The 1,153,433-nt window shown below is 48.0% G+C and overlaps 2 protein-coding genes and 1 long non-coding RNA gene across 7 annotated transcripts; 2 read left to right on the top strand and 1 right to left on the bottom strand.

The window, feature by feature from the left end:
• Positions 1–234,115: 234,115 nt before the first annotated feature.
• On the bottom strand, positions 234,116–965,158 carry LOC146788821 (BTB/POZ domain-containing protein KCTD12-like). 4 transcript variants are annotated; one of them, XM_085630401.1, is made up of 4 exons: positions 859,747–859,810; positions 816,901–817,778; positions 396,359–396,427; positions 234,116–235,791 (listed from the first exon to the last, which is right to left on the bottom strand). In XM_085630401.1, exons 2-4 carry the CDS (start codon positions 817,775–817,777, stop codon positions 234,992–234,994), a joined length of 1,746 nt encoding a protein of 581 aa, XP_085486527.1. In that variant the 5' UTR covers position 817,778; positions 859,747–859,810; the 3' UTR covers positions 234,116–234,991. The 4 variants fall into 4 exon arrangements, with proteins under 4 accessions (XP_085486527.1, XP_085486531.1, XP_085486526.1 ...); XM_085630400.1 differs by lacking the exon at positions 859,747–859,810 and adding an exon at positions 964,781–965,150 and having other exon boundaries at positions 234,117–235,791; XM_085630405.1 differs by lacking the exons at positions 816,901–817,778; positions 859,747–859,810 and adding an exon at positions 507,430–507,756.
• On the top strand, positions 574,327–1,127,766 carry LOC146788819 (uncharacterized). Of its 2 annotated transcripts, none has more exons than XR_014969991.1 (4): positions 574,327–574,414; positions 604,088–604,207; positions 734,154–734,192; positions 1,127,701–1,127,766. It is a non-coding gene; the product is annotated as an uncharacterized LOC146788819 (long non-coding RNA). The 2 variants fall into 2 exon arrangements; XR_014969992.1 differs by having other exon boundaries at positions 574,360–574,473.
• On the top strand, positions 998,885–1,000,168 carry LOC146788820 (uncharacterized). Its single transcript, XM_085630041.1, has one exon. The coding sequence runs from the start codon at positions 998,885–998,887 to the stop codon at positions 1,000,166–1,000,168; it is 1,284 nt and encodes a 427-aa protein (XP_085486167.1).
• Positions 1,127,767–1,153,433: the final 25,667 nt, after the last annotated feature.

Raw genomic sequence — 1,153,433 nt, 5'->3', positions numbered from 1 at the left:
AGTACTTTTCACTTGCCTAAAAAGTAGTAGAAAGTATGCTTTGCAATTGGCAAAGAAATTTCGTTTTCTGCCTAATTTCAAAGCATGACTTTGTGTGCACACAGGAATTATTTTTAGAAATTTAATTTGTGAAGGTGTTATTGTGATTTTCATTTATAGGAAAGGGGTTTATAGTATTTTAAGATTTCTAAAGAACATAAAAAATGTATTAATATATTTAAATAAAATAAAGGAATTTTTTTTTAGTTTTTTTCAGGTATTGCTGAAGAGCAGTGAACAAAATTTAAGATGCCTACAAAATCCAGAGTAAAGAAAGACCACAAAAAAAACCTATATTTGAAGACAACTGGAGGACCTAAGTTAGTTGGAGATGCTCATGTTGGGAAAAAGAAAAAATCTTCTGGTAAGCAAACAAAAGATTTTTTAAAGAACATATTCAAAAAAAGGAAAAATGTACAAAATGTCTGTACTGGAAAGAATGTTTTCAATAGAAAAGGAGAGGAAAAAATTGAGCATTTAGTTAATGCAACTATACCTTCTGCAACTAAAAAGATTAACTTAAACAGAAAAACAGCGTTTAAAGAGATACGTAGAAAAATGTTTCAGAGAAGAGTTATGTCCAATTTGATAAAGGATGTGAAGAAATATAAGCAAAAGGCTAAGTTTTATAAGAGAAAAAAAGAAATTGAAGCCATTGCAGCAAAGGCATTAGAATTAAAAAGGAAACTATTCATTTTAATTTTGAATAGGATGCGTACATTAGATAAAATGGTTAATGTACTGAAATCACAAAGCAAAAGGAAAAGAGTAGTGAACAGAACAAACTTTTGTAAAGTGGTTTTAGGAAAATGGATGCATAGTTCAAGTAGTGAACCTTTTTTTAATGAAGAGAGCTATTTTCAAAGTAATAGTTTGCTGCATGCAGTTGACACCAGAGGTCGTGCTTACGAAGTGAAAAATGGTTGCATAATGGAGAAGGAGATAATGGTTCCAAGAGATGAGGTACAAGTGATGGCGGATGAGGCTATGGGGAGACGTCCTAAAGCCCCAGTGTACACTTGGAATTGTAGTAGTATTTGCACTGTGCGTCAGGAATCTATTGATAAATTTCGTGAGTTTCTAAGAGAATATAGTAAAAAAAGTGTAAAACAGAAGATTAAGGTGCTTCAAAGTCTAGATCCATGCAGAGTGAAAGAAAATACTGGTTTGCAGGGTCATTCTCTGGCTTGTCTATCTAGAAAAGTGTGTATTAGTGTTTTCCATCATTTTAGAATGCTGGCTGTTCATCATACTGAAATGAGAAAGTTTGTGAGACGGTTGTATTTTGCTAAAAGTCCAGCAATAAAGTTAGATGAATTGAATAGGGCTCTGTTCCGTGGGTCAGTATCAGATGTAGAGAAGGTTGTTGATGAAATTCAGTTTTGTTACTTTGGTCCTGAACAAAACAGTGCAGAAAAGGACACAGTAAATGAGGAAGAAGTGGAAGAGAATGTACAACCATTTGTAAGTAAGACATTTAATGATCACATAACAAAATTTGAAAAAATCTCTAATGAAAGACCAAATATTACTTGTATTTGTTGCCGCAGAACTCATTATAGAAAACAAACCAGGTATGTTGATCTCTATAGAAAAAGTGAAAATGAAGATAATTATAAGTGGAAGGATTTTGCCACATATATATTTCTTGAAAATTGTTTTGAATTGGGTGAAGTTCAGCGTATTTGTAAATACTGTTATAATAAGTTAGAAGAAAATAGAATGCCGACCAGAGCTGTACATAATAATTTAGAATTGGATGCTATTCCTGCTGAACTTTCTGAATTAAATACATATGAGTCTATACTCATTCAATGTGTTCATCCGTTCCAGACCATAGTACGTATGGAGCCCAAAACTGGTAAATTACCTCCTTCAGATTTACTGAGAGGTTTAAAAGGTAGAGTGGTGTATTTGCCCTTGGATTTGAAAAAAAATATGGAAACTATTGATGCGGATACTTTGGAAACTGAACCATTAATTATTCTGGTTAATGGTGTACCTACAAAGAATAAGAAGATTTGGCAGGAGCTGGTAGATGTACGGAAAGTACAAAGAGCAAATTTGTATTTGAAAAGGAATAACAAATGGTATGAATCAATTTATATAGAAGAAGAAGAAGAAGAAGAAGATTTACAAGAAGACACAGAAACACCAACTGGACAAATTGAAAAAGTGGACAAGTCAAAGGAAGAAGAAATTTATGAACATTTTAGCATACATCCTCTTCATTCAAAAGAAGTTATGGGAGACAATATTGATCTGTTTCAGATGAAGAAAGCAAAAGGAACTCCCGTGAGTGTATGGGAGGAGAGCTTGGAAGCTCGATGTTTTCCCCAGCTGTTTCCTAAAGGAAAAGGAGGACGATACGATGAACGTCCGGAACAGATTCCAGCTTCTGAGTATCGGACTACAAGACTATATGCTGAAGATCCCAGATTTCGACAAAGTATTCCTTATTTGTTCCATCTTTTATTTGAAAGCGACTTGTCTGCACTGTCTTATGCAGTAAATCACATTTTAAAAAGTGGAGTACATTTACAAAATGTGTCTGCTAAGGATTTTATGGAGAAAGTGCAGCACCGAGATGATCATTTGGAAACACAACTGATCAATCTGATGGCTTGTCAGCGTGGGACAAATGAATATTGGTACAGACGCCATGGTGAATTAAAATGCATGTTACGGAATTTAGGAACACCAACATGGTTCGTTACCCTAAGCTGTGCTGAGTACGCTTGGGATGATTTACTGGATTTTCTACGAGAGGCAAATTCAAACATTAAAAACATCGAATACAAGACAGCAGGAGAACTGTGCTCATTGGATCCGGTTAATGTTTGCAGATATTTCAATCATAGATTTGAGGCTATGATGTCGTTCATCTGCAATAAAAAAAATCCACCTCTAGGAGAAGTAGTGGATTTCTTTTGGAGAAAAGCGTACCAGGCAAGAGGTGCTCCTCATATTCATATGCTGTTGTGGATCAAGGATGCCCCAAAGTTTGGAACAGATGCTGATGAAGCAGTGTTATCTTACATTGAAGAATATGCAACATGTGCTATACCAAAAAACACAGAAGAGAAAAAGTTAAAGGAGCAAGTTTTACGTTTCCAAAGTCATCGGTGTGGAAAATACTGTCGACGGAAATACAAGAGCAAAGATAAATACTACACTAAATGTCGATTTGGATTTCCTAGACCTGTTCTTTCAAATGGAAGAGTAAACAGTTTTATGTCATCTGTGAGACATACTATCACAAGAAAATCACCTAAGAATACCTACAACCTTAAAAGAAAAGAAAAATTAAAAAATATAAATGACTACAACCCAGTCATTTTATCCATGTGGAATGCTAACATGGATATACAGTATGTAGCTGACAATTCCATTGCTGTTGCTCGATATGTAACGTCTTACATTACGAAATCAGAAAAAACAGAATTGAAGGAAATGTGGGAAGAGATTTCTCACGAGAAGACTGTCAGTAAGAAGCTGTACAGTTTCAGTTTGAAGATGTTATCGCATCGAGAAATTGGATCCTACGAATGTTCAGATAGGTTATCTTCTGCAAGTCTCTACTCGAAATCAAGAAGAATAATTTGGGCAAGTTTAGGTCTTGCAGCAATGAGAAATCGGGTACTGAAATCTGTTGGAGAAATTGAATATTTGGCCGAGAATGACCCAGAAAGTACAGATATTTTGAAATCAAACATGTTGGACACATATTATCCCAAGAGAAGTCATCATCTGGAGAACATGTGTCTCTATGAAGTGCTGCTGAACTACATTTATTCACGGAAAGCCACAGAAGACATCAACAATGGAAAATATAAAGTCATTGGTGAGGAAGGATGTTTGGTGAAGCAAACAAAAGGAAGTTTGATAAATCACAGGAAGCTGAGTTGCGACACTACTGACAAAAAGGAATTTTACTACTTGGCTCTTTTACAGCTGTTTAAACCATGGCGTACAGAGGATGAACTACTGGGAGAATTTCAAAGCTATGAAGATTCTTTTAATGCTTGCAAAGACAGCATACAATGCAGTACATTCTCAACTTATCTGCAAATGTTAAATGAAGAAATTGAACAGGAAACTACAATTGCAGCAGAAATAGCTAGAGACAGTTCTCAGGACAGCCAAAGTTCAGGAACACTCAGTCAAGATCCCCTAGGACAACCAAGTGTTGAAAATGAAGCCTCAATAGCCATGAATGAAGTGGAAACGGCTATGAATCAAGCTCAAGAAGAATTTATAGACTTACAAAATTTGGAAAGACAACTGAACGAAGAGCAGCAACAAATTTATGAAGAGATCAGAAACAAAATTGATCACGGATTTCTACATGAAAAAAAAGAGTGCTCATGCACATCATTTCATCCAATCAGAATGTATGTAAGCGGACAAGCTGGAACTGGAAAAAGTTTCCTTATAAAAGTCATCAGAAGCTACCTACAGCAAAAAACGGATTCTACTTTGTCTTGTGTGGTTACCGCTCCAACTGGGTTAGCAGCATATAACATAAAAGGAATCACTTTACATCGTTTGCTAATGTTACCAGTGGAGCATGAGAACAAAATACAATACAACAAGCTAACTGGAGAAGCATGCTTGGAAGTTTCAAGAGTATTGAAGAAGATGCAAGTTCTCATTATTGATGAGGTGAGCATGGTATCAAACTTAATGCTTGCCTTTGTGCATTTAAGAATGCAGCAAATTCTGAAGACAGAATATGACGTGTTATTTGGAGGAAAACACGTCATAGTTTTTGGGGATCTTTTGCAACTTACTCCAGTTAAAGGACAACCAGTGTTTAATACTGTGACACATGAAGACACAAAGAAGTCATTGGGAAGCATCGGTAATGCAAATATTTGGTCCTTCTTTGAGTACAAGGAACTTACTACTAATATGAGGCAAGCAAACGATGAAGAATATGGAAGTATTCTGAAAGATATCAGAATTGGACTACTCACTGAAGCTGGCACGAAAGCATTACAGAGTCGGCTGCTACATAATTTATTTCCAAAGGAAGAAATAGTTGCAGAGAACATATACAAGAACATTGCAGAAAAGAAAAGTGTCATCTGCTTAATGCCAACTCTACGTGAATGCTCAATATTCAATGAGGAGCTTTTGAAATTGGAAAAGGAAGATATCAGGAAATTGGAAGCAGTGGACAAAATTGAGGATGGAAGAATTACTGTCACATTAACAGGCACACTGAAAAATAAATTGGATTCACTAGAGAAGAACATTTCCAAAACAGCTGGATTAGAAAAAAATCTATATGTTTGCATGAACTGTAGAGTATTTTTAAGGAGAAATTTGGATGTTGAAAAAGGTTTAGTTAATGGAGCTATGGGAAGAGTTGTGGGTTTTATTAATTATCAGAAAAAAGATGGAATTGAATGTTTAAAAATAAAATTTGATCAGATAGAAGAAGTTAAAGACATTTGTCGTTGTTCAGTTCGTTTCATGCTTGTGAAAGACTTATATGTACGTAGGAAGCAGTTTACGTTTTCTCTAGCATATGCTGTAACTATTCACAAGTCTCAAGGATTGACTGTAGATTGTGCATTTGTGAACATTGGTTCAACTGTGTTCAAAGAAGGTATGGCATATGTTGCTTTGTCACGAGTGAAAACATTATCAGGTTTATTCATGATAGACTTTGATGACTCAAAAGTTAGTGCTGATGCAAATTGTGTAAAGGAGTATAATAGATTAAGAAGAAGCTATGCTCCTCATTTAGGTCAGTATCCTGTGTTGGAGAAACGTGTAGTTTCTCGTAAAAGGAGAAATGAGAATATCTGTAATGAAGATGTAGAGAGGAGGAAAAAAAAGAGGAGTGATGTAATTGCAAGCAAAAAGAAAAAGGAAAATGAAGAACAGGTTGTAGGGTGTCATTTTGAAAATAGCTCTGGTGTCAACTGCTACGCTAATGTAGTGCTGAATGTTGCATTTTATCTGGAAAGTGTGCAAGAGCAGATAATAGTAAATCAGGGAAAAAGATTCTGTTCTGAGTTGAGTCTCCTTTTTCAAAAGCTGAGTAATGATAAAACTCAAATAGAAAGTGCTACTGAAATTAGAAAACTTTTAGATGTATGTTCAGGACGAACACAGTTTTCTCAAAATGTACAGCAAGACGCACAGGAATTCTTGATGTTTTTTCTTCAGGTACTGGAAGAAGAAGGGGTTCCCATTGAAAATGTATTTGGTCTCTCTTATAAATGGGAACATAGTTGTGAAAACTGTTATAATATATGTGGCTCTAATGTTGATTCTGAAAGGTTTATTTATTTAACATTGCCAGAAAGTAAAACAGTCACTTTTGCTAAATTAGTTAAAGATGCTAATCATAGCATGGAATGCAGTGAGTGTCAATCTGACATGTTTTCAACGTTAATTTTAAAGGAATACGGACAGTATGTAATTTTAATGATGCAACGCTGTAAAGCTGATGGTTCAAAATTAGATACTTTAATAAAGAAGTTTACAGGACAGCAATTATCAATTTCAGGAAAAACTTTTGTAACAGTTGCAATAATTTTCCATGATGGACCTACTGTAACTTCTGGTCATTACACAGTTTATCTTAAATGTGAAAAAGGCTGGACACTGTGTAATGATTCCCAATTGATTTTTAAGCAACGTTTGCCTTTTGATTTAGCAAATTCCTATCTAATCTTCCTGAAACCTAAATTTTAGAGAGATTTGGCAACATCTGGACAAAACAATTTTACCATTTTATTGGATTACCATTGGAATTTAAAAAAAAAAATGATTTTACAAATTACCATTTGGCCTAATGGAAAGGTAACCAATTGTAATGTGGACTTTTTCAATTTTTAATGAAACTTTGGAAAACCAAAAATTTAGAAAAAATCGGTAACATCTGCATAATTTAAATTTTGGAATGTTATTGGATTGCCATTGGAAATTTATTCAAAAAAGATTTTTAAAATTACTATTTGGCCATGCGGAAAGGTAAACAATTCTATTGTGGACTTATTTAATTATTAATAAATCTTTCGGAAACCAAAATGTTACAGAGAATCGGTGAGATCTGTACAATTTAAACTTTAGATTTTTATTGGATTACCATTGGAAATTTAATCAAAAAAGAATTTTAAAATTACTATTTGGCCTAAAGGAAATGGAACCAGATGTATTGTGGAGTTATTTGAGATATATTTTTGTGATTATACTTCTGAAACAAAAATATCAGACGGTATTTTAAAGAAATAAGTATTGATATTAGATGATATTTTTTAAGAATATTATGCATTTCTATAAAGTTATGTTTATGCAAAAAGAGATTGTGGGCTTTTTTAAAACAATCTTTGAGATTGTTAATTTTTTTTTTGCCCGCTGTTAAATGATGAATGCAATTGCTTTCACAATTTATAGTGAAATGCAATATATTCTGAAAACAGCAAAAAAAAGGCAAACATTTTTTTTGAAAAATATGTAAATATGTGTACTGTATTATAAAATGTTTTATTAAATATTAATACTTTTTTCTTTTTTTTCAGAATGAGATAGAAAATTTTCGAAAACTAGAACCATTTTTAAAGCAATTAAAAAAAAATTTAAATGAATAAATATTTTTTTGAGTGGGTATGGTAAGTCAAAAATATCATGGTCCCTTTTTTCCACTTCTCCACAATCACATTTTCTGTTTTTCATTGTAGTCTCTCAAGGACCTTGTAATGTGATAATTGATTTTTAGTGTTTTTTTAAAAAAAAAATAATAATTACGCATACCGTACGTGTACGGTAAAAAAAAAATCAAAAAAAAGTTTTAAAAACATATATAAAAAATAGATGAAAGGTAAGGTTGGCTCTTAAAAGAGCCGTTGTGTTCATGCAGGGACAGAGGAAAGAAAGAATGGGAATATTAGACGGTACGACAAATGTGCTGATCTATTTTATTGTTCACTAGGGAAATACTGGTCTCCCTATAACAAATTAGATCATGACAAGTGGCGCACCGTATTTCAACCCTCAGAAACCGAGGGTTAATTTCCTGAGGAGAAGAAAAAGGAGATGCTCCCACCACAGATGAAGGGCTCACCTGACCTGCAGAAGAAGGACTCGGCCCTGCAGATGATGGTCCAGGCTGAGCTGCTGTGGATGTGCTTGGTTGACTTACTGAAGGGTTACCTTCAGTATGTCGAGCATGTGTCCTTCTGTGTACATCCTTAAGGTGTCTCAACATGGTGTGATTCCCGAAGGAATACTTCTTGTTGGGATTCCCTCTTGAAAGTACACGCTTACACAGCTTACAAGTCACTAAGGGTGCATTTACCTTTTGCTGGCCCTCTGGAAAAGAAAAATACTCCCATATGAAAGAGGTCTTTTGTTTCCTCGTTCTCTGCCTCAAGGTAGTGCTGCTAGCCTCACTCTCAGAAGGGCTCTGCTGTTCTGCCATCGTATCACAAAGACAACCCAGCTCCTTCTCCTAAGGGATCACAAGCAGAAATGAGGGGAATGGGTGTGGTGTAGGAGAGTTCTAGAACTGAAAGTAGTTTCAACCAATCAAAAGTTGTGTTTCATGATCACATGACCCACCGTACGCTTACGGTACGCTTACGGCAAAAGTACGCATGCGCGTAAAAAAGGCACGCGCGCATGCGCAAAACAGGCACGCCCCTTCACTTCCGCGTAACGTGCGCGTGCAGCGTACGCGTTACGCGCTGTGCGCGCGTGACGTGCGTCTACGCAAATTGCGTAAATGAACGCAAACAGCGTAGAAATCTAACGTAATTAAAGCAAGACGTGCGCTTACCGTACGCGCACGTTAAAAAAAAAAAAAAAAAAAAAAAAAAAAGGAAAAAAAAATAAAAATATGTAATACTAATACATTTTACCTGTTTATTTTAAAAAATAGTTAGGAATTAGCATTTAAAAAACCTTAGAAATTCAATGAAAAAACCAACCATGTCCCACTACACCACCCCAGTTCAGACATGGCCATATGCAAATCAGTCTTGACCCTGTGCCTCATGGGAACAGTCCAGCCCGAACTGCCAAGCCATGTCTTCCCTGGACCCGAATCAAGCATCCTAGGACCGGTTTCTGGCTATCAGCTGTCATCAGCCAGGATAGCTTGACTCCAGTGGCGTAGTGAGCACGGGTCCCACGTCTGGGAATACCCATCCCACTTAGGGCGAAAAGCGTTACAACAAACAAATGATGGACGGAATGCTGACAATGCATACATTCTCTTCCAGTCAAGAGATCTGGGTTAAATCCATCGTTCTTTTGCCCACTACACCACCCCAGTTCAGACATGGCCATATGCAAATCAGTCTTGACCCTGTGCCTCATGGGAACAGTCCAGCCCGAACTGCCAAGCTATGTCTTCCCTGGACCGGAATCAAGCATCCTAGGACCGGTTTCTGGCTATCAGCCGTCATCAGCCAGGATAGCTTGACTCCAGTGGCGTAGTGAGCACGGGTCCAACGTATGGGAATACCCATCCCACTTAGGGCGAAAAGCGTTACAACAAACAAATGATGGACGGAATGCTGACAATGCATACATTCTCCCCCAGTCAAGAGATCTGGGTTAAATCCATCGTTCTTTTGCCCACTACACCACCCCAGTTCAAAACTAAACTGGGGTGGTGTAGTGGGCAAAAGAACGATGGAGTTAACCCAGATCTCTTGACTGGGGGAGAATGTATGCATTGTCAGCATTCCGTCCATCATTTGTTTGTTGTAATGCAAACCAAGGCGTCCAGCTGGCCGCATTCTCAGGTTCTTACTAGATTACCGAAACCTTCCTCCAGTGACCATCAATACTTTGGGTCCTTGGACCCTGTTCCCTCTTCATCCAAGGTGGTTTGTGACACCGATACTGGCACGGACACAGATTCCACGGGGCACACTGTTTCCCCCAAGAAAAATAAGGCTAAGAGGGCCTCAGCCCGTTCCCAGTCTCCTCCCGTTTACCAAACCGCAACTCCATTTGACTTCAACCCACAAGACATAATGCACCCGAGATCATCCGATTGGGCCCCTCCTACAGAGGTAGCGGATTACGTCCACCAAAATTTGAGGCGCAGTTTTGACAGGGAAGTCAGGAACCGGCTGCGGTCAGAATGCCCTCGTCTTGACGTTCCAGATAAGGTGACGGAGACACCCGACATAGACCCTAATATGTTGGCATTCTTGAAAAATTTCAGAAAGATCCCAAAAAAGGCATCGATCAGGCCTGGCGTGGGTGCCAAGATAAATTGTTAGATACCATCGGCCCCTTGTCAAAGATCTTGGAATTGGCCTTAATAGCCAAGGAGACTGGAGATCCAATTGATCCTGATATCCTTGCTGGATGGACACAGCGTGCCATCTATTTCTTGGGCAACGCGAACAGCACCATCTCATCTGAGCGCAGGAGATCCCTTCTGATGCGGATGGACAGTAACTTGACCAAACTAGCGTCGGCGGAACCAGGTCCCTCGGCGGATGGTTTATTGTTAGGGGAGAGGTTTGTCAAGGACGTCTCCAAATATGTGGGAACTTTCACCTCTGTGGACAAGAACTAATCAAACATCAAGCGTGTGTTCCACGCGGGCCTTTTTGGACTGGCCGGGCGAGGCAGGGGCCTCTCACCAGGCCGCCAATATCAGCAAGGCCCTTTCAGAGGAGGTTACGGCCGAGGTCGATGAGACTATCAGGACCCCACCAGAGGCGGCACGTTCTACCCCACGAGATGCATTAGCCGTCACCGCTACCACAGAGGAGGTCAGAGGGGGAGCTCTCAGCCCCCGATTACAGCAGGTAAGCCCACTGTCTCTGTCTCTATGTCCTCTGGGAGGTCGCATTCGCCATTTCCTTCACAACTGGCAAACCATTACTCAGGACGCCTGGGTCCTGCAGACAGTACAGAGATTTCAAATCGATTTCTTTCAAACGCCCCGGCAGAATGTCTCCCCGCCCCCTCTATACTTTTCCCAACAAGACGAGCTTTTTATAGATCACAAAGTCGAAGACTTGCTGGACAAACACGCGGTTGCCTATTGCAATGAGGGCCCTGTGGGTTTCTGCAGCAACGTCTTTCTGGTCCAAAAGAGGGGCGGCGATTACAGGCTAGTACTGAACCTGAAAGACTTCAACTATTTTGTACTCTACCGTCACTTCAAGATGGCAGGGATCCACCTTCTAGCAGACATCCTGAGACAAGCGGACTAGTTGGTCCGTCTTGATCTCAAAGAAGCATATCTGACGGCTCCCATTTTCCCTCCTCATCACAGGTTCCTGCAGTTCCAATGGCGTGGTAGGCGCCTGGATTATTTGGTCCTGCCTTTCGGTCTTTCCTCGGCTCCTTGGTGTTCCACCAAGATATTGAAACCGGTGATCGCACACCTCCGAGAGCAGGGTATTCGCTTAATAATTTACCTCAACGACATCCTGATCATGGGTCCTTCTGCTCCCCTAGCAACTCTCCATCTGCAGATAACGATGACATTGTTAGAGAGTTTGGGGTTTGTCATAAACAAAACAAAGTCGATTACGGTCCAAACGCAATTGTTGGAGTTCTTGGGGTTTGTGATCAACTCTCAGACAGCTCAGCTCCAGTTGCCCAAACAGAGGCTGAGGGATTTGAAGAAAGAATTGAGGAGGACTTTGGACCCGCAGTTGAAGTCCTTACGGGCGATTGCGAGTTTGGTAGGCCAGTTAGCCTCTTCCATACAGGCGATATTTCTGGGGCCGTTGCATTATCGAGCCCTTCAGCGGCTCAAGATCAGACATCTCCAGAAGGGTCTCTCTTACTCGCTTCAGGTTCCACTTACAGACAAAGTCCGGGCAGAGATCCAATGGTGGTTAACCCACGTAGATACTTGGAATGGTCGAGCAATCTTCGGATCTCGCCCAGAGTTGATCATAGAGTCCGATGCCAGCAGGTCGGGTTGGGGAGCCTCTGCGGGGACGTTACCAAGGGGGGCAGATGGTCTTTTCAGAAGTTGGAATTGCATTTCAATTGTCTCGAACTCCTGGCGGGGTCATTTGCGATTCACACACTCTCTCCCAGGAAGGTGTTGTGTTGCATTCTATTAAGGATGTACAATATTCCCGCTGTGATATATATAAACAAGCTGGGAGGCACCAGATCCCTGATGTTGTCGGAGATCCCCAAGAACTTCTGGCATTACTGCCTAGCACATCAAATCACAGTGATTGCAGAATACCTTCAGGGTCGAGACAATGCGGTAGCGGACTGGCAGTCCCGCCATCTGAAGTATCACAGCGACTGGAAGCTCCATCCATCCCTGTTTCATCAGCTTCAGTCTCTGTGGGGTCCGTTACACATAGACCTCTTTGCCTCCAGGCTGTATCATCTGCTGGAGTCGTCTTCAGCTGGAGACCAGACCCCCTGGCGAGAGCAACAGACACAGGACTGGTCGCAGAATCTCCATTATCCATTTCCCCCGTTTGTCCTGATACCCAGAGTGGCGAAACAGGTGGTTCGGCAGAGAGCGGAGATTGTGTTAATCACCCCAATTGGGAAGTCTCAACCATAGTTTCCAGTTCTGCTGGAGATGACGTGCGACTTTCCGATCCGTCTCCTGTGTTTTCCAATGATGCTCCAGGGCCCTCAGGGAGAGTTGCATCCGCTGGTCCTCACGAGGCAACTATCCCTGATGGACTGGAGGCTTTCCAACAACAATGGTCGTTGCCAGGAATTTCGGAGCAGACTTCCAGGTTCATCCGGCAAGCCTGGGCCCCCTCTACCAGGAAGCGATATGGCTCTGCATGGAGAGCATGGTTGGGTTGGTGCTTGGAGAAACACCTGGATCCCGGGAAGCAGATTTCTCTCAAATTGTGAATTTTCTCTCCCAGAAAGCAGAGGATGGTTTATCATATAGATCAGTGAACAATTTCTGATCAGCCATCTCTGTGGGTCATGCGCACCTAGATGGAAGACCGGTAGGTATGCATCCAGTGGTGTGTAAACTTTTAAAAGGGATGCGTATAGCGAACCGACCTAAGGCTAAGTATTCCTCTTTATGGGATGTTTCTAAAGTGCTTATTTTGTTTTAGAACTGGCCTAGTAAGGAATTATTATCCAGAAAACAACTGTCTGCTAAGTTAGCAATGTTGCTGTGTTTATCTGCATGTCGCCGTGTTTCTGATGTTAGTGTTAGATTTGGAGGGTAGAAGTTTTTTCCCCTGAAGGTGTGTCTTTTGTGATTACAGCTCGAACTAAAACCTTTTCTACATCTATTGACTACAATGCTTTCCATTGAATGAGAAATTATGTGTGGTAAAATGTCTTAGGGTATATTGTAGGAAAGTGGCTCTGTATATACCGTTCCCAAATAGGTACAGTGTGCACAGAGTCCACAGTCCCCAGAGGTTTGGCAGAGGCTAAATTTAGATATAACCTTACTCTCTAAAGTGGTAACTTGGTCGAGCAGTAAGGCAGTATCAGAGGACAGTGTAAAGCATTTGTTGCACACACTCAGTCAGCAAATGGTCCCACACACTCAAGAACTGAACTCTAGGCCAATGGTTTTGTATAACAATATATGGTTTTATTTTAGAACCAACAATAAAATATACTTTCTCTGAATGAGAGGCTTTATATAAATACTTTGAATATGCAGTAGGCTTTTTGAATGCGATAGACACAGTTGTTGCAATAGGCAACACAATTTCAAACACAATAATACATTGAGCTCAATGGAAATTTCTAATTAAATGCAATTAGTTACTTTGAGGATTACTTTTCTAACCACAGGACTGAATCCTGGATTCAGTTCCGGGACATTTCCTGTAAACAGTTGAGTAAAAGCGTTTTGGTTACAGTAGTGATTTTTAAGCTATATTTTGGTATTTTAAAAGTTGACACAAACTTTTTCTCATAGAATCACCAATGTTATCCTATGGGAGGAATTTCACTTAACAGGTAAGTGGGGTTATTGTTACTTTTTCTAACTCAGTGTTGGATCCTGGATCCAGCACTGGGGCACCACCTGTAAACAGTTGAAAGAATGTGTTTTGGTTATAGAGGCGATTTTTAACGAGTATTTGTACGTTTGCAAAATCTACACTTAGAAACTTTTTCAGCAAAAACCAGGCAATGTTATCCTATGGAAGGAAATTCAAGTTGCAGGTAAAGTATGTTCTCGTTACTTTTGCAACCCAGTGCTGGACTCCTAGGTTCAGCACTGGGACATCTAGCTAAAACAGGTAAGTAATTACGTTTTCACAGTTGGTGCGATTTTTAAAGAATATTTGTAGTTTGCAAAAATCGACACTGAAGAAATTTCACAGAAAAACAGTCAATGGTTTCCTATGGAAGAAAATTGGGTTAGCGGTAAGTATGGTTGTAATTACCTTTCAGGGTCAGTGCTGGGCACCAAGATCCAGCACTGGGATCTCACCTGATAGCAGGTGAGTAATTTTGTTTTCGTTACTTGGTTGATTTTAGGTGAATATTTTAAAGTTTAGAAACTCCACACTTAAGAAGAATTTCCAAGTGAAACCAGTCAATGTTACCCTATGGAAGAAAAAGAGAGTTATCGGCTTTTGGGTAAGTACTCGACTGGCAGAGTTAAGGTTCTGGGCATAGACTCAGGGGTCTCCCAGGGTCAGGTCAGTACAGTTGATACACCCTCAGCGGCACAGGGGCAGCCGGGTGCAGAGTGAGTTAGGCCCAATGTTATCCTATGGGAGGCAGGGGGCCCTTGGTTGGTGGCTGCTGGCTAGCAGGGCACGCGGCTGTGGGAGCTGGGCTCCTGGTCACTTGCTCAGGGTAAATGGGGACCTAGAGTAGAGAAGATATTGCACTGCCTGGGGCACTCGGGCGGCTGGGTGCAGGGTGCTTTTGAGCCGTCGGGCGCTCAATGGATTGCAATGGAGAAGCTCAAAAACGAACAAAGGCTGCAAGCTCGGCGACGAAGATTCTTCAGGTGTGACCACCACTTCAAGAGGTAAGTTGGGTAGTTGGAGGATAGGTAGGCACCCAGGAGTTGGGCACAGGGGGCTGCAGGGCGCCGGGTGCAGGGGTCCTTTTGGTGTCTGGAAATCTTACTCTCGGCTGGTCGCGGTTGGAGGGGTCCCTGGTTCTGAGGCTGCAGGTGTCGTCAGGAGCATCGAGGTGGGTCCTTGGGTGCTGGATTTGGGGTCACAGTCGCCAGGGGGACATCCTCGGGGTCTTTGTTCACTCCAGCACAGGCCAGGCGTGGTGGGTGCAGAGTGTGCAGGGTTCGCGGTTCTTGGCTGATGCCAGGGGTCAGTTACTTGCTTTGAGCAGTACCACTGCTCGTGGGAGTCCCAGTTGCTTAGAGTCACACGGTAGCCAGGTCCTCCGGGGTTTGTGAGATTGCTGGCCACGGGAGATGCCAGAGTTTAGCAGGAGCAGGTTCGAGGGTCGACAGGCTGGTAGGGCTGGGGCCAAAGCAGTTGGTGTCTTCCTCTTGTGAGCAGCTGCACGGCAGATCTTCTTGTCTCTTGATCTTCTTTGCTGTTTCGGAATCTGGATCTAAGGAAGGAAGGTTCAGGGTGCCCCTAATTACTAAATTTAGGGGCGTTACAGGTAGGTAAAGGTCAGGGACCGCCTGGTCCCTGCCCTGGGGTGGGTACACCCCCTATCTTGCCACACTCCTGTGGGAGGGGGGCAGTGGCCTAGTCCTGATTGGGCAGGGCTTCCCATCTTCAAGATGGCGAGAGCCCGTAGATGTGCTTCACCTCGCCTCCCTCACCTGAGGGGTGGGGTTGGCAGAGGCTGACACACCCCCTGTCCTTCCTTGGGGTTTCCGGCCAATCTTCCCACCAGAGTGGGGGTTTAGAACCGGTAGGGGCCAGTTGCAGTGTACAGCAAGTGGCCTGGAGAAGCTCACAAAGGCGGCATGCCTTTGAAGCTTCCCCTGCCCATCCTGAGGGAGGAGACTTAGCACCTCGCCCAGGCTGTGCATTGTTGCAGGCCCAGGAGAGCGGATGGCTCTCTACCCAGGGGTCCAGCAACATGTCTGCTGTGTGGCAGCCTAGGCAGCCCCCAAGACGTGGATTGTAGGTTAGGTTCAGGGGGCATCTCTAAGATGCTGAGAAGTTTGATACCAAACTTCTCAGTCTTCAGTGGAGCCATCATGGTGCTGTGGAGTTCGTGTTGACGATCTCCCAGCACCATATACTCTTAAATGGCAGCACTGCACTTACAGTGCCCAGGAATGGACATGTGTACTGTAGGGGCACAGGGCTCATGCACCTATACCCACACCACTGGCATAGGGCACCCAGCTAGAGGGGTGGTTGATGTATGCCAGGGCAGTGGGTGTTGTGGGCATGGCACACAGGGATGTGTGCCATGTCGACTCTCTGTTTTGTTCTGTAACCAGACACTCAGCCTGCAAGGAGAGTGTGTGTGTGTGTGTGTCAGGGTACAGGGCCTCTAAGGGTGGCACAATAAGTGCTGCAGCCCTTAGGGGCCTTCCCTGGTCACAAGGCCCTGGGTACCTAGTGTACCATTTACCAGGGTCTGACATGTCGCCAGGGTTTGCCAATTTGGGTTTAGGTTTCAGCATAGTTTTTAGGGAAGGAACATAGGCCCTGGGCACCTGATTGGCAGGAACCCAGGGCACACTCAGTCAAAGTACATTCAGCAAATCAGCAAAAAGTGGGGCCATACCTATGCAAGAAAGATGGCACTTTCTCACATATATGAGGACTGTACCCGACCTCTTAGGCCGGCCGGTTGCTCAAGATTACTGATTGCTTTGCAGAAACCTTTCAAACCCGTTACCTCTGCGACAATTGCCAGGTGGCTCAGATTTGTAATGTCAGAGGCGGGCATTGACACTGAGTTATTTGGAGCGCACTCACTGAGAGGTGTTATGGCCTCCAAATCATTTATGTTGGGTACCAGTATACAGGATATCATAAAAAGCAGCTGATTGGTCTTCCAGCTCTACTTTCAAGCAGTTTCACTATAAACCTGTGGGCGATGTTGCTTCCGTAGTTTTAGATAAGCGTTAAACTAGCATAATCTGAAGCCTCCGGTCCTGTAATAGAATAAAAAATTTGAAAGCATTCACGCCAAGAATTTTCAATTCTATTAAGGACACGGAGACGAGAATTATCCTGCCCAAAGTGCATTTATGATTCATAATTGTCATGTTTACCCCCCTGTCAGCTATTATGAGTACAATTTCTGTTTCAGGTGCAGGGCAGAAAGGCGAATAAGCCATCGTGGTGGTCTTCTGGGAAGGCGTATTCTACAGTCTTCATGCTCGAGACCTGCAGTTCCTTGCTTTTTCAACGTTCTGGTGTGATTTTGACACGGCTCTTGGTGTTGTTTGGACTATGGACTATTCAAGCTTGGACTCTGCTCATTGGGCAAAGAAAGAGGAAGCGTTCCTGTGACGAGAGTCATTTATAGGGCTAGTCTCTATGGTTGATGTGGTGGTTACTCTAAGCATTCTGGAAATGTGGTTTTTCAATATGTTAAAACATTTCTTATTGGCTGCTGTTAATTTGCATTAAAGAAAGAGAAAGCATAATCCTCGCCTCCGTGTCCTTAATAGAATTGAAAATTCTTGGCGCGAATGCTAGCAAATGTTTTTGTCTGACATTCTCAGTAAAGCATGTACATCCAACAAGGGCAGAGACTGTCAGTTAATTCCTTTGTGTTCTACTGCAGCTTCCCAGAGTGTTCTAAAGAACAACTAGAGCGCTAACAGTACTACTTATGGCAAAAGTATTGCACACCTGAAGACATCTTGATTGGAATAAACTGGTAACACTTAAAACATTTAATTTAAAAAGGAACAAAATGATGGGGTTCATTTTGTCATAGAAATTATGGTTAGTGCTGCAGAGAGAAAAATTAGGGCATGTTTTAAGTGAGATCTCAAATCCTCTTCTATTTCATTAGAAAATTCTGACATGCAGACTGAAATATTAACTTTCAATACCAGCAGTAGACTTCCAGTTAACTCCCTGGTGAGCAGTAGCTTTACTACAGTGATCTAATGAGCAACTAGAGTGCTAACATTCTGAATTTATGGCAAATGTGTGACACATCTGAATGCCTTCTTGATGGAATCAAAGTAAACAACTGAAAGCATTTCCTACTGAGGAGACTGCAGTAAATGAGGAAATTAGGAAACTTCATAACAAATAAGTCTCCCAAGATGGCTACCAGAGACAAAAGAGCCCAAATGTAGCACAAATATCACCCAGATGTAGCCCACATATAACCCAATGACCGAAGAGTGCAAAATACTTTTTATTTGTTGATTTTTTTGCAGTTTTATATAGTGCAGACTGGTCATGTATTGGAGCGTAACATCTTACTTGGAGCCCTTATTGCGTATTTTGCATAAAGTACATGAGATTGATCTTGCGAAACATTGAACTTCACTATTCTGTTAACCTGAATTTGCTCTGAACCGGGCTTTGTAATACCCGCTTTACCTACTGGTTTTAATTAATTATCACTGTATTGTATTAAGAAAGAGGATTTACTGTTTTTATGTACACTTTTATGATCTATGTTTCTAAATCAGATCGAATAAAGTTTAATGAATTTAATTGAAGTCTCCCAAGATGGCCAGCAGAGAAAAAGGAGACCAAATGTAGCACAAATATCACCCAGATGTAGAAACACGTATAGCCCAATGACAGAAGTGTGGAAAACACTTCTTATCCTTTGTGTTTTTGCAGTTTTATATAGTGCAGGCTGGTCAGATATTGGAGTGCTTTACATGAGCATTGTTTACATCACACAAGGACAAACTCATTTTGGTTGTAGGCATGGGGAGATTAAGTGATTTGACCAGAATCACAGAATGTTGAGCTGAAGCAGAAACTCCAACTTGGTTCTCCAGTTACAAAGTCTGCAGCTCTGGAAGTAACACCACATCCTCTCCCCTAGGTGCAACATTTAATCAAGTGGTCAACTGGATAAAAAAACATAAAGATAACAAATAATTTAAAAGTGCTTTGTCACTATTTGAGAACTCAGAAAATATGTCCTCATTTTAGTTTTTTAGAGCACTGACCATAATTTCTATGCAAATAAGACCCTCTCATATATGTAATTTCTAAAGGAAATGCTTTAGGTATTATAGTTTAGTTGCCAAAAACAAAAACTGAAAGAAACCATAACAAAATCAGTTGGTCGTGCAGAGACATACATATACGGGCATACCTCATATAATTCCAGAACACACTCCCCTAGGGTGTCGTGAACCTTCAAGCCCCACCCTTTCACATCCCTACTTTGTAGTGTCCCATGTTTCCTCACCACCTGGAATGCTGCTTAGCTAGAGAGCCGGGACGTATGTTTAGAGTTAGAGGCGGGATCCCTAAGAGGCCCACTAACCATCTCATAGCCCTCCATTTGCCCCACACTCTGCAGAATTTCCTCGGGCACCCTCTTGCCTTATAGGTGATCCTTTCTGCCGCCATGTACATATCCATCCCTGCCTTCCTCTCTCAGAGGTGGGACGCGATTGCAGCCCCCCCAAGTTCGTGCTATACCTCGTTTTGCCACCACAAGGGCTAACTGAGCGAATATGAGGTGCGGTCGGCCCACATCTACATCCCCAGGAATGCCCAACAATATGAATTTAGGGTCCAGTGGTAGTGTCGTGTCTAGGATCTTGCTCAGTTCCCCCAACACTCCCTCCCAATAGGTCTGTATTGCGGTGAAATCCCACAGGACATGATAGAAATCTCCCTGTTCATAGCCACATCTCTGGCAACTAGGGTCGCTAGAGCGGCCCATCCGGTGGAGTCGAACCCTATCATATTAGACTCTGTGGAGTATTTTTTTTTTTTTTTTTTTTTAACCAACTTTTATTGATTTTAACGGTCGTGCAAAAGTCCATACACAGCTTGTTCGCCTACAACCACAATGGCCGGCAGCAGGTGACTAATCATTGGCAGAGTATTTTTTATATTGAATGAGGCAGAGACGGGATTTGATGGCCACCTCTTGGTGGTGCTTCAGGGCTGTAGGAGAGTAGGATCTGCTTCTTATGGTTAACCCCCCCCCCCCCTTTTTGCTGATGTTTCACTGTTTTTCAACTTTAGTATGGCTGGGACCCTGCTATTCAGGGCCCCAGCCTAGCTGCTTCCTCTCTAAATTGATTGCATGTACTTTAGGTACAATCCAGATTGGATTCTGACTCTAAGTGTTTAGTTTTTGGCAAATAGCCAGGTTTTTAATTCTTTCCTGAACCTTATCCGATTTAGTTGGCAGCGCAAGGTAGATGGCATCTGATTCCAGAGTTTTGCCGCACAAAAAGAAAGTGTGCGGCCCCCCATCTTACCTTGCGCATTTTTGGAACGCAGACAAGACCCTCCGTAGAAGATCTAAGAGTTCTTACTGGAAGATACCTAGTAAAGAGTTTCCGCACCTCTCGAGAAATGCCTCCATGGAGGGCCTTATGCACTAAACAAAGAGCCTTAAATTTGGCTCTTTGATGCACAGGGAGCCAATGTAATGCTCTAATGGCCTCTGAGGTGGGGCGACCCTTAGGAATATTCATGAGTAATCTAGCCGCCGCATTTTGCAATGATTGTAACTTCCTCTCCTGTGCTTTATCGATTCCCATAAAGAGAGCGTTGCAGTAATCCAATTTAGATTTTAAAAAAAGTGCAACTACAGCTGTCTTTTGGAGTTCATATGCGATGAACGGGAAGATTTTCCGCAATGTTTTTAGTAGGAAAAAGCAGGAGGAAGTTAGTTGGTTGACATGGGCGGACAGATTAAGCTGTTCATCGAGGATCACCCCTAGGTTTCTAACTTTGGTAACAGGGGTAGGACAAACTCCTGCCTCTGTGGGCCACCAGTTAATATTCCATAATGGTGGTTCTTTACCGAATTCTAGAACCTCGGTTTTATCCGTATTTATTTTCAGAAAATTTGAGCTCATCCAGCACATGATATCTTTCAGACGTGCATGAAAGCCGATGGCTACTGGCTCTGAAGATTTGGCAACTGAGATGGTGAGCTGTGAGTCATCAGGCATACAGAATCAGAGAAAACCCATGTTTCCTGACTAAATTGGCCAGTGAGGACACATATATGTTGAAGAGGGTTGGTGACAGAGCAGATCCTTGCGGAACACCACATGGGAGTTGGAAAGTTCCAGACTGTATATTCTCCCAATGAATATTTTGTTTTCTAGTTTCTAAGAAGGAGGAGAGGAGATTTAATGGAATATCCTCCACCCCTATCTCTCTCAACCGCTGCACCAACACCATATGATTTACGGTGTCGAACGCTGCCGAGAGATCTAATAAGACCAGGATTGCTCTGCCACCTCCGTCCACTATCCCCCGAATCCCCTCTGTGGCTAGCACCAATGCTGTTTCTGTTGAATGACAAGGCCTAAAGCCATGTTGTGTGAGGTCTAACAGAAGGTTATCTTCTAGGTAGTGAATTAACTCCCTATTTATGGCTCTTTCCAGAATTTTTGCTGGTAGAGATAGTCGGGAAATTGGCCAATAGTTTTTTGGTTCTAGTGGGTCCAAGGCTGGCTTTTTAAGAATTGGCCTTATACAGGCCTTTTTCCAGGCATCGGGATATTTACCCATTTCAAGGACGTCGATTATGATGGAGAAGTGTGGCTCAATGGTTAGAGCGGCAGACCCTGATGCAGAGATCTGGCCCGTGACCAGGATTCAATTCCCGCCTCGGCGGGTCTTGGGCTCAATTTCCTCGGACCTGACAATTCTTGCCTCGGTGCCTACTCTAATCATGGGTCCCACTCTGTAACTCTGGGCAATAGCTTGCTTAATCTCCACAACGGCCCCAACAGTGCTGGGGGGGGAACAACCTTTACAACGCAACTTTTACAACGCACTACATTTACAACGCATTTTTTACAACGCATAATCCATTACAACGCATGACATTACAACGCATGACACTACAACGCATTTTTAAAAACTACCTTTACAACGCATTCCATTACAACGCATACTACCATTACAACGCATACCATTACAACGCATAATATTACACTACACTATCCAACACTTACCCTACTATTGCACCCCCTGGAGTTAGAATAGTAATTTTTACCCCTATACTATCCAACACTTACCCTACTGTTGCACCCCCTGGAGTTAGAATAGTAATTTTTACCCCTATACTATCCAACACTTACCCCACTGTTGCACCCCCTGGAGTTAGAATAGTAATTTTTACCCCCATACTATCCAACACTTACCCTACTGTTGCACCCCCTGGAGTTAGAATAGTAATTTTTACCCCTATACTATCCAACACTTACCCTACTGTTGCACCCCCTGGAGTTAGAATAGTAATTTTTACCCCTATACTATCCAACACTTACCCTACTGTTGCACCCCCTGGAGTTAGAATAGTAATTTTTACCCCTATACTATCCAACACTTACCCTACTGTTGCACCCCCTGGAGTTAGAATAGTAATTTTTACCCCTATACTATCCAACACTTACCCTACTGTTGCACCCCCTGGAGTTAGAATAGTAATTTTTACCCCTATACTATCCAACACTTACCCTACTATTGCACCCCCTGGAGTTAGAATAGTAATTTTTACCCCTATACTATCCAACACTTACCCTACTGTTGCACCCCCTGGAGTTAGAAAAGTAACTTTTACCCCTATACTATCTAATACTTACCTTAAATGTAATTTAATATTATGCGTTGTAATGGTATGCGTTGTAAAGGTAGTATGCGTTGTAATGGAAATGCGTTGTAAAGGTATTTTTTAAAAATGCGTTGTAGTGTCATGCGTTGTAATGTCATGCGTTGTAATGGATTATGCGTTGTAAAAAATGCGTTGTAAGTGCATGCGTTGTAAAAGTGTGCGTTGTAACGTCATACATCCGTGCTGGGGATGCCTGGCTTCACCTTGGGGGTGCCCAGGAGTGGACATTTCACAGAGAAAAGCCAGGAAGGGTTCCACAGTGGTATGAGTGCAAGCGCCAGGATGCCCCTTCACTGGGGCAGCAGTGCACTATACAAGTACAAAATTTCATTTCATTATAAACTAGCTTATGCTCCATACTATAATCTGACCTCCAGATCCGTTCTGTCCTTCTACATTTCATTTTTATTGTTTTTACCTCCGGGCTATACCAGGGTGCTGTTGCAGTTGCTCTTCTGGTGGTTTTATTAATTTCAGGGGCCACACTATCAGCGGCTGTTGTAATCCAATTGTCAAAAAACAGTCTAACCCGGTAGGAGTTTCTGCAGCCCTGGCATCACAAAATGGATACCTCTGCCACAGACACAGGTCTGGCCTCCTGCTGCTGACCGAAACTCCGGCAAGGGTGGCCTGGACAATAGGTTTCCTGTCCCAGGGAGGTGCAACCACCTACCCAGACAGGCAGATGTGTATTGGGGCTGGGCGGGAGCACTCTCTGGCGCTTTGAAGTCCTGCACTGGGGGCACACTTGGTGTCCCTGTGCATACTCCAGTTCAAACCAGTTGCAGGGGCTACCTGCCCCTGCTCTGGTGCAAGACTGGACAAAAGAAATGGGTGTACCCACCCCTCTTTCCAAACCCTCCCATAGGTGGGTCCCTAGAGTATGTCCAACCCCCGAACTTTGTATAAGTATGGGAACCCAGTCCTTGCGACTTTAGATTACCCTGGACGAAACTCTGCAATATATATCCTGGACCTTCGACATTCTACTTTGCTTAGAAGACCGAAGAAATCTCCCTTGGGGTCAAGGAGTGACTCCCCTGCTTGGCAGGCATCAAAGAAGCAACTGACCGGTCTGCATCGCTGAAGCTCCCGCCGGACGCCAAAGTCTTTGCATCACCAGAGGTGGATTTCCAGACTTCCCTGAGGCTACCCTGAGTCCACAACAGAGCTGAGGCCTGTGGCTATCGTGGGTGACGTGGACCTGTGACCCCTGGACACCATTAAATTTTGCAGCAACATCATCTTCCTGGTCTTCCTCGAAATTGTGTTTTGGTCTCTGAGTAGCCCCAGCCTTGAGCATCACCTGCACGGAAGATTGCTGGCCTCCACTCGACGAGTGCGACCGCTCAAGGCTCCTTCGCAATCGCTAGCTCATTGGCTAGTGGGTCCTCACGAAGGCAACTCCTCTTCTGATTGGGCTTTCCTGGTTACTCCAGACGTGCCCCAACTTACCCTTGCTGGGTGAGTCCCCCAGACCTTGATGGTCTGAACCGACATCCTTTCTCTGATTCCAAGTGACTTGCCATTGCCAAGGCTTGTTGGGTCCAATCTAGTCGCTGACACTGCAGCACTCAACAGACTTTGTGGGACAGCTTGAATCCAGCTCCTGGTCATCATCAGCACCTCCTGGACCTCGTGGCTGAAGAGTCAAGACACCGGTCAACTCACCTGAAGCACCCGACATCTGTGGACATTGGTCTATCGTGCCATTGGTCACTGGCAAGTGACTCAGACTCTGTCCCCTCTGCTTTCAGGTTCCTTCCATCCTAGATCCAGGCTTGGATCGCTTCGGACACTTCTCCCCTTCACGGCAGCAGCACTTCTTCGCCAGCTTCTATTGAAATCGACGAAGCGACCCGACACCAAAAGACACCTATGCACCCAGCTTCCCTGGGTGAGGTAACACAAGTACTCTGGTGCTCCCGTGGGTGCTAGCCCTAGATCTTCCTAAGTCTAAAAGGGTTTGGTCCTGACTCAATTCTAAGTGTCCCTAATCTTTAAATTTCCAACCGCACAATTGCCCATAGAAGCTAACGAGAACCTGCGGCTGTGTTTACACACTGCACACGGCCCCCGTGGGTCCCCTGTGTCACTACCTTGGGTGGTTCCTTGGGGTCCCAGTGATTCTACAGGCTCTAGGCCTTGTGTCTAGTTCAGTCATGGTTCTTATACCACTTTATTGGTATATGGTTTGGTACTACCCTAGGGCCCAAACGTGTATTTGTGCTATTACTGTTGATTGCTAACTTGTAAATTAAGTACTTCGAACTCCAGTCTCATAAAGAGACTAGAGGGGTGTGTTTTATCTTAAATACATATATTTTAAATATATACCTGGTGTGGTTGTCCTTTCATTTGGCCATTCAAGAGATTATAGACTAGTAAAACAATGCTGCTTTACACTCCTTCAAGACTTAGCCTAAAGGCTGCTCTCCATAGCTACCACTAGGATAGCTTTCAATAAAGGTTGTCTTTAACCTATCACCATAAGGGGTTGTTTGGACTGATACAAGGTGCCCACTATAATTACTTGACAGCATATATCAGGACAACGTCTCACATCTTGCCTCTTTCTTCACCTCTCTTGCATCTTTCTGCACCTCTCTTGCCTCTTTCTGCAGCTCACTCTCTTGTTTCTGTACCTCTCTTGCCTCTTTTTGCACTTCTCTTGCCTCTTTCGAACCCACTCTTGCCTCTTTCTACACCTCTCTTGCCTCTTTCTGCACCTCTCTTGCCTCTTTTTATACCTCTCTTGCCTCTTTCTGTACCTCTCTTGCCTCTATCTGGACCTCTCTTGTTTCTTTCTGCGCTTCTCTTGCTTCTTTCTGCGCTTTTCTTCCATTTTCTGCATTTCACTTTCTTCCTCTTTCTGCACTTCTCTTGCCTCTTTCTGCACCTCTCTTTCCTCTTTCTGCACCTCACTCTCTTCTTTATGCACCTCTCTTGCTTCTTTCTGCACCTCTCTTGCTTGCTTCTGCGCTTCCCTTGCTTCTTTCTGCACCTTTCTTCCTCTTTCTGCACCTCTCTTGTCTCTGCACATCTCTTGCCTCTTTCTGCAGCTCACGCTCTTCTTTCTGCACCTCTCTTCCCTCATTCTGTAGCTCACTCTCTACTTTCTGCACCTCTCTTCCCTCTTTCCGCAGCTCACTCTCTTTTTTCAGCACTTCTCTTGCCTCTTTCTGCACCTTTCTTGCCTGTTTCTGCACCTCTCTTTTGCCTCTTTCTGCACCTCTCATGCCTCTTTGTGCACTTCTCTTGGTTCTTTCTGCAGCTCACTCTCTTTTTTCTGTACCTCTTTTGCCTCTTTCTATATCTGTCTTGCCTCTTTCTGCAGCTCACTCTCTTCTTTCTGCACCTCTCCTGCCTCTTTCTGCACCTCTCTTGCCTCTTTCTGAACATTTCTTTATCTTTCTGCACCTCTCTTGCCTCTTGATGCACCTCTCTTAACTCTTTTTCCTTTTCTCTTGCCTCTTTCTGCAGCTCACTTGCTTCTTTCTGTGCCTTTCTTCCTTTTTCCGTACCGCTCTTGCCACTTTCTGCACCTCTCTTGCCTCTTTCTGCACCCCTCTTGCCTCTTTCTGCAGCTCACTCTCTTTTGTCTGCACCTCTCTTGCCTCTTTCTACACATCTCTTCCCTCTTTCGGCAGCTCACTCTCTTCTTCCGTACCCCCTTGCCTCTTTATGCACCTCTCTTGCCTCTTTTTGCTCCTCTCTTGCCTCTTTCTGCACATCTCTTGCCTATTTCTATACCAGTCTTGTCTCTTTCTACACCTCTCTAGCCTCCTTCTGCACCTCTCTTTTACCTCTACCTGCACCTCTCATGCCTCTTTGTACACTTCACTTGGTTCTTTCTGCAGCTCACTCTCTTCTTTCTGTACCTCTCTTGCCTCTTTCTGTACCTGTCTTGCCTCTTTCTGCACCTCTCTTGCCTCTTTCTGCAGCTCACATGCTTCTTTATGTGCCTTTCTTCCTTTTTCTGTACCTCTCTTGCCTCTTTCTGCACCCCTCGTGCCTCTTTCAGCAGCTCACTCTCTTTGTTCTGCACCTCTCCTGTCTCTTTCTGCAGCTCTCTTGCCTCTTTCTGAACATTTCTTCCTCTTTCTGCACCTCTCTTGCCATCTTGATGCACCTCTCTTAACTCTTTTTGCTCTTCTCTTGCCTCTTTCTGCAGCTCACTTGCTTCTTTCTGTGCCTTTCTTCCTTTTTCTGTACCTCTCTTGCCTCTTTCTGCACCTCTCTTGCCTCTTTCTGCACCCCTCTTGCCTCTTTCTGCAGCTCACTCTCTTTTGTCTGCACCTCTCTTGCCTCTTTCTACACATCTCTTCCCTCTTTCGGCAGCTCACTCTCTTCTTCCGTACCCATTTGCCTCTTTATGCACCTCTCTTGCCTCTTTTTGCTCCTCTCTTGCCTCTTTCTGCACATCTCTTGCCTATTTCTACACCAGTCTTGTCTCTTTCTACACCTCTCTAGCCTCCTTCTGCACCTCTCTTTTACCTCTACCTGCACCTCTCATGCCTCTTTGTACACTTCACCTGGTTCTTTCTGCAGCTCACTCTCTTCTTTCTGTACCTCTCTTGCCTCTTTCTGTACCTGTCTTGCCTCTTTCTGCACCTCTCTTGCCTCTTTCTGCAGCTCACATTCTTCTTTATGTGCCTTTCTTCCTTTTTCTGTACCTCTCTTGCCTCTTTCTGCACCCCTCGTGCCTCTTTCAGCAGCTCACTCTCTTCGTTCTGCACCTCTCCTGACTCTTTCTGCAGCTCTCTTGCCTCTTTCTGAACATTTCTTCCTCTTTCTGCACCTCTCTTGCCATCTTGATGCACCTCTCTTAACTCTTTTTGCTCTTCTCTTGCCTCTTTATGCAGCTCACTTGCTTCTTTCTGTGCCTTTCTTCCTTTTTCTGTACCTCTCTTGCCTCTTTCTGCACCTCTCTTGCCTCTTTCTGCACCCCTCTTGCCTCTTTCTGCAGCTCACTCTCTTTTGTCTGCACCTCTCTTGCCTCTTTCTACACATCTCTTCCCTCTTTCGGCAGCTCACTCTCTTTTTCCGTACCCCCTTGCCTCTTTATGCACCTCTCTTGCCTCTTTTTGCTCCTCTCTTGCCTCTTTCTGCACATCTCTTGCCTATTTCTACACCAGTCTTGTCTCTTTCTACACCTCTCTAGCCTCCTGCTGCACCTCTCTTTTACCTCTACCTGCACCTCTCATGCCTCTTTGTACACTTCGCTTGGTTCTTTCTGCAGCTCACTCTCTTCTTTCTGTACCTCTCTTGCCTCTTTCTGTACCTGTCTTGCCTCTTTCTGCACCTCTCTTGCCTCTTTCTGCAGCTCACATGCTTCTTAATGTGCCTTTCTTCCTTTTTCTATACCTCTCTTGCCTCTTTCTGCACCCCTCGTGCCTCTTTCAGCAGCTCACTCTCTTCGTTCTGCACCTCTCCTGTCTCTTTCTGCAGCTCTCTTGCCTCTTTCTGAACATTTCTTCCTCTTTCTGCACCTCTCTTGCCATCTTGATGCACCTCTCTTAACTCTTTTTGCTCTTCTCTTGCCTCTTTCTGCAGCTCACTTGCTTCTTTCTGTGCCTTTCTTCCTTTTTCTGTACCTCTCTTGCCTCTTTCTGCACCTCTCTTGCCTCTTTCTGCACCCCTCTTGCCTCTTTCTGCAGCTCACTCTCTTTTGTCTGCACCTCTCTTGCCTCTTTCTACACATCTCTTCCCTCTTTCGGCAGCTCACTCTCTTCTTCCGTACCCCCTTGCCTCTTTATGCACCTCTCTTGCCTCTTTTTGCTCCTCTCTTGCCTCTTTCTGCACATCTCTTGCCTATTTCTACACCAGTCTTGTCTCTTTCTACACCTCTCTAGCCTCCTTCTGCACCTCTCTTTTACCTCTACCTGCACCTCTCATGCCTCTTTGTACACTTCGCTTGGTTCTTTCTGCAGCTCACTCTCTTCTTTCTGTACCTCTCTTGCCTCTTTCTGTACCTGTCTTGCCTCTTTCTGCACCTCTCTTGCCTCTTTCTGCAGCTCACATGCTTCTTAATGTGCCTTTCTTCCTTTTTCTATACCTCTCTTGCCTCTTTCTGCACCCCTCGTGCCTCTTTCAGCAGCTCACTCTCTTCGTTCTGCACCTCTCCTGTCTCTTTCTGCAGCTCTCTTGCCTCTTTCTGAACATTTCTTCCTCTTTCTGCACCTCTCTTGCCATCTTGATGCACCTCTCTTAACTCTTTTTGCTCTTCTCTTGCCTCTTTCTGCAGCTCACATGCTTCTTTATGTGCCTTTCTTCCTTTTTCTTCACCTCTCTTGCCTCTTTCTACACATCTCTTGCCTCTTTCAGCACCAGTCTTGTCTCTTTCTACACCTCTCGCCTCCTTCGGTACCTCTCTTGCCTCTTTCTGTATCTCTTTTACCTCTATCTGTACCTCTCTTGGCTTTGTACTCCACTCTTGCCTCTTTCTGCACCTCTCTTGCCTCTTTCTGTACTTCTCTTGCCACTGTCTGCACCTCCTTTGCCTCTTTCTGCACCTCACTCTCTTCTTTTTGCACCTCTCTTGCTTCTTTCTGCACCTCTCTTGCCTCTTTCTGCACCTCTCTTGCCTCTTTCTGAACCTCACTCTCTTTGTTTGCAACTCTCTTGCTTCTTTCTGTGCCTCTCTTACTTCTTTCCGTACTTCTCTTGCTTCTGCACCTCTCTTGCCTCTTTCATCGCTTCTCCTGCTTCATTCTGCACCTTTCCTCCTCTTTTTGCACGTCTCTTGCTTTTTTCTGCACTTTTTGTGCCCTTTTCTGTACTTCTATTGCTTCTTTCTGCACTTCTCTTGCTTCTTTCTGCGCCTTTCTTTCTCTTTCTGCACGTCTTACCTATCTAGGTGTAGTAAAAAATGAGCATTTAAAAAACCTTAGAAATTCACTGAAAAAAACCACAGGTTATAGGAATGTTATAGTTAGAAATTAGCATTTAAAAAAAACCTTAGAAATTCACAGAAATAATCACAGGTTTTAGGGACGTTATAGATAGAAATTGGCATTTAAAAAACCTTAGAAATTCAGAGAAAAAAACATTGGTTTCAGGAAAGTAATAGTTAGAAATTAGCTTTTAAAAAACCTTTGAAATTCACTGAAAAAAACATAGGTTTCAGGGACGTTATAGTTAGAAATTAGCATTTAGAAAACCTTTGAAATTCACTGAAAAAACCATAGGTGTGAGGGACATTATAGTTCGAAATTATCATTTAAAAAACCTTTGAAATTCACTGAAAAAACAAAGGTTTCAAGGACGTTATAGTTCGAAATTAGCCTTTAAAAAACCACAGAAATTCACTGAAAAAACCATAGGTTTCAGGTACGTTATAGTTAGTTGGACATTTCACTAGAATAAAACCAGAGAAATTTGCCTGTTATAGTTAGTTGAGCTAACTATAACTCGCACCCTTGAAATGCACTGCTGATGTCGTCCCATATTACATCATTCATGACATGGTCAGTGACATCACTGATAACATCACTGATAACATCTCAAATGACATCACTGATGACATCACTAATGACATCATCCAGTGACTATGTGTTTCTGTAAAGTTTAAATATGTTTTATATATATATATATATATACATATATATATATATATATATATATATATATATTACCTACTGGCGGTCGCCAGTAGGTAGTTATAGTTAGGACCCCTTTTCCATAGGAAATCCGCAACATTCTATTTTGAATAACTATGGCGCCGGTCGATGAATCCTCGCGAATTTCTCAAAATAGGTGGGGCGCTACGCTCCGCTCCTACCCTGAAAGTCTCGGGGGGATTCGTCAAGCGGGGGCTGAGATAAAAGGGGGGTCCCAAAACGCGTTTTTCCCATGCATTTTTCCATAGGACCTTTAGAACGAGCTACAGCCCGAACGGCTGAACAGAATTACTAGAAATTTGGCAGAGAGGTAGTCCCTATGTCAAGGAAGTGCCTTTTGTAGGTTTGGTGTAAATCTGTTCAGTAGATTCTGAGAAAATAGCCTTTAAATCAATATATATATCTGAGCCCGCTTACGGTACGCTTACCGTACGCTTACCGTACGCGTACGGTGGCGTGCGCGAGCGCGATTCTGATTGGCTGTTAGATCTTAGTAAACATTCGAATCGGCCGAAACCAGGAAGCGGCGGCCGCCATTTTGTGTGTTTCACTCAGAAAAAAAAGAGTGAAAACAAGAAAAGGGGGCAATGAGGAGAGTTACAGACCCCCTTACATTTGTGAGGGGGTCAAAGAAGGACTGTAAAGTACAAAGAAAACATTTATTGATTTTAAAAAAAATCATGGGGTACGCGTACGGTAAGCTTACGGTAAGCGTACGGAAGAAAAAAAAAAGAAAAAAATAAATGAAATTCAGATTTAAGTGTTTAGATATTAGGGGGCTCTAAAAAGAGCCGTTGTGTTTATGAAATGATTTTTTAGTGGTACCTACAAGTAAGTACCGATGCAGAGTCTAAGGTTCAAGAGGAAGACTCTGTTCCCTTCATCATTGAAGTGCACACCATCTCCTCTATAAATGTCTTGCATGTCATAACGCAAGTTGTTGTGGTAAATGGCACCCATACCATAGTCACGGAGGAAAGCAGAAACAGATTTGTTGACGTGCTTTCTTGCTTTGTCAATCTGCGGACAGAAATGATTGGACCAGTTCCATTTTTGCCTTTGGCATATGTTGGAAAACACAAAGGCAGTTTTAGGGAAAAGTGAAAACAGTTGTGCAAAGGTGTCCTTCATAAGCATTTCCAGACCTACCCCAGTCAAAGTGCCTAGGTCATTGCCACCACAGTGCACTATTATGAGGTCAGGGTGTTGGATTTGCATGAAGGATTTCACCAATGGCATCAATTGGTGCCACTTTAACCCTCTCTGACCAATCCATTTAATGTCTACATTTGGCAAAGCAAGGTCTCTCACCATATCTGTTTTCTCTGCAAACTTTTCACTCCAGAAGACATAGCTGTGCCCTACAATCCACACTGTGAACATCTTCAAAGGAGAACTGGATGCACTCAGGAGGTGTCTTTCAGTAGAATGGCAATATGAAAAGAAAGACAGTTTGGAAATGGAGGCATACATATTTTTTTCAAAACAAAAAGAACTGATTGGCTGTTTCATACCATTCTAGAATAAAAACTAGGCTGTATGTGTAAATTAAAAGAAGCATGTTTTGTATTGGTACAAAAAAATGTGTTACCAAAGAACAGTACTATGGATTTGTTGTTAGGTTTGAAAAGTCAAGCACTCTTGCTCTGTGGAATTGAAACATTGTGTGGCGAACTTCTGACCTAACTCCACACAGCAGTGTTCCATGAGCTGTTGCTATGGTAGCAGCCAGAAGTCAAGTTGGGGGAAGGGTACTAGGCAGAAGTCAAGTTGGGGGCAGGGTACTTTTGGAAAAGGGTTGGTTTTCAACCAATAGAAATGTGTGATTACATTTGAAAAAAAGGGGGAAGCACTGAGATTTGAAACTTACATGTATATGTGTGGAAAAATAGAGGGAAAGTTTGCCATTATCTGGTTCTGCTGAGAGGAGAGAGGTGAACAGAACAGAGATCCTGGCTCTGATAATCTGCTGTTTGAGTGTCACATTTCTTTCACAACTAACTAATTTTAAAGGTGAGGTTAGAGTTTGAGAGGAGATGTATATGGTAAATTAAGAAATGAATAATAGAAATGGAAATTCTTTTTGTTGAAGTTGCGTTTATCATTTTCTGTTTTGGGAGAAATTTAAATGTGAGGAACATGTAAAATAATATGGACTATGTTTTCACGATAAATTAAGGTGTACTGGAAAAAAAAAGAATAGTTTAAGGGTTTGAGGTTGGACTCAGTAATGCAAATACATTCAGCATCACTAAGGCTGGTTGCCCTTGCTGGAATGTAGGCAGCCACCCAGGTTACACATGGTGGTGGTCTGAAAAAGCAGTTTGGACATGTGCATTTAAAAAAATCAAAAAAGTGGTTTCATAATGTGTCAGTCTGTAAAAGTGATTTTTACTTGCCAAAAAAAAAGAGCAGTAAGTGTGCTTTCAAATTGGCAAAGAAATTTCGTTTTGGGACTAATGTGAAAACATGACTGTGTGTGGAAATAGGAATTACAGGCAGAGATTTATTGCGTTTTTTTCTGGTGATTTCACAGTTGCATTAGTAGGAAAAAGGGTGAGCGATTTTTTGGGGGAAGAAGCAGACTCTTAGCACACACCCATCTGCTTGCCATGTATAATCATGCACAGTATTTACAAGCGAGTGGGGTTTTCAGGTTTCAGTCTGTAATGCAAATACATTCAGCATCACTAAGGCTGGTTGCCCTTGCTGGAATGTAGGCAGCCACCCAGGTTACACATGGTGGTGGTCTGAAAAAGCAGTTTGGACATGTGCATTTAAAAAAATCAAAAAAGTGGTTTCATAATGTGTCAGTCTGTAAAAGTGATTTTCACTTGCCAAAAAAAAAGAGCAGTAAGTGTGCTTTCAAATTGGCAAAGAAATTTCGTTTTGGGACTAATGTGAAAACATGACTCTGTGTGGAAATAGGAATTACAGGCAGAGATTTATTGCGTTTTTTTCTGGTGATTTCACAGTTGCATTAGTAGGAAAAAGGGGGAGCGATTTTTTGGGGGAAGAAGCAGACTCTTAGCACACACCCTGCTCCTTTCTATGTATAATCATGCACAGTATTTACAAGCGAGTGGGGTTTTCAGGTTTCAGTCTGTAATGCAAATACATTCAGCATCACTAAGGCTGGTTGCCCTTGAAGGAGTGTAGGCAGTCACTGAGGATACACATGGTGGTGGTCTGAAAAAGCAGTCTGGTCATGGGCTTTTTAAAAAAACTGAAAAGTGGTTTCATAATGTGTCAGTCTGTAAAAGTGATTTTAACTTGCCAAAAAAAAAGAGCAGTAAGTGTGCATTCAAATTGGCAAAGAAATTTCGTTTTGGGACTAATGTGAAAACATGACTCTGTGTGGAAATAGGAATTACAGGCAGAGATTTATTGCGTTTTTTTCTGGTGATTTCACAGTTGCATTAGTAGGAAAAAGGGGGAGCGATTTTTGGGGGGAAGAAGCAGACTCTTAGCACACACCCATCTGCTTGCCATGTATAATCATGCACAGTATTTACAAGCGAGTGGGGTTTTCAGGTTTCAGTCTGTAATGCAAATACATTCAGCATCACTAAGGCAATATATTCTGAAAACAGCAAAAATAAGGCAAAAATATTTTTTGAAAAATTTGTAAATATGTGTACTGTATAATAAAATGTTTTAAAAATATTAATACTTTTTTTTTTCTTTTTTTTCAGATTGATATAGAAAAATTTCGAAAACTAGAACCATTTTTAAAGCTATTTTTTTAAAAAACAAATGAATAAATATTTTTTTGAGTGGGTATGGTAAGTCAATAATAATAATTGTAGTCTCTCAAGGACCTTGTAATGTGATAATTGATTTTTAGTGTTTTTAAAAAAAAAAAAAAAAAAGTACGCGCACCGTACGCGTACGGTAAAAAAAAAAAAAAGTTTTTAAAAACATATGTAAAAAAAAGATGAAAGATAAGGTTGGCTCTTAAAAGAACCGTTGTGTTCATGCAGGGACAGAGGAAAGAAAGAATGGGAAAATTATTCAAAGCGACAAATGTGCTGATCTATTTTGTTGTTCACTAGGGAAACACTGGTCTCCCTATGGCAAATTAGATCTTGACAAAAGGCGCATCGAATATCAACCCTTCGAAATCGAGGGTTCATTTCCAGAGGGCCAGCAAAAGGAGATGCTCCCCCCACAGATGAAGGGCTCACCTGACCTGCAGAAGAAGGAGTCAGCTCTGCAGATGATGGTGCAGGCTGAGCTGCTGTGGATGTACTTGCTTGTCTTTCTGAAGAGTTACCTCCAAAAAGATGACCATGTGTCCTTCTGTGTACATCCTTGAGGTGTCTCTTCATGGTATGATTCCCAAAGGAATACTTCCTGTCAGGATTACCTCTTGAAAGTACACGCTGACACAGCTTGCAAGTTACTAAGGGTGCATTCACCTTTTGCTGGCCTTCAGGAAAAGTAAAATAATCCCATACATAAGAGGGCTTTTATTTCCTCGCTCTCTGCTTCAAAACAGTGCTGCTAGTGCTAGCCTCACTCTCAGAAGAGCTCTGCTGTTCTGCCATCGTATCACAAAGACAACCCAGCTCCTTCTCCTAAGGGATCACAAGCAGAAATGAGAGGAATGGGTGTGGTGTAGGAGAGTTCTAGAACTGAAAGTAGTTTCAACCAATCAAAAGTTGTGTTTCATGATCACATGACCTACCGTACGCTTACGGTACGCTTACGGTACGCTTACGGCAAAAGTGCGCATGCGCGTAAAAAAGACACGCGCATGCGCATAACAGTCACTACCCGACACTTCCGCGTAACGTGCGCTTGTAGCGTACGCGCGCACGCGTCCCACGCGGAGTACGCGCGGCTACGCAAATCGCGTAACTATACGCAAGCAGCGTAGATAAATTACGGACGTTGCGTAAACCGTACGCTTACCGTAAGCTTACGGTACGCGTACTAAAAAAATAATAAAAAAAATAGAAAAAATGTACTGCAAATAAATTTTACATGTTTATTTTAAAAAATATATTAAAAAAAACATATTAAAGAATTTAAAAAATTTAACCATAGTCTTTATAAAAGGTAAGTAAATTAAAATAAAAATATGTTTAAAAAAATAGAAGAAAAAAAAAAAAATTAGCATTTAAAAAACCTTGCAAATTCACTGAAAAAACCATGGGTTTCACACACGTTATAGTTAGGAATTAGCATTTAAAAAACCTTAGAAATTCAGTGAAAAAACCATAGGTTTCACACACGTTATAGTTAGGAATTAGCATTTAAAAAACCTTAGAAATTCAGTGAAAAAATCATAGGTTTCACACATGTTATAGTTAGCTGGACATTTTACTCGTAAAAAACCAATGAAATTCCCCCGTTATAGTTAGTTCAGCTAACTATAACTCGCGCGCCCGCAATGCACTGCTGATGACGTCACATATTACATCACTCATGACATGGTCAGTGACATCACTCATGACATCACTGATGACATCTCAAATGACATCACTGATGACATCACTGATGACATCATCCTTGTGATAGAGTGGCAGACCTCCTCTTCCCCTAATATAACCTTTGATACACACATTCAAAAATAGAGACTAAAATTTACAAAACAATGGACATACCAATAACAGTTACAACAACCTCTTCAGTAATTCTAAGATCCACATACACATCCACTCATTCACCAACAGTCCAATACAGTCACTCATACATGTACTCACTTATCATATGTACTCATGCGCCTATACATCCTGTTACACAATGCCACTCATCCATAGAGCTACTCACACACATAGTCACTCATGCTAATAAAGAATCAAACATACATTTACTTGCATATACAGTTATACACACACCACCACACTTACTTCTACGGAAACTTACACATACTTAGTCTTTTAAACAATTACTTATAGAAATACATACTTATTCATACAGGAACTCTTTCAATCTCTCACTCTCACATATACTCACATATATAAACCAATAGTCACATATAGTAGTTTTAAACATATGTAGTTACTCATAAAGACACTATTGAGACAGTCATTCACTCACTAACACACCCATACACACACTCATCCACCCATGCAGTCCTGCACACATGCTCTGTTCAACACATACAAACAGCGAGTCACTCATTCATGCACCTATGCACTACGTCATACCCCCCACCGAACCATGCAGACACTCATACTGATACTCAAAAAACCAACTAATAACCTATATAGACACCCATGTAGCTACTCTCCAACCCATGCAGCCACTTATACACAAAGTGAGAGACTGATACAGATATTTATATATTTAAACATTACTCACTAAGCCATGTATTCACTATGATACACTTAATCAGTCAGTTACACAATCAATTTTTCAAAAAGAAATCATCCATTTAGACAGTAATATACCCATTTATTCTTCCATCGACCTTGAGATATACATATATAAAACATATTTAATTTTCAGAAAAACACACATTCACTGGATGACATCATCAGTGATGTCATCAGTGATGTCATTTGAGATGTCATCAGTGATGTCATGAGTGATGTCACTGACCATGTCATGAGTGATGTAATATGTGACGTCATCAGCAGTGCATTGCGGGCGCGCGAGTTATAGTTAGCTGAACTAACTATAACAGGGGAATTTCATTGGTTTTTTACGAGTAAAATGTCCAGCTAACTATAACATGTGTGAAACCTATGATTTTTTCACTGAATTTCTAAGGTTTTTTAAATGCTAATTCCTAACTATAACGTGGGTGAAACCTATGGTTTTTTCACTGAATTTCTAAGGTTTTTTAAATGCTAATTCCTAACTATAACGTGTGTGAAACCCATGGTTTTTTCAGTGAATATATATATATATATATATACCAAGGTGTATTGAAGAATGAGTGGGTGCATAAATGTCTGAATGGATGATTTAGTAGGTGCTTGACTGACTGTATAAGTGAGTGATTAATCGTTTCTTACTGAATGCATGGGTTAGTGACTAAACTGTGTGAATGTCTGTATTAGTCTCAGTTTGTGTGTAAGTGGTTGCAGGGGTTAGTGAGTAGCTACATGAGTGTCTATATGGGTTATTGATTGGTTGTCTGAGTATCTGAATGGGTGCCTGAGTGTCTCTGTGGGTGGGTGGGGGTGTGTGTGACTCTGTGCATAGATGTGTGAGTAGGTGATTCACTGGGTGTATGGGTTCAAGAGTGCATCTGGGAAGGGCCTTATGGGTGGGTGAGTGTGTGTATGGGTGTGTTGGTGAGTGAATGGATGTCTCAGTGGTACATGTGTGAGAAACTACGTATGTGAAAGGCAGTATATGTGAGTGTTGGAGTATATAAATGACTATATGTGAGAGTGAGTGATTGTGAGAGTGGCTGTATAGATGAATGTGTGCTTGTGTCAGTGATTGTAGAAGAGAGTAAGTATGTGTTAGTATCTGTATTAATAAGTGAAGTGGTGTGTTTATAACTGTATAGGTGAGTAAATGGGAGTGTCATTTATTCTTTGCATGACTGACTAGGTGTGTGAGTAACTCTATGGGTGAGTGGTGGTATGTGAGTGTCTGTATAGGTGTATGAGTGCATATGATAGTGCTGCATTGATGAGTGACTGCGTGTATGAGTAACTATATGGATGAATGAGTGGACATGTGTGTAGACCTAGGAATCAGTGAGTGGGTATGTAGTAACTGGTATTGGTGTGTCTATGGTTTCGAAAATGGTAGTCTGCATTTTAGAGTGGGTGTATCAAAGGTTATATTAGGGTGTGAAGAGGTGCTTCAGATTATCACATGGATGATGTCATCAGTGATATCATCAGTGACATCATTTGAGATGTCATCAGTGATGTCACTGACCATGTCATGAATGATGTAATATGGGACGCCATCAGCAGTGCATTGCAAGGTTGCGAGTGATAGTTAGCTCAACTAACTATAATGGGCGAATTTCTCTGGTTTTGTACTAGTGAAATGTCCAACTAACTATAACGTCCCAGAGACCTATGTTTTTTTCAGTGAAAATATATATATATATATATATATATATATATATATATATATATATATATATATATATATATATATATATATATTTCATGGCGGCATTTACTGCGGGAAAATAAATTAATCAAGCACAATTTTGGTGTCCGTTTCCTACTTCGGAAGGTCAAGCAGTGTGATACTTCCGTGTTTCAGTTGGATTTCGACGATATATATATGTATATATATTACCTACTGGTGGTCGCCAGTAGGTAGTTATAGTTAGGACCTATTATCCATAGAAAATCCGCAAAATTCTATTTGTAATAACTTTGGCGCCGGTTGACGAGTCTTCGCGAAATTTTCCAAACTGGTGGGGCACTTCGGTCTGCTCCTATCCTGAAAGTCTCGGGGTGATTCGTCAAGCGGGGGCCGAGAAAAAAGGGGGGTCCCAAAACGTGTATTCCCCATGCAATTTTCCATAGGAACCTTTAATCGCAGCTACAGCCCGAACTGCTCAACAGAATTACACCAAATTTGGCAAAAAGGTAGCCCTTGTTTCAGAGTCGTGCCTTTTAGTTAAATGGTGTAAATCCGTTCAGTAGTTCCTGAGAAAATCAAAAGTAAAATCTTAGATATATCTATGGGCGCGGTGGATCCACGCACCCTGCCGAGCACGAGCTGTATGCTAATTGGCTGTCAACACTCCAAACCAGGAAGTGTTGGCAGCCATCTTGTGCCTTGGTAGAACCGAGGCACAAGAAAACAGAAGAAAAAACGTGCAGAACGCAAAAAGGGGGCAGGGTAGAAACACCCTGACCCCCTAGGCCTGCTCAGGGGGTCCCACAAGGACCCCCTAGGCCCCCCCAAATTATTTTCTTTTTTTTTAAATTGGCAAAATCCACGCTGGGTGCGTGGATCCTGCCTATAGACAAAAAAACAAAGCGCGGTCTCCCGTGCTTCGTTGCTAATTAGCCCCCGGGGGGCCAAGTCCCGGGGGCATGCACAAAAAAAAGTGTGGAGGGGCCAATCCACCCCACACAGTCCCGGGGACCGCCACCCCCGGGGCTTTTTTTGGGGGAGAAAATACCCTGTGTGGGGGGCTCAAGTAACCCCACATGCCCCAGGGATCGCCACCTCACTGGGGCTCTAAATATTTAAATTGGGGGGTCCATGACTGACCCCCCCGCCCCAGGGACCACCAACATTGAAAATGTTGGGAGGGGAGCCACGCGACCCCCCTCCTGGAGCGCTTGATGGCCCTGGGGACCGCCACCCCCAGGGCCGGCTCCTGCAGTGTCCCGGGGTGCCACCCCCGGGACACTGCTGTTTGCTATGGCAGGGCGGGAGCCTTGCGGCTCCCGCCCTGTCATAGCAAACTGTTTTGGTTTTTGGAAGAGGGAGCAGGAAACCTGCTCTCTTCCAAAAACCAAAGCAAATTGCTTTTCCACACGGGGAGCTGCATCTTAGCAGCTCCCCATATGGAAATCCAATGCCGGCTCCCGCAGGAGGAGGGGAGCCGGCTGGGACCGTGGGGGCATTGGGGCTCCCCCCACGGTCCCCAACGAGGTGGCCAGGCCCCGAGGGATGGGGTCCCCGGGGCCAGAAGTGGCCAGGGAGGGGGGCCATGTGGCCCCCCTCCCCAATATTATTATTATTTATTTAACGGAAAAGAAGGGCCCCAGGGATGGGGTCCCCGGGGCCATAAATGGCCTTAGGAGGTGGGCCATGCAGCCGCCCTCCAAAATAATATTATTTAAAAAAAGCCCATGCCCCGGGGGATGGGGTCCCCGGGGCCCGGAATTCGGCAGGGGAGGGGGGCCCAAGCGGCCCCCTTCCCGGTAATAATTTTTTTTGTTATTGACATTGGGGGTCAGGCCCTGGGGGATGGGGTCCCCAGGGCCACAAAAAGCAAAACAGAAGGGGGGCTACACAGTCCCCATTCCAAAAAAATAAATAAAATAAAAAAAGACGCGATCGTGCCTAGGCCCCGCCCCCTCATGGAACCACTCTGCAAACGCGCCCTGTGGCGCGTTTTAGATTGGGGAATTAAATCCCCTTCAATACTGGGGTCCCTGGGGGGCAACTAGCCCACCAGGAACCTCCAGTATGCACCACGGAGCTGCATTGCAGAGAGGTGTTCTGAGGCCACGCCCCTTTTTACAACACTCTGCAACGCAGATCTGTGGCGCTTACTGGAGATACCTGGTGGGCTAGTTTGACCCCAGGGACCCTCAGGATTCAAGGGGAGTTAATTCCCCAACTTAAAACGCGCCACGAGGCGCGTTTGCACAGTGGTGAAGGGAGGGGGCGGGGCCTGAGTTGACATGTGTGCAAACACACCCTGTGGCATGGTTTTAGTTGGGGAATTAATTCCTCTTCAATCCTGAGAGTCCCTGGGGGCCAAATAGCTCACCAGGTACCTCCAGTATGCACCGTGGATTTGCGTTGCAGAGTGTTGTAAAAAGGGGCGTGGCCTCTGAACATCTCTCTGCAATGCAGCTCTCTGGCGCATACTGGAGGTACTTGGTGGCCTAGTTGGCCCCCAGGGACTCGCAGAATTGAGGAGGAATTAATCACCAACTTAAAACGCGCCACAGGGCGTGTTTGCAGACATGTCAACTCAGAACACGCCCCCTTCCGTCACCATTGTGCAAACGTGCCCGTGGCGCATTTTAAGTTGGGGAATTCATTCTCTTTCAATATTGAGGGTTCCTGAGGGCCAACTAGCCAAAGAGGTATCTCCAGTATGCGCCAGGGATCTGCGGTGCAGACAGGTGTTCATAGGCAACCCCCCTTTTTACACCTCTCTGCAACGCAGTTCTGTGGCACTTACTGGAGGTACCTAGAGGGCTAGTTTGACCCTAAGGATTCAAGGGGACTTAATCTCGCAACTTAGAACGGCCACAGGGCGCGTTTACACAGTGGTGAAGGGAGGGGACGGGGCCTGAGGTGACGTCTGCAAACACGCCCTGTGGTGCATTTTAAGTTGGGAAAATAATTCCCCTTCAATCCTGAGGGACCCTGGGGGCCAACTAGCCCACCAGTTGCTGCCAGTAAGCGCCACTGTTCTGCGTTGCAGAGAGGTGGTGCAGGCTGTGCCCCTTTTTACACCTCTCTAAAATGGCGCTTACTGAACGTAGCTAGAGGGCTAATTTCCTCCGAGGGACACTCAGGATTCAAGGGGACTTATTCTCCCAACTTAAAATGGCCACAGGGCGTGTTTACACGGTGGCGAAGGGAGGGGACAGGGCCTGAGGTGACATGTTCAAACGCCCTATGGCGCGTTTTATGTTGGCGAAATAATTCCCCTTCAATCCTGAGGGACTCTGGGAGCTAACTAGCTCACCAGGTGCTTGCAGTAAGTGCCACTGCGCTGCGTTGCAGAGAGGTGGTCCAGGCCGTTACACTTTTTACACCTCTCTGCAACGCAGCTCTGTGGCGCTTACTGGAGGTACCTAATGGGCTAGTTGGACCCTAGAGACCCTCAGGATTCAAATGAACTTAATCTCCCAAGTTAAAATGGCCACAGGGCGTGTTTACACAGTGGTGAAGGAAGGGGGCGGGGCCTGAGGTGACATGTGCAAACACGCCCTGTGGCGTGTTTTATGTTGGGGAAATAATTCCCCTTCAATCGTGAGGGCTCCGGGGGTCCAACTAGCCCACCGAGTGCTTCCAGTAAGCCCCACGGAGCTGCGTTGCAGAGAGGTGGACTAGGCCGTGCCCCTTTTTACACCTCTCAGCAACACAGCTATGTGGCGCTTACTGGAGGTACCTAGTGGGCTAGTTGGACCCCAGGGACCCTCAGGGTTCAAGGGGACTTTATCCCCCAAATTAAAACAGCTACAGGGCGTGTTTGCACACGTCAGCAGAGTCCCCCCTTCACTTCACCAGTGTGCAAACACGCCCTGTGGCGCGTTTTAAGAGGTAGTTTTAATCCCCCTGCCCTATTATATACTAGGGGCTTACAGAGGAGGTCATGCTAATCACAGGGGGACCCCAACGCATAGTGTTCCCTAGTATATGTAGGTGTTTTAACTGTATTCTAAGTGTCTTTTAACATAGCACTGGCTCTAGGACTGGATAGTCAGACTTTGTTACCACCAGTATCAGAAAAAAGTTGAGGGTACAGGATGATTTTGCAACAAGGCTTCTTTCTGCTCCTCTGTTTGTTCTTTCTGCACATTTTCCTTCTTCCTGTACTTTTCTTCAACTTTGAGGACTTCTGTTGCTTCTTTCTGAATTTCGTTTTTTTCTTACTGTGTGTTTACTCTTCTTTCTTCACATGTCCTATCTCTGTAGGCATATTTAGAAATTATCATTTAAAAAACAGTTGAAATTCAGTGAAAAAACCATAGGTTTCAGGCACGTTATAGTTAGGAATTAGCATTTAAAAAAAACCTTAGAAATTCACTGAAAAAACCATAGCTTTCAGGGGCGTTATAGTTAGCTGGACATTTCACTCTTACAAAACCATTGAAATTCCCCCGTTGAAGTTAGTTCAGCTAACTATAACTCGCGCGCCCGCAATGCACTGCTGATGACGTCACATATTACATCACTCATGACATGGTCAGTGACATCACTCATGACATCACTGATGACATCTCAAATGACATCACTGATGACATCATCCTTGTAATAGAGTGTCAGACCTCCTCTCACCCTAATATAACCTTTGATACACACACTCAAAAATAGAAACTAACATTTTCTAAACAATGGTCATACCAATACCAGTTACAACAACCTATTCAGTAATTCTAAGATCTACATACACATCCACTCATACACCAACAGTCCTATATAGTCACTCATACATGTACTCAATCATCATATGTACTCATACACCTATACATCCTGTTACACACCGCCCCTCATCCGTAGTTACTCACACACATAGTCACTCATGCTAATAAAGAATCAAACTTCAATTTACTTGCATATACAGTTATACACACACCACCACACTTACTTCTACAGAAAGTTACACATACTTACTCTTTTAAATAATCACTTAAAGAAACACATACTTATTCATACAGGAACTCTTCCAATCTCTCATTCTCACATATACTCACTTATATACAGCAATACTCACATATACTAGTTTAAAACATGTGTAGTTACTTATAAAGACACTATTGAGACAGTCATTCACTCACTAACACACCCATACACACACTCATTCACCCATACAGTCCGGCATACATACTGTCTTCAACACATACAAGCAGTGACGCACTCATTCATGCATCTATGCACTAAGTAATACCCTCCACTGAACCATACGGACACTCAGACACTCATACTGATACTCGAAAAACCAAGTAATAACCCATATAGACACTCATGTAGCTACCAACCCATGTAGTCACATATACACAAAGTGAGAGACTACTACAGATATTTACATATTTAAACATTACTCAGTAACCCATGTATTCACTAAGATACACTTAATCCGTCCGTTATACAATCAATTTTACAACAGCAAAACAAATCATCCATTTAGACACTTATATACCCATTTATTCTTCCATCGACCTTGAGATATATATATATGAAAATATTTAATTTTCAGAAAGACACACATTCACTGGATGATGTCATCAGTGATGTCATTTGAGATGTTATCAGTGATGTCATGAGTGATGTCACTGACCATGTCATGAGTGATGTAATGTGTGACTTTATCAGCAGTGCATTGCGGGTGCACGTGTTATAGTTAGCTGAACTAACTATAACGGGGGAATTTCAATGGTTTGGCACAAGTGAAATGTCCAGCTAACTATAACGCCCCTGAAACCTATGTTTTTTTCAGGGAATATATATATATATATATATATATATATTTCTTCAAAGTTACCCCCGGACTGAGACCGCACTCCAACATCAGGTAGGTACAACCTTTTATTTTACAGCATGCAGCTTCCAATCCCCTGGTACTGCCCTCGGCCTGACGCGTTTCGAAGCGTTTAGCTTCTCCTCAGAGGCCCGCATCAGCAGTCCGTTTAATCACCATACCGCCATCCCCTGCGTCTTTAACAGATTTCTTGGCTTCCGGTGTGCCATCCTATTAGATCGTTCCTTTTCACAAATGTACGCTGGGATTTGTGGTCTTTGGTTTTTCAATAATTACCCTCCAGTGGGTTTGACTGCTGACACGCGATTCAGGACACAATTAATCACCCTCCATTAGGTTTCAGGATTGAACGTTGTATGCCGGCAATGATGACCTGCTGTGCATATCAGGAACGTGAAGGGTTCACTCCTGCAAGTCCGCTGCTATTGCGGTGGTGCGTCGTCTCATGCGGCTGGGACTGCCGCTACGAATTTCTTCAAAGTTACCCCCGGACTGAGACCGCACTCCAACATCAGGTAGGTACAACCTTTTATTTTACAGCATGCAGCTTCCAATCCCCTGGTACTGCCCTCGGCCTGACGCGTTTCGAAGCGTTTAGCTTCTCCTCAGAGGCCCGCATCGGGGGTAACTTTGAAGAAATATATATATATATATACACACATACACACACACACATGTATGTAGCAACGGTGCTTGTATTAAAAGCCATACAGCTTCGCAAGCACTGAACGATGGAGAGGAAGGCACAGATACACGCAGGGGCTCTCCCACCCGTGTGAGGTGCCAGCCAAGCTGGGCCACATTGGCCATTCAGGCACCCTTGCATTTCCCTTGCGGCTTCCAGGCTAGGAGGCGGTTTTCAAAATCAGATGGGCTACCATGACCCAGAATGAAAGCACCAATGGGCCCTTTCAAGGTGAGGTCTCCTGGAGTGCTGGGCTGGTTTGATCATTTCTGCCCTTAGTGTGTCCAATTCATATATGTGAGAGCCAGAGAGAACCTGTAACATGTGTATCTTCACACCGGTCCTCCCGACCACTGACATTGTATGGGTGGCGTGGGGCTTGGCAGTAGCATTCTTGAAAGAGCCCATCTCCCAGGGACCTGATGCCATGCACTTGATCCTTGCCTGATGGCGTCATTATGCATACAATACTACGTAGACCTATAGATGGTTTGTGAAAATGGGTGGGGTTATGGACACAGGAAGATGGGAAAATGCAGAAGGAACAATTGATGGACAGAATGCAGAACAATGCCATACATTCACCCCAGTACAGAGATCTGGGCCTAAATCCATCTTTTTTTGCTCCCCATGCCATTCCAGTGTGACCCCAGCCATATACAAATCAGTCTTGACCCTGCTCTCAATGGGAACAGTCCAGTCTGAACTGCCAGGACAGGTTCCCCCCTGACTGGAAATAAGCATCCTAAGACCGCTTTCGGGGTTTCACCATTCATCAGCCAGGATAGCTTGTCTCCAGTGGCATGGAGAGCACGGGACCTACGTCTGGGCATGCCCGTCACACTCAATGTGACAAATGAAAAAGAACAATTGATGGACAGAATGCAGAACAATGTCATACATTCACCCCACTGAGGAGTGAAACCCCGAAACTGGTCCTAGGTTGCTTGTTTCCGCTCCAAGGAGGACCTGGCTTGGCAGTTCGGGCTGGACTGTTCCCATGAGGCACAGGGTCAAGACTGATTTACGTATGGCCAGATCTAAACTGGGGTGGCATGGTGAACAAAAGAATGATGTATTTAAACTAGATCTCTTGACTGGGGGTGCTGGCCTTCTTCCAGGCCTCCGAGCATGTGGCTTGACTCGTGCTAGGCCTGGCTGATGAAGGGTAATACCCAGAAACCGGTCCCAGGATGCTTGTTTCTGGTCCCGGGAGGACCTGGCTTGGCAGTTCAGTTGGACTGTTGCCATGAGGCACAGGATCAAGACTGATTTGCATATAGCTGGGTCTAAACTGGGGTGGCACGGTGAGCAAAAGAACAATGGATTTAACCCAGATCTCTTGACTGGGGGTGAATGTATGATTATTCAGCATTCCGTCCATTATTTGTTTGTGTAGCGCTTTTCACCCTATGTGGGATGGGTATGCCCAGACGTGGGTCCCTTGCTCAATGTGCCACTGGATTCAAGCTAGCCTGGCTGATGAAGGGTAATACCCAGAAACCGGTCCCAGGATGCTTGTTTCCGGTCCAGGGAGGACCTGGCTTGACAGTTCGGTCTGGACAGTTCCCATGAGGCACAGGGTCAAGACTGATTTGCATATGGCTGGGTCTAAACTGGGGTGGCATGGTGAGCAAAATAATGAAGGGTTTAACCCAGATCTCTTGACTGGGGGTGAATGTATGATTTATTCAGCATTCCGTCCATTATTTGTTTGCGTAGCACTTTTCACCCTAAGTTGGATGGGTATGCCCAGACGTGGTTCCCTTGCTCACTGTGCCACTGGATTCAAGCTAGCCTTACTGATGAAGGGTAATACCCTGAAACCGGTCCCAGGATGCTTGTTTCCGGTCCAGGGAGGATCTGGCTTGGCAGTTTGGTCTGGACTGTTCCCATGAGGCACAGGGTCAAGACTGATTTGCATATGGCTGGGTCTAAACTGGGGTGGCATAGTAAGCAAAAGAACAATGGATTTAACCCAGATCTCTTGACTGGGGGTGAATGTATGATTTATTCAGCATGCCGTCCATTTTTTGTTTGCGGACGCCTTCAAGGCATCTACTGCAGACCCCAAACACTAAGAGAAACCCAACCGTGGCCAGCACTAACCAAGCCTCAGCCCTGGAGAAGGATACTTTGCTTCTTCTAGACCTCCAAGCATGTGGCTTGACTCGTGTGCAGCCTACAAGGCATCTACTGCAGACCCCAAACACTAGGAGGAACCCAACCATGGCCAGCAGTGACCAAGCCTCAGCCCTGGAGAAGGATACTTTGCTTCTTCCAGGCCTCTGAGCATGTGGCTTGACTCGTGCTCAGCCTGGAAGGCATTGACTGCAGACCCCAAACACTAAGAAGAACCCAACCGTGGCCAGCAGTAACCAATCCTCAGTCCTAGAGAAGGATACTTTGCTTCTTTCGTGGCCAATAAGCATGTGGCTTGACTCGTGCTCAGCCTACAAGGCATCTACTGCAGACCACGAACACTAACGCACACACATCCACGCATACATGTTGGGGAAGGTAGTTGTACCGCATCTATACGTACCTTCAGCAAGGTCGCCTTACACTCGGTTGGTAAGGCTTTCAATGCTAAAACCATAAAACCTCTTGTTCTGACCTCCAATGTACCACTCTACCTGGCGTCCTTAGCTGGTACTAATATGGTCAGGGAGGCGCTAATGTCCCAGGAATGTGCATACTTACTATAACCCAAACCTCATGACACAACATGCAACAAGCCCATCTCTTATTTCTTTGGGATATGGGTTGTAAGACAACTGGCCGTATTTATTATCATTTCACACACAATAAAAACATAATTTATAACCTTTTTCACACAGTAACCACATTATTTACATTTCAGCTTACAGTTGTCACCTAGCCTTAACAGAGACTCTAGCACATGGGAATCACCAGGCCATAACTAGTCTGTTCCTGTGTAACCAACAAAAAATATTCTGTCACCATTTCGAGTGTGATCAAGACTGCCTCTGCCCCTTCTTTTACCCCTTCGGTGGCCATCCTTATGGGATGAACCTACTTTCCCTCTCACCTCTCTACAGGGAGGTCTCCAACCCCCGAAAAGTCTTGTGCAGGAGGCCAGGCTGCCAATAGGTACCTACCGCGGGCAGCCCCTACACCCAGGTTTGTTGTCCCCCAAGGGCCAGTGCTAGGTTGTGCCCAAATGCGCCGGTGCGGGTGGTTGATAGGTAAAGGATCGCATGTCAGTGACCTCCCAGAACCTCCTGTGCCCCTATCACCTCCTTCCGACCTGGCGGAAGCACCCCTTGCAGGGTCCATGGATGCAGATGTTAAATGTGGTAAAACAGGATGCCGTAAAGGGCCCAAAGTGTCCCCCCAATCTTGACCTTACCTGCCACAGGCCAGCATAGTTCACCGACTATTTGCCCCCCCCCCCGACAAACGATGCACACTGGCCTAGCCAAGCCAGCAAATTTTCCAAAAACATTGCAGTACCTTCTTTAAACATGTGCACTCCATCCTTTAATAGAAAACGTTCCCCTTTGATGCACCCATGGGGTATGGCTGACAACCTGAACAACTTACCCACTTTCCGGTTCAACATTTTACTAACTCATTTATGGCTCTTACCAACTTACCAGCTCTCCAATTAGACTTCGGGACAATTTTGAACCATTCAATTGTGGCCTCCGGGAATTTATTTGCCAGCCAACACATTTCCAAAACAATCAATTCAAACAAATCTCTCTGACCTAGCTCTGTCAAATCCAATATGTACAATTATCACCTCTGGAAGTGCAAGCCTCCACGGCAACATTCAGTCCAATGCAGTTCTCAGTGGCCCAAGCACAGCCGCCCCTGACCATGGAAAAGTCAGCTGATATCCATCCTTCCTTGCTCGTGACGTGTAGTCCCCTGTTAAATAAAAACTCTTTGCGAGCCTCACATAGGAATGTCCCAACACCAGCACGTCTGAAATGTCTCTTGCTCCAACATAGACCGGAGGCAATGAAGCATCCATCGGCTGCATCCACCAAACCTCTCCACCACCTGCATTGATAGGAGAATAAGGTAAGGCTCTAAAACAAACAGGTGGCACTCACAACATGTTCAATCGCAAATTGCACTTGTAGCAATCAGACTTCCACCAGTCTATCCTTTGAACCGCCTGTCCCACCAACCCCATACTTGTGACAGTGGTTGCTGCGCCAATACGAAATAAATGGGGACCATATTCAGCAGGATCCAAACCTGCAGCCCCCAACGCCCCTTGGGTGTGCAGAGATAATATCGAGCTTTAAATATCGAGTTGCACAAATATCAAGTCATTAATATCGTGATTGAGAAATATCGACAGCAAGAATATCGTGGTCAAGAATATCGACTTAAGGTAAGTAATATCGATTTTAAAAACATCGATGTGTTTAATATCGTTTGCAAAAAGATAGCTGTTAAAAATATCTATTTTTTAATTAATGTTATGTATTTTAGTATATATTTTAAATGCATGCGATGTATGTTTTTTTGTAATAAAATTGTTTATATTTTTTAAATGTGTTACATTTTAAGTAGTTATTACTTTTTTTTAATTTGAATTTTGCGTTTTTAGTTCTGTGGCAGGTTGTGGGTTTATAGGGGAATAGGGTGGGAAGTAATCTAATTATATTAAATTAATTATTTTTTAATATTTATTTAATTGAGATGTTGTAGTGTTAAATGTGTAAAGTAATTGATTATGAATTCATGAATACTTGGTTATTAATTAATAATAATTAATTGGTAATTAATTATTATTAATTTATCAATTGGTAATTAATTATGGTAATTGTGTAATTCATTTTAGGTGTGTGTTTTGGTGTTTTTAGGTGTAAAGGGTGAGAAGTCATTTATTTTCAGTTGATGAATTAATAATTGGTTGTTAATTTTAATTAATTAATTGGTAATTAATTATTGTAATTGTGTAATCCATTTTAGGTGTGTGTTTTGGGGTTTATAGGGGTAAAGGGTTTAAGTAGTTTATTTCTTTTTTTATTAATAATCATTTGTTAATTGTGTTATTAATTAAATTAATTAAAAAATGTATTATGTAGTTCTGTAATAAATTTTAGGTGTGTGTTTTGGGGTTTATAGTAACCCTGGGGGGAGTATGCAGAGTGGCACTCCACAGAGCTCCACGGAGTTAAAACAAAAACTCAGTGGAACTCCGCTCCACTCTTCCCCAGTCCCACCGAATATATCTTTTAAAGTTAAAAAACGCACTTACCTGCTCTCTGGCATCTGCAGGACGCCCTCCTCCTCTCCGTGGTGTCTCCTCTTTGCCGCCGTCCTCGTCATTGCCGGTCGCAACCCCCTACGTTTTACATCTTGCTTGGACTGCACATGCACAGTCCACTCAAGATATAAAATGTAGGGGTTTGCAACAAGGACAAGGACGTCGGCGAAACACCATGGCGAGGAGGAGGGTGGCCCGCAGATGCCAAAGAGCAGGTAAGTGGGTTCTTTGACCCTTTTTTTGGGCCATGGCGCAGGGGCTGAGGGGCGTACTCTGCTCCACCACGGAGTCTGAGTTTTGCCTCAACTTCGCAGTCCCAGCGGAGCACGGAGTTGGTAAAACTCCGCAAACTCCACTGGCGGAGAAGAGTACGCCGCCCGGGCTTAGTTTATAGGGGTAAAGTGTACGAAGTAATTTCTGTTTAATTAATTATTATATAGTTGTTAATTAATGTTTATTATTTTATATTTATTTTGTGTAACGCAACGAGCAGAGGTCCCGCCCCCTGACACCGGGACTGCTTTAAAGCACCTCGCGCCTCCCGCTTCGCGGGAGACGCTTCGCAGCACCTCTAAGGACCAACGACTGCAGAGGCAGAGAACCACACGCCCCAGGAGCCCTCAGGGCAGCGCAACGAGCAGAGGTCCCGCCCCCTGACACCGGGACTGCTTTAAAGCACCTCGCGCCTCCCGCTTCGCAGCACCTCTAAGGACCAACGACTGCAGAGGCAGAGAACCACACGCCCCAGGAGCCCTCAGGGCAGCGCCACGAGCAGAGGTCCCGCCCCCTGACACCGGGACTGCTTTAAAGCACCTCGCGCCTCCCGCTTCGCGGGAGACGCTTCGCAGCACCTCTAAGGACCAACGACTGCAGAGGCAGAGAACCACACGCCCCAGGAGCCCTCAGGGCAGCGCAACGAGCAGAGGTCCCGCCCCCTGACACCGGGACTGCTTTAAAGCACCTCGCGCCTCCCGCTTCGCGGGAGACGCTTCGCAGCACCTCTAAGGACCAACGACTGCAGAGGCAGAGAACCACACGCCCCAGGAGCCCTCAGGGCAGCGCAACGAGCAGAGGTCCCGCCCCCTGACACCGGGACTGCTTTAAAGCACCTCGCGCCTCCCGCTTCGCGGGAGACGCTTCGCAGCACCTCTAAGGACCAACGACTGCAGAGGCAGAGAACCACACGCCCCAGGAGCCCTCAGGGCAGCGCAACGAGCAGAGGTCCCGCCCCCTGACACCGGGACTGCTTTAAAGCACCTCGCGCCTCCCGCATCGCGGGACGCGCGTGGGAGTGCGCCGGGCTAAGCCCGGGCAAAGGGCGGGCCGTCTGTGGCCGTCCGGGGCAGGAGGAGGCAGGGCTGGGCCACGTCTCTGAGGCTAACATCTCCTTGGTAAGATCTCTTTGTCTGTTGTAATTCTGCTATCGTATACAACCATGTCATGTGTCACAGATAAAGAGGGGCAACGCTGCCTAACACCAGCCACAGTAGGCGGAAGAACTACAGGTACACTTGATGACTTCTTTTTGAGAGCAGCTGACGTTGTAAGTAGGGAGATTGCCCGGACTGAAAAACGTTTGTCCCTGGAACTTCTGAGTAATAGACGCTCCTCCCTAGGAGATTTAAATTGCGTGGTGTCACCAGTAAGGACAGATCTGACTTCCGCATGCCCACGTATGTCAACGTACTCTGTCCACGCTGTTGTTGAGGATTCCGTGTTCCAGAGTAATAATTCCTTCAGCAGCCTTGATTCATCCGAGGGTTTTTATCCAATCGAGCCTAGAAAAAGTTTACAGCCAGATGATCATGTAGCCTCCGATGCCAAAGCAGTAGCGCCTCTCTCTAGTGTGGATAAGGAAGGGAAAAAGAAAAGGAAAAGGGGTGGTAACAGCCAAACAGGCAGGAAATCCAAAATTATAAAACTGACTGGTACACATAGTGTTACTTGCCCTAAGAATGCTACTAAAAAATCCAAGAAGAACACACAAATTTTGACAGATCCTCTTTTATTGTCCCCTGTCTTACAAAATAGAGATTCATTTGATGGAAGGGTCGAGGACACAACCGTATCTCTTCCTAACATAATTCACCTTATGCGTTCCTTTACCCTTCCATTAATAGAGAGATTGAAAGAGATTAACAATAAGTTAGACGCTTTGGGGGAGCTTGTCAACACCAATATGTGTAGACTTGTGACCTTAACACTGCCCAAGCCGTGCACCTGCACTGGAATAATACCCAGTAACAACCCAGCCCCTCAAGGTCTAAACACCCAGAAAGATATAATAATTCCTGGCGATAATTGCGTCACTATTTTACCCGTGTTGCCCCCGATATCTACTAGTGTCAATACTGTTGAACCCACCCCACCTACTAACACCTACTTACAAACTAGTGATAAATGTGTGAGGGAGAAAGAGCGGGATGATCAGGATGAACGGGTTCCATTACCGGTTATTAACCTCCCACCAGCGTGCTCACCTTTAGTAGTAGTGCTCGCTAATATCCCTACTGAATAAAGGCGCTAGCGAGGACTTTGGCCAATTAAAAAACAAGGTGCTCCACTGGTTGACAAAGAATACCATGGCGGGTCACAACACTTGGAACGAGCTAATAATGGTACGAAGAGTGGCCTGGATTGGTAGATCTAAGAAAACCATTGATGGAGATTGCATTATACTTAATTTTAACAATCCTTTTTTGGTTAGACGAATTATCTACGAATCGTTCTACAATGTGAAACCACAATCGAGGGGCATCCAGATCCTCCCACTCGATTTTTTCTACAGAGAGCTGAATAGACCAAACTCCAGTATGATCTCTGAGCTTGGGGGGAGGAAGAGCTATCGCACCCCACTCAATTTAGGTTGGGAATACCCCAGGAAAACGTTCCCTATTAGGACTTGGTGTGGGAGGGACGACGGTCACCGTAGTTTTTCTGGGGTCAACCGCTTCTCAGTTTTGAGCGGACTCGAAGGAGTGGATTGACGCCCATCTGCGGAGGCCGCTGTTACTCCCGCCATGACTGAATTGTGTGTACCTACTGCGATCCCTTGTTTTAACGACGTGCAGTCGGTAACCCCATTATTGCACCTACCTGAGCCAGTAAAAGACAAAGGAACCAGGATTGTTTTCTGGAATGTAGCTGGTCTTCGTTCCAAGATTGATAATCCCATATGGATCGACTATATTAAGGATATAGATATTTTATGTTTGCAAGAGACCTGGTCCTTGGAAGCCATCCATATTACCGGTTACATAACCTTTCATCAACCTGCTAGTCCGTCTACCTCTGGGAGAAATAAAGGGGGTCTGACTATCTATTTATCTAACCTGATGGAGACCCTGTCTGTAAAAATGGTGGGCCAATGCGATCATTATCAGATTGTTTCAATCCGGGTGTCCCCAAACGTGGAAATGCTTATTGTTAATCTGTACAATAGCATTGAGAAAGGTTTAGTAAATGGTATGATAAATATTCTCACTAAGGATTTGGGAGCTCTGCTAGCCTTATCTCATCGGGATTCAATCATTATTTGGGGAGGTGACTTTAATCACCACCTCTGTAAACATTTTCTGAGCGGTTGTGGTGATCAGGAAAAATATAAATCTGAATATCAACCACATTTCGATCACAACAGTGGGGGTGACTCATTTAATGAAATGATGGCAACCTTTGATCTTGGTTTTATTAACTTGCTCTGTAGACCTCCGGTGGAGTTTAGCCCGACGTATGTGGGGATAGGGTATAGCACGTTGATTGACTTTGTCACAATTACCAACTCCCATTCCAGCTGGCTAACTGATTTTGCAACACATATTATTGGGGTGAGTGATCATCTTCCCTTGAGCTTTAGCATTCAGCTCCCTTGCAAATCAGTTCGTCCTCTGGTGGAGAAACTGGCCTGGACTATCCACAGCACCTTAAATAGAACAAACGGGTTTGCCCTTAAATGGTCACAGTGCAATCAAGTGGAGACGTATAGGAATATTATTAAACAAGCTTTCATTTCCATTAACGTGTGCCTTCAGGATGAAGTATCCCATACAGATATCCTGGAATCTTTTGCTTCCATCACAAAGATCATCAAAGATGTTCTACACCGTCCCCCAAAAACGGGGAAAGTAGCTAGAAAAGGGTGGTTTGATTTGGCGTGTACCAAGGCCCACACTGCCTTAAAGATAGCCTTGGGGAAAAATCCTAGGAATCAAACTGAAATTACTCATTCTAGACGCGTGTACAACCAGGTTAGGAAGGTGCGGAAACGCGCGCTTAAGAACGAAGCGTGGGAATGCCTATGTAACGCTTCCCTGGAAAAGGACTGCTCTGCCTTCTGGCTGGCGGTCAGGGCTCCTTTCCTTATTACAGGGGAAACGGATAGAATGGATGTGGCCATTACTGAAGATTCTTGGGTCGACTTCTTCGCTGAGGTTTATAACCCGGGAGGGAAAGACAAACTGGTAGCTAAGAAGCCCATTACTCAGGGCCAACTGGCGGACGATTTCGTCCCGTTTAATTTAGATGCTACTGTTGACGAATTGTCCGCCGCAATCACCCAGAGCAAAGGCAATAAAGCGCCAGGCGCTGATGGCGTCCCAATTGATTTATTCAAACTTCAGCCGGGACTCTGGTCGCCTCTACTTACGCGTGCTTTAGAGGCCAGTTGCGCGCAGGGTTTCATCGATACTTGGGCAGACTCGATAATTATACCTATATTCAAAAAAGGGGACCGGGACAAACCTTCTTGTTACCGTCCCATATCCCTTCTGGACTCTTTTTTGAAAGTCACTGGGCGAGTTATCCTGAACCGTTTGCAACTTTGGGCCGACGAGTTTAACATCTTATCGCCGGTTCAATACGGCTTTCGCAAGGGCTGCGGTACCGTAGAACAGGTTCTCAACTTCACGTCACTAGTTGGCAAATATACTCAGGCCAAAGAGGGCAAACTTTTTGTTGTGTTCGTTGACCTAAGTGCGGCTTTCGATTGTGTCATTCATAATCGATTATGGCAGATCTTGAGCGACATGAAGGTTGATGAAGTACTTATCTCCTTTCTAAGGCAGTTGTATGCTGGCGCTAGGGCAAAGGTCAGATATGGTTTAAATGGTGAATGCACTAAGCCCTTCAATGTAAAGAGGGGCGTGAGACAAGGGTGCGTACTCGCCCCACTGCTGTTTAACTTTTATACCAACGACCTAGAAAAAGTTTTGATTGCTGCAGTACGCGATTCCCCCCAGGCCAATCAGCATCAAATCGCGTCCCTTTTATATGCTGACGATGCAGTGATCATGTCCCGGACGCAAAGAGGTCTCCAAACTGCTCTGGACACTTACATAAAGTTTATGGATAACAGGGGGTTAAAATTGAATGTTTCCAAATCGTTTGTAATGTCCTGTGGCAGTGGCAAAAAAAGAGCATGCCGCTTGTTTGTGGGGAAAGAGGAACTTGCCCCAGCTAAAATATTTTCGTACTTGGGAATAGTCCTCGAGGAAAAGGGGTCCTGGGGGCCAGCTATTAGAAATAGGACATTGTCATTTAAGAAAGCTACTGCTGCACTTATGACCTTCTCGAAAAAGCTGGGGAGGAGACCGCCTGCAATACTGTTAAAAATCTATCAAGCCAAGTGCATCAGTATAGCCATCTATGGGGCAGGTATTTGGGGGATCAATAATAATTTCTCCTCAATACAAAGGGTAGAGAACGCTTTCTTAAGATTTATCTTGGCAACCCCTGCTAGTTCCCCTGTTTTTAACTGTCACGCAGAGCTAGGTATGCGCTATGTGAGTGATCTGATTAGTATACAACCAGTTCTGCTTTGGTACAGGGTATGGACTTCTCCAGCATTAACGTTAAATAGAGATATCCTTAAAGATTGTATGGGATTGGATAAGGCACTTAGGATACCCTGGTTGAAGTATATTTGTCATTTCACAAGGGACCTTGGCAGACCCGAGTTTTACTTTCAACCAGAGACCATGTGCAGTCTATCAAGAAAGGATTTGAAGGAGCTATGTTGGTCCCACGTTGAATCACTTAGATTAGGCGTTGAACTCAATAAGAACCTTGTATTTCAACATCAATTTACATTGGTTTCTAGTGATATTCAGCCTTATTTAACATGGTGCCAGGTGGGCTTTGACCGTTTTTTGCTCACCAGGCTAAGGTTCGATGTCTTTTTCCGCTTAGTTTCCTTCCCCGTAGTTAATGACTGGGCAAGAAAATTATGTAATTGCCCTTGTGATAATCTGTCTACCCAGTCAACCCTACATGTAATTTGTTTTTGTAAATTTTATTCGATGGAAAGATCTAGATGGATTAAGCCATTTTTAAAAAAACATTGTTCTTGGAGACACTGTCGGCCCGCCTTATTGTTTTTAGTATCTTTACAAAACGAATACTGTGTGTCAATAATGTTGGGCTTTTTAAAAAGTATTTTAAGGAAAAGGAAACGTTTAATGAGTTTTTAAAGTAACTTATTTATGTTCTGTGTAACGATATTTTATTGTGGATTACTTTTGTCTATATGAACATGTTACTTTTATGAACTCATGAATCTTGAACTCGAATAAAGTATTATTATCTATCTTATCTTGTGTGTGTTGTTTTTACTTTTAAAGGAGTAAAGGGTGGGTATTAAATACATTTTAATTACGTTATAATTAGTTGTTAATAGTAATATTTATTCGATTAAAATTAAGTTTTAATTGTGTTTTATTATTTTATAGTTTAATATAGGTGTGTGTTGTGGACATTTTAGTGTTAAAGTTTGTGTATGTTAATTTGTATTAGTTTTTTTATTAATAATATTTTTTATTGATTATTAATTATATTAATTATGGAAGTGCATTTATTTTTAAATGTTGAAGTGTGTTGTTATGGATGTGGTGTTATAGGGTAGGAAATAAAATAAATACATTTATGTATTATTTAATGTTTTTGTTTGTAAATATTTTCTAGTTTAAAATAATTTTTTAATGTATTTATAATTTTATTTTATATAATATTTGTATATATTTGTTATATGTAATTAATATTATATTTTGTTTTCTTTTTACATATTTACTATATTTGATTTTAAATTTTAAAAATATTTATTTATTTATTTTTATAATTGGTTTGTACTTTTAATATATATATATATATATATATATATATATATATATATATATATATATACTATTTTTTTTTTAACTGTTGGAGTGTGAATAGTATTTTTACCTCTCCGCTATCCAACACTTTCCCTACAGTTTCACTCACTGGAGAGGGAAAAGTAATTTTTACCTCTCCGCTGTCCAACACTTTCATTACTCTTGCACTCACTGGAGTGGGAATAATACATTTTGCCCCTCCGCTATCCAACACTTTCCCTACTATTGCACTCACTTGAGTGGGAATAGTACATTTTATTGCTCCGCTATCCAACACTTTCCCTACTGTTGTACTCACTGGAGTGGGAATAGTAATTTTTACCCCTCCGCTATCCAACACCTCCCCTACTGTTTCACTCACTGGAGTGGGAATAGTAATTTTTACCCCTCCGCTTTCCAACACTTTCCCTACTGTTGCATTCACTAGAGTTGGAATAGTAAATTTTACCCTTCCGCTATCCAACAGTTTCCCTACTGTTGCACTCAATGGAGTGGGAATATTACATTTTACCCCTCCGCTATCCAACACTTTCCCTACTGTTGCACTCACTGGAGTGGGAATAGTAATTGTTACCCCTCCGCTATCCAACACTTTCCCTACTGTTGCACTCATTGGATTTGGAATAGTGAATTTAATCCCTCCACTATCCAACACTTATCCTACTGTTGCTCTCATTGGAGTGGGAATAGTAGTTTTTACCCCTCTGCTATCCAACACTTTCTCTATTGTTGCACTGACTGTATTGTGAAACTTAAGTTTGAATCTTTTTTAATAGTTTTAATTTAGTATAGAATTTAGTTTTTTATATATTTTAAATAATTGTTATATTTTTTTTTTAAATATATTTTCAAACTTTTAACATAAATTAAAAATATGTTTTTAATTGTTTTAAAGTAAATATATATGTATAAATAATTATGTTTGTGTGGTAATCTTTTTTTATTAAGTTTATTTGTTATATTTTATTAAAATGTATATTAAATGTATTTTATTTTGTAAAATGAATTTTAATATGTAATATATTTAATATATATTATTTTATATTTATATAAAAGTCGATGTTTTATACATCTATATTTTTTACATCAATATTCTTTTGTCGATATTTTTGTACTTACCTGTTTAAGAATAGGAGTCGATATTTTTGTAGTCTATATTTTTTTCATCGATAGTTTTTACATCGATTTTTATTACATCAATGTTGTGCCAGTGAATCCCCCCTTGAGCACCTTGGTGAGTTGGAACCTTGTGAGAGGTGGGCTCGGTGTAGCAGTATGTGATCCCTTTACCCACTTGGTCAGTCTTAGAATGGGTAATGTTGATCGCTAGGGAGCCATTGGCCATTATGTCCGCCCGCTGTAGGCCACCCTTCAAATCTTTTTTGTTCTTTGCCACCAAATCGCTCACCCTTAGTGTCCCATAAAATGCCAGGGAGAATGCCGTCCTAAAAAGGCGAACTTCATCTGATGACCTACGCAGCACATCAAGAGAGGCTGTGATCTTAGCCAATTTTGCTGTGTCTATGGGGTGCCTGGAGTCTTAGCTACACCGTTCCAAATGCTGCCGTCCCCTCAGAGCCCTTTGCACCAGGAATGTTTTTGTCCCATCTGTGTACCCCAGTATTTTTGCAAAAAATGGAATTGCCACGATATGGCATTTGGCATAAGAGACGGGTCTCCCTTCCCCTCTCAGGTACCCCAATAATGAAATTACTGACTCATGGGAGAACCAACCCTCCATCCCTTTCACTCCCTGGAACCTGCGATATGTGCCATATGCCCCCTCATAGGCGCGCCTTGGCCTTGGCGCTAATTTGGCTGAAACGAGGTCTTGTAGACTGGGGCACCAAGCTGCCACAGAAGTTCCGGGAATGGTGAGGGGAGCCCTGCTGCCTCCCGAATGCCTACATCTTGAAACCAGATAGAGCATCTGCTGCATTGTTCAGTACACCAGGAACATGTTTTGATCAGAAATCAACATTTAATCTCAGGCATAGCAATATAATCTCTTTCAATTATTGCAAAATAATTTTACACCTGACAGCTTATTGATTAATGCACTCCACCGCCGTCATATTATCTGACCAGAATACCACTGACTGGCTGCAAAACAGTTCTGGACATATCGTAAGGGCAACCAAGATGGGAAAAAGCTCAAGACAACCAATGTTCGCCACTAGCCCAGACTCAAACCATTCATCTGGCCATTTTTTCATGCACCAATCTGGACTCAGAATGTTATCTGGCTCCCAAGAACAGGAAGTCGTCCAAATAATGAAGTGCCCAATGGTGTCCTGATCTCCTGCTAAATACCCATTCCAAGAAGGTACTAAACCTCTCAAAGTCAGCACAAGAGACTGAGCAGCCCATGGGCATACATTTGTCAAAATAGAATGCACCCTCGAACTGGAAGCCAAACAGATGAAAATCCTCGGATGAAAATCCTCGGGGTGAACCGGAAGCAGCCAAAAAGCGGATTCTACATCTGCCTTTGCCAGCAGGATCCCAGGTCCCAGCTCCCGGAGCCTTGCCATTGCATGATCAAGTGAGGCACACTTAACGGAGCACAATGCCCCATCGATAGCCTTGTTGACAGACGGCTCCTAGGTGTTGACAGGGAACCATCCCCAAAGGTGAACGCACAAAATTCTCAAAATGCGGGGATTCAAAAGGACCTGCCAACCAACCTAAATTCTTCTCTTTCATAATCTTATTTCTGGTGATGCTAGGATTAGCACTTAATGACTGCTGGTTTCTGCAAAAGGCCATGCCTACACAACCCTCCGCTAGAATCCTGTAGCCATTCTTAAATCCCTCATAGAAAGACTAGCTGCCGTTGTGTTGCCTTAGATGTTCAACCATGACACTTTTGCCTGCCAGTTAACTGGGGAGGGGGCCTTAGCCATAGACGGGAGATCACTCATGCTTTTTGGGGCCCCTATCTTTTGCCTTCTTGAAACACTTGGACTTTGGGTGTGAAGATAGGTCGCAGAAAGAATAACAGTGCTTGAACTTACACGTTCTTGGGGCTCTGGCGCAAGTTTTCCTATTGAAATCCCAGCATGCCTCCTTCCTTGCCCTGCCACCTGACTTACTGTTTGCTCCAGTACCCGCCCGAAAGGGCTGGCTTGGGCCGGCCATCACCTTTTGTAGATACATATGACGCAGCCGTACGTTCACATCTATCAGATTCCATCCCAAAGTGGGTCTAGTAGCCTTAATACGCCTGAATTCTTTGTCAAATTCCCTCCAGGCGGTGCCTCCAAACTCGTCATGCGCACATTCTATCCTATTTTGGTTGCACGCTAACTGTCCCCTCAACATTGGTAACTTCTCCGGCATGATTGCCTGAAAAAACTTGAAACCTCTGACCCAATTCATGATGGTCTCCTCCACCCTCCTCTTGTATGGCAAATGCCCGCACTCCCTGAAATGTGAGCATTTCTTGCACTGTTTGGCTTGCTCCCCGTTAGGCGTATCTACAATCAAGTCACAGATATCCACATAAGCACCTTTCCAAATCTTCTCTTTGACGTCTGGATGCACGTGTCTGCCCAACTGATCAGACTCTGAGTGCACGTCCCTCAGACCCACACTCGGCAATGGCTGCAACATACCTGACGGCGGAGTTTCCTTAAGGGTAGGTAAGGGCCTGGCTGCTGCCGGCACTGTCTGAGGCCCACTACATGCTTGCGAGGTCCTCGCCACCACTGATTCCTGCACTGCTGGCTCAACTGCCACCCCTTCCTGTCTTTTTACACCTGGCAGCATAGCAATGCCATCCACATGAACCACCAACCTTTAAGCCCTTTCGACATGGTCGGCTTCCACCACCCCTGCCAATGCACCCCCCAATACCGGTGTGGACCACACACCTGCCCTTGAAAGCCAAGGCAACACACTGGCCAAATTTGCCACCAAATCTGGCTAGCCAACCAAGCCCACTGGAGCTGCCACACTAGCATGCCCAGTCTGCTCACCGCTGCCGTTTGATGGCAAGACCACCACCGTAGGGGAATTGACCTGGCCTTCCCCAACACTGATTCTGCCTCCCGGCAGCATACCTGCGGGAGCACTGCCTGGTCCCCCATTTATACCACAAACTGGTACAGACTCAGGGGCGGCCTGGGAACTCCAACTCCTTCCGCCATCCTGCCCCTGCCCACTGCCATGCCTCCTGACCGGAGGAAATGCTGCTGGGGTGCTACCCCTGGCCTACAAGGGCTGTGCGGCACTGCTGGCTCCACTGGCAGCACCCCCCCCCCGAGGGTCCTGTGCCGGCAGCGATGCGAGCCTCTCGTCCATCGCCTCTATCCAGCACTCCATCCTGAGCATCATCTCTTCCATCCTGCTAATTGGGCGTGCCCTGTTGGCACCCTTCTTTGGTCCCCAGCTGTGACTTAACTCTGGGTAGGAGGAAAAAAGTATGTGGGGTGGGGGGAGTATTCCTGCACCCCCAAGTCAAACACAGAAAATTAATATCCTTCTCAATGCCAGCAGCTAATACTTTCAAATAAAAGGCACTAGCCGGAAAAAATCAAATAAATGTCAATTATGTGACTACTGCACTCAAAATGGCTGTTTGGGACCCTACTTAAACCCCAGTACAACAGAATCCCCAACCGGGGCAACCAGAAGATACCGCAACCTGAAAGTCCGTCTTGCACCAGAAAACAGCCCACGGGTGCGATCAACGCTGCGGCCCTCTTTATCTGCTTAGAGCCCCCACTTAAGCACCAGTAACAGAAACCTTGAATCGCCGCCTCACAAAACATAAAACAAGCCCCCAGACGCAATCACCGCTGCGGCCCTCTTACGCCCCTATAAAACTACCAACAGGCCACAGACGCAATCACCGCCATGGCCCTCTTTACCTGTGAGGCCCCCCCACACCTTCTAGAGCTGCCACTGAGCATCCTAAAACTCTCAGGTCAGGTGAGTAAAACTCGAGCCCGCGCGGCTCCCAGTACGGCAATGCGCGGGGAGGGGGCCAAAAACCTGCTGCAAACAGCACGTGGGTTCCCAGGGCGATGGAGGAGTCCAGAAAAAAGGGAGAGGTGAGCGCTTCTTGCTGTGAGCAGAATACAAGAGACCTGGGGGCATATGTATCAACATCACCATTTGCGATTCTCAAATAGCGATTTTTAAAGAATCGCTATTTGAGAATTGCAAAACGGGATGTATTTAAAAAATTGCAACATTTTTGCGATTTCTTAAAATTCCTTAATTGCGATTAGCAAATTGCGAAATCGCAATTAAGGAATACCTGCCCATTCAGTTCTATGGGCCAGGAGACCCATAGGAATGAATGGGAAGTAATTCTCAAATAGCGAATCGCAATTTGCTAATCGCAATTTGAGAATCATTTCAAAGGTGCAAGGGTGTCATGATGACACCCTGATGCACCCCTAAAATTAGCATGTGTGTGCATATGGCGCACATACATGCCCTAAGGGCATGTATGAGCGCCACGTGGCACTTTGTAAAATTCAAAAAAGTGCTTTTTGAAAGAAAATCGCAAATTACCACCAACTGGATTTCTTAAGGATAATTCGCACAACTTGGGTGCTTTTTACATATCATTTAAGAAATCGCAATTTGCGATTTCTTAAATGCTTACGCAAAATTAAGAAATCGCTAAATTAGCAATTCCTTAATTTTGTGATGGGATTTGCCTCATACATCCCGATTACCGATTTTTTTATCGCAAACGCTGTTATTTTGCGAATCGCAGCGTTTGCGATTAAAAAATCGTTTGATACATATGCCCCCTGCTCGCGGCCACTTAAATAGGGGCGGGATCAACACCACCCGCCCCGCGCAATCCTCAGCCGGATAGACGGAGCGGCCACGCCCCATTCATACCACTGGCCCCCCGGCTCCCAGACATATCGATGGCTCTCCCTAGGCGGGGAGAGCTTTTTTTTTATCTCTTGTGCTTTAACACTGGGTTGGTTCTGCCTTTGCTGAAAATACCAGTAGTAGGCTGAGCGCCCCCAGTAACCACTGTCCAGTGTCTTAACTTCTTTCTTCTCCAAAACACAAGAACATCTCAGTTACAACGCCCTCAACCACTGTCCATTCTCACTGGTAAACACTTCCCAGAAAGGCCTCCATGCTCTCCACCGCGCTGAAAAGGCATCACACAGGTACCTAATTTCATCAGCTCTGCTTTCCATAACTGTCTCTCATCCTTTCACATACTTCTTAATTTATCTGCAGTCTTCAACACTGTCCACCGTCCTACTTTCCACCACACGCAGCTTTGGATCGTAGACTTCGCCCTCACGAGTTTTCTCTCCTATGTTTCTGACCGCTCCTTCTCCATTGATTGGTCGTTCAAAAGATCGCCATGCACGATCACCGGCTGGTGTCCTCCACGTCTCTGTCCTGGGACCTCTCCTCTTCTTGTTGGACAGCACATCATCTGATTTGTGTTCTCTTGCCACTTATATGCACTAAACACCCAAACCTTCTCATTACCCAGTGGCAGCTTCTCCACTAAGGCGGAGGAACGCCGCCCCGCTGCATTTTGAGCAGTGGATAAAAGAAAAAGAAAATGATAATAGCACTAGGTTATTGTAGGAGAGTAGGGTCTGCTATCCTATGGTCACCCCAAATTTTTGCTTTTTGCTTCACTGGTTTTTGACATATTAAGGCTGTGGGCCTGCTAATCAGACCCCCAGCCTGCTGTTCTCTCTACTAAATTGACACTATGCACCCTAGGTGCATAACCAATTGGAATTGGATCACCCTGTGAGCCCCTGTACCAGTGTACACTAGGTACCCAGGGCATTGGTGTATCTAAGGCCTACCAGGGGCTGAAGCATGTATTGTGCCACCCCTGGCCTGGCCTAGCAATTTGACACAACTGGCTGATCACTCAGCTGGGGTAAGTTGGTGTAACCACCTCTTACTTAGGTGTAGTAAACCTATACCTAACCTTAAATGGGACACATGTTAAGCTATAAGTCACTCCTATGGCAGGCCTTGACAATCCTGAAGGCAGAGTGCTTGGTTCCATGTGAGATGGTGCTCTGGCATGAGCTGAGCCTGTCTGCAGTGGTCGGAACAACTTCCTTCTACCGTTTCCAGATATCGCCATACCATATACTCTTAAGTGCATTATGAACCTCGCGGTTAAATGCTATCTTTGGTTTGGCTTTATCAAAACATGTCGAGTAAGGTGTCATACGAATTGGAATACTAACCCCTCGCCAATTCTGGCGACGGGGTTAGCATTCCACCCTTCTAGAGGGACACGACATGTACAGTACCTGGAACCCGGGTAAAATCAGACATAGCCTCAGCTCCACAAAATGGACGCTGCCACCACAGACACAAGTCTGCCCTCCTGCTGCTGGGAGTCCTTCCAGCTTGGGAGACGTGGACAAAGGGTTTCCTGCCAGGGGAGGTGCGTGCACCACCCCAGACAGGATTTTGTGGATTGGTCAGGTAGGGCTTGAAAGGAATCAGACATGCCTGAGGCTCACAAGGAGCCTCGGTGCAAATGCCAGTTCAAACCGGTCCTGGGGCACACCAGCCCCAGACCTGGGGCGAGCTGGACAAAGGATTGGGGGTGTAACCACCCCCCTTCCTGGTCCCACCCTTAGGGAGGGACCTACCAGGTAGTCCGGCCCCTAGAATCCGCTTAAAGGTAGGAGCTGTGTCCTAAGACTTCAGACATCCTGGAATCAACTTAACAACAAGAAGAAGATGGGAACTTCGACGCTCTGCTGCACAGAGGACAGAAGGAAATCTCCCCTATGGTCAGGGAGTGACCATCTTGCTAACGCAAGCACCAACCAGCTACTCGACGTCTGCTTTGCCGCCGCCTCCCGCCGGAGCCCGAGCCCAGAGCCCAACAAGACCTAGACCTCCAGACCTCTCACTGCCCGATCCACAGTCCCTGAAAAGAAGGAACCCGTGGAGGCACCGAGACACGTGGAGCCAGCCATCTTGAAAGACCCACGACAAGCTGCAAGCGCGACAACATAGGCTCCCTCCAAGTTGTGCTTTGGGTCCTGAGAAGCCCAACATCCGAGCAGCATCTGCACCAAAGGTGAGCTCTCCAGCATTTCCAAGATCTGCGTGGGGCCCCTCTGCACTTTGCATCTCGACGCGCCTGCCCGGTCCCTGGCCCGTTGGCTAGTGGCCATTTTGGCGATGAACCTTGAAAACTACGATGCTGGTCTGGTTGCTCCAGACTGGCCCCTGCTGCTCTCCAAAGGAGCAGCCCCTCTGACCTTGCTGGTCAGAACAATCAGCTTTCTCCATTCTTCACAACTTCTGCTTTTGCCAAGGCTTGTTTGCTTCCTTTGAGTCGCCGATACCGCCGACAGCGAGAGCCTGCGTGGGACAGCTCGTGACCCGACTCCTGGACGTCGTCGACTTTCAGGGACCACGTGGCTGCGGAGACAAGCTACACCTCACCACCTGTTTGCACCCGACATCGCCTGGTACCTACCTGGTGCCACGCCGGTCACTGGCTAGTGACTGTGAACACTGTCCCCTCTGCTTTCATGTCTTCTACAACTCCGATCCACCCTTGGATCCACCGCATCTCTTCTGGACCGACCGCCTGCAGCAACTTTGTCATCAGGCTCCATTGAACAGATAGACGAAACCCGACGCACTTCGAGACCTATGCACCCGCTTCCTGTGGGTGAGGTAACGCTGGCACTCTGGTGCCCAAGTGTAGAGAAACATCTCTAGTGTCTGTGTTTTAAGTCCCAAGTTCGTAGTCCATCCAGAAGACCCTTCTAGCAGTAACTTTTGAACTTTTACGCACCCATTGAAAACCTATGGGAGCCCGCGTGTAACTTTCCTCACTGCACACGCGACCCGTGGACCTCCTGGTCACTAACTGAAGTTAGCTCCTTGTAGGCCCAGCGATTCTAGAGGCCCAAGGCCTTTTCCCTTTCCTATTCGTGGTACTTATACCACTATTTTAGTATATGGTTTGATCGGCCACCAGGGCCTATCCATATAAAGTGCAACTTCTGTATATTGTAATACTTTCTTGTTTAACGATTTGTGCTCCTGTGCTCATAAAGAGTCTAGGGGATACTTTGAGTAATAAATACATATATATTTTGAATAAATATCTGTGTGGTGTCCTTTCATTGGTATAAAAGGGGGTTACATATGGTAAAACAGCCTGCTTAACACGCTTTAACGAGTTTAGCCTCAAAGACTGCTTAGCCTACGCTACCACTAGGGCAGCTAGTCTGAAAAGGTTGACTTACAACCACACCATAAGCGTTGCTTGGCATGGTACAAGGTGGTCACTTTAACTAGTGAACATCATATACCAGGCCAACTTCTCACAGTTATTATCATTTTATTTTTCCGGTTTATGGGGCGGGGCTTGGCTGTGTCACAGCCAGCAAGGGGAGGAGTGGTGGGCACTTAAGTGGGCATGACTGCTTGGCTAGTCATCTTGGCCCAGCCAAACCGTCATGCGCACTTTGTATGTTCGCCACCAGGCTGTAATGCACAGGCTCCCACTGACTGTCTGAGCGCCGAACCAAGGAGCTCAGATCAATCACAATGCTGCAATGCAGCGTTGTGATTTGCTGGGGGAGCCTATTTGTGCTTCCTGCCTCAAGTAGGAACAGAAGAGGACAAACCGAGACGAGGCAGCGGTCTGGGAGCAAGGTAAGTCTTTTTTAAATATATTTTCCTACCCCACCCCCCTGCCCCAGCCCCACCCGTGATACTTGGTGGCAGCCGCCACAGTCATTACCTGCTTTCCCACCCCTTCTACAATCGATTCTATCTGATTATTATGCCGTCTTTCGAAACTGGACGGCCACACTGACTCATCTAAGACAGAGGTGCTATTCTTTCCCTTCCATTTTACCACTGCCTCTACTCCCAACTCTGGCAACTTCCCTCCCGTCACACCAACTTGTACCACTTCTGGAAGAAGCCTGACCATTTCTTTCAGCCCCTCCAGAAGGTTGAAATCTTTCATTAACGTGATATCGAAGCATAAATATATTTAAAATTCATGCATATCTCACAGTTCACAGAGATCATTGCATTGGTTGTTGACAAACTGGATTATTGCAGTTGTCTTGTAGTAGGCTGTTGGTTCTTTAAAATATGTCAGAATGTTTGGGTATTCCATTGCTTGGCCCGTGAGCAGTGACGTTCTGATACCGCTTGATATCTGCGCTTGAATAAATCGATATTCACCAAAGATCCATACTTCAGATTAATTCGCGACAACATAGGCCTTCCACGTCATGCCTTCGATCTTCCTGAAAAAGCCTTAAACATCACCAGAGAGCTGTACAATCTCCCTACAACGCGCACCTACTTCAGACTATCACCTACAAGCTGGCAAGCTTTCCACTAAGAGCAGGGCCCTCTGCTAATGTCTCATGCTGGGCTTCAAAGCGCTTCATGGGACATCTCGAGGCTCCCTTCCTGATATCCTGCCCCAAAATACACCCTACCGCAATCTGCGACCCGCTAATCTGCACCTCCTGACCTCACGTCAACCAGGCTCCACACTGTCCAGAGTGCGGCCTGCCTACCTTCCTGGACCCGCCACACAGGGACTCCTTCACACTGACCATGAGGGCCTGTCTACCCTGCTGCATTCTATTCCACACTACTCTAAAAACGAACCTTGAACAACTTGGAAAAGTGACCTCACAGCGTACGTCTGTTGGTTTTGTATACGCAGACCTCACATGACCTCTGGTATATGCTTTGTGTCTTCCTGTATTCTGATGTTAGGTTGTCTTTGCTTTTCTTGCTGTCATACTTTGGTTTATTTAGCTCATACCAATTACAATCACATATTAACCCTTTCTAGACTCTTCCCCTCATCCCTCCTTGGCTCACCTGACACCTCATTTTACTACTATGATCTCCCAAACAAGCCTTTCTAAATTCTTCATACATGTGTCCCTCCTTTGACTCATCCCAAACCTCATTTTACTGCTATTATCTCCCTAATGACCTTTTCTGGGGACTCTTCCCTCCTCCATCTCTCCTTTTATTCATCCCAAACGTCACCCGACTACAATACTCTCCATAATAACACCATCTCGACTCTCCCCTCGTCTATCCCTCCATTATCCTTTATAATCCAACTCACAGACTCAAATGTCCACCACTCAAATTAACTCATATTCCCTATACTAACCCACCATAATCCTTTTTAGGGTTGGAAGTAGTGTGATACTCGCTGAAAAGCACTTTGACGCAATTACCTTGTGTTTTGAATCCCACTCGACGCGTGCATTGCCCGTGCAGGGAGTGCGGCCCTGCCCTGCCGGTCACCATTTCTGATGAAAAGGAAGAGAGTTGTGGGCAGTTGATTGAAAAGGAGTGAATATGGGGGCTGGAAGTCTGGGCGCTTGCAGGGGAGTCACGGCGCTAGGAGGCTGCGCTCAGACTGTTTGTTGAAAATAGGGTGACTAACCGTCCGTAAATTTCACAGACAGTCCGTAATTTCGGCCGTCTGTCCGTTGTCCGTGAAGGATTCTTTAACGGACGCCATTTGTCCGTAATTTTAACCGGGCACCGATCGCGCCGGCACAGCTTCCACCCACCTCCCTGCTTGACTCCGAGGCTGTTGAGGTCGGGTGCAACAGACTCGATGCAGCACCAAAGCTCAGATACCCAGCAGCATTGGAGAGGCACAGCGGGATGGCAACCCTCACACCTTCAGCCCTTGATGAGCTGTTAAGAGGTGCTTGAAGGTGATTGAGAGGGCGCAGGGGCATCTATTCAGATGCAAACAGCCCTGAATGCGTCATACCTCTGCAATTTAGAGGGGCCTCACACATTCCCTTTCTGCCCAGGGCCCCAAAAATCGTACAACCGGCCCTGATTACACCGAGGCAGCACGTGGTTCTCTTCACAGAGCTTAATTACTGTTACTAAATTGTAACCAAACCTCAGTTCTTCAAACATGCAGTCTATAAAGTAATAAAATATAGAAATGGCACAATCGCACCCACACTGATGAACAAAGTATGGAGGACAATCAGTTAAATCAGTTCTCTTGGAGGATCTCCTTTAAGTACTGTACATCACAGTGGGGGATGGCAAAACTAACATTTTAGAAAGAGAGCCTGTCCTCTCGTCTTGTCCAGGAGGGGGTGAGGAGCCCTACCCCACCCTAAAAGAGACCAAGATGATACTAGAATACTGCATGCCCACCCCTGTGCCCACCCTGGTGGATCCTGTTCCCCCTCCTGTGATGGCTCCTGCCCCCCCAGTGATGGCTTCTGTCCCCCCATGTGATGGCTCCTGTCCCCCCTGTGGTGGATCCTGTCTCTGCCCTGGGTGGCTTCTGTCCCAGTCCTGGAATGGCTCCTGCAGCGAGGGTGAAGTTCTTGATGGGCCTCTTCTCAAAAAGGCTCAGCTCAAAATTAATATGAAAAGGTGAGCGAGTGAGTAATTGAAGGGATGGCTGGATGGCTGGATGAATTAGTGAAAGGGTGAATGGATGAATGAAAGATTGAATGGATACTGAGAGAGGATGGATGGATTGATGAGTGAGTGGAAGGATGGATGAGAGAAAAGGTAAATAGCTGAAAGTATGGGTGGAAGGGTAGCTGGATGGGTAAAAGGGTGGCTGGATGAGTGAAAGGATGGATGAGTGAAAAGGTGGATGATGAGTGAGTGGGTGGACGGATGATTGAAATGATGGATGGATTGATGAATTGATAAGTGCAAGGGTGAATGGATGGTCGGATGAGTGAAAGGGTGGATGTAAGGTTGGATGAGTGAGTGAAAGGGATGGTAGGTGGACAAAAGGATGAATAGATGAGTGAAGGAGTGAAAGGATAAATGGATGAGAGAAAGGATGGATGAGTGATAGGGTCAATGGATGGACTCGAGTGGATGAGTAGATGGATGGGTGGGTGGGTGGATGGAAGGAAGGATGGATGGCTAAGTGAAAGGGTCAATGGAGAGAGAAAGGGAGGATGGATGGATGACTGAAAGGGTGGATGGGTGGAAGGATGAGTGACTGGGTGGATGGATGAGTAAGTGAAAGGATGGCTGGATGGGTGAGTGAATGGATGGGTAGAAGAGTGGATGGATGAGTGTACAGCTGGATTGGGTGAAAGGGTGGATGGATGGATAATGGATAGATGAGTGAAAGGATGGACGAGTGAAATGATAGATGGAAGGATACATGATGGATAGGTTTGCAAATGGTTGAATATGTTTGGATATGGCTGGACTTACTTATATACTATTGCGCAACCTCCTCCGATGTGTCTGTAAAACTTACCTATTGTCCTGAAGTTTTGTCCTGAATTTTGACCTCCTGTCCTGAATTTGTGTCTTGAATTTTGACCCTTTGTCCTGAATTTTTACACTCACCGTCCTGAATTTGCACCAATGCCAGTTGGTCACCCTAGTTGAAAAAGTGTTGAGTTCGGGATGGATATGTTCCATAAATCATCGTACACGAGTAAATGATGTTACACAATAAAGTAATCAGCGGTTCCAACGCTTGTACATAATTCTTACAAACAGAAGGTGACCTAACCGTTCCTTTTTATCCCACATTTGGTGTTCCTGACAATTAAAGGTATTCTCTTTGCTTTTCCCTGCAGACATTAAAAAAAAAGCTTCCCCAGCTGAGTTGTTAGTATCTGTAAGAACATAAACACTAATTTACAATGTGCAAAGTGGTTTAGGCTGACACGTCTTTGTTTATAAAAAGATGAGATGACACACGGCGCGTTGCTGAGTCTAACGAGGGCTATCACGGGAGCAGACCCCGTCACGTGACGTGAGTGCCACGAGGGATCGGCTCCATCACCATCAGTGCCGAGGCGTCCTCCGCGCTGCCCACGTCACTAGTATGGCGGCGTGATCTTTCTTAAGAAGAGCCAGGCCTCTCTGAACCTGCAGCCCTTTAAAGCCCACTTCTGCCTTCTCCGGGATTATTCGGAGCTCAGACCGCTCACAATCAGGAATGCTTCTTCCTTAAATGGAGCTTTGAACTCATCTGAAGTTCCGAAAACGTCCTAAATGACACTTCGGGTGATCCAGTCACTGGCAGGCAGCCCCCTGGGTCAGTGGGGGCCGTAGAGTGCCACCCGGCCTCTACACTACAACAAGGGTCGGATTCGGATCACAATTAGGCCAGGGCTGTCCACAAAAAGTGGCCCACATTCCCTGATCGTCCCGTTCATGGATCACCATCTGGTTAGTCTCACTGGAATCTGGCTGGTTATATTTTATTGTAGTTATTATTATTTATTATTATTTTGCGATTTATAAAGCGCCTGGTGACCCGTAGGCATCCCCGCGCTATAACTTTGTGAGAACCAAGAGAGGGAGACAGAGGGGACTATTTGGGAAACAGAAGGGTTTTTAATTTTTTTCGGAAGAGGGCGTGACAGGGTTCCAGGCGCAAGTTGCGAGGAAGAGAGTTTCATCCTACAGAGGCTTTGACAGAGAAACGTCGGCCACCGGTGCGTGCCTTCTTAAACCTAGGGACTGTGGCCAGATGTTCGCCGTCAGAGCGAAGGAGTCTGGGAGCCTTGTAGGGGGTGACCATGTCTTTCAGGGCTGCTGGACCAACACCGTTGATAAGTTTATGGGTGGTGCACAAGGCTTTCAACTCTACACGCTGGCGGACAGGAAGCCAGTGAAGAGCTTTAAGAGCAGGCTTGGCAGAGGCTCTGGGAGGAAGGTTCATGATGAGCCGCGCCGCCGCGTTTTGGGTCCGTTGGAGTTTGGCCAGGGTAAATTCGGGTGCGCCGAGGTAAACGGCGTTACTGTAGTCCAGCCGGGCTAAGATGATAAGTTTCGTATTGCGTGAAGTGATGTGCCCAGGATCACAGGATGCTGACGCTGGAACTCGAACCTAGTTTCAACGTCTGCAGCTCTGACCATAGCGCTACATTCAACTATATGCCACCCTCTCCTCTCCCCCAACAAGGCCTAAAACACACTGGGGCTGAGGTCACAACACCGGGCTGCTGCGGAGGCCCCTTCTCTTACTCACCTCCTCCCCAGGGCATTATAGCCTCAGGGCAGTTAGCTGGCAAGGGAGGTGTCAAAAAGCACGTTGCTGCTGCTCGCTGCTCGGGTGGTGTTGGGGGGGGGGGGGGGGGTTAGGTGAGAATGGCCCAATAGCACCTGCCCCCTGCGAGGCCCCTGCATACAACAGGCCCTCCCTGCACCCCATGGTCTAATAGTGATGGCGCGGTGGGGATAACACTGTGGAGGCAGGGTGCCAGGGTCTCAATGTCCCAAAGGCTAAAACACCTGGACCCCAGCCTCAGTTTACAGCATGTCAGGGGAGTGCCCCGTGATGCAGGCGCCACATTAAAGTGGCCTGCGGGGAGTGGGGAAGAAAGTCAGTCTCTTGGGCCGGCCTACGGAGGCCCCAAAAACCAGCCCCAGGTGACCATGAGGCATCGGCCCATCGACCAATGCCCGATTGCCGCCTTCCCAATCCGACCCTGACTACAATGTATCAAACACACAACCGGAGTGCTGGGCGCGGCCTGAAGGTATAAATAAAACCAGAGTGACCGCTTGGGGTCACTCAGGGCACGCCTGCGTACTGTGCCGTCCTTTCAGCCCGCTGAATGGCGCAGTTGTAATAGGGCTTATCCAGGCCCAGTAGGCCAGTTTACAGGGGCCCGGGCTCTTCTTTCAAGCCGAGGAGCAAACACTGCATCAGAGGCCCAACGCCTACCTAGCGGGATATTTCCAGCTGCAGCCACTGGAGGAAGCCTGCGTGCCACACGGGCACCATAGTTTTACACCATCGCCATTCTGTTTTCAAATATCACAAGCAGGGCACAAGTCCTAAGAAAAGAAGTGGGGAGACTAGCCTAGTTAGGCAGTATGCAAGGGGCATCACGCCACAGGACATCGCACGCGGAATTACAGGAACTGACATCACAAGCCATGACTTTATAGGAACTGACATCACAGGTCATGACTTCACAGGAAGTGGCATCACAAGAAGTGACATCAGACCTTAAGCCCACACATATATGTTTAGCAGGTCTTTCATGTATACGTTTGAGCACATTTCGAGTATACAGGGAAACCCTCCTGATTTAGGCAGAAGATTCACACTTTTGCAAACTACACGTAAACAACGCTGCCTCTTGTCAGCGTAAAGCTTCCTATACCCAAGGATTGAGCAAACGAACTATGGCCAGCTGACTCAACCAGGCATAATATTCTATATGCAGCACATTTCCATGTAGATGTGATTGCTTTAGCTGCCTGCGCTCTCCGAAGGTGAGACCCCTCTACTATGCAAAGTATTCTTACATAGCCTTGCCCACCTGCACTCATTTTAGGAGATTCAGGCTCATTTTTCACCAACAGACCATGACCCAAAGCAAAAGAGAAAGACAGAAAGGGAAGAAATCAGAGAGTTAAGAAAACAATGATAAAGGCAGAAAAGGGGATGAAAAACAGAACCTGCAAGAATAGGCAATTGTAGGGTAGTGAATGAAAAAGGTTATGGCGACCTTGGCATTCAGCAATAAGACCCTAAAAAAGTTTGTGCCTCTGCATGTATGTTTTTACAAATTGTACACGCCCCACCCCTCCCCCAAAATGTTACCTCCATATTTAGCAGCAGACATCTCTCGTGTTCTTATTGTTGGCATAACTATGTCTAAATCACCCTCATTGATGGGTGTAACCTGACAGCTCACCCTGGAAACAGTACCATTAGAATGCCCACACACAGAATGGACCCTCCATTTCACAGTAAGCGGCATCAGCCCCACATCAAAATATGTGTTAGCCGCACCGTATCCTAGGATGCAAAGGAAATGGTGACAAAGGTAACTCACAAGAAAAAGGCACATGCAATTCCATTCCCAGCTAGCACTTTCAAGAAAATATTGGCATTCAGAAGGAAATATTCCTAGCTTACATAGAAAAACTTCCCACGTGGGGAGATGTAGGAACAGCCAGAGATACCGCTAACTACGGCCAGTAATCAAAATCCACACTAGGCTGTGCTCGCTGATAAGACCTTTGCATATCCGAGACATGTTACTCTGCCAACATGGTGCCCCGCAGATGGCCTGCTTGACCTGCTTGTGTACAGTAACACTGACCTGTGGGCTGGCCTACTCACCGTAACCTCGCCGTGAAGGAGCGAGCCCTATGTAAGCACACATGACCTTTTCACACACAGCATAATTCTGAACCTGAAATGCATCCGTTGTACCCAAGAACATCAAATCAACAAAGCTACCCCGTATTATTGTGTTCTAATACAGTGCATTGCAAACTTTGCACCATCACTGCAGTGGGTAGGAGTGAGAAGGGCAAAAAACAAGACCACTTATACCTCAGCAGGGTAATAATTTAGCAACATTTAACACAGCCATATCCAACGCTCTCAAATTTCCAGCAACTTGTCATTGTTTCAAGCAAAACAGCTCTTTGTCATTTAGTGACTGGAACTGGCAAATAAAGCACATCATTTCAAATGCTTGGAAATCATTTTCTGTCGTGGTGTGACAGATATAAATACTTCTGCACAAAACTGAAATATTTGAGTCATGGAGAAGCAAGCGGGATTATGCAAGGCAGTCCTTATTTGAAGTGAAAAGTGCAGAGTTGCAGCATCTGCAAGCCACCCACGCTCCAACCTCATGTGCCAAGAATTAAAGACAAAGCATTAACCTTTGATATAAAACAGGAGAAATAGGAGAAATACAGAGTTGTCCATCAAATGGCTTAAATAAATAATGTGAAAATAGAAAACCTGAAATCAATCCAGGATTCCCAGCTTGACAAAATTCTGTGATTCTAGGCAAATCACTTTCTTGTGTGTGACTTAATAGTTAGTAATGTTTCACCATGTATAATACAAATCTAGGATGAGGGGGAAGGAGGAACCAAATAGCCTCATGGACATGACCATGATGGCAGCCTGCAGGGGGTTGCTGTGAAGCAGTTCATGTGATCAGCGGGCCGCCTGGATGCACGGGAGTCTAGTGCCATGCATTGCAGGTGGCCCCCACGGTACCCGTGCCTGACCATGCTCCCACCGGCCCCACCACCCCCTGGAGCTAGGCTGGGCCTCATGACCCTGGTGGGGCCCACTACTCCACCCACCGGTGTGCGGCCTTGGGAGGGCGATGAGCTGCCAGTGACCCGTGGCCCACCGAGAGGCCCCTACCCACCTGACAGGCTATTCCTCGCTGTCCATCCCACCGGGCGGCAGTGAGAGGCATTCCAGAAGCACACCGCACCCCTTCCAGCTACACAGAAATGAAGGCTCCAGATCGAGCACCGGTGAAGTGAAAGATGTGCAGGGGCCCAGTGGTGCCGCTCCGGACATTAAGCTTCGCGGCCTTGCATCGAGTGAGCGGCAACCAGCGCAGCAATTCCCCCCAGGATTGTACAGCACACAGGTGGGCCTTACCAGTACTAATCCCATACAGTTGGTCCCTGAGACACCTTCTGCTTGACTATATTGTGGACACACGTATAGCACACCTCCCGAAGTCTCCACCTGCATCCTTCACCAGCCAGAGGGGTCCCCCCTGGGACAGGTAGGCATTCCACCTAAGCAACATTGGGCTACCACTGTGGCCGCCCCCTTCGTCTGGTAACTTCTTGGTCCTGGGCCTGCTCATGCCCCCCCCCATTGTGCGTGGTCACTCCAGGGCAAGGCAGGGCCCAGACAGGGCTGCTTAGACATTCTCTGCTGCCACTCCACTTGTCCTGCTCCTTCATAATCAGCCCAGCACCGGCAACTCTGTGAGGTCCTCTTTGTGCCACACATTGAAGCCGCACATCTGCCATCCTTCTGCACCGTTGATCACCTGCCCGCCCAATAGCTTCTGCAGTCATGGGGATACAAGATGCGTGTCAATCGAAACTAACCTTCAGAGGCAAGTGACAAATCCATCATGCTGAACAGGAAGGACCACTCAATGAACCTCCTGACCGCACCCGCGGGGTTTCGGAGAAAGGGAACTATTTCAAGGAGCTCCTGGTGGATGCAAAAAACAGCCCACGAGCCATAGACGCGAAGCTCGATCTTCTGATGAGTTGCCTTGACCACATGAAAGCGAGGGTTGACAAACACAAGGACCGACTGGACCACCTTGAAACTCGCATGTCGGACACAGACGATGCTCAAGCCACCCCTGGTAAGCGCCTACAATGCATGGATAAGGTCCTCAAACTCATTAAACTTAAAAATGAAGATCGAGACGCATGCTCCTGGTGCAATAATCTCCACATCATTGGGATTCTTGAGACCACAGCCATCGACAAAATGGAGGTCTATGTTGAAAACAATGCTCTGTACACTCTTTTGAGAAGCTCTATCCCTGGTTTTCATCGTGGAGCATGCCCACCGCTCTTTTTGACCAAGTCTGCAGGAGGATGGCTCAGTATATAGTGTCCACCTATGGTGAGGCACTGTGCGCTGAGTCCAGGCAACCCTCAGTGACAGTGTTTAGATCCCTGAAAACAAAAGCTCTCAAGGGATAGCTGTGGAGAGCAGCTAAGGTTTATCCAGGAAGATGTAAAAACAGTTGCATGTACCACTATGTCGGTCAGTAAGCCTTTCACACAAGAAAGAACCACACCACATGAGTAGAAAAATACTTCATATTTATTACTACACACTAATCACTAACTTGGTATATCTCCTACATGGAGATATCAATTACGCACAAAGAAAACGTAGAAAAGAGGTAATTAGCATAGAAAAACACATCCGGCCCAACTGAGGAGCCAAACCATATGCTAAAATATGTGGGATGTGAGATGAGTATCAAAACGGGACTAGTACCCAAGGTTGGAGGATCCCAGGGAAAGCAAGGAATCACCCAAGGTGAGTAGCCAGGGACCCCAAGGCGCACGGGTGCAGAGTGGTTAGAATGGAATAGACGTCCATAGGGCAACACAGGGTAAGTTGCAGTTTGAAAATTAGAGTTCTAGGACTCTTCTCACAGGACCCTGAAAGAATCGCATGGCTCAAGGAAGGTTGGAAAGTCACTCCACCCGTGGATACTCAGAAGATAAGGATACCTGCACCATGGAGCCCGGGTGCATCAGGGCGAAGTGGTGTCGGAAACCTTCGTAGATGCCAATGGATGGCCGTGGAAGTTCAGCAGCTACAGCGTCTTGCGGACCAGGCCGGGTGAACCAAGATGAAGAATCCAGACGAGAAGAACCTGAAAGCAGAGGGGACACAGTCCAAGCACCCGGAGGTGACCTGGAGGCACAGGAGCACAATACCAGCTCTGGTTGAAGGTCCTTAGTGTAGCACGGAGGAGAAGAAACAGCAGCTGAGGAGACCAGGCGATGTCCTAGGCGCCAAGGAGCCTTTCACAAGCTGTCCCTCATTGGTCAACAAGTGCAGGAAGGTCAGTGCCCAGCAGGACCACCAACAGCCTTGGCAAACACACACAACGGTTCGTGGGAGAAGATGCATGGTTGTAGACCAGCAAGGTCTGTGGGACTAACCCAGCAGGGTAAGTCAGGTCCAGCCCTCAGCACGCAGGAGAGCCAGCAGGAATCGATGGAGACCCCAGGAGGACCCTCTGGCAGCAGGCACAGGAAGTCACAAGGAAGCTGCCGCAGCACACAGACGACAAAGGCCCACCATGCAGAGAATGCAGGCAGGACAATGTGCTTGGAGCTGTGCAGTGCTGGAGGGTGGAGCTTCTTGAAGCTTGAAGATCTTCAGTGGAAGGATCCAACAAACCTTGCTAACAACAAACAGACGCTGTGCACAGGGAGACAGTCTACGTTGACTGGAGAGCGATTACAGTCTTCTAACTTGCAGGGAAGACTGGTCAGGCCTCTGGAGAACCAACAAACTATCACCATGTCTTATAGAGCCGGGCAATGTCTCTGGGACAACAGAATCAGCAAACCAGTCGTCGACTTCGAGGTGCCTGCAGGGAAGTGACTCCTTCACTTCAATGGAGCCTCCTTCAGACTAGGATGCAGGCTGTGTCCTTGGTAAGTTGGAGAATGCATGACCACAGAGTTGCAGATCTTTGGAGCAGTACAGGGACGAAGATGCAGCAGGATTCTTCCACTGGGAGCAGTCTTGTCATAAGTCCTGGCTTGAAGAACAGCACAGTTCCAGTGTCCACCGGCAGAAGAGTCCTTGGAGAGTCTTCAGATGACAGGTAGTCGGATCTTGAAGTTGTTGTCAGGACGAATCTAAAGACCCACTCTCCGGGGAGCCCTTACGTAACCCTTAAAAGGGGAAAGGACCTCTTCTCTGGTGACCCACCTATCAGGGGGTGTCAGGGATGCAACTCAGCTGGCCTAGCCAGTCAGATGCTCCAAGGGGCCAGGTTTCAACATGGCATTATCTAGTGGCCACTTGGAGGAGCTCTGGGCACCTCCCTGGGGAGTTGAACAGGGGGGTGGTCACTCCCCTGACCTTTGTGTAGTTTCACGCCAGAGCGGGAACCAAGGGCTCCTGAACAGGGCAAAACTGGTTTATTCATGGAGGGCACCAAATGTACCCTTCAATACAGTCTGGTAGTGCTTGGAAGTGCCCCCACCCTACCTAATTCTAAACGAGAGGTGGTCACACCCCTTCTTCGCAGGAAGTTCTTTGTTCAGCTTCCACTGCCCAAGTAAAACTCATCAGCAGGGGGGCAGAACACTGTATAGGGGCAGCAGCAACACAGGCTGGCAGACAGACCCTGTTAGGCTGCACAGGTAGGTTTTGGGGGGGGTCCTCTAAGGAGCCCCCCAGTACATTATATCATGCAACTAACACTGGAATCAGTGTAGTTGCATGATTGCAACATGTTTGATACCAAGCATGAACAGGTTCGGGCAGCCATCATGAAGTTAGACATCTCAACTTGTCAGTGTTCACTACATACTTTATAATGGTTGTCCTGCACTTACAAAGCCCAGAGAATGTATTCTGGGGTTTATATATGTACCTCTGCTCGTGCAGGGGTACCCCTCCCTTAGAACCATACACCCTACCATTGGACAGGAGGACACTCCTTAGGGGTAACATAGGTTTTATGTGCAGTGACCGGGATATAAGGGAAACCTTATATCTGAAGTGAAGGGTACATCCACCCTGCCACGCAGACTGATATGGCTGACCTGCAGACACAGTTTGCATGGGCTCCTATGGGTGGCATAATACATGCTGCAGTCCATAGGAGACCCCCTGGTGTACCAATGCCCTGGGTACCTCAGTACCATGTAGTAAGGACTTATAATGATACCCAGTATGTCAATTTTGGGGTGTACAAAGTACTTACCAGTAAATTTAGAGGAGGGACCACTGTCATGGGTGTCCTGGTTAGCAGGATCCCAGTGAACTACTGTCAAAACACACTAACACCATGCAAAAAGTGGGGGTATCTATGCCAGAAAGATCCTACTTTCCTACAACGTCCTCCCCCTGAATCCTTGTCCCGTCCCATAGTTGCCAGTCTCCTCTACTATAGAGAATGGGACATTGTCCTCCGCCTGGCCCACAAGCCCCACTATGTCCAATTCCAGGGAAACACAGTTTCCTTCTACTCCGACTTTATGCTAGCGGTACAGACTACACGCCGGGAGTTCCTGCCTGTCAAGAGACTTCCCCAGAAAGCAGAAATTCAATATGCACTTCTCTATCCCACGAAGCTACGCGTTCCTCACGAGGGAAAACCTCACTACTTCACGGATGCCAAGGCTGCCCTCAAATTCGTAAAACACATCACCGTCTGAAAGGCGTCGCCTAGGGTGTCCCCAGAGCACCAGGATGAGAATCACCTCAGCGATAATGACTGGTCCCCACGCAGCCGGGGTGGCACCACGACATCAACAGCAGCGTTATACCTCCCCCGCCATGCAGGCGCTGCATTCTCTGTTGGCCCACCTGTGATGCCAGATTACACACACGCACATGGCTGCCATGATCACTAATTTCTACAGACTGCATTTGGAGCCTCCTGCTTACATGTTGGGTGCCTCGCCACCTCATCGGCCACCAAGTTAGACCTTGACTGGAATATTCGCCTGGGCGCGCTACCGCCCTCAGGGATGATTCCAGTGCTATTTTAATGTTTTTGGTATGGGTACTGGGGTGGGGGGTTCAATGCCTTCAATCATGTTTGAGGTTTGGTGTGGGTGGTGAGTGGTTAGTTTTCATTTGAGAGTTTCTTTTGGCTGTCGTTAACTCCCCCCGATACGTTCCCTGTACAGCTGCGCATCATACTCCTGCCTTTTCCAGTTGAGGACCTCTACTGGCCCTCCTTAACTCTGCCCCACTGCTCCCACTACACAAGGCGATGACAGCTACTAGATGCCTTACCTGGAACATCCATGGGCTCAACTAGCACAGAAAGGCTAGACTGGTAGATGCTTACCTTAACAGGCATCATATAAACATTTGCTATCTCCAGGAACTCCGCTTAACTCCGTCCACTGCATTCCAACTACATGCCGAATGGTGCGCTCACATCTACACATCCATCTACTCTAAATACGCCAGAGGAGTTGTAATACTCTTACGCAAAGACCTGCCATGGCAGCTACGAAGTGCCCTCTGCGATAATAATGGGAGATATGTCCTCCTGGCTGGCACACTGCACAGACAGCCCGTCATTCTAGCCTTAATTTATGGCCCCAGTATGGCCCCAATATAGACAGCCCTGGATTCTTCTGTGAGGCCTGGAGGTTGATTCCTAGCCTGGGCCCGGGAGCCATCATCTGGGGGGAGATTTCAAAGTGGTACTTGAAGGTGCGATGGACCGTTCGGTTGCTCCTAGGCACCTCAGTCCCAACGCAGTGGCACAACTCCATGCACTACCGCATGAAAATGACCTAAACGACATTTGGTGGCTCACACATGCAACTAGCATTGGAGGCACATGTGTCACCTCCTCCCATAATGCGTGGTCACGTATAGATTACTGGCTACTTTCTTGCAATGCCCTCACCTGGGACACCACGGTGGCACACTTGCCCCGCACACTCTCTGACCATGTCCCTGTGCTGTTAGAGCTCGCTCTGATAGAGGCAGCCCTTCGGGCCTTCACCTGGCAACTGTTCCTTGGGGCCCTTTGGTGTTCCGTGATAAGATGCGATCATTGACTACGTCAGTAATAACATAGGGTCAGTGGACTCTCCATTGACCCTCTGGGAGGCCTTCAACGTAGTAATCTGGGGTACTTGCATTGTGAAACAATCAGGCATCCTCCGGGCAATACATGAGCAACTAACTTTGCTGGAACTGGAGCTCCGGTCCCTGAAGCTGGAACCCTTCACCTCCAAACGCAGCGCCAACATGGCAGCTATTTGGGCAAAACTAACTGAATTCAAAGAAGAGGCCCTACATGAGACAAAATATCTTGGCCGCGAGGCAACTGTGCATGTTCCATGGCACCTTCCCCACCCCCCACCACACTGCAAGCCCTAGACACATACTCACCACCCTTTGCATCACAAACTGGTCACTCGCCTTTACTCCATCGTGCAATTAACAACACCCATCTTGGGACTGGCAGCCTGCACTGCCTAAGAAACAGACACTACTCCCCCCATCACAGATGTTCAACGGTCTTTTTGCTGTGCTCTAAAGGTGGCTCTCTCTCCCTCAACTACAGATTATGTCTTTTTCACTTCAAATTCCTCAACAGGCTATACTGCTCCACAGTGCAGCTCCACTGCCTGGGCTTGGTAGCAGACGTGCATTGCCTACACTGTGCTATGCCTCAGGCCTCTTTTCTGTATCTCACTTGGGAATGTCTGCAGGTGGCGGACTTCTGGACTGGGTAATTCTCTGCTATACTCACTATCACGGGCCACTCCCCACCTCCCCAAGCCCTGAACACAAGCATCTCCGACACCAGGCTATCACCCTCTCACCTGCTCCTTGACGTCTCAGTGGTGGGAGCTTGGACAACCCATGTTACTCGGTCAATTGGTCAATGGTTAGACCATGCAGTGCATTCATTTTTGGCAACGTTATGCTGAAACTGTTGTACATGTGTTTCCCTACTGATGGGTCAATGTGTTGACTCTCCTTGTACTTAAACTTGCTCTCAAGCAGTGCATCGCCCAGTCTTCCCCTCCCCCTCCTTGATGTTGCTGCATTGTTGTCTTATCTACAAAATACCAATCAAGATATTTTTTTTTTAATGAGACCTTTGATGACAGTTTGACTACAGGGTCCACCTGCCTCTGTACCCTCATGGAGCTGTAATTAGAATGCTACTAAAGAAATGGGTTGGTATGTATGGCATGTCTTAGTATGGTGAATGGAAGTTTCACACTTGAAGGCACACAAATAGGATACGAACGGGATCCTTGAGAGGTCCTGGTGAAAGTCAACTAGCCCAGCGAGGCATTGGTGTGATGGCTGAAACATGTTGTCCCAGAGATATTGAGGATATTAAAATCCTTAGCGCATCCCCGCCTGTTTTTAAGGGTGCCCTTAAAAAAGAAACTTAACCCTCAGGGCTCTCTAGACTATTTTAAATCTGGGATCACACCCAATAACCAAAGAGCTTCCTTGGCACCCATGGTTGAGCCCGTCCAGTTACACTGGGTGGACAAGGACGCTATGATGAAGCATGCCACTTGGAATCCCAGTGGACGAGAGTACTTTTAACACCATAGGATCATCCCCTTCTGCTGGTATGGAGAGATAAGCTCAGCACGGCAGGCTTCCCTCCTGTTGTTTTTGAGTGGTTAGGTGTTTGGGACGGTGAGCGAACCCTGTATCACTTCTCACCCACTCTTTCTTGGAATATAGTAATAAGAATCCAGGACTCTGGTAGGACGCATTGACACTTGACTTTCATGTGGCTTCTGTCTGCCAGCCACACTCTAACCTCATACACTAAGAATTAAAGACAAAACACTGACCTTTGATGTGAAATCGGGAAATAACGAGATGATCATTTAGTGTATGAATTGCACAAAGTGAATTCAGAAAACCTGCGTGTTTCCCATGATCTCCGTATGCCAGGTGGGGGGCGCGGTGATGAAGGAGGGCAGCAGTGGCAGGCTGCTTGTTTTTGAAAGAGGCAGTGCAATCAGGCGGATATTATTGACCCACTTTCAGGCACTGCAGGAATACCCTTAGGCGCAACCCCAAAGCTCCCACTCGTGGTCTGTACAATTAGGAGCCCTGGATTTGAGGTTGAGGGCAGTGCGAGTTTCTCACACTGCCTAGCAGTGTGTACAAATGTATAAAATAATATTACATTTTAAAAAACGTACGTACCTACCAACTCTCCGGTCTTGCAGTTTGTGGCAAAAAGTCAGCAAGAAGTCTCAGAGCCAACTCCCCTATCCAATCCAGATGCTTCGCTCATGCTATTAACCAGCATGAGAGAAGCACCAGGATTGCTTGGAGCCGGCTGGCTCAGCGCTCCTGCAAGCACTGGAGGCCTGTGCCTGCTCTCCACCCAGATGTCTAAGACAGCTTGGGTTGGAGAGGTTTAAAGGGCGCATGTCGGGCTTGCCATCACAAGACAGCCGGCCAAAGTGACATGCGTACTTTAAGCTTTAAGTGTGCACCACTCCCCTTCTCCTGCTGCCAGGCAGCAGTAGTGGCCCCGGCCCAACACTTAGCTCGGGCCGGCCAGCTGCACTGAAAAATAAGATGGTAATAAAATATTTGTATTGTTTATATTTTCTGCACTGGCAGCAGGGTGGGCTATACTCGTCCGCCCTAATGGAGGAACCGCCACTGGAGGGCTGTCGCCCTGGTGCATTGCCCTATCGAGAAGAGGGCCATCACCCTGTGCAATGCTGTGACCAGAAGGGTCAGTTTCCTTGTATGCTCTGTCACTGACCCTATATGCCAGGAGAGAGGCCGTGATGAAGTGAGAGGGCTGTTGCCCTGGAGCAGCGTGCAGCTGTGAAGGCGAAGCAAGCCATTACCCACAGAGGAAAAGCAATGATTCAACTATCCACCAATCCATGGAGGACCAAAGACCTGCCGCCGGATTGAGGGAGGCTTACCATGTAAGCGGAGGAGCATGTGGACACCTGCCGCCTCCACCGAAGCATCCAGTCTTCTGCTCACCACCGGGCCGCAGACACGTGCCAGGGCACTCTGAGGCTCCACTCCAGCACAGGCGGGTGAGACTGAATACCAGGCCACCAACACTGGGCTTGCTTTGACTGACACGCTACAACGCGGAGGCACTTTGACTTTCTCAAAGTTATCATGAAACTTCTAAGACTTGAACTCACAAGCGGGGCCTCGCTGGAATGCCGCCTCACATAAATAGGGAATAACCTCGATCCTTTTACAGAGAAGTGGATCTCGAGAGCTGATCCAAGGAAAGCGAGTGTGCCTGCTTTAAGAAGCCTGAGTATAATATGTGTACTCAAAATATATAGGTGGGTGCACGGAAACGCCCTAGCACCACCCTTGTATTGCCTACCTGACGCAGGGTAACGGGAGGCAAGCAATGTGCTGCCTTGTGTTAATTTTTTTTGTTGTCGTTTTTTTACAAAGCTACACAAACAAGATTTTGTGGCACTGTACAGCCCAAAATAGATTTTGCATCAGGGTTGTGTCAGAAAAGTGACGCAAAGCCGACGCAAAATCTGGGCCTCCCTTATACATGTATGTTTTTTACACTCGGCCACAAAGAAAGTGGAACAAGGATGACACTGGCAGTAAGTCTGTCCTGGTCAATTGGTTGCAAAGCCTAAATGCTTAAGGCACCTACTGCAGAGATGTGCGTTTCCAGAAAATCTGAGTGAATAATATTTGTAAGATAACTCTGGAGGTTAATGCACTTGCTGGAAAGATCTGTATTTGTCGAGCACCAGTTTTGACTCAAAGTAGCAAAAAGGGTTAATGTGTCCCCTGCAAAGCACATCATATGATATGAAGATGGCAGATTTTATTTTGTGTAGATAGGTAAGTGGGTTATTTCTTTGAACACAGAGCCTTATGTTACAGTGTAATCCTCCTAATGTGAGCTATGAAGGCTAATATGTGACTTCTACACCTTGTAACCCCCCACTGTCTTATATCTCATATCCTGTAAATTAATTTACAAATGTACATGATTTATTGTATATGTAATGTGCACTGTGATGTAAAGCACTCTAACACCCTGCACTGTGATGAGTAGCACTATAAAAGAAAATATTGTGGTATTAAATTATTTCAACGCCTCGTCAGGGGTAGTTAGCGCTATATAACTGTAATTTATTTTGTGTAAATCCTGGGAAAGACCAACACATCTGACATTCTTAGAGTGCATGAATATCTTGTAAACAGGGACTGAACAAAGTCAAAAGCATGTCTCTCTTAAGTAGGTGTGCAGTGCTAACAAGGTGTGTACCTATGTTTCGCATCCACTGCATTTGCATCTAGGTGTGAGGCTCCAAACCACTCCCAGCCAGGAGACTCGAGCAAAAGGAGGCCGGATGACCCCTCAAATTCGGCCTTTGTTAGGGTCCAGCTGGAGTGTGAAATAAGAAAACCCCCCTCTTCACGTTGGCAGACAAAGTGCAGGCGCTGTAGTGTCTAAATTACACCGGAGTTCAGCATATTTCTGGGGGGCCCAACTTCTTGACAGAGTGGACGGCGTCCACCCTCTGAAAATAGTGAGCGGCCACTATCCACCCGACTTGTGTCCTGATCACATACAAACTCCAGAAGTCTCTAGCCTGCTCTTTCCCACCCCCTATCTTCCTCTTCACCAGTCTGTAAAGGCTCGAACCATACATGTCATTTGTGTGCTCGACACGACAGCTTGCACACACTAGCTCCATCACCAGGCAGCACCCTTGCCTCAAGGCACTAGGTAGTGGCTTTGCAGGTGATCCCAGAATCTGGCTCCATGTTGGCCTTTCACTCTGTCGTTGCTGCCCTCTGCAGGGAGTTTCCCACTCGGATGCCGAAGAGGTGCTCTGTGCAGGAAGCCATGTATGGATGGATGTATGAATTGGTATGTATGTAGCGAAAACCGAGCTGGGAAGCAAAATAGCACTTTATATTATATAAGGGCCTGGAAGATCATCTACAAGATCATTTTCATCATGTGGGGATTACACAAATTTTAGACACAGAGAGATTAAGGGGCATATTATCAAGCCAGGCGATAAAATTATCGCCGCTTTAGCGGCAGAACACTGCCACTAAAACGGCGATAATGGGCTTGATAATATGCTCTATGGAATTTCAATTGAAGCCCATGTTAGATGTCCTTCACATCTAACATTGGCTTCAATTGGAATTCCATAGAGCATATTATCAAGCTCATTATCGCCGTTTTAGCTGAAGTTTTCTGCCGCTAAAGCGGCGATAATTTTATAGCCTGTCTTGATAATATGCCCCTAAGTGATTTGCCCAGAATCACACCACTGTGAGAAGCCGGGATTCAAACCGGGCTCGCCAGGCTCCGAGGATGGTAGCTTGAGCCCCTGGGCCACTTCTCCTCCCAATCCTTGTGCAAAAGACAGAAATGTGATCAGCCTACCTACAGGAAGACCACAGTCAGGGCAACCGCATGCCTACGAGCATGAGGCCCTGGGGTCAAACAGCAAAATCCATCTGCGTCACCAGGCGAGTCACACCGCCCATGAAACAGCAGGAAGAGTGCACTGTACACAAGGAATCCCTATCTTTCATGGACGAGCTGTGTTTTCTTTGGCAACACCTGGCAGGCGTGCTATGTCATACATTTTATAGATGTTGCAAACACAGTAACGAGATTCATAAAGTGTTGTCAGAAAAACAAAATCCAAAGTCAGAGAGAGCAGTACTTCTTGGATGAAGCAAATGAAAGCAAATCAGGCGAGAGAGGGCGAGAGAGGGCGCGAGGGCGAAAGAGGGCGAGAGGGCGAGAGAGGGCGAGACGGCGCGAGAGGGCTGTGGTATTCTTCCCTTCATTTATTGTTAGTTACTTTCAGTCATTGTAATCTATTTCTGTGCCACTGTTCTCAGCATTGTAATATGACATCATATTGCTGGAATACTACAAGTACCAAGCTTCAGTATAGAATGTGCCTATTTGAGTTACTGACAGTTGATTGAGATCTTAGCTGTAGGTGTGTTAGCAGGCTGGGGTGTTAAGTCCTACCTGAATAAAATATATATTGTTTCTACAACTCAACTGTCTCTGGAGGATCATTACAATGGCGACGAGGATGGGATGTGTGTCAAGCTGTTTCACTCTGCCTAATTTATGCCTCTCTTAAACTTAAAGCACGGTGAAGCGAGAAGTGCTCGTTGGTACCTTTGCTTTTCCCGATTTTGTTAACTTCAGAAGAGGTCCCGTGGCTCTGATTCCTTGCGCACTCTCCACATTCTTTCATGTGCGCTGGTCTCCATGGTGCTTACATCGCAGACCTCTCCTTCTACGAGACGTGCAGAGCAAAACGCGCGTCATTTCCTGTTTCCTGTCAAATAAAATGACAACTAGACTGCCAACCCGCGTAAAGAGTTTTCCTCACTTCCTGCTATTTTCTGCTAGACTGCCAACTGTTCTGTTCCTATTGTTCAGCTTCCTGCCTTCTTTTCTTGGAGCTTCTGTGTACTGCATTAAGAACCAACTTTCATGAAGGTTCTTCAGTGAAGATTCTACTCACAATACTTCATTCCATTTCATCCTTTCTTCATAGAAAATTCCTTTTGGGAATGTTATCAATAATGATTCTTTGTTTCAAAGAGTAATTGGTTACATTCAGCGTGGGAAAAATTCCTGGACACTTCATCTCAGTGACAAGCACACTATTTTAATTTTTGCTTGTCAAACTTCGTTTGGATACTTAATCTCAGTGGCAAGCACACTATTTTAATTCTTGCTTGTCAAACTCATCTCAGTGACAAGCACACTGTTTTTAATTTGTATTTATTTATTTATTATTTATTATTTATTTTTATTTGTATTTGTTTTGCCTTTAATTTCTATACGGTGACAGGCACATCTTACTAATCCTTTCTTTTACAGGTGTGTATTTATATTTTATTCACATTCATAATGCAAAACGTTCCACCTCCTCAATTTTTCCTGATGAGTCCAGGTGAACCTAATATTCCATGGAAAAAGTGGGACTTTTTTTCTCACACTATTCTCGTGTACGTGGTGTCTCTTTAAGTGCAGAAAGAAAGATGTCTCTTCTTCTTCACTGTTTAGGTCCCGAGGGACAAGAAATATTTCAACATCTTCCAGATCTACCCACATCCGAAGCAGATAATTTAAATGATTACGAGATATGTCTAAAAAAGCTAGATTTACATTTCCTACCCAAAGTGTCTACTGTGTTAGAAAGGCATCATTTTGGTAAACATATGCAAAGACTAAGAGAGAGTGTGGAGGACTATGTTACTGTATTAAGGAAACTTGCTTCAACCTGTAATTTTGGGGGGAATTATGAGGAAAGGTTGAGAGATCAATTCATGTTAGGATGTTCTTTAGACAAGGTCAAAGAAGCTTGTGGGGAGAAAGATAATCCTTCTTTATCAGAAGTCATTACAATTGCCAAATTCCGTGAACACACAAAAGCTTGTGTAGCAGAACTTAAAAAGGGAATGGTGAGGTACCCAAGGAAGACAAAGTAGAAACTGTATATGACTCTAAAATCAAACAAAGTGATGTAACAAGTTCTCATTTTAACAAGTCTGACAAAAGTAAGTCTCCAGTTAATAAAACCAATTACACCAAGAGTACTATTAATTCTGGAAAGTTTCAAGTTACATGTTATCGATGTGGAGAACATGGACATGTAGCCAGTTTCAAAGGTTGTATTGGATGGAAGGCAACATGTAAGAAATATAGGAAGAAGGTTCAGGAGGTTGTTTGTGATGAATATCATGAAGAAGAAGAAATAATACTCAGAGCTTCTGAAGGTGAAAAGAGTGGTCCCTTTGAAACTGTTAACATCAATGGTACTTCTGTTAGAATGTTGTTTGACTCTGGGGCAAAATTGACTCTTGTTCCTAAAGATGTATATGATAAATATTTAAAGTATAAAAGTTGTATTGTATAAAGCTGATATCAAAGCAAAAGGATATGGTGGAGAACCGATGAAACTTTCAGGATATTTTAATGGAAATATTAATTTCAAGGATCGTGTCACCTTTGGAAAAGTTTATGTGTCGGAAAGAGGTGATTCATTAGTAAGTTGGTTGCATCAAAGAGATCTAGGAGTTATACTGGATCCAAATGAAACTCCTTCGGTTTTGTTAAAAAAATTGTGATTATAGTAACAAATGTGCTCCTTTACGTCAAGTTGAGTCATCTAGTTCCAGTTCCATTTCTTCTTTTGAGAAAGAGTTTCCCTTGGTTTTTAATGAGAAGCTGGGATGTTTGAATGGATACTCACATAAAATAATATTTTAAAAAGGGGCAGTTCCTGTTATTAGCAAGGTACGAGGAGTTCCTATTAAGGTGAAAGAAAATATGAAAATGGATTTAGACAAACTTTTGAGTGGTGGAATTATTGCTGAAGTTGAAGCTTCAGAATGGTTGTCACCAGTCGTGATGGCACTTAAAAGCAATGGAGAACCCAGACTTTGTGTAGATTTAAGAGGACTGAACAAGTGTGTGGTGGTTGATCACTATCCTCTTCCCAACATATCAGAGATGCTGTCTCTTTTAGAGGGAGCAAAGTTTTTCTCTTCTTTGGATTTGGCTTCAGCGTACCACCAAGTAAAGTTGCACCCAGACTCACAAGATTTAACAGCATTTATCACGCCATTTGGTACATTTAAATTCCTCAGAATACCTTTTGGCTTGATATCTGCTGCTGCCGTATTTAAAAGGATGATGGAACACATTCTTGGTAATGTCAGAGGTATAAAAATGTATCAAGATGACATACTTGTCGGGGGCGTGGCCAAGCCAGCCAAGATGGCGGACTCTCCTTCCTGAGGCTCCTGCCCGGCGGCCCGTGCACGCGCCGCTAATGCCTGCCCCAAGCACCTGCCAGCCCTAGAAATCACAGAACCGGGCCGAGAGATAGTGGCGACGGCTCCGGTAAGCCCGGAATCCCCGAATCTAGAGCCACTGGGGTTGCTGAGGCTCCGAGCGGGAGCTCGCCCGACATCGTCGGACTAAATGGCGGCCCCGTGAGTCATATCTGGAGCGACCCGAAGAGACGGTGGCGACTGCTGTACTCCAGGGCGCGACTGACTCCACCAGAGGGCGGAATCACCGTCACCAGGGTCCCGCAGGCGAAGCGACTGAAGAGGCGCCCCAGCTGACATCCGGAGGGGCCGAAAATCACCGCGCGCTGGGGAGCTGGAGGTCGACCCCCCCCCCCTCGCCTGCATGACTGCCCGGGAAACTTGGCCGGAGCCAAGTGGAAGCATCGACCGGGGAATTCCTCCTCCCCCCCCGGCGACACCCGCACGGATGACCGGCGATTCGGCAGGTGAGCCACTACACACCCTGCTGAGTCGGAGTTGCGGCAAAAGTCCCCCAGAGTGCATGGCCGACGTGAGGGAATGAATCGTGGGCCTCCAAGCTGCTGCCCGAGCGGACGAGCGAGGCCCCTGGGAGTGGACCGGCGCCCGGCCCATGATAGCGTAAGAGGCGGGTGAAAACGGGGATCCTGCGGTGAAAGTACGGTGCTCACGGACAGGAGCCTTGTGGGGAAGAAAAGTGTGCTCCGGTGCCCGAATCGCCACACGCCCTGAGCGGACGTCAAGAGTAGTCAATACGGGGAGATCGCGGTCGGATCTCCCCTACACCCAGAATACATCGGGGGTAGCAGGCCCCAGGAGAACTCGGAGGGTGGGGGCTCCACACAGCATACAGCGCTGGAACTGGCAAGCCGCAGGGGACACGATCACCGCTGGGGACCCCGAGACCACCCTCCACACCCCAGCCGAGCACCTGTTTCGCTACCTGGGACTGATCTGACCCCATTGGCACCCGCAACTACGGGCGAGACGCCCCCTTACCGGGGACCAGCTTACCCTTGCCAACCCCGTCGGAAATAAGCCCCACCTGAACGGGGAAGGCCTCGTTGGGACCCAAGATCACCTCTCAGGGACAGAACACCCGTGGAACGGCGATCTGGAGGGCGCTCACGGCACGCTTGCCCCGGAGGAGGAGTTACTTGACCGGTGGGGAAGAATCCCGTGGGGGACCCCAAAGGGAGAAGAGGAGTGACCTCAGCCAAGCCAGAGGTGAGAACGACTGAACGTAGTTAAAAATCAGAGCGGGGAAGGAAACCCCCCTCCCCCCACCATGGGTCGTCAACGCGTGGCGGGGGCGCCGCAGGCCCCGAACCAACAGAAAGCGACCCCCCCGACCCAGGCAGAACCTCAACCAAGAGCAGAGCCCACCACGAAGATCCCATGTCCAGGAAGCTAGACCAGGTCCTAGCGGCTATTGAACACTCCAGAGTGACGTTGGAGGGCAGGTTCGGTGAACTGGCATCAGACCTCAGCCTCCTACGTGACGACCATAGAAAATTAGTGGATGAAGTCACGAAAAGTGAACAAACGATCCAAACAATGGAGCCGCAGATGCAACAACAACACAATATACTGAAAGACCTCCAATCGCGGATAAAAGCACTGGAAAACAAGACGGACGATTTAGAAGGACGTTCCCGAAGGAGCACTATCTGCGTTATGAATCTACCGGAGGGAATAGAAGGGTCAAATCCGGTCAAATATATTACCGCCTGGATAACAACGTTCACGCCTGCAAAAGATCTCACCGCCTACTTCTCGGTGGAGAGAGCTCACAGGGTTCCAGCACACAGAACACGGCCGGGCATGCCCCCTCGCCCATTCTTGATGAAGCTTCTCCATTATCAAGATAGAGACACTATCCTCCGGGCAGCCAGACAACACAGGAGACTACAAATAGAAGACAAACAGGTCATGTTGTTCCCGGACTACTCACGTGCGGTCCAGCAACAAAGAGCCACCTTTCTCGCGGTGAAGCGCTCCATGCGCCTAAAGAACATACAATGCGCCCTCCTCTTTCCGGCCCGACTCAAAATCATATATGATGGTACGACACACTTCTTCACGGATCCCAGGGACGTGGAAACCTAGGTGGAACAACGCGCGCGGCACCCTGTAGACGGTACCAATCAACAAACGGATAAGCCACCCGGACGCTCAGGACGCCGACCCCGGAGGGTCTCCCTCACGCAACTCAGTGCACGATCCGGCGCAACCACTGCCAGCTCACCGGACCTAGCGCAGATCATCGCAGAGCGCAGGAAAGCGCTACAAGCGGTGGCCACATTGAGTCTCCAAGAGAGGGGATCAGACATAGAGAGAGGCCCGCACCTGTTCAGTTCGAACGACGAGGAAAGTGCTGCGCCCGTGTCTCAAGAGGGCTCGGTGACACCCCCGGTGGTGACCCCCCAGACTGCAGACACGCTCATATAAAGGGTCGTCAAAATCCAGAGCACACGAGGGGACTGATACGACCTCTACCCAGGATGAGTACAAACAGAATGGTATCTGAGCTCGACGATGCGAGATCGAGCCCATCTGGGTGAACCGTAACCGTAAAAGCAGGGAACAATATTTCAACCGTGCTTGGATCGCTGAGCGCAGCTGTAGTGCGGGCAGGCACATCCTCGATATCAGCAATATACGGGCAGCCGCAAAGGCGAGAGCTGGGAATTAACGACGCCACCACCCCCTCAGATACGAACTAAAGTTTCAGCATGAAAACCAGTTTGGGATAGCGCCTCGTGTGATAAGCCCTTTGCATTAGGACTGTTCCCCACTGTTGCAGTTTACCCCTCCTCACTTATCGTTTATCCCCCAAGTATCCTTGAAAGGGCAAGACAGCGGTCATGGACAATACAGCTTACAGATGGACGGTGAGTGGTGGGTGGTAGGGCGGGCACAACGGACATGGGAGCTGCAGTACATCATGAACACGCAAACCCAACCTCTCATAACATGTCTTGCAGAATCCCTAACACAGACATGAAATTCATCACGCTGAATGTTAGGGGGATGCACACAGCCCGTAAGAGGTACTCTATCTATGCATATATTAAGAGACAGCACGCCCATGTAGCCGTCTTACAAGAGACACACCTGACAGCGGGGGAGGTGAACCGGTTACAGAAAAAATGGCGGGGAATTATATGCGCCACGACGTATTCTGCATTCGCCAGGGGCACGCTAGTGTGGATCAGACCAGGGGTGCCATTCAAAGAGCAAACTAGACTAATAGACAAAGAAGGACGATACGCAATGTTGGCGGGGCTGCTGGAGGGCCAACAGTTACTCATAGGAAGTATATACGCCCCCAACATAGAGCAAGAACGATACTGGGACAGACTCACGAACATACTAGCACACTATACATCAATACCATGGCTCCTAGGAGGGGATTACAATTGCACACTAGACCCACACCTAGACAGATCACGCCCCCCGCAGATACACTCACCGGCATACAAACAAGCTGCACGCTTCTGCAGATGGGCGGATGGGTGGGCGTTGACGGATGTCTGGAGGTCACGTAACCCAACGACAAAGCTTTACTCCTTTCACTCCATCCCGCACAATCTGAGAGTCAGACTCGACAGGTTCCTGTTCTCCGCATTGCTTTTACCCAAAGTACAAGACACAGACTATATAGGTAGAATAGTATAGGATCATGATGCACACACAGTGGTCCTCAGGTGGCAACAGCCTCATCCCCCAATCCCAACGTGGAAGTTACCCCAAGAGTGTCTCACTGACCCGGTATTCTGCCAAACCCACGGGGAGTGTATGCGGGAGCACTTTCTACGGAACGATGGCACGGCTTCCTCCAGATCAATAGAGTGGGACGCATTCAAGGTTAGCGCTAGGGGACATTGCATCCAACAGGTGGTGGGGGTCAGGAGAGTGTTGGATAGTGCCTTACAAAAGGCAGAGTCTAAACTAGAGGAAATATCGAAAAGTGTAGACCAGGGGAATGCCACACCGGCACAACTGGCCACGGCAAAATCCTCCCACGCAGAAACGATGCGGGATCTGCGCAAATACAACTTTCGCGCATATGCGGCTAAAACACATCGGGAGGGTAATAGAACGGGGTCACTTTTGGCCTGGTTAGTCAAACAAGATACAACACCACACCTCATTACAGAACTAATGGCCTCAGACGGACAGCCCAAACACTCTCAAATTGACATATTGCACACTTTCCACGAATACTATGCGGGAATATACCGGGCCCCACAGAGTGAGCTGCCAGGAGACCTTGCCCGATTCCTGGGCCCGTTGCCCATGCCCAAGATCCCCCCCGCAGACAGGAAGAAACTAGATAAGAAGGTCACACCCGCCGATGTAAAGCAAGCGATTAAATCTTTGGCTCGCAAGAAAGCGCCGGGCATGGACGGATTCCCACTTGAGTACTATAGTACATTCGCAGCGCAGCTGACACCCCGGCTGGCTTCTATATACGAGGAGGCATTAATTAGAAAGATACTCCTGAAATCACTGTAGACGTCGATCCTAGTAACCTTCCTGAAGCCACATAGAGACCCCACACTCCCGGCTTCCTACCGGCCAATTACGCTCCTAAATGCAGACTGCAAAATCCTGGGGAAAATATTAGCAGATCGATACAGTCAAATACTTCCAGCATTGGTACACCCTGATCAGTGCGGGTTCGTTCCCCGACGCAATACCTCACATAATTTGCGCCGATTGTTTCATATCCAGGATCAGGCAAAAGAGCGATTCCCCCGAGCAGCATGCCTGATTCTGGATCTGGAAAAGGCGTTCGACACCCTGTTGTGGCCCTACCTATTTGCGGTCCTGCAGTGCATAAACATCGGTTCCACGCTCATGGCATATACCCAGCTCCTGTACAGAGGTCGCACCTCCAGGATGCGAGTCGGTAAACTCATATCGGCCCCATTCCCGGTGACACGAGGGACCAGGCAGGGATGCCCCCTCTCCCCTCTCCTTTTCGCTCTAGCAATGGAACCCTTTGCCATAAGATTGAGACGGTAGGGGGAGACATGGGGGATTCCCATAGCGGATACAACCCATTGTGTGTCACTATACGCGGACGACCTCCTGATATATGTTCGTGACATCTCGGATGACCTCACTCCAATATGGACCACGTTGCAGGAGTTCGGGGAGGCCTCGGGGCTCAAAGTAAATTGGGGGAAAGCATCATGATGGTCATCCTGGAATCTCAAAAACCAAAGAGGTTCTCAGACAATCATACTGGTGGCCTGGGATGGACACAGTGGTTGAGAGAGTTGTTCGAGAATGCAGTGAATGCAGCAGATGATAAGATTTTGAAATCTCGTGTCCAACCTATGACCTTAAGATTACTCCCCAAGGAAGCTTGGGATGAGGTGGTTATTGATGTTTTAGGCCCCGTAAAGCACACTAGTGTAGATAAGTATCTCATTGTGCTTCTTGATGTTTACTCTAGGTGGCCTGAGGTTATGATTGCAAATTCAGTGGAAACAAAAAATATCATAACATTTCTTAATACTGTTTTTGAAAGAGAAGGTTTTCCTTCAAAATTACTATCTGACAATGGTGTTCAATTCACCTCAAAGGAAATGATTGCATTTTTGGATGACAGGGTCATTATACACAAAAGGTCCTCTCTCTATCACCCAGAGACAAACGGAATAGTTGAGAGATTTAATCGGGCACTCAAAGAGACCATTCAAAGAGCTTTGTCTAATCAAAGGTGTTGGTATTCTGAAGTAGAAAACAAGATTAAAAGCTATAGATTGACTCCTCATTCGACAACAGGGAGGACTCCTTTTGAGCTTTTTCGCAAACGAATACCTTATACAATGTTATGTCCTTCTTGGATATCTAATGATTCTTCTAATTCCAGGTTTAAGGAGGGTGACAAGGAACGCATTAAAAAAGAAGTTAAGAAAATGTACATGAATAAAGAAATGTTCGACGCAAGGAAAGCTGTTAAAAAAACGGTTGTCAAAATTGGTGACTTCGTTAGAATTCGTAATCCTCGTAAAGGTCATGTCCTTGCGGGATATAATTTGTTACAACCAATGAAAGTAAGCAAAGTATTCAAGAATGCTATTAGAACTGAAGATCTTAGAGTCTGGAATTTAAACAGAGTTGTCAAACTTGTTGTTTCTCCTTCTGATGTCTTTGCAAAAAGTGATGCTCTTTTCAAACAAAAAGGTTGTAGAGATGTTGTGGAGCGAGAAAAAAAGTACCAGGCCACATATCAAACCTAAATATTTGGATGATTTTGTACAGCATTTGAAAAGTTGTATATTAACTTACTTTGTACTTTATTTATTTTTCGTTTCTTTTCATTTTTAAGTGTATTTATTATTATTGGACGGGAGGTGTGTGGTATTCTTCCCTTCATTTATTGTTACTTTTAGTCATTGTAATCTATTTCTGTGCTACTATTCTCAACATTGTAATATGACATCATATTGCTGGAATACTACGCGCACCAAGCTTCAGCATGGAATGTACCTATTTGAGCTACTCACAGTTGATTGAGATCTTAGCTGTAGGTGTGTTAGCAGGCTGGGATGTTAAGTCCTACCTGAATAAAATATATATTGTTTCTACAACTCAGCTGTCTCTGGAGGATCATTACACGGGCGCACTCCACGAAGTACTCAACACAGAAAGGAGTGTGTGAAAAAGGCTGCCTTAATGATACAGGTGCACAACGCACTCCTAGGTGCTTCACCTTACAGACTAGCTTACGGCATCACTATATATAAATGAGCCACCCCTACGGGGTGTGAACCCTCACCCCTGACTAACAGCCCTTCAATATTCCCCAAAAGTACACAACCTCGACTTTACCTCAACTTATTACCATCCCATGGCCTTGTGCCTCAATGTGTCCCTGAATTGTGGACTCCCAACCCTCCACCCTCCCCCCACGCCCAGCTGATCTGCATGTCCGTAGCATCACCAACCTCTATACCACAGCCTGCCACCCAGAAGAGCCCTCTCCTGAGGAGTTTTCTGACCCCACCCATAGATCCCACCCCATGTGCCTGCACTCCGAGTCCCCACACACGGTGCCCAGTGACTGTCCCCATACCTCTCGCACTTGCATCAAGATTAACTCCATCCCAGTGTCTGACAGGTTCGCGCCATCCTCGCAAAACAAATGCCTCACCTCCCGTTTCATTTCCAGAGGCAACACGCGCCGTGGTCCTGTCTCTCCACTGAAGCTGCGCATCTCTCTACGGACCTTCCTCCTCGCCTGGTCATGGCTGCTGGAGCTCCTGCAGCCCTCATTCCCTCTGTTGAATTCACTCAGTCCACACTGTTGGCAGTCCCTGCCCATAAACGTTGTACTTCTCCTAAGTCCCTTCTGATGTTCCTCAGCAGCGCACACCCTTTCGGTTGCACCAGACCATTCTCCCCAAGGTGAATTAAGAGTCCATCAGGAAACCCCCAAAGCAGACAGAACCGCTCCGATGTGGGCAACAACTCCCCCAACTCCTCCCCCGTTTTCCCCATCACTTCCCTTGAATTGTGGTGGCCTTGAAGCTCAGTTGCTTTCCAAACTGGCATTTTTTGGCCTGCCCTGATGTCCCTTTTACAATTGAGTGGCCGCAGATCCATAGTCAAATGTGTCCCCTCTCCAGGCTTCTCGAATACCCTGCAAAAAAACAGCACAAAAAAAAATCTTAAAGGCATCAACCAAGCAAACCTACTGGAACCACAAACCGCTTATAAGAATCTGACCTCCAGCTACCCGGCTCTACATCTTCTCCACTGACCATCCCCTGCACCAGCCTCTGACTCCGGCCTCATTCTGAATGAAGGCTTGCCAAAACCCCCTGCCCGTAGCCCTAAACACTTCAACGCCTTACAGAAGACCAGCAGCAACGGACAGCTAGATCATTTAAAAACATCACTGTGAAGAAAAACCTACTCCCTTCCCATACAACCAGAATCAACGCACCATCACCAGGACACTGGTCCTGTGCTGTGTGGTATACGTCTTCACCACCACAGTAGACTGGACCGGTGTCATGGGATATGTCTTCACCACCACCACAGTACACTGGAGCTGTGCTGTACGAGATGCGTCCTCACCACCACCACAGTACACTGGAGCTGTGTTATGGGATACGTCCTCACCACACCACAGTAGACTGCACCTGTGTTATGGGATATGTCCTCACCACCACCACAGTACACTGGACCTGTGTTATGGTATACGTCCTCACCACACCACAGTAGACTGGACCTGTGTTATGGGATATGTCCTCACCACCACCACAGTACACTGGAGCTGTGCTGTACGAGATACGTCCTCACCACCACCACAGTACACTGGAGCTGTGTTATGGGATACGCCCTCACCACACCACAGTAGACTGCACCTGTGTTATGGGATATGTCCTCACCACCACCACAGTACACTGGAGCTGTGTTATGGGATACATCCTCTACACCACCACAGTACACTGGAGCTGTGCTGTACGAGATGCGTCCTCACCAACACCACAGTACACTGGAGCTGTGCTGTATGAGATACGTCCTCACCACCACCACAGTAGACTGGACCTGTGTTATGGGATACGTCCTCACCACACCACAGTAGACTGGACCTGTGTTATGGGATACGTCCTCACCACCACCACAGTAGACTGGACCTGTGTTATGGGATACGTCCTCACCACCACCACAGTACACTGGAGCTGTGTTATGAGATACGTCCTCACCACCACCACAGTACACTGGAGCTGTGCTGTACAAGATGTGTCCTCACCACCACCACATTACACTGGAGCTGTGCTGTACGAGATGCGTCCTCACCACCCCCACATTACACTGGAGCTGTGCTGTACGAGATACGTCCTCACCACCACCACAGTAGACTGGACCTGTGTTATGGGATACGTCCTCACCACCACCACAGTACACTGGAGCTGTGCTGTACGAGATGCGTCCTCACCACCACCACAGTACACTGGAGCTGTCCTGTACGAGATGTGTCCTCACCACCACCACAGTACACTGGAGCTGTGCTGTATGAGATACGTCTTCACCACCACCACAGTAAACTGGACCGGTGTTATGGGATACGTCCTCACCACCACCACAGTACACTGGAGCTGTGCTGTACGAGATACGTCCTCACCACCCCCACAGTAGACTGGACCTGTGTTATGGGATACGTCCTCTACACCACCACAGTACACTGGAGCTGTGCTGTACGAGATACGTCCTCACCACCACCACCACAGTAGACTGGACCTGTGTTATGGGATACGTCCTCACCACCACCACAGTAGACTGGACCTGTGTTATGGGATACGTCCTCACCACCACCACAGTTCACTGGAGCTGTGCTGTACGAGATACGTCCTCACCACCACCACAGTAGACTGGACCTGTGTTATGGGATACGTCCTCACCACCACCACAGTACACTGGAGCTGTTCTGTCTGAGATACGTCCTCACCACCACCACAGTAGACTGGAGCTGTGCTGTACGAGATGCATCCTCACCACCACCACAGTACACTGGAGCTGTGCTGTATGAGATACTTCTTCACCACCACCACAGTAGACTGGACCGGTGTTATGGGATACGTCCTCACCACCACCACCACAGTACACTGGAGCTGTGCTGTACAAGATACGTCCTCACCACCACCACAGTAGACTGGACCTTGTGTTACGGGATACGTCCTCACCACCAGCACAGTACACTGGAGCTGTGCTGTACGAGATGCGTCCTCACCACCACCACAGTACAGTGGAGCTGTGCTGTACGAGATGTGTCCTCACCACCACCACAGTACACTGGAGCTCTGCTGTATGAGATACGTCTTCACCACCACCACAGTAGACTGGACCGGTGTTATGGGATACGTCCTCACCACCACCACAGTACACTGGAGCTGTGCTGTACGAGATGCATCCTCACCACCACCACAGTACACTGGAGCTGTGCTGTACGAGATGTGTCCTCACCACCACCACAGTACACTGGAGCTGTGCTGTACGAGATACGTCCTCACCACCACCACAGTAGACTGGACCGGTGTTATGGGATACGTCCTCTACACCACCACAGTACACTGGAGCTGTGCTGTACGAAATACGTTCTCACCACCACCACAGTAGACTGGACCTGTGTTATGGGATACGACTTCACCACCACCACAGTAGACTGGACCTGTGTTATGGGATACGTCCTCACCACCACCACAGTTCACTGGAGCTGTGCTGTACGAGATACATCCTCACCACCACCACAGTAGACTGGACCTGTGTTATGGGATACGTCCTCACCACCACCACAATACACTGGAGCTGTGCTGTCTGAGATACGTCCTCACCACCACCACAGTAGACTGGAGCTGTGCTGTACGAGATGCATCCTCACCACCACCACAGTACACTGGAGCTGTGCTGTATGAGATACGTCTTCACTACCACCACAGTAGACTGGACCAGTGTTATGGGATACGTCCTCACCACCACCACAGTACACTCGAGCTGTGCTGTACGAGATACGTCCTCACCACCACCACCACAGTAGACTGGACCTTGTGTTACGGGACACTGTTATACCTACTGCTCGGCCAGTGTGACTGGGCTGTGGAATGTTGGTGAGTGAGAGAGTCAGTTGGGGAACGGGCTGAGTAGCAGGAAGGCTGCTCCTGGTGGGGCTCATCATGACATCTACTAAATAAACATCTTACATAACCTACCCTGGACTACTGGACATCTTTTAAATACGACATATTTGTCCTCACCACTACCACAGTACATTTGGGCAGGGCTGTATGGGATATGCCCTCACCACCACCAATGTACAGTCATTGACCCCTCCGATTGGTTGTAGACTTGCAGGCCTGCATTTCAACCGCTTCGCTCCTCACCACCACCTCCTTCTGTCACAAACAGTTCCCTTTTTCATCCCCAACACCCGAAATGCCCCCCACAAAACAGCATGCCATTGAGAAAGAAACATCATGCCTTCAAAACTCCCCTCAACAGAGCCAATGAGATTGGCCACCTCACTCTCTGCCCCCGTATTGCCCACTCTTCCACTGCCTGCTCCCCGTTCCCTCGGCTGATGGCTGGTAACCCCATGATAGCATTAGCAATCCCCACTAACTTACCAGCGATTGTCACTAGGACCGACCATTTTCACTCATCAACATAATAAAAGTGACCACATCCTCCCTCCGACTCCCACTGTGCGCGTGCTCCAATGGCCGCCTCTTTGCTCCTGCCCAGATCTGAGAATACGCTCCTTTTTATGACGCCACCAAGGACCCCTGCACCATTGCGACAATCTGCTCCTCCTGTCCTCCATCATTCTGCTGGCGTTGGTGCCTTCCCCCAATCGGCATCTGGTGCAAGCCCACAGCATCTCCAGCTCTCTGAATGAGATAATGCACGTGCAACGTTATTGTCAATACCTGGGACATCCTATGCCCTAAAGATGACGCTGTAAATCAGGCACCCTAAGACAAGCACCAGTAGGAGTCGCGACAGACTGCTCCTTCGCAAGGTGCACCGCTGCCACAGAATCCACGTTAAAATGACCCGCGTGGTCCTGAATGGATCGCCCCGCAATGCCAAAGACACCGGAAGTAAAAAGAATTCCAAAAAGGCGAAACTCCGCCCCTCCCTTCTCCAGCCCTCCGGACACTCCTCTGCACCCCTCGTCCCCACCAAAACCCGCTCCTCTGGCAGAATCTGATCGAATCTGAAAAGATCAATGGCGCCTCACCCGGATGCCACACAGAGGACAAAACAGCCTCCATGCTGCAAACCTGCCCGAACCCCACCGACTATCTGGCGCTATGATGCTGCAAGCCCGGCCCTGGCAGTGCCAACCCGAGCCCGGGGGCAAACTGTCCTTCCTGCCCGCGCCACCCTGCATGCAAGACTCAGCAGGCATCAGGGCGCTAGAATGAGCGCCACTTTGTAACTTTTCTTTCCTCCAACATGTCGTCTAAGAAATGCCCCATTGACAGTTTTTGTCTGCTGGTGCCTGGCCTCCTTACTCACAGAACCAATCTCAACCCCTAGGCATGCCAAAGCTGCCCACAGACCCAAAGTCTTCTCCAGCCAATGAAAGTCCACCGTCCAACATGAAATCCTGAAAACACGCAGCCACTCATTGCAATGTCTGGGGTTCTGGGGCAGCGGAAAAGAAGACGTCCAGCTAGAGCATCACGGGCACAAGTCACGTGGCACAAGTCACGTGATTAGTCACTCACACTAAGGAATTTACGCATGTGTTGTTTCTTTCCATTTATTTATTATTTATTTTTTGTCTTTAATGTTGTGTGTTTTTGACCCATTTCTACAGTTATTACACATATGTTTGTTGACTCTTCCCTATAGGCTTGACGGTTGGAAGCCAAGTAGGAAGCGGAGTGCGGCCCTCGCCACACCCGCACAGTGGTACTTTCTTGCTACCTGTTGGTAAGAATGGAGCCCCAATTCTAAACCTAGGTCCTGATGAATGCCCTGGACCCGTTCGGGCCAACTAGGCAGAAACATGTCGACCTTTCACAAGACGGTTAGGGGACACTAAATACCCCACTCACCGTCCTTTTGTTTTTAGCATCATATAGTTATTGGCCACATTAAAAATTTATCTGGTAACTATAATGATTTTTAACTTCACGTTCCACCTCACGGGCCCCCACTCTTTAGTTTAGAAGTGCATCCCTGTCTCCAGGTGTATGCCCGCCCTCCATCAAACGAAGGTTTTGGAGGGCGAGGACTGGCCGATGATGAAGCATGACACCAGGTGGTGTGTGAGATCAGTCCGTCACTTTTTGTGAGATGCCCTAACTCACAATAGGTCTTTAACTGTAGTAGGGTCACACTTCATTAGGAGCAGCTTTCTGTGGTAATCATTCAGTAATGGAGGCCGCTAGCTCCTAAAACCCCACGCCTCCCGTTCCCCTCTCCATACACTGTGGAGTTCCCCTTGTGATTGCATTTACGTACAGCTGCCGGCTGTGGGAACGTAATTAGGGGTATTTTTTCCCTATGGATAGGGTTTTGTTCTGAGTCGCACAATCCCGCCGACCAGAACAAGAGGACAGACCAATCGCTGCCCCCCCCCCAATTAAAATAGCTAATTCTAGGTGTGGAAAAAATTCACACTCCCTTTACCCCACTTGCAACATGGATACCGAACTCTCGTTCGGGGATGAGATTCTAGCAGAGATCCTCAACACACCATCTCTACTAGCAGAAACCATAGTCACCAACACGGTAAAAAACTCGGATGAATGGGAAGCTCTCTCTTCCAAGAAAAAGGAACAAATACGTACTGCACTCCATGGGGCATTTATGACGGAGTACCTCCGGAAAAACACGGCTCCGAGAGGCCTTATTGTTACCAACGAACCAAGACTGTTTCTTAACAATAAGGAGTTCAGAATCAATTGGTCTAGCATCACCTGGAAGTGCACGAAAGACTGGCTCATTCTTATTATTAACACCGCCAGACAACTGGCAGATGCCCTCCTTATCGAGATACAACAGAGTGAGGGCAGACTAAAGACAACGGTCCAACTTTCAGCCTTTAAGAAGAAACTCGAGGAAATCAACAAAGATCACTCAGATTACAAGGAGTATCTAACACAGTCAAAACTCACGAAACTCCGGAAGGATGTACAAAAATTCAGTAAAGAAACTGTTTACCCATATGTCACGGACGAACACTACGACAAACCTGCCCCTCAACAGCCAGGGAGAAAACAACGGTTCAGACCCACCCCCCAGAACTGGACATTCAGCTCTGGAGAGGAAAGAAGCGACAGTAGCAGTGATGAGGGTTCAAGACCACAGTTTCGAAAACCAATGGGTTACCACCATCCGATGATGCAAGCCCCACAGCCTCAACCCCCTCCTTTCGGGTACTGGCCACAACCATACTACCAACCAGGGTTTGGATTCCCACAAGGCCAACCGCCTTTTTTATTCCAGGGCCGTGGCAGAGGGAGAGGACGACAAAAACGAAGAAACACGAGGGTCCAATGGGAAGATCAACCACAACCACCCCATGTAGTAGTAACCAGGAGCAGAGGGAGAGTGGAAACACCCTCAACGAGCAGGGAGCAACTAACATAGTTAATATCAGCAAACACATACTCTCGCACGATGAGACAACCGTCCTCTCTAAGGGTCTGGGATTTGTTCCCACACCCAAGAACGACCCTTTTCTCTTGCATACGGAATTGGCCCAATTCTTCCGTAAAATCAAACTCCGCGATTTTTTCGGAGACACGGAAGAAGGTACGGAAGAAAAGAAGTCTACTGGGCTCAGAACCAAGTCCACTTTCCAACCACCTAATCAAAACATTTCATGTCACATTCTTGCATTTGAACAGGCCGTGCTAAAAGACATTGAAGACATTAACTTCCGGAACACTCGAGGGTTTGACAACCTTACTGGGAAAGAACGTACGGCCCTTAAAAGTCTAAGTAATAACAAAGACTTAATCATAAAACCAGCTGACAAAGGGGGTGCCATAGTCGTTATGGATAAGGATATGTACCAAGAGGAATGCTTGAGGTTACTCTCTGACTCAAACAGCTACACCGTACATAGAACTGACCCCACAGGTCCACTAATGACTAGGATCAAAAGCATGGTCACAGGAGCACTCGGCAACAACTGGATCACTAAACAAGAGGCCGACTTCCTCATCAATGAGGAACCCAGAATGCCCAAATTCTACACACTCCCGAAGATCCATAAAAACCGCATGCCTCCACCGGGCAGACCAATTGTGTCCGGTATCGGATCAGCTTTAGAACCACTGTCACAGTTCTGTGACTGGTTTCTTCGCCCCATTGTTAAAGAATCCTTGTCTTACCTCAGGGACACGAAGGATGTCCTTTGCCTCCTCAGAGACCTCACGGTGGATACAACCAATGATTGGCTAATAACTATGGACATAGAAGCTCTGTACACGAGCATACCTCAAAGGCGCACCTTGGAAGTTGTGGAAAACATCATCCTCAATAGAGAGTGGGATTTTTTAACCCCACAACATTTTGTGATGGAGTGTGCGGAACTTGCGCTCACCGAGAACTTCTTCGAGTTCGAAAAAGTCATCTATCACCAGATCACTGGTACTTCAATGGGGAGCACCTTTGCCCCCAGTATGGCCTGCCTGTACGTTCAGCAATTCGAGGACGACTTCATCCACAATCCACACAATCCATTCCTACAACATCTCAGGATTTGGAAACGTTACATAGATGACGTGCTTATAGTATGGAATGGGACTGAAGAAGAGGCAATAAGATTTGTCCAATGGCTTAATACCAAAGATGCACACCTCAGATTCACCCACACAATCGATAAAAATCATGCCATCTTCCTAGATCTAGACATCACTATGACTAACGAAGGGATTACCACCAAGGTGCACAACAAGCCCACCGACAAGAACAGCCTTCTATTATATGAGAGCTACCATCCTAAGGCCCTGAGACAAAACCTCCCGGTTGGACAATTTCTTAGGGTAAGAAGGAACTGCTCTGACACCGATACTTTCGAAGAACAAGCATCCCACCTTGAAACAAAACTTGTTGACCGCCACTACCCCAAAGAAATGGTATGCAAGGCTAAGAAATGAGCAAGAAATAACCCAAGGGAAGCACTTTTAGAGGATGTGGTGAAAGAGAACACCGAAAGAACAGTATGCGTTACCACGTTCACCCCTGTTTCAAACATAGTGCAGAAGATCATCAAGAAAAGATGGAACATTCTGAACAGCGTGGGAAAACAGTGGGATCCCCCACTGTTTGCGTTTAAACGCAACAAAAACCTGCGAGACCAACTTGTTCACGCAAGTATGCCAACCACAGAGGGCACAGAACAACAGAGACTCTGAGACCAACCTCGAGTGATGGGACACTTCACATGTGGGGGATGCACATCCTGAAATCTTACCACTAACACCAAAGAAGTCAACATAGGTACAGGCATTCCGTGGCAACTCCGAAAATTCAGCAACTGTAACACCGAGAATGTTGTTTACCTCCTGACATGCCCATGTGGTCTCCAGTATGTTACAGAAAGAGGCGTGGGTGGTGCACTGCATAAGCTAGGTGAAAGGTATTTTCGTTCAATAAGGTCTGGGTGCGCAATCAGGGTGGTGTTATCCGTCCTAACACCATCAATGAACAGCTGAGTAGTGTCTTGCAGAGATCTGCAAGTACATCCCCTGGGTAGGCACTCCAATGGGTAATCAAACTAAGTTGATTCATGCAAAAGTGAATCCTTTTAAGATGCGTGTTTTTAAATGCTTTTATTCAGCAAATTAGTTCAATTCGATATTGTTTGGCATATCAAATGTTCATTTGTAATCCATACTAGCAGATCTATGAATCTTGATCTCCTATGCATTTCGGGCTGGGACGCCCTTGGTCACGGAGTACTGTTGAGGAAGGGAGGGAGGGATGAGTCAGTGAGGGTATACCGCCTGGATTTACACGTGCTTAATGTGACTAAGTGCAACAATAACTAAAACGGGTGTGTTTGCTAACGTTTTAGTGACTGAGTGAAGGTACTGGGTAGTGCAATGGAAATTACTGTGTGTGTTGGTTGAATGCGCGCTGCGCAATGACATGCTGGGTTCTGTAGCGCTGTGGGCGAAGAACACTTACTTCATAGATACCGGTGGCAAAGCGTGCCGTCCATCGCTTAGTCGAGGGGTCTGCGTGTGGTACGGGCGGGTGCTCGTTATGTTTAAACACTCGGTGATGTGACGTGAAGAAACGTAAACATAAACAAAGGACTATTCGGAAGTATGCACGGTGGCGGCCATCTTAGAATGTGGGGAGATAGAGTACAGGTAATGCAAACTGGGGAGAATGCAGAGAGACAATGTCAAAAAACAGAAGTAGTATTACGTGAATAAACAGTAACATAATAAGCAATGCATCATATTAGTATTACAGGTAACAACTATACTCAATACGGTCATTAAGACCATGCGGCTTCAGAGTCTGTAACAGATAAATCCATTCAAGTTCTCTTTTTAACAAGAGTTTATGATTGTCAATCCCTTCTCGTTTGGTGAGGGTTTCAAGTACTATGAATTTTAATTGGGCGATGGAATGCCGAGCCTCAGCAAAATGCATGGCGATGTTGGATTTCTCAACTTTCAGCCTGATGTTAGATTTATGCTCGTTGAGGCGAGTTTTAATTTTCCGTTCGGTTTTACCGATGTACAGCTTTCCACAGGGACATTTCAAGGCATATATCAAATTCATCGAGTCACAGGTAGCATCAACTTGAAGTTTAATGTTGTGACCTTTCATTGGGTGCTGGATACTGTTGCCTTTGATGACACTATTGCAGTGATTGCAATTGAAGCAAGGTATGGTGCCACGGTGTTGTGTGTGGGTTTCAGTGGGTTTAGACAAAATTTCCTTGAAATTTCTGCTTCTTGTGTGTGCAAAAATTGGTGGTTTCTCAAAAATGCCCTTGAAGTCGGGTTCACTTTGTAAGATGGGCCAGTGCTTCCGTATAATCTTCTTGTATGTAGGGCTGGCTGTGGAGTATTTGGATACTATCACCATACGTTGTTCTTGCACTCTATTGCTTTTCAAAAGGCTATCTTCTCTGGTGATGAGAGCAACTCTAGATTGTGCTTCATTCAGAGTATGTTCAGGATATCCTCTAGCACGGAATCGTTCACGCATCTCATTAATGCGCATGATGTATGTCTGTTCGTCTGAAACGATGCGTTTAACACGCAACATTTGCGAATATGGCAGGTGTTGCTTCAGGGACCCTTGGTGGAAGCTAGAAAAATGTAAGGTATTATTTCTGTCTGTGTTTTTTCTGTGTAAATCGGTAATGAATCCCTCTGGTGTGATCTTGATATTGACGTCAAGGAAGGAGATATCTGTGTCACTTATGTGCCATGTTAGTTTTATTCTTGGATCTTTGCTGTTGATTTCTGTTAACAGATCCTGAAGAGACTCTTTGGTGTTGGACCACATGAAAAACAGGTCATCTATATATCTGACGTACATTTTGGCATAATCTTTGAACTTAGAGTTGGTATATATGTACTGTTTTTCAAAGTTCTCCATGTACACATTTGCATACGTTGGGGCAGCACAATTTCCCATCGCCATTCCGGATAGCTGTAAAAACCATTGATTGTCTAGCTTGAAGTAACTGTGATAGAGAATAAATATCATCAGTTCCATGAGGAAGGCCTGCATGTATGTCTTTATCTCACTGTTAAGCAAAATTTGTTCGATGGCTTCAATGCCTCCAAGGTGAGGTATAGATGTATAGAGAGAACTCACGGCTGCAGTGCATAAGATCAGTGGTGGCATATTGTTGACTTGGATGGATGATAGTTTCACAAGGAAGTCTGTAGTGTCTTTGATATAACTAGCTGTGTTAACAATGAGAGGTTGGAGGTACTTGTCGAGAAATTTGCCTGTATTCTCATGTATGGATCCTTTTGTTGACACTATTGGTCTACAGGGTGGGTCTGTAAGATTCTTGTGTATTTTGGGACACATGTGGATCGTTGGACTTCTTGGATGTTCTGTTATCAAGTAATTTTTAGTTCGGTCTTCAATTGTACCAGCTTCATGGGCTCGATTAATGATTTCTTTAAGTAGATTCTGGAACTCAATGGTGGGATTATTGTCCAGTGCCTGATAGGTCTCCGTGTCTTGTATATGTTCCCATAGTTTTTGTGTGTACATACTTGAGTTCATAATTACTAATGCACCTCCCTTGTCGGCCTTGGTACATTTTATTTTGGGGTTGTTGGCCAGTGCTTTAAGTGTGTCACGATCCTTGTTGGTAAGGTTGAATGCTCTCCTTGGTGCTTTGTAATTGATCGTCTGTAGATCGTTGCGTACTAGTGTTTCAAATAAATCAATACATTTATGACTACATGGAGCCTGGTAGGTGCTGGGGGGTCTTAAGCCTTTAAGCTCATCCTCTCTTGTGCTAGTTGTGGTGTTTGTTACTGGTAAGACATTGTCAAAGAAATGTCTAAGTCTTAATTTCCTTGTGAACTTAAAGGTACTGACCTCTAGTTCAAGCAATGACCTCTAGTGACTAATTTGACTGTGACTAATTTGCTTGAACTAGAGGTCAGTACCTTTAAGTTCACAAGGAAATTAAGACTTAGACATTTCTTTGACAATGTCTTACCAGTAACAAACACCACAACTAGCCCAAGAGAGGATGAGCTTAAAGGCTTAAGACCCCCCAGCACCTACCAGGCTCCATGTAGTCATAAATGTATTGATTTATTTGAAACACTAGTACGCAACGATCTACAGACGATCAATTACAAAGCACCAAGGAGAGCATTCAACCTTACCAACAAGGATCGTGACACACTTAAAGCACTGGCCAACAACCCCAAAATAAAATGTACCAAGGCCGACAAGGGAGGTGCATTAGTAATTATGAACTCAAGTATGTACACACAAAAACTATGGGAACATATACAAGACACGGAGACCTATCAGGCACTGGACAATAATCCCACCATTGAGTTCCAGAATCTACTTAAAGAAATCATTAATCGAGCCCATGAAGCTGGTACAATTGAAGACCGAACTAAAAATTACTTGATAACAGAACATCCAAGAAGTCCAACGATCCACATGTGTCCCAAAATACACAAGAATCTTACAGACCCACCCTGTAGACCAATAGTGTCAACAAAAGGATCCATACATGAGAATACAGGCAAATTTCTCGACAAGTACCTCCAACCTCTCATTGTTAACACAGCTAGTTATATCAAAGACACTACAGACTTCCTTGTGAAACTATCATCCATCCAAGTCAACAATATGCCACCACTGATCTTATGCACTGCAGACGTGAGTTCTCTCTATACATCTATACCTCACCTTGGAGGCATTGAAGCCATCGAACAAATTTTGCTTAACAGTGAGATAAAGACATACATGCAGGCCTTCCTCATGGAACTGATGATATTTATTCTCTATCACAGTTACTTCAAGCTAGACAATCAATGGTTTTTACAGCTATCCGGAATGGCGATGGGAAATTGTGCTGCCCCAACGTATGCAAATGTGTACATGGAGAACTTTGAAAAACAGTACATATATACCAACTCTAAGTTCAAAGATTATGCCAAAATGTACGTCAGATATATAGATGACCTGTTTTTCATGTGGTCCAACACCAAAGAGTCTCTTCAGGATCTGTTAACAGAAATCAACAGCAAAGATCCAAGAATAAAACTAACATGGCACATAAGTGACACAGATATCTCCTTCCTTGACGTCAATATCAAGATCACACCAGAGGGATTCATTACCGATTTACACAGAAAAAACACAGACAGAAATAATACCTTACATTTTTCTAGCTTCCACCAAGGGTCCCTGAAGCAACACCTGCCATATTCGCAAATGTTGCGTGTTAAACGCATCGTTTCAGACGAACAGACATACATCATGCGCATTAATGAGATGCGTGAACGATTCCGTGCTAGAGGATATCCTGAACATACTCTGAATGAAGCACAATCTAGAGTTGCTCTCATCACCAGAGAAGATAGCCTTTTGAAAAGCAATAGAGTGCAAGAACAACGTATGGTGATAGTATCCAAATACTCCACAGCCAGCCCTACATACAAGAAGATTATACGGAAGCACTGGCCCATCTTACAAAGTGAACCCGACTTCAAGGGCATTTTTGAGAAACCACCAATTTTTGCACACACAAGAAGCAGAAATTTCAAGGAAATTTTGTCTAAACCCACTGAAACCCACACACAACACCGTGGCACCATACCTTGCTTCAATTGCAATCACTGCAATAGTGTCATCAAAGGCAACAGTATCCAGCACCCAATGAAAGGTCACAACATTAAACTTCAAGTTGATGCTACCTGTGACTCGATGAATTTGATATATGCCTTGAAATGTCCCTGTGGAAAGCTGTACATCGGTAAAACCGAACGGAAAATTAAAACTCGCCTCAACGAGCATAAATCTAACATCAGGCTGAAAGTTGAGAAATCCAACATCGCCATGCATTTTGCTGAGGCTCGGCATTCCATCGCCCAATTAAAATTCATAGTACTAGAAACCCTCACCAAACGAGAAGGGATTGACAATCATAAACTCTTGTTAAAAAGAGAACTTGAATGGATTTATCTGTTACAGACTCTGAAGCCGCATGGTCTTAATGACCGTATTGAGTATAGTTGTTACCTGTAATACTAATATGATGCATTGCTTATTATGTTACTGTTTATTCACGTAATACTACTTCTGTTTTTTGACATTGTCTCTCTGCATTCTCCCCAGTTTGCATTACCTGTACTCTATCTCCCCACATTCTAAGATGGCAGCCACCGTGCATACTTCCGAATAGTCCTTTGTTTATGTTTACGTTTCTTCACGTCACATCACCGAGTGTTTAAACATAACGAGCACCCGCCCGTACCACACGCAGACCCCTCGACTAAGCGATGGACGGCACGCTTTGCCACCGGTATCTATGAAGTAAGTGTTCTTCGCCCACAGCGCTACAGAACCCAGCATGTCATTGCGCAGCGCGCATTCAACCAACACACACAGTAATTTCCATTGCACTACCCAGTACCTTCACTCAGTCACTAAAACGTTAGCAAACACACCCGTTTTAGTTATTGTTGCACTTAGTCACATTAAGCACGTGTAAATCCAGGCGGTATACCCTCACTGACTCATCCCTCCCTCCCTTCCTCAACAGTACTCCGTGACCAAGGGCGTCCCAGCCCGAAATGCATAGGAGATCAAGATTCATAGATCTGCTAGTATGGATTACAAATGAACATTTGATATGCCAAACAATATCGAATTGAACTAATTTGCTGAATAAAAGCATTTAAAAACACGCATCTTAAAAGGATTCACTTTTGCATGAATCAACTTAGTTTGATTACCCATTGGAGTGCCTACCCAGGGGATGTACTTGCAGATCTCTGCAAGACACTACTCAGCTGTCTCCAGTATGTTGGCATGACAACCAGAAAAATCAGGATACGCATCAACGAACACTGCAGCACCATAAGATGCAAAAAAACGAATACAAAACTCACACGCCACTTCCTGGAAAAACATCACAAGGACACCGACCTTCGATGGACTATCCTTGAAGTCATGAATAAGAGTAGATTTGACCTTTCCAAAGCCCTTCACGTAAGGGAACAGCGTTGGGTCTTCCGTCTGCACTCTCATGAGAGGGGCCTAAATGATGACATTCCCTGGCTCCAACTGAGCAGATAATTCCCCTCCCTGCTCATCTTCGTCTTCATGGCCTGACCCTGATCAATCTTGCCTCCAGTGCCATTAATTACTGCCCCTCACCGATTTTTGACACCCTCGTTGGCCACCTGAACCGGGGAAACCCATCCTCAACTTGGTGAAATTCATGTCCTTTTGGCACCACAAGTGCCCCCCTCCCGCGTCCTGCATACGATCCGTGGGACAGAGCTGCTTTAACTAACTAGCGTCACGTGCGCACCCCCCTCTTAATATACCAGCGTCACACGCGCGACCCCCCTTTTTGGCACACTGTTCTTTCACTCGCCTTAGCATGCCCAGCCGTGATTTAGGCAAATGCTGCTTGGGCAAACACTTGACGGATCGCTGCCGGTGCTCTACGCTATCCCCGCATCACCAAGGCAACCCTTGACGCTTTCACCACCTCGATCACAAAAGCATGATTGGTCCTGCATGGTTGTCCACGCCCACTGCTACACTTCGTATTGGTCTACGGAGAGCGTATCACCTTTCATCCTCACAACACCAGCCTCGCGTTACCTAGGCGACTCTGGAAACGCTTCCACACACGTGATACCAACCATGGGCGGGTCCGTTGACTCGCCCGCCTTATTTGGGCATACGCGGTTGCTGGGGCTATACCATTGGCCTTTTGGAGCGGCCATGACACAATCAGGCACTGCGCTGCATGCATCGTCCTCACGTCCGCTCGGGACACCGGATACAACACACCAGGCACCATTTCTCAGCCGCAATTCCTCTCCGCTGAATCCAATTTAAGCCTCAAGCTCACTACTTAAACACCAACCCCGCAGCCTCACTTCTACTTCACTTCTACTTTCGGGAGGACCGGGAACAACACCGTAGGCTGAACACGGGACACTTTCCCTGAGACAGTAAGAGTATGAATGCAAGCTAGTTTGTAACTGGACCCCTCGGGTTCGTTACTGTGTGAATGAGCGTGTACTTACTGGCATGTGGTATTTCAAGGTTCCTGATACCGGATGATCTCCATCTGATGAAAACTGTGATTTACCTTCTCTCCCTCCAGAATGAACAGGAGTGCCCCCTCCCCCTCCCCCCATGTGGCAAGTAGTTGTTTCAACTAGGGTAAGACCCATGAGAGCATCTGACTCTCGATCTGTTTGTGTACACACATAGAGTGGCACAAGTCACGTGATTAGTCACTCACACTAAGGAATTTACGCATGCGTTGTTTCTTTCCATTTATTTATTATTTATTTTTTGTCTTTAATGTTGTGTGTTTTTGACACATTTCTACAGTTATTACACATATGTTTGTTGACTCCTCCCTATAGGCTTGACGGTTGGAAGCCAAGTAGGAAGCGGAGTGCGGCCCTCGCCACACCCGCACAGTGGTACTTTCTTGCTACCTGTTGGTAAGAACGGAGCCCCAATTCTAAACCTAGGTCCTGATGAATGCCCTGGACCCGTTCGGGCCAACTAGGCAGAAACATGTCGACCTTTCACAAGACGGTTAGGGGACACTAAATACCCCACTCACCGTCCTTTTGTTTTTAGCATCATATAGTTATTGGCCACATTAAAAATTTCTCTGGTAACTATAATGATTTTTAACTTCACGTTCCACCTCACGGGCCCCCACTCTTTAGTTTAGAAGTGCATCCCTGTCTCCAGGTGTATGCCCGCCCTCCATCAAACGAAGGTTTTGGAGGGCGAGGACTGGCCGATGATGAAGCATGACACCAGGTGGTGTGTGAGATCAGTCCGTCACTTTTTGTGAGATGCCCTAACTCACAATAGGTCTTTAACTGTAGTAGGGTCACACTTCATTAGGAGCAGCTTTCTGTGGTAATCATTCAGTAATGGAGGCCGCTAGCTCCTAAAACCCCACGCCTCCTGTTCCCCTCTCCATACACTGTGGAGTTCCACTTGTGATTGCATCACAGGTGACACCCAGATGTAAAAGTAAACAAGGATTTGCAATGCAATAGGTCTCGCATTAGTAAAAGTTTGAGCTCTTGGCATTGCAAATAATAATGCAACACCAATAGGTCTAATTTTCAGTAATGCGGGACCTATTTTTTTTTTGGTGTGGTTTCTCTCTTTTTTTAAAAACAAAACCACCCACATGCCCTGCCCCACTGCTGATGCCCAGTAGCAGCCGCTACTGCACTTGTGTTATGGTTGTTCACACTGCTCCTCTGCTATAACTTTGTGATAAACAGAAGTGTAATTCAGTGACGTGGCATAATGGCTTACTTTTGGAAATGTCCCGTAACAAGCAAAATGTGAAATACGTGATGTACGCTGGGTTGACATACATTTTACCCAGGACTAGCTTTTTAGGTCCTCTCAAAATTCTCATTTTGCGACTTGACCTATTGGTACATTGGATGCGTCTCAAACTAACAGACAGGCCGTAACAAGTTGATGGGCAATTTACACCCATTGGCGACCTGGCAAATTTGCATCCATTTGCAACCTGGCAAATTTGCATCAATTTGCAACCTGCCAGGACATACATCAGGCACTCCAGCTGCACTCACATCCCCCAATTTTTTCATTGCATCTTGCATTTCACTTGCAATAAACAAGTTTCCACCTTTTGCCAATCTAATCCCTTTTGTTTTTTTCCACGGTGACAGAGGGGTGGGAAACTAAGCACTGAATGGATAGAATTGGACAACTTCTGACTGGCCCCATTAGAATAGATATATTTTGAGACAGCGACCCTGTCCTGCACTCTCACCCATCCTGAGAGCGACAGAGGGCTGGAGGAAGTCCTTTAGAAGATGCTGATCCACATTCGGGGTGAAACTGGTCTTGGGTAGCTTGTGTTCCGGTTCAGGTAGGACCAGGCCTGGCACTTTGGTTTGGAGTGTCCCTATTGGAGCAGGGTCAAGACTGGTTTGCATATGGTGGGTGCAAACTGAGATGGCATGGTGGGAAAAAAACTAAGGGTTGGAATGTTACCGCAAGGAATTGCCAGTGGTTAGGCTTGTTACACTCATTCCGCCCATCACCTTTGGTGTTCTTTGGTGGTACATTAGACTGCAAACCCTCCGATGTATATTACCGACTCAAAGACTGCCCTAAAACATTAACAAATGTTTTGGAACAGGTGGAACCGAATTCCTTCTATAAGGCATCAAACAAAGGACTATTCGGCAAGTGCAACAGCCATGCAGAGGGCTGTTCTTATACTTGTTTCATTCATTGTTCATTGTAACTCAATGGTGGCCATGGCAGGTGAACACCATGATATATTATACTGAAACATCTACTGTTCTTTAACATGGAGGGAAAGTAAGCACCAAACTGAGTGACACGCCAGGTATGGGAACACATGGAGATAAATATTGCCTTTCAGTGGGAAATGGTATAGTCCAAAGCTCTGTTTTTAACATAAAATCAGGGCCTTCGGTGGTCATATCACTGAAAATACAAAATTGGAAAAATATATTTTTGTCTATGGGTGCTCGTGGAAGACAATTTCTACGGACTGGAATCTAGAAAATGCTAAAGTGATTCTGGTATGTTACTGACATTTGCTGATCGTTTTCTATCGAGAAAGTTAAATAGAAGCAGTTGCCAGAAAAAGAAAAAAAAGAAAATCTCTCAGCAGAAAGCAATTCTGGTACTTTACTGAACTCTGCCGGTCGTTTTCTATTAAGACAGTTAAATAGAGGCCGTTGAACTGAAAAAAAGTCCCTAAGCAGAAGCAGACAAGTCCTAGGGCTGATCTCCAGAGCCCACAAAGTACATACACGTATAAATCTATAAATATAAATAAGTATATACTAAAGTATATAAAGAGGTCTTGAATGCTCGACCTAAAAAGACAGCTATGACCTGTATGTAGTCACAAGGTACTGCCACTGGGTGGTGTTCTCCTACTGCCCCATTACCTTTCCTTATGAAGTTGCCAACCTTGCCTCCTCCTTAAGGGGTACCACTTCCCTCCAGGTCATTATGGGCACAGTTTCTAGTCCTGTACGTCTGTGCGTCAGCCATTGCATTCTAGGTGTTGTAGTTTTGCTTAGCTTCCATTGAACTAATTTGACTAAAATACCTTAAAGCAATGATTTATATCTGAAAAGTTAAGGCCTGGAGACAATGTCCTTAAATAACCTGGAGCGAAGTGGTCGCCGTGCGTATCTCACACGAGAACCAACCAACAACAGGCACAAACTTCCAATTGAACCCAATTAACAAAGCACCTTTCGTGCAGCCCAGTCTGCGCGCTGCACTAATAACCATAACATAAGATTGACTAGCAAGGCGCTGTTAATCACTCAAGCTTTGCTCGGCGGTGGCAGGCGGCTGCGGTAAGTCACCGGGACGCCACAGGTGAAATCTGGAGCACTTCCGCGTGTGCCACGCACATTAACGGCCTCTCTGCGTTAAAGCACGCCGTTGACATCTGTTTCTCCTCCTAATTACAGATGTGGGGAGGACATCACTCACAATTGCAACATTAAAGAGTGGGCGCGCGGCGGAGCATGGGCGCGCGGGCTCCTGCGTGCCGCGTGCAATGGCCGGGCATGGCGCTGCGGCAATATGTCACCGGCACAGCTGGCCCATAAAGCGCGACGGGGGGTTTGTGTGCGGGGGAGGCTGGTCAGGGAGGGGGCGACTCCTCGCGCCGGATCTGCCGCAGTAGGTGCAACAGGACGGGCTGCAGGTGCGCTGACAGAGCGTGCACGAGCGTGTCAGCGACAGGAAGTGCAGGGTGCGTTGCACGCCTCGACTCAGATGCATTGTATTACCGTGGAGCTTCCAGTGTAAGAAGTGAAGGGGGTGCTGCCTGGCAGAGTTGAGGCGCAGTGGTCGATCTGTGCTTGGGAGTCGGACCCGCAAACGGGAATAGCAGAGTGTGTCATTGTCAGGAGTGAGGTGCAATGGCAGAGCTCTGTAGCCATGCACGGAATGACTCCATGTGGGGGTTTTTCAGCATTAAAAGATTGAAATGAAAATACTGCAAAACACCAAACACTCAAAAAGCAAGTATGGGAAATGCTAATGAGGTTATAGAAACACATTAACAGCTTGACTAGCAAGCACAGCATGAGTCCGGCAGCAGCATGCGAGGCTACCCTGGAGCGTATGTGGGAACAAAAACTGCAACAGTGCCCCTTTACTAACAAGACAAGCCCGGCAGAGTGTGGCGCGCGCACTTGGTGGGGGCGGGGGAGCGCATTCCAGGCGGGGGAGCGGACCCTTTGAAGTGCGATGCCAAACGGATTGCATGGCGGCACGATGCGCGTGATTGTGCGCGTGCTCGCCATGCAATTCGCTTTTGGGAGCCCCTTACAATAGTCTCGCCTTGCGATCGCTTACGCGATAGCAAGGCGAGACCTAAAAAACACTGCAAAAAAGAACTCAACGTCTGAAAAATGCACACAAGATGGAATGCCGCTGCCCGCGTCCCACGCAGGGGGACATCAGCAGGGCAGCTCTCTAGTGGCCACCCGTCGGAGCCTCCCCCCCCCCCCCCCCCCCTGTTCCATCTCTCTCTCGAGGCCGCGCCTTGGGGAGGGGAGGCCCCAACGGGCATTGCTGGGGGAGGCGGGCCGCTGGGCTGGGCGGGGCCAGGCCCTATTTAAGCCTCCCGCCCCCGTAGATCGCCCTCTGCTTCCTGGGCGCTTCAATTCAGGCACGTGCCGGCTATACAACGGGGGCAATTGCACCTGGGGCAGGGCATGCAAATTTACACACAGCTGCAGCAAGTGTGGTGCACAACATCCAGCGAACGCCTGCACAGCTAGCCAGGGCGCCCCACAACCCACCCAACACAACAGAGCAGATACGCAACGCCAATGAGGCCACAAGGGCCGGTCCCACTGCCCCTCAATGGAACCTCACCACCACGCCACACGCACCTGGGCCCCCCGCGCAGGCCCCGGGCCCTCGAAGGGCCCATCCCCCATCAGCATGGATAATTTCATTCCACTCATCAGGCGCTATCCATTAGTGCAAGACAGAGCCTTGCTAGCAGGAGGCTTCCTCAATGGTTTTAAGATACCATACAAGGGGCCACTGGTGTCTAGGGACGCATTGAACTTAAAGTCTGCCAGGGTCCTGCCCGGGGTGGTAGCCCAAAAAATACAAAAGGAGTTGTCAGCAGGGAGGGTGGCGGGGCCGTTCAGCAGCCCTCCCCTCGAACACTTCGTGGTTTCACCGCTGGGGGTGGTACCAAAGAAACAGCAGGGCGCCTATCGCTTGATCCACCACCTATCATACCCGGAGGGCAATTCAGTGAACCACTGGTTAGATGAAGGGGCATGCTCAGTGTCGTACTGCTCACTGGACATGGCCATTGACATGATTCGTAGAGCTGGAAAAGGGGCGTGGCTGGCCAAAGCGGACATTGAGTCTGCATTCCGCCTGCTGCCGGTTCACCCCGCCAGCCAGCACCTGCTGGGTTTCAAGTGGGCGGGTCAGTTCTTTTACGACTGCTGCATGCCAATGGGGTGCGCAGTCTCTTGTGCCTACTTCGAAGCCTTCAGCTCGTTCCTTCAGTGGGCATTGGCGGACCTCCCACGCAGGTGACCCATTACTTAGACGATTTTTTGTTTTTTGGCCCTGCAGGAACAGGCGAGTGTGCGGCAGGGTTGAGGCGCTTTGAGGAAATGGCTGAGTTCCTAGGGGTTCCCCTTGCCCCAGGTAAGACCGAGGGGCCGGCGCAGGTCCTGACCTTTTTGGGTGTGGAGCTTGACACGGTTAAAGGTGAATCGAGGCTTCCCGCTGATAAGGTTCAGGGCCTGCAGCAGGACATCCAGGCGCTGCTGGGCAAGGACAAAGCGACCCTAGGGGCTGTCCAGAGCCTGGTGGGCAAGTTGAACTTCGCAGCGAGGGTGATACCAGCTGGCAGGGTATTCTCACGGAGGCTGGCGGGGGCCACGGCCAATGTAGCACAGAGGCACCACTTTGTAAGGTTGGGTTCAGGCTTGAAGGTGGATCTAGCGACGTGGGCGGAATTTCTCATTGATTTCAATGGTACGGTGATTTGGAGGGCCCCTTGGATAGCTAGCCAGGAGCTTTGCCTGTTCTCAGAGGCTTCAGGTAGGGAAGGTTTTGGCGTGATCCTGGGCGAGGAGTGGTGCGCTATGAGGTGGCCGAATGCATGGCGAAAAAAGAAAACAACGAGCAATATTGCAGTGTTGGAACTCTTCCCCATCCTTGTAGCCCTGCACTTATGGCGGTCAACGCTAAGTGACAGGAAAGTGGTGTTCTGGTCGGACAACATGGTGCACGCAATAAACGGCCTTACCGCCTCTTGCCCGCTAGTTCTAAGCCTGCTCAGGGAATTAGTGAAGGCAGGACTGCGCAACAACATCGAGTTTAGGGCGCGGCACATCGCGGGTGTCAAGAATGTGGCAGCTGACGCTCTTTCTCGCTTTCAGTGGCTCCGGTTCCGAGAGGTATGGCCGCGGGCGAGGGCGGAGATGACACCGTTCCCAGCACCCCTTTGGCGCCTGCTACGGTGGGGGAACGACTGAGGAAGATGGGGGAGAGGTCCCTGGCGCCGGCGACACAGAAGAAGTACAGCTCCCAGCTAGCGACATTTAGAGCAGTAGTGGAGGCGCAGGGGGGACTAGCCTTGGGGAGCGAGGAACAAGTAGAGAGCTTCGTAGTGTGGGCCAAAGAGAACGGCAAAAGCCACTCTTGGACATGTGGTCACCTGGCTGCCGTGCGCCACGATACCAGGCTAGATGGGGGTGTCGACCCAACGGGGTCATTTAAGATCAGGGCGGCCCTGAAGGGGTGGGCCAGGGAGGAGATTAGACAACCGGACACCAGGGCGCCCATTGAATTCGTTGACCTGCAGCACATTCTAGACGCAGTGCCCCTGGTTACCCACTCCCCGTTCGAAGCTAGGCTCTTCGCAACGGCATTCTGCCTGGCCTTTTTCGGGGCCTTTAGGGTTAGCAAACTGGTGGCGAAATCCAAGGTCGACTTGTCTGGGGCAGCGCTGGGAATAGCAGATGTCTGTCTCAATGTAGCACTGGAGCTCCGCATCCGGAAATCCAAGACGGACCAGGCGGGGAGGGGTACGACAGTAGTCTTGCTAGCACTGGGGGACACCAGGTATTGCCCGGTCCATACAGTCAGAGAGTACTTGGGCATGCGCCCAGCGACCCCGGGGCCCTTCCTGATACATGCGGATGGGGCACCCCTCACCAGGTTTCAGTTTGAGCGCATTTTGGGGGCCACCCTTGCCAAGGGGGGCTTGGCAGGCAGTGGGCGCAGATTCTCCTCCCACTCTTTCCGAATTGGCGCCGCCACTTCTGCGGCTAAGGCCGACATGGGTCCTGAGGGCGTTAAGGGTGTGGGGCGCTGGAGCTCCAACTGTTTTAAAAGATATATCCGACCTTGAGGCCGCAGTATTCTTGCAGGCGTGGGGCGAATTATAGGTGCAAGTATATGTACATTGCAGAGTGTTCCATAACGTGTATACCCCAAGAGGTTTGTGTGCAAATAAATATACAACTGCCTAAAGCGGCTTCATCGTTTCATTTGGCAGGCCACCAGGTATGGTTGATGGGACACTCTTACATCACAAGGCTGGAACGCTGGGCAGCGAACAGGAACTGGTTGCAGAGTTTCGTTAACACACAGTTCGTATGGCTGGGCTCCCCGGGGATGAAATGGAGCGAAGCACGGGGCTCAATCGAACAGCGCCTGGCGGCCGGGGGGGCCCAGCCGTCGGTCCTCATCTTGCACCTTGGGGGGAATGACCTTGTTGCCAGGGGGAGGAGGGCCCTGCTTCAGTCCATGCAAGCTGACTTGGCAGCCATCAGTCAGGCACTGGGTTTGTGCGAACTGTGGTGGTCGGAGATCGTCCCCCGCAGGACTTGGAGGGGAGCCAGGTCTCCGGCTGCGGTAGATAGGTCGCGCAGGAGGGTCAATAGGTCCATGCAGAAATTCATGGAGCACAGGGGCATGGGTTTCATCAGACATGCATTGATCCAAGAGAAGGTGGAGGGGTTCTATGAGGCTGATGGGGTACACCTGTCCAGGGTAGGGATGGACATGTTGTTGCTGGATGTGCAAGAGGCGCTCGCAGGGGCAGGGCATCAGTAACAGCAAAGGGGGGAAGGGGGGGCTCTGGCAGCGACGGGAGCCTCCCCAGAGCTGTGGCGGAGTTACAGGGCGATCTGGAGGCAGAAGGGTACAGTAAGGGTACCTCTGCGACAGTCGGTACAGTAAGGGTACCCCTGTGCGGCACAGTAAGGGTGCCCGAGCCAAGGTCCGGGAGCCGAAGGAGGTTCTGGGAAGACCGCGACGGCGCCCCGTTAGTCCTTCGGGCGGTTGGGGGTCCTGACCAAACGGGGGTGTGCCATAACACGCTCCGCCCCCGTTAAAAGGGGCGGGAGTATTAGACAGATCACGTGATCCAAAGGAGGATCTGAAAAAAATGTGCCGCACTGCCGGGCATCGACCCACCGTGCGTGCTGGCTCGCAAGGAGGGCGGAGCAGCGAGGGGCTGCTTGCCCTGGATCGCCCGTAAGATAACCCACTCTATCGTCATACTTATGTTGTATGAAATAAACCTGCAGTAGTTCTTCACCCATAACGAATGTGTCAGTGTAATCTTTGGGTGACGTCTGTGCATACGTGTTGAGTGGAGCGGATGACGGTGTGGTCACTATGCCGCTGCCCGCGTCCCACGCAGGGGGACATCAGCAGGGCAGCTCTCTAGTGGCCACCCGTCGGAGCCTCCCCCCCCCTGTTCCATCTCTCTCGAGAGGCCGCGCCTTGGGGAGGGGAGGCCCCAACGGGCATTGCTGGGGAAGGCGGGCCGCTGGGCTGGGCGGGGCCAGGCCCTATTTAAGCCTCCCGCCCCCGTAGATCGCCCTCTGCTTCCTGTGTACACTCCTGGCCGCGCGAGATCCCACCCTTTCCGCTTACCCTGTGCGGCGTAGGCAGCGCGCAACTGGAATGTTATAATGTTTTTTCTTGTGTTGCAGGCGGAGTTACAGGGCGATCTGGAGGCAGAAGGGTACAGTAAGGGTACCTTTGCGACAGTCGGTACAGTAAGGGTACCCCTGTCCGGCACAGTAAGGGTGCCCGAGCCAAGGTCCGGGAGCCGAAGGAGATTCTGGGAAGACCGCGACGGCGCCCCGTTAGTCCTTCGGGCGGTTGGGGGGCCTGACCAACCGGGGGGGGTGCCATAACACGCTCCGCCCCCGTTAAAAGGGGCAGGAGTATTAGACAGATCACGTGATCCAAAGGAGGATCAGTAAAAGAATGTGCCGCACTGCCGGGCATCGACCCACCGTGCGTGCTGGCTCGCAAGGCGGGCGGAGCAGCGAGGGGCTGCTTGCCCTGGATCGCCCGTAAGATAACCCACTCTATCGTCATACTTATATTGTATGAAATAAACCTGCAGCAGTTCTTCACCCATAACGAATGTGTCAGTGTAATCCTTGGGTGACGTCTGTGCATGCGTGTTGAGTGGAGCGGATGACGGTGTGGTCACTACAGCGCATGCCTGAAGCCATATCCACGAACATGTGACCCTCAGACTGCATGCCCGACATGTCATAATCTCCGGGATGAACCAGTCACACTTTGTCATTGTTCGCTTTACAACCCCCCTCCCCTCCTTCTGCACATTCCAATAACATCACTGAAGGACACATTCAAATTTGTTAGGCACGGGGAGATGATGTGATTGGCCCAGAATCACAGGATGTTGAGCCGACGCCGAGGCTCGAACCTGCTTCCCCAGCTCTAAAGTCGGAAGCTGTGGCCGATGTGCCACATCCTCTACTCGCTGCTGAGCTCACACACCCGTGGAAAATGAGCGTCATTTCTGCAGCGCTGTGAAAGAGAATTGGAAATGAATGGGCAGCGGCCTCGGATGGAAAGTAATTAGGAGCTTAATGCCAGGAAGGCCTTCCGGTCCGTTACCCCTTTACCCGCATGAGTGGTCATTCACGGCTGGGGAGGGTGACTGAGGACACTGGTGTAAAGCGCAGTCACGCGGCGGCGGCGCGGCACGGCACGTGAATCTGGCCCCGTGGCCCCACAGCTGGGGTACCTGGGCTTCGGGGCGCCCGGCATCTGTGCATAACAACAGCCTTCCAGAACTGCCGTGAGGGTCTCTGGGCGCTACAAGTGGTGTTTCTAGATCTGCAGAGCGCCGATGTGTGATGCTGACGTGTCTCGAGTGACTCTTAGTGACTCTGTACCACAGTCACTTGAACAAGAAAGCGGGTGACCCTCAGCTCTTCCGGCCTGGTGTGTTTTGTGTTTTTTTCTGATGTGAAACTGATCTCTTATTCCTTATAAGTAAAATATCAACAATACACGTAGCAGAGACCCGTGAACACACGACGGGCCGCCCCTCCCCACCCCCTCCTCCCTCGTCGACTCTCGCCTTACAAGGTCGCCCGCCCCCCCTCTCACCACTGCTCTCCGCCGCCATCTCTCTCCTCCTCCTCCTCTCCCTAAACCAGGAACTTGCAGATGCATCTAACCTACCACAGGGAGGTGCCTGCGCACCCTCGGTGCAGCCTCGAGGTTTAACAATTGAATCTGTGTAGTGAGAAGCGTTCCCACGCCGCGTGACATCCCCCGATGGCACGGCCGGTCTCCAACTTAGGTTGACCCGCTTCTATACAATACAATAAATGCGCAACAGTTCGACATGCAAAGTACGTTTTTTATTCCACAGTGATTTGGAATTTCCAGTGGGTCCTTCCGAAGGAATACGGTTCAAACCCGATAGCCCATCAAACCCAATGCAGTTCCGGCAGAACCCTTCATCAGGGGGAATTTATGTTGCGAATCCAACAGAAAGTGGAATCCCGTGAGTGAGGGCCTCGATGGCAGCTGCCGCAGGCCTAGCTGGCACCCACTGGGCCTTGGCGACCTAGGTGGGAGCCTCTGGGGGATGGGTGGCAGCCCTTGGCGACCTAGGTGGGAGCCACTGGGGGATGGGTGGCAGCCTCTGAAGGTTCCTAGAAGCACGAACTGAGGGCTTGTGTGCCAGCCATTGGGGCCCAGTGCGGGTACTGAAGGCCCTGGGTGGCATCCAATGGGGGCCTGGGTATCAGCCACTGGGGCTCGGTGACATCCATTGGAGACCTTGCTGGCCACAGGTGCAGGCCTGGGTGGCGGCCAATAGGGGCTCAGAAGCAGGTACTTCAGACATGCCGCTGACCGCGGCCCCCGCAGGGGGCCAATCGGCGGTCGGCGCCTTAGTGGCCCCGGGGCCCCAGTCACCCCTCCCCACCCCCTCCCACTCAGGGGGGGCGGGGACGCAGACCGGAGCCCCCCTCCGTTGTCAGGGCCGGAAGTGACGCGCAATGCGTGTCACTTCCTGGCCCAGGTGTGAGGGGGAGGCTATTTAGCCTTCCCCCACCCTCACTGGCGACCTCTTTGTCGCCCACCTGAGGGATCTGTAGGGGCATAATTCCCATAAGGAATAAGGGATGGTGGAGAAGGGCAAGAGTCGCCCCTTGCCCATGGTCACGCGATGGCAGCCAGGAGCACTCCTGTGCTCCAGGTTGAGCAATCAGAGGGGACTGGCCAAAGGTTAAGTAAAACCCTTCTCGCCTTCATAGCCAAACAGGGCAGGCCCAGAATTGTGAAGAGGGTAACCTGCCCGCATGGGGCGCGTATAGTTCTTGGCGCATCTCCCCAGGCCCTTCGGGTCCTCTCTTGCAGCGGACCCTATCCGGTTAGGATAGCGACTGGGGCCTTGGTGACCTAGATGGGGCCATCTACAACACCAGGAGCTATAGCTCACTGATAAGGCTTGGGCCTGTGGACATAAGGGATCCCACGGGGTTTGGGTCCCGCTAGCGCTGTCACACTGTCTATGAGGTGGCAGAATTTCAAACTCTTCTTTCTGCTAGGATGGTTCCCTTCCAGCTAGTTGCAGGAAGCACTAGATAGGAAAGGTTGCAGGTAAGACTATAGCGGGTTGGTGGGGGGCCCTGGCTGCGCCGGTAAGCCACCTCCAGGGCTGTGGCGGAGTTACAGGGCGATCTGGAAGCAGGCCGGTACAAAGGGTACCTCTGCGCGGCACCAAAGGGGGTGCCTGAGCCAAAACGAGGAGCCTCCAGAGAGGTCCCGGAAGCCGTGTCGGCGCCCCGCTAGTCCTGCGGGCGGTTGTGGGCCTGAACAACCGGGGGCTTGCTATGCGACGCTCCGCCCCGAGAGGGGGGGCGTGAGTAGAATTACCAACGGCACGTGATCGTAGAAAGAATCACCTGGAGGGCAGCACCGGCGGGCATCGCTCCCGCGCTGCCCAGCTCATCAGGCGGGCAGGCGACCCAGATGGTTGCCTGCCCTTGGATCGCCCGTAAGATAACCCACCCATTACATATCTTGGAATTATGTAATAAACCTGCAGCATTGTTACCCAACACCAACTGTCTCGTGTGTGTCATTGGGTAACCTAATTTGGGGGAGGGGGGACAGCGGGGTGCCCCTGGGGGTACTATGGGTGGCAGACACTGGGGGCTCCGAAGCAGGTACTTCAGGCCTGGGTGGCAGACACTGGGGGCTCAGAAGCAGGTACTTCAGGCCTGGGTGGCAGCCATTGGGGGCTCTGAAGCAGGTACTTCAGGCCTGGGTGGCAGCCACTGGGGGCTCCGAAGCAGGTACTTCAGGCCTGGGTGGCAGACACTGGGGGCTCCGAAGCAGGTACTTCAGGCCTGGGTGGCAGCCATTGGGGGCTCTGAAGCAGGTACTTCAGGCCTGGGTGGCAGCCACTGGGGGCTCTGAAGCAGGTACTTCAGTCCTGGGTGGCAGCCACTGGGGGCTCTGAAGCAGGTACTTCAGGCCTGGGTGGCAGCCACTGGGGGCTGCTAGGTAGCCCTACCTCACAATGCACAGTGCTGAGCCCAGAACACGATCCAAGTGAGGTAGGCCTGGGGCCCTGTGTATACTCTCCGTGTGATGGACAGATGGAAGCTGCACACAGTGGTCTAACGAAACTGTGGGGGACCTCCCAAGTGCATGGAGGGGGCCCTCCCATGGGCGTCAGCGGGTGGGCATGAGGGGGCACTTGCCCCCCTTGGATTGCGGGTGCGCCCGGTGTGGGCCCAGTGACAATGTGGTAGGGCCGGACTGGGACGAAAACCGGCCCTGGCAAAGTGCTCAGCCACCCCCCCCCCCCAGGTTTTCAGAACATGTCTTCACTATAATTGTTCCTTTTATTTGTTCTGCATGTATTCATTTGCATGTAATAATGTAGTATCCTCAGAGCATTAGGAATAGCCACAAATCGTTAAACTCTGTAAACATGTACGGGTTTTATATTCGAACCATTGTCACAATGAAATTTGAGCTTTAGAGTACTCACTCTAACTGCAAATGCCTTGCATTAATGGCTGACTCACTCTCACTGACTATCACACTCTCACTGACACTCTCACTCTCTCACACTCTCACTGACACTCTCACAGACTCTCACACTCTCACTGACACTCTCACAGACTCTCACTCTTTCACACTGTCACTGACACTCTCACTGACACTCTCACTCACACTCTCACTCACACTGACTCTCTCACTCACACTGACTCTCACTCTCACTGACTCACTGACTCTCACTCACACTGACTCTCACTCTCACTGACAGACTCTCCCACTCTCACTTTCTCACTGACTGACTCTCCCACTCTCTCACTCACTCACTTTCTCTCACTGACAGACTCTCACTGACTCACTCTCACTGACAGACTCTCACTGACTCACTCTCCCACTCTCTCACTAACTGACTCTCCCACTCTCTCTCGCTGACTGACTGACTCACTCACTCTCACTGACAGACTCTCACTGATAGACTCACTGACAGTCTCTCCCACTCTCTCACTCACTGACTCTCACTCTCCCACTCTCTCACTAACTGACTCTCCCACTCTCTCTCACTGACTCACTCACTCACTCATTGACAGATTCTCACTGACAGACTGACTGACTCACTCTCACTGACAGACTCTCACTGACAGACTCTCACCGACAGACTCTCCCACTCTCTCTCACTGACTGACTGACTCACTCTCTCTCACTGACTGACAGACTCTCTCTCACTGACTGACAGAATCTCTCTCACTGACTGACTGACTCACTCTCACTGACTCACTCACTGACTGACAGACTCTCACTGACAGACTCTCCCACTCTCTCTCACTGACTGACTCACTCACTCTCACTGACTGACAGACTCACTCTCACTGACTGACAGACTCACTCTCACTCACTCTCACTGACTCACTCACTCTCACTGACTCACTCACTCTCATTTACTCTCACTCTCTCTCACTGACTGACTGACCCACTCTCTCTCACTGACTGACTCACTCACTCATACTCACTGACAGACTCTCACTGACTATCACTGACAGACTCTCCCAATCACTCTCACTCATTGACTGACTCTCCCACTCACTTACTCTCACTCACTCACTGACTCTCCCACTCACTCACCCACTCTCACTGACTGACTCGCTCACTCTCACTGACTGACTCACTCACTCTCGCTGACTCACTCACTCTCACTGACTCACTCTCACTGACAGACTCTCACTGACAGTCTCTCTCACTCTCTCACTGACTCTCCCACTCTCTCACCGACTGACCCACTCGCTCTCACTGACAGACTCTCACTGACTGATTCACTCTCACTGACAGACTCTCACTGAGTGACAGACTCTCACTGACAGACTCTCCCACTCTCTCTCACTCACTGACTGACTCACTCTCACTGACTGACAGACTCACCCTCACTGATTGACTCACTCACTCACTCACTCACTCACTCACTCACTCACTCTCACTGACTCACTCACTCTCACTGACTCACTCACTCTCACTGACAAACTCTCACTGACTCTCTCACTCTCTCTCACTGACTGACCGACTCTCTCTCACTGACTGACTGACTCACTTTCACTGACAGACTCTCACTGACTGACTGACTCTCTCTGACTGACTGACAGAATCTCTCTCACTGACTGACTGACTCACTCTCACTGACTCACTCACTGACTGACAGACTCTCACTGACAGACTCTCCCACTTGCTCTCGCTGACTGACTCACTCACTCTCACTGACTGACTGACTCACTCTCACTCACTGACTCACTCACTCTCACTGACTCACTCACTCTCACTGACTCACTCACTCTCACTGACAGACTCTCACTGACTCTCTCTCACTCTCTCTCACTGACTGATTCACTCTCACTGACTGACTGACCCACTCTCACTAACAGACTCTCACTGACTGACTCACTCTCACTAACAGGCTCTCTCACTGACTGACTCTCCCACTCTCTCACTGACTGACTCACTCACTCACTCTCACTGACAGACTCTCACTGACTGACTCACTCTCACTGACAGACTCTCCCTCACTCTCTCTGACTCACTCTCTCTGACTCACTCTCACTGACAGACTCTCACTGACTGACTCTCCCACTCCCTCTCACTGACTGACTCTCTCACTGACTGACTCACTCTGACTGACTCACTCTCACTGACAGACTCTCACTGACAGACTCTCTCTGACTCTCTCACTGACTCACTCTCACTGACTCACTCTCACTGACTCACTCTCACTGACAGACACTCACTGACTCACTCTCTCTGACTCACTCTCTCTGACTCACTCTCTCTGACTCACTCTCACTGACAGACTATCACTGACAGACTCTCACTGACTGACTCTCCCACTCTCTCTCACTGACTCTAACGATTCGCTCTTTTCTGTGTGTGCTTTGGGGATTATTTCTGAGGAGCGCCTCTTCGGGGAGTTGCAGCTGAAGCCACTTGTGTTGGCTACGTCTCTGGGAGTACTGTGCTGGTATTAAGTACTCCATTGTTATTTTACCTGTTTGGCGGGGGTCTATATTAATATTGTTTGGAAGAAATAAGCATTGGTGTGAGGCTCACCCTTTATGTGGGTCTTTGTTTGTGTGAACTGCAGAGCTTTGGTGACATTGTGGTGGTTGGGCACTGTCTGCAAATATACATTTTTCGGGGAAGTGTCAGTCATATGTATAGGGTGACCAGATGACTCTCACCAGGGCACAACATTTCCAGTTTTGATTTGCCATACCAGTGCATTCTGGGAGCTGTATTATAGGTTAATTTTAGTTCAACCAATTGGTCAAACACACTAGCTAATAATGTAAAAGCAAAGCCTAGATCTGGAAAAGTTATTCTCCCCGTAACTTGCAGGCATCTTGTCGCCTTACATATGTAGCACCAACGGGCAGTGTCTCAGAAAGGAAGAACTCTTCCTTGGTGTATTTGAGAGATGCAGTTCTTTTGAAGAAGTGTCTGCAAAGCGCTATGCTTCTGTTGGGATCTGTGTGAGGTGGCACTATTTTAAACAAAATGTAACCTGCCGCTCCATAGGGGCATTGTTGGTGTGAAGTGCAGCTCTTTAGGCAGGAATGGGTGTGGAGACTACGTATGTGTGTGTATGCAATGGTGTCAACATGGGGTGTGCCTATTTGAAGCCACCTCTCTTGCGCGAGCACCTGGAGAAGTATCTCTTTGGGATCAAACTAATCGGCTTGTCATTGAAGGACGAAAAGGAGCAATGAAACCAGCCCAGGCAAACTTTAAAGTTGAATAAAGTTTGTGTTATTATTGAGACTAGAAACAACTAAAACTAATTCCCCACCTCTTTAGTTTTTAAATTAATAGAACGGTCAACGAAAAACGAATACATCATATCATTACCATCTGCTATGCAATAAACTAGCCTGTATTTGACTCTCGGCTATCCCTCTCACCACTTTACCTAGTTCTTTGGGTTCTAGGGCCTGCCCACTTTCCATTGGCGTATTGGTCTCCTCTCAGGCCTACCAGACCCCTTCTTCACACTGATCTTATAGTCCTTTCTCAAACTTACCGGTATCAGGCCAGCACTGCCATATCTCAGTGATTACAGGTATCTACGTCTGACCCGGACCCTCTAGACAAATTAAGAGGTAAAATGTTCACTTGACTGGCCACCGCACCCCCTTTTTGTTAAAACTAGAAGCAACTGTATTCGTCGATCTCCACCTTTTGGTCATCTCTCATCAATCCCCGGCAAGTCTTACTTGATATGATTTATTGCTCTCGGCCCTGCCTCTTTAGCAGGTTACTTTTCTCTTAAATGTATCTGTTATTCCTGGGCATCTGTGTCTTTGCTTTAGCAACACCAGAAAGAGCGGAGGCTACCTCATAACCCCCCGTTCCATCTACAGAACTTTTTTACTCTCACCACATCACCTTTTTATAAAGTGACCTCAAAACACGGTTTCTGCTCTAGAATGGGCAAGGCCCCTGAATAATGTAAAATACGGCATCAAGCTCGTCCTCCATTTTCTTGCCCCCCTGCTCCTAGCTGAATGTAACTCCCAAGTCTCTCAGAACGCCATCTCGCCAAACCCATGAACTCCGTTCTATCCATCCTTATTGTTTGCCTTTTGGTCTCTGCCTCTGTTCTAAAGAGGTGTGCATTGGAGGACATGTAGCCCTGCCACTTCCATGTTCAATGACTTGCAGAGCACACATAAACCCTACCCATGTATCAGTCCCCTGCATTCCTTGTTTCAGTTTTCCTGCACCCGGCCTTTCCTTCTGCACTGAGATCTCCCTCTCTTGCTTTTCCACTGACTCTAAAGAGGAGGTCGGCATTCTTCTGTCCATGTTGAAACCTGGCTTTCCCAATGACTCGTGCTGTGTCAGAATATTACAAGGAACATCTACTGCCAGTGTCTAAAAAATTGCCAATATTAACAATGCATTGTTCACAGCTGGACTTGTCCCCACAACTTGGAAATCCAGTGTTGTTAGCCCTCTGCCTTCAAAAGATGGTTTGGATGTTCCAAATGTTTATAACTCTGATTTCACCGTGCTGTTACCCACTTTGGAATAAAAGACAAAGCAAATAATGTCTGAACAACTTACCAACCACCTTGAAGAATCCAATGCTGTGGAGTCCTCGGTGAGTTTCTGTCCAAGTAGATCGATGGAGTCAGTCATGGCTCTGGTACTTAATGAGTTGCTTCATTAATATTGTTTGAGACGATGTGGCTTAGCGAGGCTGATCCTACTAGCTCATGAATTTGACACAATCGTCCACTCTATCGTCATCGAAAGGTTTGCCGATGTGGATCGCTCTAGAACCACATCAACCTGATTTAGAATTCTTTTGCTTTTTTCCGGCCATTTTTAGTTTTTCGCTCTGTTTCATTGTAGTTGCCAGGTCGCCTGCTGTGGCGCCTCACAAGATTTTTCTCTTCCCCCTTATTGGTTTCTTTGTTTATTTAAGCTCTTTGTCTTATTAGATTTTTTTTAAATGTATTTAATACTTGTGCTCAATCATGTTGGAGGATGGTGATGAAGTTAACATTTTGCCCCCCCCCCCCCCTCCCCCCTTGGAAACATTTCTGCGGACGTCGATGGGCCCTCCCCACGCTCCGCACCCAGTCACGAGCTCTCAGGCCTGGCCATGCACTGTGCCAGAGTGGGCCTCTGGAGCTCGGGTCACCGCAGGGGCTCCTGTTCCGCCACTGGCCGCACAGAGGGACCAACATCCGGTGAAGGCTGCAGCTTGCAGAAGTGCTGCGGTGCGCACTCTGTGTAAGTTTTAAGAAGTCACTGGTGGGCTTTTGTGATTCATCAGCTCCAAGCTCTGGCCCAGCTCCTTTGCCAGTCCCCGCGAGCCCAGACTTGTATTGATTTCATGCCCTCCATAATAAAAACCTCAACTCAGGGAAGAAAAAGACAACAGCTTTGCATTTGTCGCATCCGTAAATTGGTAAATTGACTGCCAGAGTGCATGCTGGGCCCGCGCTTCAACGGATTCCTGCCACGCGCCGCACACAGGGGGATTCTGGGAGGCCAGGATGATGCTTGTCATTGCTTTGCAGCTGCGCTGGGTTTAACGTGGCCTGTGGTTTCCTTGAGCCAATGAGGGTCTTCCTATGACGAGCAACCTGGGTTCTGTCCTACAGAGTACCTTTCAGAACATCTGCCTCTTTAACCTTTTTTTATTACTTTACTCACATTTTATGTACTCTGGCCCTCAGGGCCAGTTTTAGGATTTTTGGGGATCTGGGCAGAAATGGAATGCGTGAGGCTCCTCTAATTTGCATACATCGTGAAATCACAGGAAATGACGCCACAGGAAGTGCCCTGAATTGACTCTTGTTGAGCTTTGTTTCAAGAAGCAACCTTTTTAGCATGGATATCAGTAAAGCAATAAAAATGTAAATATTAACACTAATAAAAGTAGTACCTTTGCTCTACATTTCCATTACGTGGAAATACATTATATTTGTCACACTAAATGGAGAGGTTTGGCCTGGGTCTCTCCAGAACTTATACGTTTAATCAAATGTTAACAAAGTGTTCCCAGATTGGTACATTAGATATGTATGTGCGTCTGCGGTATTTATATAGGACAAACCTAGCCAAAACGCTGCGACGCACTGTACAGTGTCAAAGCCAAAGACAGAGTCAGCAAAGGAGAGAAGGAGTGTCTGGTTTGTGGACTCCGAGAGCATCGCCATGTAGTGTTCTTGAAAGAGTTGAGGATTCAGTTGTTTCCTAAATCGGAGCTGGTTTCGGGCTGCCCCAACGGATATGGGAATCATATTCCAGATCCTTGGTGCGCGGATGGAAAAGGCCTTTTTTGTCTTTCCTCTTTTTAGCACATCATCTTCCTCCGCCTGAAGGTGAACTTGCTGCGGGTGTGTGCAGAGCCACTGGACACAGCGAGCTTCTCATCCAAGAAGGCAGGGGAGTCAGTCCTATGGTGCCAACCTAGCTCAAAGCGGCGGAGGACTGTACAGGGCGAATGACCAGCATAAAGTCAAGGAGCGATGGCACAGGCAGCTGGTTCCTGGACTGTTGATGCGTGGTGATGGCACAGGCAGCTGGTTCGTGGACTGTTGATGCGTGGTGATGGCACAGGCAGCTGGTTCGTGGACTGTTGATGCGTGGTGATGGCACAGGCAGCTGGTTCGTGGACTGTTGATGCCTGGTGATGGCACAGGCAGCTGGTTCGTGGACTGTTGATGCGTGGTGATGGCACAGGCAGCTGGTACGTGGACTGTTGATGCGTGGTGATGGCAAAGGCAGCTGGTTCGTGGACTGTTGATGCGTGGTGATGGCACAGGCAGCTGGTTCGTGGACTGTTGATGCGTGGTGATGGCACAGGCAGCTGGTTCGTGGACTGTTGATGCGTGGTGATGGCACAGGCAGCTGGTTCGTGGACTGTTGATGCGTGGTGATGGCACAGGCAGCTGGTTCGTGGACTGTTGATGCCTGGTGATGGCAAAGGCAGCTGGTTCGTGGACTGTTGATGCATGGTGATGGCACAGGCAGCTGGTTTGTGGACTGTTGATGCGTGGTGATGGCAAAGGCAGCTGGTTCGTGGACTGTTGATGCGTGGTGATGGCACAGGCAGCTGGTTCGTGGACTGTTGATGCGTGGTGATGGCACAGGCAGCTGGTTCGTGGACTGTTGATGCGTGGTGATGGCACAGGCAGCTGGTTCGTGGACTGTTGATGCGTGGTGATGGCACAGGCAGCTGGTTCGTGGACTGTTGATGTGTGGTGATGGCACAGGCAGCTGGTTCGTGGACTGTTGATGCCTGGTGATGGCACAGGCAGCTGGTTCGTGGACTGTTGATGCGTGGTGATGGCACAGGCAGCTAGTTCGTGGACTGTTGATGCCTGGTGATGGCACAGGCAGCTGGTTCGTGGACTGTTGATGCCTGGTGATGGCACAGGCAGCTGGTACGTGGACTGTTGATGCGTGGTGATGGCACAGGCAGCTGGTTCGTGGACTGTTGATGCGTGGTGATGGCACAGGCAGCTGGTTCGTGGACTGTTGATGCGTGGTGATGGCACAGGCAGCTGGTTCGTGGACTGTTGATGCGTGGTGATGGCAAAGGCAGCTGGTTCGTGGACTGTTGATGCGTGGTGATGGCACAGGCAGCTGGTTCGTGGACTGTTGATGCGTGGTGATGGCACAGGCAGCTGGTTCGTGGACTGTTGATGCGTGGTGATGGCACAGGCAGCTAGTTCGTGGACTGTTGATGCGTGGTGATGGCACAGGCAGCTGGTTCGTGGACTGTTGATGCATGGTGATGGCACAGGCAGCTGGTTCGTGGACTGTTGATGCGTGGTGATGGCACAGGCAGCTGGTTCGTGGACTGTTGATGCGTGGTGATGGCACAGGCAGCTGGTTCGTGGACTGTTGATGCGTGGTGATGGCACAGGCAGCTGGTTCGTGGACTGTTGATGCATGGTGATGGCACAGGCAGCTGGTTCGTGGACTGTTGATGCGTGGTGATGGCACAGGCAGCTGGTTCGTGGACTGTTGATGCGTGGTGATGGCACAGGCAGCTGGTTCGTGGACTGTTGATGCGTGGTGATGGCACAGGCAGCTGGTTCGTGGACTGTTGATGCATGGTGATGGCACAGGCAGCTGGTTCGTGGAATGTTGATGCGTGGTGATGGCACAGGCAGCTGGTACGTGGACTGTTGATGCGTGGTGATGGCACAGGCAGCTGGTTCGTGGACTGTTGATGCGTGGTGATGGCACAGGCAGCTGGTTCGTGGACTGTTGATGCGTGGTGATGGCACAGGCAGCTGGTTCGTGGACTGTTGATGCGTGGTGATGGCACAGGCAGCTGGTTCGTGGACTGTTGATGTGTGGTGATGGCACAGGCAGCTGGTTCGTGGACTGTTGATGCGTGGTGATGGCACAGGCAGCTGGTTCGTGGACTGTTGATGCGTGGTGATGGCACAGGCAGCTGGTTCGTGGACTGTTGATGCGTGGTGATGGCACAGGCAGCTGGTTCGTGGACTGTTGATGCGTGGTGATGGCAAAGGCAGCTGGTTCGTGGACTGTTGATGCGTGGTGATGGCACAGGCAGCTGGTTCGTGGACTGTTGATGCGTGGTGATGGCACAGGCAGCTGGTACGTGGACTGTTGATGCGTGGTGATGGCACAGGCAGCTGGTTCGTGGACTGTTGATGCGTGGTGATGGCACAGGCAGCTGGTTCGTGGACTGTTGATGCGTGGTGATGGCAAAGGCAGCTGGTTCGTGGACTGTTGATGCGTGGTGATGGCACAGGCAGCTGGTTCGTGGACTGTTGATGCGTGGTGATGGCACAGGCAGCTGGTTCGTGGACTGTTGATGCGTGGTGATGGCACAGGCAGCTGGTTCGTGGACTGTTGATGCGTGGTGATGGCACAGGCAGCTGGTTCGTGGACTGTTGATGCATGGTGATGGCACAGGCAGCTGGTTCGTGGACTGTTGATGCGTGGTGATGGCACAGGCAGCTGGTTCGTGGACTGTTGATGCGTGGTGATGGCACAGGCAGCTGGTTCGTGGACTGTTGATGCGTGGTGATGGCACAGGCAGCTGGTTCGTGGACTGTTGATGCATGGTGATGGCACAGGCAGCTGGTTCGTGGACTGTTGATGCGTGGTGATGGCACAGGCAGCTGGTTCGTGGACTGTTGATGCGTGGTGATGGCACAGGCAGCTGGTTCGTGGACTGTTGATGCGTGGTGATGGCTTTGCAAAAGATGCAGCCAGGATAGAAGATTGTGCCGGCTGGCGAGGGGGAACGGTGGAGTTCCATCAGGGTGGAATGATGGGGTCATATTTCTTCATGTCCTAGTGAGGTGCGCTGCAGCATGCAGAGTGCTCTTAAGGGGGCCAGTGCGGATTAACATTTAAAGATGGATTCCCAGATACCCTGTGCAAGATAAGGTCTGTGCACGAAAGATATGAAAGCAAGTAAAACAGTTGAAAACAGCTGGACTTCTGTTAAAGGCATCACCCAAGTCACTGCAAATACCAGAAACTACCAGAATACAACCATGTGTGGGCTCAAAGGGTTTAATGGCATGAGCCACGAGCCATGGCTATAACACCCCATCAAGGCCTTCTGAATCCTTTCCATTTTCTGAAACTAATAATCAGTGTGCGCTGACAGGGGTCCAGGGTGAATTTCATTTGATAAATTAGCACGACGCAGATTCAATTAACAGATTTGAGAAACATCTCCTTTCATTTGATTTCTCCCAATTTTGAACAACATCTGGAAAGCACACATTCAAATGCAATTAAATAATGCTGCGAGGCTGGCCACTAGCCAACCCATTTCCACAGTGCTGGACTACGGCGGCAAGGCCCAGGGGAGAGAGGCCAGGCCTCTAAGGTTATATCTAGTCAACAGTTCACCGTCATGGACAGTATTTTCATGTCTAAATGAAAGCAAAAGAGCAACAAATCTCAATAGAACTTTTTAAGATGTAACAATAAAGAACAAAACACCCCTGCCTCGTCAACGAAGCAAAATCTCTCAGACTGGAAGTTCGCAAAATATAAAGGCACATGGTGTAAGCAGCGGTCTCCGAATGAAGGTGAATCCCCCCTGGGAGGCCTCAATTGATCTCAGGGGGCACCAGCCTCTGCAGTAGCTGAGATTAATTCAGGCATTCCATCCATCACTTTTTTGTATACTTTAGTGTATCACCTAAGTGGGGCAGCTATGCACACAGTAGGTCCCATGCACGGTGCGTCACTGGAACCAAGCTATACCTGGCTGTTGAGCCCATAGCAAGGGTAACATTGGCCCTGGGTTGCTTATCTTCCGGTTCAGGGAGGACCTGGCCTGGCAGTTCAGTCTGGGCTGCTCCTATTCGAGCAGGGTCATGACTGGTTTGCATATGACTGGGTCGATACTGAGGTGGCACGGTGTGCAAATGAGCAATCGACTCAGATATGGCCCGAGTGATTACCAGCTGCTGAGATTAATTCAAGCATTCCATCCATCTCTTTTTGTATACTTTCCTGTGGACATTAAAATACAGCCATATTTTGGTGCAGTGTACCCCTAACCCCACAAGGCCATGGACCCACTGCACAACAGATAGCTACGCCCTTCAGTGTGGCTCTTGCCCCGCACCTTGCAGCCATGGACCAGTGCTGCAAGACCCAGGGCAGCAGGCTTCCTCCCTTGGGCCTCTCAGCACTGGACCGGGGTTGGCATGCCGAGGGGAGGATGCCCTTCCCAGGGCTTCGCAGATGTAGATCGTAGCTGTGCGTAGCATGGGAGAATGGACCAGTGGCTTAGTAATGTAGACATGGGCCCTGATGGAAGAAAATGATGCCCGACAGTAAAACACAGCCATAATCTGGGTGCATTGGGTATCTAACATCCTTGAGCCCTGGTGCCACTGCACCTGCTGCACTACTGATAGCTACACCCCTGAGAGAGGCACCCAATGAGCCTCACAGCCATACTCCTGCGCTGCTAAACTCATGGGCTGGTGCCTCCTCCCATGAGGGTCCAACCAGAGCAGGCTGCAAAGCCCAGGGAAGGGAGGGCCTCTCACAGGCCTCACAGCTCTGGAACATGGCTGCAATGCCCATGGAAGAGAGGCAAGTAGCACAGCAATGGTGCCATGGGCACTAGTGCAAAGTAAAAGCATCCTGCAGTCTTGTCCACTGACTGCACAGTAACATAAAGCCATCATTTGGGAAAACTGGGCACTTAATGCCACACGTATGTCCAAATTGAACAATTGCGTATTTGCACCTATGAATGTTTTGTAGTTTCACTAATATGCTTTGAATTTTTGTATAATTAGAGAAATATCAAAATAATTATATATAAAAATTAGTATAAATTTAATAATGTAATAAAATGATAAAAATTCATACAATTAGTTGTTTGATTTCTCTGTATAGCAGAGGGTAGCCCATAGAGCTGTTATAAGTCTACCGAGAAAGTATATAGGTCGCGTAGGAGTTTTTTTCTTTATTTTGTGGTTTGTTTCCACTCACCTTGGTCTCATAACCATTCTCTAGTGCTGCGAGGCCCAGCAAAGGAGACCCAGAGTAGAGAGGCTTTCCACCTTCGGCCTCACAACAATGGTGTTGCACTGTAAGCCCAGGGGAACCGTGTCCTCTCAATTGACCACCCCACCATGATCCACAGCTGTGGGTCCCGTGGGTCTCATAGCTCTGTCTAGCGCTAGAAGGCCCATGAGATCTGGCCCCACGGCCCTGAGACTCACAACCATGGTCTGCTGCTGCAAGGCACAGGGGAGGAGAATCCCCTTCCCTGGGCCTTGAAGCCATGGTCCCAGTCATCGCTACAAGGGCCAAGTACCTTCGCTCATTGTCCATTACCACTTCACAGGACAATGTGCGCCTTTGGAGAAACACTGCACGTGTGAAAGCACATTGTGTGTGCAGAAGATGTTATTTGGGGAGCAGGGGAACTATGAGTCGTGTAGCATATCTTTGGGGTTTCATTCAGGTATTAGGCTTTAAAACACCACACACAGTGTCCAGTAAGTGCCCACTGACACAGAACCTGGTCCAGTGGGTAAGGTTTCACCATGGAACTAAGGGGCATATCATCAACGGCCAGCGATAATTATCGCTGGCCGTCTTTAGCGTGAACAATTTTAACGCCGCCTATCGCCGGATTCTATCGCCCGGCTAGCGCACTATTAGCAACGTGCATCACCGAGGCGATAGAAATCTCGGCAATAGCGGTGTAATTCGGCATTATCTCAGTATTTCCAGAGATAAAACACAGCGTTAGGGCAAATATAGTAAATAGGGAGATGTGGACTTATCATGACAATCCACCTCCCATGACAAGTATGGCTAGGTAATAAAAATAGTAGGCGTAAGAAACCGGCGATACACCCGGTTGGCGCTGCTTTTTAAGTCGCTAGGCGGGATAGCGATTCCCTTGTTGATAGGGAGAAGCCGGGTAAGCTTTTATTTTCTCTGGATTCCTGCCGGGAACGCCTACCTCGCATCTCATTAGCGATGCGATGCGAGGCGCTAAGGAAATGGGCGCTAAGGCATGGATCCACGCGTTAGCGTATCCATGCTGATAGGGCGATAAAATTATCGCCGCTTTTCGTCCGAAAACGGACGCTAAAGCGGCGATAATTTTATCGCCAGCCCTTGCTGATATGCCCCTAAGATTTTTGACATCTAATCTCAGTTTTATGATGGAAATAAACACCATGCTCCAAAGCTGGGCAGAGCCCACAACAGAGTGACAAATTCCCTGGGAGGGGCAGACCCTTCACCTTTCCATCAGAATCACTGACACCCCAGTTGTGGTTTAGTGGACTAGTTAGAAATATGGAAACAGGGGACAAGTTTTTTTTAATCCTGGCCTCCCATTTGGGCAAAATGTGAGCTCTTGAGCAATCACTTTTCTGAAGTTATTGCCAGGGCCACTGGGATTATGCAATTGTGCGGCTGCGGCATTTTTTGCATAATAATAGATTTGCCGCATGTGCCACATAATCCTTCTTCTGCTGCACAATCTTCAGATTTTAACAAAAAAAAGTTGTTTCCTTCTCAACCACTTCAAAAGTTAACTAAAACGCGGCGCCATTTTGCTGCGCAGTCACAGCCCCTTTGCAAAGCTTGACTGGTAACCTCTCTGTGGCTTACTGCGACATTTGGAACCAATGAGGTGCAACCAATTTCCAGGCAGAGTTAACAAGTGTAAAAAGGACAATATGTGAAGTAATGCAATCATACATTGTGCTACATTGCGCCGCATAGTTTGTCCCTTTCCTGCTGCATAATCCCAGTGGCCCCGGTTATTTCTCTGCTGCTCCCTGTGTGTCAAGATTGGGAGTATTTTGGGTCAGTGTAAAAACTGCTAGTCAGCATGATTGAAAAGATGGACTGAATTTTTCCTGGGAGGAAGGAGGTGCCCAGTCACATGGCATAGTCACCGAAATGCTGTACAGTGGTAAATGTATAGCCTTTGCACTAAGGAGCAGTGTACTGCAGTCCTGGGTCTACTAATTTATCAAACTGTTTGATCCTGGGCAAATAATACTCTCTCTGTAACTCATCCATGGATCTGACAGTATGGCAGCACTTTGAAACAGGCTTAATTTGAGAGATTAGCACCGAGGGCATACTCCCTGGCTCAGCTCGAGGTCCAGTTGTAACCCCGAGCCTAGAAAATGCTGAGCCTTCAGGTGGCTTCTGAGTGCCATACTCCCTCTAACCAGGGTGGGGCATTATGGCCAGAGCTGCTTCTTTGGAACTGGGCAACCAGGTTTGAGCCTCGGAGTCGGCTCAGCAGGCTGTGCTTCTGGGCAAATCACTGAATCTCCTGTGCTGCAGCGCCCCCACCCAAACACTGACAAGCATCTCTTTCACCTGCATGGTGCAGGACCCCTCCTGTGCAGCAACGCCCCCACCCAGACACTGACAAGCATCTCTTTCACCTGCATGGTGCAGGACCCCTCCTGTGCAGGGACGCCCCCTCCCAGACACTGACAAGCATCTCTTTCACCTGCATGGTGCAGGACCCCTCCTGTGCAGCAACGCCCCCTCCCAGAGACTGACAAGCATCTCTTTCACCTGCATGGTGCAGGACCCCTCCTGTGCAGGGACGCCCCCTCCCAGGCACTACAAGCATCTGTTTCACCTGCATGGTGCAGGACCCCTCCTGTCCAGGGACGCCACCTCCCAGACACTGACAAGCATCTCTTTCACCTGCATGGTGCAGGAACCATCCTGTGCATGGACGCCCCCTCCCAGGCACTGAAAAGCATCTCTTTCACCTGCATGGTGCAGGGCCCCTCCTGTGCAGCAACCCCCCTCCCATACACTGACAGCATCTGTTTCACCTGCATGGTGCAGGATACCTCCTGTGCTGCAACGCCCCCTCCCAGACACTGACAAGCATCTCTTTCACCTGCATGGTGCAGAACACATCCTGTGCTGCAATGACGCCTCCCGGACACTGACAAGCATCTCTTTCACCTGCATGGTGCAGGACCCCTCCTGTGCAGGGACGCCCCCTCCCAGGCACTGAAAAGCATCTCTTTTACCTGCATGGTGCAGGGCCCCTCCGGTGCTGCAACGCCCCCTCCCAGAGACTGACAAGCATCTCTTTCACCTGCATGGTGCAGGACCCCTCCTGTGCAGGGACGCCCCCTCCCAGGCACTACAAGCATCTGTTTCACCTGCATGGTGCAGGACCCCTCCTGTGCAGGGACGCCACCTCCCAGACACTGACAAGCATCTCTTTTACCTGCATGGTGCAGGGCCCCTCCTGTGCAGCAACGCCCCCTCCCAGACACTGACAGCATCTCTTTCACCTGCATGGTGCAGGACCCCTCCTGTGCAGCAATGACCCCTTCCGGACACTGACAAGCATCTCTTACACCTGCATGGTGCAGGGCCCCTCCTGTGCAGCAACGCCCCCTCCCAGACACTGACAAGAATCTCTTTCACCTGCACGGTGCACGACCCCTCCTGTGCTGCAACGCCCCCTTCCAGACACTGACAGCATCTGTTTCACCTGCATGGTGCAGGATACCTCCTGTGCTGCAGTGCCCCCTCCCAGACACTGACAGCATATGTTTCACCTGCATGGTGCAGGGCCCCTCTGGTGCTGCAACGCCCCCCTCCCGGACACTGACAGCATCTCTTTCACCTGCATGGTGCACGACCCCTCCTGTGCTGCAGCGCACCCTCCCACACACTGACAGCATCTCTTTTACCTGCATGGTGCAGGACCCCTCCTGTGCTGCAGAGCCCCCTTCCAGACACTGACAGCATCTCTTTTACCTGCATGGTGCAGGACTCCTCCTGTGCTGCAACGCCCCCCTCCCGGACACTGACAAGCATCTCTTACACCTGCATGGTGCAGGACCTCTCCTGTGCTGCAACGCCCCCCTCCCGGACACTGACAGCAACTCTTTCACCTGCATGGTGCAGGATACCTCCTGTGCTCCAACGCCCCCTCCCAGACACTGACACCATCTCTTTTACCTGCATGGTGCAGGGCTCCTCCTGTGCTGCAACGCCCCCCACCCGGACACTGCCAAGCATCTCTTACACCTGCATGGTGCAGGACCCCTCCTGTCCTGCAGCGCCCCCCCAGACACTGACAAGCATCTCTTTCTCCTGCATGGTGCAGGGCCCCTCCTGTGCTGCAACGCCCCCTTCCAGACACTGACAGCATCTCTTTCACCTGCATGGGGCAGGACTCCTCCTGTGCAGGGACGTCCTCTCCCAAACACTGATAAGCATCTCGTTCACCTGCATGGTGCAGGACTCCTCCTGCGCTGCAACGCCTCCCTCCCGGACACTGACAAGCATCTCTTACACCTGCATGTGGCAGGGCCCCTCCTGCACTGCAACGCCCCCTCCCAGACACTGACAAGCTTCTCTTTCACCTGCATGGTGCAGTACCCCTCCTGTGCAGCAACGCCCCCTCCCAGACACTGACAAGCTTCTCTTTCACCTGCATGTTGCAGGACCCCTCCTGTGCTACAGAGCCCCCTTCCAGACACTGACAGCATCTCTTTCATCTGCATGGTGCAGGACCCCTCCCGTGCAGGAACACCTCCTCCCGAATGTATGATGTTACAACGCAAACATTTACAATGCATGCCTTTACAAAGCAGTTTTTACATCGCAACATCCGTTACAACGCATTATTTTACATAGCATGCCATTACAACACATTTACAACGTATTCCATTACATTGCATTATACCATTGCAACGCATACCATTACATCACATACCATTACATTGCATTTAATGTAAGTGTTTGATTGTGTAGGGGTAAAAATTACTATTCTAACTCCAGTGAATGCAACAGTAGGGTAAGTGTTGGATAGTGTACTATGCGTTGTAATGGTATGTGTTGTGATGATATTCAATGTAATGCCTGCGTTGTAGTGACATGCATTTGTAATGATATGCGTTGTGGTGACATGCGGTGTAATGGCTGCGTTGTAATGACATGCGATGTAAGGGATGTTGCGTTGTAATGACTGCTTTGTAAAGGTAGTGCGATGTAATGACTGCGTTGTAAAGGTTGTTTCTCCCCCTCCCAGATACTGACAAGCATCGCTTCAACCTGCATGGCGCACGACCCCTCTTGTGCTCCTATATCCACTGCCAGACACTGACAGCATCTCTTTTACCTGCATGGTGCAGGGCCCCTCCTGTGCAGGAACGGCCCCTCCCAGACACTGACAGCATCTCTTTCACCTGCATGGTGCAGGGCCCCTCCTGTGCAGGAACAGCCCCTCCCAGACACTGACAAGCATCTCTTTCACCTGCATGGTGCAGGGCCCCTCCGGGGCTGCAACGCCCCCTCCCAGACACTGACAGCATCTCTTTCACCTGCATGGTGCAGGGCCCCTCCTGTGCAGCAATGACCCCTCCCAGACACTGACAGCATCTCTTTCACCTGCATGGTGCAGGGCCCCTCCTGTGCAGCAATGACCCCTCTCATACACTGACAGCATCTCTTTCACCTGCATGGGGCAGGACCCCTCCTGTGCAGGGACGTCCTCTCCCAGACACTGATAAACATCTCGTTCACCTGCATGGTGCAGGACTCCTCCTGCACTGCAACGCCCCCCTCCCGGACACTGACAAGCATCTCTTACACCTGCATGGTGCAGGGCCCCTCCTGTGCAGCAACGCCCCCTCCCAGAGACTGACAGCATCTCTTTCACCTGCATGGGGCAGGACCCCTCCTGTGCAGGGACGTCCTCTCCCAGACACTGATAAACATCTCGTTCACCTGCATGGTGCAGGACTCCTCCTGCACTGCAACGCCCCCCTCCCGGACACTGACAAGCATCTCTTACACCTGCATGGTGCAGGGCCCCTCCTGTGCAGGAACGGCCCCTCCCAGACACTGAGAAGCATCTCTTTCACCTCCATGGTGCAGGACCCCTCCTGTGCAGGAATGCCCCCTCCCAGACACTGATAAGCATCTCTTTCACCTGCATGGTGCAGGACCGCTCCTGTGCTGCAACTCTCCCGTCCAGACACTGACAAGTATCTCATTCACAGCTCATACAGGGCTGAAAAAGGGACAGTTGCTTGTTCTTTAAAAGGGCTCCTTCGCCTACGCATGACTGGAGGTCCAGGAGAGAGACTTCTCTTCCCTAGGCTTTGCAGGGCTGCAGCATAGGTGCGAGGCCGAGGTCGGGGGGGGGGGGACACTGGCGCAAGGCCTCATGTTGGTGGTTCGATCGCGGGGCCTTGGGCAGCTGCCCGTGCTGCCCATGCCTAGTGCTGGCTCTGCTGCCCTAGTGCCTGACTTAAGCTTTGCCATCCTGTTTGGTACTGAACAACGATTCATGGCTTTCGTCTCGTTTTGTTAGAATGCATTTGTGATCGATCCCTTCGCCCGGTCCCAAGCCCCTTACTCACACCGCCCGGATTATCACCTCTCCGGTGTTCTCCCTTCCAGGACACGCAAAACAGAACAATCACCAAAGCGTCCGTGACAACGGAGACCCCACCCCTCTCTCTCTTGCAGGGTCCAATCAAGAGAGACGACAGACCGGAAGGACTAACCCGGTGCCCCGGAAGTCCCTCCTCCCTGCCGACGGCTGGACCCAGAAAAGACGGAAGTGGAGAGCCAGAGAGGGTCGAAGGATCGTGGCAGGAACTCTCGACTGGAGGTACGACGGAAGGAGAAGACGGAAGCGGAGAACCTGAGGAGTGGTCCGAAGACTGGTGGAGTCCCCCGGAGGTGGCTGAAGAGCGGCTGTAACTCGGAGGAGAGTTACGGCGGAGCGCGTGAGTACCATCTACCACCTCCCCAGCACGCTAGGTGCTCTGTATGAAGAGTACGACCCCTGTATATATCCCCTCTCTTTTGTAGCCACGTCCTTACAATTAGACAGCCACCCTGTAGATAATATACAGCACCTTGCACTGTGTGACGCCCGTTTCCCTCACGAGCCCTTTGAAGCACCCCTTTTCTTTACCGAGCCCTGCCCTCTCCCTCCTCTTCCCTTTTCCCTCACGGTCTATTTCCGCTTCACCACCCCTGGTCGCGGGTACGGTATCGGGCTCAGAGTCCCAGCAGGACTAACGGCTCCTCTTTATTTCTCTCTCTCTGCCCTCCGAGGAGTACCCGCCCGGCAGTCTTCCATCGGCTACAACCAAGACAGGAGAAGTCCCGGAAGCATCGACCCAGACGACAGCAGCTGAAGACCATTGCACCGTTCCCTCTGTCTCTCTTCCTGTATAACCTGACCTTGTGTGCATTAAAGAAACAACCACTATTGCCCACTATATCCGGCCTCCTCGTCTGCTTTTCCAGCCCGCCACCCGCCCACGATCACAGGTGGTGTCAGAAGTGGGATTTCCTGGAGACATGGAGGCCGTGATGCAGAGGATGGCCGCTTCCCAAGAGCAATTGGGGAAACTGATGGAGCGATTCCTGAAGACCGCCGAAGATGACCGAGGACAGCTCCACGACGTACTTAAGGGCCAGGGAGACACCCACGAACAAGCCATGGGAAAACTGACCACTGTTTTGGAACAACAGATGTGGAAATATGGATTTTTATGGTCGGTTATGTCCCCTATCTTGGACCCCAACGGTTTCATGTATAAGTCACAAGTACATGTATGTTCCCTCCAGTTCCAGTTATGAAGACGCAAACACATGTGCGTCCACCGTCAACATGTCCTCTTTCAGATCCGCCATGAATGGGTCAGATATTCCATTCCTAAGTATGAAAGGCCACCGACTTTATGTGGTTCACTTTCCACATTTTACAGTCCAGGCGAGTAGGCCCTGATTCTGCCACCAAGCCTTTTCTTGCCTTCTGCCTCTGAAAGCTCCAGTCTGAGCCTGCATCTGTGACCATGAACTTTGTCTTACTCCCTGCGCGGCTAACGGTGCCTGATCCAGCCCGTCGCCTGCCAAAAACTGTATTTCACCTTCGAAATTATCTCCTTCGCTCCTCATCCGATGCATTCCTGTCTAGCAGTTTAGGTAAACATTCCTCCAACTACCGTGCAAAGGGCCAGGCCTCGCTGCCCTCATGCAAGTAATTTATAGCCCCGTTACCATGGAATATTCCTACCCCCTCGCATCTAGTGTAGACACTTAGACGCTTGTACACGCACTAACAGTCAGTATAGTCAGTATAGAATAAGATTCTATCCTAAGAGACCTCTCTTTTTGGATAACACAGTTCTTTAAACATAGGATATTAGATATGATTTGGGATTAGGTTGACATAACCCCAGACTTTTGTCTCCACATGTAGAGCTAAATGTCAAGTCCCATTCTCCCCCTAGTTGCACGTCAAATCACACGTCATGCTGCTGCGCGCGCATCTCTGCCAAGTATTTTTGCTGACATTGCGAAATTCTTTCATGGAACCACCCATTTGTGACATCATACCTAATGACGTTCTTTAGTTACGCCTAGTTACACCCATTTTAGTTACGCATGTATATCTTTATCTCTGTTATCAACTGTTACGCCTCTTGCATCTGTTTCACTGTAATGCCTCTTCTATAAAAATGATTACCTGTCAATAATGTATTGTCCCTTCCTTCCTGAACTTTCGTGGTGATGGAATAGAAGGCCCATAATTCGAATTATGTTCCTTTGTATAGGAATAAAGCCCGTTCCGAATCTCTAATACCACGGATTCTGCCTCTTATTTTACTGAGCTATTCTTATTAATTTTCCGCATCAAATTAAGTACCGGTAATTAAATTATGTACCACATATATGGCGCCCGAATAGGGACACTTTCTCATCTCACGCGCCGGAGGTGCGTTGCAGACCCGGTCTCCTGCCACAGCTGGACGGACAACAACGCGTACCCACAGGATTTCCTGTATCTCCCTCCTGCCGAGCGGGGGTAACTGAGGCTGCGATCAACACCCAGACGAGGCGGTGAGAAGTGCGAAGTATCCCGACCAGAGCCTAGCTGAGAGAGCAAGATCCGAGGTATACAGAGGCCCACCAGGTTCCGAAGTTCCGAAGTTTCGAGTCGAGTCCAGTCTGGTCCAAGTCCAGTTCAGTTCAGTTCCGAGGCCTTCCGTTCCGAGCTACCCGGTGAGTACCATTGCCGGGGAGGCGTTCTGACGTGCACATAGGTTGTGCCGGTCAAGACGGGTTTGGGTACACAAATCCGGTCTGCACTGTTTCAGCAGTGTATCTGTACTGTTTAGCAGTATATCTAGTATGTCCAGTATATAATTCAGAATTACCTAGTTAGTGCCGAGTATTATGCTTAGTGACTAGATCCCTAAATGGCCATCATTGTTGTTCATTAAATGTTAAATGTTAAATGTTTTAAATACGTTCTGCATATTGTGGTGTGAATGACTGTTCATTATTGTGTTTTGTTGTATTAAACGTGTTCAAAATTAGGTATCAGATCAGTTCTCAATATGCCGCTCTTTTCGAAATTAAGACAGATCAAAACTAGAAAAGGGGTACTCGAAGAAGCTGTTCCCATTCCTCCTAGGGACACTCCAGGGTACTTCATGTATCATAAACATGGCCTAGACGCCATATTATTTCTTGATTTATGGGTAGACTACACCAAGGAATTACCAGAAAGTCAGAGGTGGCCCGCAGCTGGGACCTGGGATGCAGATTGCATCATGAAAATAGAGGAAGAATTATGGAAAAAGAAAGCTAGACAATCACAGAAAGATGCCATTGAATTATGGCGTAAAGAATCGTATAGACGTACAGAAAAAGCACTCAGACAGGAAGAGAAGAGTAAGGAGAATTCAAATAAAGTCCGAGAAAATCTATTAATTGAAGAAGGTACCCGAGCAAAAGCAGAACAAGTAGACAGACAAAGAAATGCCCTTATGAATGGTATGTATCCTCTTCTGGCCGAAGGGTTACCTAAGGCTACTCCGGAGATACCAAAAGACTTGCCACCTCCGTTGTTTCCGATAAAATCACATCCCAAAGGGCATCCCAGAACCGCAGAAGATGTTTTCCTTTCCTCTTATTTAGACGACGCAGCTCCCGAGTATGCTAATACTGCACCACATAGACCGCCTGCCGAGGGGGTTCAACGCCAAGACCCTCCGTCTGTACCTCCGCAACAACAAACTCCGACACAAGTTCCGGCAAGCACATCTGTTTCTACAGCTGTACCCACACCTATGGTTGCTATATCACGTTCAACGAATCCTTTCACATCCAGCACCCCAGGCGGTGCTACAGGAGGTACAACAAACATTTTTTCCACGCCACCCAGAGTAAATAAACTTTCCTTTCAAGAATTAGCCCACCAACGTACGCCCAAACTAGTAACTCCCGACATGCTTAAGGAACTTCTAGTAGATTGTAGATATGACCCTGTGCCCGGCAAAGAGGATGAAATGCTGCTGGCATCATTACGTATCCGACGAGCTGCAATATATTTAGGGAGGCTACCAGGAATGACTACACATTTAGAAAATATATATCACTTTGTCCAGTCAGGGCGAGATTCTGAAAGTATTAATAGAGCCATGGAGTACCAGAAAGTGGAGATACAGGGGGAACTGTTACGTTTCCTCATAAATTGTGTGATCAGAAATCAAGACCGACCAGGGGTAAATCCGGAAGAAATGCTGATTCTTACCACATGGAGTCGGAATATATCAGAGGGGAGACATGATAGACTATTAAGTATAGTAGCTATGTGCCGAAAGATCCGCAAAGAAGTAGAACGAATACACGAAGAAAGATTGGCGGTAGACCAGCCTGAACAAAACGAGGAGGAGGAAGAATTAGAACTGCCCACAGGACAGTTAGAAACCATGGCCTATGTAGGTAGAGGAAGATCTTGTAATAATACTAGATGCTTTACTGATCCGATACGTCCGATACGTCCAGTTAATAACAGAGATTTCCAAACCCCTATAATAAATATAAGGTCCCCCGAACATTCGTTCCAAGCCGCTGACAAATTACTCCGAGAACGAAGGGGTTATCATATACTCGATTCTATGGACGAACAAGAATTAGCCAGGTCAGCCGTTCACTGGGTTGACAGTCCCGGAAAATATAGTGATGATACACTAGCACACACGTTTTTGAACCTCACCCCAGATGAACAGCGTTTAGCTGGTATCTACATGATTCAACAACTCCTTATATTATATAAAAGCCAACACTCCCATCCTGGTCCCTTACCTGATATATTAACTGAATTACTCACGAATAAATGGAGAGGTTCAGGTACTGAGTTAATTAGAGAAATACTAGAATCCAGAAAGCAGTACATTCTTTTTGTATGCCCCGAACATGTCTCACTGCCCATCAAGGAAAGAACGACGTATTATATGGATAGACAGAATCCCTTACGCGAAGTCCACCCGATAAAAGGTGATGACAATCAGTTTAAACGTGTGTTTGTATACACACCCATATCTAAAATGGAACTATTAGAAATGAAGAAAGTGGTACCCAGTCATGACAAAGACCCAGCGTGTTTCCACCGTGAAATTAAAGACATGTTGCTCATGGGAGAGTATACCTATCCCGACATTATGAAAATATTAAAGGTATTAATGCCTGCGGGCATTTATGAAAAACTCAAAGAAAAGGATTGGGAGGTGGGAGACCAAAAGATAGATTGGACAGCATTAGAAAATGAAGAAACAGCTCGAGGTCCAGGTTTAGGGCTTGGGGAAAAGACCAAAATACTACCAGGTTTATTAGTACAGGTACTGCCACGTTTATTAACTACGAAAAAGGAAGACTGGGGTGCAATCTCAGCCTGTAAACAAAAGCAAGATGAAGACACTAGTGATTTTTATGCCCGATTCGAAAAATGTTTTGGTATAAATAGTGGAATAAAAGCAAGTAGCGAATCGTATCCACATCTGTTTGTGACAAAATTAGTTGAAAATGCCCTGCCCCAAGTTAAGAATAGAGTATTGAAATTCGAGAGTACCTGGCAAGGTAACACTCCGTCACAAATGTTACAAATGCTACAGTACCATCACAATAGAATTAGAGAGGAACAAGAACATGAACAAAGACGCATGAAAGACACGAAAATGAAAATGCTAGTTTCCCAGACAGTTCCAGCTGACGGTCATAAAAAGGGTATGACACAGTCCAGTGTTTCAGCAGGTTCTGTAAAAGGGACATGCAACTATTGTAAACAGCCAGGTCATTATGTACACGATTGTCCAGTTTTAAAACATAATATCGCCATAGGTAATACAAAAGAAAGACCACGGCCACTTAGACAGGATCAGAACCAACAAGGAGCCCCGCAGCATGCACAGGCCATGCCAGCTCCGCAACAGTCTATGCCAGCTCCACCACCGCAGCCTATTGCTGCCACACCAACAACGACACGACAGATGTACCAGACCGCACAGTATGACTACCCTGATTATCAACGATACTCATGAAACAGCCTAGAGAGGGAAGTTGGCTTACCCCTTATCGAGGTCCCTGTAGATCAAGAAGGACCTTATGTACACAGTGAACTATTAGGCCAGGATAGAAAATTTTTACTTGATACAGGGGCAAGCCGAACAACCATAAAACGTAGTGAAGTTCCAGGGGCACCCCTCTCAGGCTCACAGAATATTTCCCTTGGTTTTTCAGGAAAACCTATCATTAACGAAGTGTCACAGCCTCTTCCACTTACGATTGGTCCCTTGACACGAACTACAGATTTATTGCTTACTAAATCATGTCCAGAAAACCTGTTAGGTATAAAAACATTGAAAGCTCTAGGAGCTATAATATGTTGTTCTCCGGAAGGAGTAAGATTGTTTTTACGTGATTTCAAAGGGCACTATGTGTCCCGAGACATGGATCACCGACTGCAGACTTTACCCACACATTTATGGGCGCAAGGCCCTACAGATGTTGGTTGCATGAGCATTACACCATATCGAGTCACACTAAAGACAGGAGTGGTACTACCACGTATGCGACAATACAAGTTACCCCCAGATGCTGTAGTGGCTTGTTAGAAAGGGTAGACGGCCCGGGAGGGTCGGCCGGGGTCAGGAGGAGAGGCCTCCGGGGAGAGCCGTCTCCAGCGATCGTACAGACAAGTAACTTCCCCCCCCCACAGACAGATACCACACACGGATAAGGTTCAGTGTTCTTTATAAGCACTTCTTAAGGTACGGTTGAATGGTACAAGGAGGTCTGGACTCAGGGGTCCCCTCGATTCAAGTCTCTCAATGCAGGGTAAGGGGGAGCGGGACAGTCTGGTTACCAGTCAGGTAGTTCGGATGAGATGATGACTAGCTCACAATCCTCGAGCTTGGTGGTTTAGTTGGTACGGGCCGCGGCAGCGCCAGCAGGTCCCGGTCGAGATGGTCGGTACACGGTCCGCGGCAGCGCCAGCAGCTCCCGGAAAGATGGTCGATGTACGGTCCGCGGCAGCGCCAGCAGGTCCCGGTGAGGATGGTCGTTACAACGGGCCGCGGCAGCGCCAGCAGGTCCCGACGAGGATGGATGTTGCAGAAGGGCGCGGCAGCGCCAGCAGGCAGGACGATGGTTCACAAGAGCGGGCTACGGCAGCGCCAGTAGTCCGTCAAGGCTGAGTTCTCTCGGTGTCTCTCGACTCCAGGATACAACTGCCTTCCTGCTCCGGAGTTGCCCCAGTTATAGGGCAGGCGCTCTTTGATGTCCGGACCCTCGCACTTGGAGGTCGGAGGGCCCGGGATGAAGGTGTCCAGACACCCAGCAGGGGGTGGAGCCAGCGCCTGGGGGAGCTGGAGGCGATCGGCACCTGGCGGGGGGAAGAGCTCTTGACACTTCGTCCTCCCATTGACCTGCCAAGTGGTCCGCTCACCTCCCGGGTGGATGGTGGGGCCGGGATGTCGGGGCCGGTCAGGCCCGGGGTTAGGGTCGGGGCGAGGCCACGCGGCCTCGTGGTGCAGGGCCCAAGATGGCGGCTTGAACCGTCCGGGGGAGCCGGTGGGGCTGGGCCCCGTGATGAGTAGAGGTCCGAGGGCAGAAGATCCGTCGGGAGACGGGGTACAGGTGCTTTTCGTGGGTTATGCCTGGTGGGCCGGAGCTCGGGCCCTGTCGTGCGGGGAGGGAGCAAGCCCTTCGTGTGGCCTGTCCAACATGCGTCCCCCCCAGCTGAAGGCGGGGAGAGTCACCCATCTCCTTGGGGACTCTCTTCGTCGAGGCGGAAAAAGCGGGACAGGCCATCCGCGTTGGCGTGGTCTTGGCCTGGTCGGTGCTCCACAGTGAAGTCCATTCCCTGCAGGGAAATGGACCAGCGCAAGAGTTTTGGGTTCTCCCCCCGCATCTGCATCAGCCACTGCAGGGGTCGATGGTCGGTTTGTACCCGGAAGTGGGTACCGAAGAGATAGGGCCGGAGCTTTTTGAGGGCCCACACCACTGCGAAGGCCTCCCTCTCGATGGTGCTCCAGCGCTGTTCTCGGGCCAGGAGACGTCGACTGATGAAGGCCACCGGCTGGTCATGACCTTCGGGGTTTAACTGAGAAAGGACGGCTCCGATGCCGTGGTCGGAGGCGTCGGTCTGTACCACGAATTCCCGACTGTAATCGGGGGCCTGGAGCACAGGGGCGGTGCATAGAGCGGCCTTCAGCTTCTCGAAGGCCGCTTGACAATCGGGGGTCCAGTTAATCCGCTTCGGTTGGTTCTTGGACGTGAGACCCGTGAGGGGCCCCACGATGCTGCCGTAGTCCTTCACGAACCGCCGGTAGTAGCCGGTGAGCCCCAAGAAGGCTCGGACCTCGGTCTGGGTGACGGGGGGCTGCCAGGACTGGATGGCAGCAATCTTAAGTTGTAGCGGGGCCACCAGCCCGCTTCCCACTTGGTGCCCAAGGTAGGTCACAGACCCTTGGCCAATTTGGCACTTGCCGGCCTTAATTGTGAGGCCGGCCCGCTGGAGGGCCTGTAGGACCTCTTGGAGGTGACGGAGGTGGTCGGGCCAGTGGCGGCTGTATACAGCGATATCGTCCAGGTAGGCAGCGCTGAACTCTTCGAGCCCCGCCAAGACCTGGTTCACGAGGCGTTGAAACGTAGCGGGGGCATTCTTCATGCCGAAGGGCATGACCTTGAATTGGTAGTGGCCATCGGGGGTAGAGAAGGCTGACCGTTCCTGAGCCCTGGGTGTGAGGCCGATCTGCCAGTAGCCCGCTGTTAGGTCGAAGATACTGAGGTAGCGGGCGGCCCCCAGCCGGTCGATCAGCTCGTCTGCTCGGGGGATCGGATGAGCGTCGGTCCGGGTGACAGCGTTCAAGCCCCGGTAGTCGACGCAGAATCTCAGTTCAGGTGCGGTGCCGTGGGCAGCGGCTTTGGGGACCAATACAACCGGACTGGCCCAGGGACTGTCCGAGGGCTCGATGACCCCGATTGTGAGCATCTTGGCCACTTCCTCCTGTATGCAGGCCCGTACCCGATCTGGTACGCGGTAGGCCCGGTGTCGGACAGGGGGACTGTCCCCGGTGTCCACGTCGTGCAAACACCAAGGGGTGACCCCGGGGGTGAGGGAGAACAGGGTAGCGAACTGCCGCAGGAGGTTCCGGCAGCCCTGGCGTTGCTCCGAAGTGAGGGCGTCAGAGAGCCGGACCCCGTCCACGGAGCCGTCATTCTCCTGAGTCTTCAGAAGATCCGGGAGGGGTTCGGAGTCTTCCTCTGCCCCACTGTCCGTAGCCATCAGGAGGCTGAGTTCTGAGCGCACAAAGTGTGGTTTGAGTCGGTTGGTGTGGAGGACCCGAAGGGGGTTCCGGGAGGTCCCCAGGTCGATGAGGTAAGTGACGGGGCTTTTGCGCTCGACCACTTTGAAGGGCCCCGTCCACTTATCTTGCAAGGCACATGGTTCGGTGGGGGACATCACCCATACTTGTTGTCCAGGCTCGAACTCAACGGAGGAGGCATTGTGATCATACCACCTCTTCATGTCCTCCTGGCTGGCCTCGAGGTTCGCCTTGGCCATCTCTCTGAAGCGCCGGGTCTGATTGCGTAGGGCCAGGAGGTATTTGAAGACGTCTGGAGGGGTCTTTAGGGGGGCCATCTCCCAACCTTCTTTTACTAGGCTGAGGGGCCCTCGCACAGGGTGCCCGTACAGGAGTTCGAAAGGGCTAAAACCGAGGGACTTCTGGGGAACTTCTCGGTAGGCGAAGAGGAGGCACGGGAGTAGTACATCCCACTGGCGACGGAGGGGCTCTTCCAATCCCCCAATCATCCCCTTGAGAGTGCGGTTAAAACGCTCCACTAGTCCGTTCCCTTGGGGGTGATAGGGGGTCGTGAATCTGTAGGTGACCCCGCATTGTTGCCAGAGGGACTTCATGTATTTGGATATAAAGTTCGTGCCTCGGTCGCTGACGACTTCTCGGGGGAAGCCTACCCGGGAGAAGATCCCCATTAGGGCCCGGCCAACCACCGGAGCTGTCACGGTCCGTAGGGGCACCGCCTCGGGGTAGCGGGTGGCATGGTCCACCAGTACTAAGATGAACCTGTGTCCTTGTGCCGTGCGGGGGTCCAGAGGCCCCACAATGTCTATCCCCACCCTCTCGAACGGGGTGGTGACCACAGGGAAGGGTTGCAGAGGGGCTTTCAGCTTCCGACCACTCTTCCCGCTGGCTTGGCATGTGGGGCAAGATCGGCAGTGGTTCAGGACGTCGTTCCTCATTTTCGGCCAGAAAAAGTGGGTCACTAGGCGGCTGTACGTTTTGTCCTGGCCCAGGTGTCCAGCCAGGGGGACATCGTGGGCCAGGTTGAGCAGAAAGTCTCTGAAGCGGAGAGGTACCACCAGTACTCGACCGGCCCCCAGCTCGGCGATTTTTTGCTCGCTGTATAGCAGGTCGTTATCCCAGTAGACCCAGTGAGTTCCGGTGGAGTCCCCTGCGTTCTGGGCGCTGGCTTGTTGGCGGAGTCCCTCGAGGGAGGGACAGGTCTTTTGTTCCTGGCGGAACTGTTCTTGGGTGGGCCCCCCTTCTTGACGCCACTGAGCCAGGTCAGGAAGGTTCTGGGGTTGCGCGTCCCCTTCGGTCGTCGGGTCTGGGAGGCTGGCCTCGTCGTTGTCTTCTACTGGGGCGACCGGGGGCGGAGGTGCTGGCCATTCCGGTTCTTCTGATCGGGGGACGGCACGGGCGGCCATGGACCGGGTGGTTACGCAGGCCCAGTCCGGGAGGCCCAGCATCCCCAGGTGCTCTCTTCTCTCAACGGTGGCCCACGGGGAACTCTCGAGGTCATTCCCCAGGAGGCAGTCCACGGGGGCATCGTCCCGGACCGTCACCTTCAACAGGCCGGAGACCCCTCCCCATTCGAACGGGACGCAGGCCATTTGACACATACTCTCAGAGTTGTCTGCCGAGCAGACGGGGCAGAGAATGTTCGGCAGGATCTGCTCGGGCTTCACCAGGTGACAGCGGACGGCCATCACACTGGCGCCTGTGTCACGCAAGTCCTCGGCTCGCTGTCCATTAATGGTCACCCACTGACCGTATTTCCTGGTGTTAGCGGGTAGGGGGGCCCGTGGGACCATGTCTCTTCCCCCTAAGCACGCCAGGACCATGGCGGCCGGTTCCCACTCTTGCTGGGCCAGCTCATACTCTTCTGGTTCCCCCGATAATCGCTCTTCCCCCAGGGCGGCGGCAGCTACCTGGCGGGGCTTGGGTGTTTGGTTCTGCGGGCAGCTCGGGTCATTGGCGTAGTGGCCGACTCGCTGGCATCGGTGGCACGTGACGTTGGCTCGGAACCCAGGACGCCACGGGGGGTTGCCCCGGCCGGCCGGAGGCGGGGTGCTGGCCACGGGTGTTGCTGGCAAGGCGTCTCTCCCTCGCCCCTGGCCCCCTCCTCCTCCCCGAGGACGGTGCTGGCCTGGGTTGCTTCTGTTCTGTTCGTGTGGCCCCCTCCGGCCCACCCGGGTGCTTTCCCATCGGTCAGCTTCGGCGGCGAGCTGCCGGGGGTCAGTTAGCTTACTGTCGAGGAGGTGCTGCCTGAGCTCGACGAAACAGTTGTTCGACAGGTGCTCCCATACCATAAGGTTAAAGAGTTGTTCGTAGGTGGTGACATGGCTCCCCTTGATCCAACCCTCGAAGGCACGGCTAAAATAGTTCACGTATTCTACCCAAGTTGTACCTGGGATCCGGGTGCAATCTCTGAACCTCTGGCGGTACATCTCGGGTGTGAGGCCGTAGCGGGTGAGGAGGGCAGCCTTCATGTGGTCGTAGGACGACATTTGGTGATCTGGGAGCTGCAGTAGGGCATCGCGACCCTCGTTGACAAACCTCCCCCAAAGTCCGGCTCCCCAATCACTCCGGTCGATCCGGTGGGAGGTCATGGCGATCTCGTAGGCTTTAAACCACTGTTGTATGTCGTCTTCTCGGACATACTCGCGGACAACATCCTTGGGGATGTGGACTTTTTTCTCGATTGGCCCCGGGGTGTGTGGTCGCTCAGGCACCCCCAGTTCTTTATTCTGTTTCCGAAGTTCTATCTCCGCTAGTTGGCGCTCGTGCTCGAGCGTTATTTTTTTCTCCTCCAGCTCTCTCTGTCTCTGCTTCTCTTCTCGTTCTTCTCGGAGCCGCATATGCTCGAGGTTGAGTTTCTGTTCAGCTAACTTGAGTTCCCCATCCATCTTGAGTCGTGCCATTTCCAACTCGTGCAATCTGGTTCTTTCTCTTTCTCGGATCTCCTCCTGCGAGAGGCCCGTTCCCCGCTCCTCGGGAGCCGTGGCGTTCCCCTCTGGTGTGATGCTGCTTTGGTCGGAGGGTCCGGCGACCCCAGTTTCTGTCCACGACTCTAGGGCGTGCTTTAGATCATCCTTGGTACTCAGGCCGGTGGTAGAAATGCCAAGTTCTATGCAGAATTGTCTCAGTTCGCGGTGGTTGTATTCTTCTAACTTATCCATTTGGAATTTCTCGGTGGAGCTGCTATCTTTGGCTGACATCGTGTTTTTGTCGTGGGGTGAGCTACTCTCTGTACGATTACGCGTTGATTCGGATCGCGCCGCTGGCCACCAATGTTAGAAAGGGTAGACGGCCCGGGAGGGTCGGCCGGGGTCAGGAGGAGAGGCCTCCGGGGAGAGCCGTCTCCAGCGATCGTACAGACAAGTAACTTCCCCCCCCCCACAGACAGATACCACACACGGATAAGGTTCAGTGTTCTTTATAAGCACTTCTTAAGGTACGGTTGAATGGTACAAGGAGGTCTGGACTCAGGGGTCCCCTCGATTCAAGTCTCTCAATGCAGGGTAAGGGGGAGCGGGACAGTCTGGTTACCAGTCAGGTAGTTCGGATGAGATGATGACTAGCTCACAATCCTCGAGCTTGGTGGTTTAGTTGGTACGGGCCGCGGCAGCGCCAGCAGGTCCCGGTCGAGATGGTCGGTACACGGTCCGCGGCAGCGCCAGCAGGTCCCGGAAAGATGGTCAATGTACGGTCCGCGGCAGCGCCAGCAGGTCCCGGTGAGGATGGTCGTTACAACGGGCCGCGGCAGCGCCAGCAGGTCCCGACGAGGATGGATGTTGCAGAAGGCCGCGGCAGCGCCAGCAGGCAGGACGATGGTTCACAAGAGCAGGCTACGGCAGCGCCAGTAGTCCGTCAAGGCTGAGTTCTCTCGGTGTCTCTCGACTCCAGGATACAACTGCCTTCCTGCTCCGGAGTTGCCCCAGTTATAGGGCAGGCGCTCTTTGATGTCCGGACCCTCGCACTTGGAGGTCGGAGGGCCCGGGATGAAGGTGTCCAGACACCCAGCAGGGGGTGGAGCCAGCGCCTGGGGGAGCTGGAGGCGATCGGCACCTGGCGGGGGGAAGAGCTCTTGACACTTCGTCCTCCCATTGACCTGCCAAGTGGTCCGCTCACCTCCCGGGTGGATGGTGGGGCCGGGATGTCGGGGCCGGTCAGGCCCGGGGTTAGGGTCGGGGCGAGGCCACGCGGCCTCGTGGTGCAGGGCCCAAGATGGCGGCTTGAACCGGCCGGGGGAGCCGGTGGGGCTGGGCCCCGTGATGAGTAGAGGTCCGAGGGCAGAAGATCCGTCGGGAGACGGGGTACAGGTGCTTTTCGTGGGTTATGCCTGGTGGGCCGGAGCTCGGGCCCTGTCGTGCGGGGAGGGAGCAAGCCCTTCGTGTGGCCTGTCCAACATGGCTTTACTGCAAATCATTGACGAGCTTATTACCCAAGGAGTGGTTGTGGAAACCGACTCCAATGTATGTAATTGCCCGATAATTCCGATCCTTAAACGAACAGATCCAAAAGCTCCGCCAGTATATCGATTGGTTATTGATCTGCGCGAATTAAATAAATGTATTGTACCACAATACCCCGTAGTTCCAGACATTTCTTCATTACTGACAGCCATTGATTCCGAAGCAACATTCTTTACTGTAATTGATCTCAAGAATGCCTTTTTCAGCGTCCCAATAGATCCGGAAAGCCAATACTTGTTCGGATTTAGTTTAAATGGACGAAGCTTTAAATTCACACGCGCACCTCAAGGATTCACAGAAAGCCCCAGCATCTATAGCCAAGCACTGAAACGAGAACTTGACAGTATCCACATGCCAGTCAACACTGCCCTGCTTCAATATGTCGATGATCTGCTGATCACCGCTAGAAGCGAACCTGAATGTGAAAAAGCCTCACTGACGGTTTTACAATTTTTGGCCGAAAAGGGGCACAAGGTGTCCCCTTCTAAGCTGCAATTCTGTGTCCAGCGAGTTGTTTACCTTGGGCACTCGCTGTCCAAGGAGGGAAGGCAGCTTACGTCAGATCGCATCCAGTTAATTGCTAACATGCCAATACCCAAGACACAAAAGGAGGTACGGGCTTTTATAGGCCTCACTTCATATTGTAGGCAGTGGATCCCTCAGTATGCATTTCTAGCAAAACCACTCATTCAGTTGACAACACAGGAGGCGGCCACATCGACTGTCCTCCCTTGGACTCAGGAACATACACAAGCTTTTGAAAGCCTAAAGAAAGCTTTATGTCAAGCACCTGTCCTAGCAACACCATGTTACAGTAAACAGTTTACACTCTTTGTTACAGAACGCGAAGGTACTGCTTTGTCAGTACTCACACAGGAACAAGCAGGATCACACAAACCATGTGCTTATTTTTCTAGTACATTAGATCCCGTAGCTCAGGCTCTGCCTGCGTGCCTGAAATCAGTGGCAGCGACAGCTTTAGCAATCAGACAAAGCGATGCCATAGTGTTAGGACATCCATTGACAGTACAAGTACCACACGCAGTAGAGGTTCTTGTGAACCGAACGCAAACACAACACTTGACTATAGCAAGACTTACCGGTTACGAATTGACATTGTTTCAGCCACACATAGAAATCAGACGTTGTAGTACATTGAATCCTGCCACACTTTTGCCAGTAAACGGAACAGACCCACTAGCACATGATTGTATTGAAGTTATTACTATCACGACGAAACCCAGACAAGACTTGACAGACGTCCCATTGTCAGATCCAGACCTGACGTTGTATGTAGATGGTTCATGTATGAGAACAAGTACAGGAGAGCTAGTGGCCGCGTATGCAGTTACAACAGACACTGAAGTCATTGAAACAAATTGTATTAACACTTTGTCAGCTCAAGCAGCAGAGCTCATCGCTCTGACACAAGCCTGTATTCAAGCCACAAATAAAAAAGTCAACATATACACCGATTCACGTTATGCATTCGGAGTCGTCCATGACTTCGGCGTACTGTGGCGAGAGAGAGGTTATTTAACTTCTCACGGTGCCCACATTCAGCACGGACCCCTCATTCATGCCTTATTAGATGCAATACATCTACCCACTGCAATATCAATTATGAAATGTAAAGCTCATACGAAAGTTACTGATATCATTTCCCAAGGCAATGACCTAGCTGACAGAACAGCTAAACAGACTGCTCAGAATAAAACTCACACATCTGACATGACAAAGACAATAGTTCTGACACCAACACATTGCATGACGGTTAAGGATCCCGCTCTTGACGTAATTGACATACAGACACATGCTACACCAGATGAAATAAAGAAATGGACTGAATTAGGAGGGATCCAAACGAATCAAGGATGGATGACGAAGGAAAAATCTATATGGTTTCTTCCCGACTCTATGGTTCAAGTTATCATTAATACAATACATAGTCCAGCGCACCTAGGAGAAAAGGCTATGCTAGACAGCATTCAACACATTTGGTTCAACAAACATTTACGAGCAGCAGCTAAACAAAAAGTTCGTACCTGTATGATCTGTTGTCAGTTTAACCCAGGTAAAAGCATTCCCGTAGAACAGGGTGGATTTCAGCCTCCTGATCACCCTTTTGAAGTCCTCCAGATGGATTATATCCAGATGGAACGATGTCGAGGATTCAAATATGTTCTTGTAGTTGTTTGTGCTCTTTCCCGTTGGACAGAAACATACCCGGTTTCAGATTACACTGCCCCGACTACTGCCAAACAGTTGGTTCGAGAATTCTTCCCACGGTACGGTTTACCACGTGTTGTCTACTCAGATAACGGCCAGCCGTTCTCATCCGAACTAATGAAACACGTTTCACTTTTGTTAGGCTATCAATGGAGATTTCACTGTGTCCGACACCCCGAGGCAGCAGGTCTCGTGGAACGACATAATCAAACTCTGAAAATTAGATTGTCCAAAATATGTAGACAGAAAGGTGTCGATTGGGTAGTAGCCTTACCAGTTGCACTCTTTTACATGAGAATGGTAGCACATTCTCGAACAGGGCTATCCCCGTATGAGGTGATCTTCGGTAGACCACCAAATATGTGGGGGACGCCTATACCTCGTAAAATCACTGACGTTGACTGTAATATGCTGACAGATTACCTGGCTTCCTTGATGTCTGCACTACAATCTTGTCGTTCACAGGTAGCTGCAGCCTTTCCCGACAACACCGAGGTGAAACCCCATGACGTAGTTCCCGGGGACCTGGTGTTAGTGCGGAATTTTGACCGGAAGACTCAGCTGGATCCTAGGTGGAAATCGCCTCAACTTGTACTACTCACCACGAGGACAGCCGTGAAGATCGAAGGTCGCAAAGGATGGATACATTCAAGTCATATCAAGAAATTTCATGGACTACCGTCTGATGTAAACGTTACACCTCGCGTGTCTTCACCGATTGACTCAAAGCTTCCTTTGGTTGAACTAAGCGATAAGGAACTATACAAACTAAAATTACGGTCTAAGAAGTCAGACAATTTGATTGTTTAAGTCCTCTCCAAGGTGAATCGGTCGAATTTGTCTCTGACATGTATCCCCTAGACCTGAATAGAGAAAGAAACCGAAGGATGCAGTTGAAAAACCATGCGTACTGTAAATCACTGCGTAGTCATTGCACAGTGACGTTATTAATTTTGTTTTTCTTATGTCTTTTAATAATCGCTGCAAGTATATTGTTGCACATATATTATCCTATTTCTAAACATGTTTACAATGTTACTGCTGAACATTCTTTTAGTGAATTACCCCCGCATGAGTTGTCCTATAGATTTGCGCTGCGCAATAACACTTTTATTAGTATTTTACATCATTCCCATCAGACTAGCAATGCTACAAATTGTTGGATATGTGGCCGACTCCCTCCCTATCAGAACTATAAGGGAGTTTTGCCCCTCTTTCCATATCCGTTCACACACAATGGCTCCTGTGGAGCATGGTTTAGTTTAATTAATTCCTTAGATTCAAACTCAGTAGCTTATCAAGACAACTGGGTATGGGGAAACCTGAACTTAGTTTTGCTTAAAGTCTGCTACCCTAACAAGGAGGGACTTCCCAAAAGAACAGGAACTGATCTAGAAAATGAAGTATATGGATTAGGTAATTTTACACTTAACCTCATGATCCTGAACGTTGAATCTGAAGCTACACCAATATTGCCCGCCATCTCGGTATTCCCAGTAAAAGGGGAACTATGTATAAGAAAGAATGGCTCCATACACATGGGCCATAGTAAATGCACCACTGTGATAAAATTCAGTGATCAAGGCAAGTCTACATTTAGAGCTTCTCGTCATTCCTACTTTATATGTGGCCAGACCGCATATATACGCCTACCTCTAGATTGGGATGGTACCTGTTACATAGCATTCCTCCTACCACCTGTTTTCCTAGCCCCTCCTGATTATCATAGAAATACTCATTTAGTACACAATAGACAGCAGAGAGATCTCCCAATCGTCGATTACACTGAAACAGCATGGGAAAAATACACAGATTTCAATAAAGGTTTCTTCCCCTATATAGGTACAGTCACTAATAGTAAGTTGATACGTAGATTAACCAGAACCCTTGAAGCAGTAGTGAACGAAACTATTTCCGCCTTAGGCAATTTAACAGAAGAGCAGTCTGCTATGCGGATTGTTGTGCTTCAGAATCGTCTTGTCCTTGACGTCATCCTGGCCGATAGGGGCGGAGCTTGTAGGGTCATCGGATCAAGTTGTTGCATTTTCATACCAGAAAATTCACCGTCAGTATATAAAGCCATAACCCGCCTTCATAAGATTGTAAGCCAGATACACCAGAGTCCAGGCACCTGGACTTGGTCCGGTTGGTTCTGGGGCGTGTTGTCAGCCTGGGGATGGAGAATCCTCTCCTTCCTAGGTATCGGCTTTCTCATACTATTCAGTTGCTGCTTATGTCTACAATGTGGGCCAGCGATTTGTGGTCTATGTGCCACCTCGTGTATCCCACATCCAAGTTTTCATTCGAGATCCCGGAAGAAGAAAGAAGAACAAATGATGTTATATGAACAGATCGATGGATTGATGAAGATTGATATCTCCTAAGGGCAAGTAGGGGACAAGGAGGGAATGTGGAAATATGGATTTTTATGGTCGGTTATGTCCCCTATCTTGGACCCCAACGGTTTCATGTATAAGTCACAAGTACATGTATGTTCCCTCCAGTTCCAGTTATGAAGACGCAAACACATGTGCGTCCACCGTCAACATGTCCTCTTTCAGATCCGCCATGAATGGGTCAGATATTCCATTCCTAAGTATGAAAGGCCACCGACTTTATGTGGTTCACTTTCCACATTTTACAGTCCAGGCGAGTAGGCCCTGATTCTGCCACCAAGCCTTTTCTTGCCTTCTGCCTCTGAAAGCTCCAGTCTGAGCCTGCATCTGTGACCATGAACTTTGTCTTACTCCCTGCGCGGCTAACGGTGCCTGATCCAGCCCGTCGCCTGCCAAAAACTGTATTTCACCTTCGAGATTATCTCCTTCGCTCCTCATCCGATGCATTCCTGTCTAGCAGTTTAGGTAAACATTCCTCCAACTACCGTGCAAAGGGCCAGGCCTCGCTGCCCTCATGCAAGTAATTTATAGCCCCGTTACCATGGAATATTCCTACCCCCTCGCATCTAGTGTAGACACTTAGACGCTTGTACACGCACTAACAGTCAGTATAGTCAGTATAGAATAAGATTCTATCCTAAGAGACCTCTCTTTTTGGATAACACAGTTCTTTAAACATAGGATATTAGATATGATTTGGGATTAGGTTGACATAACCCCAGACTTTTGTCTCCACATGTAGAGCTAAATGTCAAGTCCCATTCTCCCCCTAGTTGCACGTCAAATCACACGTCATGCTGCTGCGCGCGCATCTCTGCCAAGTATTTTTGCTGACATTGCGAAATTCTTTCATGGAACCACCCATTTGTGACATCATACCTAATGACGTTCTTTAGTTACGCCTAGTTACACCCATTTTAGTTACGCATGTATATCTTTATCTCTGTTATCAACTGTTACGCCTCTTGCATCTGTTTCACTGTAATGCCTCTTCTATAAAAATGATTACCTGTCAATAATGTATTGTCCCTTCCTTCCTGAACTTTCGTGGTGATGGAATAGAAGGCCCATAATTCGAATTATGTTCCTTTGTATAGGAATAAAGCCCGTTCCGAATCTCTAATACCACGGATTCTGCCTCTTATTTTACTGAGCTATTCTTATTAATTTTCCGCATCAAATTAAGTACCGGTAATTAAATTATGTACCACACAGAGACCCACTGTGAGATGGACTAAGCCACGCCCTATTTACAACACTAAGTTAGCATAACCGAGATCATAGTTAACAAGCAAGCTTGTTGTTTCTGCTGCGCTGCACACTGTTGTTATGTGTTATTCATTTTGTAAAATGCTGACTCGTCTTTGCCCTACAGAATAACAAACGGTTGTTATACATTCTTAACCGTGAAATGTGCCCTTGGTCTGTACATCATGCAAAGAACGCGTCTGGGTCACTAGAAGGTACAGAGTGTTGTGTTTAGATTGATCGTAGACACTTGTTAGACATATCATGCGTACAGCTGCCAATGTTTGAAGGACGAGCGTCTTTAATATTGCAGAAAAGTTTGGTTTTACATTCATTCGAACAAGAAGAGCTGATGCATGCTGTGAGAGCTGATCCTTTGATGTGATTCGACTAAGCTGATTTATACGGTATGGGGTCCCCCCTGTTAGCCTAAGAGACCTTCTAATAGTCTAATAATAATAATGTATTAGATTATGGTGAAAGGAGTGTGGCCGTATACCACTGTCATTAATAGTATGATTGCTCCTTTCATTCTATATGGTATTGTAATAATGCTCATGATTCTGATCTGTACTGTTAGTCTGCTAGTGTTAGCCAAAGTACTGCATCTAAGGACGTGAGATTTTTAAAATAAACTCTTTAAACTTTACCGTGTCTGTATTATTATGTTGTGGACTAATAAATAAGTACGAACAGGTATTTCAGATTCCCACCACTCCTGAGAAATATCTAAGTCGCTTGTTCTGGTTTGTCTATACATTGGGACCACCTAGCTAGATCTAGGTTAATGAATGGGATACTAAGCTGGTCGGATAAGGGGTTCTGGGTTCTGAGGGGAGTTTTCTGGTACACCACAATTCTCTGAGGTCCTGGTCTCCTGCGCATAGTTCTGTGCAAAAGCAGAATCCCTGCAACATGGCGCACCTAACGTTTGGTCTTAACGTCTGAGACGCTTTAGTAGTGCTGATTTTAGTCCACAACAACCCTCGCTCTCGTTTCCGGAAAACTTGAGTGACGGTTTAACCTACCTAGGTTTAGACTAAAGGTTCTATCAAGCTTGAAAATTAAAAAGGTTATAATTTTTGAGCCCAAGTGCTACTGAGTAAAATCGTTGTTATTCTTTAAGGAGTCCTTATGGCGGTTAATATTCCCGCTCATAGTAGGGTTCCTCTGCGCGCTCATCTGAGAGCGTATGGGGTACCTGATGACGGGATGTCCGTGGTTTTTGTGGTCAGTGCTGATACCACCTACCCGTATGAGTTGTTTTACTCATGGGTGACCTTTGCGGAGGTGGATGCAGACGATAATTTGTTCCACGAATATACAGCCTCGGCTGTACCTGCGGCTTATGCCCCATATCGGACTCTGGAAATTCCTATTACTGCCTGGCAGCATACAATTTGGTTTAATGGCGCCCTCCCCCATGAGGTCGTACCGGCGAGAATGGGCCCGTTATCAATTGCGGGAGCTACATGGCCGGTACTGGCCGGATATACTCCACACCCACTCTACCTGACAGTGGGAGCGGGTCATTTACGAACACTACACACTGCCCTGATTACGGTCCATAGGGCTTTAGTGCAGTATGTGTCACACACAGTTCAGGTGGGAACACCTGCGGTTGCTGGACACGGGGCGGATCACCATCACGCGGTGGTGATAAGCCCTGTTATGGTTAACGCGGTTGTCGGCAAGCGCCCCCTCAGTAAGGATGAATTTCCTTACTGGCTTGCAGAAAAATTTGATCAATTAGAAGCCGTGTTTCCAAACACTACACCTGTGGATAAACACAGGATACTCACCATTACTTTGCCCAAAGACCTGGTCCCTGAGCTTGTTGATTGTGACAATTGGGGCAAGATTTTTGCGGCGACATATTCGAAGTGCTACGGCACTCCGTCTATGGCTGTACTACCCTCCGTTATCAAGAAAGTTCAAGAAAGTCATGGTGCGGAGGCAGCTATTGAGTTGGGAATGAGGCTTGTCGACAGTTTCGATGTGGTTTGTTCCATGGTAATGGGCAACCTCAAAGGAGATGCCATGCAGTTCCAAGTTGGCAATATGCTGGAGCTTCTGGCTGATGAAGACAAGCCTCGGCAATTCGCAAAAATTATTGCGAAAGCCTACAGGATGGTTGGACGTAGTGCCTTAGGTGTAAAACCCACCATCAAAATTCCAGATGTAGTACAACAAACTAAGGTGAGTTCGTCGACAAAGGACGAAAAGCCCAACTTTCCTAAACAAAGTTGACGAGCCAAAAAACAAGAGAAGCAGCAACAGAAACAGATTTCTCGTCCTGCCTCACCAGTTCAGTCGTATAGTGAACACACTTATGATTTGCGCGATCGTACTCGTATTAAGTCACCTGATAGGTTTCAGTTTTCTGAACAACGCTCTCCTCGTTCTTCACAGGAAACATCGACTTCGCACTCTGGTGGTGGAGAGCGTGGAAGAGGACGGGGCACTCAGGGTCGTGACCAGCCCCGCCAGACTGACGGTAAAGGCAAGCAGGAAGACGCTGCCAGACCACGTCCACCGTTTCAGAAAAAGAAAGTTGCTGCTATCTCAGCGAGATATGCCTCAGATGGTCAGGACACAGCTTCGGAACCTGACATGGGCACTAACGCTGCTAGACAGCGCGGCGGAAGTTACAGTAGTGCGGGAAGCATTGCGTCCATTTCTGGAGGCGACAGCAACTGACATTTATGTGACAGTCGAAACTGCTGATACTCGCGTAGCCCCCCCAGAAAGGTTATTTGAAATAGTCCTTAATATTGAGGGTGACATACAACGCAAAATTAAAGCGTTTTTTTGGGATAATCTTACCACCACATATGATATTCTTTTGGCGGAGAAAGATTGGCCTCCGGCTTTCATTTTAGACGCCCCTAGGGGAGAGGAAGTTATACTTCCTTCCTTTGGGCACGCAGTGCCCACGGAGGAGTCTACTAGGTTGGCCGGGGAGTGGGCGCAGGTGCTTGCACCTGCGTTATATCGTAATCAGGTTGGCTGGGATAAATGTTCTCCCAATCACGAGATTCCATTGCGATCCGATCCCCAGCCTCAACCCCAATATCCCATGCGTCGCGAGGCTAGACCTCACGTCGCGTCAATCCTTGAACAATTGGAATATCAAGGAGTAATTGAGACATGTTTGTCACCCATGAATAATCCTTTATTCACTGTAACGAAGCCTGACGGATCGTACCGCCTAGTTTTGGATTACCGGCATTTAAACTCACATTGCCGGACGTGTGCGGTACAGAATACTCATAGTTCGGCTCTCGTAGATAGTCTTGTGAGAAAACGTTTCAAAACTACGCTCGACTTATCCAATGGCTGTGTTATGAGTGGACAGCATTCACCTCGGGTGGCAAACAAAAATTGTTCAAGAGACTCCCGATGGGCTATAAAAACAGCCCTGGAGTTTTTGCCGCTCGCGTGGTCTCTCTCTTAGAGATAGTAGACCCGGAAGCATACTCGTATGTCGATGACATCTATCTGACAGACGATGAGTTGCTTCCACACCTTGCTCGTGTGGATAACATAGTGACTATGTTTGCAGACTTCGGTTACAAGTTTAACTTTAAGAAGTCGCACATTGCTGAATTTACAGTGTTGTTCTTGGGGTACGAACTCAATAATGAAGGTCGAGGCTTGGCACCGCAGTTCCTTGAGAAATGCGCAAACCTTCGTATCCCTACGACACTGAAAAAACTTCAATCCTTGCTGGGTTTTCTGAATTTCGGTCGATCCTACATTCCTGATTATGCCCAGCGTATCAAGACACTTTATGCCTTGATACAACCAACTTATACCAGATCTTGCTGGCTGCCAGAGCACTCGTTGGCATTATATACTTTGCAAACTAATATTCTTACAGCTAAATATCTACAAACTCGTGACAACCACACCAACCTGGTCATTAGAATTGTTCCAGGCGCGGAAGGTTTCACGTACTTAACGTTCAATGAGGGTGACACAGTCCCCATTGCTTACAAATCTCATCGGTACACATCAGCTGAGCTGCGATTTTCCACTGTTGAAAAAGTCTTGACAGCAGTTCAGATGGCGATCCTGAAAGAACGAGCGCTATCACAAGGAAAACGCATGCTGGTGGTAACACCGTTTCCTGCTCTTGAAGCAGTCACTAAGGCTAGTGTACCAAATTCTAAGGCTTTGCATCCAAGGTGGATACAATGAGCGACCTCCTTAGCTTCGCCTGACGTCGAATACATCTTTGACGCAGCGTTGCAGACTCAGGAGAGTTTGGAGTATGAATTCGTTCATCCAGCCCCACAGTCATTGCGCCCTATCGAGGAAAACCATTGTGTCATATACACTGACGGGTCGGCGCAACCCGCAACTGGATCAAGGCACGCTTATTCAGCGGCTTGTGCAATTGTAGTCGGTACTTTCGTGAATGGAGAGGTCAAATCTGATGCAGTGCATACGCAGTCATTGGGTGATTGTACCGCGCAACTGGCGGAGCTACGTGCTCTGGTGCTTGCACTTGAGTTTGCTGATCACAGAGTCACTACTCTTATAGTGAGTGACTCTTACTACTGTGTTCAATCTTACAACGACAATATACTTTTTTGGATTATGAATGGTTTTCGTGACTCCAAAGGTTGCTCAGTAAAGCATAAGACAATTTGGGCTCGAGTGTCAGAACTCAAAGGGAGTTTGCCACTTGTGGATGTAATTCACACTCTTGGTCACCAACGAGTTGGTGTCCATGCTGTCGGTAACAGTTTGGCTGACGAGGCAGCTAAAACGGCAGTGGCAACATATTTAGTAGCAGCAGTTACAAGATCAAAATCAAAGATAGATGCAGACATCTTAGCAGCTATTGCTGCGTCTGAGACAGGGACAAACTTCCCAAGAGGTTTCCCTTCCCGAAACCATTATCACTTAAGTCCTGATAACGTCCCGTTAGTGAGGATTAACGACGTTGGTGATAGATTGATCCCCAACGCGGACTGCAGACCAAATCTGATAACAGCTGCCCACGAAGGTGTTGCGTCTGCGCACGCTGGAGTGTCAGCGACTGTCTCTCTTTTGCAGCAACGTTACTGGTGGTACGGTTTGTATAAACAAGCGCGGGCTTATGTTCTTAATTGTGACATTTGCCAGCAGATCAAACCTTCTTCTGTTGCGCGTCCACCTCCAACGCAGCTGCATATATCTAATCAACCACTAGCGTGTGTTTATTTAGATCACTGCGGTCCTTTTACCTCTGATACTGCGTACAAGTACATCTTGGTTGCAGTGGATTCCTGCACACGTTTTCTGTGGGTAGGGCCACAAAGGAGTGCTGATGCCAGGACTGTCATCAAAGCATTGCGTGTCTTTATAGGGAGTTTTGCGTGTGGTACCCTTCACTCTGATCAGGGCCCGGCGTTCGCCTCTAAGGCTTACAAAGAGGCTATGAGCAGTTTGGTGGTCCAAGTCAAATTTTCGTCTCCATACCGGCCTGAGGGCAATAGTGTTGTGGAACGGATGAACCGTGACCTAAAGCAATCGTTGACAGCCAAGGTGTTAGGTACAGGCCGGAACTGGCTTGCCCACTTGTATGACGTCCAACGTGCACTTAATAATCTCCCTAGAAGGTCTCTGGGTGGGAGGACCCCTTACATGATGCTCTTTGGAGTGAGAATGTTTGTTCCGGACCTTGATGGTCTAGACATGGCGGCGGCTGCCGCCCCTTTTGACCTCGATGACCACTGTGCTGTATTGCAGAATCTACAAGAAGCAAGAGACACTCTGGCAAAAGAACACATGCCCTCTGCATCAGAAGAAGCGCTCCTGATTCCGGTGGTCGGATGGCTGCCTCGAGTTGGTGATCTGGTCCGTGAGAAGGTGGAGAACAAGAAGGAGTTTGGCCCCTCTTATCGTGCACCAGTCCCAGTGCTTGGTGTATTGGGTACACGTACAGTTGTTTTACCACCACTTCCTGGTCGCAAAGAAAAAAGGTACATTTCAATTGAGAATGTCAAGTTACACAGGGTGGCCGATTCTCCATAGTATGACACCTTCGGTTTCCTGCCCTTCAATGCTGAGAAACTCTGTTGTGGTGCCACCCTCCATCATCGTACCTGATGTTTCCATTGAGATGATCACAGTTAATGATCCGCCATCTACGGCTGGTGGTTTACCCGCTGATCCTGAGTATGCTTATCCTACAGAAGTCGCTTTGCCCCTTTTAAATACAACAACACTTGCCCAGTCCCATTCTTCCTTTGAAACAGAATCATTGACTTCCACTGTCCCTTCCAAAATCTCTATATTTTTTGCCTGGTTCAAGAGACATTTTTTGGTTGCACCTTGGACTTACATCTGGTTGGTGCTGATTTGTATTTTTTTATTCATGTCAATTGGCTTTGCGGTAGTGTTTTTTAGACTTATCAATGGACACTACCTGAATGAACGTTCTACGATTCAATTAATTGATGGAACTTTGGCCCCCCATTCCTCATCACACATCATGAAAAGAGACCAGACGTTTGTGAACATCACCGGCTGGCCTGTACGTGATGGGATTGCTTGGGATGCAGTGAACTTTCAAATTCATGGTCCCACCGAAGTTATTAATGTGCCAACTGTTTTTCGTGTTTCTATGGGTGATGTAGTTAAACAAAACATCCGCTCAGATGATTGGGATGTACAAGCAATAGAAGCACTGTTTTCGGATTTAAAATATTATGCTGCATTTGATGCTGAAGATCTGTATTTAAATACTGCAAACTATGAGGAGCAGTTTTGTTTTCAACATTATGGCACACAATTCCTACACAGAGCAAATACTTTCAGAAATTTTGTTAATTTCACACAATGGGAACATTGTCCTGTCCCGATGCCTGGCAGCTCTGCCACTTTATTGAAAAAATTCACATACTTTTAGGATTTTAGTGTGTCAACCCCTGAGTCTTTTTACTTTAAGGTTGCGGTAGAACCCGCTTCTAAGGTCAGACTGACACACACAAAATTATTATATTCCAAATCCTTTATGGAGGAATTGGCTATTGGAGGTTATGACGTATGGAAAGCTACTATCGATCTTAAATCGGTTTGGGGAACTAAACCGTGGCAGGTACAAGGAACAGAAGCTTTACATCGTGCCTGTCTTATCCCTAACCATATTTTATTTTTAAATTCATCTATTTTTCAGACAACCTGTTTTGGATTGGCTATATCTAAAAAATGAATTTCCCCCTCAATCCCTGATCTGGGTGCTTATCCTGGTTGGGAAAATCACTCAGATCTGTCCCTTACTGGGTTGCAGTCGCTTGTTTCCAATGGCACCTTCAATATTTCAACATTGAATCCTGAGGGTTGGTTGGTATGGCAAACTGGCTCAGATTCCTGTCAACGTCGTTTTCTAGATTTGGCTCCGGGGTATACACAACTTAGGGTTGACCCTCGTTTCACATCTTCACACACGGTGACTACCTACTCTGTAGGTAAGTTATGTCAGTCATAGCTGCAACATTCCACCTTAACTTCAGTTAAACTTCATTTGTCACGTTTAAATGAAAAAATAGATTTGAATGATTTCATTAAGGGTCCTGTTAATGGTAGATCTAAACGATGGGCTTATGCTATTTACAATGAAGTTTGGAAGTTGTCGCAAATTGAGGCTGCTTCTAGAATTCGTGCTATTGACCAGGCCAATATGGAAAAGGTATTGGCTGTGATAGATAATAGTATTAATACATTGTCTTCTAGAATTTATACATTAGATAATATTGTTTCTTCTGTCGTAGACATTGTGCAAGATGATGTATCTGTGTTGTATCATGGTCAAAATCAATTGCGTTCAATTATGCAGTTTGCATGGACATTGCAAACGTTAAAGGCAGGGAAAGTCCCTTGGGATTACATGAATATTTCATCGTTGTTCCTTCCGTTTAATTTGACTGACAAACAGCAGTTCATGTCCATGAAAGATGCTACTTATGCATTGCTACACATTGAAAAATTAGAACCTTTACCTTTTTCTGTAGCTGAGTTAAATTCAGCCTTGTGGTTAGTACACGGATTAGTAACTTTACCGTTCAGTTTGTTCAAGTTTAGTTCGTGCATGAAACACTATGCTATCGGCAGATACGAACAACTTGGTGATGCGTTTCTGCATGAAGTTTGGTCACTTCCGTTCACTTACAGATGCGTGAGGGATGGCAAGGAAGTTTACTTAAAAGGTGAAGAATGCACTTCCGCTCCTGATCACTCTGTTGTCTGCAGACATATACAATTACATGGCGCTTGCAATATACACGCTCCTAATTTAGCTTGTGTCCTAAAGGGGATTCCAATGCCAGTTATAACGTCTTCTTTTAAGCTGCTTGCCAACGGTAGTTATTTGCTTTTAAATAGTGAAGCTTGCTGTGGGATGCTAGTGGGTATTCCTTACATAGTGACTGTTTCACAAAAAGTAGTTTGCTGTAATAACGTCCTTTTCCCACCCCCGCAAGGCCGACTCGATATATCCATCTGGCCAGCGATTCCAACCTTGAACGCAGAGTTCAATAGGATGAGCAGAATAAGGGCTCTTTTGTCTAAAAAGGAGGTTGCGTTAACTTCATCCCGTGAAACATTTCTTCTTAATGTTGCAAACACACGCACTGAGGTACAAGCTCTTTTAAATACTGACCTCCCCCTCCATTTTGGAACTTTGATTCAAACTATCTTTAATGCTTCGTCTACGACTGGCCTTGTACATTTTTTTAAGATTGTGGGCTCCTGCCTCGTGACATCTTTCCAGACTGTTTTTGGTGTGATCCCCGCATTTTTACATTCTATTTTTTCGAGTGTCTTCGGAGGGTTCCCCTTGCTCCTCGCTTTGGTGGCTGGGATCCTCTTGTTGATTTGCGCTCTTCGCTATGGCTGCACACCGGGAGCTGCAAGACAGAATGCTGCGCTTGCTACATCTTCGTAGCCGGATGCTTGATTTCTACGGCACATTACCGCTGGCGGTATTAAGCGTCAACTATGGGTTGTCTTTCCGGTTTCCCTTTTTTACGTGTGTGCAACCTGTTTTTCATTGCCTAGATTGTCCCTTCCAATGGGCTCTGGATTTGTGCCTGTCAAACTTGGCGTCGCCTGACCCAGATTTTGATGAACTAATGTGTCCCTTAGTGGCTCATGAATTCGACTGTTCTGGTGTCGCGTTTATGGCTTTGGGTGCGGCACACGGAGTCCGTGGAAACTGGGATATCGGAGAGGCAGCTATTGATTTCCTTGAAAGGAGTTATATTGAGGAGACTGACAGTTGTCCTATCATGGTGCTGAATGCTCCGCTAATTGACGAACATGTATGTTCCTTTCACTTGCTCAACTGGATGGCTGATACTTTTGCGGGACGCTGCAATGATTTCCTCTTGGAAGCAGTCGCAACTTACGGTGCATATACCTTCATGGATTGACTGATTGACATTGTCAATGCAGCTTGCATCCAGAACTGTTAAATTTCTACGAAACTTTTGCTTCCCTTTTATCACATCATTTTTTCATTTTTTAAACGAACATTTTTTTTTATTCTCGGACTTACCTTATATGCCCTTGAGTCCGTTCTAAATCACTTGAACTCTGCATTCTTGATAAATGTATCCCTATTGGTTAGTGCTCCGATCATGGGGGGGTGTGAGATGGACTAAGCCACGCCCTATTTACAACACTAAGTTAGCATAACCGAGATCATAGTTAACAAGCAAGCTTGTTGTTTCTGCTGCGCTGCACAGGACACTGTTGTTATGTGTTATTCATTTTGTAAAATGCTGACTCGTCTTTGCCCTACAGAATAACAAACGGTTGTACAAGTTGTTATACATTCTTAATCGTGAAATGTGCCCTTGGTCTGTACATCATGCAAAGAACGCGTCTGGGTCACTAGAAGGTACAGAGTGTTGTGTTTAGATTGATCGTAGACACTTGTTAGACATATCATGCATACAGCTGCCAATGTTTGATGGACGAACGTCTTTAATATTGCAGAACAGTTTGGTTTTACATTCATTCGAACAAGAAGAGCTGATGTATGCTGTGAGAGCTGATCCTTTGATGTGATTCTACTAAGCTGATCTATACGGTATGGGGTCCCCCCTGTTAGCCTAAGAGACCTTCTAATAGTCTAATAATAATAATGTATTAGATTATAGTGAAAGGAGTGTGGCCGTATACCACTGTCATTAATAGTATGATTGCTCCTTTCATTCTATATGGTATTGTAATAATGCTCATGATTCTGATCTGTATTGTTAGTCTGCTAGTGTTCGCCAAAGTACTGCATCTTAGGACGCGAGGTTTATAAAATAAACTCTTTAAACTTTTGCGTGTCTGTATTATTCCGTTGTGGACTAATAAATAAGTACGAACAGGTATTTCAGATTCCCACCACTCCTGAGAAATATCTAAGTCGCTTGTTCTGGTTTGTCTATACATTGGGACCACCTAGCTAGATCTAGGTTAACGAATGGGATACTAAGCTAGTCGGATAAGGGGTTCTGGGTTCTGAGGGGAGATTTCTGGTACACCACAATTCTCTGAGGTCCTGGTCTCCTGCGCATAGTTCTGTGCAAAAGCAGAATCCCTGCAACACCACAGCCTCCCTGCCCTCCGTGGTTCTTCAGAAGTTCGTGCCGGGGGAGGACCCGGATTTCCTCTTTACAAATTTCGAGAGGTTAGCCCAGGCTGCCTCATGGCCTATTGACCATTGGGGCCATTACCTGGGGCCCTTACTGACTGGAGAATTGCAGGCCGCATATCAACAAGCAAACGTCCAAGGCATCACTCCTTATGCGGACATCAAGACATGCATCTTGGAACGGCTGGGCATCTACGCTGAGGCCTATCGGGTTAAGCTACGTCAGGTCAAAGAAGGACCACATGAAACCCCCAGAGCCCTTACATTCAGAATCAAAGATCTGACCTCTCGGTGGCTGAAACCGGACACCTCCACCAAGGAGGAGATCCTTTACACCCCGGTACGCAAAGGTGGGTACGTCAGCATGCCCGCCTATCCTTGGAGACAGCAGTGGAAATAGCGAGCGCCTACAGTCGCGCACAGGAGAGGCCACGAGGCAAGGAGGAACACCCGCAGAAACCCCATCCCACCACAGGCCTCCGACCACACCGTCCCCCTCTATCTAGAAGACCGGAGCTGGGCCCTCTGTTGCCTACCCCTATGCCCCCGCGTCCTATTAACCCCGGACCCCAATGTTACAGTTGTGGGGGGTTTGGACACATCGCTCGAGTGTGCCCCCACAAAGAAGAACCGATGGAGGTTGGCCTTGCCCGAAACTATGTCTGTTTGATTCCAGGTACTGCCCCACCCTCGTTTCATCGCCCAGTGAACATTGACGGACAAACCCTCATGGCTCTGGCAGACTCTGGGTGTCGACAGAGCGTTCTTCGGCCCCAGGTCACGCATACCCCGGTGAGCCCACCATCAGGTATGGTCGCCATTCAATGTGTTCACGGCGACACGAAGAGTTATCCAACCACCCAAGTCCAAATCCAACACCCCAAGGATCCAGGAACCACCCTCACCGTGGGTCTCATCCCCTCCCTTCCGGAAGAGGCCATATTGGGGAGTGACTATTCCGGTCTACCCGGACTTCTCCAGGACACAACTGATTCTCTAACCCAATGGTGGGAAGAAGCCCCTTTTCCTCAGGGGCTATCCTCTCCCGCAATCCAAGCCAAAACCCCGAAAACCAAAGCACAGAAGAAGAAGGAGAAAAGAGACTACACCGGTGTCTTCCCGGTGATCACGGACGAACACCCCTGGCAGACCGACAGAGAATTCAGGGCAGCTCAACAAGAAAATCCTATCCTGCAGGAAGCATGGGCCAAGGCGTTAGATCACGAGGATCCCCTTACCGTAGGTCCTTACTTCTATAAGAAACATGGGTTGTTATACCGTAAGGGAGGGGCACAACAAAAAGCCCAACTTCTGATCCCCGGCCCTTTTCGAGACAAGGTCCTATTTCTCGCACATAGTCACCTCCTGGGCGGACATTTTGGCGATGAAAAGACCAGCCAAACCATCCTGGAAAGAGTCTACTGGCCCGGGGTGCACCAACATATTAAAACGTATTGCAGGGAGTGCCCTGTGTGTCAAAAACACAGCAGATACCGACCCCCTCGGGTACCCCTACAGCCCCTCACTGTTATTGATGTCCCGTTCAGCAGAGTAGGGATGGACATTATAGGACCCTTGTTACCCTCTAGAAGCGGCTGTCGCTATGCCCTAGTCCTCGTGGACTACGCCACGCGCTTCCCAGAAGCCCTGTCTCTGCGCCAGCCTACTACCCAGAACATTGCCAAAGCCCTCATCTCTGTGTTTTCTAGGGTGGGATTTCCCCGGGAGATCCTAACTGATCAGGGCACCCCTTTTGTCTCGGCCCTGATGAGACAGGTCTGCTCCCAACTAGGGATCAAACAGATCCGGACCTCGGCATACCATCCACAAACCGATGGGTTGGTGGAAAGGTATAATGCCACGCTGAAACAAACACTTAAGAAGTTGTTGGGATTAGAAGCCAAAAGGTGGGAAGATATGCTGCCCCTGGCATTGTTCGCTATTCGTTGCAAAACCCAGAGCAGCACCGGCTTGTCAGGAATCCCCTCCCGCACATGGATTCCCTCCCACGATGCCACTTCCGTGAACCTGGTGCGCATGGAGGAGAGCGGACTACAACTCCCAGAATGCCCTCCGGCAACAATTGCAATATGCCACTCAAGAGTTCTGGTTACATAACACCAAGGGAAACGCCTAGTTTTCATGTTATGCAACTCAAGAGTTCTGGTTACATAACACCAAGGGTAACGCCTAGTTTTCATGTTATGCAACTCAAGAGTCATGGTTATACAACGCCGAGAGTACTACTTAAGGAGAAGATCACTGGGACTCGGCGTCGGATATTCTGATCTTTGCCGGAGTACCTGGTTGAGGTACACGGACCAGTTGGTGAGTTGAGCGGCGGAAGGAACATTCTAAGGAGCGGAGGAGAGGTGCTGGCGTGTGCTTCCTGCCCGTGTCCTGTCCCGTTCTGAGAGCCGTATTCAACGTCATTGGGCACAAGTCCCGTTGGTAGAGCCGAAGCTCCCAACGGCCTGACAATTTGGAGAAAACGAGGTTGGTGCGAGCCGAAGCTCCCAACCCTCGTTCCTTGGGTAAACACACGCTTAGAGCTAAGACGCTATCTAGGAGGTGTTTCCGCGTCTTAGCCATCGACACTTGTAGGAGAACTGGGATAGGTAGAGCGGCTGCTCCCATCCATTCTCTGCGCCACCTTGGGTATCATCACTTAAACCCGGATACAAGAGACGCACACTAGGAGGTGTTTCCAGCGTCTTTGTGTTGTGGCAGTACTCTGGGGGATACTGGTAGAGCGGCTGTTCCCAGGTGGTAGAGAGCCCGGCCGGGTGACTCCCACGTGCCCCCCGTAGATTCCACAACCTTGGAACTACCCTTCACAGCGGTCGAGTGGCATTGTCGGCCACTGCTTAGCACTGTGCCCTCCGTTGGAGCATACCGGGTCCGGTGTGCATGCGGAGGACGGTTAGACGAGCTGTGAATGGGTATCGTACTTTAACTGGTGATTCCAGTACCGGTATTATTTGTTGTCTGTAGTTGTTTATCTGTTTATTAAATCATCCTTAAACCTCCATTTCTCTGGTCCGTCGTCTGTTTGTCCCAACCCCGAGAAAGCCAGGACGTTACATAATATCCGACCTCTTCCATAACTATCTCCTGGTTGGGCGAACGACATGGCCACGATTGAGGATGTGTTGGCCGTCTTAGCCGCGATGCAAATCGAGCTCACCGCTTCCAGACAGGAAACAGCAGACGTTAAGGCTAGAATGGACGCTCTGCAGAACGATCCGCTACAGGCGGGTGCCTCTCACACGGCCACGGCTCCTGCGGTTGTGGTAGAGATGCCCGTAGTCATTCCTTTGGCGACACCAGAGAGGTACAGCGGAGACCCCAACACAGTGCAGGTATTCCTCACTCAAGTAGCACTGCATCTGTCCTGCAAACCAAAGGCCTTTCCTACCAGCCAAGCCAGAGTGGCCTTTCTGATCTCGTATCTTGCTGGGAACGCGGCGCAATGGGCAGTCCCACTGGTGAGCAGGGACGACCCTATCCTATGTGATTGGGGAGCCTTCCGCGAGGAATTCTTGAAGGTGTTTGATCAAAGGGCGGACTCGTATACTGCCGATCGAGAGATGTTGGAGCTGAGGCAAGGCAACAATGATCTGGTGCAGTACCTTAATGCTTTTTGAAGGTTAGTGGCCGAAACCAAGTGGCCCAGAGCCAAACAAACTGCGCTGTTTCACCAGGGCTTGAGCGAAGAGCTCAAAGATGTGGTAGCACAAATCGACCCCCAACCCAAGACATGTGAAGGCTTGATCAACCTGGTGCTACGGCTGGACCATAGATTGAACGAAAGAAAGGGTGATCACAAGAGGAAAGGGAAAGCGCTGCCATCGTATGTTTCGATGGGTGGCCCTGAGACCGACTCCTCCAACCCCTTCCTACACCGACCAAACCCTGGGAAAACATATCCTTAGACTTCATTGTAGGGCTACCAAAGGATCAAGGAAAGACGGCCATACTGGTGGTGGTGGACTATCTCACAAAGATGGGGCACTTCCTCGCTTGCAAACAGGTTCCTTCGGCAGGAGAGCTGGCGTCGTTGTTATTGAAGAATGTAGTGAGACTACATGGCCTACCCAACGTGATCGTGTCGGACAGGGGGTCTCAGTTCACGTCGCACTTCTGGAAAACTTGGTGTTCGGCGTTACACGTCAAGTCTGCCATGTCCACGAGTTATCACCCGCAGACGGACGGCCAGACGGAGCGCCTGAACCAGTCGCTCAAACAATATCTACGTTGTTTTGTAGAGCAAGGGAAGGATGAGTGGGTGGACCTACTTTGGATCGCGGAAATCGCGTACAACAACGCCACACATTGTTCCACCAAGGCCTCCCCTTTTTATAGTAACTACGGCCATCATCCCCGGTTCTTGCCGTTTCTGCACCCGGTCAGGGAAGACAGATTGCCGACAACAGCCAAGAGGGTGGCCCGCATCAAGGAGGCCTTGATGAGTTCTCGAGTTGCCCTGGAGGGGGCTAAGGCCACGTATAAAGCCTTTTCTGATAGGAGGAGAAGGCCTGGACCGGTCTACAAACCTGGAGATTACGTCTGGGTCTCTACACGGCACATGAGATTCAAGAAAAGTAGCGTGTTCCATCCCCGCTTCATGGGCCCATATAGGATCCTTCGATGCATCAGCCCGGTGAACGTGAAAGTGTGCCTGCCCCAGTCCCTGCAGATCCATCCCGTGTTCCACGTTTCCCTCTTGAAACCCGCGAACGCGGTGAGGCCTCGTACGCCGGTGTCGGTGACTGTGGATTCGGAGGTGGAGTACGAGGTGGCTGGTATCTTGGATTCCAAGTGGCGCAGGGGCAAACTATGGTATCTGGTGGCATGGAAGGGGTACGGACCCGAGGAGCAGTCATGGGAACCTGCGGCGGGGGTTCACGCTCCTCGTCTGGTATCGTCGTTCCATCGTCGATATCCTTCCTGTGCTGGTCCTGATGGGGGGCGCTGATGGGAGGGGGATGTACTGTCAGGAATCCCCTCCCGCACATGGATTCCCTCCCACGATGCCACTTCCGTGAACCTGGTGCGCATGGAGGAGAGCGGACTACAACTCCCAGAATGCCCTCCGGCAACAATTGCAATATGCCACTCAAGAGTTCTGGTTACATAACACCAAGGGAAACGCCTAGTTTTCATGTTATGCAACTCAAGAGTTCTGGTTACATAACACCAAGGGTAACGCCTAGTTTTCATGTTATGCAACTCAAGAGTCATGGTTATACAACGCCGAGAGTACTACTTAAGGAGAAGATCACTGGGACTCGGCGTCGGATATTCTGATCTTTGCCGGAGTACCTGGTTGAGGTACACGGACCCGTTGGTGAGTTGAGCGGCGGAAGGAACATTCTAAGGAGCGGAGGAGAGGTGCTGGCGTGTGCTTCCTGCCCGTGTCCTGTCCCGTTCTGAGAGCCGTATTCAACGTCATTGGGCACAAGTCCCGTTGGTAGAGCCGAAGCTCCCAACGGCCTGACAATTTGGAGAAAACGAGGTTGGTGCGAGCCGAAGCTCCCAACCCTCGTTCCTTGGGTAAACACACGCTTAGAGCTAAGACGCTATCTAGGAGGTGTTTCCGCGTCTTAGCCATCGACACTCGTAGGAGAACTGGGATAGGTAGAGCGGCTGCTCCCATCCATTCTCTGCGCCACCTTGGGTATCATCACTTAAACCCGGATACAAGAGACGCACACTAGGAGGTGTTCCCAGCGTCTTTGTGTTGTGGCAGTACTCTGGGGGATACTGGTAGAGCGGCTGTTCCCAGGTGGTAGAGAGCCCGGCCGGGTGACTCCCACGTGCCCCCCGTAGATTCCACAACCTTGGAACTACCCTTCACAGCGGTCGAGTGGCATTGTCGGCCACTGCTTAGCACTGTGCCCTCCGTTGGAGCATACCGGGTCCGGTGTGCATGCGGAGGACGGTTAGACGAGCTGTGAATGGGTATCGTACTTTAACTGGTGATTCCAGTACCGGTATTATTTGTTGTCTGTAGTTGTTTATCTGTTTATTAAATCATCCTTAAACCTCCATTTCTCTGGTCCGTCGTCTGTTTGTCCCAACCCCGAGAAAGCCAGGACGTTACACGGCTATTCGCCCTACGAGCTACTGTATGGCCGACCCCCACGTACCCTGTTAGACATGGCCCAGGAAGCCTGGGAAGCCGAACCCGACCGTACTCGTCCCATACCAGAATACATGGCCAACCTGAAAACACACTTAGCAATGATAAGGGACATTGTACACCAAAACCTGGAGAACGCCCAAAATAAACAGAAGGTACAATACGACAAGCGTTCAAAAACCCGGGTCTTCTCCGTGGGGGATTTGGTTCTATTAATGATGCCGTCCTCCGACCAGAAGCTCCTAGGTCAGTGGCAGGGCCCTTATGCCGTTCTTCGACAGGTAACCCCTGTCACCTATGAGTTAGACCTGGACCCCACACGGGGCACCAAGCAGATCTTTCATGTAAATCTGTTGAAGAAGTGGGAAGGCCTGCGGCCCATCCTATCCAGCTCTGTAGATCAGTTACCCCTTTCCTTTGCCGCCTGCATAGATTCGGGACTAAAACCCCAGCAATGTCTCGAACTCAAAAACCGCCTATACCCCTTACGCCAGGTGTTTTCTTCGTTACCCGGTCATACGACCGTCACCGAACACACGATACGAACAGTACCCGGGAAGGTTGTCCGCCAAAGGCCGTATCGAGTCCCTGAAGCCCGTCGGGCAGTTATAAGAAGGGAAACCGAACAAATGTTGAAGATGGGCATAATAGAACCCTCGGTGAGCGATTGGAACTCTCCAATCGTCCTTGTACCCAAACCCGACGGGTCCGTCAGGTTTTGCATTGACTTCCGGGAAGTCAACAAAATTTCCTCTTTTGACAGCTATCCGTTGCCTCGCGTCGACGAGATAGTCGAACGCATAGGGAAGGCACAGTTTATCTCCACGTTAGACCTCTGTAAGGGATACTGGCAGATACCCCTCAGGAAAGAGGACAGGAAGAAAACAGCGTTTTCCACCCCTGAGGGATTGTACCAATTCCTTGTTCTCCCGTGCGGCCTTCACGGCGCCCCTGCAACATTCCAACGAGCAATGAACCACGTATTAAGACCCCACACCCTGTATGCAGGCGCATATCTAGACGACATAGTCATCTATAGTGATAACTGGAGTCAACACTTGGACCACCTTCACAAGGTTATCACCTCCCTCGGGTCGTACGGCTTCACGATCAACCCCGCCAAGACCACCCTAGCAGCCCAAGCGGTTAAATATCTGGGATACCTCCTAGGGGAAGGCCTCATACGACCCCAACAAACCAAAACCGAAGCCATCCATTCCCTCCCCTTCCCTCAGACGAAAAAGGACCTACGTGCATTCCTGGGCCTCCTAGGATATTATCGGAGGTTCGTACCCAACTTTTCTCAAAGAGCAGCACCGCTCACAGACCTGTTGAAAAAGTCCACAGACACTGAGACATTACTCCGAAACCCAACGCCCTTGTTATGGCAGGCTTTTTCCGATCTAAAACATGCCCTAACCTCCGATCCCATGCAAGTGAGTCCTGATTTCTCACGACCCTTCCTTCTTCAGACAGACGCCTCTCAACAGGTGCTGGGGGCGGTGTTATCACAAAAGGACCCCTTTGGGAACGAGAAACCCATTCTCTACCTCAGCCGGAAGTTATTTCCCCGAGAAAGGAATTATGCAGTTGTAGAAAAGGAAGCCTTGGCAATCAAATGGGCGGTGGAAAGTCTCCGCTATTACTTGGAAGGCCGGGACTTCACCATTTACACCGACCACGCCCCCCTGGAATGGATGGCTCGGAACAAAGGACACAACGACCGGGTCCTCCGATGGTTCCTGGCACTACAGCCTTAACGTTTCACCACGATCCATCGGAAAGGGGTGGACCAGGGTAACTCAGACTATCTGTCCCGATATCCCATGTCCTCACCCGGTACACGAAAGACAGCTAGGGGAAGGGGATGTGATCGATCCCTTCGCCCGGTCCCAAGCCCCTTACTCACACCGCCCGGATTATCACCTCTCCGGTGTTCTCCCTTCCAGGACACGCAAAACAGAACAATCACCAAAGCGTCCGTGACAACGGAGACCCCACCCCTCTCTCTCTTGCAGGGTCCAATCAAGAGAGACGACGGACCGGAAGGACTAACCCGGTGCCCCGGAAGTCCCTTCTCCCTGCCGACGGCTGGACCCAGAAAAGACAGAAGTGGAGAGCCAGAGAGGGTCGAAGGATCGTGGCAGGAACTCTCGACTGGAGGTACGACGGAAGGAGAAGACGGAAGCGGAGAACCTGAGGAGTGGTCCGAAGACTGGTGGAGTCCCCCGGAGGTGGCTGAAGAGCGGCCGTAACTCGGAAGAGAGTTACGGCGGAGCGCGTGAGTACCATCTACCACCTCCCCAGCACGCTAGGTGCTCTGTATGAAGAGTACGACCCCTGTATATATCCCCTCTCTTTTGTAGCCACGTCCTTACAATTAGACAGCCACCCTATAGATAATATACAGCACCTTGCACTGTGTGACGCCCGTTTTCCTCACGAGCCCTTTCGAGCACCCCTTTTCTTTACCGAGCCCTGCCCTCTCCCTCCTCTTCCCTTTTCCCTCACGGTCTATTTCCGCTTCACCACCCCTGGTCGCGGGTACGGTATCGGGCTCAGAGTCCCAGCAGGACTAACGGCTCCTCTTTATTTCTCTCTCTCTGCCCTCTGAGGAGTACCCGCCCGGCAGTCTTCCATCGGCTACAACCAAGACAGGAGAAGTCCCGGAAGCATCGACCCAGGCGACAGCAGCTGAAGACCATTGCACCGTTCCCTCTGTCTCTCTTCCTGTATAACCTGACCTTGTGTGCATTAAAGAAACAACCACTATTGCCCACTATATCCGGCCTCCTCGTCTGCTTTTCCAGCCCGCCACCCGCCCACGATCACAGCATTAAATAAAGTGGGCACAGGGTATGGTATTTGCAGGGTAGGTTCACTACACTGACATACGTATGCACAGAAGCCATTGTAGCGATGGTTCCATCAAAGACCGCTAGCTGTGCATACTACATCTGCATCTTTACAATGATATTTTCGGGGTTTTGGGTGAGATCCAGGATATGTTTTATGTTTAGCATTATGATTAAGCTTAGGGTTAGAAGTTTGAATACAGAAAAGGTTAGGGTATTGTTCAAGGGTCAACCTCAAAGTTGAGGTTAAATTTAGGATTAAGTTTAGAGTTACGAGTAGAAATACAAGAAGTGTTAGGGTAAGTGCATCATTCATGGGGTAAGTTTAGATTTAAGATTAAGTTTAGGATTAGGTTTAGAAAGTATATCTTTTTGGGTACTGTTCTATGGTTAAGATCAAAGTTAACTTTAAGTTTAGGATTAAGTTTAGGAGTAGGGACACAGGAAGTATTATGGTAATGTTCAGTGATTAAGCTTAGAGTTAAGGTTATGTTTTAGGACTGGGTTTAGGGTTAGGAGTAGGAATACAGTAATTGTTTGGGTTAGGGTACTCTTTAAAGGTTAATCTTAGAATTAAGTTTGAGTTTAAGATTAGATTTTGGACTAGATCTGTGGATACGACAAGTGTTAGCGTAATGTTCAAGGGTTAACCTTAGAGTTAAGATTACATTTTAGGATTAGATTTAGGGTTAGGAGTAGGTATACAAGACGTTTTAGGGTTAGGGTACTGTTCAAGGGTTAATCTTAGAGTTATGGTTAGATTTTAGGATTAGGTTTAGGAGTAGGGATACAGGAAGTGCTAGGGTAATGTTTAAGGGTTAAGCTTAGAGTTAAGGTGATGTTTTAGGATTGGGTTTAGGGTTAGGAGCAGGAAAACAGGAAGTGTTTGGTTTAGGGAACTGTTCAAGGCTAAACTTTGAGTTGAGGTTAAATTTAGGATTAGGTTTAGGGTTAGGAGTAGGAATCTGAGAAATGTCATGATTAGGGTACTGTTTAGGAGCTAAACGTAGAATTAATGTTATGTTTAGGATTAGGTTTAGGTCTCGGAGGAGGGATAAGGGAAGTGTTAGGGTTAGTGTACTCTTCAAGGGTTAATCTTAAAATTAAGGTTGAATTTAAGATTAGGTTTAGGGCTAGGTCTAGGGATACGAGAAGTGTTAGTGTAATGTTCAATGGTTAACCTTAGAGTTAAAATTAAATTTTAGGATTAGGTTTAGGGCTAAGTGGAGTGGAGGGATAAGGGAAGTGTTAGGGTACTGCCCAATGCTTAATGTTAGAGTTAAGGTTAGATTTTCAGATTAGGTTTAGGATCAGGGGTAGGTATACAGGAATTGTTAGGGTACTGTTCAAGGATTAATCTTAGAGTTAAGGTTGGATTTTAGGATTAGGTGTAGGGTTAGGGGTAGGGACATGGGAAGTGTTAGGGTTAGTTTACTGACCAAGGGTTAAGCTTAGAGTTATGGTCAATTTTAGGATACGTTTTAGGGTTAGGAGTAAGGATATGGGAAGTGTTAGGCTACTGCCCAAGGACTAAGCTTAGAGTAAAGGTTAATGATAGGATTAGGTTTAGAACTAGGACTATGGATACAAGAACTGTAAGGGTAATGTTTGAGGGCTAAGTTTGGGGTTAGTTTTATAGTTAAAGTCAGTTTAAGATGTAGTTATGCTTAGTGTTAGGCTTAAGTTTGAAGTTGGAGTAAAGGGTAGACTTAGAGTGAACAGATAGTTTCTTCAGTGTTACTCCGCAGTAATTTGTGTGAGTTTGTGCTGTTTTATGGGTATGAATAGCTCAGTCCTTAATATACATATCTGTTGCCATAAAGCGCGCCGGTCACAAGAAACGAAGAGCATCCTTATCTGTCCTGGCCACCGCCATGCTTAAAACCAGCACGCGACTGGTGAACATTCAGTGATAAACTAGAGAGTCAACACTGTGGCACACCGACGTCCGCTCAAACAATCCTGAACAAAATCACACTTCTGGTGACAAATACACAAAACAAAGAGTTCATAATGAAGGCTTCAAACTCCCCAAGCTGCAGCATTGGTTGTCACTGAGGACAGGAAGTCCAAATCTGCCGGGCTCAACAAGGATTAGTTAGTTGTGTCAGCTTGAACAATGCGGCTCAACAAGAACAATGTGGCTCAACAATTTTTAGTTAGTTGTGTCAGCTTGAACAATGTGGCTCAACGAGGATTAGTTAGTTGTGTCAGCTTGAACAATGCGGCTCAACAAGAACAATGCGGCTCAACAAGGATTAGTTAGTTGCGTCAGCTTGAACAATGCTGCTCAACAAGAACAATGCGGCTCAACAAGGATAAGTTAGTTGTGTCAGCTTGAACAATGCGGCTCAACAAGAACAATGTGGCTCAACAAGGATTAGTCAGTTGTGTCATCTTGAACAATGTGGCTCAACAGGGATTAGTCAGTTGTGTCATCTTGAACAATGTGGCTCAACAAGGATTAGTCAATTGTGTCAGCTTGAACAATGTGGCTCAACAAGGATTAGTCAGTTGTGTCAGCTTGAACAATGTGGCTCAACAAGGATTAGTCAGTTGTGTCAGCTTGAACAATGTGGCTCAACAAGGATTTGTCAGTTGTGTCAGCTTGAACAATGTGGCTCAACAAGGATTAGTCAGTTGTGTCAGCTTGAACAATGTGGCTCAACAAGGATTAGTCAGTTGTGTCAGCTTGAACAATGTGGCTTAACAAGGATTAGTTAGTTGTGTCAGCTCGAGCCATTCATTGTTCGGACTCATGTTAATGCTCCGTGGTTGATTAGCCAGAACCGACAACTTACACGGTGTACATGCAGTGTAATATTGACAAGCTCCCACTCCTGCACAATAAACTCAAGAAAACTCAAATCACCAGCACAGCAAGCATATCTCCAACAGTCACGCAACACAACACTCGCCTGCCCACACGATATGCCCCTACAGCCACCCTACGAATTCATCGGCGTCATCTCTTCCTTTTAGGAACAGATCATATACTTATGACAGGAGACAGTGCATTAATCTGAAGAGCTTCTGAATTAATGGATTATTAATTAAAGACCTTCTGATATTTCAACTTGATTCATTTTGGTCCAGCCAAAGAATAGTCCTGGTATACATTATTAAATTCTCTTCCATCAATTTCATCTATAATTTTGATATTCGAGCATCATGAAAACAAATCATCAATTTGCAACTGGATTATGTGCAAAGTTCTTATGCTTGCTTGAATTACACAACAGAAATATCTTATTGAATGTCCAAATTGTGTTGTCGGGTACTCTTGACATGGATAACTATATTTTCGTATTTCATGTGTAGCAATCAGTTTTGCAATTCCATTAATTTCACATTTCCCTCTAATCAAGTCAGAACATTTCAGCCTTGATTAGTTAATTGTCTTCATCAGAACAAGTCTTTTGGGACCTACAAGCCGAGGTCTTTCACATTGATAAAGTTTCTTCATAACTACAGTACATTTATTGCGCGTTTTGAAAGTCTACGGCACTCTTACGTTGGGTCATACTATTGAGCAGTGAGTCCTTTGCAGCCAATAGTCTCTTCATTATTTGTAAATATCCTTGTATCAGGTGAGGCAACTGGGGTAGGAGACAGTCACCAGTAATGGCCTCCAGATCTGGCTTCAAAGCTTGGAAATGAAAACAGAAGATTGTTCACTCCTTGGCAAGGGACTGATCCATAAAGGATTGTGGATTATTCGTCTGACGCTAAACTTCATATCAGACCCAGGCCACAATGCACTTGTTAAATGTGAACAGAGCCAGTCAGTTATCATAAACTTACTACAGTGCTTTAAACTGTGAATACCCTATGTACACCACTGCACTTACTCATAACTGCAAAGTCCCACGTCAAATTCAGGCAGGTTCGCAAAATGCCAAAGCCTGTTCAAAGATGTGACTTGAATTGGCGTGCCAGGGCTTAGGCAAGGCAACTTGTATCTTTTTATCCAAAGCAATTATCTGTTGAACATGAGAAACTAGGCTTAAAAATGTCAATTTAAAATTAAAACCCAGCTATCTGGGTCTTAATTTTAGAGCTTGTGTGCCTGACCATTCTCTCCGTAAATTGTACCTTGAACGGGAGACACTACTGGTGTAGGTGAAGGCCGCTTTGCAAAGGTTGGCTGCCACAGGACCTTATTATGAATGCCAACCATTAGTTGTTAACCGAATGCATTGCATGTTCCGTTGAAACACGCATTCCAGCTCTAAATCCTTTAACCATCCGCCGTTAACCAACAGGACCACCGAACAATGAACAATGGGCCAGGTGATCCAGAACTCTACCACAAACTCCTCATTCCACCACTTCTTCCAAACATAAGCTGAGCCCTCCACAGTAACGTCCTCAGGAGAACCACCTCAGAGCCACACATTGGTCCCCCGAGAAACCACAACATGGAGCGTACTCAGAAGAACCACCATAGATCCTCACATGGTTAGCACCTGAAAACACAATCTACCATGTCTTCAGAAGAACCACCCTAGATCCACAGATGGGTCCTCCATGAAACCACAACACTAAGGTCCTCAGGAGAACAACCTTAGAGCCATACACTGGTCCTCCAAGAAACCACAATCCTAAACCTCCGCAGAAGAACCACTATAGATCCTCACATGGTTCGCACCTGCAACCACCTAACACCATGTCTTCAGAAGAACCACCTTAGCGCCACAGCTGGGTCCCCCGTGAAACCACCATACTAACATCCCTAGGAGAACCCCCTAAGAGACACACATTGGTCCCCCGGGAATTCACAATACTGAATGTCCTCAGAAGACCCACCATGGATTCTCACATGGTTTGCACCTGAAACCACCATCCACCATATCTTCAGAAGAACTACCTTGGATCCACATATGGGTCACCCATGAAACCACCATACTAAAGTCCCCAGGAGAACCACCTTAGATCCATACATGGGTCCCTTGCAAAACCACCATACTAATGCCTCGAGAGAACCACTTTAGTGCCACACAGGTGTCACCTGTGAAACCAAAGCCCATCAATAAAGTTCAACCATGTGTTCTTGCAAGGCACTTCAACACATCACCATATGTGTCCAAATAAGAGAATACTCACCTAATTCATCAAGCAAGATGCACAATGCACCCAAACAGGTGCTTCAAAAACGTAAGAAACGTAAAGCCACGGGAAAACACATGTTCAAAGAAAGTGCTGCTCTTTACGATGGAGGATGTTACTGTGTGAGATCATTTTGAGAAAACCTGTTTGTGAGGTAACTCCGCCTTGGCCGGTACCAGGCCTAGATATGAAAGGAGAAGGATTAGGCATGGGGCTAGCTACCCCACTATGTAAACAAGTCCTAGCTACAGAATTGTCAATCAAAAGACCAAAGACATCCTGGCCTTGAGGAGGGAGGAATCTCCTTCACGGAGACTTATGATGGTGAAAGCCAGAGATCCCTGGAAGCCACAAAGCCGATCGACCTGGTTCGACCAAGACCATCACCATTGGGACATGGAATGTGAGGACCTTGTATGAGACAAACAAGACAGCCCAAGATGAAAAAATACTACCTTGCCCTTTTTAGCATCAGTGAGACCAGATGGACACAGCCCAGTCAAAAAAGACTGGCTTCAGGTGGAATGCTGCTTGATTCTGGCCACGAGGAAGAGAAAGCCCCACATACTAAGGGAGTAGCACAGATTCTAAAGCTATCAGCCAACAGAGCTCTGATTGGATGGGAATTCCAGAATCATCACAGTGACCTTCTGCACAAAGAAAATTAGGATCAACATGAATGTTATCCACGACTATGCATCTACAAATGACAGCAAAGAAGAGGAAAAAGAACGGTTTTACAACAGACTTCAGTCCATCTTGAGAAATGCCTTGAGAAAGACATCACCATACTGATGGGGGACCTCAATGCCAAGATTGGAAGCCAATACACTGGATACGAAGAAGTAATGGGCAACCATGGCCTTGGCGAAATGAACGAGAATGGTGAAAGGCTCAAAGATCTCTGTGCCCTGAACAGTCTGGTGAAAGGTGGTAGTGAATTCCCACACAAAAGAATACACAAGCCAACGTGGGTGTCACCAGACCATTCTACAGAGAATAATATCGGCCATGTCTGGATTGTCAAGAAGTTCTGGAGCCCCTGCAGGATGTGAGAGTGATGAGAGCAGACGTGGCGCCAGACCATCACCTTGTCATGGGGAGGCTAAAGCTAAAGTGAGGAAAGCATGGATGGAACCAACAATCCAACACCAGCAATATAACACCACCATCCTTAAAGAGGCACAGAAACGGAGTGAATACTCAGTCACACTTAGTAACAAGTTTCAAGTCCTGCAAGAACTAGAGGATGACAGAGACCCAGTAGAAAGTCAGCGGGAAAAGATCAAAGAAACAGTGACATCAACATGTCAGGAGGTACTGGGTCCCAAGAAACACCAGCATAAAGAATGGATCTCCTCCGAGACTTTGCGCAAAATCCAAGAGAAAAAGGAAAAGAAAGCGGCAGTCAGCACCAGCTGAAAAATAGCAGTAAAAGCAAAACCTCAAGGCGAATACACCAAAACCAACAAGGAAGCAAAGAGAAACTTAAGAGCAGACAAGCGAGGATTCATCTTCCCACAGAAGCCCAGTAACCAGCAAGCCATGACAACCTGAAAGAACTCTACAACATAAGAAGGAAACTCTCGGGGAGACGCAGCAAGCCAAAAAGACCTCTTAAAGACAAAGCTGGGAAGACAACCATGGGTAACGAAGGACAACAACGATGATGGGTGGGGCACTTTAAAGAAATGCTGAACCAACCTATCCCGTAGTCTCCTCCAGACATGCAGCCAGGACTTGCCAATCATCTGCAGCAGACCAACCAAGGAAGAAATACAGCATGCCATTAAACATCTGAGAAGGCAGCAGGAACTGACAACATTCCAGCAGAAGCACTGAAGGCAGACATTAAAACACCAGTAGACATGCTCTACCCCATGTATGGAAGGATCTGTGAAGAGGAAAGGGTGCTCTCAGACTGGAAGGAGGGATATCGCATCAGGATCCATTAGAAAGGTGACCTGAGTAACTGTGCAAACTACAGAGGGATAACTCTTCCATCAACTTCAGGCAAAGCGTTCAACAGTCATCAAGAGCAAAATGAAGAAACAAGTCAATGCTCAGCTGCGAGACCAGCAAGCTGGCTTCCGCAAAGATAGATCCTGCACAGACTAGAACACTGGGCATCATCATTGAGCAGTCGATGGACTGGAACTCCCCTCTCTATGTGAGTTTCATCGACTATGTGAAGGCACGCAACAGCTTGGACAGAGAGATCCTTTGGAAACTACTCTGCCACCCTTGTGTGCCACATACACTCATGAGAATCATGAGGAACTCCTATGAGGGAGTGACCTGCAAGATAGTCCATGGAGGGCAACTCAAGGAAGCCTTTCAAGTGAGGACTGGAGTTTTCCAGGGTTGTTTGCTTTCGCCTTTTCTCTTCCTGCTGGCCATAGAATGGATCATGAAGAGGAGAAGAAACGGGATCCAGTGGACACCTTGGATGCAGCTCGATGACCTGGACTTTACGGATGACCCAGCCCTACGCTCCCAGACCCATCTGAGATACAAGAGAAGACTGACAATGTGGCAACCACATCAGCACAACCAGGCCTCCTTCTTCACAGGGGAAAACACTAAATCCTGAATTCTAACATGGCCAGAACAACTGTAGTCGCTCTTGCAGGCGATGCACTGGAAGAGGTTGAGGCCTTCACCTACCTGGGCAGAGTCATAGACAAGCAGGACGGCACAGACCCCAACATCAAGGCAAGAATCACCAGCGCAAGGGCTGCCTTCATTCAGCTAAAGAAGATCGAGCTCCAAGAACCTAACACTGAAAACCAAGATCAGGCTTTTTACAGAAATGCAAAATCAATCCTTCTGTATAGAGTAGAAACTTGGAGGACAACAGTGGCCACTATCAACACAGTCCAAAGCTTCATCAACACCTTTCTGAGGAAAATGCTCCAAATGCACTCTCCAAACATCATTAGCAACAAGGACCTATGGCAGCAGACTTCCCAACTCCCTGCTCATGAAGCAATCATGAAAAGTCGCAGGGGTTAGATAGGTCACACCCTCCGCAAGCCGGCATCAAACACCACCAGGCAAGCCCTGACCTGGATCCCTCAAGGGAAAAGGAGAAGAGGAAGGCAAAGAATCACCTGGTGCCGAGGCCTCGAGGCCAACTGAAAGGAGCTGGGGTACACCTGGAGTCAGACTGAAAGAACAGCCCAGGACAGAGATGGCTGGAGAGTCCTGGTTGCGAGTCCCAGGATGCGAGTTAGCATAAGTAGTCTTTGGAAGGTGCCTAGAGGCTGGGCCTGAACGGTGTCCGTGTGAGTCTTTCACTTGTGATGTTCTGAGGACTCTGTACTATGCATGTAGGAAGCTGGCTCTGTATATAATATACCAAAGTAAGGTATAGTCTGCACAGAGTCCAGGGAGTCCCCAGAGGTATAGCAGAGGCTAGATTAGGTAAGTACTAACAGCTCTCTTTGTGGTAGTGTGGGTGAGCAGTTAGGCTTATCCAGAGGGTGTGTTAAGCATTTATTGTATTCACTCAATCAAGGACTGATTACACACACTCAGAGACAGAATCCAAACCAATTAGGTACGTAGTAAAAAGGTATACTTATGTTTTATTTTAGAACTAAGCAGGCTTGGCACAGGTAAGTAAAATATACTCTCAAATGCAAGACTGTTCCAGGAATTGCAGTTGTAATTGAAGTTGCAATCATTACAGGTTTGTATACACTTTGGAAACAGTTTAAATTACACAGTAATTACTTTCAGATTACTTTTCAGTTACTTTTGGATTACTGTGAGTACTGGGGGTGGTATGCCTAGATTCCACACCTTAGGATCTCACAATACAATATAGGCAAGACGTTTGATACATTTGCAGTTTGTTTCTCCTTTATCCATACAAACATCAGTTCAACACAACATTTTAGGACCAAAATCTCTTAACATGGGATTTTATGGGAGAAAAGTGTTAGCGGTTTCTCAGGTAAGTACACAACGTACGAGTGGGAGTTTTGGAGGTTAGGACCAAAGTTCCGCAATGTCCAGATGGGCACTCAAGTTGCACCACCACCGGCACTGGGGCGGCCAGAAGCAGAGTTCAATGGCCCAATGTTAGCAAGCGGGGCTAAGGGGGCTTTCTGACGAGCAGGCCACTCGGGTGCAGGAGCAAAGCTCCTGGGGTTAAGGTCAGCACTGCAGGAGCCAACGACTAACCCAGGAGCTGCACCACCAGCGGCACTGGGGCGGTCAGGTGCAGGGTGCAAAAAGGATGTCAGGGACCCTGTACTTTTAAATAGAGACCTTCGGTTCGGCAAAGTTGCTACAGGCTCGGCCAGGCAGACTTCCTAAAGGCGACCACTGGCTGGAGAGGTAATTTGGGTTCTTGGGGGATGCCTGGACACCCTCGGTTGGGCCACCAAAGGCCATAGTGCCTTGAGACCCTCACGGGTATGTAGTGCGCTTTATAAATGCTATGATAGATAGATTGATTGATTGATTGATTGATTGATTGATTGATTGATTGATTGATTGATTGATTGATTGATTGATTGATTGATGGGGTGTCAGGTGCTGGGGGTTCTTCTGGCGTCAGGTTTTCTTACCAGCTCTGGTCGCGGTCGGGTGGACCCTACAGGTGGAGGCTGCAAGCATCGTCTCAAAGCTTGATGGAGGTCGGGGATCACCAGATGCCAGGTCAGAATCACTTGGGAGACCTCCTTGTGGTGCAGGGCCACTCGAACTTGCCCCGTGGGCGTTGGGTGCAGAGTGGTGCAGAATTGCAGAGTCGCTGGAATCTGGATTCTGCAGGTGAGTCTTTGCTTGAGCAAATCGGGTGCTTACGGGAGACAGAGTCTGTAAGATGTTTGCGGGGCAAGTCCTCCGGGCTCTGGGGGTGGCTGGCTGCAGGAATCGCCAGGGTTCTTGCTCTAGACAGCTCGTCGATGGGACAGGCCAGTAGGGCTGGGGCCAAAGCAGTCGTGTCCTCTTCTCCTTTCTGGATCAGAAGTTCCTTCTTCTTTCTTCCTCGAATCTGAGGAGGCAAGGCTCAGGGTTGCCCCTAAATACTAGATTTAGGGGTGTTAAAGCGGTGTACAGGTTGGGACCAATGGGTCCCTTCCTTTGGGTGGGTACACCCCCTATGGTGCCACCCTCCAGTGGGAGGGGGCATGAGCCTCCTCCTGATTGGCTGAGTCCCCTCATCTTCAAAATTTAGGGGACTGGGATTTGTGCTTCACCTCGACTCCCCCACCTGAGGGGTGAGGTTGGCAAAGGAGGGCACACCTCTCTTCCTAGCTTGGTTTTCCCGTCGATTCTTCTGCCCAAAGTGGGGGCCAGAACCGATGGGAGCCAGTTGCTGGGGGCAGCAAAAGGAAGGGACAGCTTTCAAAGGTGCTAGCCTTTGAAGCTTCCCCTTCCATGAACCTAACCAATCATGGGGGAGGAGGCCTGACACCTTTGCCCCGGATGGGCTTTGTTTCTGAACCCAGAGAGTAGCGGCCCTCTACCCAGGGGTCCAGAAACCTGTCTGGTAGCAGCAAATGGCGGGCAGCCACTCATGGGGCATCTCTAAGATGCCCTCTGAGTGCATTCTTTACATTAAATCCAAAACTGGCATCAGTGTGGGTTTGATGTGCTGAGAAGTTTGCTACCAAACTTCCCAGTTTTTAGAAACGCCATTATGGAGCTGTGGAGTTTGTAACAACCAACTCCCAGACCATATACTCTTTATGGCTTTAGCACACTTACAATGTCTAAGAATGGGCTTAGACAATGTAGGGGAATGGGCTCATGCCTCAGTACCCTCGCCTTAGGGCTAGTGCAGCCTGCTAGAGGGGTGATTTACCTAGGCCTCAGGCAGTGGGTTGAGGCCTGGCACACAGGGATGTGTGCAATGTCGACTCTTCACTTTTCTCTGCACACAAACAGCAGCCTGCAATGGCAGTGTGAGGGTGTCAAGGTACAGGTCCTCTAAGGGTGGCACATTCTGTCCTGCTGCTCTCAGAAGCCCTCTCTGGTCACAGTGCCCTTGATATCCATGGTACCTTTTACAAGGGGCTTACCTGTGGCCAGACATGTGCCATTTGTAGGTACAAAGGTCCAGTCTTGGGAAAGAACACAGGCCCTGGAAACCTGAATGGCAGGGACCCTGGGCACATCAAGTCAGGTTGCATCAGATGTCAGGCAAAAAGTTGGGGATAACCATGCATAAAGGGGCACTTTCCTATAATGCACCCTTAAACTGAGGGCCAAGAACGTTCCTGTGATGACAGTGAAGCAGAGCAGCCAAGGGTGACTATTGGAGGTGCTGAGGGTTAGACAGTCAGAACTCAGCAAAGCACAACATAACACTAAATCAATTTCCGGGTCAGTGCTTTAACTATAAAAATCAAAGGTATTCCACTACAACTAAATGCTACATACATAATTACAAATATTTACAAGGTTGCAGGTGGAGTTCAATTACAAATTGCCTCAACCCAAAAAAGGACCTTGCAGAATAACCAGGCTGCAAATCATGTGCCCTAAACAAATATCCCAGGAATAACTAGCCATCTAAGTCTAGTTCTTTCCTATTATCTGTGAGGCGTCATAGGACAGTTTCTGCAGTAGCTGCAAGCAGCATGAAGACAGCAATGCTCATATATATGTCTGTGACAAAACCGTGTAATGAGTTTCACTATTAAAAACGCATGCAGCATTCACAATGAAATCACCCGGCCTGCATCATTGGCGCTGCTTTTATCAATAGAAACCATAAGCATATTTGCTGTGATATGATATGAACAACATGCACTTCACAATGTGCAAGCCACGCCTGTTGACTTTAAAATAAACTGTTCACATACACTGGCGCCCGTTCCTGGAGCCTTGAACAAGCACTGCTCCCTTGTTTACCCTGGGTGCTGCTTCACTAGGCCCAGCACTCCTTCCTGGTGGCGTGTGGTGAAGGTGTTTGCCCTCCACTCTCCTGCCTGCCCTGTACTCCTGCTCCGTGGGTGTGGGGGGGCACCAGTGTTCTCTGTGTCCCCGGAGAGCCCCCGGTGGGAAGGACACACGGAGAGGCCAAGGTGATCCCTTTGGTGGGAGTGAGTAGCTTCTCTGAGGTCCTGCGAGTTGCAGGTGGATCTCTGAGGGGATTAGGGGGAATGTTTATTAAAAGGTCATGCGCTGCACTTCCTTAGAGGGAACGGGCAGGAATGCGCTGTATTTATCACAATATGGCACATTCCAGCCTTTTTCTGCGTTCCATGCAGGTTGTTCTTGTACAGGACGGGGCACCTTCCTACACAAAAACAATACCCTGAGGCATTTTCCTCTTTCTATGTGTGCTGCAGAATGCATATAGATATTTCTCTTCGTTACGCCTCCCCTGGGAAGGCGCAGCATTTAGGCGCATTCCCAGGTCTACCAATAATAGTAAATCTGGGAATGCGTCAGAATCTATAGGTGTTGTGTGGGAACACCCATGGAACACCTCCCTGGGGCAGAGTAATGCAACGCTGCGCTTTGCTTTTTCCTGAAAATTCAATAAAAATGATTTGAGATAAAAAGGAGATGCGTGGTCATTTTAAGATATCTCGGCCACACTGAACAGTCCTGGGCGGTCCACCATTGGTGGTGTGCTCCAGGCACCAGGACAGCTCTCCAGGGGCATCTTCACCCTTGGCATTTCAGGAGAAATGTTCCTGCCAGCTCCTGGCAGCCACTAGCACCTCTGCCCTCTCGTGCTTTGCAGCAGCTCATTTGTGGGGCATGGACGTGCTCTGCTGTCCAGCCTTGGTGACGTCTGGCCCTTGGCTACTCCTGGCAGCAGCCAGGAGGTCCTCCAAGGCAGCTCTCCCTCCTCCTTCTCTGCACACTCAAGCACTGCGCACTGAGAAAAGATACTACAAAGGTGTTAAAATGTTTTATTCCAACAACGTCATCCTATTGCTCATTCCACAAGTAATATCCACCCAGAATATAATTCAAACAGCACTTATGCATGTTGCTGGCAGCGAGAATACAACGAATCATTTGAACATGATTAGAAAGCTCCTAGCAGGCTAACACCCTAAAGACTAGTTCTATGCGCTACACTGTGAGGACGTGGAGTATCTAACTTGTGTGTAGAGTTGCTTGGAGCCCAGCACTCTGCGTACCTGTTCACAGCGGAGAAGCTGTGGTTATCAGACTTCAGCCGGGAGAGTGTTCCCTTGGAAGGGACTCATAGGATCAGGGAGAGAGTGTTCCCTTGGAAGGGACACACAGGATCAGGGAGAGTGTGTTCCCTTGGAAGGGACACACAGGATCAGGGAGAGAGTGTTCCCTTGGAAGGGACTCACAGGATCAGGGAGAGAGTGTTCCCTTGGAAGGGAAACACACGATCTGCTGGGCTCAGCTCCTCTCATCACTATATCCACTCCTGGCAGAAGAGTGGCGGCCACTGCAGTCTCGCAGGACCTCTTGTGATAACCTGGTGCAAAGGCCTCTCTCAGTGGGCAATTGATGGGGTTTAGAGGTGGTGACCGCTGACATTGGGGGATTTTCCATTAATCGACACATAACCGGTACGAACCAGCATGATGAAAATACGTCAACTCGGAATACATGTTTATTTTACACATTCACTCTCAAACCTTGAACGGTAGATATCAATCAATCAGTCATTTGTTAAGCGCACTACATACCCCCGAGGGTCTCAAGGTGCTGGGGGGGAAGGTGGGGCCGCTACTGATCGAACAGCAGGTCTTCAGTATCCTCCTGAAGGTCAGCAGGTCTTGGGTCTGTCGTAGGCTCAGTGGGAGGGTGTTCCATGTCTTGGCGGCGAGGTGGGAGAAGGATCTCCCGCCGGTGGTTGTTTTTCTGATGTGCGTGACGGTGGCGAGTGAGAGGTCGGTGGAGCGTAGCTGGCGGTTGGGGGTGTAGAAGGAGAGCCGTCTGTTGAGGTAGGCTGGACCGGTCTTGTGGAGTGCCTTGTGTGCGTGGATGAGGAGCTTGAAGGATATCCTCTTGTTGACGGGGAGCCAGTGCAGGTTTCTCAAATGGGGTGTGATGTGGCCGTGTCGTGGTACATCGAGGATCAGTCGTGCCAAGGCGTTTTGGATGCGTTGTAGTCGATTGGTCAGCTTGGTCGGGGCTCGCGCTTAGAGGGTGTTTCCGTAGTCGAGTCTGCTGCTGACGAGGGCCTGGGTGACTGTCTTTTTTGGATCTGTCGGGATCCATCTGTAGATCTTGCGGAGCATGCGGAGGGTGTTGAAGCATGAGGAGGAGACGGCATTGACTTGCTTGCTCATTGAGAGCGTTGAGTCGAGGATGATTCCCAGGTTGCGTGCGTGGTCGGTGGGGGTCGGGGCTGCCCCCAGTGCCGTTGGCCACCAGGAGTCGTCCCAGGCTGACGGGTTGGAGCCGAGGATGAGGACCTCCATCTTGTCCGAGTTCAGCTTCAGACGGCTGATCTTCATCCAGTCGGCAACGGCCTTCATTCCTTCGTGGAGGTTGGCTTTGGCGGTGATGGGGTCCTTGGTGAGGGAGAGGATCAGTTGAGTGTCGTCGGCGTAGGAGATTATGTTGAGGTTGAGCAGTCGGGCGACGTGTGCGAGCGGGGCCATGTAAATGTTGAACAGTGTCGGGCTGAGGGAGGATCCCTGGGGTATGCTGCAGATGATTTTGGAGGCTTTGGAACGGAACGGGGGCGGCGGACGCTCTCGGTTCTGCCAGAGAGGAAGGAGGGGGTCCATTCCAGAGCCTTGTCTCGGATCCCTGCGGCGTGGAGGCGTGCGCGTAGTGTGCAGTGGCACACGGTGTCAAAGACGGCGGAGAGGTCTAGGAGGATGAGTGCTGCGGTCTCCCCATTGTCTAGCAGGGTCCTGATGTCGTCGGTGGTGGTGATGAGGGTGGTCTCGGTGCTGTGGTTGCTGCGGGACCCAGGCTGGGAAGGGTCCAGGATTCTGTTCTCTTCGAGGTATCGGGTTAGCTGTCCGTTGACGATTTTCTCAATGACCTTGGCCGGGAAGGGGAGCAGAGAGATGGGCCGGAAGTTCTTGAGGTCTCTTGGGTCTGCCTTGGGTTTTTTGAGTAGGGCGTTGATCTCGGTGTGTTTCCAGCTCTCTGGGATGGTCGCGGTCTCGAGGGAGAGATTGATGATGTTGCGCAGGTGGGGTGCGATGGAGCTGCTTGCTTTGTTGAAGACGTGGTGCGGGAATGGGTCTGACGGAGAGCCGGAGTGGATTGTGCTCATGGTCTTTATGGTGTCATCGACGCTTACGCTGGTCCAGGCTGGCAAGGGAACGTGGTTGGTGGTGTGCGGAGGGTCTGTTGTGTTGCTGTCTGTTGGGGCTCTCTGGGTGTTGAAGCTGTCGTGGATGTCTGCTATCTTGCGGTGGAAGAAGGTGGCGAGGGAGTCGCACAGGGCTTGCGACGGCGGGATGTCATTGGTGTTGAAGCTGGGGTTGGAGAGTTCCTTCACGATGTTGAAGAGCTCCTTGCTGTCGTGTGCGTTGCTGTCGAGGCAGTCTTTGAAGAAGGTCTTCTTGGCAGCCCTGATGAGGTGGTGGTGGTTGCAGACGGCGTCCTTGTGTGCTGCGTGGCTGTCCGGAGTTTGTTCACTGTGCCATTTCTTCTCTGGTTTCCGGCAGGCTTGCTTGGAGGCTAGGAGTTCCGGGGTGAACCAGCTGGCCCTCTTGCTGGTGTCTCTGTGGGGGGGTTTCTTCAGCGGGGCGAGGGTGTTGGCGCAGTCCTCGATCCAGCGTCTGAGGTTGTGGACAGCATCGTCAGTGTTGGAGGGTTCGGTGGGTGGGCTGAGAGCGAGGTTTGCATGTAGTTGGTCTTCGGTGATTTCGCTCCAGCGGCGGCGGGGGAATCTGTTGGGTGCGGTGGTGTGTGGTGGGTTTCTGGAAGGTGAAGTGGATGCAGCGGTGGTCGGTCCAGAGGAGTTCGGTGCTGTGGCTGATAGAGACGTGCGGGCTTGAGGAGAAGACGGGGTCGAGCGTGTGGCCGGCAGACTGGGTGGGCGCTGTGACGAGTTGTCTCAGTCCGAGGTTGGCGAGGTTATCGATCAGGGATGTGGAGATGTTGTTGTTCTCAAGGTGAAAGCTCAGGTCTCCGATGTAGTCGGTGGAGGTCAGGGCGTGCGTGCTGATGAAGTTGGCGATGGAGTCGCTGAACTGGGGGCAGGGTCCGGGGGGTCGGTAGACGAGGGTGCCTCTGAGAGTAGAGTTGGGGTCTGTGTGGATCTGGAAATGCATGTGTTCAGCTGTGCTGTGCGCGTCGTCGGTGCTGGTCGAAGGAAACAGAAGGCAAAAGGGTACAACAATTGAGGGGGAAACGAGTGGCACAGAAGGCAAAAAGGTCACAAAAAAGGGCAAAGAGGTCCCAAAAATTAGGGAAAAACGAGTGGCACAGAAGGCAAAAAGATCACAAGAAAGGGCAAAAAGGTCACAAAAATCGGGGGGAAACGAGTGGCACAGAAGGCAAAAAGGTCACAGAAATGCAGGGGCAGCTAAGCAACAGATGGCAAAAACAGGCAGAGAGACACGGGGGCAGCGAGGGGAACAGAAGGAGAGAACGGGCACAGACCACCTACAGGCAGCAGGGGAGACAGACAACAGCAGTCACAGACACAATGAAAATGCAGGCACTACAAGGAGAGCAATGCAAAAATACAGGCAATAAAATGGAAGATGAGCAAACCTACGGCCTACCACTGGCCACCAGGGATGAGGCGCAGGTGGTAGCCTGCGGGTGGAGGAGAGCCTCGAACTTCCTCAGCAGCGGCAGCTGGGGCAGGGACACACAGGCGGTGCTGTGCGGAGGGGGAGCGGCCTACCTGGAAGGGTCAAGGGTCGCTCTTGACCCTTGTAGCAGACCTGTGGTGACTTAAGTGTAAGCAAAGTCATTGTTTAGATAAATCGGCCCTTTCACGAGTTCCGCCAAAGATGATGAATGACCAATGAATGAGGGCCAAAGGCAGACTGACTTTGGGAGTTCACGACAACGTCACGGTAGATGTAAAAAAATACTACAGTGAAAAAACGTCAGGTTTTCTCCAATAGAACCCAGCTCGCTACATTTGTGAATGCGTGACGCTGTGTTGGGCCATTAAATTATAGCAGACTACTATCTGAGACCATTAAAGCACATATGGCCACACCTGCAGCATGCTCTGGCATGGCTGGCACAAGAGTGGAGGCCTGGACCACGGCAGCCGTCAGAGGCACTGGCGTGTGACTGGGGGCACTGATGCCCATTGCTGCCTGGGGTCACGGGCTCTCTTCCTTCCGGTCGGCCTCAGCTGAAGTCTCAGACACTTTGAGAAGCGAGGGGCAGCTGCAAGTGAACATCTGGAATATGTACATGCTCGGGCAGGCAGGCCTGACAGGTGTTGTCTGATGCCTATGATCTGGAGAGTGGGTTTTGCAAGGTCAAACCTATTGCATTTGCATGTGCTTGCTTGTTCTAAACATGGACTCACTCAGGGAGGCAGTGGGCGTGGTCGGTGCTCATCAGCCTTACCCCCTCCCGAGCTGATAGATCTATTCTGGGGGGTGCGGGGGGCTCTGTCTGGCTCTGTACCCTGGCATATTTAATGGCGTCCTCCACTGTCCTCCAGCCAATGAAACTGTCAGCGAATAAATGGCATTTTAATTGCACCAAGCAGCCAGAAAACGATCACTGCTGGGTTCATCTATTAAAAGTCCCCCTGTCATCAGACTCATCTCCAGAATCAATAGCCAGCAGCGGGGCCCAGGGATCAGGTGCCCGGCGGCCTGTCTGTGCTGCACACTTGGGTGGGCTCGCGACAGGCTCACCCTCATTAGGCGCTGCAGGGCTGGCCTCGAAGCACACGGGTACAGTGACGGCAGTGGGGGGGCTGGAGCGGGCATAGTCCTGTCCCACTCACCCGGAGCTCTCTTAAGGCCCTCTTCTGCCCCCCGGCCCCCTTTCTCAGATCAAAGGAAGCTCTCCCCCCGACCCCCTCCTCTAGTTGTGGTACAGAGGAGTATTTCAGCAGAAGATGGATGAATGCATGAATAACGGAAGCTGTAAAGCTGCCAGTGCTGCTCATTGTCCTAAGTGCTCGCTCTTCAGGTGTGAGTGCGACCTGTGATCGAGAGTTTGAATCTCAGCAGGGCATGCCCAGACTTCCATCCTTCTGCGGTCGACGAGTTCTATTAGAATAACACAATTGGTGATACCAAGTCCGGGTATTTAGTGCAACTTATTATATTGTTTATAAAGGGCCACATGCCAGGCAGGGGCGCTTTGGAATTCTCCTAGCAAGAAATGTCTCATGTTCAAGTACACGAGGTCAGTGACATGTATTAAACCTGGCAGGATTGGAAGACCTCTTCATGGGGAGGGGCAGGGGGTGTAAGGGCCAGTCTCCCTAATGCATCTTGAGGGATTTCAAACCAAACTGAATGCAGTTGGGTAAAGCCTTGTGGGTTGAAGACCACTTTACAAGCGGCTTTGAAGACACTTCCGCAAGTGCTAGTACGAAGCACAGCTGCTGCTTTTGTTACAGGGGCCGATACTGCCGCAATATATGCCCCCAGTAACAAAAACAGCCATCACAACTCAAAATCCGGCCCCACCCTTCCGGCCCACTGGGAAAATGCCCTTGCCCGCTACAGCCAGGCCGGGCCTATCAGGTGGGGATACAGTGTGTAGTGGATAGAGCAAAGGTGCAAAGGGTGGCGAAGGAGAGAACAAATGCATTAAAAAGTGAGGGAGGGGTGGAAGTAAGAAATGGATGGATGACCTGGGGTGGGAGGAGGAGTATGCAACAAGGAGGGGGGTGGGCGGGTATTTGAGGGGGAAACAGCACACCAGTGAGAGAGCAAGTAAAAACGCATGTACACTCATAGAGTGCTCAAAGTCCAAGAAAAAAAGTAGTTCCCAGAATGTGAGAAGTGAAAGGATACAATTCATCCAACCTAAAGGATGATAAAGAGGTTGTGGTCCAGGGGAGGGACAAGAAGATGAAATAAAGCCACCCAATAAGAAGAATGCAAATGAGAGTGGCAGTAAAGCCAGCCAATGGTAAATAATGGCCGGGCCCAAAGCCCACACCTCAGCTTTGGTGTGGTCAACAGTAGGTTTTCTGACGAGTCTTAGAAATGCCCACTTGAAGCTTTGAGCCTGCACGGCTCCAAAACAATGTCCGACCTAAACCGACATGAAACTAACACACTAGCTACCATAGCAAGCACAGCTCACCTGAATAACTTCTGAAAGGAATATCGGATGATGAACACGAAGGTGCTACCAGGTGAAATAACTGTAGTGAAGTGTGCCGCTTCAAGCACAGCGTGCGCTTAAGGTTCTTTTTTCAAGGCGCTGTGAACATTCTACAAGAGATAGTAGTAACAACTAGAACGTGCGTCAGTGCTCACCGGTGACGCCATCTTGAGATTCCTTCTATGTGAAACCAAAGCCCAATTGAATTTAGTTGTGCAGACTACATGGGATAGTTTTTTATTATGAGCTCTGTAGATCCTGACAGTGTCCCGCCGCAAAGATGAGCCTCCCGGCCGTGTTTTGGTCTGGAATTTCTTATGGAAGGCCTAAGTTAATCTAGGGGCATGTACCACAATATGCTTTTCCCAAGATCTCTCTTCTGAACCGTAACCCTTCCAGTCCACTAGGTAATAGACCTGATTTCTCACCTTTTTTTAATCGAGAATTTCTTTCACTTCAAATTCCTGACCATCTTCCATTGCCAGTGGTATGGCTTGCTCCACTCAAATAATGTCTCCACTCTCTGAACGCATCTTTGATTGCCAACAATTCCTTTTTGGTAAATATGTAGTTTGTCTCCACTGCGGTCAATCTCCTTGAGCGACAGGCAACCAGATGAATATGTCCTGACTCTTTCTGTCTCTGAGACAACACTCCTCCAATGGCTTGACCCAAAGCATCTGTTCCCACATAGAAGGGTTCAGAAGGATCGGCGTGGAGCAATATTGGTGCTGTCGGAAACTCCTTTTTCAGGGACCTAAAGAAATCTTCAGCCTCTTGTGGCCAGCTGAATGAGACTCGTTTCTTTAACAATTGAGTGAGAGGAATTTTTAATGAACCTTCGATAGAAGTTGGTGTATCCTACGAAATTTTGAATTTCCTTCACCGAGGTGGGAGATGATCATTCTGTAACTGCCATCACCTTCTGTTCATCCATGGTCACACCTTCAGGAGACAAAACGAAACCCAAGAATTCCACAAAAATTTACACTGAAGGCACTCTTTTTCAAATTGGCATAGAACTTGCTTTCTTTGAGTTTTTACAAGACACCTCTCACATAATCTCTATGTTCTTCTTCTGATGTCAGTCAAATAGATCAGGATGTTATTGATATATACAATTGCACATTTGTCAATGAACTGGCTTAACACATCATTAATAAAATTCAGGAAGGCAGCAGAGGTGTTGCAGAGCCCAAAGGGCATGACTTGATATTTAAAAAGTCCATATTTAGTTCTGAAAGCAGTCTTCCATTTGTCAACTTTTCTAACCCTGATAAGGTGATAGGCACCTCTCAAGTCAGGCTTCATATAAATATATTTCCTTTTCACTTGATCCAACAGAATGGAGATCAATGGTAAGGGATAACGATTCTTCATTGTAATGCAATTGATGGCTAGATAATCTATACATGCTCTTAACTCTCTTTCTTTTTAAGGAACAAAGAATAGTGACAAAGACACCGGAGACTGCGTGGGCCTGATGAATCTGCTTGCTAAGTACTTTTTAATGTAGTCCTTCATATGTTGATTTTCTGTTTCTGTTAATACCTAGATTCTACTGCACGCCAAATTGGCACATGGTTTCAGCTCTATCTTGCAGTCGTAGGGACAATGAGGAGGGAGTTTTTCCACCTCTACTTCATTAAAAACATCCACAAAGTCTTCATATCCGGATGGAATTTTATAATTGTGAATTACACAAACTAAAGCTTCTGCATCACATAATAAGGTTGCTGGACCTGATCCATTGGGTCTAGAGCTCGTTTCAAAGCAATTTTCCTCACAATGATCTGAATCCATGACAATGGGTCTTTTGCCCCAGTCGATTGTTGGATTATGTTCTGTTACCAAGGTGATCCCAAAATGATTTGAAACTGGGGAGCATCAATTAAATTTGACTTCTTAATGCTCTTCTTGAGTAATCATTTCCACTTGCTCCGTGTGACTGACTATAGGTCCTTATGAAAGATTGGTTCTATCCACGGCTCTAACTGCTTCACTCTTACATTTTAGCATTGCTCTTAATCCAACCTTTTCATAAAATTTTAAATCACAAAAGTTTCCAGTGGCTCCTGACTCGATCATTACAGAAATGTCTGATAAGGTAACATGTTGAAACTTGAGTGTCGTGGATAGAGTCAGCTGAGGAGCCGAGGATTGTAATGTATTTGCTAGTTGATGAGTTTTTGGAGCTGTCTCTTCTTTAGCACTCACCAGTTCACCCCCCCTACACGGGACCCCACAATTTTTCATTCTGCGCTATCTTTGGTTTCTTTGGTCAGATCTTAACAAAGGGATCACTTGCGCCACAATACATACAGAGAATATTTTGCCTTCCATTTTATTTTTTTCTTCTTTGGTAAGCGGCCCCCAAAATGGTTAGCACCGATTGGTTAGGCCACTGTGCAATTTGGCCCATCAGGTGGGCAGGGCAGCTTAGGGGTGTCACTGCTGCCTGCCCTTTGGGTCGTGCGTAAGTTGAGCCACCATGTTGGCATAATTTGTATGCAAATAAACCTGCAGCAATGTTTTCTCCAACAGATAATATGTCTTGTGTGTTTTATTATGAGATTACTGTGTTTACGGGTGGGGTGTGTTGCCGATATTGACACTATTGCGTGACCACAAGCAGCCACATGGATGTACAGGAATTGAATTTGAGTACACCTCTGAACGCTGAAAACTAGTAAGTATCTTGTTGTCTGTCTAGTCCCTTCTCTTAAGTTGTAATTCTTTGGCTTTCTTCTTCGCGAATACTCTCTTCTTGGTAAATGCTCAATTGTACTAAAACCTCTACTCTTAGGGTGAACGAAGCAGTAGAGACACTATTTCTAAAGAGTGATGAGCAGAAGCGTGGCTGAAGCACCTGTCACAGCCCTAGCGTCTCTGGATCCTTGTAATGCAAATCCGCTCTGAGTCTCGGAAACGCCCACTTGAAACTCTGAGCCTGAGCGGCTCCAAAACACTGCCCGACCTAAACTGACGTGAAACGAACTCACTAGCTACCCTAGCAGGCACACTCACCTGACTAACTTCTGAGAGGAATAATGGACGATGAACACGAAGGTGCCAACAGGTGAAGTAACTCTTGTGAAGTGCTTCAAGCACAGTGCCCGCTCAGGGTTCTTTTTCCAAGGCGCTCTGAACATTCTAAATGAGATAGTAGCAACAACTAGAATGTGCATACAGTGAGACCGGACACTGCCATCTTGAGATGCCTTCTATGTGAAACCGAAGCCCACTTGAATTTAGTTGTGCAGACTACATGGGATAGAATTCTATTATGAGCTCTGTCAATCCTTACACCACTACTGCCACCACCACAGTATTCCTCGTCACCAATACCACCACTTCCACTACTTCTGTCATCATCACTACTATCTCAATAAAAAAGGGGGTTTGCCCTCATACTCCACGCGCACCTGGGCAATATAAACAACAAAAAACAAAACTTGATGCGGCGGAATTGATCAAACAAAAAAGATAATTTATGAACCTGAAGGAAACCTTAATTAATCCCTCAAGGGAGAGAAATTCTCTTCAAACCATTTATCTTGCTGGAAAAGCACTCACACCGGACTGAGATCCAGATGTTTATCTCTATGCATATATTTCTCAAAAAGCACATCAAATATCTACATTTACATACAAAAAAGTCATACAAAAATTATGTACATCTACATTCAACATACATCAACAATCATATAGTGTCTTCTGTCTCACAAACAGAATCCTTGTTGCCCAAATTTCTTGGTGGGCTGCGATAAACAATTTTTTAAACAACTATGATTCGCAACCCGTATCATCAAGATAGCCCTTATGTCTGCACCGATCAGGGGAGTAACAAGTCTCAACCCATTTCTATATTACATGGTGTTGTGGATTTCTTTTTTATCAGAGTCAAAATAGTAAGGGCTTCTTTCATCTATCACGTTTCAGCCTGTTTCGTCTGGTACTAGGGGCACAAAGGAAACCTCCGTGTCTCGCCGATAATACTACATCTATCGGGACACAAACAGCGGCACCGGGAATGCAGGACTACTCTGTAGAAAGCAGATTTGCAGTTGGGCAATGTTCAAATAGGTACTCTTTCACCGGTCCGAGGAAGAAAGTGCTTAGTGCAGCTCACTCGGCATCTTATTTTCGCCTCGGGGGGATTCGGGGAACTGAATTCCAAACTTGCGGGTCCTCTCTGTCCAAATGGTTAAGGCGCCAAACACAGCCACAGTATCGTGGCAGAGAAATCGGCAGTAGTAAATGTGTGACTGGGCACCATAATGCCTGCTGTTAACTATTATTTCATTCGGAACCTGGGCTTCCGGAATTCAATCATTTTCTCTTTCTGTGAAGAGGACAAGATCATTTCAAACAAAATGGCTGCCAGGATGAGGTGTGGCAAGTAGCCTAATTTTACAGAAATTACACAAAATGATAGGTAATTATGTGAACGATTCAAAATATGGTGTGGCAGGCAATGGCATATAATGAGGGAGAAGGCCTTTGACAACTGGTATAGCCCGAGGCAGAAGGGCTATAAGACGTTTAGAACATTCCACCCGCTGAGGGTAGACTATTCTGAATTAAAATGGAAGAAACAGAAAGACAAACATTGGAATGTTGGAGCTCCGAGCCTACAGCAGTCCTTAAAAGCCAGGGGCCACTTCATTGTCTTCAATGGAGCTCTCAACATTCCAATGTTCTAATATAGCCTTATAGCCTGCTGGCGAGGGCTATACCAGTTATTAAAGGCCCTGAACCTGGGTTATAGGCCAGAACCGCAGGTGAGGGCCTATAGCAAGGGAGAGGGCCTTTATCAACTGGTATAGCCTGAGGCAGAAGGTCGATAAGACTGTTAACACATTCCAGCCACTGAGGGTAGAATGTTCTATATTAAAAAGGGAGGCATATTATGACAAACATTGGAATGTTGGAGCTCCGGGCTTCTACCGGCCATTTTAAGCCCGGAGCCGCTTCATTGTCTTCAGCGGAGCTCTTAACATTGCAATGTTTGAATCCACAAGTAAAAGATTATGTGAGATTGCGTAATACAAAATGTAGTGAATTTCTGAAGTTTTACATAAGACCTTGGGATGTTAGGGGTGAGCAGCTGGCCCAGGCCTCTGTGGCATCCCACACTGTGAGGGCTGGAGTGGTGGATACATATTTATATGGTTTCCAAGTTCTTGTATCTCAGTGTGCATGACAAACTCCCCCTGAACAACATCTGTCCAGTGCCCATCCCAAGGGCACTATAGCATCCTTAGTGAAACAAAATGTACATAAAGCAGGTGTTTATAGGACAAGTTCAGCATCAGCAGCTGGTGATGGGTTCTGCTGCCAGCCTCCTGTGTGTCATCCTTCTGTTTGCTTCACAGCTGCCAAGAGCACTTTCACGATGAAAGGAAGCAGATCTCCGGCACTGCTGTTACACATGGAAAAAGGATGTCAGCAAAATACAGAGGGAAGGGTTGTGAATCCAGAACACACCAACACACCCCTTAGTACAGAGGGAAGGGTTGTGAATCCACAACACACCAACACACCCCGGTTGTGAATCCACAACACACCAACACGCCCCTTAGTACCAGGGGCCATATTTACTAGAAAGGTGGCGTAGGGCAACACAGCAAATTACCTAGCTGTGCTGCCCTGCATCATAGGGAAAGGGCGGGAAAGCACCGTATTTATCCAATACGGTGCATTCCTGTCCTTTCCCTCTGCGCTGGAGCCATTTCAGCAGCCTAGCGCCAATGTAGGCACCCTGGCACCAAGGTGCAAAGGTGCCTGTGTTACTGGCAGGTTGGTTTTTGTGGTTTTTGTGCAGGAAGGGACCCCTTCATGCACATAAACAATCCATAGAGGCATTTTACTCTTTCTAAGTTTGCTGCAGAATTCAGCACACTTATAAAAAAGGAAACAAGAAGGAGAAATAAACACATTTCTCCTCGTTACCCCTCACCTGGGGAGGCGTAAGATGTTGGTGCATTCCCAGGTTTGCAAGTCCTTGTAAATCTGGGAATGCATCAAACACCCACCGCAACGTCCATGGAGCGCTGCCCTTGTGCTGAGTGAGGCAACGCAGTGATTTGCGCTGCGCTGCATTATTCCATATTTGTGAAGCCATTCAAAGCAGTGGCTTGCTGAATATGACGTGGGGCTTTGCGTCATGCATGTACCACATTGCATGGTGCTAGCATGACGTAAGGCCCTCGTAGATATGCCCCTAGGTATTTACTGTAGACTGAAACCACGGTCAGTGTGGACCGCGCAGCGTCTGCGTCAGGATACTGGGGGCGCTGATTCTTGGGCGGAACATGTCTTATCAGAAGCGTTTAGAGGCTCTTTTATTCTTTGGGGTCTGATACTGTTTCCCAACCCAGGGGCAGAACCACAAGATTAAGGATGTAAAGCACAAGAGACCTCAAGGACCGGTTTCCAGGTTGAAGGCCCCACCCCCTGGCACCTGTCTGTCATTCTGCCTCCTTTGTGACCTGGGGTGTCTTGCTGCTCAGTAACTCACGCTGGGAGCCCCTGAGAAGACCTCCGAGAGGAGCCTGCGGTTTCCTGATTACACTATGGTGCATTCCAGAAGCCCCTAAGGGACACCCAGAGTGGACAGGGAGACGTGTTCATAGTGCAGGAGAGGGGGTCTTTCACGCTCGCCCTGGGCCAAGGTGCCCCGGGGTAACAGTTCACTTACCCTGCCAGAACTGAGCCCTTACCCTCACAAGTGAACCATGGGGACGCCTGAGGCGTGGGCTCTGATTGCAATCAGTGGCTGGTCTTCTAGTGGACACGGTGTAAGAAACCCAAGATGGCGGCTCCTCGAGCTGAGAGAGCCCGCGCCTCTCTCTCCTATTGTTATCACCCTGCAGTTTCTGCGGTTCAGTGCACGATGTGCTACCCCAATATGGGTCGTCCTGGTTTATGATGGAATAAAAAACACTACAAGTCCCAGAATTCAAAGAAAAAACCTGGACTTGAGCAGCAGATCACAAATGGACCGCCCCTGCCCCCTGTATCTCGGATATCCTGTTTTCCTCTGGGCTTTTGTTTTCCTCCCGCCTGGATGTGGTTGGTTGGAGGTGGGCCCTGCAGGGGGTGTGGAGTTGGCCACGTGCTCAGAGAGAATTATCATTCCCTGTGCATGTTAAGCATGGCCCAGCACCTGTCCTGGAGAAGGTGTTTGGGGTGCTGGCACTGCAGGAGGCAAGCGGAGAAGGGTTTTGGGATAAGAATGGGGATGTTCTTGGGTTGTGGCTGGAAGCAGGCAGAAAAGAGAGCCCAGGACAGGCCAGGGAAAGAGATGGCAAGTTTAAGAGAAAAGGAAGGAGAGATATCCTGGCTATCCTGGGGTTTGGCCACCTGGGCCACTGCGGGTATGTGGATGAAGAAGAGGATGGTGCTCAAAAACTGAAGGCAAGAAGTTGTTATTAAATGTATTTAAGGTGATAACATTATATTGCAGAAGGGGGCAGGGTAGAAAGTGGGGTGGCCTATGATTAGGGGTATGGGTAGAGGAAATTAACGTTAGGTTACATGTTAGGAAGTTGAAAGTGTTCAGCTTTTCCTAAGGGTTTATGAGGTTGACCTCTGCTTGCTCCAATAAAGAGCCATTTTCCACAGGCACAACCAAGCTTTAGTAAGTGGTGATTCTGCCCAATAACAGGTCAACCATTTTGTCGTAGGCAGAACTGGCAGGGGTGGGTTCTTGCAAGAAAATCAAGGACCCCATCTCAGAGACATTTATATTGAAGCACCCGTCGACCTGGTCACCTGGGTACCAGTGGACTTCCTGAGAGGCTGCTTTCAGGGCTGGAGGGGCTGCTTGTCCAGCTCTGGGCTGGAGCAACTTCTAGCTGCCCCCCCCTTCTTCCAGGAGTCCACCTGCTCGGGAAAAGGAAAAGAAGGTGTGGCTGCAGCTGTACATCTGAACAGACTATCAGTCTAAACCGCCAACTTCTCACTTCCATGTTTCTTAAAGGGACCATCACTGCCAAAAGGATGCTCTTGAACATGTTGGGATTCCGGATGAAATTAAAGTATACCTATGACAACGATTGGACAGTGTTACCGTCAAGAAGAGGGTGTCTACACTCCATTCCTCTGGTCACTTTCTACTTCAGAGGACGCTCTGCCAAAGGAAGGACTAAAACTGGATCTCCCTGCCCCACCCATCAGGTTGCCGAGCTCCTCAAAAGGTAGGATCAGGCATTAGAACGACAAAGACTGGGCCACATTCCCGGACCCGTCTCCCTACTACCACACCCGACGCAGGTCTTAGAGAAACTAATCAACCAATGCCTCACCGACCACCTCCGCAACCACCAGCTGCTCTATACCATGCAGTCCAGATTCAAGCCCAACCACAGTGCAGAAGCAGCAGCTATTACTGCCGCAGACTAGATTATCCTTGATAGAGGAAACACGTCAGCCCTCATTCTCCTGGACCTCTCTGCAGCATTTAGCATGGTCGCGCACCCCATCCTCATCAGGCATCTGCTGGAGATTGGCTTCCAAGGACCTGCTCTGTGCTGGATCTGCTCTGTCATAATGGATAGAACACAAGCTGCCAGCCTGGCACCTTACTCCTCGTAATCCCACAAACTCATCTGCAGAGTACCTCAGGGTTCATGGCTCAGCCCCATCCTCTTCAACGCATACAGGATCCCTCTGGCCAATGTCGTCCACGCAGAACACATCAACATCCTCTGCTACACAGGCAACATGCAACTCATACATTCCCTCTTGGACAAGACTCCCGAGTCCCAATGAAAGAAGCAAGTTTACCGCCTGAATGACCAAAGTCGCTAATTGGATGAAAGCCAACTGTCTCAAGCTCAACACTGACAAGACCGAAGTAGTCTTGTGCAAGAACACCTCACCATGGGCGTCCAACTGGTGACGTGCAAACTCAGACCACACCCACATTCAGAACCCATGCCAGGAACCTCAGAACAATCACGGACAGCAAACTAAACATGACTGCAAAAGTCAACGCCGTCCTTGCATCCTGCTTCCACGTTCTGAAGATGCTGAAGAAGATCATCAAATGTTTCCCTAGCAACACTGGAAAAACCGTCACTCAAGCCCTAGTCACCAGCAAGCTGGATTATTGGAACACCTTCTGCGCCGGGATCACCAAGCAACTCACTAGAAGACCACAGATCAGTCAGACTCATCTTCTCTACCTCCCCCACAGAACTCACATTACACCACACCTCAGGGAACTACACTGGCGTCCAATACACAAACACACTGAATTCAAACTTGTCTCTCACACACATTCAATCCACTCTGCAAATCAGGCCCCACCTACCTGAACAGTCGCATCTCCTTCCACCAACCATCTGTTAGGATGGATATTGATGAGTTTATTGACAAAATGAACTATCGTCCATATTAATAGAATCCCCCGCCCGAACACCACATCCACCTTGACACGCAACTATGTAGTCAGGCAGGCTCTGCGACCAAGGCCCTGGATCACTGATTAATGGGTCACAGGTGGCAGGGTGCATAGCTGGCAGGCAAACACGCAGGCGGGAAACCCTTGATCAATCTCACAGATAGGTGCTGCGATTTCACAATGGTCAGGGGAGATTTCCCCCAATAAAGCACATATTCCCAGAGGGGGTACACACGCTTCGATAAACACCATAAAGTCAGATGCCACATGAGTTAGGAACAAACAGCCAACAAGGACCTAGCACACGTAGTGATCACACGCTCCCCACGCTGGACATCTGGACACATTCACCACTGGCCACACTGTATCCATGCAAGGTCGAGACCCACCTGTAGTAACTTTTGACCATTAATTTAGGACTCCAAGGCAGCAACCAACATTACTCACCTTTTACGGGATAGCAGATGTGTTTATGGCTTGATGAGGAAATGTATAAAAGACTAACAGAAACCCAGTGTAAATTGAGACAGTCCTCAGACTGTAACTGTTCTCCCGGACTAATTGTTTTCCAAACGCCTATTTTCTTCTGTAGGTACTAAGGAATACAAACCCAAGCAACATTCTGCAAGCCAGATAGGAGGATTGGGACCTCGTACTCTACTGCAGCCGAAGGAAGGTGCCCCACCCTGATGAATTCACGATGCTCATCAACAAAGGTGGACAGACACCGTAATTGATTGGAAGTTCTGCTGAATCCACATGGCAGAGGTCTGTCCTGACCTAGCCATCACAGAGGGTAGGAGAACACATCTGAACCTTAAAAAATGTGTCTTTTAAAGCATTTGGCATATGACAAACGAAGGAGAAGCATTAAAAGATAACCTGCGTGCCTTGCCACTGACAGGGTCTGGTATATCGCCTATTGCATATGTCCCAACTGGATCAGCCGTAAGGCGGCCTTGGAGGCGATCCCACAGGCTCCCCCTTTTTTCGATAGTCAGTACGCTGGGAAAGGTGAACATTTATTGTCTAGCCCTCTATGGCTCCCAGGACACTAGGTTAGTGACACAGCGATCCTGTATGGGCAGAGTTGGAACCTCAATCTCACAGCTGTTTAGCCCAAAAGGACTCTCAGTGCTACTGGTTTCTTAACATCGTTCGTATCTGAAAGGAGTGAGAGCTGCTGGTTGCTTGGAATCCTGGGCATAACACAGATGGTGCGGTTGACCCCTGGGTGCGAAACAGGGTGTGATTTGGACTTTAGGGAAAATTTGGACCTGGGAAACTGGGCGTAACTTATGTGTGGCTAAGAGGGGCTTGTGATCCCCTGGTTATTCCTTTTCTGCATCGATAACTACCACCTACGCAGATATTGGTAGACGATCCGGCTCACTCATTCCTGTGTACCGCACACGGCTTCCTCTGTTCACAGGATAGCATGCGCCAAGAGCGGTCTAAGAAATTTTTGACAAAGCACCCAGAGCCGGCCTCACTCATATCAATGTGCAAAAAACAATTCATTAACATTTGGTTTGACTGTGGGTGGAATCTCCTATCTCACAGTGAGTGGGAACATACCAATAAAATGTGTTTTCTTTTAAAGGGTACATATTGCAACTTTGCATCTGAGTGTTAATTAATTGTTTTTGTTAAATTGATATGAGTGAGTCTGCCCCTTCGTGGGTGAGTCGATAAAACCCTTGAAGCCCTGAGGATGAGGACTATACCCGCCAATCCAATGCCTGCTTAGTACAGTGACTCCCAGATGTTCCCTTCACACTGTACAAAGTCCTGCAGCAGAGAGAGCGGGGGTAGGCAGCCCAGTGGTGCCCACCGACAGGAGGGCAGCTTTGTGGCTCCCATCAGATCCAAAGCTGGAACCTGTGGTCATGCTGCAATTAAGAAGATACTGAGGGTTCAGGGATCATTGATTCCACCAGGGCCTTGTGTCCTCCCAGACCCTGCCAACTGTGCGAACATTTGCAAAAAACTGTGCGCCTGAGTCACAAAGTTTACCATTGTTTGGCATTCACAAAGGGATGTACTAGTAGTATCTTTACGAGGGCAGAGTCTCCGCACGAAAATAGATAGGACAGTCCCATTTTCTGTACAAATGTATAAATCAAACGAAATTCAGTCAACCCTGAGCATAATTGTTATTTGCACCAGAGACTGGTGTTGCCATTTCCTGCATCTAACTCTAAAATCAACTTTAAATTGCATTTGGAGGACACAACAAGAGCAAATACAAAATATTCTTTTTCATTTTAGTAGATTTTGTTTGGCAGGCTACATTGGATTTTTTATTAGCTCAACAAAGAAACAGCAGCAAGTTCAGGTGGGTGTACCCCAACCCTCCAAAGCCCCCCATTTCCAGCTGACCCAAACGCAGATCAACAACAGGTACCCTAGAAGAATTGGCAAGGGTCAGCTTCAAGAAGATTTAATCCAGATATTTGTGAAGTAGCACCAGTGCACATCCTAAACACTCTGACTGTTCCCATCATATCCTAGTTCTTTGTGGGTTACCAGGTGTGACCCAGGATTAACTTGGTGCCCTGGGTAACAACATTCAGAATCAGTTTAAGGAAATGGATGCCCGAGCTGCCCCACTGCCCTTCTCCAATCCTTGCCTTCCCTTGCCCCCGGGTGCCTCTTCACGCTTTTACAAAGTTCCTCAGCTCTCTCCGAATCCCACAAATGTCCTCCTGCTCTGTGCCCGCGCAGACCCTCTGACCGGAAGGGACCATTTGTATTCAGGGTGGGGGGAGGACCTTCTTAAGATACAGATTTAGAAGCTTGTTCTTCCTGATGGTCTCTGCCACCAAATCTGTGAAAACAAGAACACCCTGTGACCCTCATACGGTGGACCGCGCTTGGTCTCCACAGCAGCAAGCATCTTATCTCTGCTCGTGTCCCAAGGAAATATGGTCTGATGACCGCCGGTAATACGGTCAATAATACGGTCAGACAGCCACTGGTAATACGGTCAGACTGCCACTGGGAATACTGTCTGATGACCACAGGTAATACGGTCAGACTGCCACTGGTAATACGGTCTGATGACCACTGGTAATACGGTCAGACTGCCACTGGGAATACGGTCTGATGACCACTGGTAATACGGTCAGACTGCCACTGGTAATACGGTCTGATGACCACTGGTAATACGGTCAGACTGCCACTGGGAATACTGTCTGATGACCACAGGTAATACGGTCAGACTGCCACTGGGAATACTGTCTGATGACCACAGGTAATACGGTCAGACTGCCACTGGTAATACTGTCTGATGACCACAGGTAATACGGTCAGACTGCCACTGGTAATACGGTCTGATGACCACTGGTAATACGGTCAGACTGCCACTGGGAATACTGTCTGATGACCACAGGTAATACGGTCAGACTGCCACTGGTAATACGGTCTGATGACCACTGGTAATACGGTCAGACTGCCACTGGGAATACTGTCTGATGACCACAGGTAATACGGTCAGACTGCCACTGGTAATACGGTCTGATGACCACAGGTAATACGGTCAGACAGCCACTGGCCAAATGGTCATACAGCCACTGGTAATACAGTCTGATGACCACTGGTAATACGGTCAAACTACCACTGGTAATATGGTCAGATTGCCACTGGTAATACGGTCAGACAGCCACAAGGTAATACGGTCATAATGCCACAGGTAATACGGTCAGACTACTACGGGTAAAACATTTAGACTACCACTGGTATTACGGTCAGACTACCACTGGTAATACGGTCAGACAGCCAATGGTAATACAGTCAGACAGACATTGGTAATACGGTCATACAGCCACTGGTAATATGATCTGATGACCACTGGTAATACGGTCAGACTGCCACTGGTAATATGGTCTGATGACCACTGGTAATATGGTCAAACTACCACTGGTAATACGGGCAGATTGCCACTGGTAATACGGTCATAATGCCACAGGTAATATGGTCAGACTACTACGGGTAAAACATTTAGACTACCACTGGTATTACGGTCAGACTACCACTGATAATACGGTCAGACAGCCAATGGTAATACGGTCATACAGCCACTGGTAATATGATCTGATGACCACTGGTAATACGGTCAGACTGCCACTGGCAATACGGTCTGATGACCACTGGTAATACGGTCAGACTGCCACTGGTAATACGGTCAGACGACCACTGGTAATACAGTCAGGCTAACACTGATACTACGGGCAGACTACCACTTTTGCTAAAGTTGGATCCCTGCTCGATGGGATTTGGGGACTTTTTTACACATTTGTGGGGTCTTTCCCATTACTCAGCCCCAGTGCTCCATTGATTCGTTACTCCATAGAGTGTGTAATCCCGCCTTACATCCGGGAGTGTGCAGAATTCTACTTGAACATTTTTGCAAGGGCGACTGACTTAACATCTATTTGCTTGAAAATTCACCCGCAGGCAACGTTTGCAAAGATGCCTGTGTTTCGACACTCATCACTTGTGGGTGAAATTTGCGCAGAAAGAAAGCTTTTGATAGGGTTTTGTTGTGTTACACTTTATGTAGAAGAATTCTCAAGCAAAAACAAGACATTGAGGGGTTTTCTTTTTGCAAAATCTAGAATTTGCAGGATTTTCGATCCACTATTCTTAAAACGTTGTGCAGGCTTTGATATTTGTAAAACTAGCAAATACTTTTAAAGAAAATCACATAGCCCATCTGTGCCCCCTCCACGCTTTCCAACTAGCACCCTGGGTGGGGATCTGAAGTATACATTCTCAAATATTCTTTCCACAATAATTCGTCCCAAAATCAGGTGATACAAAAAGACGAAATCAACATCGGGAAGGCTGTGTATTAATGCCCCTGTGAATAATAAACACACCATTAATGCCCCAGTGAATAATAAACGCAGCATTAATGCCCCAGTAAATAATAAACACAGCCTTAATACCCCAGTGAATAATAAACACACCATCAATGCCCCAGTGAATAATAAAAACGCCGTTAATGTCCCTGTTCATAATAAACACGCTGTTAATGCCCCTGTGAATAATAAACACATCATCAATGCCCCAGTGAATAATAATAACATAATTAATGCCCCAGTGAATAATAAACCCAGCATTATGTCCCAGTGAATAATAAACACAACATTAATGCCCCAGTGAATAATAAACACACCATTAATGCCCCAGTGAATAATAAACACATCATTAATGCCCCCAATGAATAATAAACACACCATTAATGCCCCAGTAAATAATAAACACAGCATTGATGCCCCAGTGAATAATAAACACAGCATTGATGCCCCAGTGAATAATAAACACACCCTTAATGCCCCAGTGAATAATAAACACACCATTAATGCCTCTGCTAAGGTCGGAGATGAGTGTCTGCTGGGACCTGACCTGACATGCGGTGTGTCGCACTGCTGAGAATATACTACACTGATGTACAGGTACATAGAAGAGAAGGAAATACCGCGATCAGCAGCGCTGCAGAGAATACCAGTACTGAGAATACCACTGTTGAGAATACCAATACTGAGAATACCAGTACTGAGTATCCGATGACTGAGAATAACACGGTTTAGAATACCAGTGATGAGAATACCACTGCCGAGAATACCAGTACTTAGAATACCACTGCTGAATATACCAGCACTGAGAATACCACTGCTGAGAATACCAGTACTGAGAATGTCAGTACCGAAAATACTACTGCTGAGAATACCAGTACTGAGAATACCACTGTTGAGAATACCAATACTGAGAATACCAGTACTGAGTATCCGATGACTGAGAATAACACGGTTTAGAATACCAGTGATGAGAATACCACTACCGAGAATACCAGTACTTAGAATACCACTGCTGAATATACCAGTACTGAGCATACCACTGCTGAATATACCAGCACTGAGAATACCACTGCTGAGAATACCAGAGCTGAGAATACCACTGCTGAGAATACCAGTACTGAGAATACCACCACTGAGAATACTAATACTGAGAATACCACTACTGAGAAATACCAGTACAGAGAATACCACCACTGAGAATACAACTGCTGAGAATACCACTGCTGAGAATACCACTGCTGAGAATACCAGTACTGAGAATACCACCACTGAGAATAGTAGCACTGAGAATACCACAACTGAGAATACTAGTACTTAGTATACCACTGCTGAGAATACCAGTACTGAGAATGGAAATGTTAGGGTTAGTTTTAGGGACAGTTTCTCTTCAGGGTTACTGAGCAAGGATGATGATGAAGTTTAGGTTAAGGTTTATGATAAGGTGTTGGGTAAACTTAAAGGTTAAAGATGTGCAGAGTTAACCTCGCCAAAGCTAGCAACGTTTAAAATGAATAAATAAAACAATGTTTTACAGAGAGTAAAAAGTTTGGGCACTGTCTGCTTGAGCTGCTATTGGGTGAGTGTTAAAGAAGGGTGGCCGAGGGGCGTGGCCAAGATGTCGGCGAGGTGAGACGCATCTCTCCGTCCCTCCCGCCGGCCGCCCGCCTGAGGAAGCACCGGTCCCAGGCCGCCTACAGCCTTGAAACGGGCAGGAATGGAAGCCTGACCAGAGCGCCTCTCCGCAGCACCCCGGGATCCCCCACTCAGACGGCCGGAACTGCTAGAATTCATGAAGCACTGCGGAGCGGCTGGGCCCTGCGGACGCGCGCGGAGCCGCGGCCTACAGTGCTCGGCGTCGGCGGCCCTGCGGACGCGCGCGGTGCCGCGGCCTACAGTGCTCGGCGTCGGCGGCCCTGCGGACGCGCGCGGAGCCGCGGCCTACAGTGCTCAGCGGTGGCGGCCCTGCGGACGCGCGCGGAGCCGCGGCCTACAGTGCTCGGCGTCGGCGACCCTGCGGACGCGCGCGGAGCCGCGGCCTACAGTGCTCGGCGTCGGCGGCCCTGCGGACGCGCGCGGAGCCGCGGCCTACAGTGCTCGGCGTCGGCGGCCCTGCGGACGCGCGAGGAGCCGCGGCCTACAGTGCTCAGCGGTGGCGGCCCTGCGGACGCGCGCGGAGCCGCGGCCTACAGTGCTCGGCGTCGGCGACCCTGCGGACGCGCGCGGAGCCGCGGCCTACAGTGCTCGGCGTCGGCGGCCCTGCGGACGCGCGCGGAGCCGCGGCCTACAGTACTCAGCGGTGGCGGCCCTGCGTAGGCGAAGGAGAGGCACACGGAGGAGTCTGCGGTGGGTGACCTGGAACGCGGCGTTGCTGCCCACTTAGCCGAGCTGGGGTGTGGGGCGGATCGGCGCCCCGGCCTGCAGCCTTCCCCAGCACGGCCCGGACCATCTGGCCTGGGGGCCGCATCCTCTAGGCCGGGCCCGCGTCGAGGACATGAGGTACAGATCACTGGCGCACAGCCCTGGGGTCCCTAGCACCAGAGGGCTTTAGATTGGTCAGTGAGGGGCACGCAGGGATGAGGGCCCTCACACTGGCGGGGCTCCTAGCGTGGCCCTCTACTACCCTTCCGGTGAGGCACCACAGCCCGGACTGAGGGCGGGGTGCTGACCCTCGAGAGGAGCCAAGAAGGGAGGAGGAACAGCGCTTCAGCCCACAGCCTTTTCTGCGCGGCCTAGAACCCGCGACAGCCGCGAGACAGCGGCCGCCATCTTGCCCGGCGTCTGCATCACTAGAGAAGGACGCGGGCTGAAGAGGGCCACACGTGCGGAGAACTGCAGCGAGACGGAGGGACATAACACTGGCACAGATCTTGGAGGGTCCCTAGCACCAGAGGAAACCGGGCCAGTCAGCACTGGACACGTGGAGGTTCGGGGTTTCGCATCGGCGGGGCTTCTGGGGTGACCCCCTACAGTCCTCCAGGCGAAGACTCACAGCGCAGGCCGCTCCCATCACCCCACTGTACAACTGACCCCTGGGCTGGGATATTCGAGCGCGGCCACCGTTAGAGGTGGTCGCCATGGGTGGGGCTCGGCATCCCACGGAAGCGGCCCGGCTAGGTCCGGCTGCGGTTTGTGGTTCGCTAAGGGCCCTCCGCTTGTTCCCAGCTCAGGCTGGTCGTCAGCAGGAGCATCCTTTCGGGACCAGGGGGCAGACAGATCATCGCGTGTGCACGCTTCGTGGACCCGCAGAGTGCTGATGTCCGTGGCTGGAGCGAGCCATCCCACTGTGATCTCATGGTTCCGCTCCGGAGACGTTACAGTGCGGGAGCACTTCTTTTCCCCCATCCCGGTTGGTACACCGTCCTCTGAGGCAGCGGTAGCCAGGGCACCACAAAGTCTGCCTTCCGGGCCCCTTGTGAAGAAGCAGGTGTACTAAGTTGGTCGTTGGCGACACGAGGGGAGAGGCACAGGTGGTTGCTTGGCCTGGGGCGCTCCCCTCTTTGTGGTGCATTGAGCATTGAACATCGGGCTGGACCCTTCGCTGTGGCAACACACGCTCTCACCTGGTGCAGAAGGCTGCCGGCTGCTACTTAGGACTCAGGGGAACCCGTGGAACCCTGCTGAGGTTGTTGAACGCCCTAAGACAAGCCCGAAGGGAGCCTCTAGCACCGATTCACACTTCACATCCCGTCCTACGGGATAGCAACATGTCCTCCACCAGGGGCAAAAAGGACCAACCACTCAAGGACACCTCTCTTAAGGACCTCTTCGCACGGGCCCAGGGAGGAGTGGGGGCGGATTCCCCTCTGCCGGGCGACACTACCTCAGCACAGATGGGGGTGCCCCTGGAGGAACCAGTGACCCGGGCCTTCTTGGAATCTATGTTCTCTGCCCTGCGCGATGACCTACATACAGTCAAACGCGATCTCTCAGCAGAACTCAAGGAGGCCCGTAAATATATGGACTGCATAGGAGAGCGGGTAGTAACACTGGAGGACAAAAGTGACACTAGGGATAACGAAGTGGCCACCCTACAGCAAGAAGTCATCCATATACACGACCAGCAAGTGGACCTAAAATCCCATCTCGAACACCTGGAGAATCGCTTGGGTCACCACAACATTAGAACCCGAGGGGTGAAAACTAATGAAGAGGCTAGGAACATCTTCACATATGTGCGAGAACTCTTTAATCATATCTTAGGAAGGCCCCTGGACACTGACCTCAAAATTGATAGGGCACATAGGGTGGGTAATCCCAGATCTTATGCCGCTCTGCCGGCAGACATGTTTGTTTGCGTTCAGGACTTCCGCAGCAAGGAGGAAATTCTTCGTAACGCCAAAACACTCCACCCAATTACTTTCAGAGGTCAGACCCCGGTGCTTTATCACGATCTAGCCGCCCTCACGCTTCAGAAACGCAAGTCCTTCTGGCCTATCACAGCAACCTTGCGCCAACGTAACATCGCATACTTGCGGGCACCCATTCCGCCTCATTTTTTGACATGATGGCAAGCTCTACCAACTCCGCTCTGTATCTGAGACAAGCAGGCTGCTAGGAATTGACATTCCGGATGAAGATGAAGGCAGCGACAGCCCAGAGAGAGGGTCGGGTGATCCTCAACCGCGTTCAAGGCAGCAGAGGCGGAGACGCCGCACCACCTGACCGGACCCTGCCAAAATCATGAAAGGACGGCAGGCGGCCTTGGCTGCCCTGCCAGAGGCCCTTGGCTGCCCTGCCAGAGGCCCCTGCCAAAACAGTCCTCATGAAAAGGCCGGGACAATATACCTCTTTTACTTTATATATCGAGTTGTTGGGGGGGGGGGCTGGGGGCAGACGGGTTGGTCCACTTTTTCCCCAGTAGACACTCCACTCTGATAATCCATGGATGATGGACTGAGACACAAACTTCCGACTTTAGGCGCCTGTTGTGCCATTGTTCCTTTTCAGGGATCCTTCTTTTCTTTCCATCCCCGTTTTTTTCTTTCTTTTTGGGGCTACCCATCCACTGCGTCCCGCTCCCCACATCTGCGACATAGTCATACCTGGTTCTCCCCAACACACCGCCTTCATCACTGCGATCAGCTTTCAGCACAGTTTGCTCCAGCGCATAGCAGGTCCTGTGACTTGGATGGTGCCTAACACCATCAAAGTCCACACACTTAACGTGAGAGGGCTCAATAACCCTCTCAAGCGCCGGGCGATTCTTTCCTACCTGGACAGCACAGGCGCTGATATCTGCCTCTTGCAAGAGACACACTTGCTTCCAACAGACTGCCATAGGCTTACGTCACGCACTTTCCGACACAGCTTTTTTCCTCTGGGCCCTCTAAAACTGCAGGGGTGGCAATCTAGGTCTCTAAGACATTCAAAGGGAAGGTGATACAGAAGGAGGCCGACATCAAGGTCAGACTTCTTAATAATCAGTTCGCGATTGGGGCACACGCTCCTCATAGGGTCCAAGTATGCGCCTAATCATAGCCAGGAATGCTTATTTATTTATTTATTTATTTATTTAATTTATATGGCGCGTTATAACCACAGGGGTCTCTAAGCGCAGTCTGACCAGATTTACGTGAAAGATGTTACATTCACTTGAAACCAGCTGTGCACCTAAGATCTGCTCCATGCTTGTTTGAACAGTACCGTTTTTAGTTTTCTTCTGAAGGAAAGTAAATTACTTTCCTTCCTGAGCTCTGGATCCAATTTGTTCCATAAAGCTGGGAGCGTGTTGGAAAAAGCGCGGCCCCCCACCGTGGACAATTTAAAGCGGGACTGAGACAGAAGAGTGGCGTCCGACGAACGCAAAGTCCTACCCGGTGTGTAGGGGGATAATCGGGATTTCAGGTATTTTGGTGCTTTGCCATACTGAGCCTTGTGAGCGATACACAGTCCTTTGAAGACAATTCTCTGACGAATTGGCAGCCAGTGCAGCTCCTGCATCAGGGGAGAGGCATGGGCAGTCCTGGGTTTTTTAAATATCAGCCTAGCTGCATCGTTCATAACTCCCTGTAGTTTGTCCAGCAGCCGCTGTGGCAAACCTAAATAAAGGGAGTTCCCGTAGTCCAGCCTAGCCAGAATTGTGGCTGAGACCACGTGTCTCAAAGTAGGGAATGAAAGTAGGGCAGAGATCTTCCTTAGTTGTCTTAAGAGGCATATACTGGTGCCTACTACAGTGGCAACTTGTTTTTCCATGGATAATTTATTATCCACATATAGGCCTAAGCTCTTGACTGCAGCTGCCGGTTTTGGTGGTGCGCCCAGCTCCCTAGGCCAAAATTTCTCACTCCAAGGGTTACCCGAGATGGAAATGGGCAATACTTCCGTCTTATCCGGATTAACTTTCAAGGAGTTCTCGGACATCCAATTGACTGTAGTTTTCAATATGTCCTGTAACCTAGTGGATGCTCCTGGACCATCATCCAGCCGGATGATTATCTGGGTGTCATCGGCATAGTTGTACACTAGGCAGTCCATCCTGTTCAGGAGAGCAATTAGTGGCTGCAGGTAGATGTTGAAAAGTAGGGGGGACAAGGCAGAGCCCTGTGGGACCCCGCAGGTGATCGGAGCAGGGGTGGAAAGTAGATCCCCCAGCTGCACTCGTTGTGTCCTACCCTACAAAAATGATGTGAGCCATGCACGTGCTGTACCCACGACGCCAAAGGATCTCAACCGCGACAGAAGCTGTTTATGACACACGGTGTCAAACGCCGCGGAGAGATCCAGTAGTACCAGGGCGCTCGGTGTTTTTACATCAGCTCGCATCCTTAGCTCATCTAGAATGGATAACATAACTAGTTCCGTGCTGTGATTAGCACGGAACCCTGCCTGATTGGTCTCCAGCAGGTTGTTACTCTCTAGATGGCCCGATAATAGAGCTAACACGTGCTGCTCAATTACCTTAGCAAGGAAAGGCAGCTGGGAGATGGGCCGGAAATTTTTCAGACATTTTGTGTCTGCTCCAGGTTTCTTCAGTAAGGGGATCAGGCGGGCCTCTTTAAAAGCTAAAGGGATCTGTCCTGTATGAAGAGAGGTGTTCAATAGGTGCAGAACCTCTTCCTCTATTCCTGGCATTGTCATCTTGAATATGTCAGGAGGGCAAGGATCCACCAAGGAACCTGATTTAACTCGGCCTATAATTTTAAGTAATTCCTGTTTGGAAATAGGGGATAACTCAGCTAATGGTGGAATGTTTAGCGGGGCAATAAGGTCCGGTATGCGCGGACATTCGAGGGGTGCGGTTTCCGCAATTTCGTCCAAGATATCAGATATCTTCTTTACGAAGAAATCCTGGAACCTCTGACAGTCCTCCTGGGTGAACTCGGGACTTTGCTCCTTGTTCACCCTGAGCTCCGCCAGGACCCGAAAAATTTCTTTTTGCGGATTTCTTGCCGTAGTTATTCTTTCCTCAAAGAAAGCAGCCTTCCTTGATTGTATGGCTAGTTTGTACTGGGCTAAGGATGAAACATATTCTTGTTTGGAGATGGCGTCATATTTTTTACGCCATGCCCGTTCTTTCTTCCTCACCCCGCGTTTCATCTCCCTAAGGGAATCATTATACCAAGGCGCCCCGGCTCCTCTCGCCACCTCCTTCATCCTTCTTCCATGACGTCCTCAACGAAGCCCAGGCCACTCCAGAGAATAAGATCCTACTGGGGGAGACCTGAACCTAGTCTTCGACAATGATCTAGATAGGTCGGCGCAGCGCTCAGGCCAGGTAGGCACCCTTTGCTGCGCAGGGCTCGTCAGACTAGATGATCTAGGCTTAGTGGATCTATGGAGACACCATTATCCCCGGCTTAGGGATTACTCTTATTACTCTAGTGCCCACAAAACCTATGCCCGTTTGGATTATCTCTTAGGTTCCACGACACTCCGGGATATAACATCTACTGCAGACATCCTAACCGCGGCACTTTACGATCACGCCCCAGTGGTGGTCACCCTGACATTACCACCGACCCTACAGCCAACACGGAGGTGGGGTCTGCGAGACGCCCTCCTTCACCGAGCAGATGTAGTCACCCAGATACAACGTACACTTGAGGATTACTTACTACACAATGACAACCCTGATACACCCATTTCCACTAGGTGGGAAGCCCTGAAGGCGGTCGTTAGGGGTGAAATCATCGCCATATCATCCGCTGACAATGCAGAGCGCAAGCGTAAGAGAGAGCACCTTACACAGAAAGTGCGCAAACTGGAACAAATGCATTGGTGCACTGGGGCCCCCCGCATCTGACACCAATTGACTGCGATGATCAATAGTCAAGGCCTGACTTGAAGGACAAAGTACCCTAAAATCTCAGACACTAGAGGGGTCTAAATATATCTTAATGACTCCCCCAGCGGTGCGGTTTTATACCGCTACTTCAAATGTCTGTGTCCAATTTTCAAAACATAAAGTCTGTATATTGCAGTTGTGGAATTCCCACCAAAATTTGATTAGAAATCAGAAAAAAAGTGAAAGTGGAGAGAAAGCACCTCACGGTAGTAACACCAAGGGGGGCTTTCTAGTTGGTACTCGCTAGCACACCCACTTATCACCGGTTGCTTTCTCGCCGTGAAAAGGAAAAGTGTTCCAACGTAAATTTTCACAGAGGTGAAGGGAAGAAATAGTGAAAGAAAGTGGAATATGCACTATTAGTGCAAATGTCACACAAGTGCCCAACTGGTCCCCGTGAAAAAGGAAATGAAAATGCAATTCCCAATATTAAAAATGAAGTCCTACTCACTGGCTAAATTTAGCTTTATTCGGTGCTGTGAGCGTCCTCAGGTAAAAAAAAATGGTTCAACTCAGACCATTATTTCGTCCAAAGCGCCAACATGTTTCGTTGCTACCAATTTGCGAAACTTCATCAGGGCTAAGGGGATAACCAGTCTTCACTTCTTTTGAAAATGACCATTTAGTCGAGTTGTTGCCAGTGTACTTCGTACCCGCACCCAACTCATTAGGCAGCACGCGCCAATTGGTCACGTGTTCGCCAGGTGCCCACGCTCATTTGTGGCACCACTACCGGAATCTGCCGGCGTTCAAAAATCTCCGTCTGTCTCTCGACGGCGATTTTTGAACGCCGGCATATTCCGGTAGTGGTGTCACAAATGAGCGTGGGCACCTGGCGAATACGTGACCAATTGGCGCGTGCTGCCTAATGAGTTAGGTGCAGGTACGAAGGGCACATTGTTGCATATTGATTTGAAGTCGGCGGGAAAAAGGGTATAAAAGATTCTGATCTGCAAAGGGGGGTGGTTCACTGGGATGATCGTCTATGGCGTTGAGCTGATCAGGGCCGGACTGGGAACCAAAACCGACCCTGGCAAAGTGCTCGGCCGCCCCCCCTCCCTCCCCCGCAGGGGGTTGGGGGTGCCGCCGAGCTCTTTGCCTGGGCCGGTTTTCAGCCAATTTTGTTACAGGGCCGATTTTGCAGCTATGCTGCAAAAACGGCCCTGTAACAAAATCGGCCCACAGGGGCCCAAATCCGGCCCCCACCCGTGCAGCGCACCGGGGGATTGCCCGGTGCCCGCTATGGCCAGTCCAGCCCTGGAGCTGATGAAGATTTCTATGGTTTATCTTGGGTTTCTTTGAATTCGAGAGAGCGATTCCATCTGATGGTTTTGATTATTGTCGGGGGTTGGACAGTTTATCCTGGAGATTGTCGCAGAAACTTGAACAATCCTTTGTGTGATCGGAGGGTCGCCATCTTCGAGATTTTGGTAAATATAATGCAATGCAAATCTATGCTTATGCTCTAAAGATTTGATGTCCTTTGAAATAGATCGGATTATGTTATATTCTGTAGCGTCTAAATGCTAATGCAGAGCAACTAATACTAGATGAACAAAATTTGGATTAATAAGAAATGAGTTTGTGATTCTTTAACTGAGTACTGGAATTTTAACAAATGTTTCCTAGGCTTTTAATTGTGTTTTAGCTGGTTCTAAATCACCATCAACCAGTCCAACTAATTGGTACGTCGACCAAGTGGTGGAGTGCCTTGATGTCAAAGTCAGGATTCCATAGGTGCAGATGTATATAATGTAAAGAAATTACTCACGACAGGTAACAAGGTACCCCCACATGTCCAGCGCTTTTTCTCCTGTGCACAGATTTGAGTGAGACGTGCGAGTGTTGGTGTTATGGGCCCCACCAATGAATGAATGTATGACTGAGTTAGTGTGACGACGAGTCTGTGACATAGGGAGAATATGTAAATCCGCCTTTTCCGCTGGAGCAATCTCAAACAGAAGTGCTGTCTCATCCACAAGTAATTTAGGGCCAAATGTCCGAATTTTTCATTTGCAAAAACTGGTTGCAAACTGTGCTTTGACTTTTTGCAATGGAAAAGGAATTTTGCGAACCAACCTTTATACTAATAAGTCGGTTTACAAAATTCCAAATCGTGGAGGGTCATATTTCGACATACTTCATTAATATGCAAGAGGCAGGTCACAAATTGCGATCCACTTCGATTGGCCAGTGTTACAGGCATGGAGGCCTACTGGGGTCAACAGACCCCCATTTCTGTGAATTCTTTTAAATAGCAATTTTTTTTTAATGCAGCCTAGGGCGTGTTAAAAAAAAGAAAGCTTAAACAAACATATTTTAGGAATAGGCCACTGCCCACTCTTGTCAATGTTCTGGGACCCCTTCCTGTTCGTGAAGGGCTTACCATCAATTTTGAATATGTGGTAAAATATTAATATTGCATGACTGGAGTTCAGGTGCAAAACACTAATACATACCATAAGGAATTGGTATTTTGAAGGGACGCCCCTAACAACCCCCTTCCAAATAGCATTCCCTTAATGTTTACTTGCCCATTTGATGATTCAGAAAATCTTTTCTGAATCACTGATTGGGTTTAGTACATTACTAAAAGTGTCTTAGCTGTCAGAACCCATCCGATTTACTGAATCTGAGGGTCTGTGACTGTGTAAACATTTTGCACATGAGGCCCTTACTTCCTTACCAAATTTTTGTATTTTCCGCTTAATACCAACAAACAACATAGAAGAAGTAAATCAAAGAACATATTCAAGTATATCCATTAGTATTATTGATAATTAAGGTTTATCTAAAGGCAGATTTCTGCATCTTGGTCAAAAAGCACCCTGCTATTTTAATATTCCGGGCATACGGGATGTAAAAGTTATGCAAAGGAAAATAAACCAAAGTGCATGAAGAGAATCACATACTGGAAATATCCCAATGAAAAATACCACTGCATCCATGTGGGTAAAAAAACTCAAAGCATCCTGCATGAAAAAAACAAAAGTTTTTATTTAAGCACATTATTCTCAAAATTTCACAAAGAATCTGAATATATTAACATTTCCTGCCGCTTTGCAAACTACACAGGAAGAAAAAACAAAAAAAGCTTCAGGTGATCAAGAATACTGTGCAGCTTCGATGATTGAAGATTTGCAGGTAGGACAGGCTGACTCAGGCTGAGTCCACACGAGCCCCATGGACAGGCTGACTCCACACGAGCCCCATGGACAGGCTGACTCCACACGAGCCCCATGGACAGGCTGACTCAGGCTGACTCCACACGAGCCCCAAGGACAGGCTGACTCAGGCTGAGTCCACACGAGCCCCATGGACAGGCTGACTAAGGCTGACTCCACACGAGCCCCATGGACAGGCTGACTCAGGCTGAGTCCACACGAGCCCCATGGACAGGTTGACTCAGGCTGAGTCCACACGAGCCCCATGGACAGGCTGACTCAGGCTAAGTCCACACGAGCCCCATGGACAGCCTGACTCAGGCTGAGTCCACACAAGCCCCATGGACAGGCTGACTCAGGCTGAGTCCACACGAGCCCCATGGACAGGCTGACTCCACACGAGCCCCATGGACAGACTGAGTCAGGCTGAGTCCACACGAGCCCCATGGACAGGCTGACTCAGGCTGAGTCCACACGAGCCCCATGGACAGGCTGACTCAGGCTGAGTCCACACGAGCCCCATGGACAGGCTGACTCAGGCTAAGTCCACACGAGTCCCATGGACAGGCTGACTCAGGCTGAGTCCACACGAGCCCCATGGACAGGCTGACTCAGGCTGACTCCACACGAGCCCCATGGACAGGCTGACTCAGGCTGAGTCCACATGAGCCCCATGGACAGGCTGACTCAGGCTGAGTCCACACGAGCCCCATGGACAGGCTGACTCAGGCTGAGTCCACACGAGCCCCATGGACAGGCTGACTCCACACGAGCCCCATGGACAGGCTGACTCAGGATGACTCCACACGATCCCCATGGACAGGCTGACTCAGGCTGAGTCCACACGAGCCCCATGGACAGGCTGAGTCAGGCTGACTCCACACGAGCCCCATGGACAGGCTGACTCAGGCTGAGTCCACAGGAGCCCCATGGACAGGCTGACTCAGGCTGAGTCCACAGGAGCCCCATGGACAGGCTGACTCAGGCTGAGTCCACACGAGCCCCATGGAGAGGCAAAAGATGAAATGAGGCAAGACTGTCTCCCTTTCCCTCAGTAGGCATGCAAAGCTAAAGTCTCAGGAGATTACACTGCTGATAGAGCTTCAAAAACTATATCAAAACAAAGGGATGCCAATATGCCCGTGATGCCACCGCCTGCCAATGCACCCAGCAGGCAGATGGCAGAGGAGGAGAAGAGGAGCTTAAGGGAACAAAAGAAGAGATTCTCCCTTCTCCATGGCACAGACCACTGCAGCCGAACAGGAATCCACTTCCGGGTACTGCTGGTTCCAAGAACAGAGGCGGACGGGGAGTTTGAAAGGCTGGTACACCCCTCAGATCAGCGGCCAGGTCTCCTGACCTGATCTCACAGAGGACAGAAACCTTCGAAGGAGAATGCGGGCAGAGCTCGCTGGACCCCCCATGTTCTCTATGACTAGACAGAGAAAGCTGGGCCTCACGATCCTCTGACTTTTAGGGTTTGAAAGGGCCACAATTACTTAAGATAATGTAAAGCAACAACTCAAGTTGCTACACTGCAGCTGCGTAAGAAGGAGAGGACAGGACAGCATGATATATTCAAAGATACGGTGTTGCTGCCTCTTCCAAGCTCTGGTGCACAATAGGCCGCCTCCCTCCATGTACAAACCTTTGCACCATAGAAGGCGATCCTTCCAGTGCAAGACACTATACTGAGACACACTTTTTAACTTTTCCTGCATTGTATGTGTGCTGTTCAGTACAATACACAAAGTTTGAAAAGTTTATTAAATAAGCTTTTCTCCTACTCTGAGCCTGCCTCAAGGAGGTGTGTTTGTGGCGCAAAGCCCCGTCTACAAATGCTAACAGAGAGGGTTTTGTGTCAAAGATCATGGGTGTACCACCCATGGGATGCCACCCATGCGATGCCGTTTGACACAAAGTAATGCAATGTGACTCATACTGCTAATTTGCATTTCTACCAGGCAGCTTTCCAGCACAAATAAAGTTTTGCACTGGAAAGTAAATACGAAATCACCACTATACACGTTTGTGTCGCTTTTGGTGACTTTGGACTGGTGCAAAGTGTTGATAAACCTTGATTGAGCTTTCTACACCATATAGAACTAGTCTTGAGAGCACTCTTTGGGCATAGCAAAGACATCTATAGTTGCAGATAACAGAAAAATAACCGCAGATAACTGGCTCATGGCGGCCATGCGTTCTTAGCGATGCCGCCTTTTGGTGATTCAATGTTGGCTCTTCCTATCATTGCAAAGCAGAATCCACCAAGAGTAGGATTGCTCCACCCCACTAATAAGGAAGGGGACCTGGGCGCAATGGTAATGCTGCTCATGGAGCACCCAGTACTAAATCATTTGTAGGTGACCAGATTTTGGGTGAGTGCTTCTCAAGTCGCAGAGCAGATGCCTTGCTGTGACCAACTGAAAGTCTTCCTCAACACCATGCTTTTGTTCCTGGGTCTGCATCGGCGTGCCTTTGCCAGTTCTGGGAGGAGAGGGCTGCCCAATGCACCCCATGGTGCATTTTTTCTACTCCCCACGCACCAGCAGGGAGGAATGGGATGCCCAATGCACCCCATGGTGCATTGCTTTCTAATCGCCACGCACCAGCAGGGAGGAACGGGATGTCCAATGCACCCCATGGTGCATTATTTTCTACTCTCCACGCACCAGCAAGGAGGAACAGAATGGCCAATGCACCCCAAGGTGCATTGCTTTCTACTCAAGCACCACCAAGGAGGAACGGGATGCCTAATGCACCCTATGGTGCATCGCTTTCTAATCTCCAAGCACCAGCAGGGAGGAACGGAATGGCCAATGCACCCCAAGGTGCATTACTTTCTACTCCCCACGCGCCACCAGGGAGGAATGGAATGGCCAATGCACCCCAAGGTGCATTGCTTTCTACTCCTCAGGCACCACCAGGGAGGAACGGGTGCCTAATCCACCCCATGGTGCACTGCTTTCTAATCTCCAAGCACCACCAGGTGAAAAGTTGGACCACACATTCTCCAGGTAAGCCCAATGACGAGATTACACAGGCCAGGACAGTGGTCAAGTGGGCAAAGAAGGATGCATATTGAGGTGTCCAGGGCATCGTCTGAGATTGTCTGGGCACTTGGCCAGTGGGCTCCAGTAGCTCTTACCTTCCCCTTGGTGGTTCCAGGTTTCCGGCTGATCTAGTTGGAGCCCGCAGAGGAACAGGCCATCTGGCTGTTTGGTCCGGGGGCTTGGGCTATCTGCTCAGTGGCTCCAGAGGTCTGGGACATCTGGTCAGTTGCTCCAGGTGGTAGGGTCACCTGCTCAGGCATCTCAAGAGCTTGGGACACTGGTCAGTGGCAATGGACATCTGGTGGCTCCAGAGCCTTGCAATATCTGTACAAAGGCTCCTGGGCATAGAACATCTGCTCAATGACTCCAAAGACAGAACATCTGATCAGTGGCTCCTGGAGCTTGTGACATCTGATTGGTGGATCCAGGGGTTTGGGAAACCTCGTTAGTGGCTCCAGGTGCAGGTAACATCTGGTTGGGGGCTTTCAGACCAGAAGGACTGCAGGCTGGCTGGAATGGAATGGCCATTTCTAACATTTCATTCCTCCTGGGTTCCATAAGCCCCAATTTTGTAAGCTTTGTGAGTGGAGACTGTCTTAAGCTTCCTCTGGTGCCCAGACCTGGGTAGCAGCAGAGGAGGGTGGCTGAGGAGGGCAGCAGTCAGATTTGGTTGTATAGAACTGGCTGACCTGAACAGCTCGTCGCCAGCAGGGGCAAGGGCACCAAGCACGGCACGGGACACCAGGGAAGTCTCAGGGAAAAGAACAGGAGTGCGCCAGCTTCAGGCTTGGCAAGGCCTGCAGGGCCTTTAGGGTACGTAGCCCTGAGAAAGGCCACCCAAGACTGCCTGATCCAAGCTGTTGGTCTCCGGCCGGGACAAGGTACTCTGAGGGCCACAGGCGGCACCTCAGGTTGTGCAGGGAAAGGAGACCAGAAGGAACCTCACGGTGGTAGAACCCAAAGAGGCTGTAAAGGGTTTACCGACCTGAGCTGCTATTTTCCAGTGTACACATGGGCGCGGAGTGTCGCAGGGCACAACCAGTGTTGTCCCAGGGGAGTAAGGCAAGTGCGCAGGAACCGCAGGGCTGGCTAAGCCACTTTGACAGCAGTCAAAAACGTGTTTGCGCCCACTTTTTCCCACTACACATGGCGCTACCGTTGGCAGCATTCATTTCACGCCACTAGTTTGGGGAAGGATGATTCATATGAGTAGGAAAAGCGCAAGTGTTTGAGTTAGTAGTGTATGGGCTACTTTAGGGCTTTGGCTGATGGAGATGTGCTGTTGTTGCAGTAGTGTCGATATAGTAGTAGTTATGTACATTCCATACACATCTGGTTGGTGCAGTGTAAGTTCAAGTTGTATGTAGTGGTACTTCAGAGCAGTAGTAGTCTACGTAGTAACATACAAGCAAACATGAAAGGCATAATTTCAACCAATGTCTGGCTCTAGGGAATCCGTAAGGATGACTTTCATTGGACAGTCATCTTCACATTGTAGCTGTCCCAATCCCTTTCCCTTTTAGCTGCCTTGATTCCTATCATTGGCTGAAGCGTTGACGGCTATGTAGACTCGTCTCCTATTCGCCTTGCACAGAAGAGAGAAGAGGAAACCGTCCACTTCCAGACATGACAGAAGAAAGGAGGCACAGAGGAGAGGAAGTGGAAATGAACAGATGGGTAAATAGATGTACACAGGGAGCAATGGGCCAATGGATGTTTTCAGGACATTTGATGTTCCGCATTATAATTCCATGCAAGTCTCTGAGATCTGGGGAGACCTGGGCCTACGTGTGTGGAGCCCCTGGTTACGGCAGCTTCAGAGGAACATTACAGAGGGACAGGCTGAATTTAAGAAGCAGGTACTTCATCTGTCCTGTTTCCCACCTTTGAATAACATTTCTTCTACAGAAACAACCCATAAATAAATATATCCAGAAATTCACATCAATTTAAACGTTCAGAATTCTCAGTGCAACAGGCGTCAGTCTGGTGCAATGTAAATTGCAGAAACATTTTGCTTTTCAGACTGTTTTTTTCCAGTTTTGATCAAGTTGACTATAGAGAATTAAAAAGAATAAAGCATTTGAAAATAGTCCCTCCCCTGCGCCAGAAGTGGGGCAGAAAGCGCCCGTCGTTCTGCTTCACTCAGAGGACGCAGGTCTGTCCAAGCAGAAGCCAGGACTGCTCTCTCGAGGCTGGCCCGTCTCCCCACTCTGGTGGACAAGAAGGGGTCAGAAGAGGTCAGGGGGAGCTCGCCCCCGCTCCAATCTCCACTTCCTGTCCATGACAAGACAAGGAGCCCAAAGGTGTCACGTGACCTGTGAAGATACAAACGAACCAGCCTCTTCACCCCCACCACTTTCAGGCCCCCTCTCTCGCTCTGGATCCACTACCCTTACATGTGCTTTAGCTGACGTCACATGGCAAGAATAACCGAAAGGAGCAAGCAAGTCAACAATATCCTTTTTCTTTCAAAGTGGCTGAAAGAACTCAAAGACACACTACTTCCTGTCCAACCGGAAGACAAGCATTGCTAAAAGCAGGAGCGTGGCAATCTCCAGTTTCAGGTCTGAATTCTGAACTCTATCGCATCTGTCAACTATTCCAAACCCGAAGACAAGGAAAACAGTGGATGGAAACTGTGGGGATGCTATCAGTTAAGGAACTTGAGAGGCTTCAAAAGTAATGATATGTGAAAACTGAAGCGAAATCAGAGGTCGTTGTTGAGTTATCCTAATCCAGGTGTGTGCGTAGGTTTCACGGTTTGTAGGGTGAGGGGTCTCCTACGGCTGCTGGGGTATTCCTTCATCTCAGAGGCAGACTAGCCTGTCAGGATGGCGGGAGATCCACAGACTGATAGCATCCTTCGAAAGGCCAGTAGATAAGAGCAGCTCTTCACATGCCTGGCGACCCAGCTATGTGGCCGACTCCGCCAGCGACTAATCTCCACGGTCCACAGAGGGACATCTGTCTGCACCAGTCCCTCAGAGTTGGTACTTCCTCAGCAGCTCGTTCTGCCAGTTCCGCTTCTTGTTGGGGAAGTCCTTAGGGATGCGGATCTTGCGGAAGTCCTCGATGCACTTGTGCAGCTCTCCCTCCAGGGCTCTCTTCTCTTCGGTGATCTGGGGTGCTGCTGGGCAGCTTTCGATCCCATTCTCATTCACCTCTGAGTGGTCACTGTTCGTTCGCGGTCCCAGGGTCTTCGCCTCCTCCACGTGCTTCCTGAGGGACTGAGAGAGGTCAAGTGTGGTGGGCCGGATCGGAGCTACCACTTGGCATGGTAAATTGTTCAGAGTGGCACTTCCCTCTTGTGGTGGTAGATCCTGCTGAGTCGCAGGTACCTCAGGACACCGAGGAGATTCATCGATGGTGGAGCATTCCTCTACTACTGCAGAGCGTGGTGTCGATCCAGAGATGGTGGGGCATTCTTCTGGTCTCTCGGGGCACAGGCGGGAAGGAGAAATGGCAGCACATCCTTCTGGTCCCTGAGGTAGCAGCTCAGATGAAGACACCATAGGGCCTTCTGGTATCTCAGGACACGGTGAAGTATCTGACATGGCATCACATTCATCCAGCACCTCTGAGCACAACAGAGGTTCTGGTGGGTCATAGTTTGGGGCCTCCAAGTCCAGCTCTTCCTCAGGGTTGCTGATGGCGGCTGCTACAACGGAGTTAGTGTCGGAGTGACTGTCCAGGGTGGAGCGAGACAGGTCGTTGCTGCTGTCCAGATCCTCCGATACTGGGGTCAAGTCATTGGTCGCCGCCACCATAGGGATCCCCGGCTCTGCGAAAGAAATCAAATACACTTGTTAGACTTGCTTTAGAAGTCCTTCCAAACTCAACAGTTTCTTAATTTATTAAATTACTTCTCATAGAGTAATTATGCTACAGGGCGTGGGTCGCACATCAGAATCAACACACTCAAGTATCAGCATTTTATTAGCTGTAATAATAAAAATATCTCATATGTTCCTTCTGAACTGCTCTTGTAGAAAACATAAAATCCAAATGCGCCCATGCGTTGCTGCTGAGTGCGTTTGCGACATGGGCTACATGTGTGTAGTCTGTTCCCCCCGAGGGCTGTAAAAACTCATCAGAACAACATGGAGTGTTTAAAAGCGTTCTTGAGTAGAACATGCTCTGCTATTGTACTCATTTCATTAGAATTGTATTTTGTGACATTGACCTCATGCGCATTGTGCACATGAGCAGACGCCAAGGGGAGAGACGAGCAGTTTAGGACAAAGACAGAGGCCTCCTTTGGGGTCTTCATGAGCCCAGAGAGGTACATGGGCGAATGTCCATCTGACCAAGTGCATGTGTGACTTGGGGCTCCGATTGGAAACATGTTCACAGCACATGATTGGAAGGGCTTCGTGCAAACGGCACCTCATTGTCAATCTGGAGACACGGAAAGTTAACTTAAACCCTTCTGGATAAGACTGAAATTGGACTTCCTTGATAGAGACAATATTTAAGTTGTGTCCCTGAACTACCCAAAGTCATTATATCCCAAACCTAGACTGGCATCTATGGCCCCAAGCAGCGTACAATGGTAGTGTTGGAAAAAGGTGGATAGCTGAAGTTTTATAAGTGCCTGAGTCAGAACTTGGTTGACGGGTTCCTCCACCACAACAGTGATAGATATCCCATCCGCCAAAATATAAATCCCATTGAATCCTATGGGATTTAACCTATTATATCCCATGCCATTTTATCCTATAGGATGTATCCCATTATATCCTATGGGATTCATCCCATTATATCCTATTGGATTTATCCCATTATATCCTATACCATTATATCCCATAGGATGGATCTCATTATATCCTATCCCCTTACATCCTATATGATTTATCCCATTACATCCTATCCAATTATATCCTATGGGATTTATCCCATTATATCCTATCCCATTATATCCTATGGCATTGATCCCATTATATCCTATCCCATTACATCCTATATGATTTATCCCATTATATCCTATCCCATTATATCCTATAGGATGTATCCTATTATATCCTATAGGATTTATATTTCGGCGGATGGGATATCCGTCACCGTTGTGACGAAGTAACCCGTCGGCCGAGATCTAAATACGGCCTTAGTTTGTTCATTATAAATCCAGGCTCCAAATACAAAAAAACATACTTTGAAAAACGATACTAGATTTCACCAACAGGAGAGCAGGAGACGAGCTCAGACAGACAGAAGAAGGGCAGCGGAGGCGGAGCGAGGCCGAGCTGCCAGGCTGAAGCTGCTGAAACTGAGAATTGCTTCTTCCCTGACTCTGAAATCACATTTTCAGACCTCTCGGCTTTGGCAGCACATTGCTGTCATTGCTTGATTTGGGAAGACCGTGTAGGAGCAAAGAAGGCAGTGCAGGAGAAAGGAAGGCGGTGCAGGAGCAGGGAAAGCGGTGCAGGAGCAGGGAAGGCGGTGCAGGAGTAGGGAAGGCGGTGCAGGAGCAGGGAAAGCGGTGCAGGAGCAGGGAAGGCGGTGCAGGAGCAGGGAAAGCGGTGCAGGAGCAGGGAAGGCGGTGCAGGAGTAGGGAAGGCGGTGCAGGAGCAGGGAAGGAGGTGCAGGAGCAGGGAAGGAGGTGCAGGAGCAGGGAAGGTGGTGCAGGAGCAGGGAAGGCGGTTCAGGAGCAGGGAAGACAGTACAGGAGCAGGGAAGGCGGTGCAGGAGCAGGGAAGACAGTGCAGGAGCAAGGAAGGCAGTGAAGGATCAGGGAAGGCGGTGCAGGAGCAGGGAAGGTGGTGCAGTGAAGTCAGTGTAGGAACAGGAATGGCAGTCGGGGAAGGCGCTTCAGAAGCAGGGAAGGGGGTACTGGAGCAGGGAAAACGGTGCAGGGAAGGTGACGATGGAGCATTGAAGGCGATGCAGGATCAAGGAACGCTGTGAAGGAACAGGGAAGGCAGTGCAGGAGCAGGGAAGGCAGTGCAGGAGATGGTAAGGCGCTGAAGGAGCAGGAAAGGCAGTGCAGGAGCAGGGAGGGCAATGCAGGGAAGGTGGTGCAGGAGCAGGGAAGGCGGTGAAGGAGCAGGGAAAGCGGTGAAGGAGCAGGGAAGGTGGTGTAGGAGCAGGGAAGGCAGTGCAGGTGCAAGGAGGGCGGTGCAGTGGTGGGCGGTGCAGGAGTGGGGAAGGCAGTGCAAGAGCAGGGAAGGCGATGAAGGAGCATTGAAGGCAGTGCAGGATTAAGGAACGCGGTGCAGGAGCAGGGAAGGCAGCAAAGGAATAGGGAAGGCGGTGCAGGAGCAGGTAGGGCAGTGCAGGAGCAGGGAGGTCCGTGCAGGAGCAGGGACGGTGCAGGAGCAGGGAAGGTGGCGCAGGAGCAGGGAAGGTGGTGCAGGGAAGGAGGTGCAGGAGCAGGGAAGGCCATGCAGGAGCAGGGTTGGAGGTGCCGGAGCAGGGAAGGCGGTGCAAGAGCAGGGAAGGGAGGGCAGTGCAGGGAAAGCAGTGCACGAGCAGGGAAGGCAGTGAAGGATCATGGAAGGCGGTGCAGGAGCATGGAAGGTGGTGCAGGGAAGGTGGGGCGGAGCGGAGCAGGGAAGGCGGTGCAGGAGCCCGGAAGGCGGTGCAGGGAAGGCAGTGCGGGATCAAGGAAGGCGGTGAAGGAGCAGGGAAGGTGCTGAAGGAGCACAAAGTTGGTGCAGAAGAAGGGAAGGCAGTGCCGACGCAGGGAAGGCGGTGGAGGAGCATGGAAGGCAGTGCAGGGAAGGCGGTGCAAGAGCAGGGAAGGCAGTACAGAAGCAGGGAAGCAGTGCAGGAGCAAGGAAGGCAGTGCAGGAGCAGGGAAAGGGGTGCTGGGAAGGTGGTGCAGGAGCACAGAAGGTGGTGCAGGAGCAGGGAAGGCGGTGCAGGGGCAGGGAAGGTGGTGCAGGAACACAGAAGGTGGTGCAGAAGCAGGGAAGGCAGTGCAGGAGCACGGAAGGCAGTGCAGGAACAGGGAAGGTGGTGCAGAAGTAGGGAACGCAGTGCAGGGGCAGGGAAGGCAGTACCAGTGCTGGGAAAGTGGTGCAGGGAAGGGGGTGCAGGAGCAGGGAAGGCAGTGCAGGAGCACGGAAGGTGGTGCAGAAGCAGGGAAGGCGATGCAGGGAAGGCATCACAGGAGCAGGAAATGCAGTGCAGGAGCAGGGAAGGCAGTGTAAAAGCAGGGAAGGCGGTGAAGAAGCAAGGAAGGTGGTGCAAGAGTAGGGAAGGCGGTACAGGAGCAGGGAAGGCGGTGCAGGAGCAAGAAAGTGGTGCAGGAGGAGGGAAGGCGGTGCAGGAACACAGAAGGTGGTGCAGAAGCAGGGTCGGTGGTGCAGGAGCAAGGAAGGCAGTGCAGGGAAAGCGGTGCAGGAGCAGGAAAGGCGGTGCTATAGCACAGAAGGTGGTGCAAAAGAAGGGAAGGCAGTACAGGAGCATGGAAGGCAGTGAAGGAGCAGGGAAGGCGGTGCAGGAGCAGGGAAGGCGGTGCAGAAGTAGGGAACGCACTGCAAGAGCAGGGAAGGTGGTGCAGGAGCAGGGAAGGCATCACAGGAGCAGGGAAGGCAATGCAGGAGCAGGGAAGGTGGTGCCGGAGCAGGGAAGGTGGTGAAGCAGCAGGGAAGGTGGTGCAAGAGCAGGGAAGGCAGTGCAGGGAAGAAGGTGCAGGAGTAGGAAAGGCGGTGCAGGGAAGACATTACCAGAGATGGGAAAGTGGTGCAGGATCAGGGAAGGTGGTGCAGGAGCACAGAAGGTGGTGCAGACGCAGGGAAGGCAGTGCAGGAGCAGGGAAGACAGTGCAGGAGCAGGAAAGGTGGTGCAGGAGCAGGGAATGCGGTGAAGGAGGGGGGAAGGCGGTGCAGGGAATGCGGTGAAGGAGGGGGGGAAGGCGGTGCAGGAGCAGGGAGGGCGTGCAGGAGCAGAGAAAGCAGTACCAGAGCAGGGAAGGTGGTGCAGGAGTAGGAAAGGCGGCATAGGAGCAGGGATGGCAGTACCAGAGCAGAGAATGTGGTGCAGGAGCCGGGAAGACAGTACAGGGGCAGAGAAGGCGCTGCAGGAGATGGTATGGCACTACAAAGGGGGGCAGAGTAGGTCTGGGGAAGGCACTTCAGGAGCACTGAAGAGCAGGGAGGCGGCGCACGAGAGGCAGTGCAGGAGCACAGAGAGGTAGTGCAGGTGCAGAGAGAGTATCTGAAAGGTACTGCAGGGGTGAAAAGGTGCAGCAGGAGAATAAAGGGCCAGCAGGAGCTGAGCGGGTGCTGATGAAGTTGGAAAGGCAGTACAGGAGCAGAGATGATGCAACAGGACTCCAAAAATAAGACAGGGAGCAGGAAGGTGCTGCATGGCCCCTGGGGCACAGCCATGGCTTGTCCAGCCTGGACCAGGTACAACACGGTCAGGTGAAGACGTTCTGCCCTGGGGTTGATCCTCTCCAACCTTTGACAGAGAAGGGAAATAAATATTCCAGCCAAACATGCTGAGAACAAAGCCCTGCGACCCCTCCGCCCTCTTACCCTCCCCCCATCGTCACTTTTCACATGGTCACCCGGTGAGGAGCTGATATCACATGGTGAGCACCTGGCGAGCGCATGGCCTGTTCCCACCAATGTCCCCACAAAGGCAGAGGAGGTTGGGAATATTAAGTAATGAAGAGTGTATTTAGGTTGTGCTGGGTGATGGTGTCTAAGATGAGCATTTTCAGGAAACTAAAACCCTTTGTCCCACAGGACGGCCTTAAATTTGTGGTCCAAGCTTTTGTGTTGCCCAGTCTGGATTACGGAAGTGCCACACTATGCAGCCTGTCTGGATACAAGAAGGCCCCTCCAAGGGCCTCCCTCAACACAGTTGCCAGACTTGTCACCAGATCAAAAAGAAATAAGCACATCTCCCCAGATCTAAAACCCTTCACCGGCTCCCTTATATGGCAAGAACACAACTGAATACAACTGAAGATTGCATGCATGACTCATAAAGTTCTACAGTTCAATACCCCCAGGTATTTAGCACAAAAGCCAGCAGTATCAGTGGGGTGGGGGCACAGATAATCGTGCTAGCATTTTGCTGAAATCACAACTTTTCCATAAAAAAGAAAATGTGCTGGAGAGCCTCCGGATGTCCGCCTGGTATAATCTACCACCTCCTTCAAAAAAGAAGTGAAAACGTTTCTGATGAACACATTTTTGTCCTAAAATGAGACCTTTTGTTTATTGATTTTGTGAACTAAGATGTATGTGAGGCACATGGTGGAGCTAGTTAAGGATCTCCCAGGTCTGGAAAAGTCCAAAAAGGTCACAGACTTGTCAGTGTCCACCCACAGCTTGGGGTGCTAGGAGTGGTTGGATGCCCTGAATAGTTGACTAAAGTAGGAGAGAAAGCAGGAAATGACAGATCAAAACAGGTGATGTCTCTAAGTGAGATGGATGCTGGGAAATGCAGTGATGTTACTTCCTGTAGAATTAAATGCTGGAAAATCCAGAGATGGCTTCCTGTTGAGATGGATGCTGGGAAATGATGTCTGCTTCCTTCAAAGATGGCTTTAGTGGGAAATCTCCTGCTATGTGGGATGATGGTCATGCAGTGAAGTCACTTCCTGTAGAGATGGCTAATGGGAAATAAGGAGTGGGTTCCTATTGAGATGGATACCAGGAATAGAAAGAAGATCTGCCTTTCACCTTTGTGATGCTGAGCAAATGAGTGTGAAATATGTGAGTAGTGGTGAATAGCGCTTAACATATTTCTTAAAATGCCAACATACTGAAGAGGGAGTATTAGGTTCCATTCCAGGGCATAACTTGCAAACGAATGAGTGCTGGTGCCCAAAGCTCTGCTCAGAAGCCAGCACCTGGTGCCACTCAATGTCAGTGTGCCATGGCAGCCTCACATCCACCTCAGGCCTCTTTAATCATCTACCAGACCCTCCCTGCCCCTTTAAATAACTCCTGCGGGTTCCTGCTTTCTTTTTGTGACGGTTTTTCCGTCTTTCTCTTCCTTTTTCTTTCCCTTTTGTTTGTTTCCTCCTCTGTTACTCTCTGTAAATGTCTGATGAGGGAACATAAATGCCGGTCCCCATAAATTAGTGCCGGTGGTCCACACGAGCAAGCATCGGGTCAAATTAAGCACTGTCTATTCATTTTGAATTTAGTATAGTAAGAAGTAAAATTACTTTTTGCTGTGTGGGCACTCCCTTATCCTGGCACAGGTTCTCTTTTTAGGACAGTTGCTAAAGCACAGTACCCTGGTGAGACTTGCTATTTGTGGCGGTGTTCAGCAGCTTTACACAGTTACCTTCATGTTGCATAGGGCCAGCAGTTCTGCAGCTTTACACAGTTACCTTCATGGTGCATAGGGCGGGCCAGCATCTTAGAGGCCAGTTATGGTCAAACAAGCACTTACAGTGACAAACATTACTTTGTTCTTTCAAACCCTGCCTCAGCAGCGCCCGGGTGTCTAAATAGCAGCACGAAGAGCCGCGGATGTGTCAAGGACCCCCAGGGAGCCGGTCCATGCCGCGCTCGGTCACCCATCACCGCGCCCTGACACAGGACAGACAGGCGCTGGGTATATTTATGTCCCATAGGCAGCCTATTACCAGCAGCGGCGCGCGCCGACACTTCAGAAGGCGATAAATGATGGCCATCTTCTCGTGGAATCGGGTAAATTGTCTCTGAGACACCGTGAATCAATCTCCCGGGATGGAGGGGGTGCCAGGGCACGAGCACCAGGCAGCAGCAGAATAACTTTGCTGAGCACGAAGGTTATGTGCTGTGAACAGGTGTCTTCTGTCCACTGTGCTCACACTCACTCCAATGGGGGGCACCGCAGACAGCGCTATAGTAGACGGCGCTATACAGGTGGACCACGAAGAAGCCACGCTTCTCTCACATCAAAGACTAACAGACCGGATTAGGGGCCACAAGCAAAGAGTTTTTGTGTTTGCAAACTAGCAGAATCGGGCAGTTTGCGAATGCAAAAAGGGTTTTTGAAATGTACAAATCCCTATTTGTGACTCAGTAACCTATTACCGAACCACAAATTGTGTTTGCAATTCGGGGGTTCGGAAAGGGCGTCTTTAGGGCGTCCCTTCCTAATACCGAATCGCAGTGGTATCTGTGAATGTTTTGTGAACGAAATGGGGTTGCAAAACATTTGTGTTTTACCGCTTACTTCAGTGTCGTAGCAAAGAGCGGTGGTCTTCTCCGGGCGGCCACAGTTTTGAAGGCTGAGGTCTTCCCTGGGGCAGTTGCGGGACAGTAAACGCAGGGACTGCCACGGGCGGCAAATGGCCTCGCTACGCCACTGTCCTACTTCAAGTTGGTGGTAACCCATACGCAAATCGAAAGGGGTCCGCAATGCACCCCTTCCCCTCTGTGAGTGTTTGTAAACACATTTTTTAAGAGCGGGCAAAAAATGGAAAACCTTTCATTTTTTTTTTTGAAACACATCCCGGTTTCCTTTAAGGAAAATGGGCTGCATTTAAAAAAAAACATTGCTTTATTTAAAAGCAATCCCAGACATGGTGGTCTGCTGGATGGATTCTTACACGGAAGGGCAGGTACCCACCCTCTGGATGGTGTGGGGGTGTCCAGGTAAAAGGCTCCCCCTGAGCTGGAGCTGTCGCTCCTTCCATGGCCTGTTAGAGGGGGCAGTGGCCACCTTGGATGCGCCCCTGAGCCAGCAGAGGTGGGTGCTCTCCTGGCAAACACCACACAAGTCTGGAGAAACTCAGGGCCACTCACGGATTGTCGACTCCGTTAAGCAAAAAAAACACACACTAGTCCAAAAAGAGTCTATCAGGGCAGGGTGGCTGCAGGTTTTTCGGCCATGCGAGGACTTTCCACCCAACACTTGCCATGTGCGTGTCATGGGGTGTTGTATGCCCTACTCCTGGCCTCTTTGAGACCGTGCCCCTTCGTCCAACGCCCTGCCCGCATTCTAGCCCCATGTGCCCCCCCTGACTCTTCACTCCCATGTGTCACGTCCAGGGCCAGCGAGAAGCGCGTGCACTCCTGCTTCCATCGACACTCGCAGCTGTTTGTGGCGGGGTGTGTGCCCTTTGTTGTCAGTCAGCAGCACAGGCAGCGCGAGCAGCCTCTTGCAGCAGGGCCCGGATGTGCGCAGAGGTCAGCAGGCGTCAGGCCGGATTATCATCACAGCAAAGCGCCGCAGTCAGCAAGGACGACGGGGCGCGTGGGCACGTGGCACGCGGCGGGACCTCATCCCGTCTCCTGCAAAGTTTGCTCTTGTCAAGTTAATGTAATTAAAGAATGCTTCATTGGCGTCATTTGCAGAGTGAAGCTCTCTGTGCATCCACCTCTCATCCCCGGACAAGGTCACCGGCTCACAAACACGCCGCCACGTTTTCTCCTCTCTGGGTTTCTTTGAGCAGAATTTGAACCCTGTAGTGATGTCATTTCCTCAGAATCACGTGGCCGAGCGAGATATTTGATCACAGGAAACACTGCTCAATCTTTGACCTCATTGTACCCTGGGAGCTGACTCCACACAACCTTTGACCCAGATGACATCACAGGAAGTGACCTCCTATCAACCGTTCACCCCTGCTATGACATCACGCAGCTTCGGCTCTACATGACATCATAAGAAGGGACATCATTAAATGAACATTTATAATTTTCCTGAAAATGTTCACTAAATCGGATACAAATATATGAGCAGAACAGCCTGTGTCGTTCTGAGCAGCCACCTGGAAGTCATGCATCAGGTATGCATGCTTCCAGTATGTGTTTATTGCATGCATGTTATGGTCTCTAGCTCTGTCCATGGATCATCTCTAGACTCCCGCCCTTTCTCCGCTTCGTCTCCGATTGCCCCTTCCTCCCTTCCAGCTCTTCCTTTTCCATTCCACTCCATCTGCCCTAGCACCCCGCGCCAGGCACCGGCCCCTACATCTGCCCTAGCGCCCCGCCACCGGGCACCGGCCCCTACATCTGCCCTAGCGCCCCGCCGCCAGGCATCGGCCCCTACATCTGCCCCGGCGCCCCGCCGCCAGGCACCGGCCCGTACATCTGCCCTGGCGCTCCGCCACCAGGCACCGGCCCCTACATCTACCCTGGCACCCCGCCGCCAGGCACCGACCCCTACATCTGCCCTGGCGCCCCGCCGCAAGGCACCGGCCCCTACATCTGCCCTGGCACCCTGCCACCAGGCACCAGCCCCTACATCTGCCCAAGCACCCCGCCGCCTGGCACCGGCCCCTACATCTGCCTTAGCGCCCCGCCACCAGGCACCGGCCCCTACATCTGCCCTGGCACCTCGCCGCCAGGCACCAGCCCCTACATCTGCCCTAGCACCCCACCACCAGGCACCGGCCCCTACATCTGCCTTAGCGCCCCGCCGCCAGGCACCGGCCCCTACATCTGCCTTAGAGCCTTGCCGCCAGGCACCGGCCCCTACATCTGCCCTGGCACCCTGCCGCCAGGCACCAGCACCTACATCTGCCCTAGCACCCCGCCGCCAGGCACCGGCCCCTACATCTGCCTTAGCACCTCGCCACCAGGCACCGGCCCCTACATCTGCCCTGGCACCTCGCCGCCAGGCACCAACCCCTACATCTGCCCTAGCACCCCGCCGCCAGGCACCGGCCCCTACATCTGCTTTAGCGCCCCGCCGCCAGGCACCGGCCCCTACATCTGCCCTGGCACCTCGCCGCCAGGGACTGGCCCCTACATCTGCCCTGGTGCCCCGCCGCCAGGCACCGGCCCCTACATCTGCCCTAGCGCCCCTCCGCCAGTCACCGGCCCCTACATCTGCTCTAGTGCCCCGCTGCTAGTCACCGGCCCCTACATCTGCCCTAGCGCCCCGCTGCCAGGCACCAGCCCCTACATCTGCCCTAGTGCCCCGCCGCCAGGCACCGACCCCTACATCTGCCTTAGCGCTCCGCTACCAGGCACCGGTCCCTACATCTGCCCTAGTGCCCCGCCACCAGGCACCGGCCCCTACATCTGCCTTAGAGCCTCGCCGCCAGGCACCGGCCCCTACATCTGCCCTGGTGCCCCGCCGCCAGGCACCGGCCCCTACATCTGCCCTAGCGCCCCGCCGCCAGGCACCGGCCCCTACATCTGCCCTAGCGCCCCACCGCCAGGCACCGGCCCCTACATCTGCCCTAGCGCCCAGCTGCCAGGCACCGACCCCTACATCTGCCATTGCACCCCGCCGCCAGGCACCGGCCCCTACATCTGCCTTAGCGCCCCACCGCCAGGCACCGGCCCCTACATCTGCCCTGGCACCCCGCCGCCAGGCTCCGGCCCCTACATCTTCCTTAGCACCGTGCCGCCAGGCACCGGCCCCTATATCTGCCCTAGCGCCCCACCGCCAGGCACCAGCCCCTACATCTGCCCTAGCGCCCCACCGCCAGGCACCGGCCCCTACATCTGCCCTGGCTCCCCGCGCCAGACCACACCCCTAGTGCTGCAATGATGGATTAAACCCAGATCTTTGTGACTGGGGGTGAATGTTTGCATTGTCCAGCATTCCGTCCATCAATTGTTTCTTTTGCTTTCTCACCCTAGCTGCGCTGGGTATGCCTAGACGTGGGTCCCGGACTCGCTGTGCCACTGGATTCAAGCTATCCTGGCTGAAGAGGGGTGAAACCCCGAAGCCGGTCCTAGGATGCTTGTTTCCGGTCCAGGGAGGACCTTGCTTGGCAGTTCGGGCTAGACTGTTGCCATGAGGCACAGGGTCCAGACTGATTTGCATATGGCCAGGTCTAAACTGCGGTGGCATGGTGAGCAAAAGAATGATGGGTTTAACCCAGATCTCTTGACTGGGGGAGAATGTCGGTTGGGTGTCTTTTGAGTCCGGGTAAAGAAGGCCGTTACCGGGAACACTGAGAGCCTAACGGAGGCTCTTCTAGTGCCTGGAATCGTACCCCCACACCATTTACAGTTTGGGGGTATGTTTCCAACATGGTTTGATACCAAACATGATAGAATTTGTTGCAGCTGTTTTCGAGATGGTCATCGCATAATTACGCTGTGCCCCTCTATATAGTATATGGCTGCTTCACTGACAACCCGGGAGAATGGACTCCGTAGGCTGCAGGGGTGTCCTGCTCATCCAGGGGCACCCTCTCACTTTGAACCAAGCACCCTGCCTTCAGGATTTATAAGGCCTGCTATAAGGTGACTTATTGGTTTTAAGTGCAGTGACCCTAGATATAGAAAACCTATATCTTTAGTAAGTGGGGCAAGCTCCATCTTACACAGGTTGCAGTAGCACACCTGTAGATCCATTTTGCATGGCCTCTCATGGGTGGCATAATACATGCTGCAGCCCATGGGAGACCTCTGGGGTACCTATGCCCTGGGTACCTTAATACCATATACTAGGGATGTATTAGGGTACCCCAGTATCCAATCTGGGATGTACCTAAGTACTGAAGACAACAGTTTAGGGAGAAAGCAGACAGACTGGGGTCCTGATTAGCAGGATCCCAGTCAGACTAGTCATAATACAGCTTAGCTGGGTGCCCATAAGAGGGATCCTACCTTCCTATAACAGGCCTGGGCCAATGCCCGCCACTGGTCCAAAACGTGGTGGCAGCAGTAACTTGTCATGCCCAAAAACTGTCCTGGGTTTCGAATATTCTGAGGCACAAATGTTCTCCTTAGCACCACAGCCTGCTCAGGTTCTGGCTGCTTGCATCAAGGACGTGTATTAATGGCGTTCATCAATGGCGTGCATCAATGGCTGTATCAATGGCTTGCATTAATGGCGTGTATCAATGCCGTGTGTCATTGGCTTGTATCAAGGGCGTGTATCAATGGCGTGTATCAATGGTGTGTATCAATGGCGTGCATCAATGGCGTGCATCAAGGGCGTGTATCAATGGCGTGCATCAATGAGATGCATCAATGGCTTGCATCAAGGGCGTGTATCAAAGGATTGTATCAATGGCTTGCATCAAGGGCGTGTATCGTTGGCTTGTATCAATAGCATGTATCAATGGCGTGTATCAATAGCGTGCATCAATGGCGTGCATCAATGGCTTGCATCAATGGCGTGTATCAAAGGATTGTATCAATGGCTTGCATCAAGGGCGTGTATCATTGGCTTGTATCAATGGCATGTATCAATGGCGTGTATCAATAGCGTGCATCAATGGCGTGCATCAATGGCTTGCATCAATGGCGTGTATCAAAGGATTGTATCAATGGCTTGCATCAAGGGCGTGTATCAATGGCTTGTATCAATGGCATGTATCAATGGCGTGTATCAATAGCGTGCATCAATGGCGTGTATCAATGGCTTGCATCAATGGCATGTATCAATGGCGTGTATCAATAGCGTGCATCAATGGCGTGTATCAATGGCTTGCATCAATGGCGTGTATCAAAGGATTGTATCAATGGCTTGCATCAAGGGCGTGTATCAATGGCTTGTATCAATGGCATGTATCAATGGCGTGTATCAATAGCGTGCATCAATGGCGTGCATCAATGGCTTGCATCAATGGCGTGTATCAAAGGATTGTATCAATGGCTTGCATCAAGGGCGTGTATCAATGGCTTGTATCAATGGCATGTATCAATGGCGTGTATCAATAGTGTGCATCAATGGCGTCCATCAATGGCTTGCATCAATGGCGTGTATCAAAGGATTGTATCAATGGCTTGCATCAAGGGCATGTATCAATGGCGTGCATCAATGGCTTGCATCAAGGACGTGTATCAAAGGATTGTATCAATGGCTTGCATCAAGGGCGTGTATCAATGGCTTGTATCAATGGCATGTATCATTGGCGTGTATCAATAGCGTGCATCAATGGCGTGCATCAATGGCTTGCATCAATGGCGTGTATCAAAGGATTGTATCAATTGCTTGCATCAAGGGCGTGTATCAATGGCTTGTATCAATGGCATGTATCAATGGCGTGTATCAATAGCGTGCATCAATGGCGTGCATCAATGGCGTGTATCAAAGGATTGTATCAATGGCTTGCTTCAAGGGCGTGTATCAATGGCTTGTATCAATGGCATGTATCAATAGCGTGTATCAATAGCTTATATCAATGGCATGCATCAATGGCGTGTATCAATGGCATCTGTCAATGGCAAGTATCAATGGTGTGTATCAATGGCATCTATCAAGGGCATGTATCAATGGCGTGTATCAATAGCATGCATCAATGGTGTGCATCAATGGCGTGCATCAATGGCGTGCATCAATGGCATCTGTCAATGGCATGTATCAATGGTGTGTATCAATAGCGTGCATCAATGGTGTGCATCAATAGCGTGCATCAATGGCGTGTATCAATGGCGTGTATCAATGGCATCTGTCAATGCCATGTATCAATGCTGTGTATCAATAGCGTGCATGAATGGTGTGCATCAATAGCGTGCATCAATGGCGTGCATCAATGGCGTGTATCAATGGCGTGTATCAATGGCATCTGTCAATGGCAAGTATCAATGGTGTGTATCAATGGCATCTATCAATGGCATGTATTAATGGCGTGTATCAATGGCATCTATCAATGGCGTGTATCAATGGCGTGTATCTATAGCGTGCATCAATGGTGTGCATCAATGGCGTGCATCAATGGTATCTGTCAATGGCAAGTTTTCAATGGTGTGTATCAATGGCATCTATCAATGGCATGTATCAATGGCGTGTATCCATGGCGTGTATCAATAGCGTGCATCAATGGTGTGCATCAATGGCGTGCATCAATGGCGTGCATCAATGGCGTGCATCAATGGCATCTGTCAATGGCAAGTATCAATGGTGTGTATCAATGGCATCTATCAATGGCATGTATCAATGGCGTGTATCAATAGCGTGCATCAATGGTGTGCATCAATGGCGTGCATCAATGGCTTGCATCAATGGTGTGCATCAATGGCGTGCATCAATGGCTTGCATCAATGGCGTGTATCAATGGCATGTATCAATGGCGTGTATCAATGGCATGTATCAATGGCGTGTATCAATAGCGTGCATCAATGGCGTGCATCAGTGGCGTGTATCAATGGCATGTATCAATGGCGTGTATCAATAGCGTGCATCAATGGCGTGCATCAATGTGGTGTATCAATGGCATCTATCAATGGCGTGCATCAATGGCGTGGGCTCCGTGTGTTAATGGGTCCTAGGACATTGGGCGCCATGTGTGAACGGGTGCTAAGACATTGGGCGCCATGTGTGAACGGGTCCTAGGACATTGGGCGCCATGTGTGAACGGGTGCTAGGACATTGGGCTCCATGTGTGAACGGGTCCTAGGACATTGGGCGCCATGTGTGAACGGGTGCTAGGACATTGGGCTCCGTGTGTGAATGGGTCCTAGGACATTGGGCGCCATGTGTGAACAGGTCCTAGGACATTGGGCGCCGTGTGTGAACGGGTCCTAGTACATTGGGCTCCACGTACGAACGGTTCCTAGTACATTGGGCGCTGTGTGTGAACGGGTCCTAGTGCATTGGGCTCCGCATGCGAACGGGTCCCAGTACATTGAGCGCCGTGTGCGAACGGTTCCTAGTACATTGAGCGCCATGTGAGAACGGTTCCTAGTACATTGGGCTCCGTGTGTGAACGGGTCCTAGTACATTGGGTGCCGTGTGTAAATGGGTCTTAGTACATTGGACTCCGCATGCGAACGGGTACCAGGACATTGAGCGCCGTGTGCGGACGGTTCCTAGTGCATTGAGCGCCGTGTGCGAACGGTTCCTAGTACATTGGGCTCTGTGTGTGAACGGGTCCTAGTACATTGGGCTCCGTGTGTGAACGGGTCCTAGTACATTGGGCTCCGCATGCAAACTGGTCCTAGTACATGGGGCTCCGTGTGCGAAGGGTTCCTAGTACATTGGGCTCCACGAGCGAAGGGTTCCTAGTACATTAGGCTCCGCGTGCGAACGGTTCCTAGTACATTGGGCGCCGTGTGTGAACGGGTCCTAGTACATTGGGCTCCGCATGCGAACTGGTCCTAGTACATTGGGCTCCGCGTGCAAAGGGTTCCTAGTACATTGGGCTCCGCGTGCGAAGGGTTCCTAGTACATTGGGCTGCGCGTGCGAACGGTTCCTAGTACATTGGGCGCCATGTGTGAACGGATCCTAGTACATTGGGCTCCGTGTGTGAACGGGTCCCAGTACATTGAGCGCCGTGTGCGAACGGATCCTAGTACATTGTGCTCCGTGTGCGAACGGTTCCTAGTACATTGGGCTCCGTGTGCGAACGGTTCCTAGTACATTGGGCTCCGTGTGCGAACAGATCCTAGTGCATTGGACTCCGTGTGTGAACGGGTCCCAGTACATTGAGCGCCGTGTGCGAACGGATCCTAGTACATTGGGCTCCGTGTGCGAACGGTTCCTAGTACATTGGGCTTCGTGTGCGAACGGTTCCTAGTACATTGGGCTCCATGTGCGAACAGTTCCTAGTACATTGGGCTCCGCGTGCGAACGGTTCCTAGTACATTGGGCACCGTGTGTGAACGGTTCCTAGTACATTGGGCTCCGTGTGTGAACGGGTCCTAGTACATTGGGCTCCGTGTGTGAACGGGTCCTAGGACATTGAGCGCCGTGTGCGAACGGGTCCTAGTACATTGGGCACCGTGTGCGAACCGGTCCTAGTACATTGTACTCCGCATGCGAACTGGTCCTAGTACATTGGGCACCGTGTGCGAACAGGTCCTAGTACATTGGGCATCGTGTGCGAACGGGTCCTAGTACATTGGGCACCGTGTGCGAACCGGTCCTAGTACATTGGGCACCGTGTGCGAACTGGTCCTAGTACATTGGGCACCATGTGCGAACAGGTCCTAGTACATTGGGCACCGTGTGCGAACCGGTCGTAGTACATTGGGCACCGTGTGCGAACAGGTCCTAGTACATTGGGCACCGTGTGCGAACGGGTCCAAGTACATTGGGCACCGTGTGCGAACCGGTCCTAGTACATTGGGCACCGTGTGCGAACCGGTCCTAGTACATTGGGCTCCGTGTGCGAACGGTTCCTAGTACATTGGGCACCGTGTGCGAACCGGTCCTAGTACATTGGGCTCCGTGTGCGAACGGTTCCTAGTACATTGGGCTCCGCGTGCGAACGGTTCCTAGTACATTGGGCACCGTGTGCGAACGGTTCCCAGTACATTGGGCACCGTGTGCGAACCGGTCCTAGTACATTGGGCTCCGCGTGCGAACGGTTCCTAGTACATTGGGCTCCGTGTGCGAACGGTTCCTAGTACATTGGGCACCGTGTGTGAACGGTTCCTAGTACATTGGGCACCGTGTGCGAACAGGTCCTAGTACATTGGGATCAGCGCTCTTCGTTTGTTCATTAATCACAGATGCACCAAGTGTATCTGCCCCGGAGCTGTGAGCAAGAAATGTGCATAAGGGAACACACAGTGAGTGCAGGAGACCTGCCCAAGCAAGGCACGGAGGTGTGCAGACAGTGCTCTCTTTCGTTCATTCAATCATTCATTCACCTGCAGTGCCAACCCTTTACGGTGGGAGAACAGTTTCAGAACAAAAATAAATACACGGATTAATTTGCAAAGTGCCAGCACGCAGGGTCTATTGTCCTATGGGTCTCGCCTGCTCTTTACCGGAGAGAGTAAGGCCCTGAACTCATTCTGAGTTGAGTCGGAGAAGCCAATGGAGTAGGGGCAGAGTCAGTCATGGGTCAGGCAGCACCATTTTAAGGGCCTTTCATACGCTCTGCTCAGCGCAACACCACGTCCCCGTCCTGCGCTTTTGTTTCACAAACCACAGTTTTCAGCTGCGTGTGTCGTTACCCGCGTTGAAGTGAACGAGACTACAGCTCCCAGAGTGCATTGGGTTCTAAAGGAACGGCCAGGACTGGACTATGGTGTCCGCGATGACTGTCCCTAATCCCTCATCATTGTTGCTTTCCAGTATTGTCAGAGGGCTGACACGTGCCTGTACCTGGTGTGCGTGCCACGAGCGGGCGGGAAAAGGAGGTAATCGGATTATTGGAGTAAACCGTGTTTTGGCCGCAGAGCCCGGCTCTGATCTGCTGTTCGGGCACCGGCTGGAAGGGTAGGCGCAGTAAACAAGCTGCTGAAAGCATGCACGGCAGGGCCAGACTCACTGCACAGCACGGGGAGAAGGAGCTGTGCGCCAGAGGAGGGGGAGGGAGCATCGAGGAGCTGTGCACCACAAAGAGAGAGAGAGGTCCAGGGCATGTGCACCAGCAGGAACGGCAGGCGCAGTAAACAAGCTGCTGAAAGCATTACCTCCTCGTCCAGTCTTCCTCGCCACAGTATTCACCAATGAGCCTCCGGCTCCACACAGAACTCCAAGTAACTTAAAAGAGCAGCGCTCTAGTCTCCCCTCCCTCCTCCAACATGGCCCCCAGTGGCTTCAGCCAATCCCATAAAGGGATACAAACCAGCAAGCCCGATCTGTTCTTTTTTTCTGCACTTCTCCGAGTGCTACGTTGCCTGTGTTGACCGGTGGTGTCCTCAGGTGAGTGGGGCTGGGTTCCTGCTTCAGCGGTCCCGTTATGCCCTTGGGTATTTAGTTTGGGGGTAGTAGTTCGATTAAATGGTTGTGTTGTACCTCCTGCTACTGCCTTTGACGCCGCTGGTCCTGCTCTAGCGGACTTTCAGCGGCGTTCGTCTTGTTTGTTTGTTGGCCTGTGTCGTTCGGTGAAACTGACGATCCCTCGTGGTCTGCTTCATTTCCCGGCCGCGCGTCCTGCTCAGCGGACGTAGCGCGGCCGGATGCCTTTGATCTGGGGGCCCGAGGCTCCCGGTCTCATTGCTTACCTGCTGTTCCTGGAGCGTGTGCGTGCTGTGGGGGCGGGTGGCTCCCGTGGGCGTTTCTTTCACGGCTTCTTCGTGGTGTGTTCCTTGTTCACCTCTGCCTCGGTCCTCGCTGGCTGGGTATGTGACCATGCGCGAGGCTGTTTCTCCTCCCTTTATGGTTGGTTGGTCTGGTTACGGGTTCTGGCTGGTTTGGTTACCTAGCAACCCCGGGGCCTTTTAAGCCAGGCGTGTTGTCTTCTCCTCTGCCTGTGTTCTCTTCGTGCGTTCACTGGTGTGTTGCTGTCATGGAGTGTGGTGATGTTCCTGATTCTGCTCCTGAGGCTTCTGGTTCTGGTGTCCAGATACCGTCTATGGCTGTGTTACAGCAGCTGATCAATTCTGCTGTTGCTGCTGCTCTGCAAAGTCAGACGCCTGTTCCTCCTGCTAAGCGGGCTAAGGTGGAGGTAGCTGCGGCTGCTGATTCTGACGTTGAGGAGGATGTTGATGTCAGAGGTCGTTTTGTGCAGGGTGCCGACCTGAAGGAGGTGCTGGGTCACATTAGAGAGAACTTGGTGTTTCCTACTTCTGTGGTTCCTCTGGATGACGATCTCTTTGCGCAATACCAGCGTCCTGCGCCTGATTCTTTGCCTTTACACTCTTCGGTCTTGAAGGTCCTGGAGAATGAATGGAAAGATGTGGACAGAGGCTCCTTTCCGCGCTTTTTGAGTAAGCGATACCCGCTGCAGGACTTTGATGTGAAGTTCCCTTCTTCGGTGAAGGTTGATTCATTGTTGGCCAGCATGGTGTCTCATGGTACTGTGGTGTCTGAGGATTCTTCTCCTGCTGACCCGGTTGACCGTAAAGTGGATGGTGCGGTGAAACGCACTTTTGCGGCTGCTAATTTCTCTATCAGGGCGGCTGCCTATGCATCTTACACTATACAATCCTTGCTGAAGGATTTTCAGTCCCTGTCTGAATTGATGGACCAAGGGGAGGATGTTTCTTCTACCCTGGCGATGATGGAGCAACAGGTTCGGTTGCTTTCGGATGTCTCCTTTGACTCTTTAGGGGCTGCGGCTTCCGCAGCTGGGTCTTCGGTGGCTGCGAGGCGTCAGTTGTGGCTTCGTTCGTGGAAGGCTGATGCTGCGCAGAAAAATCTCCTGATGAAGATTCCTTTTTCTGGGGTTAAACTTTTTGGGTCACTGATGGATGACATGGTTAAGAAAACGGCGGAGGACCGTAAGCTACTGGCTCCTGAGCGAGCGGGTCACTTCCGTTCCTTTGGTTCTCAGAGAGCTTTTGGCCCTTCTCGGAGGGGTCGTGCTGGTCAGCCCTTTCGTGGGAGGGGGCGTGGCCGGGGTGCTCCTTCCTTTGGTAAGACCCGGTTCTCCGGTTCCTCTTCCTCCTCCACTCCTGCACCTAAGTCGTGACTGGATCGCTCCTGGTATGGGTCCGGTTGGGGGTCGCCTCCGTTTCTTCCTGGAGTCTTGGAGACGGTCTGTTTCGGACAAATGGGTGCTGCAGGTGGTTTCAGAGGGTTTGCGGATTGGGTTTATCCTGACTCCCCCAGACTGTTTCAGGGCTACTCCTTGTCCCAGAGATCCTGTAAGGAGATTGGCGCTTTTGGACGGCGTCGACTCACTGGTGGTCAAGGGTGCGGTGGTTCCTGTTCCCATCGATCAGTTGGGGCTGGGCGTGTATTCCATCCTGTTCCTGGTGTCGAAGCGCACTGGAGATCTTCGCCCTGTGATGGACCTGAAGTGGGTGAATACTTACATCCCTCACGAGAAGTTCAAGATGGTTTCCCTTCCGTTGATCCTTCCTCTGATTTCTCGGGGCGACTTCCTTGCATCGATAGACTTGAGGGATGCTTATCTCCATGTCCCGGTTCATCCGGATTCCCAGAAGTTTCTCCGATTTTGCGTGATGGGTCAGCATTACCAATTCCAGGTACTGCCATTTGGACTCTGCTCTGCTCCCAGGGTCTTTACTAAGGTTCTGGCTCCTCTTATTGGCCTATTGCATGGGGAGGGCATTAGTGTGTTTCCTTATCTGGACGACATTTTAATTTCTGCTTCTTCTCTTCCCAAGGCGGAGTTGCATGTCAAGAGGGTGTGCCATGTCCTGGAACGTCATGGGTTCCTCGTGAATGTCCCGAAGTCCTCCCTGGTTCCTGCACAGGAATTGACTTTCATTGGGGCTCTGTTCAGGACTCAGTTGGGTATGGTGTTCCTTCCTCCTCCCAGGATTCTGTCCCTGATGTCTGCTGTTCGTGCCCTGTTGGTGGGACTGTCTCATCCTGTGAGCCTATGGCTGAGGGTTCAGGGTCTGATGTCGGCGTCATTGTTGACGGTGCCGTGGGCTCGCCTTCACATGTACCCGGTGGTATCGCACATTTTGTCGCATTGGGACCCCTGTTCCCTGGATATGACTGTTTTGATTCCTATGTCGGAAGAGGTTCGGGTGGTCCTGGGTTGGTGGTTGGTCGACGGTCATCTGTCCAGGGGCCGCCCTTTTCTGATTGTTCCCACCCGCGTGGTCACTACCGATGCCAGCCTGCTGGGGTGGGGTGCTACTCTGGGGGATTCGACGACTCAGGGGGTTTGGCCTCAGTCGGTGGTGTCATGTTCCTCCAACTACAAGGAGCTGAAAGCCGTCCTTCTGGGTTTGTTGGATTTCTCGAGTCTGGTTCAGGGTCACCATGTGCAGGTTCGAACGGACAATCAGGTTGTGATGTCCTATATAAACCATCAGGGAGGGTGCAGAGTTCGATCCCTCAGTTGCCTCGGCCGTCAGATTTGTGGTTGGGCGGAGTTGAATCTGGAGTCCCTGTCTGCCATTTATCTTCCTGGCACGGAGAACACTGTGGCGGATTGTCTGAGCCGGGTGTTTCCCTCCATGGGCTCTTTGTCCCTGACGCCTGTGATTTTCAGGAGGTTGCGACGGATGTTTGGTTGTCCGATTGTCGACCTCTTTGCTTCCCGGGACAATTTCAAGATCCGTTGCTATTGCACAATTATGCCTTGCCGGGATGCTTGGAGGGTGGATGCCCTGTCGTTCCCTTGGCCGAAGGGTCTCTTGTATGCCTTTCCTCCTGTTCCCCTGATTCCGGCGGTCTTGCAGAAGATCAAGAGGGAGGGATCCTTTGTGCTTCTCATTGCTCCGGGTTGGGTGCGTCGCCCTTGGTATCCCCTGATGTTGGAATTGGCTGTGTCTCCGGGGTGGGCCTTGCCATTCAGTCCTTACCCTCTGTTGGGCCCTCCTCTTCCTCTGCCTGTGTTCCGGTCCTTGGGTCTGCGGGCCTGGCTCTTGAGAGGGATTCGTTGATGCGAACTGGCTGTTCCTTGGCTGTAGCTGGGGTCATTCAGCAGTCCAGGAGACCTTCTACCCTTAAGTCCTATGCTAAACACTGGGATAATTTTGTTTCTTGGTGTCTGGGTCGCGATCTGTCGGTGGCTTCTTTGGATCCGGCTCGCATTTTGGATTTTTTGAATGATGGGTTTGTGCTAGGCTTGGCCATTTCGACTCTTAGGGCTCAGTGGGCTGCGATTCAGGCGTTCCACGTCCTTCCTTTGATTTCTGTTTCACCTTTGGTTGCTAGACTTTTTAAGTCTCTATCTTTCCAACGCCCCCGTCCTATTATGTGTCCTCCACCTTGGGACCTGCCTTTGGTTTTGCGCTCCTTGCAGTTGGCTCCGTTCGAGCCTTTGGAGTCGGTGGAGTTGAAGTTTTTGACACTCAAGGTGGTGTTTCTTGTGGCGATTGCTTCTGCCAGACGTATGGGGGAGCTGGGTGCATTCCTTCGTTCTGCTCCCTTTTTGTTGGTTTTGCCGGACAGGGTGGTGTTGCGCCCTCATCCTACGTTCATTCCTAAAGTGGGTTCTTATTTTCATAGGTCTTCTGAGGTGGTGCTTCCATGTCTTTGTCCTGCTCCTTCCTCGGATGAGGAATCCCTGTTGCACCTCTTGGATGTTCGGCGTGCTTTATTGATATATTTATCGCGCACGTCTTCGTTTTGCAAAGTGGACAACTTGTTTGTCAATTATGGTTTGTCACGTCAGGGTCTGAAACCCTCCCTCTCGACGATCAGTCGCTGGATTAAGGAGGCCATTTTGTTGGCGTATGCTTCGGTTGCTGAAGTTCCCTCCCTTCCTGTTCAGGGGCGTTCCACCCGCTCTGTTGCTGTGTCTTGGGCCTCCTTCAAAGGGGTGTCCATGGAGGATGTTTGCCGGGCTGCTACTTGGTCTTCACCTCATACATTCATGTCCCATTACCGCCTCCAGGTTGGGGGTGGGGGTTCTGTTTCATTTGCATCTTCTGTGTTGACTGCGGGGATGCCTTGAGGGGTTGTATTTGATTGCTGTACCTCTGTATATTAAATCTAGTTTCACTGCACTTTGCTGTGGTCTTTTCCTTACATGAAGCTGATTGCTTTGGTATCGGCTCATTGGTGAATACTGTGGCGAGGAAGACTGGACGAGGAGGTAATGCCCGGATTACTTACCGGTAATCTTCATTACTCCGAGTCCTAGTCTTCCTCGCCACAGTATAGTTTCCCTTCCCTCCCGGCCCTGGTGGTGGCTTCATGTCTGCGGCTTTGATTATCAGATCGGGCTTGCTGGTTTGTATCCCTTTATGGGATTGGCTGAAGCCACTGGGGGCCATGTTGGAGGAGGGAGGGGAGACTAGAGCGCTGCTCTTTTAAGTTACTTGGAGTTCTGTGTGGAGCCGGAGGCTCATTGGTGAATACTGTGGCGAGGAAGACTAGGACTCGGAGTAATGAAGATTACCGGTAAGTAATCCGGGCATTCACAGCAGGGCCTGGCTCACTGCACAGCACGGGGAGAAGGAGCTGTGCGCCAGAGGAGGGAGAGGGAGCCACGAGGAGCTGTGCGCCAAAAGAGTCACGAGGGGGTCCTCGAGGAGCTGTGCACCAGAGTCAGAGAGAGAGGTCCAGGTGATGTGCACCAGCAGGAAGGGCAGGTGAAATAAACAATCTGCTAAAGCATGCACGGCAGGGCCTGGCTCACTGTACAGCACGGGGAGAAGGAGCTGTGCGCCAGATGAGGGGGAGGGAGCCACGAGGAGCTGTGCACCACAGCGAGAGAGAGGTCCAGGGCCTGTGCGCCAGCAGGAAGGGCAGGCGCAGTAAACAAGCTGCTGAAAGCATGCACGGCAGGGCCAGACTCACTGCACAGCGCGCCAGAGGAGGGGGAGGGAGCATCGAGGAGCTGTGCGCCAAAAGAGTCACGAGGGGGTCCTCGAGGAGCTGTGCACCAGAGTCAGAGAGAGAGGTCCAGGTGATGTGCACCAGCAGGAACGGCAGGTGAAATAAACAATCTGCTGAAAGCATGCACGGCAGGGCCTGGCTCACTGTACAGCCCGGGGAGAAGGAGCTGTGCGCCAGAGGAGGGGGAGGGAGCCACGAGGAGCTGTGCACCACAGAGAGAGAGAGGTCCAGGGCCTGTGCGCCAGCAGGAAGGGCAGGCGCAGTAAACAAGCTGCTGAAAGCATGCACGGCAGGGCCAGACTCACTGCACAGCGCGCCAGAGGAGGGGGAGGGAGCATCGAGGAGCTGTGCGCCAAAAGAGTCACGAGGGGGTCCTCGAGGAGCTGTGCACCAGAGTCAGAGAGAGAGGTCCAGGTGATGTGCACCAGCAGGAAGGGCAGGTGAAATAAACAATCTGCTGAAAGCATGCACGGCAGGGCCTAGCTCACTGCACAGCACGGGGAGGAGCTGTGCACCACAGAGAGAGAGAGGGCCAGGGCCTGTGCACCAGCAGGAAGGGCAGGCGCAGTAAACAAGCTGCTGAAAGCATGCACGGCAGGGACCGCCTCACTGCACAGCACGGGGAGAAGGAGCTGTGCGCCAGAGGAGGGGGAGGGAGCATCGAGGAGCTGTGCACCACAGAGAGAGAGAGGTCCAGGGCATGTGCACCAGCAGGAAGGGCAGGCGCAGTAAACAAGCTGCTGAAAGCATTCACAGCAGGGCCTGGCTCACTGCACAGCCCGGGGAGAAGGAGCTGTGTGCCAGAGGAGGGAGAGGGAGCCACGAGGAGCTGTGCGCCAAAAGAGTCACGAGGGGGTCCTCGAGGAGCTGTGCACCAGAGTCAGAGAGAGAGGTCCAGGTGATGTGCACCAGCAGGAAGGGCAGGTGAAAAAAACAATCTACTGAAAGCATGCACGGCAGGGCATGGCTCACTGCACAGCCCGGGGAGAAGGAGCTGTGCGCCATAGGAGGGAGAGGGGGTCTAGAGGAGCTGTGCTGTTCACCACAGAGTCACAGAGGGGGGTCCTCGAGGGACTGTGCACCAGAGACAGAGTGGGGAGACCTTGAGGGGCTGTGCACCACAGAGTCACAGAGGGGGGTCCCCGAGGGGCTGTGCACCAGAGGCAGAGAGGGGGGTCCTCAAGGAGCTGTGCACCAGAGTCAGAGAGGGGGGCCTCGAGGGGCTGTCCACCAGAGGCAGAGTGGGGAGACTTTGAGGGGCTGTGCACCAGAGTCGGGGAGGGGGGTCCTCGAGGAGCTGTGCACCAGAGTCAGAGGGGGGGTCCTCGAGGGGCTGTGCACCAGAGTCAGAGAGAGGGGGCCTCGAGGAGCTGTGCACCAGAGTCAGAGGGGGGTCCTCAAGGGGCTGTGTACCAGAGTCAGAGGGGGGAGACATTGAGGGGCTGTGCACCAGAGTCAGAGAGGGGGGCCTCGAGGGGCTGTGCACCAGAGGTAGAGTGTAGGAAGGTGGAATCTGACTGCATGGTTGCCCCCACTTTTTTCCTGGTGTTTTGCTGGTTTTTGACTTAGTCTGGCTGGGATCCTACTTTTCTGGACCCCAGCCTATCTGCTTTCCCCTTTAAATTGATTACATGTACTTTAGGTACACTCCAGATTGGATTCTGGGGTACCCTTATGAGTCCCTAGTATGTACTCAGGGCATAGGTACCCCCGAGGCCTACCAGGGGCTGCAGCATGTATTGTGCCACCCCTGGGAAGCCATTTAAAATGACAACACAGGTCTGCTACAGCAGCCTGTGTAAGATGGTGCATGCACCCCTTACTCAGATATAGGTTCCCTATATCTATCCATATCACTGCACATGTAAACCTATCAGTCACCCCTATGGCAGGCCTTATCAATCCTGAAGGCAGGGTGCTGGGTTTTATGTGGGAGGGTGCCCATGCATGAGCAGAGCCCCTCTGCAGCCTTCGGAACCTTTATTCCGGGGTTGTTTGTGATGGAGCCAAACCATATACTCTTAAGTGCATTATAACCTCGTGGTAAATGCTAACTTTGGAATGGCTGTACGGAAACATGTCGTATTTGATGTCAAACACCTTGGAATCATACCTCCACACCAGTAACTGGTGTGGGAGGTAAGATTCCACCCTACTAGAGGGAGAAATATAACAGCACCGGTACACCCGGTACCAGCTTCACAGACCCTGGCATCACAAAATGAATGCTGCCAGCCACAGACACGGGTCTGCCCTCCTGCTGCTGGACGAAACTCTGGCAGGGGAGGCCTGGACAATAGGTTTCCTGTGACAGGGAGGCGTAACCACCTCCCAGACAGGCTTTAATGTATTGGGGCTGGGTGGGTGCACTCCAAGAGTGCTCTTATGTCTGCACTGGGGGCACATTTGGTGTCCCTGTGCATAGTCCAGCTCAAATCGGTTGCAGGGGCTACCAGCCCTTGCTCTGGTGCAAAACTGGACAAAGGATATGGGTGTAGCCACCTCTCTGTCCTCACCCTCCCATAGGTGGGTCCCCAGAGTTTGTCCCACCCCTTCCTTGGGTATAAAGTAGGAACCCCTGACTACAGGACTTTAGATTTACCTGGACGAAACTCTGCTACAGAATCCCAGAACTTCTACTATCTACACGACGTCAGATGACCGAAGAATCTCCCTTGGAGTAAAGGAGTTACTCCCCTGCAAAGCAGGCACCAAAGACGCATCTGTCCGGTTTGGATCTACGCAGCTCCTGAAGGACTCCGAAGACTTTGCAACAGAGGAGGTGAGTTTCCAAACTTCCCCAAGGCCAATCCGTGCTCTCAGCAGTCCTGAGATCCATAGCCCTCGTGGGAACCGTGCAACCCGAACCCCTGGACACCCTGCACATTTGCAGCAGCATATGCTTCTTGGCGATCCCTGAGGCTGTGTTTTGGGCTACTTGTAGTCCAGACCCCGAGCAGGGATTCCACCGAAGATTACTGGCCTACACTCCTCAAGTGACCCGTGGGCTGGCATTTTGTGATTCCTGTAGGAGAGTGGGATCTGCTTCACATGTTTACCCCCACTTTTTGCTGGTGTTTCACTGTTTTTTTACTTTAGTCTGGCTGGGACCCTGCTATTCAGGGCCCCAGCCTAGCTGCCTTCTCTCTAAATTGATTGCAAGTACTTTAGGTACACTCCAGATTGGATTCTGGGGTACCCTTGTGAGTCCCTAGTATATGGTATACTATGTACCCAGGGCCTAGGTACCCCAGATTACTACCAGGGGCTGAAGCATGTATTGTGCCACCCCTGGAAAGCCATGCAAAATGACACCACAGGTCTGCTACTGCAGCCTGGGTAAGGTGGTGCATGCGCTCCTTACTGCGGTATAGGTTCACTATACCTCACCAATCACTGCATATGGTAACCTATCAGTCACCCCTATGTCAGGCCTTATCAATACTGAAGGCAGGGTGCTTGGTGTTATGTGAGAGGGTGCCCAGGCATGAGCTGAGGCCCTCTGCAGCCTTCGGAATCTCTTCCTTGGGGTTGTCAGTGGTGCAGCCTGACCATATACTCTTAAGTGCATTATATCTAAAACGGTTGATACTAACTTTGGACTGACTGCACAGAAACATGTCATGTTTGGTGTCAAACACCTTGGAATCATACCCCCACATCATTTCTTGATGTGAGGATATGATCCCACTCTTCTAGAGGGAGAGAAATGGCAGTACTGGTATACCCAGTAGAAATCTAATAGAGCCCTGGCATCACAAAATTGATGCTGCTGCCACAGACACAGGCCTGGCCTCCTGCTGCTGACCAAAACTCCGGCAGGGGGGCCTGGACAATAGGTTTCCTGTCACAGGGAGGTGTAACTACCTCCCAGACAGGCTTATGTGTATTGGGGCTGGGTGGGAGCACTCTCAGAGTGCTGTGAAGTCCTGCACCGGCGGCACATTTGGTGTCCCTGTGCATAGTCCAGCTCAAACCGGTTCAGGGCCTTCCAGCCCCTGCTCTGGCGTGAAACTGGACAAAGGAAATGGGTGTAGCCACCCCTCTTTCCAAACCCTCCCATAGGTGGGTCCCCAGAGTTAGCCCAACCCCTTCCTTAGGTATAAGTAAGGAACCTCTGTAACCAGAACTTTAGATATCCCTGGACGAAACTCTGAAGTTGAATCCTGGAACTTCGATGCTCTACTAAAGACTAGAGGACTGAAGAAATCTCCCTTGGGGTAAAGGAATGACTCCCCTGCTTGGCAGGCACCAACAAAGCATTTTGCCGGTCTGCATCTTCGAAGCTCCCGCCGGACTCCGAAATATTTGCAGCCCAGGAAGAGGATTTCCGGGCATCTCAGAGGGCGACCGAGTCCCCAGCAAAGCTGAGATCCGCAGCCTTCGTGAGTAGGTGGGAACCAGAACTCCTGGTCACTGTGCACTTTTGCAAGTGCATTGACTTCTCAACGTCTCTTGAAGTCGTGCTTGGGGTTACTTGTAGCCCCCACCTCGAGCAGAAGATCCACTGAAGGTTGTCGGCCTAGTCACCCACAGTGACCCGTGAGCCGCCATTTTGTGTTTCCTCTTGAGGTCCCTTCGCGATTCCTGGTCCGTCAACTGGTGGGACCCTGAGGGGGTAACTTTGATTTTCCTTGGGCTTCCCTGGTTGCTCCAGACGTGCCCTGACTCCCAACCAAGTGGTGAGTCCCTCAGATCTTGCTGGTCTGCACCGAAGCATCTTTCTCCTTTCTGTGTGGGTTGCTGTTGCCAAGGCTTGTTGTGTCCAATCCGGGCACTGACGCTGCAGCACTCGACATCCTTCGTGGGACAGCTCGAATCCAGCTCCTGGTTGTTCTCGACGCCTCCTGGTCCTCGTGGCTAAAGAGTCAAGCTTCACCTTCTTCACCTGAAATCACCCGACATCGGTGGGCATCCGCCTATCGTCCTCCTGGTCACCGGCTGGTAAGTGACCCAGACTCTGTCCCCTCTGCTTTCAGGTTCTTCTCAACTTCGATCCAGGCTTGGATCTCTTCAGACACTTCGCATCTTCCCGGCAGCAGCACTTCTTCACCAGCTCCCATTGAAATCGACGACGCGACCCGACACCATTTGACACCTATGCACCCGGCTTCCCTGGGTGAGATAACACGAGTACTCCGGTGCTCCCGTGGGTGTTGGCCCTAGAACTTCCTAAGTCCCAAAGGGTTTGGTCCTCACTCATTTCTAAGTGTCCCTAATCTTTAAAAATCTAACCACGACTTTTCCCATAGAAGCTAATGGGAGCTCGCGGCTGTGTTCTCACACTGCACACGGCCCCCGTGGGTCCCCTGTGTCACTACCTTGGGTGGTTCCTTGGGGTCCCAGCGAATCTAAAGGCTCTAGGCCTTGTGTCTAGTTAAGTTGTGGTTCTTATACCACTATTTTAGTATATGGTTTGGCTTGCCCCTAGGGCCTGACGTGTATTTGTGCTATTTTACTGTGATATTCGAAGTGTAACTTATGTGTTTTGACCTCTAGTCTCATAAAGAGACTAGGAGGGTGTGTTTAGAAATAAATACATATATTTTATATATATACCTGGTGTGGTTGTCTTTCATTTAGGCACTCAAGAGATTATAGACTGGTAAAACAAGTTGCTTCACATTCCTTCAAGACTTAGCCTAAAGGCTGCTCTCCATAGCTACCACTAGGATAGCTTTCAATAAAGGTTGTCTTTAACCTATAACCAATAAGGGGTTGTTTGGACTGGTTCAAGGTGCCCACTATAACTAGTGGACAGCATATACCAGGCCAACTTCTCACATTGGTGTGCAGTGTGTGGGATTCCAGCTTGCTATTGTTTTACCAGATAATCTCAATTGAGTGACAAACTCAAAACCACTAAAAGTACCTAAGGTACATATAATACAAGCTTTAGAATACAGTAAGTTCTACTGAACTTAGAGTTGTGTGTTAAGGGCTTAGCACACCCTTTCTACAACTCAAGAGACTTTAGTGGGCCACACTAGAGTAGGTAGTGCATACACCACACCTCACTAGTAATGTCTTCAAGGCCAGGAACCAGTGGGTCCCTGCCAGAAGCCAATGGGCTTCTTGTCTCCAAGTATGATAACCTCCCATTCATGGAACTTTGAGCATTATGCACTACTAGGAAACTGATGACAGGCAAAAGTCCAACCACCCAGCATCTCATAGAGGTACTCAGGCCGGATGATCTCAGAAGACCTACAGGGTTTGAAGGGGTAGGCGGAGTGGGTGGGACAGCACACGAGGAAGGGCCTAGGGGTGAAATTCCCCATGACCTGACCTCTGATGCTGACCAGGAAGATGACAATGATCTTAAACGGGAAAATCCAGCTCCCCTGGAAGATGAGGGGGCGGACCACACTGTCCCCCTCTTTGTCCCTCCTGGAAGAGTTGGTGGTGGGACTAGAAGGTCTAGATCTCCCTCAGTGGAGTCTAACCGTTCTGGTTCATCTATAGGGACCTCTATTTCTTTTCATAGGAGGGAAACCTCTCAGGAGAAGAGGGAGAGACTGCTTAAGTATGAGGAAGCTCAGCTTGAAATCAGAAGAAAGCAGGTAGCCCTAGATAAGGAGGCCCTACAGCTCTACAGAGCTAGAAAAATGTTGGGACTAAAGTCCCATGGTGGCAGCAACATCCCTAGAGATAGGGAGAGGTCTCATGACCATAGAAACCTGAATAAGATTGTTCCTCCCTACCAGAGTGAGGATGACATCCACAAATGGATAACTGCACTGGAGAGGGCCTGTAAAGTACAAAGAGTCCCCCAGGAGCAGAGGGCAGCAATCTTATGGCTCTCCTTTGCAGACAAAGGTAGAGATAAACTCCTCGCTGTTAGAGAGGAGGAGGCAGATGATTATAGCAGTCTGAAAAGTGCAATAATTGAAGGGTTTGGCCTAACCACTGAACAATACAGGTTAAAGTTCAGGGATACCCAAAAGGCACAGAATCAAGACTGGGTACACTTTGTAGATTGTGCTACTAAGGCTCTGGAGGGTTGGTTACTTGGCAGCAAAGTGCATGACTATCAAGGATTGTACAATTTGATTATGAGGGAGCAGATCCTTAATAACTGTCAAAATCAGCTGTTGCACCAGTACCTGGTGGACTCAGATCTGACCTCCCCCCAAGAATTAGGAAAGAAGGCAGACAAGTAGCTCAGAACCAGGGTGAGGCAGAAGGTACAGAACCAAGGTGGTGAACCCAAGAAGCAAGATCCTAAAAACTCTGACAAGGGTGGGAAGAAAGGTAAAGACTAGAAGTTGTCACAAGGGCCCCAAAAATCTTCAGGTGGGGATTCACAGTCTAACAAGGGAAAAGGCCAAAAGAAACCATGGTGCAAAATCTGTAAGCAGAAAACTCACTGGACAAGTGACTGCACCAAGTCCAAAGAATCAACTCCAGCCACCATTGCCCCTAAGGCATCTGTTCCCCCTAGTTCAGCTACAATTGGTGGTGGTAATGTTCAGAATAAGTGTGTAGTAGGGTTGACCCTGGGTTCTGAGATGGACTATGGCCTAGTCAGAGTTCCAACTCAGGCTGTTCTAGTCTGTGATGGGGGCATGGATATGTCCTCCTTTGTGAGTCCCAGTAACTTGGGCAAATACAGACAACAGCCTTTAATAAATGGAAAAGAGGCTTTGGCATTCAGGGACACAGGAGCAAGTGTCACAGTGGTGACAAAAGATCTCGTGAATCCTGGGCAGATTATACTTGATGAAATGTACCAAGTGACCAATGCTAGCAATGTCAGAACAGACCATTCTCTGGCAGTTGTTAGCTTCTCCTGGGAGGGGTAACTGGCCTTAAGAAGGTTGTGGTAAGTGCAGACCTACCAGTACAATGCTTGCTTGGCAATGATCTAGAAACTACAGCTTGGGCTGAAGTGGAGCTCAGGACACATGCAGACACGTTAGGGATCCCTGCTCATGTCTTTGCTGTGACTAGGTCACAGGCCAAAATGTCTAACACTGGACAGGCCCAGGATTCTGGAAGAATGGGCCAGGTGCCTCCCAAGAGGAGGAGCAGTAGGGGTAAGGCAGTGCCTTCCCACCTGACTCAGAATGCAGATCAGCCTCCTGAGGGAGATGATCTTGAGCCTGAAGAAGGAACTGTCCCAGAGGAGCTTGAACCTGACCAGGTTGAGTTCTTGGGGACAGGGGGCCCTTCCAGGTCTGATCTGAGCCAGGAGCAGAAAACCTGCCCCTCTCTTGAACCCCTCAGAAAGCAAGCTGCTGATGAGGCTAATGGGAATGCTACTGGCACCGATAACATTTATTGGGATGATGGACTCCTTTACTCAGAGAGTAGAGACCCCAAGCCTGGTGCATCCAGGAGGTTGGTTATACCTCTGAAGTTTAGGGGCTTCCTATTGACACTGGCCCATGATATTCCCCTAGCAGGACACCTGGGCCAGAACTCGACTTGGGACAGAATTGTCCCTCACTTTCACTGGCCCCACATGTCTGAAGACACTAAGGAGTTTTGTCGCTCCTGTGTGACCTGCCAAGCCAGTGGGAAGGCAGGTGGAACCACAAAGGCCCCCCTGATACCACTACCTGTGGTGGGGGTTCCCTTTGAGAGGGTTGGGATTGACATTGTTGGTCCCATGGATTCTCAAACTGCATCTGGGCACAGATTTATCCTGGTGGTGGTGGACCATGCCACTAGGAACCCAGAGGCAATCCCCCTAGGACCACTACAGCCCCTGTGGTTGCAAGAGCTCTCTTGGGTATATTCTCAAGAGTAGGCTTTCCTAAGGAGGTAGCATCTGACAGGGATGCATCATATCTTCATGTCAAGTTACGTAACTGCAATGTGGAAGGAGTGTGGAGTAAATTACAAATTCACCACACCCTATCACCCACAATGCAATGGTTTAGTTGAAAGATTCAACAAAACCTTAAAGGGCATGATTAAAGGTCTCCCAGAAAAGCGTAGGCGTAGATGGGACATCCTTTTGCCCTGCCTTTTGTTTGCCTATAGGGAGGTGCCACAAAAGGGGATTGGTTACAGCCCTTTTGAACTTTTGTTTGGCCATCCTGTCAAAGGTCCTTTATGTCTGGTGAAGGAGGGATGGGAGTTACCTCTCAAACCCCCTAAACAGGACATAGTGGACTATGTACTTGGTCTCCGCTCCAGGATGGCTGAATACATGAAAAAGACTACTAAAAACCTTGAGGCTAGCCAAGAATTACAAAAGGCCTGGCATGACCAAAAGGCTGTGCTGACTGTTTACCAGCCAGGGCAGAAAGTGTGGGTGTTGGAGCCTGTGGCCCCAGCAGCCCTCCAGGACAAATGGAGTGTCCCCCATACCATTGTTGAACAGAAAGGGGAGGTCACCTACCTGGTGGACCTTGGAATCCCTAGGAGCCACCACAGGGTACTTCATGTCAACAGACTTAAACCAAATGTTGACAGGGCAGACACAGGCTTGCTCATGGTTACTGATGAAGGACAGGAGGAAGAGAGTGACCCACTCCCTGACCTGCTTTCTCAGAACCCTGATGATGGGTCAGTTGATGGTGTAGCCTTGGCAGGCAGCCTCGCTGTCCAGCAACAAACTGACTGCAGAAAGATTCTCAGTCAGTACAGACATATGTTTTCTCTGACTCCAAGTCAGACCACCTGGTGCACTCATGAAGTGAACACTGGGGACAGCCTGTCTGTGAAGAATAAGATCTACAGGCAACCTGACCATGTCAGGGACTGTATAAGGACAGAAGTCCAAAAGATGTTGGATTTGGGAGTCATTGAACCCTCAGTCCAGTACTCCTGGTACCTAAACCTCACACCAAAGATGGAAAGAGAGAGATGATGTTTTGTGTGGATTACAGGGGTCTCAATGCAGTCACTAGGACTGTTGCCCATCCCATCCCCAGGGCAGATGAGCTGATACTTTAGCCTCAGCCAAGTTTCTAAGCACATTTGACCTGACAGCTGGCTACTGGCAGATCAGACTAGCTGATGATGCAAAGCCAAAGACAGCATGTTCTACCCCTAGTGGGCACTATCAATTTGTGGTAATGCTCTTTGGTTTGAAGAATGCACCTGTCACTTTCCAAAGGTTGGCGAATAAAGTCCTTACAGGCCTGGAAGACCATAGTGCAGCATATCTAGATGGTATTGCTGTATTTAGCTCCACCTGGGAGGATCACCTGCTCCACCTAAGGAATGTTTTGGAGGCCCTGCAAAAGGCAGGCCTAACTATCAAGGCTACTAAGTGCCAGATAGGGCAGAGTCAGGTTGTATACCAGGGCCACCTTGTAGGTGGAGGCCAGGTTCAACCATTGCAGAGCAAAATCCACACCATCATGGACTGGGTTGCTCCCACTACCCAGACTCAGGTGAGAACCTTCTTAGGCCTGACTGGGTATTATAGAAGATTTGTCAAGGGGTATGGATCAATAGTGACACCCCTGAATGACTTAACCTCTAAGAAAATGCCCCAAAAAGTTCAGTGGACAGTTAGCTGTCAAAAGGCATTTGACGACCTGAAGCAGGCCATGTGCACTGCTCCGATTCTGCAAAGTCCTGACTACTTCAAAAAGTTCATTGTCCAAACAGATGCATCTGAGTTGGGGGTAGGGGCTGTACTGTCACAGTTGAATGATGAAGGTCAGGATCAAACAGTAGCTTTCATAAGCATAAGGTTGACCCCCAGAGAGAAACGTTGGTCAGCCGTTGAGATGGAGGCCTTTGCTGCGGTTTGGGCTCTGAAGAAGTTGAGGCCATACTTGTTTGGTACTCACTTCATTGTTCAGACAGACCATAAGCCCCTCTTATGGTTAAAACAAATGAAGGGTGAAAACCCCAAACGTCTCAGGTGGTCCATTTCCCTGCAGGGGATGGACTATACAGTGGAACATAGACCTGGGAGTAACCATGCAATGCAGATGGACTCTCCAGATATTTCCACTTAGAACATGAAGACTCAACTGGTCAAGGTTAGTTTAATGTCCCTTCATTTGGGGTGGGGGGGAGGTTGTGTAGGAGAGTAGGATCTGCTTCACATGTTTACCCTCACTTTTTGCAGGTGTTTCACTGTTTTTCGACTTTAGTCTGATTGGGACCCTGCTACTCAGGGCCCCAGCCTAGCTGCTTCCTCTCTAAATTGATTGCAAGTACTTTAGGTACACTCCAGATTGGATTCTGGAGTACCCTTGTGAGTCCTTAGTATATGGTATACTATGTACCCAGGGCATAGGTACCCGAGAGGCCAACCAGGGGCTGAAGCATGTATTGTGCCACCCCTGGAAAGCCATACAAAATGACACCACAGGTCTGCTACTGCAGCCTGGCTAAGGTGGTGCATGCACCCCTTACTGAGGTATAGGTTCACTATACCTCACCTATCACTGCACATGGTAACCTATCAGTCACCCCTATGGCAGGCCTTATCAATCCTGAAGGCAGGGTGCTTGCTTATATGTGAGAGGGTGCCCAGGCATGAGCTGAGCTCCTCTGCAGCCTTTGGAATCTCGTCTCCGGGGTTGTCAGTGGTGCAGCCTGACCATATACTCTTAAGTGCATTATATCTAAAACGGTTAATGCTAACTTTGGACTGACTGCACGGAAACATGTCGTGTTTGGTCTCAAACACCTTGGAATCATACCCCCACATCAGATCTTGATTTGAGGATATGATCCCACCCTTCTAGAGGGAGAGACGTGGAAGTACTGGTATTCCCGTTTAGAAATCTAATAGAGCCCTGGCATCACAAAATGGATGCTGCAGCCACAGACACGGGTCTGCCCTCCTGCTGCTGGACGAAACTCCGGCAGGGGAGGCCTGGACAATAGGTTTCCTGTGACAGGGAGGTGTAACCACCCCCCAGACAGGCTTTAGTGTATTGGGGCTGGGTGGGTGCACTCCAAGAGTGCTTTGATGTCTGCTCTGGGGGCACATTTGGAGTCCCTCTGCATAGTCCAGCTCAAACCGGTTGCAGGGACTCCCAGCCCCTGCTCTGGCGAGAAACTGGACAAAGGATATAAGTGTAGCCACCCCTCTGTCCTGACCCTCCCATAGGTGGGACTCCAGAGTTTGTCCCACCCCTACCTTGGGTATAAAGTGGGAATCCCTGACTACAGGACTTTAGACTTACCTGGACCAAACTCTGCTACAGAATCCCAGAACTTCTACTATCTACACGACATTGGATGACCGAAGAATCTCCCTTGGAGTAAAGGAGTTATTGCCCTGCAAAACAGGCATCAAAGACGCATCTGTCCGGTTTGCATCTACGCAGGTCCTGAAGGACTCCGAAGACTTTGCAACACAGGAGGTGAGTTTCCAAGCTTCCCCGAGGCCGATCCATGCTCTCAGCAATTATGAGATCCACAGCCCTCATGGGGACCGTGCAACCCAAACCCTTGGACACCGTGCACATTTGCAGCAGCATATGCTTCTTGGCGATCCCTGAGGCTGTGCTTTGGGCTACTTGTAATCCAGACCCCGAGCAGTGATTCCACCAAAGATTACTGACCTACACTCCTCAAGTGACCCGTGGGCTGGTATTTAGTGATTCCTCTCGAGGTCCCTTCGCGATCCCTTGTCCGTCGACTTGTGGGTCCCTGAGAAGGGTACTTTGACTTTCAAAAGGAATTACCTGGTTGCTCCAGACATGCCCTGACTCTCCATCGCTTGGGGAGTCCACAGGACATGGCTGGTCCACACCGAAGCCGTTTTACTCTCACAGCGTGGGTTGCCGTTGCCAAGGCTTGTTGGTCTCCAATCCGGACACTGACCCCCCAGCACTCGACAGCCTTCATGGAACAGCTCACCTGCAGACTATGGTCATCGTCAATGCCTCCTGATCTCCGTGGCAGTGGAGTCAAGCTTCACCTCATCGCACCTGAAACACCCGACTTCGGGGGGCATCCGCCTATCGTCCTCCTGGTCACTGGCAGGTGATCTAGACTCTGTCTCCTCTGCTTTCAGGTTCTTCACATCTTCGATCCAGGCTTGGATCACACCGGACACGTCTCATTTTTTACGGCAGCAGCACTTTGCAGCAACTCTCCATTGACGACATTGAAGATTCCCGACACCATTTGACACCTATGCACCCGGCTTCCCTGGGTTAGGGAACACGAGTACTCCGGTGCTCACGTGGATGCTGTCCTTAGCACCTTCTAAGTCTGAAAGGGTTTGCTCCAAGTCCTCTCCTAAGTGTCCTTAAACCCTAAAATTCCAACCTTGACTTTCCCATAGGATTGTACGGAGCTCGCGCCTGTGTTCTCACACTGCACGCGTTCCCTGTGGGTCCCCTGTGTCACTACCTTGGGTGGTTTCTTGGGGTCCCAGCAATTCTACGTGCTCTAGGCACTGTGTCTAGTCAAGTCGTGGTTCTTATACCACTTTCCTAATATATGGTTTGGTCCGCCCCTGGGGCCCATTGTATATTGTGCTATTTGCTGTTGTTTTAGAACTGTATTATTTGTGCCTTGCTCTCAAATCTCATAAAGAGGTTAGTAGAGAGTGTTTATAAATAAATACATATATTTAATATATATACTTTGTGTGGTTCTCCTTTCGTTTAGTTATTCAAGAGGTTATAATCTGGTAAACCAAGCTGCTTTACATTCCTTCGAGACTTAGCCTGAAGGTTGCTCTCCATAGCTACCACTCGGATAGCTTTCAATAAAGGTTGTCTTAAAACTAATCATCAATTAGGGTTGTTTAGACTGGTGCAAGGTGCCCACTATATCTAGTGGACAGCATATACCAGGCCAACTTCTCACACAGAGTGGGGAGACTTTGAGGGGCTGTGCACCAGAGTCAGAGAGGGGGGCCTCGAGGGGCTGTGCAGCACAGCCACTCAGAGAGGGGGGTCCTCGAGGGGCTGTGCACTAGAGTCAGAGGGGTGTCCTCGAGGGGCTGTGCACTAGAGTCAGAAAGGGGGGTCCTCGAGGGGCTGTGCACTAGAGTCAGAGGGGGGTCCTCGAGGGGCTGTGCACTAGAGTCAGAGGGGTGTCCTCGAGGGGCTGCGCTCCAGAGTCAGAGAGGGGTCCCCAAGGGGCTGTGCACCAGAGTCAGAGAGGGTGGTCCTCGAGGGGCTGTGCACCAGGGTCAGAAAGTGGGGCCTCAAGGGGCTGTGCAGCATAGTCACTCAGAGAGGGGGGTCCTCGAGGGGCTGTGCACTAGAGTCAGAGGGGTGTCCTCGAGGGGCTGTGCACTAGAGTCAGAGGGGTGTCCTCGAGGGGCTGTGCACCAGAGTCAGAGAGGGGGGCCTCGAGGGGCTGTGCAGCACAGTCACTCAGAGAGGGGGGCCTCAAGGGGCTGTGCACCAGAGTCAGAGAGGGGGGCCTCGAGGGGCTGTGCAGCACAGCCACTCAGAGAGGGGGGTCCTCGAGGGGCTGTGCACTAGAGTCAGAGGGGTGTCCTCGAGGGGCTGTGCACTAGAGTCAGAGGGGTGTCCTCGAGGGGCTGTGCACCAGAGTCAGAGAGGGGGGCCTCGAGGGGCTGTGCACTAGAGTCAGAGGGGTGTCCTCGAGGGGCTGTGCACTAGAGTCAGAGGGGTATCCTCGAGGGGCTGTGCACTAGAGTCAGAGGGGTGTCCTCGAGGAGCTGTGCACCAGGATCAGAGAGGGGGGCCTCGAGGGGCTGTGCACCAGGGTCAGAGAGTGGGGTCCTCGAGGGGCTGTGCAGCACAGTCACTCAGAGAGGGGGGTCCTCGAGGGGCTGTGCACTAGAGTCAGAGGGGTGTCCTCGAGGGGCTGTGCACCAGAGTCAGAGAGGGGGGCCTCGAGGGGCTGTGCAGCAGTCACTCAGAGAGGGGGGTCCTCGAGGGGCTGTGCACTAGAGTCAGAGTGGTGTCCTTGAGGGGCTGTGCACCAGAGTCAGAGAGGGGGGCCTCGAGGGGCTGTGCACCAGAGTCAGAGAGGGGGGCCTCGAGGGGCTGTGCAGCACAGTCACTCAGAGAGGGGGGTCCTCGAGGGGCTGAGCACTAGAGTCAGAGGGGTGTCCTCGAGGGGCTGTGCACTAGAGTCAGAGGGGTGTCCTCGGGGCTGTGCACCAGAGTCAGAGAGGGGGGCCTCGAGGGGCTGTGCAGCACAGTCACTCAGAGAGGGGGGTCCTCGAGGGGCTGTGCACTAGAGTCAGAGGGGTGTCCTCGAGGGGCTGTGCACTAGAGTCAGAGGGGTATCCTCGAGGGGCTGTGCACCAGAGTCAGAGAGGGGGGCCTCGAGGGGCTGTGCAGCACAGTCACTCAGAGAGGGGGTCCCCAAGGGGCTGTGCACCAGAGTCATAGAGGGTGGTCCTCAAGGGGCTGTGCACCAGGGTCAGAAAGTGGGGCCTCAAGGGGCTGTGCAGCACAGTCACTCAGAGAGGGGGGTCCTCGAGGGGCTGTGCTCTAGAGTCAGAGGGGTGTCTTCGAGGGACTGTGCACCAGAGTCAGAGAGGGGGCCTCGAGGGGCTGTGCAGCACAGTCACTGAGAGAGGGGGGCCTCGAGGGGCTGTGCACCAGAGTTAGAGAGGGGGGCCTCGAGGGGCTGTGCAGCACAGTCACTCAGAGAGGGGGGTCGTCAAGGGGCTGTGCACTAGAGTCAGAGGGGTGTCCTCGAGGGGCTATGCACTAGAGTCAGAGGGGTGTCCTCGAGGGACTGTGCACCAGAGTCAGAGAGGGGGGCCTCGAGGGGCTGTGCAGCACAGTCACTGAGAGAGGGGGGCCTCGAGGGGCTGTGCACCAGAGTTAGAGAGGGGGGCATCGAGGGGCTGTGCAGCACAGTCACTCAGAGAGGGGGGTCCTCGAGGGGCTGTGCACTAGAGTCAGAGGGGTGTCCTCGAGGGGCTGTGCACCAGAGTCAGAGAGGGGGGCCTCGAGGGGCTGTGCACTAGAGTCAGCGGGGTGTCCTCGAGGGGCTGTGCACTAGAGTCAGAGGGGTATCCTTGAGGGGCTGTGCACTAGAGTCAGAGGGGTGTCCTCGAGGAGCTGTGCACCAGGGTCAGAGAGAGGGGCCTCGAGGGGCTGTGCACCAGGGTCAGAGAGTGGGGTCCTCGAGGGGCTGTGCAGCACAGTCACTCAGAGAGGGGGGTCCTCGAGGGGCTGTGCACTAGAGTCAGAGGGGTGTCCTCGAGGGGCTGTGCACCAGAGTCAGAGAGGGGGGCCTCGAGGGGCTGTGCAGCACAGTCACTCAGAGAGGGGGGTCCTCGAGGGGCTGTGCACTAGAGTCAGAGGGGTGTCCTCGAGGGGCTGTGCACCAGATTCAGAGAGGGGGGCCTCGAGGGGCTGTGCAGCACAGTCACTCAGAGAGGGGGGTCCTCGAGGGGCTGTGCACTAGAGTCAGAGGGGTGTCCTCGAGGGGCTGTGCACCAGAGTCAGAGAGGGGGGCCTCGAGGGGCTGTGCACCAGAGTCAGAGAGGGGGGCCTCGAGGGGCTGTGCACTAGAGTCAGAGGGGTGTCCTCGAGGGGCTGTGCACCAGAGTCAGAGAGGGGGGCCTCGAGGGGCTGTGCAGCACAGTCACTCAGAGAGGGGGGTCCTCGAGGGGCTGTGCACTAGAGTCAGAGGGGTGTCCTCGAGGGGCTGTGCACCACTGTCAGATAGGTGGGCCTCGAGGGGCTGTGCACCAGAGTCAGAGGGGGGTCCTCGAGGGGCTGTGGACCTCAGTCAGTCAGAGGGGAGGATCTCAAAAGGCTGTGTACTAGAGGCAAAGAGGAGGGCCTGTGCACCAGAGGCAGGGAGAGGTGTCCTCGAGGGGCTGTGCACCAGAAGCAGAGACGGGGGTCTCCTGGTGCAGTGCACCAGACGCACAGTGGGGGGTCCACGAGGAGCTGTGCACCAGAGTCATAGAGGGGGGTCCTTGAGGGACTGTGCACCAGAGTCAGAGGGGGGAGACTTTGCGGGGCTGTGCACCACAGTCAGAGGGGGGGTCCTCGAGGGGCTGTGCACCACAGTCAGAGGGGGGGTCCTCGAGTGGCTGTGCACCACAGTCAGTCAGAGAGGAGGTACTCAAAAGGCTGTGTACTAGAGGCAAAGAGGAGGGGCTGTGTGCCAGAGGCAGGGAGAGGTGTCCTCGAGGGGGTGTGCACCAGAAGCAGAGACGGGCGGGTCTCCTGGTGCAGTGCACCAGACGCAGAGAGGGTGTCCTCAGGGAGCTTTGCGCCGGCGGCAGAGTGGGGGTCTGCAATGGGCTGTGCACCAGAGTCAGTGAGGGGGGTCCTTGAGGGGCTGTGCACCAGTGCCAGAGAGGGGGGTCTTCAAGGGGCCGTGCACCAGTGGCAGAGAGGGGTCCAGCCTCAAGGCGCTGTGCGGCAGAGTCAAAGGGGAGGGTCCTGATGAAAGAGTTCATCAGAGGAAGGTAGCATTGGAACCTCAGTGGGACCACCAATACAGCAGGCAGGTGCCAGGGCCTTCAGTCCTGGAAGCACGTGGGCGAGAACAGTCACGTGCTCTGGGTGAAATACCAAGTGAATCTCAGGTGCATGTGCTGGAATCCTCTTCCCTGTAAAAGATGTGTAACCATATGTCCAAGAGGATGGGCCACTACAGAATAAAAGCGTTGTGCCACTCACCCATACGACTTCCATCCGAGGGAAAGAGTTGCTTAAGGTGGGGCCTGCACGGGGCGGGTAGCGTGGGTATTATTCGCCGTGGCAGGAACAGTGCTTAATTTGAGCCAGTTGTTTCCGGTGCTCGGCACTGGCTCTTAATTATCAGCACCAGCGCTTATGACAGTCTGCCACATGGTGGCACTGTCTGCCTGATTTAGATATGAGCACAGCAACAGCTGTTTATTAATACAATATACATGACTACTGCACTATTCGGGGGCCTGGAATGGTCTGAATTGTCACACTTGTTGTTTCCTATGAGAGGCTGTCGCGTGGGCAATCCTTGGAAATAGTCACCGCATGCGTCCGTTTTAAGTGCAGATGAATAAAAGGTGCAGTCCCGGCCTTCGGGTGCCTGCTCCGCCAGCGGTTTTTGAGGCCGCAGTCGCAGAGCCATGCCAGACCGGCCCGTGTGAAGACCCCTGTCTGACCGCACCTGTGGCCGAACCTATCTAGGTCATTATTCATGACCAGGCTGGGATCACCCCCACTAGGATAGCTGTGTCGGGGTCCGTAGGAGCTTGTCAGGGCGTCTGCAATAAAGCGCCCGCGCTCAGACATTGGTCCTACGGGGAGTCGCAGTTCTGGGTGCACAGAGGCCATTGTGCCCTGTCACACCGGCAGCAGAGGGTAGCAAGCGACTGAGGGATCACAATGTGTGTGCAGGAGTGCAGCAAGGAGAAACTAAAACCCCAAAGCAACTGGAACTGCAAACAAGGCCCATGGTCAATGGGACGCTGTAGGGTGTGTCCATAGGGCGAAGCCCGGACAGGGTGTGTAAGTGCCATAAGGTTTAGGGATGCCCCTCTTCCCGCCTTATCTTACTGCGGGGGGAGCCGTGGCTTAAATCTGGATTTAGGGCTCAGTAGTTGGGACCGAGGCTCTGTTGCTTGCCGATCAGTCTCCTCCCACAGTTTGTCCAGCACTGCCCATCGCTGGACCTCTGTGCCGTCCAGTAACTCGTTGCCAACGTCATGCTGGCTTTGGGGAGGCCGGAGCTAGGTCCCCGGGCGATCTCAGGGACTCATCTTCCACGAGGCCCAGTCGTTGGGGAGTGTCTGAGAGTGATTTAACGTGGTGGAGCGGTCCTTCCGGGGGTAAACCAATTTGAAAATGGTGGCCCCCAACTGTAGGCGATCTCCTTGCACCGCAAGAAGTTGGTTATTGTTTTAAAGTCTCAGCGATGCTGCAGGTGAGGGCCGAAAGGTCTTGCCACAGCGCTAGCCTGTGTCCCTGATAGGTGAGTTGTGATGGGGCTTTCGTTTCCTGAGAATCTCCTCTGTAGGCTGGAAGTTGTGGGAGGCTACAGGGGGCAGAAAGGATTCGGGGAAGTTATCCGCACATGTGATTAGGTTGTTGTTTTGATGTTGTTTGATGTATCTCGTATGGGAAACAACCTTTACAACGCAGTCATTACATCGCACTACATTTACAACGCAGTCATTACATCGCAACATCCTTTACAACACATGTCACTACAACACAGCCCTTACATTGTATGTCACTACAACGCATGACACTACAACGCATGTCACTACAACAAAGGCATTACATCGCCTGTCATTACAATGCATACCATTACAATGCATAGTACCCCTACACTATCCAACACTTACCCTACTGTTGCACCCCCTGGAGTTAGAATAGTAATATTTCCTCTTACACTATCCAACACTTACCCTACTGTTGCACCCCCTGGAGTTAGAATAGTAATATTTCCTCTTACACTATCCAACACTTACCTTAAATGCATTGTAATGGTATGCGTTGTAATGGTATGAGTTGTAATGGTATGGGTTGTAAATGTATAATGCGATGTAATGGAATGCGTTGTAAATATAGTTAAAAAAAATTCATTGTAGTGGCATGCGATGTAAATGTATGCGTTGTAAAGGATGGTGCGATGTAAAAAATGCGTTGTAAAGGAATGCGTTGTAAATGTATGCGTTGTAACGTCATACATTCATCTCGTATATTGAGCTACAATACTGTACTTGGCTCACCTCCCTCACTGCAGAGTATTGTTGTTGTATACGATATGTAGATATGCTTTTTATTTGGAAAATAAAGAGAAAAAAAAGCTGAAAGCTGTAGACGTGGGTCAGGGTGTCTGGTGGGCGAGCTTTTGGACCCCCAGGGTGGCCCACTCAATTAACTCTATCTAGATGGATGGCCGTGTCAGTGCCCTTGCCGAGAATTAGTTTGAAGAGAGATTGCGCATAAGCTCTGACGTCTGACCCCTCTGCCTGAACAGGAGTGCCTCGGATCCTGATGTTGTTCCTGCAGGAGCGGTACCCCAGGTCTTATGTATTGGCAAACAGAGGATTTCTTGTTGGAGAGATTTGATTTCCTGTCCCTGTGAAATGTCATTGTCCTCTAGGGTTGGCACCCTGTCGCCCAGTGCCCCCAGATCGTGTTTGAACTCTCTTAATTCCTGGGGCAAGTCTCACTTCACTGTGGGCGGCTCTATTTTAAGAGATTCAAAGACCACCTCCGTGAACGCTCTCATGATCAGCACGACTTTCCAAGAGGGGTCCTCTGCAGATGCGTTGCGGTGTGGAAGTGAGCAGTCCCTTGTGGAAGTGTTTGTGGAGTATGTAAGCATGTTGCACAGAATATGGTCCTACTTGGTTTTGGAGACCGCCATTTCAGGTGAGTGTGCTGTTGCAGTAGAGGGCATGGATGGCTTTGCCCACTCTCAAGTAGTGTGGTCTTACCCGGACCCGTCACGGAGCTGCGCTGGCAGTGAGGGGGTCCCCCCACAGGGGGCCACTATCCACTGTTCTGCTGTTCTGTTGCAGACTCTCAAAGGGTCCTTCACCCCGCCCGATCTGCTGGACACTGCAGGCACGCTATGGGCGGTAGCGGTGGGGACCAGTCACTCGCCTGCATATCTGAGCTCTTGGTGTGGTTGCGCCTCAGGGAATGTTTTCAGGTAAAGTAAAGTCCATTTATACTTCGGTGGGTTACAGGCCCTGGTGGGGACAGGGCATGAGCCCAAGCAAATGACGACATCAGCCAGTCATGTGCCCCTGCTGTGGCACAGATGTTTTTAAGGGTTGGTTCCTGCAGTCGCCAGATCTAGGGGTCAGGGGCCACTAACTCCTTCAGCAGATAAAGTGGTCCCTCTCGCGACATCCTTTATGCCTCCTAAGGGTCCCCAGCACAGCTCGGGCCCTCCACCTGGTCCCACCATTGTTGCTGCATGGGTAAAGTTCCTGCGGGTTATGTGGGCAGTTTGGGAGAGCAAGACCCATTCTGGTGGGCAAAAGCGAGGGGGTGCTTGTTTCGCTCTCCACTGTCAGTTGTGTGGAGCACTCAGCTTTCCTCCTGCGTTCCTTCAGGAGTCTTGGGGCGCTGGGTATGGCGCTGCAGAGCACCAGCTTTGAGTTCATGCCGCCGGCGCCATCTTGCATATCACTGGAGCCCTGCTGCACAGCCGCCGCACGGCTCCTGGTCTAGTTTGCAATGCGCCTCAGCCAGTGCGGCAGCCCCTCAGATGGTAGTGGTAGTCTGGCGAGCGTTGGAGAGGCTCTCCAGACCCCTCAAAGATCTTATTCAGGTGGCCAGGCAGGCAGAGGCGCACACTGCGCATTCTGTGCGGTCGCCATCTTAACTTCGCACCCCCTCTGCTCTTTTCTTTTTTTAGTTGGTGAGGGATTTTTCTTGTGTTATGTTTTCACCTTGTTACTGTTTGAAGTGTTGCCTAAATACTTTGCACGTGTCTTCTGAATTGAGCCTGACTGCTTTGTACCAGATGGTTAAGCACAGGTTAGTTTGGGGTTTGCTTGTGACTTCGCCCACCTCAACCAGTGACCCAGTTTCTAACCCTGAAGCTCCGCCCTCAGATGCTCGCCGGCCTCTGTACTCTCTTCATTCTGGAAGATGATGAAAGCGTTCTTAAGCCCCTCCGGCTGCAAGGACCGCTGGGACCTGGCAGAATGCTCCCACCTAACATTGGCGACCCTCCAATCTGATGGTGTCTGGGTTCACGAACCCTCTGGGATTTCCCCAGAAGGCTGCAGGCTAGAGGCCGCTTTCAGAGCCGGGTGGGCTGCCGTGGCCCAAGCCAGCCCCATGGGCACCATTCGAGTCGCTGGCTTCTGCAGGGTGGGACTAGCATGGACGGACGTGCCAGGGCTGGAGTTGGTTCCCAGTCCAGACACCTCTGTTGAGGGCGGGCTCAATACTGCCTTTCAGGATAGGGGCAGGTGTCCGCCCTGCCCAACATGTGTGGGGTCACCGCCTGGGCACTAGGAAGCAGGACAGGACCAGATCAGAACTGCACAGAGCTGCCACCTTGCTGACAAATTAAGAGGAATACAAGATTCCCTCCTTCCTCATCAATGCCACTGTCAAATATTTGTTTTGCTTGGCGGTTCTGATGTTGGAGATCTTTGTGGCGGGCACTCACCCGCTCCGAGGATCCTGCCAGCAGAGCCGGCCTTTGCTAAGATAGCGCCCTGGGCTGAGAGAAATGTGGCACCCTTGCTGGCAGTAGTGACTTGAATGCGGCGGCGGGGTGGGGGGTGGGGGCTTCTGTGTTCAGGGATCAGTACCTGGATGAGCAGGGTCTGACCCTGAACACAAACATCCCCTGACCTCCCCGGCTCACCTCAAGCACGGATAGCTGAGAAGCCTCACATAGAAGAACATAGAAGAGAGCGGATGTGTGCCAGCAGGGGTCAGAGGGCGAAGGGAGGGTTAACACCATCACCCCTATATGATAATAAAGGAGTAAGACCACTTTAACCTGGCAAATCGGACAGAACCGAACAGACATCTACACGGAAAAGGTTGGAGCAAGATGCCAAGGGCGCTACTGTTGTCATAACCTTAATGCACACAGCTCTATGCGCCCACAGCTCACACAGCTCCATGCTCCCACAGCTCACACAGCTCCATGCGCCCACAGCTCTATGTGCACACAGCTCCATGTGCCCACAGCTCCATGCGCCCACAGCTCACACCGCTCCATGCGCCCACAGCTCCATGCGCCCACAGCTCCATGCGCCCACAGGTCGCACAGCTCCATGCGCACCCACAGCTCACACAGCTCCAGGTGCCCACAGTTCACACAGCTCCATGCGCCCACAGCTCACACAGCTCCATGCGCCCACAGCTCACACCACTTCGTGCGCCCACAGCTCACAGAGCTCCATGCGCCCACAGCTCACACAGCTCCATGTGCCCACAGCTCACACCGCTCCGTGTGCCCACAGCTACATGCGCGCACAGCTCCAGGCGCCCACAGCTCACACAGCTCCAGGTGCCCACAGCTCACACAGCTCACAACGCTCCGTGCGCCCGCAGCTACATGCGCTCACAGCACGCACAGCTCCAGGCGCCCACAGCTCACACAGCTCTATGCGCCCACAGCTCACACAGCTCCAGGCACCCACAGATCTATGCGCCTACAGCTCACACAGCTCCATGCGCCCACAGCTCACACAGCTCCATGTGCCCACAGCTCACACCGCTCCGTGCGCCCACAGCTACATGCGCTCACAGCTCCAGGCGCCCACAGCTCACACAGCTCTATGCGCCCACAGCTCACACAGCTCCAGGCACCCACAGATCTATGCGCCCACAGCTCCATGCTCCCACAGCTCACACAGCTCCAGGCACCCACAGATCTATGCACCCACAGCTCACACAGCTCCATGCACCCACAGCTCACACAGCTCCCTGCACCCCTCGGAATAATGGCATCCTGGGCTGGACCCATCTCGCCCATGTTTAAAGCCGGCCCTGCCTGCCAGAGAGCCCTGCTGGCATCTGCCCCTCTCTTCGTCTCTTGAAACCATGGACTCCGCTTCCATGGAAAGAGAAAGCGCTGCCCCTCCCCCGCTGCCCTCAGCTGGCATTTCCATAATCCTTCCACGCTCTCCCCGAGGTGACATCACACTAATTACGAACTCATCACCAGGGTAAACAGCGGCTAATGACCCGCTGCCGGACAAATCCGGGATTCAATAAAGCGCCCTGTTTGCTAATGAGGTGAAGCGCGTGTCAGGCGTCCCTGGCTTAACCCCCCCCCCTCCCCCATCTGCCCCCCACCCCAGATGCCATCTTCTGCTTTGTTGTACCATGGATACTCCAGTATTTCAGAGCGGGGGTGCTGCCAGCGAGGTTTTTCACCGAAATCCCAGGTTGTGTATAAAATCAAAGCGCTACATGAAGGACAAGTGTAGTCAATGAGCTATGTCCATTCAGCAGGAGTATGGCGGGGTTGTGTAGTATGTGTCCAGTGGAGACACTCGCTCCCAAACTTAGGAGTAGAGACGCATGGGCTGGGAGGCCCTGCCGTGCACATGGCACCGTTTCCACTGACGTGTCCTCTTGAAAGGGTCTCTACATACATGTGCACCCGTCCTGCCGCGTTCCTGCTGGGCTTCCAAGGCGCACACACATTACCCGCTGGAAGGTTGGTTTCTGTGCACACGATCACACAGGGAAAGGGTCTCTACATACATGTGCACCCGTCCTGCCGCGTTCCTGCTGGGCTTCCAAGGCGCACACACATTACCCGCTGGAAGGTTGGTTTCTGTGCACACGATCACCCAGGGAAAGGGTCTTTACATACATGTGCACCCGTCCTGCCGCGTTCCTGCTGGGCTCCCAAGGCGCACACACATTACCCGCTGGAAGGTTGGTTTCTGTGCACACGATCACCCAGGGAAAGGGTCTCTACATACATGTGCACCCGTCCTGCCGCGTTCCTGCTGGGCTTCCAAGGCGCACACACATTACCCGCTGGAAGGTTGGTTTCTGTGCCCACGATCACCCAGGGAAAGGGTCTTTACATACATGTGCACCCGTCCTGCCGCGTTCCTGCTTGGCTTCCAAGGCGCACACAGTCACACATTACCCGCTGGAAGGTTGGTTTCTGTGCACACGATCACACAGGGAAAGGGTCTCGGTTTGATTCCAGTCTATTCAAACCTTTGTAACCCTCACAAATCAGAATTAGAAAAAAGCCACCCGCCTCCCTGCTCTTTGCTCTTACTTGCCACTGATCCGTTTTTAAATATTAATAAAAGTCACTTGCAAGTTCTTCAGTTCTGCTTGGTATGAGGAAGCGCGCGCGGCACACTGCAGCCTTCTCCCTTCACTCTGTACCCCGGGAGGATGCGCCACTTGGCTGCAGCGCTCACTCATTTTGCAGTAAAAGAGGGGGCTGGAAAGTAACACCAGTCCGCATGTTAAGAAAAGAATAAGGAAGAGTTTGACGCTGTCTGGCATTTGACCTTTGTCTTTAAATGCTCCAAGATGAAAAGAGGAAGGCGGGGCCAGCATCGGCCCCGCCGCCATTATGGTGGTCGGCCGTGCCCCCACCGGAACTGTGCCCCCCAATTCTGGTCTCTCGCTGGCGGACATGCCCCGGAAGTTATTGAATCACTTCCGGGTCACGTGAGGCTCCCCCGCGCCCCGGAAGTGATCTGATCACTTCCGGGGGCGTGGGCGACCCTCGGGTCCTTAAAGCCGGGGGGAGCCCATGAATCTTTCTCTTTTTCCCCACCTGGTCAGTTTGGGGGCAAGTTTTTCATGGACATGTGCATGCCAATGGGGTGTTCGGTGTCATGTGCCTACTTTGAAATGTTTAGTACGTTCTTGGAGTGGGCTTTCAGACAGGTGACAGGTCATGGGCATGTGCTGCATTACCTTGATGACTTTCTCTTCCTGGGGCCTCCAGGGGGCGCAGGGTGTGGGCAGGCACTAGAGCAGTTCTGCGCATTAATGAAGAGCTTTGGGGTACCCCTGGCGCAGGGAAAAACTGTGGGCCCCTCCCCGGTAATAGAGTTCTTAGGGATTGAACTGGACTCAGTCGCGGGGTGCTCACGGCTTCCCGCTGACAAAGTGGCTAGGTTTGGGGAGACACTGAGGCAATGTCTGGAAGCAAAAAGGGTAACGTTGCACCAGCTACAACAGATGGTAGGGCAGTTGAACTTTGCACTACGCATTATACCTATGGCACGCCCCTTTTCTAGGTCCATTGCACAGGCGATGTCAGGCCTTAAACACAAACACCACCACACCAGATTGAGCGGCGAGGTCAAGCAGGATATGCGGATTTGGTTAGCATTCCTGCAGGACTTCAATGGCTCTGTCCTGTGGCCCGGCCCGGTCACTTCTTGCAAGGAGTTGGGTTTAATGACGGACTCCGCGGGCAGTGAGGGGTTTGGCGCCATTCTGGGCGTTCAGTGGGTGGCGCAGCGTTGGCCAACATGGTGGGTGGACAATGGACTAACAGCTAACATTGGTTTCCTGGAACTATTCCCCATTTGGGTGGCATTGTGTGTCTGGCCGGAGCAACTACGCAATAAAGCAGTGGTGTTCTGGTCTGATAACATGACAGTAGTGGAGTGTATAAATAACCAGGCGGCAAAATGTAAAATGATCTTGCGTTTGATTAAGGAAATACTGTTGAAATGCCTCCAGCTGAATTTGCTTTTTAGAGCGAAACATGTCCCGGGGGTGTTGAATCATGCTGCTGACGCTCTGTCTCGTTTCAAGATGCAGGTGTTCATAGCACATCCCCCGGGAGCAGCACCATGCCCAACGCCGTTTCCCGAGCAGCTCTGGCAGATTGGTGCCCACACTTATCAGACTTGGTGGCAGCGAGTCTAGCACCAGGAACGAGAAAGGCATACGAAGGGGCGTTTGGTGCATATTGTAATTTCCTTCAGAGTCAGGGTGGCACACATTGGGCGGATTCTGGCGGGGTTTGCTGCTTCTTGCAAGCCCTGCGGGACAACGGGAAGTCGGTTGGGGTAGCTAAGAGACACATAGCTGCAATTTCATTCTTTGCACAGCTGGGCGGCGGGCGGGACCCTACGCAGTCATTCATAGTGCGTAAGGCATTGAAGGGCTGGCAGCGTTTGCAGGGGACTGCGCCAGATACTAGACGCCCTATAGGTTTGAATACCCTGACTGCAGTCTTGACAGCGCTAGAACAGATCTGCAACGGCGTTTTTGAATGCTTATTGTTCAGGGCAGCCTTTACGTTGGCTTTCTATGGGGCATTTAGAGTAGGGGAATTAGTGGCTAACAACAAAAGGGACCTGGAGGGTGGTTTACAGGTGGGTGACATTCATTTCCATAACGGTGCTTTGCAAGTTACAATCCGGCGTTCAAAGACCGATCAGCAGGGAAGAGGTCAGGTAGTGTTTCTCAGCCGGGCGCCGGGCAATCCCTGCTGCCCGGTTTATCATGTGGAGGCTTTCCTGTCACACAGGCCGAGTGATAGGGGGGGGGCATTGCTAATACACATGGGGGGGGATCCACTGACAAAGTTCCAATTTAGGCGGGTTTTAGACAAGGCAATAGGCAGGGCGGGTCTGGACCCCGGTAGTTTTGGGACACATTCGTTCAGGATTGGTGCCGCCACCGAGGCGGTTGCGCAGGGTCTCGGGGAAGAGGCGGTGCGCAGGCTTGGGCGGTGGGCTTCCAATTGCTTCAGGCGTTATGTGCGTGTGGATATGTTGTGACTCCTTATGTTAACGGTACTGATGCATTCTTTTCTTGTCTACTACCAGTCCCTCGGCCTGCCACGCAGATAGAGTGAAGGCGACGTCCCACCAAGACAGCAACACAGTCAAGTCAACTAGGATTTCCCCGAAGGCACAACGGGAGCGTCATGCATGTGTTTTTGGCCATTCTTATGTGTCCCGGTTGGGCAGTTTTTTCAGGGCAAGCAATGGGGCAGCACATGCACAGCGTTTAGGCTTCAGGGTTTCCTTTTTCGGCCATGGGGGCTTACGTTTTGACAGGTTCAGGGAACGGGTAGGTCACATGCTCACCTCTTTGGATGCCCCTCCCGACGCCATCATTTTGCATCTGGGAGGCAATGATTTGGTACACCTCAACAGGAGGGTCCTGATAGAGACGGTGCTGTCGGAGTCGGCATGGCTGGCCAAGCAGTGCCCTGAGACGGTTATCGTGTGGTCACACATGATACCAAGACTTGAGTGGCGTGGGGGGGTATCAGTGAAGGCTCTCAACCGCTCGGTGCAGAGGGTCAATAACAAAATAGACAGGCTGTTTAGGACCCCTAGATTACAGGTAATTGCTCACGGATGCATTAAGGGGGATATGTGCTACGTGCAAGACGGAGTCCACCTCTCTCGGTTGGGTAACGAGTTCTTCCTGGGCAATATTTTAGCTTGGTTGGAGGGTTTTCATTGGTAAGTATGACCTTGGGTTTGGGGGGGGGCCTGATAGTCGGTCTACTATGCAGGCCTGTGCGGTAAGGTCATAGGTTGGACAGACTAAATTGACTCATCTTTTGGGGCGTCTCATTACGTGGGCCGCCCAGAGGGGAGGGACATTTGGTTCTCACCAGACTCCAGGGGCAGTTACAACCGGTTGGTTGGAACGGTGCGGGGACAAAGGGGGGGGTTACGCTTTCCATTGGCTGGTTGGCCACCCCGCACGCGGGCGTAAGTGAGCTGCGCTGTCTGCATGGCCCCTTTATGGAGTAAGTCCTGAACGTTTGGGGGTTGCCTGGGGGTAAGTACTTCCGGGTCAGCTGGGCCTCCGGCGCATGCGCATCCCGGTTGGGGTGCGCGGGACAGTTTCGATGTAAGGGGGAGGGGCCAGCGTTTTGACCTTGCCGTAGGCTCAGAGGAATACGCAGAAATGAGAACAGCAATGTGTTAGACTAGGATAGGAACATTTATGTATTAGAGTTTTGTTAAAGCTAGGATTTAAGCAAATGTACCGAATCCTGTCTTGTCATTTCTGCGTTATGGTATTTTATGAATATAACTTGTTTTGTATGTTAATAAATACGATCGGGGGTCAACGACCCCCTATTCCAAAAGCAAGAACGTTATCTTGGTTTTTGTCACAGTCAGGGGAGGAGGGGGCGTTAGGCCATACCAGACCATAGAGGAAGGCGGGGCCAGCATCGGCCCCGCCGCCATTATGGTGGTCGGCCGTGCCCCCACCGGAACTGTGCCCCCCAATCCTGGTCTCTCGCTGGCGGACATGCCCCGGAAGTGATTGAATCACTTCCGGGTCACGTTAGGCTCCCCCGCGCCCCGGAAGTGATCTGATCACTTCCGGGGGCGTGGGCGACCCTCGGGTCCTTAAAGCCGGGGGGAGCCCATGAATCTTTCTCTTTTTCCCCACCTGGTCAGCACATCAGGTGCATGTGCGTCACCTCCCTCGGGAGGACCTGTAACCGCTTTTTTCCCCACCCACCATCCCTGAAATAAGAGTTTGTTGTAAATGTATGTTTTTCTGTAAATTTTTTCCACAGGTTACCAATTAGTAGATATGTTGTTGATGCCTTTTTTGTCGTGTTTTTAGGCGATATTCCATAGGCGAGCGGTAAGGTCATAGGTTGGACAGACTAAATTGACTCATCTTTTGGGGCGTCTCATTACGTGGGCCGCCCAGAGGGGAGGGACATTTGGTTCTCACCAGACTCCAGGGGCAGTTACAACCGGTTGGTTGGAACGGTGCGGGGACAAAGGGGGGGGGTTACGCTTTCCATTGGCTGGTTGGCCACCCCGCACGCGGGCGTAAGTGAGCTGCGCTGTCTGCATGGCCCCTTTATGGAGTAAGTCCTGAACGTTTGGGGGTTGCCTGGGGGTAAGTACTTCCGGGTCAGCTGGGCCTCCGGCGCATGCGCATCCCGGTTGGGGTGCGCGGGACAGTTTCGGTGTAAGGGGGAGGGGCCAGCGTTTTGACCTTGCCGTAGGCTCAGAGGAATACGCAGAAATGAGAACAGCAATGTGTTAGACTAGGATAGGAACATTTATGTATTAGAGTTTTGTTAAAGCTAGGATTTAAGCAAATGTACTGAATCCTGTCTTGTCATTTCTGCGTTATGGTATTTTATGAATATAACTTGTTTTGTATGTTAATAAATACAATCGGAGGTCAACGACCCCCTATTCCAAAAGCAAGAACGTTATCTTGGTTTTTGTCACAGTCAGGGGAGGAGGGGGCGTTAGGCCGTACCAGACCATATAAAACCGAAAGGCCTCTTTATTGAACATTCTCATTTTAAACTCCTGCGAGGTTATTCTGGGGGTGCTGTACCGCCTCCTGCACCCCTCATTCAAGTACCCCTGGGCTGCGGCGAAAGAGGTCATTAAGGAAGGCGTGGGTGGAGGGACACAGAAGGAGTAGGGGGTGGGGCTGGATGGACTTAGTGGTAACAGCAGTCCTTAAAATGACAGTGTCTGGTACTGTGTAGCTACACTTCTTTCACCTTGAGAGCACTGCTGCACTTCACAGAGTGGGTGACGTATGTTTGATGGAAGAGCACTGCACTTCTCAGAGTGGGTGACGTATGTTTGATGGGAGAGTACTGCACTTCTCAGAGTGGGTGACGTATGTTTGATGGAAGAGTACTGCACTTCTCAGAGTGGGTGAAGTATGTTTGATGGGGGAGCACTACACTTCTCAGAGTGGGTGACGTATGTTTGATGGGAGAGTACCGCACTTCTCAGAGTGGGTGACGTATGTTTGATGGAAGAGTACTGCACTTCTCAGAGTGGGTGAAGTATGTTTGATGGGAGAGTACTGCACTTCTCAGAGTGGGTGACGTATGTTTGATGGAAGAGCACTGCACTTCTCAGAGTGGGTGAAGTATGTTTGATGGGAGACTACTGCACTTCTCAGAGTGGGTGAAGTATATTTGATGGGAGAGTACTGCACTTCTCAGAGTGTGTGACGTATGTTTGATGGGAGAGTACTGCACTTCTCAGAGTGGGTGAAGTATGTTTGATGGGAGAGTACTGCACTTCTCGGAGTGGGTGAAGTATGTTTGATGGGAGAGTACTGCACTTCTCAGAGTGGGTGAAGTATGTTTGATGGGAGAGTACTGCACTTCTCAGAGTGGGTGACGTATGTTTGATGGGAGAGAGTACTGCACTTCTCAGAGTGGGTGAAGTATATTTGATGGGAGAGTACTGCACTTCTCAGAGTGGGTGAAGTATATTTGATGGGAGAGTACTGCACTTCTCAGAGTGTGTGACGTATGTTTGATGGGAGAGAGTACTGCACTTCTCAGAGTGGGTGACGTATGTTTGATGGGAGAGAGTACTGCAGTTCTCAGAGTGGGTGAAGTATGTTTGATGGGAGAGTACTGCACTTCTCAGAGTGGGTGAAGTATGTTTGATGGGAGAGAGTACTGCACTTCTCAGAGTGGGTGACGTATGTTTGATGGGAGAGAGTACTGCAGTTCTCAGAGTGGGTGAAGTATGTTTGATGGGAGAGTACTGCACTTCTCAGAGTGGGTGACGTATGTTTGATGGGAGAGAGTACTGCACTTCTCAGAGTGAGTGACGTATGTTTGATGGGAGAGAGTACTGCACTTCTCAGAGTGGGTGACGTATGTTTGATGGGAGAGAGTACTGCAGTTCTCAGAGTGGGTGAAGTATGTTTGATGGGAGAGTACTGCACTTCTCAGAGTGGGTGACGTATGTTTGATGGGAGAGAGTACTGCACTTCTCAGAGTGGGTGACGTATGTTTGATGGGAGAGAGTACTGCACTTCTCAGAGTGGGTGACGTATGTTTGATGGGAGAGAGTACTGCACTTCTCAGAGTGGGTGACGGATGTTTGATGGGAGAGAGTACTGCAGTTCTCAGAGTGGGTGAAGTATGTTTGATGGGAGAGTACTGCACTTCTCAGAGTGGGTGACGTATGTTTGATGGGAGAGAGTACTGCACTTCTCAGAGTGGGTGACGTATGTTTGATGGGAGAGAGTACTGCACTTCTCAGAGTGGGTGACGTATGTTTGATGGGAGAGAGTACTGCACTTCTCAGAGTGGGTGACGTTTGTTTGATGGGAGAGAGTACTGCACTTCTCAGAGTGGGTGACGTATGTTTGATGGGAGAGAGTACTGCAGTTCTCAGAGTGGGTGAAGTATGTTTGATGGGAGAGTACTGCACTTCTCAGAGTGGGTGACGTATGTTTGATGGGAGAGAGTACTGCACTTCTCAGAGTGGGTGACGTATGTTTGATGGGAGAGAGTACTGCACTTCTCAGAGTGGGTGACGTATGTTTGATGGGAGAGAGTACTGCAGTTCTCAGAGTGGGTGAAGTATGTTTGATGGGAGAGTACTGCACTTCTCAGAGTGGGTGAAGTATGTTTGATGGGAGAGAGTACTGCACTTCTCAGAGTGGGTGACGTATGTTTGATGGGAGAGAGTACTGCACTTCTCAGAGTGGGTGACGTATGTTTGATGGGAGAGAGTACTGCAGTTCTCAGAGTGGGTGAAGTATGTTTGATGGGAGAGTACTGCACTTCTCAGAGTGGGTGAAGTATGTTTGATGGGAGAGTACTGCACTTCTCAGAGTGGGTGACGTATGTTTGATGGGAGAGAGTACTGCACTTCTCAGAGTGGGTGACGTATGTTTGATGGGAGAGTACTGCACTTCTCAGAGTGGGTGAAGTATGTTTGATGGGAGAGTACTGCACTTCTCAGAGTGGGTGACGTATGTTTGATGGGAGAGAGTACTGCACTTCTCAGAGTGGGTGAAGTATGTTTGATGGGAGAGTACTGCACTTCTCAGAGTGGGTGAAGTATGTTTGATGGGAGAGTACTGCACTTCTCAGAGTGGGTGACGTATGTTTGATGGGAGAGAGTACTGCACTTCTCAGAGTGGGTGAAGTATGTTTGATGGGAGAGTACTGCACTTCTCAGAGTGGGTGACGTATGTTTGATGGGAGAGAGTACTGCACTTCTCAGAGTGGGTGAAGTATGTTTGATGGGAGAGTACTGCACTTCTCAGAGTGGGTGAAGTATGTTTGATGGGAGAGTACTGCACTTCTCAGAGTGGGTGACGTATGTTTGATGGGAGAGAGTACTGCACTTCTCAGAGTGGGTGACGTATGTTTGATGGGAGAGAGTACTGCACTTCTCAGAGTGGGTGACGTATGTTTGATGGGAGAGAGTACTGCACTTCTCAGAGTGGGTGAAGTATGTTTGATGGGAGAGTACTGCACTTCTCAGAGTGGGTGAAGTATGTTTGATGGGAGAGTACTGCACTTCTCAGAGTGGGTGACGTATGTTTGATGGGAGAGAGTACTGCACTTCTCAGAGTGGGTGACGTATGTTTGATGGGAGAGAGTACTGCACTTCTCAGAGTGGGTGACGTATGTTTGATGGGAGAGAGTACTGCACTTCTCAGAGTGGATGCAAGATGTTTGATGGGAGAGTACTGCACTTCTCAGAGTGGGTGACGTATGTTTGATGGGAGAGAGTACTGCACTTCTCAGAGTGGGTGAAGTATGTTTGATGGGAGAGTACTGCACTTCTCAGAGTGGATGCAGATGTTTGATGGGAGAGTACTGCACTTCTCAGAGTGGGTGAAGTATGTTTGATGGGAGAGTACTGCACTTCTCAGAGTGGGTGAAGTATGTTTGATGGGAGAGTACTGCACTTCTCAGAGTGGGTGACGTATGTTTGATGGGAGAGAGTACTGCACTTCTCAGAGTGGGTGACGTATGTTTGATGGGAGAGAGTACTGCACTTCTCAGAGTGGGTGACGTATGTTTGATGGGAGAGAGTACTGCACTTCTCAGAGTGGATGCAAGATGTTTGATGGGAGAGTACTGCACTTCTCAGAGTGGGTGACGTATGTTTGATGGGAGAGAGTACTGCACTTCTCAGAGTGGGTGAAGTATGTTTGATGGGAGAGTACTGCACTTCTCAGAGTGGATGCAGATGTTTGATGGGAGAGTACTGCACTTCTCAGAGTGGGTGAAGTATGTTTGATGGGAGAGTACTGCACTTCTCAGAGTGGGTGAAGTATGTTTGATGGGAGAGTACTGCACTTCTCAGAGTGGGTGACGTATGTTTGATGGGAGAGAGTACTGCACTTCTCAGAGTGGGTGACGTATGTTTGATGGGAGAGAGTACTGCACTTCTCAGAGTGGGTGACGTATGTTTGATGGGAGAGAGTACTGCACTTCTCAGAGTGGATGCAAGATGTTTGATGGGAGAGTACTGCACTTCTCAGAGTGGGTGACGTATGTTTGATGGGAGAGAGTACTGCACTTCTCAGAGTGGGTGAAGTATGTTTGATGGGAGAGTACTGCACTTCTCAGAGTGGATGCAGATGTTTGATGGGAGAGTACTGCACTTCTCAGAGTGGGTGAAGTATGTTTGATGGGAGAGTACTGCACTTCTCAGAGTGGATGCAAGATGTTTGATGGGAGAGTACTGTTGCTTCTAGGCCGAAGCAGGTACTATGGTACTAAGACTACTCATGTTTTTATGTTTATGAGTACTCATATTTTTCAGTTTCAAGCGCTGTGCAAGGGACAGAGTTAGATCAAATACCCTATTCGATGTTTGAGAGGGTTGTAAGTAGGGATGCCACGTTTCTCAGAGAAAAATACATGTATTTGGTTCATGTTTGGAGACATGGGAAAGGCCAGGGCATGGTATTTGAATCAGATTTTTTAATATAAATTCTTATGCGGTTCCTTTTAAGACACCAATTTGTCTTCCACTTATTTTAATAACAAAGTATGACGGAGTTGGGCAATTCTTTAATATTTTACGTGCTTTTACTTTGTTTTTAGTGTTGAAAGTTGATATTTCAAAGCCGGAGAGATGCTGACCTTTACTGACCTTTTCTGACCTTTACTGATTTCTTCCATCTTTTTTGCGGCCCTGGCTATGGAAATGCTGGCGTCAGGCCAGTAAAATCCTGGCAGAGTGGCAATGCTACTGGCCAGGGATGGCGACATGTTAGCTATTCAGCCTCGACCTGTCACATAACAGCATCCTTATCAAAGCCAGGGCGCCTGTGGCGTGTGGCGTGTGGCGTCAGAGGGCCGAGTCATGCATCAGGACAAGGAAGCGGCTGATGCAACAGAAACTCGTTTCCAAGCAGGAGGCGGGACACGGAGCCCCCACGGAATGACCCTGTCAACAAATATGGCGTCCTCTGACTGTCCATAACAATGAAATACTTCTTGGCACACAGCAATTGGTCGGAACTAGCGGGCATATTATCAAGAAACGGCGTTAAAATTATCGCTAAAGCAGCGATAATGGGCTTGATAATATGCCCTTGAGAATTCCAATAGAAGCCCATGTTCTGGTGTCAACATGGGCTTCTATTGGAATTCGCTGCGGCATATTAAAAAAAACCAATTATCGCCGCCTTAGCTGCAGTTTTCTGCCGCTAAAGTGGTGATAATGTTAACGCCGTGCTTGATAATATGCCCCTAGGGGCATAACACAGGCCCCACCAGCCACATTGGAGCAGTGGGGGCCCCCACCGTTCAGGGGGGCCCCCGTTAAACCTGAAGCCAATGAATATCTGTAAGATGTGGGAGAATGGGGCCACTTCTGCAGGAGGCATCATTCTGGGGTACCCCACTGCTTGGAGCACTGATGTCATAAGGCTCTTTGCTATTGGAGCCCCTTTCCAAGCCTCTGAAGCGGTCCCGCTGCTGGTCCTACTCATGCGGGCCCACAAGCGGTCACCATTCACCAATGAGCCCTGTGGCCTGGGATTTTTCAGCAGAAATGTACCTTTCAGCAGAGGCTCACCTGCCACCCTCTGGGGCTCAACACCCACAGGTAAAATGATATGGTTAGGACTAAAAATCTCCTAAAGAGTCTTATGGCAAAGTTAATATGTTAGAAAAACTGCCCTCACCCACAAAATTGTGGCATGCTTCATCATGGGGCTGCTTAACAACACCCCTGTGCAGACCGACGCATGGGGTGGAGCAATAGGGTAGGGGACACAATGCAAACGCAGAGAAGAGTAGGGAGCAAGTAAAGAATAAGAGCAGAGAATGTAAGTTAAAACGAGCTCAGGGATATCCAATCCCCTATTATGTTCTTGGACTCCCTGGCCAGGATTAAAAAGGTAGAGCGAACCACAGGATGGTGGTGTACAGGGTTAATTATGAACCATTCACCCATCCTCTCTGCGTAGGAGTCAACCTGCTTAAGCCAGTTGTTGTGTCTTTTCCGGCTTTCGTCAGGACTACTATATCCCCGTTGTCATCCCCTCCTTTCCTACCTTGTTAGAAGTGGATCGAGGACTAACCCTGTACTTACATATGGGTCGTGTACTCACACTTCGGACATAATCGATTTTCACAGCAGTTCTTGCTCGAAGCGTAGGAGCGAGGGCGGCTGCCTGTAGTCACACATTCATCAGGGTGAGTCTGCCTCTACGACAAAGTCTCTCCATACGCCGTGACGGTCTAACATACTAACTTTGCCATAAGACTCTTTAAGAAATGTTTAGTCCACTCCTACTTCTCTTTGTGTGAATGGTTAGCTTTAGAGGAGGTCGAAGAAGGAGATTGCCCTCCTCCCCCTCTCTTGTGTGTAGTTCAAAATTATATGGTTCCCTTCGAAGCACTCCCCAAACATCACTGCCGCCACCCCCTTCGCAGCCACACCAAGCGTTTGCCTTGCTGACTGCAGAATTTCTGTCTATCTGTTCCTGAGCCCCTTGCAACTGAAAGGGAAACAGCCTCTTAGTCCCTCCCCCAAGTTGTTTGGTAACTTCCTGTCAGCACAGTGCCACACCCCTTCCTGGAGCCAATCCCACTAGCTTCTCTGGCAATGGAAAGGTGACCTTTCAACAGCCTTGATGTTCCCTAGACGTGACACCCGCTCTCCTTTACTGAACAATATATCTACCATTATCCACTGCCTGGTGCTTTCCCTCCTCTTGTTCTTTTATATGTTGTGCCTTATTTAAAGTGTCTTCCACCTCAGATCAGGAGACTTTGCACTATACAAAAACAAATATAAAAGTCATTGCCTCTTTGGGGAGCAGCCTTTTCCAACAGCGTCCCTTCTACGCTTTCTGCCAACACCATGTTTTGGTGTGCCTGGCTTGCCGAGCTGTCTGAAGCAGGGCATGACCGGATATCTCTTGTCTCACTTTAACCACCCGTGTCTGACCCTGTAGCGCGTGCCTGTAGACACTCCCATGTTGAAGGTCTAGGATGCATTCCCCTGCCCTACGTTCCCCTGATCTGTATTTCTTCCCACCCATTCATGAATGAGTCGCAAATGAAAGGTAGGTAAGGTGATGATAAACGGCTTGTGAGATGTGCTGCCAATAGAGGCTGCGTGGTCAACCACAAGTCCACATACGCGATTGCTCTAAAGCTCTTGCAGCCCCCCCACTGTTCCCTGAACCTCTGTGGTACTGAAAATTCTGGACCCGTGTTATAAACATTGTCGTATCATGACGATTTTGGTATCAGCAGACCGAGAATGATTAGAATACTATGCACAAGCATTTTCATCATATTCGGGTGACGAAATCACCCTGAAATCAGAGTTTCCGTCCTGAACCCTCGGTTTCCATTTGAACAGCAGCCATTTTGTAATTGCCCCCACATAGGCCAATGACTAAGGCCAGAAACGAGTCTAAAGGACACATACACCTTTGCTGACTCCTCTGTGACCTGGGCAAGCTGACTCCACTGCCTGAAGCCAAACCTGTTCGACCAGTTCCTTTCCCAGTGGCCGAATGAGATTAGTATCGAGGCACAACATATCATAAAACCTTTCATCACACACAAACAATGCCTAATCTTACACACACCTGTCCCTGTTTCTCCCTTCTATGACTTGCTTTACGAGGAGGAGGTGCCCGTTTTTATTGGGGGTCCGTCGATATCTGATGAAAGTACTGAGCCTTGTCGGGTAATTGATTGAGGGCTGGACAAACTGAAATATGGGCCTGTCATCATGACTCTGCTTTTTCTTTGTAGTGAAAATATGTGAATAGTCAACTGTAAAATAAGGAATGTTTGCCTAAAGCATAATATTTTGTATAAAAAGAGAAGGCTGGCTTTGTAAGGTTGAGCAGTCTCCTGAGAATATACACCGTGTTGTACTTCTAGGATACCTGTTACTGGTTGCAGCCAATAAATACGATCTTTGACTTCACCAAGAAGACTCTGTGTTTCTGTAGTCTGAAACAGGAAGGACTCGAAGTCTTAGGTTGTGTTCCCTGGCACCGCTGGGTTCTGAAAAACCCAGTACTTCAGTTGGCGCCCAACGTGGGGCGATTTCAGCGGTACCGGTCTAAGCCAGAGGTTCGTGAGGAGCTTCGTGTGAAAATTCTGGATGAAGGCCGCCACTTCATCGACCCCTGTATGTCGACGTGGTCCGAAAGTCTTTGCTGCGAGGTTCCCCGCTTCCCGACGGCTACGAAGGACTGCTGCCCTGACTATCGCCCTGTTTTGGACCTTTGATGATTGGTAGAGCGAAACGATAGACGAGTCTTCTGGTGACGTCATCGATACCTCAGTTAAGTATAAGTGGAGCGTCTCCCAGTCCTTAGATTGGTTCTTAGTTTGGTATCCCCTTGGGATCTTTGATTTGGAACTTGCAAGTACCAAAGCCGAGGGACTCGTGTATTCACGAGACTATCGTATTCGATAATCCTTTGAAGTTTGAAGCTAGACTAGAGAGCGAAGATGCCTGGTTTTAGCAGACTTGGAAATTTGTTTTGTCTGGGTTGTAATAGGGATTCCCGATTGGAGGACTCGTGTCCGGTTCCTCCGATTGGAACTCCAACCCATGAACTCTATGTGAAACATGGCGTAGGCCCCATCACATATAATGAAGTATGGATCCGATACACCAGGAAAGATGGTGTTTTAAAATGGCCCCAATATGGTAGTTTTGACACAGAGATTCTGGATAATCTGGAGGTTAAACTTTTTCAGAAGAAAGCCCGGCCGGCGATGTTTGACTCTTTCCGCCTATGGCGTAAGGAAGCCAAACAGAAGGAAATTAAATTAGCAAAGAAAAATAAGAGAGAAAAGGGTATCTCGATAATGCAAGCTGCTATGCAGTTTAAAGATAATGAAGAAGAACAGATGAGTGAGCAGTTGCACAGGCAACGTAAAATGGTGATCGATAAATGTTATCCAGTTTTGCCGCTTCTTCAGCAAGATACAGCAAAAGAACTTGAGAAAGATCCTTTAATGTCACACTTGTTGAGTTCGCCACCCCCTTATGCGCAGAGTGCTACAGCACCTCGGCAACCTTTAGTTGTGCAACCTCCAATTATTGTGCCTCAGGTTCTTCCGCAGCCGCCAGCTCCTCTTCAGTTGGCTCCTACTCCTATGGCGCAGCCCCCTCAAGGGCCGTCGACTTTGCTACCTGCTCCATCTGTACTTCCTACGACTTTGTCTACTACATCGACTGCCTCCTCTGGTGTTCTTCCGGATACTGCCTCTGCATCTGCATCTGCGCCTGCCTTGCCTCCCTCTGTTTTTCCTCCTGTTCTTTCGTCAACTTCTCCTTCTGTCCGACAGAGAATGACTGATACTGTTGCTAGCCTTATATTTCCTCTCTTTGGGTCATCTGGTTTGACCCCTGACTCGGGGCATAAGCAGTCGCGTAGTCAACTGCCTGATTCTCAAGAGAGAGAAGCGTTTGACCATATGGCGTGTAAATGGGTTACTTACCCTTTAAGATATGATGTGGAGTCTGTTATGGATGTCTTCCATCAATGGGAAGCACCGAAACAAAGATACGTTTTTGAGAAAATGTGTGCTTTCCTTTGTGAGGAATTGGAGGATAATGATTTGGAAACAAATCCGCCCGATTTGTGCCGTGTACGGTTTGAGTTTTCAAAGGGCACAATTGTGGGTTCCGATGTAGAGAAAGCAGTTGCGACGTTGTTGTCCTTTAGAAATAAGGATCCTTCTCAGTCACTGTTTGAACAGGACTCCTCAGTTAGGAAAAAAGTGCGACAGTACCCAATGAGAGAAGTCCCTCCGGTATGGAAGGACGCCGTTGCGGCTGATGCCGTTAATCAAATTGATGCTGTTCCAGCTCATTTTCAGCGTGTTTGGGTACACGTTCCTTGGAAGCGAGCTGAAGTTTTAGCCCTTAAGCAGACTTTGCCTGACCCCCGTAAAAACCCTGCAGGGTATTATAAGGAATTATCACAAACTGCAGACTCATGCATTATGAATTTAGCCGACATAGACATGTTATTTGAGAATGTTGTTCCACAGCCTTTGTGGGGATTGATTCGCCATACAGATCATGCGCAAGAGTTAGGTGACTCATGGGCTAATATTAGTACTGCAAATGATAGACAAGTTGGTGGTGCCAAGCCTGAGCCTTTGGTAGCAGAACTTCCTGCTAGGATCATTACTTACATGAAAACTTTAATGCCTGCGATGCGTGTGAATTGGGATAAATTGTCTGCGTGTAAACAGAAGAAAGAGGAAACAGTGTCTGATTTCTTCACCAGGTTTGAGGAAACGTTTATCGACCACAGTGGTCAAGATATGAGTACAGAAGGTGGTCAACGGTTGTTCGTTGACAAGTTTGTGCACAATTTGCTTCCCGAGCTGTGTAAGAAATTGAAAGATTCAGAGAGTTCTTGGGCAGTTTCCTCTTCAGCACAAATATTGGCTACTGCACAGTACTACGAAAATAGGGATAAAGATGAGAAGGATAGAGCAGACAAGAAAACTAAAGAATTAAAGACGAAGGTTCTTTTACAACAGGCGTATCCGCCACGTGGTGGTCAGAGTAACTATCAGCAACCTCAACAGTTTCAGAGAAACTCGCAAAGGTTCGAGTTTTCTCAACCACGTGTTCCTGTAGGTCCCAATCAGTGTTCATATTGTAAAGAAGAGGGTCATTTCAAGTATAGTTGTCCTATTTTGTTACAGCGTACAAATGGTGCTTCTGGCGCAAGAGCTCGAGGTGTTCAACAAGCTCCTAGAGGTAGAGGACGTGGAAGTTTCGCCCAGAACGCGCTTTCCCTTCCATCTCAGAATTCAATGAATAGTTTTGACCAGCAAAATAACGCGTCTGGTAGGACGGCTCAGTACTATGCTGACGACTACTATGCAGAAGATGAGAATATCGAAGGTAATGATTGCTAGGACAGCCATAGACAAAGAGAGGGAGTTGTTTCAGTTCCAGTAGATCAGAGTGGACCTTATGTTAAGGTGATTACATCAGGTGTGTCAGAGCCTTTTCTGTTGGATACTGGTGCTACAAAGAGTTCTATTATGCACTCAAAACTCCCTGGCGCACCTTTGTCTGGCGAGATGAATGTTTCAGTAGGTTTTTATGGCGCCCCGGTTAGGAATCCGATTTCTAGTCCTATGTCCCTTTCTGTTGGACCTTGTGAATTGGAAGCACCCCTTATTCTGACGACAGGTTGTGGTGAAAACTTGTTAGGATTGGATTTGTTGAAAAGATTGTATGCAACATTATATTGTTCTCCTTCGGGAGTACAACTTACACTGGGTAGGAAAGTGATCTCTCCAATGTATTTGTCGAAGGATAAACTTCCAACCGAATTGTCGTTTCTTCCTGATATTCTTTGGGCTACTGGTCCTAATGATGTGGGTCTTTTGGAAATACCGCCATATGTTGTGACATTGAAAGCCAATGTTAAATTGCCACGCATTCCCCAATACAAGATCTCTAGTGAAGGTGAAAAGGCGTTGCTAGCGATCATTTATGATTTGATTGAAAAAGATGTAATTGAAGAGACAAGAGGCAACGTTTGTAATAGTCCTGCTCTGCCTGTTTTGAAACGTACTGACCCTTCTCAGCCACCTGTTTACAGGTTCGTGATTGATCTTAGAGAGGTCAATAAAATAGTTGTGCCACAGTTTCCAGTTGTTCCTGATATCACTGCCCTATTGACTGTGATTTCAGCTTCCGCCACCTGGTTCTCGGTGATTGACTTGAAGAATGCTTTCTTCAGCATCCCGATTGCCGAGGAGAGCAGGGATATTTTTGGCTTCAGTTTAGGAGGCCGAAGCTTCCGCTTCAAACGCACTCCTCAAGGCTACTGTGAAAGTCCATCAATATATAGTCAGGCCTTAAAAACACAGCTTGATGCAATTGTTTTACCTGATGGCGCTACCCTTATTCAGTACGTTGATGATTTACTAATCGCTGCAGATACTGAGGAGATTTGTAAAAAAGCCACCTTGTCGTTGTTGCGTCATTTGTCTGATTTACATCACAAAGTGTCTCTTTCAAAACTGCAATATTGTCGACAAGAAGTGACCTACTTAGGTCATCTCTTATCGAAGGAGGGAAGGAAACTGACTCCAGAAAGAATTCAGGCAATTGCAAAATTGAGCGTGCCAAGGACACAGAGAGAAGTACGTGCTTTCTTGGGCATCACATCATACTGCAGACAATGGATACCGAATTTTTCTTTTCTGGCCAAACCTTTGGTAGCATTGACCTGCAAAGATACACCGAATCCCGTTCCGTGGTCTGAAGATTGTCAGAAAAGTTTTTCCGAATTGCGTAATGCATTGTGTTCGGCTCCTGTGTTGGGTACCCCCGACTACAGTAAGCCCTTTACACTGTATGTCCATGAGAAAGAGGGTTGTGCATTGTCAGTGCTGACACAGTCTTTTGGAGACAAGCAGCGTCCATGCGCGTATTTTTCGTCGACTTTGGATCCGGTAGCTAAAGCATTGCCGAGTTGCTTGAGAGCCACAGCGGCAGCAGCTGTTTCTATTCGACAGTTTGCTGGGTTAGTGATGAATAATATGTTGATTGTGATGGTTCCACATGCAGTGGACACGTTGTTAAACAGGACCAAGACACAGCACTTAACTAGTGCTTGATTGTCAGGTTACGAGTTGACACTGTTAGCGAGTCATGTGCACATAAAGAGGTGCAATACGTTGAATCCAGCCACATTATTGCCGATTTCAGTAGAGACAGATGATGTTGAACAGCATGATTGTTTTCTCAGGACAGAAGAAGAAACGAAAGGGAGAGTAGATCTTAAAGATACTCCTCTTGTAAAGTGTGATGGTACCTTTTGGGTGGATGGTTCATGGTTCATGCTTCAAGCTTCCGAATGGTGATACGACTGCAGCATATGCTGTCACGACTTTGCATACGATTGTTGAAGCTGCACGTATACCACATAATTCAGCTCAAGCAGCAGAGTTGATTGCACTTACGAGAGCGTGTGTGTTATCAAAAGGAATGAAAGTGACCGTATATACCGACAACCAGTATGCGTTTGGTGTGGCTCATAGTTTTGGACGATTGTTGAAAGAACGTGGGTTGCTGACATCGCATGGAGCTAGGATTCAGCATGGTCAGTTGGTGAATGAGCTTCTTGAGTCACTGACCTTGCCGCTACAAGTTGCGATTGTGAAATGCAGTGCACACAAGAAGGTTACTGATGATGTTGGTCGTGGCAATGCATTTACTGATGACATCGCAAAAGAAACAGCAAAAGATGTGATGAATCGAATGTATGTTGCAGGCCCTGCAAGATGGGTTGGTGACGTTGGAATGTGTGAAGATACGATAGAGAGTGTGAAGTCTCTTCAAGCTGAAGCTTCAGAGAAAGAGTTGAGTGTGTGGAGAGAAAGTACGGGTAAATTGGATGAAAATGGTTGTTGGGTTGACTTGTCAGAACATCAGCGATGGTTGTTACCCGATGCGTATGTGCTTGCAGTGGTGACAATGGCTCATGGAATGGCCCATATCAGTGTCAAAGGGATTTGTAAGTTGTTGGCTCCAGTATGGCAAAATGCTGGAATTCCTAAATGTGCAGAGAATGTGGTCAAGAATTGCATGGTGTGTCTGAAATACAATCCTGGTAGGGGAACCCCAACTCCAGCTGGTCATTTTGCACCTCCAACGTATCCGTTCGAGGTTTTGCAGCTAGATTTCATCCACATGGAAAGGTGCAACAATTTGAAATACGTACTCGTTGTTGTTTGTGCCTTTTCAAGATGGGTAGAAGCATATCCCTTAAAAGACAACACTGCCTTATCCACAGCTAAAGCCCTTGCCAAAGAATTCTTCCCTAGGTTTGGAATGCCGAGAATGGTCTGGAGTGATAATGGGAGTGAATTTGTGGGTCGAGTGATGAAAAAAGTATGTGAGGGGCTAGGTATCCAGCAAAAATTCCATGCTGCAAATCACCCCCAATCAGCTGGACTAGTAGAGTGCTATAATGGCACGCTAAAACTAAAATTGGCAAAGATACAAGCGAGCTCTGGTCTTAAATGGCCTGACGCTCTGCCTTTAGCACTCCTATCAACAAGAATGACTGTGCATTCGCGAGTGGGACTTAGTCCCTATGAAATTGTGTTCGGCCGCCCGGCCAACATATGGGGAGTGCCAAGGCCGACAAAATTCAGTGAGATCGAGCACCCTGTACTGCTTGATTATTTGTATGAATTGACGGCTAAATTGCGTGTTTTACACCAACAGGTTCACGATACTCTGCCTCAGGTCTCTGAAGCTCCAGGACATCTTATCGATCCTGGATCATGGGTGCTGGTCAAGAACTTCCAGCGGACGAAGAATGACCAGCCCCGTTGGACCGGCCCCCACCTCGTCCTTCTCTCAACAAGATCAGCTGTTCGAGTGGAAGGGAAAAAGAACTGGATCCACGGCGTACACTGCAAGAGGGTCCCTTTGCCTCTACCGTACGACCGGTGGGTCCAGAAGGGGATCGCTGACTCTGAGACTGAGACTGTGGCTCGTTTTCTGCCTTTTAGCGAGGCACGTGTAAAAGGAACAATTTCTGAACAAGAAAGTGACAATATTTTGCTTGAAGCTGTGCCACCGTCAATTCGATTGAACACTACAGAGCCTGAACTCTTGTTCCAGAACCAGACAGTACCTGGGAAAAGCCGTTATAATTTGAGGTCGAGAACTATGGACAAATAAAAAATTCTTTTTCTTTGCTATTTTTGAAAGTGCAGCTCTCTCATCTGAGAAACTTTCTTATTTTTGTTTTTCGAACCGCCATCCGGGTTCAGCTGTAGGGTCGTGGTTGCCCAAGTCTTTGGAGTGCAGCTGAAGGCGTTAGGTCGACAGTTCTGGTCGGTCTAAGGGAGTTGCCCTGGACTGACAGAAGCATTCCTTAGCATAAAACACCCTACCACCGCGAGCAGCAATTAGAGAGGATGGAGTTTTTCGAGAATGAGAGACCTGCCAAACAGATGGACTTTAAAGCCAGAATGTGTATAATGATGACAAAGAAACGATTTTTTATATTTTGTATTTTCATGTTGCTTAGTGTAATGACGTTTTTAATAGGATATGTTTTATTCTCTTTTCAAGTGACATTTGCACCCACTACACAGCCTATACCTCCTTCTACTGTTTCCTCGTATTCTTTTCACCCTCTGCCTGAACACGAGTCCGCTAGAAGATTAGAATTTGTCAATAATTCATTCATTCAGCTTCTACACCAACACCAATTAGTAGTGAACACAACTAACTGTTGGGTGTGTGGTCTTATGCCGCATACTACTGATAAAGGTATCCCTTATCTGGTCCTGCCTTTCAGCCATAATGGTTCTGTGTGGGCATATAGAACGATATTCATATACGCTCATGAAGCCAACCCCCTACGTTCTGTGAAAGATAATCCTAAGAATAGTGCTCTAGTTAAGGGTATAGTAGATATGATTAGGGAAGATATTTCCTATGAGACTATCCCAAGAGATGAGACACTAGCATATATTGGATGGAACATAACAGGATATGGAGTTACTCTGAGTGAGAACCAGCGAGCAAAGAGATCCTCCCCGATTTGGATTGTACCCCATCAGGGTCACCTATGTCTGCAAGGTAATGGCAAGAATCCCAGAGCTCAGTTAGGGAAAAGTATCTGCACTGAAACATATGTTTTTGCGTCTCAGACTTCCCCTTCGTTCTTAGCAGCTAAGGGTACCTATTTCATCTGCCATAATAGAGCCTATACATGGTTGCCCCCTGACTTCTCAGGCACATGTTTTGTTTCATTCCTGTTGCCTCCCACCTACACGGCCGCGGCAGATTACCATAAGACAAGGATACTTAGAGGTGTCATCAGTAAAGAAGACACTACAGGACAAGAACTTGGAGATTTCGTAAAGGGTTTTCTGCCGTTTTGGGGGCCTATGGTTAACAGCAGGAACATAAGGCAATTGACAAGGGTGGTTGAATCCACGGTAGATGAAACCGTCTGTGCCCTTAGTAATTTGACTGCTGAGCTCCAGTCGGATCGCCTTATGACTCTTCAGAACAGGGTCGCATTAGACGTCAAACTTGCAGACCGAGGTGGGGTATGTAAAGTGATCCAATCAAGTTGCTGTGTTTTCATTCCAGATAACGCTCCGACAGTTTACCAGGCCATTTCCAGACTGCATAAGATCTCCAAATCTATTCACGTGGATAAAGGAGATTGGTCATTGATGGGGTGGTTCTGGGAACTGATATCCGCCTGGGGATGGAAGATTCTGATAGTCATTGGGATGATCTTAGCCATTCTTTTCCTGTCCTGTCTGTGTGTACAGTGTGCTCCTGCAATATGTGGCCTCTGTGCTACATCGTGTGTAAGGAAACCTGTATCAAGAGACGAGCTAAGTAATAGGATGATGCTACAGCAACATCTCAACGACTTTGTGAATATAGACCTGGACTCAGATTAGCGTGAGTATAGGTTATTGCCTATGTAAGGGCAAAAGGAGGGTCTGTGGTACTGAAAATTCTGGACCCGTGTTATAAACATCGTCGTATCATGACGATTTTGGTATCAGCAGACCGAGAATGATTAGAATACTATGCACAAGCATTTTCGTCATATTCGGGTGACGAAATCACCCTGAAATCAGAGTTTCCGTCCTGAACCCTCGGTTTCCATTTGAACAGCAGCCATTTTGTAATTGCCCTCACATAGGCCAATGACTAAGGCCAGAAACGAGTCTAAAGGACACATACACCTTTGCTGACTCCTCTGTGACCTGGGCAAGCTGACTCCACTGCCTGAAGCCAAACCTGTTCGACCAGTTCCTTTCCCAGTGGCCGAATGAGATTAGTATCAAGGCACAACATATCATAAAACCTTTCATCACACACAAACAATGCCTAATCTTACACACACCTGTCCCTGTTTCTCCCTTCTATGACTTGCTTTACGAGGAGGAGGTGCCCGTTTTTATTGGGGGTCCGTCGATATCTGATGAAAGTACTGAGCCTTGTCGGGTAATTGATTGAGGGCTGGACAAACTGAAATATGGGCTTGTCATCATGACTCTGCTTTTTCTTTGTAGTGAAAATATGTGAATAGTCAACTGTAAAATAAGGAATGTTTGCCTAAAGCATAATATTTTGTATAAAAAGAGAAGGCTGGCTTTGTAAGGTTGAGCAGTCTCCTGAGAATATACACTGTGTTGTACTTCTAGGATACCTGTTACTGGTTGCAGCCAATAAATACGATCTTTGACTTCACCAAGAAGACTCTGTGTTTCTGTAGTCTGAAACAGGAAGGACTCGAAGTCTTAGGGTGTGTTCCCTGGCACCGCTGCGTTCTGAAAAACCCAGTACTTCACCACTCAACATATTTAAGATAGGCTGATACCTGTCCATCAACCTGTGCTTATTCCAGGGATCCATCACGTCTCATCTTATAATCAATAGTTGCCCAAACCACTTGCTGCATCTGATGGAATCTTTAAACCCAACGTGCTACAGTTGTACAGATGAATAAGCAATCCAGAAGACCGCCACACGTCAAGGCTTCATGACTCTCTTCCCGCCACAGATATGTGATGATGAATAACAACCTACATTTCAATGCTGCAAGCAAACAATGACCTGCTGACAGGGGCACAAACACAAATCAACCACCGTTTGGCCCAAAGAACTTCGCGCACCACCAGCCATGTCAAGCGACGTGAGGAACTTTGGGGTAACCCCAAAATGTCACTTATCTCACATGGCAGCAAAGTCACTAGGAACACTTCCTACACCTTCTTGTTTCCATCCCTAGGGTACCAACAAAAGCTGCACAATATCCACCTGCGTGATCTTCAAGGTAGACTACGCTAATGGCTTACACTACACAGCTTTCCTTAAAAGCAAACTACAAGGAATCGAAAACATTGCAGCTAAACTTCTCAACCACACCGAGGAACAACCTCTCGCCGTACAATCTCTATCGTGCACAGAGCCTCCCTTGTCGAAGCTGAAACAATCCTCACTAAACAGGTCTCTACATCCAGGTCAGCACCACGGATCATCATTCCCCTTACGCTAAAAAGAGGAGGTCGCTCATTGTCAGTCCCGGCAGCGATACTCCGGAACGCCTTGCCCAGCAAACTGTGAAGAAAACAGGAGTGCATGAAGTTCAGACGAGAGGAAAACTCTCAAGATAAACCCTAGGTTATAGGTCCTGGCAAAGAGCCTGGAACTACACCTACTACCAGCGGACACTATCAGCACCATCTACCAGTGGCTGACAACATGGCGACAGAAACAGACGCATGTATCACACCCGGACAACAAGCATCTTGTCTTTCTCCTAAGTGTGAAGTAGCTAAAAACCCTCCTCTACCAACTGTGCAATCATGGTATCACCCATGTGTGGGATGTAATCCAACTGGGCAGGCATGTAAGGTCCATAGAGATCGACTACACACTGCTGACCACCTGAGGACCCTAACGGAGTCCACTCTTGCAGATCACGCCAAGGCATCCTCCTGGCCACTAGTGTCCCCTGATTGTGGAGCACCAGTCATAACAAGCATATCTAGAAGGACTATGGCTGGGGAGTCGTGGGATGCTGCAGTTGGGAATGCATTGATGGTGACTTGATGATGTCTCTTTCTTGAAGGATGTACAATGCTGCTTTGATACTAAATAAAATCGTTATTAAAACAAGCATTGGAATAGCCAACAGGTCTCGTCTTTTGGACCTGATAAGTATTTAGTTATGCAGCACAATATCCTTGGTGCAACAACATCAACTGTTGCATGGCTAAACAATTGTAAGGTCCCAAAGGCGAGACCTATTGGTTATGCCAATGCTTGTTTAAGATAGAGATGCCAGCAGCAATGGGCTGCCTGATCCTCCACAATAAAAACTAAATACATGTAATCTTTTTTTTTAAAGATAGTGGGTGTCAGGGGCAACATAGGAGTAGGTTCAGAAACAATAGGAAGTAGGAAGGGGTAGGGGAAAAGCAGCACATGAGAGGCAGCAACAAAGCAGCCAGGGGAACAGCAAACTGTCAAGAAAAGCAACATGGAGTACCTGTGAGGGAGTAAATTTGGCATGGTAGAAGCACACAAGAGAGCTTGCAACTCAAGGGAGATAGCAGCACAGAGTGCAGGGGCAGGTATTTGTCAGTGGGAGAAGCACAAGAAAGAGGTAGCTGGAAAACACAAGCACTTTCTTGGAGTGCTTAAGCTTAGTTCTCTAAAAGTGATCAGTGGAAGGATAGAAGCCAGCAAATTAGATATATGGTAAAAAGGTTATGCTCCAGGGAATGGACACGACCCTCAAGCTGGGCGATGAAAGCCATTGAATAAGAAGCAAACAATTAAGAGTGACAATAAAGCCAACCAATGATAAGCTATGGGCGGGCTGTAAGCCCTTAAAATTCTTGGTAAACCCACAATAAGTCTTTTGCAATCATAACAACTGGGCGATTTGGTTGGCTCGGCTTAACAACTGAAAGCGATATAGCCGGTCGCTGATATTAAAGGACAGCAAAAGGGAACCATTGAAAGAGGTAGCGGCTCTTCTGTAAAGAAAGGAGAGGCTTTTGGGAAGGTCGATCCTCATTTTGGGCCTCATGTAGGTAGCTAAATACCGGTCGGTAACGGCCGAAATTCGGTAAATATCCCGTTACCGACCGGTATTTAGCTATTTGAGATGTAGGAGGCATATTTCAGGATTCGGTAAATTACCGAATCGGTAAAATACCGATTCGGTAAATACCGAATCCTGAATGTAGGGAGCACTCTAAAGAGTGAAAATTAGTATTAAGAATTCGTTATTTACCACCAAATACAGGTTGGTGATAAATAACGAATACCTTGCAAAAAGTAATATTTTGCAGATTTAAGAGTGCCATGTGGCAGACATACATGCCCTTAGGGCATGTATGTGCGCCACATGTGCACACATGCAAGATTCAGGGGTGCAACAGGGTGTCAATGTGACACCCTGCCACCCTTGAATATGCTCCCCCCATTACTGAATCGGTATTTACCGAATCGGTAATGAGGCATACCTTCCCATTGATTCCTATGGGCCTCCAGGCCCATAGGAATCAATGGGAAGGTATGCCTCATTACCGAATCGGTAAATACCGATTCATAATTACCGAATAATTCCGAATCAGTAAAATTTACCGAATTATTACCTACATCACATTTACCGATTCATAAATACCGAATCAGTAAAATTCGGTATTTATGAATCGGTAAATGTGAGGCTACCTACATATGGCCCTTTGAGTTTTATTTTTTTGAATTTGTACAAGAAAGCAAATGGGCATTCGAAACAGACTATTGATGGGTTAAATACAAGTTAAAAATTAATCTGTTAAAAAAATATTGGCAAAGTCAATTGCTCAGGCATTGGCAGTCTGCCTTTAGGGTTTGCAATACTTTTTAGGTCTTGCGACCTGCGTTGCACTGCGCAGCAGTACTCGCGCAGGCGAGAGTCCTTTTGTCCGGGGTTCAGAAATGGACCCTGGAATCGCACACGCTCGTGCGTGTTCGTTTTCTTTTCAGCTCTTTCATTGGCCCTTGCGTGCGTCTTAGTCTTAAAGACTGCACGCAATTGGTCCAAGGCATGCGCATAGCTCCTGCCATGGCCAATTGGTGTTTATTACGTGCACCAAGCACGTAATAGACACCAATAGGCCATGGGAGGAGCTATGATCGTGCCCAGAGTCAGGCGTGATGCGCGCGCCACTTGCTTTTCTTTACTTTTGGTATAAGCGCGGCACCCGCACTTTACTTATAACATTGAAAGTAAAGCGCAGGTGCCGCGATTATACCAAAGGTATAGAAATAGATTTTTTTTTCTATTTCTTTACTTTTGGTATAATCGCGGCACCCTCGCTTTACTTTTGATGTTATAAGTAAAGCGCGGGTGCCGCGATAATACCAAAGGTAAAGAAATAGAAAAAATATCTATTTCTTTACTTTTGGTATAATCGCGGCACCTGCGCTTTACTTATAACATTAAAAGTAAAGCGCATGTGCCGCGATTATACCAAAGGTAAAGAAATAGATTTTTTTTTCTATTTCTTTACTTTTGGTATAATCGCGGCACCCGCGCTTTACTTTTGTTATAAGTAAAGCGCGGGTGCCGCGATTATACCAAAAGTAAAGGAATAGAAAAAAACATCTATTTCTTTACTTTTGGTATAATCGCGGCACCCGCGCTTTACTTATAACATTAAAAGTAAAGCGCGGGTGCCACGATTATATCAAAGGTAAAGAAATAGATTTTTTTTCCTATTTCTGTTTTTTAAAATGTCTCGACTTCCCTCGCAGCTCCTATTCTTGTCCTGGTTCTTGATGCCGAGGTTTAAAAATAAATGAAGACAGGACAGTGGGGACCCTATGTCCTGTGTACTGGAGCAGCCCTTATCAGCAGTTAATCCCCCCTGCCCGAGCTCTGCACTCCACGGAGCTGGGCTCCGACTCACGTCATTCCAAACTGTATTAATTTCTATTAATGGAAGTCACACGAGCTGTGTTTAGTGACCGTGCTTACAAGCTGGGTCCCTCTTACATTCCAACAGACTGGGCAGGGGGATAAAGGAAGGAGTGAGGGGGAGACTCACTGAGGAGTGGCAGTGCACGCTTTGTAACACTGAGTTATATTATGTGGAGCAATGTTTATGAAGCACCTGCTTGCCAATGACCAGGCCTTGTAGCGCTACTCCTCCCGGGCACATGCATCTACACCTGTGGGTAGCCCCGGGGGATTGTTCCGTGGGTCTGCCCATGACCACACCATGCCCGGTACTGTGAGGGGTGCTGGGATGGAGGGTGGTCTGTGAGTCTGTCCTGGGCAGACGGCGATGGTACTGTGTGTGGTGGACGGTGACCCGTGGCTCTGCCCATGGACATAAGGTGCCCTGGTACTGTAAGAGGTGTTGTAGTGGAGGGTGGTCTGTGGGTCTGCCCATGGACATAAGGTGCCCTGGTAGTGTGAGAGGTGTTGTAGTGGAGGGTGGTCTGTGGGTCTGCCCATGGATAGACGATGCCTGGTACTTTGAGTGGTGTTGTGGGGGAAGGTGATCTGTGAGTCTGTCCTTAGACAAATAGTGCTCAATGCTGTGAGAGGTGTTGGGGTGAAGGGTGGTCCGTGGTCTGCCAAGGGACAGACGGTGCCCAGTGCTGTGAGAAATGTTGTGGTGGAGAGTGGTCTGTGGTCTGCCCATGGATAGACGATGCCCGGTACTTTGAGTGGTGTTGTGGTGGAAGGTGATCTGTGAGTCTGTCCTTAGACAGATGGTGCTCAATCCTGCGAGAGGTGCTGTCGTGGAGGGTGACCCGTGGCTCTGCCCCTTGAACACTGTGTCTGGTACTGTGAGAGGTGCTGTGTTTGTGGGTGATCCGTGGACAGACTGTGCCAGTACTGTGAGATGACAGGTGTTGTTGTAGATGGCGACAGATGGTGCGCGGCACTGTGAGAGAGGTTGTCGAGGAGGGTGATCCGTGTGTCTGACCTTGGACAGACAGTGCCCGGTACTGTAAGAGGTGCTCTGGTGGAGGGTGATCCGTGGTCTGCCCATAGACAGACGGTGCCTAGTACTGGAAGAGGTGCTCTGGTGGAGGGTTACCCGTGGCTCTGCCCACGGACAGACGGTGCCCTGTACTGTAAGAGGTGCTGAGGTGGAGGGACATTCGTGGGTCTATCCATAGACTGATGGAGCCCGGTACTGTAAGAGGTGCACTGGTGGAGGGTGATCCGTGGTCTGCCAATGGACAGACGGTGCCCAGTACAGTGAGAGGCGCTCTGGTGGAGGGTGATCCATGGTCTGCCAATGGACAGACGGTGCCCGGTACAGTGAGAGGCGCTCTGGTGGAGGGTGATCCGTGGTCTGCCCATGGACAGACGGTGCCCGGTACTGTAAAAGGTGCTCTGGTGGAGGGTGATCCGTGGTCTGCCCATGGACAGACGGTGCCCGGTACTGTAAGAGGTGCTCTGGTGGAGGGTTACCCATGGCTCTGCTCATGGACAGGCGGTGCCCGGTACTGTAAGAGGTGCTCTGGTGGAGGGTGATCCGTGGTCTGCCAATGGACAGACGGTGCCCAGTACAGTGAGAGGCGCTCTGGTGGAGGGTGATCCATGGTCTGCCAATGGACAGACGGTGCCCGGTACAGTGAGAGGCGCTCTGGTGGAGGGTGATCCGTGGTCTGCCCATGGACAGACGGTGCCCGGTACTGTAAGAGGTGCTCTGGTGGAGGGTGATCCGTGGTCTTCCCATGGACAGACAGTGCCCGGTACAGTGAGAGGTGCTCTGGTGGAGGGTGATCCGTGGTCTGTCCATGGACAGACGGTTCCCGGTACAGTGAGAGGTGCTCTGCTGGAGGGTGATTAGTGGGTCTGTCCATGGACAGACGGTTCCGAGTACTGTAAGAGGTGCTCTGGTGGAGGGTGATCCGTGGTCTACCCATGGACAGACGGTGCCCGGTACAGTGAGAGGTGCTCTGGTGGAGGGTGATTCGTGGTCTGCCCATGGACAGACGGTGCCCGGTACAGTGAGAGGTGCTCTGGTGGAGGGTGATCCGTGGTCTGCCCATGGACAGACGGAGCCCGGTACTGTGGGAGGTTTTGTGCTGGACGGTGCCTTTTCCCTATGGTTGTGTACCGAAGATGGTGAGTAATTGGAAACCGCAGCAGGTAAAGTGGCATCGGGGCACGGAGGTGGGTATGGGACACTCTTTCCTACACTAACTGGAGGCATTGTAGAGGCTTCTCTTTCAGAGTGTTTTACCAAGAACACCTGGCTGGGTCTTACCTCTGGGTTCACTCTTAGAGGGGTTTGATCTGGTGGGTGCTGCCTGACAGAGAAAAGGGGGAGAGAAAAGACGAGAGTGAAAGGTGGGTGAGGAGGAAAGGACAGAGTGACAGACGAGGACCAAGGGACCATGATGCAGGGAATAATGACGAGCAATAGGACAAGGGGAGAAGAAAAGAAACAGAGCACAAATAAAGATGGCAGGGAGAGAATGGAGGAAGGAGACAGTGTCGAGTGAGAGACAGAAGAGGCGAAGAGAGCGTCACGGGAATGGGACAGGGATGGGAGAGTGAAAGGGGAGAGAGGGATTGGGGTATGCAGGAGAGACGGAGGACAGGTAGACTGAAGAGCCCGGGGCCTGTTAGCAAGAGTCCAGCTGTTAGTGCAGCATGTGCAGTGACACCGGAGTCCAGGGGTGTGAGTGGCCCCCTGCACCCCAATCCTGTCTGCATTGTCATACCTTTCCTTGCTTGCGTGTGGACTCATGACACCCCTCTGCTCCTTCACCTGGTCAGCTCTGTCAGAGACACTATGCCATTTGTGCCTTGGCTGCATATAGCAGATTGTACCGTTAGCGCCTGGATGCCCTCACAGGTGACAAGCAGCGCTCTACAAATCCACCTTAACATTGCAGGCCAGCGGAAGTGATTGTGAGAGTGACTGTGTGTAGTTCATGTGGCTGAGAGTGTGTACTTTGATTCTATTGTCAGGCAGCTGGGTCAGAGATTTATGTAATAGAACAAGGGTTTTCGTTTATTTGTTAGCTCTATCAAACTAGGCCTATATTTGATTTGTACTCATGACGTCATTATCTGGGCATTTAAATTATTTGCCCCTCCATTGCTCTCTGAAGTACTTCTTTCATATGTATATTTTTTTATTTACTTTTTGGGAGGAACCAGCGGCGGCCTTGTGCTGCCAGGCCACTACACAATGGAAGAAGTGCTTTCACACAACTCAAATTACATTCTTTTTTATTTACTGACCCAGATGACATTGGCCTTCTTGGACTGGGAAATAAACAACCAAACACCTGGCGCTCACATCATTCACTTAGGCCACGCATGCGTAGTGATGCAGCGCCCAGATACCCTAGGGGTGACAGTGCTGCGCTATACAAATGCTGATTGATTGATTGATTCATATGTGCACGTCATCATGCGCGTACGCACCTAGGGAGTGACACGGTCACCAACAGCAACCGCTTCACTGCGCTGTTTTTTATACTCGAGGCATGCAGTAGTCGAGTATGCTGTAGAAGCCTCGCCTTCTCTCCGTCCATATTTTTCAATGGCTGGTGTCATTGTCCATGGTAAACGCTGGCTTCCGATTGATAATGAGGATTACAATGCCTTTTATTAATGTGTCGGATTTTTAAAACATAAATGAAAGGCATTGTCATTTGCAATGCCAATAGCTCAAACTCTAGTAAATGCGAGACCTATTGCATTGTAAATGCTTGTTTGTTTTTGCCATGACTTTTATAAAGCATTGTTGTGGGAGTGGCCAGAGCTTGAGAAACTCAGAAAAAAAATATTTTTGAGTCTTAAAAAGCATTGCCACAGCAGCCGCTGGCAATGAAAGGAACAACTCTGCATGTGGAAGTGTTCCTTGTGAAAGGGTAAAAATGGCCCCACTCACAGTGGGGAAATGACTAACATGGCAAGACCCATGAACCCTTGCTGTACACTTTAGTGGGAGAAAAAAAATGTGAACAACACAACAGACCAAGGGGCCAAAATTCCCTAAAAATAAATATAATATTTTCATAATTTTAATAAAATAAAAAGTTTTGGCTAACACCACACCTAAAATTACTCAATGCCCATTTTTTGGGGACAAAGATTGGGATATCACTTAATGTGAAGTCACTTAGTGCGAGGACAAAACGTATGTGTTGTTGTTTCTGCCACAATAATATTTTTGGTGAAAGGAACTACTGCAACGATCCACGTTCAGGTAATCTGACCCTCGTTGCACATACAGCCAATTTTGGCCAAGATTAGGTACGCTGACAGCTACCCCAATCAAAACTATTCACCGACCACGCGGTATTTTCATTTCAACATCACAGGACCCACAATCCCCAGCTCGTAACAGTTAATGCGTATGCACTTCGACAAATATTTAAACAGCACCTCCAACATGTCTCTTATAGACCAAATTGGAATAACAAGCACTCTTTCAACCAAGCGCTGTGAATGGCCCTATGACCCCGACTCAAATCGGAAGTTACTCCATCTCGAGAGAGGTTTAAAGCGATATAAAGGGTGCAGTCTGAAGCGTGTTAGGCATGGCAGAGCACACAGATAAGCTGCATAAATACCTTCACAACATACATGCAATCAAGCCTGCCTGAGGCGAGAGAATCCCGATTTTTAAAGTCAAAATGGCTTTATTCTGGCGGTCTACTTTCATTTAAGTCAATGGGGGAAATCCACCCCTTTGATTGGGCAGGTTTATTTATTTATTTAGGGTCATTTACGATTTATGTTGATTCATTTTTTTAAAAATCTCCCTCTTTCCCCTTTTAAAATGTTGGTTGGCATGTGCGCGTCACTATATAATGCAACGCGTGCTCGTGGATCAATGGAAGGGATCGAAGTGGCAAAACAAAAGTCAAAGGTTTGGACTACGGAGATGTCAATGTGGAAAATCTGAGGTGAACCGGATGCAAATCTTCTGTGTCCGGCCCCCTTGCCCCGCTCCTAACGGGACTCATTTGACTAACTAGCCAATGCACCATAAACAAAGAAACTGAATTTATGTAAATTACCCAAAGTTCTATATGTTTTTAATGGCTTTAATTCGGGATCAGCCCTCATAATGGAGAACATACCAGAATGCACCACGCATTTCTCATGCCATACAGTCAAGTTAGGGTGTAGCAGCAGGTGCAGTGACACCGGGACCTGAGGAGTCTAGTGCGTACCAATTACTGTAGAGTTTTACAGTAGACCCACAGGTTGCAGCTTTAAAAGTGCAGTTAGTTGATTAATTGAAAGTCAGTGCTGCTGTTCCGGACACACATACAGCCCACCAGTGTGTGGCTGGCATGGCAGTGGTGCGCCCCCTGATAATCTGTCACCGAGCATGCGTAATGGCCAGAGCTGCCCACTTTGGAACTGGGGGAACCCGGTTCGAGTCTCGGCATTGGCTCAACATCTGTCATTGTCTAACGTAAACGGTGCTCGTGTAAAGCGCTCCAATACCTTCGGGTCATGTTCGCACTATGTAAATCTGCAAAAAAAAAAAAAAAAAAAGTGATTCTGGCCAATTCACTTAATCTCTTCCTGCCTACCCAGAATGAATGTAGCTTTTTGAAACGTAACTGGTGCTCACGTAAAGCGCTCCAATATCTTTAGGTCGAGTTGGCACTACATAAAAATTGCAAAAAGAAAATAAACAGAAAACAGTAAAATATTTGTTCTCCTATAAATTCATCCATGGTGTTGGGTAATCTGTATCTATCTGATGATCCCCTGCCGTTCCCTCCCTCTTAGCCAATCATTAACCGCCGAACAAATTAGTGCCTTAGTCCAAGTGCCCACCCTCTACCTCTAGGACCACCACTTGGGGTAAGTAAGCTACTTACTACCAATTAGCACTACCGATCGTCTTGGTGTAATAAAATTAGTTGTATTTATTTGCGGAACAGCAACATACTATTTAGATTCCAAGAAAACATTAGGTTTGTGAAAAAATAAATGCTGAATTAATGGCAGTATAGGCGAGTGTGCTACAGTTCCAAATTGCTTTTTAGGTCTCGCCTGCATGGGCTGCGCACATGCGCAGTCTCGCTGGCGAAATTGAATGCTTTGGGTATTTTTCTGTAAAGGGATTTAAGCCCCGCCCCTCTTTTCCATTGGCTGGCGTCACCGTTTATGCTAAACGGTGGCCAGCCATTGGAAAAGAGCTCTACGTGACGTTTATGTTTGGCTTTTTGAGCCGTCCCACTTGGACGGGCTCGTCCGCTCTCCAGCTGAAGTAAAAGGTTTCTTATCTTTATGGGGCCAAACACATGGCCCCATAAAGGTAAGAAACCTTTTAGCAGGCGAGGCCGTCCAAGTGGGACGGCAGAAAAAGAGAAAAGTATACGTCATGGGGAGCGCTTGTTTGGTTTGATGTTCTGCTTGGTTAGAATAACACATTGTTTTTCTGGTCTTTCTTTGCATGACGCTGCTGTCAGAATAGGCTGTTTTAAGTAAATTGTTTTGTTCCGATGCTTTCCCTATAATTTTGCTTTGCTTTGATCCACAAAATAACGTCCAATAGAACCGTGATCTCTATTGCAACTGGATGCCTGCGCTACAATTATATCTCAGTCAATATTTTCAATGCCTTCGTGTCACAACATTGTTTTCTTCCTTAAATAGAGAGATTTGAACGAGGCATGCCGGTTTCTCTCTGCTATAAATATACCCCGTTTGGCGACAACTCCACAACTCAGAGGTACACACAATTTTGGGCTAAGATTACAAGGCACTGCGTAGTCGCTCAAGCCTGCCAGTTTGGCACTTGCGGCAACACGTGCTGATGTATGTGATCCCAGAGAACTCGGTTATTCTACAAGAAGTTACAGTGCTCTTTATCTGTGTTTTGTAAGTTTGCACTCATCACGTTTTCGGTATCTGTTTCACTTCGCCGTTGTAACGCTACTTCTGCGGAAAGAGCATCTAATTATGCAGCCCCCTGTTTACCGGTGCACTGCTAAGCGCAAGCTCGGTTCCGCCCGCGGCGCGAGCCTGAGTTCAGCCTCTCCGCTACAGCTGTGTAAGTTGGCAATGTGTACAAGCGTGTTATAAAATGATCACCTCACCACTTACTTTATCTTCATTAACTCGCCTTCCGCTCTCCCTTTGCTTTTCTCTCTCTGTGTCACACACAAGCACTTTCCCTCACTATGTCAACCCTGTGTTTTTCTCTCTTCCTTCCCCATTCCCTCTCGTACCCCCACCCCCTCTCTATTCCTCGTTCTCTCCCTGATTCCTCCCACTCTGCCTCTTTCCCTCCCGCTCTTCCATTCTCTCTCTCTCCCCCCCCCAGCTCTGGCCGCGTCATAAGCCTTTTTTTCAAACTTTCAGCCATGGTGCATAACAGCCGCGCTGCTCTTCAAAATGACTGAACAGCTATTGTGTCAATGTTTGTTGTTTAGCCATGTTGTACAGCAAATCGGCTGCTGTGCAACATGGCCGAAGGTATTTTTTTTTTAAAGCGCTGACGCATAGGGTTGCTACGTCACAGTGATTTTTTCCCTTACTCATACTGCATAGCAGCAATGCAGCTGAACACCATGGCTAAAAACCTGCCAAATATAACAGCTTTCGTAGGGCCCGACCCATTGACTTTGTCAATGCTTGTTGCTGTGTGCAGTAGAAGGACTCGTCTGCGCAGAGCCGGCAGTTACATTTTGGTGTTGGTGTCACGTTTATGTCCTATAGATTTGTGCTAAGGTAACACCTCCAACTCATGCCTGGATCTTGGCCCACGCAATCACCCTTTGTGTTGTTTACTTTTAGTCTGCGTTTTGTCTGGCTTATTCTGCTGCATTGATTATATCAAATACATTGTCTATTTATACGTTCCAAGGAGCTTTACGAAGGAGCTCTTTTTGTCAAACTGAGATTAATGGTTTTGGAAAGTTGCCAAAACATATAAATCTGCATACCATGCAATTTTCACTTTAGAATTATTTACATGTATTTATTAGTATTTGAAAGGAGGAAATGTGGTGGGCGGCCTTGTGATTGGTAAGAAACCCTACTTGTGTGCAACATCTCCTACCTTTGATGTATGCATGGTTTATTTTATTTAGTTTGGCATACCTGCTGAAAAAAGCGCTTCAACACCCCATCAGGGGTAGCAAACACTATATAAATGCAAACCTTTATCCCTCTTCTATCCCTCCTCTGTACTTCTCAATCCAAATAACTAACATATCCACCACTCAAATTACTTTAATATTTCACTATACTAATTGACCTCTAATCCTTTATGGGTTCCGGAGTAGCAGGCACCTCGCCAAAAAAGCGCTTTAACACCCCATCAGGGGTAGCAAGCGTTATATAAATGCAAACCTTTTCCCTCTTCTAGCCCTCCACTATCCTTTTGAATCCAAATAACTGACTAACATATCCACCACTCAAATTACTTTCAGATTTTACTATACTAATTCACGGCTAATCCTTTATGGGTTCCGGAGTAGCATGCTACTCGCCGAAAAAGCACTTCAACGCCTTTTCAGGGATAGTAAGCGCTATATAAATGCAATTACAATACAAAACTATTCTCAAGTTGCTACTTACAGGGCTGCCTCTTTAGCTTTTGAGATTCTGGTGCTCACTATTTTTGCAATGTAGGTTGTGAGAGCCCTCGACCAACCATGCTTTGGGAGGGAGTGACCACAACTGAATGGCGCTTGCATTGCTTCCACACTGCTGATTGCCGTGTAGGGTTGTCGTATTTGACCACTCCATTAAATATGCCTGCTGTGGGATCTTTACCTGGTTTTCTTTCTTGCCTGCTCCTGTAGCTCTGTTGTTTTGCTTCTCTCTCTGCATTTCCTCTCAACTCCCAATTTGCGGGCTTTGGGTACTGCCAGAGTGAGATGGTCACAATAAGTCAAAAGGCAACAGCACGGCGCAGGTGACCTTCAAGACGATCAACATGGAAGGAGATTGGAGGAACCTTTTTATTTTATTTTTAGATCGCCAAGCACAGGCTACCATTAACTTCTATCAGAGGTGCAGTTTTACGCGCAAGCGACAGGCTCGGTTCTGCCGTTAGAGTAGAAACATTGTAAGAGAACGGAAGATGAGTCATTCCGGGTCTCTCTGACAGCCATCAGGATGAGATGTGAGGCAGTGACACCGTTACACAAGGCCGTCAGGTGCCACTGCTTCATCCATTTGCAGTAATGAGGCCTCTCCACCATGGGTGGGCAGGTAGACGGTTGTTCAAAGGGAGAGTGCTTCATGCCACATCAGGACATGTCCAACAAGCATTGGCATAGCCAATAGGTCTCGCTTTTGGGACCTTATAAGTATTTAGTAATGCAGCACAATATCCTTGGTGCAACAACATCAACCGTTGCATGGCTAAACACTTATAAGGTCCCCATGGTGAGACCTATTGGCTATGCCAATGCTTGTTGAGGTGTCGTGCGGTCACGGCTTTAAGGGGGTCAAATGTAACACTGAACGGCAATCGCTGATTTTAGAAAGCATTTTAAAGAAAGACAAGCTGGAGAAGGGGAGGGGACTGCAAGATGAAGTGCAGAGGATTCCGAAGGGGTTACATGCTGAAGTGCGAGGGGGTGGGAGGCTGATTGCAGTTGAAACGGTACGGCTAATTTTGGGAAAAGCATGAAGGGATAGGATATTTTATGTGGGGGAGAGCGCTGACAGGGCCTAGGCGAGGTATTGAGAAGGACACACGTCTATTAGGTTACATTGTAAGGCAGAAAAGATTAGGTAAAAGGTGGATGAGCTGTGGGCAAACATGGAGATGACGGGAAGCGTGGGAAAGGGAGACATGGGCAGACCCATGCTTGGGAACCACATACACCAAAGGCACGTCTGACATCAATAACAAAGGCAGACAATACAACTGAATATTCAATATTGCCAAGGCTGTAACTTTTTCACAAACTAATGATATGTTGGAGCAGCGACCTTTTATCGTGGTGTGGCAGGCTTCGTAAATAATTTGTCATTCCCTTAGTTTTTGAAATGGTATAGCTGTGTGCGCGTGATCATACCGGTGTCTGAGGAACAAGCGAGGCTGCGTGCAGGCTGATAAACCGTTATAGTCCTGAACTGCAGCTGGGCACTCCCACTGCTGGAGACCGGTAATTACATACAGGACATGATTCTCTAACTAACCGAGCTCAGTCCCACGGCAGTGACAGCGCAAGGATCTGTTTCTTGTAAAGCGGGGTGAGTAAATCCACAAAGCACATTTACCACCCCCGAGAATGCCGAACACCGCTCGGACTCGTCGCTCGGAACTGGTTCGCCGCAGCAGCTCCAGTCTTCGTCCTTTGTATTTCGCAGAGCTGAGATGTCAGCATCACCCTCCTCCATGGAGCCGGCCCGTTTTAGCACAACGAGAAATGTTCCGAATAATTACCTATGAAGAAACTTGGAATCACAGCCTGCGAGTGATAAGATAAAAGCAGCCATGCCTGTATAATTAGATGAAATGCAAATGTTCACAAAATGACAAACGCTCACTGCGTGCTGCTGGCGTTTCCCTTGCGGGAGCGAGCAGCAAATCATGATAATTGCTAACAGATGGCGCTGCTTCTCGCTCCCGCAAGGGAAACGCCAAACGTGCACGAGTGCCCATAGAGAGCAGTGCAAACATGCACAAGTTTTAGCAAAAGTGCTGAGCAATGCCAAGAGGTCTCTCCAAGCAGCTCTTGGGCGCTGCATAGGCGAGGCCTAAAAAAACATCAAGGATGACAGTAACCCAGTACTCCCTGGGAGATCGTTGTGTCTTCAGTGCTTAATTTGAGCCTGTGGTTTCTGGTGCTCCGCACTGGCACTTAATTGTCAACACCGGCGCTTGTGACTGTCTGCCACAAGGTGGTGCTGTCTGGCTAATTTATAGCTGACCACAACAAAAAGTAATTATTAATTCACTATACATTCAAAATGACCATTACCTGCCGCGAAAGCCATTCTTATAGCTATGGGGGCCTGAAATAGTCTGAACTGTCACCCTTGTAGGAGTGTGATGGTTAGTAGTTGTGTTGGTACTGTCATTGGCAGCGCTGGGAGGGGCAATGCGTAGTACAAGCTGCAGTGGCCTCCTGAGGAGAGCCCTGACACTTACTTTTTTTTTTACAAATTAAGCACTGGCATCCCCCTTCAAGCCACCACTTCTCTCAAGATCCACCAGGTCTCAGGGTGGGCGACCTCTGCAAGGCTCAGAGAATACATTTGACTCAGACCATACAGAAATGATAAACATAACACTGGGACCTGCAGACCTAGTCACAGACGTCAGCACAATGTTAATGGTTAACGTGTGCCTGCCTCTCACCCATCACACCGCTAAGCACAGTGCACCAACAGGGGATAAGCTCACCTGTCCGGCTACTCACTGACAACACAAAAAGGCTTCCCACATAAGCCCATAACACATAGAACACATTTCCAACCACCCTCCCTGCGCGCGCCACACACTGCAAGCTGTAGCGTGCTTCCCAGGTGGGCATGCGCTGCTGGGCACCACATAGGGGTAAACAGCATCATACAAAAACATGAACGTCTACGTGGCTGCGAAATGTGCCTCGAAGCGTCAGCAGTACACGAGGGGCAGTGACGTCCATGTCTCAATGTCCGCAGATACTTTAGGCTTCCTTCTAGCTTAATGTCCCCCCCCTTTCAAAAACACCATGAACCTCCTCTTTCTACATTGTTTCCTTTGTGGAGAGTTTTAAATGACTCCCCCTTGGTGGTTTCTCTATTGCCATTTGTGGTTACCTGTCTCTGAACCCCTTACACCTCCTGTATGTCATGTTTCTGCACACTTAAATCAGCCCAGGATGCTTGTTTCCGGTCCAGGGAAGACCTGGCTTGGCAGTTCAGGCTGGACTGTTCCCATGAGGCACAGGGTCAAGACTGATTTGCATATGGCCATGTCTGAACAGGGGTGGCTGAGTGAGCTAAAGAATGATGATGGATTCAACCCAGATCTGTGACTGGGGGTGAGTGTCTGTTAGAAATGAGGGGGCTCTGGTTGACGCAGGTGTGAACCCACAACAAGCAGGGACCCCTTACTCCTCGTCAGGGCGAAGGATGACTCCCCAGAATAACCCCTGCTCACCCTGTAGGTGCGTGGTGCGAGCAGTCTAGGCTAAGTCTCAGGCGTACACGGTTAAGCAAATGCAATTACACATACAGTAAACCCCTTGCATGCACCACAAACGGACACCAATCAGGAAGTATATAAAAATAAGCTTTTATGTAGATTCAGCAGATTCAAATACAAGGCCCAGTAACGTTGAACTGATGGGGCCACAATTCTTGGAAATACGATAAAGTTCTCTTTGTTTACGGGAAGTTCTTGGGGCGGGCACAAGGTAACTGTAGGCCTCAGCGCACTTCGGGCTGAGGCAGCGCCCAGGGAGCACACAGCAGATGACAGGGAAATAAGAACGTTGCGGACCCTGGATCCGATGCGAGCTCGCGGTCGAGTTCGTAAGTACAGTACCTTGTTTCTTGACGCAAAGGCGGGTGCGGGATTTCAGCGGCTCTTCGACAGAAGAGCGAGGCGGCGTCCGGGGCTCCCACACTTCACGAGGGGTGTCTGATCTTCAGGCTCACGATAAGAGCGGGGTGTTGCAGGTGGCGGGTGAGCAAAGCGGGGCAGCCGGACACGCAGATACGTCCGGGCCGTCCAAGGCTTGGAGATGCTCACATACGCCGATTCCGGCGGGAGGGTGAAGGTGCGCAGCGAGCCTCCGACGAGCGAGGTGACAGGGGCAGCCCAGCACAGCGTGGGGGAGCGGCTCAGTTCGAGCGAGGCTCTTCCCAAGGCGGGGGCGGCTAAGCAGTCCTGGTCACGGCTCAAGGAGGGACTGGGGCACGAGGGTCACAGCTCCGGCGAGGGAAAGGACACCACAGTCCAGCGGCAGGCGAGTGAAGATCAGGTAGAGCCCAATGGTCCTGGGGCTCAGTTCAGGGGGCAAGCTCAGTTCCAAGCCCTTGGAGATCGTTTTGGAAAAGCACAAGTCTTGAAAGTAAAAGTAAAGTAAAAGTCTTCAGCAACAGTTTCTCTTCTCTCCTTTGGCAGCAAGGTCACCACTGCAGGCCAATCCCCCAGGATAGGGACAGTCTTCCTCCTACAGCTTTCCCGGTGCCTCCTCCTCAGGCAGAGATTCTTCTTGGTCAAAAGCGGATCTAGTTTCTCAGGAGCAGGGCTCCTCCATTTATACAGCAAATCTTTTGTTCTCCCAGGCCAGGGGGGCCCTTGCCCAGTTCAGTCCGGTTTCTGAGCACTTTGTTTACGCGATGCAGGCTTCTCCTTTCAGAGTGCAGGGCAGAGTCCTCAGACGCTCCACAGGGGGCGGAGCCGGCATTGAGGCGGTAGAGTACTGTCCTATTCAGAGCCTAGGAGCACTCCTCCCACCCATCTACCTGTCGATCGTCCTATTCACCACCAGGCTACCTAGCCCCGCCCATCTGGGTTCCCCCAGCCCTGTCACTCACACCAGCCAGACATCAGATACACATCACGCAGAGGCGGGCTGAAATGTTTAGGCAAGCAAAGGCCAGCTTTCTAAAAGCGGCATTTGCAAACCCAGAATATTAAAATAAACCTTGCGAGAAGATGTACCTTATTATTCCGAGTTCAGGCATACTAAACTCGATTTTCTACCATGTTCCCTGGGTCGGTTAGGATCATAGGGTGTAACAATCCAGGCCGCCCATACTGGCCTATGAGAACAGGGTAGCCTTGCAGTAGTGAACAAGATGGCGGTCATTCACTACTAGGACATGCCACGCATCCAGGCTTGTCCTACCTTAGGCTTACAACGCACCCTGCCCGTGGGCCTACCAGAGGGGTGACTAACATGCAGCTAAGGGAAGGTTTTAGGGACCGGCAAGTGTGGGCACTTGCCAGTCAGCATGTCAGTACCAGACTGCACGCAGGATCTGCGATGGCAGACCTTAGACATATTTTACCGGCCGCTTCTGTGGGTGGCACAACCAGTGCTGCAAGCCCACCAGCGGTGTTCGCATTTACATGCCCTGGCGCCCCCGGCGCACTTTACTGGGGTCTGACAGTAAATCAAACAACCCAATCATGGAATCCAACCAACATATACAATTTACATAGGGAGCACTCGCACCGCGACACTGGTTGGCAGTGGCACAGCGCGCTGAGCGGCCAACACCATAAAAACACATGAGGCACAGCGACAAAAAGAGGAAGGGAGACTCACGCCAAGGTGCCAGGTCTAACACGTGTCCCCTCCAGCTGAAAAGTGGGGAGAACTACCCTACCCCAGGGAGTTCCTCATCACTAAGGCGGAAAAATCTGGACAGACCGTCAGCATTGGCGTGATCTGTACCAGGGCGATGTTCCACCATGAAATCCATACCCTGTAGGGAAATGGACCACCTCAACAGCTTTGGATTCTCACCCCTCATATGCATCAACCATCTGAGGGGCCTGTGGTCCGTCTGAACCCGGAAGTGAGACCCAAACAAGTAGGGTCTTAGCTTCTTCAGCGCCCAGACCACAGCAAATGCCTCACGCTCAATAGCACTCCACCTTTGTTCCCGTGGAAGTAACCTCCTGCTAAGAAAGGCTACGGGTTGATCTAGGCCTTCCTCATTAATCTGTGAAAGAACAGCCCCCACACCATGCTCTGAAGCGTCTGTCTGAACGATAAACTCTTTGGAGAAGTTGGGAGCCAAGAGCACGGGCGCCGTGCACATAGCAGTTTTCAAGGCCTCAAAAGCTTTCTGACAGGTGTCAGTCCAAATCACTTTCCTGGGCTGCTTCTTCGAAGTCAGCGCTGTCAAGGGGGCAACCATGTTGCCATACCCCTTGACAAACCTCCTGTAGTACCCGGTGAGACCTAGGAAGGCTCTCACCTCCGTCTGGGTTTTGGGCGCCTCCCAATTCAGGATGGTTTCTATCTTGGGCTGAAGGGGTGCCACCTGGCCACTCCCAACTTGGTGTCCCAAGTACACCACGGAACCCTGCCCGATCTGGCACTTACTCGCCTTGATCGTGAGGCCTGCCTTGCGCAGCGCCATCAACACTTCCCAGAGGTGACGCAAGTGTTCCTCCCAAGTGGAGCTGAACACTGCGATGTCATCCAGGTAGGCTGCACTGAACGAATCCAGCCCAGCCAACACCTGGTTGACCAATCTCTGGAAGGTGGCAGGGGCATTCTTCATCCCAAATGGCATAACCCGGAACTGGTAGTGCCCATCTGGGGTGGAAAATGCTGACCTCTCTTTGGCCCCCTCGGTCAAGGCGATCTGCCAATACCCAGACGTTAAATCAAACGTGCTGAGGTAGTTGGCAGCCCCTAGCCGATCGATGAGCTCATCAGCTCTGGGGATGGGGTGTGCGTCGGTCCTAGTGACTGAATTGAGTCCTCTGTAGTCCACACAGAACCGGAGTTCAGGTGTGGCTCCCGGCGCTGCAGCCTTTGGGACCAAGACCACGGGGCTGGCCCAAGGACTGCTAGAAGACTCAATTACCCCGAGTGCAAACATCTTGGAGACCTCCTCCTTGATGCATGTCCTCACCCTGTCAGTCACCCTGTAGGCCTTGTGCCGCACAGGTGGACTATCCCCAGTGTCCACATCATGGACGCACCAATCAGTGACACCAGGGACCAGGGAAAACAGGTCAGAAAATTGTCCCAGCAACTGGCGACAATCATTCTGTTGCTCAGGGGTCAGGGTGGAAGAGAGGATGACACCATCCACTGACCCATCTTGCTCCTTGGCTGACAGGAGGTCAGGAAGAGGTTCTGTCTCCTCTTCCATTCCAGCATCTGTTGCCAAGAGCATGCCCACTTGGGACCTCTCCAAGTGGGGCTTGAGGCGGTTGACGTGTAGGACCCTTAAGGAGTTCCTAGGAGACTTTAGGTCCACCACGTAGGTAACAGGACTCTTGCGCTCCACCACCTCAAAGGGACCGGTCCACTTATCCTGGAGCGCACACGGCTCCACGGGGGCCAAGACCCATACTTTCTGCCCAGGCTGAAGCTCTACCAGAGTGGCGTTCTGGTCGTACCACCGCTTCATCTCCTCCTGGCTGGCTTCCAGATTTGCCTCAGCAAGTTGCCTGAATCGCCTAGTCTGATTCCTGAAGGCCAGCATGTAACTATATACATTCTGGGGAGGTTTCCTGGGAGATTGCTCCCAGCCTTCTTTGACCAGACTTAGAGGTCCTCTGACTGGGTGACCATACAGAAGCTCAAAGGGACTGAACCCCAGAGACTTCTGTGGCACCTCACGGTAAGCGAAGAAAAGGCATGGTAAGAGGACGTCCCACTTACGCCTCATGGCTCCTTCTAGGCCCATTATCATGCCTTTGAGGGTTCGGTTGAATCTCTCAACCAACCCGTTTCCTTGGGGGTGGTGAACTTGTAGGTTACACCACACTCTTGCCAAAGAGATTTCATGTACTTGGACATGAAATTGGTACCTCGGTCAGACACCACTTCTAGAGGGAATCCCACTCGGGAGAAAATTCCCGCCAGTGCCCGTCCCACCACGGGGGCCGTCACTGTCCTTAGAGGAATGGCTTCCGGGTACCGGGTGGCATGGTCCACCAAGACCAGGATGAACCTATTGCCCATCGCTGTCCTGGGGTCCAGTGGCCCTACAATGTCAATCCCCACTCGCTGGAATGGGGTACCGACCACAGGGAATGGCTGGAGTGGAGCCTTCTGCTTCCTTCCACTCTTTCCACTTGCCTGGCAAGTCTGGCATGTCCTGCAGTGAGTATCTGAACTCCTGCGCATTTGAGGCCAATAAAAGTGGGTGACAAGCCTTTCAAAGGTCTTGTCCTGCCCCAAATGCCCTGCCAATGGCACATCGTGAGCCAGCCCCAGTAGGAAGGCTCTGAAGTCCTGGGGTACCACCAGCGCACGGGCTGACCCAGGCTCAGCAACCTTAGGCTCTGTATATAGGAGGTCGTTCTCCCAGTAAACGAAATGTGATCCTGACTGATCACCTGCGGCCTGGTCTGCAGCCTGCTGCCGCATACCCACGAGAGAAGGGCACTCCTTCTGTGCCTTGCAAAAGTCCTCCCTGGTGGGACCCCCTTCCTGCTGCCAATGGGTCAGCTCCGGCAGGTCTCCCAGTTCAGCTATCTGCTCCCCTGTAGGCTCCAGGGCATCCCCCTCAAGGTCTGCTTCCTCCTGGACCGTGGGAACTTCAGGGGCGGCTTCCCGCGCCCCTTGCTCCTTCTCTCTGAGGCCGGTTCCTGGGCCTCCCTCTCAGGCTCCAGGACCTCTTGAGTACCTCTACTGGCTGCCATGGAGCGTGTGGTGACACACGCCCAATCCGGCATACCCAACATCTCCAGGTGAGCACTCAGCTCCACCTTAGCCCAAGGTGAGCTCTCCAAATCGTTCCCTAACAAACAGTCTACAGGCATGGCGGGCCTCACAGCTACCTGAAGAGTATCAGAGACCCCCCCCCACTCAAAGGGAACCTGAGCCACCTTGCAGTGTCTCTCTGTGTTGTCAGCGGCAACAACGGGATAGAATGCATTGGGGACCACCTGCTCCTGAGACACCAGGTGACACCTGACAGCTGTCACACTGGCTCCTGTATCTCTAAGAGCTTCCACTCTATGGCCATTTATGGTCACCCACTGCCTGTACTTCTTAGTGTTCTCAGGCAGCTGGGTTGGAGGGACCACTTCACGGTCTCCTAGCGAGACCAGGGACATCTCTGCGGGACCCCACCCACCTTGGACATCCCTCTCCTCCCCCAAGGCTACACTAGTCACCTGCCGGGGTGGAGCACCAGTGGGTGCTGGTTTACCAAACAATGGACACTTTACATCAGAGGCAAAATGCCCCAAATTGTTACACCTGTAACATCTTACGGGCCCCTTTTGAACAGGAGGACCTGTCGGGGCCCCGGTCGGTTTCTGGGGTGGGGGAGGCTCAGAACCCTTCCCTTGGTTCCCTTGGGGACTATTTTGGGGCCCTTTTTGGAACTGCTTCTGTTTACCCCTGTCCCCCCCACTCTTCTGCTGGGGACCCTGCCCACCTTTGGCGGAATCTCCCACGGTACCCTTGTGGACCCTGGTACTGACCCAGCGGTCCGCCTCCTCAGCAAGCTTCCTAGGGTTAGTCAGCCTACTATCGATCAGGTGCTGGCGTAGCTCAGGAAAACAATTACTGGACAAGTGCTCCCATGCCACTAAATCAAGAAGCCCTTGATAATCATTTACCTTACTACCCTTTACCCAACCATCCAGCGCTCTGCAAAAGAAAGTCACATACTCCACATACGTACTATTGGGAATCTTAGTGCAACCCCTAAACCTCTGTCTATATAACTCAGGGGTCAACCCATACCTAGCCATCAATGCTTCCTTCATATGGGCATAAGAATTATGAACATCAGCAGGTAAATCTAACAGTGTGTCCCGCCCTTCACTCAGGAACCGTCCCCACAACCCCGCTCCCCAATCTTTCTCAGGGACCCGGTGGGAAGACATGGCTACCTCGTAGGCTCTGAACCACTGCCGGATGTCGTCATTCTTGAAGAACTCCTTCACTACATCCTTGGGAATATAAACTCTTGGTTCCGCCGGTACTGGCGGTGTGCTGCCACCAGAGGGATTAAGCTCCAAACTTTTTGCTTTCAGCTCCAGCTCCCTCAGCTTCATGTCATGCTCTAATTGTAGTTTCTTTTCTTCCATGGCTAGTCTTTGTTTTTCCATCTCCATCTGCCCATGAAGTTTTGCCATCTCCACCTCGTGTGCCCGGGTTGCTGCCCTGTCTGCCAACTCTTCTGGCGACAGGCCTCGGCCAAACTCATGGACACTTTCTGGTGGAACCACTTCCACCTGATTCTCTGGTGCCTTTGACTCATACCAGGCCCTCAGCGCCTTCACGAATTGGGTCTTGTTTTTCAATCCAGTTTGGGCAATTCTGAACTTGGAGCAAAAACCTTTCAATTCTTCATTGCTATAATTCCGAAGTGCGCTTTCTTCCCAATCTATGTCCTCAAATCCAGAGATTATAGAAGCTGCCCTTCCGGCGGGAAGTGAACCAGGCATGGTTCTAACAACGGAGATTCTTGGCAAAACAAAAACAAATTCTAGTCTTGTGGCTGTGTTACTGGTCTGCTCTCACTACGTGGTGATCAGTGATTCACTATACGCAAACCACAAATGCAAATCCGTAAATCCTCACCGCTGCCACCAATGTTAGAAATGAGGGGGCTCTGGTTGACGCAGGTGTGAACCCACAACAAGCAGGGACCCCTTACTCCTCGTCAGGGTGAAGGATGACTCCCCAGAATAACCCCTGCTCACCCTCTAGGTGCGTGGCGCGAGCAGTCTAGGCCAAGTCTCAGGCGTACACGGTTAAGCAAATGCAATTACACATACAGTAAACCCCTTGCATGCACCACAAACGGACACCAATCAGGAAGTATATAAAAATAAGCTTTTATGTAGATTCAGCAGATTCAAATACAAGGCCCAGTAACGTTGAACTGATGGGGCCACAATTCTTGGAAATACGATAAAGTTCTCTTTGTTTACGGGAAGTTCTTGGGGCGGGCACAAGGTAACTGTAGGCTTCAGCGCACTTCGGGCTGAGGCAGCGCCCAGGGAGCACACAGCAGATGACAGGGAAATAAGAACGTTGCGGACCCTGGATCCGATGCGAGCTCGCGGTCGAGTTCGTAAGTACAGTACCTTGTTTCTTGACGCAAAGGCGGGTGCGGGATTTCAGCGGCTCTTCGACAGAAGAGCGAGGCGGCGTCCGGGGCTCCCACACTTCACGAGGGGTGTCTGATCTTCAGGCTCACGATAAGAGCGGGGTGTTGCAGGTGGCGGGTGAGCAAAGCGGGGCAGCCGGACACGCAGATACGTCCGGGCCGTCCGAGGCTTGGAGATGCTCACATACGCCGATTCCGGCGGGAGGGTGAAGGTGCGCAGCGAGCCTCCGACGAGCGAGGTGACAGGGGCAGCCCAGCACAGCGTAGGGGGAGCGGCTCAGTTCGAGCGAGGCTCTTCCCAAGGCGGGGGCGGCTAAGCAGTCCTGGTCACGGCTCAAGGAGGGACTAGGGCACGAGGGTCACAGCTCCGGCGAGGGAAAGGACACCACAGTCCAGCGGCAGGCGAGTGAAGATCAGGTAGAGCCCAATGGTCCTGGGGCTCAGTTCAGGGGGCAAGCTCAGTTCCAAGCCCTTGGAGATCGTTTTGGAAAAGCACAAGTCTGGAAAGTAAAAGTAAAGTAAAAGTCTTCAGCAACAGTTTCTCTTCTCTCCTTTGGCAGCAAGGTCACCACTGCAGGCCAATCCCCCAGGATAGGGACAGTCTTCCTCCTACAGCTTTCCCGGTGCCTCCTCCTCAGGCAGAGATTCTTCTTGGTCAAAAGCGGATCTAGTTTCTCAGGAGCAGGGCTCCTCCATTTATACAGCAAATCTTTTGTTCTCCCAGGCCAGGGGGGCCCTTGCCCAGTTCAGTCCGGTTTCTGAGCACTTTGTTTACGCGATGCAGGCTTCTCCTTTCAGAGTGCAGGGCAGAGTCCTCAGACGCTCCACAGGGGGCGGAGCCGGCATTGAGGCGGTAGAGTACTGTCCTATTCAGAGCCTAGGAGCACTCCTCCCACCCATCTACCTGTCGATCGTCCTATTCACCACCAGGCTACCTAGCCCCGCCCATCTGGGTTCCCCCAGCCCTGTCACTCACACCAGCCAGACATCAGATACACATCACGCAGAGGCGGGCTGAAATGTTTAGGCAAGCAAAGGCCAGCTTTCTAAAAGCGGCATTTGCAAACCCAGAATATTAAAATAAACCTTGCGAGAAGATGTACCTTATTATTCCGAGTTCAGGCATACTAAACTCGATTTTCTACCATGTTCCCTGGGTCGGTTAGGATCATAGGGTGTAACAATCCAGGCCGCCCATACTGGCCTATGAGAACAGGGTAGCCTTGCAGTAGTGAACAACAAGATGGCGGTCATTCACTACTAGGACATGCCACGCATCCAGGCTTGTCCTACCTTAGGCTTACAACGCACCCTGCCCGTGGGCCTACCAGAGGGGTGACTAACATGCAGCTAAGGGAAGGTTTTAGGGACCGGCAAGTGTGGGCACTTGCCAGTCAGCATGTCAGTACCAGACTGCACGCAGGTTCTGCGATGGCAGACCTTAGACATATTTTACCGGCCGCTTCTGTGGGTGGCACAACCAGTGCTGCAAGCCCACCAGCGGTGTTCGCATTTACATGCCCTGGCGCCCCCGGCGCACTTTACTGGGGTCTGACAGTAAATCAAACAATCCAATCATGGAATCCAACCAACATATACAATTTACATAGGGAGCACTCGCACCGCGACACTGGTTGGCAGTGGCACAGCGCGCTGAGCGGCCAACACCATAAAAACACATGAGGCACAGCGACAAAAAGAGGAAGGGAGACTCACGCCAAGGTGCCAGGTCTAACAGTGTCTGAAAAGTTTCAGCACTCCGGCCATCATCTCCCTGTGTTTGCTATGTTTCTGAACACTCCCAGCACCTATCCACCTCTCAGCTCACCCAGTGGCGTCACTAGGGGGGTGCGGGGGGTGCGGACCGCACCGGGTGACACCCTCACATGGGGTGACACCGTTCTACATTTCTTTCTCCTGCCTGCAGAAACAGAGGGGATTACGTGCAGGATGCAATTCCCACCACGACCCTTTCGAAAACTAGTCTGATGTGTAGAGCATGATGGGAGGCACGCCTCTGACATACTCCCCGCAGTAGGAACCTGCAGTTGGCTTGAGGAAACTAACGAGCAATTGAGTGGAGGGCGGAGGCGTAGACCTGCCCCCTGCAGTGGCGGAGGTGAGGGGGGATTTCGCGCCTGCTGGCTCGTGTAGCTCTGTGACGTGTATATTTCGAGGCGCTATGCACTGGGAGTAAATGTACAGTCATTATAAATGCTCTGGTACATGACTACATTCCATCTCTGGTGCCCGAAGCACTGATTTCCAGTGTCTCCGATTGACTCATACATGGTTACTAAAGATAGACCAGAAGCCAGGTGCGCTTCGACTTTTCACCCAGTCGGAGTGTAGCGAGAACTCTCCTCTGTCTTTGTCATTGTGGGCGGAAAACGTGCCCCGAGGTCTCGGGCCGTGTCTGTGCCTGCGTGCTCTCTGCCCTGCACTGGGGAGCACCCTCTGACGTCACGTCACGCAGGCATGAACCCGCGCCCCACCCACAGGCCCGGCCGAACCCCAGTCCACATCGCCCAAAGTTCGGTGAATTGACAGTACACACCTTTCAACAGAGACGCGCCTGCACTGCTGTCTCGGAAACAGTGGCAACAGCGGTACAGCCCCATTTTAGATAGTAGTTATGCGGAGATGTGTCGGAGTGTCAGGGTGGCGCCTTTCGACACATAGCAACCCTGCTGGGAAGTGCCGATACTATGCGGGCCCTGCGCAGGGGTTCTGGCCCTGGTCTGCCGCCCTGGGCGCCCAGTCAGTACTGTCCCTCCTTCATTCATATGAAACGAGGCTCACACAGGGCGTCTGAGTGAAAAGAGGAGCGAGTGATTCGCATAGTCCGTGAGCAGTTCCCGTCGCTGCAAGGACTATCTCACTGGCCCTCCAAGCGCACTGAAGGGCAGCCCTGCTCCCCACACATACACAGGGGAGGAAGGGTGCCAGCGGAGGAGCGGTGCCGTCTGCTTCAGGCTGAAGAGGTAGGTGCTAGTTTTGCAGGATTCCATGTTGTAAAAACTTTCGCGCGCCAGGATAACTATGGGGCGGGGCAGTGGCGTCACTAGGGGGGTGCAGGGGTGCGGACCGCACGGGTGACACCATGAGTTATCGCACTGGGTGACACCCAACCTAGTGACGCCGCTGAGCTCACCCTTTTCTTTCCACCACTTCCTGCAACACCGGCAGTCATTCTTCACCCAAGAAGCCCCAGCTCTCCTACTGTGGGTCACTTCAATCTGTCTGTCAGGCTCCCTTGCTTCTGCAGGTTCATCGGAAGCAACAATGAGTTCCAGACATTTGTCCTCCTGGTTGGTTTCTTGCTGCTCAGATGAAGAGAAATGAGCTCAGAAGTGTGGTCTGTGCTCTGTCTGAGCAGCAGGCTGGGGGTAGCAGGGGCAAAGATAAGAGGCCTCTGAACTGGGTCCTGCTGTAGCTTGCCACATGGAGGAGTCTGCTATGGAATGAGATTGGTTAGTTTGCTAAGTCTGTGGATAAAGAGAAGCTGGGCAGTCTCTGGAAGAGAAAGCGCTTAGCTACATTTGTCAATAAAGAGTAGATGGACAGTGACTGAAGGAGAAAGAGCGACCCTTGACCCTGTCTTCAGACAGGTTGCTCCCACACGCCGCACAGCTCCACCAGTGTGACTGTGTGCCTCTGCTGCTTGACACCGCCGCTGCCGCAGGTTCGAGGCCCCTCTGCCTCGGTAGTCCGATACTGCTGTATTCATTGTATTGCTGCCTCTTGTGTATTTTTATCTTCCACTGACCTAACTTTGCCTTTTTTCCTTTTTTTTATCTTTGTGCCCCCCTTGTTTTTGCCTTCTGTGCTCCCTGGTGCCCTTTGCCTTATTTCGCCCGTTTTCACGCCGCTGCGTCCCCTGCGGCCCCGCCCCCCTGCACGCCCATTCATCGCCCCACTCCTGCCTCCCAGCTGCTCCTCCCTCCCACCTCCCCTTATATGGCAGCCGCTATGAGGCCGCGCGGCTGGCGTGCCGAAGGCGCCCCTAGGCCAAGCCTGTTTGCGCCCGTCCGCGCCCAGCGCCAGACACCCTGGTCCCCGCGACCGCCACGACGATGACCAACAACACTACGACGCCAGCACCCCCCACGCTCTCAACACCGGACGATCCCACACCTGCTTCCAGGCCACTCCGAAGCGCACCCAGGGACCCTTCTCCTGCCGGAGCTGCAACTTCACCAGCCAACGAGCCACCAACCCGCCCACCGAGACAGGATGCAACCACCTCAGATGCTTACTACTCAACACCCGCTCCGCACGCAAACACACCGTCGAACTCTGGGACCTGCTCGACTCATCCTCCCCGGACGTCGCCTTCCTGACAGAGACCTGGATGAACGCCTCCTCGGGGCTGGACATTGCCATAGCCATCCCGGAAGGCTACAAGATCACCCGCAGGGACCGCACCAACGGAGTAGGAGGAGGAATTGCCATCGTCCACAGGAACACCCTCAGGGTTTCGACCAGCAACAACGGCATCCTCAGCACTGCCGAACACCTGCACTTCCAGATCCACACTGACCCCAACACCACCCTCAGAGGGACGCTCGTCTACAGACCCCCTGGACCCTGGCCACAGTTCAGCAACTCCATCGCCGACTTCATCAGCACGCACGCCCTCGCCTCCACAGACTACATTCTCCTAGGAGACCTGAACTTCCACCTCGAGAACAACAACGACAGCAACTCCACCACCCTGATCGACAACCTCGCCAACCTCGGACTCAGACAGCTCGTCACAACGCCCACCCACTCCACTGGCCACACACACGATCCCATCTTCTCCGCAAGCTCCCACGTCACCTTCAGCCACACCACCGAACTCCACTGGACCGACCATCGCTGTATCCACTTCACCTTCCAAAAACCCACCACGCACCTCAGCACTCAACAGATCCCCCGTCGCAGCTGGAGCAAAGTCACCGAAGACCAGCTCAACACCACCCTCGCCCGAAGCCCGCCCGCCGACCCCACCGACACCGACACCGCCGCCCGCAACCTCAGGCGATGGATCGATGACTGCGCCAACACTCTCGCCCCGATCAAGAAACCCTCCAACAGACGCACTGACAGGAAAGCCAGCTGGTTCACCACGGACCTCCAGGCCACCAAGCAAAACTGCCGAAAACTCTAGAAGGAATAGCACCGCGAACAAACACCGGACAGCTATGCAGCCCACAACAACGCCGTCCGCAGACACTATCACCTCATCCGATCCGCCAAAAGAGCATCCTTCAAAGACCGCCTCGACAACAATGCACACAACAATAAAGAACTCTTCAACATCGTGAAAGAACTCTCAAACCCCATCTCCAACACCAACGACATCCCACCATCGCAAGACCCGTGTAACTCCCTAGCCACCTTCTTCTACCACAAGATCGCAGACATCCACGACATCTTCAACAACGAGACCGCCCTGACAGCCACTGACACCTCAGACCCTCCGACCAACTTCGACATCGACCACCTGCTCGCCTGGACCAACGTGAACGACGACGACACCATCAAAATCATGAGCACCTTCCACTCTGGCTCCCCGTCAGACCCTTGCCCGCACCACATCTTCAACAAAGCCAGCACCACCATTGCACCCCATCCCTGCAAGGTCATCAACACCTCCTCCAAGACCACAACCTTCCCAGAGAGCTGGAAGCACGCCGAAATCAACGCCCTACTCAAGAAACCCAAGGCGGATCCGAGAGACCTCAAGAACTTCCGGCCCATCTCCCTGCTCCCATTCCCGGCGAAGGTCATCAAGAAGATCGTCAATGGACAAATGACCCGCCACCTCGAAGAGAACAACCACAGTACCGAAACCGCCCTCATCGCCGCCACTGACGACATCAGGGCCCTGCTGGACAACGGTGAAACCGCGGCCCTCATCCTCCTGGACCTCTCTGCCGCCTTCAACACAGTTTGCCACCGTACCCTACACACCTGCCTCCACAACGCAGGGATCCGAAACAAGGCTCTGGAATAGACCACCTCCTTCCTCTCCGACAGAACCCAGAGTGTCTGCCTCCCGCCTTACCGATCCAAAGCCTCCGAGATCATCTGCGGCGTACCCCAAGGATCCTCCCTCAGCCCGACACTGTTCAATGTCTACATGGCACCTCTCGCTCACGTAGCCCGACTGCACAACCTCAACATCATCTCCTACTCCGACGACACCCAGCAGATCCTCTCCCTGACCAAGGACCCCATCACCGCCAAAAACAACCTCCACAAAGGAATGAAGGCCGTCGCCAAATGTATGAAGAACAGCCGTCTGAAGCTGAACTCTGACAAGACGGAGGTCCTCATCCTTGGCTCCACCCCCTCAGTCTGGGATGACTCCTGGTGACCGACCTCTCTGGGAGCAGCACCGACACCCACCGACCACGCACACAACCTGGGGTTCATCCTCGACTCCACACTCTCCATGACCAAGCAAGTCAACGCCGTCTCATCCTCCTGTTTCAACATCCTCCACATGCTCCGCAAGATCTACAGATGGATCCCCATCGAAACAAGAAGAACGGTTACCCAAGCCCTCGTCAGCAGCAGACTGGACTACGGAAACGCCCTCTACGCAGGAACCTCAGCCAACTCCTGAAACAAATACAACGCATACAGAACGCCTCTGCAGCCCTGATCTTTGCCACAGCCACATCACACCCCACCTAGGAAACCTGCACTGGCTCCCCGTCAACAAGAGGATCACCTTCAAGTTCCTCACCCACTCACACAAAGCACTCCACAACACTGGACCGGCATACCTCAACAGACGACTCACCTTCTACACCCCGAACCGCTAACTCCACTCCGCCGACCTCACACTCGCAACCATCCCCCGCATCCGAAGAGCGACCACCGGCGGCAGATCGTTCTCCCACCTCACCGCGAAGACCCAGGACCTACTTACCTTCAGGAGGCTACTCAAGACCTGGCTCTTCGAGCAGTAGCAGCACCCTACCCCCCCCCCCCCCAGCACCTTGAGACACTCACGGGTGAGTAGTGCGCTTCATAAATGCTCTGATTGATTGATTAGCTAGGTTTGTGGATAAAGACAAGTTGGACAGTCACTGAAAGATGAGTGGTTAGCTAGGTTTGTGGACAGAGAAAAGCTGGATAGTCTCTGATGGAGAATGAGTTCGGCTAGGTTTGTGGATACAGGGTTGTGAGGTTATCTGTGGAATGTTGTATGACCCATAGAACCAAGCTTACAACTGGTGCTTAGAGCTACGCAGATTTCCAGAAGCTAGCTCAGCGACGTGTTGTGCCTGCAGCAGACATGGGTGTATCCTGTGCAGGTTGTAAGCGAGGATGCCTGAAGTCCATCGAATGAGTCCGCCGTCTGCGGAGATCTGGTGTTCTCTGTCGGTCACTGGCTGCAACGGCTGTAACACAGCTCACTGGGTTAATATCTCGGCCTGTTAAAGGTCGTTGGTGAATCGCAGGTCACACATTTAGAGTGAAGTAGCACAGTGAATCGCGGTGCCTACGGTACAGTCTGTGGTACACATATACCAAGAGAAAAACATGGCAGGCGACGTGAGTTATGGCGTGTATTATGTGTGTTTCATGGTGAATTCTAGTAGGTTTGCACATTTGTACCTGTACCACGACTCAAGGCCTCATTTCAATATGATTGGAGAGCGGACTCCGTCGCACCGGTGATGGAGTCCTCTCCCGCCAACATTAGAGTCAGCCTGCACCATTTAAATTCGGGCAGACCGTAGTTTTTGACGACGGAGATCCCCATCTCCGCTGTGGTCAAACTCCTCCGACCGCCAACGGAGTCAGGGCTGTCGGAGGTTTGGCAAATTGTCCATACTCCTAATTTAGGTGGGTGGACATACAGCCGTTTTTCAATTCCCGTTACCGCCAGGAAAAACCTGGCAGCAAGGGGCATTGAAAAGTACAAAAAGCCCCCTTCACCATGGGAAGTAGCTCGCATGGCGAGAATGCTTTTTTAAAAAAAAATTCAAAAACAAAATCACACTGTGGGATTTTCATTTTGATAATTAAAAACGATGTACGTTTGCAGGGCACAAGTCCTACAAAAAGAAGTGTGGGGACGCTCCAAGTTAGGTGGTGTCACCGGAAGTGACCTCACGGCAGGAAGTGACGTCACGAGATGTAGTCCCCATTAATTAACAAAGGTTAGAAGGCGATGGGGGCAGGTTCAAAGGGCAAAGGAGAATGTTTACGTTGGAATTAGTCACCGTATTGGCACTCAAAGGAGCGGGGAAATTAAAGCTGCGCTTGTTCGGTGCGTATTTATTGCCCACAGTAAATTTGCCGGTCTCCGTCTGAAATGCATGAATACATACTGACCTTTTCTAATATACGGCCACGAGCGCCCGTCTGTCATACTGAACGGCTCCATCAACGTGAAACAACTTAAAGAGCTCTGTTCGCCCTCTCTCGACAATAGAAGGTGGGGTTTGGTGAGTGCTGAGCGCGCGCGCAGGTGCAGTCTCGGGTACCGGCTCCATCTTTTGGGCAGGGTGGACGGCGTCCACCCGGTAAAAACCCGGTGAAATAAGTGGGGGGACGCCGTCCACCCGCGTGGTACCCCGACTGTGTACGTTTGACATATGTCTCTGTTATGTTGAAGGTGCCGTCTGTGAAACTTCACATACACTGATAGGAACCGGTGTGACGACGGTTCCTGTCAGTGCCAGAAATGCCCACTGGGCCAGCCGACGTTTGAAAATCTTGCGGGTGACACTTCCTTGAGGGCGACAGTGTCTGGCAGAGGGCGAACCCAGCTGCCAAAATTTAAATGAGGCCCTCCATTTTAAGAGTTTTTCTGTGAATATTTATATCTCAGAAATGATAGAATAAGTATGAAGTGAGAGTGGAAAGTCCTACTCACCAATTATTAGGTTCTTAAATGTTTGTTTTTTAAAGAGATCTGGAAGTTCCCCGTTTTTTAAAGCTATTAATTTGGAACAAATGTGTGGGCATCAAAGTGCTCTCCCTGTCCACCCTCAGCTGAATCCATAAATGCATTCCAAGAATTTATCATGAAGATGGACCCTGTACCTTCTTGATGAGATGCGGCTACCTGCAGCACACGCAGTGGGAACCTGTAATAGGGCGGCCCTCTTAGTGCTGGACTGGTACCCCTTCCCACAGGAGTCCCTCCTATGACCGGCGCCTCTGCGGCATCATTTCCGGTACGCAGTGGGCTGGCGACAGGTTTTTATACCTGCCCCAACCCACTGGCCATCCACTTTGTTCCCCACTGGACACGCTGTCTGACGCGTTGTGTCCCCTGGTCAGGCGACTCCACGTGCGTCGGTATCTCTGCAGTGAGTGCAGGGGCTTTATCAGCCCCTCCCCCACACCATACTCCGCCCTCGTTTATCCTGTGGCTCCGACCTCCTGGCTGGGGAGCCTGGTTCCTGGTGGAGCTGGGTGGGAATTCTGGCCCCGGCTCTGGAGCACTGTCCCAAGCCAAGGGGCTCGGGCCTTCCCGGGTCCTGACTTGTGTAATGGAGGGGGTGTGTCTGCTGGATCTGTCCGGCCCGGCTGTCATCTCAACAGGCTGGGGACAGGCTGGTGCATGAGGCCGCCGGGTTTAGTGTTGTCTCGTGATTGGACCAGGTAGGTAAATCTCTAAAAATACTAAGTCTGACTGTGCGTCACTCGACTGCCCATCGAGGTGTTTTGTCTGTTTTAAAATTGATGCGCACCGCGAGGAGACCCGGGACCAGGCACACCTGCCAGAGGTAGATAGGGAATTGTCCAGCTAGAAGGACTGGTGTTAGATTTGGGGGTCTCTAGTTGGCATAGGTAGGTACCTGTGACAAATAGGGACCCTTGCATATGGTTAGGGTAAGGGGCTACACTCCTAAAATAACCCCTGCTCAGCCCCTTGGTAGCTTGGCACGAGCAGGCAGGCTTATCTCAGAGGCAGTGTGTAAAGCATTTGTGAACACATACAGTAATACAGTGACAACACTACAAATGGACACCACACAGGTTGTATTATAAAAATAAGTATTTTTATATACACTTAACACAAGAACAAATGACAAAAATCCACAATACTGTACACAAAAGTATTCTCTCAAATGTTATAAAATAGCTCAGTTCACTCAAGTTGTAAATGCGACACTTTACTCTCAATGTACCTTAGATGCGTAACGCAAAGAAAACAAAAGGGTCGCAGGGAAGGTGATGCGTCGGTTCCTTACACGCAGGGGCGTGGATGCGTCGGTTCCTTACTGCTGTGCAGTGGAGTTGATGCTCGCTTCCTTACTGTGTGGGGAGTTGATGCGTCGGTTTCTTACTGCTCTCCGGTGCGATGCAACATGCTGGCACCTCAATGCGATACTCTTCTCTGGTGCGATGCGACAAAATGGCGTCCTGGTTGCGATGCAACAACGTTGGTGTGATGCGAGCACGCCCGACGGCCGTGCGGCGACTCGATGATCTTAGGCCCTGCGACGCGCTTCTCCGGTGATGCGCCGATGACCTCTGTGGCAGCGTCCCGCTTCTCCGGCGATGCGCCGCGCTTCGGCGATGCGATGATGACAGCGGCAGCGGCTGCTCGCTTCCTCGGCGATGCAATGACAGTGGCTGTGGCGGCGACGCGCTTCTCATTGTTGCGTCGTGCTTCCAGCTCCCAGCGACACGCAGTCTCTCAGAAGGCCCAGCACAACAGCAGGCACTTCAATTCCCAGCAAGGGAATTCAGGGGGGAGCTGGTTAGTGAAATCTTGTATCCCTGAGACTTCAGGCAGGAGGCAAGCTCTAGTTCAAGCCCTTGGAGATTCTTCTTCAAGTTGATAGAAAGCACACTCAGTCCTTTTCTCCTCTCTTTGGTAACAAAGCAAACACTGCAGGCCATCCCCCAAACACACAGCACAGGGGTAGCCTCCTCCTTCAGCTTCCTGGTTCTTCTCCTCAGCAAAGATTCGTCTTGATTCCCAGAAGTGATCTAAAGTTCTTGGGTCTGGGTCCCAATATTTAAACTCCTTTTCTCTTTGTTCTCTGAAGGCAGAGAGGCCTTTGCCTAGTCCAAACCAGTTCTGGTCAGTCCTTGAGCACTTTGTTGACATGTCTCCTACTTTCCTTTCACAGTGCAGGGCAGGGACATCAGACACACCACAGGAGATGGAGCCAGCATTGTGGAGGGAAGGCCCAGCCCTACTTAGGTCCCAGGTGCAACCGCTCCCACCCATCTAGATGCAGATCTCTCTATTCAGCATTGTGCTGACTCACCCTGTCTCCTGGAATCCCCCAGCCCTGTCACTCAAACTCCAGACAAGGAATACACAGCCTAGCAGAGGCAGGTTTGGATGGTTAGACGAGAAAATACCTACTTTCTAAAAGTGGTATTTTCAAACACAGAATGTTAAAACCAACTTCACTGAAAAATGTATTTTTTCATTCTGAGTTCAGGCATACTAAACTCGAATTTCCTCCATGTTCTCTGAGTCAGTTAGGATTATAAAATGTAATAATCAAACTGCCCATTCTGGCCTATGGGGAACAGGTAGCCTTGCAATAGTGAAAAACGAAAATGGCTGTAATTCACTATTAGGACATGCCACACACCAGGGCATGTCCTACCTTTTACCTACAATGCACCCTGCCCTTGGGCCTATCATAGGGGTGACTAATATGTATAAAAGGGAAGGTTTAGGGACTGGCAAGTGGGTGCACTTGCCCAGTCAGCATGGCAGTACCAGCCTCCACACAGGTCCTGCAATGGTAGACCTGAGACACACTTTACAAGCTGCTCCGGTGGGTGGCACAATCAGTGCTGCAAGCCCACCAGCAGCATTGGTTACAAGCCCTGGGCACACGCAGTGCACTGTACTAGGGTCTGACAAGTAAACCAATGAGGCCAATCATGGAGTCACTAATCCATACATCAATTTACCATAGGGAGCACTTGCACTGTGGCACTGAACAGCAGTGGCACAGTGCCCAAAGCATCTATAACCAGCAAAAACACATGAGGCAACAGCAAAAAATGGAAGGCGAGACCCACACCAATGGTGCCAGGTCTAACAACTGGTAACCGCACATTGCAGGAGGTTATGGAGCCTGCCATGGTGGGGGAGACTCAGATATGACGGCGGCCACATCCTGGCTTTGGCGGAGTTACAGGGCGATCCGGAGACTGATTGGTACATAGGGTTACCCTCTTCAGGAGCACAATAGAGGTGCCTTATACCAAACCCCAGGAGTCTTTACGGCAGGACCCTGGATGAAAACGTCAGTGCCCCGCTAGTCCTTTAGTCAGTTGTAAGCCTGAGCAACCGGGGGCTTGCATGGAAAGGCGTGAGTAAAGTGATGGACTGGTGGTCTATGGTGTTTAAGGGGGATAATCCCCACATAAATGGTAGCACCAATTGGGTTGGCCACGGTGCATTTGGCTCATCAGGCGGGCAGGCAGTTTAGGTCAGTCACTGCTGCCTGCCCTTGGATCGCCTGTAAGTTAACCCACCACGTTGGCACACTCCTTGCATGAAACAAACCTGCAGCAAACTGTTTTCCAACAAAATTTGTGTGGACTGATTATTTTGTGCATTGCAACCAATTACTGCTAAGTGGGGGGATTGCCAATATCGGCACTATACAGCTGTCCACGGCGCACGCTTTGGGTCCCTGTAAGAAGGCGGCCCTCATAGTGCCACATTAGGCACATCCCAACGCACCAGTTGCTGGGACCCCTTCCCATGGGACTCCCTCCTATGACCGGTGCCTCTGAGACATGATTTCCGGCACGCAGTGGGCTGAGGACAGTTATTTATACCTGGCCATCCTCTTTGTTCCCCGCTGGATGCGCTGTCACCCTCCCAGCTGCTTACCCTGCGTGCCCGAAGGATGGTGGGCAAAGGAATTGTACAGACTAATGTATGAATTTGTGTTGCAGGCAGAGTTACAGGGCGATCCGGAGACTGATTGGTACATAGGGGTACCTGCCTGCCCTTGGATCATCCGTCAGTTAACCCACCACGTTGGCATACTTCTTGTATGAAATAAACCTGCAGCAAACTGTTTTCCAACAAAATTTGTGTGGACTGATTATTTTGTGCAGTTTGACCAATTACTGCTAAGTGGGGGGTTGCCGATATCGGCACTAGGGTGACCCTCCTAGAAGGCACTCAGCGGCGTCACTATGGGGGTGCGGGGGGTGCGGACCGCACCGGGTGACACCCTCAAGTGGGGTGACACCAACAGGGCCCGTCAGGGGCCGGTTTTACGGCGGTGCGACCGGGTGATGGCTTCCTGGGGGCGCCGTGTTAGAACGTTTATTACGCTTTGAAGCACCTGCTGCAGCGTTTCTTTCCGCCAGCAATTACCAGGCCTCACATAAATGTCAAGATAACTGGTGTGATTAATTATCTTCCTGGAGAGAGATCAGTGTTTTGTAAAGTTGAGGTTTTGACTTAGGTGAAGTTAGTGCAGAGGGTTAATATGCCTGCTGCAAAGAACGTGTGCCAAGTAGATTACAGAGTGCAGATCAGCAGGTTACTGCTTTCAAAAGAGACATCCTTTTGTTGCAATTTATAACTTAAAGTCCTAATATTCAACAGTGAGCTATTAACTTTCATCCTAGAACTGCATACACACCTCAAAATATACATTATTAGAACATTGATTAATGTTGCAAAAAGGGTTAATTTGGCTAGAAATAGATTCTTATTATTAAAGAAAACTCCCAACTATGCTGTTTCTTTTTCGACTCTGTGTTTGTGCTTCTCCACACCAAGCACTATACTGCCTACCAGTATGGATGACATGTGACTCCTACACTTTCAGTCCTTTGGTTTATGTATCATTTCCTATACACGGATTTACACACCTATGATTGATTGTCTCTGTGTAATGTGTGTGTGATGCAAAGTGCTCGGACACCCTACACTGGTATGAGTGGCGCTATATAACTAATTCAATGCATCTGAGAGAGTGTGGTTATGGTGACTTGGTCACTGTTAAAGGGTGCTAGTGAGAGAATCCGTGGTGGAGGTGGTCATTGGGGGGGCGCCAACAAACATTGTCGCACAGGGCGCCACCAGCGCTAAAGCCGGCCCTGGGGCCCGTGTGCGCAGAGCAACCTAACCTTTTAGGAAGAGGACGTGCCTGTGCGCAGTGCACCCTGTCTCCTCTTCTTTCTTTTATTTGCTTCCCTGTGAAATGGATCCAAAAAAGAAAATCACGTTTGCTGGAAATCAATGTCGTATTTTTCTGACATTTAATTCCAAAATGCAGCATCAGGAATAAAAGTTTAAAAATATGAAAAATAAATAACTAAATAAAGTAAGACAGAGTGGTAGCAAACTGTCCAGATTGATTTTTATTCACACCCAAACACATTAGCGCCACTTTTACAGAGTTTGCCAGTGAAGCGCTATTTTTGTTGTCTTGGCTTTGTTTTCCCTGGGCTTGGAGCTAGTGCACCAATCCTGGAGGTACTGCAATGTGAGGATTGAAAAACAAAATTTGTACTGCTGCTCTGTATCTAGGGATGTTGTCTTTTTTTTACCATACTGCTTACGTTTTGTATATAAGCAATGGCCATTGAAATGGGTCCATTCAGGGCCCTGTTGTCATGTCCTTAACTTTTCAGGCAAAAGCACTCACTGATTTCTGAACAGTGAGTGTAAAAGCGTTAAGGTAACCATGTTGTTCCTGCTTACATTTCACATGGTTTGCAAAATGTTGCATTCCCTATGATTGTTTGCTTTTTCCAGGATGCTGTCACTTTTTTTTGTAGGCCACATATTGCTCTTGCCCAGTGCGTAATTTAAATTGAGCCGCATCCAGGTGTTTATAGCTGGCAACAATTGGGTTGTAGTTGAAGGCAGTCTGAGTTTTTCTCAGTGGGGCAGTATGGTGTTCAGTGGGAGAGAGGATGTGGCACTATGGCCAGAGCTGCTGAATTTGGAACTGGGGAATCAGGTTCAGCCTTAATAACCAGTCCGCCAGACCACTCTCCTGAGAGAGCACTATCTCATGCTAGACCTTAGAAGGCTTCGCAAGACATTAGAAGCCCCGGTGTCGTAGCACCAGCAGGTGGACCCTAGCATGACAAGTGTAGGTTAACCTTCAAGGCTTGTCCACCACTATTCATACTGAAGTTCACCTCCAGTTTTGCGGCAGGCCTATGAAGCAGTACACCCTAGAACAGTGACCCTGTCACTGAGATCACAGGACCCTTGAGAAGGGCCAGTTCTAGGGCGGTGCAACCGCACCAGGTGCTCACTTTTGGTGGAGGCATCATTTTTGCAAGTATATTATGGTTTTAAAAGCGCTTGCTGCCTCCTTCCTGGCCTCCAGTAATTTTCGGTAACAATAAAAATGTCATGATGACTCTGGTGATTAATGTTCTTCCTAGAGAGAGATCGGAATTTTGTCTAATGGAAGATTTGACTCATGGAAAGGTAGGTCAGAGGGTTAATGTACCTGCTGCAAAGAACATGTACCATGCAGATCACAAAGTGCACATAATGTAAATAGGCCAGTGGGCTACTGCTTTTGTCAGAGAGATCCTTTTGTTACTTGTAGTTTATAAATTAAAATCCTAACATAGAACAGTGAGCTATTCAATAATACTTTATTTCGACCTGTTTCGGCCATAAAAGCAGCATGTAAAACACAGTACATTAAAATACACAGTAGAAAACATCAATACTAAAATTTAGGGCTGATAAACCCAAGTTTGTCTAGGCACTGTTACGAATTATAAAACTCCTTTTTATCCAAAATGCATGAAGATACTTAGAGAGTGCAAACACAATATAACCTGCTGTGTTCGATTTAAAAATTCTAAGTGCATCTGCATATTTGCGGAAGCCCAGGTTCCTACATACTGGTACAATCCAGTGCTTCCGGGCTCTGCTGTACATGGGACAGAAGAATAGGATGTGACAATCATTCTCTATGTCCGTACCGCAGCCTGGGCATTTGGAAACCCCGGTGCCAGACCACTTGTTTGTGAAGCATGCAAGAGGGAGGCAGCCAAACCTCCATTGGATATATAGCTTTCTAGCCAGTACAGGGTAAATTACATTCAAATAATCCTCAAAAGAGTATACAGTTTTTATCTCTAGGAATGAATTTACCATAGAACCATTAAATGAGTCATGCAACCATGCACTAGTACGTCTAGATCTATATGACTGGGTGAGCAGTTTCCCTGAGATCTCACTGCAGGCAATCGCTGGCTGGTGCCACATGTCTGCAAGACCCATTAACATTAGTTCCTGTTTGACATAAGAGAGCCAGGGAATGTGCACAGCTTTGCTCAGATTTAGTACTTCCTGAAGTTCAGTTCTATATTGTATAAGTTCAGGGGTTAGCCATAGTCTCCTCCAGAATCTAAGGGGTTTTATAGATAGTTCCTCCTGAATTGGGAATAAACCCAGATCGAGCCTTAAAGGAATAAGGGGAGTACTTTGTGGGAGCAGTAGCAGCTGCCTCAAGAATCTGTTCTCCGCTTTGGTTAATTCGGGACTCACAACGTGCCCCCATAGTTCCCCACCATACAGGGCCGCTGCTCTTGCCCTGGATTTATAGATTTCGAGCCCTGGGCTTATGGGCTTGTATGTTGAGGCATTATTCATTTTCAATATTCCGCCCGCTATTTGGGTTAGTTTGAGCTGTGATTTTAAGAGATGGGGAGCCCAGGAAAGGTTTGCGCTCAATGTGACACCTAGGTATTGAAAGGTCTGCACTCTCTCTAACGAGACTGTATCCAAGATAGGAGGGGGCCTGGTGCGTGGTGAGGGATTAAAAATCATGAATTTGGTTTTGTCTACGTTGATCTGTAGACCATGATCGATACAAAATTCATGAAACCCATCCAGTATGCGCTGTATCCCCATGAGTGACTTAGATAGTAAAAGAGTGTCGTCGGCAAACATTATGGCCGCGACTTTCTTACCTGCCAGCCTAGGTGCGTCGTTGTTTAATACTGCATCCAGGCAGGAGATCAACCCATTCACATATAGGCAGAACAAGGTAGGGGCAAGGACACACCCTTGCCTAATTCCCTTGTTTACCGGAAACCTCGCAGACAAAACTCCTCCCCTCGCACACCTGACCTGTGCAAAATTCTGTGTATGCAATCTCTCTAGTATATCCAGCAGAGCATTGGGTATTCCCAGATCCCGGAGAACAGCCCACAATTTCCCCCTTGGCACGGTATCAAATGCTGAACGGAGATCAACAAACACCATATAGAGGCTGCCACCCTCTATTGTGACAGTCTTCCAGTACAGCATAGCTAGGCGGAATAACTGATCCGTAGTAGATGTTTTACTCCTGAAACCAGCCTGGTAGGGAGACAGAATTTCGTTCTCATTGATCCACTCTTGCAAACGATCTAAAATAAGTCGCGCAAATATTTTTTGGGGTACATCAATGAGGCTGATGGGTCTGTAATTTACTGGGAGCAAGGGTGATCCCTTTTTGAAAATAGGTATAATTTCATCTCCCAACCATGAGCCTGGAACTTCTGCACCTCGCAGGATAGTATTAAATAGAGCGCACAGGTACGGGGCCCAAATCATGGGTTGTTCCTTAAACATATCACCCGGAAGTTTATCTATTCCTGGTGCTTTGCCCCACATCAGTTTTCCCAGGGCAATGGTGATATCCTCAAGGGTGAATTCCAGGGTCTCATCCTCATCATCTCCAGGATTATAGGAATGTATAGGCAGAACGTCTAGGTCGGAGGTTACTGCATAAAGAGACTTAAAATGGGATTCCCAAACCCCAGGATCTAGATTTATTTCTATTGCATTGCGGGGTTCAGCAGTCCCTGTATTCACAATTGCCCAGAATCTCCGCGATTCCTTGTTAGTGAGTGCAGAGGCAAGATTGTGCCAGCGCTCCCAGTCCCAGGCAATTTTTGCCTGTTCCATTACTTCCTTATAGGAGCGTCTAAGAGCACGAATAATTGAGCTATCAGTACCATCCTTAATTGCATTTACCAGTTTAGTTTTTGACTTCCTGCACGCAGCATTATACCAGGAGGAAGGGCGGGGCACCATAGGTTTGTTGTTTGTTACAGTTGGATTAAAAATATCGGCTAACGTGTCCACCAGATCCTGGTGAAGAGTAAGCAAGTTCACAGGAGGAACAGGATGCTCTCCTGCAATCAAGATGTCCCTTGCCATGGTAAGAAAAGGGAGGATAGTTGAATATAGGCTGGAGAGTGCATCCCTCTTCTCTCGCAGTTTCGCCCATTTGACTCGCCGCCTATTGTTGGATAGAACAAGGCCAGGGTCGATTGGCACTTCAGTTGGTCGCCTTGGAACAAGGGGGGATACCATCTTTAACACCAGGGCGTTGTGATCGCTGTCCGTCCTGGGCAGTACCTCCAGATCCACGATCTTTGGCCAAAGCCTGGTCTCGACCATGACATAATCTAGGTGGGATTCGTGGTCTTTTTTATTATACGTACACCTAGAAGGGATGTCCGAAGGTTTCCTACCATTGACCGCCCTAACTGAGTTGTGGAGGGTAAGGGACATAATCTGTGTGGCTAGTGGAGACCAAGCCTTTGCAGGAGCAGAGTTGCAGGGGGGGATTCCCCAGAACTCATCCTCTACCATCAGGGCCCCCTCGTTCACCCCTATTAAGGGCTCATAGTGGCAGTTGAAATCGCATGCAATTATATACTGAGTTTCCCGATTCAGAGTATCGACAAAAACTGATAGTTCCCTGATGGTGTTGGATTCCCTTGCCAGTGCTGTAGGGCGGGAATAGACATTGATTAGTGCTAGTTTAAAAGAGGATGGCCATGTCATTAGGACACATAAAATGTCATCTGAGTTGGTCTGAATTGGTTCTGCTTTGCAGCCCAGGTGGATACCAACCCACGTGGTCAGGCCACCGGATGGCCTCCCGATGCCTCCCCAACGCGCCAGGGTATTAAAGGCCACAAACCCCAGTCTATGGGCTCCCTCCCTGGCCCAAGTCTCTTGGAATAAGATCACATCGAAGGTATCTACAAAGGTGCCCCATTCAGGGCACTTGAGTTTGGTGCTTAATCCCGCCACATTCCAGGATGTTATGGTCATGTGCTGTACGTGGCTCATGGGTAGGGGTAGGAGATCAGGCGCATGGGATAGACTCTCCAGTGGGTTGGATTCATGGGGTCCGCGGGAGCAATACTATTGTTGGCTGATTTTTCTGTGAGATGTTGCTCACTGATACTACAGCCGAATCTCTCTGGGGAATAGCCAGAACAGATCCCTCCAGGAGGGGAAGGAACCTCCCTGTGGCAGGGAAGCATGTTGCCTTCACGAGTTACCTCATTCTGGTTGGAATCCTGGGTTCCATCTATCGGCCTATCCAGTCAGTCCACCTGATCTAACTGGCTGAACCTGTTATAGAGGGGGATAGAAGGGCGAGGCAAGGTGTTAGCTTCTCGCCTCGATTTCCCGACACGCCCCCATCGGGAGTGGGGTACAAGGGTCCATTCAGTTTCTTGCCGGATCGCAGATTCACTAGGGTAAAAAGAGGTGAGTGGGCAGATTGCGATTTTGGTTTCAATGTGGGAGGATCCCCACCTGCAGATATACTCCACTGTTCTGGGATCCTTGAAGTTGACTATGACGCAGTCACCTTGTATAGTTTTGGGGGTGTGACCTATCCAACCCACCCTTCTGACCATGATAATCTCACTACTAACGTGGGGGGGCAGGGGCCTGTGGATACACAACCATTGCATCGTCTTGTTCTTTAGGGAATTAAAATCCTCTGTGGTAGCTTCACTAATTTCAGGAACGCCTGTGAGTATGACCACAAGGGGGCATGATTCGGGAGGTAAATCAATTGTCGGAGTGTGCCCAGGTACCTCTCCCGAAACTCCCCTCCTTGACGATCTTCCACTATCACTACCTTTTGCCGCAAGAACAGCTACTGGAATATTGGGAACTGGTTGTTGGGTGTTAGAGAGCCTGTCTTCGAGTTGTAGTGGTGGTGGGTTGGCAATATGATCTGGAGCTACCTGAACTGTTACAGAGTGGTTGGACAGTGACTGAGTGTTTGGGTGATTGGAAGGTGCAGCTAGTGTTATCCCATCCGTCCTACTATTGTGGGTGCATTGGCAGGAGCATTGCAAGTGTGTGGTATTATGGGCGTTACCAAATGCACCCTTGATATAAGTCTCAAGCTGTGCCAGGTGGGTTGTAATGCTATCTAACCTTTTTGTAATGGGATCAAGTAGGGTGTGCAGCAATGAATTAAGTTGCAAAATTGTTACAACCCCATCAGTTTGAAGCGAGGTGTTGGGAGAGGCACTTACATCAACCGTAACAGTAGTGGGAGCTAGGTGCGGGGTACATGACTCGGAATCTTCACTTAGCGTGGTGGGAGCTACAGTGGTTAGATTTTCTCGACGCTTTGAAGTTTTAGTTCCCCCAGGATAGGTTCTTTTCCCGCTAGGAGCTTTGGACTTGATTTTAGGAGGCATTACCAGAGTTTTATCCTTCTTATTTCGCAGGGTAGGACCTGAGCACAGCGGTGGAGGGGATCTAGCTTTCGGTGATGTTAGCAATTCATCACAACTCGTAGTATCACTTTGTGGTGTGTCATCTATGAATTGGGTCAGTGGGAGTGTGGATGGTTTGGCGCCTGGGCAGTTGGGAGTACCCTCGATAGCTCGGGGGGTGCAGGCAGAGGCTAGAGGACCCAGAGAAGAACGTCTGGCCTGTGCAAGTTCTTGCGAAACTCTACGTTCCATGAGAACTATGCCCTGATCTATCACTGAGTTGGCTCTGATAATGAAATTGTCTAGTGTGCCCGTGAGGTTGTCATTACGAACAAGATTCCTGCCCACTTTGGTAGCCATTGCGCTTAAATCAGAATATATGGAAGAAAAGCGTGGGAGCACCCACAACTAAGTCATACAATGCCTAACACCCGCTATACCCGCTAAACACTGTCAACCAGCAAACAATGCAAACAATGTAAATATTGAGCCCAGTTAGAACCTACACACAAGTCCGTGGATGAAAGGGAGGTGGCCCGGACCGGACTCTTGCGGGCTTGAACGGGCTACAACCGGCCCGCCCTTGGCCCGGGCTTCGCCCGCGCTGCGATCCGCGCTGCGGAAGTACGTGGACGAAAATAAATAGGGAAAGGGGGCGGGGCGTTAGGAAGAGGAACAGGTGAGCACAGTTAGCGGAGCGCAATGCTCCGTGGTCCTCGCAGTCCCGTGGGTTTGAAGATCTGAGGCCCCCAAAAGCAGCGTAGCGTCCTGAAACACAGGGAACGTTGAAGAAACCCAGCCTGAAGTGCACCAGCCAAGATTTTAAATGCTGAAGCCTACGAGCGGCTCCCGCGCAGCGGGGGCCGCGAGGCGTGGCGTTGGAGGTGAGACCAGCGGGAAGAGGAACAGGTGAGCACAGTTAGCGGAGCGCAATGCTCCGTGGTCCTCGCAGTCCCGTGGGTTTGAAGATCTGAGGCCCCCAAAAGCAGCATAGCGTCCTGAAACACCTGGAACGTTGAAGAAACCCAGCCTGAAGTGCACCAGCCAAGATTTTAAATGCTGAAGCCTACGAGCGGCTCCCGCGCAGCGGGGGCCGCGAGGCGTGGCGTTGGAGGTGAGACCAGCGGGAAGAGGAACAGGTGAGCACAGTTAGCGGAGCGTAGTGCTCCGTGGTCCTCGCAGTCCCGTGGGTTTGAAGATCTGAGGCCCCCAAAAGCAGCGTAGCGTCCTGAAACACAGGGAACGTTGAAGAAACCCAGCCTGAAGTGCACCCGCCAAGATTTTAAATGCTGAAGCCTACGAGCGGCACCCGCGCAGCGGGGGCCGCGAGGCGTGGCGTTGGAGGTGAGACCAGCGGGAAGAGGAACAGCTGAGCACAGTTAGCGGAGCGCAATGCTCCGTGGTCCTCGCAGTCCCGTGGGTTTGAAGATCTGAGGCCCCCAAAAGCAGCGTAGCGTCCTGAAACACAGGGAACGTTGAAGAAACCCAGCCTGAAGTGCACCAGCCAAGATTTTAAATGCTGAAGCCTACGAGCGGCTCCCGCGCAGCGGGGGCCGCGAGGCGTGGCGTTGGAGGTGAGACCAGCGGGAAGAGGAACAGGTGAGCACAGTTAGCGGAGCGCAATGCTCCGTGGTCCTCGCAGTCCCGTGGGTTTGAAGATCTGAGGCCCCCAAAAGCAGCGTAGCGTCCTGAAACACAGGGAACGTTGAAGAAACCCAGCCTGAAGTGCACCAGCCAAGATTTTAAATGCTGAAGCCTACGAGCGGCCCCCGCGCAGCGGGGGCCGCGAGGCGTGGCGTTGGAGGTGAGACCAGCGGGAAGAGGAACAGGTGAGCACAGTTAGCGGAGCGCAGTGCTCCGTGGTCCTCGCAGTCCCGTGGGTTTGAAGATCTGAGGCCCCCAAAAGCAGCGTAGCGTCCTGAAACACAGGGAACGTTGAAGAAACCCAGCCTGAAGTGCACCAGCCAAGATTTTAAATGCTGAAGCCTACGAGCGGCTCCCGCGCAGCGGGGGCCGCGAGGCGTGGCGTTGGAGGTGAGACCAGCGGGAAGAGGAACAGGTGAGCACAGTTAGCGCGTTCGCAATGCTCCGTGGTCCTCGCAGTCCCGTGGGTTTGAAGATCTGAGGCCCCCAAAAGCAGCGTAGCGTCCTAAAACACAGGGAACGTTGAAGAAACCCTGCCTGAAGTGCACCAGCCAAGATTTTAAATGCTGAAGCCTACGAGCGGCCCCCGCGCAGCGGGGGCCGCGAGGCGTGGCGTTGGAGGTGAGACCAGCGGGAAGAGGAACAGGTGAGCACAGTTAGCGGAGCGCAGTGCTCCGTGGTCCTCGCAGTCCCGTGGGTTTGAAGATCTGAGGCCCCCAAAAGCAGCGTAGCGTCCTGAAACACAGGGAACGTTGAAGAAACCCAGCCTGAAGTGCACCAGCCAAGATTTTAAATGCTGAAGCCTACGAGCGGCTCCCGCGCAGCGGGGGCCGCGAGGCGTGGCGTTGGAGGTGAGACCAGCGGGAAGAGGAACAAGATCTGAGGCCCCCAAAAGCAGCGTAGCGTCCTGAAACACAGGGAACGTTGAAGAAAGTGAGCTATTGACTGTCATCTACTCCGCAGCAACACAATTCAAATTTTTTATTAACTTTTGATACGTTTGAGCAACAAACAATTTATTAGTTTAAATGGTGAGATCATGCTGCAGATCTTGCATTATGAGGCAAATATGGCAGAGCCATTATTATTTAGAAAACATTTGCAAACTAGGATTTTTAGCAATTCATGTTTGAACTGCTGTTTTGGTAAAGGGAGAAGTGCTGATGACAGAAACTCCATGGATCGGAGACAAATGGCTTGTGCTTCCACATTTTATCGTATTTGGGGACATTCTGTGATTAGAAGCATATCCCACTTTGTGAACACATTTTACTGTCAATAACTCATTATAACCTTAAATAATCATGTGTATCCATTGGTTGATAAAACTGGGCAGTGAAACCAAACAAATACAAAAAATTGGGATGTTTGCGCATTCTGGCCACGCCTCTGGCTCTGCCCACTGATCCAATCCTTGGGTTATTCCCGCCCTTTGATTCTCCGCCCACAGTTCCCCTACTTTTTTTCCCCCACTTCGACCACTGATATATCGTGTTGATGGATAGTGGGAACACCACACCAGTAAAAAGTACCATACCTATGATATTATAAATTCCATTAAACTGTTGACTAGTAGGTAGCCCACTGTACAACCTGATTAATGAATCATTATCACACTGTTGTTAACAGGCACATTTTGTAAATATAGGACCTACATTTACAAACGTTACTAAGGATTCTGTATGGTCCCGTTATTTGCCAACTGTGTCCACTGGCGGACTCGGGGCGGAGGAGGTCCATGCGGTAAGTCGTGAGGGGGTGACACCATGAGTTACCCGCACCGGGTGACACCAACCCTAGTGACGCCACTGAAGGCACTCGCTCTGCCCCAGCAGTGACAGAGGTCACAGACCGATGCCCCCTGTAAACAGTCATAAATAGTAAAAGAAGAAAACATCCCGAAGGCACAAAACCCTTCTTGGCTCTAATCCTCTCCTCAGCAGTCTCATCAGGTGCATGGTCAGTGGACGGGATTAGCCGGATTAGATGGCAATCTCGAGGTAAAACGTGCCTGAAGGGGCAGGCGAGGCCAGGGAGGTGGCTGACAAGCTTCAAACAAATGAAAACAAGCACTGGCACTGTGAGCAAAGAGCCCACCAGGGCAAAGGAGGAGACGGAGCGTGTCACGACAGGCTTCCTTTGAAAAAATGGGACGTTTGTTTACGTTTTGTTATTCTGGAAACACCAAGAGCTGACTGGTGAAAATAATCTGTGTAAAATATTCAGTATTCTTTTTTAACATGACAACCCTCCCTCTGTTTTCTCTAATAACCATTGTTAAACTATATAGGCAGCTCTCTAACACTTTTAATTGATTTCTTCATGTGTACTTTTTTAGGTTTATGCTTCTTTAGGAAAACAATACAGGATTTCACTGCTTTTGACAATATTTTTAACGGTTTGGACTAAAATATACCAGTCAAGTCGCCATTAAAAAACGCCAGGAGGCAACCCTAGAGCTTGTGACATAATGAGCCACAAGTCTGTACTGGTTCGTACAGTCCTTTGGAAGCCATGTTGGATTGGGATGGAGCTCCATTGATGCATTGGCCTTCTGACTGAAACGGCTTGCTAACCTCATAATGGCCAACTGATAGGAACTACTGCAAATAGGCCATTCCCATATTGTGGAAACACTCTAAATGCCCCATGAATCCAGAAACCACTCCTGTGTTACTGTATCCCTTGCCAGCCAGTCATTATCCACAGAACAAAATGTCTCACCAGCATGGCACTCAAAGACGTGCATACTGCACGGTTCCAGCTAAAGGGGCATTTTTTCAGTGCAAGTGCCAGAAAATGCCCAGCATTAAGTGTGGTGCGTGGAACAAAATGCACATGGTTACTCTTACTATTACAACTACAGCATAGCTGCCAAGGTTTCAGGTTGCTATGTGTGTGACATTTTTGTAATTTCAGTTTAATTATGAGTGACATTCAATGACTATGAGTGACACTTTCGCGCGAGCAAAATCAAACAATGAAGACAAGGGAAACATATAAATATCAGAAACTGCATCCATTTGAGCAAGGAGAAATGGTAAGAAGATCTTGAAATTGCTGCAAAGCAACAGAAATGGAAGGGCACGTGGGACCCGACTGTACCAAACAAGATGTGACAGGCCCCAGCGTGAATGATCTCAGCTGCCAATAAATTATCATAATTACTGACCCTACAGTCAGCTGACCCGCCACCGCAGAACCAGGCAAGCCTAACTTAGGAACTCAAGCGGCTGAGGCACGCAGGCTGTAACTTTTTCAAAAGACTTGTCACTTTAGCTCAGCTGCTTGCTAGCTCTTTAAAATATTAAAATTAATGATACCCAGTCCGCAGCCGGCGCGCCACCAGCCGCAGTCTAAGAGCACGTATCAGTCAGTATTGGCTTCACTTATTACATTTGGCGAGGATTGAACATCAGCCACCGGCACACCATCATAGTGTTTCGTCTTCTTCGCTTGTTGGATTTCTGTTGTCGGGCAATGGCAGCCGCCGGCGTGACCCACGACATACTCTGACAGACGGTGTCAGCTGTGAGGATCAAGGAGCTGCGTCCTAGGTCAGCGGATCTTGGAGCTGTGTCCTTGGTCAGCGGATCTTGGAGCTGTGTCCTTGGTCAGTGGATCTTGGAGCTGCATCCTTGGTCAGCGGATCTTGGAGCTGCATCCTTGGTCAGCAGATCTTGGGGCTGTGTCCTTGGTCAGCTGATCTTGGGGCTGTGTCCTTGGTCAGCTGATCTTGGGGCTGTGTCCTTGGTCAGCGGACCTTGGAGCTGTGTCCTTGGTCAGCGGATCTTGGAGCTGTGTCCTGGGTCAGCGGATCTTGGAGCTACTTCGTTGGTCAGCGGATCTTGGAGCTGCATCCTTGGTCAGCGGATCTTGGAGCTGTGTCCTTGGTCAGCGGATCTTGGAGCTGCATCCTTGGTCAGCGGATCTTGGAGCTGCATCCTTGGTCAGTGGATCTTGGAGCTGTGTCCTTGGTCAGCGGATCTTGGAGCTGTGTCCTTGGTCAGCGGATCTTGGAGCTGCGTCCTAGGTCAGCGAATCTTGGAGCTGCATCCTTGGTCAGTGGATCTTGGAGCTGTGTCCTTGGCCAGCGGATCTTGGAGCTGTGTCCTTGGTCAGCGGATCTTGGAGCTGTGTCCTTGGTCAGCTGATCTTGGGGCTGTGTCCTTGGTCAGCGGATCTTGGAGCTGCATCCTTGGTCAGCTGATCTTGGGGCTGTGTCCTTGGTCAGCGGATCTTGGAGCTGCATCCTTGGTCAGTGGATCTTGGAGCTGTGTCCTTGGTCAGTGGATCTTGGAGCTGCATCCTTGGTCAGTGGATCTTGGAGCTGTTTCCTTGGTCAGCTGATCTTGGGGCTGTGTCCTTGGTCAGCAGATCTTAGAGCTGCATCCTTTGTCAGCAGATCTTGGAGCTGTGTCCTTGGTCAGCTGATCTTGGAGCTGCATCCTTGGTCAGCAGATCTTGGAGCTGTGTCCTTGGTCAGCTGATCTCGGAGCTGCATCCTCTGTCAGCGGATCTTGGAGCTGCATCCTCGGTCAGCGGATCTTGGAGCTGTGTCCTTGGTCAGCGGATCTTGGAGCTGTGTCCTTGGTCAGCTGATCTTGGAGCTGCATCCTTGGTCAGCGGATCTTGGAGCTGCATCCTTGGTCAGTGGATCTTGGAGCTGTGTCCTTGGTCAGCGGATCTTGGAGCTGCATCCTTGGTCAGTGGATCTTGGAGCTGTCTCCTTGGTCAGCTGATCTTGGGGCTGTGTCCTTGGTCAGCAGATCTTGGAGCTGCATCCTTGGTCAGCAGATCTTGGAGCGGTGTCCTTGGTCAGCGGATCTTGGAGCTGCGTCCTTGGTCAGCGGATCTTGGAGCTGCATCCTCGGTCAGTGGATCTTGGAGCTGTGTCCTTGGTCAGCGGATCTTGGAGCTGTGTTCTTGGTCAGCTGATCTTGGAGCTGCGTCCTTGGTCAGCGGATCTTGGAGCTGCATCCTTGGTCAGTGGATCTTGGAGCTGTGTCCTTGGTCAGCGGATCTTGGAGCTGCATCCTTGGTCAGTGGATCTTGGAGCTGTCTCCTTGGTCAGCTGATCTTGGGGCTGTGTCCTTGGTCAGCAGATCTTGGAGCTGCATCCTTGGTCAGCAGATCTTGGAGCGGTGTCCTTGGTCAGTGGATCTTGGAGCTGCGTCCTTGGTCAGCGGATCTTGGAGCTGCATCCTCGGTCAGTAGATCTTGGAGCTGCATCCTTGGTCAGTGGATCTTGGAGCTGTCTCCTTGGTCAGCTGATCTTGGGTCTGTGTCCTTGGTCAGCAGATCTTGGAGATGTGTCCTTGGTCAACAGATCTTGGAGCTGTGTCCTGCATGCTCATAGTAGACTGTTAGGATTGCAGAGCAGTATTTTGCACTTTCACACGAGCTTGGAGGCGTTACTCTGTGTTTGGATATGGTGCATGCTCATACTCAGCTCTACTCTACTGCTCACACTTACTAGTAGTCTGTAGCAAGTGCCATGAGACAGAATGAGCCAGCCCACTGCAACAACTCACCCCTGCACAGGCGACCAGCATCAGCCACAGTCCATGACTCGATGACTTGCGCACCAGCATTCCCATGGCTGCTGGTTGCAGTGCAGCTGCCTGCTGAGGCACTGCCACTCCGGCCGCGGTCCGGGTCGGGCCGTCACACTAATAAAGCCGCACTGCACAACAACGCGAGGTAGAAGCAAAGGCCGTCTGGCTACGCTGCCAAACTTAAATGTCTGCGGCCCACTCATGCCTCAGGCGGCCAATCGAACCTATTGGGCAAATCCTACGCTGCCAAACGTAACTGTCTGCCGGCCAGGCCCACCTATTGGACAAATCATCACTGACTAGAGTTGTGATCCTGGGGGTTAAAATCATTTTGCTACGTTGTTTGTGCCTAAGCCTGCCCACAGTGAGCTAAGCCAGCCCCCAAGCCTGCCTCAAGCAGCCCTGACCGGCCGCTGCCAGCCAGCTTTCTGTCAGAGATGCTAATAGCGTGCTGGCTTGACATCTGAGGAGGCGTTATTATGCGTGACTTCACATTTCAGTGCAGTGAAGCGGACCACCACGCTGAACTGCGTTAGTCTAATGCCTGATGCGTGGTACTTGGCAAGACTGCTACAGAACACTGATAGTTTCCTGAGTAGCCCTGGAAAAAGGTATCGAGGCATCCATGCATATCGAGCCGTGATACATGCCTGGCAAGCGCAAACCAGCGTAGCCCGTCTACTTAGTCCCCTCAGTTTCCACAAAAAAAGAAAAAGACAGATCTCACCACAGGGGGCTTGAACAAAAATAACAAGATCCCAGCGTTGATTAGTGTGATCATAATCTTTCCACGACTCCCAAAAATAAATAAAATCAAGTATAATGCATGAATCACAAATCTCTGCAGGGTCCCCTCGTGACTGGAAAAAGCACCTGGAACATTCTGAAGCAGCTCTGACATGTGATTCATGAGATCAACACCCGTTGACAAGGGCAACGTTAGATGAACATCCACAAACCCTTAAAAACAAAAGGCCCGTGAAACCCACCTTGGTTACAACCTACCAGGCTAACCTGGCGGGTAGGTAACACGATGATGGAACGAGGGAGAACAGCTTTGCTTCTAACTCACTAAGGGGCATATTATCAAGAAACGGCGTTAAAATTATCGACGCTTTAGCGGCAGAAAACTGCCGCTAAAGCGGCGATAATGGGCTTGATAATATGCCCTTGAGAATTCCAATAGAAGCCCATGTTCTGGTGTCAACATGGGCTTCTATGGGAATTCACAAGGGCATATTATCAAGCCCATTATCGCCGCTTTAGTGGCAGTCTGCCGCTAAACCGGCGATAATTTTAACGCCGTGCTTGATAATATGCCCCTACATAAGCAGGAGCAGCTCTCAGATATTCATTAATCCCTTTCAGATGCCATCTATTCATGTGCAAAGTTCAGTCAATTTGTGCAAAAAAAATGCGGTAGTAGATCAGGCCAGGCCAGGCTACGTTGTAAATCCTGCAAGGGAAAATGAATCACTTCTATATTTGATAAAGAAAATGCTGGAAAGCTGTGTCAATAAACATCTTACGGCATTCCTGGAGGACCACAAGATTCTGGATCCGTCCCAGTCGGGATTGAGAGCCGCTCACAGCACAGAGACCGCGCTGGTGCCCGTTAGGGATCCTATCCGCCGTACTTTGGAGGCTGGTCTCCCTGCCAGGCGTGTGTTGTTAGACCTTTCAGCGGCATTTGACACCGTTTCCCATGCAGTATTGATCAGCGGACTGCCGGTGATCTCTGTCGGGGGCACAGACTTTTTAGAGAGCCGCACTCAAACGATCATGTTGAGTTAATTTAAATCGTCACTGTTTCCATCAAGAAGGGGGTGCCTCAGGGCTCATCTTTAAGCGTGCCTTTATTTCACATCTGTGTGGTGCTCCTAGCCCAGTTTGTGAAATCTTGTGGCTTTGATGTAATCTCATCTGCCGACAGCAGCCGGTGGATCCTTTAGCTGGGGAAGGACATTGACGATGCTTAACATTGTTTTCAAGACTGTCTGGGGAAAACTGCGGCTTAGAACTGTCTCCAGCTGAACGGTGAAAAACCTGGAATCTCGCTGGTCAGAAAAGCTCAGCTCCTTCGGACCCATGAACGCTGGCCTGTGGAACTGGGGGCGGCTCCCTCTGCAAGTCACGCCGCAACAAACCTGGGCTTAAACTTGACCAGGAGCTCTCCATGAAGAATCACACTGTTGCAATATGTGGTTCTTGTTTTGCGACTAAGAGACTTCTGAGGAGGGGTTTTCCTTGGCAACCATTTTCTGCCAGGAGAACGTTGGTCCAGGCCTTGGTTATAAGCAGCCTTGATTATAGCAATGCGTTGTTTATGGCAGTTAATGAAACTTTGCTCTCTGAGCCCCAGGTGGTGTAAATACTGCTGCCCGCCTGGTCTGTACCCTCCCGGCAGGCTCCCCTCGCTCCCCATACTCAGAGATCATCTTTGGCTTCCTGTCCGAAAGTCTATCTTGTTTAACACTTGTTGTCTTCCCCACAAGTCCTTGATGGGCAGAGCCCCGTCATACCTGAAGGATAAATTGCATCGCTGTCAGTGGTTAATTTGTAAAACAGGAAGTGCCGGGGCTCTCCTCAGGAGGCAGCGCTAACAAGAGAAATGTGCTGGTGCAAACTGCCTCCTGACTAGAGCCCCGGCACTTACGATTCCGGAGAGGACTTGGCCTAAAGGCTAGAACCGCCGATTTCGGAGCTGGGGAACCGGGTTCGAGTCTTGGCGTGGCTCAGCATCCTGTGATTCTTCTGGGGGAAGTCACATGCACTCTGAATGATTTTGTCCTTAACTGGTGCTATAAGCACAGGTGCTGAGGATTAGGTGGCGGTGCTGAGCACCGTAAAACACCGGCTCAAATTAAGCACTGATCGCTGTCAGCCCGTTCGCACTTTCAGATCTAGCGATACGGAGCTTCTGGTTATTCCCCGTGTCCGCACTTTTGCATACGGCGGCAGAGCCTCTCCTTTGCGGCCCATACTGCCCGGAATCAACTGACTCTCCATCTTCGTTGTTGGGCAGTTTTCACTAAATTTAAGAAAATGTTGAAAACATGGTTATTTTAAATAAATAAAACCCATATTTGTAAAGCGTGAAGTAATCACCCCTAAGGGTCTCAAGGCGCTGGGCGCCGTCGTGGAGATTTAGTGAGCTATTCCCAGAGTCACATGATGCTGAGCTGAGCTGCCACCGGCCATCGAACCGTGGGCCCCGTGCTCTGGAGGCAGCCGCTCTGGCAGCTGCTCCACACCTCGCCCTCTCTTGTTTAGTCTCTGGTTGTTTGCTATGTGCTGACTGAGCGCAGAGATATCTCTTTGGGTATCATTCGTTGCGCTTTATCAAGTTATATTAACATAGGATAAGGATCTCTTGCAGCAGAGGCCTTCGTTATTATTTTAGGCAGACTCTGCCATTGCACACAGCAGGTTAAACACCTAGTAAGTGGTGCTCAGACTTGGCATGCGCATTGGTCCACAGGTTAGATGTTAAGTTGGACTCTGGATAACAAGAAGACTTCAAGGCATTAGCCTGTTCCGTGTCCACAACAAATAGTGTTGTGATACTTAGAAATATATTTTGCAACAGTATCTAAAATTATCTTATAGGGCAAAGCATGTCAAGGAATGATGGTGGTGACGGCCTCCTGCATCTCAGTGTTTACCCAGTGGGAGGTCCACCTACTGCAAAAAACTCAAGCCTTATGCACATGGCGCCAGTTCACACCAGACAACCGGGCACACAAGTGTGTGCAATGGAACTGTCTGCACCAAGGGAGGTGCCTGTGGCTGGTTCCAGAGATGAGTCAACCGTATTCATCAACTCCCTCATCCGTCTAAAGGAGTCCATGAAGCTGGCACAGCCCGGACCCTAAGGGATGGCCTTGAGCCTCTGCTAGATTTCCACTAACCTGGCAATTCGTTTTCAGAAGGAGTCCTGCTGTTCACCTCAACTCCCGGAACTAACCGATGCCCATGCAGGGCGTATCCTGCTGGCCAGCAGGAGACCCGGGGAAAGGGGAGTGGATCGCGTCGCTCGGCCGCTTCTTTCAACTGGACTCATCCTGCTCTACCATGAGAAATGACTCTCTCAGTATTTCATCATTTAAACTCTGATTCACTCTTCTTACAATCACCCTTGATATGTGTTGTGGCAGTGTCTCTATTCCCAACGCTCTACATGTCGTTGACACACTGGAAATAGAGCAGCAAGATGAAAGATGTCTCTATAACTGATGCCAGAGAACACTTGACCTATCAATCAATCATTTGTAAAGCGCACAACATACCCGCGAGGGACTCAAGGCGCTTCTCATAGCACTTGTTCTATGTCAGTAACTCCCTGCAGGGATGATTTACTTGCCTGCGCTCTGAATGATTCTCAATGTAACACGTTTATCAGATTTAACATAGGGACACGTATGGGTATTGTACCTTTTCAAAAAACAACCCACAGTCCTTTCCCCACCTCTTTCGATGCCCTAATACCACACTCTGACTGAAGGAAGATAATATAGAAACTCAGTACAAGGCAGGGTTGTTCTCGATCCTCTTACTGAATAAATAGTGTAAATTAAAGGTCATAATCCTAGAAAGGGTGACTACGAGAATAAATGCGCAAATATCAGACAACTAAATCCTTGATGATAAATGCTAACCAAGAATACCACTCTGACGACAGGAAACCAGCTGCGGCAGCTCGGTGCCTTGACTGTCTAGCAAAGAATGCGCCTAACCCCCAGGAGCAATGAATCCAAGATAGCCGCCACCTTTGCACGTCTCCAGGGAGTCCCGTGTCACCACGGGATTTGTAGTCTATCCAGGCCCGGCTCCAGGAATTTTTATTTGGGTGGGCCAAGGGTGCATTCGGGTGGGCCACTGCGGGCTTGATTTGTCGCATATATGTCTGGGCAGGCCTGCTTCATGGCCCTCCTTTATCTCATCTTAGTCTTACAAGGCCCAGTAAAACGCTCTCTTTTCCAAGTCTCTTTTTCAATGTTATCCCTCTCAAAAAGTGTTTTTTTCCATGTAATGTTCCTTCGATGGGAAGAGGAGGTTTCTGAGGTGGGAGTATCAGGCAAGTGACACTTCTCGGGCTCCCTCTGTGCGAGCCTTCAGGAAAAATCCCTCTTCATTACTACCTCCACCTGACCCCGGACTCTGCAACGCACTCACTTACAGGCTTGATTATCCACCACTCCTCTCCAGTGCACCTTATCTCACAGATGACCTTGGGCCCCAGCCCCATATCAGGCACCATCGGACTCCACTTACCTTTTTCCCGGTAAAAACATTAGTAAAATCACCTTCAAACTTAAAACATTGAATATAGCAGTAAATATAAATAGCATGCACTATAAAGTATGTTCCACAGTAGCCCTTATGACCCGACTGCTAATTAAATAAACAAAAACAGAAAAGCCATGACGGGGCCGGCTTTAGCGCTGATGCGAAAGTCTTTTTTGGCGCCACACCAATAACCTCTTTCTCCATAAATACCTTTACTACCACCTTCCAACAGTGTCCCTCATCCCTCCATGGCCCCCCCTATTGACCTCCTCCTCGGATTCCCTCACTGCCACCATCCACCAGTGCCCCTTATCTCTCTGTAGCCCCTCCCCCTCATGACCTCATCCTCAGACTCCCTCACTACCACCCTCCACCAGTGCCCCTCATCTCTCCCTAGCTCCCCCTCCACCCCATGACCTCTTTCTCGAATTCCCTCACTGTCACCCAGGGCACAAGTCCTAAAAAAAGAAGTGGGGGGACGCTGACATCACGACAGGACGTGATGTCACGAAAGGTGGCTTGCACCATCAGACTCATTGCCTCCCCTCGCTCACCCTTTAGATACCATTGCATCAGAGAAGCCAGCGCGTGAGCAGCGTTCTGAATGAGCTCCGATCTTGCCCCAGAGAGGCCAAAGAGTGAATGTGTGGCTCCATTTGCTCCAGTTATCGAGCTCCCGGTAAAATAAGTGGGGGGACACCGTCCACCCACGTGGTACCCCGACTCGAGCCCTCCTGTCACCCTCCACCAGTGCCCCTCATCGCTCCACAGCCCCACCCACTACCTCCTCCTCGGATTCCCTCACTGCCACACACCACGAGTGCCCCTCATCTCCCCATAGCCCCTCCCCGTCATGACCTCTTCCTCGGATTCCCTCACTGCCACCCTCCACCAGTGCCCCTCATTTCTCTGTAGCCCCTCCCCCTCATGACCTTCACCTCAGAATCCCTCACTACCACCCTTCACCAGTGCCCATCATCTCTCCCTAGCTCCTCTCTCCTGCCTCCAACCCATGACCTCTGTCTCGGATTCCCTCACTGTCATCCTCCACTTGTGCCCCTCATCTTTACGTAGCCCCTCTCTCATATGCATTTCATTTCTTGTACAGCGCTACTCATATCAGTGTAGTGTGTGTCAGTACTTTGCACCACGCACACATTATACAGAGACAATGAATCATCCAAGTATGTAAATCAGTCTACAGGGAATGTCACATAAGCCAATGAGGATTACAAGGCGTAGGAATCACACGTCATCCATACTGGTGGGCCGGATATTTTAATAGGGTTTGGTCTGGGGAAACACAGCCTTAGGATTTAACGAGTATTTCATGGGGGTCAACTTTACTGATATCTGCCCAGACATACTCATTTTAGCAACATTAGAATAATGAAAGACTGGGGGAGTTCTAAGTATATCACAAAACAAAAAAAGCGAAGTTCTAACTATATCATTCATGTTTGTCTGCAGCTCTTTGATGACAGTTCATTGGTCACTGTCCTGTGTTTGGATTGTAAGTTCTGAACTGCAAGTAGCACAAGGATCGCTGTGACAAAGGCGGTAACCCACTGAGCTTCCACATACAATACAGCTCATCTGCACTTAAAAACTACTAACAGACAAATGATTGCTCTCCAGCAGGATCATTAATCACCAGCGTTATCTGGGCATCTTTTATTGCCTTATTGTTGTCCTGCATCGGCCATGATAATGACAAAAACTGTTTAAATGAAGCACACACGAAGTATGTGTCCTGATGGGCCTGCGCAGATTTTTAAAAGAAAAACAAATAGTAACACATGTGATAAGCAGCTGCAGGGGTCAGGAAAGGTGATAGGAATAAACAAACTTATTTTCTCCAGCGCTGCATAGAAAAAGACATATCCACAGAACAGTAGGCAAAGGTTACCCTTGTCAAAGAAAGGATTTGTCGCCTTTCGCCATGTGGAGATGAAGGGGTGAAATAAAACAAAGCCTGTGTGAGTGCGCGCGCACGGGAAGCTGTCTCAGCCCGGGCGCGCGCACACACAGACAGCCCTTTGAGCCGTTGTGCGCCTGCCTTCCACCCCTCGCTGCGAGGGCCAAGGCTCCTGCTTGGGTGGCTAGAACCGGCCCTGAGTCTGTCTTGATTCCGCCTGTGTGTTTTGCCTAGAGCACATGTCGTAGACACAAAACCCCATCCCAAATGATGTCCACACTGTGCGTGCACCACGGCCTTCTCTGCCTCAAAAGACCTGCACCCCCAAGAGGTTTGAAGGAACACGTCTTCGTGCCCATCCTACAACCACAGATGAGTGCAGTCCACAGATAACCTCCTTTCAGGCGACTCACGAAATGCCCTCCCTTGAGCTATTCAATGATATTATCTCACCCATGAGCCTCTGATGGGTTTTGGTCTCTGAAGCCTCTCTATTCACTGGTTCTTCCTCCATGCTCAGGCCCTGCAAGCTTGTCCTCAGAATGCCCTGGCCCCCTTTCATCTCCGTTAATCTGAAGGCGCAAACAACAGTATAAATAAGTTGCTTTACGTTGCGCCATTTCCAATGGTGATGACAAGGCAATTCTAACACATCCATAGCCTCAATACTGGGGTGCTGATGGCTTCTCCGGTATTGCCTCTTTCTTTTATTCTTAGCTCTCCTCTACAAATCACTCCTGCCCAGCTTGCTTTGTGTAGGCTTCTAGCCTGAGGAACAGTATATGTCAGAATATCGCCAGCAAAAATATTTTCGGAAGGAAATGGCCTGTCGGAAATATCTCATGAGTTAGGAGAAGAGAGATGGTCCGCAGACGAGACCAGCATTCCGGGTCTGGTGGCTTAGAGGACTAATGCGTCCACTGTAGGGACCTTTGTTCGACCGCATGGTCACAGGTTCAAATCCAGGCGGGTCCACTCAGCCCTTTATCCTTCTGAGGTCAATAAAATGAGTACCATTGAGTTGCGTAACAATAAACATCTAATATTCAGCAGCCAAGATACTCTTGGGTGAACTTGTGCTTTACAAACACATCTTATGTTCCTTAACAGTTCAAGAGTTAATTTCAGAAAGACGGGATTGAGGCCTGAATAATAATGAGTATATCCATAATCGCTGTATTCAAAAGTCTAATTGAATCTTCAATTCCTCTAACTAAAACCCATTCTTGAGAGATAAAAAGGGCGGACTTAAAGTCAATATAGACAAGGAAAAGACAACACTTGTTTCATGACACTGTTAATTCCTTGACCCTTCTTCAGGGCTGTAATGGTGATTTGCAAATTCTGGGAACTGGTAGTCCACTTTTCAGATAGTTATTATGTACAAATGACAGATCACCAAAGCGCACTGATATCTTTGAATAGCCCTCCATGATGGAGCGATATAATCCTATGGAAAGGGGCATCGTAAGTCTTACAGTTAGGGGTTGAGATGTCTTCTGCAGTCAGGCACAGCCTGTAAATACTGGCGTTATCACGACCCTAACCACATTAATATATATTTCCATTTTGCAGATCTATTCATAGATGATCAATTTGTTTCACTAATCTATCCTGCGTCCTTGGCACCAGGAGGACATTAAATGTAGCTGTTCTGGAGCAGGCACTCTTGGCTGAGTGTGTCTACAGGAAGTATAAACTTTGCCCCAGGCAGGAAACTCTGCAATATGTGACCACACCTGGAGCTCAAGAGCGTTCATCACAAATAGACAGGGCCTACCTCTGTAAACCACAAACCAGACCGACCAGATGACTGTTGGTAAAGGAACGGCTAGCATCGAAGAGGGCACAGTTCCTTGACGAATGTGTGATGACAGGATGTGCCCCCCTCAATAGACCATGATGCAAGTAGCTACATCAGTAGAGATATCAAACTTACATGTCCGTGGTTTACAGAGATGAGCCTTGTCTATTTTGCCTCTATGTTCATAGTGTAATAATTTGATTATCCCGGCCCTCACTCATTGAAAGAGAAGAAAAAAGCTTATAACCCTGAAAAATGCCTCAGACCGAGCAGGCTATTAAATAGGGCAGAAACATGTTGGTGAAAAATTTGGGATTGCAAAGGATCATAAAAATCATAAGCAACACCGTCAATTACTTTACGGTAATCAATTTTCATTTATACCTAAGGTACCACGTAAATAAAAGGATACTTGGTGGTATATCTTGAGGTATTTTTAGTTTAGGAACTGGACCACAGTTATCCAGAGTAGAGGCCGACAGACTCCGCGAGAGACAGGACGCTTGCCTGCGCGCTATCGAGTATGAAGTAATTGCTCCTTGCCGGGCCGAAATTGAAGTGATTCTTTCCTCCTGAGGATAAAACTTTTTCTATCCTTGCACACTTGCCGCCCTGGACTAAATCCCTTATGCGGGTGAGTTGTATTAGCACCATTTCAACTCATCAATCAAATCCCTGGATATGGCACGGTTCTGATTGACTTCCCTTGTCCATACAGAACTCCAGAGGGATCAATAATTTGATTTGAACCGATTTGGAGAAAGAATTTATCCACCCACCCGATTCCTAGCCACGCCGTACAGGATAAAAATGCTCCTGTTTGTCCATCTTTATACACCGCCCCAAAAGTTACATTGGGCCCCCTTTTGGCTGTCACTCCCTGTCCTGATGAAGACCCGTATTGACTAGCGAATAACGCTACCTTGGGTTGAAACGTCGACATTTGTTCAAGGATCAGTTGGAAATACTCTGCATAAAAGACTCATTCTATCCATCTGCAGACTGTTTCAAATATTCGCTTAACTGGCCTCTGTAAATTACCAATACCTCCATAAGTCACACTGTATATATTACGCACTTTTCACCACAGCACTGAGCACTATATGTCACTTTGTCACAAATATGTTCCACATCTAATTCTCGACAGCCATTGTAAATAGTTATCCATGAATGATGCAATTCATAAAGCTGTTTTGAATACTATGTATGGTCTCTATGTGTGTTCGTATAAGCAAACAAATGAAGGTTTTTGCTAGAAGTAATATTGTTTACCCGACAGAACCGTTTGTATCATGTTGCTGTTCTGGAGCAGGCACTCTTGGCTGAGTGTGTCTACAGGAAGTATAAACTTTGCCCCAGGCAGGAAACTCTGCAATATGTGACCACACCTGGAGCTCAAGAGCGTTCATCACAAATAGACAGGGCCTACCTCTGTAAACCACAAACCAGACCGACCAGATGACTGTTGGTAAAGGAACGGCTAGCATCGAAGAGGGCACAGTTCCTTGACGAATGTGTGATGACAGGATGTGCCCCCCTCAATAGACCATGATGCAAGTAGCTACATCAGTAGAGATATCAAACTTACATGTCCGTGGTTTACAGAGATGAGCCTTGTCTATTTTGCCTCTATGTTCATTGTGTAATAATTTGATTATCCCGGCCCTCACTCATTGAAAGAGAAGAAAAAAGCTTATAACCCTGAAAAATGCCTCAGACCGAGCAGGCTATTAAATAGGGCAGAAACATGTTGGTGAAAAATTTGGGATTGCAAAGGATCATAAAAATCATAAGCAACACCGTCAATTACTTTACGGGAATCAATTTTCATTTATACCTAAGGTACCACGTAAATAAAAGGATACTTGGTGGTATATCTTGAGGTATTTTTAGTTTAGGAACTGGACCACAGTTATCCAGAGTAGAGGCCGACAGACTCCGCGAGAGACAGGACGCTTGCCTGCGCGCTATCGAGTATGAAGTAATTGCTCCTTGCCGGGCCGAAATTGAAGTGATTCTTTCCTCCTGAGGATAAAACTTTTTCTATCCTTGCACACTTGCCGCCCTGGACTAAATCCCTTATGCGGGTGAGTTGTATTAGCACCATTTCAACTCATCAATCAAATCCCTGGATATGGCACGGTTCTGATTGACTTCCCTTGTCCATACAGAACTCCAGAGGGATCAATAATTTGATTTGAACCGATTTGGAGAAAGAATTTATCCACCCACCCGATTCCTAGCCACGCCGTACAGGATACAAATGCTCCTGTTTGTCCATCTTTATACACCGCCCCAAAAGTTACATTGGGCCCCCTTTTGGCTGTCACTCCCTGTCCTGATGAAGACCCGTATTGACTAGCGAATAACGCTACCTTGGGTTGAAACGTCGACATTTGTTCAAGGATCAGTTGGAAATACTCTGCATAAAAGACTCATTCTATCCATCTGCAGACTGTTTCAAATATTCGCTTAACTGGCCTCTGTAAATTACCAATACCTCCATAAGTCACACTGTATATATTACGCACTTTTCACCACAGCACTGAGCACTATATGTCACTTTGTCACAAATATGTTCCACATCTAATTCTCGACAGCCATTGTAAATAGTTATCCATGAATGATGCAATTCATAAAGCTGTTTTGAATACTATGTATGGTCTCTATGTGTGTTCGTATAAGCAAACAAATGAAGGTTTTTGCTAGAAGTAATATTGTTTACCCGACAGAACCGTTTGTATCATGTTGCTGTTCTGGAGCAGGCACTCTTGGCTGAGTGTGTCTACAGGAAGTATAAACTTTGCCCCAGGCAGGAAACTCTGCAATATGTGACCACACCTGGAGCTCAAGAGCGTTCATCACAAATAGACAGGGCCTACCTCTGTAAACCACAAACCAGACCGACCAGATGACTGTTGGTAAAGGAACGGCTAGCATCGAAGAGGGCACAGTTCCTTGACGAATGTGTGATGACAGGATGTGCCCCCCTCAATAGACCATGATGCAAGTAGCTACATCAGTAGAGATATCAAACTTACATGTCCGTGGTTTACAGAGATGAGCCTTGTCTATTTTGCCTCTATGTTCATTGTGTAATAATTTGATTATCCCGGCCCTCACTCATTGAAAGAGAAGAAAAAAGCTTATAACCCTGAAAAATGCCTCAGACCGAGCAGGCTATTAAATAGGGCAGAAACATGTTGGTGAAAAATTTGGGATTGCAAAGGATCATAAAAATCATAAGCAACACCGTCAATTACTTTACGGGAATCTATTTTCATTTATACCTAAGGTACCACGTAAATAAAAGGATACTTGGTGGTATATCTTGAGGTATTTTTAGTTTAGGAACTGGACCACAGTTATCCAGAGTAGAAAAATATCTAAGAACTCCCTCGGGCCAGTCCAACCTGAGGTCGAGTCCGCCCTGGTGGTATCATCCTACCAGGGTGGGACGAGGTGGCCTATGATGAAGCATGTCACATTACGTGAGTGAGCCAACCTCGTCCAATTCTTGCATTGACCATTCTCAATAGGAGATCACCAATATCTGCACAGGTTTGTGTATAATAAAACACTGAGCCCTTCCTTCTAGACCTGGGATTTCTTCTATCCTTTGGTCTCTGAGACACAGCCACCACACCTTATTTTTGTGATATATATATGTTTGGAGGTCGGTGTGTTGGTCTTTTGGGCCTCTCTCTTTCTCCTTTTGTGTTTTATATGAACGGGGAAACAGCCATTACAACATGGCTATTTTCACGCATGTCATTACAACGCAAGCGATACAACGCATGCGTTGTTACAACGCGTAACTTTACTATGCATTTTTTTTACTACGTATATACTTTTACCACACATACCTTTACAGCAAATTTCGTTGTAAAGGTATGTAAGGTAAAAGTCTATGCGTAGTAAAAGAATATAGGCTAAATGGTGGATGTAGGAGAGTAGGGTCTGCTATCCTATGGTCACCCCAAATTTTTGCTTTTGCTTCACTGGTTTTATGACTTAGTGTGGCTGTGGGCCTGCTAATCAGACCCACAGCCCTGCTGCTCTCTCCCTAAATTAATGCCAATGCACACTAGGTGCATTACCAATTGGAACTGGTTCACCTTATTGGACCCTGTAACAGTGTACCCCAGGTACCCAGGGCATAGGTGTATCCAAGGCCTACCAGGGGCTGCAGCATGTATTATGCCACCCCTGGCCTGGCCTCACTATTTGACACAACTGGCTTATCACTCAGCTGGGGTAAGTTGGTGTAATCACCTTTTACTGAGGTATAGTATATCTATATCTAACATATATGGACACATGGTAACCTATCAGTCACTCCTATGGCAGGCCTTAACAATCCTGGAGGCAGAGTGCTTGGTTTCATGTGAGATGGTGCTCTGGCATGAGCTGAGCCTGTCTGCAGCTTTCGGAACAATGTCCTTTAGCTGTTTCATGATATTGCCATACCATATACTCTTAAGTGCATTATGTACCTCGCGGTCAAATGCTAACTTTGGTTTGGCTTTATCAAAACATGTCGAGTAAGGTGTCATACGATTTGGAATACTGCCCCCTCGCTAATTCTGGCGACGGGGGTAGCATTCCACCCTTCTAGAGGGACACGACATGTCCCTAACCTGAAACCCGGGTAAAGTTAGACAGAGCCTCAGCATCACAAAATGGATGCTGCCACCACAGACACAAGTCTGCCCTCCTGCTGCTGGGAGTCCTTCCAGCTTGGGAGGTGTGGACAAAGGGTTTCCTGTCAGGGGAGGTGCTTGCACCACCCCAGACAGGATTTGTGTAGTGGGTTAGGGAGGGCTGAATAGATTGAGACATGCCGGGGGCACACAAGGTGTCCCTTTGCATATGCCAGTTCAAACCGGAGCTGGGGCTCTCCAGCCCCAGTCCTGGCGCGAAACTGGACAAAGGAAAGGGGGTGTAACCACCCCCCTTCCTGGTCCCACCCAGAGGAGGGACCTAGCAGGTAATCCGGCCCCTAGATTTGGAATAAGAGTAGGAGCTGTGTCCCAAGACTTCAGATCATCCTGAAACTCGACTTTAATAGGAAGAACTACTGGACTTTGACGTTCTGCTGCACAGAAGACTGAAGAGAATCTCCCTTGTGGCCAAGGAGTGACCACCCTGTGAATACAGGCACCATCCAGCAACTCAACGACTGCTTTGCCGCCGCCTCCCGCCGGAGACCGAGCCCAGAGCCCAACAAGACCCAGACTCCCAGACATCTCTGAGCCAGATCCACAGTCCCTGCAAAGAAGAGACCCGTGGAGGCACCGAGAGACGTGGGACCGGCCATCTTGAAACGTCCATGACAAGCTGACTGTGCAGCACCTGAGGCATCCTCAATGCTGTGATTTGGGCTCTGAGAATCTCCAACACCGAGCAGCATTTGCACCAAAGACCAGCCCTCCAGCATCCACGAGATCTGCGTGGGGCCCTTTTGCTTTTTGCCACTCGACGCGTCATCCCGGTTACTGGCCCGTTGGCTAGTGGCCATTTTGGCGACCAAAACTACAACTAACACTGCTGGTCTGGTTGCTCCAGACTGGCCCTTGCTCCTGTGAGAAGGAGCAGCCCCTCTGACCTTGCTAGCCAGAGCCCCAAGCTTTCCTCGATTCCTGCATGGCTTGCATTAGCCAAGGCCTGTTTGCTCCGATCAAGAAGCCGACACCGCCATCAGCTAGAGCCTTCGTGGGACAGCTTGTGAGTGACTCCTGGACATCGTCGACCTCTTCACTTCCACGTGGCTGCAGAGACAAGCTTCCCTTCTTCACCTGTTGGCACCTGACATTGCCTGGTTCCTTCCTGGTTCCACGCCGGTCACTGGCTAGTGACTTTGAACACTGTCCCCTCTGCTTACAGGTCGTCTACTCTTCAGATCCATCCTTGGATCCACCCGAACCCTTCCTGCCTGGCCGCCTGCAGCATCTTCATCCTCAGGCTCCATAGACCTGCACGACGAAACCCGACGCACTTTGACCCCTATGCACCCGCTTCCTGTGGGTGAGATAACGCTGGCACTCCGGTGCTCCTGGGTAGAGAAACATCTCTAGTGTCTAGGTTTCAAGTTGTTAGGTTCTGGTCCATCCGGAAGACTCCTTTTCCTTTAACTTTGTGACTTTTACGCACCCATTGAAATCAATAGGTGCACGCGTGTAACTTCTAACACTGCACACGCATCCTGTGGGCCTCCTGGTCATTAACTACCGTTAGCTCCTTGTCGTCCCAGCGATTCCCTAGGCCCTAGGCCTTCATTCCTTTCTATTTGTGGTTCTTATACCACTATTTTAGTATATGGTTTAGCTGGCCACCTGGCCCATCCATAATTGTGCAACTTTTGTATATTTAAACACTGCCTTGTTTTAAACAAATGTGCTTCTGTGCTCATAAAGAGTATAGGGGATACTTTTAGTAAATAAATACATATATATTTTGAATATATATGTGTGTGGTGTCCTTTCATTTGGTATTCAAGGAGGTTACATATGGTAAAACAGCTGGCTTCACATGCCCTCAAGAGTTTAGCCTGCAGACTGCACTGTCCACGCTAGCACTAGGATAGCTGGTCTATCAAGGTTGACTTCAACCACCACCATAAGGGTTGTTTGGCATGGTACAAGGTGATCACTAGAATTAGTGAGCAGCATATACCAGGCCAACTTCTCACATTGGTGAGCAGCGGTTGGGATTTGAGCTTGCTGTGTTTTACCAATTGTAATCTTTGAAAATATCATTTGAAAGATCACACAGGTACCTTTAGGTACATATAAAAACAAGACTAGTATACATAAGTTCTACTGAACTTAGTTGTTGTAGAGCAAAGGGAGTAGCACACCCTGACTACAACTAACTAGAAAAGGTTCAGTATGAAAACACCAGTGTAGGTAGATTGCAACACATCCACCTCACTAAGAGAATGGCTGGAGCAGCAGGACCCACTGGGCTCCCAGTTGTTGAGAGTGACCCTCAAAAGGCACCATCCAAATATTCTATGTTAAACTATCAGGAGTTAAGACAGCTGTGTAACACCAGAGGTCTTAAGCAGGGTCAAAACCCTACTATAGCCCAACTCCTAGAGCTATTAGATAACTCTGACACTCTAAGTGCCCCAGACTCAGTCCCTACAGGGTCTGGAGATGGAGGTCACCCATCTGAAGATGATAATACTAATGCCCCTATCACTCCAGAGGGAGATGATGTAGATGAGGAGGAGGCAGATTCAGATGATGAGAGAAATAGCCAGGTGGCAGTCAGGAGACTTAGCCAGGCTAACTTAAGCTTACATGGGACTGTACAAGTACAAGTACAAATGACTTTATTCGATTGTAAACCTTACAATCATAAAAGCGCAATTCATAAACATACAGTTAAAATCAAACCATCCATTTCATTTGTGAGACAAAAATTTACATAAACAATATAAAACAAGAGTAACAGGCAGAGTAAACATGTTAAGAATATAAATAATTATAACAAGGTAAAAAAGTTAAAAATACCTGACGGCAATAGCAGCATAATTATCCCTCCATACTTTTCCTGAAAGTAATTGCTAATTTCAGAAAACTGCATACAAATAAGGTGCAGTCACATTTCAGGAGTTGAAGGTAGTAAAGTGCTGGTTTGATCTGTGGAAATTTCAGTTCTTTCAGGCATGGTATTAGATATAGCCTCCGAGGTACAATGTAATAAGGACAAATAAATAAAAAGTGTGCCAGATCTTGCGGAGACTTCCCGTCGCAGCCGCAAGCTGGCAACACTTGACCTCGATGGGCCCCACTCGGTACCGCCAGTAAGAGATGAAACAGATCAAAACGGAACCTTGTTAATAGGTAACGTTCGTAGCCAGTCATAGGCCATGATAGATATGGTTCCATTTGTAGACAGGTTTTAAGTAGAACATGTTTCTTAACACTGTCTTTCTGGAGCTCAACCTCCTCCCGAGCAAAATGAATGTATTTTTCACAAAAGTGACATCTGATTTAGTAATAAAATTTGGGGTTAAAAACAGATCAGGCCATCCTATTTCAATGAGACGATCGTTAATATACTTCAGCCACGGGACCTTGAACCTACCATCCCATGTTAAAGCTTCTTTTAGTATATCATGGGTGAGAGGTATGTCATTATTTAGCCAGCAGTTCATCCAACACAATAGGGGATTTGCTGCTATTCTATCACTAAGGTAGGGCACACCTAGCTCCTCGTGTACCGAGAAGTTTCCGGTTCCCCTTGGCAGCCTCAGTATCTTCTTCAGAAAGTTATTTTCTGCAACCTCCAGGTCCCGCGTCTGGCTGTAGCCCCAGAGCTCGCTTCCGTAGCAGGCAACGGCGACGCTCTTGGCCTGGTATAATTTAAGCAAGGCAGCCACCGGGCTATTGCCCATTTGGCAGTGATGGTCCTCAGGCTAAGGGAGTAGTGGGGTTAACCTTGGGTACTGAAGGAGATTCTGGCCTAGTCAGAACTCCTACACAGGCTGTTCTGATTTGTGAGGTGGACATGGATTTGTCCACTACTGTGAGTCCTAGTAATCTAGGCAAGTACAGACAGACCCCTCTAATAAACAATAAAGTGGCTCAAGCATACAGGGACACTTGTGTTAGTGTCACCATGGTGACACCTGGCTTTGTGGACCCTGGACAAATAATACTAGGTGATAATTACCTAGTGACCAACGCCAGCAATGTCTCTACTACACATAGTGTGGCAATTGTTAATTTCTCCTGGGGAGGGGTAACTGGCCTCAAAAAGGTTGTGGTAAGTGCAGACCTCCCAGTTGAATGTCTGTTGGGCAATGACCTAGAATCCTCTCTATGGTCCGAAGTGGAGTACAGGACTCATGCAGAGATGTTAGGGATTTCATCACATGTCCTTGCTGTGACCAGGTCACAGGCCAAAAAGTGCCTCACTGAACCTCAGGTCTTGGAGCCTGGAACAATGGACCAAGCACCTACCAAGAAGAAGAACAGAAGGGTCAAGGCTGTGCCTTCCCTCCTGCCTGAAAGTGGAGATCAGTCTTCTCAGGAAACTGATTTTGAGACCCCTGAATGAACTGTCCCTGCAGAGCTTGAACCTGACCAGGTTGAGTTTCTGGGGGCAGGGGGACCTTCTAGGGCTGTCTTAAGGCAGGCTCAGTTAGACTGTTCTTCCCTTGAACCCCTCAGACAGCAGGCTGCTGCTGAGGCTGCTGGGAATGCTCAAGGTACCCATAAAGTAAATTGGGATGATGGGCTCCTTTATTCAGAGGCTAGAGACCCAAAACCTGGTGCAACCAGGAGGTTGGTTATACCTCTGCAATTTAGGGGCTTCCTTCTTACCTTGGCCCATGATATTCCTCTAGCAGGACACTTAGGCCAGAACAAGACTTGGGACAGGCTTGTCCCTTACTTTTACTGGCCTCACATGAATGAAGATACCAAGGAGTTTTGTCGCTCCTGTGTAACCTGCCAAGCCAGTGGCAAATCAGGTGGCACAACAAAGGCCCCCCTAATACCACTACCTGTGGTGGGGGTTCCCTTTGAAAGAGTGGGGATTGATATTGTGGGTCCCATGGATACCCCCACTGCATCTGGGCACATATTTATACTGGTGGTTGTGGATCATGCCACCAGGTATCCAGAGGCAATTCCCCTTAAGACCACAACAGCCCCTGTTGTGGCCAGGGCCTTACTTGGAGTTTTCTCCAGAGTGGGGTTTCCTAAGGAGGTAGTATCTGACAGAGGTACCAACTTCATGTCAGGATACTTGACAGCTATGTGGAAGGAATGTGGTGTCAACTACAAGTTCACCACTCCTTACCATCCACAATGCAAGGGACTTGTTGAGAGATTCAACAAGACCCTAAAGGGTATGATCAAAGGATTACCTGAAAAGCTCAGGCGAAGATGGGACATCCTTCTACCCTGCCTTCTGTTTGCTTACAGAGAGGTCCCACAAAAAGGAGTTGGCTACAGCCCCTTTGAATTGTTATTTGGGCACCCTGTAAGGGGACCCCTATGTCTGGTGAGGGAAGGATGGGAGGTTCCTCTCAAAAAGCCTAAGCAAGACATAGCGGACTATGTACTTGGTCTCCGCTCCCGGATGGCTGAGTACGTGGAGAAGGCATCTAAAAACCTGGAGGCAAGCCAAGAATTACAGAAAGCTTGGCATGACCAAAAGGCTGTTTTGACTGAGTACCAGCCAGGACAGAAGGTATGGGTGTTGGAGCCAGTGGCCTCAGCAGCACTCCAATACAAATGGTCTGGACCCCATACAATTTTTGAAAAGAAGGGAGAGGTTACCTACTTGGTGGACCTAGGAACTCCCAGGAGCCCCCACAGGGTGCTCCATGTCAACAGACTCAAGGCATATGTTGACAGGGCAGACATGGGCTTGCTCATGGCTACAGATGAGGGGCAGGAGGAAGAGAGTGACCCTCTCCCAGACCTGTTGTCTCAGAACCCTGAAGATGGCTCAGTTGATGGTGTGGCCTTAGGTGGCAGCCTCACTGAACATCAGCAAAATGACTGCAGACAAGTTTTACAGTAATATAGACATATGTTCTCCTTGACACCCAGTCAGACTAACTGGTGTACCCATGTGGTGGACACTGGTGACAGTCTTCCTGTGAAAAGCAAGATTTACAGGCAACCTGACCATGTCAGGGACTGTATAAAGACTGAGGTGCAGAAAATGCTGGAGTTAGGTGTCATTGAGCCTCCAGAGAGCCCCTGGGCTAGCCCAGTGGTTCTGGTCCCCAAACCTCACACACAAGATGGAAAGAGAGACATGAGGTTCTGTGTGGATTACGGAGGACTCAATGCTGTCACCAGGACAGATGCACACCCAATTCCAAGGGCAGATGAGCTCATAGATAGACTGGCTTCTGCCAAGTTTTTGAGCACATTTGATTTGACAGCTGGCTATTGGCAAATCAGGTTAGCTGAGGAGTCTAAGGCCAAAACAGCATTCTCAAACCCAGGAGGCCATTACCAATTTGTGGTGATGCCCTTTGGTCTGAAGAATGCACCTGCCACTTTTCAAAGGTTGGTGAACCAAGTCCTCACTGGGTTGGATGACTTCTGTGCAGCATATCTAAATGATATTGCTGTCTTTAGCTCCACCTGGGAGGATCACCTGATCCACCTGACAAAAGTACTAGAGGCCCTGCAAATATCAAGGCTGCTAAGTGCCAGATAGGGCAGAGTAAAGTTGTATACTTGGGCCACCTTGTAGCTGGAGGCCAGGTTCAACCACTGGAGAGTAAGATAGAGACCATCAAGGACTGGTCCCCTCCAACTACCCAGACTCAGGTCAGAGCTTTCTTGGGCCTGACTGGGTACTACAGGAAGTTTGTTAAGAACTATGGGTCCATAGTGACTCCTCTTAATGATCTGACATCCAAGAAGATGCCCAAAAAGGTTCAGTGGACAGTAAACTGTCAAAAGGCATTTGATGACCTGAAGAAGGCCATGTGCTCTGCACCTATCCTGAAGAGTCCTGACTACTCCAAAGAGTTTATTGTCCAAACAGATGCTTCTGAGTTGGGGGTGGGAGCTGTGCTTTCACAACTTAATGTAGATGGTCAAGACCAGCCCATTGCTTTTATTAGCAGAAGGCTGACCCCTAGAGAGAAACGTTGGTCAGCTATTGAGAGGGAGGCCTTTGCTGTGGTGTGGGCCCTGAAGAAGTTGAGACCATACTTGTTTGGAACTCACTTCAAGATTCAGACCGACCATAAGCCTCTCTTATGGCTAAATCAGATGAAGGGTGAAAACCCCAAACTACTCAGGTGGCGCATTTCCCTACAGGGGATGGACTTTACAGTGGAGCACCGCCCAGGGACTGACCATGGTAATGCAGATGGTCTCTCCCGGTACTTCCACTTAGTACATGAAGACACAACTGGTCAAGGTTAGTCTAATGCCCCTGCGTTTGGGGGGGGGGGGTTGTGTAGGAGAGTAGGGTCTGCTATCCTATGGTCACCCCAAATGTTTGCTTTTGCTTCACTGGTTTTATGACTTAGTGTGGCTGTGGGCCTGCTAATCAGACCCACAGCCCTGCTGCTCTCTCCCTAAATTAATGTCAATGCACACTAGGTGCATTACCAATTGGAACTGGTTCACCTTATTGGACCCTGTAACAGTGTACCCCAGGGGTAAGTTGGTGTAATCACCTCTTACTTAGATATAGTATATCTATATCTAACATATATGGACACATGGTAACCTATCAGTCACTCCTATGGCAGGCCTTAACAATCCTGGAGGCAGAGTGCTTGGTTTCATGTGAGATGAGCTGAGCCTGTCTGCAGCTTTCGGAACAACGTCCTTTAGCTGTTTCATGATATTGCCATACCATATACTCTTAAGTGCATTATGTACCTCGCGGTCAAATGCTAACTTTGGTTTGGCTTTATCAAAACATGTCGAGTAAGGTGTCATACGATTTGGAATACTACCACCTCGCCAATTCTGGCGACGGGGGTAGCATTCCACCCTTCTAGAGGGACACGACATGTCCCTAACCTGAAACCCGGGTAAAGTTAGACAGAGCCTCAGCATCACAAACTGGATGCTGCCACCACAGACACAAGTCTGCCCTCCTGCTGCTGGGAGTCCTTCCAGCTTGGGAGGTGTGGACAAAGGGTTTCCTGTCAGGGGAGGTGCTTGCACCACCCCAGACAGGATTTTGTGTAGTGGGTTAGGGAGGGCTGAATAGATTGAGACATGCCGGGGGCACACAAGGTGTCCCTGTGCATATGCCAGTTCAAGCCGGAGCTGGGGCTCTCCAGCCCCAGTCCTGGCGTGAAATTGGACAAAGGAAAGGGGGTGTAACCACCCCCCTTCCTGGTCCCACCCAGAGGAGGGACCTAGCAGGTAATCCGGCCCCTAGATTTGGAATAAGAGTAGGAGCTGTGTCCCAAGACTTCAGATCATCCTGAAACTCGACTTTAATAAGAAGAACTACTGGACTTTGACGTTCTGCTGCACAGAAGACTGAAGAGAATCTCCCTTGTGGCCAAGGAGTGACCACCCTGTGAATACAGGCAACATCCAGCAACTCAACGACTGCTTTGCCGCCGCCTCCTGATGGAGACCAAGCCCAGAGCCCAACAAGACCCAGACTCCCAGACATCTCTGAGCCAGATCCACAGTCCCTGCAAAGAAGAGACCCGTGGAGGCACCGAGAGACGTGGGACCGGCCATCTTGAAACGTCCACGACAAGCTGACTGCGCAGCACCTGAGGCATCCTCAATGCTGTGCTTTGGGCCCTAGAAGCCCCAACACCGAGCAGCATTTGCACCAAAGACCAGCCCTCCAGCATCAACGAGATCTGCGTGGGGCCCTTTTGCTTTTTGCCACTCAATGTGTCATCCCGGTTACTGGCCAGTTGGCTAGTGGCCATCTTGGCGACAAAAACTACAACTAACACCACTGGTCTGGTTGCTCCAGACTGGCCCTTGCTCCTGTGAAAAGGAGCAGCCCCTCTGACCTTGCTGGCCAGAGCACCAAGCTTTCCTCGATTGCTGCGTGGCTTGCATTAGTCAAGGCCTGTTTGCTCCGATCAAGAAGCCGACACCGCCATCAGCTAGAGCCTTTGTGGGACAGCTTGTGAGTGACTCCTGGACGTCGTCGACCTCTTCACTTCAACGTGGCTGCAGAGACAAGCTTCCCTTCTTCACCTGTTGGCACCCGACATCGCCTGGTTCCTTCCTGGTTCCACGCCGGTCACTGGCTAGTGACTTTGAACACTGTCCCCTCTGCTTACAGGTCGTCTACTCTTCAGATCCATCCTTGGATCCACCCGAACCCTTCCTGCCTGGCCGCCTGCAGCATCTTCATCCTCAGGCTCCATAGACCTGCACGACGAAACCCGACGCACTTTGACCCCTATGCACCCGCTTCCTGTGGGTGAGGTAACGCTGGCACTCCGGTGCTCCTGGGTAGAGAAACATCTCTAGTGTCTAGGTTTCAAGTTGTTAGGTTCTGGTCCATCCGGAAGACTCCTTTTCCTTTAACTTTGTGACTTTTACGCACCCATTGAAATCAATAGGTGCACGCGTGTAACTTCTAACACTGCACACGCATCCTGTGGGCCTCCTGGTCATTAACTACCGTTAGCTCCTTGTCGTCCCAGCGATTCCCTAGGCCCTAGGCCTTCTTTCCTTTCTATTTGTGGTTCTTATACCACTATTTTAGTATATGGTTTAGCTGGCCACCTGGCCCATCCATAATTGTGCAACTTTTGTATATTTAAACACTGCCTTGTTTTAAACGAATGTGCTTCTGTGCTCATAAAGAGTATAGGGGATACTTTTAAGTAAATAAATACATATATATTTTGAATACATATCTGTGTGGTGTCCTTTCATTTGGTATTCAAGGAGGTTACATATGGTAAAACAGCTGGCTTCACATGCCCTCAAGAGTTTAGCCTGCAGACTGCACTGTCCACGCTACCTCTAGGATAGCTGGTCTCTCAAGGTTTACTTCAACCACCACCATAAGGGTTGTTTGGCATGGTACAAGGTGATCACTAGAATTAGTGAGCAGCATATACCAGGACAACTTCTCACAGTGGAAACAGCAGTGTTGTTAGTCGATCCACCTTGTTAGAGGAAACAGAGAGACTCTTCTGCTTCCTCACAATGACGTGCACCGCCCCTCAGATGAGCTGCTTAGACTGCACGAAGAGGTAAGGGGGATTGGTGCTTGGGCGGGGGGATTCTATTTTGGGGCTGGGGGCAGGGGAGGTCGCACAGGGGTAGTGTTTTAGTGTTTAGGGTAGGGAAAGGGCTGGGGCCAGGGGGGTCATGAAGGGTAGTGTTTTAGAGTTTAGGGTAGGGAAAGGGCTGGGGACCGGTTGGGGGGGTCGCACATGGGTAGCGTTTTAAGGTTTAGTGTAGGGAAAGGGCTGGCGGTCTAGGGGTCTGTGCAGGGGTAGGGTTTTAGGAGTTATGGGAAGGGGAAGGACAGGGGGCCAGGGGGAGTTGCGTTGGGGTAGAGGTTTAGGGTTTAGGGCAGGGGAAGGGAATTTCTTTTTAGAAGGGTTGGGGTTGGACTGAGGTGCGCCAGGGACCGGGATTAGGGTTTAAGGTAAGGGTCAGGGAAACCTTTATCACGCATATGCTTTTATCAAACATGCTTTCACAAAATTTTTTGTTGTAAAGGCATGAGTGGTAAAGGCATATTCGTAAAATAAATATGTGTGGTAAAGATTTGCGTTGTAATGGCATCTGCTTTCTACTGCATACGTAGTAAAGGCATGCATCACAATGTGGTCCCAGCACTGACTGGGGAATGAGTGCCCAGAGGCCGGTTTGTCACTTGACAACTGAGGAAGCTCTCATTTTAGGTGACCCCTTTTTTCTTTTTGGTAAAATTTTATTGAGAATTAGAACATTCGTCATGTACAGATATCGTGATACACAGTTCGTCATCTAAAAGGGAGAAATGCTGTATAATATGCAACAAAACAATCAGGTATTACATTTTCATGAATTTCCTTTGTGTCATTTCAAGTTCTACAGTTGGTGAGATGCATAGTTCTCCCCGATAGGCATTCCAGGCCCCCCACTTTTTATCCCACTTCTTAGGGCATCCTCTAGTTTTGTAGACTTCTTTTTCAGCTACCATACATTTGTCCATTTCCGCCACCCAACCAATGAGCAACGGCTTGTCTGCGGCCCCCCATTTCATAGCAATGGCTCTTTTAACCAGGGTGTATCCCAGGGTGGTGAATTGTCGTTCTATGTCGGTAAGGTCATTTGGTTCCCAAATGTTCAGGATTCCCAGTGGGGGTTTCAGCACGATTGATTTGCCCAGTGCGTCTTGCATCTTGTCCGTGGCCCGCTCCCAGATGTATCATATGTAGGGGCAGTCCCATAAAATGTGATAAAATGTGGCAACATAGTTACAGCCACGCAAGCATAGCGCATCTTGCCGGGTCCCTATCTTGGCTAATGTCACCCCGGTAAGGTATGTCCTATGTAGGATCTTCAATTGAATCAATTTAAAGCGTTAGTTAATAGCCGCTTCCCTGGGGGACATCAGGGCAGTCTGCCTGTCCTCATCATCAAGTTGTCCTATGTCTGATTGCCATTTGTCTCTAAGTGTAAGGAAGGGGTCTGGCAGGTTATTGCATAGCTTGCGATAAGTAAGGGAAATGGCCTTAGTATGGAGGGGTTCAGATAGAAGTCGGTCTTCCAGGGTGGACGAGTCCGGGACATTCGACAGGTCTGTTAGAGCTGTATTAAGCGCATGTCAGATTTGTAAATATCTGAAAAATCTCGTTGGGCGCCAGTTTGTGTTTCGCTTGTAGTTCTTTGAATGTGAGTAATTTCCCTTTTTTTAGCATGTCCCCAACCGTGGAGATCCCTATCGTATCCCACCTGTCGAACCCCACTTGATAGCATAATAATCCCAGTTGTTGAGAGGACCATAGAGGCGTAGCTTTTGTCAACCTCCCCGTCCACCCCAAGTGTTTCTTAGCTATCTGCCAGATGGAGATCGTATGAGCCATAGGACCAAGGCATCTCCCCTTACGGGGTTTGGTATATAAGGCTCTGAGATATCCCTCCCTACCAGTCTGATATCTCTCTAGGTGGTATGCTGGGTTCAATGGGGGACTATACAGCCAGTGGTTGGTTGCCACTAATTGTGATGCCCAATAATAAAGGCGCAGGTCTGGGAGTGCGATGCCAGCTCTTCGTCAATTTCCCTAAAGCGATACGTGGCGTCCCCCCATCCCACAACAGCGTACGAACCTCCACCTCCACAGCAACAAAATATGAGTCCGGGATAGGATATGGGCAGTTCTAAAGTGAATAGAGGAAACTCGGTAGTAACGACAGTGGCAATGACCTCCAATGTCTGACATCTTCCTTAAATCTCTGCAGGGGGGCAGCAAGATTTTTTTCGTAAAAGGTTTTGGGATCTGGGGTGATGAAGATCCCCAAGTAGGTGAAACCCTCCCTAGACACTTCTACATTACATCCCTTGGGTAGTCTGGGCGTAGGGCCTTGGGGAACGTAAAGTATTGATTTTGCCCAGTTAATGGCATAGCCGGAGTATTTCCCAAAATTAATAAAAATATTGAGTAGATTGTAAATCGATGCGTACGGGAAAGCTAGATAGACCAGGATATCGTCAGCGTATAATGATATTCTATCCTCAGTGTCTTTATCCCATTTTAGCCCTCGTATTGTGACATCTTGCCTTACCCATGCCGCCAGCGGCTCAAGGACAAGCGCGAACAGCAGAGGGTATAAGGGGCAGCCCTGCCTAGTTCCCCTGCGTAGCTTGAATTCCCTCGAGGTATGATTGCTAACCCACACCTGTCCCCGCAGGTCAGTATACAGCAATCAAACCCAGGCTATGAACTTGGGGCCAAATCCAAAGCATGCGAGCACTTCGAAGCGATATGGCCATTCTATTGAATCAAATGCCATGGAGGCATCTAAGGACATAATCACTGCGTTTTCTTCCAAATAGGGTTGCCTCACAAGCACATTATGTACCCTGCGAATATTTAATGCTGTGTTTCTACAGGTGACAAAACCAGATTGGTCCGCATGGACCAGGGAAGACAATACGGCATTCAAACAGAAGGCCAGTAATTTCACCAGGATCTTAGCCTCTGCATTTATTAATGAGATTGGCCTATACGAGCAGCAACAATTCCCTGCATTCTCGGGTTTACGTATGACTACTATAGATGCTAGTCTTTGATCAGGTGGCAAAATGCCCTTTTCCAGGCTTTCCGAGTACAGAAGGTTAAGGTGGGGGGCTATTTTCACCGCCATGGATTTGAGGAACTCTATCGGGATGCCATTAGGCCCCATCACTTTTCCTGATTGAACACTATATATAGCTTTGCAGAGTTCCTCATCAGTGATATCCGCCTCCAGGTCAGCTTTGTCTGTTTCTGACAGGGAGGGCAAATCACTATCCATAGTGGGAGGCTCTTTTCACACCACTCACTGCGATCATTGAAACGGACATCGTCGGTGCTGGGTCCTGGACGCTGGTAGTTCTCCCCCGCCGCCGTAGCTTCCTGCTTCGCACGGCTGCCGCAGGGGAGACTACAGCTCCCAGCGTGCTCTGCGGCCTTTGACACGCCCACTTGCCGCCAGTTCGCGCCCGGAGGCGCATAAACGCCAGGAACTCCCTCCGCGTCGCGGGACGCGCGCGGGCGTCGCCGGGCTGAGCCCGGGCAGAGGGCGGGCCGTCTGTGGCCGTCAGGGGCCAAAGGAGGCCGGGCTGGGCCGCTCCTCTTAGCACTGCTTTTTGGGACAGTTTTGAACTAATCCCCACTGGCTAATGCCATTTTATCCACTATTTGTCAGTCTTTTGCTCTGTTTAGAGTGTGTTCCTTTTATCCCACATTGTTTGGATTTTAGGTATTTGTGTTAGAGGTTCCTCATTGCTTTTCGCTGTTGGTTTTCTTGGAATCATGGGGAAGCATTCTAAACCTACAGCTAGTCGCCCTATGACCAGACAGCTAGCCAACTCCAATCCGCAGATCCCCAGTCTCACAGCGATAGATAAAATGCTACAGAAGACAATTGGGGTGGTGGCTACAGCCATCGAAAATACCGAAAGACGGCTGTCGATTACTCCGGCATTTAATATGGCCCATCCTTCTGATGGATTGGCTGACTTATCTTCATACCAGGTGGATCCTGATGCGATGTCTTCCATGTTGCCCTCGTTTACACAACTACCGTGCGCTCAGGCACAAATAGATGAGCCAGTTCAAGAGGAAGCTGGGCCATCATCCTCCTCCTTTGTTTCTATTGTGGCTCCCACAAAGCAGGTAAAGCCAAGAAAAAAAAAAACAGAAACTCAGAAAAAGGAGCTTTTTACCAGCCCCCCCTGCAGACAGCCCTGCCCTCTTGGCCCCGACCCATCACCCTCCTACCACTATCCCTCCGACCTGGGTGACTACTTTATTAACTGACCTACAGTCACATATAGATCAGTCCCTAAACCTCCTTTTAAAAACCCTGTCATCCAAAATCGACAGGTTGGTATCTCTAGTTAATACCAAAGGTTTCGGGAAGAAGCAGTTAAACCTAATCTAAAGCATAACATGGGTAGTACGGAGGGTGCTGGTATTCAAGTAACGCTTAACAACCCTACCCCCCTAAGCCAGACACTTTCACCCTCGAACCATTCAACTACGGATCCAGGCCAGCCTCCATCGGTGCACCCATCTGCCCCTTGTCCTTCCGCTGCTGGTTCCCGTATGCCCCCGACTGTGCCCCGAGCCCCTACTGTTGTTTTATCACGTGAGCAGTTCCCCAGCTATAGGGATTTAGCTCCTCGGAGTTCGGACGGGGATAGGACCCTTCCCCTTGGGGGGGGGAACCGAGCCCTACGGAGCCCGGAAGGTTCCCTCCCTCTAGTACAGCTTCCCCCGGAGGCAGCACCTTATGTGATCGTGCTCACAGGAGTACCACCGCTAATGAATGGAAGGGGGGAATCTTACTCTGAATTGAAAAATAAAGTCATCCACTGGCTGTCCAAAAATAGACCATTGGAGGGAGCAGGGAGAGGGGAGATTCTCTTTGTTCGGAGGGTTAACTGGCTGGGGACCCGCTCAAAGGACATTGGTGGGGATTGTGTCCTGATTAACTTCAGGGATCCTAGAGTAGTAGGACACATACTGGAGCAGGGTGGGCACCTCAAAAGGGGAGCCATTGATACATCGCATTTGGGGTATTTTTATTCCATCTCCAATACTCTGAATCCAGTGGATTTACCGTACTTCCATCAGGCCCCTCATAATTCTTACTTTAATATTCCGGTCGAAAACCGTTTCGGCGTGCTCAACGCTGTGGACTGACCATCACCCCTGAGTCTTAGCATGGGAGGGTTTATGCCTTTGGGGGGGAATCAGGCTGGGGATGTTTCTGGTGTGGTGATGGCTCTTCCCTCGGCTGCTCTTGGCACGGAGAGTGGCCCTGGGTTCCCTTCTCCCTCATTTTTGATCTCCAGCGCCATGGAGGGATGCCCCGTGTTGGACCCCCTTGAGCATTCTGCATCCCACAGCCCCCCCTCTTCCCCCCCTCTGGCTGACAGCCCTCCCCGAACACCTATCCGAAGACCTTTAGTTGGGTCTTGGAATGTGGCCGGATTGGAGTCCAAGCTCTCTGATCCCGAGTGGGGAGAGCTAATGGACAATTACGACATCTGTATATTCCAAGAAACTTGGCTACGGTCCATTCCATGGAGGGTGGGTTATGCATCGTTTTCGGCCCCAGCAGTGCAAGGGGTGAGAGGAAGACCTTCGGGGGGGTTAGTAGTATGGGTTGCAACACACCTGGGGTGCTCAGTAAAGTCACTGGATTCAAAGTCCCCCGACATTTTATGCCTGCTACTCACTTTCCCCGCTAGCTACTCGCTGGTAGTAATAAATGTCTACCTGCGCCCCCAGCCGGTACAGTTGGGTCTGTCGATTTTGGGCGCCCTGGAAGATGTTTTACATTCTCTTCCACCCGCGTCCCACAAACTAATTGGTGCAGATCTTAATTGCCACTTCGAACCCCTCCTTGGGATCCCCTCCCCCACCCGCGACGAGGATGAAAGTTATCCAATCCCAGACCTCATCTCCTATCCTACCAAACGCCTTACCCCTCTAGCCCTTGAGATCAATAAGTTTACCATTGCACATTCCTTGCGGGCCTGCAACGGTAGACTCTGCCCGGACGTGCCGGGGTCTTTCACCTTTAATAGATCCGGGAGCTGTTCGACTATCGACTATGTTCTGGTGAACGTGGAATTTTGGGGCCACCTGGCCGCCTTTTCTGTTATTCCACGGGTCGATAGCGATCACAACCTACTGTCACTGGAATTGGTTAACAAGTTAGGTGGCAGTGGATTTTCTAAGCTCCAATCACCATCATATAGTGAGAATCTGGTACTAGTGGCAGGTGGTAGACGGATTAGGTGGGAAAGGGTAGCGTCTGACGACCTAAAGCTTGCTGATATATATAGCACTGTGACCTGCTCTTTGGAAGCAGTCTCCCACCTCTTGAGCCCCACCGGGGATATCCCGCAGTCCCGCCTCCTTGATCTCCAGACCATTCACGAGGATCTTCTTGGCAGTCTGGCTGGCTTCTTCTATAGCCCTACTGCCTCAAAACCAAGACCCCCTAGGCCCGAGCATTGGTTTAATGGTTCCTGTAGGCGGGCTAAGTCTGCCCTGATAAAAGAAGTAAAAGAGGGTACCCTGTTTAGTATCCGGACGGCAAGGGCCACCTACATAAATCTGATCAAGGAAGCAAAAGCCGAGTGGGAGGATCTAAGGTGGCAAAATTTACTGCAAGCTTTAGTAGACCGTGACCCGAGGGCGTTCTGGAACATTGTTCGAACGGGCACGGTAGCCAGTAGCCCTGCAATTATTCCCAATCTCAGCGAGGAGGTCTGGCTTGCTCATTTCCAACCCCTCTTTTCGGTCAGTAATTCCTCGGGTGGCACCGATCCAGGCACCTCACGGATTGATATTGCAACGGACCGGTTGTGCCAGGAAGAAATTGAGAGTCGTCCCTTTTCTCTTTTAGAAATAGAATTGGCCCTCAATTCCCTATCAGTAGGGAAAGCTCCGGGGCTTGACAGGATCCCTGGTGACCTGTACAGAAGTGATGTAAAAATTTGGGCCCCTTACATCTGTGTGTATTTTAATGCCATTTTGCAGGGCCTCAGAATCCCGGACACCTGGTTGGGTGCAGAAATTATACCCATTTATAAAAAATCTTCCCCGCTGGATCCAGCCAATTACCGCCCCATAAGCTTGATTGATGTTTTACAGAAGCTGTTCGCCCGAGTCCTCTTATCCAGATTGCAGTTCTGGATGGAGGATCAACAAATTCTAACCTCCCTTCAGGCGGGGTTCCGTGCTAAGGTTTCCACTATCGATCAACTATTTAGATTACTATTGATCTATTGGAAGTCAGTCAGCATGGGTGCTGGTAATTTGTATTTGATTTTTGTGGACCTTCGGTCCGCTTTTGATATGGTCCAAAGGGAAAAACTATGGGCCCTTCTGCTAGAGATGGGTGCTCCCCCCTACCTTTGCCACTTATTCAAACGCCTCCACTTAGGCACCTATGCAAGGGTGAGATACGGGAGGTGTGGGGAAATCTCTGGGCCATTTCCGGTTGAGAAGGGTGTGAGGCAGGGCTGTGTCCTGGCCCCCACCCTTTTCTCCCTCTTCATTAATGGGTTGATTGAGTATCTTCTGCGCACCGCTAACCTGGACTCCCCTGTACTGGCGGGGCGTAAGGTCCCGGCCCTAATGTTCGCTGATGATACGCTCTTGTTATCTCAATCTTACATGGGCATCCAGCGTACATTAGAGGCCTTCTGCTCCTTTTGTAAAATCAGGGATCTGGAACTGAATCTTTCCAAAACCAAATTTATGGTTTTCGGTTCTAATTCATTTAATTGCCCCCATCCTAAACTGGGAGATGTTGAGCTGGATAGGGTTGCCACTTTTGAGTATCTGGGGGTGACCCTTAATGATAAAATGAATTGGGGGTCCCATTTGGCGAAGGCAAATCTGAGACTAGCCCAATCAGTGGGGGGTATCTTGAAGGTGTTTAACAACACCTCTTTTAAACCTTTGGGCCCCCCTATGGAAATCTATAAAACCCAAGCCAGAGGAGGAGCGCTTTATGGAGCTGAACTATGGGGATATTCCATCCCCGCTTCCCTCTCATCTATTGAGAACTCCTTTATTAGGAGATTGCTGAAACTACCTGTCAGCACCCCATTAACCCCTTTGAGATGGGATTTGGGTCTGGTTCCCATAGAAGAGATTGCCCTGAACCATCCTCTCCAGTTCTGGAGGCGTCTTTGGTCAACGCCTGAGTTGGTAAGCTATAGGTATGATCTTGGTGATATATTGGCAAGGGGAAAATCGGATAAGATCCCTTGGCTTGCCTACATAAAGAACCTCTGCAACCTAATTGGGATGGGGAACCTATGGTCCGCCCCGGAAGAGACCTGCCGTGCACTCTCGAAGAATTCACTGCGGGAGGTCTTGAAATCTTATAGGAAGGGAATTCTATTCCACTCCTCCCTGGGTAGGCTTACTGACACTTTTCTGGATACTAAGTTTAGTCCCCAGTTTGAAGTCTTCCTGGACGTTATCCAACCACCTTTGGCAAAGAAACTCTACATCCAGTTCAGACACGGCTCGCTACCGCTGAGGGATCTCACACATAGATGGTCCAACGTGGTGGATCCCGTTAGCTCGTGTCCTCTATGTACTGCTACCTGTGAAACAGAGCTGCATGTCGTTCTCTTCTGCCCTCTATATATTATTGCAAGAAAAAAGTGGGTCGTCCAGTTATGCAAGTCTAGGGGTCTCAGGGACCACAAGGAGGTGTTTAGAATTTTGAAATATGATACTACTCCATTGATAGTGTTTGCAATGGCCAAATTTCTTCTCTCAATGTGGTTTACAAGGTCCAAATTTATGTCTTCTGCCACTCATCTCTCCTGATTTTAGTATTACCTACATTACCATTACAGTACTTTGAGGTGTAACGTGTATATCTTTGGCCCTGGATCAATTTTTAATAATTGGTTTTCGTGGAAAAGATCACGTTTTTTCACTGTGTATGTTTTATGAAACTATTTTAATGTTTTAATGGATTACACTCTACACAATGTTATTTAATCATGTTTAAATGTATATATGTATTTATGTCTTTTTATGGTATTTTACCGAAATAAAAGCTTTGACTGACTGACTATCCATAAGTAGTTGCCGGGAGTCCTCCAACATGTATGTGGTAGAGGGCCTGTATACCTTCTCCAAATGGTCTGCGAACATATCTGCAATTTCCTTCGGGTCAGATAGTTTTGCTCCCATGTCGGTGGATAATTTGGGCACCCATCTATGTTCTTGTTCCCGACGCTCGAGCCAAGCCAGCATCTTACCCGCTCTCTCCCTCATCGCATACACTCTGTGACTTGTGGACAGTAATCGCGCACTCGCCTTTTCTCGCACAAGGGCTTTATATTCAAGACGGTTAGTAGTTAGGCGGTGCGCTGTGTCTGCACTGGGCGAGGAGTTATGGAGCGACTCTAGACGTTGTAGGTCACTCTCGATTTCAAGTATGTGCTCGTTGTGATGCCGAATATGGAAAAACAACAGTTGATGGACAGAATGCAGAACAATGTCATACATTCACCCCAGTACAGAGATCTGGGCCTAAATCCATAGTTTTTTTGCTCACCACGCCACCCCAGTTTAGACCATATGCAAATCAGTCTTGACCCTGTGCCTCATGGGAACAGTCCAGCCCGAACTTTAGCATGGCTTTGTACGCCTCTCAAATTGTCTGACTCCACCGACCCAAGCTTTTCCGCGAAATAGTGATCAGTCTGTTCAGTCAGTTGTTCCCTGATGTCGGGTATCTTAAGAAGCCACGGGTTTATCACTGTGGAGCTACGTTGTCTCGGGCGGTGGAAGGTTAGTTCGACCCACACCGGGGAATGGTCTGTATTGCCACGCGGAAGCCCTCGGGATTGTGAAAGTGGCCTACATCTGTCAGAAGTGTAAGGAAGTAGTCTATCCGTGACATGCTCTTGTGCGCATTGGAATAGTGGGTATAGTATGTAATTTGTGATTGCAATGAGTGCCATACATCCGTGAGTCCCATAGCCTGAGTAAATTCCGCCATGAGAGTGTTTGGTCTAGTAGTCGGTCGCTGGGGGTGTCTATCTACTCTATCATCCATGGTCAAGTTAAAGTCACCCCCCATTATCAAGGTGCCATCCGGCAATTCCAACAATAATTTACCTAAGACGCAAAGCGCTTCTTCTCCCAACGCAGGGGGGAGATACACCGAGATGACATTCAACACTTTCCCCTCCCAGGTGGCCTCCAGAACTGCAAATCTGCCCTATGGGTCTGCCCAGGTACGAGTGGGTGTAAGAGCTAGGCCTTTACGAATTAGGATAACAGTCCCCCTGGAGCCAGAGGTAAACCCCGTGTGTACCAGTAACTTATATCCCCACCTGCTGAGGGCCTTGCAACTATTACCTATGAGATGGGTTTCTTGCAGCAGGACTATATCTTGTGCGTATCTCTTTAAGTACTGTGACACTACACCCCTCTTTATTTTGTTTCCTAGGCCGTTGACATTCCACGTCAAGGCGGACAGTTTTATATCAGTGACCGTTGGCATTGTGAAGTAAAGGCGTTGTCATAGAGGCGCAGAGATATATGTTCCAGTGGGGGCTGGATACCCATTGTGGGGGATCGAACAACTGCATATCTTTTAAATGACATCACTATCGAACTGTCACAACTTACCAAGCCAGTTAGGGTTCTCACTGCATCATGACAATTAACAATAACAAAAACTTCAACTTTCCATCCACTCCCCCCCCACACCCTGCCCCCCTGCCAGTGGATTTCAAACTGCCCTCCCCCAACAAGGCAGAGTGCCTGTCGCCCCCCCACCCATGTACGGGTGCCTGGTGTACAACCTTCCCACCCTCACCGTAACTGAAGGATGGATATATGTTACACAACAGTCAGAAAAATCCTGGTGAACCTCTCAGCGATTTCCTTTTGAACATATCTTAAAATGCCAGTGATGCCGCCCAGTTTACTATGATAATTTCCCTCCTATCGGTCAACCAGGGGCCTCTGTCATATATCCCCCATCCCCACCATACCTTCATTAGCTCGCAAGGGTCCCAAGTGTCTCTTAGGTTACAACCAGGAGCAGTGTCCTGCCTCCTACCCTCTCACCCCTTCGAGTCCGAGGTGTTCTCCCCATGAGTCGTGTCCTCACGATGTTCCGCTCCGTTGTTCGGTGGGCCGCTCCAGGGCCTGTTGTTTCTGCCACTGTTCCGATTCCCTACCCTTCACCATCCTTCCAGCCAGTCCCAGGTGTCTTCTGGGGATGAAAAGAACCAGGTCTTACCCTCCGATTCAACCCGGAGCTTTGCAGGGAAGAGCATAGAATAATTTCCTTGTCCCGTAGCGCCTTCTTAACTGCCAGAAAGCTGCGTCGTTGGGCCTGCACTTTGGTCATGAAGTCCGGGAAGAATGTGATGGCACTATACTCTATTTGTAAGGGCGGTTTGGCTCGAGCCGTTTGAAAGATCACATCACGGTCTCAGAAATTGAAGACTCTCGCAATGATAGGTCTCGGGGGAGCCCCAGGTTTGGGCCGTACCCCGGGGACTCAATGGGCTAATTCAATAGAGAAATAATCAGAAAGGTCTTTCAGCTGGAGCCTCTTTATCACCAGATCTTCTACAAAGAGGTCTGCCGCGGGTCCCTCCGCTCGCTCCGGGACCCCCAGAATGCGTATGTTGTTTCTGCGTGCCCTTCCTTCATAGTCATCAAGGAGTCCTTCCATTTTCACCTGCTGGTCTTAGAGCTGGGCTACTTGTTGTTTAAGGAGGTCCGTGTCAGACGTTAATGTAGCAGTGGCGTCTTCCACATCTTTTACTCTAACATCCATTTTGCGTAGGTCCGCAATGATGAGGGAGATCTCTATGCTGACAGTGTCAATCCGAGTCTCCAGAGATGTCTGGACTCCCGCGATAGCCTCCATAACGTCCTGAAGGGTAGGATCAGATTGAGGAGACTTTGGATGAGAGTCATTTGTCCCATCCTTGGCAGCCATGTCGGATTCATCACCTGTCTTCCCCCATGCAAATTTGGCAAGTGTCTTTTGGGCCTGTGTCTTAGGTCCTCTGCCGCTGGCCATTGCGGGGTGTGAACGCCCACTCTGTGGATCCTGTGCCGGTACTCGCCGCCGCCTGCCCAGGGAAGGGAGAATCACTACGTCCCTCCCCGTCGGCCTGTCGGTTTTCTCGATTAGCTAAACAATGGTAAAGTCCAGTAGGTGAGCGCCACCGAAATTGGCTCAGGGACATCCTGGGGTCTAGCAAACAAAGGATTAGGGGGTGTGATAGAGCTTGTAGGCGAAGGCAGGTATATTCTTGCGGTATGGTGAAGTAGGGCGGGACTCAGATATTCTCCTGCACTTTACCCCAAGGCGTGCTCATATGGGCACGTGTCCGCAATCCTCATGGTCACATTCGGCGTGGGCTATCAGCTGTCATGCAGGCCTTCAGCAACACCACAATGCAGCAGCCTGACAGTATGGCTCAATGAGGTGTTAGCTTTATACATTGAGAGTCCCAGGACACCGGGGGGGTCCCCAGCGCCACTAGGCCTCCGACCTAGGCCTCAATTAGTACAGGGTCTGCTCCAACGTTGTGAGTGGCATCAGGTGGGTCTTCCAAAAATAATGGGCTGCCACCGAACCCTCCAGGCGAGCCCCTGCTTCCTTTACCAGGTCCACTCACCACCTCAATCAGGAGCGAAGTCTACGGCCACCACGCCACCCCCATCAGCGCCTCTGGGGTCTCGCCTAATCTTCAGGCCCACAGTGGATCAACAATACGATAGGCGCGGTCCCTGGCCCAGCAAGATGGCACTCTGGCCGGTGGGGAGTCCGAAGTCGATCAGGGGGACTCCGACCTGCAGCTAGGCCTCAAGCCGGGGCCTCGATTTGTGAGCAGGCCGAGGGGGAGGGACGCACAACACCCTCCACTCATGCGCCTCACCTCCAGCTGTAGAAACGGGATGCATACGGCCCTCGGCAGGCTCCGGCGTCACGGGAGGTCGCCACCGAGCCCCCCGGGTGTCCCCGCACTCTACTCGCAGCTCCTTCACCTCAGCCGCAAAGGCCTCAGGAGCGGGCCGCCTTGTTGTTGCCGGCTATGTACCAGGGGCGCCGTTCCGCTGCTGCTGGTCACCGCAAATCGGGCTCAGGGCACCCGAAACAAACCTCGCTGGTGTCCCCAGGATCTTGCCCCTCACATCGAGAGGATGGCAGTCAATTTTAAGCAGGATAGTCGGAGAAAACGGCGAGGATGGCGGAGCCGCTTCAGAACGCGGCCATTCTGCTCGGCTGCTAGCCACGCCCCCCCAGGTGACCCCTTTTTGAGGCTGCTCCAACCCTTAACACCTTAGCTACATTTTCTGATGGGAATTCAGGTATATGTCGGGTTTCCTTGTGGCAAAGCATTTCCCATTGGCTTCCTCTTTGTGGGAATTGTGTTTTATTAGGTCTATGCAAATTGTATTAATATGAGAAAATGTCGCCTGGTGGAGGGCGGGCAGGCACAGGATAGGGGGGACTAAACTAAGATGTGGAGGTACTAGGAGGCCAGGGAGGGGCAGTAAATATGTTATCAGACACATCTAGAGGCCTGGTGACCCCAAGAGGGTGGAGTGTTAGGGGAGCTGGCTATGATGTTTAAGTTTTGTATTAGTAAGATTGTTAGGATACTCTATAAAACAGGGAACCAGGTGCAGCAATTTATTGTAATCCTGGACCAATTTCACTAAACTAGTATTTTGCAAGCTGCATTGATTGTATCCTTCTGTTCAACAGCAATGTTTGCCAGAATTTAGTTTTTAGGTCTCCTGACTACATACAGCTATGTAAATACATTTGAGGAGCTTCAGGTCAGCCCTCTTCGGTGAATGGTTTGTTTGAGTGACATTCACATTTTGTTCCCGCCCACAGGAAATATGAAGCATGGCGCAATAGCTCAGTTCACTTCAGCCATTGGTTCTTTCTTTTGCCCTGTGAGTGACAGCATTTTGCCTTAGCCTATGTGCATCCACCTGGAAATGAATGCACTTGATTGCCAGGTGAGCCGCTCCGTCACTTTACCCTGATTCCTTTACTCATTAATACCCTCTTGACCATTTCTTTTACTTTAGAGCTCCCCATAGCTCCCGCTCCAGCTCTGCCGGGCTGCTCCCCTTGCAAAGGCACTCGTAGGCCATTGCCTGTTTTTCAGCGTGCCGAGCAGCTCCCCAGCCAGTGCTTCCAGGGCGCTCTTTCCTATGCAGTATTTCATAGCCAACTGAATTTAAACTGAGTGGCCATCTTGGAATGGTATTGTACACATACCATTGTATTACCATTCCAAGGTGTCTGTCAGGCTTAGAATCAATGTGGGCGGCCATCTAAGAGAAGTAAAACAATGATACTTTATGCAAAAAACCATTACAGGAGGGCTAATTTTATATTTATTTGCAATCACATCCATATGGCTGCCCACATTAAGTCAGCTACGTTTCCTTTATTTTATACTGGTTTTATTTTGCTTACATGTCTTTGCATTAAAATAATGAAAACACCTCAACTGAAATGAATATAGTTGGCAAGGTCAGACCTAATGAGTTTGCCAATGCTTGTTTTAACAATGTAAAACAACAGGCCTGTCCTTGCTGGGAGACAGGATAACAAAAGAGGGATGCGGCGCCATTGACCGACGGAATACTCACAGAGTTACCAAGAAATGAACAGAGAAAACAGGTGAGCAGCTCTGTATGGAAATGATGCTAGGAAGGCTGGGAGGGCTGGGGACGTGCCAGTCGCTTGTCTGCCCCAGCCCTTACAGCTTGAATAAATGCCAGAATTTCCTCAAAACTATGGATTATTTGCAGACAAACTGGGCTGGAGGTTTCTGTTCAAAACCCGGTAATGGGAGTTAGTCCTTAAGAGGCAGAAACCAGCAGAGATCCTATTTTGGGGTAAAGTACCTTATCTTAGTGATAGGAATGAAGAATAAAAGCCTGCCTCAGGTCCAGTGAAGACTGTGACTGCTCACTGAGCCAGGCAGAGGCCTGCCCGCTTGTGTTATGTGTCTTGCAAAGCATTTACCACTGATGCCCTGGAGGTACCATCCTTGTTCAGGGGCTGCTTCAGAACTACTCAGAAATGTCATCAGTAAATCACAAAAGGAGGAACTCAGAACCACTTTATGTACTTAAGCGAAGGACCTAGTGTTATCTCATGCAATTGTAAATATTCCATGCACAGCAGCTGAGTACAACCAACGGAACATGCCCACCGGGGCCACACTGGTAGTTTACCTGGATGTGTCTGAGACTGGAAGGTGGGTCGGGTCTCCGGCCTCAGGCCCTGCTCCCCAGCTGCAGAACCTGCGGGGAAAGAAGATAAGAGCTCATGACAGAGGCTGCACTGGGGCAAAGGAAGGCACAGGGTGTCTCCAAAATCTAGTCGACCACATGGAAGAGAAAGTCATGTCCACCCTAGACCAGCTAGCCCAGTCGAAACCTTCCAGGCCAAAGAAACAACTAGAAGACCTTCTCCCTTCACCACTCTGAGCAGCTTAGGACCTTCTCCCTTCCCACTCTGAGCTCCATCTGGACCTTCTCCCTTCACCACTCTGAGCGCCATCTGGACCTTCACCACTCTGAGCTCCATCTGGACCTTCTTGCTTCACCATTCTGAGCGCCATCTGGACCTTCCCCCTTCACCACTCTGAGCTCCATCTGGACCTTCCCCCTTCACCACTCTGAGCTCCATCTGGACCTTCTTGCTTCACCACTCTGAGCTCCATATGGACCTTCTCCCTTCACCACTGTGAACGGCCATCTGGACCGTCTCCCTTTACCACTCTGAGCTCCATCTGGACCTTCTCCCTTCACCACTCTGAGCTCCATCTGGACCTTCTCCCTACACCACTCTGAGCAGCCATCTGGACCTTCTCCCTTCACCACTCTGAGCACCATCTGGACCTTCTCCCTTCACCACTCTGAGCACCATCTGGATCTTCTCCCTTCACCACTCTGAGCTCCATCTGTACCTGCTCCCTTCACCCCTCTGAGCTCCATCTGAGCTCCATCTGGACCTTCTCCCTTCATCCCTGTGAGCTCCATCTGGACCTTCTCCCTTCACCACTGTGAGCTCCATCTGGATCTTCTCCCTTCACCACTGTGAGCTCCATCTGGACCTTCTCCCTTCACCACTCTGAGCTCCATCTGGACCTTTTTTTATTTTTATAATTCGTTTTATTAACAAACATCGGCAAATCATACATTACAGAGGATCGGGCGAGTCAGCTAGCACATTTCACACAGTCGGAGGGACATACATACATTACAATATCAAGGAACTTTACGGGGAGTCACGCTCTTCCTGATCATCGTTACAGGGTGGTGCACAAATCTCCCCTCTATAGTCATTTCACTGGCCCCAGACTCGCGACCTCTTCTTGGGACATCCCCTTGCCAGATACACCGTTTTTTCTCTGAACATGCACCAGTCAAGATTTCTTTCCCAGTCCTCTAGGGTGGGCGGGCGTGCTGCTCCCCATAGCTGAGCAATATTACGTTTAGCTAACATAAATCCTAGAGTGGCCCACTGAGTCTGCGAGGTATTCAAATCTGTAGGCTCCCATATGTTTAGAAGGCATCTCCGTGCCTCCGGTCGGAGAGTGATGTGTAACACCTTACTGATTATGTTGTGTATCTGAAGCCAATATGAGCTAATATGTGTACATTCCCAGATAGTGTGCATATAGGTGCCGATAAGTCCACATTGTCGCCTGCATTCTCCCGTGTCAGCCCACCCCATGCTCACCAATCGGGGCCCAGATAGATATATTCTGTGAAGGATTTTTAATTGAACCAGCAATAATCGCGCTGGAATCGCCACTACATTGGGAGAGGATATCGCCGGCTGCCAGTCCTCGTCATCCATTTCTATCCCGTCTTGCACCCATTTGTCTCTCAGTGACTGAAGAGAATCCGCCATGTGGTTGATCAACTTTTTGTATATTAGAGAAATCGTTCTCTCGGGGAGGTGACCATCCAGAACCCTGTCCTCTAGTGGGGAGGCCTCCGGGGGAACTGTCTCCTTAGGTAACGCGGACTGGAGCGAATGACGAACCTGTATATAGTGGAAACTCTCCGCATCTGCCAGCTCGTATTCAGTTTGACGTTCCCCGAAGGTCTTGATCTCACCCTTCCCCCACATATCTTTGATAGCAGAAATTCCACCTGTCAAAACCCTTCATTTTCCTGAGATCGCCCAACTTCTCTGAGTCCCACAGAGGGGTGGCTAAAGTTAACTTGTTTCTCCATCCCAGGGAGTTTGTGGCATCATGCCAAATTTGAACTTAATGTTTTGTGGAGCCTGATAATTGAAATCTCTTGGGACGGGAATAAAGAGCTCTATTGTATTTCCCACCCGGTAGGATCCATTTATCCATGGCGTAGCCCAGATCGTCTATGCGGCCGAACATGCCATGGTTAATAGCTGCCAATTGGGAGGCCCAGTAGTACTTCCTGATATCTGGGAGACTAATGCCCCCATCATACCAGTTTAACGTTAGCTTGTTTAGTGCGATTCGAAGTCTTCGTCCCACAGTAGGTCTCTTTGTAGGCCCTCAATTTCCCTGAAGTAGGATGCTGGAACGACATCTAATGTATTTTGCAGGACGTATAGGAATCTGGGCAGGGCCATCATTTTGAAAAGGATGGCCCTACCCAGGAGTGAGATGGGGAGCTTCCTCCAATTGGCAATGTCACTTTTGAGTTTTTGAAGGGGGGGGAATAGGTTGCGAGCATATCGAACTGAAGGATCGAGGGAAACAAAGATCCCCAAATATTTAAACCCCCTGTCATTAATTTGTATCTGACAACCGCGGGGAGGATCAGGAGGGTTCCCACTAAGAGCAAATTGCAGGGATTTCCCCCAATTAATGGAGAGTCCCGAGAACCTCCCAAAGACTGCCTGAATATCGAGAACTACAATTAGGGATTTCTACGGAGAAGCCAAATAGAGCAAGATGTGATCGGCATATAAGGATATACCATCTTCCCACCCCGGGGACCACCTCAGTCCTCGTATCATTGGATCCCAACGAATCCACGCAGCAAAGGGTTCCAAGGCCAGGGCAAAAAGAAGGGGGGACAGCGGGCAGCCTTAACGTGTCCCACGACTAAGCGGGAATGAGGTTTGACACCTTCCTGTTCACCACCACTTGTGCTAGAGGTGCGGAGTACAGCAGGCGTACCCATTGGATAAATTCGGACCAAACCCAAACTTAGCCAGAACTGCCCACAGGTAGGGCCACTCCACGGTGTCAAATGCCATAGTCATGTCCAATGATACAATCACCGCTGGTTCTTGAAGGGTGCGGGCTCTCTCTTTTACCCCATGAATTCTACTCAGGTTAAGGGTGGTGTTTCTATGGGGCATAAAGCCAGACTGATCGGGGTGTATTAGGGTTGTGATTAGGGGTGGGCGGAATTTGCGAAATCCACTTTCGCAAATTATCGCGAAAATGTTAAAAATTATCGCAAACACGCGGATATATCGCGAAGATGCGGAAGTTTTTTTCCCGCATGTTCGCGAGATTTTCTGCATGGTTGCGGCTCGCCAACTTACCAATGTGGTTGCTCGCGGGCGCGGCAATCTTGTTTTCAGTTGTCTCGCGGTGCATGATCGCGAGAAGAAAGACATGATCGCGCGACGCATGACGTCACTGCGGGCGCGAACTGTCGCGAGACAGCGCAAATGGCTAAAAACAATACAACATCTCATGGAGAACGCGACCGGACCAAGAAAACTTGTCGGCGAACGCAGGGATTCAGGTAAGGCGATCGCGCACGCGCGAGAATGTATTATTTTACAGCACGAGCAAGAAACAAATTATCGGCAAGCTGCGGAATGCGGAAATTTTGACATTTCCGCATTCGAAAATGTCAAATTATCGCAATTTCCGCAAACGGAACAAAATTTTCGCCCAGGCCTAGTTGTGATCACCTTTATCAATCGATTAGCTAAAAGTTTGGCCAAAATTTTGGGCTCTGCGTTCAAAAGCGAAATGGGCCTGTATGAAGGACAATCCGTCGTGACCTTTCTCTCTTTGTGGATGGTGACAATGGTGGCCAGTCTCTGTTCCCGGGGTAACACCCCTGCTTCTCTAGACTCCTCAAACATTGACTTTAAGTGGGGGGCAAGTTTATCTGGCCAGAGTTTATAAAGTTCAATGGGGAGTCCGTTTGGGCCTAATGCTTTCCCAGAGTTTAAGGAGCGAATTGCCTGGGCGATCTCATCCTTTGTTAAGGGACTATCCATATATTTTCGGTTGTCAGGGGAGAGACAAGGCAGTTTGATATCGCAAAGCAGTTCCTGCGAATCTACCTCCGAATGAGGGGATGTTGTAGTGTATACTGTTTGAAAGTGTTCAGCAAATCTGTCCACTATCTCCTGCGGTTCCGTGATTAGGACATCTCCCTCTATTCTAAGCTCCGGAACAAGGCGGCACACCCATTCCTTTCTGTCTAGCCAGGCAATTAGTTTCCCGGCTTTATCTCCCAAATCGAAAAGCCTGCCCTGTTGCTCTTTGCTAAGAGCCTTGGCCCTATCTGTCCATCTGGACCTTCTTGCTTCACCACTCTGAGCGGCTCTGGACTTTCTCCCTTCCCACTCTGAGCTCCATCTGGACCTTCTTGCTTCACCACTCTGAGCACCATCTGGACCTTCTCCCTTCACCACTCTGAGCTCCATCTGGACCTTCCCCCTTCACCACTCTGAGCTCCATCTGGACCTTCTTGCTTCACCACCCTGAGCTCCATCTGGACCTTCTCCCTTCACCACTGTGAGCTCCATCTGGACCGTCTCCCTTTACCACTCTGAGCTCCATCTGGACCTTCTCCCTTCACCACTGTGAGCGGCCATCTGGACCTTCTCCTATCACCACTCTGCACTCCATCTGGACCTTGTCCCTTCACCACTCTTAGTGGCCATCTGAACCTTCTCCCTTCACCACTCTGAGCTCCATCTGGACCTTCTCCCTTCACCACTCTGAGTGCCATCTGGACCTTCTCCCTTCACCACTCTGAGCTCCATCTGGACCTTCTCCCTTCACCACTCTGAGCTCCATCTGGACCTTCTCCCTTCACCACTCTTGAGCTCCATCTGAGCTCCATCTGGACCTTCTCCCTTCACCACTGTGAGCTCCATCTGGACCTTCTCCCTTCACGACTGTGAACGGCCATCTGGACCTTCTCCCTTCACCACTCTGAGCTCCATCTGGACCTTCTCCCTTCACCACTCTTGAGCTCCATCTGAGCTCCATCTGGACCTTCTCCCTTCACCACTGTGAGCTCCATCTGGACCTTCTCCCTTCACCACTGTGAACGGCCATCTGGACCTTCTCCCTTCACCACTCTGAGCTCCATCTGGACCTTCTCCCTTCACCACTCTTGAGCTCCATCTGAGCTCCATCTGGACCTTCTCCCTTCACCACTGTGAGCTCCATCTGGACCTTCTCCCTTCACCACTGTGAACGGCCATCTGGACCTTCTCCCTTCACCACTCTGAGCACCATATGGACATTCTCCTTTCACCATTCTGAGCGCCATCTGGACATTCTCCCTTCACCACTCTGAGCACCATCAGGACATTCTGCCTTCAAGACTCTGAGCGGCCATCTGGACCTTCTCTTTTGACCACTCTGAGCGGCCATCTGGACCTTCTCCTTTCACCTCTCTGAGCTCTATCTCGAACTTCTGCCTTCACCACTCTGAGCGGCTCTGGACCTTCTCCCTTCACCACTCTGAGCTCCATCTGGACCTTCTCCCTTCCCACTCTGTGCGCCATCTGGACCTTCTCCCTTCCCACTGTGAGCTCCATCTGGACCTTCTCCCTTCACTACTCTGAGCGGCCATCTGGACCTTCTCCCTTCACCACACTGAGCTCCATCTGGACCTTCTCTCTTCACCACTCTGAGCTCCATCTGGACCTTCTCCTTTCACTACTCTGAGCGGCCATCTGGACCTTCTCCTTTCACCACTCTGAGCGGCCATCTGGACCTTCTCCTTTCACTATTCTGAGTGGCCATGTGGACCTTTTCCCTTCACCTCTCTGAGCTGTTTCTGGAACTTCTCCCTTCACCACTCTGAGCGGCTCTGGACCTTCTTCCTTCACCACTCTGAGCTCCATCTGGACCTTCTCCCTTCCCACTCAGAGCTACATCTGGACCTTCTCCCTTCACCACTCTGAACGGCCATCTGGACCTTCTCCCTTCACTACTCTGAGCTCCATCTGGAGATTCTCCTTTCACCACTCTGAGCTCCATCTGGACTTTCTCCCTTCACCACTCTGAACGGCCATCTGGACCTTCTCCCTTCACCACTCTGAGCACCATCTGGACATTCTCCCTTCAGCACTCTGAGCTCCATCTGGACCTTCTCCCTTCACCACTCTGAGCGGCCATTTGGACCTTCTCCCTTCACCACTCTGAGCTTCATCTGGACCTTCTCCCTTCACCACTCTGAGCGGACATCTAGACCTTCTGCCTTCACCACTCTAAATGGACATCTGGACCTTCTCCATTCACCACTTTGAGTTCCATCTGGAGATTCTCCGTTCACCACTTTAAGTGGCATCTGGACCTTCTCCCTTCACCGCTCTGAGCTCCATCTGGAGATTCTCCCTTCACCACTCTGAGCTCCATCTGGACCTTCTCCCTTGACCACTGTGAGTGGGCAACTGGACCTTCTCCCTTCACAACTCTGAGTGGCCATCTAGACCTTCTCCCTTCCCCACTCTGAGTGGCCATCTGGACCTTCTCCTTCCCCACTCTGAGCGTCCATCTGGATCTTCTCCCTTCACCACTCTGAGCTCTATCTGGAGATTCTTCCTTCACCATTTTAAGCGGCATATGGACCTTCTCCCTTCACCACTTTGAGCTCCATCTGGACCTTCTCCCTTCAACACTCTGACCTCCATCTGGACCTTCTCCCTTCACCACTCTGAGCGGCCATCTGGGCCTTTTCCCTTCACCACTCTGAGCTCCATCTGGACCTTCTCCTTTCACCACTCTGAATGGCCATCTGGACCTTCTCCTTCCCCACTCTGAACGGTCATCTGGACCTTCTCCTTTCACCACTCTGAACGGCCATCTGGACCTTCTCCCTTCACCACTCTGAACGGCCATCTAGACCTTCTCCCTTCCCCATTCTGAGCGGCCATCTGGACCTTCTCCCTTCACCACTGTGAGCTCCATCTGGACCTTCTCCCTTCACCTCTCTGAGCTCCATCTGGACCTTCTCCCTTCACCACTCTGAGCTCCATCTGGACCTTCATGCTTCACCTCTCTGAGCTCCATCTGGACCTTCTCCCTTCACCACTCTGAGCTCCATCTGGACCTTCTCCCTTCACCTCTCTGAGCTCCATCTGGACCTTCTCCCTTCACCTCTCTGAGCTCCATCTGGACCTTCTCCCTTCACCACTCTGAGCGGCCATCTTCCACCACTTAAAGATGAACTCAAGCACTCACTTGCATGTCCTGGAAAGAGCAGGTCAGTGAGCACCCCTGGCCTCTCCCATGAAAGTGAGCCCACAAGAGTGGCCCTCGGTGACAAGGACACAAAGATGGACATACTGTACTGGGCCACTCTCATCCCCCACACTAGACATTCCAGTTCATAGCCACCTGCACTGCGGGACTAGTAGGCCTATACCTTGGAGGATTAAAATTGAAACTACTTACCTCAGAATCCAATGTGCTATTATCCGAAAAGATCTGGATGAATAAAGGCGACCTTCATTGTGTGTGGCAGACGCAGGCTCAAGGCGGCTCCTCTAGCCGGCGGCAGAACCTCCAGCTTCCTGGACCCTGACTAGTCACGCTAGAGTTGGCCCTAAGTGGCCCAACCTGGAACACAGCAAAGTCCCTCCATCTCCGCTGCAGTGGGATCCTAAGCTAGGGTTGATGACTGGTGGATCCTGTCCCCCCATGCTTCTATAACGTTTGTGGGCAGAGGTGGTGTTTTCCCAGGTTCAGCTCTCGGATCGGTTTCTGGCAGATCCTGTCCTTTTCCACATACTAGTCCATCCGGAGTCTTTGTCTTACAGAACCAGCAGGAAGGTGCGTGGATTTGGGATCTCCTTGTCAGGGGAGAACCAAAGCAAGAGCCCAAAGGAGGGGGAGGATTCCCCACTTAGCTAGCTCTCAACCTGTTGGGGGTAACTCTTCCGGGGAACAATGGAACCTCTGAGGGGCCCGATATGGTAACCGCTGTGCCCTCCCAAACAGTGACGACTTCCACCTCACTATACTGAGAGCAGAGAGAGCTTCCGATGGCGGTCTTCAAAGAGGGACCTGCTTCAAGCATCAGCGCTGGTGAGAAAACCAGGAAGAGAGCTCAAACAGGCCCAGGGCAGCCGAAGATGAAGAAGCGCTAGGGATGTGTGAGCCGAGGTGTAGCCGGGTCTACCATGCCGAAGCAGTCTGGGAAGTAGGAAGACCAGAAAGAGATGGTGGCCTGAAGTTTGCTAACTGCCAACTAGGGTTGCCACCTTTCTCAGTGAAAAAGTCCTGCTCTTTGTTCATAATCCGAGATTCTGAAATCTCCAGAAGCTGGTCCTTGCGTACAAACGCGTGTGTGCGATGCTCTGTATTCTTTTATAACACGTTCATTCTGTCTTTATTTGTTTTGCTCTTCGTTTATCGACGGCTTAAAGAGCTCCTGAACACATTTGATTTGAATTATTACTCTATGAGTTGTATTACATTTATTTTACATTATGGAAAATACCGGCTTTTGACGATTTCCCCAGTTTTTTTCCAGCCCTTAAAATAAAAAGCCCAGCTTTGCCAGAAAAATATTGGTCCCAGTCCTGCCAACAAAATCTAACCAGCAAATGTCCTGCCTAGTTCTAGCGCTCGCAGTGGTCTGGCATGGTACTGCAGTGTCTGTCTTGCATGTGTGTTGCTTGATGCTTTTGGCGCCATTCTTCACTTAGCACATCAGCACGTGGCTGCCATTTCCTGAGCACATGCCAGATCCAGGCGATTGCATCAGTGCCTTGGCCGCCCGCCACTCTATGACAGGAAGTCAGGCCAACCAAAACCCACAGATCGGCCAGCACTTTATCCCAAGAGCCAAACACCCCGGTGGATAGGCGTTGTGCCAACTCTTCGCAACCACATCTACTGCTGCAGGGGACGTTTTTTTTGTACTTTTGTTCTTGAGAACAGAGAGAGTTGCGAAGGCGGGAGCTCTCCTGGCATCAGTCGACCAAGGCCTGTGGACGAGGTGCGTAGGAGGCGATAAAATGGCTTCCAGACAAGCGCTCATGGGTGGCATCAGCACAAAGGCATGCTGGCAGCGCGTGCAGCTGAGTTAGGGGGATACAAGGCGACCCTCAGTCAATTACATATTTATCTTGGAGTATTTATATTGCCCACAGCAGACTACATCACCTCAAAGCGCCTCCATCCTGGCCTCATGGCACCTGTTATGAGGAATCCTTTGTGGATGGCATGCATCCTTATGGGCGATGAGGGGGTGGGGGGGATGGAAGTGGTTTTAACTTTCTTCTTCAGTAGCTGCTCGTTGCAAAGCCACAATGGACCACGAGCTGGAGAAGAGAGGACCTACAACGCAGAACGCGCGCCTGCCTGCTCAGAGAAATAGAACCCGTGGAAGCAGGCGGCTCAAACTTCCATGTTGTCGTACATTTGCACATGGTATGCTTCCAAATCACAAGCCAGTGCACTTAATTTGTACCAGCCACCTGGCTCAGTTAGTTGTGATCTTCAGGGCAGGACGTGGTAATAGATGTCACCTCTCTCTTTCTACCTTCAGCCCTGTGGCCATTGGGCTACTGATATCTTAGAAGTACATGTGCTTGTTGCCATTACTTAAGCTGGCGTTAGCGACTGGATGTGGCTGTCATCAGTCACTTATAATCAGACATCTCAAGTCTCACTCATTGTGAGTGACACTCACTCGTTTAGAGGTTGGGTTGAGCTCTTACTCACGCCAGCTAAATAGCACATCTGTTCAGGAGGGCTAGCACCTAGACTATAAATGGGGCTGTATTCGAGGCTCTAGAGTGGGCCAGGCAGCATCCTACAGGGATCAGGAGGGACTTCCACCACAGTGGGACCTCTCCTACAGACCGCTCAGGGGGAGGGGGAGGGGCAACTTTGAATACACCAGAGGGCTGCGCCGCCACTTTTCTAAGACTACCTTAGTAACCTTATATTTATTTACATTTTGTATCGAGTCACTGACATCAGTTCTTATGTTGTCATTGATATGCAACGGTTCCTGACAGGGCTTCCTCTGATGTCAGGCCTAAGAACTTTCAAACCTGGTTTAATAATATGTTTCAGTAACTTATTAGTTATTAATAGATTATTATAAGAAACCGTCATGAATGCAAAGTCTCATTTCAAGCGGTATATGACATCACTTCCTGTACCGTCATGCTCCTGGGGGGTGACGCCACTATTGTTATCTCAGAAAGAACCAGAATCAGGAGAAGCGAATGAGCTTTACAAGGCGCAGAGCTCTGATTGGGGAAGAAACGTGTAGTGTTGGCACTTTATTCACGTTGGTTGTGGCACGTTCACTTATTTGGTTGATGCGCACTTCCGGTTCACCGAGCCCAGCACGTGATCTCAGAGCGCCTTCAGTCAGTCATTGCCGGTTTGCAGCTCTGCACCTGGCAGCCAGGAGCACATGTGCACGTCAGACAGGCTCAAGCGCCTTCCAAGGAGGTTCACAGTATTTCACAAGGACCTTCATAGAGGGAACTCAACACATTCTAGGATGTTCTAGCACTCTCTTACCCATTAAAGGCCCCCCAATGTTACTTTCAGTGCCCCAAAGTCTGCATAAAGAGGAGCCCCACTTTGAACCATAGCTCTGACGGGACCAAGCAAGCAAAGCACGTCATTGCGACCCTCTCCAGAAGAGCTCGCTTCTCTCTTCCATCCAAGCATCTATCCATTCATCCTTTCAGCCTTCCATCCACCTGCTGATAGCCACCACTTCACCCTAACATTCTGTCATCCATTCATCCCTTCATCCATCATTCAGTCTTTCACCATTCTGTCCTTCCATCCCTCCGACCATCCATATCCACACCTATCCATCCATCTACGAACCTATCCATTCATTCATTCATCCACTCTTTCAGTCATCCATCCCTACATTCACCTTTTCAGTCATCCATCCCCATCCAGCTTTTCACTCATCCATCCATCCATTCACCCTTTCACTCATCCATCCATCCACTCTTCCACTTACCCATCCATTCATTAGAGGAGCCTCTCTGGCCATGTTACAACAGATCTGTTATCTGCACTTGCTATAGCGCCCTTTACCCAGTGGTCGAAGTGCACTTTAAAAAGTATGGGAACTATGAGGCTGCACAAAATGGAGACGGGTGAGTGAGCGTGGAGCCTAAAAAACAAAATATTCTGTAACTTTTGGGGTCTTTCACCTTCAGATATAAAATAACACACAGCTTAAATAAAAATGAAATGGAAGTTATGTTAGTCAGTGAGAAAACGCACTATCGTACATTAGGAAACCTCTGTCAGTTGATGCCCTGCATCGGAGAGCCACAGAATTGAATCCTGGTTGGTGCAGTGGAGAATACTGACTTGTGTATGTTTAGTGAGATGAGGTCCCAGTCTGTGACAGAAAGCACTGGGAACATGCAAGTCATAATTATTACACGTGCATTACTCACAGTACTAGATAGCTGCCACAAAACACGCAAAAAAGTTTCAGATAAAAAAGTGTGCTTCCAAAATATAGATTAAGTAATGCCTAGACTGGACATAGTGCATTTTTTATGATTCCCTTTTATAAGGTCACATTTTACAGCTTTGCTGGTAGCTCCCTTCCATAAAACTCTCAAAAAATAAATCTGTGTCATCAGAAAACTTCAAGTGATTCCATCAATTAAAGCCAATACCAGCTTCCAGAGACCCTTTACATTTGCAGATTAACCAGTTGCGCACAGTCACATTTCTATCAGGCAAGCAGGCACCCGGGCAAGAAGGCTTCTGTCTGCCCTTCCGTCTGGTTCACAGCACAGGAGACTCCCTGCCTTACACGTCAGCTGAACACAAAAAGAACAGATGATGGACAGAATGCTGAACAAATCTAACATTCACCCCCAGTCACAGATCCGGGTTTAATCCATAGTTTTTTTGCTCACCACACCACCCAAGTTTGGAACTAGTCATATACAAATCAGTCTTGACCCTGCTCCCCAGGGAACAGTCTACCCCGAACTGCAGGCCAGGTCCACCCTGGACAGGAAACAAGCATCCTGGGTATAACCCCTCATCAGCCAGGCTAGCTTGAATCTGGTGGCGTAGCGAGCACAGGACCCACTCCTGGGCATTCCCTTCCCACTTAGGGCAACAAATGCAAAAAGAACAGATGATGAATGGAATGCTGAACAAATCAAACATTCACCCCCAGTCACAGATCTGGGTTGAATCGCTCGTTTTTTTGTGGGTCCCAGGCTCACTGTGCCACTGGATTCAAGCTAGACTGGCTGATGAGGGGTGATGCCCTGAAATCGGCGATAGGCTGTGCGTGCAAAAAACACAATGGTTTTAAATCAGATCTGTGAATGGGTGTGAATTTTTGATTTGTTCAGCATTCCGTCCATCATCTGTTCGTTTTACAATTCAGCTAAAGCATTTCAACTCTCGGAATTAACGGTCCTGGGGCGGATGCCTTTTCATAAAAAAAGTATGGGCATATCGTGCCCCTTAGATCCCTCCCACTGTGACCACTGCCTGTACTCACCTATACGGGGCAAGACAGGATGGGACTGGACCACTTTTTTGGGAGGAACACTAGCTGTGGTTTATGACTCAGATGTTCATTAAAATGTCACCTTGCTGAATGTGGTACCCCGAGTGTACCCGTTCCTGTACGTCTGGAGTCTGAATGCTGAGAGTAAATGATGCCACAGAGTGTTACTTTGCTGAATATGGTATCCTGAGTGTCCTCGTTCCTGTGCCTCTGGTGTCTGGAATGCTGAGAGCATATGATGCCATAGAATATTACTTTGCTGAATGTGGTCTCCTAAGTGTCCCCGTTCCTGTGCCTCTGGTGTCTGGAATGCTGATAGTATATAATGCCATAGAATGTTACCTTGCTGAATGGGGTACCCTGAGTGTCCCCGTTCCTGTGTGTCTGGTGTCTGGAATGCTGAGAGCATATAATGCCATAGAATATTACTTTGCTGAATGTGGTACCCTGAGTGTCCCCATTCCTGTACCTCTGGTGTCTGGAATGCTGAGAGTAAATGATGCCACAGATTGTTTCTTTGCTGAATGTGGTCTCCTGAGTGTCCCTATTCCTATACCTCTGGTGTCTGGAATGCTGATAGTATATAATGCCATAGAATGTTACCTTGCTGAATGGGGTACCCTGAGTGTCCCCGTTCCTGTACGTCTGGTGTCTGGAATGCTGAGAGTAAATGATGCCATTGAATGTTACTTTGATGAAAGTGGTCTCCTGAGTGTCCCCATTCCTGTGCCTCTGGTGTCTGGAATGCTGGGAGTAAAGGATGCCATAGAATGTTACTTTGCTGAATGTGGTCTCCTGAGTGTCCCTATTACTGCACTTCTGGTGTCTGGAATGCTGAGAGTATATGAAGCCATAGAATGTTACTTTGCTAAATGTGGTACCCTGAGTGTCCCCGTTCCTGTACCTCTGGTGTCTGGAATGCTGGGAGTAAATGATGTCATAGAATGTTACTTTGCTGAATGTGGTACCCTGAGTGTCCCCGTTCCTGTACCTCTGGTGTCTGGAATGCTGGGACTAAATGATGTCATAGAATGTTACTTTGCTAAATGTGGTACCCTGAGTGTCCCTATTCCTGTACCTCTGGTGTCTGGAATGCTGAGAGTAAATGATGCATAGAGTGTTGGTTTGTACCCGGGAGTCGAAGCTGGAAGATAGGGTCAGTTGGAGGAAGGATGAAGCTTTGACAGGCCCTACCTACTGTTGCTGTAATGTGAGAACCTAACATGAAATAAACAACTTAGCTCTTACCTGAGTGGCCTCGGCCTCCTGTATGAAGACCCTACCTTCCGACTTAAATTTGAAAATGCAGCAAGACTCTGGTGGCTGTTGGGAGCCATTTCTTTCAAAGGAGAGGCCTGTCATGAGAAGGAAGATGGCCATGTGGCCCTGTGACCATGGACCATGGAGGATTAGTCTGGGACTGTCCACCCTCAAATCCACCGGTGCGTATAGAGCTCTTCCGGGATTGGCAGCATTGGCAGTCCACCCCCCATAGGAGTTAGCCATCGGCTCAGACACCATGACTCGGATAACAGTGCTAAGTTGAAACACCGCAGGCCTGAAACCAAAATTAGACAATAAGTATTGGGTAACGTTTGTTAAATCAAAAACAATTTGCTGTTTCCAGGAGATGCGACCAATGGGTGACATCACAGTGCATATTTTTTCTGCATACACTACAAAAGCCACAAAGGAAACAAAAGGGGGGGGGGGCGAGAGGTGGACTAACCTCCAAATTGGGCACCTATGGTCAAGTATTTTCCCAAAGTAACAAGAATATCCAAGTGTTAATGATTTCCAGTGACCTTTGGAGCTAGACATAATGAATGTTTATATGCTGCCGGCTCTACAATCAGTATGCTATACGCAACTGAACGAGCGAGGGAAGCAAGCTAGCCTTTCCGGACAAAATTCTATGTCATCTTCACACCTTATTCACTCGCGATCAAGGCAGCAAATCCTTTTTGGACTTCAGGGACTTTAACACCAAACCCGATGACACACTAGCTAACCTAGATGCACTGCCAGGGCTTTCAGTGGGCCGGGTCTCACCAGGTCTGAGCACCGTCAGTTTTTTAAAGGGGGCCTGGAAACGGGTCCCCATCGGGCTCTGTTTTGTGCCCCATCACAGGCGGTCCGTGTTTTTTCCGGACTGCAGTGACAGCAAGCACATCGATGTTCGCTGCTCACACTGCTCACTTCTCACTGGGGGAGAAGTTACAGCATGACATCATGCCAGGTGAGCGTTGTATGGGAAGGGAAATCCTTTAAAGAGAGTCATTTTCTATCTGATTTCCCTTCACTTTTTTAAACTCGGGAGCAGCAACATTGTCGTGGTGTCACCAGGGCTTTAATTGGAAGCTTTTAAAATATTATAAACAAGCCATAGTTGCTGCTTATTTATCTTATGCAACCAAAAACCATTGACAAAGCCAATAGTCCTGACTTGTTGTATTTAGGATGTTACTTGTTGTATCGCATATCTGGATGCAATGACAGAAACAGCAAACTACAAGTCGGGCGAAACACTATGCTCAGCGCAGACTTTTAGCCTACGTGTTTTTAGGCCACACCCTTAATTACATTGACCACGCGCCTTTGAGAGACCCCTAGTTTTTTCATCCCACTTAAAGCAAGTACTGCACATTTATGATATCCGCAGACCAACGTTTCTTTGATCTCTGCCAATCCGTACCTAAAAGAGCGGTACCTCCTTTGCGTCCTTTGCGTTTAAAAATTATCTGCGCCTCCTTAAATGGATCTATGCCCTCGGATTAACCCACGCATTCCACCTTCCGATCAGGGAGGCGTGCAAGCTTGATCGATTACATTTCAGTCAACTTTGAATCATGGCAGTTGGTTGATGGCCTTGAAATTGACATGGAGGGTTAACTTGAACATTACTTCCATCCATGAATTAAGGGGAGGGGAATGACAGTTAACAACAAACAGAAAGTTAATAGCCTTACATCAGCATAGCAGGCGTAATATTGGCCTCCAGAAAAATATGATTAGAGAATATCAGGAGATAACAGACCCTAAAGACTCAGGGGTATATTCACAAGAACGTGTGATAACTACCGCAAGAGTAGCCTAACGCAACTCTCAACATCGCAGCCCATTGCGGGAAAATTACGCCGTGCCAACCAAGTATTCACAATGCGGCGGTAGCATGCGATAGTCACCAGATAACACATCAAATGGCAGCGCAAAATCCAACGCCACACCACAAAAATGCGAAATGCGAACTCAAAAATTCATGCGATGAGGCCAATCGCGGTAAATAAATTAGCGAAAACCAGCCACAGGCCTGCAGATCCCACTCGACTGGCGGGAAAATGCACTCTAAAAGAAACAAACAAAAAAACACCAAAACCAATTCAAACTGGGTAGCAACATGGATGCATGCACCCGGACCGAGTGAAGAGGACAGGCCAAACTCCACAAGCCCCACGGAGGACCAGCATGGAACCCCGGGGTCAGGGAAGGGCAAGGAGAAGAGGAAGAGGAAGATGGGGTTCAGTCTGCAGCAAGACCGGATCATCGTCACGGAGGTGACAGAACACCATCAACAACTGTTCGTCACCTCCACTGCGGCACTGGCAACACAAACGGAAATATGGCACTCCATCGTCACCAACGTCAATGCAATTGAAGTGCCGAGGAGGTCAATGGAGGAGGTCAGGAGGTGCTGGCATGAAGTGCACAGCCAAACGAAGGAGAAACTCGCCGCCAACAGGAATGTAGCAACGGCGACTGGAGGTGGGAGTCCTGCGACACAAGAGGAGCTGGACGAGCTGGAGGAAATGGTGGCCACAGTCAGCAGTGTGGAGACGGTGGCAGGGGTTGTAGTCCTGGACACAGCTCGAAATGACCTGACCCAACAGCAACAGGGTGAGTAACGACCAGGGACTGGGAGGACGGGGGAGATGGGCACAATGGCACACATGCACCAATATGTGGCACACACTGCACACCCACAATGATCATGCAGCATGTCCCTGACAGCCTTGGCACACTGCAGCACACATAGAAACACCAAGTAGGCCACCATCCACTATGTGTACAAAGGGGGCCCCCCTCCCCACCACCAACATCAAAACCGACCCATGCACATGTGCTGAAACCAGGAAAGCAGCGGCTCTGTGACCCACACTGACTATGCAAGTGATACTGCATGACAGATAGCATGGCTGCAGTCACAATACATGCCATGGCCCACAAATCGACATGGAGGTGTCCCAGTGCAGTTTATATCCATAAAAGAAGCGGGTCACACTCTGATATATCCACGTGCACCCACAACCCATGCCGCACAACATACGCAGCAGACAAACAATGCACCAGACCACAAAATCTGTCCGGGAGCACATATGACCCAAGTCAAAAACAATACAGCCCCCGAAAAGGACAAAATCCAAAGGCACCCCACCTCAAAGGGAGATGTGTACACGAAATCAGAGCTGTAGGGGCAACTCCCCCACAATGCAGCACACACACATAGCAATCACAGTACATCAGCAATGACGGCAACGTGGTACAATGCACAACACCAGAGGACAGAGTTCACAACATGTTCGGCTTGTGCGTAGTAACTGTCCACTCACATCTGGCATTGCCTGACACTATGTGATGATAATGTACGGGTACTACCACACATCCGTCATGTAGTCGGTAAACACACTGACTACCATCAAATAACCAGCTCCACCAAAACAGTCACAATGTACATTGGCATGCAGTCTGAATTTAAACACCTGCAATCCTTTAACATACATGTACAACACTGTTAACCTGCATCACCCCTTTACATTTCAGAGGGACAAAGAAGAACTCCTGCAGAGCACACGACACTTCCCATCAGTGATGATGAAGAGGACAACCTGCACATATGTCAGGACAACCTCCAATGGATGATAGACAGCCTCCGCACCCCATAACCAGGAGCAGGGCAGGCCAGCTGCCTCGAGGTGACCCCACCACCTGCACAGACCACACAGCAGAAAACACACACCACCACAGCTGTCTCCCATGACCCCCCCGACCAATACATGGAGTTCAAACAGCGTGTGTGTGCATGCCAGGTGGAGTTGGCTGATCAGCTGCAGCTGGGTTTCAAGCTCGTGGCAGCCAAACTCGATGCCATACGTGGGTGTCTGAGTCCCATCATGGACCACATACAGTCCCTATCGGACACACCCTGTCCGCACCATGCTCCACCACAGACCTTGGCTGACTTCGCTGGGGCCATTAATCGGATACAAGAACTGTCTGGTCAGACAGGCACCAGCGATGACAGCACAGAGTTGGCACAGCTGCGGAGGGCAATGGAGACCATTGAGCAGATGCAGGCTGGATGTCTGGCTGCCACGTCTGGACACCAGCAAGCAGAAGCTGGGAACTTCAATGACCTGCAGTACATCATCTTGCCATTGAAGCCACTGAGCCTGTCACAGATGGCTGCAGCGGGAACATCGACACACACAGCTCCGATCCCTGATGTGTCAGTGGCACACGGCGATGCAGCCCCATCACCTTCGCAGTCTGATGTGTCAGTGGCACCCAGTGATGCAGCCATTACACCACCACACACACCGGACACACCAGACACAGAACCCGTATCAGGGGAGTAAGATGGGGATGGAAATTACTGTGTGAGGAAGGAGGCAGTAGCATCCATCACTGCCATATGGCATGTCCCTGCCTGGTTCTGCCCTATGCATCATGCCCTGGAACAACACCTCCCACTGACCCCGGAATACTCTGCGACATTCACCCGGACCCCGACACGGACTGCCACAGCTTCACTGCGGGACAATTACACAGCAACCCTGATGTGGACTGCACTCCTCCTCGTCCAAATCACTTTTCAATCCCCAAAGGACTCTGTTTGGCCCACCGCTGCGCTTCCATGTGATGTGGGCTTGGATGGCCATGTACAGCTCCAGCTCCATCAATCACCTGAATGTGAATAAAACATTCTAAATGACACATATGTGTCATGACTATTTTCACTTACGTATTGCAGTATGGCGGGATGTAGGGACAATGATGCACATGTAGGTACACCCTGGTGACTGACATCTACACGTATGTGTATCCCTGAAACACATGGCCAATTGGATGACTGGGGAGGTGAGTACTAGCGGTGTCCCCATTGCACATTCACTACAGTCTCACAACCCCCCAACGTAGGCACACGTCCATGTATTGAATAGGGCTGTGTGTAGGAATGCCCAATCGGTAGAAGGCCAGAGGTGGTTTCCTACATCACATGTGACAACCGAACTTCACATCGCATACCTACACGCACACATCTGTGTGGCCACGTCCTGTTCCAATTCATGACATAGCTACACATGGTCTGAGTTTGGACACCATACTCACATTGCAGAAGTCACGTAAGTGCACAGGTCGGCCAGCAACTATCCCAAAACAATGTCTGGCCCACAGAGGTGAAGCTTGCAAAAGGGAGCCACCCCCATTGTACATGCGTCAGTCAGTTCCTCCCTGTGTAGGGGCGATGCTCATTGTGGCACACGAGTGGACAATTGATTCAACACTCATCACAGTTAGACACCAGTGGATTAGTATAGACTTTATTGGCATGTGCGTGTCAGTACGGACGAGGCAAAGGCCACGACAGGCAGAGACAGGCTTAAGGCGCTTACACACAGCATGGGAACATGTTGAGGTTCAGAAAATGGTGAGGCAAAAATGGAGAACGATCATCACGGGTGACAACGGTCTCAGCACACCTTGCCGTTCTGGACGAGTCATGTTTTGCCTGTCGTCTGCCCGTTGCAGTTCTGGCTGTTCGTTGTGAATGTTGTGGAGTGGTGCTGTCGCTGCTCTTGGCACGGGAACGCCTACTCTGCATCTCATTAGCGATAGTTGCTGGGGTCATCCGTGGTGATGTTTTTTGTGGCTGCTATCGTGGGTAAACTGGTGCTGTGGGTTGTTAACACCAGTTTGTGATTGGGGCGATACGTTTATCACAACTTTGGTTGCGATAAAGTGCCGTTAAGTTGGCGATAGCTGCTTGTGAATATGGCCCCCAGAGTTAATCTCAAGATTTGAAATCTTAATCTGTCTCGGTGGCCAAACATTCGGTAATTTGACCCTAGAAGTAGACATACTCCTAATAGTAAGCCCCTCACATTGAATGGTTCGATCAGGAAGGCAACGAGCTAAAAACAGCGCTCCTACTGGCGTTGAAAAGAAGGCGCATTACTCCTGATGGGGGAAAACGGCAAAAAAACACGAAGACAGAGGTAAAAGTGTCTTGTTGAATACAAAAAAAGCCAGGTGCAGGGAAAGGCTTGGCAGGTAATCACGGAAGCTCTGGCGGGCGCTTCTGGGAGCTAGTAAGATGGGAATGGTAAGGCACCCAAAAACATTCAGAGAGCACCATCATGTCCGACTCCTGGTTTAACTATTTTCCATCACTGTACCGCTCTGCCAGCCACAGAAATCCCATCCCGAGCGAAGTATCTGAGGGAGCCGAAGATGAACGAAGAGTACTCAATGGAGGAGATTCAAAGCGCCGCCCCACCCAGCACACCAGGAGGCAAACTGTTAGACGAGGAATTCTCTGGAGGTGAAGTGCGTCCAGCAATCCTCAGCCAGAAAGGGCACAGGGCCCCAGGGCCGACCGGATTCCAACAGATAGAGTGAGACCGGAGCTCACTACATGGGTACCCATCTTAACCTCTGTCTACAATGTGTTATGGACTCAAGGGATGGTACCACCGGCCTCGTGGAAATCTGCCACAATCGTCTGTCTCCATCAGAAAGGTACTTGGGACGATCCAGCCAATTATCGACCGATCTCTCTACTCAAAGCAGCAACGAAAATATATGCAAAGCTCTTACACACTCGCTTAGACGATTGGACGGGCGACAACGGGACCATCGATGCATCTCAGGCAGGCAACTGACCAAGCAATGTGGCTATTTAACATCGGCCTGAAATAAACAAGCATCAGCAAATCGAAACTATATTTGACATCTATGGATTTAAAAATGGCCTTTGATACTGTAAACCGAGACCTACTTTGGCAAACACCGTCAGCCCAGGGCTGTCTCATACCCGCATGAAGCTGTCATACGTGATAATACTGCTTGGGATATATTTGGCGTAAGAGGAGAAACGCCTGAAAGCTTCAATGTTAATATTGGGATCAGACAGGGGTGCCTCCTGGCCCCCAGCTGTGTTTAATATATTCATCAATGATGCCGTCCGGTACCTGACTACCTTGAATCTTGATGTACCGGTCTTTGGGGGCCATACAATGGCGATTCTATTTTTTGCTGAAGAGGCATAAGCTCTTGAAAGCCTTTGAAAGCTGCTGCAACACAAAGAGGTTACAGATGAATACTGAGGAATCAAAAGATATGATCCTAAAGGGCTGTCCTGAATCGAGGAGCTCCTTTAGAATGTATGGAACCCCTTTGGTACCCATTGTGAGAAAGTGTCTCTGTATATACTGTTCCCAAATAGGTACAGGGTGTACAGAGTCCACAGTCCCCCAGGGTTTGACAGAGTTTAAAGTTAGATAGAACCTTACTCTCTAAAGTGGTAGCTTGGTCGAGCAGTAAGGCAGTATCAGAGGACAGTGTAAAGCATTTGTTGTACACACTCAGTCAGCAAATGGTCTCACACACTCAAGAACTGAACTCTAGGCCAATGGTTTATATATAAAAATATATGGTTGTTTTATTTTAGAACCGACAATAGGTATTAAAATATACTTTCTCAGAATGAGATGCTTTAGTTAAATACTTTGCAATAGGCCATTGACTTGTGCAGATAATAGTTACAGTTTGTTGCAATAGGCAACACAATTTTAAACACAATAATACATTGAGCTCAATGGGAATTTTAAGTTATATGCAATTGATTACTTTCAAGATTACTTTCCTAACTCCAGGACTGGATCCTAGATTCAGTCCTGGGGCAGTTCTTGGAAACAAGTGAGTAAATTCGTTTTAGTTACTGTTGTGATTTTTAAGCAATATTTTGCTATTTTAAAAGATGACACTTAGAAACTTTTATCTGATCAAATTACCAATGTTATCCTATGGAAGGAAATTCACTTAGCAGGTAAGTGGGGTTATGGTTACTTTTTCTAGGTCAATATTGGATCCTAGACCCAGCACTAGTGTACCACCTCTAAGCAGTTGAGAAACCGCGTTAAATTATACAGGCGATTTTTAAGGAATATTTATAAGTTTGCAAAATCGACACTTAAAAGAAATTTCATAGAAAAACAGTCAATGGTTCCCTATGGAAGAAAATTCAAGTTACAGGTAAAGTATGTTCTCGTTACTTTTGTAATCCAATGCTGGGCTACTAGGCTCAGTGCTGGAACATCTATCTAAAACAGGTAAGTAATTACGTTTTCACAGTTGGTACGATTGTTAAAGAATATTTGTCGTTTGCAAAAATCGACACTTAGAAGAAATTTCACAGAAAAACAGTCAAATGATTTCCTCTGGAAGAAAATTAAGTTACTGGTAAATACGGTTGTGAATATTTTTCAGGGTCAGTGCTGGGCACAAAGATCCAGCACTGTGATCTCTCCTAATAGCAGGTGAGTATTTTTGTTTTCGTTACTCGGTTGATTTTTGGTGAATATTTTAAGTTTTAGAAACTCCACACTTAGAAGAAATTTCAGAGGAAACCAGTCAATGTTACCCTATGGAGGAAAATTGGGTTATCAGTTTTTGGGTAAGTACTCGACTGGCAGAGTTAAGGTTCAGGGCACAGACTCAGGGGTCTCCCAGGGTCAGGTAGGTACAGTTGTTACACCCTCAGCGGCACAGGGGCAGCCGGGTGCAGAGGGAGTTAGGCCCAATGTTATCCTATGGGAGGCAGAGGGGCCTTGGTTGGTGGCTGCTGACTAGCAGGCCATGCCGATGTGTGAGCTGGGCTCCTGGTCACTTGCTCAGGGCAAATGGGGAAGTAGATAGGTGTAAAGGTTGCACTTCCAGGGCCACTCGGGCGGCTGGGTTAGGGGTGCTTTTGAGCCTTCGGGCGCTCAATGGGTTTCAATGGGAAAGCTCCTGGTTGAACAAAGGCTGCAAGCTCGGGGACGAAGATTCTTCAGGTGCCACCACCACTTCGAGAGGTAAGTTGGGTAGTTGGAGGATAGGTAGGTACCCAGGAGTTGGGCACAGGAGGCCGCAGGGTGCGGGGTGCAGGGGTGCCTTTTGGTGTCGGGAAATCTTACCCTCTGTTGATTGCGGTTGGGGGTACCTGGTTCTGAGGCTGCAGGCGTTGTCAGGAGCGTCGAGGTGAGTCCTTGGGTGCCGGATTCGGGGTCACAGTCGCCGGGGGGACGTCCTCGGGGTCTTTGTTCACTCCGGCACAGGCCTGGCTTGGCGGGTGCAGAGTGTGCAGGGTTCGCGGTTCCGGGCTGATGCCAGGGGTTAGAAATTTGCTTTGAGCAGAGCCACTGCTCGTGGGAGTCCCAGTCTTGGTAGAGTCTCAAGGTGGTCAGGTCCTCCGGGGTTTTTGAGGTTGCTGACCACTGAAGGCGACGGAGTTCCACAGGAGCAGGTTCAAGGATCAACAGGCCGGTAGGGCTGGAGCCAAGTCAGTTGATGTCGTCCTTTTGTTAGCAGCTGCGCGGCAGGTCTTCTGGTTTCTTGATCTTCTTGTTTGTTGTTGAATCGGGATCTGAGGAAGGAAGGTTCAGAGTGCCCCTAAATACTAAATTTAGGGGCGTTACAGGTAGGTAAGGGGCAGGGACCACTGGGTCCCTGCCCTGGGGTGGGTACACCCCCTATCCTGCCTCTCTCCTGTGGGAAGGGGGCAGTGGCCTAGTCCTGATTGGGCAGGGCTCCCCATCTTCAAGATGGCGAGAGCCCGGGGACGTGCTTCACCTCGCCTCTCCCACCTAAGGGGTGGGGTTGGCAGAGGCTGGCACACCCCCTGTCCTTCCTTGGGGTTTCCGGCCAGTCTTCCCACCAGGGAGGGGGTTGAGAACCAGTAGGGGCCAGTTGCTGGGTACTGCAAGTGGCCTGGAGAAGCTCACAAAGGCGTAATGCCTTTGAAGCTTCCCCTGCCCATCCTGGGGGAGGAGACTTCGCACCTCGCCCAGGATGTGCATTGTTGCAGGCCCAGGAGAGCAGATGGCTCTCTACCCCTTCATTCCCCGACTCAGATGTCATTTCGAGGCAACGACGAATAGAGCGGGGCCTCTTAGTCCTGAGTAAGGTTCCAGGCGAGGTGAGGTCCACTCCTCGATCAATATGGATGCCTACTGCATCCTTTGAAGCGGAGGATCACATTAAAGTTGTATTAAATCCAACCTTATGACAGTAGTGTGATAAGCACACTTTATCACTATTTTCTTTTGATACACCAATGCAGTAGCATATAGTTGACAACTGGGGTCCTGAAGAAAGCCTTTGGGAGAATGAATTCCCGCATGGCTGAAACATGTCGACCTTTTCATTTAGCAGTCATTTGTTGAACACTGCTTGTTGCACTGTTGTTTTTAATTAGAGTGTGAGATTTTTTATTTTTTTTCATATTAAACTAGTAGCGTTTTTCTCATAACTCTATTTTAACACACCACTTGTTTCCTCTCAAGCACTGCACTTCTCTCAATTGATCTACCTCTAAATACATATGATCTCCTTGCTCCGATCCTTTGCTGATCTTGGACCTGATTAAGTGGGCTCACTCCCTATAAGATAATCTCTATGTTCAAGAGATTTATCTTTCTTTGGATTGGATGACCAGATGATAGGATTGATCACATAGACAATTGATGGGTATCCATGCTTTGCTCTAGGGTCCTCTTTTTGATTGCTTCCTTTTGTCTCTTTTTCTCCTTTTGCTACTCCTCGATTGGTCATCTTTTGACACACACAGCTGTACATAACACCATACACATATGGTTTTTGTTAGACCCCCAGTTCCACTTGTTTTTGATATTGTAGGATTAGGGGAATAGAACTGTGGCAGGTCATTAAACTTTTCCCTTAAACCCTAATATATACTTGATGTTTTGATTCTCTACCCAGGGGTCCAGCAACCTGTCTGCTGTGTGGCAGCCTAGGCACCCCCTCAGACAAGGCGTGGATTGTAGGTTAGGTTCAGGGGGCATCTCTGAGATGCCCTCTGTCGTGCATCTTACAGTAAATCCCACACTGGCATCAGTGTGGGTTTACTGTGCTGAGAAGTTTGATACCAAACTTCCCAGTCTTCAGTGCAGCCATCATGGTGCTGTGGAGTTCGTGTTCATGACCTCCCAGCACCATATACTCTTAATGGCAGCACTGCACTTACAGTTCCCAGGAATGGACCTCGGTACTGTAGGGGCACAGGGCTCATGCACCCGTGCCCACACCTCTGGCATAGGGCACCCAGCTAGAGGGGTGACTGAGGTATGCCAGGGCAGTGTGTGTTGTGGGCATGGCACACAGGGATGTGTGCCATGTTGACTCTTTGTTTTGTTCTGCTCCCAGACACTCAGCCTGCAAAGGAAGTGTGTGTGTGTCAGGGTACAGGGCCTCTAAGGGTGGCACAATAAGTGCTGCTGTCCTTAGGGGCCTTCTCTGGTCATCAGGCCCCAGGCACCTAGGGTACCATTTACCAGGGGCTGACAGGTGACCAGAGATGCCAATTGGGTTTTGGCTGTTAGGCAGTTTTTAGGGAAGGAACACAGGCCCTGGGCACCTGATTGGCAGGAGCCCAGGGCACAACAAGGAAAAGTGCATCAGTTATCAGACAAAAAAGTGGGGGGGGGGGTTACTGCAACAGAAACCCACTTTCTTACACCCATTGGATATTAGGATTACTTGGGGTAATGTATGACTGTGAGTTGACGTGGCCAGCCCAACTACCAGAAGTACAGGCAGGGTCGGATTGGTAAGGCGGGCACCCGGGCAATGGCCGAGGGGCCAGTATCCGGTTTCCAGCTGTGGGCCGCTTTTTTGGGCAGCCTGGGGGCTTATTTGGGTGGTGTCTGTGCTGTTCGGATGCAGCCAGTGGCCCAGTGGGGGCCTGAGTGGCCTTTCTAGAGGCAGATGGGGCACTGTTGCGGGGCTGAGGTGTCACTCCCTTTCTCTCGCTGGGCCGGCCCATTAGTGTATGCAGATTGAGCGGGGGCAGGGGGCCTGAGCAGAAGGGGTCTTAATTGTATTCAGGTGTAGTTCACCAGTGTGAACTAACCTGTGCCTTTTTTTAATCTCAGTGAATTTATCAAAACATACCTTTATCAGAGACCTCACCCATGTTTTCATAAGACTTTCCTGAAGCAGTTTTTTGCGGAATGGAAATCCGCAAATGTGGGCCACTTTCTTTTAGAGTGCCCGGGCCTATGTTTGATCCCAATCCAACCCACAGTAGAGGCGACACTGAGTCAATATGCCGGCGGTGTCCTTAGCTTTGCCATAAATCAGGGGAGCAGATTGATTGGCCCCGCCCTTGAGGCTTATAGAGCGCCCTTGCGGCTGGGCTATACGGAGCAGAGTTGTGGAGCTACAAAAAGACCAAGTGGCTGGGTCGGGCAGAGAAACACTATTTACACTGGTTCGTTCTCCTTGGCCCAGGGACCCCAGTGGATGCACTGAGGCATGAGAGGGGTATAAAATGTGTCGAGCAGTGTGGAGCACTCCGTCCCCTCCAGTCCGAGTAACATTTGAGTTGGGACCTTATTTGGATACGATGCCAGACGTCTGGCTGCAAGCTAAGTGAGTGAAATGACCCTGCTTCGGCCATGTGGCCACCACCTTGCAAGCCATGGGATGTGCGGATTGTTGGTTGGAACTGGAAAGGATGACCGTGGATGGTGGAACGGTCTTTTAAGAAAGGTCCTGCCATTATATTTCAATCGGTCAGAGAACACCAGCTTCAGTTTTTTAAGTCCATCTTCACTTTTGAACCATACCTGGACACACTCAACGCAGCCCTCAAAAGATCCCTCTACAGTGGCTTCACGCTGGGCCCTCTGCCGGTGACACAGTGTGGCATTCCTGCGCTGTTATTCTTTCCCTATGTTACCATGGGCCAGCCGCTCAGCCTGTGTGCCTGTGCTCTGCGTGGATTGTTGCTGTGTGGGCCATGAGTGGAATGCCTGTGTGCCTGTGCTCTGCGTGGAATGTTGCTGTGTGGGCCAGCCGCTCAGCCTGTGTGCCTGTGCTCTACGTGGATTGTTGCTGTGTGGGCCATGAGTGGAATGCCTGTGTGCCTGTGCTCTGCGTGGAATGTTGCTGTGTGGGCCAGCCGCTCAGCCTGTGTGCCTGTGCTCTGCGTCGATTGTTGCTGTGTGGGCCATGAGTGGAACGCCTGTGTGCCTGTGCTCTGCGTGGAATGTTGCTGTGTGGGCCAGCCGCTCAGCCTGTGTGCCTGTGCTCTGCGTGGATTGTTGCTGTGTGGGCCATGAGTGGAATGCCTGTGTGCCTGTGCTCTGCGTGGAATGTTGCTGTGTGGGCCAGCCGCTCAGCCTGTGTGCCTGTGCTCTGCGTGGATTGTTGCTGTGTGGGCCATGAGTGGAATGCCTGTGTGCCTGTGCTCTGCGTGGAATGTTGCTGTGTGGGCCAGCCGCTCAGCCTGTGTGCCTGTGCTCTGCGTGGAATGTTGCTGTGTGGGCCATGAGTGGAATGCCTGTGTGCCTGTGCTCTGCGTGGAATGTTGCTGTGTGGGCCAGCCGCTCAGCCTGTGTGCCTGTGCTCTGCATGGAATGTTGCTGTGTGGGCCATGAGTGGAATGCCTGTGTGCCTGTGCTCTGCGTGGAATGTTGCTGTGTGGGCCAGCCGCTCAGCCTGTGTGCCTGTGCTCTGCGTGGATTGTTGCTGTGTGGGCCATGAGTGGAATGCCTGTGTGCCTGTGCTCTGCGTGGAATGTTGCTGTGTGGGCCAGCCGCTCAGCCTGTGTGCCTGTGCTCTGCGTGGATTGTTGCTGTGTGGGCCATGAGTGGAATGCCTGTGTGCCTGTGCTCTGCGTGGAATGTTGCTGTGTGGGCCAGCCGCTCAGCCTGTGTGCCTGTGCTCTGCGTGGAATGTTGCTGTGTGGGCCATGAGTGGAATGCCTGTGTGCCTGTGCTCTGCGTGGAATGTTGCTGTGTGGGCCAGCCGCTCAGCCTGTGTGCCTGTGCTCTGCGTGGATTGTTGCTGTGTGGGCCATGAGTGGAATGCCTGTGTGCCTGTGCTCTGCGTGGAATGTTGCTGGGTGGGCCAGCCGCTCAGCCTGTGTGCCTGTGCTCTGCGTGGATTGTTGCTGTGTGGGCCATGAGTGGAATGCCTGTGTGCCTGTGCTCTGCGTGGAATGTTGCTGTGTGGGCCAGCCGCTCAGCCTGTGTGCCTGTGCTCTGCGTGGATTGTTGCTGTGTGGGCCATGAGTGGAATGCCTGTGTGCCTGTGCTCTGCGTGGAATGTTGCTGTGTGGGCCAGCCGCTCAGCCTGTGTGCCTGTGCTCTGCGTGGAATGTTGCTGTGTGGGCCATGAGTGGAATGCCTGTGTGCCTGGGCTCTGCGTGGAATGTTGCTGTGTGGGCCAGCCGCTCAGCCTGTGTGCCTGTGCTCTGCGTGGAATGTTGCTGTGTGGGCCATGAGTGGAATGCCTGTGTGCCTGTGCTCTGCATGGAATGTTGCTGTGTGGGCCAGCCGCTCAGCCTGTGTGCCTGTGCTCTGCGTGGATTGTTGCTGTGTGGGCCATGAGTGGAATGCCTGTGTGCCTGTGCTCTGCGTGGAATGTTGCTGTGTGGGCCAGCCGCTCAGCCTGTGTGCCTGTGCTCTGCGTGGATTGTTGCTGTGTGGGCCATGAGTGGAATGCCTGTGTGCCTGTGCTCTGCGTGGAATGTTGCTGTGTGGGCCAGCCGCTCAGCCTGTGTGCCTGTGCTCTGCGTGGAATGTTGCTGTGTGGGCCATGAGTGGAATGCCTGTGTGCCTGGGCTCTGCGTGGAATGTTGCTGTGTGGGCCAGCCGCTCAGCCTTTGTGCCTGTGCTCTGCGTGGAATGTTGCTGTGTGGGCCATGAGTGGAATGCCTGTGTGCCTGTGCTCTGCGTGGAATGTTGCTGTGTGGGCCAGCCGCTCAGCCTGTGTGCCTGTGCTCTGCGTGGATTGTTGCTGTGTGGGCCATGAGTGGAATGCCTGTGTGCCTGTGCTCTGCGTGGAATGTTGCTGTGTGGGCCAGCCGCTCAGCCTGTGTGCCTGTGCTCTGCGTGGAATGTAGCTGTGTGGGCCATGAGTGGAATGCCTGTGTGCCTGTGCTCTGCGTGGAATGTTGCTGTGTGGGCCAGCCGCTCAGCCTGTGTGCCTGTGCTCTGCGTGGAATGTTGCTGTGTGGGCCATGAGTGGAATGCCTGTGTGCCTGTGCTCTGCGTGGAATGTTGCTGTGTGGGCCAGCCGCTCAGCCTGTGTGCCTGTGCTCTGCGTGGAATGTTGCTGTGTGGGCCATGAGTGGAATGCCTGTGTGCCTGTGCTCTGCGTGGAATGTTGCTGTGTGGGCCATGAGTGGAATGCCTGTGTGCCTGTGCTCTGCGTGGAATGTTGCTGTGTGGGCCATGAGTGGAATGCCTGTGTGGCTGGATGAGTGAGGACAGCCGGTGGATGGGGGCTGCTCCTGGTGGGGCTGTTGATGAAGACTCACTGAGGATTTACACTACGTGTCTACTTACCTGAATAAACCTACTTGGAGTACAACATACCAGCGTGTCTTCATTACTACTCACAGCACACCAGCTCCGGGCGCAAGGGCGGACGTTGCTCACCATTGTGGAAGAGGTGTGGCGCAGCGGCCAGGTTCACAGTTCGATTCCCGGCGCCGGCGGCAGGTCAGCCCAGCACCATGTGACTCTGGGCAATAGCTCGCTTCATCTTCCCGAGGGCCCCCAGTGCCGGGAAACTACTTCGGAGGTAGCTGTGCGCTTTACAAATTCAAGGTTCAAGGTTATTACCTATTTGTGGATGCAGTTTGGGGGGACGGAGTCCCTGACGCATTTTATGTTGATTTGTACTTTTACCCTGAAGGCCAGGAGAGATTATCTCTGCCTTGTCATTGCTCACGCGATAAAACACCGCAAGGACACTTCGACTTTGTGTCTGCTGCTGATTCTGAACACATTTTTAACCAGATCTCCTCATATATATGTGGCCCGGAGAGCGTCCAGAACAGGCATTAATCATTGTTTTTCCAGTGCCCTGAACGACGCCTTCACCTGCCCATTTTTAACGACAAAGTTGCCGAAATCTGCCTACGGGAAGTCATGAGGCCCTTTCGTGAAGCACTTTATTCGTGATTTAACTTGCTTTGGAGGATTTCTTGTGTGTTTCTGTGGCCTTTTTATGAGATATTATTCAGTCGGCCACAAATAATGTATCTACTATGGCTATTAGCACTTTCGAGCCGGTCGATGACTAAGCGCCAGCACTTTATCAAAGGCTGTTTGTCTCCTTGAGCGGTCTTGTGTTTTAACTTGTTTTGGACAGTGTGTTTGCGTGTCTCCACGGCCTTTTCATCAGACGTAATGTTGGCCAGCCGCAGCCAATGCATTTCTTGTGAGTGCTAGCACTTTAAGATGACTAAGCACGAGCACTTTATCAAAGGCTGTTTGTCTCCTTGAGCGGTCTTGTGTTTTAACTTGTTTTGGACGGTGTGTTGCGTGTCTCCACGGCCTTTTCATCAGACGTAATGTTGGCCAGCCGCAGCCAATGCATTTCTTGTGAGTGCTAGCACTTTAGTTGACTAAGCACGAGCCCTTTATCAAAGGCTGTTTGTCTCCTTGAGCGATCTTGTGTTTTAACTTGTTTTGGACGGTGTGTTGCGTGTCTCCACGGCCTTTTCATCGGACGTTATGTTGGCCAGCCGCAGCCAATGCATTTCTTGTGAGTGCTAGCACTTTAGTTGACTAAGCACGAGCACTTTATCAAAGGCTGTTTGTCTCCTTGAGCGGTCTTGTGTTTTAACTTGTTTTGGACGGTGTGTTGCGTGTCTCCACGGCCTTTTCATCAGACGTTATGTTGGCCAGCCGCAGCCAATAAATTTCTTGTGAGTGCTAGCACTTTAGTTGACTAAGCACGAGCACTTTATCAAAGGCTGTTTGTCTCCTTGAGCGGTCTTGTGTTTTAACTTGTTTTGGACGGTTTGTTGCGTTTCTCCACGGCCTTTTCATCAGACGTTATGTTGGCCAGCCGCAGCCAATGCATTTCTTGTGAGTGCTAGCACTTTAGATGACTAAGCACGAGCACTTTATCAAAGGCTGTTTGTCTCCTTGAGCGGTCTTGTGTTTTAACTTGTTTTGGACAGTGTGTTTGCGTGTCTCCACGGCCTTTTCATCAGACGTAATGTTGGCCAGCCGCAGCCAATGCATTTCTTGTGAGTGCTAGCACTTTAAGATGACTAAGCACAAGCACTTTATCAAAGGCTGTTTGTCTCCTTGAGCGTCCTTGTCAACAGCGTAGATTGTTTTAGTACGAATAATTTTAGCTTGTATCTCATTGGGGTATGACATTGAATGTTAAATGGTGTATGTTTGGTATTGTATGTATCATGTATGGCCTGTCTTTGACAGGCGGACACAGTACAGTATTCTCACTCTCTGAGGCGTGTATCCTGGGCTTGGGGGGTGCTGTGGGCTCGGTCTGATGTATAATCCCTCTCAGAGCCACACTTCACTTCTCGTCTGCACTCTTCCCGTTCCCGCCGCTCTTACAAACTTCAGAATCTCTCAGTTCAGCCTAAAGTGCCTGTTTATGGCCAAGAACGCCGGCATCTGTTCTTGACGTTCACAGGCTCCAGGGTGTTTGCTGGGGCCGCGGAGTCGGACACAGATTCCTATTTAAGGATAAAAAGGCACGAGATCCTTTCCAGATGTGGGCTCCGCGCATGCGCAGCGCCCGGAGGAGGCGCTGACGTCACGGGCCCTCCATTGTAGGATTAATGCGGGATATTGTTGTCAGGCACGGCCTGGCCTCCGGCTCCTAATCTGAGGGTCACGGGTCCCGGCGGGAGTCATTCCAGTAATGGAGGTTTATTGCCGTTTTTAATTTGTGCGAAAGTCTGGGATTTACTTTTTTTTGGATGACAGTCAAATTCCTGCAGAACGAAAACCTAACAAAGGGAGTCTGCTGGGCTGTATTTTTTATGTCCCATGTCCTATTTTATTATCATTTTGTGCATTTATATGAATTGTGTATTTAGTGCCAAGTTGTTTTGTGCATGCCCTTTGAAGCCAGATGTTTCCGGCACACAGGCACTATGTAAAATAAACGCACATACAAAAGCGACTGCTCTGTGCTTGCACCATTATGAAAGGCACAGCTGGGGAGGGCAGAACCAGGGCCGAGGCAGGGTCTGGCCTGGCTCTGAGACCCAGAAGACGAGGCTTCAGCAAATATCCCTTGAAAATGGCACAAATATCAAGTCAAATACGATTAAAAAAAATTGTAATTACAAATATTTTCTAAAATGCTCGAGTTGTGCTTTGCTACATTACAGTATATGACTGCAGTGACATCTGTTACATTTCATATTTTAAGCATGGATTCCCTGAGCTCATTGCTGTGCGTGAACTAAAGGTGTCAGTTTGAGTCATGGGCACCGTGTGTACATGAAGGACATTGTTGTTACACGTGGAGCACTGGTATTGTCCAGTAAGCCCTGCACAAGTGAGATTTTTACACAGTGCACATATTCAACTGAATTCCTTCAAGGTTTAGATCAGCCAGTCAACATGAGACAGAGTGAAGTAGGCATTTGCCTAGAATCACACAATTTGGTCAAGTGGGGAAGCCAGGATTTAAATCTAGATTTGCGAGTTACACAATATACAAACCAGCCACGGTATGACTGTCGCCTCTCTCCCTTTCACCACAAAAAGACAATGGGCCCGATTAACAGAACTAACTTTAGACAAAATCCTAAACTTACTACTTTTAGTATTCACAGAAGTTAGGATTTTGTCTTAAGTTTGTCTTAAAACAAACTTAAGACAGACTTAAGACAGACTTAGGACAGACTTAAGACAGACTTAAGACAGTCTTAAGACAGACTTAAGACAAACTTAAGACACACTTAAGACAGACTTAAGACAGACTTAAGTTAGGATTTTATCTTAAGTTTGTCTTAAATTTGTCTTAAATCTGTCTTAAGTCTGTCTTAAGTCTAAGACAAAATCCTAACTTTTGTGAATACCAAAAGTAGTAAGTTTAGGATTTTGTCTTAAGTTAGTTCTGTTAATCGGGCCCAATGTTTTGTGTTTCATTATCGATGGACTTAAAGTTGTACAGTAGGGTCAATAAACATGAACATCACGTGTTTACTCAATCTCAGTAGACATGTGTATAAAATGTCAAATGTCTTTCTGGAAAAAAGTAAAGTTGAGTGTAAGGCAAGTCAGGAGACTACTTTTATGTCACTTCCGCTGCTTTCTATGATTTAACAAGCAGTGAAGGGGGTCGGCCAGCACCTCGAGGGTGGGCATTATGTTAATAAGCAAAACCAAGAGAATTCTAACAGCCTGCACTTTGCTCAGTTACTCACAGGGCTTTAGTTTAAATGATGCAGCCGATACACATTCACAGCACAAAAAATGATTTTCGATGCCATGTGCTCAGCTGTCTTATGTTTAGCAGGGTGTGTCACCTAAACCTTTGTTGGGGAGGGAAAGAGCGATGCACGAGCTGCTAGGCTCAGCTCTGTTTTGGCTCGTACACCAACATGGGACAAGAGCTGAACTAAAGCCAGACATTTGTATTACACCAGGCAACAGGCTTGTTTGGCCTACTCACCTTTATATATAAGTTTCCTCTCGAGCACCGATGCGCGAGCATGGAGGAATCTTTTTTTATTTTTTTTATCAATTCTTTTTATGGAACATTTTCGACATAACTCACCATCAAAAATCATGAGCAAGCGACATCACAAATCCCGTATTTCCAATCATTAACATCACATATCAGGTCACATTTACAATATAAGATAATTCAAGGGGTTTCAAGAGTTTCAGTATCAGTCCGGGGAGAAGGTGGAGGACAGATATCGCCTCTGAATTGATTCCATGCCCCCCACACACTTCTCCATTTACCAGGGCACCCTCTTGCCACATAGACTGACTTCTCCCTAAACATACACCAGTCTAGGTCTTCCTCCCACTGTCTCAGCGTGGGGGGCTGGCTTGCTCCCCACTGCTGTGCTATGTTCCTTTTTGCTATCATGTATGCCAGGGTTGCCCATTGTGTAGTGGAAGTGTTGAGATCTGTAGGCTCCCAAACGTTAAGGAGACACCTTCGAGCCTCGGGCTGTATGTCAATCTGAAGAACTTCCCGTAGTGTGCGATGTATGGCTTGCCAGTATGATTTTATGTGTAGGCAATGCCACAAAATGTGAATGAATGTCCCTGTTTCCCCACACCCTCTTCTGCACTCTCCACTCCCTGCTTTACCCATTCGTACCAAGCAAGGCCCTGTAATGTAGATCCTATGTAATATTTTGAACTGCACCAACCTCAGCCTAGCCTGGATTGCTACCTCCCATGGGGAGGACACCGCCTCCTGCCAGTCCCCTTCATCTAGTTCTGATCCATTTCTCCTTCGATGCTTGTAGCGGATCTGCCATGTTATTAATCATTTTTTTTATAAATAAGTGAAATGGTCTTCTCCGGAATATGTACATCGAGCAATCTGTCCTCTAGGGGGGAGGCTTCCGGAAGTGTGGTATCACCGGAGACCTGGCATGCCATATTTGAAGATACCGATAATATTCGGTGTCTGCCAAGCTGTACTGTTGTTTGAGAGAAGTGAAAGGGAGAACCGTCCCCTTACCCCAGATGTCTTTAATCTGGAAATTCCAATGAGGTCCCATTTTTCAAAGCCCTTGGATTTCCCTAGACTCCCCAGTCTCTCGGAGTTCCATAATGGAGTAGCCAGAGTGAGCCTATCGTCCCATCTCAGTTGTTTATTGGCCGCATGCCATACATGGATTGAATGTGCAGTTGGTTCAGTGAGAGGGAATCTACAGGGTTTGACATACAATGCTCTGCTGTACTCTCCCCCTGGGAGTAACCATCTGTCCATGGCGTACCCGGGGTCGTCCGGACGACCATAAATCCCATAGTTAATTGCCGCGAGATGGGACGCCCAATAATATTTCTTAATGTCGGGGAGACTGATGCCCCCGTCGTAACAATTGAGAGTCAACTTAGATAGTGCAATTCGGGGCCTACCGTCCCAAAGGAGTTCTCTTTGAAAGTTTTCTATTTCTTTAAAATAGGACGCTGGGACTGGGTCCATTACATTCTGGAGAGTATATAAAAAGCAGGGTAGGGCCATCATTTTGAAAAGGACTGCTCTACCTAGCAAGGAGAGGGGGAGGGATTTCCAGTGCTTGACATCGCTTTTCAGCCTCCGTAGAGATGGTTCTAGATTACGGGCAAAGCGGAGCTCCGAACTCAGCGTTACATAGATGCCGAGATACCGGAAGCCGTCAGTTGCTATCTGAACTGGGCAGTTCCACAGTAGGGTAGGTGGTTCTCCCTGGAGGACATAGACTACAGACTTTGACCAATTTACGGTAAAGCCTCAGTACTTCCCGAATATTGCGAAAATGTCGAAGAGACCAATCAGTGAGGCTCTTGGAGAGGTCATATAAAGAAGAATGTCGTCCGCGTATAATGATATCTTGTCTTCCCAACCTTTTGACCACCACATTCGGTGAATTACTTGAGCCTCCCGGATCAAAGCCACCAGGAGCTCAAGTGCCAATGCAAAGAGGAGCGGAGATAGAGGGCAACCCTGGTGCGCGCCCTGGTTCAGCTGGAAATCTGAAGACTTACGGTTGTCCCCCACAACCTGGGCCATGGGGCTGAAGTACAGTAGACGGATCCAGCCCATAAATTCAGGACCAAACCATAATTTATCCAACACAGCGAAGAGGTACGGCCATTCGACCATGTCAAATGCCATGGTGGCATCTAGTGATACCAATATAGCGGGTTCAAGTATGGTTGATACTCTGCCCAGTACCCCGTGCAGGCGGCGTAGATTAAGGGCGGTATTGCGGTGTGGCATTAAGCCCGACTGGTCAGGGTGGACTAGTGTGTTGATAACTTTAATCAGGCGTGTTGCAAGCAGTTTTGCAAGGACTTTAGGCTCTACATTTTACAGCGATATCGGCCCATAGGACGCACAGCTAGTTTTGGGTTTGCCTTCTTTATGTGCATGGAGGAATCTTGGCTGCTGGCTTGCCGCTGGGCTGCCGGACACTCCCTCCTACCTGACCAGCATGCCTGATTCGCTGGCACCACCATCAATCAATCAGTACTTGTAAAGCACGGCTTATCACCTGTGAAGGTATCCAGGCGATGGGTTGCTGGGCTTAGTCGAAGAGCCAGGTCCTGAGTCTCTTCATGAAGTCCGTCGGCGAGGGTGATGTTCAGAGTTGGAGAGGGAGGGCATTCCAGGACTCGGAGGTAAGGTGGGAGGAGGAACGACCTCCACTGTGGCTATGGCAGATGAGTGGTGTCGGTGCAAGGGAGGCGGAGCAAATGTTTCTGGATGGGTGGTGGAAGTTCAGGCAGTAGCGTTCATGTAAGCTTGTCCTTGGTCGTGGAGGGCTTTGTAGGCGTGTGTCAATAACTGGAATAACTGGAATTGCATCTTTTCTGGATGGCGAGCCAGTGGAGGTTTCTCCAGTGTTGGGTGATGTGGGTCCATTTGGGCCGGTTGAGGATCAGTCTGGCCGCTAAGTTCTGTATTGTCTGGAGCCTTCTCATGAGTTTGGTGGAGGTTCCTGCATACAGTGCGTTGCTGTAGTCCAGCGGGGTGGTGATTGGGGCTCGTGCTGATGGGGAGCCATTTGAAGATTTTTCGGAGCATGCGCAGAGTGTGGATGCAGGCGGAGGAGACTGGGTTGATCTGTTGTTTCATGGTGAGTTTGCTGTCCAGGAGGATGCCAAGATTGCGGGCGTGGTCTTTCGGTGTGCGGTTGGGTCTGAGTTCGGTGGGCCACCAGGTGTCGTTTCAAGGGGAGGCGTAGTTGCCAAAGATCAGCACTTCGGTCTTGTCAGTGTTGAGCTTCAGACAGTTGTCCTTCGTCCAGCCTTCGTCATTCTTCATGCAATTGTGGAAGTTGGTCTTAGTGGTGATGGGGTCTGCTGAGTGTGAGAGGATGAGCTGGGTGTCGTCAGCGTAGGATATGATGTTGAGATTGTGGGTTCTGACGATGTCCGCTAGAGGCATCATCTAGGTGTAGGAGAGGGTGGGGCTGAGGAAATCAACCTTGAGGGACGCGGCAGATGGTGCTCGTGGGTTCCGAGGTGAAGGGAGGTAGACGGATTCTCCGCGTTTGTCCTGTGAGGAATGATGCAATCCACCTGAGTGTGTCTCCCTTAATCCCAATCTGGTGCAGTTTCTTGATGAGTGTGTGGTGGGATATGGTGTTAAAAGCTGTGGAGAGGTCGAGAACGATCAGGGCCGATGATTCCCCCGTTGAGTAGGGTGGGAATGTCGTCCGTGGCGGCGATCAGGGCGGTCTTGGTGCTGTAGTTGGCACAGAAATCGGATTGAAAGGAGTCCAGCAGGTTGTTTTTCTGCAGGTGTTCAGTGAGCTGTGGGTTGATGGCCTTTTCCAGGACTTCGGCGGGGAACGAGAGCAGCGAGATGGGGCGGTAGTTCTGGAGTTCGCTCGAGTTGGTGGAGGGTTTCTTGAGGAGCGGTCTGACTTCTGAAGGCCAGAAGAGATTATCTCCGCCTTGTCATTGCTCACGCGATAAAACACCGCAAGGACACTTTGACTTTGTGTCTGCTGCTGATTCTGAACACATTTTTAACCAGATCTCCTCATACATATGTTGCCCGGAGAGCGTGTAGAACAGGCATTAATCATTGTTTTTCCAGTGCCCTGAACACGTCTTCACCTGCCTGCCGAAACCTGGCTACGGGAAGTCATGGGGCCCTTTCGTGAAGCACTCTATTAATGATTTAACTTGCTTTGGAGGACTTCTTGTGTGTTTCTGCGGTCTTTGTATGAGATATTATTCGGTGGCCACAAATAATGTATCTACTATGGCTATTAGCACTTTCGAGCCGGTCGATGACTAAGCGCCAGCACTTTACCACTGGCCGTTTGTCTCCTTGAGCCATCTTGTGTTTTAACTTGTTTTGGACAGTGTGTTACGTGTCTCCACGGCCTTTTCATCAGACGTTATGTTGGCCGGCCGCAGCCAATGCATTTCTTGTGAGTGCTAGCACTTTAAGATGACTAAGCACAAGCACTTTATCAAAGGCTGTTTGTCTCCTTGAGCGGTCTTGTCAACAGCGTTGTTTTTAGTCTTAGTACGAATAATGTTAGCTTGTATCTCCTTGGGGTATGTCATTAAATGTTAAATGGTGTATGTTTTGTGTTGTTTATCGTATGGCCTGTCTTTGACAGGCTGACACAGTACAGTGTTCTCACTCTCCGAGGCGTGTATCCTGGGCTTCGGGGGTGCTGTGGGCTCGGTCTGATGCATCTCAGAGCTACACTTCACTTCTCGTCTGCACTATTCCCGTTCCCGCCGCTCAGCAAACTTTAGAATCTCTCAGTTCAGCCTAAAGTGCTTGTTTAAGGCATAGACTTGTCCCATGGGTACAGACGCTGATGTGCAGAGAGGGTTGCATAGACTTGTCCCATGGGTACGGACGGTGAAGTGCAGAGAGGGTTGCATAGACTTGTCCCATGGGTACGGACGGTGAAGTGCAGAGCGGGTTGCATAGACTTGTCCCATGGGTACGGACGGTGAAGTGCAGAGCGGGTTGCATAGACTTGTCCCATGGGTACAGACGCTGAAGTGCAGAGAGGTTTGCATAGACTTGTCCCATGGGTACGGACGGTGAAGTGCAGAGAGGGTTGCATAGACTTGTCCCATGGGTACAGACGCTGAAGTGCAGAGAGGTTTGCATAGAGTTGTCCCATGGGTACGGACGGTGAAGTGCAGAGCAGGTTGCATAGACTTGTCCCATGGGTACGGACGGTGAAGTGCAGAGCGGGTTGCATAGACTTGTCCCATGGGTACAGACGCTGAAGTGCAGAGAGGTTTGCATAGACTTGTCCCATGGGTACGGACGGTGAAGTGCAGAGCGGGTTGCATAGACTTGTCCCACGGGTACGGACGGTGAAGTGCAGAGCGGGTTGCATAGACTTGTCCCATGGGTACAGACGGTGAAGTTCAGAGCGGGTTGCATAGACTTGTCCCATGGGTAGGATGGTAAAGTGCAGAGAGGGTTACATAGACTTGTCCCATGGGTACAGACGGTGAAGTGCAGAGCGGGTTGCATAGACTTGTCCCATGGATATGCACGGTGAAGTGTAGAGAGGGTTGCATGGATTTGTCGCATGGGTACGGATGGTGAAATGCAGAGCGGGTTGCATAGACTTGTCCCATGGGTACGGACCGTGAAGTGCAGAGAGGGTTGCATAGACTTGTCCCATGGGTTATGGACGGTGAAGTGCAGAGCGGGTTGCATAGACTTGTCCCATGGGTACGGACCGTGAAGTGCAGAGAGGGTTGCATAGACTTGTCCCATGGGTACGGACGGTGAAGTGCAGAGAGGGTTGCATAGACTTGTCCCATGGGTACGGATGATGAAGTGCAGAGCGGGTTGTATAGACTTGTCCCATGGGTACAGACGGTGAAGTGCAGAGCGGGTTGCATAGACTTGTCTCAAGGGTACAGACGGTGAAGTGCAGAGAGGGTTGCATAGACTTGTCCCATGGGTATGGACGGTGAAGTGCAGAGAGGGTTGCATAGACTTGTCCCATGGGTACAGACGGTGAAGTGCAGGGAGGGTTGCATAGACTTGTCCCATGGGTACAGACGGTGAAGTGCAGAGCGGGTTGCATAGACTTGTCCCATGGGTACGGACGGTGAAGTGCAGAGCGGGTTGTATAGACTTGTCCTATGGGTACAGACGGTGAAGTGCAGAGCGGGTTGCATAGACTTGTCCCATGGGTACAGACGGTGAAGTTCAGAGCGGGTTGCATAGACTTGTCCCATGGGTAGGATGGTAAAGTGCAGAGAGGGTTACATAGACTTGTCCCATGGGTACGGACGGTGAAGTGCAGAGCGGGTTGCATAGACTTGTCCCATGGATATGCACGGTGAAGTGTAGAGAGGGTTGCATGGATTTGTCGCATGGGTACGGATGGTGAAATGCAGAGCGGGTTGCATAGACTTGTCCCATGGGTACGGACCGTGAAGTGCAGAGAGGGTTGCATAGACTTGTCCCATGGGTTATGGACGGTGAAGTGCAGAGCGGGTTGCATAGACTTGTCCCATGGGTACGGACCGTGAAGTGCAGAGAGGGTTGCATAGACTTGTCCCATGGGTACAGACGGTGAAGTGCAGAGAGGGTTACATAGACTTGTCCCATGTCCCGGACGGGTCTTGCACCAGGTTTTCCGGGCGTCTGTGGTCTCTAGCGTCCAAGGCTCGCTGGAGATAGTCATCTTTCAAGACTTCACAATGCAGTTCTTCAGGGACATTGGTAGCAGGAGTGAGGCCTCTGTGATGATGATGCAGTTAGACATCTGTTGCCATGGGATAGGTTCTTCTATATGACAGTTGGTCTGAAGTGCCTCGACAAGCAGTCGGCTGGCTTCGGTGTGCCGAGCCAGTTCTGGAATGAGTATATTTGAAGCCGGAGTATCCAGTTCTCAACGGTGGGCGAATTTCTGCAGGTGGATCGCTGAAATATTTCAAGGCTTGTGGTCTGCGGTGACCTGGAAGTGTTGGCCATAGAGATAGGTGTGAAAATGTCCGTAGTTTCCAGTGGTAACTATGACTTCTCTTCCGATAGGGGAATATCTTTCCATCACGTTCATGAAGGCGTGGCCAACGTAGGCCACTGGGGTCATTTACTCATTTTCTTTCTGCTGCAGCGCACGGCTGGAGGTTTGTAGGACTCATTGCCAACATTAACTCTGTTGGCTCCTTTTGTTGAAGCATCACTGACTGGTGCGTACCGGCAGTTCACCCTTGAGGCTGCAGAATCCTTGCTCGCGGCTGCTTCCCATTTCAAAGCTCTACCCTGTTTAAGAGTTCTCTTCAAGGGTAGGTGAGATGCTAAGTCCTTGATGAAAGGTGCAGATTGGTTGACTTGGTCTTGGAAGCGCCTCACCTACACAACTGTTTGTGGGGACAAAGCTGCTGTGAGACTCTGGCTGGCTCTGGGTCAATGCTGGACTCAAGAACAGTATCCGATGAAGGTGGTATCTGCAGCCAGAGCTTCACGGTTCTAGGTACAGTTAGTCCTAGTTCTTCAAGCCTTGTCAGGGCTGCCCTCAGACAGTTACTGTCTTCATTAATAGACTGGTTGAAAGCCCCTCCCTGTCATCTATTTTTTGTTATCACATGAATTCTAGCTAAGCCTTCTCTAGTCAGACCTAAAGAGGTTACGAAAGAGGAACTGGTGGGCAAATTGGTGAGGATGGTTGGACCTGAGTCCTTTCATATTTGGTTTCTGTAGCGATACTGATGGACAGCCAGATGCAATGCGACAAGGGAAGGGCAGAGTGACCTACTACTGACTGCACTTAGGCCTTTACAGACAACAACAGCCATCATTGGAACACGAAGACAGAACGTAGAAGATACCCATGTAGCCTGTGCTTAATTTGAGCCGGTGTTTAAAGGTGTTCAGCACAGCACAGTACACCAATGCTGTTTGCCTATTTTTCAAACAAGTTTTCATAATTCGATATACAATACAAAATCGTACCAGCGGCATTTTTAAGCTGTGGGTGACCTGGAGAAGCCTGGATTATCACACGCGTGTGATGGTGCGTAGTTGTGTTTGTGGTGCTATTGGCAGCGCTGGCAGGGGCGATGGGTGGTGCAGGCTGCAGGGCCTCCTGAGAAGAGCCCTGGCACTTACATTTTTTTTTACAAATGATTCGCTAGGTAGGCCTCGCCATGATTCTAAAAAGTGCAACAGACCCAGTTGGCGCATGCGCAGTGTACATTCAGATAGGAATACATTTCAGGTCAGGAAGCCCGAAACATGCTCCTTGAACCTGTAACCATTTCAAACATTCCCTGTTGAGAAGGAATCTTTCTCGGGGTTCGGCGCCGAGGGAAAGCGCTGTAATAGAAGCATCACATCACGCACACAGATACCAACAATCTCCCTCGAGCGAATTCCAATGCAGCCTTATCGAAACCTCTCGCAGAAACCAGTAGAATCCGCCTGCCAGGAGCAGAGCCGAGCAGGGCGCTTCCAGGCGCACAGAATACCTCGTAAGTGCACTTAATACTCTCAACTACCGTCACCAGTGCCACAGAAACAAAATGGAGGTCATTACCTGCTGACAGCAGCAGAAAGAGTGGCGGGGATGCCATTAAGCGGGAGCTGCTCGCTCAATTATAATATCTAAACTCCTCCATGACGTGTTTGAGAGCTGCCTTTACTGCCATGGAGATGCAGTTAGAGAGAAATGTGCATAACATGTAAAATAGAATGAAAGATATGCGGTCAGTCAAGGTGGAGACTTTGTCTTGGGCGCCCCGTGAGGAATGGCTTCCTGCACTGGAGGGGGGGCTGATTTATGAGCCCCCTGCACCGCCGGATCGTCACTTTGTTTGACACTCCGGCAGCGCCAGCCTCTCAGTCATGTCTATGCGACAACGCAGAGCCCCGCTGCGCAGCTTTTCATGATCTCATAGATATGGAGTAAGACAAAGCAGCGCAAGTCACTGCATTACCCTACTGTTCCCAGGCAACACCCGAAGACTTTGATGCTGCCCCAGATTTACCTAATCACCTAAACCTGGGCTAGCGCCAAAACCTTATGACAAATATCTTTATTTCTCCTCGTCTTTTCCTCTTTCCATGTGTGCTGTAGCTGAGGAAAATGCCTCCCAGGATTGTTTCCGTGCAGGAAGGTGCCCCTTCAACAACCCTTCCTGCACCGGAGGCATACCTGCACCAGGGTGCAAGGGCGACTGCACTGGCGCTGGGCAGCAAACTGTGCGCTGCCGCAGGGGGAAGAAGAGGGATGCAACATATTTCATAATTACGGTGCATTTCAGGCCCATGCTAATTCCTCATAAATGAGGGCCTGGGTTTGTTAAAAATACTCACTAAAGTTGTGCCCTGTTTCACTGTTTCCTCAGAGTCCAGAGGGTCACCGGGTCCGATCTGCTGTCGGTGGAAATCTCTGTCTAGTATTCTTCCGTCATTACGCTTGTTGTGCGAATTCCTGAAATTACGCTGTGGGGCATCACTTCATTACGCCGCAGTTGGGAACAGGGGATCAACGCTCACAACCTGACCATGAGCAGCTGCTGCTAGCAGTAGATGTGTTTTATGTGCAATTTTTTGTGCGAAATGCATCCTCGCCTTCAAAATTGAGGACACAATTAAAGTTAAAATGTAGCGCTAATTGATACATTTGCATTTTGTTTAATTACGTGTAATTTCACATAATATTACCAACATTTTGCATAACTATGGGAAAGCACATGACACTCATTTTGAAAACACCCCTAAGCAGCAGCCTGTTTCAAAGCTGGAAAGCTCATTGGTTCATCGAGAGTGCAGAAGCCAATCAGAGGTCCGCCCGCAGTGCGCGGGGGAGTCGGTGTCTGAATGTCTCGGACCTTCATGCAGTGCGTTCATGCACACGTCAGAGGAAGCCAATCACAGGTCCGCCCTCAGTGCGCGGGGGAGTCGGTGTCTGAATGTCTCGGACCTTCATGCAGCGTTCATGCACACGTCAGAGGAAGCCAATCACAGGTCCGCCCGCAGTGCACGGGGGAGTCGGTGTCTGAATGTCTCAGACCTTCATGCAGTGCGTTCATGCACACGTCAGAGGAAGCCAATCACAGGTCCGTCCTCAGTGTCCGGGGGAGTCGGTGTCTGAATGTCTCGGACCTTCATGCAGTGCGTTCATGTACACGTCAGAGGAAGACAATCACAGGTCCGTCCTCAGTGCGCGGGGGAGTCGGTGTCTGAATGTCTCGGACCTTCATGCAGTGCGTTCATGCACACGTCAGAGGAAGCCAATCACAGGTCCGCCCTCAGTGCGCGGGGGAGTCGGTGTCTGAATGTCTCGGACCTTCATGCAGCGTTCATGTACACGTCAGAGGAAGCCAATCACAGGTCCGTCCTCAGTGCGCGGGGGAGTCGGTGTCTGAATGTCTCGGACCCTCATGCAGTGCGTTCATGTACACGTCAGAGGAAGCCAATCACAGGTCCGTCCTCGGTGTGCGGGGGAGTCAGTGTCTGAATGTCTCGGACCTTTATGCAGTGCGTTCATGCACACGTCAGAGGAAGCCAATCACAGGTCCGTCCTCAGTATGCGGGGGAGTCGGTGTCTGAATGTCTCGGACCTTCATGCAGTGCGTTCATGTACACGTCAGAGGAAGCCAATCACAGGTCCGTCCTCAGTGTGCGGGGGAGTCGGTATCTGAATGTCTCGGACCTTCATGCAGTGCGTTCATGCACACGTCAGAGGAAGCCAATCACAGGTCCGTCCTCGGTGTGCGGGGGAGTCAGTGTCTGAATGTCTCGGACCTTGATGCAGTGCGTTCATGCACACGTCAGAGGAAGCCAATCACAGGTCCGTCCTCAGTGTGCGGGGGAGTCGGTGTCTGAATGTCTCGGACCTTCATGCAGTGCGTTCATGTACACGTCAGAGGAAGCCAATCACAGGTCCGTCCTCAGTGTGCGGGGGAGTCGGTGTCTGAATGTCTCGGACCTTCATGCAGTGCGTTCATGCACACGTCAGAGGAAGTCAGCCTCAAGGAAGTCACCGCAGGGGGTTTCATGGGCTCATGTTTGGGTGTTGAGAGATTTTCAAAACATCCTCCTCATTCTGAGGAGCTCATGACGAGCCTCTGTTCGTTTCCGATTCCTGCACAAACTCCCGCTCGAAGGGATCAGAATGAGAGGTTTGGTGGCAATGAATGCCTCCCTCCAAAGCAGGCCCGGCTCCAGGAATTTTTAGTTGGGTGGGCCATGGGTGTATTTGGGTGGGCCACTGCACTCACCAATATGTCGCTTCTTGTGGTAGCCTACAAACCCTAGATTACATCATATCTACTTGCAAATAGTCACCATGATACAACGGATCGTCTGTGTGTATACAGAGCATGTTGTGAGTTATTTGAAAGTAAGAGCAATGTCTGGACCTAAGTGCAAACCCTCAAATTCCAACACGCCAGGCCCGATTATTCACTATTCTGCCATCCCTCTCCTGTGCACCTTATCTCACATCTGACCTTGGGCCACAGCCCCATATCAGCCACCATCCAGCTCCACTTTCATTATTACTGTAAAAAAACATGAGTAAAATCCCCTTCAAACTTGAAACTTTGAATATAGCAGTAAATATAATTAGCACACTCTTTAAAATATGTTCCACAGTTGACCTGAATAAAACCGAAAGGCCATGACAGGGCCGACTTTAGCGCTGGTGCGAAAGCCTTTTTTGGCGCCCCACCAATGACCTCTTTCTCCGCAGATACCATTACTACCACCCTCCAACAGTGCCCTTTATCTCTCCTTAGCCCTTCTCTTATATGCATCTCATTTGTTGTACAGCGCTACTCATATCAGTGTAGAGTGTCAGTACTTTACACATTATACTGAGACAATGAATCATACAAGATTGTAAATCAGTCTATAGGGAATGTCACATAAGCCAATGAGGATTACAAGGTGTAGGAATCGCATGTCATCCATACTGGGGGGCAGTATATTTTAAGAGGTTTTGGACTGCGGAAGCACAAACTCAGGATGTAAAGCAGGCCCCAGTGGTTGGGGGTTGGCTTTACTAATAAAAATGTATATCGGCACAAACTCATATTAGCAACATTAAAATAATGAAAGACTGGGGAAGTTCTAACTATATAGTAAAACAAAAAAAGTGACGTTCTAACTATACCATTCATGTTTCTATGCTGTTCTTTCATGACAGTTCATCGGTCACTGTCCTATGTTAGGATTGTAACTTCTGAACTGCAAGTAACACAAGAATCTCTGTGACAAAGGCAGTAACCCACTGAGCTATCCACATAAAATACAGCTTATCTGCATTTAAAAACTACCAACAGCCAAAGGATTGCTCTCCAGCAGGATCATTAATCACCAGTTCTCTGGACATGTTTTATTGTTGTCTTGCATCCATGGCCATGATAAAAACAATGTACATGAAGCGCGCACAAAGTATGTGTCCTGCTGGGCCGGCGCAGATTTTAAAAAGAAAAACAAATAGTAACACATTCTCTTTCCGACTCCTTGTGTCACAGCCTGATGTGATAAGCAGCAGCAGGAGTCAGGGAAGGTGAATCAGAATAAACAAAGTTATTTTCTCCATTGCTGAACAGAAATGGAAATATCCACGCAGGACGGTAGTCAAAAGTTACTCGGTGTCAAATAAAGAATGTGTCCCCTTCGCCATGCCCCTATTGTACTTGCACGACACAGCCCACCTTTCTAAAAGGAGTTGGGTGATTGGGGATGGCTGTGAGAAAGAGCCCAGGCCCAATCACGCATCTCCCAGAATATGAAGAAAAGCAACGTTAGGCGGCACGTTTTAAATTATACTGCCCATTTTCTATTGGCCTTCATGACCTCACTGCGAGGGCCAAGGCTCATATTTGGGTGGGCCAGGCTCATGTTTGGGTAGGCCTGGCCCACCCGGCCCACCCTCTAGAACCGGGCCTGCTCCAAAGGCCTCAGGCAACATTTGTCAGCACAAATCTGGTGAAATGTACCTGGCGGAAGTGTCTGTTTATTACCGGCACGTGCAGACTTTGGTCCAGGAAGCACAGAAAGCCACGTTATGCCTCATTCGATGGACTGGTCGATCATCATCGCACCTGTTAAATTCCAGTCCCTGGAGCAATGATTTTCGAGTCCTCCAAAGGCCCTTTGATAATAGGAGCTTGAGTGTTGTAGTATATTTACACCCAGGTGCAGTTCTGCACGAAACTTTAATTCACCGGCCCCTCGCAAACTGTGCAAAATGCTGGGATTTGTTTCGCACGCAGATTCCTCCAGGTCAAAAATGTAGGAATTTGCCTGATTATAACCATGTGCAGAGGGGAACACTGTGCGCTCATTCCAGTTGCAAAGAGATGTGCCCCCAGTTATTCTCCATTAGATAGTGGAAAACTCAGAATTAGGCGCGAAAACCACCCAGGGGAAACCCCATGAGGTGTGGTAACAGTATCCCCTGTGGGCACCTGGTGGCCACAATGTCCTGTGTGCCTCAGAATGAGGCTGCTAGTCTGGTCACCTTTGCTGCCAGTTGAAGAGTATCTTTGGTAGCCACGGGAGATGGTTTGGCAGTCACCCGAGTATGGCTCTCTGGAACCCTCTCAACTCTACCGGTTGGTCAGCAGGAGTAAAAGACCTTCCACTATGGAGGCCTACGGGTTGGCGCCTTTGTCTGCAGCATCTCTTGTTTAATGAACTAGAGATGGGATTCAGACAGAAGTCTCAGGTTCTTTGCTGTCAGTCTGGTGCACGGAGGTGCTCCTGGGCACGGGTCGCACTGCGGCACGCAGTGACCCTGGCTCTTGTTCTCCAGCACCAAGACATTGGCCCTGGCTTCCACCGGACGCTTGAGGGACCATCGGGTCACACTGGGTCCCACGGGAGTCCAGCGGGACCGTGACAGAGCTACTTTCTGTTTTAATTTGTGCCCAGTGAGGGTCCCTCTGGGACACCCTCCACACCACTAGGGCTCGGGGTCAGGGTAACCCTACCCTACCCCATTATATAGTTCTAATTTTATTTTCATTTTCCCTGAGTCTTGTAATGACGGCTGCAAAATTTCTCTTCATGTTGCAGCCAGCCAATCACATCACTTGGTCCCAAGGGACTCACACAGGACCAGCCAATCACATCACTTGGTCCCAAGGGACTCACACAGGACCAGCCAATCACATCACTTGGTCCCAAGGGACTCACACAGGACCAGCCAATCACATCACTTGGTCCCAAGGGACTCACTCCTTTAGGACCAGCCAAACAGAATTATTTTTTTGTTGCTTTTTCCCGCTGGAGTCCCACAGAAACAGATTTCATTATTCTTTCAACTTTAATTTTTCTCGACCCCTGCTTGACAGATCACCCTAAAACTTTACAGGAACTTTTTGTTTAGAAAGTTTTGTGCAAATTCGTGATTCGTGTGTGTGCGCACGCGCATGTTTGTGTGTGTGTGTATAACAGAAGTAGTTTTCCACATAATAGTGGATTTGCTGCACTTTTACATGATCCATTATATGCTGCATAGTTTGCAGATTGTAACAAAAAATTGTTTCTAGGTTAAGAGGATCAAAGGTTACTAAATGCTGCCACATGTGATGGCGCCAGTGTAAGGCACTTTCCAAAGGGTAACTGGTCATTTTTCTGTTGCTGCATGCTGAATATAGGTGTTAAACTGATGCTAATGAGGAGTTAACATGTTAACAAACAAACCTGACCTACTAATGAAGCAATACTGTCACAAAATGTGCTGCCTTACACCGCATAATTTGACTTTTCTTGCTGCATAATTTAGTCAACACTGCTGCATAATTTGGTCTAACCCTGCCACATAATTCCAGCAGCCCTGCCTATTTATATAAGAGTGAAAAGTTACGAAGAAGAAACAGCATGGAAGTGAGTCAGACATGGAGATGACGTCATATTTGCAGGCTGCATCCATATTATGGTGGCCCAAACTATTCATCCGGGGAGGAACCCCCTCCCCCGTAACATTGAGGATTCCTCCAGTTTGTCGCTCCTGCTCAGCTGCTTTCTCTCTTTACATTTTAATATTGAAACAGGGTTGAAATCATGCAGATGAACGCAAGAGGTCGTGAAGTAGGAGTTTATTAGCGATCCTTCCACCCGTCACACGGAGCGTCCAGCCGTACAGCCGTCCAGATAATAACAGACAGTATTACCCGAACCCTGCAGCGAGCGACGCTCCATGCTAGAGCTCAGGGAGGGATTCAAACGAATACACAAAGCGAGTAACATGGTAGAACCAATGTCACGCGAGGAACGCCACCAGCGCATGAGATATAAAGTAACAGTGACATATATAAATAACATCAGTCCGACTATTACAACACCTTCCCCCTTAAAAGAAAACAAAATGAAAGATTCCAAAAGTAATACAAAAGTTACAAATAACAAGGTTAATGCAACAATACAAAAGTAATGATGAACAGAATTAATATCTGATGTAATCCTCAAACCTTTTTGGAACATTTATAATGCGACCCCTGGAGGAATTAACGTTCCCTTTAGAATTCACAGGTAAAGAGAAAGAGCCAGACGATAACTGGCTGCCACTCGCCACCTGAGAAGAATGAACCATGTAGTAAGAACCGGAAAGACCTCCAGAGACTAACCAGTGACCCCAATCGAGGTCATCTTCACAATTCCTTTGCCTCCCTTGTAATATCCTAACTTGATCGGGAGAGACTTTAACGAGTCGTCTTTTGTTCCACCATACTCTATTTTGAACAAAAGCAGCTCCTTTGCTGACCTTGAATACCTGTTCCAGGGACGAGAACTTTGACTCCCCTTTTTTAACCATGGTAGGCTTTTTAATAAGGACCCAGTCTCCAACCATAACATCCTCACCATTCGAACGACATTTCCTGTCAAAACTCTCTTTCATACGTAACTGCTTGGTATGCAGTCTATGACAAACATCCTCGAAATTGACCCTAGAATTAGTCGACCTATCCTTCAACCAAGTTGGACACAAAGTCGTGTGGGCCTCCCAACCCCTTAACAAAGTAAAAGGTGGTATTCCAGTCGTGCAGTGAGGCGATGTGTTATAACTCCAAACCTTTTGAACAATGAATTCACTAACATCCAACCCTGAAGCTAGCGCAGTCTAAATACCTTCTTTTACCACTTTATTACCTCGTTCAACTAATCCGTTTGAAGTGGGAGAATATAGGGCCACTTTAAGGTGTTTTATGTCTAGTTTTTGAGAAATTTACACATTCTATCCGAAACGAAATGTGTGCTGTTATCAGTTACGATAGTCTTGGGAGAACCTTCTAACGAAAAAAAAAAATTTAAGAATGAAATCGTAGATTCAGTATCAGGAGACTGAACAAAACAGTGGTACATCCATTTAGAAAAATAATCGACTGCCAGTATAACATATTTCTTTTCATGGTCCAAGATAGAATAAGGGCCAGAAATATCCAATCCTATTTTTTCCCATGGGGCTTTAGGAAATTCGGTAGGGTGCAAAGGTGTTTTAAGTGTTCGCCAATGCTTATCCGACAGAAGGCATTCAGGGCAACTATCAATGACGCTCCTGACTTGTGAGTCCAAAGAAGGCCACCAATAGTGGAGCTTAATTTTCATTATAGTCTTAGTGGACCCTAGGTGTCCAATGTGTCCCTTGTTGATGATTAAAGGCCGCACCCCTGCCGGTTGAACAAACTTATCCCCCCGACGAACAATACCGTTCTCCACGGATAGTTTGTTTGAAACTTGCGCGAAAACGAGCAAATCACCATTCAGACACCTAGATTCAGGCCAAACATGAGTTGAGTAATCGATCACCTTTTTCAAAATTCCATCCTTCTCACAAGCTGCTTTCCAATCAATCTTGGATAATACAGAATCGTATTCATGAACTGCGTCAATTACTGCGACACACTCAATATCCTCTAATTTGAAATCCTCCTCATCATCCCTGTCCATAAGTAACCTGGACAAACAAACCACCCTGAAATTCCTCCCACCTTGTTTGTGTTTAACCACAAAGTTGTATTCTTGTAGTTTAGATACCAGTCTCATTAATCTAGACATACTAGAAGAGTTAACTTTGTTGAACATGTATACCAAGGGTTTATGATCAGTTATTAATTTAAATTTGCGTCCCCAGATGTACATTTTAATTTTCTGGACAGCCCATGCGCACGCCAAGGCTTCACGCTTGATTGTGCTGTATTGCTGTTCGAAATGTTTAAGAGCCCTACATGCGAATGCCACAGTGAGCTCATGTCCATCCACCCTTTGGCTGAGAACCGCACCAAGACCAAGCACACTCGCATCTACATTAATCATGGACATACAGTCGTCCCTGAAGTGCTTGAGCTGAAACAATTAATTTGTTTACATTCTTAAATGCAGTCTCCAAATCCTCGGACCATACAAAATTCTGACCTTTTCTAAGTAATACCCTCAAAGGTTCCACGGCTTGAGCGTAACACGGTACAAATCTTGCATAATATTCCGCTAAGCCGAGGAAAGAGCGTAAAGTGTCTTTATCCTTAGGTGCTTTAGCATCTTCGATAGCTCTTATCACAGAATATTTAGGCGTAATCCCTTGACTAGAGACATTATGACCTAGATATTCTAGCTCTTGCACAGCGAATCTACATTTGTCAGGTCTCACAGTCATTTCCTTAGATTTTAAGATTGTTAGAAAACGTTTGAGAATGTCATTGTGTTCCTTAAATGATTTAGCAAAAATTAGGATAACATCCAAATATGCCTGGACCCCATTAACGTCATGAAACAGCGTATCCATCAATTTTTGAAACACGCTACCCGCTAACGCCAGTCCAAAAGGAAGACGGAGGAACTTGTACGCTCCAAAAGGGGTGACAAATGTAGTCAACTCCTGAGACTCTTTGGATAGAGCACCTGGTGATATGCTGATCTCAGATCGATCAAAGAGAACCACTTAGCCCCTCCTATATTTGCTAGAGGTTCGTGGATTCTTGGCAGTGGGTGGCAATCCACCAAAATATTTTTATTAAGAGAACGCAAGTCTGCGCAAAGTCTGACCTCGCCTGACTTTTTTCGTGCGACTACGATGGGAGCCACCCACTATGAAGAATCTGTGGCTTCGATTATACCTTGGTCGCTTAAATTTTTTAAAGTGAGCTTAAGTTCTTCCCTTACACTCATAGGGACCGAACGTACTTTATGTGAAATATGTTTTGCATCCGGAACTAATTTTATAAGGTGTTCCACACCTTTAACTCTTCCTACTTTGTCACTAAACACAGGTTTAAATTCAGCAATTATTTCATCGAAGCGAGTAACATGGTAGAACCAATGTCACGCGCTCATCGCGCGAGGAACGTCACCAGCGCGTGAGATATAAAGTAACAGTGACATATATAAATAACATCAGTCCGACTATTACAAATGTATTCCTACAATCGGTCCTACCCCTTCTGCTGTTTCTACAAGGGGCCTTTTCTCAGTTCGAGCTTTTCTCCAAGGTCTTCCTACCTGAAGGTCCTATGTCTGGAACCTCTTCACTTGCTACTGTGAACAGAGAGAGGCAGGACTCCCAGTCCAGTCACAGGAGAAGGGAACAGAAGAAAACACTACCCAGAAGCCCCCGGGCGGGGAACAAGTGTTGTACCACTCACTGCCCCATGAAATGTAAGTTTATCCGGGCAGCAAAATGTCCACTGTGGTCCCAGCTGAGCTCAGCGGTAAACTGGAAGCTTGTATTACTATCAGAGGTGTAGATTTACTACTGGTGGTAAAGCTGCCCTTGGTACTTACCACATATGGACTGCCAGACTGTGCACTTCCTTACCCTCTCACATCTGCTTGGTTGAATCAGAACTCGAGTTCAGGAAGATCTGGGAGACCCGGCTTCTTTGCCAGGGATAGCTCCTGTTGGTTTTTATCCCTACCTGATCTCCACCCAGCGTCGCGACACCTCTGCTTCAGGGAGCTGTTGTGCTTGAAAAATGTCACTAATATGATTATTATTAATATTGTATGGTAAAAATACAGCATGTGAAACAAGTGCTTTCCTGCAGCTAGACACACACAACTAGGGACAATAAAAAGCCGCACCTATTTTGATTTCAGGGGCAGTAAATGTGACCTGCAGCAGGGGCGGCCACTGAGTACCGGTGCTGTAATGATGCTTCAGTCAGATGTAAGGATTGGAAGTAGGTTTATTCAGAGCAAGCAGGAACATCAGGACAACTTGATGTCTTGAAGGTAACTGTCCTAGCTTAGATCTAGAACCTACACTTGGATGCTATGATGCAACAGGTGGCCGAAGCAATCAGCACTCCTGGATTTTCTTTTACATTTTTGCCCCACTTGACCTGCTACCCCCCCGTGTGTGTGGGCCTGGGGTGCCTATGCACACGGCTTGACCTCCGTGACCTGGCCTGATAGTGAAATGATTACCGACACCAGGGCCCTGAAATCAAGGCCGCTGGAGGGCCAAGTTATGCCGCATTCTTCATTAAATTATGCATCAATGTAAGGTAAGTACCGTGGGATTTACTGAGCACCTCTTTGAAACAGCCCTGAACGAGAGTATAGCACCTTGACTCACGAGTAGGCGCTTTAGGACTGAAGATACAGAATGTTTCCAAGAGATGCAGCATGCCTGCGCGCCTCAGAAGGCCTGAGCGTCCTGCTGCAATGACGTCAGTTTTGAGAAGTGTCTACGATGTAAACATGAATTTGCGTTGGACTGAAAAAGTCTCTTTAAATGACATTTACTGTTTAACTTTCCGTTTTCTGCTGCAGACAAACGTTCTTTCCTCAGCCTATCAAATGGGGTGTTTGCTGTCAGAGGCCATTTACAGAGGTCACAGCGCGGCCCAGATGTTGCAAACAGCGGTGAAGGCGACCCTGCATCTTTGCTAAAGTGTCAGGCGCGGCGCTGCACCCCGTGTGCAGCAGGCTTGATAACTTTTGATCCTGTTGTGCTGGAAACAATGTGCAAACCTCTTGTATGCCAAGCAGCAGTGCGCTGCTGAGGGTGGAGGCAACTGAGCGGATGCCCACAATAAGGCACGGTGCCATGGTGTTTAAGGATCACCTCCATGGGGGGCTAGATGAACAGCAATGTGTCGGCCATCGCCCTTTATTTACACTCCTAGCCTCACTAGCCAATCACAAAGAAGACTGGGCTTTAAAGCAGGACTGGGCATTGCGGCCAAACTTGTCTCATGCTGTCAACATTTGAAAAGGGCTCCGATAGGCTGAATGAAGCAGCTTCCCTGGGAGATATTCCAGGAGCCCGGCTCTGCAGGGGGCTGCTCTTGGCACCTCTGTTAAGGCCCATTTAAAGCACTGGTCTGGGAGGACGAAGATCACTGCATGGGAGCGGGGCCGCAGGGACCTAGGAGGACAAAGATCACTGCATGGGAGCAGGACCCCAGGGGCCTGGGAGGACAAAGATCACTGCCTGGGAGCAGGACCCCAGGGGCCTGGGAGGACAAAGATCACTGCCTGGGAGCAGGACCCCAGGGGCCTGGGAGGACAAAGATCACTGCATGGGAGCAGGATCCCAGGGGCCTGGGAGGACAAAGATCACTGCATGGGAGCAGGACCCCAGGGGCCTGGGAGGACAAAGATCACTGCATGGGAGCAGGACCCCAGGGGCCTGGGAGGACAAAGATCACTGCATGGGAGCAGGACCCCAGGGGCCTGGGAGGACAAAGATCACTGCCTGGGAGCAGGACCCCAGGGGCCTGGGAGGACAAAGATCACTGCCTGGGAGCAGGACCCCAGGGGCCTGGGAGGACAAAGATCACTGCATGGGAGCAGGATCCCAGGGGCCTGGGAGGACAAAGATCACTGCATGGGAGCAGGACCCCAGGGGCCTGGGAGGACAAAGATCACTGCATGGGAGCAGGACCCAGGGAGCTGGGAGGACAAAGATCACCGCATGGGAGCAGGACCCCAGGGGCCTGGGAAGACAACGATCACTGCATGGGAGCAGGACCCCAGGGGCCTGGGAGGACAAAGATCACTGCATGGGAGCAGGATCCCAGGGGCCTGGGAGGACAAAGATCACTGCATGGGAGCAGGACCCCAGGGGCCTGCGAGGACAAAGATCACTGCATGGGAGCAGGACCCCAGGGGCCTGGGAGGACAAAGATCACTGCCTGGGAGCAGGACCCCAGGGGCCTGGGAGGACAAAGATCACTGCCTGGGAGCAGGACCCCAGGGGCCTGGGAGGACAAAGATCACTGCATGGGAGCAGGACCCAGGGAGCTGGGAGGACAAAGATCACTGCATGGGAGCAGTACCCCTGGGGCCTGGGAGGACAAAGATCACTGCATGCTTGCAGGACCCCAGGGGCCTGGGAGGACAAAGATCACTGCCTGGGAGCAGGACCGCAGGGGCCCGGGAGGACAAAGATCACTGCATGGGAGCAGGACCCCAGGGGCCTGGGAGGACAAAGATCACTGCCTGGGAGCAGGACCCCAGGGGCCTGGGAGGACAAAGATCACTGCCTGGGAGCAGGACCCCAGGGGCCTGGGAGGACAACGATCACTGCATGGGAGCAGGACCCCAGAGGCCTGGGAGGGCAAAGATCACTGCATGGGAGCAGGACCCAGGGAGCTGGGAGGACAAAGATCACTGCATGGGAGCAGGACCCCAGGGGCCTGGGAGGACAAAGATCACTGCCTGGGAGCAGGACCCCAGGGAGCTGGGAGGACAAAGATCACTGCATGGGAGCAGGACCCAGGGAGCTGGGAGGACAAAGATCACTGCCTGGGAGCAGGACCCAGGGGTCTGGGAGGACAAAGATCACTGCATGGGAGCAGGACCCCAGGGGCCTGGGAGGACAAAGATCACTGCCTGGGAGCAGGACCCCAGGGGCCTGGGAGGACAACGATCACTGCATGGGAGCAGGACCCCAGGGGCCTGGGAGGACAAAGATCACTGCCTGGGAGCAGGACCCCAGGGGCCTGGGAGGACAAAGATCACTGCATGGGAGCAGGACCCCAGGGGCCTGGGAGGACAAAGATCACTGCATGGGAGCAGGACCCCAGGGGCCTGGGAGGGCAAAGATCACTGCATGGGAGCAGGACCCCAGGGGCCTGGGAGGACAACGATCACTGCATGGGAGCAGGACCCATGGAGCTGGGAGGACAAAGATCACTGCATGGGAGCAGGACCCCAGGGGCCTGGGAGGACAAAGATCACTGCCTGGGAGCAGGACCCCAGGGGCCTGGGAGGACAAAGATCACTGCATGGGAGCAGGACCCCAGGGGCCTGGGAGGACAAAGATCACTGCCTGGGAGCAGGACCCCAGGGGCCTGGGAGGACAAAGATCACTGCATGGTAGCAGGACCCCCGGGGCCTGGGAGGACAAAGATCACTGCATGGGAGCAGGACCCCAGGGGCCTGGGAGGACAAAGATCACTGCATGGGAGCAGGACCCCAGGGGCCTGGGAGGGCAAAGATCACTGCATGGGAGCAGGACCCCAGGGGCCTGGGAGGGCAAAGATCACTGCATGGGAGCAGGACCCCGGGGGCCTGGGAGGACAAAGATCACTGCCTGGGAGCAGGACCCAGGGGCCTGGGACAGTGCTTTAAATGGGAAAAAATAAGTGCAGGTACTCATTAAAATGAGCTACTGGTGTAGTGAGGGGGCGGAGCTAAAGGTCAGACATGATGATACTTAACGACTTCTATATTAGTTGCAGCACATACCAAAACACATGAGAAATGTGTTTATATAAACAAAGCAAGTTAACTTATTACACAAAATGAAAGAGAAATGCGATAATATGTTAACATTTCCTTTTTTTGTTGTTGCAATAGTTGCACCTTTTTAATGTCATACTGTTAATTGCTGTTTAATACTATATATTTTTGAGCGTGCGAGTAGGAAGAAACTGAAAATACCCCCACTTCGAACAAAAGCTCTTATGGCAACAAGCAAATGAAGCAAACAATCATGACCCTCCCAAGAAGAAATCTCTTGTCTCTTCCATCGATCTATCCATTCATCCTTTCATCCTACCATTTACCTGCTGATGTCCACCATTTAACCTTTACATTCTATGGTCTATTCAGTCTTTCATCTATCATTCAGCTTTTCACCATTCCGTCTATCCACCCTTCATATCCAAACTTATCCATCCATCTCCAAAGTTACCCATTCATCCTTTCACTCATCCATCTCTTTATCCACCTTTTCCCTCATCCATTAATCCATTCGCTCATCCATCCATCAACCCTTTCACTCTTTTATTCCATCCACCCTTTTACTCAATCCCTCCTTTCACTCATCCATCATCCACCCTTTCATTCATCCATCCAATCTTTCACTTATCCACCCACCATCCGCCCTTTTAGCCAATCATCCACCCTCTTTCACCCATGCATGCTTTCACTCATCCATCCATCTATTCATCCATCCATCCAGACATCCACCCTTGCTCACTCATCCATCCACTCACTCACCCACCCACCAACCCTTTTTTTCGTTATTTATGAATCTTTGTCACCGAGCAGACATGTACACACAAAGTGCCACCCATTTTCTTTAAACTACCTCCTGAGAGTGTCTTGATTCTCTCACTTTTTTCTTACAAAAACAGGAATACAAATGCAGGCAAACACACAAACATAGTAGACACACAAGGGCAGAGATGACATGAGCACCAGTTACATTACAGAAAGTCACATTCATTTTTAGGTCTCGGCTCGAAGGCTGCGCTTGCGCAGTCTCGCTCCGAGATTTAATGACTTGGAGAAGAGGGGCCCCTCTTCTCCCCTCTTCTCCATTGGCTGGCCTCTTGAATGCTGGCCAGTCATTGGAGAAGAGGTTCGTCTCTCCGAACAGGCCCCGTCCTTTTCGGATTCGGGGGCGTGTTTCTTGCTACTTTTTTAATTATCTCCTCCAGCCAATGGCAAGAGGAGAGAACAGAAAAACACGCCCCCGAATCCGGAAACGCCGCTGCCTTTCTCCGAGGGATTTCTGATTCGCCTCGGAGAAAGGCGGCGTCCTCTCCCCCTGCTCTTGGCTCCCGTGTTGGCTGCTGCTCTGGTCTCGTCCCCCCTGACCGAGCCGCATAGGATCCTAAGGTGTCCGTTTTTTTATTATTTAAATTGTTGAAATAACTGAAACTAAAGAGATATCTCAGTGTTTGTTTGTCCGGCCCTTGGAAAGTCGTGAGTTAGACCTTGACAAACACCTACGTTGTGTATTTAACGTTGCGCAAGTCGTGCTGGCAGAAAGGTGACGCCAGAGACGCAATGTCGGCTTGGACAGAGTTTCCTTCCGTTATGCTCGTTGTTTTCAAGGCTGCGTGCAAGGCCTTATTACTATGAAAATGATTGCGCGACAAGGCCTGCCCTCGTGCCAGATAAGAGCACACAGAAAAAACAAGCCTGCCGCCTCGATGGCTCCCCTGTACCACTCTGGGCCCCGGCTCTCTGCCTGCCTTCCAAAGCTGAACACGCTAAAAGCGGCTGCCAAGCATGGCAGGCCAGGCTACTGAGTGCCCGGATGAAGACACATACAGTGTATGACAAAAGTGTGTGGGTTGTCACTTTTTCAATGTTACTCTTGCACAAACGATGAAACTCACAGTGTGCACGTGCCTTCTTTAGTCAGTCCTTCTCGAAGTCCAGCTGATGAGGAAACTTAGCTGGATTGTGTGTGTGTTTTTTTATTCATCCGTCAGAAATAGCACCGTTTGCTGGGTAGTGTACTGCTAGGGAGTGAGGGCACGTCCCCTGCTCCTTTTGCAAACTAACAGCTGTAGAAAACCAGAGAGGCGGGCCAGTCTCTGAAGAGAGGAATTCATAAGTTAGAAAACCCAAAAGACGCCTACTATAAATGAAAGATCCCCACTCCCAAAAGATCATAGTCAGCCTCCCTCACTACAACGGTGTAATTCTGAGGCCGCCGTTTGACTCACCGCAGCCCCGTAGCTGTGAGATTTCCAACAATAGCCTTCTGCCCTGCTGGACTGTACTTTCAAGGGCTCGCCTGAGTGATCGCTTTATTGACTCGTGACATGCTTGCTACATGTGTACTGTGTACCTTCCAATCAGCATGCGCGCTGTTCTTTCCTTTTACCAGACACAGGCTGAGGCGAGTGACAGAGGCTGAAATACGTGTCAATCTTTCCTCCACGCCCCAGCCCACCGCTTTCCCCCCACACACATACTGAAAGTGGGCAGCCCAAACAGCCCTTCGTGCACACTACCGAAGGAGCGTAGCGCCACACACGTCAGTGAAGCACACAACCACAGTATTCCACACACAACTCGCTGTAGTCATATAACACCACGACATCACAGACACATTAGTGTGTTGCTACTTTTCGTTTATTACGACAGAGATCGATGCAGTCAATGCAATTTGTAGAGAGAAAAAATTCTGCATTCAAAATTGCACAATTTTAGAAAGAGCTCTAACACAGTAACGGTAATTCGAATTTTGAAATGAATATAAAGTATATGGTTTTATTTTAGAGAAAATACCTGAAAATCTTTCAGTGTGAACGTCGTAAGTAAGATGAGAGCTAGACGTAGACCGCAAAATTATAAATGAATGCTTTTTCAGTAGGTCTCAGGGAATAATTATATGCGACGCAAATCTGGCAGGGTTGCGTATTAAATATATTTTAAAAAAAATAGTGAGAACAATAATTTCAGCTTGCATTGTAATTTACAGCTAAATCTCTTTTTCATATTTTCATCTACCGATCGTTCATGTAAGCATTTAATTGCGTAACTATTATACACTTATTTCTCTAATACAACTACAATCGAAGATGGCCCCCAAGAGAGAGAACCTGTCACTAAACTCAGCAAGGCGCCACATGATTGTGTCTGTATTGTTGATCAGATCCTATTATGTCTTGACATTTGTATGACAACAATGAGGCAGATGTGCAGCTTCTGACATTTAGCAGTCTTACCTGCGGCGTAGTTGCGGCTCCTTCATGTAGGACACACTGCTTAATATATGTTACGAATGTATTGTGTTACACAGAATGACCTTAAACCAGCGAGGTTTCAAAGGAATGTGCAGAGTAGGTTTAAGAGAACAGCGTATATGCATTGACCGAAAATTAATAAGATGCAGAGTTCAGAATTAGAAGCTCACAACCTCACAACTTCACTCTCTCTCACTCACTACCTCAATCACTCTCTATCTCACTACCTCACTCTTTCTATCTCACTAACTCACTTTCACTCTCTCTTTCACTACCTCACTCTATCTCACTACTTCACTACATCACTCTGTTTCTATCTTAATACCTCACAACATCCCTCACTACCTCACTCTCTTCCACTACCTCAATCTTTCTTTATCTCACAACATCACTCACTGTTTCTATCTCACTACGTCAGAAAATACCTCACTCACTAACTCACTCTTTCACTACCTCACTCTCTACCTCACTCTCTCTCACTACCTCACTCTCTATTTCAATACCTCACTCTCTATCTCACTACCTCACTCTCTCTCTGCTAATGCAATAGGTATCACATATGCAAAAAAAACTAATGCCAATAGAAATGACAATGCCATTTATTTAGGGATACAAAAATCATTAAAAAAATGAGCAATACCAATAGCTCTACCTAGAATGTTGCCGAGACCATTGCATTGTAAATGCTTGTTGTTTTAGGCCTAGGACAATTAAGTCATTTGCTCAGAATCACAGCATGTTGAGCTGAACCTGGGACTCAAACCTATTTTCATAGTTCCTTGTTAGGCAGCTCTGACCGGCCCTAATATTACATCCTCTCAATTTTCCTATCTGGGAAAGATGCCTCACAGCCTCTCAATGTTCCTATCTGGGAAAGATGCCTCACAGCCGATGCAAACATAAACCCCCCACCAAGGCCTGAAAGACACTGGAGCGAAGGTGCTAACAACAGGCACACAGCAAGGCCAATTCACTGACTCTCCCCCTTTCCCAGTAAACTATAGCTTCAGGGCGCTAGCCTGGACAGGGAGCAGGGAAGAAAAGCAGAGAGACCCTTAGGCACCATCCCATCGCCCAATGTCCGCCTTCCCAATCCGATGCTGGGTAGCGTGTAATACCCCCCCCCCCCCCACTCGTACTGAGAGCTGCATTCATCTCGGGTGTCATGCTGTAATTAGATTTGTGGGGTAGGGGATAGGCTCACAGTCCCACACCTACACTGTGATTGAGTGGGCAGGGTCTGATTGGACCCTTAACTTTTATTCACAGAGGGCCGCAGGGCATTCACAACCCTAAACAGCCCTTAAGTGAGGCAAATGAGCCGCTGTTGTATTGCTCAGCAGCGGCTCCATTCAGAGGCATACACTGCCCCTCCCTCCATTCTGCCTTCTCTTTTTCGGCAGCAGCCGAGCAGAGCACTTTCTGCGCAGCACAGTCTCCAGTGCCATCGAGCCTGCACTGCCTGACTTTCCCCTGAGTACCGGTACTGTCCTTGGCGAAGGAAAAGTTCCGGTACTCAAAGGGAGAAAAATAAAAAGTAGCGGTACTCCGTACCGGTGAGTACCAGCCCATTTAAAGCACTGGTCTGGGAGGACGAAGATCACTGCATGGGAGCGGGGCCGCAGGGGCCTAGGAGGACAAAGATCACTGCATGGGAGCAGGATCCCAGGGGCCTGGCAGGACAAAGATCACTGCATGGGAGCAGGACCCCAGGGGCCTGGGAGGACAAAGATCACTGCATGGGAGCAGTACCCCAGGGTCCTGGGAGGACAAAGATCACTGCATGGGAGCAGGACCCCAGGGGCCTGGGAGGACAAAGATCACTGCATGGGAGCAAGACCCAGGGAGCTGCGAGGACAAAGATCACTGCATGGGAGCAGGACCCCAGGGGCCTGGGAGGACAAAGATCACTGCATGGGAGCAGTACCCCAGGGGCCTGGGAGGACAAAGATCACTGCATGGGAGCAGGACCCCAGGGGCCTGGGAGGACAAAGATCACTGCATGGGAGCAGGACCCCAGGGGCCTGGGAGGACAAAGATCACTGCATGGGAGCAAGACCCAGTGAGCTGGGAGGACAAAGATCACTGCATGGGAGCAGGATCCCAGGGGCCTGGGAGGACAAAGATCACTGCATGGGAGCAGGACCCCAGGGGCCTGGGAGGACAAAGATCACTGCATGGTAGCAGGACCCCAGGGGCTTGGGAGGACAAAGATCACTGCATGGGAGCAGGACCCCAGCGGCCTGGGAGGACAAAGATCACTGAATGGGAGCAGGACCCCAGCGGCCTGGGAGGACAAAGATCACTGCATGGGAGCAGGATCCCAGGGGCCTGGGAGGACAAAGATCAATGCATGGGAGCAGGACCCCAGGGGTCTGGGAGGACGAAGATCACTGCATGGGAGCGGGGCCCCAGGGGCCTAGGAGGACAAAGATCACTGCATGGGAGCAGGATCCCAGGGGCCTGGCAGGACAAAGATCACTGCATGGGAGCAGGACCCCAGGGGCCTGGGAGGACAAAGATCACTGCATGGGAGCAGGACCCCAGGGGCCTGGGAGGACAAAGATCACTGCATGGGAGCAACACCCAGGGAGCTGGGAGGACAAAGATCACTGCATGGGAGCAGGACCGCAGGGGCCTGGGAGGACAAAGATCACTGCATGGGAGCAGGACCCCAGGGGCCTGGGAGGACAAAGATCACTGCATGGGAGCAGAACCCCAGGGAGCTGGAAGGACAAAGATCACTGCATGGGAGCAGGACCCCAGGGGACTGGGAGGGCAAAGATCACTGCATGGGAGCAGGACCCCAGGGGCCTGGGAGGACAAAGATCACTGCATGGGAGCAGGACCCCAGGGACCTGGGAGGACAAAGATCCCTGCATGGGAGCAGGACCCCAGCGGCCTGGGAGGACAAAGATCACTGCATGGGAGCAGGACCCCAGCGGCCTGGGAGGACAAAGATCACTGCATGGGAGCAGGACCCCAGGGGCCTGGAGAACAAAGATCACTGCATGGGAGCAGGATCCCAGGGACCTGGGAGGACAAAGATCATTGCATGGGAGCAGGACCCCAGGGGCCTGGGAGGACAAAGATCACTGCATGGGAGCAGGACCCCAGCGGCCTGGGAGGACAAAGATCACTGCATGGGAGCAGGACCCCAGGGGCCTGGAGGACAAAGATCACTGCATGGGAGCAGGATCCCAGGGACCTGGGAGGACAAAGATCAATGCATGGGAGCAGGACCCCAGGGGTCTGGGAGGACGAAGATCACTGCATGGGAGCGGGGCCCCAGGGGCCTGGGAGGACAAAGATCACTGCATGGGAGCAGGACCCCAGCGGCCTGGGAGGACGAAGATCACTGCATGGGAGCGGGGCCCCAGGGGCCTAGGAGGACAAAGATCACTGCATGGGAGCAGGATCCCAGGGGCCTGGCAGGACAAAGGTCACTGCATGGGAGCAGGACCCCAGGGGCCTGGGAGGACAAAGATCACTGCATGGGAGCAGGACCCCAGGGGCCTGGGAGGACAAAGATCACTGCATGGGAGCAACACCCAGGGAGCTGGGAGGACAAAGATCACTGCATGGGAGCAGGACCCCAGGGGCCTGGGAGGACAAAGATCACTGCATGGGAGCAGAACCCCAGGGAGCTGGAAGGACAAAGATCACTGCATGGGAGCAGGACCCCAGGGGCCTGGGAGGGCAAAGATCACTGCATGGGAGCAGGACCCCAGGGGCCTGGGAGGACAAAGATCACTGCATGGGAGCAGGACCCCAGGGACCTGGGAGGACAAAGATCCCTGCATGGGAGCAGGACCCCAGCGGCCTGGGAGGACAAAGATCACTGCATGGGAGCAGGACCCCAGCGGCCTGGGAGGACAAAGATCACTGCATGGGAGCAGGACCCCAGGGGCCTGGAGAACAAAGATCACTGCATGGGAGCAGGATCCCAGGGACCTGGGAGGACAAAGATCACTGCATGGGAGCAGGACCCCAGGGGCCTGGGAGGACAAAGATCACTGCATGGGAGCAGGACCCCAGCGGCCTGGGAGGACAAAGATCACTGCATGGGAGCAGGACCCCAGGGTCCTGGAGGACAAAGATCACTGCATGGGAGCAGGATCCCAGGGACCTGGGAGGACAAAGATCAATGCATGGGAGCAGGACCCCAGGGGTCTGGGAGGAAGAAGATCACTGCATGGGAGCGGGGCCCCAGGGGCCTGGGAGGACAAAGATCACTGCATGGGAGCAGGATCCCAGGGGCCTGGCAGGACAGAGATCACTGCATGGGAGCAGGACCCTAGGGGCCTGGGAGGACAAAGATCACTGCATGGAAGCAGGACCCCAGGGGCCTGGGAGGACAAAGATCACTGCATGGGAGCAAGAACCAGGGAGCTGGGAGGACAAAGATCACTGCATGGGAGCAGGACCCCAGGGGCCTGGGAGGACAACGATCACTGCATGGGAGCAGGACCCCTGGGGCCTGGGAGGACAAAGATCACTGCATGGGAGCAGGACCCCAGGGGCCTGGGAGGGCAAAGATCACTGCATGGGAGCAGGACCCCAGGGGCCTGGGAGGACAAAGATCACTGCATGGGAGCAGAACCCCAGGGAGCTGGGCAGACAAAGATCACTGCATGGGAGCAAGACCCCAGGGGCCTGGGAGGACAAAGATCACTGCATGGGAGCAGGACCCCGGGGGCCTGGGAGGGCAAAGATCACTGCATTGGAGCAGGACCCCAGGGGCCTGGGAGGACAAATATCACTGCATGGGAGCAGGACCCCAGGGACCTGGGAGGACAAAGATCACTGCATGGGAGCAGGACCCCAGGGGTCTGGGAGGACAAAGATCACCGCATGGGAGATCACTACATGGGAGCATGACCCCAGGGGCCTGGGAGGACAAAGATCACTGCATGGGAGCAGGACCCCAGGGGCCTGGGAGGACAAAGATCACTGCATGGGAGCAGGACCCCAGGGGCCTGGGAGGACAAAGTTCACTGCATGGGAGCAGGACCCCTGGGGCCTGGGAGGACAAAGATCACTGCATGGGAGCAGGACCCCAGGGGCCTGGGAGGACAAAGATCACTGCATGGGAGCAGGACCCCAGGGGCCTGGGAGGACAAAGATCACTGCATGGGAGCAGAACCCCAGGGAGCTGGGCAGACAAAGATCACTGCATGGGAGCAAGACCCCAGGGGCCTGGGAGGACAAAGATCACTGCATGGGAGCAGGACCCCGGGGGCCTGGGAGGGCAAAGATCACTGCATTGGAGCAGGACCCCAGGGGCCTGGGAGGACAAAGATCACTGCATGGGAGCAGGACCCCAGGGACCTGGGAGGACAAAGATCACTGCAGGGGAGCAGGACCCCAGGGGTCTGGGAGGACAAAGATCGCCGCATGGGAGATCACTACATGGGAGCATGACCCCAGGGGCCTGGGAGGACAAAGATCACTGCATGGGAGCAGGACCCCAGGGGCCTGGGAGGACAAAGATCACTGCATGGGAGCAGGACCCCAGGGGCCTGGGAGGACAAAGATCACTGCATGGGAGCAGGACCCAGGGAGCTGGGAGGACAAAGATCACTGCATGGGAGCAGGACCCCAGGGGCCTGGGAGGACAAAAATCACTGCATGGGAGCAGGACCCCAGGGGCCTGGGAGGGCAAAGATCACTGCATGGGAGCAGGACCCCAGGGGTCTGGGAGGACAAAGATCACCGCATGGGAGATCACTACATGGGAGCATGACCCCAGGGGCCTGGGAGGACAAAGATCACTGCATGGGAGCAGGACCCCAGGGGCCTGGGAGAACAAAGATCACTGCATGGGAGCAGGACCCCAGGGGCCTGGGAGAACAAAGATCACTGCATGGGAGCAGGACCCAGGGAGCTGGGAGGCAAAGATCACTGCATGGGAGCAGGACCCCAGGGGCCTGGGAGGACAAAGATCACTGCATGGGAGCAGGACCCCAGGGGCCTGGGAGGACAAAGATCACTGCATGGGAGCAGGACCCCAGGGAGCTGGGAGGACAAAGATCACTGCATGGGAGCAGGACCCCAGGGGCCTTGGACGACAAACATCACTGCATGGGAGCAGCACCCCAGAGGCCTGGGAGGACAAAGATCACTGCATGGGAGCAGGACCCCAGGTGCCTGGAAGGACAAAGACCACTGCATAGGAGCAGGAACCCAGGGGCTTGGGAGGTAAAGTTCAGGGCAGCGGGGCTGGGTTTCTCTGCACCCCAGGGACCCTACACGAGCATCTGAATCTGCCCCTCCTAAACCATGCAAGGAACACCCTTATGAACATGCGCCTTGGCCTTACCCCCTAAGGTGTGACGGGTGTGGGCGCAAGGATGCTGAGGGTGATCTGAGATGAAGACAGTGCGGCAAACAGAGGAGTCCGCGATACATGGGACCTGCATCGGTGCGCTCTAAAGCCCCTGAGGGGCGTCGGCTTCGACAACATCTGGAACTCTCAATGTGAGGCCATGTTGGGCGCTGTCTTAACTGGGTTACAAGGAGAATCGTGGCAGCTATCCTGGCCTTTTCTTAGATTTACGGAAACAGCAATTAGTAATGTACATTTGATTGCTTTATAATGGCAGCCTTTCCACATGGAGCACTTTGACCTCTGCAGCCACGCCCTACTGGCTCAGAGAACTTGTGAAGAGAGGGGTGGGCAAATTACTGAATTAGGATAATGTCCTGAATGCAGACTGCGCAAAACCAAAGGGGATGATGGAGGGAGTGTTGAACATTGCAAGCACTCATCCCCAGTCAACTGATCTGGGTTTAATCCATCATCATTCTTTAGCTCACTCTGCCACCCCAGGTCAGACATGGCTATATGCAAATCAGTCTGACCCTGTGCCTCATGGGAACAGTCCAGCCCGAACTGCCAAACCATGTCTTCCCTGGACCGGAAACAAGCATCGTGGGACCGGTTTCTGGCTAATCAGCCGTCATCAGCCAGGCTAGCTTGAATCCAGTGGCAAAGTAAGCCAGGGACCCACGTCTGGGCATACCCTGCCAAGTTAGGGCAAACAAAGCAAAACCAAAGGGGATGATGGACGGAGTGTTGAACATTGCAAGCACTCACCCCCAGTCGACTGATCTGGGTTTAATCCGTCATCATTCTTTAGCTCACTCCGCCAACCCAGTTCAGACATGGCCATATGCAAATCAGTCTGACCCTGTGCCTCATAGGAACAGTCCAGCCGGAACTGCCAAGCCATGTCTTCCCTGGACCGAAATCAAGCATCCTGGGGCCGTTTTCTGGCTAATCAGCCAGGCTAGCTTGGGTCTGGGCATACCCTGCCAACTTAGGGCGAACAAAGCAAAACCAAAGGGGATGATGGGCGGAGTGTTGAACATTGCAAGCACTCACCCCCAGTCAACTGATCTGGGTTTAATCCATCATCATTCTTTAGCTCACTTTGCCACCCCAGTTCAGACATGGCCATATGCAAATCAGTCTGACCCTGTGTCTCATGGGAACAGTCCAGCCTGAACTGCCAAGCCATGTCTTCCCTGGACCGGAAACAAAGTGAGCAAGAGACCCACGTCTGGGCATACCCTGCCAACTTAGTGCAGACTGGCCATAACATGTTTGAAAGGAGAGTCATGCCAGCTACCCGGGTGTTTTTTTTGTGAAGTCTTTGAAAGCCCCAATGGGTAATTTTAAAGGATTTTGACTTTTTTTATATTGTCTGCCGTTCATTTCCCCTGTGATGCCTGGGGCCATCCCCTAAAAGCACAGAGCACTTTTTTTTGTTAGATTGTCTTTATTGATTTTCGAAAAGAATACAAAAAGAGAGAAACAAGGAGGAAAGGAACCAAATATAATAGCACGGAGCACCTTTAATCAGTGGTCTCCACGACTAATGTTATGTGTGAGGTGAAGGTGAAAGGGTTTTGTCGAACTATTGGGGATGGAGCGTATGCAGCCCTAAAAGTGGACTACAAACTTGATATCTTTTCCCTTCTTAAAGCAGGGTTTGAATTATGTCTTATAATTGTTATATGTGTGGGGATGCAGTGATTTTAATTCATCGAACATCAATAAACTTTGTTGATTCAATCTGCAAGTGATGTAGCAGATGGTCAAGTGTGTCACAAGCGCTGCAGATATATGTGACTCAAACATTTCATATTGAAGGATGGATTCGGACAGAGGCTGGGAGCTGAATCCCTGCCAAATGCCTTTTTAGGTCGAACCTAGCGCAGCGCACACGCGCTGCACTAGGAGATGACCGTTAGGAATCGGTCTGCACTTTTCAAGCACTCGTGCTTGTGGCGGCATCCACCTTGCAGGGAGCGAGCAGCAGCGCACAGGGGCCATCTGTTTCCAATTAGCGTGGCCGCGCGCACGTCTGCACATTTCAAGCACTCGTGCTTCTGTTAGCTGATGACTTCCTGTGATGAGGCTGGTTACTTCAATAGTCTTGGCTTGGAAGAGTGTCAAGGGGGAAAGCGTCGAGCTCTTGATTGATGAAGTCTGAAATGTATCACCGACAAGGGGTAAAGATGTTAGGCACTAGGCAAGCGACCGCTGGCTATTGATAAAACCAATCTCTTGCTCAAATTTGAATTTCATCGCCCCCTCGTCCTTCAAGCACCTTTACCAAAGTTACGTCTTTTATTTAATGCCTCGCAAGGCCCCGGCAAACAACAAGAAATTTCATAAAATCTCGGCGAGTGTGTTTTTTTTTCTAATTCACTGATTACAGCCGTATGGGGACCATGCTACCATTAAACTATTGAAGTCATGGAGACAAGGTTGAAATTGGACCGAATTGGCTGTCACATGATTCCGCTGCCTAATGACAATTTGGGGTTTAATCAAAAGAGCCACTGTCTGTGTGCTTGATCCAAAAAAAGCCAGGAAGGCAAGCCTCATTCTGCACCATGCGCGGATTAATTTACACGTTTTTTTAATACATACACACTCCTTTCAGAAAATAATGTTATATTTTTTTTTCCTCTTTTGCGTTGCTTGTGTTACAGTTAGGCTGGCCCTGCCTCTGTCTGCAGCAGGCTCCTCGCATTGTTTCTGACTGCCAGGAAGAGACGTTTGCCCCTCACACATGTGTCCTCTCTGTGTTTTCTGGGCTCAGCTTCTTTTTAGTCCACAGACACAACAAAGCCATACCTGGAAATGCAACATCGGATACCTGCAATCCAAGCCTCTGTTTATAGAAAACACGCTAAAGTGCGCGGTTATTTAATATCTAAACACAGGGGCCTTAAAAATGAAAACTCAAACGAAAAAAGCAAGGCCCTTAATTTTCTAGCTTCTGCTTCTAACAAAGGTGGAAGGAAAACCGGGGCTCGATCAATCTTCTTCGCCGAGCAGGGCTTGACAGCTCCTGGCCTCGAAGATCAGATTTAAAGCGTCTGGCTCCGGCAGGAGCAAATTTTGCTTGGGGAGAGAGAGAGTGCAGAATAAATGTGAGTAAACAGAGAAGGAAAGAGTCTGCAGACATTTATTTTCTGCCGGACAGTTTCAGTGTTTCCAGCTATGGTACCTTTCTTTTGTTTCCTGTGTGTCATGCATGTGTTTGTGTGCTGTCGGGGACCGGTGACAAATAGCGCCGAGAGCTGCATGTGTGTGTGGTAGAGGTAGGCAGAAAGGTTCACAGGTCTTTAAATAGAGCTATTTAAATAAGCATTGGCATAGCCAATAGGTCTCACCTTTGGGACCTCATAAGTGTTTAACCATTCAACAGTTGATGTTGTTGCACCAAAGATATTGTGCTGCATAACTAAATACTTATAAGATCCCAAAAGCGAGAACTACTGGCTATGCCAATGCTTGTTTAACTAATGTTATTCACTGGGGCATTTCAAGGCATAGGTTCTCAAAAATGTGAATTAAATGTGATGTGATAAGCAATGATCATATTTAGGGAACACAGGGCCGTATTTGGACTCTGGCGGACAGAGTATCCTTCACAATGTGACGGATATCCTGTCTGCCATATGGCAAATGTCATAGGATGTAATGCACATGTATAAGGCGGATGGGGTATTCCAAGACGGAGGAGGTGAAAAGGCAATGTTGCCTAAGGATTCGCTTCAGAGTGTATACATACTGTTTTGATTTAAAATTCTCCTCAAGCAGAGGTTCCAATGCATGTACGGCTCCTGCAGTTTACATAATTTAGAAATGGAGTTGGCAAAAACAAACTGTGAACAGCACAGCAATTAATGTATTGTATTTAAAACAAAATCATTGAGAGACAATACAGTCGCATGTACAATCTTCAGCAACACATATTTATCTAAGACTCCGTAACCACTAAACTGACAATGTTTTGACCCAGTGCGGGAACGGGATGAGTCTTCTTCAGAACAGTACACATTTCAGATGATATTGATGCCACCCAGTGGCGGCAGCTAGTGAATAGTACTGAAGGGGGGAGGGGTTAGAAGAAAAATATAATTTGACTTTTCCTGCTGCTGCCTCTTCTCCGGCCTACTTCTGATGACGAAGCAGGAAGCACACAGGCTCTCAGACTCCTCTAGCCAATCACGACGCTGCTGTCACCAGCATGACAGCAGCGTCATGATTGGGCTGAGCGCCCTGGTTCGGTGCACAGCCAGGGAGTGGGAGCCTGTGCATGTTCTCCACCCAGGCTGTGCAATAGTGCCGGGTGGAGAAATGCTAAGTGCGCATGTATGTTTGGCCGGCCCAAGACAGCCGGCCAAACCGTCATGCGCACTTAAGTGCACCAACCACCCCTATCCCTGCTGGCTGTCGTGCCCTGCCCAGCACCTAAAATGTCACCCAACTGAGCCAGAGCGGAAAAATAAAAGGATGATAACATTGTGTTATCCTTTTATTTTTCGTTTTTGCACTGCCAAGAGAGCAGTGGGGCGACGCTCCTCCGCCTTAGCGGAGAAGCCGCTGCTGATGCCACCAATGGGTTAATTGAAGAAACTATGAAACGCTGATCCTTTAACAGGAGCTTCAATGAACGGGGAATCACAGTGACTCGCAGCCGTGAGGGACAGCGGGGAAGTGAACCGCAGCCGTGAGGGACAGCGGGGAAACACAGTGACCCGCAGCCATGAGGGACAACGGGTAAACACAGTGACCTGCAGACTTGAGGGGCAGCGGGGAAACACAGTGACCCGCAGCAATGAGGGGCTGCGGGGAAACACAGTGACCCGCAGCCATGAGGGACAGCGGGGAAACACAGTGACCCGCAGCCATGAGGGACAGCGGGAAAACACAGTGACCCGCAGCCTTGAGGGGCAGCGGGGAAACACAGTGACCCGCAGCAATGAGGGACAGCGGGTAGACACAGTGACCCACAGCCTTGAGGGGCAGCGGGGAAACACAGTGACCCGCAGCCATGAGGGGCTGCGAGGAAACACAGTGACCCGCAGCCATGAGGGACAGCGGGGAAGTGACCCGCAGCCGTGAGGGACAGCGGGGAAACACAGTGACCCGCAGCCTTGAGGGGCAGCGGGGAAGCACAGTGACCTGCAGCCCTGAGGGACAGCGGGGAAACACAGTGACCCGCAGCCTTGAGGGGCAACCATGAGGGAACCACAGCCTCAGAGCTACAGCAACCATGAGTGACAGTGGGGAAGCACCGTAACTGCAGCCATGGGGGACAGCGGGGAAACACAGTGACCGCAGCCATGAGGGACAGCGGGGAAACACAGTCCCGCAGCCATAAGGGGCAGCAGGGAAACACAGTCACCCCCCAGCCATGAGGGGCAGCGGAGAAAACACAGTGACCAACAACCTCCGGATTACTGCAACAGTGATGGACAGCGGGGAAACATAGTGACTGCAGCCTCAGGACGTCTGCAACCATGAGTGACATCAGCAAAACACAGTGACTGCAGTCTCAGGACTTCTGCAACCATGAGTGACAGTGAGGAAGCACAGTGACCCACAACCTCAGGATTACTGCAACAGTGAGGGACAGCGGAGAAGCACAGTGACTGCAGCCTTAGAATTACTGCAACCATGAGAGACCCACAGCCTCAGGGCTACTGCAACCATGAATGACAGTGGGAAAGCACAGTGACTGCAGCGATGAGGGACAGTGGGAAAACACAGTGACCACAGCCATGAGGGACAGCAGGGAAACACAGTGACCCAAAGCCATGAGGGGCAGCGGGGAAACACAGTGACCCACAACCTCAGGATTACTGACAGTGGGGAAGCCTCGGAACTTCTGCGACCATGAGTGACAGCAGCAAAACACAGTGACTGCAGCCTCAGGACTTCTGCAACCATGAGTGACAGTGGGAAGCACAGTGACTGCAGCCTTAGGATTACTGCAACCATGAGAGACCCACAGCCTCAGGGCTACGGCAACCATGAGTGACAGTGGGGAAGTACCGTGACTGCAGCGATGAGGGACAGCGGGGAAACACAGTGACCGCAGCCATGAGGGACAGCGGGGAAACACAGCGACCTGCAGTCATGAGTGGCAGCAGCGATACACAGTGACCCGCAGCCATGAGGGGCAGCGGGGAAACACAGTGACCCACAACCTCAGGATTACTGCAACAGTGAGGGACAGCGGGAAAACACAGTGACTGCAGCCTCAGGACTTCTGTAACCATGAGTGACGGCAGCAAAATACAGTGACTGCAGCCTCAGGACTTCTGCAACCATGAGTGACAGCGGGGAAACACAGTGACTGCAGCCTCAGGACTTCTGCAACCAAGTGTGAGAGTAGGGAAGCACAGTGACCCACAACCTCAGGATTAGTGCAACAGTGAGGGACAACAGGGAAACACAGTGACTGCAGCCTTAGGACTTCTGCAACCGTGAGAGACCGCAGGAAAACACAGTGACTGCAGCCTTAGGACTTCTGCAACCGTGAGAGACCGCAGGAAAACACAGTGACTGCAGCCTCAGGATTACTGCAACCATGAGTGACAGCGGGGAAACACAGAAACCCACAATCTCAGGACTACTGCAAACATTAGAGACCTAAAGCCTCAGGGCTGCTGCAAACATGAGTCCCGCAGCCTGAGGACCACTGCAACTGTGAGAGACCACGGGGAAACACAGTGACTGCAGTCTCAGGACTTCTGCAACCATGAATGACAGCGGAAAAACACAGAGACCCATAACCTCAGGATTACTGCAACCATGAAAGACAGCGGAGAAACACAGTGACCGGCAGCCTCAGGATTACTGCAACCATGAGTGACAGCGGAGAAACACCTTGACCCATAACCTCAGGATTACTGCAACCATGGGAGACCCGCAGATTCAGAATTACTGCAACCATAAGTGACAGCGGGGAAACACTGTGACTACAGCCATAGGATTACTGCAATCATGAGGGACCCACAGCTTCGGGGCTACTGCAACCATGAGTGACAGTGGGGAAGCACCATGACTGCAGCCATGAGGGACAGTGGGGAAACACAGTGACCACAGCCATAAGGGGCAGCAGGGAAACACAGTGACCCCCAGCCATGGGGGGCAGCGGGGAAACACAGTGACCCCCAGCCATGAGGGGCAGCGGAGAAACACAGTGACTGCAGCCTCAGGACTACTGCAACCGCGAGAGACCGCAGGGAAACACAGTGACTGCAGCCTCAGGATTACTGCAACCATGAGTGACAGCGGGGAAACACAGAAACCCACAATCTCAGGACTACTGCAAACATTAGAGACCTAAAGCCTCAGGGCTGCTGCAAACATGAGTCCCGCAGCCTGAGGACTACTGCAACTGTGAGAGACCACGGGGAAACACAGTGACTGAAGCCTCAGGACTACTGCAACCATGAGTGACAGCAAGGAAACACATTGACCGCAGCCTGAGGACTACAGCAGCCATGAAAGACAGCGGAGAAACACAGTGACCTGCAGCCTCAGGACTTCTGCAACCATGAGTGAAAGCGGTGAAACACAGTGACTGCAGCCTGAGGACTACTGCAACCATGAGAGACTGTGGGGAAACACAGTGACCTGCAGTCTCAGGATTACTGCAACCATGAGAGACAGCAGGGAAACACAGTGACTGCAGCCACAGGACTTCTGCAACCATGAGAGACTGTGGGGAAACACAGTGACTGCAGCCTCAGGACTTCTGCAACCATGAGTGACAGCAGGGAAACACAGTGACTGCAGCCACAGGACTACTGCACCCATGAGTGACAGCGGAGAAACACAGTGACTGCAGCCACAGGACTACTGCAACCATGAGTGAGAGCAGGGAAACAGAGTGACTGCAGCCTCAGGACTTCTGCAACCATGAGTGACAACAGCAAAACATAGTGACTGCAGCCTGAGGACTACTGTAACTATGAGAGACTGTGGGGAAACACAGTGACTGCAGCCTCAGGACTTCTGCAACCATGAGTGACAGCGGGGAAACACAGTGACCCATAACCTCAGGATTAATGCAACCATGAAAGACAGCGGAGAAACACAGTGACCGGCAGCCTCAGGATTACTGCAACCATGGGAGACCCGCAGATTCAGGATTACTGCAACCATAAGTGACAGCGGGGAAACACTGTGACTAAAGCCATAGGATTACTGCAACCATGAGGTACCCACAGCCTCAGGGCTACTGCAACCATGAGTGACAGTGGGGAAGCACCATGACTGCAGCCATGAGGGACAGCGGGGAAACACAGTGACCTGCAGCCATAAGGGGCAGCAGGGAAACACAGTGACCCACAGCCGTGAGGGACAGCGGGGAAACACAGTGACCCCCAGCCATGAGGGGCAGCGGGGAAACACAGTGACTCCCAGCCATGATGGGCAGCGGGGAAACACAGTAACCAGCAGCCTTAAGGGGCAGCAGGGAAACACAGTGACCCCCCAGCCATGAGGGGCAGCGGGGAAACACAGTGACTGCAGCCACAGGATTACTGCAACCATGAGTGACAGTGCGGAAACATAGAGACCCGCAATATCAGGACTACTGCAAACATTAGGGAACTGAAGCCTCAAGGCTGCTGCAAACATGAGACACGCAGCCTGAGGACTACTGCAACCGTGAGAGACTACGGGGAAACACATTGACCCGCAATCTCAGGATTACTATAGACTAACTCCTGAGGCGGAAGCCGGGAGTCTTGCACTGCATATGCTGGTATTTCCCTCATTTTTAAACGAAATTAGCGTCGTATTTTAATCTTTGTTTGCTGTGTTACTGTGACCAGTTTTGACATACTGCGCTCCAGCGCTTACTATTCCACCAAACTAGCACACGTAATCAGGCAGACATATTGGGTGGGGTGCATGGTTAGCGCGCTAGTCGCTCGTCTCTATTTGCTATAAGAAGACGATGACTGCGCGTGCGCGCAGCGGACGCGCGCAGCGGGCGCGCCGACAGCGCTCCGAAGGAACGCTAAAGGCAATCCCGTCTGCGCCCGTCCGCGCTCAGCCGTGTCCAGGTTCAGGAGATGATGCTATCTCTCTGGTAAGTGGCTGTAGCAGTCGCATTACATTTTCCGTGGATTCTCTATGGGCCATTAGAGATGCCTGGATCCAAAATAGCCATAAGCATATTATTTGCCATCAGACTTTTCCCGGGGCATTGGAAGGCCCGGTCGTATGTCAGACTTGTCGTTTTTCTATGAGGACCTTCTCAGGGGATTTGCTCCAAGGGAAAGTGACCCCTGTTCATTCTATGGTGGGGTCAAAAAATGTATTGTGTAATGTAAGGTCCCTTATTACTTCGAATAGCCCTGCCTTATGTTTTCTCACAGAAACCTGGTTAAACTCCACTAACCACCCCCAGGTTTATCTGGCTATTCCAGATAACTACCATTTTATACATTTAAATAGGGAAGGGAAAATAGGCGGTGGCATTGCAATTGCCTTTCAGAAACATCTTAAAGTGAATTGGGTGTTTTCGGTTCAAAATGAATGGCTGGAATTAGGAATCTTTAAGGTTATCGAGTCTTGTACCAACTCTTGGCATGGCGCCCTACTGTATAGACCCCCTGGAGCTAAAGCCAACTTCTCGGACCTCCTAGTTGAACTTATAGCACTGCATGTAGTGGCATCTAATACCTTTCTTCTACTTGGAGATTTTAATTTTCACGCTGAAGATTCCTCAAATCCAGAGGTTGATAAACTTTTTATGGCGCTGAACTCGATAGGTCTGACTCAACGTGTGGTGGGTTCTACTCACCAAGCTGGCCACCTATTAGACCTAGTATTTTCTAACGATGACCTCCTGAAATGTGCCCCCCCCCCATTCTTTGACTTGGTCAGACCACTCAATGATTTCCTTTACCTCTAACAAGGTTTGGGAAACAAAGGGTGATTCTCAGAAGAGAGTACCTCTGGGACAATATAGAGTGTGGCGTAATCTATCTATAGAGGCTTTTAACAGCACCTTCTCTCCTCCTGGGGAAACTAATCTTCTTGACCCCTCAAAAAAATTGGAAGATCTGAATATTGCTCTTCGCTGCGCTTTTGATGTAGTTATACCATCTAAACAGAGTACGGGTATAAGGCGAATCTCTAACCCCTGGTACACAGAAGAGCTTAGAAAGGAAAAAGCCAATTGCAGGCGCCTGGATAGACTTTGGAGAACTAAGAAGGAATGTCAGTCTAGACTCCTATTTAGACAATCTCTGGCTACTTACCACCTAAACCTGAAAGTAGCGAGACGTGCCTCAATCATCAAACAGACAGAAAAAGCTAGTAATTCTTCAAAAGTACTGTTCTCTATAGTCAAAGATTTTTCATCTCCCAGAGTGTGTGCCCAATCACCTATTGAATCGCAGGATCTCTGTGATTCGTTAGCATTATTTTTTAAGGATAAGATATCCATAATTTACAACAACTTTCCTCCAGAGATTTCTTCTACCCCATATCTGTTGTCTGAACCCATGGGTGAAGCCCCAACAGCAAATGAGGCATGTTTGGAGCAGTTTGAACCAGCTACTATTGAAGAGGTCATAAATGGCCTTTCCAAAGCAAAATCAGGCTCCCCCAATGACTTATGTCCCCCAAAAACGATGCGGTACAAAAGGGGGTGGTGATGGACGGAGCATCAGAACCAATCAAACACTCACACCCAGTCAACAGATCTGGGTTTGATCCATCACCGTTCTTTAGCCCACTCTGCCACCCCAGTTCAGACATAGCCATATGCAAATCAGTCTGACCCTGTGCCTCATGGGAACAGTCCAGCCCGAACTGCCAAGCCATGCCTCCCCAAAAACGATGGCACTCTTAGCCACCAGCTGTGCTCCAGCTGTCAGAGATATCTTCAACTCTTCTCTAACTACGGGCACCATCCCTACGGCTTGGAAAGAGGCAACTGTCCGGCCTATTTTAAAGAAACCCTCAGCGGACCCGTCCATTCTCTCAAACTACCGCCCCATTTCCCTTTTACCATTATTGGGGAAACAACTGGAAGGTATTGTAAATAAACAACTTTGCACCTATCTTGAACATAATGGTATTCTAGACCCCTCACAATCGGGCTTTCGGAAAGGTTTCAGTACAGAAACTGCGGTACTGGCTGTAACTGACTCACTTAGACGAATAGTTGATGCAGGGGGTTCAGTAATACTGATTCTTCTAGATCTCTCCGCAGCTTTCGATACCATCTCGCACACAAAGCTGGCGGAGAGACTAGTCTCTGGGGGCATAAAAGGAACTGTTCTGCAATGGTTAAAGCATTTCTTGTCTGACAGATCTCAAACAGTTACGGTGGGGCCCTACTCCTTGCCGAAAATGCCTTTGAAGAGGGGTGTTCCGCAGGGCTCCTGTTTAAGTCCAACCCTCTTCAATATCTATATGTCTCCTCTGGCGAAGATAGTTGAACAGCTGGGTTTTGACATCATCTCATATGCAGATGATACTCAGCCCATGTTCACTATTGGAGATAATTTAGAGAATGAGAAAATCCGCTTTGCCAACGGCCTAAAGACAATATATGACTGGATGACGGCCAACTATCTTCAACTAAATCCAGACAAATCAGAGGTCATGCTACTAGGCAGAGCAACTGAGGTCTGGGCAAATGATTGGTGGCCCACCCAATTGGGTGTTGCCCCTACCCCCGAGGCTTCAGTCAATGATCTGGGAATAAAAATCGATAGGGCCCTGTCGATGAAAGAACAGATCATCAACACATCTGCCGCATGTTACTACAGTCTACGGCTTCTGAGGTCAATTCTTCCTTATATGCCTACTAACCATCGTAGGACCCTGGTACAGGCTTTGGCCACCAGCCGTTTGGATTACGGCAATGCCCTGATGGCAGAAGTAGGTGAGACCCTCCTGGCCAAACTCAGAATACTGCTGCAAGGATGATCTTAAATCGCCCTGCAGGAACTCCCTCTCTACCGTTACTCAGAGAACTCCATTGGCTTACGGTGAAAAAGAGATCCTTTCTTAAGATCTGCTACTTCACCTGCATCGCCTATAACAGAGAGCCTCTCTATCTTCAAAAAAATTGTTTAAATATTCTCCCTCAAGGAACCTTAGATCTAGCTCTCATGGTCTATTGCTAGTTCCCCGTTTCCGTCTCTTCCGAACGGGAGGTAGATCTTTCTCATATCTGGCCCCAAAATACTGGAATCAGCTTCCCTATGCTTTACGATCCATCCCCAGATATGAGCTGTTTAAGAAAAAACTGAAAGCCTTTCTGTTCTGAACCTTCCTTTAGCCCTCTTTTTCGGTTCTCTGTTTTGGATTGTTAGTCTAGTATGCAGCGCCGAGATGCCCCTGGGTGATTTGAGCGCTTTACAAATAAAATAACATAACATAACATTACTGCACACATGAAAGATCCGAAATCTCAGGGCTGCTGCAAACATGAGACCCGCAGCCTGAGGACCACTGCAACTGCGAGAGACCGCAGGGAAACACAGTGACTGCAGTCTCAGGATTACTGCAACAATGAGTGACAGCAGGGAAACACAGAGACCCGCAATCTCAGGATTACTGCAAACATGAGAGACCTGTAGTCTCAGGGCTGCTGCAAACATGAGGCCCACAGCCTGAGGACTACTGCAAGCGTGAGAGACCGCGGGGAAACACAGTGACTGCAGCCTCAGGATTACTGCACACATGAAAGATCTGAAGCCTCATGGCTGCTGCAAACATGAGACCCGCAGCCTGAGGACCACTGCAACTGCGAGAGACCGCAGGGAAACACAGTGACTGCAGTCTCAGGATTACTGCAACAATGAGTGACAGCAGGGAAACACAGAGACCCGCAATCTCAGGATTACTGCAAACATGAGAGACCTGTAGCCTCAGGGCTGCTGCAAACATGAGACCCGCAGCCTGAGGTCTGTAGACTCAGGGCTACCGCAACAGTGACAGACAACGGGAAAAAACAGTGACCAACAACCTCAGGATTACAGCAAACATGAGAGAACAGCAGCCGGAGGGCTACTGCAACCATTAGTGATAGCAGGGAAACACTGTAACCCGCAACCTCAGGATTACTGCAACAGTGAGGCACAGCGGGAAAGCTCAGTGACTGCAGCCTCAGGACTTCTGCAACCATGAGTGACAGTGGGGAAACACAGTGACTGCAGCCTGAGGACTACTGCAACCATGAGAGAGCTTCAGCCTCATGGCTACTGCAACCATGAGAGAGCTTCAGCCTCAGGGCTACTGCAACCAGAAGTGCCATTGAGGAAACACAGTGACTGGCAGACTGAGGACTACTGCAACCATGAGTGACAGCAGCAAAACACAGTAACTGCAGCCTCAGGACTTCTGCAACCATGAGTGACAGTGGGGAAACACAGTGACTGCAGCCTTAGAACTTCTGCAACCATGAGTGACAGCAGCAAAACACAGTGACTGCAGCCTGAGGACTATTGCAACCACAAGAGACTGTGGGTAAACACAGTGACTGCAGTCTGAGGAATACTGCAACCATGAGTGACAGCGGGGAAACACAGTGACTACAGCCTGAGGAATACTGCAACCATGAGTGACAGCGGGGAAACACAGTGACTGCAGCCTGAGGACTATTGCAACCACGAGAGACTGTGGGGAAGCACAGTGACTGCAGCCTCAGGACTTCTGCAACCATGAGTGACAACAGCAAAACACAGTAACTGCAGCCTGAGGACTACTGCAACCATGAGAGACCGCGGGGAAACACAGTGACCGCAGCCATAAGGGGCAGCAGGGAAACACAGTGACCCCCAGCCATGGGGGGCAGCGGGGAAACACAGTGACCCCCAGCCATGAGGGGCAGCGGAGAAACACAGTGACCTGCAGCCATAAGGGGCAGCAGGGAAACACAGTGACTGCAGCCTCAGGACTACTGCAACCGCGAGAGACCGCAGGGAAACACAGTGACCTGCAGTCTCAGGATTACTGCAACCATGAGAGACAGCAGGGAAACACAGTGACCCACAACCTCAGGACTTCTGCAACCATGAGAGACTGTGGGGAAACACAGTGACTGCAGCCTCAGGACTTCTGCACCCATGAGTGACAGCGGAGAAACACAGTGACTGCAGCCACAGGACTACTGCACCCATGAGTGACAGCGGAGAAACACAGTGACTGCAGCCACAGGACTACTGCAACCATGAGTGAGAGCAGGGAAACAGAGTGACTGCAGCCTGAGGACTACTGTAACTATGAGAGACTGTGGGGAAACACAGTGACTGCAGCCTCAGGACTTCTGCAACCATGAGTGACAGCGGGGAAACACAGTGACCCATAACCTCAGGATTAATGCAAACATGAAAGACAGAGGAGAAACACAGTGACCGGCAGCCTCAGGATTACTGCAACCATGGGAGACCCGCAGATTCAGGATTACTGCAACCATAAGTGACAGCGGGGAAACACTGTGACTAAAGCCATAGGATTACTGCAACCAAGAGGTACCCACAGCCTCAGGGCTACTGCAACCATGAGTGACAGTGGGGAAGCACCATGACTGCAGCCATGAGGGACAGCGGGGAAACACAGTGACCTGCAGCCATAAGGGGCAGCAGGGAAACACAGTGACCCGCAGCCGTGAGGGACAGCGGGGAAACACAGTGACCCCCAGCCATGAGGGGCAGCGGGGAAACACAGTGACTCCCAGCCATGATGGGCAGCGGGGAAACACAGTAACCAGCAGCCTTAAGGGGCAGCAGGGAAACACAGTGACCCCCCAGCCATGAGGGGCAGCGGGGAAACACAGTGACTGCAGCCACAGGATTACTGCAACCATGAGTGACAGTGCGGAAACATAGAGACACGCAATATCAGGACTACTGCAAACATTAGAGAACTGAAGCCTCAAGGCTGCTGCAAACATGAGACACGCAGCCTGAGGACTACTGCAACCGTGAGAGACTACGGGGAAACACATTGACCCGCAATCTCAGGATTACTATAGACTAACTCCTGAGGCGGAAGCCGGGAGTCTTGCACTGCATATGCTGGTATTTCCCTCATTTTTAAACGAAATTAGCATCGTATTTTAATCTTTGTTTGCTGTGTTACTGTGACCAGTTTTGACATACTGCGCTCCAGCGCTTACTATTCCACCAAACTAGCACACGTAATCAGGCAGACATATTGGGTGGGGTGCATGGTTAGCGCGCTAGTCGCTCGTCTCTATTTGCTATAAGAAGACGATGACAGCGCCGACAGCGCTCCGAAGGCACGCTAAAGGCAAGCCCGTCTGCGCCCGTCCGCGCTCAGCCGTGTCCAGGTTCAGGAGATGATGCTATCTCTCTGGTAAGTGGCTGTAGCAGTCGCATTACATTTTCCGTGGATTCTCTATGGGCCATTAGAGATGCCTGGATCCAAAATAGCCATAAGCATATTATTTGCCATCAGACTTTTCCCGGGGCATTGGAAGGCCCGGTCGTATGTCAGACTTGTCGTTTTTCTATGAGGACCTTCTCAGGGGATTTGCTCCAAGGGAAATAGCCCTGCCTTATGTTTCCTCACAGAAACCTGGTTAAACTCCACTAACCACCCCCAGGTTTATCTGGCTATTCCAGATAACTACCATTTTATACATTTAAATAGGGAAGGGAAAATAGGCGGTGGCATTGCAATTGCCTTTCAGAAACATCTTAAAGTGAATTGGGTGTTTTCGGTTCAAAATGAATGGCTGGAATTAGGAATCTTTAAGGTTATCGAGTCTTGTACCAACTCTTGGCATGGTGCCCTACTGTATAGACCCCCTGGAGCTAAAGCCAACTTCTCGGACCTCCTAGTTGAACTTATAGCACTGCATGTAGTGGCATCTAATACCTTTCTTCTACTTGGAGATTTTAATTTTCACGCTGAAGATTCCTCAAATCCAGAGGTTGATAAACTTTTTATGGCGCTGAACTCGATAGGTCTGACTCAACGTGTGGTGGGTTCTACTCACCAAGCTGGCCACCTATTAGACCTAGTATTTTCTAACGATGACCTCCTGAAATGTGCCCCCCCCCCCATTCTTTGACTTGGTCAGACCACTCAATGATTTCCTTTACCTCTAACAAGGTTTGGGAAACAAAGGGTGATTCTCAGAAGAGAGTACCTCTGGGACAATATAGAGTGTGGCGTAATCTATCTATAGAGGCTTTTAACAGCACCTTCTCTCCTCCTGGGGAAACTAATCTTCTTGACCCCTCAAAAAAATTGGAAGATCTGAATATTGCTCTTCGCTGCGCTTTTGATGTAGTTATACCATCTAAACAGAGTACGGGTATAAGGCGAATCTCTAACCCCTGGTACACAGAAGAGCTTAGAAAGGAAAAAGCCAATTGCAGGCGCCTGGATAGACTTTGGAGAACTAATAAGGAATGTCAGTCTAGACTCCTATTTAGACAATCTCTGGCTACTTACCACCTAAACCTGAAAGTAGCGAGACGTGCCTCAATCATCAAACAGACAGAAAAAGCTAGTAATTCTTCAAAAGTACTGTTCTCTATAGTCAAAGATTTTTCATCTCCCAGAGTGTGTGCCCAATCACCTATTGAATCGCAGGATCTCTGTGATTCGTTAGCATTATTTTTTAAGGATAAGATATCCATAATTTACTCCAGAGATTTCTTCTACCCCATATCTGTTGTCTGAACCCATGGGTGAAGCCCCAACAGCAAATGAGGCATGTTTGGAGCAGTTTGAACCAGCTACTATTGAAGAGGTCATAAATGGCCTTTCCAAAGCAAAATCAGGCTCCTCCAATGACTTATGTCCCCCAAAAACGATGCGGTACAAAAGGGGGTGGTGATGGACGGAGCATCAGAACCAATCAAACACTCACACCCAGTCAACAGATCTGGGTTTGATCCATCACCGTTCTTTAGCCCACTCTGCCACCCCAGTTCAGACATAGCCATATGCAAATCAGTCTGACCCTGTGCCTCATGGGAACAGTCCAGCCCGAACTGCCAAGCCTTGCCTCCCCAAAAACGATGGCACTCTTAGCCACCAGCTGTGCTCCAGCTGTCAGATATATCTTCAACTCTTCTCTAACTACGGGCACCATCCCTACGGCTTGGAAAGAGGCAACTGTCCGGCCTATTTTAAAGAAACCCTCAGCGGACCCGTCCATTCTCTCTAACTACCGCCCCATTTCCCTTTTACCATTATTGGGGAAACAACTGGAAGGTATTGTAAATAAACAACTTTGCACCTATCTTGAACATAATGGTATTCTAGACCCCTCACAATCGGGCTTTCGGAAAGGTTTCAGTACAGAAACTGCGGTACTGGCTGTAACTGACTCACTTAGACGAATAGTTGATGCAGGGGGTTCAGTAATACTGATTCTTCTAGATCTCTCCGCAGCTTTCGATACCATCTCGCACACAAAGCTGGCGGAGAGACTAGTCGCTGGGGGCATAAAAGGAACTGTTCTGCAATGGTTAAAGCATTTCTTGTCTGACAGATCTCAAACAGTTACGGTGGGGCCCTACTCCTCGCCGAAAATGCCTTTGAAGAGGGGTGTTCCGCAGGGCTCCTGTTTAAGTCCAACCCTCTTCAATATCTATATGTCTCCTCTGGCGAAGATAGTTGAACAGCTGGGTTTTGACATCATCTCATATGCAGATGATACTCAGCTCATGTTCACTATTGGAGATAATTTAGAGAATGAGAAAATCCGCTTTGCCAACGGCCTAAAGACAATATATGACTGGATGACGGCCAACTATCTTCAACTAAATCCAGACAAATCAGAGGTCATGCTACTAGGCAGAGCAACTGAGGTCTGGGCAAATGATTGGTGGCCCACCCAATTGGGTGTTGCCCCTACCCCCAAGGCTTCAGTCAATGATCTGGGAATAAAAATCGATAGGGCTCTGTCGACGAAAGAACATATCATCAACACATCTGCCGCATGTTACTACAGTCTACGGCTTCTGAGGTCAATTCTTCCTTATATGCCTACTAACCATCGTAGGACCCTGGTACAGGCTTTGGCCACCAGCCGTTTGGATTACGGCAATGCCCTGATGGCAGAAGTAGGTGAGACCCTCCTGGCCAAACTACAGGTAGTTCAGAATACTGCTGCAAGGATGATCTTAAATCGCCCTGCAGGAACTCCCTCTCTACCGTTACTCAGAGAACTCCATTGGCTTACGGTGAAAAAGAGATCCTTTCTTAAGATCTGCTGCTTCACCTGCATCGCCTATAACAGAGAGCCTCTCTATCTTCAAAAAAATTGTTTAAATATTCTCCCTCAAGGAACCTTAGATCTAGCTCTCATGGTCTATTGCTAGTTCCCCGTTTCCGTCTCTTCCGAACGGGAGGTAGATCTTTCTCATATCTGGCCCCAAAATACTGGAATCAGCTTCCCTATGCTTTACGATCCATCCCCAGATATGAGCTGTTTAAGAAAAAACTGAAAGCCTTTCTGTTCTGAACCTTCCTTTAGCCCTCTTTTCCGGTTCTCTGTTTTGGATTGTTAGTCTAGTATGCAGCGCCGAGATGCTCCTGGGTGATTTGAGCGCTTTACAAATAAAATAACATAACATAACATAACATTCCTGCACACATGAAAGATCTGAAATCTCAGGGCTGCTGCAAACATGAGACCCGCAGCCTGAGGACCACTGCAACTGCGAGAGACCGCAGGGAAACACAGTGACTGCAGTCTCAGGATTACTGCAACAATGAGTGACAGCAGGGAAACACAGAGACCCGCAATCTCAGGATTACTGCAAACATGAGAGACCTGTAGTCTCAGGGCTGCTGCAAACATGAGGCCCACAGCCTGATGACTACTGCAACCGTGAGAGACTACGGGAAAACACAGTGACCCGCAATCTCAGAATTACTGCACACATGAAAGATCTGAAGCCTCATGGCTGCTGCAAACATGAGACCCGCAGCCTGAGGACCACTGCAACTGCGAGAGACCGCAGGGAAACACAGTGACTGCAGTCTCAGGATTACTGCAACCATGAGTGACAGCAGGGAAACACAGAGACCCGCAATCTCAGGATTACTGCAAACATGAGAGACCTGTAGCCTCAGGGCTGCTGCAAACATGAGACCCGCAGCCTGAGGACTACTGCAACCGTGAGAGACAGCGGGGAAACACAGTGACTGCAGCCTCAGGACTACTGCAACCATGAGTGATCTGTAGACTCAGGGCTACCGCAACAGTGACAGACAACGGGAAAACACAGTGACCAACAACCTCAGGATTACAGCAAACATGAGAGAACAGCAGCCGGAGGGCTACTGCAACCATTAGTGACAGCAGGGAAACACTGTAACCCGCAACCTCAGGATTACTGCAACAGTGAGGCACAGCAGGAAAGCTCAGTGACTGCAGCCTCAGGACTTCTGCAACCATGAGTGACAGTGGGGAAACACAGTGACTGCAGCCTGAGGACTACTGCAACCATGAGAGAGCTTCAGCCTCAGGGCTACTGCAACCAGAAGTGCCATTGAGGAAACACAGTGACTGGCAGACTGAGGACTACTGCAACCATGAGTGACAGCAGCAAAACACAGTAACTGCAGCCTCAGGACTTCTGCAACCATGAGTGACAGCGGGGAAACACAGTGACTACAGCCTGAGGACTACTGCAACCATGAGTTACAGTGGGGAAACACAGTGACTACAGCCTGAGGACTACTGCAACCATGAGTGACAGTGGGGAAACACAGTGACTGCAGCCTTAGGACTTCTGCAACCATGAGTGACAGCAGCAAAACACAGTGACTGCAGCCTGAGGACTATTGCAACTACAAGAGACTGTGGGTAAACACAGTGACTGCAGCCTGAGGAATACTGCAACCATGAGTGACAGCGGGGAAACACAGTGACTACAGACTGAGGACTACTGCAACCATGAGTGACAGTGGGGAAACACAGTGACTGCAGCCTTAGGACTTCTGCAACCATGAGTGACAACAGCAAAACACAGTAACTGCAGCCTGAGGACTACTGTAACCATGAGAGACCGTGGGTAAACACAGTGACTGCAGCCTAAGAACTATTGGAACCATGAGTGACAGTGGGACAGCACAGTGACTGCAGCCTCAGGACTACTGCAACCGCGAGTGACAGCAGGGAAACACAGTGACTGCAGCCACAGGACTTCTGCAACCATGAGTGACAGCAGGGAAACACAGTGACCCACAACCTCAGGATTACTGCAAGCGTGAGAGACCGCGGGGGAAACACAGTGACTTCAGCCTCAGGACTTCTGCAACCATGAGTGACAGTGGGGAAACACAGTGACTGCAGCCTGAGGACTACTGCAACCATGAGTGACAGTGGGGAGACACTTTGACTGCTGCCTGAGAACTATTGGAACCATGAGTGACAGTGGGGAAGCACGGTGACTGCAACCTTAGGATTACTGCAACCATGAGAGACCCACAGTCTAAGGGCTACTGCAACCATGAGTGACAGTGGGGAAGCATAGTGAATGCAGCCATGAGGGACAGCGGAGGAACAAAGAGACCCGCAATCTCAGGATTACTGCAAACATGAGAGACCTGTAACCTCGGGGCTGCTGCAAACATGAGACCCGTAGCCTCAGGACTACTGCAACCGCGAGAGACCGCAGGGAAAAACAGTGACTGCAGCCTCAGGACTTCTGGAACCATGAGTGACAGCAGGGAAACACAGTGACTGCAGCCTCAGGACTTCTGCAACCATGAGTGACAACAGCAAAACACAGTGACTGCAGCCTGAGGACTACTGCAACCATGAGTGACAGTGGGGAGACACTTTGACTGCTGCCTGAGAACTATTGGAACCATGAGTGACAGTGGGGAAGCACGGTCACTGCAGCCTTAGGATTACTGCAACCATGAGAGACCCACAGCCTCAGGGCTACTGCAACCATGAGTTACGGCCGGGAAACACAGTTACCCACAGCCTGAGTACTACTGCAACCGTGAGTGACAGTGGGGAAACACAGTGTCCCACAACCTCGGGACTTCTGCAACTATGAGTGATAGCTGGGAAACACAGTGACCCACAACCTCAGGACTTCTGCAACCACTAGCGACAGCTGAGAAACACAGACTGCAGCCTCAGGACTTATGCAACCATGAGTGACAGCGGGGAAACACAGTGACTGCCCCCTGAGAACTACTGTAACCATGAGTAACAGTGGGGAAACACAGTGACTACAGCCTTAGGATTACTGCAACAGTGAGGGACAACAGGGAAACACAGTGACTGCAGCCTCAGGACTTCTGGAACCATGAGTGACAGGAGCAAAACACAGTTACAGCAGCCTTAGGACTTCTGCAACCTTGAGTGACAACAGCAAAACACAGTGACTGCAGCCTGAGGACTATTGCAACCACGAGTGACAGTGGGGATACACTGTGACTGCCCCCTGAGAACTACTGCAACCATGAGTAACAGTGGGGAAACACAGTGACTACAGCCTTAGGATTACTGCAACCATGAGACACCCACAGCCTAAGGGCTACTGCAACCATGAGTTGCAGCCGGGAAACACAGTGACCCACAGCCTGAGGACTACTGTAGCCATGAGTGACAACGGGGAAACACAGTGACCCACAACCTCAGGACTTCTGCAACCATGAGTGACAGCTGGGAAACACAGTGACCCACAACCTCAGGACTTCTGCAACCATGAGTGACAGCTGGGAAACACAGTGACCCACAACCTCAGGACTTCTGCAACCATAAGTGACAGCTGGGAAACACAGTGACCCACAACCTCAGGACTTCTGCAACCATGAGTGACAGTGGGGAAACACAGTGACTGCAGCCTTAGGATTACTGCAACCATGAGAGACCCACAGCCTAAGGGCTACTGCAACCATGAGTTACAGCCGGAAAACACAGTGACCCACAGCCTGAGGACTACTGTAGCCAAGAGTGACAGCGGGGAAACACAGTGACCCGCAACCTCAGCACTTCTGCAACCATGAGTAACAGCTGGGAAACACAGTGACCCACAACCTCAGGACTTCTGCAACCATTAGTGACAGCTGGGAAACACAGTGACCCACAACCTCAGGACTTCAGCAACCATGAGTGACAGTGGGGAAACACAGTGACTGCAGCCTTAGGGCTACTGCAACCATGAGAGACCTGCAACCTCAGTGCTCCTGTAAGCACCTGTGACAGCGGGGAAACACAGCAACCATCTCAGTCACGATTATTGCAACCAGAAGTCCCATTGAGGAAACACAGTGACTGGCAGCCTCAGGATTACTGCAACCATGAAAGACAGCGGAAAAACACAGTGACCGGCAGCCTCAGGATTACTGCAACCATAAGTGACAGCAGGGAAACACATAGACCCGCAATCTCAGGATTACTGCAAACATGAGAGACCTGTAGCCTCAGGGCTGCTGCAAACATGAGACCCGCAGCCTGAAGACTACTGCAACTGTGAGAGACCGCAGGGAAACACAGTGACTGCAGCCTCAGGTTTACTACAACCATGAGAGACCTGTAGACTCAGGGCTACTGCAACCATGACAGACCTGTAGACTCAGGGCTACCGCAACAGTGAGAGACAGCGGGAAAACACAGTGACCAACAACCTCAGGATTACTGCAACCATGAGAAAACAGCAGCCGGAGAGCTACTGCAACCATTAGTGACAGCAGGGAAACACAGTGACCCGCATCTTTAGGATTACTGCAACCATGAGTGACTGCAGGCAAATACAGTGACTGCAGCCTCAGGACTAGTGAAACCACGAGAGACAGCCGGGAAACACAGTAACCCGCAACCTCAGGATTACTGCAACAGTGAGGCACAGCGGGATAGCACAGTGACTGCAGCCTTAGGATTACTGCTACCATGAGAGAGCTTCAGCCTCAGGGCTACTGCACCCAGAAGTGCCATTGAGGAAACACAGTGACTGGCAGACTGAGGACTACTGCAACCATGAGTGACAGCAGCAAAACACAGTAACTGCAGCCTCAGGACTTCTGCAACCATGAGTGAAAGTGGGGAAACACAGTGACTGCAGCCATAGGACTTCTGCAACCATGAGTGACAACAGCAAAACACAGTGACTGCAGCCTCAGGACTTCTGCAACCATGAGTGACAGCGGTGAAACACAGTGACTGCAGCCTGAGGACTACTGCAACCATGAGTGACAGCAGCAAAACACAGTAACTGCAGCCTCAGGACTTCTGCAACCATGAGTGAAAGTGGGGAAACACAGTGACTGCAGCCATAGGACTTCTGCAACCATGAGTGACAACAGCAAAACACAGTGACTGCAGCCTGAGGACTACTGTAACCATTAAAGACTGTGGGTAAACACAGTGACCCACAACCTCAGGACTTCTGCAACCATGTGTGACAGCGGTGAAACACAGTGACTGCAGCCTGAGGACTTCTGCAACCATGAGTGACAGCTGGGAAACACAGTGACCCACAACCTTAGGATTACTGCAACCATGAGAGACCGCGGGGAAACACAGTGACTGCAGCCTGAGGACTTCTGCAACCATGAGTGACAACAGCAAAGCACAGTGACTGCAGCCTGAGGACTATTGCAACCACGAGTGACAGTGGGGAAACACTTAGACTGCTGCCTGAGAACTATTGGAACCATGAGTGACAGTGGGGAAACACAGAGACCCGCAATATCAGGACGACTGCAAACATTAGAGACCTGAAGCCTCGGGGCTGATGCAAACATGAGACCCACAGCCTGAGGACTACTGCAACCGTGAGAGATCACAGGGAAACACAGTGACTGCAGCCATAGGACTTCTGCAACCATGAGTGACAACAACAAAACACAGTGACTGCAGCCTGAGGACTACTGTAACCATTAAAGACTGTGGGTAAACACAGTGACTGCAGCCTCAGGACTTCTGCAACCATGAGTGACAGCGGCGAAACACAGTGACTGCAGCCTGAGGAGTGCTGCAACCATGAGAGACTGTGGGGAAACACAGTGACTGCAGCCTCAGGACTTCTGCAACCATGAGTGACAACAGCAAAACACAGTGACTGCAGCCTGAGGACTATTGCAACCACGAGTGACAGTGGGGAAACACTTTGACTGCTGCCTGAGAACTATTGGAACCATGAGTAACAGTGGGGAAACACAGTGACTACAGCCTTAGGATTACTGCAACCATGAGAGACCCACAGCCTAAGGGCTACTGCAACCATGAGTTGCAGCCGGGAAACACAGTGACCCACAGCCTGAGGACTACTGTAGCCATGAGTGACAACGGGGAAACACAGTGACCCACAACCTCAGGACTTCTTCAACCATGAGTGACAGCTGGGAAACACAGTGACCCACAACCTCAGGACTTCTGCAACCATGAGTGACAGCTGGGAAACACAGTGACCCACAACCTCAGGACTTCTGCAACCATAAGTGACAGCTGGGAAACACAGTGACCCACAACCTCAGGACTTCTGCAACCATGAGTGACAGTGGGGAAACACTTTGACTGCTGCCTGAGAACTATTGGAACCATGAGTAACAGTGGGGAAACACAGTGACTGCAGCCTCAGGACTACTGCAACCATGAGTGACAGCAAGGAAACACAGAGACCCGCAATATCATAACTACTGCAAACATTAGAGACCTGAAGCCTCAGGGCTGATGCAAACATGAGACCCGCAGCCTGAGGACTACTGCAACCGTGAGAGATCACAGGGAAACACAGTGGGCCCGATTCACAGAACTAACTTAAGACAAAATCCTAAACTTACTACTTTTGGTATTCACAGAAGTTAGGATTTTGTCTTAAGTTTGTCTTTAGACAAACTTAAGACAGACTTAAGACAGACTTAAGACAGACTTAAGACAAACTTAAGACTGACTTAAGACAGACTTAAGACAGACTTAAGTTAGGATTTTGTCTTAAGTTTGTCTTAAGTTTGTCTTAAGTCTGTCTTAAGTCTGTCTTAAGTCTGTCTTAAGTTTGTCTTAAGTCTGTCTTAAGACTGTCTTAAGTCTGTCTTAAGTCTGTCTTAAGTCTGTCCTAAGTTTGTCTTAAGACAAACTTAAGACAAAATCCTAACTTCTGTGAATACCAATAGTAGTAAGTTTAGGATTTTGTCTTAAGTTAGTTCTGTGAATCGGCCCCAGTGACTGCAGCCACAGGACTACTGCAACCATGAGTGAACGTGGGGAAACACAGTGACCCACAACCTTAGGATTACTGCAACCATGAGAGATCACATGGAAACACAGTGACTGCAGCCTGAGGACTACTGCAACCATGAGTGACAGCGGGGAAACACAGTGACCCACAACCTCAGGATTACTGCAACCGTGAGAGACCGCGGGGAAACACAGTGACCAACAACCTCAGGACTTCTGCAACCATTAGTGACAGTGGGGAAACACAGTAACTGCAGCCTTAGGTCTACTGCAACCATGAGTGACAGCGGGGAAACACAGAGACCCGCAATCTCAGGATTACTGCAAACATGAGAGACCTGTAGCGTCAGGGCTGCTGAAAACATGAGACCCGCAGCCTGAGGACTACTGCAACCGTGAGAGACAGCGGGGAAACACAGTGACTGCAGCCTCAGGACTACTGCAACCATGAGTGACAGCAGGGAAACACGGTGACTGCAGCCACAGGACTTCTGCAACCATGAGTGACAGCAGGGAAACACAGTGACCCACAACCTCAGGATTACTGCAACCATGAGAGACCGCGGGAAACACAGTGACTGCAGCCTCAGGACTTCTGCAACCATGAGTGACAACAGCAAAACACAGTGACTGCAGCCTGAGCACTACTGTAACCATGAGTGACAGCTGGGAAACACAGTGACCACAACCTCAGAACTTCTGCAACCATGAGTGACAGCAGAGAAACACAGTGAACCACAACCTCAGGATTACTGCAACCATGAGAGACCGCGGGGAAACACAGTGACTGCAGCCTCAGGACTTCTGCAACCATGAGTGACAGCAGGGAAACACAGTGACCCACAACCTCAGAACTTCTGCAACCATGAGTGACAGCTGGGAAACACAGAGACCTGCAATCTCAGCACTTCTGCAAGCATGAGTGACAGTGGGGAAACACAGTGACCCACAATCTCAGGACTTCTGCAACCATGAGTGACAGCTGGGAAACACAGTGACTGCAGCCTTAGGGCTACTGCAACCATGAGAGACCTGCAACCTCAGGGCTCCTGTAAGCACCAGTGACAGCAGGAAAACACAGCAACCGTCTCAGTCACGATTACTGCAACCAGCAGTGCCATTGAGGAAACACAATGACGCACAGAGTCTGGACTACTGCAGCCATGAGTGACAGAGAGGAGACACAGTGACCTGAGGACATCTTGAGGTGAAAACCTGCTCGCATGGAGTGGATCCGCGGACCTTAACTCAGGTGACGTCAGGAAACTGAGACTTCTTCACGAAGGGTCGAGTTTCTCGACTTCGCCAGGCTTCTCATTGGTAAGGTTTCACTTCGCCGCCCCACAGTGAGTATGTATCTCTCCCGGACCTTAGGTAGGCAGCAACTCACTGACCCGATTTAAGAGCAAGAGATTGTCATGGAGGGTTAGAGGTCACACATTCAAAGGGTAGGGCATTATGATGTGATTAATACTGCGAATTAAGCAGCATATCTTTGTGGGCCTATGCAAAAAACTGTCATAAATCTGTAGAAATATACATTTATGTCCCTATAGTTGCTCTATGTCAGGGGTTTTAAATTGTCGTATTTAAATAGCATATATTGGTCATTACATATGCAAGTGTTTCAACATTTTTAATGCGTTTGAGACTGAGGTAGTATACTTTTTTATAGATTTTTATAAGAATAAACAGTTAAAATGAATGAATGCCTACATGCCTTATTGGAATTTCTCTTCGTGGTGATATAATTGAAAGCAGGCCTGGAGCCAGGAAGAAACTGAGCAGTTTTTGCACAATCTCCCCCCCTCCTTTGAGAGTCCCCAAGACCCACTGTAACAAGGTCACGTGGTTCGTTTACAGAATGCTGTTGATCTGTTTTCAGGAAGAGAAGGAAAGCCCCTTATTAATAGTGGAAATCAGGGTGGGTTAAAGGGTAGGTGACATTTGGCAGACTACATTTAAACACACAGGAAATGCCTCTTCATCGCCCGGTTCCAGCTGGGGGGGAGGGAGAGGAGGGGGGTTGGGATAATTATAAGATGAGTTAAATACCTCAACCTTTGTTAAATGTCGGCAGGTAAAACCTGCTGTAATTTAACAGTGGAAACCACATGGTGAGGGTTGGCTTGGGGTCAATAATCTGCCGGGCACACTACAATAAAGGGGCTCACATTTGCGGATTTCGTTTCCCCAAAACACTGCTTCGGCGAAGTTTTATGAAAAGAAGGGGGTGGGGTCTCTGACAGAGGCATGTTTTCTTAACTTTACTTCGATTTAAAAAAATGCATGGATTAGTTCACACTGGTGAAGCACACATGAATACAAGTGAGACCACCTCTGCTGGGGCCCCGGCCCCCGATCAATCTGCACACATTAATGGGCGGGCCCAGCGAGAGCGAGGGAGTGACACCTCCGCCGCGCTGGTAAAATGAAGGTAATGGACGCCCATCTGCACAGCTGGAACTTGGATACCGGCCCCTCCGCCATTGCCCGAGTGCCCGCCTTACCAATCCGACCGTGCATAAGGTAACGCCTGTACCATGCGGATTTTGGTGCGTTAAACACCTTGGGGCAGATTTATGAGCCCCGTGCGCCACTTTTGCGTCACTTTTTCCATGTTAAAAGTGACGCAAAAGTGCTGCAAGGGGCTCATAAATCTGCCCCCTTATTCTCCAGAAAACGCATAATAAGCGGTATTTATCGCACCTGATAAATAACAAACCCCGTGGTATCGCTATTTCCCAATTTGTGATATATAGCCCCTACACTTGGAATGAGGCCGCGAGTACTTTCCAGAATATACCGGGTCCTGTTTCGGTGCAGAGTGTGCAGTTCGTGTGTGGAAATCTGGCCCCGTGTGATGTTGATGTGTGGTGCCAAGTTTAGCAGTGCCCTCTTTGTGAATACTGACGTATTTAGCGAACGCCTGTAAACCGTAGAGAGAGTGCGCTTTGTTTGTAGCCAAGAGGTTGTCAAGGCGCTCAAAAAACCCATAAACCATTGGTTGAGGAAAGCATAAACAGGCTTGGAGGTACTGCCCAAAGAAGGAAATGTTCAGCGCTGTAAACATGACGCTCGCCACGTTTCTGTGAGGCCGCGCGCCTTCCTTTCAATTGCTTTTAAGCTTAAAGTCTCTTTAGCTCTGTGTGTTCTGGTCGTTGATATTGTCTCTGCCTGTCTCCCCCTGATGCTTCTTCAGCAATAACAGCTCTTGCTAGATATATCACTGCCACATTTAGTGTAAGTATTTTAATAAAAGGCATTCATAATTTGCTTTTTAAATTTCGTTGGGTATTATTTTCTAAGGTTGGAAATAAATGCTTTGCTGATATGACAAGTCTTTGCAACTCATATTCTACTTTGTTTTTAATGTTATTCTAAAAAAATAAATAATTTTAATGAAGTATTATTAAAAAAATGAACTAAGAGCTGATCTAATTACGAGCTGTATTTTCCAGTGTATTCAGCTTATCATTTGCACCATTATCAAAAGTAACGCAGACAGCAGTGTCACTTTCAAGGCAGCCCCTGCAGCCCACGCAGCCCCCGCAGCCCCCACAGCCCCGGCAGCACACGCAGCCCCCGCAGCCTCCACAGCCCCGGCAGCCCACGCAGCCCCCGCAGCCCCTGCAGCCCCTGCAGCCCCTGCACCCCTGCAGCCCCTGCACCCCTGCAGCCCCCGCAGCCCCCGCAGCCCTGCAGCCCCTGCAGCCCCCGCAGCCCCCGCAGTGCACAGGTGTGTTCTGTTCCCTCAGAAGATTCAATACTTGTCATCAGCCTCTAAGTCCTCACAGAATGAATTACACCATTAACTGCCACCCACTTACTCTCCCTGCGTTCTTCTAACCCTAACATTCTTTAACCACGCGTGAGGAAGCACGTGCGCACATACACACACACACATGGGAAAAGATGTGAAGCGTAAAGGAAGACTATAAAGCGTCATAAGAAAGCTTCAGCTGAGCCATATATATGTACAGCAGTGGTCTAGCAATAGAAATAACGTGGGACATTACTGAGACATTTCCTCCCTTCTTGTGGAAAAAACAACTACCGATCCTGATTTCCCTGAGGGCTGTGGTACTTTGATTCCTATAGTTCAGTTGAGTTTACAATCTGTGGTACTTTAATTTCTACACTTTGGTTGTGTTTACAATCTATGGTACTTTAATTTCTACACTTCAGTTGTATTTACTATGTATGGTACATTGATTTATGTAGTTCAGTTGTGTTTATTATATATGTATTTTAATTTCTACACTACAGTTGAGTTTACTATCTATGGTACTTCGATTCCTACACGTCAGCTGGGTTTACTGTCTATTGTACTTTGATTTCTACACTTCAGTTGTGTTTACTATCTATGGTACTTTGATTTCTACACTTCAGTTGTGTTTACTATCCATGGTACATTGAATTATGTACTTCAGTTGTGTTTACTATCTATGGTACTTTGATTTCTACACTTCAGTTGTGTTTACTATCCATGGTACATTGAAGTATGTACTTCAGTTGAGTTTACTATCTATGGTACTTTGATTTCTACACTTCAGTTGTGTTTACTATCTATGGTACTTTGATTTCTACACTTCAGTTGTGTTTACTATCCATGGTACATTGAATTATGTACTTCAGTTGTGTTTACTATCTATGGTACTTTGATTTCTACACTTCAGTTGAGTTTACTATCTATGGTACTTTGATTTCTACACTTCAGTTGTGTTTACTATCTATGGTACTTTGATTTCTACACTTCAGTTGAGTTTACTATCCATGGTACATTGATTTCTACACTTCAGTTGTGTTTACTATCCATGGTACATTGAATTATGTACTTCAGTTGTGTTTACTATCTATGGTACTTTGATTTCTACACTTCAGTTGTGTTTACTATCCATGGTACATTGAAGTATGTACTTCAGTTGAGTTTACTATCTATGGTACTTTGATTTCTACACTTCAGTTGTGTTTACTATCCATGGTACATTGAAGTATGTACTTCAGTTGAGTTTACTATCTATGGTACTTTGATTTCTACACTTCAGTTGTGTTTACTATCTATGGTACTTTGATTTCTACACTTCAGTTGTGTTTACTATCCATGGTACATTGAATTATGTACTTCAGTTGTGTTTACTATCTATGGTACTTTGATTTCTACACTTCAGTTGAGTTTACTATCTATGGTACTTTGATTTCTACACTTCAGTTGTGTTTACTATCTATGGTACTTTGATTTCTACACTTCAGTTGAGTTTACTATCCATGGTACATTGATTTCTACACTTCAGTTGTGTTTACTATCCATGGTACATTGAATTATGTACTTCAGTTGTGTTTACTATCTATGGTACTTTGATTTCTACACTTCAGTTGTGTTTACTATCCATGGTACATTGAAGTATGTACTTCAGTTGAGTTTACTATCTATGGTACTTTGATTTCTACACTTCAGTTGTGTTTACTATCTATGGTACTTTGATTTCTACACTTCAGTTGTGTTTACTATCCATGGTACATTGAAGTATGTACTTCAGTTGAGTTTACTATCTATGGTACTTTGATTTCTACACTTCAGTTGTGTTTACTATCTATGGTACTTTGATTTCTACACTTCAGTTGTGTTTACTATCCATGGTACATTGAAGTATGTACTTCAGTTGTGTTTACTATCTATGGTACTTTGATTTCTACACTTCAGTTGTGTCTACTATCTATGGTACTTTGGTTTCTATACTTCAATTGTGTTAGCTATTTATGGTACTCTGATTTCAACACTTCAGTTGTATTTACTATATATGGTACTCTGATTTCAACACTTCAGTTGTGTTTACTATCTATTGTACTTTGTTTTTTACATTTCAGTTGAGTTTACTATGTAAAGAACATTTGCTGCAGGAACCTACAAGAATTTCAAGGGATGACTGTTCACTCAGAATAACTCCAGCAGTATGGGTTACACACATGGATTTTGTGTACCCCACTGTATGTGGTACCCGACTTCCTGTACTGCTGTCTTTTTGAAAATTAAAACTCATGAAAAATGTTTTTAAAAATCTATGAGGGCTGGCTGTGAATCCCTGGCCCACAAAGCGGCAAACAAAGAGAAAACGCATGCTGGTAAATATGCATCTGAGCCCTTGCAATAGGACAGAGTGTTATGTTAAGAGGGTGTTGATGTATGAGTGGGTTAGCACTTGAGTTTTCTAGGGTGTGAGTGTGTTAGTGCATAAGGATATGAGTGCCCGAGCGCATTAGTGTATGAGGGAGCTAATGTACGAGGCTGTTCGTGGAAGTGTGAAAGTATATGAGGTTGTTAGTGTCTAAGAGCATTAGAGTATGAGTGAGTTAGTGTATGAGGGTTTTAGGGGTGAGTATGCAGGAGTATGAGGGTGTTAGTCTATCGGGGGTTAATGTATGAGGGTTTTTGTATATAAGTGTGTAAGTGTATGAGGGTTTTAGTGTATGAGAATGCTAGGGCATAAAGGAGTAAGTGTATAAGGGTGTTAGTGTATGAGTGTGTAAGTGCATGAGGGTGTTAGTGTAAGGGGATGTTGGTGTTTGAGGGGGTTAGTGTATGAGGATGTTGGCGTATAAGAGTATTAGCTTGTGAACGAGCTAGTGTATGAGGGTGTTAATGTATGAGTGTGTCTGTTTTTCAGGGTGTTAGTGTATCAGGGTAATGTATGAGGATGCTAGTGTATGAGGGTGTAAGTGCATGAGGGTGTTAGTGTAAGGAGATGTTAGGGTTTGAGGGGGTTAGTGCATGAGGGTGGTAGCGTATAAGGCTATTAGAGTATGAGTGGGTTAGTGTATGAGTGTGTGTGTTTTTGAGGGTGTTAGTGTATGCACAGGTTACTGTATTAGGGGGTTCGTGAACGAGGGTGTTTGTATATGAGTGTGTAAGTGTATGAAGGTGTTAGTGTAATGGGTGTTAGTGTATAAGGATGTTAGAGTATGTGGGTGTTAGTGTATGAAGGGGTAAGTGTATGAGGGTAATAGTGTATAAGAGTGTTAGTGCAATGGGATGGTAGAATATAAGGGTGTTCATGTATGAGTGTGTTAGTGTATGGAGGGGCTAGTGTAATGGGTGTTAGTGTATAAGGATGTTAGAGTATGTGGGTGTTAGTGTATGAAGGGGTTAGTGTATGAAGGTAATAGTGTATAAGGGTGTTAGTGTAATGGGATGTTAGAATATAAGGATGTTCGTGTAGGAGTGTGTTAGTGTATGAAGGGGTTAGTGTAATGGGTGTTAGTGTATAAGGATGTTAGAACATGTGGATGTTAGTGTATGAAGGGCGTTAGTGTATGAGGGTAATAGTGTATAAGGGTGTTAGTGTAATGGGATGTTAGAATATGAGTGTGTTCCTGTATGAGTGTGTTAGTGTATGACGGGGTTAGTGTAATGGGTGTTCGTGTATAAGGATGTTAGAGTATGTGGGTGTTAGTGTATGAAGGGGTTAGTGTATGTGGGTAATAGTGTATATGGGTGTTAGTGTAATGGGATGTTAGAATATAAGGGTGTTCGTGTATGAGTGTGTTAGTGTATGAAGGGGTTAGTGTTTCGGGTGTTCGTGTATAAGGATGTTAGAGTATGTGGGTGTTAGTGTATGAAGGGGTCAGTGTATGAGGGTAATAGTGTATAAGGGTGTTAGTGTAATGGGATGTTAGAATATAAGGGTGTTCGTGTATGAGTGTGTTAGTGTATGAAGGGGTTAGTGTAATGGGTGTTCATGTATAAGGATGTTAGAGTATGTGGGTGTTAGTGTATGAAGGGGTCAGTGTATGAGGGTAATAGTGTATGAGGGTGTTAGTGTAATGGGATGTTAGAATATAAGGGTGTTCGTGTATGAGTGTGTTAGTGTATGAAGGGGTTAGTGTTTCGGGTGTTCGTGTATAAGGATGTTAGAGTATGTGGGTGTTAGTGTATGAAGGGGTCAGTGTATGAGGGTAATAGTGTATAAGGGTGTTAGTGTAATGGGATGTTAGAATATAAGGGTGTTCGTGTATGAGTGTGTTAGTGTATGAAGGGGTTAGTGTAATGGGTGTTCATGTATAAGGATGTTAGAGTATGTGGGTGTTAGTGTATGAAGGGGTCAGTGTATGAGGGTAATAGTGTATGAGGGTGTTAGTGTAATGGGATGTTAGAATATAAGGGTGTTCGCGTATGAGTGTGTTAGTGTATGAAGGGGTTAGTGTAATGAGTGTTAGTGTATAAGGATGTTAGAGTATGTGGGTGTTAGTGTGTGAAGGGGTTAGTGTATGAAGGTAATAGTGTATAAGGGTGTTAGTGTAATGGGATGTTAGAATATAAGGGTGTTCGTGTATGAGTGTGTTAGTGTACGTAAATGTGCATACGTAGGTGAGGACAGGGTTACTATAATGTCACACCGTATCTTGGCGACACATACATCTTCAAGGTACATACATGTGTTGGTGCGTTGCTCACTCTGACAAACTGCAGAGTTTTAACAGGAAACCTCAGATGTAAACTGTTCCCACAGCTCGCTCTGGACAGACACTGTTTGAAGTTAGACATGAAGCATTGTAAACATACACAAACTGCCTCCTTCTCCCCCCTTCACACACCCAAACATCTTCAGCCTAAACTTTCCATGGCCAACCGTTCCACGTAAATGAAAGCAAGCACTGGTAAAAGCATGTCCGTTTCTTTTTTTGTACAGTGCAAATGTTTTGTCAAGCGTCAGTCAGTCGCACAGATCCGGTACCACATGGAAAAGAACAGAACAAGCCGGACTCACACACGGAGCAGCTGCGGTTTATATAGTGGATTAATGTGTGCAGGAGATTACAGGTGGAGGCACCAAGCCCTCATTTTAGCACTGGTATGGGGGCCCAGTAATTTTTCATCATCAGACTTTGACCGAAAGCAAGAAAAAAAGAGAGAGAAGGGAGAAATAATCAGTATGAGAAAGACAGAAAAGCAGTAACACAGAGAGAAAGACTGAGGAAGAGAAAGACAGAAAACAGTAACAGAGGGAGAAAGACTGAGAAAGAGAGAGAGAATAAACAGTAACAGAGGGAGAAAGACGGAGAAAGAGAAAGACAGAAAACAGTAACAGAGGGAGAAAGAATGAGGAAGACAAAGATAGAACACAGTAACATAGGAGGAAGAATGAGGAAAGCAAGATAGAAAACAGTAACAGAGGGAGAAAGAATGAGGAAGACAAAGATAGAACACAGTAACAGAGGAGGAAGAATGAGGGAGACAAAGATAGAAAACAGTAACAGAGGGAGAAAGAAAGAAGATAAAGATAGAAAACGGTAGCAGAGGGATAAAGAATGGGAAAGCGAAAGATAGAAAACAGTATCAGAGGAGAAAGATAGAAAACAGAGGAGAGTAAATGAGGAAGAGAAAGATAGAAAACAGTAACAGAGGGAGAAAGAATGAGGAAGACAAGGAAAGAAAACAGTAGTAGAGGAGAAAGAATGAGAGGAGAAAGATGGAAAACATTAACAGAGGAGAAAGAAAGAGGAAGAGAAAAACACGGAAAACAGTAACAGAGGGAAAAAGACGCAAGACAAAAGTATAAAAACAGTAACATAGAGAGAAAGAATGAGAAAGAGATAAACAGAAAAGAGTAACAGAGATTAATTCAAGCAATCCATCCATCATTTTTTCTGTACTTTAGGGTGGATTCAAAGCGAGGCATCCATGGTATGCGCCAAGCATGCCCTTCGGCAGCCCCAGTGGTAGGCTCCTAACAAAAACATTTAACTTTTCCACTGTTTGCCAGATGTGAATTAGAACGGGTATCTGTAACTTGGCTATCAGACCGGGGGCATTATTATGTGGCCACTCACCCTGCTTAGACATTAAACATGTTCATTGTACTACTGCGATATTATAAGCGGTATTCCCTTGATGTGTGGTTTCTTGATGTAAGAGGCCTTGGACGCTTTTGAAGTACTAGCATGTGGACATTTTTATCAATAGCCCTGATGAAGTTCAATCAACTGATCTGAACGAAACGCGTTGGTTGGATGATGCTCTGTTTGTACCACCTAAATAAAGCTGATGACTGAATTAGACACTTGGCTGGACTCATTATCTGGGCAGTGACGAATGTGGGTATTGTCTAAGGTGCACCACTCCATTGATTCTTTTGTGTTGTTCTGCATCTGCAGCTGCACCTAACAACGGTGGGTGCAGGGGAGTTTGTTCACTAACCATTGCTATACTAAAATAAGGAAACGGAAGAGCGAAGTGCGGCGATCACAGTCCGCCGTTGGTACTGCTTTTCTAGTAAAAAAACATTTCACTCTTGCACTTATATTTAGGTCTCGCCTATCAGACAGCATGAGCTGTCTGATTGCGTAAAGACCTATTGTTAGCTTACAGTGGGCTCGTTGCCCACACATAGCTTACCACTGGTCGGCTTTATTTCACTCTCATTTGTTTACTTTCTCTTCGTTAGATTGTGTGGACTTTCCTTCCTCTTCTTGTGTTTGTCCTTTCCCTGGGGTATGGCCTGATCAGTTCTATACTTCCACTGCTTACTTTTCAGGGGCTACTTTTTAGGTCTCTCCTGAGATAGCGTATGCACTGTTCCTTGCAAGACATTTTGTTTACCAATAGGGCTTAGAGCCCCACTATTGCTTACGATTGGTTGGCTTCATTGCCCCTCTTATTTCCTAGCTTCACTTTGGTTACTGCGTCCCCGCTTCTTCGTGTGTTTGTCCCTTCCTTGGAGCATGACTCAATACTGGTTCTTGCATAGGACAGTGCTCTACCACTGTTCACACTTCGTTGGAGGTCCTTATATCTTCTTTACTTGCAGTACTCTATAAGGGGGCATGTGTTTGCAGGCCATCTTCCCCTTTCCCCCCACATCCATGCTTGTTGTTTCTTGTTGTTTTCCCCATTGTTGTTGCCTATCCCCCTCCCTTCTCCCGTATTGTGGCTTGATCTATCCCCTTCCCCTGCCCTTGACCCCTCCCCAACTTGGTGCTTGCCCCTAACCCAGCCTCGCACATCAGAAAAAAACGCCATGACGCGTCCAGTGCTGGCCACGTCACAGCACTTTTTCTCAAATGTTTGGCCATGCTGCACAGCAGTTGTGCTGCTGTACAACATGGTTAAAAATATAGTCAAAGCCAGTAGCTCGTGACTAAACAAGACCTATTGGCTTTACCAATGCTTGTTTCTTTTCGGTTAAGCGCTCAATTAGAGTGCATGTGTTTTCCAACTGTCTTCTTCGTGTACTTCTATGCACCCCTGCCACACTTTGTGTTGATCTATCTTGCCTGTGTCGTTCTTTTCGTCCCCCTCCATGTTTCACTGGCCCTTGTGTGCTTCTTCCCCCCGTGTTACATTGTCCCATGCGCACTTAACCCTTCAATGTGCTTCTGCTGTCACCTCCACATGCTATCTTTTTTAAATTTCTTTTCCACTTCAACACTGCTTTTGTGCTACTTCTATTTCTTTGTGTTTAATCACTGATTAATCACTGATCCACGTTAGATATGTACATTTTTTTAAATGGTGGCAGCGTCATTTTGTATGAGTACATGCGTGACAGAGTATGTGTGTCTATAAATTGTGCAGCCGCATCATCACACTTTCTTATTTGTTACATTTTTGCTAAAGTGCGCAGTATCTTGCCAATGCTGTACAGAATTGCTAAAAAGCATTGGCAAAGTTAGAACGGTTAGCTTTGCCAATGCTTGTTTCCAAATTTGGGGACTGGATAGCAACAGAACAATAGCTTGTCACACACAAGGGCCACAGCACAGAAAACAGATAGAGCATGGACAGCAACTGAACAAAGTTTCCGTTATCTCTCTCCTTTTTCTCTCTCTTACACACACACACATGTACACGCACACACATATACATAAGCACACACCACAAGCAAAGAAATACGTAGGACGCAGGCAGCAGCTGTGGACGCGTACTGTGAAAGAGTCCGCCAGTCTCAAGCAGAGCATCCTTGGACAAGACTCACAGCCAAGGGGTTCATCCCACGGCCATCTTGTGCCCTCCCCTCTCACACCTGAACCTTTCTTCTCTTCTCTTGGGAAGGAGTGGTGAGAACTCTGCTCAGAGAATGTGTGCCACGTCTTATAAAACATAATTATCAAAACGTAACGCACACCAAACACACAATCTTGACACTATTATTCATGCAATCGAACACAGTCACAGCATATATCTCCCCCTTGGAAGCACCCAAAATCTCTTAGGAAACCACTCAGAGTGTTCAGCACCCTTGGCTACGTTTATTGGAGCACCTGAGTTCATACCTGCACTCACCGAACCCACAGGCATTCCTGGACTTTCTTACTGTTCAATTTCATTAGGTCACTGTAGAGATCCAGAAACAGGGTAAATATAAAGTAATCATTTATTTGCAGCCATGGTGTCTTACGCCTCCGTTCTTCAAGCACCAGGACCATAAGAACACCTCAAACCTAAACATTCTAACTTTCTACAACTGTACTAACCGGAATATAAAATAATAACATTTTATATCCATGAGACATGCTCTACAATTACCCAACATCACACATCCCCCTTTGTAATGAAAAATACCATGACATACCAGATAAAAAAACACTAGAACATATGTACACAGGAACTTTAGAACAAAGACGTACAGTAGGCAATCTCCACAGCATAATTACGGAACATAATCAGCGTGATATGGTGGACGTAGGATAATCTGATTTGATGATATGACATGTAAATGTATAGGTATTTATATAGCGCCGATCACCACTACGGGTATCTCAGCGCTGTACTCATACCACTGAAGAAACCCTTCCTGGCTTTCCGTGTGGAGTGTCCACTCCTGGTCACCCCCATGGTGAAGCCAGGCATCCCAGCGCTGTTGGGGGCCGTTGTGGAGATTAAGCAAGCTATTGCCCAGAGTTGCAGCGTGGGACCCATGATTAGAATAGGCACTGAGGCGAGAATATCCGGGACGAGGAATTTATAGGCCGAGACCCTGCCGCGGCGGGAATCAAACCCAGGTCCCGGACCGGTGCTCTGCATCGAGGTCTGCCGCACTAACCATTGAGCCACACTTCTCCACATGACCTGCTCTTAAGGATACCACTTCAATTCTCTCTTTCCACCCTTACTACACCATTCTTCTGAATACTATTTATGCTGTTTTCTTTACTCTCATCCTCTCTTGATATTACACAATCATCTACCAGTCATTCATAACATCTCTTGCTTTCTCCAACACAGCCATATCGTCACCATCATTACGCAAGCACCCTTTGCATACAGCTATCCTATTCATGTGAACCACTTCACACTCCTAGATTTAAACAACTAACTTTGCTTATCCTTTGAAAAGGGAGTCCTTCCTCTCATAGCAGCGAGCAGACTAAATTCAGCAAAGGTAAGAGTGATTCGGTAGGACAAAATCATCGTCTTCACTTCCAACCCATCCTGTTACTCTTGGCAATCCGTAACACTCCCTTGAAAACTGGATTTAATCGCTCAGCCTCACCATTCGCCTCAGGATGATAAACCGTTGAAAAGACTCAAATGTCCTTTCACTTCCGCCACTTTAAATTGAGAACCATTGCTCGTGAGTACTCTTTTAGGCAAACCTTCACTTACAAAAATCACACCTCGAAACTCTCTAGCCTTCTCCAAATCCAGCCATATCAACACCATCATTAGCCACACCCTTTCATACAGCCATCCTATTCATGTGCGACACCCTACCCTTTCAAGTCTAGCTCAATTGGAAATATACTTAAACTACTTTAAAACATAATTTCCCTCTTCCGCACCTTCCATTGTGTCTTCACTCTCACTTTATCACCTTTAAATAACCTTGCTACTTTGTCCTACAACTCTTATCATACTTTTCTTATATACATCTTGAGCCTTCATGACACTGTCCCTAACCACAGATGTGAATCGCTCCACTCTCCCAAATTTGAACAGCTCACTTTGATTATCCTTCGCAAAGGGAGTTCTCCCCCTCATAACAGTAAACACACTTACAAAGGTAAGAGGGATTCTGTAGGACAAAATCATCTTCTTCACTTCCAACCCAACCTGTTACTCTTGGCAATTTGTAACACTCTCTTGAAAACTTGATTAAAGCTCTCAACATCACCATTAACTTCAGGATAATACACTGTTGTAAACCTATGTTCAACTATATTTAGACTCAAATGCTCATTCACTTCTTCCACTTTAAATTAAGAGCCATTGTCCGTGATTACTCCCTTAGGGAAGCCTTCATTTTAGGAAAATTGCAACCAAAAACACAGTGCACTCCCTGTATCTGAACATTCTGCAGATTTCCCTACCGGCCACTTTGATAAATAATCCATAGCACCTAAAACAAACGTGTAGGTCCCACCATCTTCCACCACTGGGCCCATGACATCCACTTAAATGGACTCCAAGGCCATGTTGGGACACTTAGCAGGACATAATGCAGGTTTCAAAGTCACTTGGGTCTTGTCTGCACTCTCAGACTCCATACAATTCTGAACACTACGTTCAATTTCATCGTCCATGCCCACCCACCAATTTGATTCCTTCACACTTTTTTTGCTTTTTACTATGTCCAGATTTCCTTCATTACATAAGTCAGTGATCCTGCCCCTTAAAGCTAAGGGCGGAACAACTCTTTCACCTCTCCACAATTCCTCACCGTTCACTGAGAGTTCATCCTGTATCTCCCAAAAACCTCTAGGATTTGCAGTCCATTCTATTTTTTAACCCACCCACGCACTACATCCTCTTTTACTACAATTAGTTGAATATCTTAATTAAAAGCATTATCTCACTCTTTTCTCATGATAGTTTCATAAATATTTCTTTCAACCTGTTAGACCCAGTGGTTTCGGGCTGGCTGGGATGCATCGAAGCCAGTCAGAATCCACTGTTCCAAATAGGATGAGTACAATACACTTGTCCAATAACCTGTGCTCACCCTTGGGTAGCTTAGCACCAAGCAGTCAGGCTTATCCTCCGGGCTTGAGTGTAAAGTATTGGCACAACCCCACCCTTGCAACACACTCTGTACACCACCAAAAAGACTCCACACTGTATGTAATAAAACACTTGTCTTTGTATTACACACACTGAAATCAAAAGAAGATACACATTGGATATACACTTTATAGTTCTAGGCAATTGTCGGACTTTCCCATTAGCAGAAAGGTCAAAACAGTCACAGGTCTTTGACTACGCATCATGACCCAACCCCTTAGTCATTAAACTACACCAGTCAATTATACACGTTACCCCAACTGGCGCCCTGTTGACTAGACAGTCGGAGCCACCAAAAACAGAAAGAAACACATACTTAGTTTCGGCCATCCGATTAGACCTCCAGGCGCGCGGTAGCACCTGCACGAGGAAGGGATTGCTATCCCCACCGTAGACAAAAGCTTATGACCCAGAAAGCTGGCACGCTGCTAAGTCTGGAATAATGATTTCCCCTCAAGTGGAGGAGTGACCTGCCGTAGCCCCGACAGTCAGCTGCAGGTACCCACAAGGCACATGAAACCCCTCAGGTCTTGTCACAGTGTTCTCTACAACAAAGCAACTTATGGTGTGGGTCCAGGGAGAGGGAGCCAATGACCTTGGACAGAGGCCATGATGTCAGGCACTGTCATCCTCCCTCTCTGGAAGCCGAAGACAGTCTCAGCTTCTGGCTTAGGTTCCCCAACACCTCTCGGACACCACACACTCTGGAGTGCAAGCTAACACTGGTCTCCTTGCTTGCAAGCATGGGTCCCTCGGACTCTGCAAGCTTCCCCGCACTCCTTGAACTTCTCACATCCCGGCACCTCAGGTGGCTGGTGATCTTTATGAGCACACTCCTCTGCACAGTGTGATGATAATGTACGTCAGGACAGTCCTTCTCCAAACCAATGACCACTTCCACCCATCCCTGCCGCACACTGTGTGGTCCTTACAAACTCGTGGAAACAGTGAGATCCTTTGTGTCCCTGGGATATCGTGGACAGGAGGCCAGCTCACCGCCCCTCGGAGAGTAATTAGTGACCCAGACCATGACAGCTGGCACTTAGCTGCAGGCCAGCAATGTCCAGGAATAATCCAGCAAGTGATATTCCCCTTCCTGCATGACAAGCTCCAGGCCACCACAAGTCTGCGGATAGTCCAGTTGCAGTCCCTCCTGCCTCATTGATTCCTCGTGTGGATGTCCCAGCGTCGAATCAGCGTAGTATGGTTCCAAATCCAAAAGCCTCTCTACTTTTGGATGCCTGAGCCCCAGTAGTAATGCCCACATTGGCCTTTGAAGATACAATCAGTTTGAAAGGCCAACTTTGAAATGCCCAGGCCCTCTCTAAATTTTGTCCTGTCTGCCATCCTACCCCAGGAGGTTTACTCACTATCTTCAGTTTCCGGTCTAGCGAAGACCTGGCTTGGCAGGTTGGGCTAGACTATTCTCTTGAGGAACAGGGTCAAGACTGATTTGCATATAGCTGGGTATGAACTGGGGTGGCGAAGTGAGCTAAACAACGATGATGGATTCAACCCAGATCTGTGACTGGGAGTGAGTGTCTGAAAAGTTTCAGCACTCCGTCCATCATCTCTTTGTGTTTGCTTTGTTCGCCCTAAATTGGCAGGGTATGCCCAGATGTGGGTCCCTTGAACACTTTGCCACTGGATTCAAGCTAGTCTGGCTGATGTGGGGTGTTACCCTGAAACTGGTCCCAGGATGCTTGATTCCGGTCCAGGGAGGACCTGGCTTGGCAGTTCGGGCTGGACTATTCCCATGAGGCATAGGGTCAAGACTGATTAGCATATAGCTGGGTCTAAACTGGGGTGGCATGGTGAGAATGACAGATTCAACCCAGATCTCTTGACTGGGGGTGAATGTTTTGATTTGTTCTGCATTCCGTCCATCAATTGTGTGTCTTTTGCTTTCTTGCCCTAAGTACGCCAGGTATGCCAAGACGTGGGTCCTGGGCTCACTGTGCCACTGGAATCAAGCTATCCTGGCTGAAGAGGGGTGAAACCCTGAAACCGTTCCTAGGATGCTTGATTCCGGCCCAGGGAGGACCTGGCTTGGCAGTTCGGTCTGGACTGTTCCCATGAGGCATAGGGTCAAGACTGATTTGCATATGGCCAGGTCTGAACTGGAGTGGCATGGTGAGCAAAAGAATGATGGATTTAACCGAGATCTCTTGACTGGGGTTGAATGTTTTAATTTGTTCTGCATTCCGTCCATCAATTTTGTGTCTTTAACTTATCAGTGAAGACATTGGGAACAACACCACTCATCTCTTGTGCAACCACTACGAGCAAAATAGGTTCATTACTCCTAGGAGTCAAAATGATTCATAATTTACATACGTCTCAGCAACTCAACACATTCACTCATTTCACTACCACAAACAACGTTATCTGTGCCCGCCTTCCCTTGAACTCAATAGGAACCCTATCATACCTGATCCTGTCAACACTTTGTGCTATGACATCAAGTTCCCTAAGCTCATCAAGCTCCATAAGATCACCAAACTTCTCCAAGCAATACTCCTTAGTTATTATTGTCCCGGGAGAACCTGAATCTGCCATAAGTTCCACTTTTGCTCCCAAACTCTCAGCAATACATCTGGGCAGAGACTTCACCACACTTGACGCCTCGCCTACGCTGAAGTCTTGAAGGGACAACAGAACTACTCTATGACTTTCATCCATTTCACCACACTCACATCCACGTAACATCTCCAGATTCTCACTCACACAAGAAATGTTACCCTTAGAGAAAATATTACTCCTCCTTACATCCTTGCACACATGTGCCAAATGTCCAACGTGTCCACATGTTTACACTGCTAGCAGGACACTGGGGAAATGATGCAATATGGTTTGGGTTTCCACACCACACCTACTTTCTCTGTCCTTTTACCCTGAACTGAATTGTTTGTATGTACATTGTTAGAATTCACACTGTACACTTTATCCATACCACTAGAAGACTTATTGTTGCACTGGACCGGTTGCATCCATTTTTCAGATTGCTCCAATGCTTTAGCAGCAGCAATAGCATCCTGCAGCTTAAAATCACCAATCACCAAACTATTTACCCCTTACATGACCAATTATCTGGTCTCTTATCATTTCATCAGTGATCACCCCAAAATTAGAAATCATAGAAAGAGTCCTCAACGCTGTCAAACATTCATTATGCTCTGGTTTAAAATTTGAACCTCTTCACCACAATGCTGGAAGAGGGTTTGCATCGGTACTCCATCCTTAATAGGACTTCCTCATACACATCAATGTCTCCTTATTCATCCCGAGGTCTACCTTGAGGTAAAGTTCTGAAAACAACTTGACCCTCAGAACGTAAACAATGTAACAAAATATTTCTGCTCCTCTCAGTGCTCATCGTTGGCTCTAATACATGTGATGAACTCCTCCTTCCAACCATCCAAGGAATAGGAGGATCTCCCTTGGTTTGTAAAAATGGGGCTGGTGGATCGAACTGCTTACTGTATGTTTCCTTAGAATAATGTCAGAACAGACAAATATCCACAGAATGAATAATGAATGTAGACGCAGGATAAATAATCATACAATCTGCTGCCCAAAAAACTTGTTATTGTACAACAGTGCACTCATTCCACTTATGATACAACGATGATTCTAGCAGGCTAATACTCCGATCTGTAACACGTTGAGACCAACAGCCAGCACAAGCGTGTAGAACATTGCTAGGTTAGACAGTCACTTGCTCAAAGCCAATCCAGAGTCACGAGATGCACTGTGCCCAAGGGTTCCCAGCAGGACGTGCGTGTGGTGCGTCAACTCATGGTAAGACGTGAGTGTGATGCGTCAACTCATGGTAGGACATGCGTGTGGTGCGTCAACTCATGGTAGGATGTGCATGTGGTGCATCAACTCATGGTAGGACGTGCGTGCGGTGCATCGACTCATGGTAGGACGTGCGTGCGGTGCGGTGCGTCAACTCATGGTAGGACGTGCATGTGGTTCGTCAACTCATGGTAGGACGTGCATGTGGTGCGTCAACTCATGGTAGGACGTGTGTGGTGCGTCAACTCATGGTAGGATGTGCGTGTGGTGCATCGACTCATGGTAGGACATGCGTGCGGTGCATCAACTCAAGGTAGGACGTGCGTGCGGTGCGTCAACTCATGGTAGGACGTGCATGTGGTGCGTCGACTCATAGTAGGTACGTGCGCATCAGTTTGCTCCAAGTCAGAGCTGCGCGAGTCCAGGATGCACGCGGGATCTGTTATGTTTTGCAGCTGCATGGAGTCTGTTATGCGCTCATCCCATAGCTGCTGAAATATTAAAGACTCCTCTGTGAGTAAAATGTAAGTTGTGAGGATCTCAGGTCTGACAAGACAAAAGTGCACAGCCTGCCACATTGTAATTTCGAATGATCCTCAAGGTTCTAACTTCCAATTATCTTCCGGGTTCTTCAGGAAATACAACCGAAATGCTGCTAGAATGGTCAGTACTTCCTGACACACATCTACACTGTTAAAAGACAGACCAGCTAGTATACTGACGAAGAAAGTCTTTATTATGCAGTGCAGCACCAGGTGACTGCATCCATGCAGCGCGGCAGGAGCAAAATAACTCCCCAAAGCTCTACACACTGAGCGCAACTCAAGCCTCGTGCAAGAACACATCAAACACAAACATGTATACATGGCTCAATACAGAGGATAACCATTCAAAAACTAAACAAGCATATAACAACATGTTCTAGAATCACCCATCACCACAGACATGTAGTACTTGTCCATAGTTAATGTGCGCAAAATCACAAGCCACTGCTAATGACCTGAGGACAGATCCGTAGACTTCAAAAGATTCCTCAGCTTCCTGCTGTCAGGAATAACATGTGTATCTCTACATGACTATGTAGGTTTTATAAAAAAAAAATCCATTTGTTTAGAAACATACTTGTTAGAAATGGGATTTCTGGTTGGCTAAGGCTTGCACCAAAGCCAGGCAGAAACCACCACTCTAGTCAGGGCGAGGGAGTTACACGCCAAAAATAACCCCTGCTCACCCCTTGTTAGCTTGGCACGAGCAGTCCGGCTTATCCCGGAGGCAATGCGCAACACACACACAGCAGCAACACCCTAGGCACACCACAAAAGGAATTCCACACAAGGTTATATAAAAATAGCCTTTGTATTGTCATAAACACATTAGAAACATAATCACATAATATACACTGTGCCAACTGGCACCACTGTGCCTTGTGAGCCCCACTGGGCTCTTTACCAAATACGCCCACCTTGCAGCTGCCAACTGCCAAACGGGCAGCCGGGAATACTGTGTGGGCACCCCTGGTGTCCTTAGTGCAACCGCAGGGGGGGGCGGGCACCGACAATGTGCCCCGACGCACCCCAACCCAAAACGAAAACACTGAGCCTCACTCACCGGGACTCTCGCCTTGCTCCTCCGGTCTCCATGGGGGCTGTGCGGCGCGTCCCTTTCAACCGCGGCTGGGGTAGTCACCGTCAATGTACCTTGGGCCCCCTCCGCCTTATCACCAGACTGCTGTAGGACGCGGGGCTCTCCCTCCGACATGGGGGCCCCATCGGTGATTTTCTGCACCGGACCTCTTCACAGGTAGGCAGGAGCAGGAACCTGGCGGCAGGTCCTCTCCCGCTCCATGCAGGTGGGGTGGGCTCCCGCCTGACTTCAGCACCAGCGAGGCTCTCACCGGCCTTCGGGAGCCCCGCACGCCATCCGCCGTGCTGCCTCTCTCCCTTCCGGTCGGACTCGGCTTCCGTCTCGTGGTCCGCCCACGTTCCAATGAAGGTTGCCTGACTTCCTGTTTTGCCTGCGTCGCGGCAGTGAATTCCTTAATGTGGCGGCAATACGGGGTAGGCTCCCGTTCTGTGGCAAAAACGCGTGGTGGGCACCCGCTATTAATTAAATTCCAGATGCGGCAATAACGCGGGGTGGGCACCTGCTATTATTTAAATTCAAGATGCGGCCATAACGCAGGGCGGGCACCCGCTATTAATTAAATTCCAGATGCGGCAATAACGCTGAGTGGGCACCCGCGAACAAAATGAGCAGAAATGCAGGGTGGGCTCCCGCTCCTCCTCACAACATGGGGGAATCCCTCTATACTCCCTGCAGCAGCACGCTGCACGCCGCCAGCTCCTCACTTCTCCTCCAGGGAAATTTGAATATAGCGCTCACGAGGCGCTGGGGAGCCATAAAATCCTAAAAAGGGCAGGAATAAAACAGTCCTTCATGCTGGGGAGACCCCTGCAAAGTGCAGCCAGGCAGGCCAGCACGCAGGGACCCCCAGGAAGCAGCAGCTTGGTCCCGCGGCGGTTCGTCCTGGCAGAGTGTCCCCTCAAAGTCAGCACAAGCACAACATTTTCATGGGGTCACAGCCTCTACATTTATACCACTTTTTCTCTTTGTTCTGCAGAGCACAGGGCTTGGGGAACCAGCAAAAACTGGTTCAGGGGGGAATTGGAGCACTTTGTTTCCAAGGCTCCTCTTCCCCTTTGTCAGGTGGGGGCTCGTCATCAGACACACCACAGGGGGGCGGAGCCAGCATTGACTAGGGCAGGTACACTCCTATTCAGGGACCAGGGACTTCTCCTCCCACTACTCAAAATGTAGATGTCCCTACTCAGCCTATCGCTGGCTCACCCTGCCCCACCTGGAGCCACCCACACCTCACCAGCCCCTGTCACTCAAAAGCCAGACATGCAATTCACATCAGGCACAGAAATGCCAACTTCTAAAAGTGGCATTTCTAAAATAACCACAATAAATCTGCGCACACCATTGCGCAGCATTTATTAATACCATTTCACCCATACCAAACTTGACCACGCTGTGCCTCTCATATCCGGATTTACCCCTGACCCACCTTCAACAGGGAATCCCCCATGCATTCCTATGGGAGGGCAGGCCAATCTCACTACATGTAACCCAGAGCGCACGCACTTTACACTGGACAGTAGTGATAAAGTGCCTAGATTACTAAAACCACCAACACTACACAGGGAAAAGGCTAGGAGACAGGCAAAAAGTTTAGGGGTGAACCTGCCAAAAGGGCCAAGTCCAACAATACTGATATATTTCAATATTTCCCGGCCTCTCAACTGCTGGCAAATGTCTGAATTCCTTCAACCCAAAGCCACCCAGACAACTTTTAAATGAGATCATTTGCTCTCAGTAGTACCTTCATCCCCTTCCAACACCTCTGCACAGGCCAAGAAAACTGGCTCCCAGGTTGTTAAATCCATAGAAGGCTCTCCTGAAGTTGGTAAGAAAGTTAGAGGTGACACAATACTACACATTGTAGTGAGGTAAGAAAATAAATAACTAACACAAAGAAAGTACTCATGGTTGTTTACTCAGGTGGCATTTGCTAACAAAATAATAAAGGCAGTCACGCTTGCCACGTGTTCACAGTAGAAAAGTTCTCTAACAGGTAAGGATGGTTTGCTATGAAGCACATTAACTTCCAAGTCGTCCACACTGCCCACGTACCGCACGTGTCCTGTTTCGCCACCCCCAAGAAGGTGACACGTGGCGTAGCACGTGATGATGATGATGATGGAGACTGTTCCATGGTGGCAGTGAGCATCCAAGCTATACTTCCGCCTGATGGCCTTCGCACGCTGGTGCTGCAGCTGAACTTCCTGAGGCTTTGTGCTCACGCCAGGATGGCAACAATGGTACGCACACAGTATGAACTTTTGAATAATTAAACATAATGACCATAATTTGTTCAGCAAACCACCTTACTTGTCCTGTTGGCATATCCTAACGCAGCCCGGGACACGGTGCGTTTTCCTCATCACACATAATGTTGACTGTCCTGCTGGAACGCACTCCACAGTCGTGGGTAGTAAAACACCCGAAGTAAAACCCGATGATTAATAGTTGATTCAACAAGATTTATATAGGAACCTAAGTTCATAACAAGAGTCTCAGACCACAACCCAATGAGTTGCCTCTCACCTCACATCCATCATCCAACTGCCTCCGAACAGAAAAACTCAACGTTCTCATCCACGCAATAAAGTTGCATCACATCACCCACTGTCCCAACACGCACGTGGGTTGCGTCACCACACAGTATGCCAAAGAAGCCATTGCCAGCCCTACCTGCCTTATAGAGGGCACTAAATGTTATTATTATAGGCCTGTAAGTGCAGACCTGCCAAGTGTCACCCTTCTCGAGTGAGACTAACGCAAGAAGTAATTATCCCTTACGTGACTGCAGAGACACATAATTAGTTGTGTCACAGGTCTGTGTGTCAAAAATCAAGTAGCTGCTGAAGAAAATTCCAAGGGTGAGTTTCAGATGATGATTTGGGGTCATTTAGAAAAGCCTTTCACCCCTCACATACCACAACGTACAGACGGCGTGCACTGTTGAGTTTGACAGATGAATGTAAAAGTAAAGGCATCAAGAGTAAACACTTCTACACACATACCATATTTTCAAAACACAATCAAAAGCACCCAAGCTGATGTTTGTGACTGCAGATTTCAAGATATTTGAATCGCACATTGTAAAGTAGCTGAGGTTAAAAAGTATTAGTGATGAAAATCAAGTGTGTGCTTTATTTTCAATATGGATGTGTGCACACATTATTAGATGGCATTTACTCTCCATGGCATGACTTAAATTGCAGTTGCATGTCTGCATAAAATGACAAGATGCCACAAAAATATATGATTTATCTTTACATGACCAATTCAATGAATTTTTCAAAGTTGTATGTAATATACAGTCTCATACGGGGTAAGATGGCGCCAATGATTCCATATGGGGCTGTGACTTGATACTCATAAACAGCAAGCATTATGCTGTGTGTATTTGTAAAGCGCACTATCACCCTGGAGGGTATCCTGGTTCTGAGCTGGTGTGTGGGCCTAGCTCTGTCCATACTAGGTTGGTTAATTGAAAAGCCAGGTCTTCGGATTCTTGTGGAATTCAAGAAGAGAGGAGGAGACCAGAGAAGATTGAATCCAACCATCCGGATGGGTAGAGGAGACGCCTTCAGGATAGTGCAAGCCCTACCTTGGGTGGGAGGGAGACCCGTTCGCGACAAATTGCACAGCGAAGCGTCCCCACTAGAATCTCTCTTCATGAAAATTTTTCGTAATGGAATATCTTGGCTCTTTAGATACATTATAGACCTATACTTATTTCCAAAACATACCTACATCACCAGATAGAAAAGGGACCTAGAGACTAAAATACCCGATGAAACATGGAGGTCGATATGGCAGAGGGCAGCATGGACTTCTATATGTCTTGATTAGAAACAGAACGCCTACAAACGTCTTACTAGATGGTACTGATACCTCACACCCACGAGACTACACAAGATGTTTGGCAGCACAGATACATGTTGGAAGGGTTGAGTAGAATGTGGCATACTACTCCATACTTGGTGGTCATGCCCTCACATACAAGCTTTCTGGAGCGATATACTCCTGCTCATACGCGCCATCACGAATATCACACTCCCCCAGGGCCCATTAACCATCTTATTAGGGCACCATGGTGACCAGGACCTGTATCCCATGACCACTTCACTAGGAAAACTGATCACCCACTCACTAATTGCGACTCGCCTATGCATAGCTCAAAGGTGGAAGCCACAGAGCCCTCCAGTGCCTGTTTTATGGTAGGGGAAAGTATGGTCTATATACGCCATGGAAATGTTGTAGGCAATTATTCATGAAAGTACGTATATGTTTAATAGGATTTGGCGTCTGTTTACGTCCTACATCAAAAGGGATAGCGGGTGGTAAAATTGAGTAAGTCTCAGATTCTACTGCGCTCCGGCATCTGCGCCATGCACCATTTAGAGGACAGCAACAGCTCGGACGTTATAATAATGTGTGCTTATTTGTACCCTATCTCTCCCCTCCCCCATCTTAATGTGGTTACCCCAAATATAAAGTTGTTAAAAAACAGAGAGGAGGATGCTGTGATGTGGAGTGGGAGATCATTCCACGTTTTAGGAGCGATGTAAGAGAACACCCGTCCTCATATCACTAAGATTCTCTTCCCTCTCGAAACAACCACTTTTGTGGACTTAATCAAAGCAAAATGTAGTAGTATCTCATCAGGGTACTTCTACCTCATCCAAGTGACGGCATTTTAAATAAAATCTCAAGAGCATATGTAAAGTCAAGGCCAGGGAGATCTATGCAGAGCCGACTGCGCAAGACACTGGAACTAATCTCATGTCTCTTTCTATTAACGTTCTTGGCTGCCAAACTTAGGTTAATGATCCAGGTATACATTATCACACCATTGAGAATATAATTAATAAAAGACAAACATTATATGTGAGTGTGAGGAAGTGGGTTCTGACCCGTAAAAGACCCTGGTTTTGCACCGCGGCCACAGTTAAGTCTCCTTGGTGTAGTCCCACTCACTGTAAGCTCCTGTTTTAAATGGATTTGAGCTGTAGCCGCCAGTGCCCATCTTTCATCACAAAAGGCTTGATTCACAAAGGTAAACTTACACTTTTGTGTAAGTTTATGTTTGTTTTGGAAGCCACAAACTGGATTTTGATAGTAAGTTTAGGAGTAGGGTGGGGAACTCCATATATAAAAAAGATACAACATGCCTAGCTTTTTATGTGCAGAATTTTCCTCTCTGACTGTGGACTCTCTGCACTCGTAAACTTACTCTAAACATGCAGTTTTGTGAATTCCAAAACAAACCTAAACTAACACAAAAGTGTAAGTCTACCCTTGTGATACGACATGCCTATCTTTTTATGAGTGGAGTCCTCAGCCCTGACTGTGGTGTCTCCGCACTCATAAACTTAATCTAGTAATGCAGTTTTGTGTATTTCAAAACAAACATGAACATACAAGAAAGTCTACATAAAAGTCTAAGTTTACCTTTGTGAATCAGACCCAAAGTGCGCTGCTGTTCAGCTGAATTAAGAGGCTCTGGCTGGTTAAACGTATGTAGTAGCAAGTGCGCAGTGCCCCACTGAAGGGCAGCAGCACCCACTAAAAAACAAAGACGTAAGGCACACCTTTAGATAAAAAAATAAAAAATGTACACATTTACCAGTTGCGAAGGGAGCTGGTTAAAAAAAAAAAATATATATATATATATAGAGAGAGAGAGAGAGATATATGAGCACCCTAACAACGCCTTGAAGCACTTTTCTAAATTTGTAAATCTTGGTTTGTGCGAATCAGAAAGCCATGGGCGCCACAAGAGGAGTTGCTGGGCTCGAGACTGCCAGGAGACCCCACTGAAAGCCCACCAGTATTTTTCAATCTGGTCACCCCAAGTCTCCCACGTCTGAGCAAAGGTCACATTGGGAGACGTTTATGGACCTTTCAAGCATTCCCAGGTCTGGGAAAGGGCGTAGCTTGGTCATATATATGGGGAACAGTGTCAAGACTGATTTTCATATGGCTGGGTGTGAACTGGGGTGGCAGAGTGAGCTAAAGAACGATGATGGATTCAACCCAGATATGTGACTGGGAGCGAGTGTCTGAAAAGTTTCAGCGCTCTGTCCATTATCATCTTGTGTTTGCTTTGTTCACCCTATGTTGTCAGGATATGCCCAGACGTGCGTCACTTGCTCACTTTGCCACTGGATTCAGGCTAGCCTGGCTGATGAGAGGTATTACCCTGAAACCGGTCCCAGGATGCTTGTTTCTGGTCCAGGGAAGACCTGGCTTGGCAGTTCGGTCTGGACTGTTCCCATGTGGAACAGGGTCAAGAATGATTGGCATTTGAATGGGTCTGAACTGGGGTAGTGAAGTGAGCTAAAGAATGTTGATAGATTCAACCTTGATCTGTGACGGGGGTTGAGTGTCTGGAAAGTTTCAGCGATCCATCCATCATCTTCTTGTGTTTGCTTTGTTTGCCCTAAGTTGGCAGGGTATGTTCAGACGAGGGTCCCTTGCTCACTTTGCCACTGAATTCAACCTACCCTGGCTGATGAGAGGTGTTACTCCGAAACCGGTCCCAGAATGCTTGTTTCCAGTCCATGGAAGACCTGGCTGGGCAGTTCGGGCTGGACTGTTCCCATGAGGAACAGGGTCAAGAATGATTTACATATGGCCGGGTCTGAACTGGGGTAGCGAAGTGAGCTAAAGAATGATGATGAATTCAACCTTGATCTGTGACTGGGGGTGAGTGTCTAAAAAGTTTCAGCGCTCCATCCATCATCTTCTTGTGTTTGTTTTGTTCACCTTGAGTTGGCAGGGTATGACCAGACGAGGGTCCCTTGCTCACTTTGCCACTGGATTCAAGCAAGCCTGGCTCATGAAGGGTGTTACCCCAAAACCGGTCCCAGGATGCTTGTTTCTAGTCCAGGGAAGACCTGGTTTGGCAGTATGGGGTGGACTGTACCCATGAGGAACCGAGTCAAGACTGATTTGCATATGGCTGGGTCTGAAATGGGGTAGCAAAGTGAGATAAAGAACAATGATGAATTTAACCCAGATCTGTGACTGCCCAGATGAGGGTCCCTTGATCACTTTGCCACTGGATTCAAGCTAGCCTGGCTGATGTGGGTTGTTACCTGAAACCGGTCCCAGGATGCATGGTTCTGGTCCAGGGAAGACCGGTTTGGCAGTTTGGGCTGGACTGTTCCCATGAGGAACTGGGTCAAGACTGATTTTCTTATTACCGGGTCTGAACTGGGGTGGTGAAGTGAGCTAAAGAACGATGACGGATTCAACCCAGATCTGTGACTGAGGGTGAGTGTCTAAAATGTTTCAGCGCTCCGTCCATCATCTCCTTGTGTTTGTTTTGCTACAAATGATCCTCAGCTTTGAAATGGCATGGATACAGGCCACGTGTAAACCTTTGTCTTCAAAGAACTTAGACTGGGCACTGGAGACAATTCATAGTAATTCTCCGCCATCATGATGATAAAAGGTATGGGGCAACCATTCACCTTAAGAGTGATCTTAGGGCAATGTACAAAGGCATTTATTTGTATCACATGATGAACTTGGACTCTTCTCTGCATGAGGCCAAACCTTTGTGTGCACATTGTTCAATAGTACACGTCATCATCCCACAGCCATTTTCTTCACCGTCACTCGAAAATGACATTGCAGAGCCTCTGGAAAATGAATTTGATGACGATCAACTTTGTTTAGTATCCACTTGCCTCAATTGATTTTTTTTTATTTAACAGATTTTTATTGATTTTCTGAGAAGGTCAAACAAATAGCTTCATAGACAGCATACATTAATGATTCGGGGAGCAATACATTACAAGTGCAATTAGTGTCATCGCTGCAGCTTTCCATAGGGCGCCGCTCAGTGAATCCCCAGGGCCCTCATGCCCCAATACTGAATCCCCCCTCAGCCCCCACTTTATGCAATTGTACAATCCCAAGCAGCTCCTTGTATATTATCGTTCAGAGTGCAGGGTCATCGTAGGCATGAGGGAAAAACAAAAACAATAAAACACCCAGCTCCAACACCCCCCTCCCCTACTAACCCTCAAATCCCCTGTAGACACCCCACACCGCCCACCCCCCCAAGCATGCCGCTGGCTACTAACTAAAAGATTCCAGTTATTCCCAGTTTTGCTCCATGGACCGCCTGACTCCCCAGCACTCAAATCTGCATTCTTGGTAGGGCAGAAACACTGGAGGCGACCCCCGCCGCCCTGCCATCGGCTGCAATGCACTTCTCCGTCAGTTAGAGCCTGCAATATCAGATGTCTTGAGCGCCCCCCGTCTCAGCCAACACACTCTCCTGATCACCAGGCGAATGCTTAGTCAGTTCCACAAGCGCCACCATGCCCTGGCCAGCTTCATTGATTTCCCGTTCCCCGTACGTCTAGCCATGCCCATCCTGCAGTTGCCTTCAATCTCCGCCCACTTTACAAGCACCCGTCTCCACCGCTCAAGGGAAGGTCCCTGCCTCGCCTTCCACTGGCTAGTAAGCTCTCTTTTCGCCAGCACTAATCCCAGGTCAATGAACTTGCTGGTGACCTTGGTCTTCGCAGTGTGGGGAAACTCATGTAGCAAACAAACCCCTGGTGTCAGTGCTATCTCCCTCTTCGTCACAGTCGTTAAGACAGATATTGTCTCCCGCCAGTAGTCCTCCAACTGAGGGCAGCTCCAGAACATATGCAGGAACCCCGCCCCTTCTAGATTACAACAAGGGCAGTCAGATGTTACCCCAAAATAGTCGTTCAGTTTGCTGGGCGTTAAGTAAGCCCTATGTAAGACATAAAATTGAATGAGCTGGAAGCGCGCATTTCGGGAACTCTTCCATGGCCTCTCAACTACCTCCCCCCATGTCTTGTCTGAGATGGGTTCCCCCAGGTCCGTCTCCCACTTAAGTCGCAACGCTGTCAGGGGCTGATGCAGGTCCTGAGTAATCCTGCGATAAAGACAAGTCACCGATTTAAAAGTACCCGCAGATATCACCACGTACTGATACGCAAGAGACATAGCCGGTTCCAACAGACCCCCTCGCCAATGCTTCCTTATTGCTGCAGACAGGGCCGCATGAAAAAGGAAATCCCCTCGCGGGAGATCATGACGCTCTATGAGGTCATTAAAGGGTAAGAGGTTGCCCTCCTCGTACAGATCCCCCAAGGTGAGTGTGCCCATCTCCGCCCAGGACTGCAGCTTGCTCCAGTCACCCCCATGAGGCAATACCTCGCACATTGTCAGCGGAATTTCAGGCGCATACAGGGCCCTGACACGCAAGTTCCTGGCCACACGCATCCAGCACCACTGCACCACGGCCAAGTCCGACGGTATCGCGTCGCCTCCCGGGCTCACCCGCAGCAGAACACAGGACAGCAGGCGCCAGCTAGGATCCGCTCCCCCCATAGTCTCCAGATGTCGAATGCGGCCCGCCACCCACTGCGTAAACCATTGGAATTGCGCATTGTGATAATAGGCCTCCAGATCCGGCAGCGCAAGGCCCCCCTCCACCCTGGGTCGTTTCATAGTAAGCAGCGCGACTCTCCGTCTCCCAGCTCCCCACAAGAACCCCGTGTTTAAAGAATTGAGCTGTGCAAAGAACCTAGTGGGTATCCAAACGGGGAGCGTCCCAAAGTAATAAAGGAACCGTGGCAAGGTGACCATCTTCACCAAGGCGACCCTACCCGCAACAGAGAGCGGGAGGGACACCCAGAACTCAAAATTAGATTTGCCCCCTGTCCTGACTCTGGCGGTAGACTCACTGTACAGCAGCGCTGTCCATCGGATGAACCTCTCCCGAGCCCAAACTCCCGCAGTGCACTAGTAAGATAGGGCCACTCTAGGCTATCAAAGGCCTTCTCAATATTGACCGCGAAAATGCAGGCATCCTCCTTATCATATGTGTCGGATCCCAGGATGAGCATGAGTCTACGAACATTCATGGCGGTGTTACGGGTCGGAATAAAGCCCGCCTGATCTCTGTGCACCAGCGTCGTCATGTGAGGCATTAACCAGCTTGCCAACACCCGACTCAATACCTTATAGTCCATATTGAGCATTACAAGAGGCCTATACGAGGAGCGGTCCCACGCAGGCCTGCCCGGTTTGAGAAGAGGAACTATAATGGCCTCATGTGTGGATACAGGGAGGACTCCCTCACGATACGCTCTATTATACAGCGCCACCAGACAGGGCACCAGAGTGTCTGCATAGGTTGCATAAAATTCCACCGGCAGCACGTCGGTTCCCGGGGTTTTGTTCCTAGCCATATGTTTCATAGCGCAGCGTATTTCACTCGGCTCGATGTCCCTACCAAGAGCAACCGCCTCTTCATAGTTAATCTTAGGGAGAGCCGCATCAGGTAGGAACTTCTCATCACCAGGGAGGCCAGGGCCAAACTTGGTGCGATATAACTCGGAGCAGAATTGCAAAAATTTTTCATTAATTCCTCTTTGAGTGTAAACCACCTCTCCTTCCTGTCCCCGCAGTTCCGTTATCACCGTCCCTCTACGCGCCGGATTGGCTAACTAGGCCAGCAAGGCACCAGACTTATCACGCTCAGCGTGCATCTTATCTGTGTACGCCTTAAAATCAAAGCAACGCAAGCGCTCGAGCTGGAGCGCGAACTCCTCCCTGGCCGCAAGTAGCGCATCATATTTATCCGGATGCTCTGGGCGCTCTCGCTCTGACACACGCAAGTGTTGCTCCGCTGTTGCCACATCTTGCAGCAGCACCTTGCGGACTCCCACATCTCTCCAATACAGCGCTCTCGGAACACCGCCTTAAAGGCATCCCATTCGACGAGCAGAGTGGATGCTGTATTAGTATTAGTCCTGAAGTGATCATCAATGGCCGACCCTATAGTGTCCTTAAACACTGGATCTTCCAGTGTGTCCGGCCGCAGCCGCCATGTGGGAATGGCCGGGCGATCCTGTGACCAGTGCAACTGCACCAGCAAGGGGTTATGGTCCGAGGACGTTCTGGTCAAATACTCGCTATGCACCATCCCCCCATGTACATCCGGAGAGCAAAGGACTGAGTCCAGGCGAACATGCAGGTCATGTAATGAGGAGAAATAGGAGTAATCCCTGTCAGTCGGCTGATGGGCCCTCCATGTGTCCGTTAACCCCCATCGCTGCTGCCAGGTCCGCCTCGCCGCAGCTAGTCTGTGTACCGGAGCATCCAATAATGGGGGGTGTGACCGATCTAAATGGACATCAGTAATGCAATTGAAGTCGCCCCCCAAGAGCACAGATCCCACCAGCAGAGGGGCCAATTTCGCTGATAGATGCGCAAAAAATGATACCTGGTCAGGGTTAGGCACATAAATGCTCCCCAGTACTATGTCTCTACCATCTAAGCGCCCCAACACTACTACAAATCTGCCCTCAGGGTCTACCAATTGGCCAGTACTTTGAAACGGAACTCCAGCGCTGACCAGAGCACCTCGCGCGTAGGCCGAATATGTCGTACAGAACACCTGCCCTCGCCATTTGCGCTGTAAGGCTAAACCCTCCTGCTTGGTCAAATGTGTCTCTTGCAACAACGCAATCTGTACCACTCTCCTTCTAAGATAGACATGGACCTTATGGCGACGTGTCATATTATGCATCCTCCTAATGTTCCAGGACAAACAGAGGATACCTACGGCGGTTCCCATGAGGCGGCGGTTCGCAGTCCATTGTCCCCACCCCCTGCAGTGGCATGCTTGGCCCCGAAAACTCCCTTCCATGAAACTAGTTCCCATCCAAGCTAATACAACCTTTAACTGTGCACACAGCAGCGGTGAGACGTGCGCCAATCCCTCAGGATCCAAAGCCCCGCCTGGTCCCCCCCCCGCTCAGCACCAGTAGGGGGCCCCTTGTCAATAATAAGCAATGGACACCGCCCCTCCCTTACTGCAGGCCCAGAAGCACACAATAAACAAACCCAAACCAGGCTATAAGTTCAGCTCATTCAGCCAGCCGCTGCCCACTCAGTCAAAAAGGTCCACCGTCTGCAGAGTGAATACAGGTAGCTTAGTGTCAGAGTTCGTTGTTGGGCTGCAAGAGATAGAAGTCTCGGATCCACCAAGGGTTCGATTAGGGGTAGCAGCACTCGGGCCAACTTCACCCTGACTGATCGCTGCAACCGCCTGTACCGCCCTGTCCCGTTCAAGGCGGAGATTCGGCATCGAAGGTGCCCTCGCCGGACTCGAATGTGCAGGAGAGCCGCGCTCCAGCTTCACCTGGATCTCGGTTGTCGCATCTCAAGCCAGTGCCAGACCTTTTGTGGGGTAGTGAAAAAGTGTGTGCCAGTGGTGTCCACTACTCGCAGCCGGGCCGAGAAGAGCATGGCATATTGTAGGCCAAGCTGGCAGAGTTTCCGTTTAAGCGCAGTGAAGGAGGCGCGCTGTTTGTGAACCTCCCTAGTGAAATCCGGGAATATCATTACCTTGGAGTTGTCAATCTCGAGCTGTTGTTTTTCTCTAGCATGCTGCAAGAGGTGATCCCTGTCCCGATAGTGCAACAGTCTCACCACCAGCGGTCATGGGGGAGCACCCGGCTTAGGAGGTCGCGCCGGCCCCCTATGGGCTTGTTCAAGAGCAAAGAATGGGGACAGTCCCTCCGGGGCCACTTCAGATCTGAGCCATTCCTCCAGAAATCGGACAGCGTCATCCCCTTCTGCCCGTTCCGGGAACCCCACCAAGCGGAGGTTGTTCCTGCGGGATCGTCCCTCACTGTCCTCTGCCCGGAGTTCCAAGATCCGAACCTTGGCTTCCACCTGTGTCAAGGATCGCTGCAGGACTGACACCGCATCCGGTACTCCCTCCATTGTTTTCTCCGCCGCCAATGCTCTGTCTTTCAGATTCCTGTGGTCATCTTTAAGCAGAGAAAGATCCACACCAATGGTGTCGATTTTCACCTCAAGGGTTTCTCTGGACGAGGTAATAGCCTGCAGTATGTCGGTCAGCGTAGGTCCCCCCGGTGCGGCAGCCCCTGAGCGCTCCAGCACCTCTTCCTCCTCTTCAGATTGATGACCTGCCCCCTCCATCTGGAGGACCGCAAACCCCTTCTTCCTGGACACTCGGCCCATCTCAGCAGAGCACTAGGGGCCACAGGGATCCTCAGCCGCCGCAGGTTCTCACCAGCAGCCAAAGCGTCCACCTCCCGGATCGGCTCCGGCAGCGATCGGGACTCCATCTCAGCAGCGGGCAATAGTGTCCAGACGTCAGCAGCACTGTCCCTCTTTCAGTGTTCTGTCCTGGAACGTGAACGGATTAGGGGACAAGATCAAACGAGGGCTAGTATTACAATATCTCAAGCGTAGAGGGCCGGCGGTGGCACTCCTGCAAGAAACGCATTTAGTGGGCACAACCACGAAAGCGCTAGACAGATGGGGATTCAAGATGGCGATACATTCGGAGTTCACGACGGGGTCCCGAGGGGTGGGCATATTAGTCAACAAACGTTATCCCCTGATTCTGGTTGACTCTCGTAGGGAGGACCAGGGCCGCTTTGCGGCACTGACCTGCCAATGGGAAGGGAAGTTGTACAATTTGGTGACAGTCTACATCCCCCCGACATTTCACCAGGCCACTTTTAGGGCATTGGGTGAGTTCCTGCTGGCGCTACCACAAGGGGAGCTCATTATGGGCGGGGACTTTAATGCAACCATGGACCCGACTCTGGATAGGTCTTCATACAGGGATCATGGCAGCGCCACCCCCATTCTGCGAGAATTCACGGAGGCATTGGGCCTCATAGACACCTGGAGAACCTATAGGCCAGGGGAGAGGCAATACACATTTCATTCGGGGGCCCACAACACTCTTTCCCGCATAGATTACATTTTCACATCACCCGCGGGGTTAAAGGGAATGACTGAAGTGGCGCACCTACCCAGGGGTATTTCGGACCACTCACCGGTGGTCATTACGTTTGCAACCTTTGACCCACGTAAACGCACAGTGTTCCCAGTTCACCCTGGTTATCTCAAAATCCCTAAAATCAGCAAGGCCCTTAAAGCGACGACCAAACAATACTTCACTGAAAATAAAGATTCCGTGAGGAGCCCAACGACACTCTGGGAGGCTTATAAAACAGTCCTTCGCGGACAGGCAATCTCCATGATTGCCGATCACAAGAAAACCCAGCGGCGGGCGGTGCTGGAGCTCGAGCGGGGGGTGAGTGAGGCGGAGGCAATCCATGCATCACAAGCAGATGACGAATCGGCACACAGAGTCCGCATGGCACAGCAGGAGTATAGGTCCCATCTTTGGGAGGACGCACGAGCTAAACAGCTGGCAACTCAGCATACGATTTATGAGCTGGGGGACAAAGCAGGTAAATTGCTGGCCTGGCTTGAAAAGGGGGAGCGCGCGGCGCGGTGGGTGGCACGGATTAGGCTGGACACCTGGGAGTATACGTCGGAGCCGCGGCAAATAGCGGGGGCCTTTGCGGCCCACTACAGAACGATATATACACCTGAGGCCTCCTCTACTGTTGCAGATAACGAGGCCTTCCTTCGGGACATCGCAATGCCGCGGCTGACCCCATCTGGGGCTGAGGCCCTGGAGGCGGACCTGACGGCTGAGGAGCTCACACTGGCAATCCTGGCCCTTCGCGCCGGGAAGGCGATGGGGCCAAACGGAATTCTGGTTGAATTCTATAAGCAGAGCGCCTCCCTCGTGGTCCCGCACTTACTGGCCATGTATAGGGACAGTTTATCGACCGGGATCCTGCCCCGAGATCAGAGAGTGGCTACGATAGTGGCAATCCCGAAACCTAACAAACCCGCGCACGATTGCGCTTCTTACCGCCCGATTTCTTTGTTGAACGCAGAGGCGAAGATTCTAGCAAAGGTACTGGCGACAAGATTACAGCCATACCTCTCGACCCTGATACACCCGGACCAGTCGGGATTTATGCCCCACCGAAATACAGCTCTGAATATACGGCGTCTCCACGGGATTCTGGCGTGCCGTTCCTCGATAGAGGAGGATGCGGCCATCCTATCATTGGACGCCCGGACGGCGTTCGACCGGGTGGAATGGCCATTCCTCTTTGCCGTTCTTAGCCACATGGGACTTGGTCCCAAGATTTGCGCCTGGATCCAGCTTCTCTACACCCAGCCACTGGCACAAGTGGTAGTAAACGGGCACGTCTCAGACGCCTTTCCGTTGGGCCGAGGGACGCGACAGGGCTGCCCTGTTTCCCCGGTCCTCTTTGCTCTGGCTCTGGAGCTGCTGTCGGCGTGGGTGCGACAGGACCCGGTGATCCGGGGCCTAAAATGGACGATGGGATGGGAAGATCGTATTTCCCTATATGCGGACGACGTTCTGCTGTACCTGGCCTCGCCGGCGCGCTCAATCGCTTGCCTCCTGGACATCTGTGCGTCGTACGGGAGGAGGTCCGGATATGAGATCAACTGGGAGAAATCTATTGTCTATATGCTCCGAGGCTCCCCGCCTCGGCTCCCGAGGGAATGCGATATTCGGGTGGTCGAGGACGGATTCAAATACCTCGGCATCTATGTAACTGCGGACAACGACAGGTTTGTGGCTGAAAATCTAACGAAGCCCTTGCATAGGCTTCGCAATGACGTCAAGCACTGGCGCTCCCTGCCCCTGACGCTGCTGGGGAGGGCCTCTCTTTTTAAAATGTTGGCCCTCCCTAGATTCCTATACGTACTTCAAAACACTCCTTTTCCGGTTGCGCCTACGTATTTCGCGGCCGTCAACGCGGAGGTCACCGGCCTCTTGTGGGAGAATAGGGCGCTGCGGATAGCACTCCATAAGCTCACCAGTGGGTGGTACGATGGAGGTATAGCCCTCCCAGACATGAGAACGTATTACTGGGCGTCGCAACTTATGGTTGTAAATCAGTGGCTTCATGTGCCTGGAGACGACCCGGCGTATCGTATGGATAGACAACTGCTGGGGGCCGAGGGGGTCATGGGCGCGCTTTACAACCCAAAGAGAGGTCGCGTTCCGGCAGGGCCCACAGCACATACCCTCCAGATATGGTTTGCGGCCCAGCGGACTATGGGATGGGCGGGAAGGATTACCCAGGCTACACCCCTATGGGAGACGAGACCGCTGGGGGTGCTACGCACCACCAAAGGGTTCCATCAGTGGGATCTAATTGGCATCTCCAGGGTCGGTGACCTCTGGAAGAAGGGAGAGGTGGTCACTTTCACCCAACTGCAAGCAGATTACGACTTGGCTGACACTGAACGTTTCCGGTACTTGCAAATCCGTCACGCACTTCGGGCGGTGATCCAACCCGGGACCCGGCTCCCGGAGTCATCGCCACTAGAAGACCGGCTCCTCACGGAACACCTAACGCAAAGAGCGGCGTCCCTAACTTACCGGAAAATTATAAACAATCGACCTGACCCATTTGTGACCCTTAAGAGTAAATGGGAGGCAGAACTGGGAGACTTGGATGAAGCGGAGTGGCAGTCGGCGCTCTCCTCCCCTAAGGAGGTGGGCATATCGTCCAAACTAAGGCTGGTCCAACTTAAAATTCTGCACCGCACATATTACACCCGTACACTCTTATTTAAACTGAAGCGGGCGGACTCCCCACAATGTCTCAGGCAGTGTGGGCTGGAGGGAACTTTTTTTCACACTCTCTGGGAATGCCCAGTCATAGCGCTTTACTGGAAGGGGGTATTACACACACTCTCCCAGGTGACCAAGGTCCCGACACTCCCGGAGCCTCGGAGGTGTCTCCTCAATATCTGGGAACAGACAGACCTCAAGAGAGTGACACAGCTCTGGGTGACACTGGGGCTCATACTGGCGAAACGCAATATAGCCCAGCGATGGGGATCGGGGCAGTCACCTACCCTCGCTCAATGGATCCAGGACATGGACTCTGTAATGGTTGGTGAAAAAACTGTATATGTGCATAGAGGCTGCCCCGGAAAGTGGACCCAGGTGTGGGGTGGGTGGAATATTTATAGAGGAAATATATGTGAACCCCCGCAAGATGCCTCAGACTCTGAACTCAGTGACCAAGAATAGCCAACCTATCGTTTGCCCATAGTATGGGATGGATACGAATGTACGATACAGATGGAGCGTCTATGTATATTAAATGTGCCCGTACTGATTTATTGCACTACCGATGGGCTGATTTCCTGCTGACCTTGATACCAAGATATGTTGCTTTTTGTTTGCAAAAACTCAATAAAAATATATATTTTTTTAAATAGTGTCCAGACGTGTTGCGGCACACCGTGAGGGACGGCTGTCCCCCGCTGAGATCCCACAGCTACTTCACCAAGAGGGGAGAGTCCAGGGGCTCCCTTCGTCACAGGCGCCGGTCTTACCCGGGCGCCACAGCAGGGGAAAAGCCCTCCAATGACCCAGAGTGCAGTTAGTAGAGTCCTCCGGGGCACCGCACCATGGTCTTCAGGCACCCAATGCAGTGAGGAACTCGGGTGTCCGGTGTCCCCTAACCAGCGCTCCCCCACAACCAGGCCTACTCCTCAGTTGTCTCCCTCCCATGTACAGGTCCAGCCGGGGGCCGCTAGGTTCCACGGAAGTGCATTAGGGCCAGGGGAAGTTCAGAGCCTCAGTCTCGCAGGCCCAGACGGCCTCGTGCAGGCAGCCAGGTTGGGCTCAAGCGCTCCGACGTCACCTTCCGCTCCCCACCGCCGGCCGTGCTCACTCGTACCTGGGATCACCTCCACTGTCGTTCTCTCACCAGGACGGGTCCGCCGGTCGCCACCCGCCGGCCACTCCTGCAGTCAGGGTCTCCCTCAGCTCACGGGTCCGCCATCTTGGGACCACGATCAGCCTCCTGTATCAGAGAGGTCTCACCCCTCCGCTCCCGATATTCCGCCGGGCTCCGCTTCAGGAAGAGCCGACAGCCACCGCTCAGCCATCCACTACCTAGCGCAGGGCGCCCAAGCTCACGGTGGTCGCCCGGTCAGGACGAAGCCGCCATCTTGGGCGATCACCGCCGGGAGCCAACCCGGTCAGAAAACTGCTCCCTGCGCCTCAGGCCAGCCGCGCGGAGCGTCGCCAGTGCACCAAGAGGGGCAGCAAGGGTTCCGACACCCAATGGGTGCTCAGGGCCCCCCCCAGGTCATCAGGATGTGTGGTAGCGGAAGGAGGCCACGGAGGAGCTCCGAGGTCCGCTACGTCCGCATCGGCGTCAAGCCACGCCCCTTCAACTTGCCTCAATTGATGTCGCTGTTTGGTCTTGTGGGCATCACTAGAGGGCTTCTGGAACTTACTGGCATCCATTTTCTCTTTTTGACATGACACAGTTAGTTTCTCTTTTGCTTTGCAAACCATTATGAAATGGTTTTCTTTCCCGCAGCCTTTTCATACTTGTCCAATGGCAGGACATTGAACTTTGAGTGGAAATGAAAATCTGCATCGGAAGCACAATTTCTTTTTCTTAGGAGACAGCACTTTATGGCCCTCGATCTTGTGTCCCTGCTTACTTTTCATGTTCAATGCTGATTCACTCTTGGATACTCCAGCTTCCATATCAGCAGCTTGACGATCTGCACATTCTTCTGCTCTCTGAACCATGAGCACTCTCTCCAGATGGAGTGTCTCTCTCAGCATATGTCATCTGAACGTGTTGGAAAGGCAACCATTGATGACTCTGAGATGTATGGCTTCTTCATCATTAAATTTGTTGAACTTGCAATGCTTGATGAGGGTCTCAAGTCTCTCAGCAAACTCATCCATCATTTCACCAGCTTGCTGTCTTGCTTGATGGAAAATTTACCTTTCATAGTCGACATTCTGCATTGGATTAGACTTGGTTTCTAATGCTTCCTTAATCTGACGGTAAGATATTTCATCAGCTTGTGGTATGATCTTTATCGCTTCTTTCACCTGCAAGGTTCTTCAACTACTTGATGATCTTTTTTGTCATCTGCTTCTTTTAGTGTGTCAACAAAGTGATCTAATGTTTTAATTCAGTCAGTCCATTTGGCTCCAATAGTCTGCTTTTTGGCTGTATCAAATGGAAGCGGGGGGTTCAGGAAGGCAGCGGCACCATATTTCGCACTATTCTCTGCAGCCATTGGAGACCTGCAGGATCTCAAAGACTTTTTGAGTTGTGCTGAGCGCAACCGACGACTTTAGTGATGGTCGCTTCAGGTACCAACGGGTTCCGTAAGCACAACCTCCATGCGTTCACTTGGATCGTTGTGGATGCTACTTGCCACTTTGAATGCACTGGTCCCTGACCGGAGCTTGACTCAAGGTTGGATGACTCTTTCTTTCCAATGAGTATAATTGTGTTCTTTCTGCCTAAATGCCTCTGCTATTGGCGTGCTTTTGCACTTGGCTATCATGGTCTTCATCGCTTCTCTGTACTTGGTTGTCACTGCCTCCAGTGGTCCTCTGTAGCTGGTTATCGCTGCCTTTAGCGTTATCGTTCTGTATGTATGATAGCTTGGTGTTATGTTGTGGTGCAGTACCTCTTCTTTCGGCCTACCAGCAGGTTCCTGGCTGAGTTTGACTGAGCTTTTCCTTGCACTGGCTGGAGTGGAGCTTTGACTCAAGTGAAATATATATCCCTAGGCAATATATATAGTACGTTTCTAAATCAATGGATAACCATGTCTATCAAGTACATATTAGATACAATAAACTGAGTGTAAAACATAAAAGTGGCTAAAAATTACTAAGAGATTTTCTATAAAAACAGTTATTTATTAAGCACTTAAAATACAAATTGACACATAGTTCCTTATCTTATATGTACAGATTATACATCAATCAATAGTCTTTCCCTCTCTTGTGTATACAGTCATCTATACATCGACATATTTGTACAGTTTAATAAACAGTAATAACAATTATCTAAAATACAATAATTTTTTGTGACAGACCAGTAAGTCTTTACGAGACAATCACATATAAGAATAAAAAATAAAATCGTGTTTCTTTGTGGCAGACAATATAAGACTTTTCGACGCGCGTTTCGACGCTAACTACGTCTTCATCAGGAAAAAAGCCACACGTTAACTTCGTTTATCTAATTACTTTGTCCTTTGTACGATAATCAATACAGGTTTTCCTCTCATATATGCATCAGCTTCCTTTATATCTTTCCTCTATATGTTAGTATCTTTTATTTACTTTCCGCTGTTACGTGGATATTAATTATATCAGATGACATTTTTTTATCTGTTTAATCTAATTTTCCTTTCTCTGATTATTATCAGCAAGTTCCATATAATGATATCCACATTTATTGTACAGTATATTGTATTGTCAATCCTTTATTCTGTTGATCCTTTTTGATGAGGTCACTTATATAAAAAAGAAAACTTTATCAATGATCATAATTTATTTTGGTCCACCTTAAATGATGTCTCGATCTCGTAAATACCGTCTCTGCGTCCCACGCGTCCTACTCGGTAGCGTTCGAAACGCTACCGAGTAGGACGCAGAGACGCCGCCGGTATACATAGATGAAATGAGAGTGCATTATCAGTTATGCAGTCACCTGCCCAGCTAGGTCTCTGGCCTGTGTACCTAGGACTGACTGTCTCTCGGTCAATGGTTTCTGGGTCTGGGAGCAGTTCAGCCAGGGAGGATCTCAAGCTCTTCTGGTCGCGGGGTCCACCCTTCTCGCGGCCGCATCGCCTCACTCGCGGTGCTCGGAGGAAGGGTCTTTCAAGTTGAGTAGGCGACATGCCTTGTCCAGTGAGCGGAGCTGATGCAGTTTACCTTCCAGGTGGAATACAATGTGGAAGGGGTGCCCCCAAGATTAAGGCACCCCAATCTCTCGCAGGTGCAAGGTAACTGTTCGAAAGGCCTTATGCTTCTGGAGGGTGGACGCCACCAGGTATTAATACAGGATTGGGGTGTGACCTTAAAATTGAATGGGTTGCTTATCTCTGGCGCTCTGTTGAATGTTCTCCTCCAGGGTGAAATCATGAACACAAGTTAGTATATCTGGGTGGGCACCTGCCGGGGATCTCCTGGGACCAACTTTGTGGGCGCGGTCAAGCTTGATCTCTGCGTTGGTAGGAGCTTCAAGGATGGATCTAAACAGCTCTATCACAAAGGTAACAATGTCCGATCTTTCTCCCCCAGAAGCAATGTCTCGAATGCGGTTGTTGTTACACGGGGACCTGTCCTCTAGGTCCTCAGCGTGTGCCTGCAGGTCCAGATGTTGGCCTCTGAGGCACAGGATCTCTTGCTGGAGTTGCTCTACTTTCTCTTCACGTCCCTGTTCATGAACCTCCAGAGTAGAAACTCTGTCTTCCACATCCTCTACGGGTGCCGACCCTGAACTGGAAATATAATTTCCTGTCAAGCGGAACAGTAATGGCATCCCAACAGGGCACTAAGTGGCTACTAGATGTGGAATCAAGAAATGTTCCAGTTAGGGATGAGGTGTCATCAAGCTGGGCCTCTATTTGATCAACCCAAAGCCGATAATGTTCTTTTAATTTCGCCACTGGCAAAGATGAAACAGACGAAGCATTATTACATGAAGGTCTGAGGCCAATGGCTGTTAGAAGTTTTTTGTTATGTTGAAGCCATGAGATTTTGTTAAGTATGTCAGCCTCAGTCACGTCTTCCATTGCCAATCTGTATTGGATTAATTCATAGTTAGACCATAGCCTTCTCCAGAATAACAGTGGCCGAAGTCTAGCTTTGTTGGCAACTGACCTTCTGCCCATATCGAGCATTAGCGGGGTAAGAGGGGTTCTGACGGGGAGACGTACTAAACTTCTAAAAAATGTATTCTCATACCTTGTAAGGGGAGAGCTGTTGGCAAAGTCCCACCGCTCGCTGCATACAGCACAGAGCTAACTATTTTGCATCGTAGATTTGTAGGGCTGGGCCTGAGGAGCGACCACAGCTAAAGATCTATTAGATATAGTCAATATGACTGGAATGGAATACTTTGCTATAGCTACTAGCCCCATTCCTGTTCAATTTGGATCTTCCATTAACAGACCTCCCTTCTAATTCTAGCAGGTGATTTCAGCTGGAGGGCAGCCTCGGTCCATTTGCGTATGGAGGGTATGTCAAGCTGCAGGGCACCCCAAATCCCGTCCTCTTCGGTCGCCAGGTTGACATCATTATTGTCAAGAGGCTCAAAGGTGGCATTAAAGTCCCCTGCTGATATTAATAAGGGTTCACAGTGATGTTTCCCAGGGAGTCCTTAAGGATGGAAACAGTTGCCGATCTCAGGCCTCCCCTGATCCCTCTGGTCAATGGATGGCGGTCTGCCTATATCGATTCGGACAGCCTTGATGGCGGGGGATTCTATTTGAAGGTGTTTAATTTAACATCCAATCCTTGTCGGATCCAGATTGCTAATCCTCCTGCTGGGCGTCCTCTAAAACCACGGCCTGCAGGAGCAGAGAAGGTAATGCACCCAGACTTGTAAATAGGTTCCAGGGACCAGGTTTCCTGGAACAGAGAGATGCCACCGTGTGCATGGAAATCGTTCTGGCCGGGAAAGTGACTTTTGATTTTAGACCAGCCACTTTCCAAGAAATAATCGAAAATGAGTCTGTGGCAAAGGGCTGGACGACGAAGGAGAGAGAATCCCAGCATCTGGCATCACTTGATTTGATGGAAGTAGTGGGAGGGGGAGCTTGGTTGATTTTATTAGCTGTTTGATGTTGTGCCAATAAGGCAATAAAATCCATACAAATCATAAGATTAAAATACAACATACACTAACAAGCACACCAATAATCCTATAAACATATACAGTTTCCCACTAAAAAACAATCACGTCCATAAACCACTCGCCTATCATAAAAAGATATTCTAAAATCCCCAAAAAATGAATTCATCAGACGTTTAAACAAAATGGACATTGTCATTGTGCAAAATGAAACAATTCATTTTGTGCACGATAGAATCACAGCAGTGATCAATGTACAAAATAAAATTATATTTGTGCAAAATGCAATTGTAACTAGAGGGTCCATCTAACTCCAAATTCAAACTGGGACACATTCTCCATTAAAACCGGTTTCACATAGATCTATAATTAGTCATACAATTAAACAAGATAAACATTGGCATTGTACAGAATACAGTTCCTTTTGAGCAAGATAGAACCCAGAGCAGTAATAAATGCGCAAAATACAGTTATACTTGTGAAGATGCAGTTATGACTAGAGGGAAAGCGAGAATCTCTGCTCATCACTGCTCATCACGGCTCATCACGGCATGGGCCCAAATCTAATGTATGGCAAATGAAGACAATGGGGGACCATCCGACTCCCAGTTCAAACTGGAACACTGGTTCTTGGAACCTATTTCACAATATCCATCCATCAGGCCTCAATGTTCCCATAATATACCTCTAATACGATGGGCTACACTGATCTGTTAACTGTTCGGCAACAACAGACAAATATTTCTCAACCCCATAGTACAATGGTATATTTTCGGACTTTAAAATTACTGTCAATAGATCCTTTGTACGGCGAACCTGTAATATTTTAAAAATCAGTAACTGGAGTTTTCTTCTAATTTTGTCAAAGCATGTACAAAAAAAAGAGGGAATGCAAAAAGGTTGTGAGGCATTTTGGCAAAAGGCAAGGGCCCAAAACATTTTGGTGCCGATTCCGATCCTGTAAAACCCGGGTACAAATGGTCGTACGGAGAGTTTTCTCCGTACGACTCGTACCCGGGAATTCCACCGTACAAACCAGCAAGTACAATTCGTACAGAAATACCATTTCTGTACGAATCGTAAAAAACACCGTAAGGCTAAAAAATAGATACAATTCCGATCCTGGACAGCGCGTACACGACGTCCGCACGGAGTCAGGCAGCGTTTTACGGACCAGCAAGTACGATTCGTACCCACAGCACTCCACACGGCTATATTTTTACGGGAGCCAAAAAGTGCCGGACAAGCTAAGTACGCCGCGATGCACGGGGAAAAGTGCACGCCATCACCCACATCGTACATGTCATCACGTACAGTGCGTACCCCAACATTGCATATGTACGGACCGTACCCCCCACCCCCGTATGTACGGACCGTACCCCCACCCGCGTACCCTCCCTGCGTATGTACGCACCGTACCCCCACCCCAGCCCCGTATGTACGCACCGTACCCCCACACCAGCCTCGTATGTACGCACCGTACCCCACGGCGCGTACATACGGGGCGGGGGGTACGGCGCGTACATACGCGGCTGGGGTTACGGCACGTACATACAGGGCTGGGGTGGGGGGGCCGTACGACTCATACCCCGGGCACAAGTGTACCCGGGGTAGGGGTCGTACACAGTTTGCTCCGTACGGGACGTTTTCCATACGCTTGTGCATTCGGAATGCTGGTACGGATCGGACTTGTGCGCTCGGACTTCAGTTTTACAACTCATACGTAAAACTGTCCGGGGACGTCTCGTAGACCTTTCCCGAGGCGATTCGTATGTATTTTTCCCGTACGAATCGTACTTCACCGTTTGTACGGTACTTGTACGATTCGTACGTAAAAAAATACGGATACGAGTCGTTGGTTTGTCATAGGTAGTTTTGATGTCACCTCACTAGGTTTTGGGCCCTTGCCTGTCGTGGGTACTTGACCCACCCACGCGAGTGAGGTACCATTTTTATCGGGAGACCTGGGAGAATGCTGTGTAGAAGGGAATTTGTGGATCCACACAGAATCCAGAACTTTCCTACAACAGAATTGTAAGGAAAATGTGTATATTTTTACAAAGTTTGAGGTTTGCAAGGGATTCTGGGTAACAGAACCTGGTGAGAGCCAGACAAGTCACCCCATCCTGGATTCCCCTTGGTGTCTAGCTTAAAATATTTACAGGTTTGCTAGGTTTCCCTATGTGCCGGCTGCACTAGGGCCCAAAATCCACAGGTAGGCACATTGCTAAAAAGAAATCGGTGCCTAGTGGGCTTTCTGCCGCCCTGGGGGGGAATCGGGGAGGAGGGGTTTGCCCCGATATGCCCCTAAGCAGTGCAGAAAGACTGTGGCTATTTTATGTGGGGGTGGGGGCATTGGTATGCCCATTTTGGGCAGCTCCCACCCCCACGCATAAAAAAAGCCAGCGTAGTCACTGGCGCCTAGTGGGCTTTCTGCCCCCCATGGGGGCAGATCAGGGGCCACTGCCCCTATCTGCCCTCCCGGGGGGCAGAAAGACTGGAATTTCTCGGGTGGGGGTGAGGGTATTGCCATGCCCATTTTGGGCAGCCCCTACCCCTACACAAATAAAAAAATAAATCCCTGGTTTCTAGTGGGCTTCCTGGCCCCGAAGGTGGCAGATTGGGGGCTACAGCTCCCATCTGCCTCCCTGGGGTGCAGAAAGACTGCCATTTTTGTGTGGAGGGATGGGGGCATTGGCATGCCCATTTTGGGCAGCCCCTACCCTAATTAAAATTGCCCAAAAAAAAATCCCTGGCGTCTAGTGGGCTTTCTGTTCCCCGGGGGGCAGAAAGACTGTAATGGTGGTGGGGTGGAGGCATTGGCATGCCTATTTTGGGCAGCCCCCACTCTAATTACATATGCCAATAAAAAAATCCCTGGCGTCAAGTGGGCTTTCTGCCCTCCAGGGGGGCAGAAATGCTATAATGGTGGCAGAGGGTGGGGGCATTGGCATGCCCGTTTTGGGCAGCCCCCATCCTAATTATATAGCCGGGGGGCAGAAAGACTGAATATGGCCGATATAACTTTGGGGGAGCTCCTCCCTGGTATCTAGTCGTGGATTCACTGGAGATTCTCCCATTTCCAATGATACCTCTACCGTCTTTCTACGTGCTCAGGGGGCTTAGATAGCCCCCTAAGCACGTACAAAGTGAAGCTCATTTCAGTTTCGGTTTCAGTGAAATGACATCAGCGCGGCATGTGCGCTGATCGTCATTTCACTGAAATGGGGGGGGGGGGCTCGGGAGCTGGGGAAGCTCTTCCCCAGCTCCCGAGGCTAAATGGGAGAGATAGAAATCCCTCTGGTGCCTGCATCAGAGGGATTTCCGGGGCCATGTGCCATGACGGCCGAGAGCTGTTGTGCGCACACGAGCACTGTTGCGCACCACGGCTCCCGGCCGTCGTGCGCATGGAAGGGGTTATACAAGGTTTGCCTAAGTTTGGGCACATTGGTCATAAAGATTGAGCATCTGCGGTGAGTGGCTGGAGGGGCCGATCTAATAATATGGCCAATTGGTAGGGTCAAAAGGCTCCTATTGGAAACGATTACCTCTCTAAGCGCTAAGGTGGAGGGAAATGAGAGTTTGACATGTGTTGGCAGGCCATCTTGATGGGACCCGCTCCTCATACTTCTGTGCTAACTCTGAAGGAGTGGGCACAGATCTGGGGTTCATTAGTTTAGCATGATCACAAGGTTCAGCGTTGGTGGACATCTTCTCCAAGCCGTTTGTAGAGCTAGAGTCTTTCCCAAGGTTGGATGCCAGCTGACTAACTAATTGGTTTAAAAGAGTGGATAGACGTGTGATCATAATCTTAAGGCCCTCTTCCGTGAATTTAATTAGTTGTTGTACTAGGGAGGCAGAATCATCCGTGGGGATTTTCTGCTTGGGGCCCTGTGTGTATCGATTGTGACGGGGGCATCGGTGCATGTTCAGTAAGGGGAAGGAAGCCATTGCTGCATGGGATCAAGGGTACATGTATAGCCAGTTTTGGAATGTTAGACCCATTGATTAGCTTGGAGCCTGGTGTGTCTTGGGAACTAATCGATTCAGGGGTTTTGGGGGAGGCAGAGGGATGTGGGAAAGCTTCATTATCATGGCTGCCAACTTTTCAGGTTGTGTGACATTTCTATGGTTTCAGTGCACTTATCGGTGACACTCAACTGCCAAATATGCGACACTTAGTGTGACATTTTATCACAAGTAAAACCAAGCAATGAAGTGCATGGAAAGAGATCAACATAAGAAATTACACCCTTTTGATCAATTAGAAGCCCTAAAATATCTTGAAACAGCTTCAAAACCATTGAAATGGAAGGTTAAGCTACTGATTCAAAACGATTTGGTGCCCAAAAGATATTTGTTATGTTAAGGAGTTTTGTTAAGAGCTCGAATGCCCATGGGCGTCTTAGCGCTAGATGAAAGACCACAAGAGAAAAAGCCCCGAAGAGATTTTAGCCGGACGTGGAAAGCCAGCTTTTCAGCAATTTCCTGAAAGCCAGCAGATTTGGCATAGATTTAATGGGAAGGGGAAGGTTGCTCCAGGCTTTTGAGGCTCCCACAACAAAGCCTCTTCCGCCCCAGGAGGCTCGCCTGTACCTGGGTACAGATACCAATTTAGCAGAAGCAGATCTTAAAGATCTGAAAGGTGAGTACCATCTGAAACTGTTCTTAAGAAATTCAGGATCTTGGTTGTGCACTGCCTTGTGGACAGTGCAGAGGGCCTTGAAAAGCACTCTTTGCCTCACAGGGAGTCAGTGACGCTTTCTGATGGATCGGGCAGCAGAGTGAAATTTGTTTTTTTTTAAAGGGTACGAGCCACCGCATTTTGTAGTGCCTGCAATTTATTTAGCACCTGCTGATAGGCATTTAAATACAGTCCATTCGCATAGTCAATTCTTGACAACACCAAAGAGGTGACAGCTGTTTTCTGTAAGTGATTGGGTATAAACGGAAGGATCTTTTTGATTAATTTCAAGATGTAAAAAGCAGTCGAGGTAACTAATTTTACCTGATCTGAGAGAGAGAGAGTGTCATTTATAATTACTCCCAGATTTTTAGTTTTCTTCACCGGCAAGGGGAGTAGGCCTAACTTCACAGGCCACCATTCAGGAGACCAGAAGGATGGCAGAGAGCAGAAGATGAGAACCTCCGTTTTCCCTGAGATTAGCTTCAGGCAGTTCCTAGCCATCATCAAGTTAACAGCTATCGGAATCTTGAACCAACCGTTACATCCCCACTATCAAATGAGACAACTATCTGTCTGTCATCTGCATAGGAAGTAAGGGTGAAGTCAAAAGATCTAATTATGCCTGCTAGAGGAGTGACATAGACATTGAATAGTGTAGGGCTAATTGCCGATCTCTGGGGTACACCACAGGGCAAAGAAAACTCCTGGGACAAAAAGACATCCAGTCGAACTGACAGTACCCTTCCTTTGAGATACGAGCCAAGCAATGTCCATGTCACCTTTGTTACCCCTATCCTGCTCAGCCTCTCCATCAGCAGCCCATGATTTACCGTATCAAAGGCCGCTGATAGGTCAAGCAGGATCAGGGCCACTCTGCCCCTGTTGTCTAGAGAGCGTCTCATTTCCCCCCTAGCTTTTAAGAGGGCAGATTCTGTGCTATGCCTGGTCCTAAAACCGAATTGGGTAGAATCCAGTAGATTATTAACCTGGACATGACTAACCAGTTGCTCATTCAGTACCTTCTCAATCAGCTTAGCAGGACGTATCAGGTAAGATATCGGGCGGTAGTTATTCGGGTCAGAAGAATCTAGGGAAGGTTTTTTAATAAGCGTCAACATTTGTGTTTTTTTCATTCTGATGGAAACTGCCCCAAGCAGCACATGTGGTGGAAAATAGCAGTGAGGTTGGGTGCAGTGATATCCGCCACTAGGACTCTATTTTAGGCGGGCATGGTTCGCAGGGACGCCCATATTGAGCTGATTTGAGCATGTCGGCAACTCTCTCAGTTGAGGGTGGAGCGATGAGACTAAGGGTCCTGTTCGCTTGCGGACAAGAAAGGGCCTCCATGTCCGATGGCATAGGCGGCAGAAAGGAGGAAAAATTGTTAAAAAACACTCTCAACTTCCTCCCTAAATGCATTTGCCACTGACTCACAGAAAGATTCACTATAATAATTGCAATTTTTGATATTACCCATTTATTTATTTTATAGAACTTATAATGCGCAACAGCTACCCGCAGTGGGTTTCCCGGCGCCAGGGATAGACTCAAGAAGAAAAGAAAACACAATACTATGTCAGGACCAGCTAAGACAGCAAAAAGGCTATAAAAAAAGCACAGTCTTAAGTTTTTTCCGGAAACCAAACAAGTTGGCTTCCAGCTTAAGGGCAGTAGGCAGTGTGATACCCATGGTAAGTTTATGTACAGCCTGCCAGGTGTCTTTGCAAACTTGCAAGCGCCAAGCAGTTTTCCATCAGCTACATGTTAATGTAACTCTACAAAACAAATACAACGATGTTCTCTAAAGAAATCAGAGGTTTGCCTGCGCAGGTTACACTTTTTCCAGCACTTTAAAAGTGGCAGTTCATTCAAGGTCCAATCAGGCCTCCCATAATGTCTGGTTACTATGCGTAGAAATGCTGCAAACTTTTTCAAATGCTAATCTGTGGTCAGATTAAACCTTCCAAAAAGAGCTGCTTTCATCTATGAGTGATCAGTCCATTTCTCAGATGCTAAAATCACAGTAAGACCCAGTGACTTACCCTCTAGTGCCTCCTCAGTGATCTTCTGCCTGAGGTAGGGTGCAACTGGGATCTAACATGTTTTAGGACTATGTGGTCTAGACTGCCCTGGTCTGCAGAGTTTCGTCCATTTAGCCAGGAGTGTGAGGAGGGGAGATCCGAGCCTGAAGCAGTGTGTGCAGTGGAGCCTCTGATGCTCCCAGACTAGAGTTAGGCCACAGCTCCCTGCACCACGGTAGGCACCTTGACCCTCGGAGCAATCAGCTCATCTGCAGAGCAAGGTCTGTAGGTGCATTAATACAACACCTGCTGGACGCAGGGGGACCTGAGGCCTCTTCTGTGTGTGTGTAAATTGGGCTTCACAGGCCTGCGACCAGCAGGAAGAGGCCCAAACTTCAGAGGCTGGATGAGGCAATATAGTAGACTGTTAGAGCATGCCTCTCGATGGACTCTAGTCAAAAGAGGAGCATTGAGGACCGCGGGAGGGCCAACAGGCGTTGGATGGCTGCGAGGTGACTGACCACAGTAACAGGTGGAACTACGAGAGATGACTGGAGGCGCCAACCCTCTGAGGAGCAATAATTCATGGCAGTAAGGGGAGGGGAGGTTATGTTGATGCACTCCGAGAGTGTAATGTGCGGTATCAATGCAATGTCACCTGGGTACAGTAACGCTTTCGGAAACCATTGTCACGCATTTAGCAATTGCTCAATGTAACACCCCTAATCGGTGCAGCTATATATCTATCTTGCATCTGAAGAAATCAACGCTCTGACACAGGTAAGAGTTACCAATACACCTAGGTCACAAGAGTTACGGGACCTTCACAATTAACATTTTTGTTTTTCATTCCAGTTTGTCTGCTGCTGAAACTAGCTATTTCCGCCATGTGAAAGTTTCGAAGAAAACAAGTAGGAATCAGCCTGGTAACAGACTCCTGCACGTTATTCATTTAATACTTACTCATCGTTATTTCCGGTTCCCCAACCTCAAAACAGCAATGAAATTGGGCAATTCAGCGCTGTGGTGTCATCGTGTTGGAATCTTGGATCCCGGCTTCTCCATGCAGAGCGGCCGTTTTTGCACATCGCTTCCCGCAGGGAGGCGAAGGTTATCCCAGGTCACATCACCCACTCCAGAGCTCTGGTGCCCTTCTCAAGCCCCTATCTCCCGTCAGGAACCAGTCCTTGCAGATGTCGCACTCGAAGCGGCTGACATCGTAGGGCTGCCGGCGCAGGCACGCCTGCAACAAATCCTCGCAAGACCTAACTTTATGGACAGCCTACGGAAATAAGGCAAAATGTTGTGGGCATAGAAAAGGGACATTCATTATAGGACTACCACACAGGCAGCTGTACTGAATGACAAAATGTATCGCATCACGTTTAGGAGACAGGGGAAGCACCAGAAAACAACCGGCGGCCACATGGAAATAATACCACACCAGCATTGATTAGCACTACTGGTACCCCAGGGGGCGCGATGTCTGTTATGCGTGATTTTGCATTTCAGTGCGGTGATGCGGATCACCACATTTAAATGCTTTAGTCTATCGCCAGATGCGTGGTACTTGGCAGGTCTGAATTAGGTGGCATGGATTTGGACATATATATAAAGTGGACGTTTGTCTATTTTTCTTGGTAAAAATAATATGGGCTGTTTCTTTACCTTCCGGTACATTTCTGAACAATTTGTTAAGCTAAATTGTATTGTTGCATTGTGAGCGCATGCAGGGAAGAACGAGAGTCTGTCAGGCATGCAAAAAATCATCCTACATCTCAGTATTAACGTCCACACTTCTAAGCAGTAATTCCAGTCCTAGAATGAGTTACCTGTTTGCTTTATAACAACAGTTAGTAAAACAAGTAAGTACATTGCGAGCCTGTATAGGTAGCAAAGGTTTTAGAGGGACTTTTTTTTCGTGCAAGGTATTGCTTTTCCCAGTTCACGGAAGGGATAAAAAACATCTCCAGATAATGATAGGGTTGTCAGGAAGGTGCGATAGCAGAATATTGATACGTGTGGATCTGATGAGGACTGCGGGCAGCAAGTGATTGATACGCTATTTGCATAATAAAATACTATATATTTTTTTCATTATACTCCATTAGTTATTAGTAAGGAAGGAGGAAGAGAAGTGTTCACCGACAGCATTCGGTTAGTCTTAGGGAGACAAAGAATGCTGCGGCCTGTGGTAGATGCCGCCCAGAAGTTATAGGTATATGTATCAGGAGCTGCCATTGAAAGGAAGTGGAAATGCGCTTTAGATGTTGCCGGTATTGATGGCTACTGTGCGGTTGCAGACTTCGCTGGGCTGACAGTGGGTGGGGTAATGCTATGTTGTCACTGTAGGTTTAATTACATGAATTGGGCATTCTCTCTGGTGTTTGTCCTTGGGGTACTTGCTGACTGGTGCTACACATGGGATCAGGGTTGCCTTTGACAGGAGGTATGGTTTAGTGGGGTACATAGTGTAAATTAATGTTGGCATGAGGAAACAAAAATCGTACATTTAATATTATTGTGTGCATCATGCAGAGGATGAAAGTAGCAAGAACGGCTTTGATGCCGTAGAGGCTAGCAGGAAGAACTGTTTTGGGGTGGTCAGTTGAAGAGATTGCTTAACATGTTTTAAACTACTACAGTGGCATTGGGGAGGGCGGCAGCTGAAAGGCTCTGACTTTACTGGTAGGCAGTGGTTAGATGGGGACCGGCCATCAGTCTCTCTGTCGGTGGTGGACAGGGGAGCAGTGGGCGGCGGTCACGGGTTCACAGTGACATCCGAGGGGTGGTTTTAAAGGCGGGTGGAAAAGCATAACTGCGGGTATCGTTGGGGTGAGAGTAGAGTTAATGGATGCGTTAGTGGCAGGCATGAAGGCAGTGGTCTGTGTTTGGAGGTGGTCAACTGAGCAGTCTTCTCTTGAAGGTGGGTCATCAAGTAAGAGGACGTGTTTGGAAGGCCGGCTGGATGCAGTGTTATGTAACTTTGCTGGAGGGCGCAGCAGCAGTATTTACTGATATATGTAAATCGCCCAATGAAAGGCCGGATGTGACCAATCGAGGAACCAGAATCCTTTTTTTTATGGCTGGGGTGAGCCCCTGCAGTATGGCGGGTCGCTGGCCTGCGAGCTCGATTGACACAGAGAATAGGGGGCCCCCTCCATGTACTTTGCAGGGGGCCCCCTCAAGTTTCGTTACGCCACTGAGGACTGGCTAGATTCTACTTTAGTTTGGGGTGTGGTATTATCCTCTGACCGATGTCTATCGGTACCTGGCATAACCTGGGCTTTAGCCGCAGAAGAGAATCCCGGCCGGCCACACTGCTGGTGGACGATCTTACCTTCAGTTTACAAAATCCAAGCTTCATATCTAGAGCCTTTTGGAGCTTTAAGCACGGGATTTAGCGCCAGCAGAGCTTCTCGTGAATTGGCCAGTTTCGGGGGCTCTTCGGCTCTGAAACAGGCACAACTATGGTTTCACTTGATCTTTACACAGTTCACAGAATGGATTTAAATAGTAAGCACTTAGAAATGTGTTATAGAGCAGACCCATGACTAAACCTTAAAGTAAACAAATACAGAAATGGCATCTTACGAATGGATGAATACGATTTTGTTTTCATTTCTATTTGGTATCGCATCCCGGCATTTGCAGAAAGGTCAAGTGTCAACCCTAGGCAAAGTACTTGAGTCCCCTGACCTAACTGCTGCTCTTCCAGCGCCTGGGAGTGGGTCAGAAAGCTGAGTGCTTCCACAGCTTGTTTTATTTGCACAGAGTGGCGACATGTGGGCTTCTGGCTGGCTGCAGTTTAAAGCTGCGTCTCACAGGCACAGACACTCTGCGTCTCACAGGCACAAACACTGACTGCATCACTACAGAGTGTCTCTCTCTGGGTGGCTGCAGTTTAAAGCTGCGTCTCATAGGCACAGACCCTGCATCACCACAGAGTGTGTCGCTCTGGCTGGCTGCAGTTTAAAGCTGTGTCTCACAGGCACAGACACTGCATCACTACAGTGTTTCGCTCTGGCTGGCTGCAGTTTAAAGCTGCGTCTCACAGGCAGAGACACTGCATCACCACAGAGCGTCTCGCTCTGGCTGGCTGCAGTTTAAAGCTGCGTCTCACAGGCAGAGACAGTGCATCACCATAGAGTGTCTCGCTCTGGCTGGCTGCAGTTTAAAGCTGCGTCTCACAGGCACAGACACTGCATCACCACAGAGTGTCTCGCTCTGGCTGGCTGCAGTTTAAAGCTATGTCTCACAGGCACAGAGACTGACTGCATCACCACAGAGTGTCTCGCTCTGGCTGGCTGAAGTTTAAAGCTGCGTCTCACAGGCACAGACACTGCATCACCACAGAGTGTCTCGCTCTGGCTGGCTGCAGTTTAAAGCTGCGTCTCACAGGCACAGACACTGCATCACCACAGAGTGTCTCGCTCTGGGTGGCTGCAGTTTAAAGCAGCGTCTCACTGGCACAGACACTGCATCACCACAGAGTGTCTCGCTCTGGCTGGCTGCAGTTTAAAGCTGCGTCTCATAGGCACAGACCCTGCATCACCACAGAGTGTGTCGCTCTGGCTGGCTGCAGTTTAAAGCTGCGTCTCACAGGCACAGACACTGCATCACCACAGAGTGTGTCGCTCTGGGTGGCTGCAGTTTAAAGCTGCATCTCACAGGCACAGACACTGCATCACCACAGAGTGTGTCGCTCTGGCTGGCTGCAGTTTAAAGCTGCGTCTCACAGGCACAGACAATGCATCACCACAGAGTGTGTCGCTCTGGCTGGCTGCAGTTTAAAGCTGCATCTCACAGGCACAGACACTGCATCACCACAGAGTGTGTCGCTCTGGCTGGCTGCAGTTTAAAGCTGCGTCTCACAGGCACAGACACTGCATCACCACAGTTTGTCCCGCTCTGGCTGGCTGCAGTTTAAAGCAGCGTCTCACTGGCACAGACACTGCATCACCACAGAGTGTCTCGCTCTGGCTGGCTGCAGTTTAAAGCTGCGTCTCATAGGCACAGACCCTGCATCACCACAGAGTGTCTCGCTCTGGCTGGCTGCAGTTTAAAGCTATGTCTCACAGGCACAGAGACTGACTGCATCACCACAGAGTGTCTCGCTCTGGCTGGCTGAAGTTTAAAGCTGCGTCTCACAGGCACAGACACTGCATCACCACAGAGTGTCTCGCTCTGGCTGGCTGCAGTTTAAAGCTGCGTCTCACAGGCACAGACACTGCATCACCACAGAGTGTCTCGCTCTGGCTGGCTGCAGTTTAAAGCTGCGTCTCATAGGCACAGACCCTGCATCACCACAGAGTGTCTCGCTCTGGCTGGCTGCAGTTTAAAGCTATGTCTCACAGGCACAGAGACTGACTGCATCACCACAGAGTGTCTCGCTCTGGCTGGCTGAAGTTTAAAGCTGCGTCTCACAGGCACAGACACTGCATCATCACAGAGTGTCTCGCTCTGGATGGCTGCAGTTTAAAGCTGCGTCTCACAGGCACAGACACTGCATCACCACAGAGTGTCTCGCTCTGGCTGGCTGCAGTTTAAAGCTGCGTCTCACAGACACTGCATCACCACAGAGTGTCTCGCTCTGGCTGGCTGCAGTTTAAAGCTGCGTCTCACAGGCACAGACAATGCATCACCACAGAGTGTGTCGCTCTGGCTGGCTGCAGTTTAAAGCAGCATCTCACTGGCACAGACACTGCATCACCACAGAGTGTGTCGCTCTGGCTGGCTGCAGTTTAAAGCTGCATCTCACAGGCACAGACAATGCATCACCACAGAGTGTCTCGCTCTGGCTGGCTGCAGTTTAAAGCAGCGTCTCACTGGCACAGACACTGCATCACCACAGAGTGTCTCGCTCTGGCTGGCTGCAGTTTAAAGCTGCGTCTCATAGGCACAGACCCTGCATCACCACAGAGTGTGTCGCTCTGGCTGGCTGCAGTTTAAAGCTGCGTCTCACAGGCACAGACACTGCATCACCACAGAGTGTGTCGCTCTGGCTGGCTGCAGATTAAAGCTGCGTCTCACAGGCACAGACACTGCATCACCACAGAGTGTGTCGCTCTGGCTGGCTGCAGTTTAAAGCTGCGTCTCACAGGCACAGACACTGCATCACCACAGGGTGTGTCGCTCTGGCTGGCTGCAGTTTAAAGCTGCGTCTCACAGGCACAGACACTGCATCACCACAGAGTGTCTCGCTCTGGCTGGCTGCAGTTTAAAGCTATGTCTCACAGGCACAGAGACTGACTGCATCACCACAGAGTGTCTCGCTCTGGCTGGCTGAAGTTTAAAGCTGCATCTCACAGGCACAGACACTGCATCACCACAGAGTGTCTCGCTCTGGCTGGCTGCAGTTTAAAGCTGCGTCTCACTGGCACAGACACTGCATCACCACAGAGTGTCTCGCTCTGGCTGGCTGCAGTTTAAAGCAGCGTCTCACAGGCACAGACACTGCATCACCACAGAGTGTCTCGCTCTGGCTGGCTGCAGTTTAAAGCTGCGTCTCATAGGCACAGACCCTGCATCACCACAGAGTGTGTCGCTCTGGCTGGCTGCAGTTTAAAGCTGCGTCTCACAGGCACAGACACTGCATCACCACAGAGTGTGTCGCTCTGGCTGGCTGCAGTTTAAAGCTGCGTCTCACAGGCACAGACAATGCATCACCACAGAGTGTGTCGCTCTGGCTGGCTGCAGTTTAAAGCAGCGTCTCACTGGCACAGACACTGCATCACCACAGAGTGTGTCGCTCTGGCTGGCTGCAGTTTAAAGCTGCGTCTCACAGGCACAGACAATGCATCACCACAGAGTGTGTCGCTCTGGCTGGCTGCAGTTTAAAGCAGCGTCTCACTGGCACAGACACTGCATCACCACAGAGTGTGTCGCTCTGGCTGGCTGCAGTTTAAAGCTGCGTCTCATAGGCACAGACCCTGCATCACCACAGAGTGTGTCGCTCTGGCTGGCTGCAGTTTAAAGCTGCGTCTCACAGGCACAGACACTGCATCACCACAGAGTGTCTCGCTCTGGCTGGCTGCAGTTTAAAGCTGCGTCTCACAGGCACAGACAATGCATCACCACAGAGTGTGTCGCTCTGGCTGGCTGCAGTTTAAAGCAGCGTCTCACTGGCACAGACACTGCATCACCACAGAGTGTGTCGCTCTGGCTGGCTGCAGTTTAAAGCTGCATCTCACAGGCACAGACAATGCATCACCACAGAGTGTCTCGCTCTGGCTGGCTGCAGTTTAAAGCAGCGTCTCACTGGCACAGACACTGCATCACCACAGAGTGTCTCGCTCTGGCTGGCTGCAGTTTACAGCTGCGTCTCATAGGCACAGACACTGCATCACCACAGAGTGTGTCGCTCTGGCTGGCTGCAGTTTAAAGCTGCGTCTCACAGGCACAGACACTACATCACCACAGAGTGTGTCGCTCTGGCTGGCTGCAGTTTAAAGCTGCGTCACACAGGCACAGACACTGCATCACCACAGAGTGTCTCGCTCTGGCTGGCTGGCTGCAGTTTAAAGCTATGTCTCACAGGCACAGAGACTGACTGCATCACCACAGAGTGTCTCGCTCTGGCTGGCTGAAGTTTAAAGCTGCGTCTCACAGGCACAGACACTGCATCACCACAGAGTGTCTCGCTCTGGCTGGCTGCAGTTTAAAGCTGCGTCTCATAGGCACAGACCCTGCATCACCACAGAGTGTGTCGCTCTGGCTGGCTGCAGTTTAAAGCTGCGTCTCACAGGCACAGACACTGCATCACCACAGAGTGTGTCGCTCTGGCTGGCTGCAGTTTAAAGCTGCGTCTCACAGGCACAGACAATGCATCACCACAGAGTGTGTCGCTCTGGCTGGCTGCAGTTTAAAGCAGCGTCTCACTGGCACAGACACTGCATCACCACAGAGTGTGTCGCTCTGGCTGGCTGCAGTTTAAAGCTGCGTCTCACAGGCACAGACAATGCATCACCACAGAGTGTGTCGCTCTGGCTGGCTGCAGTTTAAAGCAGCGTCTCACTGGCACAGACACTGCATCACCACAGAGTGTGTCGCTCTGGCTGGCTGCAGTTTAAAGCTGCGTCTCATAGGCACAGACCCTGCATCACCACAGAGTGTGTCGCTCTGGCTGGCTGCAGTTTAAAGCTGCGTCTCACAGGCACAGACACTGCATCACCACAGAGTGTCTCGCTCTGGCTGGCTGCAGTTTAAAGCTGCGTCTCACAGGCACAGACAATGCATCACCACAGAGTGTGTCGCTCTGGCTGGCTGCAGTTTAAAGCAGCGTCTCACTGGCACAGACACTGCATCACCACAGAGTGTGTCGCTCTGGCTGGCTGCAGTTTAAAGCTGCATCTCACAGGCACAGACAATGCATCACCACAGAGTGTCTCGCTCTGGCTGGCTGCAGTTTAAAGCAGCGTCTCACTGGCACAGACACTGCATCACCACAGAGTGTCTCGCTCTGGCTGGCTGCAGTTTACAGCTGCGTCTCATAGGCACAGACACTGCATCACCACAGAGTGTGTCGCTCTGGCTGGCTGCAGTTTAAAGCTGCGTCTCACAGGCACAGACACTGCATCACCACAGAGTGTGTCGCTCTGGCTGGCTGCAGTTTAAAGCTGCATCTCACAGGCACAGACACTGCATCACCACAGAGTGTGTCGCTCTGGCTGGCTGCAGTTTAAAGCTGCGTCTCACAGGCACAGACACTACATCACCACAGAGTGTGTCGCTCTGGCTGGCTGCAGTTTAAAGCTGCGTCTCACAGGCACAGACACTGCATCACCACAGAGTGTCTCGCTCTGGCTGGCTGCAGTTTAAAGCTATGTCTCACAGGCACAGAGACTGACTGCATCACCACAGAGTGTCTCGCTCTGGCTGGCTGAAGTTTAAAGCTGCGTCTCACAGGCACAGACACTGCATCACCACAGAGTGTCTCGCTCTGGCTGGCTGCAGTTTAAAGCTGCGTCTCACAGGCACAGACACTGCATCACCACAGAGTGTCTCGCTCTGGCTGGCTGCAGTTTAAAGCAGCGTCTCACTGGCACAGACACTGCATCACCACAGAGTGTCTCGCTCTGAGTGGCTGCAGTTTAAAGCTGCGTCTCATAGGCACAGACCCTGCATCACCACAGAGTGTGTCGCTCTGGCTGGCTGCAGTTTAAAGCTGCGTCTCACAGGCACAGACACTGCATCACCACAGAGTGTGTCGCTCTGGCTGGCTGCAGTTTAAAGCTGCATCTCACAGGCACAGACACTGCATCACCACAGAGTGTGTCGCTCTGGCTGGCTGCAGTTTAAAGCTGCGTCTCACAGGCACAGACAATGCATCAACACAGAGTGTGTCGCTCTGGCTGGCTGCAGTTTAAAGCTGCATCTCACAGGCACAGACACTGCATCACCACAGAGTGTGTCGCTCTGGCTGGCTGCAGTTTAAAGCTGCGTCTCATAGGCACAGACCCTGCATCACCACAGAGTGTCTCGCTCTGGCTGGCTGCAGTTTAAAGCTATGTCTCACAGGCACAGAGACTGACTGCATCACCACAGAGTGTCTCGCTCTGGCTGGCTAAAGTTTAAAGCTGCGTCTCACAGGCACAGACACTGCATCACCACAGAGTGTCTCGCTCTGGCTGGCTGCAGTTTAAAGCTGCGTCTCACAGGCACAGACACTGCATCACCACAGAGTGTCTCGCTCTGGCTGGCTGCAGTTTAAAGCTGCGTCTCACAGGCACAGACACTGCATCACCACAGAGTGTCTCGCTCTGGCTGGCTGCAGTTTAAAGCTGCGTCTCATAGGCACAGACCCTGCATCACCACAGAGTGTCTCGCTCTGGCTGGCTGCAGTTTAAAGCTATGTCTCACAGGCACAGAGACTGACTGCATCACCACAGAGTGTCTCGCTCTGGCTGGCTGAAGTTTAAAGCTGCGTCTCACAGGCACAGACACTGCATCACCACAGAGTGTCTCGCTCTGGCTGGCTGCAGTTTAAAGCTGCGTCTCACAGGCACAGACACTGCATCACCACAGAGTGTCTCGCTCTGGCTGGCTGCAGTTTAAAGCTGTGTCTCACAGGCACAGACACTGCATCACCACAGAGTGTCTCGCTCTGGCTGGCTGCAGTTTAAAGCTGCGTCTCACAGGCACAGACAATGCATCACCACAGAGTGTGTCGCTCTGGCTGGCTGCAGTTTAAAGCAGCGTCTCACTGGCACAGACACTGCATCACCACAGAGTGTGTCGCTCTGGCTGGCTGCAGTTTAAAGCTGCATCTCACAGGCACAGACAATGCATCACCACAGTTTGTCCCGCTCTGGCTGGCTGCAGTTTAAAGCTGCATCTCACAGGCACAGACACTGCATCACCACAGAGTGTGTCGCTCTGGCTGGCTGCAGTTTAAAGCTGCGTCTCACAGGCACAGACACTGCATCACCACAGTTTGTCCCGCTCTGGCTGGCTGCAGTTTAAAGCAGCGTCTCACTGGCACAGACACTGCATCACCACAGAGTGTCTCGCTCTGGCTGGCTGCAGTTTAAAGCTGCGGATCATAGGCACAGACCCTGCATCACCACAGAGTGTCTCGCTCTGGCTGGCTGCAGTTTAAAGCTATGTCTCACAGGCACAGAGACTGACTGCATCACCACAGAGTGTCTCGCTCTGGCTGGCTGAAGTTTAAAGCTGCGTCTCACACGCACAGACACTGCATCACCACAGAGTGTCTCGCTCTGGCTGGCTGAAGTTTAAAGCTGCGTCTCACACGCACAGACCCTGCATCACCACAGAGTGTGTCGCTCTGGCTGGCTGCAGTTTAAAGCTGCGTCTCACAGGCACAGACACTGCATCACCACAGAGTGTGTCGCTCTGGCTGGCTGCAGTTTAAAGCTGCGTCTCACAGGCACAGACACTGCATCACCACAGAGTGTCTCGCTCTGGCTGGCTGCAGTTTAAAGCAGCGTCTCACAGGCACAGACAATGCATCACCACAGAGTGTGTCGCTCTGGCTGGCTGCAGTTTAAAGCAGCGTCTCACTGGCACAGACACTGCATCACCACAGAGTGTGTCGCTCTGGCTGGCTGCAGTTTAAAGCTGCATCTCACAGGCACAGACACTGCATCACCACAGTTTGTCCCGCTCTGGCTGGCTGCAGTTATTGATGATTAGATAATGCCTCCCATAAAGACACTCCTCCAAAGCAATATTTAATTATGTATATTGGGCTTAAATGTTTAGCAACAGCTGTGTTTACTTTAGCACAAATCCGTCTATCTCTGTAGAGTGAACTTGCTCTACCTTTACATCGACTGACCCTTAAATAAAACCGTGCATCAGACATCAACCACTGGCGTGCGTAAACAAAATGCTTCAAGAGAACAGCAGTGCATGCAGTTTACCTCAAAGATATATGGAAGAACTGTATGAGGTGTGAACTGCAGACTAACAGCTCGAGCACTCAGCTGAAACTAATCTCCTCTTCTGTCCCCAAGTGACATTGAAGGTTTGAGGCACAAATAGTTCTTTCTTTTCTCCACAGCCACACTGTAGGGAAGCGCGATTGTGGTAACATGCCTGCAGAGCCCTCGGAAGTGTGATAGTGAGCTCTCGGAAGCGTGATAGTGAGCTCTCGGAAGCGTGATTGTGGTAACATGCCTGCAGAGCTCTTGGAAGCGTGACAGTGAGCTCTCGGAAGCGTGATTGTGGTAACATGCCTGCAGAGCTCTCAGAAGCGTGATAGTGAGCTCTCGGAAGCGTGATTGTGGTAACATGCCTGCAGAGCTCTCAGAAGCGTGATGGTGAGCTCTCGTAAGCGTGATTGTGGTAACATGCCTGCAGAGCTCTCGGAAGCGTGATAGTGAGCTCTCGGAAGCGTGATAGTGAGCTCTCGGAAGCGTGATTGTGGTAACATGCCTGCAGAGCTCTTGGAAGCGTGACTGTGAGCTCTCGGAAGCGTGATTGTGGTAACAAGCCTGCAGAGCTCTCGGAAGCGTGATAGTGAGCTCTCGGAAGCGTGATAGTGAGCTCTCGTCAGCGTGATTGTGGTAACATGCCTGCAGAGCTCTCGGAAGCGTGATAGTGAGCTCTCGTAAGCGTGATTGTGGTAACATGCCTGCAGAGCTCTCGGAAGCGTGATAGTGAGCTCTCGTAAGCGTGATTGTGGTAACATGCCTGCAGAGCTCTCGGCAGCGTGATAGTGAGCTCTCGGAAGCGTGATTGTGGTAACATGCCTGCAGAGCTCTCAGAAGCGTGATAGTGAGCTCTCGTAAGCGTGATTGTGGTAACATGCCTGCAGAGCTCTCGGCAGCGTGATAGTGAGCTCTCGGAAGCGTGATTGTGGTAACATGCCTGCAGAGCTCTCAGAAGCGTGATAGTGAGCTCTCGGAAGCGTGATTGTGGTAACATGCCTGCAGAGCTCTCAGAAGCGTGATAGTGAGCTCTCGGAAGCGTGATTGTGGTAACATGCCTGCAGAGCTCTCGGAAGCGTGATAGTGAGCTCTCGGAAGCGTGATTGTGGTAACATGCCTGCAGAGCTCTCAGAAGCGTGATAGTGAGCTCTCGTAAGCGTGATTGTGGTAACATGCCTGCAGAGCTCTCGGCAGCGTGATAGTGAGCTCTCGAAAGCGTGATTGTGGTAACATGCCTGCAGAGCTCTCAGAAGCGTGATAGTGAGCTCTCGTAAACGTGATTGTGGTAACATGCCTGCAGAGCTCTCGGAAGCGTGATAGTGATCTCTCGAAAGCGTGATTGTGGTAACATGCCTGCAGAGCTCTCGGAAGCGTGATAGTGAGCTCTCGAAAGCGTGATTGTGGTAACATGCCTGCAGAGCTCTCAGAAGCGTGATAGTGAGCTCTCGTAAGCGTGATTGTGGTAACATGCCTGCAGAGCTCTCGGAAGCGTGATAGTGATCTCTCGAAAGCGTGATTGTGGTAACATGCCTGCAGAGCTCTCGGAAGCGTGATAGTGATCTCTCGAAAGCGTGATTGTGGTAACATGCCTGCAGAGCTCTCAGAAGCGTGATAGTGAGCGCTCGTAAGCGTGATTGTGGTAACATGCCTGCAGAGCTCTCGGAAGCGTGATAGTGATCTCTCGAAAGCGTGATTGTGGTAACATGCCTGCAGAGCTCTCAGAAGCGTGATAGTGAGCTCTCGGAAGCGTGATTGTGGTAACATGCCTGCAGAGCTCTCAGAAGCGTGATAGTGAGCTCTCGGAAGCGTGATTGTGGTAATATGCCTGCAGAGCTCTCAGAAGCGTGATAGTGAGCTCTCGGAAGCGTGATTGTGGTAACATGCCTGCAGAGCTCTCAGAAGCGTGATAGTGAGCTCTCGTAAGCGTGATTGTGGTAACATGCCTGCAGAGCTCTCGGAAGCGTGATAGTGAGCTCTCGAAAGCGTGATTGTGGTAACATGCCTGCAGAGCTCTCAGAAGCATGATAGTAAGCTCTCGTAAGCGTGATTGTGGTAACATGCCTGCAGAGCTCTCAGAAGCGTGATAGTGAGCTCTCGTAAGCGTGATTGTGGTAACATGCCTGCAGAGCTCTCGGAAGCGTGATAGTGATCTCTCGAAAGCGTGATTGTGGTAACATGCCTGCAGAGCTCTCAGAAGCGTGATAGTGAGCTCTCGGAAGCGTGATTGTGGTAACATGCCTGCAGAGCTCTCGGAAGCGTGATAGTGAGCTCTCGAAAGCGTGATTGTGGTAACATGCCTGCAGAGCTCTCGGAAGCGTGATAGTGAGCTCTCGGAAGCGTGATTGTGGTAACATGCCTGCAGAGTTCTCACAAGCGTGACAGTGGTAACATGTGATAAAATGAGGTTTGCAAAATACACCCTCATGAAATTAAGTATCCCCCATAAAATGTATTAACTGCATGGACTAATCAACCCTGAATACACACACATATTGGGGCAAACACATTTTTTTTACTTAATATACTAAACCATGATGGCATGAGCACGTATTAACTGTTTGCGCTTTGAAATATCATACTAATGCATGATTATGGTATGTTGTACATTGCACATTTTGCATGTTGTGCACGAATAACAGATAAAGCTGTTTTAAAAATAATAGCTTTAGTGAGGTAATAATTAATAGGGTATTAGTATGGTGGGAGGTAAACATAATGGGTTTTATTTCATGAATTAATATTCTTTTTGTTTATTTACTTTAGTACGTGATTGGGCCAGCATGAAAATAGCCTCTTGTCCGAGCCAGCATGTGGTTGTCTTGGTCTATACGAAAGACGCATGCGCTGAATGCTCTGCCCGCTCATGAACTGCCGAGTGTACCAGCTGATGTAATCCGTGTGAAGGCCATGTTGACCTGTGTCCCATTGTTTATGTGCCAAGATGCGACAGCGACTGTGGGAACTGCCATCGCTACGTGCAATTTGAATGTGAAACGGATGTCATAATACGAGAATGTTAGAAAATGTATAACTATTGATATTAGTAGTATACGATTGAATTTATCCTTAATACTTCATTTGTTAACCAGTATGAGATGGATTTGTGATGAGACCTGATGAGGAGACCCTAACATGACCCGTGTCCACCAATCACAGGCCCAGTTTCTACAGACACTGCAACATTGTAAGATAGTGAGCTAGGAATTAGGGTATAATTAATATCCCAATTTGGGGTGTGTCAGAACTAGAGCATCGGTAAAGAGAGAGCATCGAGACACGGAGATCGAGAGAGTGGACCAGCACAGAGTCAGAGAGGTATGAGAACGTTACGGGAGTGCTTGAGAGGAGACTGCGTCCGAGGAGAACTAGATCAAAGGTAGACAGGTTGGTTGATTATTGTCTTGTTTGCCAGTTTATTGCAAGACTTAGCTGCATCTGTCCTGTTAACTTGGTCCTCTGAGCCTATCTCTGGGGACCTCTTGCCACAACCTCGGCCAAGGAAGTGGTTTTCCTGAATTCTTTGGTGGCTATCACCCTCCTTAAATGCTTTAATTCCGCAATATATTTTCTGCAAAGTATTTTGTTGTACCTTCTCTTTCCCCTATTCCTATGCATGCTTTGATGTCGAGGCAAATGTTTCATTTTTTTTACATTGCTTGATAAATTGTTCTCTTATATGTGGTCCTGTGTGTGCACTGACAATCTAACTTATGAGCATTTAATTTTAATGAGATAAAATTATTAACCTGATAACGACTCTGTGGTTATTTAGTTAAGTGTTAAACTGTTTAGTTAATCATAGTCACCATCAACTTGTCAACTAATGGTTCATCGACCAGAAGAAGACAATTGAAATTATGAATAGCTAGAAATATATAAAATGTGTTATTAATTGAACTCTAGTACTGTACATATACAAAAACTGACAAATTAAACCCCCCTTAATCCAGAGGCCGTTCTCAGTTATCATTTATGGGTAATGTGTGATCCTGGTGGCACCGTAGGTTTTCAGAACAGTTTACCTGGGGCTCGTCTGTAGCCCTTGTCCCAGTTGATCTTCACCCGGCACAGCTTGGACCCAGACAAATGCGGGTTCGCTGTCAGGGACACGAATAATACGTGCTCCCCTTCAAGATGGGATTATAGTATACTCCCTCTTTCTCCATTTTTCAACTATCCTTCACTTTAGGTCCTGACGAAGCGCTAAGGATCCGTTAGGGACCAAGGGCAGCGCGAAACATGTTGACCACCCACTCCACGTCCTCACTCTCACTCTAACAATTCACACACGGGTTGAGAGCAGTAGGATTATCTATCCTTTCCCCTACTCATTGGAGTGCTAATTTGGCACCACTCCCCGTTAGATTTTATCCAGACCCTACGGACTCACTAATAAACCGTTTGGGGTACCTTAGGGTCTTTTTAGTTTCACCACCTCACCCACTATACCCACACACCCGCACGCACAACTACAGCTACTCCAACAAAAGATCTCCGACAGAGAGCCCTCTTGAAGGGCCCGTGAGGGACTGCAGCGCCACCCCCACAAGGAGCAACGCCCGATGATGATGCTTTGCACCCGCAAGGGTGTGTGAGGGCACTTTGAACACCGCCCAGGAGTATCTGGCCTACACCATAGACACCACCACGAACCTTCTCTTTTGCTCCCTCTCCACCCTTCAGGCAAGATACCTTATTGGTACTGCCACCCTTAGGAACTGTTACCTTTTTGTTTAAGTAATGTGTGATGGGCCCCGTTGTTTGGTAAGTGGTTTATGGGTGATGTGTCTCCTGGTCCCTGGTCCATGAATTAGGGGTTACGCTGGATCATATGCCTGCAGAGCTCTCGGAAGCGTGATAGTGGTAACATGCCTGCTGAGCTCTCAAAGCAGTCAGGTAGCAGGGGCATGTTGTTTTACGGCAGGCTGCCTGAGCAGAAGTCAGCAATGTCTCGCTGGGGGCGGCACAGCACACAGGAAATTAATAATATCCTGCATAGTGTCAGTCACGTACGCAGACGACCCTGGCAAGACATGTTTAGAGCAAACGAAGAGTGCCTTGTCAATGCGTTGCCAGGTGGACCAGAGAACCTCATACTGTCTCTTTGCCTGTGGCAGGCACCCCTACAAGATAAACTACGCTTAACTTGCCCATGGCCGCCACTCATAGATTGGCCAAAATCCTCACACCCTCCCCTTCTCCCCCGCCCCCAGCGCCTTGAGACCCTCACTGGTGAGTAGCGCGCTCTATAAACCACTGATTGATTGATTGATTGATTGATTGACAGTGAGTAAGGAGGCTAGTTGCCAGGCACCAACCAGTAAATAGCCACCTCCAAATCATTAGTGCAGGCGCACTGCCACAGCGAATATAGGATTTGATCACTGCACAGCGCATATAGGGTTTGGTTGCTGCACAGCGAATATAGGAAGTGTTTTAGTAGTCTTCTGTGGCAGCTACGTCATGTGAGGCTGAGGCTTGGCCTGGGCTGAGAGTGAGCCTCGGCTGATTGAATGCAGCCAGCCCCAAGGCACGGCAGGGGGCCAACTCAAATTTAGTGCTACCAGCTGGTTGCAATGTTTCCCAATCTGTATGCAGCAGGCTGTGGGCAGACAGCACACAGTGTGAGCACTGTGTGCACCAAGCTTGCGCCGCTCTACCTGATGGACCGTCGCTCCAAACATCCGTCTCAGCTTGTGCCACGCAACGCAAATTATGTCAGGAGGCGCTATAAACGCGTGCTATACATTTTAGTGTGATAATGCGGACCACTACATTAAATTGTATTCGTCTAACGCCTGATGCTTGGTACTGGCAGGGCTGAAAATAAAACCTATGTACATTTGGAGAAGATGTGGCTTTACAGCTAGAGAGGTTGACTTTGAACCTGGTGAACCAGGTTTGAGTCTGGTGGGAGGCTCAAACATCCTGAGTTTCTGGACAAATCATAAATGTGTCCGTCTGTAATGCAAATGGTGCTCCCATAAAGCACTCTGATATCTTCGGGTCGAGTTCGCGCTATATAAAACTGCAAAAAATCAAAAAGAATGTGGCCCTTAGTTTGGAGCCAATTGTAATCCTAGCCCATCCTCTCAGGTCTTGCAGTTTAATATCATAATTAACTTGACTTCCTTTCCATTCTGTTGAGGATCCCACCACATATTGTGCTACTCGCCGAAAGAAACGCTTCAACACACCATCAGGTGAAGCAAGCGCTATATAAATGCAAACCTTTTTCCCTCTTCTAGCTCTCCGCTATCCTTCTCAATCCAAATATCTTTCTAACATATCCAGCACTTAAATTACTTTCATATTTCACTATACTAATTCACCACAAATCCTTTTTAGATTTTGGAGTAGCGTGCTACTTGCCATAAAAGTGCTTCAACACCCCATCAGGGGTAGTAAGCGCTATATAAATGCAATTACAATTCAATATCTGTTATCTGAGGGCTTCCTCTTCCATACCTTTGGTGTGGCGTTGCAGTCGATCTGGAATTCCCTGACTTCTTGCTATGTAATTTGTCTCTAACAATGGCAAGCAATGAATGTTTGAAACTGCTCAGTAATCGTAGAATATGTTTATGTCCCTCTAAATGATGTCCCTTCTTTATGTTATGTATTTGATTGCGTTTATTGTATTCTATAGCGTGCGCACTTTGAAGGTATGTTTACCTTCAAAGAGGGCCCGCGTGTTGTGTCTGTTTCAGTTGGAAGTCCTAGCTACTGAATCAGGCATTCAGCGGTTGGACTTCTTCCTGTACAGACGTGCTCCAGTGTTGTCCTCTGAGATATGAAAGAATAAATCTTCTTGGATCGTCATCCAATCTGCTTGTCATCTTTATTACATATTCACCTCATGTGCCTGGATTCCTACTTTACATTTTGGCGACGATTTATTTAAAAAAGAGGACTTCACCATTTTTGCACCTCCTACCTCCGTTTGAAAAGCGCTTCTGGTGATCGGCATCGCTTCCTGCTACCTACGAGTCTTTTCCTCTTTGCAGTGCCACCTACGGGGAGCCGATGACGGATTTTTGAGTGTTTTGCCTTTTCTCGGCTTACACTCATCTGACGTCTCGCGCACTCCTCACGTGGTATCCAAGCAATGGCAGCAACACTCCAATAAGAAGAAAAGGCATCATCACGTTGACGTATTAACGTCACAGGCGGCCATCTTGAATTCACCAACAAGAGTGTTTCCATGACAACGGATTCTCCGATCAGTCAAGTTACGATCGGAACTTCATTTTAAACACGGCTTCGTACAGAGTGTGTATCATTCAGCGATATACACGCTAAATATTCAAATTTGAGGCTTAAACTCGCTTATTAAATATTTGAAGGAAAAGAACATTCGGAACACATAGAAGAAAAAGGAAAATCAATAAAAAGAAGGTACTTTTTAGTTTATTTAAAAAACAAAAAAATACAATAACACTATATATATATATATATATATATATATATATATATATATACAATACTATTATATATATATAAACATTGATTTTCTTCGTGTTACAAGTAAAATTAATAGGATCATTTCGATTTATTATTTTATTTTACTACACTTATCCAATTGAATGGCAACTAATTAACAAATTGTGTTCCTTGAACAATTTCTTCCTGTTCCTGGTAAACCTGAAGAGATTTGGAAAACTTGTGTTCGTAGCTTTGAAAGTTACTTGGTTGCAATTGATGCTGATGATTATGCTGCAAAAAGAAAGTTGGCAATATTATAGTCACTTAGGCAAGGCAGGCCGTGAAATATTTGATAATCTTCCGCCTGGCATTCCTCCTCCTAGGAATGGAGATGGTTGGAATGTTTTCACTGACGCAGTACAAAGACTAAATAAAACATTTCTAGAGCAGCCAAATGTTATGCTCGAATGATATAACTTCATGAAAAGGAAACAGGAGCCAAATGAAACAGTAGAAGAGTTCATTTCTGCTTTCGGAAATTTAGCGGCGGAATACAACTTAGGAGCTTACCTTGACACAGTCATCAGAGATCAATTTGTGTACAAATGTTTTCATAAAAAGATACAAGAGAGGATTTTGAGTCGCCGTGATCCCTCTCTATCAGAAGTCATAGATATAGCTAAAAGCATTGAGAGATCAATTATTTCATCACAATATATTCCAGAGGAAACAGTTCCTTCATTACATTTCCAGAACGACACCCAGGTTAATGCCATTACTGCAAAAAACAAATTTGTGAAACCTTTTGTGAAACCTTTTCAAAAAAGAGTAATTTCTTCATGCTATAGATGTGGTTCAAGAGCACATCTTGGGAACAGTCCTATTTGCCTTGCTCTTGGAAAGAGATGTTCAAATTGCCAAAAGATAGGACATTTTTACACAGTCTGCAGGAGTAAGTGTTTTGTTCAAGTTAGTGCTGTCTCCTCAACAGAACATCCCGACATTAATATTTCTTCTGTTGAATCGTCCCTATGTAGGAGAATAGGATCTGCACTTGTGTTGCCCCCACTTTTTTTCTGATGTATACACTGGTTTCTGGCTATAGTCTGGCTGGGTCCCTGCTAATCAGGGCCCCAGTCTAACTGATCTCTCTAAACAACTTGGTGTGCATATTAGATGCACTAGTGATTGGATACTGTGGTACCTTATGAGCCCCTAGTATATGGTACCTTAGGTACCTAGGGCATTGGTACTTCACAGGCCTACCAGGGGCTGCAGCATGTATTATACCACCCCTGGGAAGCACTCACAATCTGACACCACAGGCCTGCTACTGCAGCCTGTGTGAGGTAGTGTTAGCACTCCTCACTGAGGTATAGGTTCCTATATCTCACCATACACACACATATAAACCTATCAGTCACCCCTATGGTAGGCCCTATCAATCCCAAGGGCAGGGTGCTTGGTTTACTATGTGAGGGGGTGCTTCTGCCTGAGCAGGACCCCTCTGCAGCTGGCAGAGTCTATTCTCTGCTGCTGTTTGTGGATGCGGTTAAACCATATACTCTTAAATGCATTATAACCTCGCGGTAAATGCTAACTTTGGAATGACTGCATCAAAACATGTCGTGTTTGGTGTCAAACAACTTGGAATCCTACCCCCACACCAGTAACTGGTGTGGGAGTAGGATCCCACCCTTCTAGAGGGGACGACATGTACACCCTGTACTACACGGTAGAAATCTTCAAGAGCCCTGGCATCACAAAATGGATGCCACCAGCACAGACACCGGGCTGCCCTCCTGCTGCTGACCGAAACTCGCAGTGGAGGGAGCCCAACAAAAGGTTTCCTGTCACAGGGAGGTGTGACCACCTCCCAGACAGGATTTAGTTTATTGGAGCTGGGTGGGTGCACTCTTAGAGTGCTTTGAAGTCCTGCACTGGGGGAGCAGTAGGCTTCTCTGTGCATATGCCAGCTCAAACCGGTTCAGGGGCTGCCTGCCCCTGCTCTGGCGCGAAACTGGACAAAGCGAAGTGGGTGTAACCACCCACTACCCTGACCCTCCTAGAGGAGTGGTCATAGAGCTAGTCCCTCCCATCTTTTCACTATAAGATACCACACATTGCCAATGCAATTTAGATTACACCTGAACGACGCTCTACGAAGAAGAATCCTGGCCCTTCAACTTTCTACTATCTCTAGAAGACCAAAGGATCTCCCTTGGAGTCAAGGAGTGACTCCCCTGCTTGGCAGGCACCAAAACTACTGAACTACGGTTGCAAACTTTACCGCTCCCGCCGGAGCCCGAAGTCCCTGCGTCCCCTGAAGCAGATTTCCTGACCTCTTTATGGCCATTTTGAGTCCCCAGCGAAGCTGTGGCATCTGGACCCCACGAGTGACGAGGAACAGCAATTACCAGGGAATCGTGCACTGATTTTGAGTGCAAGCCCTAAACTACGTCCAACGAAGTTGTGCTTTGGACCAAATGTTGTCCAAGTCCCGAGCAGGTCTAGTACTGAAGATCAGCAGCCTACCTCGTCCCGAGTGACCGTGGGCTGTTGGTGAACTTTTCCTGCAAAGGCGTCTTTGCGGTTGCTTGCCCATTGGCTAGTGACTCTCCAGAAGACTTCCACATCACCTTCAAGGGCTCGCCTGGTTGCTCTGGGCCTGCCCTCACTTACCCTTGCTGAGTAAGTCCATCAGACCTTGCTGGTCTGCTCCATTGACAATCTTCCATCCACACAAGACTTGCAGTTGCCAAGGCTTGTTGGCTCCAAACTGATTGCCGACACCGTCAACAGCTGCAGACGTTGTGGCACCCTCCGAATCCAGCTGCTGGTCTTCATCGATCCCTCCTGGTCCTCGTGAGCGAAGAGACAAAACGACATCAGCGACCTGAAGAGACGCGACAGCTGTGGTCATCCATCTTGCTGGCCACCGGTCACTGGCAAGTGACTTTGAACTCTGCCCCCTCAATTTCTAGGTCTTCTGCAACTCCAATCCATCTTCGGATTCCAGCGGACACTTCTTTCGACGACGCAAGCAGCAAGTCTTCAGTGATCTCCATTGAAAACAGCATTGCGACCCGACACCAAAGGACACGTATGCACCCGGCTTCCCTGGGTGCCCAAGTGTGCATTGGCTCTCGAAGTACTTACCCTGTAAGTTGTTTGCTTGTTGTCCACTCCGAAGTGCCCTAGAACTGTAAAATACAAACCGCGACATTTGCCATTGAAACGCATTGAAAACCCGTGTGTGTGTTTAGACACTGCACACGTCTCCTGTGGTCTGATTACTTACCTGCTAACACTGCAGAAGTGAAGCCCCAGCGATTCCCAAGGCCCTAGGCCTCTTCATATTGCAAGTCGAGTTTGTTAAACCACTATTTTAGTATATGGTCTGGTACGCCCCTAGGGCTACAGCCATATTTGTGCTTAATTTATTGAGAACTGTTGATCTTTTGAATGTTTACCTGGCTCTAATCTCATAAAGAGATTAGTAGAGTATATTTAGAAATAAATACATATATATTTGATATATATACCTGTGTGGTGTCTTTTCATTTGGTAATTCAAGAGATTATAAGGTAAAACAAGCTGCTTTACATTCCTCAGAGACTTAGCCTGAAGGCTGCTCTCCACAGCTACCACTAGGATAGCTTTCTTCAAAAGGTTGTCTTTAAACCTATCTACCAAGAGTCGAATTGGACTGGTGCAAGGTGGCCACTATAACTAGTGACCAGCATATGCCAGGCCAACTTCTCACACCCTGCAAAACTTGGATATTAATACTGTTGATGTGTCTTCACATATTTTACAAAACAAATCATACTTTCAATTGAGACTGACGGAGATTCATCCATACTTAATTGTGTAAAAGATCCCACATGTAAAGTTATAATTAATAACATTTCCTTCAACATGATGACAGACTCTGGTGCTCCTGTAACCATCATTTCTGGTGTTTTATTTAATTATCATTGGCCATCTTCTTGCCTGCAGTTACATCCTCTAGACTTTGTTCCAAAAGCTTATGGTGGCAAAGACATAGATATGTTGGTTTACTTTATTGTACACAAATCTATGTGGCAATCAAAGGGAAGTGTATTATAGGTTGACAAGATCTTGCAAAAATGGGCCTTAAGCTAGTTCTAGGTTCAGATTGTCCAGTACAAGTTAATGACGTCTCCATTTCATTGATTTCTGAAAACTTACATGATTTGGTTAGTAGCATCACCTCAGACTTTCCAGAAGCTTTCAAGGAATCAGTTGGCAAAATTAAGAATTAAGAGCATTTAATCAAGCTCAAACCAGGTGCCATTCCAGTCATGCACAAATTAAGAACAATACTGTTAAATATTAAAGATGTTCTGAATAAATTATTAGATAAAATGGTTTCTGAAGGCATAATTGAAACAACTAATTCCTCACAATGGGTCAGTCCAATAGTTATTTTTAAAAAGAAGGATTCCAGCATTCGTTTATGTGCTAACCTTCGCTCACTAAATCAAAATATAATCATTGATTGTCATCTCCTTCCTAAGATTCAAGATTTACTTACTGGCATTTCCGGTTCAAAGTTTTTCTCTTTACTTGATCTCCGGAGTGCACACCACCAAATTCCTTTGTCCCCCTCATCATCTGAGCTTACTACATTTATCACTCCGTTTGGAGCTTATAAATACTTAAGACTTCCGTTTGGCCTGGCTTCTGCAGCCAGTGTTTTTCAGAAATTTATGGATGACTTACTCAGCGATATATCATCTGTACAAGCGTATCAAGATGACGTTCTTATTTTTTCAAAAAATAAGGATGGTCATATTCACACTTTGAAAGCAGTTTTATCCCGATTCAGGGATGTTGGTGTAACTTTAGGAAAAGACAAATGTAATTTTTTTGCAACGCAAGTAGATTATCTAGGACACTCGATTTCTGAAAACTGTATCAAACCAAAATTTTCTCTTACCCAGGCCATATTGAATGCCCCCATTCCCTCTGATAGAGACTCTTTGAAATCTTTCTTGGGTTTGACAGAATATTGCTCAAAATTTATCCATGGTTACTCTCAGATTGTTCAACCTTTACGTGCACTTCTTTAGAAAAATGTAAAGTTTTTGTGGTCCAGTGAGGCTGAATATGCATTTAATCTAGTTAAAAGAGTCATAATTGAAGCACCTGCATTATCATCTTTCACTCCTGGATTAAAGTGTACAATTTCTGTTGATGCAAGTCAACATGGCCTTGGTGCAGTCCTCTGTCAATGGATAGGCTCAAAAGAGCACACCATCGGCTTTGCTTCCAGATAGTGCTGAGAAAAATTATAGTACTATTGAAAGAGAAGCTTTGGCCTTCTCGTGGTCAGTTGAAAAATGTTAAACTTATATTTGGGGTTCTCACTTCATTCTGCTTAGTGATCACAAACCTCTGTTACACCTCCTCAATGGCAACGGCACTGGGAAGGCTTCAGCTAGATTGGCAAGAATTATTTCAAGATTTCACAAATACAATTTCACTACACAGCACATTTCTGGAGGGCATAATTTTAGAGCAGATTGTCTTTCTAGACTACCTTTAAAGGAAATGTTGTTAGATCCAAAATTTGATGACATAGAGTGTGTTGTTGCCTCAATTGAGGATTTAGTTCTTTCTCCTTTTAACATTTCGCAATCAGAATGGGTCAAAGCTTACTGTGATGATTCCACGCTCTCTGCCGTTAAGAACATGATTATCTCAGGTTGGCCAAAAGAGTGTTCCCTTCCTGCACCTTTAAAATCATTTGCTCAAGTGTCAAATGATTTATCTATTGTTAATGATGTGATTTTTCGTGGAGATCAATGTGTCCCTCCAGCTATTTTTAGAAACAAACTTTTTCATGCAGCTCATGAAGGTCATTTAGGGATTGGTGCCACTTCAGGGAAACTGAAAGAGCACTTTTGGTGGCCAGGCCTAGATAGCGATATAACTAATTGGATTAACATTTGTGGCACATGTTTAGTGTCGGATAAACATTGGAAGACATCTCAGCTTCCTTTACATTGTGTTCCTTTACCCGAGTAGGCCTTGGCGAAAATTGCTATTGATTTTGCTGGTCCTCTTATTGTTTTACCACAGCATAGACAGTATATCATTGCACTCATTGATTATCACTCAAAATGGGTTGACTTTGATTTTTGTGAAACTCCCAATTCAAATGCAGTCATCAAATTTCTTACCAGAGTTTTTCTAGCTGAAGGTTCCCCAAAAGAAATTGTTACTGATAATGGTTCACATTTCTGTTCTTCATTAATGCAGGAATTTTTTTCAATGCATGACATTAAACATTACAGGGTTGCATTGTACTCCCATCCTCGAATGGTCTCATTGAGAGAATGAATAGATTCATCAAAGAAGGCATTCAGTCTGCAATTTCCTCCAAAGTTGATGTTGAAGCTTTCCTTAGAAAGAAGATTTGGTCATACATTGTCACTCCTCATTCCACTACTGGCATATCTCCCTTTAGATTACTTAAGAAAAGGAATCCTAATGGGAACATCTGCCCCTCATGGATAAAAAGTATTTAGAGAAATGATAATTCTTGTTTAGCTTGTCATGATAAACAAATTATCAAGACAAATGTTCTTGCGCAACAGGAACTTCATAGGAAAAACTTTGATTCTGTTGTTAACCCTGCTGTGCACACATTTCAGATTGGTGATTGGGTCATGATCAAAAATCCTAATAGAGTTATTAAAGGTGTTTCCAAATTTTCCCTACCAACTCAAATTATTAAAGTTTCAAAAGGTTCAGGTTTTTTGGATAGAAAGGGATGGTGGAATAAAAGAGCTATAGTTAAACTTTCTCCTGAGCAAGCCAACAAAATTAGCTTGTCAAAGCACTCTTTTGACAACTCTTCATGTTCTCATTTTCCTATCGGCTCACCTTCTGATAATTCAAACATTTGCACACAACCTTCTCAAACTGCTTTTGACAGCTCTCCTCAATGCTCTTCTCCAGATTCCAGTTTTCAATTCAATTCCTCTTTTCCTACACCCACAACTTCAGTATCAATCAGACCTTCTAGGAATTGCTCATTCCCTGCGAAATTTAAGGACTTTTATTTGTCTTAACCTTTCTTTCTTTTCACAGCTTGTTCTTCTTTTATTAAAAAAAAAAGGGAGATGATGTAGAGTATGTTCATGTCCCTTTAAATGATGTCCCTTCTTTATGTTATGTATTTGATGGCGTTTATTCAATTCAATTTTCAATTTAAAAAAACTTTATTTCGGTCAATATGACCTAAAAAGTACAGATACAATAGACATTGATACATAAAAAATACATCAAAGATCAATTACATATGGTTAAAAGAAAAAAAAAAAAGAAAAAAATAAGAAAATCAATTATGAACACTATTGGCACACATGTGACGTGAATGGATTCCATGCTCAGTTAAAAAACATGCCTACAATTTTTATAGATTCACGAAGGGAGAACAAAAAGGAGCGAGGATCACAGAGGGTTATTCAGGGATTCAGGGCAAGGACCAAGGATTCACCCTTGGAAAGGGCATAATGCAAATAAATAAATAATTTACTTAAAAAGGATTTCTAAAAAAAGATGACCAATATTCTTTACTACAGATGATAGGTCCTAGCACTAAGAGCCCCCTAAAATGCAGGCTACTTCTGTACATAATTTTTTCTCTTCTACAATAATTGCAGGAGTAGATTGATAAATTACAATTTCCCTATAACATGATTAATGTGTCAATGAACATGCTCAATATAATCTAATCATATTAAAAACAGGGCCTAATTTTAAGACTGACGAGAAAAATACATCCTGGCTCTATTTTAGGGGTGTTTTTATAAATATCCTACGTGTACACCACATGGAAAATAGGAAATCTGCCACTGAGTAAGCAATCGGGATACTGCAATCATTTTTCAGTATCCTGAAAGCCTCAGAGCAACGTCTAGTACCAAGGTTCCTACAGATTTGGACCAGACATCGTTTTCTTGCCTTGTAGTAGCCAGGACAGCTAAAAAACACGTGAAGTACTGACTCTTCTGGACAATCGCATGCCGGGCACCTCATAACTTGCAAACCCCCCAGTTGTACGTAAAACAACGGAGAGGCAGAACCCCATGCCTAAACTGGAGGTAAAGCTTTCTAGCAACTGCCGGCTTGATGTCATCTAGGGCCGGCTCAAAGCTAAACCTATCTTTAATATCTAAAAAGGCTGAGGTTACCTTGCCTCCTCGGGGGCAACTATGAAGCTGTGCCCTTTTGTACTCTTCGTAATGGGCCTTTAATGATTTCCTGGGGAGTAAGGAGCAGGCAGATTCAGGATCGGCCCAGAGTTCCCCCAACGCCATACTGACCAGCATGTGCTTTATGTACGCGAGCCACAGGAGTTTGGCACCCCCCCTTAGGTTCATTACTTCTCTTGTTTCCTCCCTGTATGATAAGTGCTCTGGGGTGACCCACAGGCGACGCCAGTACAATAAGGGTTTAAAATTGGCTACATCAGCAATTTCCGTAAGGCCCAGGTCTAATCGGAGCGGAATCAACGGTGTGCTCCGTGGGAGCTTTAACAGCTGTCTCAGGAAGTTGTTCTCTACATGCGTTAGGTTCTCTGGTCTTGTGTAGCCCCAGAGTTCTGCACCGTATAACGCCCCTCCCCGGGCCTGGGCCTTATATATTTCAATGGCTGGGCTCACTGGTTTCTGGCTAGACTTACAAAAGACCTTCATGATGCCACCCGATGATTGTGATAATTTTAATGATGATTTTTGTGCCCCCCAATCCATAGTTTCTGTGATTGTAATGCCGAGATAGTCAAAAGAGGAAACTCTTTCAAGGGGTTTACCATTTAAGGAGGGGTGTGCTCTTGTGCTTTTATGACTGTTACACGCCATAAATTTGGTTTTCTGTAGATTGATTTCTAATCCTCTTTCACTACAGAATGCTTCAAATTTTTTGAGTACCCTCTGGATCCCCATAGGTGATTTGGATATTAGTAAAGTATCATCGGCAAACATCATTGCTGGGATTTTCCGGGAGGCTAACTTGGGTGCATCGAGATCTTTCTCGACTAATAAGTAATCTATCAAGCCATTGATGTAAAGACTGAAGAGAGTGGGGGCGAGCACACAGCCCTGGCGAACACCGCGTTTGATCGGGATGGGTGCAGTTAACTTTCCATCCTTGCCATACCTGATTTGGGCAAAGTTATCCTTGTGCAGCCACTTAATGAGATAGGTAAGATATGTTGGAATCCCCATCTCATGGAGGACTGTCCAAAGTTTTTCCCTTGGGACCAAATCAAAGGCTGACCTCAAGTCTACAAATATTAAATAGAGGCTGCCACCCTCAAGACACACGGTCTTCCAGTGTAGCAATTGAAGCCTGAGTATTTGGTCCAAAGTGGACAGTTTTCCCTAAACCCTGCCTGTTAAGGGGATAATATCTCCCGTTCCTCCATCCAGGTTTGTAATCTAAACAGCAATACGCGCGCAAAGATTTTTTGCGTAATGTCTATCAGGCTAATTGGCCTATAGTTTTTTGGCAAAAGCGGTGAGCCTTTTTTATAGATGGGGATTATTTCCGCTCCAACCCAACTGGGGGGAAGCTTCATGCCCTGGAGTATGGCATTAAATAGCACCCAAAGATATGGAGCCCAGACAATTGGTTCACTACGAAAAAGATCCCCAGGGATTTTGTCTAGGCCGAGTGCTTTTCCTGGGGCAATTTTAGCTAAAGCTCCCTTAATTTCATTTAGACTTATGCTCATACTAGAGCTATCGTCGTAGGGTTCTTTAGTTTCTCTCAATTTGGAGGAATGGTCAATCCCCATAGGACATCCCTCAGATATCTCATCAATCAATGTTTTTTCCTTGGAATAGATAGATTCAAAATGTTCCTGCCAGACTTCTTCATCCAAATGTGGGTCTACCAGTGATTTAGCACCAGTACTACCAGTGTTGACAACTTTCCAAAAGGTCCTCATGTCTCTGGCCCCCAAGGCACTTCTCAGAGCATCCCACTTATCCTTTTCCCACCCTTTTTTAGCTTCAGAAATAGCCTCTTTATATACTGTCCCGGCAGATTTAATTTGCAAGCGATCATTAGCCTTGACGGACGCTACCAGTGATCTTTTGGCTTTGCGGCATTGATCATTATACCAAGGGTGGGGGGGCATCTTGCTAGGCTGATTTTTTTTGGGGGGGTAGAAGAAGTCCAATGTGACTTCTCCTAATCTAGTATGGTTTGTTGTGACCAAGTCAAGATCTATACCTGCTCCTTTATGGGTTGTTAAGTTGGATGCCATCAGGAGTACCGGGACCAGGGCTTCATATGAAGTACTTAATTTATCTTGCGATTGACTGAAATCGGTCCATCGCACTCTTCGCCTACAATTGGAAAGTGTCAATCTGGCATCAATAGAGTTATCTAAACTAGGGGCGTTACCAGGATTAAACTCCTTTAGTTCTAGTACTAGCGCATGATGGTCGCTATCTATCCATGGAACCACCCTAAAATCAATTAACCTATCCCAGGATTTGGAGTCAATTAAGATGTACGCTCCTAGGGGGAAAACAACCTCCCCGACAGCGGGACGAGGGAGAGCGGCTTTACCTCTAACTCAGACTAATAGACCTGCGAGTCCAAAAATTGCTACACGGAAGGAGGGTTTCTCACTTGCTGACATAAAATCTCTCTTGAGTGAAATGCTCACCCCCCTAATTGATCGCCTTGTAAAATTGGAATCATCCATACAAAATCTACAACATGGATTGGCTCAGTTGGGAGACACATTTAAATCAACCATAGCAACCACAAAGACCGCAGATGCGCCACTATCTAGGGATAGCACTGGTCCACAACTACTCGCCGCTCGCCGCATTGGGAGGCTGGACGCTTGGAAGCTGGTGGTTCTCCCTGCTTGGGACTGCTGAACTCAATGGACTTTGCACTCGGGGATGTCGCTGTGTAACATCGCTACTCCGGGACTGCGAGGACCAGGGTGCTCGTTGCTGCCTTGATCCAGCACACCTGTGTCCTCTTCCCGGCCCCTCCCCCATCTAGTACTTCACCTCTCGCGGCCCCCGCTTCGCGGGAGCCGCTCGCCGCATTGGGAGGCTGGACGCTTGGAAGCTGGTGGTTCTCCCTGCTTGGGACTGCTAAACTCAACGGACTTTGCACTCGGGGAGGTCGCTGTGTAACATCGCTACTCCGGGACTGCGAGGACCAGGGTGCTCGTTGCTGCCTTGATCCAGCACACCTGTGTCCTCTTCCCGGCTCCTCCCCCTTTCCCAACAACTGACCAGCATAAGAGCCCCGCCCTTACGCGCCAGCGGAACGCGCCCGGAGCGAAGACCGGGCAAAGAGCAGGCCGTTTGAGGCCGTTCGAGGACAGGTGAGGCAGGGACAGGGCTTACCCTCTTACCCCCCCACCTCCCCTGTACTAATGGCGTCTGCGAGAGAAACTCGGAGCAAAACAATGCAGGCTGCTGCTAAGCCCACAGGTACCTTGGACTTATACTTTGCAAAGGCCGGCTCTCTATTGGTTGATGACATAACCACCCTAGAGAAGCGCATTTCCCTTGAAATAGACTGGATTAGAAGATCGTCCCTAGGCCCCCTCAAACATGTTACCTCCCCGCCACAATTGTCAGAACATGTTGATCCTGCTACGGGGGGCAGCCTGGTTCCTCGACACTATTGAACCCAAACAATACGTCTACCATAGACTGCGATATTTCCACCTCAATTGATTTCACTACATTATCCCTCCCGCCCCCAAGGCTTTCTACTGCTTCAATTACACGCAAATCAGATATAGCCCCTGAGATATCTACAAGCATTAGTACTACCCCTATTTCGCATATCACTCAGGGGAACCGCGAGGGAGCAATACCTAAGAGGAAGGGAAGGGCTCAAACTGTAGGGGGGCGCAGGCCGAAGAACTCAAAGTACGCTCCTAGGGGGAAAACAACCTCCCCGACAGCGGGACGAGGGAGAGCGGCTTTACCTCTAACTCAGACTAATAGACCTGCGAGTCCAAAAATTGCTACACGGAAGGAGGGTTTCTCACTTGCTGACATAAAATCTCTCTTGAGTGAAATGCTCACCCCCCTAATTGATCGCCTTGTAAAATTGGAATCATCCATACAAAATCTACAACATGGATTGGCTCAGTTGGGAGACACATTTAAATCAACCATAGCAACCACAAAGACCGCAGATGCGCCACTATCTAGGGATAGCACTGGTCCACAACTACTCCCCCACTTGCACTTGCCCAGATTGATTGCTTCTCCAATACCTGGGCCTACGATCCCTTCACGGAATATTATTCCCAACCCCCGAGACATTCCACTATTATCTCCTTCACGGGTGCAGGGACAGGCTAGTAGACATAGACCAGTTAATTTACCGCCTGAGTCAGCCCCATACACAGTTATCCTAACGGGCATCCCGGAATTAAAACCATCTACCAGCGAACCACTGGTGGCTCTGAAAAACAAAGTCATCCATTGGCTCTCCAGGAACAGGCCTTTACCTGAGGGTGTCAACAGCGAGGTCCTCATGGTCAGGAGACTCCCGTGGTTGGGAAATACCAAAAAAACTATCACGGGTGACTGTGTATTGATCAATTTCAGGGATCCCCGCACAGTTTCTCACATATGTAGCTGGCCATATCCAACTCCGGGATCTCTTATTCAATCCTTTCCACTTTCCTTTTTTTACCCCCCCACAACATCTGCACAAGTTGAGGATGGATGGGACCTAGTATCTAGGAGAAATGGGACAAGGGCTCCAATGGCGGATAGGGAACGCTGGCAGATAGGGTGCCCTAGACACGACCAAGTCCCCACCCACAATCGCTTTTCTATTCTAGTATGGTGGATTGACCGTTTGGGCTTGTGGGCGGTGGTGCTCTAAATAAAATCAAGATTAGCCAACCATTACTTCCCAAGGAGAAGGCACATCCTTCCCATACCAAAGTTATAGAAGAGGGTAGTTCAGAGGTGGCACTCCCACCTAGGAGCCCTTCACCTCGGAGGGCTATCCAGGGAATTGACCTCGGCCCATCCCCCTCCCGGAGGTTGGAGCTGGAAGTGGTCCCTTCCCCAAGCCCACCCTTTGTGGCTGCAACTTCTTCCCCCCTTAAAATTCTATCCTGGAATATTGCGGGGCTTTCCAACAAACTGAATAATCCGTCCTGGTGTTCTTTTATAGAGCAGAAAGATATCTGTCTCTTACAAGAGACCTGGGCTAGAGAAAACATCGCTCACAAGGGGTTTGCAACCTTCTCCACACATGCAACGTGGGGGGGTAGGGGGCGTCCCTCAGGCGGCCTTACAACATGGGTGGCTACCGACTTAGGCTGCAGGGCGGGTGTTTTACCCACTAATTCAGCAGATATTCTTGCTGTGCTGCTGGAGTGGCCAAATGCCGGCAGCCTCCTGTTGATCAACATTTACTCACGGCCAACTAATATCACCCAGGAGTCCACCACCATAACGAAGCTCGCTCTGGCTCTGAATGAAATACCAGAGGTCACTGCCTATCTCATAGGAGGGGACTTTAATTGCCACTACGAGCCCCTCCCTGGCTTTATGGAAGGCTTGGCCACGGAGGAGGATCTCCTTTGGCATATACCTCCCACACAGGCTCCGGCCCCAAAGACATGGTCCCCTCTAGTTCTGCAAATTAATTCCCTTTTGCTGAAATACGGCCTACGTGCCTGTAATGGCAGGTCTAAGTCTGATACTATGGCAAGATGCACTTTTAACAGAATGGGCAGCGAGTCCAGACTGGACTATGTATTGGTCCCGGTGTCTTCTTGGCCCCGTGTCAAAGATTTTTGGGTCACAATCAGGAATGATAGTGACCATAACGCCCTTGAACTAAACTATAGCCACCATGGCCCCCCAGTTAGGGGACATCAAATGGGTGAAACTGAGGACTGTTGGGTACTCGAGACTAACAGACGCAGAATAAAGTGGGAGCATATATCCTCCCATCCGGACAAGATACATAATTTATATGCTCAAGCACTGCCTCTTTTCGAGAAGCTTCAGGTGTTAGCCGAGAAAGTCACCAGCGAGGATACTCATTCCGACTTGGGACAGCTTCATGCCGACCTCCTTAAAATAGTTTCTGAATTTCTAACCAAACCAATAACTAGGACTACTAGAAAAACTCCTGGTCCATCCTGGTACAACGGCGCCTGCCGCAAGGCGAAAGTCGACCTTCTGGAATCAATTAAGGAAGGAAGGGGTGCCGCGGATATTAGGGCCAGACGGAGTGTTTATAAGTCCACGATCTCAAACGCCAAAAGTGAATGGGAATATGACAAGTGGATAAAACTTACTAACTTCCTGGCCCATGCAGACTCGCGCAAATTTTGGCGCTGTGTCAACACGGGTACTGAGGAACTGACACCTGCCTTAGAACCCAATATCTCAGCTAAGGTATGGCAGGACCACTTCCAGTCTCTTTATAAACTACCCGAGGATGTTGGGGAAAATTCTAGCTATCCCCACTGCCCCCTCGAGACTGGCGAACCATTCACACTAAAGGAGGTACGAGCCGCTCTGACTGGCCTCGCCACAGGAAAGGCACCTGGCCTGGACGGACTCCCGGGCGATTTTTTTAAGCAGGAGCCTGACGTTTGGACCCCCTATCTCTTGACTCTCTATAATGCTATCCTAGCGGGCATGGCTATTCCGGGTACTTGGCTGGGGGCAGAGATTGTCCCAATTTTTAAAAATGGTTCGCCTCTGCTCCCAGCCAATTATAGACCCATTAGTCTAATAGATGTACCGCAGAAGATTTTTGGCAGGCTCATTCTAAATCGCCTCCAGGACTGGATCGAAGAAACGGCGATTATGAGTCCCTACCAAGCGGGATTCCAACGGGGTATCTCCACCACCGACCAAATCTTCCGTTTAAATCTTCTATACTGGAAGACGGTCCTGATTGAGGGCGGCAGTCTCTACACAGTTTTTGTGGATCTTCGTGCCGCCTTCGATCTGGTGCCTAGAGATAAGTTATGGTCGGTGCTAATGAAGATGGGGGTCCCCGTGGATATTCTCTCAATCTTGAGAAGGTTGCACCAGGGGAACTTTGCCAAAGTAAGGTGTGGAAGGGAAGGCACACTGTCCGATGCTTTCCCTGTTGATAGGGGGGTCAGGCAGGGATGTGTCCTTGCCCCGACTCTTTTTTGTCTTTTCGTCAATGGGGTCGTAGATCATCTTTGCACCCTGAATGATATTGACGCTCCCAAGTTGGACGGCAGCAGGGTTCCTGCAATTTTGTTTGCGGACGATACCCTGCTGCTCTCCAAATCCCCTATGGGTCTCCAACGGGTTCTGGATGGCTTCGTAGGATTTTGTGAGGAACGTGGGTTGGAGATCAATGCCGCTAAAACGAAATTCATGATCTTCAACCCCCCCCCCCGACTACACGTGCGTGCCCTAGCATAGGGTCCTCTAGTTTGGAAAGGGTCTTTACCTTTGAATATCTGGGTATAGTTATTAATGAGCGCATGACCTGGGAACCTCACAAATTAAGGGCAAACATGAAATTGACTCAGTTGGTGGGAGGTATTGCCAGGCTGACTAAAGGCCTTACATACAGGCCCCTAGGCCCACACATACAAATATACAAGGTCCAGGCTAGGGGGGCCGTTACTTATGGTGCAGAAATTTGGGGACACATGTCTTCACACAAGCTTCAGGTAACGGAGAACACTTTTCTCAGGCAGCTGACAGCGTTACCTGCTAGTACTCCTCTTTTGCCACTTAGACTAGATCTGGGTTTAAGTCCGATTTCAGTGGAGCTGGGCTTAAAACCCTTAACCCTATGGTGTAAGATATGGTCTTCCCCCGAACTTATTAAATATAGAGCAGAACTGCAAGAGGTTTTGCGCCTCCGTAACAATACACAAATACCATGGCTAAGTTACATAAAGCATACTTGTGAGACATTGGATAGACCAGACTTATGGCATGATCCTGAGGCTGCATGTCCCAGGGACTCTCGTAAACTAATCACGAAGGCTTTTCGTGAGCATCACTTGCAAGATGCTATAAGGAATGCGAGGGAGGGCTCCCATACTGCCAACTTCCTGGCTTTTAAAGACTTTTACCATCTAGAGTCGACTTACAATGATATGGGTCCCACACTCACAAGAAAGCTCTACATGCAATGGCGCTATAACACTCTCCCCCTGAGGGCATTTACTGCTCTTTGGTCACACTCAGAACATACGGCTTTATGCCCCTTCTGCAAGCAGACACAAGAGACTGACTTACATGTTCTAATTTTTGTCCGGTGTACAGAAGAGCAAGGAAGTATTGGCTCTGCCCACTACTCAGAAACATGGGTTTTAAACATTATTCCCCCGCTTTTAGAATACTTAAGTCTGACATCTCGCCTCCAATTGCCTTTGCCAAATTTTTAACGTCTATGTGGTTCACACGTCTACGTCTTCTTAAAACCATACCAAGTAATGATGTTTTATTGAGCTAATATCTTCATTACAACTGTGTAAAGTTTTTAGATTGTAATCTGTTATTGTATTATGATGTACTCTTTTATGGTCTCAACGACCGAAATAAAGATATTTGATGATGAATTAAGATGTGGTCTAACAAAGAGCCACAGTCATTTCTGTGGAAGGTATGACGACTTGATGTTTCAGACAAGGTTCTACCATTACAAGCTCTAAGGGAGTGATTCAAAACAAGGCAGTTCATCTGAATCACCAGAGGTGACCATTTTTTGACTGGTAGACATCTAGTCTCCGGGATTGCCCAAAAATAATCCTCGTCACATAGGCTATCCAGGAGCATTCCCTCTAGTGGCTCGAACTGACAATTGAAATCCCCTCCCAAGATCACCATATGATTTTCAACAATGGTACCTAAGAACGTAGTTAATTCTTCCAATGTAACAGACTCCTTTCCTAGGACCGTCGGTCTAGAATATACATTTAAAAGTGCAACGGAAATCTTTAAAGGGAACTGGAGTATAACACATAGTATGTCATTCGATCCTGTGTCGATCTGCTTGGCCGTACATCCTAAATGAACTCCCACCCATGTGTTAAGGCCTCCGGAAGGTCTCCCTTTACCCCCAGATGTTGCCGGGATACTAAAGGTGGCATAACCCAACTTGGGGACCTGCCCTCTAGCCCATGTTTCCTGAAACATGCAGATCTCAAATTCACTAATAAAAGAACCCCAGTTAGGATCATCTAACTTATTATTTAGGCCTGCAATGTTCCATGATAGAACCCTTGATTTCAAACAATTAGGGGGATTCGGTGAATCAGGCACTTGGAGGGGTACTTGGCATACAGCCTTTATCTTTCCGCTTGCATCCTTAGAATATGACCCCGTGGGTAAACAAAATTTAGGGTTATCCCCCCGAGCCGGATCGCCGCCTTCGAGGGTGCAACCAGGGGAGCCGCTCATGCTCCCACAGGTTGGGCCCTCCCCGCGCGGGATACATGGTCCTATATCACTAACCTGGCTCTGGGTTTCTGTTTGGGGTGGACATATTTGTACCTTAATAATGGAGGAGTTTTCCTTTAGTCAATCTACTCCATCCAAACAGCTAAATCTATTTCCAGTGGGGATATTAAAAATAGGTTGCTTTTGCCAGTGCTGATGAGTCAACTCACGGTTATTGGGGTCATCTCTCCGGCCCCACTCTATATGCCTGGTACCATGGTAGGTCCGGTTGGGGGGGTAGAAGTAACCCAAAGGGAGTACTTGAATACCACCCATTTTACTCCCAACCTCTCTAGCTAAGATTTTTTGGGTCATCGACGGATTTCTAATCTGGCGTTTATTGTATTCTATAGTGTGCGCTCTTTGAAGGTATGTCTACCTTCAAAGAGGGACCGCGTGTGTGTCTGTTTCAGTTGGAAGTCCTAGCTACTGAATCAGGCATTCAGCGATTGGACTTCTTCCTGTACAGACGTGCTCCAGTGTTGTCCTCTGAGATATGAAAAAATAAATTTTCTTGGATCGTCATCCAATCTGCTTGTCATCTTTATTACATATTCACCTCATGTGCCTGGATTCCTACTTTACAGTAATGAAAAGAAGGAATATATTTTCACAAAATACACTGTAAATAATAATGTTCCTAAACTTCCGAGAGTATTGTAGATATATTTTTTGTACCCGAAAAATAGTCGAACTCTGGATCACAGCATGTCAGTTATTTGACAATACATATGCCCACCGTTGGAAGTACAGAGAAAGAAGAACATGTATAAGATACATTTAAACAGATTTACCCATAAACGGAATGTGCCCTTATATTACTCTGATTAAGGATATTGCATAGAAATTAAAGAGGGACTGCCCAGACCACCAGTTGATGTGCATAGGTAACCAGAGTGGACATTTTGAAAGAATAATGTTCTCCTGCTGAATTCTATGCTTCATATTATGAGGAAACCAAAAGAAACCTTTGTCCATGAACTGGGGTATGTTTGTCTTTGTAGCAACACATTTCTCTGACTCTGAGAATCCTGTGCAGATGATAAACATTTGGATCAATCTAGTACTTTGGGTTCTGCCTGAACCATTCTCTCGAGCCGCAGCACCTTTCCAAGATGGCTGCCTCTTGCTTGCGTGATACAGGTGTCTTAGTATGGAAACTGAGTGGAGGGGAGCAGTGAACTGGTTTTAGCCCGTCCTTCGGGCCCTGGTTTCCGCAAAGGATGCTGGGATGGATCCGCCATTTTGTAAACGTTGCGTTGGCACTTTTAGAAGAGACACATGGTCTGTGGTTTTAGGAGACAGCTGGCGTAGGCAGGTAAAGACGTGCCAGGGATGGCAGCGAGTCCCACGCAAGTGGGAGAGAGAGAGCTCTGGGTACGAAGGTGACATTTCTTGGGCCTGAAGTACTTGGGAGGAGGTTGCCACATGGGGCCGAGATTCAGAGGCCTTGAAGGGAGTTATATCCTGTAGCCACAGGAGAACATGGGAGAAGGGGTCTACTCACAAGAGGGGGCAGAAAAGTGGAAGGGTGTGTGGAGAGAGGGAGGACGAGGGGGAAGGAAAGGGGGGCATGGAAACATACAAAGCATGGAATGGAAGATGTCCTTGGGAGCCGGTGACATAAGAACAAAGGCTTTCTTGAACTCGCAGCTCACCCTAGGGAGAGAATACGCGAAGAGAGGGGAGGAAAAAAGGGCAGAACAGACTCCTAATTTCGATAACATATTTACATGCTTTATGCGATAAATGTAAACTTTTGTGTGTGTAACTTGGGGTGGGGGGGGGCGCAGGGTTCATGACACATGGTGTAAGCAAAGAGGAAAAGAATGTTGAGTTTGTTTTGAATATGGAGCATCTGACTGGGAATTTGTGCAGTTTTGAGATATCCTGCTGTAATGCACGTTAGTGGCCAACACCCGATAATGCTAGGAAAGATGCCTCCACGTGAATGCTTCCAGACCCCCCTTGCGAGCTGTGCTCTGGGTGTGCAGTCCAGCTGCAGGCATTAACCAGTGTAACCAATGTTTACACCGACTGTCATCCGCTCCCAGCTTGGCCGCCTGCCTGACCTGAGCGCTGAGCTGGAAGTAATATTTACGTTTAACACTATAAGCAACATCTGCTCTAGATGGGGCTCCTGTCATCTGTGACAGACAAGGGGGGGAAGCAAGGGAGCGCAGGAACCGCTAACGAGCGATGCAGAACGGGTTGCAGGATCGGATTGTAGCAGGTGTATGGTGCTTCATACCTCATTGTGGGACACTGGAGCATTATCGGGCAGGTAGCGCGCTACACTGTGGGGGAGCGTGCAGTGGGAAGAGTATTGTGTTGCTATTAAACCAGTGTTGTTGGCATCCGACATGAGTGCCCAGAGAGTTCTCCGTCTTTCCTGTGATGCAGCCCTCGCACATGTTCGTGGAAGAGAAAGCCTCAGACGGACGTGCGAATTATAATTTTAGTTGCTGACACTCATATACTACGCCTTATTAGGTCGTCGTGTTATGCTTATGGCTTTCACCAGAAGTTGTAATTTACTCCCATGCTTTTTGCAGAAGCTCGGTTCATCTTCTATCAAGTTTTGTGCATGTGGAATTGAGGACAGGTAGGTGGAGGGGAAAAGAGGCAACGACTTAAGTATGATGGTTCATTCACTTATCCGGAAAATGCATTGCTCATGGTGCCTTTCTTTGCCCTCATTAAGAGACCTGGAGTTTCTGAGACCCACTATTTTTCCAAGCAGTTTACAAACGACCCTCCTCACTTTGTTTTCGCTGACTCAAGCCATCGCAACTTAGTTGGCCTGGTTCGGGGCGTGAACGTGGGCGTAATTCATTTGAGCAAAGGAAGCACCATGGGTATTGCATTTACCGCTTAAGTATATGAAACATTACCTTGTCGTGCTCTTTGCTCTCCTTAATTACTTAATGAGATATAGAACGAAATACTGGGTCAGGACAACCAACATGCAGAGTAGAAATACATTTATTCATAAAGTAGTTTGGCCCTGTAGCAGAGTAGGATCTGCTTCTTATAGTTAACCCCACTTTTTTGTGATGTGACACTGTTTTCGACTTAGTCTGACGGGGATCCTGCTATTCAGGACCCCAGTCTAGCTGCTTTCTCCTCTAAATTGATTGCATGTACTTTAGGTACACTCCAGATTGGATTCTGGGGTACCCTTATCAGTCCCTAGTATATGGTATTCTATGTAGCCAGGGCATCGGTACCCCAGAGTCCTCGCAGGTGCTGCAGCATGTATTATGCCACCCCTGAGAGACCATTCAAAATGACACCACAGGTCTGCGACAGCAGCATGTGTAAGGTGGTGCATGCACCCCGTACTTAGATATAGGTTCAGTATATCTACTCTATATCACTGCACATATAAACCTATCAGTCACCTCTATAGCAGGCCTTCTAAATTCTGAAGGCAGGGTGCTGGGTTTTATGTGAGAGGGTGCACCTGCATGAGCAGATCCCCTATGCTGCCTTCGGAACCTATTTTCCGGGGTTGTTTGTGATGCAGCCAACCATATATACTGAAGTGCATTATAACCTCGCGGTAAATGCTAACTTTAAAACGGCTGCATAGAAACATGTCGTGTTTGGTGTCAAACACCTTGGAATCATACCTCTCTGCCAGTAACTGGCGGGGAAGGTATGATTCCACCCTCCTAGAGGGACAAATGTGACATACCGGGCTACCCGGTACCAGCTTTCTCGACATGGGCATCAATCACAAAATGGATGCTGCCAGCCACAGACACGAGTCTGCCCTCCTGCTCCTGAGCCAAGCTCGAGCAGGGGAAGGCTTGACAATAGGTTTCCTATCACAGGGAGGTGTGGCCACCTCCAAGACAGGATTTAGTGTATTGGGGCAGGGTGGTGCACTCTGAGAGTGCTTTGATGTCTGCACTGGGGGCACATTTGGTGTCCCTGTGCATAGTCCAGTTCAAACTGGTTGCAGGAGCCATTTGCTCCTGCTCTGGCGCGAAACTGGACAAAGGACATGGGTGTAGCCACCCCTCTGTCCTAACCCTTCCATTGGTGGGTCCCCAGAGTTTGTCCCACCCCTTCCTTGGGTATAAAGTAGGAACCCCTGGCTGCAGGACTTTAGATTTTACCTGGACTAAACTCTGCTACAGAAACCAAGTACTTCGATGATCTGCACGACGCTGGACGACTGAAAAATCTCCCTTGGAGTAAAGGAGTTACTCCCCTGTAAGGCAGGCACCTAAACGCATCTGACCAGTTTGCATCTCCCGAGCTCCTGAGGACTCCGAAGATTTCTGCACCACAGGAGGTGGGTTCCCGAGTTCTCTGAGGTTGATCTGCGCTCTCAGCAATTCTGAGGTCCGTATCCCTCACGGGGACCGTGCAACCCAAACCCCCGTGCACCGTGTACTTTTGCAGCAGCATATGCTTTTCGGCGATCCCTGGGCTACTTGTAGTCCTGACCCCGAGCAGTTATTCCACTGAAGATTTCCAGCCTACACTCACGTGTGTTCCGTGGGCTGGTATTTTGTGATTCAGCACGAGGTCCCTTTGTAATCCCTGGTTCTTTGGCCTGTGAGTCCCTTTGAAGGTAACTTTGATTTTCCGTGGGCTTTCCTTGTTGCTCCAGACGTGCCCTGACTCTCCATAGCTTGGAGAGTCCCCAGGATGTTGCTGATCTTCACCAAAGCATCTTTCCTCTGGCCACGTGGGTTGCAGTTGCCAAGGCTTGTTGGTGTTCAATCCGGACACTGACCCCCCAGCACTTGACATCCTTTGTGGGACAGCTCACCTCTGGACTTTGGTCGTCGACATCTCCTGGTCCCCGTGGTTGCAGAGTCAAGCTTCACCTCTTCTCACTTGAAACACCTGACATCGGTGGGCAGTCGTCTACCATGCCCCTGGCCGCTGTGAATTGACCCATACTCTGTCCCCTCTGTTTTGAGGTTCTTCTCACCTCGGATCCAGGCTTGGATTCCACTGGACACTTTTAATCTTCCCAGCAGCAGCACTTTTCCGCATCACGCCATTGAAAACTACGAAGGTTTCCGACATCACTTGACCACTGTGCACCCGGCTCCTCTGGGATAGGTAGCATGGGTATTTCGGTACTCTCAAGGGTGCTGGCCTTAGAACCTTCTATGTTTAACTGGGTTTGCTTAACCCCTTCCCCGCTTATGACGGAACCACTCCGTCATGAGCCACGGGTGCGCTGTGCTCATGACGGAGTGGTTCCGTCATGCTGCGGCCGTTGGCGGCCGCTCCTCCCACGCGGTGCTAATTCCCCACCTGTGCGGGCGATTAGCGCAGTGGGTGGAGTCATGACGGAACCACGCCGTCATGAGCACAGCTCACCCGTGACTCATGACGGCGTGGTTCTGTCATGAGCACAGCGGCGCCGTCAACCCCCCCCCAACCCCCCCAGCGCTGCGGCGGAATTCGCGGCGCAGCGAAGGGGTTAAAGTGGTCTCCGAAGTGTCCTTAATCTTTAAAAGTCCAACCGCGACTTTCCCATAGAGTTGTACGGATCTCGCATCTGTGTTCTCACACTGCACCCGTCCTCCATGGGTCCCCTGTGTCACTACTTTGGGTGGTTCCTTGGGGTCCCAGCGATTCTACGTGGTCTAGGCACTGTCTAGTCAAGTCGTGGTTGTTATACCACTTTCTGAGTATATGGTTTGGTCTCCCCGTGGAGCCCACTGTGTATGGTGCAATTTACTGTTGTTCTCTTGATTTAATATTATGGGCTTTGTTCTCTAGTCTCATAAAGAGATTAGTAGTGAGTGCTTAGTAATAAATATATTTATTTTATTTATTCCTGGTGTGGTTCTCCTTTCATTTGGTCATTTAGGAGGTTCTAATCTTGTAAAACAAGCTGCTTTACATTCCTTCAAGACTTAGCCTGAAGGCCGCTCTCCATAGCTACCACTAGGATAGCTTTCAATAAAGGTTGTCTTTAACCTAATCATCAATAAGCGTTGTTTGGACTGGTACAAGGTGCCCACTTTAATTAGTGGTCAGCATATACCAGGCCAACTTCTCACAGGCCCTATTTCCGCATATTTGACCCGACATTTGAACTAAAAACATTTTCAATATCAGTTTTCTGTAATACTCTGCAGCAGTGGTCTTCAAACCTTTTAATATCGTCCCCTTCGACCCCCCCCCCCCCCGCCCCACAGTGGGGGAAAGAAGCATCGAGCACCCCTCGATTAGCAATGTTTAAATATGTCTTGACATTTTAACATTGAATTTAAGTTCTGTTACCTTTTTAAAAATGCTATCTAATACATGATTGCCAAGCATACTATTCTAGTCAGACAGGCCTTACTAACCTGTAAATGTATCCACCGTGTGATTATTAGAAATGGGTGAGTGAGATCTGTTGCCGTTCGGTCATCAATGATTACAGGAGGCACGCTGTGACCATAAGCAAAGTTTATTCCTTATAAGGAGAATCCCGCCCATCTCCCAACAGCATCCCTCAGCAACTGCTGATATCCTTAAAACCACAATATTCCAGTCTCTGTAATGACATGGATGCCATTACAGTGACTACATTCTATTGCCACTGAGGAATGACCTCATGACCTCACAATATACAGCCCAGATACCACACACCTCCCTCCTATAACAAACTAAAAACTTTTAACATATGTACAGAAGGAAAACATAGCAAAGGCTGAATATTGAGAAATGAAGAAACAGAAATAGCATTTCACATGAAAGCATGAGAACATAAATGCTGCATGTTGAAATACAAAGACATTACTAAACAAAATCTCTCAAGACGGTCTCCTCACCACCCTAGAGGATATCCTTGGTCCAACCTCATACTAGCATCAATCACACTCCCATCAAGTTCTATTCTTCCACCCATCGTCCTCTCCTCAGGGAGACCAAGAGGACCATTGTACACCACTATCCTGCCAAGGTTCCAAATGCGGTGATCCTGTGTCTTTACAACATTCTCAATAACTTTGATAACTCAAATAGATTTTGAAAAATTTTGACCCACTCTTACACAGGGTGCTTGATCATTACCTTGTCACCCACTGCAACCACTATTCATTTTCCTGGCATGCACTCTTAAAGCCTCCCTTTCACACCAGTTTCTTGCTGATTCATCCTTCCTCACCACAACTTCCAAGTTTCTCACCCATGAGGGCTCTACCATGTTGGTTGGAGACCTTCCCCTAAATAGTTCAAAAGGAGACTTTCCTGTAGTGCTGTGAGGGGTTAATCTGTATGTTTCAATTTTTTTCACCTCTTCCTTCCAATTCAAGGCATTAGATTTCACCAAAACAATAGTTTATTTTAGAACTTTATTAAATCTCTCCACCATACCATTTGTCTCTGGATGATAGAGAGCACACCTCTTATGTTTTATTCCACACATCCTCAAAAACTCTTCCATCTCCAGGGAGACCAATTGAAATCCATTATCAGTTAAAAAGCATCTCTGAGTTACCTTTCCTTGCCATTAGACCCTTCTGAAATGCAATAGAATGCTTGGTCTCCACTTCCATTGTCAAGCCGATTTCAGGCCACCATCAAAACATATCCACAACCACCATCGCATAGGTTTGCTGACTCTCTCCATGAATAGGACCAAGGTTGTCTAGGACAATTTCCAGAAGGTCCAGATGGTCCAGAAGGGCAAGCGTTGACCACCATGGGCTGTACCCTTATCGTCTTAGACTTTTCACTCAGCATGGCAAGCAATCATGCACAAGCCTCTCAGTCTGTAAATTCATCCCCGGCCACCAATAAGAGGAGCGTAATCTCCTTTGTTTTGAGTTGGATCGATTAACTTCTCATGAAGCTTGGCAGGAGGTACTAGACGAGTACCTTGATACAGCAGATCACAGCATGTGCTCAATTCACCTTTCACTCCCTAAAACATCTTACACCCATCTGAGGTTTTTTTTTAGTATGCCAACTATTCCTCACAAGAGACAACATTTCACAAAGTACCTAATCTGCATCCAACTCTTCTTGCCACTGCTCCTTGGAAATAACAGTTTTCCACCACACACACAAATTCAGATTCATCATCAAACTGATCACACTCATCTTGTCCGTCATGCTCTCCTGAAACCAATCTTGACAGCGTGTCAGCAGTACCATTTTCCACTCCTGGTATATATCTCATGTCAAAATCAAACTCTTGCAGCGAAATTGGCCATTTATTATCCTTCCTTACACTGTCAATTCCTTTCTTCATAAATATTTCACAGAGGGGTTTGTGGTCAGTTCTCACTTCAAATTTCACACCCCAAAGAAACTTCTTCAACTTTCTAATCGCCCAGAATACTGAAAGAGCTTCCCCCTCTATCACTGCATATCCAGATTTAGCATCTTTTAACCCATGTGACTCAAACATTATCGTTTTCATGCCCTTGCTCCCTCTCTCCTGTAGCACAACACCTAAACCCTAAAGGCCAGTTGTGATCACTGATTCTGTCTAAGGGTCAATATTCTTCAACTTTGGATCTGCATTGAGCTTCTCTTTCAAAACCGTAAACTCCTTTTCACATGCTTCATTCCATACAAACGCTACACCCTTCCTCAAAGGCAGCCTCATTTTCACACTCAATTCGGCAAAATTTTCAGCAAACCTGTTGTAATACTCAACCATCCCCAAAAATGTAATCCGTTCCTCCCGTGAAGAGGGAGAACTCATGCGTGAGATGGGGTTAACCAAATCAGCTTTGGACATTATTCCATCACCAGTGATAGTATGCCCCAAATAATTCATGGTGGTAGTGGCAAACGGCCATTTTTCTGCTCTGATAGTGAGATTTGAATCATCCAATTTTTAAAAAAACATTGCTAAGACGAACACTGTGCTCTTCCATATCCTTTCCAAACACAAGAATATCTTGGTACACACACACACAGTTAACTCCCTATAAAACTCCTCCGTGGCACGTTGAAAGACTGAGACTGCTGACACTAAGCCAAACGGCATTTGAATGTATCTAAACGTGCCAAAGGGAGTGACAAATGCAGTATAGTTTCTGGAGGATTCCTTTAACACTATTTGGTGGTACGGTGAGGTGAGATCGATCGTACAAAATACCCTTACTCCGCCAAGCAACAACAAAAGTTCCAAGATATTTGGAAGCTGATACCTATTAACTGACGTTCTTGTTTAGGTGCCTTAAGTCCACAAAGAGGCGTAATCTGCCATTGGACTTGTGAGCTGTAACTTCTGGGGCAAGCCACTCTGTCCCTTAGACTTCTTCAATTATTTCCCCCTTTTTGAGCTTCTCAATTTCCTTTTGCATTTATAAGAGCTATTGGCACATTCTTCACCTTACAACATACTGGTTGGGCCCCAGCACCTAGGTGTATTTCATGTTGAAAGCCTCTCAAGCAACCTAGTTCCTCCTGGAACACATTAGGAAATTCCATCTTTATGCTACTCACTATATCACTGCTGGGTGAAATACTGTCCATGACAAGATTCACTCTCTCCTTCAATAGTATGGTAGGGTTTTCATTGGGGTCTAACATAGCACCCAAAGTACCTTGATGTATCCAGCTCATAATGCTGTCCCTTTTTTCCGGAACTCATATTTTTCCTGACACGTATCGATCTTTGTATTCTATTAACCCTGTAAAATTTCCTCTCAGACATATCGGCTCGCCACCATAAGCATATGGATTGATATTGGGTTTAAGTAGAGAATCTTTCTTCTCCAACTTATTTTGAAAGAACCTCTTAGAAATAATCGTGATCTTAGCCCCTGAATCAAGTACGACCATGGTGCACTCCCCTTCCACGAACATAGTGTCAATGGGACTGGTTTTAGTTTTGCCATCCTCACCTGCAACTTGTAAGACAATCTGACCACAGTCAAAGTCCTCACTCACCTGATCATTCCCAGTTTCCACACATTTAACACTCAATGTGAAACTTTTTGCTTTACACACAATAGCAAAGTGTCATTTCGTAACATGTACTTATTATACCTGTTTTTTTCTATTTGTAAACACAATTAATTTTTCAGTAGTTTTACAGATATTGAAGTATTGGGAGAGTCCAAGGAGTAATGCTGTTCCAATTTAGGACAGACTGTCTTAGACTTTCAACCCATTTTAGCTTTGTCCCCATTTTAACCATTAGCCTATTTAGGAAGATCTTTAGAAGGAATTGCAAGTATTTTTGGAGGTGAGGAAATTATATATTTTGGAAAAGCTTTTGATGAGATATGGTAGAGTAGTACCCCCAGAGAGTTTGCAGAAAAGAATTCCGATTATTTGTCAAGAGGGACACCTGGGCATCATGAAATCTAATGCCAGACCAGGGCTTGGTAGCCAGGGCTGGATAAGAACGTATAAATGAAAATAATGAACTGTGTCAAATGTAACAAGACAAGAGGCATGTTATGTTTGCCTTTATGTACCTTAATTACTCCTAGAAGGCCTTGGGGAAGAATTGGTGTTGATGTAATGGACCCGATTCAGGAGTAGTGACAGGAAATTACGGGCCTGATTATGAGTTCAGGGCATGTGCTACTCTGTCACGATGGTAGTGGATGTCCCATCTGCCATATTACAAGTGCATTACAGTCTTTGACCCTTTTAATGTGGTGGACAAAATTTCCACTACGGTTTGATGGATGATCCCGTCTCAAATAACGCCTTAAATATGCACATGTGCTTACACATCAGTTATCCAAGTGGCCAGAGATTGAAATTGTTAGCAAAGCTGATTCAGATATCATTTTAAAAATAATAGACAATGTATTTCGGAGGTTGGGTTTGCCCAAATGCACTCAGAGTGACAATGTGTGGTATTCTGCTCTCAGTATGTTTAGTCCTTTCTCTGTGTTCTGTACTCTGCTGCTCAGCCATTGTGTGAGTGATGTCACGGAGTGTTCTTGTGTGTATGATTGAATGAAAAGTCAGTTGCTGTATGTGGGCTGAGCAGTATGCTGCTCCCGGTGGGGCTGATACTTCGGCTGATGCTACTACAACCATCTTAATATCTACTGTTCCTGTCCTGATTGAACTAAAGAATAAATCTACCTTTTGGATATAACATCATCCCAGCGTACTTTCATTCTTGCATTCCACACAATGGCTTACAATTTTTGTCAGAAGTTCAAGGTCTTTGTAAAAAGGAATAGTATTCTAAACAAAAGCACATCCATTTACCACCTTTGGGAGCAGGTTAACGGAGTATTTAAGAGTATGATCCAGTGGGCCAAGAATAATAGATTAAATTAAGGAGGTGATGTTGATGGTAAGGGCATGCAGAATTATTCCATTTGAGGTCACATAACATAGCCTTTTTGTATTGATGAAGGGCAGGATACCAGCTACCATAAATAGCCTGTGGTGGATTGCTAAATCTTAAACAATGAAATAGTTGCCAGAAGAGATCAGGACGAAAATTGCCTGAATGCAAGCAGTGTATAAATTGAGATATGATGCCAGACATGGAAGTGAGATGAAGCTGAAAATGGGAGGAGGCTTAGAGTGAAGAAGGGTGGTAAAGAGAGGAAAGGTGAATGAGTGCAAGTCCACAAAACCATTGGGAGTTTAAAGGATATTGTGTAATTGTGCTCTTTTCAATGTTGGCCAGGCGTGGGACATAGAATGGTTGTTCAAAACTGAGAATAGCTTTCTGGAAGGTGAAATTACATTATGCAGTTATGATTGATTGGATGAAGACCAGCCCTACGAGGAGATTGCAGCAGAAGATTGTTGAAGTGAAGAGGTGCAGTCCTCAGCCATGATCGAATGTGAAGGAGTACAATCAGGAAGGATTCTGAAACCTAAGAGATTAGAAGATTTTTTTTATTGTGATTAATTACAGCCAGGATTTGTATGCTTTAGTTACACTTATAATGTGTGTACATATGTAAATATTCTGTACTTGCTATTTTTCTTTTATGTTTTTGTAATTGCTAAAGGGGAATATGTGTGTTGTATGTTATATGTACTGCAGAGGAAACTGTGATGGAGAAGCCGCTAGGGCTGTCAATGAAGTTTTGATTAAACCAGTACTTGTATGGCTAGTGAGTTAGATCTTGAGAATGAAAAAGGGGATACGGCACACTAAGGCCCTCATTATGAGTGGCCTGGTATCAGAAGTGTGAGTTATAGCATAGATAAAATCTGACTCCGAAAGGGAGATAATTATCACCTATTTCAAGATTCTAGGGAATAACCTGGATTTTGGTGCTTTTGCACCTAAATCTGCATGTCCTGGTGATTACGGGCTCTTTATCTGGAGCCATGGGTTGGACATTATCGCACCTCATAATTACAGAACCTTATGCAATCAGGGATTTGTGCACTGCTCAGAATTTAACAGGATACTCGTTATAAGGGCCCTTGTCTCAACCTATTGAGTCTCCAAGAAGAGTGAACTCATCAGATTTTCAGGTGGATGGTCCCATTGGAGATGTTTTTTTTATTCGGAAGGTGAAGATAGGTCCATGTACGATGCCACCAGATAAAAACAAGCTTTGGCAAAGCCAAAAGGTCTCGCATATGCAAGAGCTGTTGGCGTTGCCAATATGTTTTAGCCATGTTGTACACCGCTTAGTAGCAGTTCAGCATAGCTAAACGTTAGTGGCATAAAGGAGAGTGGCATGAAGGGGAGTAGAGTGGGGTGTTATGGAGTGGTGTAGAATTGAGTAGCTTCGAGTGTCGTAGAGTGGCATAGAGTGTTGTGGATTGTTGTGGAGGGAGTAGAGTGTGAAAGAGTAGAAGGGCGTTGAGTAGAGTTGAGTAGAGTGTTATAGTGGGGTAGGGCGTTGTAGAGTGCAGTGGCATAGAGGGTTGTGAAGTGGAGTAGAGCAGAGTGGAGTTGTGTTGAGGGTGTTGTGTATAGTGGATTAGAGTGTTGTAGATTGGAGTAGTTTGTCTTTGAGTGGAGTGGCATAGAGTGTAGTAGAGTGTAGTAGAGTGGAGTATGGTGTCATAGTGAAGTGGCAGTAGCGTGGAGTACTGGAGTGGCGTGGCGTGGAGTTGCGTAGAGCGTCATAGAGAAGAATAGTGGAGTATAGTGTTGTAGAGTGGAGTAGAGTTTAATGGAATAGAGCATCCATGAGTGGAGTGTTGTGGAGTAGAGCGGCCTAGAATTAAGTGGCGTAAAGCACAGAGGTGCAGAGTAGATTGGTATAGAGTGCATTGGTTTTTGAGTAAAGGGGTGGAAAGTGCTTAGGGTGTAGAGTGCAGTAATGTAGAGTGGTGTGGTGCAGCGTAGATTGCAGTGGCATAGAGGGGTGCACGGTGGAGTAGAGTGCAGTGACGTACAGTTGATTGTTTCAGAGTAGAGTGAAGTGCAGGTAAATAGTGGTACAGGATATAGTGCAGAGGTGAAGTGTAGCAAAGAGTAAAGTCTTGCAGAGTAGGATGTGTTAGTGCAGTGGCGTAGAGTAATGTTGCAGAGTAGAGTGTTGTAGAGAGCAGTGGGGTACAGTACAGTGGTGCAGAATAAAATAGTGTCGTAGAGTACAGTGACATAGAGCGCAATGGTGTAGAGTGGCGTAGAGTGCAGTGGCATAAATTTCAGTGGCGGAGAGTGCAGTGCTGTTGAGTGCATTGGCGTAGAGTGTTGCAGAGTGGACTTCTGTAGAGCGTTGTGGCATACAGTACGGTGGTGCAAGATAGAATAGAGTGGCATAGAGGGCAGTAACGTAGAGCGCAATGGTATAGAGTGGCGTAGCATGCAGTGGCTTGTTAGTGTTGCAGACTAGAAAAGAGTGCATTGGTTTTGAGTAAATTGGTGGGGAGTACATTGAGTAGAGTGCAGTGTTTTAGAGTACAGTGGTGTAGAGTGCAGTGACGTAGAGTAGATTGTTTCAGAGCTGAGTGGGGTGGCATAGAGTAGTGGTGTGGAGTGCAGTGGTAAAGAGTGCAATGGTGCATAGTAGATCGATTGGCGTAGAGTATAGTGGTGCAGAGTAGAGTGCAGTGGCATAGAGTGCAGTGGTGAGCAAAAGATTAGAGTGGTGCAGTGGCATAGAGTGCAGTGGGGCAAAGTAGCATAGAGTTCAGTAGCGGAGAGAGCAGCCTTGAAGAGTAGAGTGTCTTAGAGTGCATTGGCATAGCGTGCTGTAGAAAGCAGTGGTGCACAGTACAGTGGTGCAGAGTAGATTAGAGTGGCGTAGAGTGCAGTGGTGTAGAGTGGCATAGTGTCACAGCGTGCAGTGTCTTAGACTTCGGTGGCAGAGAGTACAGTGTTACAGAGTAGATTGAGAGCGGCGTAGAGTGCATTGCAGTAGAGTAGAATGTTGCACAGAAGAGTGCTGTAGAGGGTCGTGGCATACAGTATAATGGTACAGAATAGATTAGAGTGGTGTAGAGTGCAATTGTATAGAGTAGCATAGCATGCAGTGGCAGACTGCAGTGGCGTAGTAGTGTTGTACAGTGTAGTCGTGTAGAGTGCAGTGGTTCAGAGTAGTTAGCGTAGAGTGCATTGAGTGAGGCACCATTTGTATCGGTAGACCTGGGGGAACGCTGGGTGGTGGGAAATTTGTGTGAGCTCGGTGATGCCACAACTTTCCCAGACCAAAATTTGTGAAAAAAGTGATTTTTTAAGGTGAAATTGAGGTTGGCAGGGGATTCTGGGTAAGGAAACGTTGGGGGATCCACGCAAGTCATACCTCCCTGGAAGCCCCTGGGTGTCTAGTTTTCAGAAATGTGTGGGTTTGGTAGGTTTCCCTAGATGGCCGCCGAGCATGGGGCCAAAAACCCAGGTGACCCCCCTTGCAAAACCAGGTGGTTTTCAAATAGGCAATTTTGATGTCGCCCCACTACGTTTTGGGCCCTTGCCTGTCGGGGGTACTTGGGTCTCCCACACGAGTGAGGCACCATTTTTATCGGGAGACCTGGGGGAAAGTTGGGTGGTGGGAAATTTGTGTGAGCCAACTGATGCCACAACTTTCCCAGACCAAAATGTGTGAAAAAAGTGATTTTTTTAAAGCTAAAATTGAGGTTTGAAGGGGATTCTGGGTAAGGACACGTAAGGGGATCCACGCAAGCCATGCCTCCCTGGAAGCCCCCAGGTGTCTAGTTTTCAGAAATGTGTGGGTTTGGTAGGTTACCTAACTGAGGTGCCGGCAGAGCTAGGGATCACAAACTAAAAGCTAGGCACTTTGCCAAGAAAGGGTCATTTTTCACTGCAAAATTGAGGTGTGACCACGTTGTGTTTTGCACCGTTTCGTGTCGCGGGCACTAGGGCGACCCACACAAGTGAGGTACCATTTTTCTCGTATGACTTTGGGGAACGCAGGGTGGGTGGAAAATTGTGGATCCACGCAGATTCCAGAACTTTCCACCACAGAAATGTGTATTTTTTTTACAATTATTTAGGTTTGCAAGGGATTCTGGGTAACAGAACCTGGTGGGAGGCAGCTAAGTCACCCCATCCTGGATTCCCCAGGGTGTCTAGTTTTCAAAAATGTATAGGTTTGCTAGGTTTCCCTAGGTGCCAGCAGAGCTACGGTTCAAAAACTACAGCTAGGCACTTTGCCAAAAAAGGGTCATTTTTCACTGCAAAATTGAGGTGTGACCACGTAGCGTTTTGCACCATTTCCTGTCACAGGCACTAGGCCAACCCACACACGTGCGGTACAATTTTTCTCGTAAGACTTTGGGGGACGTGGGGTGGGTGGAAAATTGTGGATCCACGCAGATTTCAGAACTTTCCACCACAGAAATGTGGGGAAAATGTGGATTTTTTTAGAATCTTTTAGGTTTGCAAGGGATTCTGGGTAACAGAACCTGGTGGGAGGCAGTCAAGTCACACCATCCTGGATTCCCCTGGGTGTCTAGTTTTTAAAAATGTATAGGATTGCTAGGTCTCCCTACGTACCAGCAGAGCTAGGGTTCAAAAACTACAGCTAGGCACTTTGCCAAAAAAGGGTCATTTTTCACTGCGAAATTGAGGTGTGACCACGTTGTGTTTTGCACTGTTTCCTGTCGCAGGCACTAGGCCGACCCACACAAGTGAGGTACCATTTTTCTCGAAAGACTTTGGGGAACGCGGGGTGGGTGGAAAATTGTGGATCCACACAGAGTCCAGAACTTTCCACCACAGAAATGTGGGGAAAATGTGTTTTTTTTGACAATTTTTTAGGTTTGCAAGGGATTCTGGGTAACAGAACCTGGTGGGAGGCAGTCAAGTCACCCCATCCTGGATTCCTCTGGGTGTCTAGTTTTACAAAATGTATAGGTTTGCTAGGTTTCTCTAGGTGCCGCCAGAGCTAGTGTTCAAAAACTACAGCTAGACACTTCGCAAAAAAATGGTAAATTTTCATTGTGAAAATGTTGTGTGTTCACGTTGGGTTTTCAGTCATTTCCTGTAACGGGCACTATGCCTACCCACACAAGTGAGGTACCATTTTTATCGGGAGACTTAGGGTAATTCAGTTCTGTAAAGCAACTGTCAATACCTATTGATTTTTTATGCATTTCTGCCTTCCAAATGAAAGACATTGTGTAAAAAAGAAGTAGTTTTGAAAAATGACCGATAATTCTCATGCTAGTATGAGTATTCCCAATTTCGAAAATGTGCAAATATGTACTGTTTCTAAACTCTATAATTTGTTCCTATTTTAGAAATACATAGGTGTCTTTCATACCGATTTTTCCATTTATACATTTTCCCACAATAATTGCTATATACCCGGAACATAATAAAAAACCATTGCAAATTGCTGCTCAGTTTTTGACTCTGGGTTCTTCGGTTTCTTGGTGAACCTACAAGTCCTATATATCCCTACAACCAGTAAGGTCCAGCGGATGTAACAGTATATTGTTTTCAAAGAGCTGTCATAATTAGAAGAAGTTACAGGTGAAAACGATGACACAAAAGGCTGTTTTTTTCAACTAATTTTCAATTTTACCTATATTTAACTGTTACTTTCTATAAAGAAAACTTGATGGATCTACACAAATGACGCCCTTGCTGAATTTAGAATTTTGTCTACTTTTCTAAAATGTATAGCTTTCCAGGATCCATTATTACGTTCACACCCATTTCTACCATTAACTGGAAGGAGGTTGAAAGCACAAAAAATAGCAAAAATTGGCTATGTCCCAGAAAAATGCCAAAACTGCGTAAAAAATGTTGGTTTTCTGTCACAAGTCTGTCATTCCCTAAAAGCTGGGAAAATGGTGATTTCAGCCCCACAAACCCTTTTTTGATAACATTTGCAGGGGAAAACCCAGATGCTTTCATTTGCAGCCCGTTTTTCCCATTTTTCCCCCAAAAAACAAAATTGTGCTGTATTTTAGCACATTTCTGTGACCCCTCCAGGGGAATCCACAAACCCTGAGTACCTTTAGAATCCCCATGATGTTGGAAGAAAAGGACACAAATTTGGCGTGGATACCTTATGTGGTCAGAAAGTTACAGGGGCCTCATCGCGCACTACCCCAAATAGCCAAAAAAAAGGCTTGGCACAGGAGGGGGAAAAGGCCTGGCAGCGAAGGGGTTAATTTGGTCACTCAACCAGTCCACATTTTTAGGAAGTCTGGGATAACTAGGACTAATGATGTTTGCCAATGTTAGTCCTTTCCTAAATGTCAAACTCGGTTTCTGAGTCAGGTAGGGCATAATTAATTTGTCAGATCTTAAAAGATACCAGTGTTTGTTAAGTAACCTATATAGTTTATTAGTCTCATGGCTATAGTTGGTTACCAATCTAATCTTATCAGTGCCTAAAGTCAACCTGTTCTTTCTGGCTGGTTTCAGAGTCTCTTTTCTATGCAACGCATACATTTTGTTTGCAGCATTATCCACAACTTTTCGGTAGTAACCTCTGGCAGTAAATCTTGTCCTGCTATCTTCAATAGTTTCCTCAAATTCAGTCTGTTCAGAACAGTTTCTGTATGCTCTAACCATCTCCCCATATGGAATGGCGTTAATTCGGCAACGAGGATGACAACTCTCGGCATGTAGTAAAGCATTGCAGCTTGTACTTTTACGGTACATTTGACTGCATATCCTGGTTTCTTTAATATACAGTTCGACATCTAGGAAGACTATTCTTTGAGTATCATAATATGTGGTAAATCTCAAATTAAATTAATTGGAATTCAAATACCTAAAGAAATCCTCCAAATCAGAGGTTGTCCCAGTCCAAATTAAAAGACAGTCGTCAATGTACCTTCCCCAATAATAAATACTGTCAATCCAATGTTTGCCCCTGAGACCCCAGATCCACTCCGCCTCAAACCAACCCATAAAAAGATTGGCAAAAGACGGAGCGAATCTGGAACCCATGGCAGTCCCAAGTCTTTGCCTGTACCACTTGTCGAATAAAAACACATTCAGCCTCATGCATCAAGCCAAAATCCAGTCGGTAAAATACCGATTCGCTAATAGCTCCCGGTATTGAGTTAAAAATACCCAATCCCAATGCATCAACCCAAAAGCAAAAATCGCTATTTAAGGAATCCTTAAATAGCGATTCCTTAAATAGCGATAGCATTTAAGGAATCCCAAATTGAGATTCCTTAATTTAAGGAATCTCAATTTGGGATTCCTTAAATGCAATGCATGAAAGTTAAAAAATTAGCGAATTCGCTAATAGGGGGAGCAAATTACCATGAAGATGAACTGCATGGTAATTTGCTAAAAGTTTGAAAAATGCACTTTTGTGCATTTTTCAAAGTTTCATGTTGCGCACACACATGCCCTTAGAGCATGTGTGTGTGCAACATATGTGCACATATCAATTTCAGGGGTGCAATAGGGTGTCATTTTGACACCCTTGCACCCTTGAAATTGCATGAGCAATTTGCGAGAACCTACTGGTACTCGCTATTTGCTCATGCAATCTCCAGTTCATTCCTATGGGCCTGGAGGCCCATAGGAATGATTGGGATGGCATTCCTTAATTGCTACTCGCAATTTGCTAGTAGCAATTAAGGAAAGTTAAGGAATCGCTATTTGAATAGCGATTCCTACATGCATAGCCTTTTGCTATTCCTTATTAGCGATTCCTTATTTTTCGCTAATAAGGAATCGCAAATGGCATTGTTGATGCATGTTCCCCATTGTTTTCAAGTATCAATTTCATCATGTCAAGTAGCATCATGGTATGTTCAAAATATTCCACAGGACGTTTGTTAAAAAATGACTGCAAAGCTTTGATGCCTAAATGGTGATGTATATTGGTGTATAAAGACACCTCATCTAATGTTACCAGGATCATCCCTGGCACCCAGTTCACATCATTGATTATGTTTAAGATATGTTTTGTATCCTGTATATATGACGGTAAATTTTGAACAAATGGTCTAAGGAAGGTATCAATGAATTGAGAGAGTTTTTCTGTAGGACCCCCAATTCCTGATATAATCGGTCTCCCCGGTGGCTTGGTACGGTTCTTGTGAATCTTTGGAAGGCTATACATACATGGTGATCTAGGGTGATCAACTAGCAGATACCAATTCATCGTGATTAATCAAACCCGTATCGTACCATATTTTGAGATTCATATTAATCAAACATTTAAGTTAATAAATGGGGTTCTTGTCCAATCGTTCATAGTATTGTTCATTATTCAACTGAGAAAAGATTTAATTATTGTAATCTGATTTGTTCATCAACACGATGTTACCACCTTTATCTGCCATGCAAATGACCAATTCCTGATTATTACTAAGATCCTTCAAAGCCACTCTTTCAGCTTTTGATAAGTTGTTGCAAATTTGAAAAGTCCCCCTCGTTTTGTTACTGGCAATAACCTTATCAAGGTCTTGTACAACCGCTTTGTAAAATACATCTATACTGTTGCCAGACAATAATTGTGGAGTCCATTTAGATTTACTTTTAAGGCCACTCCCCATACTTAGGTCTGTGCTAACTTTCAAGTCCTCAAGTAGCCTTGTGATAGTTAATGGATCTTCTTCATTTTCCGTCATGGATAATAATCTAGTGTCATAAACATCTTGTATTGTCATGTTACTCAATTCTGATCTCACATTACAACACTTTGTCTTCATGGGGATAGTTGCAAAAAACTTTTTTAATTTCTATACTCTCACGAACTTGTACAAGTCAACCTTAGTATTATACCAATCATTTCTTAACACGGGACAACATCCTAGACCTCTTTTAAGCACTGAAATCATATCCAAAGACAGTTCAACTGAAGAAAGATTAATTACATCAATTTAATTCGTTATTGGTACCGTACAACTATTCAGTTTTTCCAGGAACGTGTCCTTATTCCTTGTTTTGCAGTTGGTTCTTCCTTTTCCCCGGTCCCTCTCCTTGTCTTGGTGTCCCTGTATCTCGACGTCTTGTACCTGTCTCTTGATTCCCTATTCTGATTCGACGGACCTCTTGTAAAAAAACTATTTTCAGTTGTAGTATTGGACGGTCCCTCCCCTGGATCTTCACTCTCGCTGCTAGAAACATTACTAGATGATGTATTAACATCACTCATTAGTGGGGTGTCATCTCTTCTCTTAGATGATATATCTTTACCAAATGGTCAAACCGCTTAGCAAATGTAAAAATTCGACCTGAATGATAATCATTCTCGTTGCGTTCAAGCTTCCTAGCTTTACTGTGCTTAATGTCATCTTGTAGTTTATTTAATATCTCCTCTAGTATAGCATAGTTCTTACTCGTGGGTTCTGGTAGGTTCAGTTGTTTAATTTCATCTTCTAGGATCTAAATCTCCTGTGGTAATTTCAGAATCTTCCTATCTGCGTTCTCAATCAAAATATTGATGAGACTTCTAGAGCTATTCGTAAGTTCCTTTTCCCATAATCCTAACAAGTCAGGTTCTAGATCCTCATACGTGGGAACTATTTGTGATCTTAAGCCACGTGGTATCCTATTTAATGTTGGATACTGTTTTAGAGTTGCTGCATCCCACCATTTATTTACAAATTAAGCACTGGCATACAGCATGGAGCAATGTCTCAGCCAAATTCAGCCAAGTGACTAACTGCGCTCTGACTGCATTCTGTCCTTTTACAAGGGGCACATCCGCACAGAAAGTAGTTTCGTTAAGTATCAGGGACTACTATGATAATGTGTGGGTTTTAAAAAATATTTTTTGCTTGTGGCCATTTGTTTTTAGCTTAACAAAGACCTGGCAGTTTCCTGACAGTTTTGCAAAAACAATGACAGCGGAAAACAACCATTTACATAGCCAAAATTCTATTGGCCAACACCAGACCTATTGATGTTGCCAATGCTTATTATACACTTGTGAATCAGTACAGGCTGAGTCAGGTGAGTTTGGGAGGCGCCGTATAATACATAATGAGAACTAATGGAATATGAATAGGACATATGTCATGTTGTGCGAGTCAGGTGCGTTTGGGAGGTGCCGTGTAATACATGTGTTGCATTTTGGATGGTATGGGCCCCACAGAGCAATATTAAATCACAACGACAACGGATGAGGTGCTCAGCCCTGGCCCAGATGTCTCCTGTAACTCCATATCCGGCCAGGGTCATATTTATTCACCTTTCACCACGTGGTGCAGAACCAACCACTATTACCGAGTGTAACAGGTGGTAAACAAACCAACACCCTGGTTGTCGGAGCTCGATGAATTAACCCTTGACGCTCCTGTTACATCACAGAAGCGATACTACAATAATACAGTACAAAGAACCACACTCTGTTCTCACGAGAAGACAGCTGCAGTAGAACCACATTCAGAATTTATTGCAGAGTTTAGTTCACTGTTGGGTCTTAGAGCCACCAACAAGCCAAGGTGACAGGTAGGCGACCCCGACCTGCCCCCCCTCATTTTACTGACAATGTACATGACAGGTTGCAGATTTCTGCATACTGCTTTCAGCTTCAAATGGTTATTAGCAGCTCATTAAAATGTTAGACATTTTTTTTTTAAAATAACTTTTTATTAATAACAAAATTGCAGCATTACAATATTCATGACACACGCATAGCACCCGCATAGATGGAATACATGTTGGGCATTCGAGACAATAAGCTGTGCAGCAAGGACATTTAATTCAAAGACACAACCAATAGTAACACACTAAAGAGGTGATTCGCACCACAGTGCAGAGCCCGGGGGCACCCTCCCCTATTTATCTGGACTAGTGTTCTCCAGGTGTTCAGGTCGAGGCAACCGCTCCCAAATTGTCTAGTATGGCCTCTCTCTCTCGTCGGAGCTCTGTTGTGGGAGAAACGCAAATGTCTCCCCGATATTTGTTCCATCGTCCCCATTTGTGATCCCACTTTTTAGGGCAACCTCGACCCTTATAGACTGTTTTCTCCGCCACCATCGATAGGTCCATATCATTGGCCCATGTGCGCAGCGATGGCACAGCGGCCACCCCCCACTTCTGGGCAATATTCCTTTTAGCTATGGCCCAACCCAAAGCCGCCAAGTCCTGCTCCGCTTGGTTGAGGTCCGTATCATCCCACACATTTAGGAGGCATAACTGAGGGGAAGGAGTGACCACCTTACCGATGGCCCGCGCCAACTGACGAGTGACTTCAATCCAATAGTGGTGTATGGGGGGGCAGGCCCACAATATATGCGTGAATGTGCCTACCTGATGGCAACTGCGCAGGCGGAGCTCATTAGGACGCCTACCCAATTTACACAGCAAGGTTGCATCGAAATACACCCGGTGCAGAACCTTGAGCTGAACCAGCCGGAGCCGCATTGGTATCGCCACCTCCCGAGGGGAGGCTAGCGCGTCTCTCCAGTCTTCGTCAGGTAAGTCGCCCACATCCGTTTCCCACCTAGCCCGTACTTTCTGCATTGGGTCAATGCGATTATTAATCAATTTTTTATACGTCAAGGAGATAGCCCTGCGGTCCATTAGGTCTAGGAGCAATCTGTCTTCCAAAGGCGAATAGTCCGGAAGGGAAGTACCCGCGGGTAGGGCGCGATCGATAGCATGGCTTATTTGTATATAACGGAAGTGCTCAGAGGGAGCCAGCTGGTATTTAAGTTGAAGCTCCGCGAAGGTCGCCTTCTTACCTTTAACCCATACGTCCCCAACCTTAGAGATGCCAATAAAATCCCATTTATCGAACCCGGCACAGGTGCTCAGCCGGCCCAGACAGTCCGGTTCCCAGAGTGGGGTGGCCTTAGTCAGACGTCCGTACCACCCCATGCGCCTCTGGAGTTGATGCCAAATTTCCACCGTTCTGGCCGTGGGGCCGGTCAATTCTAGGTTCCTTGGGTTGGAGTACAGCGCTCGATTGTATCTCCCCCTCCCCATGAGCCAACGGTCCATTCGGAAGCTGGGGTCGTCGTGAGACCCGAACACCCACTGGTTGATCGCGATCAATTGCGACGCTTGGTAATAGAGGCGTAAGTCCGGCAATCCAATCCCACCGTCATAGCAACCCATTGTCAGTTTGTGCATCGCGATACGCGGTGGAGCGGCACCCCATAACAACCCATGCAAGGCTGCGTCGATCTTTAAAAAATAGGACTCGGGGATCGGTACGGGTGCGTTTTGAAGAGCATAGAGAAAACGGGGGAGAGCTAGCATTTTAAAAAGGGCTGCCCTTCCCAGGAGGGTAAGGGGCAGTGTTTTCCAGTGGATCACGTCGGATCTGAACCGCTGCAGTGGGACCCCCAGATTTCGCTCGTAGAATACAGCCGAGTCCATTGTGGTGAAAATACCCAGATATTGAAAACCCTGTAACGCTACCGGTATATCATATCCCCTAGGGCTAAGCGGCGGATCACCCCAAAGGGGATACATCTGGGATTTGGACCAGTTGATCTGGTACCCAGAGTGGGCCCCAAATATATGAAAAATATGTAGCGCTCGTCGGATCGAGCGTGCAGAGGAGGCCAGGTACAACAAAATATCGTCCGCATATAAAGAGATGCGATCTTCGTGTTCCGCTGTCCATTTAAGGCCCCTGATTTCTGGGTCTTTCCGGATCCAAACCGCGAGCGGCTCCAGTGCCAAGGCAAAAAGGAGCGGCGATAGGGGGCAGCCCTGCCTCGTGCAACGGCCGAGGGAGAAGGAGGTCGAACGGTGATTATTGACCGAGACATGGGCCGTAGGCAAGATATATAGCAGTCGAATCCATCCTATCAGCCGAGGGCCCAACTCCACCCGGGCCAGGACAGCGAAGAGATAGTCCCACGCCACTGTATCAAACGCCATCTTAGCATCAAGTGCAAGCAATAGCGCCTCCTCTTGAAGTGTGGCCGCCCGACCCAGGACCCCGTGGACACGCCGCAGATTACGCGCGGTATTTCGGCCAGGCATGAAACCCGACTGATCCGGGTGGATCAAGGCCGCAAGATATGGAAGTAAGCGGTTGGCCAGCAGCTTAGCCAGGATTTTGGCCTCCACCGTGATCAAGGAGATAGGCCTGTAGGATGCACATTCATCCGCCGGCTTACCAGGCTTGCGGATCACCACTATTGTAGCGTCACGGATGTCGGCCGGGAGAGTGCCGGTTTCATAGCATTCTGTATACAAGTTGAGGAGGTGGGGCGCCAACTTAAGATTCATAGATTTCATGAATTCTATTCGGATTCCGTTGGGACCCATAGCTTTCCCGGAGTGGGTATCCCGGATGGCAGCCTGAATTTCCTCAAGCGTGATGTCAGATTCCAGAGTCTATCGTTCTTGCTGAGAGAGACTCCGCATATCTATGGTGGCCAGGAGGTCTGCCGCCCGCCCACCCAGCCTGCGAATTCTGAGGCGGAGTATATATTTGTTCGTAGTATTTTGCAAATACTTCTGCGATATCTTGAGGGTCGGTGATCAGTTCCCCATCCGGTCCTTTGACCGCCCCCACCCATCGCGCTGCCAACTCTTTACACTCAAGCCAGGCCAACAATTTACCGGTGCGTTCCCCCAGCTCATAAATTCTGTGTCGGGTGGCGAGGGATCGTCGACTGGCCTCCTCACAGAGCAGTTGTTTATAGTCCTGTCTCTTAACATCGAGCAAATGTTGAGTCTCATGGGCTGGGGTGTGTGAAGTCTCATGCTCGAGCTGTAAGATCTCCGTCTCCAGCTCGCTAACCCGTCGTCTACGTTCAGTTTTGTGTCCCACCATCAGGGACAGCGCTCGCCCCTTGATGATCGCCCCGTACGCGCCCCACAATGTTACCGCCGACGCCACTGAACCCTCATTTTCAGCAAAATAATAATCCGTGTCCCGTCTCAAGGAGTCTCTAATATGTGGGACTTTCAGCAGCCACGGCTGAATTCGAATGGGACCATGTTGTCGCATAATATTCGCTCCAAAGAAAGATGTTACCGGGGAGTGATCAGAAATCCCCCTTGCCAAGCTAGAGGAATCAGTGAAATGTTGGATGTAGTGCGCTTGAGTAAACAGATAGTCAAGCCGCGAGTGACTGCCGTGCACTCCAGAGTGGAAAGTGGAAAGTGTATCTCCAGGGTGCGACCACCTCCAAACGTCCACAAGGCCGAATGCATCCACAAAGTTACTCAATTGCGAGCCCCGCGGGTCACCCCTACGGGGTGGAGTGCGGTCAAGTGTCTCGTCCATGGTCAAGTTAAAATCGCCGCCCATAACCACCGCCCCCTCCGGAAGGGTCGTTAGGATTGTCCCCACGTCCGCCAGGGTCTGGCACTGGAGGCCGGGTGGTGCATACACAGAAAGTAGGTTGAGGGCCCTCCCTTCCCAACTACCAGAACAAGCCACATACCTACCCTGTGGCTCGGTGTGTGTGGTGTGGATCACATAGGGGCAGCCCTTTCTCAAGAGGATCCCCACCCCTCTGGATCCCGAGGTAAATCCGGAATGTGCAACCATGCGATACCCTTTCCGGTCTAGGGCCTGACAGGAGTTACCTATGAGATGAGTTTCTTGGAGCAGCACAACGTCTATGCGATGTCGATGTATATATTGTTGCACTATGCTCCGTTTAATTTTATCGCCCAGCCCATTAACGTTCCAGGTCATTAGACTAAGTCTCTGAGCCATAGCCATTAGATCTTGATAACAACGTGCAGGATTGGACGGGGTGTTCAGTGTACCAGGGCCTCACAGCCCTCAACCCCAATGACAATACCCTCTGCCCATTGCCCGTCCCAACTACCCCTGAGATGAGATCAGAAATCAGTAGGTGACTAGTCCGTGCCGTGCATTGACAAAAGGTACCATATAGGACTGCTGCAAAAGAACAATAAATAACAACCCCCCCACCCAACTCAATCCAAGAAACAACCCAACCCTCCCTGCTCCCCTGCAGAACGGGACTACAACCGCCCGCCTCCCCCAACATGCAGAGTGCCTGTCCCCCCCCATAAATTCCAGAAGAAACGTGTACTGCTCCACTCCCATCGTAACTAATGACAGCGTGCAAAGAACTTTCCCACCCCCCCGCCCCCACCCTACGCACAGCAAGTCAGAAAAGTTTGTTGGAGCATTGCTCGAACCGCCGAAACCCCCCAACCACCCCGTAGCTGCGTGCATGAATCTGTTACCCCCACACCTTCCAGCCAACAGTACAGTAATGAGCACACCGTTGGGGGGAGGCCAGCAAAGTGAATGTGGGCTCGGCTCACGCCCCCAAGATTCCCACCGTGAGGGACCCAGTAGGCACACAACAGAGCAAAGAGTGCCACTCACTCCAAGCAGACGTGTCTTCTGTTCTGTAAGTAATATCACCGTGTGGATAGCAGTCTGCCCCTTGACCTCTTACAGGGGGGATACTGTGCGGCCATGTTAGACCCCATCGCGTCTTACCATCAACCCTTGTTACTGCTCCCCCCCTGGGCCGGGGGCCCCAGAGTCTGAACGCACAGGAGAGCGTCTCTGCTGGCGCCAATCATCTGCCGCATCCGCCGCCGACGTACCCTTGTTCTTTCGTTTGTCCACCATTCGCCAACCTTCCAACCAGTCCCAAGCATCCTCCGGGCGCAAGAAAAATAATGTTTTGCCATCGGCCTCCACTCGCAGCTTGGCCGGGAACATCATTGCGTACTTGACCTCCCGGTCGCGAAGGGCCTTTTTTACCTCCAGGAAGCTGCGTCTTTGTTTCTGTACCCGTAGGGTAAAGTCCGGGAAGAACGTGATGTTGCTGTTCTCCACTGTGACCGGAGGAGCCGCCCTCGCCGTCTGAAGAATGTCTCGATCACGATAGTTGAACACTCGGGCCAGAAGTGTTCTAGGGGGGGCCCCCGGCCTAGGGCGACCCCCCGGCACTCGATGGGCTCTTTCAATGGAAAAACACTTGGAGAGTCCCCTAGGCTGTAGGTGAGTGAGGACCAGGTCCTCGACAAAGAGATCCGCTGCTTGCCCCTCCGCCCGCTCCGGAACACCAATAATTCGGACATTATTTCGGCGCATCCTGCCGTCATAATCGTCCAGCTGCCGGGCAAGTACCTCGTGGGAGGTTCGCAAATCAGTAAGTTCACGCTTGAGGAGGCTGGTGTCGTTCGACAGTTCTTTAGTGACCGTTTCCACTGCCCCCACCCGGTCTGCGATCTTCCTTACGTCCTCGCGAATCAGACCGACATCGGTGGCCACAGTATCGATCCGATGTTCAAGGGAGGTCTTGACGGCTTTGATGGCGTCCAGGAGGTCTTTATTCGTCGGGTCACTTCCACCGTCTGAGGCCGGCGTCCCAGCTCGGTCACCTCCCTGTTGCTGGTGCCATACGAACTTTTCTAGTTTGGCCTGCGTCGTGGGTTTGTTGCTCCGTCCAGACGGCATGATCGCCCTGCAGTGAGCACACCACAACCACATGGCGCCGCCGCTAATCCCCGCTGCCTGCGGTGAGACTTCCACCCGGCCTGTCGGTTTTCGCAGGCTGCGCCCCCGTCGCCGAGGCGCCCCCTCTAGCTTCAGGATCCCAAGACCACTGCCAGGGCCAATCACTACAGTTCCCGTATCCGCTTCACCGAAGCCGGGTAGTCCCTCTCCTGCCAGGCGCTACGACAGATGGAGATCCGGCGTCGCAGTTCGTACACAGGCCTCGGGGTCTCGCCACTCGACAAGGCCGCACCACAACTCACGCCGCCAGCCGTCACACGGAAAGCTCCTGAGCCGCTTCCAACACCTTCCGTTATCTGAGATCAGCCACTACCGGCCCCGATCCGGCCACTCCTCCAGGCCCACAATTCCGCCGGCTGCTCCAGCTACGATGGGCCCTGTAGCCTCTATCTCTGTTAGGGCGGCTGAGGGGCCGGGCCGAGTGAAGGGCCCCGCCGGACCAGCTCTCGAGCTCCCCGGGGCACCGCGCCCCAGCTCACACTGCGCCGGAAGTTTCAGGCCACAGCCACGGCCTCATGTAGCCGTCAAGTCCGATGGGGGATCACTCCTCGGCCGCACGTCCGACCAGCAGCTCCCGCAGAGCGGAGCTCAGTCGCGGCCCCACCTCCAATCGCCGCCAAACTTCGCCACCAGAACAACGGGGGCTCCAGCAACACCAGCGTCGGCTCTCCGCTCGGGTGAGGGCCTCGGGGCTCAGTTCATCAGGATTTTTCGGGAGTGGCGCTGCAGAGCTTCGCTACTGCGCGGCCATTCCCGTCGGCAGCCATGTTAGACATTTTTACTTTGCAGGACAGAAGAAATTACCATAATGCCGTCATCGATGTTAAGTGGTGGAATATATCTTGAGAGCATGGCCTAGGCTGACGTTAAATTAACAAACTAATGTGCCCTGCACGCCAAAAGCTTAAACACACCTGTAAAATACACTCTACAGATTTTAAGACAATTTCTAGAAATGAAAGGCTCACGGGATGAAGTTAAATTAATAAACCAATGCACCCTGCTTACCTGCATGCAAAAAACTTAAACACACCTGCAGAATATATTGCAAATATTTTAAGACAAGTTCAACTCCTTGAACAATAGAAGTTCTTCACCTCGCATTTAGCATATTAGTTTAAATATCTAGATTTTGGCCTCTGCAGGTGGGATGAGATGCCATCCCAGAAAGGAAAGTAAATATTAATATATATATATATATATTAAAAAAAAGGCACAGCATCTTTAATGCCAAGGGCAACAAGGAGTCACTCAAAAATCCGCTTTTAGCCGAGTAATCTATGAGGAGAAATACATTAGCAGCCAAGCTTTTCCAATAACTAGACCTATCTGAATGTTTACCTTGAAAGGTTCTCTGTTGGCTTTATTTCCAATAAATCACGTCATTTGTACATTAAGCTGGGTTGTCTCCCTTGAACGTTTTGTAAACATAATAAAATGTACTATTCTGTCCACGCTAGTAGTGATGCTGTTTAGAGTTTGTTTGGGGGCAGTTTCCAATATGTTTGACCCCCCTCCTCCCGGGTAGACGCGTCCTTGCCTTGCCTGAAATTCTGCTTGAAAGTAGATGAGATGGACCAGGCAGGGGTTGTGGGGAAAGGTTGATCAAGTGACCCGGAGCTTGGCTTTGTCATTATCTGGCAACATGCAGCGCCCAAATTACTACGAGGGCTGCACTCGCTGAGGCCAATTACATTAAGGTGCTTGAAAAGGGATGGGGGACCTTTTACCCTCATGGCCATGCCCCGGCTGCAGAGGGTTCAGCAGCATTGTCATCCTGGAAAAATATTTACAATAAACAGCACCGTGACAGGGAACATTTTTACGGTAGTGACCACCCTTGGGTAACGTGACGGAAGCTTTAGATAACAGAATGTAAGGTTAGGGATAGGCACAAAGTAATTTTTCTTCACGAAGTGTGCGATTTGCAATGTATACATGTAATCGTACAGAAAGATTGGCATTCTTCAGCTTTCACTGCACAGTACCCTTACAGGTGTATGTCGTTCAAATCTTCAAAAAATGTCACTGACAATGCACATAGAGAGAGAAGTCAAGCGCGCGGCCTCCTTACCTGAGCCTCAAGTGTCTGAATCTTCTGTAAATGATCGATCGTTTCATCTTGTTTTTGAAGCTCGTTATAACTCTTTTAAGTTGTGCATTTCCACTATTTCGACTCTGCCAACTCCTCCCGCAAGTCATAACAAGCGCACGGTGCGAGCGAGTGAGCACGCGGTGGGAGCGTGTGAGGCAAGGAGAGGAGACGCCATGCTCGTGCACATCGCCAGTCCGTGTGCGCACATGGTTTGTCTCCCTTCGCGCACCAAACCGACAACAATACTCTCGCCAAGGTGAAGCAGCGCATGCACTGCGTTCGCTAGGCGAGACCTAAAAAGGAAAGTTTATTTTGGCATGTCAAAATGGCAGATTAAAACTGCAAACATGGCCTGCAACAGCAGCCCTGTGACATGTTTAAAATGTTACTTAAGTGGGTGGCACAATCAGTGTTGCAGGCCCACTAGCAGCGTTTCATTTATAGGCCATGGGTACTTGTAGTACCACTTTACTCGAGACTTAAAAGTAAATTAAATATGACATTTGGGTGTAGGCCATTTCTACCATGTTTAGGGGAGAGGCACTTTAGCCCTGGTTAGAGTGTACAGAGTCCTAAAGCCAGCAAAATCCAAGTCCGCAAAAACAGGAGGGTTGAAGGCTAAAATATGGGGAAAACCAAAGGTGTCCGGTCCAACACTGGTCCTAATGCAGGAAGTAAATGGTTTGTGTTTGGATCTTTCTCAAAGTGGTCTTCGTGTAGCAGAACGCTGAGTGGGGTTTGAATATTTTTCACTGTATGTTCTCATGTATCTTCTGTTTTGCATCAGACCACCGGTTTGCTTTCAGATGTTTCCCATGGGTCCTTGTTTCTTCATGTACCGGGGGATGGTTTGTTTTGGGATATTTCTCACGCTGGTGCTCATGTACCAGATAGGTGGGTTGTTTTTGGATATTTGTCAATGATCTTGTTATAGCAATTGATTGGCGAGTGTGCAGATTTTTCTCACAGTGGTCTTCTTGTTTCTTCTTACCAGATAGATGGTGGTTTGTGTTTGGATGTTTCTAATGCCACCCGGCCATTGCCCCAAGATTAAGTCACCTTGCAGACTGTGTAGCGTGCAAAAGAATGACCGAGGGAGAATTATGAGTGGGTTAGGAAAACAGTTTAAAAGTATAGGTAGCATGAACATTTTCGAATAACTTAGTACCATCTTTTTTCCTCTCCGCAGAGCGCAGTCACTGGAGTAGGAAGAAGGTGTTGTGAGACTGGCTGCAGGTACAAGACTAGAACCTACTCCCAGAAAGCTCTCGCCATGTCTTCGCCCAGATGTGCCACGATGCCACAGAAGGTAACGTTTATTTCTCAGACAAACCAGAGGAGATAGGTGAAAAACAGGCATTTGAGTATGAATTTTGAAAATTTGCAGAAGCACTTCTTATTTCTGTACCAAAAATGGTGCCCAGAAACGTTTGCTGCTTATTTTTGTGTTGCACACAGTGCCCCTAAAAGAATGCTCCCTCCTCCCTGGATTTTCTGCTGCGCATACATGGATTACTTTACAGCAGGACATTTAGCACAGCTTTGGAGCAGATTACGAATAATTACATTTATATTTGCCCATTAGAACTTCTTAGTGTAAGAGGATTCAGCATGTTCCACGGCCTCGCCGAGTTCTCTTCAGCTTCTGAGGATGAACTGGTTCTTCTCTTAGGTGAGGCCCTTTTTGGATCTCGCCTGCAAACAGCTTCTGGATGTCATCTGTCGAAGTCTTATTGTGAGCAGCACCAGTACTTGCTTTGGGTCAGCCCATTGCTTACAGTTGGTTGGCTTTCTTGTCACTCATTTGCTTGCTTCATACTCAATGTCATTCCTTCCTCTTGTGCTTCTTCTCTTGGATCATAATTTGTTGCATTACCCCCCTCTCGCCCTATGTTTTCCCTTTTACCTCCTCTCCCACCCCCACCCCCCCAAAAAAAAAACTCATAGTAGCTTCCCCTGCTCATTATTATTCGATTCAAGGTTTCGCTTTCCCCCCTCGGCCCTCACTACTCCCGGTGCACAGCTGTACTTTTTTCACCCCCCTCCCACTCCTGCAATGTTGCCCCCCCACCACTCCTCCATCTTGTTCTATTTTACTTTTGTTTCCGTTTTTGAGGGCCTTGCAGCTGCAATTTACTGCCAGGGTGCTCATGGGCGTAAAAAGTGTGGGGGACGCGGGAATATATCCCCCCCCCCACCCCCAGATTTTGTAGCAGGGGAACGAGGGGACAAAATAATTACCACACTCTCCTGTCAGTTGCAGGGCCATTGGCACGTCAAAGCTTTGACATGCCAATGGCCCTGCACTTGAATTGTGATCTTCCCTTTTGTTGTGCTGCAAAAGCTTCAGGAATCTTTTCACACCTCATCCTCGCCCCCAGGGCTGCCTGCAGTCTGTACTTCCAGGTCAAAGGAAGAGAGGTATATTGTTGATTGCTGTCTGCATCCTGTCCGTCCTCATCCTGGACCCTGCCTTATGTGACTGTTTCACACTGCACAATTCAGCAACTCAAGGCTAATGTTTTGTTGAAACGTTTATTTCGACCAGTTAAACCTCGCCCTGGAACATGAGAACAATTAGCATCAGACATAGTCTAAGTACACATCTTGCATTGCGTTGTGTCAGATGTGTTGGTCTTTCCTAATATTTACACAAATAACAATTTAAATACCACTATTTTGTATTATTTATTTTATAGATCTACTCAACCCAATCCAGGGTGTCAGAGCGCTTTACATCACTCCTTAAAATTATACATTGACAAAGGCGTGTAGCCGAAACGCGTCTGTCGGGTGTTTTGTCGAGTGGTGTATACATTCTGAATAACTATACGCCAGTGTGCGCCTCATTATATGACTTGGAAGGAGGTCATCGCCTGGGAATAAATCATATGTGTGTAAATCAATTTACAGGATGTGTTACATAAGATAGTGAGGGTTACAAGGTGTAGGAGTTCCATGTCCTCTCCTTCATAGTTCACTATGCTATATTAGGAGGATTACAATTTATGAACTGTAAGTAACTAAAGGATCTCTGTGTTAAAAGCAATAATGCACTTACCCATCTACATAGAATAAAAATCCGCCCGCTGCGTGTAACATGATGTGCTTTGCAGGAGATATATTAACCCTCTATGCTATTTTGATTCAAAACTTGGACTAAACAAAACACCTGTCTCTTGAGCAAGAGCATTAACCTCCAGAGTTATCTTACCATTATTATTATTTCCTGAGATTTGCTGGGTACATAAAGATCTATGCAGCAGTTGCCGTTACCCCATATGATATTTCAAAATCGAGACTTTGCAACCAATAAGCAAAATCGGATATACTGCCACATTTCTCCTTGGTCTCAATTTCTTTCTAAATAAATGTATATGTGGAGGCCTAGAGCTTGCACCGGTGTTGCATCACTTTTTTGGCACAACTCCTATGCAAAATCTAATTTGTTAAATATTGTAATGCGTTCAGATGTACTCATGATAGACATGCTTAACATATGTGAGGTCTTAGAATCAGATGTCATTTTTTGTGACATCACTTCCTGTGAGGTCAAGAGATTGTGATGTCACATGTGATGTCATACGCTGTGATGTCACTCACATATTGCCTAACTTGGTTAGTGCCCCACTTCTATTTTTAGGACTTGTGCCCTGGTGGGAGAACTGGTGTTGGTGATTGTTGAAGGCTGGCTTAGTATATGGTGCACACTCTTTGGAGTGATGCACCTTTCCCTAATCCAGGCAACCCTTATGGTAATTTTAGTGGTATTTAGTGGTCTTTACTAACCATAGAAAGCTCTCAAAGTGGTAGCTGTGGAGAGCAGCCTTCAGACTTATCTTAAAAAAGTGAAAAGCAGCTTGTTTGACCACATTTAATTGACAGTGTAGATCACCAAGTGCAGAAGAGTCAGCAGGCCTGAGCAAGCAGCGGAGCCCACTGAAGCAAAGGAAGATCCTTCAGAGGACGCAAGATGAACTCGGGCAGATCACCAAAGATGGAGGCCCTCTGTGCCGAGGATGCAGTGAGGACACTGATCTTCAAGGGAAGAGGCGCTGGAGGCTGGAGCTTCTTGCAGCTCGAAGATCTCTGGAGTGCAGAGCAGCAAGCCTTGGCAACGGCAAGTCGATGCGGTTCATAGGGGTTTGGTCCTTGCGGTTCCAACAAGTGATACTTTACTCAGCTGCAGAGAAGACAGTTCAGGCCTCTAGGGAGCTGCGGAACCACCACCTGTGTTGCAGGGCCTCTAGAAGTCTGTAGGACAACAGGACCAGTAGACCAGTCAGCTTCTTGCGGTGCCTACAGATGTTGGGGGGTGACTCCTTCACTCCAAGGGAGATTACTTTGGATGTCCTTGATGCCCACAGACCTTCTAGAGAACCTGGATGAAGCACAGACACAGGTGATGCAGAAGACTTGAAGAACAGTCAGACCAGGGGCAGCAGGAGTCTTCTGTGATGCAGTCTTGGTTCCATTCAAAATCCAATGAAGCCCAAGTGTCCAGACGGTCGAAGAGTGTCTTAGTTTCAGAGGTGAGTCTTGTTCCACGACGAATCAGAGGACCCGCCCACACAGGAGCCCTTAAGTCCCCCAGGGTAAGGGTTGGAACGACTCTGGGTCCCTCCCAGAGAACGGGCTGGACAGAGGGGAAGATATTCTCCTGTCCTTTGTCCAGTTTCGCGCCAGAGCGGGTCCCAAGGGTTCCTGCACTGGCTCAAACCGAAGTATGCAAGGAAAGCACCAAATGTGCCCTTCAAAGCAGTCTCATGGCGCTGGAAAGCACCCCACTGCAGCCCAATACACCAAGTTCTGTATGGGATGTAGTCACACCTCCCTGTAACAGGAGACCTATTGTTCTACTTACCCCAGTATTGGAACTTTCATAGATTCTCATGCTTTGTATCATTCCCCGTCGTCGGAATGGGAGCCTCGGTAACAAAATATATATATATATACATATGTATAACCATAGAAACAAAAGAGAAAAATAGGCCTAGGCCTCATCTCATTTTGTAGTATATCACCCTCTTTGTGTAAAAGAGCCCAAACTTTTGCCAGGGCCAATCAGCACAGCCTCACCCTCTGGAACCTTCCTGAGAGAGCTCAGAGCCTCAGATTTTTCTACCGCACGTTGTGCTAGGGAGTCTCCACTGAGCTCTGCTCAGTTTTTTCACAGAGTTACTTTTGGATATCTTTATTACCATCTTTTGAGACAGAATGTCAGAAAAGGAGAAGAAAGCTTTATTTAGGGCTTGTGCCTCTTGTGGGAAGAAGAGGCTGTTTGTGGAAGACAGGCATGAGAACTGCATATACTGCCTGTACCCGGAACACAAGGCCACCGACTGTAAAATCTGTCGGACCTTCTCGACCAAGACCTTGAGAGACAGAGAGGGGCGCTTGCTGACGTGGCTGCAGAAGATAAAGACCAGGGAGGTCATTTCTTCGGATGAGGAAGGATCTATCTCTGGTACCTCCTCCAGGAGATCGAAGAAGAGGGGTAGGTCATCGCCCTCCACTTCTGCGGAACCCCCTCTCAAGGTTCCTCTCAAAGCCCCTCACGGGATCTCTGACAGGTCTGAGGAGGCTGGTCCCAAAAAATCTCCTCACGACAGTGTAAAGGAGAGGCAGGGACGGGCTACTGTGGACATAGCCCCTAAGGACAATAAGGGGGTTGCTACATCTACCCCTCCGTCCCAGAAGGAGAAACCTGTAAAGAAACAGGCTGCAGAAACTCCTCAGTCGGTGCCACTGAAGAAACCGCGTCCGTCGACGCAGGCGGCAGCAGGTACGTCGACGACGATCTCCTCAATTAAGCCTATTTCCATGGGGTCGTCCACGAGACCGTCGACAATATCTACTTCGTCGACGGCGGTGTCGACGACGAGGACCACGTCGACGATGACGACGACGACGACGAGTTCGTCGATGTTGATGACTACTAGTTCGTCGACGAGACTGTCGACGGGTGCTCCGCCGACGATGAAACAGACTACGTCGACGAAAAAGAAAGCTCCGTCGACGACGGCTCCGTCGACGACTGCTCCGTCGACGACTGCTCCGGTGACGGCTGCCCCGTCGACGACTGCTCCGTCGACGACTGCTCCGTCGACGACTGCTCCGTCGACGAGGATTACAGGACTGTTGACGGCTTCATCGTCGGCGACGATTTCAGCTCCGTCGACGACAGTTGCCTTTCAGTCGTCGTCGAGTGCGTCGACATTGGAAATCCCGTTGCCATCGACTCCGTCGACGAGACCGCCGACGGGACCGTCGACGACGAAAAATTTGGATTTTTCAACCCAAAGATTAGTGATTACACCGGACATGACTTCCCCTAGGCGGGTCACGCCTTTGCCACCATCCATGCTTCTCGAGGACTCGGAGGAGGATGAGGAGGATGGGCAGTTTGGGGACGCATACAGCCTTTCAGACCTGAATGTCAAACAGCAGGACACAGATACGGAGGAGTTTTATGGCCCAGAGGGGCAGGAGAGGCACCAACAGGGATTACGCCCCCGCCCTATAAGGCAGGACCTAATTGCCTTGCCAGTGGCTTTGGTGTCGGATTTGCAACAGATGCTGCAAGACTATAGATCTCGTTTTCCGACGTTGCCGGATCGCACTCCAGTGCGTCCTTCTCCTTTGGAAGTGCCACGTGACATACCAATGGACTTGCCACCTCTACCAAGAGAGGTACCTCGGTCCATTTCACCAGTGCTGCCCTTAGTGGTTCCCCAACCTTCAGGTACGGAACCTGCTGATGATGACGCGGACGATGGAGATACGGACGAAGACGACGAGGGACAGGTGATCCCTCTTACAGATCCAGGCGATCCAGATGGGGACCCTGATGATACACAGGATCCTGATGCTGTAGGCCGAGAGACAAATATATCGCCTCCGGTGGACATTGGGGGTTTCCATAATTTGATGGAACGGGCATCCAAGAGGTTTGGTTTGCCCTTTACGGCGGAGCAGTCCGACTGCTTCCTTTATGACTTTAAAGCCCAATATAAGAAGTCTGTAAGATCAATTCCCATTATAGAACATGTCTGGGATGAGGGACTGAAGACAATGCAGAATCCAGCAACCGTCATTCCGGTTCTTCCCCGGCTGGAGAAGAAATACCTAAGCCGGATTCTGTTATTTCTCAAGCTGCTCAAAGTAAATCTAAGAATCCGTCCACTCCTTTAACCACGCCTCCAGATAAAGAAGGCAGAAGACTGGACAATGTGGGTAAAAGATTCTCCACCATGGCCAGCTTGTTGGTGCGGGCAGCTAATTCTCTGGCTATTCTGGGCAGATACGACCGCCAGATGTGGTGTGATATGGAACCATTCCTGGACCAGCTACCAGAAACTAGTCAAGACGAAGCCAGACAGGTGCTGTTGGAGGGAGAACGATGCTCTTCGGAAGTCATCGACTGTGCGATGGACATTGCCTCAACTGCTTTCAGGGCTTTGGCGGGCTCAGCCGTCTTGCGCCGCCAAGGCTGGTTGAAGGCGACTTGGTTTCGCCAGGAGGTCCAGAATAAGATCTTGGACCTCCCCTTTGACGGAGAGATGCTTTTTGGAAAGCATGTGGATGACGCCCTCCAAGGCATTAAAAAGGACACCGATACAGCTAAGTCCTTAGGCTCTTTGACCTACCGTAAGGTGCCATTTAAGGGGGCACGTGGTCGGGGGTTTTCTAACTACAGAGGAAACCAACGACAGTATTCCTCTCAATCTGGACAGTCCTATAAAGGACAATATTCCAGCCAGCGCCAAGGACAGTCGGCGTCTTTCTCTCGGCAGTCCCAGAGAGGACGTCAGAATCGTCAGGGACGAGACAACGCCAAGAGGCAATAGCGGCCTCCTGGCTCTGGCTACTGTTCCTCCCCTGCCACAAACACCGATCGGGGGCAGGATATCTTTTTGTCTGGACAGCTGGGTGCGTTTAACATCAGACCGGTGGGTCTTGAACATAGTTCAGAGTGGCCATACGTTGGAGTTCCAAGATCTTCCTCCAACAAGAGCTCCAGACGCCCGTGCAGCGAAACATCTCCGACTCTTACATCTCGAAGCCCACCAGCTTTTCATCAAGGGGGCGATAGAGCCTGTGCCACTTTCACAAAGGGGCAAGGGGTTTTATTCCAGGTTCTTCCTGGTTCGGAAGACGGAGGAGGCATGGCGTCCTATACTAGACCTCAGGGAGCTCAACACCTATCTCATCAAGCTCTCTTTCAGGATGGTCACACTCCAGGATATTCTAAGGCTGCTCAATCCGGGAGATTTTTTGGCATCCCTGGATTTAGAGGATGCTTACTTTCATGTTCCGATCCACCCAGCTCACAGGCAATATCTACGCTTCACAGTAGGCAAGAGCCATTTCCAGTTCAAGGTGCTCCGGTTTGGCCTTCGGTCGGCACCCCGCATTTTCACGAAGATGCTGGCACCAGTCGCTGCTTTCCTGAGAAAACAGTCCTTGGAAGTGTTCCCGTACTTGGACGACTGGCTCATCAAGGCTCCATCGTTCAGGGCAACGTCTCAGGCTGTGTCAACTTGCATAAGATTGTTCGCCCATTTGGGTCTTCAGCTCAATGTGTCCAAGTCGGAACTGATACCCTCCAGGTCACGGAAGTTCCTTGGGGCAATTCTGGACACGAGACGATGCACGGCTCGTCCGTCAGAGGAGCGTCAGGGCAAACTGGCCGCTTCCGCTCGTCTAATACTGCACAAGAGACATGTATCGGTTCGACAGTACAAGTCCTTGCTCGGATCAATCTCATCCTGCATACCTTTGATACCGCATTGCAGGCTACATATGCGTCCTCTACAGGAGGAGCTGGACAAACAGTGGCGTCAGGCAGAAGGATCGTTCAACGACAAAGTATGGATAACACCTGCCATGCGCACGGCTTGCGAATGGTGGCTGGTGAAGGAAAACATCGCAGGAGGATTAACGTTCCGAGTCCCTCCTTCGCCTATGGTGGTGACCACGGATGCTTCCCTAGAAGGGTGGGGAGCTGTCCTCCAGGAGCTTCAGGTCAGCGGTCACTGGAGTCCAGCAGACAGACTGCGCCACATCAATCTTTTGGAGCTGAGGGCCATTCACTTAGCCTTTCTGGCGTTCCTCCCCAGACTTCAGAACCGTGCAGTGCTGGTCCGGACAGACAACACTACGGCCATGCACTATATAAACAAGCAAGGGGGAACGAGATCACGGACGCTGTCCAAAGAAGCTCAGGTGATCTGGGAATTTGCCATCTCTCACGGGATCACTCTGCGAGCCGAGCACCTGGCGGGGTGTCTCAACATCACAGCGGATGCTCTAAGTCGGCAGACGAAGGTGACACACGAGTGGGAGCTGGATCAGGCCACTCTGGAGGCAGTGTTCAAGAAATGGGGTACTCCGACCATAGACCTCTTTGCGACCCCGGAGAACGCCAAGTGCCGGTTTTACGCAAGCAAGGTTCCCCAGCGAGGGTCTCTGGGGAATGCCCTTTCGATTGCTTGGTTCGGCGCATTTTGCTACGCCTTTCCTCCAATTCCCCTCATTCCTCGAGTTCTCAGGAAGGTCAGGGCAGAACCATGCAAAATGATCCTCATTGCTCCAGCATGGGCGCGGCAGTTCTGGTACTCGGAACTCCTACTTCTCTCCCAAGATCGCCAGATTCGCTTGCCACTGATTCCATCTCTGTTATCGAGAAATCAGGGGCAAGTCCTCCATCCGGATCCGGAATCACTTCACTTGTCAGCGTGGCTCCTGAACACAGAGAATTCCGCCATCTGAATCTGTCTAAGGAATGCAGGGATGTTCTATCTCAAGCACGGGCACCAAGCACTAATAAGACCTACAGGGCAAAGTGGAAGAGATTTTGCCTTTGGTGCCAGAGGAATAAACTCCATCCTTACAAATCCCGGCCACATCAGATTCTGCCCTATATCCTGTCCCTGGCAAAATCAGGTCTGGCGCACTCTTCGATCAAGGTGCATCTGGCTGCCTTATCCCGCTTTCGACGGAAGACATTGGGGCCATCTCTATGGTCTGCAAGAATTGTTAAGCAGTTCCTTAAGGGGTTATTTCGGATGTATCCTCCGGTCCGGCCACCTCCGCCTATCTGGCAACTTAACCTGGTACTGTCTCAACTGATGAAAGCGCCCTTTGAGCCGATTCACAAAGCGGATTTGAAGTTCCTATCTTGGAAGCTGGCCCTTCTCCTAGCATTGACTTCGGCTAGGAGAGTTAGTGAACTCCAGGCTCTCTCTATAGTGGAGCCTTTTCTACAGTTCAAGAGGGATGTCATGATTTTGAGAACCAACCCAAAATTCATCCCGAAGGTGCCTTCGGAGTTTCATTTGAATGAACCCTTAATTTTGAACTCCTTTTTTCCGCGTCCTTCCACTCAAGCGGAACGAACATTGCATTCTTTGGATGTCCAAAGATGCCTGAAATTCTATCTGGAGCGCACACGCTCTTTCAGAAAGTCTACTCAACTATTTATCGCCTACAGTGCACCACGGAAGGGGTTACCGCTCGCTAAGAGTGGCATTTCCCGCTGGATCTCCAGTGCAATTCAGTACTGTCATCAGGCTGCGGGCAAACCTTTGGATAAAAGGGCCCGGGCGCATTCTACGAGAGCGATGGCGTCTTCAGTGGCTCTCTTTGCTGGAGTGGCGATTAAGGACATCTGCAGGGCAGCAACGTGGAGCAGTGTACACACCTTCACGAAGCACTACTGCCTGGAATCGGTGGGACGAGCTGACGCTGCGGTTGGTCAAGCAGTCCTCCGGAATCTTTTTCAATGAGAGGTGAGCTTTCCCTACAATCCCTCCATCCTGGTAAGCACATTTGGTTTCAGTAATGGTTGTTTTATCATGTGCACTGAGATGATTTTGTAAAGCCATGTAATTACCGAAATGTGCTTGTCGTGATCTACTGCTTGCTATTCTGATACAAAGCATGAGAATCTATGAAAGTTCCAATACTGGGGTAAGAAAACAAGTTACTTACCTGTAACTTTGGTTCCCCAGTATTGGTAACTTTCATAGATTCTCATGCGCCCACCCACCTCCCCTGGGAAAGCTCTGCCGGTTTACTAAGGTAGTGGCTGTTGGCACAACGGCTACGAAAATCTGAGGCTCTGAGCTCTCTCAGGAAGGTTCCAGAGGGTGAGGCTGTGCTGATTGGCCCTGGCAAAAGTTTGGGCTCTTTTACACAAAGAGGGTGATATACTACAAAATGAGATGAGGCCTAGGCCTATTTTTCTCTTTTGTTTCTATGGTTATACATATGTATATATATATATATTTTGTTACCGAGGCTCCCATTCCGACGACGGGGAATGATACAAAGCATGAGAATCTATGAAAGTTACCAATACTGGGGAACCAAAGTTACAGGTAAGTAACTTGTTTTCTTTCCCTTGCTCGAGCTCAGCTCAGCAACAGGAGGGCAGAATCGTGTCGGTGGTAGGTAGCAGCTCTAGCTTGCTGGCAGACCCTGAAAGGCAGTTACCAGGAGTACAGGGGGCGTCCGCTAAAGATCCCCCAATACATGTGGTCATACTTTCAGCACTGAAATCGGTGTTGGGGTATGATTCCAACATGTTTGATACCATACATGACCAAGTTCGGTGCAGCCATTATTTAATGAGATATCTCGTAATGACTCGTGTCTACTATATACCTTAAAATGGCTGACAGCACTTACAAACCCTGGAGAATTGACTCTGGGGTAGGGGTGTCCTGCTCATGCAAGGATACCCTCACACTTGTAACGAAGATCTCTGCCGTCAGGAATGAAGGGCTTACCATAGGAGTTACTTATAGGTTTTAAGTGCAGTGACCTCAGATATGCAGAAATGTATATTTGTTGTGAGAGGTGCAAGCACCATCTCGCACATGCTGCATTGGCAGCGCTGTAGTCTGCATTGGACTCCCATGGGTGGCACAATACATGCTGCAGTCCATGGGAGACCCCTGTGTACCTTAGTAGCATATACTTGGGACATATAAGGGTGCACTAGTAGTAGATGGTGGATGTACCAAAGTACTTACCAGAGCAAATTTAATGGAGAGAGCACAGTTGCTGGGGGTCCTGATTAGCAGGATTGCAGCAGACTACGATCAAAACGCACTGATACCAGACAAAAAGTGGGGTTACCCATGAAAGCAGATCCTACTTTCCTACAGTGATTTTGTAGGCTAGGCATCACATTTAAATGTTATCCTTGCCTTCTTAAGACGCCAGTGTAACTTGTTAGGAATTAGAGTAATGTGATCGAATTTCAGAGTTAAAGACATACATCTAGTTTGTCATGATTTTTCAGTGGCAAGAGTCAGGCCTATGAGACACCCAGAAGGACGACGTGGGCAAGGTCCCGCCATGACAGTATTTTTTGTAGAAAAGAGACAAGAATGGCTTAATCTTTTCAGAATCCAGATGTAATAGTTTGCCACATTAAATATTTTGTTTATACAGAGGAGTCAAGTGTGATGATAAGCGATGAAACAGCAGGTGAGATTGATGGGAAGTCAGCCTTGTCAATGAGTCAATGGGCTTTTGCATTTCATTGTCTGCTAATAAAATTCCGGCTGGCATTCTGATCTGTTGCCCCCCTCCTCACCCCCTGGGCATGCAGGGGGTTTTCTGTCATCCTTGGACAAGTTCCTTTCAAAGTATATGTTGAAATACTTGAATTTCACGGTTCTAGGGGACCTTAATGTACATGTGGATGCATCTTCTGACCCGCATGGTCAACTTCTTTTGTGTCTCAGCCCACTCACATCGCGGTCATACCTTAGCCATCATATTTTCTAACACTCGAGTTTTGGTACTCGACATTAGTTCTCAGACTTGTTCCGACCATGCTCTCATTCACTTCCATTGGTCACTTGACCTCGTCCCTCAAGGATGCTGCTTTCTCTGTTCTCTACTGCATCATAATTGGGTCACTGTCTCTTCTACGGAGTTTAGTCTTACCTTGAGCAAGCAAACTCCACCTGTGACGGAGGACATGGAGGTCGATGTCATTCGGTCGGCTCTTGGCTTACACAGGTGGCTAACCACATAGATATACATTCCTCAGGAAAAAGACAGTCAACCACTTAAGTTGGTGAGGAGCTTAAAGTAAAGTAAGCACTATAAGAAAATGGAAGCTGATTGGAGGCGTCACTATCTTTGTAATGACAAAGCACTCTAGAGTAAGGCTCTAATTCTCTTCCAGGGGATCCTCATCATTAGTCATAAGCATATGAATATTCCCGCCCATGCGCGGGACCCCGGAGACATATAAAACATATATGTGGAAACCATATATGTAGCTCTCTCTCTCTCTATATATATATATATATATATATATTACCTACTGGCGATTGCCAGTAGGTAGTTATAGTTAGGACCTATTATCCATAGGAAATCCGCAACATTCTATTTAGAATAACTTTGGCGCCGGTTGACGAATCTTCGCGAAACTTTCAAAACTCGTGGCCCGCTCCGGTCCGCTCCTATCCTAAAAGTCTCGGGGTGATTCGTCAAGCGGGGGCCGAGAAAAAAGGGGGTCCCAAAACGTGTTTTCCCCATGCAATTTTCCATAAGGACCGTTAGTCGCAGCTACAGCCCAAACTGCTGAACGGAATTACACCAAATTTGGCAGAAAGGTAGACCTTGGTTCACACTCGTGCCTTTTGGTTAAACGGTGTAAATCTGTTCAGTAGTTTTTTAGATATTAAAGGAAAAAAAGATAGATATATCTGGGCGGAGCCTAACCACTCATCTCATCGTGAGATCTGATTGGCTGTCAGCACTTCATCCAAGGAGTGTTGGCAGCCATCTTGGGACCAATATACATGATAGCACCTCATTAAAAAGCATTGCAGTTAATAGAAGGTTTTAAGACTTTAGTTACATTATAAATCATTTGTTGATGGTACCATACTCATTTAAGGAATTATGGTGTGTTCTAAGGTGATTTTACCATGTGAAAAAGCATTCTGCTGGGATATCATGAATCATGTTTGAGAGAACTATTTTCTCATGCTTTTCCCACAGAGGTTTGGAAGGTGATCTATAAGCTAAACTGCGAGCATATTTTCTGTAAATTCACATTATCTTTCTCAGTCATGTGAGAATGAAGTTTGACATTCTCAGTAAAACATGTACATCCAACAAGGGCAGAGACTGTCAGTTGATTCCTTTGTGTTCTACTGCAGCTTCCCAGAGTGTTCTAAAGAACAACTAGAGCGCTAACAGTACTACTTATGACAAACGTATGGCACACCTGAAACCATCTTAATTGGAATAAAGTGGTAAATCTTAAAACATTTAATTTAAAAAGGAACAACATGAGGGGGTTCATTTTGACATAGAAAGTATATTTAGTGCTGCAGAAAGAAAAAATAGGGCACATTTTTAGTGACTTCTCAAATCCTCTTCTATTTCAATAAAAAATTCTGACATGCAGACTGAAACATGCACTTTCAATACCAGCAGCAGACTTCCCTGGTGAGCAGTAGCTTTACTACAGTGATCTAATAAGCAACTAGAGTGCTAACATTCTGAATTTATGGCAAATGTGTGACACATCTGAATGCCTTCTTGATGGAATCAAAGTAAAAAACTGAAAGTATTTCCTACTGAGGAGACTGTAGTAAATGAGGAAATTAGGAAACTTCATAACAAATAAGTCTCCCAAGATGGCCACCAGAGACGAAAGAGCCCAAATGTAGCACAAATATCACCCAGATGTAGCCCAAGTATAGCCCAATGACAGAATGTCCCAGAGTGTTCTAAAGAACAACTAGAGCGCTAACAGTCTTACTTACGACAAAAGTATGACACACCTGAAGCCATCTTGATTGGAATAAAGTGGTAACACTTAAAACATTTAATTTGCAAATGAACAAAATGAGGGGGTTCATTTTGCCATATAAATTATGATTAGTTCTGCAGAAAGAATAATTAGGGCACATTTTGACTTCTCAAATCCTCTTCTATTTCATTAAAGAATTCTGACATACAGACTGAAACATGCACTTTGAATACCAGCAGTAGACTTCCCTGGTGAGCAGTAGCTTTACTACAGCGATCTAATGAGCAACTAGAGTGCTAACATTCAGAATTTATGGCAAATGTGTGACACATCTGAATGCCTTCTTGATGGAACCAAACTAAACAAGCATTGAAAATGCAATAGGTCTCGCCCTGGTTCAAGTTAAATCAATTCTTTTTGTAATTAGGTGGCTTTTTAGCTTTGCTTTTATTAGTGTTTTTTAAACTTTCATGTACATAACATGCATATGTATGCATATATGTATATGTATGCATGCAATTATATTTGTGTTTATATAGATATGCAGATTATATATATGTTTATGTATGTATATATATACACATACATATATATAAATGCATATATATGCATATATATATGTGCATATGTGTGCGTGTAGAGAGAGTTAGAGAGAGGTAGAGGTGTAGAGGTAGAGGTAGAGAGTAGTCGAGAGAGAGGTAGAGAGTAGAGGATGAGTAATAGAGAGTAGAGAGTGAATAGTAGAGAGTAGTAGAGAGTAGTAGAGAGAGCAGCAGAGAGTGAGTAGTAAAGAGAAGTAGAGTGAGTAGTAGAGAGTAGTAGAGAGTGAGTAGTAGAGTGTGTAGTAGAGTGAGTAGTAGAGAGTAGTAGAGTGAGTAGTAGAGAGTGAGTAGCAGAGAGAGAGAGTAGTAGATTAGTAGAGAGTGAGTTGTAGAGAGTAGCAGAGAGTAGTAGAGAGTGAGTAGTAGAGAGTGAGTAGCAGAGAGTAGTGGAGTAGTAGAGAGTTAGTAATAGAGAGTAGTAAAGAGTTAGTAGTAGAGTGAGTAGTAGAGAGTAGTAGAGAGCAAGTAGTAGAGAGTGTAGTAGAGAGTGAGTAGTAGAGAGTAGTAAAGAGAGAGTAGTAGAGAGTGAAGTAGTAGAGAGCGAGTAGTAGAGTGAGTAGTAGAGAGTAGTAGAGAGGGAGTAGTAGAGAGTGAGCAGTGGTGAGTGAGTAGTAGAGAGCGAGTAGTAGAGAGTGAGTAGTAGAGAGTGAGTAGTAGAGAGTGAGTAGTAGAGAGTAGTAGAGTGAGTAGTAGCGAGTGAGTAGTAGAGAGAGAGTAGTGGAGAGTAGTAGAGTGAGTAGTAGAGAGTAGTAGAGTGAGTAGTAGAGAGTGAGTAGTAGTGAGTATTAGAGTAAGTAGTAGAGAGTAGTAGAGATTGAGTAGTAGAGAGTGAGTAGTAGAGAGAGTAGTAGAGTAGTAAAAAGTGGGTAGTAGAGAGTGAGTAGTAGAGAGTGAGTAGTAGAGAGTGAGTAGTGGAGAGTGAGTAGTAGAGAGTAGAGTAGTAGAGAGGGAGTAGTAGAGAGGGAGTAGTAGAGAGGGAGTAGTAGAGAGAGAGTAGTAGAGAGTGAGTAGTTGAGTAGTAGAGAGTGAGTGGTAGAGTAGTAGAGTGAGTAGTAGAGAGTAGTAGAGAGTGAGTAGTAGAGTGTAGTAGCGAGTGAGTAGTAGAGAGTGAGTAGTTTAATTTAAAAGGAACACAATGAGGGGGTTCATTTTGCCATAGAAATTATGATTAGTGCTGAAAAAAGAAAAATGAGGGCACATTTTGAGTGACTTCTCAAATCCTCTTCTATTTCATTAAAAAATTCTAACATGCAGACTGAAACCTGCACTTTGAATACCAGCAGCAGACTTCCCTGGTGAGCAGTAGCTTTACTACAGTGATCTAATGAGCAACTAGAGTGCTAACATTCAGAATTTATGGCAAATGTGTGACACATCTGAATGCCTTCTTGATGGAACCAAAGTAAACAAGCATTGAAAATGCAATAGGTCTCTCCCTCGTTTAAGTTAAAGCAATTCTGTTTGTAATTAGGTGGCTTTTTAGCTTTGCTTGTATTAGTGTTTTTCAAACTTTCATGTACATAACATGCATATGTATGCATATATGTTTATGTATATGTATGCATGCATTTATATTTGTATTTATATATGCAGATTATATGTTTATATATGTATGTATATATATATTCACTGAAAAAACCATAGGTTTCAGGCCTGATGTAGTTAGGAATTAGCATTTAAAAAACCTTAGAAATTCACTGAAAAAACAATAGGTTTTAGGGGTGTTATAGCTAGCTGGACATTTCACTCGAACAAAACCATTGAAATTCCTCCGATATAGTTAGTTGTACTAACTACATCTCGCGCGCCCGCAATCCACTGCTGATGATGTCACATATTACATCATTCATGACTTGGTCAGTGACATCACTGATGACATCACAGATGACATTATCCAGTGAATGTGGTTTGGTTCGTTATTTAAATATGTATTATATATATAGCAATTTGCATTGAAGAATGAGTGGATATATAAATATAAATATCTGGATGGAGGATTTAGTAGCAGTGTGATTGACTGTTTACTTGACTAATTTATAGTGCCTCACTAAATATATTGGATAGTGACTAAACTGTGTGAATATCTGTACCACTTTGTAAGTTGTTGTGTAAACTGCTGCACCAGTTGGCTACTAGCTACGTGAAAGTCTATATTATTGATTGATTAGTTAACTGAGTATTTGTATGGGAGCGTGAATGTGTGTGTGGTTCGGTGGGGGGTGTGTGATTGCCCAAAGATGTGTGAATAGTTGATTCAGTAGGTATATGAAGTTAAAACTACATGTTATAACAGTTCTTTGGGTGAGTGAATATCTTTATGGGTGTGGTGATGATCCAATACATGTCTCAATGGTACATGTCCAACAAACTAGGAAAATAAAAGCCAGTGTATGTGTCGGTTGTTGTATATAAATAAGTATATATATGACTCAGTGATTGTATGGGTGACTGTATGGATAACTGTATACTTGTAATAGTGTTTTTATAACACACTAAGTATGATTTATTATCTATATGAATAGATGAAGTGGTGTTTTTATAAGTGTATAGGTAAGTAAAAGTAAGTATGATCCATTGTTTGCATAAGTGAGTAGGATGACTTTCTAAGTGATTAGGATGTGTGCTGGTGTGTAATGTCGATATAGGTGTATAAGTGATAGTGTTCTATTGATCATTGACAGCATGTATCAGTGAATCTATAGGTAAGTGATTAGATGTGTGTATAGATCTTGGAATCACTGAGTGGGTGTTTAGAAACTTGTATTGGTGTGTCAATGGTTTTAAATCTGGCACTCTGTATTTTACAGTGAGTGATGAAAGGTTATACTAGTGTATGATGAGGTGTATCTGATTGTCACGTGGATGATGCCATCAGTGATGTCATCAGTGATGTCATTTGAGATGTCATCAGTGATGTCACTGACCATGTCATGAATGATGTAATATGTGACATCATCAGCAGTGGATTGCGGGCGCGCAAGATGTAGTTAGTACAACTAACTATATCGGAGGAATTTCAATGGTTTTGTTTGATTGAAATGTCCAGCTAGCTATAACACCTCTAAAACCTATTGTTTTTTCAGTGAATTTCTAAGGATTTTTAAATGCTAATTCCTAACTATATCAGGCCTGAAACCTAGGGTTTTTTCAGTGAATTTCAAAGGTTTTTTTTTTTTAAATTCTTTTTATTTGCATTTTCAACAACATAACAAACATAGTACACTGCAGAGTGTATAGGATATAGTACCGACGAGACAGTTTCCCTCATACACAATGATATCCATAGGACCAACAAGTGTCCGCTCATTAGTGCTAGAGCAAAAATCAAGAGCAGAGGCCTTCCCCGTCTCAGCCCCCAATATACCCCCAATATCCCCCACATCTCCAGAGCCAATCGCAGTAACCCCCTGTCCACTCCGCCATCCGTCTCCTCCCAGCCATTCGCCATGAAAGTCAGTGCGCTACAACGTATGTAGCGGTGTGTGAGTTAACCAATGTGAGAAAGGTTCCCATATGTCCCTCGGGCGTAATTTCAAAGGTTTTTTAAATGCTAATTCCTAACTATATCAGGCCTGAAACCTATGGTTTTTTTCAGTGAATTTCAAAGGTTTTGTAAATGACAATTTTTAATGTATTAATTGTTATACTGATTTTTTTGATACAGATTTACTATACAAAATATACTTTCTCAGAATGAATTACTTTATTTTAAATACTTGGTAAATAAGCAACAGACTTTTAAGTACAGTAGTTACAGTTGTTGCAATGGGCAACACAATTTCAAACACAAAGCAACATTGAGCTCAATGTGAATTTCGAGTTAAATGCAATTAGTTACTTTATGGATTACTTTTCTAACCACAGGACTGGATCCTAGATTCAGTCCTTGGACATCTCCTGTAAACAGTTAAGTAAAAGCGCTTTGGTTACAGTAGTAATTCTTAAGGAATATTATTGTATTTTAAAAGTTGACACTTGGAAACTTTTTCCCATAGAAGCACCAATATTATCCTATGGCAGAAAATTCACTTAGCAGGTAAGTAGTGTTATCGTTAATTTTTCTTACTCAGTGGTGGATCCTGGATCCAGCACTGGCCAACCTCCTGTAAACAGTTGAAAGAATGTGTTTAAGTCATACAGACGATTTTTTAGGAATATTTTTAGTTTGTGAAAATAGACACTTAGAAACTTTTCTGGTGAAAACCACACAATGGATTCCTATGGAAGGAAATACAAGTTACTGGTAGGTACGCTTAGAATTACTTTTCAGGGTCAGTGCTGGGCTAAAAGATGAAGCACTGGGTTCCCTCCTGATTACAGGTGAGTAAATCGGAATTCGTAGTTCGGCTGATTTTAGAGGAATATTTGTACGTTTCAAAAATAGACACTGAAAATTTTCTGGTGAAAACCACACAATGGATTCCTATGGAAGGAAATACAAGTTACTGGTAGGTACGCTTAGAATTACTTTTCAGGGTCAGTGCTGGGCTAAAAGATGCAGCCCTGGGTTCTCTCCTGATAACAGGTGAGTAAATCGGAATTAGAAGTTCGGCTGATTTTAGAGGAATATTTGTACAATGGTGAAGGAAGGGGGCGGGGCCTGAGGTGATGTGTGCAAACACGCCCTGTGGCGCGTTTTAAGTTGGGGAATTCATTCCTCTTCAATCCTGAGGTCCCCTGGTGGCCAACAAGCCCACCAGGTACCTCCAGTATGCGCCAGGGAGCTGCATTGCAGAGAGGTGTTCAGAGGCCATGCCCCTTTTTACAACACTCTGCAACGCAGCTCCATGGCGCTTACTGGAGGTACCTGGTGGGCTGGTTGGTCCCCAGAGACCCTCAGGATTGAAGAGGAATTAATTCCCCAACTTAAAACGCGCCACAGGGCGTGTTTGCACACATATCACCTCAGGCCCCGCCCCCTACCTTCACCACTGTGCAAACGCGCCCCGTGGCGCGTTTTAAGTTGTGGGATTAAGTCCCCTTGAATCCAGAGGTCCCCTGGCGGCCAACTAGCCCACCAGGTACCTCCAGTAAGTGCCACGGAGCTGCGTTGCAGAGAGGTGTAAAAAGGGGTGTGGCCTCATTACACCTCTCTGCAACGCAGCTCCCTGGTGCATACTGGAGGTTCCTGGTGGGCTAGTTGGCCCCCAGGGACCCCCAGTATTCAAGGGGAATTAGATCCCCCCTCTGCAAACGCGCCAGGGGGCACGTTTGCAGAGTGGTGCAAGGAGGGGGCGTGGCCATTGCAAACAGCAGTGTCCCGGGGGTGGGCACCCCGGGACACTGCCGGAGCCGGCCCTGGGGTTGGCGGTCCCCAGGGCCATCATTGGCTCCAGGAGGGGGGCCGCGCGGTCCCCCTCCCACATAATTTAAAGCCCCGGGGGGTGGTGGTCCCCGGGGCTTGGCGGTCCATAATGGACCCCCTATTTTAAATAATTAGTGCCCCGGGGAGGTGGTGGTCCCCGGGGCGTGTGGGGGGGCTCGAGCCCCCCCACACAGAGTGTTTTTTTCTTATTTAAAAAAACAAGCCCCGGGGGTAGCGGTCCCCGGGGTTTGGGGGGGCCTTTGAGCCCCCCACCCATATCTAATAAAGCCCCGGGGGGTGGCGGTCCCCGGGCCTGGGGGGGGCTGAGAGCCCCCCCCATAATTCTGATAAGCCCCGGGGGGTGGCGGACCCGGGGCTGGGGGGCCCCCCTGGGCCCCCATTATGATAAAGATATTGCCCCCGGGACTTGACCCCCCCCCCCCCCGGGGACCCTACGCGCATCCCGCAATTTTAGTCCTTGATCAGGCCTAGGGGGTCAGGGTGTTGTCGCGTTTTGCGGCTTTTTTTCAGTTTTCTAGTGGAGGTACCTGGTGGGCTAGTTGTCCCCTAGGAGACCTCTGGATTGAAGAGGAATGAATTCCCCAACTTAAAACACGCCACAGGGCGTGTTTGCACAGTATCACCTCAGGCCCCGCCCCCTACTTTCACCACTGTGCAAACGCGCCCCGTGGCGCGTTTTAAGTTGTGGGATTAAGTCCCCTTGAATCCTTAGGTCCCCTGGCGGCCAACTAGCCCACCAGGTACCTCCAGTATGCGTCAGGGAGCTGCGTTGCAGAGAGGTGTTCAGAGGCCACGCCCCTTTTTACAACACTCTGCAACGCAGCTCCGTGGTGCTTAGTGGAGGTACCTGGTGGGCTAGTTGTCCCCTAGGGGACCTCTGAATTGAAGAGGAATGAATTCCCCAACTTAAAACGCGCCACAGTGCGTATTTGCACAGTATCACCTCAGGCCCCGCCCCCTACTCTCACCACTGTGCAAACGCGCCCCGTGGCGCGTTTTAAGTTGGGAGATTAAGTCCCCTTGAATCCTCAGGTCCCCAGGCGGCCAACTAGCCGACCAGGTACCTACAGTAAGCGCCACGGAGCTGCGTTGCAGAGAGGTGTAAAAAGGGGTGTGGCCTCATTACACCTCTCTGCAACGCAGCCCCCTGGTGCATACTGGAGGTTCCTGGTGGGCTAGTTGGCCCCCAGGGACCCCCAGTATTCAAGTATTCAAGGGGAATTAGATCCCCCTCTGCAAACGCGCCAGGGGGCACGTTTGCAGAGTGGTGCAAGGAGGGGGCGTGGCCTCAGGCCCGATCCCTTCTTTTTTTTTTTTTTTTTTTTTTTTTTTAGAAGGGGGGCTTCTTCTTTTTCTAATTTATTGGCCCTGGGGACCCCATCCCCCAGGGCCTGCCCCCACATTTTTTTTTTATAAAAAAATCGGGAAGGGGGCCTCGTGGCCCCCCTCCAGAGGCCATAATTTGCCCCGGGGACCCCATCCCCCGGGGCATGGCCTTTTTTTCTTTTTTTTTTTATGGAGGGGGACTGCCTTGCCCCCCTCCTGTGTCCCCTTTTGGCCCCGGGAACCCCATCCCCCGGGGCCGTTTTTTAAATTTATTAATTTATTTTATTTTTAGGACGGGTGCGCGTGGCCCCCGTCCCGAGCCACTACTGGCCCCGGGGACCCCATCCCCCGGGGCCTGGCTACTTCGTTGGGGACCGTGGGGGGGTCCCAATCCCCCCACGGTCCCAGCCGGCTCCTGCTGCCTACGGGAGCCGGCATTGCTTTTCCACATGGGGAGCAGCTAACATGCTGCTCCCCATATGGAAAAGCAATCTGCTTTGCTTCATTGAAGCGAGAGCAGGTTTCCCTGCTCTCGCTTCAATGAAGCAAAGCAGTTTGCAATGGCAGGGTGGGAGCCGCGAGGCTCCCACCCTGCCATTGCAAAGAGCAGTGTCCCGGGGGTGGGCACCCCGGGACACTGCCGGAGCTGGCCCTAGGGGGTGGCGGTCCCCAGGGCCATCATTGGCTACAGGAGGAGGGCCGCGCAGCCCCCCTCCCACATAATTTAAAGCCCCGGGGGGTGGTGGTCCCCGGGGCTTGGGGGTCCATAATGGGCCCCCTATTTTAAATAATTAGTGCCCCGGGGAGGTGGCGGTCCCCGGGGCGTGTGGGGGGGCTCGAGCCCCCCACACAGGGTTTTTTTTTATTTAAAAAAACAAGCCCCGGGGTGGCGGTCCCCGGGGCTTGGGGTCCTTTGAGCCCCCCACCCATATCCAATAAAGCCCCGGGGGGTGGCGGTCCCCGGGGCTGGGGGGGGCTGAGAGCTCCCCCCCATAATTCTGATAATCCCTGGGGGGTGGCGGTCCCCAGAGTTGGGGGGCCCCTCTGGGCCCCCCAGTATGATAAAGATATTGCCCCCGGGACTTGACCCCCCCCCCCCCCGGGGCTAAATAAAAACGAAGCGCGGATGACCGCGCTTCGTTTTTTTTTCCGTCAGCGGGATGCGCGGACCCTACGCGCATCCCGCGATTTTAGTCCTTGTGGGACCCCCTGAGCAGGCCTAGGGGGTCAGGGTGTTTCTACCCTGCCCCCTTGTCGCGTTTTGCAGCTTTTTTTCAGTTTTCCTGTGCCTCGGTTCTACCGAGGCACAAGATGGCTGCCAACACTTCCTGATTCAGAGTTTTGGCAGCCAATTAGCATTCAGCTCGTGCTCTGGAGGGTTCGGGGAGGGTGCGGGGAGGGTGCGGGGATCCTCTGAGGCCATAGATATCACTAACTTTTTTACCCTAATTTTCTCAGGAACTACTGAACGGATTTACACCATTTAAGCAAAAGGCACGAGTCTGAACTGAGCACTACCTCTTTGCCAAATTTGGTGTAATTCCGTTCAGCAGTTTGGGCTGTAGCTGCGTCAACAGGTCCTATGGAAAAATGCATGGGGAAAACGCGTTTTGGGACCCCCCTTTTCTCTCGGCCCCTGCTTGACGGATCACCTTGAAATTTTCAGGATAGGAGCGGACCGGAGCTGGCCAAAAGTTTGGAAAATTTCGCAAAGATTCGTCAATCGGCGCCAACGTTATTCCAAATAGAATGTTGCGGATTTCCTATGGAAAATAGGTCCTAACTATATCTACCTACTGGCGACCGCCAGTAGGTAATACACATACATATATATAAATGCATATATATGCATATATGTGTGCGAGTAGCGAGAGGTAGAGGTGTAGAGGTAGAGGTGTAATGGTAGAGAGGTAGAGGTAGAGAGTAGTAGAGAGGGAGGTAGAGAGTAGAGAGTGAGTAATAGAGAGTAGAGAGTGAGTAGTAGAGAGTAGCAGAGAGTGAGTAGTAGAGAGTAGTAGAGTGAGAAGTAGAGAGTGAGTAGTAGAGAGTGAGTAGTAGAGTAGTAGAGAGTGAGTAGTAGAGAGTAGAAGAGAGTGAGTAGTAGAGAGTAGTAGAGAGTGAGTAGTAGAGAGTGAGTAGCAGAGAGAGACTAGTAGAGAGTAGTAGAGAGTGAGTAGTAGAGAATGAGTAGTAGAGTGAGTAGTAGAGAGTGAGTAGTAGAGAGTAGTAGATAGTAGTAGAGAGAGATTGAGTAGTAGAGAGTGAGTAGTAGAGTAGTAGAGAGTAGTAGAAAGTAGTAGAGTAGTAGAGAGTGAGTAGTAGAGAGTAGTTTAGGAGTAGAGAATAGTAGAGAGTGAGTAGTAGAGTGAGTAGTAGGGAGAAGTAGAGAGCGAGTAGTAGAGAGCAAGTAGTAGAGAGTGTGTATTAGAGAGTGAGTAGTAGAGAGAGTAGTAGAGAGTGAGAAGTAGAGAGAGTAATAGAGTAGTAGAGAGTAAGTAGTAGAGTGAGTAGTAGAGAGTAGTAGAGAGCGAGTAGTAGAGAGTGAGTAGTAGAGAGTGAGTAGTAGAGTAGTAGAGAGTGAGTGGTAGAGAGTAGTAGAGTGAGTAGTAGAGAGTGAGTAGTAGAGAGTGAGTGGTAGAGAGTGAATAGTAGAGAGTAGTAGAGAGTGAATAGTAGAGAGTAGTAGAGAGTGAGTAGTAGAGTAGTAGAGAGTACGTAATAGAGAGTAGTAGTAGAGAGTGAGTAGTAGAGAGAGAGTAGTAGAGAGTAGTAGAGTGAGTAGTAGAGAGTAGCCAGTCAGTGTCAGTCAGTCAGTGTCAGACAGTGTTAGTCAGTCAGTGTCAGTCAGTCGGTGTCAGTCAATCAGTGTCAGTCAGTGCCAGTCAATCAGTGTCAGTCAGTGTCAGTCAGTGTCAGTCAGTCAGTGTCAGTGTCAGTCAGTCAGTGTCAGCTAGAGCAGCTCTGCTGACTTGGTTCTCTGGCTCTAAAGCAGCTCTGCTGACCTGGTTCTCTGGCTCTAAAGCAGCTCTGTTGACCTGGTTCTCTGGCTCTAAAGCAGCTCTGCTGGCCTGGTTCTCTCGCTCTAAAGCAGTTCTGCCTACCTGGTTCACCCCCTCTAAAGCAGCTCTGCTGACCTGGTTTCTCTGGCTCTAGAGCAGCTCTGCTGACCTAGTTCTTAGGCTCTAGAGCAGCTCTGCTGACCTGGTTCTCTGGCTCTACAACAGCTCTGCTGACCTGGTTCTCTGCCTCTAGACCAGCTCTGCTGACCTTGGTCTCTGGCTCTAGAGCAGCTCTGTTGACCTGGGTCTCTGGTTCTAGAGCAGCTCTGCTGACCTGCTTCTTAGGCTCTAGAGCAGCTCTGCTGACCTGGTTCTCTGGCTCTAAATCAGCTCTGCTGACCTGGTTCTCTGGCTCTAGAGCAGCTCTGCTGACCTGGTTCTTAGGCTCTAGAGCAGCTCTGCTGACCTGGTTCTCAGGCTCTAAAGCAGCTCTGCTGACCTGGTTCTCTGGTTCTAGAGCAGCTCTGCTGCCCTGGTTCTCTCCCTCTAAAGCAGCTCTGCTGACCTGGTTCTTAGGCTCTAGAGCAGCTCTGCTGACCTGGTTCTCAGGCTCTAAAGCAGCTCTGCTGATCTGGTTCTAGAGCAGCTCTGCTGCCCTGGTTCTCTCCCTCTAAAGCAGCTCTGCTGACCTGGTTCTCTGCCTCTAGAACAGCTCTGCTGACCTGGTTCTTAGGCTCTAGAGCAGCTCTGCTGCCCTGGTTCTCTCCCTCTAAAGCAGCTCTGCTGCCCTGGTTCTCTCCCTCTAGAGCAGCTCTGTTGACCCAGTTCTTAGGCTCTAGAGCAGCTCTTGTGACCTGGTTCTCTGGCTCTAAAGCAGCTCTGCTGACCTAGTTCTCTGGCTCTAAAGGGTCTGACCATCCAAACGTTTAGATTTTTTTATATGTACTACTGTCAAGGTAAGAGTAAGTAATCCAAACACTATCAATGCACAACTACATTCAGCTGTGCACTATATAAACCTCTAACCAGCTACTTAGTAAAGTACTACCCATGCAACCTAGGAATCCTCCTGTCTGTCCCATGCACTTCTCCAATCACCCATCCAGCACTATCTACGTATCCTATCACTCCGCAATACCTAAGCACTTCTAAATTCAACATGTACTCTCTTTGCAGCACTGAAATTATTCTAGTTACTAGTCATGTACCTAAGGAATGACCAAGCCAGTAAAACTAGTACAGCTACAATATTCTGTGCACTATGCATGCAGACCTCTAATCAGCTACATAGCATTGATACAGTCTTTTAAATACTCAGTTAGTACCTATGCAGTCTAGGAATCCTTCCGTCTGTCCCATGCACTTCTCCATTCAACCATCCAGCACTATCTACGTATCCTATCACTCTGCCAATACCTAAGCACTAATAAATTTAGCATGCAGTCTCTTTGCACCACTGAAATTACTCCAGTTATTAGTCATATACTTAAGGAATGGCCTAGCCACTAACACAAGTGCAGGTACAATATTTTTTACACTATGCATGCAGACCTCTAACCAGCTACATACTATTGATACGCTCTTCTAAATACCCAGTTAGTACCTATGCAGTCTAGGAATCCTTCTGTCTGTCCTATGCACTTCTCCATTCACCCATCCAGCACTATCTACGTATCCTATCACTCCACCAATACCTAAGCACTTATACATTCAGCACGCACTTTCTTTGCAACACTGAAATTACTCCAGTTATTAGTCGTATACTTAAGGAATGGCGTAGTCACTAACACAAGTGCAGGTACAATATATTGTACACTTTGCATGCACACCTCTACAAACTATTGATACGCTCTTCTAAATACCCAGTTAGTACCTATGCAGTGTAGGAATCCTCCTGTCTGTCCCATGCATTTCTCCAATCACCCATCCAGCACTATCTACTTATCCTATTACTCCACCAATACCTAAGTACTTATACATTCACTATACACTCTGTTTGTAATACTGTAATTATTCTAGTTACTAGTCATGAACTTATGGAATGGCCTAGCTACTAACACAAGTACAGCTATAATATTTTGTGCACTATCCAAGCAGACCTCTAATTAGCTACATACTATTGATACACTCTTCTAAATACCCAGTTTAGTACTCGTGCAGTGTAGGAATCGTCCAGTCTGTCCCATGCACTTCTTTAATCACTTATCTACCACTATCTACTTATCCTATTACTCCACCAATACGTAAGCACTTATAAATTAAGTGTTCACTCTGTTTTCAGCACTGTCATCATTCCAGTTACTTGTGGTATTCTTATAAAATGACCTAGGCACCAACACAAGTACACATAAAATATTCTGTGCATAATCCCTACAAATATCTAAGCAGATACATACTATTGGTCCACTCCAATAAATACTGAAGTAGTACCCATGCAGCGTAGGATACCTTCTGTCAGTCTCATAAAATTCTTCAATCACCCATCCTGCACTATGTTCTTATTGTATCAATCTGCCAATACCTAAGCACTTATGGGGCAGATTTACAAGCACCCTGCGCCACCAGTACGTCACTTTTTGTAATGTAGTGATAGCGCCAGGCACCCCTTCATATTTCCAAGGAGAGGGAAAGCCACCCTGGGTGGTCTTTCCTCAACTTGTAAATACGACCCCTTCATACACAGAACTTTGCGTTGAAGGGGCGTCCCATAGGTGTTGCTGTGGGTGTTCCCACGCAACACCCATAGAACAAGACACATCTCCAGATTTATGAGAAATCGTAAATCTGGAGATGTGTCTGAAAGCTGCGCCATCCTAGAGTTGGTGTAGCAAGGCGCAACGAGGAGAATTGTTTTCATTTCTCCTCATTGTTTCCTCTTTCAATGTGTGCTGTATTCCACAGCATACATTGAAAGAGGAAAATGCCTTTAACTGATTGTTTTTGTGCAGGAAGGTGTCCCTTCCTGCACAAAAACAATCTCCGCACGACACAGACATCCTTGCACCATGGTGCAAGGGTGCCTGTGTCACCACATGGCTCCAGTTTGTGCAGCAGTGCAGAGGGAATCACAGAGTTGCAATATATTCATGTACATATGTCACATCCCTGTGCTTCGGAAGTGCCACAGTGCAGTGCGGCTAAAGAGCTTGCAGTGTCACGCTGCAGTACTTCCTCATAAATCTTCACCTATAAATTCACCATACACTACTAATGCATTCTTTCAGTCAGTCATGCTGTATACATATATTCAACCAAACTTTCACACATTACCTTGCAATTATAGTTATTTCTTTAACCAGATAAGGTAGTTCTGATAAGAACATTTTTTTTCTTCTTTTTTCTTTTGTATTTTTGTTTTTTGAACAATTTTGAATTTTTTGGGGTGTTTTTTCAAAAAATGAACAAAAAAGAACGAATAAAACAGGAAACGTTTGGAATTACTTATCATTCCAAAAACAAAAATTAACAACGATGGTTGCGTTGCGCAGCACAAACTGCATCCACCGACTGCTCACTGAAGCATATGTTTCTTACACTTCACGCAGTGTTGCTCGAGAAAGGCGAATTCTGGCCTAATGTCCATTGCAGGTGTTCCTGAGGACGCTCCAGACGTACTTACCACAGTAGGTGAGGGGTTCAAAGCAGATCGCCTCATTTCCTCCCGAGCAAGATTGAGAGGATTTGTGGTCCGGGGATGCTTGTACATAGAAGCAGTGCCACAAGAGTATTTTTTTTCACTGCCTCTTGACAGGACACGGTCACAAATTTTGCACGTCACCTTTCTCGCATTTACTTTCTTCTCTCCAGGTGGAAAAGTGAAGATGTACAACTAAAACATATATTCGCTCACCAACACACAAATAAATACACTCAGTCACCCAAACAACTGTTTTCACATGCACTCTTGAACCTATACACCTAGTCAATCAACCATTTACACATCTACGCATAGAGTTACACACACCCCATCCAACCACACACAAACTCAGTGTCCCATACAAATACTCACCCAACTAATCAATAACTAATATACACACTCATGTAGTTAGTGAGCAACTGCTGCAGCATGTTATACAACAACAGAGATAGTGATGCACACATTCACATAGTTTAGCTACTAATCCATGTATTAAGTGAGACACTTTTAATTACTCACTTAAAAAGACAGTCAGACAGCTACTAAATCCTCCATCCAGACAGTTATATATCCACTCAATCTTCAATACAGATTGGTATATATATATAATACATATTTAAATTTCAAACTAAACCACATTCACTGGATGATGTCATCAGTGATGTCATTTGAGATGTCATCAGTGATGTCACTGACCATGTCATGAATGATGCAATATGTGACATCATCAGCAGTGCATTGCGGGCGTGCGAGTTATAGTTAGTAGAACTAACTATAACGGAGGAATTTCTATGGTTTTGTACGAGTGAAATGGCCAGCTAACTATAACACCCCTGAAACCTATGGTTTTTTCTGTCGAATTTCTAAGGTTTTTAAAATGCTAATTTCTAACTATAACGTCTCTGAAACCTATGGTTTTTTTCAGTGAATATATATATATATATATATCACTGAAAAAACCATAGGTTTCAGGGGCGTTATAGTTAGCTGGACTTTTCACTCGTACAAAACCATTGAAATTCCCCCGTTATAGTTAGTTCAGCTAACTATAACTCGCGCGCCCGCAATGCACTGCTGATGACGTCACATATTACATCACTCATGACATGGTCAGTGACATCACGCATGACATCACTGATGACATCTCAAGTTTCTAAAGTTTTTTAAATGCTAATTTCTAACTATGCCTACAGAGATTGGACATGTGAAGAAAGAAGAAAAAACTCACAGAAAGGAAAAAAGAGAAATGCAGAAAGAAGCAACAGAAGTCCTCAAAGACGAAGAAAAGTGCAGGAAGAACCAACAGAAGAGCAGAAGGAAGCCTTGTTGCAAAATCATCCTGTACCCTCAACTTTTTCAGACGGATACTGGTGGTAACTGAGTCTGACTAACCAGTCCTAGAGCCAGTGCTATGTTAAAAGACACTCAGAATACAGTGAAAACACCTACATACACTAGGGAACACTATGCGTTGGGGTCCCCCTGTGATTAGCATGACCTCCTCTGTAAGCCCCTAGTATATAATAGGGCAGGGGATTAAAACTACCTCTTAAAATGAGCCACAGGGCGTGTTTGCACACGTCACCTCAGGCCCCGTCCCCTCCCTTCCCCACTGTGTAAACACGCCCCGCGGACGTTTTAAGTTGGGAGATTAAGTTCCCTTGAATCCTGAGGGTCCCTGGGGTCCAACTAGACCACTAGGTACCTCCAGTAAGCGCCACAGAGCTGCGTTGCAGAGAGATGTAAAAAAGGGCAGGGCCTAGACCACCTCTCTGCAACGCAGCGCAGTGGCGCTTACTGGAAGCACCTGGTGGGCTAGTTGGCCCCCAGGGTCCCTCAGGATGGAAGGGGAATTATTTCCCCAACTTAAAACGTGCCACAGGGCTTGTTTGCACACGTTAACTCCGGCCCCGTCCCCTCCCTTCACCACTGTGTAAACACACCCTGTGGCGGTTTTTAGTTGGGAGATTAAGTTCATTTGAATCCTGAGGGTCCCTAGGGTCCAACTAGCCCACTAGGTACCTCCAGTAAGCGCCACAGAGCTGCGTTGCAGAGAGGTGTAAAAAGTGGCACGGCTTGGACCACCTCTTAGTGGCGCTTACTGGAAGCACCTGGTGGGCTAGTTAGCCCCCAGGGGCCCTCAGGATTGAAGGGGAATTATTTCCCCAACTTAAAACGCGCCATAGGGCGTGTTTGCACACGTCACCTCAGGCCCCGTCCCCTCCCTTCCCCACTGTGTAAACACGCCCTGTGGCCGTTTTTTAAGTTGGGAGATTAAGTCCCCTTGAATCCTGAGGGTCCCTAGGGGCCAAATAGCCCACTAGGTACGTCCAGTAAGCGCCATTGTAGAGAGGTGTAAAAAGGGGCACTGCCTGCACCACCTCTCTGCAACGCAAAGCAGTGGCGCTTACTGGAAGCACCTGGTGGGCTAGTTGGCCCCCAGGGTCCCTCAGGATTGAAAGGGAATTATTTCCCCAACTTAAAACGCGCCACAGGGCGTGTTTGCACACATCACCTCAGGCCCCGTCCCCTCCCTTCACCACTTTCTAAACGTGCCCTGTGGCCGTTCTAAGTTGAGAGATTAAGTCCCCTTGAATCCTAAGGGTCCCTAGGGTCAAACTAGCCCACTAGGTACCTCCAGTAAGCGCCACAGAGCTGCGTTGCATAGAGGTGTAAAAAGGGGCGTGGCCTCAAAACACCTGTCTGCAACGCAGCTCCCTGGCGCATACTGAAGATACCTGTTGGGCTAGTTGGCCCTCAGGGACCCTCAGTATTGAAGGGGAATTAATTCCCAAACTTACAACTGGCCAGGGGGCGCGTTTGCAGAGTGCTGCAAGGAGGGGGCGTGGCCTCCGGCGCGATGCCGGTCTTTTATTTATTTTATTTTTTTAAGAAGGAGGGCTGTGTGGCCCCCCTTCTTTTTCTAATTTATTGGCCCTGGGAACCCCAGCCCCCAGGGCCTGCACCCTAATTTTTTTTGTTGAAAAAAATTAATTTGGCCCTGCCAAGGCCTTAACCGGCCCCGGGGACCCCAACCCGGCCTTTGTTTTTTATTATTTATTTTTAAAATATATTTATAGAAACACCTAGGACATGCTGGACAAACCGTATGTACCTATCACCATGACGATTTGCGTGATATTCATTAAAAGGCGACTATGCATACAATGAATCCACGTGGAATGTATTTACACCGCTAGTGAAGCTCTGACATGTCTGACGCCCTACCGTGCCTAATCCCGGCGCCCCCGCCGGTGGGTACTCTCCAAGTAGACACCTTTGTCGTTTATTTATACAAACATGGGTAGCTATTGACGGGCACAATTAATACACACGCACACCAAGCCATTCAAAGGGGATTCGACAAAAATTCGACCAAAGTATGCAAGAAACCCCCCTCACGGTTAATAAAACACACATCCACCGCCGGATGTGTAATACTTTTTATTTTACTCTCTAGAAAGGAGACGAACCTCACTTGAGAGTCACAGCGTGCTCCTGGCTGAGTCCAATGCTGTGTTACGCCTGCCGAGTGCCACACACCTCTGTGTTGTATTCTACCAGCTAGTGCGTATGCTATGACACTCTCTAGCCCATGTGCACTGTAACACCATCCTGTGAATATGTCATGCCACACTTGCCTGCGCACGGGTTATATTGCCCCATCTAACGTGCCTTCCTCGATGCCTATGTTATAACGCACAGCGCTATGCCATACATATTACAATCTGGGATCCATATCTTTGTCACAGTGCATATGCAACGTTTCACTCCCCAGCACATATATTATATTACAAGTTTAGAGACTAGTTAGGTTACACAACACTGCCCTGTGCATATTACACTCCAAGGCGCATATCGCATAGCACGCGCTAGTGCCTGTGCTATCTTGCGCTCTCCAATGAATCTGTCATTGCACTGAATGTATTGCATATTATATTTCACGCCCGGTTCATCTTATATCACACTTTTTGGTGCATAGTTTATACCATATACTATATCCAGTTTTCATTTTCAATCGTGCTCTCGGGACTATGTTCTATATAACACTGCGTCCACCTACCCTTTTCACGGGCATTACATTTTGCGATGGGGGGTGGAGGGTCAGGGGGTGTTTCTGCCAAGTGAGCCCGGAGTCACAGTCACAATCGTCCTCTTCTTCCTGAATAAAAGTGAGATTATGCTGCATACTTGTTCATATTTTAAGTAGTTTGCACAGACACACATTTTAAAAACAAAGTTCCTAATACCCACCTTCTCTGAACAGTTAGCTTGCTGCCCCATCCACCTCCCCCCTATCCTCTGTTGTCTGATGTGCTGCCACTGCCCTCTATTTAGCATGATGTACGAGTCCACTCCTCCTGCCCTCCATTGCCCAATTCTATGGCCATCATTGACCTCCTGCTTAGCCTCTGTGCTTAGCTTGCTGCCCCTATTCTCGTTCCCCCTGCCCTCCGATGTCTTTGTGCATGCCCCTGCTCCATCCTTTTTGCCCACCATGTTCCATGGACCTGCCACTCCTATCTACTCTGAGTGTTCTGTTGAGCTGCCACTCCCCTCCCACCTGCCTAGCATTACCTGTCCACATGCCATGCCCCTATCCCCTTCCTCCTGTCCTCCATGGTCCATTTTACTGCCACACCCTTCTGCCCTCCCTAGTCTGTTGTGCTGCAACTGCTCCTCCTATCTGCCCAGCGCAGTCTGTTGTGAGGCCCCCTTCCCCTGAACTCTCTTGTCTGTGCCCAGGTCCTGACCCTCCCTTCTATCCTCCATGGTCCTTTGTGCATGCCCCTGCACCCTCCTCCTTGCCCATCATAGCCACTGTGCTGCCACTAACCCTCCCGCTTGCCATGCATGGTCTTCTGTGCTGCCATGGCCCCTGCCACCTTCCCTGTGTGGTCAGCTAGCTGCCCCTGACCCCCTCCCACCTTCCCTCCATGGTCTGTGTGTATGCCATCATAGTCTCATTGTTGCTCTCCATGGTGTGTCTTGTTTCTAGTGCCCATCCTGCCTGACCTCCATGGTCATCTTGCTGCTCCTGCCCCCTTGCCCCCAGCCCTCTGTTTCCATGTGCAGACCCCTATTCCCTCCCTCCTGGCTTGTCTGTTCCATTGTAATGCCCCTGATCCGTCCCTCCTGCCCTTCATGGTCTGTTATGCTGCAGCTTTCTCTCCTGTCTGTCCATTATGGTCAGCTAGCTACCATTGCCTCTTTCCCCTCTGTTTTCTGTTGTCCATGTGCATGGTCCTGTCCCCTCCCTATTGCTTTCTATGGATTGTTGTGCTGCACTCCCGTCCCGCATGCCCTGTGTGGTGTATTGTGCTGCTGCAAACCCTGATGCCTGCCCTGTAGGGTCAGTTTGGTGCACCTCTCCATGTCCCTCCTGTCCTCTGTTATCCGAGTCCAGGTCCCTACCCCAATTCCTCCTGCTTACCATGATCCAATGTACCATACTTGCGAACATTTTGAACTTGGTAATAGGGAGATTTTGGAGAAAAAAAACTGGGGTATTGATTTTCCCGTTTGAGTTACATTGAAAAAGAGGAGATTGTAGACAGATCAAATAAAGCCCATTTGAGCTTAAAAACATTGGACGTTTCCTGGCTGAAACGGGTCTGTTGGCATGTATGGTTGTACTACCACTGCCTCTTCCTTCTGCCCACAATGGTCTACTATATTGCCACAGCTTCTCTTGCCAGTCCTGTATTGTTGGTTTGTTGCCCCTGCCCCCCTTTTCACTGCCCTCCATAGTCTGTTGTGCTGCCACTGCCCTTCCTGCCTGCCCAGTGTGGTCAAATTGTTGCCTCTGCACTCTGCTACCTGCCTTCAATTTTCAGAGTCCGTGCCCCTGGCCTCTGCCTCTCAACAGTATCTCAATGAACAACTAGATAGCTAACATTCTATATTTATTACAAAAGTGTGGAAAGCCTGACGTCATCTTGATGTAATCAAAACTGTAATACCTAGAGCATTTCCTTTAGAAATTACATATATGAGAGGGTCTTATTTACATCAAAATTATGGTTAGTGCTCTAAAAAACTAAAATGAGGACATATTTTCTGAGTTTTCAAATAGCGACAAAGAACTTTTTAATTATTTGTAATCTTTATGTTTTTTTATCCAGTTGACCACTTGATTAAATGTTGCACCTAGGGGAGAGCATGTGGTGTTACTTCCAGAGCTGCAGACTTTGCAACTGGGGAACCAGGTTTGAGTTTCTGCTTCAGCTCAACATTCTGTGATTCTGGTCAAATCACTTAATCTCCCCATGTCTACAGCCAAAATGAATTTGATCTTGTGTGATGTAACCAATGCTCATGTAAAGCCCTCCAATACCTGACAAGTCTGCACTATATAAAACTGCAAATACACAAAAAATAAGTGTTTTGCACACTTCTGTCATTGGGCTACATGTGGGCTACATCTGGGTGATATGTGTGCTGCATTTGGGCTCTTTTGTCTCTGGTGGCCATCTTGGGAGATTTATTTGTTATGAAGTTTCTTAATTTCCTCATTTACTGCAGTCTCCTCAGTAGGAAATGCTTTCAGTTTTTTACTTTGACTCCATCAAGAAGGTATTCAGATATGTCACACATAGTAAAGCTACTGCTCACCACAGATGTCTGCTGCTGGTATTAAAAGTGCAGGTTTCAGTCTGCATATCAGAATTTGTTAATGAAATAGAAGAGGATTTGAGAAGTCACTCAAAATGTGCCCTAATTTTTCTTCAGCACTAATCATAATTTCTATGGCAAAATGAACCCCCTCATTGTGTTCCTTTTTAAATTAAATGTTTTAAGTTTTACCAGTTAATTCCAATCAAGATGGCTTCAGGTGTGCCATACTTTTGTCATAAGTAAGACAGTAAGTGCTCTAGTTGTTCTTCAGAACACTCTGGGACACTCTGTCATTAAGCTGTACTAGGGCTACACCTGGGTGATATTTGGGCTACATTTGGGCTCTTTTGTCTCTGGTGGCCATCTTGGGATATTTATTTGTTATGAAGTTTCCTAATTTCCTCATTTACTGCAGTCTCCTCAGCAGGAAATACTTTCAGTTCTTTATTTTGGTTCCATCAAGAAGGCATTCAGATGTGTCACACATTTGCCATAAATTCTGAATGTTAGCACTCTAGTTGCTCATTAGATCACTGTAGTAAAGCTACTGCTCACCAGGGAAGTCTGCTGCTGGTATTCAAAGTGCAGGTTTCAGTCTGCATGTCAGAATTTTTTTATGAAATAGAAGAAGATTTGAGAAGTCAAAATGTGCCCTAATTTTTCTTTCTGCAGCACTAATCATAATTTATATGGCACAATGAACCCCTTCATGTTGTTCCTTTGTAAATTAAATGTTTAAAGTGTTACCACTTTATTCCAATCAAGATGGCTTCAGGTGTGCCATACTTTTGTCATAAGTAAGACTGTTAGCGCTCTAGTTGTTCGTTAGAACACTCTGGGACATTCTATCATTGGGCTATACTTGGGCTACATCTGGGTGATATTTGGGCTACATTTAGGCTCTTTTGTCTCTGGTGGCCATCTTGGGAGATTTATTTGTTATGAAGTTTCCTAATTTCCTCATTTACTGCAGTCTCCTCAGTAGGAAATACTTTCAGTTTTTTACTTTGGTTCCATCAAGAAGGCATTCAGATATGTCACACATTTGCCATTAATTCTGAATGTTAGCACTCTAGTTGCTCATTAGATCACTGTAGTAAAGCTACTGCTCACCAGGGAAGTCTGCTGATGGCATTGAAAGTGCATGTTTCAGTCTGCATGTTTTTATGAAATAGAAGAGGATTTGAGAAGTCACTCAAAATGTGCCCTAATTTTTCTTTCTGCAGCACTAATCATACTTTCTGTGGCAAAATGAACCCCCTCATTTTGTTCCTTTTTAAATTAAATGTTTTAAGAGTTACCACTTTATTCCAATCAAGATGGCTTCAGGTGTGCAATACGTTTGTCATAAGTAGGACTGTTAGCGCTCTAGTTGTTCTTTGGAACACTCTGGGAAGCTGCAGTAGAACACAAAGGAATCAACTGACAGTCTCTGCCCTTGTTGGATGTACATGTTTTACTGAGAATGTCAGACTTCATTCTCACATGACTGAGAAAGATAATGTGAATTTACAGAAAATATGTTCTCAGTTTAGCTTATAGATCACCTTCCAAACCTCTGTGGGAAAAGATGGAGAAAATAGTTTTCTCTCAAACATGATTCATTATATCACAGCAGAAGGCTTTTTCACATGGTAAAATCACCTTAGAACACACCACAATTCCTAAAATGAGTATGGTACCATCAACAAATGATTTATAATGTAACTAAAGTCTTAAAACCTGCTATTAACTGCAATGCTTGTTAATGAGGTGCTACCATGTATATTGGTCCCAAGATGGCTGCCAACACTTCTTGGTTGAAGTACTGACAGCCAATCAGATCTCACGATGAGATGTGTGGCTAGGCTCCGCCCAGATATATCTATCTTTTTAACTGTAATTTTCTCAGGAACTACTGAACGGATTTACACCATTTAAGCAAAAGGCACGAGTCTGAACTGAGGACTAGCTCTTTGCCAAATTTGGTGTAATTCCGTTCAGCAGTTCGGGCTGTAGCTGCGTCAACAAGTCCTATGGGAAAATGCATGGGGAAAACGCGTTTTGGGACCCCCCTTTTATCTCAGCTTGACGAATCACCGTGAAATTTTCAAGATAGGAGTGGACCGGAGCTGGCCAAAAGTTTGGAAAATTTTGCGAAGATTTGTCAATCGGCGCCAACGTTATTCCAAATAGAATGTTGCGGATTTCCTATGGAAAATAGGTCCTAACTATAACTACCTACTGGCGACTGCCAGTAGGTAGATATATATGTTATGTTATGTTATGTTACTGGTTTTTGTACCGCGCACAGCTGCCCCAGCCAAGGGGCGTCCTGGCACCAGGAAAGGTGAACACAACAACACGAAATGCAGCAGGTTTAGTTAATTTTATTAAAAAGAAACGTTTTGATGACACCTCTGAACCTGGTTAAGTCTTCCAAAGCACGGGTGTCATAAGGAAGAGCGTTCCAGAGCTTGGCGGCTACTACTCGAAAGGAGCGGCCTCCAGTCCTGTTCAACAGAAAACGGGGAACAACAGCTAAGTTCTGGCCCAACGATCTCAAAGAGCGAGAAGGGATATACGGAGTAAGAAGATTCATGAGAATCGGTGGAGCCAAGCCTTTCAAAATTTTAAAGGCCAGGCACAGCACCTTAAACTCAATACGCCGCGCAACCGGCAGCCAGTGGAGAGTTTGCAGTACTCCGGACACTGAGCGACGTTTGGGCAACCCAAATATCGCTCTTGCGGCGGCATTCTGCACTCGTTGAAGCCGCAGAAGTTCAGCCTTGTTCGTGCCAGCAAGCAGAGCACTGGCATAGTCTATCCAGGATAATACCGAGGCCTGGACCACCAGCTGTCTAGTACTGGCATCAAAGAATTTGAGCACCGGCCTAATGCTCCTAATAATGCCGAAACAAGAGGCAGCCACCTTCTTAGTATGGCAGGTGAAACTAAGTGAAGGGTCCAGCCAAACCCCGAGGTTTTTTAGCTCCATTGCAGGAGAGGGGATCATTCCTAACTCGGGGGGCCACCAGCTATCATTCCAACATCCAGGAAGCTTCCCAAACACCATCACCTCTGTCTTCTTAGTGTTCAATTGGAGACAGTTCTGATTCATCCAATTGGCCACCGAGCGCAACCCCTCACAGAAGTTGAGGGCGTCCATAGCTGAGTCCCCACTTAGTGTGACCGCCAGCTGCGTGTCATCCGCATAGGAAACCATTGTCAAGCCCCAGCTTTTGACTACAGCAGCCAGCGGCCTCACGTAAAGATTAAAGAGAGTGGGGCTCAGAGATGAGCCCTGAGGAACCCCCAGAGTGAGCGGGTGAGAGGTGGATTTACCGGGTGGTATCGCAACCTGAAAGGATCTGTTGGAAAGAAAGGAGCGGAACCAGCCTAATGCCAACCCCCTAACCCCAGCTTCCTCTAATCGCCGCATCAGGATGTCATGGGACACCGTATCAAAGGCGGCACTCAGGTCTAACAGGAGGAGTGCCGCTGTTTGTCCGGTGTCCAGCATATATATATATATATATATGCACAAACATTCCTCCGTTTTACCGGGGGCCTCCAACTCTGCAGGGCGAGCTCTCAATTGGTCAGGAACAGAGAATCCTGCTGGTTAACTGAAAAAAAGACGAAGAGCTCACAGCTTCGGCACCTTTTCAAACTGACATCTTTATTCTGTCTGAATCACGTGGCAGCTTTAGCAACTCATTAAATACCTTACGCGTTTCAGCGCACCAGCGCCTTGGTCACAGGTGAGTTGTATTTAGAAGTATATAGTCCCAGTGGTCATGTGGCCTCTTCTTCGGACCACAAATCCCAAAATGCATCATTATATAATTATATCAGACCGGCTCAAGCATATTGTCATATTTAGCGTTAGTAGCTTTCTCATTTTGCCAAAGTCCAGCGTTTAACTTTCAATCGGCGATGCTTTCAGGAAAAGTCTTTTAAAAGCATAGTGCACCTCGCTGCCACATGCTGAGTGAATGCTTGAAAGAGAAACACGAAGACTGCTAGAAAGAGGCCACCGCCTCCTTCACTCCCTTTCTTTCCAGCCTCACAAGTAGTCACGGAAATCCAATTTCGACTGTTTTGGTAGGAAAGCGAGTCATGCCCCCTCAATCAATGAGTTGCTAAAGCTGCCACGTGATTCAGACAGAATAAAGATGTCAGTTTGAAAAGGTGCCGAAGCTGTGAGCTCTTCGTCTTTTTTTCAGTTAACCAGCAGGATTCTCTGTTCCTGACCAATTGAGAGCTCGCCCTGCAGAGTTGGAGGCCCCCGGTAAAACGGAGGAATGTTTGTGCAGTTGATTGAGGGGGCATGACTCGCTTTCCTACCAAAACAGTTGAAATTGGATTTCCGTGACTACTTGTGAGGCTGGAAAGAAAGGGAGTGAAGGAGGCGGTGGCCTCTTTCTAGCAGTCTTCGTGTTTCTCTTTCAAGCATTCACTCAGCATGTGGCAGCGAGGTGCACTATGCTTTTAAAAGACTTTTCCTGAAAGCATCGCCGATTGAAAGTTAAACGCTGGACTTTGGCAAAATGAGAAAGCTACTAACGCTAAATATGACAATATGCTTGAGCCGGTCTGATATAATTATATAATGATGCATTTTGGGATTTGTGGTCCGAAGAAGAGGCCACATGACCACTGGGACTATATACTTCTAAATACAACTCACCTGTGACCAAGGCGCTGGTGCGCTGAAACGCGTAAGGTATTTAATGAGTTGCTAAAGCTGCCACGTGATTCAGACAGAATAAAGATGTCAGTTTGAAAAGGTGCCGAAGCTGTGAGCTCTTCGTCCTTTTTTCAGTTAACCAGCAGGATTCTCTGTTCCTGACCAATTGAGAGCTCGCCCTGCAGAGTTGGAGGCCCCCGGTAAAACGGAGGAATGTTTGTGCAGTTGATTGAGGGGGCATGACTCGCTTTCCTACCAAAACAGTCGAAATTGGATTTCCGTGGCTAATTGTGAGGCTGGAAAGAAAGGGAGTGAAGGAGGCGGTGGCCTCTTTCTAGCAGTCTTCGTGTTTCTCTTTCAAGCATTCACTCAGCATGTGGCAGCGAGGTGCACTATGCTTTTAAAAGACTTTTCCTGAAAGCATCGCCGATTGAAAGTTAAACGCTGGACTTTGGCAAAATGAGAAAGCTACTAACGCTAAATATGACAATATGCTTGAGCCGGTCTGATATAATTATATAATGATGCATTTTGGGATTTGTGGTCCGAAGAAGAGGCCACATGACCACTGGGACTATATACTTCTAAATACAACTCACCTGTGACCAAGGCGCTGGTGCGCTGAAACGCGTAAGGTATTTAATGAGTTGCTAAAGCTGCCACGTGATTCAGACAGAATAAAGATGTCAGTTTGAAAAGGTGCCGAAGCTGTGAGCTCTTCGTCTTTTTTTCAGTTAACCAGCAGGATTCTCTGTTCCTGACCAATTGAGAGCTCGCCCTGCAGAGTTGGAGGCCCCCGGTAAAACGGAGGAATGTTTGTGCAGTTGATTGAGGGGGCATGACTCGCTTTCCTACCAAAACAGTTGAAATTGGATTTCCGTGACTACTTGTGAGGCTGGAAAGAAAGGGAGTGAAGGAGGCGGTGGCCTCTTTCTAGCAGTCTTCGTGTTTCTCTTTCAAGCATTCACTCAGCATGTGGCAGCGAGGTGCACTATGCTTTTAAAAGACTTTTCCTGAAAGCATCGCCGATTGAAAGTTAAACGCTGGACTTTGGCAAAATGAGAAAGCTACTAACGCTAAATATGACAATATGCTTGAGCCGGTCTGATATAATTATATAATGATGCATTTTGGGATTTGTGGTCCGAAGAAGAGGCCACATGACCACTGGGACTATATACTTCTAAATACAACTCACCTGTGACCAAGGCGCTGGTGCGCTGAAACGCGTAAGGTATTTAATGAGTTGCTAAAGCTGCCACGTGATTCAGACAGAATAAAGATGTCAGTTTGAAAAGGTGCCGAAGCTGTGAGCTCTTCGTCCTTTTTTCAGTTAACCAGCAGGATTCTCTGTTCCTGACCAATTGAGAGCTCGCCCTGCAGAGTTGGAGGCCCCCGGTAAAACGGAGGAATGTTTGTGCAGTTGATTGAGGGGGCATGACTCGCTTTCCTACCAAAACAGTCGAAATTGGATTTCCGTGACTACTTGTGAGGCTGGAAAGAAAGGGAGTGAAGGAGGCGGTGGCCTCTTTCTAGCAGTCTTCGTGTTTCTCTTTCAAGCATTCACTCAGCATGTGGCAGCGAGGTGCACTATGCTTTTAAAAGACTTTTCCTGAAAGCATCGCCGATTGAAAGTTAAACGCTGGACTTTGGCAAAATGAGAAAGCTACTAACGCTAAATATGACAATATGCTTGAGCCGGTCTGATATAATTATATAATGATGCATTTTGGGATTTGTGGTCCGAAGAAGAGGCCACATGACCACTGGGACTATATACTTCTAAATACAACTCACTTGAGACCAAGGCGCTGGTGCGCTGAAACGCGTAAGGTATTTAATGAGTTGCTAAAGCTGCCACGTGATTCAGACAGAATAAAGATGTCAGTTTGAAAAGGTGCCGAAGCTGTGAGCTCTTCGTCTTTTTTTCAGTTAACCAGCAGGATTCTCTGTTCCTGACCAATTGAGAGCTCGCCCTGCAGAGTTGGAGGCCCCCGGTAAAACGGAGGAATGTTTGTGCAGTTGATTGAGGGGGCATGACTCGCTTTCCTACCAAAACAGTTGAAATTGGATTTCCGTGACTACTTGTGAGGCTGGAAAGAAAGTGAGTGAAGGAGGCGGTGGCCTCTTTCTAGCAGTCTTCGTGTTTCTCTTTCAAGCATTCACTCAGCATGTGGCAGCGAGGTGCACTATGCTTTTAAAAGACTTTTCCTGAAAGCATCGCCGATTGAAAGTTAAACGCTGGACTTTGGCAAAATGAGAAAGCTACTAACGCTAAATATGACAATATGCTTGAGCCGGTCTGATATAATTATATAATGATGCATTTTGGGATTTGTGGTCCGAAGAAGAGGCCACATGACCACTGGGACTATATACTTCTAAATACAACTCACCTGTGACCAAGGCGCTGGTGCGCTGAAACGCGTAAGGTATTTAATGAGTTGCTAAAGCTGCCACGTGATTCAGACAGAATAAAGATGTCAGTTTGAAAAGGTGCCGAAGCTGTGAGCTCTTCGTCCTTTTTTTCCTTTTTTTCGTCTTTTTTTCATATATATATATATATATATTATATATATATAAATAAATAAACACACAAATGCAGCCTTCCTTATACCAAAAAATGCTGAGCAATGTTGTAAGAATTTCCCTTGCATATAAATACAATTTTAATAAATCAGGGAGAAAGAAACACATTTGAAAACTGCTTTAATGCACAGCAGAAATATAATCCTGCAAAGAGGAATGAAAAACACATTGCCAGCGCATAGGCTGCATTGCAGAAACATCAGTGTTGAAAGCTGAAAAGCTAACCCACAGAAACACACAGAATAAACTGGCATCGTGCCTTTAAGGCAGCCATGACCTCTAGCTTCCCACCATGCCTCAGGGGTGACAGTTAGGTTAGTTGTTCTTTCCGGTTCCTTCTGTCAATACAGTGGTAACTTCAGCTCTCAGTTTTTTCTGATTTCTGTCAGAAATTACTTCTTTTTCTTGTCAAAAACATTTTACTTCTTTTTATTGTTGAAGTACCTTTTTACTATTTTTGAGAGAGTTGAGCATTATTTTCCAGTCAAAAATGCCCTCTCTCTTTTACTCTTGCCCTTCCTGTGGCAAGAAGAAGGCTAAAACAGACTCCCATCCTGTCTGTATTCTCTGCCTGCCTTCTGATCATACTCCCAAGATCTGCCAGCATTGCCAGTCGCTGTCCAAAAGAACTGTGTAGGACAGGGAGAGGATTTGCCTCTATGGGCTGGCTGAGAAGGGTAAAACACCTTCAAGAGGCAGGTCTCCGATGAAAAAGAGGAAAGAGAGAGCCACCACTCCATCTAGAAGTAAGGTTCCAGTCTGCTCTCCTTCGGCGTCAGGCTCGGTGCCACAAATACCTTCATCAGCTCACCGTCGAGAGAACACCGGTTGTCAACGAAGACTACAGGTATGTCGAATCCTCCGCTGTCGTCAACCCGGCGACGATCTGCATCGAGGAGTCGCTCTCCGTTGGTGCGGGCTCGCCCAACATCGAGAGATGGATCTCCGTTGTCGCCGTCTGCTCGGCGTTCGACGTCGAGACATGCTCCGCCGTCGCCGGGTCATCGGCGAAGCAGGCGTCTCCGTTACAGTCAACCAGGCGGCGGTCAACGTCGAGACGTGCCTCGTCACCAGAGGCAAGGCACCCATCACCTCCGTTGTCATCCAGGCGACGTTGAACGTCGAGGGCTTGATCTTTGCCGACAATGAAGAAAGATTCGTCCTCGAGACCTAGGGTAAAATACACTAGGCGTCGTTCGACGTCGAGGCGGCGATCTCCATCGATGGCGAGAAGTTCTCCGATCTCGACTCCGCTGGCTTCCAGTAGACGATCAGCATCGAGAGAGAGATCTGAAAGGCATAAAGACACAACGTTGAGAAGGATTTCTCCGTCGATTCATACTTCGTTGGGGTCTCCTGCATGCTCAACGTTGAATATGTTGGCTCCAGGTGTTTGACGTCACATCATACAACGTCGAAGCACATGGAGAGGCCTACGTCGACGAGAAGGTCACGCTCTAAGGATTCACCAGTGATGGTGACGCAGAGTCGGTCGACGTTGAGACACTCTCCATCGGCGTTGCATCGTTCATCAAGATGCCAATCACGCTCCAAAAGTTGCAGAGTCCTCTCATTCTATTAGGAGCTCCCTCCAGATGCTCTTGACATCACGCAGCTCTTCTGCTCATTCTCCTGACCATCCAAGAACATCTCCAAGAGGCTCTTAAAGGAGACAGCGATCTCCTTCCATTCATCTTTCGCCCAGATGGCTTCAACCTCTCCATCACTGGCAGAAAGAACCCTCTGGTCATGCTCAGCGGCCTACGAACTATTCCAGTCCACTGCACAGATCCCTGTTACAGCGCCTAGTGCAGGAAGTGGACAGGTCCCCCACTACTCGGACCAGAGACACAGAGGCAGATCTCCTGAGCATAGGTCAACTCATGCTCATCACAAGAGACGAAGAACACCATCTTGGTCCCCGTCTTCGACACGCTCATCCAAAAGGGACTACTCGCCTACCCTTATGGATAGCCCTCCTTCTAGAGTGTCACCTATCAATGATGTTAGCACCTTTCACGATGTCCTCCCTAGAGGAGCACAAAAGCTAAGCATAGCCATGTCAGCTCCTCAGACTACCACTTCCATCATTTTTTAAACTCTCCATCAGAGATCTGCGGCTAGACCATTACTTCCTCTAGTCCCTGGTATGCTTGAACCGGCAATGGACATCTTCCTCACCCCATCATCGGTAAAGCAGCTCCGGCTCGGATCCTGAAAAAATATAAACCTGCTGCATCGGATCCCCATTTTCTGAAATCTGAACGACCACCGGACTCTGTCATCATCGCATCAGCAAAGAAGACACATTCGGTGGCTTCTTCCTCCTCAGTTCCTCCAGATAAAGAAAGTAGAGCCCAGGATTCTTGTGGGAGAAAGGCCTGCGGTTCTGCAGCATCTTCTCTTAAGGTATCTAGCGCTGCTGCCCTGCAGGGCCGGTATGACGGGGCCTTATGGGATTCGCTGGAGCGTGTTAAAGACAAACTCCCAAAGGAGGATCAGCAAGACTTCTCAGAGATTCTCTAAGAAGGGGCGCTGGTGGCCAACCAAGTAATAGGCACAGCAGCGGATGGGGCTTCTATGGCTGCACACTCAAATGCACATGGTATATGTGCACGGAGGTCTTCCTGGTTGTGCCTGACAGCTTTGAAACCGGAAGCACAACAACGTATTTTGAATCTTCAGTTTTCTGGAAACTCCCTTTTTGGTTCACACACTGATGAGGAAATGGCCAGAATGAAGGCCGAGTTGGACACATTAAAGGCTGTGGGCATTGAGAAAAAAAAGGAGTTCAAACGACGCTACAGACCCTACAATCGTAAAAATTACCAACAGAGGGTTCAAACCCCTCAATGGTCGCAAAACAAAAACAAATCCCAATATCAAGGCCTCGAGAGGAAGAGGAGGACATCAACGGCGGTCCTCTTCCACAGCAAAAACTCAAGGAAAGCAATGATTTTCTGCTTCCTCTAGCACCGTTGCACACTCCAGTGAAGAGGAAGTATTTCAAATTGCATACAAGAGTGACGCAACATCACCAAAGACCAGTGGGTGCTAAATATACTGAGCAATGGGTACGCGCTACGTTTTTGCGTGCCTCCAAGAGACATTCCTCCGGTAAGGTCACGTCCTCAACACCTGGAACTGCTACGTCAGGAAGTGTTGAACCTTCTGAAGAAACTAGCCATAGAAGAGGTCCCTTCTGCACAGAGAAGAAAGAGAGTCTACTCCAGATACTTCCTTGTTCCAAAAAAAGACCAACCAAACAAGTTCAGACCTATTGTAGATCTACGAACTCTGAACAAGTTCATCCGAAAGGAGAAGTTTCGAATGTTGGCGCTCCATCAAATATTTCCACATCTGAGGAAAGTAGATTGGATGTGTTCGGTGGATCTCCAAGATGCTTACTTTCACATTCCAATTACCCCAAGGCATCGCAAGTTCCTGCGATCCATGGTAGGCGTGAAGCATTACCATTTCAGAGTCTTACCATTTGGCCTCAAATCTGCTCCAAGGGTATTCACGAAATGCATGGCAGTAGTGGCGGCAGTATTACATCGCCAAGTACTGTTTGTATAACCATACCTGGACGACTGGCTGTTGAAGTGACCATCTCCTCACATGGTGCAAAATCACCTTCACATCTGCCTAGAACTCCTTCAACGCTTTGGCCTTCATGTGAATGTGGAAAAATCAGTTCATCAGCCCACTCAATCGCTCCACAATCTGGGCGCCACCCTGGACTCCGGCCTAGGAAGAGTGTTTCCTTTGGAGGAGAGGCTGTTATCAATGAGAAACAAATGCAACATCATACTTCAAGCATATCAACCATCAGTAAGGCAAGTGGCGTATCTACTGGGGTCGATGGCCTCTTACATTTTTCTCATACCCAACTCCAGATTGAGAATGAGACTGTTGCAGCAGGATATGGAGGACAAATGGGACCAATCCTCGGGTCATTGGGAAGACCAAATTCTCCTCTCTCAAGCAGCGAAGAAGTCCATTCTCTCGTGGATTCAGCCAGAGAATCTTCTAGTGGGAGTCCCATTCTATCAACCTCTGCCAAAACAATCCCTGATCACAGACGCGTCTCTTCAGGGATGGGGAGCACATCTGGGTCAACTGCAGACTCAGGGCAGATGGACCAGCAAGGAACAGACCCATCATATCAACATGCAAGAACTGCGGGCTGTTCATTTGGCCCTCAAGGCATTCCTTCCATTAGTTGATTCAGTCCGAGTCGATTCTGATACAAACGGACAATACAACCACCATGTATTACTTAAACAAGGTGGAACACGCTCTCGCCCTCGGTCTCTGGAATCTTAGGCGATCTGGCACTGGCTACTGGCCAGGAACCTCTCGATCACGGCAGTGCATCTGCCTGGAGAACAGAACGTGCGAGCAGACGTCCTCAGTCAACACTTCGACGAACAAGAAGACTGGGTGCTCAACGACGAAGTGGTGGCGGAAAATTTTCATCAATGGGGTCATCCATCCATCGACCTCTTTGCAGATGATCGAAACAGAAAATGCTACGCCTTCGCGTCCAGATTTTACTGACCAGGAGCGAGAGTGAATGCTCTTTTGATAGACTGGTCCCGCACATTTGCATACGCTTTTCCGCCCCTTCCTCTCATCCCGAAGATGGTGACCAAGCTTATCCGATCCAGGATGAAGATGATCCTTATAGCACCGGACTGGCCACGCCAATGGTGGTATCCGGACCTGTTGCAGCTCTTGATCTGTCCACATCGGAGACTCCCGTGCAGGCCGGACTTTCTGACCAAAATGGGAGGGAAGATTCTGCACCCCAGCCTTCCCTTGTTGAGCTTGGCAGCATGGCTCCTGAGATCCTGCAGTACGGACATTTGAACCTCCCTCAGGACTGCATGGACATTTTGAGGGAGTCAAAGAGACCATCCACAAGAGCCTCTTATTCTTTTAAATGGAAAAGATTTTACTTGTGGTGTATGCGTAATGGTTGGAGTACAGTTAGTGGGCAAGAAGAGGTCATCTTGCCGTATCTGCTCTACTTGTCCAAATCTGGTTTGAAATACACGTTCATAAAAGTGCATTTAGCGTCCATCACAGCATATAGAAAATCACCTGACCAACCTTCTTTCTTTCAACTTCAGGTGGTCAAGGACTTCCTTAGGGGTTGAAGAAGGTTTATCCCCCTGCCCGACCTCCTTCTCCGCCTTGGGAGTTGAATCTAGTTTTGTCAAAATTGATGGGTCCTACTTTCGAACCCATTCATAAGGCCACATTACAACACCTTACATGGAAAGTAGCTTTTCTGGTGGCTATTACATCAGCACGCAGAGTGAGTGAAATCCAAGCACTCTGTTCTAAGGAACCGTATACGGTTTTCCATCACAATAGGGTGATTTTGAGAACTCACCCTTCCTTCCTTCCCAAAGTAGTGTCTGATTCCATGTCAATCAGACAATTTCTTTTCTTTCCCCTCTTTCTTTCTAAATCCTGCTACACCAGCAGAAAGGTCTCTTCACTCATTAGACCTCAAGAGCGTTCTCAAATTCTGTTTGGAGGGAACAAATTCCATTAGAAAGGCTGACCAATAGTTTGTAAACTATGGCTCTGTTAGAACAGGCTTTCCAGCCTCCAAACGATCCATTTCAAGGTGGATAGTGTCTAGTATTAAATTGGCTTACCAATTAGCGAACAAGCCTTTGTTAGCCTCCCCTAAAGCTCACTCTACTAGGGGCAAGGCTTTCTTACACAATGTACCGATGGCCGAGATTTGCAAGGCTGCAACTTGGAAATCGGTCCATACGTTTACCAGGCATTACTGTCTGGATTCTGACTCCAGAGCAGATACCCAAGTAGGCCAGGCCTCCTTGAGGAATCTGTTCCAATGCTAGCCTGATTGGAGTCTTTGTAATGTTTTTTTCTTAGAATGTATCTTTATTGTACTCTGATCACTTGCCCACAGAATGAGGGATGGGCTTGCTATTCTATTCATGTGCTTATGACTATTGATGAGGATCCCCTGGAAGAGAAGGATAAATTAATTACCTGTAATCCTAGTTCTCTTCCAGGGGTATCCTCATCAAAGTCATAAGCAACCCACCCGCCGACCCGGACCATTGTTCAAGATACATGTAATCTCTTCGGGTCTCCGCAAAGAACAACTGACCTATCTGTCACCCCTGCGGCATGATGGGAAGCTAGGGGTCATGGCTGCCTTAAAGGCACGGTGCCAGTTTAATCTGTGGGTTAGCTTTTCAGCTTTCTACACTGATGTTTCTGCAATGCAGCCTATGCGCTGGCAATGTTTTTTTTCATTCCTCTTTGCATGGTTATATTTCTGCTGTGCATTAAAGCAGTTTTCAAATGTGTTTCTTTCTCACTGCTTTATTGAAATTGTATTTATATGCAAGGGAAATTCTTACAACATTGCTCAGCATTTTTTGGTATAAGGAAGGCTGCATTTGTGTGTTTATTGTTATATATATATATGGATATATATATAGAGCTACATATATGGTTTCCACATATATGTTTTATATGTTTCCGGGGTCCCGCGCATGGGCGGGAATATTCATGTGCTTTGATGAGGACACCCCTGGAATAGAACTAGGATTACAGGTAAGTAATTTATCCATATCTACCATCATGCAATTAAGAAAGCTCAGTCTGACTTTTTTACAGATGAGGTTGACATGTCTCAAAACAAGTTCCCGGGGATATTTTAAATCATCAAGAAGTGTATGCACCAAGAAGACTTGCTTCAGCCTTTAAAACCTTCCCTTAATTTATGTACACATTGTACAACTTCTTTAACACTAAAATCCAAATCATTGTGATTGCTTAACATCTCGCGATCGCCTCCTCGCTGAGGATTAGTGACCATGTGGCACTGCAGGTAGAAATAGTACCCTCTCGTGGCCAATTGCTACAGGAATTTGCCTCGATTTCACTTGGAGTCTGCTCAGGCCTTGCCGCCAATTGTACAACCATCAACCCTGTTCTAAAACCAGCTTATAAATCAGTCAATTCATTTGGCCTCAGTGCCCATCGGATGGAAGCAAGTTGATTCCTCTTTTAAATAAACCTTCGGCAGACAAGACCAATCTTGCCAATTTCCGTCCCATTTCTATGCTACCTTCATTTACCAAGATTTTAGAGAAGCTCATAAACAAGCAGCCCTCTGCTTTTTGAGAACAGAATGCACATCTTCACCCTACCCAGTCGGGCTTCCGTCTGGGTTTCAGCACCGAGACCACACTGCTAGAGGTCTCGGATACAATTAGGTTAGCGCTAGATTAAGGGAAGCTGGTGGAATTTATCTTCCTTGATCTATCTGCGGCTTTTGACCCGGTCTCACATTCAACCCTCCTGCAGCACCTCAAAGCCAAAGGTGTCTGCGGTTCTGCTTTGGCAGACAGACTGGTCCCAGTCAGTCTGGATGGTCCCATTTGCGTCTGATCCTAAACCATTGGGTTATGGGGTCCCTCAGGGGTCTGCACTAGGTCCCACATTGTTTTCAATGCGATACGACCTTTTTGGCACCCATAATTAAATCCTTCAGAGTATAGACAATATGCATATGGTACGCAACTACTCCTCACCCTTGACCGAAATTCACCTAATGCTCTGTGTAACTTCCAGACCTGCTTGACGTCTGTGTTTCAGTGGTTTCGCGATAGTGGCCTCCAATGTAATATTAGCAAAGACAGAAATTCTGCTCTTTGGGGTCCCCGCCTAGTTGGGACAATGAGCATTGACCCAAGGATGTCCCTCGCCACCTCCCCCTACCTTGGTAGCGTGCAATCTTGGGGTAAAATTTTATACTACTGCTTCTCTCGCCTCCCAGGTTGGGCGGAGGGTAGTAGGCACCTGCTTTAGCCTGCTAAAAACACTAAAATTCCTCTAACTTCTCCTCCTCCCGCAGCAGAAAACAGTGATTCAGGCCTTGATAATCTCAAAACTGGATTATGCTCTCTGTACTGGAGCCTACCTGCCTATCTCCTGCAGAGATTACAGCTGGTGCAGAATGCTGCTGCCAGGCTTCTACTACGCATTCCCAAGACAGCCCACATTCAGCCAGGCCTAAAGGAACTTCACAGGTCGCATATAAAAGAATGTGTGAGGGTCAAAGGTTTGGTTCTCTCACACAGAGCTTTTTTTTTACCACAAAGGACCTCAGTATTTATCAACAGATTCACACCCTACCACCCAGCTCGGTTTCTTTGGTCATCCAACTCCCTGCTGGTAGTTACTCCTCATTTTATTCGAAAAAAGTGGAGCAGTAGCTTCTTCTTTTATCTGACCGCCAGGAAGTGAAATACCCTTCCAGTTCAGCTCCCTGCTTCCTCTGACCTTTAGGAGACTTCTTAAGACCTGGCTCTTTGGTTCTGCCTTTTAGTATCTCTGTTGTGTAGGGATCAGATTTGCTACTTAACGCCGGGACACTACTGAGTAGCTGTTGCGCTTTTCAAATCTTCAAATATTAATAATAATGTGTAATTGCTTCAGCAGATTAGGGTTGAAAGACGTTTTGTCCTTGGAGAACAGGATGAATTATTTTTTGGAGGATTTAGAATAAAGAAGTTCTTTAAATGTTTTAAATGTTTACAAGTACAGAACGAGCATGTCCAGTGGTGAAGACGTGTTTAGGTAGGTTAGGGTGTCGCCTAGGTATTGTTGGATGGAGAAATCTCTCTCCACCAGTTACATAACTTGGTGATCTTAGACCTTAGTACAAATATATTAAATGAGACCCCACTCTACCAGATAGCTGTCCCAACTCCTCAGCGAGTAATTTTCCACACAAGTCTGTCTGCCGCAGGAGGTGACAGCAGTGATATACCTCTACTTAAGATTAGATATAATAGATGTCACTGCCAGCACACCACATTGTCTTTGCTATTAGTGTCCATAATGGCTAAGGTTAGCACAAAACCATAATAAATACAAGCCCCATTATCAAAAACATAATTTTACATTCTGAACACAGTCCGAACAGAGTACCCCACCAACGAATGTATGTGGTATGTTTCTAGAATCCTGTATGAATGATCGTCAGCCTAGGTTTACACTATTCAAAGGTGAGTAGTAGGGCACTCTTTTGCCCAGTGTTGACGGACACGCTTTAATGCACATGTTCTCATTTTCAACAGTGATACTGTAAAGTTCACATTTGCCAATGTCGATTAAACTTTTGTGGTGGTCTTAATTGCTTTTTCTTTACTCCAGTATTGGAACTTTCATAGATTTCCATGCTTGAATCATTCCCCGTCGTTATGGGAGTCGCTGGTATATATAAAAAATAGCAATACAAATCATTACAAATCGGAAACTATGCCTAGGCCCATTCTAGTATTGTAATATATCCACCTCTTTTTATAAAAGAGACCACAAAAAAAATCAACAGCTAATCAGATCAGCCTCACCCTCTAGAACCCTCCTTAGAGAACCTCAGACCATCAGATTTTCTACTGCACATTGTGCTAGGGAATCTCCACTGAGCTCTGCTCGGTTTTTTCCTTGTTACCTTTACTCCTAGAGATTTTTCAACTGCTTTTCTTCAACAGTTTCTTCAGCTTCGTGTCAACATGTCTGAGAAAGAGAAAAAAGGCCTTTTTAGAGCTTGTGCCACCTGCTCAAAGAAGAGGCTTTACGTGAATGACCCTCACAAGGACTGCATCTATTGCCTATATCCAGATCACAAGGCCAAAGATTGCAAGATTTGCCATACTTTTTCCACCAAAACCTAGAGGGACTGTGAGGGACATCTCCTGACCTGGCTCCAAAAGCTAAAGTCCAGGAGGGATCCAATATCCAGTGACGATAGTGATGAGGCCTCATTAGCTTCGTCTTCCAGGAGATCTCTGAAAAGGGCGAGATCTGACCCTCTTCTTCTGAAGACCATCCTGGGAAAGCCTCTAACAAGACCTCTCATAGGCCTGATAGGCAAAGTCCAAGCAAATCTCCTCACCGAGGTGTAAAGGAAAGGGAAGGACTTTCTACAGGAGAGACTACAGTGAGGAAGTCGAGCTCTGTTCCTCCATCTTCTCCTCCTGACAGAAAAAAGGACTTAAAAAAACCCTTCTCTGTTCCTTCTGAGGGAAAACATGCTAAGAAGATTCCACTGTCGACGACACTGTCGACGAAGAAACTATCATCGTCTTCGTCGTCATGCAGCGAAAGATAGAGTCTCCTTGGTTTTCTCTGACCCCGACGACGAGAGTTTCCTTACCTTCATTGTCCACGGTGCAGCATTCATCGTCGACGGCGGTGACGACAGATGCGGGGTCAACAGTGATGGCGAAGATGTCGTTGACGGTGTCGTCGACAACTTCGACGACGGCCGTTGTGACGACGGCTACTACAGCGACGACGGCAATGGCGTCAACAGTAATGACGACGGTATCGCCGAAGGTACTGACGATGGCGACAACTACATCGTCCTCGACGAGGGGAGAAATTTCTGAGGTAATCATCAGGAAATGTCGCATTACTCCTGAGCTCACTTCTCCAAGCAAAGTGACACCTCTGCTGCCTACTCATATGGGTCCATATGGGTACGCACACAGTCCTTCTGAGCTGCACGTTAAGTGCCAAGACCTAGATTCGGAAGATGGCTATGGGGAAGATCAGGAATATGACCCTCCCTAGGACTGTCATGGGGGTTATCAGGAGGAGATGGTCTGTATGCCGTCCTCCTTGATTTTGGACTTACAGTACATGCTCTCCGACTATAAAAAGAGATTTCCAACGCCAGCTCTGGCTCAAGAGCATGTTTCAGTTCCCGCTGTTCCACCTGCAGGGCCTTCCACCCCTCGGCTGCCACCACTGCAATTAATAGTGGATCCACCACCGACGACTCCACTTATCTAGGATGATACCTCGGATGACGACCAGGAAAATGCAGTTATATATTATTCCTACTCCTGCTTCCCCTTCACCGGCGCCAGTGGATTCTCCATCTGGGGACATAGGTGGTTTCCATAATTTGCTGGTGAGGGCAGCTAAAAGATTTGATCTGCCTATGCTGTTGGTGCAGTCTGAATGCTTCTTATATGACTTTAAGGAACCCTTTAAGAAGTCTGTGAGAACAATTCCTATTGTTGGTCATGTTTGGGAAAAGGGGCTCAAAGTTATGAAGACCCCAGCTACAGTGGTCCCGGTGCGTCCTCGTTTAGAGAAAAAATATAAAGCCCCGGAGGATAGCCCAGCAGCCGAAACCGGACTCTGTTATATCTCAGGCAGCGCAGAGGAAGTCAAAAAATCCAGCGGCTCCTCTAACAACGCCTCCAGATAAAGAAGGTAGACGCCTAGACAATGGTGGCAAAAGGTTTTCATCAATGTCAAGCCTGCTCGTCAAAGCTGATAACGCTTTAGCCATCTTGGGGCACTACGATCGCCAAATGTGGTGTGACCTCTCTCCCTACCTAGACCAGCTGCCTGAAGACAGCAGGGCTGAGGCGAAAAAGATTCTCCAGGAAGGAGAGAGGGCCTCTTCGGAGGTGATCGATTGCACAATGGACATTGCAACAACTGTGTTCCGTTCCCTTACTGGAGCGGCAGTCCTTCGTCGCCAAGGATGGCTTCGAGCAACCTCGTTTAGACCAGAGGTTCAGAAAAAGATTATAGACCTTCCTTTTGATGGAGAGGCGCTCTTTGGTAAGCACATAGACGATGAGCTCCAGGACATTAAGAAAGATACGGACACAGCAAGATCATTAGGGACGCTACAATACCGCAAGGTCCCTTTTTGTGGTGCAAGGGGCAGAGGTCTTCCCTCATACAGAGGAGATTACCAGCAATATCGGTACTCCTCATATACGCCTGCCTCGCAATCTTACCGCCTGCAGTATAACCAGCGGCAGGGTCAGTCCTCATCATATTCAAGATCGGCAAACAAAGGAAGAGCGGAACGCCAGGGGAAGGAGTCCTCTAGGCGTCAATAGCGGCCTGCTGACTCTGTCTACTGTTCCTACCCCTCATTTAACACCTGTGGGGGGCAGTATCTCACATTACTTCCAGGATTGGCAACGAATAACATCGGATCGTTGGGTTCTCGATATAATCCAATTTGGCCACACGTTGGAGTTTATTGATCCTCCTCCAACCAAGCCCCCTTGCCCCAATGTAGCAAAACATCTTCGTCTCCTGCTCTTAAAGATCCAACAGATGCTGCAGAAAAGGGCGATAGAGCCGGTCCCTATCTTACAAAGAGGAGAGGGTTTCTACTCCCGGTTCTTTCTAGTTTGAAAGACTGTAGAAAAGTAGCGCCCTATTCTGGATCTGAGGGAGCTCAACACCTATCTCATCAAACAGTCGTTTTGAATGGTCTTCTTGCAGGACATACGACTTTTTAAATTCAGGAGATGTCATGGCCACTTTGGACGTAGAGGACGCATATTGTCATGTTCTAATCCATCCATCCCACAGGAAGTTCCTTCGCTTCACAGTAGCCAAGAGCCACTTTCAATTCAGGGTCCTCCCCTTCGGCCTCAGATCGGCACCAAGGATCTTTACAAAGAAACTGGCTCCGGGAGCGGCTTTTCTAAGAAAACAACAGCACCAGGTTTTCCCTTACCTGGACGACTGGTTGCTAAAGGCTCCTACCAAGATTGCAGCCGAGAGGTCAGTGGCAACTTGTACAAAGTTGTTCAAAACTCTGGATCTTACCTTCAACTAATAAAAATCAAACTTGTGCCCTTCCAAGAACGCCAAATTCCTGGGAGCCATATTGGACACATCCCTGAACAAGGCTTTTCCAACAATTGAAAAACAAGCCAAATTGATGTTGATGGCCCATCTCCTTCAAAAAAGAAGGGCACTTTCAGTTCGCCTCTATAAGTCCCGTCTGGGATGCATTTCGTCCTGCATTCCTCTAATTCCTCACTGCAGGTTACGAATGCGTCCTCTTTAGGAACAACTGGACTTACAGTGGCGCCAAGTAGAAGGGTCTTTGGAGGACATGATCACGATCACTGTGCCAATGAAAGAAGCCGCCTCATGGTGGACTCGCGAGGAGAACATTTCCCAAGGTCTCTCCTTCATGGTCACTCCCGTTCCTCAAATTATTACAACACATGCATCTCTGGAGGGCTGGGGAGTGGTCTTGCAGGACCTCCAGATAAGTGGTGTATGGCTGCACCACCATCTTCTGTTGCACATCAATCTGCTGGAACTCAGAGCAATTCGCCTAGCCCTACAGGCTTTCCTCCCGAGGATAAAGGATTTGTCGCTTCTGATAAGAACAGACAATACTACAGCCATGCATTATATCAACAAGCAGGGCGGCACAAGGTCTTGTCTGCTGTCGGCGGAAGCTCAAGCTGTCTGGAAATGGGCGATCCTGCATGGAGTCTCACTAAAGGCGGAGCATCTCCCAGGGAATCTCAACGAGACAGCAAACACACTAAGCAGACTATAAAGTCAGTCAGCCACGAATGGGAACTGGACCTGAGGTCTCTGGAGGAGATTTTTCGACCATGGGGCAGACCGGCCATAGATCTCTTTGCTACTCCGGAGTACAAAAAATGCCGGTTCTACGCAAGCTGGCATCACCATCCGGGATCCTCGGGGAGTGCGTTTTCAATGGCATGGTAGGGCGCCGTTGTTTACGCCCCCCCCCATTCCTTTGATCCCGAGACTGCTCAGAAAGCTAAAGACAGAACCCTGCAAAATGATCCTAATAGCACCGTCTTGGCCTCGCTAGTACTGGTTCACGAAGCTTCCTGTCCTATCCGTGGAGCATCCGGTTCTTTTGAAACCGATTCCATTACTGCTGACAATGTCCCAGGGACAAGTATTACAGCTGGATCCCCGATCCCGGCAATTATCAGCGTGGCTCCTGAGCACAGAGAGTTTCTCGACCTAAAGCTCTCTGCAGAATGTAGAGACCTCCTTTCTAAGGCTCGGGCTCAAAGTACAAACAAAACCTACCGGATGAAGTGGAAGAGGTTTTGTCACTGGTGCCTAGAATCAGGAGTTCACCCTTTCTCTTCCTCGGCGCATGAAATCCTTCCTTACATTCTTTCCTTGGCAAAGGCTGGCCTGGCTCATTCATCTATTAAAGTTCATCTCGCGGCCATATCTCGATTCAGAAGGACATCCTCAGGCCCTTCGCTTTGGTCAGCAAAGATAATTAAACAGTTAATGAAAGGTCTTTTTCGAGCCTTCCCTCCAGTGAAGACTCCTCCACCACTGTGGCACCTTAATCTGGTCTTGACCCAGCTCATGAAGCATCCTTTCGAACCGATACATAAAGCAAACTTGAAATTTCTCTCTTGGAAGGTGGCCCTTCTTCTAGCCTTGATATCAGCTAGAAGGGTCAGCAAATTACAGGCAGTCACCATTCAGGAGCCTTTTCTTCAATTTAAGAATGAAACTGTAGTACTCCGTACCAACCCAAAGTTCATCCCGAAGGTACCTTCGGACTTTCACTTAAATGAACCTGTGATACTTAGAACTTTTTTCCCTCAACCCATGACTCCGGCTGAGAGGTCACTTACCTCACTGTATATTCGGCGTTGCCTGAAGTTCTATCTTCAGAGGACTAAGGATTTTAGAAAGTCACCTCAGCTCTTCGTAGCTTACAGCGCCCCTCGTAAAGGATTCCCCCTTTCCAAACAAGGGATTGCACGTTGGATTTTCAGCTCTATCCAATATTGTCATCAAGCAGCTGGGAAGCCCCTGGAAGGGAAAGTCTGTGTTCACTCCACGAGGGCGATCTCTTCTTCTACGGCCTCTTTGCTGGGGTACCTATTCGGGACATCTGCAGAGCAGCGACCTGGAAGAGTACCAATACCTTCACAAGACATTACTGCTTGGATTCTGCGATCAGCAGCTACACTGCAGTGGGCCAAGCAGTCCTGAGGAACCTCCTTTTAATAAGTGGTGAGCTTTCCCTCTCATCTCTCCTTCCTTTACCTTCATATCTTCTTCGCATATTCTTTGATGGAATTGATTGCTTTTAGTTATTACTGTATGCTTATATGGGTATTTTATTTGCATTTCAGTTCTGGTGATATTTTTATTTCACTGCCTTTAAAAAAAATTTAAAAAAAGAATGATGTCTAAACTGTCAAATATGCTATTTCTTTTCCCTTCTTTAATCCTATTAATGCATTTTTGATCTCTGTTTCATGTAATACAGACAAAGAAATGAGCCCATAACAGCTAGCTACTCTGATTCAAGCATGGGAATCTATGAAAGTTCCAATACTGGAGTAAGAAAACAAGTTACTTACTGTAACATTAGTTCTCCAGTATTGGAAACTTTCATAGATTAACATGCGACCTATCCTCCTCCCCTGGGAAAGCTCGACCTTCTGCATCTTTATATTTATCTTGTGACACTATGGCTACGAAAATCTGATGGTCTGAGGTTCTCTCAGGAGGGTTCTAGTGGGTGAGGCTGATCTGATTGGCTGTTGATTTTATTTAGTCTCTTTTAGAAAAATAGGTGGGTATGTTACAAAACTAGAATGGGCCTAGGCCTAGTTTCTGATTTGTAATGATTTGTGTTAGAAATGGGGGTCTCTAGTTGGCAATGGCTGGCCACTGTCCACGTAGGGACCCTTCTTCCTCAGTCAGAGTAAGCGGGCTACAACCTTTGATGTCCCCTGCTCAACCCTGTGGTAACGTAGCACGAGCAGTTAGGCTTATCTCAGAGGCAGTGTGTGAAGCATTTATGACCATACACAGTAACACAGTGAAGAACACTACAAAGGGACACCATACAAGTAGTTATAAAAAATAAATATCTTTATATATGGACTTAACACAAGACCAATAACAGTAAAAAGCCATAGTACTAGAAAATAGGGTTACTCTTAAAATGCTGCAAAAATAGTTCAAAGTGTGCAAAGAGGAGTTCAGTTCAAGGCAGTGGTCTCTGCGACCCTTTTACTCACAAACTACCTGGATTCTGTAGCAAAGCAACCAAAATGTCGCTAAGGAGTTGTAGCGATGAATTTCCTCACGAGTGACCAGCGATGCGTTGAATACTTGCCGCGAGGGAGGATGATGCGCTGATCTGTGTGCAGGACAAAGCGACAAACTTCTCCAAGCTGAGCCGGTGATGCGTTGAAATCCTTGCCGCAAAGGGAGGATGATGCGCCGAGCCTGTTGCGTGTGCGATCTTGCTGCGATGAAAAGAAATGGCGCCCCGCGAGGGAGCGACGATCCTGATGAGATGCGATGAAAATGGCGAACGCTCGGCATCTGCGCTGCGATGTCGTGACGCGATGAACTCGATGCGATGATCTCTGGTTAGCGAGCCTTTGGCAGCCCGCAAACAGGTGATGCGATAATCTTGAGGTCAGCAAGCATTTGGCAGCCCGCAAACATGTAATGCGATGATCTCTGGTAGCGAGCACTCAGCGGCGGCAGCGCAATGATTTTCCTTACGCTCTTCAGCTGCGGCGGCTCGCTAATGGGCGTTAGCGACGATTTTCAGCACTCTCTTCTCCACAGTAGAACTAGAGGCCCTGGAACTCACAGGAGCCTCACCTGCAGATAGAAATCCTCGCTGGGAGGAAACAGGAGGCTGGTGGTGGAGTCTGTTGTGGCTGAGACTCCAGCAGGAGGCTAGCTCTCTTCTAGCCCTTGGGTGATTGCTGTAGCAAAAATAAAAGTTCCTTCAAAGTCATTTTCCTCTTCTTCCAAGTCCAGTAGTAACCACTGCAGGCCAGTCCAAGAAACAGCACACAAGCACAAGGACAGTCCTCTCTTGCAGATTCCTTCAGTTACACAGACCGAGGTTCTTCTTGTTCAGGAGCAATACAAATTGTAGGGGTTTCAGCACAGATATTTATACCCCAAAAGTCTTTGTTCTCAGAAGCTACAAGTCACTGAACCCAGCCAGAACCAGTTCTGCCCACCCCTGGAGCACTTTGTTTTACCAGGCTGCATCCTTCCTTTCAGAAAGAGGGGGTCTGCCATCAGACGCACAGTGGTAGGTGGAGCCAGCATTCACCTTGCCAGGCACAGCCCTATTCATTTCCAGGAGCTACCCCTCCCCATACTTCAATGAAGATCTCTCTATTCAACCCAGGTCTGACTCAGCCTGCCCTGTCCCTCCAAAACCAGACAGCCAATACACATAACAGCAGAGCACACTGGAAGGCTCAGGCAAGAAAATACCTACTTTCTAAAAGTGGTATTTTCAAACACAGAATATAAAAATAAACTTCACTGAGAGATGTATGTATTTTAATATTCTGAGCTCAGGCATACTAAATTCGTTTTTCTACCATGTTCTGTGGGTCAGTTAGGACTACAGAATGTAATAGCCAAACCTCCCTTTCTGGCCTATGGAGAACAGGTAGCCTTACAGTAGTGAAAAACGAAATTGGGGGTAATTCACTACCAGGACATGCTACACACATCAGAACATGTCCTACCTTACACATACAATGCACCCTACCATAGGGGTGGCTTACATGATGCCAAGGGAAGGTTCAGGGGCTGGGAAGTGGGTGCACTTCACAGCCAAGATGGCAGTTCTAGACTGCACGCAGATATTGCAGTGGCAGGTCTGAGACACACTTTACAAGCTGGTTCTGTGGGTGGCGCAACCCAGTGCTGCAGGCCCACCAGCAGCATTTGGTTTACCAGCCCTGGGCACACACAGGCTACAGGGACTAACAGGCAAACCAAATAAGCCAATCATGGATATACCAATTCACATGTCATCTTTACACGGGGAGCATTCGCGCTGTGGCACTGAATGGCAGTGGCACAGCGCCCAGAGCATCTATTACCAGCAAAAACAGAGACGGCAACAGCGAAAAATGGAAGGGAGACCCACGCCAATGGTGCCAGGTCTAACAATTTGTATTGCTATTTTTTATTATACACCGGGGACTCCCATCTTGACGACGGGGGATGTTTCAAGCATGTGAAACTATGAAAGTTTCCAATACTGGAGAACTAAATTTACAGGTAAGTAACTTGTTTTCTTGTGTAGGAAAACCTACCCGTTTTTCACCAGCATTCAGTTATCTGCACAGTTTAGAAGTGATATGTTTGTTTAAAAACAATATGTTGTGCGACAGCTCCTCCTCAGACAAACTCTTATTTTAGTTGCTCGCTTCCAAGACAGTAGAAGTCGTTTCACTTGATACTTATGAGAGTTTCCCTTACTCATTTCTGTTTGTGTCTGAATAATGCTGTGTTTAATGAGAGGAAAAGGCAAGGTCTTCACTACAGCCAGTGTGAGGGCGAAACCTTATACTCTAATTCTGGCTCTCCCCCCACCTCCACTCAATGTACTGTGATCCTGTACACGTCATTCAATCTAACTTAGCTTCAGGCATTGCTAAACTTTTAGAAAGTGGCTACTAAGACACCTATAAAGTGTCTTGTAGCTCCCCCTTACTTACTGTTGTTTGGCTTCATTATCTCCCTTTTTTTCCCCTTCCTTTTCATTGATGAGCGCATTTCTACGCATGCCGGTTTCACTTCATCTCCATGTTTTTGTTTTCTTCCCTGAAGTATGGCCCAAGTACTGATTCTCAATGTCTTCTTATCCCAGCTTCCCCTACATTCAATTGTTCTGTACTGCTAAGCTGGTCAAAAGGCAAATACAATTCTTTCTCTTCCTGCTGCTGGATCACCCTCACACTTCTCAAAAGTTGCAGATATGTGTGTGTGTATAGTGAATCGGTAACCCCTCCATGGGTCAATCTTTTCCATTCTACCAGGTTACGTGCATCTTCACTCAAGCTGCTCGAAGCAATCAAAACATGCATCTCTAAATTCTGGAACCTTTGGGAAAATATTGTCCACTAAGAGGCCCGGCACCAATACTCCTCCCCCTCACATTCCAATATTGTCAGTGCTATCACACAAAGGGTGTGTCTTTTTTCTGAGCTTCTTATCATAAAAGCAAATACATCAACCATACATAGACTTCAAAAAATTATGTCCGTATCAGAGCTATGAAATTAGGGCACTCCTTTTCTTGGTAGCAATAAATATTCCCCTAAGATTACTTCTCTGTTAATACTCAACTCTCCAAATGTCACTTGTAAATACATCATCATAGTTTTGATCAAGCCTTCCGCACCTTCCATCATTGTTTCTCTTAAATGCTCAATATTTTGGGTCGAATAATCCTAGCAAGAGGCATATTTGTTAGTTTTGAGCATTTTGTAGTTTTTGTGACCCTCCCATATATAACAAAGATTTTGTGCTTTAGTGCATCCCACGCGCTGCTCATTTGTGACCTTCCACCCACTGTATTCATTTGTGAGATTCACACACAAACACTATGTTTCTGGTGTCCATCACTAACACCTCTTATCTCAGTTTTGCCTACCCCCCTCATTCTGCATGTCTCACTATACCTATCTTCTCTAAGCATCTCATGTGTCTCTCACAGCAGGCGTTTCTTTACATTGGTAAGCAGTTCTCTTTCACATAAACACTGTATATCTCATTTTTGTGAGCATCCCACACAAGGCTAATTCTTGTTGCATGTTTATCTCATAGGACTTCTTATATTTTTGTGCAAGATAGTGTGTTTCAGTTCACTCTACACACATATCATCCATCTACAATAACGCTTCTCATAGATTAGACAACAAAAGTTTCTGTAATGTGTTGTATACTTTGTGATGCATTAAGGGTTTTTCCACCCTCCAGCCACAGGAATGCAGGTGATAAACTTCCAGTGTTTAAGAAACTATTCTTGCTCTCCTTCTTGTGCCATTCTAAACCAGGGGTTTCCAAAAGGGATCCGACTGACTTCAGTACTCAGACACACAGAATTCTATACCATACTGTTAGACTTGCCAGCCTTAGGGAGGTCTTTCCCCAAAACATCTGCCTGCTCACTTCCTCTTTTTGCTGATTCCTTTTTTTGGGCCTTAGGACTCTCAGCACTTTAAACCACTGACCAGTGCAAAAGTGCATATGCTTCTCCCCTAAACATGGTGACATTGGTGTATACACAACTGGCATATTTAATTTGCTTATAAGTACCTTGCACAGTGGTATACCATATGCCCAGGGCCTTTACTTGAAATGCTACTAATGGGTCTGCAGCACTGAGTGTGCCCCCCACACAAGTAGTCCTTTAAACATGTCGCAGGCCTGCCACAGCAGAGCCTGTGTGTGCAGTTTTACTGCCATGTCGACTTGGTATTAAAAACACCTTGCAAAGCCTTAAACGTCCCTCTTATTACACATAAGTCACATCTAAGGTAGGCCCTAGGTAGCCCATAGCGCAGGGTGCTATGTTACTGAAAGGTAGAACATGTACTTTTAAGCTTTTCATGTCCTTTTAGTGAAACACACCTACATTTCGTTTTTCACTATTGTGAGGCCAACTACTATCAAAGACTAACATTGGGAATTCCTTAATACACTCATTTGAAGCTGTAATTCCTGGTTGGAAAGGAATAGCTGTACCGTTTTTTATATTTTTGGAATTACAATGATAAATCCTCTTTACTGGTAAGGATGGATTTCACATTACTATTTTAGATATGCCACTTTTACAAAGTGGACATTTCCCTGTTCTTACAACTCTGTGTGCCTGCAGCCTGTCTCCTATACACTCCAGTATTAGTCCAATTGCATTTTGAAGTTTAGAAATGTTGCAAAGAGCACTCAGTTTATTCTTCCTTTTTTTTTCATCCCCCCCTTTGTTTATTGGTGCATGAAGATGTAAGATACAAAAACATATTTTTTCACATTTGGCCTAATTACTTTGTGAATGTAAATAACAATTGAAGCATACTTGCAAACTGTGACTACGTGCCTGCCTTTATCAATGTTTCACTACAAAACTGCGATTGTATTTGTTTAACAGAGCATACAGCTCTCAGACTTTGGGCGATTTGTATAGGGTCACTAGGCTGCCCTTGTGTCGCACCCCCCTCGACCCCACCAAAAATGTTGTGTCTCCTACGCCACTGAGGGGTGCGTGTTTCTTAGAGAAGCGCATTGATACTGGAAAAAAATGCCCTTAATGAGTGTAAATTATTCTCAGTTTTGCAGATCTGCTGAGAGACTTGCTAGGAGGGAGTTCACTTTAGCGCTGCTCCTTGTTCACATTTCAAGACTCACCAGATTCTAGTCTGGAGCTAGGCCTTTTGTTTCTCCTTAACATAACAAACTGCACTGCTGTCTTCCATGTGTCACACCACCATGCATAAGCCCTGTCCCTCCAAAATCACCACGTCCTACGGGGCCTCGCTACACCCCCACTCGTTCATGACTATTCTCGCGCACTGCTGTCTAGTGGCAAACAGTTCTGAAGCACCAAAAACTGTAGGACAGCCAGTGCTGAGCTTTTTATGACAGGCTGTGTGCTCTGTGTCTTCAGCGTTGAGCTTTACCTGAAATGTAAGTGGAAAAAAAACAAGTAATACAGTGTCTATCTCCATTGAGATGCACAAAGCAGCAGCAACACAAACCTATTACAATTGCAAAACTCAGAAAGTTCTTGTAACAAAGTGCTACACGGCCCCTTGCTTTACTGATCACAAACATCCATGCAACACTGGAGTTACAGGTGACACACAACCTACACACACCCTAAAACGTAGACCTCTCAGGTTTCCCAGGCCTCAGAAGCTGATCCAGACCGGGTTTTTGCTTTTTTTATCTGGAATTTGAAGATCTGTTAATACCATTTTAAAACCAGCACTACATGCCCCACAACACAGAGATAGGACTGGATGAACTATGTATGCATAGATTTGGGACGCTGTAGAGCTCTGGAACTGTCTCATGACTGACTTTAACTACATAGTAGCGTTCCTTTCCTTTCGAGATGTCAGAGTGCTTAAGGTTCTCAGGGCCATGCATGAATAGCTTATCCAGTCCCCATTTTAACTTTGTAATCTGGAACCTGTTTTCCTGTTTATCCCAATATAAAATCTGGACTACAAGTGCCAGAAGACAAAGCAAAATCTTGGATGCATGAGCTACTCGCAAGAACCTGGGGAACTTGAAAGCTCTAGAACTGCAGCCTTTCAGCATATCACTACCCCAATCCTTTGCAGACATCACAACAAACATGTATTTAATGAACAGAACAGTAAACGTTTTTCCTCCTTAAAGGGAAGTGCGGAACCAGAGTCATTTATGAGTAGGTCATCCAGTCTACTCTGCTGCTTTGCTTTCTGGAACTTTAAGTCTTATTATAATCCCATTATAAAACCAAGACTTCAGCCCCAGAATGCATATCAAAAACCTCGACCAGATGAGTTACTCACACTTGAACCTGGGGAACCTGAGAGCTCTCACAGTACCATATTTTTTATCAAAACTATTTGAGGGCTTGGGATGGAAATGTCTCAATGCAGTCTATCTCTTGTTTGCATGCACATGCATAGCTTCCAGGTGGTTGGATGTCATGTTTGATGCTTTCAGACAGTCCTAATATTTTCACAAGTACACTTAGCGTGCGGGGATATTTTAGCCTATTTTTATATTTTCAAAAGTTGGTAAGTCCCAGAATGCAATATGCGGTTGCATTACAAAGCCAGGATTGTTTAAAGGTGACACCTAGGATGGGTGCCACTTAGCGGCTGCGTGCTATTTCGACATCTGACAATTGACTTATTGATAATGTTGTCGCTCGCAAGTCACTGACCTATGGCAACTTATCCATTGCCTTGAGTGATTCTTTATGAACCCACATTTATGACCTGTTTAATGACAAACATCTCTGCTATGTTGTACTTTATTCATGATAGTCCAGAGGGGTTGCCTTTTTAGGTCTTTCCTAAGGGTAGTTTAGCTGCCTGTTGTCGAAGACCTATCGTGGACAATACCAATACTTCTGGGCTGCAAGTTAGCCCACTGGGGAAACAGTCGCAACAACGCGGGCAGAGCCACGCGTCTTCCAGCAATGCAAGCGCTACCACGCATATGCCCTAACCACACATACGCGTGATTAAGGAAATGCCCAGTCTAGATCCACGGATGGCTGTGGAAAGGAACAGGAGGCATCGGGACAAAAGGCTTGACGCAGACCGATAAGAGGAGCTGGGGCTAGGTTTGGGGAGGGTTTTGGCCGACTTTTGCTTGTTTTTCAATGAGCGGGTGGGAGTGTCTTTGGGTCAAAATTCGCACCCTTTCCTGTGATCCGATCGAGATGTGGCTTAGTGAGGCCATGGGGGATAAGTGGGACTGGTGTCCCTCCAAGATTCAAGAGGATTGATTCAGTGGTAGAGGTCGAAACACAATTGATTGTGATGGTCCAGTTTGCAATATTATCCAAAGGGCCCATTTTGGGACGTTGTCGAGAAATGCTTTTTGAGTGGGGTTCCAGTTGCTCCAGGTGAAAATGGCTTCTGTCATTGATGGCTAGGGATGTCTACTGTACCTGTGAATTTTTTTTTATATTTCTTTTTATTAAATATTATCGACATAACATACCATATTGAAACATGATGAGGAGACAGTGTACATTTCACATATCTGTACTGGTTTACAGAGATTCAAGTCACAGTGCACAATATGTAACAATTAGGGGGGGTGGAAGATTCTCGTCTTCATTCAAGAGTGCCGGTGGGGTGCAGATATCTCCCCTGTACGAGTTCCAAGGCCCCCAGACCCTGTTCCATTTCTTGGGACACCCTCTGGCTATATAGACTGACTTCTCCCGGAACATGCACCAGTCTAGATCTTCCTTCCATTTTTCTATTTTGGGTGGTTGAAGGGCTCCCCAGTATCGTACTATGTTCCTTTTTTGTGATCATTACCGCTAGTGTTGCCCATTGCTTGGTGTAGGAGGTAAGGTCTGTTGGTTCCCAAATGTTCAGGAGGCACCTGCATGCCTCCAGATGCAAGTTTATTGTGAGCACCTCACTGAACGTGTGGTGTATGGCATGCCAGTAGGTTTGTATGTGTTCACATTCCCATATAATATGAATGAAAGTGCCGTCTTTTCCTCATCTGCGTCTGCACTCCCCACTGTCAGCCCTACCCATACGGACCAATCCTGGACCATTTATGTATATCCAGTGGAGAATTTTGAGTTGTACTAGTCGTAGTCTGGCTTGGATTGCCACCTCCCTCGGGGAGGAGACTGCCTCTTGCCAGTCTTCCTCATCTAGCTCAAGGCCGTCTCTTATCCATTTCTCCTTGAGAGATTGGAGCGGGTCTTCCATATTAATAATTTCTTTTTTATAGATCAAGGAGATGGCTTTTTCGGACAGGTGGCCATCAAGTATTCTATCCTCCAAGGGAGAGGCATTGGGGAGGGAGGACTTCCTAGTGAGATGAGTCTGGAGGGCATGTTGGATTTGGAGATATCTATAGCGTTCAGTGTCCGCCAGGCTATAATGTTGTTGGAGGGAGGCAAACAGGAGGATTTCATCTTTAACCCAGAGATCTTTAATCTGGAGATTCCTATAAGGTCACATTAATCAAAGCCCCTGGTTTGCCACAGGTTCCCCAGTTTTTCCGAGTTCCACAGGGGTGTTGCCAGGGTGAGTCTGCGGGCCCAACCCAGATGTTTGTTCACAACATGCCTTATATGGACCGAGTGTGTGGTTGGTCCTGTAAGGGGGTATTTACGGGGTCTAGAGTAGAGTGCTCTATTGTAGTCTCCCCCTGGGAGGAGCCATCTGTCCATGGCGTAGCCCGGGTCATCGAGGCGACCATAGGTCCCCTGGTTTATGGCCGCTAGTTGGGTCGGCGAATAGTATTTTTTAATATCTGGGAGGCTGATGCCACCGTCGTACCAGTTTAGGGTGAGTTTGGTCAAAGCAATTTGGGGTTTTCCGTCCCACAATAGATCTCTCTGAAGACTCTCTATTTCCTGAAAGTATGATTTGGGAACCAGATCCAATGAGTTCTGGAAAGCGTAAAGGAAGCGGGGCAGTGCCATGATTTTGAAAAGGGCAGATTTACCCAGCAGCAAGAGGGGTAAAAACTTCCAGTTCCCTATGTTCCGTTTCAATCTCTGTATTGGTGGCAGGAGGTTACGGGCTAAGCGGACCGTGGGGCTTAATGAAATAAAAATGCCAAGGTATCGGAAGCCATCTGTCGTTATCTGGATGGGGCAGTTCCTTGGGAGGACAGGCGATTCTCCTCGTAGGACATAAAAAACAGACTTGGTCCAGTTTATGGTGAATCCGGAATATCTGCCAAACACTGATAAGATATCCAGCATGCATATTAAGGAGGATCTCGGGGAAGTCAGATAGAACAGAATGTCATCTGCATATAGGGATATCTTATCTTCCCGGTCCGGGGACCAACGCATACCGTGAACAACTGGATCCCTGCGGATCCACGCCGCGAGGGGTTCCAGGGCCAGAGCAAATAGGAGCGGGGACAAGGGACACCCCTGGCGTGTACCAAGGCTTAGTTGAAATGTTTTTGATTTGCGGTTGTTCACCACAACTTGAGCCATTCGTTTTGAGTATAGTAATCGGATCCAGCTCACAAATTTGGGCCCGAATCCCATCTTGTCGAGTACAGCAAAGAGGTATGGCCATTCCACCATGTGAAACGCCATGGTGGCGTCTAGCGAGACCAGTACTGCTGGTTCTTGGATAGTTGCTGCTCTTCCCATTACTCCATGTACTCTGCACAGGTTTAGGGCTGTGTTGCGATGTGGCAGGGAGCGACTCTCCCAGCACTCATTTGGCCCAGGACTACATGTATCCAGATCGGCGAGTGATCAGAGATACCCCTGCCTAAGTGGCGGATCACTCGAATATTGAGTGCCTGCGACTCTGGAACTAGGACATAATCGATGCGAGAAAGGCTACGATGGGCACTCAACAAGAAGGTGTATTGGACCCTGTCTGGGTTGTGTATCCACCACCATCCACCAGCCCCATGGCCTCAAGGAAGTCAGGTAGGCACCTATGTACAGGTCTAATGTCCCATGGAGGGTGCCGATCCAATGCTCCAGAAACTACTGCGTTAAAGTCCCCCCCCATCATGAGGAGGCCCTCTGGGAGCGACAGTAGGATCACACCCAGGTCTTTAAACGTATCACTCTGAAAGCCAGGGGGAGCGTACACTGAAACAAATGTGACGACTCTACCCTCCCAGAGACCTGAGATTCCTATGTACCTACCCCGGTTATCGGACCATGTGGATTGTATTGTGAAAGGGAACGAGTTCTTGATTAAGATGCCCACTCCTCGCGACCCGGTTGTGAAGCCTGCATGTGCCGCTAGTTTATATCCTCCCCTGTTCATTGCCTTACATGTGTTCCCTACTAGATGTTTCTCCTGTAAGAGGATGACGCCCGGGGCCTGTCTCTTGATGTACTGATGGACCATGCTACGTTTGACTTTATCGCCAAGCTCATTGACGTTCCAACTGAGGATCTTAACCCCCGTATCCCACTGTGTACCCATCGGGATTCATGCAATTACTACATAAAATTCAAAACTTAACAACTTTAACGACCCTTCCCAACCACCCGCCTCCCTTCGTCCCTGCACTCTGGGCTTCAAACTGCCCATGAGCCAACTTGCAGAGTGCCTGTCGCCCCACAAGTTAACTAAATGTAGAAAAGTGGGGTGCGTGGTGCTCCCTCCCCCCTCCCCATTACAGATATTACTATCGTGCAAATCCCTTAAGTGCGAGCGAGAATTTACACAATATTATACTTGAGGAAGGTTCTTATCTTACATAAATGTCTTACGGCGTGCTCCGGCGCAGGCCCCGACCCCACGCCACAGCCAGACGAGCTTTACAAGCTGATGTCACCACTACCTTCGCCTGTTGGCCCACACCGTCCCATCCCATTAATGCTACCCCAAATATTGAATTACCTGCCGTTCAGCGGCTCTCCAACCAGTCTGCTGCTGATTCTGGATGTTCGAAAAACCAGGCCCTACCGTCAGCTTCCACCCGAAGCCTAGCTGGGAACAACATGGCATACTTGTAACCTTTGTCTCTCAGTGTCTTCTTGATTCCCAGAAAGGAGTGTCTTTGCCTCTGGACCAGCTGGGTAAAATCCGGAAAGAAGGTTATGTCCGCGTTGTCATACCGAAGTGGAGGGCCCGTTCTGGCATGTTGGGGTATCACGTCCCGGAAGTTGAGGACTCTGGCCAGGATTGGACGAGGAGGGGCCCCAGGTTTCGGCTGACCCCCGGGGACTCTGTGGGCCCTCTCAATGACGAAGAATTTCCCAAGCCCCTTGGGTTGCAGGTGGTTAAGGATGAGGTCTTCAACAAAGAGATCTGTGGCCTGTCCCTCTGATTTTTCCAGGACCCATTGCTGCGCCGTAGACGCCCTTCATAGTCATCTAGTTTGGTTTCCACAAATTTCCGACAAGTTTGCAATTCTTTGACGTCTGTTTGCATCTGGGAAGTATCCTCCACGAGGCTCGCAGTTGTGAGCTCCACTTGTTTGACTCGCTCACTATTTTTATTCAGGTCCGCCCGGAGTAGGTTAACTTCCAAGGTGATCGCGTCCATCTTGTGTTCCAACGATGTCTTGATCCCCGCGATTGCCTCTAGGACGTCTTTGAGTGTGGGTTCCGAGTCTACTTCTCCCTGTGTTCCTCCGCTTTTGCCCGTAGGTGAAGGATCAGGCAAGGATGTTTTGGGGAGAGTGTATCGGTCCAGCCTGTTCTGCTGCACTGGTTTGTTGCCTCTAGTTGACAACATTCCGACTTGATCTCTTGTCCCCGCTGCGCCGGTAATGAGAGGATGTGGCAAGGCCAGCAGTCTGAAGTCACTCTTGGCGTTGAGGGCAAAACTTCCACCCAGCTCGGGGCCGCCGATGATCTCGTGGGGTTGGTCTTGTATTTCAGGAAGATGTCAGGCAGACGATTGCGGTTGGGTCTTGTGCCTTGTGTACCTGTCCGGCCTCTAGTAAGGGTAGTTGACGCTTTCACCTGAGGAGGCCTGGATTGCAGTGGCAATAGCACGTTATGCCCAAGGGGAAAGTCAGTGGTGGTTGCAGAGCAGTAGAGCCCAGTATCAATGCCCTCTGGAGAGGCACAGGCTGATTTTTGCTTCAGTCACGTTGCCCATGAAGTGTACTGGCTGCTGCGCAATAAGGGGAAATGCAGGTAAATGAAGCTCACACTGGATATTGCATTCGCGTACCGGTGACAGTCCTGGTGCGTGAGCTTATCACGTATGCTCCATTACGGTTGTTGTGTGACAGTGGGCGAAGCGGGCGTCTCTATTCTCATTGTGGGGCCACACTTCTTTTGCTCTCCGGCCTGTCCCGAAGTGATGGCCTGTGGTCGGGCGGGACCCGGAGCCAAGCGGTGCGGCGGAGACAACCAGGCGGGGCGTGAGTGCCCGCACGCCGCTTCCGTATCTACGCGCGGTCCCGGCTTTTGTTCCCCCAGCAGGCCGCAGACTCTGTGCGCTGCTATCTGGGGCTCAGAGCACTTCGCAGGGTTCGCTACCCTGGGGGGGAGGGACGTCGGATGTTCTCCGGTCGTCAAATTTGTTTACTGGCTGCACCGATCCGTTGGTTGAGGGTCGGGCCTCAGGGTATCTGGGCCCGCATGCCGTCCCCGCCGCCACGTGAGGACCCGGCGCTCGCACCCCAAGTAGGCCGCAGTCCTGACGTGCCTCTTTCTGGGTCTCCGGTCGATGCTCAGAGCCCGCCACTGCAGGGTTTGGTACCGGATGCCTTCCGACAAAGGAATTCCACTTCTGGGCTGCAGATAGGTGTCATGGATAGACGGGGGAGGATAGGGAGTCACAGAGCCTTGCTAAGTAGTGGCCATCGCGCTTCGCAGCTCAGTCGCCTCCAGCGTACCTGTGATTTTTGGGGGAGGAAATCGATACACTGTATTTGGGCCTAGTTTCTAAATGGTGAAATGCCTGCTTTGGAGCCTATGGAAAGGAGCGGTTTTGCACGTTTACAGGGTGCAATTAGAGGGTGTTCCAGGTGGTTTCGAGTGGATCTGCTTGGATGGGCGAGTAGCTGGGAACCTTTAGTTTTGATTTGACCACACATATTCTTTTTGCAACCATCCCTTTACAATGAATATTGTTGTAAAGGCATGCCTGATAAACAGATGCGTGGTTAAGACTCATTTGTGGTTGGGACTACGTCGTAGAGGTAAACGTGGTTCAGCCACGCGTGTCTGTCATACAACCACCCCACTGATTACCCTTGGCTGGCTTTCATGTTGGTCTCATTTGCTGGCAACTTATTCTGTGGCTTTTCTGCCTCTTCTTGTTTGTTCTTCCCCTTCTTTACCTGTCCATCAGGAAACTCCTTTTTTCTTTTACTTTCTGTTCTTCCTACTGGTTGTCATCCTGGAAAACCAGGGCAATTTCTTGTTTCTAATTAAACTTCATGTTGATTTTAGGAATGAATTTAAGATATAGCAGAAAAATTACCTTATCTGGGAGAATTTTTTAATATGCATATAAAATATCTAGTGATCCAAACTCCTCAACCGTCTAATGGATATGATTGCTATTAAAAATGCTGTTTTGGCTGATCACCAATTCATCTTCGCCTTTTCTAGAGGTTCAAAAGGGTGTTCTCGTAAGTCGCTTAACACCATAGTTAAGTCCCAAGTTGGCGGGGTTACTTGGGCTACCGGCTTTCTTAAACAAAAATTCTGTAGCAGTCTAGTTACTATAGGGGAAAGGTTAGTCAACTCACTTCTGGTCCCTCAAAAATCTTTTCTAGCTGCCTGTTTTCACAGGGCTACATTTGTTTTTTTTTAAAACATTTGTAAGAAACTCCAGGATTTTAAATGGATCCCCTGTCATTGGGTCTAAACCCTTGAGTGAACACCAATTACAAAAAGATGTCCAGTTCTTTTTCTGAGGATGAATATGGCCCTTTGTGGGATAACTGAACAGTAGCAACTTGACTTGAGCAGCCATGTTGTTGTAAGGCTAATCTCTCAAGTTCCAAGCAGTTGTATAGAGTCTTGAGTTGTTTGAGCTGTGACATTGGAAACTACAGAGGGGAAGGAATTAGAAGTAGCTTGAAGATCTATCCATCAACAGGGGAAACAAAGGACGTCTTGCAAGTAAGGGGCTATCAAGATTACTAACACGCACTATGTTATGCCCTGCATAGTAATTTCATATCTTGCTGTTTCCCAGTTCTCCTGCTGTTCAGCCACAGTGTGTGTTTGGAGTAGAATGTTGAGGATGCTGTGATGCATAGAACGTTGGGAGTCTGACTGGGTGACAGATGACAGTTACAGATGGGCTGAGCAGCAGGCAGGCTGCTCCTGGTGGGGTTTAGATACTATCAAGGGGGTTTGATACATCTAAGGTGTTTGCTGTGGCATAGTACCAAGTCTGACCACTGGGCTACTCTACTTACCTTATCCAGTTACTTGTTCTACCTGTGTGATGTACCTGTGAACCAACTTGCTGTACAACTGGAATAAAGGTACTGAAGATCTTACATGGCTGACAGCGTCTACTTCATGTGAGAGTACAACATTATTTTGGCGACGAGCGAGAGTTGGAAACGTACTCACTGCCCTGGGAGATGGTACAGTAACAAGAAGATGAAAGAAGAAGAAATTTCTAACAGCGCAACTAAAGAAGTAACTCAAGATGTCACTAGCAACTGAAGTAAGTGGCACAGCACTCTTCGCAACCCCACCAGTGTCCTGTACATCGGACAGCCCAAGCAACAGAGTGCTGTACAGTGGGGTTGTGCGTACACCCACAAGTTCTGCGTCTAAAAGGAAAGTTAAAGTTTTGGGAAAATTTTTCGTCATGTTCTTAGGCGCAGCAAAGATCAAGACAAACTTGGACTGCTGGTTAGTGCCTTATTCAGAGGATTTATGTGGTTGGCGCTACTTTGGAGGAGCTTGATGCAGTAGTTACAAATTACAGTGTGTTATGGATCCAGCGCTAGTCAAGTCTGACATCTGTTGGTGTTTTGAAGGCTGTTTTCCCTCACTACGATGTGATCTAAAAGTTTTGTGGGCCATTCTCAGCGTGGAGAATTCACACCAAGGAAAGTGTGTGAAGTGTAGTTGCAAATTGGGGACGACTACGAGTTACGTGGTGTGGCAGGTGAGACATATTTTTGTTTCGTTTTTTTTCTTTGATTTTAGTCTGTTTTGAGACCCCTGCTCGCGGTGACTCTCAACCGCCTTTTTAAGTTTCAAATACAAACGTTGCACGAGCTCAGTGTGGCGCGTGAAGACCTACCTCCATGAAGACGCTCGCGGCTCTGTGTGGTCCTCTGTGACGTCTTCCGGAGTCTGCATTGCTTGTTATTAGCAGCTTGGCACTCAGAGCGTGCCGTGAGCCACTCGACGCGGCGTGTAAAAACGTGCCGCCATTTTGTCTCATGAACATTCATAGACTGCCAACCACGTAATTGTCATTTGAGATGCGAGCCTTTTCGCCAACCACGTTTTGTGCCAACCAAGTGTTTCTCCACGAGCCCAGTTTCTTCAATAAAGTTTTTGTAGCAGGAAGATGATCGAGTTGGTCGTTTCAACTCTTTTGAGCGGGCTGTTTGAATCATCAATCAGGACAGATGGACCCGTTTGTTACACCGGCGGTGAGTGGAAGTTTTGGTTCCTTCATTAGTGAAAGTATCCGGTGTCAGTGTCAAGTTGAACATGTGGACAGTTGAATTCAGAGATGGTTCCTGCTTCAGGACTTTGGTGCTGAACTTTATGGTGTCGCTGATTGGAGAGTCGGTGTTTTTATAACACGAACGATGGAAATGTTTTCGGGTGAGAGATCGCTCACCGGTGTGACACAGTTTTAGGATGTATTCCATTTTGTGTACTTGCAAGTTTTATCGAATGTTATTAAGTGTAGTGATATGCCACAGTTTTCGCTTCCCTGTATATGGGTGGGACATATAATGTCGGGGTGGTAATCACAGGTTTGTCCCTAGTTTTGGGATGTGTTCAGTTTACTCTCACTGCATAGTTACAGTACCCTTAGTTTAGGGATGCCCATTTAGTGTTGTTATTGGGCTGAAGTTACATGTATGCCAGGTTTAGTAGTGAGTGTAAAGTTGAGGTGTTCTCCTCAGTGGTTCAAATTCCACAGGTTGCCCTCTTAGTGTCTTTATGGGGCTGTGTTTACACGTTCCCTTATTTTAGGGATGGGTATGGGTTTGGTTCTAGTTCCTTCCCATTTAGAGTTATTGGAACCCCTGCTCTGGGGTGGGTATGTGGTCATGTTACACATTAAGCGGTACACGCGGCCTGTTTATTGAGGCGAGTTGGTGAGTGAGATTTCTACTTACAGTTCCCATTTTATAGGGATGGTCATGGTCTGGGTACGAGCCCCTTTCCATAGTGCGTAACACGCAGCCTTTACTAAGGTGAGTTATGGGTATTGTTCCCATTATGGTTTAGAGATTTGTTTCTTATGGTAACCCGGACGCGGGTCATGTTTTCTTGGTTCTCACCAGTTAACATAATATTTTACCCTCTCTGGGTTGGTTTTGATTTATGGGTACGGTTCCCCTACATAGGGTGTATCTTTTTGTTGTGTGGTCCCATATTCATTGTTAAAGTCTTAGGCCCTTGCATTAGGGTGGACTTTAGGGTCATAATCCCGAGTTTTTGTACCTCACAAGAGGAGTGAAGGTTTGCTTTTAGTCATCTTCACAACGTAGGTGAGTTTCCTTATGCTAGGAACTGTGTTTTTTACTTGTTCCCTTTCTTTAGGGATTGTACTATAGAGTTGGTATGTGTCGGATGGGTCCCATGCTTTTCTAGGTCATTCCTACTCAGGATGTGCATGCATGGGAGTTAGACTCAAATACAGTGGCAAGGTGGTTACCTTTTGTCTAACGCGATGACACTTTCTCATTTTTGTTTTTGGGAGAGGATGGGTTGTTGTACTCAATTTTTATAATTGTTGTATTTTATCTGTTCTCTACTTTGAATGGTTCTTTATCTCTCGTGATGTTCTTATTTGCACATCCCTGGTTTTGATTCATTCTTTTCTTGGGGAAATTTTGCTATGTTTGAGACTTGGCAATTTGTGCTTTATTCGGGTTTGTTCCCCTTTTGCTATACGCTTCCTATTGTCACATTCTATTGTATTTATTTAATTACAAGTGTATTCTCTTTTGTGTATGGCTTGCTCTAATTGCATTGTTGCATTTCCATAGTACAAATGTCACTTTTGTTTTCCATTTTAAAAGAAGGGGGATATGTTATGCCCTGCATAGTAATTTCATATCTTGCTGTTTCCCAGTTCTCCTGCTGTTCAGCCACAGTGTGTGTTTGGAGTAGAATGTTGAGGATGCTGTGATGCATAGAACGTTGGGAGTCTGACTGGGTGACAGATGACAGTTACAGATGGGCTGAGCAGCAGGCAGGCTGCTCCTGGTGGGGTTTAGATACTACCAAGGGGGTTTGATACATCTAAGGTGTTTGCTGTGGCATAGTACCAAGTCTGACCACTGGGCTACTCTACTTACCTTATCCAGTTACTTGTTCTACCTGTGTGATGTACCTGTGAACCAACTTGCTGTACAACTGGAATAAAGGTACTGAAGATCTTACATGGCTGACAGCGTCTACTTCATGTGAGAGTACAACACACTCCCCCTGAATCTTCTGAAGCACACTCGGGAGGAGAGGAATCGGGGTCGGGGGGAGCATACAGTAGACCTTGAGGTCACGTGATTGACAGGGCATTGACTGCCCAAACTTCCTGACAGTTCATATCCTCTCAAAAGATTGTAGGCATTGCATTCTTGGGAGAAGCAATTAGTCGATCCATGGGGTTCCAAACAGTTGACATATCTGACTGAATATGGAATTGGCTAGATGGAAAAGTACTGACGAGGGAAGTTGCAGTCTGCTCGATAGTTCAGGTCCCCCTGTATGTACCCTGCCTTCAAAAATATGAGGTGAGTTTCCGCCCAGAAACATATCTGAACTGCTAACAGAATCAACAAGGCACTCTTTGCGCCCCCTAATTGTGAGACCGAATTAGCAGGTTCTTGTCCCGTAGGAGAGGTTGGAACAATTGGAGGGTGTTCCATACCGCCTCCAGCTCTTTCCAGTTATAGGAATGTCCCTTTTCTACCTCAGACCATTGCCCCTTGCATTCCAAATCTTCCAGGGTTGACCCCACACCCAAAGACTAGCATCCGTTAACTGTCGAGGTGAGGGAAGTTGGAAGGGGACTTCTTTTATCTCATGTCGGGCCTGTGTAGCGACCGATTTATCTTGAAATATCAAAGGTGACAACAGGATTTGGAATTCGTACTCGCACGAGGCAGGGTTCCAATTATGTCAGGTGTGCTTCTCTACTGATTTCAGGTGAAATCGTGCACTGGGGACCACTGCTGTCTGTATGTACATTAGTCCTTGAATTCTTAACCTGAACCTTGCTGTCATTGATTGAATAGATAAGAGATTCAGTATGTTTGACTGAAGCATATCTATCCGGTCTAAGGCAGGAATACTGGACCCCTCTTTGTATCGAACACAGTGATTATAAGTTGTCTCTCTGTTTTGGGCCGGTTCCAAGTTGGACTTCGAAAATTCAGCTTGAAGCCCATTTGTTGCAGATAATTGGTTGTTGCGGCCCATGGCTCTTGAGCCTTAGAAGTAGAAGAAGCACAAATTAATCATCCAAATATGTAAAAAGCTAAAAAAAAAACAAAAAAAACTTTAAGCTGCAATACTGCTATAAGCGGTGCCAATACCTTGGTGGAGGTTCTCTGTGACATCGAGAGGCCGAATAGCAGAGCTTGAAACTGGTAATGCTTCCCATCTACCACGAATCTTAGAAGTTGGGGGGGTGGGGGGCAGGCCCGGACTGGCAATGCCGGGCACCGGGCAATCCCCCGGTAGGCTGCCAGGGGTGGGGGCCGGTTTTTTGTCAGGGGGCCGGTTTCATTGCTGGGGCCGATATTTTGGTCCGACGCGACGCCGCCGACGGCGTTAGTATTAAGATAGAATGAAAACACTCTGTGTGTGTCTCGACTCTCTCCTCACTCAGTGCGTGCGGGAAAGAAAAAGCACAATTTTATCAATAAAAAATCAGATTCAGCAGAAATCAGAATCAATTCATGATCGGTCCGATTCCGGCTGCGCGGCAATAATTTATTATTTAACATCAATAGGGGGTGGGTGAGTCGTCGTCACACGGGCGCCCTGGCTCGCGCACAGCGCGCCGCGCAGCCGCAGAAATCTCCGCCGGCGCAGCCCGCGCGTGTGCGCGGACCGCGGTCTCAGTTCATGCACCTTAGGCAGGGTGGGGTGGCCGCTGTGTGACATGCGCATTGGGGTTAGAACAATAAAAGTGCGCGTGACCCCGACCAAGGAGCATTTTCCAGACCAGCCACGAAGACAGAGACTACTGAACGAGGCAGGGGCACCCGGGCGGGCACCCCATAATTCATTTCTAATTGTAGCCTCTGCCTGCTGCCTGTGACTGTCCCAGTCCCTAGTCCCAGCAGGCCAGTACTACTACTACTACCGTCGTCCGTCGGCGTCCGACTGTCCTCCGTCGACCCGTCGCCGAGGTGAGTCAGAGTCATCAGTGTGTCTTCTGTGCAGCGCACTAGCACCCTGGGGGGCCCCGGGCCCTGAGTCTGGAATGATTGTGGATTTAGAGTCACTGAGCAGTGCTCAGACACAGACAGTGACTCTAAATCCACAATCATTCCAGACTCAGAGTCAGGGCCGTGAGCAGGCAGGCCTCTCCTTGCTGTTCGAGAGCAGGGGCCAGGGGGGCGGGGCGGACAACACAGCGCGGCGATGCATTGCCATTTGCCAACTGGTGCCGGAGCGAGGACGGTGGTGGCTGGCTGGCTCAGGCAAGGCCCGGTTCTAGAGGGTCCCTGACACTCACACACAGATATGTTATTGTTAAGCTAATGTGGCGAAGGTAGATCAATCTTCGACAAAATAATCTGTTCAGTGGTCAGTGTAGGTTTCTAGAGAAGCATGCCACGTGACCCCCCTGTGTAGCTGCGTCCAAGCAGTCGATCTGTGTGTTCCGGATCCAAAGTATGGTGTCTTCAGACAGTAGTGCAGCAGGCATAGGCCTGGCTGCAACAGACTTCCTAGTGCCTTGAGCGGCTGGTTTTGCGAGTCCACTGACCACTGTGCATTTCCTCCAGTTTATTTATTTGGGTTTCGCGTTTCACTGTGTCATGCCTCAAACTCAAAGTTTCGAATCTGTGCTCTTCGACGTGGTTCAATCAGGTCTACTAATATGTGCCCCAAAAGCTGGCACCCATCACAGGGTCATCCAGAAACGTATTTTTTCATCGTACATAGTCGTAGTACCAGTGAATAGATAGTGCAGGAGATTGTTAGGCGCTTCTTTTGCTGTTTTAAAGAGAAAGTACCTAGACTGAGACCACAGTTTGACATAAGTACTCTCTGGACATTAACATTGAGCACAAAAGTTTAAGACATCTGAAATGCCTGGTGTCCTGGCATTTACACCCCAAAGTGCTGGAATTCCTAAGCAATACAGCCAATGACAAATACATTAAACATGTGACTTTTAATGCATGCATAGAATTGTTTGTTCAACTCGAATGGCAGAAGCTCTTGTGCACCACATGTGGTGTTTGTGCTGCTTTTTTTCCGACGTTACTCGTGCTAACAGCACTAAATTGCAGTGCAAGCAGCGATATGTGCATATTTTCCCGCCCAGTGACAGAACTCTGCAGAATGTTATAGCATTTTTTTATGTGACGCCGCAGAATTTTTACAGAGTGAAACACTGCAAGTTGTGCCCACCCCTAGTCTTTAATGTCTTCCCTTTGTCTTCCTACCTTATGAATTGCACCTCATTTGGCACACTTTGTCGTATAGTTCCTGCGACTCCTGCTCCAGATTAATGTGATTAGACGTGAAGGGGAGCATGGCAAATCTACTGACAAATGTTAGTGAATATCTACAGAGTTAAAGTATGGGAGTTTTCACCGATGAGGGGGTCATGGGGTGGGGGAACTACGGAGCGATGAGGGGCGGTGTGTAGGAGCTACGGCGAGATGAGGGGTACTGGTGGAGGGTAGTAGTTAGGGAGTCTGAGGAGGAGGCCATGAGGGGGAGTGGCTACGGAGAGATGAAGAGGGTGGTTGGTAAGTTATCTACAGAGAAAGAGGTCAAAAAGACTTTTGTACCAGCACTAAAGCCGGCCCTGTCAGGGCCTTTCTGTTTTTGTTTATTTAATTAACAGTCATATGATTAGGACAACTGACTGTAGAGCATACTTTAACATGCATGCTGATTACATTTACTGCTATATTCAATGTTTCAAGTTTGAAGGTGATTTTACTTTTGTTTTTTACTGGGAATAATGAAAGTGGAACTGAATGGTGGCTGATATGGGGCTGGGTCCCAAGGTCAGCTGTGAGATAAGGTGTAATGTAGAGGGGTGGTAGAAAAGTGGATCATTAAGTCTGTAAGGGAGTGCGCTGCACAGTCATGTGTCAGGTGGAGGTAGTAATGAAGAGGGTTTCTCCCTGAAGGCTCGCACAGAGGGAGCCCGAGTAGAGTCACTTGCTAGATACTCCCACCTTAGAAACCTCCTCTTCCCTTCAAAGGGACATTACATGGGAGAAAAGCACTTTTTTAGAGTGATAACATTTAGAAAGAGAGTGTGTTTTACTGTACCTTGTAAGACTAAGGAGAGATAAAAGGAGGGCCCAGAAGCAGGCCTGGCTAGATACATAAGCGATAAATCGGGCCAGCAGTGGCCCACCCGAATGTACCTTTGGCTCACCCAAACAAAAATTCCTGGAGCCGGGCCTGCTACCTACACCCCCCTTTTGCAGGCAACCCCTTGGTTCCTCCTTCCACCGGCGGAGTCCACTGCTGCCGGAGTGAGATGGTGGTGGCTGCCTGCCTGTGCCTGCGAGAGTGGCTATGCTAGTGCAGCACTGTGGATATGTGTGACTGTGCTCCCATTGGTGGCGCTGTTGTGCTGCTTGACTCTTGGGGGGCTGTAACTGGGGCGAAGGTTGGGGTCAGCAAGTCTGCTTAAAATATATTTTTCAGCACAAGCCCCAACTTGGGGCTTGTGCTGAAAAATATATTTGAAGCAGACAACAGGGCTTTCTAGAGTTTATTTATTTATTTATTTTTTTTAACACGACTGAGTCCTTTTGTTTTGTTTTCCACTGGCCACTGCCTGGTGTTGCCACCGGGCTCTGGCAATGGCGCCGCTTAGGCTAACGCGGGGGGCCTTTTTTAGCTCATGTTCAGGACAAAGGCTTTGTCCTGAACATGAAAGATAAGTCTGTTTTTTTGGGAAGGAGTCCGAGCCATGTGGATTACCGAGTTTAACAGAACATACTGCCAACACGTGGCAGTCAGCCTGGTCGGCGCTGCGTTCAATCCTTACATCAGGGTGGTTGTTGTAGTGTAGTCCGCATTGTTTCCTGAATTAGGTTAGAGGTTTCAATTCGGTGTCACATTATTGTGTGGTGCACATGGATTTTTCTTGTATCTAGATGTCATAGTGATTGTGCAGTCAGTATTCACGCTAAATAACCGATGTAGAGACAGCGCCTTTAACCGGCTGCTAACACGGTGCCTCATTTTGTATTCGCTGTAGGAAGTGTGCTTCGTATTCAAGGCACACAGCGACAAGATGATGAGCTGCGCACAATATGTACATGCCTTTAATTATCTCAGTAATTTCAGCATCGCATCGACAATATCGGCGAGTGACCTCAACATAGAAGAGGGCATTGCATTGAAACACAGACATAGGCAAGTCAAAGGTGGCAGCTGCTTTTCTTTTAAGATGGTGTTTACTTTAGGGCCACACCCTTGCAGCAACATTCTCCTCTCGCTACCATTATGGGGATACATTAAATAAAAACAGTACTAGACAAATCACATCTCTCGGGAGAGCAGCATTTTATTAAAGCACTCCAAAGTGTGCCCCTCGTGCACGTTCTTATTAATAAAGTTTTCACCAACTAATGCGAACAGAATTTGAAGCTAGCCTACAAGAAGTGACTTATGGGCTCCAGGATCATTCGCGATTCTGATATAGGATTGTAATTTAACATCTTATGGTGCAGGTTATAGAGTAAAGGGCTTAGCGCTACTACCATCTTCTTCAATGTAATGTTTGACCTCTAATGGGCCTTTGTACCCTTGTATCAGTTCCATCTGTTGAAGGTCGCCCTCGGTGCGTTCCCTATGCGCTGCCTGGCTCAGTTGCTTCATGAATCATGACCTATATTTTGTTTAATTTTCTGGATTTCAGGCCGGATTTCACAAGAAAAGAGTTTGCGCTGGTAAAATGCGCACTTGCGTGTTCAGTGCTAGCACTATTTACAAAACTCAGGATATAAAAATCATTTTGCACATTGTCTTGTACACTTTTTACTCTGAACCTTTGCACAATTGTTTGAAGTTAAGTGCGTTTTTAAATGTCTTTATGCTATTTTATATGAAGAATAAATTGGTTATATTTAAATTCATGTTTTGTGCTCGACATTTCAGTTTTTAGTGTTCTCTGTAGGAATGTCTGTGTTTTATGACTGTGTATCTTGGTGCTCCTTAAGGTAATCATTTACTATGCTTTAAAAGTTAATACAATCCAATATGTAATGAAAAATGTGTTGAAAAATACTTTTTTTTTTTGGCCTTTCTGTCTCCCAAATTTCTTGTGTGGGGGGGACAAGTTCAACCCCCCCAAACTCCCCCTAATAGTGGTTGCTCACTGCGCTTGCTCGCTACACACCATGTGGGGGCTGGTCTCACTTTTATTTCTCTCTGATTTACTACTCGTGCCTATTTTTGGTGCTCTCTGAAAGAATGTCTATGGGTACATATGACTGGGTGGGTAACCTGGTGCTCTTGAAGGTCATCATCTACTATTTACTGTGGTTTGAAAGTTGATACAATTGAATATGTAATGAAAAATGTGCTGTAAAATTCACCATTTTGGTCGGTTGTTTTCCAAAATTTTCTTGGGGGGAGAACCCCCCCAAACCCCCCTAGTAGCGGTCGGGCTCGCTCGCTGCGCTCGCTCGCTACGCGCTGGACGGAGGCTGGTCTGCCAAATTTCACGGGGGCTGGTCTGACAAATTTTGCCAGGGCTGATTTCAGTTCCCAGTCCTGCCCTGGTGGGGGGGGGGGTCGGGGGGGGCATGGCTTAAAGGCGGTGACAGTGGCTGCAGAGTTAAGAAGCTTCGGGCTAGGCGGTGTGCTAGGCCAATATAAGTACATTAATCCGCATCTGCACGGAGCAAACATGTGTGGAATAGACCCCGGCGCGCCCACGGAACATCAGAAGAGGCTCCGAGGGAGTAAATTCGACCAAACCGGCAGATATCGCAGCGCGATGAATGTGGCCTACAATTAACACCAGCCGTGCACGAGAGCCAGCCGACCGCGGTGGAGGCCACTGCAGAGTCTGCGCAGGAGAGATCCCCCTGGCACCACAAAACAGGCTCAAAGACCAGCTGGAGGAGCTACGGGGAGACTGGGGGGGGCCGACCAAGAGGGAACGAGAGATCCGCGGGGCCCCAGACTACGGCGGCGAGGGAGGCCACGCAGCTGGGTTTCCTCCCCTCCACCCACCGTCGTCTGTTCAGAAGGGTACGGCCGGGCCTGTGAGCCCGGGGGAAGTGACATAAGGAAAAGAATGAGCGGTTAGGCCTGGAAGCGTGGGGCTGCCGTGAGGAGGATTCCCGGGCTTGGGGAACGTGGTCGGGGCGTGCTGCATCTCGAGAGCCCGGGCGTAGAGCGCGTGGAGAAAACATAGTGGGAGGCTGCGCGGGGGGTGAGGCCCCGGCCTACAGTTCGCCCGGCAGAGAGTCCTTACACTAAGGGTGGTCGGGTGGTCGCTATGAGGCAGCAGAATATGGAACGGACTGAGGGAGGTGTCCTTGCCCATATTGGCGGCAAATGAGGCAGGCTCTAGTCTAGAATGAAGTAAGGGCGCACCACACAGTAGAGGAACAGTAGCTGGTGGAGTTGATCAGGAGAGACCAAAAGGATCACCCCCGGGTCACGGGCGGTGGTCGCAAGCTGGGGAGGAGCGCCGGTGCCACTGGAGATACCAGCCGGAATCCATTGTCCCATAAGACTCCAGATAGCCCAGGACTGATTAATTGAAATACTAGAAGCAGAGGGACAACATACAGCCTCCCGGGAGGGGCTGCAGACCCCCGGGGGCGGAGGTGACGCACTAAGCCACCCAGCAAGTTGGCCACATGAGGGAGACCTAGGCTAATGGGGCAATAACAAAGGAAGCAGGCATTGAGCTGGAAGACTACAGCGCAGTGACTGGGGATACAGAAACGCTCTTGAAGCTCCTACAGGACATGCTCAAACGAACAAGAGATAGGATTGTCAACTTTAGAGACAGAGACGCAATATCACAAGCTGCAAGAATCCATGGGGACCTATCGTATGAAAATGTAACAATGCTCTTTTTTCCCCGACTTCACCCTACAGGTTCAGAAATTGTGGCACACTTTCGACGCTGTAAAGGAAGAGCTCAGTGAAAAGGAAATCAAGTATATGATGCGTTATCCAGCAACGTTGCGAATAATGCCTGAAGGGAAATCATGGTATTTTCAGATGCCAGAAGAAGTGAGAGAATGGCTGGAGGGGTGGAGGGAGGTAGGACACAAATCACCCCAAAAACCCATGATCAGCATGGCCACTCTGGATCGAGGGGGGCCACAAAGAAAACACAGGCAGAGGAGAGGCCGCCGGAAGGGAATAATGGCTAAAGATTTGCAACTCATTGAAAGAAGAACCAACGTGGTCACCTGCGCAAGCTGGGGACAGAAGATGGCCAGGCAGAACGAACACTGACTGTTGAAGTGGTGAGAGGGAACTGAGGTCGGGAGGGCAGGGCAAATGGTTCTCGTGGGTGATGGGAGGGGTACGATCCGATAACAAAGACTATGTGCGTAGGAATGACACTACAGGGCTGAGTAGGATTGGAACGCTGCTGGAATTGGTATTGGCGGCTGCCTCTAGCCTACCCCAGCTAGATGCAACCTTACATGGGGCGACAGGCTCTGTGTGTTGGGGTGGCGGGTGGTTCAAAACATGCAAAGCAGGGTAGCAGGGTGGGGGGGGGAATATTAAATGGATAGGACTTGACTGTTGGTTGGGAATGATTTGTAGTTAGTGGTTTTATTTTTAGAAATGTACGTCTCGCCACGCAGAACATACACTACGAAGAGCACCAAGGGGGGTTAGATTGGTATATCCCGACTGGACCACAGCTTTAGATTGAGGTGAAATTTATAAAATGTGGGATGCTAGAGTCTTAGAATCCTAACTGTCATAACAGATCTAATAACTTGGAATGGCACTTAACATTTTAACATGGAATGTTAATGGTCTGGGGAGCAAGATTAAACGCACTTTAGAATTCATTGTGAATAAGTGCTGGCACGATCGACTAGGGAGGTTTATAGCGCTTACTGGAAGATGGGAAGGTGAAATAATTAATTTTTGCTCACTATATAGCCCCCTAGGCTGCACGGGGACTCACTCCCGGCTGTGGGAAACATACTATTAGAACTGCCCCTTGGTATAACGATTCTTGGAGGCAACATGAATGCTGTCATGGACCCACAGCTAGACAGACTAACTGGAGCAGTTGGTACCGCTGGTGTCGATCCACTTGAAGGCTTCATCCCGGTAATGGACATGGCGGACCTGTGACGCGCACACAACCCGATGCTCTGCCAGTACACGTAAACATCTGCTGCACACGGAAGCCACTCCAGGCTTGACTATATTTTCACACACACCGAGTACAGGCCAGACATCTCCGATGGGCCACACACAGGGCACTGGGTATTTCGGATCATTCCCCAGTTGAAGTGCAGCTGCAGGGCGCACCACAAAGTGAGGGCCTACCACCTAGACTAGACCCGTGGCACTTTAAAAATAAGGACTTTGCTGAACGGGTGCGAGAGAGCACCACAAAATACTTCCAAGAAGATGAGGGATCGGTCGAATTAGCCTCCACATTGTGGGAGGCATATAAGACTGTGATCAGGGGATATGTGCAGGCACAAATAGGCACCACAATAAAGAGCAAACTAAAGAACTGGTAACCCTTGAGAACGAAATAAGCCAGCTAGCTTTGCTGTTTCGACTGCTGTGGTGGAGAACACGGCGGCTGTAAGCTAAGCGGCCGCTTGCCGCGCTGGAAGACTCGCCTGCCTTGATGCGTCTGGAGTACGGAGTACAGAGAATTTTGTAGCACGTGATTAGGAAATAATGGCTGTGCTTATACGGTATCGCTCTACCTAATTCTAAAATTGTAGGTGTACTTACTGGCTGTTATGTGCAGTGGTGCCTCGAGGGATTTGCCGCGTTGTCTTGTCGCCGCATTGGAGCTGGGGAAGAGCTGGAGGCTTGGCGGGCGCTGGCGGATCCACATCGGACGGTATCGAGCTGTTTCCTGGCTCACAACCGGCAGAGTCAGCACCTGTTGGCCGGCGCAAGCTTTCACACTGGACGAGGAGGCAGCCTCGCAACGTGCCGCTGCTGCTGAGGAGAGTTCTGTTGCAGAGCTCGGAGAGACGGCGGCGGAGACAGTTTTTGGGGAGCAACGGTACTGGCCACAAGGTGATCTAGGGCATTCCTCAAGGGGAGACCCCGCAGGTCATTGTCCTCTGCCATACTGCCTTAGAAGGAAGGGCAGGGGCAAAAGCAAGGGGATTGGGCAGTCAGAGATAGCGGCAAAGGAAAAAAACGAAATAAGAAATTTTGGCAACCTTGCCAAAACGGGCAGGAAAAAAACCCCCACAGTAGTTAAAAGTAAATTACAAACCAAACAAGGAACTAATGAAGGTAATGGCTTAAAAAATACCATGAAAGGGGCCCTTATTAATACACAGACATTTGAAGGGGAGTTAGTGACAAAACTGGATAAGAAAAACGAGGAGAGCCTCCCCCCTCGTCAAATAGATAAGGGTAAAGGCCCAAAAGACACCAAGAGAAAAGGCTTTTCTTTGGGGTCCAAAGTTAAAGTGACTCCTTCATTGAGATCGTACTTTAAGGTTCTACCTCAAGTTTTAGATGTAGTAGGAAAGGGTGAAGCACTTTGAGTATATAATCTGCAGCCCAATCCTTCCTCTAATATGGCAGCCGAAAGCCCTCAGTTGGGGATACCAGCTCCTGCCCCGATCCAGACTTCTTCTATTGCTTTGGAGCTACAACCACAGCCGCAGCTACAGTTACAGCTACAATTACAGAATATTCTGCAGGGAGTACAGGAACCAGAGGCCTTAGTATCTCCCAAAGACAGATCATAAATTTAGAAATTCCATCTGGAGGTGGGAGAGAGGAAGCTGAGGCGGTTTGTGGGAAGTCGGAAGTTGACATAGATGTGGGGACGGGAGCAGGAGTTAGCAACAATCCCTCCTCAGGCACTGGCCTGGAGTCCTTATTCCTCACCATGGCATCTGATATTAAAAAGGGTTTTGCAGCCTCAGAAGCAAATCAGGGAGACATCAGGCTCTTTTGTGAAAATTTAGAGAAAAAGTTAGATACTTTGAACTCTAGGACGGGAGTTCTAGAAAACTCAGTAGAAGAGCTCAAGTCGGAATTGGGAGTAGCGAAAGACGACATCACTCTACTTAGAAAAGAAGAAATCGCACTCAGAGACCGAGTGGAGTCACTAGAAAATTTTTCTAGACGCAACAACTTGCGTATTTTGAAGGTGCCGGAGGGAAAAGAGGGAGAGGATTTAAAATCCTTTATTATAGCCCTTATCAAAGAAACGGTACTGATTGATACATCAGAAGAGGAACTGAGGCAAGACATCCAGAGGGTACATAGAGACCCCTATAGGAAAAATCCAAATCGGTCAAAGCCTAGGAAGATCCTTATTAACTTTCTTACATTTGAAATTAAAGAAAAAATCCTACTGGCGGCCCTTAAGCTAAAATCTTTGAAATCAAGAGACTTCATCTTCGAGATTAGGTCTGATCTCTCCCGTGCCACCTTGGATCGACAGTGGGAACTGGGGAGAAGAATGGATGATTTCAGGAAATTGGGGGCAGCAGTACAACTTAAGTTTCCAGCCCATTTGAGAATCATGTTGAGCAATAAAATGCACAATGTAAGACAGGAGGCAGATGACCTATTAGATCGTTTTAAAAAAGGGTCCTCCAGTACATGCTGAATAATGTTTCATTAGGATCTTAGTTATCTATCATAGGTTAAGTAGCACTTCTTTATGGTTAGTATATGTAGAAAATGTCACGAATTGAACTTAGTATCACATAAGTATATATATTAGCACTGCCATTAGTATTGTCACAAAAAAATATATATATATACATAAAATTGGCAGAGCAGAGGTTTCCGGCCGGCAAAACCTGGAGACTCCAGGTAAATAGGGGTGGGGTTCTCTAAGGGAGGTAGGGTGGGTGCAAGGGGTGAGGTAGAGGGGGCACGGGGGAGGGAGCAGAGGGATAAAATAAATAAATAAATCCTCATTAGAACACTAGCCCTATTATGCTCTTGGACATTAGTCTTTCATAGTTCTAGGTTAATGGTTTGCTTTGTACAGGATGGAAGGGGGTTAAAACTTCGGTTTCGTTAGGTTGCTATGAAAACAATACAATGTTTATCATGGAATATAAATGGCCTCAGAGTCAGAGGTAGAGGAGAAAGAACTTTGCAATATTTGAAAGATTCACCAGCACAAATAATTATTCTGCAGGAAACCCACCTTATTAAAAAGGAACTTATGGAAATTTGTTGTAAGCTTAGGTGGGTGGAACACTGTCTTTGTTCTGGTCAGCCGTTCAATGTTAGGGGGGTTGCTATATTAATTAAGAAAACAGCTAATGTCATTGTTAAAGATACTAAGACAGACTCCAGTGGCAGATGGATCATAGTGAGGATCTTAGTAGAAAATATTCTGTTTACCATAGTTGGATACTATGGCCCTAATCAAGACGACCCCTCAGTACTAAAAACTATTTTCACGCATTTATTAGAATTTCCAGATAAATTGATCTTTGCTGGACATTTTAATATAGTTTTAAACCCGCAATGGGACAAATCACCAAACTGCAGAGCTAACATTCCATCCAAATCTAGAGCCTTCTTAAAATCTATGATGAAGCAAAATGCTCTAACTGATATCTGGAGAGAGAGGTCTGGCACTCAATTGGGAGTGTCTTTTTATAATAAAAAATATATACACAAATCCTGGATAGATTACATCTTAATCAGCAACGACTTGAGAGGAAACATCAAACAAATAGACTACCTGACGCCTCACCTTTCAGACCACGCAGCCGTTTGGATGGAATGGGAGCTAATAAAGAAACCCCAACAAAGAGTTTGGTCTTTTGATCGAACTATTCTTTTAGATTTAGAGGGCATCACTTTTTTGTCGCAAGAAATTAAGTCTTTTTTAGACATTAATATCGACTCTGCTGATATCGTAGTTGTGTGGGATACTTTAAAAGCTTTTTTGAGGGGGCTGGCTATAAACAGAAACTCCTATAAAAACAGGAAATATAGGGAGGAAATCTCACAATTAGAAGATCGAATGAAAGAGCTAGAAAAGGATATAATCTACGGGGTAGATCAGGCGCTAATCCAAAGCTCTACTGACAAGTTAGAGTCCCTCAAAGCATCTTCAGAAGGTATACTTCAGGCAAGGATCTCCAGCAGGTGGGAGGTTAGTAAATTAGCACATTTTGAATATGGTGAGGGGGCCGGAAGATTATTAGCTTGGAAGGCTAAATCAGATAGAGTACGAAATTTGATTAAGGAGATACAAGATTTAGACTCTGACATAATTACCAACGAAGATAAAATTGGAGAAGTGTTCCACACGTATTTTGAGGGACTTTATGATGAAGTTAATCATATAGATGAAACTGCTGCTACAGACTGGTTAAGTCTAATTCATCTGCCAGTTTTAGAAGCTTTAAAAAGGCAGCTTTAAAAAGGCAAAATTTAGAAGCTGAAATTTCGCAGCAGGAAGTTAGGAAGGCTCTTTTAGCCTGTAAAACTGGTAAAGCAGCGGGCCGGATGGTCTTCCGATGGAAGTTTATAAATCAGTGGGAGAAGTTATAATCCCATATATGACTACACTTTTTAATAAAGTTCTTTCAGAAGGGGCTAAACCACCTTCCTCATGGGGAGAAGCAAATATTACTTTAATTTTAAAACCAGGTAAATCTCCCATAGAGTGTGGGTCTTACAGACCCATTTCGCTCCTTAATTCTGACTGTAAGGTCTTTACTAGAATCCTTGCGGCTAGACTAGGAGCAGTGGTTGGAGATCTCCTTAATTTAGATCAGAAGGGGTTCCTGAAGGGTAGAAATCTTTTTGATCTTACTCATGACTTGATAGGAGCAATCGATTTTTCATCTAGTTTCGCGCTTCCACTGGTGGCCATGACCCTCGATGCAACAAAAGCATTCGATAGGGTAAATTGGAAGTATCTTTCTCCAGTTTCGGAGAAATTTAATTTTGGTCCGAAGTTCTGTCGAACTATAAAACTTCTATATAGTGATCCATCAGCAAGACTGGTAGTGAACGGTAACCTGACAAAACCTTTTAGCATTAGAAGAGGAACACGACAGGGCTGTCCTCTCTCTCCCCTTCTATTTGATCTATATATAGAGCCATTTGCTCAGAAAATAAGGGAGGAGAAAATTATAGTACCATTTAAGTGTGGCTCATGGGAGAGAAAGGTAGCCCTGTATGCAGATGACATTTTAATTCTGTCATCTGACTTGGATATATCATTTCCTCAAATCATTAGGTTAGCAGAGGATTTCGGCAGAGTGTCGGGCTATGAAGTTAACGTTGTAAAAACCGAAATTATGACGTGGAACCTGCCGAGGAGCCCCTTTCAAACCAAGGACCACATGAGGTACTTGGGGGTCAAAATTGTCTCTAACATCGAGGAGATAGCAAAGGTGAATCTTTCAAATATTTTTAGAGAGAGTCAAAATCAAATGAAGTCCTGGGCTCACCTCCCCTTAACTATCTTGGGTAGAGTAAATTTGATAAAAATGGTTATTTTACCAAAAGTAACTTTTCTCTTCAATACCATTCCTTCAACTGATTGACAAATTTCAGCAGGCTATAAACTCATTTGTATGGGCCTACAAGGCAACCAGGATATTGTGGAAAAAACTCAGATGAAGAAGAGAAAAGGGTGGTCTTACACTTTCAGATATTCAGTATTATGCATGGGCATTTCAATTAACCCACTCAAGAATGCTGTTGAAATACCCAGATGATTCGGTCAGGGGTAAAATGTTTAAAGCAATGTTGGACCAATCGGAGCATTCCCAAGAAGGCTTTCTCCTTAAATATGGAGATAAAAAATTCTTCAAGAAAGTCAGGTTGAAGGTTTTAAGGGGAGCAGCCCAATTGTGGGCTAGAATAAGAACCTTAACGGGTCTGGGGTATTATTCAAGACTAGCCCCGTGGTGGGACCGCCCAGGGTCACCTAGTTGTCTCAAAGATGCGCTTGTCATACCATTAAAAACATCAGGCTTAACAACATGGGGAGATGTATCTGAAAATGGTTTTCTACTGCCTTGGGTAACTTTAAATGATAACATTGTGGATGGTATGTCAAGATTCAAATACATAAAGCTTAAAAGCTGGTCCCAAAATTACAAACAGCCAATTGGATTGGGAAACGATCTTGAAGAACTTCTGGTTAAAAAGCCGGTGGGCAAGAAGGATGTAGACTCTTTTTATTGGGCAATTGAGGGTGCAATAGACGGAGACTTAAGATTGGCTGGAGAATTATGGGACGAGTTGATCGCTGAAGGGGACAATATTGACTTATGGCAGATTTCATATAACACCTTGTTTTCCGTGGTGAAGCCAGCTTGGCTGAGGAGAAACCATTACTTCACAACGCATAGAGCATATTTGTCCCCTGCTAGACTTTCTAAGATGTCTAATTCTCCACCGGCAAGGTGCAAAAAATGCAATGAGGAAAGTGTACCAGATATACACATGTTTTGGTCCTGTCCGGGAATTGCTGAATTTTGGCAAAAAGTTTTTTTCACCCTGTCGTCTATCTTAGAACAGTCAGTTCATATCACCCGTAGCCTAATAATTTTTGGAATTGATATTGAAATTACTGGACATCCTAGAAGTTTCTCTTTTTCGCAATTTTGCTGGCGAGACGAGAAATATGTAAAAAATGGGTAGAGGCTTCCCCCCCACATATTCAGAATGGCTTTCATCACTATACAAAACATCGATAATAGACTTAGCTAGACTGAAAAACAGCAAGAAGAAAGCAATCTGGGACTGTCTATTAAAATGGCATTCAGTCCATACAACAACAGAGTAAATAATTCATTCTATTCATGTTATTGGTAAAGTTCATTCCCTTCTCATTTTCTGTGTCCAATGATTAGGCCCCCGGAAAAGCTCCTAGACTGGGATGGTCAGTTTCCCCCTCCGTATCGATGGGTCAACAGTTAACGTTGTTTGGAGGTGGGTTCTGTCCATTTTTCTGGTCTCTGATTTTATCAGAATCAGTAGGGAGCATGACCACCCTTTTACATACAATAAAAGGTTAGCAACAGGTTGGATGCGGATGTACCACTGGTAGGCCGGCGAAAGAATATTCTTTCTAGAGCTAAGAAACCTACCTCTCCATAGTGAGTAACAGTGGAGACCTGTAGATTACCAGTTTGCTGGCGTCAGAGGCTAATGAGGACAAAAAAAAAAAAAAAGAATTAAGCCAGCTAGAGGAAGAGATTTTAGATGACAGCGATTCGGGTGGGTCGAAAGCACTGAGACTCCAACTCAAAAGGCAGGAATTTAGGGAACTGGGTGAGCAAAAGGCGAAGGCACACACACTAGCAACCCAGAGGAAACTTTACGAAGTAGGAGATAAAGCAAACAAACTAATCGCCTGGTTAGAACTCAGGGATAAAGATAGAAACTGGGTCTTGGAAATAACTACAACAGGGGGTGTAACTCACAGAGCGGGGAAAGAGATAGCAGAGGCCTTTGCCCAGTACTATGAAAAACTATGCGCCTCCTCCCCGCAACGCACGGCGGAGGAGTGTGGTGAACTGTTGGGAGAGATCAACATTCCTCCGCTCTTGACAGAAGATAGCCAAACGTTAGAGCACAATTTCACGGTGGAGGAATTGGTGAGCGCGCTCACAGACCTCCAATCTAGCAAAGCACCCGTCCCAAATAGGCTCCTAGTCGAACTATATAAAAGTGTCGCCTCCTATTTATTGAGCATGTACGAAGATTCTAAGACGAGGGGGGAACTTTCGCTCAATCAATGAACAGCCACTATTAGTAGTGATCCCCAAGAAAGGCAAGGCAAGGCCCCGGATGACTGCGAATCACATAGGTCTATCTCTTTATTAAACACGGAGGCGAAGGTGCTGGTGAGAGCTCCTCCAACCAGACTGCAGACCGTGATCTCCACACTGGTCCATCTTGACCAGTCTGAACTATGCCCCAACGGAGCACACAACTTAACCTTCGCAGGCTATACGAGGTTCTAGATTGGACGAGAATGAGCATCAGAGAAGAAGCGGCACTGCCCTCCCTGGATGCTCAAATGGCATTTGATAGTATTGAATGGGAATTTACATTTGCAACGCTGAACAGAATGGGATTTGGACCTAACTTTAGCGCTTTGGTAAACTATTATATCAAGATCCACAAGCTCAGGTTAGAGTAAATGGGACTGGAGCCTTTGGCAGCATGGATCCGTAATGACCCAATGCTATCGGGGATACTGGGTGGGGATGACTGGGAAGATAGAATATCCCTTTATGCCGATGACATACTGTTATACAAAATGTAAGCCGTACAGATCTGTGCATAGAGTACTTCATATATTCCACTTGTTTGGAACTTATTCGGGATACAAAATAAATAGGGTTGAATCCCTCATCATCCCTCTAAAGGGAAAGGTCCCTCAGGCACTGATAGACAAAAAACCACAAACAGATAGACAAAAAACCACAAACAGTCAAGACTAGCTTTACCTATTTGGGGATAAAGATCTACACGAGAGAGGAAGACTTCTTAGCAGACAATCTTTACCCCCAAATACAGCAACTTAAAAAATAAGTGGAACACTAGAGGAAACTGCCGGTCTACTTGATGGCTAGAGCAGTGCTCTTCTAGATGATAACCCTACCCAGATTATAATACGTGCTGCAGAATACCCCATATTACATACCCAAAACAGTGTTCCAGGGAATAAATAGCGAACTGAGAAAACTACTATGGGATGGTAGCAGCTCCAGAATAGCACTGAGCAAGTTGCAGCGGGGAGTCTCTGAAGGGGCGCTTGCAGTCCCAGACATTCAGAAGTACTGTTGGGCCTCATAGCTGATAGTGGTAAACGATTGGGTATTCACAGATTGCAGTGACCCAGTCTCCATGGCAGATCACAGGGCTATGGGAAATGAGGGATGTTGGCTAACCTATATCAAAGAGGCAAAGAACAGCAGCTCAAGCGACACACAGATGGTGGTGAGGGTATGGCGGGAAGCATCAAGACACACGGGCTCGGAGGGACGACTGACAGGAAGAACACCACTATGGAACAGTGATCACTTAAAGGAGGTCGGGCCCTGAAGGGGTTCAAGAGATGGGATTTGCTGGGAATTGACACGTTGGGGGATATATAGAGAGGGCAGGCACAGATCACATTCGACAATCTCAAATTGGAATATAACCTGGCAGACTCGGAAAGATTTAGATATATTCAATTGAGTCATGCCCTACAACAACATATAAGAGAGGGGGAGGCGTTACCGGATTACTCACCATTAGAAGACAGATTGCTAATGGACCCCATGTTAACAAAGGCCACCTCATTAACGTATAGAAAAATAATCTATAACTCGCCCAAACCAATAGATTCCATAAAGTGAGCATGTGAAACGGACATAGGGCCCCTGGAAAACGAGGACTGGGAGGAGGCAATACAAAGTCCAAGAGAGGTAGCGATACGAGCCAGATTCCGCCACATTCAACTACGCATACTACACAGGTCATACTCCTCACACACACTACTTCAGCAAATGGGTCATGGTGTTTCTGGGTACTGTGCGAGAGTGTGGGGAGAAATTGGATCCTTCTTTCACATTATTTGTGAATGTAGCGCTGTACATAACTTCTGGAAGGAGGTAGCACAGACATTGTCAGAGGTCACGAACTCAGAGAATCCGGTAGAACCACAATGGCTCTTACTGTGTGTAACGGGCGACCTAAAATGGTCGAAGTACACGGGCATTTGGCTCAGAATAGCAGCAATGGTAGCGAAAAGGAATATCGCAAGAAAATGGGGTGCAAATAGACCTCCAGAGATTGGGGAATGGCAAGAGGATCTTGATTGGTGCTCCGGCGCCGAGAAAGTAACATACAAGGCCAGGGGATGCCCTAAGAAATGGGACAAGATTTGGGGTCTATGGCCGGAATATAGGGGATACCGAATAGAAATGGTCCATGCAGACTGAGGGTGTTAAATGTCTATAATTTCAAGCAGTGTATCATCCACTCCACTGGGGGGGGGGGAGGCAGGAGAATCTGTGAATTAGATTTATTGTAATGGAGAAAGTATGTGATTCTGCAAGATGTTTTTGAGACGAAGTTTGAATAAATTTTAATTAAATAAAAACATATTTTTTTTCAAAGAATCTTAATTGCTGGCTCTCAGAATTAATTGGAATATGAAAGAAGGTGTCCTCCTGAGCCAGTGTATTTTTTTTTTTTTTTTTGAAACCGTTTATTGCAATCTCAAGTATATACAAGTATGGGCCTACAACCTTCCGACCGGCCGCTAGAGTGACAGGAGCACCTGACAAACTTACAAAAGGGCACTTGGCGTTGCAGAGAAGTAAATCAGGAGGCATCAACGACGTGGGCCACATGACTCTAAGCCCACAATACGGTTTCATTTTATACACACACAACAACATAGAAAAACCACACCCGCAAGGCAACCCGCAATCGAAGGTAACCACACGTGCTCCTCAAATGAGGGACCCCGACCATCCACAGGAATCTGGAGAGGGGGAAGGGAAACAAGTCCAGGACTGGGGGAACTCTGTGCCCGGGGCTGGGGGAGGGGGTCAACTAGGGGGACGGAGCCGGTGAAGCAGCAGGCAGCAGTGGTGGCTCGCAGATACCCCCGCGGTAGGCGTTCCAGGGGCCCCATATTTTCACCCACGCCCCAGGCTTGCCCCTCGCCACATACACCACCTTTTCTCGGAACATGCACCAATCCATATGTTCTTTCCAGGCCGACACCGCCGGGGGCCGCTGGGATCCCCACAGTTGAGCAATGTCACGCTTGGCTATCATATATCCCAGAGTCACCCATCGCGTCTGCGGAACCGAGTAATCAGTTGGTTCCCACACATTCAGCAAGCATCTCCTCGCTTCAGGCAACAGTGCGACATGCGTAACCAGACGCAGGACCTCATGCACACCACGCCAGAATCGCTCCACCCTCGGGCATTCCCACAAAATATGCAAAAAAGTCGCCAAAGCACCACACCCACGCTTACACAACCCATCCTCAGCATAACCCATACGCAGAAGCCTTGGCCCCGTCATGTAAACCCGGTGGAGTATCTTAAGCTGGACGAAGCGAAGGCGAGCCGGTATGGCCACCTCCTTCGGAGAGGCCACCGCGGAAATCCAGTCTTCGTCGTCCAACTCCAGCCCGTCGGCAACCCAAGCCTCACGGAGGCCGGTCAGCAGGCCCGAGCGGTCATTAATCAATTTTTTGTAAATGAGGGAGATCGTGCTATCCGGAACGTGGCCATCCAGCACTCTATCCTCCAGGGGGGAAGACTCCGGGATGGAGGCGACGTCTGGGAAGACGGAGCCCAGCGCATGACGGACCTGCAAGTACCGAAAGTATTCACTGCCCTGCAGCTGAAACTCCGTCTGCAGCGTCTCGAATGTTTTAAATCCCCCTCTCGTCCAGAGGTCCCCCACTTTACTGATGCCAATCGTGTCCCACTTCTCGAAGCCCTTCGAGGTCCACAGGGAGCCCAACCGCTGAGGCGCATACAACGGCGACGCCCGGGTCAAACGGTCCTTCCACCCCATAGCTGCATTGGCCGCGTGCCACACCCGCACCATGACACGCGTAGGCCCCGTCAAGCGGGGATCTGGCGCGCCAGAGTAGAGTGCTCGATTGTAGTCGCCACCGGGCAGGAGCATCTTGTCCATTTCAAATGCCGGGTTCAAGGCGGGCCCATAGAGGCCGTGATTAATTGCAGCTAGCTGGGAGGCCCAGTAATACCGCTTAATGTCCGGGAGGGCAATCCCCCCGTCATACCACGGGAGCGTCAACTTCGCCAGGGCTATACGCGGCCTCCCGTCCCAGAACAGGCGGCGATGTAGACTCTCCACCTCACGGAAGTAGCGCGCCGGGACTAGGTCCATAGTGTTCTGGAGAGCGTACAGGAAGCGCGGCAACGACATCATCTTAAACAATGCCGCCCGGCCGAGCGGCGAAAGCGGCAGGCGCCGCCAGCGCGCGACGTCCTCCTTCAAGCGCTGGAGGGGGGGAAGCAAGTTTCGCTCGTAGCGGGCCTCCGGGTCCAGCGTGATATAGACACCCAGGTACCGAAACCCCTGCGAGGCAATCTGGATCGGACATCCCCGCGGGAGGACGGGAGCCTCCCCGGAAAGCACATAGACACAAGATTTAGCCCAGTTGATGACAAGGCCTGAGTTACGGCCGAAGGAGCGCAGGACATCAACCAGGACAATCAGTGATTGGCGCGGGGAGGCTAGGTACAAAAGGATATCGTCAGCGTAGAAGGACACGCGGTCCTCATACTCGGGGGTCCAACGGAGACCACGGATGGAAGGGTGCCACCGCAGCCACTCCGCCAGGGGTTCCAAGGCCAATGCAAACAGGAGCGGCGACAAGGGGCAACCCTGTCGCGTGCCCCGTCCCAGCGCGAACGGGGCCGAGACTCGCCCATTCACTACCACCTGCGCTAACGGGCCCGAGTACAACAATTTAACCCAGCTGATGAATCCCGGTCCAAATCCAAATTTCGCCAGCATCGCCCAAATGTATGGCCATTTGAGCGTGTCAAACGCCATGGTGGCGTCTAAGGACGCCAAGATGGCCGGCTCCCGCACAAACGGAACACGCGCGAGCACCCCGTGCAAGCGCCGCAGATTGAGGGCCGTGTTGCGATGGGGGATAAAGCCAGACTGGTCTTGGTGGACCAAATCGCCCACCACACCGACCAGCCGGTTGGCAAGCACCTTGGCAAGGATTTTGGGCTCCGCATTCAAGAGCGAGATAGGCCGATAGGAGGTAACCCGGTCTCGGGGTTTCCCCTCCTTGTGGATCACCACGATTGTAGCCAGACGTTGGTCCGGCGGGAGGGAGCCCCGCGAGTGGGCCGCCAGGAACATCGCGCGGAGGTGGGGTGCCAGTACGTCCGGTCGCAGCTTATAGAACTCGATAGGGATGCCGTTCGGGCCCATGGCCTTGCCAGATGCGACCGAGCGTATAGCGAGGGCAATTTCGTCCGAGGTAGGAGCAGCATCCAACGACTCCCTGTCCTCCACCGAAAGGGAGGGCAGCGCGATATCTCGAAGCAGGGCATGAGAATCCGCCTCCGAGCAGGGAGAGACCGGGGAATACACCTCGCGGAAATAATCCGCGAAGCAAGAGACAATGTCTTCTGGCTCGGTGACACGTACACCATCCATCCTCTCAATCAGCGGAACCACACGACTCGCTCTCTCCTTTTTATCCAACCACGCAATCAATTTACCAGCCTTATCACCCACATCATACAGTCGCCCCTGTTGCTCTCTACTGAGGCCCCTGGCTGCCTCCGTGACGAGGGCCCTATAGGCCGCTTGCTTAAGGTGTAGAACATGCAGTGCAGCATCCGTCACCCCACTCCCCAAATCACCCTCTAGTTCAGTAATTTCGGCCTCCACTCGGGTCACCTCCTCCTGCTCGCGCCTCCGGGCATGGGATATGAAGGAGAGGGCCTCCCCCCTAATAACTGTCTTGAAGGCCTCCCAAAGGGAGATAGCCGAAGGGACAGACCCCACATTCTCCTCGAAATACCGCTGCAAGGATTTAATCAGGTCAGAACGAATAGTGGGGTCGCGCAGGTACCAGGCATTGATTGGAGCTACCCTGCCCTCCCCCCTCGGGAGGACACCAAAGTGCAACAGGAGCGGGGAGTGATCTGAAATACCCCGAGCCAGATGGCGCACCTCTCCCACCCTCCCAGCATAGGCCGCAGGGACAAGGATGTGATCAAGCCGCGAGAGGCTACCATGGGCACCCGAATGGAAGGTGTATTGCATCTGCGTGGGATGTTTTAAGCGCCAGCAGTCCACCAATCCCAATGTATCTAAGAGGCCGGACAGCCACGCCTGCGCCCGGGGGAGGTCCCTAGGGGGGTGACGATCCATAGTCCCAGAAACCACCGCATTGAAATCCCCCCCAACCACCAGAAGCCCCCCCGGAAGGTCAAGGAGGAGGCGCCCCAGGTCCGCAAAAGTGGTAGACTGTAGCCCCGGCGGGACATACACCGAAACAAAGACAACCACTTTGCCCTCCATTCTCCCCACCAAGGCAGTGTAGCGTCCCCTCTCATCATGGCGCACCTCATCTATTTCCAGCGGGAGCGAGTTCTTAACCATGATGCCCACCCCCCGCGAGCCAGACGTGAAGCCCGAGTGGGCCACCAAACGATAGCCACGCCGATTCATGGCACAGAAGGAATTACCAATAAGGTGTGTCTCCTGCAGAAAGACCACATCTGGCGAAATTCGTTTCAAATACTGCAGGACCACACCTCGCTTAATCCTATCCCCCAGTCCATTAACGTTCCAAGACAACAAAGTCAAGTCCCTACCCCCCATCACATACAGAAGCCATCATTCGTCCCCCCGAGAGCACCTCAAAAACACCAATACAGTAAAGGGTTTGCCTTGCGGTAAAAACGAACAACACCCCACCCCAACCCACCCGTCCCAACAGAACTCCCCCCTCCCTGCACCCCTGCATGAGCCCAAACAGCCCCCCCAAAGTGCAGTGTGCCTGTCGCCCCATAGATGAAAACACTAACTAGTCCCCCAGAGGAGGAGGGAAAGCCCCCAAGAGACCCCGTACGACCTCCACGGGAGGGGAACTTACACAATCAGTCAATGATGACAATAATGTTGTCCAGAGCAAGGCCTACTATTAGTCCCTCAGTCCTGATCCGGCAAGCCCTCCCCACCAACCGCGCCCCCCCCACCCCCCGGCCCCGATCCCCGGGCAAAGTGTCCAACCAGTCCCCGGCCGCCTCGGGACGATCAAAAAAGTGCGTGCGGCCATCCACCTCTACCCTCAACTTCGCTGGAAAAAGCATCGCATACTTGAGGTTCAGGTCCCGTAGGCGACGTTTGACTCCGAGAAAACTCAGTCTCTGCTTCTGGACCGCCGGAGTAAAATCAGGATAGAAGTTTACGTCCATATTGTCGAGTCTGACCGGTCCTTGTTGCCTAGAAGTCTGCAGGATAGCGTCTCTGTCCCTAAAGTTGAAGATCCGGGCAATGAGAGGCCTCGGAGGGGCTCCGATCTTAGGTCTCCCTCCGGGGACCCTGTGGGCACGTTCCACTGCGAAGAGTTTACTCAGCCCCCGGGGCTGGAGACGGGTGAGGATCTGGTACTCCACAAACAGATCCGCCGCCTCCTCCTCACGTCCCTCCTGCACCCCGACAATGCGAACATTGTTCCTCCGGGCCCGACCCTCGGAATCTTCCAGTCGACGATCCATCAGGGCGCTCGCCTGGCCCAGTCGGCGCACCTCCTTTTGGAGGGCCGCCACGTCCGTTGTGAGGCCCGAGGTGGTGTGGGCCAAAGAGTCGACCCGGTCATTCGTCTTGGACAGATCGGCCCTCACCAGGCCCACATCCACGAGGACCGAGTCAATCTTTTGCGCCAGAGTGTCAAAGCGCTGGTCCACTGAGGCCTTCATCTCGGCGATGGCGCCCATGACGTCCCGGAGGGTCAGATCCGCGGGCAGAGCAGGAGCATCAGTCGGGCCAACAGGGGACCTACGCGGCGCCTCTGGAGATCCCTTCTGGAGGGTGTAGCGGTCCATGCTGTTAGACTGAGGGGCTGCGCCACGGCGGGTCGATTTCACCTTTGCCCGGTCGCCATCTTGTTTCGTGGACATGGCTCCAGTCCCCAAATCGTGCCAATCTCCTTGAAAGGGGCTGACAGACCAGTTCACGGGCTCCGGGGGAGGGCGACCACAGCTCCGAAGGGCGGATCACAGCTGGCGGGCCGGCAGGGCACCCCGATGAAGCCACACCACCGCACGCCGCCTCGCGACCCTACCTCGCTTGGCAGCAAGGAGGGCGCGAAAGCGAAAGTGAAAGTGCGGGGTACGCGAATCGCCCAGCCTCGCCCGCCGCTGTTGTTCACTTTGTCTCCGGATCGCCCCACAACTCCAATCCGGGGGGCCGGCGTGGAGAAGGCCGCAAACCTCAATCGATGCTCCCGCCGGTGTCCGAGGTCCGATTTGGAAACGGAAAACGGGTGGCACCTCAGCTCGGTCTCACGAACACAGTCCCCTCGTCTAGGACAGGATATGGTCAGGATTTATGCAGGAGGTCGCGGAGGTCCTCGGGAGCCTCGCACCTACGCGGCCATCTTGGTTGCGCGCTAGGCTCCTCCTCCCTCCTGAGCCAGTGTAGCTTAGGAGTTGCCCCCTTGATTAATGGAATTATCACTTGGAGTGTTCTCATCCAAAAAGATTCCGATTTGACATATTTGCTCAGGGCTTTCAAGTTCAACACCGGTCGGAATGATCCATCTGCATTCATAACCAAGAAGAAGATTGAATAGAAGTCCTATCCTGGTGAAGAGGAACCAGAATCATCGCTTTTTTGATTATTAGTTTCTCAATCCCTGCTAGATTTGCTATTCTTTTTTAGCCTTCCCTTGATAACAGTGTAGGTTTGAACAAGGCCTTTGGTGGGATATGTGTGAATGGTGTCTGATAACCGTCCTGCATGATTCAAAGTACGTGCTGGTCCGACGCATATCAAGTCCATTGAAGAATAAAGAACCAAAGCCTTGCCCCTCCCTCCATATAGTCTATTCTGACTAGAGGTCTGACTGGATGGTCCTTGTGATCAGGATTTGTTGACAAGCGCAGCTTTCCACGTACATGCCCGGCCTCAAAATTGATTTTTTTTTTCTGAAGTGGCAGGGCAGTTTTTGTTTTTAAAGATATTTATTTCCCTGGAATAACTTAAAGGGTTTAAGAATCTTTTTCTCATCAGCCGACCTCTAGATAACCTCATGCAAGTCCTCCTCAAAAAGCCTTGAACCTGAGAGTGGAAGCTTCTGTACTAGGGACTTCTGATTAGCCTCCATTTTCCAGTGTTTCATAACCAGGACCCTTCGTCCAGCAATTACTGCTCCCGCTGAAGCCCAAATGCCCATAAATTATCTAATGCCACATGATCAGAAGTCTGAAAGAATCTCCATGTCTTTTAGAATGAAAATTTTCCTAGCTATCGTAACGGAAAGTTTCAATTCTATTAAGGACTCGGAGGCGAGGATTATGCCTTCTTTCTCCACTTTAAAAAGTGGAGAAAGAAGGCATAATCCTCGCCTCCAGTCCTGACATAGAATTGAGGCCCAACGGCTCATAGAAGAGAGAAAATGTTTCTTTGGAGAGAAAGATCCCCAAGAAAAGCAAAAGGGTGAAATAATTGAGCAGCCCTTATTGGACCCAGATTTTGAAGGGTTGAGGGAGGCAAGTTGTTTGGGTATGTCTCCAGAATGGGAAATATTGTCTCCAAAGGGCATTATGCCTTCAGAAGTCACTTCATACCATATGGTTATAAGGAAAGCAGTGTAAATGTTGGAATTGCCTCTTCCCACTATGGAGCTGAAATCAAACATACTGACCGAGGTAATCCAATTTTCTTCATTATCTTCTGAGCATTCATTGCCCTTCAATGAGGCCTTAAGAGAGCATAGTTTAGACCTTTTTGCAAAAGCCAATGACCCCCTCTGCTATTTCAAGGTCAATAGCCAGAAGGTATACACCGTCTCCAGGAGAACCTCTCATCCTTCTCCTGAGAGTTTAGTTATTGAGGCCTCATGTCCGTCAAAGTTGATCCCTGAATCTTTTCCTTTCTCACCTGCAGATAGAGAATCCAAGATAGAACAGTCTTCAAAAAAGGTTATCTCATCAGTCAGCATGGCACTAAAATCAACAAATGCAACATGCCTGATGGGTTGCTACATTCATGCCCTGTTGTATTCTGACATGTCCATTGATCGATCCAACATTGCCTGATTATGTTCAGGGATATTTTTCTAAAGTTTTGAGTGATGGCCAATGTAGGAGAGTAGGGTCTGCTTTCTATGTTCACCCCCACTTTTTGCTTTTGCTTCACTGGTTTTCGACTTAGATGTGGCTGTGGGCCTGCTAATCAGACCCACAGCCCAGCTGTTCCCTCTCTAAATTTCTACTATGTACTTTAGGTGCATAACCCAATTGGTAGGGATCACCTTATTGGCCCCTGTATAGTGTACCCTAGGTACCCAGGTCATAGGTGTGCCCTAGGCCTACCAGGGGCTGCAGCATGTATTATGCCACCCCTGGCCTGGCCTTCCATTATGACACAACTGGCTGATCACTCAGCTGGGGCAAGGTTGTGTTATCACCCCTTGCTTAGGTGTAGTATTCCTATACCTACCTTATATATAGACACATGTGTGCCTATCAGCCACTCCTATGGCAGGCCTTAGCAATCCTGGAGGCAGAGTGCTTGGTAACATGTGAGATGGTGCTCTAGCATGAGCTAAGCCTGTCTGCAGCTTTCGGAACCATGTCCTTATAGCTGTTCTATGATATAGCCTACCATATACTCTTAAAGTACCTTATAATCTTAAACGGTTATGGTAACTATGGTTTGGCTTTATCAAAACATGTCGTGTAAGGTGTCTAACACTTTGGAATAATACCCCCATACCATTTCTTGCGATGAGGATATTATTCTTCCCTTCTAGAGGGAGAAGACATGTTGAAACCTACTTACCCGGTTAAAGTTAACCAGAGCCCCAGCATCACAAAATGGATGCTGCTGCCACAGACACAAGTCTGACCTCCTGCTGCTGGGAGTCCTTCCAGCGAGGGAGGCTTGGACAACAGGTTTCCTGCCTTGGGAGGTGCTAGCACCACCCCAGACAGGCCTTAGTGTATTGGGGCAGGGAGGGATGAAAGAAACTAGACACTGCCTGGGGCACACAAGTTGTCCCATGCATAGTCCAGTTCAAACCGGCGCTGGGGCACTCCAGCCCCAGCTCTGGCGCGAAACTGGACAAAGGAAAGGGGGTATAACCACTCCCCTTCCTGGTCCCACCCATAGGAAGGACCTTGCAGGTAGCCCAGCCCACTAGCCCAGTATATCAGTAGGTAGCTGAGCCCTGCAGAATTAGATTATCCTGAATCTGCAACTTGAACAGAAACTCTGGACCTTCGACACTTGACCTCAGGAAGAAGACTGAAGAATCTCCCTTGTGGCCAAGGAGTGACCACCCTGGACAACCAGGCACCATCCAGCGACCGCTGCTTGCTTTGCGACTGATCCTACGAGGGACGACTGCAGAGACTGACCAGCGCTATGACTTCCAGACACCTCCGAACCAGATCCACATCGACAGCAAAGCTGAGACCCGTGGAGGCGACGAGGGACGTGGGACCGGCGACCTGGGAAAAGTGGCTAGTAACTGACTAGCGCGACTTCTGAGGCTTCCTCGAGGCTGTGCTTGGGGAATTGAGAAGCCCCAATCCCGAGCACCATCTGCAAAGAAGATCAGCTCCCCACACTTCACATGTTCTGCGTGGGGCCCTTCTGCACTTGAGTTGTTCGCCGTGTTGTCCGGTTGCTGGCCTGTTGGCTAGTGACCTCTGCGACGACGAACCTTTGATTTTATCTTGCTGGTCCGGCTCCTCCAGACTGGCACTCGCTCCTCTGTGAAAGAGAAGCACCCCAGACCTTCCTGGTCTGCACCAGAAGCAAGTCCTCCATCCTGCATGGGTTCCGCTTGCCAAGGCTTGTTGGGTCCTAGCTCGACATCGACGCCGCCGACAGCAAGAGCCTTCGTGGGACAGCTCATCTCCTGGTCCTGGTCGTCCTCGACGCCTCCTGGTACCCGTGGCTGCTGCGACAAGCTTCACCTCTTCACCTGCATCTTCACGACATCGCCTGGTTCCTACCTGGTTCCTTCCTGGCTCCTGGCTGGTTACCTAGACTCTGTCCCTTCTGCTTGCAGGTATCCTTCCTTCTTGATTCCATCCTTGGGATCCACCGGACACTCTTCACTGACTGCCTGCCAGCAACTTTCCTTCAGGCATCCATAGGAGTCCACGACAAAACCCGACGCAAGTTCACACCTATGCGCCCGCAGCCCGTGGGCTGGGTAACTTGAGTACTCCGGTGCTCACAAGGGTATTGACTATCCTAGGGTCTAGCTTCCGAGTCTCGACTTCCTAGTTACTCCAGAAGTGTCCTAAAACTCATAATTTCTGATAACTACTATTTCTATCGACTTTTACGCATTACGCGTGAGTGTTTCCACTCTGCACCTGAATCCCGTGGGCCTCCCACTTCCTAACCTTTCGTAGTATAGTGTAGCCCCAGCGATTCCCTAGGCCTAGGCCTATCCTGTGTTCGTGACAGTGGTTCTTATACCACTTACTTAGTATATGGTTTGCGTGGCCCCTAGGGCCTAACTGTATTACTTACCTGTGTGACTTATGTATGCTAAAATAAGACTGTGTTGTACTTACCTCGAATCTCATAAAGAGTGCTGAGGGTATTTTGACTAGAATAAATACATTCTATTTTTATATATATCTGTTGTGGTGTCCTTTCATTTGGTATTCAAGGGATTACAAATGGTATAACAGCTGGCTTCACATGCCATACAGAGTTTAGCCTAAGACTGCTCTTGTCCATGCTACCACTAGGATAGCTGGTCTATAAGGTTGACTGTACAACCAATCACCATAAGGGTTGTTTGGACTGATACAGGGTGTACACTAGAATTAGTGACATCATATATCAGGCCAACTTCTCACAGCCAAGCTGCAGCCCACGAGGTTATACAGTCTGGACTGGACAAAGCTGATTCTGTGACTAGAGCAATGAGCTGGTTTCTACCAGAATCATGCATAATTGAGAGATTCCTGTTTATCTTAAAATGTGCAGAACACTGAGGGATTTGCTTTTTTGGTATAAATCTGTTTTATTAAAGAAGGGGAGATTCTCCAGTATTGGGGTGTCTTTCATAGATTCACATGCTTGAATATTCCCCGTCGTCGAAGTGGGAGTCCCACGGTACATAAAAAGCAATAAGTCTCATGTATATACATATACAAACATAACTATATAAGAATAAAATACATATATAGATAAACATTATATATATAGTTTGCAATAACATACCAAGTCAAAAGTACCATAGGATAGCATTGAGGAATCACTTTACTGACATATCTGTCGTTTTATAGTCCAAACTGCAGCCAATCAGGCGCAAGCACCCTCTAGAACCTTCTCCTCAGAGGCTCAGGCCCTCAGATTTTCTACCGCACGTCGTGTGAAGGGAGTCTCCCTGAGCTCTGCTCAGTTTATTTCTCTGGTTTGAATTTGCTCATCATGTCTTCAAGTAAGAAGTCTCTTTTTCGTCCCTGTGCCTCTTGTGGGAAGTTAAGACTTTTTTCTGAGGACCCTCATGAAAAATGTATTTACTGCCTTTACCCTGACCACAAAGTAGCCAACTGTAAAATTTGTAGAACTTTTTCACAGAAGACATTAAAGGACAGGGAAGGTCGCCTCTTGTTGTGGCTCCAAAAACTGAAGGATACAGATAATCCCCTTTCTGAGGTGGAAAGTGTGGCTTCTGCTCGCACCGGAGTCTCCTCCAAGCGTAGTAGTGTTCAGGACTTGCCTTCTCCCTTTCTGAAAAAGAAAAAGCTTCAACTTGTGGGAGTTTCTGCAGTACAAGTGCCTTCTGCTACTACGCCAACGCCCCTGAGATCTCACTCTCAGGCGTCTGTGACTCCTTCAGTGCATGTTTCTGGTCAAAAAACGTGCAAAACCGTCGACGGGCCCGTCAACGGTCCCTCCGTCGGCGAGATCTGCTACTTCTTCAACCTCGTCGACGACTGTTTCAAGCAGATTTCCTATGTCGTCGACGACAACTTCGTCGACGTACTCTCCGTCGACGGTGGTATGTGTGTCCTTGAAGGCCGTCTCGTCGAAGAGTGTTGTCCCGTCGACGTCCAAATCTTCATCGACGATGATGAAGAAGAAAAAGAAGTCGTCGTCGCCAACTATTAAAAAATCATCGACGGCAGCCTCGTCATCGACGGCAGCTTCGTCGGCACGAGGCTCATCGACGCTGGCCGCGACGGCCTCGTCGTCGGCGTCCTCGTCGACGGCGGCCTCGTCCACGGCGGCTTCGTCGTTGATGACTTCGTTGACAGTGGTGTCAAATTTTGCATCTCTGCCTCTGGTGCCAATGTCTACGCCAACATCTGTTCCGGCTGACGAATCCTTGTTACAGAGTCGTCATGCTGTGCAGGACTCCATTATGATGCCACCGGCCACTCCGCCACCTCATCAGTTATTTCCCTCTGGTGACGAGGATGATTCTGATTCTGATGAGGGCGTTCAGCCCACATTCCGGGCTGCTCGCAGTCCATCTGAACTGTTCATTAAATGCCAAGATTTCGAGGATGATGATGATTCGCATGATCATTACAATCAGGAACAGGAACAAGATCCTCCCGCACAGGTTCCTATGGTGCAACTTCCTTTGTCGCTCATCTCCAACCTCCAATTTATGTTGGAAGATTATAATCGTCGCTTTCCACCCTCATCTCATGGTTCTGCACGTGCTGCGCCAGCAATCTTACCGTCTCCTCTTGCGGTGTCAACGGAGCCGGCACCATCCGCACCTTCACTGAATCCCCTTCAGAAAGTGTTGGTGAGGTTCTTCAGGATACGGAGGACGGAGAGCTCCAAGACGATGACGATACTATGGCTGACTGGGATGACTATCAAATAAATTTGCCCTCATCACCTCCAAGATCGCCAGTAAACTCTCCACCTGTCGACATTACAGGTTTCCATCAGCTTATGTAAAGAGCGGCTCAGTGGTTTCATCTTCCCATGGTCGTCAGGGAAGAGGATTGCTTTCTGTACGACTTCAAATCGCAACCTCAAAAACAGGTTCGGGCTGTGCCCATTATTGACTTTATTTGGAACGAGGGAATTAGGCTGATGAAAACTCCTAACTCAACCCCTGCGGTTCTCCCGCGATTAGAGAAGAAGTACAAGGCCCCGGACTCTTCTCCAGCTTGCTTGGTGTCCCAGCCTAAGCCGGACTCAGTTATCACCCAGGTGGCACAACGTCGCTCGAAGAATCCCTCGTCTCCACTTTCGTCTCCGCCTGACCGTGACGGCCGACGCCTAGATGCCATCGGGAAGAAGTTCTCTACCATGGCTTCCACAACAGTAAGAGCGGCAAATTCTTTGGCCATCCTGGGCCGTTACGATCGACAAATGTGGTCGGACATGGAGGCTTTTGTTAAACTCATTCCAGAACCCTCTAGAGCGGACGCCCTAAAGATCTTGCAAGAGGGTGAAAGAGCTTCCTCAGAAATCATTGATTGTTCTGTAGACATTGCCTCCACTGGTTTTCGACAGCTGGCTGGAGCGGCTGTTTTAAGAAGGCAGGGCTGGCTTCGTTCCACTTCTTTCCGTCAAGAGGTCCAAGTCAAGATTCTTGATATGCCCTATGATGGGGGAATCCTTGTTTGGACAACATGTGGAGGACGCCTTACAAACAATCAAAAAGGACACGGAGACGGCTCGTTCTCTCGGCACGCTCCAGTTTCAAAAGCAGCCTTTTCGGAGTTCTCGCGTAAGCGGCACCAAATCTTCCTTTCGTGGGAATTCCACCCAGTACCCCTCCTACAACCAAGGACACCAACGTTTTTCATCCCAGACTCAACAGTCTTACAGGCAACAGACTGGTAAATCCTATAGAGGCAAGTCAAATTATAGAGGGAACTCCTCCAAGAAACAATGACTGTCTACGTTTAAGTTCCCGTCTCCTCAGTTTTCCCCCTTCCCCAGTTGGAGGATGAATCTCCCAATTCTTTTCAAATTGGTCCTCAATCACCTTGGACCGTTGGGTGTTGGACATTGTTTCAAAGGGCCATGCCTTAGAATTTGTAAAGATCCCTCGAAACACCCCTCCATCCGGACCTCCTCCCGCTCATCTAGAGGAACTTTTCCATCAGATCCACATTATGCTCAAGAAAGGGGCCGTCGAAGTGGTTCCGAAATCACAGAAGGGGCTAGGGTTCTATTCCCGTTTTTTCCTCATACTAAAGAAATCCGGGGAGTGGCGCCCCATCCTCGACCTGAGGTCTTTCAACAAGTTTCTAAAGGACCAATCATTCCGCATGCTCACGCTGAAGGACATTCTTCAATTCCTCTCTCAGGGCGACTTCATGACAACAATCGATCTTCAGGACGCTTACTTCCATGTGCCGATCTAACCACGCCACAGGAAATACCTACGTTTTTGTGTAGGCCACAGGGATTTCAATTCAAGGTTCTGCCCTTCGGGCTTTGCTCAGCTCCTCGAGTCTTCACAAAGGTCCTTGCCCCGGTGGTGGCCCATTTGAGGTTGAGAGGCATCCAAATATTCCCATATTTAGACGATTGTCTCATCAAGTCTCAGTCCTCCCACCAAGCAGCCCTCGACACTCAGTGCTGTCAGACTCTGTTTCACTCTTTGGGCCTGTCGATCAACATACAGAAGCCTCAGCTCACGCCAGCTCTGTGCAAAACTTTCCTCGGCGCTAACATCAATACGGCCATGGCCGTGGCTTTCGCCTCTGCAGATCGGCAAACACGAATTCTGCAGCTCGCAACTTCTATCAGATCAAAGCAGTCCGTTTCAGTCCGCATATTGAAGTCCTTTTTGGGGATGGCGTCCTCCTGCATTTCTTTGATCCCACATTGCAGACTGAAGAGTTGTACCATTCAGGAGGAATTAGATAAGCAATGGCGTCAGGTCTCGGTTCTTTCAACGACCAGATTGTTGTGACCGCTGGCATGGCTCAAGCGATGCATTGGTGGACTCGTCCTTGCAACATCGCAGCTGGAACGTCTTTTCTGGCGTCAGCCCCAGAACTCGTTCTTACCACGAATGCATCCCTGGAAGGATGGGGCGGACAACTTCAAGATCTGTCCGTCAAAGGCAAGTGGACACTGGCTCAACGTTCCTGGCACATCAACAGGTTGGAGCTGATGGCAATTTTCCTTGCGCTCAAATCCTTCCGGTTCCAGCTTCAAGGGGAGTCAGTCCTCATTCAGACGGACAACACCACCAGCCTGCACTACCTGAACAAGCAGGGCGGGACAAAATCTCCGCTTCTTTCCCAGCTTGCTCAGAAGATCTGGGATTGGGCCATACTCCATCGGATTACGCTCCTTGCAGTCCACCTGCCCGGTATTTCCAATATTCTCGCGGATGCACTGTCGGTCAGCGTCATCGACCCACGAGTGGGAATTGCACCAGCCGACTCTAGACTTTGTTTTCGGCCTTTGGGGTCACCCGAGTCTCAATCTCTTTGCAACCCCACAGAACTGCAAATGCCAGTCCTACGCGAACTGGTTTCCCCACAGAGGGTCGTGCGGAAATGCCCTTTCGATAGATTGGTGCAAGATATTTGCCTACGCTTTTCCGCCGATCCCTCTGATTCCTCGAGTGTTGCGGAAGATGCGGAGACAACCGTGCCATATTCTTCTGATTGCTCCACGGTGGCCTCGGCAGGCATGGTTCTCGGAGTTGCTCCTCCTCTCCCAATGCGAACCCATCCTTCTTCACCCGAGGCCGGACCTTCTAACGATGAACGACGGTCGGATCTGCCATCCGAATCCCAGTTCACTCAACTTGTCTGCTTGGAACCTGAGCACCTTGAATTTGCTCACTTGAACATCCCACCGGCCTGCAGGGAAGTTTTGACTAGGGCGCGGGCGCCTTCCACACTTGACACAGTGTCACATAACATCATGATCACCAGGCTAGTTAACATCGGCTTGGAAGATAAGGCTTTAGCCTGGTTGGGGAGTTTCCTAACAGACCGCACTCAAAGGGTCACTTTGGGGGTATATCGATCAGAGGAGAGGGAGATCTCTAAGGGGGTACCACAGGGCTCATGTTTGAGCCCTACTCTTTTTAACATCTATGTGGCCCCCCTAGCAGACATCATGAGATCCCATGGTTTCATCCCAGTGTCATACGCGGATGACACCCAACTCCTCTTCCCTTTCAAAACCCTTACTGCCAAAGTTAGGAATGACTTTGCCCAGGGGATGAAAGCAGTGGCTCACTGGATGGCATCTAACTTCCTGCAATGTAACGTGGCAAAGACGGAAGTGATGCTGTTCGGGGAGGCCAAACTCCTGTGGATTCCTGACTGGTGGCCTCAAGACCTTGGCCCAGTCCCTGAACCTAGGCAGGTTGTGAAAAATCTAGGGGTCCGATTGGACCAGGAGCTCTCCCTAAAACATCACGGCAACCAAGTGGTAGGCTCTTGCTTCTACATTATCGGCTTGCTACCGAGAGTCTTCCCTTTGCTGCCAGATTCAACTAGAAAAACTTTGGTACAAGCGCTAGTACTAAGTAGGCTGGATTATTGTAATGGACTATTGTTGGCAGCAAATGAAGGAGTCACTTCTAGACTACAGGTAGTCCAGAATACTGCTGCCCGCCTGGTCCTAAATCGGCCTCCTCGTACTCCCTCTAAACCCTTACTTAACAAGCTACATTGGTTATCTATCAAACAGAGGGTGAAGTTTAAAATCTGCTGTGTTATACACAAATGCTTACATGGGAGAGGCCCTGTATATCTTTCCAACAAACTCTGCCCCTATGTACCTACGCGTTCTCTGAGATCCAGTGAGCAGGCTCAGTTATGTGTACTAAGAGCAAAAAAAGCAAGACTGGGAGATAGAGCCCTATCAGTTGCTGGTCCAACCCTATGGAATAGTCTCCCTATATCCTTGAGGTTATGTGACGATCATCTTCCTTTTAGGAGGCAATTAAAAACCTTCCTATTTCAGAACTATTAAGATATACTGCCTAGATTTCCTCCTTTGCTGTAATATGGCCGTCTCAAGGCGCGGAGATACTCCTCCGGGAGTCGAGTCCAGCGCGGTACAAACCCATAATAATAATAATAATAATAAGACCTACAAGCTAAAGTGGAAGCGCTTTTTTCACTGGTGTGCGTCGGTTCACATCCATCCAGTGCACGCCTCCCCGGCAGAGATTCTGCCTTTCTTCCTGCAGTTGGCGCAGTCAGGATTGTCTCACTCCAACTTAAAGGTCTTTCTAGCGGCAATATCTCGCTTTCGTCAGGACGGCTCATCCTCTCTCTATTCATCTAGAGTAATACAACAATTCTTTAAAGGTCTCTTCCGGATGTTCTCGCCCATTCGGCATCCTCCACCCACGTGGCGTCTTAACATCGTATTAGCTCAGCTCATGAAGGCGCCCTTTGAGCCAATTCATTCCGCGGATTTCAAATTTTTGACATGGAAAGTGGCCCTCCTGCTTGCACTGACTTCCTCCCGCAGAGTAAGTGACATTCACGCCTTTACGATCCAACCTCCTTTTCTTCAATTTAGATCGGACTGTGTTATTCTCCGCACTAACCCTGCTTTCATGCCTAAAGTGCCGTCCGATTTTCATCTCAATGAACCCGTAATTTTGAAAACATTTTCCCTCATCCACAATCTCCAGCGGAACAGAGTCTACACTCTTTGGACTTAAAGAGGTGTCTCAAATTCTACATCAGCAGAACGGCACCCTTTCGCAAGTCTGATCAGCTGTTTGTGGCCTACGGGTGCACCTGTAAGGGACAGTCTGTTACCAAACCAACAATTGCACGTTGGGTTTCTTCAGCAATATCTTTCTGCCATCAGAAGGCTGGCAAGCCTCTTTCTTCTGGAGTGAGGGCGCATTCTACGAGAGCAATGTCCTCTTCCACTACCCTGTTCGCCGGTGTGCCCATCCATCAGATTTGCCGGGCAGCTACGTGGTCCAGCAGGCACACGTTCACGAAGCACTACTGCCTGGATACGATCAATGAGGCTGATACGGCTGTGGGCCAAGCAGTTCTTCGAAATCTCTTTAAATAAGGTGAGCCTCTGCTACTTCCCTCCTCCTTGGGTGTTATCAGTTGCGTATTTTTATCATGCAAGGTCATTATATTTCATGCAACGTTGATACGGCCTTTTCAGGCTGCAGGGTACTGCTCACTATTATATTCAAGCATGTGAATCTATGAAAGAAACCCCAATACTGGAGAAGAACAAATGTTACTTACCTGTAAACTGTGGTTCTCCAGTATTGGTGTCTTTCATAGATTCACATGCGACCCACCCTCCTCCCCTCCGAGGCTCTCTTCTCCTCATTAGACTCTTTTGTCACTCTTGTGCTACGAAAATCTGAGGGCCTGAGCCTCTGAGGAGAAGGTTGTAGAAGGTGCTTGCGCCTGATTGGCTGCAATTTGGACTATAAAACGACATGGATATGTCAGTAAAGTGATTCCTTTTTTTTTTCAATGCTTTCCTATGCGTCAATGCTATCCTATGGTACTTTTGACTTGGTATGTTCTTGCAAACTATATATATATATATAATGTTTATTTATATATGTATTTTATTCTTATATAGTTATGTTTGTATATGTATATACATGAGACTTATTGCTTTTTCTGTACCGTGGGACTCCCACTTCGACGACGGGGAATATTCAAGCATGTGAATCTATGAAAGACACCAATACTGGAGAACCACAGTTTACAGGTAAGTAACATTTGTTCATAATCAACAGATACACAGCATGTCGCCTACAACCCTTTAGGGGGCCGGCCGCGCAATGGCGTGGACAAGGAGTAGGCCAGGGTGTGGTAGCAGTAGGTTGTGCATGGAAATTGTGTTACACAGCAAGTCGCCTACAACCCAGTCAGGGCCGGCCGCGTAGCATGATAATCAAAGGTGGTAGGTGCAGGCTTTTGGGCGTCTCCAAATGAGAAGAATCACAACAAACGAATGGGCTCAGGCATAAAGCAATAGGCAGGCAAAGGAAGAGGAGGAGTGTGAGGAGGGAATGAGTCCCCCAAGACTCGCAGAGAGTACATGGTGAAAAAAAAAAGTCAGCAAAGAGACGAAGAGAAGGAGAGAAAGGGAAGGTGGGATACGGGGGATGGTTATTGCAGAGAGGATGGCCTGGTGGATGAGTCGCAGCATGTTGGCGTTGGAGTTAAGGGAGAGTGTGTCAAAGACAAGAGGATGTAGTGCGTCTTCAAAAAGGCGTAAAGCCCGGAGTTTCGGGGGCTGTAAACGGGTATGTTCTATCCTACAGAAGTGATCAATTAATGGTTGCCAAAGTTTGGTGAATTGGGTGTCTCGGGACTGTAAGCGCGCAGTGAGTAGTTCCAAATACAAAATAAATAGGGTTGAATCCCTCATCATCCCTCTAAAGGGAAAGGTCCCTCAGGCACTGATAGACAAAAAACCACAAACAGATAGACAAAAAACCACAAACAGTCAAGACTAGCTTTACCTATTTGGGGATAAAGATCTACACGAGAGAGGAAGACTTCTTAGCAGACAATCTTTACCCCCAAATACAGCAACTTAAAAAATAAGTGGAACACTAGAGGAAACTGCCGGTCTACTTGATGGCTAGAGCAGTGCTCTTCAAGATGATAACCCTACCCAGATTATCATACGTGCTGCAGAATACCCCATATTACATACCCAAAACAGTGTTCCAGGGAATAAATAGCGAACTGAGAAAACTACTATGGGATGGTAGCAGCTCCAGAATAGCACTGAGCAAGTTGCAGCGGGGAGTCTCTGAAGGGGCGCTTGCAGTCCCAGACATTCAGAAGTACTGTTGGGCCTCACAGCTGATAGTGGTAAACGATTGGGTATTCACAGATTGCAGTGACCCAGTCTTCATGGCAGCCCATGAGGTTATACAGTCTGGACTGGACAAAGCTGAATCTGTGACTAGAGCAATGAGCTGGTTTCTACCAGAATCATGCATAATTGAGAGATTCCTGGTTACCTTAAAATGTGCAGAACACTCTGATGGATTTGCTTTTTTGGTATAAATCTGTTTTATTAAAGAAGGGGAGAATAATCAACAGATACACAGCATGTCGCCTACAACCCTTTAGGGGGCCGGCCGCGCAATGGAGTGGACAAGGAGTAGGCCAGGGTGTGACAGCAGTAGGTTGTGCATAGAAATTGTGTTACACAGCAAGTCGCCTACAACCCAGTCAGGACCGGCCGCGTAGCATGATAATCAAAGGTGGTAGGTGCAGGCTTTTGGGCGTCTCCAAATGAGAAGAATCACAACAAACGAATGGGCTCAGGCATAAAGCAATAGGCAGGCAAAGGAAGAGGAGGAGTGTGAGGAGGGAATGAGTCCCCCAAGACTCGCAGAGAGTACATGGTGAAAAAAAAAAAGTCAGCAAAGAGACGAAGAGAAGGAGAGAAAGGGAAGATGGGATACGGGGGATGGTTATTGCAGGGAGGATGGCCTGGTGGACGAGTCGCAGCAGGTTGACGTTGGAGTTAAGGGAGAGTGTGTCAAAGACAAGAGGATGTAGTGCGTCTTCAAAAAGGCGTAAAGCCCGGAGTTTCGGGGGCTGGAAACGGGTATGTTCTATCCTACAGAAGTGATCAATTAATGGTTGCCAAAGTTAGGTGAATTGGGTGTCTCGGGACTGTAAACGCGCAGTGAGTAGTTCCATCGCCATGGTATGCCATAGGCGAGTGAACCAAATAGTGATTGGGCGAGTCTCCGCTTTCTTCCATTATAGGGCTATGAGGTATTTAGCCGCATATAGAGACAGATATGCCAATCTCTACGTGTCAGCGCGCGCAGTTTAGCAGGCTTGATACCCAAGAGCACTGTAGCTGAAGTTTCAGGCAGGGGGAAGCCAAGAACCGATTTGATGTGGGTGGCCAGAAGTGGCCAGGTGCACCAGATGTGAAGGAAGTCTCCGGGAGAATTCGAGCATCGCCAGCAGAGAGGAGAAGATGTAGGGAATATTTTATGTAACCTGTGAGGGGTGTAGTACCACTGAGTCATCACCTTATAGGCAGTTTCTCGCTGTGAGATCTAGCGATAAACCTTTGGAATGTCACGCCAAAGGCGATCCCATTGTGCGGGTGTGATGTCCGTGGACAGGTTAAACTGCCATCAAGATTGATAGGAATGTAGGGCTATCCGCGGGGGGTGTTGGAGGATGTGATAAGTACGAGAGATAAGGCCCCTAGAGTTATCAAACGAATGAACCAGCTGCTCGAAGGGTGTGAAAACACGAGTGGCTGCCTGCGCCAGGGACTCGGCGTGCAACCAGGGTCGAAGTTGCAAGTATTGTAATCGAGCCCCTTCGGGGAGTTGGAACTCCTGTTTACATTGTTCGAAGGTCATGAAGGTGGCCCCCACGAAAAGGTCCCGTATCGTTCTACACCCACTATCCAGCCATTCAGCGAAAATGGGAGGATGCAGGGCAGGTGGGAAGAGGGAATTACCAGCAATGGGAGTGTGGGGAGAGGGAAAGGTGGTGAGGCCTTTGGATACAGCTACCTTGTCCCAGACGTCAAGAACAGTCTTGGTAGGAATGGCTATGTATGCACTGTGGGAGCGAGAGGCCCGGGAGTGCCATGGTAGGTCCCATATAGAGCGCCCAGTCACCGCCCTGTCCATGTGAAACCACACCTTCTCGCTTTCCCACACCATCCATTCAGTAATGAAGCGTAGGAAAGCGGCAGTCTGTCCGGACCCGGTGATTGTCCAAGAGGGATGTCCTTCAAAGCACCCGCAAGTTCGCTCTGAGAGAGAGGGTCCTCCAGTACCTGCACGTGGTATGGGGTTATCGGAGTCCAAGGGCAATCGTCTAGAACTAATTTCCCAACAATATTTCTAAGTCGAACTGAAGAGGAGATATATCTATAAACCATTAGACAGATAAATTCATCCTTTAAAAGCTGAGGATAGTGCAAAGCTGCCTGGCATCTTGTTATTTTCAAATGTTTTAAAAGTGGTATTAAAAAGGTGTGCCTTGGATTAATGTAGAGATTGCAAAAGAACATAAATTGCAACGTGCTCTGCTTCGATTGTGGGCAGACATCCAATCCAGCATCTGTATATACATTTCGTGGATATGAAACCAGTAGATGTGATGTTCCAAACCTAAACCTTATAAGGTAATATAATTTGACATGGCTAAAGTAAAAAGAAAGGTAAGGCTCGGTCCCCATTGAGCAAACCAAAAGTGAGTGTTCAAAAACCCTTATTTTTCCCATCTCCTGCATATCTCTTTCCAAATACAAGTACACCATGTATTCTTTCTTTAACTTGGTATTTTAGCAATATTTACTGGGTTGTCGAAGCAATCTGACAGACCCAGGTTCCTCAATTGGGCGTTGACATAGGAGAGCCAAGGGATTTTGCTTGCCCACTCTAGTTTTAAACAATCTATAATAATGGCACGATTCAAAACTGTTTCTTCTTTTGCCCAGATATTGTACCACAGTAAAAGAGGTGCTAGTTGTTTTCGAAAGGATAGGGGAATCACACCAAGTTCGCTATGGCACATGGTGGCTGGGGTACTTCGTGGAAGGGTCAGCAAGCGTTTCAGAAACATACTTTCCGCTTGCTGAAGACCTAAAATATTGCATGAGCCCCAGACTCCTGCACCATATTAAGTGGCAGCGCACGTGCGAGCCTTGTAAATTTCAATTATTGCATTTAAAGGGCGTGAGCCTAGTTTTTTACTAAATCTAAAAATAGCTTCCAGGCTTTGATTAAAACCCCTAATCCTTGTCTCCATTCACTGCAGCCATGTGCTTTTTGAGTCAAAAATAACTCCTAAGTAAGAAAAGGTGGGCACATGAAGCAATTTCTCACTGCTTATAAAAAATGTCTTTACAGTGGTAGGATGTTTGCCCAGCACCATGATCTGAGATTTTGCAACATTAGTCTTGAGGCCAAGGTCACGCATAAAATTATTAAAACCAGTTAAAAGCCGTTGCAGCCCCACCCCGGTTGGAGACATTAAAACACAATCGTCTGCATATAATAAATCCGGTAATAACCTACGGCCTATCTGGGTTGCATCCACGTGCCCATTTATAATAGAGGCTTCCAGATCATTTATATACAGACAAAATAAAAAAGGGGCAAGCACACAGCCCTGGCGGACTCCACGGCTCATTTTAATTGGGGCAGTGAGCTCCCCGCCTGATCCGTATCGGACCCTCCCAGTGACCTCCCAATGCATAGCAGCTATAAAATGTACAATTGATAGTTCTATGCCCATCCCCTACATCTTCTCCCAGAGCATTCCTCTCTGCACCCAGTCAAAGGCAGATGTCAGGTCCATAAACCCTAAATAAAGGGAACCCGGCTTGGCTAAAGTATATATGCCTATGACCAGGTGCAGATTAAGGCACTGTTCAACCATCCCCAGGCCTCTCCTAAATCCATATTGTATGTCAGAGAGCTTACCATTCGCTGTTACCCAGGCCTCCAGTCTTTCTAAGATTACTCTGCTCATGATCTTGCAGGTGCAGTCAATCAAAGATATTGCCCGGTAGCATTTTAGGTCAGCCCTGTTACGCTTTTTGACAATGGGGACTATTGTCAAAGTTCTCCAGGAGTCAGGAGGTCCTTGAGCTGCATAACAACCTAAAATATTTGTTAGTAACGGAAGCCACAGGGATGTATTGGCCAGGAACAAATCTGCAGGTATGCCGTCAGGGCCAGAGGCCTTATTCCTCACTGTCTGACTTAAGGCCCTTTCTACCTCGTCTAGTGTCAGAGGTGCCATACTTAAAGCCCCAAAATTAATATTAATGTCCGTTATTCAAAATCCCTTCAAGCTCTTTGTTTTGTTGAATGTTATTGACTAAAAGGCTTCTTTTAAATTCGAAAAGTATACCAATTAGTTTTTTTAATATCCCCTGCTGTCTGTCAGATTTACTTCGTTTTGCCATTCTTATCATTACATTTTGTTCTTTTCAACTAAAGTGATTATGAAATGTTATCCTGCTTATTTCTTAACTGTAATTTTGTTTTGGTGGTGTTCATGTTGCAAATGCAGTTAGCTCTGAAAAAGGCTGTGGAGTTTTAGATGATGCCCGTGCTTGGAACTGTGACCCGGAACTTCCAGATTGATTGTTTCTTTTTCTCAATTGACAAGTTTAACATACAAGTTACTTACCTTCGGTAACAATGTATCTGGTAGAGACAAATCTAGCCACAGATTCCTTAACGTAGAATCATACCCAGGAGTGAGACTGGACCCGGAAAACCTTCTTGCCCAGCATCTGCGCGCCGGGAAGCGGTACCTCGTGACTCCGCCCCGACGTCCTCCGCGGGTGTGATGTCAGCGAGGTCACATAAGCCCCACCCTGGCACGCCGACGTCAGTTTGCTTCTGAGAACTTTTCTGCGCCACAACGTGGAGCCATCACAACCAAAACTGAGGAGGGCATGGGAACAGTGTGCGAAAAAACCAGAGAAACAGAGAGAGAGAGAGAGAGACAAAAGGTGAGAAACAGCACCCGGCGGCACCGAGGCGCCAGGAGGCTACAACAGGAAAGCCGGAAGAGAACAGACCACATCTGAGGAACAAATGTGTAAGCCAGGTGGTAGCACCATGCAGCACAAAAGTACCATCAAACCACATCAGTAAAGTCACAGTAGGGAGAGCGGCAAGCACCCCTCCGCGGAACCACTGTGCCAGCCAAGGCGAGAGCCGGGCTGGAGGCACAAGCAGTGGAAAGCACTGTAAGATGAAGCGAGAGAGAGAGACTGCAACCATAGACCACACAGCAAAGGGCCACAAACCCAGAACAGAGGGGCAACAGCAATCCACCCCCAGACTACACAGTCAAGGAGGGCCAGAGCCTCTGAAAGGAGCAGGAGGCCTAGGACAGGCAAAAGAACCCCCAGCATAGAAGACTGCAAGGGGATCAGAAATTGTAACAACAAAGGGAAAAGAGCAAAAGCAGGCCCCTACACTGGAGAGAAGCCAGCTGGAGGGAAGTCCGACAGGCAGAAAACGAAAAGGACCCCCACAGAAGACTAGCCACCCAGAGGGAGGCTAGTGCAGAAAACCAAGCTGAGGGTCCTCGCAGAACGGGGAGCAAGGGTAGGTCGTGAAGGAATCTGCGGTTAGAATCGTCTCTAACAGATACATCGTTACCGAAGGTAAGTAACTTGTACGTTTGATAGCGACTACTAGCCGCAGATTCCTTAAGGTAGAATAGATACCTTAGCCATACCCAGACGGGAGGAGGGACTGCGAGAGAGCCTCCCCACCAGGAGAGACTAGGGCGCCAGCAGGGGACATGGCACAAGGATAAGAAGGAAAGGGTGAGGATATCCAAGCCCAACCAAGAGAAAGAGCGCCCAACACCCCGCAGGGACAGACAGCGCCCCAAAAGTCTCAAGGAACGTAAGGACCACCTCAAACCCAGTGAGAAGAGGCAGAACCAAAGGCAGGGCCCACCAGAAGAAACACAGGCATAGCGATAGAAAAGAGCTGAATACACCTCGGCCGCAAGTAGTGGGCAAGGCCGGAACGGCGCCACTGCCAACAGCACAGGCGGAAGAAGAAAAGCACCTTTGCGCGAAGCCCCAGCGGAACCAGAGGCAGGGGCGCAAGAAAACACATCAAGATCACAACGGAGGAGGAGAACAAGCAGGCATGCACGGGCATGCGCCACAAGTAGCAGGCAACACCACGGAACAGCGCACCCCGGACAAGGCAGACGCCAGCCGAAGGCAGAGGCCAGGGAGGGCCAGGACACACACTGACCCACGAAGAAGTGGAGGAACCAGCAGAAAAGAAAAAGACGGAGGTCGGCCTAAGCCTGCCACCAGAACACAGAGGCCAAGGAAAGCCAAACATTCTGGAGCATCAGACCGAGGACCAAGCCAAAACACAAGACAAAAATGCAGAACCGCTACAACCCGCTGCCGCAGACAGCAGGCCAGACCGGCCAAGTGATGTAGCGACAAGGGGAAGGACGGATCGAGCGCAAGCTGCTCCAATACAATTGGCAAGAAGATCGCACCTGCGACATACCGTGACGCCACAGAGAGCAAGGAACCCTAAAAGGGTGACCACCCCTCTCCAGCACAGGACAGACCTATGTAATAGCTACAAGTACCCCACATAGGGTAGGTAACATCCCAAGAACCATGTGAAAAATATTTCGCAGAAGAGGACAAAACAGAATGACCTGCAGAAAAAACCCGCAGACGGCTTACCAAACAGCCAATAAAGAAGACACAGAATGCCTAATCTCAGGGCCTACCAGGCGTACCAACAGCCAAAACCACAAGTCAACAAAGGGCCGGACCAGCAGCCAACAGCACCAAGGGCACAGGAACCATACAGATCACATAACCCTGGCTACCCATTACAAGGCCCCAGGAAAAACAACGGAGAACACCTCCCAAAACACAGACCGACAGTCAGGTCACTGAGGGGGAGGAGGAGGAGGACGAAGCCCCGCAAGAAACCTCTGAATGGCAGAATCTGCAGGGGCGTGGAACAACAAAGTGCCATCAAAGGGAAGGTCAACCAGCCGTTCCCTAATGTTCTCAGGAAAAAAACTATCCCGTAGCCAGGCATGGCCACGAAGGGCCACTGAAGTAGCCATGGTACGACCAAGTACCTCCGAAACGTCCAGAGCAGAGCGAAGAATAAACACCGTCAGCTCCTGGCCATCCAACACATGGTGCCTCAGATCAATGCAGGCACCCTCCTGAGAAGCAGAAGACAGAAGGGACTCCGCCGAATCCCACAAGCAAGGAGTGGCCCTGGCCAACACACAAAGAGTGTTAAGGGCCCGCAAAGCAGCACTGGAGGAGGCAAAGATGTTGCGCCCCCAGGAATCTAACCACCGGGCCTCCCCTGACGGGGGAGACAACACCGATGGCAAGGAGGGAGAGGCAGTCTGTAAAAGAGGGCCCCTGATAAAAGGTTGGAGGGAAAGACAGACAGGATCATGCGGAGCAGAACGGTGGCGGTGCAGAAGAGGCTGGGGCACCGGATCCCCCGTGGCAGGACGCCCCCAGGCCCCCAAAAGAGAATTGTGGAGCGCAGCCTCGAAGGGAAGAAGCAGCTCCCGTCCACCAGAGCCCTGATGGAGAACCTCCAGCAGATGATCCGTGGGGAAATGGCCAGCTGGATCGCCCATGTGCAAGATTCCTGCAGCCGTGGAAACAGCCCGAGCGAAGACAGCACTCGCCTCCGCAGGGCCCCGCGGCGGGGAAAGCAGTTCCTCCACTGGCGACGGCTGCAAGCTAAGGCGGCCATCCCCCAGCCCAACCAGAGGAAGAAAAGGCCAAACTCGAAAAGGAGGGTGGACCGATGAATGGGGAACCTGAGGCACCTCCGGCGAAGACTGCGGGTGCGGTGACGGTGAAGAGCCGTCCTTAGAGGATGCCGGGGAAAAGGCCACGACGCGGCGACCCGTCTCCGGAGAAGATGAAACCAACAACCGCCGAACCTCTGGAGAAAAGGGGGCGTCCGAAGACGAATCAACGACCCGACGTCAGGTCAACATCGACCGGCGCTGAAGGGGACACCAGAACGACCTCCGCCACAACGTGCGGTGCAGGAGACGGAGGCGGGGTTGGAGCCGGGGCAGCTAAGGAAAGGCGCCGAAAAGGCATCGACTCTACCTCCGACGAGGCAGCCGCCTGCGTGGAGGGACGAGAGGAGCCCGGGGACACGCGCCCACCCCTAGCCGGCCCCTGCGGCGCCGCAAGGGTCAGCAGCCGCCGGCGCTTGAGCGGCGTCACCTCGGCCTTGGACAAAGCTGCTGCCTGCCCAGAGGACCGAGGGGGACTCCCGGACACGCCCGAGCCCCGGCATCCTCCCGCGACACCACAGGGACCGCCGCGGCGGTTTGCGGCGAGGCAGAGGCGCCGTGGTCCGAAGGAGGGAACCCCGAAGGGCCGCAACTCGACGGCACCACATCCTCCAAACCTGGATCCGAACCTGTCGCTGCTTGAGCCGAAGGCGACATCGCAGGAGTCCCCGCACGTGGCAAGGGATCCGCAGACGTCCCAGGAAGAGAGGGAGAAGAAGGAAGAGCCAAAGAGGCCTGCAAGGCCACCGCATAGGCCTCCATCTGGGTTCTGGTAGCCCCCGTGCCGGGGAATGGCGGATAGGGTGGTGACGCGTGGGTCGCACCACCCGCGGAGAACCCACGCCCCCAACAGGCCGGGTATCGGGCCTCGGGGACAAACTGCGACACTTACCAACAGGTGAGCGACGCCCTTGCGGCCTCGTAGAAAGACGATGTTGGAGACGGAAGCTGCGTTCTTGAAGCCGTCCGCGGGGGACGGATGCGGCGCAGACGCCGACCTGGACATGCGTGCCGAAAGGAGTTTCATCCGGCGCTCCTGCCGGAACTTCGGCTTCATTTGCTGACACGCCTCACAATCTGTGGAGTCGTGGTGCTCCCCAGTGACGTCACTAGGGTTGGTGTCACCCGGTGCGGGTAACTCATGGTGTCACCCCCTCATGACTTACCACATGGACCTCCTCCGCTCCGAGTCCGCCAGTGGACACAGTTGACAAATAACGGGACCATAGTGAGAATGCCAATAGAGACGAATCTGGTTGATTGCCTGTCGTCAGATGGATAAGTTCTTACACCTGTTGTTATTTTTGGCTAAGAGAAGGGTTGAAATTACCTGGATGGTTCAGGCTGGTCCCAGTGTGGAAAGATGAGCGAAGGATGTGATTGAATGGGCTGTGGCAGATGAGGCGCACCTAACAAAATGTAGCCGTGATGAGAAGCCAGAGAGGGACTTGGGAGTATGGGGGGTAACTTCGTAGACCTGAGGGGCTCACAGGTACTCTCCTCAGATGACAAAGTGAAATCTAATGATACAGATGCCTGGTGACTTATTCCGTACTTTTGACCTGGGAGTAATACTCCAGTGTTATTATATGAGAAGAGCTGTGATGACCTGCTTCTCTATGTCAAATGGTTGGAGATGGCTTTTGTTTATGTATTTGTTACTGTTATTTTGATAAAAACCAATAAAAGATGTCTATAGAAAAAATGCATCACAAGCATCCATAATAACACAGTAAACTCTACCATAGGCACCTTTAGTACAGGAAACTCAGGTTGGTCAAATGCGCTCATTCCAGGATTTATCTAACATGTGGACTCCCAAATCGGGAGGCTTATAGGTAAACATCTTACATGTGCACTTGTGGAAAGGTTTTTTGAGTGTTATGTTTCAATAATAACGTGTATTATGCACTCTTACACATGATTCTACATGTATAGACATATTTACATAATTGCAATTGAAACTAATTTCTTCTGATGTCTAGAAATGAAGTTATTAATGTGGTTTAGATAGGCCACATATCTGTGCAAGCTTCCATTTTGAACGAAATGTCTGCCATCTCTGTCACTCACTCCTGCCGATATGCCAACCCTCCCGATTCAGGCGGGAGACTACCGATTTCAAGGCTAGTCTCCCGCCTCCCGAATCAAGCATCCAGAAACCAGATTCCTCGGCGTTTCAGCTGACAGGGCTTGGTATTGTATAACGTGCTAATTCTTCCAGCAATAGTCAATGGCGATGCAGGGGCTCTAGAAGGGGTGAAAAACCATCAAAGCCCCATTAACAAACGAATGGTCTTTTAAAGACCTGTGAAGTACTCGGATGAGGCTGCCACACACGAGGGGGGGGTTGGTGTATGCACTGCCAGCAACCTGCCAGGCCAGTGCACAACACTTGCATCACCCTCTCTCTGCCTGCCATTGCGCTCCATGCTTCTGAAAGGTAAGAATAAAACGTACATTTGCGTTTCAAATTTCCGATCCTGCAGCAGCTCACTTCTAAAGCCCATATATGACAGTAACCCGATTCAAGGCCACATTCTCCCGATTTTTTCCCAAAAACTCCCACTTTGCTCTTCTGAAATGTTGGCATGTATGCACTCCTGGTCCCCCCCCCCCCCCCCCCCCCCCTGCACATATCATCTCCCCACAGGCTTCACAGAGTACAGCCAAGCTGATATTATAATAGTTTATTTCCAGTGCAGGAGCTGTCCTGCTCACTCGGAATCACCAAGGAACGACGTGCTCGTGGCGGCATACAGACCTTCCGCCAGGCTGATCTCCAGAGGTGAGATCCTTTGTGTTTTCTTACCCTCATAGGGTAGGAATTTTTATTTGGGTGGGCCAAGGGTGCATTTGGGTGGGCCACTGCGGCTCGATTTGTCGGATATATGTCTAGACAGGCCTGTTTCAGGGCCCTCCTTTATCTCTTCTTAGTCTTACAAGGCCCAGTAAAACGCACTCTTTTCCAAATCTCTTTCTAAATATTATCACTCTCAAAAAGTGTTTTTTCCATGTAATGTCCCTTTGATGGGAAGAGGAGGTTTCTGAGGTGGGAGTATCAGGCAAGTGACACTTCTCAGGCTCCCTTTCTGCGAGCCTTCAGTAAGAATCCCTCTTCATTACTACCTCCACCTGACCCCGGACTCTGCAACGCACTCCCTTACAGGCTTGATTATCCACTACTCCTCTTCAGTGCACCTTATCTCACAGCTGACCTTGGGCCCCAGCCCCATATCAGGCACCATCGGGCTCCACTTTCATTTTTCCCTCTAAAAACATTAGTAAAATTACCTTCAAACTTAAAACATTGAATATAGCGGTAAATATAATTAGCACACACTTTAAAGTATGTTCCACAGTTGCCCTAACGACCCGACTGCTAATTAAATAAACAAAAACAGAAAGGCCATGACAGGTTTTGGCGCCGCACTAAAAACCTTTTTCTCCGTAAATACCTTTACTACCACCTTCCAACAGGGCCCCTCATCCCTCTATGGCCCCCTATTGACCTCCTCCTCTGATTCCCTCACTGCCACATGCCACAAGTGCCCCTCATCTCCCCATAGCCCCCCCCCCCCTTATGACCTCCTCCTCGGATTCCCTCACTGCCACCCTCCAACAGTGCCCCTCATCGCTCCATAACCCCTCCCCTATTGACCTCCTCCTCGGATTCCCGCCACCCTCCAACAGTGCCCCTCATCTTTACGTAGCCCCTCTCTCATATGCATTTCATTTGTTGTACAGCGCTACTCATATCAGTGTAGTGTGTATCAGTACTTTACACCACGCACACATTATACAGACAATGAATCATACAAGTATGTAAATCAGTCTATAGGGAATGCCACATAAGCCAATGAGTATTACAGGGTGTATGAATCACATGTCATCCATACTGGTGGGCAGTATATTTTAAGAGGGTTTGGTCTGGGGAAACGCAACCTTAGGATTTAAAGAGTATTCCATGGGGGTCAGCTTTACTGATATCAACACTCCGTCCATCATTTCCTTTGGTATTGCTTTGTTCGCCATAAGTTGGCAGGGTATGCTCAGACGTGAGTCCCTTGCTCACTTTGCCACTGGATTCAAGCAAGCCTGGCTGAAGACGGCTGAAATGCCAGAAACCGGTCCTAGGAAGCTTGTTTCCGGTCCATGGAAGACATGGCTTGGCAGTTCGGGCTGGACTGTTCCCATGAGGCACAGGGTCAGACTGATTTGCATATGGCCATGTCTGAACTGTGGTGGCAGAGTGGGCTAAAGAACGGTGGTGGATTAAACCCAGATCAGTTGACTGGGGGTGAGTGCTTGCAATGTTCAACACTCCGTCCATCATTTCCTTTGGTATTGCTTTGTTCGCCATAAGTTGGCAGGGTATGCTCAGACGTGAGTCCCTTGCTCACTTTGCCACTGGATTCAAGCAAGCCTGGCTGAAGACGGCTGAAATGCCAGAAACCGGTCCTAGGAAGCTTGTTTCCGGTCCATGGAAGACATGGCTTGGCAGTTCGGGCTGGACTGTTCCCATGAGGCACAGGGTCAGACTGATTTGCATATGGCCATGTCTGAACTGTGGTGGCAGAGTGGGCTAAAGAACGGTGGTGGATTAAACCCAGATCAGTTGACTGGGGGTGAGTGCTTGCAATGTTCAACACTCCGTCCATCATTTCCTTTGGTATTGCTTTGTTCGCCATAAGTTGGCAGGGTATGCTCAGACGTGAGTCCCTTGCTCACTTTGCCACTGGATTCAAGCAAGCCTGGCTGAAGACGGCTGAAATGCCAGAAACCGGTCCTAGGAAGCTTGTTTCCGGTCCATGGAAGACATGGCTTGGCAGTTCGGGCTGGACTGTTCCCATGAGGCACAGGGTCAGACTGATTTGCATATGGCCATGTCTGAACTGGGGTGGCAGAGTGGGCTAAAGAACGGTGGTGGATTAAACCCAGATCAGTTGACTGGGGGTGAGTGCTTGCAATGTTCAACACTCCGTCCATCATTTCCTTTGGTATTACAAATGTATATCTGCCCAAACATACTCATTTTAGCAACATTAGAATAATGAAAGACTAGGGAAGTTCTAACTATATCACAAAAATAGAAAGCGAAGTTGTAAGTATACCATTCATGTTTGTATGCAGCTCTTTGATGACAGTTCATTGGTCACTGTCCTATGTTAGGATTGTAACTTCTGAACTGCAAGTAGCACAAGGATCGCTGTGACAAAGGCAGTAACCCACTGAGCTTCCACATAAAATACAGTTCATCTGCATTTAAAAACTAACAGACAAATGATTGCTCTCCAGCAGGATCATTAATCACCAGCGTTATCTGGGCATTTTGTATTGTCTTATTGTTGTCCTGCATGTGCATCGGCCAGGATAATGATAAAAACTGTTTAAACGAAGCACTCACGAAGTATGTGTCCTGCTGGGCCTGTGCATATTTAAAAAAAAAAAAAAAAACTAAATAGTAACACATTCTCTTACCTACTCCATTAGTCAAACTTTGTGTCACAGCCTGATGTGATAAACAGCTGCAGGTGTCAGGAAAGGTGAATCGGAATAAAGAAACTTATTTTCTCCTGCGCTGCATAGAAAACGAAATATCCACGCAGCAGAACATTGTCGCCTTTGCCATGTGGAGATGAAGGGGTGAAAAAATAAACAAAGCCTCGTTAACATGTAAATGGTCTTTTAAAGACCTGTGAAGTACTCGGGGGCGGCTGCGATAATCTCTAAAACTGTGTGTGTGCGCGCCCGGGAAGCTGCGCGCCTGCCTTCAAGGCTCCTGTTTGGGTGGGCCAGGGTCTAGAACCGGGCCTGAGTCGTGGGGGTATTTCTTTGGGGATTAAAGCCTCCCTGCCAGCAAGGGACCCGACTGGAGTGCTAACAGGGAGCCGCCGGCGTTTTTTATCCTCAGCAGCTGCTTCACCACGGGACAGCGGGCAGCTGCTTTTACTGGGAATTACGTGTGGGACGGGGGCGGTGAGATCTCGCTGAAGTGCTGCAGCCCCCCCCTCCCCTCACCTTCACTGTGTGGAAACTTGTACCTTGGGGATACTGCAGGGCTGAACCAACGGAGGCAGTGAACAGGCGCAACGATCAACCATAGATTAAAAAGGCCATCTTTAAGAAGGAGCCATACCTGAAGGAACTAAAGCACTCTGGGCAGGAAACCCAGAAGGACTAGCGGGAGTGACGTGTTTCGAACATCGACATCACCTCACGTCGTTATAGCCTAATTGGATAATGATCTTGGCCCGGCGGCCGGCTAAGGGGTTTCTCCTGATTATAACACAGAGGCGAGGCTGCGCTGCAGAGAGCTGTCTATTGATAGAGTGGAGAAAGTTTGGCCAGCACTGCAGCCAACACAGCGTAACCAGATTGGTGTCACCCCATGTGAGGGTGTCACCCGGTGCGGTCCGCACCCCCCTAGTGACGCGCCTGGTGCTTCCCCAAACACCACATGCAGATGGGGTGAGGAGCCGTCGCCGACATCTGGCGCGCGCACGACGAGCACGTCTTGAAGCCCAAAGGCATTCGCACACTGTTCTCAAAAAAACGCTCAAAGCGGAAAAAGAAGGACCGAAACAGGCCAGGAACACAATCCGGATCGCGTTGCACGTAGAAAAGTTGAAAAACTGACGTCGGTGCGCCGGGATGGGCTTATGTGACCTCGCTGATGTCACGCCTGCGGAGGACGTCGGGGGCGGAGTCACGAGGTACCGCCCCCCGGCGCGCAGAGATGCTGGGCAAGAAGGTTTTCTGGGTCCAGTCTCACGCCTGGGGATGATTCTACGTTAAGGAATCTGCGGCTAGTAGTCTCTATCAGATCAGCAGTTACTTGTATCATCCTACAATACATTGCTTATTTTGTAGCACTACTAATTGGTACATCTTCTACTTGTTTATACATCAATTGACATCAAAAGCATTAAAGCTCCTCCACCCTTTTTAGCGTCTACTGGCATACCTACATTGGCTTGGCTACATTGGAAAGATAATTTTGAAGCATATTCAAAAACTTTAGATGACGATACATTTACTAGTAAAAAAAATATTTATTGAGTCATAATTAGGTTCCAGAAGAAAGACCCATATTGAAAACATTACCTTTAATTAAAGTAAAATCACAATTAGTTGAAGTAGGTCTGTCAGTGGTTGCATCCGCAGTTGTGGATGAATATTCTTCAGTCATCAGAACATTATACAAAGAATTTTCACTGCCCAAGAGCATAGTTATAAAGGCATACATTCTTGCAAAGGGCTCAGCAACATGGTGAATTTATTTATGACTTTGGATCTGCGTTGAGGAAATTGGCAATCACATGTAACTACTGTGAGTTCCAAGATGAGAATATTTGTGACCAATTAATGGGAAAAACTTGTAACAAGAAAATTCAGGAATGCCTACTTTTTACGGTGGATCCAGACATTGAATCTGCAATAACTGTTGCAAGGACAAGTCAGAATTCAGATGCGCCTACAATAAGGAGATGTTATAGCCCTGCGAACCAGGGATCAATAGCAAAGTGAATTTTCTAAAATCAAAAGAGGAGCACAAAATAATTAAGAAGGAACAGTTCTCCAAAAATGACTTATGTAGAGAACAAGAAACCTACAATGAGGAACAGTGAAGACAGATTGTGTTTTAGGTGTGGTAGCTGCATGCATGTTGCCCCAGCAAAATATTGCCCAGCCATATTTCAAGTGTGTTTTTAAATGTTAACCCAAGGGAACTTTGCAAGAGTATGTCGTTCTGCACGAAGATCGACTGTGTCTCAGTTGGAAGAATGTAGTCTGAAGGTAGAAAGTGAGTATACTAGTGATGTGGTATTGACTATTGACTTTTGAAGTGGATGATGAACCCTTAGCAGTACTTCGATAAAAGAGTTTGCTGGTACTGCGCATAATATGGGTTGTGATGACAGTATTGCAATGCTGAAACCATTTAGAATGACCCCCCCCCCCCCGCCGTATTGCAATATCACATTTAGTGATGAGTGTACGCTTAATGGCTGATGCGGGATCACCTTTCACGTTGAACGGTCCAGAAGTTTTCAAGATGTTTGTCACAAGTATTTAAAGATTTATGTGTAAATATTTATCCGTACAGAGTAATAAAAGATTGAGATTGAAGGGTAGTTTGCGGGTTTACTTGAACTTGAAGTGCTGTTTGTCTATGTAGCAAAAGAAGGGTTTAACTTTCTATGATAGCATGATCTAGCAGAACTGGATATAATTTTAGATCCCAACCAACCAAAATGCTTGATTTCCAAATCCAAATTAATGTGTATGAATGTTACGGTTGAAAACCAGTCGGTGAAGAAATTTCCCAATGTTTTTTCTGAACATCTAACCAAATTGAGAGTTGCAACACAAGATGGTGTTAAAACTGGACCCACACCTTTATACCCAAGGGAAGACTTGCGCAAGGAGTTGAATAAGTTGCGCGCCATGGGTGTAATAGAACCCATTGAAGGAAACCCATGGATAGTAAGATTGTTGTTAAGAATATTTTCATTGTGAATGTCGTTTTCAATAATATAGTTGTAAAGAATATTGTTTTTAATTAATTTAATGTATTAGCTTATATATTAATTTTATGTGTTAGTATTTGTATAATTATTTAATTTTCTTAAATATAGTTTGTAATTGTAAGTGATTTAGAATTTTTTATTTGTTAATAGTAATTTATAGTGTCGCAGTGGGTTAGGTTTGTAGGGGAATAGGGTGGGAAATTAATGTAGAAATGATTATTTAATCATCAATATCATACTTAAAAATGATTTATGTATATTATGTAATGATTTATTATACTTGTATTTTCGGTGCGTGTTGCTAAATTTGTAGGGGCATAGGGTGGGAAGCTAACTAGGTAATGAATTGACAATTTATAATTTATTAATTATTTAATTTATTAATATGTAAATTGTGTAATCACATATTTTAGTTATATTTCTAGATGCGGGATGGAGGGTTTCTAAGGGTGTAGGGTGGGAAGTTAATTAAGCAATAATTAACAATAATTGATTAGTAAGTATGTATATTATGTAATGATTTATTTTAGTTGCGTGTTCCTAGGGTTGTAGGAGTATAGAGTCTGAAGTAAATTAAATAATAAATATTTAATTGATTGATTATATAAATTGTGTTATATAGTTAAGATATAGAATAGGTTTGGGCTGCTGGGTTTGTAGGGTCGTAGTGTGGGAAATTGAGTAATTAACTATTAATTATGTAATGGTTTATCAAATGTGTATACTTCTTTTCATTATATTTTAGGTGTGGTTTGCTAGGTTTGTTGGGGTATATAGTTGAAAGGTAAGTAATAAGCGTTATCTTTTAATTGAAAATTAGTACATTGTGTATGAATTTTGTAAATTGGATAATTGTTTTTTTTATATATTTTATGAATAGTAATGTTTATATTTAGAGTTTTATATATTTTCTAAATTAATAGGGTTATTCAAGTTTGTAATGTGTTTGAAGTGAAATGGATTACCTACTGTTGCTTAGACTGGAGTGGGAATAGTAAATCTTACCCCACTGAAATCCAAAGCTTTCCTTACTGTTGCTTAGACTGGCATGGAGATGGTAACTGTAACCCCCCCAAAGTCCAGTACTTTCCCTACTATAGCACCGACTGGAGTGGGCATAGTAAATTTTACCCCTCCGAAGTCCATTGCTTTCCCTACTGATAGACTGGAGTGGGAATAGTAAATGTTACCCCTCTGAAGTCCAACACTTTCTTTACTGTTGCACCGTTTGGAGTGGTAATTATAAATTTAAACCCACTGCAGTTCTAAAATTTCTCTACCGTTGTATAAACTGGAGTGGGAATAGGATATCTGTTATTCCCAGTCTTCAATACATTTCCTAATATTAGTTAAATACATATATTTTTAAATATCTGTTCATAATTTTAAAGTATTTGTTCATTTTTTATGTTTTTACAATTTTATATTTTTTAAAAATTTTAGTTGTTTGATAATTTATTTAATGTTTTGGAATTGAACTGTTAATATTTTTCCTGTTTTTTGTAATGTTATATATGTGTGTGTGTTTTTATAGTAGTAAATGTAAAGAATTAAACAAAATAATTGACGTAATGTAAAATATATTTTTCATTGTTACATTGTGTGTGTATAAAGAAACACACACACACATATATATATTTATGTGTGTGTTTATGTATATATTTATATGTAGTGTTAAGTATTAGTGAGATGTATCAAAAAACATATTAATGGTATATATTATAATATTTACAACTTTAAACTATATATATATTTTGGAGCTGGATACGAAAAATCCAATGTACAAAAAGAAAGTTCTCTTTTTTTAATAAAATAATAAATATAAAAAAAACATAATAAGAATGTTTTTTATATTTATTATTTTTTAATAAAATAATAAATATAAAAAAAAACATAATAAGAATGTTGAGTGGAAAACAATAAACAGAAAAAAAGTTTGACATACCTTACTGTAATTTAGAGAAACATATCTACACACTTTTAGAATAACTTAATAGTCACACTCTCTTTGCGGGAATCTAAATGGGAAAAGGAGGACCGATTTTTGGTCTCCTTGTTCACTAGGTGTTTTTTAATACATTTTTGCACTATTTGCACTTATTATTTGTTGTAGCGGCATTTTTGGGATACATTTCTAGGATATTACATGACGAGCATTGATTACACTAGCCCACTTAGGCATTTGTAGATACTTGGATAAGCTGAACTTTGACAAATTTAGAATGTACTGTATTGAGGAAATGCAATTTAGGAATCCATAAAGCGCACAATCTAATATGACACTATTTTCAAATTGTTTTAGCATTTGGCTCATATTTGGACAAATGTCGTTTTTTAATTGATACAGATGTTTTTATGTATTTAAAAGTATCTTAATATTTATATTGATATAAGTATTTATTTGTATACTTATCTATATATTTATATAATTATCGATGAAAAAATACTTTTAGGTTGTGCGCAGTACCTCTTCTTGAAAAAACTTCAAAGTGCAATTCATCGCTTTCTATGCCTAACTTGTCATGGTGATGTAATTTCCTGATTTGTTGCCTTTAAAATGCTGCCTATTCCCATGGCAACGCTTCATGTGATCAAGGCCCGAGTGGGGGTCGAAACGCGTTATGGCGGACAGGCTTGATGAACATTAAAATAAAGTTAACTTGATTGGCACTAAGCTCTGGGTCCGCTCTCCGTCCTTTTCTACCCGAGTGAGGCAGAGACAAAAGGCGGTTTACGTGCATTTAATTACCGAGGAGCTTCAGGGGTACGAGCGGAACCCCTCCCCCTTCTGGGCACAGCAGCAGGAAGCAGCCGATTCTGGTCACCCGGAACCGTTTTGGATACTCTCGAGTGGAGGAAGCTGCAGGAGCCCCTGGGAGCTGCGTTATCAACCTACCTTTGCTACGGAATCTTGGGCATCACGTGTCGGCTGACCGGAGAAGAGTTCCTGGCAATCTGCAAAGGTAGGATTCAGCAGAATTTCCAGTGGGGAGAGTGCACGGCATGTGATTGGGACATTGTTTTCGAAAAGCCATGACCGTTATCAATCAAATTTGAAATTTACAAATTTAGTCATAGCCAGTATGTCTGCCGACGCTTTGCGGCATCGAGAGGAGTCAGCAAGCTCCATGTTCCATGACTCCCCGGCTGTGGGGTCAGTGGTGATTGAAAATCTCACCAACCAACCAGGAAGTTCAAATATCAGGGAGCTGTACAAGAAATTGGAAAAACTAATGCGCTCAGAACAGTCTAAGTGGTGGGAACATAGATCATTATCCCGCTACTTGGACATTGGAAGAGTGCAGAGAGGATTATGGATCACTTTGGCGCCGAGTTACGAAAACCCCGACCCGGCAATGTACGCGGAATGGGCAGAATCGAATCTTGAATCCTCTAGTAAATTAATGACTATATTGATCAAATATGCTGAAAGTGACCGTGCCAAGTTGCAGGCACAGATAGATCTTTTGGAAATAGAAATTGGGAAAATGGAGAAAAATGACCAAACGAAAAAATTCAGGGATGACATGCTGGCCCGCCTAAGTAAAGATGAAGAAATCATCAAAAGAAGGAAGGCTTTCAAATTTGAAAGAGACCGGGCCGACTATCAGAATGATCAAATATTCACATATGCTCGCAGATATGATGCTGTTAAGGCGCGGGGCAATAGACCAATACAGAGAAAAACAAGCGAAGCAACTGGGATGTTAACGTCAGCCTCTGAGCTAAGTTCGGCTGCGGAAAGTGACCCAGAAGGAGATGCCACCAGGGTAAAAAAATTGGGGTTTACCAAACTATCCCTAGCACAGGAGGTCGATTGCCTGTGCCAAGACAGGCAAGAAACACTGAGACCGCGTGGACCCCCGGCAGCAAAGAACAAAGACATAACTACAAGCGGAGCCAGAGACGAAAATGCTCCAAAAGAAACCAAAAGTATGGGCAAAAAAGCGGCAAGGGGAAGATGGAATCGATTCCAGAACAAGAACTAAACGGCAGTATGAACTCTAACGCAGTAATCAACCTAACCAACATAAAACTAACACCAGCAGAAGTAAAGATCTTGAGTTTGGGACTGTCATACTGTCCACCTTGTGATTTTAATTACGCGGATACCAGAATGGATACTTACCGTTTTGTGAGGAAGCTCAAGCTCCACAAATTCCATATATTACAACCTAAAAGGAACACGATTTCTTCGGTAAAGAATCCCATCAGCCCTCCCCTACTAACAGCTGGTGACTTAGATTTATTCCAGGATGCCTGGTCTCTACTAAATGAACAAGAGGGAGGAACAGCAATGAACGAACAAGGGCAATCGGGAGACAGAGGTACTTTTGAAACCCCCTTCAAACCGAAATCAGTCTTCCAGCCCATCATGCTACATGACAACCTGGATGTCTACCATGAACTTGTGACCCAAGATTTGAAAAAATTGTATATTTCTTCCAACAAATCCCGCCATGGTATAAATAAACAAAACCTCAGTTATCAGAAACTCATGAACAAATTGGAATCTGACACTAACATAATTGTAAGACAGGCGGATAAAGGGGGTAACGTAGTCTTATGGCCACGCCAGCTTTATATGGAAGAAGCGGGATCACACCTAGGGAAGATTGCATGTTACCGGAAAAGCAATATCAGTGTGGTTAAAGCTGCATGGCAAGAGCATTACCTTAAACTTCTTGCTTGGAAAAATGGAGGGTTACTAACTGACGCTGAATATCAATTTTTAAAGAAAGAATATCCAGTGATCCCCACTTTTTATCTTATTCCAAAGGTGCATAAGAGCACTATAACACCACCTGGTAGACCGATAATTTCAGCTATAAATAGCATAATGGAAAACACCCCCAAATATATCGACTTCTTTCTCCAGGAGTGGGTTCGGGGTTGGCCCTCATATGTACAAGACACTTCTGATTTTTTACGTAAAGTTGAACAAGTAATTTGGAGCTCAGACATGCTACTAATGACACTGGATGTGACATCACTTTATACTTCGATAAGGCATTGTGATGGCTTAAAGGCAATTGAACATTACCTGAATTTGAGACCGATGAATTGTGCGGCCCATAACAAGATGCAGATGGTATCTGCATGTCTAGAACTGAATTTTTTCCTTTTCGATAATCAAGTTTATCATCAAGTCAGAGGAGTTGCGATGGGGGCCTGCTTCTCCCCTAGCTACGCATGTTTACACATGGGGCTGTGGGAGGAGCAGGTCCTGATGGGCGACCTCAGGGCAATCATGAAAGAACATGCTATTATCTATCTGAGATACATTGACGATCTGTTTTTTATTTGGAAGGGCACAGAGCAAGGCGCACAGGAATGTGTGAATATGCTCAACATTAATTGCTTAAATTTACAATTTACGTCCTCGATTAGCAAACGGTCAGTCTGTTTTTTAGATGTTGAGGTATTTGTACATAACAATGTATTGGCTACAAAACTATAGGAAATCTACTGCAGGCAACACAATTCTTCATGCATCTAGCCATCATCCTCAACATCTGATACGCAGCATTCCGTACGGGGAGATGCTCCGTATCAGGCGAATATGCAGCTCAGATGTTGAATGTGCCATTGCCCAGGAGGCAAGCAAAAGTCGGTTCCTGGCTAGGGGCTATCCACCAAATATGATTGATCAGGCTATTAAAAAAACGAGACTTCTTTTTAGAACAGATTCTTTGCTCCCGAAAATCAAGCATAGTGCAGTATTTGATATGGCCCCCAATATCCAATCTAGGGTCATCCTAACTTTCAGTAAACAACATCAAGAACTGAGGAAGATTTATAATCGAAACTGGAACTTGGTTCAGGGTGATCCGGTAATTGGGGGTTTAGTAGCTATTAAACCTGCACTAACTTTCAGAAAATCATTTTCTATGAGTGACTGTCTAGTGAGGAGCAGCCCAGAGTCAGCCTCTCCAACTACTTGGATGGCTCAATCTAAAGGTTTCAAAAAATGCCCCAGCTGCAAAGCATGTAAATTTGGTTGCAGCAAAACCCATTTCTCCAGTCCATTCAAATCCAAACCAATTCAGATCAATAAAAGACTAACTTGCAAAACCGAGTTTGCTGCATATGTTCTGGAGTGTCCTTGTGGGCTTAAATACGTGGGCAGCACCAAGCTGCCGGCTCATAAGAGGATACTCCAGCACATCAGGGCCATCTCGAATAAAGATCAGGGCTACCCCGTTGCCAGGCACTTTGAACAGATGCACGATGGCAACCCGAGTTTTCTTCACTACTATGTGATTGATACAGTGTTGCCAATGAAACGGGGTGGTAATCGGGAGGCCAAATTGCGCCTACTGGAAACACGGTATATTTTGGAGCTGGGTACGAAAAATCCAGTGGGACTGAATTCGAGCGAAGATTTCCATACTTGTTTATAGTTTCCCCTTTGAGTCAACATTCGGGGCATTTCAATGTGGGTTCACATTGAAATTTGATAAGGAACATGGCTGCTTTTGTAAATAATATAGTCAAACATATTTAAAGTGTATTTTTATACAAAAAAAATGTATAAAAAGAAAGTTCTCTTTTTTTAATAAAATAATAAATATAAAAAAACAGAATAAGAATGTTGAGTGGAAAACAATAAACAGAAAAAAAGTTTGACATACCTTACTGTAATTTAGAGAAAACATATCTACACACTTTTAGAATAACTTAATAGTCACACTCTCTTTGCGGGAATCTAAATGGGAAAAGGAGGACCGATATTTGGTCTCCTTATTCACTAGGTGTTTTTTAATACATTTTTGCACTATTTGCACTTACTATTTGTTGTAGCGGCATTTTTGGGATACATTTCTAGGATATTACATGACGAGCATTGATTACACTAGCCCACTTGGGCATTTGTAGATACTTGGATAAGCAGAACTTTGACAAATTTAGAACGTTCTGTATTGAGGAAATGCAATTTAGGAATCCATAAAGCGCACAATCTAATATGACACTATTTTCAAATTGTTTTAGCATTTGGCTCATATTTGGACAAATGTTGTTTTTTAATTGATACAGATGTTTTTATGTATTTAAAAGTATCTTAATATTTATATTGATATAAGTATTTATTTGTATACTTATCTATATATTTATATAATTATCGATGAAAAAATACTTTTAGGTTGTGCACAGTACCTCTTCTTGAAAAAACTTCAAAGTGCAATTCATCGCTTTCTATGCCTAACTTGTCATGGTGATGTAATTTCCCGATTTGTTGCCTTTAAAATGCTGCCTATTCCCATGGCAACGCGTCATGTGATCAAGGCCCGAGTGGGGGTCGAATCGCGTTATGGCGGACAGGCTTGACGAACATTAAAATAAAGTTAATTTGATTGGCACTAACCTCTGGGTCCGCTCTCCGTCCTTTTCTACCCGAGTGAGGCAGAGACAAAAGGTGATTTACGTGTGTGTATATATATATATATATATATATCCAAAAGTAAAAGTCGCTTCTTCTGGGGTGCTGGGACCCATGGAGGGTGGCATACATGCCGGCGAAGCTCACCGGTGCAATCAATGTCCCAAATTTCAAAAGTATGGTATGCTCTCAGTAATACAGGCACAGCAACTTCGTAAAGCAGGTCGGAGTCTTTATTACACAACGCGTTTCGGCGAGAGCCTTGATCACGTGTAACACCAGACACAGACACTCGTGAATAAATAAAGTTAGAAGTGAAGAGAGAGGTGGCATGGTTTCATGGGATTAAAGAGAGGACTGAGCGATCGTAATGGGATAGCCTAACATGGTCGCCATATTGGAGAGGCAAGGTGATCATCATAAGCACACATAATACATGACTGTATAGCGTTCCTATCAGTATTGTACATAGTGTTTCCCATAGTAATATTTGCAGATTAAGTGGAGTTCCCACAGATATAAATAAAGCATCACATGTTACGTTTGCTCTCGGGGTACGGTTGCCTGGTCACATTTCAAAACATAATCGTCAAGTGACTGAGCATGAAATACGCATTTGACAAAAAAGCATATTGCATCATATACATAGTGCAAGAGATCAATCTGCAATCGGGCCGTATAGCTGAAAGAAAATGCGCTAATGAAACAGATCAAGGTGTGGTGAGATACATAATGTAAAAGGTCGCAAAGATAATGCCAACCGTTCTGAAGACTGTTATCACTCAAATGGGGGAACAGGTCAGATTCCAATTCAATAAAAGTCACAATTGGGGCCTCAGTACCACTTACGGCATCCATATCAATGGTATCAAAACATAGTGTTACTTCTGAGTCATATCAAAGTTCAATGACACTGAGCAATGCCTTGAATCCAAGTCTCATCTAAACCGAAACCCAAAATACTCTGCAGAAAATATCATACAAAAAATACCATATCCCAGTGCACGAGGGTGTGAATGTAGAACAGGAACGGAGGAAAGGGTAGGATGCCCGTGTCGGTGAGTGCCAATGTGAGGGCTCCTTCCTTCACTCCTGTATAAAAACATACAAAATAATCACATTAGAATCTGATGTATGTAGAAAACTACAACCTAGATGGAGGACAGAAAAGCAGTTAAATTAAATAAGCATAATGCAGGCGGTTACGAAGATTCAATAATACGTAAAGAACCCTAGATAAGCAAACCTCAATAAAAAAACAAAAAACATGCAATCCAGATTACAAGGACCTCATTGTAAAAGGAAAGGGGGTTATTGCTTCAAATGTATGGACAGTTCTTCGTCTAAGTTCAGCCCCATGTGCAGTGCCCACAAGGGTAAAAACCCAGCAAACCATATCCTTCATTAGTGGGGTGTTGAGATATATCATGTTTAACTACCATATCACGGATGTTTTTATCTCTTCTGTAAGTGATAGTTGGACGGTCAGGTAGTGTATTTCCCAGGATGCTATCAGCTTTCAAGATACTCCAATGTTTGGTAAGTATGTGTCTGATTTTCTGTGCCTCGGAGTTAAAAGTTAAGATCATCCGTGTCCCTGCCATATCATTGTCCTGCTCGGCCAAAGGTTTATCTTTCAGAGTGTCACTGCGCTGTACAGCACTGACACGTTCTATTGCCTTCTTAAGAACCCAGCTGGGATAGCCCCTGCTAAGAAATCTGTTGGTGATAATTTCTTGTTCATGACAAAAAGATTCTAGGTTGTTGCAATTCCTTTTGGCCCTCAGCAGTTCCCCATAGGGGATGCTCCATTTGAGAGCTTCTGGGTGACTGCTGAGGGCATGTAGGATGCTGTTTCCTGCTGTCTCCTTGCGAAATAGAGAGGTACAGAGTTTGTCCTCCCTGATTTTCAAGGTATTCAGCACAGCTGGCATGTATGGTTCCAGACAAAGAAATATTGTATCTATTGGTGTTGAGTTTCACCAAAAAAGCTTCAGCTTCCTCCTGATGTCCGCTCCAGATGATAAATAAATCATCTATATAGCGTAGCCATAAGATGACTTGCTGAAAATCCTTCTGCAGGGTGGTACTTGCAAAGATCTCTTGCTCCCAGTATCCCATGAAGAGATTGGCGAAACTGGGAGCAAAGCAAGAACCCATCGCAGTACCTTGGACCTGCCTATAGAGGGCGCCATTGAAAGAAAAGAAGTTGTTCTTAAGGCAGAAATCGGTCATCTCCATTAACATCAGACTATGCTCACGATATTTGAGAGGTCTATGCTTTAAAAAATATTCACATGCTTCAAGCCCTTGTGTATGGTCAATGATCGTGTATAATGATTTAACATCTAATACCATAAACAGGTAGTCAGATTTCCACTCCAGATTTTCTATCTTAGAAAGAAAATCCTTCGTGTCTCTAAGGTAACTGGGGAGAAGGACAACAAATTCTCGTAGAAAGTGATCGATGTACTTCGAGATGTGTTCCGTGGCACATCCAATCGAAGACACAATCGGGCGTCCAGGAGGTTTGGCCCTACATTTGTGCAGTTTGGGGAGAAGGTATAGAATTGGAAGTTTCGGTTTATCTTTTTTCAAATAACAGTATTCTTTCCACTCAATTAGACCTTTGTCTTTCCATACAATTAGTTTCTCCCAGATGTCAGTGATACTTTGATTATATACATTGGTGGTGATCTGTATATAAAAGTTGTTATCTCCTAATTGTCTCATGGCCTCGCTGATGTATTCTTCTCTATCTAGTATCACCACATTACCCCCCTTGTCTGCTGGGCGGATCACAATACTAGTGTCTTCGGCCAATGTTTTGAGAGCTTGTCTCTGTGAAAAGGATAGGTTGTTTTTAGTGTCATATCTACGTTTGGATGTGTTATTTCTAAGCTCCATTAAAAAATTTGATAGTACAGTCTTGAAAGGAATCGATATTGTCATGAGGCAAAAGGGGTATGAAGGTGGATTGGGTTCTGAAAGATGTATGTGCTGCAGCTGCATGTGACACTTCCATATCGTCAAGAGTCTGTGTGGTGTTAGGTAATTCACTGTGGTTATCATTCTCATGATCCAGTTCAGCTAAAGTGATCAGTGTGTATACATCACTGATCATCTGATTACTATCGGGCGTGGTATCTGCCATCCTACAGGGCTGTTGGTATCCTAATCTCTTTAATGCGTGCCATTTCTTAAGTTTCAGTTTTCTTACATATTTAAAGAGATCAATTCGGGTATCCGTGTACTTAAAAGAGGAAGAAGGGCAGAATGAAAGGCCTAGGCAAAGTGTACGTTTTTCTACATCTGTCATGGGTCTTTTCGACAAATTCACCACTGTTCTATTTACCATTTCGGTATCCATTAGTAATTTTTGTTTGAGCGAGTGCGACGATTTCCCACTGCACGCCTTCACACTACCTGACCGTCCAACTATCACTTACAGAAGAGATAAAAACATCCGTGATATGGTAGTTAAACATGATATATCTCAACACCCCACTAATGAAGGATATGGTTTGCTGGGTTTTTACCCTTGTGGGCACTGCAAGGCGTGCCGACACAGTAAATTCAAGAATACCGTTGAGTACAATGGGATTAGCAAAAAACTCACGCAATTCCTCACCTGCAGCTTCAATTTTGTAATATATGTGATTGAATGTACTTGCAAACTGTGGTATATAGGAAGTACAATCTGCCCAGCTAAGAAAAGAATATTAGAACATCTCAGAGCCATTTCCAACAATGATCCTAAATACCCGGTTGCTCGGCACTTTAATGAACGTCACTTTGCCAATGTTGCGGATTTGTCCTATATGATTTTGGAACAAATCCCCAGGAATCCCCAAGGGGGGGATAGAGTGCTGACTTTGAGACAACGTGAATCAAGATATATCATTGAATTCCTTACCAAGAGTCCGATGGGGCGGAACTTAGACGAAGAACTGTCCATACATTTGAAGCAATAACCCCCTTTCCTTTTACAATGAGGTCCTTGTAATCTGGATTGCATGTTTTTTGGTTTTTTATTGAGGTTTGCTTATCTAGGGTTCTTTACGTATTATTGAATCTTCCTAACCGCCTGCATTATGCTTATTTAATTTAACTGCTTTTCTGTCCTCCATCTAGGTTGTAGTTTTCTACATACATCAGATTCTAATGTGATTATTTTGTATGTTTTTATACAGGAGTGAAGGAAGGAGCCCTCACATTGGCACTCACCGACACGGGCATCCTACCCTTTCCTCCGTTCCTGTTCTACATTCACACCCTCGTGCACTGGGATATGGTATTTTTTGTATGATATTTTCTGCAGAGTATTTTGGGTTTCGGTTTAGATGAGACTTGGATTCAAGGCATTGCTCAGTGTCATTGAACTTTGATATGACTCAGAAGTAACACTATGTTTTGATACCATTGATATGGATGCCGTAAGTGGTACTGAGGCCCCAATTGTGACTTTTATTGAATTGGACTCTGACCTGTTCCCCCATTTGAGTGATAACAGTCTTCAGAACGGTTGGCATTATCTTTGCGACCTTTTACATTATGTATCTCACCACACCTTGATCTGTTTCATTAGCGCATTTTCTTTCAGCTATACGGCCCGATTGCAGATTGATCTCTTGCACTATGTATATGATGCAATATGCTTTTTTGTCAAATGCGTATTTCACGCTCAGTCACTTGATGATTATGTTTTGAAATGTGACCAGGCAACCGTACCCCGAGATCCACGTAACATGTGATGCTTTATTTATATCTGTGGGAACTCCACTTAATCTGCAAATATTACTATGGGAAACACTATGTACAACACTGATAGGAACGCTATACAGTCATGTATTATGTGTGCTTATGATGATCACCTTGCCTCTCCAATATGGCGACCATGTTAGGCTATCCCATTACGATCGCTCAGTCCTCTCTTTAATCCCATGAAACCATGCCACCTCTCTCTTCACTTCTAACTTTATTTATTCACGAGTGTCTGTGTCTGGTGTTACACGTGATCAAGGCTCTCGCCGAAACGCGTTGTGTAATAAAGACTCCGACCTGCTTTACGAAGTTGCTGTGCCTGTATTACTGAGAGCATACCATACTTTTGAAATTTGGGACATATATATATATATATATATATATATATATATATATATATATATATTCACTGAAAAAACCATAGGTTTCACACATGTTATAGTTAGCGGAAATTTTACTGATAAAAAACCAATGAAATTGCCCCGTTATAGTTAGTGCTGGCAACTATAACTCACGCGACCGCAATCCTCTGCTGATGCTAATACTGTATTTAGACACTTATTTGCCCATGTCTTCTTCCATACATTTTTAGCTATACATATATTACAAATATTTTTTTTTATAAAGACACATATGTCATCAGCAGAAGATTGCGGTCGCGTGAGTTATAGTTGCCAGCACTAACTATAACGGGGCAATTTCATTGGTTTTTTTATCAGTAAAATTTCCGCTAACTATAACATGTGTGAAACCTATGGTTTTTTCAGTGAATTTGCAAGGTTTTTTAAATGCTAATTCCTAACTATAACGTGTGTGAAACCTATGGTTTTTTCAGTGAATTTGTACGGTTTTTTAAATGCTAAGTTACTTTACGCCATTCGAGGCGTGCGCGCCCACTTAACGCAGTTCGTTCCGTGCACGGTTTTTAGCAACTTTAATAAGCCCTGTACATTTGGTGGCCTTCGGCCACCAAAAGCACAGGGGGTGGGGTCAATGTGGATAGTGTTTTTTTTATTTCGATTTTATAATTTCATGTTGCCAAAATTTAGTTTTTTTTCACAGGTCTAATAAGCCCTGGACATTTGGTGGCCTGCGGCCACCAAAAACACAGGGGGTGGGGTAAGTGTGGATAGTGTTTTTTTTTTTTGTTTTTTTTTTAACCGTACGCGTACGGTAAGCGTAGGGTAAGCGTACTCGCCGAAATTGCCGGAAAAAAAAAACCCCGTTTTTGCTCTTGGGGGATGTTTGGGGACTCCCTCAACATGACTGTGTGGGAGGGAGTTGTCAAAACAGCCCCGTAACATGTTTTTGGGCATCATGTTTGATAAATAACACTCAGTGCGAGAGACAAAATGGCGGACGCCGCTTCCTGGTTTCGGACGATTCGAATGTTTACTGAGATCTAAGAGCCAATCAGAATCGCGCTCGCGCACGCCACCGTACGCGTACGGTAAGCGTACGGTAAGCGTACCGTAAGCGGGCTCAGATATATATATTGATTTAAAGGCTATTTTCTCAGAATCTACTGAACAGATTTACACCAAACCTACAAAAGGCACTTCCTTGACCTAGGGACTACCTCTCTGCCAAATTTCTAGTAATTCTGTTCAGCCGTTCGGGCTGTAGCTCTGTCTAAAGGTCCAATGGAAAAATGCATGGGAAAAACGCGTTTTGGGACCCCCCTTTTATCTCAGCCCCCGCTTGACGAATCCCCCCGAGACTTTCAGGGTAGGAGCGGAGCGTAGCGCCCCACCTATTTTGAGAAATTCGCGAGGATTCATCGACCGGCGCCAAAGTTATTCAAAATAGAATGTTGCGGATTTCCTATGGAAAAGGGGTCCTAACTATAACTACCTACTGGCGACCGCCAGTAGGTAATATATATATATATATTGATGGCGGCGGCGCAGGGCACGAAATAAAACTTGAAAGCACGAAATTTTGGGTTCGCCTCGTCCTTTCCTAGCATACGGATCGTTGGACGAGTACCGGATATATATATATATATATATATATATATATATATATATATATATATATATATATATATATATAGATAGATAGATAGATAGATAGATAGATAGATAGATAGATAGATAGATAGATAGATAGATAGATACAATTGTTGTATGTTTTTGAATGATAGCGGTATCGTTGAATCTGATATTATGTCAGTGATCTGTTTGCTCCAAGAGTGTGTGCTCACAAATGTGATAATTCATTGCGTTTTGTGTGTTGCTTTAAGTGATTTGAATCAATGTATATTGGTAGATGGGGAACTTCTACCTAATTTAAATGAAATGGTGAGCACTTTAGAGGGAGCTTCCATTTTTATCACACTTGACATGTCAACCGCCTACCATCATGTATTTTAAAGTCAAGAATCTAGACACCTAACTTCCTTCATAACTCCTGAAGGTGCAGACCATTTTAAACGCATGCCGTTTGGTTTGGCATGTGCCAGATCTGTATTTCAAAAACTCATGAAAGAGTTGTTTAAAGGGTGTGTAGGTGTTTGCTACTTTCAGGATAATATTCTTATGTTTTGTAACAGTGTGGAACAACACAATGTACAACTGAATGAGGTATAAAAAATTATAAGAGGTTTAACTTCGAGACATGACACATGCAAGTTTGAAAAAGACGGAGTTGATTACCTTGGGCACCATATATCTAAGTGTGGGCTTACCCAAAATGAAATTGAGAGCCATTGAGGAATAATCCCCACCCACGGCTGAATTTTATTCAAAATATATTCTGCATTTCGCCAGTAAAATGAGCCACTAACCGTTTTTAAAAGGAGTGAAACGTGTCATAATGCTTCTGACAGTGTGTGAACATAATTTCTGCTGAACCCTTTAAATTATGCAACCCTATGGATGCTACTATTGTTATTACTGAAGCCAGCAACTCTGGATTGGAAGCTTAAATTGTTGCAACACAGAAAGGATGGTAGGGAGGCTGTGACAGTCTTTGCATCGAGGGCATTTACGGGTGCAGAACATATTAACTTCACCATTGAAAAGGAAGCATTGGGTTTTTGGTGGGGTGTACTGTATTTTCAAAGCATCCAATCATAAACCCTTCATTGGTGTAGTACCAAAGGAGCTTCTAAGGCCACATCCAGGATTGCTAAATGGCATTATTGACTACAAGAGTTTAATTATATAATTGGGTACGTACCAGGTGAATGTGGTTGCTGACTTATCCAGAAGACCTTTGCAGTCCATTGACAGTTGTATGGAGGAGAATGAGAAAAAAAGTTTGTGCGACATCTCAAGTAAGTGATGTGGTGCGATTCAGGAAGGTGAGTGGAGGTCTGAGTTGGAAAAAGATGTTGTGCTCAAGAAGCACAAGGGTGGCCCAATGGTAAACCTTTGGAACGCAAAGCTGTACTCTATTTTCACATGGCCTCCGAACTCACCTGTTTAAATGGCTTATCGTGTAGATTAGAACAGTTTGTTGTTCCTTCTTTGATGAGGATGAAGATGTTTGAGTTGGCTCACGAAAGGCACTTTGGGATTCGTGCAATGAAACATTGGGTGTGTGAGGGTTTTTGGTGGCCTGGTGTGGACAAAGCCATTAAAGGTTTTGTAAGGGACTGCGGACCATTTATAGTGAGAGAGAAAACCCTGGTGACACGACCATCTCCCATTGGCTCTGTGGAAGCACCACCTGCACCTTGGTCTAAGTTAGATTTAGACATTACCGGTCCTATCAGCATTTTAGGTGAATAGTCCAAATTTGCCCTTGTATTAATTGACTATAAGTCTAAATAGCCTGAGTCAATTTTGTTACTACTGTGAACACTGCATCAGTAATTCAATTCCTTCAAAGGATGTTCATGATGGAAGGCTACCCTGATGAGTTGGTGACAGAAAATAGCACCCGGTTGATGTCGATGGAAATGAAGAAGTTCTTTGATTCAAATGGTATCAAACACACAAAGACAGCTCTATACCACCCAAGATGTAATGGTTTAGTTGAAAGCTACAGTCGCACGTTGAAAGACCAGTTTCAAGTTGCTTTGGTCGACAAGTTGGCTTGGAAATCTGTCGTGGGGACTAAATTGTGGGTATATAAGACTACACCTAATGTTTTGATTGGGGTGTCCCCATTTGGGCTGTTGAGGGATTGTGTTCCAGGGTCCAGATTAAACAGGGAATTGATGAACACACGTTTGGTGGATATGGAACGTTTGTTGCCTATGTTGGATGTGAGGAAAGAGGTTCCGAGAAAGTATCAAGGTGTTACTAAAAGGATGGTTGAGCTAAATCTGGTTGTGGGTAATTGGTTGAGAGTTAAGAAACCTGGTTATGTTGTGAAAGGTGAATCTAAATTCTATGATCCTGTTCAGATTGTTCAAATTTTATATAGTGTGGTGCTTAAAACAGATGGCAAGATGTGGAATAAAGATAAGCTGGTTCCATCTGATAACTCTATTTTGTACGAGCATGTTTAGAATAGACTGATACAGGTGTGGTTTAGGACAGCATCAAAAGAAAGACCTCCTGCACACGTTCAAGGTCTGTTAGGCATATGCCTACACATTTCACAGATTGTGTTGCTGGCTGAAGTGGGGCGTGATAGCAGTAGATTTTCACTTGTTTGATCTAATACTGTAGCATAGGATTTGTTGTATGATGCGGTTTGTGTCTTTTATTTGGTTTAATACTGTTACATAGGATGTGTTGAATAATGCAATTGTTTGTGTCTTTTTATTCCCTTACCTCATTCCTCAGTTTTTAGTCTTTCATTTTATCAGCATTCCTATATATTTTCTCCTCATTATTTATTTAATGTGCATGCAAAATGTATATTGTGTTCATTCATTGTTATTTCTAAAAGGAATTCTTCCATAAGAACATATGTCCACATCCTAAGCCTGTCCCTCCCTACAATTACTGTCATCGCAGTTTGTACACATCGATGTTTTACGTCTCCAGTAAAAGTCCTTTCGCAAGCATCTCTGGGAGGTTTCACTTGCTATATAGCTTATCCTGAGAGAGAGCCTAGGAACAAGCATAGAAAAGCAGATATGCCCACTCTTGAAAAGAGATCCTCCTCACATGAACGTGAGATGGAGATGAGTCCGGGAAGAAATGCAGTCTATATCTTTAAATGACGAATCCAAACACTGATGTGTATAATGTTAAAAAACATTACATGAATATCCACATTGCTATTCGCATGGCTCCGGCTCTGGTCTCTCAAACTGCACTTGAACAGATGAAACAGCAGCACTGAACACAACTAATAAATGTAAGAGGATCTACATATAGGCAATGAAAAATCAATACTGTGATCTAATGTCGTACGAAACAACAAACAAAGCCCAATGCCCTGATTCCCTCTAGCCCTGCTACAATTAGTGGTGTCCCATATAACCCCACGTCTCTGTCCCTGAAGCACATTCGATTTTGTACCATATCCTATTTCTTTGCTTAAGCTCCCAGAGGTTTGGCTGAGACATACGGTATACCTACATGCCCAAAAGACTTGCCATATTTCTCGTGGTACAACATCCCATCGCTACTGGGAATATCTTTTTCATCATATTACCACTCGTGTCAGCTCGGTAAGGTGTAAACCTGGTTAAAAGGAGATTGTCAGTTTAGCAACCCAACTAATTAGCTGTTTTGGCATCCACCACCTAACATATTTGCTGTTCAATCTTTCTTTCAATGTTAGGATTAGCTCGTATCACTTGGTCACTGATCTCTTCTCAGCTGTCCTGCTGTCACCCAGCACACACAAGGAACTCTCTGGGTCCATCTAAAAAAGACCTCTAACTATGTTCCGTCATCTTCCAGTCATATTCAAGTATTCTAGGACTACCACATACACCTAAGAGTTTTTCCTCGAAGACCTTCAATCCAACTTTTTAAGACAAAAGCCTAGCCCCCTAAAATGATTGCAAGACCTCCACCCCGAGCCATCGATGGCACCTTCCTAAAATACTCTTGTTAGTAAGCCACTTAGTGTCCTCCACCATCTTCATCCAATGCGGAGTGCCCCCTAGTTTGACTTGCCAGCTATACTTTCAATGTTTACACAGCAACGCTAGCTCAGCTACGAGGAAGTTGTAAGGCCTCGCTCAGGGAAAGACTGTCTCTTTCACATTCAGAGTTGGATGACTGAAAAGAGTCTCTTCCTAAATGAAGTAATTTCGCACTAATCGGTCTCTCCAAGTCCCATGCCATTTGTGGATTCCCACCACAGCCCCACTCCAAAACACCAGATTAGCAAACTTTGGGTTAATTACTTTTCACACTTGCCAGTCTATCAGGGCCGGACTGGCCATTGCGGGCACGGGGCAATTCCCCGGTGGGCCGCCAGGGTTGGGGGCTGGTTTTGGGTCCCTGGGGGCCGATTTTGCTACAGGGCCGTTTTTGCAGCAGAGCTGCAATATCGCCCGCTGTAACGAAATCGGCAGAAACCGGCCCTGGTAAACAGCTCGCCGCACCCCCAAACCCCTGGGGGGCTGGCCAAGCACTTTGCCAGGGCCGGTTTTGGGTCCCAGTCCGGCCCTGCAGTCTATGCTTCAACTTGCCATGAAGTCACTCTCGCAGTGCCGCCCTCTCTCTGTGCCTCACAGGATAGTTTTCAGACTCACATTCACCCTCTAAACTGTCTTTTTCTCCTTCTCAAACCTGAATCTGTGTAAGACTTTATTCAAAACAACGCTAAAAAGACTACTGTTTGGCTCTGCTTGCGCATCTTTAGACTCATGAGTTTGCAGCTTACTGACACGTGAAAGTTCTTGCAACTGTTCATTGCACTAACATGGATCTTGAAACCATCTTGTGGATAATTGACAAACTTGGTAGCTGATTGATTCCACAGTGTTGACTTGAATGATTTGTAGATAGGTTGGCAAGCAGTTTCAGATGGGCATTAAACAGAATCATAATAGTTATTTGTATTACAGGCAAAGTTAAATTGGATCAATAGGAGGTCGAGAATTGTGTATGTGGAGCCCACAAATGTCCACTGGAGTTTTTTCCTTCCCCTGCTTCCTTAAGAGCTAAAGCTGCCTTACAGCACTCTTCGCTTTATCTAACACTGTTTGATACAGCACTGCTGGACTCGGATTGGTAGCAGAGGGGTTCAAACAGAGAGGATTGGAAAGTGGGCACATAGACAGACATAAATAAATACCAAAACAACACAAAAGCATTGAATGCATGCCTGCGCTGGCCTAGCACTGACATGCCAAAAGCCAAAACCCAGATATCGTTCTCATCACAGAAACCTTGCTAAATCCAACCTCTTCGCCGTCCTACACTCTAATTTCAGATACATATGTGATTATTACCACAGTGACAAACACAAAACAAAAGGTAGTGGTCTAGCTGGTAGTCACAAAAATACCTGGGCTTGTATACTTGATGAATCCTCATTCCCTCTCCATACCTTTCCTCATCCAAAGTCAAGTCTATCACCAACACACTGCTTCTTTTGAAATTACCTACTTTTGAAAATCCTTAGTGTAGGAAGCAGACTCTCTATATAGTGTACTAAAAAGAAGTACACTGTGCAGAGAGTCCAGTGGGTCCCCAATTGGTTTACAGAGGCTAAAGTAGATACTAACTGTTGCAAAGTCATCCTTGTACCCTGGGAACCCCCAATATTTTGTTTACGGGTGGTAACTGACTGTCCTGGGCTCTGCCTAACCAGGGCCAGTGCTGTGCTGAAAACACACTTATAATACAGTGAAAACATTGACATACACTATGGGTTAGGGTACCCCTATTATTGGCATGACCTCCTCTATAAGACCCTAGTACATAATAGGGCAATGGGATCAAAACTACCTGGAAGTGCCTTGTATATAGTAGGACATGGCAGTTTAGAGGCCAGCAGCCCTTTCTGCACTTGCATATGTGCACTGCTGAGGCCGTAGGTCAGTTTAAGTTTAAAAGCAGCCCTGTTTTGCATGACTGCTTTTATCATGTACATTGTACCCAAACTCCACTTTGGTGTTTGGGGCACTTACAAATTAATAAACTACAGTATTTTGACTTATTAGGTACCCCCAGGCTCTCCCCTAGGTGTCCCAGGGATGGGGGTCAGGTATTTATAAGGAGGACCCTTATAATATAAAAAAAGGTTTTATATGCCCTGGGGATAATGAAATTGCACTTTTCCCTTCTCTCATTGTAGTAAAGTGCTTCCCAAAATTGACTTTTGCGCTAAGATCACTGTGGAGTGAGGATCTCCAATATTTTTCCATATTCAGAATCCCTAAAGTCTCCCCTGGGTGTTCCAGGGGTGGGGGATCTTGTAGATAAAGGCAGGGCCTCATAAAAGATGTTTTATAAGTCCTGGTGTTGGAGAAATTGCCCAGTTCATTTTCCCCATTGCAGATCCCCAACCCCATAGGTTAACATGGCAAGATGTTATTAATAACTCCCGTCAAGAAACGCAGACAATATAATTCAAGGACTTAGTAGAATGATGCTGATAAATCCAACAATATCCTATTGTTGAATACATCCTAAAATGCAATGTACAGACAAGAAGTTGTAAGATGTTCTTTTCTGTAAGCCAAAATCCAGCCTTTCAGTGATCCTTCCTGATTGGACAGAGTTAGGTGGATTATCTAGGCTGTTTTGATGAAGTGATAAGTGGCGCCTGGGGTGAAGAGCCATTCTAGGAGAAGAAGGTTCTGCTGCATAGGAATACCACAGTAAGGAGGGGACAGGCAGAAGCCAGTTTCATGTACTCCTCTATCATCTGAAACCAACCAGTTGTCAGGCTTATGGAAAGAATGTGCAGATATCAAGGGGAGGGAGATTATGTAGATGAGCCATCCTGGAGGTTAGTGTAGCCAGTTCTTGTCTCTGCTGAGACTTCAGCCATATTGAATTTTGGAGAAAAGGTGCTTTCTGGTATACCACTGTGCCACACTTTGAAGGAAATGGTCATGCCCTGGGGTGTTGCCCTGCACCTCATTGAACAGGAGTGCCCTTCTTTGTAACCAGAGAGAACACTGAATAAGTGTCTGAGAGGGGCTGAGCCTCTCAGCTTTGCTGTTTACAACTGAGAGAAGGATTGCCAAGCTGGAAACTTGCTTTGCACCATCAGATCCTGCATTCTGACTGACTGCACCTGCTGCATTATCTGGAACGACAGCCCTTTGGATGTACCTTTTCTCAAGAGGAATAAAGAGTGAGCTTCCTGCAAGCTACAGGTTAACAGAGCTCTCTTGCATCAACTCCACCAAGAGTCCCCTGCCTAGAGTGTATCCAGTGGATTTTTAAGGGTGTTGTCCAGGTGCGTTGTGGAAAATGTGGTCCCAACCTTTCAAGGACCATCTTGGAGATTCCAGACACTTGGATTGTGTTTTGGACACTTTGTACCCTCGAGAGGAACTTCAGGACGAAGTTCCTGAAGTTTGGTGAACTTTTGAGAAAAAGCTCCAGAGGGTGACCTAACCCTCACAGAAAGGCAATCTGGCGAACCCTCACCTAATCCAGCCTGCTGGAGGACGCTGCACGACGTCTGGTGAGAAATCCTCCAGAAACATTACTAAGTGTGAAGGTAAAATCTTGACCGGGGCCTCCTGCTTAGTTTATCTGACAGGGGCTCCATCATGGTTGGCCTCAAAACTTTGATTCAGAGGCAACCAAAGTTCAGAAGTAGCACTACTGGTTTCTAAGCACTAGAAAGTGTTTAACCTTAAAACCTCATATCTCTTGTTCCTAACAGTGGATTTGTTTTGCGTATTGGTGTCATTTTAAAGATAAAAAATATTTTCTATTTCGATAAATTGGTGTTGGATTTTTATTGTGTGTTTTGTCAATTATTTACTGAATTGATATTTTTAAATGCTTTTCATACCTGTCTCTGAAGTTAAGCCTGTCTGCTCGCAGCCAGACTACCAAGGTTTGAGCATGGTAATAATTTTCTGAGACCTATTCTGAGCCTTAGACTGTTAGTGGCCTTATTGCCAGCAGCAGATGCATATTTGTCACTACTAATGACCCACTTTCCAACATTTAGTGTTCAGTGGTGTGGATGAGGACTTGTGTTTAAAAGTACACCTTTCAACGAAGTGAATTAAAATTGTAAAAATCCTTTAAATTGTCTTAATACAAAACTTTTGAGTTTTAAATTTTTTTGAATTAGGACTAAACTGATGTTTAATCCATTGTTTTGAATTTTCCACGTCTGTTTGCTAGTTGTTGATACCAAGAACTAGGGATACCATGTAGCTGGATCTGGCTAAATTCAGAGTGGCTGAGCTTGGGGTGTTGTGTAAGGCTAGGAGTTTACCTACTGCTCGCAAGATTGGAAGGCAGAGTTGGTTAGGTCACTGAAGGCCTGGGCCAGGCCAGCCCCAGAGAATGAAGGGCGGGGGAAGCTGATTCCCCCATTGTCAACCAGGAGGAAGGTGAGGATGATGCCTCCTCAATTGTTTCCAGTTTCAGCTATGTAAGTCCAGATGGAGGAATGAGAACATGGTCCCCTACTCAGGAACCACCACTTTCCCTTGCAGAGAGGCAGCTTGAGGCCCAATTAGCTTTAATACCTTTGGAGCAGAGGAAACTGGAACAGTGGGGGGAGATGGCAAAAATAAATGGTGGCAGCGACAGTGAAGAAGAGATTGAGTTGTCAAGGGGTTGTGGGTTTGACCACAAGCTTACTACGGGTATAGTGCCCAGTACACAGAACGAGATGATTGGCAAATGGCTGACTGCATTTGAGAGGGCACTTGAGATGTGGGGGGTTCTGCCCCAAACATCGGGGTTCAATCTTGTAGGAACTGATTCGAGTAGCTGAGAGGGATATGCTCCGGACCCTGAAGGGGGAAGAGGAAGAATCCTATTTTCACATGAGACAATGCTTAGTCAATGAGTTTGGTCTGACTCCAGAGCAGTACAGGATGAAGTTCAGAGACACCCAGAAAGTGAGCACACGGTCCTGGGTGGACTTTGTGGACATTTCATTGAAGGCACTAGAAGGCTACATTGTTGGTAACAATGTGAACACATATGAGGGATTGTATAATTTATTTTCAAAAGAACACATTTTGACTCATTGTGCTGAAGAGAAGTTACGCCAGTACCTAGTGGACTCTTAGCTGACAGCCCCCAGAGAGCTGGGGAAAGCTGCTGATGAAGGGATGAGAACCCGGGTTTTCAATCAGCACTAGGGGGTGACCAGAAGAAAAGAGGACCAGTCCCTTCTCAGGGGAAAGCCCAGGGGAAAAAAAGGTCAAAAACAGAAGGAATCCTCCAAAGACCCATAAAAACCTGAACGGGGAGGAGGGGGCGAGTCAGCCCTAATTCAAAGGGAGGGAGGTGTCAGGAAAAGAAGGGTATGTTCTTTGACCCTTCAACGGTGGGTAAGTGCTTTGACTGTAATCAGCCAGGGCACAAGAAGGTAGTGTAAGTGTGGGGTTGGAGAATGGTACCCCAGAGAGGGGTAGGCAGATGGTGGGAGCAACCTTAGTGTCCCTGGGTGGAGTGAATATTACAACCATGGCTGCCTTACCCCCAAACATGGATAAGTACAGGCAGTGGCCTAATGTTAATGGTATTGAGGTGGAGGCTGTCAGAGACACAGGGGCTAGTGTAACTATGGTCCTGGATAAGCTGGTGCCTCATGAGAGGTTGTTACCTGGTGAGTTTCACCAGGTGACCTATGCAGACAGCAGTACCAAATTCCATCCTATGACTGTGGTGGATTTGGGATAGGGACGTGTGACAGGTTCTATGGAGGTAGCTGTGTCTCCTGTGCTGCCAGTCCTGTGTTTACTGGACAATGATCGCGACGCATCGGAGTGGTCGAAGGTGGAGAGGTCTCCATATGATGAAAATATTGGAGCTCCCCGAGTCGGTATGTGCTATATCTGAAAGAAACACGTTAGTTTGATTCCTTACCTTAGAATATCCCCAGGCGTTAGGCTGGACCTGAAAAGATTTTCGTCAGCAATACCCTTGCGTGTCGCTAGGCGTCGTCTGCGGCTCCGCGTCCGTCGTCGGAGTCATGATGGCCGGGATGACGTCGTCGGAGTACTTAGACACGTCCTCGTGCGCTGACATCAGTTCTTCTTTTATCTGCGCCAGTAAGCGCAGATCCGGGAAGAGCATACCCTTTTAGTCACTTTTGGACTAAACTTTTTGAACTTTTTTGGTTCCTATTTCGAGTCGACCTCGACTCCTGGTGTCGGTAGGGATGCCTAGGTTTAAGCCGTGCGACGCCTGTCACTGCCTGATGTCGGTCACGGATCATCACCGCCAGTTTCTCTACTGCCTTGGGGCCGACCACAATGCCGAGTCATGCCTCGACTGCCGGGCCTTGACCTCGAAGGCTAGGCGGGAGCGGCTCCGCACCGCTCGAGGTCCCAGTCGAGGGACCGGTTGCGGAGCCGCAGCCATCACCGCTCGTCGGGGTCCATGTCCTCGCATTCCGGTAAGTCGAGGCACAGCAAGAAGTCGAAGAGACGACATCGCTCTTCTGGCTCCCCTCGCCGGTCGCGTGACTAGGCTGAGGGTTCGGCTGGCACCACCCACGCGGCTCCATCGGAGTCGTAAGAGTCGCGTCCGGCCCCATACGCTTCGGTCCCTGGGCCCGACGCAACTCCAGACGGAGATCTGAGACTTCCTTGTGGCCATGAGGAGTCTCGCTCCGCCGTCGAGGCCTGCCAGCGCGCCTTCGGGCACCGCAGGTCCGACTGTGGGGCCTAGCGAGCCGGCGGCTCCGGCCCCGGCGCCGTCGTCCACTTCGGTCCCGATGTTGCAGGTCCCCGGGGGATCCAGGCTTGGATCCCGGTCGACCTTACGACCCCTCCGCCGGCGCCAACCCCTTCAGTGCCGCAGCCGTCTTCGGACGACGTCGTCCCCAGGTTTAGTCCGGGTCCGGCATCGGAGCGGCACCGCCCCGGCGCCGATGGATGACAGATTCATCTACCGCCCGGCTCCGACCTTTCCACCTGTCTACCAGGAGTCGGATGATGGGGACGACTGGGAGGGGTCTGAGGAACCCTCGGGCACAGCAGTGACAGTTATCTCAGGACTGGACAGAAGACCTGGGGGATGCCAGTGGTCTTGATACCTCCCCTGACACTGCCTTCATCTCTCCTCCTTCCGTGGCTACGGAGGAGGGTGCTACCTATTCTGTGGTGCTGCGCAGGGCTGCCGAGGCTCTTCAGCTAGAGCTCCCTGCAGTGGCCGTGAGGACTAACCTCCTCACGGAAGTGCTTCAACCGCTGGTAAGCTCTTCGGAGCCTCTGCTGCAGTTCAATGAAGCACTGATGGACATTCTGATGGGCACCTGGTCCAAGCCCTCCACAGTCCCTCCTGTGGACCGGAACGTGGCCCGGCGCCACCGCCCCGCACCGGGCGACCCCAGCTTTCTGTTGGTGCACCCCATGCCTGAGAGCCTGGTTATCCAGGCCTCTACCTTCCAGACCGCCTTCCCGTCCGCTCCCCCGGATCGGGAATCCAAATGTTGAAACAGTTTGGGAAGAAACTGTTCTCCTCTCTTAGTTTTGGGTTGCGGTCTATCAACACCGTGTGCCCTTTGGAGCGTTACACCCACTCCTTGTGGGATACGGTGGCAGACGTGCTGCCCCAGTGTCCGGAGGAGGCCCAGACACGGCTCGGCCAGGCTCTTCCCGAGGGGCGGGATGCTGCACGGTACTCGATACGATGTGGGCTTGACACAACGGACTCGCTAGGTAGGGCAATTGCGACCATGGTGGCGATTCGTTGCCACGCCTGGCTGAGGTCCACGAATTTCTCCGGGGATGTCCAGAGCACCCTCATGGACATGCCCTTCGATGGCCGTCGGCTCTTTGGCGACAAAGCGGATAGTGCGCTGGAGTGCTTAATGGAGTACAGGGCTATGGCCAAGTCCTTGGGCCTCTCGGCCCGCTTCCGCAAACTTCTGCTTTTCGCCTCTTTTCGTGGCCAAGGAAGGGCCGCCCCCACACGTCCGTCTAGCCACAGGCCGCAGTACCAGCCTCAACGCGGTCGCGTTAGTGGATTCTGCCGAGGCGTAGCGGGGGGACAGAGAGCCGGTCAGCCCACATCTACCCCAGCAGCATCTGCCTCAAAGCCTTCCTAGTCCGAGCTTTCAGGCCCATTCCACGCCAGTGGGAGGCAGAGTTCGCCATCACCTGCTCCACTGGCGTACCATCACATCGGACTGGTGGGTGCTGCAATTCGTCCGAAGGGGCTACTCCCTTCCCTTCGAGGCGACCCCTCTAGCCATGCCACCGCAGTACCACCGCATGTCGGAGGATCACTTGCAACATCTGCAGTAGGAAGTTACGGCCCTCTTGGCCAAGGGGGCCATCGAGCGCGTTCCTGGCCCAGATGTAGGTCGGGGTTGTTATTCCCACTACTTTCTGGTTCCCAAGAAGGGCAAAGGGGGCCTACGCCCTATCTTGGACCTCCGGAACGTCAATGCCTTCCTCCGGAAGGAAAGGTTCAAGATGTTAACTTTGGCTCAGGTTCTAGCTGCCCTAGACCCTGGAGACTGGATGGTAGCGTTGGACTTGCAGGACGCATATTTCCACATCCCCGTCCTGCCGGCCCACCGGCGTTACCTGCGGTTCACGGTGGGTCAAGAGCACTTTCAGTTTACCGTGCTCCCCTTCGGCCTCACCAGTGCCCCTCGGGTGTTCACGAAAGTGATGGCGGTGGTCGTAGCTCATCTGCGCAGATTAGGGGTTCCAGTCCTCCCCTATCTCGATGACTGGTTGTTGAAGTCGGGCTCGCCCCAGGCAGTCGTCTCCCACCTCCAGACTACGGCTGACCTCCTGCAATTGCTGGGGTTTTCCATCAACGTGCCGAAGTTGCATCTGAGTCCCTCCCAGAAGCTCCTTTTCATCGGAGCAGTTCTGGACTCGGCGCAGTTCCGGGCTATCCTCCGGAACAGCGGGTTCGTGATATTCAGGCTCTGATTCCGATCTTTCAGCCATTATCCCGGGTTTCGGTCAGGTTGGTGATGCGGCTACTGGGTCTGATGGCCTCCTGCATCCTGCTGGTACATCACGTCAGGTGGCGGATGCGGGCTCTGCAGTGGGACCTGAAGTTTCAGTGGGCCCAGCAATGGGGCAACCTGTCCAACCATGTCTTGATCTCAGAGGGCACTGCAAGACAGTTGCAGTGGTGGCTCACGGATCGCGATTGGGTCAGTGGCAGATCCCTCTCCCTACCCCAACCGGAGCACGTAATGGTGACGGATGCGTCCCTCCTGGGATGGGGGCCACATGGGAGAGGCGGAGATCGGAGGCCTCTAGTCTCCGGCAGAGTACCGGTTCCATATCAACCTATTGGAGCTGCGGGCGATCCGACTTGCACTGAAGGCATTCCTTCCCTCTGTTCAGGGAAGTGTAGTGCAGGTGTTCACGGACAACACCACCATCATATGGTACTGCAACAAATAGGGCGGGGTGGGGTCGTGGACCCTTTGTCAGGATTCTCTGCGTCTCTGGACATGGCTGGAACATCAGGGCATCACCCTGGTGGTTCAACACCTGGCGGGCTCTCTGAACGCCAGGGCGGACGAACTCAGCCGCCGGTGCATGATGGATCACGAATGGCGTCTGAATTCGGACGTGGCGCAAGGACTCTTTCGGCAGTGGGGAGAGCCTTGGTTAGATCTATTCGCCACCGAAGAGAACGCGCAATGTCATCAGTTCTGCGCGTTGGAATTTCCAAGGCGGCACTCGCTCGGAGACGCTTTTCGTCGCAAGTGGAGTTGCGGTCTGTTGTACGTCTTTCCGCCTATACCACTTCTGCCCAGAGTGCTGAAGAAGATCAGGCGCGACCGGGCCCAAGTCATCCTTGTGGCTCCGGATTGGGCACGAAGATACTGGTATCCCGAGCTACTCAGTCTGTCCATCGATCCCCCGATTCGACTGCCTCTTCAGGAGGACCTTCTGTCGCAGCAGCAGGGGACGGTCCTCCACCTGAACCTGTCCAGCATCCACCTCCATGCGTGAAGATTGAGCGGCGACAGTTGATGCCATTTGACTTGCCTCCTGAAGTCTGTGATGTCATTCTGGCAGCCAGGCGTCCCTCCACTAAAACGGTATACGCCTGCAGGTGGAACAAATTTGTGGCATGGTGCACAGCAAAGGCTGTGGATCCCCTTTCGCCCCTCTTTCTGAGGTTCTCCTCTGTCTTCTTTCCCTGGCCCAGCAGGGCTCTGCTCTGGGCACCCTCAAGGGATATCTTTCAGCTATTTCTGCTTTCTTACGGCTTCCTGATCAGCCTTCTCTTTTCAAATCCCCTGTTGTTGCTCGATTCTTTAAAGGCATTACTCATATGTTTCCTCCTGTCCCTTTCGTAATGCCTCAGTGGGATTTGAACCTAGTGTTAACCTATCTGATGTGCGCTCCCTTTGATTTGATTTGATTTTGATTTTAGCGATTTGTAAAGCGCCTGGTGACCCGAGGGCATCCCCGCGCTATAATCTTGAAGGCGAACCTGAGGGCAAAAAGGGGGGAGCCACTTCATAATTGTCCTCTTCGTCTTCTGACTATTAAGACAGCCTTCCTGGTTGCCATCACCTCTGCTAGACGGGTGAGTGAGCTCCGGGCTCTATCTTCTAAGCCTCCTTTCCTTTCTGTCCATCCGGACAAGGTTGTGCTCAGGACTCGTCCTTCCTTTCTCCCTAAGGTGGTAACTGCTTTTCACATCGGCTAGTGTTTTACACTGCTTGCCTTCTTTCCGCCTCCGCATCCCTCGAAAGAGGAAGAGAGGCTCCACCGTCTGGCCCCAAAACGAGCGCTGTCCTATCTGGACCGCACGAAACAGTTACGGGTGGACGACCAACTCTTTGTTGGCTACGTCTCTTGGTGGGTCGTTTTATGCATTAAGGCCTCTTATTCCTTGACTAAGAAGGATCCTCTTGTGCGGCTGAGAGCCCATTCCACCCGGGCCACAGTGGCTACTACTGCCCTGGGACAGGGAGTCCCTCTTCAGGACATTTGTCAGGCAGCAACGTGGACCTCGCTGCACACGTTTGCCAAGCATTACTGCGGTGTGACAGCTTCTTTGGCCGTTCCGTTCTCCAGGACTTCCTGGTGTGATCTTGATTCGCAGACCCACCACCAGGTTTGGTATTGCTGGGGTATCTATTCCAAGGTAAGGAATCTAACTAACGTGTTTCTTTCAGATGAACAAGTTACTTACCTCCGGTAATGATATATCTGTAAGAAACATTAATTAGTTAGATTCCTTACCGCCCCACCCATCCTCCCCGTTCTGCGAACTGATATCTAGGGTTAAGAACATCCCTTTCAGGGCCCTAGATTTATGGCACCAGTGTCGGTCTCTTGCATGACTCTGCGTTCCTGGCACGGAAATCTATGTACAAGAACTGACGTCAGCGCGTGAGGGTGGCGTCTAAGTACTCCGATGATGTCATCCCGGCGATCACGATGCAGACGACGGACGCGGAGCCGCAGACGACGCCTAGCGACATGCAAGTGTATTGCTGACGAAAATCTTTCCAGATCCACCCTGACGCCTGGGGATATTCTAAGGTAAGGAATCTAACTAACTAATGTTTCTTACAGATATATCGTTACCGAAGGTAAGTAACTTGTTTGACTAGGTCACAGACTACCCAGAAGGGAAAGGCTGGACACTTGGATCCTGAAACAAAGAGCTAAGCATCCAAGGATAGGGGGCTTGGGCCTGGTAAGCCAGTCCAGGGAACTCCAGAGGTGTAGGAGGAATCTAACCCTGATGTTGAAGATCTGGCCTCTAAGGAATGGACTCCATCCCTGCCAAAGCTGTCAGATTTAACAGAACTGACAGTAGCAGGTGCACCCTCCAGAGAAGAGTTTAGAAAGGAACAAACAGACTGTCACAGAGAGCTTGGGGCAGATTACCTCTAAGAAAGAGGTGGGGGATGCCTTGGAGTTCACAGAATCTACTGGAAAGATGGACTGCTTTATACTGAGGCTAGAAACGTCAGGAAGGGGGCCATCAGGAGGTTGGTGGTGCCCCAGAAGTACAGAGAGTTCATCCTGACCTTGGGTCATGATATCTCCTTGGCAAGGCATTTGGGACAGACAAAGACTTTGAACCAGTTGGTGAACCATTTCTCCTGGCCCCATATTTCTGAAAAGGTAAAGGCGTTTTGCAGCTCCTGTGTCACCTGTCAGGCCAGTGGAAAGACAGGGGCAAGACAAAGGCTCTCCTAATACCACTGCCAGTGTTTGGGGTTCCCTTTGAAAGGGTGGAGAAGGACATTGTTGGTCCCCTGGACCCACCTACTGCATCAAGGAATAGGTATATCTTGGTGGTAGTGGGCCATGCCATGAAGTGCCCTGAGGTAATACCTCTTAAAACCATAGATGCGCTTGCAGTGGCTATAGCACTGCTTGGCGTGTTAACCTGAGTGGGTTTTCCGAAAGAAGGGATGTCAGATAGGGGCGCAAACTTTCTGTCCAGCTATCTGACAGCGGTTTGGGATGAGTGTGGTGTTAACTACAAGCTCACCACCCCATATCACCCCAAGACTAATGGTCTGGTGGAGAAGTTCAACAAGGCATGATCAATGGGTTGTCTGAGAAACTCTGGAGGAGAGGGGATGTTCTCCTCCCATGCCTACTGTTTGCATACAGGGAGGTTACACTGAAAAGGGTTGGTTTCAGTCCCTTTGAGTTGTTGTTTGGACACCCTGTGAGGGTGCCATTGTGCCTGCGGAGACAGTCTTTGTAGAAGTCTCTCAAAGAAGCAAAGGACAATGTGCTAGGCCTGAGATCTCGAATGTTAGAGTACATGTACAAGGCAAGCGGAAAACAGGGGGCTAGCTAGGAGCTCATGAAGTACTGGTATGATAAGAAGGCTAATATGACTGCGTATACTCCAGGACAGTTAGTGTAGGTGTTGGAGCCTGGGGCTCCCAGGGCCCTCCATGACAAATTGAGTGGGCTCTATTCAGTCTTAGAAAAGGAGGGTGAGGTTACCTACCTGGTAGACCTTGGCACCCCCAGGAACCCTCATAGGGTCTTGCATGTGAACAGATTGAACCCACCATGACATGGCAGATATGACCATGCTACTGGTCACTGATGAGGGAGTGGAGGAGGAAACTGAGCCAGTGCCCAACCTCCTCTCCAATAATTTGCAAGATGAGTCGGTGGAAGGAGATGTGCTCTCTCCCAAATTGACAGACCAGCAGTGTAGGAAGGTGGATATCTGACTATGGTTACCCCCAACTTTTTGCCTAGTGTCTAGCTGGTTTTTCGACTTAGTTGGCCTGAGATCCTGCCATTCAGGGTCTCAGGCTGTCTGCTCTCTCTTTAAAATGGACTCCATGTACCCTAGGTACATACACAATTGGTAAGGATCACCTTATTGGACCCTGTACAGTGTACCCTAGGTACCCAGGGCATAGGTGTACCCTAGGCCTCCCAGGGGCTGCAGCATGTATTATGCCACCCCTGGTCTGGCCTTCCAATCAGACACAACTGGCTGATCACTCAGCTGGGGCAAGGTCTTGTAATCACCCCTTGCTTAGATATAGTATACCTATATCTACCTTATATATAGACACATGTGTACCTATCAGCCACTCCTATGGCAGGCCTTAACAATCCTGGAGGCAGAGTGCTTGGTAACATGTGAGATGGTGCTCTAGCATGAGCTGAGCCTGTCTGCAGCTTTCGGAACCATGTCCTTATAGCTGTTCTATGATATAGCCTACCATATACTCTTAAAGTACCTTATAATCTTAAACGGTTATGGTAACTAGGGTTTGGCTTTATCAAAACATGTCGTGTAAGGTGTCTAACACTTTGGAATAATACCCCCATACCATTTCTGGTGATGAGGATATTATTCCCCCCTTCTAGAGGGAGAGACATGTTAAAATCCTACTTTGCTGTTTAACTCTAACCAAAGCCTCAGCATCACAAAATGGATGCTGCTGCCACAGACACCAGTCTGACCTCCTGCTGCTGGGAGTGATACCGGCAAGGGAGGCTTGGACATGCTAGCACCTCCCCAGACAGACTTTAGTGTATTGGGGCAGGGAGGGCTGAAAGGAATGAGACATGCCTGGGGCACACAAGGTGTCCCATGCATAGTCCAGTTCAAACCGGTGCTGGGGCACTCCAGCCCCAGTCCTGGCGCGAAACTGGACAAAGGGAAGGGGGTGTAACCACCCCCCTCCCAGGTCCCACCCATAAGGCGTGACCTAGCAGGTAACCCAGCCCCCCAGATTAGTATAAGAGTGGTAGCTGGGCCCCAGGAGATTAGATTATCCTGAACCTGCAACTTGAACAGAAACTCTGGACCTTCGACATTCGACGAAAGAAGAAGACTGAAGAATCTCCCTTGTGGCCAAGGAGTGGCTACCCTGTGCAAACAGGCACCATCAAGAGACTACCCTTTGCTTTGCTGAAGTTCTACGAGGGACCGACTGCAGAGCCCGACCAGAGCCTTGACTTCCAGACTTCTCCGACCCTGATCCACATCCACAGCCGAGCTGAGATCCGTGGAGGCGACGAGAGACGTGGGACCGGCTACCTGGGAAAAGTGGCTAGTATCTTCCAGCGCAGCTTCTGAGGCACCCTCGAAGTTGTGCACCGGGGATTGAGAAGCCCCAACCCCAAGCACCATCTGCACCGAAGATCAGCCCCCCACACTCCACGAGTCCTGCGTGGGGCCCTTCTGCATTTTCCTGCTTGCCGCGTCTGTCCGGTTGCTTGCCCGTTGGCTAGTGGCCTCTGTGACGACGCATCCTGAAATCTTCACTGCTGGTTTGGCTCCTCCAGACTGGCTCCCGCTTCCTTGCAAAAGAGAAGCACCCCAGACCTTCCTGGTCTGCACCAGAAGCAAGTCCTCCGTTCTTCGTGGGTTCCGCTTGCCAAGGCTTGGTGAGTCCTAGTTCGACTTCGACGCCGCCGACAGCAAGAGGCTTCGTGGTACAGCTCGCCTCCTGGTCCTGGTCGTCCTCGACGTTTCCTGGTCCCCGTGGCTGCAGCGACAAGCTTCACCTTCACCTGCAATCTTCACGACATCGCCTGGTTCCTTCCTGGTTCCACGTGGTCACTGGCTAGTGACCTTGACTCTGTCCCTTCTGCTTGCAGGTATCCTCTCTTCTTGATCCCAGCCTTGGGATCCACCGGACACTCTTCACTGACTGCCTGTCAGCAACTTTCCTTCAGGCATCCATAGAAGTCCACGACGAAACCCGACTGTTAGACGGCGACCTCAGAGGAGCCTGGAAGGGGTCCTGACTACCCTGAGACCCACCCTCAAGGTATCGTAGCCGGGCACTGGCGGGAGACTCCCCAGGGGGAGGAATCTCGTATCTAGGATCGTACTTCTGGCACCACACGACACAGAGTGACCACACCGGGTATTCTGAGAAAACAATCTTTATCAAGTAGGTTATCACGGCAAATATGTACAAGGTGAGCACGGGCTCAAGAGTCTCGGAAGGGGTAGGGGGTAGCGGGACAGTCTCTGGTAAAGGTTCAAAGCAGGGACGTATCCGGCGCACAGCTCACAATCCTCGAGCTGGGGGATACGATGTTGTAGTCGGGGTCCGGCGGGACCGTGAGAGTCTGTTGGAGCCGCGAGTCACTCAGCGGGCTCAGGTACAGGTTCGGAGGTCTTACGAGTTTCGAGGAGCCGCGAGTCACTCAGCAGGCTCAGGTACAAGTTCGGAGGTCTTACGAGTTTCAAGGAGCCGCGAGTCACTCAGCAGGGCTTAGGTACAAGTTCGGAGGTCTTACGATCTTCAGGGAGCCGCGAGTCACTCAGCAGGGCTCAGGTACAAGTTCGGAGGTCTTACGATCTTCAGGGAGCCGCGAGTCACTCAGCAGGGCTCAGGAGGGTCCAAGTTCCAGGAGCCGCGACCACGTCGGCAGGCTCTCGTTGTTCCAGCGTCGAATCTGCCGAACAGACCCAGAGCACCCCTTGTTATAGGTCGACCCCTCTTTGATGTCCGGAGTCTGTGCAGGCAGGGGTCTTGTCACCTGGGGGTCGCTTGTCGGGATTTCCTGCTATTGTCTTTTGATCCTTTCAGGGCCGGGTCGGGAGGAGTCCCAGACACCCAGCAGGCATGGAGCCAGCCCTCAGGGAGGCCGGAGGGCCGATCGAAACCCATCGTCCCGGGGGAGTTCAGAGGTGCGATAGAAACTGCTCCTCCCTCTCTCATCCCCTGGAAGCGTGATGTCCTCCAGCCGGAGTGGCGCCTCTAGGACCAGGTCGCGCTGGGGCCGGGCGGCCATCTTGGTGCATGAAGTGGGCACGCGGGCCCGGGGTGGCCGAAAGGAGAGAGGCCAGGGACGGGGATGTCCGGGTCGGTGCGTGTGTCCTGGTGGGGAGGTTCGGCTGGGCCGTGTGCTTGGGCTGCAGGTACCAGGTTTCGGTGGTGCGGGGGCACGGAGGGCCATTCTACGAGGCCGGGTCCAACACGCGTCCCCCCCAGCTGAAAGCCGGAGAGAACTGCCCATCAGCTTCGGGGGTTCTCTTCGCTGAGGCGGAAGAACCGGGAGAGGCCGTCAGCATTGGCGTGGTCCGTACCAGGGCGGTTTTCCACGGTGAAATCCATCCCCTGGAGGGAGATTGACCACCGCAGTAGCTTGGGGTTTTCTCCTCGCATCTGCATGAGCCATCGCAAGGGCCGATGGTCAGTTTGGACTCTGAAATGGGTGCCGAACAGGTAGGGTCGTAGCTTTTTGAGTGCCCAGACCACGGCAAAGGCTTCGCGCTCTATGGTGCTCCATCTCTGTTCTCGGGGCAACAGCCGCCGACTGAGGAAGGCGACGGGCTGGTCTAGGCCTTGGTCATTTACTTGGGACAGGACGGCCCCAATGCCATGCTCGGAGGCATCGGTCTGGACTATGAACTCCTTGGCGTAGTCGGGAGCCTGGAGGACGGAGGCAGTACACATGGCCCTTTTTAGGGCATCGAAAGCTTCCTGGCAGGCAGCCGTCCACTGCACTTTCTTTGGCTGTCTTTTAGACGTGAGTTCTGTGAGAGGGCCGACAAGGCTGCCATACCCCCGAATGAATCTTCGGTAGTAGCCCGTGAGTCCCAGAAAGGCTCGGACCTCCGTCTGGGTGATGGGTGGTTCCCAGGCCAGGATGGCGTCGATCTTTGGCTGTAGAGGGGCGACCTGGCCACTCCCGACCTGGTGCCCCAAGTAGACCACGGATCCTTGCCCGATCTGGCACTTGCTGGCTTTTACTGTGAGGCCTGCCTGGCGCAGGGCGGTTAGCACCCTCCGGAGGTGCTGGAGGTGCTCACTCCACTCTGAACTGAAGACAGCGATATCGTCCAGATATGCCGCGCTGAACTGTTCTAGCCCGGCCAGGACCCTATTCACCAGTCGCTGGAAAGTGGCCGGGGCATTTTTCATCCCGAAGGGCATTACGCGGAAGCGGTAGTGCCCATCGGGGGTGGAGAAAGCGGACCGCTCCTTGGCCCCTTCGGTGAGCGCAATCTGCCAGTATCCGCAGGTGAGGTCGAATGTGCTGAGGAACCGGGCTGCCCCTAGTCGGTCAATGAGTTCGTCGGCTCGTGGAATGGGGTGGGCATCGGCTCGGGTAACGTCATTGAGCCCCCGGTAGTCCACGCAGAATCGGAGCTCGGGGGCGACACCGGGGGCCGCTGCCTTCGGGACCAGGACCACGGGGCTGGCCCAGGGACTGTCAGAGGGCTCGATCACCCCCAGGGTCAACATCTTCGAGACTTCCGCTTGAATGCAGGACCGGACCCGGTCAGGAACCCGGTAGGCTCGGTGTCTCACCGGCGGGCTGTCCCCGGTGTCCACGTCATGAACACACCAGTTGGTGACCCGGGGGGTCAGGGAGAAGAGGTCGGAAAATTGTCTTAGGAGCTGGCGGCAGTCCGCTTGTTGCTGGGCAGTGAGGGCTGGGGAGAGGTTCACTCCTTCCACGGAGCCATCCTGCTCCTTGACACACAGGAGGTCCGGGAGGGGATCCGACTCATCTTCGGCCCCGTCATCGGTGGCCAGCAGGAGGCTCAGTTCTGTCCGCTGGAAGTGAGGCTTGAGGCGGTTCACGTGCAGGACCCGGAGGGGATCCTGAGGTGACTGGACGTCCACCAAGTATGTGACTTCACTCTTCCGCTCAACCACTTTGTAGGGCCCAGTCCATCGGTCCTGGAGGGCGCCAGGCTTCACGGGGGCCATGACCCACACCTGCTGGCCCGGCTGGAACTCGACCAGAGTGGCATTCTGGTCGTACCAGCGCTTCATCTCCTCTTGACTTGCCTCCAGGTTGGCCTCGGCCAGTTCTCGGAACTTCCTGGTCTGGTTCCGGAGGGCCAGGACGTATTGGAACACATCTCGGGGGGTGGTCTGGGGTGCTGCCTCCCACCCTTCCTTAACCAAACTGAGGGGACCTCGGACGGGGTGTCCATAGAGTAATTCAAACGGGCTGAACCCTAAGGACTTCTGGGGGACCTCCCGGTAAGCGAACAAGAGGCAGGGGAGCAGGACGTCCCACTTACGCCGGAGGGGCTCTTCTAGGCCAGCGATCATCCCTTTCAAAGTCCTATTAAACCTTTCTACTAGGCTGTTCCCTTGGGGATGGTACGGGGTGGTGAACTTATAGGACACCCCACATTGTTGCCACAGGGACGTCATATACTTCGAGATGAAATTAGTGCCGCGATCGCTCACGACCTCGCGGGGAAAACCCACCCTGGAAAAGATCCCCATCAGGGCCCGGCCAACCACGGGGGCCGTAATGGTGCGTAGGGGAATAGCCTCAGGATAGCGGGTGGCGTGGTCCACTAGGACCAAGATGAAACGGTGGCCTTGGGAGGTGGGGGGGTCCAGTGGTCCCACGATGTCGATTCCGACTCGTTCAAAAGGGGTACTGACGACCGGGAAGGGTTGGAGGGGAGCCTTGCACTTCCCCCCACTCTTCCCACTAGCCTGGCACGTGGGGCAGGACTTGCAGTGGGCTTCTACCGCTGCTCTCATTCTAGGCCAGTAAAAATGGGTCACGAGACGGCTGTAGGTCTTGTCCTGACCCAGGTGGCCGGCGAGGGGGACGTCGTGGGCTAAGCCCAGGAGGAAATCTCGGAAGCGGAGGGGTACCACCAGTACCCGTCCGGATCCCAGCTCCACCGACTTCTGCTCACTGTACAAAATGTTATTTTCCCAATAGATTCGGTGTGTCCCGGTCTGGTCACCTGCGGCTTGGCCCTCGGCCTGGCGCCGCAGCCCGACCAGGGAAGGACAAGTGGCTTGCTCCCGGCAAAATTCTTCCCGAGTGGGCCCGCCCTCGTGGCGCCAATGGGCCAACTCGGGTAGATCTCCCAACTCGGGGACCGGGGCGGGGTCGGATGGTGCGGGTTCGTCGCGGGCGACGGACCCTTCTGATGGGAGGACGGGAGGACCCTCGGCGGGGACTGTACTGGTCTCTTCGATCGGGGTGCTCTCGACTTCTTTCCGGGGAGTGAGTCGGGCTGACATAGATCGGGTGGTGGCGCACACCCACTCGGGGAGTCCCATCATTCCTAGGTGGGCCTTGCGTTCGACGTGCTTCCAGGGAGAACTCTCCAGGTCGTTCCCTAAGAGGCAGTCGACTGGCTGGGAGGTTCTTACGGCCACCTTGAGTTTACCTATCACCCCTCCCCACTCAAACGGCACCAGGGCCACCTGACACATACTTTCTCTATTGTCTGCGGATATGACGGGGCAAAAGACGTTGGGGAGGATCTGCTCCTCGGGGACTAGGTGCCTGAGGACACCGGTGATACTGGCCCCGGTGTCCCGCAGGGCCTCTACCTGGTGGCCATTTGCTGCCCGTATTTCTGTGTGTTGGAGGGTAGAAGGCTACCAGGGATCATCTCCCTATCTCCCAGGGATACTAGGGCCATCGCTGCGGGTTCCCACTCCTCGGCTTCCTCAACCTCCTCCCCCAGGGCTACGTTGGCTATCTGTCTCGCAGGGGTGGTAGGGGAGACTTGGGTGGCCATGGGGCACTCTGGGTCATTGGCGTAGTGCCCGGGTTTCTGGCAACGGAAACATGTGACGGTCACCCGGTGTCCCCGCCTCCCAGGGGGCCCGATCACCGGTGGGGGGGGCGCCGGGAAAGGTGGAGGTTGTGTCTTCGGGGGGCTAGGCTGGGACTCTCTCGGCCCTCCCTGGTTCCCTCCCCCTCTCTGGCGGGGTGGTCCCTGACTGGCTCGGGGGTACTCTCCTACCATGCCCCGGGAGACCCGGGTGTTGGTCCAGCGGTCGGCCTCCACAGCCAGCTTCCGGGGATCTGTGAGCTTGCTGTCAAGCAGATGCTGACGTAGTTCTATGAAGCAGTTCGCCGCCAGATGTTCCCACAACATGAGGTCAGTGAGTTCGGCAAGGGTGGTGACTTTGCTGCCCTTGATCCACCCATCGAAGGCCCGACTGAAAAAGTTTACATACTCCACCCAGGTGGTGCCCGGGATCTTCCTGCAGTCCCGGAACCGCTGACGGTACATTTCTGGGGTGAGGCCGTATCTTGTGAGTAGAGCCTCTTTCATGTGGCTGTAGGAGGTCTGCAGGGAGAGGGGTAGGTCGAGCAGGGTGTCCCTTCCTTCGCTCAGAAACCGCCCCCACAACCCCGCCCCCCAGTCCTTCTGCGAGATCCGATGGGAGGTCATGGCGACCTCCTAGGCCCTGAACCATTGCTGAATGTCATCGTTTTTATAATATTCCTTGACCACATCCTTGGGGATGTGGACCTTCTGTTCCGCTGGGGAGGCCGTCTCTCGGTTTCCCGGGGGCCTTCCTTCCTCGCTTCTGGCCTTGAGCTCGATTTCTTTCAAGCTGCGTTCGTGCTCTAGTTGGAGCTTCCTTCCTTCGTGCTCCCGTTGGAGCTTCTTTTCTTCTAGTTCGCCTTGTACACGCATTTGCTCTACTGCTAGCTTTTTTTCCGCTAACTTCAATTCGCCCTCGATTTTGAGTTTGGCTAACTCGAGTTCATGATTGCGGCTTCTCTCTCTGTCCGCGAGCTCTTCCGGGAATAGGCCCCCGTCTGGTACGATGCCTCGCACCTGATTGCTACTGCTTTCACTTTGGGGGGGTTCGGCTTCGTCGGGGCGCTCCCCCGTGCCTTCCGGGCGGGAGGCCCCGGTCTCCACCCAAGTTTTCAGTGCTTTCTGCAAATCCTCTTTAGTGTTGAGACCAGTGGTAGCGATTTTAAGTTCTTTGCAAAATTGCTTTAGCTCTTTGTGTGTGTATTCTTCTAGCTGCTCCACCTGGAACACCCTGTTGGCGTTGGTTTCTGCGGGGCTCACGGCGCTTCCTTCTGCCATCTTTGTCGGTAGTGCTTCCGTTGTTCACGGTACGATCTCTAGGTGATGGGCCCGAATCCCGTCGCTTGCCACCAATGTTAGACGGCGACCTCAGAGGAGCCTGGAAGGGGTCCTGACTACCCTGAGACCCACCCTCAAGGTATCGTAGCCGGGCACTGGCGGGAGACTCCCCAGGGGGAGGAATCTCGTATCTAGGATCGTACTTCTGGCACCACACGACACAGAGTGACCACACCGGGTATTCTGAGAAAACAATCTTTATCAAGTAGGTTATCACGGCAAATATGTACAAGGTGAGCACGGGCTCAAGAGTCTCGGAAGGGGTAGGGGGTAGCGGGACAGTCTCTGGTAAAGGTTCAAAGCAGGGACGTATCCGGCGCACAGCTCACAATCCTCGAGCTGGGGGATACGATGTTGTAGTCGGGGTCCGGCGGGACCGTGAGAGTCTGTTGGAGCCGCGAGTCACTCAGCGGGCTCAGGTACAGGTTCGGAGGTCTTACGAGTTTCGAGGAGCCGCGAGTCACTCAGCATGCTCAGGTACAAGTTCGGAGGTCTTACGAGTTCCAAGGATCCGCGAGTCACTCAGCAGGGCTCAGGTACAAGTTCGGAGGTCTTATGATCTTCAGGGAGCCGCGAGTCACTCAGCAGGGCTCAGGTACAAGTTCGGAGGTCTTACGATCTTCAGGGAGCCGCGAGTCACTCAGCAGGGCTCAGGAGGGTCCAAGTTCCAGGAGCCGCGACCACGTCGGCAGGCTCTCGTTGTTCCAGCGTCGAATCTGCCGGACAGACCCAGAGCACCCCTTGTTATAGGTCGACCCCTCTTTGATGTCCGGAGTCTGTGCAGGCAGGGGTCTTGTCACCTGGGGGTGGCTTGTCGGGATTTCCTGCTATTGTCTTTTGATCCTTTCAGGGCCGGGTCGGGAGGAGTCCCAGACACCCAGCAGGCATGGAGCCAGCCCTCAGGGAGGCCGGAGGGCCGATCGAAACCCATCGTCCCGGGGGAGTTCAGAGGTGCGATAGAAACTGCTCCTCCCTCTCTCATCCCCTGGAAGCGTGATGTCCTCCAGCCGGAGTGGCGCCTCTAGGCCCGGGTCGCGCTGGGGCCGGGCGGCCATCTTGGTGCATGAAGTGGGCACGCGGGCCCGGGGTGGCCGAAAGGAGAGAGGCCAGGGACGGGGATGTCCGGGTCGGTGCGTGTGTCCTGGTGGGGAGGTTCGGCTGGGCCGTGTGCTTGGGCTGCAGGTACCAGGTTTCGGTGGTGCGGGGGCACGGAGGGCCATTCTACGAGGCCGGGTCCAACACCGACGCAAGTTCACACCTATGCACCCGCAGTCCGTGGGCTAGGTAACTTGGGTACTTCGGTGCTCACAAGGGTAGTGACTATCCTAGGGGCTAGTTTCCGAGTCTCGACTCTCTAGCTGCTTCAGAAGTGTCCTTAAACTGTTAATGTCTAACTGCTACTATTTCTATCGACTTTTACGCATTACGCGTGAGTGTTTCCACTCTGCACCTGAATCCCGTGGGCCTCCCACTTCCTAACTGTTGCTAGTGCAGTGTAGCCCCAGCGATTCCCTAGGCCTAGGCCTATCCTATTTCCGTGACAGTGGTCCTTATACCACTTCTTTAGTATATGGTTTGCGTGGCCCCTAGGGCCTAACTGTATTACTTACCTGTGTGACTTAATGTATGCTTAAATGAGACTGTGTTGTACTTACCTCTAATCTCATAAAGAGTGCTGAGGGTTTGACTAGAATAAATACACTTTATTTTATATATATATCTGTTGTGGTGTCCTTTCATTTGGTATTCAAGGGATTATATATGGTATCACAGCTGGCTTCACATGCCATTCAGAGTTTAGCCTAAGACTGCTCTTGTCCATGCTACCACTAGGATAGCTGGTCTATAAGGTTGACTTTACAACCAATCACCATAAGGGTTGTTTGGACTGATATAAGGTGTACACTAGAACTAGTGACATAATACATCAGGCCAACTTCTCACAAGCAGCACATAGACTACAGGCGGGTGATGAAGCAGTTTGCTCGCCTGTTCTTTTTGACCCCAGACATCACTGAGCGGTGTGCACACCACATTGACACTGGTTACAACCCACCTGTCAAATACAAACATCATCAAGGCTGAGGTAGCTAAGATGTTGAAGTCGTGGGTTTTGAAACCTTCTGACAATCCATGGGCCAGTCTAGTTGTGCTGGTGCCCAAACCTAATCCCCAGGGGGGCAAAAGAGTTAAGGTTGTGTGTGGACTACAGCGGACTGAATGCAGTCAGAAAGACCGATGCTTACCCTGGAGCTGATGAGCTCATTGAAAGGTTAGGGGCTTCTAAGTACACGAGTACATTTGACTTGACTTCAGGTTACTGGCAGATTGCTGTCACAAATGGAACAAAGAAGAGGTCAGCATTCACCACCCCAGAGGGACATTATCAGTTCAAGGTAATGCCCTTTGGCTTAAATAATGTACCTACCACCTTCCAGAGATTGGTGCACAAGTCTTTTCTGGGTTGGAGCAGTTCAGCGCAGCTTTTCTGGATGATATAGCTGTATACAGTTCTACCTGAGCGGAATCACTTACGCCACCAGAGGGAAATGCTTCAGGCAATGGAGCAGGCAGGCTTGACTATCAAGGCAAGTAAGTGCCAAATATTGCAAAGTTCTGTGGTGTACCTGGGCCTGTTACCCAGACTTGGGTCAGGGCACTCCTTGGACTGACTGGGTACTATAACAGGTTTGTTTAAAATTATGGGTCCATTGTGGGGGCCCCTAACAGAACTGACTGAGTCCCAAGAAGGTGGATTGGACCCCATAGTGTCAAAAGGCTTTTGACACTCTGAAAGCTGCTATGTGTTCAGCACCAGTGCTGCTGGCCCCTGACTGCACAAAGGATTTTGTGGTTCAGACAGATGCTTCAGAGCAAGGGATTGGGGAGTATTGTCACAGATAAATGAAGAGGGCCTTGATTAGCCAGTTGCCTTTATTAGCAGATGACTTCTTCCCAGAGAGCAGAGGTGTAGTGCCATTGAGAGAAAGGCTTTTGCTGAGGTTTGGTCCTTGAAAAAGCGGAGACCATATTTATTTGGGGCTCACTACTGTGTTCAAATTGACCATAGGCCTCTCAGATGGCCCATGCAGATGAGGGGAGAACCCCAAGCTGCTAAGGTGGTCCATACCGGGAATTGACTTTACAGCGGAACACAAACCTGGGGTTGCCCATGCCAATGCTGATGGACTTTCCAGGTTTTTTTCCACTTAGTTGATGGGGACTACCAGGGCGTAGGTTAGTACCCATCACCTTTCATTTGAAGGGGGGGGGGGGCTATGTTCCAAAGCCATCCTTGTGTCCCGGGTACTCCAATTCTTTTGCTGACTGTCCCTGGGCTCTGCCTAACCAGATCCAGGCCCAGTACTATGTTGAAAACACACTTAGAATTCCGTGAAAACACCTACATACATTAGGGTAAACTATGGGTTAGGGTACCTATATGACCGGCAGGACCTCCTCCATATGGCCCTACTACATAATGGGGCAAGGGGTTCAAAACTACCTTTAAGTGCCTGGTATATAATAGGGCATGGCAGTGTGCACTGCTAAGGCGTGGGGTCAGTTTAAAAGCAGCCCTGTGTTGCAGGACTGTTTTTAACATATAAATTGTGCCCAAATTCCAATTTTGTGTTTTGGGCACTTACACATTAATAAATTACAAACTTTTGACATATAAGGTGCCCCAGGGTCTCCCCTAGGTTTCCCAGGGGTGGGGAGAGAAGGGAGTGGGGGATCAGGTATTTATAAGAAGGCCCTTTATAAAATAGGTTTAATGCCCTGGGGATAGTGAAATTGCACATTTTACTTCCCTCATTGTAGTAAAGTGATTCCCAAAATCGACCCTTGTGCTAGGAGCACTGTGAAATGAGGATCTGCAACATGTTTACATATTTAGAACCCCTAAAGTCTCCCCTAGGTGTTCAGGAGTGTGGGGGGGGGGTGACGGCGGGGGGCCTGTAGATATAGGCAGGGTCCTTATAAAATGTGTTTTATAAGTCCTGGTGTTAGGGAAATTTCACTTTTCGTTTTCCCCATTGCAGATCCCCAGCCCTATAGGTTAACATTGCAAGAAGTTATCAGGAAACACCGAAAAATGTAATTCAATTACTTATTAGATTGGTATTGATAAATCCAACAACATGATATTGTTGAAGTTATCCTAAAATGTACAGACAAGAATCTTTAAGACTAAGGGTGGGCGTAGTTCGCGAAGTAGCACTTCGCGAAGCTACGCAAAGTGAAGTTCGCACTACGCGAGCTACGCGTAGCACTTCGCGAACTGCGAAGTAACATGTTCGCACTGTGCAAGATGTTGTTTTCAATGATTGCACAGTGCGGACAAGCAACCAGCACTGTGTAATCATTGAAAATGGCATCTTGCACAGTGCGAGCTGTAGTTTTCTGCTGCTCGAGTAGATTTTTACTCGAGCTGCAGCTTTCTCAACGCGAACTGGTAGTTTCTCATCGCGAGCGGTCGCGAGCATACGCGACCCCTCGCAATGAGAAACCTGACCTTCTCGCATTGGGAATCTCGCCGGGAGGTTTATTTTCCATGCTCGCGATCGCGAACAAGGAAAAAGTCTCGCCAGGATGTCATTTTGCTTGCTCGCGGTCGCGAGCAAGCAAAAAATGACCGCAGCACTACGCAACACTACGCTACGCGTGTTCGCACTGTGCTACGTGCAGTTCGCGTAGTGCGAAGTAGCGCGAACTTCGCAAACTACGCGAGCGTAGCGTAGTGCTACGCCCAGGCCTATTTAAGACTCTCCTGTCTGTAAGCCAAAAATCAGCCTTCCAGTGATCTGTACTGATAGGTCAGAGTTAAGTGGATTAGCCAGGCTGCTTTGATGAAGTGATAAGTTGCACCGGGGGTAAAGAGCCATTCTAGGAGAAAAGGGTTCTGCTGCATAAGAATGTCAGAGCAAGGGGAAGGGGTCGTAAACAACGATCTCCACAGTAAGGATGGGGACAGGCAGAAGAAGAAGAAGCCAGTTATATTTACACCGCTACCCTCTAAACCCAACCAGATGGCAAGCTTATGGAAGGAATGTGCAGATGCTGGGGGGTTGGGGGGATTATGGAGATGAGCAACCTGGAGGTTGGTTAGTCTGTTCTTTCCTCTCTAAGACTACAGCCATATTGAATTTTGGAAATATATTGCTTTCTGGGAGACCCCTGTGCCACACTTTGAAAGAAATGGTCATGCTCTGGGGTGTTGCCCTGCACCGCCTTGAACAGGATTACCCTCCTGCTTGACCCCAGACAACACTAAATAAGTGTCTGAGAGAGGCAGAGCTTTAAGCTCTGCTGGTTGAAACTGAGAGAAGACTGATTGCCAAGCTGGAAACTTGATTTGCACCATCAGGCCCAGCATTCGGACTGACTGCGCCTGCTGCATTATCTAGAACTACATCCCTTTGGATGTACCTTGTTTCAAGAGGAATTAAGAGTGGACGCAAAGCTGGAAACTTGCACCATCAGGCCCTGCATTCTGTCTGACTGTGCCTGCTGCATTATCTGGAACTACAGCCCTTTGGATGTACCTTGTTTCAAGAGGAATAAAGAGTGGGGTCCCTTCAAGCTAAAGTTTAACAGAGGTCACCTGCATCAATTCCACCAAGAGTCCCCTGCCTGGAGTGTATCCCATGTACTTTTGAGGGTGTTGTCCAGATGCATTGTAGGAATTGTGGTCCCAACCTTTCAAGGACCATCATGGATATTCCAGACCCTTGGATTGTGTTTTGGACACTTTAGACCCTCAAGAGGAACTTCAGGACGAAGTTCCAGAAGTCTGGGAAAGTTTGGTGAACTTTGTGAAAAAGCTAGAGGGTGACCAGACCCTCACAGAAAGGCAATACAGTGAACCCTCATCAAATCCGGCCTCGTGGAGGAGGCTGCATGACGTCTGGTGAGAAATCCTCCATAAACGCTTCCATGTGTGAAGGTAAAATCTTGAACGGGGTCTCCTGCTTAGTGTATCCGACCAGGGCTCCATCGCCAGTGGCATCAACCTTTGACTGGTCAGAGGCGACCAAATTCCCAAAAATGGCACAATTGGTTTCTAGGCACTAGAAAGTATTTAATCTTTAAAAATTCATATCTCTGGTTCCATCCAGTGGATGATTTTCATTTTAGTGTCAAATATTTTCAATTTTTTTAAAATCAGTGTTAGATGTTTGTGTGTTGTGTCTTAATTATTTCCTGAATTGGTGTTATTAAATACTTTACATACCTGTCTCTGAAGTTAAGCCTGCCTGCTTGCAGCCAAGCTACCAAGGGTTGAGCTTGGGAATAATTTTCTGAGAACTATTCTGAGCCCTAGACTGTGTGTGTGGGCTTATTGCCAGTGGCCGATGCAAATGTGCCACTACTAATAACTCACTTTGCAACACTAACGCTCTTTTGTGGGAGTGTGGGAGAGCAGTTGAGCTTATTTGAGGGTAGTGCTAGGTCTTTGTTCTCACAGTGGCAATTAATGAGACACACACTCAAAAGAATAAATTGAGACCAATTTGGAAAAATAACACTTCTTTTTATATAGATTTCAAAGCCAAGCAGTTTGTTCACAGGTAAATACTGTTATCAATAGCAATCCGTACAGGTAAGTAAAGTTTTTAAAGTTGTGTGGCTTTATGCACAATGCGATCCAATGGAAGGAAAAGTCAGATGCATCAAGGTAGGTACAGTCGATTTTAGGGATTCCCCTTCACGGTTCAGAGTTGTGGTGGGCCATGGTCCAAAGTGCTATCAACAGTTCTTCGGGAACTGCCCGGGTTCCAGCAGGAGCAGGATGCTAGTGAAGTTAGTAGCTGGCACGCTACTGAGAAGGGGGTGGGGGATCACCCAAAAACAGGCAGCACCAGGGGACTTGGGGACAAATCCGAGAGTTTCCAGACGGGGCCTTGGTCGCAAGGGGTCTTGTAGCAAGGGAGCACAGCCAGTTTGTCAGTGTCTGGGTGGCTTGGGTGCAGAGTGGTTAGGTTAGATGGGATGGGTGTGCAAAGACGCTCCTCGCGGTCAGAGTCAAATAGCTAGCAGGGGCAAAATCAAGGCAGCTGGGCCACTCAGGAAGTGGGTCTGAGTGATACTGACGTTTCCTCGACAGCTGCTTGGTGCTAGTGCAGTGGGAAACCGGACTGGACTCTCACGGTTGGTGTCTGATGCAGGGCGACTGGAACCCCAGGGGTTGGTGCTGAACCGCTACGGTTGGTCCTGGTCTCTTCAGACACAAGTGGGGAAACAGATCTGACCTTCCAGAGCACAAGTACCTTCTGGTCGTCTGCAGAGTCGGTTGGGCCCGGGAACTGCAAGGCGGTGGACTGGTCCCTGCTTGTCCATGCCTGTGGATTGCAAGGGAGTAGCTCCTCTACTCCAAGGGAGACTGAAGGCGATTTTTGAAGTGCTGGCAGGCTACCCAAGACCATGGGAGCTCTACAGCTCGCAGGACGAGTCAATCTGTTGTGACTGTCGAGAGAGCACTGAGGGCGGACAGGGTTTGGTGCCAACAGTCCGCAGTTCTCGCCAGGCAGTGACTCTTTTTTATCCTTCTCATGATACGTGGAATCGGAGTTCTTGAGTCCTGGGGCGCCAGCTAAGTACTCATTTTAGTGGTGTTTATGGGGAGTAATGGGTAGTAACCAATATAGACACCCTCTATATGACCACTTCCTGTGGGAAGTGGGCATAGCCCTGACCCTAGAATGCTAATTCTGTCCAATAGTAGATGGCAAAATCTCAAAAGTGGGGTCCATATCAGCTGACCCTCCCTAGGGGTGGTGCTGGCTAAAGGTGGGCACACCTCCTAATCTTTCAAATTTTCCCACCTGTCTTGCCACCAAAAGTGTGAGCAGGGCAGGGGGCTGGGGCTCTCCACTATCTGGAGAGGCCTGGGTTGCATAACAAAAATGACAGGGCCTTTAAAGCTTCCCGCCCTGGATTGCACATCCTGCATGGAGGAGGTGTTGAACACCCCTGCCCAGAGCAGACTTTGATCCTGGCCGCTGGAACCGAAGGCTGTCACCTAAGGAGGTCAGAAACCGGTCTATGGTAGATGGCTGGTAGAAACCAGTCAGTCAGCACTTTAGTAGACGGTAGGTTTTAAGGGGGCATCTTTTAGATTCCATCCAGCTGCATTCCTTAATAAATCAGCCACTGGCATCAGTGTAGGTTTATCAAGACGAGGTGTTCGGCACCAAACACCGTGGGGTACAGTGAAGCCATCATGTAGCTAGGGAACTTTTAATCACGGGTATCCAGCCCATGTACTCGTCATGGCTTCTCTGTGCACTTGTAAGATCTAAGGTTCTCCTTCGATATCACAGGGACATATCCGCTCACACAGATATGCCCACACATGGGTTACAGTGCGCCCTGCCTTAGGGCTGTAAGGCCTGCTGTAGGGGTGACTTACGCATACCACATACAGTGTTTTACTGGCATGGCACACAGGTGTGCCATGTTGACTCTTCATTTTACTCTGCACCAAGACATGCAAGCTGCAGTGGCAGTTTGCATGTGCCTGATGAGGGGCCCGTTAGGTTGGCACAATTCATGCTTCAGCCCTCAGGGACCCTCTAAAGTTCAAAGGCCCTAGGTACCAGATATACCACTTACTAGGGTCTACAGCGATCCTAAAGGGGTGTCGATTGTGGAACAATGGTATAGTTTAGCGAAAGAACACTGGTACTGATGACCTATTTAGCAGGAACCCAGTACACTTCAAGTCAAAGTTGCACCATATACAAAGCAAAAAGTTGGGATGGGAGTACTGCAACAGAGTCCATTTTCCTACCATCAGTTACTTTGATGCAACATTACTTCGACAGCATCTTGCTAAGAGATTTTAATTTCACCTGAAATATAAAGAAAACTATTACAGACCCTGCCTTTGAATAGCATCAGCATCCCGCCTCATCTTGAGACATATCCAAACACCCCACATTATGCTGATCACCAACTCTTGTTTCTGTCAATGCAAAGAGAGTTAAGGCAATTGAATCAGTGGTCAGATCTCTTAGCCATACATTTTATGTTAAAGATATCGCCAGGGACTGTAGAAGCTGAAGATAAACCCAATAAAATACACAGAATAAAAAAAATGTCGTACTGGCCCCCATGTCTCTGGCCAAGAGCTCCCTTTCATTGATATGTTAAGTTATGTGTATTTGTAAAGCGCACTATTTCTCACGAGGGTATACTGGTGCTGATACTTGCTTCTGTCAAAGCATCAGAGGATACCCATACCACACTTTGAAGACATTTCATATTATAAAGGATCTGGCTCCACAGACTTTTTTTAGGGTTCTTAGCCCCTGTCAACTCTATACAGAAATATTCCTTCCTATGCTCAGAAGTCACTGTTTTTGATGTAGTCCAACTTCTCTTGCAACATTTCAAAATCCGCTGAGATATCCAAAGGGAAACGTCCCCAAATCAAACCTCCACAAATTCACTGCAGGCAAATATTATGCCACCATACCTCGTACCATGTACCTCATTGTTGGAACCTAAAGTGTTTGCCGTTTGAATGTATAGAATAACGCACACCTCTAGGAATTAAAGCCTCAATCAACCCATGCCTTTGACTCTACTCCTGTTTGACTAAATCTTTTTCTTTGAAGTGAGAAACTTTTTCTCCAGATTGTAAATCCTTGGGTCAGGATTCCTTCACTGGTGTACTGAAATCTATTCAGATCACTGCCATAATGAAATTACCTAGTGGTGCCATAGACTTCAATCCCTTTCTTCAGTCAACAAACTAATATCCGAATATCAGAAACTAAAAAGGGGGCAACAGTCTTACATTAGCTTGGTGGTGATCCACCCGGCTTACGTCTACAGCGATTGGAGAGGAAAGCAAAAGAGGAAGGTGCACCAGTAAGAAGTCCAGGTCCAAACAATATCTTTGGTATATCCTTTTAATTTACTTGTAAAAAAGACTCACAGCCAACGCGTGTTGCTATTACGTTTCCCCAGGACACGTCGGGATTGCTGGATTTTTCAGAATATTGGAATCCTTTTGATCGTGCTCGTATCAAGGAGCCGATACTTTGGTTACCTGCAACTTTAAGTTACTTATCCTGACGTGGTGACTTTCCTGTTTTGAATTTAAATACATCAAACCAAAATACATCCTAATTAATGATTTACTTATCATCAGAACACTGACTGTGAATATTCATTCATATATGTGGGACATTATTTCGCGTATTACGTTGTTTGTCATACCGAACATTGTTTTGCCTTGAAGAAGTTCCAGTGTGGAACGAAACGCATTGGCTGTGAGTCTTTTTTACAAGAAAATTAAAAGGATATACCAAAGATATTGTTTGGACCTGGACTTCTTACTGGTGCACCTTCCTCTTTTGCTTTTCTCTCACATAACTGGTCTACAGTGGAGTCGATCTACGGCGTACTCCGGAAGATTTGTGCACAGGAACTGAATTTTTACCTCAAAAACTGGGATTGGAAGTGCTAAACTTGTGGTCAGCCGTAGTCTATGCTTTTTGCCTAAAGCGATTGGAGAGGACCAGTGTGCAGGAGCCGGTTTGTGCCCTGATATTCTTGAGGAAGGTGAAGTTGTGCTCCTTGTCCCTTCAAGTCTTCTCAGCCGCCTTCTCTACAGGTGACCACAAGGTACTGCTTTGTACACCATCCAAGTAAAGTCCAGGCGGGGTTCTTATCCTTAAATTCCAGCAGGACACGATTTTTGGAAAATTAGTCAGTCAGGTGCTCTCTTCTTCCCCGTGTGTGGTTGGCCTCAGACTTCAGTCCTATCACTCGTGTTACACTGCAGAGAGCCACTGGTTTCTCAGCCAGAAACGGTGCCACCTTAACTGAGAGTAACAGCCAATCCCTTAACTGATGCCAGCTATTTGATTAGCAACTGTAAGAACTTCTTGAGGTCTTTGAATGCTGGACTACCTCTTTCTGCCGTGAAATTCCTCCTCTTTTGCTCTCGAGACATGCCTCTGTGTGTCCAGCCATGGCTTTAAAGACAGTTTCTTTTAGAATGTCTCTTTAGGTACACGTGTCAAGTGCCTAGGCCACATCCTTGACGAACAGCCAAGCCTTTGCACTCTCAGCTAAAGACTTCTAAGAGCTGCATTTTTAAAGAAGGTAATGTTAAATAATATTTTATTTATTATTCACTTTTTTCAAGAAGCTATAACCAGTTATCCCCGATGATGGTTTTGGCGCCGTTCTTCCAGTAACTGTCCTCCGATGTACATCGTGGTGACATTATTGGCACTGTTGGACCAAAACCCACAGATGGGCACAGAAGCGACAGTCTGCGTGGTCGCTTGAGTTGGGAACTCGCAGGTCAGCTTCGCTGATCAAACTGAGTCGGTGATGGTGTACTATTCACGCAGCCCTCTAGGAGCAATGAAAAACGAAAATCAGAGAGATGGACGGGGTGGAGTGGGGGAGGAGAAGAGGACATTCATCTGGCGATGACCACTCTGATGCGCCTCTCCCATCTGAAGTCCATATGATCCCCTGACGGAACCTGCCGATGCAGGAAGCCTTCCATCGCGGATCCACCGTGACCCTGGGCAGGGAACCAGCAAATGACACGAACATTCAACACAGTTTCTTTCCTCTCTTTGTTCAGAAGTTGAACGGAATGTCCAGGACCAGGCATCACTGGCACGGGGGCCAGGCTGGCTGCTCTCCCGTGACTAAAGCTCTTGTACCAGCTGACGCGTTTCACCCTGGCGCGCCGCTGAAAGGCTTTCCTGCTTTCTGTGAAATGCATTGTTCCGTTGAAATGTAGCTTCAACACCGCCTAATTGGCTGGTTCCCATTTCACGCCTTTGCACAGCGTGTGCTGTCATTACTGTCAGGTGCCTTGTGCAGCTTTTCTATAGGTAATTGTTGTCTTTTTAGACTGTTTTAAATATAAACGTGCGACACGCCCTTGATGTTTCTTTCACGTGCCCGCACAGCAGCCCCCCCGCGCGGTTTTCGCTCGGGAATCAGCAGTTGAGATGCTGCAAACGTTTCTGTGAAATGGCTGAAGGTCGCTCCCGCTTCCAAACGCTCCTTGTGAGGCCTGGCTCCATGGCGGCCGAGTAACGGTCAGAAAGAACGAGCGCACTTGGCTCTCTCAAGGCGTAGGCTTTGGTGGGCTGCACTCGAGCCCGGCTCCGATCTCCATCATTCCCAGGACGCCCATGGGTGCAGGGGTGGGCCACCCTGTGGGAGATGGGGTTTGGAAAGGGTTGTGAAAGGGCAGAAGTCTCTGCCTCGGAGCCAGGGGATGGCCAGTGAAACTCAAAGGTGATTGACTGAACGTCAGGTGCAGTTTCTTTTCTGCGGGTCCTTCACAGTCCCAGCATGTCACATGTATGTGGGAGATGGGGTTTGGAAATGGCTGTGAAAGGGCAGAAGTCTCTGCCTCGGAGCCAGGGGATGGCCAGTGAAACTCAAAGGTGATTGACTGAACGTCAGGTGCAGTTTCTTTTCTGCGGGTCCTTCACAGTCCCAGCATGTCACATGTATGTGGGAGATGGGGTTTGGAAATGGTTGTGAAAGGGCAGAAGTCTCTGCCTCGGAGCCAGGGGATGGCCAGTGAAACTCAAAGGTGATTGACTGAACGTCAGGTGCAGTTTCTTTTCTGCGGGTCCTTCACAGTCCCAGCATGTCACGTGTAGCTAGCAGCTCGAGTCTCGCTGACACGGGTCTTTCAGAGGGATTGTCCGGTTGAAACCGCCTGCTTTACGCACAGAGCAGGCCTCCTTTGCAAGCACTACAGTGCAGGAAATATTCAACTGCTGTTTCTATAGCTTTTGCAGAATAGCACAGACTGCCTAGACTTGAAACTACAATCACTCACCACTCTCAAAAACCACTACCATGAAAAACGCTAACCTCAAAACGACAATTGAGACTGCTCCAATGGAAACCGCTCCAATGGAAACCGGGCAAGCCGCCACAAATTCACTACAGGCAAATATCCTGGAAGCAGAAGCAACAGAAACTCCACTGCCACAACCCAACATATATTACAATCAAAACTTAACAAACAAAACAACCACTAACAAACCCATCCCAAAAGCAATGAATACTATAAAAACAAAAACACTGCCACCATAGCCCCACCCAACCGACCACAAAAATACTATAAGCAGAACTAATGCATACAAAACCACGACAATCTAATCCACACAAAAAATGGTGCCCCCAAAGTGCTACCTACAGTGTGTGCAGTTCAAGGTCCAACCTAAAGATTTACTACTTATAACCACATTAGGTGACGCGGAGATGCCGCGTTAGAGCGTGCCCCAAATTTCCGAGTGCTGACCATACATCTGCACCTACCCTTCGATCTCTGCGCCCCCAATTCAAGGGACTCGGAGACAGAAGTGTAGGTGCAGATGCACTAAAGCTTTAGGTTGGACCTTGAACCGCACACACAGTAGGTAGCAGTTCAGGGGCACCATTTTTTTGTGGAGGGTAGTTTATCATTATATGTTTTACTGTCCTGACGAAGCGCCATGGAACCTTAAGACCACTTGATAAGCACAAAACATGTTGACAAACCAATGAGTGAGAGACCTGAGTTAGGCCTCCCTCTTACGACTATAGTGTATTTTCCCCACCTAGTCATTGCACACTGACTACCAGGATTCCTTTAAAATCCTCTAGGGTAGCATTTGCCAGTTATAGGATCTCCGTCAGGGCTGTCCACTTATTAAAGAATAGCTTGTGACCTCCCCTATCAGTTTTAACCCCCAACCACGTTCCACTTCTCCACAATGCTTATCACCTCACTTGCACTCATCATACAGCATCTCTTAAAAAGATCTCTGCTAAAGTGACTCTTCGGGGGACCTATAGGGCATTGCAGCGCCGGCCCGACGAGGAGCACCGCCCTATGATGAAGCATGACATCCCCTTGGGGGTGTGTGAGGGCTACATGAGACAGTCCTGTTGACTGTCTTTACGACCTTGGTCTTGACACACCTGTTTAGAAACCTTCTCTCCCTTCTCGGGAACAGTAGCCCCAATTTTTGAAATTTTGATCTACCGCTCTGGACCTTCTAATCTAGCTCCGAGTGGCCCCCCCTCCCCTCTGTCTCCCAGAGAGGAAATTAATTGAAACGCTATCAGAGGACTGCCTTGCTGCTAGAAAGAGAGCAGACCATCTTCTTGAACCCAGGGCTACCCTAGTTACTCCAAGGTTTAGTTGGCTTACCAGGTTCACTGAAGAAGAATGGAAGGTGCACTTGTTGTGAAATCAGTACAAACAACTTTAAGGATTGTTCCAAAGTTGTTTCTTGTAAGAAAGAGTGCTCAAGTGTATGTATATAAAGGAGTCAAGAGAGCTCAAAGTGTGTAGAAAAGTAAAGGGCATGTATATCTACAAGACTGTACAGAACTGATATCTAATAAACAGCTAGATGCAACCTGGCCACATGCAAACAAATAATTTGCATGTGGCCAGCTTGCATCTAACTGTTTATTGGATATCAGTTCTGTACCGTCTTGTAAATATATGCCCTTTACTTTTCTACACACTTTGAGCTCTCTTGACTCCTTTATATACACTTGAGCTCTCTTTCTTACTCATTCCTTAGAACATTCTCCTACCTTCTTGACTCTCTAGTGATTGTTCCTTTAAATGACTAAATACATATATTGTAATAATACCTAGTGGTTTTTCTGCACATTGGTTTGTTTATATTATTTTCACGATTTACAGACGGTTGTGAGCTGATTAATGTAAGCTCAAATAAGTTGATAATTCTGCTAAACTAACTCTTTCTTGAATAACTGGTCCAGGACCATTGTTTCTTTATAATGGCAAAGGATGAGCCTGCTGCAAAAAAAAAGCTTTGGGGGAGAGATTTGCCCTGGAGGAGAAAAATGCTGAGGCAGAGAGGGCCTTGTCAGAGCAGAAGCTTTTATGGGGCTCATTAAGCGAGTTTTAAGGAGTTGGACGTAAAAGCAAAACAAGACTCAGAGTCCAGCCATAATGGTGGAAGAAATCCAGAGGAGTGCCCGCTCCCTCCCCCCCCCACCCCCCCCCCCCCCCCTCCCCTTCCCCAGACCTGGTGCCTAGCTATGTGATGGGGATGAACTAGATAAATAGTTTTCTGTCTGTGAGGCAGCCCTGAGGATGCACAGGTCTCAGAGGCGGATTGGGTGGCATGCTTGTGGGAACACATGCCCAGGGTGGGGAGGGACACCCTTCTTACACTAGAGGTAGGTGATCACATGAAATATGTTCCCATTCTACTCATCAAGCTTGGGCTGACCCATGAGAAGTATCACATCAGAATCAGGGGAAGACAAAAGTGCCAAACAAGGATTGGGTGGATTTCTTAGATTACTTCAGCAAGGCACTTTGTGGTTGGTTGAGGGGCAGTAAAGTGATTGATTTCAATGAGCTGTGTGATCTGATTTAATGGAGCACATACTCAGTACTTTCTTTACAAAGTTGAGCCAACACCTGGGTATCTAACCCCAGGGAGCTTGCAAAGGAGGCAGAACTCTGAATCAGCACCAGTGTCCAAGAAGGTCCCTGGAGTGACCCCAAGAAGGGTGGTTCAAGCCCCCCTCCCCACCCCAGCAGAGCAGGAAGGAGGTCCTGGGTGACACAGACAAGTCCCAGAGTAAGGCGGGAGAAAGGGTTCCCATGCCCCGTCTGAGAAACAGAGGTGGTTCTGGTGGGCAGTATGCAAGGGCGCCCCATTTCCCACCCTGCTGCTTTGATTGCTCTCAGGACACATGCAGGGGGAACTCGGTCTGTCCTAAGAAACAATCCACTGTTTGGAACTCTACAGTGGTGGTCAGTATGGGTAGAGGGACAGGTAATCCCCAGGGCAGATGAGAGGACATACCCTGATCTCCCATAATAGTGAGATAAACTCAGAGGGTAGGCTTGTGATCCCTAAGGGTGAGAGTTGTCACTTCCATGAGATCTCAGTAAATGGGATCCCTGTCACTGCTCTGAGGGATTCCAGTGCCAACCAGACTATGGTAGTTAAAAGGTTTGTTTCCCCAGCTCAGTACACCGAATAGGTGTTAAGGGTGAGTCAGGCCCTTGAGCAGGACTTTAGAAGCCTTACGGCTCTGGTACCTTTAGAATGGGGGTGGAAAAGTGGCCCTGAGGAGGGTCATAGTTAGTGCCCAGATGCCCATCAACTGCATTCTCAGAAATCAGTTACAACCGGTATTAGAAGGTTTGGAAGGGGTGGCCTCCCAGGGTGCCCTGAAAGCTCAGGTTTCTGGGCGTGCTACTCCCACAGGGAGAGTAGAGAGCCCCAGATGGAAAGGCAGGAGGAGGAAACTGTCCTCAGTGAGAGGACCAGCGGATCAAGTATTGCCAGCTCTGCAAACAGAGCAATCTGAGACTGATCCTGGTGAAACCACTTCTAAACTGGAGGTACTCACTTTGCAGTTAAAGAGACAGAGGCCTTGAGACCGGCACCAGGCAGACCTCTGCATGACAGAGTATGTTGCCTTAGGAGCGGGGGGGGGGGGGTTCGCTCTGGAAGTCCTGGCTTGCAAGGGCACCTGCTCAGTCTCGGGGTACAAGCCTTGGACTGAGTGGCCAGTCTCAGGCTACCACCCTTGGAGGGCTGGGAGTAAGGTACCTAACACCCAGCAGCTGCCCCTCACTCATAGACACCTGAGAGGATACTCAGGAGCAGTTAGGAAATCATTGCCAACCCTAAGGCTGGAATTGAGGCCTGCCCAAGACCCCCACTTGGAGCCTCTACCTGGCAGTTTATGGCCTGGGACCTGACTCTTGACACAGATAGCTGTCAGTGGCCTCTTTTTGTTGCTCTCCTTATGGGTAGAGTGTTACTTGGTTTGGGGGTTCAAGCCTTATCCAAGGGATATAATAGGCCACATCACTTTGTTGGCTATGGTGGTACTGTCTGCCTACTGGGATGCACCTGTGTTAAGGTTAGGTGATTCATAGATGGGGTCCTCAGATTAAGAGGAGTGTTCCCAATGAGTCAGTTCAGTGGCTCGGTAGACTGTTAACAAAAGGATATAACTGAGTAATGGAGCAAGACCTCGGACCTCCTGGTCAGGGAAACTGCTCTCCCCTAGCGCAGCTCTGTCGTTACGCTGCTGCCCCCAGCACCTCTCTGCTTGCAGGTAGGTGTTCGAAGCCCTCCTCCACCCGCAGGCTCCTGCCTGTGCCTCATCCCTGGTGGTCCAATGGGAGAGCCTTGCTCTTCTGCTGGTCCAATCTGCCAGCCTTTCTATTTGTTTTCCCTGCTTTGGTGTGCCTGTGCCTAATTGAGTGTTTGTGCCTCTGTCTCTTTCGCCTTGTTTTTTTGTGCCTTTGTCTCTTGTGCCCGTGTCTTTTTGTGCCTCTGTCCCTTGTGCCACTGTCTCTTGCCTTTGTGCATTTTTGTCTAGTTTTTCTGCCTTTTTGCCCGTTTTTCACTGCTGCTGCTTTCACTCCCTTTCCCACCGTTTCTGCCCCCGTGGCACCTCACCCAGCCTGTTCCTGCCTCCCAGCTGCTCTGCCTCCCCCGACCCCTTCTGAATGGCAGCCACGCAGCGGACGTGCCGAAGGCAAGCCCGTCGGCACCAGTCTGTGACCCTGGTCCGCACCGCTACAACTCAGCAATCCTCCAAGCACTCAACCCCGGAAGAAACAACTGCCAGCTGTCGACGCCGAACACCACCCAAGGACAGTTCTCCTGCAGACACTGCCGCCGCACCTTCACCCACCTCCGGACCCCTACTTCTACCTCCAACCCACTGGATGCCAGCGATCCCAAACCCCTGAGCTGCATCCTCCTCAACGTACGCTCCCTACACAGACACGAAGTAGAAATCTGGGACCTCCTCAACACCCTATCGCCCGACGTCGCCTTCCTCACAGAGACCTGGACCAACGCCAGCTCCGCACCAGACATCGCAACTGCCATCCCAGATGGGTACAAAATCCAGAGGAAGGACCGCCCCAACCACCTTGGAGGTGGATTCGCCATCGTGCACAAAAACTCCCTCCGACTTACTACAGCCAGCACGAAGGACTCCTCATCCCCCATGGAACACCTCCATTTCCAGATCAACCCCAGATTGACTCTACATTGCACCTTCGCCTACAGACCTCCCGGACTGCCCGCCACGTTCACCGCAAAAATCATAGACCTCATTGCGCCCCATGCCCTTGCCTCCACGGACTAAGTACTGTTCGGAGACCTGAATTTCCACCTCGACAACCTCAGTGACCTTAACTCCACCGCTCTCCTGGACAACCTCGCCAACATCGGACTGAAACAGCTAGTCACAACCCCCACCCACAAGGCTGGACACACCCTCAACCCCATCTTCGCAGGAAGAAACAACATACGCTTCAGCCACACCACTCAACCCTTCTAGACGGACCACCACTGCGTCCACTTCTCCTTTTCAAAACCAACACCATGCCTCCTATGCAGGAACTGGAGCAAGATCACCGAAGACCACCTCAACTCTGCCCTTAACTGCGCTCCTCCACCCACCACGACCGACACCAACTCTGCATCCAACGCACTTCACAGATGGATCACCGGATGTGCAAACACGCTCGCCCCCTCCCGAAACACTGACAGACAACGCACCATGAAAGGCACCTGGTTCACCACTGACCTCCGATAATCCAAGCGCACGTGCCGAAGACTCGAGAAAGCATTGAGGAACAGCAAATCCTCTGAAGCATGCACCGCCTACAAGACCTCCATGACAGAACACCACCAACTCATCAGATCCACGAAGAGGAACTTCATCCAGGACAGAATCCTCTCCAACTCCCGCAACTCTAAGGAACTCTTCAACATCATACAAGAATTCACCAAACCCCCCAGCAAAACCTCCAGTGCGCCTCCCTTCCAGGACATCTGCAACAAACTCGGCTCCTACTTCCATCACAAGATCAGTACTCTCTACGACAACTTTGACGAATGGAACAAAGGTACCAACACTACACCTACCACTGGCAACGCAATGCCACCCAGCCTACCATCACCGCCTGGCCCCTGTCACCACAGAAGACCCTGCTAAGACCATGAGCATACACTCAGGAGCCCCCACCGACCCTGCCCGCCACACATCTTCCACAGAACCGCCTCCACTATAGTACCTGAACTACAACGTACTATCAACTACACCCTCGAAACAGGCACGTTCCTGACGACTGGAAACGCACAGAAGTCAAGCCCCTCCTCAAGAAGCCCTCCGCAGACCTGATGGACCTCAAGAACTACAGACCCATCTCTCTCCTCCCCTTCACAGCCAACGTCACTGACAAGATCATCAACAACCAGCTCACGAACTTCATAGAATCCAACTCGATCCTCAACACTTCTCAATCCGGATTTCGCAGCAACCACAACACAGAGACCACCCTCCTAGCCGCCACAGACGACATCCGCACTCCCCTTGACCAAGGCCACACTGCTGCCCTAATTGTACAAGAACTCTCAGCAGCCTTCAACACCATCTCACACCGCACACACTGCCAGACTCCACGACGCCAACATACAGGGAACTGCTGTAGATTGGATCTTCTCCTTCCTCACCGGCCGAACTCAAAGAATTGGACTCCCGCCCTTCCTCTCCAAACCCACAGAGATCAGCTGTGAAGTACCCCAAGGATCCTCACTCAGACCCACGCTCTTCCACATCTACATGGCCCCCCTCGTTTCTATCGCCAGAAAACACGGACTCAGCATTTATTCTACACCGACAAAACTCACTTCATCTTCTCCCTCACAAGGAACCAGACTTTCCAGGAAGGAAAGAAAGACATTGCATACTGGATGACAAGCAGCTACCTGAAGCTCAACTCAGAGAAAAACGGAAGTCCTCTTCCTCGGATCCACCCCCACCGCATGGGGCACCACCTGGTGGCACACCGCCCTGGGCAACCCTCCCACACCCACAGACAATGCCCGCAACCTCAGCATCATACTTTACTCCTCCCTCACCATGAACCGACAGGTCAACGCCGTATCTTCCACGTGATTCAATACCCTCAGCATTCTCCGCAAGACCTTCAAATGGATCCCCCTCGAATCCAGAAAGACCGTCACCCAAGCACTCGTAATCAGCCGACTTGACTACGAGAACGCCCTCTACGCTGGAATCAACAAATCTCTACTCCTCAAACTGCAGACCATCCAGAACACCACAGCCAGACTCGTCCTTGGCATCCCACGACAAGATCACATCACCCAGCACCTACGAGACCTCCACTGGCTCCCTGTCGAAAAGAGAGTGACCTTCAAGGTGCTCACTCACGCCTACAAATCTCTCCACAACACAGGACCCCAATACCTCAATGAAAGAATCTCTTTCTACGCACCCAAGAGAAACCTCAGCTCACCTTGCCCTAGCCGAAATCCCATGTATCCCAGAACCAGAACGGGAGGAAAAGCCTTCTCCTACATCACGGCCAAGACCTGGAATGAACTCCCCCTCAGCATCAGACGAACCCCCCACACCGCAAGCATTCAGGAAGAGCCTCAAGACCAGGTTCTTCGAATGAGACAGAGCTGCTTGAATCCCCTCCTCCCCCAGCACCTTGAGACCCTCACGGGTGAGTAGTGCACTTCACAAATACCCGATTGGTTGGTTGAGTTCAGTGGGGCATAAAACTGACAAGTGCCACTACAGAAGAGTCCCATTGTTCTCACTCTATCGCCTAAGCAGGGAAATCCATCAATGTACTGATTAGTCTACCCTGGATTTAGGCTGGAGGGGGACTCATGCTCTTTGCCTTCACAGTTCCTGTTTTCTGAACCCATTTTTGTTGGCTTTTAGGACTCTGTGCACTTTACCACTGCTAACTAGTGTTGACGTGCTTGTGCTTTCTACTTTAAACATGGTAAAATCTGCTTGCTTCTAACTGTCACATTTGATTTACTTGCAAGTCCCTAGGAAAGCAGCTCCCTTCCCCAATTACTTTTCCAAGATGATACCTCCAGCACACTCACCAAGAACGTGACACAAGCCTATTGTCACTCCAGACCCCTTGGAGCTTGGGCTGGGAGGGAAGGAAATTCCAGAACCAGATGAGGGGTGGGGGAAGAAGTTCCTCCCACTTCAAAGGTGGACACGGGTATAAATATTGGAACCTCAGACAAACTCTACAGTACACTCTGGGACCTGTGGAAGAATTCAGGACTGCCTTGTACTCCAGAGGGCTGCCATGCTGCGTGAGGCCTGCCTTGTTTCCCAGATGACTGACTTGCTGCTGGATGCCTACCTTGTTTCTCAGGGTACTGCCCTGCCGCTACTACAGTGTTGCTCTAATGCTTGAGGCCTGCATTGTTTCTCAGAGGACTGTCCAGCTGCTTGTAGGAGAGAGAACCATCTCCTTGAACCCAGGACTACCAGTGACTCCCAGAGTCAGTTGGCTGACCTCCTGTTCTGAGCTACAGGGACACATCAAGCTACAGAGGTCTCCCTAAAACTAACGAGCTGACTTGCTGCAAGTGGCCCTGCTCCTGGACCTGCCTAAACCTGAAACTGGACCAACTTAGACCATTATGAGCACTGGTGGCCTCTGTTGGAATGAGTTCCTTGGCCCCAAGTGCCGCCCTAAGTCCTGGACTTCTGCTTGCATCAGTTGAGCTACTCTTATGAAATCGTGAAATTTTGAACTCTGGGCACCGGACTTTCAGAAAGGAATATGCTACTTACCAGTATGCATCTGTTCTTGGCATGTAGAGCTGCAGATCCACACTAGCATAGATCGCCATCTGGTGTTGGGCTCGGATGCTTGCACGTTGTTGTTGTCTTGGAAGAAGTCTTTGTAGTTACGAGATAGGCGACTCCTCCCTTGGACGATAGTGCGCATGGGCATCAACTCCGTCGTTAGATTGTTTATCGCCATGATGGGAAATGATGGAGTTAGAAGAGAAAGAGATGTCCATGTGTGATATCTAAGTAAGATAAAGCTGGAACAGATACAGGTCCCGTGGAGGTGGGTGGGCGTGTGTGGATCTGCAGCTCTACATGCCTAGAACAGATGCATACTGGTAAGTAGCATATTCCGTTCGAGGCATATGAGCTGTAGATCACACACTAGCATAGACTGTGTAGCAGTATCTCCCCTAGCGGTGGTCAACTGTATCGGTTGCAGCAGTTTGAAATAAAGTTTTAAGGACAGCTTGGCCCACAGAAGCTTGTTGCTTTGCTTGTACGTCAATACAATAGTGTTTAGTGAAGGTGTGTGTTGTAGACCATGTGGCTGCCTTACAAATATCTTCTAAGGGAATGTTCCCTATGAATGCCATGGAAGCCCCTAGTTTGCGTGTGGAATGCGCTCTAGGGGGAAATGTTAGTGTGCGTTTAGCTTTCTGGTAGCATATTTGGATACAGTTAACTATCCACCTAGCAATCCCAGATTTGGAGATGGGGTTCCCCTTATGTGGTGGAGAGAAAGCTACACACAATTGTTTTGTTTTGCGGAAAGATTTAGTTCTGTCAATGTAGTAAAGAAGGGCTCTTAACATCTAAGTTGTGGAGAGCTCTTTCCGCTACAGAGTCTGGGTTTGAAAAGGACACTGGTAACTCTACTGATTGGTTAAGATGAAAAGGAGATATGACTTTTGGAAGGAATTTTGGATTTGTCCTAAGAACCACTTTGTCACGATGTAATTGTAAGAATGGTTCTTGTATGGTTAAAGCCTGGATTTCACTTACCCTTCTGAGGGATGTGATTGCGATAAGGAAAGTTACTTTCCACGTGAGGAACTGTAGTTCGCATTTATGTAGAGGTTCAAATGGGGGTCCCATGAGCCTTGTAAGAACAATGTTCAGATTCCACGCTGGAGAGAGTGGTAATCTGGGAGGAATAATTCTTTTAAGTCCTTCCATAAAGGCTTTGATCGCAGGGACTCTAAAGAGTGACAAGTGCTGGCGATTTTGTAAGTAAGCTGCTAATGCTGCTAGGTGGAGACGTATGGATGAGTATGCTAAATTACATCTTTGCAAGTGTAGCAAGTAGCAAATGATGTTCTGGATGGATGCATCCAGTGGGTGTATATTATTGTTAGTGCAGTAAATGGCAAATCTTTTCCATTTTGCAGCTCTAGTAGTAGGTCTTCTGGCTTCTTTTATAATGTTCATGCAGTCTGGTGGCAGGTTAAGGTAACCGAACTCTAGGACTTCAGGAGCCAGATCGCCAGATTCAGTTGACCTGGATCTGGATGTCTGATCTCTCCATGGTTCTGGGTTATTAAGGACGGGGAGAGATGCAGTTTTTGGTGTGGAACTAGAGAGAGTTCCAGTAGTGTTGTGAACCACGGCTGGCGTGCACATGTGGGAGCTATTAGGATCAGTTTGAGAGACTGCTGCCTGAGCTTGCGTACTACTAGTGGAATGAGTGGGAGAGGGGGAAAAGCGTACGCAAATCTGCCTGACCAGTTCATCCATATCGCATTGCCCTTTGACTGCGGGTGGGGAAACCTGGCGGCAAAGGTTGGGCATTTTGCGTTTTCGTGTGTGGTGTACAGGTCTATGTTTGGTTGGCCCCATTTTTGGAAAAAGGGTAGTAGAACTTGGGGATGTAGTTCCCATTCGTGGATCTGTTGTGTCTGTCGACTTAACAGATCGGCTATCTGATTGTGAACCCCTGGAAGGTGTTTTGCAAGTAGGTATATGTTCTGAGGAATGGCCCATCTCCAAATGTTCTGTGCGAGGTGGGACAGCTGCAGAGAATGTGTGCCTCCTTGTTTTAGTATGTAATACATGGCTGTCATGTCCGTCCGGATGAGGACAGCCTTGTTCTGTACATGTAGTTGGAAGGATTTTAGTGCCAGGAATACTGCTAGTAGTTCTAGGTAATTGATATGGAGCACTTTCTGTTGAGTGGTCCATTTGCTCTGAGTGGTGTGTCCGAGGAGATGGGCTCCCCATCCTGTGAGTGATGCGTCTGTTGTCAGCACTATCTGTAGAAGAGACTCTAGGAACGGCCGCCCTTTGGACAAGTTTGTTATGTTCTACCACTGTAGAGAGCGATGTGTGCGGCTGTCCACCAACACCAGATCTGTGAGTTGTCCGTGAGCCTGGTTCCATTGACGGGCTAGAAATTCCTGTAAGGGACGCATTTGAAGTCTTGCATAAGGCACAATGAAGATGCAAGATGCCATCATGCCTATGAGCTGCATGAACACTCTGGCTGGAAGAGAGTGTTTGTTTTGAAATTTTGTGATAAGAGCTTGTATACAGGCCATCCTGGCAGGACTGGGATATGCTAGGGCTGTGGAGGTGTTTATGGTAGCGCCTAGATATTGGTGTATATGAGAGGGTTGGAGATGAGACTTGGGATAGTTGATAGTGAACCCCAAGTTGTGTAATAGTTGCATGGTTTGGTGAGTGTGTAGAACACATTGGTCTAATGACTTGGCTTTTAGTAGCCAGTCGTCTAGATACAGGAAGACATGAATTTGTTGTCTTCTGAGATGTGCTGCTACTACTGCAAGACATTTTGTGAATACTCTGGGCGCGGTTGTTACCCCGAATGGAAGGACTGTGAACTGGTAGTGTTGTCCGTCCACCACAAACCTTAGGTACTTCCTGTGAGCAGGATGTATGGGTATGTGTAAGTAGGCGTCCTTGAGATCTAGTGTGGCAAGGAAATCGCCTTGTTGCAGCAGTGGGAGCACTTGTTGAAGAGTGATCATATGGAAATGATCTGAGTGTATATACAGATTTAGGGGTCTGAGGGCGAGTATTGGTCTCAGAGTTTCGTCCTTTTTGAGGATTAGGAAGTACAGTGAGTATACCCCTGTTCCTTGATGCTCTAAGGGAACTGGCTCTATTGCGTGCTTTTGAAGCAGTGAGAGAACCTCTTGTTTGAGGAGCGTAAGATGGTCTGCGGACATCGGACGCTGTTTGGGTGGTATGTGTGGAGGGGTAGCTGTAAGTGCCAAACAGTAACCATACTGGATAATTTGTCTTACCCACTTGTCTGTTGTGATGGAGTTCCAGACAGGTAGGAACTGTGTTAGTCTGCCCCCGACTGGAGTGGAATGGTCTGGGGGGAGCGGAGGAAAGTCACTGTTTTGTGGCAGGGGAGGTGCGAGCGTTGTTATTACCTCGACCTCGTCCCTCGTTGATGTTCCCTCTGTATCCGCCTCTGAAATAACCTCTACTGGGGGATGTTTGTGTAGCGGCTTTGAATGTAGATGCGGTGTCTGCGCCCATATTTTTGGCGGCTCCTCTGTAGAAGGAGTGCCGAAAGGAGCCACGAGTTTGCGGAGACTGTAATGCTCCCATGGGCTTAGCAGTCTCGGTGTCCTTTTTCATTTTTTCAAGGGCAGTGTCTACAGCTGGCCCAAATAACTGTTCTTGGTTGAATGGCTGACTGAGTATGATAGTTTTTACCTCTGGCTTAAAGCCTGAAATGCATAGCCAAGCATGTCGTCTAAGGAGCACACTGGTGTTAATTGATCTAGAAGCAGTGTCTGCTGCGTCAAGTGCACATTTAATTGACGCATTTGAAATTAGCCTGCCCTCTTGGATAAGGTCATTTGCCTGGGTTTTATACTGGTCAGGCAGATGTTGTAAGAGATTATCTAACTGGTCGTAGTATGCCCCGTCATATCGTGCCAGTAGTGCTTGGGTGTTGGCAATACGCTAGTGATTAGCTGCTTGTGCTGCTACTCTTTTGCCAGAAGCTTCTAACAGTTTGGATTCTTTATCCGGGGGTGGTGCATCTCCAGAGGTCTGGGAATTGGCGCGTTTCCTAGCATTGGAAACGACCAGAGAATCCAAAGGCAACTGTCCTTTGATGTAAGTAGGATCTTCAGGGGCAGGCCTATATTTCTTTTCTATTCTAGGGTTAAGAACCATTGCACGGACGGGGTCTTTAAATACTTCGGGGGCATTATTAATGACTCCTTTGATCATAGGTAATATCTGCACTGACTTTTGCGATTGTTCAAAAGTATCTAAGAGGAAATCTTCCTCTGGTGCGTCGGAGTGCATTGTAACACCATTATAAAGTGCAGCTCTATTTAATAATTGGCCAAACCCCAGGTGATCATCTGGGGGAGATGGTTTTGAGGGATATGGCTGTGGGTCTGGTAGGTCTGTTGGGATAGGGAATGCCCAATCATCAAGTGGTGAGGTATCTGGATCTGTGAACGGATCATTAGGATCACCCCCACCCCCTAGGTCATCATCATCATCCGGAGGTGGTGTATGTGGTGGAGAAGTTACAGGTAAGGGTGGTGTAGGCAGTGTAGGAGAAGAAGAGGGCATAGGCTATGTTGCGGAGTCCTTCTTGTGTACAGGAACTGGAGCAGATGGTGTGTCCAGTTTTCGTTTTTTACATGGCACAGCCGTGACATGTCCAGTTTTTGGGTTGATATAAATCTTTTTCTGCCTTGGATCGATGGGATCTGGGTGAAAAATTTCTTGTTCCTCGGTAACAGTTTTCGGTGCCGATTTTTTTCGGTTCCGATTTTTTCGGTTCTGAGCGAGGTTGTGGTTGATCCTTATAGGTTTTGGCTTTAGGAGGTGTATCAGAGTCCTTAGCCGTTTGTTTCGGTGCCGAGGATCTTAGTTTCGGAGCCGAAGCTGGATCTTTAGGCTTGGGAACTTTCGAAGCCGGCTTATCTATGGGTCTTGGCGTTTTCAGGCCGATTTGGAGGTGGAAGGCGTCGGAGCCGATTTCGCCGCCGAGTGTTCTTTTGGCTTCGGTGCCGACGGGACAATGACATGTGGTTTGCTTGGTCCCGAGCTACAAGAAGGCTTGTCCTTTCTCTTCGGAGCCGAGCCCGGAGGCGGGGCTTCTGAAGGATGTTTTCGGTCTCGACTGGGGCCAACAGGCGAAGTCTTGACCACTGCCTTTGGTTTTGGAGGGGTTGGGGCAGGGGCAGTAGTACTCACACGTTGCCCAGGAGTGATGAGGTCGTCGGAGTCTTCTGCCTCGGAGATGATTTCGAGATCCTCGGAATCTTCTTCTGGGACATCGGGGCCTTCATCAAAGATGTCCTCTGGTTCCGGAGCTTGTCTCTGTGCCATGATGTGTCTTCTAGCCCTTCGATCTCGGATGGTCTTTTTGGATCGAAAGGATGCACAGGCTGGACAGCTGGACTCGTCGTGGTTAGGTGATAGGCACAGGTTGCAGACCTTGTGGTGGTCAATAGCGTCCTTTCCATGAGCCGTAGGCCTTACGGCGTGTATCGGCCCAGCTGCCCGCGTCGACGTCCGGAATCAAGCAGATGAAATGGATGTCGAAGATGAAGGTGATTCAATGGTTTTTCTGTAAATTTTGCGCTTTGAGAAGCTTGGAATTGAGATTTCCAACCGGAGCGGAAAAGTTGCATCCGAACCCAATGGCGAAAAAAAACAATCTAACGATGGAGTTGATGCCCATGCGCACTATCGTCCAAGGGAGAAGTTACCTATCTCGTGACTACAAAGACTTCTTCCAAGACAACAACGTGCAAGCATCCGAGCCCAACACCAGATGGCGATCTATGCTAGTGTGTGATCTGCAGCTCATATGCCTCGAACATACCTTTTTCTGCAGGACTAACCTGGTCCCCGTTTCTGATCCACACTCCATCATGGTCGGTCTGAAGTTGCGACTTTGTCCTGGTGTAGTGCGACCATATACCCACAGTTAGTGCTTTCTGCTCTTGGCGCTAATTTGACTTAAACCTTTAATATTGCATAACTCCGGTTCTATTGATTGGATTTCTGACATTTTGGTCTCATTTTATTTATTACATTTTACAATATTTTTCTAAATTGATGTGGGATATATCTTGGTTTGTGTTTTCACTTGTTACTGTTTGTGTGCTGTAGAAATACTTTATACATTGCCTCAAAGTGAAGCCGGACTGCTTTATGCTAGGCTATCAAAGGGTTAAGGACAGGTTAATTTAGTGACTTTTGTGGTTCACTCTGACAAGGCTTGTGTTTGTTGCTTGGGAAGGGTTTTCACCCACCTCAATCAAAAACCAAATGTCTCACACAACCTTTTCATGTCTTTATAGTTCTGTCTAGGGTCCCCCTCATCGCCCTGTGACCTTCCATTATATCGCGAGTCCCCACACTGTCTTGACCATCCTCATCAACACCTTTATTTCTTTGTCGGCTGAGGAACACCAGCAGTCATTGGAAACCTTGCTGCTAGCAGAATTTCCACTCCCCCACCCTCAAATCACTCTGTGCCAGGGATTCACAGAGGCCTTCTGGAATCTGTCGCACTTCTCTGAAATAATCTTCACAGATAGTGTGGTTGATACATCGATGCCTACCAGTAGTGCCCGAAGGCCCTGCAGTCTCCACCAGGTCCTGGTTGACAGGGCGCCCCCTCACCAGCTGGACTGGTGCTTTCATACTCCCATAAATGGCTACGTTAGAAGACCATCGATCTCTTAAAAGTCCTTTTGTCTCCACATAGCCTGCTGTCACAGGCTTGCCTGCTCCTAGGAGACTGCCAATGCGTGCCACCAACGTCCCTTCACCTCTCCAACAGTGGAGCTTGCGAAAGCCATAAATATGTGAGCCATGAAGGTAACTCTGAAAAAGGCGACCATGTTGCATTACATTTAAGGCATGAGGCAAGACTTTGCAACCCTTAGAAATTATAATACCTTTGATAGCACAGCACTACGAGGACTCGGTGACTTCTGAAGCTTTCTCCCTGTGAGCACAATATTTGTGCATTGAGGCACAGTCCTTTGTTTAACACAGATGGAGCTGCCTTACTGCAGCACTATTACTAAAACAATCTTTTATAAAGCTCATTTTCTGATCACCAGGAAGGTCGAGAGTGGAGACAAAACCAGCTGAAGGTAGATGGGAAAGGAAAGGCCAGGGTTGGGGAGACAGGTAAAAAAAAAGAATCGGGGAAGGAAAGATGAGAGTAAAGAGAGAGAGCTTGGCATGGGAATGGTCCAAGGAAGGAGGCTAAGGCAATGGGCTGTGACTGAGACATCCCACAAAGCATCACTATGAAGGGACTCACCCTCCGCACCCTGAAAGGAATCGATACACGTGCACCCAAAACTTGCAGTTTGTTTATTTTTCTCATTATAACAATATGTGATTATTTCAGAGTAAAGAAAAGGCAAAGAATAAGAGGAAAAAAAATAAAAAGAAAGCAAGCCGATTTGCCTGGTACGGCCTGGTGTGCGGCTTCACGCCATACAGTGTAGTTCCTGTGGTGAAACCATCATCTGCTTCCTGGGTGTAAAATGCAGCGACTGGATTACAAAGAGTACCTTAACAGGAACCAATCACAGACAAGAGTGCTCACTTCAGACAGTTGAAACAAACGACTAGATATGTGCTTGTATGGCAACGGGCTGCAGGAGAGGGGTGAGTGGGAGTGCCATACCAGCAAGTCTGGAATATTTTGGAACTCTGCGGATGTCAGGATCTGCCCCCACAGTTATGGCACCTGGTTCGCTTTAAGGAAAATATTCTGCTGCGCTCTTGCTTGCTCCATCCATTGTGCCACAGGCATGGCCTGCATGTTTTGCCCTACAGAAGGGGTCATTACCTGCTCCAGCCAGTCTGCCACAGTGGTAGTTATTCAAGGAAGGTACCACCTTTACAGACTTGGTTTATACCCGCAGCACCCAATCTGCCACACTGTAGACCATGCCAGATATGGCCTTGTCAAATGACTCATTGCTCACTAGTCATTGTGCCATAACGATAGCTACGCCAGGTAAATACATGGCAACCAAGTACAGGAGCCCACAGCTTTCACTAAGCTAACCTCGAGTTCAGAAAAATCTTTCGTTCAGCATTTTCTGCAACTATGGGATTATCTGTAGAGTCGCAAACTTGGTCGGAAAAAAATGCTTTGTGCAGAAGAGCTGTAAAATAGTTATGTATTTTGTAATGTAGCCACACAGAAATAGTAGCTTCCTTTTTAGTTCAGCCATAGAATGTCTGTATTACCCGGCAGTGCCCTACTCTTGCCACTTAATTTTTCATATAGTCATTGTGTGCCATGCTAGGTTTAGGTACACACACAGCCCGTGAGTGTCATGAATTGGCGTCATTGGGAATCCAGTAGGTAAGTCTGACACAAATAGACATGTCTTCACAGCACACCAGAAGTAAAGGTGATTTGTGAGCAGGAAGTACTTTCCAGAATGTAGCTTCCTGCACTGAGAAGAGACTCCCTCGTCTGCGACTTTGTGGAAAGAAATACTAAGCTGAAGGTGTCTGCAGAAAGACTCGTGTTTGAAGGAGTGAAACACTTCAGGAAGATAAAGGAAGTGACAACTCTCAGAAGAACACTTTGAAAAGTCAGAGCTTTTAACTTGGAGACCTAGAGCAGGGCCACTGGGTTTTTTGCTGCAGCGTTGGACCAAATTATGTAGCAAGAAAAGGCAAATTATGCAGCACAATTCGACACACATTCGAATAGCATTACTTTATTATTTTTACCAACACTGGCGCTGTCTGGGCAAAGGTTTCACCTCATTAGTTGACATCCGACATTCTCATGCGCAGTTCAAATTCTTTATTATTCTTCCTTTCAATGTGATGCAATCAGGCCAACATGCGTTTTGTGAAAATGAACTGCTTCTTCACAGCCATGATTGTAGTAGCAACACAACACGAAAAACTAACATATTCAAAACAAAAATATATAAATTAACCATTAAAAAATCCCCATGAAAAAATGTGCTTGAAATAATAACACTGTTTAATCATTTAAGGATGTAGTTCATATGTTTTATAGTGAACGGATACTCAGTATCTGTCCGATCAGTCTAGATCTTGTTGCCATAAAGACTTTGGGCCCGATTCACAGAAATAATTTAAGACAAAATCCTAAACTTACTACCATTTTGGTATTCACAGAAGGCACTTACTCATTTCGGTATTCACAGAAGTTAGGAGTCCTAACTTTAGGACTCCTAAATGCCTTCTGTGAATACCGAAAGCCTTAAAATTAAGATTTTTCTAAGTTTCGTAGTAGTAAAGTTAAGAGTCCTAACTTTCGGACTCCTAAACTGAGAAAAATCCTAATTTTAAGACTTTCGGTATTCACAGAATGCATTTAGGAGTCCTAAAGTTAGGACTCCTAACTTCTGTGAATACCGAAGTGAGTAAGTGTCTTCTGTGAATACCAAAATGAGAAAGTGCCTTCTGTGAATACGAAAATGGTAGTAAGTTTAGGATTTTGTCTTAAGTTAGTTCTGTGAATCGGGCCCATGTTCTTTTTTCATGGGATTTGTAATGGTAGAATTATACACATTTTGTTTTTTTATTATGTTCGTTTTTAGTGTTGCTAACACAATTGTGAGGCCCCAAGAAGCAATTCATTTTTTACGATACACGTGTTAGCCACATTGCATTGTGGAAAGAACGAATAACAACGGTTTTTGAAGTAAACATAACACGTGTGCCCCTCAATCTTTAATGTCTACACTGATGAATATCAGTTTGGGCAAACTGATCACAGGATGTAGCACCTCACTGGTCTATAACGTATTTATACCTGTTTGGAAATAATTCATCTAGTTAGAACCATTTTAGCACCCAGACACAGCAATAAGAAACAGAAAGGTGACCAGTTCATCTTTGCTAAGCGTCTTTCATTTGTGGCAAGAAGAGTAGCTGCTTTTTCTCTGGTTGAGCTATAAAAAAAACGCAGAAAACGCTGTGGCTACAAAATCACATCAGTACAGTAGCCCTGACTTGTAGGCGGGTACTTAGGGAGTAACAGTCGACAAGGTACCTGGTGTTTTTGTGAGCCAAGGGGCTATTTATTTTTTGGCACACTGAAGTCCTTCCAAGCAGTAAATAGTCTACTCACCGACAAACTCTTCCAGTGTCCTATGTGGTAAAAATAAGATGCTAATACAGTTGTAACTTGCAGCAACATAGATGTATGGGCAGAATTCTACTGTAAAGTAGAAGAAAGCTGCACTCAAAAACAAGCTACCCTAAGGGAGCCCAGAAGAGTTGCGTTGACTCCACGTCCCGATACATACAGGTGTGACTACAGCAGAACAAACACACTTACTACAGCCAACTGTACATTTCCAGCTTAGAAAATAAGACTTGCTCACTGTGGGTGGAGTTGATTTCACTCAACTGATATTCTACCTATCAGGAGCAGTCATCAGAAAATGTCTACTCAGCACCGCATTTAAAAGCTGAACAATAGATTAAATAAGGTGCAGAAGATGAACATTAAAGTAAAAGGCGAGATTGTGGAGTTGTAAGGTCATCAACAAGTGATACGGAGACCATATGGTGGTGAATGGAGGAATTGTAAATGACTTGACCTCATAGTGTAGAAGTGTATAACCTCACCAGGACTCTTTTGCAGACTGGATGAAACCTGTAGGCTAGAAACAAGCGATGGAGTGACATAAATGGGTCTGAAGCCTTCACCAGCCCATGCGAGCTACTTGCCTTCTTACAGACAGCTCAAAATGTTGCCTTTTGGAAATACAGAGGGTTCACAGATTTTGGACTTCTTCATGGGTGCTCCTCAGGCACAGGTGAAAGTAGAGTCACGCCTGTAGCGGCAAGGGTCCAGTGGAACTGTTAGTCTCCCTCAGCAGTAAAACTAGAAATAATATCTGCAACGGGCAGGTCTTTGGGTTTCTGTGCACAGTGGGACCTCACAGGATGAAGGAACCTACAAAGGCGCGGATGGGCTACAAGAACACAAAGCCTGTTGAAACCACCCCTTTGATTAGCCAGACAACGGAGGAATATTCGAACAAGCTTTGGCTGTACAGAAAGTAATCCTCCCTGGAGAGCCTTTCTTCCAGGAATGGAGCTGGCAGGTGTTCTTTTCATTGGAAAGGTTGGTTTAAAATCATCTGTGCATGTGAGCGAGTCAGGCTCATAACTGCTCTCCCATGGTGTGTGCTTTATTCTAAGATTCCCTGATAAGATGAGCCTTGGTCCCCCATAGGCCAAAGACTGATTGGAATGATGAGCTCTTGGATGAACAGCTATTTTTGTGCCAGTGAACTTTTTGTCCACGAGTCTGTGCTTGTGTCCCAGCTAACTTAAATATAAGTGTATTTCTTCTTCCTGTCCCATCTCTCAAAACTATCCTGGATCTTGTCAATCTATCTTAAAAATTTTTTTTCAAATAAACATTTTGAAGCCCAATTGTTCCGGCCTCCGAGATAACAGTGCAAGCTATACCACTCTGCTGAAGGGGGTACATGCAGAGTGACGGACAGCGCATGCTGTTCTTACGGCGCTGCATCAATGAACCCCAAGGCTGTAGGATACAGCCATCTGTAGACTAGGAAGATGATGCAACTTTTTGGCTAAGTATTGTATTGGTGTGCTCTCGGAAGTACCGCAAGTGCAGCTCTAGACTGAACGGACACTTCAAGCTACCCCCAAAACCTTGACTCATTGCACCATAAGACTGCTGAAGAGAGGCAGTATAAACTACACAGGAGCAACTGTACAAGTGCAACCCCGAGGCCATATTACGCTAAGTGCCCCTTGGGGTGCAACTGGCGTTCGAACCCGCTTTCTACATTTTGGTATCATAAAATGGGCAACAGACACTTGGATGGGCCCTTCTGTAATAGAGAGTTTGCTGGCAACACAAGCGCACGATCTGAAGGGAACATTTTCTATTTTGCTTGGAAGCATTGCCCCATGCACATTCAGAAAAAACGGTCTCTGTACAGTATTATGGATGGGGGTACAGAGACAAAGAAGCTATTGCAGGTGTGGAGTATATTTTGCGTCATTCAGTTGGTGCACAATCAGTGTCCACCGCCCCAGTTCCGGCACTGACTTAAAGGAAGTGTATCCAATGGACCCTCCCCCCCACACACCTCTGCTGGCAGGTACAGTCACTCGCTGCACCCCTTTCAAGCTCAGGCTGCATTCTAGCGGCGACTTACAAGCAGCCAGTCCATCTTCCACTAATGCGCTATTTCCAGTGGAGGTGCATGCTCGTGCCTGCACTGGAAACTGCACATTTGTTGTGCTATGGTGCACTGTCACAGTCTGTGCCAAGGGCATAGACTTGAGCGCCGCAGCGCAGTGTGGGCTAGACTGCTTTATCTATAATACGGCCTTATTCCACAAGAGGCCTTCAAGAGAATGGGGAGTCGTGCAAGGTTCCACAGCATCGTTGTCTCAGCCCCTTACAAAATAGGTTGGGTAATTTTCACTGGTACATCAGATGCCACAGTGTCATACCACGGGGCTTTGCTACGGAGTCAGATTCCAGCTCAGGTGTCATACCCAAGTAATCCTTGGTCCCTATGCTGAGTAATGGGAAGTGAGCACCTCGCCACTTGGAGGCAGACTTTAGGTGGCAGATCATTCCACTCCGCCTCCATGGCAGGTGTTTTTTATTGGCAGTCGTTTTTTGAAGGTCATACCTTGTGTTTCTCCGTTACAGGAATTTTTTCTTCCCTGATATCGAAAAACGTCCAGGAAATTCCTTTATAAGTTATCGAATATGCTACTTACCAGTATGCATCTGTTCTTGGCATGTAGGGCTGCTGACATTCATGTCTGTGCATAGATCGCCGCCTAGTGTTGGGTCCGGATGATTACACATTGTTGTCCTGGAAGAGTCTTCGAAGTATCACGAGATAGGTGGCTCCTCCCCTGGACTACATTGCGCATGGGCATCCTCTCCATCCTCAGATTGTTTTTCGCCATTGTGGCAGTGATGGAGTAGATACAGTAAGTGATGACCATGCTATACAGTAATTCTGAGTGCTGTAGCTGCTACAGGCGCCGGGGAGGAGGGTGGGCGATATGAATGTCAGCAGCCCTACATGCCAAGAACAGATGCATACTGGTAAGTAGCATATTCGGTTCGAGGCATGTGGGCTGCTGAATTCATATCTGTGCATAGAATATATAGCAGTCCCTCGATTAGCGGCGGCTGCCCGTGCCAGCTGCAGCAGTCTGAAAAAGAGTTTTGAGAACAGCCTGTCCTACAGCTGCCTGCTGTTTTGAGTGTACATCTACACAGTAGTGTTTGGTAAATGTATGTATAGTGGACCATGTGGCTGCTCTACATATTGCTTCTAACGGAATGTTTCCCAGGAAAGCCATGGACGCCCCTAACTTTCGTGTTGAATGGGCTCTCGGAGGAATAGTTAACGTGCGTTTAGCTTTTTCATAACAAATTTGAATACATTTAACTATCCATCTGGCTATCCCTGCTTTGGAAATGGCGTTGCCCTTATGTTGTGGAGAAAAGGCAACAAACGGTTGTTTTGTTTTCCTAAAATCCTTGGTCCTGTCTATATAGTACATGAGGGCTCTCTTGACGTCTAGTGTATGGAGCATTCTCTCTGCGACAGTTTCCGGATTTTGAAAGAAAACAGGCAGTTCAATAGTTTGATTCATGTGGAACTGTGATATTACTTTAGGCATGAAGGTGGGGTTGGTACGTAGTACAACTCTGTTTGCATGAACCTGTATGAATGGCTCTTGAATGGTTAGTGCCTGGAGTTCACTAACTCGTCTCAGCGAAGTGATTGCCACCAGGAAGGCTACTTGCCAGGTGAGGAATTGAATCTCACATGAACGTAGAGGTTCAAAAGCGGGACCCATCAATCTGGTGAGGACCACATTTTGGTACCACACCGGCGCCGGTGGGTGCCGTGGAGGAATCACCCGTTTAAGTCCCTCCAAGAATGCTTTGATGGCAGGCACTCTGAATAATGAGAGGTGTTGCCTGTTTTGAAGATAGGCTGCTATTGCGGTGAGATGTATGCGTATGGAACTGTATGCTAGACTGCATTGGTATAAGTGTAGCAGGTAACAGATGATATTCTGAGTAGATGCATCTAGCGGGTCGATGTCATTGTGTTGACAGTAGATGACAAACCTTTTTCATTTCGCCGCATAGCAAGCTCTGGTGGTGGGTCTCCTGGCCTCCTTGATGATGTTCATACATTCTGGAGGCAGGTTTAAGTATCCAAACTCTAAGACTTCAGGAGCCAGATCGCCAGGTGCAGCTGTTGCGGATCTGGGTGCTGAATTGCGCCATGGTTCTGCGTTAAAAGTTTGGGCGTTAGTCGCAGCGTTTGATGTGGCACCACGGAAAGTTCTAGAAACGTGGTGTACCATGGTTGGCGTGCCCACGTTGGAGCAACCAGGATGAGTGTCATTGAGTGTTGCCTCAGTTTGCGTGTCACTAGCGGTATTAATGGCCATGGGGGAAAAGCGTACGCAAATCTACCTGACCAATTCATCCATATCGCATTGCCCTGCGACTGTGGATGTGGGAACCTGGCGGCAAAGCTTTGGCATTTTGCGTTTTCCCTTGTGGCGAATAGGTCTATTTCTGGATGACCCCACTTTTGGAAGAACGGTTGGAGTACTGATGGATGCAGCTCCCACTCGTGCATTTGGTGGCTGTGTCTGCTGAGCAGATCTGCCATCTGGTTTTCCTTGCCCAGGAGGTGTTCCGCCATGAGGAACATGTTCCTTTGAATGGCCCACTTCCACATTCTCTGAGCCAGATGAGACAACTGCGGAGAGTGTGTTCCTCCCTGCTTCTGAATGTAGTACATGGCAGTCATGTTGTCCGTCCGGATCAACATGACTTTGTTGCACAAGTGTACTTTGAATGCCTTCATGGCTAGGAAGATTGCCATCAGTTCCAGAATGTTGATGTGCATCTTTTTCTGCTGTGTCGTCCATAGTCCCTGCACTGTATAATTGAGTACATGAGCTCCCCATCCCTGGAGAGACGCGTCCGCGGTCAGTATTATTTGTGGAACAGGCTCTTGGAACGGTCGGTCCTTGCAAAGGTTTTGTGGATTCCACCAATGCAGAGAGTTGTATGCCCGACCGCTCACCAACACTAGGTCTTTGAACTGTCCTTGAGCCTGATTCCATTGACGTGCTAAGCACTCTTGAAGCGGGCGCATATGTAGTCTCGCGTGCGGGACTATGAAGATGCAGGAGGCCATCATGCCTATCAACTGCATGAACACTCGCGCTGGAAGGGAGTGTTGAGGTCTGAACTTTGCTATAAGCAGTTGTATGCTGTTGATTCTCACTAAGGTTGGCTGAGCTTTGGCTGCCAGAGTGTCTATGGTCGCACCTAGGTACTGTTGTACGTGGGCTGGTTGAAGGTGTGATTTGGTATAATTTAGTGAGAACCCCAGACTGTGAAGAAGGTGAATGGTGTGGGACATGTGGCTGGCGCATTGCTGGGCTGACTTAGCCTGAACAAGCCAGTCGTCCAGGTAAGGGAAGACGTGAATATGTCGTCTACGCAAGTGAGCAGCCACCGTCGCTAGGCACTTGGTAAAGACCCTGGGAGCTGTTGTTACTCCGAAAGGGAGAACCTTGAACTGATAATGTTGATTTTGAATAGTGAACCTGAGATATTTTCTGTGGGATGGGTGTATGGGAACGTGGAAATGCGCATCCTTTAAATCTAGTGTTGCTAGGAAGTCTCCCTGACTGAGTAACGGCAGAACCTGCTGGAGGGTGATCATATGAAAATGTTCTGACAGAATGTACATGTTGAGAGGTCTTAGGTCCAGTATAGGCCTGAGAGAGCAGTCCTTTTTGGGGATTAAGAAGTACAGAGAGTACACCCCTAAACCGTGCTGTTGGATAGGCACGGGCTCTATGGCTCCTTTTTGCAGCATACTCAGTACTTCCTGCTGCAATAATGTCAAGTGCTCTACGGACATAGGACGTCGTCTTGGTGGTATGTTGGGTGGAATGGATGTTAATTCTAGACAATAACCGTACTGGACAATGTCTAAGACCCACCTGTCCGTGGTGATGGAACTCCAGACTGGCAGGAACTGTTGTAATCTCCCCCCGACCGGTGTTTTGTGGACGGGGGGCAGTGACAAGATGTCACTGTTTGTTATTGGCAGAGGATCTGGTATTGTTGTTTCCTTTGCCTCTGCCCTTGGTGCTGGAGCCACGGTATCCACCCCTATTGTTTTTATTAAAAGGATTTTGGGACCCTCCTTTATTGTACTGTTGCTGGGAGCCCTGACCTCTAGCTGCTCCTGAACTTCTGGGGCGACGAAAGGAGCCACTACGAAACTGCTGGGATTGTAGAGCCCCCATAGATTTAGCAGTCTCAGTGTCTTTTTTAATCTTTTCGAGTGTGGTGTTAACTTCAGGGCCAAATAAGAAGTCTGGGTTGACTGGCTGATGCAAGATATTTGTTTGAATGTCTGGTTTAACCCCTTCGATGCTGCGCAGATTCCGCCGCTGTGCTGACGGAATCTTGCGCGGGTGTGGTCATGACGGAATGGTTCCGTCATGAGCACAGCTCAACCGTGGGTCATGACGGAACCATTCCGTCATGAGCACCGAAGGGGTTAAAGCCCGATATTCTTAACCATGCATGTCTCCGTAACATCACACTAGTGTTGATGGCCCTGGCTGCTGTGTCTGCTGCATCCAGTGCGCATTTGATGGACGCATTGGTAACGAGTTGCCCCTCTCTAATGAGGAGCTCCGCCCCCTCCTTGTACTCATCTGGTAGGTGTTGTATTAGGGGTTCCAGGGTATCTTAGTGGGACCTGTTGTACCTGGCTAGAAGTGCCTGGGTGTTGGCAATGCGCCAGATGTTTGATGCTTGAGCTGCCACCCGTTTCCCAGAGTTTTCGAACACCTTGGACTCTTTGTCCGGAGGAGGAGCATCACCAGTAGTTTGAGAGTTCGCTCTTTTGCGGGCGTTAGAAACAACCAGGGAGTCCAATGGCAATTGACCCTTGATGTACGTAGGGTCTCCTAGGGCTGGTCTATACTTTTTCTCAATCCTGGGGTTTAACACTCATGTTCTTGTTGGCTCCTTAAAGATGTCCTTAGCATGTTTAAGAACGCCTTTTAGCATTGGTAGTGTTTTAACCGTTTTTTCTGATGTGGAGAACGTGTCCACTAAGAAATCCTCTTCAACAGAGTCTGAATGAAGTTCAACCCCGTGATTGGCAGCCGCCCGTTGAATGAGGGCGTTAAAAGCAGCAGTGTCCTCAGCAGGGGATGGTTTTATATTGTAGATAGGGGTGTCAGGAGCATTGTGGATGTCACCTGGGTCATTTGGGTCTCCCCATGATTGATCCTGGTCCTGTGGTTCATCCTGGTCATGATGTAGAGGATAAGTGGTATCCTCATAATAGGTGTCACCTGCATCCGTCTCCGAAGGTGTTGGAGAAAAATCAAGTGTGTGGTGGGTATAAGTTTGATAAGGTTCCACAGGCAGTGGAGTGGAGCCGGAATCCATTTTCTTCTTGAGCGGGATTTTATAGGACTCCAAAGTGTTCACCGGGACAATTTTTCTCTTCCGAAACACCAGTTTACCGGTTTCGAGGTCGATGACCCGCTCCTGTGAGTCGTCGAGAGGTGGATCTGCAGGTGCAGGTTTTTGCGGGTGCGAAGCCCTTCCGGAGTGCGAACATTTTAGGTGTCCCTGACGGCGGCAATCCAAAAGTGATCGGCGCCGGCGTCGATGTAGCCTTCGTGACCTTCTTCGGCTTGGGGCCCTGTTTCGGGTCGGGTGTGTCCCGTTCCCTGATGCGTGCCAGGGACTCAGACACCTGCTTCACCAGGGATGGCGATGGTGCACTGGAACCGACGTGCTCTTCGGGGACCTGCTTGGAGGCCGTCCCAGGCCCCTTTCCCGACTTAGGCTTTTCGATTCGACGCCCTGTGGAGTGGGGATCCTCGCACCGTCGGCACCCTTTGCAGTCGATGCACGATCGGTCATCTGGGCTGTAGGCGTTCGCGCCCCAACTTTGGTTGTTAAAGGCATCTGCGGCTTCGGGGGACCGAGGGCCTTTTTGTGTTTCTCGGCGCCGAAAACCCTGTGTGGTTCCTCGGCACCGACAGTGCCTTTAGGCTGTTCGGTTCCGATGTCCTTCTTTTGTGTTTGCGGATGTGAAGGGTTGGAAGCCTTCGATCCGACGAGGACAAGTTGCACTTTTAGTTTCGGTTTCACCTGTGCAGCTTTCAGTTTCGATTTTGAGGGATCGACTCGAGAGGTTTTACAAAGTTCCGGCTCGTTGGAAATGTTCGAAGCTGAGCCCGGAGGCAGGGCTGTAGAACGCAGTGACTGGTCTTGGGTGAGGCCCGCAGGTGACCCCGCGACCCGAGCCATATGGACATTCTGTCCCTGGGCCTCCGTATCGACGGATTGGCCTAGCTCCTCGCCTGAGCTATCTTCTTCGGCCCCAAGGGCCCCATTGTCTTCTCCTACCTCGTCAACGGCTTCTTCGTCCTGGAATATCCCCTCGTCTTCGGCTTCATAGTTGGAGTCAGGTTCCGAAGCAGAATCAGATTCCACTTCCTCGACGCTCTCGACATCTTCATCCTCGGTCCCGAATATGTTTACCGGGGTAGGCGCCGATTTGTTGGCCTCCAAGCGAGCTGCACGTCGATTCCGAAGTGTCTTCTTTGACCGGAATTGGGCGCAGGCCATACACTTGGATTCATCGTGATCCGGTGACAGACATTTGTTACACACCGGGTGGACGTCGATGTGGGGATATTTGGCGTGACAGAGGACATCTCTTGAAGGGAGTCCTCGATTCCATGTTCGATCGTTGATTGAAGTTCGGTCCGAACTCGATCCGATGAGGTGAAAGAAGAAAGTTATCTATACCGAACGCGAACGATACCGACGAAGTATAAATATAGTTTTCCTAACTTGAGCTAAGATAAGCACATCCGAACCCAATGGCGGAAAAAAACAAATCTGAGGATGGAGAGGATGCCCATGTGCACTGTAGTCCAGGGGAGGAGCCACCTATCTCGTGATAATTCGAAGACTCTTCCAGGACACTAATGTGCAATCATCCGGACCCAACACTAGGCGGCGATCTATGCACAGATATGAATTCAGCAGCCCACATGCCTCGAACCTATAGATTTTCCCTGGCCCAGCATTCTAACTTGTACAACTTTTCAAGTGCCACACCGTTCGCCTCAGTTTAGTAGAGGCAACATGTACACGAGCCACATGCAGAGCCCCTTCCACGCCCTCGAAGGTTTTAATCACTCCTCTCTGGAATTCAGACTGGCCTACCCTGATACTGCAACAGCACTGTGTTAAAGCCAGCCTCTGACATGTGGCAGAGTGTACTTACTTTAATCCAAGCAGACTAGGAGGTACCAACATAGGCTGACCCATGTTGATGAGCAGAGCTGACAAGTGGAAACCAGGTGGGAGAGCCTCTGTTAATAGAGGACAGTGGGGTTGTTTGTTTCATCGTGATGGAGGGCGCAATGGCAGTGCCTCACATTCATGCCAGTCTAGAGCTCTCATCCTCAGTCAGTGCAGCGCAGGGCTGCTTTCTTTGGATGATTTGTGCTTTACACTTCTCCCCAAAGAATTGTTATTGCAACTCTTGTACATAAGTATGTCGGCAGGGGTGGTACAGACAGCAGCAGGATGCATCTCTTGTGCTCAAGCTTTTGGAGGCCAGTCAACCCACAGTAAGATGATAGTGGAACGTTAAGGACTTCTTAGCTATAGGACAATGGTCTCTCCGCCATGGAACAGTAGTCCCTCAGTTCAGAAAGAGTGGTTCTGCACAGTGGTTCCTCGGCTCTGGGAGAGATTTATGCACAATGGTTCCTCAGCTATGCGACAGTGGTCTCAGCTATGGAACAGTAGTCCCTCAGTTCAGAAAGAATGGTTTTGCACAGTGGTTCCTCGGCTCTGGGAGAGATTTATGCACAATGGTTCCTCAGCTATGAGACAGTGGTCTCAGCTATGTAGTCCCTCAGATCAGAAAGAGTGGTTCTACACAGTGGTTCCTCAGCTATGAGACAGTGGTTCCTCAGCTATGGAACAGTAGTCCCTCAGTTCAGAAAGAGTGGTTCTGCACAGTGGTTCCTCGGCTATGGGAGAGATTTATGCACAATGGTTCCTCAGCTATGAGACAGTGGTCTCAGCTATGGAACAGTAGTCCCTCAGTTCAGAAAGAATGGTTTTGCACAGTGGTTCCTCGGCTCTGGGAGAGATTTATGCACAATGGTTCCTCAGCTATGAGACAGTGGTCTCAGCTATGTAGTCCCTCAGATCAGAAAGAGTGGTTCTACACAGTGGTTCCTCAGCTATGAGACTGTGGTTCCTCAGCTATGGAACAGTAGTCCCTCAGACCAGAAAGAGTGGTTCTGCACAATGGTTCCTCGGTTTGGGAAAAGTTCCCGCATCTCTGGAGCAGTGAATGAGTCACCGCATCTCTGGAGCTGTGAATGAGTCACCGATCTCATGTTCCACAAGGCCCAGATCTCGCTGTGGGTAGATCCGGTCCTGCTCTGCAGTCTGAGTCAGTCTAGAACACCATCTTTCCGTCTCTTGCCTGTAGTCCATAACAGTCAATTTAGTGATAAGTTCTCACCAGTCTTCACTATGATAGGAGTGTGGATCTTGCAAGTCGTTTTATTTTTTTGGGTTTTTTTTACACGAAACCTTACCCTCGCCTACTGCTAGAATGAAGGCTACCATGACTGGAGATGGTTGTAGGAGGTGCTGGGCTTACGATTTTTCCATCACCACCATCAAAGTATGGAAGTGACAATGAAAATACTGATAAACGAATAGATCTTTAAACTCTGCAAAGATTCCAGCATGCTCAGTATGGGTTGAAGCTGTATGGTTTCCAGCGTGTGTCTTGTAGCCCCCTCCCCCACGATTGTCGGAGTCCTTCACCATTCGTTTTTTATTTCTGCCTCTCTGGGGTTTGGAGACAGTGGGAATCTTTCCTTTGTGTAAAGCAGCCCCCCAACACTACTCCCTGCTTCCAGAGGAACAGGTCTACATTTCGAGCCACTACAGACAGGACCTGGACTCTGTTAAACCATGTATCTTGTGGGTCGGTAGTCTTCGGGATGGCTCTACTTTCTCTCTTTTGTGTTCTCTGGAGTCGACTTTCTTAGCCTTCGATTTATTGCTAAAAACTGGTAGCCTATTCTCTGCAAGTTTAGCTGGTACCAACATTGCTCTTGTTTGGTGCACCAGTAACACCTCCCCAAGTTCACTGCCTGGTTATCTTCTGATTTTCCACTGGCACAGGGTAGGGAATTGCAAAGCTGGTGTACTGATGAAGTTCATGATTTCATACTGAAACAGCCAGGTCTCCAAGGCACCGGCTGTAGGCACCATTGCAGGCCTGGAGGAATATACGGGTAGAAATTGTTCGAGAATATGGTCGTTGTGCTTACTGCAGCTTCAATACAATACAAACCAGATTATCTCAGCTGCTATCGTTTTTTGCTAGACAGTGGTCTGCATGCCAGCCCTTTGCGCAGGAAAGCCCCAATAAAGATTGGCATTTTGGCGCTCACACGTCTCTCAAACAGAAGAGCAAGCTCAGCGCATATGCAATATTAAAATCTTTTGCAGACAGGATAGAGCAGGACAGCTTCCAGCCCGTTGCCCAAATGTACTGGGCAGCAGCAGGGCTAGCAGACACGACCAGGGCCTCTGAGGCATTCTTAGGGTTAAGAGAGTCCCTGTATGAAACTGTGGATCAACCTATGAGCTTTGAATCCCTTCTAAACAAGGAACCGCATAGTGATTACAACCCAGAGTCTGATTGTGCTTGATTTTGGAAGCTCCTAAATGTCCTTCACTGTGGCTCCCTTATTCAGAGTGTTCAGTGGGGATGTCTTAGGCCAGCCTCACCCATCACTTACAAGACGGGCTTCCCTCCTCCTGGGTAAAGGGGCCGCAAGGGCTGCGGTCTGCTCCAACACTGAACGTTCAACCTATCCAAAGCACGTCCTGTACCCCCTCTCCACCCACTTCCATGTCCCCCCTCCTGGTTAAACGCAAGCCAAGGGAAACGCTGTTGGTAAAGCACATGACTTTGTTTTCACAACATCCAGGGACACACAGGAGACCTCCGGCTACTTGGAGGATGGAAGAGGGAATCGGTTGATGGCTGTCGGAAAAGGAGGAAGTCACAAAGGGTTCCCTGGGGGTGGCCCAAGGAGCAGGAAGGGTTGGAAAAACGTGGGGTTCCAGGAGGGAGGAGACTAGTGTCTAACTCTAGAGCGAGCTCCAGCACAGGAGGGGAGAGGTGTGGTTTCTACGGTTTTCGGGTGTCACTCACGGTAGAACACGTATTCGGTGTACGAGGTCCATATCTTGTCGTCCGTCTGGTCGTGGGCGAAGGCGCAGGTGCCGGTGGAGTTGCAGGCCACCATATGGAAGCCGGCGTCTGCCAGTCTGTCGAAGGCCTGCTCCAGGAAGGTGAACTTGAGGTAGTAGCGGGAGGTGTAGCGCTCGGGGGGCCGGTCCGGGTCCCTGCTCTCGTTCAAGGTGTCCCCAAAGACCTCTTTGGCCAGGGAGGTCTTCCCGCACACCATGATCCGGGCCACACGGCGGAACTTGGCATCCGTCTGGCTGTCCCTGCCCAGGGTGTAGGAGCCCCGGTACCCGATGGTGACGAAGCCGGAGCGGCGCAGGTCGGGCCCACCTCCCGCGGCGGTGGAGCCCCCCGCGGAGCAGGAGGTGACGCCGGCCAAGGCCGCGCTGACCGACGCCAGGTTCCGGGCGATGTCTGCGTTGGGGGACGGCTCCTCGGGGTCACTTTGGCACGGGTCGTCGCAGATAGAGTTCTGCTTGCTAATCCGGGGGGCCAGCACCTTGGCGAGCTCGGGCAGCCGGAAGTACTCGGCCTCACGCTGCAGGCGGCTGCGCTCCGGGAAGTGGTCGGGGAGCACCAGCTGCTGGTCCCGCATGTAGTCCAGGATGTACCGGAAGAGGAAGCCGTCGCGGTCCAGGAAGAAGCGCCCTTTGCTGTCGCGCGCCAGGGCGCGTGCGTTCTTCATGCTGAACATGTCGCAGAGCAGGGAGCCGGGCACGCTGAGCAGCGTCTGGTAGCGGGTGATGTACACCTGGCCCCCCACGTTCAGCTCCACGATCTCCGGGAACGACGAGACCTCCTCGCCCACCTTGGCGCCGCTCGAGTGCTCTGCCAGGGCCATGCTGCAAAGACAAACAAAAGGGCCTCGTTAAAGCAGCGACGGCACAGCACAGAATGGCAAACAGTCACATTTATAAGAGGGTTTGAAGGTTAATGACTAACGCAACTGCAAAGTACTAGGAGTTCCGCCAGCTAGTGCAGCGATCATACATCCAATCTAGTGCTGGCATCCTAGGGCTTCTGGGCCCTGCCTCCTCTACGGAGGATTGTAGCACCCAGCTCTGCCAGTGCACCTCAATCCTGACATATAGCACCCACTGCTTATCAAGCGCTGGTATCCTTGGGCTTCTGGGCCCTGCCTCCTCTACTGAGGCTTGTAGCACCCAGCTCTGTCAGTGTACCTCAATCCTAGGGCTGCTGGGCCCTGCCTCCTCTACGGAGGCTTGTAGCACCCAGCTCTGTCAGTGCACCTCAATCCTGGCATATAGCACCCACTGCTAATCTAGCGCTGGTATCCTTGGGTTTCTGGGCCCTGCCTCCTCTACTGAGACATGTAGCACCCAACTCTGCCAGTGCACCTCAATCCTGGCATATAGCACCCACTGCTTATCTAGCGCTGGTATCCTTGGGCTTCTGGGCCCTGCCTCCTCTACCAGGCCCGGTTCTAGCGGGTGGGCCAGGCCCACCCAAACAGGAGCCTGGCCCACCCAAACAGGAGTCTTGGCCCTCGCAGTGAGGGCTTGAAGGCAGGCGCACAACGGCATTGGGCTCAAAGGGCTGTCTGTGTGTGCGAGCGCCCGGGTTAAGACACCTTCCCGGGCACACACACACACACACAGTTTTTGAGATAATCGTAGCAGCACCCCAGTACTTCACAGGTCTTTAAAAGACCATTTACATGTTAACGAGGCTTTGTTTTATTTCCCCTCTTTATCTCCACATGGCGAAAGGCAACAAATCCTTTCTTTGACAAGGGTAACCTTTGCCTACTGTCCTGCTGCGTGAATATTTCTTTTTCTATTCAGCTCAGGTGAAAAGAAGTTTGTTTATTCCTATTCACCTTTCCCAACCCCTGCAGCTGCTTATCACATCAGGCTGTGACACAAAGTTTGACTAATGGAGTAGTAGGTAAGAGAATGTGTTACTATTTGTTTTTCTTTTAAAAATATGCACAGGCCCAGCAGGACACATACTTCGTGTGTGCTTCATTTAAACAGTTTTTGTCATTATCATGGCCGATGCAGGACAACAATAAGGCAATGCCCAGATAACGCTGGTGATTAATGATCCTGCTGGAGAGCAATCATTTGTCTGTTAGTAGTTTTTAAATGCAGATGAACTGTATTTTATGTGGAAGCTCAGTGGGTTACTGCCTTTGTCACAGAGATCCTTGTGTTACTTGCAGTTCAGAAGTTACAATCCTAACATAGGACAGTGACCAATGAACTGTCACCAAAGAGCTGCATACAAACATGAATGGTTTAGTTAAAACTTAGCTTTTTAGATCTCGCCTGACCCAGCGCATGCGCTGGTCTGGCGAGACTTTTTGAGAGGGCTCCAAAAAGTGCTGCCAGGCCAGCCTAGAGCTACAGTGCATGTGGCACAATTTTCCGCGATTACTTTCACTTTCACGGCCGCTTTGATGTTTGATCGCGATCACTTTTGCGGCCGCACGGCCCCTTGGCATAACCAATATGTCTCGCTTTTGGGACCTTATAAGTATTTAGTTATGCAACTGTTGCATGGCTAAACACTTATAAGGTCCCAAAGGCAAGACCTATTGGCTATGCCAATGCTTGTTTTGTTTTGTGATATAGTTAGTACTTCCTCAGTCTTTCATCATTCTAATGTTTCTAAAATGAGTATGTTTGGGCAGATATACATTTTTATCAGTTAAGCTGACCCCCATGGAATATTCTTTAAATCCTAAGGTTGTGTTTCCCCAGCCCAAACCCTCTCAAAATATACTGCCCACCAGTATGGATGACATGTGATTCATACACCTTGTAATTCTCATTGGCTTATGTGACATTCCCCGTAGACTGATTTACATACTTGTATGATTCATTGTCTCTGTATAATGTGTGCGTGGTGTAAAGTACTGACACACACTACACTGATATGAGTAGCGCTATACAACACATTAAATGCATATGAGAGAGTGGCTTTGGAGCGATGAGGGGCACTGGTGGAGGGTGGCAGTGAGGCAATCTGAGGAGGAGGTAGTGGGAGGGGCTGTGGAGCGGTGAGGGGCACTGGTGGAGGGTGACAGCAGGGCTCGAGTCAGAGTACCACATGGGTGGACGGCGTCCCCCCACTTATTTTACCGGGAGCTCGATAACTGGAGCCACACATTCACTCTTTGGCCTCTCTGGGGCGAGATCGGAGCTCATTCAGAACGATGCTCATGTGCTGGCTTCTCTGATGCAATGGCATCTCAGGGGTGAGCGAGGGGAGGCAATGAGTCTGATGGTGCAAGCCACCTTTCGTGACGTCACTTCCACTTCTATTTTTAGGACTTGTGCCCTGGGTGACAGTGAGGGAATCCGAGGAAGAGATCATGGGGTGGAGGGGGAGCTAGGGAGAGATGAGGGGCACTGGTGGAGGGTGGTAAGTGAGGGTGTCTGAGGATGAGGTCATGAGGGGGAGGGGCTACAGAGAGATAAGGGGCACTGGTGGATGGTGGCAGTGAGGGAATTGGAGGAGGAAGTCATGAGGGGGTTCCATGGAGGGATGAGGGGCACTGTTGGAAGGTGATAGTAAAGGTATTTACGGAGAAAAAGGTTATTGGTGTGGCACCAAAAAAGACTGTCGCATCAGCGCTAAAGCCGGCCCTGTCATGGCCTTTCTGTTTTTGTTTATTTAATTAGCAGTCTGGTCATAAGGGCTACTGTGGAACATACTTTATAGTGCATGCTATTTATATTTACTGCTATATTCAATGTTTTACATTTGAAGGTGATTTTCTTAATGTTTTTACTGGGAAAAATGAAAGTGGAGCACGATGGTGCCTGATATGGGGCTGGGGCCCAAGGTCAGCTGTGAGATAAGGTGCACTGGAGAGGAGTAGTGGATAATCAAGCCTGTAAGGGAGTGCGTTGCAGAGACCGGGGTCAGGTGGAGGTAGTAATGAAGAGGGATTCTCCCTGAAGGCTCGCACAGAGAGAGCCCGAGAAGTGTCACTTGCCTGATACTCCCACCTTAGAAACCTCCTCTTCCCATCAAAGGAACATTACATGGAAAAAACACTTTTTGAGAGTGATAATATTTAGAAAGAGATTTGGAAAAGAGTGCGTTTTACTGGGCCTTGTAAGATTAAGAAGAGATAAAGGAGGGCCCTGAAGCAGGCCTGCCCAGACATATATGCAACGAATCGAGCCTGCAGTGGCCCACCCAAATGCATCCTTGGCTCACCCAAATAAAAAGTCCTGGAGCCGGGCCGGTCCTCTACGGAGGCTTGTAGCACCCAGCTCTGCCAGTGCACCTTAATCCTGGCATATAGCACCCACTGCTTATCTAGCGCTGGTATCCTTGGGCTTCTGGGCCCTGCCTCCTCTACTGAGGCTTGTAGCACCCAGCTCTGTCAGTGCACCACAATCCTAGGGCTTCTGGGCCCTGCCTCCTCTATTGAGGCAGTGCACCTCAATCCTGGCATGTAGCACCCACTGCTAATTTAGCGCTGGCATCACAGGGCTACTTCGCCCCATTCTCCTCCATCGAGTCCTGCAGCACGCAGCTCAGCCACCGTGCCCCAGTTCTGCCATTTAGCAATTATTGCCGTCCAAGAAACGAGAGCCAATCACAGCTCTGGTAAGGCACCTCATTAGCACCTACTAACCTAGCACAGATTGCGTCCGGTATCCCCCAGCTATGCTAGTGGACCTCAATCAAAGGAGAAGCTAGAAAATAAAAATACCTCCACTTAAATCCATACCTCAAATGTCATTGGGTGAGAGAAGCAAATAAGCCCTACTCATCCTATAAGAGGTCCCTTTATCCCTCCTTAGTACAACTATCACCCATCCATTCAGCTTTTCATGCTTCTATCGATGTAACATTCCATCCATCCATTCCTTTACCATTCTGTCCTTTCTCCCGTTCATCATTAGTCTTCCATCCTTCCTTCTAAATATTCATATATAATTTTAGCCATCCAACCCTTTTTCACCCATCCGTTATTTCACCTCCCTTTTTATCATCATCCTTTTAACCCTACAATCCATGCTAAATCCACCTATAGTTCTTAATACCTTTATATAAGAATTATAGGTGGATTTAGCATCTGTTTGGAGTTACTGTCGATAATATCTAGTAATGATCTGGTTGTCTTTACTTCAAAGGTTTTTAATATTTGGGACATTGTCAACCCCTTATTCAAAGAACATGTTTGCTTCAATCTAAACGCAAGCTACCTCTTAATACTAGGTATGTTTTTAATAATTACTTTTGCTTTTCTTTGTATATAAAAAATCGTTCAGTCAGTGCTTAGAGCAGGGGTCTTCAAACTGTGGGGCGCGACCCCCAGGGGGGCCGTGGAGTGATGCAAAGGGGGTCGCGCCTTCCCAGTCACACTTCTGCCCAGGCCCAAGGGCTTCAGCCCCCCCCCCCCCTTCCCCCGTCCTGTGTCTCAGCCCGGGCTGCTGCAGTGAAACTTGAGCTGCTGGGGGCTCAGCTGGGCAGTGTTTGGATTCCTATCTCCGGCACCCCCGTGTTTTTGTGTTTTTTCACAGGTCTTTAAAGACCATTTAACATGCCTTTGTAAACTGCTTACAGAGGCTTAGGTTTTTTTGCTGGTTCCAGTACCCCCTGGGTCCCCACTGTGCCTATTCCTTACATTTGGATTTTACATACACTGCCGTAGTGTGAGAATGCATTTCATGGAAAGGAATACAAAGTTGGCTTCCTGGGGGCGCCGTGTGTGAAAGTTTATTGTGCTTTTGAAGCACCTGCTGCAGCGTTTCTTTCCCGGCAATTGCCAGGCCTCACATAAATGTCAAGATAACTTGTGTGATTAATTATCTTCCTGGAGAGAGATCAGAATGTTGTATAGTTGAGGTTTTGACTTGGGTGATGTTAGTGCAGAGGGTTAATATGCCTGCTGCAAAGAACGTGTACCAAGTAGATTACAGAGTGCATATGATGTGAAGAGATCAGCAGGTTACTGCTTTCAAAAGAGACATCCTTTTGTTACTTGCAATTTATAACTTAAAGTCCTAATAGAGAATAGTGAGCTATTAACTTTCATCCTAGAACAGCATGCACACTACAAAGAATACATTATTAGGCCATTGATTAATGTTGCAAAAAGGGTTAATTTGGCTAGAAATCAATTCTTATTATTAAAGGAAACTCCCAACTCTGCTGTTTCTTTTTCGACTCTGAGTTTGTGCTTCTCCACACCAAGCACTCTTGAACTATACTGCCTACCAGTATGGATGACATGTGACTCCTATACTTTTAGTCCTTTGGCTTATGTAACATTTCCTATACACTGATTTACACACTTATGATTGATTGTCTCTGTGTAATGTGTGTGTGATGCAAAGTGCTCGGACACCCTACACTGGTATGAGTGGCACTATATAACTAATTCAATGCATCTGAGAGTGTGGGGTTATGGAGACTTGGTCACTGTTAAAGGGTGCTAGTGAGAGAATCCGTGGTGGGGGTGGTCATTGTGGGGGGCACCAACAAACATGGTCGCACAGGGCACCACCAGCACTAAAGCTGGCCCTGGGAAGTATGCACAGATAAGCGCTGAAAATACCGCTTTAGGTGACTGGTTTTTTTTTGTACCGACTGGGCCACCAAAATAATCTGCTGGCAACCCTAACCATAGGACTGGAAGTTTGTTGCAGGATCAGCACATTATTTATTTTCTTCACCCTCGATCCCCGATTAATGCCGCAATAGTTTAACTTAGATCTTAAAGTCTACGCCCCGTCAATAACATGCTGAGTTACTTCATGGGTCTGGGAATGCACCCTGCATTCAGACAACTCATTCCTCATTCTCGCCCTTCATTGTCACGCTCACCCTGCACTCACAGTGATCACAATGCACTCACACTGATCACCATGCACTTGCACCATTCACCCGCTCACCCTGCACTCACAGTGATCACTCTGCTCTCAAAATGCACTTGTCCTGCTCATACTATACCTCAACCTGCAGTCACACGAGTACACTACTCATCCTGCACTCATGTGACACTTCACTCACCTGTCCCCCTCACTACTCAATATGCAACTCACTCAAACAAGCCCATCAGTAATCATACATTCATTCATCCCATTCTGAACTTGCATCCGCACCCAAAATGAGAGAGGACAGCAAGGGAGTGAGAGAATTTGATTGAAGAGGTCAGGGATGAGGAGAAATTTGAATTGCCGAAGAGAAGTGTGGACACGCAAGAAGTGAGTGTGATCCAAAGGTGAGGGCTTCTGTTAGAACAAAGGGGAGATGTGAAAGAGGAATGGGGGGACTGGAGAGGTGTAAGATACAAATAGACAAAAATTTGAATGAAGAGACGAGGTGAATGAGAAGTGCTGGGGGGCACGGGAGGTGACAGGGCCAGAGAGGCCATGAGATAAATGTGAGAGACTGTTAGAGATGAGGGCAGTGAAAGGACAGAATGGCAAGAGGTGATTAAAGGTGAAGTGAGAGGTTGAATGGGGAGAGTTCAGAAGTTGTAAAAAGGGGTGAAAGAAAATGACCTGCAAAGTGAGAGAGGGATCCGGGGTTAGGAGAGGAGAGAGGGATGGAAGGGATGGGGGTGAGAGGAAAGCTGCATGGGTAAAAGGCTAAACTCTACACAAAACCGCCAGGGTTTTAAGGGACCCCTGCTTCTTCCGGTCAGGGCCAGGTGAGCTTCTAATGTGGCAGCACGTATTGCTGCAGAGTGGAAGGCCCTTCACAAACGTTGACTTGAAATCTTTCTGATGATAATTGCTGTATTTTGGTTATAAATGGGTACTGATTGGGTGAAATCTTTCCTCAGCGTTACTGTGTGTAACAAATATCAAAATAATGAAGCAATGCTATCCCAAAATACGCGGCATCACATAACCTTATTTACATTTTCATCCCACGCAATTTAGTCTACAGGTTTAGACATTTTTGTCAAGAGGGGTCCTTACGCCTCAAAATGTTGACAGGGGGGTCTCGGCATCCAAAAGTTTGAAGACCTCTGGCTTAGAGTGTTATGGATGATGAGATTTCTCCAGAGTGAAACATTAGCATTTATATATATATATATGTAAAAACACATATGTAATACAATATTTAATAGTAGACATAAAATTTCATAATGGAGTTATTTTTTATAAATTGTTGTCAGCAACACTCGAGATGGATTATAATTTAAGGTTTTTATTGTCTAGAAAACCTTCCTGAAGAAGGTGATCAATTATCAACTCACCGAAACGCAGCGTCGACTCTTTCTTGTTTTCTAAAAGATATTACTACTTTGTATTTTTAACATGAAATGTTTTTTAATCATGATTATGTATTTTTATTGAATGAATACATTTCTTGTATTTTCTTATTCAGTTTGTTAATAATCCATTGTGTTGCACTGACTATGTTTTATGCTTTTTGATTGTTATAGATTTTAAGGCTTGTTGTTCTCACTCTTATAAGCACTGTGTATAGTATTATAATCAGAGCTTTTTGCCACTGTTTTGGGACTCTCAGTTTTGTACATACTTACCCTGTCTCTATTGTGAATATTAGGGTATCTCCCTTTTTCTTCCTTATCCTTCTTTGTCCCTTCTATCTGTGTTTGGTTTGCTCCCACAGAACACTGCCCAATTACTGTTAACATTACGCTTCTGTGTGTATGTGTTCATTTGGGGGACTATACATTTCAGTGGAGTGCGCACTCCACTGACCCAAACATATTGAAGTGCTTTACAAAAGCGCCAGTTAAATTGCACAAGGTCAGGTTAATTTGTTTGTCAGTCCATCGCGAAGGACGTTTTTGGAAGGTTTCAAATATCATGCATCCTTTCCTTATCCTGAAAACTCAACTGACTTATCCCCAAAGTCCACATTGGCCTCTCTGCGCCCTCAGTATCGCATATTTTATAGCATCTTAGAGCACCAGAAAATATCTTTTTGCAGTGGGTACCTACCTCCATTTCAGCTTCCGGGTTTCTGTTCGTCCGAGAGATACTTAAATGCAATTCCCTTTGCGCATATGATTGAACTTAAATGCGATAGCCTGTATATTAAGTGCTTTATCCCATTTTCTTACTGGCTGTGATTCACCCTGGCGTGAGCATTTGGCGACTATTTTTTACGTCTTACATTTGCAGCCATCCGTTGAGGCATACAATGTTTTGCAATTTCTGGGGAAAGGACTAATTCCCTGTACCGCATCATACAGATACCAGCATCTCTCAGGATATAAAGTTTTTAAGGTTGTGGTTCCTCCTGACTAAGGCATTTTGGGTGCCGAAACGCATGTAGAAACCATCGGAGTCTGTGCCACGTTTTTCTTTTCGCTGTCCTTTTGCAAAACCATTTGGGTTGTTAGTCAGTGTCTCACCCAATTTTTAAGTATCCAAAACATTTTCAACTGTTCAAACATCTATGAAGTGAGATTGATTAGCCACTGTAAAATGTATTGGACATTATTGAATATTATTGCTTGTCTTCTTGACATTGTGATTTTAGATGTGTGGATGTTTTGTGTGCATGTGGCCATGATTGAAGCGAGTATCTTATTTAATTTGTATTCCTCTATAATAATAAACTATATTTTATACTTTTTGTAAAATGTTGGTTCTTTCAAGTTTATTTTGCAATTATCATACCGTTGAAACAATTTTAAATTGCCTTAAGTTTTTGCACTCACTAATCTGTTTGTTTTACATGTGCGGAGATCAAGTGATGCAGACGCCACCCCTGTTCATTCTCTATTTCGGCTCTACCCGACAAATGGGAGCAGTATTCGTCCCTCCCACCATGTTGCTGCATGCTTACCCTACTTCCTGTCTTCACCCTCCTCTTACAGCTCTAATTTCAAAGCACATTTACAGCAACTTCCCAGGGACTGTGAGGCATTAAAAAAAAAATATATATATTTTGACCTCTAGCACCTCGAAGGTGTTGGAGCTCTTTATATAAGCACTAGTTACATTACACAAGGTCAGATTAACTTTTAGGGTTATTTTTATAGAGCGCGAAGTTGACCTTTACAAAAGTTCTAGTTACATTATACAAAGTCATGTTAATTTTTTTCTTTATAGGTGCGCGGAGATTAAGTGATGTACGTCCACACCGTCCCTGCTTATTCATTATTTGCCCTCGACTTGGCAAATGTGAGCCTTTTGTTGTTGTTATGTCCAGTATTCCTATACCCAGGGGGCTTGGACAGAGGGCGGGCCGGGGGCTTGCTGGTAAACAGATGGCGCAGGCAGTGTTTTGAATGGAAAACTTTGAGAAGAGTGACTGGTGAACAAACCTGGGGGAGGAGAGATGCGACGTCCCCGCCCTTGGAAAGTACTTCACTGCTTTTTTTCATAAGCTGGTCAATCTTCTGTTTAAAAAGCCTTAGAAGGTTTCCATAAATGTTCCCTGAGGCAAGCATGTACTCCTGAATCAGACCACATGACCCAGTGTGTAATCATTTTATAGCTCTTCAATCTAACTTCAACATCCACCACATTCACTCAAGGCCTGGTGCACCCGGCTGGACCGGTGCACCTCAATCTTAACTTGTTGCACCCCCTGCTAACCCGGCACTGGCTTCCCAGGGGTCCAGGGCATATTCTCCTTGGTACAGGCCTGTAGCACCCGGCTCGACCGGTGCACCTCAATCTTAACATGTAGCACCCCCTGCTAACCCGGCACTGGCTTCCCAGGGCTCCAGGGCATAATCTCCTTGGTACAGGCCTGTAGCACCCGGCTAGACCGGTGCACCTCAATCTTAACATGTAGCACACCCTGCTAACCCGGCACTGGCTTCCCAGGGCTCCAGGGCATATTCTCCTTGGTACAGGCCTGTAGCACCCGGCTCGACCGGTGCACCTCAATCTTAACATGTAGCACCCCCTGCTAACCCGGCACTGGCTTCCCAGGGGTCCAGGGCATATTCTCCTTGGTACAGGCCTGTAGCACCCGGCTCGACCGGTGCACCTCAATCTTAACATGTAGCACACCCTGCTAACCCGGCACTGGCTTCCCAGGGCTCCAGGGCATATTCTCCTTGGTACAGGCCTGTAGCACCCGGCTGGACCGGTGCAGCTCAATCTTAACATGTAGCATCCACTGCTAACCTGGCACTGGCTTCCCAGGGGTCCTAGGCACATTTTCTTCAGTATAGACTTGTAACACCTGGCTCGACCTGTGCACCACAATCCTAACTTGTAGCCCCCACTGGCAACTCAGCACTGACCTCCCAGGAGTCCAGCGCACATTCTCCTTGGTACAGGCCTGTAATACTTGGCTCGATCTGTGCACCGCAATTCTAACTTGTAGCACCTGCTGGTAACCCAGCACTGGGTTCCCAGGGCACCGGCACACATTCTCCTTGGTACAGGCTGGCAGCACCCGGCTCGACCTGTGCACCGCAATCCTAACTTGTAGTATCCACTGGTAACCAAGTACTGGGCTCCCTTGGCTCCGGCACTCATTCTCCTTGGTACAGGCTGGCAGCACCCGGCTCGACCTGTGCACCGCAATCCTAACTTGTAGCATCCACTGGTAACCCAGCACTGGGTTCCCAGGGCACCGGCACACATTCTCCTTGGTACAGGCTGGCAGCACCTGGCTCGACCTGTGCACCGCAATCCTAACTTGTAGCATCCACTGGTAACCCAGTACTGGGCTCCCTTGGCTCCGGCACTCAATCTCCATGGTACAGGCAGGCAGCACCCGGCTCGACCTGTACACCACAATCCTAGCTTGTAGCACTCCCTGGTAACTAGGAAACCAGCACACATTCTCTTTAGTATAGACCTATAGCACCCGCTGTTCACCCAGCACTGGCCTTTAAAATACAATGTATACAGCGCCTGGTTACACCCAACGGTGTCCCCCCATGCTAGGATAGAGGCCTCCCAAAAGCTTCAGAGCACATTCTCCTTGGTACAGGCTGGTAGCACCCAGGACGTCTGCACCCATATTCCTCGATACAGATCTCTGGCAGCAGCTCCCACCTACCCCGTGCATCTCAATCCTGACATGCCACGCCCACTTCTATTCCAGAACTGCGACCCAAACACAGCTCTAGCAGTGCTCCTCAATCCTGCCAGCATTCACTTCTAGTCCAAGGGTGTCACTCCAGGACTTCTGCGTTCATACTCCTCAAAACCGGCCTCTGGCACCAGCTCCCACCTACCCCGTGCATCTCAATCCTGACATGCCACGCCCACTTCTATTCCCGACCTGAAACCCAAATACAGCTCTAGCAGTGCTCCTCAATCCTGCCAGCATTCGCTTCTATTCCAAGGGTATCACTAAAGGGTTTCTGCGACCATAATCATGAATGTCTAGTACCCGGCTCTGCCAGTGCTCCTCTCTCCTGACGTTAATACCCCTCACTGCCCCAGCCCCGAGAGCCAGTGCTGCGGTCCGGACAGGCAATGCTTCCCCGCCCCTCATCTGTGACACATGGTACCTTGGATTGCACCTGTGCGCCTGCGCCTCAGTCCTGAATTCACAGTGCCCACAGTTATTCCAGCACCAGTCGTGTTACGTTTTTGCTTTGCATTCTGGCATTTGTAGTTCTGTTCGTCTCATAAATGACTACACGCATCAGAGTATAAAGCAAAAACCTGCAGTGGATGAGCTGGAAGTACAGAGCTCAGAAGTCCGCCTTAAATACGATAACATTTACATCCATAGCAAGACAATGGTCACTCGAAAACAGGCACTATGTTTAAGCAAATATAAACATTTCAAGGTGTTCAGGATCAATATGCGAACGTGCACCAGTTCATTCGTAAATCATAATAATCCGCTCTCACGGCACAGTCACATTACTCTGAAGTCCTCCGGGGGTAAAATGTGCATTTGATAGCAGCGCGGTCATAAAACACCTTAATGCGCTGCAGATACCCGGCGTGCTCTCCTCTCAGCAGGAATGAGACTGCATTCTGATTAGGTCTTTATTGGTGAAGCTGCATTGCCTGCCAGCCAGCCTCGACGTTGGGCATTCGTCTCTGCACAGAAGGTCCAGGCGTGCCTTGCTATACTTCAGTCATGAAACCGGATTCATCTCTGCACAGAAGGTGCAGGCTCCTGGCTTCAGGTGTGCTTTACTCGCCATCGCCCACAAGAGCACCCTCCGCCTCACCACCTGCAGCGAAACCTTCCCCTCCGCCGAACATCTGCACTTCCAGATCCAGACCACCCCCAAAGTCACACTCCTAGGAACCCTCGTTTCCAGACCCCCCCGGACCTGAACACCCTTCGCCACCACCATCAACGACTTCATCGCACCCCACGCCATCGCCTCAACAAACTACACACTCATTGGAGACCTGAACTTCCACCTTGACAACCCCAGCGACCCAAACTCCACTATCCTTCGTGACACCTCACCAGCATTAGACTTAAACAACTCGTCAATACACCAACCCACAGAGCAGGACACACCCTCGACCCCATCATCACGGCAGGAAACAGCGTCCAATTCAGCCACACAACGCAGCCGCCATGGACCGACCACCACTGCGTACACTTTGCCATCAACAAACCCAAGGCACCCAAACCAGCCCCACGCCCACCACGAATGAACTGGAGCAAGGTTACCAACGAGCAACTTAACTCTACCCTCACCCGAGACAACCACACCTGGGCACCCGACGCAGCCAGAGAACTCCACACCTGGATCTCCAACTGCGCAGACGAGCTCGCCCGCTACGCAGCCCCGACAGACAACACCCCAGGAAAGCCGCCTGGTTCACCACCGCTCTCAAAGCAGCCAGACGCACCTGCAGACGCCTGGAGAAGAACTGGAGAAACCCCATGATAACCACAAACCACACCACCTACAAGAACGCCATGACTGTCTACCACAACCAGATCAGAGCCACCCAGAGGAACTTCATCCACAAAAAAATCCTGGCCAACTCCACCAACTCCAAGGAACTTTTCAGTGTCATTCAAGAATTCACCAACCCACGCAGTGTAGCCACAGACATCCCCCCATCCCAAGACCTCTACGACAAGCTTGTAACCTATTTCCACCTCAAGATCAAAAACCTCTACGACAACTTCATCGACCACCCACCAGGTGCCACAGATGGCCCCCCCACCCCCCAGAAACACCAGCCAGCCCACTATCTCCAACCGTACACCGATCACGGGCGAAGACACCGCCTCGACCATTGAAAGCATCCACTCGGGGGGCCCCCCAATGACCCCTGCCCCCCTCATATCTACCACAGAGCCGCGGCCGCCATCGCACCCGAACTACAACGCACCATCAACACCACCTTCAAAACAGGCACCTTCCCAGACGACTAGAAGCGTGCAGAAGTCAGACCCCTGCTCAAGAAGCCCACAGCTGACCCCACCGACCTCAAGAACTATCGGCCCATCTCGCTCCTCCCCTTCGCAGCCAGAGTTGCAGAGAAAACAGTCAACAGGAAACTGACAAGATTCATTGAAGAGAACACCATCCTCGATCCGTCCCAATCCGGATTGCAAAGCAACCACAGCACAGAGACCGCTCTACTTGCCGCCACAGACGATATCCGCACCCTCCTGGACCAAGGGCACTCCGCAACCCTCATCCTATTCGACCTATCAGCGGCCTTCAACACCGTCTCCCAATGCACACTAGTCGCCAGACTACACGACGCATGCATACAAGGAACAGCGCCGGACTGGATCCTATCATTGGAAGAAGCCAAAGGATCAGGCTCCCACCCTTCCTCTCCGACCCCACGAAAATCACCTGCGGAGTCCCACAGGGCTCATCACTGAGCCCCACCCTCTTCAACATCTACATGGCCACCCTCGCAGCCATCGTCCGACAACACGGCCTCAACATCGTATCCTACGCCGACGACACCCAGCTCATCCTCTCGCTCACCAAAGACCTCAACACTGCCAAACTCAACTTCCAGAAAGGAATGCAAGACGATGTAGTCTGGATGACCAACAGCTGCCTGAAGCTCAACGCCGAGAAGACATAAGTCCTCGTCCTCGGTACCACCCCTTCTGCATGGGACAGCACCTGGTAGCCGACCGCCCTCGGAAGCCCACCTACCCCCTCAGACCACACCAAGAACCTCGGCATCGTACTCGAATCATCACTCACCATGATCTGACAGGTCAACGCCGTCACCTCCAGCTGCTTCAACACCCTCCTTATCCTCCGCAAGAGCTTCAAGTGGATCCCCCTGAGTCAAGGAAGACGGTCCCCCAAGCACTCATTACCAGCAGACCGGACTATGGAAACACACTATACGCCGGCATCAACAAGTCAATACTCCGCAAACTCCAGAAAATACAGAACACCGCCGCCAGACTCGTCCTTGGCATCCCCCGATACGAACACATTGGCCAACACCTACGAAGTCTCCACTGGCTCCCCGTGGAGAAAAGAGTCACGTTCAAAATTCTCACTTGCGCCTACAAATGCCTACACAACAACGGACCCAAATATATCAACGACAGAATCAACTTCCACGTACTCAAAAGAAACCTCCAATCTTCCAACCTCGCACTGGCCAAAACCCCACGCACCCACAGAGCCAGAGCAGGCGGAAGATCCTTCTCTCACATTGCAGCCAAGACCTGGAACGAGCTACCGGCAGACATCAGAAGCGCCCCCTGCCCCCTCCCTGAACACCTTCAGGAAGACCCTCAAGACCGGGCTCTTCGGCTAAACAGATCTGCGGACCATCTCTGCACAGAAGTTGCAGGCTCCTGGCTACAGGTGTGCTGTACTAATCTGTGAGTACGTCAGTCGTGTAACCAGATTCATCCCTGCACAGATGGTGCAGGCTCCTGGCTTCAGGCAGGGATTACTAATCTGCGAGTACCTCAGTCATGAAACTGGATGCATCTCTGCACAGACGGTCCAGCTTCCTGGCTTTAGGCATGCTTTACTAATCTGGGAGTACGTCAGTCGTGAAACCAGATTTGTCTCTGCACAGAATGTGCAAACTCCTAGCTTCAGGTGTGATTTACTAATCTGTAAATCAGTCGTGAAACCAGATTAATCTCTGCACAGATGGTGCAGGCTCATAGCATCTGATAAAGACATCTAGCTGCAGATTCCTTAATTTAGGAATTCTCCTCAGGCGCCAGTCAGGATCCAGAAAATTTCCAGCTGTACCTCTGCGCGCCGGGGAACGGTTTTGTACGGCTCCGCGATGACCTCGGCTCCGGTCATGACGTCAGTGGAGCCATACAAGTCCCCTCTGGCGCGCGGACTTGAGTTGCTTCTTTTCCATGCTGTAACCTGGATCTGGAGAAGCGGTTCATCAGGTTGTTTCTTCGACACATGGTGTCGGTGGAACAGTGTGCTTTTGTCTATGTCAACAGGTTTCCAACCTTATGGGTCTTGTAGCCAACATATGCCAATGACTGACTCGTATACAATTTGTATGTGGTGTTTTGGTGAGCACCACAATGCAGAGGATTGTGATTTCTGCCTAGAAACTAAAAACCAGAGTTGTTGAAGTGGCGTTTGAAGTTGAAGTATCGCGATCTTTGGAGGCTTCTCAGCCTTTATCTTCTTCATTCCGGGAAGAGCATTTGCGGGGTCGTTCTAGGAGCCGAAGTCGGTCTGGAGGACGTTGTTCTCCAGGGAAGTCGAAAGGTAAGGGACAGTTGAAGTTGCAGCATTCTCAGACTTTACAGCGTGGAGACTCAATCTCCAATGGCACATTCCACTCGATGGCTGAGGAAGCCGTACACAATGCCGCACCGCGTCTCCCTGTATTACCGGGAACTGGTGAGTCGATGGCTCAGATGAGGGAATATTATGATTCCTTACACCTCATACTTAGGACCCCATCTCCCTCTGGAGTTCCTCTAGGCCCCAAGGAGGTGAGTGCGTACGCACAAAGTAAGCACAGCGCCGCTTGTGTTAGCCTTTGCTCTTCACTGTACTGACGGGAACAATTACTGGGCTTTTACGGTGTCAGAGTTTAACCTCTTTTTAAAATTACTCTAATTGCTATTTCTTCATTATTTTAAATTGTACACCTTTGCACTCACTGCAGCAGTTGTCAGCTGCATTGTATCTGTTGTGGTTCGGCTCTCTGGTCCGCCGCTGGGTTTTCCCGTTTGTCGCAGAGAGGGTCAGGTCGTTAGATTAGCGTTTGATCCACTGCTGGCTGACCGCCATTTTTAGGTCTCGCCTACAAAAGACATTTAGAAATAGATTCCGTTCTGCTGCCAAAAACGTGCATGCATTGCATTGCTTTGAATGGCAACGCGTGCACATTTGGCGATTTCCTTGTGGGAGCGAGCTTTTGAACCATCTGTTAATAATTAACAGATGGTTCCTGCTCGCTCCCACAAGGGAAACAGGCGCAGGCCCCCTCCTCTCTCCCCTCCCCCTGATGCCTCCTCCTCAAACTTGTTTTTTTTTTACTATCAGCGAGAGGCACCGTGCTTGTTCTAACTGTGTAGAATGCAACGTTTTTCCTGAAATAGGGAGAGAAATTTCACCAGTCTAATTTACAAGGCTGCATGTGCCGGGTTCACGCCTGCACCTTCAGGTTGTTAAAAAAACATACGCAATAACAGCCTGTGAGCTTCTAAGATGAGGGGACAAAGGCATGCAATATGCACAGAGGTTTATTTTCCTGTTTTACATCATGTGCATGTTCATTGCCACGTAACATAGAAAGGGTAAGGTACATGTGCGCACATAAAACCTTAAACCGATACAGATTAAAAACACACGGCAGTGTGGTCAGTCAGTGCGAGCATTTTGTCTGTGAAACGTCTGCACCATTAACTGTGCTGCGGCGCACAGCTCCTAGCCGAGGCAGACGCTATCGGTACACAACTAGGGGCGCACACATCATAGCTATTGAGTGACGTTCATGGATGACTAAGAGTCTTTGCCACAGCTACTGACATTGTGCAATGTCGTCTTGGAAGTTCATGCAAGTCTGCTTGTCATGTCCTACGTTCATGTAGGTTTGATTACGAAGGCCTGTGCACAGGGTGCTGATTGGGTGGACCTTTGCTCTACGACAATATGGTGATTGAGTTTTTGAGTTGCCTTCTGCTCAGTCTGATCCTTCTCACAATTATTCCCATGCCACTTAACCATGCAGCATGTTTCCAAAATGATCTGTGGCAGCCTTGAGTATCCTCCTAGCCCTAGTCTTGTTATCCACTGTGCCAAGCTCCCCTCTTCCCATCCACTCGTACACAAAGCCCAATCCCCTTCTGGGAGTAATAAAGTAGGGAAGGGGTCTTTGAACTACAGGGTTTGACATCCAAGGAGTGGTTCCAGGCCCCCCCTCCTCATGGTGCTGTGTGGATTCCATGACCATGGTGCGATGTGCTCGCACCCAACGTGTCCCCCTGCTAGACTGCCATGCTCTTGGCCCCTTGGTGTCCTCAGCAGCTTTAAGGTGATTGACTAATTTGAGGATTTATATAACACACTGGTACCCAAAATAGGCGTCCTGCTGCTATGAAGATGTTTCCGGTCCAGGGAGGACCTGGCTTGGCAGTTTGGGCTGGACTGTTCCCATGAGAAGCAGGGTCAAGACTGATTTGCATTTGGCTGGGTCTAAACTGGGATGACTTGGTCAGCAAAAGAACAATGGATTTAACCCAGATCTCTTGACTGGGGGTGAATATATGACTTATTCAGCATTCCGTCAATCATTTGTTTGCGCAGCACTTTTACCCCTAAGTGGGAAGGGTATGCCCAGTTGTGGGTCCCTTGCTCACTGTGCCACTGCTGGATTCAAGCTAGCCTAGATCTTGTGGATATGACTGTTGAGTCCTCCACGGAGGCCCTGCGTCATCATTTTGGGAATCAGTAACTACTACAGTCTGTGTAGGAGGCGCCCAGAGGCTTCTGCGGTCTACATGGCGCATCGGGTATAATAGAAGCGCAAGAGGCGCTATGGCCTGTGTTTTTATGCTGATATATGCATTATGATTCACGTCTTATTCCCTAAACTGCTGCATTGCATGCCCCGATACTATGACGCATATCGTTTTGATTATGGTTTATTCAGGATAATGAGCACCATTTCCAGACCTGCACCATACTAATAATACATGGCGATTTATATGTTTTCTACTATAATTATATATAAGGTAACAAAAATGCTTATAACGCTTTTTATTATAACTTTGCAACATGCTGCACAACAGCCACACTACTCTACAACATAGCTTAAATACACTGGCAAAGCCAATATCACTGACTAAACACTTATAACATCCAAAAGGCGAGACCTACTGGCTATGCCAATGCTTGTTTGGGAGGCGACGGTCTAGCCTTTCTGGTCACTACTTAAGATGGACAAAACCCTGGCGGACAGCGGATGCGCCGCTGGTGCGCCGAAGGCAAGCCCGTCAGCACTCGGAACGCGCTCAGCGCCGGCCAGGCTGCCCGTTTTGGGCCAATTACATCCAGACTAGAATACATTACAGCCAAGATGCTCTTCTCCATCTACAATGGGAAGGTAAAACATGTTCCGGACCACCCATTGACCCTCATCCACCTCAGAGTGGAGTTTGGTGCATAAACTGCGGCCTAAGTATTCAGCATACCCCAAAAGTGACACAAACCTAACTACGATTAAGGCACACCCCAGAGGAATATCTTCCACTCCTATTAATGTGAGGTCGCTAATCAAGAACGCTGCTGCGTCACGAGAATTTATGGAGGGTAACCAGATAGAAATAGCCTTTCTTACTGAGACTTGGGCAGACGCCTCCTCGGACCCGGATCTATTGTTGACCTTACCTACAGGGTACAAAATTCATAAAATGGACAGGGGGGGGCAGGGGGGAGAAAAGCGGGGGCTTTGCCCTTATTCTCAAATACAGCTTCAAGTCTTATATTCAAGTGAATACGGACATTAAGGACTGAAAACTTTGATTTTAAATCAAACTGTATGTCCAACACTCGTTTAACTGTATCTTACTCTATCGTCCACCTAATTCCAAGGTCTGTTTTTTAGATAATCTAGGTACCTTTTTAGCTCATAAAGCCGATCACCCCAATTTCACAGTGCTAGGGGATTTTAATTTCCACCTCTAAAAATTCGCTGACCCAGACACAAAAACTTCTAGATCAAATGGATAGCATTGAGATGAGACAACTTGTGTTGGATTCAACCCACATTGCAGGTCACTGCTCAGACTGTATTTCCACAGACAATCCCCTCTTAAGCTGGACCGGAACTCTGCCTTTGGTCTGGTCCGATCATAAGGCTGTTTTATGCTATAGTCAACTGCTGCATAAAAAGCTTCCTAAAGCACCTAGAGAACTCTGTTAGTCGCCTTTGGAAGAGAGTTGAGGCTAGTGCTCTAAACTCTACTCGTCTAAAAAAGCTACCTAATTTGTCCACTGATTCGGCGGCTCAAAACCACTTTTTGCTTGACTAAGCTATGACACAATTAGCACCCACTAAACAGTGTCATCGATCCAGAAGAGCACCATCAGAACCTTGGTTCATTGACACCCTAAGAGCCCAGAAACAACTATGTTGCAAATTCGAAAGGAAGTGGCGACTTGAAGATAACCTAACTACTCAAACGGATTATAAGTCTTCCCTTCAAACCAATAAAAAACGTATACTCAGAAAAAAGGCTCAACATTTTTCCAAAGAAATTATAGCAGCTAATAGATGTCCTAAAGCCTTATTTACCACAATAAAGAACTAGCAAAGTTGACTACTGCACCTGATATTAGCATTAGCAAATAATTCTGCAACTCATTAGCAGAATCCTTCCCTCAGAAAGTCAAGTCTGTCTTTGACCTATTTGTACAGCAGGATCATCATCTGGCTGAAACATTGGTAGAACTCAAAAAGTCTCTATCAACCTCCACTGTCAAAACGCAGGTTCCTTCAGATTCAACCCCCAGATCTTTTCTTCCTTCACTACTTTAACAGTCGAACAAACCACTAAATTTATTCCTGACACAAAATCTGGCTCTCCTTCAGACCCATGCCCTCCTAAAATTTTGCACATCTCGCCACAAAATATAATCATTCCATTAACAGTGATCTTTAATTCAATGTTCGCCACAGGGCACTTTCCAACGCGTTGGAATAAAGCTTCTATACTTCCTTTGCTACGGAAACCTAACTCGGATGCTAAGGAACTCCTCAACTATAGACCGATATCAAGACTCCCTTTTCCTGCAAACGTAATTGAAAGTGCGATAAACACTGAACTATCAGTCTTTATTAATGACAACACAATCCTGGACTCATCTCAGTTTGGATTCCGTGCTTAGCACAGAGCTGGCTATTATTACCGCCACAGAGGAGTTCAGACAGATTCTAGACAGCGGGGGGGGGGGAATGCAGCTCTGATCCTCCGGACCTGTCAGCGGCCTAGTGCTGCAGGATCAGCTGAGTTCCATCGGGATCAGGGGCAAGGCGCTGTCCCTACTAGGCTCCTTTCTGTCGGAGCGATCCCGGGAAGTCGTTTTGGGGAACATTGTGTCATCACCCTTCACACTGCCCTGCGGGGTACCCTAGGGCTCTTCTTTGAGTCCAACGCTTTTTAACCTTTACATCACCCCGCTTGCCAGCCTAGTAAGAAGTTATGGCTTTGCCATCGTGTTGTACGCGGACGGCACTCAGATCGTCATCTCAGTGAGCAGCTCTGCTAGCCAGACAGCATCCAGGTTCCGCAACTGTATGAGTCATATAGCACAATGGATGACAGAAAATTGCCTGAAATTGAACTCTTCTAAGACAGAAGTCTTGCTGCTGGGGAACAATCCATCATTTCGGACAGACAATTGGTGGCCGGTTCAACTTAGCTCCTTACCCAATCCAGTGCACAAGGCCAAAAACATTGGTGTAATTTTTTACACCAAGCTGTCCTGTGAAGAACAATTCAACTCAGCCACTTCTGCCTGTTTCTTTATCATGAAAATGTGGAGGGAAATCCTTCCTGCAATACCTATGGTTTTAAGGAAGATGGTGGTGTCGGTGCTGGTTTCCTCAAGACTGGATTATTGCAACACCCTCTTCGCCAGTGCTCCGAGGCACAGCATTAATACACTTCAAATGGCTCAGAATGCAGCAGCAAGAATACTGTTGGGCATCCCTAAATTTGATTCAGTCTCCACAGCGTTAGTCTGACTCCACTAGCTACCCGTAGCCAAGAGGATTCAATTTAAATCACTATGTATTGCTTTCAAATCTCTCAACAACACGGGGCCTACATAGCTGAAGAAAGTTCTAAAGCCATATACTACAGCCAGAGCCCTTAGATCTGCAGAACTGGGAAATGTAATTGCTCCTAGAGTCAACAAGTTAAGATAGGGAGATAAGAGTTTCTCGGCTACAACTGTCAGCCTATGGAACTCTTTGCTAACCATGCTGAAAAAAGAAACCAGTCTCCTCAAATTTAGAAAGGGCCTAAAAACATGGTTGTTTACAGTGTAATTTCACCCCTTTGTTCCACTCTGCTCAGTATTTATCAAAGGCAGCCTCTAGACACACCAGGGTATTTTGTTGCGCATTACAAATTTCTCAACATCATCATCCTGGGGCGCCATCGGAGGATTTGTCCTTGGAGATGGTTGGGCTATTGGAGTCAATGGATTGACGCCGGTCGACGTCGGCTGGCGCCACTTTGGCACAGGCTCACAGTCCTTTGGGATCTTTGCCTACGATGCCGATCGTTGTTCGACCAACTCAGACATTGACGTCGGTGACGCTGGTCAAAGGCGCCTCTCCTCCCCCAGTCGACGTTGTGATGGCGCCGCTTCGGCATCATATGGCGTCTGATGCAAAGTCAGCTATGCAACCCGAGGGGAATTGTACAGTTTGTGGCCCCTTTTCAGGGAGAGGCATTGGGAGGTCCACCTGTATCGACTGGAGCAGAACGTCTTCAGCCCTTTTCTGACACCACTTGAAACACATTGGAGGAGAGCTGGCTTACAGTTCTTGGTGAAGCTAGTGGGCTAGATGCTCGCCAGCCTCTGGGTAGCTTTCTCCCCCTAGTCTTGCCACGGAGGCAAGTACCTCCTTTGCAGACATGCTGTGGAAAGTGGCTGCAGTTTTAGACTTGTCACTGGCCACGGTGCAGAGGTCTACAGACCCCTATGTTTGAAATTCTTTGCCAGGGACAGACGGGAGAAGAGCCTATTCTTCTGTATAGTGAGGCCCTATTTGCTATTTTGTCAGGTGCCCGGGCCAAGCTTGAGTCGGGGGTCTCAGTGGACGTGACATTGCATGTAGGCATTTTCCTGCACCTGTGGACCCAGTTTGTTTGCATAGACATCCTTCCACTAGTGGCCTGGTGACTCAGGCTGCAACGTCTTCTCAGGATGAAGATTCTACTCCTAAGACTCCAATGGGTAAGGATGCTAGGGGTCATGATGCTTGTGGTAAGCACATATTTGCTTCAGCCAGCTTAGCATTGAAAGCCACCAACAGGTCGTGTGATGGGGCGTTTTTTCCATGCTTTATGGGCTGCTTTACAGAACATTCTTCCATCTCTTCCAGATAACCTCCGTGCTGAGGTAAGCAACTTGATAAGAGATGGTCAGCAGGCTGCTAGGCTTACCAGAAGGTGTGGCATGGACACAAAGGATTCTGTGGGTAGGGCCATGGCTTCTGCAGTGGCACTAAGGCATCAGGCTTGTTTGGCATCTTCAGGCTTTGCAGAAGCTGTCCAGTCGGCTCTGGTCGAAATACCATTTGATGGCGCCCATCTTTTTGGGGATTCGCAGATGTGGCATTATGACTCTTCCATGGAAGGCGGATAACTACAGAGTCAAATAGTCCTACATTTTCTGTCAATGTGTTGCTTTTGCTTGTCCCTAGGCTTTGGATATATGCTTTTGTTGTTCAAAGAGAAGCCTTATTACGACATTGTCTATGTCCAGCTTTGGTTTCAGTACTACCATGAGTACTCCAGTGAGGAGCGGTGGTTATAACCTCAGTTCCATTTTTTTTCAATTTGTGTATTAATGTAAATGACTGAGGGCCCCAGAGGATGAGCTTTCTGCTCAAGAGATTATCATTAAGAGAGGTGGCTTCCCATATGGAAGTGGATCTGTTGCATGCTTCTTCAAAGCAGTTCATTGTGCAAGTTTTATGGCTTTCTTCTTCAGCGTTCTTTTTGAGACATATGGTTATGCCAGATGTAGGTTGGTGTATTGTGACTCTTTGATTCCACTTTTGGAGTAATCGGGTCCTTCAGCAAGTTGAAGCGTTGCTCTGGTTCAGAGTATATACCTTCATTATTTGAATGCCATTTGCTTGCGAGTTCTCCCTTAATGGCAAAGAACAGTGTCTAGTGAAGGCATTAGTATTACCTCAACTGCAGGCAGTTCCTATTCCTGCTCCATATTGTCGTGCTGTAAATAGGCAGCCAAAGGTTTATGATACACGGGTTGGGCCATTTTGTCTCAAAACCAATGTAATTTTAATGGCTTGTGGTCCTTGACCTCAGACAATATGTCCTAGAGTGTCAGGCCATTTTGGTCTCCAACAAGGCCGCCAAAAATCTATATATGGTCGTGGGAGACACTTTTATAATAGGAGGATTTTTTGACTTTATAGTAAGTTTTTCTTCCTATGATATACTTGATATACGAGGTTCCGTCTGATTGAAATTACATGTCTTCTGGAGAGGATGTAACTATTATTTCCTGCATTCCTCAATCTGTGAGGAGTTATGACTGTTGTTTATTGTGGTGTCAGTTATTTATGATACCATTTGGCATGTAGCTTTTTCTTACGGCAGGTCCCCTCCGGTGCTGTGTTGGTGGCATAGTAGCCTTTTTTCACTGGATTGTGCATTTTTTCCAAACCTTTCATTTAAGAGTGGCTTTTCATATATGGTGTACACATGATATAATGTGCTGCTGTGTTTCACATAGTTGTGGGTCTTACGATCTTATTGTCTTGTATCACATTTGTGGTCGTATGTGCTTATTGTTGACAAATGCACTAAAAGGTGCATTTCCATTTTCAAAATTATTGTATAGCACTTTTTGGAAGGGTTTCTCAGTTCTAGTTAGTTCTACAGTATACAGAGTATACATATGTGTATGCATATTTGTTCTTCAAAAAAGAAAAAGAAGAAAAGAAAGGGATTTTAATCAGAGATGCAGTGGAGTTGCTTTATCTCGCCTGCCTTGGTGTTGTTTCGAGCTTATCTACAACTCAAAGGTAAGTTCAGTATTTCAGACTATGGCACTGAAGGCCGTACTAGGGCAAGCTTTATACGTCCTTGCAGACTGGCAGTAGTTATTGGCCAGTGAAATTCTGTGAATTGCCAGGCCAGTTGGGAGTATCTGGTGACACATTTATACTTGTATATACATTTATGCTCTTATATACATCTTTGTGGCAAGATGTTATACAATTGGCGCATTTGATTAATACAAATGCTAATTTTGTCCAAACTAAATGATTTATACCAAGGAGGTGGTGTAGTTCATCTTTCCTTTGGAGGAATGGGTTCTGAAAGTCCTTCTTTGGTATTTTATTAGGATCAGCTCTTTCTCTGGTTTTCTTGATGGTCATGAACAATGAAGATTAGATGGCTCTTGTCATGCATTTGGCCCTTTTTGGTCATCGATTTTTCTTTCTCCTTTGGGGCATAGGGGATCATGTCTGTTATTTGTCAGATGGTTCTTTGTTTTTTCCCCCCTTTTTCCCTCAAGGGCCAATTCTCTCGGACCTGTAAGGTTTTTTTTTTTTTTTTTTATATATGTTCTGTGACAGTGATCATGGATTCTATTAAGAAGCAAGTTCTTGTTTTGCTATTACTACGTACATTTAGTTGGAAGGACTGCGAGGACCAGCAGCCCACTCCACCACAGCTGCAGCCTCTTCCCTCACGCTCCGCCCCCTGTTTGGACGGATATAACTCCACCACACTAACGCAACGCAGGACGCGCGCGGGCGAAGCCCGGGCCAAGGGCGGGCCCGTTTTAGCCCGTGAGAGACCAGACCGGGCCACCCCTCTTGGTCTTCCGTCAATTGACCTATGTGTTATTGACATTGCTATTTAACCGCGAACCTACGGCTGAAGACATAGGATTATGGCGGGTAGAGAGACAAGAAGCAAAGCACTCATCTCCACTACATCGATGTCAGGTACTTTGGACAGTTTTCTGATTAGAGCAAACTCATTGTTATCAAATGAGATCACTATCCTTGAACGCTGCCTTTCCCAGGGCATAGAGAATGCAAAAAGATCGTCGCTGGGCAATATAGCTAAAGCTAGAACACCTGACAGGGGTTTGCCACTATCCAACCCTATCTCCAACAGTGTTTCTTTGGTAGTGACTACCCCGCCAAATTTTGGGTGTTGTTCTGGATCTACATCAGATCCCATGCCGGCTAATTACCATCCTAATGTCCCCATTGTTCGAGATAATGGGTCTGAGGCTAATTTTCTTCAGTTAAGAGGTAATAGGGAGGGGGCGGTCCCAAAAAGAAAGAGAGGGAAGCAGATAGGGGTTGGTAAGAAGGCAAGATTATCCAACTTCGCAAATCGTATTAATTCTAAAGACCAGGCAAAAGAAAAGGCGAATCCTTCAGTAGCTAGTGACTTGACAAATCCACCGCTCCCATCTCCCTCTACAGTACAGTCTTCCACCCAGATCAATGGTGATAATATTCAGGCTTGCCCTGTTCAGCAGACCTTAGACCTGGGCAGTATTCTGAAATCTTTGGTGGACCCTTTAATTACCAGATTTGACCAAATTGATCTTGGGTTGTCAAATATTGAAAGGGCCATTGGGTCTTTGGCAGGAACTACGGAAGGGAGGAGGGCGGTAGATCCAAGGGGTGTTCATCCAGTTAATCCTTCACTTTTAACAACTTTCCCAGCTGTGGTAAATCCCCCACCTCCAGCTCAGGACACTTTACATAGGAATACCGACCTCCCCCTCCATTCCTGCCCTCACCCAACGGCAGAAAAGCCTCTTGTATATATTGAGCAATACAATCCGGAGGGCATTGGACAGAGGAAGAAATTGACAGTAAATTTACCCCCGGAAGCTGCTCCCCTGGTAGTGGTCTTAACAGGAGTTCCTCAACCCACTAATACAGGAGCTGAATCATTCGCTTCACTTAAAAATAAAGTAGTGAGTTGGCTAAACAAGCATAGACCCCTCCCTCCACACATTTTTAGTGAAATCCTGATGGTCAGAAGGGTCTCATGGCTGGGTCCAACTAAGAAAAACACTAGCGGAGAATGTATTTTGGTAAATTTTAGGGACCCAGGGACAGTTGCCCACATCCTGAAGATGTCGCCCTCCAGGGAGGAGACCTCAATTCAGACCCTTCCTCTGGCTTATTTCTATCCTCTCCCTGTTAACCATCCTGATATGGGTTTAGAAGAGGGATGGTCCAGAAGCAACCCTAGAAGGAATTTGAATACTTTGCATTTCCCCAACTCCACATCTCAATATTTCGATTTCAACCGTTTCAGCTGCCTCGATGAGGTGGACTGACTACACTGTAGCCCCATATTGCGGAGCTATCCGAGGGTGAGTAATATTATCATTACAAATAACTATACCCCGCTAGGTTGCTCAGCTACGTGGAAGAATAGAGGCTCGGGGGGGGGTGAGTAGATGGAGTGGATAATGCCCAATCAGTTTTTCCTTTGGGCACTGGCCTCCCGGACGCTCGGTGTGGGGCTCTGCTGGAATGCTCCCTGCTTACAACTATAACGATCAGCGAGGGTTGTGGTGTAATAATTACAGAACCCACACCTATCGCTGGTCATATGTCAATTCTGTCGTGGAATTTAGCAGGGATAGCCAACAAAATAGCATGTCCCGAGTGGGGGGAGTTTATAGATAAGAATGATATATGCCTCTTTCAGGAAACATGGGCAAGGGAGGATTATCATCGGAGTGGTTTTGCTTCATTTTCACTCCCGGCTAGATGGGGTGGAAAAGGTAGACCCTCGGGGGGCTTAATTATTTGGGCTTAATTATTTGGGTGCGCTCCCATATGGGATGCAGTGCAAGGGTAGTGAATACGTTGTCAGCGGATCTTCAATGCGTGATATTAGAATGGCCGAATGATTCCAGGCTTGCCCTGGTCAATGTTTATTCAAGACCTGTTAATATTACAGCCGAGTCTGGAACCATTGAAGAGCTTTCGGCATTTTTAAATAAGATTCCCCAAGGCACCACCCTCCTGGTAGGGGGTGATTTCAATTGCTATTTTGAACCGCTTATGGGTTTGTTTGACTGTGCAATCTCGGAGGAGGACGAATACTGGAAAGTCCCATCAGTAGTGGGCCCTTCACCTAGGACTTGGGCGCCACTGGCTGTGCAGATCATGGCCCTAACATTAAATCATTCAATTAGTGCCTGCAATGGTCGTGTAAAATCTGATATCCCCTCAAAATGTACTTTCAACAAAATCTGGCACGAGTCACGATTGGATTACATATTTGTTGGAACCTCCTCATGGGATAAGGTTGTCGATTTTAAGGTGGAATCCAGGGTTGATAGCGATCACAATCCGCTGATCCTGGAACTACTGTCCCCGGGAAACCCCAAAGGTCCATGCAAATTAACTGAAGCCCTAGATGACAGGCTCCTTCTAACCAGTAATAGGCGCAGGGTTAGGTGGGAGAAACTGGTTACAAATTTAGCGTCAGTGGCGGATCTTTATGGGCAGGTAATCCCGGTATTGGAAGCAGTAGCTGCTCTATTGTTGCAGTATCCCACTCCTGAAATTTATCAAAAATTTGGGGATTTAAATTTTGAATTAACTTTAATTCTGGCAGAAGTTTTTAATCCTATAGCGCCCAATGCGAGAAGGAGAGGTAACAGACCCACATGGTATAATATTACATGTAGGAAACTTAAAACAGAACTTCTCAAGGCTGTGAAGCTAAATAATAATAAGGCGCTAATAAGAGAAAAACGTTTAGAATACAAGCAATTAATACATCATGCCAAGATGGAGTGGGATAACGATAACTGGATTAATTTAACATCGGCATTAAGATCAAGAGACCCCCGGAAGTTTTGGCAAATTGTCAACACGGGGTCGTCTGACCCGTCACCGGCAATTTTGCCCAATATTGCTGCAAATGTGTGGGAAGAACACTTCTTTACCCTTTATGGGGGGGATGATTTTAATCTCGAGAGGGAACAGATGGGTCTAATGTCTAATAACATTGTTGATGCACCTGAGATTGAGTTCCTGGAAGAAGAGGTTCGTGTTGCATTAATCAAACTCCCATCAGGTAAGGCACCTGGTCTGGAGAAACTCCCAGGGGACCTATTCAAACACGAACCTATTCAAACACGAACCTAAAGTCTGGGCCCCGTACTTAACGGCTTTATTTAATGCAATCTAGCGGGGTATGGCGGTTCCTAATACTTGACTGGGAGCTGAGATAGTCCTTATCTTTAAGAAGGGTTCACCTCTCCTCCCAGTCAACTATAGGCCGATCAGCCTAATCGATGTCCCCCAAAAAATCTTTGCTGGACTGATTTTGAATCGGCTTAGGGACTGAATGGAAGAGTGTTCCATTCTAAGTCCCTTTCAGGCAGGGTTCAGAAAGAATGTATCCACTACGGACCAGATTTTTCGACTGACTATTATTTTGGAAAACTGTACATGTTGAGGGTGGATCATTTTACTCTGTTTTCGTGGACCTACGTGCGGCCTTCGACTTGGTTCCTCGGGCCAAACTTTGGCTGGTCCTATCACAATTAGGCATACCTGTCTCCCTTCTGAATATGATAATCCGACTCCATAGCGGAAATTTTGCACAGGTTAGGTGCGGGAAAGGTGGTGTTTTATCATCCAGATTTCCCGTCGACAGGGGAGTCAGACAGGGATGTGTCCTGGCACCAACCCTCTTTTGCCTTTATGTTAATGGAGTATTCTCACACTTGAATGAGGTTCCAAATAGTGATGCCCCCAAGCTCGGCGGATCCCGGGTTCCTGCGATTCTGTTCGCAGATGATACCCTACTACTCTCTAAGTCACCGATGGGCATCCAACAATTGATGGACGGTTTCGAGACATTTTGCCTCGACCGGGGGTTAGAAATAAACACGCTTAAAACAAAATACATGATTTTTAACCCACCACCATCAACACGCCCAAATCCAACTATAGGGACCGTTGGTTTAGAAAGGGTTCAGACCTTCGAGTACTTGGGTCTCACTTTAAATGAAACTATGTCTTGGGTCCCTCACCAAATTAGAGCACAACTCAAGTTAGCTCAATTATCGGGGGGCATTTTAAAACTCTTTAATAATTCTTGTGTCAAACCTATTGGCCCCCCTCTTGAAATATATAAACTTCAGGCAAGGAGGGGTGTAATTTATGGAGGTGAACTGGGGGGCTTTAACTGCCGTCCAGATATTGTGCTTACAGAAAATAAATTTAAGGCAGCTTTTGGCCCTCCCCCCAAGCACTCCGCTGCTGCCAATAAGACTAGATATGGGCCTTAGACCCATAAATGAGGAATTGGGCCTTAAACCCCTAACATTTTGGCGGAGGATTTGGACTACCCCCGAACTCCAGGATAATAGGGAAGAACTCTTGGAATTCATAGGCCTCCCAAAAGCGGGGAATCACCCATGGCTAAGGTATGTGAAAGAGGAATTGGGGAGAATTGGCCTCCCGCTGTTGGGGTCAGAGCCAGCGAAAGCATGTTCTAGTATTTCACGTAAGCATTTGGTCAACCTGTATTATGAATTTAGACTAACTGCTTCCATCCAGAACTGCCATGCTGGTAGTTTGTCACGTTCTTTTACAATGATCAAAGATTTTTACTGCTTTGAGTATGCCTTAAATGATATTTGCCCACTTGTAGCAAGAAAACTGTATCTACAGTGGAGATACGGCACTTTACCTATCAGAGCTTTTACGTGTAAATGGTCCTCGTCCTTACCAAAAAAATTTCCAGTGTGTGATTTTGATCTTGAAAATGAATTGCATATACTGTTTTTTTGCCCTGCCTATTTTAAGTCTAGAAGGTATTGGTTTGTTCCCCTCTGTAAAAACTTGGGGTTTACGCAATGTATGCAATCTTTCCGAATTCTTAAAACTGATTTAAATCCTGTAATCATTTTTGCAATGTCATCCTTTTTGAGAGCTATGTGGAGGAAAAGAAGGACATTTGATAAAATGCTTTGAACTATATTTCGCAATAAGTTTTGTAATTGCCAATAGTAGGCTACCGATAGTTCAGTTTATATCGAAGTGCAAAGCAGTGATTTTTATTTCAGGCTGTCTCATGGGTAATGACATTTTTTCTGATAATAACTGATTTTATTACATCTGTATCAAACTCGAATATTTTTTTAAACGTAAGCTTGTATGATTCTTTTATGACAAATGTCGAAATAAAGAATTTGAAAATGGAAATGGAGTTGGTTGTTAGTTTTGACCGACTGGTTCTCTTTGAGAAATGTTGTAGGATTCGTTTGCAGACCTTCCTCCAGTGGGGTATAGCTATGGTATTTAATTCAAAAGTTAAGGAATCTGTGGCTAGATGTCTCTATCAAATGTAAAAGTTACTTGCCTTTGGTAACGCGATATCTGGTAGAGACAGTCTAGCCGCAGATTCATTAACTCCCTGCCCATTCTCCCCATTCTGCGAATGACCTATGAGGTAAGAGTTATACACTTTTTTCAGTGCTTGTTTAATATACAGGTATCACCTTCTCAACTCTTGTTGGGACTCAACAGACCGCTTGGCCTGGCCACATAGCTTTTCTTCAGATGTTGCCATACCATCTATTATCAAATGTGTGTGGTCGGTAAGGTGTGTGTGTTTGTTTCTCTTTCACACAGGATTAGACACCAGTGGGCAGTATGGATTTATTTGTTCTTTTCTTTGAAAGTCTTTGTTTTCTATCATCATACCTTGAATTGGCACTATGAATGTCATGTAGTGGTGTGATTCAACAAACAGTTTGGTGTTGTTTTTGTAGGTTTTGTTTTGCTATTGATGAATGGTCTATAGAGTGTATGTTATTCTTCCCTTATATAGGGGTCATTCACCAGGGCGCAGGGTTTCATGTAGCCCTATGTTTTGCTGGTTGTTTTTTTAAAATCCACGTCTGGTTTTAACATACCATTTGATGTTTTTTCTTTATTAATGTTTCAAAGATTTTTAGATCTGTTTAGGCACACTGTTTCAGTTTCTATGGTGGCTTCGCGTTCTGGCACAGAAGGTTTCGCAGAAGAAACTGATATCTGAGCGCCGGAGGGAACTTACATGGCTCCACTGATGTCATGACCCGAGTAGACACCATCGTAGAGCCCGGCGCACAGAGGTACTGATGAAAAAGTTCCGGGTCCAGACTGGCGCCTGGGCAGAATTCAAAAGTTAATGAATCTGCGGCTAGACTGTGTCTCTACCAGATATCACATTACTGAAGGTAAGCAATTTATACTTCAGGGCTGCTTTACTATTCTAGGAGATAGTCTGTCGTGAAACCAGATTAATCTCTGCACTAAAGGTGCAGGCTCCTATTTCAGGCGTGGCGTAGGTAGCATTGACAAAGTTCCAGTGCCCTCCTGAGCAGGGAGAACAGGGTGCCCCCAAGTATTACTCTGAGAATTACTATCCTGTCACTGCTACAGTCAGTGACTTGCTGGCTAGCCAATATCCAGTTAGACGACACTGCCTTTATGAACAGGGCATGGAGCCTGATAAAAATGCGCCAATGTTTCTGCCTGGTGAGTCCCTGCCTGCGTCCCACCTTGAGGCTACACGAGTAGCTCACAAATGTTACAGAAGACCTCTGCGTATCACATCCTTAACCTTTCTATATGCAACAACAGTGCCTGCAACTTCTTGACCCCACGAGACCCTCACTCCTATTCGACCATGGTGTGTGCTAGGGGTCAAGACCCTGGAAGATCTTTTTGAGGAAGTCACATTACTTCCTTTCAGCTCACTCATGGAAAACTATGGACAGCCCAAGGGACAATTCACAGCATATAATGCATGTGCTGTGTTTCTACTGGCAGATTACCACCATCGAGCCACTAATTCATGATGTGCTTCAAATGCTTTATTCCCTCAGATATGGCAGTCATCTTAGCATATGGAAAGCTTCCTCAATGGTAACACACACTGTGGCACCTTTTGCTGCATTGCGTGTCGCATGGGAGAGGGAACCGGGGAGAGCACTAAACGATGCAAACAGGAAATGGGCTCTCGTTTACTAATCTACAAAGACCAGGAATGCCCATCTGAAGCTAATACAATCGCATATGTTCCATAGGGCCTATGTGACCCCGGAGAAAATAAAAAAAATTGTCTTTGCGGGAGCAGACTACCTGCCCCATACGATGAGCTGGTCTACAGGCCATGTCAGAATCCCAGCAACCTTTGGACCAGGGTTACTAACCGAATCCGGGAAGTCTCTGGGCAGACCGACCTATCTGTCTGTCATAGCTGGGATGTATGTGATACTGGCCTCTTCATACGGTCCAGATCTCAAAGGGCCCTCTCTCGTTTCCTTGGCTTGGCTTTCATACTCGGTAACAGCCTTTGGGAGGCACCTAACATGGAAGCCTGGCAGCGGGCCTCGTTGCATGGGTGGGTGCTGAGAGTGTGCTGCTCCACTGCGAAGAAGTTTGTGGGCTCCGAAAATACCTGCTGTTGAAGAGCTGGGATGTCCTCCTTGTGGCTTTCTGTGCTCAACACGATAACACTCTCCCACCATAGCATTCCTCCTCGGGCTGTCTCCCACGGTCTACTCTGGCCTGTCCCCCTGCTTCACCTGCCTCACACAGACAAGAGAGCTGGCAAGGCGCCGCTCCTCTCCACTATTGCTCTAGGACACGGGTACTCATAGTTCGGCCCGGCAAGCCTTCCTTGGCGGCCCGTGGACCTTGCAGTCATCATACCTGTGCTTTAAAAAAAACTTTAGGAGTGTCAACATACACCTCCGGTTGCAGCAGTGTGGACTCGAGAGACTCTGCTCTATGTGTGCCGGGCGATTCCAGTGATAGAGTGGAGATGCAGGGGCACCAAGAGGAAAAATACAACAAAGCCTCATTAACAAGTAAATGGTCTTTTAAAGACCTGTGAAGTACTCAGGTGCGGCTGTGTGTGCGCTCCGGAAGCTGTCACACACACGGGGTGAGGTGACAAAGGGTGACAGAGGACAGCATAGTGTGAGAGTAGGGCGCCAAAGGGGGGCATTGATCTGACAGCTCGGGGGTGAGAGTCAGAATTAAAGCCAGCGACAGATGTGACCCCAGGCCCAGTGGTGGGACACAAACCCCGTGAAGCAGCAAATTCTGAGAGAAAACAAGCTGGCTTTTACATTACACAGGGAAGGACAGAGAGAAGGAGAGAGAGAGAGAGTGAGAGAGAGACAGTGAGAGAGAGAGAGAGAGTGAGAGAGTGAGAGAGAGTGAGAGAGAGAGAGAGACAGAGAGAGACAAAGAGAGAGAGAGAGAGAGAGAGAGAGAGAGAGAGAGAGAGAGAAAGAGATGTGTGTATGCCGGGTCTGGTGGCTCAGTGGATGAAGGCGTCTACTGCAGGGGCCTGTGTTCAACCTCACGGTCACAGTTTTGTTTTGTTGCTCTAGCCCCGCCCCTACTGACCCCGCCTCCACCGGTGCGGCCCTCGGCCACAAACCACACTGTAAATTTGACCCCCAAGAGAAAGTTTGTGAGTACCCATGCTCTAGGAGGTCTCTGGAGACACACAAACAAATAGCCATGTTCTTCACATCATTCTATTTAGCCACAATTCATTTGGGAGTCGCGCAGGCCTCTTGACGCCTCATAGGCATTTATCCTTTCGCTCCCTTCCCCCCCTTGTCCAGCGATCACCGCTCCCTCCAATACAAGGTACAGTTGCATATAATCCGAGTTGCCTTACCGTCATTACCTACAGTTTCCCTAGCTGTTCAGGTTTGTGGTTCACGTTACAATTGCTGCTCTATCGTCATAATGTCTCTAGACACTATATGATGAATGTACTACTCACTTTTATTATGATATTTCGTACTGTCTTTGCCAATTTTATGCCATGATGGGATTTCTCTCTGAAAGGACAGAGAACTGTTGTTCCTTCTTTGTATTCAAAATGGAATACATTTATTTTTTAAAAGGATGATGCGCCTGTTACAGCTGTAGAAGTCAGTTGCATGTTGGGATGATGCCTGTGTTAGAGCTGTGGACGAGTCATACACATGTCAGGCTGAAGCCTCCTTCTACCAGCTGGAACAGTAAGATGTCTATTGCCTTCCTCTGTAAGGGTCAACAGGGCCATATCAGGCCAACTTTAGGCACAACCTTGCATGACCTGCTATGCCAAAGAGGTCTATACATTTCCAGAATGTCCCACAGCCCAAACCTGAAGCCAGGACCTTCTGTGCATTGATTAATCTGGTTTCACGACAGAGGTATTCACAGATTAGCACAGCACAACTGACGACAGGAGCCTGTAGCATCTGTGCAGAGATGAATCTTGTTTCACCACGGAGGTACTCGCATATTATTAAAGCACAGCTAAGGACAGAAGCCTGCAACTTCTGTGCAGAGATTAATCTGGTTTCACGACGTCGGTATTCACAGATTAGCATTGCATAACTAAAGCGAGGAGCATGCGCCTTCTGTGCAGAGAGGAATCTGGTTTCCCAACTGAGGTATTCACAGATTAGTAAAGCATGCCTGAAGCCAGGGTGCTGGACCTTCTGTGCGGAGATAAATCTGGTTTCATGCGTGAGAGCAGCTTCGGGATTCGCTGCAGGGCATTCTGGGAGCCTGAGCCGCCTGGAGAAGAGCGTTTTTTCCCCCCACCCGCAAACCCTATGCCCCCACCACTGCACCTCCCGCCTCACATCCAGCACACTGGACGTGCCTGCAGTTGAGTAAGTCCTGTTCGGACTGATAAATATGTATTACTAGGTCGCAAAAGGTGGGAACACTGCTGCTGCGCTTTTATTTCAAGGGGCCGATTTGCCCCCAGTAACAAAAACGATTCCCACCGGTCGAAAACCACCCCTCATCCTTCCAGGCAACCGGGGAAACGCCCAGTACCTGCTACGGCCAGTCCGGCCCTGCTCCAGGGCTGTTATGTCCTGGCAGGACTTGGAGACAGAATATCGTCCTCATAGAGGGAAACAACGTGTTCTGTCCCCAAGAGGAATACCCCAATACTCTCCATCCTGGCACTACAGTATTGCTACAGGTTCCATCGCCAAGACAAAAAGAAGAGAAAATAGTGGCGTATACTGCTCTAAACTGGGAGAGCGTCTGATATATAACGACTAATGTGTACCCGCACCATAGGTTTTTCAATTGAGTAGTTTGAAAAGGCAAACCAAATGACCACCAAAGCCATAATGAAGAAAGAGGGTAAAGAGCTATGTCCAGTCCAACAAATCAAAGGACTTTTCGAGCTCCAATACAAGGCATGCAGATTTAGGGAAGGCCTGAGAGTTAAACTCCGTGATCCGAAACAGACAGCTAATTTATAAGGATGTGCTGCGTCCAGGCACAAAAGAGTTTTGGTATGGATGGATCAAGTAGTTTGAAAGTGGGGGCAAACCTGTCCACCTGATCCATATTTATATTCCTCTGGCATAGGCAGAATACCCAGTGGGATAGACCTGGTCACGCCATCTCTTCTGAAGCCGAATGGCCTCCTGATCTGTAAATTAGGTTTATTGCAGCAGGGCGACGTGGGTATTCCTCTGCTTCAAAAAGAATAGTAAGAGTAGCACTGTGCACATGCCCCTTACATTCCATGCCACAATGTTACAGTACGTGATAGACCCACGCCCACCAGTAGCCATGGAAAGTGTTAGGAGTGTTACTGTTTGAAGGGATGGTAATTCCCACTACCCCGCAGTGTCACCTCCCCCCCCCCCCCCCCCTTGGGTAGAGAAGGTGTAAAGGCTGTCGCGCCTCCCTAGAGAACCAGGAACTATAAAATTGTGCGGGCAGAGAGCAACCAGCTCTCGGTCCACACTTGCAGAACTAGTTAATAGATTTGAGGGTAAGTGATGTGTGGCATCATGGGGAAAGTGCAGCCCAACATGCCATTGTACCATTTTAGGGGCTCCGATATAAGGAGAAGGGCGCTCAGGGGGGCAGTAGCTGGATCTCATGTGATATCCAGTTATTCCAATCCGCTGTTGTGAACAGCATACAGAGTGAAAGTGAGGTACTGTGAGGAGGGAGGAAGAAGAGGTCCCCGGGGGAGGCGGCATCAGGCAATGGCAGTAGGCATCGAGAATCAAAGCAAGTAGTCAGCTGTTTGGGTCTTGATATCAGGGAGTGTCTCCAAAAGTAATTGCAGAGAGTTGGGAGGAGATGGGCACCGCATCCCTCGGGGAGGTCGCTGGAACAGTCTGGGCCCTCAACTCAAGCTCATGCAAAATGAGGCTGAAATCTCCAGGGCCGTGTGCTGGCTATCCTCCACCGGTCTTTCAGTGGGAGTTGGATCTGGGCACAATCGCTGGCGTTCCTCTACAACCGCGCCCATGGGCAGAGCTCTATCGCGGATTGGTCATAGTTTAATCCGTAGGGGCCAGGAGCTGCTCTGCTCAGTCTCAGGAACTCGTGGGATCAGTAAAATAATGGGAGGCATTCTGTGCTATAATACTTACCTTAGTCTGGATTAATAGAGAGTTCTGCATGCTCATCTCCCTGAGCTTGCGATTTACGGCCATGAATGAGGCACACTGGTGCTGTACCGTAAGTGTGTAATCTGGAAATGGCATCACACAATCGTTATCAATCTGCATTGGGCCCACATGTTATGCTTCCTTGAGAATTTCATTTCAGTCCATATAATGCAGAACTTTTGCCATGGGTGGGGGGTGCGGGGGGTAGTATAAGACGACCTAGGACTCTATGCGCCCTTTCGGTGTAGAAAAAGGGGGTAAGTGCCTCTGCAGGCATGAAGGACTGTAACTGTGCTTCTAGGTAGGACACAGGATCTGCCCCTTCATCCCCTCCACCAGGCCCACAATCCAGAGGTTATTACTGAGAGTCAGGCCCTCCGCATCACCTCCTCTGGGCGTCACCCTCTCATTTAGGTCCAATGTGTGCATCTGCATGCCGCCCACCTGAGGTTTAAGTTCCTGTATGATTCTCTTTGATTGGGACACACAGCAAGTTTCCTTTGGTCATCAGGAATAGAGTGATTTTGGTAGTTCCAAAATACATTGTTGCTTTAGGCTGGTGAGTGTATGTTCAGTCGCTGACAGTGTGGAGTCCAGTTTATTCACTGCATCTGTAATGGGAGGGAAACTAGGTTGGTGCCTGACAGAGGGCCCCTTGACTTGGGGCCTTTGGAATAGTGACTCTTGCCTCTGTTGACTGTTCCCTTCTCTCTTTGAATTCCACAGTTATGTGACACAGGGTGTCTATGGTTTTGGCACACTGCGCCAATAGGCATTTTCTCTTGTGGCTCCACGTGTTGAGAGCGGACTTTATTCACAAAGAAACTGACGTCAGCTTGTCGGCGGAGTGGTTATATGAACTCTGCTGACGTCATATCTGGGGACGACATTGCTGCGGAGTTGCTCAACGCCCTTTGCCAACGTGCGGAAATACTGTGGGGAGAAAAGTTTCCGGATCCAGTTTGGTGCCTGGGGAGGATTCAAAAGTAAGGATTCTGCAGCTAGATCCGGTCTCTACCAGATAGATCGTTACCGCAGGTAACTAACTTGTTCTTTATTCCCGACCACCAACAAAGGCATCACCAGATGTGTAATTCATCCCCAGCTCCAACAGAGGCATTACTTGATGAGCGATTTATCCCTAGCTCCAACAGAGGCATCATCCTGACAGTGACTGACTCTTCCACAACTCTTAACAGACATCATCCTGACAGGTGACCGGCTCCTCCACAGCTGTAACAGAGACATCACCTGATGCGCGATTCATCCCCAGCTCCAACAGAGGCATCGCCTGATGGGTCATTCGTCCAGCTCCAACAGAGGCATCACCTGATGCGCGATTCATCCCCAGCTCCAACAGAGGCATCGCCTGATGGGTCATTCGTCCAGCTCCAACAGAGGCATCACCTGATTTGTGATTCATCCCCAGCTCCAGCAGCGTCCTCACCTGATGCACGATTCATCCCCAGCTCAACAGAGGCATCCACCTGATGCACGATTCATCCCCAGCTCTAACAGAGGCATCGCCTGATGGGCGATTCATCCTCAGCTCCAACAGAGGCATCGCCTGATGGGTGATTCATCCTCAGCTCCAACAGAGGCATCACCTGATGCACGATTCATCCCCAGCTCCAACAGAGGCATCATCTGATGCACGATTCATCCCCGGCTCAACAGAGGCATCGCCTGATGGGTCATTCATCCAGCTCCAACAGAGGCATCATCCTGACATGTGACGGAGTCCTCCACAGCTCTAACAGAGGCATCATCTTCACATGTGACTGACTTCTCCACAGCTGTAAGAGAAGCATCATCCTGACATGTGACAGACTCTTTCACAGCTCTAATAGAGGCATCATCTTTACATGTGGTGTGACTGACTCCTCCACAGCTCTAACAGAGGCATCATCCTGACATGGACTGACTCTTCCACAACTCTTAACAGACATCATCCTGACAGGTGACCGGCCCCTCCACAGCTGTAACAGAGGCATCACCTGATTTATGATTCATCCCCAGCTCCAACAGAGGCATCGCCTGATGGGTCATTCGTCCAGCTCTAAAAGAGGCATCGCCTGATGGCTCATTCGTCCAGCTCTAAAAGAGGCATCGCCTGATGGGTCATTCATCCAGCTCCAACAGAGGCATCATCCTGACATGTGACGGACTCTTTCACAGCTCTAATAGAGGCATCATCTTTACATGTGACTGACTTCTCCACAGCTGTAAGAGAAGCATCATTCTGATATGTGACTGACTCTTTCACAGTTCTGAGGCATCATCCTGACATGTGACTAACTGTTCCCCACCTGTAACAGTCTACTATTACAGGCTTACATTCGGACACATGCAACGTATCCCTGGCGCTAACATAGACATAGCTTGACATGTGACTCTTTCCAGCTGTAACATAGACATCAGCCTGACAGACAATTCATCTCTAGCCCCAACATAAGCATTAGCCAAAAATGTCACATTCAGATCTATTTGGGCAGACCACAGGGCAGACTGAGCATACTGGAACACATGTTTGCACTCGAGACCCAAAAGTAAGAACATCCCAAAGCTCCAAACAATAGTGCTTTACAAATGTATCTGAAAAGGACCATGTTGCAACTCTGCACATCTCAATTAAAGGGATAACACAACAGCCCTCGTGGGTCTATCATGAATATAACCTGGTACTTAAAGCTGTATAGTAAAACAGTTTTCGAAAGCTAGTCAAACCCATCAACTAGGAGATACTGTAGACTGTTTCTTAACCCTTGTTCGCGTTCCATAAGAAACAAAAAGATAATTCTACTTCCTGAACTGGTCTGTTCTCTTCAAAAAGTCAGTAGAGCTCTCTCTTTACATCTGGCATGAACGGAACCCCATCCTCTCCCTCCGCCTGACAAACTGAAAGCATGCTTTCTTGTTCAACATGATAATTTGACTGTACTTCAAATCTAAACTTGGGGTCAAGTTTGAGAACCACCCTATCTGAAGAAATATTTAATGTGCTTTTATAAAGCCACCATAGCCCATGCCTCCACTAATCTTCTAGCAGATCTAATAGCCACAAGCAATATGACTTTGACTGTTAACCACTGTAAACTTGCTGATTCTAATGACTCCTGAGGAGACCCCTGAAGACCTCGAAGAACTGTAGGCATATCCCACGGATGAACTACAGAAGGTTGAAAAGGACCCAGAGTCCCAAACTCTTGAGCAAAGTATTCACAAAAGAGGAAATTTGTGAAAAAAAAATCAGCCAGTAATTCACAGACACCTCTAATGGCTGCCCAAAGTAGATGGTTTGCTGGACTCTTGGATAGAAATGACTACTTCTACAGAGCAGCCTAGGTTTTGTAAGACAATACTCATCTTCTACCCCGAAAGCCTTAACACTTGTAATGCCTTGAGAGACAACAGAAGATATTTCATTGGTGTTGGACAGCAGAAAACTTTTACATTGATGTATCGCCAACTGCATCAGTCTTGGAAACAACGTCCTCACGGGCCTGAATGGGGTTGCTAGGATTGCCATAACCCTCTCCTCCCAAAACTTCAGAAGCACCCTGGGGGGAATGGGAGCAAAGGTGTACAGTAAACCCATCAACCACGTCAAAGGCCAGAAATCCCCTGCCCATGCTCGACTTTCCAACCTCTCTGTGTAGAAGTGTTGGTGGAGAGAGTTGGATGGGAAAGCGAAAAGATCCAGCATTGGAAGGCTGAATGTAGCCACTAGCTGTTAGAATGCCTCACTGCCTATGTGAAAGTTTGCCAAAGGTGGAATATCCATGCTTAGGATGTTTGCCTACCTGGATGTCCATTCTGACTACCACTGCTGTTACCTGAATGTGGAGAAAAAATAAATAAAAGGCATTGCATGTTGCTGACAGTTCTCTCCAGTTTGAGGATGAAAAGTCCATCTTTGACCAACTTACCTTTCATTCCATCTCCTCTAAAGTAGCACCCCAAACCCACTGACTTGTCGGTGTTTTCCACCATTGGAATATACAGAACTAGGGATACCCCTTTGAGATGTTAGTGTTCTGTTTCCAATTTAAATCTTGGGAGGAGGACTATGAAATCTGAATAGCATCCTCATAATCCTGGAGACCAGTGGGCTAGAAAGCGGTGAAGAAGGGATTTAAGATGGATATGAGCCCACAGCTCCACCCCAATTAACCCCTGAACAATCAACAACAGTCTCACAGTGGTCTGCTGGTGAGATAGGTCTATTAAGGCATCTTGCAGAGTCTGAGGGCTTGTTACCGATAAGAACACTCAATTTTCCTTGTATTGAATGGGACTCCCAATGAACAATCTTTACTAAGCCGGCACCTAAATTAATGTTTTTAGATTCAATACAAATAGCCGATTGCAGGCACTCCAAGACTCTCCTTATGTTGGAATAGACATCAAAAAAGAAGAAATTAGTGAAACATCCAGATAAGGCACTATTTGAATACCCTCTAAGTGCGAACCATTTAAGCGAATACTTTTATGAAAATTCTTGTAGATGCAGAAAAGCCAAAAAGGGAGGGCTTTGCTGATGGATGGGCATGTGAAAATATGCATCCTGCAGAGCTAGAGTCTTCAATTAATCAATCTTCTTTTTTTCCGCCATTTTCTGATTCAAATCATTGAGATATGGCCCAAAAAGCTTTTGACTGGAAAATGGAAGCAGACAAATCAAGGACTGTTGAGCAGCCTTCAGCTTCAATAAGTTTAGGCACAACAATCTCCTTGCTGCGACAGAGGCTCCTGTTGCAGTTGACAAGGAATCAGTGTTGTGTCTGGCAAATATTTTGCCAGCAACTTCATGTTTCACAGAATTACTGTAGGATCCTCTCTTTCCTGCAGACAGTCAAACAAAGACTGAAAAGCCTTTAATAAGTTTATGCTGCATAAGCGGCACATGAACTCTTATTCATTGTGAAATTTGAAGTCGCAAAGGCACGCTTTAGGACACTCCACTTTCTTATCAACTTCATCATTCAACAGAGACTCCTCAGAGTGCAATGACGAAGAGGATGCCATACAAGAGAGGGTTAAATTCACTTCTTGGACCTTGGCTAAATAATTTTTCAAATTCTCTAAGAACATTTCTTTTTGGGAATTGTGGAAAACTAGACTTCAAAACACCATGAAATGGTAGATGGTAGGAATCTTGTAACTCACATTGAACAAAACAAAAAAAATGTTGTCAAGGTGTTCTGTAGATACAATCCCTGTAGAAGGTCTGTGTAAGAAATCAACCCCCACAACGAAGCCTGACTTACCAACTGACTCGATAGGGTGGTCCCCGTTCCGTAATTGTCCTGCAAGTAATGGCGAAGACGGAAGGAAAAGCCAAACAGTAAAAACGGACTATTGTTCACCTGTGCAGGAGAGTCCTGAGACAGCCAGACAAACGGACCAATCAAGGAGTGAGGGTGTGCCGGGACCGAACCAATCCCTGACTGCTGAAGGAGGTGAAAAGGAGAGGGAGGAGGCCGAACGAGAGAACGTCGCAGGAGAAGATGCTGCGGGAGGAGGATAGGGTGACCAACCGTCCGTAAATTTCACGGACAGTCCGTAATTTCGGCCGTCTATCCGTTGTCCGTGAATGATTCTTTAACGGACGCCATTTGTCCGTAATTTTAACCGGGCACCGGTCGCACCACCCTAAAGCCGGCACAGCTTCCACCCACCTCCCTGCTTGACTCCGAGGCTGTTGAGGGCGGGTGTAACAGACTCCGATGCAGCACCAAGGCTCAGATACCAGCAGCATTGGAGAGGCACAGCGGGATGGCTACCCTCACACCTTCAGCCCTTGATGAGCTGTTAAGAGGTGCTTGAAGGTGACTGAGAGGGAGGGGCTGCAGCTTCAGGGGCAGGGGCATCTATTCAGATGCAAATAGCCCTGAACGCCTCATGTCTCTGCAATTTAGAGGGGCCTCACACATTCCCTTTCTGCCCAGGGCCCCAAACATCCTAGAACCGGCCCTGATTACACCGAGGCAGCACATGGTTCTCTTCACAGAGCTTAATTACTGTCACTAAATTGTAAGCAAACCTTAGTTCTTCAAACATGCAGTCTATAATGTAATAACAAAGAAATGACACAATCGCACCCACGCTGATTAACAAAGTATGGAGGACAATCAGTTAAATCAGTTCTCTTGGAGTATCTCCTTTAAGTACTGTACATCACAGTGGGGGATGGCAAAACTAACATTTTGGAAAGAGAGCCTGTCTTCTCCTTGCCTTGTCAGGGCGGGGGGGGGGGGGGGGGACCTTGCCTTGTCGGGGCGGGGGGGGGGGGGGGTGAGGAGCCCTACCCCACCGTGGAAGAGACCAGGATGATACTAGAATACTGCATGCCCACCCCTGTGCCCATCCTGGTGGATCCTATTCCCCCTCCTGTGATGGCTCCTGCCCCCCCCCCCCAGTGATAGATCCTGTCCCCCCATGTGGTGGCTCCTGTCCCCCCCCCACCCCCGCCTCTGATGGCTTCTGTCCCCCCCCTGTGGTGGATCCTGTCTCCGCCCTGGGTGGCTTCTGTCCCAGTCCTGGAATTGCTCCTGCAGCGAGGGTGAAGTTCTTGATGGGCCTTTTCTCAAAAAGGCTCAATTAATATGAAAAGGTGAGCGAGTGAGTAAGTGAAGGGATGGGTGGATGGTTGGATGAATTAGCGAAAGGGTGAATGGATGAATGAAAGATTGAATAGATGGATAATGAGAGAGGATGGGTGGATTGATGAGTGGAGTGGAAGGATGGATGAGAGAAAAGATAAATAGCTGGATGTATGGGTGGAAGGGTAGCTGGATGGGTAAAAGGGTGGATGGATGAGTGAAAAAGTGGAGGGTGATGAGTGAGTGGGTGGATGGATAAGTGAAATGATGGATGGAAGGATGGATGAGTGAGTATAAGGGAAGTTAGATGTACAAAAGGATGAATAGATGAGTGAAGGAGTGAAAGGATAAATGGATGAGAGAAAATGGATGAGAGAAAGGATGGATGAGTGATAGGGTCAATAGATGGATTCATGAGTGGATGAGTAGATGGGTGGCTGGGTGGATGGAAGGAAGGATGGCTAAGTGAAAGGGTGGATGGAGAGAGGAAGGATGGATGGATGACTGAAAGGGTGGATGGATGAGTAAGTGAAAGGATGGCTGGATGGGGGATGGGTGAAAGGGTAAATGGCTGGATGGATGAGTGAATGGATGGATGGAAGGATACATGATGGATAGGTTTGCAAATGGTTGGGGGGGGGGGGGGGGGGGGATCATCATTACGGTTTACTTTTCTTTCCCTTCTGATTTTCTTCATGTTTCTCTGAATCAAGTCACGTGTGTTCAAACCAACTCGGGGTCGTGAATAAACGAGTTTAAAAGCAAGAACGGACTTTTCTGATTTAATTTCTTTGCACTTCCACCGTGGTGAGGTGAAGGGTTGTCATTCTAGAGCAATACAGGGCTGTGAACCTACTTACCATTCCTTTCTCTCCTTTGTTCCACTCCCTCCACAAGCCTCCCGGGACCTACTCCTGAGATTGGAACGCCCAGAGGGAACCACCCAAGATAAGAGGAATGATATTCACCTGAAGCCTTTTCCAGAGACTGAGCATCAAGTCTTGAGATTATTTGGAGAGGAACTCCTATTTGTGTATTGTGACCTTTTTAAGTGGGAATAAAAGCCCTTGCAGCATAGCACATATACGGCCTCCTCGCTTCTGTTTCCGCCCATCCCTCCGACAGTCTGCTCAGGCCATATTATTCTTACAAAGTCAGCCTAGGCCAGAGTACCGGTACATGGTCTACCCAGGCCAAATAACTCGTAAAAGGTCAGCTTGGGCCAAAGTACCCTGCGCAAGGTCTGCCAGGGCCAGATTACGTGAACAAGGTCAGCCCGGGCCAGATTACTCATACAAGGTCAGCCCGGGCCAGAGTACCACATAAAAGGTCTTCCAGAGCCAGAGTTCCGGTACTAGGTCTGCCCAGGCCAGATTACAAGGACAGCCCGAGCCAGAGTACTCCGTGCTAGGTCTACCAATGCCAAAGTACTGGTACATGGTCATTCCGGCCAAAGTACTCCGTGCAAGGTCTTCCAGAGCCAGAGTACCGGTGCAGGGTCTTCAATAACCAAAGTACCCCAGGCGAGGTCTGCCTGGGATGCTAGAGTAACCAGTGTGAGGTCTGCCCAGGAGTCCAGAGTACCCCTGGCAAGGTATGCCCGGGAGGCCAGAGTACCCTGGGCAAGGTATGCCCGGGAGGCCAGCATACCCACCCCGAGGTCTGCCAGGGAGGCCAGCGTACCCCGCCCGAGGTCTGCCCGGGAGGCCAGAGTACCCCGCCCGAGGTCTGCCTGGGAGACCAGAGCACCCCGCCCGAGGTCTGCCTGGGAGACCAGAGCACCACACCAGAGGTCTGCCCGGAAGACCAGAGTACCCTGTGCAAGATATGCCAAGCCAGAGTACTGACCCTGAGGAGTTCTGGACACAATATCCAAGCGCATGTTGCACTGCCACAATATCTTGCTTTGGGCTTCACACCACATAGTATGCATCTTTAGGCTGCACAGACCTCAGTACCCATCCATGGGCTGTCCAGGACACAGTTTACAGCTGGCAGGCCACCCTCGTCTAAGTACATCTCTGCAAGCTAAGCTTCCTAGGAAAGAGTTCATATCTGCAGGCTGCCCAGACCACAGTAGTCATCCTTCGACTGCCCAGGAAACACATCATATCTATACGCTACCAAGACCATAGCACACATCTACAGGCTGCGCAGGATAGCACTCCTCAAGAGACTGCTCATCGTGGTGCTTTGTCTGTCTGGAAAGGTGATGGAAGTCCTGCTGGACTCTTACGTAGACTATTACACCCATTACTCTCTGCTAATCAATATCCCAGACGCAAAGGCAAATTAAATTGTCAGATATATTTGACATGATCTTTCCCTAGTGAATTCACAGCGATGTGAACTGCCCATTGATCTGAAGCACCAGGCGAGCAGAGCCTACGCTGTACTTGGTCTCCTGCTTCACCTTCCTGTAATCTTCTATGACCCCCATTCACTGGCACTGACCGACGTTCATGCTCGAGTGCAATATTTAAATAGGCAACAATCCCAGCATTTGTAGTAAGTTTGCTTTGTGCCTTGATAAAGCGCCTTGCATTGTATAAGCACCAGGAGTGCATCCTTTCCCCGTAGCTCCTCTACAGTCTGTCCCTGAAGCCCTCAAACCAGCGTTCTCCTGGTCCATATTGCGTTATTCCTACCCAAAACATATCCCTTGGAGGTACTCCTTACACGCACCTCCTCCGGTGTGGGGGAGGGAGTTCTGAAAAATGTGCTGCTTCAGCCCCGTCTTGTAGGAGGATTGTTCATACTACAGCGCTGGATTGTTGAATGAATTACCCTCAATGTGATAAAACGAAGATTGGCAAAGGTAAGAGGTCTAGCTTGTATAAGAAGTTCAGATTAAAAACCCGCTACAGTAAAAAAAGAAGTTGTTCTCTATGTACAGTGCATCTGTAACAAATCATCATTCTGAGTACTTTTGAGATGTAAGACAGTCTCATGCATTGCAAGCACTCCTAAGGAGGCGGAATGATGCGCCAATAGCATATGGTGAGAGACTTGCACTCTTCTGGGCACAGCCAAATCCCTCTATGTGTATTTTAAAGAATGAGTAACCATAGGTCTTTAAGACAGCTGTGCCATCAACCCAGACCTACCAACATTGGGCAGGTCCCTGGCTTCATCGGGGTTGTCACACTGCGAATCTCAGGGCAGATGACTTGAATGAAGCAAGATGGTGAGGATCTTCTGTGGACTGCAGACTTTGCACGGAGTACGTCTTCCTTAGGATTACATTAACTTTTACACAGCACGCACTCCTGAATGTGCATGTCAAGCTCCCTTTACAAAGGCAGCACTTTCAAGTTTCCTAGGTCTGCAGGCGAGTAAGGCACGAAGGTCAGTTTTTTCAAGTGCATTCTGGAACTTGTGGTCTTGATTTTACAATGGGCTAGTAAAAAGAGGTCTGGCAGCTGGAAACCATCTACCTGCTGGTGAGGGAGTCTGGCAGTCCTGAGCTACTCCACACCCCCCTTTGTGAATAGGGGACATTCTCTCTTTAAGAGAAAGCTTTCCAAAAATAAAGGTCTGTGTGTGTTCGAACACTGGTGCCTGGCACAGTAATCCGCCTGGTAACCTTGGAGCGTGGTGAGCCCGCCCTGCCTCTTGCACCTGCTTGTTTCATGTAGTTTATCACTCCAGTGCAATGGTTTCCTATCTTCAAGGCTTCCGTGCCCTTGAGATTTAAAACAGTATTAGGTGGAGCACATGATGTGTTGAGGCGGCCCATTCGCTTCAGCTCCTCTACCAGTTTCCAGCCTTGAAACACAGGGCATCGGGGATTTGCAGACATTGCACTGCGGGGCAAACACCGACTCACTCTTGACGCCAGCGCTTGCCTCTCCGAGTGCCGCTTTTGGTGGTTTGTAACGGAGTGGCCCCCTTGTCCCGCTCTTCTTCCCAACACGCTGACTGGCCTTTTCCCACCTAGAATTGCAGCACCATTTAATAAGTGGCTGCAGTGCAGGTGGCGAAATGTCCGTCGGCAGACACAACGCTGCCCAACGTCCGCACACCAGCACTGGAAATAGGAACAATTCTGACCACCCATGGCCCAGAAAGAGTGAGGCGGACCATGATAAGCTTTCAGGATACCAAAGAGAAAGTCAATAGGACTGGCCGTGGCAAGCTGGGGAGATGGTTACGTTTATTTTTGTTTGAAGCAAGAAAAACTTGCTGCCACTTGGATGTGTTGCCATATGCTTGTAATAATAAAGTTTAAATAAAAAAAAAGAATGAATACATTTTAAAATAACATTATGGGTGCTATACCATCCGGCAGGTATACTTAACCAGATAGAGGCTTTTTAGCCTTAGCTGTCTGTAAGCTGCCCTGTTGTTGCCAATGAGTAACATATACGTGGAGTTGATTTTGAGTCAGACTCTTGCTCATAATTGGATCGCTTTGTTACCAGTCTTAGTTGTCACCTCTTGATTGGATGGGATGATATGTTTGTCCCACATTTCAGTCTCCTTGTTGCTAGACTTGTATCCTTCCACTGCCCACAGTGCCCACATTTATGAACTACTTTTACGTTTTAAATTGGGACTCTAGAAGATGTGCGTTCTTGCTCTCTCTCCCATGTGCTTCTTCCTCATTCTCTTTGGCCGTACCTTTTTCCACCAGTTTATCCCCATCCCACTTCTTCACACACTTTTTTTGTTTGTTTTATTCCCCCCACCTCCTCCTGCCATTGCTACCCCATCTGTCCACAATTGGCACCATATGCCACACCCTACCCACTTTTTTGTTTTATAAAGGGCTATCAATTTCACAGTGGAGACCTTTTGACTTTTCTACATTTGTAATATTAATATTTTATATGCTTTAAAAAAATATATATATATCCGTGTTGTTTTATATAGCTCCTGCCCCAACACCTCCAGATTTGATGACCCAGCTACAGAAGCAGATGCATTTGCAGAATTCTGGGATCCTAAAATAAAACGAGTTAACAATCACTGATGACTATCCCAGTCTGATCACTACTTGCAAATCCAAAACCATTTGGCAGCTCTCATATATAATTGTGGAGGAAGAATGACTAAAAACCATGAACACAAAACCCTAAACAATTTCTGGACCTAATTACTGGGAACATTTCCAAAGAAAATTACACTTAGGCTTCCCTTCTGGACTAAATCCGGGAATCTCTTAGTCACTCTGTCATGGAATGCTTTCTGACTATTTTAAGATTGGAAAAGTAACACCACTCCTCAGACATTCAGATGAGAACAAATATATTTATATATTTTTTCCTATGGCCAACCTCCCTTTCCTTGCAAAAATCATCGAAAGATGTGTAGCGGACAAACTTACCCAACATATTCAAGACAGCAACCTCTTAGACAAATACAAGTGGAGTTTAAATTTGCAGTCTTGATTTAGGCAACTTCTGCCGCCTGTTTTTTTTTTCCCAACATATTGTCAGCATTTGATACAGTTAATCACAATATACTTCTTGACACTCTTAAACATAAATACTCATTGATAACATGGTCCTCAAATAGTTTGAACCATACCACATTGGTAGGTGAGGGAGAATAAGAATTGATGCTGGTTTCTTAACATAGAGTTCCCTAGGTCAAGGAGTCCCCTGGGGATACAGGGCTAAAAAAATCCACTCGACCACTTGCATGGTCTAGCAAGATTTATGGAGCAATTTTTAGGGACTACTCACCCTTTCTGGCTAGTTGAAAACCCTCTTAACTTCAGTCCCAGAATAAAAAGCCAATGTAGGAGGAGAACTGGCTTTTGACCTCAGTCTCTGAAAGCAGAGCAAATGCGACAAGATTTAAAGACATCTTTATTGCTCACAAAGTGAAAGAGCAATGGCTTTCAGAAACCGAGGTCAAAAGTCAGTTTGTCCTCTTAATTTCGTTTTTAGGTCGAGCCTAGCGCAGGGCGCATGCGTTGCTCTAGGAAAACAACCTCTTGGAATCACTCTGGACTTGCCACATGCTCGTGCGTGTGTTTTGTTTTTAGCATTTTTTCTATTGGACTTTGCGTGCGTCTTTCTAAAAAGACAGCACGCAATTGGGCAAAGGCGGGTGCATGTCCCACCTTTCCCAGGAAATGTATCCGCCTACGGTTACGAGCAGGGGCGCCATCTGTTCGGGGTCATGTCACCATCTGTTTTTAATTAGTGCATTTGCAGTGGCCGCGCTTCTGTGCTCACTCGCCCCCGCTTCTCTCTTGCGCCAATCTTTTTAACCAACCCTCCCTTCACATGCCACACGCACAGCCCTACCAATGCTCTGTTTGTAATGAGAAACTTGTGCATTCGCTGTCATGCTAGGCCCATTGCTGTTGACTAGTAGAAGGAGGAAGGCAGCAGAATCGTGTTTTGACAGTGGCAGCCGAGGCAGAGGTAGCGAGGCCTCTGCTTACACACGCGGCTCCTGATTTTCTCTACTGTGCTCGCTTTCCGATTTGGTGCTGGCATTATATAATGCAATCTTAACTTTAGGGCAAGCACCCTATTAACCTTATGTTTGACCTCACAACCGCAGGTTCGAACCCTGGCGCGTCTGCTCAGCCTTTCATCTTACTAGGGGCCGACAGACTAATTAACATTCATTTGGATGGCAATAAACATCTGTTACTCGGCACTAAGATGCAGCATACTCCAGCCCGCCTTCACTTGCACACTGGGATAACTCACTTTCGCCTCCTTTCAATTAGGCTCTTGATTTTCTATACTGTGCTCGCTTTCTGATTTGGTACTGTCATTATATGATAGGCGCTAGCAGCAGCGGCGCGCAGGCTGCCATCTGTTTTAGGTCAGGTTTCATTTCCAGACCTTGCTGCTTTCATTAGAAGGTGTCCCCTCCACAAGAGTGCACTTTCATTTTCGCTAAAATACAAAGGAACAGAAACTAAATCAATTACGGTGACATCTTACTTTTCAGCGGAATCGTCAGCACCTTGGCCAACAAGCCTACCCTGGAAGGCAACAAGCAGCTGCTACAGTAGTTAAAGCTCCTTAAAGACCACTCATGTCTTGGGGAGGAAGGGAACGATCCTCGTGTTTCAGTAAATAGCTACATTGTGATGCTTCACCATTTGTTGACCGGATGGTCATGCTTCTGGTTAAACAAAACAGAAGAACGTTAGCAATCATCATTTTACCCAAACTGTTGTGCAGAAAAACCAAACATCTACAGCAGGTAGGCATAGCGTAACTCTACAGAGTGCATCTTTTCGCTCCCCCACCTCAGAAATCAGCAAACACTTCTCCTTTCATTCCTTTTTAGGTCGAGCCTAGAGCAGCGCATGCGCTGCTTGCTCGACTTTTAGTAAAGGGGTAAAAAAAAATGCTAACAGAGGCTTTTGCTGGCCTGAAGCTTGCGTGCACGCTAGCAGCCGCCATCGGTCTCCTCCGTCACGGGTCATTAAGTTGCTTTTTTTTTTTTATTTTATTTCCCATGCTTTCACCTCTGCCTCCGTGCGATCACTCACTTTCACATTCGTTGCTTGGCTTGTTTTTTTTCTTTTGTTTTCAGCACTCAGCCTCTCTCCCTTGTTTTTTAGATTATCAGCGTTTTTCCAGCTGTCTCCCCGATGTTCTTCTCTTCCCCCCCCTGCATTTCCTGTTGCTCTCTTTCACCCGTGTGCTTCTCCCCACCCTCTTTTGTGATGGTCTCGCCCTGTTGTGCTTCTTCTCCAAATCGCTATCTCAAACGAATGCTTCTACTTCCAGCTCAGGTTTATCTCTCTCCCTCGCTCTCTCTCTCCTTTTTGCTTTTCTCCATCCTCCACCCACGCCCTCCCAGCAGGGCTGGGTACCAAGGCATTGCACCGCAGCTTTCCCCCCTTTATTCACCCACGCTTCGAGGCGCACCGAAAGTGTACACCGATTATGAGGCAATGCGTACGGGTGGCAGAGAACAAAAGGCGGCGCTGTATGTACCACGAGCTTATTGGTTTAATTTTTGATAGCCTGGATGTGAAAAGATACGACCCAATGACTGGTCAAAATGTGCCGACAATAACCACGTCTTCTTATCCTCCCTGCCAAGTTATGCTATGCCGCGTGATCCTGGGCGCATCAAATTGTGCACCCATGTGAAAGTTGCTTTATCAGTCAAAAAAAAAACTGCAACATTTATGACCTGCTATTAAAGGCTGTGTGGAGAAGGGTATCTCCAATCACTCGTCTGCAAGCTCAGCTCAGGCAACACTCGTGCTCTTCAGCGCTCTTTGTTATTCCACTGCACGTCACAGACAGCCAAACGTGAACCTGCACATTTTACACTTCTCCCAGCACGCGGCTGAACCTCCAGTGGTCACACCTCTATTAACTATCCACAATACAGCGCACAGACTTCTCTCTGATGGCACTCACCAGTTCCCTCACTTCAGTAACACCTCAAAGCCAAGACAGTGCGCAAAGGCGCTATATTAAGACAAGTTTCTTAGAAAACAAAGCGCAGTGGGACACCCCCTGCACGCACACAGAAAGGACAACCAACTGTGCACATTATTCAAACTAATTCGATCTTCATCCAGACTGCAAAAGGCATGGGATGTGCTAGCTCAAGTGCCACAGAGGCTGCTTCTGTGCGCTACAGATGTTCTGGCAATGCTTGGAAGTCCAACAGGCGAGTAAATTGTAATTAAATGGCATGTCTCTCTCCCACCAGCAGCTTTAGAGCTATCCTATTTCTTTTTGTTAAGCGACCCCCTTGAGCCTGCTGTGCCATGTCAGGCACAGAAGCTCACTGCTTATGCAAACTGCGAAATCTGACCCCCACGTGATGGGGGCATTATTTAGTGTTTAAACTGCAACCTCTGCCATCTGACACAGCCAGGAGTTAAGTTACCTTTTCCCAGCAGACACCAAGATTACATGTTCCCTCCATCTACAGGAGTTCAAATCAGGATAGAAGTGCCCAGTATTTAAAAATCATTGTCAGATAACATATCTTGTTGAATGTTATTTACACAAGTGCGTAATTAATTATGATGTGATGTTCTGCATAGGGGAGGTCGCTTGTTTTGTTTTAAGAACGCATATATATATATATATATATATATATATATATATATATATATATACACACACCCACACACACTATACACACACATACACTATACACACACATACATGTCTATATATATTCACACACAAATTTAAAATCCCTCACACCCGGTCAATATTCATGTTCCTTAAAAAAATCCTTCACTCCCTGTCAATATTCATGTCCCTTAAAACAAGCATTGGCATAGCCAATAGGTCTCGCCTTTGGGACCTTATAAGTGTTTAGCCATGCAACAGTTGATGTTGCACCAAGGATATTGTGCTGGCTAACCAAACACTTACAAAAGGTCCCAAAGGCGAGACCTATTGGCTATGCCAATGCTTGTTATTTTTTGCATTATGTAGCGCAAATTAATGTATCAAAGCACTTTACATAAAGTACTAGTTCCATTACAGAAAACTGCCCGGTGGGTGATAATGTGCTGCATGGCTAAACACTTATAAGGTTCCACAGGTGAGACCTACTGGCTATGCCAATGCTTGTTCTTTTTGTGACTGAAGTTAGAGGATTTTGTAAAGTGAACTGTGGGACGACTGAACTGTGCAAAGCATGTTAAATGAAAGGCTGTAAGATGTCAGGCTTTCTTTTAACACAACACTAAAATAGCTAAGTGAACTCTTCAAACATATTTCACTAGTTAATATTTTTATAGGATCAAAACAAATTAGAACGCTTTAGTTAGTGATGTGCACAATGTTAAATATTTTTTCTGAAACCCAATTTCCACACATTAGTTATGCGCTATTATCAGTAAAAATACAGGTTAGTGGGAATGTTTTGTGGCCAATACAATGGAAAACATGCCATCTGTAAATTACAGTGCACTACCACATCATGCTTTGGAAATATTTTTATGAAAAGTGAGTTTTTGAATCCTTAACTTGTAATTATTACTGCATCTGCCCAGATGACAATGCCATTAGTGAACTAAGAGGCAAGCCAGGGATTATGTGTACCCTATATATAGGCTTGATTCTTGTAATACATGGAGCAAACGTTTAGTCTAGTAAAAGAGTTTTTGTACAGCAGAAATAGTGAACTTGCATATTTGAAGGTGCTCGATTTTGTGATAATAAAGAAAAATGCGGCTCCATAAGACAAACTATTTGCCTAGGATCACACAGTTTACGGGTCAAGTACATTACAGTTAGGTCGAGTAGGTTATTAAAGTTATTAGACCTGCATGTCTAGTTACATTTTTATGATTTTTCAAGTCCTGGGATAAAGCCTAGGCCTGATCTTAGTCAACTTTTATTTCTTAGAAACTTTGGTATCTTTTATCATCTGTATGCGGACGATACCAAACTGTACTTAAAGATCTCCTTTCCAAATGCCATTTCATACCTTGGCAAGACATTAATCACAGTTCAAGATTGGAGGACTTCCCATCATTTAAAACTGAACCCTTCCAAAACGGAATTAATCTTCATTTCCTCTTCAAAATCACAACTACCAGTACAGTCATGGATAGACACCCTCCACACCTTAACAGTTAATCTACGGTTGTCAACAATTGCCAATCACTAGGAATTGTACTAGACAAAAGGCTCATTTACAATCACAAATCAACACCAAGGCCAGAAATGTGTGTTTTCAGTTGCATCTTCTCTGGGGATTCTCTGTTTTATTCCAGAGCAAGATCTTGCAACTCTTGTTCAATCACTAGTGCTATCTAGAATAGACTAATGTAACTCACCTGACTGGTCTTAACAAGATTAATGTCAGTGCTGCATTTGGCAGCACTTTTAGTCTGAGGCTGGAAGAAATGACTAGGCCTTTGATTTTCGTTTTGCTACACTTGCAGTTTGTTGAAACCAGGACTATATAGAAAATGGTATGCATCACTCACAAGCCCCTACATACATCCACCCCAGGTTACCTGGCTGACAACCTTATGTTAACCTTTGGTGCTAGATCATCACAGAATGCCACAGAGCTGTTGCTAGAACCCCATACCTTTAAATGGGAGCAATATATGGTTCAATAGGTTTTAGGTAGCACAACCATAGTATGGATCTCCTTACCTCTGAACCTATGCACCACTGCCTCAAGGGCTATCTTTAAATCGGAGCTGAGATCTCTACTTTTTGCCAAGGACATTTTAGTTAATTTCCTGTACCTCTTTGATTTAGTCTTTGCACTGATGGCTTGAAGCTTACCTCTTTACCTTGATTTCATTGGACTTTGCGCCAGTCAACATCCTGGTACTCCATATTCATGACTGTTGCAATTGACCTTACTTCAATGTGTTTGGCTTATTGTAAATGTCCCAACATCTTCGTGTAATGTAATTTGCGTGTCTTGTATAATTACCTATTCTCATTGTAAAGCGCTCTAGCACCTTTGGGTAATATCCACACAATATAAAAATTCACAAATAAGGGCGTGCAAAGTTGATGCGTCTTTAGGCCACCTGAATGCTTTAGCTTTTAACATCTATGGTAGCAGTGCACACTCCATTCATACGGAGCATAAAAGTATTTTTTGTCTTTTCTCTTTATTGCGTTCTACATGTCTGGAATAAAAACAGTTTACTTTGTTTAAAAAGATCATCTCTAAAAATGTGTTGAAGCTCACTCGGATGCCGGTGGTCCGGGACAGGCCTGGTCGAGGAAGGAGCGGGCAGCCTCACGGGCTGAGCGGCTAGTTCTGAAGACCCATCGCTGTGGCACTGGAATGTGGCACCTGACATAGAAGGCAATAGGGGAGCACTGCAAGTGGTCCCCTACCCGCTTCCCACCCACATCTTACTACAGTTACCGGGGACCGCTGGCGACTAGATTGTTGAGCCAGCCTGGCCGGATCGCTGGGCTTAGAGGTGGGCCCCCCTCGTCCGAAGGGTGAAGCTGGGCCCAGCTGCCCGCCAGACGCACCAGGAGACGCACCACAACACCTGGCCACCCCCGAGCTAAATAAGTGGCGGTACAAAAATCCTTGTGGAGCCCCGGTGAGTGAGGGGCTCTGGGGATGTACCACGCCCACGGGAGGGGAATTCCCCCTGCAGGTTCTGGCAACAGGGCTCTTGGTCAGTAGAGACCGAGCCCGTGTGCAGCCGGGTGCCTTGGCAGCTTGTGAGCCCTACCCGTGGGGGGGGGGGAGGGGGGGGCAGCGTGGCACTGGGGGCCGGCAGCAGGGAAGAACCCCAGCACGAACTGAGGAACTGGCGTTCATGCACACATTACATTCAAAAAATGAATGGAGGGACAGATCGGCCTGCTGCAGCAGTAATGCGTGGTAAACCCACCAGGGTTAGGGCAGCAATTTAATATTACGGCAATGTGCAGACTACACGCTTAGCACCGTGAAGTGACTGGATTCCACGCGAGAAAAGGTTTGATGCGTTTATTTCATAACAGCTATGTTGCGTCATCACTAACAAGGGCCAGAGACCAACTGCTATGTCTGAAATGTCCATATAACACCAGGACATTCCAGACATAGCTACATTCTTCTGTTAAGCGTCACCACACTTCTTCCCTTTTTCCAGTTAAGTGCAATGTATGCATTGAAAGAATAAGCAGCAGCATTACTATCTAAAAACAAAAGATATACGTACAGTAGTGCCTCCAGAATTAATACATGGCTACAGTTTATCATCTACAAAACGAATACAATACTTCTTGCTTCTACATAAAAAAAAGAGGGGAAAAAATTGAAAACAGCAGAAAACGAGGGGTGAAAAAATAGCATACTCAAGCAACAGGACTTGCTTGCAAACAAAATCTTGCAATTTCTTGGGTGCACACCTAAACCGAGAACTATTGCTATCCTTGTTCCTTCCAAGATTTTCCTTACACACGTTTTTTAACATGCAGCACCATCACCCAGAAAGCTAGGATCTACAGCTATACGAGAAGTGCTTCACCAGTTTCTATCCATTAGCTTAACTGAATTTTTTGGTAGCTTGCATATTTGTGCTGGATCCTTGAATTTCAAATAACCCTTAATCACAAAATTAGTATTTTTGACATGCACCCAGTCACCCACTTTCAGTTTGCGGACTCCTTTTTTGTAGGTCTCGCCTAGCGTTGTAGCGCGCATGCGCTGCTTGCTCTGCGAGACATATTGTGGGAGAGGAGATTTCTGAAGGGGACTGGAAGCCCCGCCCATCCTTTTCATTGGCCAGCGTCATAGTTTATGGTAAGCTGTGGCCTCCGATTGAAAAGGAGGCTTCTTTCTTACCACCCTGTCTCCTTTTCAGATGGCCCCTCCGGACTAGATCGCTTGCTTGACGGCTTTCGTGACGATATTTCTTATCTTTGGAGCCGTGTAGTGACGGATCAGGTTTCCTTTTATTACTTCATGCTTGTGTTTACTTAGTTTACTCCGGGCAGGCACATAGCTCAGAGGCGCAGGGGGTCACGGGGAGGACAGGGGGATCCCGGCAGACTCTGGGTGCTTTTCCGCCGAGGCAGCAGCGTGTTCATTTTTGCATCACGCTTTCACTTAAAGTGAAAGCAAGATGCAAAAATAAACTCGCTGCTGTTTGCATAATGGCGACAGCTTGTTCTTTCTTGCAATGCCGACAGCTTGTTATGAAATGCAATGGTTTTTGGCTTTAAAATTCTGGTCACCGTATATAGAGGGTGTTTATTTCAGTGGTCCAGGGCGTACGAAGCTCCATTCAGTTGAATGCCCGGGAGAAGGGTATACTGATGTGGACAATGTGGGAGGGAACCATTGTAGGGCATTGTGAGTTTGGAGGCAGTCGGAGCTTCGAGGAGGAGTCCAAATGCTCCCTTCCAGTTAAGTAAAGTGCGTGACTGGCACATGTGTGTGTCTTTATTTCTGCAGCTCAGCACAGCATTTGGAACGTGTTACAGATTAGAAGCTGATCCCGCTTTCTTTTTTTATATCGCACTGCCACGTAATAGGCAGAACAAAAACGGACCCATGTACGAAAGAAGGAACGTTTTGGCCCTGGGACAAGAAAGAAGACAGATAGGAGCGTAGCTATACGTTTATGCTGCTAGCGTCTGTCATTGTCAAGTAAAAATACCATAATTTACGGTTCTGGACAGTCACTGAGTCCTGACCCTTTCCGTTTCCCAGAGAATGCTTCTACAACAGGTTTGTTTTCATTAATTTGTTAATCGCATGCTCATAACATGTTGTCCAGGGGCTGCGCGCATACCATGTTTAGGTACACACAGTGCAGACAGGACACTTAATTAACAAACATCGGCCAACATCCGAGTGAGACAGGAAATGTGCAAAGAGTGACTTTTTAACCCGCGTGTCTTCAAACTCCGAGTTATGACTCCTGTGCCTTTTAAAATTGATATTCATTCGAATCAATTGGGCTTGTATTTTCATTGTGTTCTTTGCCCTCTGCACTGTCGCGCCAGGACAGGGTCAGCTAATATTTCTTAATGGGCCATAGCCTCATGCTCCAGCTGGCCGTTTGATAGCACGCCAGCAAGTTCTAGGTTACTCCATTGCAGGCCAGCCCTCTTACCGCCATCTTACTACTGCTCGGAGAACGATGTCACGGGTGGCACTGCTCTGTGATTTAAAGTGGTTAATAGAGCAGTGCCCCTTGTGGTCTTTGGGCTCGTGTACGGCGCTCATCTGCATGACTGCACATGAGCATATGCGTGAGTGTGTGCACCTACTCCTTCGGTGTATGGGGGCACGTGGTTGTGTTAGACGGGTAGGGTGAAAGCGCGACGCAAAAATAAACACGCTGCTGTTTGCGTAATGGCGACAGTTTGTATTTGGTAATGGCGACAGCTTGTTTTAATTAACCCACTCGGCGCCACTTGCCCTACCATGGCACCTGATTTTATGTTTGTTTTTTTTTTAATGTATGTGCTTGGGCATTTGGTGCATCCCGATGACGGGACAGAGAAGGCTTTCCCCGCTGCCCTCGGTTGCATCCCCTGCTCCTTGCACCGGAAGTGCACCCCCCCAAGAGTGCCGCTCTGCTTCCGTGTTTTTTGGCACGGAGGCAAAACGTTAAAAGAGGAGAAGGTTGCTATTGCAATGGGGTTTGTAAAACTACAACAACACTGCTGCTGGGGAACCCCTTTTTAGGCCCAGGATAGAATTATGTTCAAGGTCTACCAGGATGGTGGGCAAAGTAAGTGTGTGTCGGGAAGCATATGGCTATTGGCATTTTACATTACAATGCCTTTTATTTAGGTTTTACAAAAGAAAAAAAATACAATGTCGATAGCTCAAAATAATGTCATTGCGAGACCCATTGCATTGTAAATGCTTGTTTTCAACTTTCATTCTCTCACTATTCATTAGATTGAATTTGTGCCGCACACCTCAACATCTGAAGAGAATAATTTAACCATCCAAAAAGGACACTGTTGCAGCCTTTCTTCCAAGCATTAACTCAAAAGATGATTTTTCAGTAACGCCGTGGGTTGTCATGCGATAAGACCATATTAACTCTTTAATAGCTTTATCCACATCCATGTTGCACTTGAATGTGGACTGAACACACTCAACCAAATCTCTATTGAAACACTTGACTTTTCCATTGCTTTGAGGATGATATAAAGGAGTTCTAACATGCTTAATTGTACAGGTTTAGAAATGACATCATCTCCAGAGAAGTGAACTGGAATCCGTTTTCAGTTAAAACCTCACCAGGTATGCCTTCTCTGGTGAACATTCTTGAAAAGATTCAGTCACACAGTTGTTGGTTCACTCACAGGCTTCACTTCTACCCACCTTGATAAATGATTAAATCATAACAATTAAATACCTCAAGTAATTGGGTAAAATATGATATAGTCCTAGAAGTTCACTCCCACACGTTGCCATGGTCTGCTGGGACACTAAGTAGCCAAATCAGTCACTCCCTTCGATCTTCAAAACTTTGACAATAATGATACATTTAGAGCATTTTCTTACAAATTGCTTAATCTCCCTGTCCATCATTGGCCACCAAAAGTCTTCGCTTACTCTCCTCTTGGTCACAGTTGACCTCAAGTGACCTGAATGCGCTAGTTTGATCATTCTCAACCGAAGACACACAGGTGGAATGAGTTTATCTCCCGTACCAATTTACCTCTTTCCAGAGATAATTCATCCGAGACTTTCGAAATGCTTGTTAACCATCAGATAAGCTCTTTTCTTTTGGCCAACCTGATTTGACCCATTGCATAACTTATCTTAACACCACATCTTATCAACAATGCTATTATACCTGGTGCGATTAAAGATACTGTTGCAAGGGAAATCTCATCTCTTATCACCCAGAAGAGGTCTGGGAATGGTTGGCGAGGAGACGTGGTGCCCGCGCCTCGAAAAGGTGCTAGCCGCAAATGGTCCAGGGGTGCCCACACAGGAGGGGAATCACGACGTGGCAGTCCCATACCATCTGGGAACCCTAAAACAGATCCCCTTGATCCACAGGTATGATCAGTGATGACAGTACAATGCAGTGGGGGTGGGGGTTTGGGTGCCGACCTGTGGATGGGTGGGCACAGTGAGCACTCAAAACAGGGGTATGCCCTTGGCACAGGGCACTGCGGGGTGCCACCCTAATGGATGAACATTTCCTTAACAAGACTATCTCATTCCTACTGATACTAAATACCGAAGGTTGAATAGAGCTAGGATGCTACTAGCTGGCGGGCCGGGAGTTTGTAGTTAGGTTAGAAGTCACCGTCCCAGTTGGACGAGCGGTGGTACTGTGCAGGTACTGGCACATGCTGCAAGTGGGTGTAGATAGCACAATAGTTGATCCATATATACCCGTGGGGGGGAAGGGGGGGGTGATGATCACTGCTTTTACTTTGTTGTTTAGTTGCAAGTTTTGTTCTAAGGCAGTCAGGAAACATGCGCAATTACATGAGGTGGGGGAAACTGCACTACTGCATCCCAAGTACAATGGAGTGTGCCCATAGGTTCCGGACCTGGAATGCAAGGGGCTGGGCTCTTATAAGAAGTGGTACAGGGTGCTCGCATTTCTCAAAAGGCATAAGATTAGGTATATCACTCTTATAGGAAACCCACCTAGATGATACAGGCGCGTCACGGCTGGAAAAGAAGTGGCAAGGCCAGATACCATTCCTTATATTCCACTTATGGCCGGGGTACTTTGATATGTATGGCACCAGGCCTTCCATTTTCACTGACATATTCCCACGATGGATGGTAGAGGAATTGTACTCAATACCTATGGCCCTAGCATCAACGACCCAACTTTTTTTCAGACCATGCAGGACCTGGTAATGCAGGAAATGGACCCCTCCCCCCATTCTATGGATGGGGGACTTTGTGTCCTAGAAGGTGGCAAACCGTAGGGGCAGACAATAAACCACTTATGACAGCTGCACTACAGGATGTTATACATAACTTGGGAATCAGATTTATGGAGACAGAGACACTCAACATGTTAAGTGTACACATGCCACTCCACGACACATAACACCTTTAGTAGACTAGGTAGAATAATAAGCTCTGGCTGTGGAACTCTGTAAGACACGGTAGTAACCCATTGGGAACGCTTCCTCTCTGACCACTCCCTGGTCTGTTGTGAATGGAGCTGGGGTGGTCAGCGGCCAGGGAGCAGACATTGGAGAATGTCAGTGGAAGTATTTGCAGATCAAGTAGGATGGGAGACATTGTCCCATGCCATGACTACTTATTTGGCTATTAACTGGGGCTCCACAGCACATAGAGCCACAGAGTGGGAAGCACTGAAATCGATATTGAGAGGGACTTATATAGGACTACCCTAAAACACTACAGACAGCAGCTGCACAGAGAAGGAGACAAAACGGGGCACCTCTTGGTATGGATATTGTGCAGGGAGCATCCCTCACATTCATAGCAAATGAACTTACATCAGAGGGTAGGTCAATGGTTACAAGGCAGGGCATAGTGGAAACGTTCAGGTCCCACCTAAAGGAAGTGTATACAGCAGACTCTACCGTTCTTGTATGCAGATGACAAATGATTTTATAGCTAGTCATCTCGTACTTCAATGCGGGACATCCCACATCTCCTGGAAGAATGTGCGACGTTTCGGGACTCCAAATTAATCAAACAAAATCCCTTCTATTTCATCTGGCCTCCTTGGCTGAGACCCTGGACAACCACCTCCTCCGACTGGGCTTGCCTTGGGAACTAGCTTTGTTTAGATACCTGGGAATAGAGGTAGGCCATAACAGAGCACAACAACTTTTACTTAATATGGGCATAGTCCTCCACTCTCTTAAAAAGCTGTCATTTTTAGGTCTCGCGCCTTGCGTTGCAGTGCGCAGCACTGCTCGCGCAGCGAGAGACCTCTTGTAGAAGGTTTCAAAACTGACCTAGGAATCGCACACGCTCGTGCGTGTGCTTTTCCTTTTGGGACACACTATTGGCCTTTGCGTGCGTCTTTTTAAACAGAGACAGCACACAGTTGGCCAAAGGTGGGCGCATTGCTCCGCACATGGCCTATTGGTGTTGGTTACCTGCACCGCCATGTGGTTTCAATTATCGTGCCCAGACACGGGCGCGATAATTGAAACCACATGTCTCGCTGTGGCGCGTGCACCATTCGTGGGCTTGTTTGTTTTACAATAGCAATCACTTTTGCGATCGCTTTCACTGCTGCTTATTATTGCAGCTCCAAGTTCTTAGAGTGGCTCGTTGTTTCACACTGCCTTTGCTGCGTGACCACATCAGGAAATGGAATATTATAAGGCGGATTCCAGGTGTTAGTCCTACTTATCCTCTTCTGGGAAATTTGTTACTTATCAAGCCAAACAGCGGAGGTAAAATGTGCGTTACTGTCTGGCATCATCACTGTGCCTCTTTTACAGTGACCGAATACGATTGTAAAAATGTAGGCTTGTGCGCTACATGCATGCCTAATGTTATGGTATGTTGTTTGAAAGGACATTGATCTTTCTTTCTATTTTGCTGGCTGCACTGGTGGTGACCATTTAATCAACGTAAAAGTTTGAAGGGCATCTCACCGGCACGTTTTCTTAAAGACACTTATGCCACCTGCTAGTGTATTACATGTGATGGGTGCAGTACTCACATCACACAAGGATGCCTGTAAAAAAGCTGATTTATGTACAGACTAGTTTTGGAGACCAAGACATTAATATAGGTATAGTCTTTAAATGATTGTTACGTCAAAGCGCATGAAAACAACTGCCTGTTTAATATCTCAGCATTTTCAATTAATAAAACATCAAGACTGTGAACGCCTAATGAAAAGTATATCCTTATTCGAAAGTAGATTCTCTTTCACATTATATTTACCTTGTTCAAACTAGTAAAACGTACTAACGTTTTCAAAAAACATCCTATTTTTGAAGTGTTATTGTGGCTTGACGAGACGGGAAAACGTTGTGAAGAACGGCTAAATAGTATTCGTATGGAACAGATTAGAGTGTAATTTTGTTGTGGAAAATGGAGAGTAATTAACGACTTGAAGAAAAGCCCCCTTGCTTGTGGGTGTCTTCTGGTTTGTTCTGCGGTAGTAATGCTCTTGGTGCTGTGTGATAATCAGCTCTCGTTCAGCTGTTGTGGAGTAGAGCTAGATTTCGCCTGCTGTTAAGGTATGCATTGGCAAATTCAACATTAAAGGTTTTTTTCTGGACTAGCCCAAAGGCTAATAAAAAACAAGCATTTGCAATGCAATAGGTCTCGCATTTACGCGAGTTTAAGCTATTGGCATTGTAATGACAATGCCTTTTATTTATGTTTTGAAAACGAAAAAAAATAAAAGGCATTGTCATTTGCAGTGTCAATAGCTCAAACTCGCGTAAATGCGAGACCTATTGCATTGCAAATGCTTGTTGGAAAATGCTACCACTATGCCAGATAGGCAGGCTGGCCATCTCCAAGATAGCACTCCTGCCAAGATGCATGTACAAACCTCAAAATACTCTATGCCAGATCCCAACGCAAATGTTTTGACAGCTAAACTCTCCTTATTTGACTCTTACGAGCTGGTGGGCGCAGCAGAGTGGCATTGATCACATTAACCCTATGCATCGGGAGGATTGGAGGTTCCACGGTTCGACCTCTATTCTGTTGCCCAATTACAACAAGCAGCTCAATGGCTCGACACATATCCTAGCTGGGAGACACAGCTACTGGAGGGAATGGTGGACGCAGGTAGTCTTCCCGAGGTGTTAATGGAGGGTAAAGGGCACACCGAGGGATGCTCCATACGTTGTAAGACGGAGTATGGGAGCGGCTTATAGTAACAGTATTTAAGCATACACCATTCCATAGGGAACGTGCAATCTTGATTCTCAAGCCAGTCAGATAGATGGCACTCAATATGTCCTTCCAAGCATGGAAGGACGAGGGTTGCAAACATTGGGGTGCACTGTACCCAGATGAGTATTTAATCTCCTTGAAAAAGCCCGGGATGAATTTCAGAGGCCTGGAATTTAGACCTTGACACCCCAGTGGAGGATACAGATTGGAGGTGGGCATGCAAACTCAGTAGAACATTCTCTAGTAGTGCCCACTTTTGACTCTATACATTATAATTTCCTGCAAAGAACAAATTTAACGCCCGTGCACCTTCACCAAATGGACAAGTCCCGCCCAGATACATGTACGCGCTGCGACACAAGAGGGGCAGGTTTCCTGTATCTGGCATGGTCCAGCGACTTAATATACTCCTTCTGGCAACTAGTTGTCGAAGGCTTGGTGAGTGCCACACAAATACGCATTGAGCGGACGCCCCATTGCGGCCTGGTAGGTCTATTTAGACACCAGAAGGACCGTAAGATAACTTATAAATTTGGCTACAGGGACCACAGTTCTTTGGGGTAACACGCAGGTAGGTCAGCAGTGTGCGACCATTTTGGATTTAGTTATTTAGTGGCTCCTTGAGCCGGGAGAGCCGACGGGCTCTAGGTTACGCACCTGCGTTGCTACGAGAGGTACATACCTGATAATGATTTTAGCAGCCTACACAGCAACCCTGCACTCTTTCCTACTCCCTGCTGACGAGAGGCAACAACCTCGAAACACGTGTCCAGGGATGGCTAACGCTATTCACACTTGCACTCACGACACGAGCATAGGTGTACTCGCCGACGCTGACTACAGGGACCACAGTTCTTTGGGGTAACACGCAGGTAGGTCAGCAGTGTGCGACCATTTTGGATATAAATTTGGCTAGTTGGTGATGGTATTAGCTCACTGTAGAATTGCAATCACATGATTGTCTCTGCGTGCCCAGACAATAGATCTCTGGCATAGAGATGTGGCTGAGTGGGCCCTGGCTGAGGAGACACATATATGCATGAGTAGAAAAGATGACAGGCTCAAGGACACGATAAATACATTGGGCTCTCTTACAGATAAACCCATGGCTCCTGCATCTAGAGAGACAGCGGACACAGATTTAAGCCCGGACACGGACGAGGTTGAACACTAGGACACTGGGGGGGAGCGGGATAGTGTCACCTCATGATTATATATAGTACTGTCCCGATGGGGGGACTGGGACTCCTAACAGATCCCTAGACAACCGTCTTGTGCACGTGTAACAATTGAATGCTTCTTGATTAACCTGCCCATGTATTTTGTATAATGCCACGATATGTTTAAGTGTAACCTGACTGCCACTTTGTATGGTTGAGAAAATGAAAATAATTTTCTTTCTACCTATTTAATTTAAACTTTAAGTCAAGATTTACCCTCAAATCGAGAGAAACAAACAAAAGAAAAAAAAATCAATTACCTGAACTCGAACACATCGTACTTTTTATTTCTAAAACATTACAGGAAAAATTACCTGAAATAATCAACTATCAGTAGATCTGAATAGTCAAAAGATCAGTTGTGTGAAGCACCAAACCACCACATTTGGTGATAAAAAATATGAAACTAGTGAAAGGCATCAAAGACCCATTATGGAACACCCTCGGGGCTTTTCATTGGGTCATATACAACCAAAGCTTATATAGTTACTGGCACTAGCTGCTACACCTTACTTCGCACTGTACATACAAAGTCAGTACATTTAAGGCTAGAGTTTTTAGTTACTGCGTGTGGACACAGATCCAATAATGTTTTCTCGGAGTGTCTGAATACATTTTTTAAACAAAATCACATTATGTCCTTCCAGACCTCCATGCCAGTTATCCCCTTCTATATCCTTTACGGGCAGTGATTTAAGATGACAGAACTGTCTCAGTGCTCCTCGAATTCTCTGCAAGTCCTGATCTTGCGGTTTTCAACTTTTGAATCTCTCAAAGTAGCCATCCAGACTGTAGTTTGATAATTCTTCCATCTCCGTATCATCTACCACCCTCTAACCTAAAGTTGGAAATTGACCCTCCTGTTTGTTAGCATCCTGCAATATCTACCTTGGTGACTTTGACTAATGAAACGAAAAATGTAAAAATATTCAGATCCATTAATGAAGAAAACAGCCTGTTGGATTCAGAAAATGTACGTCTGTTGTATGTACGGACAAGAGCAGACAAGACTACCACCGCTACGTGGCAAACCGCTGGCTTGCTTTTTCCAACCGTTCTTCCATGCAGTTCCCCCCAGCATTCTAAGCACCAGAGGAACACAACACACCTCTTCCAGTTAGAGAACAATAAAATAAACAAAGGCAATTAAAAATAATAAAAATATGATAAATACACTAATCGATCAAAATTTCTAACATACAATAGCACTTAACATATTCCAAGAATTTTCAGGGGGACAGTTTGGCTCGTGAGCTCCTTCTTAATCCATCTTCTACACTGCCTAAATTGATTACACTTCTTGAAGCACACTCATGGTCATCACTAACAACAGAATTATGAACGCTTTCACACACAGCCACATCAAGAAACTCATTCCTCTCTTCCAGATTCTCCGGAGAGTCGAGTGCACTCAAACCAGCACACTCTGGGCTTTTGCAAACAAATATTCTGCTTATATTTCAAATCTTACCTGCCATGACCTTCACTGATCCACTGTAAATTTCCACAACTTTAATGGGATCGAACCACCTTGGTAACTCCCTGGCAGACCACACAGTAGATTTCTACAAGCTCTCCGATTTTCTTATAATGTACAACTGTTTCTCACCAACAATCCTTCAACCAACACTGAGCCAACTTGGTTCCAGTTTTCCTTCCACGGAGCAGTTTAAACGGGGAAAGCCCAGTAACAGAATTAGTCGTAGTACTATACGACAAATTGGCCTGCAATGCTTTCCTCCAAGGTAAATCACACTTACTGGCCACTTGAATAGATAAACTAACAATTCTGTTAAACCTCCCAACGTGGATGTTAGAGTGGGGACAATAGCAATTTTAATGTTTTATACCACACTTCAGTAAGTACTCCTCAAAGTTCTTACTCACCAATTGGGGTCCATTATCTGAAACTAACTTTTCTGGTAAGCTTTCTCTGCAAAAAAATCCAATTACAATCTCAGAGTTCACTCTTAGTCAACCTAACTACAGGTCCATTGGAAAAACAAGCATTTCCAATGCAATAGGTCTCGCATTTGCCAGAGTTTAAGCTATTGGTGTTGTAAATTATATAGATTTTTTACTTTTGGTTTTTGTTTGGAGTGGAGTGGATGTATGTTGTTTGTAGTCTAATTATGTGGTGTGAATTGGAATGGTTAGTTGTAAATTTAGTGCATTTATATAGCGCACCGCACCCCCCCCGAAAGGGTCTCTCAGGCGCTGTACACATACCGCTGTGGAACCCTTCCTGGCCTTTCCCTGTGAAGTGCCCACTCCTGGGCACCCCCAAGGTGAAGCCAGGCATCCTAGCGCTTTTGGGGCCGTTCTGGAGATTAAGCAAGCTATTGCCGAGAGTTGCAGAGTGGGACCCATGATTAGAATATGCACCGAGATGAGAATTATCGGGTCCGGGGAAATTGAGCCCAAGACCCACCGAGGCGGGAATTGAAACCTGGTCCGGGCCAGACCTCTGCACCAGGGTCTGCCGCTCCAACCATTGAGCCACACTTCTCCATGTCTTTGTGACATTGTGCGGGCCGGAATTGCGTTGTGTGTAATGTATGTTGTGGAATTATGTGGGATGGTGAATAGATATGGATGAGAGCTGTCTAAAATAGACAAAGTAAAATTGAGAGGGATAGGTAGTTTGTGTATGAAGTGGTGAATGAAGACTAGGTAGAGTTTTAGAAATAGTGTGTGATAGAGAATGAAGGGGAGAGCAGGTTATAGACTTAAAGAGGTTGTGTTTGTGTATAAACAAGACACCGAAAGAAGTGGAGGAGAGTGTGCGTTTGCGATTTGTATTTTTTGAAAGGTTATTGTAAAGAAATTGTGCTGAAAGACCGGAGGTGAACCAATATGAGAAATGTTGGTTGAATGTATGCTTGTGCAATGGAATTATGTGGATAGTAATTATATGGTATTAAGTGTAGGGGAGTGATGTGGAATTGTGAAGTGTCATGTACGGAGTGGAATCGTGTGGCGTGGTGATGAATTATGTGGCGATGTGGAATTCTGCGGTGTAGATTGGATATATGTGGTGCGTAGTGGAATTGTGTTGGGTGGAATTGTGTGGCGTGGAATTAATTGTGTAGAGTTGAATTGTGTTGCATGGAATTGTGTATCATCGAGTGAAATTATGTTGTGCGGAATTATTTAGGATGGTGTGGAGTGCATTTATGTGGAGTGTTGCTGTGTGGCATGGAGTACATTTATGTGGAGTGCGATTATGTGCTATGGAGTGGAGTATAATTATGTTGTGTGGTGTTGAATTTTGTGGTGTGGCATTGTGTGGAGTTTAAATATGGTGCGCATTGCTGAGTTGAATTTAGTTGAGTGTTATTAGGTCGAGCCTTGGCAGCGCATGCACCGCACTAGTAGGCATGCTGTATTGGAGTACGGACTTGAAGCCCCACCCACTCTCTGCCCATATTTAATAATGGTTTGTGTCATTGTCCTTTGTAAATGCTTGCTTCTGATTCAAGAATAGGCTTATTAGCCCCTTCTTAGTACTGCCTTGTCTTCAGTTGTGACCTTACATGACATGAGGACTGGCCCTTTTACTTAGGTTTTTACACAGTATGTCTTATTTAGTTTGTAAGCACTATTTTCTTTAACAGGTATCTCCTACTGCAGGCACAACATGCTTTCCTGCAACATTCAGCGCACCATGCACACTTTCATAGGGTGGTTTTACAAAAAAAGCATTTTTTGTCAACTTGATAAACAAATGCTTTTTTGGTAAAAGCGCCCAATGGCGCGCTTTCACTTTAATAGTGGCCGCGGCCCTTCCTTTAGATATGGCTTGTCTAAATAAAGGGGCGTGGCTTCTATTAACGTGAAAGCGCAGCATGGGGCGTGTGTAAACAACAAGCATTCGCAATGCAATAGGTCTCGCATTTTAGAAACTTTGACCTATAGTATTATGAATTACAATGACTTTCATTATTGCAGGGTTTTTTAAACACATAAATAAAAGGTATTGGTATTTACAATGCCAATAGCTTAAAATCTCGTAAATGCGAGATCTATTGATTTGCAAATGATTATGTGTTTTGGAGCCGAGTGGACATATGTGGATTGTAATTTTGTACAATAGGAGGTGTTACGATGTACGTGCCATGGATCCTTGAGTGCAAATGGGTTCTGCATCACCACCTTGTGCAGAAGCATAATGTTGAGTTGTGTTAAAAAAAACTCACCTTCTTTACGGCTTTACGGATGGAGCCGGGGTGCAGTATCCCTCTGACACACACACTGTCACACACACACTGTCACACACACACACACACACTCCTCCCCCCCCCCCCCCCCCCCCCCCGCAGCGCAGCACTCAATTAGTATATCATTAACCATTACGGTACACAACACTACCTAAAGCAGGTTTTGTGGCTTAAAATAAAATCAGCTTAGTAAAGCAGTCTAGAATTTTTGTACAAAATAAAGTGTTCAACATTTTGGAGACGAGTACATCATATACATCTTTTTAGCATTTATGTCTCATAATGCAAGACAGATTGTGATGTATGTGGTGTCTCTTGTGGTAAATTTTGAGACATTGATCGATAAATATATGTATTGTATTGTAATTGCATTTATATAGCGCTTACTATCTCTGACGAGGCGTAGAAGCGCTTTTTCAGCGAGTAACATGCTACTCCAGAACCTATAAAGGATTAGTGTTGGATTAGTATAGTGAATATGATAGTAATTTGAGTGGTGGATAGGTTAGTCAGTTATTTGGATTCAGAAGGATAGCAGAGGGATAGAACGGGGGAAAAAAGTTTGCATTTACAAAATGCTAGTTACCCCTGATGGGGTGTTGATGCTCTTTTTTTGCCGAGTAGCACGCTACTACGGGAACCCATAAAGGATTAGTGATGAATCAGTATAGTGAAACATTAAAGTAATTTGAGTGGTGAATGTTATTCATTTATTTGGATAGAGAAGGGTAGCGGAGGGATAGAAGAGGGGAAAAAGGTTTGCCTTTATATAGTGCGTGCTACCCCTGATGAGGTGTTGAAGTGCTTTTTCGATGGGTAGCACGCTACTCTGGAACCCAAAAAGGATTAATGGTGAATTAGTATAGTGAAACATGAAATTTGAGAAGTCGACAGGTTAGTCTGTTATTTTGATTGAAAAGGATAGTGGAGGGATAGAAAAGTGAAAAATTTAGACTTTTCTTTTTTTAGGAGCTCATAGCAGTAGGAGGAGATTTGGGATGTGGTGGGGAGGAGTCAGAGGGAGACATTTAGAAAGGCTTGCTTTGGGGGATCGGTGTAGTGAAGGAGGTGCCAGATGATGCAAGGTGGGGTAGAGGGGAGAGTCTATAAAGGGTTATTTTGGGGATCATAATAGTGGTATGGGATTTGGGATGAATTAGAGTGGATGTAGAGGATATATTGATAGAGGTATGGGTTAAGAAATAGGGTAATGCATTGGAAAGAGAAGTAGAATGGTTTGAGATGAGTCAGGGTTGAGGTAGGAGATATATTGGGGAAGGCATAGGGTGAGAAATAGGTTAGTGCATTGGATATGTTGAATTGAAAGTAATAAATATATAGATCCATAAGTACATGGAAAGTATATAGATGCATAAAGGAAGTATGTATATTCAAGATATTGATAGAGGTATAGGGTGAGAAATAGAGTGGTGAATCGAATATGCTTTTTTAGGAGAAAAGAAATACATCTGTAGCTCCAAGTATATGGAAGATAATCTAAAAAAAACGGCAGGGATGGCACATAGACAGCCGGCTATTAGCGAGGTGCATGAAGGATGAAGGTAGGGCTGGTGCCCTAGCCAGTCAAGTTTTACCTCTGGAATTGAAAGGCGGATTGAACAGGGGAAGAGTTGTGCACATTGCACTGTCTCTTTGAAATGCATGTGCCAGCCAAGCGTCAGTTCGAGCTACTGAAGGGTGGGTGAGGGGGTGAGTCAGTCATCTACCTGGCGTATGGCAGTAAAAGGCAGCTGGGGCCTGGTGGCGTAACAGTAAGACGCTAATGGTGGATCAAAAAAGTGAGTTGGCAAGGGCAGAGAGGCCGATGCCAGAAAGACAAAAAAATAATATATAGATCTCGTTAGGTAGGCAAGGTTGCGGAGAGGTCAGTAGCACGTCAAACGTTGCCAAACTAGCTACTAAGGCTGGTCCACAAAGAGCGCTAATGCCTATGGCCCCATGTGTGCACTGGGCTCATCTGGCCCAGCGCAGTCAAGTGAAGCTTTTTCTTCTGCGCGCCGAGAGAGACTCCCCTCTTGTATGTATCCCTGCCAGCGCTCAGTGACATCTGTTTCATGGCCTATGCCCTGTATAAATCAAGGACCGCGACTGTCCGCGTACCCATAGCACGAGAGTCCCTTTGAAATGTTGTATACTGCCTTAGTTTTTACATGTTATTATGCACGTAGAAGCGCTATACAGTTCACATAAGGTGACAACCATTATAAATGGTGATTAAGGAGAACATATCGGGTGACACAATTTGAAGTTTACATGAACCCATAGCAGAGGAAATACAAGAGGGGAAGGCAGCAGATGAATCTGCAAGTGGGGCACCCCGCTGCCCTTGAGTCAATAAACAAGCGAACGGTTTGCGTTGTAAACATCTTTAGCGCCTTTTTGGGTTAATGTTGATTGATATTGGCGGGTGCTGGAAGTCAAGAGTGTGCAGCGGGTCGCTCTGTAGGTAGGTACAGCCTGCCTGTTCCGTCCTTCCAATTCACACTCACAGCCATAACCACAGGATCCTCTCTCCTGCGCGACGGCATCTGTCATGCCTTCTACATCGGAAACAGGCTGGCCATGCTTCAAATCGAGGAGGGCGCACTGCAATCAAAATCAAAAAGTGGGTGCCGTTGTTGAAACCAGCATCCCGAGTGCTGGGGGGAGGGATGTAGAACAAGTGAAAGACATTGGCAAAGAGAAGAGCGCATGGCACGCTGCAAAAAATAAAAGCAATCAATAATATAATAAACAATAACAATTTGAGTAGTGTGTGTGGCCCCATTGTTAAAGTGAAAGCGTGTATAGCACCGCAAATACGAGGGGAAAAAAAACTACCACCATTGCTAAAGCTGGCGTCACACCAGTGCATTTTTAGATTATTGAAGCAAAGACTTCTCCCGAAGGGCTAATACAAGCTATATAGTAAGGACACAGTAAAAGGTCCAGTCCTGATGGAAGGTTACAAAAGAAGACCAGGAGGGAGTAATAAGCCTATTAACAAATCAAAACCCAACACTTACAATGGACAGTCGCAGCAGCCAATTAAAAAGATGAGCGGAGAGTGGGCTGAGCTTCAAGTCCATACCTGAATACAGCATGCCTCGCAGAGCAGCGCATACGCTGCCCACGCTCGATCTAATAATAAATTAATACAATGGCAAAGGCTTCTTTCTTGGGAACAGTACAAAAGACCTAAAATATCTATACCCAACTTCCTCCACGACCCAGAAGCAAACTCAATGGATGACCATACAAAACTCACAAATATGCGTCTTATTGGCTGACATCCCAATGTGTCCCTCATGTCCCATTCAGAATGCACATTAATTTTTACTGGCACATACTCAACTTTGAATCGATACGATGGAAATTTTGCCACTAAACAAGCCCAGCCTAGCTGTCAAACACCTTCCACCTCCAGGAGAAATTACATAAACTAGTGGTTTATGATACCTTCTCAAAACAAACCTCATGCCCCACAGAAACTGCCCGACATGATCAAAACCCCAAGAACACACCAGGAACTCTTTCTCAATCACTGAATAATTGTTTTCAGGCTCTCAACGTTCAAGGCATAAGACACCACCCACTCTTTAGGTTTATCTCTTTGCAACAGAGCAGCACTTAACCTACATCCGCTTGCATCCACAGCAACGATACATTTTTGGCCCAATCTGAAGAATTTAAGAATAGGAGCATTGACCAACTATTGTTTGGGGTCAGCAGAACAACTGTTTTGATCAACCCCCAACAGAAATTCCTTTTTCTTCCTAAACCAATTATTTGTAAAGGGTCAACTTTGGATGGGTAATTGTCAAAAAACTTTGAATACAATACTGTTATACCCAAAAATGACAGTAATTGTTCTTTTGTTTTTAGGATCGGAGCATCCACCACAGCTTTTAACAGCTCTTGCTTTGGTTTAATACAATTTTTCGTAATGCAGTGTCCAAAATATTCGTCTTCTTCGATTTTTAATCTGCATTTCACATCTTTTAAAGATCAACTCCTCTGGACTAGGCGACAAGGAACATTTCTCAAATCAAATAAATGTTCTTCATCTCAACCATAGATTAAGATGTCATCTTGAAATGCGGTGGCACCATCAATACCTTCCAGCATTTCTATCGTCAAAACGCTGGAATACAGACACCGCCCTGGCCAACCTGAAAGGCATCCTGCAAAAAGGATACCACAATACAGGGAGCGAGAGAAAATTAGAGCAGTTGCGTTCCCCCAGCATAAATAGTCACACACAAAAGGCAACTGGAATATTCAGGGAGTTCTGGAGGAGAACCACTTTTAGACTGTTTTATCAAATGGGCCCCTATGTTAACCTGTTGAATTTCCAAAGATATTGGAATAGACGCCTCACTCACTTATCATGACATGCTTCATCATCCGCGCCAATCCACACCCTGGTAGGATGATACCACCAGGGTGGACTCAACCAAAAATAGATTGAAAGTTCTTAAATTGAATCAAACTGGATAAGCAGGGATCCAGGTGAAAATTTACTGTTAAAAATACCTACAGGTATTCCCAAATGTTTCCTTAATTCATCAGGTATAGATAAAAACTGTATGTTGAGTTTTCCTATTGAATATAATCATTCAATTAAACCTCCTATATTTATGCCAACATGTTTCGGCACGCTTTAAGAGCCCATTCAGTTCTGGTGTCTTTGTCAGGGCGGGGTGAATGTGCCCCTGCCTTACTCTATTCTGATGTTACATGTGTCATGCGGTTTCTGGAGGGTGGTGCTGTCTGGATGGCAGGCAGAAAGGACACTCCAGGTATTCCCGCGATGCTACATCTTTAACGAAGGAGTGACTAAAAGACAGCACCACCCTCCGGAAACCGCATGACTCATGGAACATCAGACAGAGGAAAATATTCAAAGAATGACAGGTGAGAGCCCTTGGCTTCGCGAGTGTGCATGGTGGGCATGCATAGGCAGTAACACATCAACTCAGCCCTGACGAAAGCTCCAGACCCGAATGGGCTCTTAGAGTGGGCCGAAACATGTTGACAAATATAGGAGGTTGAATTGAATGATTATGTTCAATAGGAAACCTCAACATATGTTTTATATCTATACCCTAAGTACCAGGCGCTTAAAAGAAACATTTGGGTATACCTGTCGTTTGTTTGTTGGAAAAACGACTTTATTGAGAAGATGACAAGAGGCTACAGGGCACCAGCAAGATTTTACAATAAAGTGAGTTCCCTCAAAACAAGCAAGTGGCAGTCCAGTGCATCTTATAGGTCCATTGTCAGCTCGTTTATACAGCTATAAACTTGAGTAATGTGTGCCAGCAATTTGAGCCCTGTAGCTCCATGTAAAGAACTGAAGGAGAAAAAGGATAGGAGAGAAGAGAAAAAGTCAAGAGCATAAGGGTGAGGAGGGGAGAGAGGTGCTAGCCTCGCAGAAGAAGCAGCACTGTGCCTCAAGAGCAGGCTGTTTGGATAGTGCACAGGTTAAGGAAGTCAGGTTCAATGTATTCACACAGTGTTATGAGGCGAGTTGGCAGCGGCCAGTGAGTGAGCGCTGAGATAATCCTGCAGTGGTTCCCTTAGGTCTCTAGGTCGAGAACGCATGGGCATGAGCTCCCAATAGTTAGTCAGCTGGCCTTGGCAGACTACGTGTCACCTAACCAGTCGGTCAGGCGAGGGTAGTGCCTCCTGGCCCAGCACATTGCTATCCGCCTTTTGGCAAGTAACGGGCAAAGCCGCCAGCTTCCAGCGAGGGGCCATGAAATGTCGCACATAGCCGAATAGTGCAGCTAGAGGGGAGCGTTTGTGACGATATTCAAGCATTTTATCCAGTGCATCAAAAATACATGCCAGAAACCTGCGATCTCCTCACAAGACCCGGACAAATGCAGAAAATCCGCTTCAGGCCCCCAGCAGCGCACACACCCTGCATCATCCCGCATACTGTATGCAGCGATGTGGGAGTTCTGTAGATACAGTGGAGGAACTTAAAATGAATTTGCCGCAATCTGTAATTAGGAGATAAGTCCTTGACTTGTGCGCAGCAATGGGCTCATTGTTTATCTGCCATTGGGGTCCCCAATAGCTCCTCCCAACCGCTATGCGCAGCAGGTACACAGATAGGCACTGCGCGCTGCATGCCAGCATACAGACAAGTGATTAACTTACGCGGCGATGGATTGGTTAAAAAATCCTTTAGTACCTGAAACGTTTGGGATGCCGACGGGAATGTGTTGTGTCTCGCCTTCAGCTTCGCACGGAGCTGAAAGTACGTCATTTTGTCGAGAAGGCCACAACCCTCTGCCGTGAGAGTCAGCAAAAATCCCACCAGGGACCACGTCCCTAATAGTGCGGATACCATGCCTGTCGAGCCTTTTACAGGCTCATGAGTCTTCGATAAATGGGAGATCCGGGTGGTGTGGCAGAGGGACCGAGGGAGCGTACATCTCGCTCAGGCAAGCCCTGCGGCCCAGTTCTCTCAAAGCCCAAAGTGTGCAGCCAACTGTGTCCACCGTCGCGCGATGTCTGGGCTCCAGCTTATACAATACCATGCTCAGCGGTGTGGGAGCAGCATGGTCACGCTCGGGTACCACATGCCCCGTGAACGGGGTGGGGAAGATTCAGTGGTAGCTGAACTGGGCCTGGGCACTATTGTAATAGAGCTCCATATCGGGTGCTCCCAGACCTCCCTGCTTGAAGAGCAGAGTGAGGATCTCTCACCAAATCCTGAGCTGGTTAACCGCCAATGCAACCGTGATTAAGTTGGAGCACAATCGTCGCTTAAATGCAGAGGTGAGAGGGATCAGGAGTTTAGTGAATACATACAAGAACTTGGGGAGTACAACCATCTTGGCGATGGCCAATCGCCTGGCAAGGGAGAGCAGGAGAAGGTCGAGTGCCCAATCTGACTCTCAAACTAGTCCATAAGTTTCCGTAGTTGCACTGCCACAGCTCATCAGTCCTTTGGCTCAACCAGATCCCAAGGTACTTCACTGGACCTAGAGCCCACCTCAGGGGGTATTCTGACTGGAACATGTCAGTGGCTGCCGTAAGCGGGAAAACGATTTTCCCCCAGTTGATAGTGACACCGGAGAGACAGCCGAACCGTAGAATTTCTCTAATTAAGGGGTCTAAACTGACCACAGGGCGCTTGACGTATAAGGTGACGCCGTCCGCGTATAGGGACACAAGTATCACCCTGGACACGAACGCAAGGCCGCGAGGGTCATGGTGCTGCCGCAGGTGGGAGGCCAAAGGCTCCATTGCGATAGCGTAAAGCAGATGTGACAGCAGGCACCCCTGCCGGGTGCCCAGAAATAGGGGGGAGGGGGAGGGAGAGGGAATACAATGCTGTTGAACCGAAGGCAGAGGCACGCTTTTGGAGAGGAGTATAGGAGGGCAATCAGTTTCAAGAATTTAGAGCCGAGACCTAGCCGGCTCAGGAGGGCGTACAAATATGGTCACTCTAGAGTGTCGAAGGCCTTAGTGGCGTCAAGGAAAACTGCTGCCTCACATTGCAGGGTCGATCGCCTGCATTGTGGCAAAAAAAGGTGCGCAGGTTGTGTGACGTGGCTCGTCCGGGGATGAAACCGCACTGATCAGGTCGTAACACTAAGGGCATAAGAGGGAGCAATTGGCCAGCAATGAGCTTCGCAATAATTTTATTGTCCAGGCTGATCATTGACAGGGGTCTTTAGGAATCACAGACGAGTGGGTCCATGTCTGGTTTCAAAATGGTGACGATTAGGGCGGCCATATTCTTTATAGAACGCAGCCGTAAGGCTGTCCAGACCCAGGGCCTTACCTCCGGGGAGGGCACAGATTACATCCTCCACAGAGAAGGGTTCATCAAGTTAGTTGCGGTGACCATTGGCTGGCCAGAGCAGCTGCATAGAATTAAAAAAGGTAATCAAGTTGGGGTGAAAGGACTGCTGTGTAGCAGTGTATAAGGAAGAGTAGAATGACAGCATCTCAGCTTGGACTACGGTCTGGCCCACTGCCGTATTACCGTTCGGTTTACGGAGCTCACAGATATAAATCGCTGGCCCAAGGTCTCTTGAGAAGGCCGGTGAGTGTTTTACCTGCCCGGTCGCCTTCACCATATCGCCGGTCACGAGTCTCCTTCCCCAGGTAAAGTGTCATCTCAGCGGCCACCTCTTCAAACTCGAACATCTCATCTCGGATAGTGCCCGGAGTTTCCTGCTGAGGAGTAACAAAGAATTCCTGTTCCAGCACACGGATTTCACACTCAAGGCGGTGGAGGTCGTCACGCAATGATCGTAAAATTCCCGCTTGCTTTGCTATACACTCACCCCGGATAACGGATTTAAATGCCTCCCAGAGTAAGGAAGGGGACTGGACTGCCTTCGTTCAGCGCAAAATATTCTGTTATTGCTGCATGAATCGCTTCACGAAAGCCCTGGTCGCTTAGTGCACCTGCCGGGAGTCACCAGCTGAGTGTCCTGCAAAGGACGCCAGGCAGCGTGAGCTGGAGTAGCGCTGGGGAGTGATCAGATAGGGATCTTGCCAGGTGAGCCAATTCAGAGACCCTCGCCAAGATATCCTTCGAGACCAACCAATAGTCAATTCTGGACCACGTGGGACCAACCGAGGAAACACAAGTACCCTCCCTAATGTGCGCATGCCTATGACGCCATACATCCACAAGCCCGTGGTCCTCCATGATGCTGTGTAGTTGTGCAGCTTCCCTGGGGTGGGGTCGACAGGCTCTCCCTGATCGATAAAGGGTCGGGTCAAGGATAACATTAAAGTCCCCTCCTCCCCCATAAGATCGCGCCTGGGCCTAATGTGTCCGCCAGTCTCCAAACCTCCATAAAGAATTTAGGGTCATCTATGTTAGGCCCATAGACCAAGAGCATTCTGATCGGGTGGCCGTCTAGGTTGTTCGCCAGCATGACATATCGCCCCTGTGGGTCGTGTAGGATCTTGCATGTACGCCATGGTAGCCCTTTTCTCACAAGTATTGCCACCCCCTGGCATAATTGGAGTAACCCGTTATGTGCTTTTACCCAATCCACCCTGCCTGCAGTCGCGCACAATCATTGTCAGCGGAGTGCAATTCCTGTAGGAAGCATACATCTGCTGCCTGCCGATTAAGATAAGCCACCACTAACCACGCTTTTCATCTGTCATTAAGGCCCCGGACATTCCAAGTGATAGCTTTTAGTGTGAACCCATTCACCTCAGTTGCACCCGGCATTGCCATAAACTTCCGTCAGTCGCACTGCAGGCATACCGCTCAAGAGCACAATGTGCAAGTAAGCCAGCAGGAAGAGGAGAGGTGGACGAGAGAGAGGGAGAAGAGAAAAAGAGTAAACCATGGAAACACCTCAAAAGTTTCAAATACAAGCACCCCCCACCACTCCAGCCCCACCCCCAACAAGCCCAATCAAGGCCACTAAAGAGAAATTGTTTGGGAAACATCCCCGTGGGGAACGCTAGAGGCCAGACTTCTCACAGCAGTGAAAGCTGGGTGGCCAGTCAGAAAGTGGGATACCGGAGCCCCGGCTTCCTGTTAAGCATCTCAAGGGAATTCAATATAATGCAGTAAAGTTCAGTGAATATGTTCTATCAGTTGTATCATTGGGCAGATGAGAACCAATTAGCGTAGGTCACTGATGCAGGTGGACCAATGTAGCCACGGTCGTGCATCACTGAGGGGGTCCCCTTCTACTGCCTCTTCCTCTCGGCGTGGTGACAGTCAGGCCGTGCAAAGGCTGCGCACAAACTTGGCAGTCGACTTAGGATCTGTGAAGTATTAGGTCTTCCTACCGTGAAAAATAGGTAGTGTGGCGGGAAAGAGGAGAGAGTACTTAATGTCCTGTTTCTGGAGCGTGTGCTTAACGGGCACCAATGGTAAAAGGAGATAAAGGAGATAGAATTGCCCTGATACCGGATTTCATGCAAGTCCGTAACCCTGCCCAGCACCGTGTCCCTGTCTCAGTAATTGAGCAGGCGAGCAATGATGTGCCTAGCGGGGGCCATGGTTAAAGCGCCCTGTGCGCTCTCTCGACAATGCAGACCGCCGAGAGTCACCAAAGATGGATTTCAGCATCGCCTCGACGTGGGACATCGCTGTAGATTCAAGAATACCAATGATGCGCATGTCGTTTCTCCTCGATCGAGGCCTTCACTCTTGCTTTTGATGACTTCTAGAACTTTTTTCATGTTGAGCATTAGCTCGTGCATCGAAGCCCCATCGTCCTTGAGTGCAGAAGTCCGCTGCTCCACCTGGCCAATCCTCTCCTCATGACTGGAAACCTTGTCTCTGAGCCTGTCCAGCCGGTTAGCCATGGTGTAAATTTTTTGGTCTATAGTAGTTAAGAGTTGCTTGAGGTCGCAAAACATGTTGCATATGTCCAGTTCCGGTGGTGTTTGTCGGTGGGCAGGCTCCCATGGGCGGCTGGCGCTGAGCAAAGGTCAGTTTGGGCTGACAGGCTTCAGGCTTCCCCATCTCTACTGCAGTTCCGCAGTAGTGAGCAGACAGCCCCCATGTACCCCCCCAGTGGGAAGAGGTGGCCCCAAGATGGCACAAAATTCCCCTGTACTGGGGGTCTCAACGTATGGGGCGAGTTCTCCAATAGATGTCACCCAGCTTTCCAATACAGAGGAGGAGGACCAGGGGCTTTACTCTGCACAGCGCAGCCCCTCTGAGCTCTTTAGGGGTCCCAGCACACCACCACAGGCGGCACCTCCGAGCGAGCACACAAGTATTACAAGGCTGCCAGGCAACGTGTAATGTTCCAGGTGGGAAGGTATCTGTGCGTTCTAATCAGCCATATGAAAGAAAGCCCAACTGGCCTCCCCCGGTCCCAGAGTCAAAACAGGGGGGGGCCTCTCCTCTGCAGAGATCAGTCTCTGGGACCAAGCCACTTCAAACTCCCTCTGGGGGAAGCAATTCCACCGCCAGTCGAGCTGTGTCATAGCTCCGGCAGCACTGCGCGAATGAGTACTCCTCCCCCGCAGCTATGGTCCTTTCCCTCATGTCACCAGTTGGAGGGGGACTTTGCGGCAGACGCAGTCCGGTGCACCCCCCCCTGCAGCCTCGCTCCTTACCTAGTGAAGAGGCCTCCACCATCAGCTGGAAGCATCTGTGCCCCAACACGGCCACCCTTCACCGCCGAGTCTCAAAGGACAGCGGGCCTGCCTTCCGGTCCGCAGCTTCAGGGAGGCTGCCCAGGTCCGGATTAGCCACCACTGCCGGCACTTTCTGCAGAGCTGCATAGGAGGCGGCCGCCGCCGGGTTCCCGCAACGCCACCGGCCATCTGCTGCGTCACGCAGGGCTGCAGTGCAGGCCACACCATGTCCTCCTCAGACACTACGATCATCCAGCCGGCCCCCCATAGCGCAGGTTCCGAATGAGAATCCCACACCCCAAAGAGCCCCACCACACGTCAACTGCTGCACGGCAGGGCAGCACCAGTTGAGCGCCTCCTGTCAGGGTCTATGCCTACACCAGGCCACCGTTGTGGCCGCATGCAGGCCTTCCTCCATTTCACCCACTTGCGGGTTGTACGGCCCACAGGTATGTGCCAGATGAAATGGAGGTTATTTTCCTGCGAAAATAGGATGCATATGTCCGCTGCAGAGGACAGATCCTGGCGTATTACTTGACCGGCCTCGACCCTCGACCCTCACAAAGTGGTGGTCATCTTGCAGACGGCCTCGTTATTTTTAACAGTGAATTTTCACCAGTGAATATTCACCTGGATCTCGGCTTATCCAGTTTGATTTAATTTAATGACTCCCAATCCATTCTTGGTTGAGTCCACCCTGGTGGTATCATCCTACCAAGGTGTGGATAGGTGCAGATGAAGAAGCATGCCACGATAAGTGAGTGAGGCGTCCACTCCAATATCTTTGGATATCCTAGAGGTTAACTTAGGGACATATTTGATTAATAGTCTAGATGTGGTTATCTCTCAGAACTCTCTGAATATTCCAGTTGCCTTTTGTGTGTGGCTATCCTGCAAAACTGAAACATACCATCTGGGGTCACAAATGCTGTTAGCTGACAAGATACCGCATCCAATTCAACTTGGTGAGGAGCACTAGCGAGAAAACTGTGGCCTCAGCCAACATAGAATCTAATGTGTGCCAATTTTGGTAATTGATGTCTTTCAATTCATATCTCATTATTTAGTCTCTATGGTCTACGCGCAACCCGAGCTTCTCTGAATGTTTTCAGGGAGTAACAACTGAGGAAATCCACAGTGACTACTCAATAGGTTGAATAACTTGTTTCTCGGATATATCTTTCAACATCTCTTTCAATTTTGTCCTGTACGTAAGAGGCACATAAACCTTGTGTCTGACTGGAACAGCATTGTCTAGCAAAACTACTTTGTGCTTAAATCCTACAAATTTTCTTAGCTTGTCAAAAAATACCTTGGAAAATTCACACTTTAGCTTGCTCACCTGTTCATCATTTACACAGCACTGGGGTCTAATCATAAATGTAAGATCTGTTGATGGGGCCACCTCAAAATAGGATCACCTTTGGCAGCTACAAAGATTTTACCATGAGTTAAACTATCACCAAATTGAATGTTGGCCTAGAAGTAACCCAATAACTCAGTCTTGTGGCATGTATAACCCCCAGGGCTTACATCAGAAGGTATCAACTTTTCATTCTTCAAATTCATTTACCATAAGGACTTACTAATTATGCTGTACCAAGCACACAAATCCACCAAGCACACAAATCCACCAGGACTTCCACAACCTTTCCATGAATGTCACCATTACATTTCGGAAAACTGTTTACACCCCCCAACTCTCAACACAAAGTATTGCATCAGGATTAAGGCCTTTGTCATTATCATCCTCCACAACCAAATTAACACTCATTTCAGATTTGCTTTTGCAGACTCGTCCAAGATGTCCTTTTTTCCTGCAACGTTTACAGGACTTCTCAATTGCAGAAACCCCTTTAAAATTACCAATGTGAAAATTGCCACCACGACCTACAACAAGTAGTTGGAAATGTTTTCCTGTTAAGACACATTTTTTTCCTTTGTCATTCTTAATAGCAATTATTCCTGCACCAGCCTGTATTTTTTCCAGTCCCTACTACCATTCCCACTACTTCCTCTGATCTTTTGTATAAACCTCTATTTGTTTGATGGTCTTAGCGATACCAACACACTGAGCGCCATTTCAGCTCCTACTCAAAATCTCTAAACTTTTTTTTCTTAGTTTTCATCATCACCTGATCTCTCAAAACCTGGTCTTAGGTTATAGTTTCAAATTCACAAGATGATGCTAGCGCCCTTAGGGCTGATGCATACTCCTCAATCTTCTCTTTGTGCTCTTGAGTAGAACTTTAACCTTTCCAGGACAGTATTGAGTTTTTTGCCATCTTGATTACTGAGTTGATGGACACCATAATCGGACATAATAATATTTGCCGGATTTTCCAAAGTTGGTAAAGATTTGAATTATTTGGGAAAAGGTAAGTTTTCTTTGGGTTGGACAGTTATCTCCTTCCAAAACAACCACATCAGAGAAAAACAGTGGATGCCAGTGTTCCCAGTCCATTGGCGGATCATATTTATATTGCAGGAATGAAGGTGGTGGATGAGTACTGGCCATTTTAAAGTGAAAAAGCAATCGCTAATAGGTGAAACACGCAACAAATATCTGCACACCAATAAGTGTCCAACAACATAGTACCAGTTTCTTTCTTCCAAACAAAAAAACTGAAAAAGTACGAATAGCTTACAAATTATATCTCAACCGTCACATCACCTGCGGGTAACCTGGCAAAACTGGTTTGAATTCGGTTTCATATGCTCCTCAATCCAATCAATCAATCAGATTAAGCTTTATTCGATTTAAGAAATAAATCATAAAAGCTCAGCTTAATAATATACACTTCCAATATGTTAAATAGCAATAATTAAAAAGAAGAAACAACCAAATTCCAAATACAAGTAAAAAAGATACAGCGCTCTTTAGAAAATGTCATTACATAGAATTTGCAGGAGACACTATCTTGGCCGCATCAACATGAATCACTATCGCATAGAATTCCTAAACCTGATCACATTTTTTTTAAAATAGTACAATGGGTTCCATAATCATTTCATTGTCCAAAATGTGTAATTTAATGTATCCAGCACAACATTGTCTTACTCCTAAAACGTTTAAAATAGGGATTACAAACCTTTTTCTTTGGACTGAGTAAAATTTGCAGAATAAGACCATATACAGAGTTGACTAGTGGGATGTATCATCGCATGGGCATAGGGCCAGATCTCTTGACCAGTCATTAGTAGTTGGATGGCTGACCAGCCTATGCAGAATACCCAACCGAAAGCGGGTCAAGAGCATTCGATCGAAACAACCCTGGACATGAACCAAATATGGCTGAATGACTGGGCAGATTAGCATCAGCTGGTTATCCATTACAGTGTTTTTTCCGCTTTCTTTAGACCATCTCTTGTCTTGAAAATAAGCCAGACAATATACCTTTTTGGGGATTGAGGCCATACTCTCTGGTTTTTCATAATATTCAGGGTGGCCAATTTCATTTGCGATAAGTTTAATATAACGGAGCCACGGGATTTGAGAGACCTTGTCCAATTTCATCCAGTCCTTAATAATTTCGCGATTAAAACTGGTCCCCTCAGACACCCAAACCATGTGCCAAAACAGAATAGGGTTAATTTTTATCACATCCACAAGGAAGGGCAGACCAAGCTCAGTATGACAGATAAAATTAGCAGTTGAACCTGGAACATCTAACAGGTAACATAGAAAAATTTTCTCACACAATTGTAGTGGCTGCACATCCGTAAGCCCCCAAATGCCAGCCCCATACAGAGCTATCGATAAACACTTCGACATATATACATTTAAAATAATTCTGGTACAGGTCTACACCCCAATTTTCTAGAAAAATTGATCACAGCACCTATAGCTCTTAAAAACACGGATTTCCTTGCCTGTACGGCAGTGGACCATATCCCAGTATATTCAAAATCAATCCTCAAATAAGAGAACTTATTAGTGCATTCAATTCTTTCATTTTTAATAAAAATATTGCGACATTTGGTGGTCTTCTTTCTGCATTTCATTATAAAAGTCTTACTGGTGTTCACACTTAGGCCTCTATCATACATAAACGTAGCAAAATTAGTTACTGTTCTTTGTAATCATAATTGTGTTAGTGCCATTAAAACCGCATCATCAGCGTACAATAAAACTGGAACCGGTATATTATTACTAGTCGGATAATCTTGGCAATGATCTATCAAATGCTGGCCAAGATCATTAATATACAAGCTAAAAAGAAAAGGAGCAAGCACACATCCATGCCTTACTACTTCCCTTATCGGGAATTGGCTGAACATTCGCCTCGTTTACTAAACCGCACCCTTGCCCCTGCATCTCTATATAGTTCTCTCATAAAGAGTATTAATGTACGGTCGACTCCCATCCCTTCCAATATGCACTATAGCTTTTCATGTTTCACACAGTAAAACGCAGAACTTAAGTCTACGAATGAAGAAAAAAAAAAGTTTCCCCTCCTTTGCTTGGGTATATTTGCTTAAGTTCAGGCCCTGTTCAATAGTCCCAAGGCCTTGTCGAAACCCATATTGCAGGTTTGAGAGGATATTAGCCTAGTCAGTCCATATATGTAGTTTATTTAAAATAACCCGCCCTACAACTTTAAGAAGAGAATCTAATAGGGATATCGGGCGATAGCATATGGGATTATTTCTATCCCCCTTTTTCAAAATCGGGATCACAATTGCATCAGACCACGAGGCAATGAAACCTTGGCGGCAACATTTATCCAGAACATTAGTTAGTATTGGGGCCCATAACTGTATATTACGTTTGTATACCTCTACATGCACTCTATCCGGTCCTGGGGCTTTACCACCTGCACTCTCATTAATGGCCTGGATTATTTCCTCAGCAGAAAAACATATCTAGGGGAAAAACGGTAGACTTTGCTACCCTGGATGGATCTAGCTCTTCCAAGTCTTGTATAATTAAAGATGGTTTATCATCATCATATAGTTTAGAGAAATATTGGATCCATTTGTCCTCGCTTATTGCAATATCTACGGATGGACTATCGCTTGGTGCAAGAAATGGAGCCTCAACTGCTTTCCAAAAAGCTATTATCTCTCTGTAGGCACGCATCATGGACCGCTTGCCAGGCCTCCACCTTTAGTTGATATTTTTGTGCTTTTAGTGCACACTATACGTGGTTTGGGCCTGTCTCATACCCTCGCGGTTCTTATCTTTTTTATGTAGCACTTTTTTTTTTTTAGGTGAATTTGCGCCCTACTACAAGCCTGATCAAACCAGCTCTGCGCCTTGGATTTTCTCTGTTTTTGTTTTACTGTTAATAAATTCTGGATTTCCCCCGTAATTTTATTAAAAGCGTTTAGGACAGCCTCATTCCTCTCAATGGTGCTAAGGCATACTTCAAAATCCTCTTTACTGTTCTTTTTTAGTTGTTCAATAAATTCATTCGGATCTACTTTAGACCAGCTGAGGGAGTTCCCATTAAGGCTAATAAGTTCAATTTTAAAATCGTATTGTGTACTCAGAACCTTCTTACCCACAACAGGGCTCACCAGATCAAATTTGATGCTTAGGGGATAATGGTCGCTCATAGCAATGGGATGAGTTTTAAATCCATGAACCTTACTAGAATGTCTATTTGAGACTAGGATAAAATCAATGATGGAATTGCAATCTCTGCCATTAAATGTGGGTGTATGTGGTACCGGTGGTATACAAAGATCATTAGGAAAACCAAGATCAAATTGATAAGCAATTGTATTCAACAGGTCCCCCAACTGTGTATGAGAGAAATGAACCTGTTCGTCATCTTGCCCTTGTTCTAGTCCACAAACACCCTTTCCACTATTCTGGCACAGGAGATGATTAAAATCCCCACCCCATATTATGCACATATCGATAGACAAATCATCCTGTAGTTTGTTCAGGTCCCTTTGCACATTCATTATTATACCAATGATCTGCCCTTTAGGAATATTATTGTAAAAATTTAATATTACAACACAATACCTTTTTCCACATACAGTACTAATATCTGATAATAGGCTGTTTCGATTTTTAGATTTAACTTATTTATACCCACTGTTTTTGAGACATAAATACATAGGCAGCCCTGGTTACGTCCATGGCTTGTACTAACTGCTGATGTATGAAAGGTTCGATATCCTTCTAGGTGTTTTTCCTCCAGCATCCATGTTTCTTGTAGGCACTGTATAGAATACCCATCCACATAAGTTAACCATAGGGGGTCAGATATTTTTAAGGACAGTCCTGCGACATTCCAGAATAGTATTTGGCATGCAGTTAATTCATGTTGTCGGACTTTAGTTATAACCCCGTCAGGTTCCATACTTGTGCTGCTACTTAGAGTATCCAGACTCGCCGTTATCTGTAGTTGTTAATGTGGGAATATTCTGGGCAGTACCGTCAGTACTATTTTTTATTTCAGGTCCCATAGAATTAACTATTGGAATACACAGGGAGCACCCTGCCGCTTTACCCTCCCGGGAGCCCCTTTCACCTACTACACTTGGTCAATCTATATCCTCAAGCATAGGAAGAATATCAAACCGGTTATGAACCGGGACATTATAATGGTTCATTAGATAAGAGCCCCCACAGTAGGTTTTATGCGGTCTAGTATTTGGTAGCTGGTAGAAAAAAACCTAACGGTAGGATGTTAATTTCCTTATATACGATGTGTGGATTCCTTATCCTAGAAAGAATAGCATGTACTAAACGTGGGTCACTGAAAGTTAGTACAACACCATCACCCTGCAAGATTTTATGATCTCTACCCACCCACGTGACTCGTCATGCCATTTTAAATTTAGCAAAAAGTACATCCGTTAGGCCGGTTTGATCACCTAGCCAGCAAAGAGATTTATTGAGCAGAGCCTCCCATGTTTCAGATGCTGTTCTGGGTAAACCTGGGACATTAGCTAAAATTACTGTATGAGGAGTTGTGGCGGGAGGTAATTCAAGGTAGATGTGATCTACAATTGCTGGTGAATTTATGGACCTAGCCATAGCCCTCTCAGCCCTGTGCCCTTTCAATCCATTATCTCCTAAAGGCCCATTATCTACATGTTTTACCCGTGGCATAATAGATGATATAGCTGTATATGTGGTCGATGATACTCTACCAGTCACAGGAATTCTGGCAGAGGATTCATGGAGAGCATTATTGTTAAAGGGGTTACCCTCGGGCAGTGTTGATGCTTTTATAGGATATGTCCTGGTATTGGGTTGATCGTTTAGAATACCATGGATAGCCCTATTACTATCCCTCAAGCAACCTTCAATAAGCCCCACTTTTTCAGTTAGTTTGGTCATAACCTCAGTAACATAATTATACAAATCATCTATTTTACTCATTATTTTGGCAATTTCAGTGGTCAGTCCCATAATTAGCGCGTTCATAGAGTCAGCCTCGGGGGCTGCAGTCCTCCTCCCTTCGCCCATCTTGCCCTGTTTGCCTATGTTCTTTCTTTTCTTACTCTGGGCCGGCTTCAAGTTTTTTTTTTTTACACACGTTGCATTTCTAGTGCCCTCCGGTACCTCAGGGTTTCTAGGACGTTTAGGTGGCGGTTGCGAATCACAGTCCTGGTCCCTAACATATATGTGGCCAGATGACTCCTGGATGCATCTCTTCTTGGGAGACTGAGGGGCTGATCCATCACCTGCTTCATAGGGGGGGGGGGGGGGAGGTAGATGTAATAAGTGTGCAATCTGTACTAACCAACGTACCCGCCCTCCCTTGCATCAATGCCTCCTCCACAGAATGTATGTGTCTCAATAGCCCCCATAGCCCCTGTGAGATAATTAATCAATGATTTCTGCCCTCCCACACCTAATATGGCCGTGGGGTTAGCGGATGCCTTCCTTTTGCCCATTATTGTCCTCCAGAGGGTGGGTAAAAATTCTTGGTAAAAGTCACGATATTTAAATGAGTACAATAAAATACCTTACTTTCTAGGGGGGTGGCCCAGCCCGGCCTTGTTCAGTCTAGGACGGGCTCATATGGGCCCGCGCGCATCCAGCGCTGCGGGACCCCACGGCCGCTTAAGTGCGCCGACTGATGCAGACAAAGCACGCTGGCGCCTCCTAGGTCGAAGGCTTCTGGGCGTTGTGGTCTGGTTCCCTTGCGCAGGTAAAGTGTGCTGTGCTTCTGTGCAAGGTTATACACCAAAGGGCTCCTGCTCCTGCCCCGGTAAAGTGCGCTGTGCCCAGACTCAAGTTCAGTCTCTTGCGATCAGATCCTCAAACCAAAAATCGTTGTTTCCTGAAAATGGTAGGTAGATATATTGAAGAAATGCCTACGTTCAGCTTTTCCTGAGGCTAAGATGACCGCCAAGTATTCCATGTGTCTGAGTATTTGGCATGCGAGAATCAAAAAACCCAATTCAAAATTGACTGTCAAAATAGTTTTTCACAATTATTTAAGTTGGCCGCCGCGCATGCCATGTGCGTGTAGGTCTTTTAAAGTTGGCTGGGCAAAATGGCCGCTGCAAATGACATCCACTGCGCCTGCTGGGCCAGAACGCCCACCGCTATGCCGGTCAGTGTACTTGCGCACTACAGAACCTTGCTTAGATGTACAGGATCAGTATCGGTTGGTCTTCTGTTCCCTTTATCGACCTCCGCGAGTCCTACCACCTCACCAGATGTTGCTGCTTCCAGTGCAATCTGGATACCAGCAGCCTTCGTTGTAAACTCTTCAATTCTCGTCCGTCTGCACATGCTTGTTGACATAGTGTATAAAAACACGCTGTTCGGATTCAGAACAAGCATTTGTAATGCAATAGGTCTTGCATTAGGTAAATGCATAGCTGTGTGCTTTGCAAATGAAAAAGTAATATGGCGGGCAAACACTTTTTAAATTATTTATTTTTTATTTATTGACTTTTGTAGTAAGGGCAGCACGCTGCGCGGTGTGCCGCCGCCATTGTTACAAAAGTAAATACAAAGAGAAAAAAAAAAAAGTTTGTCCGCCATATTACTTTTACATTTGCAAAGCTAATAGCTCTGCATCCAATTAATGCGAGACCTATTGCATTGCAAATGCTTGTTATTTCTGTCACTGAATCCAGGTAAAGAACAATTGAAAAGCACCATTCAGGCCTGGACGCACACTGAGGCATGTTGCAAACCTCGTGTTGCTGTGCTCTGCAGTCTAGTGCCTCCTGACCCTTATCACGGAAACGGCGCTTTGTAGAAAAGTGTCCAGACTTGGTCACAGTATCCTACCATATGTAAAATTTTAGTGGCAACACCATTTGTACAGTACACTCGAGGTCAAAGGTTATTCCTAATGAGAAGGAGAAAAAACAAGATAAACTCCGGACCATTCAGCAAGCATCTGATTTCCACCGTAAAGCAGCTTTTGTGCATCTTGGCAACTCAATAACACAAGCATTGGCAAAGTCAGCAAGTCAAGCAGGTGCCTGCTGAAATATTAAGCATGACGTCCGTGTTGTTGCTAATGCTGAAAGTTTAGCGTGCATCCGGGGTGGGACAGCAATGAGTAGGAAGGTGCCGCACTACCTAGAAAAAAGAACCAGACAGACAGACAGACAGACAGAGTGCCGTGCTTGACAAAGAAAAAAATAATAAAGATTAAGAGGCGCAAGTTACAAGGAAAATAAAGGCACGCAGCCGCTATAGTTACAGCGTGCCGTGCTGACAAAATTATAAAAAATAACTAGATCCTGATGCTGCTTTCAAGCATGAGGGCAACGTCAGGATTGGCTGCCGGGGAGCCTATGCTGCAGCGAGGACATGAAGCAGAAGAGCAGCGGGGGTCCGGAAAGTTATTTTTTTTCCCTTTTTTAGGTCTCGCCTGAGCCAGCGCTTTAGCGCTGCTCTCGCGAGAGCTTTTGTAAAAGGGGGATTTGGAAGTGCTTTCAGGCCGCCAACTACAGTGCATGTGTGCCCGCCAACTACAGTGCATGTGCGCCGGGCGAGCGCACCATTTGGCAGCCTGCGTGATCATTTCGCGGCCGCTTTGATGTTCTCAGTGAGCCGCGCGGCCACTGAGAACATCAAAGCGGCCGCGAAAGTGCACACCATTTGCCACCCCCTCCCTCATCCCACTTCCTGCTTGTTATCACATCCTTGCTGTTATCATAAAACACCCGGATCTCAAACACAGCACCCTTCCTCCCTTGTGCACGGCGAACACTCAGTAAAGATTAAACTCTTGTTTCAATGTGTTTACTGCAGCCAGCACACACAGAGCCCACTTCACAAAGCCATCTGCAGCCTTTCATGGCCAGAGCGGGCTTCACATGCGCCTGAGAGCTGTCCAGGTGTAAATGTTTTCACTTCTGCATAAATGTTTGGAATGAATGCATACATTTACACAGTAGATAATCCCACGCAGGTGGTGAGGAGTGTGCGCTTCTATATGTGTTTGCCTTGAAGTGCGGGAACGGCCGATAACATGCGAGTTTGTTGACATTCAAACTCCTTTCCAGCCCCTTCCCCCCTCTTAAAGAGTAGAGATTGAGGTCAGCAACGGTCTGTTGTAACTTCTCTTCCAGGGTGGTTGAAGGAATGGAACACCCCAACACTGTGATGCTGTAAGAGAGGGGGTTTCTCCATGGTGGAAAATGTACTCCCCATGGAGACACAACAAACAAAAAACAAGCATTGGCATAGCCAATGGGTCTCGCTTTTGGGACCTTATAAGTGTTTAGCCGTGCCACGGTTGCATAACTAAATACTTATAAGGACCCAAAAGCAAGACCTATTGGCCTATGCCAATGCTGGTTTAATGTTCTCTTCGTTATCGGTCCTCGCCCCCTCCTCTCCCCCCCCCCCAGTCGTCCTCCCCCTAGTCCCAGCCACTCTGCCAGCACACCAGCCGCTACTGCACATGTTTATAACAGCTTTGGCTCAGCCATTTGCTCAGGATTGCATGGCTTTGTTATCTAGCTGAGGTATGTTCTCTTGACTTGATGGCTTTTTTCTTTACTCGCATGTTCCCAGCCCAGGAGGAGTGGTATTCTGCCACTGCTGGCTTGAGGGAGCTCTTTCTTGTATTCAGCACTCAATTGGAGTCCACATAGTTTGCTTGCTGTCCCCCACTTTTTCTTCTGCTCCTCCAGTGCGCTCTCTTGGTACTTCCCTTCCCAATGCTCCCCGCACTTCTCCTGTCTTCATTAATGTATATGAAAGCATAGTGCAACTGGGTCGCTAGCTTATTATTTTTGCGCTGTTGTATACTTTGTGTTTCAGTTTTTCTTACTTTTTAAATTTACTGTCCTAAAATTGCCCTCTTCTAGTAGCTGCTTTACAAACTATTCACCACAGATGATCCCTTATGTATTTTTTTTTTTTTTTTTTTTTTTTTTTTAAGTCGAGCCTGGGCGAGGCATGCTGTATTCGAGTATAGACTTGAAGCTCCACCCTCCTCTAACCCACATCAGTCATTGGCTGGTGTCATTTTCCTTTGTAAATGCTGGCTTCTGATTCATTAATAGGCATGTTAGTCCCTCCTTAGTACACTCTTGTCTTCATTTGTAACCTCCCAGGAGGACTGGCCCTTTTACTTTGGTTGTTACACAGTATGTCTTATTTAGTCTGCAAGCACCATTTTCTTTAATTCCTGCAACATTCAGTGTGACATGCACGCTTTCACTTTCCAAGCAGCCCGGGACAATGGTGGCCGCTTTTTCAAAGTGAAATAGGTCTCGCATTTACATGAGTTTGAGCTATTTGCATTGTAAATGGCAATACCTTTTATTTAGATGTTAATTATCAAAACCGATAAATAAAAAGCATTGTCATTTACAGTGTCAATAGCTTAAACTCTTGCAAATGCGAGACCTATTGCATTGCAAATGCTTGTTATGACAAAAATGTGGGGAGGGAAAGGGGAAGAGGGGTGTGTTGGGCACTTGTTGATATGCCGAAGTTGAGACCGCTGCGATCTGACTGGATTGTATTCTATTGCTGGTTATACTGTATTAATATTCAGCAAAATCAATGACTGCAGAATATTAGATTTTAATATGTACAGGACTATGAACAGGTCCTGCGATTGAAATACACACACTTGTTTTAATGAATTAGTTTTTGTTTAATTAATTACATGAGGCTGGAGACAGTCTAACGTTTGAGAAAGGCTTAAACAGGATGGCGCTCATGCCTTGGCAGGAAGGACCATTTCACCTCCATATGGCCCCACTGCCAGCATTCCTTGCTCTTCCGTTAGCGCCCCCCTCCCCCTCCAGAATGCCATCTCTGCCCAAGCCAGGATTTAACCTTGACCCTTGCAGGGGGAGAGAAATTGAGGCCTCCCCTAGCAGTCACCGGAAAAAGAACTACTAGTACCTGGTCTTTTGCTCGGAAGAGGCCTGCGCTGCAAGCCAAGGCCAGGGTGGGCCCAAACACCTCCCAGGCGGCGAGTTTGGCCCCTTTATTGCCGGCCTTGTCATACAGCATCCCTCTCCCACCATGAATTATTCCAGGGACAACTGATTATGGTGCATCAAAAGCTGCAGTTTTATTTTTCAGAACATGGATTACACAGCTTGCACCTTACTGGTTGGTCATTTGCAACCCATGCTCATTTTACATTACATTCTTGTAACACATTGCCCTCCCAATGGTTGTCTCCATTCCTGGCTGACAGCACTGCCCTGCGCAAGGGCCCCCTTATGCAGGGCTCCCAGTGTTCTGCGGGGTCTAGGCTTCCCTTGCTACCGATTCTGTGGGCAGTCATTAGGTCTGGCCTGGGCTGCAAGTGCTGTTCCGCTTGCCCTGGACCCTTGCTGGCCACTCGCCGGCACCCCTGCCGTGTGGCATCCCAAGGACACGGTGAGCAGCTCTTCTACCCAGGTTACTCTCTCCTTCGGATACATCTCGGGACTGCCTCCGCCCTCCCAGTTTTCCATCAACCATGCAGCTGCGACGACCGCTTCCTTTTGGTGTGGGTGGGTGGGTTTCGAGGCAATGATTATTTGTGAGATCAAAAGGGGGTGCCTGTGCCACCTTTTAACCACCTCGACTGCTCAGCCTCTTTCTCCGAGCTTGCTTGTTTCGAAGGGGGTGCCCAATCGCAACATGCCTCCTTTCGTGGGCTTTTTCCCTGGGAGCTCCCCCTCCGGGATGCGTTCCCCACGGGCCCCCACTGGGGCCGGCTTCGCCTTCCCTGCCCAGGTCTCGGCTACTGGGAGAGAGATTTACATTCTGGCGGCTAAAGTACCAAGTGCTATGGACTTCAGATACAGGAAACGTACAAACACGCTCTGCCTATTTTCTTTAGAGCTAAATGCGCAGAGAAATTATTTCTGAGAAGCGCTAGACCTTGATTTTTACTCTCCCATTTTTCTTCATTTTTTGTGTGACCTAACAATGTAGGAAAACACTTAAACTGTAGTGAGCCACAGGTTACTGCAGTGACCCTCTGCCCCGGATATGCACCCTGTACATCCTCTGGCCTGAGGCTATAAATAAAAGGCTCGTAGACTGCACGGGATCTTCCGCCCATACCTTTGACCTTGTGGGTGTCTCATTTGTACTGGTATCTGTGAGTGCTGTACCAGGAGAGGGTACCCTGTAACACAAAGTAAATGACACTTTATTTTGAAGGAGTCGATGACACACTCCTTGTCGTCCAGTTTTGGAACCGCACTTTCTGAAATGCATAGGTATCTTCATGATGCGGGTCTTCTCAGCTCCTGCAACTAGCTAGGCATTGCCTTGGTGGGCTCAGTTTGATATTAGGTTCAGGAGAGGGCACGTGTTGCTTCAGACACTTGTTAGAGCAGTGGCCAGGGACTCATTTGTGAGTCATGTGTCAGGCGCATCATTGTGTGGCAGACGTGGGCGGGGCATGAGAGCTCCGCTATTGTGGTGAACTAGAGCTCTGGGCTGAGCGATTGCTAGAGGGTGGCCTTGGTCTTCCAGTGGGCCGGAAACGTAGGCCATGGTACTCCAGGGGGCCAGACACAGGCTGGACACTTGGGCCATGATTTCACACGGTGGGCTGGCTACGTGGGTCATGGTTTCCGGTGGGCTATAAGCATACATGCCAGCGTTTTAAAGCAGGCATGTGGGATATATGAAGAAAAAAAAGTTGATAATGTATTATCCCCACTGACAAATTGAAATGGAGTATATTGGCATTTTTGATGACAGTCAATCAGCATTTCATTTTTGGTGGTTTTACATCATAGCACTAACATATGCGCTATGTAAAACTGCCAAAAATAAGATGTCAAGGACGATCGCCGTCTCTAATCCTCCCCTCCAACAGTTGATTACAAAGCATTAACTTTTGATGCCAGACATACTTCTTGGAGGGGAGATGGAGCATGTCTGACAGGCATCAACATTTCACTTTTGCCTTGCTCCCAACAGATCAGAATTCTGCGATCTGAATTAGCTTCCTGCATGCAGGAAGTGGGAGACTAGCCTTGAAATCGGTAGTCTCTCACACCTGAACTGAGAGGGTTGGCATGCCCCACGGGAGATCATTTTAAAGAACCAGTGGCTCCCGGAAACATCAAAAGGGCTACACCCAGCAGCTACTACTCTGAAGTTCGACTTCCGCTACATGAATTCGTAATTCAGAGTTAGTTCAGCAAGCAGGCCCTGCTCTCAGTTAGCTCCAAACCCTTTAAGGTCAGTAACCTTTCTTCCCTACAACAAATATGTAATAATCAAAAATAGAATTTGTTGCGCTATCATAAAATCATATATTCTTATCTTCCAACAGACCAGAATAAAATATATATCTATGTAATACATTTTTTATTGTACAAAATCATAAATAAAAAAAGAATTCTATTGGTGTATGTACACAATTTCATTAAAAGGCACACTAAAACACGTTGGGCCAACTATAGAAATTGTGGTGTTTAACGATTTGGACATCAAGTTGGTCTCTTTTCGGATTAGTATCAACTTGAAGCACTTTCAATTACAATATTACTAGTAGGATTGGATACAGCCACTAGACTCTGTGAATGTGTTGGGCTTTTAGAAGTTAGGAATCAAGGATTGTTTTTCAAAAAAGTATGTAAATCCCAAAACTCTGAAAATACCCGACGGGCACTCTTAAAGGCGCTCTTTTGCGGAGATCTTTTGTTCCTGCCATACGGTGCGTGGGTGTGAGGGCCTTAAAGAACAGTGTAGACGTTGTGCGGGTAAGTGACGTTTAAAAAAAAAAAAATAAAGATTGGACTATCCACCGTAAATCCCCCTACCACGTTGTCTGCCTTGGGGAACAGCATACCTTTCATGTTCAGTGAGGAGAATTCTACACATGTGAGCCAGAGACCATTGTGGACTCTGCCCCATCTGTGATGCTTTACGTAGCCTAATGGCGGATTAGAAACTCTAAACTGCCCGTATAACTTATAATATATCTATAGGGCAGCACACCTCAAACAATGTCTGCCCATGTTGGCCTGCTGAGACTTCCGCTACATTGGAATGAAAGCTTTGGCCTGCTGAGACTGCCGCTACATTTGGAGGAACTCTACTTTCCCTTTAGCCAGTAATTTACTGCTAAGCTGCGTCCTTAACAAAACCCAGGTCTTTCATCCCCAACTGATCTCCCCTCTCAATATGGTTCACTGGTCTAACACTGCTACTACACAACAGCTCTGAAGTATAGGCCTCATAAATAAACATTGGTGATGCCAACGAGACTGGCTTAGAACGGATATTGCCTCTCCAGTCATTGAGGAGTTTAGGCAATCAGTATATTATCATACATGCACTCTGCTATTCATACCTGCACTCATACATCCATTCATCCAGCCACCAACGCATTCCTGCATTCAATCATTTATCTTTTCCACAACAAAACAGGCACTCAACAGGGATCTGGACTAAACATTAAAAGAATAGAAGTAGAAAAAACAAAACATGCCGCCACCCAAACGTGGTGGGCATATGCTTGCAATACAAAAATAAATGTAAACAAAGCCTCATGCTACTGTCTTGCAATGGTAGTGTGCATAATACATTTTTGTTTAAAGTTTCAGTTTAGCTGCCACATTTAGAAGCAACATGTTGGCCATCTTGGACCAGTGAAACACTGATACATTTGGACAATCCCAGCACAAGATGGCTGCCCCGATTAGACACAGTGGCAAGGTAATATGCAGTACACTACAGATTAAATGAGTGACAAGTGTGCGGCTCAGTAAGATTGTCTGGGAAGCTGCAAGCACTGTATAAAAAAAAGGGAAATTAACAACTAAGTAAAAGATGTCCTTTAAATAGAAAAATGGAAAACTAAATGACTAGCCACCGGCCCATACACTGAAGCACACTAATTTTCAATCCGTTGTGCACATGTATTGAGGCAAAGACTGTTGTAGAAATGGGCTAAGCCATTTCCCCAAGAAGTATGCTGTTTAGGGATGAAACAGAACAAGAATGACAAATCAGCAGCAAAAAGATGGATGACACAAAGACCCTATGTATAGTTTGTTTTTCGTACTTTAAGGCCTGACAGACAACACTTGCCGTGCCCAAACAAGAGGGTCGAGCGAGGATTGCCACTGCATATTTTCTAACCCCCCAAGGTTTGTCAAAGGAAGTAATCAATACCACAATCCTTGCTTAATGCAGTAATCTCTTAATTACCCTTTTTAACTCATGTGTATTGCACATCATTTGTCTGCTGCATGTTTAATATTTTCTTATCAAAATGTTTTTATCTATTTATTGGAATGTATTTATTGAATTAGTGATCGTGATTTTTATATTTGTGATTTGTTGTGTCTTGTATGAATTATTTTTAATTCGAATAAAGACTTATGATGAAGTAATCTGTGAAATTCCATGTACCAAAATGCCTGCCTACAGGCATTAAAACAGTGTAATGAATATTGACTCGTATACGGTTTTGCAATAAATAAGTCAGACCTACTCTTGATCATACTTTTTCAGAATAAAAATTTCTGATGGATACTCCTACCGTCAAATTCCCAATCTTCTGAGTATCCCAGGCATTGACTTTTCCATAGCTCTTCCACGCCGACAGAGGCGCTTGCTTCACAAAGACACAGAAAATTATGCCATAGTGACATAACAGGAGCCACAAAGTACCCACCCCAGTTCCTGAAGTTAACTCCTTTTTGTTCCACGCCTATGATGCTGGTCCGGAGCTTACTCTTCTATATTCCGGTCAGGAATTAAAACATTTTTTCAAGATTTTCTTCTTTACAGTGCAGTATGTCTCTCCCTAAGTGATCATGGTTGATGCCCTGCAAGACTGACAAATAGATGTCTATCACTGACCCTCACAACATCTGACTTTGGTGCCTTGGTTCTGACCACGACTCTAGGCCATGTGAAGCTTGTCAGAATATGTACCCAAGGGCCATTAAAGAAGGGGAGGGAAATCTCTTTAAGGCCAGGGCCAAAGATGACCACTGGAGTGAGAGAAATGAAGTTGCCATGGTACCCGGCTTTGAAATCATAGCGGGAGAGTGGACAGGAGAAAGTCAAGTCCTGTAGGCACTCCCCAACCTGTACGGATCTCTCTTTGGAGCTGCATTTAGTTACAATATCACCTTCTTCTGACATAATGCCAACTTCCCTTGCCTGGCACAGTAACCACCTCCTCTGCATCCACCATTAGGATCCCTTGCTCCACAAGCCTATGCAAAGTGCCCTACTCCAGGCTCAGATCCAGCAATCTTCCTGAATGCCATAATCTGATAGGGACTTCTAGCCGCAGATTCCTTACCTTAGAAATGTTCCCCAGGCATCAAACTGGATCCAGAAAATCTTGAAGATTACCTCTGCGATTTATAGGTGTCATTGATTGGGTCTGCGTCTGCTGCACTGGAAGGGACTTCTGGCGTAGTGCCTATATAGGCATCACTCCAGCACGCTGACATTCGCTCTTTTCTTCCCATGCCATCATTGCAGATCCGGAGAGCGCAACCTCAATCCATTTTTTTTCTCTCGACCTTTTGTTGAAATTCGTTTGAACTTAGTTCATAGTGTGCTGTTGGCATGGCCCCTAAAAAGTCTGGTGTTTAAACCCTGTGGGTCCGGTCATAGGCAGAGGTCTGTGACATGCCCCATCCTGGTTTGCTTCTGGTGCCAGGCTCCGACTCCAAGGCCTGCCCAGACTGTCGAGTGATGAACCCTAAGGAGGCCAGGGAGCGTCCCCTTAAGCTTCTGGTAGCCTGACAAATCCTTACTAATCCAGGTCCCAGCCTCACTCTCCGAGTCGTTATTGTCGATCATCGCGTTTCAAGTCATCAGCGAGTAAGTCCCACAAGACAATATAAGAGGGCCGAAAAGTCAAAGCGCTTTTTGAGTTAAACATGCCGGACCAGGTGTGGGAAAGACGCTAGAATTCTCCGGTATTGAATCTTTCATAGATTCACATGCTTGTATCTTCCCCGTTGTCATGGTGAGAGTCTTGCAGTAATTAGAAAAGCAGTGCTATAAAAAGTACATTAGAAACCATCAAAAAGAAAGGAAAACTTTAACATTCTTCAGCATCTTTATGTAGGTCCAAACTTTGACCAATCAGAGACGAGCCCTAGACATCATCTCCCCAGCAGAGCCACCGTACCTCAGATTTCTAACCGCCCATCGTGTGTAAGGGAGTCTCCCTGAGCTCTGCTCAGTTTGTCAGCGAGTGAACTTTTGACCCTGCTAGAATTTATCTGAAGGTACTGTTTTTCTACCTTCTTTGCTTCTAAAATGTCAGAGGTATCCAAGAAGAGGCTTTTTAGACACTGCAGATCTTGTGAGAAGGCAAGACTTTTCTCTGAGGACCCCCCCAAAGACTGTCTCTATTGTCTTTATCCCAAACATACAGCCAAGGACTGTAAAGACTGCAGAACCTTTTCGGCCAAAACTCAGAAGGACAGGGAGGCCAGATTGTTATTATGGCTCCAAAAGAAAAAAATCTAGATCAGATTCTGGATCTGATGCAGAAGTCAGTCCTGGGCCATCCTCAGTTGAGAGGAAACGTAACATTGAGGGCTCTACCTCATTAAAGGCTGATCCTAAGAAAATAAAGGCAGATAAATCCTCCTCTGCCAAAAAAGCAGCCCTGAAACAGAGACTCTGGTCTGAAAAAATCTTCTGCTGCTTTGCTGCCTGTCACACCTCTAAAACAGACTTTGGTCGATGAAAAAAGCTCAGTCAACGGACCCGTCGTCGATAATGACAGCCAAATCTCCAGACACATCTGTATCGACGACCGGGTCGACTACTGCTGTGATGACGGCCTCGTCGACGAATACTGTGACGAAGATCACCTCATCTACGGCATAGCCAACAGCAGTGAGGACGACCACTACGTCGACAGTCACGTGAACGGGAACACCGTTGACGACAGCGTTTAAATCCCCTTCTAGATTGTCGATATAGACGACGATCAGTTTCAGACATCTCCCGTTGTCAACGGAACAAAACCAGGACATTAAAAGTCTTCAATTGATCCAAAAGTCTCCAGGTTTGACATCTCTATTCAGGATATCGATTCTGCCTCCCTCTCACCTTCTTGAAATAGAGGAATCGGGAGACGAAAGTTTGTTCAGTCCAGCTTACAGCCCATCACAGCTCAGGGTTAAATGCCAGGACACGGCTGAGGAAGAGGAGACACATATGCAGGACACATCAGATTATATGGAAAATGATTACTCCTTCACGGATCGTCCATGGGTGCAACAACTATACGACTCTTTCTAGGAACACTATCCATATGAAGCTTACAAGGAGCAACAGGAGATACGAAGAGATTCCATGCTGGTGCCACCCTCCCTGGTCAGCGACCTTAGGCACATGCTCCATGATTATTACAAACGATTTCCGGACTCTCACGCTCTAGTTCTGCTGATATCCAGAGGACCAGGTATTCAGGTTCTTCTGCCACCGCTAGTGGTTACTCCACAGCCTGCTTCTCAAGAAGAGACCAGCACCTTGGTGCATTACAATACGAGAAGATAACATTGTGAGTGAAGCAAACGATCAGCCTGAGGAGGTTGAGCTCGTTCAGAATCCAAACTTAGTTGGCCGAGAGTAGGATGATTACATTGCTCCATCTTCACCGTCGCCTTCCCTCCTCCAGCGAGGGAGTCTCAGGGAGATTTTGGAGACTTCCATGAGTTACTGGAAAGAGCCTGTAGAAGATTTGACTTGCCTTTGCCTGTAGTGAAAACTGAATGCTTTGTTCATGATTTTAAGGATCTGGCAAAAAAAAAAAAAAGAAAAATCTGTACGATCCATACCAATTGTGGATTATATATGGAATGAAAGTTTGAAGCTTATGAAGAATCCGGCCTCCGTTCCGGCTGTATTGCAGAGGATGGAAAAGAAACAAAGCACCTGATTCTACTCCTGGTTGTTTGATTGGGCATCCTCGACCGGATTCAGTAATAATGCAAGCTGCGCAGAGGTGCTCCAGGAATCCGCAATCTCCTTGTTCGGTGCCTTCAGACATGGAGGGTAAACAGCTAGACAGCGTCGGCAGACGCTTTGCCACTATGGCTGCAACTTCCATCAAGGCCTCCAATGCCTTAGCGATCTTGGGGCGGTACGTCCGCCAATTGTGGTTGGATTTTGCACCTCTTCTTAAACATCTTCCCGAAGATAAAAAGAAGGAAGTGAAACACCTCCTGCAGGAAGGTGCTAGAGCTTCTTCTGAAGTCATTGATTCAGCAATGGATCTGTCTTCTATTGCTTTCAGACAAAATGGCAGGAGCCGCTGTTCTCTGCCGGGAGGGCTGGCTGAGGGCGACGTCCTTCCGCCTAGAAGTTCAATCAAAGATTTTAGATATGCTCTTCGATGGGGCAAACCTATTTGGAAAACATGATAAGGAGTTACAGGGTTCCTTAGGTATGCTGCAGCAAAGGCGTTTTCAGTCCTTTCATGGAGGAAGAGGACAAGGACAGTTTCAACAAAGATCGTCATATCAATCATACAGATTTCAGCCGTATTTCCAAGAGAATTACAGACCTCAATATGGAGGACAGCAGCAACAGTATTTTCGTGCTTACAATGCGTCGTACAATCGGCTAGACGTTTTCCGCCCACCAGCCACCTCTTCTCGACTTCAGCCTCAGCAGTTTCATCATCTTTCTCCCTTTCTGTGCCAATGGAAAGTCATTACAAAGGACAAATGGGTACTGGACATCATCGGGCCACACCCTAGAATTTTTTTCATAAGACCCCTCGAAACCCGCCCTCAATGAGAAAGCATCAACATCTTTTGTTAAAGCAAGAAATCTCGACATTGCTGTTAAAAGGGGCAATAGAGAAAGTTCCTTTCAGTCAACGAGGGGAAGGCTTCTATTCCAACTTCTTCCTTTTGAGGAAAAAATGCGGAAAATGGAGACAGGTTATTGACCTCAAGACAGCTGAACAAATACATCAAGAAACAATCATTCAGAATGTTGTCCCTACAGGTGGTTCTCTTATTGGTGAGCAAAGGACATTTCTTAGCGTCCCTCGATCTCTTGGATGCATACTTCCACATTCCCATTCATGCAAAGCATGGCCAATTCCGGAGGTTTGAGGTGGCTGGGTGTCACTACCAGTTTAAAGTTTTACCCATTAGCCTTCGCTCAGCTCCCAGAGTTTTCACGAAATGTATGGTTCCGGTAGCAGCTTTTCCAAGAAGGCGGGGCCACCAGGTTTATCCCTACCTGGGTGATTGGCTGCTAAAAGCAGTGCTTTATTTGAGCCGGAGCTTTCCGGTGCTGAGCACCGGCACTTAATTGGTTTCCGGTGCTCGGCACCGGCACCGAATTGTCAACACCACACTTAGGGCAGTTTGCCACAAGGTGGCGCTGCTCATGTAATTTAGAGAGGAGCAGTATAACAGCTGTTTAGGGAAACAATATACATTAAAAAATGACTAATACCTGCCTCCCCCAGCCATTCCTTTAGCTTTGGGGACCTGGAATAATCTTTACTGTCGCATATACATGCGAGAGAGAAGGTTAGTAGTTGTTTTGGCGGCTATGACAGGGGCGATGGGTGGTGCAAGCTGCAGTGGCCTCCTGGTCAGAGCCCTGGCACTTAATATTTTACAAATTAAGCACTGGCTAAAAGTGCCCACGTTCCACTCTGCAAGAAGATCTACATGGGCTTGTCAACAGCTGTTCAAGTCTCCAGGCTTGCAACTCAGTGTAGAGAAGTCATGCCTGTTTCCAAACCAGAAATGTATATTTCTTTGGGCGGTTCGGGACACCAGGTTGATAAAGGCATTTCCTACTCCAGAACAACCGCTCAAGATAATGCACTTGGCAGCCCTACTGTGCGAAAAAGAGTTCACTTCTGCGAGTGTACAAATCTTTGCTGAGGATGCGGTCATCGTGCATTCGGTTAATACCAAATTGTCGTTTGCACACGATACCTCTCCAAGAGCAGCTAGACATGCAGTGGATTCAGGTGCGAGGCTACTTCAAAGACATCATCCTCATCTCTAAGAACATGAAACAGGCCCGGTCATGGTGGGAGATATCTCTCCAGGCCTCTTGTTTCAGACAACACAGCCCAATTATGTTATTAACTATGGATGCCTCAGTGGACGGGGGCACATCTCCTAGAACTGCAAATCCAGATAAGATGATCCTTTCAAGAAACACAAATGCACATCAACCTTTTGGAATTGAGGGCAGATTTTCTGGGACTGCAGGCGTTCCTTTCGAGAATCTAAGGCGCTTCTGTTCTTGTAAGAACAGACAACACCACAACGATGTTCCACCTGGCCAAACAAGGAGGCACCAGGTCTCGCACGTTATCAGACCAAGCCCAGGAAATCTGGAGATGGCTAATTAGCCACAAGAGAATGTTACAGATAGAGCATGTTCCAGGCGTGCATGTTCCAGGCGTGGACAACGAGTGGGCGGATTCTTTAAGCAGAACCAACTCCCAATGTCACAAATTGGAATTTGATTGGAAGCAGCTACGGCGAATTTTCTAACTGGGGAGTTCTCCAAAACTGGATCTCTTTGCGACCGTTAACATCAAGAAGTGCGAAAGGTACGCCAGCAGATTTCCTCAGGCCAACTCTCGGGGGAACGCTCTGCATATGCAGTGGACGGAATTATTCGCCTAGCCTTCCCCGCCGTTCCCCTCTCATCCCAAGGGTGCTGAGCAAAATGAAGAAGGAACCATGCCATCTCATTCTCTTAACTCCGGCATGACCGAGGCAATTTTGGTACCCAGAAATTCTACTGTGCTCAATATCTCCTCACATTCTTTTCCAACCACTGCCAAACTTGCTGTCCATGGACAACGGTCAGATTGTTCACCCTCAGATAAAATCTGAGCTTGGAACCTCACGACAATGAATTCACAGATTAGACATTGCTCCAGATTGCAAGTCCATCCTGCAGTGTGCAAGAGCTTCTTCCACTAATAAGTCATTTGCTGGTAAATGGAAGAGATTCTGCCGCTGGTGCGGTGAAAAATGTATACATCCTTTACTCTCGACCCTGGAGCAAGTATTGCCTTCTCTTCTTCTTTTGGCAAAATCAAAATTGGCTCATTCATCAATCAGATTACACCTGGCTGCAATTTCCAGGTTTCGCGGGAAACTGGGGGAACTCACTGTGGTCGACCAGAATAATTAAAGAGTTCATGAAGGGCCTTTTCTGAGTTTTTCCACCTTTGAAACAGCCTGTGGTTCCATGGGAGTTAAACACAGTCCTCTCTCAACTAATGAATCCGCCCTTTGAGCCAGTCCACAAAGCTGAAATGAAATGCGTCTTGTGGAAGATGGCTCTCTTGTTGGCCCGGACATCGGCTAGAAGAATCAGTAAGATTCAGGCTTTCACTGTTGCTGAACCTTTTCTCCAGTTCAAACGAGATAAAGTAATGTTGAGAACTAATCCTCACTTTATACCGAAGGTTACAACTTCTTTTCATCTAAATGAACCAGTAGTGCTCACAACGTACTTCGGAAATCCTTCCACCTCTGCTGAAAGGGCATTGCATTCTTTGGATGAGAAGCGATGCCTCAAATTTTACATCCAGAGATCAAATACTTTCAAGAAATTGGATCAGCTCTTTGTATCTTTCACATCTCCAAGGAAAGGCCAGGCCCTTTCAAGGAGTAGTATTGCACGTTGGATTTCTTCTGCAATTGTTTTCTGCCATAACAAAGCTGGCAGACCTCTGTACGCAAAAGGGACTGTGCACTCCACAAGGAAGATGGCAGCCTCTACAGACGTGTTTGCCAGGGTATCACTTCCAGACATTTGTAGAGCGGCAACATGGTTGAACGTAAATACGTTTACCAAGCAGTAATGCCTGGATTGAGCATGGAGGACAGATGTTGCAGTGGGTCAAGCGGTCCAGAGGCATCTGTTCATGTGAGGTACAGTCTTTTCATTTCTATTACCTCTGTTCTTTGTTGGATATTAGGCACAAGGGATGTGTCTGATGAGTAAATATATATGTTTAGATATGCAAATTTATAGGCTTGTAATTTGCTTGGGTGTGATATATATATATATATATATATATCACAGATCAGCAATTGAAAGTGGGACAGATTCAGAGGATGGCAGAGTATTAAGTGGTAGGGGCGGCACCACAACTGGTAATTTCAGCCTTGCAGAGGACCTAGATGTTTAAGATTGGACCAGAGACAAACCCTGCGTCCTCGGCTGGTCAAGAAACAAGGCACCAACGTAACCGCAGGAGACATGAGAGAAGGAAGCGTAGCAAATCCAAAAAAAAAAAAAAAAATAAAGAAAAAGCAATTGGGAGACGCAAATGAATATGGACACCAAAACCATAATTAATCTCACGGACTTGAATCTCATGGAAGCGGAGAACCTACTCCTCTACCTTGGTTTGACCTTTTGCCCAGAAAGCAGCTTTAACTACAGCAACACATGGTTAAACGTCGTTAAGTTCATCAAGAAACTGCAACTTATTAAATTTTTCAAGCTGAAACACAAGCAATGCCATTCAACCACCCTCTGCTGCAATGACGCCAGCTGGAAGTAATCTGCTGGTCTCAGATATCCCTACTATCCGCACCTTGGTCGAGCTAGAATCAATGTAAGACTGTCTCTACACAGCAAGTCTTACGTAATGAGGGCATTGACTGTATGACAGCCATCTCCAGCCCATTCAAACCACAATCCACATTTACTCTCACGATGTCGAGAGACCCCATCGATACTTTCAATGACGTCATTGTTGATGAGCTTAAAGCATTACATCGGAAAATCACACGGAAACGCCCCAGTCATCATTACCACAATAAACAATATACAGACCTAATGAATAAACTACAAAAAAATAATGAGGTTATACTAAATAAATCGAACAAAGGTGGAAACATCGTACTATGACCCAGAGCAATGTACTTAGAGGAAACATACAGACATCTCAATGACACCAGTTGCTACAAAACATCTAGCCATACGGAAGTGGCTTCCAGGGGCAAGGAAATCAAAAATAAACTGAACTCCTATAGATCGGATGGCATTCTCAGCAAAGATGAATTCCTATTTTTATGTAATGATTCTCCTGAGCTTCCAGTGCTATATTTTCTCCCTAAGGTACACAAAGGACTGTCACTGTCGCAGGTCGCCCAATCATCTCAGCCCACAAAAGTGCATGTGAAAATATATCTAAATATGTAAACTTTTTTCTATAGGAGTTTGTCACTCAATTACCTTCGTACCTTTGAGACACCAGCGACCTCTTGTTAAAAGTCAAAGACATTCCATGGTCTGATGAGTTTATTCTTACATCTTTAGATATCAGCTCATTGTACACCAGTATTCGTCACAGTCCGCTTCCCAACATTTCTTAAAGAAGAAATCTATCCACTGTTAGGCATGATTTCATTTTATTCTTGATTGAGTGGCGTTTGCACAATAATTTCTTCATGTTCGATAAATCAGTTTACCAACAGCTCGGGGTGTTGCCATGGGAGCCTGTTTCCCCCCCAGTTATGCTTGTCGCCATGTGGGCTGGTGGGAGGAGCAGGTTCTCATGGCAAGACACTGATGCATGGAACAGCCACATTGTGACATGGCTACGTTACATAGATGATGTGTTTGTAATTTGGAGAGGCACTGCTGAGAGTGCCATGTCATTCATCTCTGCTATCAATTCCAATGATCTTAACCTTGAATTTAATGCCAGTATAAGTGCAATTTCTGTTGAATTTCTTGAGGTTAGGATGTAGATCTCCAATGGCACACTACATTCCAAACTACACAGGAAACCTACCGCAAACAACTCCACTCTGGATGCATGCAGCTTCCACCCTATACACTGGATTGCCAGCATCCCCTACGGTGAAATGCAGCGACTACGTAGAATCTGCAGCTCTAACAGTGACCTCGTGCAATGCCAGAGTGAGGCACACCAGAGATTCAGAGCACGAGGTTGTGAGAAGTTGGCCTGGTATATGCTGTCCACTAGTTATAGTGGGCACCTTGTACCAGTACAAACAACCCTTATTGATGATAGGTTTAAAGACAACCTTTATTGAAAGCTAACCTAGTGGTAGCTATGGAGAGCAACCTTCAGGCTAAGTCTTGAAGGATTGTAAAGCAGCTTGGTTTAGCAGATTATAACCTCTTGAATCACTAAACGAAAGGAGAACCACACAAGGTATATATAAAATATATGTATTTATTTCTAAACACTCACTACTAATCTCTTTATGAGATTAGAGTCCAAGATACACAATAATACAGTTCTAAAATGCCAGTAAATAGCACAATATACAATGGGCCCTAGGGGGGGACCAAACCATATACTAAGAAAGTGGTACAAGAACCATAACTTGACTAGACCGTGCCTAGAGCACGTAGAATCACTGGGACCCCAAGGAACCAACCAAGGTAGTGACATCAGGGGACGCGTGCAATGTGAGAACACAGGTGCGAGCCCCGTACTATTCTATGGTAAAGTCGTGGTTGGAATTTTAGAAGTTAAGGACACTTAGGAGAGGACTTTGAACAAACCCCTTTAGATTTAGGGGGTTTTAGGGCCAACACCCACAGGAGCACCGGAGTACTCGAGTTACCTCGCCCAGGGAAGCCGGGTGCATAGGTGTCAAATGGTGGCGGGAATCGTTGTTGATTTCAATGGCAATCTGCTGCAAAGTGCTGCTGCCAGGAAGAAGAAAAGTGTCTGGTGTGAACCAAGCCTGGATCAAAGATCAGAAGAACCTGAAAGCAGAGGGGACAGAGTCTGGGTCACTTGCCAGTGACCAGGGGCACGATAGACGAATGCACACCGATGTTGGGTGTTTCAGGTGCAAAGAGGTGAAGCTTGAATCTGCAGCCACGAGGACCAGGAGACGTCGACGACAACCAGGAGCTGGAATCTAGCTGTCCCACGAAAGTTGGAGAGTGCTGCGGTGTCGGTGCTCGGATTGAACCCAACAAGCCTTGGCAACAGCAACCTACGCAGGAAGAGAAAAGATGCTTCGGTGCGGACCAGCAAGGTCCTGGGGACTCCCCAAGCGATGGAGAGTCAGGGCATGTCTGGAGCAACCAGGTAAGACCAATCAAAGTTAGAGTTGCCTTCACAGGGACCCACGAATCGACGGACCAGGGATCGCGAAGGGACATCGAGAGGAATCACACAATACCAGACCACAGGACACTCGGTGAGTGTAGGCCAGTAATCTTCGGTGGAGACATTGCTCGGGGTGTGGATTACAAGAAGCCCAAAGCACAGCCTCAAGAATTGACAAGAAGCATATGCACTTGCAAATGTGCACGGTGTCCAGGGGTTCCGGTTCCTCGGTCCCCAGGAGGGCTACGGGTCTCAGCTTTGCTGGGAGCTCGGGTCGGCCTCTGGGAAGTCTGGAAACCCACCTCCTGTGTTGCAAATTCTAAGGAGTCCGGCGGGAGCTTCGGAGATGCAAACCGGTCAGATGTGTCTTAGGTGCCTGCCTTGCAGGGGAGTAACTCCTTTACTCCAAGGGTGATTCTTCAGTCATCTAGCGCCTTGTAGATCAAAGTTCCAGGGTTATGCATCAGAGTTTCGTCCAGGTAAATCTAAAGTCCTGTAGTCAGGGGTTCCTATCTTATACCCAAGGAAGGGTTGGGACAAACTCTAGGGACCCACCAATGGGAGGGTCAGGAAAGAGGGGTGGCTACACCCACGTCCTTTGTCCAGTTTTGCGCCAGAGCAGGGGCTGGTAGCCCCTGTAACCGGTTTGAACTGGACTATGCACAGGGACACCAAATGTGCCCCCCAGTGCAGACTTCTCAGAGTGCACCCACCCAACCCCAATACACTAACGCCTGTCTGGGAGGTGGTCACACCTCCCTGTGACAGGAAACCTATTGTCAAACCTTCCCCTGCCAGAGTTTCGTCCAGCTGCAGGAGGGCAGACTCATGTCCGTGGCTGGCAGCATCCATTTTGTGGTGCCCGGGTTCTGTGTAAGCTGGTACTGGTGTACCGGTATAGTCATGTTTCTCCCTCTAGTAGGGAGAAACTCCCACGCCAGTTACTGGTATGATTCCAAAGTGTTTGACACCAAACACTACATGTTTCTGTGCAGCCGTTTTAAAGTTAACTTTTACTGCACTTAAGAGTATATGGTATGGCTGCATCACATACAACCCCGGAGGATAGATTCCGAAGGCTGCAGAGGGGCTCTGCTCATGCATGGGCACCCTCTCACATGAAATCCAAGCACCCTGCCTTCAGGATTGTTAAGGCCTGCCATAGGGGTGACTGATAGGTTTATATGTGTAGTGATTAGAAGAGATATAGTGAAACTATATCTCAGTAAGGGGTGCATGCACCACCTTACCCAGGCTGCAGTAGCAGACCTGTGGTGTCATTTTGGAAGGCTTCCCAGGGGTGGCATAATACATGCTGCAGCCCCTGGTAGGCCTCTGGGGTACCTATGCCCTAGGTACATAGTATACCATATACTAGGGACTTCTAAGGGTACCCCAGAATCCAATCTGGAGTGTACCTAAAGTACGTGGAATCAATTTAGAAGAGCAAGCAGATAGGCTGGGGTCCGGATTAGCAGGATCCCAGCCAAACTAAGTCAAAAACCATCAAAACACCAGGTAAAAAAGTGGGTGCTACCATGCAGTCAGATTTCACCTTCCTACACAGGTTATTCTGAAAACAACAGTTACGGCCACTACCAGGGCTAACTCAATACCTAGAGAATAGCTCGACAGGTAGACCCAACATCAACCTCACCAACAATGATACCTCTGCAGAGTTGGTTAGCACAGGAGTAGTCAATACTGGTCTCATTATCACATACAACAAAGAGGAGCGAGCCATCAGATCAATCATTAACAAAAACACTGGAGGATTAAACGGTCTGACCCAATCTTGGGGGCACTGGTAGCTCAACGGCCGACCATCACTTACAGGCGTGCATTTTCTATGCACGACGCTATGGTCAGGAGTAGCCCTAAAGTAATCTTGAAATCCAATTGACTTCCTGACATCAAGAGATTTTTCAAATGCAGCAATTTAGAGCATGTAAGCTTGGTATCAACACTATCTAAATCAATGCCACTTTTTGCAAAGAACCACTCACCATTAAAAGCACACTCACATGTAGAACAGAGTTCGCAGTGTACGTACTACAATGTAATTGCAGCTTAATGTACGTTGGGAGTACTAAACTCCCGGTCCATCTTCGCATCCTACAACACTTACATGCCATTGTCAACAGTGATCCCACGTATCCTGTAGCTAGGCATTTCAAGGATGTACACAACAACAATCTAGACCATCTTAAATATTTTGTTGTTGACAGTGTACCCACTCTCATACGTGGCGGCAACCGGAAGTTACGGTTAGAAACACGTTACATTCTTAAACTAAACACAAAATCACCAGCAGGCCTCAATATCAGTGAGGATTTACACAATTTTCTATAGATCTCCTAGATTGTGGGGTCGAGTGTTGCTTAGCCTATTTACCCCATGCATATAATTCCTATGTCTGTCCCAATCGCTTGATTGGTAACCCATATTTTGCCTTCTTGAATTTGATAGAATGATTTTCATACATCCGATATATGTTGGTATTCCATTTACTATGTTGTACATGATCACTTATTACACCTATGTGTAGAATTGATACTTCAGTCCCACTATCCAGACATACTTGTGGATTACTCGTTCCGGCTGGAACTGGTAGACAGTTGTTTCACTTTAAAGTATTACGTTCTTATTTGTCACATAACTGTGGCCATTACGATGATCCAGTTTTTAAACTAATTTCGTTGTACACACTACTGCACTAGACTGGAGGTCACTGCACTTTTCAACACAACACGTATCAGCTCAGCACTCCTGCCCCATCTCTATTGACCCTTAACATTTTAATTTCTTAATTTTCTTACATATCAACTACTGTTCTTTCCAGACGGTCCCTACTTATTTACATGACTAACTCCCGTGCATTTTGCGTTTTGATATTTTCACTTACTTTTTTCCTAGAATCAATGTTTTCATGCTTCACCGAATATACCATGTTCATCTTCTGTGCACTACAGGAGTCCATTTCGATTACCCTGGCGTCTTGATTCTATTGAGTGCCCAGTAGATGAAAGGAACTTGGGGCAGACGTCTTTATATGACACGAGGTCAGGATATTGTCTTTCTACTCTGTGCCCATTTCGTCAGGATATTGTCTTTCTACTCTGTGCCCATTGCGTTTCGAATACTTTGAATGTTGCTTTAAATAACGGCTGTTATCCTCGTATTTACAACTGTTCACATTCATATGTCCTTAGTCCTTTTTATATGTTTTAAGCGATTTATTCGTACTTAGTGGATTTCAGGAGACTGTTTATTATGTCACTTGATGTATTTGATGTGTTAGCATTGGAGTCATTTGCATATGACTCTCCACGATCCGGTCTCAACTTACGTTGCATATGTCGGAAATAGGACTTAAAATAATGTACCAACCTTGTAGATCATGCAAACATAGTAGAAACACTTCTATTTATAGCCGTAACCTACCTGCAGCGCGCCATGTGATCAAGGCCACAGTCCGGCGGCCGAAACGCGTCATTTGGACTTGATGATGTTGCAATAAAAACTTCTCTCTCATCTAACTGGAGTCTGTGCCCGTGTGTTCTCCCGGTGTGGGGAAACATGGAAACCCTTTATTTAAAACAGCAGATGCATGATGCATTTCGGCAGGATAGCCTTCCTCAGACTCTGATGCTGCTGCTGCTGCCAGGTATATGACTCCTCCCTCGTCTGTAAGTGTCCTGCATGACCCCCATTGGAGGGAGTATTCCTACCCCAGGTCACATGAATGTTCTCTCAATCCAACATAGACTACAGTACCCAAAAAGCACTATTGCTGACTGAGTGCTGCATGGGGAAGGCAATAATGTTCAGGGAAAAGACAAGGTATTTAAATGGAAAGTCCCGGTTTAAAATTATGTTTACAGGCTTCCTCGAGTCCCCTAAACGTTCCAGCCCCTGGTGCAAACTGTCGTTGGGCCGCAAGTCAAACATACAGTGATTTTGACGCCTTGTGAAATCACAAGCTGCACCTGGCAGCAGTCCCTGGCTTTGTCTGCAGTCGAGGCGGGCAGGAGTTAATCCAACATCGTGGAAGAAAAAAGAAAGCAGACTGCTGCCGCTGGTGCCAGCATTACTCCCACCACTTGAAAGAACGGGGCCTCTTGAGTACCCCTGGCAAGCACTCATAGTAGATCCAAACGAAAACACCTCCTCCGTGAAGAAAGGGTAAGAGGCCATTTCGGGGAAACATGGAAACCCTTTATTTAAACCAGCACAAGCATGATGCATTTCGGCATGATAGCCTGCCTTCCTCAGATGCTGCTGCTGTTACAAGGTATATGACTCCTCCCTCGTCTTTAGGTGTCCTGCATGACCCCCATTGGAGGGAGTATTCCTACCCCAGGTCACATGGATGCTCTCACTGCAGTCCAACATAGACTACAGTACCCAGAAAGCACTATTGCTGACTGAGTGCTGCATGGGGAAGGCAATAATGTTCAGGGAAAAGACACGGTATTTAAATGGAAAGTACTAGTTTAAAATGATGTTTACAGGCTTCCTCGAGTCCTATATATAGATATATGTGTGACCATATGTGTGACCAAGAGCTGGATAGCTCGAAACGCGTCTTGTTTGCCCTGTTAATATACTACAAGTTACCAAATTGGATTTGTGTGGCTCGTGCTTGCGAAGAAATTGTGCGAGCAGTTGGTGAATATATATATATATATTTTCACAGTGCATACGAAGGGGACTTCGCCTATTCGCGATGATTAAAGGAATGGGGAATGGTACTGCTAACTACTCGGATACAAGCATGTGAATCTATGAGAGATTCAATACTGGAGAAAAAACAAGTTACTTACCTGTACACTGTGGTCCTCCCTCCTCCCCGTCTAGGCTTGCCACATCTTACCTCATGCTACTATTAACCTTAACACACTGTTGCGCGCAATCAGAGGTAGGGTCGCTCTGCTGGGGAGTGGAGGTCTAGGGCACATCTCTGATTGGTCAGAGTTTGGACCTACATAAAGATGCTAATGAATGTTAAAGTTTTCCTTTCTTTTTGATGATTTCTAATGTACTTTTATAATAATACTTTTCTAACTACCGCAAAACTCCTACCATGACGACGGGAAAGATACATGTATGTGAATCTGTGAAAGATATCAATACTGGAGAACCACTGTATACAGGTAAGTAACTTGTTTTATCTAGGCCCTGTTCCCACACGTCAACTGCAGAGCCCGAATTTGCTCTGCACCTTCCAGAATTTTTCAGAGCCGGAGCCCAGCGAATAGAATTGTATGAGGCCATGCACCTCTACAGCGCCTTAGGGCCCCATGGGTTCGGCAGGTGCCCTCACTACATTCACTCCGGCAGGGTCACCCTCTACGCCAGTCAGGCCCTTTGGCTCTGTTCCCAGATCGTCTCCAGTCGTAAGGCCGTGCAATTCCCCAGAGCTCGTTCCATGGGTGTTGTTCCTGACGCTGACCCAATCTTTATACCAGACTCAAATACGGAGCAGGACCGGCATCGCCAGATATTGACTATGGCACCGACGTTAACACACCCCTCTAGGTCTGAGACATTGCCTCCCTTTACTGATAGGACCTTTGGAGGATAAGATTGGTCCGGATCTGAAGATCCTTACAGTTATCCTGACCCCCTGGAAGAGCCAGAGCATAACTGGTATGAGAAACTGGTGTATGCCAGTGATCTAGAACCCTTTCCAGACACTGGCCTAGTCTCTCTACCTAGTGTAGGGGTTTCACTTGCCATGGTGGCGAGGAGTGTAGTGGAGGACCTGGACGTTATGCTAATCTCGGTGGCAGTAAAGACAAACGTCTTTACGAGGTGCCTTAACCAGGAGTAGCCCCTGTGGAACCTCTTCCTTTTGATGAAGCCCTCACCTATGTCCTGCTCGGGGCATAAGACAAGCCCTTAATAAGAGTTGCTGTACACAGGACAATTGTCTGCCACCACCATCCCAGCCCTGGGGGCCCAGCTTTCTCCATCTACCAGCCCATCCTGGAGATTCTGGTTGTCCAGGCCTCCATGTCCAAAGTCAATCCTTATGCGTTCCCTACTACAACAAAAGATAGGGAATACAAGAGACTGGACACCTTCCGCTGTGGTCAGTGGACACCACCTGTCTCTTGGGCTGGTACTCCCCCACGCTGTAGAACTCTGTGGCGTAAGTAATCTTCATGGTCTTGGAGGAGGCCTGAGCCATCCTGACCCAGACTATAACAGAGGGCAGGACGCAGCAAAGTTCACTATACGTTGTGGACTGGATATGACAAACTGGCCAGGGAGAACAATTGCATTGTCAGTGGCTCTCGGTCACTATGCCTGGCTGAGATCAAATCTTTTTGGGGGATGTCCAGGCATCCCTTTTGGACATGCCTTTCGATGGCACTCACCTTTTTGGCAATGAGGCAGATTCGGCGCTCGATATCTTTAAAGACAGCAGGGCCACCACCCATTGTTAGGGACCCTCATGGCCCCACTCTGCCTTCCCCCCCCTTCCGTATCTACGGTAGAGGCTACCAACCATGTCCATTCCCGCTCAGCCACCAGGCTCCCCAGTTCTTTCGTGGATGTGGTTCCCATAAGTCTTGTGGAATCCAAGCCCAAAGATCTGCAGAGTCCACTACCCACCTGGCGGCCGCAGCCTCCAGACCCCTTTAATATGCCTTCACCCAGTCACAGGCAACTGGTCGGCAGCAGGACCAAGCATCACCTGCCCCGATGACAGTCCATAACCTTGGAGGACCATCTCTCCGGCTGCATCAGGAAGTGCAGACTATTTTAGTCTAAGGAGCCATCAAGAGGGTGCTGATATCCAAAGTAGGTTATTGTTGCAATTCTCGCTACTTTCTGGTGCCGGAAAAGGACAGAGGCCTCAGCCCAATACTAGACATGCGCACTCAACTGCTTCCTGAAAAGGGAGAAACTCAAAATGCCAACATTGGCTAAGATCTGATCTGTCCTAGACCCTGACTGCGCTGAATCTGCAAAACACCCATTTTCACATACCGGTCCTGCTGGCCCACCGACACATGCAGTTCATGTTGGGCCTCGAACACTTTTAGTTCACTGTGCTCTCCTTTGGTCTCATCAGCACCCCTCGAGTGGTCACAAAGGTGATGGCTGTGGTTCCAGCCCATCTACGGAGGTCAGTGGTTCTAGCCTTCCCTACTTTGATGACTGGCTGGTGAAGGTGGGATCGTCCCAGGCAGTCGTCCCCCACCTCCAGACTATGGCAGACCTCCTGCATTCACTGGGGTGCATTATCAACATGCCAAAGTCACCCCGACTCCCTCTCAGAGGTTCGCCTTCATCAGAGCCATTCTGGACACAGTGCAGTTTCATGACTATCATCCAGAACAGCGAGTCCAGGATAGTCAGGCTATGATTCTGATGGTTTGGCCTCTAACCTGGATTTTGGTGCCACTGACTGAGGCTGCTGGGCCTCATGGCTTCCTTCATTCTGCTGATGACACATTCCTACTGGCATATGTGGGCTCTGCAGTGGGATCTGAAAACCCAGTGGGTGCAGCGTTAGGGAATCTCTCCAACCTAGACCAGATATCGAACGGAACTGCAGAAAATCTGCAGTGGTGGTTGACGAACCACGATTGGGCCGGCAGCAGACCCTCTCCCTTCGAAGATCTCACAGTGGTGACATACAAGTTATTTCTGAGTTGGGGCAGCTATCTGTGAGAGTTGAAGATCAGAGGAATCTGGCGTCTGGGGCAGTCTCATGTCCACATCAACCTGTTGGAGTTTAAAGCGATTCACCTGGTATTGAAAGAGTTTCTTTCGTCCATTAAGGGAAGGCTGGTTCAGGTAGTCACGGACCGCACCATTGCTATGTCATATTGCAACAAAGAGGTCGGAGTGGAGTTGTGGACCCGGTGTCAAGAGGACTTGCGTTTCTGGACATGGCTGGAATGTCAGAACATATTCCTGGTCTTACAAAACCTGGCTGAATGCTAGAGTGGATAAACTCGGCCATTGATGCCCGTTTGATGCCTCGCGGATAAAGAATGGCATCTTCATTCGGAGGTGGTGCAAGGTCTTTTCCATACCTGGGGAGAAACTTGATAAGAGCTGTTCGCTTCTGCCAAGAACATGCAATGTCAGCACTTCTGCGTGCTGGAGTTTCCAAAGGCAGCTCTCAGTCAAGGATGCAATTTGTTTCGAATGGAACTTAGGTCACCTGTACGCCTTCCCACCAATACCACTTCTGCCCAAAGTTCAAGAAGATCAGGAACAACCAGATCCAAGTCTTCATTGTGGCTCCGGATTTAGGCACGGAGAGCCTTGCATCCCGAACTCCTGAGCAAGAGTCCTCTGATCAGGCTCCCCCTTCAGGAGGCTCTCCTGTCACAGCAACAGGGCAGAGTTCTACACCTGAACCTGCACACGCTACACTTTCATGCATTGAGATTGAGCAGTGGCAGATTTTGACCTCCATTTGGAAGTCTGTGAAGTCATTCTCACAGCCAGGCATCCTTCAAGAGAGACTGTATACAGTTGCATTTAAAACAAGTATGTGGCTTGGTGCACCGACAAGCATGTTGATCCTCTCTCTGCACCTTTGTCTGAGGTATTGTTGTTTGTTTGATCGTTGGCCCAGCAAAGCTTTGCTTTGGGCAGAGTTAGAAGGGTAATTTTGAGCCATATTGGCTCTCATACAGTTGCTGGATCGGCCCATCCGGTTCAAGGCACCTGTTGACTAGTTTCCTGAAAGATTTTCAGCACATTTCCTCCCAAGCCCTTCATTATTCCCCCGTGGGAGCTTAATTGTTTTTTTACATTTTTTATGTGAGCGCCCTTCGAGCCCATGCATAGTTGCCCGTTACATCTGTCAACAATGAAAACAGTCTTCTTAATGGCTATTAGTTCAACTAGGAGAGTTCGGGAGCTTCAGGTATTCTATGAACCTTCCATAGACCAACTTGCTCACAGACAAGCGTGTTAATTGTATGAATTCAGGATCCCAGTCACTGTGCTTCCTCCCTAAATTTGACATGGTAAGTACTTTGGTACCTCTACAATTGGCTACTGGTGTACCCTTATAAGTCCCTACTATATGGTACTGAGGTACCCAGGGCATAGGTACACCAGGTGTCTCCCATGGGCTGCAGCATGTATTATGCCACCCAGGAGAGACCACTCAAACTGACCACAGGCCTGCTATTGCAGCCTGTGTAAGCTGGTGCAAGCACCATGTACGACAGATCTAGATTTCCCTATATCTGAGGTCATTTACTTAAAACCTATAAGTTACCCCTAAGGAAAGCCTTTCAATCCTGATGGCAGGGTGCTGGGTTTTAAGAATGTGGGTGCCCCTGCATGAGCAGGACACCCGTACAAACCCCGGAGTCGATTCTTCAGGCTTTGTAAGTGCGGTCAGCCACTTTGATACATGTAGTGTCCATCCGTCACTTTGCAATGGCTAACTATATGGTGGCTGTGCTGAACTGGGGCATGTTTGGTATCAAACATGTTGGAATGATACTCCAACACCATTACCGGTGTTGGAGGTATGACTCCATACACTAGGGGGCTCCTCTGGGAAGCCTCAGTACACCTGGTAACAGCCTTTCAGGGTCTGCTAGCAAGCTAGTGCTGCTGCCAACCACAGACACGATTCTGCCCTCCTACTGCTGAGCTGAGCTCGAGCAGGGGAAGGTAGAACAATAGGTTTCCTGTCACAGGGAGGTGGGACCACCTCCCAGACAGGACTTGGTGTATTGGGCTGGGGGTGCTTACCAGCGTCACCAGACTGCTTTAAAGAGCACATTTGGTGCCCTCCTCGCATACTCTGTTTTGAGCCAGGCCGGGGAGCCCTTGGCTCCCGCTCTGGTGCTAAACTGGACAAAGGACACAGGAGTATCTTCCCCTCAGTCCTACCTCTCCTCTGGGAGGGGCACTCGAGTGTCGTCCCAACCCATTTCTTAGGGTAAAAAAGGGCTTACCTGTAGGTCGGTCCTCATATTCTTTGTGGGACAAGACTCAATCCTGAAACCAGGTCACTCTTCAACTGTCTGGACACTTGGACTTTGCCTGGAACCGATACGGCATCATGTAAGACTCCTGCTGCTCCCGGTCTCGCTGTTCTGCAAGTCTTCTTCATCGTCGTCTGTGTCTGTGCTTCTTCCAGGACCTTTAAACACACCTTTGGGCATCAAGGGCAACCGAAGTAATCTCCCTTGGAGTGAAGGACTCACTCCACTGCATCTGCAGGGGCCGCAACAAAGATGACAGGTTTGCTGCTCCTGATGTCCCATAGACTTCGAAAGGTTCAGCAACACAGGTGGTGGTCGTGGTGGTGGTCCTGCAACTCACTCGAGGCTTGACCTGTCCTCTCTGCAATTTTGAGGCCAGTATCCCTCATCGGAACCGCTGGGACTGAATCCCTATGCACTGCGTCGACTTGCGGTTGCCAAGACTTGTTGGCTCTGTACTCCAGAGATCATGGGCTACAAGAAGCTCCAGCATCTCTTCCTGCCAAGGTTTGCAACCTCACTGTATCCTTTGCACCGCGGGCTGCCTTCTTTGGTGAGCTGCTCGAGGTCCTCTTGTGACTCGTACGAGTTTGGCTGGTGGGTATTTGAGGTCTTATCCTGCTTCAGTGGGCTCTCCTGCTTTCTCGGTGCCTGCTCTGACTTCTGCACTTAAGGAGTTCCTTGGACTGTGATGGTCCCAACGTTGCTCCTTAATTGTTTTCCACGTCTGTTGCTGCTGACAAGGCTTGTTGGTGCTCCCGCCGGACACGGACCCCCTGGTTCTCGACTTCCTATGTGGGACAGCTAGTGAACTGGTCCTGGTCTTCCTCAGCATCTCCTGGTTATCAAAGCTGCAGCGACATGGTCACAGTCATCACTCCTGCATCTTTCGTCATCGGTGGGCTATGCCCCTCCGTGTCTCTTGGTCACCTCCAAGTGGCATAGACTCTGTCCCCACTGCTTGCAGGTTCTTCTCTTCAAAAATCCACCCTTGGATTCCACCGGTCTCTTCAACCTTCTTCGCCAGCGGCATCTTTACTGCAGTCCTCCATTGTAGTCTACAGCGGTTTCCGATTTCACTTTGCACCTATGCACCCGGCTTCCTTGGTGTAGGTATCCTGGTTCCTGGGGTATCCATGGGGAGGGTGAGTCTCCAACCTTCTGTCTTTCACTGAGTTTCTTCAGAGTCCATTGGGAAGGGTCCTTCTTTGAAACTGCAACTGCGACTTTCCCACTTAGTTCTATTGAGTGTGCGGCTGAGTTTCCACTCTGCACCCAGCCTCCGTTGGGTTCCTGGGTACTTACCTTGGGTGGTTCCTTATGTCCACAGCTCTGAGTCTCCTGGTCCAAGCCCCGACTTGGGTCGCAGTTCGCATTCCACATTCTTAGTATGTGGTTTGGTCTCCCCCTGGAGTCGCTGTATATTGTGGTTACTTAACTGTTTGCAACTGAAGTATTGTGTGAGTTTGGTATATCTGACGAGAGGTCCAGGAGAAGGACAGCTGCCATACCACCTCTGATAAGGATCATGTGGATGTCTTGAAGCCTTCTCAGATGCCAAGAAAGTCCGTGCCCCTACCACCCTCCAGCTACCATGCAGCTATAACAATGGTCTGCAGTTCCTGAAACTGCCCCAGACCCTCCATGGGTACCCTCATAAGTCGATCATTGTTTGGGCAATCGTGCATCTGCCCGGCCATCTGTGGAGTGACTGCTGGACACGCAACAGGTTTATGATTAAATTGACTACAAAGATAGTGCAGCATTACTGATCGCAGGCCGGGTCAGTAATATAGCACTATAGCCCGACTGCTAAAGTCTATAACGCTAGTTAACTTCCGTCTCCCAGGGTTATAGGACCAATCGGAGGCAGAATGGCTAGAATGCTACTCGAATATTCCACCTATGAGGGTACCATGTTCTAAACTCAGGAGAAGGAAACAGAGGAGCTGCATTGGAATGTTGAAGCATTACTGGTCCGCTGCCTCTTCACTGCCTTTTCTGGAGCTTGGACCATTCTAGCCTTGTGATAAACATTCCTGACTGTCGCCTATAAACGCGTGCATGCGTCACCTCGTACACCACCCTCGGTCTCCTGTTTCTCGAAAGGCAGTAGTTTGTTGAGACCTGCACTAGAAGGTAGCTATTAGTCACGGACTGGATCCAGAGGGCCCAGCAATTTATCGGTTTAGATCAGGGAACTCCATCCTTTTCTGCAGCAAGAGCTACTCCTGCCAAATGGAAATCGTCCAGAGCTTCTAATATTAGTGATGTCGCAGGGACCACCCGCTCCAAGTCTGTCAGCAGGGATCACTTCAGTGCCTAGGGAGAGTTTCCAGTAGTGATGTAAAAAAGGCTTTGGTCATTTGAAATACTGTACATGGGTGATGCGTGAAGCCAAATATGCAATCTCCTTGGCACCAAGGTAATAATAGGAGTAACACATCTTTCCAACTCGTAGAATAGCTGTGAATGGGTTTTGGAAATTCAAACATTTTTCCCCCAAACATCAGCTTATGAGTTTTGAAAATACACACATTCTCGCCTTGAGCACTTGTTTTAATGTTGGTACATATAATAATTCAAGCAAGCAAAAGCGTGTGTATTGGTAGACGGCTCTACACACGGGAGAGATAGTCCCAGGTAGCTGGAGAGCTACTGGTTGGAGACACTTGGTTCAGATAGCCCTGAAACTAGCAAGAGGCATCTCATTCCCTGTGCTGGGCATTTCCTTGGTACCCTTTGCTCATTCACTGCCTCGAAATCTCTCCCAGTTCGTTTCGCTGACAGCAGAGGTCGGAAGCCCTGTGGCTCCGAGCTTTGTTGACAGCAACATATTGGCTAGCTCGGAGATATTTCGAATTAATACATGCGCAAAATGATGCCCCAAAAAACCCACACAGATACCTTCTCCACCAGTGCAGTGCCGAAAACGTGATCATGAGACTGGCCGGTATCACTTATCCTATACTGCGAAAAAAACTGTATGTCTTCCTCAAACCCCAAACTAGCGCATCAATCATCCAGGCAACTTCAGAAACGGTCCACACAAAACAGCCTGCGATGAACAAACAAGGGCTCTTCACAACAACCACTAGTGAGTTACTGGCTTTGACAATGCTTCCTTTAACCGACTCTAAAACCGATTCGGTTTTAACCAATGTGGTTAGGAAAAAGCCAATTAAAAATCGAATAGCTCCTTCATTCGTTCCCTCCAGCCACATTCACAAGGTGGCTGAAAAGACACGTGTGACAGGCCCTCAATGGCTCTCGGCGGTTAGTGGGAGCAGCAGGAAAGGGTGAAAGTACAACAGGCGCTATACACGGACTGCTGGGGGAAGAGGCAGTACCGCACACGACGTACAACAGGCGCTACACACTGTCTGCTGGGGGGGGAAGAGGCAGTACCGCACATGATGTCCAACAGGCGCTACATACTGACTGCTAGGGGAAGAGGCAGCACCGCACATCACTTCCAACAGGCGCTACACACTGTCTGCTAGGGGGACAGGCAGTACCGCACATGATGTCCAACAGGCGCTACACACTGCTGGGGGAAGAGGCAGTACCGCACATGATGTCCAACAGGCGCTACACACTGACTGCGGGGGGGAAGAGGCAGAACCGCACATGATGTCCAACAGGCACTACACACTGACTGCGGGGAGAAGAGGCAGTACCGCACATGACGTCCAACAGGCGCTACACACTGCCTGCTGGGGGGGGGGGGGGGAGAAGAGGCAGTACCGCACATGTCGTCCAACAGGCGCTACACACTGACTGCGGGGAGAAGAGGCAGTACCGCACATGACGTCCAACAGGCGCTACACACTGTCTGCTGGGGGGGGGGGGGGGGGGGAGAAGAGGCAGTACCGCACATGTCGTCCAACAGGCGCTACACACTGTCTGCTAGGGGGACAGGCAGCACAGCACATGACGTCCAACAGGCGCTACACACTGCTGGGGGAAGAGGCAGTACCGCACATGATGTCCAACAGGCACTACACACTGACTGCGGGGAGAAGAGGCAGTACCGCACATGACGTCCAACAGGCGCTACACACTGTCTGCTGGGGGGGGGGGGGGGGGGAGAAGAGGCAGTACCGCACATGTCGTCCAACAACCGCTACACACTGCTGGGGGAAGAGGCAGCACCGCACATGACTTCCAACAGGCGCTACACACTGACTGCGGGGGGAAGAGGCAGTACCGCACATGACGTCCAACAGGCGCTACACACTGACTGCTGGGGGAAGAGGCAATACCATGTGACACCCAAGAGGCGCTACACACTGTCTGCTGGGGGGACAGGCAGCACAGCACATGACGTCCAACAGGCGCTACACAATGTCTGCTGGGGGAACAGGCAGCACAGCACATGACGTCCAACAGGCGCTACTCGCCGACTGCAGGGAGAAGAGGCAATACCATGTGACACCCAAGAGGCGCTACACACTGCTGGGGGAAGAGGCAGTACCGCACATGATGTCCAACAGGCGCTACACACTGACTGCGGGGGGAAGAGGCAGTACCGCAGTATGACGTCCAACAGGCGCTACACACTGCTGGGGGAAGAGGCAGTACCGCACATGATGTCCAACAGGCACTACACACTGACTGCGGGGAGAAGAGGCAGTACCGCACATGACGTCCAACAGGCGCTACACACTGTCTGCTGGGGGGGGGGGGGGGAGAAGAGGCAGTACCGCACATGTCGTCCAACAGGCGCTACACACTGACTGCGGGGAGAAGAGGCAGTACCGCACATGACGTCCAACAGGCGCTACACACTGACTGCGGGGGGAAGAGGCAGTACCGCACATGACGTCCAACAGGCGCTACACACTGACTGCGGGGGGAAGAGGCAGTACCGCACATGACGTACAACAGGCGCTACACACTGACTGCTAGGGGAAGAGGCAGCACCGCACATGACGTCCATCAGGCGCTACACACGGACTGCTGGGGGAAGAGGCAGCACCGCACAGGACGTCCAACAGGCGCTATACACTGACTGCAGGGAGAAGAGGCAGCACTGTGTTGTAAATGAATGAACGTCCAACTTCCTGGGTAGCTTAAGTAGTATTTAAGATGGTAAGATCAAGAGTAGAAGTACAGAGAGACCACCAGGAGCAGCCTTCCTGCTGCTCAGCCCATACACCAACTGACACACTCGCTCATCCAACATTCCAAGCATCACCACGCACCAACATTCCACACCACACTCACACTGGCCGAGCAGAAAGTATAACACATGGTGTGACACCCAAGAGGTGCTACACACTGGCTGCTGGTGGAAGAGGGAGCACGTGACAACCAAACAGGCACTACACACTGACTGCAGGGAAAAGAGGCAGCACGTGACACCAAACAGACGCTACACACTGGCTGCAGGGTGAAAAGGCAGCACCGCGTGACAACCAAGAGGCGCTACACACTGACTGCTGGGGGAAGAGGCAGCAAGTGACACCCAACAGGCGCGACATACCGACTGCAGGGAGAGGAGGCAGCATGAAAACAAGCTGGGCAAACTCCTACAGGTGTGACGCACCGACTGCAGGGAGAAGAGGCTGCGTGAACCCCCAGCCCCCCCAATCAAGCGGTACACACCGACTGCAGGGATTATAGGCAGCATGAAAACACGTGGAACACCAGCAGGCATTTTTATTTGAGGTCTGTATGTAAAAGCCAGTGGTGGCAATATTCCGGAAGTTGACTCCCAGTTAGAAAATCTTTTATTTTTTATTTTTAACACCACCACAATTCTCCCACGCTTCCTCTCACCCAAGAGGTAAAATAATTCAAGTGTGGAGCACATCAGCTCAAGAAGGGTCGGCGGAAACAGGTAACCTGGTCAGCCTAGAGCTGTACCTTTCAACTTCAGAGCAAACATAAATGCAGGGTATTGGTACGATTCATAAATGTCTGACTAAACCCAGGTTATTGGCAGGAGTTGGTTCTTATGAACCATATAAGTAACACCTCGCCTTCCGTGCATAAACCCGTTCACAGTCACAGACGGCAACTGTTCACTGTTGGGGAGGGGCAGTCACAGCTATCAGTTTCTAAACACTGAACATGAAAAGATGGCAACCCCCAGTAAAGAGATTTCAGTTTTGGATAAGGAGCAGATAGAGATAAACATCAAAGGTTCTTCCCTTAAATAGTTCCAAGCAGATGCTCTAAAGCTTTCTGAACGTGTGTGTGGCCCAGGAGAACTTGCAGCCAGAGGAGCATTAAACAACATCCAGTTGGGGCAGTAAAGGAAGAGTTGGCGCATCAGTGCGAGGGTGACCTACGTGTGGGGAAAGGCCCCTGGTGCCTTGGGGCGTTAGGGAGATTGACCTTATGCTCGAGTCCCTGAGAGGCTTAGACAAGCAGCCATATCCCGCCCAGCCTTGCTTCTAGGATGCAGCAGTGTGAGCACCAAGAGGCAGACTCGGGAGGTGGGGGGCGGGCTACATGCCCTCTATAGATACACTGATCATCTCAATGATGGAGATCCAGTCTACGAGATGCTGAGCTACTCCCATCCTTCAATTGGCAAAGAATTGGTGCCCCATTCCCCGAGGTCGGCAGGCATGCCATCCGTGGAACCCACTGCTGGTGCAGGTCATTGGCTTCAGTGGAAAGCAGAAGCAGTATGTGGCAGCTTTCCACAGAGGAGCAGGCAGTATCAACACTACACTCCTGCTGGTCGTATACAAGCATGATTGGCAGTTGAACAGTACAGCGATACTGGTAGCTAGCTTACTGTTAGAGCAAGCGTATTGCACACTCAGAGGTGATCTGTGCAGGGAGCTCTTCACTCTGCCAGAACCGAAGCATAAAAAGGACAAGTGCACACCATAGCATTTATCCAGGACTGCAAAGCCGGTGTATCGGTGTAGGTGTGGGCCTGGCTCACAATCAAGGAATGACTGATGGGCCCATCACAATGGAACTAATGGGGGGAGAAAGATGCCACACTCCTTGATAGGATGCAACTGAGCCTTCTTTGCCCTTGGTTTGTGCGACAAAGCAAATGGCGGATGACAGCCAAGGGATATATTCTACACATCAATTAAGTTTACTAGAGCATGATCCACAAGACCTGGAGAAAGTAGGTGGACGTCCTTGGGGAACAGACAAGACCTCAAGGCGGATCACAGCTGTAGGGAATCTAAAAGGCAGGCTATGGGGTAGGAGACCAGTTTTTCTGCCCGGAGTGACAGTCCCTACTGTTTAAACAAAAGAAACTACAAAGAGAAACTTATTTCAATAAGGGCGACCGTGGCTCACCTTTTGGTAGCTTGAGCTAAGCAACAGGGACAGTACTACTGGAAATATGAGACCAGTCTCCCCAAAAAGGTTATACAGCCAAAGAGCGGGTAAAAACTTAAAAAGGCTTATATCAAGTCTAATTAAACAAGATAAAATGCGAATGTCACAAATGAAGACCAGCATTGGCATGGCCAATAGGTCTCGCCTTTGGGACCTTATAAGTGTTTAGCGAGAGCTATTGCCTTTGCCAGTGTGTTTAAGCTATGGTGTAGCGCAGTGTGTCTGCTGTACAGTACATAAAAAAAGTTATGCGTGTTATAAACATTTTTGCTACTTTATATATAATGATGATGATATTCTGTATAATTGAACAACTGTATTAAAAAAGAAATAACATAAAAAATGCTGCAACGCATGTCTAATTTCTAATTGTATCCTATATTTAACCTGGAAAGTCCATCTGCTTTCAACTGGTAGTCTCCCCGATGAAACCCATTTTCCGATCTTGTAATCCTGATGTGTCCAGTAGTGTGGATATTGCCCTTGCTCGTGGTTTGCCATGAAATAGGCTCGCGGTTTTAACAAGCATTGGCATAGCCAATAGGTCTCGCTTTTTGGGACCTTATAAGTATTTAGTTATGCAGCACAATAGCCTTTGTGCAACAACATCAACTGTTGCATGGCTAAGTACTTATAAGGTCCCAAAGGCGAGACCTATTGGCTATGCCAGTGCTTGTTTGTACAGCAGAGTGGTCCAGCAGCAATCTGCTGCTGTTGGGCCTTTAACATTTTTGTTTTGTTTTATTAAATGAGATATGGAGGTGGGTGACAGAAAGTGATGGGTAGGGTAGTGGAGAGAGCGGAGACGGGATTGGTATTCCCACTGTATACTGTTTTTGCTGAGATGCCAACTGTTGGTGTTTTGTGGGAGAAGATAGGATTTCCAGATGGTGCTCAGCGGGAGTGCTGGCTCCATATTGGTGGCTGCTGCTGACGTGAGCCAGGCAGAACTAAAGAAAGGTGCGCTGCCAGTATTATTAAAGTTAAAGCGGTGTTATAAGCAGCATCTCGTGAACCAAGCCACACAGAACAAAAGCAAGGTGCGTGGCGATAATAAAGTTAAAGCGCAGCATCGCGTGCTGCCAAAAATTCTATTTTATTTAAATAAAGGTTGAGTTGGGCGCGCCGCACAAATGAGACCAAAAGCCCTGCCGTCATGTTAAAGATGAAGCACGGTGTGCCGCGATGTTCAAATAAAACAGATTGGTTTAATCCAGGCACTCTTACTGAGCAGTACACGCTAAGGAGAAAGCGTGTAGCTGTCGTCAGATACTGGTTGTTGCTATTGGGTGGAAGTGGATAAGATTTCCGGCTGGTGCTTATCGGGAGTTCTGGCTCCACGTTTGTGGCTGCTGCTTTAAGGGGCATCTTCTGACAAGAGCTGTGCAGAACCAAAGAAAGGTGCATGGACGCCGTTATTAAAGATTAAGTGCGGCATGGCACGCTGCCAAAAATAAAACAGATTGTTTTAATCCAGGCACTCTCACTAAGCAGCGTATGCTAAAGAGGAAGTGTGTAGCCGTCTTCCTGCTGCTATAAGCGGCATCTCCTGACGCGAGCTGTGCAGAATCAAAGAAAGGCGTTGCCACTATTATTGAAGTTAAAGCAGTGCTGTAAGTCGCATCCCTTGACGTGACACATGCAGAACAAAAAGGCGCACAGTTCCCATTATTAAAGTGGAAGCATGTCAAGGCCTACTGATAAAAAAAACAAGCATTGGCCGCGCGGCAGTAAAAGTAACGCCGCGCGGCCGTGAAAGCGAAAGTGATCGAGATGACGCGCTAAAGCACGCTAGAGATGCACGTGCAGCAGCGCGTGCTTGTGCGCAGGACAGTAAGCTGGTGGCCGCTTTGGTAGCACTTTCCAAAGCAGCTACTAAATGTCTCGGCCAGACCAGCGCATGCGCTGGATCAGGTGAGACCTAAAAAGGCAGCTTATGCGTAGTCTGTTGAAGAGCCGGAAGTGCTCTTTTTGGATGGAGTTTGCCGAGGCTGGGCCTTGCACGGCGGGTATCAGCTGTTAATCTCACTCCAGATAATCAAAAGTAGATGCTGTGTTCGAGCATCCATCCTCTACATTGCAGGCCGACCTCTGCCTCCCACGGACTCAAGAGCCATAACTCGTGTGCTGCCATAAATGTGTGGCACGCATCGAAATGACGCTGTTACTGCTCACAAGATGTGCTCACCGTGGATCCGTGAGCAGCAGGGAGTCATCAGATGTTGGAAGTACCAGTTCACATTAGCCCACGATACGTTCTTGGAGCATTTTTTAACAAGAGGTTGCTAACTATTAAACAAAAGAATAACTAGGGTACTTACTGCATACTGTGCCCTGGAGCACTGCTATTGTGCAGGCTCACTGCCGGGTTCAGTGTGCAGCATGCCCAGCTGAACTTAACCGAGGAGCACGTCTGTGATTGGCTGGGGGTCAAATCTACGTGTTGCCATAACAACTAGTTTTAACAACGGTTCATACCGCACTTACGGCGCTTCGAAGCGCTGCAAATAACAGATGCGACAATTACCCAATTTTAGATACTCAATTGCCGACCTTTGGAGGATGGAAGACTGGGTGTGGGTGGGTAAGATTTAATCTCGGACCTGTTATGACCGATCTACTGATGGAGAAAGGGTTATCTGAAGCGTTGCACAGCAATAAAGCGAGACAAACATTTAAAGCAGATTGGTAAATACCACTACAGGCCTCTCAATCTCGTGCACACTCTTCGAGGACAATGGAGCTCTTAGCCCAGGCTGATGCCTACAGGTCAAAGGTGACGCAAACGAGTCTAGGACAACTGGGGTCCACTCCCTCCAGCTCCGTGAACAACAGATGGGCTCCAGTGAACAAGAGCAGCTGTGGAGCAAAAGAAAGCCAGAAAATCTGATTGTAAATAAAATGACGGCCGGCGGTAATATCGGACACTGGTATGATCCTCGAACACGCCTGGCACAGAGACCAAGGGAGGGTCTCGGGAAACCCCTTCTAGAACACAAAACCAGGCTCGTGAAAGAGGATCTGAATCACTGAACTTTGAATAACTGTTTTCCATAATGTAAAGGCTCCTGCCCTCAAGGTCCCAACATCCCATCCTACCTCTGCGCGAGCGCAATCCTGGGCAGGCGTGGGGTTCAAGAAGGAAGTGAGGGAGGGAGGGAGGGAGGGAGGGGCATGGCGGATTGCGCATTTTAATAATCACCAGGGTGTTCAAAGAAAAACATGTATTCCAATAGTATTTAGGGCGATGGGCGGTTACATTTCCGTGATTATGCGCACAAAAACATCGTTATTAGAAGGACAAGGGTAAATGCACCGAGTAGTTGGAGGCATCGGATTATTTCATGACAATGGCATTTGACGCTTAACTTTTAAGGTTCGGGGGCGGGGGGAGTGTCGCGTACTTTAGTGCTGATTTCAAATCTATAATGCTATGTTTGTGTGAGAAGAGCATTTTCCAAACATTGCATTTAAAGCCTCTGACGGCTCTAGGGTATGTATATATATTTTAAGGATCACAGGGCAGCCACACTACATAGAGAAGTCACTAGTACATGGCACAAATCAAATGAGTGAGGTATAAACATAATGAATCCTCAATAATGTTAAGTGCCTGAAGTTAGATCATTCGTACTGAGTGGTGTTGTGGCGTAGAAAACTACGTTGGGTTGGGCAACAAAAGCGCTAGGTGGTGATATTTGGGACTGCCTGGCATCAAGTTCAGAATCTTCCTCTGCTGCACGTGTCACCCAACCCCCACCCTTTCTAATGTTGGAACAATTACCTGCTGCCACCGCCCTCATGCACACAGGATACCTCCCACACACACTCTCCTCCCTTGCCTCCCAAAGAGCAGAGCATGGGTTCCCGAGGTATCTGGCTAAACATGCCTGGTGTATACTCCCAGCACATGCCCTATTTACGTACAAATGCAAAACAATAACCACGGATAGACTCACCCACAAAACTTGAAAACAAACGGCGTCCGATTTTACCTGGGGTCTGCACTCATGCCACCGGCTGCTGAGCCCCGGTGTGGGGTTGTCGAGAGTCCCCGGCAGCGACTGGGTGCAGATGCATGCTCCGGCCTCCCGCAGCTGTTGCTTCTATATCTCTCCCCTTCCCTCTCTTTCTACGGGGAGCGCTCCCGCCAGCCTGCTGCGCACACGCTCGCGTCGGGCCTATCTCTTGACAAACTGTCTCTCAACTACTCCCTTGCTCAGCTAGCGCAGGAGACGGCGAGGTGACGCCACTCCAACAACCAGGGTTTGTGGATATCATATTGTATATCACACATTTGTGACCACACAACCGTACGTTTGCCCCACCCATACCTTTTTATCCCAAGTCTAAAGCCACAGCAAACTAATTAACATTCAGTGGCCCGCCCCTTTTTCATTCAAGCTGTAAAGCTTGCGGGAAAGAAACAGATCCGGGTGAGGGGGGTCGGTACACACAAGGACCGCACTAAAGAGCATGGACGGGAGCTCATGCGTGGAAAGCGAAGCAGGGACCTGAAGCTCCTCTATGTCTGTGATTTTAGATCGCATGACCGTTTGGAGAGGGTCGGGAATTCTTTTGTGCGGAGTTAAGTATATTTTCGCTCAGGGAGTAGGGTGGCTGTAACAGGAGTTGCAGGACATGCATCTGTGACTGAACACCGCGGCAGTTTACATCGCATGACAGTTTGGAGAGGGTTGGGAATTTGTGTCTGCAGCAGCCCGGCTTAGGAGAGCCAGTGTGAGGAGAGGGAGGAGAGGGAGGGGGGGGGGTGGAGAGAGCAGGGCAGGCTGGGCAACTCCAGAGCCAATGTGAGGCGAGGGGGGGGGGGGTGGAGAGAGCAGGGCAGGCCGAGCAACTCTATTGTCTGCTGTGAGCCGGGTGCTTGACCGCGCTAAGGCCACGCTAATTAGAAACAGATGGCCCCTATAAAGATTAGAAATTGCTTCACGACAGCTGTGAAGCAGACGATCCAGTCCGAATGGGCCGTACGAAAGGGAGAAAGGACAGTGGCCAAAAAGCATCCTTTTCAATGGGAAGCCAGCGTTTAGCATAAACGCTGACGCAACCCAATGAAAATGAAGGACCGGGTTTCAAGTCCCCTTCTGGAAACCTGCTCTCTCACAATATGTCTCGCTGAGCGAGTAGCGCATGCACGCTGCAACGCTAAGCAAGACCTAAAAACGATTAAAGCCAAAATTAGTCCTTAGAGGAGTAATGCTTCTAAAGTGTCCAGTATAAAACTGTTCTAAAGTGTCCACTAAAGGAACAACAGGTTTAATTAGTAGATGACTTCATAGAAGCCAGTGGGACAGAGGTTAAGCTAGCTTCCTTGGTACCTCCGACATTTTTCTGTTAGTCTCTTGCAAACTTTCGCCAGTCAATCCAGTTCCCTTTGGAACCACCACGGGAGTCTCATCAAACCGATTAGGAATCTCCAAATTCTACGGGGCAGATAACCAGCTAACTGGGGTTTCTTTCAATTAGCCCACAGTTTACTCTGTGCCTGGGCTTCCTCAAATTCACAGCTCTCCAGGTGCTGCGGAGGGGGGAGGTTGTCCCCAGTAGACTCAGACCCAAATGCCCTCGGGGACAACTGGGAAAATCTCTTGCATGTAGTAAGTCCTTGGAGCATGAATTCAAGCACAAGGTTTTTCTCCAAACAACATTCTTCTCTGCGGCAGGGAGGAAGTATTCATTGTGAATCAACTTCTGGATTGTTTTAAGACCTAGTGAGCTAAGGGTTTAAAGTCCCATGCTATTAACAGGTGCGTCTGGCCCAGTCCCTAATTACCTCCCACAACATACTTTCCAATTCATTGAGCATTGTGATGTATTTCCTGCTTGGAAAAGTGTCCTATGGCAAGGGAGGTTTCCCAGAGTCTCTAGTAGAAACAAATCAAACAGGGGGGGGGGGGGGGTGTTTTTAGCCAGGTAGAGCTTTCTTCCTCTCAGTCTTCCAAGTACAAACTTACTGCAGTGCTTATTTTAAGCAGATGAGCATTTAGTTGCCCTCTATAGGCTGAGTCAGGGGAGGAGGAAACATACAAAAGGGCGAAAGCAAGAGGAGGCGAAAAAACTGTAACAAAAAGGTAGAAAGCGGGGATGAAAAAGACCATGCAACACTCCGATAAAGGGTGGGGCAGTCTATGTGGTGGATGTAAGCAGCATAAGGTGGAATCAAGACTACTCGCAACTTAGATAGCGCTGGTTGCAGACTTCTGAACCAAACTTTGGACATGTAACTTTTCTTTTTTTATTAAGCACTGTCAGAGTCCACGACACTACAATGCATTTCTTTGATGCCCCTGGCTGGGGTTATCACACAGAAGGGAGCCAGCAGTTCTGGAGGGGACCTATAGCCTAAATAAACTTATGTGTCCGTCTTACCTTCCAGCTTAGCTGGGTTCAGCTCAAGAAAACTACAAATCTTTTGGCTATTCTATAGGAATCATTTAAGGCTTGGGAAAGTGGCAGAAGAAACAGCCAATCCCATTGGCATATGTAGAAATGGGTGTCTGGTTAGCTAGAGTATGCACCTCAGCCAGGCAGAACCTATCACTCTATTCAGGGCAAGGAAGTTACACGCGGAAGATAACTCCTGCTCACCCCCTTGGTAGCTTGGCAGAGCAGTCAGGCTTATCCCTGAGGCAATGTGTAAAGTGTTTGCGCAACACATTCACACAGCAGTGACACTAGGCACACCACAAAAACTCCACACAAGGATATATAAAAGTAGCCTTTGTATTATCAATAAAAACACATTAGAAAATAATCACATATATATCACAGTGCCACTAGGCACTTGTTATGACTTCCCAGGGATTACGTACATCACTTGGCAATCGGGCCATTGTCATAATCATCAGAACTTAGGATGACTAGTAACCACTGGTAAGATTGCACTTAGCACAACATGTTATTCATACACGTTATCCACAGTGCACCAGGGTAAACACTGGTATGTTGGATACATTAGAAATGCATCCCTACTGGGAATACCCCTTCCATAGGCAACATTACATCAGTGCATAAGACATGCAAATAACCAGTGTGCTCGCTATTGTGTCTCAGCACGGCCGTAAGAACGGCACCCCTCTCGTAGGCTCCTTGGGCTACAAACCCACCATGAAATGTGGTAACAAAGGATGGTTTCCTCCCCCTCGGGGATCTCGCACACTACTCCTCTGTTTAGATGAGGAGCACGGGCCTCCATCGAGGTTTACCCAGAGATGCCCAAAGCACCACAATGCCTCCAGACAGCAGGTAAGCCTGCAGCTGCCCGCACCCATGCAGTGCAGCTGCAATAGGGCCTGAAACACGTCAGATTAATGCGGGGAATCAGACACCTCAGTCGAGGTTCCACTCCGTCCCCCAACGATCCTTCACAATGACCCCGGTAGGTCCACACACTGGGGGGAGGCACCCGCACTGCCACAAACGGCGGGAGCACCCTCACTGCCAAAGTCTGGGCAGTGCACCCTCACATCAGCGGGAGGACTCCCCTGTGTCTCCCGCCTGCAGCTTCACTCTGGGAGCGACACGCCAACTCGCTGTGCCATTGTTGCTCCCGGCTCACCTCTGTGCGGCAGAATGACTGGCAGACCACGAGAGGGATGAGACGCTCTCAGATTCCCGCAGAGCTCCTCCTGCTGCACCATGTCCCGGGCAGGCAGGACATGGAGTGAAGTCTCCGTTGACCCTGCCCCGCCTCAAAGCTGACCTCCGGCTGCCGGTGCAAGAGGATTACTGCACAAATGCGATAGAGAGAGGGAGAGCACTTCCTGCCTCAGCTCTCACCTCTCTTTACTGGTACACACAAGGTACGAGCAGCGCTGTACTCCCAAGCTCCAAGACTTCCTGCCCCAGCGCTCCTCTCACGATTCCCTGTTTTTTTTATTTTTTTTTATTTCAAATCGTATTTATTGAAAAAAGAAAATAGAAAAACAGCAAGTACATACATTATATAACATATGTAATCTCAATAAACAAAATAAACATTGTACCTGAGATCCAGCAAATCCATAGGTGGTTCATACACCTCACAAACAGATATAGCGCAACAGTCCTTACAAAATATAATAATTAAATCAGTAGATCAGATCATTAATTCAGATCACAAAGTCACATTAAACTGAGGAAAATTAGATAAAATAAAGCAATCTAATATTAATTCATGAAGCCACACGGAGCATACCATAGGGTCCAATTGTGCCATGCTGAATAAGCACCATTACTGCCAACACACTATTGCATATAATTCACCGTCACGAAGGCCTATACGGAATTCTGCATCATTCTTTATGACAAAATATCATCCTTCGTATCCTATGTATCCTTTAATCAAGGTGGATCAAATGAGAATGAAGACCCATCGAGAGGGTTCCAAAGCTTCCTGTGGGAAGCACGCCATGGTGAAGAATGCAGAGCTGGATTATCAGCTCCTCTTAGAAAGGAGAGCCACTCCTGCCATACCCTGAATGAGACCGCAGAGGCGCTCTTCCATTTACACAACACTACCTTACAGGCCAGAGTGAGCAAGATATCTAACTGGCGATCATTGGCGTGATGGAGCTCCTGATCCAATGCACCCAATATAACATAGACAAACTCTCTCTTAGGTTTGATACCGAAAATATGTTCTATGCAGTCAAATACTTTTCCCCAGAATAATCCCAACGCGGGAAGCCAAAGAGCATAGGAGCCAAGTCTCCTACAGCTGAATCACAGTTCCAACACAGAGGGTTATCTCTCAATTGGAGTCTAAAAAGCTTTTCTGGCGTCCAGTATGTCCTATTAATGATCATGTACTTGGTTTGGGCTAAGATTGGTGAGATCTTATTCGTTAAAGCAGTGTTATGTATCATATCCCAGTCAAATACCAAACCGGTAGAGTTGGATTCAGACTCCCACTTGAATTAATTCCTCCTGTGTGCCTTCCTTGGGGTAGGTAGAAGCAGCTTATAAATTTTGGAGACAAAATGACCAGCCGCCAAAAACCGTGGGACATGGGTCTTAAGCCACGGGTCGCACGGGTTGAGGGAGCGGTTAGATAAAATAACCTTAAGTTTCAAAAAGTCATAAAAATCTATCGGCGCCAGGTTGTGTTTGGCCTGGAGCGCAGAGAACGGTAAAGGGTGCACCCCTTCGAACAAATCACTCACCAGATTAACTCCTTTCCTTGACCAATGCTCTCACTGAAGAGGTTTCCCTTCGATCTTAAATTAGGGATTATACCCTAAAGACACCATAGTAGTTTTTTTTAAGAGCAATCCTGTTTTATGAGTTTGGTCAAGCCTCAAAAGGGCCCTCCTTGTGTTCAATAAGATGTATTTGGAATGAGGGAAATGGGAGAGATCCATAGTAAGTATTGCTGTAAGAGGAGCTTTATCAATCAGGGATTTTTCAATATCTATCCACAACGGGGTATAATCCGAATCCGCAGCCAGCCACTGTGCACCCTGCTTACAGAGGAAGGCAGTCTGATAATTCCTGAAGTTAGAGAGACCCAGGCCACCCTTTTCCTTTGATAGCTGCAGCTTCCTCATTGATATCCTGGGTTTCTTCCCCTGCCACAGGAACAGCCTATCCACCTTTGTCAGGAAGACATCTGAAAAGGTCATTAGCAACATACTCGCCAGGTAGTTTACCAATGGGGTTACCATCATTTTCAAGGTTTCGGCCCTGCCCCACCATGAAAGATATTTCGGGGATCAACCTTCTAGTAATTTAGATATTTTCTTTAAGTCAAGTTTTCATTAACACACAATGTTGCGATTAGGTTCTTATCAAAATCCAGCCCCAAATACTTAAAGCAGCCCGGTTGCCAAGTCAGACCAGAGTCCCCCATAACCTCTCTATTCCCCAGATTATTTAACAATTTAACCTCCGTTTTATCTTTATTTAACTTATATCCAGACACCCTGGAGAAGTCACCAATGGTGAACATGAGAGCCGGTATAGCCTCTTCAGCCCTTTCTGAGACAACCAGGACATCGTCCGCATATGCGGTTAGCTTTATTATACAGTCTTCAAACGGAATTCCGGCAATACACTCGCTAGCCCTCAGGTGATGGAGAAATGGCTCAATAGCTAATAAGAACAGTGAAGGGGAAAGGGGGCACCCCTGTCTGGTTCCTTGGTGCAACTGAAACGTGGAGGAGAACGAACCGCCCGCTCTAACTCTAGCAGAGGGACAAGAATAGAGGGACATCACCGTCTTTGTAAAAAATTGGCCCAGATTAAATTTATTTAGTACCGCATACAAATAGTTCCAATCGACTCTTTCGAAAGCCTTTTCGGCGTCAAGTGTGATTGCCACAGTGGGGGTAGATAACAGTTTCGCTCTTTCGAGTACATGTGCTAGTGTTCTGGTGTTATCACTGGACGGTCTATTTTTTAGGAAGCCTGCCTGTGAAGAGTGTATCAATTTGGGCAGAACTTTCTGAAGTCGATTAGCTAGAATCATGGCTAAGAGCTTACAGTCAAGATTAATAAGTGAGATAGGCCTATAATTCTTGGGGAGCGTTGGATCTTTCCCTTCTTTTGGGAGAACAGCAATGATAGCTTCAGATAACGTTCTTTTCACCTATCCAACAGCGCTGATTTCCTGAAAGACGTGCAAGAGTGATTGTGATATGAGTGAGGAGAAACCCCTATAAAATCTAACAGTGAACCCGCCCGGTCCAGGTGCCTTACCGCTCTTTAACGACTTAATAACCATCTCAACTTCCTGAATCGTGATGGGGCCATTAAGATCTTCTCGATCAGCAGTAGAAATGGAGGGAAGATTACACTCTAAGTAGTCCTCAATTTTGGATTCTACCACTTCAGTATTTTTGCCATAGAGTCGTTCATAAAATTGTTTAAATACTTCTGCTATCTTGACCGGATCCGAGTGAGCTGCCCCCCATTGGTCCTGAATGGAATTTATCATATTCTTCTGCACCTTAAACTTAAGGTATGCGGCAAAGCTCTTCCCTGCCTTATTCGATTCACATAGTTTGAATTGTTTCCTCCTATTTAACCAAACCCCCGCTCTTTATTTTATTATACTGGTACTTCTTATTGGCTAGTTTGTTCAGTCTCTCCTCCCTCCTATCAAGTAGGTGTCTTTTCTCCAGTGTAGAGAGCTCTCCCTCCAGAGTTTCCAGTGCTTTATTGTGGTTCTGGTTTATGGCAGATTTTATTTTAATAACAACCCCTCTTATTGTACTCTTTAATGCTTCCCAACGTATCAAATCAGTAGTATCTCCCCTACTATTATGTTCTAAGTAGTCTCTAATGGCGGTCTCGATCGCTACCCTATGTTGCTCTTTTTCAAGGACCTCCTCATTGAACCTCCAGATTGATTGGTGAGTGGATGATTTGACGTTGGAGATGGTCAGGGAAATACATGAGTGATCGGATAAAACCCTTGGTTCTATGGATGTTTCTTCTATTCTGGGGATACCATTCTTTGTGATGAATAAATAGTCAATACGGGAGAATGAGTCGTGCGGAGGTGAGTAAAAAGTATAATCTCTCCCATCAGGGTTCTGCAACCTCCAAGTGTCTACCTAGTGAAATCGGGTACATAGGTTAGTGAAAGCCTTATGAGATTTGTTGCTTCGAAAGGAACAACGGGAGTCTCTGTCCAGAACTGGGTCAGAGGGTAGGTTAAAGTCCCCTGCAAGTATGTGTATGGCTGAATCAGGGATAGTCTCTACCTGCTTGGACAGATCGGACCAGAAAGTCAAATCACACGTGTTAGGAGCATAGACATTCGTGACATAGAATTCAGTATCATCTTTAACCAACTTGGTTGTAACCCATCTCCCTTTACTGTCAGTAGTGGAGGAAAGCGAATCCACGTTAGATTTTTTTGCAATCAATGTCAAGACCCCATTCTTTTTCCCTATCGCCTCTAACCCTGCAAACTCAAAGAATTTATTCCTAAGTGTGTGAAACTGGTTAGCATTAAGTTTAGACTCCTGCAACAGGACAATATCACCTTTTTGCCTACATAGATAATCCAGGACTTTCTGGCGTTTTATGGGCTGATTGAGACCCTTGACATTGAGTGAGAGTATTTTCAAGTTGTTCACTCTTGTTACGCCCATTGGTGTATCTATTGTGGGTAGTGACATAGCGAATCAATAGTAGATCATGGTGAATCAGCTATCCAATGAGCTTATATGTACCATCACCGGACTCACCCAAAATACCACAACGTTGAGATGAAGATAAGAACAACACCTGGTTAAGTAGAGCAAACATCGGTTTAAAGGTAGCAACAAAGGTGACGCAATAAACCTTTCTATCAGAGCATTGGCAATATGCTTGGCATTGGCAGTATGATGATTCTGAACCTGGTATGCATGAGATCATGACAACATAAATAAAGCAAAAGAAAAGTAACACAAAATGCAAACACTTACCCATCCCTACCCGTCTTCTCAACCCTCCCCTCACCCCACCACCCCTAAAACCACCCTCCCCACCCCAAAGTAAGGCATTAGACATGGTGACACGGAAAAAACAGTGTCCCTCCCATGGCCTTAAACCGTAACCATGTTGACATTTTGGGAGCTAACCCAACAATCAAAACAACTCAGAACGTGTGTACCCATTGAGCAATATAACTTCCTGTAAATGTGTTTCAAGTATAGATGCAGCAGGACCTTCCTCTTGAAGGAGTTACCTTCACTGACCACAGTAACTATACCGCCTCACTGAAAAAAGAACCCTGCAGCAGGACCGACCACTCACCCGCCCCAAAAGAGTCAGTTCAAGTGGCTCATATAAGCACAATACTGGATGCATCTCCAGAATATACATAAACCAGCAAGGGCAGCATCATAACGTTATGCATATTTTAGAAGTTGGATTCTTGAATGGCTGGAAACCATGCATATACCTAGCGTACTATCTAGCAGTCGAACAAGGCCCAGAACACTTAAGATAGAGCCACTGCAGGCCCCTGCTCCAGGAACATAATACAAAGGTGCAGTAGGCTCCATTGACATGACCTCAGGTGTCAGTTTAATCAGATGCAGAGACACTCAAAGAGAGACTTAATTCAGAGGAAGAAGCGGAGGCCGACGTTGACATATCCATATGTAGCTCCTCAACTCCGTCCAGAAATTGTCTGAGCCTTTGTGGATCTGTGGAGAGCCATTGACAGACACGAAACCTTGCAGGGCCTACAAAACCAAATTGGTGACCCAGCGATTTTAGCCTTGGGCGTAGAGCAAGAAAAGCTTTCCTCACGTCGACAGTTTCTTTACTATAATCCTGTGATATATAGATCTTACTTTATTTCCATAGGACGTGGTTATTTTTGCGCACAAAGGATAAAATTTGATCCACATGTTGGTACCGCAAAGGTTTACAAACAATAGGCCTGGGACCTTTTTGACCCGGTGTGATCCTGCCCGGAACTCTATGAGCCCTGTCGAATTCCAATAGGTAATGAAAGAGGAGGTTGGTTGCCTTTGAGAACCATGCCTCCAGGAATGGGACACAAGACTCGTAAGCATCTTCTGATCCTTCCGGTATCCCAAAGATACGTAGGTTCCCTCTTCGATTCCTGTCTTCCAACTCTGACAACTTCCTTGACATCTGCTCTGTAGAGACATGTAGGTGTTTAAGAGAATTACAGGTTTTGTTCTCCGAATCTTTTAGACGGCTGATTCTCGATTCTGTTTCCGTGAGTCTGGCATTAGTATCGCGAATATCCTTCCGGATAGCTACGATTTCTTCTTTTGTGGACTTCGCGATCTCTCGTACTTCTTCGAGTTTACTCAATATGATGTCCATCGTATCGGTCACATCTTTGCCTTTTTTTAGGTGAGATCGGGATAGGAGGTTCAGCCTTAAGTCTCTTGAGGTTTTTTGTTTCTTTGTCCCCCATATTGATACAACTGCTAGGAGCGAGCACAGCCACTTGTTTCGCCTACCAGGTAATCGTCCCAATAGCTCTTATGATGGCCAACTCAGCCCGTGATGAGGACACTTGCAAAGGACCCAAGATATGCACAATGACCAGGGCACTATGACCGGATCACCCCTTATTATCGTTGGCGCGGTTTGATTCCATATAACTATAGTGTAGACACCGGTGATGATTTTGTGGCGTATATGCTGCACAGTTCCTTGTGGCCGACAAGACGTGGATGTGGCGTTTCTAATCTCGTTTCACCATGACCAGACCATCTTGCTCAGTGCATGCATCTGCTTCGCCATCCCATTATTGCCAGCGACTCACAGCCCATCAAAACCAATTGCTGAACAAGCTGCTCATATGAAAAACATCGATGTCTACATTACCACCAATCATCCTGTCTTCATTAGAGCTGTCGTGTGAGTTAAATATGCATCATCGCATCGCGACGTGCGTTCCGCTCGTTATGGCAGTATTCGCTGATTAGAGCCAGAGAAAGGTGAAATGTATCTCCCTCGAGGAAGCCCACTCTTGTATAGCACTATCACAGTTTACGAGTAGGTCTAGCTTCTAGCGTTGCCGAATTCAATTGACCTGAGACAAGAGTCTGACATCAACCGACCCTGTGGTCGCCATCTTGTGTAGGAACGTCTACAGACATCAGGTCAGCTCCCATCGTGAGGTAACGGTGCACCAACTTGCACTATTGATATTAATGTTAACGCTCTGCCACACATCTCTCCATGCTGCCTTCCGATCTCCTTTTGTTGTGAGATTGTGTGGTAACACATCAATTTCCGTGCCATGCAGGAGCCTCGGCGCCTCTCACATCCGCCATTTTACAACCTCCATTCATACATTTCAAGTATCATCCCCGATTTGCCCTCCAATCTCCTTTTGTTGATATTAATGTTAACGCTCAGTCACACACACATCTCCGTGCTGCCTTACGATCTCCTTTTGTTGTGAGATTGTGTGGTAACACATCAATTTCCGTCCTCGCTCGCCGACAACCATGTAGGAGCCTCGGAGCCTCTCACAACCGCCATTTTACGACCTCCATTCGTCAGCATTCATCGGCAAACATGACAGCGGTGATAGGCATCCGCCTTGCGACCCAATCCTACTCACACTTCGGTGTGGCTCCCACCGTTCCGTCGGGGAGACAGCAGCAGCGACAGCTCAGCCAGCACGGAGCCCAGCGGGGTCACACGATTGTACGGCTGCACGGCCCGCTCGTCGTCGATGCCGGTCTCCAGGGCACTCGCTTGAAACGTGCCTTCGGGTACTCGTAGAGATCTCAAAGTCACCCCTGAGGTGGACCTTAACCTCCGATCACCGGGATCACCATAATCACCGCTCTGAAGTTAGTCTGTACCTCCCAATTCACTCCGTGAGTTCATCGCCACGGGAGGAGCGATGCGCTATGCCGCCATTTTCTCTGCGGGACTCCCACTTCGACGACGGGAAATATTCAAGCATGTGAATCTATGAAAGACACCCCAATACTGTAGAACTAGGTTTTTCCCCTGGGAGGAGAATCCCAAATGATGAAGCATGTCACCTTTGGTGACTGAGGGATTTCGTCCTATAAAGGGAAATGCCCATAGTTAGTTCTGTTGGGCTTAATTACTAGTTCTGTTTCACATTCTTTCTTTCTTTTTGACAAACCAACCAGTAGTGGTTTTTCCACACTTGTTTAAGCACTATTGTAGACCTCAGGATTTCCTACTCTTGATTGTTTTGTTATTGGGGATTAAATCCTGTGTTGTCTTAAAACTTCCCTAGGACCCTCCAGCTTTGAACCGTACGTTGTTAGAGTACTCGGAGTATAATACCCAAAGCCCCGCGTCCATTTCTTGTCTTGGTGGTTGGTCATAGTACGTTTGTTGACACAAAGCGGATGCCAGACCTCGTGTTGAAGGCGCCATTGATCGATCCGTCTGTGTGCCACTCACAGATGACCTGGAGCTTCATCAGGGCTCTCAAAGGTTTCAAGCGCACAGAACTTCTCCCAGTAGAGGTGCCCCTCCCAGTAGAGGTGCCCCGGGGGCATGTCTGTGCAAATGTAAAGGCCGTTCCATCGGAAAAGACGCTGCCTGCAAATAACAGTGAACTGCACACGATGCTTAAGTTACATTGCATCAACAACAAAAATGCCCACCTCATATTTATTAAAGCTAGTTGGGCTGTGAATGTTTGTCGTTCTAAAACGTTGGTTGCGTTTCTGAAACGTTTGGGAAGGACTCTTGTCGACCTTCTGAAAGTGGTCCTGGTTTCACACATCTGTTCAGTTATTTTACACATTCATTTGCATCCGACATCAAAATAAATATTGCCTGCGCCAGTTGTTTGAAGTTTTTTTGCAGTGAAAGATACACACCCAGCTGCAGCAACACACAGCACGGGTGCAGCATGAGAAGCGGCAGTGCAAGCTTCCTTGGCACAAAGAAGAGATAAGTGCCATGTTGACACTTGAAGGAGCACTGCGCTTCTGTAATAGTCCTGCACGGTCCACATTCACTGACTTTGTGAAACCACTGCACCAGAGAGCCACAGCATTGAATTCTGGTTGGTGCAGTGGGGAATAGTGACTTATGTATGTTTAGTGCTATGAGGTCCCAGTCTGTGACAGAAAGCACTGTGAACATGTTGATCCTTTTTAGGTCTCACCTGAGCCAGCGCATGAGCTGCTCTGGCGAGACATTTAGTGTGTGGGCTTTAAAAAGACGACCACAGTTTTTGGCTGGCATAGAGCGTGCGGTTATGCGCACAACGACGAGCAGAGGCGCCATCTGGCTTCTCTCTCGTCATGATGCGCGCACATAGCACACCACTGCTAGCTTGCTTTCACTTTTGCCGTCGCGCGTGCGCACCACTCACGTGCTTTTTTTTCCCTTTTCTTTTAGCACGCGCACACAACTCCCGGGCTTGTTTTTTTTATTTCCCTTTTGTTCTCCCTGGCTCCCTCTCTCTGCCCCTTTCCCTCTCTTTCTGCCCTTTGCTTCCCGTGTACCTCTTTCTGCCCTTTGCTTCCCGTGTACCTCTTTCTGCCCTTTGCTCCCCGTGTACCACTTTCCTCTGTTTCTCCCCAGCTCCCTCCCTCTCTCTGCCCCTCTCCCTGTGCTCCCCCTGTGTGCCTCCCATTCCTCTATGCCCGTCTGTTCCTGCCCGGAGAAAAAGAAAGGATCCGTCACTCCGAACATCCCTGGGGCTCAGGTAAGGTAGTCATTCCCCAATATAATGACTGTCGATAGGAGTAAAACGTGTGTGTTTAATTAGCACGTTTGTTTTCAGCTGATCCTCGTTAATTGCTTCAACTTACGAGGATCGCCAGAAAACACAGCCAGTTGTTTTGATTGGTCATAAGTATTCACGCGCCACTGCATCCACTTGCTGTCCCCTTTTAAAATCATACAAAGGCACCAATAAATAGCAGGGTTTCTCTATTGTTTTACAAAACTTTTAATACTGGACATGTCTGCATTTTATTTTTGGAAGGCGCAGAGTGCCTGGAGACTCGAGCCACAATTCCAAAGTCCCCAGCTTTGCATGTTATGCCACATCGTCTCTCCATATTTATCAAATATGTTTACAGGGGTTTATATCCATTTCCCTGAGCACTGCGCCAGCACAGGACAAGCGTATTCACTTAAATTATGCAGAGCTTCCCTCCGGAGTCTTTCTTCTGGGCCCCTCCCTGCCAGACCTCACAATATCCCCAGACCGCATAGTTTATCTCCCTCATCAAGCCATAAGTCTTGTCAGGGTACTCATTTGGTTTGCTCTCACGTCCTCTCTCTGTTGTCGGTGTGTTACAAATGATTGTTATTTAAAATGCAAAAGTGAGTATTTGTTTTTAAATTTACCCCGGAGGATTCCTACAGCCTTTTCATTTAAACGAACCCTCTCCATTTACCTTTTAAATGTAACCCTTTCCTTACTTTATTAGTTACCTCCAGCATTGTCATTGTTCCTTTAAGCTATTTACTCCTCACGATTTTGCTCGCCAGTTTTTTTGTTTATCCATTCATGAGATATTTGTATCCCGAGTTTCTTTTAGTCAGAAACGAAAACATGGCGCTAACCTACATTATTGACTACGACATTCTGGCGGTGGGAAGCTTTACCCGTTACAGAACTATAGCATGGTAACGCCACTCGCTGGGAGTTGCACTATATAAGAAGGGGATTTTCCGCCATTGCTCCTAAATAAGTTTTTGATGTTCAGTTTCTGCACAGCGGGTGCATTAACCATCCTTGAGTCGTGTGCTAGAAATGTTGCACTCCCTTGCATAGAGTAGTTTACTTTGGCCCTTGTAACGAGTTGCCTCTGGTCCCGGAATTATCGAATCTGCAAATTCTGGATCTGATAAACCAACCCGGGGGTCTAATGCAGTTGACATGCCTTGCCCCAGCCTGTTCGCCTGCATAGGGCACCATGCAAGGAGCAGGAAAAGGCTTCCCTCAACTCGTAAAAAGCTCTTGCCCTCCTCTGCCCCCATTATTCTTCGAGTTCCCCAGCCAATGAAAACAAGCATTTGCAATGCAATAGGCCCGCATTAGCCAGAATTTGAGCAATTGGCATTGTAAATGACAATGCCTTTTATTTTTAAAACATAAATAAAAGGCATTGTCATTTACAATGTCAATAGCTTAAACTCTCGCAAATCTTCACTTTGTTTTTCTATTAGCGATGGGGCACAGCATCTGCCTGATGTATAGCATTGCTAAAAGGCATTGGCAAAACCAATGGGTCCCAAAAGAGAGCCCTATTATGGCTTTGCCCATGCTTGTTACCTCTGCCAGCGACTCGACCCTCTGTAATGGCTGTACACGCCACCAAGCTATCTCCCCACAGGATCGGAAACCGGAAGAGGCCAGAGGCAGACGGGCTGGGGCGGATAGCGGAAACACTTACTGCATAGTAAAACTCCCCAGGCCTTCTACCCCGGGGTTCTGGGCCGCGCTCTGACGTGAATGATCATTACTAAAGAGGACGATGACGCTGGCAGCCTTCAGACACATCTGGCAGTGTGTTCAATGATACAAAAGACAGGCTCTGCTCTAGAGACCGCGCCGCATTCATGAAACCCTAAAACCCCTTTCATAGCATAGGACAGAAACGAGATACAAAAGGGTTCATGTACACTATGCACCACATGTCCATACATGTGCGCATAGTTTATTTTAAATGTGCTACTCGAGAAGGAGTGATGACAAGCGCTTCAACGCTTCGGTAGTAAGCGCTATATAAATGCATTTACAATACAATTTAAAAAACTCTAAAGCTGCTAGATCCATCACAGCGTTCAACAAGCATTTGCAATGCAATGGGTCTCACATTTAGGCGAGTCTGAGCTATTGGCATTGTAAATGACAATGCCTTTTATTTATGTTTTGGTTTGGAAAACATAATTAAAACGCATTGTCATTTACAATGCCAATAGCTTAAATTCTCGTAAATGCGAGACCTATTGCACTGCAAATGCTTGTTTAAAACTTGTACCACACACAGTATACGTACGATAGGCAAGTACAAAATAGGCAAAAAGGTTTAAGATAAAGTGCTTTGAAAATGCAGATTTAAGTAATTCCTAGACTGTGCATACTGCATTTTCTCTATAATTGAATTTAAAAGCTCACACTTCACAGCTCAGCTGGTGGCCCCTTCCATACCTCTCAAAAATAAATGCGTCATTAGAAAGCTTCAAGGGATTCCATCAATTAAAGCCAACACCGGCTTCCCAGGGCCCTTTCCGTTTGCAGATTGCCCACTTGTGCACATTCCCAGTTTGTTTGTTTTTATTTTAAAAAAAATATTTTTATCAAAACAGTTTGTTGAATAACATTGATCTGTATTCTGTACTTACATTTTCACTGCTTGATGTTACAGCGTTACAGTCAATGAATAAAAGTTTTCACTTTTGCGCACACAAGCCTTCCTCCGAGTCGCTGTCCTCCACTGGAGGGGTGCAGATGTTTCCCCGATATATGTTCCATTTACCCCACACTCTTTCCCATTTTTTTGGACATTTTCTATTGGTAAATGTGGCCTTGCGCACATTGCCAGTTTGAGCAGGCAGCGGCACCCGGGCAAGGCGGCTGTGTCTGCCCCCTCCCACAGGTGACCCCCCAGCCTCACACTGTACCTGAAGCAGTCCAACTCGTGGAATTAACCGCCCCGGGGCGGTTGCCTTTTCATAAAATAAAATAAAAATTAGGGGCACTGTTTTTCTCAAATTAAAAAAGTATGGGCACCTCGTGCCCAGCCTCCCCCACTTTAGGCCACATGAGCGGTATCCTGAAATCCACACCTATACGTTCGTCGAAATGCCTACACGAGTCAGTCAGCGCGTGCTATCTAACGACACTCATTAATCCATAAACTCACTCGCAAATCAGTGTGCGCTACGAAACCACTCTCTAAGAGTCAGTGCGCTCTATGCTCTGGCGCACACACGTGGAGCGAGTCTGTGTGCTATGCACACGAACATTCACCCATCTCCTCTCACAAATGGTGATTCGAGGCGCTCGCTCTCGTGGAGTCTGCAGTACAAGCACACTCGCTCACCAAAACCGGGCTGGTACCAGACTGCGTGCGGCGCCCTAGAGCGCCGGTATCTCCTGTCCAGGGCAGGAGTCCTCCGCCCCGAGGGTGCCCGTGGGGGTCACCGCGTCCACTAATCCCTAGCAATCATGGGAAACCTCTGGTCCCTTGTCCACATGGGGTACCACAGTCTCTCCACCCAGGACAAAAAGGGGTCACCGCGGCCTCTGACCCGGATTCCAGATATCCGCGTCCACTAATCTCTAGCAATCATGGGGAACGTCAGAACCCGGGTCTATGCGGGGTACCCGCGTCTCCCCATCCAGGGCAATGAGGGGTCACCCGCGGCCTGACCCGGATTCCAGATGTCCACGTCCACTAATCCATAGCAGTGATGGGGAACTTCTGGCCCCGGGTCCATATGGGGTCACCGCAGCCTCTGACCTGGAGTCTAGATGCCCGGCGCACTCATGGGAAGTGGGGACCCATGGACAGTGAGCCGGGGGGCGCCAGGGTTCCACATCACGCTCGGGTACCGGGCAGTCCGCGCAGGCAGCTCCTGCACCCATGGCACCGGACGAGAATGGGCACACGCGGCGGCAGCGCATACTACACAGCGGTCACCTGGGGAAGGGGGGGGGGGCAAAGGGTGGTCCGCAGTGTGCCTGACCAGGGCAGCATTTAGTGACCCTTTCCTGAAGCACGTGAGGTGGTCGGAGTAGGTATCAGCGGTCGTGCCCTACGAGCTTGGGTGGGCAGTACTTTGGGGGGGGGGGGGTGCAGTAGGAATCTGGGTGGCGGAGAGGCTGTTGGAGGACGTGGGCTCAGCAAAATGGGCTGATGGCAGGTGTTGGAGATTGAGAGAGGGAGCAGTGAAAGTAGAGGGGCTGTCAACTACAGGGTTCAGTGGTGTTTGGGTGTCGTCAATGGAAATGAATGTCAGGGTCGGGGCACACACGTCAGGAGGGTCGGGGCACACACGTCAGGAGGGTCGGGGCACACACGTCAGGAGGGTCGGGGCACACACGTCAGGAGGGTCGGGGCACACACGTCAGGGTAACTAGGGACAGCAGAAGCAGGAAAACTTCAGCGTGAGCAGAAGTTGGACATTTGCACGAGTGGGAGTGAAGTTGCAGAGCTGGGGTTTGGGTTCGACCAGGGGTGCACTGGTATTTGCAAGAGATGCAGGGGAGGCAAGAGTCAGGGGAGCTATGTATGGGTGCCAGAAGTCGGCAAAAGTTTGGGGTGCGCTGAAGTTGGTCTATCTGCAAGAGTTCCGGAATCGGCAGAAGTGGAGTCTCTGGAGTTAGAAGCACGAGTGAGGGGGGGGGGGGGGTCAGCCAGAGGGGTATCTTGGCAGAAGGGGGGGGGGTTGCAAGCAGCAATTAGTTGGATTCACGGCGGGACCTTGTCGGTGAGCAGGGGTTCGCGGGGTCACATGGGGGTCCGCAGGAGGTGGGGGCGAGGCCGTCGAGTTGAAGGGCAGCTTGGTGTCAGAGACGGGGCTCACAAGGGAGGGGGGGATCGGAGTAAATCGCCCAGGCTGTAGGATGTGGGCAGTGATCTGGTGGGTGGCCAGAGCTGGGGGATAGTCTAAGCCCGCAGCCTCACCAGCCGCTCACAGATTAGAACCCCGGCAGCTGGGGATGGCTTTACCTCTGATGGGCTTAGTCCGGGCGGCCGCTCCTGCCCTCCGGGGCTGCGATGGCGCAGGCTGTGGTCCCTGCAGGACCTGCGCTCTCCTCCACCTCTCGGCGCCTGCCTAAGGGACCTCCTCTTCTCCACCTCTCGGTGCCTGCTGCCGGGACGTTCTCTCCTCCGCCTCCAGGACCTCCTTTCCTCCTCCTCCACCTCTCGGTGCCTGCCTGCAGGACCTCCTCTCCTCCTCCACCTCTCGGGCCCTCCCTCCAGGACCTCCTCCACCTCTGTCGCTGCCTCGCAGTGATGACTGGAGCCTCACGCGCTCATCTCCTCTCCTCGCAAAGCCTCCCTCCTCTCCTCCATCCCTCCACACGCTCGTCCACTTGTTTTTTTATTGCCGGAAAGACAGCAACACACACACATCCTCTGACGTCACTCCGCGCAGCCGCCCACAGACACGTGATTACCGCACGGGTGGGGGTCAGATGGGGAGAAACTCGAGGATGGTGGGGCTGTGACATGGGCACGAGGGGATGGGAGGCTGTGACGTGGAGACGAGGCAGTACAGGACTCGGGGATTTGGGGGAGGGTTGGGGGGGGGCATGACATTAGGACGACGGAGTGGAGGATTCGGGGATTGGGGTCTGTGACCTGGGAGGTGGGAGTGTGATCAGATGGCAGAGGTGCCGGGTGGGGAGGGTGCGTGTGGGGCAGAGGGCCGGGGGTCGGATGGGAGGGTGTGAGAGAAGGGCAGAGGGGCTGGGTGGGGAGAATGTGAGTGGGGCAAAGGGCCGGGGGTCGGATGAGAGGGTGTGAGCGAAGTGGAAGAGGGAGCAACAGGAGGGCAGTGCATGAAAGACATACATGGGGAGCGTGGTGCCCAGTAGGGCATGTGCAGATAGGGACTGGGGTAACGTGAGCAGGGCTGAGGGATCATAAGGGTAAGAGACCGGGGGTGGAGCAGGGGGAGGGGAAACAAACGAGTTATTTATTTGCTCAAACGCTCCTCCATCATCCGCGTTGGTATCACTTTGTTCGCCCCAAGTTCGCAGGGTATGCCCAGATGTGGGTCCCTTGCTCACTTTGCCACTAGATTCAAGATAGCCCGGCTGATGAGGGTTATGAACCTGAAACGGGCCCCAGGATGCTTGTTTCCGGTCCAGGGAAGACATGACTTGGCAGTTCAGGCTGGACTGTTCCCACAAGGAACAGGGTCAAGACTGATTTGCATATGGCCATGTCTGAGCTGGGGTGGTGGAGTGAGCTAAAGAATGATGATGGATTTAACCCGTTCCCCGCTCATGACGGAACCACTCCATCATGAGCCATGGGTGCGCTGTGCTCATGACAGAGTGGTTCCGTCATGCTGTGGCCGTTGGCGGCCGCTCCTCCCACGCGGCGCTAATTCCCCGCCTGTGCGGGCGATTAGCGCAGTGGGTGGAGTCATGACGGAACCACGCCGTCATGAGCACAGCTCGCCCGTGACTCATGATGGCGTGGTTCCGTCATGAGCACAGCGGCGCCGTCAACCCCCCAAACCCCCTCAGCGCTGCGGTGGAATTCGCGCCGCAGCGAAGGGGCGGAACCCAGATCATTTGGTTGGGGGTGAGTGTTTGATTTGCTCAAACGCTCCGTCCATCATCCCCGTTGGTAACAAGTTATTTATTTATGCACTTAATATGGCTATTACACAAAAGATCACTTTCGAAAAGTAGATCACCAGTTAGAGCATATAAATTATATGAACCCAAGGAGTTGGGACATTTACTATAGACACAGAGCATTGATGTAAGGCGTACATTACAGTAGGCATAAATACTGAGTAACAAGATGGGGCTGGGTGGCATTCGCATGAGGGTGAGGGGCTTCCTCTCTGGATTTACCGATCTGACCCCGACCTCCGCAGGTCAGCAGTTGGTTTGTAGTGTTCTGATCTTAACTGACGTGCACCCCTTCCCTGACTGCCCTGGCTGCGATGATGTCCGGATTCATGGAGCTGATTTGTATTGTTATGGGTGAACAATGATCATGCATGTGCACCATGACATAGGCCTGTTTCTTGGATTTCGCTCTTGTTGGACAGGGAGAGGGGCCAAAGCACTACCCTCGTAGTGGTGAAAGGCTCGTGCCTTTGCCAGAAGGTAAGCAGCACAAGCGTGGTGGCAGCAGCAGACCGCAGAGTGATCAGTAGAAGTGAACAGGCCTTTTACCTGTGTTACTGGAGTGAGGCCACAGGCTCACTTTTGTAGCGTTTCGCTGCTGTGTGCTTAACCCAGCTTTGGCTACATCAAGTTAACATTTAGCGCCGCACTGTGCAGCTGTGTTGTATGCATGTCCTTGGTTTGTGTGCCTGTGACTGCTTCCGTATGGATTGAGACGATTTAATCGTCGCGGTAACGGATGAGATATTAACCTACTCCCCTAGCTGCCAACATATCCAGAACGTGTGAATGTTACGTGCACAGCTATACATACAGGACTGAATTGATAAAAGTCCCCTCCAACCCTGCCTCAACCAGTGGCACACTATACAAATTGTGAGAACTATCACTAGACAGGACTGAATTGATAAAAGTCCCCTTCAACCCTGCCTCAACCAGTGGCACACCATACAATTTGTGAGAACTATCATTAGTCCCCAGATACTGTCCTGAAGAGACCCCTTATACATTGCGGGTCGAAACGTCGTCGACACAAACTAAGAGAGAGCAAGATAGACTTATGCTATTGTTGGATGCCTCTCATTGTTTTTAAGACCTTCCTTGAATTCCTTTTCACTAAATCTTCACTTTGAAGGCTATGATCACTGCACTGGGTTCACTCTTTCACTTCTATAAATGTGCTATTAGTATTTGTAGAAATCTGTGACCTTAATTGTTTTCTATAAATAATTTGTTAAATTGTAAAATAAACTAATTTTACTTCGGCTGAAGTAAATTACTGTCCAGGTTACTATTTCGAATTTTATTTAAATCATGGTGTGATTTTCTGATTAATTCGGTTATGAGTATATAATTTGTACTCCTCATTGTAAATACGCTTTTTCTAATAAGTTCCTTGTGGACATTGTTATTGCCTAGTGTGAATTATAATGTGCATGAAAGATTCTTAGTACCATTTTGGGAGACCCAGGGCTGACCGGAGGAGCACGAGCAGGTAGAGGAATTCTCCTCAGATAGATGTGTGGATTGCTGCGTTCCTGTGAGCTAGGTGGGACACACACTGGCGGGAGGAGAGCCACGCTCTTCAGTAAGCCTCAAAGGGGCGACCCTTGACCCTTTTAGGCAGGTCGCTCCCCACGCCACACAGCACCACCTGTGTACCTGTGCCCTTAGCCCAGCTGCCACTGCTGCTGACGGAGTTCGAGGCCCTTCTCCAACCGCAGGCTACCACCTGCGCCTCATCCCTGGTGGCCAGTGGTAGGCCGAAGGTTTGCTCTTGCTCGTGTTCGCTGTATTTTGTTTTTATTTGATTTATTGTCTTATTTTGTTTTTCCTCCTTCCCTCTTCTGCCTTTACTGTGCCTTTTTGCCTTCTGTACCCTTCGCCGTTCCTCACTCCAGTTTTCCCGCCGCTGCGTCCCCTGTGGCCCCGCCCCCCCGCTCTCCCATTTGTCCGCTCCCACCTCCCAGCTGCTCCTCTCTCCCACCTTCCCTTCTTATGGCGGCCGCGCGCAGCGGGTGCACCGCTGGCGTGCCTAAGGCAAGGCCGTCTGCGCCTGTCCGCGCCTGGACCATGCCCAGCATCAAAACATCTGGCCCCCGCGACCGCCACGATGTCCGTCTCCACTACGAAGCCAACACCCTCCATGCACTCAACACCAGACAAGCGCACACCTGTTTCCTGGCCGCCCCGAAGCGCACCAAAGGACCCTTCTCCTGCCGGAGCTGCAGCTTCACCAGTCTCCGAACCGCCAACCCGCCCTACAGGACAGGATGCAACCACCTCAGATGCATACTACTGAACACCCACTCCGCACGTAAACACGCCGTTGAACTCTGGGACCCGCTCGACACATCCTCCCCGGACATCGCCTTCCTGACAGAGGCCTGGATGAACGATTCCTCGGCACCGGAAATCGCCATAGCCATCCCAGACGGCTACAAGATCACCCGCAGAGGCCGTACCAACAGAATAGGAGGGGGAATCGCCATCATCCACAAGTCCACCTTCAAGGTCTCGACCAACTCCGACGACACCCTCAGCACCTCCGAACACCTGCACTTCCAGATCCACATTGATCCCAACACCACCCTCAGAGGAACTCTGATCTACAGACCCCCCGGACCCCGGCCTCAGTTCAGCAACTCCATCGCCGACTTCGTCAGCCACACACGCCATGACCTCCGCAGACTACATCCTCCTCAGAGACCTGAACTTCCACCTTGAGAACAACAACGGCACCAACTCCACCACCCTGATCGACAACCTCAGACTCCAACAGCTCGTCACAACACCCACCCACTCTGCCGGCCACACGCTTGACCCCATCTTCTCCGCAAGTTCCCACGTCTCCTACAGCCACACCACTGAACTCCACTGGACCGACCATCGCTGCATCCACTTCACCTTCCAGAAACCCACCACGCACCACCGCACCCAACAGATCCCCCGCCGCTGCTGGAGCAAAATCACAGAAGACCAGCTAAACATCTCCCTTGCCCGAAGCCCATCCGCCGACCCCGACGCCGCCACCAGCAACCTCAGGCGCTGGATCGACGACTGCGCCAACACCCTCGCCTAGATCAACAAACCCTCCAACAGACACACCAACAAGAATGCCAGCTGGCTCTCCGCGGACCTCCAGACCACCAAACAAACCTGCCGAAGACTAGAGAAGAAATGGCACCGCAAACAGACACCGGAGAACCACGCAGCCCTCAAGAATGCCATGCACCAACACCATCACCTCATCAGATCCGCCAAAAGAACCTCCTTCAAGGACCGCCTCGACAACAACGCACACAACAGCAAAGAGCTCTTCAACATCGTGAAAGAACTCTCCAACCCCAGCTCCAACACCAATGACATACCACCATCGCAAGACCTGTGCAACTCCCTGGCCACCTTCTTCCATCTCAAGATCATAGACATCCACGACAGCTTCGACAACCAGACCACCACGACAGCCAACGACACCTCAAACCCCACGACCACCTGCTCACCTGGACTAACATGAACGACGACGACACCATCAAAATCATGAACATTCGCTCCGGCTCCCTGTCAGACCCGTGCCCACACCACATCTTCAACAAAGACAGCGCCACCATCGCACCCTATCTCCGCAAGGTCATCAACATCTCCTTCGAGACCGTGACCTTCCCGGAGAGCTGGAAGCACGCTGAGATCAACGCCTTGCTCAAGAAACCCAAGGCAGATCCATGGGACCTTAAGAACTTCCGGCCCATCTCCCAGCTCCTGTTCCCAGCAAAGGTCATCGAGAAAATCGTCAACAAGCAGCTGACCTGCTACCTCGAGGAGAACAACATCCTGGACCCGTCCCAGTCCGGGTTCTGCAGCATCCACAGCACCGAAACTGCCCTCATCGCCGCTACCGATGACATCAGGGCCCTGCTGGACAACGGCGAAACCGCAGCCCTCATCCTCCTGGACCTATCAGCCATCTTCGACACGGTCTGCCACCGCACCTTATGCAGACGCCTCCAAACGCAGGGATCTGAGACAAGGCTCTGGAATAGACCACCTCCTTCCTCTCCGGCAGAGCCCAGAGCGTCCGCCTCCCCCCTTTCCGTTCTGAAGCCTCCAAGATCATCTGCCGCGTAGCCCAAGGATCATCCCTCAGTCAGTCCGACATTGTTCAACATCTACGTGGCCCCTCTCGCCCACGTCGCCAGACTGCACGACCTCAACATCATCTCCTATGCAGACGACACACAGCTGATCCTCTCCCTCACCAAGGACCCCCTCACTGCCAAGACCAACCTCCACTAAGGAACGAAAGCCATCGCCAAATGGATGCAGAACAGCCGTCTGAAGCTGAACTCGGACAAGACGGAGGTCCTCATCCTCGGCTCCACCCCCTCAGCCTGGGACGACTCCTGGTGGCCGACCGCCCTGGGAGAAGCACCAACCCCCACCGACCACGCACGCAACCTGGGGTTCGTCCTCAACTCAACACTCTCCATGACCAAGCAAGTCAACACCATCACATCCTCCTGCTTCAACACCCTCCGCATGTGCTGCAAGATCTACAGGTGGATCCCCACCGACACATGAAAAACGGTCACCCAGGCCCTCGTCACGTAAGGGCTGGACTACGAAAACGCCCTCTACTCGGGAGCCCCGGCCAAACTGCTGAAACGACTACAACACATACAGAACGACTAGGCCTGCCTCTGCCCGCCTGATCCTCGACATCCGTCGACACAGCCACATCACACCCCACCTGAGAGACCTGCACTGGCTTCCCGTCAACAAGAGGATCACCTTCAAGATCCTCACCCACACACAGAAGGCACTCCACGACACCGGACCAGCATACCTCAACAGACGACTCACCTTCTACACCCTGAACCGCCAGCTCCGCTCCGCTGACCGCGCCTTCGCCACCATCCCCCGCATCCGAAGAGCGACCTCCGGCAGCAGATCGTTCTCCTACCTCGCCACCACAACCTGGAACACCCTCCCCATCCTCCTACGGCAGACCCAAGACCTACTAACCTTCAGGAGGCTACTCAAGACCTGGCTGTTCGAGCAGTAGCAGCACCCACCCCCCCATCACCTTGAGACCCTCACGGGTGAGTAGTGCGCTCTACAAATTCCTTGATTGATTGATTGAAAGGGTGCTCTTTGATTCAGAGAGAGGTCACCCTTCTCAACTGTCTAGCCCTGTTACAAGCATCGATAGTAAGCTGTCAGAACTGAACAACTTCATTAAAAGAGCCCAAACCGAAACTGCAATAATCCCACCGAGCTGCACCTGCCATCTAATTATCGATAAGCTTGCAACACTACCTGCATTGATGGGTGATGTCCTCATGGACCTAAAAAACACAAATGCAAACACAACAAATATAGGCAAATTTAAACCCTGCAAAAGCAAACAAACAAGAGAACTCTCAAAAGATATGGCACTGCCCGACCAGGACCAAAAAGGGCGGACCAAACCCGACAAGAATGACAATGCTTCGGTCACTCCCTCCATGGTGGCTAGAAAAGATCTGTGGCCAGGAGTAGAAGCGGCACCCAACAAGAGGAACCAGGGATTCGAACGAGAGCAAGCATTCGGGCTTTGGCCCCCCAGAGCCCATAGATGATCTCCAACAACAACGGGTTGAGCAGAGCTCTAGCAGCTGTAACAAGCAGACATGCCAATCAGACGAAGGGGACGCATCGCTGAACAAATGGCAATCAGCAAAACAACGCAGGAAACCGAGGAGAAAAGGGAGGAACAAAAACCCATCCATAGGATCTATCTTTCAAGAAGCAACAAAAGCTCCGAGCGGACACCAGTTAGAACAAAGACTAAGTTGAGAGCCACCAAATCCACAGACTGAGCTGATTGCCACCGGCATACCCCGTCCAACAGGGACAGAACATGTAGGAAAGGCACATTTAAGTGAATATAAGCACCCAGAAATCATCAACTTAATTGAACAGGCGGAAAATAAATCGACAACGGCAACAGCAGGGGGAGCTGCCCCTGCGCTAACAGCAATCTTCAAGGCGCCCACCAAGCCAGTAGAAACAGCAGACATCAAACTAAATGTGGAAATAGCAAATAGAACGGGACCAGATACACAGCAATCCATAAACGATGGGAGAAGAGAAATGGACCCACGCTGTGGAACCTCTCCGAACAACTCCAGACGGGAGACGTCCAAGACAATTCTGTTCATCCCAGAGTATAAATCGAAAGGATGGGGCGGTATCCTAAACAGTGGAAACATTCTCCGAATACTAACTGCCATCAGCAACCGGGCTGGGATTGGTTCACAAGGCCTGGAATCTGTAGAATTTGCATTGTTTACACATGTGTCAGAGCAAGAGGTAACAAAAGCAGCCTGAGCAACTCGGGAAATAGCTGAGAAATTCTTAAGGAGAAGCACCAAGTAGAAGCCTGGGGGATCCGACTACAGTTGCACCACGCAGTCGGTGATCCAGAACCACTACTTTGACACCAACAAGAGCCTAAGGACAGCAGGCCAAGCAATAAGAGAAGTTCCGGGCCCACTAACTCTGTGCTTAAGGGGGCACGCAGTACCTCTGTAGAGGCCATGGAGAGCAACATCCCTAACACCCTGAGTTCACGGGACAAAGGTGGAAAAGATACTTCAAACGATTAGACTTGGATAGCAAAAGCTATAAACACCCGACACTAGAACCCATGACAGAGAGCAGATCAGGAAAAAAATACTCCAAATCTAAAACTATGCTCCTGGAATATAAATGGCCTGGGAACCAAAACCTGGGATAAGGCCTCACTGATGTACCTCCAACAATTCGATCTAATTCTCCTCCAAGAAACGTGGCTGGAAGATCCATTTCACCTACAAGGTTACAAAGCATACCATCTCTCAGCAACCAGAAGCTCGAAATTTGGCCATCTGAAACGAGGCCTTACGGCATACGCCTCGATCAAAACCATAACGACCGTTAAGGAACTAACAAGTAAAAACACCCCAACAAACTGAATAAAGACAATGCAGATGGAAATAGCAGGACTCAAAGACAATCAACAGCTAATACGTGTTAATATCTATCTACAGCCCCGCAAAAAAAAAAAAAGCACAAAACTCCTGGTTGCCAAACTAACTAAGCTAATTACCGAAGAGGCAACTTTAAACTACATCGTCTCGGTAGACTTCAACATGTTCCTTTCAGGGTGTGCCGACTCGGATAGGCCGGCAGAAGACCGTCAATCAGCATCGGGGGTCCCACTCCAAGACGAGTGCAAGTGAGGTAAACAAACTAAGATCTCTAAAGACCTGTTGAATGATCTAGAAAGTCTGTCCCTGGTAGCATTAAACGGTCGATTCGCAGGAGACAACCCTCAAGCTGCAACCTTCCACAATGCCTTCACAAATACCGCAATAGACTACACCTTTTCATCTCTATCACTTTTCAACTTAATAAAAGATTTCAGGATTGGAACGCTGGATTACAGTGATCATCAACCACAAGAGCTCATACTTGCTGCTCATGGAACGGCATTCATTCATCCAATTGCTGATCCAACTTCAAAGGTCACATTGAATCACAGGAGAATCAGATGTAAAACGAGTGATCCAGGAAAACTTTTGGCAGTATCAAAAACACTGTGGGGGGAAAGCAAACTGCTGTGTGGGAACAGCTTAACAGCTTGGGAAAATTTTACCAAAAGCTTTGTTCCATCACACTCCAAAACAGAGTCAACGAAAGAAAAAACAGGGCCAAAAAGCAAATGGGAAGTACTCTGCAGACAGGCAAGGAATCCAAGAATCAATCTTTCGACAACTCAAAATGCCGAACTAAGACAAATAAAGAGCAAAATTAACAGAACATTGCGCAGTCTCCGGCAAAATGGCCCAGTTGATAATATACAGTTGGAATTAAGGAGGCTAAAGGCCTGCAAAAATAAAATCATCTGACAAGCGAAAAAGGAAAATGTTGACACAATATGGGCAAAATTGCTACATGATGCAAAAACCAACAGTGGTAGGTTTTGGCACATAAGTCAACAGTATAGAGAACCCAATGGTTCCAGTAATAAATTCTCATATAACGGAGGACGCCTGGGCAAAGTACTTACAGCACCACTTCAACACGGAAGCAGGCGAAATTAAACAAGATACATCGGTGCGCCAATGCGACCGGTAGCCTCCAAAACACCAAGGTCTGGAACTCGCTCCCCTCTTCTCAAACAAACAGATTGCGAATAGAATCTCGAAATGCCGAAAGGAGGGAGCGCCCGGGCCCAACGGTTTACCACCAATTATATATAAGCAGGATCCAAATTACTGGGCTGAAGCTCTATTACCCCTTTTTAATAACATCATGAAAGCTGAAAGAATTCCAGATTCTTGGAAGGGATCAATTATTTCACCGATCCACAAGTAGGGTAGCAAGATTGATCCGAAGAATTACAGGCTCATCGCACTAATTGACATTAAGGCAAAATATTACGCAGGCCTTTTTTTTATTGGATGAACTCACGGTTAGAGCACTGGAAAAAGCCCTAATTCCCATCAATTAAACAGGCTTTCAAAAAAGCATGGGGACAACGACAAATATTCTTCCTCTTTCGCTTTTAATAGACGTTACCAAAACTATCAACAAGCCACTATTTGTCTGCTTCATCGATTATAGAGCTGCTTTTGACAGTATTGACACGGGGAAGCTCTGGACAAAACTCTCCGGGTCGGCAATAGGTCCAAACCTCCTGAATCAGTTACATCGACATGGGTCCAAATTAAGCTTGGGGCCTGGGACTGTCTGTCAAGGAGAATACCAGCCACCAAAGGGCTGAAGCAGGGCTGCGTCATTGCCCCGACCCTGTTCAACCTCTCTGTGTCTGATCTCTCTATTGAGCTGGATAGCTGCAACCATCATGCTCTGAATCTGGGCGGTTTAACACTTTTAAACTTACTGTGCGCCGACAATCTGATACTGATCAGCTGAACTCCAGTCAGCCTGCAGCACCTGATAACTACAACAAGCAACTTCGCAGACAAGAACGGGTTGAGTATAAACCTTGAAAAATCTAAAGGCATGGTATTAAACCAGCGTAGTAACAAACATCAACTCTGCTGGGGGACGGCTGTTGGCGACGGTTGACGAATATAAGAATCTAGGAATAAACTTTGATAGGAAGGGCATGTACCTCAAACAAAAAGCGGCTATCAAAGGTAGAGGGACCTTATTGGCAGTTGCATTAAAAAACATCAAGCGCAAAATAACCGGCCCCAATCTTATCCCTCTACTAGAAGTGCTTCGAGCTAGGCTTTTACCTACAATCACTTATGGCAGTGAATCGATGAGAGGGAGAGATGAGATCACTTTGGATAAGGTGGTCTCCAAGGCTGTGAGAATAATATTCAATCTCCCACAATATACTTCGCCAGCACAAATAAGGCTAGAGTTTGGCCTCCAAAAGGAGCAAATAACACGGAAAGGTGCCTATGCCAAATGCTGGCACAAAATAATGGGAGCCGAGCCCGGCACATTGAACTAACACTTATGGAAGGAAAAAAGACAATCTTGCCATGGCCTACCTTCAGTCAGCAATAAGGCTGCTTGGTTTACAGGACATATGGGAAACCAGTATGCCCTGCAAAAGCTTCAAGGGCCTTGTAAATAAATCAGTAAGGATTGGATCCCTTGAAGGAGACAAAGCAGCACTAAGCAGGAAGGCCCACGGACGGTTTGTAATTCAGAGTTATTCGAGGTGCAAGCCACAAACATACCTAGGAATAGGCTTCTCGAGACTCATGAAGGAAAGTTTTTTGCTTCTGCGGCTGGAAATCTTACCCGTAAAGAGGCACCTCCCTCCATGGAAACGCACTGACACAACTAATCATTGCAGACTATATGGCGACACCAAAGAGGATGTCTTACACTTACTGTGCATTTACAAGGGCTTAAATGAGGAACGAAGACAGCTATTAAAGCTGCGCCTGATTGAAAGTCAGATACGAACATGTAGACAGGCGGTGAAGGCCTGCTTCGAAGGAGGCGACGTGCGGTTGGCCTGTAGCTTCGTCCGCTTTATGAGTGCAGTAAAAACAAAGCTAACCCCGGCAGTACTCTAACAAATCAGTCCTCAATCCAGGCCCATCGATTTCTTAGTTACTCATTGGAATCCTTCTTAAAAGAGATCTACTTTGGTACTTACTGTTTACAACTACTGTTCCTTTGGATTATACAATAGTCTTTTTTTGTGGGTCAGTAACTGCGACATAAAAATTGCTGATTGTAACTGGCAAATATGTACTTCTGGATGACCATCTTTAGACTTCCATGCTAGTTCAGTCATGACTCTTAAGGCCAATTTTAGAAAAACTTGCACTGCCCTAGGAACGTTTTAGGAGAATGGTCTCTAAATCTGACACCTTGCACTTTTTCATGACACCCATTGCACCTTATTGCTCGTACTGTATGCCAGTTTTTATACTCTTCTTGTAATTTTATGGAAATATTGTAATTTCTTAAAATAATTTAAATTAACTCTTCTATTACAAAATGGGTTGCTTTATGCACTTTACACATGTGTTTTATTATGTAGCTGATTGCAAAGGTTTTTATTAATCAAGCAATAAAGAGATTACTTACTTACTTACTGGTTGTGCCATCGTCGCAAGAAAAGGCTGCAGTAGTGACCTGTGTAGACCAGAGCCCTGACTAAGTACAGCAACCAGCAGCTGACAAATCCCTCCCAACCCCCACACCTATATGAAAGACCAAAGGAAACTTCCTGTTGCATCGTAGGAGCTCAGAAGAAACCCAGCCGCGGCAGAGCCACGTGTGTGTTACTCACCAGAGCCGCCGCACACACGAGAGGGATGCTCTTGGAGACTCCAGTCAGACAAAACCGTTGGTAAGACTGAATGAAAAGTCGGTAGGCCCTGGGGGAAATTGTCTGCCATATAGTGCTTAGGCACTGGAACACATTTGACTTTTCTAACAGAGTCGGAGTGGGACTCCTAAGACTCGGACTGCTAGTGGGACCTAACCTGAATGTGGGCTGTAGTGAATGGGGAATAACGTCTACCATTAGAGAGAGGAAAGTGGGACACTGGTGCCTGCCCATTGAACACGAGAGCCCTGACCTTAGGGGGCTGTGTGTATTGTTTGTGTATGCCACATCTGACTTAGTGTTTGTATATAAATACTACTTTTGTCATGAAAGAGAGTATTTGACTGGACTATTGTTTGCAGCTCTTTTGAACATATTTGGAAGCTGTTGTTTCCTCCCCTGTATCCCCCTGCAAAACCTTGGACTGCTTGACCCGCACTACCACTGAGAGTCAAGTGCTGAAGAGGTACTTGGCCCAGTTGTCTAGAATCTATAGTAGGTCAGCTCCTGGTACATCAGGAGTAAAAGGCCTCATCCTCCACAGTTGGGCCCAGATACTCCTGCTTGCCTGGTGGCCCTCCAAAAGGGGTTCTATGGAGTGGATGTGTGTAGGACCTTCTGATACGCGCTGTTTTCTAAATAGCTCTGGCTTCAGTTTTAAATGATCAGACGTCATCTCATTCTGAACTGTGTTTCAAGTGTTGGTAAGGTGTCATTTGGAGAGAAGACATTTAAGTACAGTAGGGAATCATCAGCACACTGATGAAAAGGGATCTTGAGTTTCTTAGTGAGACTTCAAGGGGTTCGATGTAAAGGTTGAATAAGGTGGAGAGTGAATAGATCCCTGCGAGAACCTTGAGCTAAGGCCACAATATTGAGACACATGCATCAATTTTTAGACCTGGCACTATTGGCGTGGGTCTCCCTTCCATTTTTTGCCTTTATCTCCTGTGTTTTGTTGTGTGTTGGACAAAAATGTTTCTGGTCTAGATGCTTTGGGCACTTTGCCACTGTTGTTCAGTGCCAAAGTGCAAGTGCTCCCTTTTGTAAATTGTGTTATGGATTAGTGCTTCCATGGTTGGTTATTTCATTTACTTGTCAGACCCTAGTATAGTGCACGTGTGTGCTCAGGGCTTGTAAATACCAGCATTTGTAAAGCGCACAGCTACCTCTGGAGAGGTGTCCCGGTGCTGGGGGCCGTCGGGAAGATTAAGCGAGCTATTGCCCAAAGTCACATGGTGCTGGGATTACCTGCCGCCGGCACCGGGGATCGAACCGCGAACCCCCGTGGTCCGGAGTCAGGCACCCTGGCCGCTGCACCACACCTCTTCCACTCAATCAAATGCTGCTGGTGGGCTTGCAGCATTGGTTGTGCCACCCACCAAAGCAACCTATAAAATGTGACTCAGGCCTGCCATTGCAGAGACTGTGTGCAGTCTGGGACTGCCATGTCGACTTGGCAAGTGTACACACTTGCCAGTTCCTAAACCTTCCCTTTTCTACATATTAATCACTCCTAAGGTAGGCCCAAGTTACCCCTGTGGGCAGGGTGCATTGTATGTGAAAGGTAGGAAATGCCCTGATGTGTGTGGCATGTCCTGATAGTGAAATACTGCCAATTTCGTTTTCACTATTGAAAGGCTATCTGTTCCCATAGGACAGAATGGGGAGTTTGTTTATAACCTCTTATAAACATAACTGAACCTGGGAACAAGATAGAAAAGTAAAGTTTGGTATTCCTGAACTCAGAATGTTAGAGAGGATCTTTTAGTGAGGGTGATTTTTACATTCTGGTTTTGAAAATACCACTTTTAGAAAGTAAGTATTTTCTTGCCTAACCATCCAGTGTGTCGCTGCTATGTTTGTGTATTGCATGTCTGGCTTTTGGATGACAGGGGCTGGAGAGGGGCAGTGGCTCCAGAAGTCTGATGAGTCAGGACTGGGCTGAATAGTCCTGGGCTGCATTTAGAGTAGGGGGAGGAGATTTCCTTTTCACCTGAATGGGCCTGGTCTGCCTTTAACAATGCTGTCTACACTTCCTGCCAGGAAGCTGCACCAGTGAGGACAGAACTGGTTTTGGCTGGGTACAGACACTCTCTGCCTTCAGAGAACAAAGGATTTTGGTGATTAAAAAGAGGGATCCAGACCCCAGAAAAAGCCTGAGTAGGAGTACTGCCCCTGTGCTGTGTGCTGTTGGGGTTGGCCTGCAGTGGTTGCTTCTGTCTTGGGTAGGGAAAGGACTCGACTGTGCTTCCATCATCCTGCTGTTAGAGTTTTCTCCAACGGCTTGATATAAAGATTGCCTCCTGTTGGAAGTCTTAGGGATAGAAAAGACTTCAAAGATCACTTCTGGTAAATCAAAAGGAACCTTTGCCAAGGAGAAGAGCCGGATAAGCAAAGGAGGAATACTGCCCCTCTGCTGTTTGCTTTCTGGGATTGTCCTGCAGTGGCTGCTTGCTGCCAAGGAAAGGAGAAAATGACTTTGCTGCTTGCTTTGTCCCCTGCTTGAAGAAAAAGATTTCCAAGGGCTTGACCTGAGCTTTCCCCCTGTTCTAGAGTTCTCAGGAAAAGCAAAGACCTAACCGTGTCTGTGTGCACCGTCTCTGATCGTCGCCGCAGAAGAAAAGGGTAACCGACTCTGTCACCGAGTCCGTCGCAGGGATTCCGTGTCCTGAAAGCACCCCCGAGAGCAACGCCTTGCTTCGCAACGCATCCCTGGTCTCACCGACTCCGCCAACGAGCTGCTGCCTGCACCGAAACGTGAGGGCATCGTCCACCACAATGCTCCGCTTCACAATGCGACCGCGACCTTTGCCCCAACTGACTCGCACTGACGTGTTGGTTGCAACAAGAAAGGTCCTGTGTCCGAGTCTGTCGACGCTTTAGCGGGCCCATATCGACGCAGTCGGCTGGAATTGTTAAACTCTGTCGTATTCAGTATTGCTGTAGCCCCAGGAGGAGCTACCAAGTCGGAAGACTTGTGTTTTATTGATTTTCCTGCAATTTAAAGTTATTTCGCACAAGTACTATTTTTCAAGAGTATTGTATGTTGGAATTTTATCGTATTTGGTCTTGTTGGTTTTGATAAAGATTTACTATTTTTCTAAACTGGTGTGGTGTCCATTTGTAGTGTTTTCACTGTATTACTGTATGTGTTCACAAATGCTTTACACACTGCCTCTGAGATAAGCCTGTCTGCTCATCCCAAGCTACCAAGGGGGTGAACAGGGAATATTTTAGGAGTGTATCCCCCTTACCCTGACTAGAAGCAAGGGTCCCTATTTGGGCAAAGGTACCTAACTCCGCCAACTAGATACCCCCATTTCTAACAACTACTGTCTGGACAGTAAGGTCCGTTGGGATGGGCACTTTGCCCGTTCTGTCCTGCAGGACTTCTGTATGTGAATTTGGTCCGCAGAGCCACCTCCAGGGATGTATTGCTTGGATATCTACTCAAAGGTAAAGAATCTGTGGCCAGAAGTCTCTATTAGATGAACAAGTGTTTTATCTTTGGTAATGCCTTATCTGGTCGAGACTATCTAGCTTCAGATTCCTTACCGACCCATCCATCCTTCCCACTCTGCGAACAGATTTTTAGGAACAGAGTTTTTCCCCCTTTCTGGGCCTAGTTTTCTACCCCAGTGATTTGTGTACTTTGTGGCTATGGAGTTAGTGGTGTGGAAAGTCACAAAAGCTAACTGACATCAGCGTGCCTGGGTGGTGCCTTTATAGGCACCGCAAACATCACTTTCTGTGTAGACTAAGCCACGCAATGCCACCTGCCAGTGTGCCGGGCTACAGTTCACGAAAAAAAATCCAGATCCAGTCTGATGCCTGGGGGTAATTCAAAGATAAGGAATCTGTTGTTAGGTAGTCTGTACCAGATATGGCTTTACCAAAGGTAAGTAACTTGTTCTTCTTTACCTTCTTTGATAAAGATCATTTAGTTGACAAAAACCTTGTCAACTACAAAAGCTCACCTGATGATTCAGGCTAGCTTTTCAACACATTTTGTGGACATAATCCTCCGCACTTCTTTGAATCACTTTACGGGATTATCCAGTTCCACCCACTATTCCTCTACAACTGATGCTGATAACTTCAAAAAAAATAAATCCAGTCATCCAGACACAGATGTTTCTGAAGTCTTTCTCTACTTATATAGGTGTGGTTGAGAATTAAGGGGAGAGGGCAGGTGTAAGAAAGTATGATCTTTCTGGCATAGATACCCCCACTTTTTGCCTGGTGTCAATGTGTTTTGACTGTAGTTCACTGGGATCCTGCTAACCAGGACCTCAGTGGCTGTGCTCTCTCCTCTAAATTTACTGCTAAGTAATCTGTACATCCCACATTTGGAATATTGGGGGTACCACTAGCAGTCCCTAGTATATGGTACTGAGATACCCAGAGAATTGGTAGACCGGTGGTCTCTCATGGGCTGCAGCATGTATTGTGCCATCTGTGGGAGTCCACGCACACTGTCTGCAGAGCTCCTATTTCAGTCTGTGTGAAATGGTGAATGCAACTTTCACTTCAGAGATAAGGTTTCTCCTATATCCCATTCACTGCATTTTAAACCTATAAGCCACCTCTAAGATAGGCCCTTCAGTCCAAGGGCAGGTTGCATAGTTCTAACTGTGTGGGTACCCCTGCACGAGCAGAGGTACCCCTACAAACCCCAAAGTCCATTCTCTGGCTTTGTAAGTGTGGTAAAGATATTTTTAGATTTGTAGTGGATACTGGCAAAGTGGAGATGTCCAGCTACATAATGGCTTCACCGAACCCGGTCATGTTTGGTATCAAACATGTTGAAATCATACAACTTCACCAATTCCACTGTAGTTGCATAATATCATGTACTAGGGGGCTCCTTAGAGAACCCTCCAATACCTATCTGTGTAATTCTTGGAGGGTCTGCCTGACAGCTCACACTGCTGCCAGCCTCAGAAACTATTCGCCCCTGCCCCCTTGCTGATGGGCCTAACTCATGCAGGGGAACAAAGGATTTCCTGCAAAGGAGAGGTGTGACCACCTCTCCATTAGAATTTGTTAGGGTAGGGGCGCTTCTGAGTGCCACCAGAATGCATTGAAGGGCACATTTGGTGCCCTCCTTGCATAAACCAGCTAGACCCGTTCAGGTGCCCTTGAATCTCCTTCTGGCGCGAAAGTACGCAAAGAACAGGGGAGTGTTCACCCCCCTGTCCAGCTCCTCCCTAGGTAGGTGCCCAGAGTTGCTCCAGGTGGCCACTTGATTCTACCATGTTGAATGTTGGACCCTGGGAGCATTTGACTGGTTAGGCCAGCTGAATAGTGTCCTAGACCTCCCCTGATAGGTGGATCACTGCAGTTGTCCTTCCCTATTTAGGGTTACTTAAGGGCTTCCTGTAGGAAAGTGCCCCTTTTAGTATGGTTACCCTCCACTTTTTGCCTGACACTTGATGCACTTTGACTTGATGTGCCCTGGGTCCCTGCCAGTCAGGTTCCCAGAGCCTGTGTTCTTTCCCAAAGCTGTACCTCTGTACAAACAATTGGAACATCTCTGGCCACAGGTAAACCTTTTATAAAAGGTACCATGGGTACCAAGGGAACGGTGGGCTGCTGAACCTATTGTGCCACCCTTAGAGACCCTACACCTTAACACCCACACACTGCCATTGCAGACTGCGTGTTTTGGCGCACAGAAAAGTGAAGAGTCGACATGGCACACAACCCTGTGTGCTATATGCCTTCAACCGACTGCCTAAAGAACTAGCTAAGTCACCCCTCTAGCAGGGTGCACTAGACCACAGGTAAGTGTACAGTTGCATGAGCCCTGTACCCCTACAGTGTCTGAGTACGTTCATAGACATTGTACGTGTAGTAAGGCCATAAAGAGTATAATGTCTGTGAGCTGGTCATTAGGAACTCCACAGCTCCATAATGGCTTTACAGAGAACTGGGAAGTTTGGTAGCTGACTTCTCAGCACATAAACCCACACTGATGCCAGTGTGGGATTTAATTTTAAATGTGCTCATAGGGCATCTTAGAGATGTCCCCTAAAAAACGACCAACCCTGGTGTGGTTCCTAAATGGCTACCCACCATCTGCCACCACTAGACAGGTTTCTGGACTCAGAAGCAAAGTCAATCCTGGGCAGAGGTGTCATGCCTCCTCCCCCAGGATGGGCTGGGTCCACAAAGGGGAAGGTTCAAAGGCCTGCCACCTTTGTGAGCTGACCCTGCCTTTTGCTGCCCCCAGCAACTTGGATGGGAGAATTGGCAGGAAAACCAAGTTGGAAAGAGGTGTGCCCACCTTTGTCAAGCCCACCCATCAGGTGGGGGAGGCGAGGTGAAGCACACATCTCAGTCCCCTCCATCTTGAAGATGAGGGGACCCAGCCAATCAGAGAAAGGCTCAAGCCCCCCTCCCACTGGAGGGTGGCATAATACGGGGTGTACTCACCTCAAGGAGATACCATGCCACTTGATGCCTGAGGCTTGAGCCGGGCAGATGCTTTTACTTGATTCTTAAATATTTTTGTGTGATATTACTCCCTCTGTGTCCTACCCCCCCTGCACAGCGCACGGATTTATCGCAGCGCTTGTCTCCACCAATTGAGGGTGGAGGCATAGATTCGTTTAATATTTTAAAAATTACCTCCTGCACCCCCCCGAATTCCGCGCTGCACGGACAGCACCTCAGCCTCCCCCCAGAGCAACCGGCCAGTTCAGGGCGGTCTTGCCGGGACACGGAAGGAATACGGCGGCGGCCATTTTGGGTAGGGCTAGATAGTATAAAAATAGTAGAAGGACTCCGTTCTCGAGATACCATGCCACTTGATGCCTGAGGCTTGAGCCGGGCAAATGCTTTTACTTGATTCTTAAATATTTTTGTGTGATATTACTCCCTCTGTGTCCTACCCCCCCCCCCCTGCACAGCGCGCGGATTTATCGCAGCGCGTGTCTCCACCAATTGAGGGTGGAGGCATAGATTCGTTTAATATTTTAAAAATTACCTCCTGCACCCCCCCGAATTCCGCGCTGCACGGACAGCACCTCAGCCTCCCCCCAGAGCAACCGGCCAGTTCAGGGCGGTCTTGCCGGGACACGGAAGGAATACGGCGGCGGCCATTTTGGGTAGGGCTAGATAGTATAAAAATAGACGGCTATGACTCCGTGCAGCGGACGCGCTCAGCGGGCACGCCGCATTCACGCCGGAGTCAAGCCAGAGTCCAGCCCGTCTGCGCCCGTCCGCGCACAGGCCGGGCACAGGGCCAGGGACCCTGTGAAAAATGTCATACCCAGGTGCTATGATAGACAAGATCTGCTTGCCTTACAAACAAAGCCCTGCTGTGGCTCAAATAAACTCGATCCCTCATACTGGGCAGGCCCAGTGAGCTGCCAGGCCTGTCGCCACACTTTTCTGTGGTCCCAAGTTTCGGCCTTCTCAACACCCCAGGATAGCTTTAAAGCAGCCCTAATAAATGCCAGATCTGTACCGAAGCATGCCCAGCATATCCAGGACTTATTGATAGATGACAATTTAGATTGTCTCTTCATTACGGAGACATGGCTTAAACCCTGGTGCACCCCTGATGTGGTTCACACCCTGCCTCCTGGATATGAAATACAAAGAGTAGATAGAGAGAATGAACAATGCGGGGGAGGAGTGGCCATTATATATAAGGACTCCCTCAGTTGCTCGACGATACCACTGCAAGAGCTAACAGATGCAGAAGGGATGGGTTTCATAATTAAAATTAATGATAACTTCTCCTTCTCGGGGGCTTTGATCTATCGCCCACCAGGACCCTGTGCTGGCTTCCTGGGTAACATCGGAGAGGTGCTCAGCCCATTGATACTTAGATATTCTAATTTCACTCTGATGGGTGACATAAACATCCACCTAGAGTCCACTACCGATGCACCTGCTGCCTCCTATCGGGAAACCATGGAGGTTTTGGGCCTCACTATTCGAGACACCCTAGCCACCCATGAGGCAGGGCATACAATAGACTGCATTGCCACTAACCTAGACACTTTGACAACTAACCCCCTTAGACCCCAAATTTGGACTGACCATATGCTGATTCCTTTTATGCTTCCCCTTATGTCCTACCGAGAAAACGATCATAAAAAGGAACACAGCAAGGTCACAAGGGATGAATGGAAAACGATACTGTCCCACCCAGAACTTATAACTATAGCCAGGAACTGTAGACCCCAGCTGGTAGTACCTGTAAATCCCATCAGTTTCAGAACATGGATGAATGATCTGAAAGGTACAGTTGGGCAGGGAAAAAACAGAACGAGGCAGGGTAGAAAGAAAACATCTGCACCCTGGTTCGATCGAGATCTCAAAGATAAACAAGGGGAGCTTAGAAGAGCTGAACGAAGCTGGCGGAAATACTACTCTAGCCTAGAACGTAGCAAATACAAAAGGATAAAAAATGCCTATCATGCGCTAATTAAACAGGCTAAAAAAAGGTACTTCTCGTTGGCAATAGAAACAGCCAGCAGCAAACAAAAGGAAATATTTAAAATTGTAAACGGCTTTAATAAGCCTAAATGTTTAGCGCAGGATATCCCACCCTCGCAGGCACTCTGTGACAAGATCGCAGATTTCTTTGAGGGAAAAGTACAGGGGCTGACGAAGGACTTCGATGTCCCTATATTAGAGCCAAGAACAGAGGATGATATAGTGAGGCAAGGAGCCACGCAGTTGACAACTTTCCTTCCAGTTAGCCTGGAGGATACCAAAAGAGGAATTCTGGCAACAAAATCCGGATCCCCCTTCGATCCATGCCCAGTTAGACTTTTACACCTCATTGTGGACATTGCCAATCCAATAATAAATGCCATTGTCAACACCTCACTGTCCACAGCCAAAGTCCCCCCCAGAGTGGAAACTGGCAGCGGTGAAACCACTGCAAAAAAAAACAACTCCCTGACCCCACCACATTGTCGAACCTACGACCCATCTCACTACTTCCGGCTCTGTGCAAAGTCACAGAGTCAATTGTAAATAAACAACTTACTCGTTTCTTGGAAGATAGTGATGTATGGCACCCCAACCAGGCAGGTTTCAGGGCCCAACATTCCACCGAATCGGCCCTCCTGTTCACTACAGAAACTATCCGCTCAGCCCTAGACCAAGGCAAGAAGGCCGTCCTGATTTTATTAGACCTATCGGCGGCCTTCGATACGGTCTCACATGCCATCCTATTAGACCGGTTAATAACATCTGGTGTCACAGGGACAGTGCTTGAGTGGATAAGAAACTTTTTAAGTGACAGGAGGCAAGTGGTGACCCTGGGGGAATTCTGCTCCAGTGAAAAAGCGCTGTTGACGGGAGTTCCGCAGGGTTCGAGCCTGAGCCCGACCCTGTTTAATGTTTATACTGCACCCCTGATAAAACTGATATCGTCATTTGGCATAGACGCTATAGCCTATGCCGATGACACACAACTTATCCTGGTAATGGATAAGGATAACCAAGCCTGGGAGGATAAGCTCAAAGGTTGCCTAACGGCCACCTTTGAATGGATGCGCCTAAATCACCTGAAATGCAACACAGGTAAAACAGAGATCATGCCTATAGGCCCAAAAAATGAGTTCACCCCACGATTATGGTGGCCAGAAAAAGCTGAAATACCACCTCATACAACCAACTCGGCCCGTAATCTGGGGGTGCATTTTGACTCTGACCTGTCTTTTAGACAACAAGCAGCTAGAGTGGCAGGCATGTGCTTTGGGGTAATAAAGGGACTGAGAAAGTTCTTTGATCTTTTGCCCCTTGAAGCAAGGAAAACAGTTACGGTTGCACTTGTAACATCGCGCATCGATTACTGCAACAGCCTCTATGCTGGTACAAATAAAGTTGTCACACACAAACTTCAGATGGTGCAACATGCAGCAGCGAGGCTGGTTCTAAAATGGCCGAAAAGATCATCTGCAACCAAAGCCCTCAAGGCATTACATTGGCTGCCCATTACAAAAAGGGTTTTGTTTAAAGTACTGTTAATTACTTTTAGAGCTGTTCACAACCTAGGCCCGTCCTATCTGAGGAAAAAATTCAGCAGATACTGTCCAACCAGAGCACTGCGTTCTTCAACGGCCAACCTGCTTACCGTCCCGAGTTTCAGACTCAAAACTCGAGGGGGCAAATCCCTGGCGGTACTGGGAGCAAAAGCATGGAATACTCTTCCCCCCCAGTTGAGATTACTGGATAAAGAAATAGACTTCCGTAAACATCTAAAAACCTGGATCTTTAATCTCCAAGATATAACTGCCAGAAGCCTAGTGTAATTCGGGTTCTCGGTCAAGTAAGCATAGGGACTACCTAACATCTGGTGGTCCTTTCTGGGCGCCTAGATGCTCCTTGGAGCGATTGCCGCGCGATACAAATTGGCACTTACATTACATTACATTACAAGGAAGGAACCTATTGGTCCCAACCTGCACAACCCTTTCACTCCTCTAAATGTAGTATTTAGGGGTGACCCTGAAACTTGACTCCTCAGATATGATAAGAAGAAAAGAAGAAGGACCGAAGAGCCCTGCTGAATAAGAAAGAAGAGGACAACAGCTGCTTTGGCACTTGCCCTGCCTGGCCTGTCTGGACTTTGACCTGCCACCAGCGAAACCCTGCGTGTCCATCAGCCATTCAGAAACTGGAGGACCTGCTCTGTTTTCACCAAAATTACTCTGTCTTCTGTGAGCACCGGATTTGCTTACCCCAAGACTCCAACACAGAAAACTGGTCAAGGTGTCTCCGCTGTTCTGCACCACTCTTCACCCGGACCCCCTGGCCCGAGTTTGAGTGGCCCGATACCATGAGGAGGCTTTTTTAGCGATCCTGACCTGGGATCTGGTTATCCCTTACCTGCCTTGACCTACCTGACGTCTACAGCCTCAACCTGAGGGGTCCCCCCAACCACGACCAGAGCTGGTAAGAAGATTCAATGCATAAAGATACCCCTGCACCCGACACCCTACAGTCTTGGGTGACCCAACCGACTGTGTCCCGGCATCCCTCAGGAACCCAACTTACCTCTCCTGCCTGTAGTCACCCTCTGGAAACCTCCTTGCCCGAGCCTGCATCTTTTCTTCCAAATCGAGTTCTCCATCGAAAACCACGGGGCTTCCAACGTCCCCTTGGCACTCTGCATCCGGCTGCCTCTGTGCCGCTGGTGGTGCAGCTCCTGTGCTGATTGTTGGCCTCTGCAGTGCTGATTTTTACCCCAGGAGCTTTGCTCCCACACCGAGTGGGCTTCTCTTAAGTAGTTCCTGACCAAAGGCCCCCCTAGCCCCATAGGCTAACAATGGGCCCCTGCACTATGCACCTAGTGCCACTGGTGATGCAACTCGAGTGCCTCCTTGAACCTTGGTTCTAACCCCCAACATTCAGCCTTGTATGTTGTTTACTTACCTGCAAACCGATAACACTCTTTCCCCCCATAGGAACCCATGTTGTGGTTTTTCCTCTGAAAATGTCAACCTGTTTTGAATGAAACAAAAGTAACTGTGCTTAAAACGTAAAACTGTTTTACTTACCTTTGTATTGTAGGACCCAAGGTGTGATATCTAGGCATATCACCCCGAGTAGCCAATGTAACTAAAAAATACCGCAAAAGTAATCCAAAGTAATTTAAATGTATTTTGAACTGTTTTGAAAGCCAATACAAACCTTTAACGATTGCAGTTCCATCCACAATTGCATCTCTGTGTACCGCCTTGCATTTGAAAGTGTATTTTACCTACCTAAGTTCTGCTCGGTTCTAGAAATAAAACCCAAGTATACCTTTTTTATACTTACCTATTTGGGGTGGATTCTGTCTCTGAGTGTGAGCCATCAATTCTTGATTGAGTGAATACAATAAATGCTTAACACACACTCTGATAAGTCTATCTGCTCAACCATGCTACAGCAAATAGAGCTGTTAGTGATTATCTAATTTAGCCTCTGCTATACCTCTGGGGATCCACTGCACTCTGCACTCTACACCTTACTTTGGTATAGTATATACAGAGCCAGCTTCCTAAATTGGTGGGGTCTACGACTTTGCATTTATTTGACTAACTCAGTCAACACCTGATCACACTGCAAGAATCCAAAAATTGACTTTAGTAGAACTCATTTTTTTTAATTGACTACTTTACAAATTTCTGAAATTCCTTTTAGGGCCTTAGAATAAGTACCTGTAGTATTATTTTTAGATACTTTAAAACTTACTGAAGTTAAAGGGGAAGTACTTAGAACTTTTTTAATAGATCTTCTAAAAATAATCCCACTTAAAAATATAATGAGCAAATGATTAACTCATAAAAGATGAATGAGGAGCTCGACCTCACCCCTTACTCCAGCCTAGAGGTAAGAGAGTTATGGCTTCTCTGTAAAGCTAAAAAAAATAAGAACTGTGTTTAACCCTACCAGAGTACAACTCCTGGAGTTTCTGGCAGGGTATGTGTGAGATGGTGGCTTAGAATATGGTGCTCACTTATGTAAGCGAAAGGTTTGTTAGAAACAGTAGAAAAAACTATTGCTGAGTTTAAGATCTTCACCACTAATCAAAAAACATCCAAAGTGGCAAGGGATATAAAAAAATTTAAAATAGAGGAAACATACCCCTATTTGAAAGAAGATTTTTTTCAAAATAACAACCCCAGCTCGCTTAACCTACAATATAGAGGAAGATCCCGAAGGAGATTTATCACCTTTTCAGATACCTCGTCTGATTCAGATCAAGGGTCTTATAACAATTACCAACCGTACCCACAATACCCTAGAACCCAACCTTTTTTTGGCAGAGGCAGATACAGAGGCAGAGGGGGAGGGACGGGATGGAGGAACTACAATCAATCAGCCGGCCAATTTATACAACGGGGCCAGTTTCAAAACCCAGATCCATATCAGAACCAGGATCCCGAACCCTTCCGTACACGGAGGAGGACATACAGACGATAAATGTACATAAAAGATTCACTGAACCAATACCCATTTACAACCTGTCCAACCACATACCATCTGAGTACGAAATGAATGTACTTCACAAAGGTTTATCCTTTGTACCCACGGTGCCATTAAATCCGGTGGACACCAAAACAGAAGTCCTACAATTCCTCAGAAAGGTTAGACTTAAAACTTTTTTTCATGATAGGGAATATAACGAACAAATAAATATCACAGGCTTTAGGAATAAGTCATCTTTCATACCAGAAAGTTCGGTTATGCCTCCTGAGATTTTGTTATTCGAGGAACAAATCTTAAAAGAACTGGACATTTTACAAAATAAAAAAGTTTTTTATAAATCTAACTTTACCAAACAAGAGACATCAGAACTCAAGACTCTTGCTGAGAATCCGGCAATAGTCATCAAGCCGGCAGACAAGGGTGGAGGGATTGTTTTATGGGATGTGGAGAAATATGACCAGGAAGTACTTAAACAACTTGCAAACCCTGTACATTACAGGCTACTAGATGAGAACCCTACACGCAAACTAAAGGCAGAGATTTGTGACATAACTACGAATGCACTGAATCAGGGGTGGTTATGTAAAAATGAATTCGATTTCCTGAATGCAGACATATGTAAGATCCCTAACATTTATGTACTCCCTAAAGTACATAAAACTACTGAATGTCCTCCGGGAAGACCTATTGTGTCCGCCTGTGGGTCCCTTTTGGAGCCATTGGCTAAATACATTGGTTTCTTTCTAACCCCGTTGGTCAAAGAAACCCAATTGTATGTGAGAAATACGATGGATTTCATATCACAAATAGAGAACCTCCCATATAACGCTGACAGTCAATATTTGGTATCCTTTGACATTGTATCATTGTATACCAATATTCCGCAAGACGAGGCATTGGCAGTTATGGAACTCAAATTGGAGGAAAGAGAAAGGCCACATTAAGTACCAACTGACTTCATAATTTCGCTTGCATCTTTATGTTTAAAAAACAATTTTTTCAGCTTCAAAGATGTTTTGTACCTCCAAATCATGGGATTGGCCATGGGCTGTTGCTTCTCACCAGAGATAGCCAATTTGGTTATGGATGAATTTGAGAAAAAGTGGATCTATAGCGACACCAACCCTTTTAGATCTTGGGTTTGTTTTTGGTGTCGCTATATTAATGACATTTTTATGATTTGGGGTGGCAACGAGACCGAATTAGCAGACTTTCATAGTTGGCTGAATGTCAGAACATTGGAGCTCAAATTCACGATCTCCAAAGACAAAGATAAGATCAATTTTCTAGATGTCCTTGTACAACACCAGAGTGACCATTTGAAAGTCAGCCTATATACCAAACCCACTGACCGGAACACCCTGTTGCACTTTACCAGCGGACATCCACGCACTTTGAAAGAAAATTTGCCGTATGGGCAGTTCCTCCGTATCCGTTTCAGAACATGGATGAATGATCTGAAAGGTACAGTTGGGCAGGGAAAAAACAGAACGAGGCAGGGTAGAAAGAAAACATCTGCACCCTGGTTCGATCGAGATCTCAAAGATAAACAAGGGGAGCTTAGAAGAGCTGAACGAAGCTGGCGGAAATACTACTCTAGCCTAGAACGTAGCAAATACAAAAGGATAAAAAATGCCTATCATGCGCTAATTAAACAGGCTAAAAAAAGGTACTTCTCGTTGGCAATAGAAACAGCCAGCAGCAAACAAAAGGAAATATTTAAAATTGTAAACGGCTTTAATAAGCCTAAATGTTTAGCGCAGGATATCCCACCCTCGCAGGCACTCTGTGACAAGATCGCAGATTTCTTTGAGGGAAAAGTACAGGGGCTGACGAAGGACTTCGATGTCCCTATATTAGAGCCAAGAACAGAGGATGATATAGTGAGGCAAGGAGCCACGCAGTTGACAACTTTCCTTCCAGTTAGCCTGGAGGATACCAAAAGAGGAATTCTGGCAACAAAATCCGGATCCCCCTTCGATCCATGCCCAGTTAGACTTTTACACCTCATTGTGGACATTGCCAATCCAATAATAAATGCCATTGTCAACACCTCACTGTCCACAGCCAAAGTCCCCCCCAGAGTGGAAACTGGCAGCGGTGAAACCACTGCAAAAAAAAACAACTCCCTGACCCCACCACATTGTCGAACCTACGACCCATCTCACTACTTCCGGCTCTGTGCAAAGTCACAGAGTCAATTGTAAATAAACAACTTACTCGTTTCTTGGAAGATAGTGATGTATGGCACCCCAACCAGGCAGGTTTCAGGGCCCAACATTCCACTGAATCGGCCCTCCTGTTCACTACAGAAACTATCCGCTCAGCCCTAGACCAAGGCAAGAAGGCCGTCCTGATTTTATTAGACCTATCGGCGGCCTTCGATACGGTCTCACATGCCATCCTATTAGACCGGTTAATAACATCTGGTGTCACAGGGACAGTGCTTGAGTGGATAAGAAACTTTTTAAGTGACAGGAGGCAAGTGGTGACCCTGGGGGAATTCTGCTCCAGTGAAAAAGCGCTGTTGACGGGAGTTCCGCAGGGTTCGAGCCTGAGCCCGACCCTGTTTAATGTTTATACTGCACCCCTGATAAAACTGATATCGTCATTTGGCATAGACGCTATAGCCTATGCCGATGACACACAACTTATCCTGGTAATGGATAAGGATAACCAAGCCTGGGAGGATAAGCTCAAAGGTTGCCTAACGGCCACCTTTGAATGGATGCGCCTAAATCACCTGAAATGCAACACAGGTAAAACAGAGATCATGCCTATAGGCCCAAAAAATGAGTTCACCCCACGATTATGGTGGCCAGAAAAAGCTGAAATACCACCTCATACAACCAACTCGGCCCGTAATCTGGGGGTGCATTTTGACTCTGACCTGTCTTTTAGACAACAAGCAGCTAGAGTGGCAGGCATGTGCTTTGGGGTAATAAAGGGACTGAGAAAGTTCTTTGATCTTTTGCCCCTTGAAGCAAGGAAAACAGTTACGGTTGCACTTGTAACATCGCGCATCGATTACTGCAACAGCCTCTATGCTGGTACAAATAAAGTTGTCACACACAAACTTCAGATGGTGCAACATGCAGCAGCGAGGCTGGTTCTAAAATGGCCGAAAAGATCATCTGCAACCAAAGCCCTCAAGGCATTACATTGGCTGCCCATTACAAAAAGGGTTTTGTTTAAAGTACTGTTAATTACTTTTAGAGCTGTTCACAACCTAGGCCCGTCCTATCTGAGGAAAAAATTCAGCAGATACTGTCCAACCAGAGCACTGCGTTCTTCAACGGCCAACCTGCTTACCGTCCCGAGTTTCAGACTCAAAACTCGAGGGGGCAAATCCCTGGCGGTACTGGGAGCAAAAGCATGGAATACTCTTCCCCCCCAGTTGAGATTACTGGATAAAGAAATAGACTTCCGTAAACATCTAAAAACCTGGATCTTTAATCTCCAAGATATAACTGCCAGAAGCCTAGTGTAATTCGGGTTCTCGGTCAAGTAAGCATAGGGACTACCTAACATCTGGTGGTCCTTTCTGGGCGCCTAGATGCTCCTTGGAGCGATTGCCGCGCGATACAAATTGGCACTTACATTACATTACATTACAAGGAAGGAACCTATTGGTCCCAACCTGCACAACCCTTTCACTCCTCTAAATGTAGTATTTAGGGGTGACCCTGAAACTTGACTCCTCAGATATGATAAGAAGAAAAGAAGAAGGACCGAAGAGCCCTGCTGAATAAGAAAGAAGAGGACAACAGCTGCTTTGGCACTTGCCCTGCCTGGCCTGTCTGGACTTTGACCTGCCACCAGCGAAACCCTGCGTGTCCATCAGCCATTCAGAAACTGGAGGACCTGCTCTGTTTTCACCAAAATTACTCTGTCTTCTGTGAGCACCGGATTTGCTTACCCCAAGACTCCAACACAGAAAACTGGTCAAGGTGTCTCCGCTGTTCTGCACCACTCTTCACCCGGACCCCCTGGCCCGAGTTTGAGTGGCCCGATACCATGAGGAGGCTTTTTTAGCGATCCTGACCTGGGATCTGGTTATCCCTTACCTGCCTTGACCTACCTGACCATGGGCTGTTGCTTCTCACCAGAGATAGCCAATTTGGTTATGGATGAATTTGAGAAAAAGTGGATCTATAGCGACACCAACCCTTTTAGATCTTGGGTTTGTTTTTGGTGTCGCTATATTAATGACATTTTTATGATTTGGGGTGGCAACGAGACCGAATTAGCAGACTTTCATAGTTGGCTGAATGTCAGAACATTGGAGCTCAAATTCACGATCTCCAAAGACAAAGATAAGATCAATTTTCTAGATGTCCTTGTACAACACCAGAGTGACCATTTGAAAGTCAGCCTATATACCAAACCCACTGACCGGAACACCCTGTTGCACTTTACCAGCGGACATCCACGCACTTTGAAAGAAAATTTGCCGTATGGGCAGTTCCTCCGTATCCGGAGGAATTGCTCGAATAAAGAGGACTATTTTTCCTGTGCTGAAATTCTAAAAAATAAGTTAATCATGCGAGGTTATCCTAAGAAATTGACCAAGACAGCGCTTAAAAGAGCATGGTATACACCACGCGAAGACTTACTTACCCCTAAACAACACGAGGATAACTCAACCCTCACATGTGTCCTGACATATGGTCCAAAAGTTAATAAGATCAAAAAGATAATTTTATCTAATTGGAAACTCATTGATAATTTGGACATTCAGAAGCCATTGTTTGCATTTAAGAAAGGCAGAAACATCAGACAACACTTGGTGCGGGCTGCAAGAACTAGTGATCTTCCAAGAAAAGATCTCAGGGGCCTTTTAAGTCTTCCACCAGTGGTAGGACATTATAGATGTCAAAATTGTGTTGCATGCAAATTGACTAGTGATTCAAAACACATAGTAATCAATGGTTTCAATCATGAACAGAGAGTTTTTTCAAATTGTAACACAAATAATATCATATATTGTGTTAATTGCCCATGTAAAAAGTTTTACATTGGACAAACGACTCAGACTGCTAAAAAACGGATCTTGCAACACAGGTCCAGGATTAAATGTCGGACGCAGGGAGCCCCCCTGGTCCAACATTTTCTCTCTCACAGCCACACAGAAAATGATTTACATTGGCCTGTATTGTTGGTTATACAAGATTCCAATAAAGACACGCTGCAAATGAAACTGAATAGAGCAGAGGCAAGATTCATAGAAAAGTACCATACAGTGTCACTAGGCCTCAATGATAGGGACGAAATGTGGTCACTGATTCAGGACCCTTAATATTCTCTGTTTGGGCTGTCGTAGTATGCAGACATCGAACTGCAGGTTGATTTTCTATTACTTGCTGCGTCCAGTTGCATCATTTTTCTGCATTGTCTTTCTGTATCATGAATACATGTGTTTGTATGTATTAGGGTTTGTGACACCTTTGTCGTAATGTAGGGTACATACATGTAAAATGCCGCATGAGAAATGTATTTAGATACCATTGATGATTTTTGTGTAGCTGTTAGTATTTTGTGACTTAGTCATTCAGTAATATTGTTAGGGGTGGCAGTACACTATATATCGGGTGTTTTCCCAAAATTTTTTGATTCGTATTCATTTCTTACTTATTAATTCAATATTAGTTTTCTAGTTTTGCTTTGGTTTTATTTTACTAATTTATGTTTTAATCCCCTTTGGGGTGAGTATTCGATGTTTTTTTAGCCTTTTGTTTATGTCTATCGTGAGACACGTTAGCATAGGGATTGGCGTCCTGCTAGTCCGCTTTCTATTGTAACTATTGTTAGTATTTATACTTCCGCGTCCGCCGGCCACGGGATTCCAATCGGGAACCGCACGGAGAGTTGTATTCCAGCGAGAGACAGCATATTATTCAAGGTGCGTCTTGCTACGGAGTCTTAGACCTTGTTTTAGAACCAGGATAGATCCACTTTTTCGTTTAGCGTGCCATTCTTATAGTCTTTCACTTTTCCTTCCCTGATAGATCGTAATAGAGGAAAGGACTATTGCGCGATGACAGGAGACATTAGCCCTGCACGTAGTAATCTGACTGTGTTTGCTTGTGCCCAATAGGTAAGGTTTGGGTCCTCGCTCCTGTAACGTGCCTGCAATACATATTTGCTATGTTGTCTTGGTATATAGATCTGATTTAGTCCCACGTCTTTCTATTTAGATTATTCCTCTCGCCATAGAGAGTTGGCTGCTTTTGAATGAGACTTCTTGAATTGCTGCGGATTTGGTAATTTTAAAGTGCTCTGTAAACGGTGACTTCACATACCTGTATATCTTACACATGTGTTTGGTTGGCCTTATTTCTGGTTTTTTAGTTGCTTTCCCAGCAACTATGAGATTTTACTGCACGGGTGTTAGGACTGTTTTGGTGGCAGTTTCTTTCTAATTATTATTTTATTTTTATAGTGGTGTTAATTGGTGACTCCTTGATACTGCCACCCCCAGAGAGGTTCTACATATCGTCGAGATTTTGTATATAATTAATGTACATATATAGATAGGTGTACATATTGTAAAAAATGTTTGTGTTTATATTATAGATGTTGTTCCAGGAGATATATCCTTATATACCCTAGTCCTGATGAGGCCCCCAAGCAAGTTGGGCTGAAACGCGTCGACTACTGTTCAATATTAAGAGCCCCGGAAGAATTTAAACTTTTGGTTGAATTGAGACATAGATAGTACCAATAAATTACGTTAGGGGTGTAAAACCTTTTTTCCTCCCCCTAGTACTATCCCATGGGGCGACTCTAATATTATGGAATGCTTATGATAATAGTGGTTACATCCATTATATTTTTTGTAGGGGAATAAGGAATGGACTATATGTCCTCTGTTTTGTATGTTTTTTCGAGTAATGGACTGTTGTTTATTTAATCATGTATGAGATGAATATGTTGATAAAAAGAGATTTTTCAAGCGAAACTGTGTCCAAACAATGATATGACTAATAGATGATTTATTTCAATATATAAGTATTTTTTTGTGAAGGAGTAATCTATGTTCTCCAGTATTTGGGGTGTCTTTCATAGATTCACATGCCTGAATCATTCCCCGTCGTCGGAATGGGAGTCCCATGGTACATAAAAAAGCAATAATTATGCATATACCAAACGAAAAAACCTTGGTAACCTGAACCAGGAAGTAAAGTAGCCTAAGTTACAAGGGAAAAAACTTCCACAGCTATGACTATCACTGTCATTATATACAGTCCAAACTGCAGCCAATCAGGCGACAGCACCCACCAGAATGTTCTCCTCAGAGGCTCAGGCTGTCAGATTTTCTACCGCACGTCGTGTGAAGGGCGTCTCCCTGAGCTCTGCTCAGTTCTTCAAGTTTCTACAACTTCTAGGATGTCAACTACAAAGAAATCACTCTTCAGATCTTGTGAGTCCTGCGGAAAGCTTAGGCTTTTTTCTGAAGACCCTCACAAAAAATGCATCTATTGCCTCTATCCTGATCATGAGGTGAAGGAGTGCAAGATTTGCCATACCTTCTCTCAAAAGACCTTAAGAGATAGAGAGGGACGCCTTCTTCTGTGGCTACAGAAGCTTAAGGATAAAGATGCTCCTTTATCAGAGATAGAAACTGCCTCTGGATCCTCTATCTCGTCCAGAAAAAGGGTGGCTGAGGAAGAATCTTCTTCTACTGGGGCAAAGGTGTCGAGGAGAGCCCAGTCTGTTAAGGGCTCGGGGCAGTCTTTGTCTTCATCTAAGAAGACATCTCCACCTTCAGGATCCAAGCCCTCTACGCCCCCTGGGAAAACAGGAAAAACCCAGCCAGCTAAGAGTTTTCCTGACAAGAAATCACCTCAGGTGAGATTGCCGTCGTCGACGGCGCCGTCGACGGCAGTGGCGTCGACAGTTATTATCGTCGACGCGATTTCAACGTTGACGATTACATTCTCGTCGCCGAGACCTACAATGATAATGTCATCAGCTTCATCGCCGTCGACGCTGGTTTCGGTGAGTGTAAAACCCATCTCGTCGACGAGGGAAGTGTCATCTCTCGTCTCCGTTCCGTCGACGGTAAGAATCAAGAAGCTGGCTCCGCCGACTACTTCGTCGACGTCTACTCCGTCGACAAAGATTGTGGCCCCGTCGACGAAGATGGACGCGTCGACGCCCTCGTCGACGGCACCATCGTCGACGAAGGTTGCCTCGTCGTCGGCACCGTCGTCGGCGAAGATTGTCCCATCGTCGACGGATGCCATCTCGTCGACGAAAACAGCCTCGTCATCGAAAATGGCTGTAACGTCAGGATTCGTTCCGTCGACACGAGTGTTACCACCTTCACTATCTACCTGCATGGATATACAGGTATGGACTGCGACTCCGTCGTCTGTCGTGTTTGATCAAAGGTCACCAGCATCTACGCTTCTACAGCGTAGAGGATCGTCTTTAGAGGCTATATCGCCTCTAAAATTACCGGCGCAACTTTTACAATCGGAGGATAACGACTCCGAAGAAGATGAGAGATTTCGGACTGCAAGGAGTCCATCGGAGCTTCTCATCAAATATCAAGATGAGGATGATGAGGATGATGAGGATGAACAATACGAACATCCTAATATGGAACCACAGCCAACACCACCTGCACCAGTGCCGTATGGTCAAATGCCGTTGGAACTACTTGATAATCTGCAGTATATGTTGCAAGATTACTATAGACGTTTTCCTCCTTCGGAAACGGCGGAATCTCTTCCGGCTACACCCAGACCACGAGTACAGTTGTCGTCGCTCCAGTCACCAAGACCACCTTCTCCGTTGCCATCTCGGCAATTGCAGGTTTCAGACGATGAAAGGGAGGAAGGAGAGGTAGATGATCAATCTATCATGTCGGAGTGGGATAATTACCAAGTACAAACTCCTTCTCCAAGTGCTCCAGCTCCGGTGGACTCTCCCCCGGTGGACATTGGGAATTTCCACTCACTGATGGAAAGAGCGACCAAAAGATTCCTGATTCCCATGGAAACAAAGGAAGATGACTGCTTCCTATATGACTTCAAGGACCAACCAAGGAAGCAGGTTCGGGCAATCCCAATCATTGACTTTATTTGGAAAGAGGGATTGAGACTGATGGCTACCCCTAATTCTTTTCCAGCAGTGTTACCAAGGCTGGACAAGAAATATAGAGCCCCAAGTAATTCACCAGCATGCCTGATTGGTCAACCTAAGGCAGACTCGGTTATAGCACAAGCAGCTCAGAGACGGGCTAGAAATCCCTCAACACCCATATCAGCTCCACCTGATAGAGATGGTAGAAGGTTGGACGCAATAGGAAAGAAAGTGTCTACGATGGCAGCCACCACAGTTCGGGCTGCAAACTCCCTGGCGATTTTAGGGCGATACGACCGCCAGATGTGGTCCGACATCTCTCCTTTCCTCGACATGTTACCGGAGCCTTCAAAATCCGAGGCTATAAAGATCCTGCAGGAAGGAGAGTATGCGTCTGCGGAAATCATCGACGCAGCAGTGGATGTGGCATCAACTGGTTTCAGGCAGCTGGCAGGAGCCGCAGTGCTGAGAAGGCAGGGCTGGCTGAAGTCCACATCGTTTCGCCAGGAGGTGCAGTCTAAAATTATAGACATGCCATTTGATGGCGAATCCTTGTTCGGTGCACATGTAGATGAAGCGCTACAGGCAATAAAGAAGGATACGGAGACGGCAAGGTCCCTGGGTAGTTTGCAATTCCGAAAATCTACCTTCCGCGGAGCCAGAGGACGTGGATCCTTCTCTAGCAGGGGAGGTAATAACCAGCAGCGTTCCTTTCAAACCTCTCAGTATAACCAAAGATCTCAGAATTATCGCCAACAGTATTACGGACAGCGAAATCAACAATATTCGCAGTCGCGTAAGAAGCAGTCCTTTCGCGGACGAGAGTCCGGTAAGAAGCAATGAGTTCAGCCACCTGCCACCATCTCTACCGTTCCCACGTACAAGAATCGGAGGTCAAATATCCCACTTTTATTCAAATTGGTACAAGATTACCTCAGACAAGTGGGTATTAGATATAATATCCAGAGGACATGCTCTGGAATTCACAAAAATTCAGCCAAATTCTCCTCCCAAAGGTCCACCCCCTGCTCATCTCAAGGAGCTTTTTTCCCAAATAAATTTGATGGTTCAAAAAGGAGCAATAGAAAAAGTCCCTCTCTTACAAAAGGGAACGGGCTTTTACTCAAGATTTTTCCTCATCCGGAAAAAATCAGGAGAGTGGCGTCCAATTCTCGACCTTCGCGCCCTCAACCAATTCCTAAAGAAAATGTCGTTCCGGATGTTGACGCTCCAAGAAAGTCTGCAGTTGCTTTCGATGGGAGATTACATGGCCACCCTCGACCTGCAGGACGCCTATTTTCACGTACCAATCCTACCAAGGCACAGAAAATATCTACGGTTCAGAGTGGCTGGCAGGGATTTCCAATTCAAAGTCCTCCCATTTGGACTCCGTTCTGCACCCAGAGTCTTCACAAAGGTCATAGCGCCAGTGACTGCGCATCTCCGTCTGCAGGGAGTTCAGATATTCCCGTACCTGGACGACTGTCTTATCAAGGCAAGTTCCGCCAAGGTAGCATCCGAGCATGTTCAGAAATGCCTTTTACTCTTCCAATCCCTGGGTCTATCAACAAATCTGGAGAAATCACATCTTATTCCTTCGCAAAGAAGAACGTTTCTAGGAGCGACGTTGAACACGGATCTGGTCAAAGCCTTCGTATCAAAAGAAAGGCAAACCAAAATATGCAATCTTGCGCGCTCTCTAAAATCAAAAGAGTGCGTTTCAGTCCGTGTATACAAATCCTTCCTAGGGATGATTTCGTCTTGCATTCATCTCATTCCCAACTGTCGGTACAGAATGAGACCCTTGCAGGAGGAACTCAATCTGCAATGGCTTCAGATCACAGGGTCATTCCAGGATCTCATTCACATCACCCCACGAATGCGAGAGGCCTTTCAATGTTGGAGGCAGATGAACCACTTGAAGGAGGGTTGCCCATTTCTGGTCGAAATGCCGGAGTTCACAGTCACCACAGACGCATCCCTCGAGGGTTGGGGAGCGCACCTTCAAGGAATGACAATCAATGGCAGGTGGACTCTAGAACAAAGAAAGTGGCATATCAACCTGCTAGAACTGCGAGCCATATTCCTGGCTCTAAAATCCTTCCAGACCATCATCCGAGGAGCATGCATACTTGTAAGAACAGACAACACTACAAGTATGCATTACGTGAACAAACAAGGCGGGACGAGGTCAGCCCTCCTATCCCAGCAAGCGCAAGAGATTTGGGATTGGGCGATCCGCCACAAGATCAACCTCAAAGCCATTCACGTCCCGGGAATCATGAATGTTCTGGCGGATTCCCTCAGCAGGACCACAACGTCGAATCACGAATGGGAGTTACACCAACCATTCCTAGACGAAGTGTTTCACGAATGGGGGCATCCCGATATAGACCTCTTTGCGACCAGCCAGAACCGCAAATGCCCATTCTTCACAAGCTGGGCTCCCCCACAAGGACTCGCTGGGGAATGCCTTTTCGATGAATTGGTCGCAAATATATGCTTACGCCTTTCCACCGATCCCGTTGGTTCCAAGAGTTCTGCGCAAGATCAAACAACAGCCTTGCCGCATGATCTTAATTGCTCCCAGGTGGCCCCGCCAGTACTGGTTCACAGAACTTCTCCTCCTTTCGGAGGCCGAGCCCATACAATTTCAACCAATTCCACATCTTCTGACCCTTCAGAACGGTCAAATTTGTCATCCGGACCCAGCATCGCTGAGATTAGCAGCATGGCTCCTCAACAGCTTGAATTTGCACACCTAGATATCCCTCCAGACTGCCAAGAGGTTTTGGCCAATGCTCGAGCACCAGCAACTGTTAAGACCTACAAACTAAAGTGGAAGAGGTTTTGCATGTGGTGTCAATCCGTCAATCTCCATCCGATCCACGCAAAGCCGGAACAACTTCTGCCTTTCTTTCTACAATTGGCGAGGTCTGGTCTTTCCCACTCTACTTTGAAGGTGTTCTTGGCTGCAATTTCAAGATTCCGACAGGATGGTACTAACTCTCTCTATTCCAACAGAGTCATCCAACAATTTTTTAAGGGGCTATTTAGGATGTTTCCGCCTATTCGGCGTCCGCCTCCTTCTTGGCACCTTAATATAGTGCTTTCACAACTAATGAGGCATCCTTTCGAGCCCATCCACAAGGCGGATCTAAAGTTCCTTTCTTGGAAGGTTTCTTTATTATTGGCTCTAACTTCTACAAGAAGGGTTAGTGACCTTCAAGCGTTCACTATTCATCCACCCTTTCTGCAATTCACATCTGATTCTGTGGTGCTGCGCACTAATCCAAAATTTATGCCAAAGGTCCCGACGGATTTCCATCTTAATGAACCCATAGTTTTGAAAACTTTCTTTCCAAATCCGCAAACAGCTGCAGAAAGGGCCTTGCATTCCCTAGACATCAAGAGATGTCTGAAGTTTTACTTACAACGTACAGCACCGCTGCGCAAATCGGACCAGCTCTTGGTAGCTTATGGCAGACCACGTCAAGGCCATTCAGTATCAAAGCCAACCATAGCTCGTTGGATCTCAGCTGCAATTTGTTTATGCCATGATCAGGCTGGAAGACCACTACAAGCGACCCCAAGAGCACACTCTACGAGAGCAATCTCGTCATCTACAGCTCTTTTCGCCGGTGTGCCTCTTCACCAGATCTGTAAAGCGGCAACATGGTCCAGCTGCCATACGTTTACCAGACACTACTGTTTGGAAGCTGCAAGTGATGCGGATGGTTCAGTGGGACAAGCTGTTCTGCGTAATCTTTTCAAATAAGGTGAGCCTCTGTTCTCCCTCCTCCGCTATGCTTTTATAAGACGCTTTTTGTGAGGTGAAATTGTTTTGCATAAATTGAAACACATGTGTATTTCTGTATGGTTATACTGTTTCATAATGTATATGGTATATATATATATATATATATATATATATATATATATATATATATATATATATATATATATATATATATATATATATATAAAGGTGGCGTCTTATGAGCAAAAGGTTATGTACTGCTATCTACTCTGATTCAGGCATGTGAATCTATGAAAGACACCCCAAATACTGGAGAAGAACAATAGTTACTTACCTGTAATCTGTGGTTCTCCAGTAGTGGTGTCTTTCATAGATTCACATGCAACCCGCCCACCTCCCCTCAGAGGCTTTTTAGGCTATGGTATATTACTTCACTCCTGTGCGAGAAAATCTGACAGCCTGAGCCTCTGAGGAGAACATTCTGGTGGGTGCTGTCGCCTGATTGGCTGCAGTTTGGACTGTATATAATGACAGTGATAGTCATAGCTGTGTAAGTTTTTTCCCTTGTAGCTTAGGCTACTTTACTTCCTGGTTCAGGTTACCAAGGTTTTTTCGTTTGGTATATGCATAATTATTGCTTTTTTATGTACCGTGGGACTCCGACTCCGACGACGGGGAATGATTCAGGCATGTGAATCTATGAAAGACACCAATACTGGAGAACCACAGATTACAGGTAAGTAACTATTGTTCGTATCATTCATGTTTTGAAAGAAACATCATTCTGATCTGTTCCGTCGCATCATTCTGTTTTTTGTCACTTATGTAAGTGTCATACAGTTTTTGGATCGTGCACAGACCAAAGGTTGAACAATTTGCTATGTTGTCAGGTGCCACAGAGGTATCACTCTCAAATCCCAAAGAGTGTATAAAATCGGAAATCACATGCGTTAACTGACAACAGTCAACGTCCCTCCGGGCGCGCCGTGAATACTTCGCTGGAAGCGAATGAAATGTTTGTTTAGGATTAATGAGACATGGAGGTTAATCTTCAATTCCAAGCTTTAATTCGTGGAAGTTAGGATCAGTTCATGTAATCAAGTGGTGAAAATTGCATTCATGGGGTAACATCACAGTGTTAGATCTCCACTCAGGTATTAAACTCGATCCCAATGCATTTCGGGCCCCTCTGGCCCTTCATCAGGGGAATCTATGTTGCAAAGAAATATGTACATATCAGTAAGTTGCAAAATGAGGAATCAACCAATATAAACAAAAGAAAAAAGGACTTCGCCTAATAAAGGTGGGTTTACGCTCAACAGGTCATAATGTATCAATGTTTGCTAAATTTAGCAAACATTGATACATTATGACCTGTTGAGCGTTACCCCATGAATGCAATTTTCACCACTTGATTACATGAACTGATCCTAACTTCCACGAATTAAAGCTTGGAATTGAAGATTAACCTCCATTTCTCATTAATCCTAAACAAACATTTCATTCGCTTCCAGCGAAGTATTCACGGCGCGCCCGGAGCGACGTTGACTTATGTAAGTGTAGCACCCTGCACTAATCCAGACAACCCTTATGGTGATTTTAGTGGTGATAGACCACCTTAGAAAGCTCTCTAATTGGTAGCTGTGGAGAGCAGCCGTCAGGATTAGTCCAGAATGAGTGTAAAGCAGCTTGTTTTACCAGTACTTAATCTTATGGTAAAGGTTAAGTGAAAAAGAATCACACAGTGTAGTTATAAAAATATGTATTTTAATACCAATACTCACTAACACATTTGCACTATCTCCTACCCGGAGATAGAAACACATTACACACAATACTTAGGAAATAGAGCACGTAAGTAGCACAAATACACTGGGGTCTCCAGGGGGAGACCAAACCATATTCTAAAATAGTGAAATGCGAATCACAACTCAAGTCAAGAATGGACCCAGAAGACGTCCCAAGGAACCACCCAAGGTGAGTATCTAGGAACCCCACTGAGGTCTTGTGCAGAGTGGGAACACGACTGCGTGCTCAATATTAGTCAATAGGTAAATCGCGTTGCAATTTTAAACAAGACGGACCCATCCCAGTGGACCCCAAAGAAACCCCATGAAAGATGGAAAGTTTGAGAGCTACCCCACCTTTAGATACCCCAGAAACCAGGATACCTACACCAGGGAAGCTGGGTGCATAGGTGTCAAGTGATGTCGAAAACCGCCGTAGACCACAATGGAGGACTTGAGATGCCGCTGGAGAAGAAGACGAAGGAGTCCGGTGGCACCCAAAGGTAGATTCAAGAGTAGAGGTACATGCAGGCAGAGGGGACAGAGTCTATGCCACTCAGGAGTTACGGAAGACGAATACCCACCTGTTGGAATAATTTCTTTTTAGCTGTGCTGTTTATGGTTTGTGTGTCTTAAGTTAGCATCCGTGGCACCATTTTGTTTGGCCGCCATTCTGAGTCATGGTCGAAACTAATTTCTCTCCCTGGCCTCTGCTGAAAGCAGCTGCGATAGTTTTCGCTTCTCCAAGGTTAAGTCTTGCTGTACTAATGAATACACTGTTCTTATTAGTGCATACCTTTCTCCAGTATTGAATCTTTCATAGATTCACATGCTTGTATCTTCCCCGTACTCATGGTGGGAGTGTCACGGTAAAGGAATTACATAGCAGTAAAACAGAAAAAACTGCCTAGATACCATAGATAAGCATAGACCTTGGTAGCCCAGTACCATCATTATGTGGTCCAAATGCCAGCCAATGAGACTCCAGCCCTGAGCTCACACTCCCCAGCAGAGCCACCATACCTGAGATTTCCAACTGCCGTTGTGTGAGAAGGAGTCTCCCTGAGCTTTGCTCAGTTTGTTCCCTTGATTGAACTTTTGACCTGTATTTACAGAATTTCCTCTGGAACTGCGGTATTGTTTTTTCTTCAAGCTTTCTTCAAAATGTCTGAAGGCTCTAAAAAGAGGCTTTTCAGACCCTGTAGGTCTTGTGGGAAGGCCAGGTTGTTCTCTGAGGACCCCCACAAAGACACTTAAGGATAGAGAGGCACGTTTGCTATTGTGGCTTCAGAAGAAAAAGACCACTTTGGATTCTGATTCTGAGGATGACTCTAAGGCTCACTCCTCTTCAAAACGCAAAGGAGGAGCTTCTGAAGCGAAATCTGATTTAAAAAAGCAGTAAATTAAAGGAAAAGGAGTCTTCTTCTTCCTCTCTGCCTCATACTCCTTTTAAAAAGTCCTCAGAGACGAGGGTCCGTCATCGGATCCATCGTCGAAGAAAAAAGTTTCTACGACCATTCCGTCGACGAAGACGTCGGTGACGACAACGTCGACGACAGTTACAGCGACGACCTCATCGTCGGCGATTACGAAGACGACACCGTCGACAACGAGTATGGAGACGACACCGTTGACGACTACTTTTTTGACACCGCCGTCGATCTCGTCGACGATCTCCCCGTCGACGACAGCTTTTAAATCCCCAATGAAAGTATCGCTTACGACAATTTCCATTAGAAGGTTACCCCCGTCGACTGGCTCGTCGACGGAGAGATCAGTCAATGTAGAATTTACCTCTTTATGTCTCCGCTGCCTCCGTCAAACCTTCGTGAGATGCAGGAGTCTGGAGAGGAAAGTCCAGAAGAAGTCGCATACAGCCCTTCTCAATTGAAAATCAAAAGTCAGGACACTGATGAGGAGGAATACCAAGAAGTGCAGAAAGTTTTCTCTTTTAAAGATCGACCTCTAACGGGTTCAAAAAGATATGAGTCTTTTCAACAATCCTACGATTACGAGGAGGAGGAGGGTACCTAATGTCAGAGAGGAGTCTGTATCCATGCCTCTATCACTGGTATCGGATCTCAGGAGCATGATCAACGATTACTATTGTCGCTTCCCTGAAGCCAATACCTCTTCTTTGGATGTTGCAAGTAAGCAGTAACCTGTCGCGCAAGCTCCGGCTAAGCAGCCTCCGTCTCTGGTGCAGAAGGTGCTCACTCCAAGAGTCATTATTATCAGAGATGACTTAGCTGACAGCGAGGTTGAGAACTAACCTGAGGAAGGAGAACTGAGCCAAGAAGATCCTGTGGGGGATGAATGGGACCAATACATTATCCCTTCTTCTCCATCGCCGTCACCCTCCCCAGTAACATCTCCACCGGAGGACATCCTGGCATTCCATGAACTCATGGAAAAAGCTTCTAAGAGGAATGTTTCCTAAATGATTTCAAAGAGTCTTCCAGGAAATCAATAAGGACAATCCCCATGGTAAAACATATGGGAGGAAGGGTTGAAAATTATGAAGAATCCAGCTTCTGTCGCAGCCTCGGTTCCCAGAATAGAGAAGAATACCGGGCTCCAGAATCCTCCCCGGCATGTCTTATTGGACATCCCCAACCAGAGTCTGTGGTAATGCAAGCTGCACAAAGACGATCAAAGAATCCATCGGCTACATGTTCAGCTCCTCCTGATAAGGAAGAAAGGAAACTTGATGGTACAGGCAAATGCTTTGCGGTCATGGTGGCAGCTTCTATTAAAGCATCGAATGTGCTCGCCATAATTAGCCGTTTCAAAAGGCAAATGTGGTCGGATATTGCTCCTCTTTTATCACATCTGCCGGAGGACAAGAAGGAAGAAGCTACACTAATTTTACAAGATGGAGCTAGAGCAGCTTCGGAATCCATCGACATAGCCATGGATATTTCAGTGGTGGCGTTCAGACAAATGGCAGGAGCCATAGCACTTCGCAGACAGGGATGGCTTAAGGCTACCTCATTCAGGCCGGAAGTGAAGACTAAGATAGTAGACATGCCCTTCGACGGAGAAGATGTATTTGGCAGCCACATGGATGATGCCCTGCAGGGTATTAAGAAGTATACGGATATGGCGAGGGCATTAGGATCACTGCAACAATGCAGATTTCACTCCTTTCGTGGCAGAGGATCAAGAGGACATTTTCAACAAAGATCATCCTATCAGTCCAATAGATACCAGCCATACCATCAACAAGGGTATCGTCAGTATTCAAATGCACAGCAATTTCGATCCTCAAATTCGTCTTACCAGCAACAGTCCAGAATAAAGCCATCAACAAGAGGAAAATTACAGGACACCAATCGAAGACAATGACAATTCCAAGGCGCCAACCACCTCGTCATTCCACAGCCTGCATCAGACCCTTTACCTTTCTTCCTAGTTCCACCAATGGATGTCTATAACATCGGACAGATGGGTATTAGACATAATTCGTCACGGTCACACCCTAGAATTCCTCTACAAACCTCCAGACCGTCCTCCCATTCACAGAAAACAGCAACATCTCTCGGCCCTCAAGGCGGAAATTGTGTTTTTTCTGGTAAAAGGAGCAATAGAGGAGGTCCCTCTTCAACAGCGAGGGAAAGGATTCTACTCAAATTTTTTTCCTCATGCGGAAAAAGCAATCAAACAAATGGAGACAGGTAATGGATCTCAGAGGCTTAAACAAGTTCATCAGGAAGCAATCCTTCCGTATGCTATCCAAGAAATTCTGATGATGTTGAGAAGAGGGGATTATATGACATCCTTAGATCTATTAGATGCATACTTCCATATTCCAATTCACGTACGACACAGACGGTATCTCAGATTGGCGGTGGCGGGGCCCACTACCAATTCAGAGTGTTACCCTTTCGTCTTCGATCCGCGCCAAGAGTGTTCACAAAATGCATGGCACCGGTGGCAGCGTATCCGAGGCAACAAGGTCATCAGATATACCCATATCTGGATGATTGGTTGATAAAAGTCGCATCGTACAAAGACACTCGCAATCCTTGGAATGTTGCATAAATCTCTTCTAGTTTCTGGGTTTACGGATAAACATGGAAAAATCCTATCTAACTCCGTCCCAGTCACTTCAATTTCAAGGAACGTTATTACAAACCAGGGAAGCAAAAGCGTACCCTTCAGACGAACGCATCCGAAAGATTCTGAAGCTTACCTCACAACTAAAGAACAGAAAGTCCACTTCAGTAAGGATATTCAAGTCCTTGTTGGGGATGATGTCATCCTGCATCCCCTTAGTTCCAAATTGTCGGCTTCGCATGCAGCCTCTACAAGAACTTCTAGACCTTCAATGGGTGCAACATCAAGGTTCCTTCGAGGATCGGATCTTCATCAAACCTAAAATAAAGGAGGCGCTGTCATGGTGGGGAATAAGGCAGAACTTATCAGAAGGGCTAATCTTGAACCAAAATCTCCCAGTTATATAATGACAACAGATGCATCATTGCAGGGATGGGGAGCGCATCTTCAAGACCTAGAGATTCAAGGACATTGGAGCAAACAAGAGGCTCAATTACGCATCAACCTTTTGGAGCTAAAAGCGGTGTTCTTGGGTCTCCAAGCCTTTCTCCCTAGGATTCACAATTCTACAGTTCTAGTCAGGACAGACAGTACAACAATGATGTTTTATTTAATAAAACAGGGGGGAACAAGATCAAAGCCCCTATCAACACAAGCTCAAGAAATCTGGAATTGGCTTCTAGTTCACAATATCTCCCTGCAAATTCAGCATGTTCCCGGAATACACAGCATTAGAGCAGATTCACTAAGCAGATCAGCAAGTGTTTGTCACAAATGGGAACTGAATCAAGATCAACTCATGTGAATTTTTCGATTATGGTACACTCCAGCTCTGGACTTGTTTGACAATCGAAACAACAAAAAGTGCAAACAGTTTGCAAGCAGATTCCCTCAGCCAGAATCTTGGGGGAATGCTCTTCAGCTCCGTTGGACAGGGATGTTCGCATATGCATTTCCTCAATTCCCGCTGATCCCAAAGGTGCTCAGGAAGATGAGATGGGAACCGTGTCACTTAATTCTGATAGCCCCGGCATGGCCGAGACGATTCTGGTTTTCGGAGCTTCTATCAGCTTCTATCAGCAGCTCCCAGATTGCAGTTTCCTCTAATCCAGGATTTGATCTCCATAAACACGGGGCAAGTTCTTCATCTTATTTCAAAGAGACGGGACTGTAGGGCTGTTTAAAGAGGTCCAGCAAACGTGCCCTATCAGATCATTAATATCAAAAGTGGATGCCGTTCCTCTAGTGGTGGAGCCTAAGCAGTAGATGTGTACCATCCACCAACGGAAGATGGTGGTGGTAGAGGGGTACTAGGAGGGGACGGGAATCGCAGGGGATCCCGCTATTGCGGAACTAGGGTCCTCACACACCCAGCAAGCTAGGTGTCATGCTTCATCATCTGGACCTGCTCCTCGTTGGGTCGGCGCTGCAATACCCAACGGGCACACGCGAAGGGGCTCTTTATCGGAGATCTTTTGTTCCTTTGCCGTTTGATGAAGTGGGGGTGTGTGGCCCGTGAGTGTGTAGATACATTGATGTGCAGTGAGTGCGTTTTTAAAAAAGGTTAGATATTCCAAATAAGGAACAAACGATCTCCGATAAAGAGCCCCTTTGCGGGTGCCCGTTGGGTATTGCAGCACCGACCCAACGAGGAGCAGGTCCAGATGATAAAGCATGACACCTAGCTTGCTGGGTGTGTGAGGACCCTAGTTCTGCAATAGCGGGATCCCCTGAGATTCCCGCCCCTCCTAGTACCCCTCTATCTCCACCATCTTCTGTTGGTGGATGGCACACATCTACTGCTTAGGCTCCACCACTAGAGGAACAGCATCCACTTTTGATAATAGCAAGTTCTTCATCCCCAGTTGGCCTTGTTGGATTTGTCGGCATGGAACCTCATGAGCATGAATTTCAGTCCTTGAGCATTAATGAAGAATACCGGGATATCCTCTCTCACTCATGCAATTTCCACAAATAAAACCTATGTAGCGGAGTGGAAAAGGTTTTGCCAATGGTGTTTGACACAATCTCTTCACCCCTTACACTCTTCTCCGGAGCAGGTTCTCCCTTACCTATTGCATCTGGCCAAGGCAGGCCTTTCTGATGTATCAGTCAAAGTGCATCTGGTTGCCATTTCAAGGTATCGCAGGAAACCAAATCATCCGTCTCTTTGGTCACAGAGAGTGATAAAGGAGTTCTTAAAATGATTATTCAGAGTTTTCCCTCCAATTAGACATCCGTCAGTACAATGGCAGTTGAACACGGTCTTGGTGCAACTCATGAAACCACCTTTCGAACCGATTCACAAAGCTGAGCTGCAGTTTGTATCTTGGAAAGTAGCCCTTCTCCTGGCTCTGACATCAGCTAGAAGGGTCAGTGAAATTCAGTCTTTTTCCATCACAGAGCCTTTCTTTCAAATCAAGACAGACAAAGTGATCTTACGAACAAACCCTAAATTCATCCCGAAAGTCCCTTCGGATTTTCACCTCAATTAATCTATTGTTCTTTCCACATATTCTAAAATCCCATCGTCTGCAGTAGAAAAATCTTTGCATACATTAGATGTCAAGAGGTGTTTAAAATTTTATATTGATAAGACAAAGTCCTTTCGAAAGACAAGTCAGCTGTTAATAGCATTTGCTGGTCCCAGGAAAGGTTTGGCTTTATCAAGGACTAGCATATCCCGATGGATAACCTCAGCCATTACCTTTGTGACAGAAGAATGCCGGAAATCCTTTACGCTTGACGGTCCGAGCTCACTCAACCAGAAAAATGGCAACTTCAGCTGCATTGTTTGCGGGAGTATCTCTTCCGGATATTTGCAGAGCGACAACGTGGAAGAATGTCCACACGTTTACCAAGCACTGCTGTCTGGAAACAGCTTGGAAAGCAGATTCAGCAGTGGGACAAGCCGTGCTACGTCATCTCTTTCATTAAGGTATTTACCTGACAGTGTTTTCTCTAAAAAATGTTTTCTTGTTTCATGTGAATGTCTTTTTCTCAAATGCTACATTGAATAGCTTTTTACTATATGTCATTGAAATTTGCGTAATATATGGCGTTATAATACCTGTCGACACATTCAATCTTTCTATCTTCTAGAGGATATTTATTAGCCTCATAAACAGGAAGCAGAGGCTGAGAAAAAAGGGTGCTTTCCTGGAAACGCTTACTTGTAAGAGTACTGCTTTCTATTCTGATACAAGCATGTGAATCTATGAAAGATTCAATACTGGAAACGAAACAAGTTACTTACCTGTACACTATAGTTCTCCAGTATTGATATCTTTCATAGATTCACATGCGACCCGCCCGCCTCCCCGTTTCTCAGGTAGACCACTTTTTTATCTCGAATTACTTCCTTGGCTCTCACTTGGGGATGGAAATCTGAGGTATGGTGGCTCTGCTGGGGAATGTGATCTCAGGGCTGGCGTCTCATTGGCTGGCATTTGGACCACATAATGTTAGTACTGGGCTACCAAAGTCTATGCTTATCTATGGTATCTAGGCAGTTTTTTTCTTTTTACTGCTATGTATTTCCTTTACCGTGAGACTCCCACCATGACGAGGTGGAAGATACAAGCAAGTGAATCTATGAAAGATATCAATACTGGAGAACCATAATGTACAGGTAAGTAAATTGTTTCTTCCCATTAGATAGGCCTGCTCCCTGTAGGAGAGTAGGATCTGCTTCTTATGGTTACCCCCACTTTTTGCTGATGTTTCACTGTTTTTCGACTTTACTCTGGCTGGGACCCTGCTATTCAGGGCCCCAGCCTAGCTGCTTCCTCTCTAAATTGATTGCATGTACTTTAGGTACACTCCAGATTGGATTATGGGGGTACCCTTATAAGTCCCTAGTATATGGTATACTATGTACCCAGGGCATAGGTACCTCAGAGGCCTACCAGGGGCTGCAGCAAGTATTATGCCACCCCTGGGAAGCCATTCAAAATGACACGAAGGGCCCAATTCACAGAACTAACTTAAGACAAAATCCTAAACTTACTATCATTTTCGTATTCACAGAAGGCACTTACTCATTTTGGTATTCACAGAAGACACTTACTCATTTCGGTATTCACAGAAGTTAGGAGTCCTAACTTTAGGACTCCTAAAGGCCTTCTGTCAATACCGAAAGTCTTAAAGTTAGGATCTTTCTCAGTTTAGAAGTCCTAAAGTTAGGACTCCTAACTTTACTACTACTAAACTGAGAAAAATCCTAATTGTAAGGCTTTCGGTGTTCACAGAAGGCATTTAGGAGTCCTAAAGTTAGGACTCCTAACTTCTGTGAATACCGAAATGAGTAAGTGCCTTCTGTGAATACCAAAATGAGTAAGTGCCTTCTGTGAATTCCAAAATGGTAGTAAGTTTAGGATTTTGTCTTAAGTTAGTTCTGTGAATCGGGCCCAACAGGTCTGCTACAGCAGCCTGTGTAAGGTGGTGTATGCACCCCTTACTGGGATATAGGTTCCCTATATCTCTCCATATCACTGCACATGTAAACCTATCAGTCACCGCTATGGCAGGCCTTAACAATCCTGAAGGCAGGGTGCTGGGTTTCATGTGAGAGGGTGCCCATGCATGAGCAGAGCCCCTCTGCAGCTTTCGGAACCTTTATTCCGGGGTTGTTTGTGATGCAGCCATACCATATACTCTTAAGTGCATTATAACCTTGCGGTAAATGCTAACTTTGGAATGGCTGCATGGAAACATGTCGTGTTTGGTGTCAAACACCTTGGAATCATACCCCCACACCAGTAACTGGGGTGGGAGGTATGATTCCACCTTACTAGAGGGTGAAACATGACAGCACCGGTATACCCGATACTAGCTTAACAGACCCTGGCATCATAAAATTGATGCTGCCATCCACAGACACGAGTCTGCCGTCCTGCTGCTGTTCGAAACTCCGGCAGGGGAGGCCTGGACAATAGGTTTCCTGTCACAGGGAGGTGCGACCACCTCCTAGACAGCCTTTAGTGTATTGGGGCTGGGTGGGTGCACTCCAAGAGTGCTTTGATGTCTGCACTGGGGGCACATTCGGTGTCCCTGTTCATAGTTCAGCTCAAACCGTCTGCAGGGGCACTAAGCCCCTGCTCTGGCGCAAAACTGGACAAAGGACATGGGCGTAGCCACCCCTCTGTCCTGACCCTCCCATGGGTGGGTCCCCAGAGTTTGTCCCACCCCTTCCTTGGGTATAAAGTAGGAACGCCTGACTACAGGACTTTAGATTTACCTGGACGAAACTCTGCTACAGAATCCCAGAACTTCTACTATCCACACAACGTTGGATGACCGAAGAATCTACCTTGGAGTAAAGGAGTTACTCCCTTGCAAGGTAGGCACCAAAGACGCAACTGTCCGGTTTGCATTGACACTGCTCCCGAAGGACACCGACAATTTTGCAACACAGGAGGTGGGTTTCCAAGCTTCCCCGAGGCCAATCCGTGCTCTCAGCAACTCTGATATCCAAAACCCTTGTGGGGACTGTGCAACCCGAACCCCTGGACACTGTGACCATTTGCAGCAGCACATGCTTCTTGGCAATCCCTGATGCTGTGCTTTGGGCTACTTGTAGTCCAGACCCCGAGCAGTGATTGCACCGAAGATTGCTGGCCTACACTCCACGAGTGACCCGTGGGCTGGTATCTAGTGATTCCTCTCGAGGTCCCTTCGTGATCCCTTGTCTGTCGACTGAGAAGGGTACTTTTACTTTCAACAGGCTTTCCTGGTTGCTCCAGACGTGCCCTGACTGTCCATCGCTTGGGGACTCCACAGGACCTTGCTGGTCCACACCGAAGCCATTTCTTTTCTCACTGCGTGGGTTGCAGTTGCCAAGGCTTGTTGGTCTCCAATCCGGAAACTGACCCCCCCAGCACTCTACATCCTTCGTGGGACAGCTGGCCTGTGGACTGTGGTTGTCGTCGACGCCTCCTGGTCCCCGTGGCAGTGGAGTCAAGCTTCACCTCTTCGCACCTGAAACACCCGACATCGGTGGGCATTCGTCTATAGTGCCCCTAGTCACTGGCAAGTGACCCAGACTCTGTCCCCTCTGCTTTCAGGTTCTTCACATCTTCAATCCAGTCTTGGATCACACCGGACACTTCTCCTTTCCACAGCAGCAGCACTTTGCAGCACATCGCTATTGAAATGAACAACGACTCCCGACACCATTTGACAACTATGCACCCGGCTTCCCTGGGTGAGGTAACACGAGTACTCTGGTGCTCCCATGGGTGCTGGCCCTAGAACCCCCTAAGTCTAAAGGGGTTTGCTCAAAGTCCTCTTCTAAGTGTCCTTATTCTTTAAAATTCCAACCACGAATTTCCTATTGAATTGTACGGGGCTCGCGGCTGTGTTCTCACACTGCACACGTCCCCGTGGGTCTCCTCTGCCACTACCTTGGGTGGTTCCTTGGGGTCCCAGCAATTCTACGTGCTCTAGGCACTGTGTCTAGTCAAGTCGTGGTTCTTATACCACTTTCTTAATATATGGTTTGGTCTTCCCCTGGGACCCATTGTATATAGAGCTATTTACTGTCGTTTAATAACTGTATTATAGTGTGCCTTGCTCTCTAACTTCATAAAGAGGTTAGTAGAGAGTTTTTAGAAATAAATACCTATATTTTATATACATACCTTGTGTGGTTTCTCCTTTCATTTAGTTATTCAAAAGGTTGTAATCTGGTAAACCAAGCTGCTTTACACTCCTTCAAGACTCAGCCTGAAGGCTGCTCTCCATAGCTACCACTAGGATAGCTTTTAATAAAGGTTGTCTTAAATCTATTCATCAATAAGTGTTGTTTGGACTGGTACATGGTGCCCACTATAACTAGTGGACAGTATATATCAGACCAACTTCTCACATTGGGGTTCAGCGGTTGGATTCAAGCTTGCTATTGCTTTACCAGATAATCTCTTTGAGTGACTAACTGAAAACCACCATAGGTACATATAAATCAAGTTTAGAATAACAGTAAGTTCTACTGAACTTAGAGTTGTGTGTCAAGGGCTTAGCACACCCTTTCTACAACTTAAGAGAGTTTTAGTAGTTCCCACTAGGTTCGGTAGGTGCAACACCTCACTACACTAGTATGTCTTCAAGAGCAGAAGCCAGTTGCTCCTTGCTGAACAGGTATGACCACCTCTCATTTCAAGAATTAAGAAATAAGTGTGCATCCAGAAAATTTAAGACAGGGAAGAACCCTAGGACTCAACGCCTCATAGAGGCTTTGCTTTTAGATGACCTCAGAAAGACCAGAGGGTCTGATGAGGCAGGCAAGTTGGGTGGGGCAGCAGAAGATGACAGGCTTGGAAGTGAAAACATCCAGGACCAGGACTCTGATGCTGGCCAGGAGGATCAAGAGGATTCCAACCTAGATAATCCAATCTTTCCTGAAGGTGAGGATGAGGAAGAGGACATTAATAGGCGGCTCTTCGCCCCACTTGGAAGGGTTAACAGTTTACCAAGAAGGTCTAGATCTCCTTCTCAGGAATCTAATCATTCTGGTACCGCTGTAGGGACCTCTGTTTCAAATAGGACCACTACCTCTCATAGGAGGGAGACCTCTTATGACAGGAAGTGCAGACTGCTTGACTTTGAGAGAGCAAAGCTCAGAATCAGAAAAGAGCAGCTGGCCCTAGACAGGGAATCCCTGGAGCTCCAGAGAGCTTCAAAAAGGTTGGGGCTAGAGTCCCATGCGGCAGCAACAGCGTCCCTACAGGTAGAGATCATACTCATGACCATAGGAACCTGAACAAGATTGTCCCACCCTACCAGAGTGGGAATGACATCCACAAATGGATAACTGCACTTGAGAGGGCCTGTAAAGTACAGAGGATCCCTCAGGAGCAGTGGGCAGCAATCTTGTGGCTCTCCTTTGCAGACAAAGGGAGAGACAAGCTCCTCACTGTTAGAGAAGAGAGGATGCTGACAATTACAAAGTCTTGAAGAGTGCATTGATTGATGGGTTTAGCCTAACCACTGAACAATACAGGTTAAAGTTCAGAGACACCCAAAAGGCACAGACTCAAGACTGGGTTGACTTTGTAGATTGTGCTACTAAGTCTCTGGAAGGTTGGTTACTTGGCAGTAAAGTGTGTGATTTTAAAGGATTGTACAATTTGATTATGAGGGAGCAGATCCTTAATAATTGTCAAAATCAGCTGTTGCATCAGTACCTGGTGGGCCAGAAGGCAGACAAATGGGTCAGAACCAGGGTGAGGCAGAAGGTTCAGAACCAAGGTGGTGACTCCAAGAAGCAGGATTCTAAGAACTCTGATAAGGGTGGGAAAAGGGGTAATGACCAGATGTCTTCTCAAGGGCCCCAGAAATCTGCATCTGGTGGGGAGTCCCAATCTAACAAAGGAAACGGCCAAAAGAACCCATGGTGTAGAATCTGTAAGCAGAAAACCCATTGGACTAGTGATTGTACCAAGTACAAAGACTCAACTCCAGCCATCATTGCCCCTAAGGCAACTGTTCCCCCTAGTTCAGCTACGAGTGGTGGTACTCAGAATAAGGGTGTAGTAGGGTTAACTCTGGGATCTGAGATGGACTCTGGCCTGGTCAGAGTTCCTACTCAGGCTGTACTGATCTGTGATGGAGGCATGGATATGGCCTCCTTATTTGTCAGTCCCAGTAATCTGGGCAAATACAGACAGCAGTCTTTGATAAATGGAAAATAGGCCTTGGCATTCAGGGACACAGGAGCAATTGTCACAATGGTTCCTGAGCAAATCATCCATGGGTAAATGTACCAAGTGACCAATGCTAGCAATGTCAGGACAGACCATTCCTTGGCAGTTGTTAATTTCTCCTGGGGAGGGGTAACTGGCCTTAAGAAGGTTGTGGTAAGTGCATACCTCCCTGATGAATGCTTGCTTGGCAATGATTTGGAAACTTCAGCTTGGGCTGAAGTGGAACTTAGGACCCATGCAGAAATGTTGGGAATCCCTGCACATGTGTTTGCTATGACTAGGTCACAGGCAAACATGTCAAAAGCTGAACAGGCCCTGGATTTTGGAAGAATGGACCAGGTGCCTCCCAAGAAAAGGAGCAGCAAGGGTAAGGCAATGTCTTCCCCCCAGACTCAGAAGGCAGGTCAGTCTCTTGAGCGAGATGATCTCAGTCCTGAAGAAGGAACTGTCCCAGAGGAGCCTGAACCTGACCCGGTTGAGTTCTTGGGGACAGGGGGCCTTTCCAGGGCAGATCTGAGCCAGGAGCAGCTGAGCTGCCCTTCTGTTGAACCCCTCAGAAAGCAAGCTGCTGATGAGGCTGCTGGGAATGCTAGTGGAACCCATAAGATATATCGGGATGATGGACTCCTGTACTCCATAGTGTAGAGACCCCAAGCCTGGTGCCACCAGGAGGTTGGTTATATCTCTGAAGTTCAGGGGCTTCCTATTAACACTAGCCCATGATATTCCCTTAGCAGGTCACCTGGACCAAAACAAGACCTGGGACAGAATTGTCTCTCACTTTCATTGGCCACACATGTCTGAAGACACCAAGGAGTTTTGTCGTTCCTGTGTCACCTGTCAAGCCAGTGGTAAGGCAGGTAGTACAACAAAGACCCTCCTGATACCACTACCTGTCGTGGGGGTTCCCTTTATGAGGGTTGGGATTGACATAGTTGGTCCCATGGATCCTCAAACAGCATCTGTGCACAGATTTATACTGGTGGTGGTGGACCATGCCACTAGGTATCCAAAGGCTACATAGGCTATTCCCCTTAGGACCACTACAGCACCTGTAGTGGCAAGGGCCCTTTCCATCCCTAGGGCAGATAAGTTTATAGACACTTTGGCCTCAGCCAAGATTCTTAGCACATTTGACCTAACAGCTGGCTACTGGCAGGTCAGACTAGCTGATGACGCAAAGCCAAAGAGAAGCATTTTCTACCCTTAGTGGGCATTACCAATTTGTGGTGATGCCCTTTGGTTTGAAAAATACACCTGCCACTTTTCAAAGGTTGGTGAATAAAGTCCTTACAGGCCTGGAAGCCTATAGTGCAGCATATCTAGATGATATTGCTGTCTTTAGCTCCACCTAGGAGGACCACCTGGTCCACCTGAGAAATGTTTTGGAGGCCCTGCTAAAAGCAGGCCTAACTATAAAGGCCACTAAGTGCCAGATAGGGCAGAGTCAGGTTGTGTACCTGGGCCACCTTGTGGGTGGAGGCCAGGTTCAACCATTGCAGAGCAAAATCCAGACCATAATGGACTGGGTTGCTCCAACCACCTAGACTCAGGTCAGAGCTTTCTTGGGCCTGACTCAGTACTACAGAAGATTTGTCAAAGGTTATGGATCCATAGTGACCCCTTTGAATGACTTAACTTCTAAGAAAATGCCCAAGAAAGTTCAGTGGACAGTCAGCTGTCAAAAGGCATTTGATGACCTGAAGCAGGCCATGTGCACTGCTCCCATTCTGCAAAGTCCTAACTACTCCAAAGAATTCATTGTCCAAACAGATGCATCTGAGTTGGGGGTAGGGGCTGTGTTATCACAATTGAATGATGAAGGTCAGAATCAGCCAGTAGCGTTTATTAGCAGAAGGCTGACCCCCAGAGAGAAACGTTGGTCAGCTATTGAGAGGGAGGCCTTTGCTGTGGTTTGGGCTCTGAAGAAGTTGAGGCCATACTTGTTTGGCACTCACTCCATTGTTAAGACAGTCCATCCTGGCTGAAGAGGGGTGAAACCCCGAAACTGGTCCTAGGATGCTTGGTTCCGGTCCAGGGAGGATCTGGCTTGGCAGTTCGGGCTGGACTATTCCCATGAGGCACAGGGTCAAGACTGATTTGCAAATTGCCAGGTCTAAACTGGGGTGGCATGGTGAGCAAAAGAATGATGGATGTAACCCAGATCTGTTGACTGGGGGTGAATGTTTTGATTTGTTCTGCATTCCGTCCATCAATTGTTTGTGTTTTGCTTTCGCGCCCTCAGTGCACCAGGTATGCCCAGACGTGGGTCCTGGGCTCACTGTGCCACTGGAATCAAGCTATACTGGCTGAAGAGGGGTGAAACCCCGAAACCGGTCCTAGGATGCTTGGTTCCGGTCCAGGGAGGACCTGGCTTGGCAGTTCGGGCTGGACTATTCCCATGAGGCACAGGGTCAAGACTGATTTGCATATGGCCAGGTCTAAACTGGGGTGACATGGTGAGCAAAAGAATGATGGATTTAACCCAGATCTCTTGACTGGGGGTGAATGTTTTGATTTGTTCTGCATTCCGTCCATCAATTGTGTGTCTTTTGATTTCTCGCCCTCAGTGGGCCAGGTATGCCCAGACGTGGGTCCGGGGCTCACTGTGCCACTGGAATCAAGCTATCCTGGCTGGAGAGGGGTGAAACCCCGAAACCGGTCCTAGAATGCTTGGTTCCGGTCCAGGGAGGACCTGGCTTGGCAGTTCGGACTGGACTGTTCCCATGAGGCACAGGGTCAAGACTGATTTGCATATGGCCAGGTCTAAACTGGGGTGGCATGGTGAGCAAAAGAATGATGGATTTAACCCAGATCTCTTGACTGGGGGTGAATGTTTTGATTTGTTCTGCATTCCGTCCATCAATTGTGTGTCTTTTGCTTTCTCGCCCTCAGTGCGCCAGGTATGCCCAGATGTGGGTCCAGGGCTCACTGTGCCACTGGAATCAAGCTATCCTGGCTGAAGAGGGGTGAAACCCCGAAACCGGTCCTAGGATGCTTGGTTCCGGTCCAGGGAGGACCTGGATTGGCAGTTCGGGCTGGACTGTTCCCATGAGGCACAGGGTCAAGACTGATTTACATATGGCCAGGCCTAAACTGGGGTGGCATGGTGAGCAAAAGAATGATGGATTTAACCCATATCTCTTGACTGGGGGTGACTGTTTTGATTTGTTCTGCATTCCGTCCCATCAATTGTGTGTCTTTTGCTTACTCGTTCTCAGTGGGCCAGGTATGCCCAGACATGGGTCCGGGGCTCACTGTGCCGCTGGAATCAAGCTATCCTGGCTGAAGGGGGGTGAAACCCCGAAACTGGTCCTAGGATGCTTGGTTCCGGTCCAGGGAGGACCTGGCTTGGCAGTTCGGGCTGGACTGTTCCCATGAGGCACCGGGTCAAGACTGATTTGCATATGGCCAGGTCTAAACTGGGGTGGCATGTTGAGCAAAAGAATGATGGACTTAACCCAGATCTCTTGACTGGGGGTGAATGTTTTGATTTGTTCTGCATTTTGTCCATCAATTGTGTGTCTTTTGCTTTAACAATCCTGAAGGCAGGGTGCTGGGTTTCATGTGAGAGGGTTCCCATGCATGAGCAGAGCCCCTCTGCAGCTTTCAGAACCTTTATTCCAGGGTTGTTTGTGATGCAGTCAAACCATATACTCTTAAGTTCATTATAACCTCGCGGTAAATGCTAACTTTGGAATGGCTGCATGGAAACATGTTGTGTTTGGTGTCAAACTGGTGTGGGAGGTATGATTCCACCCTGCTAGAGGGAGAAACATGACAGCACCGGTATACCCGGTACCAGCTTAACAGACCCTGACATCACAAAATGGATGCTGCCAGCCACAGACACGAGTCTGTCCTCCTGCTGCTGGACGAAACTCCAGCAAGGGAGACCTGGACAATAGGTTTCCTGTCACAGGGAGGTGTAACCACCTCCCAGACAGGCTTTAGTGTATTGGGGCTGGGTGGGTGCACTCCAAGAATGCTTTGATGTCTGCACTGGGGACACATTTGGTGTCCCTGTGCATAGTCCAGCTCAAAGGACATGGGTGTAGCCACCCCTCTGTCCTTACCCTCCCATAGGTGGGTCCCCAGAGTTTGTCCCACTCCTTCCTTGGGTATAAAGTAGGAACCCCTGACTACAGAACTTTAGATTTACCTGGATGAAACTCTGCTACAGAATCCCAGAACATCTACTATCTACACGACGTTGGATGACTGAAGAATCTCCCTTGGGGTAAAGGAGTTACCCCCCTGCAAGGCAGGCACCAAAGACGCATCTGCCCGGTTTGCATTGATGCTGCTCCCGAAGGACACCAACGATTTTGCAACACAGGAGGTGGGTTTCTAAGCTTCCCCGAGGCCGATTCGTGCTCTAAGCAACTCTGAGATCCAAAGCCCTCGTGGGGACCATGCAACAGAACCCCTGGACACCGTGACCATTTGCAGCTGCATATGCTTCTTGGCAATCCCTGAGGCAGGCTGTGCTTTGGGCTACTTGTAGTCCAGACCCCGAGCAGTGATTCCACCGAAGGTTGCTGGCCTACACTCCTCGAGTGACCGGTGGGCTGGTATCTAGTGATTCCTCTCGACGTCCCTTCGCGATCCCTTGACCGTCGACTAGGGGGTCCCTGAGAAGGGTACTTTTACTTTCAACGGGTTTCCTGGTTGCTCCAGACGTGCCCTGAGTCTCCATCGCTTGGGGAGTCCACAGGACCTTGCTGGTCCACACCGAAGCCATTTTCTTCTCACCGCGTGGGTTGCAGTTGCCAAGGCTTGTTGGTCTCCAATCCGGAAACTGACCCCCCAGCACTAGACATCCTTCATGGGACAGCTCACCTACAGACTGTAGTCATCGTCGACACTTCCTGTTCCCCGTGGCAGTGGAGTCAAGCTTCACCTCTTCGCACCTGAAACACCCGACATCGCTGGGCATTCGTCTATAGTGCCCCTGGTCACTGGCAAGTGACCCAGACTCTGTCCCCTCCTCTCTTAGGTTCTTCACATCTTCGATCAAGTTTTGGATCACAGCAGACACTTCTCCTTTCCACAGCAGCAGCACTTTGCAGCACATCGCCATTGAAATCAACGACGATTCCCGACACCATTTGATAGCTATGCACCCGTATTGTACATAATGTATCACCATGCTTGTTGAAGTCAGTCCCTCTGCAGCAATCTCAGGAGGCTGGTCAGACTGGACTCCGCTCAAGTGTACCTGAATAAATTGACTTGGTTTGTATTCTCTACTGTCTGACCGACTCTTCATTTGTGTGAAAGGCTGAGAGGTGGTCGTGAGTGACCCGGGTGGCCCTAATCGGGTCACTTTCTTCACGCCAATGTCGGAGATGCAGGTGAGGTTGACGGTGCCCTTAAAGTTGCAGCTCTGCGGATCAGGCGACGCTGTAGAATACCACGAGCTGTTCACAAGCTGTCCCATGTCGGATGTAGAGAGCCCAGGAGTCGGTGTCCGGCAGGGGAACCATCAAGCTTTGGCGGCAGCAAACAATATGGTTGACGAAAAAAGGTGTAGTGTCGGGAGCAGTAAGGTCCAAGTGACTCACCACAAGCAGGTAAGTCGGAGCTGGCCCCAAGCAAGCAGGGGAGCCAACTGAACCCAAAGAAGACCCTCCAGAGGACCCATGGGCTGAAGGCACAAGCCGCAAGAGGACCTCGAGCAGCTCACCAATGAAGAAGGCCCACGATGCCGAGGAAGCAGTGAGTATAAAGGTCTTGGCTGCTGGAGTTGCTTGAGGTTGGAGCTTCTTGGAGCCCGAATTTCTCTGGAGGAGAGAGCCAACAAGCATTTGCAACGGCAAGTAGGCGCGGTACACAGGGGTTCTTTTCCAGTTGTTCAGACAAGGGACGCTGGCCTCAAACTTGGAATGAAGACAGTGCAGGCTTCAATTGAGCTGCAGAATCACCACCTGTGTTGCTGCGCCTTTTGGAGTCCATGGGAGCCCAGTATCAGCAGACTGGTCAGCTGCTTTGCGGTGCCTGCAGATGCGGGGGACTGACTCCTTCACTTCAAGGGAGATTCCTTCTGGTGTCTTGGATGTCCACAGGCCTGGTGAAGAACCTGTATGGAGCACAGCCCAGACTTTGCAGAAGACCAGCAGGACGACAAGACCAGGGGAAGCAGGAATCTTTACCTTTGCAGTCTTCGTTCCCAAAGCGAAGTCCAGAGTGCCCAGACAGGCAAAGTTGAAGTGGTATGTGATCTGAATCTTGTCCCATGGTGAATCTAGGGACCCACCCACAGGTAAGCCCTTAAATACCCTTAGGAAAGGGTCGGGACGATTCAGGGGTCCCTCCCAGAGGAGGGGCTGGACAGTGGGGAGGATACTCCCATGTCCTTTGTCCAGTTTAGTGCCAGAGCGGGGGCAAACGGCTCCTTAACCAGATTGACCTGGAGTATACAAGGAGAGCACCAAATGTGCCCTTCAAGCAATCTCAGTAGCGCTGGCAAGCACCCCCACACCTGTCCCAATACACCAATTCTTGGTAAGAAATTTGACCTAGGTCTACCAGATACTGATACAACTTTTAATTAATGCAGTTACTTAATATGTGTTCCTTCAAAAACAAATTATAAAGAGCATCATACTACTGCAATTTACTTCTGGTCAACCAGCCACCTAGTGTCTTTACTAACAGTCTACAAATTCTACCCAGGACTGACTCTGGGTTTTCTGAGCCCCCTTGAATTTAATTCTGTACTCCTCATTTGGCCTTGTTGAAAGATTCAACAATACATTGAAAGGTATGATAATGGGTCTCCCTGAAAAACTCAAAAGGAGATGGGATGTTCTGTTACCTTGCCTGCGTTTGCCTACAGAGAGGTGCCTCAGAAGGGAGTAAGGTTGTTCCCCTTTGAACTTATGTTTATCTACCCTGTAAGGAGACCACTTTCTCTTGTGAGGGAAGGATGCAAGAAACCCCATCATGTATCAAAACAAGATGTGGTGACAATGTGCTAGGCCTTTGTTTCAGGATGGTAGAGTAGATGCAGAAATCATCCAAAACTCATGAGGCCAGCCAGGAGCTCCAGAAGCTCCAGTATGACCAGAAGGCTGCAGTTGTTGCATTCCAACCAGGGCGGAACGTGAGGGTAGTGGAGCCTGTGGCACGAATGGCCCTCCAGGACAAATGGAGTGGCCCTTACCCTATTCTAGAAAAAAAGGGTGAGGTCACTTACTTGGTAGGCCTGGGCACTAGCCCATCCCCCAAAAAGGTGATGCATGTGAACCGCCAGAAACCTTTCTGTGACAGGGCTGGTGTGACCAGGTTGATGGTTACTGATGAGGGTCAGGAGACAGAGTGGTCCTCTCCCTGACCTCCTCTCTTCCAGCCCCCAATATGGGTCAGTAGATGGAGTTGGCTAGTCAGACACCCTCTCTGCCCAACAGCAAGCTGATTGTAGGCAGGTTTTGCAACAGTATGCGCAGCTATTCTCTCCTTAAGCCCTGGACAGATGCTCTGGTGTACCCATGATGTGGACACTGGAGACAGCTTGTCAAAAACAAAGTCTATTGCCAGTCTGACTAAGTTAAAGAGAGTTTGAAGGCTGAGGTCAGCAAGATGCTGGAGTTGGGGGTCTTTGAACCTTCTGAGAGTCCTTGGGCCAGCCCAGTGGTCCTAGTCCCCAAACCTAATCTGCAAGGTGGAAAGAGAGAAATTAGGCTTCGTGTGGACTACAGAGGCCTCGATACTGTCACCAAGACAGATGCACACCTTATCCCCATAGCTGATAAATTGATAGATACGTTAGGGGCTGCCAAATTTCTCATTACCTTAACTGCAGGGTACTAGCTGATTGGCGTGGCCCCTGGAGCAAAAGAAAAGACAGCATTCTCCACACCTAATGGGCACTTCCAGTTCACTGTGATGCCCTTTGATCTAAAGAATGCCCCTGCCACCTACCTACCAAAGGTTGGTGAATCAAGTCCTTGCTGGGTGGGAAGGCTTTAGTGCAGCCTATCTTGATGATATTGCTGCGTTTAGCTCTTCCTGGCAGGACCACCTGGTCTACCTGGGGAAGGCTTTATAGGCCCTACAAGCTGCACGCCTAACTTTCAATGCATCCAAGTGCCAAATAAGGCAGGGAACTGTTGGATACTTGGGCCACCTGGTAGGTGGAGGCCAAGTTCAACCACTACACCCCAAAATCCAGACAATTCTGGATTGGGAAGCTCCAAACACCCAGACCCAAGCCAGGGAATTAATTGGCTTGACTGGGTACTACTGGATGTTTGTGAAGGGGTATGGATCAATTGTGACAACCCTCACAGAACTAATTTCCACCTAGATGCTCAAGAAAGTGAACTGGACAGTTAGCTGTCAAAAGGCTTTTGACATCCTACAAGAGGCAATGTGCTCAGCACCTATTCTCAAGGCTCCAGATTGCTCGAAGCAGTTCTTTGTGCAGACTGATGCCTCTGAGCAAGGGATAGGATTTCTCCTATCTCAGAGCATTGATGATGGCCAAGGCCAACCTGTTGCTTTCATAAGCAGAAGGCTACTCCCCTGGGAACAGCGTTGGAGTGCCATTGAGAGGGAGGCCTTTGCTGTGGTCTGGTCCTTGAAGAAGCAGAGGCCATACCTTTTTGGTGCTCACTTCATTGTTCAAACTAACCACAGACCTCTCAGATGGCTAATGCAAATGAAAGGTAAAAATCCAAAACTTTTCAGGTTATCCATCTCCCTACAGGGAATGTACTGTACAGTAGAACATAGACCTGGGACTGTCAATGCAGATTGCCTATCCAGATTTTACCACTTAAACGATGAAAACACTCTTGGGAAAGGTTAGTCTCATCCTTTTATGTTTGGGTGGGGTTTGTGTAGGAAAGTGCCTCTTTTTGTATTGCTCCTCCCCCCCCCCCCTCCCCCACACACACGTTTTGCCTGACACTAGGTGTGTCCTCGGTCCCTGCCAATCAGGTTCCCAGAGCCTGAGTTCTTTCCCAAACCTGTATTTCTGTACCCACAATTTGCACATCTCTGGCCACAGGTAAGCCCCTTGTAAAAGATACCATGGGTAACAAGGGCACTGTGACTAGGGAAGGCATCTAACGGCTGCAGAACCTATTGTGCCACCCTAAGAGACCCTGCACCTTAACACCCTTACACTGCCATTGCAGGCTGCGTGTTTTGGTGCAGAGAAAAGTGAAGAGTCGACATGGCACACATCCCTGTATGTCATGCCTGCAACCCGCTGCATATGGTCTAGCTAAGTCACCCCTCTAGCAGGGTGCACTAGATCACAGGTGAAGGTACAGTTGCATGAGCCCTGTACCCCTACAGTATCTAAGTACATTCTTAGACATTGTAAGTGCCGTAAAGCCATAAAGAGTATATGGTCTGGGAGTTGGTCATTATGAACTCAACAGCTCCTTAATGGCTTTACTGAAAACTGGGAAGTTTATCAGCAAATATCTCAGCACTATAAACATGCACTGATGCCAGTGTAGAATTTAATGTAAAATGCTCTCAGTGGGCATCTTAGAGAAAACCAGCCCAGCTGTGGTTCTTGAATGGCTACCCACATCTGCCACCACCTGGGTGGGGGGTCTCTGCTCTCTGGATCCAGAAACGAAGCCCATCCGGGGCAAAGGTGTCATGCCTGCTCCCCCAGGATAGACTTGGACCACGAAGGAGAAGCTTCAATCAGTACATTTGTTAAGCGCACTACTCACCCGTGAGGGTCTCAAGGCTCTGGGGGGGAAGGGAGGGGGGTGCTGCTACTGCTCGAATAGCCAGGTCTTGAGTAGCCTCCTGAAGGTTAGTAGGTCCTGGGTCTGCCATAGGAGGATGGGGAGGGTGTTCCAGGTCTTGACAGTGAGGTGGGAGAAAGATCTGCCGCCGGTGGTCGCTCTTCGAATGCGGGGGACGGTGGGGAGGTCGGCGGAGGCGGAGCTGGCGGTTCAGGGTGTAGAAGGTGAGTCGTCTGTTGAGGTATGCCGGTCCGGTGTTGTGGAGTGCCTTGTGAGCATGGGTGAGGAGCTTGAAGGTGATTCTCTTGTTGACGGGAAGCCAGTGCAGGTCTCTCAGGTGGGGTGTGATGTGGCTGTTGCGAGGGATGTCGAGGATCAGGCGTGCAGAGGCGTTCTGTATGCGTTGAAGTCGTTTCAGGAGTTTGGCTGAGGCTCCTGCGTAGAGGGCGTTTCTGTAGTCCAGCCAGCTGCTGACGAGGGCCTGGGTGACCGTTCTTCTTGTGCCGGTGGGGATCCACCTGTAGATCTTGCGGAGCATGTGGAAGGTGTTGAAACAGGAGGATGAGACGGTGTTGACTTGCTTGGTCACGGAGAGAGTTGAGTCGAGGATGAACCCCAGATTGCGTACGGGGTCGGTGGGTGTCAGTGCTGCTCCCAGGGCGGTCGGCCATCAGGAGTCGTCCCAGGCTGAGGGGGTGGAGCCGTGGATGAGGACCTCCATCTTCTCTGTGTTCAGCTTCAGACAGCTGTTCTTCATCCACTCGGCGACGGCTTTCATTCCTTCGTGGAGGTTGGTTTTGGCGGTGAGGGGGTCCTTGGTGAGGGAGAGGATCAGCTGGGTGTCGTCGGTGTAAGAGGTGATGTTGAGGTCGTGCAGTCGGGTGACGTGGGCGAGCGGTGCCATGTAGACGTTGAACAGTCGGGCTGAGGGATGATCCTTGGGGTACGCCGCTGATCTCGGAGACTATGGACCGGAAAGGGGAAGGCGGACGCTCTGGGTTCTACTGGAGAGGAAGGAGGTTGTCCATTCCAGAGCCTTGTCTCGGATCCCTGCGTTGTGGAGGCGTGTGCATAGGGTGCGGTGACAGACAGTGTGGAAGGTGGCTGATAGGTCCAGGAGGATGAGGGCCATGGTTTCGCCGTTGTCCAGCAGGGCCCTGATGTCATCGTGGCGGCGTTGAGGGCAGTTTGGGTACTGTGGTTGCTGCAGAACCCGGACTGGGACAGATCCAAGATGTTGTTCTCCTCGAGGTAGCGGGTCAATTGTCCGTTGACGGTCTTCTCGATGACCTTTTCCGCGAACGGGAGCAGGGAGATGGGCCAGAAGTTCTTGAGATCTTGAGATCCTTCGGGTCTGCCTTGGGTTTCTTGAGTAAGGCGTTGATCTCGGCGTGCTTCCAGCTCTCTGGGAAGGTCACGGTCTCGAAGGAGATGTTGATGGCCATGCGGAGGTGGGGTGCGATGGTGGTGCTAGCTTTGTTGAAGATGTGGTGTGGGCATGGTTCTGACGGAGAGCCGGAGTGGATCATGTTCATGATTTTGATGGTGTTCTCGTCGTTTATGTTGGTCCAGAAGAGCAGGTGAGCGATGCGGGTGGTGGCCGTGGAGTCTGAGGTGTCAGTGGCTGTCGGAGTGGCCCGGTTGTTGAAGCTGTCGTGGATGTCTGCGATCTTGTGATGGAAGAAGGTGGCAAGGGAGTCGCACAGGTCTTGCAAAGGTGGGATGTCGTTGGTGTTTGAGCTGGGGTTAGAGAGTTCCTTCACGATGTTGCAGAGCTCTTTGCTGTTGTGTGCGTTGTTGTCGAGGCGGTCCTTGAAGGAGGCCCTTTTGGCGGACCTGATGAGGTGATGGTGTCTGCGGATGGCATTCTTGTGGGCTGCGTAGTTGTCCGGTGTTTGTTCGCTGTGCCATTTCTTCTCTAGTTTTCAGCAGGTTTGCTTGGAGGCCTGGAGGTCCGCGGTGAACCAGCTGGCCTTCTTGTTAGTACGTTTGTTGGAGGGTATCTTGATCGGGGCGAGAGTGTTGGCCCAGTCGTCGATCCATCTCCTGAGGTTGCAGGCGGTGGTGTCGGGGTCGGTGGGGTTGGCGGGTGGGCTTCGGGCGAGGGTGGTGTTTAGCTGGTGACTTTGCTCCAGCTGCGGCGGGGGATCTGTTGGGTGCGGTGGTGCGTGGTGGGTTTCTGGAAGGTGAAGTGGATGCAGCGATGGTCGGTCCAGTGGAAGTTCGGTGGTGTGGTTGAAGGTGACGTGGGCGCTTGCGGAGAAGATGGGGTCAATCGTGTGACCAGCGGAGTGGGTGGGAGTTGTGACGAGTTGTCTGAGTCCGAGGTTGGCGAGGTTGTCAATTAGGGTGGTGGAGTTGGTGTCGTTGTTGTTCTCGAGGTGGCCCTTGTGAGCTGACCCTGCATTTTTCTGCCCCAGCACCTGGCTCCCATTGGTTTTGACCCCCACTTTGAACAGGCGAATCGGCAGGAAAAACAAGTTTTGAAGAGCTGTGTGCCCACCTTTACCAACCCCACCCCTCAGGTGGGGGAGGCGAGGTGAAGCATACAGCTCAGTCTCCTCCATCTTAAAGATGTAGGCACCTAGCCAATCGGAGAGAGACTCATTCCCCCTCCCACTGGAGTGTGGCTAATAAGGCGTGTACTCACCCCAAGGAAAGGCCCCATTGGTCCTAACCTGCACATCCCTGTAACCCCCCCATAAATTTTACATTTAGGGGCGACCCTAAACCTTGCCTTTTCAGATAAGAGAAGAAGAAAAGGACAGATGAGCCGTGCTGAACAAGGGAGAAGAGGATGAAAACTGTTTTGGCCCCAGCTGTACCGGTATGTCCTGACTTCGCAGTCACAAATGATTTCCCTTGGAGATCACTAATCGCGCAGTTCAACTACCTACAACTGCTTCAGTCACCTTGCATGCATACAACCAGTCTTGAACGAGCCATTTATTGAAAAAACAACTTTGAATCAGCAAATATAATACCAAATATTATCTCACATCAATTAGTCAATAAAATTCAATATGTCAAAATCAATCTAAAAACAAGTACATAAGTTAAAAAGGAAATATAACACATAAGACATTCACATTTGTCATAAAATTGTGTTAATTTGAGTCCATACAAGTAACACATTGTAGAAACAAATTTATTTTCAAACATGTGATACTGTGTTCCCCAAATTTAAAGGCCAACAAGCATCAACGCGTTTTGGTGGATAGTGCAGGATAAAGCACCTTTGCATTTACCTGTCCCGACTTCGACCTGCAAACCCTGGTGTATCCAGTAGCAAGCAACGATCCAGAAACCGTAGGACCTACCCTGCCTTCACCAAAACCACTCTGTCTCCTGTGAGTACTGGATTTGCCTACCCAAAGACTCCAACACAAAACCCGGATCCAGGTGGCTCAGCGGTTCTGCACCCGACGCCCACGGCCCAAGTTTGAGTGCCCCAACACCACGAGGAGATTTCCCCAGTGATCCTGACCTGGGATCTGGCGACCTTCTACCCGACGTCTGCAGCCTCAACCTGAAGGGTCCCACCGACCACGACTGGAGCTGGTAAGAAGATCCGATTCCTAAAGACACCCCTTCACCCGATGCCCCATGGCCTTGGGTGGCACAACCAACTGTATCCAGGCATCCTCCAAGAACCCAACTATGCGTCTCCTGCCGGTGGTCGCCATCAGAAAACTTCCTTGCCCAAACCTACAGCTTTTCTTTCAAACCGAAGATCTCCATTGAAAACCACAGGGCTCCTGACGTCTCCTTGGCACTCTGCATCCAGCCGCCTCCATGCTGCTAGTGGTGCAGCTCCTGTGCTGATAGTTTACCCCAGCAGTGCTAATCTTAACCCCAGGAGCTTTGCTCCCACAACCAAGTGGCCTGCTCCTAAGCAGTCCCTGACCGAAGGCCCCCTTAGCCCCATTGGCTAACTGCACTCTGCATCCGGCCGCCTCCATACTGCTGGTGGTGCAGCTCCTGTGCTGATTGTTGGCCTCTGCAGTGCTGATCTTTACCCCAGAACTTTGCTCCCACAACTGAGTGCCCTTCTTGTAAGCAGTTCCTGACCATAGGCCCCCCTAGCCCCATAGGCTAACATTGGACCTATTGCCGCTGCTGGTGCAACTCGAGTGCCTCCTTGAACCTTGATTCTAACCCCCAACATTCAGCCTTGTGTGGTCGTTTACTTAACCTGCAAACTGATAACACTCTTTCCCCCCATTAGAACCCATGTTGTGGTTTTTCTTCTGAAAATGTCAACCTGTTTTGTATGAAATAAAAGTAACTGTACTTAAAACATGGGGGCTGTGGCTTAGCCGGCTGCAAAATGGCTGCACCGTGAGTGGGCTCTGCCGGGCAAGCCCAGAATCCATCATTATCCTTCTAACCTGCTTGTGCCCGACAACACACGCACAGTGGTTTGGCCTCCCCACACCCAGGGCAACCAGTGGATTGTTTTATCGGTGACTCTTTACGCTGCTGTGCGGAGAGCGGGCGTCCGAGGTGTGGCCGGGGCCCGCGCGTGAAAGCGGAGCTGTTTGGGCAGCTGTGAGGCGACGTGGCTGTAGGACGATTTGACCCGACCTGTGCCCCTTCTCCTGTGCCCAGCACCGTCAGCGTGATTTCAGCTTCAGCGGCACCTACGAACAGGTGGTGAGTGTGGCGCAAACCACGGTGGCTGATTGCGGCGAAGCGGGAGCGCGGGCGCAGTACCGTGGGGCCTGGGAGCCTTGCGTTGTAGTGGGGGCCTCGGTCTCCTTTGGGTAGTCCGTGAGCTTCCCTTGGTGCACTCCGGGCCCTACGACGGGGGCGCCATGTCCCCCTTGTCTCTTCGCTTTGGCCTGCCTCCCGGGTCGGCCCGGTTCCAAAAGGCCTGGGGCGGTGGGCTGTTGGGACGCCGGCGGCAGAACCAGGTGCGCTGCGGCGGCACCTGTAAGGACCGGACTTGGGGCAGCACCGCCCCCTCAAGGCTCCCTTATTGCTGGCGACTGGCGCCCCCTCAAGGCTCCCTTATTACTGGCGACTGGCTTCACCCCTCATCGCGCCTGACCTTTCATTTGGCTCCCCGCTAGCCGGCCCTCAGGACATCTGCACTTGCGGTGGGCCGGACCGCTCTACAATGGAGGTGTGCCTCTATCTACTTGACCCAGGATTCGGCCCAGAGGTATACCGCGCACCTCGCTTTCCCGCTGGGGGTGCGGGCGCCTTCTACACTCTCGCTTGTGCCCCCCAGCAGCAATTGTGCTCTCCTGATCTTTGAGACCATTTGGAGTTGTATCTACCGCCCTCTTGTTCTTCTGCGCACATCGCCGTCACCTCCAGCGCCAGTCCCACTGCTGTGCTCTTGGGGTCTCTTTGCTCCTTCCCCGAGCCTCTTCCCCTCGGCTGCGCACCCCTGGCGCAGCAGACACAAATCCCAGAGTTCCTGCCAGGTACTTTGTAGTCATCTCTTGCAGGCGCGGCTGTCAATATGGCCAAGGTGGATGCTAAGCAGTCCAAGCTGGCTTTCGAGCAACACAGGCAGACAAGACAGGACGACCCGGCTCCGGAAACTGGCGAGCTCGCCACTTAGACTGACCCTGGCGCAGCACAAGATGATCTCAAGGCTATCCTGCTAGATGTTAAGGCGAGCATCGGTGGCATTGCAACCAAGCTGGATCAGCTGTTCGCCAGCTTAGACGCCGTCAAGAACAGGGTTGATAAGCATAATTCGCAAATCGCTCAACTGGAGGCGAGGGTGTCGGATGTTTAGGACACTATGGCCAGAGACAAGCGCAAGTGTCTTCAAATGGACAAAGTACTGGAGCTCATTAAAGCTAAGAATGAGGATTTGAAGGCGCGCTCTCGTAGGAGCAACCTCTGCATCACGGGCGTACCCGAATCCTCCAACATCTCAAAAATGGAAGACTTTGTCGAGGAACTTCTTTGAGACCTCTTCGGCGAGGTCCTATCACCGGTCTTTATTGTGGAATGGGCTTCTTGGGACTGCGTCCTCCTCCAGACACGCCAGCCCGCCCGATCATCGCCAAACTCTTGAACTACCATGATCGAGATTCAGTCACTGCTTGTGAGAGAGGTGAGGTGCGACACCAGGGAAATTCACTGGCATTTTGTCCGGACTTCAGGCTGGCAGTGCAGGCTGCCCGACGGGAGTTCCTCCCGGCCAAGAAACTTTTCCAGAAGCACAATGTCGCCTATTCTCTGGTCTATCCTGCCAAACTGAGAGTAAACGCAGTTCCAACTTTTCAATGATCCGAAGGCCGCCCTCGCCTTTGCTAGAAAACTGGAGAAGCAACTGTGTCAAGCGTCGAGCAGCTCGCAGCGGGCTGAGAATGGAGGCCTGAGTGACAATGACTGATGGACACTCATGGTTCTGATCTTCTCTCTCACTCTGCAGAATAATGCCATTTCTATTGCTCGTTGGCCCATCGACTCTCCTCCAGGACTTGATGTCTGCATTTGTTCACAGATCCTACTTCATCAACCTCCACCTGTTTTTGCTGCCTGGCCCTCTGTCTCCCCGCTTGATCACTAAATGGTCTATGCTGTACTGAACTGTGGGACCCTATTCATTGCTTGTCTCATGCTTCGCGCTTTAGGTTTTCAGCCTATCAGTGTGTCGTTGCCTCAGACCCACAGCTGTTCCTTTTTGGGGCGAGGCGCCTTCATGTTTTTACATGCTTTGTGTCACTAATGTCCAAATCTCACTGTGGCTTGGCCACCCTGTCTATATGGCAGGGGTGTATGCCCGGCGGATCCATGCCCCCTTGGGATGATTCCTGTTCTCCTTTGTATTACCATTTCTCCAAGTTGGGGGTCCCTAGGTGGAGTGGGTTTGGATTCTCAACCTAATTGGGGGGTTGAAGTGGGTGGTTGGTGGGTGGGGAGGCTTCACACAGGAGGCTTGTTTTTGGTTCTATTTGTTTTGTATTTTGATATGCTCTTGCGGTCTGTACCTCACCATGTCTAGTTCACACACACGCCTATTGCAGTCACGCTTGCACTCTTCCCTGTGTCATCCATTATTCAACTTTCCCATTGTACCACATGAGGGATACCACCTTCTGGACCTGGAATGTTAGAGGCCTAAATGTCAATCGTGAAGCACACCTTATACATGCGCAACTTATCCGGCATCAGGTGGAAATTTTCTTCCTCCAAGAGACTAACCTCCTCCCTGCGACTGCCTCTAGGATTCACTCTCGATATTGGGGCGAATCCCACTCCTCCTTTTATTCTAACTACTCCCTTGGCGTTTCTTTTCTCTTCTGGAAGGGCCTCCCGTGGCACAACACCCACTCCATCATTGACCTGGAGGGCAGATATGTAATCCTTTCAGTTACACTTTTTAATCAGCCCCTAATCCTAGCGGCATTATGTGGCCCCAACTCGGATGCCCCCGACTTCTTCACACTCGTCTGGCAGCTCATTGGTTCCTTGGGTCCTCATTCCCTGATCTGGGGCGGCGACTTCAATATAGCTCTCGCGCATGCGCTGGATTGCTCTGGTGATCGTACTCCGCACCCCCAGGCCACTTCTCTTCTTCATTCCATCATGTCCGACAATTCTTTACTGCATGCTTAGCGATATGTACATCCCGATGGGCACGGGGACATGTGTGTTTCTGGTTCGCGGGGTTCATGGTCTCGCATCGACCTATGGCTCACCACCAGAGATGTCTCCTCCTGGACCACGTCAGTAGATCATATGGTTCGTACCCTTTCCGACCATACCCCTTTCCGCCTTCGGTTGCGTCTCCCGCGCACGTTGCATTGGATCTTTGCTTGGCGCCTGCCCCCTAATATTCGGCGCGACGCGACTTTCTGTGAGGAGATTCGCGCCGCCATAATCGCCTACTTTGAAAATAACTTTGGCTTGGTTGACTCTCCTTCAACCCTTTGGAAGGCCTTCAAGGTTGTAATTCGGGGGGAGTGTATCGCCAAGCAATCTAGGTGGCTGGGATCCATCTGCGGAACCCTTGAGCGTCTAGAGAACGAGATAAAAACCCTGGCCCATCTGCAGACCCAGGATTCCAGCCTGGCCACCCTCGCACTCATCAGAACTAAACTTACGGATTTCCATGAGGAGGCTGATAGAGAGATCGCCTTCTTGGGCAGAGAGGCGCGTGCTCATCGCTAAGGCGAACGCCCTGACAAAACACTTGCTAACCTTCTTAGGCAACCGCATGCTGCCTCCTATATTACTGCCCTGCGGGACCAGGAATCTGGCAGAACGACGTCCCCTTCAGAGGTCATTGCCAGAATTTCCACCTTTTATTCTCAGTTGTACACTGCTGGTGAGGCTCCCCCGCGCGAGGTCCTGGGCCAATATTTCGACACTATTGGGCTCCTATGGCTGAGCAGCAACCACCATTCACCCAGGAGGAGATATCCGCGGTTATCGCTGGACTCCCGGTCGATTAGGCCCCTGGGTTGGATGGTCGCACTCCAGCATTCTATAAACAATATGCTCCTCTCCTGGTCCCGCACTTGGCTGCCATGTACAATAATTCGCTTGAGCGCGGTTGTTTCCCTCCATCGCTGCGTGAGGCCCTGCTCACTCTCCTGTTGAAACCAGACAAATCTCCTGAGAGCTGTGATTCATACCGCCCTCTGTCCCTCATCAATACGGACAATAAAATCTACGCCAAATTGCTGGCCACCCGCCTCCTCCCGCTCATGTCACTTATTGCCCGCCCGTATCAATCCGGCTTTATCCCGGGGGGTGCCACCTCCCACAATCTCTGCATTATTTTTTCCGTCCTACACCAGATTAACCCCTCCCTCCCAGCGGTGGCCACATTGTTAGATGCCACCAAGGCCTTCGACACTCTCGAGTGGCCCTTCCTCTTTTATCTCCTTCCTCGCCTGGGTTTCAGCCCAGATTTTGTACGCAAGATTCGTCTGCTCTACACGCTCCCCACGGCACGCATCAGAGTAAACGGGCGGGTAACTGACCCAATCCCCATTTCACGAGGCACCATGCAGAGGTGTCCCCTTTCCCCCATGCTTTTTGCCATTGCCATGGAGCCCTTGGCGGCTCGTCTCCGTCAGCATCACACCCACCATGGCATTGGCTTCTCGGCCCGGGTCCTTGTCACTTCCATGTATCATGACGATGTCCCGATCTGTGTCGGAGATCCTCAGTTAAATCTTGCTCCCATGACACGGGAGGTGGTGCGGTTCGGCTGTCTGTCCGGGGTCCAGGTTAACTGGAGCAAGTTGGCCTTTTTCCCCCTTACAGACGCAACTAAACCTTTTACTCCGAAGTACCCCTTTGTCTGGGCATCTTTACCTACTCGCTACCTCGGCATATGGTTGAGGAGGGACGTGGACGAACTTTGGAGGGCCAATTTCGGTTGGACGATGGATTGGCTGGAGAGCAAGATCCGTCTATTGCAAAAAATCCCCTTGTAACTCCTGGGGCACATCGCTATTACCAAGACGGTTGTGCTCCCAAAATTCTTTCATCTCTTTTTAAATATTCCGGTCCCCCTCACCTCTCAGTTTTTTCGCAAACTACGCTCCAACATTATTACTTTGATCTGGGCTGGGCGCCAACCTTGGATTGCCTACGATATTCTCACTATACCCTTGGTTCGAGGCGGGATGGGCACCCCGTATCTTAAACTATATGCGCTGTGCGCCGAGGCCAGCTTCCTCCATCTCTGGCTGCATCCTGCACCCTTCCAACCCCATGTGGCAGTTGAGGCGGACCTTGTTGCCCCCTGGCCGCTTCAAACCGCACTTTTTGTCCCGCCCCAGCCTCCGCGTGGTGAGATAGACACGGTCGAGTGTCTGCGCGTGGCCTGGAACGGGCTGCGTAAGTACACTGGCGCTACCACAGTATCTTGTTAATAATCCAGCCTTTCCCCCATTGCAGACAGCTGGCATGGCCGGCCTCGCTGCTCACTTAGGACTCCATACCCTTGCAGACATATACCCAGATAACACATTTTTCACCGCCCGTGACAACATTACACCAATGGACAGGTTATTATACTATCAGATCAGAGCGACCTGCAGAGATGCTAACCCTGTGTTCCCTCAGGCCACCCCAGCCAACACCGCCCTCGAATGGGTTCACACCTCCACTTCCCCACGTAAGCTGGTCACTCGGCTATACGCTCTCACATTAGCCACTTCCATCAGTACCGAGCATGCTTGTGGTGCATGGAGGGCAGAATAAGGCGCAGGATCAATGGCTATACTGCTGCAATCAGACCAAGCACCTCTCTCCCAACTACCGCCTGCACCTCATACATTTTAAATATCTGCACTGACTTTATTGCTCTCCTATGTTCTTATTTAAGATGGGTCTACTTGATCACGATAGATGTGCAGGCTGCTCAGCTCCCGGCCCAGACTTCGCCCATCTGGCCTGGTTATGCCTCAGGGTTTCCGCCTTTTGGCAGGAGGTGTGTGCAACCATCAGCGATATTACACTTGCCCACCTCACTCCTGACCCCCTGGTGTGCCTCCTGGGATATGTCAAGGAAACCCCAGATGCTATTCGTAACCTTACTGAAATGCTTCTAGTGCAGGGTATCCAATGACTGGGGGCGTAGACCGGCGCCCACTGTCAGGGCTTGGCTGGACAATGTGGCTCGATGCCAGACACTGTTGGGTAAGTTTTGGGACCTAATGCCGGCTGCCAGCAGACCCCCGGACATATGGGCTCCACTTACCTCCTATCTACACTGTTTAGCTGCCCTTGACGATTCATCAACTCACTCCCTCACATCTGACACACTTATTGCCAGGGATAGTGCCGGTCTAAGTACCCCCTCAATGAGTCAGCCTCTTAGTGGTTTTCCTGAAGCGCTTTGATCCTTACTATTCGGGATCGTGATGTACGATATGTTCCTTTGAGTGTGGCATTCACCTTTTGCTTGCTGTGACTTACAATTGTGAATGTTTTTTGTGACTGCATTATTGCTAGAATTCTCATTTGTAATGTGTTCTGCTTTCCTTTTCAATAAAAGTTTTTGAAAAATCCCCCACCACCTAAAAAAACTTTTCTTAAAACGTAAAAGTGTCTTACTTACCTTTGTATTGTAGGACCTAAGGTGTGATATCTAGGCATATCACCCCGAGTAATCGATGTAACAAAAAAAAACACAAAAGGAATCCAAAGTAATTGAATGTATTTTGAACTGTTTTGAAAGACAATACAAACCTGTAATGATTCCAGTTCCATCTACAATTGCATCTCTGTGTACAGCCTTGCATTTGAAAGTGTATTTTACCTACCTGTGCTAAGTTCTGCTTGGTTCCAGCAATAAAACCTAAGTATGCCTTTTTATACTTACCTAATTGGTCTGTGTTCTGTCTCTGAGTGTGTGCCATCAGTTCTTGATTGAGTGAATGCAACAAATGCTTAACAAACCCTCTGATAAGCCTAACTGCTTGACCACATTACCATAAATAGAGCTGTTAGGGATTATCTAATGTAGCTTCTGTTATACCTCTAGGGATCCAATGGACTCTGGGCACACTATACCTTACTTTGGTATCGTATATACTGAGCCAGCTTCCTACACTCTCTTGAAGGTGGGTCCATAGATTCATCCTGGACTTCGTCAAGACCTGTCTGAAGATTCTTTTGCTGTTTGACACTGGACCTTTGCTGCTGGATCGAGCCAGTACCAAAGACAAGGCTGCTCTTAGTGGGAAGATTCCTGCTGCAAATTTGTCTCCACACTGCTCCAAGTTTCTGCAACTCCGTGGCCATACATCCTCTGTGTCAGCAAGGACTCGGAATGCATCCAAGGAAGAAGGAATCTCCCTTGGATTGAAGGAGTCACTTCCCTGCATCCACAGGCACCTGTACTTTGACAACTGGTTGCTGATCCTGTTGTCCCACAGACATCTCCTGGCTCTGTAACACAAGTGGGGGTTTGTTGGCTGCCCAGAGGCCCGTCCAGGCTTCCCTTCAACTTGAGTGACAGAATTCCCTACCCAGCCGAACTAAACCGTCTCCCTGTGCACGGCGTTTGTCTGCCGTTACCAAGGCTTGTTGGCTCTCTCCACAAAAGATCTTCAAGGTCCAATTAGACCTAGCCTCCAGCATGGCCTAGCTCCAAGAACGACGTCCTGCCTGTATCCTCTGCATTGGAGCCTCCATCTTCTGTGGGCCGCTGAGCCTTCCTTGCGACTCCCTGTGCCTTTTGCCAGAGGGTCCTCGAGGAGGCTCCAGCGATTGCTGATGGCTCTCCTGCATGCTGAGGGCTGGCCCTGACTTACCCATGCTGGGTTATTCCCACAGACCTTGCTGGTCTGCATCTAAGCATCTTTTCCCTTGACCCGACTGTTGCAGTTGCTAAGGCTTGTTCGTGGTCCTGCCGGCCACTGAGCTTCCTGCACTCTTCATCCATTTAGGGACAGCTCGTGGATGGCTCCTGTTGTCCTGCATCATCTCCTGGGCTCCACAGCTGCTTCAAGACCGTTGTGCTACAGCAAGTACCTCTGAAAAGAGGTGGCTTTGTGCTCCTGCTCCTCCTGGACTCTTTCCCCTCTGCTTTCAGGTACTTCTTATCTAGAATCCACGTTTGGGTTCCACTTGTCCTGGTCCACGAGTCGCTGCAGCCTCCAGACTTCCAAGATCCTCCATTGGCTTCTACGGGCGGTTCCGTCACCACTTTGCACCTATACACCTATACACCCTGGCTCCCTGTTGTAGGTATCCTGGTTTCCTGCTTATCCACAGATGGGGTAGCTCTCTAACCTTCCTTGATCCAATTGGTGTCTTCGGGGTCCTTTGGTCAAGGGTCCTGAAATTTGAAAATACCAACTGCTACTTTCCCTGTGTTACCCTATGGACGTTTGACCCAGGCGCCTTAGCTATTCACCTCTTGTGGTTCCTTGCATCCCCTGGACGCCTCCATCCTTTAGTATTAGTCTTGTTTTGGTGCTTACCTCTTATACCACTTTCTTGGTATATGGTTTGTCACCCCTCCCACTCCTACAATAGGGTCCCATGTGTTTTTTGATGTTACTTCCCTGTTGTTGAAGTATTTCTTGTGTGCATTTGATATTTCCTGGTAGGTAGTTATTAGTGTTGTGTTAATAAATACTACTGTATTTTTATTAACGCTTTTGTGGTTCTTTCTTGTGTGAAAGCTTGCTGACTGACTATGTGGTAAATGTACTATCCGCTTTGCACCCTCCTGAATAAGCCTAGGTTGCTTTCCACAGCTACCCCTTAAGAGCTTTGGGTATCAGGGACCTAAACACTATCACTAAGGGTTGTCTGGACTCAGTGCATGGTGCTTCACCCTAAGTGGACACTATATACTGAGCCAGCCTCCTACATTGGTGGCAGTGGTGGGATAAAGACATGCATTGCTTTACGACTTAGTTATAAGTGAGGTTTCCAAACTTCTACCTTTGGTAAATTCACAGTACTTGATAAGTAAGATGTTTTCTGAACTTTTAGTTTGTGTCAAGGGTCTAGCATAGCCCTTTCCCCAACCTTTTGGGAACTTTAGGTTACTAGAGTAGGATAAACTACACTAGTACTATTTCCACTACTGGGAAATCTAGTCAGAATCAGGTGTCTGGTTACTTCTCTTCCAGGGGATACTCATTAATAGTCATAAGCACTGAATAGTCCCGCCCATGTAAGGGGACCCCGGAGCAATAGCAAATAATATACATATATCTACACATATATATGCAGCAGCCGATGATCTTTTTAATGACTCACCTAGTGGAGTTACAGCAAATCAGGCGCATGTTAGCAACGCGCTACCAGCAATTAACAATGTAAGGGAACTTTAAAAAAACCTGGAGAAATGCATGAGCTCTGAACAGGCCAAGTGGTGGGAGAGCAAATCCCTTTCCAGATACCTTGAGGTGGGGAGAATTCCGAGAGGGTTAAGGATCATGCTTGCCCCAAGTTATGAGAATCCAGACCCTCGGATGCTGTCAGAGTGGGCGGACTGCAATCTAGAATCGTCAAGAAAACTTGTGGTTATCCTAGTTAAATATGCGGATAGCGACAGAGCAGCATTGCAACTTAAAATCGATGAGCTTAATGAGGTAATCAATAAGCATGGAAATACGGATGTTACTCAAAAATGTAGAGAAGACATGATCAGTCGCTTGCAAAAAGATGAGGATGTGATAAAAAGGCTCAAAGCCTATAAATTCCAAAGGGACAAGGTGGACTATGAGCAGGGGCGTGTGTTCACCTTTGCACGGAAGTACGATGCTGCAAAAATGGCTAATCCATCAGGAGGTCCTCCTACAATGCTTCCTAATGCAAGCAACACCGCTCAATTATCTACATCCGTTTCGGATTTAAGCTCAGCCATCGATAGTGGCTCTGACAATGACCAGGCCTCAACATTCAGGGGGCTGGGGTTTATCAAACCATCTCTGGGTCAGGAATTGGATTATTTGTGAGTAGACAGGATATAATCCTTATGCCCACGTGCACAAAAGAGGAATGCCAACAAAGGAGGAACAAACAACTCAACCAAAAAAGACGGGCAAGACGTCAATGTAGAAAGCCAAAGCAAACCAAAGAGCAAAAAAATAACAAACAGGAGATGGAACAGACGCTAATAACCAAAATGGATAAAAACACAGTTATAAATTTAACAACAACCAAATTAAATGAGGAGGAAAAGAAGATCTTATCCCTAGGTCTTACCTACAGTCCTGTCAAAGATTTCAATTATGCTGAGACGCGAGTGGATTTATTTAAATTTGTGCGTAAAATGAAAATGCGCAAATATCATATAATCCAAGGAACACAAAATCGGGACACCACTGCAGCAGCGCAGGTGGACATGAATACCAGCCCGACCTTGATAGCAAGGGACTCAGACCTCTTGAGGGATATGGAACAACTTTTTGATGAAAACAATACATTAATGAGCCAGTCTAATCAGGATGATCAGCACCTGGGGGCGACAGTTCAAACAAACTTCAAACCCAAACCAACGTTCTGCCCGATAATGATACAGGACAATGTGGATGTCTTCCATGACAAACTCACTTTTGAATTGAAGAAACTTTATTGTGCCACTACAAAATCCCCCATGAAACTAACAAAACAGGATTACATTTACTCCCAGTTGGTTAAAAAACTACAAGATGATGACCAAATTATCGTACGTCAATCAGATAAGGGGGACAATGTGGTCCTGTGGCCAAAAGAGATGTACATAGAGGAGGAGAGAATTGAATGATAGAAACTGTTATAAAAAAAGTAACATCTTAACAGTAAAATGTGCATGGGATGACTTCAACAGCAAATTGCTGGCACGGAAATCTGCCGGCTTGCTTAGCACGGAGGAATTCAAGTTTTTAAAAGTAGACTACCCCATTGTACCAACAATATACTTTATCCCCAAAGTCCACAAGGACATCCAAAAACCACTGGGGAGGCCCATCATATCAGCCATAGGCAGCAAATTGGAAAATACATCCAAGTATGTGGATTTCTTCTTACAAGATTGGGTGAAGAAACTCCCCTCATACATACAGGACACAGGGGATTTCATTAGTAAAATCAAGAGGGTGGAATGGGATGTTGACTGTTTGTTGATTTCGCTTGATGTAGTATCAACCGAGACGGCTTAATGGCAGCTAAATTCTATCTGAATACCAGACCTAGACAACTTTGTATGCATAACAAAATGTTATTGTCTATGATTGCCACATGTTTGGAAAACAATTTCTTTCTTTCTCTTTAATAACCAAATCTTCCAACAGGTCAGGTGAGTCGCCATCGGGGCCTGCTTTTCTCCCAGTTATGCCTGGGTCCTCATGGCAACTCACAGTGATGTACTCTCCAGACATGTTCTCTGTTGGTATAGGTTCATTGACGATTTGTTTTTGGTATGGAAGGGCAATGAAATGGATGCGCAAAACCTTATATCAGAGTTAAACAACAATAGCTTAAACTTACAATTTACAGCACAAATAAGTAAGGAAAGCATAATCTTTTTGGACGTGGAGGTCTTTACCTCTAACAATAGGCTAGAAACACGCCTTCACAGAAAATACACGGCTGGCAACACTGTGCTGCATGCCTCTAGCCATCATCCGCCTCACTTAATTAATAGCATTCCCTATGGGGAAATGCTGCGGATTAGAAGAATATGCAGCACAAAAGTGGACTGTATACAGGCCCAACAAGCCAGCAGGGACAGGTTCTTAGCTAGAGGGTATGCTGAGAGCGTAGTGATGTCAGCAATCAACAAGGCCAACAAACAGCAACTTTCAGAAATATTGGCTGATCGTCCCAAGAAGTAGGTTAACCTGTCTCAATCTATTGACCAACCTACCAGGTTGGTGCTGACGTTTAATCGACAGCACAAGACACTGAGAAAAATAGTGAATAAGAACTGGCCATTAGTCTTGAACGATCCCATACTGGGGGAACGTATATCTGCAACTCACAGTATTACGTATAGGAAAGCGCGTTCCATGAGTAATGCCTTGGTCAGGAGCAGCCCCGAGATTACCACACCGAACAATTGGCTCAGTAGTAGAACAGGGTTTTTCAAATGCTCCAGCTGTAGAGCGTGTAAGCAAGGCTATAATACCAAAACATATACCCCCCCCCCTTTACACAGAAACCAGTTGCAATTGCAAACGGAGTTGGCGGTGTAAGTGCTGGAGTGTCAGTGTGGCCTGCGCTATGTGGGTAGCACTAAGCTGTGGGTCCACAAACGGATACTCCAGCACATGCGAGCAGTAACCAATAATGATACTGCGTATCCTGTGTCGAGACATTTCAGAGATCAGCATGGCAGTGATGTACAACATTTGAAATACGTTGCCATAGATACAGTGTTGCCACTTAGAAGGGGTGGTAATCGAGAAAACCTTTTGCGCAAACTGCAAACCCAATACATTTTAGAATTGGATTGTAAAGCACCACAGGGCCTGAATGCAAGTGAGGATTTCTTCACTTGCCTGTAACATTGTCTATTTCAAGCACTGTTCATTGGTAATCTCCTTTTAGCTGAATATTAGAAAAATGTGCTTATTTATCTGTGAATTTTAGGGTTAGTTTAATTATAATTTTATACACAATTTTATAAACTTTATTGCAGCTGCAATTTAGTAGGGTGAGGGCACCTTTTATGTTTTTAGATACACAAGCACTTTATTTAAAAATATCATGGTTCTATGCCCACTTGGGCAGGACTTGTTTTGCCACACAAGGCAGAGCATCAGTAATTATGTGAATGCTTGACTATAAAATAAATAAGAGCCGGGGTATGGTTACTATTACATTTGACCTGTGGATGAGTTACAGTAGCCAAGAAATTGGATGTATATTGGGGAGGATGTGAAAGATCCTTGAGGCATTTTGTATATTTTATGCATAACCTTGATTCGTCACTTCTGAATACAGATTAATATGTTTTAATCCGATACCTACAGAGTTAGCACACTGAAATATTAAATTGGATATTTATTTATTTTAAATGGATTTTACTTGATTTTAACTGTGTGTTTTCTATGCCCAGTATTCACATGGCTCTGAGAATATTTATTTATTTATTGTCAACAAGCTTTTGCACATATTTATTTCTATTTTAGGATTATTTATATGCTACACTGTGATAGGTATTGGAGAACTACAAAGAATGTTTTGTCCATTTCCATGATGACGATAATCACGTGTGTTTTACCTGGCACTAGCACTGAAAAAATGACTCAGTTTTGCGTCATGTGATCAAGGCCTCGAGGGAAGCAGAAACGCGTCATGGCGGAGGTGCGGGCGTTTGTCTAATAAACTATACATTTGCACTGAATCTGGGTCTGCTATTTCATCTATTTGGCAGTTTTGGATATATATATATATATATATATATATATATATATATATATATATATATATATATATATATATATATTACCTACTGGCGGTCGCCAGTAGGTAGTTATAGTTAGGACCACGTTTCCATAGGAAATTCGCAACATTCTATTTTGAATAACTTTGGCGCCGGTCGACGAATCCTCGCGAATTTTTGAAAATAGGTGGGGCGCTACGCTCCGCTCCTACCCTGAAAGTCTCGGGGGGATTCGTCAAGCGGGGGCTGAGATAAAAGGGGGATCCCAAAACGCGTTTTTCCCATGCATTTTTCCATAGGACCTTTAGACAGGGCTACAGCCCGAACGGCTGAACAGAATTACTAGAAATTTGGCAGAGAGGTAGTCCTCAGGTCAAGGAAGTGCCTTTTGTAGGTTTGGTGTAAATCTGTTCAGTAGATTCTGAGAAAATAGCCTTTAAATCAATATATATATCTGAGCCAGCTTACGGTGCGCTTACCGTACGCTTACCGTACGCGTACGGTGGCGTGTGCGAGCGCGATTCTGATTGGCTCTTAGATCTTAGTAAACATTCGAATCGGCCGAAACCAGTAAGCGGCGGCCGCCATTTTCTCTCTCGCACTGAGAGTGATTTCTAAAATATAAAGCCCAAAAACATGTAAAGGGGCTGTTTAGACAGCTCCCACACACATAGGCATGTTGAGGGAGTCCCCAAAGATCCCCCAAGGCCAAAAACGGAATTTTTATTTTTTCGGTAATTTCGCCGATTACGCTTACCGTACGCGTACGGTAAAAAATTAAAAAAAAAAAAAAAAATTATCCACACTCTCTCCACTCCGTGTGCAATTGGTGCCTGCAGGGCACCAATTGTGCATGGCTTATTAGAGATGAGATAAACTAAAATATTTAAAAAAAAAAAAATTTAAAAAAAATTATCCACACTCTCTCCACTCCGTGTGCAAATGGTGCCCGAAGGGCACCATTTGTGCATGGCTTATAAAATATACGAAAAATTTAAATATTACCTTTCAAAACGAAGTGCATCATATGTCCTCCATGTGCGCACAGTGCGCGAAGCGCATCGTGCGTACATGGCCCATCTAGCGTAACGTGGGCACGCGGTGCGCGTAGCGAACCGCGTGCCCACCGTGCGTGCACGGCACTAACTGCGTAAAGTGGGCGCGCGGTGCGCGAAGCGCACCGCGTGCTCACTGTGCGCGCACGGTACGCGAAGCGCACCGTGCGCGCACGGAACGAACTGCGTTAAGTGGGCGCGCACGCCACGAATGGCGTAAAGTAACTTAGCATTTAAAAAACCGTACAAATTCACTGAAAAAAACCATAGGTTTGACACACGTTATAGTTAGGAATTAGCATTTAAAAAACCTTGCAAATTCACTGAAAAAACCATAGGTTTCACACATGTTATAGTTAGCGGAAATTTTACTGATAAAAAACCAATGAAATTCCCCCGTTATAGTTAGTGCAGGCAACTATAACTCACCCGACCGCAATCTTCTGCTGATGACATATGTGTCTTTATGAAAAAAAAATATTTGTAATATATGCATAGCTAAAAATGTATGGAAGAAGACATGGGCAAATAAGTGTCTAAATACAGTATTAGCATCAGCAGAAGATTGCGGTCGCGTGAGTTATAGTTGCCTGCACTAACTATAACGGGGGAATTTCATTGGTTTTTTATCAGTAAAATTTCCGCTAACTATAACATGTGTGAAACCTATGGTTTTTTCAGTGAATATATATATATATATATATATATATATATATATATTACCTACTGGCGGTCGCCAGTAGGTAGTTATAGTTAGGACCACTTTTCCATAGGAAATCCGCAACATTCTATTTTGAATAACGTTTTGCGCCGGTCGACGAATCCTTGCAAATTTTTCAAAATAGGTGGGGCGCTACGCTCCGCTCCTACCCTGAAAGTCTCGGGGGGCTGAGATAAAAGGGGGGTCCCAAAACGCATTTTTCCCATGCATTTTTCCATAGGACCTTTAGACACAGCTACAGCCCGAACGGCTGAACAGAATTACTTGAAATTTGGCAGAGAGGTAGTCCTCAGGTCAAGGAAGTGCCTTTTGTAGGTTTGGTGTAAATCTGTTCAGTAGATTCTGAGAAACTAGCCTTTAAATCAATATATATATCTGAGCCAGCTTACGGTGCGCTTACGGTGCGCTTACCGTACGCGTACGGTGGCGTGCGCGAGCGCGATTCTGATTGGCCCTTAGATCTTAGTAAACATTCGAATCGGTCGAAACCAGGAAGCGGCGGCCGCCATTTTCTCTCTCGCACTCTGAGGGGGGAGCTGATAAACAAATTCCAAAAACATATAAAGGGGCTGTTTAGACAGCGCCCATGCACATAACCATATTAGTTGAGTCTTCAAAGATCCCCCAAGGCAAAAAACGGTAATTTTTTATTTTTCGAAAATTTCGCCGATTACGCTTACCGTACGCGTACGGTAAAAATGTTTAAAAAATAAAAAATCCACACTCTCTCCACCCCGTGTGCAAATGGTGGCCGAAGGCCACCATTTGTGCATGGCTTTTGAGAGCACAGCATTTCCCCAAAAAATGTCAACAGATTACCTATCACAAGGAAGCGCATAATATGTCCTCCATGTGCGCACGGTGCGCGAAGCGCATCGTGCGTACATGGCCCATCTAGCGTAACGTGGGCACGCGGTGCGCGTAGCGCAACACGTGCCCACCGTGCGTGCACGGCACTAACTGCGTAAAGTGGGCACGCGGTGCGCAAAGCGCACCGTGTGCGCACGGAACGAACTGCGTTAAGTGGGCGCGCACGCCACGAATGGCGTAAAGTAACTTAGCATTTAAAAAACCGTACAAATTCACTGAAAAAACCATAGGTTTCACACACGTTATAGTTAGGAATTAGCATTTAAAAAACCTTGCAAATTCACTGAAAAAACCATAGGTTTCACACATGTTATAGTTAGCGGAAATTTTACTGATAAAAAACCAATGAAATTCCCCCGTTATAGTTAGTGCAGGAAACTATATCTCACGCGACCGCAATCTTCTGCTGATGACATATGTGTCTTTATGAAAAAAAAATATTTGTAATATGTGTATAGCTAAAAATTTATGGAAGAAGACATGGGCAAATAAGTGTCTAAATACAGTATTAGCATCAGCAGAGGATTGCGGTCGCGTGAGTTATAGTTTCCTGCACTAACTATAACGGGGGAATTTCATTGGTTTTTTATCAGTAAAATTTCCGCTAACTATAACATGTGTGAAACCTATGGTTTTTTCAGTGAATTTTATATATATATATATATATATATATATATATATATATATATATATATATATATTCAATGAAAAAACCAAAGGTTTCACACATGTTATAGTTAGCTGGACATTTCACTCGTAAAAAACCAATGAAATTCCCCCGTTATAGTTAGTTCAGCTAACTATAACTCGCGCGCCCGCAATGCACTACTGATGACTTCACATATTACATCACTCATGACATGGTCAGTGACATCACTCATGACATCACTGATGACATCTCAAATGACATCACTGATGACATCATCCAGTGAATGTGTGTTTTTCTGAAAATTAAATATGTTTTATATATGTATATCTCAAGGTCGATGGAAGAATAAATGAGTATATAAGTGTCTAAATTGATGATTTGTTTATGAAAAATTGATTGTATAACTGACTGATTAAGTGTATCTTTTTGAATACATGGCTTAGTGAGTAATGTTTAAATGTGTAAATACCTGTATCAGTCTCTCACTTTGTATATAAGTGGCTGCATGGGTTGGTGAGTAGCTACATGAGTGTCTATATAGGTTAATAGTTGGTTTTTTGAGTATCAGTATGAGTGTCTGAGTGTCTTCATGGTGCGGTGGGGGGTATTACGTAGTGCATAGATGCATGAATGAGTGACTCACTGTTTGTATGTGTTGAAGACAGCATGTGTGCAGGACTGTATGGGTGGATGAGTGTGTGCATGGGTGTGTTAGTGAGTGAATGACTGTCTCAATAGTGTCTTCATAAGTAACTACATATGTTTTAAACTAGTATATGTGACTATTGTTGTTTATAAGTGAGTATATGTGAGAGTGAGAGATTGGAAGAGTTCCTGTATGAATAAGTATGTGTTTCTATAAGTGATTGTTAAAAAGACTAAGTATGTGTAAGTTTCTGTAAAAGTAAGTGTGCTGGTGTGTGTATAACTGTATATGCAAGTAAATGGATGTTTGATTCTTTATTAGCATGAGTGACTATGTGTGTGAGTAACTCAATGGATGAGTGGGATTGTGTTACAGGATGTTTAGGTGTATGAGTACATATGATGTGTGAGTACATGTATGAGTGACTGTATAGGATTGTTGGTGGATGAGTGGATGTGTATGTGGATCTTAGAATTACTGAATAGGTTGTTGTAACTGTTATTGGTATGTCCATTGTTTTGAAAATTTTAGTGTCTATTTTTGAATGTTTGTATCAAAGGTTATATTAGGGTGAGAGGAGGTCTACCACTCTGTCACAAGGATAATGTCATCAGTGATGTCATTTGAGATGTCATCAGTGATGTCATGAGTGAAATGTCCAGCTAACTATAACATGTGTGAAACCTTTGGTTTTTTCATTGAATTTCTAAGGTTTTTTAAATGCTAATTCCTAACTATAACGTGTGTGAAACCCATGGTTTTTTCAGTGAATTTCAAAGGTTTTTTAAATGCTAATTCCTAACTATAACGTGTGTGAAACCCATGGTTTTTTCAGTGAATTTGCAAGGTTTTTTAAATGCTAATTTTTTTTTTTTTCTTCTATTTTTTTTTACATATTTTTATTTTAATTTTCTATCCTTTTTTAAAGACTATGGTTACATTTTTAAAATTCTATAATATGTTTTTTTTAATATATTTTATAAAATAAACAGGTAAAATTTATTAGCAATACATTTTTTCCTTTTTTTTTTATTTTTTTTTTAGTACGCGTACCGTAAGCTTACGGTAAGCGTACGGTTTACGCAATGTCCGTAATTTATGTACGCTGTTTGCGTATAGTTACGCAATTTGCGTAGCCGCGCATACTCCGCGTGGGGCGCGTACGCGTGTACGCTACACGCGCACGTTACGCGGAAGTGTCGGGGAGTGACTGTTATGCGCATGCGCGCAAGCGCGTGTCTTTTTTACGCGCATGCGTACTTTTGCCGTAAGCGTACCGTAAGCGTACGGTAGGTCATGTGATCATGAAACACAACTTTTGATTGGTTGAAACTACTTTCAGTTCTAGAACTCTCCTACACCACACCCATTCCCCTCATTTCTGCTTGTGATCCCTTAGGAGAAGGAGCTGGGTTGTCTTTGTGATACGATGGCAGAACAGCAGAGCTCTTCTGAGAGTGAGGCTAGCAGCACTACCTTGAGGCAGAGAGCGAGGAAACAAAAGACCTCTTACGTATGGGAGTATTTTACTTTTCCAGAAGGCCAGCAAAAGGTAAATGCACCCTTAGTGACTTGCAAGCTGTGTAAGCGTGTACTTTCAAGAGGTAATCCTGACAGGAAGTATTCCTTTGGGAATCACACCATGATGAGACACCTTAAGGATGTACACAGAAGGACACATGCTCGACTTACTGAAGGTAACCCTTCAGTAAATCAACCAAGCACATCCACAGCAGCTCAGCCTGGACCATCATCTGCAGAGCCGAGTCCTTCTTCTGCAGGTCAGGTGAGCCCTTCATCTGTGGGGGGAGCATCTCCTTTTTCTGGTCCTCTGGAAATTAACCCTTGGTTTGCGAGGGTTGAAGTACGGTGCGCCCATTGTCACGATCTAATTACTTATAGGGAGACCAGTGTTTCCCTAGTGAACAGTAAAATAGATCAGCACACTTGTCGTACCGTCTAATATTCCCAATCTTTCTTTCCTCTGTCCCTGCATGAACACAACGGCTCTTTTAAGAGCCAACCTTACCTTTCATCTATTTTTTATATATTTTTTTAAAAACTTTTTTTTACGCGTAATTTTTTTTATTTTTTTTAAAAAACACTAAAAATCAATTATCACATTACAAGGTCCTTGAGAGACTACAATTAAAAACTGCAAATGTGATTGTAGAGAAGTGGAAAAAAGGGACCATGACATTATTGACTTACCATACCCACTCAAAAAAAGATTTATTCATTTAATTTATTTTTAATTGCTTTTAAAATGGTTATAGTTTTCGAAAATTTTCTATCTCAATCTGAAAAAAAAGAAAAAAGTATTAATATTTATTAAAACATTTAATAATACAGTACACATATTTACATATTTTTCAAAAAATATTTTTGCCTTTTTTTTGCTGTTTTCAGAAAATATTGCATTTCACTATAAATTGTGAAAGCAATTGCATTCATCATTTAACAGCAGGCAAAAAAAAATTAACAATCTCAAAGATTGTTTTTAAAAAAGCCCAGAATCTCTTTTTTCATAAACATAACTTTAAAGAAATGCATAATATTCTAAAAAAATATCATCTAATATCTATACTTATTTCTTTAAAATACCATCTGATATTTTTGTTTCAGAAGTATAATCACAATAATATATGTCAAATAACTCCACAATACATCTGGTTCCATTTCCTTTAGGCCAAATAGTAATTTTAAAATTCTTTTTTTGTTTAATTTCCAATGGTAATCCAATAAAAAACAAAAGTTTAAATTGTACAGATGTCACCGTTTCTCTGTAACATTTTGGTTTCCGAAAGATTAATTAATAATTAAATAAGTCCACAATAGAATTGTTTACTTTTCCGCATGGCCAAATAGTAATTTTAAAAATCTTTTTTGAAAAAATTTCCAATGGCAATCCAATAACATTCCAAAATTTAAATTGTGCAGATGTTACCGATTTTTTCTAAATTTTGGGTTTTCCAAAGTTTCATTAAAAAATGGAAAAATTCCACATTACAATTGGTTACCTTTCCATTAGGCCAAATGATAATTTGTTAAATCTTTTTATTTGTAAATTCCAAATGGTAATCCAATAAAATGGTAAAATTGTTTTCTCCAGATGTTGTCAAATCTCTCTAAAATTTAGGTTTCAGGAAGATTAGATAGGAATTTGCTAAATCAAAAGGCAAACGTTGCTTAAAAATCAATTGGAATCATTACACAGTGTCCAGCCTTTTTCACATTTAAGATAAACTGTGTAATGACCAGAAGTTACAGTAGGTCCATCATGGAAAATTATTGCAACTGTTACAAAAGTTTTTCCTGAAATTGATAATTGCTGTCCTGTAAACTTCTTTATTAAAGTATCCAATTTTGAACCATCAGCTCTACATCGTTGCATCATTATAATTACATACTGTCTGTATTCCTTTAAAATTAATGTTGAAAACATGTCAGATTTACACTCACTGCATTGCATGCTATGATTAGCATCTTTAACTAATTTAGCAAAAGTGACTGTTTTACTCTCTGGCAATGTTAAATAAATAAACCTTTCAGAATCAACATTAGAGCCATATATATTATAACAGTTTTCACAACTATGTTCCCATTTATAAGAGAGACCAAATAAATGTTCAATGTTTTTTTTTTTTTTTTTTTAAACCGTTTATTGCAATCTCAAGAATATACAAGTATGGGCCTACAACCTTCCGGCCGGCCGCTAGAATGACAGGAGCATATGACATACGTACAAAAACACTTGGCGTTGCAAAGGAGCAAAATAGGAGGTATCAGCGTCGTGGGCCACATCACTCTGACCCCACAATACGGTTTCATTTTATACAAACAACACAAAAACCACACCCGCAAGGCAACCTGCAATCGAAAGTAACAGCACGTGCTCCCCGAATGGGGGACCCCAGCCATCCACAGGAGTCTAAAGAGGGGAAGGGGAACAGATCGAGGACTGGGGGAATTCCGTGCTCGGGGCTAGGGAAAGGAGTCAACTAAGGGGACGGGGCTGGTGAGGCCGCAGGCAGCAGTGGTGGCGCGCAGATACCCCCGCGGTAGGCGTTCCAGGGGCCCCATACTTTCACCCATGCCCCAGGCTTACCCCTCGCCACATACACCACCTTTTCTCGGAACATGCACCAATCCATGTGTTCTTTCCAGGCCGACACCGCCGGGGGCCTCTGGGATCCCCACAGTTGAGCAATGTCACGCTTAGCTATCATATATCCCAGAGTCACCCATCGCGTCTGCGGAACCGAGTAGTCAGTTGGTTCCCACACATTCAGCAGGCATCTCCTCGCTTCAGGCAGCAGCGCGACATGCGTAACCACTCGCAGGACCTCATGCACACCACGCCAGAATCGCTCCACCTTTGGGCATTCCCACAAAATATGCAAAAAAGTCGCCAAAGCACCACACCCACGCTTACACAACCCATCCTCAGCATAGCCCATACGCAGAAGCCTTGGCCCCGTCATGTAAACCCGATGGAGTATCTTAAGCTGGACGAAGCGAAGGCGAGCCGGTATGGCCACCTCCTTCGGAGAGGCCACCGCGGAAATCCAGTCTTCGTCGTCCAACTCCAGCCCGTCGGCAACCCAAGCCTCGCGGAGGCCAGTCAGCAGGCCCGAGCGGTCATTAATCAATTTTTTGTAAATAAGGGAGATCGTGCTGTCCGGAACGTGGCCATCCAGCACTCTATCCTCCAGGGGGGAAGACTCCGGGATGGAGGCGACGTCTGGGAAGACTGAGCCCAGCGCGTGACGGACCTGCAAGTACCGAAAGTATTCACTGCCCTGCAGCTGAAACTCCGTCTGCAGCGTCTCGAATGTTTTAAATCCCCCTCTCGTCCAGAGGTCCCCCACTTTACTGATGCCGATCGTGTCCCACTTCTCGAAGCCCTTCGAGGTCCACAGGGAGCCCAATCTCTCAGACGCGTACAACGGTGATGCCCGGGTCAAACGGTCCTTCCACCCCATAGCTGCGATAGCCGCGTGCCATACTCGTACCATGACACGCGTAGGTCCCGTCAGGCGGGGGCCGGGCGCGCCAGAGTAGAGCGCTCGATTATAAACGCCACCAGGCAGGAGCATCTTGTCCATTTCAAATGCCGGGTTTAAGGCGGGCCCGTAAAGGCCATGATTAATTGCAGCTAGCTGGGAGGCCCAGTAATACCGTTTAATATCCGGGAGGGCAATCCCCCCGTCGTACCATGGGAGCGTCAACTTCGCCAGGGCAATACGCGGCCTCCCGTCCCAGAACAGGCGGCGCTGTAGACTCTCCACCTCACGGAAGTAGCGCGCCGGGACTAAATCCATAGTATTCTGGAGAGCGTACAGGAAGCGTGGCAACGACATCATCTTAAACAATGCCGCCCGGCCGAGCGGCGAAAGCGGCAGGCGCCGCCAGCGCGCGACATCCTCCTTCAAGCGCTGGAGGGGGGGAAGCAAATTCCGCTCATAGCGGGCCTCCGGGTCCAGAGTAATGTAAACCCCCAGGTACCGAAACCCCTGTGAGGCAATCTGGATCGGACAGCCCCGCGGGAGGACGGGAGCCTCCCCGGAAAGTACATACACACATGATTTAGCCCAGTTGATGACAAGGCCTGAGTTGCGGCCGAATGAGCGCAAAACATCAACCAGGACAATCAGTGATTTACGCGGGGAGGCTAGGTACAAAAGGATATCGTCAGCGTATAGGGACACGCGGTCCTCATACTCGGGGGTCCAACGGAGACCACGGATGGAAGGGTGCCACCGCAGCCACTCCGCCAGGGGTTCCAAGGCCAGCGCGAACAGGAGCGGCGACAAGGGACAGCCCTGTCGCGTGCCCCGTCCCAGCTCGAATGGGACCGATACTCTTCCATTCACCACCACCTGCGCCAATGGGCCCGAATACAACAATTTGACCCAGCTGATGAACCCCGGGCCAAATCCAAACTTCGCCAGCATAGCCCAGATGTATGGCCACTCAAGCGTGTCAAACGCCATGGTGGCGTCTAAGGACGCCAATATGGCCGGCTCCCGCACAAACGGGACACGCGCGAGCACCCCGTGCAAGCGCCGCAGATTAAGGGCCGTGTTGCGATGGGGAATAAAGCCGGACTGGTCTTGGTGGACCAGATCGCCCACCACGCCGACCAGCCGGTTGGCTAGCACCTTGGCGAGGATTTTGGGCTCCGCATTCAAGAGCGAGATAGGCCGGTAGGATGTAACCCGGTCTCGAGGTCTCCCTTCCTTGTGGATCACCACGATTGTAGCCAGACGTTGGTCCGGCGGGAGGGAGCCCAGCGAGTGGGCCGCCAGGAACATCGCACGGAGGTGGGGTGCCAGTACATCCGGTCGCAGCTTATACAACTCGATAGGGATGCCGTTCGGGCCCATGGCCTTGCCGGATGCGACCGAGCGTATGGCGAGGGCAATTTCGTCGGAGGTAGGAGCGGCATCTAACGACACCCTGTCCTCCACCGAAAGGGAAGGCAGCGCGATATCCCTAAGCAGGGCATGGGAATCCTCCTCCGAGCAGGGAGAAACCGGGGAATACACCTCGCGGAAATAATCCGCGAAACAAGAGACAATGTCTTCTGGCTCGGTGACACGCACACCATCCATCCTCTCAATCAGCGGGACCACACGACTCGCTCTCTCCTTTTTATCCAACCATGCAAGCAATTTACCAGCCTTATCACCCACATCATACAGTCGCCCCTGTTGCTCTCTATAGAGGCCCCTGGCCGCCTCCGTGACGAGGGCCCTGTAGGCCGCCTGCTTAAGTTGTAGGACATGTAGTGCAGCATCCGTCACCCCACCCTCTAGATCACCCTCCAATTCAGCGATTTCGGCCTCCACCCGGGTCACCTCCTCCTGCTCGCGCCTCCGGGCATGGGAAATAAAGGAGAGGGCCTCCCCTCTAAGAACTGTTTTGAAGGCTTCCCACAGGGAGATAGCCGAAGGGACGGACCCCACATTCTCATCGAAATACCGCTGCAAGGATTTAATCAAATCAGCGCGAATGGTGGGGTCGCGCAGGTACCAGGCATTGATTGGAGCTACTCTGCCCTCCCCCCTCGGGAAGACATCAACTTGCAACAGGAGCGGGGAGTGATCTGAAATACCCCGCGCCAAATGGCGCACCTCTCCTACCCTCCCAACATAGGCCGCAGGGACAAGGACATAATCAAGCCGTGAGAGGCTACCATGGGCACCCGAGTGGAAAGTGTACTGCAGCCGCGTGGGATGTTTTAAGCGCCAGCAGTCCACCAATCCCAGTGTATCTAAGAAGCCGGACAGCCACGCCTGCGCCCGGGGGAGGTCCCTAGGGGGGTGACGATCCACGGTCCCAGAAACCACCGCATTGAAGTCCCCCCCAACCACCAGAAGCCCCCCGGAAGGTCAAGGAGGAGGCGCCCTAGGTCTGCAAAAGTCGTAGACTGTAACCCCGGTGGGACGTACACTGAGACAAAGACAACTACTTTACCCTCCATTCTCCCCACTAAGACAGTGTAGCGTCCCCTCTCATCATGGCGCACCTCGTCTATTTCCAACGGGAGCGAGTTCTTCACCATGATGCCCACCCCCCGTGAGCCCGACGTGAAGCCCGAGTGGGCCACCAAGCGATAGCCACGCCGATTCATGGCACAAAAGGAATTACCAATAAGGTGTGTCTCCTGCAGAAAGACCACATCTGGCGAAAGTCGTTTCAAATACTGCAGGACCACACCTCGCTTAATCCTATCCCCCAGTCCGTTAACGTTCCAGGACAATAAAGTCAGGTCCCTACCCCCCATCACATACAGAAGCCATCATTCGTCCCCCCGAGAGCACCTTAAAAACACCAATACAATAAAGGGTTTGCCTTGCGGTAAAAACGAACAACACCCCACCCAACCCACCCATCCCAACAGAACTCCCCCCTCCCTGCACCCCTGCATGAGCCCAAACAGCCCCCCCAAAGTGCAGTGTGCCTGTCGCCCCATGAATGATTAAACTAACTAGTCCCCCAGAGGAGGAGGGAGAGCCCCCAAGAGACCCCGTACCACCTCCACAGGAGGGAGACTTAACGAACAGTCAAATATGACGACAATGTTGTCCAGAGCGAGGCCTACTATTAGTCCCTCAGTCCTGATCCGGCGAGCCCTCCCCTCCAACCGCGCCCCCCCCACCCCCCCGGCCCCGATCCCCGGGCAAGGAGTCCAACCAGTCCCCGGCTGCCTCGGGACGATCAAAAAAGTGCGTGCGGCCATCCACCTCACCCGCAACTTAGCTGGAAAAAGCATCGCATACTTGAGGTTCAGGTCCCGTAGACGACGTTTGACTCCGAGAAAGCTCAGTCTCTGCTTCTGGACCGCTGGGGTGAAATCAGGATAGAAGTTTACATCCATATTGTCAAGTCTGACCGGTCCTTGTTGCCTAGAAGTCTGAAGGATAGCGTCTCTGTCCCGAAAGTTGAAAATCCGGGCAATGAGAGGCCTCGGAGGGGCTCCGGCCTTAGGTCTTCCTCCGGGAACCCTGTGGGCACGTTCCACCGCAAAGAATTTACTCAGCCCCCGGGGCTGGAGATGGGTGAGAATCAGGTCCTCCACAAACAGGTCCGCCGCCGCCTCCTCACGTCCCTCCGGCACCCCGACAATGCGGACATTGTTCCTCCGGGCCCGACCCTCGGAATCCTCCAGTCGACGATCCATCAGGGCGCTCGCCTGGCCAAGCCGGCGCACCTCCTTTTGGAGGGCCGCCACGTCCGCTGTAAGGCCCGAGGTGGTGTGGGCCAAAGAATCGACCCGGTCATTGGTCTTGGATAAATCGGCCCTCACCAGGCCAACATCCACGTGGACCGAGTCAATCTTTTGCGCCAGTGTGTCAAAGCGCTGGTCCACCGAGGCCTTCATCTCGGCGATAGCGCCCATGACATCTCGCAGGGTCAGATCCGCGGGCAGCGCAGGAGCATCAGTCGGGCCCTCAGGGGACCTATGCGGCACCTCGGGAGATCCCTTCTGGAGGGTGTAGCGGTCCATGCTGTTGGACTGATGGGCTGCGCCACGGCGGGTCGATTTCACCTTTGCCCGGGCGCCATCTTGCTTTGTGGACATGGTTTCAGTCCCCAAATCGTGCCAATCACCTCGGAAAAGGCCGACAAACCAGTTCACGGGCTCCGGGGGGGGGGGGCACCACAGGTCCGCAGGACGGATCACAGCCGGCGGGCCAGCAGGGCACCCCAACGAGGCCACACCACCGCACACCGCCCCGCAACCCAACCTCGCCTACGCAGCAAGGAGGGTGCAAAAGCGAAAGTGAAAGTGCGGGGTACGCGAGTCGCCCAGCCCTGCCCGCCGCTGTTGATCACTTTGTCTCCGGATCGCCCCGCAACTCCAATCCGGGGGGCCGGCGTGGAGAAGGCCGCAAACCTCAATCGGTGCTCCCGCCGGTGTCCGAGGTCCAATTTGGAAACGGAAAACGGGTGACACCTCAGCTCGGGCTCACCAACACAGTCCCCTCATCTAGGACAGGATATTTTCAGGATTTATGTAGGAGGTCACGGAGGTCCTCGGGAGCCTCGCACCTACGCGGCCATCTTGGTTGCGCGCTAGGCTCCTCCTCTAAATGTTCAATGTTAACCCCTTCTTCTTCCAGTACCTGAAGAAAATAAATCAAGAATTCCTGTGCGTCTTGCTGTACATTTTGAGAAAACTGTGTTCGTCCTGAACATACATCTAAAACTTTTCTAATTTCAGTAGCACTTTCTATTTGAGTTTTATCATTACTCAGCTTTTCAAAAAGGAGACTCAGCACAGTACAGAATCTTTTTCCCTGATTTACTATTATCTGCTCTTGCAAACTTTCCAGATAAAATGCAACATTCAGCACTACATTAGCGTAGCAGTTGACACCAGAGCTATTTTCAAAATAACATCCTACAACCTGTTCTTCATTTTCCTTATTCTTTTTGCTTGCAATTACATCACTCCTCTTTTTTTTCCTCCTCTCTACATCTTCATTACAGATATTCTCATTTCTCCTTTTACGAGAAACTACACGTTTCTCCAACACAGGATACTGACCTAAATGAGGAGCATAGCTTCTTCTTAATCTATTATACTCCTTTACACAGTTTGTATCAGCACTAACTTTTGAATCATCAAAGTCTATCATGAATAAACCTGATAATGTTTTCACTCGTGACAAAGCAACATATGCCATACCTTCTTTGAACACAGTTGAACCAATGTTCACAAATGCACAATCTACAGTCAATCCTTGAGACTTGTGAATAGTTACAGCATATGCTAGAGAAAACGGAAACTGCTTCCTACGTACATATAAGTCTTTCACAAGCATGAAACGAACTGTACAACGACAAATATCTTTAACTTCTTCTATCTGATCAAATTTTATTTTTAAACATTCAATTCCATCTTTTTTCTGATAATTAATAAAACCCACAACTCTTCCCATAGCTCCATTAACTAAACCTTTTTCAACATCCAAATTTCTCCTTAAAAATACTCTACAGTTCATGCAAACATATAGATTTTTTTCTAATCCAGCTGTTTTGGAAATCTTCTTCTCTAGTGAATCCAATTTATTTTTCAGTGTGCCTGTTAATGTGACAGTAATTCTTCCATCCTCAATTTTGTCCACTGCTTCCAATTTCCTGATATCTTCCTTTTCCAATTTCAAAAGCTCCTCATTGAATATTGAGCATTCACGTAGAGTTGGCATTAAGCAGATGACACTTTTGTTTTCTGCAATGTTCTTGTATATCTTCTCTGCAACTATTTCTTCCTTTGGAAATAAATTATGTAGCAGCCGAGTCTGTAATGCTTTTTTGCCAGCTTCTGTGAGTAGTCCAATCCTGATATCTTTCAGAATACTTCCATATTCTTCATCGTTTGCTTGCCTCATATTAGTTGTAAGTTCCTTGTACTCAAAGAAGGACCAAATATTTGTATTACCGATGCTTCCCAATGACTTCTTCGTGTCTTCATGTGTCACAGTATTAAACACTGGTTGTCCTTTAACTGGAGTAAGTTGCAAAAGATCTCCAAAAACTATGACGTGTTTTCCTCCAAATAACACGTCATAGTCTGACTTCAGAATTTGCTGCATTCTTAAATGCACAAAGGCAAGCATTAAGTTCGATACCATGCTCACCTCATCAATAATGAGAACTTGCATCTTCTTCAATACTCTTGAAACTTCCAAGCATGCTTCTCCAGTTAGCTTGTTGTATTGTATTTTGTTCTCATGCTCCACTGGTAACATTAGCAAACGATGTAAAGTGATTCCTTTTATGTTATATGCTGCTAACCCAGTTGGAGCAGTAACCACACAAGACAAAGTAGAATCCGTTTTTTGCTGTAGGTAGCTTCTGATGACTTTTATTAGGAAACTTTTTCCAGTTCCAGCTTGTCCGCTTACATACATCCTGATTGGATGAAATGATGTGCATGAGCACTCTTTTTTTTCATGTAGAAATCCGTGATCAATTTTGTTTCTGATCTCTTCATAAATTTGTTGCTGCTCTTCATTCAGTTGTCTTTCCAAATTTTGTAAGTCTATAAATTCTTCTTGAGCTTGATTCATAGCTGTTTCCACTTCATTCATGGCTATTGATGCTTCATTTTCAACGATTGGTTGTCCTAGGAGATCTTGACTGAGTGTTCCTGAACTTTGGCTGTCCTGAGAACTGTCTCTAGCTATTTCTGCTGCAATTGTAGTTTCCTGTTCAATTTCTTCATTTAACATTTGCAGATAAGTTGTGAATGTTCTGCATTGTATGCTGTCTTTGCAAGCATTAAATGAATCTTCATAGCTTTGAAATTCTCCCAGTAGTTCATCCTCTGTACGCCATGGTTTAAACAGCTGTAAAAGAGCCAAGTAGTAAAATTCCTTTTTGTCAGTAGTGTCGCAACTCAGCTTCCGGTGATTTATCAAACTTCCTTTTGTTTGCTTCACCAAACATCCTTCCTCACCAATGACTTTATATTTTCCATTGTTGATGTCTTCTGCGGCTTTCCGTGAATAAATGTATTTCTGCAGCACTTCATAGAGACACATGTTCTCCAGATGATGACTTCTCTTTGGGTAATATGTATCCAACATGTTTGATTTCAAAATATCTGTACTTTCTGGGTCATTCTCGGCCAAATATTCAATTTCTCCAACAGATTTCAGTACCCGATTTCTCATTGCTGCAAGGCCTAAACTTGCCCAAATTATTCTTCTTGATTTCGAGTAGAGACTTGCAGAAGATAACCTATCTGAACATTCGTAGGATCCAATTTCTCGATGCGATAACATCTTCAAACTGAAACTGTACAGCTTCTTACTGACAGTTTTCTCGTGAGAAATCTCTTCCCACATTTCCTTCAATTCTGTTTTTTCTGATTTCGTAATGTAAGACGTTACATATCGAGCAACAGCAATGGAATTGTCAGCTACATACTGTATATCCATGTTAGCGTTCCACATGGATAAAATCACTGGGTTGTAGTCATTTATATTTTTTGATTCTTCTTTTCTTTTAAGGTTGTAGGTATTCTTAGGTGATTTTCTTGTGATAGTATGTCTCACAGCTGACATAAAACTGTTAACTCTTCCATTTGAAAGAACAGGTCTAGGAAATCCAAATCGACATTTAGTGTAGTATTTGCTCTTGTATTTCCGTCGACAGTATTTTCCACACCGATGACTTTGGAAACGTAAAACTTGCTCCTTTACCTTTTTCTCTTCTGTGCTTTTTGGTATAGCACATGTTGCATATTCTTCAATGTAAGATAACACTGCTTCATCAGTATCTGTTCCAAACTTTGGGGCATCCTTGATCCACAACAGCATATGAATATGAGGAGCACCTCTTGCCTGGTACTCTTTTCTCCAAAAGAAATCCACTACTTCTCCTAGAGGTGGATTTTTTTTATTGCAGATGAAGGACATCATAGCCTCAAATCTATGATTGAAATATCTGCAAACATTAACCGGATCCAATGAGTACAGTTCTCCTGCTGTCTTGTATTCGATGTTTTTAATGTTTGAATTTGCCTCTCGTAGAAAATCCAGTAAATCATCCCAAGCGTACTCGGCACAGCTTAGGGTAAGGAACCATGTTGGAGTTCCTAAATTCCGTAACATGCATTTTAATTCACCATAGCGTCGGTACCAATATTCATTTGTCCCACGCTGACAAGCCATCAGATTGATCAGTTGTGTTTCCAAATGATCATCTCGGTGCTGCACTTTCTCCATAAAATCCTTAGCAGACACATTTTGTAAATGTACTCCACTTTTTAAAATGTGATTTACTGCATAAGACAGTGCAGACAAGTCGCTTTCAAATAAAAGATGGAACAAATAAGGAATACTTTGTCGAAATCTGGGATCTTCAGCATATAGTCTTGTAGTCCGATACTCAGAAGCTGGAATCTGTTCCGGACGTTCATCGTATCGTCCTCCTTTTCCTTTAGGAAACAGCTGGGGAAAACATCGAGCTTCCAAGCTCTCCTCCCATACACTCACGGGAGTTCCTTTTGCTTTCTTCATCTGAAATAGATCAATATTGTCTCCCATAACTTCTTTTGAATGAAGAGGATGTATGCTAAAATGTTCATAAATTTCTTCTTCCTTTGACTTGTCCACTTTTTCAATTTGTCCAGTTGGTGTTTCTGTGTCTTCTTGTAAATCTTCTTCTTCTTCTTCTTCTATATAAATTGATTCATACCATTTGTTATTCCTTTTCAAATACAAATTTGCTCTTTGTACTTTCCGTACATCTACCAGCTCCTGCCAAATCTTCTTATTCTTTGTAGGTACACCATTAACCAGAATAATTAATGGTTCAGTTTCCAAAGTATCCGCATCAATAGTTTCCATATTTTTTTTCAAATCCAAGGGCAAATACACCACTCTACCTTTTAAACCTCTCAGTAAATCTGAAGGAGGTAATTTACCAGTTTTGGGCTCCATACGTACTATGGTCTGGAACGGATGAACACATTGAATGAGTATAGACTCCTATGTATTTAATTCAGAAAGTTCAGCAGGAATAGCATCCAATTCTAAATTATTATGTACAGCTCTGGTCGGCATTCTATTTTCCTCTAACTTGTTGTAACAGTATTTACAAATACGCTGAACTTCACCCAATTCAAAACAATTTTCAAGAAATATATAGGTGGCAAAATCCTTCCACTTATAATTATCTTCATTTTCACTCTTTCTGTAGAGATCAACATACCTGGTTTGTTTTCTATAATGAGTTCTGCGGCAACAAATACAAGTAATATTTGGTCTTTCATTAGAGATTATTGCAAATTTTGTTATGTGATCATTAAATGTCTTACTTACAGAGGGTTCTACATTTTCTTCCACTTCTTCCTCATTTACTGTGTCCTTCTCTGCACTGTTTTGTTCAGGACCAAAGTAACAAAACTGAATTTCATCAACAACCTTCTCTACATCTGATACCGTTCCACGGAACAGAGCCCTATTCAATTCATCTAACTTTATTGCTGGACTTTTAGCAAAATACAACCCTCTCACAAACTTTCTCATTTCAGTATGATGAACAGCCAGCATCCTAAAATGATGGAAAACACTATTACACACTTTTCTAGATAGACAAGCCAGAGAATGACCCTGCAAACCAGTATTCTCTCTCACTCTGCATGGATCTAGACTTTGAAGCACCTTAATCTTCTGTTTCACACTTTTTTTGCTATATTCTCTTAGAAACTCACGAAATTTATCAATAGATTCCTGACGCACAGTGCAAATACTACTACAATTCCAAGTGTACACTGGGGCTTTAGGACGTCTCCCCATAGCCTCATCCGACATCACTTGTACCTCATCTCTTGGAACCATTATCTCCTTCATGCAACCATTTTTCACTTCATAAGCACGACCTCTGGTGTCAACTGCATGCAGCAAACTATTACTTTGAAAATAACTCTCTTCATTAAAAAAAGGTTCACTACTTGAACTATGCATCCATTTTCCTAAAAACACTTTACAAAAGTTTGTTCTGTTCACTACTCTTTTCCTTTTGCTATGTGATTTCAGTACATTAACCATTTTGTCTAATGTACGCATCCTATTCAAAATTAAAATTAATAGTTTCCTTTTTAATTCTAATGCCTTTGCTGCAATGGCTTCAATTTCTTTTTTTCTCTTATAAAACTTTGCCTTTTGCTTATATTTCTTCACATCCTTTATCAAATTGGACATAACTCTCCTCTGAAACATTTTTCTACGTATCTCTTTAAACACTGTTTTTCTGTTTAAGTTAATCTTTTTAGTTGCAGAAGGTATATTTGCATTAACTAAATTCTCAATTTTTTCCTGTCCTTTTCGATTGAAATCATTCTTTCCAGTACAGACATTTTGTACATTTTTCCTTTTTTTGAATATGTTCCTTAGAAAATCTTTTGTTTGCTTACCAGAAGATTTTTTCTTCTTCCCAACATGAGCATCTTCAACTAACTTAGGTCCTCCAGTTGTCTTCAAATATAGGTTTCTTTTCTGCTCTTTTTTTACTCTGGATTTTGTAGGCATCTTAAATTTTGTTCACTGCTCTTCAGCAATACCTGAAAAAAACTAAAAAAAAATTCCTTTATTTTATTTAAATATATTACTACATTTGTTTTCACATTAGTCACAAAACGAAATTTCTTTGCCAATTTGAAAGCACACTTACTGCTCTTTTTTTTGGCAAGTGATAAACACTTTTACAGACTGACACATTATGAATCCACTTTTCAGATTTTTTAAAAAGCATATGTCCAAACTGCTTTTTCAGACCATCACCATTTGTAACCTGGGTGACTGCCTACACTCCAGCAAGGGCAACCAGCCTTAGTGATGCTGAATGTATTTGCATTACTGACTGAAACCTCAAATCCCACTCGCTTGTGAATACTGTGCATGATTCCACATGGTAAGCAGCTACCTGTGTGCTAAGAGTCAGCTTCTGCACCAAAAAAAGGCTCCCCCTTCCCATCTAATGCAACTGTGAAATCACCAGAGCAATACGCAATAAATCTCTGCCTGTAATTCCTAGTTGCACACAGAGTCATGTTTTCACATTAGTCACAAAATGAAATTTCTTTGCCAATTTGAAAGCACACTTACTGCTCTTTTTTTGGCAAGTGATAAACACTTTTACAGACTGACACATTATGAATCCACTTTTCAGATTTTTTACAAAGCACATGTCCAAACTGCTTTTTCAGTCCAGCATCATTTGTAACCTGGGTGTCTGCCTACACTCCAGCAAGGGCAACCAGCCTTAGTGATGCTGAATGTATTTGCATTACTGACTGAAACCTCAAACCCCACTCGCTTGTGAATACTGTGCATGATTCCACATGGTAAGCAGCTACCTGTGTGCTAAGAGTCTGCTTCTGCACCAAAAAATGGCTCCCCCTTTCCATCTAATGCAACTGTGAAATCACCAGAGCAATACGCAATAAATCTCTGCCTGTAATTCCTATTTGCACACAGAGTCATGTTTTCACATTAGTCACAAAACGAAATTTCTTTGCCAATTTGAAAGCACACTTACTGCTCTTTTTTTTGGCAAGTGATAAACACTTTTACAGACTGACACATTATGAATCCACTTTTCAGATTTTTTAAAAAGCACATGTCCAAACTGCTTTTTCAGACCAGCACCATTTGTAACCTGGGTGTCTGCCTACACTCCAGCAAGGGCAACCAGCCTTAGTGATGCTGAATGTATTTGCATTACTGACTGAAACCTCAAACCCCACTCGCTTGTGAATACTGTGCATGATTCCACATGGTAAGCAGCTACCTGTGTGCTAAGAGTCAGCTTCTGCACCAAAAAAAGGCTCCCCCTTTCCTTCTAATGCAACTGTGAAATCACCAGAGCAATACGCAATAAATCTCTGCCTGTAATTCCTATTTGCACACAGAGTCATGTTTTCACATTAGTCACAAAACGAAATTTCTTTGCCAATTTGAAAGCACACTTACTGCTCTTTTTTTGGCAAGTGATAAACACTTTTACAGACTGACACATTATGAATCCACTTTTCAGATTTTTTAAAAAGCACATGTCCAAACTGCTTTTTCAGACCAGCACCATTTGTAACCTGGGTGTCTGCCTACACTCCAGCAAGGGCAACCAGCCTTAGTGATGCTGAATGTATTTGCATTACTGACTGAAACCTCAAACCCCACTCGCTTGTGAATACTGTGCATGATTCCACATGGTAAGTAGCTGGCTGTGTGCTAAGAGTCTGCTTCTGCACCAAAAAATGGCTCCCCCTTTCCATCTAATGCAACTGTGAAATCACCAGAGCAATACGCAATAAATCTCTGCCTGTAATTCCTATTTGGACACAGAGTCATGTTTTCACATTAGTCACAAAACGAAATTTCTTTGCCAATTTGAAAGCACACTTACTGCTCTTTGTTTTGGCAAGTAATAAACACTTTTACAGACTGACACATTATGAATCCACTTTTCAGATTTTTTACAAAGCACATGTCCAAACTGCTTTTTCAGACCAGCATCATTTGTAACCTGGGTGTCTGCCTACACTCCAGCAAGGGCAACCAGCCTTAGTGATGCTGAATGTATTTGCATTACTGACTGAAACCTCAAACCCCACTCGCTTGTGAATACTGTGCATGATTCCACATGGTAAGCAGCTACCTGTGTGCTAAGATTCAGCTTCTGCACCAAAAAATGTCTCCCCCTTTCCATCTAATGCAACTGTGAAATCACCAGAGCAATACGCAATAAATCTCTGCCTGTAATTCCTATTTGCACACAGAGTCATGTTTTCACATTAGTCACAAAACGAAATTTCTTTGCCAATTTGAAAGCACACTTACTGCTCTTTTTTTTGGCAAGTAATAAACACTTTTACAGACTGACACATTATGAATCCACTTTTCAGATTTTTTACAAAGCACATGTCCAAACTGCTTTTTCAGACCAGCATCATTTGTAACCTGGGTGTCTGCCTACACTCCAGCAAGGGCAACCAGCCTTAGTGATGCTGAATGTATTTGCATTACTGAGTCCAACCTCAAACCCTTAACCTATTCTTTTATTATACCAGTACACCTTAATTTATTGTGAAAACATAGTCCATATTATTTTACATGTTCCTCACATTTACATTTCTCCCAAAACAGAAAATAATAAACACAACTTCAACAAAAAGAATTGCATTTCTATTATTCATTTCTTAATTTACCATATACATCCCCTCTCAGACTCTAAACTCACCTTTAAAATTAGTTAGTTGTGAAAGAAATGTGGCACTCAAACAGCAGATTATCAGAGCCAGGATCTCTGTTCTCTACACCTCTCTCCTCTCAGCAGAACCAGATAATGGCAAACTTTCCCTCTCTTTTTCCACACATATACATGTTAGTTTCAAATCTCAGTGCTTGCCCCTTTTTTTCAAATGTAATCACACATTTCTATTGGTTGAAAACCAACCCTTTTCCAAAAGTACCCTTCCCCCAACTTGACTTCTGCCTAGTACCCTTCCCCCAACTTGACTTCTGCCTGCTACCATAGCAACAGCTCATGGAACACTGCTGTGTGGAGTCAGGTCAGAAGTTCGCCAAACAATGTTTCAATTCCACAGAGCAAGAGTGCTTGACTTTTCAAACCTAACAGCAAATCCATAGTACTGTTCTTTGGTAACACATTTTTCTGTACCAATACAAAACATGCTTCTATTAATTTACACATACAGCCTAGTTTTTATTCTAGAATGGTATGAAACAGCCAATCAGTTCTTTTTTTTTGAAAAAAATATGTATGCCTCCATTTCCAAACTGTCTTTCTTTTCATATTGCCATTCTACTGAAAGACACCTCCTGAGTGCATCCAGTTCTCCTTTGAAGATGTTCACAGTGTGGATTGTAGGGCACAGCTATGTCTTCTGGAGTGAAAAGTATGCAGAGAAAACAGATATGGTGAGAGACCTTGCTTTGCCAAATGTAGACATTAAATGGATTGGTCAGAGAGGGTTAAAGTGGCACCAATTAATGCCATTGGTGAAATCCTTCATGCACATCCAACACCCTGACCTCATAATAGTGCACTGTGGTGGCAATGACCTAGGCACTTTGACTGGGGTAGGTCTGGAAATGCTTATGAAGGAGACCTTTGCACAACTGTTTTCACTTTTTCCTAAAACTGCCTTTGTGTTTTCTAACATATGCCAAAGGCAAAAATGGAACTGGTCCAATCATTTCTGTCCGCAGATTGAGAAAGCAAGAAAGCACGTCAACAAATCTGTTTCTGCTTTCCTCCGTGACTATGGTATGGGTTCCATTTACCACAACAACTTGCGTTATGACATGCAAGACATTTATAGAGGAGATGGTGTACACTTCAATGATGAAGGGAACAGAGTCTTCCTCTTGAACCTTAGACTCTGCATCGGTACTTAGTTGTAGGTACCACAAAAAAATCACTTCATAAACACAACGGCTCTTTTTAGAGCCCCCTAATATCTAAACACTTAAATCTGATTTTCATTTCTTTTTTTTTTTTTTACCGTACGCGTACCCCGTGATTTGTTTTAAAATCAATAAATGTTTTCTTTGTACTTTTCTGTCCTTCTTTGACCCCCTTACAAATGTTAGGGGGTCTGTAACTCTCCTCCTTGCCCCCTTTTCTTGTTATCACTCTTTTTTTTCTGAGTGAAACACACGAAATGGCGGCCGCCGCTTCCTGGTTTCGACCGATTCGAATGTTTACTAAGATCTAAGAGCCAATCAGAATCGCGCTCGCGCTCGCGCACGCCACCGTAAGCTGGCTCAGATATATATATTGATTTAAAGGCTATTTTCTCAGAATCTACTGAACAGATTTACACCAAACCTACAAAAGGCACTTCCTTGACCTGAGGACTACCAAATTTCTAGTAATTCTGTTCAGCCGTTCAGGCTGTAGCCCTGTCTAAAGGTCCTATGGAAAAATGCATGGGAAAAACGCGTTTTGGGACCCCCCTTTTATCTCAGCCCCCGCTTGACGAATCCCCCCGAGACTTTCAGGGAAGGAGCGGAGCGTAGCGCCCCACCTATTTTGAAAAATTCGCGAGGATTCGTCGACCGGCGCCAAAGTTATTCAAAATAGAATGTTGCGGATTTCCTATGGAAACGTGGTCCTAACTATAACTACCTACTGGCGACCGCCAGTAGGTAATATATATATATATATATATACACATACATACATACATACATACATGCATATATATATAAGTGTACTTACCTTGTGTGCTCTAATCTCCACCACAAGCACCTGGTCGCTGAGCCTATCAGAGCAAAGCAGGCATCTTTTTAAATTGGATTCCGCCGGCACTTTTTAGTCGGGAAAAGGCATCTGACGAAGGAATAACTCTGAAATGCATCATGCCATTTCCAATAAATCTGCTGGTTTGAAAACGATCCTGTGTGTGTGCCCGGTTCTTCATGTTCCGTGAGGGGCCTTTGGACTTGATGTTTAGGTGTGTGGCCACTGTGCACTTGGGCGCCCCACCCTACAAGCAGCGAGGCAGCGAAAGTGGCAAGTGTTTTGGACTTTTTTCATTGAACTGGAAACGCTGCTTCGCCGCCGCTTTTTTACTGGACTCCGTTACGGGACTTCCCTAGGAGCTTGGAAGCGGCAGGGTGATGGATTGTGGGGCCGGCAGAGAGTTGCCTGAGACACGGGTGGAGGAGGTGGCAAGGAGAGCGCCACCCACATGGGGGAGTGTACTTACCTTGTGTGCTCTAATCTCCACCACAAGCACCTGGTCGCTGAGCCTATCAGAGCAAAGCAGGCATCTTTTTAAATTGGATTCCGGCGGCACTTTTTAGTCGGGAAAAGGCATCTGACGAAGGAATAACTCCGAAATGCATCATGCCATTTCCAATAAATCTGCTGGTTTGAAAATGATCCTGTGTGTGTGCCCGGTTCTTCATGTTGCGTGAGGGGCCTTTGGACTTGATATATATATATATATATATACATATATATACATACATATATACATAAATACCCATTATCTACTGGCAGTCGCCAGTAGATAGTTATAGTTAGGACCGAGTTCCCATAGGAAATCTGAAAATTCTATTTTGAATAACTTTGGCGCCGGTTGACTTATCTTCGTGAAATTGTCAAAACTAATGGGGCGCTCTGCTCAGCTCCTACCCTGAAAGTCTCGGGGCGATTCGTCAAGCGGGGGCTGAGAAAAAAGGGGGGTCCCAAAACGCGTTTTCCCCATGCATTTTCCCATATGACCTTTAGTCGAGGTACAGCCCGAACGGCTGAACAGAATTACTTGAAATTTGGCAAAGAGGTAGTCCTCAGGTCAGGGATGTGCCTTTTGCATATATGGTGTCAATCTGTTCAGTAGTTCCTGAGAAAATTGCAGTTCAAAGTACATAAATATCTATATGCGCGCACGGTGCCGTGCGCGAGCGTAATTCTGATTGGTGGTTAGATGTCAGTCAACATTCGAATCGGTCGAAATCAGGAAGTGTTGGACGCCATTTTGTGTGTGGCTGTGAAAAACAAAGGTGGAGAACGTGAAAAGGGGGCAGGGTAGAGAGTTCCTGACCCCCTAGCCTGTGTCAGGGGGTCCCTGAAGGACCCCGAAGGGTGAAAAAAACATTTTATTTTTTTTTCAAAAAATTGCGGGGTGCACGCACGGTGCGTGCACGGTGAAAAACCGTTAAAAAAATAAAAACATTTTAAACGAGCCATTCCATATTACAGGATACAGTCAATCTATAACTATATACATAGCTAGTTTATTGTAAAATAAATATAATAATACATACATAAATTAGCATTTAAAAAACCTTACAAATTCACTTAAAAAACCATAGGTTTCACACACGTTATAGTTAGAAATTAGCATTTAAAAAACCTTGCAAATTCACTTGAAAAACCATAGGTTTCACACACGTTATAGTTAGGAATTAGCATTTTAAAAACCATTGAAATTCACTGAAAAAACCATAGGTTTCACACATGTTATAGTTAGCTGGACATTTCACTCGTAAAAAACCATTGAAATTCCCCCGTTATAGTTAGTTCAGCTAAATATAACTCGCGCGACCGCAATCCACTGCTGATGATGTCACATGTTACATCACTGTATTCACTAAGATACTGTTAATAAGTCAGTTATACAATTAATTTTACAAAAAAAACATCCATTTAGACACTTATTTACCCATTTATTCTTCCATTAACCTTTAGATATACATATATAAAAAATATTTATCTTTCAGAAAGACACATATTCACTGGATGATGTCATCAGTGATGTCATCAGTGATGTCATGAGTGATGTAATATGTGACGTCATCAGCAGTGGATTGCGGTCGCGCGAGTTATATTTAGTTGAACTAACTATAACGGGGGAATTTCAATGGTTTTTTACGAGGGAAATGTCCAGCTAACTATAACATGTGTGAAACCTATGTTTTTTTCTGTGAATATATATAGATAATATGCATATGTATACATATGCAGCCTGAAAACATGTTACTAGGCTCAAAACTTCCACAATTGCAATGTAAGTGAAGTGACCACAATCAGAAAACTTGACATTTCTTTGGAGACAAACTGTACTCCATTGTCTGACACCAACTCCTTAGGAAAACCTTCCCTGGCAAAAAGACTCCCTAGAAACTTTGTAACTTCATTCGTGTTGGGATCAGACATGAAACAAACCTCCCACCATTTACTATAGTAATCTGCAACTACCAATGCAAACCTATATTTGTTGGGCAAAGCATTAAACGGCCCAATAAAATCCAATGCCAATTTCATCCATGGACCAGTAGGTAAGTCAACTCTCATTTTGGGAGGAATAATAGTCTTGATAACTTTGTCACTTGTACAACAAGTTAAGCAACTCTCAACCATTTTCTCAATATGACGATCCATTGAAGGCCACCAGTAAATTGACCGAATTCTACGTTTGGTACAAGTTTGACCCAGATGCCCTTCATGTCCAGCCATAATTATACGGTCTCTCAGACTTGTAGGCGGTATAAATCTATCACCACGTAGAATCATCTCCCCACCCTCTAAAGACAACTCATCAGCCACTTTCGAAAACGGTTGTATTTCACAATCCAAATGCTTTTCCTTTGGCCAACCATTTATGATGTACTTTCGCACTTCTTTCAGAACCGAATCGGAATGTAGAGCATCAAACCACTCTTCCTCCATGAAGCATCCATCTTTGCACGCATCAATACATGCAATCAAACATTCCTCATCCTCATCTCCAGTGATTTCCTTTCTATCATCCGGTATCGGTAATCTAGAAAGGAAATCCGGTCTGATGTTTTTTCCTCCAGGAATGTGTTCAACAACAAAATTATATTGCAAAAGTTTAGAACTTAATCTAGTAATCCTGGGAGTGTGGTCCTTCACCACCACGCCATTGAGAATGGGAATAAGGGGTTTGTGATCAGTTAATAACCTGAACGATCTACCCCAAAGAAAACTTTTGAACCTTTCAATCGCCCAACAACCAGCAAGAAGCTCTCTTTCAATGACCGAATAGTTCTTCTCACTAGGACGTAGTGAACGAGAAATAAAACCAACTGTATGTTCAATATTGCCCTTCATTTGAGTCAACATACCACCGAGACCATCTAAACTTGCATCCACCGATACAATAGATTCAAGAGAAGGGTCAAATGGAGTCAAAATTTTGCAAGCACCAAGTTCACTTTTGATATTATCAAAATCTGTTTGGCATCTTTGATCCCATACAAACATTGATCCTCTCTTCAAAAGTTCTCGTAAATGAGATGTTCTAGCAGCAAAATTAGAAATGAATTTTGAATAAAACTCACACATCCCCAAGAAAGAGGAAACCTGCTCTTTAGTCTTGGGAGATGGAACCTTGACAATTGACTCAATCAGGCCTACTCTAGGAAGAATGCCCTTGCCTGATATACAATGTCCTAAATAGTCAATAGAATCCACACAAAAAACACACTTACTCAGGTTACCTACAATACCCTTTTCTTGTAGTCTATTCAAAACCTCTTCCAAACTCTTGTCATGTGATGATTTACACAATCCTGCCACTAAAATGTCATCTTGAAAGACAACTGTGTTTTTCACACCCTTCAACACTTTTTCCATGATGCGTTGAAACACAGAAGCAGCCGAAGCTAGCCCAAACGGCATTCTTCTGAATTGGAAAGTCCCAGAAGGGGAAACAAAGGCTGTTAAATGTTTAGATGAAGGATCCAATTCAACTTGGTGGTAAGCCGAAGATAAGTCTATCTTCGAAAACCATTTAAACCCTTGGAACTTGGCTACGATGTCATCAATGCGGGGTAGAGGGTGTGAATCCACCCAGATATTTTTGTTGAGACAGCGTAAATCGATGCAGACCCTGAGATTCCCATTTTTTTTCCTTGTGACCACTAAAGGACTCAACCAGAGTGAGGACTCAATGGGCTCAATCACGCCTGTTTCACACATCTTCTCCAACTCTTTCGATAGATCCTCCCTGACACTCAAAGGTACATTCCGCAATTTATGTTTAGTTGGAATAGATCCCTCTTTTACTTTAATAAGGTGTTTAAAACCCTTGATTAAACCCAGTGTATCACTGAAAACCTTTTTAAAAGTAATTCCCCAGTTTGAAAATTCTTCATGACCTGTAACTTCATTAACAATTGAAACAGGTTCCTTTGTGCCAGGTCTAAGGGTAATTCCAAATAAACCTTGGTGGTACCACCCTAATATGTTTAACCCCTTTATGGCAACATATATCTTCCCAGTGATAACTCTCTCTTTGAAAGCCAACGTGGTTTCAAAAAAACCCTTAAGTTGGATCTTCCTTCCTTCGTATGACACAGGACTTCTGTCCGGAGGTTCCAGGTGCCTATCACCCCACACCGACTCAAACAACTCTTCAGTGATCATTGTCATACGTGCCCCTGAATCGGCCAGTAATTTCAAGCATTTACCATCAACTATAATGTCAGCAATGGGATCCACGCACTCCTCACCTTCATCTTTGACCACTAACATTAGATCACTCATAGAACTTACAACTTCTGTATCACATTGCTCTCTGTCATTTTCTTCCCATACAACGTTTATGTTCCTCTTAGCAGTGCACATTTTTGCAAAATGACCCAATTTCCCACAATTTCTGCAGGGAGCATTTCTGGCAGGGCATATTCGTGAATTTGGAAAATGTACAGGAAAACCACAACCACAACCTTTATTTTCAAAGGTAAAAAGGCAAGATCATAGAGGCAGATAAAGAGAGGCTGCATATAGAACAATTGGAAAACTGGCGCTGTGCTTTTAAGACCTCCAGGAACCCCCATGCTCCCATCATGCTCTTTTTAGATCTAGAGAGTGCAGAGCTCTCTCCGCAGGAGTGACAGGGTGTGCAAAGAAAGTAGGAAGAGTAATCGACTGGTTGATGTGAAACACCGAGACTACCTTAGGAAGAAACCTCGGGTGAGTACGTAACACTACTCTGTTCGCGTGAAAAACAAGATAAGGCTCTGTAGAGCATATGGCTTGTATCTCGCTCACCCTGCGAGTAGATGTGATTGCCACGAGAAAAGCAGTCTTCCACGAAAGATGCGGAAGTGAAGCTTCGTGGATAGGTTCGAATGGGGGACCCATTAACTTAGAGAGGACCACATTAAGCTCCCAGGAAGGAGATGGAGACCTAACGGGTGGGTAGACTTTTTTTAGACCCTCCAGGAAATCCTTAACAACTGGCATCTGAAAGAAAGAAGCCTGAGTGGGAGACTTTCTATATGCTGTTATCGCTGCCAGGTGAACCTTTATGGAGGAATATTGCCAACCTGCTTTGGCCAAATACAGTAAGTATGGTAACAGTACCTGTTCCTGACCTCGAATAGGGTCATGACCCACAGCAGTACACCATATGTAAAAACGCTTTCACTTAAAAGCGTAAGACTTCCTCGTAGAAGGTCTCCGAGCCTCCTTCAAGATCTGCATGCAGTCTTGAGAGAGACCTAAATGTCCATATTGGATGAACTCAGGAGCCATGCTGCTAACCTCAGGGATGGCAGGTTGGGATGGAACACCTTGCCGCCAGCCCTGGTCAGCAGATCCGGATGACATGGCAACCTCCTGTGTAGTACTTTGGACAGATGAAGAAGGTCTGGGTACCACCACTGGCGAGGCCACTCTGGAGTAACCAGGATCATCTTTGTCTTGGATTTGTACAGTTTCCTGATCACCAGGGGAATGAGGGAAACTGGTGGAAAGGCGTAGAGTAATGTCTCTGCGCAGTCTATCAACAGATCATTCCCCTTGGATCCTGGTATCCTGGTATCTGGAGGCGTTTTTTGCATCCGCGAAGAGATCTATGTCTGGTGTTCCCCAGCTGTGGAAGATGTCTTGTTTTAGCACCCAGTCATGTGCTTCTGCGAAATGCCTGCTCAGGCCGTCCGCTTGGACGTTGAGGACATGACTTATGTTTCTTTATATTTTCAAATGTAAAAGATTTACATTGCAATTGTGGCAGTTTTGAGCCAAGTAACATGTTTTCAGGCTGCATATGTATATATATGCATATTATCTATATATATGGGTATTTATGTATATGTGTGTGTGTAGATATATATATGTAGATATATGCATATTATTTGCTATTGCTCAGGGGTCCCTGCATGTGGGCGGGACTATTCAGTGCTTATGATTATTGATGAGTATCCCCTGAAAGAGAAGTACCCAGACACCTGATTCTGACTAGATTTCCCAGTAGTGGAAATAGTACTAGTGTAGTTTATCCTACTCTAGTAACCTAAAGTTCCCAAAAGGTTGGGGAAAGGGCTATGCTAGACCCTTGACACAAACTAGAAGTTCAGAAATCTTCTTACTTATCAAGTACAGTGAATTTACCAAAGGTAGAAGTGGTTTCTTATGGAAACCTCACTTATGACTAAGTCGTAAAGCAATGCATGTCTTTATCCCACCACTGTGATCAAGGGCTCGGAGGAGCCCGAAACGCGTCATGGCGGCGAGAAAGCACGGAATAAAATAATGAAGCACTGATCAAGTGGAGTCCGTTCCGTTTTTCTTTCGAAAAATAGCAAGGAAAAGGAGTATTGAGTTAAATATGTAGATATATGCATATTATTTGCTATTGCTCCAGGGTCCCCGCACATGGGTGGGACTATTCAGTGCTTATGACTTTGATTAATATACCCCTGGAAGAGAACTAGGATTACAGGTAAGTAACTTATCCTCAGGGCCCTGTGTAAGGCTAGAAGACTGAAAACAGGTAGTAACCCCACTAGGTCTTTTCTTATGGAGTCACTCCTTCAAAATGACCTCCAGAATCCTGGAAGGCCACTGGGGAGGAAGACCTTGGTGAGGGGGATAACCTTACAGGACACGAGGAAGAGGTACTTAGCACTGCTGGCTTTGTCACTGGACATGACATTGAGGAGTCTGAAGGGAATCCCATGGACAACCCTATACCTTTGGGGAGGGGGGTACTAATGGTACTGGATGGGTCATGACAGTAGGCCCACTTTCACTCCCCCTGGGTTGGTACACAGGATTCTGAGGAGGAGGAGGTCTTCTTCTTCCTCATCCTCACTTTCCTCAGCATCAGTTGTTGGGTCCACTCACTCTAATTCAGATGAGGCCATCCTAGATATGGGATACTGCTCACACTTGAGGAGGTCAAACTCAAGTTGAAGAGAGAGCAGTTGACCCTTGAAAGAGACGTCCTAGAAGTAGAGAAGCAGAGGAAACCCCAATGGTGGCAGCAATAAAGAGACCCGAGTCAGGGAGGAACACTTTGATTCTAGGAATCTCAGCAGGATAGTGCCGCCTTTTTAAACGGGGGATGATATCCACAAGTAGATTACTGCTGTGAAGATTGCCTGCAAAGTCTAGAAGGTCCACCAGAAGCAGTGGGCAGCTATCCTGTGGCTCTTCTTTGCAGACAAAGGTAGAGATAAACTCTTGGCAGTTAGAGAAGAGGATGCAGACAACGATAAGGTTTTGAAAGGGGCGCTTATTAAAAGGTTAGTTCTTACCTATGAAGAATATAGGATTAAGTTTAGAGATACTCAGAAAACCTCTTCATGTGACTGGGTTGATTTCATAGACTGTGCAGTTAAGGCTTTGGAAGGCTGGTTACATGGTAGTAATGTACATGACTATAATGGACTGTATACTTCGATCATTAGAGAGCACATCCTTAATAACTGTGTGTCTGCCAAACTGCACCAATACCTGGTAGACTCTGATCTGAACTCTCCCCAAGACTTGGGAAAGAAGGTAGACAAATGGGTTTGCACCATAGGTGACCAGTAAGTCTCATGGCGGGGTTGTCCAGAAAAAGAAAGATAAATCTAAATCCGAAGAGAAAGATGGGGAGAAATCTAAAGATAGCAAGAAAGAGTTCAGGTCCACAAAAATCTTCCTCTGAGGTTGGGTCCCAATCCTCCTTTTCTACTAATACCAAACCTTCTTAGTGCTTTGTTTGTAAACTAAAAGACTATAGGACATCTGATCTGGGTTGACCTAGGAAAGGCAATGACCTGTATGGTGTCCTCCTCTATGGTGGCAGTGTCGTAAGGAGATTAAACTACAGCGCTTCTCCACCGCACTCAGTGGTAGGGAAAAGAAACACTTTTTTTATACAACCCTCACCCACTCTAGTAGTCGCATGCTTCGTTATCGGGTGCACCTTGACACCTAAAGGTCAGGGCAGGCTCGACTGTATTCCAGGGAGCTCTTTGAAGATTTTTTTGTTTTTTGGGGGGTTATATACTTTTAAATCAAACTCCTCATCCACCCCAAGGTATCCCTTTATTCGTGGGGGGATGAAAAGATTACAACTATAAATACACGGGGCAAGCAGGAAGTTGTGGTTCTAGGAACCTAGTGTTTAAAACGCTGACATGTTTCTACCCTACACTATTGGCCTAACGTAGGTCTTGGCCATTCTTCAGGGCGAAGAATATGAAAGTGTTTCCTCCAGTGGCGCACCTCTGTAACGATTTTACAGAAAGTGCTCGGCATGCAAAGGTAAGCATATGCATGCAGGTAAAAAGTGGTGTACTTTCCGTATTGAACCGTACCTGTGAAGAGAACAGACGTACCAAGTGTTTTTAGACATCAGTGTATCTGTATTGGCTCTGTAGGTGTGTTTCCACCTCCTTATATGTGACCGTTAATGTAGACAGCCAACAAAGATATATTATGCGCTCCTAAATTGCAGATACCGCATAACATAATGAACATGGTTTTACTATATTAGCATTAATCATATGTAGATAGCAGTAGCATAGTTTGGTGCTTTTAAAATGATGTCTGAATTTCATGCTAATCTCTATTTTTGGTACATCTAGTGCACCGTGAAAGCATTGAGACTCGCAATCATTCCTATAAAACCCAACACATTGACCAAGGCCAAATGGCCGTGACATGCAAAAATGTTTAAAAGACATCAAAGTACTGAGTGTGTGTTACATTGTCAAAAAGGTATCAGCAACTTACCACAGACTAAGGTAAGTTATACTCATTAAGGAGCAGTCGTGGTAGGCCCTGTAGTCATACTCTGAAATGCAAGTATCAGAGGAGAGGAACGTAAGATAAGTATTGCTCGATGTGGTGTGTTTGAAAATAGTCTCGCATAAGGAGACCATGGGGTAAAGAGAGTCCCGTAAGCCAATTCCTCACAACATCAAGGGACCCTGCCCGCAGCGAACCTGTTCAGCTAACCACTCCCCCTAACTGGTGATTTGTGACTGGTCTGAGTTCCTATTATATCCCCCAGGGCTCGACCAGGTGAGATCACTCATTTATTTTTAATTTATTTTTTAATGCAGATTTATATAGCCCGAACTCGACCCGAAGGTATTGGAGCGCTTTACATGAGCACCAGTTACGTTACACAAGGACACATTCAGGCAGGGGAGATGAAGTGATTTGCCCAGAATCACAGGATGTGGAGTCGACCCGAGGCTCGAACCTTGGTTTTCAGCACCAAAGTTGGCAGTCTAGCCGTCAGACCACATCCTCTCCCCAATTATCATTAGGGCACGTGATCTGTAAATCATGACCTTGAGGCGCTGCACACACTCTCGCAAACTAGGGTGACCAACTGTCCGTAAATTTCACGGACCGTCCGTAATTTGGACCTCACGTCCGTTGTCTGTGAGGATTCCTTTTACGGGCGCCTTTTGTCCGTAATTTTATGCCTTGCAGGGAACAGAGCTGTTCCCTTGCGAGAGGCCTCAGCTCCCTGAAGGGGCCGCCTTGCGCTCATCTGCGAAGCACAAGAGCAGCCCCACCCGCACATTGTCATTCTGTCTATAGCTGATGATTGTCACATACAGAATGACAATGGGCCAGTCTGGGCTGCGAAAGCAGGTGGTGGCCTCCTCCAGTCTCGGTCTAGGGCAGGGCATTCTCTTAGGGTTAGATGGACGGCATTTGAATTTAAGACTCCTCTTAGACGGTGGTATGGAGCGTGACACTGAACACTGGTCTAGATAGCCTACAGCGGACTCCTCTTAGGCGGTGGTATAGAGCGTGACACTGAACACTGGTCTAGATAGCCCTTATAGCGGACTCCTCTTAGGCGGTGGTATAGAGCGTGACACTGAACACTGGTCTAGATAGCCTACAGCGGACTCTTGTTAGGCGGTGGTATAGAGCGTGACACTGAACACTGGTCTAGATAGCCTACAGCGGACTCCTCTTAGGCGGTGGTATAGAGCGTGACACTGAACACTGGTCTAGATAGCCTACAGCGGACTCCTTTTAGGCGGTGGTATAGAGCGTGACACTGAACACTGGTCTAGATAGCCTACAGCGGACTCCTCTTCGGCGGTGGTATAGAGCGTGACACTGAACACTGGTCTAGATAGCCTACAGCAGACTCCTGTTAGGCGGTGGTATAGAGCGTGACACTGAACACTGGTCTAGATAGCCTACAGCGGACTCCTCTTAGGCGGTGGTATAGAGCGTGACACTGAACACTGGTCTAGATAGCCTACAGCGGATTCCTCTTAGGCGGTGGTATAGAGCGTGACACTGAACACTGGTCTAGATAGCCTACAGCAGACTCCTGTTAGGCGGTGGTATAGAGCGTGACACTGAACACTGGTCTAGATAGCCTACAGCGGACTCCTCTTCGGCGGTGGTATAGAGCGTGACACTGAACACTGGTCCAGATAGCCTACAGCGGACTCCTCTTTGGCGGTGGTATAGAGCGTGATACTGAACACTGGTCTAGATAGCCTACAGCGGACTCCTCTTAGGCGGTGGTATAGAGCGTGACACTGAATACTGGTCTAGACAGCCTACAGCGGACTCCTCTTAGGCGGTGGTATAGAGCGTGACACTGAACACTGGTCTAGATAGCCTACAGCGGACTCCTCTTAGGCGGTGGTATAGAGCGTGACACTGAACACTGGTCTAGATAGCCTACAGCGGACTCCTCTTAGGCGGTGGTATAGAGCGTGATACTGAACACTGGTCTAGACAGCCTACAGCGGACTCCTCTTAGGCGGTGGTATAGAGCGTGACACTGAACACTGGTCTAGATAGCCTACAGCGGACTCCTCTTAGGCGGTGGTATAGAGCGTGACACTGAACACTGGTCTAGATAGCCTACAGCGGTACAAGGCTGACTTGAAATATCATGACTTGGAACCCCATTTTGATTCTCACACAAATCTAGGTGTGAGCTGAGAATTTAGTAAACACCAATGACACGGGGTACAGCATTTGTCGGGTGACATGTTGCACTTCATTCAGTTTTGACTTTTCAACCCCCAGAATGAGGAATAACTGTTAACTGTGCATGTTTTTTTCCCATTCCAAGGTGCAGAAACACAGATTTCTCACATTTCCCAGAATGATTTGAGCCAGGATTTGCCTTGCGAAAATCAGGCAGGCAAATAAATACTTGTGGGGTGCACAATCAATGCCATACTCAAATTCCCAAATCTGCCTCAGGTGGGAGTTGACGGATGAATTGGGATTAGCTCACGTTTCAAATGGGTCCCTGGTGGATTTAAGGGGCCCACAACACCTAAACTGTAGGATTCCCATTACTTACTGTGACCCAAACCCTCTTCTTTACCAGGCATTCTTCCTAAAAACTATTGCAACAGAAGGAAAAGATACACCAAGCAGGCAAACAAAAAGAATATGTAAAGGAGAAGTACCACGATTGCAATGTACAAAGTAAAAAAAGTTAAAGAGATGTTATAATTCTTACACAGTTCATCATTTCAGAGCTAAAGCATTTTTAATATTATATACAGCGAAGCCATAGTTGCTGCTTTTTATGCAACTAACATACATTGAGAAAGCCAATAGTCATGGCTTGTTGTAGGTCTAATTTTACTGGATGTAGTGATAGAAATAGGAAAATACCATTCGGGCGGCACATTATGCTCAGCACATAGTTTTAGTTTAGTGTTTTAAGCCAGGCCCTTAATTACATCAGACACGCCCCTTGGAGAGACCACCAGTTTTTTCATCCCACTTAAAGCCTTAAAAACAACACCAAGTCACAGTCACCTTACGTCCTGACACTGTGCACCATGCATGACTCATGACTTCCAAGTTTTCAGATTGCCTATGTGAAGGGGCATAGTGAACCCTCCCCCACCCCTTGCTTTAGGAACTATAGCGAGGGTGAAGTTCTTGATGGGCCTCTTCTGTCTGCAACTGGATGGGTGGGTGGGTGGATAGATAAAAAGTGGATGGAAGAATGAGTGGCTAAGGGGAATGGAGAGAGAAAGGGAGGATGGATGGATGAGTGAAAACATGGATGAATGTTTGGCAGAATGGGTGCATGGATGAGTGAAAAGAAGAATGTAAAGATGGATGAGTGAAAGAATGCATACATGAGTGAAAGGGAGAGTGGAGAGCTAGAAGAAAGGATGGATGAGTGAATGGGTGGATGGATGAGTGACTGAATGGATGAGTAAGTGAAAGGATGGGTGAAAGGGTAAATGGTTGGCTGGATGAGTGAATGGATGGATGGGTGAGTGAAAGGATGGCTTGGGTGAAAGGGTAAATGGATGAAGGAATGGATGGATGGGTGGAAGAGTGGATGGATGAGTGAAAGGATGGATTGGGTGAAAGCGTGGATAGATGGATGGTGAAAGAGTGGATGAAGGGATGGATTAGTGAAATGATGGATGGAAGGATAGGTGATAGAAAGGTTTGCAAATGGTTGAAAAGGTTTGGATATGGATGGGCACACAGATGGGAGGACAGAATGAATGGTGAAAGACTAAATGATGGATGAAAGAATTAATGAATGACAGAATGTAAATGTGAAATGGTGGATATCAGGGGTTTGATAGAAAGATGAATGGCTAGATCCTTGGACAAGAGAGCTCTTCTGGAGATGGTTTGATGACTTACTTTGCTTTCTTGGTGCCATACAAGCTGTAGTTCAAAGTGGGAGGTATTTACATTATCTGGCTACTCCCTTGCCTATATGTGACTATTCTGTATTTGCTGTGTGCTTATGTGTGGGATCTATACATCATGCATATGACATTTTGAGTGACATCCAACTGCTACTTGAATGTTACACTAGTAATTGTAAATGTTTGCATGTTTTGTTTTAAGTATAAGGTTTTAGGGAGAGCCTCATGGTACCATGAGCTGTGCTTGAGATGTATATTTTGTTTGTAGCAATAGGCAAGGCATCAAAAATAAACTATGTAATAGTGTAAGGACAGTGCGTTCTATGACAAAGCTGCAGGGAAAAGCACCGTTGTGACTTCCGTCAGCTAGTGCAACTCTCTGCTAAACCCCCATAAGCAAAGTCAGATTTTATATTTTAAGTTCCACTTGCTGAAACACCCATAATGTGTTCCCTATAGTGAGTTCCTCACAGCAATCCTCCCTTTAGTTCACCTATGCGTGCCGTTTTACATCTCAAAATGGCACTCGGGTATGAGATGCTAGTAACAAAGTCTATCTGAGCAGATCTTTCTGACCACTTCTCTCACCAAACATGCTTGCTCAGGACCATGAGTTGTAAACAAAATATCAGACTGGACAACCCGATTCAGTAACCATATAACTAGATTATTATCATATGAAATACCACAAAAAGACCTGCAGAGTTGCTCAAAGCTGCACACATACCAAAAAAACGTGAAGTGCATGATTGTCTCAACCTAATATAAACTTATTTTGACTTGTACTTAAGTGGTTGTCTATTTACTTACTTTTACACTATCGCACAACTTCCCCTGATGTGTTTGTAAAACGTACCTTTTGTCCCAAAGTTTTGTCCTGAATTTTGACCTTCTGTCCTGAATTTTTGTCCTGAATTTTGACGTTCTGTCCTGAATTTTGAATCTTACCGTCCTGAATTTGCACCCATGCCAGTTGGTCACCCTAACGCAAACGCGTTGTTGTCTGCAGCTGTGTCCTGTTCATGGTTCTCCCGCTAGGAGCTCGGAGGGGGCATCTGCCGTGTGTAGGGATACAGACATTATTGTCAGCAGCTATGTCCAGATAAATGGTCGCGTGTATCCGGTTGGTGGGGATACAGGCTTGTCCCTTCGTCCAAACGTGGGGAGACGTGTGATCATATACGGTCTCCTGAGTGGATATTTTGGAGCACCACTTGAGGATGCATGTTGGGAATTGTAGTCCTATCGTGGATTTTTACATTTTTTGTATGCAGCAAATATTTGAGTATAGTCATCTCCAAGAAGTTAACAGCAAACTTGACAGAGAAGGTGGGTATGTGTATAGAGGGATATATGTATATCTATATACCGCTGGGGACTAGAGAGCATGGTGAGGCTTTGCTGGGAACTAGAGAGCAATGGTCGGCTTTGCACACCCTCAAATCCGATGCAAGACCATTGTTTGCGTACTCGCAAAATTCCTAGGCCAAATGTGGGGAATTATTATTATTATTATTATTTTTATTTGTATGGCGCACAAATCATCCCCAAGGGGATCTCTCGGCGCCTGGGCGGCAGGCTTTTACAGTGACATGTATCAGTTGAATAGCCAGGTTTTTAAAAGTTTCTTAAAACTGGTTAGCGAGGGGCAGGAGCGCAGTTCTAGAGGTAATGCATTCCAATGTTTCGGAGCCATATAGGAAAAGGCACGGCCCCCTATCTTTGCTTTTTTGATTTTGGGCACTAGGAGAAGCTTTTGGCTGCTGGACCTTAAGAGTCGTGATGGAGTGTACCATTCCAGCTTTTCCAAGAGGTATTTAGGTCCCTGTCCATGGAGTGCCTTAAATACTAGGCACAAAAGTTTGAAGAGTGCCCTTTTTCTGATGGGCAGCCAAAGTAGCTCTTTTAATAGTGGCATGGATGCCATCCGCGGAGGTTTGTTTAAGGAACCAGGAGGAATCAGTTTAAGGAATCAGGAAGAAGGCATATGGGCCCCATTTGCTACCTCAATAGTTAGCTTTAAAAGTTTGATTCCTATTAGATTTATTAAGTGTCAAAGATAGGGACCTTGTACATGCATATGTGAAGACTTGTTAGCATAGCGGGCCCCACTGCCACAGACGTTGGAACACTAGTGACTTTTACTGTCATTACTCCCACCACACATTTGAAAAGTTTTTATTTACACAGATTTTAAAAGAATATCAATTTTAACCTAATCTTGTATAGGGCCTCTATGAACCAATTCATTATCTTAAAAAAAAAAAATGTAAGTAACAATGTAAACAGTGTTTTTAAGCACTTTGCACGTTTATGGTCTGATGACCGAAATAATTGTTATATTTTTCCTCTCTTTCCCCTTCCTTTCTTTCCCCCTTCTTTCTTTCCCCCTTCTTTCTTTCCCCCTTCTTTCTTTCCCCCTTCTTTCTTTGTTGTGCTTACCATTAAGTACAGATTCCCTTTACATGCATTATTAACTATTGCTTTCCCCCCTCCCCCTTCCTTGTTTGGTACTTCCCTACAGTTAGCCCAGAGGGTACCTTAGAATGTTGGGGAATTGAAATTTGTTGGAATGTGGATAGTCCCTTCAGAATAACGGGATATATGTTAGACAAAATACGCTCACCCTTTACCATGTGTTTATCAAATGTCAGTCTTGCATTTCATGTGTTCCACTCTGTCGGGCCTCAAGGTCACATGACCCCTTACTGTGCAATTGAATGCCTAAAAGGGCATTTGGTGCTCCCTAAAAAATATCAAACAACCAGCATTACTTGCCGCAATGCCTAAAGCTGTTGCCCAAATAACATCCATATAGATTTGAAAGCCATTGAAAGACCTCCCTTAACAACGGTCCCAAAGATAAAGGCGATACCAAAGCAGTCTCCATTCCAGACAAACCTTGGGAAAAATTTGCCCTAGACTTCATAGGACCATCAACAAAAAAGGTGTCATGAAACGTTTTGCTTTTGTATTAACCGATTATCAATCCCATTGGGTTGTGACCCGGATGGTAAACCAAATCACCACTGAAACTTTAATTGATTTTTTCAGGGACACGTTCGCATCGGAGGGAAGTCACAGACAATGGAGTGCAATTCACCTCTTCATCCATGACACAATTTTTCTCCAAATTAGCCATAACCCATCTCAAGACAGCTCTATACTGTCCACTGACCAATGGCTTAGTGGAAAGAGTTAACAGAATGATTAAGGAAAATATCCAACTTGCATGTGTCAATCACTTACCGGTAGAACAAGGCTTCCAGCAAATGTTATGGACATACCATACTACCCCTAGCCAAGTCACAGGAATATCCCCGTTTTCCTCTCTTAAAAGAAACCAAGCACAAAATTCTTCCCCAACTGGATCGGAGGAGGAGTTAGAGTGGAACAAGATTTGAGTAAAGCAAAAGAGAAAGTTGTCTCTCACCAATCCAAGTACAAATTCCACTATGACCACAAATACAGCGCTAAGCCCAAGTGGTGGGCAGTAGGGGATTGGGTCTCCATAAAGAAACCCATTGGAGGAGGGAAAATTGATTCTAGGTTTTCCGAACCAAAAAGAATTGCAAAATCAAATTTAATGTGGTGGTGTTGGAGAATGGACAGACTTGGAGTATGGACAAACTTGCTAAGTGCGTCCCTCCGGTGGAAGCCACAAATGAGAGCACTGCTGCCCCACCAATGACACATGAAGTCTCTGTTGACCAACGTGACTGGATCAAAAGCCATATAAAGCCACCTAAGTGGCACAAAGACTATGTAATGAAATGATAATTATTTTCCATACTCTTTTTGTTCTCTGTGTTGGAGAAGATGTGTTATATTTTTCCCTCTTTCCCCTTTCTTTCTTTGTTGTGCTGACCATTAAGTACAGGTTCCCTTTACATGCATTAATGACTATTTCTTCCACCCCTCCCCCTTCCTTGTTTGGTACTTCCCTACAGTTGCCCAGAGGGTACCTTAGAATGTTGGGGAATTGAAATGTGTTGGAATGTGGAAAGGAGTTGACAGTAGAAAGTTGGGGGAAGTGAGAAGGCAATTACTGAGCTGGTGCTGTGTAGAGAGGAGACCTAGTAAATGCTGGAACTTACCTCGTTGATGCTTCGTTCTTTTCAACAATGATGTTTTAAAAATTTGAAGATATATATACAGTGTGTGCATTGTGGTTCAATGGCCAGTTTGTCTGGTGAGCACATGTGGTGTAGTTACTGGCAAAAGAATGTGCATTTTGTAGTTGTTTTATGTCACCACAGCAGATCTGGATCGTAGGCTCACATCCATGTATAGGTCAGAATACATGTGGCCCCAAAGGTATTTGATTGTGCGGGGTTTGTATTTATGAATTATATCAGAAGTCTAGCGATGGCATCCATGGTTTTATCGTAGGGGCAGTTGATGCCATGGTATCTCATCGTTCAGACCGCTTACATTTGACTGAAGTCTATAGACACCTCTCTGCTACTTTTCCAAGAGTTTGTTGGTGATGTCACCTCGTGGGGTCAATTTTTCGATGATTGACCCTCTCAAGTCATTGTCTGTATGAGGCATCTCTATAAAGTGTGCCGTAACTTTTGTTGACAAATGCAAAAACAACAATTGATGGACAGAATGCAGAACAATGTCATACATTCACCACAGTACAGAGATCTGGGCCCAAATCCATCGTTGTTTTTGCTCACCATGCCGTTCCAGTTTGAACCCAGCCATATGCAAATCAGTCTTGACCCTGTGCCTCATGGGAACAGTCCAGACCGAACTGCCAAGCCAGGTCCTCCCTGGACTGGAAACAAGCATCCTAGGACCGGTTTCTGGCATTTCAGCCGTCTTCAGCCAGGCTTGCTTGATTTCCAGTGGCATGGAGAGCAAGGGACCCATGTCTGGGCATACCCTTTCCACTCGGGGTGACAAATGCAAAAACAACAATTGATGGACAGAATGCAGAACAATGTCATACATTCACCCCAGTACAGAGATCTGGGCCCAAATCCATCGTTTTTATGCTCACCATGCCGTTCCAGTTTGAACCCAGCCATATGCAAATCAGTCTTGACCCTGTGCCTCATGGGAACAGTCCAGACCGAACTGCCAAGCCAGGTCCTCCCTGGACTGGAAACAAGCATCCTAGGACCGGTTTCTGGCATTTCAGCCGTCTTCAGCCAGGCTTGCTTGATTTCCAGTGGCATGGAGACTGATTTGCATATGGCCATGTCTAAACTGGGGTGGCGTAGTGGGCAAAAGAACGATGGATTTAACCCAGATCTCTTGACTGGGGGAGAATGTCTGCATTGTCAGCATTCCGTCCATCATATGTTTGTTGTAACGCTTTTTGCCCTAAGTGGGATGGGTATTCCCAGACGTGGGACCTGTGCTCACTACGCCACTGGAGTCAAGCTATCCTGGCTGATGACGGCTGATAGCCAGAAACCGGTCCTAGGATGCTTGATTCCGGTCCAGGGAAGACATGGCTTGGCAGTTCGGGCTGGACTGTTCCCATGAGGCACAGGGTCAAGACTGATTTGCATATGGCCATGTCTAAACTGGGGTGGCGTAGTGGGCAAAAGAACGATGGATTTAACCCAGATCTCTTGACTGGGGGAGAATGTCTGCATTGTCAGCATTCCGTCCATCATATGTTTGTTGTAACGCTTTTCGCCCTAAATGGGATGGGTATTCCCAGACGTGGGACCCGTGCTCACTACGCCACTGGAGTCAAGCTATCCTGGCTGATGACGGCTGATAGCCAGAAACCGGTCCTAGGATGCTTGATTCCGGTCCAGGGAAGACATGGCTTGGCAGTTCGGGCTGGACTGTTCCCATGAGGCACAGGGTCAAGACTGATTTGCATATGGCCATGTCTAAACTGGGGTGGCGTAGTGGGCAAAAGAACGATGGATTTAACCCAGATCTCTTGACTGGGGGAGAATGTCTGCATTGTCAGCATTCCGTCCATCATATGTTTGTTGTAACACTTTTCGCCCTAAGTGGGATGGGTATTCCCAGACGTGGGACCCGTGCTCACTACACCACTGGAGTCAAGCTATCCTGGCTGATGACGGCTGATAGCCAGAAACCGGTCCTAGGATGCTTGATTCCGGTCCAGGGAAGACATGGCTTGGCAGTTCGGGCTGGACTGTTCCCATGAGGCACAGGGTCAAGACTGATTTGCATATGGCCATGTCTAAACTGGGGTGGCGTAGTGGGCAAAAGAACGATGGATTTAACCCAGATCTCTTGACTGGGGGAGAATGTCTGCATTGTCAGCATTCCGTCCATCATATGTTTGTTGTAACGTAACTTTTGTTGACGGCCTGCTGTAGCGAACAGTACTTTTGTGTTCGCTTATCCGGATTTTGACTTTTCTAGTCACCATTCCAATGTAGCGCAGTCCGCACTGGCATGTAATTATGTGAATTACATTGCTGCTTTTGCAGTTAGTATGGGTTCTCTGCTCCCATGCGGTTGTGAGACCCAATTTGATTGTTTTTGAGCATGTCAAGAGACACACAGAGCAATTTCCACATGGGTGATGTCCTGCCACCGGGGGAAGGTCCCATAGTGTGGCCTGGCATTCCAGTATTTCTTATCAGGTTTTGCTATGCACCAATCTGTCTCTAACGCTCCTGTTTAGGAGAACACTGGTTTTGAAAAAATTAATTGACTGGATGTAAGTATGCTCCAGTTCTTATTGATGATTTTGTTGATGTTTGACAGGGAATGATCGGTCCCGACAAAGATCAAGGTGCAAGCTTCTTGTTTTATGTTGGTTTCGAGGGCAGCTTCCATTGGCATATTTCGCGCTCGGTTTTGGGCCTTTTTTTCTTTCTTTCTGGGGGTCGTTCTGCTCTTTTAATTTCTCAGTGAGGGTCTCGGACTCTCTTCTGAAATCCTGTTTGTCCATGCAATTCCTCCTGAGTCGCAGACATTGTCCTAAGGGCAGATTTTCCCTTAGTGCCCTAGGATGTGCACTGTTAAAATGTAAGATGGGTAAAAATGACTATTCCCCATTACTTACCTTATAAGGCGTTGTAATGGCATGCATTGTAGTGACATGTGCTGTATTTGGTGCGTTGTAATGGCATGCGTTGTAAAGGATATTGCGTTGTAATGACTGCGTTGTAAAGGTAGTGCGTAGTAATGATTGCGTTGTAAAGGTTGTTTCCCCACACTTACCAAGTAACCAATGCAGGAATTTTCACTAACAGCCACCCCATGGCAGTGATCAATCTCAGCTGGGTGGGGGGAGGTGTTACTGGCTCTAAAAAGGTTTTAGTATCCTCTAACATTCCTGTAGAGTATCTTATGGGGATTGATCCAGAGACTTTAGCATGGGCTGAAATTAATTTAAAGACTCATGTAGCCATACTTGGGATCTCTGTGGATGTGTTTGTGGCAGCTAGAGCACAGGTCAACAAACAGGGACATCAAGGAGCAGTGGAGCCTGAAATAATGGCCACGACTGCTATTAAGTAGACAGGTAGAAAGGGTAAGGAATTATCCTCTCTCCTGACTGCATGTGAGGATCAGTCTTCTCAAGAGGATGATCTTGCCCCTTGTGAGGGAACTGCCCCAGAGGAGGTTGGGCCTGACACAGCAGAGCTGCTGGGAGAAGGGGGACTCTCTAGGAAGGAATTGAGTCTGGAGCAGAACTCCTGTCCCTCTCTTGAGAGCATCAGGCAGCCGGCTGCTGAAGAGACAGGGGATGTCAGTGGGACCCACAAGGTTTATTTATTCTGAGGCTAAGGACCCCAAGCCTGTTGCCACTAAGCGGTTGGTTGTTCCTCAGACGTTTAGGTAGTTCCTCTAGACCCTAGAACATGACATACCCCTTGTAGGGCATCTTAGGCAGAGCAAGACTTTAGGCAGGCTTGTCCTACATTTTCACTGGCCCCATTTATCTGACGATACCAAAGAGTTTTGTCGCTCCTGTGTCACCTGCCAAACCAGTGGTAAGTCAGCTGACACTACAAAGGCCCCCTTAATTCCACTGCCAGTGGTTAGTGTTCCCTTTGAGAGGGTAGGGATTGGTATAGTTGGTCCCCTAGACCCTCTAACAGTATCTGGGAACAGTTATATCCTGGTGGTGGTGGACCATTTCACCAGATACCCAGAAGCTATTCCCCTTTGGACCACTACAGCCCCTGCAGTGCCCAAAGCCCTCTTAGGAATCTTTTCCAGAATGGGTTTTCATAACGACGTAGTATCAGACAGAGATACAAACTTTGTCTGGCTACCTGAAAGCCATGTGGAAAGACTGTGGAGTAAATTACACATTTACCACATCTTACCATCCACAGTGCAATGGTCTGGTTAAAAGATTCAACAAAACCCTTAAAGGTATGCTTATTTGACAAGATCAGAAGGAGATGGTATTTCCTATTACCGTACCTTCTTTTTGCCTACAGAGAGGTTCCAGTCCAGATGAACTTCTGTTTGGGCATCCAATTAGGGGTTTATCTTGTCTAGTGAAGGAGACCTGGGAGCAACCTCTCAAACCTCCTAAGCAGGACATTGTAGATTCTCCAGTATTGGGGTGTCTTTCATAGATTCACATGCTTGAATATTCCCCGTCATCGAAGTGGTACATAACAAAGCAATGTAGTAACAACCCAAGCCCATTAGGCATAAAAGAAAGAAAAAACCATAGAGTTTTCACAGATAGACAACTTGTCACCTCTATAACATATCACTGTCATTATGTTCTAGGCCAAATCCAGCCAATCAGGCGTCCGCACCCTCTAGAACCCTCTCCCCAGAGACTCAGGCTCTCAGATTTTCTACCACACGTCGTGTGAAGGGAGTCTCCCTGAGCTTGCTCAGTTTTTTCTTCTCATACTTCACAGAAGATTGGGTTTATGATGTCTTCAACCAAGAAGTCCCTCTTCAGACCTTGTGGGAGCGGTGGTAAACTGAGACTTCATTCTGAAGATCCTCACAAAAAATGCATTTATTGTTTATACCCTGAACATCAGGTAAAAGACTGTAAAATTTGCAGAACCTTCTCACAAAAAACTTTGAAGGACAGAGAAGGGCGTCTCCTTCTGTGGCTACAGAAGTTAAAAACTTCAGAAAATCCTGTTTCTGATGTGGAGAGTGTATCTTCCATCCACACTGCTCCCTCTCTGAAAAGGTCCTGTGACTCTCAAAAGGTTTCTCCTAGACCTAAAGAGATGAAGAAACAGCATGGAGAAAAGATTTCTTCACAGCCTTCTACTTCAAGAGGGGTGATTTCCCCCCCCAGGAGTCTCTCTGTTTCATTGACGCCCCCGAGATCGGATTCTCAGGCGTCTAAGACTCCATCTGCGCAGTTTTTACCTCAGAAACTGCCTCTCTCGTCGACGAGCTCATCTACGCTTCCTCCGTCGACGATAGCTGCCATTGTCGCATCTAAGTCGACGACCTCGGCATCTATGTCTATGAAGCCAACCATGATCATGTCGTCGGCGTCTTCACCGTCGACACTGGTGTCAGTTAAGGTGAGACCCATTTCATCGACGCTACCCTTAACTTCGTCGTCGACGACTATCAAGCAGAAGCAAAAGAAAACGTAGTCGACGGGTGATTCGTCGTCGAGGGGTGCTTCGTCGTCGAAGAGTGGTTCGTCGTCGACGGCAGCTTCGTCGGCGGCGGGTGCTTCGTTGACGAGGGTGGCCTCTTCGTCGGCGGTGGCTCTGCCGTCGACGGTAGTTCTGTCGTCGACGGTGGCTTTGTCGTCGACGATGACCTCGTCGTCGGTGGCTTCGTCGTCGACGGTGGCTTCGTCGTCGACGGTGGCTTCGTCGTCAACGGTGACTACTTCGTCGACGGTGGCTTCGTCGTCGACGGCTGTTCAACGTCGAATTTCACCGCCAGCAACAACGGCGACGACTCCAACTCTGGATTTGCTACCATTAGAGACTTCAACCTCTCTGCTTCATCGACGGCATTCGTCTCTGGATACCCTGCTGCCACTTAAAACACCTGTACAGCCTCCTGAAGTGCTGTTTTCTTCTGACAATGAAGACTACGAGGATGATAGATTTCGGGCTGCTCGCAGTCCTTCAGAACTTCTGATTAAATGTCAGGACTCGGATGATGATGACGAAGACTTACAACAAGATGATTTCTCATCTTATGACACGCGTCCAGTTCAGGAACCTCAAATGGCACAATTGCCTTTAAGTCCGATTTCCAATTTACAGTACATGCTGGATGATTATAATCGCCGTTTTCCGCGGTCTGGCCATACCACTCCAACGCCGCAGACACCTCAACAGCCTGTTTTTCCTAGGGAAACAGTAGTCACACCTACATCAGTGCCCAGAGAACAATGTCTTGGAGTTCCTCCAATCCCACTGGAAGATATTGTCGAGGAACAAGATGATGACGCTGACAAGGAGGAAGGTGAGCTGGATGATGCTTCCCTCCTTTCTGACTGGGACAACTATCAGATTCAAACACCTTCTCCCGCTGATCCAGCCCCTTTGGATTCTCCCCCAGTTGACATTGGTGGTTTTCATTTGCTCATGGAAAGAGCAGCGAAAAGGTTTCACCTCCTTATGACAACCAGAGAGGAGGATTGTTTCTTATATGACTTTAAGGACCAACCTCAAAAGCAGGTCCGCTGCATTCCGATCATTGATTTTATATGGCAAGAGGGCCTTAAATTGATGCAGACTCCTAATTTGATTCCTGCCATCCTTCCTAGGATAGACAAAAAATACAAGGCTCCTCCAAATTCTCCAGCCTGTTTGACTTCACAAACAAAGCCTGATTCTATTATTACTCAGGCAGCCCAACGCCGATCTAGGAACCCTTCATCTCCTTTGTCGGCACCTCCAGATCGCGAAGGTCGACGGCTGGATGGTATAGGGAAAAAAATTTCCACTATGGCGGCAGCTCCGGTTCGAGCGGCCAATTCTTTGGTGATCTTGGGCCGCTACGATCGCCAGATGTGGTCGGACATTTCATCTCTGATTAATCTCATTCCTGAATCATCCAGGTCAGAGGCTTTGAAGATTCTCCAAGAAGGAGAAAGAATTTCTTCGGAAATCATAGACTGCGCCATTGATGTGTCTTCTTCTGGCTTCCGTCTTTTGGCTGGGGCTACGTCCTTTCGTCAAGAGGTGCAAACAAAAATCCTGGACATGCCTTACGACGGCGAGTCCCTTTTTGGCCAGCATATAGATGATGCCCTTCAAGCCATCAAGAAGGACACTGACACAGCTCGTGCTCTAGGATCTTTACAGTTCAAAAAACAGCCTTTTCGAGGCGCAAGAGGTCGTGGTTCCTCTTCTTCCTTTCGTGGTAATTCCAACCAATACAGGCAAGGACAAAACCGCTATTCCTCACAAAACCAGCAATCTTATCGGCAGCAAAATTCTTCCAACTACAGACAATACAGAGGCAAATCTTCCTACAGAGGAAAGGATTCCTCAAAGAAACAATGACTCTCGCTACCCTCAGTCACGGACTCCTCCAAAACTTGGAGGTCGAATCTCCCGCTTCTTCTCCAAATGGTCGCAAATAACCACAGATCAATGGGTTCTCGATATTATGCGCAGGGGACACGCTTTGGAATTTATAAAGATTCCTCCAAATACTCCACCAAGAGGTCCTCCTCCTGCACATTTGAAAGAGCGACTGAAGCAGCTAAACATTTTATTGAGAAAGGGCGCGATCGAAGTGGTGTCAAAACTACAGAAGGGCAGGGGGTTCTACTCAAGGTTCTTCCTTGTGCAGAAGAAATCGGGAGAATGGCGTCCCATTTTGGATTTGCGAGCCCTGAACAAATACATAAAGACACAAACTTTCCGTATGTTGTCCCTACAGGAAGTCCTTCCTTTTCTCTCTCAAGAAGAATTCATGACAACACTAGATCTACAAGACGCTTATTTTCATCTTCCCATATTACCACGACACAGAAAATTCCTCAGATTCAGAGTGGCCGGACGAGATTTTCAATTCAAGGTCCTGCCATTCGGCCTTCGTTCTGCTCCCCGAGTGTTCACAAAAGTCCTTGCACCGGTGGCGGCTTACCTTCGCCTTCAGGGAGTTCAAATCTTTCCCTACTTAGACGACTGCCTTCTAAAGGCGAAGTCTTTCGAACTAGCGTCCAAACAAACTCTGTTTTGCAGATCCCTTTTCCAGTTTCTGGGCCTCACACTGAACTTAGAAAAATCTCAGTTGCACCCAGCTCAGAACAGAGTGTTCTTGGGAGCCATTCTGGATACCACTCTAGGGAAAGCTTTTGTGTCGCACGAACGACGACAACGTCTTTGCGATCTAGCGGCCTCTATCCATCTAAAAGAGTTAGTTTCTGTCCGACAGTTGAAATCTTTCCTAGGGATGTTGTCGTCCTGCATTCCTCTAGTCCCTCTCTGCCGCCTGAAGATGAGACCTGTCCAAGAAGAACTGGACAAGCAATGGGCTCAGGTCTCGGGCACTTTCAACGACTTGGTCAGTGTCACTCATCGCTCTTTTGTGGTGGACTCACGAAGATCATGTCTCCGCGGGGCGTCCTTTTCTAGCGGACACTCCTCAATTTACCCTCACCACCGACGCATCTCTCGAGGGTCGGGGCGCCCACTTGCAAGGCCTAACTGTGAAGGGCAAGTGGTCTGTTCATCAAAAGACGAGACACATCAACCTGTTAGTATTACTGGCCATCTTTCTGGCTTTAAAAGCTTTCAGAACCATCATTCACGGAAGCACGGTGTTGATCCGGACGGACAACACAACGTGCATGCACTATACCAACAATCAAGGAGGCACGAGGTCCGTTCTGTTGTCCCTTCAGGCTCAAAAAATTTGGGATTGGGCGATTCAACATCACATTGCCCTCACAGCAGTACATGTTCCGGGAGCGTCCAACATTCTGGCGGATTCCCTAAGCAGATCCTCCACGACCAATCACGAGTGGGAATTGCACCAACCCACTTTGAAGCACATATTCCAGCTATGGGGTCCCCCGAATCTGGATCTTTTTGCAACCTATCTGAACCGGAAATGCCAGTTCTACGCAAGTTGGCTTCCCCAACCAAAGTCATGCGGGAATGCCTTTTTGATGAACTGGTCCACAATTTATGCTTACGCCTTTCCACCAATTCCTGTAGTCCCCAAGGTTCTACGGAAAATGAGGAAAGAACCCTGTCGGCTCATCCTAATAGCCCCCCGATGGCCTCGACAAATATGGTTCACGGAGCTGCTGCTACTGTCTCAGTGCGAACCAATCATGCTTCGTCCTCTTCCGAATCTTTTGACCATGGAACACGGTCAAATTTGTCATCCCGATCCTGCGTCTCTACACTTATTGGCTTGGAACCTGAGTACTTTGAATTTGTGAATTTGGACATCCCTTTGGAGTGCAGAGAAGTCTTAGCAAAGGCTAGAGCTCCTTCTACTGTAAAAACGTATAAACTCAAATGGAAACGATTTTGTTCATGGTGCAGTGATGCCAAAATTCATCCCATACATTCCAAGCCAGAGCAACTTTTACCTTTCTTTTTGCATCTAGCAAAATCAGGCCTTTCATATGCTACCCTTAAAGTCTTTTTAGCGGCAATCTCACGATTCCGTCAAGATGGCTCTAACTCCCTTTACTCGTCAAGAGTAATGCAACAGTTCTTCAAAGGACTTTTTCGGATGTTTCCTCCGATACGTCGGCCTCCTCCTCCGTGGCATTTAAACATTGTATTGGCACAGCTCATGAAATCACCATTCGAGCCAATCCATAAGGTCAGCCTCAAACATGTCACGTGGAAGACTTCTCTTCTCCTAGCTCTTACATCCTCACGCCGGGTCAGTGACTTGCAAGCATTTACCATTAACCCACCTTTTCTTCAATTTACTAAGGACTCTGTCCTGCTTCGCACCAATCCGGCCTATATCCCTAAAGTGCCATCTGATTTCCACCTCAATCAGCCGGTTGTTTTAAAAACGTTTTTTCCTAATCCTCAAACTTTTGCAGAAAATTCAGTTCATTCTTTGGATGTCAAGAGATGTCTCAAATTTTATCTTCAAAGAACTACTGCCATTCGTAAAAATGACCAACTCTTTGTCGCCTACGGACTCATGCGACAAGGTCATCCTGTCACCAAACAATCTATAGCACGTTGGATATCCTCTGCTATTACCTTTTGCCATCAACAAGCGGGAAAACCTCTCGCTGCTGCCGTGAAAGCACACTCCACAAGGAAGGTTTCTTCTTCTACTGCGCTAGTCCCTCTTCAATCCATCTGTAGAGCGGCGACTTGGTCCAGCAGACACACCTTTACGAGACACTACTGTCTGGATGCTGCAGACAACACGGACACAGCCGTGGGACAAGCAGTCCTTCGTAATCTTTTTAAATAAGGTGAGCCTCTGATGCTTCCCTCCTCCTGCATACAAGGTACTTTTATTTATTATGTATAGTATATATATATATATATATATATATATATATATATATATATGGCTTTTATATGTATATAGTCTTCTGCACTGTATATGCTGTTGTTTTGATTCTTATGTACCTTGTATTATTCTGCTTCACTGCTCACTACTCTTATTCAAGCATGTGAATCCATGAAAGACACCCCAATACTGGAGAAGAACAAATGTTACTTACCTGTAAACTGTGGTTCTCCAGTATTGGTGTCTTTCATAGATTCACATGCGACCCACCCACCTCCCCTCAGAGGCTCTATTGTGTATTTGACTTTATGTCACTCTTGTGCTACGAAAATCTGAGAGCCTGAGTCTCTGGGGAGAGGGTTCTAGAGGGTGCGGACGCCTGATTGGCTGGATTTGGCCTAGAACATAATGACAGTGATATGTTATAGAGGTGACAAGTTGTCTATCTGTGAAAACTCTATGGTTTTTTCTTTCTTTTATGCCTAATGGGCTTGGGTTGTTACTACATTGCTTTGTTATGTACCGTGGGACTCCCACTTCGACGACGGGGAATATTCAAGCATGTGAATCTATGAAAGACACCAATACTGGAGAACCACAGTTTACAGGTAAGTAACATGTGTTCTTATGTGCTAGGCCTGCCTTCACGCATGGCTGAGTACATGAAGAAGCCAGCAAAAACATGGGGGCTAGCCAAGATCTTCAGAAGTTATGGCATAACCATAATAACTGCAGAAGGTATGAGTCTTTGAGCTCTGGCCCCAAGAGCACTCCAACACAAGTGGAGTGGCCCTGTGAATGGGCAAGGAGAAACAGAGAGGTTATGCGGTTCAACAAAGGAGTTTATGCGATATCTCCTGTGGCAATGGTAAAACAGAGTTCTGGTTTCCTTCCATCTTTCCGTCAAAAGAAGGGTGTGGCACCGAAGATCGTCACCATCCAAGCGTTTTGTACTCGTTGGGCATGAAAGTAAAATAAAACAAAAAACACATTTTAGGTAGTGTCCTTGATATTACGCTGTGCAAGAGGGAGGGGAGTGAGGGAATGAGCACTGACACGCCGTACCACCACCAGGTGTGACCATTCCCCTATTTCTGCGCAAGCTACAAAAGAGAAAAGAAGGCTGCTCTTGTGGTTCTACCCCTCCCCGGCCTGGACTACGGGTTCCTTCTCAGGCAAACCGCCTTTCCCAAACCATCCCAGGATACGATTGCGTACCTCGGGAAGCCATGCTCCTCCGGGAGCGCGGCGGGCGTGCGGTTAATGCCGGATAGGGTCCGGCTTCCTCCTCTTCTTCCTGTCCTGGTTCCGGCGTGTAGGCGATGTCGGTGCCTTCCTCGTCTCACCGTCCTCCGAAGGCTCCGTGTCGGGGTCAGGGTTGTCACAGCTGCTCCTTTCTGCGTGTGGAATCCTCAGTTCCTCGTCCTCCCGAAACGCCCGGCTCTCTTTTTGTTACCACTCCTCCGATTAAAAAGTCCTCCTTTCCGTTGTTCTTGCTGTTTATTGGAGCATGTGATGGGGTCACATGTGATTGCCAGTACGCCCGGAAGTATACGAAGTTAAAGGGACCGCCACCGTCCTTTGCTGGTTGTTCGATGGGTGACTGTAAATGAAGTACACGATAAAGGTAAGGGGGAAAAAGGATATCGTTCACCTCCTCCTCTTGTTCTAGGCTAGGGATCTTGCGACAGGCCCCCATACTATACCGGAGAAGAAAGGTGAGGTCTCCTACCTAGTGGGCCTGGGTACTCCTGAAAGCCCCCACAGAGTGCTTCATGTGAACTGCCTAAATTAGTGATACTCAAAGTATGGCCCGGGGGCCACATGCAGCCCTCCTGACCTTTACATGTGACTTACTGGGCAACAACAGCACTGGGCTGCTGTTTAATCGACTCAGCACTAACATTAACAACATGTGAAATAAACAGCAAGCATTTATTTAAAGTTTAATCTGAAAGAAACACGTAGTGATAGATTCCTTACCTTAGAATTACCCCCAGGCGTCAGACTGGATCCGTGAAGTTTTTGTCAGCAGTACCTCTACGCGTCGGTCGGCGTCGTCGTGCGGCTCCGCTTGCGTTGGCGTCGTTGGCGCCGGGATGACGTTGCTGGAGCTATCTAGATGCACCCACGTGCGCTGACGTCAGTAAGCACAGATCCAGGCAGAGCTAATACCCCCAGTCATTTTTGACTGAGTTTTTTTAGGCCTTTTGTCTCCTTTTTTCTTGAGTCGATCGACTCCTGGTGTCGTAGGGATGCCCGGGTTTAAGAACTGTGGGGACTGTCACCGCATGATGTCGGTGATGGACTCACACCGTGTGTGTCTCTACTGCCTGGGGCGCGACCACGACTCCAAGTCGTGCCCCGACTGCCGGGTCATGGCGCCGAAGACTTTGCGGGAGAGTTGCTGGAAGTCCGGCAGTCAGCTCCGCCCTGCTCCCGTGGGAGGCCGAGTGACCGGTCGCGGAGCCGTCACCATCATTCTTCTGGATCTAAGTCTTCGCACTCGGGGTCAGGTAAGTCGAAGCATTCCAAAAAGAAGTAGAAGAAGCGTCGTTGCTCCTCGACTTCCCCTCGCCCGACGTGGTAGAGGGTGCGGGTGGTTCCACCCCCCTGGCTCCGGCAGAGTCTGCGACGTCGCCGCCAGTCTACTCAACCTTCCCGGGTCCATCGGTGACACCTGCCCAGGTGCAAAAATTTCTTGCTGCCATGGCCAGACTCTTTGGGCCACCTGGCCTCGCCGGTGCACCTTCAGGCCCCGCGGGCCCGACTGGGGGACCTGTCCTTCCATCGCCGGGGCTGGTGGCTCCGGCACCGCAGTACCCCCTGGGATCTGGGATCCGGAATCGGACGCCGGTTGACCTTATAACGCCTCCACTGACACCAGCATCACCTCTGATGTCGCCTGCTCCTCGGGATGACATCGTCCCTAGTTTCAGCCCTGAACCAGACACGGTGTCGGCTCGGTGCCGTTTCCTACGCCGATGGGACCATTTTTTCCCTATGCCCGTCCTACGTATTTTCAGCCTGTTCCACAGACTTCAGAGGAAGGGGAGGACTGGGAGGGGTCTGAGGACCCTCTCGCACAAGACTGTGCTTCTGACCCGCACTGGGAAGAGGATTTGGGGGATGCCAGTGGTCTTGACACCTCACCTGACCTTGGCATGCTGTCTCCTACCGTGGCAACGGAGGAGGGAGCCAGTTACGCAGTGGTGTTGCGTAGGGCGGCCGAGGCCCTCCACCTCGAACTCCCTACAGTGGCCGTCAGGACTAACCTCCTGACAGAAGTGCTCCAGCCGGCGGCGAGCTCTTCGGAGCCCTTGCTGCCCTTTAATGAAGCACTGTCTGACGTTCTTTTGGGCACCTGTTCCAGGCCCAACACAGGGGCTGCTGTGGACAGGAACGTGGCCTGACGCCATCGCCCGGCTCCAGGCGACCCACTCTTCCTCTCCCAACACCCCACTCCTGAGAGCATGGCTGTCCACGCCTCTGCGTCCCAGAGCGCGTTCCCTTCTGCACCTCCGGATAGGGAATCCAAGAAGCTGGAGCAGCTTGGCAAGAAGCTGTTTTCATCTGCCAGCTTAGGGCTGCGGTCGGTGAATACCGCATGCCTCTTGGGCCGTTATTCCCACTCTGTGTGGGACGCGGTTGCGCAGGTGCTGCCTAGCTGTGAGGAGGAGGCCTAGACAGTACTCGCCCAAGCTATTGTTGCTGGGAGAGACGCAGCTAAGTTCACCATCTGTTGTGGGCTTGACACCGCCGACTCGCTGGGCAGGGCGATTTCCACGACGGTGGCGCTTAGACGCCACGCCTGGCTGAGAACAACTGGCTTCTCGGGGGATGTCCAGAACACTCTGATGGACATACCCTTTGATGGCATTTGCCTTTTTGGCAATAAGGCAGATAGCGCGCTGAAGCGCTTTAAGGACTCACGGGCAAAGGCCAAGTCCTTGGGCCTGTCGGCCACTCGGCCTCCTACGCCTTCTGCCTTTCGCTCCTTTTGTGGCCACGGAAGGGGTGCCCCACAACCTTCGCAGGGCCACAGGCAGGCGCAGCAGCAACAGCTGCGCGGCCACAGGCGTGGGAACCGTTGAGGCAGTTCAGGGGGGCCGCGGGCGGGTCAGTCCACCTCCACCCCCGCAGCATCCACTACAAAGCCTTCCTAGTCCGACCTTTCAGGCCCATCAAACTCCAGTGAGCGGCAGAGTTCTCCATCATCTACCCCACTGGCGTAACATCACTTCGGACAAGTGGGTGCTGCAAATTGTCATAAGGGGCTACTCCCTCCTCTTCGAGACTTCCCCTCCAGCCATGCCACCTCAATACCACCACATGTCAGGGGACGATCTTGCGCTTCTTCAGCAGGAAGTCATGGCCCTGTTGGCCAAGGGGGCCATCGAGCGCGTTCCTGGGCCAGAAGTAGGTTGTGGTTGTTATTCCCACTACTTTCTGGTCCCCAAGAAGGACAAGGGTCTGCGTCCTATCTTAGACCTTCGGAACGTCAATCACATCCTCCAGAAGGAAAAGTTCAAGATGCTAACACTTGCTCAGGTCTTGTCTGCCCTAGAACCGCAAGATTGGATGGTAGCGTTGGACTTGCAGGACGCTTACTTTCATATTCCCGTCCTGCCGGCCCACCGGCGTTACCTGCGGTTCACAGTAGGCCACAAGCATTTTCAGTTCACCGTGCTCCATTTTGGCCTTACCAGCGCCCCTCGGGTGTTCACGAAAGTGTTGGCGGTGATCACAGCTCATCTGCGCAGATCAGAGGTCCCAGTCTTCCCCTATCTCGACGACTGCTTGTTGAAAGGCGGGCTCGCCCCAGGCAATCGTCTCCCACCTCCAGACTACGGCCAACCTCCTGCATTTGCTGGGGTTCTCCATCAACGTGCCAAAGTCGCACCTGATCCTCTCTCAGAAGCTCCTCTTCATCGGAGCGGTTCTGGATTCGGCGCAGTTTCGGGTTTATCCTCCCGAGCAGCGAGTCCGGGATATTCAGGCTATGATTCCGATCTTTCAGCCTTTGTCCCGGGTTTCGGTCAGGATGACCCTCTTATTACTACTGGGCCTGATGGCCTCCTGCATCCTGTTGGTGGATCATGCCAGATGGCATATGAGGGCTCTGCAGTGGGACCTGAAGTTCCAGTGAGCACAACATCAGGGCAACCTGTCCGATCACGTCCAGATCTCAGAGGGCACTGCATGACAATTGCAGTGGTGGCTCACGAATCGCGATTGGGTCAATGATAGATCCCAACAAACAGGGCGGGTGGGGTCGTGGACCCTATGTCAGGAGGCTCTGCGCCTCTGGACATGGCTGGAACAACAGGGTATTTTCCTGGTGGTTCAACATCTGTGAGGTTCTCTGAACGCCAGGGGGGACAAACTCAGCCGCTGGTGCATGATGGATCACGAATGGCGTCTGCACTCGGACGTGGCGCAAGGTCTCTTAAAGCAGTGGGGAGAGCCTTGGACAGATCAATTTGCCACCGAATAGAACGCGCAATGTCATCAGTTCTGTGCGTTGGAATTTCCAAGGCGGCACTCGCTAGGCAACGCTTTTCGTCGCGGGTGGATTTGCGGTCTACTATACGCCTTTCCGCCTATACCACTTCTACCCAGAGTGCTGAAGAAGATCAAGCGTGACCGGGCCCAAGTCATTCTTGTGGCTCCGGACTGGGCTCAAAGAGTATGGTATTCCGAGGTACTCAGCATGGCTATCGATCCCCCGATCCGACTGCCTCTTCGGGAGGATCTTCTGTCGCAGCAGCAGGGGACGGTCTTCCACCCGAACCTGTCCAGCCCCCACCTCCTTGCGTGGAGATTGAGCGGCGACAGTGGACGTCTATTGAGCTGCCTCCCAAAGTTTGTGACATAATCTTGGCAGCCAGGCGTCCCTCCACTAAGATGGGATACGCCTGCCAGTGGAACAAGTTTGTGGTATGGTGCACAGCAAAGGCTGTGGATCCCCTTTCTACCCCTCTTTCAGAGGTCCTTCTATTCCTTCTTTCTTTGGCCCAGCAGGGCTCTGCTCTGGGCACTATCAAGGGCTATCTCTTGGCCATTTCAGCCTTTTTACGGCTTCCAGATTAGCCTTCCCTTTTCAAGTCCCCCGTTGTAAATAGATTCTTGAAAGGCATTACGCATCTTTTCCCTCCTGTTCCTTTCTTAATACTTCACAACTGTCCTCTTCGTCTTCTCACTTTAAAGACCGCTTTCCTGGTGGCTATCACCTCTGCCAGAAGAGTGAGTGAGCTCCAGGCTCTTTCTTCTAAACCTCCTTTTCTCTCTGTCCATCCGGACAAAGTGGTTCTAAGGACTCGTCCATTCTTTTCTGTGGAGGGTTGTCACTGCCTTTCACATCGGGCAGACCATCACTTTGCCTACCTTCTTTCCGCTTCCTCATCCCTCGAAAGAGGAAGAGAGGCTCCACTGTCTGAACCCAAAACGTGCGCTCTCATTCTATCTAAACCGCACTCAACAGTTCCGGGTGGATGACCAGTTCTTTGTTAGCTATGTGGGCGCCAAGAAAGGTTGGGCTGTGCACAAGCGGACCATCTCTCGTGGGTCGTTCTGTGCATAAAGGCTTGTTATTCTTTGGCTAAAAAAGAGCCTCCGGTGGGGATGTGCGCCCATTCTACCAGGGCGACGGCAGCTACTACTGCTTTGGGACGGGGTGTTCCCTTACAAGACATCTGTCAGGCAGCTACGTGGGCCTTGCTGCACATGTTTACTATGCACTATTGCCTGGACAGCCAAGTCCGGAGAGACGGCTTCTTTGGCTGTTCTGTTCTCCAGGACTTTCTGGTGTGATCCTGGTTCGTAGACCCACCACCGGGGTTGTTATTGCTGGGGTATCTATTCTAAGGTAAGGAATCTATCACTACGTGTTTCTTTCAGATGCACAAGTTACTTACCTTCGGTAACAATATATCTGTTAAAAACATTAGTAGTAATAGATTCCTTACTGCCCCACCCATCCTCCCCGTTCTGCAAACTGATTTCTAGGGTTAATGTCATCCCTTTCAGGGCCCTAGTTTCATGGCACCAGTGGTCAGTTTCTTGCATGGCTCTGTGTTCCTGGCGCGGAAAGTTGTGTACAGAACTGACGTCAGTGCGCGTGGGCGCATCTAGGTAGCTCCAGCGACGTCATACCAGCACCAACGACGCACGCCGAGCCGCATGACGACGCCTACCGACACGCAGGGGTACTGCTGATAAAAACTTTCCGGATCCAGTCTGACACCTGGGGGTAATTCTAAGGTAAGGATTCTATCACTACTAATGTTTCTTACAGATATATAGTTACCGAAGGTAAGTAACTTGTGCATTACAGTTAAAGAAAGTAAGTAACTAGGGTGTACTGCATACCTTTTCAATCAATCAATCAATCAGTATTTGTTGAGCGCACTAAATGCCCCGAGCAGTATCCAGGTGCCTTTTAGGAGCACCTTCAGTTTTTAAAGACTGCAAACATGTAAAAATATGATAGTCCCTTAAAAATTCAAAAAGTGTATTTCATAAACCTGCAGAACAGTTTCACCTTAGTAAATCAGATTATAGCAGTGCATTCAGAAGTATTTGTTTTTTAAAGTGATAGATTTTAACCATGAATTTAGAAATGTTTTTGATTCTCCCCACCTCCCCCGACAATAATGCCATCAGTGAATACATCCTAAAAGGAGAACGTTTTGTACCGCACGCATTCTGAAGTCATGTATTTCGAGGTCCTCTTATATGTGATAATGAAGAAAAAGGAGGGAAATTGAAATAAAATAATTGCCCATGGTCACACAAGTTGTTCTAGTGGGGAAAGCCGGGATTCCTCCTAGGTTTTCACATTGTGCAGTTTAGTTCAGTCACTAGATGTACATGGTTCGCTTCCCCTACACCCACTTTATGCTCCTAGACTACCACTAAGCTGCCATCAGTGCGGCCCTTGATCACACCAAAGACTAAACTTTTCGTTCCCTGGGAAAAGTTTTGCGAGTAACCAAGCCCTAGCACAATACCACTGCAACACTCTCGTCCTAATGTCGTAATTTCTGATGTACCAGGTATGTTTCCTAAATTTGAGTCCTCTGACAGCTCAGGATTTTTGTATTTGACTCTGATAAAGGTATAACTACCGTTGATTTCCATGTCCTTGTCTAGGATGCGAAACAACTAACTGTTGGTGGCTGTTGAATAATAGTCATGGGTGTAGACCTTTTGTAGTTGCACCCTAGGTAGGATAGGCTGATTACTTGTGTGCTAATGATTGATTGATAAGAGTGCATGGAGTGCTCTGACCTTGGTGGGGACTATTGACGTACGTTTTTGGGTTGCCAAGGTAGACCGAAAAGGCCTTTAGGTAACTGTCTGCCATTGTCCCCTTGCATAAGCCTGCACTGCTCATTCCCCTATGCTTATCCCCTTTCTTTGCACTGGCTGTTGTATTCAGACCAGCATACCTTCATAGAAGCAGAGAAGGGCTGTTTGTGTTCACCTCACTGGATCAAGCCTTTCATGCAGGCCTCCTTACCAAAGTTTGCAGCCGAGGGGATGCAAATTGCTAGCACGTGAATAGGAGAGATGTTCCCTGTATCTTATCTAAGTCTCATCATGGTTTGACTGAGGGACTATATGGGATACATTGCTACCGTTTTTTCACCAAGCAGTTTTGGATCAGTCAGCCCAATGTACATTTTTGTAAGGTTACTTCCTACTAAGTTTATTCAAAATCAGATTTTAGCACTAAACTGATTTTGAAACCATGTCGAAAAAAGACCTTGAATTAGTTCAAGCATTGTCCCAGGCAGAGATGTAAAGTAAATGTTTTAATCACACCCAGGCCTATCTTATGAAAAATATAGCTGAAGCTACATAGTGGAAACAACGTTTAGGCATTCAGTCACTCCGAGAACACACTTTGTCAAATCAATAGAATGCTGCTTTGTTACATAGTAGATAGCCTGCCCTGTGGGCTTGCAAAGCACACTTTAGGGGTGACTTATACATATATAAAAATGTTTCCTTACGTGGCCAAGGCACTTTCCTTGTCATGAGTTAATGCAGTGTCTTTAAATTGCAGACCAGCCAGAGCACTGTGGTGTTCCCAGCAGGCATTTTTTTTGTCATATATGTGGTGCAGCACACATATGACATTTAACTTCCACGCCTCATGTGTAATTCTGCATCATCTACCATGGCCTTACATGAAGGTTAAATAGACTGATTTTACAAGTACCAATTTAGAGCCAGATAGCACACTCACGGTGACTGTGAATAGCAGTGTCACTAGACCCAGGGTCTTAAAAAAGAGGTCCACAAAAATGGAAACGTCAGGGTAACCATGAAGAAAAGGCATATTTGCTTTTCTTAGAGATATGAGCTAAAGTAGGCAAAACATTGCTTAATACAGGTAGAACATTAAGGAGGTCATTATTTAGTTAAATAATATAAGAATACTTTACAAGGGTGGGATGGTATACATAAACAGGATACATCCAGTGAACTACAGGGGTAGAGCCTGTATAACCGAGAACCGGGAAGAGGTCCCATTGAGATCTCTTCCACCCTTACAATGGTATAAAACCACGTGTAATCTCCTCCACCCTAAAACATTTTAAAAGCCCTCATTACAACCTGGATTGACCCAAGACTCAATGTGCTGGTAACTAGTTCTACCAAAGAGCAACAAGCACTTCTGAGGATGATTGCTAATGGCAGCAGGAAGGCCTGGTTGGTCATCCTTTTACAGAAAATGTGAAAGGTTGATGCTAAATGTTCCATGTTCTGGTCACGGTATAATGAACCCAACCAGAATAGGTTATCTTCTGTCTCATAGGAACAGTTACCCCATAGTGATTACCACGGTAGAATGAAAGCAGGCAAATAGTTTACTGCTATACAGGTGTTTACCAGTGTTTGTTGTGGACTTAAATTAAGGGCCTGATTTGCAGTAAGGGTGTACAGGTTACTCCATCATAAACGTGATGGGTATCCTGTCTCCTTATAACAACTGCATTTTATGCTATGGCACTTGTAATAGGAGGATGAGATAGCCGTCGTTTGAGCGGATTACCCAGCCATTAAACTCTAAATCATGCCCTACGTTCCTATAAACCTCACATTGAGTGAGCAGTATACAATTTTGGAGCTCTGATTGGTGCAGATAGCTTACTGTCTTTGAATGAATTATTTTATTTTATAAAAGTCTGACAATTATAAAGGAATTAAAAAGACATACTGGGCCTGAACTTCTGTATCCAAATAAGGTGCACTGAGCCAGACGAGCAGTACTGACAAGATTTACTGATATCTAGGCTGAAATGTCCACATGTGCAAGAATCACGCTGTCTCGTTGAGCAAGTGCTCTATATATGCTGCTTTATAAGGTACTTTGCTAATCCTACTGGTGTGTACCACGACTGATGAATCCAGTAGTTGCCTGAAGGACCTGACAGAGGAATTTCCTCCGCTAAAGAATGAGTAAAAAAGACCACAACCCTCACTTGACAATGAAAGAAAAGGCCTGCGATAACTCTAAAAAACTTGGCGACCAATCCCCCTCTAAACTGGCACTTTTTAAGGGCGCCAGAAGAAGATATAAATCTAATATCTCCAGAGGTATGTGTTTACTCATCAGATCGCTTTTGGGCGCCTCCAAGAATTGTCCAAAACCTCTCTTGGAAGTGATTATTTAGTCAAACTGTTGTACTCCCAACACTGTGGACTATGCTCAGGAGGACAAGTGCTAAGCTTCTGTGATCTTCTTTGTTGAGAGTCAAGTTTGCTGAGCTTTCTCTACTTTCAGAACCCAGCATACCTGTTCAAGTGTGGGTTGCCTCATGCTCTCGCCTAGATTTCAAGCTAGGGATTGTGGATACCACGACATTCATTTGATTCATCCTCAACAACCGACTTAGAGACTGATTTCGATCTTGACGGATTTAGTGCTCCCGTCGCTTTAACGTTGGATTCTCCGTCCGCCTAGGAGGCGATCTGCCCACTCTTTTTAGATGCTGGCGGGTTGATGGACGAAAGACCGTCAGAGTGCTGCCATCTCTGTCAGAATGTTCCTCTCGCGTCGACGGCCTTATAGGCAAAAGCAGCTGTTGGAGGGAGGCCAGCCAATATTACTGTTGTGCCAATTAAGATGTGCCTTTCTATCAAGGAAACCTTCAAACCTGAGTTGGCGGAATCGAAGGGATATGAGGTAGAAACTTACCATTTTTCCTGTTCTCCACTTCCATTTCTGTCTTGAACTTGATTTTCAAAGACCTTCCTTTGCTGCTGCTACCTGACTATGAAGAAAATCAACTCCATCATCGCCGGGATTGAAGGTAAGTGTCTAGTTTACTTGTTTTCCCATGAATCGTGTTTACATTTGCCCTGGACTTGTGCATTTTTACATTGCTCTTACATGCAATTTTTTAAATATATAATGCATATGCGTTTAAACACCTGTATTATTAACACTTTAAAAAATTGTAACTCAAAAAACGTAAAAATAAGTGAGATAATTCTATAATGTACTTTTTAGAATTACCCAAAGAAATGTAAGAAAAAAAAGGAGTGAGAGTAGGAGGGGCGGTAGAGTAGTGCCTTTTGGAGATAGAGGGAGCTGAAGTGGGTGATGTGATTATGTCTGTATGTTTGGCAGTTGCATGTGGGTCTGGTGTATGTTTTGTAGGTTTGCATGTGTGTTTATTGACTGGTATTTAATAATCTGGTGAGTGTGTGTGTTTTTTTAGATTGGTGTTGTTTTGTGTGTAGATGTTTATTTGTGTAAGTGTTTTGGTTTTGATGAGTGTTGTGAGAAGTTGGCCTGATGTATGATGTCACTAGTTCTAGTGTACACCTTATATCAGTCCAAATACCCTTATGGTGATTGGTTGTAAAGTCAACCGTATAGACCAGCTATCCTAGTGGTAGCATGGACAAGAGCAGTCTTAGGCTAAACTCTGAATGGCATGTGAAGCCAGCTGTGATACCATATATAATCCCTTGTATACCAAATTAAAGGACACCACAACAGATATATATATAAAATAAAGTGTATTTATTCTTGTCAAACCCTCAGCACTCTTTATGAGATTAGAGGTAAGTACAACACAGTCTTATTTAAGCATACATTAAGTCACACAGGTAAGTAGTACAGTTAGGCCCTAGGGGCCACGCAAACCATATACTAAGTAAGTGGTATAAGGACCACTGTCACGGAAATAGGATAGGCCTAGGCCTAGGGAATCGCTGGGGCTACACTACACTAGCAACAGTTAGGAAGTGGGAGGCCCACGGGATTCAGGTGCAGAGTAGAAACACTCACGCGTAATGCGTAAAAGTCGATAGAAATAGTAGTAGATAGAAATTAACAGTTTAAGGACACTTCTGAAGCAGCTAGAGAGTCGAGACTCGGAAACTAGACCCTAGGATAGTCACTACCCTTGTGAGCACCGAAGTACCCAAGTTACCTAGCCCACAGGCTGCGGGTGCATAGGTGTGAACTTGCGTTGGGTTTCGTCGTGGACTTCTATGGATGCCTGAAGGAAAGTTGCTGACAGGCAGTCAGTGAAGAGTGTCCGGTGGATCCCAAGGCTGGGATCAAGAAAAGAGGAGACCTGCAAGCAGAAGGGACAGAGTCAAGGTCACTAGCCAGTGACCACGTGGAACCAGGAAGGAACCAGGCGATGTCGTGAAGATTGCAGGTGAAGGTGAAGCTTGTCGCTGCAGCCACGAGGACCAGGGAACGTTGAGGACGACCAGGACCAGGAGGCGAGCTGTCCCACGAAGGCTCTTGCTGTCCGCGGCGTCGAAGTTGGACTAGGACTCACCAAGCCTTGGCAAGCGGAACCCACGAAGAACGGAGGACTTGCTTCTGGTGCAGACCAGGAAGGTCTGGGGTGCTTCTCTTTTTCAAAGAAGCAGGAGCCAGTCTGGAGGAGCCAAACCAGCGGTGAAGATTTCAGGATGCGTCGTCACAAAGGCCACTAGCCAGCGGGCAAGCAACCGGACAGACGCGGCAAGCAGGAAAATGCAGAAGGGCCCCACGCAGGACTTGTGGAGTGTGGGGGGCTGATCTTCGGTGCAGATGGTGCTTGGGGTTGGGGCTTCTCAATCCCCGGTGCACAACTTCGAGGGTGCCTCAGAAGCTGCGCTTGAAGATACTAGCCACTTTTCCCAGGTAGCCGGTCCCACGTCTCTCGTCGCCTCCACGGATCTCAGCTCGGCTGTGGATGTGGATCAGGGTCGGAGAAGTCTGGAAGTCAAGGCTCTGGTCGGGCTCTGCAGTCGGTCCCTCGTAGAACTTCAGCAAAGCAAAGGGTAGTCTCTTGATGGTGCCTGTTTGCACAGGGTAGCCACTCCTTGGCCACAAGGGAGATTCTTCAGTCTTCTTCTTTCGTCGAATGTCGAAGGTCCAGAGTTTCTGTTCAAGTTGCAGGTTCAGGATAATCTAAAGTCTTGAGGCCCAACTCCCACTCTTATACTAATCTGGGGGGCTGGGATACCTGCTAGGTCACGCCTTATGGGTGGGACCTGGGAGGGGGTGGTTACACCCACTTCCCTTTGTCCAGTTTCGCGCCAGAGCTGGGGCTGGAGTGCCCCAGCGCCGGTTTGAACTGGACTATGCAAGGAACACCTTGTGTGCCCCAGGCATGTCTCATTCCTTTCAGCCCACCCTGCCCCAATACACTAAAGGCTGTCTGGGGAGGTGCTAGCACCTCCTCAAGCAGGAAACCTATTGTCCAGGCCTCCCTGGCTGGGATCACTCCCAGCAGCAGGAGGTCAGACTTGTGTCGTGGCAGCAGCATCCATTTTGTGATGCTGAGGCTTTGGTCAGAGGCTAACAGTAAAGTATGATTTCAACATGTCTTTCCCTCTAGAAGGGGGGAATAATATCCTCATGTCCAGAAATGGTATGGGGGTATTATTCCACAGTGTTAGACACCTTACACGACATGTTTTGATAAAGCCAAAACCATAGTTACCATAACCGTTGTGTCTTGTGTCTTGGCAGAGACACTCCGAACAACGTTAGATGCGGCCGGCCTTAGACTGATCAATGAGGGCCCCACACATACTGGGGGCCATACGATTGATCTTATCTTTACCAACATTAAGGACGTGCGACCTGAAAAACCTCTCCCTCTGATATGGTCAGATCATTCACTTATCACAATCACCTTGGACTTCCGTAGTGATACTAAGGTGCCCAGTAAGCGCTACTTTATGAAAAGACAATGGAACAAACTGACCCCCGAGGTTATGCTCCCGGCACTGGCGAGTACCACTCCCCTCCTGACAAATAATCCCAATAGGGACGCAGTGCTCCTTAATGAATGGATAGGAGGAATGGTATCCTCTATCGCCCCGGCCTCTCGTGCCCTATCTAAAAGACAAGCCCCCTCAGCTCCCTGGTTTACGCAGGAACTTAGAGAGGAGAAAGCGGCCTGTAAAAAACTGGAAAGACTTTGGAGAGAAAAGTACGATCCAGTAGGAAAAGCTATATATAAGGATGCATTAAAAAAATTCCGGAAAGCTATTAGGAATAATAAAAAACACTTCTATGCGGACTCGATTAGGCAGGCAGAACAATCCAGCAAACAAGTGTTCAAAGTTGTACAGTCCTTCCTCAAACCTCAATGTATTGAGAGAGAAGTCACCCCCACACCTTTACTCTGTGAGCAAATTTCAGAATACTTTGACCATAAAATCAAGAGAGTTTATGATTCCTTTGGTCCAGCGATAAATACTGAGAAACAAGACATAGCGTACAACAGCGAAAAAAAAAGAAACCCTCACCCAGTTCGCGCATGTCTCTCTGAACGAGGTGAGGCAAGAGCTCAACCGTTGTAAATCCGGCTCACCCGATGACCCTTGTCCGGCTAAACTTTGGAGCACCTTAGCGGGCCCTGTAGCGCCCACACTCCAAAGCATCTGGAACTCTTCCATTACGTCAGGAATCTTTCCGGACGCTTGGAAGCATGCTACGCTCCTTCCCCTAAAGAAAAAACCAAATGGGGATCCAGATGATCTGACGAACCTCCGCCCAATATCCCTTTTAGCCGCACCTGGAAAAATGCTGGAAAAAGTGATACAACGCCAACTGAGTAAATTTGTGGAAATCAGCAACATTCTCCATGAAACTCAGTCTGGTTTCCGGCCCGGTTTCAGTACTGAAACGGCGCTCTTAGAGGTGGCCGAGTCAGTGAGGTGGTCGATGGATGCAGGAAGTTCAGCTATGCTGGTACTCCTGGATCTATCGGCCGCCTTCGACACGGTGGACCACGCCAGATTACTTTGTCGACTGGCAGAGATAGGCATTCAAGACCACGCGCTGAGCTGGATTAACTCCTATCTATCTCAGAGAACACAGAAGGTGGCACTCGGGACGATCTCTTCCACACCTAAAACCCTCAACTGTGGAGTCCCGCAGGGCTCAGCCCTCAGTCCTCTTTTGTTCAACATCTACCTGGCCCCCCTCTTCACGCTCATTGCCAACTGGGGTGTTAAGGCAATTTCTTATGCCGATGACACCCAGCTGGTATTCCCCTACACAGAAATGACACAGGAATCTTTTGCAAATTTCAAAGGCTGTCTCCAGGACATTGCACACTGGATGAATACCAACAAACTAAAATTAAACGCCAATAAAACCGAAGTCATCTTCTTCGGTAAAGGCCCTGTCCCAGCCCCAGAGCTATGGTGGCCGGTGGAAATGGGTCCCTCACCCTTGCCCAGTCATTCGGCAAAAAATCTTGGAGTGAGATGGGATGATAAGATGTCTTTCTCTTCCCATGTCCAACAAGTGGCCGGCGGCTGCCTAAGTAAATTAAGAAACCTCCGTAAATTTCTTAAACTCCTTCCCGAGAGTTGCAGGAAAATGGTAGTCCACGCAACTGTCACTTCACGGCTGGACTACGCCAATGGTCTTTACCTGGGCCTCCCTAAATTCTTAATCCATAGACTGCAGGTAGTTCAAAATGCGGCTGCGAGGCTGCTACTGCGAATTCCATTCAAACAGTCAGTCTCTCCGCATCTTCGAACCCTGCATTGGCTGCCTGTCGCCAACCGGATAAAATTCAAAGCCCTGACACTCGCGTTCAGATCTCTGCATGGCTCCTGCCCATTCTACCTAAAAAAACGCCTTCCTAGGTATACCCAACACCGTGCATTACGGTCTAATGTCCGTATCCTGCTGGCTGTCCCACGAGCAAAAAAGGCGCGCCTTGGTGGTCGCACCTTTTCAGCAAATGTCTCTGTGCTATGGAACTCCCTACCTCAAGCAATCCAGCAGGCTCCATCTGAACCCTGCTTTAAGAAGTTGCTAAAGACTTGGCTCTTCTCTCAGCCTCGCTAGGTCTCCCTCTCCTGCCCCTGGACCTCTGTGGTACGTTCCCCTCTTCTAGCGCCGGGACACCTCCCTGTGAGGTAGCTGTTCGCGCTCTATAAATCACATTATTATTATTATTATTATAAGGCACTTTAAGAGTATATGGTAGGCTATATCATAGAACAGCTATAAGGACATGGTTCCGAAAGCTGCAGACAGGCTCAGCTCATGCTAAAGTACCATCTCACATGTTACCAAGCACTCTGCCTCCAGGATTGTTAAGGCCTGCCATAGGAGTGGCTGATAGGTACACATGTGTCTATATGTAAGTTAGGTATAGGAATACTACACCTAAGCAAGGGGTGATTACACGACCTTGCCCCAGCTGAGTGATCAGCCAGTTGTGTCAAAATGGAAGGCCAGGCCAGGGGTGGCATAATACATGCTGCAGCCCCTGGTAGGCCTAGGGTACACCTATGCCCTGGGTACCTAGGGTACACTGTACAGGGGCCAATAAGGTGATCCTATCCAAATGGGTTATGCACCTAAAGTACATAGTATCAATTTAGAGAGAGAACAGCAGGGCTGTGGGTCTGATTAGCAGGCCCACAGCCACATCTAAGTCGAAAACCAGTAAAGCAAAAGCAAAAAGTGGGGGTGAACATAGAAAGCAGACCCTACTCTCCTACACAACCCCCCCCCCCCCAAACTTAGGGACATTAAACTAACCTTGACCAGTTGAGTCTTCATGTTCTAAGTGGAAATATCTGGAGAGTCCATCTGCATTGGCATGGTCAGTCCCAGGTCTATGTTCCACTGTGAAGTCCATCCCCTGTAGGGAAATGGACCACCTAAGATGTTTGGGATTTTCACCCTTCATCTGATTTAGCCACAAGAGGGGCTTATGGTCTGTCTGAATCTTGAAGTGAGTGCCAAACAAGTTTGGCCTCAGCTTCTTCAGGGCCCAAACCACAGCAAAGGCCTCCCTCTCAATAGCTGACCAACGTTTCTCTCTAGGGGTCAGCCTTCTACTTATAAAAGCAATGGGCTGGTCTTGACCATCTACATTCAGTTGTGAAAGAACAGCTCCCACACCTAACTCAGAAGCATCTGTCTGGACAATGAACTCTTTGGAGTAGTCTGGAGTTTTCAGAATAGGTGCACTGCACATGGCCTGCTTCAGGTCATCAAATGCTTTTTGACAGCTTACTGTCCACTGAACTTTCTTTGGCATCTTCTTGGAGGTCAAGTCATTAAGTGGTGTCACAATGGACCCATAGTTCTTAACAAACTTTCTGTAGTACCCAGTCAGGCCCAAGAAAGCTCTGACCTGAGTCTGGGTAGTTGGAGGAGTCCAGTCCTTTATGGTCTGGATCTTGCTCTCCAGTGGTTGAACCTGACCCCCACCAACTAGGTGGCCCAGGTATACAACCTTGCTCTGCCCTATCTGGCACTTAGTGGCCTTGATAGTGAGGCCTGCCTTTTGCAGGGCCTCTAAAACATTCCTCAGGTGGACCAGGTGATCCTCCCAGGTGGAGCTAAAGACAGCAATATCATCAAGATGAGCTGCACAATAATCATCCAACCCAGTAGGACCAACCTTTGGAAAGTGGCAGGTGCATTCTTCAAACCAAAGGGCATTACCACAAATTGATAATGTCCTCCTGGGGTCGAGAAAGCAGTTTTGGCCTTTGCATTCTCAGCTAGTCTGATTTGCCAGAAGCCTGCTGTTAGGTCAAATGTGCTCAAAAACTTAGCAGCTGCCAGTCTGTCAATGAGCTCATCTGCCCTAGGTATTGGGTGGGCATCTGTCCTAGTGACAGCATTGAGACCTCTGTAATCCACGCAAAACGTCATCTCTCTCTTACCATCTTGGGTGTGAGGCTTTGGCACAAGGACTACAGGACTAGCCCAAGGGCTCTCTGAAGGTTCAATGACTCCCAGCTCCAACATCTTTTGTACCTCAGCTTTTATGCAGTCCCTGACATGGTCAGGTTGCCTGTAGATTTTACTCTTCACAGGCAGACTGTCACCAGTGTCCACCTCATGGGTGCACCAGTTTGTCTGACTTGGGGTCAGAGAGAACATATGTCTGTAGGACTGCAGAACCTGTCTGCAGTCCTGTTGCTGATGGACAGTGAGGCTGTCAGAAAAGACCACACCATCAACTGAGCCATCATCAGGGTTCTGAGTCAACAGGTCTGGGAGAGGGTCACTCTCTTCCTCCTGCCCCTCATCTGTAGCCATGAGGAGCCCCATGTCTGCCCTGTCAACATATGCCTTCAGTCTGTTGACATGAAGCACCCTGTGGGGGCTTCTGGGAGTCCCAAGGTCCACCAAGTAGGTGACTTCTCCCTTTTTCTCAAGAATAGTGTGGGGTCTAGACCATTTGTCTTGGAGGGCTGCTGGGGCCACTGGCTCCAACACCCACACTTTCTGTCCTGGCTGGTAAACAGTCAGTACAGCCTTTTGGTCATGCCAAGCTTTTTGGAGTTCTTGGCTTGCCTCAAGGTTTTTAGAAGCCTTCTTCATATACTCTGCCATCCTGGAGCGGAGACCAAGTACATAATCCACTATGTCAAGTTTGGGTTGTCTGAGAGGTCTCTCCCATCCTTCCCTTACCAAACACAGGGGCCCTCTTACAGGATGCCCAAACAAAAGCTCAAAAGGGCTGTAGCCAACCCCCTTTTGTGGGACCTCTCTGTAAGCAAACAGAAGGCAGGGTAAAAGGATGTCCCATCTTCGCCTAAGCTTGTCTAGTAAACCTTTTATCATTCCCTTTAGGGTCTTGTTGAATCTCTCAACAAGCCCATTGCACTGTGGGTGATAGGGTGTGGTGAACTTGTAGTTCACACCACACTCCTTCCACATTACAGTCAAGTATCCTGACATGAAGTTGGCATCTCTGTCAGAAATGACCTCCTTTGGAAAGCCCACTCTGGAGAATACTCCAAGCAGGGCCCTTGCCACAGCAGGAGCTGTTGTGGTCCTCAGGGTAATAGCTTCTGGATACCTGGTGGCATGGTCCACTATCACCAGTATGAATCTGTGCCCAGATGCTGTTTGTGGGTCCATTGGTCCTACAATATCTATGCCCACTCTTTCAAAGGGAACCCCCACCACAGGTAGTGGTATGAGGGGGGCCTTTGTGGTGCCACCTGATTTGCCACTGGCTTGGCAGGTGACACGGGAGCGACAAAACTCCCTAGTATCTTCTGACATATGGGGCCAGTGAAAGTGAGGGACAAGCCTGTCCCAAGTCTTGTTCTGGCCTAAATGTCCTGCAAGGGGAATATCATGGGCCAAGGTAAGAAGGAAGCCTCTGAACTTCAGTGGTATGACCAACCTCCTGGATGCACCAGGCTTGGGGTCTCTAGCCTCTGAATACAGTAGCCCTTCATCCCAATACACTCTATGGGTACCTTGAGCATTCCCTGCAGCCTCAGCAGCAGCCAGCTGTCTGAGGGGTTCAAGAGAGGGGCAGTCTAATTGAGCCTGCCTCAGATCTGCCCTTGAAGGTCCCCCTGTCCCAAGAAACTCAACCTGATCAGGTTCAAGTTCTTCTAGGACAGTTCCTTCAGGGCTCTCAGAATCATCCTCCTGGGAGGGCTGATCCACCACCCGAGGCAGGGGGGAAGGCACAGCCTTAACCCTACTGCTCTTTCTCTTGGGTTGTGACTGGTCCATAGTTTCAGGATCCAGCACTTGTTCAGTGGTGCACTTTTTGGCCTGTGACCTGGTCACAGCAAGGACATGTGCATCTATCCCCAGCATTTCTGCATGGGTCCTATACTCCACTTCAGACCAAACTGAAGTTTCAAGATCATTGCCCAGTAAACACTCTACAGGAAGGTCTGAATTAACAACAACTTTCTTGAGGCCAGTTACCCCTCCCCAGGAGAAGTTAACAATAGCCACACTATGGGAGGTAGTGGCATTGCTAGCGTTGGTCACAAGGTAATTCTCACCTAGTATGATCTGTCCAGGGTCCACAAAAGCAGGTGTCACCATTGTGACACTAGCCCCAGTGTCCCTGTAGGCCTGAGCCATTCTTTGGTTGATAAAAGGAGTCTGTCTGTACTTGCCCAGGTTACTGGGGCCTACAGGGCTGCAAAGTGTATATATAAAACAATGTATAAATACCACGAATACCCACATCAAATATATACAAATCCAACAAAAATAAACATTAATATTAAACAAATTCAAAGACGTATTTTACAAAACAAAAAGGGAAAAAGGACACTATTAACAGTACATAGAAGACATAAACAAGTTAAAACAGGATTGTAAGTGAGTTCACCATTATAGTAAATTCATATTCAATAATTTTCGATAAGGACAAATTATCAACCTACTAACATGTTTCTAGTTAAATAACAATTTAAGATTGCACATTAATGAAGTACAACTGGTTTCTATAAACCAAGTCTAATTCCTCAACCAAGTTTGCATCGACCATAATTAATGGGGTCAGAAAGGATTAGGAATTTATTATCAACAGGCTAAATGCAGTTTCAAAGGAAGCAGCAAGAGAAAGGGGAGACTCAAGGGTGTACCCACCGTAAAAGACAGTGCATCTGTTTATGTATGTTTTTCTTGAGATTTCTAGAACGTCATTCAAAATCACTAGAAAAAGTCAAAGTGAGAGGGCATTACTCAACGGAATATACTAGTGATTGTAAGTAACAAATTGCCACAAGGTACATCATAAGTTGTGATGGCCTAAGTACTGACCGGAAGAAGTTAAACAAGGAGATAAGCGTAAAGCAAAAAGTTATATAAAAGATTTAAAAGTATGAATTAGCAAGCTTATAACCCCTAATCAAGTGTCCCATATAAACCCCTGAGGGAACGTTTTCTATATATACGTACAAGTGTACAAAGGCGCTAGAAGAGACAATAAAATCCCCCTGGGGGTATGTGTACTTACATTCATAATATAAAGAATGTGTCGAATGAGATAATGGTCTAAATCCGACAAATGGCAATCGATGGTCCCGTCTTATTTATAAGTGATATAGCACCAGGTCAAAAGTTTATCCAATAATACGGATAAGAGTCAGAGTCTTTATAATGCCTAAAAGTGAAAACACGGAGAACTAATAATCCAAATGGAAACAGAGCGTGTTGAGTTAATTAAACAAACTTACTCATTAATTTCTATGTAGTTATACCCATAGTTAAAAACAGTAGGAGTCAAAAGAGTATTAAAGGGCAACCTAACAAATCAAATGCGATGTCTGATCAGCCTATTTGTGATCAAATTAACAATCTAAGATGGGATGGTCTAAGTGTTACCATCCGTAGCATTTTAAAAGTGATAATTAAAAGCAAGTACCAGTGCTAGCATAGAGAATCTGGTTAATGTCATAATGACATGGGGACATGTTACTAATATACCGCCAGCCCTTAGGTCTAAGCTCAGTAGAGAATTTGGTTTATTAAGAAAAGAAATCTGTAACTAACGGGACTCGCGCTCGTACGTTTAAATAGTAATTCACCCCATGCAAACTCAAAACACCTGGGTCTCGAGCCTCGTTACCGGGATTCACGTCATAGCGTAATCGCTAAGAATTGTATGTAAACCAAGTTGCCATCTTGGAAGTGTAAAAGGTGTCGATCATTCCTATGTGGCAAACATACGATAAGAAGTTTTGTAATTAATGAAATAAAGTAATAGACGAACGAAACGCAATTTAAATACCGTATGTCTAGTGAGGTAACAGTCAATTACAGTCATAATGATACAAACAAGTCAGTACTCCGTATTGATTTAGGAGCAAGTAACCCCACGGCCATGATGGAATGGGCATGTTTTGATAGTATCGACTGTATGGGTAAACAAAATTATCAGCCCAGTATCTCGGCTCCAATGTTTTAGATAATTAAGAAAAGCAAAGAGACTAACCGAAATTACATCGATAATGTCAAATTTCGGCTTTCACGTGGCACGGGCTGCGTATTTTAGTGAGCATTAAAAACGGCTGTCATATTGGGAAGGTAAAGTACACCATAAACACCAAGTGAGGCCGGTTAAGTATTTCCGAAAAACAATAAAAAACAATGTACCTAGAGAAAGTACACCATATTCAAAAAATGGAGCCGGTCAAGTGTTTGCAAAAACAAGAGAAAATAGTGTACCCAGGGAGAGAGTGCCCCAGGGACTGCAGATCAAAACCATTTTAAGTTTATTCATAGCACGTGCATCGCATAAACAGCAAGGGTCGAATCATGGCGGTAATATTAGTAAGGCAAAGTACATCATATCTTCTCGAAAGCTCAGATCCATATCATAAGATATAAAAAAACGATGTGCATGTCCGATGTATTTCAAGGTATCAACTCATATGTGTGGTGTTGTGAGGGATCGCTCTGAAGTGTAAGTGTCTAACGGGTCATATAGGAAAAATCGATGTTCTACATTATGTTTATGGAGTCGCCCAGCGGTGTTCAACAAATCCATTGACATGGCCTGACGTTCCAAGAGGAGCCAACACAGTTAATGTAATTAGCATTAATGAGATATTAACAGGCAATAACTGTAGTGAGAATGAAATTCAAACACAGGGACCGAGGGTTGAACAGTTGTAAAATAGATGGCAAAACATTGGCTATACCAAAAAATAACAGTAATTGTCAATGATTGATACCACGGTGCGTAGCAATTATCAGAATGCTACGTTACAAATTCATACATAGGGACTCATATGTCCAACAAGGTTGTACACAATCACATAAACATTGGCATTACCAAAACAACAGTCAAGAAGAGATGAGGTTAAGTTAGTAGGCAGTGATGGTGAGATGATACAAATGATTCATGTACTAACATGCATGGTAATATGCGGTTAACCCGAGATGTTCTTTCATAAAATAATCTTTACAAGAAATAATGCATTTCGGATTCGGTGTTGTGCCCCATTTCCACACATCGAAGCCTACATATCCAACCTGCCTCATTTCGTCTTAATTCCAGCTCTCTATTTCCTCCTCTAGGGGATGGTGGTATATGGTCTATCCCAAAGAACCACAATTCATTGGGCTTATGCCCCTTGTCCTGGATATGTGTGGTAAGGGGATACTTGGAGTCACCCTTCACTGCCGCTCTCAGGTGTTCCCGTATCCTGATCTTAAGTTCCCTTTTGGTGCTGCCTACATAAATGATGTCACACGGACAGCCCAATATTTATGTAACAAAGTTTGATTTGCACGTGATGGTATGTTTGATTTTATGTGTCTTGTCAGTGTTATATCGGAACATACGTGTTCTGTTTTTTCCCAGTTTGCACACATTGCATTTCATGCATGTGAAAAAACCCCCTTGGCCCTCTGTCAGCCAGTTTGGAGGTTTGGGGGACGTTATAAAACTAGGACATAGCAGATTCCTCAAGTTTTTACCTCGTCTATAGGTGACCCTGGGTGTCCTAGGGATTTCATCCTTTAAACCTGGTATTTCGCAAAGCAATCTCCAGTGTTTTCTAAGGATATTATAGATCCGATTACTGTCTCTATTGTAGGTGGTAACAAGGGCAGTGGTGGATTGTTTCTTGCGTTCAATACCCAATGGTTTTTTCTTCTCCAGAGTGCTTTCTCTTTTTACCTTCAGGGCCCTCTTTTCGATTTTATTCATAAGGGGCACAGGGTAACCTCTATTGATGAATCTGTTTTTGGTTTCCGTCACATTTTGGATAAATCCCTCCTGAGTGCTACAAATCCTCCTCATTCTTATCATTTCCCCAAAGGGGATGTTGTTAACAACATGTCGGGGATGGGCACTATCGTAGCGTAATACACTGTTGCAGGCGGTGCTCTTGCGATGGACTGTGCTCTGTATTGTGTTATTCTGCACGAAAAACTGGATATCCAGGAAATACACTGTCTTTTACGGTGGGTACACCCTTGAGTCTCCCCTTTCTCTTGCTGCTTCCTTTGAAACTGCATTTAGCCTGTTGATAATAAATTCCTAATCCTTTCTGACCCCATTAATTATGGTCGATGCAAACTTGGTTGAGGAATTAGACTTGGTTTATAGAAACCAGTTGTACTTCATTAATGTGCAATCTTAAATTGTTATTTAACTAGAAACATGTTAGTAGGTTGATAATTTGTCCTTATCGAAAATTATTGAATATGAATTTACTATAATGGTGAACTCACTTACAATCCTGTTTTAACTTGTTTATGTCTTCTATGTACTGTTAATAGTGTCCTTTTTCCCTTTTTGTTTTGTAAAATACGTCTTTGAATTTGTTTAATATTAATGTTTATTTTTGTTGGATTTGTATATATTTGATGTGGGTATTCGTGGTATTTATACATTGTTTTATATATACACTTTGCAGCCCTGAAGAAGTCCCAAGTTGGACGAAACGCGTCGGCTGCTTTGGCTGTTCTTAAATGTCATTTTAAACAAATGAATAATAAAGAAGATCAATTTGAAAAAGAAAATATCTCATGTACATGGACTAATTTGATACTATTTATACTTGTGGAAGTGGTGCGCCTTTTGCTGTTTATGTCTCATGTTGCCCCAGTATCTGGGGAGGTATTGTGTTAGCGGGTACTATTCGAGAGCGCACACACATGGTGAATTTGAATTTGTCACCAACCAATACAAGGGGTAATTGATAATCCGGTGCTGTCCTAGAGGGTTACCGCTGACTTTGCTCCTCCTGACTCATATCCACACCCCAGTTAGCACGGATTAACCCCAGCAATTATTTGGTATTATCACAAATCGTTTGAATTGGAAGACATCTAACTCCAGTTCACTCCCTGAACAAGATGGCCCAATTTAAGGATAGAAGACATGAGTTAGCACAGGATTTGTTTACAACTGGCTCTAAGACGGGAGGTTTGATCACAACAACCCCCAGTTCTGAGGGTCTTAAAAGTAAGTTTCAAAAGCTGGAGAGACTAAAAAAAGCCGAAATGGCTCGTTGGTGGGACGGAACAACTCTTGAAAAATATATGGAAAATGACAAGATCCCTAGAGGACTGAGAATCCTCATTTTTCCCACCTTCGAAAACCTTGAGACTGATGACCTCAGGGACTGGGAGAAGAATTTACATGACGCATCATTTGTGATGATGCGGATACTCATTAAAAACGCTGAAGGGAAAGGGAAGAAGCTACAACAGGAAATTAGTGACTTAGAGGCGGATATAGCCACACTGGAACCTAAGGAGACGATTAGAAAAAACTATGAGATCCTCAACAAAATCCTTGAAGATTACCAAATCTATCTCAAGGATAAAAAGGTGAAGAAAATACGCAGAGATGATAAGGACTATAGGGATGGTAGGGTGTATACCTTTGCCCGCAAATATGATAACATCAAGGCTGTAGGAGAGGGAAAGAGACTACGTGAGGACACATTGGGTTCATCACTTGCGGGTAGTGTGTCCTCAGTCTCCTCCTCAGTCAGCTCCATACCACCGGAAGATGTAACACCCATACAGACCAAAACTGCCCAACCCTCTTCTTTTTTATTGGAAATGGAGAAGGTGAGAGTAGGGGGAAGGATAGTTCCAAAGGACCAAGGACAAGAAGGGGCGGTAGGCGATGGCAGAAACAGCGAGAAAAACAAAAATACAACAAATGTGGCCTCAGACAGGTCAACAAGATCCAGGAGGGGAGGGAACAGGAACTAGATCCTAATGAGGAAATCACAATGGAGGAACTGAGGATTGTGAATCTGTCCCAGAAAGATTTGTCAGTCTGTGAACTATCTGTCCTTAGTAAAGGCCTAGGGTTTTGCCCAACCCAGTCAGGCAATGATGTTGATGTTTTTGTTGACTTGTTTAAATTTGTGCGGCAAATAAAATTGAAAGATCATTTCTCAAGAGTCTGGCCTGTGTGTACTAACAACCAACAAGTTCATGGGGGTTCAGAACAAACAGTTGCAGAATTTAACGCTCTTAAATCCATGTTGTCTATACAGTTTGAAACCGAAATGGACACAGACTCTTTACGCTTGGAATTGAATATCGATGAGGATCTTAATATAAACAGTGGTTTAAAGGAAAGATCCAAGTTTATACCAACAGGCACACACCCGAATATAGATATTTTTTGGGAAAAGGTTAGCCAGGATCTACACAGGCTCCAGGCCACGCATTCCAGAAGCCACGACACAATATACAACCTTACCATAGCCGAAAATCGCGCTCTAAGGGACCTAAGATCTAATTCTGCACTAGTCATCCGCGAAGCTGATAAAGGGGATAACGTGGTGGTGATGAACACAATGGACTACATGGGGGAAATTGAAAGGCAACTAGCTGATACAAACTGCTATACGAAACTGTCTCATAACCCGATGAAATCACTATGTAAATACATCAATGGCAAATTAGTTGAATGGCGGGAGACTGGGCTACTTGATGGCAAGGAATACGAATATCTTGCTGTCGGAGAACCCACTTTCCCGTGCATTTACATTCTGCCCAAAGTTCATAAGGGAGCCCCTTTTCCACCCGGTCGACCAATCATCTCCGGCATCAATTCTCCTACAGAGAGATTATCGGAATATGTGGATGGCTTTCTACAGCCATTGGTCCAAAACCTACCTGCTTATGTGAAGGACAGCAAGGACATCTTATCTAAACTTGAGGGCTTGGAATGGACGGATACCTTAGTGTTTACCACCCTTGATGTGTCTAGCCTCTATACCAGCATTAAAAAAGAATTTGGCCTCAGGGCCTTGGAATTTTTTTTGGGACAAAGATCTGCTGTCCACTTGTCCCATAATGAGATGCTAATGGAGATGACGGACATCATTTTGTCCAAAAACTACTTTCTCCACGACAATGAATGGTTCCAGCAGACACAGGGTACGGCCATGGGTTCCAGGTTTGCGCCTGCTTATGCCGGCCTATTTATGGGCTGGTATGAGCGGGTGCACGCCTGGGGCCGCCATGCCTCCACATGGATGGAATATGTACTTTTCTGGGGCAGGTACATTGATGATGTCATCATCATCTGGAATGGACCTGTCCCTGAATTGATGAGATACTTTCATTTCCTCAATGATAACCCATACAACATAAGATTTACGATAAACTGGAGTAAGGAGAGGATAGATTTCCTGGATATCCAGTTTTTCGTGCAGAATAACACAATACAGAGCACAGTCCATCGCAAGAGCACCGCCTGCAACAGTGTATTACGCTACGATAGTGCCCATCCCCGACATGTTGTTAACAACATCCCCTTTGGGGAAATGATAAGAATGAGGAGGATTTGTAGCACTCAGGAGGGATTTATCCAAAATGTGACGGAAACCAAAAACAGATTCATCAATAGAGGTTACCCTGTGCCCCTTATGAATAAAATCGAAAAGAGGGCCCTGAAGGTAAAAAGAGAAAGCACTCTGGAGAAGAAAAAACCATTGGGTATTGAACGCAAGAAACAATCCACCACTGCCCTTGTTACCACCTACAATAGAGACAGTAATCGGATCTATAATATCCTTAGAAAACACTGGAGATTGCTTTGCGAAATACCAGGTTTAAAGGATGAAATCCCTAGGACACCCAGGGTCACCTATAGACGAGGTCAAAACTTGAGGAATCTGCTATGTCCTAGTTTTATAACGTCCCCCAAACCTCCAAACTGGCTGACAGAGGGCCAAGGGGGTTTTTTCACATGCATGAAATGCAATGTGTGCAAACTGGGAAAAAACAGAACACGTATGTTCCGATATAACACTGACAAGACACATAAAATCAAACATACCATCACGTGCAAATCAAACTTTGTTACATACATATTGGGCTGTCCGTGTGACATCATTTATGTAGGCAGCACCAAAAGGGAACTTAAGATCAGGATACAGGAACACCTGAGAGCGGCAGTGAAGGGTGACTCCAAGTATCCCCTTACCACACATATCCAGGACAAGGGGCATAAGCCCAATGAATTGTGGTTCTTTGGGATAGACCATATACCACCATCCCCTAGAGGAGGAAATAGAGAGCTGGAATTAAGACGAAATGAGGCAGGTTGGATATGTAGGCTTCGATGTGTGGAAATGGGGCACAACACCGAATCCGAAATGCATTATTTCTTGTAAAGATTATTTTATGAAAGAACATCTCGGGTTAACCGCATATTACCATGCATGTTAGTACATGAATCATTTGTATCATCTCACCATCACTGCCTACTAACTTAACCTCATCTCTTCTTGACTGTTGTTTTGGTAATGCCAATGTTTATGTGATTGTGTACAACCTTGTTGGACATATGAGTCCCTATGTATGAATTTGTAACGTAGCATTCTGATAATTGCTACGCACCGTGGTATCAATCATTGACAATTACTGTTATTTTTTGGTATAGCCAATGTTTTGCCATCTATTTTACAACTGTTCAACCCTCGGTCCCTGTGTTTGAATTTCATTCTCACTACAGTTATTGCCTGTTAATATCTCATTAATGCTAATTACATTAACTGTGTTGGCTCCTCTTGGAACGTCAGGCCATGTCAATGGATTTGTTGAACACCGCTGGGCGACTCCATAAACATAATGTAGAACATCGGTTTTTCCTATATGACCCGTTAGACACTTACACTTCAGAGCGATCCCTCACAACACCACACATATGAGTTGATACCTTGAAATACATCGGACATGCACATCGTTTTTGTATATCTTATGATATGGATCTGAGCTTTCGAGAAGATATGATGTACTTTGCCTTACTAATATTACCGCCATGATTAGACCCTTGCTGTTTATGCGATGCACGTGCTATGAATAAACTTAAAATGGTTTTGATCTGCAGTCCCTGGGGCACTCTCTCCCTGGGTACACTATTTTCTCTTGTTTTTGCAAACACTTGACCGGCTCCATTTTTTGAATATGGTGTACTTTCTCTAGGTACATTGTTTTTTATTGTTTTTCGGAAATACTTAACCGGCCTCACTTGGTGTTTATGGTGTACTTTACCTTCCCAATATGACAGCCGTTTTTAATGCTCACTAAAATACGCAGCCCGTGCCACGTGAAAGCCGAAATTTGACATTATCGATGTAATTTCGGTTAGTCTCTTTGCTTTTCTTAATTATCTAAAACATTGGAGCCGAGATACTGGGCTGATAATTTTGTTTACCCATACAGTCGATACTATCAAAACATGCCCATTCCATCATGGCCGTGGGGTTACTTGCTCCTAAATCAATACGGAGTACTGACTTGTTTGTATCATTATGACTGTAATTGACTGTTACCTCACTAGACATACGGTATTTAAATTGCGTTTCGTTCGTCTATTACTTTATTTCATTAATTACAAAACTTCTTATCGTATGTTTGCCACATAGGAATGATCGACACCTTTTACACTTCCAAGATGGCAACTTGGTTTACATACAATTCTTAGCGATTACGCTATGACGTGAATCCCGGTAACGAGGCTCGAGACCCAGGTGTTTTGAGTTTGCATGGGGTGAATTACTATTTAAACGTACGAGCGCGAGTCCCGTTAGTTACAGATTGCCTAAGGATTGAGTCCCGTCCAGGATTTGGAATATGCGGAATCGGGTAGGTGCTGTGAGAACTTTTGATTGTACTTTATTTTGTGTTCGTTGGAATAACCTAACTTGCTAATCTTTTCTTAATAAACCAAATTCTCTACTGAGCTTAGACCTAAGGGCTGGCGGTATATTAGTAACATGTCCCCATGTCATTATGACATTAACCAGATTCTCTATGCTAGCACTGGTACTTGCTTTTAATTATCACTTTTAAAATGCTACGGATGGTAACACTTAGACCATCCCATCTTAGATTGTTAATTTGATCACAAATAGGCTGATCAGACATCGCATTTGATTCGTTAGGTTGCCCTTTAATACTCTTTTGACTCCTACTGTTTTTAACTATGGGTATAACTACATAGAAATTAATGAGTAAGTTTGTTTAATTAACTCAACACGCTCTGTTTCCATTTGGATAATTAGTTCTCCGTGTTTTCACTTTTAGGCATTATAAAGACTCTGACTCTTATCCGTATTATTGGATAAACTTTTGACCTGGTGCTATATCACTTATAAATAAGACGGGACCATCGATTGCCATTTGTCGGATTTAGACCATTATCTCATTCGACACATTCTTTATATTATGAATGTAAGTACACATACCCCCAGGGGGATTTTATTGTCTCTTCTAGCGCCTTTGTACACTTGTACGTATATATAGAAAACGTTCCCTCAGGGGTTTATATGGGACACTTGATTAGGGGTTATAAGCTTGCTAATTCATACTTTTAAATCTTTTATATGACTTTTTGCTTTACGCTTATCTCCTTGTTTAACTTCTTCCGGTCAGTACTTAGGCCATCACAACTTATGATGTACCTTGTGGCAATTTGTTACTTACAATCACTAGTATATTCCGTTGAGTAATGCCCTCTCACTTTGACTTTTTCTAGTGATTTTGAATGACGTTCTAGAAATCTCAAGAAAAACAAACATAAACAGATGCACTGTCTTTTACGGTGGGTACACCCTTGAGTCTCCCCTTTCTCTTGCTGCTTCCTTTGAAACTGCATTTAGCCTGTTGATAATAAATTCCTAATCCTTTCTGACCCCATTAATTATGGTCGATGCAAACTTGGTTGAGGAATTAGACTTGGTTTATAGAAACCAGTTGTACTTCATTAATGTGCAATCTTAAATTGTTATTTAACTAGAAACATGTTAGTAGGTTGATAATTTGTCCTTATCGAAAATTATTGAATATGAATTTACTATAATGGTGAACTCACTTACAATCCTGTTTTAACTTGTTTATGTCTTCTATGTACTGTTAATAGTGTCCTTTTTCCCTTTTTGTTTTGTAAAATACGTCTTTGAATTTGTTTAATATTAATGTTTATTTTTGTTGGATTTGTATATATTTGATGTGGGTATTCGTGGTATTTATACATTGTTTTATATATACACTTTGCAGCCCTGAAGAAGTCCCAAGTTGGACGAAACGCGTCGGCTGCTTTGGCTGTTCTTAAATGTCATTTTAAACAAATGAATAATAAAGAAGATCAATTTGAAAAAGAAAATATCTCATGTACATGGACTAATTTGATACTATTTATACTTGTGGAAGTGGTGCGCCTTTTGCTGTTTATGTCTCATGTTGCCCCAGTATCTGGGGAGGTATTGTGTTAGCGGGTACTATTCGAGAGCACACACACATGGTGAATTTGAATTTGTCACCAACCAATACAAGGGGTAATTGATAATCCGGTGCTGTCCTAGAGGGTTACCGCTGACTTTGCTCCTCCTGACTCCTACTGGGGCCTACAGTAGAGGACAAAGCTAAGTCCCCATCACAGATCAGAACAGCCTGAGTAGGTATTCTGACTAGGCCAGAATCCTCCTCAGTTCCCAGGGTTAACCCTACTACACCCTTTTGCTGGGAACCACCACTTACAGCTGAACTAGGGGGTACAGTTGCCTTAGGGGCAATGGTGGCTGGGGGCTTATCCTTTTTGGTGCACTCACTAAACCAATGTGAGTTGGACTTACAATAGTTGCACCATGGTTTCTTTTGGCCTTCTTTCTTTTTATCCTTTTTGGGACCACCCTCCCCCTGAGCCTTTTGGGGGCCTGGTGAAGACTTCTGGTCTTTTTGTTTCTGATCATTACCCTTCTGGTCTGCCCTTTTCTGATCACCGCCCTGGTTCTGGTTTTTCTGCTTAACTCTAGTCCTGACCCATCTATCTGCCTTCTTTCCCAATTCTTGGGGAGAAGTCAGATCAGAATCAATCAGGAGTTGATGCAATAGCTGGTTTTGACAGTTGTTAAGGATTTGTTCTCTCATGATCAAATTATACAATCCTGTATAGTCCTTAACCTTACTTCCCATTAGCCAGCCTTCCAGAGCCTTAGTGGCACAATCTACAAAGTCAGTCCAGTCCTGAGTCTGTGTCTTCTGGGTATCCCTGAACAACAACCTGTATTGTTCAGTGGTTAGGCCAAACCCATCAATTAGAGCACTCTTCAGGACAGTGTAATTATCTGCATCCTCATCACTAACTGTGAGGAGCTTGTCTCTACCTTTCTCAGAGAAGGAGAGCCACAAGATAGCTGCCCACTGACTTTGGGGTACCTGCTGTACTTTGCAAGCTCTCTCCAAAGCAGTTATCCATTTGTGGATGTCATCCCCACACTTGTAGGGAGGGACAATCTTGCTCAGGTTTCTATTATCATAGTGCCTGTCTCTATCCTTAGGGATATTGCAGCCACCAGTGGGTTCTGACCCACTTAACCTTTGTTCTCTAGCCAGAGCAAGCTTCTCTTTGGCAAGGGCAAGTTCTTCCCTCTGAATCCTCAGATTAGCTTCCCTCATTCTGGCTTCATGCTCCTTTCTCTCAGGGGAAGTCATTCCCCTATGAGAGGAAGCATTAGAGATGCTAGAGACATGGGAGTGGATGGATTCCCTTGAAGGGGATCTGTCCCTCCTGCTTCTCTGTGTAAGCCCACTTGGGGGTCTGTATGGGGGAACCCCATGCAAACTCCCATGTTAGCTTAGGTTAGCCTGGCTAAGTCTTCCTACTTGGCCCTGGCTGTCTACCTCTTCATCTGAAGTCCCATCTGACTCATCTGTGGTGGGTAGACCCTCCTTTGTACCTAGGGTACCTGCCTGTGAGGTTTTAAGAGCATCATACTCCTCTAGGAGTTGTCTTAGCTGAAGGAGGGTAGGGTTTGCACCCTGTTTTATTTTTCTGGAGGTACACAATTTTCTCATCTCCTGAAAAGTTAGGGTATCATATCTAGAGGAGGTCTTCTGCAGATCTGCCCCTCCTGGGAGAGCATCTTCTTGATCTCTTCCCAGAGACATGATCTAGTGAGGGTGTGGTGGGTGCACCTACCTACACTAGTTGTTTCTACTAAACCTCTCTGGTAGTTGTAGTCAGGGTGTGTTACTCCCTTCAACCTACAACCACTAAGTCCAGTAGGACGTAAGTATTATAATCTATGTTATATGTACCTAGAGAATATCTGTGTGATCTTTCAATTTAGTATCTCAAGATTACAATGGTATTACAACAGCAAGCTCAGATCCCAACCGCTGCTCACCAATGTGAGAAGTTGGCCTGATGTATGATGTCACTAGTTCTAGTGTACACCTTATATCAGTCCAAATACCCTTATGGTGATTGGTTGTAAAGTCAACCTTATAGACCAGCTACCCTAGTGGTAGCATGGACAAGAGCAGTCTTAGGCTAAACTCTGAATGGCATGTGAAGCCAGCTGTGATACCATATATAATCCCTTGAATACCAAATGAAAGGACACCACAACAGATATATATATAAAATAAAGTGTATTTATTCTAGTCAAACCCTCAGCACTCTTTATGAGATTAGAGGTAAGTACAACACAGTCTTATTTAAGCATACATTAAGTCACACAGGTAAGTAGTACAGTTAGGCCCTAGGGGCCACGCAAACCATATACTAAGTAAGTGGTATAAGGACCACTGTCACGGAAATAGGATAGGCCTAGGCCTAGGGAATCGCTGGGGCTACACTACACTAGCAACAGTTAGGAAGTGGGAGGCCCACGGGATTCAGGTGCAGAGTGGAAACACTCACGCGTAATGCGTAAAAGTCGATAGAAATAGTAGTAGTTAGAAATTAACAGTTTAAGGACACTTCTGAAGCAGCTAGAGAGTCGAGACTCGGAAACTAGACCCTAGGATAGTCACTACCCTTGTGAGCACCGAAGTACCCAAGTTACCTAGCCCACAGGCTGCGGGTGCATAGGTGTGAACTTGCGTCGGGTTTCGTCGTGGACTTCTATGGATGCCTGAAGGAAAGTTGCTGACAGGCAGTCAGTGAAGAGTGTCCGGTGGATCCCAAGGCTGGGATCAAGAAAAGAGGAGACCTTCAAGCAGAAGGGACAGAGTCAAGGTCACTAGCCAGTGACCACGTGGAACCAGGAAGGAACCAGGCGATGTCGTGAAGATTGCAGGTGAAGGTGAAGCTTGTCGCTGCAGCCACGAGGACCAGGGAACGTCGAGGACGACCAGGACCAGGAGGCGAGCTGTCCCACGAAGGCTCTTGCTGTCGGCGGCGTCGAAGTTGGACTAGGACTCACCAAGCCTTGGCAAGCGGAGCCCACGAAGAACGGAGGACTTGCTTCTGGTGCAGACCAGGAAGGTCTGGGGTGCTTCTCTTTTTCAAAGAAGCAGGAGCCAGTCTGGAGGAGCCAAACCAGCGGTGAAGATTTCAGGATGCGTCGTCACAAAGGCCACTAGCCAGCGGGCAAGCAACCGGACAGACGCGGCAAGCAGGAAAATGCAGAAGGGCCCCACGCAGGACTCGTGGAGTGTGGGGGGCTGATCTTCGGTGCAGATGGTGCTTGGGGTTGGGGCTTCTCAATCCCCGGTGCACAACTTCGAGGGTGCCTCAGAAGCTGCGCTTGAAGATACTAGCCACTTTTCCCAGGTAGCCGGTCTCTCGTCGCCTCCACGGATCTCAGCTCGGCTGTGGATGTGGATCAGGGTCGGAGAAGTCTGGAAGTCAAGGCTCTGGTCGGGCTCTGCAGTCGGTCCCTCGTAGAACTTCAGCAAAGCAAAGGGTAGTCTCTTGATGGTGCCTGTTTGCACAGGGTAGCCACTCCTTGGCCACAAGGGAGATTCTTCAGTCTTCTTCTTTCGTCGAATGTCGAAGGTCCAGAGTTTCTGTTCAAGTTGCAGGTTCAGGATAATCTAAAGTCTTGAGGCCCAACTCCCACTCTTATACTAATCTGGGGGGCTGGGATACCTGCTAGGTCACGCCTTATGGGTGGGACCTGGGAGGGGGTGGTTACACCCACTTCCCTTTGTCCAGTTTCGCGCCAGAGCTGGGGCTGGAGTGCCCCAGCGCCGGTTTGAACTGGACTATGCAAGGAACACCTTGTGTGCCCCAGGCATGTCTCATTCCTTTCAGCCCACCCTGCCCCAATACACTAAAGGCTGTCTGGGGAGGTGCTAGCACCTCCCCAAGCAGGAAACCTATTGTCCAGGCCTCCCTGGCTGGAATCACTCCCAGCAGCAGGAGGTCAGACTTGTGTCGTGGCAGCAGCATCCATTTTGTGATGCTGAGGCTTTGGTCAGAGGCTAACAGTAAAGTATGATTTCAACATGTCTTTCCCTCTAGAAGGGGGGAATAATATCCTCATGTCCACAAATGGTATGGGGGTATTATTCCACAGTGTTAGACACCTTACACGACATGTTTCGATAAAGCCAAACCATAGTTACCATAACCGTTTAAGATTATAAGGCACTTTAAGAGTATATGGTAGGCTATATCATAGAACAGCTATAAGGACATGGTTCCGAAAGCTGCAGACAGGCTCAGCTCATGCTAAAGTACCATCTCACATGTTACCAAGCACTCTGCCTCCAGGATTGTTAAGGCCTGCCATAGGAGTGGCTGATAGGTACACATGTGTCTATATGTAAGTTAGGTATAGGAATACTACACCTAAGCAAGGGGTGATTACACGACCTTGCCCCAGCTGAGTGATCAGCCAGTTGTGTCAAAATGGAAGGCCAGGCCAGGGGTGGCATAATACATGCTGCAGCCCCTGGTAGGCCTAGGGTACACCTATGCCCTGGGTACCTAGGGTACACTGTACAGGGGCCAATAAGGTGATCCTATCCAAATGGGTTATGCACCTAAAGTACATAGTATCAATTTAGAGAGAGAACAGCAGGGCTGTGGGTCTGATTAGCAGGCCCACAGCCACATCTAAGTCGAAAACCAGTAAAGCAAAAGCAAAAAGTGGGGGTGAACATAGAAAGCAGACCCTACTCTCCTACAAGTGTGTTGTGGTGGTTGATGTGCTTGTGGGTATAGATTCCATTGTGAGTATGTTTTTTGGGGTGTTTTTTGTTTCTTTGTGTGTATGTGTTTGTATGTGAGATTGTTCTACTTGTGTCTGTTGTAATGGGTGCCTGCAAAGTAGCGAGTGTGCTTGGGATTGAGGTTGGGAGTTTGGAATTGGTTTGAGGAAGGGACAGAAGGTTAGGCTGGTTGTGAGGTTCGATTGAGTGAGGAAGTTGCTATGCTATATGTTAACAAAATGCAAAACACATTGGAAACAGCCAGTTCAAAAACAAACACTGCATGTATGTTTAGTATGTTGAGTGACACATTAAAATGTATTATGTATAATTCTCCACTCCACCAGGGATTTCTGTCAGGGATTCCATATGTAGGATCTGCAAGACGTTCTCCTCTTAGGGCAATAGTGGTGGTGGTGATGGTGGTTGGGGGGACTGGTAGAAACACCACCAGTCCTCTGGGCCTCCAGGTGAAGCGGAGGTATGCAGGTGACAACAATTAGCACTAACATATCAGATGTGTGATGCTAGCATCCATCCAAAAGCCACAGCAATAGTTCAATGTAGAACGCATCTCGCAATGAACTCAGTCTGTCAGGAAACCACAGCATGACAACACCAGCACAATTGTGAAATCTAAATAGGCTCAGCGCTATCTCGCTAACCTGACGGCGACTGAGTAATGTTAGCCAGAGAGGAATCCTTCACGGCGAAGGAGGTGTGTCGCTTATGCGAAAGTCAACAGTCTGTTGATTTAGATGGCGGTTCAGCTAGCCCACATCCAAATATGACGGACGGGAATCCGTCACCTTGATGGAGTACTTGTAACCAATGTTCCCTCTTTTTTTTTTCTCTGTGTGCAGCAGAGTAAGGTCTCTGTGGGCTGCAGCCAAGGCTATGTGCGCCAAGAACCAGACCACGCATGTAGACCATGGCTTTAAGTGGGATAAAAAAGAAAGGGGTCTCTCAAAGAGGCGTGGCCGATGCAATTAAGGGTGTGGCTTAACAGCAATTAAGCTAAAAATCTGTGCTTATCATAGTGTGTCACCCGACTGATATTTTGCTTCTTCTATCATTGCATCCGATATATAATACAAGTATCATTACACCTACAAGAAGCCAGGAGTATTGCCTTTGTCAATGGTTGTTTGTTGCATAATGTTGCATATAATATTGACATGCTCCCGCTCTTGTGGTAGAGGTTGTGGCTTAATGCTTGAGCTGCTGGCTTAGGAGATAGGTTTTGAGTCTTGGGTCAGATTAACATCCTATGATTCTCGACAAATCAATTAATCTCCCCATGCATACAAATAAATAAATAAATCATGTAAATCTCTCCAATACTTTTGGGTTGAGTTCGCACTAAATAAAACTTGCTGCATTTCTTTTCTAAATGCGGCACTGATGGTTTGCCTTTTGAAAGAATTTATGTTAAATGCAGCCCATGGCCGACGCTGTGATCAGGGGAGCAACTAGACCCGAACTTCGGGGGGAAGGGAGCTTACACTCCCAGCCAGGGCTGGCCCTAGCACTGGTCGCACACTGTGCAAGTCTTTTTTGGCACCCCTCACCCATTTCCTCCTCCGCCATGAATTCCCTCACTACCACTCACCAACAATGTACCTCATCTCTCTGTAGCACTTTTCTGACAAACATTTCATTTTTTAATAGCGCTGCTCCTAGTTTACTCACACTCAGTTATGTGATCTGCATGGTACACATTCTTTGTAGCAGGCACATTAACCTTCTGCGCTGTGTGGGTGGCAGGAGTGCCCATGTGACTGCACGGTGAGCGATGCAACAGTGTGAGAGAAGGGTAAGAGGAGTGAATGCAGGGTGAGTGAGGTGACCATATGAATTTGGGTGCACATGTAAGTGCAGAAAGGGACGAATTAATGCATGGTTAGTGATGGGCTTGTTTGAGTGAGATTGCAGATTGAGCAGTGAGGGGGACAGGTCAGTGAAGTATTACATGAGTGCAGGGTGAGTAGTGTGCTCGTGTGACTGCAGGGTGAGGTACAGGGTGAACACTCTGAGTGAAGGGTGAGCGGGTGAATGGTGTGAGTTCATGGTGATCAGGGTGAGTGCATTGTGATCACTATAAGTGCAGGGTGAGGCGGAAAGTGAAGGGCGAGAATGAGGTGTGAGTTGTCTAAATGCAGGGTGCATTCCCAGACTCTTGAAGAAACTCAGCTTTGTTATGTTCCATGTAGGTACCCCAATATAGGCTCAGGTAGTCAGCTAGTCTTTCACCTATATTCTCCCCTATCATTACACTACATAACGGTTCTTGGGACTGACCTTTTACCTAGATACGATACTACTTACTGGACGTGAGGATTTCCCTGAAAACTAGCCTCATCCATTATGCATGAGGATTCTTGGAAACTCAGCAGGGCCACCATCTTGTGCAGAATAACTATGTACAAGGGTCATTCCTTCCGTCATCCTAGGTCTGACATGACACAGTAAGGTAGAACCCCTGAGGGTACCACTTTGGGTATATAAACACCATATCTTGTTGAGATAGTCAGAGGAGAAAAGGACTTTGTTGCTGACACACTGACGCAAGCCGCTTTGGTTCCTGCTTGCAGACACTGCAGCTTACAGTGGTCTGACATCCCTTGTGGGGTGTCCATCTCGAGACCAAGACGGGGGTCCCACAGTCTCTCACTTCAGGTAATGGGGTTGACTTTATCCTAGAGGGATTCTTGACTTTTACACCTACATACACGCTAGGTACACTTAGGAACATCTAGTTAGGGTTGCATCGTAGGAGTATGTATTTTACTGTCATGTATTTTAATACCTGCCTGTAGTCATTGTTTTAGCAATATGCTAGAAATCTACCATCCTTTTACTCTGTTGGAGCTTATAATCATTTAAATCTGTTACTGTCTAATGGTTGTTTCAGCACACCTAATTTACACTAGAATGACGCTGGTTCAATAAATGCTTATTGAAAAACGTCCCCATCGTTCATTCTCTGTATCTCTCTGAGGCAAAGTGAGCACGAGTGACTGAGCGAAAAGTATGGCCCTGTTTCCACGATCCTGCGGGATCAGAGTTGTCATGTTCCCTAGTTGCCAATAACTATTCTCTCCTTGGTAACAGGGGTTTCTAGTGGCACTGTGAGCTAGCTGGTACACAGGCTAACATACCTGGTGGTGTCTAGAATCAGTCCAGACACCAATCTTACAGTGTATGTTGTCTAAACGTGCAGGTCCTGTGTAGGTTTATAGGAACTTCACGACTTGGCGCTGCCAACGTTGGTTTGGTTTGGTACTTATTTAACAGTCAGATCTGAGTAGTTCAGTTGTGGTATTCTCAGAGACCCCTACTCACATTTCCCCAGAGATGTCTAGAGTGGGAAGGGAGCTATCCGCCACAACTGAGTAGGAATATCCTATTTATTAGCTGTAGGTTTGTCAAGCTTGAAGGACAAACAGTTCCTATTTTGCATGAAACCCCTTGAAACTTTTTCAACAATGACTGAAGAAGGTGATGCTGCCCCAACACTATGTGCGGTGCAGGAGTTGAGGAAGAACTAGAAGGGGAAATCAGCATTTCAGAAAATGTTAGGTCTGACCTTACTCTAAAACTAGCAGACTATGGAGTCTCAGCTAAGGGTGGGACAGTAACATTCATGATCCAATAAATATCGCAAGAGGGGTAAGACAAGGCTGCGTATTAGCCCCCACCTTATTTTAGCTTTTATGAACTGGGTGGTGAAACATCTAGCGGAAGTCCTTGCAGACGCGGCCTCCCTGGGGAGTGGAAAAAAAAACTCTCTACTTTTTGCGGACGATGCGCTTCTGGTCTCGAAAACCACTAGTGGTCTTCAATTACTACTTGATCGTTTTATGTCTTTCCGTGTAATGAGACGCTTGGAAATTAACATCTCTAAGACAAAACATTTGCTAATGAATCCTCACAAATCTTTCAGAGGCAAACTGCTATTGGGTGGGATTCCGCTAGAAAGGGTAGACTCTTTTGAATATTTCGGTGTGACAGTGACTGAGAAATGAACCTGGAAACTGTATATCTCCAAGCGTAATCTCCAGCAGAGGAAAACATCTGGGGCTCTAATTTTAGAACATAGAGCATCATAAACTAGACCGATTGAAGCCCCGCTCCAAATATATGATCAGAAGGTGGTTGGCTCAGCCCTGTATGGGGCAGAAATTTGAGGGTTCGATAACCTAGAGGGCTTAGTGTGCACCGCAAATACATTTCTAAGATCACTTTGTTCTCTTCCCCACAGCACCCCACTAATTCCATTAAGGCTGGACATGGGCAGAACTACAATAGTGGATAAGACGAGGCTTCGCCCACTTCTTTTCTGGTTACGTTGAAAACAAACTCCTGAGCTTACCCACTATGCAGCTGCCATGGATGAGGTGCTCAAGCTTTATCGTTTTAAAAAAATTGTCTGGTTTAAAAACATTCAGAAATGGCTTGTAGCACTAGGCTTGGGGAATCTGGAAAGTGACAGACACCAGTTCTCTTCCCAGCAGAGAGTGGTTTAAGTCCTATTACTGGAATTAGGTGGCAGAGAGAATCATCACACATACAGAAGCAGGCCGGCTCACGTTAGTATTTCTGGAGTTTAAGCTGTTTGGTGTGTATGAGCAATATATGGAGCTTATAACTATTCCACAGGAAAGAAAGTTATACATTCAAATCTGAAAGAAACACGTTAGTTAGATTCCTCACCTTAGAATATCCCCAGGCATCAGACTGGATCCAGAAAGATTTTTGTAGCAATACCCCTTGCGCGTCGCTAGGCGTCGTCTGCGGCTCCGCGTCCGTCGTTGGCGTAGTGCGCCGGAATGACGTCGTCGGAGTACTTAGACGCCGCCCTCGCGCGCTGACGTCAGTTCTTCTTTTTTCCACGCCAGGAAGCGCCAATCCGGGAAGAGCTTACCCCTAGTCATTTTTTGACTAACTTTTTGACTCTTTTTGGTCTATCGTCTCGACTCTGGTGCCGGTAGGATGCCTGGTTTTAAGGCCTGTGACGCCTGTCATCGCCTGATGTCGGTGACGGATCACCATCGCCGGTGCCTTTACTGCCTGGGGGCCGACCACGACGCGAGTCGTGCCCCGACTGTCAGGCCTTGACATCGAAAGCTAGGCGGGAGCTGTCCCGTAAGCTTTTCGAGCTTCGGCACTCGGCTCCGCGCCGCTCTCGGTCCCGGTCTAGGAGGAGGTCCAAGGACTGATCGCGGAGCCACAGCCATCGTCATCGCTCGTCGGGGTCTTCGGGTAAGTCGAAGCACTCCAAGAAGTCCAAGAGACGACATCGCTCTTCGGACTCCCCTCGCCGGTCGCGCGACTCGGCCGAGGGTCAGGGTGGTCCCACCCCCGCGGCTCCGTCGGAGCCGCAGGAGCCGCGTCCATCCCCATACCCGCCGGTCCCTGAGACTGACGCGACTCCGGCGGAGGTCAGTGCCTTCCTCTCGGCCATGAGGGGCCTGGCTCCGCCGTCGACGCCTGCCGGCACGCCTTCGGCCCCGAGGGCTCGACTGGGCGACCTCGCGTCCCGGCGGCTCTGGCGCCGTCGACGGCTCCGGCCCCGACGCCGCAGGTCCCCGAGGGATCCAGGCCTGGATCTCGGTTGGCGCCGGTCGACCTCACGACACCTCCTCCGCCAGCGCCGACACCGGTTCCACCTCCGACGCCGCCCCCAGGCGACGTCGTTCCCCAGTTTAGCCCCGGTCCGGGCCCGACGCCGGCGCCGACTGGTGAACCCTTCATCTACTGCCCGGCTCCGATCGTTCCTACTGTTTATCGGGAATCGGATGACGAGGGCGACTGGGAGGGGTATGATGACCCTATGGCCGCTCAGGCCCAACTTTCTCAGGACTGGGCAGAGGAATTGGGGGATGCCAGCGGTCTGGATACCTCCCCGGACGCTGGTTTCATCTCTCCTCCGACTGTGGCCTCGGAGGAGGGTGCAGCCTTCTCAGTGGTACTGCGCAAGGCGGCCGAAGCCCTAGGGCTGGAGTTGCCTGCTGTGGCCGTGAGGACTAACGTCCTCACTGAGGTCCTTCAACCGACAGCAAGCTCCACTGAGCCTCTGCTGCAGTTTAATGAGGCCTTCATTAACGTTCTGCAGGGCACTTGGTCCAAGCCCTCCACAGTCCCTCCTGTGGACCGGAACGTTGCCCGGCGCCACCGCCCTGCTCCGGGCGACCCCAGTTTCCTCTCCCAACACCCCACCCCCGAGAGTCTGGTTATGCAGGCCTCAACCTCCCAATCCTCCTTCCCGTCCGCTCCTCCGGATCGGGAATCCAAGAGGTTGGAGCAGTTTGGCAAGAAACTGTTCTCGTCCCTGAGTTTGGGACTGTGGTCTTTAAATACCGTTTGCCTGTTGGACCGTTATTCCCACTCTCTGTGGGATGCGGTGGAGGACGTGCTGCCCTTGTGTCCGGTGGAGGCCCGGACACGACTCGCTCAAGCTCTTGCTGACGGTCGAGATGCAGCGCAGCATGCCATACGGTGTGGACTTGACATCACGGACTCGCTGGGTCGGGCGATTTCCACCACGGTGGCGCTTCGGCGTCACGCCTGGCTGAGGTCCACGTCATTTTCGGGGGATGTCCAGAGTTCCCTCATGGACATGCCCTTTGATGGCACTCGCCTTTTTGGCGGACAGTGCGCTGGCTCGGTTCAAGGACTCCCGGGCCACGGCCAAGTCCTTGGGTATTTCGGCCCCGCGGCCGCAAACTTCCGCCTTTCGTCCCTTTCGTGGCCAAGGAAGGGGCGCCTCCTCACGTCCGCCCAGCTACCAGCCGCAGAACCAACCTGCACGCGGACGTGGATTCCGCCGAGGCGGTACTGGAGGTCAACGTGCCGGTCAGTCCACATCCACCCCGGCAGCATCCGCCTCAAAGCCCTCCTAGTCCGAGCTTTCAGGCCCATTCAACGCCAGTGGGCGGCAGAGTTCGCCATCACCTGCTCCACTGGCACTCCATCACGTCGGACAGGTGGGTGCTGCAAATCGTCCGAAGGGGCTACTCCCTCCCCTTCGAGACGACCCCTCCAGCCATGCCACCGCTGAACCACCGTATGTCAGGGGATCATTTGCATCTTCTACGAGAGGAAGTTTCGGCCCTCTTGGCCAAAGAGGCCGTTGAGCACGTTCGTGGTCCAGAAGTAGGTCGTGGTTGTTATTCCCACTACTTTCTGGTTCCCAAGAAGGGCAAAGGGGGCCTACGCCCGATCTTGGACCTCAGGAGCGTCAACGCCTTCCTCCGGAAGGACCGATTCAAGATGCTCACTTTAGCTCAGGTTCTGGCTGCCCTGGACCCTGGAGACTGGATGGTAGCGTTGGACTTGCAGGACGCTTATTTTCACATCCCCCTCCTGCCGGCCCGCTGGCGTTACCTGCGATTCACGGTGGGTCAGGAGAACTTTCAGTTCACCGTGCTCCCCTTCGGCCTCACCAGTGCCCCTCGGGTCTTCACGAAAGTGATGGCGGTGGTCGCAGCTCATCTGCGCAGATCGGGGGTTCCAGTCTTCCCCTATCTCGACGACTGGCTGTTGAAGGCGGGCTCGCCCCAGCAAGTCGTCTCCCACCTCCAGACTACGGCCGACTTCCTGCACTCGCTGGGGTTCTCCATCAATGTGCCGAAGTCACACCTGAGTATTTCCCAGAAGCTCCTTTTCATCGGAGCAGTTCTCGATTCGGTGCAGTTCCGGGTCTATCTGCCGGAACAGCTGGTCCGGGACATTCAGGCCCTGATTTCCATCTTCCGGCCTTTGTCCTGGGTTTCGGTCAGGTTGGTGCTGCGGCTTCTGGGGCTGATGGCCTCCTGCATCCTGTTGGTACCTCACGCCAGGTGGCGGATGCGGGCTCTGCAGTGGGACCTGAAGTTTCAGTGGGCCCAGCATCGCGGCAACCTGTCTGACCATGTCCTGATCTCGGAGGGCACTGCGCACCAGCTGCAGTGGTGGCTCACGAATCGCGATTGGGTCAGCGGCAGATCCCTCTCCCTACCCCAACCGGAGCATGTCGTAGTGACGGATGCGTCCCTCCTGGGATGGGGTGGCCATATGGGAGAGGCGGAGATCAGAGGACTCTGGTCTCCGGCGGAGACTCGGCTCCATATCAACCTATTGGAGCTGAGGGCGATCCGACTTGCACTGAAAGCCTTCCTTCCCTCTGTCCGGGGAAGTGTCGTGCAGGTGTTCACAGACAACACCACCGCCATGTGGTATTGCAACAAACAGGGCGGGGTGGGGTCGTGGACCCTTTGTCAGGAGGCTCTGCACCTCTGGACATGGCTGGAACATCAGGGCATCACCCTGGTGGTTCAACATCTGGCGGGCTCTCTGAACGCCAGAGCAGACGAGCTCAGCCGCCGGTGCATGATGGATCACGAATGGCGTCTGAACTCGGACATGGCGCAAGGTCTCTTTCTGCAGTGGGGAGAGCCTTGGTTAGATCTATTCGCCACCGCAGAGAACGTGCAATGTCAGCAGTTCTGCGCGTTGGAAGTTTAGGAGTAGTAAAGTGACTAACTTTACTACTCCTAAACTGAGAAAAATCCTACTTAGTACTTACTACTTAGTTTAGGAGTAGTAAAGTTAGTATAGTAAAGTTAGTAACTCTACTACTCCTAAACTGAGAAAAATCCTAACTTTAAGACTTTCGGTATTCACAGAAGGCATTTAGGATTCCTAAAGTTAGGACTCCTAACTTCTGTGAATACCAAAATGAGTAAGTGCCTTCTGTGAATACCAAAACGAGTAAGTGCCTTCTGTGAATACCAAAATGGTAGTAAGTTTAGGATTTTGTCTTAAGTTAGTTCTGTGAATCGGGCCCATTCTTTTTGTATGTCCATCCTACAAAACTGTAAGACGTAAATGGTTGGCCTCTGCCTGTAGACTACTGGGAACCCTTTGTCATCAGGAGGCATTGCGCATCCCCTGAACAGATACAAGGCAGTTGGTAGTATGTGCAGTGGCTACATTTTTGGGGAAAATGTGGTTCATCATGAGGCTGGTATTACAGAATGACCAAAGTAGACTTTTAGCTAGTGATTTAATTTTAGCCCATCATCTATAAGCTCAACTTGATATTTTTATTCTAAATTAAATACAGGAACTATGCACAAACAATTAAGACCCAGCTCATGGCACCCAGGTACTGTTTTTCTTAAGGGACCGGCCTAGGGATTGACTGAGGTGCATATACACATCTACCTCTCTTTGTATGTTTTACTGTATTTTTGCACATAAGGCACTAGCACTTTACTCACTTCAAAAGGTCCCTTCTCACCTGAGGTTTCAATCTAGAGGTTGCTTGGTTCTAGTAAAAGGGTTATCTACTATGAAATGCTGTTTTAGACTGAGACCTTATCTGACGGATTCATCCTAACGATATCAAAGCTTAGTATTCTTTTTCACACAAAAAAAAATGTAAACCAATTTTTATCCGCATCTTCTTATTTTATAGTCCACAGGCTAGGGCTTTTGAGTGCATTTGTATTTGGATTTTATTGTGGGATAATCCTTTTTTCAGCCCATTTTGTCTGATGAAAATATGGACTTTATTAACTAAGATGTTATTCACCATTGTCATCATTTTAGCCTGTATAGTGTAATATGGCAAGTTGTTTTTTATAGTAATCTTTGTGTATTGTACTGTATGCCTATGAACTTTGATGGTCACTGTAGGAACCTGGGGTCACCAGGCCCTATAGGCGGTAGCGTGGCGCGAGCCGGTCGGGCAACCAGAGGGCTATGTGTTAAGCAACCATACACCACACGCTTCTCATGGACTAGAGTCACACACAATAAGGGACGCCACACCGTTTAAATTATGCAAATACTTCAAGTTTATCCAAGTATAGCTGGTCAGATGCAGTTCAGGAAATAACAAGGTAATACATGAATCATAATACCATTGTGACATTACATTCGACACTCTGGGTGATATCTATGCAGTGCCTAACCTTGTTCTAGCGCCGTGCGCGCTTACGTAAAGTCTTTCCCTGAACCGGCCGTCTAACTAAGCGTAATACCTGAAAGGGGACACATTGGGTTCACTTAACATGGCGCCTGTAGAACTGAGCGCTCCTCGTGATCAAGGGCCCCTAGTACTGTGAAGCAAGGCATATAAACATAGCGCTACGCGCAATCAGTTGCATGTGGATACGTTTGCGTAGAACATTTAATACATCGCGTGACTCGTAATCAGTCGCATGTCATTACCTTTGAGCAGAGCATATAACACAGTGCGCTACTCGCATTCCTGGGCATGTGACTACTTTCGAGCAGAGCATATAACACCATGCGCTACTCTCATTCCTTGGCATGTAATTACTTCCGAGCAGAACATGTAACACAGTGCGCTACTCGCATTCCTTGGCATGTAATTACTTTCGAGCAGAGCATATAACACAATGCGCTACTCGCATTCCTTGGCAGATAGTTACTTTCGAGCAGAACATGTAACACAGTGCGCTACTCGCATTCCTTGGCATGTAATTACTTTCGAGCAGAGCATATAACACATGAGGTTACACGCCGTCCCGGTCTCTCCGGCTGAGGAAGCAGAGTCGGTGGCGTGAAGCGCCACACGAGAGTAATGTTAGTCAGTACTTTGAACGGCTTCCAGCGGGGAAGATTACTGGACTTGAAGAGCGAGTCCCTATGCTCCGGTGCAGTTCACAGAGCACCGCGCTCAGTAACACAGGAGGGGGGACACGGACAGGATCCCTCGGCGGGGTCTCTCCGTCGCGCAGGCAGGGGAGGGGATTCCCACGGAGGGGACAACCCGGGCCAAGTGCGGTGTGGTTTCCAGACCAGCAGGGGGCGCACCAGGGGGGATCTCGGCCTCCGGGCTTACCTCCGTCTCGGCGTCAGCAGGCGTCCGTCCTCACGACGTTGGGGGAACTCGGCCCCGACCTTGCGCTTCTCCTCACACGGCTGCGACGGCAGCGACGGGGCCCCGGACTTCGCCTGGGCCTCGCGACACAGCAGGGCACTCCTCCAGGCCTCCAGGCCGCGGCGGTGAGCGCGCTGGCTTCGTCGTCGCAGGGGGGGGCTCAAATTAAGGATGGGGATATGGTGCTCAGCGGAGCACGCTGCCGGGGGTCCCAGACCAGGGCAGGGAGCGCGGGGGTCACAGCGCTAGTACCTGGTCGATCCCCGGTGACTTGGCAATCGGCTTAGTATTTTGTTCACTAGGGTAGCTTGGACACGCAGTCTCAGCTCTGGCATTCAAGGCTTACAGCTCGCTCTTGTCATGCAGTCTCAGTTCTTAAAGTTAGGTTTCAGTTCTCAGTTGACAGATGAAGTCTTTTGGCGCAGATGTATCTGGCGCCCTTAAGGGGTTCTGTTACAGGGGTAGGGATGGAGAGGGCGACTAGGTCCTTCCTAGTCAGGCTGGCAGAGAGTCTCTGGGTCCTCCTACTACTGGGCTAGATCAGTGGGATTCACAGGGCACCTCACTCACTTAAGAGGCAGTACCTAAATCCTGTCACTCTCAGAGGCATAAGTCCCTGGCTAGGCCCTACCGCCTACACTCCTGGTGGATTCTTCCAGCTCTGCTTCACCCCAATGGCCAACTCACCACAAAAGCTTCCCTCCCACTCTTAAGTAGCCCTAGGTCAGGTGACCTCTAGCCAAGGCGGCAAAAGTAAAACCCCACCTCCCTTCTAGAAGGTTCCAGCTTCTTCCAGGAGCTTCCCCACTCTAACTATGGGACAAAAAGGCGGGCTGGTATCGCAACATTGTTGTGGGTCCCAGCCAGCTCCTGGCAGCTAGGGTGCTACTATGAAAAACGACCACCCTGCAGTAGCAGGGGTCTGTGGCAGCCATCTTGGGAGAAGGGAGCACCTGCACCTTAACACTGCCTGGCAATGAAAAGGCGCCCGGAGACCTAGTCCAACATAAAAATGAGGGTGGAAAAAATGAGGCACGATACAAAAATAGAAGGGGGGACCACCCTAGGGCTGACAGGTCCAACATGCGTCCCCCCCAGCCGAAAGAGGGGAGAGCTACCCAACCTCTAGGGAGTTCTCTTCACTAAGGCGGAAAAACCTGGAGAGACCGTCAGCATTGGCGTGGTCAACTCCGGGCCGATGTTCCACCCGAAAGTCCATCCCCTGTAGGGAAATGGACCACCTCAACAACTTGGGGTTTTCGCCTCTCATCTGCATGAGCCAGCGAAGGGGGCGGTGGTCGGTCTGGATAAGGAAGTGAGTGCCAAAGAGGTATGGCCTCAACTTCTTCAGAGCCCATACCACCGCGAAGGCTTCTCTCTCAATGGTGCTCCATCGCCGTTCCCGAGGGAGGAGTCTTCGAGATATGAAGGCCACAGGTTGGTCTTGGCCCTCGGTGTTGAGTTGCGAGAGCACCGCACCTATGCCGTGCTCTGAGGCGTCGGTCTGTACAATAAATTCCTTGCTGAAATCGGGTGTTGCTAGTACTGGAGCTGTACACATCGCACTTTTCAGCGTATCAAAGGCTTCTTGGCATGCAGGTGTCCATATGACCTTGCGAGGTTGTTTCTTTGAGGTCAACTCCGTCAAGGGGGTCACGATGGTACCATATCCCTTGACGAACCGGCGGTAATACCCAGTGAGGCCGAGGAAAGCTCGGACCTCTGTTTGGGTCTTGGGGGGCTCCCAAGCCAAGATGGTTTCAATTTTGGCCTGGAGGGGTTGCACCTTACCTCCGCCCACCAGGTGTCCCAGGTACACGACAGATCCCTGTCCAATCTGGCACTTGCTGGCTTTAATAGTTAAGCCAGCGCGTTGCAGCGCCTGCAATACCTCCTGGAGGTGTTGCAGATGGTCCTCCCAGCTGCTACTGAAGACAGCTATGTCATCCAAGTAGGCTGCTGAGAAGGACTCCAGGCCAGATAGTACCTGATTCACTAACCGCTGGAATGTGGCCGGAGCATTTTTGAGCCCAAAGGGCATCACTCGAAATTGGTAGTGGCCCTCTGGGGTGGAGAACGCTGTCTTCTCCCGTGCTCCGTCGGCCATGGCAATCTGCCAATATCCGGATGTCAGGTCAATGGTGCTGAGGTACCGGGCTGCTCCCAGCCGGTCCACCAGCTCATCTGCACGTGGGATGGGGTGAGCATCTGTCTTCGTGACAGAGTTCAACCCCCGGTAGTCCACACAGAACCGAAGTTCTGGCGCCGTACCCGGTGGGGCCGCTTTCGGCACCAACACCACTGGACTAGCCCACGGGCTGCTGGAAGGTTCTATCACCCCCAGCTCCAGCATCTTTTCCACCTCACGCTGGATGCTATCCTTCACTCGGTCAGAGAGCCGGTAAGACTTGTTCTTCACCGGGGGGCTATCCCCTGTGTCCACATCATGGGTACACCAATGAGTGATTCCAGGCGTGAGGGAGAACAACGAGGCGAACTGTCCCAGGACATGGCGACAGTCCCTCTGCTGCTCTGGGGTCAAGGATGGGGAGAGGACTACACCTTCCACCTAACCATCCTTCTCTTGTGCCGCAAGAAGGTCAGGAAGAGCTTCACTCTCTTCCTCTTCGCTCCCATCCGTCACCATAAGGAGAGCAAGCTCCGATCGCTCATGGTGCGGCTTCAGGCGGTTGACGTGGAGCACCCTGAGGGGCTGACGGGGGTTTTTTACATCCACAACGTATGTGGTCTGGCCTCGCCGGTCCACAATGTCGAACGGGCCAGTCCACCGGTCCTGGAGGGCACACAGCTCCCCAGGTTCCATAACCCACACCTTCTGTCCAACGTCCAACTCGACCGTCCGAGCGTTGCGGTCATACCACTCCTTCATCACAGTCTGGCTAGCCTCCAGGTTCTCTGTGGCTGCCTTCCACAGCTTGGCCATCTGGCTGCGGAACGCCAGCATGTAGCTGACAATGTCACGGGGAAGCTTCTGTGAAGTCTTCTCCCACCCCTCTTTCACTAAACTGAGGGGACCCCTAACGGGATGGCCATAGAGCAATTCAAACGGGCTGAACCCGACTCCCTTCTGCGGTACCTCCCGATAGGAGAATAACAAGCAGGGGAGGAGGACGTCCCATTTACGCCTCAAGCCTTCGGGAAGGCTTCGGATCATCCCCTTCAATGTCTTATTGAAGCGCTCTACAAGTCCGTTAGTCTGGGGGTGGTAAGGGGTGGAGAACCGGTAGGTCACTCCACACTCCTTCCACATGGCCTGCATGTAGGCCGACATGAAATTGGTGCCCCTGTCCGACACCACGACCTTCGGGAATCCCACTCGGGTAAAAATTCCCAACAGTGCCCGCGCCACCACCGGTGCAGTGATGGTCCTCAGAGGAATAGCCTCTGGGTACCTTGTGGCGTGGTCCACCAAAACTAAGATGAACCGGTGTCCCGCTGCGGTCGGAGGGTCCAATGGCCCAACAATATCGATACCGACCCTCTCAAAAGGGGTCCCGACCACGGGGAGCGGTTCCAACGGGACTTTCAACTTTGTCCCAGTCTTGCCACTCGCCTGACAAGACTTGCAGGTCTTGCAAAAGGCGTCTGAGGCAATCCTCATCCTGGGCCAATAAAAATGGGGGACTAACCGTGCAAAGGTTTTGTCCTGGCCCAGGTGTCCAGCTAAGGGGATCTCGTGCGCTAACTCCAGCAGGAAGGCCCGGTAACACTGGGGGACCACTATGGCCCTCGAAGATCCATGTACCGGCACTCTGGGCTCACTGTATAGGAGACCATCCTCCCAATACACATGATAACCTCCCAGTTCCTGACTAGCCACTTGAGCTTCGGCCTGCCGCCGCATACCCTCAAGAGTGGGGCACGTCCTTTGTGCTTGACAAAATTCCTCCCGGGTAGGCCCTCCTTCCACTTGCCAGTCAGCAAGGGTCGGCAAGTCCTCCACAGGAACGACATCTACCTCCGCGGACTCCGTGGGCACCTCTGCGGCCTCCCCATCCGACTCACAGGGCATGTCCTCTACCACCTTCTTCTTCCCACGTTTGGGTTTGGGTTGGGCCATGATTCCAGGCTCCAACTCCGGGTGAGTTCCATGCCGGGCAGCCATGGACCGCGTGCTCACGCAAGTCCACCCTGGTAATCCTAGCATCTCAGTGTGAGCGTGAAACTCGACGTCCTTCCATTTGGTGTGCTCCAGGTCGTTCCCTAGCAAACACCCCACAGGCAAGGCAGGGCTCACAGCAACTCGCAGTAGGCCTTTGACTCCTCCCCACTCGAATGGAACACGAGCCACTGGATAGTGACTCAAACTGCCGTCAGCCAATACGGCCGGATGGAACTCCTCGGGGACTACTTGGTCTGGGGACACCAGCCGCCGCACGACAGTGGTCATGCTGGCCCCTGTGTCCCTCAGAGCTTCCACCTCCCCCCCATTAATTCTCACCCTCTGCTGATATTTAGCAGTGTTCGGGGGCAGGGACACTACGGGGACCACCTCTCTATCCCCGAGTGAAACCAGTGTCAGGCCTGTCCACTCCCCTTCCCTATCTAAGGGCAGCTCCACCCCAAGCGCTATACTACTCACCCCGGGACTCTTCACGCCCGATGGGGCTGGTGGTCGCTTGCGACACTTGGGATCTCCTCTGTAGTGTCCAATCTCCCCACACTCGTAGCACCGCACAATCCTTGGCTGCTGACTCCTGTCAGGGTAAGTGGGTCTTGTGGAATTGGACGGGGGTGGGGTTCCTACTCCCTTCCCAAACTTATTTTGGGGACCTTTCGAGAACTCCACCTTTTTATCTCCCCCCTCTTTCTTCTGGGGGAAACCCTGTCCGCCTTTCGAGCCATCTCCCCCGGGGCCCTTGTGAGACACCCGGGTGCTCACCCAAATATCTGCCTCCTCCGCAAGCTCTCGAGGATCCTTCAGCTTGCGGTCCACCAGATGTTGGCGCAGCTCCGGAAAGCTCTTATCCAAGAGGTGTTCCCTTAAAAAAAGATCGTACAACCCTTGGTAGTCCTGTACCTCGCTGCCACGCACCCAACCATCTAGTGCCTTCCTCGCATAATCAAAAAAATCTACCCATGTCTGGGTGGACAGCTTATGGCTGCCACGAAACTTCTGCCTATACTTCTCGGGGTTCAGGCCAAACTTCTTTAACAAGGCCTCTTTCATGGGGGCGTACTTAACCTGATCCGCCTTGGCCTAATATAACCGGTAGAGACCACCTCCCCAGTTACTCTCGGGTACCCCATGGGCCGTTAAGGCTACCTCGTATGCCTCCAACCACTTCATGATGTCATCCCCTAATGTATAATTGGCTATGACTTCTTTGGGTAGGTAGAATTTTGGTTCTTGAGGTTCCCTGGGTATGCTGCCACCATTGTCTTTGTTAGACGCGTTCAATTGGAGGGCGCGTAACTCCAGCTCTTTTAACTGAAGCTCGTGCGCCAGCTTCTTCTCCTCCATTGCCCATTTCTTATTCTCTCTTTCTTGTTCCAATCTGGCCCTTTCCCTTTCTTTCTCCTGCTCTAATTTGGCCAGCTCCCATTTTAATTGCCTCTCTTCCCTCCTGTCCTCGTACTCTTGTGGAGACGCGCTCCTCCTGGACCCTGTCCTACTACTGGCCCCAGAACGTCTTCCTGGGGGCACATTCTCAGACATGTCTACATTCAAGATGTTTAGGACTTCCTGGGCGCTCTCCCCCTGAGGTGGCTCTGGCGCTTCCTGTCCCTCATCCCCTCTCCCGTCTGGGTGGGCCTCTACCCATGCCCTAATGGCGGTACGGAGTTCCGGCCCTTTGGCCCTCCGCATCCCAGGCACCCCCAACTCCTGCGCGAACTCCCTTAGTTGCTTCGCTGTGTACCCCTCGAGGTCAGCTAACCGGGATTCCATTCCGGCAGATGGGGACCTAGACACTAAGGAGAAAATTCCTAGGGTGTAGGCAACAGTCAATAGCTAACCAGGCTTCTTGCACTCTCTACCTGGACAGTGGAACTAATGATCCAGCAACAATGGTTTCTGAGCTGTGGAACAAAAAAAAAATGTAGGATAGGCGTTTAATTGTGGCGCCCTTCGCCTCACGGAAGGGTGCTGTATGGTCACAAGTCCCAAGGATCCCACCGCTGCCACCAATGTAGGAACCTGGGGTCACCAGGCCCTATAGGCGGTAGCGTGGCGCGAGCCGGTCGGGCAACCAGAGGGCTATGTGTTAAGCAACCATACACCACACGCTTCTCATGGACTAGAGTCACACACAATAAGGGACGCCACACCGTTTAAATTATGCAAATACTTCAAGTTTATCCAAGTATAGCTGGTCAGATGCAGTTCAGGAAATAACAAGGTAATACATGAATCATAATACCATTGTGACATTACATTCGACACTCTGGGTGATATCTATGCAGTGCCTAACCTTGTTCTAGCGCCGTGCGCGCTTACGTAAAGTCTTTCCCTGAACCGGCCGTCTAACTAAGCGTAATACCTGAAAGGGGACACATTGGGTTCACTTAACATGGCGCCTGTAGAACTGAGCGCTCCTCGTGATCAAGGGCCCCTAGTACTGTGAAGCAAGGCATATAAACATAGCGCTACGCGCAATCAGTTGCATGTGGTTACGTTTGCGTAGAACATTTAATACATCGCGTGACTCGTAATCAGTCGCATGTCATTACCTTTGAGCAGAGCATATAACACAGTGCGCTACTCGCATTCCTGGGCATGTGACTACTTTCGAGCAGAGCATATAACACCATGCGCTACTCTCATTCCTTGGCATGTAATTACTTCCGAGCAGAACATGTAACACAGTGCGCTACTCGCATTCCTTGGCATGTAATTACTTTCGAGCAGAGCATATAACACAATGCGCTACTCGCATTCCTTGGCAGATAGTTACTTTCGAGCAGAACATGTAACACAGTGCGCTACTCGCATTCCTTGGCATGTAATGACTTTCGAGCAGAGCATATAACACATGGGGTTACTCGCCGTCCCGGTCTCTCCGGCTGAGGAAGCAGAGTCGGTGGCGTGAAGCGCCACACAAGAGTAATGTTAGTCAGTACTTTGAACGGCTTCCAGCGGGAAAGATTACTGGACTTGAGGAGCGAGTCCCTATGCTCCGGTGCAGTTCACAGAGCACCGCGCTCAGTAACACAGGAGGGGGGACACGGACAGGATCCCTCGGCGGGGTCTCTCCGTCGCGCAGGCAGGGGAGGGGATTCCCACGGAGGGGACAACCCGGGCCAAGTGCGGTGTGGTTTCCAGACCAGCAGGGGGCGCACCAGGGGGGATCTCGGCCTCCGGGCTTACCTCCGTCTCGGCGTCAGCAGGCATCCGTCCTCACGACGCTGGGGGAACTCGGCCCCGACCTTGCGCTTCTCCTCACATGGCTGCGACGGCAGCGACGGGGCCCCGGACTTCGCATGGGCCTCGCGACACAGCAGGGCACTCCTCCAGGCCTCCAGGCCGCAGCGGTGAGCGCGCTGGCTTCGTATTCGCAGGGGGGGCTCAAATTAAGGATGGGGATATGGTGCTCAGCGGAGCACGCTGCCGGGGGTCTCAGACCAGGGCAGGGAGCGCGGGGGTCACAGCGCTAGTACCTGGTCGATCCCCGGTGACTTGGCAATCGGCTTAGTATTTTGTTCACTAGGGTAGCTTGGACACGCAGTCTCAGCTCTGGCATTCAAGGCTTACAGCTCGCTCTTGTCATGCAGTCTCAGTTCTTAAAGTTAGGTCTCAGTTCTCAGTTGACAGATGAAGTCTTTTGGCGCAGATGTATCTGGCGCCCTTAAGGGGTTCTGTTACAGGGGTAGGGATGGAGAGGGCGACTAGGTCCTTCCTAGTCAGGCTGGCAGAGAGTCTCTGGGTCCTCCTACTACTGGGCAAGATCAGTGGGATTCACAGGGCACCTCACTCACTTAAGAGGCAGTACCTAAATCCTGTCACTCTCAGAGGCATAAGTCCCTGGCTAGTCCCTACCGCCTACACTCCTGGTGGATTCTTCCAGCTCTGCTTCACCCCAATGGCCAACTCACCACAAAAGCTTCCCTCCCACTCTTAAGTAGCCCTAGGTCAGGTGACCTCTAGCCAAGGCGGCAAAAGTAAAACCCCACCTCCCTTCTAGAAGGTTCCAGCTTCTTCCAGGAGCTTCCCCACTCTAACTATGGGACAAAAAGGCGGGCTGGTATCGCAACATTGTTGTGGGTCCCAGCCAGCTCCTGGCAGCTAGGGTGCTACTATGAAAAACGACCACCCTGCAGTAGCAGGGGTCTGTGGCAGCCATCTTGGGAGAAGGGAGCACCTGCACCTTAACACTGCCTGGCAATGAAAAGGCGCCCGGAGACCTAGTCCAACATAAAAATGAGGGTGGAAAAAATGAGGCACGATACAAAAATAGAAGGGGGGACCACCCTAGGGCTGACAGGTCCAACAGTCACAATGACCGAATAAAGTTTGACTGACTGACATTCATGATTGAGGCACACAAATCACATAGAATAGAGGTATTCTATTCATCGGTTACATTTCGACCAGCAGATGCACAATCAAAAACATTTCATTCTTACACTGAAGATGAAATACCAGCTGCATACTCTCCGTACATAAATCGGTTTAAAGGCGCCCTCCCACACACAAAAGAAAAGGTGAGACTCGGTCCGCTCGGAAGAGATGGAGCCACTTGGCCAGTACTAGCGGCCTATACACCACAGCCAGACGTTGACATAATAAACTTCATAAATAAATAATACTTTACAGAAACCTGACATAGTTTGTGATGAGAACACTCACACTTCAACCAACAAGGGCCACACAGACAGGACAATTTCAGGGATCTACAGCTAAAATTACACCAAAAACGCTACACGCAGTTATGGGTAAAATGCCCACTAAACGTGAGCAAATGCCATTCTTGATAGCTCAAAAAATAACACAGCAAGAGGCAGTATTTCCACACACAGGCCTCAAGAAAAACACAGAATGCTAACAATCTGCTTGCCAATGGGGATAGCTCCCCAGATAGAGGATTGTACCTCTTGGGGTACAGTTTCCGCTGCCATATATACCAGAACTCATGGTATCCCTTCATTAGCAGTAATTCCAGACGTATTAAGACAAATACAGACTGCGTATGGAGCAGAACCTGTTCTGAACTTAGTGATTAAATTATTAGGTAATTTTGCCCAGGTATCAGTTATAAAAGTAGCAAATATAACAAGCATTTGAAATGCAATAGGTCTCGCATTAGGAACATTTGAGCTTTTTGTATTGTAAATTGACTAATTTTTTATTTATGTGTTGGTTATTGAAAATATTGAAATTACTAGCTTTCTCATGTACAATGTCAATAGTTTTAACTGTTGCAAATGTGACACCTATAGCATTTGTAATGCAATATGTATTTAATTGT

The sequence above is a fragment of the Triturus cristatus genome, chromosome 10 (assembly GCF_964204655.1).
Source record: "Triturus cristatus chromosome 10, aTriCri1.1, whole genome shotgun sequence".
In the NCBI taxonomy this organism is placed as follows: domain Eukaryota; kingdom Metazoa; phylum Chordata; class Amphibia; order Caudata; family Salamandridae; genus Triturus; species Triturus cristatus.
Note: the sequence above shows the minus strand (reverse complement) of the source record. Positions and strands in the feature narration are given on the sequence as shown.

Excerpts from the sequence above, each read along its gene's own strand:
- LOC146788821 (XM_085630400.1), bottom strand. The coding sequence starts at position 817,777 with ATGGCCCTGGCAGAGCACTCGAGCGGCGCCAAGGTGGGCGAGGAGGTC. Across the intron at positions 396,428-816,900 it reads CACCGAATACGTGTTCTACC|GTTCTGCAGCTGGGGAGCAG; the intron begins GTGAGTGACACC and ends CTTTCCCCGCAG. Across the intron at positions 235,792-396,358 it reads CCAGTCTCAGACACATCCAG|AGCCGGGGATCCCTATGGTG; the intron begins GTAAACTACCAG and ends TTTCTTTCGCAG.
- LOC146788820 (XM_085630041.1), top strand. The coding sequence starts at position 998,885 with ATGCCGTTGGAACTACTTGATAATCTGCAGTATATGTTGCAAGATTAC.